The sequence below is a fragment of the Pelophylax lessonae genome, assembly GCF_965119305.1.
Source record: "Pelophylax lessonae genome assembly, chromosome: 6".
In the NCBI taxonomy this organism is placed as follows: Eukaryota; Metazoa; Chordata; class Amphibia; order Anura; family Ranidae; genus Pelophylax; species Pelophylax lessonae.
The window spans coordinates 224,509,310-225,616,634 of record NC_138773.1 but is presented as its reverse complement, the minus strand read 5'-3'; the positions used below and the strand labels follow the sequence as shown (position 1 = coordinate 225,616,634).

General features: G+C 43.6%; 3 protein-coding genes across 4 annotated transcripts in view; 2 read left to right on the top strand and 1 right to left on the bottom strand.

The window, feature by feature from the left end:
- The window catches only part of LRRFIP1 (LRR binding FLII interacting protein 1), a 203,215-nt gene extending 549 nt beyond the window's left edge, over nucleotides 1-202,666 (top strand). Inside the window, exons 2-25 of one of the 2 annotated variants that reach the window (XM_082261021.1) lie at nucleotides 105,783-105,869; nucleotides 120,312-120,329; nucleotides 120,917-120,964; nucleotides 122,736-122,780; nucleotides 131,283-131,333; nucleotides 132,686-132,742; nucleotides 132,951-133,013; nucleotides 134,838-134,918; nucleotides 136,487-136,531; nucleotides 136,642-136,701; nucleotides 139,526-139,603; nucleotides 144,076-144,111; nucleotides 144,418-144,543; nucleotides 153,599-153,670; nucleotides 153,865-154,035; nucleotides 161,963-162,055; nucleotides 162,300-162,392; nucleotides 163,157-163,249; nucleotides 163,945-164,056; nucleotides 184,025-184,074; nucleotides 185,893-185,992; nucleotides 192,553-192,632; nucleotides 194,596-194,700; nucleotides 201,305-202,666. In XM_082261021.1, coding sequence (XP_082117147.1) covers nucleotides 105,783-105,869; nucleotides 120,312-120,329; nucleotides 120,917-120,964; nucleotides 122,736-122,780; nucleotides 131,283-131,333; nucleotides 132,686-132,742; nucleotides 132,951-133,013; nucleotides 134,838-134,918; nucleotides 136,487-136,531; nucleotides 136,642-136,701; nucleotides 139,526-139,603; nucleotides 144,076-144,111; nucleotides 144,418-144,543; nucleotides 153,599-153,670; nucleotides 153,865-154,035; nucleotides 161,963-162,055; nucleotides 162,300-162,392; nucleotides 163,157-163,249; nucleotides 163,945-164,056; nucleotides 184,025-184,074; nucleotides 185,893-185,992; nucleotides 192,553-192,632; nucleotides 194,596-194,700; nucleotides 201,305-201,415 — 1,875 coding nt within the window. In that variant the 3' untranslated portion in view covers nucleotides 201,416-202,666. The remainder of the gene's footprint in view (nucleotides 1-105,782; nucleotides 105,870-120,311; nucleotides 120,330-120,916; nucleotides 120,965-122,735; nucleotides 122,781-131,282; nucleotides 131,334-132,685; nucleotides 132,743-132,950; nucleotides 133,014-134,837; nucleotides 134,919-136,486; nucleotides 136,532-136,641; nucleotides 136,702-139,525; nucleotides 139,604-144,075; nucleotides 144,112-144,417; nucleotides 144,544-153,598; nucleotides 153,671-153,864; nucleotides 154,036-161,962; nucleotides 162,056-162,299; nucleotides 162,393-163,156; nucleotides 163,250-163,944; nucleotides 164,057-184,024; nucleotides 184,075-185,892; nucleotides 185,993-192,552; nucleotides 192,633-194,595; nucleotides 194,701-201,304) is intronic. The other variant, XM_082261022.1, reaches the window with a different exon arrangement.
- A 10,346-nt stretch (nucleotides 202,667-213,012) lies between these two features.
- On the top strand, nucleotides 213,013-703,005 carry UBE2F (ubiquitin conjugating enzyme E2 F (putative)). The gene is made up of 10 exons (XM_082261905.1): nucleotides 213,013-213,172; nucleotides 236,896-237,029; nucleotides 277,326-277,355; nucleotides 279,355-279,420; nucleotides 418,443-418,510; nucleotides 483,022-483,092; nucleotides 505,544-505,601; nucleotides 604,977-605,009; nucleotides 633,291-633,353; nucleotides 701,998-703,005. The coding sequence occupies exons 2-10, from the start codon at nucleotides 236,912-236,914 to the stop codon at nucleotides 702,046-702,048; spliced, it is 558 nt and encodes a 185-aa protein (XP_082118031.1). The 5' UTR covers nucleotides 213,013-213,172; nucleotides 236,896-236,911; the 3' UTR covers nucleotides 702,049-703,005.
- A 172,422-nt stretch (nucleotides 703,006-875,427) lies between these two features.
- RAMP1 (receptor activity modifying protein 1) lies at nucleotides 875,428-1,041,148 on the bottom strand. Its single transcript, XM_082261906.1, has 3 exons — nucleotides 1,040,698-1,041,148; nucleotides 920,342-920,480; nucleotides 875,428-875,991 (listed from the first exon to the last, which is right to left on the bottom strand). The coding sequence occupies exons 1-3, from the start codon at nucleotides 1,040,747-1,040,749 to the stop codon at nucleotides 875,736-875,738; spliced, it is 447 nt and encodes a 148-aa protein (XP_082118032.1). The 5' UTR covers nucleotides 1,040,750-1,041,148; the 3' UTR covers nucleotides 875,428-875,735.
- Nucleotides 1,041,149-1,107,325: the final 66,177 nt, after the last annotated feature.

Below are 1,107,325 nucleotides of genomic sequence, written 5' to 3'. Positions count from 1 at the left end.
GCGGTTGTTTACATATACAGTCAGTCTTTCTTCTTTTGCAGTCTGTATGTTCAGCTTTAAAAAGAAAAAAAAAAAAGAAGTACGTCAGATGGAAAATGATGTTTTGCCAAACGATAAGTTACAGTTTAAAAAAAAAAAAATCAATGGACATATTAGGGATGATTTACTAAAGGAGTAGAGAGCGTTCACTATGCAAAGGGACTTTTCAATTAGCTTAGTAAATGCGGTAAACATTTGCTATGCAAAGAATATCCAATCACGTGCAAGGAAAAGTAAAAAAATGAATTTTTGCTTGCACACGATTGGATGCTAGAAGTTAGCACAACTTCACCTCATTCACTAAGCTAAGAGAAAATTTGCTTGCACAAAAAAAGTTGACTTTGTTAAGTGAACAGCCTATACTTCTTTAGTAAATTAGCCCCTTGGTTAACATGGAACTACACTTTAAAGCAGGGTTTCTCAACCAGGGTTCCTCCTGAGGTTGTTAGGGGTTCCTTGAGCAATGGGCAATTTCTACCTCTCTGATAAGTTCCCAATGACACCATTGTTCCTTTTAGCTATCTGTAAGGGGGTAATTCTTCCCAATGATGACAAGAGTAAGGAGCATTCTTCCCACTGACTGTAACACTAACGTATCATGAGTTGTAGATTTTTAATTTTTGGCAGAGGTTTCCCGAGACCAGAAATTTATTTCAAGGGTTCCTCTGTGTTGAAAAGGTTGAGAAAGGCTGCTTTAAAGCCTTGATCCACCCAGAACTGGTATTTCAGTTAAATGCAGATGCTGACAGTAGTGAGATCTTTCTCTATAGCTCCTAATTATGCTCCTTGGTATTAGGTCTCACTCCTCCTGCTGCACAAAGACATCTTGCTCTCTTTTAACTCCATTCTTTGAAACATAAAATAATTGAAACAGCGAAAAGGAAAGTAAAGCTGGCCATACACTGAGCAAATTCTGACAAGTTCCTGATGATCAGTCCAAATTCTCTCAGTAGATTGCCCTTCTGGCCACGCTCCATCCAACAAAAGTCAATGGATCAATCAACTTTTGTCAAAACTTTCATCTGGACAGCTGCTGCATCCAATCAGATGCAGTCGCTGTTGGGGAATTCCAACAGCCCTTGTCAGTGGCAATAAGAACACAATAGACCAACTGGGGGAATCACGCATCTGTGATGTTTAGAAGGGTGAGCCAAAGAAATCTGACAGTGTATGTCCAACTTAAAGTGCTTGTTACCCCCGCATTTCATATTCCTGATGTGTAGCTGTTGTACCATATACTTGTATTAAAAAGTATCCTGCTCTCTTTGTATTACTTCCTTTGTGTGAAATTCTTTGTGTTCCTGCCAGTCTCTCTGCTTTCTATTAAAAACTGACCACACCAAGCAGGAAATACACCGTGGCCAGTTCTCTTGCTGTGCTGGGAATTCAGCCTGCTCTCCTCTAATGACCAGACTGGTCCTGACCAGCCCCCCTGTGCAGCCATTTGACCTGGGCCAAGAATGCAGCAACCAAAGTAAATATTAAAATGACATTAAACTGAAATGTAAAAAAAAAATGTATTCAAGTATGTATTCCCATTTAACCACTTCAGCCCCGGAGGATTTGGCTGCTCAAAGACCAGACCCTATTTTGCGATTCGGCACTGCGTGACTTTAACGGACAATTGTGCGGTCGCCCGACGCTGTACCCAAATTGACATCCTTTTTTTCCCAAAAACAGAGCTTTCTTTTGGTGGTATTTGATCACCTGTGCGATTTTTATTTTTTGCGCTATAAACAAAAAAAGAGCGACAATTTTGAAAAAATAACAATATTTTTCTTATTTTTTTTATATGAAATTCTCAAAAAAAAAAACTAAAAATCAAAATTTTTTAACATTTAATGCCAATTTGTTTTCTGCTACATGTGTTTGGTAAAAAAAATTGCAATAAGCGTATTTTGATTGGTTTGCGCAAAAGTTATTGCGTTTACTAACTACGGGAAAGATTTCTGTCATTTTTATTGTTTTTTTTTAAAACTAGTAATGGCGGCGATCTGCAATTTTTTTTTTTTGTGGGACTGTGACATTGCGGCGGACAGATCGGACCCCTAACTGATATTTTTTACACTTTTTGGGGTACCAGTGACATTACTACAGTAATCAGTGCTATAAATATGCACGGTTACTGTAAAAATTACACTGGCAGGGAAGGGGTTAACTTTACTGGTGATCAAGGGATTAAGTGTTTCCCTAGTGGCGTGATTCTAACTTTCAGCGGGTGTGGCTAGTGACATAACCACAGAGACATGCAATCCTATATAGCAGGATCGCATAGCCTCTGTACTTACTTCAGGGAGAATGACAGACGGCTGTGTTTACACCAGCCGTCTGTCTTTCTCCCTCTCCTGCGGCAGATCGCGAGTGGCCAGCGGCCATCGGGACCGCCGGTCATACGCGCTGGCTCCCCAGGTAACGAGTGGGAGCGCGCCTCCGGCGGCGCACGATTGCCCCTAGCTCCTCCCAGGCTAGCGCCGTACATGTAAGACGCTTTGCCTGGGAGCGCCAGACTGCTGCCGTACAAGTGCGGCGGGCGGTCGGCAAGTAGTTAAAAAAGTACCTTCTATTGCTCTCAGCCTCCTCCAAATCTCCAAATTCCTTTTTTTTTTTTTTTTACTGCTGTGATCTGTTTTCGATCCGATCGAGGGAGAATATGTTCATTCTCCATGGTCCCACTGTATGTAGGAACGAAGCCACCTTCTATTGCCTACTCTTGAGATGAACTACTGTAGGCACTATGGGATTTGTAGTGTGCATAGAGCAATGCACATGACCCCAACTAACATGCAATGCTCCTTCCAAACAAATGGAAGTGAGGGGAAAAGGAGAGGTTTGGTGGCTCATAGAGGATGTTACTAAAAGACATAAAAACAGAGCATGAAACAGTTTAATGAAAAATAGATTACAGAGGCATGAAGTAGTGGAAGTGTAATGATTATTAGAAGAATAAGGCCCCTTTCACACAGGCGGACCGTTCAGATCCGCCTGTTCGTTTTTTTGGCGGATCTGAACGGTCCCCCCGTGCATTCCTATGGGGCATCGGATGTCAGCGGAGACATGTCCGCTGACATCCGACCCAATCCGTTCCGTCAAATCTGGACGGATGGAAACCCTATTTTCCATCCATCCAGCAGATCGGATTGGATGAGAACGGACCGACGGTCCGTTCCCATCCGATTTCCCCCATAGAGATGCATGGGGAACTGACAGCTGTGTCTCCGCACACAGTGCGGAGACACAGCTGTCCTCCTGCTGCTCAGCGGGGGATCGGAGGCTCGATCCCCCGCTGAGAAAAACGGAATCCGTCCGACGGACGGATAGTGTGAAAGGGACCTAAGGATATTGTTTAGTGTTACTTTAAGTCAGAATCCTGATCTGTATACTTCTTGCAGGGTCATGACTCTGAACACACTGACTCCCAGACAACTAGTTATGGCAGCCTCTATTTCCTCATTACAAATTTCCTTTAATGTCTGCAATGAACTTTATTTCGTTGGATTAGGAAAGATTTCATCAGAAGTCACAACACCCATTGCTGAACCATCGATGACTATGTTTCTGGCCTCTGTCCAATAAATTAATCATCTACAAGACTTATTTAAGTATGCCCTGTTATTTCTTATGGTACTAAGCTTCTCACCCCTGTCATACACTATATATAAATATGTATTTATAGTTATAGACTAGATCTAAGTGAAGTCCAGAGTAGAAAGCTGGGGTATTAGTGTGGGTAGCACAGAATGCTTCCTGCTGAGACATGGCCTAAAATAGCCAGCTCTGGGTCAAGGCAGATGGCAGGTCTGTTTTCCAGCAGTCAAGCCTGATCTGTGTCATGTCGATGGTTTAGTGGCAGGCTAATAGTTTAGATAACCCCCAGCTCCACTTTGGTGTCACTAAACAGATTGGCAAAACTCCGCTGTTAATGTGCCAAGTAACCCTATTCTTTAAGTGTTATAATTTATTTTTTTAGACAGTGACAGTTCCTCATCTAAACATATTGTCTACCAATTTCAACTTTACATGCTTTTTAGAATACTAATGTTGTGTTATTTATGTATGTATGTTGATGAATAGAAGAGATATTGAGGGTTTGACTACCAAATATTTACTGTGTCCTTATACATTGCTTATATGTAATAGAGTGGCCTCCGAAACATTAAAGGGAGAATCTATTTGGTTGGTATGTTCCACAGGACCTGCTCTTCCTTGAGGGTCAAAACACAATTTTGTGATGAGGTGTGTTACTGTAACACATGTTACGTGCCTTAGCGCAGCCTTTTTCAACCAGGAAGCCCAGGCTCCCTGGGGTGCCTTACGCATACTTGCCAACTGTCCCGTTTTTGCAGGGACAGTCCCAGGAAATAGGAGCCTGTCCCGGGTAAGTTACATTGTCCCGGGAAGCGCCCGTTGATCGGGCTGGCCGTAAATCCCCGTTACTCATAAATGCCTGGTGCTCTTAAAAATGGTTGCGGGCCAACATCGTAACGGCGCATGCGCCGTTCCGACGCCTGCCGTGCTCAGGATAACTCGTTCAAGCTCAGCCAGGCGGACGCATGCGCAATTATGTAATGGTGTCGCCTGGCGCCGTTTTTAAATCAAAGGCACTCGTTCTGAGTAGTGCCACCTTGCACTTTTTTATATTTACATATTACATTTTTTGTATGGTCACACCTGAGCACATTTGACACTTTAGAATTGCAGGGAATTGTGATGAGAATTTTAAACTTTTAAAGTTTAAAAAGCAGAAGTAGTGCAGCTGAATGGGAGAATTATTCTAACTCTGCTACTTTGGCCCTAAATTGGAAATTTCCTTTTCAATTTCCTGTAATTCTCTCTTTATTGAGTAGACTCTGATGATAAGTAGGCGGAGATTAATTATGCAGAGTGGTCGGGGCTTCAGGGAAGTGGGTGTGGTAAGTAATTGATAGCTGTGCTGCAAAGTGTCCCTGGAATTTTTTGTCAAATGTTGGCAATTATGCTTGAGGTTCCTTCAGGGGTACCTTGGCAAAATGCCTGAAAATTGCCCAAAAATGTATACAAGCCAGCAGATGGATGAAGCCTGCCTTTTAGTTACACAAAGCCATGGGTTTTTATTGTGCACCATTACAACTCTCCAGCCAATGGCATCCTAACAACCAGTGATGTCATCAGTTTCATCAGTAGCTAACTGATGGAGAAAAAATGAAAGAGAAGAGAAACATAGGAATACTAGTCAGTACCAGTGTGCAAACATTTTCCGCTTTATAAGAATAAACCACCTCTAATGTTGGGTGTCCTATGTGTGTTAATGCTGCTACATTATGTAAAACTATTAAAAACATTTTTTACATTTTAGAATGGGGTGCCTTGAGATTGTCCATAATTTTAAAGGGTGCCTCGACTGAAAAAAGGTTGAGAAACACTGCCTTAGCGCATTGTGGTGTTATTCATTTTGAATGCCACTTCAACTTACTAATGCAATGCAGCCATGACACAGCACATGACATTGCAACACAACACATAGTACACTACTGCATGTCTCTTTTTATGCCTATTCTTGTGTGTTGGCATATCCTATTACTCAGCACTCTGCACCCCCTGCATCCTTTCCTACAGGTCACTCTGCACCATAACTCAGCACAGTGCACTCCCTGCATCCCCCTCTATCCAGTACTTTGCACTCCCTGCATCCCCCTCTATCCAGTAATTTGCACTCCCTGCATCCCCCTCTATCCAGTAATTTGCACTCCCTGCATTCCCCATCACACCTCACTCTGCACTCTCTGTGTCCTCCATTATATTTCTGCCTGTACGATTCACATCCCCCAGTACCCAGCACTTTCCACCCTTGAACCTTTCATTACCCAGTACTCTGCACCTCCTGCACTCCCCATTACCCAGCTATCTGCATCACCTGTATCCAACATACACTCTCTACACCCCCACTACTCTCCCTTAACACTCTTTTGACTTCACTTTCTACCCACACCTCTCCCCCTCTGCACTCCCAACATTAACTGCACTCTGTAGCCCCCGCACTCCACCTCACTCACTATCTGCACTCTGTACCCCCTGCACCCCCCCTCACCCACTATCTGCACTCTGTACCCCCTGAACTCCCCCTCACCCACTATCTGCACTCTGTACCCCCTGCACTCCCCCTCACCCACTATCTGCACTCTGTAGCCCCTACACTCCACCTCACCCACTATCTGCACTCTGTACCCCCTGCACTCCCCCTCACCCACTATCTGCACTCTGTACCCCCTGAACTCCCCCTCACCCACTATCTTCACTCTGTACCCCCTGCACTCCCCCTCACCCACTATCTGCACTCTGTACCCCCTGCACTCCCCCTCACTCACTATCTGCACTCTGTAGCCCCTACACTCCACCTCACCCACTATCTGCACTCTGTACCCCATGCACTCCCCCTCGCCCACTATCTGCACTCTGTACCCCCTGCACTCCCCCTCGCCCACTATCTGCACTCTGTACCCCCTGCACTCCCCCTCACTAACTATCTGCACTCTGTACCCTCTGCACTTCCCCTCACCCACTATCTGCATTCTGTACCCCCTGCACTCCCCCCCACCCACTATCTGCACTCTGTACCCCCTGTGCTCCCCCTCACCCACTATCTGCACTCTGTAATCCCTGCACTCCCCCTCACCCTCTATCTGCACTCTGTACCCCCTGCACTCCCCCTCACCCACTATCTGCACTCTGTACCCCCTGCACTCCCCCTCACCCAATATCTGCACTCTGTAGTCCCTGCATCCCCCTCACCCACTATCTGCACTCTGTACCCCCTGCACTCCCCCTCACCCACTATCTGCACTCTGTACCCCCTGCACTCCCCCTCACCCAATATCTGCACTCTGTAGTCCCTGCATCCCCCTCACCCACTATCTGCACTCTGTACCCCCTGCACTCCCTCTCACCCACTATCTGCACTCTGTAATCATTGCACTCCCCCTCACCCACTATCTGCACTCTGTACCACATGCACTCCCCCTCACCCACTATCTGCACTCTGTACTCCATGCATCCTCCTCACCCACTATCTGCACTCTGTACTCCCTGCATCCTCCTCACCCACTATCTGCACTCTGTACCCCCTGCACTCCCCCTCATCCACTAACTGCACTCTGTACCCCCTGTGCTCCCCCTCATCCACTATCTGCACTCTGTAATCCCTGCACTCCCCCTCACCCTCTATCTTCACTCTGTACCCTCTGCACTCCCCCTCACCCACTATCTGCACTCTGTACTCCCTGCATCCCCCTCACCCACTATCTGCACTCTGTATCCCCTGTGCTCCCCCTCACCCACTATCTGCACTCTTTACTCCCTGCACTCCCCCTCACCCTCTATCTGCACTCTGTACCCCCTGTGGTCCCCCGCACCCTCTATCTACACTCTGTATCCCCTGCACTCTCCCTCACCCACTATCTGCACTCTGTACCCCCTGCACTCCCTCTCACCCACTATCTTCACTCTTTCCCTCCTGCACTCCCACTCACCCACTATCTGCACTCTGTACCCCTTGCACTCTCCCTCGACCACTATCTGCACTCTGTACCCCCTGCAATTCCCCTCACCCACTATTTGCACTCTGTACCCCCTACACTCCCACTCACCCACTATCTGCACTCTGTACCCCCTGCACTCCCCCTCACCCACTATCTGCACTCTGTACCCCCTACACTCCCCCTCACCCACTATCTGCACTCTGTATCCCCTGCACTCCCCCTCACCCACTATCTGCACTCTGTACCCCCTTCACTCCCCCTCACCCACTATCTGCACTCTGTACCCCCTGCACACCCCCCTAACTCACTATCTGCACTCTGTACCCCCTGCACTCCCCCTAACTCACTATCTGCACTCTGTACCCCCTGCACTCCCCCTCACCCACTATCTGCATTCTGTACCCCCTACACTCCCACTCACCCACTATCTGCACTCTGTACCCCCTGCACTCCCCCTCACCCACTATCTGCACTCTGTACCCCCTGCACCCCCCCCCCTCACCCACTATCTGCACTCTTTACTCCCTGAATCCCCCATTATACTTGACTGTTTTCTCTGACACACCACAATATCTGTGGTGTGTCAGGGAAAACCTGCCATGAGGAAGCTTCACCTGGAGGGAGGGGTCCTACTTTGTGGGTTGTTATGGCACGCCGTGTACAGCTCACAGCTGATCTGCCGAATTTCCCACACTACAAGCTTTGCTTAGTCACGCTCCCTCCTTACCAGGCCCGGGAATTCTAGAAATTGTAGTAAGAAAGGGAGGAGGAGCGGAGAGAGGGGGGACCAAGGGAGGGAGGACTATGTGACCCCAGATAGCAAGAAATTGTGCTGCAAGTTTGAAAATAACTCCATAAGTCCACATTGCATGACTACAGATCAACTTTCTTTGCAAACATTCTGCAAGTCTGCTGCAAGTTCTGGTTCAGTTATGTTGTGCAATAGTCATCCCACCACAGGGGTCACTGTGACTTGCAAAGCTCTTGCTGTAGACTCACCACTGAAACTTTGCTCTTGCTAGAGACTTGCCACGCAAATTTGCTACAAATTGGAAAAGTGTCAATTAGAACTTGTGCTTCAAGTGCTCTGCAAGTGTGCAACTTGCCAGTGAAAATGTGCAGCAAGTTAACCGACTTACAATTCAACACTGACACAAATTTGTGGCAAGTTATCCTTGATACCTGGTACATCCACATGCACTGGCCTCCCTTCCAGATAGCAAGCAATTGTGCTGCAAGTTTGAAAATGACCTGCTAAGCTATTGATAGACTTGCCACAAGTTTGTTGCACAATTGCAGCAAGTCCATATTACATGACTCCAGATCAACTTTCTTTGCAAACATTCTGCAAATCAGGTTCAGTTTTGTTGTGCAATAGTCATCCCACCACAGGGGTCACTGTGGCTGAAATTTCATGCTATAGACTTGCAGAGCTCTTGCTGTAGAGTCTAGACCCGGGGTCCTCAATAGGCGGACTCCGGGCCGCCTCCGGACCCACACTGATTAAAATCTGGACCGCCGAAGCGGTCTGCTTCCTTCTGTCTCAGCGGGGGACAGAATGGAGAGGATCGAGTACAAGTTCTTCTTACCCGGCGGAGAGGATGTCCTACAAAGTCCCGCCTCCTGGGCCGGCTCTTACCTATGATAGACAGAACACTGGTGACGTCTATCATAGGAGCCGGTGCCCAGGAGGCGGGACTTTGTAGGACATCCTCTCCGCCGGGTAAGAAGAACTTGTACTCGGCTTTTTGTAATCATGCAGCGCTAAACACAGCCACTCCGATCCTCTCCATTCTGTCCCCCGCTGAGACAGAAGGAAGCAGACCGCTTCGGCGGTCCAGATTAATGGGGGCACGCACACTGGTCACTGCATTATTGGGGGCACACACACTGGTCACTGCATTATTGGGGGCACAAACACTGCTCACTGCATTATTGGGGGCACAAACACTGGTCACTGCATTATTGGGGGCACAAACACTGGTCACTGCATTATTGGGGGCACAAACACTGGTCACTGCATTATTGGGGGCACAAACACTGGTCACTCTGCATTATTGGGGGCACACACACTGGTCACTCTGCATTAATGGGGGCACGCACACTGGTCACTCTGCATTATTGGGGGCACACACACTGGTCACTCTGCATTAATGGGGGCACACACACGGTCGCTCTGCATTAATGGGGCACGCACACTGGTCAATCTGCATTAATGGGGGCACGCACATGGTCGCTCTGCATTAATGGGGGCACACACATGGTCGCTCTGCATTAATGGGGGCACACACATGGTCGCTCTGCATTAATGGGGGCACGCACACTGGTTGCTCTGCATTAATGGGGGCACGCACATGGTCACTCTGCATTAATGGGGGCACGCACACTGGTCACTCTGCATTATTGGGGGCACACACACTGGTCACTCTGCATTATTGGGGGCACACACACTGCTCACTCTGCATTAATGGGGGCACGCACACGGTCGCTCTGCATTAATGGGGCACGCACACTGGTCAATCTGCATTAATGGGGGCACGCACATGGTCGCTCTGCATTAATGGGGGCACGCACATGGTCGCTCTGCATTAATGGGGGCACACACATGGTCGCTCTGCATTAATGGGGGCACGCACACTGGTTGCTCTGCATTAATGGGGGCACGCACACTGGTTGCTCTGCATTAATGGGGGCACGCACATGGTCACTCTGCATTAATGGGGGCACGCACACTGGTTGCTCTGCATTAATAGGGGCACACACATGGTTGCTCTGCATTAATGGGGGCACACACATGGTCACTCTGCATTAATGGGGGCACGCACAATGGTCGCTCTGCATTGGATGGGGGCAAGTTTTGGGGAATGCCTTTTTTTGTTGTTGGCGTTCTGTATTTGGAATTTGACGGTCACTTTTCCGGACCTCGGACTGAATGGAAAATTTGTAAGTGGACCTTTCAAGTTTACATTTGAGTACCCCTGGTCTAGACTGACCACTGCAACTTTGCTCTTGCTACAGACTTGCCACGCAAATTTGCTACAAATTGAAAAAGTGTCACCTAGAACTTGTGCTTCAAGTGCTCTGCAAGTGTGCAGACTTACAATTCAACATTGGCACAAATTTGTGGCAAGTTTTCCTTGCTAATTGGAGGGGGCCTAAGGCTCGGTTCACACTATGGCGACACGACTCCTTACTACTTCGGGGGCGACTTGTGCATTACCATGCACCACGACTTCGGAGCGACTTGCAGGGACTTCACATAATGGAAGTCTATGCAAGTCGCTCCGAGGTCGCCCCGAAGTAGTACAGGACCCTTTTTCTAAGTCGGAGCGACTTGTGTCGCTCCTATTAGAACGGGTCCTGTAGCGGTCAATGGACCACGAGGGAGCGTGACTTGTCAGGCTGACAAGTCGCCTGACAAGTCGCGCTAGTGCGGACCGGCTCTCAGTCAGTACGAAATGGCTGCCTACATTTCCCTAGATACATTCCAGATGCATTAAAATAAAAGATAAGCAAAGACTTAAAGTGGAGTTCCACCCATTTTTGGAACTTTAGATCCATGTAATCCCCTTTAAAACGGCTTTTACCAATGAAAACTTTTTTTCTTTTTTTTTTTTGCTAGTAAATACCTTAATTTCTGCTTTATTCCTCCTCACCTCACTTCCGGGTCCGATCGGCGATGACGTCATTCGGCGATTCGCAGTGTCTGCTGGGATGTATTCTATTCCAGAAATCTCGCAGTAGCTGAGCTGTAGTGAGCCGTGCCTGCCCCGCCTTCGCCCCGCCTCCTCTCATTAAGTTGTATTGTATGAATGTATTAAGGCCGTTCTCTGCCCCACCTCCGCCCCGCCCCGCCTCCTCTCATTGGTTGTATTGTATGAATTTATTAAGGCTGTTCTCTGCCTCGCCTCCGCCCCGCCTCCTCTCATTGGTTGTATTGTATGAATGTATTAAGGACGTTCTCTGCCCCGCCTACCGGTATATATATATATATATATATATATATATATATATATATATATATATGCATATATATATATGTATATATATATATATATATATATGCATATATATATATATATATGCATATATGCATATATATATATATATATATATATATATATATATATATATATATATATATAAAATGTGTTTTGTGCAACGTTTTTTTTTTTTTTAATTTCCCTCCCTAGTTCCGCTCCCATGCAGCATTGCTGCTGCAGGGAACGGAACTAGGAAGTGACCAACGGAGGAGCGGCGGGACTCTCGGCTGGCGATCTCAGCAATGAGAGATCATCGCTGGATCGCCAGGACAAGGTAAGAGAACACCGCTGCGCTCTCTGCACATCCACCCCGAGCGTGACTCGGGGTTACCGCTCCTGCAATGAAAAATCCACCCCGAGTCATGCTCGGGATTACCGCCTAGGTGGTTAACAGTTCAATCTCTGCATAGAAAAGCCTGTCCCCTGCCAGCATGCTCCAGAGAAGGACCCTTTTCACTCAGTATGAAAAGCAATGGTCTTTCTGCAGAGGTCCACGTGCCCCAGTGCTGAGTCAGAGCCACAGTTCTCATATTTGCAGGAAGTATGAACTATAGTTCAGCAACTGAGATGTCAGACCTCAACAGAGAGACAATTAAAAGATAAGTTGGGCATTGAGGTGGTGCACCTAGATGTTTTTAGCTGATTTAAACTCAGCGTTCAGTTGGGCTTTATCGCTATCGCTGCAAAACATTTGCACTAATATTGGCTTCCTTACAGCTGAATCATGAGTTGCTAAAAAGCAGGCAGGACTCATCAACTCTTTTGCCAAATTCAGGCCTAATTAATAATAAAGTACAACGAAAAAGTGTTGTTTAGTAACCCATGAAAACCCAGTGAAAATTTTGGGTTGGTCTGTCTTTCAGCCCAAAACCAAAATCAGGTTCCTATGAGTAGCTGCACACAACTGTTAAAAAGGAGCTCTAGGCTCCCCCCCCCCTCCCAAAAAAAAATAAAAAATTAAAGTCAGCAGTTACAAATACTATGGCTGTTGACTTTTAATACCTATATGGACATTTACCTGTCCAGGGATCCAGTGATGTCCTCACCCGAGCTGATTCATAAGTTGGCTTCGGGTGCAGGTGCTGGCATCGTAGGAGAAATCAGCAGTGAAATCTTGCAACTTCACAGCTGGTGTCCTACTGCACATGCAGTCCTGCACTTTGTAAATGGTCCCACAGTCTTCTGGGACCTATGATGTGCCCAAGAAGGCTGTAGGGGAAGGAGCCAGGGCCAAACTTCCAGCTCAGATCGCCGCATCTGAAATGAAGTGCCAGTGGATACCTGTCAAAACCAGGTACCCCCCCCCCCCCCCCCCAAAAAAAAAGTGCCAAATGTGGCAGTGGAAGGATCCAAACAAGTGGAACTTCCCCTTTTGGATGAAGTTCTGCTTTAATTACACTGCTAAAGCCTAAAATGTGTTTATTGCTTTGCATAGATTCCTTCATATATTTAAAGCTCAATTCCAGGTATGGATTTTTTCCATAGATATTTTGGTTCAGCTTGGACCAATGTAAGTATGCATGTTCCATAAACAGACCAATCCCTGTAAAAGCTGGAAATCACTGTTGTAGACATTGTACTACAGTGATCCTCGTTGTCTACTGGGTCCCATGTTACCACACAAAGCCTTCTCTGATTGGACTAGGTGTAGAGGCAAGGCAGTGACATCTTGATTACCACTTCATCCAATAAGAGAATTCCTTGTATTAGTTAAGAAAAATACAAGGCATTCTCTGAATGGTGCCCATGCTGAGCAAGCAACCTTTTTGTTCACGATGCAGAAAGGCAGCTACACAACATGGGACCCTGAAGACAGCAAGGATCACTGTGGTAGCGGTGGCTACTACAGTGATTCTCCTCTTTCACAGGCATTGGCCATTTCTAAAATCCTTATGCAGCTGAGAACAGGGGTTTGTGATCACTTATAAAACAGGGAAAAAGGTATCTATAAGTTTTTTATATGTATGCACAAATGTTGTGCCTTTCATTTCTATTGTAAACTGAAATGGGTTGTTTTACAAGGTATGGTTTTACATATACTTTAACCACTTGCCGACCACCGCAAGTACATATACTGCGGCGCTCAGCCCCGTGCAGGCAAAGTGACGTATGGGTACGTCACTCGCCTGCGAGCCAAGAGGGGGCGAGCGCGCGCCGCCGGAGGCGTGCTCCCGCCCCCGCTCGCTCACTGTGATCCTCGTGCGTGTGACTGGCAGACCCGATGTCCGCCGGTCACACGCATTCGTCCGGTACAGAGGGAGAAAGGCAGGCGGCTAATGTAAACAAAGCCGCCTGTCATTCTCCCCTGTGTAAGTGCAGAGATCATACGGTCCTGCTATGTAGGATCGTATATCTCTGTAGTTACACAAACAGCCACATCCCATAACAGTTAGAAGCACGCCCCTAGGGACACATTTAACCCCTGCATCTCCAATAAAGTTAACCCCTTCCCTGCCAGTGTCATTTTTACAGTAACAGTGCATATGTATAGCACTAATTACTGTAGTAATGTCACTGGTACCCCCAAAAGTGTCAAAAATGTCAGTCAAGGGTCCGATCTGTCCGCCGCAATGTCGCAGTCCCGCAAAACAAATCGCAGATCGCCGCCATTACTCGTTAAAAAAAAAACAATAAAAATGACAAAAATATTTCCCTTAGTAAATGCAATAACTTTTGCGCAAACCAATCAAAATACGCTTATTGCGATTTTTTTTACCAAACATATGTAGCAGAAAACAAATTGGCCTAAAATGTTAAAAAATTTTGATTTTTACATTTTTTTGGGGGAATTTCATATAAAAAATGTGAAAAATATTGTTGTTTTTGCAAAATTGTCGCTCTTTTTTTGTTTATAGCGCATGATCAAAAAAATCGCACAGGTGATCAAATACCACCAAAGGAAAGCTCTGTTTGTGGGAAAAAAAGGAAGTCAAATTTGTTTAGGTACAGCGTTGCACGACCGCGCAATTGTCCGTTAAAATCACGCAGTGCCGAATCGCAAAATAGGGCCTGGTCAGGAAGGGGGTAAAATCTTCTGGGGCTTAAGTGGTTAACGATGAGAGGACAGTTACAGAAAACTAGACTGCATTTGTATTGGGAACTTGGTGAAGGTCGGGGGGGGGGGTGTAGGGAGTAGTTGTAAACTTGATGTGGGTGCTTCAAGTTTTTCACATAATTCTGATTTGTATAGAATTAGTCATATATTATCATTTATTGGGGGAGGGGGAAGTGGTGTGGAGGACTTCACTGCTGATATTTTCATCAAGTAGCTATTTGTATTATCTCTTTTTCTCTTGCTCTCCTATATAAATGTATGTAAAAGAATGAGAAGCATTTAAACACAATACATTACGGACAATTAGCCATTCCCTGCATGCTTCCATTTACTGTATGCCCATGTGTATGCATACAATATTAGCTCTATCCATCCACTTAGCATCACTTACTCAGGCAGGACAGTTCAATGATTTATGACACTCAGCCCCATGACCACTGTAGTGTGTTAAAAATAAAGATTGCTCATTGTTACTTTGTTTTCAACTATGTGCATTAACCATTAAAGGACCGCCCCCACATACACGCACTGCGGGAGGGCTAGCCCTTAAGCACAAAATCACATACCTATACGTGATTTCTTCCATCGGGTCTTGGGCACACGTGCGGGCCGCTGAAGCCATGCTTTCGCTGTGATTGGACACAGCGGAAGCCAATCAGCCGCTGGCCACCGGCAATCATTCAGAGGAATGACTGAATGGCGGTCTGCCTTTATAAACAAGGAAGAGAGAGATCTTGTGTTCTTACTAATCAGAAACCAGAGGTGTAACTACAGGGTTGCAAGGGTCACAATTGCAACCGGGCCCCATGCTCCAGGGGGCCTCTGTGGCTCCCCTGTACACCTGGATAGGAGGGGTGGCGGGTGCAGCATGTAGAGGAACCATTGTCCTCCTTTTTCTTCCTGTAGCTGCAGGAGGAAAATGGAGGAGATTGGTTCCTCTGTATGCTGCCCTGCCACTCCTCCTATCCAGTTCACTTGTGTTCTGCTGTCTCTGGGCCCCTGTGTGCTCCCCTGGCCCCCCCCCCCTACTGTGCTGACCCCCCCACCACCACCACCACCACCACTGTGCTCCGTTCCCTCTCCTGCCGGCTGCTGCAGGGGATGTGTCACAATAGAGAACCAGGAAGGGGTCAGTAAATATGTAATTTACCAGCTCCTTTCATTTCTGAATGGACAGAGTCATAGTCAGTGACACTGTAAAAAAATAAAAATAAAATGATAAAAAATAATACAATTGAAATACCAAAAAATAAAAACGACTGACACCAGTGGGTGAACTTCCAGGATCGCAAAGGTCACACTTGCAACCGGGCCCTGGCATTCCACCACTGTGGGGTGGCTTCAAGATGGCAGGAAGGGGGCCCACTGCAGAACTTATGAAAGGGTCCCGCTGTGGGGCTGTAATAAAGGGCCGCGCAACAAGAGTAAAGGGCCCCAGGATTAGTGGGAAGAGCCCCAGGCTTAAAGGGAAGGGTCCCGGCTCTGGCGGGCCCTTCATGGTTTCTTGCACCGGGGCCCTGAAGGTTCTAGTTACGCCTCTGTCAGGAACACAGGTGTCTCTCTTCCTGCAGTCAGTCCATCCCCCACACAGTTAAAAAGCACTCCCTAGGAGCACACTTAACCACTTAACCCTTTGATCGCCCCTGATGTTAACCCCTTCCCTGCCAGTTTATGCAGTGACAGTGCATTTTTTAGTACTGATCACTGTATTAGTGTCATTGGCCCCCAAAAAGTGTGCCTTAGTGCCAGATTTTCCCGCTGCAATGTTGCAGTCCCGCTAAAAATTGCTCATCGCCGCCATTACTAATAAAAACAATAAAAAAAAAATAAAAAGTCCATAAATCTATTCCATAGTTTGTAAACACTAAAACTTTTGCGCAAACCAATCAAAATACGCTTACTGAGTTTTTTTATCATCAAAAATATGTAGCAGAATACAAATTGGCCTAAACTGATGAAGAAATTTGATTTTTAAAATTTTTTTTTTTGGATATGTTTTATAGCGGAAAGTAAAAAATATTGTTGTTTTTTTTTCTTTTCAAAATTGTCTGTCTTTTGTTTATAGTGCAAAAAAAACAAAAACACGCAGAGGTGATCAAATATCACCAAAAAAAGCTCTATTTGTGGGGAAAAAAAGGACATCAATTTTTTTTGGATACAACGTTACAGTTACAACAATTGTCAGTTAAAAGCAACGCAGTGCCGTATCGCAAAAAAATGGCCTGGTCAGAAACGGGCTGAAGTGGTTAAGATCACCACCGATTAAATATTTTATGAGTTAGGTGAAGGATTTACAGGTTGCAAAATATGGTATTGCATCCATCTAAAATCTAAAATCTAGCATCTCCTAGTTATATTTACCACAGTTTATTATGATTCAAAATAACTTTGAGTTTGCATAATGTATTTTGCATTTTGTAAAGATTCTGCCACCAGAATTACCCAAGTTAATGATTACAGTGGTGCTCAAGAACGGGTTAATGGGGCAGTAATAAGGGCAGATTTGAGTAATGATAACCCAGGGAAAGAGGAAATGACTTGAACTTTTTTTCTTATAGTTCTCACATTAAGCGCGGTTCAAAATGTTAATAATATGATTGTTAATAATTTTATCTTCAGTGCCAAACATGTGCTTGAAGCTTTTTTCATTGTTCTGTAGGAAGGACAGGCCAATTGTAGTTAATACGGTGGGCTTTTAGCCGCCTCTGGATAAAAGTCCTCTTGGACTAATAAGGTAAATGAGTAGAGGCTGGGCATCAAGCTATGCCTGGTATGTACTGATAGGGACAGCTGGGCCTCTCCGTCAGGGTGTCCCTGGTGACTGAGTTGCCTGTCCTTTAGCTCAAATTCTACAGACCTCATTTCTATATGCCAAAAATTATATTTTTATTATGTGGGTAAACTTGGATCACTGCTAGCTAGATATCACAGCAACGTTCCTTTCCAATCTAAGTGAGTTACAATTATTAGCGAAAGCTATTGACTGCAATCACTACTTGTCTAAATAGCTCCAAGTTAATATGTTTGTGTTTAATTAATTGAGACCAGGAGAAATTCATTAACATTGTTAAGTACATGAAGATGTGGGAGTACCACAAAACATGGCATAATTATGCAAAAATAGCAAATGTATCATAATCTTTTTTAGCTACATGCTACAGAGATATTTATACCCTTGACATCATCAATTATTTAAATTCCTATTTTTTTTTTAAGTTTATAAGTTACAGCTGTTGTCTTGATGTTAGTTGAGTATTTAAGCTTGTCATACATATGCAATCCAACTAGTGAACAATTCTTACATTGCCTGCTACACATATGTGCTACTTTTGACTTGCTGCAAGAGTTATGCCTCGTACACACGCATCGATAGTTGGCCGTGAATTTTCGGCCAACGTCCGATCGGCCGATTTTCGGCTTGTTAGTATGATGCTTTCGACAACCGACTCCGACTTTTCGGCCGAATAAAATCTGGTGTGCAGGCTATAAAATTTTTGTTGGCCGTCAACAGAACGGCCGATTTTCCGTCAGTCAGTACAGATTTCGGCAGACAAAAATCAGATGAGCAAGGGCATGGGCATGCTCAGAGAAGAAAAAACACACGGAAAGTAGACCAGAACATGACATCACTTCTGCAGTTCGTTGTTGTTGGCCGACAAAATTCGTGTGCAGTCTAGAGCACATTTCAACCAACAAAACAACACTGGACAAAAGACGGCCGATCGGTCTGCCAACAATCGGTGCGTGTGTACAGGGCTTTACTCAGTAAGCCCAGTGCTCCAATAATCAGACTTGTATAAAGTACTCAAAATTTCTACTTGAGTAAAAGTACAAGTGCTCGATCAAAAAATTACTTGAGTAGAAGTGGAAGTGCTCGCAGAAAAAGTTACTTAAGTAGAAGTACTAAAGTATTCAACATTTTTTTTACTTAAGTATTGCAAGTAGTTTTTTCAAAAAATTTGCTACTTAAGTACTTAAAGTAAAAAGTACCAGTAGTTTTGAAAAAAAAATTCTACTCAAGTACTGAAAGTAGAAGTACAAGTACTGTGTTATGTAGTTATTAAAGAAAGAAGTCAAAAGTATGAACATCTTATTGTTTTTATTATTTCAAATGATTTATTCAAATGATTAACCGGTGTTTGTTAGTAGTTTCTTGATGCACTTTAAGCGCTGTAGCACCATTTATTTGTTTGTTTCATATTTTCTTTTTATTGGAAAGATTTGGTATAGCAGCTTTTATTATACACAGCCTTTATTTTCGAATGCGCTGATTTACAAATGACATTATACACATTTTTTTGAGCTTTATGCAACCTGCCATCTACTGTTCTGGCAGTGGTAATTTTTTTAAAAGTAACGAGTAACTATGCAGCACAAAAAAAAAATACTTGAGTAGAAGTATCGAAATCATCGAAAAAATGTAGTGAAGTAAAAGTAGAAGTAGGAGAAAAAAATTCTACTCTAGGAAAGTACAGATACCGCATTTCGGTACTTAAGTACAGTACTTAAGTAGTTCTACTTCGTTACTATACATCTCTGCCAATAATCATTGTACTCACAGCAGTGGATAAAGTGAAAACATTTGACTCATGATAAATGCTTAAAGTGATTGTAAAGTCTCATTTTTTTCTTTAACCACTTAAGCCCCATAAGATTTTACCCCCTTCCTGACTAGGGCTTTTTTTGCGATTCGGCACTGCGTGACTTTAACGGACAATTGCGCGGTCGTGCAACGCTGTACCTAAACGAATTTGACGTCCTTTTTTTCCCACAAACAGAGCTTTCTTTTGGTGGTATTTGATCACCTGTGCAATTTTTACTTTTTGCGCTATAAACAAAAAAACAGCGTCAATTTTGCAAAAATAACAATATTTTTCACATTTTTTATATGAAATTCCCCCCAAAAAAATGTGTATGTGCTGGGCGTTCTCAGGCACACTGTGTATGTGCTGGGTTTTCTCAAGCACACTGTGTATGTGCTGGGCTTTCTCAGGCACACTGTGTATGCGCTGGGCGTTCTCAGGCACACTGTGTATGTGCTGGGCATTCTCAGGCACACTGTGTACGTGCTGGGCGTTCTCAGGCACACTGTGTACGTGCTGGGCGTTCTCAGGCACACTGTGTACGTGCTGGGCTTTCTCTGGCACACTGTGTATGTGCTGGGCTTTCTCAGGCACACTGTGTATGTGCTGGGCATTCTCAGGCACACTGTGTATGTGCTGGGCATTCTCAGGCACACTGTGTATGTGCTGGGCATTCTCAGGCACACTGTGCACATGCTGGGCTTTCTCAGGCACACTGTGTACGTGCTGGGCATTCTCAGGCACACTGTGTATGTGCTGGGCTTTCTCAGGCACACTGTGTACGTGCTGGGCTTTCTCAGGCACACTGTGTACGTGCTGGGCGTTCTTAGGCACACTGTGTATGTGCTGGGTGTTCTCAGGCACACTGTGCACGTGCTGGGTGTTCTCAGGCACACTGTGTATGTGCTGGGCTTTCTCAGGCACACTGTGTATGTGCTGGGCTTTCTCAGGCACACTGTGCACATGCTGGGCGTTCTCAGGCACACTGTGTATGTGCTGGGCATTCTCAGGCACACTGTGCACGTGCTGGGCGTTCTCAGGCACACTGTGTATGTGCTGGATGTTCTTAGGCACACTGTACATGCGAAGCAGAGTATTATGAAAGGGTTTGGTGCAATAACCTGGAGAAAACACCTGGCCCCCTGATAACATTAGTATAGTAGATGATGGCGTGGGATGGCGTGTGCAGCGGCATGGTGTTGGGTTTCACCAGACAACACACTGAATTCACTGGGTATGTTAGCGTGGTTATTGAGGACACAGTACAGGAAAAAACATAAGGAGGAGGCGTGAAGCTACTCTTAAAGAATGTATGTGATGTGTCTGCAGCCTATAGAGATCAGTTTTATCATTAAAAATGTATGAGCGTGGCTTGCTGGTCAAGACCTGTGTGCACGCTCACAATACACACTTACATAGAGTATGTACATATGTTCTAGCATGCCTTATTCATGCGTGTATTTACATACACTATATTACCAAAAGTATTGGGACACCTGCCTTTACACGCACATTTAATGACACCCCAGTCTTAGTCTGTAGGGTTCAATAATGAGTTGGCCCACCTACGCAGCTTCAACTCTTCTGGGAAGGCTGTCCACAAGGTTTAGAAGTGTGTCCATGGGAATGTTTGACAATTCTTCCAGGAGTGCATTTGTGAGGTCAAGCACGGATGTGGACGAGAAGGCCTGGCTCACAGTTTCCGCTCTAATATAGTGTATGTGCATGCCTACAAAGTTGCCTAGGTGCATCAAGACAGCTTTAGAGATATGTCCTTCTCAAAATCCATTGCTGAAAGATTTTTCCTGTGCCATTGAATGTTGAACTTTGACCTACAGGGCTTCCTGTTGTAGCCTGGTATAATTTAACCTTCAGTCTCCCTTTTCTCTTGGCTGCCTTGACTTGACATTTAGACTTTCCCTTGCTGACTTCAGCTTGTTTCTGACCTCTCTCTGTCTGCTGCTGTAATATCTATGATCACTTGGTACAAATCCAGGATTGTTTATTGATCTAATTGTAGCTCACAGTTCAGACTGTCCTATTGTATACTTTGTTACAAACCCTATAGCTACGACAGTGCTGTAGTTATATGAATGGGTGATACATTTGGACTCCTGTATCAATACAGGTATTACACAATCTGATGAAAGTGATGATGGAACACAGCTAATGATCATTTAAAAAAACAAAAAAAAAATGCTAATTTTTATATCACAAAATCTCCACAGATTGAATTATTATTTATTGATCTGATCTATTGATCAGATTGCTTTATTATCTATCTAAAAACCACCAAACGCTTCTCTAAAAGAATGGGTCTGACTGCCAGTTTATCAGCTGTTCCCTGAGACCACACTTTTACCAGAGAAAAGGTATACTCCACCGAATTACTTGCCCCATCCTTAATGACTTTAAGGCCCTTTTCACACTGACACTGATCGAAAAACTGACAGGCAGACCTGATTGGACCATCCATAGCACTCTTCCACAGTCAGATTGAAATGGACAGGCGATCCATTTTCATCTGCCTGCCCTATAGAGAAGAGTGGGCTGTGTCCGTGTCTGCTCTGCATAGGGGAGCGGACACAAACCTGTCATCCACCTGCTCAGCGGGGATCAGTGGACAGATTATCCCCTGAGCAGGCGGATCCGCTTGCCTGAGTCCGCTCCATCTGTAAGGGGCCTAAAGTGAATCTTCACTGCATCTGAGCATAACAAGCCAAAAACATTTAACTCATTATTAAAATTTAAAGCATGCTTCCCCATCCATTCATGTCTCTATGCTTTATTTTGTTGAGAAATCACATTTCTGGCTGTGGGCATCTTGAGTAAGGACAAATGATTCATGTAGCATTTACTTCCTGGAATCCATCTGCCCTTAGCTCAAGCATGAATGTAGGAGAATGCGCGTATCTGAGAAAACCCCTCCTGCTCTCCGCCCCTCCTGAAGACTCCTGGGATGTATGACATCATTTGTGTTGGCAAGAAATCAGGGAGTAACTGAAGAAATGTAAAAAAATAAATTAAAAAAGTTTAATCAAGTAAATATTATATACTTTCCTAATTAGTTACTAATGTTAGCAGCATGAGGATTAAAATTGATAAATGTTGATTGGGAGATTGAAGGTTTACTTTATTACACCTTATTCCAGTGATGGCGAACCTATGGCACACAGGGCTCTCTCTGTGGGCACGCCAGCTATACTAGGAAGCTGCCGCTGCTGATACCTGGGCTCTCTAATCCTCCCTCCCCCCGCATGTCAGCAACGCTGTGACAAAGGGGGGAAGCGAGCGTGAACTGTCAGTGTAGTTCCCCGCTTGCCCCCCTTCTGTCAAGCAGCGCTGGACAGGGACAGAACGGCGCTTGCAGAGATCGCCGCCCGCTCTGATTCCTCTTGCCTCCCCATTGGCTGCAGCCAAGCAACAACGAGGAGGTTGACAAGTGCACCATGGGACATTTAGTCCCGGAAGACTATGGGGGAGAGAGATTGAGATTGTGAGAGAGATTGTGAGAAAGACTGGAGCGGCACACTGTGAACCAGGGACAGAGAGGCTGCAAGAATACCCCCCCTGCAGTGCCAGTCGCGGGCCTTGCCACGGGCATCTGAGAGTGAGTGGACATCTGTTCGGAGGAAGTGTTGCAGTGTCGCTGAGATTGGCGAGAGGCCCTTGCGGCCATTACCTGTGACCAGGGCCGGATTAAGAGCATCATGGGCTTGGTGCTGAGGATTTTGAAGGGCCTTAAGGGCCGTGCCTTGCCATGCACCCAGAGGAGGAAGGGTGCAGCCATGCATGCCTAATTCAACATGGGATGCTGTCTCTGAAGCCCATAAACACATCCATGCATCGGCAACTGTCCCTCCTTGTCCGGCCTTCGCGCTGTGTGGGGAGGTTCTGAGGGAGCTGCCTGGGGAAGCGAGCATAGAAGCCAGACTTCTGTGTTTACAAGTGACAGAAGAGCGGTAACAGTGAATATGGCCAACCCAGGGCCTATATAAAAGGTAGGGGCCTGGAGCTGCAGCTCCAATAGCACCTACGTTAATCTGGCCCTGCCTGTGACTGTTATTAATTGCAATGTTGGCACTTTGAAAAAAATAAGTTGGTTTTGTGTCACAGTTTGGGCACCCGGGCTCAAAAAGGTTCGCCATCACTGCCTTATGCAGTCCCCAGAATTCCCCAACTGTCCTGTTAGTAAGGAATCCTTCTCCATTGGTCAAAGATGATATAGAAGATCATGTGTTCTTGGATGTAGAAGTGCAGCTTTTGTGAACTAGGAAAAAGTTACAAATGACCCCCTACTAGTTCACTGATGAGGCAGTGGATCAATGATCAGCCATACTAAATGCAGCCTCTTAATTGCCCCCTGGTATGCCCAAAGACATGATGGAGAACCACTGCACTAGCAAAAAGAACACATCCAAAGGAAGTTCATAATATATCACTCCTTATCGGCGATGTTTGTATCAACACATATTTTTTTTTCTATTAAATCAATATTTAAATAAACTTTCATATATCAAGAATGTTAGCTTGTATGTTTGCTAAGTAAAAAAAAAAAACATTGCTTTTAAGTTTAAAAAAGTGCTATTCATACTAGAGCTATTAAGTATCACAAATGGTATGAAATGCTGACAGCAATACATTTATATCTGACAGATTTTCAGTTCTACAATAGACATTGGTGACTATTATGGGAACAGCGGGTGGAAGAAAGTGCTGTGTAGCGGGTTTAGTATTTAGTATTTCATTCATAAGTGAACAACAGCTAGAGATTGTGTAATATGGTGTGGTTATGGGTAGTGCCATCATCCCTTTATGCAAAAGAAATTGGAACCCTTTTGGAATCAGGCTATATGGCACAGGCTTAAAAAAAAAACATAAAAAATGGAGTAAGAAAAGCACAATAATCGCTACACAATGCAATGCTCACTCACCCAGCGCTAAAAAATTTGTGAAATAAATACAATTGTTTTGAAACAACACCCTCAGTAGAGGTCGCAGCTGCTGTTATATGGCATAACAATGTAACATGAGGTGTAATAGAATCACTCTGACATATATGAATAAAACTACAACACTAGCAGTGCTAATAATGCACACAGGCAATGTACTGATATACCACTGTAGATGACATTCATAAAAAGAACCGTTTTGCCAACAGATAAGGAGTCTCTTGTAAAAATCTATTTGAATCCAGTCTGGCTCTAGCCGATCAAAAGGGAAGGGTGTGAAGGATTACTATATCTTCCAATAGACCTCCACCAACCACAGGTGCTCCCCGTCACTCTGGACACTCACCAGACACTTGATCACAGCTCGCCTATAAGACTCAAAAGGATCACCAGATCTTGCATCTCCTCACTACTGCATCCCGGTTCCAAGAGACACTTTGACCACCTTCATATACCGTTCCATTCACCATGTCTGTTGTTGTTATGGCGACCGCGCACTCACGCCCTGACGCGTTTCATCAGTGCGCTCTCAGTGGAAGTCCGCAATGACGAAACGCGTCAGAGCGTGAGTGCGCGGTCGCCATAACAACAACAGATGCCATGCTTGGCCACACTATGAGCCCCTGGAGGACACGGGATAGCAGCGGCGACTCTACAGTGCATGCATGTATTCGCAAATGCCTTCATTTCTTTGGCCCCTGTAAGTAGGATTTGGAGGGGAGTGGGGTTAGTGTTTTTTTCGATTGTCACAATAAAGTGTTACGGAATTACGCTATGTGCCCCCGCTCTTTTTATTCCATGACATGGTGAATGGAACAGTATATGAAGGTGGTCAAAGTGTCTCTTGGAACCGGGATGCAGTAGTGAGGAGATGCAAGATCTGGTGATCCTTTTGAGTCTTATAGGCGAGCTGTGATCAAGTGTCTGGTGAGTGTCCAGAGTGACAGAGGGAGCACCTGTGGTTGGTGGAGGTCTATTGGCAGATATAGTAATCCTTCACACCCTTCCCTTTTGATCAGCTAGAGTCAGACTGGATTCAAATTGATTTTTACTAGAGACTCCTTATCTGTTGGCAAAACGGTTCTTTTTTATGAATGTCATTTACAGTGGTATATCAGTACATTGCCTGTGTGCATTATTAGCACTGCTAGTGTTGTAGTTTTATTCATATATGTTAGAGTGATTCTATTACACCTCATGTTAAAAAAAACATACAGGAAATAAAAACAATATGAAAAAGCTTCATTAATACAAAGTTTCATAAAAACAGATGAAGTACATAAACTGCAGCTATTGCATTCACATGTGGAGGACCTCACAATGTTGACTACAATGGAAAACCCTGAAGGTGGACACCTGATGCGTTTTGCGTTATGGTTTTGGTTCTCTTCTTCCGAGGTGTCTAAAGGTATAGATAATACGTATCAGCCTTCATCCGAACATGAAAATCCCTCCTGTCATCTTCCCCTCCTCCATGTGGGTGGGTGTAGACTGGTGCAGCGGCAATGGTGCAGTGTAATTGAAAGAACTTGTATTGAAGCAAAGGCAAAACCGTTCACAACAAGACCAGTGAAAGGAAGCCCAGCCCATGGATAACACCAGCATGTGGTGGACCAGGTCTCAACTGAGCTGACAGCATCTGTCAGGAGGGGCAGAATGTGGCATGGCTAGTCCAAGCCCAAGTGGGGAGGTTTCATTTTAATTTCACATGTCCAGAAGAAGTTTCTCCTTTAGTGGTGTAGAAACCTATATAGTGTGAATTTTTAATTAGGTCATAACTACAGAGGGTAAAATTTCTGGTTTCATGAGGTTATCACTTCCAGGCCTAAAGCTGGGGGCAGTAAAAAAAAAAATGGCAGTTGAGCCACGGTTTTACTGACTCTCCCTTAACCCAACACAGCAGCCAGAGGGAGTTGTACACATGACGCTGCCGAGATCCTTTGCTTCATGGTTGCCGCAAAAAAAATTATACCCCCTGTTACATTCGGTGGGCAGTATTCTCCATTCGCAGTATTCAAGTGAATGCAGCTGTGTCACAACTGCCATGCAACCGCATGCAATACACATGGTTGCAACGTGGTGGTTTGGGTTAAAATAAGAGATAGGGATGCTGCATATCACCTACCAGCTGTGCTGTTGCAAGTGTAAATGGGCCCCAATACCCAAGCAAGAACTCCTGAAAAGCATTCTGCAGCACATTGGGTGGGAAGTCTAATGCATTGTTTCTCAACCTTTTTTTCAGTTAAGGGGCCTTCAAAATTATGCACAATCTTGAGGCACCCCATTCAAAAATGTAAAAAACTAAACTTATAGTTTTACATTACGCAGCAACATCCACACATGTAGGACCCCCAACATTAGAAGTGATTTATTCTTCCAAAGCAAATACACCTTTGCACACTGGTACTGAGTATTATTTTAACCCTTTTGTTTTCCCTCATTCATCTAATGTGATCCCAGTGCTGACAAAGTGGGGCAAACAAGGATGCTATGTAGGTGCCCAGGGTCCTCCTTATCAACAGATGATGTCATTGCTTGTTTGGATGCTGGTGGCTGGAAGGTTTTAATGGTGCAAAATTAAAACCTGTGGCTTTATACAACTAGGGGGCAGGTTTCATCCACCTGCTGGTACAATTTTTGGGCAATTTGTATTCATTTTGCCAAGGCACCCCTGAAGAAACCTAAAGGCACTCCAGGGTGCCTGGGTACCCTGGTTAAAAAAATGCCGGTCTAATGTGTAAATTAAACTTACCTCTGAGGCAACTTTTGTAGTAAGGATGTCCTTAACCACTTAAGCCCCGGAAGATTTTACTCCCTTCCTGACCAGGGGGTATTTTGCGATTCGGCACTGCGTGACTTTAACGGACAATTGCGTGGTCGTGCGACACTGTACCTAAACAAATTTGGCGTCCTTTTTTTCCCACAAACAGAGCTTTCTTTTGGTGGTATTTGATCACCTGTGCGATTTTTTGATCATGCGCTATAAACAAAAAAAGAGCGTAAAATTTGCAAAAATAGCAATATTTTTTTACATTTTTTTATATGAAATTCCCCCCAAAAAAAATGTAAAAATCAAAAATTTTTAACATTTTCGGCCAATTTGTTTGATGCTACCTATGTTTGGTAAAAAAAATCGCAAAAAGCGTATTTTGATTCGTTTGCGCAAAAGTTATCGCGTTTACTAACAAAGGGAAAGATTTTTGTCATTTTTGTTGTTTTTTTTAACGCGTAATGGCGGCGATCTGCGATTTTTTTTGCGGTCCTGCGACATTGCGGCGGACAGATCGGACCCTTGACTGACATTTTTGACACTTTTGGGGTTACCAGTGACATTTCTACAGTAATCAGTGCTATACATATGCACTGTTACTGTAAAAATGACACTGGCATTGAAGGGGTTAACTTTTTTGAGAGGGAGGGGCTATGTGTGTCCCTAGGGGCGTGCTTCTAACTGTGATTGGCTGTGGCTTGAGATGTATGAACAGTGATCAACGGTTCTTCATAGTAGAACCGTATGATCATCATTCATACACCGGGGAGAATGACAGGCGGCTTGTTTACACTAGCGGCCTGACTTTCTCCCTCTCCCCCGACGATCGCAGAGTGTCCGCCGGTCACACGCGCGGGGGGGTCCGTGACCACGCGGGAGCGGGAGCGCGCCTCCGGCGGCGCGCGCTCGCTCCCTAGACCCTCACAGGCTAGCGACGTAGACCTACGTCACTTTGCCTGTGAGGGGCTGACCGCCGACGTAGATAGTCTTGCGGCGGTCGGCAAGTGGTTAAAGTGATTGTAAAGTCTATAACAAATATGTTATACTTACCTGCTCTGTGCAGTTGGCTTTGCACAGAGTGGCCCGGATCCTCCTCTTCCCGGGTCCCTCTTTGGCTCTCCTGGCCCCTATGGGGGTACCCAAGCCAAGTCACAGCTCCCTGTGTCCATTCAGACACTGAGCCACAACCCGGCTGCCCCCCTCTCTCTCCTGATTGGCTGAATGATTTTGATTGACAGCAGCGGGAGCCAATCGCACCACGCTGCTGTCTTAGCCAATGAGGAGGGGAGTCCCAGGCAGTTTAGACACTCCTGCAACATTGCTGGATAAAGATGGGGCTCAGGTAAGTATTAGGGTGGCTGAGGGGGGCTGCTGCACACAGAAGTTTTTTTTTTATTTTTTTTTATTTGAATGCATAGAATGCATTAAGATAAAAAACAAAACCTTCTGCCTTTACAACCCCTTTCTATGAAGCAAAACTACTTTCATTTAAAAGATGCAGAGTACAAAGACTAGAATCATACGGACAATGGCTGAACAGCTTAAAGAGCCAATAACTCGTTGCAGTATATCCACAGTAACTTACCTTCTCAAAGATTTCTCAACATGTATTTTGGAACTTAATACTTAAAAAAAAAAAAAAACGTAGACATTCTAATCTGTCATCATGCTTGGCGAGATCTAATAAAAATACTGAGCTGCAGTCCAATTGGATGTTTATTTGGTTTTATGCTGAGGGAAATGCTCTGAAAGTTTACTGTAAAAGGAAATATTCTAAGAATATCTAATACTCTGCACATTTTTTCCAAGATATTTGTCATTGATTTACTGGCTGAAAGTATGCTTTCATATTTTCATATATCAGCATATTTCCTCAAAAAAAGACATTTAGAAACAATAAAATTGTACAAAAACAAAGTTTAAAAAATCATAACCACCTTCCAGATATTAAAAACCCACAAATGACTAGAGTGAAAAACAGTTGTGGTTATAAAGGTTAAAGGTTTTTTACCCTAAAGAGGTTGTAAACCCCTGTGAAGAAATAAAAAAAATAAAAAAAACCTGCAACACAAAGGCATAATGAGCTACTATGCATCGCATACTAGCTCATTATGAAATACTTACCTTAGAACGAAGCCCCACAGTGATGCCCGCTCCCCGCTGACACGGTTGACATCTTTCAAAGTGTTTCTTCCAAGTTTGCAGGCTCCGGCGCTATGATTGGGTGCAGAAGCCGCCAGTCACTGCACAGGCCCTGAAGAAACGGCACGGGCCGCCATTGCTTTAGATCATGGGTGAACAACCTTTTGGCTTCTCTGGGCCACATTGAGTGTAGAGAAATCTTCTCGGGCCGTATATAAAATATATACTATAGTTAAGGTATATAAGTAATAAAACGCTGCTGCGCCCTTCCCGCACTGCCCCCCCGCCCCAGCACTAATTTAACACAACTAGAGGGTGATCCCTTCCGAGGCAGCCTCTGCCTACAGTAAGCTGGAAGCCGCTGTGGCCATGCCCCCGACTCGCCTTCCTTCCTCCCCAGCAAAAAAAAAATTGTCAGGGGGCAGTGGGCCGCATTGCCTGTGGTCCCGGGCCGCAGGTTGGACATGCCTGCTTTAGATGATGTAATCAGTGCAGTGTAAAGTAAATATCTCCTATAGGTAAGCCTTATTATATGCTTACCTATAGGTACAAACAAGGGGAGTTTACTTCCTCTTCTCTGCATTAGGTTAAAAAACCTTTTAGGTGCAGCTCCCCCCCTGCCGTCCTAAATGCCCCATCTCAATTTGGCGCTGTACCAAAGAGCAGCAACGCTGCTCTCTCTCTCCCACTTCATTGGACTCAGTGGACTTGATTTACTAAAACTGGAGAGTGCAAAATTTGGTGAAGTTCTGTATAGAAACCAATCAGCTTCCAGGTTTTTTTGTTAACCGGTTGCCGACCGCCGCACGACTATATACTGCGGCGGTCAGCCCCGGCCAGGCAGAGTGACGTATCGGTACGTCACTCGCCTGTCACTGACTTGCGAGCCTATCGCGGGCGGGCGCGCGCCCGCCGAGGCGCGCGCCCGCCGCGGCTCGTTCACAGGCAAGTCAGTACGTGTGATCGGCGGACTCGATGTCCGCCGGCCACACTACGATCGCTCCTGTGAAGGGAGAAAGACAGAGCAGCTTGTGTAAACAAGCTGCCTGTCAGTTCTCCCTGTGTAAAAGTGAAGATCTGACCGTTCTACTATGTAGAACGGTTGATCTTTGCTTTTACACCAATAGCCATGTCCCTACACAGTAGAAAGCACGCCCCTAGGACACACTTAACCCCTCCCTGTCCAATAAAGTTAACCCCTTCCCTGCCAGTGTCATTTTTGCAGTAACAGTGCATATGTATAGCACTGATTACTGCAGTAATGTCACTGGTAACCCCAAAAGTGTCAAAAATGTCAGTCAAGGGTCCGATCTGTCCGCCGCAATGTCGCAGTACCGAAAAAAAAATCGCAGATCGCCGCCATTATGCGTTAAAAAAAAAAACACCAAAAATGACAAAAATCTTTCTCTTTGTTAGTAAACGCGATAACTTTTGCGCAAACCAATCAAAATACGCTTTTTGCGATTTTTTTTACCAAACATAGGTAGCATAAAACAAATTGGCCGAAAAATGTTAAAAAATTTTGATTTTTACTTTTTTTTTTGGGGAATTTCATATAAAAAAATGTGAAAAATATTGTTATTTTTGCAAAATTTACGCTCTTTTTTTGTTTATAGCGCGTGATCAAAAAATCGCACAGGTGATCAAATACCACCAAAAGAAAGCTCTGTTTGTGGGAAAAAAAGGACGTCAAATTCGTTTAGGTACAGCGTCGCACGACCGCGCAATTGTCCGTTAAAGTCACGCAGTAAAAAATCGCAAAAAAACCCCTGGTCCTTTAGCAGCCAAATCCTCCGGGGCTTAAGTGGTTAAAGCTTAAATAAACAAGCTCAAGTTGGAAGCTGATTGGCTACCATGCACGGCTGTACCAGATTTCGCACTCTCCAGTTTTGGTAAATAAACCCCAGTGACAGCAGCGGGAGCCACTTGCTTCTGCTGCTATCAATCAAAAGCAGTGACAAGGGAGTGTCGATCGATTCCCCTCTTAGCAAAGCGGAGTTCTCTGGGCGGAACGCCCGCGTGAAAGGACCCTAAAAGTTACAGAAATAGTTAGTGTGTAAGGTTAGATATAGCTGCACCAGGGGCGTAACTACAGGGGTTGCAGGGGTTGCAATCCAGGGGGCCTGTGCTGCTCCCCTGTACACCTGGATAGGAGGGGCAGCGGAGCAGCATGTAGAGAAATCACTGTCCTCCTTTTTCCTCCTGTAGCTGCAGGCCTCAAGATGGAAGGAAAGGGGCCCACTGCAGAACTTGTGAAAGGGTCCCGCTGCGGGACTGTAATAAAGGGCCCCGCAACGTGAGTAAAGGACCCCGGGATCAGTGGGAAGAGCCCCCATCTTGAAGGAAAGGGCCCCCCGGCCAGGGGTCCGAGGGGCCCTTCATGGTTTCTTGCACCGGGCCCTGAAGGTTCTAGTTACGCCTCTGAGCTGCACGATCAACAATTAAAATAGCAGTAAGGGAAATGCAGCATTTATCTGCATTTATAGAGTATTAAAACAAAGTGATTCATTGGAATGCTGCACAGAGTCTGTATTCTTAATACTAATTGTGTAGATATAGTTCACTGACCACTAGTTTTCCTAGGGTCTCAAAAAAGAGGAATGCTAATCAGCACTTGGCAGAAATAAATCTAATAGTTTTCCTGGTTTTTGTTACAGACACAGATCATTATTTTTTCCTAGTAGAGTCTCTAAAATCAGCATATACACATCTCTCTGTGTTGTTCACGCGGAACTTCACTCTCTCAATCAACATTAGGAATTATACTCCCTATGCTGCATTAGTAAATAGATAGGAAAATATATCATATTTACTTATTTTAAACTTTTCTTGTACATTTGTTCAGTTACTTCCTGGTTTCCAGGTCTAGGCAAATGGTGTCATACATCCCAGGAGTCTTCACGAGGGGAGGAGGGGTTTTATCAGCTAAGCACACCCTCCTGATTGTCTGAGCAAAGGGGAGATGGATTCCAGGAAATAATTACTACATGAATCATTTAACCTTCCTAAGAGGCGGTTCACACTACTCCGACTCAAAGTCGCCCCATGAAGGAGCGACTTTTTAGCGCCGACTTTTGCGCAACTTTGAAGAGACTTAAATGATAGGCGACTTTGTCTGTGGGGAATGCCTGGGTAATCTTTTTCTTCTTCCTGGAATGTCTGATCACAGTCGCTTGAAAATAGATAAGGATTCGACTTAGAGGCGACTCCCATTGAAGTCTATGTGCACAAGTCGGATAGAGGTTGCCTTGAAGTAGTACAGGAACGACTTCAGCAGTGCATATAAAGACGGCTCTCATTCATTTACATTGAATTTGTAATGACAAGAGACTTGCGGCGACTTGAGGGCACACAAGTCACGTCCCAAGTCGGAGTAGTGTGAACGGCTCTTAAAGTGATAGTAAAGTCTTGTTTTTTTTTTGTTTTAAATAAAAAACATGTCAAACTTACCTGCTCTGTGCAGTGGTTTTGCACAGATCAGCCCAGATCCTCCTCCTCTCGGGTCCCTTTTTGGCTCTCCTGGCCCTCCCTCCTACTGAGTGCCCCCACAGCAAGCAACTTGCTATGGTGGCACCCGGCCGAGCCACTGCTCTGTGTGTCCATTCAGACATGGAACCGTGACTCAACCCCGCCCCCTCTTTTTCCATATTGGCTCATTGACTTAGATTGACAGCAGCATGAGCCAATGGCACCCGTTGCTGTGTCTCACCCAATCAGGAGGTAGAGTTCTGGAGAGCCAAGGCTCTCATGCAACATTGCTGGATGGAGATTGGGCTTAGGTAACTATTAGGGGGACTGAGAGGGGCTGCTGCACACAGAAGGTTTTTTTTATCTTAATGCATAAAATGCATTAAGACAAAAACCTTCTGCCTTTAAAACCACTTTAAAATGGACACATCCAGAAAAGCTAGGGAGTGTTTTTCAAAATGATTTCTCAGCAAAATTAAGCATAGTGACATGAATGAATGGATGGATAGATGGGTTTGTGTTGAATTTTAAAAATGAATTAAATAGCATTTTTGGTTTGTGGTGCTCTGATACAGTTGCTTACTGTATTTCCTGTCTGCCGTGCCACTGATGGTGATATATGAAAAAAGGTTACATTGCTTAAAGTGGTTGTTAACCCACTTTAACAACTTTATATAATCCTCTGTGTACCCTGATTACAAAGTCTCCTGTCTCTGTGTTTTATAAAAAAAAATGCTGCCTTTACCGTATTTTAGAGCGATTCCCAGCAATCACGTGACTGGCCGGCTCTCTCCTCTCCCCATCTGACAGATGCAGGAGGCGGGGCATAGATTCTCTTGCTGATGTCAGGCAGGGCGAGAGGAGCAGAGGAAAGAGAGTCGGCCGGTCACGTGATCGCTGGGAGCCGCTCTGAAATACAGTAAAGGCGGCATTTTTTTTTTTTATAAAACACAGAGACAGGAGTATTTGTAATTATGGTACACAGAGGATTATAGAGAATAATAAATGTTTTATTAACAGCAGGAGGGGAGGGGGCGGGGACTGACACAGGAGCAGTCAGGCAGGGAGGAGGACATAGGAGCAAAGAGGAGAGCAGACAGCAGGGCTTTGGATGACGGAGGCTCGTAAACTGACCACAGTGTCAGAGCCCAGCAGCCATGATATATTGTGGTCAGTTTACAGAGGAGAGGGTAGAAACTGGCAGGATCAGCCAGGTTTTTTATGTGATACATGGGACCAAATGACACAGCACAAGCACTGGGCTGTATAGCATGCTTAAATGTAACAGAATCCTTTCACACAAGCAAGTCCGTCGGCGGACTCCATTTATCTCAGCAGGGGATCGATCCACCGATCCCCGCTGAGCAGGCGGATGGCAGCTCTGTCTCCACGCTGTGTGCAGAGACAGAGCTGTCAGGTCCCTGCTGTTCTCTATGGGGTAATCGGATGGGAACGGACCGTCCATCCAGATTTGACGGATCAGATCGGATGTCAGCGGACATTTCTCCGCTGACATCCGATGCCCCATAGAGATGCATGGGGCATCCGTTCAGATCCGCCAAAAAAAACGGACAGGCAGATCTGAATGGTCCGCCTGTGTGAAAGGGGCCTTAAGCCATGATCTGTCCCAACAATGATGTACACTGGGGGAGATCTTTGGTGAGATCCTGGGCTCTGTGTACAACATGTCAGTGCAGCCTTAAAGTGAACCAATAGTTAGCTTGTGCAGGTTTACTTAACTGCCCATCTGCACCAAATAACTTTCCTTTCAGTACTAATGTGTTTGACCACAGTGAGCTAAGAAAAGAAGCCCTGTGTAAGCTCTACTTGGATCTTACTCAGGACTGAAGACTCTTGCTCTATACACATGTGTTAAAACCAGTGGGGAGTAATCCACTTGCTCCACATTCCCAGATGTATTATGTATTTCTCCTTACTCTCAACAAGCAAACAAAATGACGGGGCAGTGAAGATAAGATGACTATGTGGTACTAGGGAGGGCAGACTAAAGTCCAATTATATACATACAATAATTCCCAAAGATAAATACTGTATTTTATGACCACATTGCGCAAATATATTTTACAGCAAAAGTCATCAAGAAATGATGGCTTAGGTAAAATATGGTATATGTGAAATGATGGAAATGATATACAGTGGGTACGGAAAGTATTCAGACCCCCTTAAATTTTTCACTCTTTGTTATATTGCAGCCATTTGCTAAAATCATTTAGGTTCATTCTTCTTCCTCGTGAATGTACACATAGCACCCCATACTGACAGAAAAACACAGAATTGTTGACATTGTTGCAGATTTATTAAAAAAGAAAAACTGAAATATCACATGGTCCTAAGTATTCAGACCCTTTGCTCAGTATTTAGTAGAAGCCCCCTTTTGATCTAATACAGCCAGGAGTCTTTTTGGGAAAGATGCAACAAGTCTTTCACACCAGGATTTGGGGATCCTCTGCCATTCCTCCTTGCAGATCCTCTCCAGTTCTCTCAGGTTGGATGGTAAACGTTGGTGGACAGCCATTTTTAGGTCTCTCCAGAGATGCTCAATTTGGTTTAAGTCAGGGCTCTGGCTGGGCCATTCAAGAACAGTCACGGAGTTGTTGTGAAGCCACTCCTTCGTTATTTTAGCTGTGTGCTTAGGGTCATTGTCTTGTTGGAAGGTAAACCTTCGGCCCAGTCTGAGGTCCAGAGCACTCTGGAGAAGGTTTTTGTCCAGGATATCCCTGTACTTGGCCGCATTCATCTTTCCCTCGATTGCAACCAGTCATCCTGTCCCTGCAGCTGAAAAACACCCCCACAGCATGATGCTGCCACCACCATGCTTCACTGTTGGGACTGTATTGGACAGGTGATGAGCAGTGCCTGGTTTTCTCCACACATACCGCTTAGAATTAAGGCCAAAAAGTTCTATTTTGGTCTCATCAGACCAGAGAATCTTATTTCTCACCATCTTGGAGTCCTTCAGGTGTTTTTTTTTTTTAGCAAACTCCATGCGGGCTTTCATGTGTCTTACACTGAGGAGAGGCTTCCGTCGGGCCACTCTGCCATAAAGCCCCGACTGGTGGAGGGCTGCAGTGATGGTTGACTTTCTACAACTTTCTCCCATCTCCTGACTGCATCTCTGGAGCTCAGCCACAGTGATCTTTGGGTTCTTCTTTACCTCTCTCACCAAGGCTCTTCTCTCCCGATAGCTCAGTTTGGCCGGACGGCCAGCTCTAGGAAGGGTTCTGGTCGTCCCAAACGTCTTCCATTTGAGGATTATGGAGGCCACTGTGCTCTTAGGAGTGCAGCAGAAATCTTTTTGTAACCTTGGCCAGATCTGTGCCTTGCCACAATTCTGTCTCTGAGCTCTTCAGGCAGTTCCTTTGACCTCATGATTCTCATTTGCTCTGACATGCATTGTGATCTGGAAGGTCTTATATAGACAGGTGTGTGGCTTTCCTAATCAAGTCCAATCAGTATAATCAAACACAGCTGGACTCAAATGAAGGTGTAGAACCATCTCAAGGATGATCAGAAGAAATGGAAAGCACCTGAGTTAAATATATGAGTGTCACAGCAAAGGGTCTGAATACTTAGGACCATGTGATATTTCAGTTTTTCTTTTTTAATAAATCTGCAACAATGTCAACAATTCTGTGTTTTTCTGTCAGTATGGGGTGCTATGTGTACATTCATGAGGAAGAAGAATGAACCTAAATGATTTTAGCAAATGGCTGCAATATAACAAAGAGTGAAAAATTTAAGGGGGGTCTGAATACTTTCCGTACCCACTGTATATTAATTGGCGACTTTACAGAATTTACGGTTAGATTTTATATAGTTTGACATTTTTTTTCTGCATGCAGTAGAGAAGGTTCTGATCATTGTTAGATTTTAACTATCTGTCAAATAGTGTAATCCTTGGTGGACAGGAAGCAAAGAGAAATCTCTCCATGAAGTCACAGACAGACAGTGCCCGGGCCTGCAATTAAAGAAATGTTTTTGATTGTTGTCTTTGTATATTTCCACCTCGGTCCCAAGTGGTAACAACCACTAGAACTGGAGGTCAAATGTAATCTGCAAAAAGAGACCCAGACAACAAGAAATATCTGACGGAGGTTCTAACCCTTCTTCACTCTGACGTCAACCCTAAACTTTTTCTGTATGTTCTCTGTACCATGAAAGAAATGCTCAAATATTTTACCAAAGTGAATGTATTTCAGTAAATGGTAACTACTTATATGTAGCTATATGCATGCAAATTGCAAAGGAAATTCCCATAATTTTGTTTGCAGAATGATGTACTTATGTTTTGATAGAAAATGCAAAGAGTTTTTTTTAACCATGAATATTTTATTCTATAGTTGTACAAATTCTGATATAGAGATGACGTTGTTACAGGACCTAGGTTAACCTAACTGACCACATTAAAAATACATTTTAAAATTATAGCCTTCCCATTGTACATGCGGTCCCCTGGTGGATTGTTATAATCTGCAGGTCAATTGCTTTCTGCTGTTCTGCTCCTGCAAAGTAATTAGAGTCATGCAGATAAAAAGTTGTAGTAGTAGATATATAAAATAAGGACTTTCTGAACAAATGTTCATTTTCAGGAGCTGCAAATAATTAAAGCAAGTTATTTTAGGGGCAATTGAATCTTTCTAAAGAACTAATTACACCGATAACCTGTTTAATTTGCATATTGCCCATTCCAATGAAGTGTCCTTCTAATGATCTTTGAATCCCCTGAGCTGAATCAACATCTAATAGCTTCACAGATTAGCAAACAGTCCCCCTCCCTTACAATGACCCTCTTCCTACAATTGTGAACAAAAGCAATATAGATTCCATTTAAATAGATACTAAAACTTTTCTAATCTTCACCAGTGTGTTTGTATCGTTTAGACACAACATTCAGAACAAATAACTAATAACTATGTATATGGGTAAAAGTGTGGAAAATTCAGTTAGCTTCTTTTTATTTTGTAGGAACTTTACACATTTTGGAGTGTATACTCGCAACTTATGGTATGTTAAGGGCATAAACTAATGCAAGTTTTTTTCCACTGCAAGTACCGGCTCGGCTCTACTCGGCCCTGCTTGGCCCGGTTTGCTTTTCCACTGCTGGTACCGCATGGTACGGTGTTGGAACGGTTCGGTACGGTATGGTTTGCTTTGCTTTTCCACTAAAGTAGTACTAAAGTTAAGTGGGTGGGATAACAACGGGGTGGGTGGGATTCTCTGACCAATCAGTGGCTAGCAGTGACTGCATGCAAAGGATTGTGGGATATGGTACCAGGTATGGTACCTCTTGGAACCACAATCGAGGTGGTACTGTTTTTGAGAGCCGTACCGTTCAGTTCCATGCAGTGGAAAAGCGCCGCCGTACCGTACCGTACCGAACCGTTCCTACACTATACCATGCGGTACCAGCAGTGGAAAAGCACAAAAGCGAGCCGAACCGTTCGGTTCCATGCAGTGGAAAAACGCCATACGTGAACAGTGTTCTTTTTTTCTCAGGCCAAGCACATATGTTGGCTATCAACTACATGGAGGGCTTCCATGTATGACTGCCTTGAATGAGGAGGCTTCCTTTATGTCAGTGGTCCTCAACTCGGGTCCTTGGGGCCCACTAACAGGCCAGGTTTGCAAGATAACTAAATTACATCACAGGTGATCTCATTTGCTGCTCAGTCATTGCAGTACTCTAGTCTGCATCTCCCCAAGGTAATACTTAAAATCAAGCCTGTTATGGCACTTTTCCACTGCAAGTACCGGCTCGTACCGGCTCGGCTCTACTCGGCCCTGCTTGGCCCGGTTTGCTTTTCCACTGCTGGTACCGCATGGTATAGTGTCGGAACGGTTCGGTACGGTACGGTATAGGTTTGCTTTTCCACTAAAGTAGTACTAAAGTTAAGTGGGTGGGATAACAACGGGGTGGGTGGGATTCTCTGACCAATCAGTGGCTAGTAGTGACTGCATGCAAAGGATTGTGGGATATGGTACCAGTTTGGTACCTGTTGGAACCACAATCGAGTAGGTACTGTTTTTTCAGAGCCGTACCGTACCGTACCGTTCGGTTCCATGCAGTGGAAAAGCAAACCTATACCGTACCGTACCGAACCGTTCCGACCCTATACCATGCGGTACCAGCAGTGGAAAAGCACAAAAGCGTGCCGAACCGGTACGGTTCCATGCAGTGGAAAAGCGCCATTTGTGGGCCCCCAGGACCGGAGTTGAGGACCACTGCTTTATGTCATAGTCCTCCATTTGGAACATGTATATGAGAAATGTATCTCTTTATATACTTAAACTATTTTCAGAGGCCTCTGCTACTTACTACCCAGCATGTCAGAGGAGTTAGCCTAATATACTCATCTATGTAGGCCAGAATGCAGTTTTTCCAACTGAAAATGCTACTGCTTATACTCGGTGGGTGTCTCGTACCTGGAGAGGTGGAACTGATGAGAGGGTTTGCCCTTACACCTCCTGGCCTGTTTGTCCCCCAAGATTGATGACAGGGAAAGACAGGACACAGAGTGGAACGAGTGACTATAATAAGTCCTGGCTAGCTGAACAATGAATCTTGCAATGAAGTAGGAGCTGAGGAACAGGAAATCATGCCAGATGTCCTTACAAAGCTTACAGAAGCAGGAGGTAGGAACGTGGTCAGACAGGCAGAAGTTGTCAATGGGCAGGGAGCAGAAGCACAGCTTCATAAGACAAGAACCTAAACAGGAGCCTGACCAAGGTCAGTATCACACAGGCAGCAGATGAGCCGAAGGGATAAGCAAGGTGCAGAGTCATGAAGCAAGCCATATGTAGCACACCCCCTAAGTTGCTGCAAGTAATTGAGATCCCCCCACCCTGCACAGCCAGGCACCAAATCTTCACAGGCACACTTGAGTCAGAGAACAGTCTGTGACTTTGTTTTTTTGTTATTTATTGAGGGATAATAACTTGGATAATAATGGGAGATTATGAGATGTCCACTTAACTTCAAAACAAACCTTAGGGACAACTCTTCCTATATACAGTCTCTATATACAACTCATCTTCTTCCTCCAGCACTCACTTGTTTACAGAACGCAGCTGGAACACTGGGAATTATGCAATAGTCAGTCAGATGAAGAAAAAGCCCATTACAGGCAGGAACCCAAGGCCCCTTAGTTGTGCAGCAGAATTTTAGTGTCCAGCTTGCATAACTCCTGTGGCCACTGATCCCAGCACCACTTCCTCAGGCACTGCCAATCCACCTGGCTGCAGCTACCCCCCAGACTGACACCCACCAGCCCATCCAGCTGACTCTCTGGGGATATCCCAGATGTGCTGACCTGTTCCTGCTGTCCTGTCCTTGCTCCTGTGCCTCTAGGAAGGGTTTCCTCTGTGTGTTTTAGGGGGAATCTTCTAGCATCCAAGCCCCAGGCCACCCCCCTCCCAGACTAGGGGGCACCCTCAAGGGCCACCGACAGCCTCCTCAGCACTCCTTCTCCATCTTCCACCCGATTGCCCCTGCTGGCATGGCTCATGTCTATTTATGAGGTGGCCTTCCCCCTTTCAGACCCTTTTTGCTGGGGATTGGTTAATGACCTCATACATATGCATGACAGCCACTCCTTACTGCCACCCCCACCCCTAAGGAGATTCAGCCTCTCTATTTGTCCTGTTTACTATTATCATTGAAAGTGAAAGTAACACAAAATTTGGGTTGTCCCCAGGAAATGAATAGAATAGTGGGTCTCCAAGGAAGCATCTTAATTTGCAGGGCTTTCCTCTCACTTGCTGTTTGGCTATGGGACAGGATTTGTAAGAGAAATCTCCGCAATGGGACACAGATGGTAAAAAAAAAAAAATCTGACAGGGAATATAACCCTGCCTTGTTCTATCCAAAATAAAAAAATAAGCTTTGCCTATAGTTCTACTTTAAACTTCAATGTCAGTGGATACAGGTCAATGCTATCTAGGATTTACAGCTAACATTATTTGTGGAGTGTTGTCTGAGAAGTGAATATGTGGGAAAGGGGGCATGTAGAATAAAAATGCAAAACCATAATGGGTCCTTCATTAAAATGAATTATAGTCATTGATAAAACCAGTGATTTCCCACCTAATATCACAAGACTTATTAGGGCCAGTAGGTGTGACACTTGGTGAATGGTAAATTTGATAAATGCTATGGAGACCTGGATTTGCCATTGATGAATGGTTTTCCAAGTATGCAGTGGAAGGGACTTAACAAAGTTCAGCTAGCACTTTCTATTAAAAAAGTTAGGTAATGACCCAGCATTCTACAGTATGTGTTTATCACTTGTTCATTAAAAAATCCACTTCTGCCTTGCAGCACTAGGGTCCTTGGTTTGAATCCCAACCAGGACACTACTTTCATAGAGTTTGCATGTTCTTCTTGTTCTTGCCTGAGTTGCCTCCAGGTACTCAGGGTTATCTCCCACACACCAAAGATATGCTGGTAGGTTAATTATCTTCTGTATTTTGGCCCTAGTATGTGTGTGAAAGTGAGATAGGGAGCTTAGATTATAAGCTTCTTCAAGACAGGTACTGTTGTGAATGTAAAATATTTGTCATCATTGCCATGATTTTCAATGCTATAATAATACCTGTAATAGGTAAATAAATAAATATGTTCCTTTGAGTTCCAAGTATGGCATGCCCACAGAATGCTAAATTCAGCACTTACAAGAAGATACTGCTTTTCAAGGCTAGAGCTGAAGGGTGATAATTGTTGTACAAAAATATTCCTGGACAACAGATGGGAAGCATAAATAATAGAACAGGTGGTAAATAAAGGTTTTTGAATGGTTCTGTAATATTACCCATATCTATGCTTTAAACCAACGGTCTTGGAATCATTGTGAGCCAGCTAGGCTTTCTGTCTACTATCCAAAAAAAAGGCCAAACCCCTTTTTTTTTCTAAATTCCAGTTCACACCTGAATAGCACAGGAATGTAGTCTGGTCCTGTGTGACTAAAGGCCCGTACACACGCTTCGAAAATTGGCAGGGAATTTTCGGCCAACGTCCAATCTGCCGATTTTCGGCTTGTTAGTATGATGCTTCCAACAACCAACTCCGACTTTTCGGCCGAAAAAAATCTGGTGTGCAGACTATAAAATTTTTGTTGGTCGATTTTCGTTCAGTCAGTACAGATTTTCGACAGGGAAAAATCTGATGAGCAAGTCTGGGCATGCTCAGTGAAGAAAAAACACAAAGAAAACAAACCAGCACATGACATCACTTCTGAAGTAGAATTTTGTTGGCCGAGAAAATTAGTGTGCAGTCTAGGCACATTCCAACCAACAAAACACAACTTGGACAAAAGTCGGACGATCGGTCGGCCGATAATCGTTGCGTGTGTACGGGGCTTTAGTGCGGTGCGATTTTTTAGCCCATTCATTTCAATGGGCTGAAATTGCACTGGATTGTACAAAAAGTAGTGCATCCACTAGTTTAAAAAGAAAAAAATGTTTGTGATCTACATTGGGAAGTTGTTAGGGATATATTGGCATCCACAGCAGATTGCACACCCAGTGCGTTTCAAACACAGTACTGGAAACATGTACAGAATGTGGATTTCCCACACTGCATTCTGGTGTGAACAAGCCCTTAGGATTTGTGATGAAGTTGATGACATGTTTTGTTTTTTATTTTGTACCAAGTGGAAAACCTCTGTTATTTTTTAAATGCGTTCTAGGTCCCAGTGGAGAATATTTCTCCCTACTTCGTGTTCACTCACACCTGTCACCTGCCAAGGAAGTGAGATGAACACCCCCAAGTGGGGGTACGGAGCACCAAAAAAAAATGCTTTTTTTGGCCCATTTAGAGAAAATATTCTTCCTGTTGTATCTGACACCCATTAAATAGAGAGGAAGACACAGACAGCAACAAAAACCCGACAAGTTCTAAACATTCCCTACTCTATCTGTAACGAAACCAGTAATGCTGTGCTTAAAAACTCATATACACAATCAGAAAATTGGAAAAATACCGCTTTCTAAGCGATCATACGATAATCTGATCATTACTACACAGCTTTCGAGAGCTGGTCACGACAGTTCATCCAATATTATCCAAATGGACAAACACAAAACATTTTCTCGTATGATACCAGATCGTACGATTATGATTTAACCATTTTAAGACCAGGCCTTTTCTCTAACTTTTTGTTTACAGGTTTAAATTAGTATTTTTTGCTAGAAAATTATTTAGAATCCCCAAACATTATAGATATTTTTTAGCAAAGACCCTAGAGAATAAAATGGCAATTGTTGCATTATTTTAGGTCACACCGTATTTGTGCAGGAGTCTTTCAAACGCAATTTTTTTGGAAAAAATATATTTTAATGAATAAAAAAAACAGTAAAGTTAGCCCAATTTTTTTGTATAATGCGAAAGACGATGTTACGCCGAGTAAATAGATACCTAGCATGTCATGCTTTAAAATTGCCCACGCTCGTGGAAACAAACTTCGGTACTGAAAAATCTCCATAGGTGACGCTTTAATCATTTTTACTGGTTACCTGTTTAGAGTTACAGAGGAGGTCCAGTGCTAAAACTATTGCTCTCGCTCTAACGATACCTCATACATGTGGTTTGAATGCCGTGATCATATTCTGCATGTGAGCACGGAGGGATGGGGCGCTTTAAATTTTTTTTTTTCTTGTTTATTTACTTTTTAGTTTTAGCCCCGGTTCACACTTGTGCGTGTGCGGGGTTCGCATGTAATGTCGGAGCGCACTGCTCCGACATTACATGCGATCGGCTGTGCGGTGCGAGTTTAGCCATACGGTTTGTATGGCTAAATTCGCACCGCAGCCGCAGCAAACACGCACAGGGACCCTTTTTGGCAGCCGCATCAGGATCGGATCGCACAGCGGTTCACACTTGTGTGATCCGATCCTGTGCGAACTGCACGATCGCACTGCGATATGCGTTCAAACTGGGGGTGTCGTTAACATTACATTGACGCCCCCAGCGTATCGCATATGGCATTGTGAACTGCCGGGGGTGCGTGTGCGATGCGGGAACAGGCTGCGGATTCGCAGCCTTCCCGCATCGCATAAATGTGAACCGGGGCTTACACACTGTCTCTTTATTTATTTATTTTTTTAATCATTTTTATTCCTATTCCAAGGAATGTAAACATCCCTTGTAATAGAAATAAGCATGACAGGTCCTCTTTATTGAGAGATTTGGGGTCAAAAAGACCCCAGATCTCTCATTTATATTTAAAAGCAAAAATAAAATGTAATTTTGCCTTTAAGGGAAAAAATCATCCCTTTAGGCTCGGTTCACATTGGTGCGATGCAGGAACCCTGCAAATCCAATGAGAACCCGCATCGCACCCAACGCGCAGGCAGTTCACACAGCCATATGCAAACCGCTGGGAGTGTCAATACAAAGTTAAAGACACCCCCAGATCAGTTCGCATATCGCAGTGTGAACTGTCAATTCAGAAAGGAATTGAATCGCATGGGTGTGAACACCCATGTGATCAGATTCTGGTGCGGACAAAAAAAAAGGGTCCTGCACGAGTTTGGGCCAAATGCAATGCAAATTCAGCCATACAATCTATATGGTTGAATTTGCATCGCACAAACCGCATGTGATTTGCACAGCAGTGTGGTGCGAATCACATGCAATGTCTGGCATCACTACAGTGTGAACGGGCCCTTAAGGCCGAGAGGCAGAAGTGACGTCACAGGTCGCTCCGGTCCTCCAAGGGCAGAGAGCTGAGTGGGGGCTATCTTGCCCTCACTTGGCTTCCTTCCCAGGCATCTGATGGATCAGATCGGCTCCAGGCTTGCCGACAGGTCCGGTAAGCTCGGAGACAACCGTGAAGCGGCGAGAGGGGAGGGCACCTGTCCTGCTGCCTCTAAAAATGATCCTGTGCTAAATCCGCCGCTGGGACCACTTTTATCAGATGCAGAATCTCCCACAGTACAAAACAATACCAGGGTTATGGCAGCTAGCTGCTGCCATAACAACGGTATTTAGGGCCAAAGTAATGACGTAAATGTATTTAGCACCAAAGTAATGACGTAAATGTACTGTGGGTCGTCAATACAGTTTTCGTCTAAAAAAAAAAAAAATACATTACATCACTTCCGTATATTTATGTCGTACAAGAATTTTTATAACCTCTTCTTTTTCGATATGAGATTAGCATGCAAAAAAAAATATATAAATTGATAGATGGCCTTTTGGTTCATTTTAGCCTCCTCAACATACGCCAACTGGTTATCCTTTTTTTAAAGTAGGACAATATAATTATTTACCCCAGTTTGTAAGAAGCAATTATCTGTTTAACACCTGACTTACACTTTATAGCCTGACAGCTGTTGACCTCGGACTGGATAAGTAACCTGATTCTATTAACTGTCATGAGTGTTGGTATCACCTGTGATGTCATGACAAGGTTAGGTTACACATGGAGAGACTAACCCAATAGTACAAGAGCATAAATGTCTCCTAGTAATATCCAGGAATAAAGGCAATACAAGGTCAAGCATTCAATGCTACATATAAATGTTACTATCATTGTGTTGTGACCCAAGGTAATGCATATCAATTGCGGACTGGAAACTCATCATCTTTACCATCTTTATTTTCAAAGGGTTGTAGCCACAGAGTGAGTCATCATTCAGAGTGATAAACTGTGAATGATGTGAGTTGAATCCTGTTTTCATAACAAACATTCTCTCACACCGGCCTTAAAATAACTGTCATTTGTGCACAAGCAAAAAAAAAAAAACAGAATAATACTGCACATTCGAGTATAATGTCTGATTCAGCAATTTACAGTACATTATTTTTATAATTTACCGATATATTTGGGTTGATAAAGTACAGAGCCCTTTTTAAACCCCTTAACCACTTAAGCCCTGGAAGATTTTACCCCCTTCCTGACCAGGCCCTATTTTGCGATTCGGCACTGCGTGACTTTAACAGACAATTGCGCGGTCGTGCGACGCTGTACCTAAACAAATTTGACGTCCTTTTTTTCCCACTATCAGAGCTTTCTTTTGGTGGTATTTGATCACCTGTGCAATTTTTTGCTCATGCACTATAAACAAAAAAAGAGCGACAATTTTGCAAAAATGACAATATTTTTTACATTTTTTTTATATGAAACTCCCAAAAAAATGTAAAAATCAAAATTTTTTTACATTTTTGGCCAATTTGTTTTCTGCTACATATGTTTGGTAAAAAAAAATCACAATAAGCGCATTTTGATTGGTTTGCGCAAAAGTTATTGCGTTTACTAACTAAGGGAAAGATTTTTGTAATTTTTGTTGTTTTTTTTTTAACAAGTAATGGCGGCGATCTGCGATTTTTTTTGCGGGACTGCGACATTGCGGCGGACAGATCGGACCCTTGACTGACATTTTTGACAGTTTTGGGGGTACCAGTGACATTACTACAGTAATCAGTGCTATACATATGCACTGTTACTGTAAAAATGACACTGGCAAGGAAGGGGTTAACTTTATTGGAGAAGGAGGGGTTAAGTGTGTCCCTAGGGGCGTGTTTCTAACTGTGCAGGGATGTGGCTTTACATGTAACAGCAGAGATCTACAGTCCTACATAGCAGGACCTTTAGATCTCTGCTGTTACACAGGGAAAAATGAGAGGCGGCTTTGTTTACATTAGCCGCCTGCCTTTCTCCCTTCACAGTGGAAGATCGCGAGTGACGGGCGGACATCGGGTCCGCCGGTCACTCGCACGGAGGTGTCCGTGAACAAGCGGGGGCGGGAGCGCGCCTCCGGCGGCACGCGCTTGCCCCCTATTGGCTCATAAGCTAGTGACGTACCCATACGTCACTTTGCCTGGCCAGGGCTGACCGCCACAGTATATGTACTTGCGGCGGTCGGCAAGCGGTTAAGTAGATATATTGAATTTATTTCTGCAAATTTTGTGTAGTCAGAATTGTGATCAAGGCACTCTTGCCCAGACAGCACAGCCAGATCCTTGACCTACACAGCAGCAGTGGAACAGCTTCATTAAAGTGAGAGTAAAGTCACTCCTTTTTTTGTTTTCTTAAATAACAAACATGTTATACTTACTTGCTCTGTGCAATGGTTTTGCACACAGCAGCCCCAATCCTCCACTTCTGGGGTCCCTTGCAACTGCTCCTGGCTCTTCCCTTTTGATGAATTGCCCCATAGCAAGTTGCCTGCTATGGGTGCACTTGTGCGGGCTTGATCCTGAGCTGCGTGAGTCTATTGATACTCACAGCATGGCTTGGCCCCTACCCCCACTCCTTCATCAGCTCCCTCGACTGACAGCAGAAGGAGACAATGACGGGGAGCTGCACCGAGAAGGAAAATACCATTAGCCTTTACAACCACTTTAACCACTGTACGACCAGCCACGTAGACCTACGTCGGCTGACTTTGCATGGTTGTACCGGGATGATGCCTCTAGCTAGAGTTTTTTAGAGCTGGTGGTCGGCTTTCCGGCGGTAAAAGTGCAGCTCGGGAGCCGCTCGATCGTTACCCCGGCGAGTGGGAGGGGACGTCCCCCCCCTCCCGCCGCCTTCCATGGCTCTGCCCGGGTCTCCGGTCCCACCGGCACGTCCGCTGGCTGGATGGAGTCCCGATGTAAGCCGGATGCGGCTTTGATCGGGTCTCCGATGACGTAACCCAGAGGCGGCTTCCATGACGTCACATCCGGATTACTCGGCTGCTAAAGTGAGTGTATTCAAAAATGCAGTTTTCGGCGTTTTGAATACATGGAAGTGTAGTGGAGGGGTCTAGGGTCTTTTAGACCCTCGATCCCTCCATAAAGAGTACCTGTCACTGCATATTGCTGTCACAAGGGATATTTACATTGCTTGTGACAGCAATAAAAGTGATCAGATTTTTTTTTTTAAACCTGTGTTAAAATGTAAAAAAAAAATAAAATAAATAGGAAAAAAAAATTTTAGCCGCCCCCGTCGCCGTTAGCTCGCGCACGAAAGAAAATGTATACTGAAGTCGCGCCGCAAATGAAATCACTGTTCAAACCACACACGTGAGGAATCGCCGCGATCGCCAGAGCGTGAGCAATAATTTAAAAAAAGAGCTACACTCTAACTCTAAACTGGTAACTGTTAAAAAAATTTAAAACGTCGCCTATGGAGATTTTTATTGACCGTTTGTCGCCACTCCGCGAGTGTGCGCAATTTTAAACCGGGTATCCGGGTAGATGTTGGGTATCTATTTACTCGACGTGACATCATCTTTCACAATATACAAAAAATGGGCTAACTTTACTGTTTAGTTTATTTTAAATGCAGTGAAATGTGATTTTTCGTAAATTTTTCCAAAAAAATGGCGTTTGAAAGACCGCTGCGCAAATACCGCGTGACAAAAAATATTGCAATGACCGCCATTTTATTCTCCAGACTCTTTGCTAAAAATATATATATATATATATATATATATATATATATATATATGAAACGTTTGGGGGTTTTAAGTATTTTTCTAGCAAAAAATACTGAATTTAACTTGTAAACAAAAAGTGTCAAAAATAGGCTCGGCCTTAAAGTGGTTAAGAACATACCACCAGTCTGCTGACTGGAGAATAAAGAAGCATCAGAACATGGATGTGGTCATCCATCTACTAAGCTCTTGACTGTTCACTGTCATGGGCTCTACAACGGGATCTAGTGCACTTTCCCCTCTTCCAATCAGCTGTGCAGACTTAACAGGAGGCTGATATCAAGTCAAAAACAGGTACTTTATCTGGATGCATTTAAACATACATTTGATTATTTATTTATTTATATATTTCTGAATTTAAAGCCCAACTCCTAACTTCACATTCCTCCCAGGCCACCCTTCTCTCTATCCATGTAGATCCCAACTAGTTTTATTGGCTATTTGTTTTTGAAATCTAGCTTTTGTGAAGTCTCCAGGAGTCACATGGCTCCACAGGGTCTTCTTCTTCCCTGCATCTTCTCTGGGCTGGGTGGCCCTCCTGAAACATAAAGCAGTGCTAATATTCACACAGCTCTCTGAACCAGTACATTATGAAGGAAGAACACCTTTGGGACAACCCCCCAGGGGCAGGGGCAGGGCCATGACACCCTGTGTTCATAATTGAGTTCTCAGCCTTCTACAAAAAATGATACTAAGCTTCATTAACCAGGAAGTCTGAGGACACTTTGTGGTTAAAAAGAGTTACTGTAGGAGAAAACTTCAACTTGAAGGTCAGTATTTCATCCTGAGCTGCCTTTTGTGAACACCTGGAGGACATTTATATTATGAACAAATTTAACCAAGATTTGGGTTTTTAAGGCTAGATTTAACCTCTTTTTTAAAATTCCAACTTCCCCATACACCAATAAACCATTAATGTACCTCTGCTGCAGAAAAGAAAGAGCTTTCTTTGGATTCTAGAACAGGCCTTACCTTGTCCTTCAGTCTCCTATAGAACACTACTCCATTATGTCCTGCTATTTCTCCTGGTATTTGGAATGTGGAAGTAGTTCAGAAGCTGACCTTATTAACCCTGCACCTGCCCTCCCCATCCAGGAGATTTCTCCCGCCCACCTCTGTACTCACATGCACTCATTATCAGTTAGTACCATTCTCACTGAATACACAGAACTCTACTGATCGATTGTTTTGTATCTTCTGCTTGCATAGATTGTTCATTTGGCAGGGTGTGCAGGAGCTGAGCTATCACATAACAGCCTATGTGAAGCAGAGCTGTTGCATTGAAAACAGTAGACGTGTGTCCCTGAAAATCTATAAACTTCACCATACACTATACAATCTGATTGTGCAATCTCTTTTAGATCCACCATCAACTATGTAGTGCAAGGAGCTGCCTGATTGGTACAGAGTAATTGGATAGATAGGTGTGTCCCCCCTATTATATAGTTTTGGTAAATCTAAAAGAGATTGTACTAGCAGATTTATAAAAGCCATTGCACAGAGCAGGTAAATATAACATCTTTATTGTTTTAAGAGAAAAATGTATCCTTTACAATTGCTTTAAGTTAGCCACTTAATGGTATCACGTAGTCTTCATGAACACAGGACGTTTGAAACGCTGGAACTTGACAGCTAGTAACCTACGGTTAAAAATGTCTATTTTACTACTTTTACATGCCACGTTTTGCAGCATTCATGATACATTGGCCTTTAGAAGTGTTTTTGACAGATAACAGATTTTACAGATCAGTAGATGCTCCCAAATGCCTAAAAAGCAAGAAAAAAATCTCTCTCTCTCTCCGAGTATTTATTGTGCAGCAGTGCCAGAACAAGGGCATCTAGAGCCCAGAGCGAACATGCCAAACTGCGCCCCCCCAAGGTGTATGAGCATTATGTGTCAGCAAAAATCCCTCCCACAAAAACACTGAGCACTAATCTGCAAGCTTACCCCTTAAGCATAAACTCCCCCTCCTCCCAGTACATATCCGTGCCTCTGTTGAAATCCCCCCTCTCGGTAACAACTCTTTGCTACCCCTATCCCCCAAATGCCTCTAAAATTTCCCCTCCTAATACACATCTTTCCCCCCACCTCAAATCCGCCCCTCCCAGCATAAAGTCCCCGCAAATGCCCCCTCCTAGCATGGATCACCACTCTTAGAACTCCCCCCCAACTAGAACAATACTTATCCCCTGCTGCCGTCCCCCAAAATCCATCTTCCAACACAAATCCCCTCCCCCCAATCTTCTTGTGGTGACCCCCAAGCTCACATGATACCACAGTGCCCAGGACAGGTGTCCCTCCTGCCCACCCCTTGTCCCGGCCCTGCTGTGCAGCACAACAGCCAATTAGCACGGGACACAGAAGCTAGTGGTCCCTACTACAGTGATTTCCAGTTTCCACGGATGTTGGACAGGTATGGCACATACAGTACATACATACGTTTGAATCTGGACCAATCTAACTATGCAAGAAAAACCATGCCTAAATTTTGTTTTTAGACTCCAAACTTCCTGCATTCATCTATGGCTAACAGAACAATATTCTACTACTAGATGCAAGGTATGAAACTGCCAGTAGAGGGACCCAGAGAGCTATGGAAAGCACTGTAAGTTCTTGTAAATACAGGTAACCAGAATGAATGAACACCCATGGAACTCTTTTGTTAGTTATCAGGAAAGATCTGAATGTTTGCATTTCCCATAAGTGAATGAAGTACACAGATATTTTGGCCTAACTAAAGTCTCCTTCAGCTGCCGTTGAATTCTATTGTTGATGGCTTGATAACAACTGATTACAGCTACACATGTGTATGCCTAGTACTTTTACAAGCAAACAGTATATATTTGCAGAGATTATGTACATTTTCTTTTTTGGAACCGTTTATGGGAAATTTTTGTATGTCTAATTTTTTCATAGCTGTATGTTATATTGAAAATGAATATTGTTGCAGATTATTGAAGATTCTCTAGCAGTGATGGTGAACCTTGGCACCCCAGATGATTTGGAACTACATTTCCCATGATGCTTATGCACTCTGCAGTGTAGATGAGCATCATGGGGAAAGTAGTTCCAAAACCTCTGGGGTGCCAAGGTTTGCCATCACTGCTCTAGGGCATGGGTGCTCAACCTGTGACTCTCCAGCTGCTGCGGAACTACAAGTCCCATGAGGCATTGCAAGCCACTGACTGTTACAAGCACAACTCCCAAAGGCAAAGGCAAAGGCATGATGGGACTTGTAGTTCTGCAAACAGCTGGAAGGCCACAGATTGAGCACCCATCTTTAAGGCCCCTTTCACACACGCTGTCCGTTTGTCCGTTTTTCATCCATCCGTTGACGGATGAAAAACGGACATCAATGCATCTCTATGTAAAAACGGATGACGACGGATGAAAGACGGATAACAACTGACGAAAAACGGATGACAACTGACGTAGTGTGAAAGGGGCCTTAAGGTTTTAGTTTTGGATTATACTCTGCTATTATTTGCAGTATGTATATATTATAAAGAATACAGCTGGTGTGCACCCCTGGGAACTCGAGTGCAGAGATCTCACCACCACCAGTGTCCCTGAGTGATGTACGGTAGTTGTACAAATAGGCAAGGTAGCAGAAAAGAATTTATGATTCATTATTACTGACAGTAGTTTTTATTTAAAAACAAATCTATAAAATTTTGTATGTAACATGCACAAGGTGTGGGTAAATGGAGCTTCATGATCTCCACCCTAAACCTTCCGGATACTTCTTATTCCACTGGCAAGAATAGAAGGTGCTGGCATACAAAGATATTGTATGAGTAATGGAGATCAGAAATATGTACAGCGAGAACAATGCAACAAGGGTGTCAAGAAGGCAATACATTTAGCAGTTGAAGATGCGTAGATCTTGCCATTGGATAGAAGAGGCCCAGCAGCATTCTCCAATATTTAAAATATTAGTGGAGTAGACAGATCCCTTAGAGTGATGATTTCTGTTTTACAGGTAGATCGCTGTGAGAAGGGTTAATTTTTTTTTGGTCAATGGCTGAATGTAGTTAATGCTTTATGGATTACTGCCAGTGTAATCTCTCCCATGCAGTACTGGCGGCTCATGGCTGTGATCTCTCTCTCGTGTTTATGAACAGCTCCTAAACTAGCCTTATACGGTCACACACATGACATCATGGGAAGGAACTATGGAAATGCAGAGTGACTTCACACACAACACTCGCTGCTTTATATAGCCTAAAGCTTAACCAAAAACGAAACTCGTGAGGGTGAAAATGTGTGAACTTCCCAAAAATGTAAAGATTTCTCATTGTCTGAAGCAACAAAAAGATCTGTCACATTACTTGTTTTAAGGCTGTGAACCCAGCCTGCGTTTTTGTTTATTTGAGTGTTACAATTATTTTGTTCATTATCATCATCTTTCTTTTTAGATGCTAAATTCTTTTAGGGTAAAACCAAAATAGACCAAATTGATCAAAACTTCTCTTAACCACTTTAAGACCGGAAGATTTGAACCCCTTCCTGACCAGGCCCTATTTTGCGATTCGGCACTGCGTTACTTTAACCACTTAAGCCCCGGAAGATTTTACCCCCTTCCTGACCAGGGGGTATTTTGCGATTCGGCACTGCGTGACTTTAACGGACAATTGCGCGGTCGTGCGACGCTGTACCTAAACGAATTTGACATCCTTTTTTTCCCACAAACAGAGCTTTCTTTTGGTGGTATTTGATCACCTGTGCGATTTTTTGATCATGCGCTATAAACAAAAAAAGAGCATCAATTTTGCAAAAATAACAATATTTTTCACATTTTTTTATATGAAATTCCCCCCCCCAAAAAAAAATGTAAAAATCAAAATTTTTTAACATTTTCGGCCAATTTGTTTTATGCTACATATGTTTGGTAAAAAAAAAAAAATCGCAAAAAGCGTATTTTGATTGGTTTGCGCAAAAGTTATCGCGTTTACTAACAAAGGGAAAGATTATTGTCATTTTTGTTGTTTTTTTTTTAACGCGTAATGGCGGCGATCTGCGATTTTTTTGCGGTACTGCGACATTGCGACAGACAGATCGGACCCTTGACTGACATGTTTGACACTTTTGGGGTTACCAGTGACATTTCTACAGTAATCAGTGCTATACATATGCACTGTTACTGTAAAATGACACTGGCAGTGAAGGGGTTTTACTTTATTTGAGAGGGAGGGGCTGTGTGTGTCCCTAGGGGCGTGATTCTAACTATGATTGGCTGTGGCTTGAGCTGTAGGAACAATGATCAACGGTCCTACATAGTAGAACCGTATGATCATTGTTTCTACACAGGGGAGAATGACAGGCGGCTTGTTTACACTAGCCGCCTGCCTTTCTCCCTCTTCCCCGACGATCGCCGAGATCACACACGCGGGGGGGTCCGTGACCGCGCGGGATCGGGAGCGCGCCGCCGGCGGCGCGGAATAGGGAGCGCGCCGCCGGCGGCGCACGCTCACTCCCCAGAGCCTCACAGGCTAGTGACGTATATATACGTCACTTTGCCTGTGAGGGGCTGACCGCCGCAGTATATCTACTTGCGGCGGTCGGCAAGTGGTTAACGGACAATTGCGCGATCTGTATCCAAACAAAATTTATGTCCTTTTTTCCCACAAATAGAGCTTTCTTTTGGTGGTATTTGATCACCTGTGCGATTTTAAATTTTTGCGCTATAAACAATAAAAGAGCGACAATTTTGAAAAAAAAAAAAACTATATTTTCTGCTATATAACATTCCCAAAAAAAAAAATCAAAATCAAAATTTTTTAACATTTTAGGCCAATTTGTTTTCTTCTACATATTTTTGGTAAAAAAAAATCATAATAAGCATATTTTCATTGGTTTGCGCAAAAGTTATCACATTTACTAACTACGGGAAAGATTTATGTCATTTTTATTGTTTTTTTTTTTTTTTTTTACTAGTAATGGCGGCGATCTGCGATTGTTTGTGGGACTGCAATCAGAGTGGCCCGTTACCATGTGATCAGCTGATCACATAATAAACAGACTTGTCGGTTCTTCCCACAATTTCTTCTCATGCTGTGCCTGTGTGAGGAAAGGAGAGCTATTAACCAGCAAGACTGTCAGTACATTGTTTACACTGATAATCAAGGCTCTGATCATCAGTGTCCTAATTATCAGTGCAGCCCCATTAGTGCTGCCTATCAGTGCTACCTATCATGAATGCCACCTATCAGTGCTTATCAATGCTGGCTATCAGTGCCCATTAGTGCTGTCTATCAGTGCTCATGAATGCCTCCTATCCGTGCCGCTTATCAGTGCTGCCTATTAGTGCCACCACTCAGTGCTCATCAATGCCCATCAGTGCTTATCAATGCTGCCTATCAGTGTTCATCAATGCCGCCTACCAGTGCCGCCTATCAGTGCTAATCAATACCCATCAGTGCTGCTTATCAGTGCTTATCAATGCTGCCTATCAGTGCCCATTAGTGCTGTCTATCAGTGCTTATGAATGCCTCCTATCCGTGCCGCTTATCAGTGCTGCCTATTAGTGCCACTAATCAGTGCTCATCAATGCCCATCAGTGCTCATCAATGCTGCCTATCAGTGTTCATCAATGCCGCCTACCAGTGCCGCCTATCAGTGCTAATCTATACCCATCAGTGCTGCTTATCAGTGCTCATCAATGCTGCCCATCAGTGCTGCCTATCAGTGCCACCTATCAGTTCTCATCAATGCTGCCTATCAGTGCCCATTAGTGCTGCCTATCAGTGCCACTTATCAGTGCTCATCAATGCTGCCTATCAGTGCTCATCAATGCCGCCGATCAGTTCTCATCAATGCTGCCTATTAGTGCCACCTTTCAGTGCCCATCAATGCCGCCTATCAGTGCTCATCAATACTACCTATCAGTGCCCATCAATGCCGCCTATTAGTGCCCATTAATGCCGCCTATCAATGATACCTATAAGTGCCCATCAGCAGTACTCTGAGCTGAAAGTGTCTCTCTCATACAGCTCAGACTCAGAGCCTGTACTGACAGTCCCTCCTACTTCGCACAGATAGAAGACAGCCGATCTGCTCCTTCTCTTCCCACCCCTCTCCTGTGTGCACTGAGGAAAGAGTGAAGCTCAGCAGCTGAATGTAATCATTCACACTTCCTGCAGTGCACACAGGAGAGGGGAGGAAGGAGAAGATCGTCTGTTTCCTATCTGTGCGAGGTAGGAGATACTGTCAGTACAGGCTCTGAGCCACTAACAGAACGGGCGGGCGTGGGGCCCCTCCTCTCGCAGTGACCACCCAATCCCCTCGCAGTGACAGAACGGCGGCCCCCACAGTGGCCCAGTTGCAAGTGTGACTGCTGCGACCCTGGTAGTTTAGCCACTGATTTAAAAAGAAAACTGGTACATACAATGAGATTATCAGACGAATGATCATCCGTTATTTTTTGCATACTATTCTCATATCGAAAATTAAGAGGTTACGCTAACTTTACAAAAATTCTCGTAGGACAGAACAAAAATTTGGATATAATGTCACGTGATTGTTCTTTCGGAGGAAAATTGTACTGATTAAACAAAGATTGTACGATCTGGTATCGTACGAGAAAAAATGTCATCCTTGTTTCATTGGATAATATCAGATGACCTGTCGTGATCGGCTCTCGAAAGCTGTGTACTAACGATCCGATTATCATATGATTGCTTCAAAAGTGGTATTTTTCCTACAATTTTCTTATCGTGTGTACGGGCCATAACAGTGGTAAGAATAATATGCTATCAAACTGCTTCATCTGTTATTTCTAGCCCCGGGGCAGATAGTAAGGAAGCTTTAAAAGTTGTGTCAAGCTCAGCTGAGGAATAACCATACACACAAAAATGCACACCTTGTAATAACTCTAAAGGCCCGTACACACGTACCGATCGTCGGCATACAAACGTCGGCGGACGAAAGATCTGCCGATTGTACGCGTGTTAGTATGGTGCCTCCGACAGATGTCTGCGCACAATCCGCGGACAAAAGTCTTTCGTGCAAACATGAAAATTTTTGTCTGCGGACACCAGAACGGACGATTGTTCGCCTGTCAGTACAGAATTCGGCCGACAGACCGCAGATTTGCAAGACTGGGCATGCTCAGAAAATTAAAAACACAGGGAAAGTTAACCATTACATGACATCACTTCTGCAGTCAGCTGAAGTCTGCAGACAAAATTCTTGTGCTGTCCTTGTGCTGTCTTTGCACTTTTCAACAGACACCGACATCCCGGGGAGAAAAGACGAACATTTGTATGCCGACGATCGGTACGTGTGTACGGGGCTTTACAGAAGCTGTAACTGTACAGGTCACAATTGTATTCACTGCAGCAAAGTACAAAGAACAAGAGTACTTGTAGGAGCTTCTTATCAGATCATACACATGCTCTAGATTCCATTATAGCATGCAATGCTGATAACATTAGGATTACAATGTGCTGCTACATACTAAAATATTTAGCCTGGCTGTCAGCTTGTAAGAATTACATTCTGTAATAAAGTGTAATTCCTGCTTAGATAATGATATGATCTATTTAAAAAAAAAAATGCATGTACATTTAAATGGGGCAAAAAAAAAAAAATGTTTTAAGGCTGTTACCTGTGCTGGTCAGCTGTTTTCCATTGATTTAAAATAGGAAAATATGGTATTTAACCACTAGTTGATGATAGGCATACAGTGGGTGTGCGCAGCCTATTGCACCCCAAACCTCAAACACACAAGCCTTCTCTCCAGCCTCTAATGCATTGGACAGTGAATAAATGGGAAGTGCTCCATGCCGAGCAGCTTCCTGTTCATTCACAAACTGAATCATAGTAAACTATGCTCCAGTTATGAATGAACACAGTGAGTGCCAGTTCACATTTCTGCGTGTTCCCGCATCGCATCCGCACACCTGGCAGTTCACACTGCCATATGTGATACGCCGGGGATGTCAATTTAAAGTTAACGACACCCCCAGATCAGATCGCATATCGCAGTGCGATCTGAAAGTTCACACAGAATCGGTGTGAACCACCATGCGATCCGATTCTGCTGCGGACCAAAAAAAGGGTCCTGTGTGAGTTAGGTGCGATTGAGGTGTGAATTCAGCCATACAAACTGTATGGCTGAATTTTCACCACACAGAGATCGCATGTAATTTTAGGAGCAGTGCGCTCCGAATTACATGCGATCTCTGTGATCACAGAAATGTGAACCGGCACTTAGTGAACATGTTCACTGCGTTCATTTAGAAAAGCAAGGGGCCAGGTAATGACAAATTGACTAGCCCGAAGGAAGAGGAGGAAAGCCAGCAGCACTGCAGGGGGGGGGGGGGCAACATGGGAGGAAACCTGGGCACACCTGGCACCCCCCACCCCTGTGCAGGCCTATGATGATGGGTATCAAAGGAAATAATACTGCAAATCCCAATACTGCTGGGTATGGTAAAACATTACCCGCCTCTCTTCACAATGCAGTGCTTGGTGTCTCAGCGGTCTATTGCCAGACCTCCAGTCAGCGATTTTGGGGCAGAGGTTATGCCACTCACTGCACAGTTATCATCAAAATTAGCTATTTCCAGTAAGGGTCCTTTTTGACACTGGCTTTCCGATCAGGTCCGCCTGTCAGTCTTTCAAGCGGACCTGATTGGATGCTCCATGCACCCCTATGGAGCAGCGGATGTCAGCGGTGACATCTCCACCGACACCCACTGCTATCCGATCCGGTCCATGAAATCAAGACAGATGGTAACCCTATTTTCCATCCGTCTGGAGGATCAGATTGGAAAGGTGGTCCATTTTCATCCAAACTCCCAAAGAGGAGTCTCTGCACAGTGAGTGGAGACTGAGCTGTCATCTGCCTGCTCATCGGGGATCGGCGGATTGATCCCCACTGAGCAAAACTGAGTCCACTGGGCAGAAAGCCCATGTGAAAGGACCCTAAGAAATTAAGTAATCAAGGTAAGTTTAGGCAGGTACTGTTTAACAAAACACAGCAATTTTAAAATGCTATAATGTGAATTCAGCCTAAATGCAACACATCGTTTGACATACTGTAAGCCTTAGGAAAAATCAACGCTAACATTTTTATGTAGACTGTAATAGCACTTGTAACACACATAGTTACATAGTTAGGTTGAAAAAAGGCACACGTCCATCTAGTTCAACCAATAAAAAAATATACTGTATATAAAAAAAAAACATTATATACACAATCCCATACTCACAGTTGATCCAGAGGAAGGAAAAAAAAAACAATAATGCATAATCCAATTTGCTCCAGCAGGGAAAAAATTTCTTCCTGATCCCCCAGGAGGCAATCTGATAGTCACTGTCGGCAGCGCTCCTGATGACGTCAATGATGACGAAACGCGTAGAGCGTAATTACGTCATTTCCGCTCCACTGGAACGCAGATCCGATCGCTGGAACGCATAGCAGCGCTCCTGATGACATCAATAGTGACGAAACGCGCAGAGCGTAATTACGTCATTTCCGCTCCACTGGAATGCAGATCTGGTCGCTGGAATGCATAGCGTCCCGGAAGTTACCGCCAGCGAGGGTTTTGCGGTCCCTATCACATAGAATGTTTGTTTACCTGCTTTTAAATGTGAGTACTATAATTTTTACTTAAATAAAGAAAGTGAGTTTATACAGTACTTCACCATATGAGGCTCTTCTTCTTATATATAACTTGGAATCTGCCTACATAATTGATGGATGTGAAACATATATGAGGCCATATCGCTTTTATTGAATATATTATACCAATGGGAGAGCTGATCCAGGAATAATCTTTGAGGAGATCGGCACACAGGATATACCTGGCTGAGGGAATAACTCATTTACTTCATGCTGGTTACCCCTGCAGGGGTGCTGAGCTCTGGTGAGTGCGGGAGATATTGAAAGGGGAGCACTGGTTTCCTTACCCGGCACGCAATACCTGGATCACCTCCGAAGTCACCCATCTATTTTTCCTTGAAGCATTATTCACCAATTAATCACCTTATGGACTTTTACCACATTTTTTATATTTTTTAGATATATTTTTTAATCTATTATCATAGTCTTCACTTATTGATTTTATTTATTTATTTTTTTATTTTTTATTTTTTTCAAAATTGTCAGTCTTTTTTTGTTTATAGCACGAAAAATAAAAACCGCAGAGGTGATCAAATACCACCAAAAGAAAGCTCTATTTTAGGGAAAAAAGGACATTAATTTTATTTGGGTACAGTGTCGCATAACCGCCCTATTGTCAGATAAAGTAAAGCAGTGCCGTATCCCAAAAAATGGCCTGGTCATAAAGGGGGGTAAACCTTCCGGGGCTGATGTGGTTAAGTAAATTAGCCCCAATGATTCTGTGTTTTTCCATATTTAGGTTTCTCTGCATTACTGTTGGGAAAACGGAAAATTCCTATCATACTTACCGTAATTTTCCTTTCCTGATAGTCTCCATGGCAGCCTACGTGTGGGTTAACCCCGCCTCCACTCCAAGGGTATAGGACCCCCCTCCCATAAATTTCAGCTCTCAGGTACAGCAGGTGTTCCATATCTTAGCCGAATCCAAGACGAGAGGGTGGGTACTCCGGCTGCCATGGAGACTATCAGGAAAGGAAAATTACGGTAAGTATGATAGGAATTTTCCGTTTTCCTGTCTGTCTCCATGGCAGCCTACGTGTGGGAAATAACTAGCTCACTCCACACGGGTGGGAATGCTTTAGCAAAGAAAATTTTAATTCATGCTATTTGCAGACAAAACAGTCAAACCAAAATTAACTGAGGACAGAGAAGCAGGCTCTACACAATAGTGGGTCATAAAAGTATTGACTGATGACCACGAAGCCGCTCTGCAAATCACATCTGGAGCCACGTGCCGCGAAGCCGCCCAGGAAGTAGAGATACTCCTTGTAGAGTGCGCCGTCACCGCCTCCGGAGGAGCCAGCCCCTCAGCTCTATAGGCCTGTTGGATAGCTGCCACTATCCATGAAGCGATAGTCCTAGATGAAGCAGGTTTACCTCTGTTCTTTCCCCAGAACAGGACAAAGAGGTTGTCAGACTGCCTGAATGGTGCAGTTGCTTGAAGATAGGCTTTAAGGATTCTCCTACATCCAACGGATGAGGATTGGACTCATTAGATGAACGGAAAGTAGGCAGGACAATCTCCTGATTCTGGTGAAACACTGAGGTGACTTTCGGATTTGAATTCAGCCTGGGTATCAGTACTAACCGATCCGGAAAAAAAGTCAAGAATGGTTCTTTACATCCGAGAGAACTTAATTCAGAGACCCTTTTAGCCGAAGTAATGGCTACCAGGAAGACAGTTCGGATGGTCAGGTCCTTGATAGAAGAAGAGGAATCTATGCCCGATTTGGAGAGGGCATTTAGGACAAGAGGTAGATCCCATTTCGGGAACCTAGGTCTTCTCTGAGGATTGAGCCTGATTGCTCCTTTGAAAAATTGTTGGATTAGTGGGTGTTGGGCCCACATGACCCCGGAGAAGGCCGATAAGGCCGAAACTTGAACTCTAAGAGTTGCCACTGAAAGGGGCATATCCAGACCAGCCTGAAGAAAACTTAGTATTTCTTGAATCCCAGGGACTGAGGAAGACATACCTTCAGGATATGCAGACTCCATGAATCTTGCCCAGATTCTACAGTATACTTTATTAGTACTTGGTCGTCTAGCATTCATCAAGGTGGAAATGGCTGTAGATGGGCAGCCGAGCGATTCCAACCTTTCCCTCTCAAGAACCAGACCGTCAACCGGAGAATTGCAGGACAGGGGTGCACTGATGTTCCCTGAAGAAGCAAGTCTGGTCTGAGGGGAAGAGGGACCGGGTCCCGGTAACTCAGTTGTAGGAGTAGCGGAAACCATGGCCTGTTCGGCCAGAAAGGCGCCACCATCACTATCTCCACATCTTCCGCTTGAAGTCTTTGCAGGAATTTGAGAATGATGGGTACTGGAGGAAAGGCGTAAGCCCTGCTGAACTCCCACCTGTCGGTTAGTGCATCTGTCCCGTAAGCTTGAGGACACTTGCCTCTCGTGACATACTTCTCCAACTTGTGGTTGCAAGGGGAGGCGAACAGATCGACTTCGGGAGATACTCCCAACGACAGAATCCATTTGAACGACTCCACATGGAGCGACCATTCGTTGTGGTTCAACTGGACCCTGGACAGAAAATCCACTTGAACATTCTGTGAACCTGGGATGTAAACTGCCGAGATGTTTACTAGGTGAGTCTGGGCCCAGGACATGATCGGGTCTAATTCTCGTAGCAGAGAGAGACTCCGTGTCCCACCTTGTCTCTTCACATAAGACACTGCCGTGGTGTTGTCCATCCGAATCATTACAGATTTCCCCTCTAGCAGGTGTTGGAAAGATCGAAGACCCTGGTAGGCTGCTCGGAGTTCCAGTATATTGGAGACTGGAGTGTGTCTCTGAAAAGACCATCTCCCCTGTGTCATCTCTGTCAGACAATGAGCCCCCCAACCTGAGTTGCTGGCGTCTGTTGTGATTATAGTCCATGAGACTGGAACCAGAGAATGACAGTTGAGCAGATTCCTGCGTTGCAGCCACCAAAGAAGACTGTATCTCATGCTGGAGGAGATATGGATGTACTGATCTTTCTCTTCTGTGTTCCATTGTTGTAGGAACCCTTTTTGGAAGGGCCTCATATGCCAGAGAGCCCATTTGACCATTGGAGCCGTGGACACCATGGTGCCAATGATTTTGAGGCACTGAGAGGCTTTCAGCCGAGGAGAGGAAAGAGCCGGAAGGATTCTCTCCCTCACTACCGGTATCTTCTCTAATGGGAGAGAGATTGAATTCTCGACGGTGTCGAATTGCGCCCCAAGATAGACTAGGCGCTGAGTAGGCTCCAGCTGACTCTTTTGTAGGTTTAGCAGCCAGCCAAACTCTTTGAGGGTCGATATGACCTGATCTCTGTGTGCCAATAACTGATCCTTTTCTTGAGACAGAAGCAGAAGATCGTCTAAGTAATGATGTAGACGTATACCTTTCAATCTTATGAAGGCTACCACTGCTAGAAGAACTTTGGTGAATACTCTGGGTGAGGTAGACAGGCCGAAGGGTAGGCAAATGAATTGCAGATGCTGATTCTGAACACAGAAGCGAAGATATTTGTGGAAGTCGGTTGCCACAGGTACATGAAAATACGCATCCTTTAAATCTATTGAGGCGAGCCAATCTCCCGGCAGTACTGCCCTTTGAATAGTTGAGAGTGTTTCCATCTTGAATTTTTCGTTCTTTATGAACTTGTTCAGGTATGTGAGATCTATAACAGGTCTCCAGGCCCCGTTCTTCTTCTGGACTAAGAAGAGGGGTGAGTAAACCCCTTGAAATTTTTCTTGTTCCGGAACCGGAGCTACCGCTCCTTGAGCCACCAAAGCGTCTACATAGGCGAGCAAGACTTCTCTTCTCTCTTCTAGACAGGGTAAATGAGTTGAGATGAATCTTGGAACTGGATCTGCCAGAAATGACCATCTGTGGCCTGTAGAGACCGTCCTGACGGTCCAAAAGTCCGTGATTGAGGCCGCCCAGACATGCTGAAAATGGAGAAGACGTGCCCCCACCTGACATGCCTGGACGGGCCCAATCTCAAAAAGATTTAGTGGAATCTTGTCCAGCAGGCGCTGGATTTTTTGATGACCTCCGAGTAGAGGATTGACCACCTCTCCAGTTTCTTCGGAAATCTCTATTAGGCTTGTAAGAGCGTGCATCTCTCGATCTCTCCGTGTATTGCCTCCTAGGTTGAGGCTTCTTCTGACCAAATAGTCGTCTGTCTTGCGGGAGGAAACCTGACTTTCCGCCAGTAGCCTTGGCAATGGCGCTGTCTAGTTTGTTTCCAAAAAGGGAAGTACCCTCAAAAGGGATCTTACACCATGCCTGTTTAGAAGCTGGATCTGCAATCCACGGGCGAAGCCACAAGGCCCTCTTTGCTGTTACTGAGGATAGCATCGATCTGGACAGAAGACGCAGAACATCAATAGATGCTTCTCCTAAAAACACTGAAGCCAGCTTGAGTTCGTGAATAGGGGAACTTTCTACGGCTTCTTCCGAGAGACTTCCAAGTTTGGATTCTATATCGGAAACCCAGACTTCCATGGCTTTAGACATTGTTGCTAATGCCATCACAGGTTTGCAGGCCGCGCCGGCCGTCACAAAGATCCTCTTTAGGTCCAGATCTATCTTCCTATCCAAAGGGTCTTTGAAAGAGACCGCGTCATCTAGTGGCAAAGTGACATGCTTTGCTAATCTTGTAACTGCCGCATCCACAAGAGGAGCAGATTCCAGACGGGCGACATCTTCAGGTTTAAAGGGATATAATTTCCCAAGTTTGGAGGATAAGGAAGACTTACTATCCCCTTTACTCCATTCTTCAGTAATCACCTCTTGTAATTCAGAGAGGGAAGGGAAGTTGATACGCTCCTTACCAAGGTGCTTGAAGAACTTCCGCTGCTTTTTCTGAGGAGACACAGGATCCTCCCATCTGAGAGCTTCTTTAATGGCTCTGATCAGGGGTGAAACTAGGGCGAACTCAAAGCCGCCTACAGCCCCTTCTTCTTCCGAATCACTGTCAGATGACTTTGCAGAAGTAATACTCGGTTGAGAGGGGCCTTGATCTTCCTGCACTTCCCCTGGAGAACTGGATGTGGTGGGACCAAGTGGTGGGACTGTACCCCATTCTTTCAGGGACTGTTGTACTATTCTCTTCACTAGAGATTCCAATCTTTGATCCTTTTGCCCCCTCTCACCGGCTGCATGAGCAAAACATGGCTCACATAGGGACTTGTCCTCCGGGACATGCGCCCCACAACCCCAACAGGCTCTCTGGTGTGTGCGGTGACTCTGGTATCGTGTATGGTGTCTGGGGGAGGAATTGGAGCGTCTCCCTTGCTGCCTACTCCCTGATGGAGATTCACGGCGTTTAGATCTGGAGGATGAACTCCCACGAGGTCTGACAGGGTCTCTTTCTTGTGGTAAATCAGGCCTGGGAGAGCTGATGGAAAAAAGAGAAAATCGGGGAGACACTGGATTTAGCCATGACCTAGGGACCAGCAAGCCCTCCCCGCCCCCCCCTCTGAAAAATGCCAGCACCCACCTGTTGTGAGAGGGCTGGCCACAGGAGGGCGGTGACGCAGGATCCATACTTCAGGCCAAACAACCAGACTGATAAAGAAAGGTAATACATATCAGACACCATGTCAGTGATACATTGTGAGGTGACAACCCTCCGCCCCCCCCCCCCCCCCTCTGCAGTCAAGTCTCCATTGCACATACCTGTAGCAAGGAATCCAGAGACACTGGGAAGCTGCCGCAACGCCCACAGTACATTCCCAAAGTACAGGGGAATCGTCAGCTGTTTAAATCTCCCGCCGGAATGACGTCAGCGGTGATGCGGCCGCGATCGCTAATGCGCATGTGCGAACCAAGCCTCGACTTCGCTCGCGGCGCACTGCGCATGCGCGGGACCACGAAGCGTCTACCGATTGGACGCTAGAAGCAGAGGAGGAAGAGGAAGGGTTTGTTGGAACGCAGGAAGGGTTTGCTGGAACGCAGGAAGCGTTCCAGCGCCATTGGGCCAAACAAACAAATTGTACAGTGATAGAAAAAGAGACAAACAAAGCGTACATAAATAACCAATACCGCTGCCATGAAGGGAAGCAATGCGAATCTTCAGACCCATGTCAGAGAATGCCAATCAAGCTTCAGTCAACCGCAGAGAGCAGGGGATTTTAAATGTCACTCACCCGCCCGTGGCTGGGCTCTGGACATGCAGACACCATCCAAAGTATCCTAAGGTAAGCTGGACGTAGTAAGACATCAGAAGTGTAGGTCCTTGGAGGAGGACAAAAAATGAACACCTGCTGTACCTGAGAGCTGAAATTTATGGGAGGGGGGTCCTATACCCTTGGAGTGGAGGCGGGGTTAACCCACACGTAGGCTGCCATGGAGACAGACAGGAAACTGATCCTAAATGGTAGAGACTCCTCCAAATTGACTATTATATTTTTACATTCCTTAGGGTCCTTTCACACGGGGCAGACCGTTTTTGATCCGATCCGGCACTTTTTTTTTTTACAGTCACGGATGACACTTGTGTCATCCGGTCCGTATGTCCGTTTATCATCCCATCCGTTTGCGGATGATAAACGGAGATAATGTATGTCAATGAGATTGTGGATGTCAGTGGATGACACCGCTGACATCCGTTTTTGCGTTCGTTTCGTTTTTTTAAACAGAAGAAAAATAGGGTTCTCTTCCGTTCCAAAAAACGGAACTGATAGGAAAGGACACAAATCCCATTGACATGCATTATGTCCGTTTTTCATCCGCAAGAAAATGGGATAAAAAACTCATTTCATCAGTTCAGTCACGTCAAAATGGATGAAGTATTCATCCGTTTTTCATCCAGTTTTTCATCAGTTTTATTTACATCCACTACCAATGCAAAAACAGATGAAAAACCGAGCATTTGTCAGTTTACATCCGTTTTTCGGCCCGAAAAATAGAGCTTTGATCAGTTTAAAAAAACTGATGATGACGGATGCAGTTGTAAACTGATGTAAATGGATGATCATCCATTTAAATCTGTTTTTTCATAGCGATACATTGATGTCCGTTTTTCATCCATCGACGGATAAACGGACAGCATGTGTGAAAAGGGCCTTATAGCGCAACTCCACTTTTGTTGAGAAAAAGACACCTATGATCTTTGTACATTGCAAGGAGTACAACAACCTTTGTTGCAGATTCCTACCTTTTGTTATTCTGAAGAAATCATTGTTTGTTCCTCTGTGCCTCTGTGCTGAGTTGCTCTAATGGGAGTGGTTTCATAATTATTAGTCAGCTGTGGCAGCTGTAGAGCACTAATAAGGAAAGCTGCAGGGTCTGCATTCCTTTAGACGTGTTCTTATTGGGAGTATCTCAACAAAGATGACATTTTTGCTGCAGGGGATGCCAGAAATCTGACTTTTATCTTAGGCCCCTTTCACACTTGTGCGACTTTTCCTGCGATTTGGGACTGCAAAGTCGTACTCCATGATTTCCAATGAGTGCCATTCATATCTGTACAACTTCTAGTCGCAACGACTTTAAAGTAGTCCCTGCACTACTTTGGGACAATTTTAATGCGTTTTGAGGTCCAAAGACATAGACATTGCTTCAAGTTCAGTCAAAATTGCGGTAAAATCACAGCAACAAAATTGCGGCAAAATCGTGGTAAAATCGCACTACTTTTAAGACGCATAAGTGTGAAAGGTGCCTTAGGCAGACTTCTGGGAAAATTGGTGAGCCAGTCACACAAGCAGGAAATGATGTTTCTGGGGTGTGTCCAGTGTACATTCTGTGTACAGAACACCTCCAGGTAGCCATATTGCATTGCATTTTCAGAAAATTACAGAGTTGCAGATTAAAAAGGAAAGGTAATTTTAATTTTTTTTTTTTTTTTAATACCATTCAATTACAATATGACTTGTGTAGCAATTGTATACGCTATATTATTTTTTCTTTATCTGCTAATTTTTTTTCCCCCCACAAAAGTGGAGTTACCCTTTACATACCGCGTGCCTGGACCACTACTTTTTTACCCCCAGGGCCGGCACTACCTATAGGCACGTTAGATGCCAGCCTAGAATGCACATCAGTCAGGGGTGCTACTAGTGGCGTAGCATGGCTGGGCAGGCAGGTTCCAAGAGTTCCCGGAGTTCCCGGAGTCCAGGTTCGGTGCCGGCAGCAAACAGCGGCGTCCTTCGGGTGTGGGTGACCAGGCATCAATTTCAACATGGAGGGTGTTTAGCGAGGGGCGGAGGGCAGTTAGGGTTGAGAGCCTGGGGACTGGGGATATGAGCTACACCGCTTTCTCCTTGACCCCGCCCCCCTGACCCTGCCCCTCCCGAAAGGCAAGAAGCAGCCAGCGCAGCATACCCCGTGCTTCCAGAGCACGGACTCCATCCAACATCCTCTCTAAGGTGAGGCCTGGAGGACAAGCTGACTGGGAGCCCAGAGAACACAGGCTGCAAGGGAGCCGCTGGAAGGATCAAAGCACACCTGGAACAAGGAGACAGACTGGCATGGAAGGCACCGTACACCATTCATCATACAGAGACCTATCTGCAGACAGAGACTGGGACAATGGGACAGAGGAAGCATACTACCCTAGCCTGTCCATAAACTGTAGCTGCACACCACAGTTGGCGTAAAAAAGCTGGTGCCGCCACTATTTAGGCCGGGTCCAGAGGCACAGGTGCGGGCCTGCAGACCACAGCAGAAGAAAAAGGTGGAGAGAAGCCGCAAAAATCTCCATCTCAGGGGCCGAGAATCGGGGGGGGGGGGGGGGCTAAATGAGGTTCGTCCTAAGTGTCAAAATCCTTGCACCAGCCCAGTTTACCTCGTGCAATTATTTATTTCTTTCCTTTAGTGAATTGACTTAAACGCCATTTTTTTGGGGTAACTTACCTCATGTTTTTGGTTTGTAAGGTAAATACCTCAGAAGGTGATCGTGAATTGACATTGTCATTATCTCATGAAATAATTGGAAAAAATGTGTCACATGATCAATTATCTCATGAGATATTCTTTAGTGCATTGAGCCTTGTATTCCCTGTTATTACCTATAATTGTTAGTATCCAGTTATATTTTGAGCATTTAGGAATAACATTCATATGCTAGAGCTTTAGTATTTGTCAGTGACCTGTTTTTCTTAACCACTTACAAACAGACCGTCCGCCGCAGTTTTACGTCAGTACTTTGACGTTAAATACTGGTGTTAGGGCAGCAGATAGCTGCCATAACCCAGGTATTTTTTTACAGGGCAGGCGGTCCTCTTTCACATAAAAGTGGTCCCAGTGGCGGATTCGCAGCGGGATCACTTTTATGGGCGGCAGGAGAGGTGCACCCACCCCCTCCCGCCGCTTCCCAGTCGTTTTCCCCACTTACCGGAGCCATTGGTAGCTGGGAAAACGATCTGGTCCTTTTGGGTCAAGTTGAATGAGGGTAAGATTGCCCTTACTCGACTCTATGGCCTTGGAGGACCCGAGCAACGTCATACGTCGCTTCTTCCCAATGGCCTCAAAGGGCCCATTTTTTTTTTTTTGCTTTTAAGTGTAGATGTGAGATCTGAGGTCTTTTTGACCCCATATCTCACATTAAAGAGGTCCTGTCCTGCTTATTTCTATTACAAGGGATGTTTACATTCCTTTGTAATAAGGAATACAAGTGTTAAAATTTTTTTTTTCAAAGGGACAGTGTAAAAATAAAAAATAAAAGGTAAAATAAATAGGAAAAAAAAAAATAATGAGAGCTCTGTCCCTCTGAGCTTGCGTTCAGAAGCGGACGCATACGCAAGTCGCACCCACATGTGTAAATGGTGTTCAAACCATGTGAGGTATCGCCGGGCTTGTTAGAGTGAGAGCAATAATTCTAGCCCTAGACCTCCTCTGTAACTCTAAACTGGTAACCTGTAGAAATGTTTTTAAATGTCGCCTATGGAGATTTGTAAGTACCAATGTTTGTCGCCATTCCACGAGCGTGTGCAATTTTGAAGCATGACATGTTGGGTATCTATTTATTCGGTGTAACATTATCTTTCACATTCTAGAAAAAAAATGTACTTACTTTACTGTTTTCTTATTTTTTATTTAAAAAAAAGTGTATTGTTTCCAAAAAAATTGAGTTTGTAAGACAGCTGTGCAAATACGGTGTGACATAAAGTATTGCAACAATCTCCAATTTATTCTCCAGGGTCTCTGCTAAAAAAATGTATATAAAATGTAAAAGTAATTTTCTAGCAAAAAATACTGATTTGAACTTGTAAACAACAAGTGTCAGAAATAGGCCCGGTCCTTAAGTGGTTAATCCTAGATTTGAAGTCTATAGATTATAATAATTTAACATCCAGCATTTTCATTCTTTCCTCTGTCACCTTCCCAAATCGCCTGGAAAAAAACAGTATACATACAAAAATAGCCCAGAGCAGGGTGTGTCTGTGGAAGTCATCAGCCACCCTCCCTGCTTGCCTCGGATGTTATTAATAGAACGTCTCACATTAGTTGCATACACTATACAGTGGTGAGTTCTGTGTATAGAAAAGAATATTGTACCATAATGAATTGTTTATCCTAGGCTATAGAATATCGGACACCTTTCCTGCCTTTACTGTTCTGTGTTACCATTTACTAGATGCTTTGGGGCGTGTTCAAATGGACGGCCGGAGGGTGGTAAAAGCAGGTGTTTGAGCTGCCGTTTTACCTCCCCCCCCACCACCCACCAAAACTAGGACATGCAACCACTCAGGGCTGTACAGCAAAGCATCACTGTCGTATTCAGTGGGCGGTACCATCACTGAAAGCAACCCATTTAACTGCCCTCCAACCATGTGCAATTCAAACAGTTACAGCACGTGGGTAAGAATTTGCGTGTTAAAGTGTCAATAAAGTTGTGTCTGCCGTTTTTACCTACAGGTAAGCTTATAATAAAGCTTAGCTGTAGGTACAATGAATATCTTCTAAACGTGTGCCATTTAGGAGATATTCTATGGAGCAGCAGCCAGTGATGTCACCGGTGCATGCGCTCTGAAGGAACAGCACACCCGCACCGCTCCTTCAATGGTCTGTGCCATAAACAGTGCGCATGCGCAGGAGTGATGTCATCGCTCTGCTTGGCCCGTCAAATGACCAGAGTCTGCGAAACCGGAAAGGAAGACAGGGTGAAGATGGAAACCCTGTCAGCAGTGACAGTGTGCCACAGGAGGGCTTAGTTTTAGGTAAGTTTCTCAAAACATACTAGCACATTATGACATTGCCTTGCAGGGTGAAATTTTAATTTTTTACAAAATTTACTACCGCTATAAAACAGGCAGTGAGGTGGTGTGACATATCGCCTACTCACCACCTGTCAAAGCTCTCTGAAAAGTGGATTGCTTTTCAGAGGGGCAACGATATTAGCTGAACATGTGAACAAGCCCTTAGACCACATGGTTTGGAGCCTGCTAAGAGAAATTATGTATGTGCATGTTGCTAATTACTGTTCCTATAAACTCTAAGGTAAAATGTAATTCAAACCACAGTTCGGTTGTCCTATTTGCTTTGGCCAATCAGAATCCAGGTGTTACAAACAGTAAAACAAGAAAGACAAATTATGGTGACAGAATACTCCTACTCCTGAAATGTATCGCATTTCTTTCTTTTGTATGACTCCAAAGACGAAAATAATTAAACATTTATTACGAGGACATGCATATGGGATCTTGGTCATCAAGGTGACACTGTAAAACTGGCTTATGGGTTCACATCAATGAAGTCATTGCTCCTTTAGTGCTGCTCTGCTCACTGCTCCTAAAATCACATGCGATGTCTGTGCGGTGCAAATTCAGCCATACAGTTTGTATGGTTGAATTTGCACCGCAATCGCACAGGACCCTTTTTTTGGTCTGCAGCAGAATCGGATTGCATGGTGGTTCACACTATTGCAATCAGATTCTGTGCGAACTTTCAGATCGCACTGCGATATGCGATCTGATCTGGGGGTGTCGTTAACTTCGAATTGACACCCCCAGCGTATCGCATATGGCAGTGTGAACTGCCTGTTGTGCAGATGCGATGCGGGAACACGCTGTATATTTGCCGCGTTTCCGCATCACACAAATGTGAACCGGCACTTAGGGTGTTATAGTCAATATTTTTCACAACATTTCCATAGCTGATGGCTCCAGGTGTCTTTATGTAATGTAATTTCTTTCTTGATACTCCTACATAAATATGAAAGTTGATGCAATGGCCTATTCCTTCCTTGAAAACTTTTTTGTGCTTTATGTTCTAGGGCCATGTTTAATATCGACTGGACCCTGGACAAATATTTTCTTGGGACCTCTCAAATCCACTTATCAACTATCTGCAGGCAGTGTGGGCTCAATGGGCAGCTGCTTTCAGTCCCCACAACAATGACTGGGCCCAGGGCATCTGCCCCTTTTGCCCTGTATTAAAGACGGCTATGTGTTTGTCCCATTATCTGTGGCAGAGTCTTAGAGCCTGTTCACACCATGCCCACACAGTGCATTTCAGCCATTAATTTTTCCTCCTCGGAGAAGCCTATTATGCCTCCATCTAACAACTGAACTTTTATTTTCTTCATCAGCTCATCTCCCACAGTTATTACCTTTTTTATCACTTGACCCTCCCTTTTAGATTGTAAGCCCTAACGAGCAGGGCCCTCTGATTCCTCCACTATTGAATTGTATTGTAACTGTGCTGTCTGCCTTCATGTTGTAAAGCACTGTGCAAACTGTTGGTGCTATATAAATCATGTATAATAATAATTCATTTTGCACAAGCTAAAATCGCACCATGCCAAAAGTAGTACATGCACTACTTTTAGGAACACACTTCACCTGAATCGCATGTTACTTTTGTATTATACAATGCATGCAAACACACTGCGTTTGCGATCTGATTTTGGGGTGTCGTTAACTTAATTTTGACACCCACCGCAGATTGCAAATAGACTGCTTTTTGAATACAGTGCAAATCCTGTGTGGGCATGGTGTGATCTCGCCCTTACTGAGCAAGAGTGAAGCACAAGAAGAAGGCCAAATTACCAACTTCATCCGAGTTATTAATTTCAGTATTTCTGTATTGGAGTGCTGAGGGTTTCTGAAAGTCTGGGGTTCTTTAGAAAAAAGGTGAGGCTATGTGTGGATACCTGGAGGTGCCTGCAGTTGGATTCAGGTGCCTGTCTACTAATGCCAGAATAACATCACTATTGGACCATGTACAATTTATATAGATCCAGAAAGATTTATTTTAGGCTTCATGCACACTGGACTCAGGGCCGGGACAAGGGGTGAGCAGAAGGGACGGCTGCCCAGAGGCGGCTCTAGGCTTTGTGAGGCCTAAGGCAAAACTTGAACATGAGGCCCCACTCACGCCCATAATGGAAAAAAATTATTCAAGTGTTAAAAATGAACTGTATAATTTGCATATATTCAGAGCCTTATATCCTTTGAACTATGAATTCACAGTTTCTAGAATTTTCTCTAACCAATTCTTCTTTAATCAAAGATCATTAAACATCGGGTGTGTATGTATGTGTATATATATATATATATACAGTATATATCAACAAAAGTTAAAAACCATGTTTCTCCATTTACATGAAAGTCAGGTTACAAAAACCCAGGCAGGACAGAGTTCCCCCTTAGATCAGAGTCTGCAGGATTCCTCCTTACAGTGCAAGGGGACCTTTGATGTAAAAGGGAATGCTGCAGACTTCCTTTAAAGGGGAACTTTGATGTATGGGGGGGGGCTCTGGTGACCAGAAATCACCTTATATCAGAGTGCACAGCATTCCCCTTTACATTAGAGTTCCCCTTTACAGGGGCCCTCTCCTTCTCCTCCAGCTATTCAAGGGTCCTCTTCTTCTCCTCAAGCCACCCAGGGGCCTTCTTCTCCTCCACCCACCCAAGGACCCTCTCCTTCTCCCGCAGCCACCCAGGAGCACTATCCTTCTCCTCCAGCCACCCAGAGGCCCTCTCCTTCTCCCCCAGCCACCAATGGGCCTTCTTCTCCTCCACCCACCCAAGGACCCTCTCCTTCTACCGCAGCCACCCAGGAGCACTATCTTTCTCCTCCAGCCACCCAGGGGCCCTCTCCTTCTCCTCCAGCCACCCAGAGGCCCTCTCCTTCTCCCCCAGCCACCCATGGGCCTTCGTCTCCTCCACCAACCCAAGGACCCTCTCCTCCCCCAGCCACCCAGGAGCACTCTCTCCAGACAGATTGTGCAGCCACTTCCTACTGATGCAGGTACATGCTTACTGACTCCTCCACATCCTAGGATCACATGATCAGATGGTCAATCTTCAAGCAGAGAAGACAGGGTATGTGTCAGAGGACAACAGAAACCTGGCGGCCGCAGTGAAGGGACTGCAGCACACTGCTCCAACTACTGTATCCGAGGATTTAAAGCAATCTTCTATTGGGGAGACGCCACTGGCTGCGAGGCCCCGGCAAGCGCGAGGCCTTAGGCGACCGCCTAATTTGCCTAATTAGAGAGCCGCCTATCCGGCTGCCCTAAGCATTGTGGTATCATGTGGGGTGGGGGGCACCACAAGGGGATGAGAGGGGGGTATTTGTGTTAGGAGGGGAAAGTTGGAGGGTGGCAGAGGATAAGAATAGGAGGGGAAATTAGGAGGTGTGCTAGTGTGAGGGATTAGCTCGGTGGCGGGTGTGGATGACCCCTTGGGGGGTGCGTTTTCCCAGAGAGGTAGCCGACAAGTGCTTGCAAACAAACAGTGTGGTTTATTAAATGGTGTTTTCTTCACCAGGCTGTATGCAGCAAAACATCCAAAATAAAATAAAACAGAAAATAAATCCTTGCCTCTGTGGGCGGCTACCTTCTCACAACTGGAACCTGCCTAAGTGTCTGTCTCCAACCTACCGTCGGGCAGACTTCCTTGTCCTACAGCGGACACTCAATAGTCCTTTTATAATAGCTTCACAGGGCAACACAGTCCTTTGTTTCTTTCACATCAACAGTTCGTCTTCTCACCTTTGAGACGATTTCACCCTTGGTTACCGTCCCGGGCACACATCACTCCGGGGGGTCTTCTCCCAGGCCCACACATCCTGTCGGGAGGCACACGCTGACTGTCCTCCTGCTCCCAGCCCACATGGCTTCAGGATGCAGCTTCTGGAGGCAGCAAACAATAGGACTTTCTCTGAACAAATTATAGAGCCTTAACTCCCTCATTCTGAACAGGTGAAGGCCTTTCAACTTCCTGCTGGCTAGCTCTGTAGCCAACACCCTAAATTAATTAATGGACTTTCTAAATCAGGTGGAAATGTATCTCCTTCCTGTGACTACATTCCCAGATTTAGCTGACTTCCTGTCACAGCTAGGAATGATGATTTGGGGCAATTTGTATTGGGAGGGGGAAAGGGGGAAGAGGATTTGTGCTTGGGAGGAGGGTGAATTTATGCTTAGAGGGTGAGAATGCAAATTAATGCTCAATTTCTTTTTTTTGTTGGGGAGGATTTTTGATGACACATAATGCTCATGGGGGGGGGGGCACACCTTGGTATGTTTGCCCTGAGCTCTAGATGACCTTGTCCCTGCACTGACCGGACTCTTCTGCCTTTTCTCCTGGCAGGAGAAAATCAGCAGCAAGAATGTGCCTAAAGCCGCATTTTTGCAGACGTGTTTAGGCGCATCAAGCACTTGGGTGTTTATTATTTCACTGGCCAGAATATTTATTTATACTGACCATTAAATTGAATGAATGCTCAATGCACTAAATGCTTCTGGAGTTACTGCATCTTTAGACATTTTCAGGTGTATTTGAGCATTTTTTATGCTCAAAAGCTCCTCTCCTGAACACGACTTTGGTAGTGGGGGGGGGGGGGGGGTTTCCGCCTCTAATCACTCCTGCGTCTAAACTCCTATAAACGCCTATGTGTGCATGCACACATAGGCTAACATAGAGAGGTGTTCAGTGGCAGAAGAAAAAAAAAGCTCACATACCTATAAATCCTAAATAAAAGGTGTTTTTTGATCTGCAGTGTGTATGAGCCCAGGTATAATTGCATAAACTCCCTGTATAATTCACTGGGGATCGCACAGTGCATGCATGGGTCCAATGCTGTTTTTTTTTTTTTTTCACAAGCGGCTGTGAACAGGTAAGTATTAAGGGTCGTACACACGATAAGAAAATCGGAAGGGAAATTTCGTCCGACGAACGATCTGCCAATTTTCGGATTGTTAGTACAGTGCTTTTGACAGCCGATTACGGATTTTCGGACGACAAAAACTGGATGTGCAGGCTATAAAATTGTTATCGTCCGTCAACACAACGTACGATTTTCATTTCATTAGTACAGTTTTTGACGGAAAAAAATCTTGAGAGCAAGACTAGGCATGCTCAGAGATGAAAAAACACATACAAAACAATCCAACACATGACATCACTTCTGAAGTAGAATTCTCTCGTACGGGAAAATTCATATGAAAATAACCTCTTCACTTTTGACATGAGACTAGCATGCCACAAAAAATGGACGACAGATCGTTTGATAATCTGATCGTGTGTACGGGGCTTTAGCCTGGTAGAGGGGAGGTAATAAAATACAAAAATATGTGTAGCTTCTCTTTGGCCCCTTACACACGAGAGATCCGATCTAGTCTGGCTGTCTGTTTTTCAGCTGGACCCGATCGGAGTCTCCATTCTCCTCAATGACCAGTTGGTGTTAAACTGACTTGTGTCTGTCTATACCCAGCTACCTCCAGTCCGAAATGGGCCTAAAAGTCTCTGGTGTATACCCTGCAGTGTCCCTGAGCACAGTCCCAGTGAGACTGGATGTCAAATTCCAAGTTAAAGCAGAATCAAAGTAACTTTCTCTGATCAGTCATTGTAACAGTGTAACACTTTGTTACCTTTACCATGCTCAAAACCAGGAACATACTTTGAGTGTATTTATAGAACAGAAAATGTGACATTACTGTGTAAATGTGAGTTACCACAGTGCAAAATTATGAACCCAACTTTCATGACGATTTCCTTCATTTTGAAGAAATGTTCTTGCGCATGTTATGTCTAAAAAACTGACAGGGGCCAACATTCCCTAGTCCAGTGTTTTTCAACCTATTTTCAGTCAAGGCACCCTTTAGAACTGTGCACAATCCCAGGGCACACCAGTCTGAGGGCTCGTTCACACCAGGAGGTGCGTCCGAGCACGCGTTCTTTTCGTGTGTTTGCGCACATCGCATTTTTTTTAATGGGCGCGAGTGTATTTGCTAGATGATTAAGAAATAATGGCACCCATGTGCGACTGCATAAGGCAGCACATATTTATGCAGTACAGAAAAATTTGTGATTTCGCACATGTTTCCTCACTGCCCCAGGTGTGAACAAGCCCGAAAATGTATTGATTCCCCCTCCTAGCACAACCCCCCCCCCCCCATTTCTCCTTTCCCCCTCCTAGCTCAAATCCCCCACCACATCCCCCCTCCTAGCACACACCCCTCTTAATTTCTTCCTCCTAGCGCAAACTCTCTCCTAGCACACCCCCACCCTCCTTCCCAGCACAAACCCCCCTGTTCGAAAATCCCCACACTTAGTACAAAACCCACTCCAAACCCCCCCCCCCCCCCACATCCCTTCTCCCAGCTCAATCATCTCAAATCCCCTTCCCCCAAATCCCCCCTCCTAGCACAAATGTGAGCTGTGTGTGTGTATTAAACACCGTGCAATGTGACTCTGAGAGGGGAGAGAGAGCACAGCCCGCACAGCTCTCTCCTCCTTCCTGCAGCTATGTGTGCTAATGCAGGCAACTGATGGTGCGGGTGGGCGGCCTTCACAGCTTTCTGCTTTACCGTTAATAGTAAACATAGCTGCAGGGAGGAGGAGAGAGCCGTGCGGGCTGTGCTCTCTCTACCCTCGCAGAGTCGCATTGCACGGGAGTTAACAAAGAGTAGCGTTTGGACCATGATGTTCTTGGCATCGCTGAGGACTCTTTGCAACACCCCAGGGTGCCGCGGCACCCCAGTTGAAAAACTTTGCTCTAGTCAATGCTATCCAAAATTGAGAAAAAAGTTATGGCTTTAAATATATTTTAATTTCCCTTTACCTTACTGTACAAGTAAAGTGAACCTGTCACCTCTGTAAATAAGATGAGACAAAGCCATCTTCTAAAAGACTGTGGGCCCATTTGTTTCACTGCCCTGCATTAGCATGTGCGCCAACGCACTTTATATGCATTGGTATGCAAGTGGTATAATTAATTGTAACTGCCACCCCAATGTACCTGCCTTGCTGACTTTGGAAAATGCTGCATGTCCAATTATTTAGTCAGTTGCATTAGCCCATTCAAATGAATGCCCCCTTAGCACCACACACGTTATTGTGCAATGTAACACGCATGAGTGAACACACTGCAACTGACCTTTTTTCAGCAGTTTGCGAGTGGAATTTAAAGAGTGTCAGACACCACTTCTACCCGAAACTTTGGGTGTTAAATAACCTGTCTGACACCGGCCAGCTATAATCCTCCTGTTGGCCCCTACATCACTACTATGTTCTGTAGTAACAGGGATCACCAGGAGAATCCAAAGCAGGCAGTGTGCATTCAGGGCCACTCACCGACATGCCCGTCACATTAGCAGCCGCTATGTCCTAATAGGCTTCAAATGGCTCCCAGCATACAGTACCTGGAAGTTAATGTTTGAGTAAGTGCTGTATTTAGCGCAAAACGCGTCACTTTTTAATGTTCCTGTCATACCTGTGATGTCATTTTAATGCTTCGATAAGGATACCAAGGAGTGCAACCATATTTGTGCATGTTACTGTACCTAGAAGTTGAGGTGCTGCAAAAAACAGTCCATTCATGCTATACAGACATCATTGCCTGTGTGAACGAGGCCTAAAGGTATTATTCCTAACTTTTTAGGACTCATTCATACTGTACTGAAATTTACCTAGGATCTTGCTGGTAGAAAGATCCTGCATAAAAAAATGTTCTGTAGTGCAAATGTTAACACTTAGCCATGAACGAATCATTCATTAGATAGCAGTGCATATGCAGAATGAATATGGCCTTCAGTCATTCTAAATTAATGACTTGAGAGCAATGTCCTTGGGCTGGTAGGTATCTGTTTTAAGGCCTCATTCACATGGATGTTTTGAGAAATAAAATCAGATCTAGTATAAAATCAGCTTTTTTTACCCTGCCCAGGGAGCCACAGCTGGTGTGTATAGCCAGTCACAGAAATGAGGCTAGGTTCACATATGTGAAGAAAGTTTGTGGACACGCCACGGGTACAGCAGCCCATTCATTTGAATGGGTTGCTGTACCTGCTAAAAAACATGAAGGAAAGAAGTCACCAACTCTTTTTTTAAAATCCTGCCGCACCGAGCCACATGGTGTTGCAGCACCTGACAATTTGTTGCGTGCAAAAAAACATGCTGGGTTTTCTGATACTGGGGGGGGGGGGGGGGGGGGTTGGGGGGTTCCATCAAGGTGTTAGTAAAGCACCATTGATGGAAAAAAATAAATCCCATGCAAGGCAATGTCATAATTAGCTAGTTTGCATCACATACTAGCATAATATGAGAGACTTACCTTAGAACGAAGCCCTTCAGTGCTGTACTGTCACCGCTGGGAGGGCTGACATCTTTCCTGGGTCTTCCTACAGGTTTGCGTCCTCTGGCTTCATGAGGAGGCGCAATGACGTCACTCCTGCGCATGTGTGTGGGAGCCGTTGTTTACGACACAGGCTCTGAAGGTCCGGCACTGTATGCCGGATCTTCAGAAGGCATGCACCGGTAACGTCCCTGGCTGCTTGCACTCTGAATACAGTATCTCTTAAACTGTGCAAGTTTAGGAGATATTCCCAGTACCTACTGCTAAACTTTTCTATAGGCTTGCCTGTAGGTACAAGTGGTAGAACAGAGTTTACTACAAGAATTATCAGCACCCTTGCGGTCTGCTAAAGAGCAGCGTATTTTGCCTGCGTGTCAGGAACGCGTGCAATTTTTTTGCGAGCATTCCTGACCTGCACAAGTTTGAACCTAGCCTGAATGACTGTATTTGCTCAGGTGTACGCTGATTCACTAAAGTATTGTCATATACTAAATGAAGGACAGTTGGGAGCTATCATATACTCGCTGTTGCAACCATTCACTTCTATGGTGTGCTGTGTGCGCTTCCTGTGGCTTTGGGAAAACACTGGGATTTTATGGTAGTGCAGATATTAGGCCATACACTGTCCATGTACATGAGGCCTAAGGCTTTGTTCACACTGGCATACTATAGTGTATGCCTGGGTAAGGGCTGTGTTTCCCCACATGGGTGTTCGGTGCATCCCCATGCAAGCAGTCCCATTCATTTTAATTGAGATGAAGCGGCTGCACAGCCGCTTGGTTGTGGTTGCAGGGCCAGAAAAGCACACTGTCTGTGTTTGGGGCCGTGCACCCACATTGATTTCACTTTGGGAGCAGTGGTTTTGTCCATGTAGCCGCTGCATCCCATTTGCAATGAAAAGGACTACTTGAATGGGGTTTACCTTAACAACAATTTGCACATACAGGAAAGGGGTTTTACGTAGATAAAAGCAAACTGTACAGTTTTGACCAAAGTTGATTAATGGCCTTTATATAGATGTAGGCCATTTATGTACCTCATGAGGCCTGGCTGAAAAACTCTTGTGTCGTTGCTAAGAGACTCCTTGCTCTTATTGTTCACCTTCACTATCACAGGAGTGAGCTCTCAAACTCTGAGCTACTGCATCAGGGGAACAAACGTGCAAGCGAGGGGGGTTTAAATCAGAGAAAGAGCTCACTCCTGTGATGGTGGATCTGAACAACAACAGCTGGGAGGCGTTTTCCAGTCAGGCTTCATGAGGTACATAAACGGCCTACACTTATAGCAAGGCCATTATTCAATTTTGGTCAAAACTGCGCAGTTTGTTTTATCTACATATACTGTAACCAGGTACCAGGTAGGTAGGGGGGCAAAACCAGGTACCTTCTCCTACTTCCGGGTAAGATTGCTGCATCATTGTGCGGCGATCTACAAAATTCCTGGCCCCTCCTCCTTCCCTCCGCTGCCTTCTGGGAGACACACAGGTCCCAGAAGACAGGTTCAAAAAGTTTTTTTTTTTTTACAGGCTGGAACTTTTCTTTAACCACTTGCCTACTGGGCACTTAACCCCCCTTCCTGCCCAGGCCAATTTCAGCTTTCAGCACTGTCACACTTTGAATGACAATTGCACAGTCATGCAACACTGTACCCAAATTACATTTTTTTCACACAAATAGAGCTTTCTTTTGGTGGTATTTATTCACTATTGGGGATTTTATTTGTTGCTAAAAAAACAAAGAAAAAAACCCCAAAAATCTTTTTTCATAGTTTGTTATAAAATTTTGCAAACGGGTAGATTTTCTCCTTCATTGATGTGCGCTGGTGAGGCTGCACTGATAGGCTGCACTCATAGGGCAGCACTGGTGGGCACTGATGGGTTTGCACTGATGGGCACTGATGGGTAGCACCGAAGGGCCCTGATAGGTGGTACTGATGGGCACTAATAGGTGGCACTGATGGGCTTTGATGGGTGTCACTGATGTGCACTGTTTGGTGACACTAATAAGCAGCACTAATTGGCAGCAACTGATCGGCACTAATAGGTGGCACTGGTGGGCATTGATAGATGTCACTGGTGGGCACTGGTAGGTGGCACTGGTGGGCACTGATAGGTGGCACAGATTTGCACTGGTAGGTGGCACTTGTGGGCACTGATAGGTGGCACTGGTGGGCACAGATGAAGTGGCAGTGGCTCTCTCTCTTTGGGACTGATTTGCGTGAGGAAAAAAAAAAAAGCCGATTACCAGCTCTGTTTAGATCACATGATCAGCTGTCATTGGCTGACAGCTGATCACATGGTAAGGGGCTGGGATTAGCCCCTTACTTCCATCTATGATCAGCCGAATCTCATGGATTTGCTGATCACAGAGCGAGCTGCGCGCCCTGCAGGGGGAGCGCAGGCAGCTCATGCAGGGGAGGGCGTACATTGACGCCCTCCTGGCAATTTAGGCCGAAAGATGACTAGAGCATTGGCAGAAGGAGTTTAAGGGGGCTGCACACCCTAAATGTGTCAAGTTGACTGCCTGAGTGCACCAGAGGTAGTGCACTGAAAAATGTGAGTTTTTATATTTCTTGCTTTTATTATAGAGGTATGTTAAACAATTTAGCACTATGGTAGTTTTTTGATCTTTTATGAGTACCACCTATATGTATTGTTACATGATGCAGCGGATGTACCAGGAATACGAATTCCATTAATCTACCAGTGGATTGATATTCCCCTTAAAGGGGATGGCTCATGGTGACCTGCGAAAGGTCAATATTGGAGGTGAACGCATAGTTTGGAAGGTGGAGGGGCACCAAAGGAGATTTGTGCTAATTTCATGAAAGAGTTTCTCTACAATTGGACTTTAGTCACTATTTTGTTTATATATAATTGCATGGAATATTGTCACTGTAATCACAATGTTGTGAAAACATACGTTTGCATATATTTCTACTGTGATTAATCTCTAAAAAGTCTTACTTTAGCTTACACTTGTCGCTTATATTCATCACAGAATATTTTTATTAATTTTTTTTATATCTGTGTTATACATTGTTTACTAAGATTATGCTTTTTGGTTATATTATAGTATAGGGGAGTGCTTTACCACTTTTATTTATATGAACAGTTCACAGGGTACCAATGTTTGAGCATCAAACTATTCCTGGCCACAATTACTTGCGTTTATTTTGCGCATATTCTTGTGTACATATGTACAATCAATTCTAGCTCTCAGAAGTAAATTTTAACCCCTTCAAATTAAAATGTTATGTGTATATGTAACATAAATTGTGCAGAGCTCAAAAATATATAAGGTGAGTGCAAATAAATACACACTTCAAATGCAAAAATAAAGTACAATAATCAGAAATTGAACAAAATTAAGGTGACCAGTCCCACACGGAAAAGTGGCTGCCTTGTGATAATATCAATCCTACACAAGGCAGCCAGTTTTCCGTGTGGGACTGGTCACCTTAATTTTGTTCAATTTCTGATTATTGGACTTTATTTTTGGATTTGAAGTGTGTATTCATTTGCACTCACCTTATATATTTTTGAGCGCTGCACAATTTATGTTATATTTGGATGCCATCACAGTCTGTTGGAGTGTCAGCGGCTATTTGTTCACTACTTTTTGTTAGCGCAGTATTTTTCACTATAACTCTATTATGTGTATATATGACCTATGCGTGTACTGACCGCCAACTCTGTGGGTTTTTTTTACTCATCTATATGCAGCGCATGGTTACGTGTCTGTGTGTACAGGAACAGTGAAAACAATGGGCTGCATTTAGATCAGTAAAAAACCCACAGGTTGAGGTTTTAGGCAGCAGGCCTCAGGCTTGGTTTACACTGCTGTGATCTGATTTTGATATCTGACTTTCAGTGCGATTAAGAAGTACAACATGGACGTGGTTTGCATATTCTATGGGGCCAAAATCCCACTGCAATCGCATCAAAGTAGTGCAGGAATCTTTTCCAAAATCACGCCGTGCTGAGTTGCATTGATGTGAATTAACGCCATTAAAAACAATGTGTTTCTTTTTGTCATGTGATTCTGTGCGACTCTGAAATTGCAGCAGTGTGAACTTTGCCTTAACCACTTGCTGCCAAATCACGTACTTGGTGTGTCATTTGATTTTAAGTGGCTGCACTAGGATGATGCCTGCAGCTGTTTGTTAGAGCTGACAGTTGGCTCTCTTGTAATAGCAATCAGAGTGGCTAACCAGCCACTTGATCGCTATAACAAGCAGTGGGAGGGGAGGTCCCCACCTCCCTCCCGCAGCTCTCCCCCTTCCCACCAGGAGACCTGAGCTACCAGCCAGGACGTCCGCCAGCTGGCTGGAGACCCAAACAAAGCCAGAACTGGTTTTGATTGGCTCTCCGCAATGGTAACCCGGAAGCGTTGACATGACATCACTTCTGGTTTACCTGGCTGTCAACTGCGCCATTTTTTGAAATTCAAAAGTATTAGAAAACGCCGATCTTTGCATTTTGAATGCTTTTAAGTGAGAATTAAGGGAATTGGGGTCTTATTGACCCCAGATCCCTCCATAAAAAGTACCTGTCAGGTGCCTATTGTTTTCACAAGGATGTGTACATTCCTTGTGACGGCAATCAAAGTGATAAAAAAAAAAAAAAAAAAAATTAAAGCAACAGTGTAAAAAAAATAAAATAAAATTAATTAATAATTAAAAAAAAATGAAAAGCAACAATCTGAAAAAAATAATAAATTAATAATTAAAAAAAAAAAATTGAAGTCCCCCATGTTTCCCTGTACTAGTGCACAAAAAAGGCCAACGTGTGCATCCCACGCAAACAGCGTGATCATCCGACACAGGGCTTTTTTTTTTCAGAGAATAGGTGCAGGAACTCCCCCCTTCTGAGTCACCCTTTGTCTCTGCCCCCTACCCACCTCTGAGTGCGGTCTCACCCGTTACCCACTTCCCACTATCGCCCCTCATAGAGAATACAGAACCAAGTATCAGTTTGTGCCAGTAATTTGTATGGAATTTTATAGACCCCACACTAGCAACAGTAGACCCCCAGCAACATTAGATCCCACCCAAGCAGCAATAGATCCCCCACACAACAACAGACTTGCCCCCCCAACAAGGATGGATCCCCCCCCAGCAGCGAAAATCCCCCTTTTTTTCCTCCTTTTTTATTTATTTACTCGTTTATTTATCCTAATTTATTTTTATTTTTTTGTGTTTTTTATTTTCTTCTCTCCTTTTTGTGTTCCAGTAAGTAAACATAATGTGAATAATGTGTCCCCCAACGCAATTGTGGAATATATGATTATCCAATTTTTGAATATATTACGTGATCTTATTAAACATTGAGGCAAAAACATTTTTTTTTTCCTTGGGAAAGTACGCTCTTGGTACTCAATAGACTTACATTGTATTATGAATTTATGTTTTTGCGTGTTGCAATGGAATGTCTTTGTTTATTGTAAATTTCAGCCCTGTTTTTTTATATTGGAAAACCTTAATAAAATAAGAAAATGAGACCACCCCAGCAACAATAGACCCCCCACCAGCAGCAACAGATCTCCTAGCAGCCAGCGTCAAAAGACCCTCCATTAGTCAGGATCAATAGACCTCTCCATCAACAGTAGATCCTTCCCAGCAACATAAGACCGATCCAGCAACAATAGACCCCCCACATAAAAATAGATCCCTACCAGTGACAATAGATCCCCCAGCAGACAGCATCAATAGACCCCCCAGCACTCTTTGCTATAAAATACATTCAGTGCTGGAGGTGCCAGGACTGTGTTCCCCTGTGTTCCTGTTGGAAAAAAAGCCCTGGTCCCACACATATGAGTATGAGGTATTTCCACGGACATCAGATCATGGGCAGTAAGGCTCCGTTTCCACTATTGCGACTTGTTGTGCGACTTGACACTTATCAAGTCACACAGCAAGTCAAAAGCCATTCATTTCAATGTGGCCTGTTCTAACTGCTGCGACTTCAGTCGCCGCGACTTGAAAAGTAGTTTGTGCACTACTTTTGGGCCGACTTCAGTGCGACTTCCTTCTATAATGAGGGACAAGTAGCACTGAAAGTAGCACGACTTCGTAGCCGTGATAGTGGAAACGGAGCCTAATTGTAGCACCAGACCTCCTCTGTAGATATGAAGTGGTAACCTGTAAAGGCTCTTAAAACTTTGCCTATGGATTGTAAAATTTACATCGATTGTTGCTGCTCTGTGAGCATGAGCAATTGTAAAGCGTGACATGTTTAAAATATATTTCCATGGCCTGACATCATCTTTTATTGTTTTATAAAAAAAATTGTGTTATGTATTGTGTTTTTTTGCATTTAAATTTGAAAAAAGTGAAAAAAAAAAAATGTATACAACAGCGCCAGAAAAATGTATTTTCACATAGCCAGGGGGTCCCTCAGATAACAGGGGGGTTCCTCAGATAACGGGGGGGGGGGGGGTTCCTCAGACAGCTGGGGATTCCTCAGATAACATGGGGGTTCCTCAGATAGCAAGGGGGCTCCTCAGATAACATGGGGGTTCCTCAGATAGCAAGGGGGTTCCTCAGATAATAGGGGGGTTCCTCAGATAACAGGGGGGTTCCTCAGATAGCGGGGGGTTCCTCAGATAACGGGGGTTCCTCAGATAGCAAGGGGGTTCCTCAGATAACATGGGGGTTCCTCAGATAGCAAGGGGGTTCCTCAGATAATAGGGGGGTTCCTCAGATAACAGGGGGGTTCCTCAGATAGCGGGGGGTTCCTCAGATAACGGGGGTTCCTCAGATAGCAAGGGGGTTCCTCAGATAATAGGGGGGTTCCTCAGATAACAGGGGGGTTCCTCAGATAGCGGGGGGTTCCTCAGATAACGGGGGGTTCCTCAGATAGCGGGGGTTCCCCAGATAACAGGGGGGTTCCTCAAATAGCAAGGGGGTTCCTCAGATAATGGGGGTTCCTCAGGAAACGGGGGGTTCCTCAGATAGCGGGGGGTTCCCCAGATAACAGGGGGGTTCCTCAGATCGCAAGGGGGTTCCTCAGATAACAGGGGGGTTCCTCAGATAGCTGGGGGGTTTCTCAGATAGCAAGGGAGTTCCTCAGATAGAGGGGGGCTCCCCAGATAACAAGGGGGTTCCTCAGATAACAGGGAGGTTCCTCAGATAACGGGGGGTTCCTCAGATAGCTGGGGGGTTCCTCAGATAGCAAGGGGGTTCCTCAGATAACAGGGGGGCTCCCCAGATAACAGGGGGTTTCTCAGATAACAGGGGCGTTCCTTAGATAGCTGGGGGGTTTCTCAGATAGCTGGGGGGTTCCTCAGATAGCAGGGGTCCTAAGATAGCTGGGGGTTCTTAACCACTTACCGACTGCCTAACGCCGATCTACGTCGGCAGTCAGCCCCTCACAGCCAAAGTGACGTAGGGCTACGTCACTAGCTTGTGAGGGTCTAGGGAGTGAGCGCGCGCCGCCGGAGGCGCACTCCCGCGTGGTCACGGACCCCCCCCCGCGCGTGTGACCAGTGGACCCGATGTCCGCCGGTCACTCGGCGATCGGCGGGGGAGAGGGAGAATGTCAGGCAGCTTGTGTAAACAAGCCACCTGTCATTCTCCTCGCTGTAAAGACACTGATCACATGGATCTACTATGTAGATCCGTTGATCAGTGTCCTTACAGCTGAAGCCACAGCCAATCACAGTAGCCCCTAGGGATACACACAGCCCCTCCCTCCCAAATAAAGTTAACCCCTTCACAACCAGTGTATTTTTACAGTAACAGTGCATATGTATAGCACTGATTACTGTAGAAATGTCACTGGTAACCCCAAAAGTGTCACAAATGTCAGTCAAGGGTCCGATCTGTCCGCCGCAATGTAGCAGTACCGCAAAAAAAATCGCAGATTGCCGCCATTACGCGTTAAAAAAAAACAACAAAAATGACAAAAATCTTTCCCTTTGTTAGTAAACGCGATAACTTTTGCGCAAACCAATCAAAATACGCTTTTTGCAATTTTTTTTACCAAACATATGTAGCATAAAACAAATTGGCCGAAAATTTTAAAAAATTTTGATTTTTACTTTTTTTTTGGGGGGAATTTCATATAAAAAAATGTGAAAAATATTGTTATTTTTGCAAAATTGTCGCTCTTTTTTTGTTTATAGCGCATGATCAAAAAATCGCACAGGTGATCAAATACCACCAAAAGAAAGCTCTGTTTGTGGGAAAAAAAGGACGTCAAATTCGTTTAGGTACAGCGTCGCACGACCGCGCAATTGTCCGTTAAAGTCACGCAGTGCCGAATCGCAAAATACCCCCTGGTGAGGAAGGAGGTAAAATCTTCCGGGGCTTAAGTGGTTAAGATAGCTAGGAGGTTTCTCAGATAGGTGGGGGGGGGGGGGTCCTCAGATAGCTGGAGGGTTCCTTAGGTAGAGTGGGGTACCTCAGATGGTGGGAGGTGGGGGCTCCTCAGATAGCTGAGGGGTTTCCTCAGGTAGCTTGGGAGGTTCTTTAGATAGGGGGGGTCCTTAGATAGAGTGGGTACCTCAGATGGCGGGGGGTTCCTCAGGTAGCTAGGGAGGTTCCTTAGATAGCTGGGGGGTTCCTGAGATGCATGGTGTGTGTCCTGAGGGGTTTATTTGTTAATCAGTTATTAATCATACTGAGGTTACTTCTCGTACTATTTGTATGAAGTGTAATGCAGACTGTGCTGTCTGTAGTGTTGAACATGGTGGCTGTGACTGGACGGAGCACACTGCTGAGGTAGAAGTTCTCCACACTGGTGGTGACCCGTACAGTAACCAGAGCCGGGGTCATGTGACTACAGCCACCTCCCACACATGTCGCCCAGTCAGTCAGGGGGTGGCGGGGAAGGAAGCTCGGACACAGGTTGTTGGTAGAAGGCAGAGCTCCTCATAGGGAGTTGTAATGAAGTGTGTGTCAGTGAGGGGGCGGTGCTGAGTTCAGTGAGTGTCTCCTGTGTTGCACACTTCCCGCACCTCCTCCACCTGTCCGGCCGGTTTGTGCTGTGCGTGCGCTCCTCACTGAGTCACCTGCCCAGCCTCCCTCACCCCTCCCGGGGCGGCACATGACTGGAAGCCCCGGACTAATCCTTCTCTAAACGGCTGAGCCCGAAACCGGAGTGTGACGGAGAGGAATACATGAGAAGAAGGCTGCCGGAGGAGCCGCCATGCAGGACATATCGGACTGCCTCAGCCTGGAGGCTCAGAATGTGGTAAGAGACCTGAGTGTGTGCTGGCCACCAGGGGGCGCCTCACTGAGGGGGAAGGACAGAGACATCACCCAGTGCTGACCACACACCCTGCGATCTGATTATACGATCACCATGGAGCCCACTGACCACATACAAACATCTGCTTGTGTTTAGTGGGCCTTCTACTGTCTTAAAATGAAAAACATACAACAAGCAGAGGTGAATGGGACCCAATGTGACTTGCAGTGTGGCTTGCGATTTGCTAGCGACTTGATACGACTTTGAAGCGAGTTTCAGGAAATGCCTGGGTGATCTTCCTGTAATGTAAGATAATGTAATCTCATTAATGTACACCAGGATCCCACTTGGAAGGCGTCTTCCATTAAAGTGTATGGGCAGAAGACGGATAGAAGCCTTGAAGTAGTACAGGAACCTTTTCTAAAGTCGAAGCGACTTCACTACTGCTAATTAAACCACTTCCCGCCCTCCATATAGCAAAATGATGGCCAGGAAGGGGTTTCTCTATCCTGACTGGGCGTCATATGATGTCCAGCAGGATAGACCGCCCTGGGCACCCCCGGGGGGGGGGCACGCAGATCGGTGGTGCGGTGTGTCACTTTGACTCACCGCACCTCTGATCCCGGTAAAGAGCCTAATGATGTAGGCTCTTTACCATGTGACCAGCTGTGTCCAATCACAGCTGGTCACACAGTAAACAGGAAGTGCCGTTGATCGGCTTTCCTCAGTTCATGCCTGACAGGCACGAGTAGAGGAGAGCCAAGCGGCGCCTCTCCTGACAGTAGGGGTGGGAGGGGTGGGGGGGGGGTGGTCTGTGCTAGTAATCAGAGCATTGATTACTAGTGCAGACCCTTGGAGGGATGCCACTAGAGCCACCAGGGATGCCCACCCATGGCCACCAGGGATGCCCACCCATGGCAAGCAGGGATGCCAATCAGGGCTCAGGGACCCTTTCAGTGCCCTCCTCATCAGAGCTGCCCATCATTGCCTTCTATCAGTGCCACCCGCCAGTGCCCATAATTGCCTTCTATCAGTGCCACCCACCAGTGTTCATCATTGCTATCTATCAGTGCCGCCCATTATTGCACATCAGTGCCGCCTATCAGTGCCCACCAATGCTGCATATTAGTGCTAACTATCAATGCCCATCAGTACTGCATATCAGTGCCTCCTCATCAGTGCAGGAAAAAAAAAAAACGTATCTATTTACAAAATTTTATAACCTTTTTTTTTTTTTTTTAAACTTTTCGGTCTTTTTTTATTTGTGTAGCAAAGAAGAAAAACCTTTGCGGTGATCAAATACCACCAAAAGAAAGCTATTTGTGGCAAAATAAATTATTTTGGTTTAGGTACAGTGTTGCATGACCACGCAATTGTCATTCAAAATGAAACAACGCTAAAAGCTGAAAATATGGCCTGGGCAGGAAGGTGGTGAAAGTGCCCTGTATTGAATTGGTTAAACCACTTGCCAACCACCCAATAGACGTTTTACTTCTACTGGGTGGCCACACTGCGCAGGATCACATATATATATATATATATATATATATATATATATATATATACATGATCCTGCACTTCTGGGTATTGAGCATGCGCTGCTGTTCCCACCATGATTCTACACAGCGGGAGCTAATTAGTGGGTCCCGCAGACCAATGTCCCCTGGCACTCGCTGAGCATCCAGCACAGAGGCAGAATGACGTTTGCCTATGTAAACAAGGCAGATTGCTGTTCTGTCAGTAGAGAAGGCATGGATCCTGTGTTTCTGCAAAGCAGGGACATGGATCAATGCCTCCCCCTAGTACAAGCACATCCCCCACTACTCTAAAACACAAGCTAGGCACCCAGTCAACCCTTTGATTGCCCCTGATGTTAACCCCTTCCCAGCCAGTGTCATTAGTACAGTGACAGTGCATATTGTTTAGCACTGGTCACTGTATTAGTGTCATTGGTTCCCAAAAAAGTGTCATTGTCCAATTTGTCCGCTGCAATATCGCAGTCCTGCTATAGATCGCTGCCATTACTAGGAGTATTAGTGTCATTGGTTCCCAAAAAAGTGTCATTGTCCAATTTGTCCGCTGCAATATCGCAGTCCTGCTATAGATCGCTGCCATTACTAGGAAAAATAAATAAAAGTTCCATAAATATTTCCCATAGTTTTTAGACAGTAAAACTTTTGCGCAAAAAAAATCAATATATGCTTAATGGGATTGACCAAAAATATGTAGCAGAATAGATATTGGCCTAAACTGATGAAGAAATTTTGATTTTTTTTTTTTTTATGTGATGTTTTTTATAGCAGAAAGTAAAAAAAGGGATGGGCTCAGGTGTGTTCAGATTGTAGTCCCAACCCACCTTCAGAGCACACCGCCAATCATAGGCAGTGCATGTATGTGCAGCTGCGGGCCAGGAAATCAGTGTTCATTTTGGCAGCAAATTTCAATTTAGATCTATTAAAAGCCATGCTGGGAAGGGCCTTTTTGATCCGGGTCGAGGTTTGTTCTCATGTTACATAGGTTTGTTAAATATAAAGGTGATTGTTCAGAGCAGCCGATCTGAAACAGAGCCAGCGGCATCACACCAATGATCTGTTTATCTGTCTGTGAAGGTTTGCTTACAGGCACAGTTGTGGTGGTGCTGTTCTACCGCTCGCTTTAGGCTCCAATAAGGCTTGTATGACACCAAAGTCGTGCTGACTTTGGAGTGCAACTTGGATACGACTTTGGCTGTGACCAGTGATAATGGACAACTGTTGTTGCATTGTATAACATTCAGGTACGACTTTCATGCATCTATTGAGGGTTAGCATAAAAGTCTATGGCCCTCCAAAGTAGGACCAAAATGGTGTGTGAACTAATTTGAAGTTGCTGCAACTTTAAGTCGCACACATATGAATGGTTATCATTGGAATACATGAGGAATTACTTTTCATGCGACTTTGATGTCCAAAGTTGAGTGTCAAATTGCACAATTTTGAATGGAGCCTTAGATAGAAAGGCAGTGCCTGGGGGTGTGCACACACTGCATTGCACGGTGCTTTGTCTCAGGGCTTCAGCAGGACCATCCATTAAATATGACCCTTTCAAGTAAATAGGGCGCAGCCTCCCCACAATACATTGTACATGGTTTTTCGGTGGGGAAGTGTGACATTTGAGGGGTTAAAACAGAAGATAAGGTGACACAATGTCTCCTTCCTGTCTGTCATATGCTGTTAGAAAAGCGATCTGAACGCAGTTCATTCTTCAGGAAGCATTGATAGTAAGGGGTCATTGTGACCTTCATTGTAAGGAGGCATTAGTTAAATGCTTCCTCTGGAGTAAAAAAAAAAAGTTGTGTGAGGCCAATATAGAGATTGTGCAATTAAATTGTATGGCCAGTGTAAGATTTTGTGGCTGTGATCTGTCTGATCAGAATTCATCAGTGAAGTGCGGGGTCTTCTGATTGCTTGTAATCTGAATGAATTGCCCAATTTTGACAGGTACCAGCTCCCACTTCTGTTCCAGTTGCCTTAAGCGATCGGAAGTGAAAGTTCTCACACATGACAGGTTCCAGAAGACTTCAGGACCAGACGCAGAGCGCAATGCCGCTCTCGCATGCACAGTGGGCACCAGGCTGTGAAGCTGCAAGCTGTCACAGCTGGGTGCCCATAGTGAGGATCGCGGTGCCCCTGAGGGAGAACACAGGGAGAAAAGGGCTGTGGTGTGTGCAATGCTGGATCGTGGGACAGGTGAGTGGCTGTTTATTGAATGTCAGCAGCTACACTTTTTGTATCTGCTGATTTTAATAAACTCAAAAATGAGTGTAACTCCACTTTAACCTCTTCCTGCTGACATGGCACATATATGGGGCCTCCCAGCAGGTGGGCTTTAACAAAGCGAGGCCACATATGAGGATTTATATAAACAGTCACTGGCAGGGACCGGAATGCTCCAAGTGCATATTTGCGATTGGGAGCTTTCCAGTCATGTGATCTCTGTGACAGCCAATTACAGCTGTCACATGACTGGAATACCTGCCTCTGTCTCCCGGAATTTAGAAGCTTTTAAAAGGCCAGGTAGTGGGAAAGGGTTAAAGTGACAATAAACCTGTGTTTTTTTTTTTTTTTTTATTACTATAATAAACATTTCATACTTAGCGGCTCTGTGCAATGCTTCTGCACAGAGCAGCTCCAATCCTCTTCTTCTGGGGTCCCTTGCTGGCTCTGTTCAACCTTAAGGCTTTAGAACCACTTTAAATGCTTTCTGTAATTTCCATCAGCCATTTATATGCACACAGCGTTGCTATTCTGTGCTGGTAGAGTGCTTGATTGGGCACCACAGCACTGTGACCAAGCTGTCACTGACCTCTCCTGCTCACTGTTTAGCTGGTAGGAGGGGGTCCCAGTCACAGTTAGAACATGATCAGGAAGCCAAGGAAATACCTGTGACGTTTTGAATGTCTTTTAGGTTCCATTCACACTGCGACTTGGAATTGCGGGCAGAATTGCTGTGCTTCGGCCCGAGATTTCAAATTGCATGGGGATCGCCTCACAATGCTCATTCTGCGTTTATGTGCCATTATCCTTTTAATGACACCCCAAATGAACTGATTCTGCTGTAATTGTTGCACGATAGGATGGTGTGGCAATTGTGTCAAACCATGAAGCTTGTCACCTGAAAAGGAGCAGGAGCTTCTTTTTGGGCAACAAAGGAGTGCAGAGCAGCCCATTCAAGTGATTGGAATAGCCCAATGCGATACACATGAGGCCTGTGCAGGCCTCATGTCACTTTCCTTTGACTGCAGATACGCTATAGAACTACAAGTTTCATGAGTCTTTGTGAGTGAAGGAGTTCACATAGGAGATTGGTCATGTAGTTGGGCTGTGCACACACACCTCCGATTATAATCCATTATGGGATCACACCGCTCCTGCATGCAGATCCTGGAAGGCAGAGTTGTCCTACTTTTACAGGAAGTGACTGGGCAGACTTTTGCAAACACATTTAACACTACACTGAAAGGCTGCACAGCAATTCCATTACTGATATAACCATGGTTGAAAGGTACATAATATGTTCTTTAAGTCTTTTTAGGGTTAAAGGATAGGTGCACTAAAAAAAGCCCACTTTAAATTCTCTAGATCTGATAGATGGCATCTCACACAGATTATGAACAGTCCAGGACCAGTTTCAGCCTTATTTTACCTAACCTGGATTGGCAGATACACTTTGAAATAATTCTGTTCCCATCAGGTGAAAAGGCATGACATCTGATATGTATAGGGTTGCTGCAAACCACTGATGTATTATTATCATGCAGATGACCTGATGGGGCTGGTGTACACAGGCCATGTGGCTCAAACAGCATAAAAACTGGGCATTTTTGGGGCATTCCCTTGTAGCAAATGCATGTCAAAATGAATGGCAGAAGGTCACAAACAGCAGCTTGGCACTGAGTGGTACTCCTCTTTAGGGCCCCTTTGTGTTCAGGGATTTATACCCTGATAGCAGAAATTCCACATTCGGCTAGTACGTCCCTGAACATATATAGCCCTAAGCCTGAATACTGCTCCGAAGAACGTACAGCCACTGTGTATTTCAGCCTGTCATAGATAGCAGGCTGTACACTGCACCCAAAAACACCAATTTGTTACATTGTACAAGCAAAGCTGCTCATGTGGAGGAGCCTTAATGTTTGTAAAAGGTGCTGTCTTAATGTTCAGGCTGTGGCTTTTGTCTACTACTGCTTTCTGATGGTGTCACTGCTTGAGTAACAGGAAACTGTCACTGCATCAGTTTCCTTGTACAGAGATAGTGGAAAGTCTCTGCAAAGTCATGTAGTCAAATTTCAAACTGCTTTTACTACATCCGCTTCATAGCAGTTCTGCAGTTAGTACATTTGATTACCTCAGTTTTCAGAATACTTCTTTTAATAATTCATTTGTTTTTTTAGCAGTACCTTAATTTAGGATGAAAAATAAAATTATTTTGCAATATCTGCTAAAGTTAAACCTTTCAGTATCATGGTTTACATGCACGGCAAATGCAGGTGTGACCCTTGGTATATATCACATCTCATAGATGATGGTATTCCCCCTGACAATGCCTTTATTCTTTCTCTCCCCAAAAGGTTCTGTCTTTGTTCATTTTGTAATGAGGGTTCTCATCTTTGTCCTGGGCTGAGGACTAGAGTTGGCCATGGGGTGACAGTCATGTAATATTTGTTGCTTGCACAGTAATGCCGGGTACACATGGGCCAATTGGCTTTTGTCAAACGGGCATGCTGGAAAACCAGCATCCGATCAGCGCTGGGAGCCAGTGGCTGTAAGTGCTGACGGTGTATTCTGGTGGGGGTGGTGTCTGGTCCCCCTGTCAGAACATAGCGATGTTAGTACAGCGATCTGTCAGTTTGTTTTTTGTTAAGTTCGTTGGGTTGAATGAAAAAAATGTTTATAGTGGGTACCAGGCTTTATTTTTTTTGGTTTTCCGCTGTGTATACAAATGTCTCAGTTCACCCCCCATGCTGCAGCCTTTCACATTGTTACAATGTGTAGTCTAAGTCAGTGTTTTTCAACCAAGGCACCCTTTAAAATCTGGCAGAATCTGGAGGCACACCAACCCAAAATTTTGAAAAAAATGTAATAGTTACTTACATCAATGGGATTCACGAATGCGTTGTGCGAGGTTCAGGAATGCGTTGTACGGGGTGCGAGGTTCAGGAATGCGTTGTACGTGGTGCGAGGTTCAGGAATGCGTTGTACGGGGTGCGAGGTTCAGGAATGCGTTGTGCGAGGTTCAGGAATGCATTGTACGGGGTGCGAGGTTCAGGAATGCGTTGTACGGGGTGCGAGGTTCAGGAATGTGTTGTACGGTGTGCGAGGTTCAGGAATGCGTTGTACGGGGTGCGAGGTTCAGGAATGCGTTGTACGGGGTGCGAGGTTCAGGAATGCGTTGTACGGGGTGCGAGGTTCAGGAATGCGTTGTACGGGGTGCGAGGTTCAGGAATGCGTTGTACGGGGTGCGAGGTTCAGGAATGCGTTGTACGGGGTGCGAGGTTCAGGAATGCGTTGTACGGGGTGCGAGGTTCAGGAATGCGTTGTGCGAGGTTCAGGAATGCGTTGTACGTGGTGCGAGGTTCAGGAATGCGTTGTACGGGGTGCGAGGTTCAGGAATGCGTTGTACGGGGTGCGAGGTTCAGGAATGCGTTGTACGGGGTGCGAGGTTCAGGAATGCGTTGTAAGGGGTGCGAGGTTCAGGAATGCGTTGTACGGGGTGCGAGGTTCAGGAATGCGTTGTACGGGGTGCGAGGTTCAGGAATGCGTTGTACGGGGTGCGAGGTTCAGGAATGCGTTGTACGGGGTGCGAGGTTCAGGAATGCGTTGTACGGGGTGCGAGGTTCAGGAATGCGTTGTACGGGGTGCGAGGTTCAGGAATGCGTTGTACGGGGTGCGAGGTTCAGGAATGCGTTGTACGGGGTGCGAGGTTCAGGAATGCGTTGTACGGGGTGCGAGGTTCAGGAATGCGTTGTACGGGGTGCGAGGTTCAGGAATGCGTTGTACGGGGTGCGAGGTTCAGGAATGCGTTGTACGGGGTGCGAGGTTCAGGAATGCGTTGTGCGAGGTTCAGGAATGCGTTGTACGGGGTGCGAGGTTCAGGAATGCGTTGTACGGGGTGCGAGGTTCAGGAATGCGTTGTACGGGGTGCGAGGTTCACAAATGCGTTGTATGGGGTGCGAGGTTCACAAATGCGTTGTATGGGGTGCGAGGTTCAGGAATGCGTTGTATGGGGTGCGAGGTTCAGGAATTAGTTAAACATTGCACGCTTATCTTAGAATCTTGATTAGCAGTATACAGGAGCCGAGGGAAGAATGCCGGCTTTAGATGGAACATAAATGAGCTGTCAAATTGAAGCAGTGATGTGGGGGGGGGGGGGGGCAGTATGTGGGGCTCCGCTCCTTTGTTCCAGCTGGCATCGCGGCGTGTATATATTGCTGGCCATGGAGGAAGGTGGCAGGGGACTGGACCGATTTTTAACTACTGTATATGCACCCACAGCGGTGTATAATTCAGGTTCATTACACACCGCTGTGGATGCGCATAGATTAGTTACAATTGGTCCCGCCTCCTGCCACCTTCCTCCCTGGCCAGTGGCTGTTTGTATAAAGTAAACAGGACAAAATTGGCTCCGCCCACCCCAACATCAATGCTTCATTTTGACAGCTCCACTCACTCACTCTCATTGCGGCTGCCCCCAGCTTGCCCACCAATCACTGGATGCTGGATGGATGTTACACTGCTGAGGCATGTAGCCCTGAGTTCCCGGCCAACCCCAGACCTTGGGACTTGGGGCTAATCATTTGAAATAAGCAATACTGCTAAGTGGGGTCATATTGCCGCGGCACACCTGGGGACACTTCACGGCACACTGGTTGAGAGACCCTGGTCTAAGTGAGTGAATGTCATGTGAATGCTGTAAGTTTTTATAATGTGTGCAAAGTGATCATTCGTAAACAGATCTGAATCAATCCTATGTACATTTGTACACTAGACATTCAGATACAATTATTTACCAAATCAAGAATAAATTGCATTCAGTGTTTATTGTTTTTGAGGTGTTGTTGAGTGTAGCTGAACAGATGTATAGGTGACTAAATATGTCTGAATGCATAAATCTGCTTTAAGGGCCAGTTCATGTATGAATCACTAAGGTACGTGGTTCATGTTCCTGTGTGATTCTTGTGCAATTCAGTGCTGTATGATAGATATATATATTTTTTTTTATTTACATTTTTTTAATTTTTCATTACTTTGGATGAGCTGAAATGGCACTGAATTGCACAAACAATAGTGCATGCACTACTTATGAAAACGTACTGCAACCGGCTCACATGGTACTGTGGTACCATACAATCTATTGCAGGCAAATGCACTGCGTTTGCTGTCTGTGTTTGGGGTGTCGTTAAGAATATGTTGACACTTGCAGCAGCTCCCACACCCAGTATATATTGAACGAGGTGCGGAATATGCACACGAAAAGCGAGTTTCCAGCACCATGTTGGTGTGAATGGGCCCTGGAGAAATTCAAGTTGTGTATATTTTCCATATAACTCCTCCTGCGTCCAGAAAGCTAAATTCAGTAGTGCCAATGTTCATGAGGCCTAAATCAAGACCTAAAAATAGAACTGAATAAAAACATAAAGTGAGGTCTGCTGTGATCTTATTACAAGAGCAGAATGGCAACTACAAATATCCATGCTGTGTCAGCACATTTCATTGGCTGTTCTGGGTGGGGTACCGTTGGCCCTTCTTTTTCGGATTTGCTCAAAAAATGAGTGAATCACCATCAGAAACCAGCTTTGTCAGAGATCATAACAAACTATTATAGTTTAGGAATTAACGCTCAATGCTGCCAATAGGAGATTTTGTAAAGGATAACACTACCTCTCTTTCTAATGAACAGATTAACCACTTGAGTGCTGACCTGTATGTACCACTTCATTACCAGGCCATTTTTCAGGTTTCAGTGCTGTTGTAGTTTGAAAATAACTCTGCTACCAAAATTATTTTTACTTTTTAAGACAGTTGAAGCTTTTATTTGTCATTCGTGGCATTTATTAATCACTTTATTTTTTACTATCTAGAGGTAAAAATCCCAACTATTTTGAAGCAGAATTGTTTAGTTTAGGAAATGGCATATACAGTGCAGCTGTCAGACTGCAGGAACCAGGGCTATTTAATGCACTGATCATCTTGCAGATATGGGTGGTCAGGCATTAGTGCCTCCTTGTGCTGGTGGTTGGGAGTTAATGGTGTGTGCCTCCTTAATGTTGATCAGTGGTTAGTGCCCCATAACACTGGTAGTCATTGTGCCCCCTGTGTGCCCATTGCTGCTCAGTACTGATCATTCTAAACCTTTCCAACTTATTAAAACAAAAAATATATATTTTTTTTTTTGGCTTGATACACGCACTTTAACTATATTTACTTATTTTTAACTCTTCAGCTTGAATGGAGGGTGAGATATTTGCAGATGTCTGACAGCTGCTGCCCTATCAACTCCCTTTCCTCCACATACAGTTTACTCAGTAGCTGGAAGACTGTGGGAGATTGTAAAGGCTCAGGCAACCCCCCCCCCCCCCCTAAAAAAAAAAAAAAAATAATTTTCAGATAGAATTTGAAAAAGGTTAGAATCCAAGGAGTTATTCCTTCACTTCCTTCCATGGAGGCATAACAGGAAGTAGAAATCTCTATAAAGTGTGGGGATATCCTCTTTTTAAGCAGTTGTCACCAAACAGGTGTTCCCATTGGAAGATTTTCCCTTACCTTCTGTTTTTGCCGACATTTGAAAAATGTTGGATTTTCCCTCACTTTGTATGTGGCAACAGCAGTCACCAGGACAAATCAAGAAGATGAATCACCCCGGGGACACAGAGGGAAATAAAAATCTGACATGGCGTCTAACCAGACCCCCTACCCTATCCAAAGATAGAAAAGAAGGTTTTGGATGGAGGTACACTTTAACTACTTGCTGACCACCCTATAACAGTTTAAGGTGTAGATACGCTCCGCTGGCGGTTTGCTTCTGGACTCTGTCTGCCGGCACCGCCGATTGTTTAGTACACAGACAGGACGGCGATTCTGTAAACGGACACGGGTTAATGCCTTGATAAAAGCACCTCTCCCTCTACACTGAATCACTAGCTAGGCACACTGTTAACCCTTTGATCGCCCCTGATAACTCTTTCCCACCCGGTGTCATTAGTACAGTTTTTAGCACTGGTCACTGGTCTCCAAAAAGTGTCAGTGTCCAAATTGTCTGCCGCAATATCATAGTCCCGCTGTAAGTGGCTAATCACAGCCATTACTAGTAAAAAATAAATGAATATAAATAAAAATATCCCATAGTTAGTAGATGCTATAAACTTTGCGCAAACCAATCAATATGCGCTTATTGGGATTTTTTTTTCACCAAAAATATGTAGCAGAATACATATTGGCCTAAATTTTTTATTTTTTTTGCACAAAAAACTAAAAGCTCAGAGGTGATTGAATACCAATAAAAGAAAGCTCTATTTGTAGGGAAAAAAAGGACATACTTTTTATTTGGGTACAGCGTCGCATGACCGAGCGATTGTCAGATGAAGTAACACAGTGCCAAATCACAAAAAAATGGCCTGGTCAGGGAGGGGGGTAAAACTTCCAGCGGTCAGCTAGTTAACAAATGGTCATCACCCCTCCGTCCGTCTCCCCCCCCAACGTACACACACCTGAACTATACCATAAACCATGTAGAGTATCAGGCTAGGTATTTGGTAACCTGCCAGAGGGATCGTCACTGACATTCTAAACTGGTGCATGCGTGTCTCTCTAGTTTATATTGTGCTGCTTCTGACTGGAAGTGAGGATATGATGTGTTTCCTGCAGAAGTGCAGTGGGCCCTGAGCATTTGAGACATTATAATTTATTTTGCCTATAAAATCATTCACACATGGCCTGACATTCACCACAGTTCCAAATTATCTGAGCCTGACGTGTAACAATCATCAGGGTTTGCAAGAGATAAGAACAGTCTGTATTGTTTCATAGCAACAAAACGGATTTAAACCAGCAATTGAAATTTACAGTTAGAAAAAGGAATGTGGAAGAATAGTTGCTGTGATTCTGGACAAATGTATCTTATCAGACACATTGTTACCGTATATAAGATCTATGCAACCAATTTGATCTCCCAAAGCAGCCCATGGATGAGTCTGTTTCTTTTCAGTCAACCAGCGTGTTAAACAAAAAAAAAAAAAAAAACTTGATAAAGTGTGTAGATGGGGGAATCCTCCCCAATAAGCTATTGTATTCTGACAGTGGGGAGACTTCCTCACTGTCAGAATACACTGGTTAATGTTGTAGGCTGCAGCAATGATCGAGTGCGGAAAATCTGACATGGTGGTTGTACAGAGGTCGATTGGTAGATCTACTTCTGTACAACCATAGTGCCCCTACATAGATTGAAATTCATCTAGCTCCTGCTGAACTGGCTGAATTTTGATCCATGAATGGCCGGCATAAGATTTCTAGTTGTCTTAACTAACTGCCACATTAGAAAGTTTAGTTTTGCCCGTTACATGGTTGCGTTTTTTTTGTTTAGAAAAAAACCGAACCAATTACCCCATCCACACATTCGAGATGGATGGGGGCATCCTTCCTGCTGTCGTATTCTGACAGTTGGTATTTCCCTGCCATCAGAATACATTGATCAGCTCTGCAGCAGTTTGGCTGCAGGCTCTGATCAAGCGAAAACTACCAATTTACCAACAAGTCAATAATAGATTGGATTCTCATGAATGGGAATGGCCATACACTTGTCCAGTTCCTGCTGACCTGGCTGAATTTCCATCTTTGTAGGCTGGCTTTAGAATGAATTCAGAACTACAGAAAATATTGAAGCCATTAAATCCACCTAAAAGACAAGCAACTTTTCCAGCATTAGCAGCCTACATACACTCTCGTTATACGTTTCCTTTTTGCTACAGAAAAAAAGGTTACAATCCTTTTGGAGTTGGACCTATTGTGAAGAAATACAGGGGGCTCCTGATTATGGTCACCTGTGACAGTCAATCACAGTGGACACATGATCAGAAACTCATTCCTGGACATTAAGATCTTCTTAAAGGCCACCAGGAGGTGTCGGTAAGAGGTTTAACATCTGCATTTTAACCTGCGTTACTTTAGCTCTGTATGCTTGCATTTTGGTGCATTGGCATTCATTCTGAGTGGCACTTTAGTTCACTTATGCAATAATGACAACCACACGTACACCACAATAACCAGATGTGAATGGGCTGTGCATTGCTTTGTGCTACCTTGCCAAGAATAGTTCATTTCATTATTCTGTGCATTTAGCTCCCATTGAGTGAATAGGCAGCCTTACATTTACCCAAAAGTAATTTTTGATGCAGCTTTTACATTTTTAAGCTCCATGCACAATCGCAATGGGCTTTAAAAACACCAGTTACCTTGGAACTCCTCTAGAAGCAGTGATTTGAAGCCCAGTATGCATGGACCCTCACAACCACACCTCATATTTTTGTTATAACTTAGGAGATTTACAGGATTTTCATATAGATAAAAGTTCTGCCGAATGACTGCTGAAGTACAATCCGTTCGCTATAGAGTCTACTGTTACGATCAGTTTGATGGACTTTCTTTTAGAGAGAGGATCAGTAAAGCAGAGTGACCTATATAGTACTGCTGAACTGGAAGCACATAAAGTATGTGTAGTGAACACAATGTGGCTTCCCCTGTATACATATGTATTTAGATACTAGGTTTGGAAATATAACTTTTTTTCTTTCTTTTCCAAACACTTGCGCACGTTTAAAAAGGGGTATTTACATTAGGCAGACTCGGTGGTGTGTGTATACATTTCAAAGACTGGATTATTTTTGTGTTCTCCAGTTATGGAAGAGATTTCTTGGTCTGTGCCGCTGTATTACTATTTCTAGTAGCGTGTATAGTTGGGGTTGCTGTCATTCTCAGAGGTTTCCTGTGTTAGTTAAATGTGTATGTTAATTTTTTTCCTTTCTTCCTTCCTGTGGGCGGATGAGTTGTTAAAAAGCTTTTTGCGTCGCTTGTCTCCTTTTAATCATGTGCTGTCCTTCTACCTTGCTGTACATAGACCCACCTGTAATGACATGAGATTATTAACCTTTTTAGTTTCTGGCTAAATGAAAGATTGCAGTTAAAGAGGAGCTCCGGGCTCCTTCAGAAAAACTTTAAAGTCAGCAGCTAATAATACTGCAGCTGCTGACCTTTTGATATAAGGACACTTACCTGTCCAGGGATCCCACGATGTCCTCACCCGAACCGATTCTTCAATCGACTTCGAGTGCAGGCACTGGCATCTCTAGTAAGGGAGACAGGAAGTGAAGCCTTTCGGCTTCACAGCCTGTTTCCTACTGCGCATGTGCCTTGTGAATGGTCCCGTAGTCTGCAGAAGACTGCAGGGGAATGAAGTGCGGGCCGAACTTCCAGCAATCTGAGCCTGAAGTGGGAGCGGGTACACCAGGTACCCCCCCCCCCCTAAAGTGCTAAATGTGGCAGAGGAGGGGGTGGGTGGGTGCAAACAAGTGGAGCTTATGCCTTTGGGTGCAGCTCTGCTTTAAGATACTGATTATACGCAGTTTTCTTTCTTTAATTTTGTTCTTCTTTTTTTTTTTATAAGATATTTTTATTGAGTTTTCAAACAAACATACAAATATAATGAACCAACAAAAACAAGACCTTCTTAGCAAAGAAGGGAAACAAAGACATTTCAACGCTACCAAGCATTACCTAGATTGCTGATGCGTCCCGGTCACCCCCCCTGCTGATGCGTCCCGGTCGACCACCCCCCCCCCCCCCCCGAACTAACAAGATAGGATAAGCTGTAAAATAACAAGACAATGAGTACAAGTCAATACTAAGAAAGGATATGTTTCACTCAACACTCGGAACGGCAGTTATAATTCCTTATGGGGTAGCAGAAAGGGAACCCGTCTCTACGGAGCTCGGAGGAGGCAGAGTAAGAGGACTGGATATCCAGCCATGCCAAGTTTTTTCAAACAGGTGTGGGCGACCTCGCAACTCAAAAGTACGTTTGTAGAGGGGAAGGCGGTTATTAATCTATTGAAGCCTGGCAGCAACCGTAGGGCCCCTCCAGCACAGAAGAATCACCTTTTTAGCAAAAAAAATACAGGATGCGAAGCAAGCGTTTGACGTGTCCTGAAACCAGCAGGTCTCCGAACACGCCCAACAGGCAATTCTTCGGATGAAGGACATTAGGGAGACCCAGAACCGAGGACAGGAATGTATTAACTTCAGCCCAGAATTTAGCTACCACCGGACAGGACCAAAAACAGTGAAGAAAGTCGGCTGGATGTCCACAACCCCAAAAACAATCAGGGGTGGGACGTATGCCGAATTTATGTAGGCAGTCAGGAGTAAAATAGCTCTGATGAAACGCCTTCAGTTGGATCAGACGGTCGTTGGAGGCTATAACCGATTTATGATAAGTCGTAGTAAATTCAGTCCAGTCATCCTCACTAAAGTCAATGCCTATACTAACCCAGCGTGTCTGTGCCTTGGCAAATCTAGGATTGGAATCCGTCATCAAAAAAGAGAAGTATTGAGAAATGAGTTTCGTAGTACCAGGGTCCCTAAGCAATTTCTCCAAAGCAGACATGCTCAAAGGAGCTGATAGCGAAGTAAACTGAGCCTTCAAAGCATGTCTGAGTTGGACGTAAAAAAACCAGGCTGAAGCAGGCAGTCCAAATTCTCCCCGAAGTTGTCGGAAAGACTTTAACCCCTGAGCAGTATACAAGTGGTTGAGATACTTAACACCCTTCGCCATCCAAAACTGACAACTGGGATGAGACATCAGTTCAGGGAGCTCAGGGTTACACCAGAGTGGGTTATTAGGGGATGAGGTCCAGGCGGCCACCGGAACCCGCTGTATTACATTTTTAAAAAGGGACAAAGTGGTTCTTGGCATATAAGCACCAGGAACCTGGGGGACCTGCCTCCGATACACTATATTATGGAGTGATTCAAGTGAGTCAACTATAGCAGCCTCAGTAATAGAGCAGGCGTTGTGCGAGGAGGGATGCAGCCAATCATGAATCACCACCAACTGAGACGCAAGGTAGTAGTAAAAAAAATTGGGGAAGGCCAAACCAGCCATGTGCGTGGCTAGTTTCAGAGTATCCAAGGCTATCCCAGGGGACTTTTTTTGCCACAGAAATGTTAGTAGAAGTGAGTCTATGCGCCTGAAAAGGGATTTGGGGACCTTACATGGAGCGTTGGCCAAAACATACAGAATTTTCGGGAGAAAAATCATTTTGATCATATTAACTCCTCCAATCAGATTCAAGGGAAGATCTATCCACTGAGAGATCTGTTGTTGTAGGAGATCAATGAGAGGGCATAAATTATTGGACACATAGGAGTGTAGCGGCAGTTGGACATTAACCCCAAGGTAGCGAAAGGAGTGGGACACCTGGAACCCGAATAGATCACCGACTCTGCTGCTGGGTCCAAAGGAAAGATAGTTGATTTGTGCGATTTATGCGAAAGCCCGAAAAGTCCCCGAAACTCTCCATCTCCCTGAGGAGGGCCTGCAAGGAGTCGGAGGGATCCGCCAAGTAGACAAGCGTATCGTCAGCATAAAGGGATATTCTCTCCTCAATAGAGCCAATAGCCAGACCCTGAATGTCCGAAGCCGAACGGATACGGACAGCCAAAGGTTCAATGGCTAAGGCAAACAAAAGTGGGGATGACGGGCATCCCTGCCTCGTACCCCTGGAGATAGAGAATTCTGGGGAGATCACAGTATTCACCCTAAGGGCTCTTTCACACGGGCTTTCCGTGTGAGAGCTCTGCTGCGGTCCTTTTTTTTTTTTTTTTTTTCACGGAGCGGATGACATCTCTGTCATCCGCTCCGTAGGTCCGCATATCATCCCATCCGTTTGCGGATGATATGTGGACCTAATGTAAGTCTATGGGGATTGCGGATGTCAGCGGATGACACCGCTGACATCCGATTTTCCTTCCTTTCCGTTTTTTGAACGGAGGAAAAATAGGGTTCTGTTCCGTTCGAAAAAACGGAACAGAACTGAAAGGAAGGAAATCGGATGTCAGCGGATGGTATTCCTCTGACATCCGCAATGCCATAGACTTACATTATGTCCGCAAATCATCCGCAAAAAAATAGGATGATTTGCGGACATACGGAAAGCCCGTGTGAAAGAGCCCTAACTCGAGCAACAGGATCAGTGTAGAGAAGTTTAATCCAGGCAATCATGCGGGGACCAAACCCATACTTCTGTAAAACTTTAAATAAATACGGCCATTCTACACTGTCAAAGGCCTTACAGGTATCTAAGGAAACAATGACACGAGTCGAGGAGTTAGGATGTGGGTACTGTAAGTTATGGAACAACCTGCGGATATTCATGCGGGTAGAGCGACCTGGGATAAACCCTCCCTGGTCATCCTGTACCAAGGAAGGAATAATCCTATTCAATCGGTTGGCCAGCACTTTGGCAAGAATTTTCACATCTACGTTAATTAACGATATGGGTCTATAAGAATCACAATGTAGAGGATCTTTACGGGGTTTAAGAAGTAGAATAATCAAGGCCTCTCGCATTGACGGAGGGAGCACCCCAGCCGCCAGGGCAGCATCAAAGGTGCGGAGGAGGTGAGGGCTAAGGAGGTGTTAAAACGAATGATACCATTCGGGGGGAAATCCGTCAGGTCCAGGGGTCTTGTGTTTGGGCATCTGTCCGATGGCAGCCTCTATCTGGAGCGGAGCTTCAAGGCCCTCAGCATCCTGAGCCGCCAGAGAGGGGAGGGTAATGTCAGCGAGGTAGAGAGACAAGGAGGCATCATCATAGTGGGCAGTGGAGGTATAAAGGTCAGTAAAAAAGGAGACAAACGTGTCTAGAATGGCCGATGGAGCATCCACCACCCCTGTCGGGGAAACATGAATCCTCGGGACAGAAGTGGGAGAATACTCGGGTCGAGCCAAATAGGCCAACAGCCGGCCTGCCTTATTACCATGTTCAAACAATTTTTGAGAAGTAAATGGCATACGTTTCTGAGTAAGATGTAGTAGGCGGAGCTCATAATTTCTTCGGGCCTGAAGCCACTGAGTATGTGTGGACAGAGAAGGCCGGTCCGCATAGGCTCCCTCCGCCTCAACCATAGCAGTCTCAAGCTCCTCAGTGCAAATTTTATTATTTTTACGTAGGATACCCGTAATAGACATAAAGGTATCCCGGGCAGAATGCTTAAACGCCTCCCACACCGTCAAGGAGTCCGCAGTAAGCAGGTTAGTTTCCCAATATTCCGAGACCCCCTTAGTGCAAGCACCCAGAACCGTAGGGTCAGACAGCCATCTGGCATTGAGACGCCACAGCGGAGGGCTGGAGGCCGGCAGAATAGTTTAATTTTGGTCTTTGTTTGCATGTTACACCTAGGAGTTATTTCCAGAAATAATAAATGCTAGAACCTTCTTAATTATCACAGGTACCTAAATAGGGCCATCAGTTTACACAGTGCTTTACATCTATATCGTACATTCACATCAGTCCATGCCCTCAAGGAGCTTACAATCTAAGGCCCTAACTCAAATTCATACAATACACATACTAGGACCAATTTAGACAGGAGCCAATTAACCTACCAGTATGTCTTTGGAGTGTGGGAGGAAACCGGAATACCCGGATGAAACCCACGCAGGCACAGGGAGAATATGCAAACTCTTTGTAGGTAGTGCCGTGGTTGGGATTCAAACCAACGACCCTAGTGCTGCTAGATGAAAGTGCTAACCATCTAACCATTGTACTGTTTTATAAATAGTAATGAATGTAGATGTTTTGAGGGGATCTTTATTTGAAGGCTCCTAGATAATTATTATGGCTTTGTTTTGACAGGCAGAGGCAAGGTTGGCAGCAAAGAGAGCAGCACGGGCTGAAGCAAGAGAAATTCGAATGAAAGAGTTGGAGCGACAACAGAAAGAGGTAAAAACAAACTATACACCGATCCATGTTTTGTATTTACAATGTTACTTATCTGCTTCCTTCTTTAATTTTTTAATTGGGTTGGCGGAAATGGGGGGGGGGGGGGCTGTGTTCTACCGTCATCTAAAGCTGAATACACAGATGAAAAACATACCGTATATATCAGTGAGCTATTTAAAATTGAATTTGAGGTATTGATTATTTTACATGCAATTATCCAGCTTGGACCAGTGTTTATACCATGCCTGGCTGATTCCCTCTGCAAGCTGGAAATCGCTGAAGTAGACACCTCTATTTCAGTGATCTCCATCTGCTTCCGGGGTCCCATACTGAGTGGCTGCTATGCTGCTTACTGAACAAAGAAGGTTACCTGCTTGCCGTTCAGAGAACGCTTTTGCATTTTCATAGTGAGTGCAAAGAGTTTTCTGGTTGGACAAGGTGAAATACAAAAAGGGCAAAAAAAGATGAATATGGACTTTTTAGACACAGACACAACAATAGTTAAACATTTTGCAAATCTTTATCCACATTGCTTATAAAGGATACGCTATAATAACCAAATTACATATGTACGGTAATTGTGACCACAAGGTGTATCCCCCTTGAAGTAACCATACGTAGGAGCTATATGATGAACAAGGCATTGCCTACAAACTCCTCCATATGTGAGGGTCCCACTTGCTTAGAATTGCTTGAGGTCTTTGCTCAATGTGTTGCTCGACCTTCTAGTCACTTCCTCAGGAGAAGGTGGAGATCATGACCCCACCGCCCTGCCTCCCCATCTCATCCAGTCAGAGAAAACTTTACATTTATTGAGAAAATGCAAAGCAATGTCTGAATGGTGCCCATGCCAAATGAGCGACCTCGTGTTCACAATGCAGCACCACTGCACTGGACCTATGCAACAATATCCATACCTGGAATTCATCTTTAACTTTTCAAAGGATTTGTATTATGATTTCCTGTTCTAAAAGATACACAGCTCTGACAAACAGTCCTGGCAGGACGGGGAGGAAACCTGATTTTTCTCAAATAACATAGGAAGGTGGGGTTCTATAGATAACCCATGTAGTTAATACATCCTTTGTGCCTTTTTTTTTTAAATAAAAGCAGAACTTTATTACTATTTGCCTGGAGTTTTAGCCTTAGGCCCCTTTCACACGGACTTTCCGATCAGGTCCACCTGTCAGTTTTTCAGGGGAACCTGATCGGACACTCCATTCACCCCTGTGGGGCAGTGGATGTAAGTGGTGACATGTCCGCTGACACCCGCTTCTATCCGATCGGATCATGTCCGTGAAATCCAGACAGATGGAAACCCTATCTTCCATCCTTCTGGTGGATCGGATCGGATGAAAGCGGACAGGCGGTCCATTTTAATCCAATCTCCCCATATAGGAGATCAGGGCTCTGACAGGTCTGTCTCAGCACAGTGAGTGGAGACGGACCTGTCCTCCACCTGCTTAGCGGATCGATCCCCTGCTGAGCAAAGTGGAGCTTGCCGGGCGGATGCCCGCGTGAAAAGACCCTTAAAGGCCATAAATGGATAGTATTTCAAACTGAAATTCGTAGAAAAAAATGGGGGTCGCTGGCAAGCTTTCATTTGATCTTGGAATAAATGGACGTCACCGAACGATAACTGCATCCACTGCTAGAAATTTTTTTTGTTCAGGAAAAGTTTTCCAACCTGTTCCTTCAAATTTTATTGTCATTACAGTTGAAAACAATTGTCGATTTGACCCACTAATGATTAGAAAAATGAACAAACTTTCTTAGAACCTTCTTTTCCCAAGAACTTTTCTTTACCATTCTACCCATTTATGGCCAGCTTAAAGCTGAACATTGGAAAACTAAAAAGTCATCCCTTGCAGTATGGCTGCAAGGTTTAACTGCTCGTTTATGCTTAGGGGACCGTGAATAGCAGTTTTACTTTCCTGATCCTATTCTCTTACAGGCTCCTTTGCACTGCTAAAACTGATCTCTGCTGCCTCTTTTCCCCTGCACTCAAGCAGTCTAAAGCTGGCATTTTTCATTCAGCCTTGAATGAAAAATGAACAGAGTCCTCCATCCACATGAGCAAGGTGAAAGGAGGAACCCCCTCACCCGCTGGAACGTTGTATTCATAAAACAGTACTCTACCCTGTCAGAATGCACTGATCAGTAGCTACTGATCCACAAGCTTTTCCAGCTGGTTTGTTGTACAGAAGTATGTCTTCTGCCAAACGTGGACAGCTACCCAGTGATAAAAATGTAGCTGATCCCTGCTGAACTAGCCACTTTCCCAAACCCGTCTATGGCCAGCTTAACCACTTCCATACCGGGCGATTTCTGGCACTCCGCTCCTACATATAAAAATCATAATTGTTTTGCTAGAAAATCACTTGGAACCCCCAAACATTATATATTTTTTTAGCAGAGACCATAGGGAATAAAATGGCGGTCATTGCAACTTTTTATGTCACACGGTATTTGCGCAATAATTTTTCGCAAAAAAAAGTTTTGTGAATTAAAAAAAAACAAAACACTAAATTTAGCCCAATTTTTTGTATAATGTGAAATATGATATTACGCCGAGTAAATAGATACCGAACATGTCACGCTTTAAAATTGCACACACTTGTGGAATGACGCCAAACTTCGGTATTTAAAAATCTCCATAAGCATCGTTTTAAATTTTTTTGCACGTTACCAGTTTAGTTACAGTGGAGGTGTTAGGCTAGAATTGTTGCTCTCTCTCTAACGTTCGCGATGATACCTCACATGTATGGATTGAATGTCGTTTACATATGTGGCCGTGACGTACGCATGCGTTCGCTTCTGCGTGCGGGGCGGTGGCACTTAAAAAAATTTTATTTTTATTTTTACACTTTCCCTTTTTATTTTGAATTTTTTTTTATATCACTTTTATTCCTATTACAAGGAATGTAAACATCCCTTGTAATAGGAATAGTGAATGACAGGTCCTCTTCATGGGGAGATATGGGGTCAATAAGACCTCAGATCTCTCCTACAGGCTAGAAAGCCTGAAATAAAAAAACAATCCCAGCTGAATGCCGAGAGCAGTGCAGTATTGAAAACTGCCAGGCCGGGTGTGACGTCATCACGTCGCGTCCAGGCCTCCGAGAGTCAGCGAGACTGCCGGGTAACATTTTCGTCCTCGCAGTCTCTATGGTGAACTTTTGCCGGTGGCCTATTCCTTCTTCGGCTCGCTGATCGCACGGGCGAGCTGGTAGAAACCCCCCCAGAGGGCGGCGGGATGGGGGGGATGTCTCCTCCCGCCGCCTGTAAAAACGATCAAGCTGCTGAACAGCCGCTATTATTGTTCTTATGGTAAAGGGAATCGCCGGCGGAAAAAAATTTGGATTCATTCAGATATCCCCACCAGGACGTCATTGACGTGCAGCAGTAAGAAAGTGGATAAATTCCCTTGCCTCATAGCCCTGCATTGGAAATGAGGACGTCAAGGGACTGTCTCCTGCTGGAGTGCAGGGAGTGCCGTTTCCCGGGGGGAGCAGAGGTAAAAGTAAAAAAAAAAAAAAAAAAAGTAAGGTACTCTTACCATCCCCTAGTCTAAACAAGCAGTTAACCTTTGCAGTGTGGGCACAATTTTCACCTGAACAGGCGCTGCATCTAATCAGAGATGCTTGCGTATTCTGACAACCGCTATATATATATATATAATATATATATATATATATATATATATATATATATATATATATATATATATATACATACATATATAGTGATATGCTTGGAATGTATTTATGCAAATAAATATGTATAGTCTTGAGTTTATTTAGCTTACCTTTCTTACAACAATATTAATTATGGAGTTATTTTTCCTTAGGACTACCTAGCTTTGTTCTGTCACATGTCTGCTTGAACAAAATGCTGTTTACATGTTAGTGTTTTTATTGTCTGCATCAGTGCCGAGTTGCTCGATCACCGTCATTTTCTACAGTTCATGCCCACAGACAGTTATAGGCATTTTCTATGCCTAGCGTAAATTTTTGTGCACATTTCTGCTCTCGGGGAACTGCACATGCCATGTACACCTTGCAGCTCTACATAGCCATACTCTTGCTGGTATAGTTCTTTGCAGCATGTGCACTTCCCCAGGCATGGGAAGCTGGAAATTCACACTACAACTGTCCTTGTGCATGAACACCTAATCTGGCCACACATGTATAGTTTGAACTCTAACGGATTCCACCATCCACACTATATAGTGTGGATGCACCAATCTTCCACTGCTGCTATTGTATTTTGACAGCAGTCCCTGCCTTTTTAGCCAATATTTTTTCACCTCTATTCAAATTTTTTATTTTAAATTGAGAGATGCTGGGGGAGATGGTGGACAGGGCCACCCTCTTAATGCATTTTATCTGGTTAAAATTGGGCAAAATTCACTGCATGTATGGCTAGCTTTACTGTCACGCGTACATTGTAGATGACCATATGATCCCATTACTGAGAGCTAAAAGCAGCACTCTCTGTATTCCTAAGCCATGCACAAAATAAATGCAATATTTTTAGCTACCTCAATGCTTACTATCTGTGGTTGGTAATTTCTGCACTATGGAGATTGTAGTGTTTTTAAGAATCATTAGAGATTATGGCATCTGTATATGAATGGAGTTTTCAGTCTGAATTTAAATGAACTGTGTCAGTTTCCAGCCTGGGCAGGCCATTTGGCTATTCTTATATTTGCTAGATGGGCTAAAATGTCTGAATGTATTAGCAGATCGTTGTGAATCCTTCTGTAGGATGTGTAACTTCAACATGGTAAATTGCCTCTAGAACTCTACCAATTCAGCAGCAGTGTTTTAACGAAAAAATAGAGCTGTATTAGGCGTAATTCAGATAGTTGTATTATAAAAAATATGGGTATCTCAGCCTAAAGCAGAGCTAAATCCCTTAACCCCTTGCACCCCATTCTAAAGTGCGAAAAATGAAACTAATAGATTTACATAACATGAAGTACACCCAACGTTGGAGGTGATTTATTCTTCCAAAGAAAAACGCCTTTACACACTGGTAATGACTAGTATTCCCGCATTTCTCTCCTCCCTCAGTTTCTCTCCCTCACTCAGCTAATGTGACCCCCAGTGCTGATGGAGAGGGGCAAACCAAGATACTGTGCAGGTGCCCAATGTGAACCAATTTGTCAACCAATGAGGGCATTGGTTGTTAGGATGCCAGCAGGTAGAAAGTTGTAATGGTGCACAATGAAAACCCGTGACTTTGTTTAACTAAAAGGCAGGCTTGATTCACCCGCTGGCTTGTATACAATTTTTGGGCAATTTTTAAGCATTTTGCCAAGGGAAAAGCTGAAGGTAACCTGGTTGAAAAAGGCTGCCTTTGCAGTTACTTTCAAGGCATGCAGTGAATGAAAACTCTCACTCTTGCTTGTGCTCTCAATCAAACTGTCAAGCAATCCAATGTCTTATTTCATAACTGACCACCTGTGCATCACCATGCAAATTGCAGCTTTAACAGCGGCTAAGGTGAGAGCTTCCCTTGTTGTAAAGGATAGGAGGGTTTTGTTCTACTTTAACCACTTAACGACCGCCCAACGACTATTTACGTTGGCAGTTTAAATCTAAATACCGGTGTTATGGCAGCAGATAGCTGCCATAACCCTGGTATTTTTTTAAACGGCGGGCGGTCGGTTTTCTGATAAGGGTGGTCCCAGCGTGGATTCGCCGCGGGATCACCCTTACGGGGCGGAGGAAGAGGTCCCCCCCCCCACCTGCCGTGTCCCGGTACTTTTCCCCGCTTACCAGACCCGCTGGCAGCGGGGAAAACGATCCTGTCCCGGATCCTCACAGACAGGATGTCGAGTGAGGGCTAGCTTGCCCTCACTCGACTCTATGGTCTTGGAGGACCGGAGCGACGGCAAACGTCGTTGCCTAGCAACCGGTTTAAAGGTCCCTTTTTTTTTTTTTTTCCTCTTTTAGTGTTCTTGTGAGATCTGAGGACTTTTTGACCCCAGATCTCACAAAAAAGATGTCCTGTCGTGCCTATTTCTATTACAAGGAATGTTTACATTCCTTGTAATAGGAATAAAAATGATCACATTTTTTTCTTTAAAAAAAACGGTGTAAAAATAATAAATTAAAAAAAAAAAAAATTAAAGTGCCCTGTCCCCGTTAGCTCGCGCGCAGAAGCGAAAGCATACGGAAACCCCACCCACATATGTAAACGGTGTTCAAACCACACATGTGAGGTATCACCGCGATTGTTAGAATGAGAGCAATAATTTGAGACCTAGACCTCTTCTGTAACTCTAAGATGGCAACCTGTAGAAATTTTTAAAGAGTCGCCTATGGGGATTTGTCATCTGTGACATGAGGGGGCGGGGTCTCCTGATGACGTCACCTGACGGCCACGCCCACAATGGCTATATAACAAGCTGCAGAGACCGGAGACCGGCATAATCACCGGAGACATCGTCTGAGGAGGACCGGAGGAAGAAGAAGAGCCGAGGGCAAAAGAGCAGAAGATTGGACAGCAGAAGAGCGGACAGCAAAAGACAAGAAAAGCGGAGAGGGAGTAGACCAGAGCGGAGAAGTCCGGATGAAGATTTTTAATTAACTTTCCAAAACGTCTCCGGTCGTTATTTACATACACTGCCTTTTATGGGGTGAATGGGTAGGGGTACAGTGTACCCCATACCCATTCACATAGGGAGGGGTCCGGGATCTGGGGGGCCACCCTTGTTAAAGGGGGCTTCCAGATACCGAGAAGCCCCCTGCCCGCAGACCCCCACAACCACCGGAAAGGGTTGTGGGGATGAGGCCCTTGTCCCCATCAACATGGGGGCAATGTGCTTTGAGGTGGGGGGTGCTCCCCCTGCCCCAAAGCACCAACACCCCCCCCCCCCATGTTGAGGGTATGTGGCCTGGTATGGTCCGGGGGGGTGGGGCCGCTCGCTCGTCCCCTCCCCCTTCCTGCTCTACCGGGCTGCATGCTCGGATAAGGGTCTTGTATGGATTTTGGGGGGGCCCCACGCCGTTTGTTCGGCGTGGGACTACCCTCAAATTCCATACCAGACCCGAAGGGCTTGGTTTGGAACCTGGGGGGGGGGGGCCCCAACGCAGTTTTTATTTTTCCATTTTTGGCGTGGAGTTCCCCCTCAAGATTCTCACAGCGCAAGTCGCACCGCAAGTCGGATCATCCTGATCCGACTTGCGGTGCGACTTCCATTGAAATCAATAGGCTCCCATAGGGAACCATTGATTTTGAATGGAGGCAGAAAAAACGCTGCTAAAAGCAACGTGGCCAAACGTGCAATAACGCCAATGGAAAAAGCTACTGAAAGCACGTTTGACAGCTGCTTTTTCCCGGCGTCCGAACTAGCTTTGCAGCACGTTTTTTTCTAACGTCCCGTGTACATGGAGCCTAAGTGTTTCAGTTGGTGTGCACTATAATGAATGCATGTGAATAATATAGGATAGGATACATTTTTTGTGCAGCACAGTGTGTTGCAATGCTCTACAGTATTATGGGTTGTAACCACGCACTGCGCCATTCCTACTCTGTGCACACCAGAAAGTGTGTGCTATGCAGAGCATAAAGTGTGCCTGATGTGGGGAATGGGCCCTTTTACCACAAGCTATACCAAGTCAATTCATTTACTTATTTCTTGTTTTGTTGAAATCGCTCTAAACCTCCTTGACACATCAAGGAAAAAGAGAATGGCTTCCCAGGAAGGTGTTTCATTTTAGCAGCATGGCACAAAGAGCGGAAAAGTATACATTTATTAGGTGAGCCTTCAACTGCCATAGAGGAGTCCCAATTTGCCTGGGACATTCATGAAATTCTGACCCATGTCCTGGGCAGAATCCCAGAAAATAGGCTTGGTCCCAGGCAGGGATGGACTGGGCCGGGGGGTCTAAAAAAGCTGCACTGCTCTGCGATTACCCAGTGCGGCATGAGTATTGTTGGAAGAAGGTGTCCTCTTGGGCTGCCCACATAGTAAGCTCAGTGGGCTGGGAGTTGTGACTGGGTGATGGAGGGAGAGGGAGGGATGTAAGAGAAAGCTCTACTGGCTGAACATTTAGCAGGAGATGGGCTGCACACAGAGTCCCAGCCAATGGGTGTGTTGTCCATTACTGCCCGTGTTGGGGCATGGAGCTGCTGTGTTATGGCTGAAAGAGTGTCACTCTGCAAAAAACAAAGTGTGTTACCTGTATTTAGTAGGCAGCAAAGGCAGTCCTCTCCCATCCTTCTCTCCCTCTCCTTCTTCTTACATGACACATTTTTCATGCCTACTAGACCACTCTATCAAATGAATGCCCCACCACTAATTAAATATTACTCTGCCTACAGACAAAGTGTGTCAAAATATTTTTTGAGAATGTTGGCAACTATGAAGGAGCTGTGCAGAGGCAGCCATGCATGAAGTGTCCACATGGCCCATTTTCTGCCAGTAAAGCACAATATAATGCGAATCAAACGTTGCGCCCTATAAATGATTTAAATTGATTTAAACGATGGAAAAGAATACTCTATCCGCTATCCCTTGCCTGTTTTTTTTTCTTTTTCTTCGATTTTTTTTTAGCAAAGTCTGAAATTAATTGCAGAATGTCTGCAACATTGAAATTCCTGAGAAAGGGTTAGTCATGCTAGTAAAGAATTTCTGCACCTTTTATACAGTTTGCTGAAATTCTTCCTTATCAGGCAGCCAGATAAGAAAGAGGAGGAGAAGCTACAAGCTGAGTTGAATTGAGAGAAGGTGCCAGAAGTCTTAGTACAGTTATTACTCAGCAAAGAAATGTTATAGCAAGAAGGATTTTGATATTCATCATTGTCTACTTGGGAGGTGATACCAGTAATAAAAATAGTAATAAAAATAGTATCGTATCATAGGATATTTAACATTAGTTACTACTGAAGATACACCTTCATAATCAGACAATTTTTATTTTTGGATGACTGACTATCTATTAATTATGAAAAACTGTTGTTCATGGACCAAAGCTAGAAGTATATTGCTGAATAATGGATAAGAATAATTTACTCCTTTCAATCTTCCTGCTAAGCAAGGAAATGGATTGATGCTGGGATCAGTATAGTTTGGATATCGGCTTTGATACGTTTCAGATGAGTAACTAAACTCATTGGGGCCATGGTACACCACATGCCCATTTTATGTTCTTAAATCGTAAAAGTAATTAATCCTGAAACTGATCATTGTAAATGATGAATCAAAGAAATTCATTTGAAGTTAAGCTGAGAGATTTATGGCACCACATTATGCCAAATTTTTTCGTGGATTAACTTGAAAATGTATTTCCGCAACTGTACCGTTAAACCCCGGGCATAATTCTGGGACATTGTATTTTTAATCTAGGTTATTTTTGAAGACTTTACTTCTTTTTATAGACATTAAAGCTGAGTTTTAGGCAAAGCGTAAAAACACAGATGACTTGCATATAGGGGACCATTTTACCTGCCAAAATATTTTCATTTTTCTCCTTCCATTTCTCAGATTTGCACAGTACAGCCCTGTGTGGAAATGCATGAGAGCTAACATATTTGTGCTGCAGTTCAGGAACACCTCCAGGTGAATGGACAGTAAAAGGAGAAGCAATACACTGATGGCACATTGTCTGTCATTCTGTGCTTTCCTCCTATTAGCTTTTTACACTACAGCACAACGGATTTGGTTGCTTGTGCTGATTCTCCCTCCCCAAATACGCTACACTGCTGACACCAAGTAAAATTGAAATACTTTTTCTTTAAAAATGTATTTAAGAGGTAAAAATCAATACAGATCTGCATTCATTTGTGTATTGTATTTGCCTGGAGTTCTGCTTTTTTTTTTTTTGTATCGGCCTGATCCCGCACTAGCAGAGCACAGGTTGTCTGTATACCATTATCATTAAAAAGGAAGAATAATGCCATCAAAACATTCTACTATCAACACATAAATTGGCTTTCTTACCTTGTTTAGGTAATTGTCATTCCATACATAAAAAGCCATGATTTACAGTATAGGTCACAGGCCTTCCTTTCCTTATAGAAGTGAGAAGGGCCAAATGCCTTGCTTCCCAAAAGGAAACATGAGGGCTACCATACAGCAGCATTCATCATTAGGACTTTAATTTCTCGTTTTACTATGTAAAAGTCATGAAATGTACATCCAGATTTGAGTTGCTATGCCCTGTATCACTTTATCATTTGTGAAAGGTTAGCTGGTCCTCCTAGTCTTAAGCCAGCCAAACATGAATTGAAGTTCAGTCAATTCAGCAGGGACAGGCCAAATTTCAGTCCATCTATGGGCAGTCTGGTTGTACAGAAGTCAATCTACTGATCGACTTCTCTACAACCAGCCTGTCTGGATTTTCCCTGCTAGATCAGTAGCGCAGGTTATAGCCAGCAGCACTGATCGGTGTACTCTGCCTGCTGTCAGAATACAATATCCCAGCGGAAAGGATTCCCCCATCCGAATCCAGTGTATGGATGGAGGTATCAGGTCACTTTTTTTTTTTTTTTCAACCTTCCATTGAGCAAAAAATAAAAAAATTAATTGGCTGCCTTAAGCTTGCTGGGTTTAGTCACTAAAGGGTATTATAATGTATTGCAGCCTACCAATCCTGGTGATCTGGCCAGTAACATTCTTCCTGTGTTAGGGTGGCTCCTCCTTCATGAGGAAGCAATGGAGACCTTCAAGCTATTCAATGATGGATCATAATTTAGCCGGTTTAGCAGGGACTGGCTGAATATTGATCAGTATTTGGCTTTTGTCCCTGTTTGACAGAATCTAATCGTTTAAATCAGGGGTGGGAACCTTTTTTCTGCCAAGGGCCATTTGGGTATTTATAAAATCATTCAGGGGGCCGTACAAAATTATCAACTTAAAAATGTGCCTGTTCTATTTGGTCAAACATTTAATTAACTCACCCCTAATGTGATGGCTGCAACTGCTTCTCTTTGAGGTGTGTGGTGCTAGCTGGTATTGATGATGTTGCTACTCGCAACTGGTTTTCCAGGTTTGCGTCGGTCAGTCTGGAGCCCAGTCGACTCTTTGTGGTGGTGAGTTTTGAAAAGAACTGCTGACTGGTACTGCTGGTGGGTACAGCTGGCTTGTACTGCTGGCTTGTACTGTGCTGCGGGTACTGCTGGCTCAGGCTGGTACTGCTGACTAAGGCTGGTACTGTGCTGTGGGTACTGCTGGCTCTGGCTGATACGGTGTTATGAGTACTGCTGGCTTGTACTGCTGGCCCAGGCTGGTACTACTGGCTAGTACTGCTGTCTGGTACTGCTGTGAGTACTGCTGTGGGTATTGCTGGCTGGTATTGCTGTGAGTACTGCTGGCTCAGGCTGGTACTGCTGGCTGGTACCGTGCTGTAGGTACTGCTGGCTGATACTGCTGTGGGTACTGCTGGCTGGTACTGTTGTGGGTATCTCTGGCTGGTTCTGCTGTGGGTACTGCTGGTTCTGCTGTGGGTACTGCTGGCTCTGGCTGATATTGCTGTGAGTACTGCTGGCTCTGGCTGGTACTGCTGGCTCTGGCTGGTACCGCTGTGGGTACTGCTGGCTCTGGCTGGTACTGTTGGTACTGTTGTGAGTACTGCTGGCTCTGGCTGGTACCGCCCTGGGTACTGCTGGCTCTGGCTGGTACTGCTGGTACTGTTGTGAGTACTGCTGGCTCTGGCTGGTACAGCTGTGGGTACTGCTGGCTCTGGCTGGTACTGCTTGCTCTGGCTGGTACCGCTGTGGGTACTGCTGGTTCTGGCTGGTACCGCTGCAGGTACTGCTGGTTCTGGCTGGTACCGCTGCAGGTACTGCTGGTTCTGGCTGTTACTCCTTTGTTCTGGCTGGTACTGCTTTGGGGTACTGCTGGTTCTGGCTGGTACTGCTTGCTCTGCTGGCTCTGGCTGGTACTGCTGTGAGTACTGCTGGCACTGCTGGTTATGGCTGGTACTGCTGTGTGTGCTGCTGGCGGGAAGTGCTAGGAGAAGTGTAGCAGCGCTGCGCTGGAGGAGGATGCGAGGTTTCCTGTATTGGTCACAGGCGTAGTGCATTTGATCAGCGGAGAGACACAGACTCAGCTGCACGGGGGCCGGACCAGATGACTTTGCGGGCCGTAGGTTCCCCACTCCTTGTTTAGATCAACTTCTGTTGAACAGACAAGCTAGAAAACCTTGTTGATTAATGCTAGTGACCTGCTGTATCACATGTCACTTTTCGTTTTGCCTTTAGTACAACTTCAAATTTCCTCTTTACAAAAATGTATTGTTCACAAAAAGAATCGGATATTCTAGGTCCCATGTCACAATATCTCTCCGCTTCTTGTAGCAAGAATTTACAAATGCATTCTAATGTTAATATGTATCCTGAATAATTCTAAGTGGTATTAAACCCAAAAGCAAACTTCTAATACATTGCAGCTTAGTTGTGATGGCTGCATTGGTTTTATTTTTTAGGGTTTCTTTAATGCATTTTTACCTGGTGATCCGACCAGTAAGTCTGTTTAACAGAACAAGCTGTCCTGCAGATGTATCAGAAGGTTGAGACAAACCATTTTCCACTGACACGAGTGCTTACAGTGATCGGCTTTTATTATTCATATAAAACCTTTATCCCAAAAGGACAAAACTGTTGCTGTAATTGCAGTGTAAGCTAGAGTTTGGCTTGGGTTTGTTAGTGTATCTAAATATGCTGATACATCTAACACTCCCCTCCCCCCAGACTGACAATGCTGCTGTACAAAAGTGCCCCCTATGTTCCTTCAGCCAAAGTGGAGGCACTCTAATACAGGTGGTGTGCTACTGGCCGGATCACAGAAGGGTAAGCTGCGGTATGTTACATTTTTGGGTTTTATACCACTCTAGCTTACCTGTACTGAAGTGCATCTGATGTCATTCAGGCTGCTGGATCCGGAAGAAATCTTCTGTGCGTTATTGACAGCACCTCATCCTGGCACTGAACTGGGTGAACCCAGTAGAAGAAGCTCCTGATGGGGATCCACGTCCTCTTCTCCTCTCATCTATTGAGAATAACCATTGCATAGTTTACCTGATCTGTAAATCAATGTCACTCAATCTGTAAATGGGTAAGAGAACCTTGTCGTTCGTCCAACTTTCCTCCATTCACAGATTATGCTAAATGCAGTGTGAACAATGCACGGGCTATTCTCAATGGATGAGGAGGGGGTGGAGCTTCTTCTATTGAACTTAGCATGGAGACCCTCAGTTTCAGAAGTTCAGCACCAGGAAAAGGAGAATTTCTTCAGGATCCAGCAATCTGCACTACATGGGACATACCTCATTACAGGTAAGTCACTAAAGCTGTAGGGAAAAACATTTTTTAGTTAATCCTCAGATTTTAATACCCCGTCCAATATTTTTCTGTTATTGGTTTGGAATGGTAGTATAGGGCTAATTCTTTCCTGAGCTGTGATCACTTCTTATATAGTTTTTGTTCTTTGGCGTTATTGGAAGAGTGGCAGATTCTTCTCTCACAACCCCTCCTGCTTCAATCCGATTAAATCATTAGCTTCCTCTCTGTATAAACACACAGGGGGAGGGAGGGAGGAGTGTTACCTGTCTTTGTTAGCTCTCAGAGACTGGACGGGAGTGCTCAGACCTGTCTGGGTGGTTATAAATGCCACCTTTGTTTATGTACCTAGTTGTGCAACTGTATCGAACCATGCAGGCTGGGCAACTCTATATACTTTATTCTCCAAGAGAAAGAACCATTAGGCTGGCATTGCACGTACCTCTGTGTAGAGGATCTGTCAGTGCTGGGTGGCTAATAGGTTTAAAAAAAAAAATGTTTAGAAAGTTTACAAAGAGCCTATTGTGTGGTTCCTAACTACAAACCTGAAAATGGGCAGCCTGGCACATCCACAACATTTACACCTTTTGGCTCTGGTTACTTGTAACAGGAGTCGGCAGCACAGCTCAAATCACAGACCCGATGGTATACTCTAGGTTTGTCACGTGCCAGCCTGACCTAAATTGTACCCTTGATCCTGCCAATCCCAAGTGTTGGAGGCTGAGGGGTTGTCCACACCCCCTCTCTTAGGATTGTATATATAAATGTCTCTGTGAAAGATTCCAGAGATAGCAGGTGCCCAGCGTGGAGATTGACTGTCTATAATCACGCCATATTTAAACACCTCCCAACACTAAGAGAACCGTCTCTTGGAGAGATTGTTTGCAGCTTCTTTTTGTAACTGAGGCAACCGTATGAAATCCGGCTCATTAGCTCTTTCTGCTTACTGACTCCTTCGATATTCTACTGCTAACCTTTACTGTACCAGCTGGAAACATGGTGACATTGTAGCCATTGCTGTAATAATCCCAATGCATCAGACACAAAAAGAAAAAGCTGTAGCTTTACATTCCTTTTAGCTGTACTCATCTGTCACTATAACTCTGCTTATTTCCCTCTGACTCTTTTCTCTTTTCTCTCTATATACAGATCTACCAGGTTCAGAAGGTAATGTCTGTGTGTATGTGGGATTCCCTGCATGACTGGGTAGTTGTCTTTTTTTTTTTTTTTTTTTTGTTTTAACGTCACTCATTTGTTCTGTATTCGTTGTGTGACTTATTTTTGTATTGACATTGTTTAACAGTTTCTAGAATTTGTTGTGCTTGTAAATGATGTAACCTGAAATTGTAAGGTGCATCTCCTAGCATGTTCTGTAACAGTCATACAAATGTCCGGTGCCTCACTCAGGATTTTACTGCATGTTTTGAGGCCATCAACATAAGCGTACATATTATTATATGTAGTTATTCTGTTTTATTTGGAAATGACATTACTTATTGTGACTTAGGGTTTATGTGTAGGTAATATATTTTACTGTGATGTGTCAATTCTAGTTCAAGCATATGCAAAAGAACAATAGATTTGTATTGTGCGGTTTTTTTTGTTTTGTTCTTGTAGCCCGTAATTAACATCCTAAGGTTGACCTGAGAGCTAGTGCATGGAGTGCTGTATACTACTGAACTGTTTGCTGTTCCTGATGTGCTTTTTTCATGTTTACCAGTCTTGCTGACCTGCCAATTCTCTTCTTCCTTCAGAAATATTATGGTTTGGATGCCAAGTGGGGTGACATTGAACAGTGGATGGTAGGCTTTTGAAAACAATCCCTGTGTGTTATGTTTAATAAACCTTGTTAGCTGCGTAGTGTCAGAAGCAGTCAGTGCCAAATATATAGGTCTATGAGCTGCATGCTCAAAAAGTGTAGCTATCCTTAGGCATCTGTGGAAGCTGGTTTTATGCGTGCCAAGAAGAAGCAACAATGTACAAACCCTAAAACCCAAAATACTGTATTCTGCTGGAATTATAAAAACTTTCTATATATAGTAAAAAGTTCTGTAGCTATTTATTCTTACTTGTTAGAGAGTGAAAATCAAAGTGTTCTACCTTGATTATCACATAGGTATCCATATTTATTTCTTGGCTTACTGCCAAGTATAAAAAGAGGTCTCAGGAAAAGCTGTACTGAGAGAACACCTGAATTTGTGATTTCTGTCCCCTGTCTGAACACAGCAGTTGGTGGATAATTCTGGCTATAATGATTTGAAAACTACACTTTTGTTCCCCTGCAAAATAAGTTACATACTTCTCTCTCTGGTGGCCCATATATTTTAACTTCCCTTCCCCTCGAGGACACGGCAGTGGTCTAGGGGTTGAGCAGTGGAACTGCAGTGTGCGGTGGGGGTCACATGTATCCAAATCTACTAGAAGTGTTTAATATTGAAGAGTCTAATAGAGACAGGAGCACTGAAACGGAGCAAAGGTAGAGACACGAGCCATCAGAGAGGCGAGTATAATAGGTCTCCCACAAGGACCTGCAATTATATTTTTGGGTGGTGATGTCGCTCTGAAACACTAACCTGGAGCAAGCGTGCATTTCACAGGAGTCCGCAAACTTGTTCCAGGTCAGTGATTGAGAAAGTGCTGAAGCAGTTGGATCAATCTGACTGCCAGGGAACTAGTATTTTCAGAGGGAGAAGTTGGCAGTGGCAGTCTCCATAGTTCCTCTGTACTGGTTTCCTTCTAACTGTTACATGTTAGGAGACCTTTTTGCAATTTTTATGGAATATAGTAAAGGTTGTGATGATGTTGCTTTCAAAGGTCAACTCCCTAAAAACTGCTATTACAGATTTGGTGGGTGCAGGTTGGTTTAAACTGTGCTGGGACAAGGTCATCCAGTGCCCAGGTCAAAGATGCCAGCTGTGAACCTGGGAAGATCAGGGAGTGTGGCTAATATGCCAAACCGTATGTGGCACACCACAGTGCATTCTAGAGTGTATTAACCTATCGTCCCTTAGTAAAATATGGGGCTAAAAGTGGCGAATAAAGAAATGCCCTGGCATCTGTGTTAAAAATGCCCCTGCATTGGTGCTTTCACTGGAAGGAAAACCATGTCCCTAAATCCATGTTTAAAAGAAAAAAAAAAAACCTCTGTCTCTGGGTGAAAAGTATCCAGCTTCGTTGGTGGTGTTAATCTCGGGAGGACTGCTTTGGCGTTGATGTCAGTGAGGTAAGGGAGGGAGATTGGAAGGTGGGGGGCTCTGTGGGATTCATTTAAGAGGCCCTGTGTGGCTCTAGGGGAAAGAGGGTAGCTGAAGGGTTCTGAGGTTGGTAGCAAGGCTATGGGGCACTTTGGAGATTTGAGGGAAGGTTTTCACTACTATTTGTGCGTTTCTAACATTCTTCCATTTTGGACCTGTGTTCTTGTGTTCTGCCATTACACTGCCAGCTTACCATGCCCCCATTCCCATGTTTTACTTTTTCTCTGATCTCCCATCCCTCCTTGTCTCTTGTCTGTTTTTATCCTCCTTGCTGTGAACTGCTTCATGTGTTTTTCTTGTCCCTGCAATGCTTTTCCAGGAAGATAGTGAACGATATTCACACAGGCCACGGAGGAATCTCCAGGTCAGTCTTTACCCATGTAACATTATGTAAACCATTCAAACCTACCTGCAAACCTACTGATCTTTGACCGCTTAAAATTGCATCAGTGCTGAGCTACACGATCACCCAGAACATTTCTCCCTTTACTTCAATTTTCCAAGTTTTAGCCTCAGGGCTTTTAAGTAAGGCTTTACTCTCACCATAAATAGCAAAAAAAGGACAGATACAGTCTTCTGCACTTTAGTGCTGTGTTGAAAGGATAGCTGTTTTATTGGCTTATAGGATCTTGCTGCCCTCTCAAGACAATGGGTATCCATACAGACTGCAAACATAGAAAACAAGAGAATGGGGCACCAACCTAGCTCAATATCATAAGACATTTATTGAAAGATTAAAAGACATGCCATACGTAACACTCATAAACCTATGCTAAAGATAAGCATGAGAGCGGTTTCTTTTTGCAATCCGGAGACCACCAGAAAAGAAGTGCTTTTCGGTATAGGAGGGAGATTGGAAGGCGTCCGTGGTGATGGGGCTGATGCGTTCCAAGGGAGAACCCTCTTCATCAGAGCCCTGATCTCAAATGACTAGCCAGATATATATAGTCCAGTAGGGTAGACAGGACCTCCCACATAGGTCAGCCCTGCCCCTCTCTAACATCATTCGCTAATAAATAGTGACTTATGCTATATAGAATAGATCGCATTAAAATACCTTAAAAAATTACTTCTAAAATATATAAACAAATATCACAGTAACCCATAACAGCAAAGGATCAATCAATTAATCATACCTGAGGCTTCATACATAAGCGGATTAGTAAAACCGCACATAAAAATATATATTAGTGAATCATAATCGCAGATAAAAACTATACTTGTATATATGGGTGTATTCAATAAATAAAGAAATAAATAGATAGATCCCCTGACCAACGGGTAGGCCTTGACCCTCTCAATTGATGTAAGCTGTTTCACTGAGGAGCCCTGCTGGTCAGGGGATCTATGTATTTATTTATCAAATACACACATATATACAAGTAAAATATATACAAGTATAATTTTTATCTTTAAAATTTTTATATATGATGTTAGAGGGACAGGGCCGACCTATGTGGGAGGTCCTGTCTACTCTACTGGATATATATCTGGCTAGTCATTTGAGATCAGGGCTCTGATTAAGAGGGTTCTCCCTTGAAACGCATCAGCCCCATCACCACGGATGCCTTCCAGTCCTCCTGCTTTACCGAAAAAGCACTACTTTTCTTGAGGTCTCTGGATTACAAAAAGAAACCTTTCTAATGCTTATCTTTAGCATATGTTTATGAGTATTATGTATGGCGTGTCTTTTTTAATCTCTCAATAAATGTCTTATGATATTATGCTAGGTTGGTGCACCCTTCTCTTGTTTTCTATGTTTACTCTCACCATCACCCAACTACACATCAAACCAATAACGACAGATGATGATGATGATAATAACTCGATTAATACTACACCAAATGTATGCTAACAGGTGTGTAGCTTCTTCTCTGGTCCTACCCTTTTTACATGCATGAAATTTCCATCTTTTATAGATTAATGTGGAACTCCAGGCAAACACCTTTTAAAAGTATTTGTATTCTTGAAACACCCTTTTAAAATGTAGGCCTCGCTCACATAGGCCTTTCTATGCCTACACCTGTGCGAAAGGCTGTCTTTGCCCAATCAGGTTGCACAGGAGTTCATGCATCCACTTCCAGGCAGTCCCGTTCATGTCTGTTGGGGCTAAGCAGCTGTATGGACACAGCCATTGGACCAATTTTTCAGCCATGCAGGTGTGTTCCCGAACACAAAGGTCTCATTCACATGGTCGTGTCTATGCATACACCCGTGCAAAGGGTCATCTTTGTGTTCATGGGATGCACAGGAGTTTGTGTAGCCACATACAAGCAGTTTGTTGGGATACAGCTGCTGCAGTGACTTTTCTTTCAATTTTTACACTGTTTATAACACAATCTCTGAATGGGGGAGAGAATCCTCTGATCAAGAATTTTTCCTATTCTAAAATCATGGCACAGGCAGTAAAATCTGTGAAAGAACCCTTCTCAATGGAGGTTGAGGAAGGAGGGGGCATATCCTCGTTGGGCCATCTGTATTCGTTTTCTGCCTTAACGGAAGCTAAATACGCTTTAATTCATTCTTGAAGATCACAAAAAAAGACTCTGAAGTGGTTTCAGTTGGTTTCTTAGGCAGACCATACATATTTTCATTTTTTTTTTTTTTTTTTTTTCGTTCATCCAGGGGCTTGAAAAAAGAAAATAAAGACCTGATTCCCCCATTTATACACTTAATGTGGGTAGGGGGATCCTTCCCACTGAGTTATTGTATTCTGACAGTGGGAATGCTTACCTGCCATCAGAATACAGTGATTTAGTGCTGCAGGCTTTAGTCAGCAGAGCTGATTGAGAAGGGAAAATTCAACAGGCTGATTGTACAGAAGTCGATCGGTAGATCTACAATTAGTCTGCCTATACATGGATCGAAACTTGGTCCGTCCGTGCTGAACTGCCTGAATTTCTTTCCATGTATGACCGGCTTTACAGTCAATGAAAACGATGACCTAGGATTAGGCTAAATTCACACAAGCAAATAGCACAGTGGGAATCCATTGCTGTCTTCTCAGCCTACCTTGTGTGCATCCAGCAGCGTTCACCATAGATAATCGCTGGCTGGACAGCCACGGATAGCTGCAGCCATCTCCAGCCTGTCATTGAAATGTACAGGGCTCGGCAGCAGCAGCTAGCTGCTCACAGGTGGCAGAAACGGTTGAGGGAATCAGCAGAATTCTGCTGCTGTCATTTGCATGAGGCCTAAAACAAATCTTCTTATGCATAAGAATTTCAACAGGGGTATTTAAAGAAGTAGTATCACCTACTTCTATGGATCACAAGAATACAGTATGTTCTGCACTACTGTGACCTGTTTTCAGCCAATAGTGGGCTTAATCCCGCTGTCGGCTGACATCACTCAGCTGGTCCAGATTCTCGACTTTACAGTTGGGATCCACCCAGATACCTGGACCAGCAGCTGGCTCAGCCTCTTGGTGAAAGGCTAAGAGTCTGAGCCAGCCAATCCTGCCCCCTCCACAGCCCAGCGCTCAAGTGAGCGCTGGAGGGGCAGAGCAGAGATCGGTGACTGACAGTCTCAGCTCTCTGCTCAGAGGGGAGGGGAGAGTGATCAGCTGTGTTTTCATGGTTCTAAGTGCAGAGTTGGCGGGGGACAGATGCAGAATCTGACCGATGCTGCATTCACCTAAGTAAATATAAATGTGTATTTCTCTTTTGTTCATTGACAGACACAGTCCCTTATATTCTTGACAGTTGGGTTATACTGCCCTCTAAAGGAGTTGGACGCTAGGCAGGAAAAAACTTGACTATGTCTATGGGGCAGTCCCAGGGGTTATACTCCCACTCTCAGCTATAGGTGTTCAGTTCCACCTGTAGTGGACTCACAGGTTTCCAAGTTAAATAAAGCCACACTAATTCCGGTTGAGGAGTCCCCAGGCCTTTAAAGATCCAGCTGATAGGCGGTCGGAGGCTCTGACCCGCCATATGTTCACTGTGACTGGTTCAGCACTTAGGCCAGTATTTACTATTGCCCTGGTGTCGCAAACTCTGACCGAATGTGGAGCTGGTGGATCAATTGGTCCAGGGGCTACAGTTTTGTCTGTGATGCCTCTTTGGAAGCGGCTTCCTTGATTTCCAGACTCTGTTTCGGCAGTGGTCCTTCGGTGTATTATCTGGCTGAAACGCTGGTCTGCGGATCAGACTTCTAAGAAGGTCTTAGCTGATCTCCCATTTGTGGAGGATCGGCTATTTGGAGCTTCCTTGGATGATATCATTGAGGGCCTCATGGGGAGGGGGAAGAGTACTCTTATTCTGCAGGCTTCCAAGGGCAAGGAGCCCCGTCATAGGCGGGGGCCATTCTTCTTGGCTCATAAGAGGCCTTTTTCGTCCCTCAGGGTCTCAAGAAAAAGGATCTAAGCCCTTCAGAGCCTCCACCCAAGGTTCCAGGAGTACATGGTCTGGCAAGTCACGAGCGGGCTCTTCCAGACCTGCGGGCAAGGCTTCCTCTGCATGAAGGGGCACCCTCACCCGTATCTGGGGTGGGGGGACGTCTTTGTTTCCGGATCCATGGACCTCCCTGGTAAAAGACAAGTGGGTCCACAAAGTCATTCATTCATTACAGCTACAAGATCGAGTTTTGAACTGATCATTCGGAAAGGTTCTTCCCTTCCAACCTGCGCTTGTCTCCAGATCACTTACAGGGTCTCTTTTGGGCGGTGCAAGACTTGTTACTTCAAGGGGGGATTGTCCCGGTTCCGACTTTGGTACGTTTTTAGGGGTTTTACTCAAACCTGTAAACAGTTCTAAGGAAGGAATGCAAGGTCCGTCCAATTCTGGACCTCAAGGCGCTAAACTGCTTTGTGCAGGTACAGAAGTTCCGAATGGAGTCTTTTCGCACGATAGTAGCGTCCCTACATCAGGGGGATTTTCTCGCTTCTAGCGACATCAAGGACGCCTACCTTCACATTCCAATATATGCTGGTCACCAGCGCTTCCTCCGCTTTGCCGTAGAGCATTATCAGTTTGTGGTGTTACCCTTTGGTCTCGCCTCTGCTCTTCGGGTCTTCACTAAAGTGTTGGCCCCGGTACTAGCATTGTAACGTCAGCAGGGGATCGCAGTACTGGGGTACCTGGACGATCTTCTGCGAGCGGAGTCTCTTACAATCTGATAGACAACGTGGAGATAACTCTGTGAACTCTGAGGAAGTTCGGTTGGATTCTGAACCTTCAGAAGTCTGCTCTGTTTCCATCCACGAGACTGGACTATCTGGGTCTGACTGGACTCGGCCTCAGCGAGAGTGTTTCTTCCTTTGGAAAAACTCCAGAAATTGCAGGAGGCAATCCAGGTTCTGTTGTCCAGCAGACGATCTTCCCTCTGGGCTTGCATGCGGGTTCTGGGCCTTATGGTGTCTACCTTTTTGTTTGCACAGTTCCACATGAGGTCTCTGCAAAGAGAGATCCTGGCGAAATGGAACAAGAATCCTCAGTCTCTAGACAATCTGATCCTGTTGAGCCAGGGTGTGAGAGGATCCCTGATCTAGTGGCTTCATTCTCCGGCACTTCAACAGGGAAAATATTTCCTCCCCTGGTACTGGACGGTTGTCACCACGGATGCCAGCTTGTCCGTGTGGGGCGATGTCCTCGGCACAGATTGTGCTCAAGGGGTCTGAGCTCTTCCAGTCCAAACTTCCGATCAATGTACTGGAACTCCCAGCGATCAGGCTTTGTCTGGATCATTGGACAGTTCGCCTTCAGGGGTGTCCGGTACACATTTAGTAGGACAATGCTATGGCCTATGTCCATTACCAAGGGGTCACACGAAGTGCCCTGGCTGCTCGGGAGGTAGCCGGTATTCTAAGGTGGGCAAAACAATTCGTTCCAGCCCTATCTGCTGCATACATTCCAGGGGTGAAAAAATTGGCAAGCAAATGATCTCAGTCTACAGGCATTGGACCGGGGGGAATGGTCGCCTCATCCAGAGGTGTTTTTTATCAGTTGTGCCTCCCATGGGGTACTCCGGAGGTGGACCCGTTTGCCTCTCGTCTCAACAGGAAGGTACAGAGGTTTGTGGCATGTTCTCTGGACCCTCTAGACGGTGACACAGACACACCCTAGTGGCTCATTGGAGTCAGTATCGTCTTAATTTACGCCTCCCCCCCCCCCCCCCCCTCAAACTTCTGCCAAGACTCCTGCGCAGGATCGAGGCAGTAGGGATTCCGGTCATTCTAGTGGCTCCAGGCTAGCCTAGCTGGTCTTGGTACGCCGATCTGGTATGGCTGGTCACCGATTATCCTCGGAGTCTTCCTCTTAGGGAAGATCTGCTTTCCCAAGGGCCAATCTTCCATCCTGCTTTATGGTCGCTGGCTTTAACGGCTTGGCTGTTGAATGCCAGGTGCTGAAGGATAGAGATTTGTCTGAATTAGGGATTCCTACGCTGTTAAAGGCTAGAAAATCTACATCTAGGAAGATCTACTATCATACTTGCAAGACGTACATTGCGTGGTGTGAGTCTCTCGGGGTTCACCCTCGCTCCTTTTCGGTAGCTCAGATATTGGCTTTTCTCCAATGGGGGGTTGAGCAGTGCCTGGCCTTGAGTACCATCAAAGGCCAGGTTTCGGCCTTTAGCAGTTTTTTTTTCTTTCAACATCGATTGGCCACACATTCCTTGGGGTGCACCTTTTATCCAGGGAGTTCGACACTTGGCTCCTCCAGTGTGGTCTCCATGGCTGCAGTGGGTCCTCAATTAGGTGCTGTCTGTTCTTCAGAAGCCTCCCATTGAAAGTCTTCTTCAGGAGGTTCCCCTGCTTAAGTTGTCTCAGAAAGTGACCTTTTTGGTGGCTATTACTTCTGCGCGCAGGGTGTTGGAGCTGGCGGCGTTATCTTGTTGTTAACCTTGCCTGGTGGTTCACAGAGAGAAGGTGGTTCTTCGTCCCTGTCCGTCCGTTCCTTTCAAAGGTCGTCTCTAAATTCCATTTGAATGAAGACATTGTGTTGCATTCCTTATGTTCCAGGCCTAAACATCCTAGTTAAATTGCCTTGCATTCCTTGGATGTGGTTCGGGCAATCGGGGTGTACCTGGCAGCTACAAAGTTTTTTCGGAAGTCTGGACCTCGAAAAGGGTTGGCTGCTTCTGCTGTGACCATTTCCAGATGGATCAGACAGGCAGTGATTCAGGCCTATTGAATTAAGGGACAGGCTCCTCCTTTTTCCTGTTGTTAAGGTGCACTCTACTCGGGCGATTTGTGCCTCCTGGCCTTCCAATATCAGTCGTCAGTGCTGCAGGCTTGCAAGGTGGCCACCTAGTTGTCTGTGCACACTTTTACAAAGTTTTATAAGGTGGATGTATTGGCATCTGCGGATGCTTCCTTCGGCCGCAAGGTTTTACAGGCTGCTGTTTAGAGGACCTGGTCCTCCTTTGAGGGTACATTTTTTTTTTTTTTTTTTTAATCAGGTGAGCTCGTGTTGTTTATGGTTGAGCTCCATGTTACCTGGTTTGGCTATGGTTTAGCCTTGTGAATTTTTCCTTGCTGTTCCCACCCCTCATGTTTGACACTTCTTCTTTGGGACATCCCAACTGTCAAGAAGATAAGGAGCCATGTCCGTCAATGAACGAAAGCGAAAACGGGATTTTTGACTTACCGTAAAATCTATTTCTCTGATGTTTATTGATGGACACAGTACCCACCCCTCTATGGAATTGGTTTCTTCTGGCGCTGTTTGTAACAAAACAAAATGCCTATAGCTGAGAATGGGAGTATATCCCCTGGGACTGCCCCATAAGTTTTTTTCCTGACTAATGTCCTACTCCTGTGGGTGGGCAGTATAACGGTCAAGAAGAGATAAGGCGCTTTGACCATCAATGAACATATAAAAAAAATGGGATTTTTTACTTACCATAAAATCAATTTTTTGGAACTTTTCTTTTAAGTTACCTGGAGTTCTTCTTACTGCTTATAGCATATAATAAAATGTGGGAATAAAATGATTCCTTAACATTGGTGTCAACATAGCGTGTGTATGAGATGTGCTGATAAATCTGATAGAGAAGTGAAGAAGATAAAGTAGATGATGGTGCACTCGGTGCATGGGACCGATCATAAGCCCAAACATAAACAGCAGCTTCCTGCAGATGATAGATGGACATTTTAATTGACCATCTATTAATCAAAGTTTATAGACCAGATTTCCTGTGTATCCAAGGTGTAAAAGAATTGTTTTCACCTTTAAGAGGTGCCACCAGTACTGTTTGAATATTGGGAATTAGCAATGTCTATTCTACTTATTCCAGTTTTATAGCTATCTTGAAGCAACTGAATGTATAACCTAACATATATTTTTTAAGAGAGGCATGTGTAGTAATATCTGCCATCTGTAGTGTTTATGTGAAATTCCATTCTGTTCATGACATAGCTGAATGCACTGTATGCACATTAGTTTATAAATTGCAAATTTTTCAACTGAAATAAGCATGCAAAGGTTATTCTGATATATTGTTAATAAACTGAGCTGCAAGAAAATATGTTGAGAGAATGATCTGTAGCTCCCATTGAGAATGAGAAGTTTTCTCCTTAAAAAGGCTAGTTGCTATTCTGTCCTTGTTTTCCATACTGAGTCCCTAACTCAAATTAAGTATGTGCCAAGTGAAGTCATAATTGCTGATCCAAATACTTGTTTTGGTTCAAAAACCTAAAATATTAAAGCTACTGGATCGGAATGTAGCCAGGCAACTAGAATTTTCAGTAAACAAACTAGCCCTGGCACCCTCTGGGTTTTTTTTTTTTCTTCAGCAGAGTTTCCTTTTAATCAAAGTATTGATTTTCTGTAAACTAGCAGCATCCCTCCAGAGTTACAGTAAGTGATCTGTTTAAACATTTTTGTTAATGATTATTTAACTTTTTGGCCTTTTCCACCTTTAGGTTTCAGATGATGATGATATCATGTCTGTGACTAGCAGAAGCAGTCTTAGGGTTAGTAGCCTGTGCTTTTCTATGTGCATAATGAGTGTTGTGCGTTGTTAATTGACAGGTATTGCATGTGATACTGCTATTGTGATCTTAGTGGTATTGCGTTGTACCAGTTACCCAAGCATAAAGTACATACTGCATGTCTTTCACTCTGTCGAACTAGCATGTGCAGAGGACTCCATGTAGCTGTAAACGGCACACCCTGCATTTATAAGTGTTCTCTTCCTATTTCATTAGCAAAATTTACAGCCATTTTCCAGAAACTCACAAGGTAGTCATGCTGTGTGCCATTGTTTTTTTTTTTCTCAGAATTTTTAGCCCTGAAAATGAAATTGTACTTGAGATCTTGCGTGTGTGTATAGATATACGTGTGTGTGTATGTGTTTGTATATATATATATGTGTGTGTGTGTGTGTATATGTATGTATGTATGTATGTATGTATGTGTGTATATATATATATATATATATATATATATATATATATATATATATATATATATATATATATATAATGGCACTCTCATCGCTATGCTTTTTCCTCCATTCAGCCAGTTCCCACCACTAAGGCTGGATACACACTATACAACTTTTGTTGATAGATTTGCTTTAGATTTACCTTAAACTATGTAGTGTAAGGGCCTGCCTGACTGCATACAAAGTGTTTAGGTTTGACCTCATATTATATGGTTTTGGTAAATATAAAGGAAAAAATCTAAAGAAAATTGTATAGTGTGTATCCAGCTTAAGCTGACCACACAGTCAGATTTTGTAACTGGATGTAAATTGAATGGTTTATTAGGTATTTAGATAAGCCCACACAAATAAAGGTCACATCAAAGGTCCCAGAAGGCTGTGGGTCCATTCACAAAGTGTAGCACAACGTGTGCATGCGGAGTTGGAAGCTGGCTGGAAAGTCGCATGGAGTCACAGCTGGCTTCCCACAGTAAACATGCCAGCGCTGGTAACCCAAAGACTGGCAAAGTAACAGTCCTGGTGAGAACAGCACTAAATTCCTGGACAGGCAGGTGTCCTTTCAATAAAGTTAGCAGCTACAGCATTCATAGGGTTTGGGTTGGGTTTTTTTTTTTTTTTTTTTTTTTTTTTTAAATTGGAGAATCCTGGGTTTAGCTATAGATGCAGATTCAACTTTTATTTAAGTTTCTTTTTTTTTTTTTTTTTTTTTCTTCAAGAAATAAACAGAACAATTTTTTTTTTTTCTTTTTGACACTATGAAAAATGAGGCTTAATATGTTCGCTTGGTTTCTTGTATTACTATGTACAGTTGTGTATTCTGTGTAACTGGCTGCAACATGATTTTCTTTACTTTAGTCCTTCTTTTTCTTTTTCTGACAGACCAATGGTTACGAGGATGAATTACTTGGACCATCACAGTATAGGAAGTCCAGCAGGGTCAGTTAACAGTCCAAGCTTAGCATGTGGCCTTGTATACACTTGGGTTGGCCATATACTTTATGTGGACACTAAAACAATTGTAAAGGCCAGCTTTACTTTTTGATGTTGGATGCTGCTTTATTGTTAGCAGGTTCCACAATGGTCGGCATATTTACAAGGCATAGCCAGTGCTCTGTTAAATCCTTTTTTTTTTTAACCCCCATAGAGCTCCACAGGCAGTGGAGAGACATTGCAGTCCTCCCGGGGGGCACCCAAAGATGAGGCAATGGTTGGTTGTATACATTCAGCGTTTGCCTTGTTTGTGTGGAGCTGGTGCATGTGATCAATCTATAACAAGGAATTAATGTGTGCTTTATTACAGCTGAATGTCAGAGCTGATTTGTTTAACCAAATAATTATACACTTACAATTAATATTTATGATGCACACTAGACATTTATGATGTCTGTTATCATGTGTTTGGAACCTGAAGATACTGACTAGTTGTATGCTGGAAGGAATAAAGGTAAAGGTGCTGATTGGATGTTCACCGAATTTCAGCAGCTCCCCATTTTTTTTTTTTTTAATTAAACTGTAGTTTTTAGAATGTGAATATTCTGCAGCAATTGACTGTTTATCTAGGGTAGTCTAAAACTGGCCATGGGTATATGATGAAGACAGTAAAATTTGCAGGCACAATTTGGTTCCCTGGAGACATGTCTACTAGAGGACTGTCACATAAACCTATATGCTTAGTTCATCCCATTTGTACAGGTTTTTGTGAACAGAGGAATTTACTTAGTTTTGGGGTGTTAATAACAGGTGAACAAAGTATCAAACCTCCCCCATTGATTCAACTTTTTCTCCATTGATGGTGTCATCTATCTACTATAAATAAATAATGCGGCGCTGGTATTGAATTGTAAGAGTCCATTCAGACTAGCGCGACTGGTCGCCTGACAAGTCGCGGTCGGTCGCTCGCCATTGAGTAGTACAGGACCCGTTCTAATAGGAGCGACACAAGTCGCTCCGACTTAGAAAAAGGGTCCTGTACTACTTTGGGGCGACCTGGAGGCAACTTGCATTGACTTCAATTATATGAAGTCCGTGCAAGTCGCGCCGAAGTCGCGGTGCACTTCACAGGTCGCCCCACCAAGTCGTGTCGTGCCAGTCTGAATGGGCTGAGTACAAAATAAATGACAATGCAAAAATACTGGAAGTGTGAAAATACAAATCAATAAGGTACAAACAACATATTCAATGGGTGCAAAGAAGGTTAAAAACGTAGAGTGACATAGACAAAGTGTCATTTTACACAGTTTATAGTGCTAGTTCACACTGTTGCGGTTTTTGGATGTGACCTGAGTCGCAGGGAATCACATGACAAGAGAAATCACATTATTTTCAATGGTGCCCATTTACATCAATGCAGCTCTGTGCGGTGTGATTTTGGAAAATGTTACTATGCTACTTTGGTGCTATTTCAGTGCAATTTTGGCTCCATAGAATACGCTAGCCACATCCAAAGTTGCACTACAGAATTGCACTGAAAAGCGTATTGAAAGCAAGTTGCAGTAGTGTGAACAAACAAGTCAAACAAGTTTACTTTTGATGATAAAGATTAGAACATATCTGTTCTTGTTGTTCTTCTCTACAGCATTTCTGCTCACAGTCTTCAGTGTAGATCTCAATGATTTTGATATATAATATATTGAATGCTATTATATCTGTATCTGTTCTACTGGTGCTTTTTACAACATAGAAGGGTTAAACAGGGTCTACATGCAAATAGTTTGAGATCACTTTTTGAGCAATTATGTTAATGAGTGCACAATTCAAGAAATACCGTATTTATTTCTGAAGGATCATTGTAGGATGAATAAAATGTGTTTCATATAACTTTACACATCCGTTCCTGCATGGAAATGTTATAATGGGAGTGCCTGTCATGGCTTTGCTTGCTAACCGGTATCCGCAAGTAATGGTAGATTTATATACATGCTAAGCTGTGAAATGAGTGTTGGCGTGTTATTTGAAAGGTTAAAGTTGTGTTTGGTATTGTGCATGAACAGCTTCCATCTTTCATGGCTTTTCCTGTCTCCTCCATACGCAGAGCGCTTATTACTCTGACCTCAACCTGGCCAGTGCTCCGCTCTCCTCCAAGCAGCAGCAATCCGTGCCCAATGGAAGTCGGGTCGGTTACTCCACACCTTTCCTCTTCTATCTCTCACACATGCGTGCATCTATCTTTCCTTTTCTCTGTTTGTGTAGCCTACTCCTTCTCTGTCTTGCTGTATCTGATATTTTCTATAATTCTTTATTTTTCATTTTATTTATAAATGTGGATAAATTCCGATATTAACATTGACATGCAGTGAATTACTGTTTACTAATACTTTAGTGTGGGTTGTAAAGTCACAATTTGGACAAAAGTGTTAAAGCCTAAAATGTTACTAAACCCAGGACCCTGCATTCACTATATCTGGTCTCCTACAGTACACAGAACATGGAAATGCAATCATTTTAATATATATAAACTGCTAAATACCTTTTCTCATCAGCAGTATACAGCAGTCTTGTGACTTCTATCAGTGTCTGGCCGAACACTGGTTAGAGCATGTAGGAGAAGTTTTCATTCTCCTTTGACCTTTATTTGAGGCTGCATGACTCTCTGACCTCCTGTCTGAACAGTGCGGATTGGCCCTGTGCTGATCACATGCACCCCCCCCCCCCAAAAAAAAAAAAATGGCAATACACAGCATATGAGCATGTGCGGAGTGCATGCTAGGGCTCTGTGCTATCAGCACAGCAGATGGATTGGGACCATAGAAGAAGGGGAGGATCAGAGAGGGCAGGGTCAAATAGCCTGTTTACACAATGCAGAAGATTTACCCCTTAGGTTCCATGGTGAATATAGCAGGCATGCTTTACTTCATATGCACACTGATTTTACTGTTGTGGTTTTAGTAACACTTTATCTCCAGCAAAGTAAAAGCCCCTTTTAGTCCAGAGTGGGAGGTATCTATATGGGGACTATTGTGGTCACTTTTGTAATAGAGTTGTGACCATCATGACCTCATTAGTGAATGGCTGTTTTTTTCTGCAGTACCCTTTTGCCCAGTTACGTATGTAATAATAAAAGATCATTCATGTTTGTTTACATTGCTGGCCTTCCTATAATCATCTGCAACAAAGATCATCCTAGGAACTGACTTGGGGTCTGTTACTGAGTTCTGCCAATCGAACTTGTTTCAAGGCCATGGGAGCTACAAAGGGGAGCTGTTGATGCAGCTTGTGTACAAAGAGAGAATGATTCTCATTCATAGCTCACTGAGCAGACAGCTGAAAAACTGCTATTGGAAATATTATGGTATCCCTACTACCTGTAATTTGCTGCAGAAGTATACGAATACAAAATGACAAATCTTTTGGCGGGTAGCAGAGTTCTGGTACATGGATTTCTGTTGTGTACTTGTATGTATGCATGTAGTTTTTGCTTTAATCATGTAATCAGCCCCATAAGGAGCACACAGTTGAGTATAATAAATTAGGAAAGGTGCAGTAGCACAAAGCAACTAATCAGAATTCCTATTTCACTGACCTGACCTTAGAAGGTAAAGGCTATTTGGTTGCTGTGGTTTTTTGCAGTTCACATTTACTGTATGTCCATGCTAATTGGGGATCATAGTTTGTATTTAGCCATTGTTTGAAGCTTGCCCTATCACAGTTTGCATCTGTTAAATGTATTCCTTCCTTTTCCAGCCTTCACTTCTGAACTGCAACTCTCTGCCTTCCAGATCTCAGCGGGTGGGTCATTTATTGCACTCTTTTCTGCTGTTAAACGAATCTTGTCCCTGTCCATACCTCTTTTATGTTTCTTTATATCTGACTGTCTGCTCTCTGTTCCTTGGTGCCAGGGGTCCCTGTATGATGAGGGTGTCAGCAATAGCAGCCGTCGTTCTTCCGGTTCTCGGCCTGTGAGAGTTTCTTGGTTTTATTTTCCCTTCTACAGTGACTATCTGTAATAAATCTCTACGGGTTGAATACAGATCCAGCATAAGTACTGTGTTCAGTAATGTAGTTGTAAGCTTGTCAGAATTGTACTTTTGTAAGCTAGCTTTCTTTTTAATTTAGAGAGATTCTGAAAAACGTACTACATAAATTGTATATGCTTATAAACAAGGGGGAACTGCCCCAGACATTTACACAGTCTTAGATTCAAACAGGTAAAATATTATAAAGGAAAGCTGTTGCTGAATGATTCATAGCATTAGGGCTCATTCACATGGATGTTAAAAACCTTCAGCACAGATGTGTACAGTGTTAACAAATCTATGGACTCATTTAGACAGCTGCGCAATGTTGATGCGTTCAGCAGTGTAAACGAGAATACAAGACAGCTGCACCTAGGACCATCAATTTTAACATTATTCGCTGTATCCATATAAAAATTTGTGCTAAGGTTTACACACACAAACCGTTAATGCCCCCCATTGGCCATAGCCAATGCCAGGTTTTTTTAGATGTAAAAAAATCAGACCATGATAAATCACTACAGAAATGTTTTCACCTTAAGCCCTCGTTAAGATTGAAGCAATCTGTCATGCGATTTGACAGGACAAATTGCAGCCTATTGCTGGCATTTGCATTGTTCCATTCCGTGCGATGATGTCTTTGCGGCACCTGCACCGATATGCAAAAGCAGTTCCTGCACTACTTTTGCTGATTTCATGTTTGACTTCAGTAGACATCTGTGCATGATGCCGCCCAGATGTCTTTTCAAGTCGCACCTGGAGTCGCGGCTTTGAAACCGTGCAATTTTAGATGAAGTTCAAAGCCTTTGTTCTTTGTGAACGAGGGCTTAATGTGATCTAAAATCTGTGCAAGTCAGTTAAAACAACTGAAATTGTTGTGTAGTGGAAAAAATATATGATTGCATAGGTGTACACGCCCTGTTATAATTAGGCTTGTGGCATTGTTCAGAGTTGACCAATCACAATAAATAGTTGGGGTTTTTGTCAAGATGGAGGGATTTATGAACAGTTCCAAATATCAGTCAATTTTGGCACAAAACCTTCAGGCCTCTGCTAAAAAGCTAGAGATAAAAAGGAATTTCAACTTTCAGCATGACAACAACCCAAAGCATACCTCCTAATCAATAAAAGAATGTCTTCATCGGAAGGAAATCAAAGTTTTAGAATCTCCCAGCCATTGTCCAGACCTGAATCTAATTGAAAATCTGTGGGGTGACTTGAAGAGGGCTGTGTGCACTTGAGATGCCCTCACAATTTTAATATTGTTGGAGCACTTTTGCAAGGTGGAAAGATTCCCTAGGCAAGTTGTGCCATGCTGTTGGACTCCTACCCCGAAAGACTGAATGCTGTCATAAACTCAGAAGGTGCTTCAACAAAAGTATTAGTTTAAGGGCTTACGTATTTGAGCAACCACATTATTTGTATGTTTTTTGTATTTTCCCCCTTTTAAAGACTTCAGTTTTTCTTTATTTGAATCGCACATATTTAAGGTCACATTACAGGTAGAAGAAATTCAGAAGTGATTTGTCCCCGTCTGATGTTTTTTATATCTGAAAAACCTACATTTTTGCAGGGGTGTGAAGACCTTTAAGACCCCTTTCACATGGGGCGGACTCCAGCAGCACAGCTGGGAATCCGCTGATCCCCGTGGATGGCTTGTCCATGTTCATTCTGCTTATGCAGAGCGGACACAAACACAGCCCGCTGTCCTCTGAGTGGTCAGATGTAAACAAACCGCCTGTCTGTGTACACCCTACGGCCATCTGATCCACCAGACAGATGGGGGAATGGATCCCCCCATCCACCTGTTTTTAACGGATTGGATGTCGGCGGTGTTGACATCCACTGCTCCATAAAGGACAATAGATGGTCCGATTGGGTCGGCCTAAAAAACTGACAGGTGGACTTGATTGGTCCGTCTGTGTGAAAGGGACCTTATATCGATTGTATATGAATATATTGTTCAGTAACTCTAATTAGATAAAATAGACAGGCAGCCAGCATTTTCCAAAGAAATCAGTAACGTTCCTTTAGCGTTACAAGAATATAGATGGGTGGGAATCTTTTTATTGTCATTTTTTTATCTGTCTGTGTACAACTGAATATATAGAGATAAGGTAAAGTATTACCAGATAAGCTGCAGTGAAGGAGTTCCCTATAAATACATCGAATAGTAGATATTTATGTCCCGATTTCCAAGTCCCCTTCACTTCCCCAAAAGACTTTCATAAGAAGCACATTAAGCATAATTCTGTTTGATGTGGCATCTTTTCCAGCATCTTTCAGCAGCTCATCTGAATGTTTGTTTTTTTAATAAATTGCATAGTTTGTTCCTAATAATTTAATGTACCATTTATAGTTCAGGTGTTTTGCATGATAAGCTGTGTATTAGTACACTGGTAGTGTTATGATCCCTGCATAGATCTTTGTAATCCATCCCCTGAGATGGCTTATCTAAGCTGTATTCCTAGTAACCTCTTGCACAGTCAGTTATTTTTAGTAGGTTGTGGTTTCATAGCCGGGGAGGTGGACAGTGGAGATTAGGCGAGATTTGCTGGTAGATGAATGTCACCGGTTCACAATATGCTGCAGGTTATGTTATATTCATCATTCTTCTGCATGTTCTGTCTGTGATGAGAAGACAGGGTATCTTTTCCTGCTTTGCTCCCTTTGCACTATCCTGTGTGATTATTTTCTCTCTACTCACTGATGTTTTTTTTTTTTCCACGCGGTCTCTCATGCTCTCTTCTCTGCTTTTCTATGGAAGCCCTCTGAGTACAGCTGTTACCTGGGCTCTGGATCTCGTGCCTCCTCTCGTGCCAGTTCTGCCCGTGCCAGCCCTGTGGTGAGGATTGCTTTTATTTTGTTCCCTTAGGACTTGTGTAAAGGTGAAATGGTTCTCTTTAAGGCCTCATTCACACTGAACGTGTTTTTTTTTTTTTTTTTTTTTACAGCTTAAAAATGCCTTTCCATGTTATTCGATATGTCCATGCACACATAGGCTTTTAGGTGCTAAGGGTGGCATAGGCGTTTTTAAGCTGCAAAAATAACCCAGGGCCAGTGCGTTCTGCCGCATACAGCTGTAAAAATGCCTTAAGCAGCTAAACGCGTCTAGCGTTGAGTCGCGTTAAATGTTTTTAAGCTGTAGTAATTGGATTTGGGAGTGTAAAATAGAAGAGGACCGAGAAACCCTGCTGAACACCGGCTAAACGTGCATTAACGCCAATGCAAAACACTTCTAAAAAGCGCATTTTACAGCTTCTTTTTGCTGGCATCGGTACTGGCTTTGCAACTTGTTTTTTAAAACGCCCTGTGTGCATGAGGCTTAAGACCTAGGTGGGTTGAACGCAAAGAGAAGGCAGTGGACAGCAGTGAGATAAACGCATATGGCGTTGCCTTTCCATGTCAGGTTTTTTAAATCTGTGAATCTCTCTGTGCACTATTATGTATTTCTAATCCTATGAAACCAGAACAAGTTTATTAAAAAAAAAACAGAAGAAAATGAATGCAGCCATCACATCTAATGATTTGGTAACCTGCAATATATTATATTTTTGATTGTTGGTTTGATACCACTTTAAATATAACCATGAACCACACAAAGTTTTAAAAATGTCAACTTTTATTAAAACCAATATGATGTTAGTTGACCTCTATGGGGTTTCATGCTTATTTGAATTCTTTAAAGCAACAGGTGTTAAGTCAGACCTGTATGAACCATCTGCTGAGAAGTAACACCAAAGATGACAGACCTTCAAGAGAATAACACGTTCTAACAAAAGGAACAAGTTTTGTTTTCAGTGAACAGTAATGGCCCTTTATTCTAATGCCATTTATCTGTTTTATATTATCTGCATTGTATGATGTACATTGTTGTTGAGAGAGGATTGTAGCAGGCAATAGGCTAACATTTTATTGGTGTGCGACAAGCATGAGCGTTCTTGCTTGGCTGCAATGAAAGCAGTTCCTAGTATGTTGTTTTTCAAGGACACAGTAGTTTAAAGGCTTAATCCATTCAAGACTACTTTGAGTTATTGGAGAAAATTAATTTAATTACCAACTGGCACTTTATATCACCTAGAGAGGCCAGGTATTGGATGTCACTGTAATTTCTGGTTTTGCTACTTTTGGCCTGGGAGTCTCCATCTTCTTGCTGCAAAATAAAACAAAATCTTAGTGCCTGTAAGTAGCTTAAGTGGAAAAGTGCGATTTTACCACACTCCAAAGATATGCTGGTAGGTTTCTGTCTAACTTGGCCCTAGTATGTGTATGTATGAATGTGAGTTTGGGACCTTAGATTGTAAGCTCCTTGAGGGCAGAGACTAAAGTGAATGTACAATATATACTGTATGGATAAAAGCTCTGCGTAAATTGACAGCGCTATATAAGTACCTGTAATGAATAAATCCAACACCCAAAAACTCTTTTAATACGCCTATTCAGTTACAAAAGATGGAAATATCCTCTGTATGCAGTCCTCGGAGCCCCCTGGTCCCACCTGTATTTCGACGTGGGTCCAACAGTGTCAGTATTCCTTCACTTAGACACTTCTATGACCTGACTGTGTCTGCTATGAGCAGAGTAAGTGCACCTGCAGGTATAGACTGATATGCCAGAGTGCGCTTTGTTGGCTTGCTCTGCTAGATTTATATTTGCTGAATTTGATGTATTTTCAATACAATGTTTTTTTTTTAGTTTGGTATAAATTTATATCATCTATGTACTGTGCATACTCTTGATAATGGTTTAAAATCCTTGTGTGGGTGTGTGTGGTTGCATGTGCATATTCCCTTGCTGTGTACCCAGGTTCTGCTTCCCATTTAAAGGACTGTACTGAGACAAATATGAAGGCTTAAAGGATAAGTTCACCTTTTGAAAAAAAATGTAAATGCACATTTCTCTATTGTTCATTGACAGACGCAATCCTCTGATGCATATCAGGAGAAGGACACTAGGAAGAACGAATTTCTGGCTACGCCTATGGGCAGTCCCTGGGGATATACCCTCTCTCTTCCTGCATAGGATGTCAGTTGTCAGTTGCCAAGTCAGGAGTAAGGACCCAGTTCCTTGCTGGGATCTTTGGTCCTGGCATAAAAAGTCCTTTTTTTATGTAGAATTTTTTTTAGCTAATTTTTTTTCTCCAGATTTTTTCCTGTGAGATCTTCGAGCAATTATTCCGGGCTGGGCAATGGGCTGGATCTCTTGTCCAGTCGTCACCCCAGTCTGGCCAGCAAGCGCGTGCAGACCTTAGCTCCGCGCTGGGTCGGCTGCGACATAGTCCCACTGGATGGGGACTGGCACCACGAGTTAAACCTCTCGCCAGGACAAACACGACAGGGTCTAGGCTTATGTCGCAGCGTTCCTATTTGGCCGACAGCTCCCCACTTCGGTGGTGTGGTGTCCTGTCAGGAGATGACGCCCGTCTGTGTTTCATGGGGCGAAGGTGATTTCCAGTTTTCACTTGAATGAGGACATTGTGTTACCTTCCTTGTGCTCGAAGCCAAAGCATCCTAAGGAATTTGCTCTGCATACCCTGGATGTTGTTCGAGCAATCAGGGTGTATTTGGCGTCTACTGAGTCTTTCCGCAAGTCTGACTCGCTATTTGTGCTCACAGATGGCCCTAAGAAAGGACTGCCTGCGTCTGCTGCGACTATTTCCAGATGGATCAGACAGACAGTGGTGCAGGCTTATTCCATTAAGGGTCAGGTTCCACTTTTTCCCTGTCAAGGCGTATTCTACTTTGGCGCTTAATGCTTCCTGGGCTTTTCGCCATCAGGTGTCTGTGCTTCAGGTGTGCAAGGCGGCGACCTGGTCGTCTGTTCACACCTTTACCAAATTTTATAAGGTGGATGTGCTGGCATCTGCGGATTCCTCCTTTTGGCCGTAAGGTTTTGCAGGCTGTGGTTTAGAGGGCCCCTTGGCCTTCCTTGAGGGTGTTTTTCTGTTTGTTTTCAGGTGGACCTCCTTCTGGTTGTTCTGATGAGTCCTTTGTTGCCTGGTTGGCGCCATGTTGGCCTTGGGGACTGTTTTTTCTCTGTTCTGCTGTTCCCACCCCTCATTTGGGTACCGCTTTGGGATGTCCCTACTGATATGAATCAGAGGACTGCGTTTGTCAATGAACGATAGAGCAAACTGGATTTTTGACTTACCGTAAAATCCATTTCTCTTAGGTTCATTGACGGATGCAGTACCCACCCCCTTTATTTTTTTTTGAGTGGGTTGGTGTGCTTTTCTCTGACACTGCTTTGATACAAAACTGGCATCCTATGTAGGAAAAGAGAGGGTATACCCCCAGGGACTGCCCATAAGCGTAGCCAGAAATTCTTTCTGCCTAGTGTACTACTCCTGTAGGGGGCGGTATTACCCTACTGATATGCATCAAAGGACTGCGTTCGTCAATGAACCGAAGAGAAAAGGATTTTACCGTAAGTCAAAAATCCAGTTTTTTTTTTGCTGGTAAAAAATGTGCATTTGTTATTTTTTTCCCTAAGGAGCCAGTGGAAAGCATTGTACCTGTATCAGAAGATCAGGAGTACAATGCCAGACTCCTTCAGACAAGCCCTGCAGCTTTTAGCCCGCACTTGCATATGGGCTGACTATTACACGGTGCAGCTCATTGGCGTCCTTGCAGTCCATTCAGAACTACAAGCCATCAGCTGCAACGGCTGACAGTAGTTGTAATTTGTGCATTCACCAGAAACTGTAAATGAATGATATGACTGTGGGGGTGGAACCCTGCACAGCCACATCATTTTGAATTGGTGACCAGTCCTTGTCACAGGGAGAGGGGGAGAGGGTGCAACTGCTGGAACATGTTACATACTCCACCCTTAATACAGGTGGAACATGTAACATGTTCTAAAAGGTGAATTTATGCGTTACATTGCTGATTGCCTCAAGAACATGCTAGTTTCCTTGTGGTCTCTGACTTCCATATCAACACATAATAGGCTCAGAATTCCCGCCCTGCTGCTTGCTTTAGGTCACATCTCTAATATGAAAGCCACAGGGTATGAAAGGCAGTAAACTAGAATTGTCGGAGGTCAGCCTGGTTTACTTTAAACAATCTGCACAGCGATTGTGCTTTGCTGTTGAATGCTCACTATGGGGAGGATTCATCCTTATTTTTACTTGGCAACAGTTTGTCATAACTATATGGTGAGTATGCAAGTTGTTTCTTCTGAAAGGGTGACTAACATGTAGTAATCTATTACTGATTCATTTCAGGACAGCCTATGAGTGTAATCTCTGAACCAGCATTCTTGTTAACTGTTTAAGCAGAGTTTAACGTGTTTTTTTTTTCTTAACTATTACAGGTGGAAGAAAGATCAGACAAAGACTTTGGAGAAAAGGTAAGGATACAGTCTCCCACCTCACTGTTGCAGCATTGTTACATATTTGTGTTGTGAGCTCTAAAGTAGAACTTAAGTATATTTTGCATTGTTAAAAAAAAAACTACTTAGTAAAACAATATGCAGTACAAGTTTATCTTGAGGAATGGCATGCTAAAATGTTATTTAGTTGCATAAAGTGGTTTTAGTTTATATTCAAGTTCTCTGGTAGATCAGTTTTCTTTAGTCTTGCTACAGGGGGAGTTTCACAAATCCTCTTCCTAATGTAATATTTCTCATAGACCCTGATTGTTTTACTTTTTTTAGGGTAGTCGTCCAGTGTCCAGCTTGTCGGCAGCTACACTTGCTTCATTGGGTGGGACGTCCTCACGAAGGGGCAGCGGAGACACTTCAGTTTCTGTAGATACAGAGGCATCTATCAGGGAAATAAAGGTAGCTGCAATCAGTTACAATTACCTTTTTAAAGGACACAAGTGTAACTGCACATCCATTACCGTTACACTTATTTTTCCAAGCCCCAGCCATCTTTGCCAGCCTTGTACTCACCTATCCCCAATGCACTAGGATCTTGGCTGTGCAGCTTCCTTGGTGACACAGATCATCTCGTTAGATTCTCCTCGGATGGTCTCATGCATGCATCCCTATGCGAAAATCCATTTGCATATTACCATGCTCGGTGTTCTCATACATGAATTATTTTGCTTACATGGGAGCTGTAAGAGGTTGGGCCCCTTCTATTTCTGAAGCAAGCAGAGGTTTGAGTATCTGTCCTGCCTCAATGCTCTTCATAGAGTGAGGAATGGTTAGAACCCTGACCCTTTTTTTCCAGAGCTTCCTGCTCACAAGTTTTTAAGTTCTAGCAAAGTTCTGCCTTAACAGATTTATTCCCTTTTCCACAAAAAAACATTTTTACATATATTCCAATACTGTTGTAAAGCCTGTGTCAATGGGCTTTGGACATGACCATGACAGATTAACATTAGATTGACTCTTTTGGGATCATTTAAAATTCATTGACCGGTGCATTTGACCTCTTTCTGACCCACTTTAAGCAGGTTTTGCATTTCTTCAGACTTTTATGGGAATACAAAACCCTATTCAAGGAAATATAAACCTTCCTCTCTGCACCTTGTGTTTTTCACCAGCGAAAGATGTGCTTTTATCATGTAGTTTCATGGTGTAATTTCTTGGCCTGTACGCACAGCCTGTAGTAGGGTAAATCTTCACATTACTGTGTCAGAACTTTGCATTCGAACATGAGGCATGCAGCTTGGTACTGCACAGGTTAATGCATGACCTTTGTCTGTAGCCGAAGAAACTATATATTCTTCCATCCCTGGGTCTCAGTCTAGCACTAGTGCAGGTGCAGTAATTTTATCTGACACAGCCACAAACAGGCAGGCCATTCAAAGAGAGATCATCATTGCTGGAAGAGATGTTTTCATCACATTAGTACTCCCACATTTATGACGTAACACAAAGGAAATGGCAAGCCATGCACTGATGCTGCTTGAACCAGAACAGGAAGTGGCCTTTCTCTAAATAGAATACAGACAAGCTAGGTGAGAAATGCATTAACATAGCGGATTTGATCTGCCATGACACTGCAAAATGCAACCATAACATGTGAGCCCATCGTATTACTAGGTAAGACAAACAGATGACACAGGGACTAATACCTAGATAAAGCAACAAAAACATTTGAAAGTGTATAATGCCTTTAATGGCTTCCCACCCTTAGGTCATTTATAAACGGCGTAAGGTTGAAGTGGTTATACTGGGATCATGACTCCAGCTTCAGCTTTACCGGTGGCTGAAAGGGGTTTTATCTAACCGACCACAGATTTCTCCATAAGGAAGACCTGTCATGGGCCATGTTATCACAAGGGATGTTGTTCATCCCATGTGATAGCAAAAAAATAAAATAAAGGTACAGTGTGAAAAAATAATTGAATAAATTAATTTAAAAAAATAAAGCTTCCCTGTGCTCACACGCAAAGGCAAATGCAGACGCCAGTCCCATACCCTTATGTATATTGCGATCAGCGCACATGTGAGGTATCACCGCAAACTTCAGAGCAATGCTTTTCTAGCAAATGCTCTACATGTAGTAGAGAAATGTCAGAATTGGCCTGGACTGGAAGTGGTAAAGCAAATAAGCGTTTAAGCTATCTTTGTGGAACTGTTTTTTAATGTGATAGTTGGGTTAGGCTGAGTCTATGCCTTCTACTCCTGCAATGTCACCCATTCTCACAGTGCACTTAGTCTTACGATCCTGTGACCTAGATTCAGTTGAGTCACAGTGCCAGTCAAGGCTCTGCAAGGATCCCAACTTTAATGAACTGATCCTCTCAGATGCCTGGGCAGCAGCTGGCTTAGCTTCTCAGTGCACTGCCAAGAGCCTGAGCAAGTTGCTCTTGCCTCCTCTTCAGCTTGGTGCTCCAGTAAGCACTGGAGGGGCAGAGAAGAGAACTGGTGACTGACAGCCACTGCTCTCTGTTCAGTGAAGACCGAGAAGTGAGCGATCAACGGTCATGTTATTGCTCAGTTCTCTGTCTTAGAGCTGGCAGGGGACAGCTGCAGCATTGGATCAATGCTGTGGCCACATAGGTGAGTATAGATGTGTTTTTTTTTCATATCCCACACTTTCCCTTTAATGCAATAGATGAGGGACTGCTAAAGTCAGCTGTTAGTGTTGTTTTGTGTGATTGTACTTTAATTGGACAGAAGGAAAAGTAAGATTGGTAGTCCCCCTTGTCTGTATGAGATACAGTATTCATCTCCTCAGCATAATCAGGAAAAAGAATTTGTTTATCTGAAGAAAAAAAACATGGAATTCCCCTTCCAAATAACTTGGGTCAAAGCCTTCTATTACATTTTCAGTCAAAAATCCTACAGAAAGAATAAGATGATCTAAATTTGCATTAAAAAAGTAAGTTGATTAATCTGATCAGTTAGAAGCAAACTTCATCTTGCACTAATGTTTCAGTTTTGGGAAGACGACAGCAGGCCAAATCTTCTGTATGCCTGTAAATCAGCCCTGTGACTGTACTGAAGACCTCCTCATAGCAGGTTTTGTCTGTTCCCCCTGTCAACCCTACCCAAACCTTCTTTTTTTTTGTTACATTGCGAGCAGTTCAACGAAAAGCACTAAGGCAATTTTGCATTTGAATCAAAACTATAGTACCAGATAAACAAGAACTTGCACTTGATTCTTCTTAGTCTTGCCAGGCCCCTATGGATACTAAAAAAACAGCAAAGTCTAAAAAGACTATACCTATTCAAAAAAAGGACAGGCAATTATGCCAATTGGGTTTCTCCTGAAAAGGTTTGTTTGCATCCCTCTGAGAATCATTGTCAAGCTTTTCTTAGTGGTAAAATAATTCTAAAAAGTGGACTGCTCCAGTAGTAGACTCTGCTGTCTCAGTCTTAAACTAACATCTTACTGTGCCTATACAAGATGTTTCTTCATTCATGATTCTGCAGACAGAACATATGAGATGCAGGGGAAAAGGTCCTTTTCCCACAACAAAAGGCTCAAATACCTCGTTCTTCAGGGGCTTCTACCTCCTCAAAATGCAGAGCGCCACACCATGTTCCTCAGGCTTCATATTCCAGGTTAAAATTCAGTCCTTCATTTTGGTGTAAGTCTTACCAAATCTGGCAAAAAGCCCTCTCCACAATGAAGGGGCACCCTTCATGGACCTAAAATCCCTAAACAACTACCTTTTGCGTACACAGGATTTGCATGGAATCTGCAAGGTCAGTTGTTAGCCTCTCTGAGACAAGTTTAAATACCTGGCATCAGTAGACATTCAGGATGCCTACCTCCATATACCCATCTACCTTCCTAATCAGCACTTTGTAGTGGGAGACAAGTACTTTCTTTTTGTCACACTGCCATTCAGCCTATCATCTGCACCCAGAGTATTCATAAAGTTCACAAAGGTGCTTGCACAACTTTTTGCTCTCCTAAAAGCATGTGGCATAGGGTACTTGGACAACCACCTTCTGAAGGATTTTTCTTCCTTGCAACTAACTGCAAACGTCCAAAGCGCTATACACATTCTCATCCTAGAATCGGCCAAGCCATGGGTCTTCCTTTCGATAAACAAGCTTCTTTGCTGTTTTTTCTAAGGCCTCGTGCTCTGGCCTTAAGATCAAAAAGACATCCCTCTGTGGGATTCTCCATATGGTCTAAGCCTCAAGTTTGCCTCTTTTGAAGGTTTTTTCACTCAGTTACACAAAAGTCCCTTTCAGCACTACATTCTATTGGTATGGAACAAACACTCCCCATCTCTCAATTTCCCTATGCCTATTTCCAGCAAAGCAAGGGACTCCCTAGCTTGGTGATTACCAGTTCAGCATTGGAAATGAAAAAAGTCCTATCGATGTCAGCCTCACAGGCTGGGTGACTGTTTCAATTTCTCACAGTTCAGGGAACCTAGTTTACCCAGGAAAGTAAAGCTACACATCAACATCTTGAAGCCCAGAGCAATACAATTTTCTCTACCCTGCTGCACCCTTCTTCTCCATGGACACCCAGTCAGGGGGCAATCATACAATGCCACAGAAGTGGCTGATAATCATCAGGCAGGAACCAGGAGCCAGGCAGCCTTGAAGGAAACAAGTCTGATTATGTCCTGAGTGGAAAAGCCCTGCCCAGCATGATCTTCTGTTTACAGCCCAGAAGTGGACCATTGGAAGGTGGAATTCCTCAGCTAGTATAATCTGGACAAATCGAAATGTTCCTTCCATCCAGACATCTTCAGCGTCAGAAATGGGGGATCCCAGATGTAGATAACCTGGCCTCCAGGTTCAGTAACAAGTTCCCCCTATTTGTAGACAGGACAAGGATCTTCCAGCAATGGCATAGGAAGCTCCAGTAATCCCAAGGTCTGCGTTCAGGTTAATATATGCCTTCCCTCCCCAGTGTGAATTCTTCCTTGACTGCTTCACAAAATAGAGGAAAAGAAGAACCTGGTACACTAGATCAAACAGGCTGGACCTGTTGTCCTGAGCCACTTGTACCATCTTGCTTCTCAGTCACTGGCTTTAACAGCCTGGCTTTTGAAGCCCCAGGTCTCGAAGGGGAATATTATACAGTCCTTCTCACATTACTCAAGGCCAGAAAAGCCACTATGAGAAAAATCTACTACCATGTCCAGAGAAGTTTTTTTTCACCTGTTACTACAGCTTCTATTTATTAAACTGGATCGATGAGTGGAGGATGGGCAGATGATTGACAGACATGGTCTGCCCCCACCATTCATAAATTCTGTTTTATTCATAGGATCTGTAGCACCAGTAAATTCCGTATCTGATTACAGTGCAGAACACAGACCAATCTCCCCTCTGTTTGTGTTACTTTGCATTGCTTGCTAAAAAAAAAAAGTAGTACTCGCATAATGGAGTAGAGTTAGGCCAGATGCACACTACAATGAACAGCTGCTAGAGTGCTTTACCACTTTAGCAGCTGTCCTATGGCGGCTGCAGTAGGGGCAGTGTGATGCGTGATTCAGCGTAATACGCACAGCTATACTTTTTTTTTTTTTTGATGCTTAATGTGAAGTGTACAAAACGTACACTTCATTCATGGCAATGTACACCAGTGTGCTGCGCTGATGTGCACTGTAATAAAATGCAGCATGTCTTCATTTTACCACAGCACGCTGCAGCATGTTGTATGATGCTTTGCAATGTGAATGGGACATATAGGAAACCACTGATTCCTGTGTATCCTTGCGGTGAAAGATGTTTTACATTTTACAGTAAAATTTCTCACCCCACATAGTATGAATTCAGCCTTTTAGTTGTATGCCCAAGGGAGGTGTGTCTAAAAGCTTTGCTAGTAATCACTTGAAGGTAGCATCCCATAATCCAGCCTGTGTCTTGTACTTTATGAAATTTACAGGTAAGTCAGTTTTTTTTTTTTTTTTGTCTTCCTCTGGATCAAGCACAGATGAAGGGTTGTTAGCATACAACATATTTTTTCTTTATGGGCCAAAGTGTTTGTTTTTTTTTTAGCTTAAGGAACTATGTCTAAGCTGGGTTGGCTGCTAAATTGAAATAATGAGCTAAAGAGTCTCAGTCATTTTTGAGTTTCCGGCAAAAGCCCTTTCTTTTCTGCTCTTGAAGATGAGAAAACGACTTTTATAATGATTCATAATGTGCGATGTTTGCCTCGACTTCAGTATACATGTATATAGTTATTAAATACTGCACAGACTTTGAAGTTAGTGTGAATATGTGGATAATTACTGCATGGAAGCCTAGATAAATGAAGACTCTAGAAGACACACTGCTACTTGGAGTTTCTGTATGACTGGTTTAGAGGGAGGTGTCAGGCTGTAAGCAGAGAATTAGTAAGAGTACCTTTCTGTGACTTCCCTGTTTTATGCTGCTCTTGATCTATAACCTGTTTAGTCATGTTCTTCCTTTTCCTGGCCTTTGCTTCTGCAATTATCTCTCTTTTCAGTATTCCAACTTACCACAAAATTATTTTTGCTAAAATAACCAGACACCTGTGCCCTTTGTTCAGACTCTGTTACATGGGCTGCAGCATTCTTTACCAGTCCCAACAGGCTTGTTTCTTTCTTGTATTGTTAAGGAAGATGCTGTTATTATGGCCATAGAGGCCTCACTTAGGATGTGGTTACGCGTGGGGTTGATTTACTAAAACTGGAGAGTGCAAAATCTGGTGCAACTGTACATGGTAGACAATCCTACTTCTAACTTCAGCTTGTTCAATTAAGCTTTAACAAAAAGAAAACCTGTAAGCTGATTGGTTTCTATGCAGACCTGCACCAGGTTTTGCACTCACCAGTTATAGTAAATCAACCCCATTTTGCGCACAAATTGAGCACTGTATTCCTTTTTCTCCATAGAAATGCCATAGAGCTGCCACCTTTCTCCAAGATTTTCCAACAGGGTAATAAAATCGTTGAGCGCAGTAATAACTATTGGACAAGCTGCTGTGCTGGTCATTACTATGCGGTTAACACCTACATGTCAAATTCTCGCAAATGATGCTGGACCTACTTTATCATTTGCAGGAATCGAGCTGTGTATGGAAACGCATCTGTAAGTGATCGCACATCTTACTGCACTGCAGGCTTTGCTACTTTACAAGAGGGTGAGGCTGCAGTATCCCAGTGCCTCTTTTATAAAATAGAAAAGCACAACTTGCTATTCCACAAAAATACAAATGTAAAAAAAAAATATAATGAGGAAGGTTTTCCATTTTAAATTCCTTTCCTGTCAGCTGGGAGGTGACATTTCCTTGTTTTTCATATTATGGAACTTAATTAGAGTCTCTGAAAGGAAACCGGTCATGAGGGAAATAGGCTGCCATTAGTGGTCTCTTTCATTCCAAGACTTTCATAGTGACTTTCTAGCTTCTTTGAGTCACAAAGCTGAACAATATAAGCAGCTTTTTTTGTTGTATGCTTGTTCTGGGACTTTAATGGTCAGATGAGAATATTGTATGGCCTTACATCCATGAAACACTCAAATTAAACTGCTTTATTGGTAGTATGCTAATTGTGGACATGTCCCAAGCAAGTTATTTTATTAGAGCTGCTGATCACAATCTTAATTTATAATAACTTATTAAAATGAAATATGGTGGCAGATTTACTACAGTGATGGAGCATGCGCACTTGTCTAAAGCCTGGTACACATTAACCTTTTTTTTTTTTTTTTTTTTTTTTTTTTTTTTCCGTTTTAACCCAGCGGGCTCAACGGAAAAAAAAAACTGAAGTGCACATGAGGTGATCCTGTACTAACAATCTGATGTTAGTAAAGCCATCTCCCCACTGCACTATTGCATTCTGACCCCCCCCCCCGCCACATCACAATGATAAGCGCTCCCATTGGATCAGCAGGCCTTTTTTGTTCATTCCCCTTTGACAGAAGCCAGCCTGGCTGCCGTATACACGGGCCGCATGTCAGACGGTTTTTATTGAACTGGCTATTGCCGACCGATATTTGGCCTGTAAGTATGGCCCTTTAGTCTTGATTTTGAGATTGCTCTTTGTAACACTCAACTTGTATATTTTTTACTTTTTCTCCCTGTAGTTTGTGGTGTTGGTTAGAAGGTTTATTCATGCTCATCATAACCAGATTTCTGCTCTGTCCCAGCCGTTGCAAGTGTTTTACTTATCCTTTAGGAATTTTCCTTTGTTTTTACGGTAAGAAGTAGGGATCGACGGAAATCGATTTTCCAGCCACCCTTCAGGCCAAAAGCTGATATTAGGTGCCAATATTCTGCACATTTTAATGTTTTTTTTTTTTTTTTTTTTTTTTTTGCTGTCACAAGAAATGTAACCATCCCTTGTGACAGTAATAGGCAGTGACAGGTACTCTTTATTGAAGGATCTGGGGTCTATAAGACCCCAAACCCCTCCTCTGCACTTAAAAGCATTAAAAAACGCCAAGTTTGGCTGTTTTCAATACTGTCCTTTTTTTAAAAACTGCCTTCAAGGCTCCAGTAAACGGAAGTGATGTCATGATATCGCTTCAAGGTTACTACATCAGAGACCTGATCAAACCCGATTCCGGCTTTGTTTGGGTCTTCGGCCAGCCGGCATACGTGCCGGCTGGTCGCACAGGCCTCCCGGTGGGACGGGAGACCCAGGCAGAGCAGTGGAAGGCGCTGGGACAGAAGACCCGGGCAGCGCAGTGGGAGGGGGGATCTCCCTCCTCCCGCTGCTTGTAATCACATAAAAAATAAAATAAATAGGCTTCTTAGCCGCATTGGTTGGTGTTACAGGAAAGCTGACCGTCGGCTCTTAAAAAATGGTACAGTGGAGATGCCTGTAACTGCAGGCATTATTCCAGTACAAACACTTGAAACAATATCAGCAAGTTTGTGGCCAATACAAATGCTTCCAAAAAAGTAAATATCGGCCTCTGATAATCGGCCCCACGATTAGTTGATTCCTAGTAAGAATACTACTAGCAGAGTGACCTGTATTTCCAGCATGAGGATGTCACCACTAGTGATATAATAATCAGCCCAACAGCATTGCACAATTAATATAATTTTTTTAAGGAATGTCCCTTTTTTAGAGGGTATTTTATATGTGACAGTAAAAATAATTTTGTATCAGTGTAGAAGACTAAAGCAGTGAAGTAAAACATGGTTATCTTTTATGGAATTTGTATTCTCCCTTGGAAATAACTTCTCCTTTTTCTTGCCTTTTATAATTGTATATTTTCTAATTTTCTCCTGATGTCATGCAGGGAGTGTCTGTACTATGTAGGTTCTGTGTTCTGGCGAAGTTATAATCCAGCTGCAAACAGCTGTCCTACCCAGGTCTACTGGGCTTCTGCCACTGGCTGAAGATATGGGTGACGTTCTGTTTCATCCCCAGTAGAAAAGCTACTCTCGACAAAAAGTTTAAATGTGTGTGTGTGTGTTCTGTTTTCTTTCATACCTTCCTTTGTCTGCTGCTTTATCCCTGTGCATTCTCTCCCCCGTCAGGAGATCAGTGAGTTGAAGGAGCAAATTGAGGATGTAGAAGGCAGATACATGCAAGGGCTAAAGGAGATGAAGGTACTAGTTTGCATTGCACTAATCCTGTGACAGGGTGCAAAAGAAGTGAAGCTTAACCGTTGTCTGTCTGCAGGGGTGTACTAATAACCTGTTTTAACCATGAGTTCACTTCATGTTAATTTCATTACAATTATCTTGCTTTATTTTTCTTTTACTTATCTGTTTCTAATATCACTGATTCTTGTATTTTCCAGGACTCACTGGCAGAAGTGGAGGAGAAGTATAAAAGGTCTATGGTAACAAATGCCCAGTTGGACAATGAGAAAACCTCTTTACAATATCAAGTGGACACACTACGGGAAGTTCTCTTGGAGTTAGAAGAAGAACTAGCAGAGTCTCGGCGTCAGTATGAAGATAAACATAAAGTGAGTGATGAAACCCCTCTTCAAAGTCTAACTACACTATTAAACTGTGTATGCATATAAATCTCAGATATGTACAATCTGATTGCACAATCGCTGTACAATCTCTTTTATTTACCAAAACTATACAAACTTAAACATTCTATATAAGTTGGTGAACTTAGCACATAATCACTACTCTTTTGTTTGAAAGATTCTTGGATGAGAATTAATTTGCTTATGTGTGCCAGGTCTTTTTTATATGCATACATATAGAGTAGCATCTTCTGCTTGATATAGTAAATTGCACGTGAATTCTAATTGCAGGATTTTAACTCCTACTTAAAGGGTATATCCATTTGTTTAATATGCCACATCTGTCTAGTAAGGAGATATCCAGTCACCACTACCACCATTGTAACCAATAGCAGACCCATAATCTCTTGTTTCTGGCATTCAATTCTAGAGGTTTAATGTAGGGAGCACATTTTTTTTTTTTTTAATTCCTAAAAGTTCCTTTAAACTGGCCAGATACAATTACAGGCGTTGTGTCTGTTATGTTGGGTTCCAGCCTTATGATATTTATTTTTATTGTATGTGCACTCAAAATATAGCAGTTTAATGAAACTGGATGGGCTGAGCGCCGGTTCACACTACCGCGACGCTACTTCCCAGGGCGACCTCCGAGATCGCGGTGCGAGCAGCGCGCCGCGATCTCGGAGCGGCCGCCACGGACTTCATAACATTGAAGTCTATGGCGGTCGCCTCCTGGTCGCCCCAAAGAAGCCCCGGACCCTTTTTCTAGGTCGGAGCGACTTGTGTCGCTCCTATTAGAACGGGTCCGCAGCTTCCCTATGGGAGGCGACCTGCGGCGACCTGTGAGGCGACCTGTGTGAACCGAGGCTAAATGTAAGAATTCAGCTTTTCTCTATCGTTCAATGTCGGAAGCAGTTTCTGTTCTTCATAACAGTAGGGTTATACTGCCCCCCCCTACAGGAGTAGGACACTAAGCAGAAAAAAAGGTCTGGCTACGCATATGGGCAGTCCCAGGAGGCATATTTCCCCTCTCTGCTATAGGATGTCGGTTTTGGTCTGCTTAGTCAGGAGTAAAGACCTAGTTCCGTGCTGGGATCTGTGGCCCTGGCAAAAAGTTTTTTTCTAGTTAGTTTTTTTTCTCCATATTTTTTTCCTGTGAGATCTACAAGCAACTAAGCCGGATCTGGGCGATGGGCTGGATATATAGATCCAGTGGTCACCCCAGCCGGCCAGCGCGCGCACACAGACCCCAGCTCCGCGCTAGGTTGGCCTCGACATAGTCCCACCGGACAGGGACTGGCCCTGCAAGTTAAAACGCTTCGCCAGGTGGCACACAACAGGGTCTAGGCCAGAGTCGCAGCGTTCCTATTGGCCGACAGCCCCCCACTTCAGTGGAGAGGGGTTCTGTCAGGAGATGGCGCCTGCCTCTTCCAGGTATGGTGAGTAATTGTTCCCCCCTCTCCCCCTGGTGGGTTTTGGGGTGGACGCCCCCTCCCCTTACCTGTCTCCCCCCCCTCCCCTACTGGGGATATGGGGCGCTTGCAGCTAACCCTGGGGGCTGGGACTGGGCGTCATGCCAATGATGTGATGGGGGGGGTGAGTGCAGGAGGGACTCGCCTGTCACTACCAGGGTTCCCCCATTCTGACTATCCCATCCAGGAGCATGGGAGGTAACCTCGGGGGCCCCCAGAAGCTCCGCAGGCCTCCATTTTCTTGTAGCCCATGTTTCTGTAGCCCAGCGGCCATTGTGTGGTGGATCCTCATTAAAAATTAATGGCGGCCATGTTTTTGGAGTCCCTAGAGGCGTTCTTATGGTGGTGGAGCCACTCCCTATTTCCTAGTGCTGACACTCAGGTTTTTTTTCTTCTGATCAAGATCAATGCAAACACTCACTGTACAGACATCCTGGGCCTTCCTGGTGCATCTCTGGTGCGGGTGGTGAGTCTGGGGGGGGTGTCTCTCTCTCTCTCTCTCTCTGCTGAAGGTCTTCAGTGCTTTGTGCCTGACCTCTTGGGGGCACTTTAGTGCGGTGGGACGCTCCTTAAAAAAAAGTTTCAAACTTTTTTTCTGTGGGTTCCCCTGGTGCGACATGGACCCTGTGGAACACGTTTTACGACCTGATCCCCTCTCGGAGGCCGCAGGGCCCTGCTGATCCCAGCTATCCATAGATGCACTGTCGGCGGTCCTGGAATCTTTTGTGTCCCGGGTGGAGGCAGCCTTTGAGGGGCGAAGTACCAAAAAACACCCCCCGCCTACCCCTGCCTCAACTGATGGGTTTGATTCTGAATCTGATTCAACCACCGAAGACGTGGGTCTCCCTGCTGGGTCTGCCTTGTGCCCTGTCTCCTCTGATAGTGAGGATGACCCCTCTCCCTCCGCCACCACGCAAGAAAAGGCTCTGGTGGATGCACTAGTTGTATTTGTGCGTGAGACCCTAAAAACGGAGGACTCAACTGCTACTGTGAATGAGGCGCAGGTTACGTTTGGCACTCGCAAGCCATCCAGAGCGGCAAAGGTTTTCCCCTTTCCCGAGTATTTTGACAACATGGTCAAAAAAGAGTGGGACAGCCCAAAGCGTCCCCCTGGGGTGCCTGAGTCGATTGCTAGACGCTACCTTTTTGAGGATTCCCTTATAAAGCAGTGGACTGTGCCACCTACGGTGGACCCGCTGGTCTCCAGACTGAATAAAGCTACCATGATTCCAGTGAAGGATTCCCCGTCCTTTAAGGATCTGGCGGATAATGCCCACAATATGTACTCCCTGGCGGGGTCTGCACTCATACCAGTGTTTACTATTGCCATTGTGTCACAAACCTTGACTGAATGGGCTAAGATACTACGCCGTGACCTGGAGGGAGAACATCTCCCCCCTGCCTTTGCGGAGCTGGCGGACCAGTTGATTCAGGGGCTGCAATTTCTTTGTGATGCCTCGCTGGATGTGGTTCTACTATTGGCACGATTGTCTGTTTCGGCAGTGGTCGTTCGGCGCATACTTTGGTTAAAATGCTGGTCTGCGGATCAGACCTCCAAGAATGCCTTGTCTGATCTACCTTTTCAAGGTGATCGCATGTTTGAGGCTACCCTTGATGACATTATCAAAGGTCTTACATGGGGTAAGAGTACCTTTCTCCCACAGGCTAACAAGGGTAAGGACCCTCGTTAAAGACGGTATCCCTCTTTTTCAGCACGCAAAACGTTTTTTGTTTTTTTTTGTCCCTCAGGGTCCAGTGATAAGGGATCAAAGGCCTTCAAGGCCCCCTCGGGTGCCTTCAAGTGACCCTGGTCTGGCAAACAGAAATCCATTTTCTCCAGACCTGCAGATAAGACCCCTTCGGCCTGAAGGTGCACCCTCACACGTATCTGGGGTGCCTGTTCCTGGACCTGTGGCTTTCCCGGATACAAGACAAGTGGGTACACGAGGTCATATGGTCGGGTTACAAGATCAAGTTTCGATCCGTCCCTCCGGTAAGGCTCTTCCCTGTTTACGGTCCCCAAGAAAGAAGGCAAGGTGCGTCCAATTCTGGACCTAAAAGCACTGAATTGCTTTGTGCGAGTACAAAAATTCAAAATGGAATCTGTTCGCACCGCGTTGGCTTCCCTACATCGAGGGGATTTCCTGGCCTTCATAGACATCAAAGATGCCTACCTTCACATCCCAATATGTGCAGGACATCAATGGTTTCTGTGTTTTTGCCGTGGTGGAGGATCATTATCAGTTTGTGGCGTTAACCTTTGGTCTCTCCTCTGCTCCTCGGGTTTTCACAAAGGTCTTGGCTCCGGTCCTGGCCTTTTTTACGCCAGCCGGGGATATCGGTGCTGGGTTATCTGGACGATCTGCTTCTCCATGCAGAGTCTCCCACAGTGCTGGGGCCAAACTTGGAGGTCACCATGAGAACTCTGAATGAGTTCGGGTGGATTCTGAACCTTCAGAAGTCGTTCCTGGTCCCTTCCATTAAACTGGATTATCTGGGCCTGACTTTGGACTCGTCCTCAGCCAGGGTGTTTCTTCCTCCGGACAAACTCCAAAAACTCCAGACTGCGATTCAGCTATTGCTATCCAGCTATTGCTGTCTCTTCAGACTTGTGTGAGAGTTCTAGGACTGATGGTGTCGTCCTTCGAGGTGGTCTCTTTCACTCAGTTCCACACGAGAATCCTCCAGAAGGAAATCCTTCTCAAATAGAACAAAGATCCAATTTCCCTGGACAACCAGATCCAGCTGAGCCAGGTGTCCAGGGGGTCCCTGATATGGTGGCTTCGGTCCCCGGCGCTCAAACAAGGAAAATCCATCCTTTCCCCTATATTGGACAGATGTCACCACAAATGCCAGTCTGTCCGGGTGTGGAGGTGTTCTCGGCAAGATTTCTGCTCAAGGAGTCTGGTCCCTGGAAGAATCCAGGTTACCTATCAATGTTCTGGAGCTGAGAGCGATCAGGGTTTGCCTAGTCCACTGGACAGAGTACCTTCAGGGCTGTCCAGTGCACATTCAATCGGACAAAGCCATGGCCGTGGCTTATATCAGTCAACAAGGGGGCACCAGAAGTGTCCTTGCGCCCTTGGAGGTGGCAAGCATCCTTCGATGGGTGAAACGCTTTGTTTCGGCTCACTCTGCTGTTAACATTCCAGGAGTGGCAAATTGGCAGGCGGATTGCCTCAGTCGACAGACTTTGGATCAAGGGGAATGGTCTCTCCATCAGGAGCTGTTCGAACAGTTGTGCCTTCATTAGGGCACTCCAGAAGTAGATCTGTTGGCGTCTCGGATCAACAGGAAAGTGCAGAGGTTTGTGGCCCGCTCTCGGTACCTTCTGGTATACGCCACAGGCACGCTGGTGGCTCAGTGGGGTCAGTATCAGCTGATGTATGCCTTTCCCCCTCTCAAGTTGCTGCCAAAACTTTTTCGCAGGATCGAGGCAGGAGGGATTCCGTCATCCCTGTGGCTCCGGACTGGCCTCACCGAGCTTTGTACGCCGACCTGGTCAGGGTAGTCGCAGATGTTCCTTGGAGACTTCCTCTCAGGGAGGATCTACTGTCTCAAGGGCCAATCTTCCATCCTGCTTTACAGTGGCTGGTTTTGACGGCTGGGCTGTTGAAAGCCAGGTGCTGAAGGACAGGGGATTGTCTGCTTCAGTGATCCCCACTCTGCATAAAGCGAGGAAAGCGACTTTTAGAAAGATCTATCATTGTACGTGGAAAGTTGTATATTGCGTGGTGCGAGTCTCTTGGGGTTCCCCCTCGCTTTTACTCAGTGCCTCGAATCTTGGCCTTCCTTCAATTGGGAGTTGGTCAAAAATTGGCCTTGTGTACTATCAAGGGTCAGGTCTCGGCCTTGGCATTTTTCTTCCAAAGGCCGTTGGCCACCCATTCCAAGTTTCAAAGAAATTTGCACTGCATACTTTGGATGTGGTTCGGGCAATCAGGATGTACTTGGCGACTACTGAGTCTTTTCGAAAGTTAGATTTGCTCTGAATACTCATGGATGGACCAAAGAAAAGGCTGCCTGCGTCTGCTGCGACTATTTCCAGATGGATTAGACAGACAGTTGTGCAGGCTTATCCAATTAAGGGTCAGGTTCCACCTTTCCCTGTTAGGGCGCATTCTACTCAGGCGCTTAGTGCTTCCTGGGCCTTTCGCCATCCGTCATCTGTGGTTCAGGTTTTCAAGGTGGCTACCTGGTTATCTGTTCATACCATCACAAAGTTTTACAAGGTGGATGTGCTGGCATCTGCAGATGCCTCCTTTGGCCGCACAGTTTTGCAGGCTGCCGTTTAAGGGTGTTTTTTAGTCTCCCTTGAGGGTGTTTGTTTCAGGTGGGTCTCCTCTTGTTGTTCTGATGAGACCTATGTTGCCTGGTTGGCTATGGTTAAGCCTTGGGGAATTATTTTCTGCTGTTCCCAACCCTCATTTTTATGGCACTGCTTGGGGACGTCCCTACTGTTATGAAGAACAGAGACTGCGTCCGTCAATGAACGATGGAGAAAATTGGATTTTTGTCTTACAGTAAAATCCTTTTCTCAAATTAATTGAAGGACGCAGTACCCGCCCCTCTATTTTGAGTTGGGTTGGTATTGTTTTCTCTGACATTGCTTTGATACAAAACTGACATCCTATAGCAGAGAGGGGGCGTATACCTCCTGGAACTGACCATAGGCATAGCTAGAACTTTTTTTCTGCCTTGTGTCCTACTCCTGTAGGGGGCAGTATAACCCTACTGTTATGAAGAACAAAATGCGTCCATCAATGAACAATAGAGAAAAGGATTTTACGGTAAGACAAAAATCCAATTATTGCATACTGTATCTGCTGTGTCATCTGAAAGTCTATCACTATTTCACCTATTGCATTTCTTGATCTGCCTAAAACTGTGTCTGAGTGACATAGGCATCTTAAGGTGTCTTAAGAAGGTTGGATCAATTGCTGCTCAATGGAATAAAGTAAGCCTTTCTGTTGCCATCTTTAAAATTATTCTAAAGCTAGAGACACACCTAACTATATAACCCTGATAAAATGGGTATCAATTAGAGCTAGTGAGAGCCTCTTATGAAGAGACTGCAGAGAGAGCATTTTATATACATTATACACTATACATTATGCATAATCTCGCAGGGTTTTGGCAAACTTGCAAGTGCAGAGCTTTAATTGCATAAATATAAGCTAGCCAAAAGAAGTGTTTATTTACTGAAGCTATGAAAAAAAATATTCTAATCTGACCCAGTCAGTTTTGTTGGCCTAATATGAACCCAAAGGACTGGCCAGCCTGTGCACACTAGAAACCTCCTCTCTGACACAAATATTCAACCGTTCTTTGTGCAGAGAGGGGTTAGATTGTATGGGTCACACATTAGTCTCTAGATACATAGGCAGATCTGCTCCACCAGCAGTTTTGTGGAGCTGACATTGACAGATAAAGTGACAACATTAGGGAGCAGAAATGCCACCACACAATCAGCTGTACACTCTGCAATTTGCTTAAGTTTATGTATATGCAGAATATAGTTTTGGATAGACCTGAGAAAAAATAGAACCCTTGTAGGGTTGTTATTGCCATTTATCTGTTCTCTTTGTCCTGGTGACCACTGTCATAGATACAGAAAGTGTTTGGAAACCAACAGTTTACAGTTTCTCCAGGAATCCAAGGTGAGGGTAAACCATCCAATGGGAACACTTTTTCAACTGATAACTTTCTAAAAGGGCAATTACCTTAACTTTGAGATGATTTCCTCTTACTTCCCATTGTGTCTCCAGGATAGGCAGTGAAAGAAATACTCTAAAAAGGGATACAGATGTGAAAAGAATAACTGGCATGATTAACCCTCCTCTAGTCTAGTCTAGTCTAGTTTAGTCTAAAATTAAAAAACAAAAACAGTTATTTTGATTACACATACACTTTAAAAGCATAGTCCCTTTCACTCATGCACTACAGGTTATTGAATGGGTACAGGATGCCCATCCTATGGGTGAAAGTGCAGACTTTGTATGTGCTTTTCTATGGGAGAACGTGCAGGAGAAAGCAATGGGGTTGATTTACTAAAACTGGAGAGTGCAAAATCTGGTGCAGTTTGCATGGTAGCCAATCGGCTTCAAACTTCAGCTTGTTTAATTCAGCTTTGGTAATAAAACATGGAAGCTGATTGGTTTCTATGCAGAGCTGCACTAGATTTGCAAACTCCAGTTTTAGTAAATCAACCCCTATGTGTCATTGACCCAGATAGAACTTGTGGCAAGTGAAATTTGAACCTCTGATTTGTATGGTTGTTACAGGTCAGTGACTCAGAAAATGTCATTTTTGGGGCAGCGTAACAGCCATGACATTTTTTTTGGGAAAGGGATTGGCAATGGCAGTCCCTGTGTGTCTCAGCACAGGTTAGGTCCACATGGTCACTCTCCTGACAGCAGATATCTTACTTGTTTTCTTTGCAGGAATCTGAACGACAAAAACACGACCAGAATGTCTTGCGTTTCCAGCTGGCTGAGATGAAGGAAGCATTGGAGCAAAGAGAGTCACTCTTAACAGTAAGGGAGGATACTTGCTGAGATTATCTAATTATCCATGAAGTTGCAAATGTAGATTTGCTGTTTTTCAGGCATCCTCAGATCTAAGCTATTTATAATGAGAATTTAATACAAGGGCCACAAGCATATTTGCTTTTTCCTATTTTGTATTGTTTCTCTCATCTTCTTTATCTAATCTTTACTGTTTACTTTCCTTAAATTCCTTCTTTGCTTCTGCACTTGCTGCCTGACTGCTGCCCATTAGGAGATCCGCCAGCTGCAACAAAAACAAGAAAACAGTGATCGAGAGATGTGTGACCTCAAGGAGACCATAGAATGGAAGGATAAAAAGATAGGGGTATGAATTCCTGTGGAGGATTGTTAGAAATTGTCACAATTTCCCTTGTCAAATCGTTCATACAATGTAAGGGAATAGACTGAGAATGTGTTTATTAAATGCACTGTGAAGACTATTAACTTTTTGAAGCCACTTGGGGAAAGAATCCCAGATTTGTAACAATCAGTTTAATATCACAGCTGCAGTGTAGTTACAGGAGTTTTTTTTTCTTATGGTATGTATTCCTCACAATTACCAATGCTCTTTTCCATTACTAGTCTCTCTTATACAATGTATAAAGTGCAGTATCCCTTTGCAAAAAAATTTGGTGATGGCTTACTGAAGTCAGTTGAAGTCTGATTCGTTACTCTGGCTCTCTTCTAAAATAAACCTGCGTTTCTCCATAAATTATCAAGCTGTTTCAATGAAATAGCTATTTGTTTTATTAGGCTAGACATCCCATTATTTTAACTAAAGAACCTTTAGAAATGATTACCGACCCAAGCTGTGAATTTTCCCCAGTCTTTACTGTTGGTATCCATAGCCATGTGTTTAGAAGTGTGACACATGCCTTGAACGGTGGCAGACCCCCTGCCCTATTAGAAGTGTGGGGAGGCATTATGATTATCAGTCCCTTAACCTGTCTGGGTTTCTATGCTGCATCTGTGTACCCTTACAGCTGTACTGTTGTCTCTTACTTTTACTTATGAATTCACCACCTTTATTTTTGCCTATCTTCTTCTGCGTCTCCTTGTGTCTTCTTCCTTACATCTGGGGAAGTGCAGGCTCTAGAGAGACAAAAAGAATTTTTTGAACCAATTCGCAGTGAACGTGATTCCCTCAGGGAAGAGGTGACCCGTCTGAGGGACGAGCTGAAGGTACAATAGATTTAACATTGACACTGTGTTTGATAAAAATATGTTCCTTTTAAATCATGTAAACGTGATTTATTAAAAAATAAATAAAAAATCTGTTTTCAGACAGATTTAGGTTTCTATGATTCTAAATACAGTCTGACCTTTAATAAGAGTTGCCCTTTAGCTGTCATGCTGCAGAGCCTCCCACAGTGTGTGGTCAGCTTCCAGATGACTAAAATAGTTTCTAGCTTTTAAGATTAAACAGCAAGAGACTATTTATAAAAAAAAAAAGCAAGACTTTATCAGTTAGGAGTTTGAAACAAGCGTATATTACTAAAGCATTGTTTGGTTACAGCAGTGTTTCTTAGTCCCCCTCTATGGCTACTGATAGGACTTGCATTCAACACTTCTAGTCTGTTGTATAAATGAGTCATTTTAAAAGGATCCACCCTAATTAATTATTTCATCCTTGATCACAAAAAGAGAAATAACAACTGCAAAAAAAAGTTCCTGGAGAGCAATCCCAAAACAATGATATGCAGAATGAATAATAATTTTAAAAATGCTTAATGCCTATGTTCTGCTATTCAACCCTTAAAAAATGGTTGGACAACTTAATATAATTTTCCTCTCTATTGGTATAGATTTTTTTTTTCTTACATTTAGAAAAATGTAGATTACCTTGTAAATGATGCATAGTTCTTCTCTCTCTTTAGAAACACGGCATAGCACTGGATTCTGTGGGCACCCCCAATGGAGACACTTCTTTAGAACCTCCTGTAAATGCAGATGGCCGTCCCGATCCACCAATAAGGGCAACGTCAATGGGTAAGTGGTTTTGTGGGTCATTCTCTCTGATTTCTTTCTAGCAAATCTGTTCTGAGCTTTAGTAACTTTCCACTAACCCTGCTTGCTGTGCATTGTGTAACTCTCCTAGCTCATTGCCTTGTAAGGGGAATTTCTGATACAAAACAGCTGCCCTCCTCCAAACTTAGAGCAGACAGACAGACATATAAAGACCTAATAGACTATAAAATAAGTGTCACGGGGGTAGTATTCAGTTCTCCCATGTAGTGAAGATTGTCTTCTCTGGACTGCCCTCCTTAAACCTGGTAATTATTTATTTGCTGTAATTTAGCAGCACATTCTGTTGAGGAATATAAGGGTTGGGGGTGCTCTGTGCATAAACATGTCTCTACTCCAAAGATTGTGTTTTTTTTTTTTGCTTTTTTTCCTGTTATGTCAGAGATAGCCTTTTTATTTCTTACCTAAAACAGACTGGTTTGGGGATCTGATTCCATCCTATATTCTCCTTAAGGAGGAGGACACAGTGATCTTAGAGGTTGGATTTGTATTATTGGGTAAAGGTTAGCACATCTTAGCTCTGGAAGATACATGTTTTACTATCTTAAATTAGGATTGAAAGGTGCCTATGCCTGGAATATTCTCTGTTTTCTGAATACCATGGGGCCATTAAAACAGACTGGAAGTGATGGCTGCTGTGGTATTTGGTAGCCCTTTTGGCCAGCACAGTGTCTTGTGTACATGTCAGATCTCTGAGGCTATGTGGCCGTGTCAAAAAAGGCAATTCTAGCAGAGATTCAAGGAGCAGGGAATGAGACAGAGGGTAAAGCTGAAGCATTTTGCCTACACGGTATAGGTTGGTCGAACATGAAGCCTATAAAGACTGCATCAAGACTGTGGATTGTGTAAATATGGGTTCCACTTTGCAAATGATGTGATGGTGGTTCTCAATCACGAAAAATTTGGGAGACCCTGGTTAAGTGCAGTAGCGTGCAGTTATTGGATTTTGTGGCCTTTGACCAAGGCCTCCTCGTCCACATCGAGAAAAACTGAAAAAGGTAATCGTAACCTAATATTCCAGGGCCACACTGGGAGGGCTAAAGGCAAAAAACCTTTTTGTGTATATTTACAGAATAGTGTTTAGGTTTGTTTTAACAAACCATATCCATATTAATATTTTAATGTAGCTCTTCCATCAGCTTTACAGAAATCTGCTAAGAAGCTTTTTAACCTTAAAGGAAGCCTGTCACAATATAATTATATAGTCTGTCCCCACTGACTTTTCCATTTGAAAAAGCTATTTGTCTGGCTTTCATGCCTAATGCTTTCACCTAAGTACTTTCTGAGACACTGATCCAAAACAAATACAAAGATAATCCCTTGTCTCTGTAAGAAATTTTGATCTATCACTGACTTTTATTTGTTGCATTCTTAGTCTGGGTCTGTGACTCAGAAGTAATGGAGCCAGAGCCATCATTATCAGAAATTAGCCAGCAGTGGCAGACCACATAGTTATCCTATAACAGATATATTTCAAAAACTGAAACTCTGCTTTGGTTAATGTTTCTTTTTTATGTAGCTGTCATCCAGGATTACCTTTCCCCTGCACTATCCAACCTGTTGCTACCTAACCTTCCTGGGCAGAAACTTTGATTCCTCCACTTCTGCTCTGTCTCTTTCTGAGCTCTTTTGGGCATGAGGGTTTAGATATTGTGCAGATCCTTCATTTTCTTGTCCATGGTTTTTTAGGCCCCTCAGAGGAAGCAGTGGAGAAAAAGGAAACTATGTCAGTGGTGGGTGAAATTCCCCCATCCGAGACTGAGCAGGCCAATCAGGAAGTACTACTGACTGCTCCGTTACAATCGCCACTGAATGCGGAAGTTGGAGATCAAATGCAAGAGCAAAATATTCAAGATCTTGCTCACAATTCAAATGATGATGTAAATATTGTTGGTACCCTCAGTGGCTGTCAAACAGGTCTAGAGCATCATGGAGGTATGCCACTTGATTCAGAATCAACAAGCAATGAATGTCAAATAGCAGTGGATAAACATGCTCCGGAAAATGTAAACAAAGAGGATTTAGAGCTAAGTTTTTCAGAAATGCCTAATGAGGCAACAGTGGACCAGAGGAACGCAAGCCCAGTAGAAAATGAAGACTTCCAGGATGCTCTGGATAATGTACTGTCTCCTTCAATGGCTGGTCAGTTCAGTGAAGCACACACAGTTTCTGTGGATGATTTTAGAAGCGATGACTATAACATCAGCCAACAAGACCTAAATAAGAAAGAAGACCAGTGTGATGCGCAGAGCACATCTATTGAAAGTAACCCTGTTCCTTACAATGAAGCTTTGGAGATTTCAGATTGTAGAGACAATGTTGTCATTACAGATGATGTAGGTGACCTCCATAGAGAGACAAAAGATGAACATGAAACAAGCAGCTCTGATGATTCTAGTCAGGATAATTTAGAAGGGAGTACTGCTGATGAGATGACAACTACAGCTGTAGAACATGAGGAAGTATGTGAGAGGGTGAAGCATGGGAAACAGTCTGTTCTTGTTGAGCCAGGGTTAGAGTGCAGAGAGAATGACTCTGAAAAAATAGATAATAAAAAAAACGACATATCTTTTGAGAAGGAATCCGTATCTGCAGAGACAGCCATTCACACTGATACTTATGATGTAGTTGAGAAGAAAAAGACTGATGTATCTCCGGAGCAGTCATCACAAGACATCCAGCTTATAAAAGAAGAGATACAACTGGCAGACAGTGCAAACAAGAACTATGGTGAGGTTTCAGAGCCTTGTATTTTAGGTAACATGCAAAGTGCAGATAAGAGTGAAGCACTAAGGAACAGTGAAAAGGATAGCATTAGTCATCTAGACCAACGCGAAGGTACAACAGATGCTGGAAGCACTGATGCTGATCTAAAAAGTCAGAAGAATGGAAAAATAAATAGTGCATTCCCAGATTTGCCAGGGGCTGAGTTATTGGATAAGAGGGAAGAAAACACATTTTCTGACACTCCAGTGTATGAGGAGAGTGAGAGAACCAATGAAACAATGAATATTGTCTTCTCAGATGCACCAGACAGGACAATATTAGATGAAGGAAAACAAGACAAAATTTCCGATCATCCAGTGTGTGACAAGACCGTGAACATTAATGAAAAAACAAATCCTGTCTGCCCAGATGCACCAGGAACTGAGTTATTGGAAGAAGAAAAAAAAGACGAAACTTCTGATCATCCAGGCAAGAGTGAGAACACAAATGACATCCCAGTTGTTGCAGAAACCCAAAAAGACTCTGTTCCCAGTGAGACTTTAAGTAGTGAGGGTGAGTCTACCCCAGAGGGGGAAGAATCTGATGATAATGACAATGAAGATGTGGCTGTACGAAGTGAAAAATACACTGGAGAAAGTCTACCATTGGGATCATCAGTGGACCAAGAATCTTCAGATGACATACGAATGGAGGACAGCTCAGATAGAGCTGGCAGAAAAGGAAAAGGCAAAAATAAAGAAGACTGTGTGGTTTCATGAATAAAAGAAAGATTGTTCATGCTATGTAAACCCCATGTGGCACCGCTGAATATTCTCAACAGTTTACCCAATTGCACTAGTTCCTTTTAATCTTTAGCTGTCATGTCTCTTGTGAACACATCCCTGAACTATGGGTATAATGTTCTGAAACTTATTTTTCAAACTTTAATAAAGTAGAAACAGGTCCCAAGGATGATTATTCCACTGTTTTACTGCAGCCCAAGTTTGAGAGAGAATTATTTATCTTTTTGAGCACATTCCTTTTGAAACATGTACTTATGATTTTTATTGGTTTGCACTTGTTTCTTCTTTGTGCAATATGGTATATATCATCGTAATGTTTTAATGTATTTTAGATTATTATGGCTCACTTCCTGGCTCTATTGCACGATTTTGTGAGAAAATGAATCTATTTATATTCTTATTTAAAGGGTTTGTTTGCCTTTACTGACTTCTGCCACAAACCTCCCTATGCATTACCAATACATTAAGATATGGTGTTTCTTTTTTTTAAAGAATGCTTACTTTTTCAGCTGCTCATTTCATTGCCTTCCACTCTTTATCCTTCCATCTGCAGGATAGATAGGGGAGAGCAGCGAAATGATTGCGTGTTTATGTGTTCAGGACAATAATGCATAGGGAGGTTTGTGACAAATATCAGAAAAAAAGATGAAATAACCCTTTAATAAAGTGTAGTAGTAACCCACAGCAATTAGCTAGAAATATTTCATACTAATGCCTCGTACACACGCAACGATTATCGGCCGACCGATCGGCCGTCTTTTGTCCAGAGTTGTGTTTTGTTGGTTGGAATGTGCCTAGACTGCACACAAATTTTTTCGGCCAACAAAAATCAACTTCAGAAGTGATGTCATGTTCTGGTTTACTTTCCGTGTGTTTTTTCTTCTCTGAGCATGCCCAGTCTTGCTCATCTGATTTTTGTCTGCCGAAATCTGTACTGACTCACGGAAAAACGGCCGTTGTGTTGACGGCCAACAAAAATTTTATAGCCTGCACACCAGATTTTTTTTTCGGCCGAAAAGTCGGAGTCTGTTGTCGAAAGCATCATACTAACAAGCCAAAAATCGGCCGATCGGACGTTGACTGAAAATTTGCGGCCAAATATCGACGCGTGTGTACGGGGCATAAGTGTTCTGAACTGGTGGAGTGAAGTTTGGTTGCTATGGTTTACTCCAATATGGACATAGCCATTGTTCTTTGTAGAACCTTATTATTAAGGTGAACTATAGATTCCATTCTTCAAGTGCCTTAATCGCTATGCCCTATAAATCCTAGTTTCCATTTTATGCAGGTTCCTCTGTTGAGCAGAGGTACCGAATTTCTTTAGTGTTATAAAATCTCTTACACCGTTACAAAGTTAGTCTTAGATTGCAAAGAGGAAGCAGAAATTAGTATAGTGTGGGAAGGGGTTATTTATTTCACATACTTTTCACTGGATCGTTGTATTGTCATAAGCTTGCATTCCATGTTAATTCTACCTTCAATGCACAAAAATAGTCTATGAAATCAATTTTAGTAGGTGTGTGTGGATAAGTGGAATTGGAAAATATAATATTCAGGGTTTACTAAGAATTGCAAATATTTTTCCAGATACTGGCAGCCTATTACAGGACATTTCCAACAGCAGAAATATTTGATAGTCCTCAAAACGTGCACCTGTTCTTCTTACCTACTATTGCAACCTTTACATTCTCGGTTAAATCCTTTATTGTGTTTTTTTTTTTTCAATAGGCCCCCATAATGTATGCTAGAATCACATTTAGTATAAGTGCAAAAGGTCACATTACTCCTTTGTTTTTCCAGCCTAGCAAAGTCTCTTTGGCTCTCAGTACGACTATTGGTTTTAGGATTGTGCCTAAATGTTAGCTACTTTTAGCCACAAAAATTCAATTCACTCATTATTGAAAAAATAAAACTGCTCTGTGAGTATAGTAATGCTCATTTTTGTTGTCTGATGTCAATCGAGCTTTACTGCCCTTCTGAAGACCATCACTATGCACTGCCTAAAACTATTTCTTGCTAGTGACTCAAACATTGGCAGTCTCCGTTTCATAAACGTATGAGATACATAGCAGAATATAGACATCTTTTCAATAAAAGATCTTATTAACAATGTTATACTCATTAATCTACATTGGTATGCAAACCTTGGATTTATAATAATTCGATTACATGCTTGCAGTTGCAGTGTAGCTTCTATTTGTTTTATTATTACATCTTTGTTAAATCCATCTCTAAAGTCCAGTCCCTACCGGATTGTAGCCTTTTAATGGCATATGCCTAGAATATGTTTAAAAATCGGTCTTGCTGCTGTTATGTGCTATTAATATTTATAACATGTACAGTCCCTCATTCTTATGAAAAAGAATTGTAGTCTAAACAAAAATCTTTATATAGTTTTTAATTGCAGTGCAGATTTCTAATAACAATTTGTGATTATCTAGCAATCTGTACTTTAAATATCATTCCATGTAGTATTGTGTCACCACCTTGTGGTAGAAAACAGATACTGTCTTTTATAAAGCTCAACATACGTCGTCAGCTGTAAAGTTAAAGCCTAAAAGGAAGTCCTGCTTTAACACCTCCTTCCTCTTCTCCCACTTTTGGAGTTTTTTTTTTTTTTTACTTTTTATTTTAGGGAGTGGATACCTTGTTTGTTTTAGCATGTACCAGCTCCCACTGTTCACCCTCCCTGCCCTGCCTTGCCCCACCCTCAGCCTTCGTCACAGGTCCTAAAAGGCTGCTGGTCTATTCACAAAGCGCAGCACAATGAGAAGCCAGCTGTAAAGCCGTAAGGAGTCGCAGCTGGCTTCTCTTAGTAAACATGCCGACACTGAGACAGGTGAAGAACTGTCCTGAGTGGGGATGATGCTGGATCCTTGGACAGGTAAGTTGTGTTTTTTTTTTCATTTTTATTAAAAGTTAGCAGCTACAGTATTTGTAGCTGCTGACCTTTTATTTTATTATTTTTTTGGAAGACTGAAGAATCGCTTTAACAATGGTTGAATTGTAAGTTTTATTCCTGCAGCTTAGCAGAGAAGTGGTATTCCGCTTTTAAATGGCTAATCGATCTTGGTCAGCTTTGCAAATTAAGATGATATACTATATGCAGTGACCATGCTGCCCTCTTTACGCTGCAGACATTCACATGATAAGTCCGCTTTGCTTATGTATACACTGTCTGTTACAAACAGAATCAGCTGCTGAAATGGGAGGAGTTTATCAATATAACATTTTGGACAAGAAAAAAACTGTATTGCTGTATCAGGCTGTATATAATGGAAATAAAGCATTTTTATTCTTTGAATGTTTTCCTTGTTCCATTTGTCAAGCACATTGCATTTAAGTGTATATCTATCTCATTGTTATGCACCTGGCATTCAGATGGACCACACGACACTCATAGATACTACATGATATTCAGACCACATAACACTAAGAACACATCACATTAAGATAGAGCAATCTGATAAACCATCCTACACTGACACTACCTGACGAGCACATAGATTGCCACAGTGCTAAGGGGAGAAATTCTGGGCTGCTCGATAAGGAAGAGTTTACCTAAGGGCTGTACACATGGGCCAAATATCAGATGGCATCAGTCAGTTCAATAGAAACCAGCCAACATTCAGCCCATGCGTATGGCAGCCAGTCCCACAGAAGTTTTGGCCGGCTTTTGTCGAAGGGGCATGACTGAAAAAGGTCTGCCGATAGGCATTTGATTAGGGCTCCCAGCCAATGGCTGAGAGCTCTGACCGCTGTGACCTAGCTGGGGGGCTGTCCCCCTGCTAGAACACAATAGCTCAGTGGGTAAGATCACTATACTAACATCGCACAGCAGCGCCTCATGAGCTCTTCTGTTTTTTTTTTTTTTCTTTTTTTACATTCAGCCTGCTGGGTTAAAAAAAAAAATGAGTGTGTACTAGGGTTTTGTTGACTATTGGCAGATTTAATATTTCTGTTTTCTTTGCTGTACCGTGAGGAAAAGGTGTGTACAGTGATACAGATTTGGATTCCTAAAAAGCTTGAAAATGTTATAAATTACAAAGCTTTTAGATCTGTGTCCTAAGCTGGATACACACTATACAACTTTTGTTAGATTTCCTTTAGATTTACCTTCAACTATGTAGTGGAAGGGCCTGCCTGATTGCATACAAATTGAAAGTGTTTAGTTTTGACCTCCATATTATATGGTTTTGGTAAATCTAAAGGAAAAAAAATCTAAAAACTATTGTACTGTGTGTATGGCCCATTAGGCTATATATACACCGACGATTAGGGCCAGTGCAAATAGTAGTGACAGGAAACAGGGATTCCAGCTGCAGCTCTCAGCGGCTTGGTGCGACTGCCGTCCCCGTTCACTATGACTGGTCACTGGGGGGGCACAGTGTGTGCAGCAGTGATCACTGCAGGAAATCGCTGGCTGTGCAGAGAGTTGCAAGCAACCTGACGTCATTCTAGTGAAAGGGGCCAGCGGCTACATGTAGCCGCTGAGAACCACAGAAGGAATCCAATTCCTGCTGTTAATATTCGCATTGACCCTAATCGCCGGTGTAAATGTAGCCCAACAATAAAGTTGTACAAAATAGGGCCTAAAGTATAAACTGTAGTGTCAGGCAGACTGACAAAGTTTCTAGATTGAAATCCATTAGGCAGAGTGAATGCTTTGTGTTCAGCCTCACCAGTGAAATTTATTGCAGCCGGGAATGTCGCCACAGTCTGTACTCAGCTAAATACTTGAGTCATTAAGTGACTTTAAGGCCTCATGCACACTGGAGGTTCTCAAAATGTCAGTAGAAAGCTGAAGCTGTAGAAGGCGTGTTTCAGTATTTTTTAGCTTTTTTCAGCTGTAGCATTTTTTAGCATTTATTTTTAGAAAAACTATACTCCCACAAAAGCTTATGGCTCAAAAACGTTGATAAAGTCGGATAGCCGCGTTTTTTTTTATCTTTTACCCGAGTTAGAGTTTTTACAGCTGAAAAATGCCTCCTAAAACCCATTAGTTCTGGGATTTTTTACAGCCATAAAACTGCTAATAACAGCCTGTGTGTGCATGGACATATAGGATAACATGCTGGGGAGTTTACTGGCTGCAGAAAAAAAATGTCTGACGCCAAAAACATCAGCTGTAAAAACATCCCGTGTGCATGAGGCCTTATAAGTTAAATGGTCTTGAAATCTGATGACTCTGATCACCTGCACAGCAGTGCTTATAATGGGAGAGCAAAAATCAGGCAGTTTACCATTTAATATAAAGACCAAGCATCTAAACACACAGTTCACCTGTAGAGCCAAACAGCCCAAGTGTGTCAATGTGCCAAGAGACAAACTTCAGAGACAATTTTTTGAAAATTGTTATGTATGCTGTGTCGGTACTTCAGTCTATTGTTTCTTCCTTGATTCCATCACCTGTTACTCCCATCAATTGTCAGTTTGTGAGTGGCTGGTAAAAACCTGTTGCACGGTGCTATTTATTAAACGGAACTAAACTCTCTATCTGAACAGCCCAACCTGAAAATCCGATTTACCGGTAATTCATTTTTAATGTTCACAGCAAACTCTCCCATCCATCCATGTCCACATGCTTTATTTTAAAGAAAAAAAATCACTTTGCAAAGCCCCCTAGCATTTCTAGTCGCGCCCATTATATGTAAGGGCAGATGATTAAAGCGGTTGTAAACCCTAAAACCTAAAAAAAAAAAAAAAAAAAAAAAAAACCCTGCAAGACAAAGGCATAATGAGCTAGTATGCATCGCATACTAGCCCATTATGTGTAACTTACCTTAGAACGAAGCCCCGACACGGACCCCCGGACATCGCTGCGGGCGCTGCCATGATCCCTCGCCGTCTCTTCCGGGTTCGGCGGCTCCGGCGCGGTGAGTGGCCAGAAGAGACGGCTCCGGCGCGATGATTGGCCGGAGCCGCGATGACGTCACTCCCGCGCATGCGCACGGGAGTGATTTTTCCGGCAAGCTCCCGGCAAGTTAATTGAAGGTCCCCCCGGACCTTCAGAGCGCATGCGCTGCTCGCACGAGCGGCTGCATGCACTGTAAATATCTCCTAAACCGTGCCGGTTTAGGAGATATTATTTGTACCTGCAGGTAAGCCTTATTATAGGCTTACCTGTAGGTTAAAGTGCCAAAAAGTGGGATACTACCGCTTTAATGTAGCATTTACTTTCCTAAGTCCATCTGTCCTTGGGTCGGGCATGCAGGCAGGAGGGCGTGTTTAGCTGAGAAAGCTGCTTTCTTCTTTAATCCTGATGAAAGAAATAAAAAAAAAAACTGCCAGTGATGACCCCTGGGATATGACATCCTTTTGGCCTAGGCCAGAAACCAGGAAGCCACCACAAAAAATGTAAAAAAAAAAAAGTAGATATACTTTCCTATCAATTTGCTAATGCTAGAATTAAAAATAGTTCATGATGATTGAGAGAGTTTAATCCCACTTTAACTTGCTGTACTAGATTTTCGAAATTTAATTACAAATTCTCAGGCTTCCATGAGCCAAACATCTGATTATCCAGGGAAATGAACTTTACAGCATACTTAAAGCGGATTTCCAGCCATTCACTCACCTGTCCAACGGTCCAGCGATGCGGCCGCCCGAAGCCTCGATCCTCTCCCTCGGCGCCGGCATCACTGCTGTGGGAACCCGGCTGTGACAGTTTGCGGCTTCACAGCCGGGTACCCACTGCGCATGCGCGAGTCGCGCTGCGCGTCTTGATTGGCCGGCAATCTTCTGGGACCTCTGACATGTCCCAGAAGATTGCAGGGAGGGAGGGGGAGAGGAGAACTTCCGTTCAGGGCGCCGGGGCGCTCCGAGCAGAAGTGGGAGCGGGTACCTGTCAAAACTAGGTACCCGCTCCCCCCCAAAAAAATGACATGCCAAATGTGGCATGTCAGCGGGTCAGGACTCCCTAAAGCGGAAGTTCCACTTTTCGGTGGAACTCCACTTTAAGCAAACTGTGACACCAGGAGGCTGCCACTATAATGGGCTAATCATTAGCAACCAAGGCATTCCCTACCCTGCAACTGTACATATACACTCCCCTTGTATACATGTAGATGTTGGGCAGGGATTGCCCCCGCCGCAGATGATTGCCTCGGTACAGGTGATTGCTTTCCTGAAGGGCTTGCTTGTGGGTTCCAACTAGTATCCAAAGTCGTCCCTAATAACCATATATTTAAGAATGACGTATGTAATTTGCTCATACATATATTTTTATTGTTTTTCTATGCGTGTGTACGCCTTCGGTTATCCTAAATCTATTTAATATAGCATTCACTATGGGACAGTTACCAAACTTGCTACATATTAGGCAGTAACACATTTTGTAGCAACTGATCTGATCTAGGATTGCAGGTTGATTAAAACATTCTTGCAATCTCTGCCGCACAAAAGTAGCATTGAACAAGTTTTGATTATTTGTATGAATGTTTAGGTGAGCAACTATTGTGAATACAATGACAAATCTGCTACAGATGTGTTTGGACAGCTGTCCAGATTGCACACACAGGGGTCAAAATGCACTCAAATTCTGTCACAATCCCTTGCTAAAAGAAAGACCTCTGGATCTGCAGCATATAGGTGCCTGATTCTATGAGTATCTAGGTTGAATTCCTATCCCACCCTACCTCATGTAGGCCTTCTTTTGAAAGTTGATCTCTAGGCAGATATTTAGATAAGAAAACAAATGCTGTTACGTATATATTAAAACCAATGCTTTGACGTTCAGGTGGTATATTATAAATGCCTGAATTTTACTTGATATCAGCATTTTGTAATGCGCTGTGCAGCAGTGGAAGAAGTAGGGGGCAGTGCATGCAGCCAATCAGGTCTCTCACATTCACATGCTGAAAAGGAACATGCTGGCAGGGGGGAAAGCAGAGACATGTCTTCCTCTGCTGTGTTATTCACATGACTGGCTTTGGCAGGTAAAATAGCAAAAAAAAAAAATATATATATATTTTACACATACACACACTGCTCAAAAAATTAAAGAAACACTTCTGGACCAGCAGGACCAGCCCCCTTAATGACCAGGCCATATTTTGTGATTCGGCACTGCTAACAGACAATTGCGCGGTCATGCGACACTGTACCTAAATAAAATTGATGTCCTTTTTTCCCACAAATAGAGCTTTCTTTTGGTGGTATTTAATCACCTGTGGGATTTTTTAGTTTTTGCGCTATAAACAAAGCAAGAGCGACAATTCTGAAAAAAATATATATTTCTCTTACGTCCTCCGACAGTCGCCGCCCACTTCATATTCATCACCAATGGGGTTATGTCCTCTATTCCGTAGGAGTAGCTAGGCAATAGAATATGTTAGTACAAAGACTTTTAACATATCCCACCCCCAGGGGGTGGTCCCCTCAGTACATAACCCTCCACTTCCTGTATCCAACTCAGTTTCATTTGTCTAGCTGTCAGGAGTAGCTGGAAGTTTCTGTGCTGGGGCACCTTGTCTCAGCTCTCTTTCCTTTCTTTGGATTTTATTTGAGTTTTTTCTCTCTTTCTTGTTAGCTGTTATTTTACCAGCGTTAGTTAGTTCTTCGGAAGAAGAGGATCATGCGGGCTGCGTCTCGGGCTGACCCCCCTGGTAGCAGGCTGTGGGTCAGTGGTTTCTCAGCCCGCCATCGAGCGTTCAGTCAGGTATCGCTCCTGAGTTATCTGAACGACCCATCCCTGTTCCGTGCAGGGATGCTAGGTGAGGTGGCTACCTCACCAGACGCTGTGCGGTTTCTCAACCCACCTTCTGATGCGTCCTGGATGCGACTCTCCCTGCCTCATGTGCAGCGGTTTGTTCGCCTGTGCGGGTCCCCCACGCCATGTAAGAGGTAAGTGCATTTATGTGGGGACCTGTCTGTCTGGGGGGTGTCAGTCTGGGACTGTGTACCTTGCCCTGTGTTCACACTATTACGTTTTCCCTATCTCTCACATTGCATGCTGTGGGCTGCAGGAGGGGGGGCTGGCTGCACTCTGTGTCAGTTTTCTGTCTGTGTGAACGGCTGTGTGCTGTGGGGCTTGAGTTTCTCATGCTTGGGGCACATTACAGCGCCGCTGCGGCGGTTTACCATGTTCCTTTTTTGGGCAGATGGTGTGTTTTACTTCACCCTCATGGGGTGTGGGAGCGGCGGTTTCGGCGCCGAAACGGCGCCATTTTGGCTGCGATCGCTCCGGCTGCATGTTTTACATGCATGGTGGCCATTTTCTTGTAGCCTCCATAGGCTTTAATAGAGCGCCCTGTATGCCAGCACTTCCTTTCCTTCAGGAGCACCGCAGGCAGCAGCAGCAGCACCGATCTCTCCAGGTTCATTTCTCTCTATTCCCTGTATCCTGCCTTGGTATACTTGTCCCTGTGGGGGTCCCTTGTGTGGGGTGCTTAGTGTGAGTGGGCTACGATCGCAGCGCTCTCTTAAAGGGGCGGTCACCCATTTATTTTTGCTACTACAGGGGCATGGATTCTCAGGAATGCTAGTTTCCTGCCAATTTAGTGGGAAGCCAGGGGACTGCGGTTTCCCCCCCCCGGGGGGGATTTGGCTGCGATTGTGGCTAGCCTTGCGACTCAGGTGCAAATGCTGGTGGCTGCTCAATCCTCTAAAAGGCCCAGAGTTTCAATTTCCTCTGATTCAGAGGGTGATGGTACTGGGGCTGCTGTGGCAGAGATCTCCTTATCGGGGTCTCGTTCCTCCCTGGACCTTATAGGGTCAGAAATGGAGGCTGAGGTAGAGGGGGTTGATAATTCTCCCCCTGGCTCGTCTGAAGAGCTTGCACTCATGGATGAATTGGTTGCTTCTATCAAGCAAACTCTGCGTTTGGAGGAGGAAACATGTCCTCCAGCTGCCTTGGCGGCTTATGGGACGCAGAAAAGGCGCAAATCATCGCAGATGTTTCCATGCACTGATGATTTTCAGCGCGCTGTGAAAGAACGATGGCGTAATATACGCAAACCTTTTGCTGTACCAAGTAGGTTTAAGCTGCGCTATCCTTTTACGCCCGCTACTGATGGGCGTTGGTGTGTCCCACCTCCGGTGGACCATGCGTTAGCAGTTTTGAACAAGTCCACTGCGATTCCTGCTGAAGACACCCCGGTGTTCCGGGATGCCACGGACAAGAGGATGGAGTCCCTTGCCCGTCGTACCTATTCTATTATGGGTTCTATGTTGAAAGCTTTATTTGCTTCACTTATGGCGGACCAGGCGGTCGCGAGCTGGACGCAGGTGCTTAGGCGTGTCCTGGTGGCTGATTCTGCCCCCCAGGCGACTTTGGATATGGTGGATCAAATCCACCAGGGTGTCATGTATTTGTGTGATGCGGACCTGGATATGGTTCCATTGGCTGCACGTGTACACAGTGTGGCGGTGTTATCTCGCCGCCTGGTTTGGTTGAAGTGTTGGTCTGTGGATCAATCTTCACGTAAGACCTTGGCCAATCTGCCTTTTGATGGTTCTCGCCTTTTTGGCGAATCCCTGGATGCCCTAATTAAAGGGGTCACGGGGGGTAAGAGCACGCTCTTACCTCAATCCCACAAGACTAAGACGGCTCCTGGAAAACAGAATGCTTTCTTTCGGCCCCCTCAGGGGTCCTTTCGTGCCTTTCGGTCACACTTTGGGGCAAGCCGTCCAAGGGTCAAGGCTCCCGCAAGAAGCCGTGGGCAGGTAAGCAAAAGTCCGGCCAATCCGGTTCTGCGGCCCACAACAGTGCGGCCTGAAGGGGCGCCCTCACCCACTTCACAGGAAATCGTTCGATCTGGCTACTAGATCGAGTTTCTCTCTCGGCCGGAGAGCAGATTTTTTCCCTCAAGTCTTCTGTTATCCCCGGAGCGTTTGCGGGACCTGCATCTAGCGGTGCAGGACCTGAGGGCTCAGGGAGTGGTGGTCCCGGTGCCTCATCGGGACAGATTTCGAGGGTTCTATTCCAATCTGCTCACCGTGCCCAGGAAGGAGGGCAAGGTGCGTCCGATTCTGGACTTGAAGGCGCTGAACCGCTTTGTGCGGGTGCGCAAGTTCCGCATGGAATCCCTGCGGTCGGTGGTGGCTGCCCTGGTTCCGGGGGAGTTCATGGCTTCCATCGACTTGAAGGATGCGTATCTTCACATCCCGATTTTCGAGGGTCACCAGAGGTACCTTCGATTCGCCATAGCGGAAGATCATTACCAATTTGTGGCGTTGCCTTTTGGTCTCGCCTCGGCTCCGAGGGTGTTCACCAAAGTGCTGGCACCGGTTCTGGCTTTGTTGAGGGCCCAGGGCATTTCGGTTCTGGGGTATCTGGACGATATTCTGGTTCGGTCTGCGACCAGCCAGAGTCTGGAGAAGGATCTGTCCGTCACGTTGCAGACTCTGCAGGAGTTTGGTTGGACGATCAATTTTCCAAAGTCGACATTGTGCCCATCGGTTCGGATTTCTTACCTGGGTATGATTCTGGACTCTGTCCAGGCGAAGGTCTTCCTGCCGGAAGAAGAACTCGCAGCTCTTCAGGAGGCAGTCAGGTCCCTCAGGGACGTTCCATCTTCGTCCATTCGGACGTGCATGCGGTGTCTGGGATTGATGGTCTCGGCTTTCGAGGCGATTCCCTTCGCCCAGTTTCACACTCGGGATCTCCAAGCGGAGATATTGTCCAAGTGGGATGGGCGTCCGCAGTCTCTGGATCTCCAGATGTCATTGAGTTCTCAGACCAGAAGGGATCTTCTGTGGTGGCTTCAATCCCCCTCAGTATCGGGGGGCAAGTCTTTTCGTCCCCTTTCGTGGACGGTGATCACCGCGGACGCCAGCCTGTCGGGCTGGGGTGGTGTTCTGGGCGTTCTGTCCGCCCAGGGTGTTTGGTCGACGGAGGAATCCTCCCTTCCGATCAACGTTCTGGAACTGCGAGCGATACTCCTCTGTCTTCGTCGTTGGACGGACAATCTTCACGGCTACCCGGTTCGGGTGCAGACGGACAATGCCACGGCGGTGGCTTACATCAATCACCAAGGGGGCACCAGGAGTGCCCGGGCGGCTCGAGAAGTGGCCGCGATTCTGTCTTGGGCCGAGACGCATGTCCCGGCAATATCGGCAGTTCACATTCCGGGGGTGGAAATTTGGCAGGCGGATTATCTGAGCCGCCAGACCCTGGACCAGGGGGAATGGTCCCTTCACCCGGCTGTCTTCCAGATGTTGTGCGCGAGGTGGGGTCTTCCGGAGGTAGACCTGTTCGCGTCTCGTCTGAACAACAAAGTACCACGGTTCGTGGCAAGGACGCGCGATCCTCGGGCAGACGCGTGGGACGCATTGGTTGCCCCGTGGCATCAGTACCAACTGATGTATGCGTTCCCACCGATTCAATTGCTGTCCAGGTTCCTTCGCGGAACCGACCACGGTGATTCTTGTGGCACCGGACTGGCCTCGCCGGTCCTGGTACGCAGACCTCGTAAATCTGGCAATCGACGCCCCGTGGCATCTGCCTCTTCGAGAAGATCTTCTGTCGCAAGGACCGATCTTCCATCCTGCTTTACAGTAGCTGGCTTTGACGGCCTGGCTGTTGAAACCGAGTTCCTGAAGAACAGGGGTCTTTCCCCTGAGGTCATTCACACCTTAATAAATGCGAGGAAGTCTTCCTCGGGGAAGGTTTATTACCGTACTTGGAAGGCGTATTTTGCCTGGTGCGAATCCAGGGGTTTCTCTCCTGACACTTATTCGGTGTCTAGGGTGTTGCCCTTCCTTCAGACGGGTGTTGACCAGCGTCTGGCGCTGGCCACGATCAAGGGTCAGGTGTCTGCTTTGGCCGTTCTTTTTTCAACGGCCTGTGGCATCTGATTCTTTGGTTAGCACTTTTGTGCAGGGGGTACGTCATCTGATCCCTCCTAGGAGGGACCCTCTTCCCCCTTGGGACTTGAATCTAGTTCTATCAGTATTGCAGCGTGCTCCTTTTGAAAGGATCAGGGAGATCTTGCTGTCTTTGTTATCCAAGAAGGTCGCCTTTTTGGTGGCTATCACCTCGGCTCGTCGAGTGTCGGGGCTGGCAGCCTTGTCCTGCAAGTCTCCGTATCTGGTTGTGCATTTGGACAAGGTGGTCTTGCGACCTAACCCTTCTTTTCTTCCAAAAAGGGTTTCGGACTTTCATCTCAATGAGGACTTTGTCCTACCTTCGCTTTGCGCGAAGCCGAAGCATCCGTCGGAGGCGTTGCTTCACTCCTTGGATGTTGTCCGGGCGATTAGAGTCTATCTCAAATCGACTGAGTCTTTTCGCAAGTCGGATGCCTTGTTTGTCCTTCCGGAAGGTCCTCGGAAGGGCATGGCGGCGTCGGCTTCTACAATCGCCAAATGGATCAGACAGACCATTGATCAGGCCTATGCTTTGATGGGGAAAGTTCCCCCTGTACCTGTGAAGGCGCACTCTACCAGATCTCTGAGTACGTCTTGGGCCTGTCGTCATGGGGCCTCTGTGGCCCAGGTGTGTAAGGCGGCGACTTGGTCGACCGTACACACTTTCACGATATTCTACAGAGTAGATGTTCAGGCATCGGCTGATGCTTCCTTTGGCCGCAAGGTTCTTAGTGCGGCAGTTCCCTAGAGCCCTTGTTACGGGTTCTTTGGCTTTTTGGGATATTTGTTTTTTCCCTGGGTTTTCTTGCTCCTGTTGAGCGAGTGTTTTGTTCTTATGCCCAACTGGTTTCCTTCCTTTGGTAAGGTTCCTTTCTCTAATGGGGAGACGGCGTTGCCTTGGGCGCGGCTGCGTTCTTCCCACACCTCATGTTTACACTGCTTTGGGACATCCCCATTGGTGATGAATATGAAGTGGGCGGCGACTGTCGGAGGACGTAAGAGAAAACAGAATTTTTGTAAAATCTTACCTGTAAAATTCCTTTCTCTGAGTCCTTCGACAGTCGCCGCCCCCGCCCCTCTTTTGGGGTTTTGATGTACTCTCTACTGCTATTCCACTGAAACTGAGTTGGATACAGGAAGTGGAGGGTTATGTACTGAGGGGACCACCCCCTGGGGGTGGGATATGTTAAAAGTCTTTGTACTAACATATTCTATTGCCTAGCTACTCCTACGGAATAGAGGACATAACCCCATTGGTGATGAATATGAAGTGGGCGGCGACTGTCGGAGGACTCAGAGAAAGGAATTTTACAGGTAAGATTTTACAAAAATTCCGTTATTTCACATTCGGCTATAAACATTCCCAAAAAAAAAAATGTAAAAATCTAAATTTTTTTAACATTTTAGGCCAATTTGTTTTCTGCTACATATTTTTGGTAAAAAAATCGCAATAAGCGTATTTTGATTGGTTTGCGCAAAAGTTATCGCGTCTACTAACTACGGGAAAGATTTGTCATTTTTATTTTTTTACTAGTAATGGCGGCAAGCTGCGATTTTTTGCGCGCCTATGACATTGCGGCGAACAGATCGGACCCCTGACTGACATTTTTGACACTTTTGGGGGGACCAGTGACATTACTACAGTAATCAGTGCTAACAATATGCACTGTTACTGTAATAATGACACTGCCAGGGAAGGGGTTAACACTGTGGGTGATCAAGGGGTTAAATGTGTACCTAGGGGCGTGTTTCTAACTGTGGGGGGCGTGGCTTGTGAAATGATCAGAGACCTGTGTTCCTATATAGGATCACAGGAGCTCTGTGATCATTCCATGGAAAAGAACGGTCAGCTATGTTTACAACAGCACACCGTTGTTCTCTCTCAGTGGTGAATGATTGAGGGTGTCAGGTGGCAATCGGAGCCCTCTGCCCTGTGCATCGGCTTCCCCGCTGACGAGCGGGGGCGCGCCACCACGGGTGCTCTCGCCACGTAGTTGTAGGCGTGCGAATGACTTATAACTACGTAGGTTTGCATAGGAGCGCCTGCCTGCCGCAGTATAACTACGGTGGGCGGTTGGCAACAGGTTAATCAGAGTATAGCATCAAGTCAATTAAACTCCTGGGATATTGATCTAGTCAGTTAAGTAGCAGAGGGGGTTGTTAATCAGTTTCAGCTGTTTTGGTGTTTATGAAATTAACAGGTGCACCAGATGGGCAACAATGAGACAACCTCCAAAACAGGAATGGTTAACAGGTGATGATCACTGACATTTTTTACCTACTCATCTTTTCTGACTGTTTTTTTCTAGTTTTGCATTTGGCTAGGGTCAGTGTACCTACTGGTAGCAGGAGGTGATACCTGGACCCTATAGAAATTACACAGGCAGCCCAACTCCTCCAGGATGGCACATAAATACGTACCATTGCCAGAAGGTTTGCTTTGTCTCCCAGCACAGTCTCGAGAGCATGGAGGAGATTCCAGAAGACAGGTAGTTACTCAAGGAGAGCTGGACAGAGCCATAGAAGGTCCTTAACCCATTAGCAGGACTACTATCTGCTCCTTTATGGAAGGAGGAACAGGATGAGCACTGCCAGAGCCCTACAAAATGACTCCAGCAGGCCACTGGGGTGAATGTCTCTGACCAAACAATCAGAAACAGACTTCATGAGAGTGGCCTGAGTGCCTGAGGTGCTCTAGTGTGCTCTGTCCTCACTGCCCAGCACCATGGAGCCTGATTGGCATTTGCCATTGAACACCAGAACTAGCAGTTCCTCCACTGGCACCCTGTACTTTTTAATAGATCAGAGCAGATTCGCCGTGAGCAGACGTGCAAGGATCTGGAGAACGTTATGCTGCCTGTAACATCATTCAGCATGACCGGTTTGATGGTGGGTCAGTTATGGTCTGGGGAGGCATATCCATGGAACAACTCACCAACCTCTACAGGCTAGACAATGGCACCCTGACTGCCATTAGGTATCGGGATTTGACTGACCCATTGTCGGACCCTACGCTGGTGCAGTGGGTCCTGGATTCCTCCTAGTGCACAACAATGCCCATCCGCCACTGCCAAGTTGCACTTTAGTCTGTTCAGAAGCTCAATGTTGCCCTGCCCCAGATGTGAGAGGAAATACCCCAGGACAACATCCGTTGTCTCATTAGGAGCATGCCCGAGTACCATTTTGAGTTGCTGCAATGAAATTTCAGCAAAATGTACTAGCCTGCTGCATCATTGTTTCACTTTGTTTTTTTGGGATGTCTTTGAATTGAGCCCTCTGCAGGTTGATAATTTTCATTTCCATCAAACGATTTGGCATCCTTTTGTTCCTAACACATTACCCAGTCCATATCAGTATAGATATCCAGCATGGTAATTTTCCCCATTGAGTTCTGCTTTATGTATTAATATCTCCTTCAGTCTAGCCTGATTTTCAACAAGATTTAGTAATCCTCTACTAAAAACATAAATGAGATTGGTGTGTCAGTATCTACTTGCATGTTAGGTTTTCACAGTTAAATATTTGCTAGACTAGTTTCTACTCAAACATCCATTCAATTTCCCTCCTAATTTCTCCATTCTTAACTTCCCTTTCTGACTTTATTTTCTATTTGAAGAAATCAGGATGAAGAAATTAATGGACGAGAGGGAATCCTTCCTAGAGCAGGTAACGCAAGACTTTAGATACAGTTCCTAAATAACTGTATCTGTGTGTGTGTGTGTGTCATTTCTCAGTATACTTCACACCATGACAGATATAACTCGGCATGTAGAAAGGATTTTGGACATGGAACTTGCAACCTCAATTCCCCAAAATATGTGTAAAATCTGCATAAAAAGAAAATGTAATGATTTGAAAATCTCACAAACCCATGTTTTATTCACAAAAAAATATATTGAATGTTTAAAATGTACCTTTTTTAGGAAAAAGGTAATTTTGAAATTGATGGCTGCTACACCTCTCAAAAGTTGGGACAATACATAATACCCTCAAAAGATTCCGAGACACTGGAGAAATCTGTGTGCAAGGGACAAGGCCAGAAAGCAATATTAGATGCCTGTGATCCTCAGGTCCTCAAACAGTACTGCATTAAAAACGGGCATGATTAGGTGATGGGCATCACTGCATGGGCTCAGAAATATTTCTAAAAATCACTTTCTGTGAGCAAGGTAAAGCTCTATCATACAAAGAAGAAGTCCTACTTAAACATGATCAAGAAACGCCGCCATCCTCTGGGCCAAACCTCATTTAAAATGGTCTGTTGCAAAGTGGGAAAACTGTTTTGTGGTCAGACAAATCAAAATGTTACTCCTTTTTGGCTACCATGGGTGCTGCCTTTTCTGGACTAAAGAGGAGTGGGACCTTCCGGTTTATCAGCACTCAGTTAACAAGCCTGCCGCTCTATTGGTATGGGGGTGCATTAGTGCATGTGGAATAGACAGCTTGCAGCTCGCATATGCTTTCATCCCGACAACATCTTTTTCAGGAAAGACCTTGTATATTTCAGCAGGGCAATGCTAAACTGCATGTATGACAACAACATGGCCTCGTAGTAAAAGAGTTTAGGTGCTTAACTGGCCTTCCTGCAGCCCGGAATTTCACATCTTGAAACAAAAATATGACAAAGGCGACCGAGGATTGTTGAGCAGTCCTAGATCAGGCAAGAATAAGACCACATAACCCAAAACTCCAGTAGTTCCCAGATATTGACAGTGTTGTTAAGATGAGGAGAATGTTGCACTGTGGAAAACATGGTCCTATCCCAACACTTTTGAGAAGTGTTTCTGCAATCGATTTCAAAATGTAACTTTTTTTTTTTTTTCTTAAAATGGTACATTATCTCAGTTTAAACATTTTACACAGCATCCCATCTTTTTGGAATTTCACAAAACAATTTACCAAAATTTGTTTTACGAACAGAATATTTAGCTGAATGCTATAAAACGTGTGCAACACACTGCAAAGCATCTTTGCAAATGGGCCCTTCATTTTAAAATGGATTGCGGAATCAGTTTAAAGCCAAAAGTGGATTGGACTGTGCTTTAAAACAAAATGAAGTTTCAAGTTACCATACAAGTAAAATTCTGAACAAATCTATACTATACATTGTATGTAATATTTTATGTACACTGAACCTCTGTAATTATTGGTCCACCAACTTGTTTCCCATCATATGTAGATAATATAGGCAAATATATCCGGGGCGTGTATGTTTTCTTTTGTAAGTAATTTTCCTATAGATTTCAGCAATATGCATTCTTTATAAAAAAAATTGTTAAATCCGTCAGTGAGGCTAAAATGCACTAATATCAATATTATTTGATCAACTATTACTCACCATTTGCAAATATTTGAAGGAAGTAAATAGCCTTAAATGCAACATAGGTCTTCGGTCTGATGTTTAGATACTGTGGTATGTTCCTTTTGACTTTATTATAGTAAATGCAGAGCTCAATGCCGACATTTTAAAATTCTTTTACCCAGATTAAAAGACTGAAAAGCCAACTAGAAGAGAGAAACTCCAGAAACAGAAGTCCTGAAAACCCAGATGGGGACGATATGGAGAATGGCACTGATGTGCAAAGTGAGCGAGTTATACCCACCTGTAATGTAATATTCTGAAGCCATTAAAGTGTTGCTTCTTGGTGTTTGCTTTTTATGGCCCACATTTTGACTACATTTAGGCACATTTTACAATATAACCATATAGTTATAGCAAAATAGTCTGTTTGCAGTTGCCCTAAGGTCTAAGCCACATGTGCTATATGTAAATGCAGATCTTTGTAGCATACATTTGCAAATACATGTGGAAGCTACAAGAGTATGTCAAGGTTCCTCTATATTATGCAGTCCTGCTCCAAACATTTAATGTATCCATACACATTACCTATATTATACTATACTATATTATATATATATATATATGCACTAATATGATGCAAGGTTGCTAATGCGAGGTTGCTTTTTTCATGATTATTGCACGTACACAAAGAATCTCATACTACAAAGGATGGCAGCCTCTTATAAACAGAACATTACCTAGCACATGTCTTACCGAATAGACAAACTGCCTTCATAAGAGTACTGGCCCATGTGCTCCACATATTGAATGGCATGTTGAAGATATAGAATGGAGACTGTTTACTTTACTCCAGTCCTCAGTCCAATCCCTGTACCTTTTACAGAATATCACTGTGTCCCTGATGTTTTTCCTGGAGAGAAGTGGCTTCTTTTCTGCCCTTCTTGACACCAGGCCATTCCTCCAAAAGTCTTCTCACAGCTGCCTGTTGCCATTTCTAGGCAAGCTCTGCACTGGTGGTGCCCCGTTCCTTCAGCTGAATCCACTGTAGGAGACAGTCCTTTCGCTTGCTGGACTTTCTTGTGCACCCTGAAGCCCCACTCACAAATGCAGTGGAAATGTTTTTCATGTGATTAAGTTCATTTTCATGGCAAAGAGGGAACTTTGCAAGTTTATCACTCTTCATAACATTCTGGCATATATGCAAATAACAGCATACTTTGTGAAAATTTAATATTTGTGTCATTCTCAAAACTTTTGGCCATGGCTGTAGCTCCTTTTCTAAACATGAGCTAAGTAACATGCTAATAACTCCCTAAATATTTGAATCAATGCATCTTTTTCAGCTCTCTTGGGTAACAGTGACAATCTTTCAAGATGCAAGCTAGCGAACTGCAAGCAAGTTATGAACATTAAAGTACAGCTCCAATCAATCTTCTGTCTAAAACTGGAAAAAAAAAAAAAAAAAAGAACAGGAAAGGCATAAAACATCTGTTAGTTTTAAATACACAAGTAGGAGGAGTTGTGGGGCACTGAACTGCTGTTTCCAACAACTAGGGTTGTACTGATACTGGTATCGGTACAGATACTAAGCATTTGCACGAATGCTTGTGTCAATGCTCACATACCTGAAACAGATACCTTTGCGGTGTGATTTGAGCCCATACAAAATGAATTGCACTGCAAAGAATCGCATGTAATTTGAACAGGAATGTAGTGCGATTCCTGTCTGACTTGCATGCGGTATTCCCCACCGTTCCTTTGTGAACCCAGGCTTATCATAGTGACTTCAGCCTGGGTTCAAACAGGAGTGGTGCTGGAAACTGCATTTCATTTGGACAGGAATTGCATCACTTTCCTAGTCAAATTTCATGTGATTCTTTGCAGTGTGATTTGAGCCCATTCATTTTGTATGGGCTCAAATCGTACTGCAAAGGTATCCGTACTCGGTATCGGGTGAGTACTGGAGCACGAATATCGGTACTCATATTTGCCTATAAAAAACGGTATTGGTGTTACCCTACCAACAACTCCTCTAGCAAAAGCTAGAGCCTAGGTCTAAAGACTGAAATGTACATTTTCATTCTAGGCAGCTATCTACAGTGATGGCTGTAGGATAGGGATTATTTTGTGTAAATTGGTGTATGGTGAAGAAATCTCCAGACACCTTTAGTTAAGTCCAGAAGTTGAAATATAGTGGAAGGTACATTTGTTAATTAACCACTTAAGCCCCGGAAGATTTTACCCCCATTCCGACCAGGGTTTTTTTTGCGATTCGGCACTGCGTGACTTTAACGGACAATTGTGCGGTCGTGCGATGCTGTACCTAAACTAATTTGACGTCCTTTTTTTCCCACAAACAGAACTTTCTTTTGGTGGTATTTGATCACCTGTGCGATTTTTTTTTGATCATGCGCTATAAACAAAAAAAGAGCATCAATTTTGCAAAAATAACTATTTTTCACATTTTTAAAAAAAAAGTAAAAATCTAAATTTTTTAACATTTTCGGCCAATTTGTTTTATGCTACATATGTTTGGTAAAAAAAAATCGCAAAAAGCGTATTTTGTTTGGTTTGCGCAAAAGTTATCGCGTTTACTAACAAAGGGAAAGATTTTTGTCATTTTTGTTGTTATTTTTTAAACGCGTAATGGCGGCGATCTGCAATTTTTTTTTTGCGGTACTGCGACATTGTGGGGGACAGATCGGACCCTTGACTGACATTTTTGACACTTTTGGGGTTACCAGTGACATTTCTACAATAATCAGTGCTATACATATGCACTGTTACTGTAAAATTACACTGGCAGTGAAGGGGTTAACTTTTTTTGAGAGGGAGGGGTTATGTGTGTCCCTAGGGGCGTGATTCTAACTGGGATTGGCTGTGGCTTGAGGTGTAGGAACAGTGATCAAAGGTCCTACATAGTAGAACCGTATAATCACTATTCCTACACAGGGGAGAATGACAGGCGGCTTGTTTACATCAGCCGCCTGCCTTTCTCCCTCTGCAACGACGATTGCCGATTGACCGGCGGACATCGGGTCTGGCGGTCACACGCGCGGGGAGGGGGGGGGGGGTCCGTGACCGCGCGGGAGCGCCTCCGGGGGCGCGCGCTCGCTCCCTAGACCCTCACAGGCTAGCGACGTAGCACTACGTCGCTATGCCTGTGAGGGGCTGACCGCCGCAGTAAATAGTCATGCGGCGGTCGGCAAGCGGTTAAAGGACATTTCAGCAGCTCAAATGGCCCCTCTTCCTCAACGCTTCCTCACAGATGCTAGATTTGTAAAGTGCAGAGTGATCCCAAAAGATGCCCATTAATAAACCTGCAAAAGAATCTGCTCCAGACACCTGTTTTAGAAGCCTAGGCTGCTAAATCCAACAACTGGAACACATCCTTCTACTTTATTTTTATATACCGCATTTATTTGTTTGTGCTCCAGACATCAATTCTAGCAACCTAAACTGAAACTGCAGTTTCTCCTGACATTTTTTTTTCTCTCAGATCTTGCACTATTTTTGTTGAATATCTCTGGACTTCTGTGTTCTTTAACCACTTTCCGACTGCCCGCCGTGTATATACTACGACAGGCTGGCTCGGCTGCACAAATTGATGTATGCGTACTTCGGTTCATGGGAGTGGCGCTTGGGGCCGAGCGGCATGCTCCCGCCCCCACTAGGCAGCGGGGATGCTGGTCTACGGGATCGGTGGCCGCGAATGCCGCCAGGCACTCGTGATCGCTCCCAGCTGTTGTACACACAGCTGACTATTGTTCTCTCTGAATTGATCAGATCGCCTGTGATCCTTCTATATAGGATCACAGGTCTCTAGGATCATTTCACAAATCCCTCTTCCCACGGTTAGAAAACACTGTCCTAGGCTCACATTTAACCCTTTGATCACCCCTAGGTTAACTCCTTCCCTGCTTTCTGCCAGGGAGTTACTCATATAATTCCCTCATTTCGACCTCCTGTGTCACTTTGGGATCTCAGCCTGCTGCTCTCTGCTCCTCAAAGAACCCCCCCTTAAACCAATCAGAGACATTCGATTGGAAGAAAGCATCTTTTAAGGTTGCCTTGTTGGTTACCACAACGTCTGTTTTGAAATTAGCAGCTCTGCTTTGTAAAGAGCCTTTTCTTATTTTGCACGAGAACACACTGGGAGTTATTTACTAATTTTTGATTGGAGAGTGCAACATCTGGTGTAATTCTGCATAGAAACCAATCTGCTTCCAGGTTTTATTGCCAAAGCTTAATTGAAAAAGCTGAAGTTAGAGACTGACTACCATGCACAGCTGCAACAGATTCTGAGTGCTCCAGTTTTAGCAAATCAAACACAGTGGTTTTGAGACCAAAATCTTTCTTCTTCCCTAAGGTGGTCTCTTACTTCCACCTCAATGAGGATATTGTCCTTCCTCCCCTCTGTCTTGCCCCAATACAAGAAATTGTTTTGATGTGGTTAGGGCTGTCAGTCTAGTGGCAGTCATGGCCATTTTTTGCAAGATGGAGTCCATTTTTGTTTCACCTGGAGCTCCTCGTAGAGCGCATCCTGCTTCCTGCTCCACCATTGGCAAGTGGATGGGACAACTCCTTTCCATGTCCTACGTGCTTAAGGAAAAGGTTCCTCCCTTTGCCATTTGCACCAGGGCTGTTGGTGTCTCCAGGGCTATTTGACTGCTTGAAGGTTCAGGTTGCTATACTCACCCCACCGTTTTATAACATGGGTATTTCCCATGGTCTTTTAATACCAGTCCTGTGTCCTGTATTGTTCAATTTAGGATAACTGGAATTTTGACTTGCCTGTAAATTTCTCATCTTGGAGTACAATAGAGGACACAGGTCCCTCCCCCTGTGCCTTCATCACTTCTTATTACTTGATAAAAAAAAACACACAAGCCTATATGTGCGCACTTAAGGAATGCCTCTAGCACACATTTTTGCCAGTGTCCACCAGAAAGTGTAACTTTAGTCAGAAAATTTAAGTTCAGCTAAATCACTTCAGGCTGGCCACTTTTGCAGATATAGCTATGTAAAAATTAAAAAAATAAGTGCCTATACTGTTTAAAATCCAGTAATACACGGTCTCACCCTGCCCTACATAGGTGCTTAGTTCTCAATCTTTAGGCACTGCTGATCTTGTAGAGGCCGATCTGTTGACAGCCTTAAAGCAGAATTAAACCCTCCTATCCTTTACAACCGAGGAAGCTGCTTCTGTTTGATCTGCTACTGCTATTGTGCTGCACACGTGATTACCAACCATTTGATGGTTTGACGGTTTGATTGAGGATGCAAGAAAATGTGACCGCATTCCAGGAATTTAGATCTTTTTTGAAACCATTAAATTGATAGGTTAAGTTCTACTTTATGATTTATTGCTGTTCATGGGCTCTAGGCTTCAGCAAAATGGCAGCCTCCAGCAATAAGAAACGGGAGCAATGCTGGAGGCAATTTACAGCACACACCAATTTTGGTAGCATAATTATGAGGAATGTATGTTCCTTGTTAAAGAACATTATTTTTTACCAAGTTGTTATGGGTAGAGTTCTGCTTGAGGTTAGCAGCAAATAACCTATGGTTTATGAATACCAGTCCTGTACTATACTCCAAAATAAGGAATTTACAGGTAAATCAAAATTCCTATTTTTTGACTTGGCCAGTAAATCTTTTTTCCTGGAGTACAGAATAGGACACGGGACCCTCCCCTCTGTTCTTATGATCTCTCTAATGCTTGCTAGAAAAATGAAGCTAGCTGGGAGTGGAAGGGGTTATTTAGGGTAAATCCCCTGCAGACCCTCTTTCCCTCCTTTTTTGCTTATGTGCAGTCACCGTAAGGCAGCTACATATAACATTCATAATTATTTTAAAAAGGCAGTCTTGTACTCTATTGCAGGAAATAGATTTTACTGTCAATTTTATGTTGGGTCTCCAGAACGAGGCACCGTGTTCTAAATAGTGTTGGAAAAAAAAAAAACTGTAAGCGCTTTAATATAGTTGCATTGGCTCAAGTGGCATGCTTGACCCAGTGTGTCAGCATAAAGAACTTCAGACAAGGGTTCCTTTTTTGGGAGGTTTTATTGGGGAAAGATTTGCACTTCTGTCAGGTTTTTATTGCTGACTTGTCACTTTTAAGAACATTTCTCCCTGCTTAGTTAAGAGAATCTGAGAACTTTGTAAAGTTCAATTTTAAAAGAATCCTAAAACATGCTGTAGAAGGTCTGGCACTTACTGATGAATTAATATTAAAGTGGGGTACACACTAGTAGAAATCTGCCGAAAATTCCCATCCGAGGTAAAATCGTACGATTGTCGGCTAGTGACTGTGTACACAACTTTCAGCAGCCGATGCCGACATTTTCAACAAAAAAAAACGGAGGGAAAAATACCAAAATTGATCTGAAGTTGCAGACGACCCAAAAGTCTAGGAACAAATGTCCCAAAAAAAAAAAAAAAAAAATCGGACGAGAAATTTCGTGAACATTATGCACTGTCAACTAAAAGCGGTTATGACCGCTGAGCATGAGCGAGAAAAATCGGAGGATATTTCGTCCGATTTTCGTCAAGTGTGTACGAGCCTTAAGCCTGCCTATATATAAAAATGTGTCTCTTGTTGAAAAACGCCCTTTTTGCTTTCGTCAAACACCACTCTGTATGCTAAAGGTCACAAATCATTCTAAAATGCTGGCTAGGTCATTTCAACCTATATTGACAGTGTATTAGTTTGTACAATATATTATCTTAGTTAAGTTGTTGGGCCCTGAGTGTTCCTTTCTTCATTCTAAAGATTTTCTGTATGATGTCATGACCTGAACTTGCTATTGTTTTTGATATTTTTATTTCTTACTTTTCAGGAGATGCCAACCGACAAATTAGTGACCTCAAATTTAAACTCACCAAATCCACACAAGAAATAACTGCCTTAGAACAGAATGTAAGTTTTTTAATTTTATTTAATATTAACATTCAGGGTATTTAAAAAAAAACATTCAGATAGATTCAGTTTTTGAACTCTCTATAGTATACATGTAATATCTTGGCATGTTCTGGCAGAAAAAGCTTTCTTATGACTCCAAAACGTCTTGAATATGCTGTTAAGAAAAAAAAAAAATCTTACAGTACTTATGAACACTTAAGAGAATATTGCACTTAGATTGCATTCTCTTGCAACCTACTCTTATATATAAAAAAAAAAAAAAAAAAAAAAAAAAAAATCTCCCTTGAATCCTGTGCCTATAATAGACTATTGTACATGAACAGGGACCATGATAGATTGTATTCCTAGAAGACTGTAAGGCCACATGTAAACTGCAGCTGCTAAACTCATGTTTAGGAGCAGTTGGGCATTTTTTTGAGCAGCCCTTGAACTCTCCTCAATGTAATCTTATGTGTACATGTACACTGTCGTTTATAGTAGTTTAGAGCCAGTTGAGTTTACTGACGTTTTTTTTTTTTTTTTTGAAAGCCAATAAATCACATTCAAACACAAAATGCTTGTAACTGCTCGTAATCATGTGTAAACCTTAAGTTAAGCCACGTCAAGTGTTTTTTTTTTTTTATCATGTCAAAATCAATGGTTCCTTATGAGCGCTGTCTTAACTAATCCTAGAAGGGGGGGGCGCTCGCCCAGCCTCATTTCCTAACCTGCCGGGCTGCATGCTTTGGTAAGGGTCTGGTATGATTTTTTTTTTTTTTGGCATGGGGCTTCCCCCTTTAAAAATCTATACCAGGCCGAAGGGGGGGGGGGGGGGGGAGATGGGCCCACGTGTGTTTTTTGTTTTTTTTTTAATTCTTGGCGTTCCCCTTTAAGATTCTCACTTGGTTGCTGCTATCCAAGCCATTCACCACCGGGAGCATGTGAGAAGAAAGATATTTGATATTTCCACTTCAATGCAATGGATCCTCTTTTCCCTGTTTCATTTGGAATTTGTATATTCAATGAGTTCCCGAGGGAACTGTTTGTGCTGATATGCACTTTCAAATGAGAATGTCAGTGAAGCTTGTCCCCCCCAGTGCCCTCAGTGGTTTAGGAGTGGACGTCTAAATGTCGCTTTTCCCCTCACGTTGGTGGACATTTATTGGCTGGCAACAATTACAGTGCTCTCTAAATATATACTTTACTAATCGCATATGTACCCCTGAAGAAGATTGCAGAACAAACTATTTTGAAACGCGTTGGGTGTTTCCTCTGTCATTTCAGATCTACTAAGTGACCGAAATATGTGGTTTTTGCATACAATGTGTTTGTAATAGGACTGCATTTTTTTTTTTGTATATGTTTTACTCTTTCTATATTGGTTTTCATTTGGAGACAATCAATTAATACAAAATGTTATCACTTATATTTCTATTGGTTTTGTCCCTTAAATCCCATTGAGAGGGTTTCTTCTTTTTTACTTTTGTTACCAGGGATGTAGGCACCCTTATAAATCCTTTATATACGGTACATTAGTTTTTCTACATTATCTTCAAGATCCTCATAGCACAAGTCGGATCATGATGATCCAACTTGGATGCGACTTCCATTCAAATCAATGGGCTGAAAGTCGGATCAGTGAAGACAGCTCTCATAAAGAACCATTGATTTTGAATAGAGGCAGAGAAACGCTGCTAAAAGCTAACGTGGCTAAGGGAATAATATTGCCAATGCAAAAAAGTACTAAAAGTGCATTTTGACAGCCACATTTTCCTAGTGTTGGTAGTGGCTTTGCAGCTCGTTTTCTCTACGCCCCGTGTGCATTAACCTTAACAAGTTCTGAACAGTACAAGGTATCTGTGCTCTCTTGTTTACCTTTTGTATTTATGGAGTTCATTTTGTTACTTTTAAAATGCTCTCGTTTATGAATCGGGGGTCAGGTAATGCCAGGTATCTAAGCTTCTACCAATCTATTTGTCAGATTATTCGGCTAGAGAGTCAGTTGTCCCGATTCAAAACTTCTGCAGAAAATGCTGAAAAAACAGAAGATGAATTAAAAGCTGAAAAACGAAGATTACAGAGGGAGGTGAATATTGATGTTTTTAAAGCGTTTGTTACCAAAAAAAAAAAACAGATTCTGTTTCCTTAAAGCATGGTATATAGCACAGTGCTTGTGCTGTCATTTGGCCCCCTGTAACATCTAAAAACCTGGCTGATCCTGCCAGTTTCTACCCTCCCCTCTGTACACTGATCGCGGTATATCATGGCTGTCGAGCCCTGACACCATGGTCAGTGTACGTGCCTCCATCATCCACAGCCCTGCTCTTTGTCTCCTGTGTCCTTCTTCCCCCTCCCCTCCCTGCCTTTCTGCTGTGTCAGCGCCCACCCCTCCACTCCTGCTGCTCTCATATTTATCATAAAATATTCTAATCCCCTCTGTATTACACTAAGTGCTCCTGTGCCTGTCTTATAGAGAAAGTATGCGATCTGTGCCTATATCACAGCGGCTCCCAGCAATCACGTGATTGCTTGGCTCTCTCTCGCCTCTCTTCCCCTCCTCCCCGGCTGACAGCTGCAGTGCTTGGGCCCGCCCACTGGATCAGTCAGCCGGGCAGAGAAGAGAGCCGAGGAATCAGCTGACCGCCAGTCTGCCTAGTCAAGAGTAAGGACCTAGTTTCTTGCTGGGATTTTTTCCTTTTTTTAAACTGAATTTTTCTGTTCCTGTGAGAACTACAATCAATTAAACACATTGCAATGGTTATGGTACTTTAAATGAGGAAGGTCACTTAATAAAGTACAATTTTATTAAAAGTAGTAATAGGAACACATTCCATGATTTAAATAAGTATATTCAATCAATTTTCAAATCTAATAACAGACATATACTAAAAGAGCTGACATAGGGAAAATGTCATATAGTAATAAACCAAATTCATATTATAATGTTGTTAAGACATATAAAGGTACATGATTGACCAAATGTGCCAAATAAAATATCTTGGCATCCCTGGGACTCCATGCATTTTGAATCCAAAAATCCCAAAGTCCCAGAGATGGCAATATATTTTATTTGCCACATCATAGGTCAATCATGTACCTTTATAGGTCTTAACATCATTTATAATATGAATTAGGTTTATTACTATATGACATTTTCCCTATGTCCGCTCTTTTTTTTAACATATGTCTGTATTATATTTGGAGATTGATTGAATATACTTATGTAAATCATGGAATGCATTACTATTACTATTTTTAATACATTTCTACTTTATTAAGTGACCTGCCTCATTTAAAGTCCCATAACCATTGCAATGTTATCGTATGTAGAATTAGGAATGGAGGCATGTCTCTTTCTATGCTTCAAATCATATCTTTCTATTTTTATATTACTACAATCAATTCTGTTCCTGTGAGAACTACAATCAACTGCCGGACTGGGCCATGGACTGGATATCCTAGATCCTTATGGTCATCCCAGTCTGGCCAGCAAGCTCGACCTGACCTTAGCTCCGCGCTATGTTGGCCACAACATAGCCCCAGGCCGGTGAGTTAAATGCCTCGCGAGGACGCATAGCCCTGGTCACGGCCCTGGTCATGACCTGAGTCGCAGCGTGCCTCTGGCCCGCAGCACGCCCATTCCAAGATAGTGCGATGGTCTGTCTGGAGAAGTGCCCGCCAGGTACCAAGGTGATCCCCCCCCCCCTCCCTTCTGGTGTTTTTTTCAGGATAGACGTAGGCCCCTCCCTGGGTTGGTTGGACCCCTGAGTGCCCTTCCTTCCATCATGTCTCTCCCCCTCACTATCAGGGTCCCTCTGCGGACCACCTCGCATTCACCCATGCCTAGCCCAACCCCCCCTTCCCCGGGCGGCTGTGCCTGTTTTTCTGTTTGGGGATGTCGAGTGGGTGCTGGGGTGGGAGCCGGCAGTGCAAAACGCAGTTGTTGAGGGGGGATGGTTCTGGTGGGGGTCCCTAGCGGGGTCCCCCTATCACTGTCCAAGTATACCTGGGGGTCCCGGGAGTGGCGTGTAGCTGTCATTTTGCCGCGTTGACTGCATTTATAATCGGCAGCCATGTTTGTGTAGCCTTTGGAGCGGTGAATCAGCGGTGGGCCTCTAGTGGCAGTTATTGAACTTCCTCTTTCTCTTTGATCACCGCACCGTGTGCAGCCTGGCTGTCTGGCTCTGCATCTGAGGAGGGGGTGGTGAGTCCCTGTGGGTGCTAATTGGCTCCCTCTTTTTGCTATTGCGGTATTTGGCGCGCTGGGACTTGTGGTGCCGCTGGTGCAGCGGTGGGGGGGAACCTTTACCTGCAGTTTTTACACTTCTTGCTGGCAGTCCCCAGGTTAACCATGGAGTCCCTGGAGTGCGTGTCACCACCTGACCCCCTCTCAGAGGCTGCAGGGTCCCAGTCTGCCTTGTCTGCTATGACGGCGGTCCTGCAATCACTGGTGTCCAAAATTGGATTGAGCAAAAAGCATCCTCCACCTTCACTTGCATCCTCTGTCTCCTCAGATTCTGAGGTTGATTTGGCCGTCGTGGACGTGAGTCACCCTACTGGGTCTGCGTCCACGCACCCTGAGGACTCTGATAGTGAGGATGGTTCCTCTTCCACTACAGCCATGCATGAAAAAGCGCTAGTGGATGCCCTGATTGTATCAGTGCAGGAAACTTTGAAATTGGAGGATGCAGCTACTGCTGCGTTGGCTGCACAGGTACAATTTGGTACCCACAGAGCCTCCAAATCGGCAAAGGTGTTTCCCTTTCCCGCCTATTTCAAAAACATTGTCGCGAGTCAGTGGGGTTCCCCCAAACGCACTGTCGGGGGCCCTAAGCGCTTCGCTAGAAGTTATCCTTTTGAAGAGTCCCTGTTAAAGAAACTGACAGTACCATCTGTGGTGGACTAGCAAGTTTCCAGGGTGAATAAAGCCACCCTTCTCCAGGTGGAGGACTTTCCATCCATCCTCTAAGGACCCTTTTGACAAGAGAGCTGAATCTTTGGTCTGATATCTTTTTTACCATGGCCGTTGTTTTTTTGCCATAAGCTGTTTTTTGCCATAACCTTGGTTTCCCAGACCTTATCAGAATGGGCTAGGCTCCTGCGCCAGGATTTGGAAGGAGGACAGTCTCCTCTGTGATGCCTCTCTGGATGTGGCCCTTAGCCTGTAGGGTGTCCGTGACAGTGGTGACTCTTTTCCGTATGATATGGCTGAAATACTGGTCTGCGCACCAGGCTTCCAAGAAAGTGGCCCTGGCCTGGTAAGTCGAGAGCGGGTTCCTTCGGGACCGCAGAAAAGCCCTCTTTTCTGCCTGAAGTGGTGCCCTCACCCGTATCTGGGGTGGGGGGGACGTCTTCGCTTTTTTCCGGATCCATGAACCTCCTTGACTCAAGACAAATGGGTAGAGTTCCGGTCCTTGCCTCTGGCAAGGTTCTTCCCTTCCAACCTTCGTTTAGCCCCAGATTGCTACGAGATCTTCTTGGGGCGGTACAGGATCTACTTTCACAGGGGGTCATTGTACCGGTTCCAGGATCGGAAAGCTTTCAGGGGTTTTATTCAAACCTATTTACTGTTCCCAGGAAGGAAGGCATGGTCCGTCCAATTCTGGACCTCAAGGCCTTGAACTGCTTTGTGCGGGTTCAGAAATTTCAAATGGAGTCCATTTGCATGGTAGTGATATACCTTCATCACTGGGATTTTCTGGAGTCTATCGATTTCAAGGATGCTTACCTTCATATATCCCAATATGTCATCAACGTTCCCTTCGCTTTGCCATGGGCGAGGAGCACTATCAATTCATGGCCTTACCCTTTAGTCTTGCTTCAGCTCCTCGGCTGTTCACAAAAGTTTTGGCCCCGATGTTAGCATTGCTGAGGCAGAAGGGGATTGGGGTACTTAGACAACCTCCTTCTGCGAGCAGAGTCTCCGAATGCCTTAAAAGACAGTCTGGACATTTTGGTGCGAACTGTGCAAGAGTTTGGATGGAAACTGAATTTCAAAAAATCTGTTCTGGGCCTAACCCCTGACTCGGCCTCAGCCTGGGTGTTTTTTGTGGAGTTGAAACTCCAGAAGTTGCAGGATGCGTTACGGCTTCTGTTATCCAGCCGGCGGTCATTTGTCAGAACTTGTATACAAGTGCTGGGCTTGATGGTCTCCACCTTCGAAGCGGTTCGGTTTGCTCAGTTCCATACCAGATCTCTGAAAAAGGAGATTCTTGCCAAATGGAACAAGAACCCCCAGTCTCTAGACAATCTGATTCTGTTGAACCGGGGTACGAGGGGATCCCTGATCTGGTGGCTCCGCTCCCCGACGCTTCGACAGGGAAAATCCTTTCTCCCCTCTACTGGACGGTGGTCACCACGGAGGCCAGCCTATCTGGGTGGGGAGGGGTCTTGGGCAGGGATTTTTCTCAGGGGGTTTGGACTCTGAATGAGTCCAGCCTGCCGATCAATGTCCTTGAAATTCAGGCGATCAGGCTTTGCCTGACCCAATGGATGGTTTGTCTGCAGGGGCGCCGGTAAGCATTCAATTGGACAATGCCACGGCCGTGGCATATGTCACTCATCAAGGGGGCACCAAAAGTGTCCTAGTGGCCCGGGAAGTAGGCATTCTAAGGTGAGCAGAACGGTTCATTCCAGCCATCTATGCTGTGCATATTCTAGGGGTAGAACATTTACAGGCGAACTACCTCAGTCGGCAGATGTTGGACCAGGGAGAATGGTCTTTCCACTAGTAGGTGTTTTATCGACTATGTCTCTGGTGGGGGACTCCCAATGTGGACTTGTTGGCCTCTCATCTCAACAGGAAGGTGCAGAAGTTCATAGCAAGGTTTCGGGATTGTCTGGCCGACGCCACAGACGCTCTGGTGACTCCTTGGGGTCAGTATTGGCTGATGTACGCATTTCCCCCGATAACTCTTCTGCCAAGACTTCTGCAAAGAATCGAGGCAGAAAGGATTTCGGTCATCCTAGTGGCTCCGGACTGGCCTCGCAGGTGCTTGTATGCAGACCTAGTACGGCTGCTCGCCAATGTCCCTTGGAGACTCCCTCTCAGAGAAGATCTGTTAGCCCAAGGACTGATCTTCCATCTTACTTTACAGTCGCTGGCTTTAATGGCTTGGCTGTTGACAGCCAGGTGCTGAAGGATAGAGGGGTATCTGACTCAGTGATTCCTACGCTGTTAAAAGCTAAAAAATCTACTTCTGGGAAGATTTATAATAGAGTCTGGAGGGTGTACATTGCTTGGTGTGAGTCTCGGGGGGGGGGGGGGTCTCCTCCATTCCTTTTCGGTGTCTCGTGTTTAGGAGTTTCTCCAAAGAGGTGTAGATCAGCGTTTGACCCTGGGTACCATCAAAGGCCAGATTTTGGCCCTGGCAATTTTCTTATAGCGCCCCTTGACCATAAATTCCTTGGTTCACACCTTTTGTTCAGGGGGTCTGCCACCTGGCTCCCCCGGTGAGGTCTCCATTATCTTTCTGAGACCTCAATTTGGTGTGGTCAGTTCTTCAGATATGGCCTTTTGAAAATATTTGTGAGGTTTCTCTGCTTACTCTGTCACAGAAGGTAGCCTTCTTGGTAGCTATTACTTCTGTGCGCAGGGTGTCAGAGTTGGCTGCGTTGTCTTGTCGTTCACCCTATCTGGTGGTTCACAGAGACAAAGTGGTGCTTCGTCGTCCCTGCCAGTTGATCCTTCCTAAAGTCGTCTCTGGTTTTCATTTAAATGTAGACATTGTGTTGCCTTCCTTGTGTCCTAAGCCTAAGAATCCTAAAGAGATTGCCTTACATTCTTTGGATGTGGCTAGGGCAATCAGGATGTACCTGGCGGCGACTGAGTCGTTCCAAAAATCGGATTCTCTATTTGTCCTAATGGATGGACCCCGTAAGCAAACGGTGGTGCAGGCCTATTCCATTAAGGGTCAGGATCCTCCCCGTTAAGGCGCATTCTACAAGGACGCTTGGTGCCTCTTGTGCCTTTCGTCATCGGGCATCGGTTGTGCAGGTTTGCAAGGTGGATGTTTAGGCATCTGCGGATGCTTCTTTTGGCCGCAAGGTTTTGCAGGCCGCTGTTGGAGAGGATTAGGCCTCTTTGAGGGTATATTTGTTTTTTTGTTAGATAAGGTCCAGTTGTTCCTGGTTGAGCTCCTGTTTCACCTGGTTGGCTATGTTTAGCCTTTGGGTAGTGTGATTTCTTGCTGTGTTCTTCCCACCCCTCATGTTGACACTGCTTTGGGACGTCCCAAGGATCAAGAAGATCTGGAGCTGTCTCTGTCTATGAACGAAAGAGAAAACTGGATTTATTTTCTTACCATAGAATCCTTTTCTCTGATGTTCATTGACGGACACAGTACCCGCCCCTCTATTGACTTGAGTTTTATGTTTTTCTGACACTGCTTGTTACAAAACTGAAGACTTGTAGTAGGAAGTGGGAGCATACCCCCTGGGACTGCCCCATAGGCGTAGTCAAATTTTTTTCTGCCTAGTGTCCTACTCCTGTAGGGGGCAGCATAAACCCAAGGGTCAAGACGATCTTGAGCTGTGTCTGTCAATGAACCTCAGAGAAAAAGATTTTGCGGTAAGACAAAAATCCATTTTTTTTTCTCAGCTGTTGTAGAGGAGATTTTATGATTAAACGTACAGTATATATGATTTCTTTAATGGATTATTGTTTCGCTATCTTTTTTTCTTGTACACAGCTCCGTACAGCCTTAGATAAGATTGAAGAGCTTGAAGTAGGCAATAGCCATTTGGTAAAGAGGTTGGAGAAGATGAAAGCCAACCGAAGCGCCATCTTGTCCCAGCAGTGACTTTTGCGGTGGTTGGAACATGTGAATATAGATAAAGAGCACTTGAAGTGCAATTTTCACAGGCTTCTGCTTCTGTCAAAATAATGAAAACCACCAGTAGGATGGAGCCACGAGACAGAACAGAGGGATCTATTGCCAATAAATTATTTATTAAATCCACTCACTGCCTGTGGCAATAGCAATGCAACATCCATTCTTGACAATGTTTCCCCTGTGGCACCAAATGTCAGGGGACTCACAAGTATGCCGAAGCAGGGGAATCCAGCATCACAGTGTGGCTTAACTTGAATAAGGCAGAAGAAGCAGAGCCTTGCCATTAACTCGGAACAAGGACAGTCCTGGTAAATAATTATGATGGAATTGGGATTAAAAAACTGATTTTTCCAAGTTTTTAAAAGCTTAAACATGCAATCTCCTTTATTCTCCAACACCCAGAATTTGACAGTCACAAATAAATCCATTGCCAAATCATCATAACCTTACAGGTTAAAAACACATTACTGCAGCAGAGAGGCAATATTTGAGGCACTGTAAATTTGAACAATATACTACATTTTTGTACCGTTGCTGTGAACAGAAGCACAATATGGAAAGGTATTGGGAAACAAATATACAGCAGCGTTATTCTACCTATTGGCATATTGGCTGTGTCATCCTGCATGGCTACCTGCTGCTACAATTCGTTATCATTCTAAAGAGTTCAGCTACAGAAGTTCTCTGCTGTACAGGAGCAACAAATGTGCCTCACTATAAGCAGGCCATTATGAGGACAGTGGTGAGCCTAGGGACACAGTGCTGGTTTTCCATTGTGGAGTGTGCAACTGACAAAAAACAAATGCTGTATGTGATTTACGAAAGTCCTTGTTGCTCTTGGACTTTTTTTTTTCAGACACTTGGAATGTTCCTATTTATTATTGGGGGGAGGGGGGGAGCAATGCTGTTCACTGGAGGAAATTTGCAGATGCAAAAATCACCCAAAGATTAATGAATGTGTGTGTGCGCGCGCATGTGTGTGAATACTTTTTGGAGACACAAGCCATGGAACACAGACTTAAGTCACAGAATGTGTGTGCGTTCCCATTGTCATTCTTTTTTGGGGGAAAGTGGCCTTATTTGACTTGTGCTGGACTCTTGATGAACAAGCATGAAGCTACAGCTCTATCACTTCTTCAGTCACTGGAGTTTTCTCTTTCAGGATTAATAAAAGATAAATGCTTCACTGAATAATAAAGAGATAACTCCAAATTTTGATATGCATCCATTCTTCTTTAAGAAAATTGTAATTGGTACTTGTCCAAGTGTTTTTCTAATAATTATGCTGCAGTAATAGACTAACAAGGTAAGTGGAGTTTAAAGGTTTATTTACCATCCTGCTGGCATGAAATGATAAGCAATCAGTCCTATATCTGATTGTGTCAATGATCTTTCGTTCTAAAATATCTTTACTACAGCTAAAAAAAAAAAGATACAATACTTTCATCCAAACCATCATTATATTGACCAGATGTATCATTACATGCATATTAGACCTTTATCTAAGGCGAAATAAGGGTTGATGTAACAGATGGCTCTGATGCGAGTTAGCTTCCCCCTATCCTGACTGTCATGTTTGAAAAAAATAAATAAACGAACGAATAAAACAAGACAAAGCAGAAGACATGACAAAGATGCATGAAAAGATTAGTGGTTTCTTCTGTATACAAAATAGTAGAATTCCTTAACAGACCGTGTTGAGTTTGTACTTGGTATAAAGACCTTTTGAAGACTCATGGCTTATCACAATTTTACTGTCTGCTCTCCTAGCTGAATCTTCCTCTCTATAAAATTTTCTTTTCTTTGGGTTAGTGTAATGCTTGCTCTTGTCCAAGGGGTCTAGGTATACATAGCTTGGCTGGTGTAGCTTTGCTTATAGCAACCACTGTCCCCTAAGGCAAGCAAGGCTACAGATACTTGGTTACCCCCATGACTTATTACACAATGCTGTGTACTGGTAGCCTAAGAGGCTGAGATAAAGGTTAAACAAAGGATACCCATGGTACACGGAGGATACAGATGTCTACAGAGGATGGCAGAAACGGGTGCCTAGTCAGAGGGATGTGGCAACTAGGCAAGAGGTTGGGTTTGGCAGAGACAAGTGGTCAATAAAGGCAGTTTGGGGTTGGCAGAGATGGGATTCATAAACAGGCAAGGTCTCTACACAGAAAAGGGAGATCTGATATAGGGCTAGAAGCAGTTATGGGGACATATGGGCAAACTAATCACAAGTATCTGGTGCAGGGCTTTATGAGGCCTAAATCTGGCGTAAATAAAAGCAGGACCAATAGGAGGCATGTAGGAATGAATAAGCAAAAGGCTATGCCTGGCAACAGCATGCTAAAAGTAAGAGCTGTGGCCATACTGCCAGGGAACATGACTCTGCAGCCAAAAAGAGCAAGCAGGAAGAGCCTAAGATGTGGCCATGTTGCGCGAGTAACAGGACTGAGAGCTGCAGCCGCTTGAGTCAACAAAAAAGCTTCAGGTGGTGAGCCAGTCAGAGTGGGGCACAGGATTGCGAAGAATGAAGAAAATGCAGGGAGCCTGCCAGAAAAGGTCTTTAGAGTTAGGACCACATTGCTTTGTCTTATTCCTTAAGGGACACTGCCAGATGGCAAAAGAATAAATGGGGAAGCAGTACAGAAACCCTCCTCTAATGTAACTTTTTAGACTTTTTTTTTTTTTTGTAAAAAAAAAAAAAAAAAATGTAAAACCTTTCACACATAAAACTCAAGTCAATACAACCTTGCTTGACATATTTTGTCTCCTAAAGACTTCCTCAGATCTACTGAATGAGAAAGAAGCTTATAGACACAGTGACCAAGAAGGGATAAATTGTCTTGGCGACGACTTTTAAATAAATTGATTATACATAGCAAGTTTCCTTGGTGTGTGTGTGTATATATATTACTGTTTCAGAGAACCGGATTTCAGTACATTCTTCTTCACATAGTTACTGCCTCAGATTATCAATTTTCTTGTAACCCAAGTTCAGGATACAGGTATAATTTTTAATTGGGTTATATGATGATACCTTTTAGCATGACATGACTGGGCAATGGCAAACAGAACTATTAGGACCCCCATATAACCCCTTCCACTGAACGTTCTCCACATTTTGTTGCCCTAGTCCGTAGATGATGGGTGTTTTTTTCCCCCCTAAGGGAGTTTTTCTTTTTGCCGTTTTGGAATTTATTGCAGTGTGTGCATGCTACTTCAGCTAATAGTACAGTTTATAGATTGGTACCTCAGGCATGTCAATGGGACTGTACCTGGAGCATTTTGTAGGATACAAAAAGAAATGCGGGTTTGGCTTGTATCCTGCTTTGCTTCAGGTACTGAATTCTGCGTTAGGCACTCCTCCTAGTACGTTGTGCAATGTCTGGAGTTATCTGCAGGGTGCTATACAGATGCAGGGCAGTTCTTATATGCACAGGTGTGACCTAGTCATTGAAGACTCCTTTGAGGGTATGCTAATCTGAAGTGAGTGAAGTGGAAGTGCTGTGTTTCACCTTAAATGTTGTGGCTGATCTGATTATTGAAGGTAAGTAAGGGCCTGGCCCTTTAATATGCAGAGGAGATTCTGCTGAAGGTATTTGGAGACTGTAATGTCCCATCCTTACCCGTTTTTAATATTTTGGACTTTGTCTTATTTGCCCATAGCTGCCCTTGCTATATGAGGGAGTTAGATTAGGGACGTGGTGTTTTCTGTGCACCTCTACTCATAGCAAATAATTCTGCTTGTGTCATAGATATTTATTCCGCTATCAGTCTCATCTAGGCAGTGCAAGCAGCTTCTCTTTGGTGCCATCTCCTGGTCTTTTCATGTATTTTGTCCGTATATGACATTTATGGGCAGCCTTAACAATCCTTTTTGAACTATACTGCAACTGAAGAGAAACCAGTGAGTGGCTATTTCTCTGCAGCTAACCAGATCTCTAAGGTCCTAGAGTGGCACTAGGGCCAGACTTTTTGGGACTCCTGTTATACCCCTTCTTTCACTTTTTTTTTTTTTTTTTTGTTAGTACCCACTGGGATTTCGTCACCTAGGTATTGCAAATAGCAAGTGGAGGGAGGCTAGGACGAAGGGACAATTCAGAGACAGCTCTCTATAAGGTCTCTATCCCTCCTGATAGGAGGAAGGGGTCTCCTCTTCTAAAAGACATAAACAACAGATGTGAACCCCTCTTCAAGGTCTTCCTTGTGGTACTGCACCCTATGATTGCTTCAGTAGATGCTTTAGACCCTTGCAGTTCGGACCAGACGTATGTTCTAGGGCTCTAGTTCTATTCTTACAGAGCCTTCTTTTTTCTATTAAATATTAACTCCATCCAAGTTGAAGTATATTCTAGTTCGCTGAATGGTAAAAGTGTCAAAATATCCAGAGGTGTACAGTATAACATACAAAAATCACACTGATCAACAAGAATCCATGTGCGGAGGTGGCAAAAGGCCATCTAAAATGTATTTTCTTATCCGGAATTCCTTCCTATTGCTCTGTACTATTGCATTGATGATTTTTGGAGACTTCCTACAGCAGTTGTCCAGGATAGGCCTTCTGTCCCTTCAGAGGTGTAGGATACTGTGACTCAAGTTGAAAAAAGGAATTTTGACCTGCCTGTAAAGTCTGTTTCTTGGTGTAGAGGAACCAATCCTTATCCTTAATGGAGGATGGCTATCTGTGGGAGGGGTTATATGGGGCCCTAACAGTTCTGTTTGCCAGTGTCCAATACTCTAAAGGTAGCAACATATAACCAATTCTTTAAAGACTTTTCCTGTGCTGTACTGCAAGAAACATTTTGCAGGCAAGTCAAAAATCCTTTTTTGTAGCTGGTACTGTCCACCACAGATCTTTTTTCTCAGAGCTGCTCCGATCATCTACTTTTGGGTTGAATATAACCAAGCACCGTTTGTTCCATTTTCGGTAAGTCCAGACTGTCATAAACATCCCAGGATGTTACTAAGCAAGGTCCAGCTGTTACTATTCACCATCACAGAAGCAAGCTCTCTATTGGAATCAAATCCCCTACATGCGCTTTCTCTTCACTGATGTAAGGTCTCAGCTTTGAGAGCTCACTTCTGTGATGGTGAATAGTAACAGCTGGTCTTCTCTTGGAAAGTCCTTCAACATTCTGGGAGTTTTCCAATCAGGCTTTTGTGAGGTAACAAGTGAACGCTGAATAGTTTGTGTTTATATATAGCCACCCCTTACCTGCATAGGCATTTTTCAGGAAGGGTGAGCTAACCCAGAGAATAGGTGAGTTTATTGCTCACAAGAAGAAAAAAAGTGGGAGAGAGGGCTAGGGCACAGGATACCCCGGAACTATAGGCAAGAACCCAAACTGACTAAGAAAATACCAGCACAGGTAGACAGCAATACAGAAGAAAGACCTCTCCCTGGCAGAGCCCCAGAACACATGACTAGGCTTCAGACCTACACCACAGCAGCTGCTCCTCACACTCCCTCCCAGACTGTCTGGGTGGAAAAGACCCAGATCACCTGACTTCCTCTAAATCAGTACTCTCTCCCAGCACCCTCAGCCGCCAAAGAAACTCCTACTGATTGGCTGAGAAAATTATGCATATTCATAACCTGAATTCACTGTAGCTCATCCTACTAATGCAAAAGGTGACAGTGCCACCTACTGACAAAAGGGAGGAACCACAGCTAAACCAGGCTTAGGAGAAAACCCAATGTTTACTAAGAGTATAAATCAGCCAGGCTAGTTACAACCCAGCAGCCGCTAAATTTACTTGCAGCCTTGTTTAGGACAAGGGTGCTACTGCTCTAAAACACTCAACAAGCCAAAACTATTTTATTTCAATGGCCCCTGTTCACCTCTGCATGTTCGGTCGCCTGAAGCAAAATGCCTTTCACTCAAAAAGTACATGAGTATCTTTTTGGCACCATAGACTTCAGTAGAAATGTCTGACTTGAGCGTTTTACAAGCATTTTGTCGCTTGTTTTCTGCTCAAACAGCAGGTCTCCATCCCTAATTTCCTCTCTCTTTCCTCCCCTTATGCTTTCTATTGGCTAAACAAAGACGTCTGAAGCTGTAAAACTCTTGTAATACACTTCTAAAAACTCTCAAAACCTCTCAAATAAAAATGCCAGTAAATCACTACGTTCGGGTGTGAATGCAGCCTAAGGCTGCATTCACACCTGAACGTACTGGATTTGTGGACATAATCCTGTGATTCTGCCCACGATTTCAGAATTGCGGCAAAACACAGGATGCGTTTGCAATGTCATTATTTCTTATTGGCACCCCAAACGCGATTTTACCAAAATTTTGTTTGAGCGACGAAACGCTCTAAAATCGTGGAAAAAAATGAAATGCCAAACACGCCTGGCTCTGTACCAAAACTTGGCACATGAGCTTCTTTGGCATGTTTTTGGAGTGGAGTGAGGCCCATTCAAATAAACAGTGCTGCTCCAAAAGCAGCTCACAAAAAACATGGTGTAGCAGGTGTCTGTGCAGTATGCTTAGGTGTGAATGAAGCTTTAGGCTGGCCATACATGTTCAAGTTTCATTTAGATTTACCAAAAATCATATAATATGAGATCAAAATGTAACCAGTTTTAATTGTATCCAATTAGACCGGCCCTTGCGCGGCGTAGTTTAAAGCGAAACACCACTTTTGCTGAGAAAAAAAACATTCCCCTCTGGTTGATCTATTTACGATGCAAGGATTATAACAACCTTTGTTGCAGAATAAGAACCTTTTGTTATTCTGAAGAAATCACTGTTTGTTCCTCTGTGCTGAGTGGGTCTAATGGGAGTGGTTTCATAATTATCAATCAGCTGTGCACCTGCAGGGCACTAATGAGGAAAGCTGCTGGGCCTGCATCCCTTTAGAGGTGTTCCTATCGGGAGTATCTCACCAGAAATGACATTTTTGTTGCAGGGAATGCCAGAAATCTGAAGTATCTTAGGCAGACATCTGGGAACCTTGGTAAACCAATCACACAAGCAGGAAAATATGTTTCTGGGGTGTGTTCTGTACACATTCTGTAACCATATTGCATTACATTTTCAGAAATTTACAGCGGCTGCGGATTGAAAAGGAAAGGTAATTTTTAATAACATTCAATTACACTATGACTTGTGTCGCACTTTGTATACGCTATATTATATTTTCTCTATTTGTTTTTTCCCCCCGTGAAAAATGGAGTTACACTTTAAGGTAAATCTAAAGGAAAATTGTACAAGAAAATTGAACATGTATGGCCAGCCCTAGTGCTCATAATGTTATGTTTAATTGGTGTATACCCCTGTATGAGCAGCAGGAAGCTGCCTTTGAAAAGGGAGTATACAGCCGTGGCAAAAGTTTTGAGAATGACACAAATATTGCTTTTCACAAAATCTGCTGCTTCAGGTTTTATGATGGCAATTTGCATATACTCCAGAATGTTACTGTATGAAGAGTGATCAGATGAACTGCAAATTAACTTAATCTCTTAAAAAAACATTTCCACTGCATTTGTGATGAAGGCTTTAGGGGACTCAAGAAAGTCCAGCAAGCACCAGCCCCGTCTCCTACAGTTGATTCAGCTGCGGGATCGGGGCACCACCACTGCAGACCTTGATTAGGAATTATTATATTTTTTATTATTATTATTATTATACAGGATTTATATAGCGCCAACAGTTTGTGCAGTGCTTAACAAAATGAAGGCAGACATTACAGTTACAATACACTTAGGAACAAGAGGAATCAGAGGGCCCTGCTCGTTCGAGCTTACAATCTAAAAGGGAGGGTCAATTGATACAAAAGGTAATCGCTGTGGGGGATGAGCTGATGGAGAAAGTGGAACAGTTTATTAGTTAGTAGCCGGATAGGCTTCTTTAAAGACAAGGGTTTTCAGGGATTGTCTAAAGATGGATAGATTAGGGGACATTCGGACAGATTGGGGTAAAGAGTTCCAAAGAATGGGAGAAGCTCTGGAGAAATCCTGGAGGTGAGCATGGGAAGAGGTGACAAGGGAGCTAGAAAGCAGGAGGTCTTGAGAGGATGAAAGAGAGCGGCTTGGTTGATATTTTGAGATCAGGTTAGTGATGTAGCTGGGGGTAAAGTTGTGGATGGCATTGTAAACTAATGTTAGCACTTTGAATTTTATTCATTGGGGGAGTGGAAGCCAGTGAAGGGATTGGCAGAGAGGGGTGGGGGACACTGAACGGTTGGTAAGGTGGATAAGTCTTGCAGCAGCATTCATTATGGATTGAAGGGGGGATAATCTATGTAAAGGTAGTCCAATGAGGAGGGAGTTGCAGTAGTTGAGGCGAGAGATAACCAGGGCGTGAATTAGAAGCTTGGTGATGTCGTTGGTTAAAAAGGGCCGTATTCTAGCGATGTTGCGGAGGTTAAGGTGGCATGATTTGGACAGGGATTGGATGTGACCCTGAAAGGCCTTCTCCAGCATGCTGGAGTACCTTGCCATAAGGCAAAAGTGATGACTAAGTGGCTTGGGGAACAAAAATTGAAATCTTTGGTCCATGGCCAGGAAACCCCCCAGACCTTAATCCCATTGAGAACTTGTGGTAAATCTTTAAAAGTGATGGGTGAGCAAACCCCCCCCCCACAAATTCAGACAAACACCAAGCATTGATGTTGCAATAATGGACTGACATCAGTCAGGATTTGGTCCAGAAGTTAATTGACAGCATGCCAGGGCAAATTACAGAGGTCTTTTATAAACGTAACCTTTTGTCGACTGCCTCACGTACACTTACTGCGGGGCAGAAGCCCCTCATCGCAGAATCATGTACCTGTACGTGATTCTGCACTTCCGAGTCGGGGGCTCGCATGCGTGCCACCGGCGACCCACTCCTGCTGTGATTGGACACAGTGGAAGCCAATCAGCGGGTCTGACAGACTTGATGTCTGACGGTATCAGGTGATAGGTCGGGAGAGAGGAAGGACAGTGTGTTTTGCCTGTGTAAACAAGGGAGATCTCTGTTCTGTCAGTAGGGAAAGTCTTGTGTTTCTGCTAAGCAGGAACACGGATCTCTGCCTTCCTACAGTACATTTAACCCTTTGATTGCCCTTGATGTTTACCCCTTCCCTGCCAGTGTCATTAGTACAATGACAGTGCATATTTTTAGCACTGATCACTGTTTTAGTGTCACTGGTTGCCAAAATATTGTCACTTAGTATCCAATTTATCCATTGCAATATCACAGTCCCGCTATAAGTCGCTAATCACTGCCATTACTAGTAAAAAAAATAAAAATTCCATAAATATATCCCATTATTTGTAGATGCTATAACTTTTGCGCAAACCAATCAATATACGCTTAATGGGATTTTATTTTACCAGAAATGTAACAAAATACATATTGGCCTAAATTGATTAAGTAGTTTGATTTTTTACATATTTTTACTGGATGTGTTTTATGGCAGAATATAAAAAATATTATTTTTTTTAAATTGTTGGAACGTTTTTTTTTATAGCACAAAAAACGCAAAGGTGAGCAGATACCACCAAAAAGAAAGCTCTATTTGTGGGGGAAAAAGGACATACATTTTATTTTGGTACAGCACAACATTTACCGCAAAAAATTACCTGGTCCTGAAGGGGGGTAAACATTCCAGAGCTGTAGTGGTTAATGTAATTGTCAATAAAAGCCTTTGACATGTATGAAATGCTTGTAATTATAGTTTAGTATGTCATAGAAAACATCTGACAAAAAATCTAAAAAAAAATCAGCTGGCGTTGTGAAATTGAATATTTGTGTAATTCTCAAAACCTTTGCCCACGGCTGTACACTTCTATACAACCAGCAGGGGTCAGGCTCTTAAAAAGCAGTCTATACCTCTGTATGACCAGCAGGGGGTCAGGCTCTTACTAAAGCAGTCTATATATCTGTATGACCAGCAGGGGTCAGGATCCTACTAGGGAGTCTCTACTCCTGTATGACCAGCAGGGGGCAGGCTCATACTAGGGCAGACTTTACCTCTGTATGACCAGCAGGAGGTGGGATCCTACTAGGGAGTCTCTACTCCTGTGTGGCCAGCAGGGGTCAGGCTCCTACTAAAACAGTCTATACCTTTGTATGACCAGCGGGAGGCGGGATCCTACTAGGAAGTCTCTACTCCTGTATGACCAGCAGGCGATGGGCTCCTAATAAAGCAGTCTATACCTTTGTATGACCAGCAGGTGGCGGAATCCTACTAGGGAGTCTCTACTCCTGTATGACCAGCAGGTGTCAGGCTCTTAATAAAGCAGTCTATACTTTTGTATGACCAGCTGGAGGTGGGAGCGTATGAGGGAGTCTCTACCCCTATATGACCAGCAGGGGTCAGGCTCTTACTAGGGCAGTCTTTCCCTCTGTATGACCAGCAGGAGGTGGGATCCTACTAGGAAGTCTCTACTACTGTATGACCAGCAGGGGTCATGCTCCTTATAAAGCAGTCCATACCTCTGTATGGCAAGCCGCAGGTGGGATCCTACGAGGGAGTCTCTACTCCTGTATGACCAGCAGGGGGCCAGGCTCTTACATAGGCAGTATTTATCTCTGTACGACCAGCAGGGGGCCAGGCTCTTACATAGGCAGTATTTACCTCTGTATGACCAGAAGGGGGCCAGGCTCTTACTAGGGCAGTATTTACCTCTGTATGCCCAGCAGGAGGTGGGATCCTACTAGAAAGTCTCTACTCCTGTATGGCCAGCAGGGATCAGGCTCCTAATAAAGCAGTCTATACCTCTGTATGACCAGCAGGGGTCAGGCTCCTAATAAAGCAGTCTATACCTCTGTATGAGAAGCAGGAGGCGGGATCCTACTAGAGACTATATCTACCCCTGTATGACCAGCAGGGGTCAGGCTCCTAAAAAAGCAGTCTACAGTAAACCCCCCTCCATTGCGGGGGTTACGTTCCTGACCCAGCTGCGAAAAGTGAAAATCCGCGAAATAGAAAAACCCTATTAAAATGCATTGTAGGCATGTTTTTTTTACTGTCACTGTACGTGTAAAAGCATTTTAAGGTCTTTAAACTCACTTTTAAAACAATAGAAACTCATTTAAACACATAATAGATACTGAGAGACATAGCAAGAGCTATGGAAAACACAAAAATATTTCATTTTTAATGATTTATATAGTAAAATAACATTACAAAAAAAACTGCAATATACCGGGACCGCAAAAACTGAACTGCGATGGAGCGGGGGTTTACTGTATACCTCTGTATGAGAAGCAGGAGGCAGGATCCTACTAGGGAATATATCTACCCCTGTATGACCAGCAGGGGTCAGGCTCTTACTAAGGCAGTCAATACCTCTGTATGACCAGTAGGAGGCGGGATTCTACGAGTGAATCTCTACCCCTGTATGACCAGCAGGGGTCAGGCTCTTACTAAGGCAGTCAATACCTCTGTATGACCAGCAGGAGGCGGGATCCTACGAGTGAATCTCTACCCCTGTTTGACCAGCAGGGGTCAGGCTCTTACCAAAGCAGTCTATACCTATATTTGACCAGCAGGGGTCGGGCTCCCATATGTTCACTTGCCACATCCAATATGGCCGTTTCTGTATGCCGTTGCCTCACGACCTTCCGAGCGCTGATACGCCGGGCCGCTGAGCACTGTGGGAAAGAAGATGGCGTCCATGCAGCAGGAGTGAGCAACGGGCCGGTTTCCCGGAGACTGTAGCTGGCTGTGTTGGGATAGGGAAGTGTGACATTGCCGGGAGGTGTGACCCGGAGCTGGGAGCCGCCGAGGCAGGTGACAGAGTGTGTGTAGAATGTGAAGACAGCGCACAGCTCACAGTGTTCAGCTGTTATGTATGAGAGAAGCTGGGGGGGTGTGTGTCCTGGGGGGGTACATGAAACATTCCACCTTCTCTGTGTCTGGGGTTCTCCTCCATATCTCTGACCTCTCTATGGGGGGTCTATACACCCCTCCATACCCCCTGTCCCTGCTCTGTGGGGACCCCATCTGTCTGTCCCTGATTTATAGAATGGTGATGATTGATAACAATGTACGACCCCAGTCACACCGCCATGTGTGTAAGGTGTGCGCTGTGCATAGGGCCGCCCCACAGGTGACATGGTAGCCGATGAAGCGTTTTGCTGCGTTGCACGGGTTTTGCTGTTGTGTGTGGCAAACGCACATTTCTTCCCTGCGTTTGGGGTGCTGATAATTGATGGCACTGAAGGCACGACGCACATTTCTTCCCTGCGTTTGGGATGCTGATAATTGAAGGCACTGAAGGCACAACGCACATTTCTTCCCTGCGTTTGGGGTGCTGATAATTGATGGCACTGAAGGCATGACGCACATTTCTTCCCTGCGTTTGGGGTGCTGATAATTGATGGCACGACGCACATTCCGGGAACACGCACAGAGCGCGAAGATGTGAATGGACCATTAGGGCTTCTTCATACTGGTCTCGCGCTGTAAAGCGGAACTAAACCCATCAATTTAAAGTAGAAGTAAGCCTTCCCATCCTTTTCAGCCATGGAAGCCGCCATCTTGGCCCCTGTTTAATCTGCAACTGCCATGGTGCTGCCCATGTGACCATGTATGACACCAGCTAATGGATGGTTTGACAGTTTGCCTGAGAGCACAACCAATATGACAGTTGGCATTCCCGGCATGCTGGGAACGTAACTGTTTTCTGAAACTGTCAAATTAATGGATTTACTTCTGCTTTTAAGCCCTCGGTCACATTGGATGCAGCTTTGAAATGGTGCGATTTCATCTGAAATTTAACAATTTCAAAGCTGCATTTCAGTGCAAGTTCGGGTTCAACTTGAAAGACAGACATGACGGCTTCATGCACAGATGTCTATTGAAGCTGCACATGAAATCACCAAAAGTAGTGTAGGAACTACTTTTGCAGATCAGTGCGGTGCTGCAAAGTCGGCGTCACACAGATTGGGACAGTGCCGTTGTAGGCAGTAGGCTGCGACTTTTCATGTGATTTGACCTGTCAGATTGCATGACAAATCACTCCAATGTGAAGGAAGGTGAAGGCCTCATTCACACTATACATGCATTAAAACTGATGGAAAAACCACACAGATTTCACTTGTAGAGTCACAATCTATACCAGTTTACATGCACGTTTCAGTGCGTTTTTATGAACGTTGACCTTAGTTGTCATGCGCTTCAGTTATGTGCCCTATTCACACCAGTGTTGTCACGTCAGTTTTTCTAAGAGAAGCTCCAGTCTGGGCAAAAAAAATTAAATTGGAGTTCCGCCTTCCCCTCCACCCCCTCCAAAAATTAAAAGTCAGCAGCTACACATACTGTGGCTGCTGACTTTTCATATTAGGGCACTTACCTGTCCTGGAGTCAGGCGATGTTTCCATCGGCTGCCGTCGCCATTGCCGGTAAGGGAACCCGGCAGTGAAGTCTTGCCGCTTCACGGGCGGGCCCCTACTGCTCATGCGTGAATCACGCTGCGCATTCCTTCTGGCTCGGCGGCAGGGGAAGGAGGAGGGGGCCAAACTTCCGAGGGGTGGGGTCGTATCCTGGAAGTGGGGAAGGGTACCTGTCAAAAACAGGTACCGGTTTCCCCCCTCCCCCCTGAAAGGTGCCAAATGTGGCACCGGAAGTGAGGAGGAACCGAAAGAGCGGAAGTTCCACTTGGGTGGAACTCTGCTTTAAGTCAGCAGCTACAAATACTGTAGCTGCTGACATTTAATAATTGTATACTTGTCCAGGGATCCAGTGATGCCAGCACACTGAGCCCATTCTTCAGTCGGCTTCAGCTGCAGTGGCCAGCGTCTTCTTCACAAAGGGAAACCGGCAGTGAAACCTTTAGGTCCCACTGTCTTCTGGGACCTGTGTGTGTCCCTGAAGGCAGCCAGGAGGAAGGGCCAGAAATACTCGAAGATCGTTGTAGCCATCTTACCAAGAAGTGGGAGCAGATACCTGTCAAAACCAGGTACATGCTCCCCCCAAAAAGTGCCAAATTTGGAAGTGGAGGGTGCAAACAAGTGGAGCATTCCCTTTTGGGTGGAGCTCTGCTTTAAGCACAGAAAACTGCATACACTTTGCATGTAGATTTCTGCGCAGAGTCAACAGGGCTCATAAAGAATTGTTCGTACCTATGTTGATGTCATGTCAGTTTTTTTTTCCCCGTGCAGAAAACTACATTCGTGTGCAGAAAAATTCTGCACAAGATACCAGTGTTGTGGTGTGAACAGAGTACATGGAGAACAATTTGTATTTTGGTGCCCTTGCAGAAGGTATGCAGAAAAACTGACATCTCTACACATGGTGTGAACAAGGCCTCAACCAAACTGTCAAACCATCAACTGACAGGTGTCATAACTGATCATATGTGCAGCACCATGGTAACTACAGATCAAACAGAAGCCAAGATGGCAGCATCCTTTGCTTAAAAGGACAGGAAGGTTTAGTTCCACTTTGAGGCCCAATTCGCACCCGTGCAATACACATACAGTTTAACCAATAATTTTTGCATATTAAAGTATACGTTTTTATTGCTGTTTGTGCCCCAGTTAGGGAGAGTCACCCTCTCTATTTATTCTGTTTAACCATTAATCCCTTCCCACTGGTGTAACGCAAATATGCGGCCTCTGTTTCAAGGGGTTGTACCTGGGTCAAGCCTGCAGCTGGAGGCATCACCCCGGTACCATTTCTAACAGCAGACGGTCGGCTTTCTTGTAATGCGCTCCTTAAAGTAGTAGTCGGAAGCAAACTTTTTCTGGGGGAAATAGAGCATCACACAAAGTTATAACACATTTAAATATACTCACGTTTTCCTTATGGTCTTCTTCCTGGTTTTCTCCTCGACTTTCTCTCCGGCAGGAAGCTGGGTCTTTTCATGACGCTCGACTTCTTTCTTTGCCCAGTGACTCATCGATTCCCAGGAGTCACTGCGGGCTGCGCCGGCCTCCTCACCCGGAGTCGAATACTCCCCCTTAGCTAATTTATTCATATATTCGCTGAGCTGAGCTGTCATTGGCTCAGCTCAGCAAATGACACACACAGAGGCGGCCGAAAGCTCATTGGAGCTCGGCAAGCCAATAGAATAGGACGTTTTTTAAGAGGCGGGGATAGGGAAATAGGTTCGAGAGAAGGGGGCGTGTAATATTATAATTTAGGGAGGGGGCCGAGCAGAGGAGTCACAGGGGGAGGGCAGGAGATTACAGGAAGAGATGAGTGGGCATGCTGGGAGAGGTAGTTTTATCATGGCTGCCATAGAAGAAAACCAGGAAGTGCTGAAAAATTCGGGAGGGAATAAAAGAATAACCGCTGGGCCGATTTTCTTAAAAGTGGCGACATTGAAAAGGTATTTCAATTGGCTAAATTCTGGCATTTTGTGGAATGGGGCTTCAGACTACTCCTTTAAGTCCCCGTCCGACCGGGAGGCCCGAGCGACTAGCCGCCGCATCCACCGGCGACTCGAACAAAGGCAGAATCGGCTTTGATTGGGTCTCCGATGTAGGAACACGGAAGCAATGTCATGTCATCACTTCCGGCTACTGAAGCCTTAAAGGCGCTAGATTTAAAAAAAATGAAAGTATTCAAAACATGACGTTTCAAATCTTTTAGGTGCAAAGGGTGGATTTGGGGTCCATAAAGAGTACCTGTCACTACCTATTACTGTCAGAAGGGATGTTTACATTCCTTGTGACAGCAATAAAAGTGTTTAAAAAAAAAAAAGAAAAAAAGTAAAGGGACAGTGTAAAAAGAAATAATAAAAAAAAAAAAACTAAAAGCGCCCCGTCTCTCCGTGCTTGCACACAGCAGCAAAAGCATACGTAAGTCGCACCCGCGTATGTAAACAGTGTTCAAACCACACGTGAGGTATCGCTGCAGTCTGTAGAGCAAAAGCACAATACCTCTGTCCTTTCACACAGGCTTTCCACCTGACGGACTCCGCTTTGCTCAGTGGGGGATCAATCTGCGGATCCCCACTAAGCAGACAGATGACAGCTCCGTCTCCGCTCACTGTGTTGAGAAGGACCTGTCAAATCCCTGCTCTCCTCTATGGGAGATCAGCTGAAAACAGACCGCTTGTCTGTTTTCATCTGATCCCATCAAATTCGAACCTCCAGACGGATGGAAAATAGGATCACTATCTGTCTGGATTTCACGGACAGGATCGGATTGGATAGCAGCGGGTGTCATGGAGTGTCTGATCAGGTCCACCTGTAAAAACTGACAGCTGAACCTGATCTGAAAGCCCGTGTGAAAGGGGCCTAACTCTAAATGGGTAACCGTTAAAATATTTTAAAGCGTTGCCTATGGAGATTTCTAAGTACCGTAGTTTGTCACCATTCAACGAGTATGCGCAATTTTAAAGCATGACATGTTGGGTATCTATTTACTCAGCGTAACATCATATTTCACATTATACAAAAAAAAGTGGGATAACTTTTTTGTTTTTTTTTTAATTCATGAAAGTGTATTTTTTCCAACAAAATTGCATTTGAAAGACCGCTGCGCAAACCCAGTGTGACATAAAAATTGCAATGATCGCCATTTTATTCTCTAGGGCAGGGATATGCAAACTGTGGCCCTCCAGCTGTTGCAAAACTACAAATCCCATCATGCCTCTGCCACCTCACCTGTCATTGCTAGGCCTCATGGGACTTGTAGTTCTCCAGCATCTGGAGGGCCACAGTTTGCATATCCCTGATCTAGGGTCTCTGCTATATATATATATATATATATGTATATGGGTTCTATGTAAATTTCTAGTAAATAAAAATTTTAACTTGTAAGCAACAAATGGCAGAAAAAGACATTGCATAGTTAGTACAGGGGCTTCTCCTGAGCTGTCATTTTCTTTTTTTGTTTTTTTTTGTCATTCGGCCCTGCTGGGTTGAATAAAAAAAACTAGTAGTATGTACCAGGCTTTAGCTGTACCATCAACTATGTAGTGCAGGGGTCTGCCCAAATGGAAATAAATTGAATGGGTTGTTTAGAAGTATACTTTTGCTATGTACTTTTGGTAATGCTAATGGTGGCCATAGACATGTTGATGAATCATTGATTTATTTTTAGATCATTTTCTCCTTAAAGAAATAATCTTTTGATAGTTAATACTACAATCAATTGAAATGCCACACACTGGGGAAGTAAAACCAGCCTGGAACTCATGAAGGAGAATGTTGCCGCGACGACATGTTTCGCGCGCATGCGCTTTGTCAAGTCCTGAGTTGACAGCGCATGCGCGCGAAACATGTCATCACGGCAACGCTCTCCTTCATGCGTTCCAGGCTGGTTTTACTTCCGGGTTTGAGACTTGCGCCCCTTTCTGCACCGCTGAACACGTCCGGCTCAGCTCTCATGCTCCACAGCTTGCATTTACATTCTGCATTGTGGTATCCTAGCTCACCCCATGGATCAGATCTCCTCACCCAGTGGTCCCGCTGGTCATCACCCACCACCACCTGCATGAACAGCCTGGAACTGCACTGGTTTGATTTCCTTTTATAGTCTTATACATTTTAAACTATGTTTTTTTTTTTTTTCCTCAATAAATGCGTTTCATATCCATGGGCTGCTTTCACAGTACTTTTATAATACCAACATCTGGATAGCGCTGCCTCTTTCGGCAATAATGATTTTTTATATCTAAACACAAATGTTTCTTTTACAGTGTATTTTTAACTGAATGCGTTGTTTTACAAGGTGATCATATACAATCACTTTAAAGTTTTGCCTCTGCTTATACTTAAAATACCTTGTGCTGAAAGGTGACCCTCCTGATCTCAGTCAGTTGGAGAGTTGTGTGTTCTGTGGTGCACAGGGCGTCAGCTGGGCTTTTATTGTGGAATACAATCGCTACATCAGAATGAGGCGGCTGTGGTCCTCACTGCTCAGTCTGGCCTTCCTGCTGTAACTCTGGTGATCTATCTTCCCATGTGTACCAGTTTTTCAAATGCAGTTTTTGGGAAAGATTTAATAAAATACACTTTTTAAATTTTAATGCAAAAAAACACATAACCCATTTTTTTTGTAAAATATAAAACCTGATGTCACAAAGAGTAAATAGATACCAAATATGTCACGCTTTAAAATTGTGCATGCCTGTACAACGGCGACAACAGGTTACAGGTTACCACTTTAGATGTACATAGAGAGTCTAGAATTACTGCCCATGATCTGACGTTCGCATTGATACCTCACATGTGTGAGAGGATCGCGGTTTGGCTTTAATTTTTTTTTTTTTTATTGCTTTAACAAAGAATGTAAACATTCTTGTGACAGGTACACTATAAGACCCAAAATCCCTCCTCTGCACTTGAAAGTATTTAAAAACGTCAACGTTGGCATTTTGAATACTATCGATCTTTTTAAAACTGGTGCCATTAGAATGCCAATAAACCGGAAGTGATGTCATGACCGCTTCCGGGTTACTACATCTGAGACCTGATAAAAGCCTATCCTGGCTTTCTTTGGGTCTCCGGCCAGCCGGCGTACATGCTGGCTGGTCGCTCAAGTCTCCTGGTGGGACGGGAGAGCCCGGGCGAGCGGTGGGGGGATGTCCCCTCCCGCTACTTGATATAACTGCCTAGCGGCTGCTTAGCCGCTCCGGTTGTTATTACTAGAGAGCGACCGTCGACTCCAAAAAGCTGCAGGCATCACCCCAGTACAACCACTTGAAGTCAAATGATGTACAGTTACTTGATTTGGCGGCAAGTGGTTATAGTGGATGTAAACCCTCACATATACCCAGTGAAGTGAACAGCCTCAGATAATACACAGATATGAAACAAATCTCCCTACATACCTTTCTTCTTGTTTATCTGCAGCCTTCTGTTTCTACACCTCTTCAAAAGTGTTTAGATTTTCATTATCACAGAGGAGGGGGTGGGGAGCTGCAGTTAGAGGTGTGAGACACTGTGTGAGAGCTGATTGGAGAAAAGGCACCCCCCCCCTCCTTTCCCACACAGCAGAACTGTGTTGTGAATAGAAAAGTTGTGCGCTGAGCTCTCCTCCCCGACATAAATTTATCTTGTGTCAGAACTTGTCAGAAGTGACTCATGCTGATAATAGAGGAACGAAGCACCAGCGAGAAACGACACTTAGAGCTTTGGAGATATATCTGTAGTGTTTTTTTGTCTTTGTGCTTTGTTCAGATTTCATGACTGAGATTTACAACCATCTTAAGGTATTTTATTTTTTTGAATAACGTGTCCTTGTCTGCTCTGTGCAATGCCTTTCCTAGGAAGTGTTAAAAGCGGCATTAAACCTCAAACCAAAAATGTAATATACTGCAGCTCACCAGTCATTAGATGTGCTGGCTGAATTAAAACACTTCCTGTACTAGTGCCATCACTGGATAAATGAGCACAGGGGGCTCGTTAGGACAGCAGCATTGTCAGTCTGAGGGGAGTAAAGTGTTAGAAGGACTAGCAGATCTAAAAACACTAACAAAGTGAATCCAAATTGCAGCTCACGTTTTATAATCCGTTACAGTTTTGTTCCTTTTGGGATAAAGGTTTTACATAAAAAAATAAAATAAACGTTGATCATTGTAAGCAGCCCTGCCAGTGTTAAATGGTTTTTCTCATTCCTGTAACTATTACATCTGTAAAAGAACTTTTTCTTTAGAAAAACAGACTTACTAATGGAATAACCAGATAAAAATCGAGGAAAGAGCCTAGAAAAGAAAACTAGTGCAGACATCTAAGAATTGGTAAGCTGCAATATGTTTGTTTTTGGGTTTAATACTGTTTTCTGCTTAATCTGTGTATATTTGGACTCTGGTTCTTCCTTTCCCCTCTTAGCAAAATGCTAATGCTAAAACCTTACAGTTTTCATTACATACTTTATTATAGATGCAATGATGTCATTGCTGGGGCTCTGTGGTTTTCTATGCAATGCAGGCAGATAAAGTTTATTGGAAGGGGCTGGCAGAATGCTGTACATGGCTTCCTGAAAATGTCACAGCACCTGGCTTCAATGGCTTCTCTCAAGAGCCCTCAGCCCTGATGCAAGGAGTTGGCTTCCTGATAGGAGGAGGTGTGCCAAATACAAAATGACTTAATGGGTGAATTCTAGAGGAGCAGGGGCTCCTACACAGGTGGAATGTGCATGCAGACCATCCTAGGTAATGCCTACAGTGCCTTGCGAAAGTATTCTGCCCCCTTGAACTTTGCGACCTTTTGCCACATTTCAGGCTTCAAAAATAAAGATAGAAAACTGTAAATTTTTGTGAAGAATCAACAACAAGTGGGACCCAATCATGAAGTGGAACGAAATTTATTGGATATTTCAAACTTTAACAAATAAACTGAAAAATTGGGCGAGCAAAATTATTCAGCCCCTTTACTTTCAGTGCAGCAAACTCTCTCCAGAAGTTCAGTGAGGATCTCTGAATGATCCAATGTTGACCTAAATGACTAATGATGATAAATAGAATCCACCTGTGTGTAATCAAGTCTCCGTATAAATGCACCTGCACTGTGATAGTCTCAGAGGTCAGTTTAAAGTGCAGAGAGCATCATGAAGAACAAGAAACACACCAGGCAGGTCGGAGATACTGTTGTGGAGAAGTTTAAAGCCGGATTTGGATCCAAAAAGATTTCCCAAGCTTTAAACATCCAAAGGAGCACTGTGCAAGTGATAATATTGAAATGGAAGGAGTATCAGACCACTGCAAATCTACGAAGACCTGGCCGTCCCTCTAAACTTTCAGCTCGTACAAGGAGAAGACTGATCAGAGATGCAGCCAAGAGGCCCATGATCACTCTGGATGAACTGCAGAGATCTACAGCTGAGGTGGGAGACTCTGTCCATAGGACAAGAATCAGTCGTATACTGCACAAATCTGGCCTTTATGGAAGAGTGGCAATAAAAAATCCATTCCTAAAGATATCCATAAAAAGTGTCGTTTAAAGTTTGCCACAAGCCACCTGGGAGACACACCAAACATGTGGAAGAAGGTGCTCTGGTCAGATGAAACCAAAATCAAACTTTTTGGCAACAATGCAAAACGTTATGTTTGGTGTAAAAGCAACACAGCTCATCACCCTGAACACACCATCCCCACTGTCAAACATGGTGGTGGCAGCATCATGGTTTGGGCCTGCTTTTCTTCAGCAGGGACAGGGAAGATGGTTAATTGATGGGAAGATGGATGGAGCCAAATACAGGACCATTCTGGAAGAAAACCTGATGGAGTCTGCAGAAGACCCGAGACTGGGACGGAGATTTGTCTTCCAACAAGACAATGATCCAAAACATAAAGCAAAATCTACAATGGAATGGTTCACAAACATATCCAGGTGTTAGAATGGCCAAGTCAAAGTCCAGACCTGAATCCAATCGAGAATCTGTGGAAAGAACTGAAAACTGCTGTTCACAAACGCTCTCCATCCAACCTCACTGAGCTCGAGCTGTTTTGCAAGGAGGAATGGGCAAAAATTTCAGTCTCTCGATGTGCAAAACTGATAGTGACATACCCCAAGCGACTTACAGCTGTAATCGCAGCAAAAGGTGACGCTACAAAGTATTAACTTAAGGGGGCTGAACGCCCAATTTTTCAGTTTTTTATTTGTTAAAGTTTGAAATATCCAATAAATTTCGTTCCACTTCATGATTGTGTCCCACTTGTTGGTTCTTCACAAAAATTAGTTTTATATCTTTGTTTGAAGCCTGAAATGTGGCAAAATTTTGCAAAGTTCAAGGGGGCCAAATACTTTCGCAAGGCACTGTAAATGCGGTGCTGAGCCTACATGATTAAAAGAACTGAAATCCAACGCTAGGGAGAAAAGGGCTAGATAATGCTAGTCACCATCTGGCCAGGAAGTGAGGCAGGTTCTATTTGACTTGCTGTAGCTTTTAATTTACACTGTGGAAAGCTTGCAGTGAAATCAGAGTAAGGCCTCTTTCCCATCCACACAGGCGGTGCCCCCGACAGACTCCGTTTTGCTCAGCAGGGATCGATCCGCCGATCCCCGCTGAGCAGGCGGATGACGGCTCCGTCTCCTCTTACTTTGCAGAGATGGAGCTGTCAGAGCCCCGCTCTCCTCTATGGGAGATGGGATGAAAACAGACCGCCTGTCTGTTTTCATCCGATCCTCCAGATGGATGGAAAATAGGGTTTCCATCCGTCCGGATTTCACAGACAGGATCCGATCGGAGAGCAGCGGGTGTCAGCGGACATATCACCGCTGACATCCGCTGCTCCATAGGGATGCATGGAGCATTCGATCAGGTCCGCCTGAAAAACTGACAGGCGGACCAGATAAATATATTCTTGAAATATCTAATCCACTCTGAGAATAGCAGACAGAAGAAATGTATATAATATTAAGGCCCCTTTCACACAGGCGGACCGTTCAGATCCGCCTGTCCGTTTTTTTGGCGGATCTGAACGGTCCCCCCATGCATTCCTATGGGGCATCAATCTGGACGGATGGAAACCCTATTTTCCACCCGTCCAGCGGATCGGATGGGATCGGGTGAGAACGGACTGACGGTCCGTTGACATCCGATTTCCCCCATAGAGATGCATGGGGAACTGTCAGCTGTGTCTCCGCACACAGCGCGGAGACACAGCTGTCCTCCTGCTGCTCAGCGGGGGATCCGCGGCTCGATCCCCCGCTGAGAAAAATGGACTCCGTCCAACGGACGGAGTGTGTGAAAGGAGCCTTAAGGTTTAATCTAATATATATGATTGGACTCAGATCAAAAGGATTGTAATGTAATATTATGCATGACAGATTCCTTGCCATAGGCAGGTAGCTTGATACAAGCTCTCTACGCATGCTGGCCATACATAAACACATTTTTCATTTTAAGAATGTTCTGTTTTCTAATCGTAAGTGGGGGTCATTTCAACGTTCTGTTTTCGACCACAGTGGTGAGAAAATTTGAAGACTCAGAATAGAAAACTTTTGGACAGTTTACGTGGTTTTTGTTCAGAAATCACATTTTAAAATGGAACGTTAAAAGCAAAAAAGCAAGTGAAATTTTTCTAATGACATTTGTCCATTCATTGAATGTACAAATAATTTTCGTACGAATATTCATACAAATATTCTTGTTCAAAAATCGATACGTTTTTGGCCATCATAAGCCTTTTAAATCTTTTATTTATTCAAAAAAGACAAGTTCCATGACATCAGAATGGCAATTGTAGAAAGATGTATATATATATAACTACAGGTAAAGTGCAAAATCAATAAACAAATCAAGGATATAGATTTCACAGTATACGTTTGGCCAATGTATGTTCAACATAGAGCACTCCACCTCTCATAGGGGGGAGAATGCCCAATACTCAATCAATCATGGCAATCTTCTGAAACTGTCTTAAACAATTTTCTACTTTTCCAAAATAGTATTTAGTGTGAGAGCGTCATATAGATAGATAAGGAAAGCGAGAGAAAAGAAGGAATGAAGGGGTGGGGGATGGGAAGATATTAAAGCAGGGGTCTTCAAACTATGGCCCTCCAGTTGTTCAGGAACTACATTTCCCATTATGCCTTGTAATGTCCGTGAATGTCAGAGTTTTAAAATGCCTCATGGGATGTGTAGTTCCGCAACAGCTGGAGGGCCATAGTTTGAGGATCCCTGTACTAAGGGATGTGGTATCCAGAAGTGTGGGAGGAAGGGAGCATTATGGGCAGTATTCAGGTAATTTTGCCTTAACTCTGCATATCCTACAAGGGTTATCTAAGAGGAGTTCAGTCGACGGAATCATACTCAAAAAGTGCCTGCCCTTCTTCAGAGAAGACAAACATATTTAAAAATGTCCATGATTTAGAGCAGGTATGTCCAACCTGCGGCCCAGAACCGCTGGCAATGCGGCCCACTGCCCCCTGACAAAATTGTTTTTTTTTTGGTGGAAGGAAGTCGAGTCGGGGGCACGGCCACATCGGTTTCCAAATAACTGTAGACAGAGGCCACCTTGGTGGGGAGGGGAGGAGGGGGGGCGAGCACCGTTGGATTACAAACAGAGGGTGTCCATCACAGGAGTCCTGCCTCCTTGACTGGCTCCTGTGATAGACGTCACATTGGTGACGTCTATCATAGGAGCTGGTCCAAGAGGCAGGACTGCGTATGACAGCGGTTGCCAGGTAAGTGGGACTTCCCCGCTCTGTGTAATCCAGCGGCTCTCCTCTCTCTTCATTGCAGACTGCATTGGATGTTCTTGCACTGGTGAGGCTACATTTGATGGGCACTGGTGAGGCTGCATTGGATGGGCATGCACTGGTGAAGCTGTATTGGATGGGCACGCACTGGGCTGAAGGTGCCATGTGATCTCCTGGCTGCTGCGAGAGACTTGGGATGTCTGCAGTCAGTGACAGAGCCGCTGCTTCCTGTATAGTTCTGGCTCTGTCACAGGTGGAGTGATCTGAAATGCACCCCTCCTCCGCCTGTGAAAGGAGCCATACGGAAGCAGCGGCTCTGCTCTCTACTGCAGCTGCTGCTTCCTCCAGCAGTACCCGCGTGACCAGCAGTACCCGCCAGCAGTCTACAAAATAAGTAAAAAAGGTATGTGCATTAGCGTGTGTAAATTGTTGCAATATGTTTTTTAATAACTTATTGTGTTTTGTCATAATATGTCATGTCCTTGTTCATACATGTATGAATAAGGACATGACATTTTCTGGCTGTCTAAGTCATATGTGCTAGGGGTGCAACTTTCCCCCAGCACATAACTGTAAATATCCCAGTATGTGCTGTGTCTGACTCCTCCCACCATGACCACTTCAAATCACTGCAGTGGTAATGGTGGTTAGTGGTCCTTTAATATCTCCCAGAAGTAGTAAAACTCTGTATACTGATTCCATTTCATTTGATCATCCTCTAGTTGTGTTAAATTAGTGCTGGGGGGGGGGGGGGGGGGTGGGCACGAGAAGGGCACGGCAGCGTTTTATTTCTTATCTACCTTAACTATAGTCTATATATTTTATATGCGGCCCGGGAAAATTTCTCTACACTCAATGTGGCCCAGAGAGGCCAAAAGGTTGGACACCCATGATTTAGAGTAACGTTCATGTTGGTGTTGTGTCGAGAGAATGCGGTTTTCCATTTTGTTTGTCTTCTACTTTTTTGAGCCAAAGACCAATGGTCTGTGGCTGTGGACTTTTCCATTTAAGAGGGATTCACGCTTTAGCAGCATCAAGAATATGGCGGATAACAGATTTCTTGTAAGTTTTCGCTGGGATACTGGAGACCTGGAGAAGAAAGAATGCTGGGTGTCGTCTGGAATTAGACGTTCCGCAAATTTTTGCACAATTCGACAGATGACAATTGTTTGAGTTTGGAACCAAAAGATGTGCAGAAGTGTCCCCCGTTCCTCCTGGCATCTCCAGTAACAATCTGTAGCTGTAGGGAAAATGTATGTAACTGTGACGGTGTACGATACCACTTTGTCAGGATTTTAAAGTTAGTTTCTTGTATCTTTGTGCATATAGAGAATTTATATGTAAACCGAATAATGTGTTTTTGTTGGCCCACAGTAAATGTATGGTTTAAATCTCGCTCCCATCTAATTAGACAATTTGGTTGGTGACTTTCTGGTGGTGTGATCAGCAGTTTATAGGTAATAGATAGCACATGTGGTAGTATGGCAGTATCAGAGCAATAGTCCTCTAGAGTGGTAAGGACTGCAAAAAATGACGGAGTTGGAGAGATCTCCAAAAATCCAAGTTAAAGGGACCTGAAGGATTCGAATCGTAAGGGCATTTTATAAATGGCCATTTCTCTGACTGTAGAAAGTGGGAGGCCTGGAATCGGCCTGAATCTAATCTGAATCTAGCATGTATTGAAAAGGTTTATCCTGACATCCCGGCTTAGATTGCGGGTTCCCCAGTATTGGGGGGGGGGGGGGGGGATAAAAATAGCAGATTTTGACTATTTAGGAGACAGACCTGAAGCTAAATAAAGGGTGGAGTGGAATAAGATTATAAATCTTCTATAATAAAGTAGTACTAAAGGCTGAGGCTTTTTTTGCATGGATATTTTAAATATAATGCACAATTATGGTAAACTTTTACTTTAAATGTAAACGTAATGCCTTATATCACCTCTAGTGTATCAACCTCCAGCCTTCTGGGTTCAGATGCTGATCTTCCTTGCACAGAGCTCTTAACCACTTGAGCTCCATAAGGTTTTACCCCCTTCCTGACCAGGCCATTTTTTGCGATTTGGCACTGCGTTGTTTTAACTGACAATTGCGCGGTCGTGCGACAGCATACGTACAAAAAAGTTTTTGTCCTATTTTTCCACAAATAGAGCTTTCTTTTGGTGGTATTTGATCATCTCTGCGTTTTTTATTTTTGCGCTAAAGACCGACAATTTTAAAAAAAATATATATATATTTTTTACTTTCTGCTATAAAACATACACAATAAAAAAAAAAAATTTAAAAAAACAAACAAATTTCTTAATTAAGGCCAATATGTATTCTGCTACGTATTTTTGGTAAAAAAAAATCACAATAAGTGTATAACAATTGGTTTGCGTAAAGTTAGTGTCTATAAACTATGGGTTATATTTTTTTTTTTTTTTAAGTAATGGCAGCATTCAGCCACTTATAGTGGGACTGCGATTTTTCTGTGGATGAATCGGACATCCTAGTGACACTTGACACTTTTTGGGGACCAGTGACACTAGTACAGTGATTAGTGCTAAAAATATGCACTGTCACTATACTAATGACACTGACTGAAAAGGGGTTAACATCAGGGGGCAATCAGAGGGTTAATGGTGTGCTTAATTTGTGCTTACTCACTGTGGGGGAGTTGCTTTGACTAGGGGAAGGCAAAGGTCCATGTTCCTGCTTAGTAGAAACACAGGATCAATACCATCCCTTCTGACAGAATGACAATCTGCCTTGTTTACATAGGCAGATTGTTGTTCTGCCTGTGTCCTGTTTAATCGTTGGTTGCTGGCAAACATAGAGTCCGCAGTACCTGCTGCTGGGCTCCTGCTGTAAATGTACGATCGGCAGTCTGCAAGTTTTGTGGAAATTTTATTAATATTGGTGGACATTTCTTTAGGATGTGTTTTTAGTTAAATTGCCATTATTCCCAATGTCAGTTTACCAGTAATCGCTATGCACAGGGAATATTATTTTAACTGGCATTGAGGGAAAGTCCTGTAATTGTGGAATCCTTCCATTAAATGGAGACTTCACACTACTTGTAGCCTGATCATCCCTATTGGTGGTGCCGGTCCGGATCTATGGCAGTGCAAGGAGAACTCCACTGCACAATGTATATCAGCCAGCAGGGGCCCCGGTATTCACTGACGGAGATATGTTTGTGATGTGGAATTCTTATAGTTTTCTGCCTTTTTGCCAGGATTAATGGCTGGCAGCTTTCGGTCATGCTTGATCCGCATGATTGAAATACTGCTGCTATTGTCCTTGGCAGATAAAGTCTCATTCACTGGTACAGTAGCGTGATCACTATCAAATATGTTTTTTATGAACTATATTATATAGGATTCACTCTTAACAGATTATGAGGGGAGTGAATGCTTGTGAAATAGCGTGGCCGGGTCTATGAGAATCCATGATGGTGTCTGGCAGCCATGTTGCTTTGGTTCACTTTCACTTGGCAGTTGGGAGTTTCGGGCACACGACCGTGTTTCTCCATAAACATCTACTCCCCTTTCCTATTGTACTTTTGTAAGTATACATGTCTGTGATTGGTTGTGTTGACGCTACCTCCCCTGTAACCTACTTTTGTTCTCGGACTATAAAATAAACAGGAGGGCTGCCTTAAGCTGGGCTGCTACTAGGGACATTGACCGTGAAACAGCTTGTGTCTGTCTCTGTTTGTCGCCGAGCGCTTGGATAACCTTATACAAAAGAGCTGTACATTGTACTTTTCAGTACAAGGGATTAATGGCGCTTGGCACGTAATAATATCCACAAGTGCGCTTTTCAGCTCAGCAAAGTCTTCTATGCCCCAATCTCTATCAATTTCCATAACAGCAAGTGGTTAATGTGATTTTAAATGTTGGAATTTTTTTTTTTTTTTTAGCAACAAACCTGTCGCACTAAGGCCCTGTTCACACCTGAGCGTTTTTCAGCTTGTAAAAACACGCCCAAAAACACCTGAAAACAATACGCTTAGGGGTGTGAAAGGAGCCTTATGCTTTATATGCTTATATTTAAATGGTTTTGCACAGAGAATCCACCATCCTCTTCTTCCGGGGTCCCCACCAGCACTTATGGCTCCTCCTGCCTTTACAATGCTCCTGTAGCAAACCACAAAGTATAGTATAGAGTGCCCCCTATAGCAAGGTAAAAAAAACTTCTGCCCAGGACTACATATCCCACAAGGCATTGCTTCTTTCACATTCACAAGATCTTGGACACTTACTGACCTGTATGAATGGTGTGCTGCACTGTATTTCCTAAAATGTAAACAAATAATGCATTCTGTATGCAGGCCAACTAATCGATTATGAAAATCGCTGACAACTCTTTTCATAATCGAATGTCAATTGTTTCAGCCCTAGCACAGTTTGATTATATCTGCTGGTAAACCATAATTGCATAAGCATTTTTTTTTTTTTTGCAAAGGTCATCTATCACTTTAGCTTAAAGGATAAGTTCACCTTTTCAAGAAAATTGCCCATGCTCTCTTCTACAATTATCAACTTGGGAATTTCTTAGTTACATTGGTCCGGCTTGGACTGATGTCACTATGCATATATCATACCTGTGGGATCCCTACAGTGATTTTCACTAGCTTCCCGATCCAGTGCCAAATGGCTACATTGTGAACACAGGAGATCGACCACTGAGCACGGCACCATTCCGAGAATGCTCTGGTGTTTCTCAATGAATGCAAAGCATTCTCTGATTGAATGAGATGGAGAGCGTGATGCGATACACCCAGCCTCTCTATGTTCAATCAGAGAATGCTTTGTGTTAATGCAAAGTGATCCCCGGTGCCCATGCCCAATGACCAACCTCCTCTTTTTAGAATGCATCAAGGCAAAATCCATGCTCGGTATGTGACCCAGAAGCTAGTGGAGATCAGTGCAGTAGCAGAGTGTACTTCAGTCATTTACAGTTTACTGTACATGCATTTTGCTTTAATCCTGCTTGGTTATTACTTACAATTGTTTGTCAGGCTTATTGCTACTAACGTAAAAGTCCTTTAGGAAGATGACAGTAGAAGACCACAATAAGGTGCCATAAAAATATTCATGTATGATGACACTCCTTTCACCAAGTGGTACTCCACTGAGCTCACCTCCAATGAATGACCCCTGTGTCACCAGCGGGTCAAATGGGCTCAAAACATCATAAGAGGTAAAGAACATCGGGCATCAGGACCTCCATAGTAATGGGATGAAATCCTCCTAGGTACAGTGTGATAAAGGAAATGCGGCATATAAAAGCGAGCCAGGAGCCGATGCTTCCTCCTCCAGCTCTCGAGACGCCAAAGACTCCAGGGGCTTTGAAATTACAGCGCTCAATTCTTTACGATTCTGGGGATTGAAAGGGTCAGTAGACTTTGGGGGGGGGTCACTACATTAGCCACCTTAGTCAGGGGGAGTCAACTGGATCTACGAAACTAGGGTACTTACTCCCGGTGGAGTTCGATTTGAACTGTTTTATATCCGACAGATAAGGACGTCTTTAGGAGTTTTCCCTGGCTGTGTCCGTTTTGATGTTTTTATTGCTGTGATTTTATATTTATTTTTATTTTTGCTAAATGTGCTTTTTATGTATGTAATTTTTATGAACAGATTGTACCATTCAATATTATAGTAAAGAGACAACAGTGTTTTTTATATATATTTTTTATATGGATATATCTTTTATTTATTGGTTTGGGGCATTGATTTGCTCCTAAAAATAGTTTATTTGGATTAGAACACTTTTTCGGTGCAGTACCCTTCTTTGGTCACAAGATGGCTGTGTTGCGCCGATATTAGTGTTTCTTTCCTGTGGACATTGCTGATTTAGCAGCTGCTCTATTTATGTGGACGGGTGAATGACTCCAACCCTGCTGACGTAGTCCCGTAGGACGTAACGCGTACGGGAGGTGGAGTCTTTGGCTTCACCTGCTGCTGTCGCGAGAGCTGGAGGAGGAAGCATCGGCTCCCTTTTTATATGCTTATATGCCGCATCTCCTTTATCACACCGTATCTATGAAGGTTTCATTCCATTACGGTGGAGGTCCTGATGCCTGCTGGTCTTTACCTCTTATGATGTTTTGAATCCATTTGACCCGCTGGTGAAACAGGGGTCATTCATTGAGGTGAGCGCAGTGGAGTACCTCTTTGTGAAGGGAGTGTCACCATACATGAATATTTTTGTGGCACCTTATTGTGGTCTTCTACGGTCATCTTCCTAAAAGACTTTTACATTTTACAAACTTTTTAGATCTACGATTTTATTGCGCTGCACTGCTTTTTTTCATACCTGTCTGGGATTTTTTGTGATGTACCTGGTTTAGTGTTCAGCATGCATTTAGGTGGTGTTAGGATTGAATGCACTGATTTTACTTTTTTCTATATTATTGCTACAAATACATGCAGTACATATCCCGGGGTTTATGTGCGCCATAGTGTAGTAGACTTGATTGGCAGGTTGGGATTATTCCAGCAACCAATTTTAACTGTTGATATTGGGGCTTCATGTGTCTTCACACCACTTTTGGCAACCGGCATATGAAAATGTTAATGGGTCCATAAGGACTAAGATGAAAAACTGAATAAAAAGGAAATGTAAAAGAAATGGAAAAAATTGTTGTGTTGTAGATAACCTAAAGCCAAACTCCAGCTTTGCTGTCTTAAATAGTTTGTTTGGGCTAAGCTACTAATTAATGGGGCAGCTGTCAGTGCTGTATGCAGTGTCTTCTACAAAAGGTTTACAGTGCTTTGTTCTGGCAGTGGTGTGGGGACTTCCCAGATCTGGTCCAAGAAGTAAATCAAGTCAGGCTTTGCATTGTTCAATCGTTGACAAGAAGCCTTGTATTTTATGACTAAATACAAGGCTTCCACTGATTGGCTGAAGAGGCGATAGTGACATTGTCCGCCTGCTTTTCTGCCTTAGCCAGAGGAATCCTTGTTTTCATTCATAAAACACAAAGCTTTCTGTGAATGGCTGAGCAGCTCTATTGCTCTAAGAAGTGTCCTGTTTGTAAGTTTGGCTCATTCTCCTTTTAAGAATTTGTATATAGTGCATGGTGGTGGTTGGATCTTCATGCTGCTGCTGATGTCCCATCTGACAAAACGTGTAGGGCAGAGCCAGGAAGTGCTGATCTTACAACATCCTGGTACATTTATTGTATATCAGGAATATACAGTATCTCACAAGTACACCCCTTACATTTTGTCAATATTTCATTATCTTTTCATGCGAGAACACTAAAGAAATTACACTTTGCTACAATGTAAAGTAGAGAGTGTACTGCTTGTATAACAGTGTAAATTTGCTGTCCCCTCAAAAGAACTCAACACACAGCCATTAATGTCCAAACCGCTGGCAACAAAAGTGAGTACATCCTGAAGTGAAAATGTCCAAATTGGGCCAATTAGCCATTTTCCCTCCCCAGTGTCCTGTGATTCACAGGTGTGAATGGGGAGCAGGTGTGTTAAATCTGGTGTTTATCGCTCTCACTCTCTCATACTGGTCACTGGAAGTTCAACTTGCCACCTCATGGCAAAGAAATCTGAGGATCTGAAAAAAATAATTTGTTCTTCATAAAGATGGCCTAGGCTATAAGAAGATTGCCAAGACCCTGAAATTGAGCTGCAGCATGGTGGCCAAGACCATACAGCGGTTTAGCAGTACAGGTTCCACTCAGAACAGGCCAGCCATGGTTGACCACAGAAGTTGAGTGCATGCTCTCTGCGTCATATCTAGAGGTTGTCTTTGTGAAATAGACAAATGAGTGCTGCCAGCATTGCTGCAGAGGTTGAAGGGGTGGGGGGTCAGCCTGCCAGTGCTCAGACCATACTCACTGCCGCTCACTGCATCAAATTGTGTTTGCATGGCTGTTGTCTCAGAAGGAAGCCTCTTCTAAAGATGATGCACAAGAAAGCACGCAAACAGTTTTCCGAAGACAAGCAAACTAAGGACATGGATTACTGGAACCATTTCCTGTGGGCTGATAAGACCAAGATAAACTTATTTGGCTCAGATCGTGTCAAGCGTGTGAGGCGGCAACCAGGTGAAGAGTACAAAGACAAGTGTGTCTTGCCTACAATCAAGCATGGTGGTGGGAGTGTAATGGTCTGGGGCTGCATGAGTGCTGCTGGCACTGGGAAGCTGCAGTTCATTGAGGGAACCATGAATGCCAACATGTACTGTGACATACTGAAGTAGAGCATGATCCCCCCTCCCTTCAGAGACTGGACCACAGGGCAGTATTCCAACATAACGACCACTGCCTTGCTAAAGAAGCTGAGAGTAAAAGTGATTGTCTGACCAAGCATGTCTCCAGACCTAAATCCTATTGAGCATCTGTGGGCATCCTCAAACGGAAGGTGGAGGAACGCAAGGTTTCTAACATCCACCAGCTCCGTAATGTTGTCATGGAGGAGTGGAAGAGGACTCCAGTGGTAACCTGTGAAGCTCTGGTGAACTCCATGCCCAAGAGGGTTAAGACAGTGCTGGAATATAATGGTTCCCCACAAAATATTAACCCTTTGGGCCCTATCTGGACATTTTCACTTAGGGGTGTACTCCCTTTTGTTGCCAGCGATTTTCTAGGGCCCAGGAAGCTTATGGATGCGAGGCTCGCACTATACATGGGATAGTGAACTTGCTTAAAGGATCACAGGAATTTTTACTACTTTTCACTTCATTAACACATCTGCACTGCAGCTACATTTTATGTTATTAGTAGAGCAACCTTTCTTAACCTATTTAACATGGAGAAACCCTTGAAATAACTTTCTATTTTATCCTCTATTTCTTGGCACGCTGGTTGTTATTGGTACCCCAGTGTGTAATGTACAGAGGGAGAGAAAACCTGGTGATATGTCTTCGGTGTCAGCTTTTGCCATGAGCTGGTTCTATCCTCAATCACAAGGACAAGCAAACCCTTGGTAATAATCACTAAATCATCAACTCGCAGTACATTAGCATGATAGTCAGTGGGAAGAATGCTCCTTCATTTGTGGTCAGTGGCAAGAATCCTGGTTCACACCAATGCTTTTTTTTTTTTTTTTGTAGAAATCCACTAGAGTCCATTTAACATAGTTTTATATGGGACACGTTCACATGTGTTTTTTTCAACCGCTGCATTGATGAAAAGGGTTGGGGACAGTGCGTTTTTGGTTCAATAGACTTCAATGAAGAAGTTGCAGAAAAGCATGTAGCGCGTTTTTTGCCATGTTTTGCTTTTTTTATTTTATCCATACATTAAAAAAATTGGGCAAAAGAAAAAGCATTAAAAATGTGACAAATGGATGTGCAAATATCACTGCAGAAATTGATCAAAAGCAAAGTGCATAGGTGTGAACAAAGTTTTTACTGATCTGGATAGTTGCATCTAGTTCAACCAATTAAAAAAAAAAAAAAAAAAAATTGGAATACTTTCAAATAAACTATCCTATACCCGTAGTTAATCGGGAGAGATGGAACCATACACACAAAGTTGCCTGAAGATCTATAATACAGCAATGAGTAGAGAGCCATAAAAGAAAAATATAAAATTTTACGTTTTTTGAGTGCAGTAATTTACTTGCATACATGTGTTTATGTGCTTATGCACATGTTTATACTGGTATATTGGAATACTGGCAATGAAGAAGGATTTTATGCTTGTATATGCTTATGCACCTGTATTGTAGCTGTATTGTCTTCCCTCAAATTGTAAAGCGCTGCGCAAACTGTTGGCGCTATTTAAATCCTGTATAATAATAATGCACCTTTACATGTATTGACATGAGTTCTTTACGGAACATTTTACTCTTTTTGCCAACAAGATCTTGAGTAAAAACATCAGTAAATTATTACATACATATGCAGCTAGCCTAAGTGGTTACGTATCTAGGACATGGAAGTTTCTCAAGGATCCTCAATAGCTTCTGTAGAAACCCTAGGGCTCCATGGAACCTTGATTGAGAGAGGCTGTAGTGTAAAGCCCCGTACACACGTACCGATCGTCGGCATACAAATGTTCGTCTTTTCTCCCCGGGATGTCGGTGTCTGTTGAAAAGTGCAAAGACAGCACAAGGACAGCACAAGAATTTTGTCTGCAGACTTCAGCTGACTGCAGAAGTGATGTCATGTAATGGTTAACTTTCCCTGTGTTTTTAATTTTCTGAGCATGCCCAGTCTTGCAAATCTGCGGTCTGTCGGCCGAATTCTGTACTGACAGGCGAACAATCGTCCGTTCTGGTGTCCGCAGACAAAAATTTTCATGTTTGCAAGAAAGACTTTTGTCCGCGGATTGTGCGCAGACAGCTGTCGGAGGCACCATACTAACACGCGTACAATCGGCAGATCTTTCGTCCGCCGACGTTTGTATGACGACGATCGGTACGTGTGTACGGGCCTTTAGAGTTAGAACTGAGCTTCCAAGCAGTGGTGGAATTTAGCCACTAGGTGGTGCTAGCCCCTTAGGTTGTGTTTTATGCACCTGGTATATTCCTGCTGATGACAATAATAAAGAAAATAATAAATCTGCTTCACATTTTTTTAACCACTTCAGCTTCGAAAAGGTCTTACCTCTTTCCTGACCAGGCCATTTTTTGCGATATGGCACTGCGTTGCTTAAACTTAACAATTGCATGGGCTTGCGACGTTGTATCCAAATAAACTTTGTTCCCACAAATTAGAGCTTTCTTTTGGTGCTATTTGATCACCTCTGCGGTTTTTATTTTTTTGCACTTTAAACAAAAAAAGACCGACAATTTTGGAAAAAAAAACAAAAACTATTTTACTTTTTGCTATAAAACATATCCAATAAAATTTTTTTTTTTCTTCATCAGTTTAGGCCAGTTTGTATTATGCTACATATTTGTGGTAAAAAAAAAAAATCCCAAAAAGTGTATATTGGATTGCGCAAATGCTATAGTGTCTACAAACTATGGGATAACTTTATGGATTTTTTTTATTGTTTTTATTAATGGCAGCGATCAGTGATTTTTTTTTTGCGGGACTGCGACATTGCGGAGGACAAATCTGACACTAAGTGACCCTTAGTGAGCACAAGATCACTAGGTAAACACAAGATCTCTCTCTTCCTGTCTGACAGAATGACGGTCTGCCTTGTTTACATAGGCATACCGTCTTTCTGACCTGTCATTCTTCCGTACGATTGCGGGGGCGCCAGCGACCGCAATTCCAGTGGGAACGCGGCTCTAGTGGTGCATGCGCACCCCCTAGAGCCTTTGTAAAAAAAAAAAAAAAAAAAGAATGTACAGGTATAAGATTTTGCGTATAAGGGCCACCCTGCCGCAGTAAATGTACGTAAGTGATTAAAATGCTCACCTTTTGTACAGTGTTGTTTTTTTTTTTAAATAGTTTTTTAAATTTCTTCTTTTTGAAAGCTTCTCTTTTTCTGTTACAGGTTCAAATTAAGCGGGATGTTGACACTGGCAAGCAAGCTGAAGCGGGATGATGGGGTGAAAGGAAGCAGAACTTCCACTACATCCTCGGACTCTACACGTAGAGTGTCCGTCCGTGATAGATTGCTTATAAAAGGTATCAGAAATTAAAATAGAAAAAGTGCGCTGCATATATAATAAAGTGAAGCTGCAACCTTAGAATCAATTGGGGAACAATGTTTTGAATAAGAAAGCAGGTGCACTAAACTCATATGTGTTAATCAATCTAGTTATGATGAGACCATTAATGTGGTATCAAAATTAAATAGTCACAAGACTAAAGGTAAACACATAAATAGGTGACTAATGAGTGATATAACTGGGTATAGCCTCAAAGGACAAAGTAAATCAACAATAAATAATTTACCATAATAGATGGTGAAGGTCATATACTGATGAAAATGACGACACAAAACTGTGAAAATGAACACAAATTACTAATAGGCGCAAATAAAATTAAGGTGCATAAAGTCCAGAAAAAAGTCAGTGATATATGTTAAAACATATTAGGTGACTTCCAGGTGATAAACTCCACACAGCAACTCAGGGTGTAGTTAATCCCACCACCATAACTGGACTGGCCCCTTACCAGAATATAAAAGTTTAAAGGCGTATGGGTGTTGAAATCCAGATAAAAAGGAACATGCCCAAGTGAGGATATTTAATGGAAAACACCACTCAAAGGGAGGATAAGCCTCTTACCAGATAATCAATGGCATAAGGCTGATAAATGAACTCTCCTGATGATGGATATCCTCCTCCCTGGACAGCCTAGGTCTGGATAAATCCACTTTGGTACCAATAATAGGGTCCTCACCGTGTCTGCTATTTCGTGCTACAGCTGCCGTATTTAGCCATATGTCTTGTCAATTACCTCTCATCAGATGGACACCTGTTGTCTAGCAGCCCAGTCCATTGTTCAGACTTTCACTTCTCTTAGGGCTGAAGTGGTAAAGTAAAGTTTTGGCTGAAGGAGCTACGGGTGGCAGCTCTCTTCCGTTATCAATGATCTGCATTAATTTAGATTGAAAGAGCAAGGGACAGCACTAAAAGACAAATGGGCTCCTCGGCATTCTGCAATTTTGCCAGTATAGCTCATGGAATAGAACACGGGCAACCTCATCAGTTAGCTGTTGCTCTTCCAATATTCAGTCACCTGCTGGGGAAGATCCTTGACCTACATTTATTGCTTGAACTGCAGCCCCCCCCCCCCCCCCCCACAGTAATGTGCTTTGCCTCCCTACAGTATTATCCCTTGCCCCCTCTTTCACATCACATTACCACCGACAGTAGTGTCCTGTGCCCCCCTCCCCCCCCCCTTGTGTTCCCTGCCCCTCTCCACATAACCTCCCTCTTTCACAGTAGTTTCCTTTGCCCCCCTTCACACCAGCCCTCCCACTGTAGTGTCCTCAGCCCTCCTTCACATCACTCCTGCCACTGTAGTGTCCTCTGCTCCCTTCACATCACCCCCTCCACAGTAGTGTCCTCTGCCCTCCCCCCCCCCCTTTTCCCGTTGCAGTGTCCTCTGTCTCCCTTCACATCACTCCTCCCACTGTAGTGTCCTCTGCCCTTCTGCACCCCCTTATAGCGGTGTGCTGTGTTTTCTAGGGCACACATTTTTTTTAATTTTATTAGAGCAGTATCACTGGGTACAATACTTGGAAAAATGACTTTAGGCTAATGGCCTTTAAGCAATGGTACAGTCTTAACCTGACAATACTTCTGCTTTTAAAACACACACAATTCTGTGCTTTACAAATGGCCATTGCACTCTGGTAGCTTTGGGACTCTAAAGTAAATGAAGCACCATCCACAACTGTGCATTCAAAGAACAAAAAAAGCTTGGAGGAGAGCCTGATCACTTGACCTGTCATTTCATGGGGCCAGCTGTGAATGCATAAGACCATGTCCTGCCTATCAATTCTTAAAGCAAGAACTAATATTACACTTTTTGATAAGATATTAAAGAATAGCTCAATTTTTGTTGAGAAAAAACTTTCCCCTCTGGGTGATCTCTGTACATTGCAAGGATTTTAACAAACTTTGTTGCAGATTCCTTTCTTTTGTTGTTCTGAAGAATTAGCCATTTTTTTTATCTCTGTCCATGTGCAAAGTGAATCTGATGGGAGTTATTTTATAATTGTCGATCAGCTCTAGCATTTGTAGGGCTCTGAGGAAAGTGGCAGGGTCTCTATCCCTTTAGACGTGATTTCCCTTTGGGAGTAGCTCACCAAAAATAAAATTTTAGTTGCAGAGGATGCCCAAAATCAAATTTTTGTTTTGGGGAAATGAGTAAACCTTTTCACACAAGCAGGAAATTGCATATCTGATGGGGTGTTCTGTTCTTGTATACAGAATGCCTCCAGATTGCCATATTGCGTTTTATTTTACAGAGAATTACTGCACTGCAGATTGAAAAGGAAAGGTAATATTTAATAGCATTCAATTACAATATGACTTGTGTTGCAATTTTATATGCTATATTTTTTAATTTGCTTTTTTTTTTTTTTCCACACAAAAATGTAGTTACCCTTTGAGTAGACCACTGGAGAGAGTTTTGTGTGTGCATTCTTTTCTTGACATGTCACATTCTTTAACCCCTTCCTGCTGGCACTATAGCCGATAGACTTTGCTGGGAGCACCGATTATCAGTGCAGTCCCACCAGTGCTGCTCATCAGTGTCACCTATCAGTGCCGCGGCATCGGTGCAGCCTCATCAGCGCACATCAATGAAGGAAAAAATATACCTTGTTTGCAAAATGTTATAACAAATTACAGTATGAAAAATTGATTTTCTCTTTCGTTCCTTGACGGACAATGCACTTCATTGTCTTGACCATAGGGTTGTACTGCCCCCTACAGGAGTAGGACACTAGGCAGAGAGAAAAGCTTGAGCATGCCTATGGAGCAGTCCCTGGGGGTATACTCCCACTTCCTGCTATAGGTCTTTAGTTTTTTTTATGCGTAGACAGGAGTAAAGAACCTAGTTCCTTGCTGGGATCTCTGGTCCTGGCAACTTTTTCTTTTTAAGAGAAAATAATTTCTTCCCCTGTACTGGGTGGTTGTCACCATGGATGCCAGCCTATCCAGGTGGGGAGGCGTCCTCGGTATTAAGTGTGCCCAGGGGGTTTGGTCTCTGGAAGAGTCCAGGCTACTGATTAATGTACTGGAGCTCCAAGTGCTCAGACTTTGTCTGGATTGTTGTCATCTCCAGGGGTGTCCTATATAGATTCAATTGGACAATGCCATGGCAGTAGCCTATGTCAATCACTAAGGGGGCACAAGAAGTGTCCTTGCGGCTTAGGAAGTAGCCGTCATTTTAAGGTGAGCAGAACGATTCATTCCAGCTCTCTCTGCTATACAGATTCCGGTCATCCTAGTGGCTCCACATTGGCCTCACCGGTCTTGGTACACTGATGTGGTATGGCTGGTCGCCGATGCTCCTTGGAGACTTCCTTATCCCCCAGCGCGGTCTTTACTGCTGCCACAGGACCTCAATTTGTTGTTGTCAGTTCTCCAGAAGCCCCCCTTTAAAAATATTACTGAGATTCCCCAGCTTGCGTTGTCTCAGAAGGTGGCTTTTTGGTGGCCATTACTTCTGCGCGCAAGGTGTCTGAACTGGCGGCGCGGTCTTGTTCGCCTTACCTGGGTTCACAGGGTTAAGGTGGTTCTTCGTCTATGTCCATCATTCCTTCCAGAGTTCATCTCTGATTTTCATCTGAATAAAGACATTGTGGTGGTCTGCCTGTGTCCCAAGCCTAGGCATCCTAAGGCAGTTGCTTTGCACTCCTTGGATGTGGTTTGGGCAATAAGGGTGTATCTGGCAGCTACGGAGTATTTTCGGAAGTCACATGACATGGTACCTTGGGCTTGCTGATCCCTGTTGTGGTTCCTGAGGCCTTCATGTGTCGGTCCGTAGCCGCATGGTGTGCCGTGGGCGCCGCCATCTTTGGTGTGGGCAATGGAATCTTTTCCCCATAGACTTGTATGGGGCAGCCATTTTCCCTGCAGCTTCCTATTGTTTTGTATGGGCATCCATCTTTGTGTAACCCTGGTGCTATACTTGGCAGTGTATCCCTATCAGGCGACATCACTTCCTGCGTGGTCATTTCCTGCTGCTGAGCCAAGGTCACTTCCTGCTTCTCTCTCCATGCTGTGGAAGATTCAGGAGGCTGTGTGTCTGAGGTGGTAAATATTGAGGGTCCCTGCGGGCATATCCTTGCACTTTCTGCTATCCGTTTGGTTTAAAGGGGCTCCCTGCAGACCGATGCGATCGGTGGTCGATACCGCGATCGGCGTTCTTAAACCTACAGTACTCCGTTTTTTGCAAATTGGAAACTGGAATTTCACCCTCAGACCCACTTTGTGCGACTCCCGGAAAGTCTGGATCAGTCGGTGGCTGCCATTTCTGCTGCCCTGGAAAGCCTGGCGACAAAAGTTGATTTAGTCATGAAAAAGGTTGATGGCTGTAAACTGCCGCTGCCTTCTCCATCTGTGGAGGTGTCCTCTGATTCAGAGGCTGATGTGATTGCCCCCGGATGCTCCCCTTCCTGAGGGGTCGCTGTCCTCGCAGTCAGATGGCTAAGAGGACCTGTCTTCTTCAGCTGCAGCACAGGAACACGCTTTGGTGGAAGTCCTGGTTATTTTAGTGCGGGATACTTTAAAATTGGCTGAGCCCACGCCGGCATGGACGCGGGTGGCTTTTGGCTCCCAAAAGTCTGCAGACGCTGACAGGGTTTTCCCTTGTCCTGACACTTTTCGTGATATTGTGAATGACCAATGGCGGCACCATTGCATGTGTTAGTGGTGCCAAAACGCAGATATCCTTTTGCTGAAAAGTTTTCCAACCATTGGAGGGTGCCACCTAAAGTGGACCATCCTGTTTCCTGATTAAACAAATCTACTCTTGTGCCTGTGGAGGATTCCCCAGTTTTTACGGATCCAGTGGACAGGCGGTTGGAATCCCTTTCCCGCCATCTTCACGTGCTGGCGGGTTCCATTTTAAAACCAGTTTTTGTGTCCATTTTAGTCTCACAGACGGTTAAGGAATGGATTGGGGTTTGTGGGGGTCTTTGGACCCCGAGACTGTTCCTCCAACAGCTGGAACTGTTGGCCCAGGTGCTCCAGGCTCTGGTGTTCCTGTGTGATGCGTCTATGGATGCGGCTCCCCTGGTGGCCAGGGTCTCAGCCATGGGCATTGTTTTAAGACGCATGGTCTGTTTGAAGAGCTGGTTGACTAAGCTTCTAAAAAAGCCTTCGCTGATCTCACCTTATTGGGAGACCGGTTTGAGGACTCATTGGATGAGTTGATCAAGGGCCTGACTGGCAGGAAGAGTACTCTTCTTCCTCAATCCTCCAAGGGTAAGACACCCCCTACTAAGCGGGGTCCCTCCTTTTTCTGCTCATAAACGTTTTTTTTCTGTGCCTCCGGGGCGTAAGAAAAAGGTAAGCCGTTCAGAACTTCTGGAGGTGCTAAGAAACTCTGTCCCTCACCAGTCTTAGGGGTGAGGGGACGTCTGCGCATCTTTCAAGGAACCCTGGACTTCCTTCATTCAGGACAAATGGGTTTGCAAACTGGTTTGTTTCGGGTACAAGATCGAATTCTGGTCCCGGCCAGGGGACAGGTTTTTTCAGTCAAATCTTCACCTGTCTCCGGAGCGTTTGAAGGATCTGCAGGAGGCTGTGCGACATCTCCTGGCTGAAGGTGTGATTGTGCCAGTTACCCAACAGGAACGCTCTCGAGGTTTCTGTTCAAACCTGTTCACCGTGCCCAGAAAGGAGGGCAAGGTGCGTCCAATCCTGGACCTCAAGGCTCTGAACCGCTTTGTGCCGGTGCAGAAATTCTGAATGAAGTTTTTTTCGGTTGGTGGTGTCATCTTTGAATCGGGGGGATTTTTTGGCTTCCATCGATCTCAAAGATGTGTATCTCCACGTCCCCATATTCGTGGGACATCAGCGATTCCTCCGCTTCGCGGTGGCAGAGGAGCACTTTCAATTTGTGCCGTTACCCCCCAATGGAGATACCAAAGGGTATCTGGACGATCTCCTGTTGCAGGACTCTTCAGGACTTCGGGTGGATGATCAATGTCACCAAATCTGCCCTGACTCCATCTGTGCGGGTCACCTATCTGGGGCTGATGCTCTACTCTGCTCTGGTGAGGGTCTTCCTCCCCTTGGACAAGCTTCAGAAGTTACAAAGGGCGGTCCAATTGCTGATGGAGGCCGATCAGTTCTCCTTGCGGGCTTGCATGAGGGCCCTGGGTCTGATGGTCTTGACTTTCGAAACAGTCCCGTTTGCTCAGTCTCACACAAGACAGCTGCAGAAAGAGATTCAGTCACAATGGAACAGAGATCCTGTCATTGGACCAGAAGATTCAGTTGAGCCATCTCACGAAGTTGGCTCTCTTGGTGGATCCAGTCACCTGTCCTGTACCATGGCAAGTCCTTCCTGCCGGTGTTTTGGACGGTGGTCACCGTGGACGCCAGCCTATCAGGCTGGGGTGGAGTGCTGGGGAAGTTCTGTGCTCAGGGGACTTGGGCATCGGAAGAGTCTTCCTTGCCGATCAATATTCTTGAGCTGAGAGCGATCAAGCTCTGCCTGCTTCTCTGGACGAGTCGGCTACACGGCTCTCCGGTTCGGGTCCAGTCGGACAATGCCACGTAATCTTGTTTGCCTTCCTAGTGGCTAGCACTTCTGCCCGCAGAGTCTCTGAGTTGGCGGCGTTGTCCTGTCCACCCTATTTGGTGGTCCACATGGTTAAAGTGGTCCTCCGACCTAATCCGTCTTTTCTTCCTAAGGTGGTGTTGGATTTTCACCTGAAGGAAGGCATCGTGTTGCCTTCTTTATGTCCTAAGCCTAAACATCACAAGGAAGTTGGCTTTGCACTCTCTGGATGTGGTTCGGGCCATAAGGGTTTATCTGACCGTAACTGGACTTCAGGAAGTCAGATTCTATCTTTGTCCTTACGGACGGTCCTCGCAAAGGTTTGGCTGCATCCACTGTGACCATTTAGAGATAGATCAGGCAGACGGTTGTTCAGGCTTATTCGCTCAAGGGTCAGGTTCCTCCTTTCCCTGTGAAGGCGCATTCTACTAGAGCGCTGAGTGCCTCTTGGGCTTTTCGCCATCAGGCCTCCGTTGTACAAGTTTGGTCGTCTGTGCACACTTTTACCAAATTTCACAAGGTGGATTTGTTGGCTTCTTCGGATGCCTCTTTTGGCCGCAAAGGTTTTGCAGGCTGCTGTTTCATAAAATAATGTTTGTTCTTCTCTTTGGGGTCTTTTATCTGGGTGAGCTCCTGTTAGGTTGAGCTCCATGTTGCCCGGTTGGCTACGTTTAGCCTTTTTGAAGTTGACGTTACTGTCTGGTTGTGTTTTCCCACCCCTCATGCCTATGCTGCTTTGGGACGTCCCACTCAGCTCATGGAGATGAGGCTGCGTCTGTCGACGGACGATAGAGAAAATAAGATTTTTGTAAGATCTTACTGTAAAATATTTTTCTCTGTCCCTCGACAGATGCAGCACCCGCCCCTCTGTTTGGGGTTGGTTCTGTTGTCTTCACTGTTTTTAAACTAAACTGATGTGCTGGGTTGGGCAATGGGGGTTTATGCCTGGAGGGACAGCCCCCTGGGCGTGTGTATTCAAATTTTCTTGCCTAGACTACTGATGGGAGGAGCATAAACCCACTCAGATCATGGAGATGAGGCTGCGTCTGTCGACGGACATCAGAGAAAAAGATTTTATGGTAAGATCTTACAAAAATCTTTTTTTTTCAACATTTTCAGTCTTTATTTTTTTTTGCTTAGCAAAAAATAAACTCGGTGATTAAAAATCACTAAAAAAAAGCTCTGTGTGGAAAAAAAAATGATAAAAATGTTATATGGGTACAGTGTTGCATGACCGCGCAATTGCCCAGTAAGCAAATGGTTTGTAAGTGTTTGAAAGCTAAAAGTGAAATGGAAATAATAACCGCGCTAATGGAAAATAAGAAATAAAAAGCTGCAACTTCAAGTGTGACCACACCCCAGTGAAACAAATTGTAAATCAAGTCGCGCTAGAACAGTGAGAATGGAACAACTAAAGTCCATATATAGTCCATAAAAATGGTGCAATCCGTGATTCTCAAACCAGGCTCCTCATGGATATTTGCTTACCAGAAAGGTAAAATTTGAATGCAGGTTCTATATAACTGAATCTTTATCCACTTGATGGAAGACGGGAACCAGTAGACTCGTGATGATTAAATGGTCGTTGAGTCATGAAAAATTGAAAAAAAACGCAATAGCGTAAAACCCAACAAAAGGTGATATAATGTGACTTTTAACACCAATGTGGTCATTCAATGGTTAACACAGAAAAAAGTGCTCAAAAAATAGTGAAATGGTGTAACCACTACCAATAATAATGCTTACAAATCAAAATTTAAAAAAATATTGAAAAAGTATGCGTGCACTAAAAATTGATATAGGAAAGTGAATCCCATGCAGAAAGACACCTTAGGGTACTCCTTACCAAAGTAATTTAGGGCAATCACATATAACACCCAAATATCAGTGCTATCCTTCACCAGATAAAATCGCCTCTTACCAAATAAAGGTAATAAAAACGCCTGTAGGTAGATCAAACTCCAAAAGTGGGAACACTTGTAACTGATACTTCTAGTTAAGGCAGGTTCCGACCCAGATGTCTCCAAGAAATGGCCCCAAGATGATCATTGCCATAAAAAATGGAGAGGTTCCATAGTGTAAAACCGCATAGACTTTATAAAAAAGGGGAATAAAACTCACAATTTTCAGGAAGTACAAAGCATTGGTAGTAAAAGCCGCCGGCCGGACGACTCCGCTCATCCGCACTTCCTTGTCGCAGTAAGATGACGTCAGTACGCCGTGTCCTTACAACGTTTCGTCACAGATGACGTTTTCACTACCAATGCTTTGTACTTCCTGAAAATTGTGAGTTTTATTCCCCTTTTTTATAAATAAAGTCTATGCGGTTTTACACTATGGAACCTCTCCTTTTTTTATGGCAATGATCATCTTGGGGCCATTTCTTGGAGACATCTGGGTCGGAACCTGCCTTAACTAGAAGTATCAGTTACAAGTGTTCCCACTTTTGGAGTTTGATCTACCTACAGGCGTTTTTATTACCTTTATTTGGTAAGAGGCGATTTTATCTGGTGAAGGATAGCACTGATATTTGGATGTTATATGTGATTGCCCTAAATTACTTTGGTAAGGAGTACCTTAAGGTGTCTTTCTGCATGGGATTCACTTTCCTATATCAATTTTTAGTGCACGCATAATTTTTCAAAATTTTTTTTTAAATTTTTTTAAATGTTTTCAATTTTGATTTGTAAGCATTATTATTGGTGGTGGTTACACCATTTCACTATTTTTTGAGCACTTTTTTCTGTGTTAACCATTGAATGACCACATTGGTGTTAAAAGTCACATTATATCACCTTTTGTTGGGTTTTACGCTATTGCGTTTTTTTTTTTTTCAATTTTTCATGACTCAACGACCATTTAATCATCACGAGTCTACTGGTTCCCGTCTTCCATCAAGTGGATAAAGATTCAGTTATATAGAACCTGCATTCAAATTTTACCTTTCTGGTAAGCATATATCCATGAGGAGCCTGGTTTGAGAATCACGGATTGCACCATTTTTATGGACTATATATGGACTTTAGTTGTTCCATTCTCACTGTTCTAGCGCGACTTGATTTACAAAGTGTTTGAAAGCTGTTGTTCTAAATTAGGGCTGAACGATATTCGATGTAACATCGAATATCGTGCTGTGGGCGATGTTCACATCGCCGGATCAGCCAATATTGGGGACTCACAGTGAAGGAAGGTAGAAGAATACAGCCCGACTGTCCCGCATGTTATGTCCGTCCTGCAGCTCTCCTGACTGAGCGGTGAGCAGCGGCACAGGGAACCAATCGCGCGTGCCTGCACACCTGATTGGTTCGTTGTGCCGCTATTAACGACGTGATTGGTTCGCTGTGCCACGCTCACCGCTCGGTCAGGAGAGCTGCAGGGGGAGACTTAACATGTGGGACGGATGTCAGGCTGTATTCCTACCTTCTACCACCACTGTGAGTCCCGATTTCTCTGCCTATGCCTAAGTTCAACAGCACAGTCACACACTGTCATCACATCTTATTAACCTGCAGTTCCCTGGAGTGTCCACCATTAACCCTGGCCTGCCCTGTATGGTGCAACTGCAATGACATTTAGAAGAAGGCTGCTGCTGCACTACTTCCCAAATCCTACTACAGTAAAATTAACCCTGGCTGGCCCTGTAGTACAATCAGAAGAAGGCTGCTGCACTACTTCCCATCCCTACAGTAACATTAACCCTGGCTGGCCCTGTATGGTTCCATACAGTAACATTAACCCTGGCTGGCCCATAAGAAGGCTGCTGCACTGAATCCCCACAGTAACATTAACCCTGTATTTAGCCTGGATTGATGGCTCTCTCAATATCGCAATATATATAGTTGGGGAAAAAATATCGCAATGTACTTTTTTTTCCAATATCGTGCAGCCCTATTCTAAATGATCATCTCAAGTTCACAAGGTGGACCCTCCCCATCAATGATCAATCTAAGCCCAAATAATATTTTCTTTAATGCTTTGTTTACCCATCGCCGCCCGCCCACCGTCAAATGACGGCGGGACGGTGCGGCCATTGTTCTTGGCGGATGTCATATGACGTCCGCCCATTCAAGCAGGGCAGGCGCGCGATCGTGTACGCGCCGCCCTTCACTGCCGGTGTCGACGTGCCCCCGGGACACAGCCCGTCACCGGCAGGGGGGAAACAGCCAATGGGCGTGGCTGTTTCCCACGTGATCGGCTGTGTTCCAATGACACAGCCGATCACAATAGAGGAAGAAGACCGCGCATGCGCGATCGAGACCGCGCAGCGCGGTCATTTCGGTGGCTCAGTGTTCCCTAGGAACACAGCTAGTCACCGGCAGTAGTAAACAGTCACTGACAGTGGCTGTTTACTATGTGATCGGCTGTGAATCCATTCACAGCCGATCACAAAATGTAAACACAGAGCAGTAACTCCCTGTTACTAGCTTTTCTCCCCTCACACAGTTTCCAGTGTGAGGAGAGCAGAGCCAGAAACAGTGAGTTACTGCTCTGTGTACCTGTCACAAAGTAAAAGCACACTAATAAAGGTCCCCACACAGTCCTCAGCCGCCCCCCAATTGCACCTGTCACCCAACAGTCACCTCATCAGTGCCCAGAAATTGACACCCATAACGTTCACATGTTCATTGCAAATCGCGGGACGCCTGTGCGTTGCCCGTGATTTGCAATAGCACCCCAAACGCTGTGCGATGTTGCCGCGATTTCCGCCTGCCGAATCGCAGTAACATCGCGCAAACAACGCATGACGCCCAAAAAAGGTACAAGAGCTCTTTGGGGCGTCATGCGTTGTTTGCGTTACCTCGATTCCTCAGGCGGAAATCGCAGCAACCTCGCACAGTGTTTGGGGTGCTATTGCAAATCACGGGCAACGCACAGGCGTCCCGCGATTTGCAATGATTTCCGAAATGCGGGCAGAATCACAGTGATTCTGCCCTGATCTGCTACGCCCACATGTGAACGTAGCCTAAAGTGCACCTGTCACCACAGACTGCCATCAGTACCGCCGTGCACCATCGCCCGTCACCTGTCACCCATCGGTGACCGTCACCTGTCACCCCAACAATCACCTGTCAACCCATCAGTCATCGTCACCTGCCGCCCAATCAATCGTCACTTGTCACCCCATCAGTGATTGTCACTTGTCACCCCATCAATCATTGTCACTTGTCACCCCATCAGTCATCGTCATCTGTCACCCCATCAGTGATCGTCACCTGTCACCCCATCAATCGTCGTCGCCTGTCATCCCATCAGTCGTCGTCGCCTGTCACCCCATCAGTCGTCGTCGCCTGTCACCCCATCAGTCGTCGTCGCCTGTCACCCCATCAGTCGTCGTCGCCTGTCACCCCATCAGTCGTCGTCGCCTGTCACCCCATCAGTCGTCGTCGCCTGTCACCCCATCAGTCGTCGTCGCCTGTCACCCCATCAGTCGTCGTCGCCTGTCACCCCATCAGTCGTCGTCGCCTGTCACCCCATCAGTCGTCGTCGCCTGTCACCCCATCAGTCGTCGTCGCCTGTCACCCCATCAGTCGTCGTCGCCTGTCACCCCATCAGTCGTCGTCGCCTGTCACCCCATCAGTCGTCGTCGCCTGTCACCCCATCAGTCGTCGTCGCCTGTCACCCCATCAGTCGTCGTCGCCTGTCACCCCATCAGTCGTCGTCGCCTGTCACCCCATCAGTCGTCGTCGCCTGTCACCCCATCAGTCGTCGTCGCCTGTCACCCCATCAGTCGTCGTCGCCTGTCACCCCATCAGTCGTCGTCGCCTGTCACCCCATCAGTCGTCGTCGCCTGTCACCCCATCAGTCGTCGTCGCCTGTCACCCCATCAGTCGTCGTCGCCTGTCACCCCATCAGTCGTCGTCGCCTGTCACCCCATCAGTCGTCGTCGCCTGTCACCCCATCAGTCGTCGTCGCCTGTCACCCCATCAGTCGTCGTCGCCTGTCACCCCATCAGTCGTCGTCGCCTGTCACCCCATCAGTCGTCGTCGCCTGTCACCCCATCAGTCGTCGTCGCCTGTCACCCCATCAGTCGTCGTCGCCTGTCACCCCATCAGTCGTCGTCGCCTGTCACCCCATCAGTCGTCGTCGCCTGTCACCCCATCAGTCGTCGTCGCCTGTCACCCCATCAGTCGTCGTCGCCTGTCACCCCATCAGTCGTCGTCGCCTGTCACCCCATCAGTCGTCGTCGCCTGTCACCCCATCAGTCGTCGTCGCCTGTCACCCCACCAGTCGTCGTCGCCTGTCACCCCACCAGTCGTCGTCGCCTGTCACCCCACCAGTCGTCGTCGCCTGTCACCCCACCAGTCGTCGTCGCCTGTCACCCCACCAGTCGTCGTCGCCTGTCACCCCACCAGTCGTCGTCGCCTGTCACCCCACCAGTCGTCGTCGCCTGTCACCCCACCAGTCGTCGTCGCCTGTCACCCCACCAGTCGTCGTCGCCTGTCACCCCACCAGTCGTCGTCGCCTGTCACCCCACCAGTCGTCGTCGCCTGTCACCCCACCAGTCGTCGTCGCCTGTCACCCCACCACTCGTCGTCGCCTGTCACCCCACCACTCGTCGTCGCCTGTCACCCCACCACTCGTCGTCGCCTGTCACCCCACCACTCGTCGTCGCCTGTCACCCCACCACTCGTCGTCGCCTGTCACCCCACCACTCGTCGTCGCCTGTCACCCCACCACTCGTCGTCGCCTGTCACCCCACCACTCGTCGTCGCCTGTCACCCCACCACTCGTCGTCGCCTGTCACCCCACCACTCGTCGTCGCCTGTCACCCCACCACTCGTCGTCGCCTGTCACCCCACCACTCGTCGTCGCCTGTCACCCCACCACTCGTCGTCGCCTGTCACCCCACCACTCGTCGTCGCCTGTCACCCCACCACTCGTCGTCGCCTGTCACCCCACCACTCGTCGTCGCCTGTCACCCCACCACTCGTCGTCGCCTGTCACCCCACCACTCGTCGTCGCCTGTCACCCCACCACTCGTCGTCGCCTGTCACCCCACCACTCGTCGTCGCCTGTCACCCCACCACTCGTCGTCGCCTGTCACCCCACCACTCGTCGTCGCCTGTCACCCCACCACTCGTCGTCGCCTGTCACCCCACCACTCGTCGTCGCCTGTCACCCCACCACTCGTCGTCGCCTGTCACCCCACCACTCGTCGTCGCCTGTCACCCCACCACTCGTCGTCGCCTGTCACCCCACCACTCGTCGTCGCCTGTCACCCCACCACTCGTCGTCGCCTGTCACCCCACCACTCGTCGTCGCCTGTCACCCCACCACTCGTCGTCGCCTGTCACCCCACCACTCGTCGTCGCCTGTCACCCCACCAGTGATCATCCGCAGTCACCCGTCGCACAGCCCATCACAGCCAGCACGTCAAAAAGGATGTACAGCAACGAGGAGGCCCTTCAGGTCCTCTCCATGACTGATGAGAGCACCGAGGAGCTCTCATCCGTATCCGAATCAAATCCCGAATCCGATTCGGAATTTGAAATCGCTAATCATAGCGGATTGGAGATGGACTCGGGCTATTCCTGTACACTTTCCTTTATACAATGTATTTTGGGGTGCAATTTTTGCTATATACATGCAAAAACTTACTGACCGCCTAACGACTATATACGTCGGCCATTAAAAGCTAAATACTGGGGTTATGGCAGCAGATAGCCCCCATAACCCCGGTATTTTTTTTAAACGGCGAGCGGTCGGCTTTCAAATAAGGGTGGTCCCAGTGGCGGATTCGCCGCGGAATTACCCTTACGGTGCAGGGGAAGAGGTGCCCCCCCCTCCCGCCGCGTCCCAGACGTTTTCCCAGCTTACCGGACCCGCCGGCAGCGGGGTAAACTATCCGGTCCCGGATCCTTAGAGACAGGAAGTCGAGTGAGGGCAAGATGGCCCTCACTCGACTCTATGGTCTTGGAGGACTGGAGCTACGTCAAGTCGTTGCCTAGCAACCGGTTTAAAGAGCCGCTTTTTTTTTTTTTTTTTCTTTTTTAGTGTAGTTGTGAGGTCTGCGGTCTTTTTGACCCCAGATCTCACAATAAAGAGGACCTGCCATGCCTATTTATATTACAAGGGATGTTTACATTCCTTGTAATAGTAATAAAAATGATCAAAACATTTTTTTTTTTTTAAACTGTGTAAAAATAAAAAAATAATAAATATTAAAATAAATAGGAAAAAAAAATTAAAGCGCCCTGTCCCCGTTAGCTCGCGCGCAGAAGCGAACGCATACGCAAGTCCTGCCCACATATGTAAACTGTGTTCAAACCACACATGTGAGGTATCCCTGCAATCGTTAGAGCGAGAGCAATAATTAGACCTCCTATGTAACTCTAAGCTGGTAACCTGTAGAAATTTTTAAAATGTTGCCTATGGGGATTTTTAAGTACCAATGTTTGGCGCCATTCTGTTAGCGTGCGCAATTTTGAAGCATGACATGTTGGGTATTTAATCACTCGGCGTAACATTATCTTTCACATTATGGAAAAAAATTGGGCTAAATTTTTTGTTTTCTTATTTTTTAATTAAAAAAAGTGAATTTTTTTCAAAAAAATTGTATTTGGAAGACTGCTGCGCAGATATGGTGTGATTAAAAAATATTGCAACGATCTCCATTTTATTCTCTATGGTCTCTGCTAAAAAAAATATATATAATGTTTGGGGGTTCTAAGTAGTTTTCTAGCAAAAAAAATGATTTTAGCTTGTAAACACCAAGTGTCAAAAATAGGCCCAGTCTTAAAATGGATAAATGGACAACTTTGTGTAAAGTGCTACTTGGATGTTAGGCCTCTGTATGTGGCTAGGCTGTGTAAAAGTGTTACTCATGTGGTATCGCCATACTCAGGAGGAATAGCAAAATGTATTTTGGGGTGCAATTTTTGCTATGTACATGCTATGTGTTGGAAATATTTCATAAATGGACAACTTTGTGTAAAAAAAAAAAAAATGCATTTTCATTTTCTTTCCAGTTTCCAAAAACTTGTGGAAAAAAATTACAAGTTCAAAAGACTCGTTATGCCTCAAAAATTATAAGTTGGGGCGTTTGCTTTCCAAAATGGGGTCATTTTATGGGGATTTCCATTGTCCTGGTGCTCCAGGGCCTTCAAAAGTGCGATGGGTTGTCAGGAAATTATATGTGTAATTTATGCTCCTAGAATGCCAGACGGTGCTACTTGGTTAGGCCTCTGTATGTGGCCAGGCTGTGAAAAAGTCTCAAACATGTGGTATCGCCATACTCAGGAGGAGTTGTAGAATGTGTTTTGGGGTGTAGTTGCAAGTATATATATATGCTGTGTGGGAGAAATAACCTGTTAATACGTCAATTTGTAAAAAAAAAAAAAAAAAAAAAAAAAAATCTTCCTTTTGCAAAGAATTGTGGGAAAAAATTACAACTTCAAAAAACTCTCCATGCCCCTTATTAAATACATTGGAATGTCTACTTTCCAAAAAGGGGTCATTTGGGGGGTATTTGTACTTTCCTGACTTTTTAGTGTCTCAAGAAATGAGATAGGCCTTCAGTACATCAGGTGTGATCAAGTGTGATCAATTTTCAATGATTAGCGCCATAACTTGTGGACTCTAGAACTTTCACAAAGACCAAATAATATACACTTATTTGGGTTATTTTTACCAAAGATAAGTAGCAGTATAAATTTTGTGAAGAAAAATGACTAATTTGCAAAATTTTATGACAGAAACAAAGAAAAATGCGTTTTTTCACAATATTTTTTTATTTATAGCACAAAAAATAAAAAACCCAGTAGTGATTACCATCAAAAGAAAGCTCTATTTGTGTGAAAAAAGGACACTAATTTTTTATGGGTACAGTGTTGCATGACTGATTAATTGTCATTCAAAGTGTGAGAGCGCTGAAAGCTGAAAATCGGTCTGGGCAGGAAGGGGGTGAAAGTGCACTGTAGGCAAGTGGTTAAAGATAATACAAGCTGATAAAGCTGAGTAGGTGTTGCATACTAACTGAAGAATACGCTGTAATACAATGCATTGTAACTATTTTCAAGTTTCCTTTTACTGTCTTGACAGTAGAAAATTGCTGTATTATGCACATCATCATTGCTCTTTGCAGTTTGTTAGTAAGTTAAGAACAGTGACCTAACTATTTACATCTATGTACATGGTTTTCTTTAAGTGATTTGTGATCCGATTGCCGTGCACAGCTGGGTTGTTAAGTATTTTTTTTTATCACTCATTGACAGCTCTGGTATTACATACATGTTTCCTTGGAACATAAATGTGTTGTTGGTGTCCTCTGTAAAGGTTTCAAGCTTCTCTTGTTTGCAGAAAGTTGAATTATTAACGTTTAAAGTGTATCTGGCTCCAGTTTCCTCATGTGAGTGGATGACCCCACTCAGAAGTATCCACTTAACATCTTTGCAAAAAAATATACAACACTCTTCAGAATAGCGTGTGACATTGTGTTGCTGTGTCCCTAGTGTAAGACTTCTTTAAAATTGCATGTTTAAATGTGTTCATCCTTGGTCTGTGTTTTTCTGTATTTACCTTAAATTTATAGAGCAGATTAAAAAGCTAATCTTTTTTCTAGAGCTGCTGTAAATTAAAAGCTACAGTTTTTTACTTTTGTAATCCTATTCTGGAAAAAAAAAAACCTCAATATGGCGTTGCTCATTTGTACAAGGGTAATTTTTATGCGCTACATAAATTGGTGAACAAAATATTTAAATATAACAGGTGAAATAAACAAGCTGCTGGCACTGATATCTATAGACCAGATCAAATAAACAGTTGGTATAATGTGAAGCGCTAACAAACAGTGATATGAACCAATACCTTAAATAATGAATACATAATAAGTGGGTGTAAAACAGTCTCTGATCATATAATAGGGACAAAAGTCCTCAATACATAACTACAATTTTTTTTCACTCACTTTATTTTAACAAAGTGGGCGAAAAACAATAAGGTTCAAATAATACAATGCAACACCCAAATTGCACCACAAGACCCAGCAGGTATAATATGTCCCGGATAGCTCTTCCCGAAGTGAGGTAGGAGGAGGTGACACCCGTGAGATAAGAGGCTAGATGGGCTGCTTACCAGCGACCGATGGCCATTCAAATCAATGAACTGGCCCCAAGCGCAATGTAGCATAACAAATATGCAGGATCCCAGGTGAGCATTCCTCACATCCGGCAGACACCATGAAAGATCAACCATGGATGGCATATAGATGAAAAATGGGGGGAAGGAGACACCTAGCTTAATCCAGATAAACTAAAGAATGCTTTATTAAAAGTTGCACTTACATTAATAGCATGTGTATTTGCATATAACAGTGTCCTGGTGGCTGGAGGAGAGCCGCGGTGTCCCGCTTCCTCGTAGACGCACTAGAAGTCGGCATGAATAGGGGGACGGTTGACATCACGCCTGGCACCGCCCGACACGTTTCGTCATAGGTTTACGTCGTCTGGGGCTGGTGTTGCTCATTGGTGCAGTGCACAAAATAGTTTTCTGAAGGACAATATAATATCCATATTAAAATATCTCCTGATCTCAAATCGTTTCTTGTTAAAAATAAAACAAACAAAAAAACAGCCACTGCACCACTACTATATAATTGTGAAAAGGCATTGTACTTTGTCGAATTCAGTGGTGGGATTTTTTTCTTTTTTTATTCTTTATTTGTATAAAAGCTTCTCATATGGATCCTTTCCAATGCATGGAACCGAACGGTTCGGCACGCTTTTGTGCTTTTCCACTGCTGGTACCGCATGGTATAGTGTCGGAACGGTTCGGTACGGTACGGCGGCGCTTTTCCACTGCATGGAACCGAACGGTACGGTACGGCTCTGAAAAAACAGTACCTACTCGATTGTGGTTCCAACAGGTACCATATGCCACAATCCTTTGCATTCGGTCACTTCTAGCCACTGATTGGTCAGAGAATCCCACCCACCCCGTTGTTATCCCACACACTTAACTTTAGTACTACTTTAGTGGAAAAGCAAACCTATACCGTACCGTACCGAACCGTTCCAACACCGTACCATGTGGTACCAGCAGTGGAAAAGCAAACCGGGCCAAGCAGGGCAGAGTAGAGCCGAGCCGGTACTTGCAGTGGAAAAGTGCCGAAAGTGAACAGCCAGTGTCATTTGCATAAGTACCCACTGAAAAAGATCAATATGGACCTCATACTATCAAAAGCTCGACGCATGAGAAAACAAGAAAGCTGGATTACAGTGAAACCAGAAGCTTACCGTATTTATCGGCTTATAACACGCACCGGCGTATAACACACACCTCACATTTAGGAGGGAAATTTTAGGAAAAAAGCTTAAAATTTTAAATAAACAGCATTGAACTCAGAACTATTTTTTTTTAAATCAAATGCAGTCTTACCTGTGCCCATGAATGCAGCCTCATCAGCGCAGTTTCCATCAATGCAGCCTCGCCAGCGCAATGTCCCCAATGCAGCCTCGCCAGCGCAGTGTCCCCAATACAGCCTCACCAGCGCAGTGTCCCCAATGCAGCCTAGCCAGCGCAGTGTCCCCAATGCAGCCTAGCCAGCGCAGTGTCCCCAATGCAGCCTAGCCAGCGCAGTGTCCCCAATGCAGCCTCGCCAGTGCAGTGTCCCCAAAGCAGCCTCGGCAGCGCCATTACATTGCATTACATTACTTTTTAAAAAAAGCCAGGCAGCGCTGAGGCAGAGGGGGGCGGGCCGTGCGAGGAGAAGCGAGTACGAGCTGCCGCTGTCATCTGACGTCCCGGCGCCTATGATAGACGTCACATGTCCCTGTCCCAGCATTGGGCCACTGTGCTGTCTATCATAGGAGGCGAGACTTCCTATGACAGCAGCCGCTCGTCCTTCCTTCTGCTCCGCCCGGCCCGCCCCCCCTCCTCTTCCTCTCAGCGCTGCCCGGCCTTTTTTTTTTTTTTTACTATATCGGCGTATAACACGCACTGGTGCTTTGCCCTCCATTTTTAGAAAAAAAAGTGCGTGTTATATGCCGATAAATACGGTAATTCCATAAATATGACAAATAAGGTATTACAAGGAAATATTCAGTTTCACATGAAGTATAACATAGGTGACATCATGCATTCAGCTGACTGGCCCAGTACTGGTGTCAAACTGCCGCCATCCAGCTGTTGCCAAACTACAAGTCCCATGAGGCCTTGCAAGACTGAGAGTTACAAGCATGACAATATGTTCCTACTTATGAGTAGTGAAGAAATGAGCACTCTGCAATAGAATCCTTGTTTCTAATTTGCTCAATGGTAATCTATGCTGCTTTCAAAATCCACCTTTAACTGCAATAGAATCCTTGTTTCTAATTTGCTCAATGGTAATCTATGCTGCTTTCAATATCCACCTTTAACTGCAATATAATCCTTGTATCTAATTTGCTCAATGGTAATCTATGCTGCTTTCAAAATCCACCTTTAACTGCAATAGAATCCTTGTTTCTAATTTGCTCAATGGTAATCTATGCTATATTCAAAATCCACCTTTAACTGCAATAGAATCCTTGTTTCTAATTTGCAAAATGGTAATCTATGCTGCTTTCAAAATCCACCTTTAACTGCAATAGAATCCTTGTTTCTAATTTGCTCAATGGTAATCTATGCTATATTCAAAATCCACCTTTAACTGCAATAGAATCCTTGTTTCTAATTTGCAAAATGGTAATCTATGCTGCTTTCAAAATCTTTACCTCTGTCCATAGAACACTGATGTTTATTTTGCTTTCTCTTGTCTATACCTAAATTATAAGCTGTCTTTATCTTTATTACTCTGACATTTTGCTCTTGCTATTTCTTGTAGTCTGTCTTTGGTGTGAGAAGTTTATTCTGTTAGCCATGTGTCCCTCCTATGCAATCCTAATTGATTAATTGGCAAAACCTCCACCCAACTCAGTATAAATCTAAGCCCTTTCTAGAGGATGCACAGGCAGGGATTGCATTGGCAACTATCATCTTGGATAAAGTATTAATATTGGATTAAGTATTACACTTCGGCTCAGCACTTCAGCGAATGCACAAAGCATCCAACTGCAAACCAACAAACAGACCACAGGTGACCTGAGTCTCTATACAACTTTTCCATCTCACATTTAGTCTACTTCTCAATCTCACCACCCTGTATTATACAATCCCTAATTCTCCTTCTCATGTATGCATCCTCTCTCCTAAAACTTTCTCTCCTTTACCCCTCTTCTCCACCCCACAACTTGTATATATCACCCTCACTCCTATCCTCACCTTTATACTGCACTCATCAACTCCTGCTGATTCTGAACCCACACACCAATAAAACCTCCAGGACACTGAGATGTGTCCCCCCCTCATAAATCATACTCCCATATCACCTCCCACACCCTCTGGAGATATTTCCCCAAATCCTGGACCCCTATCATTTACCTTTTGGCAAACCTACCCGTCACCCCCCTATCCTCTGACACCAGCCGAAATCCACACAATCTGGTTTCTATTCCTCTTCTGCCTAGAGCCAACCTCCCCTTCTCCTGCGCCCTCTGGAATCCCCGCTCTGTTTGCAACAAACTCACCTCTGTCCATGACCTATTTATCACAAACTCCTTCAACCTGCTTGCTATTACTGAGACCTGGCTTCAAGAATCTGACTCTTTCTCTTACGTCCTCCGACAGTCGCCGCCTCTTCATATTCGTCACATATGGGGTATTAGACTTTGCTCCGAAGGAGTAGCTAGGCAACAGAATATGTTAACATTAAAGCTTTTAACATATCCCACCCTCAAGGGGTGGTCCCCTCAGTCAATACCCTCCTACTTCCTGCAACCATATCTCAGTTTCAATGTCTAGCTTGTCAGGAGTGGCTGGCTCTCTCTGTGCTGGGGCTTTGTGCCCCAGACTCTTTCTTCTTTTTTGATTTTTTGTTTGAGTTTTCTCTCTACCTTTACTTAGCTGTTCTTTTTGTCAGCATTAGTTAGTTCTTCGGATGAAGAGGATCATGCGGGCTGGGTCTCGGGCTGATCCCCCCTGGTCGCAGGTCGTGGGTCAGTGGCTTCCCAGCCTGCCATCGAGCGTTCAGCCAGGTAACGCTCCTGGCACAGTGAACAACCCATCCCTGTTCGGTGCAGGGATGATTGGTGAGGTGGCTACCTCACTGGACGCTGTGCGGTTTCTTAACCCCCATTCTGTGCGTCTTGTATGCGACTCTCCCTGCCTCATGTGCAGCGGCTTGTTCGCCTGTGCGGGTCACCCACGCCATTGTGAGGTAAGTGTATCTATGTGGGGACCTGTCTGTCTGGGGGGGTGTCAGTCTGGGACTGTGTAACCTGCCTCTGTTCACACTGTTTGTCTCCCTATCACTCGGCTGCATGCTGTGAGCTGCAAGGGGGGGGGGAGCTGTGTGACACTGTATGTGTCAGCCTTGTCAGTGTGAGAAGCTGTGTGCTGTGGGGCATGTTTTGGGCATGTTTGGGCACTATACAGCGATCGCTGCGGCGATCTAACATGTTTTTTTATACATGGATGACATGTGTGCATTACTGTACTGTGGAGCGGCGGTTTCGGCGCCAAACGGCGCCATTTTGCCTACACTCGCTCCGGCCGCATGTTCTACATGCATGGCGGCCATTTTCTTGTAGCCTCCCATAGGCTTTCATAGAGCGCCCTGGCAGCATCACTTCCTCTTCTCCAGGAACACCGATCGAGGCAGCAGCGGCGAGGGTCTCCTCAGGTTATATCCTTCTTATCCATTGCCTGTGTCAGTTTTATTGTCCCTGTGGGGGTCTCATTGTGCTTGTGTGTGGTGCGGTGGGCTGCGCTCGCCGCGCTTGTTAAAGGGGCAGTTAACCCTTTATTATCTGGCATTTGTAATAGGGGCAATGGATTCTCAGGAGGGCAAATTTCCTACCGCCTTGGTGGAAAGCCAGGGGATCGCTGTTTCCCCCCCAGGGGGGGATTTAGCCACTATTGTGGCTGGCCTTGCTGCTCAGGTGCAGATGCTGGTGGCTGCTCAATCTACTAAAAGACCCAGAGTTTCTCTTTCCTCTGATTCTGAGGGTGAAGGTGATGGGGCTGTTATGGCGGGGGCCTCCTTATCGGGGTCCCGCTCCTCCCTGGATCTAGTGGGGTCCGAGGTGGAGGCTGAAGTTGAAGGGGTTGATAATTCTCCCCCTGGCTCGCCTGAAGAGCTTGCAATCATGGATGAATTGATTGCTTCCATAAAACAAACGCTGCGTTTGCAGGATGAAGTGTGTCCCCCCGCTGCCTTGGCGGCTTATGGGACGCAGAGAAAACGCAGGACGCCGCAGGTTTTTCCCTGCAATGATGATTTTCAGCGCGCTGTTAAGGAACAATAGCGCAATCTACGCAATCCTTTTGCTGTACCAAGTAGGTTCAAGCTGCGTTATCCTTTCTCGCCTTCCACTGATAAAAGGTGGTGTTTGCCACCCCCAGTGGATCACGCAATTGCAATTAAACAAATCCACTGCGATTCCTGCAGAGGATTCCCCTGTGTTCCGTGATGCCACGGATAGGAGATTGGAGTCTCTTGCCCGTCATACTTATTCTGTTACGGGTTCTATGCTTAAGGCTCTGTTTGCCTCTCTCATGGCGGCCCAGGCGGTCGCAAGTTGGACGCAGATGCTTAGGCGCGTCCTAGTGGCCGATTCGGCCTCGCCGGCGACCCTGGATATGGTGGATCAAATCCACCAGGGTGTCATGTATCTGTGTGATGCGGACTTGGACCTAGTCCCGTTGGCTGCACGTGTGCACAGCGTGGCGGTGTTGTCTCGCCGCCTGGTTTGGTTGAAATGTTGGTCGGTGGACCAATCTTCACGTAAGACCTTAGCCAATCTACCTTATGATGGGTCTCGCCTTTTTGGGGAGTCCTTGGATGTGTTGATTAAGGGGATCACCGGAGGTAAGAGCACTCTCTTGCCCCATTTCCCCAAGGCTAAGGGGGCTTCTGGGAAGAAGCATGCTAATTTTCGGCCCCCTCAGGGGTCCTTTCGTGCCTTTCGGTCGCACTACAAGGGCAAACCGTTCAAAGGTCAAGGCTCTCAGAAGAAGCCCTGGTCTAGAAAGCAGAAGTCCGGTCAATCCGGATCCGCAGCCCATAACAGTGCGGCCTGAAGGGGCGCCCTCACCCAGTTTTGGGGTGGGGGGACGCTTGCTCGGTTTTCTTCAGCCCTGGTTGGCCCGCGTGCGGGACAGATGGGTTCAGGAGATTGTTCGATCTGGTTACAAGATCGAGTTTCTCTCTCGGCCGGAGAGCAGATTTTTTCCCTCAAATCTTCAACTGTCTCCAGAGCGTTTACGGGACCTGCACCTGGCGGTGCGGGACATGAGGGCTCAGGGAGTGGTGGTTCCGGTGCCTCATCGGGACAGATTTCGGGGGTTTTATTCCAATCTGTTCACCGTGCCCAGAAAGGAGGGCAAGGTTCGTCCAATTCTGGACTTAAAGGCTCTGAACCGCTCTGTGCGGGTTCGCAAGTTCCGCATGGAATCCCTGCGGTCGGTGGTGGCTGCCCTGGTTCCGGGGGAATTCATGGCCTCCATCGATTTGAAGGATGCGTATCTTCACATCCCCATTTTCGAGGGTCACCAGAGGTACCTTCGATTTGCCATTGCGGAGGATCACTACCAGTTCGTGGCGTTGCCTTTTGGTCTCGCCTCGGCTCCGCGGGTCTTCACCAAGGTGCTTGCACCGGTTCTGGCATTATTGAGGGCCCAGGGCATTTCTGTCCTGGGGTATCTGGACGACATTCTGGTTCGGTCTGCGACCAGCCAGGGTCTGGAGAAGGACCTGTCTGTCACGATGCAAACTCTGCAGGAGTTTGGTTGGACGATAAATTTTCCAAAGTCGACACTGAGTCCGTCGGTTCGTCTTCCCTACCTGGGAATGATTCTGGACTCGGTGCAGGCGAAGGTCTTCCTGCCGGAAGACAAACTCAGAACTCTTCAGGAGGAAGTCAGGTCCCTCAGGGACGTTCCGCACTCGTCTCTGCGGACGTGCATGAGATGTCTGGGATTGATGGTCTCGGCCTTCGAGGCGATTCCCTTCGCCCAGTTTCACACGCGGGGTCTCCAAGCGGAGATCCTGTCCATGTGGGACGGGCGACCTCAATCTCTGGATCTTCAAATCTCATTGAGTCATCGCACCAGAAGAGACCTCCTGTGGTGGCTCCAGTCCCCGATGGTGTCCGGGGGCAAGTCGTTTCGTCCTATCTCGTGGACGGTGATCACCACGGATGCCAGCCTGTCGGGCTGGGGTGGTGTTCTGGGCGTTCTGTCCGCCCAGGGAACTTGGTCGGAGGGGGAGTCCTCCTCCCTTCTGATCAACATTCTGGAATTGCGTGCGATAAATCTCTGTCTTCATCGCTGGACGGACCGGCTGCAGGGCTGCTCGGTTCGGGTGCAGACGGACAATGCCACGGCGGTGGCCTACATCAACCACCAAGGGGGCACCAGGAGTGCCCGAGCGGCTCGAGAAGTGGCCGACATTCTGACTTGGACCGAGACTCATGTCCCGGCGATAACGGCGGTGCACATTCCGGGGGTGGAGAACTGGCAGGCGGACTATCTGAGTCGCCAGACCCTGGATCAGGGGAAATGGTATCTCCACCCGGCTGTCTTCCAGATGTTGTGCGCGAAGTGTACTCACGCTGTTGTACTCACTGTATTCGTCTATTTTCTCCAGTTTAGTTGAGAATTGCTGTGATCTATTGGCCTCCTGGACCGGTATCAGGCTTCCTTGAGGACTTCTCTGCCTGGCTACCCTACTTTCTCTCTTTTGAAATTCCCACAATCATTCTTGGAGACTTCAATATCACTGTTAACCTTAACACTCCTGCTACTTCTAAACTTTTGAGCTTAACCTCCTCTTTTGACCTAAAACAATGGACACATGCTTCTACTCACTCTAATGGCAACAGCCTTGACTTCCTGTTCTCCTACCTATGCACTCCTCGCAACCTCTCCAACATTCTATTCCCTCTCTCTGATCACCACCTCATTCGTTTCAGTCTCTCCTTGTTGTCCTCCTTACCTTCAAACTACCGACCATTACCCGTAGAAACCTTCACCATCTTAACCCTTCACTTCTTTTTTTTCTGCACAATCTTATCCCTTTCCTGCCCCAACATTACCACTTCTGTCTACAACAGTTCACTGTCATCTACCCTGGATGCCTTGGCCCCCCTCACTACACACCGAATCTGGCCCGACCGCTACAACCCTGGCAGATAATACCAGAAGCCTCAAAAAATGTAGTCGCGCTCTTGAGCGTCTGTGGCGCAAGACTAAAGGCCCGTACACACGTACCGATCGTCGGCATACAAACGTCGGTGGACGAAGGATCTGCCGATTGTACGCGTGTTAGTATGGTGCCTCCGACAGATGTCTGCGCACAATCCGCGGACAAAAGTCTTTCGTGCAAACATGAAAATATTTGTATGCCGACACCAGAACGGACGATTGTTCGCCTGTCAGTACACAATTCGGCCGACAGACCGCAGATTTGCAAGACTGGGCATGCTCAGAAAATAGAAAACACAGGGAAAGTTAACCATTACATGACATCACTTCTGCAGTCGGCGGACAAAATTCTTGTGCTGTCCTTGTGCTGTCTTTGCACTTTTCAGCAGACACCGACATCCCGGGGAGAAAAGAGGAACATTTGTATGCCGACCATCGGTACGTGTGTACGGGGCTTTAGTCACAGCAAGATTTCAGACAATATAAATCTGCCCTCCAAAAATACACTTCCTGCCTCCACACTTCCAAACAGACCTATTTTATCACTCTCATTAACAGCCTCTCACACAGTCCCCGTCAACTCTTTTCTACCTTCAACACTCTACTTTGTCCTCCATTACTTCCACCCACCAACTTACTCACTGCCCAAGAGATTGCCAATCATTTCAAAAATAAGATTGATACAATTCGTGAAGAGATCTTTACACTACAGATATCTCCCTCACCTTACACACCTTGTCCTCATGCACAATCAATACTTCCCTTGTTTAACCCAACTACTGTAGAGGAAGTCACTAAAAATTTTTTCTAATGCCTACCTAACTTCCTGCCCCCTGGACCCTGTTCCTTCTCAAATTCTACGGTCACCTTCTGGCTCTATCCTACACTCTTTAACTCATATCTTCAACCTCTCCCTCTCCACTGGCATCTTCCCCAACTCTCTAAAACATGCGCTAGTAACTCCCATACCAAAGAAAGCCTCACTAGACCCCACCAATCTTAACTCTTAAGACCCATCTCCTTACTCCCATTTGCTTCCAAACTCCTTGAACGTTTAGTCTACAACCGCCTGAGCAAGCACCTCATTGAGAATAACCTTCTTGATCCCCTTCAGTCTGGATTTCGCCGGCAGCACTCCACAGAAACTTCTCTCCTAAAACGTACAAATGACTTACTAACAGTTAAAACCAATGGTCACTACTCAGTACTCTCACTCTTGGGGCTCTCTGCTGCCTTTGATACTGTTGACCACCCCCTCCTTCTCAAAAAACTCAGTTTGCTCGGTCTCCGTGACTGTGCTCTCCATTGGTTCAAATCTTACCTATCTCACTGCACCTTCAGTGTCACTTACAATTCCACTTACACCCCTGTAACTCCTCTTACCGTTGGGGTCCCCCAAGGTTCTGTCCTTGGACTGCTACTATTCTCAATCTATTCCTCCTCCCTGGGTCAGCTAATAGCCTCCCATGGCTTCCACTACTATTTCTATGCTGATGACACCCAAATCTACCTCTCTACCCCTCAGCTCACCACATCAGTCTCCTCCCTCATCACTGATCTACTAACAGACATATCAGCCTGGATGTCACAACACTTCCTCAAACTGTATCTATCTAAAACCGAGCTCATAATATTTCCTCCTCCACGTGCCCCTTCCCCGTAACTCTCTGTCAAGAGGAATGGAACATCTATCAGTCCTTCCACACATGCCAGGGTGCTAGGGGGTAACCCTGGACTCTGCACTGTCCTTTCAGGCTCACATCCAATCGATGTCCAAATCATGCCACCTTAACCTCTGCAACATCGCTAGAATATGGCCCTTTTTAACCAACGACACCACCAAGCTTTTAATTCACGCCCTGGTTATCTCTCGCCTCGACTACTGCAACTTCCTCCTTATTGGATTACTTTTACATAGATTATCCCCCCTTCAATCTATAATGAATGCTGCTGCAAGACTTATTCACCTTACCAACTGTTCAGTGTCCTCCACCCCTCTCTGCCAATCCCTTCACTGGCTTCCACTCACCCAACAAATAAAATTCAAAGTGCTAACAATAGTTTACAATGCCATCCACAACTCTGCCCCCAGCTACATCACTAACCTGATCTCAAAATATCAACCAAGCCACTCTCTTTGGTCCTTCCAAGACCTCCTGCTCTCTAGCTCCCTTGTCACCTCTTCCCATGCTCTCCTCCAGGATTTCTCCAGAGTGTCTCCCATCCTTTCGAACTCTCTACCCCAATCTTTCCGACTGTCCCCTAATCTATCCATCTTTAGACGATCCCTGAATACCTTCTCTTTAAAGAAGCCTATCCGGCTACTAACTAATACACTGTTTCCCTTTCTCCATCAGCTCATCCCCCACAGCTATTACCCTTTGTATCAATTGACCCTCCCTTTTTAGATTGTAAGCTCTAACGAGCAGGGCCCTCTGATTCCTCTTGTTCCAAATTGTATTGTTACTGTAATGTCTGCCTTCATTTTGTTAAGCGCTGCGCAAACTTTTGGCGCTATATAAATCCTGTATAATACTGCTCCACTGACTCTACTCTGACTTGACTGACTCTACTCTGCTCCAGTTTTTATATTTTTCACACAGTAGATTCCTGCCTTTTATGAGTAGTGAAGAAATGAGTACTCTGCTGATCCTCTGATTCTACTTTGCTGATCTACTTACTCTACTCTGCTCCAGTTTCGATATATTTCCCACAGTAAGTTTCTGCCCTATGAGTAGTGAAGAAATGAGTACTCTCATTGCCTAGTGCATATTGGGCTCAGATCGGGACATCTAGTGGCTATCGGTGCAGGTAAAGTATCTCCATGGCACAGGTGTCAAACTGTGGCCCTGCAGCTGTTGCAAACTACCAGTCCCTTGAGGCATTGCAAGGCTGACAGTTACAAGCATTACTCCCAAAGGCAGAGGCATGATGCGACTTGTAGTTCTGCAACAGCTGAAGGGCCGCTGGGTCTCAACTTCTCTCTAAAGTTATCCCCTGTGTTTATGGAGGTTAGCCGTTAAATCTTCCATCTGGTGAATGTCGTTAATTTTGGAGTACCACAGTAATCTAGCAACAGTGGTGGGAAGTCATCAGAATTGGAGCAGCTATAAATGGCAACCAATTGGCCTCTATTTTCAGCTTGTTTAGTTAAGGTTTGAAAATGAAAGATCGAAGCTGGTTGGTTAACATACTCAGCTGCTCCAGATTCTGTCTGCTCCAGTTTCAAACTCCTCCAGGATGGCACATCAATACTTGCCATTTCCAGAAGGTTTGCTGTGTCTCCCACCAGTCACAAGAGCATGGAAGAGATTTCAGAAGACAAACAGTTACTCTAGGAGAGGTAGACAGGGCTAAAGGTCCCTAACCTATCAGCAAGACTGGTATCTGCTCCTTTGTGCAAGGAGAAACAGGGTGAGCACTGCCAGAGCCCTACAAAATGACCTACAGCAGATTACTGGTGTGAATGTCTCTGACCAAACTATCAGAAACAGACTTCATAGGGGGGCCTGAGGACCCAACGTCATCCTAGTGGGCCCTGTACTCAATGCCTGGCACCATGGAATTTGATTGGCCTTGGTCATTGAACACCAGAATTGGCAGGTCCACCACTGGCACTCTGTGCTTTTCACAGATGAGAGCAGGTTTACCTTGAGCACATGTGGCAGACGTGAAAGGGTCTGGAAAAGCCTTGGAGAACGTTATGCTGCCTGTAACATTGTTCAGCATGACTGGTTTGATGGTGGGTCAGTGATGGTCTGGAGAGGTATATCCATGGAGGGATGCACAGACCTCTACACGCTAGACAATGGCACCCTGACTGCCATTAGGTATTGGAATGAAATCTCTGGAGCCATTGTCAGACCCTACACTGGTGCAGTGGGTCCTGCGTTCCTCCTTGTGCCTGACAATGCCTGACCTTGTGGTGAGAGTATGCAGCCAGTTCCTGGAGGATGAAGGAATTGGGTACCACTGAATGGCCCCCACGCTCCCCTGACCTAAATCCAATAGAATACCTCTGTGACATTGTTTTGGTCCATCTGATGCCACCAAGTTGCCCCTTAGTCTGTTCAGGAGCTCTGTGATGCCCTGGTCCAGATGTTGGAGGAAATACCCCAGGACACCATCCATTGTCTTAAAAGGAGCATGCCCCAACGTTGTCAGGCATGCATACAAGCACATGGGGGCAATACAAACTACTGAGTACCATGTTGAGTTGCTGCAATGAAATTGCAGCAAAATGGACTAGCCTGCTGCATCAGTTTTTCACTTTGATTTTCGAGGTGTCTTTGAATTTAGCCCTCTGTAGATTGGTTATTAGAAATTATAAGTATCAATGGGGCATCCTTTAGTTCCTAACACATTACCCAGTCCATATCAGTATAGATATCCAGCATGATATTTTTCCCCATTTAAGATCTAATGTGTTTTCAAAGTGTTCCTTTAATTTTTTTGAGCAGTGTATTTCCCACAGTAAGTTCCTGCCCTATGAGTAATGAAGAAATTAGTACTCTTCTGATTGCCAAGTGCAGTTTGGGCTCAGATCAGGACATCTAGTAGCCATCGGTGCAGGTAAAATATCTCCAAGGCACAGGTGTCAAACTGCGGCCCTCCAGCTGTTGCCAAACTATAAGTACCATGAGGCATTGCAAGGCTGACCATTACAAGCATGACTCCCAAAGGCATAATGGGACTTGTAATTCTGCAACAGCTGGAGGGCCGCAGGGCCTCTACTTCTCTCTAAAGATTTCCTCCGTGTTATGGAGGGTAGCCGTTAGTTCTTCCATGTGGTGAATGTCATTATTTTGGAATACCACAGTGAGCTAGCTGGACAGCGGTGTGAATATACAGTTAGGTCCATATATTTGGACACAGGCACAAATTGTTTTTTTTCAGGTATAAACCACTTACGAACCGCCCACCGTGTATTTACATCGGTATTTTGACGTTCAATACTGGGGTTATGGCAGCAGATAGCTGCCATAACCCCGGTATTTTTTTTTTAAATGGCGGTTGGTTCGCTTTAACATAAAGGTGGTCCCAGTGGCGGACCCTCCGTGGGATCACCTTTATGGGCGAAGGGAGAGGAGCCCCTCTCCCGCTGCTTCTTGGTCATTTTCCTCGCTTACCGGACCCACCGGCAGCAGAAAAAACGATCCGGTCAGTTCTCCTCTCAGGCAGGAAGTTGAATGAGGGCAAGATGGCCCTCACACGACTCATTGGCCTTGGAGGACCGGAGCGACGTCATATGTCGCTCCCTAGCAACGGATTTAAAGAGCCCATTTTTTTCATGTAAAAAAATTACTTTTTTCCTTTTTTAGTGTAGATGTGAGATCTGAGGTCTTTTTGACCCCAGATCTCAAATTAAAGAGGTCCTGTCATGCTTATTTCTATTAAAAGGGATGTTTATTTGTAATAGGAATAAAAGTGATCAAAAATGTAAAAAAAACTGTAAAAGATAAAATAAATAGGAAAAAAAATGTAAGTGCCCCATTAGCTCGTGTGCAGAAGCGAACGCATATGCAAGTCGCCCCCACATATGTAAACTGTTCAAACCACACGTGAGGTATTGCCACAATCGTTGGAGCGAGAGCAATAATTTGAGCCCTAGACCTCCTCTGTAACTCTAAACTGGTAACCTGTAGAAATTTTTTGTGCCGCCTATGGGTATTTTTTAAGTACCAATGTTTATCGCCATTCCACGAGTGCATGCAATTTTGAAGCGTGACATGTTGGGTATCTATCTCCTCGGCGTAACATTATCTTTCAGGTTATAGAAAAAATTGGGCTAACTTTGTTTTCTGTAGCGATCTCTATTTTATTCTCTAGGGTTTCTGATAAAAAAAATATATAATGTTTGGGGGTTCTAAGTAATTTTCTATCAAAAAAAAAAAAATATTATTTTAACTTGTAAACAACAAGTGTCAGAAAAAGGCCCTGAACGTGCACACTCTCGGGTTTAATTTTGAGGGTATGTACATCCAAATATCGAAGGAAGGGTTTAGGAATTACAGCTCTTAAGAATAGCCACCCCCCTTTTTTTCAAGGCACCGAAAGTAATTGGACACTTGAATCCAAAGCTCTTTCACGGCCATGTATGGGCTGCTCCTTTGTTCATAATTATTCATCAATTAGGCCCGTAAAAGGTCTGGAGTTGGTTCTAAGTGTGGTATTTGCATTTGGAATCTATTGCTGTGAACATACAGCATGCTTTCAAAGGAGCGGTCCATTCTTCCCAATCTGATTCGGAACAGCAGGAGGGTCAGGAAGATGTCTCTTAAGTCCACCAGGTTCAGGCTTTCCTTTGAGGAAGTTGATGAACTTCTCTGAGCAATCTGATACCTTTGAGATTAAAGGGAATTATCTTCTCTGAAGACATGACATGATGTACCAAGGGCTGAATAAGAAGCCCAACGTATTCCCGGTGCACCAAATCATGTCAGACATGGTTCACAGAGTGGTTTGAGCCAGAAAAAAAGTATTTTCTTCAAAGTTATCTAAAGAGAAGGTTCCCCTTTTGATAAAGACCCAAAGTCATTCTGGAACCAGTGCCCAAAACTGGACGCCCCCCTTAGCAAAAGTATCAAGGCACTGGGATTTGGCCTTTAAGGACATGGGGCACTTGGTGACATAATCCTAAAAAGATCATGGGATACCTATATGGTCAATCTGAGGCCAGCAATGGCTACAATCTGTGTAGCTAGAAATTTTGAAGTTCTGGCTAAAACGGCTGCAAGGACATTTGACGGCAGGTACCCCCAGGGAGGAATTGCTCTTTTCCCATGCTGTTTAAAGCAGTAGCCTTTATTGAGGACGCCTTGGGCTCAGTCAGTGAAGCCATCAGCTAAAGTGGCTTCCCTGTCATTAGCAGCCAGAAGAGCACTCTGGCTTAAAACCTGGCCGAGGGATACAGCTTCCAAACTATGCCTATGTAGCATTCCTTTTTCAAGTAATCTTCTCTTTGGTCCGGAATTGGACGAAGCCCTGGAGCGTACAGCCAACAGGAATAAAACCTTCTCGGTTAGAAACAAGTCCTTTTTTCTAAAAAAAAAAAATCCATCCCTACGAGGGACAAACCAGAGAACAAGGAAGGAGAAAAACGAAAAAAACATTGGGGAGGCCAAGGGCAAATGTGGGACACGTCACAGGTCCCAGAAGATAGCCCGTCCATTCAGGACATGCAGTGAGACTCGCGTATGTGCAGTGCACATCCGGCTGTGAAGCCACAAGCTGTCACAGCCAGGTGCCCAGTCACAGTGATGCCAAGTGGGAGGAATATTGGGAAAGTTCTTTCCAAGTTCTGGCCAAGTTGCAGTGATGCCAGATGCCAAGTGGAAGGAATATTGGAAAATTTATTTCCCCGGTGGCAAAAACTAACCACCTACAATTTAGTCAGGGGGATAATTAAAAGGGGTTAGGCCTTTTAGAGTTCAGTGGAAAAAAATTCTAACTACCAAGCAAAAGCCTAGGCCTTGCTGCAACTCCTTGGGAAATTAGTAGACCAAAGTCCTTATACCAGTTCCAAAACAGGTATTTGCACTTGTGAAAAGAAAATAGGGGGGCCAGTGGGACTTTGAGTGAGGTGAGCATATTTAGCTGTTAATAAGACAATTGAAAGATTGGTGCCAAATAGGATTTATTTTATAAATGGCTCCATGACGAATAAAAAGTCAGGCAGCAATTAATCAAAAAACATATCAATCAATAAAATAGGATTTAAAACAGCACGAACATGGATACCATGGAGAAAATCGATTGACATGCACATATGTATGTAACATCAAAAAATGAATATATACCATATTGGAAACCATATACATACAAATAATACACATTACATGAATGCTTTAAATCAAAATAAGGAAAATGTCCACATCAACACGCATCTGAGATACGGTCTCATCAACATTCCATGAATTCATGTCGTGATCTGTCATTTTTAGCTCTACGCGTTTCGTGGAATTTACATCCACTCTTCAGGAGCTTTGTAAAAATACCTATAAGTAAACATTATTTGGCACAGATATATTAGTAATAAAAAACAAATATACCAGAAAGTCCAACTTGAAAGCAGCCAAAGTCTGAAAAGTTTGAATACTTACAGAGACATTGTATTAATTGATCGTCCAGAAAATCTCCAAGGATATTCTGGGATTTTAAAGGATATAAAGGAAAAAACATTTCTCATTGCTGGATGCACCAGAATGGATATACGTCTGATCCGGGGCTGAGGCGGGTTCTCGCCACAAAGGGTCCAAGATGGAAAAGGGGGGAGGAACCAGATGGACCCCACAAAGAAAATAGGTTTTGCCAATATTCTCACACATATGTGACCCAATAATCTGTTCAAAAACAACATTGGATTGTTTAGTGTAAATAACGTATATAAATATATACTAATAAAGGACAAGGTCCAAATTTGGGTAATTAGTGTGAGGAAGTTCAAAATAAAAGAAGAAATGAATACCATAGGATCCCAAAGAGAAACACCAGAGTGCCCAGCAAGCCATTTAGGCGGATAAATAGAAAAGGAAAAGAGAGCAAGAAGGACCATGCTTCCAGGATTGGAAGAAAATGTGTGCAAGGGAAAAAAGAAAAATATTTTTTGATTTTTGATTTTTTTCTTTCTTGCCTACATATTTTATTAGTTTCTTGTACTGGACATATTTAATTACATTGTGTTTGTTAATTTTAATATTGTATGTCTCTGATTCACTTCGTTATTGCTTTTGTGTTTGTTACATTATTTATTGTGTGATTTTGTTTTAACTGATTTACAATATTTTTGTTTTTTAAAGTTTGTGTGTGTTTTTTTTTTTTTCACGTTCCAGTGAAGACTACTCTCGGTTCTTATGCATGTTTGTATGCAGTGCCTTAATGTTTCAACAGCTACTAGCTATAAACTGTGACCTGAAATATTTGCTGTTCTGCTTTCCTGAAACTGGAATATTGTTCTTTTATGCTCTGGCAGGTTCAGAGGGCAAATCAGTGGAAATTGGAAAAACTGCACACACTGCTGCCTTTATAACGTTCCCCATATTAGAAATGTCTTGTGGATAGGTTTCATTTTGCAGCTGAGAATTTTCATCCTCTGCCTTGCTACTTTTATTTTCCATCTATATTTTGTTGTAGGTACGCTAGAACAGGGTGTATAACCCAAACAAATCACTCAAAGGTGTTCCAATGTGAAAAAATGTGACTCAAATGCACAAATAATAAATATTAATGAAAATTTATAAATGCAAAAATTCATAAATCCATTGAGTAAATGTTCATAAATGTCTGTAAGTGGTAACTCAAACTGGTGAAAAAGTGAAAACAATGCTTCTCAAATTCGGTGTGAAAGCCCACCACCAGGTGAAATTCCTCCTTACCAGATGGAAAATAAGGTGCAGATTTATTACAAATAAACTGAAAGCACCGTGGGATTGTTGTGTTTTTCAATCTCCAAGTGAAAATCACCCAAATTGGTCTCTTACCGAACTGCAGACAATAAGCGCTTGTAAGATCCAGCAACAAACACTATCTTCTCCTTAATCTTCTCCTGTCTCTTTAATCATGGGAACTGACGATCCCTCAGACGTGTGATATAAAGGATAAAGCAGCCGATAGTATAATCATGCGGGGAAATCCTAAGTACACTCGCGTCCGGCTGCAGCACGGATTGCGAGTGACGTTCGTGACGGGTACGCCTCCTTCTGACGCGTTTCTTCCTATTGGACTTCGACTGCGAAAGAGTCATATTATTTAATATTCACCAGGCACTGAATACCGGTAGCAGCTTTAACATCTATCAGCGCACCCTCCCAACACACATCTATATTTTGTTACTAGACCTTTTTTTTTTATCTTGTTGGTTGGGGTGAATATAAATGACACATTGGTTTTGCCCTTCCAAATCCAAATTTACAACATCTGAGTATAGCAGTTTTATAGTTTCTAAATAGACATCTTTGGCTTTACTATATTTTTCTACGATTTTTATGTTGATTTGCTGTTATATTAGGGCAGTTCTCCTGTATCCTTAGAGACTATAATTCTGAAATGCAAGTTGGGTGATTAAATTAAAGCTGGTCAGGGTAACAGATGCTTGTCTGCTCTACTTGGTGAGGACCTCCTAGCAGATGACTTTAGCACTAAAAGCGCTTTCTGTTGCGTTCATAGAAGAAGCAGGTATTGGTACCATGGGCCTGGAAGCAAAGTAGATGAGGTCCTTTAATGAACAACTGCTGTAGACAGGGCTGTCTTTAATATCGAAAAAAATGGTGTAAACCAAAATGAACTGCGCAAAGTGGGTGATATTTGACAATATTGCACTAATGTGCAAAATCTCTTAAATAAACAAATTGGTGAATATGTGATTGTGGGAATTTCTTCCACACTGCGAGCAGCAATAAAAAACGTGAAAATGTGATAAATGTGAGCAAAAAGGGGTGAATATTGCGCTCAACAATATAGCTCACAATAAAGTGCTAATGTGCATAATATAAAGCCGATATATGATCTAAAGTGCTAAAACCATAAATGGCAACAACTGCAATAATGGATAAGAGCAAAGACTAGCTTATATAAATAGTATAAAATTAACGTGAATGAATATTGTGAATAAATAAAGTCCTTAAGGTGCTCAATTCAGAGAGATATCTCAGCAATGTGAATCAGCATGGACTTGGTGGGAATGATGGAAAGCCTTCACCTCAAAACCTTCACCCAGTGCTCTGATTAGGTACTTCTTACCAGAGGGATATGACCCCTTAATTACAGGGGGTCTTAATAGCTTACCAGAGGGATATGACCCCTTAATTACAGGGGGTCATAATCAGCATTGATATCCATGAAAGCTCCAAGCCATCCTTATCATTGTCTCCTCATCAGCAAGAAAATATAACCAGATGCTCTTGCTGAAGGATTCCCTTGGTGTGACCAGTCACACTGGAGACAGGGGACCCGATCAGCGGAGGGTCCTTCCTCGTCCGGCCACACGGCTCCTCCTCTCTACCGGCTCGGGCCCGAGCTGGTGTACACACAGGCCCGAGCCGGTAGAGAGGAGGAGCCGTGTGGCCGGACGAGGAAGGACCCTCCGCTGATCGGGTCCCCTGTCTCCAGTGTGACTGGTCACACCAAGGGAATCCTTCAGCAAGAGCATCTGGTTATATTTTCTTGCTGATGAGGAGACAGTGATAAGGATGGCTTGGAGCTTTCATGGATCTCAATGCGGATTATGACCCCCTGTAATTAAGGGGTCATATCCCTCTGGTAAGAAGTACCTAATCAGAGCACTGGGTGAAGGTTTTGAGGTGAAGGCTTTCCATTATTCCCACCAAGTCCATGCTGATTCACATTGCTGAGATATCACTCTGAATTGAGCACCTTAAGGACTTTATTCACAATATTCATTCACGCTAATTTTATACTATTTATATAAGCTAGTCTTTGCTCTTATCCATTATTGCAGTTGTTGCCATTTATGGTTTTAGCATTTTAGATCATATATCGGCTTTATATTATGCACATTAGCACTTTATTGTGAGCTATATTGTTGAGCGCAATATTCACCATCTTTAATATCGATTGGACCCTGGGCAAACATACTTCGTCCCGACATACTTCGTCCCGTCCCTTGGTTGGGACAAAGTAGCGCGGAGACATCGCTGGGAGTGGCAGCAGAGGAGATCGGTCTGTGTGGGGTCTGAGAAAGAGGCATTGGAGGAAGAATCTACCAGTTTCCCTAGGTGGACAGATTACCATATGAGCTGGGGCGGCATTCCATCCTATTTGGGACCCTGTATACAGCATACCACTTACCAAGGCTAGACCCCAAGGGGTCATCTGGTAAGTGTGTAGGACATCTGGTGGTGGATTTTCTTTCCTCTTCCTATCTCGCCATAAGGAAGCACCTTTCCCACAGCACTGAGCACTTTAAAAGTCACTGGACTATTTTGTTGTTGATACTGCATTTGGAATTTTGCACATAAGGACTGTCTTCATTATATGCACAAGTTGTGAACAAAAGGAAGTATTCCTTTATGAATACAGAACACGTAAAGTCACTGTATTGCTTTTTGCTGCTGATATTGCATCTGCATTTTGCACATAAGTACTGTCACTATTTTATGTATTTAATTTTAATTTTTTATACATAGTTTTATGCACTGTCACTTTTATTATTGTGACACTTGCACTGTCACTTTATTTGATTATTTATGCCAGTAATATTATTTGTGTATACACCTATTTAGGTATTTCTTGACCACCATTTTTGAGCGCTGTCTCTTTTTTATTTTGCAATTTTCACCAACACATGTTGTTTTAAGACTAGCAGCTCAGAAACACTTCTGTTAAGTTAATATATAATTTTCACCTAGGCGCGGTCACGTGACCCTCCTTTTTGAATCACTTGGTTTATTTAAAAATTTTCTTGGGCCCCCCATGCAATTTTGCTCTCCATCTTCTCTGAGACATACAATAAACCGCAGCTAGACTCAAAATCAGTTTACTTAATCAGATCAGGCAGCAATTGTGATTGGTTGCCAGAGGTTACAGTGTATCATTACTGCTCACTGACTCACTGCTAGAGGTTACAGCACACACTATGGCTCACTGTTTATTTGCTTGAGGTTACAGCACATGACTACTGCTTGTTGATTGGTTTCTAGAGATTACTGTACAATAACACTGCTCACTGGTTGCTAGAGGTTACTGAACATCCTTACAACTCACGAATTGGTTACTAGAGGTTACTGCACATTATTACTGCTCACTGATTGGTTGCTAGAGATTACTGCACATCCTTACCGATCAATAATTGGTTGCAAGAGGCTAATGCACATCATTACTGCCCACTGATTGGTTGCTTGCCTGCACACCATGGACTGGGAAGGTGAGGAGACCCATCAATAGACAGAAAACTCCTAGGGATACTAGGACACCTGGGATCAGTGGCATTGCTGGGGAAGGGGGGTGATCAGTGGCAATGCTGAGGGGTAGATGGGATCAGTGGCAGTGGTGGGTGGATGGGATTAGTCAGGAGGCAGTGCACTGTGGCAATTTCTAAATCATGTAGAGCAAAGCAGGAAATCTTTGGCAAGTATATAGTGGGGGATTCTACACTGACCACCAATGTGAGGGGAGATTCTACATTGACCACCAATGTGAGGGGCAATTTGCACTGACCACAATGCAACGGGTGAGTTTACGCCCCCCCCCCCCCCCCCCCACCAATATAAAGAAGGATTTCTACACTGACACCAGTGTAATAGGAGCATTTTTATCAACCACCAGTGTAAGGGGGAATATATAATGACCTCCATGTAAGGAGGAGTTTACACTGACAACCATTGTTGAGGAGATTTGTACTGACCACCAATGTAAGGTGACACTTCTACACCGACCACCAATGTTAGGGGGGATTTACACTGACCACCAATGTAAGGGCATTTCTGCACTTAACACCACTGTAAAGGGAAATTTACACTGATCACCAATGTAATGAAGAAGTTACACTGACAACCAAAGTAAGTGGGACATATACACTGGCCACTAGTGTGAATGAAAGGATTTTTCACCAAGCCCCAATGTAATGAGAAGATTTACACTGACCACCAATGTAACTGAGACATTTAGCCCACATTCACATTTCTTGTGTCAGGAAAACATGCAAAATTGCTTTCCTGACACCACAGAAATGTGCTGCCCTTTGTCTGGTACACAGCAGTGACATTAATTGTTAATGACACCTTCTTGCATCTGCTGAGATGTGCGTATTCACATCCACCAAAATTCATGGTGATGTGCCACCATGGTATTTTGAAAAAAGGTTCCCCCTCCAATTTGCTTACCTTTGCAGAACAGGCTGATGGTAGGCTTAATGACCTCAGTTGTAAATAGGACTTTCAAGCATGCCCCTTTACCTTTCCAGTGGGCAGCATTCAACAGAAGTGAAGGTGGATATGGATATGACCTCAGGGTGTCATGATAGATATATATATATATATATATATATATATATATGAATGCTGCCTCTATTTGCATATCAATTCAGCTGGTCCGCGTCTATTTACATATTAATGCCACGCAGTTTACATATCATTGCAGGTTATTTACAGGTATACACAGGGTCTGCAGGTGAGTCATCTGTACATGGCAACAGGGCCAAGCTGGGCAGCTATGGGACTAAAACTTTAAGGGAATTTAAACAGGGATAGTTGGCATGTATAAGGCAGCTGCTTTGGGCCCCACAACAATGATGGGGCCCAGGGCAGCTGCCCCTTTTGCCCTGCCTTAAAGATGGCCCTGGCTGTAGATCGACCTGAATATGGAATAATTACCATTTATGTTTACATTAGTTTACCAGAATGCCATCACATATGTTTAATATGAGAATGAATAGATGGTTTATAATGCAGTACTATCAACATTCTTTCTTGTTTTTGTCTAGGTTTTTTGTTTTTGTGTGTGATCACGACTCATTCCTTTTTTTTTTTTTTTTCCTTTTTTTGTGTTTTTCAGAAGTAGCAGAACTTGAAGCAAACCTGCCATGTAAGAAAATATTTGATTTATTTTTTCTATTGCCTTGTGTATGCGGTCTCTATGTATCTTCACACTGAATAATAGAAAACCTTTCCTAAAAGAAACATGGAAATGTCATTGCCAACTTCTCATTCCGCATATACTAGTTGCCTGGTTGTCATGCTCACGCTCTTTCTTCAATAACTCTAGTCAAAGACCTAGAATAAGAGCACAGGTAAGGAGTTCTGAATATACGGTGTTTCCTTGCTCCAGGTCAGTCTCTCAGAAAATACTGAAGCTAGTGAATTGGCTTAGTAGCCAGGAGCTAGCAGTTAGAGGTCAGCAATGACAGCCACATGTTTGTCAGGAACAGTTTGAAAATTGATGTCAAGTCATGTGACCACTCTAATCAAAGAGCAGCAGTGCTTTTACTAGGGATAGTTCATAGTGCTGCATAGCTTTTCCTGTTCCCAGCAGTGAAGGAAACACAAGTATGTGCTTTTTCGGGTGAAATAAAGTGAACTTATGTTTTTGTCTTTACATAAACTTTGACTGCTGGTTCACACTATGCGGTGTGGGAACCGCTTGCAATTTTTAACAGGAATAGCGCCTCATTCCTGTTAAAATCGCGTACGATTCTTCAGCAGTGCAATTTGAGCCACGATTCTGTATGGCTCAAATTGCACTGAATCCGCACAAAATTCACACAGGATCCTTCTTATTGGCCGCCCTGGAATCCGATTGCATGGGTGTTTTTGCAAACCGGTTTTGTGGTGTCCTTGAACATAAAAACACACATCGGTTTGCATGAACGGGGTGCGATTTGAAGCTAGTGTGAATTTGCAGCGCACAAGTGTGAACTGACACTAAAGTGAACCTGTCCTGGCCTTAAAGAGGAAGTAAACCCTCCTCTGACACTTTTACCTATAGGTAAGCCTATAATAAGGCTTACCTATAGGTACTGTAAATATCTCCTAAACATGTACCGTTTAGGAGATATTTAACTTACATGCAGCCAGTGACGTCACTGGCGCATGCGCTCTGAAGGAGACCTTTCTTCAGAGACCTAAGCCGTGACTGTCGGCTCCCACGCGCGTGTGATGTCACCGCGGCTGCGGCCAATCAGATAGCCGGATGCCGCGATCCCGGAAGACGGGCGACTGGACATGTCGCCCGTCATACAGGTAAGCGGTCTGCACGGCGGGGGCTCGTTCTAAGGTAAGTATTGCATAATGAGCTAGTATGCGATGCATACTAGCTCATTATGTGTTTCTCTTACAGGTTGCCAAAAAAAAAGTTGGACGGGCTTACAACCTCTTTAAATGTGCCACACAACCGTACCAAAGAACAGGCTCCCAAGTATTCATGTTAGTTTTTGAATAAATCCCTGGAATACGTGTTTCTTGGCTCAATACGTATTACAGCCTCTAATTTCAGATTCACCACTACCCTTGTTCTTCAGCTGCCAAATTCCAACGTCTGTACTGCCAACTGAGCTGCTGGAGTTTAATGGAATGGCAGGGTGAAAGTTGAACTGCCAATAAAAGGAAGTTGGGGGTTGGTTAATTTCTACATAAGTGTGAAGCCCGTTGTGGAGTAAGCCTGGCCTTAGAATCTTATGGGCAGCACAGTGATTGGTTTGAAGACTAATGCAGGATCATACCTGTCCTTTTGTCAGTGATGTATACTTAAGTCAGGTTCACTTTAAAATATTCCCTTGTGATCTTATACAGAAAGAATTGCACATTATATTGGATGCTTTAAGTGAATGTTATCTGAGAATACATTTTTGCTAGTCGGGTATCACTTGTTGTAGTTACGTTTAGTTGAAACTTGTGACTTGTATAGAAAACCTACAGTATTTATACTGTATAGTTTGTTATTTCTTTATTAATTTTATCTTCCGATTCAATAAATATTGGAATACTCAACATAAAGCAGTTGTAGTATATCAGACTATTTTTTTAATTTAATGCAATGCATGCAGATACTTATGCTAAACTTTTTTTTTTTTTTTTACTCTCTCTAGGTACTTGTAAAGTGAATTTCCCTGATCCCAACAAGTTACATCATTTTCAGCTGATCGTGAGCCCAGGTAATCTGGATATTACTGTGTAGCCTTGTGTTCTGGATGAATGTAACAGTAAGAAGAATTGGCACAAAAAAGAAAAACATATATATATAGCTTTCTTGTTCGTGTATTTGTATTGTCATATTCAGCATTTTGCCTAAAACGGACATACCAAATTGTATTTTCTTTTATCAAAAGCAAATTTATATCTAAATGCTGAATCCTACAATGGACATCACTTCCCTTCTACTACTGGTTAGAGTGGCACTGGTATTCTTTGTTGTGTGGTCATTTGTTCTTCAATCTGTTTACCTTAAGGGCCATTTCACACTGAGCAGTTTTTCAAGCGCTTTTGGGTTAAAAAAAAAAAGCGCCTGAAAAGCTCAAGAAAAAAATGCTTCACTTTAACCACTTAAGCCCCGGAAGATTTTACCCCCATTCCGACCAGGGCCTATTTTGCGATTCGGCACTGCGTGACTTTAACGGACAATTGCGCGGTCGTGCGACGCTGTACCTAAACAAATTTGACGTCCTTTTTTTCCCACAAACAGAGCTTTCTTTTGGTGGTATTTGATCACCTGTGCGATTTTTTGATCATGCGCTATAAACAAAAAAAGAGCGACAATTTTGCGAAAATAACAATATTTTTCACATTTTTTTTATATGAAATTCCCCCCCAAAAAAATGTAAAAATCTAAATTTTTTAACACTTTCGGCCAATTTGTTTTATGCTACTTATGTTTGGTAAAAAAAATCGCAAAAAGCGTATTTTGATTGGTTTGCGCAAAAGTTATCGCGTTTACTAACAAAGGGAAAGATTTTTGTCATTTTTGTTGCTTTTTTCTTTAACGCGTAATGGCGGCGATCTGCGATTTTTTTTTTTTTTTTTGCGGTACTGCCACACTGCGGCGGACAGATCGGACCCTTGACTGACATTTTTGACACTTTTGGGGTTACCAGTGACATTTCTACAGTAATCCGTGCTATAAATATTCATTGTTACTGTAAAGTTACACTGGCAGTGAAGGGGTTAACTTTTTTTTTGAGAGGGAGGGGTTATGTGTATCCCTAGGGGCGTGATTTTAACTGTGATTGGCTGTGTCTTGAGGTGTAGGAACAGTGATCAACGGTCCTACATAGTAGAACCGTATAATCACTATTCCTACACCGGGGAGAATGACAGGCGGCTTGTTTACATCAGCCACCTGCCTTTCTCCCTCTCCACCGACGATCGCCGAGTGACCGGACATCGGGTCCGCCGGTCACACGCGCAGGGGGGGTCCGTGACCGCACGGGAGCGCGCGCTCGCTCCCCAGAGCCCTCACAGGCTAGCGACGTAGTACTACGTCGCTCTGCCTGTGAGGGGCTGACTGCCGCAGTAAATATACTGTGAGCAGTCGGCAAGTGGTTAAAATCAATCAATATATTTACACTGGGGCGGTGCGCTTCCATCGCGCTGAAAAAAATCCTGCTTGCAGCATCTTTGGAGCATGTTTGGGAAGCAAAAAAAAACTGCACGAAAAACGCACCTTCCTATTGAAAGCAATTTAATACACATTTTTGGTGCGGTTTTTGAGTCGCGTCCTTTTAAAACCGTTAACGCTGTAAAATTGCGTATATGCGTATTTGCAGAGGATCAGTGTAAATGTGTCCTTAGGGCGCTTCAAACCTGCCAGTAAAACGCCTATGCGTTAATGAAGCATTTTTGCAGCACGTTTGCAGTGCGGTTTTTAAAGGACATGTTTTTCAAAAAGGAAAAAATCGTGCTTCTAAATTGTAATACATAAATAAAAAACCGAAGAAAAATCCAACAGTGATACAATCTGCGACTCTACTGTGTGATACAAGCACAGTTAGACATATATAAACAGAGTCGCTCTAACATTTAGTAATTGCAAAACCAAGCAGAACTAAACCCCATGTTTAACCCATCTTTTCTTTATAAAAGTTTTTTTTTTTTTTCTGCTTACAAACTATTTTTATTGTAGCTCACGATATAGACAAGATCAAAAAGTACATCAAAAGTAAAAAGCATTTATCCATAGCTCTACTGTTCTTTAGATATAAAAATAAAAAGGCAGACAACAAGAAACCAATCCCAACAGGGATGTGTGGTTAAAAATTGACAAAGATCTAACTACATCAGTAGAGAGGGAGTAAAGGAAAACATTTTTCACAATAATAGTAAACATCTGTTTGCTTTAAGCCCCACTTTCATGTTCTGGTATTGTAATGAAAGAAATGCATAGGCTGTCATTGATGACTTACTTGTGAAAATGTCCCTTTTTTTTTTTTTTTTTTTTGCAAACCACCATTTTTTTTTATAAGTCACTGGTCTTGAATCCGTTATGCAGAATATGAAATGTGGAATAAGGTTGTCCTCTCTGCATACATATTCTGTTCAGCAATTGAAGGTATAAAAGCAGAAGGGTTAGCATTGCAGCCTAGGAAGTAGCATTTTCAGAAGGGGAGCAGGCTGATGATAGCCTGTTTTTGATATGGTTTCCCTTTAACCACTTAAGCCCCGGGAGATTTTACCCCCTTCCTGACCAGGGGGTATTTTGCGATTCGGCACTGCGTGACTTTAACGGACAATTGCGTGGTCGTGCGTCGCTGTACCTAAACAAATTTTACGTCCTTTTTTTTCCCCACAAACAGAGCTTTCTTTTGGTGGTATTTGATCACCTGTGCGATTTTTTTTTTTTTTTTTTTTTTTTGTTTTTTGATCATGCGCTATAAACAAAAAAAGTAAATTTTGCAAAAATAATATTTTTCACATTTTTTTTATATGAAATTCCCAAAAAAAAAAGTAAAAATCAAAATGTTTTAGGCCAATTTGTTTTACGCTACATATTTTTGGTAAAAAAAAATTTTTTTTAAGATTTTTGTCATTTTTGTTGTTTTTTTTTTTTTTTGCGGGACTGTGACATTGCGGTGGACAGATCGGACCCTTGACTGACATTTTTGACACTTTTGGGCTTACCAGTGACATTACTACAATAATCAGTGCTATACATATGCACTGTTACTGTAAAATGACACTGGCAGTGAAGGGGTTAACTGTATTTGAGAGGGAGGGGTTGTGTTGTGTCCCTAGGGGCTTGATTCTAACTGTGATTGGCTGTGGCTTGAGGTGTAGGAACAGTGATCAACGGTCCTACATAGTACGCGCGGGGGTTACGTGATCGAGCGGGAGCGTGCCTCTGGCGGCGCGCGCTTGCTCCCCAGAGCCTCACAGGCTAGTGACGTACCCATACGTCACTTTGCCTGTGAGGGGCTGACCGCCGCAGTATAGGTACTTGCGGCGGTCGGCAAGTGGTTAATACCAGCTAGTTATGCAACACTGGAAAACAAACCATTTGGTGCTGACAGCTCAACGAAAAATACATTTCAGTGGATTGTGCTCATAGTACATGTTTTTTTTTTTTTTTTTTATGTCATGTAATTTCATTGCTTTAATGGAAGAACTGATAATAATGATCATTCCGAGTCGGTCACTGTTCTTGAATGCATATTGGGATGTTACGTCTGTCCAAAAATGTCTTAGAGTACAGCAAGTGTGTTTTTTTTTTTTTGCCAGTATCATGCCAGGGTGCAAATATGATTATCTGTACCTGCACCATCAGAGGCTTGTAATTGGGGACCTGTCAATACAGGTTAGCATATTAAACCATACAGCTACATATACACTCGCTACAGCATACATTGTCCTATTTCTTCTGTGCAAATAATCCTTTAGTGAACTGAGGTTTGTAATTATAACCGCTGCTTTAAAATGTATTTATAGGACAATTCCTTGGCGCTTGACTATGTTATCTGTTCGATTTTCCTAAATTTTTTTTCCCCCAACTTTTCATTCCATTTCCCTTCTCATATCTGTTCACCCTCAAAGGACCAAATCAATTATTAAAGCGTTTGTTACCCTAGAAAACATTTTTGATCCCACTGTAGCTGTCAGATCGGGAGAAGGAGCAGCGGACGGTCACGTAAGCCTCGAGCGGTGCTTGGAAATGCAGTATAGAAACATCATATTTAAAATAAAAACGATACACTGGGCACATAGCATTAAGGAAGACAGGTGAGTGCCTGAATATAACCAAGTGGGGTTACAACCAGTTTAGGGCGGATCGATTTCATCTTTTAGCTGCGGATAAAGGAACTAATTTACTGCAGCTAAATGCAGACAATGCATCACTATGGCCCAGTTCACACACTGCATTTAGCAATGTTTTCATATCATGCCGTTTTGTGCATTTAGGAAAAAAAGTTGATAGCATCCAGGCGCGATGGACTGCAGCTATCTGTACATAAACGCAGTACAAAGAAGACATAGGTAAAAAGTTGCTGTACAAAAGGCAAGAATTTACTACCGCAGCTAAATGTAGCTGCATGTAAATGCAAGTAATCGCATATAAATGTTGAAAAAAATAGGTGCCCTAAACAAGAGTGCTAAAATGAATTGCCATATTAACACATATACAAAAATCACAATAAATTAACAGTGAAATCACATCAAAGTGTATGGGTGATCAATGAACCAAAAGTGAATGTGATCCAATCAAGATGGAAAAACTCAAAAAGGTGCAAAAACCAATAATAGTCCACAAGTCCAAATAATGTAATCTTCACCATACTGTGTAGTGTGAAAAAAATTGTGGGAAATCAACTTCAAGTGATGTTTCCAGTGATATAAATAGTGATTCCCACCACCGACAGGCTTTCCTCCTTACCAGAATAAATGAGGTAAGATGCAGAATAAAATTCAATGTAACCAGTTGGAGAGGAGGAAAACTTCCACTACAATACCACCCTGTGAGATGACACAAGTGGGCCTCTTACCAGATGGTATATGTCAAAAGCGCAGGAAAAATCCTCCTGAGTGGATGTCCCCTCTCCTGATCGGATATCCGTAGTCACCTCCGCTAACCACGTACGTCCGCTGTCTTAAAATACGCAAAGGGTTCTTCACTGTAAGAGCAGTAAGGATGTGGAATTCTCTTCTGCAAACAGTCATATCTCCTCTGCTGCCTATTCCAGGAACGTCTCCTCTCAAATCCTCTCTCAGGCCACCTATTCTACTCTATGGGGAGGCGGACATGTTGCTAAACCCCGGGACCCTGTATTCACTATATCTGGCCTCCCACAGCACGCAAAACATGGAAATGCAATTATTTTAATCTAAACTGCTGAATATATTTTCTCATCAGCAGTATATAGCAGTCGTGTGACTTCTATCAGTGTCTGGTTTAAGCTTGTACTAAGAGTTTTCATTCTACTGTCTTATGAGGCTGCAGGACCCCTGCCCCTCCGTCTGGACAGTGCTGATTGGCACCCTCTTAAAAAAAAAAAAAAACACTCTCTAGCAATACACACCAAACTGAGCTTGTGCTCCAAAGGCTCTGTACATATCTGGAGATGGATTAGGGACTGTGGAAGAAGGGGAGGATCAGAGAAGACAGGAGAAAAACACTTTTTTACACAATATAGAGAATTACCCCTTAGGTTCCACAGTGAGTATAACCAGCATGCTCTACTGCATATACAGACAGATTTTATTCTTGTGGGTTTATTAACACTTTAAAGGGGATTTTCTAACCGGAGAATCTGTTATTATTAAATCATTATCTTTTCTTTTGCTTCATAGAATCAGAAGCAGCAGAAAATAAACTTAGCCTGAGTTTTGTCAAGATCCTTGTATTGTTTTCTAATTACTACAATGTTTAGTTTTATGTCTAGATCATTACCTACTAGTGTATTATGTGGTGCTATAATGCCTTTGGCATGACCTATGCTCTGTATCTAGAAGCCTTGTGTCTTCTAAATGGATTTTATGATGGTTTCATAAAGCATGAAATACTGAGTAAAGATTAGGACAAATGCTGTCTCACAGATGTAAGATTAGGACATAAATGCTGTCTCACAGATGTGTCTGTCACCAGACATGTACACAGAAGGGCCTGAGGTATGTAAATTGTGTGTCTGCTGCAGAATTTGGATATCAGGCAAAGTGCACTGTAGCGTGTGATCAGCATCTGTGCTGAAAATTATAACCCACTTTCCTTTTGGATTAGCATGTAGCTGTTTTTGGATATCTCCTTGTTTTACTATATTTAGTATAACCTTTACATATGGTTAAAGAAGCCCCTTTTCCAAAGCTATGCAATTTGCACTCAATATGTGAGGGCAGCCTTTGTTTTAATTTATACTGACCATTGTTGCACTGACAGGCTGCTAAACAGTTCCCAACAGGCAGGTAAAAAGTCTAACTCCATTTTGCGTTATTTAAAGCATATTTAGATTTTTACTGTCAAGTAGTCTAGTCTGGCCTAATATGAACTCTCTCTAATCCCCATGCACAACAGCGCCCACCCTGGGCCCCCAGAACAAGCATCTTGCATTGGGGGCACCCAAGCAGGCTCATTCCTGAGCCCTAACTCTGTGTCTCCATTCACACACAGAGCTGCAGCTCGGCCTCACCTCCTCTCCTTCCTCAATGGCTCACAGCCGATGGCTGTGAGCGCTGATCACATTCAGTGCCTTGAAATAGTATTCATACCCCTTAAAATTTTCCACATTTTGTCATGTTACAACCCAAAACATAAATATATTTTATGTGATAGACAACACAAAGTGGCATATAATTGTATAGTGGAAGGAAAATGATAAATGTTTTTCAAAATTATTTACAAATATATATGTATAAAATTTGGCGTGCATTTTTATTTAGGCCCCTTTACTCTAACACCCCTAACTAAAATCTAGTGGAAGCAATTGCTTTCAGAAGTCACCTAATTATTAAATAAAGTCCACCTGTGTGTAATTTAATCTTAGTATAAATACAGCTGTTCTGTGAAGCCCTCAGAGGTTTTTTTTTTAGAGAACCTTAGTGAACAAACAGCATCATGAAGGCCAAGGAGCACATCAGACAGGTCAGGGATAAGGTTGTGGAGAAGTTTAAAGTAGGGTTAGGTTATAAAAAAAATCCCAAGGTTTGAACATCTCACAGAGCGCTGTTAAATCCATCATCCAAAAATGGAAAGAGAATGGCACAACTGCAAGCCTACCAAGACATGGCCGGACAAGAAGAGCATTAATCAGAGAAGCAGCCAAGAGGCCCATGGTACCTCTGGAAGAGCTGCAGAGATCCACAGCTCAGGTGGGAGAATCTGTCCACAGGACCATTATTAGTCATGCACTCCACAAATCTGGCCCTTATGGAAGAGTGGCAAGAAGAAAGCCATTGTTGAAAGAAAGTCAGAAGAAGTCCTATTTTGCAGTTTGGGAGAAACCATGTGGGGGATACAGCAAACGTGGAAGAAGGTGCTCTGAGCAAATGAAACCGAAATGGAACTTTTTGGCGCAAAATACAATGTGTGGCGGAAAACAGACCCTGCACATCACCCTGAACACACCATCCCCACTGTAAAACATGGTGGTGGCAGCATCATGTTGTGGGGATGCTTTTCTTTAGCAGGGACAGGGAAGCTGGTCAGAGCTGATTGGAAGATGGATGGAGCCAAATACAGGGCAATCATAGAAGAACACCGGTTAGTCTGCAAAAGACTTCCGACTGGGGCAGAGGTTCAGCTTCCAGCAGGACAGCAACCCTAAACATACAGCCAGACCTACAATGGAATAGCTTAGATCAAAACCTATTCATGTGTTAGAATGGCCCAGTCAAAGTCCAGACCTAAATCCAATTGAGAATCTGTGGCAGGACTTGAAAATTGCTCTTCACAGATGCTCTCCATCCAATCTGGCCGAGCTATTTTGAAAAACTTTTAACACACTTTATTTGTAAACAATTGTAACACTTACAGGGAGATAGACTGTATTAGGTTCACCGTGCAAAGAGATGTCAACATGGCAAATGTGATCAGTATGCCCTGGCAACTGAGTCGGAGGTGCGACAGGGGGTTTCGGGATGTGCTGTTCAAGCTCTTTTGAAGACGCACAAAGAAACAGGCAACATTGAGGCCCGTAGAACAGTGGTTTGCCAAGGAAACTTACTGCAGCAAATAATGACACATCATGCTTCGCTTCAATATTGCAAGAAGTCCAGCAGTGGCATCGGCAATGGGAAACCAGTGTGACTCAGGTACACCCATCTACTGTCTGGTGAAGTCTGGCCAGAAGTGGTCTTCATGGAAGAATTGTGGCCAAAAAGCCATACCTCCGGCTTGGAAAGAAGGCCAAGAAACTCAACTATGCATGAAAACCTAAGAACTGGGGGTGCAGAAAAATGGCAGCAGATGCTTAGGACTGATGAGTCCATTTGTATTTGTAATTTGTCATTTAAAATATTTGACTTTAGCAGGAGGCAGTTTGTTCATGAAGGACTGGAGAGTGGTACAATGAGTGTTTGCAGGTAACAGTGAAGCATGTTGGAGGTTCCTTGCAAGTTTGGGGCTGCATTTCTTCAATAGGAGTTGAAGATTTGTTCAGGATCAATGGTGTACTCAATGCTGAGAAATACAGGCAGATCTATCATGGCATACCATCAGGGAGGCATATGATTGGCCCCAAATTTATTCTGCAGCAGGACAATGACCCCCAAACATACTACCAATGTCGGTAAAGGAAATTGCTATTGCATTGGGCATGGACTTTCCTGGCACCACAACATGACCATAATGTCGTAAAAATTATATTTTATTTAGGAAAACGGTTAAAAGTTTTTTAACATCATAACAAGTAAGTATGAATACAAACAAAACATTATTTAAAAATTAGATCATAAGTATACCATATATTTTATACTGCCAATGTCCTCAAAGAGGAGCTGCAGTCATTTTTGTAAAAATGTAAAAGTCAGCAGCTACAAAAAGGGTGGATGCTGACTTTTATTAAATAGACAATCACCTGTCCCAGGATCCAGCGCTGTGCTCGCCCAAGCCTTTTTCTCGGCTCGTCTTCAATCACCAGCATCTTAACTGTGTTCATTCAGCTATGACAGCTTGTTGCTTTACAGCTGGGTGCCCACTGCACATGTGTGAGCCCCCCCCTTCCAAAAAAAAAAGTACCAGTTCTGAAAGGGGAATGGGGAGGAGGCCTTAAATCTGAACTTTCCCTTTTGGGTGAAGCTCTGCTTTAAGAGCTATCAGCAGTGTAAACAAGAACAGGGAGTCCTGCAGCGATTCCCGCAACTAAATGCAGTAGTGTGAACCAGGCCTTAGACAAAGTGCACAGTTAACTCTTGCAGTGCAGCGGTATCTAACACAGCTAGTTCCCCTTGGGGGTGTCCATTACTGGGGTATACCATTTAGATGTACCACCTTGCTGCCTCCCCACTGCCTCCTTCCACATCTCTACAGGTAGTTGGGACAGAGTTCGCCCCTTCCCCTCGCTTTGTTACGTTTTGTGTTTCTCTACACCCCACCTGAGAGTACTTCTTCCTTGTGTGGAAGCCCTCTTAGACCTACTGCATACTCAATGTAGCTATTATAGCTAGGGCTCGAGCCCGTGATACATCTGCACGCCCATGTACTGTACCTATGTGTCGATACAATATATTATGCCCCATTCTACTATGACGTCATGTTTTACTTTCTTATATTAATGATACTGGGATTTGGGTACAATGTATGATGCTCTCTGTTGCACTGTGTTGTATCTTACTTTGTATCAGTTGGCCTTGCCGCCTCGCTATTTGTTATTGTTCCTTTTCTATTTTTTCAATAAAATGTTTATTAAAAAAAAAAAACTCTTGCAGTGCAGGCACAGCCCCACTTCAAGGGATACTTTTATAGTTTATGGGAGTTGGGCTTTATTGTAATTGTACAGAATCTCAGAATTTTTGCTTTGTCAATTCTTAAGTTTGCCACTTTCTCCTTTCCTACTTCTTATACTTTTTTTTTTTTTTTCCCCCTCCCAACTGCCTAAAGTCCTCAGTAAGCTCCTAGTTGGGCCTATCTAATATTGCATTTGAAACCCGGATTAAAAACAATGTTGGGTGCTTAAGGAGAATTTACAGAAGTAAATGAATATGGTTGTTGGCCAGTGGATTCCGTGCGTTTAAGAATTCATGATCTGGACACCTGAAGTAAAATATGCACTGCCTGGGTGCCAAGGGTTCCATTTGCCAGAAGAATACTTGAGATTGCTGGGATTTTTTGAGAGGTGATGAGTTTCAATATTAATATTTCAGACACCTGATATTAAGTCAGTTATGTTTCACTTGTCATCTTATACTCCTGTCTTGGCTGCAGTGACCTCTTGTATCCACCATGTGGCACTGTAAACACACAATTTCTTCAGTGTTTTTTTTTTTTTTTGTGATCGTTTATGAAATACTTAGTTTTAAATAAATTTCTCAAACTGGCTTTTCTGTATTAACAGCTCTATTTAAGACAACACTTTTGGTTTACATCTTATTTTATTTCTTGTGTATTCTGCAGTTCTATAGCTAAACTAAATACTAAGACGATTATTGACTTATATGTTTTGTAATTTTAAATTAACCTGTCAGGAATGAAATCCTAGAAAACTAACCTGGACTAATCGCAAGCACCACATTCCTTTTGGATAAGAACAGCAAAAATTACTTGGGCTCTGACATGAACCCGCAGATTACTGAATTTAGTATACAATTTCCATAAAATGGAGAATCGGTTTGTCCGCTCTGCATCTCACACCTGTATTGTCCCCTTTCAATCACATCTGTGTTGCAGTATTGGTGCTTGACTTCTTAAAAAGTCAAGATTTGCATTAAAGTTTGAGGAGCTTCTAAGTTGACCTTGAACCTTACTGAATTTATCTGGAGTACCTACCAGAAAAAAATCAAGTCAAGTCTCAGTTTAATATATATACATATATATATATATATATATATATATATATATATATATATATATATATATATATATATATATATATATATATATATATATATATATATATGTGATATATAGATATAGTGTGTGTGTGTGTGTGTGTATAATTTATTTTATTTTATTTTTTTAAATATGCGGGTGTTGGTAAGGTGGGGGGGGGGGGGGGGGGTCGTAACAGGGAATGACATGTAACGTGTATGTTTGACATTTAAAGAGTGATTCCAGCTATGCCGTTTGCTATGGAGGCACCTAAGCCAAGCCGCTGCTCTGTGTCCGTTCAGACATAGCCCCACTCCCTCTTTCCTCATTGGCTCACTGACTTTGATTGACAGCAGCCGGAGCCAATGGCACCCGCTGTGTCTCTCAGCCAATCAGGAGGGAGAGTCCCGGACAGTCTCTCATGCAACATTGCTGGTTTGAGATGGGGCTCGGGTAAGTATTAGGGGGGCTGCTGCACACTAAGGCTCCATTCACACCTGGGCGTTTTTGAGCGTTTTTCAGCTCCAAAAACGCTCAAAAAAACGTTCCAAAACGCCCAACAAGTAAAACCTTATTCATTTAAATGGCCCCTGTTAACATCTGAGCGTTTTTAACGCCTGAAGCAAAGCGCCTGTAGCTGAAAAAAGTACGAGCTTCTTTTTTGGGCTGATTACCAGCGTTTTTGATGTCAATGCCTGCCTCCAAAAACGCCTGAAAAAATCGCGGTAAAATTGCTGTAAAAACGCGCGAAAAGTGTGAATGCAGCCTAAAGGTTTTTTTGTCTTAATGCATAAAATGCATTAGGATAAAAAACCTTCTGCTTTTAGAACCACTACTCCAGTGATCGTCACTTGCTTCTGAGTGGCTAGCTTGCTGTATTTTGAACACAAATGGCAGGGGTGGCTTCTCCTTTGCTGTCCAGTGGAGTGGTGGCCAAGCTCTATTGCTTAACTGCAGTAGAGAAAAAGCAGGTCACCATTTTGGCTATGAAGACTACCCGAGTAAATTGAACGCTGCTTTCACACCTGTGTGTTTCAGGAATGTGCGAAAGATGCGAGTCAAACTTGTGGTGCCGTTAATTGTCAATAGCACCCCAAACGCTCCTAGCAAGCGTGACGCAGCGGTCTAAATGGGGCCTTAGAGCTGGGTAGACAGAAATACTAATCCTTTGGCAGGTGTGCAGTTAGGCGTTTTCCTAAAGTTCCAATTTGTTGTCTGTTTCATTTAAAATGAATCTGTGATTTGAAACAAAACTTACAAGGAAATCATGTTTCTAGTTAGAATCTGACAGAGGGTGCATTAAATTCCTGTTTTATTTTCTTTTTCTCTTGTCATTTCATTGATGGCTCTACAGTAGCATAATTTACCTGAAGATTACAGTGTACAATATTCTAGAGCTTACAGTTGCACATAAGGCTAAGCCTCGGGCTGTAGGATTGTGGTACAGCTAATATAGAATACATTAGAATACATTTTAAGCAACTTCTTTACCACTTGAGCACCAGTCTGTAATACCCCTTCATTATCACGCTATATTTCAGTTTTCAGTGCTGTGATAGACTAAACTGGTCATGCAATGCTGTACCCAAATTCATTTTCTAACTTCTGTTTGTTTTTTTTTTTTTTTGTTTATGATGTAAAGGAAAAAAATTATCCCACAATCAATTACAATTCCTCACCACAAATCTGCTGCTGCTGATCCTTTTGTCCATGCATGTTCGAAGATAAATCCTCACTTTCTCCCATTCATTTGCTGTGATAGGAAGAGGAGGGCTCTCCAATGTAAATAGAGCGTCTACATATGTGATCATTTTGGTGATCATATGTGATCATTTTGTGATTCGCAACAATCACAAGGTACAGAGCCACTTCCATCAGTCTTGTACATTGTGTCTGGCTCCGATCATAGACAGCCACAGACATGGAAATGAAGTATGGATGAAAAGAATAGTGTGAATGTTTTATTTAGTGTAACACCAGCTAGAAAAACAGGACCTGATAGCGTCTAGATGCCAGTCTGCTTGTCACACTATCTGATACTTAGATTTTACAGGGCATGTATTTGTACATGATAGTGTAACCTTTTTATAGCAGATTAATATGTAACTGCCGGCAGTGATCAGGATCAAAAAAATGACAGGCTGGTTGTACTGAAGACTATCAATGAATCAACGTCAGTACAACCAGCCTGCCAATAGATGGATAGAAATGTGATCCTTATATGGCTGACTTTTGGTGGGAAGAGCAGCTGGTGAGGGTTCCAGCTGATTGATCAATCCCTTTTTATAAGCAGCTTTTCCAGTGGTCCCACTACAGATGTACAGTGTCACAAGAAGAAATCAAACTCCACCAGCTGTCCCAAGGGAGCCCTGCTAAACTATTGTACACCGGGTTGTAATTGTAATACCCCCAGAGCACCCACGGAGCTGCATAAAAAGATGAGAAGGAATGAAAAAGGTGTGCGGCAGTTACCTTCAGTTGTGTCTGAAACTGGAAACATGGGGAGAGACTGCACTGGGATGTGGCAGTTGCTTCTGCTGCTTGCACTGCTGAGCACGGCTCTGTTAATGAGGAATCGTCCACTGAAATCTCTTGAGGATACTGATATTTTCAGGGGTGTCTATCTCCTGTGTCCTCCACAGTGTTCTTTAGTTTTTGGCACTTACACTCCTGGAAGTGTCAGTTTTGCAGCAGATTTGAGTTGGGGATGAACGGGGCGGGGGGGGGGGGGGCAGCAGGGAAATACCATTTTTTTTTTTTTTTTTTTTTATATACAGGAAGCAATTTTCTATTCATTTTTATATCAGTAATAGGGTCACTTTAATGTTGAACCACATTTAGTTGAACCATGCATTTTTTTTTTTACGCTGCACGCTTGGGTGGGTGTGTTCTTTCTTGTTAATATGTACAAAATTGTAACAAATTATTAACAAACCGTGCAAAAAATTGTGATGCACTCAATCTAGTCATAATCTGCTACCTAATCAAACATACATAAATAATTTGTAATATACCGTATATACTCGAGTATAAGCCGAGTTTTTCAGCACATTTTTTTTTTGCTGAAAACGCCCCCCTCGGCTTATACTCGAGTCAAGGAAAAAAAAGTCCGCTCCGACGGGCTTAGGCTTTAAAAATGGCGCCGCCCGTCGCATACATGTCACCGTGCACGCGCCGCCGCCGCTCGGGAGAGGCCGGGAATAGCCGAAATTATACGAGCGGTGGCGGCGCGTGCGCAATGATGTGTCGGCGCCGGGCGGCGCCATTTTTAAAATGAAGGCGCCTCTGGAACAGGTAAGTGAAACAGCTTAGAGGGAAGACAGCGCAGCGCCTTCTAAGTGCAGCAAGACATTTATTGAAGTATGTGCAGCAGTATTACACTCACATTTAGTCGGTGAATAAGATGCAGTTAGTCAAGTAATGTTGATCATCAGGAGCATCACTGGAGCGGGTCCTGGTGGTGGAGGCAGTGGATCCCGGTGAGAGCGGCAGGGGGTTAGCCGTAGCATCCCGCATCACCGCCAGGAGTGACTTCAGGATCCCAGGACCCACGAGTGCCAGCGTTCTACCAGTTGACGAGGAGCCCACGGACACCACCGAGGCCATCCCTGTACACACGTAGGAACCCCCTTCCCTCTTGTCTCGTCTCCCCCCAGAGATCTCTTCTGTCTCTTCCGCCGGCAGCCGCTACAGTGGACAGCTACCCCCTGAACTGTTTGGGGGGTCCCCCCATCCCTGGTGTTTCCCTTCTCCCCCTCCCCCGGGTCCCAGGACCAGACTTTTTTTTTTTTGAGACCTCTTCTTGCGCCAATTCACCACCAAACCAAGTGAAACAGCTTCACTACCTGGCATTATGCAGGGCTGCGGGCACACTACAAGGGATGCAGTGCTGCGGGCATGGTCCACCTGTACCATGCCCACAGCACTGCATCTCCTGTAGTACGCCCACAACCCGGGATCCTCTTGTACCATGCCAGTACCCTGAATTCTCCTGCACCATGCCAGTACCCTGCATTCTCCTGCACCATGCCAGTACCCTGCATTCTCCTGTACCATGCCAGTACCCTGCATTCTCCTGTACCATGCCAGTACCCAGCATTCTCCTGCACCATGCCAGTACCCTGCATTCTCCTGCACCATGCCAGTACCCTGCATTCTCCTGCACCATGCCAGTACCCTGCATTCTCCTGCACCATGCCAGTCACCCTGCATTCTCCTGTACCATGCCCGCCGCCCTGCATTCTCACCCTAGGCTTATACTCGAGTCAATGATTTTTCCCATCTTTTTGTGCTAAAAGTAGGGGCCTCGGCTTATACTCGGGTCGGCTTATACTCGAGTATATACGGTAATTATAGTATACACATAATGTGAAAAACATATGTGCACCAACCACCTAGACAAAAGGGGGGTAAATATTGTAGTCCAAATAATTGGACACCTTTTGCTGGATTCTTCTCATTGAGACTTGAATGTCCGCAGTTAATTGCACTACAATATTTATCGCCCCATTGTCTGGGTGGTTAGTGCATATATATTTTACACAATATTTATTTGTATATTGTGAGAATATGACAATTCGTTTATGTATGTTGCAGATTATCACTTAATTGAGTGTTTCACAATTTTTTGCATTGTCTGCATCAGCACTACACTTTTGTATACATCTATTAGAACTTAGTTGGTATGAAAGTACAGTGTTAGCAGCTCTGGAGGTTAATTCTTCCAAGCACGGAATAATTTATACATATATGTTACTGCTTTGCAAATGTGGCTGTACATTTGCAGAGGATCAACATAATGCACTTGGTAGCAATGTCAGAAGGTCAAAGGAAAGTTTCTAGTTGTTTGATAATGGAAAACCCCTTAAAAATGTTGGAATAAATCACCCTTTCTGAGTTTGCTAGTGTTTCACTACCAGTCGCATTGCCTTGTAACTTCATACCCAGTGGATCCTTTTTCAGATTAATCACCAGATGCCGGATGTAGATACAAGTGTTAAGGCTTAAAGCACAGGCTGTGTCAGATAGGTTTGTCCCAATTGCTAAATTTATCCAGAGTATCAGATATCAGATTGTATTTAGTACATGCAGGTCAATTCTGTTTAAATATCTATCATGTGATCTGATTCAAATGGAGAAAGCCTGTTTCCACACTGTGTTTTCTTAAATATACTATTTAGTTGCTTTAAATACTTGACATAAAATATGACTTTAGTATGAAAATACGGATCAAATTACTTGTTTTGGTGATGTTTAAAAGCAAAACAAAATTACAACCTCTGCAGAAAGCAAGCCTAACTAAGGCAATTTAGAAATTTTTTTCTTTTGAAAATCTCATCTAAGAATTTTTCATTTGATTTTTTTCACCACTAATGGGTTGCAGCAATGGCCGATATTCGTGTGGCCATCGAATTTGAGTGATTGACATGTTGAAAATTGTTTGATAAACAAATGACTTTCTAATCAATGATGGGACAATCGTGTAAAAATATAATAAAAAAGAAAAGCAAAAATTCCCGGAAAGAAAAGAAGATTCCTGGCCACGAAAACTAATTTCTGTAGCAACATGAGGTGAAATTGAAGGCCTGGTTGATCAAATTTTGAAATCAATGGTGGCTTCATCGGATCACAAAGCGCAAGGTTTTCAAAGGAAAATTTGTTCAGGAATTTGCTTTCCTTACCTGTCTTTAGGCTAGGTTTACATTTGTGCGGTTCTGTGTGTTGTGTTTGCGCAAGCACAGCAGGCCATTCATTTGAATGTGGTGTTGTGCCTGTGTTTTCCTGCAGGAAAAAAGATCGCTTCACCTCATGACCACACTGCTCCGCTTGCAGGAAACCACACCATGTTTTTTAGTGTGTGGAGGGTGGTGTTAAGAGTTAATGGCATCCCCACACATTTTCTTTAAAACATCAAATTTTAGGTGCAGCTGCATGAAGGATTAGGAATGCATGCAATTTTACACAGATCAGCACAAATTTGAACCTAGTTTTTGAGGTAAAGTGATATTGAAGGCAGATTTATTTATTTTTTTCTTTAAAAACAACAAACATGTCATACTTGCCTACTCTGTGCAGTGGACTTGCACAGATCAGCCCCGATCCTCCTCTTCTCGGGTCCCCTGCCTGTGCTCCTGCGGCTCCTCCCTCCTGCTATGTTCCCCCCATAGCAATGATTGACAGTAGTGGGAGCCAACGGCTCCTGCTGCTGTCTCAGCCAATGAGGAAAAGACTCGGGAAAGCCATTGCTCTCATGCAGGAACGAGATGGGGCTGCTGCACACACAAGGCTTTTTTTTCTTCATGCATAGAATGCATGAAGGTAAAAAAACCTTGAGCCTTTAAAACCACTTTAAGTATATCAAAATGTCCCGCAAATTAAAAGCAGACACCTTCAGGTCCCAAATGGTAATAATAATGCGCTGTCTACTGCTCACCATTTTTTTCGGACGAACAACATACTGATAATACGATTATCGTACGATGTGTTATAATACGATCAAAATTTTTATGCTTGCACGACCGGATAATATCGGGTGAACTGTCGTGATCGCCTCTCGTAAGCTGTGTACTAACGATCCGATTATCGTCCGATCCTTTCACAAGCGTTAATTTTCGTCCGATTTTCGGATCGTGTGTACGGGCCATTAGGTTTAATAAAGCCCCGCAGTGCACTATGGGATGCCAGAAAGAGTTTATCAACTTTTGGTAAACTCAAAAACTGTAAAATGTGGGCACACAGATTTCAGTGGCTTCTGGTACAATGAATTAAAAAAAAAAAAACTGGTTCTGATTAGCTTCTTTTGGTTTTAGTAAAACCCTAATTCCAAAAAAGCTGGGACACTGTAAAATCTGCATAGGAACAGAATGCAATGATTTGCAAATCCCATAACTCCATATTTAATTCACAATAGAAAACCTATCAAATGTTTAAACTCTGTTATTTTAACAACACTCTGTAAATGTCTGGAAACTGAGGAGACCAGTTGATAGTTTTGGGAGAAGAGTGTTGTCCCATTCTTGCCTGAGCCCAGGGCCGGCCTTAGGGGTGTGCGAGCCGTGCGGCCGCACAGGGCACCATGGGCAACAAGGGCGTGGTGCGGCCATCACAGCTTGCAGAAGATCAGGCACAGCGGGAGGTAAGCGGCGACCGCGGCCTGGACAGGGTTAACACAGGCCGCGGCCGCCGCTTACCTCCCACTGTGCCTCGGTCACCTCACCTACTGCAGTGCTGACAGTCTGAGCCTGAGGCGAGCTGTGTATCACACACAGCTCAGCCTCCGATCCACCACCGTGAGAGATTCCCTCCTCCCTGCAGGGATCGTGAGCTCCTCCTCGCCCCGCCCTTCTCCTCCTCCTCCTACCCCGCCCACACTCCCCGGGGATGTGTGGGCGGGAAGTTTAAAGAAAAGAAAAAAAAAGCTGCAGAGTGCAGACAGCGTGAGGTAAGTGAGGTCTCTGATGTGGGGGGGCTGTCTGATGTGGGAGGCTGTCTCTGATGTGGGGGGCTCTGATGTAAGTGGGCTTTTTGTGGGGTGGGGGTCTGTGATGTGGGGGGGGGGCTCTGATGTAAGGGGGCTTTTTGTGGGGTGGGGGTCTATGATGTAAGGGGGGGCTCTGATGTAAGGGGGCTTTTTGTGGGGTGGGGGTCTGTGATGTAAGGGGGGGCTCTGATGTAAGGGGGCTTTTTGTGGGGTGGGGGTCTGTGATGTAAGGGGGGGGGGCTCTGATGTAAGGGGGCTTTTTGTGGGGTGGGGGTCTGTGATGTAAGGGGGGGGGCTCTGATGTAAGGGGGCTTTTTGTGGGGTGGGGGTCTGTGAGGTAAGGGGGGGGGCTCTGATGTAAGGGGGCTTTTTGTGGGGGGGGTCTGTGATGTAAGGGGGGCTCTCTGATGTAAGGGGGCTTTTTGTGGGGTGGGGGTCTGTGATGTAAGGGGGGCTCTCTGATGTGGGGGGGCTCTGATGTAAGGGGGCTTTTTGTGGGGGGGTCTGTGATGTAAGGGGGCTCTCTGATGTGGGGGGCTCTGATGTAAGGGGGCTTTGTGTGGGGGGTCTGTGATGTAAGGGGGGCTCTCTGATGTAAGGGGGCTTTGTGTGGGGCTCTCTGATATAAGGGGGCTCTCTGATGTAAGGGGGGCTTTGTGTGGGGGGTCTCTGATGTAAGGGGGGCTTTGTGTGTGTGTATGGGGTCTCTGATAGGGGGGCTTTGTGTGGGGGGTCTCTGTGTGGGGGGATCTCTGATGTTAGGGGGGCTGTGTGGGGGGTCTCTGATGTGTGTGGGGGGTCTCTGATGTAAGGGGGGCTTTGTGTGGGGGGTCTCTGATGTGTGGGGGGTCTCTGATGTAAGGGGGGCTTTGTGTGTGTGTGTGTGTGTGTAGGGGGGCTTTGTGTGGGGGGGGTCTCTGTGTGGGGGATCTCTGTTAGGGGGGCTCTCTGATGTAAGAAGGGCTTTGTGTGGGGGGTCTCTGATGAAAGGGGGCTCTGTGTGTGGGGTCTCTGATGTGAGGGGGGTTTTGTGTGGGGGTCTCTGATAGGGGGGCTTTGTGTGGGGGATTTGTGAGGGGGGTCTCTGATGTAAGGGGGCTCTATGTGGGGGGTCTCTGTGAGGGGGGCTCTGTGTGGGGGTCTCTGATGTGAGGGGGGCTTTGTGTGGGGGTCTCTGATGTGAGGTGGGTCTCTGATGTGAGGGGGGCTTTGTGTGGGGGGTCTCTGATGTGAGGGGGGCTCTCTGATGTAGGGGGGCTCTAAATTAAGGGGGACTTTGTGTGGGGGGTCTCTGATGTGTGGGGGGTCTTTGATGTAAGGGGGGCTAAGTTATTAGTGATCATAAAAAAGAAAAGTCAAATAAAGTGCAAAAAATGTGCAAGAAAATGCGCGCGGGGGGGGGGGGGGTGGCGCCACAGGATTAGCTCGCACAGGGCGCCTGAACACCTAAGGCCGGCCCTGCCTGAGCCTATGCTCTAAAATCTTAGCCTCCAATCATCTATACCTTGGGACTGAGTATCTTCCAATATCCCCAAATTATTATTGGCCCTATGCAATCTTCTTTCAGCTTCCATCAGCAATCCAGGAGGATGTATTCCCATGTGCTACTGTTCATTTGTTTTAATTGTTTTATTATTCCCAATGTGTCACATTTATCACATGTATACACTATATCTTTTTTGATTGGCATATGTGCCTTAATAAAGTTTCCACACGATTTCCCAAAATCTAGCAGTGGTGCCCTTTGTTGATCTCTTTTGTGGAGGATTTCTTATTCTCTGCACAACCCTTTTTTGATTACAGTTTTGTCTGATCAACGGCCACCCTGTTCGGGGGATTTTCTACTCTTTGAGTGAATTCCTCACTCACTAATAGTTAGGGCCACTGACGAGCATTCCTTTTAGGTGTTCGTCATATTCAGATCCAGCCAGCTATGCCCACCCCCCTCACCAGCCTGGCTCTCCAGTGGGGGCTGTAGGGGCAGATCAGTGACTGTTTCAGATCAGAGCTGACCTTTTGGGTAATCAATGTACATTGCAAGGATTTTATCAGAGCTAGCTGCAAATTTAGTCCTACCTGTTTATGCTCTGAAGAAAAAAACTTTGTGTCTTATGGATACTGATTCTGAATGGGAGTGACTTGTGTTATTGATTATCTGATGAATTTGCCAGGTTTTGAGGAGAGTGGCAGGGTCTGCATGCTTTCAAAGTGACTAACCCTTTAGGAGCATCTCACCAAAATGTAAACTTTTGTTGTAGAAAATGCCTTAAATCTGACTTTTATTTCAGTGCAGACTTCTGGAAAATCACGCAAGCAGGAAATTACATTTCTGGGGTCCAAGTTGCCATTATAATAAATTTTAAAGAAAATTACAGCGCTTAAGATTGAAAAGGAAAGATGATTTTTAACAACATTAAACTATATTATAGCTTATATCGCAATTATATATGCTAGATTATTATTTTTTATTTGCAATATTTTTTTCCAATGAAAGTGGAGTTACCCTTTAGAGCTTATTAAACTGCAATATAGTTTTGGGATTAATACCACTTTAAAAGATAACTTGGAACAACTCGCCAGAAAAGAACTCTAAAATGTTTTGTATGAAAACACCCAGCACATAGTTTCTTGTTTTTTTCACATGTCCAGTATGGAGATAATGACAATGAGAAATTTGCTTTGGCTGCTTGAATGAATTTGAATACTTTTATTCATATTTTATTGGTTTGTGTTTTATGAGAGCCGGAAATAACTGCATGTCCAAAATTGAGTTCACCCAGGGCCATTTCACACATACTGTGGTGACTGGCATTTTTCTGCACTGGAAGAATGCCAGTCACTACTAGGACATGCATAATTGTTTTCTATGTGTCCTATTCATACTGCAACACAGCCCAGAGCTGAGAAAAAATGCGGACATGCTTTTTTTTTGCAGTGTTCCAGGCAGGATCGCATGTCACTGTACATCAGTGCCCCGCACTGTGCTGCTGTACAGTGACATGAATACGGTGTTTCTTTGTACATTTCAAATGAAGTTGTCAAATTAAAAAAAAAAAAAGAAAAGGAAACTGTGTGATGCGCTGAAACGTGCCCCCTACAGCCTCCGCACTGCAGCCAGAACAGACAGCGGCCACACACTAAACCTCTGTGGTTTAGTGTACAGGAGCTGGCCATTGCTGTGAATGGGCCATTACAGATAACCATAATCAATTGTTTGGGATTATGGAGACTCTTAGATTAGTACTGTGTTTTTCGGCCCTAATGCCCTGTTCATACATACTGCAGTGACCTGCAGTTAATGCACTGGAAAAATGCCAGTCTCTGCAAAGACACATGAAAAACAATTTTTTATGTGTCCTGTTCACACCACAATGCTGGTGTCATGTATAAAATGCTACAAGTGTAGAAACTACCTATGTAAGTAAAAATAATCGCGTGTATTGGTATTGTAAGGCTGCTTATCCAGATGTAAAAAAAAAAAAGGTTGTTTGGTCTCATACTCAAAAAATAATTTTAAAGCAGTATTGGTGCCGGTTCACATTTGTGCGATGCGGGAACGCTGCGAATATACTGCGTGCTCCCGCATCGCATCCGCACCCCTGGCAGTTCACACTGCCATATGCGATACGCTGGGGGTGTCAATTAAAGGTTAATAACACCCCCAGATAAGATCGCATATCGCAGTGCTATCTGTAAGTTCGCACAGAATGGGATCGCACTAGTGTGAACCATCATGTGATACGATTCTGCTGCAGACCAAAAAAGGGTCTTGTGCGTCTTTTAGTGCGATTGTGGTGCAAATTCAGTCATACAAACTGTGTATTTTTAGGAGCAGTGCGCTCCGAATTGCATGCGATCTCTGTGATCGCACTAATGTGAACCGGCACTTAAGCAAATATTTATTATATTGCAGCTTACCAATTCTTAGATGTGATAGCTGTATTAGTTTTGTTTATTTTCTAGGCTTGCTTTCTTCTATTTTTACCAGGGGATCCTGCTGGTAAGTCTGTTTTTCAACAGAACAAGTTCTTTAGCAAATGTTGCAGTTAGAGGGTTGAGACAAACCATTTAACACCCACGTGGGGTGCTTACAATAATCAGTAATTTATCCCAAAAGGAAAAAAAAGCTGTTTGCTGTAACTGCTTAAAAAGTGTTAGCTGGAGTTTGGCTTCAATTTGGTAGTGTATTTAAATCTGCTTGTTCATCTAACACTCCTTTCCCCCCAGAATACCAATGCTACTGTCCAAAGGTTTCTCTGTTGCTTGTTTATCCAGAGTGGGGACACCCTAATACAGGAGGTGTTTCACTGACTGGATCACCAGATGATATCTGAGGGAAGAAAGCCTAAATTAAGAAAATAAAATACAGTCACCAAAATTGGTAAACTGCAATATATTATTTTTTTTGTTTTGGGTACCACTTTAAATTTTTAACAATTTTCCACTGTTATCCAGTACTGAAAAAGAAGTTCACATTGTATGTGTCAAGCTTTCATCAGAAGTAAATGTCTGGTGACCTTTAAGTGACTCTCTTGTTCCCCTGATGACCTCTCTAGAATTCCTCTGTGTTACCTGTAATGTGACCAGCTATTGTGCACATGATGGATCTTGTATCTAGTAGCTGCTTGCTGCAAAAGCCATTTCTAGGAAGTTGCCTTGCACAGAAATCTGGTAGGGTTTATCAAGGTTAAAAATAGAGATGGCAAGGTCCATGGCTGTAGAGTTATATTACAGTGCCAGGGTGGGAGATAAATTATCAGATGGGGAATGTCAGTAATTAATAATCCTGCTTTTTTTAAGTAATTTGAGCAGCCCGTGTGTTAAATATAATTTTGACTGTATGGTACAATTTAGCAGTGATGAGGGCATAGACTAGTCTCTATTTAGACGTTTTGGTAAAAAATAAAGGCCATTGGAGTTGGCTATCTTGCTCATTTGAATGACTCCGCAAGTACCGAAAAATACTTTGTTGATCTACCAGAAATGCATTAATCTCCTAAATTCTTCTGTGGGCTGACAACACACAGCATTTTGTAGACTGAGTCTTGTAGGCGCTGACCAGTTTTTTTTTTTACTAAGCTACTTAAACTGTTCCCGCTATCCTGTTTTACAACATACAGTCAGGTCCATAAATATTGGGACATCGACAAAATTCGAATCTTTTTGGCTCTATACACCACTACCATGGATTTGAAATGAAACAAACAAGATGTGCTTTAACTGCAGATTTTCAGCTTTTAATTTGAGGGTATCTACATCCAAACCAGGTAAACGGTGTAGGAATCACAACAATTTGTATATGCGCCTCCCACTTTTTAAGGGACCAAAAGTAATGGGACAGATTAACAATCATAAATCAAACTTTCACTTTTTAATACTTGGTTGCAAATCCTTTGCAGTCAATTACAGCCTGAAGTCTGGAATGCATAGACATCACCAGACGCTAGGTTTCATCCCTGGTGATGCTCTGCCAGGCCTCTACTGCAACTGTCTTCAGTTCCTGCTTTCTCTTGGGGCATTTTCCCTTCAGTTTTGTCGTCAGCAAATGAAATGCATGCTCAATTGGATTCAGGTCAGGCGATTGACTTGGCCATTGCATAACATTCCACTTCTTTCCCTTAAACTCTTTGGTTGCTTTTGCAGTAGGCTTCGGGTCATTGTCCATCTGCACTGTGAAGCGCCGTCCAGTGAGTTCTGAAGCATTTGGCTGAATATGAGCAGATAATATTGCCTGAAACACTTCCGAATTCATCCTGCTGCTTTTTTAAGCAATCACCTCATCAATAAATACAAGAGAACCCGTTCCATTGGCAGTCATGCATGCCCACGCCATGACACTACCACCACCATGCTTCACTGATGAGGTGGTTTGCTTTGGATCATGAGCAGGTCCTTTCCTTCTCGTCTGTCCATAGGATGTTGTTCCAGAACTGTGAAGGCTTTTTTAGATGTTGTTTGGCAAACTCTAATCTGGCCTTCCTGTTTTTGAGGCTCACCAATGGTTTACATCTTGTGGTGAACCCTCTGTATTCACTCTGGTGAAGTCTTCTCTTGATTGTTGACTTTGACACACATACACCTACCTCCTGGAGAGTGTTCTTGATCTGGCCAACTGTTGTGAAGAGTGTTTTCTTCAACAGGGAAAGAATTCTTCGGTCATCCACCACGGTTGTTTTCCGTGGTCTTCCGGGTCTTTTGGTGTGGCTGAGCTCACCGGTGCGTTCTTTCTTTTTAAGGATGTTCCAAACAGTTGCTTTGGCCACACCTAATATTTTTGCTATGTCTAAATGGCACACTTGAAATGAACTCTGGACCTTTTATCTGCTCCTTGTAAATGGGTTAATGAGGGAACAACACACACCTGGCCATGGAACAGCTGAGCAGCCAATTGTCCCATTACTTTTGGTCCCTTTAAAAAGTCCCTTAATTAAAGCTGAAAGTCTGCAGTTAAAGCACATCTTGTTAAATTTCAAATCCATTGTGGTGGTGTATAGAGCCAAAAAGATTAGAATTGTGTCGTCGTCCCAATATTTATGGACCTGACAGAAGACACTAATCAGTAGTCCATAACAAGAGCTTTGAATTTCTGACCTGATCAACAGGTATTTTTTTTTTTTTTTTTATATCCGATTGAACACAATAACAAAACTCAACCAATGGTATATTTAACAGACCAAAAGTAAGGACGATTTACATATACTTCTACACTATTATAACAGTGTGGTAACTGTCACGAGAGTTGCGTTTGTCAGGTGATTTTAAAAAGCCTTGCATAGTAACAATCCACATACAGAAGTACAAATTTTTTTGTGCAGAATAAAAGATTAATTTTGGACACTGGCAGCTCTTCCTTATTACCCAATTTAGTCCTCGGTTTTTTGCTAGTGTCTGTAGGTGATGGACCTCTTTTTCCGCCTAGAGAATACACTTCACTTGTTTTTTTTTTCTTATTTTGTCTTCAGATTCTTCAATCAACACTCGCTGTCTCCTACTGTGTACACAGAAGCAGTGTATCTGCTAAGTGCAATCTCGGTAAAACCTTGGGAGCCTAACTGGACCCCCACACTGTGGGGTTAGCCTCTAATGTTTATTCGGGCATAGGATTTTTCGTGGGTTGCTCAGTTTTGCAGTTGGTGAAAAGCGTTGATCTAGCTGCAGAGTGCTATACAGGTCCAGGGCTTTAAAACATTGCTATGAAACCCAGTCCTTCAGGGGTATGCCCTCTGTGACAGGCAAAGCCTTTACTTTGTAGCTGTGGACAGAGAAGACTGGGCCATCCTGTATCTTCAACCCTTACTGTGCAAAACATGACTACAGTTGGAATGTATTTACTTCATAGTGTAAACTTTTTAAACTTGATGCTAAAGTTCAACCACATGGCGCTCAGTCTCAGGTGGGTGACCAGGTGTTACATCACATCACTGGTTGCACACTTTAATGCCACTTTCACCTAAAGCTCTTTTAAGGTACTCAGATGCTTCCTTCTGCCCTTTCGCCATGTGAATTTGTTTCAGACTGATGCACACCTGGGTTACTGTGTACTTCTACCAAACCCACTTACCCAATCTCCCACACTCTACTCCCGGAGAACCCCACAAGAGAAACTCTTCACAAGTAGCTATGACATATTCCAGGCAAAACGGAATTTATTGTAAACTGAGTGAACAGTTGTTCTGCCAAAGGCCTGCACAACATTCAAACTCAAGAGTGACGATGCATCCCTTGCACTGGAGCAGGACCCAGTCTAAACACCTGTCTTCACACCTGGTTCTAGCTCTTTCAGGAATGCAGTAAGTGGCCTACCTACAGTAACAAAAACTGAATTTTCTGCATCCGTGACACAATTCATTGGACTACAAGCTTAATGCAGCTGCAGATTTGTTCAGAGACTATTTTTGTTTAGCAAAAAATAAACCCAGCGGTGATTAAATACAACCAATAGAAAAATAGAAAGTATCCAGTGGACAAGTGATTATCCTGGCAGGCTCAGCCCTGCAACCAGCTCTTGTTAGGTTTGTATGACGAAGTGGAGCTAACTGGCCTAGGACAATGAATAACCAACATGACTCTGTATTTTAGGATCGTGCTATTGCAGAGCAATTGCAACAACTGTTTTCTGCTCTTTTTTGTGCAAATGCCCTGGAACACTTCATGATGTCATTATCCAGAATTGCCATCATCTCCTATCATATGTGTAGAATCCTATGGATAAAGCCTTGGATGGCAGAAGCTGCATGTAAAAAAAAAAGTCTCCTCACATGTATGCATGTATGTCTTTTTAAGGAAAACCTCTTTTTGGTGAAGCACTTGACCAATTCATCAGGTGGGAGATTTTTACTTTCTCAGAGGAAGATGACATAGCCCCCAACCCTAGGAGTCCCTAGCTTCTTTAAATGCAGAGCACCTCAATGCTCAAACCTGGCTTCCACTTCAAAACCTGATTTCAGCTCTTTCCTTTGGCACAAGGCTTAGCCAACAAAGGCCAGCAAGCCCTCTTCAAATCCCTCTTCACAATGAAGTGTGTCTGCAAGGCAGTAATTGCCTTTTAAAAACAAGGGCATAGGCTTTGGGCCTTAAATGGATAACTATTAAAAGAAAAAAAAAAAATCTTATCTCCAGCCTTTCCCGGTATACTTGGGTCTGATCCTGTATACTTTCCATGCAAAGCTTGGTTGTTCCTTTTTTATTACAAAAAGCTCAAAAAAAAAAGAAAATACAAATGGTGCACCGACAAGGTGCTAAAAATATACAAATAAGATGCAAAGGTATCAAAAAGAAAACTGACTTCAAAAAAATCCCCCATCCCCCAACTGCTCCTCCTCACAGTGATGGTCTAGCATATGTGGGCAGCCATAAGTGAGTATACAGTTCCAGTTGGTACAAGGATAACTCTACCAGACAGAGGACCTACCTGAGGTTATCCCGTCCAACATGCAAGGGTCTTTCTTCCAGAAAAGGTTATTTCTCTATGAGCTCATATTTAACAACTGGGATCCAAAAAAAAAATCCCACTGTTAGATTTGTAATGAGAGTTATGGGTCTAATAGTGGCCTCCTTCAAGGCAGTGCCTTTTTTCGGCACACTTTACGAATTGGAATATTTTTTGTAGTTTGCACAAATTTCAGGAAATCTCACACTGTATTATCTTGTTAGGTATTGCTAAAAGGGGACAGCACAGTCACCATTTATAGGTTAGGTTTTGAGAGTTTTTGTTAGTGCCAGCAACTGTCCCTTTTCCAAATATTTGTTTATGCATAATTTTTTTTCTCTTGTGTCGCAGTCTATTGGTTGATATCTAGACAAATGTATTACCTTTTTATTTTTCATAGTTCCCCTTTAAAGTTTCTCAAAAGTCTACTAATGAAGTTCATCTAATGCAGCTTCCTGTGATATTTGGCAATGATGCTGCACTACCCCAGAGCAAAATATCCACTCCTATGTATGCTATGCCTGCTCCCACTACTGTGAGATGAGATGATGTTGCAGGGTGGCGTGGGAATCAGCATGGTCTTCTTTACAATACTGTAGCTAGTTAGAACCTGGCCACCTCCAGTCCTGCCCATTGCTTTCTGGTTAGGAAGAACTGACTGTGCTGCTAATACTGCAGCCTACAGGTGGGATGAGTATTTGGTTGATGGAGCATGTGAAACACAAATGAAGGAGACTTGGTTCAATTAAGAAAGGTACAGAATTTTTCTGTTTTTCTTTGAGGTTTCTGCTTGACATAGTAACTAGATGTGGGACCTGATTAGACTATAAAGTCGTGTAGGAGCCTATAGTTGTACTTTTATGTGCTTGTTTTCACCAGGTGCTGCAAAACCCACAAAATGCTTTGTCTCCTATCGGGCCAAGTCACACCACCCCATTTGTGGTACTGTGTGCTGAAAAAATACCATATGCAGTACTTTTTTCTGTGGCACAATCCATTGTGCCAACTGAGTTGTAGTTTATTGCCATTTATTTTGGAAAGCACCCCACTTGTGCACAAATACATTTTGGAAAAGGTGATTCAGCACTAAAGTACACCACATTGCACAGATGTGAATGCTCTTTGCTTTCTGGTGTGCCAGGCTGAAAAATTAGCGCAAGAGCATTTTTTTGTGTGTTGAGACACTATGACAGACATTCAAATGGATGGGCGACCCTAACAACCCAGCTCATGAAAACGGGTGCATGAATGCAATATATAACTTTGAATGGGCCCTAAAGCTTCTTTTTATGCTCAAATGAATTATAAACTACAACCGCTTTACAAGAAAGCTTGTTCTACCTTTCAGAGTTTAGTCTGTACTGAGGTTTGTTTGGTATTCCCACAGTATATGCTGTCATTTGTCTGCTATCTCATCAAGTCTGTTCTGGTCAGTGTGAACTGTTATTGGAATATTATGCTGTAGTAAATGGGAAAGCTTGCCCATCTGACACCTGCTGTCATTTTGAGTAACAATATTTCTGTGATGTTATTGATGGACTGTGAAATGATCAATAACTCATCAAGGTATCTTTCAGAGCCCATGTATTGTCCTGGGATGTACATTATTGTTCTGGGCCAGTGTTGAGAGGTCAGTTTATCATCTTGTGTGTTGCCTTACTCCTTTGACAGGTACCCTTATACAGAAATTTGATACAGTTTCTCAAATGAAATGTGCTCAGTAAGAAAAAAAAACTACAGTCCTGCTAGATTCAAAGGAAGCTTGCCATGAAAGAAATATATAGGCTTCCATTGCTGACATTGATGTCCACTTCTGAAAATGCTAGCTGTCTTCCTGACCACGGCTTTAATACTTTTGAGTCAGTGCCCTGAAACAAGTATAGAGATAAGGAATTCTAGATTTCTCTTTATTTCATTGATGGACACCGCTGCTGATATTCATAACCACTGGGTTATACTGTTCCCTACAGGAGAAGGACATTAGGCAGAAAAGAATTCTGGCTACACCCATGGGCAGTCCCAGGGGGTATTTTCTCTCTCGCTCTCTGCTATAGCTACTCATTTTTTTTTTCTACCTAGTAAGGAGTAAGGACCTATTTCCTTGCTGGGATCTTTGGTCCTGGCAAAATTTTTTTAGAAAGAAAATTTTTTCCTTCTGGATTTTTTCCTGTGTGATCTACATTCAAATGCCGGACTGTGTGATGGGCTGGATCATCTAGATCCAGTGGTCAACCCAGTCTGGTCAGCGAGTGCGCGCAGACCTCCGCTCCGCACTAGATCGGCTGCGACATAGCCCCACTAGATGGGGGCTGGCCTGCGAGTTAAACACCTCATGAGGACGCATATGACCGGGTCTTGGCCCGAATTGCAGCGTTCTTCGGGGCCGACAGCCCCTCATTTTGATGTAGAGGGGTCCTGTCTGGGCCAGTGCCCGGGGGGGTACGCGCTGCCGGCGACCAGAAGATCGACTGTGCGCACATGGGGGGGGTGGGGTTCCTGGTACTGGGTCCTGCCAAGGCCCCCCTGTCCTGCCTGGATCTGTCCTTGAGGCCTGGTCTCCCTCCTGGGTCCCTGTAGTGCCGCCTGAGGCCACCATTTTGTTGTAGCCTGTGTGGTTCTATACACGCCGGCCATGTTTGTGTAGTCCCGTGTCCATTTTGTTGTGGTTTGCCATTGGAAACAGCGGCGGTCGTGACAGTGGAGCCCTGTGGGCGGTGATTTCGGCAGTGGGAGTTCCTCCTCATCCCCTGGTGCTGACTCCTGGATCATTTTACTTCCTGATTATGGGCTAAGCTTCTACGCCTTGACCTTGAGGGGGAACAGCTCCCCCTGTTTTTGCCGAGCTGGTGGACCAGCTGTCCAGGGGCTGCGGATTACCTGTGATGCCTCATTGGATGCGGCTCCCATGATAGCTCGCCCCTCTGTTTTGCCAGTGGTCCTTCAGCGTGTCTTTTGGCTTAAGTGCTAGTCTGCGGATCAGAGTTCAAAAAAGGCCTTGACTAATCTTCCTTTTCAAGGAGATCACCTGTTTGGAGCTACCCTGAATGACGACATTAAAGGTCTCACAGGGGGAAGAGTACTTTTTTTTTCCACAGGCTACTAAGGTCAAGGAACATGTCGCGGCCTTCTAGACTCATAAGAAGTTTTTTCCTCCCTCCGAGTCAACTGGCAAGAGCTCAAAGCCTTTCAGGGCCTCTTCTGGAGGATCCAAACGAACCTGGTCTTGCAAGCCAAGATCGGACTTCTCCAGACCCATGGACAAGGCTCCTTCGATATGAAGGTGTTCCCCCACCCATATCTGGGGTGGGGGGACGTCTTTGCTGGTTTCCGGACCTGTGAACTTCCTGGGTGACAAGACAAATGGGTCCACAAAGTAATTCGGTCCGGCTACAAGATGGAGTTTCGCTCTTGCCCCCCCGCAAGGTTTTTTCCTTTCAACTTGCTCCTGTCCCCAGACCGCTTATAGGGTCTGTTTAAGGCAGTACAAGGCCTGTTCCTTCAAGGGGATGATTGTCCCGGTTCTGACCTCTGAACTTTTTTAGGGTTTTTACTCAAACCTGTTCACAGTTCCCAGGAAGGAAGGCAAACTGCGTCCAATCCTGGACCTCAAGGTGCTAAACTGCTTGTGTGGGTACAGAAGTTCAGAATTGAGTCCATTCGAACGATGGTGGCATCCCTGCATCAGGGGGGGGATTTCCTGGCCTCTATCGATATTAAAGTGGAGTTCCGCCTCCCCCTCCACCCCCTCCAAAAATTAAGTCAGCAGCTACACATACTGTAGCTGCTGACTTTTAATATTTGGACACTTACCTGTCCTGGAGTCCAGCGATGTCGGCACCGCAGCCGATGTTTCCATCGGCTGTCGGGTGCTGCCGCCGCCATTGCCGATAAGGGAACCTGGCAGTGAAGTCTTGCGGCTTCACGGGCGGGTCTCTACTGCACATGCGCAAAGCGCGCTGCGCATTCCTATTGGCTCGGCGGTGGAGGAGGGGGCCGAACTTCTGAGGGACGGCGCTGCATCCCAGGAGTGGGGAAAGGTGCCTGTCAAAAGCAGGTACCCTGTTCCCCCTTCCCCCCCTGAAAGGTGCCAAATGTGGCACCGGAGGGGGGGGGGGAGGAAATAAAAGAGCGAAGTTCCACTTTTGGCTGGAACTCCGCTTTAAGGATGCCTACCTTCACATTCCAATATGTGCTAGTCACCAACGTTTTCTCCAGTTTGTTGCGTTACTCTATGGTCTCGCCTTTGCTCCTCGGGTCTTCACAAGTGTTAGCCCCATTGCTAGCTTTGCTACACCAACGGGGGATCGCGGTACTGGGCTACTTTTACGATCTCCTTCTGTGAGCAGAGTCTCCTTCTGTTTTGGGGGAAACCCTAGAGATCACAATACGAACTCTGCGGGAGTTCAGCTGGATTCTGAATTTTCAGAAGTCTGCTCTGGTTCTGTCCACAAAGCTGGACTATCTGGGCCTGATTCTGGACTCGGCCTTAGCCAGAGTGCTCCTTCCTCTGGACAAACCCCTAGAAATTGCAGGCTGCAATTCGCCTCCTGCTGTCCAACAAATGGTCATCCCTCTGGACTTGCATGCGGGTGCTGGGCATGGTGGTGTCTACCTTTCGAGGCGGTTCTGTTTGCACAGTTCTATATGAGGTCCCCAGCCTCATGCACACAGAACGTTTTTACAACTGCTCTTTTTTTTTTTTTTTTTTTAGTTTTTTTACAGCTTTAAAACACCTCTCCATGTTGTGCTATGTGTCCATGCACACACAGGCTTTTAGGAGCTGTAAATGGCACAGACACAAGCTGAAAAAAAACCCCAGGGCCAGTGTGTTCTGGAGCAGCAGCGTTACAGCTGTAAAAACGCCTGACGCAGCTAAATGCATGTTAACGCTGTATACAGCGTTTAAACAGCATCAAACATTTTAAGCTGTAGTAATTGGATTTGGGAGTGAAAACAGGGCAGAGTAACGCTGCTAAACAATAACGTGGCTAAATGCACATTAACGCCAATGCAAAATGCTTCTGAAAGTGTTTTTCTTTTAGGTGGTTTTTCCTGGCGTCAGTACTGGCTTTGCAGCTCGTTTTTTAATTATTTGGAATCCCTGTTGGGTTTTACTGCTACCTTTTTATTGCTACCTAGGGCTTCTTTAGAGACCTTGCCCCCTCACTTGAATTACAGCGACCACAATTTCACCAGACAAGGGATGGAGAAGCTCCAAAAAATAAGCTTTTTATTGCTGTCTGTGTCCCTTTGGAAGGTTTTTACCTTTGACAGTAAGGGGAATATCTTAACCAGTAATAACGTTTTGGCTGTACATACTTGAATAGCAATATGCTTTGTCAACTCAGATTATTTTAGTAGATATAATGCATTGCTTCACAGCTCATGCATTTTCTGCCCAGTTCTATTGATCCCCAGTTCCCAACCATTTCTTTGCAAATTTACTACATATTAAAGCAATCCTGGATTTAAAATAAAACACACTTATGTTTGCCTGCATATACAAAGCAACCTCCTGTGCTTGGCTGCCTTTACTTCTCTGCTGCCCTAAATCTCACTGCAGTTTTGGAAACGATTCTAGGCAAGAACAAAACCACATTTGGTCACTGCTTACACACTGTTGGTCATGTCTTTCCCTCATGTGACAACACTTAATGTGCCTTACAAAAGTATTCATACCCTTTTTCCACATTTTGTCATGTTACAACTAAAAACGTGAATGTACTTTATGGGAAATTTTTTTTGTTTTTTTTTTTTTTTTACAAATATCTGAAAAGAGTGGCATGCATATTTAGCCCTCTTTACTCTGAAATCCCTAATTAAAATCTAGTGGAACCAATTGCCTTCAGAAGTCGCCTAATTAGTAAATAGAGTCCACTTGTGCGTAATTTAATCTCAGTATAAATACAGCTGTTCTGTGAAGCCCTCAGAGGTTTTTTTTTTTTTTTAGAGAACTTTAGTGAACAAACATCATGAAGGCCAAGGAACACACCAGACAGGTCAGGGATAAAGTTGTGGAGAAGTTTAACCGCTTGCCGACTGCGCACAGTATATTTACTGCGGCAGTCGGCCCCGGCCAGGCAGAGTGACGTAGGTCTACGTCGCTCGCCTGTCACTCCTTCCAGAGCCAATAGCGGGCGGGCGCGCGCCCGCCGAGGCGCGCGCCCGCCTCGGCTCGTTCACGGAGGAGTGCGGGAGTGTGACTGGCGGACCCGATGTCCGCCGGTCACACTACGATCGCCGCTACAGCGGGAGAAAGACAGAGCGGCTTGTGTAAACAAGCCACCTGTCAGTTCTCCCTGTGTAAAAGTGAAGATCAAACAGTTCTACTATGTAGAACTGTTGATCTTTGTTTTTACACTAGTAGACCTGTCCCTACACAGTTAGAATCACGCCCCTAGGACACACTTAACCCCTCCCTGTCCAATACTGTTAACCCCTTCCCTGCCAGTGTCATTTTTGCAGTAACAGTGCATATGTATAGCACTGATTACTGCAGTAATGTCACTGGTACCCCCAAAAGTGTCAAAAATGTCAGTCAAGGGTCCGATCTGTCCGCCGCAATGTCGCAGTACCGAAAAAAAAATCGCAGATCGCCGCCATTACTCGTTAAAAAAAAAAACACCAAAAATGACAAAAATCTTTCCCTTTGTTAGTAAACGCGATAACTTTTGCGCAAACCAATCAAAATACGCTTTTTGCGATTTTTTTTACCAAACATAGGTAGCGTAAAACAAATTGGCCGAAAATTTTAAAAAATTTTGATTTTTACATTTTTTTTTGGGGGAATTTCATATAAAAAAAAGTGAAAAATATTGTTGTTTTTGCAAAAATTACGCTCTTTTTTTGTTTATAGCGCGTGATCAAAAAATCGCACAGGTGATCAAATACCACCAAAAGAAAGCTCTGTTTGTGGGAAAAAAAGGACGTGAAATTCGTTTAGGTACAGCGTCGCACGACCGCGCGATTGTCCGTTAAAGTCACGCAGTAAAAAATCGCAAAATAACCCCTGGTCTTTTAGCAGGAAAATCCTCCGGTGGTAAAGTGGTTAAAGCAGGGTTAGGTTATAAAAAAAAAAATCCCAAGCTTTGAACATCTCAGGGAACGCTGTTTATTCCAGCATCCGAAAATGGAAAGAGTATGGCACAACTGCAAACCTACCAATACATTGCTGTCCAACTAAATGGACAGGCCGGTAAGGAGAGCATTAATCAAAGATCCACAAAACAACTATGAGTCGTGTGCTCCACAAAGTCGTGCACTGGCCTTTATGGAAGAGTGGCAAGAAGAAAGCCATGGTCGAAAGAAAGCCACAAGAAGTCCCATTTGCAGTGTGCGAGAAGCCAAGTGGGGGACACAGCAAACATGTGGAAGAAGGTGCTCTGGTCAGATGAAATCAAAATGGAACTTTTTGGCCTAAAAGCAAAATGCTATGTGTGGCCGAACCAACACTGCACATCACCCTTAAAACACCATCCCCATGGTGAAATGTGGTGGCAGCATCATGTGGGAATGCTTTTCCTCAGCAGGGTCAGGGAGGCTGGTCAGAGTTGATGGGAAGATGGATGGAGCCAAATACAGGGCAATCAAACCTGAGAGCAGTGTTAATTTCGTCGACTAAAACGTTTTCGTAGACTAAATTAACACAATTTTAGTCAACTAAAATACAACTAAAACTAAAACAATTCAGAAGACTAAAATACGACTAAAACTAAAATGGCATTTTAGTCATAAGACTATAACTAAAACTAAATTAAAAATTGACATCAAAATTAACACTCCTCTGCTGGCCATTTCTAAATCGGCAACACAATTCCATCCAGAGCCTGTAATAATAGCACATTAAAGTTTAAACATGTATTGCACCACCGCATAAACATAAGTAAGGGGCATCTACTAAGCTGTTGAAAAATAAAAACTTAAAAAGGCTTTTCTTATATTTTTCCCTAATATTTAATGTTGATAATATATTCAGGTAATATGTGCAATGACATTACAGCCAATGAAGTTTACAGTTTTTTGGGTTTTTTTGTATTTTAAAGTTGCACTTTTTTGTCAAAAAGCAATATTTCTGTTTTGTTTATGAAACTTGGTTGTATTTATGAAGATGTTATATATCACAATGGCTAAATCTGTGTCTGTAGTGCGTGTTCAAACCTTTATAATAATATATTATTCGATTTTTACTCCAGGAGTATACAATTTGTTTGGAAATGCTAGAGAAATGTTTAAATAATGCATTACAATTAACCACTTGCCGACCGCCGCACGACTATCTACGTCGGCGGTCAGCCCCTCACAGGCAAACTAACGTAGGGCTACGTTGTTTGCTTGTGAGGGTCTAGGGAGCGAGCGCGCGCCCCCCGGGGCGCGCTCCCGCTCCCGCGTGGTCACGGACCCCCCCGCGCGTGTGACCAGCGGACCCGATGTCCGCCGGTCACTCGGCGATCGGCGGGGGAGAGGGAGAATGTCAGGCAGCTTGTGTAAACAAACTGCCTGTCATTCTCCTCGCTGCAAAGACACTGATAAAACGGATCTGGTATGTAGATCCGTTGATCAGTGTCCTTACAGCTAGAGCCACAGCCAATCACAGTAGAAACCACACCCCTAGGGACACACACAGCCCCTCCCTTCCAAATAAAGTTAACCCCTTCACTACCAGTGTATTTTTACAGTAACAGTGCATATGTATAGCACTGATTACTGTAGAAATGTCACTGGTAACCCCAAAAGTGTCAAAAATGTCAGTCAAGGGTCCGATCTGTCCGCCGCAATGTCGCAGTACCGCAAAAAAAATCGCAGATCGCCGCCATTACGCGTTAAAAAAAAAAAACAACAAAAATGACAAAAATCTTTCCCTTTGTTAGTAAACGCGATAACTTTTGCGCAAACCAATCAAAATACGCTTTTTGCGATTTTTTTTTACCAAACATAGGTAGCATAAAATAAATTGGCCGAAAATTTTTAAAAATTTTGATTTTTACATTTTTTTTTGGGGGAATTTCATATAAAAAAATGTGAAAAATATTGCTATTTTTGCAAAATTGACGCTCTTTTTTTGTTTATAGCGCGTGATCAAAAAATCGCACAGGTGATCAAATACCACCAAAAGAAAGCTCTGTTTGTGGGAAAAAAAGGACGTCAAATTCGTTTAGGTACAGCGTCGCACGACCGCGCAATTGTGCGTTAAATTCACGCAGTGCCGAATCGCAAAATACCCCCTGGTCGGAATGGGGGTAAAATCTTCCGGGGCTTAAGTGGTTAACCTAAACCTATTCGATTTGTAGTTGACTAAAATGTATGAGATTTTATTTGACTAAAATGTACTGGAGATTTTAGTCGACTAAAATATGACTAAAACTAAAACAATTCAGATGACTAAAATATGACTAAAACTAAAATGGCATTTTAGTCAAGACTATAACTAAAACTAAATCGAAATTTGCTGCCAAAATTAACACTGCCTGAGAGTCTGAAAAATACTTGAGACTGTGGCAGAGGTTCACCTTTCAGCAGGACAACAACCCTTAACATACAGCCAGAGCTACAATCGAATGCTTTAGATCAAAGCATATTCATGTAAAGGAATAATCCATAGTCCAGATATAAATCCTGTTGAGAATCTGTGGCAAGACTTGAAAATTGCTGTTCAAACACTCTTCATCCAATCTAACAGAGCTTGAGCTACTTTGCAAAGAAGACTGGGCATAAATTTCACTCTCTAGATGTGCAAAGCAAATGGAGACATACCCAAAAACACTTGCAACTTTAATTGCAGCGAAAGGTGGTTCTACAAAGTTTAGACTGGGGGGGGGGGGGGGGGCTGAATGCAAATGCATGCCACACTTTTCACGTATTTACAGTATTTGTAAAAGTTTTGACACTTCCATTTTACAATTATGTTCCACTTTGTGTTTGTCTATCACATAAAATCCCAATAAAATAGATTTACATTTTTGGTTGTAACGTGACAAAATGTGGAAAATTTAAAGGGGTGTGATAACTTTTCCAAGGCACCGTAGGTCTGTCAATTGGCTACATGTTAAACGTTCTTGAGATGTTTGAAGTTGAGACCATGGACAGGAGTGGGGGAAAATAGGTTTGGGCAATGGAGGGTTCCTGCTGAACACTGGGATTGGAGGGGGGGTTGGGAAATGTCTCTTTTGAACGCAGGTTTGCTTTAAAATGACTACTGTAAAGCCCCCTCCCCTCCGAGGGCTGCTGACTGTCTAATAACATTTTACCCCCATAACAGCCATATTCTCTTTGTAACTATGTTCAGCACTGCACAGGCTTTCTGCATACATTGTTGCCAACTAGTCCTCTTTTTCCTGCTTATGTGCAATGGGCCCCCATCTATTCCTTTGGGAAGTAAGACCCTTTCTATAGGAATAAACAGGGTCCACAGTGTTGATGAACATGAAGAATGGCGCCCATTTAGAAGAAAGTCTTGGCATCTCCAGACATAGTAACACTTTGGGGATTACTGGAAAAGGGGCCAAGGTATGTGTTTGGTGTAGTCAGTAGCGGTTGGTGCAGGGGAGGAAGTATTTAAAGCGGAGTTCCACCCTAAAATTAAACTTACCTCCATCTTCTTGCTCCGGGTCACCTGAAAAACAAATGGATAATTGCAATTTTTTTTTTTTTTAACTTACCTGGTTTAGAAGAAAATATACTTGCCTTACTTCCTATTCCTCCCCTCGGCTGCCACGGCGATTCGTCACTTCCTGGCTTGCAATGATTCCTGGGAGCTGAACGTCATCGCTCCCAGGAATCAATGTGCCTGCACCGGCCCCGACGTCGATTCCAGTGCAGGCGCCGTCATACCTCGCCAAACAGCTTCTGGGCATGCCCAGAAGCTGTGCAGGGATGACGCTGCGGCACCGGAAGTGACTGCGGGGCCGGTGCAGTGCATCGTGGGACCGAAGAGGACGAAAGAGGACACAGAGGATTGCGCTGGCTTCAAGCTGCCCACACCTGAGATGCCAGCGCTGGCCAATACATTTTCAAGGTAAGTATTTCTTCTAAAAGGTAAGTGTAACCCGGGACAGATCAGAGGCTATCCATTGGGGAATGCACTAGCCCTGACTGTCCCGGGGGTATTTTTATTAAAAAAAAATTTCCCAGGGTGGAACTCCGCTTTAAGGACAATTGTTGCAGTGGTCCTTAACCGGTTGCCGACCGCCGCACGACTATATACTGCGGCGGTCAGCCCCGGCCAGGCAGAGTGACGTATCGGTACGTCACTCGCCTGTCACTGACTTGCGAGCCTATAGCGAGCGGGCGCGCGCCCGCCGAGGCGCGCGCCCGCCGCGGCTCGTTCACAGGCAAGTCAGTGCGTGTGACCGGCGGACTCGATGTCCGCCGGCCACACTACGATCGCTCCTGTGAAGGGAGAAAGACAGAGCAGCTTGTGTAAACAAGCTGCCTGTCAGTTCTCCCTGTGTAAAAGTAAAGATCTGACCGTTCTACTATGTAGAACGGTTGATCTTTGCTTTTACACCAATAGCAATGTCCCTACACAGTAGAAAGCACGCCCCTAGGACACACTTAACCCCTCCCTTCCCAATAAAGTTAACCCCTTCCCTGCCAGTGTCATTTTTGCAGTAACAGTGCATATGTATAGCACTGATTACTGCAGTAATGTCACTGGTAACCCCAAAAGTGTCAAAAATGTCAGTCAAGGGTCCGATCTGTCCGCCGCAATGTCGCAGTACCGAAAAAAAAATCGCAGATCGCCGCCATTACGCGTTAAAAAAAAAAACACCAAAAATGACAAAAATCTTTCTCTTTGTTAGTAAACGCGATAACTTTTGCGCAAACCAATCAAAATACGCTTTTTGCGATTTTTTTTTACCAAACATAGGTAGCATAAAACAAATTGGCCGAAAAATGTTAAAAAATTTTGATTTTTACTTTTTTTTTTGGGGAATTTCATATAAAAAAATGTGAAAAATATTGTTATTTTTGCAAAATTTACGCTCTTTTTTTGTTTATAGCGCGTGATCAAAAAATCGCACAGGTGATCAAATACCACCAAAAGAAAGCTCTGTTTGTGGGAAAAAAAGGACGCCAAATTCGTTTAGGTACAGCGTCGCACGACCGCGCAATTGTCCGTTAAAGTCACGCAGTAAAAAATCGCAAAAAAACCCCTGGTCCTTTAGCAGCCAAATCCTCCGGGGCTTAAGTGGTTAAACTGTTTTTATACACCCGTATAAAGATATGTCTTCTCCTTTGCATTCAAATTTTTACATAATTGTAAACCTCTGATAATTGTTAGTATTACTTTGCTGATGTGGTATTTATTTTATATTAGTCAGTGAACAGACACTTGGTTAATTATATGAAAAGATTTCTTGACAGCTCAAAGCAAAGGGGGGTTTTATTATATTTTTAAATGCTTAATTAGATGTATTCTTACAGTTTATTGTTGAAACAATGTAGCAGGTAATTCCTTGTTGTGACTCAAAGTGTCTAAAGGGTCACTATGCCTTCTTTAAAAGCACTCAACATGTAGCAATTTTGTTATTATATAATCAGGTTTTTATTATACGTGTAAGGTTTCTTATTGTGTTTAATTGCTATGGAATTTATCGCCGCAAATTTTTTTTTATATGAGCCATAACTTCTATTTAAATGAGGCTAAAGTAAGTTAGGTTTGGTTAACTGGGATTACAATACAGGAATTTAGCTTTGTTTAGAGAAATGTGCCCATAATGCTAAAAAATATTTTGAAGATACCTTTTTTTTTTTAATCCAGATTTGTAAGAAGAATTGAACTTTCCCCCCTATTATTTATTTTATTTTTTTTGCTCCCCCAGCTTACCTGATGATGGGCCGGCCACACTTAAGGTGCCCACAGAGAGGATCCAGCTATGTCCTGCTGAGAACCTCTTCTCTGCAGCCGTTGCAATGGCCCACGCCACCATGTTCATCTGTTACGTCGTCAGGAGGCTGTGCCGGCTGTTCCGGGTTCTACTGCAGCCAACTATTACACACCTCTAGGACCACCCCCTCCTCAGTTCGTGAATAGGGTGATGTGCGAGGCTCAAAGTGCCTCCTGGGGTATGCACATCATATATACCAGGAGGGGTGGGGGACACTGACATCATTTTGCCTAGGCAAATGACAGAAAATGGGGGAGTGGGCCAAAAATAAATAAAAAAAATGTGACAGACTGCCTGGGGGGCCTCTCAAGATCTAACTTTCTCCACTCAGAAATAAGGACGACCGGGGACAGGGCGCTTTAATTTTTTTTTTTTTTCCTATTTATTTTATTTATTATTTTTAATTTTTACACAGTTTAAAAAAAAATTGTATCATTTTTATTCCAATTACAAGGAATGTAACATTACTTGTAATAGAAATAGCCATGACAGGACTTCTTCATTGTGAGATCTGGGGTCAAAAAGTCCTCAGGTTTTACAAGCACACTAAAAAAGAAAAAAAAATGGTTAAAAAAAAAATCGGCTGTTTAAGCCAGTTGCTAGGCAAGGACATTTGACGTTACTCCGGTCCTCTAAGACCATAGATTCGAGTGAGAGCCATCTTGCCCTCACTCAACTTCCTGTCTAAGAGGATCCGGGACCGGATCGTTTTCCCCGCTGACGGCGGGTCCGGTAAGCAGGGAAAAGGACCAGGACGCGGCGGGAGGGGGGCACCTCTTCCGCCACACCTTTATGGTGATCCTGCGGTGAATCTGCCGCTAGATCACCCTTACCTGAAAGCCGATCGGCCGCCATTTTTTAAAAAATACCAGGTTTATGGCAGCTATCTGCTGCCATAACCACGGTATTTAACGTCAAAGTAGTGACATACATCTGCTGTGGGCGGTCGGTAAGTGGTTAATATTGCACCCAAGAACTAGACGACACTAGCTGTGCAAACTGGAACTGACTTTATTGTAAATTCACACAGAATATATACCACACAAAATCAGGTAAAAGCTTCATCACATTATCCTAAACAATGCAAACTATAAACGGTAATATCAGTACATCTAATGAACAGCTAACAGTGATCCAATTAAACAGTAAGCTAATTAACAACCAGACATGCCTAGGTGACACAGGTCAATGCCCACCCAGACAGTTTGGCACCAGTTCCTCAGAAAGAAGACTCAGGGCTGTCCAAATCTCATTATCCAACTTTCATTTGTGTAATCTGACCACTAGATTTGTCATCATAAGACAAAACTAATACAATGTTCCTAAAGTCTGAAAGAGTTAAATTTCTCTTCATAGATTTCTTGAGGAATATTGTTGATAAATATTTCTGTCCTATGTGGAGAAACCTCTTTAACCCAGTTTGCACCATATTTCCTCTGACTATAAGACCCTGTTCACACTGGGGCGACGCTACTTGCCGGGGCGACCTCATAGGTCGCGTTGCGCAGCTCGCACCGCGACCTCGGAGCGGCCGGCACGGACTTCATATCGTTGAAGTCAATGCAGGTCGCTCCGGGTTTCCCCAAAGAAGCTCCGGACCCTTTTTCTAAGTTGGAGCGACTTGTGTCGCTCCTATTACAACGGGTCCACAGCTTCTCTATGGCAGGCGACCAGGTCGCCTGAGGTCGCCCCAGTGTGAACGGGGTCTTAACCTGTACTAGATTACACCTTTCCATACACTCCAGAAGGAAAACGTTATTATCTTTATTCAGAGAGTTAATCCAAGTGCCTAACTCATGTTGTCCATCATTAGAGAATGATCTGCTCTCCCCATGGGATCAGAGGCTGAACTCAGCTCTTTGCCATGCTCTGATCAGAAGAAGCAGACAAAATCCCTTGTCTCCTCCATGGGCGATTAATCAGTGGGTAGAAGGCTAGCCCCTACTCCCCTCAAAATGCCCCAGTCCCTGTTGGGTTTGTCACAAAAGGTTAACAAAAAATAAGTAGAATCCAATAAATGTGCAGTGGAGGGTGGGCAGAATGCAGAGGAGCCAAGTCATTGGAATGGGTACAGATCCACTTTAAGCAATTATTAGAGTTGTTTTCTTCGTAAATTTCAGGCCACTTAATACAATTCCCGTAATCTTATTCATGTCATGGCTAATGTATAAAGCGTTTAAGCAAGAAAATATCTTGTTACTCACAGCGTGCGGACAGAATGTTTGTTTTGCACTTTTTATCAAACCCTCATGTGTCTTTATATTTGGTTCTATGCAAATATGAGGATGTTTGCAGGATCAAGATGTTTGGCACTTGTATAAAATGGTCTAATCTCTCAGATAATCAGCCTGTGCTATGTTTATATTATCTCTTTTTATATAATGAAACTTGTGTATATACATGACAAGCCTATGAGGATAGAAATATAAGAGCTACCATTGCTGATTTGTTTAGAGGGTGAAGGCTCCAGGACCATTATTCTTCTTCTATGTTCACTGCCCAGTGAGTTATAGAGCGATAACAAGGACAAGATCAGTGAAGTCTAAAGACTTAAAGAGGAACTTCTCAATCGACATTGACTTTAGTTTTTTTTTTTTTGATCTTTTAGTTTTTTTTTTTTTTTTTGATCCTTCTAACATTAGTAAATTAGATAGGAAAGTATTTCATGTTTACTTTTTTTTTTTTTTAACTTATTCCTGGTTTAAAGACCTAGGCAAATTATGTCCTAATCCCAGGATTCTTTAGGAGGGGAAGAGGGAGCAGTTTTCCAAGCTAAGCACATCCTCCTGCCTGCATGCCTGAGCTAAGATCAGATGGATTCAAGGATGGAAATGCTACATGAATCATTTGCCCTTACTCAAGATAGCCATGGCCAGAAATGCTAGGGGGTGTTTTTCGAAGTATCTGTATGTGAAATGGTCAGCGCGCTCTGTATGATAATATAAGGCAGCTGGCAATAAGTAACTATACAAACCCCAGAAACACAGTGACTGGAAGACATACGTTGGCACGAAAAGTGTTGGGGTGGGGCTAGGAGCTGATGTCATGTCGCCATTTCCGCTCACGGCCATTGGAGTAAGTGCACTACTGTTTTTGACATGTACTGAGCATCTGGATGCTTTTCTGGATGAGTGTTTTTCTGCTTGGAGCTCTTCAAGTGAGCCAAGAGTGGTAGTATGGGTCAGTAATTAATATAAATATATATATATATATATATATATATATATATATATATATATATAATGTGTGTGTGTATATATTTATTATATTTTACTTTTTTTTTTATTTTTTTTATCTTCAGGGTAGCTTTATGGCCTAGTCAGCAATAGCAGCTATTCTTAATGGATTTCTTTCAAATGATAACAATACATAAGGGCTCTTTCACACGGTCCGCATTCCGTTGCGGACCGTGCTCTGCTCAGTGGGGACCGATCCGCCGATCCCCACTGAGCCAGCGGATGACAGCTCCGTCACAGTGCGGAGAGGGAGGTGTCAGAGCCCCGCTGCTCTCTATGGGGAATCGGATGAGAGCGGACCGATCCCGATGACTGATGGAAAATAGGGTTTCCATCCGTCCGGATTTCAGGGACATGATCGGATGCGGATGGCAGCGGGTGTCAGCGGACATGTCACCGCTGACATCCGCTGCTCCATAGGGCTGAATGGGGCATCCAATCAGATCCGCCTAAAAACTGACAGGCGGATCTGATCGGAACGTCCGTGTGAAAGAGCCCTAAAACAGAAAAATTGCAAATGGGTCCAGTATAATGCAGGTTTAACAAAAAAAAAAAAAAATACTTGGGTTCTAAAATTAGACTGCACTTTCATCACATCAATGTTACTTTTTACTTTTCTCCTATTTTGTCTTATTTGCCTGCCTTATGTTGCTGAGTGCTTTGCGCAAGGTTTAATAAAACTGTAGATGTAAACTGTCTGGAGTATCATCATTTTAATGAGGTGCTGTTTTAATTTAGTACAAAGTACTTGGTAAGCGACTAGCCCTCCAGACTGAAGTGGCATATTTTTAATGCAAGCTAATTACATGGTTTGGAAATCATCTTCTGTACATGATAAACCTCCCCAAAGAATAGTAAATGCAGGTTTTGTTAATATAAATAATTTGCATGGTGCCAAGCACTTAACCACCTGACCTCCGGAAGATTTACCCCCCCCCCTTCCTGACCAGGTTATTTTTTACGATACGGCACTGCGTTACTTTGACAATTGCACAGTCATGTGATGCTGTACCCAAATTAAATTTATTTTTTCTCTTTTGTTCATTGATGGACACAGCTCCTTATCTTCATAACGATAACCACAGGAGTAAGACACTAGGTAGAAAAATAATCTGGCTATGCCTATGGGCAGTCCCAGGGGGGGTATACTCCCTCTCCCTGCTATAGGCACTGCGTTTTTTTTTTTCTGCCTAGTCAGGAGTTAGGACCTAGTTCCTTGCTGGTATCTCTGGTCCTGGCAATTTTTTCTTTTTAGATAGAATTTTTTTCTCCTGGATTTTTCCTGTAAGATCTACAGTCAACTGCCGGACTGGGCAACGGGCTAGATAATCTAGATCCAGGGGTCACCCCAGTCTGCCCAGCGAGCACGCGCAGACCTCTGGGCTAGGTCCGCTGCAACGGCCTCACAGGACGGGGGCTGGCCTGCAAGTCAGATGCCTCGCAAGGTCGCATATGACTGGGTCTTGGCCCAAGTCGCAGCGTTACTTTTGGCCGACAGCCCCCCCATTTCGATGGAGAGGGATTCTGTCTGGAGCGATGCCTACCGGGTTCCTGGTATAGTGAGTGGCTGTCGTCCTGGAGGGTTTTGGGTTGGACGTGGCCCCCTCCTTGGGGCGGTCGGACCCCCGGGTTCCCCTCCCATCAGGCACCCCGCTTTCATCTCTCTCCCATCCTACCCCCCTCCACTTATGCTGGGGCTATTTGGGTGGTCTGGTCTTGGGGTGGGGGCAGGGCGCTATACTGGTGATGGGGGCTGGGGGGGGAGGTGTGCCGCTAGCGACTGGACGATCCACTGTGTGTGTGGGTTGTACCTGGTGAGGTCTCCTGCCAGGGCCCCCCGTCCTGCCTGGGTCTGTCCTTGAGCCCTAGGGATCCCTCCTGGATCTCTGGAAGCCTTGTGGTGCAGCCATTTTGTTGTAGCCTGTGTGTTTCTGTGCACGGTATCCATGTCTGTGTAGTCTGGTGGCCAATTTGCGGTGGTTTGCCATTGAAAATAGCGACAGCCTTAGCCTGGTTTCGGAGGTGGAAGCCACTCATCATCCCCTGGTGCTGACTCTTGGATCCTTTCACTTTCTGATCGCCATACGTGGAGTGCAGATTATTCTGGTGGCTGCAGGTGCCTTTTTCTGCTAGGTGGTGAGTCTGGTGGGGTTCGCTCCCTCTCTGCTGAGGATCGCTTTGTGCCTGGTGACCGGGTGGTGCTGCCAGCGCAGTGGGGGTTGTCATAGGATGTTTTATCGTCCCTTAGGTTCGACTGTCAAGTGCTCAAAGCCTTTCAGGGCCTCCTACAGCCGATCCAAATGAACCTGGTCTGGCAAGCCAAGATTGGGCTTCTCCAGATCCGTGGACAAGGCACTTTCAGCATGAAGGTCTGCCCTCACTCGTATCAGGGGTGGGCGGACATCTTCGCTGGTTTCCGGCCCCATGGACTTCCCTGGTACAGGACAAGTGGGTCCGCAAAGTCAGTCAATTTGGCTACAAGATCGAGTTTCGCTCTTTTTCCCCGGCAAGGTTCTTTCCTTTCAACTGGCGCCTGTCCCCGGACCGCTTCCAGGGTCTGTTTGGGGCAGTACAAGACCTTTTATTTCAAGGGGTAATTGTCCTGGTTCTGAGTTTGGAACGCTTTTTAGGGTTTTTACTCAAACCGGTTTATATTTCCCAGGCTCATTCCAAGGAATTTTCTTTTGCATACCTTGGACGTGGTTCATGCGGTTTGGGTGTATCTGGCAGCTACTGAGTCTTTTTGGAGGTCAGACTCGTTTTTTGTGGTTACGGACGGACCAAGAGCTTCTTCACCTACCATCTCCAGATGGATCAAACAGACAGTGACTCAGGCCTATTCCATTAAAGGTTAGATTCCACCTTTTCCTGTTACGGCGCATTCTACTTGGGCGTTGAGTGCTTCTTGGGCCTTCCATCATCGGGCTTCAATATCGCAAGTTTACAATGTGGCCACTACCTTCACAAAATTCTATAAGGTACATGCTATGGCATCTACGGATGCTCCTTTTGGCCACAAAGTTTTGCAGGCTGCTGTTTAAGAGGGGTTGTTCCCTCTTAAGGGGTGTTTTTCTTTAAACCTTTATTTTCCAGACTGGCCTTCTGTGTCCCGGTTAAGGCTCCTGTGTCCTGGTTAAGGGCTCTTATGTTAAGCCTTAGGTTATTTTCCCCACCCCTCATTTTCCTTTTGCCACTGCTTTTGGACATCCCAATAGTTGTGATTTATGGAATGCTGTATCCGTCGATGAACAAAAGAGAAAATGGGATTTTTGTAAGTGCCGTAAAAACCCACCCCTCTATCGAGTTTTGATACTTCTAATACTGCTTGCTACTAAACTGATTACCTAGAGCAGTTGGGGTGGGGAAGGTATATACCAGCAGAGGATGGCCCATGGGCGTAGCCAGGTGTTTTTTGTTCTGCCAATTTCTAGTCCTGGAGGAGGCTACTATATAACCCAGTAGTCATGATTTATGGAGCGCTGTCCGTCAAACTCAGAGAAATAGATTTTACGGTGTGTACAAAATCCAAATTTTTTTTTTTTTTTAAGCATTAATCACTGTAATAATGTCACTGATGATGTCAGTGGCAAAAGGCCAGCCCCCCCAGCGTTAGTATCAGATTTCCACAATTACTAGTATAAAAAGGTAAATAAATCAAAATTCCAGTACATATCCCATATTTGGTAGACGCTATAACTTTTATACAAACCAATCAATATAAAGTTATTGTGATATTTTTTTTTTCTTTCTACCAGAGACATGTAGCAGAATACATTTAGGCCAAAATGTATTAAACGATTAGATTTTTTATTTTTATTTTTTTGAGAGTCGTTTTACTGCAGAAAGTAAGGAATATTTATTTCAGAATTGTCTATTTTTCATTTATAGATAAAAAATGTAAAAACCCAGAGGGGTTCAAATACCACCAAAAAAGCTCTCTTTGTGTGGAAAAAATAATTTATATTTTGTTTGCGTATAGCATTGCATGGCCCCTTGATCGTTGGTTATAGTGCAGTGCTGCATAGCAAAAAATGGGCCTCGTCATGAAGGTAAAACCTTCCGGTGCTGAACTGGTTATAAAGTGTGTATGTACACAAACATTTTGCCTTGCATTTCTATTTTAACCACTTGAAGGCCTATTCTTACACTTCTCTCCTACATGTCAGTATTTTTTTGCTAGAAAATTACTTAGAACTCCTCAAACATTATATATTTTTTAGCAGAGGCTCTGGAGAATAAAATGGTGGTCATTGCCACACAGTATTTGCGCATCAGTTTTTCAAAAGTAGATTTTTTTTGTGGTAAAAAAAGTATACTTTAATGAATTTTAATGCAATTTAACAATATATAACTACATTTTTTGTTACAATTTAATAGATGATAGGTCAAATAAATAGATGCCTAACATGTCCTGCTTTAAAATTGTACACGCTCATGAAATGGTGACAAACTACGATAAATAAAAATCTCCATAGTCGACACGCTAAAACTTTTTACAGGATACTGCTTTCGAGTTACAAAGGAGGTCTAGAGCTAGAATTATTGTTCTCGCTCTAACTTTCCTGGCAATACCTCACGTGTTCTGCAAACACCATTTACATATGGGTGCATGAGCTCTGTATGCATTTGCCTCTACGAGCATTTGGGGGGGGGGGGGGAGTTGCGAAATGCTTCTAGTCTCTTGAGCCATAGAGATGATTGGGGACATTCCGGTTCCCGATCAGCCCTATGATTAGCTGGCGGAATCGCTGGCTTCGGTGCCAGGCTCCCTGATCCCATGAGAGAGCCTGGACAGGCATCACCTGGAGGAGGGAGGGTTTGTAAAAGTGATCCAGTGGCTAATTAGCCACTAGGATCACTTTTACACTGTAGGGCATCGCCGGCTGAGAAAAACACTACCGGGTTTGACTGACGGATGCAGCCAAAGCCCTAGTATAATTGCTTAAACACAATGACTGACATACATGTACATGGTTGTGCGTCAAGTGGTTAAAGTGATTGTAAAGTCTCCTTTTAAAAAAAAAAAAAACTTACCTGCTCTGTGCAGTTGGTTTTGCACAGAGCAGCCTGGATCCTCCTCTTCTTGGGTCCCTTTTTGCTGCCCCTGGCCCCTCCCTCCTATCGAGTGCCCCATGGCAAGCAGCTGCAGCTCTGTGTCCTTGCCCCCTCTTTCTCTTGATTGGCTAACTGACTTTAATTGACGACCGCAGGAGCCAGTGGCCCCACGGCTGTGTCTCAGCCAATCAGGAGGGAGAGTCCCGGACAGCCGAGGGACTCGTGGACATCGCTGGACAGAGATGGGGCTCAGGTAAGTATTAGAGGTGCTGGGGGGTGGGCTTCTTCACGCAGAAGGCTTTTTATCTTAGTGTTACTAAATCCAGATCCTGCATTCACTATATCTGGTCTCCTGCGGTACACAGAACATTAAAATTCAATTACTTTAGTAAATATAAACTGATAAATACCTTTTTCAACAGCTGTATATAGCAATAAGAGCAATCTTGTGAATTTTATCAGTGAAAACTGTTGGCTTGTGGGAGGAGTTTTCATTTCTCCCATGATTGTCCTATCAGGCTTCAAGACCCTTGATTCTCTGTCTTAACATGTCTGGACAGTGCTGATTGAGCCTGTGCTGATCACAAATACCCTCCCAAGAAAAAAAAAAAACTCTCTAGCAGTACACACCAAACAGAGCAGCCTGACTCTATAGACTCTGTAAATATAAGGTTATTTTTGGAGCCTGTGGAAGGAGGAGATAATCATAGAAGACAGGATTGAACAGCTTTTAATGCAGAGGATTAACCCCTTAGGATCCACACTAAGGAGTATAACAAGCATGCTTTACTGCATAAACAGTCTGATTTTACACTTGTGGGTTTAGTAACACATAATCATTCACCTAGGGTGACATCTACTCTTAAAGTAGTAATCCATATTTCAATATGCCCCAATCCAGACCACGTTCTCCACCACCACACATGTCAGGAAGAGACCTTTGTCTTCTCAACATTGGCATAAGCTGCTTTCTCAATGCAGGTGTTTGGAAGCTGGCAGTGGGTTATAGGGGTGATGAGGCTGACGGGGTAGTTTATTAGGAAGGTTGAAGTTTGAGTGAGGTGCCAGGTGTGATGACCATGATGGGGTAGGTTATTAGCAAGGTTGCAGGGGGGTGCCAGCTGTGATGAGGATGACACTGGATGGGGTGTTGACAAGGCTGGAGTGGGGTTCCAGGTGTGAGGAACACCCTGCGTGGATGACAGGGGGTAGGTTGTTAGCAAGGTTGCAGTGGGGTTCCAGGTGTAAGGAACATGAGGATGATGGGGTAGGCTGTTTGCAAAGTTTCAGTAGGGTGCCAGCTGTGAGTTTTTAACCTCTTATTTTGCTTCACCATTGAAGATCCAGCGGGAGTCATTGTATAAGGTGTACTGCTGGTTTATACATACATGGTACATCAGTGTACATACTGATTTTGAATAAAACTTTTCAATGTTCTATTTACTACTTTGGCATCATTCATGACTATTATTTCTGCCATCATTAATTATCATTGGTGGGTTTATATATCGCTTATATGTGGTTAACCCTTGTATGACTGATTAGGGAGCACGCATGCTCTGAATTGAGTTGAGTACTTTGTAAAATCTCAGTTAATGTCTGTTAGTCTAAATCAGTTATAAATGTATTTGGACACAACGTGTATTCTTGGTGTTATGTTCCTGTTCAAATTGCTTCAACTTAAAAGTTGACAGACAACCTTTATTATCAATAATATGGAATGTACTTTACAATGTTCCTGACATACAGTATATATTTCAGCTTCTTGGATTTTTTTTTTTTTTTTTTTCATCTGGCCTTCAGATATGAAAGGCAGAGTGATTTCACACCTATTTAGATTTGTCATCCATGTGACTAAATGAAAAGTATGCCGTTTGCAATAAACTTTGCAGAAAATAGTTAATTTGCGTTTAATTTTAATGGCCCAAAGAAAGTCAGGCAAAATGGTCGGCCCTCACGCATGTTCACTTTATCAAATCTGGCCCCCTTTGAAAAAAGTTTGGACACCCCTGAAAATTTAATGGGTACTATATTATGGCTCTGATATGTTTTTGTTGTTTTAGTTTAGATGTCCTACATTATTAACCACTTGCCGACCGCCGCACGAATATTTACTGCGGCGGTCAGCCCCTCACAGGCAGAGTGACGTAGGTCTACGTTGCTAGCCTGTGAGAGTCTAGGGAGCGCGCGCCCCCGAGTGGTCACGGACCCCCCCCGCGTGTGACCGGCGGACCCGATCGTCGGTGGAGAGGGAAAAAGGCGGGCGGCTAATGTAAACAAGCCGCCTGTCATTCTCCCCGGTGTATGAATGATGATCATACGGTTCTACTATGTATTGAACACTGTTCATACATCTCAAGCCACAGCCAATCACTGCTAGAATCATGCCTCTAGGGACACACAGCCCCTCCCTCTCAAAGTTAACCCCTTCACTGCCAGTGTAATTTTACAGTAACAGTGCATATGTATAGCACTGATTACTGTAGAAATGTCACTGGTAACCCCAAAAGTGTCAAAAATGTCAGTCAAGGGTCCGATCTGTCCGCCGCAATGTCGCAGTACCGCAACAAAAATCGCAGATCGCCGCCATTACACGTTAAAAAAAAAACAACAAAAATGACAAAAATCTTTCCAATCTTACCAATCAAAATACGCTTTTTGCGATGAAATGTTAAAAAATTTTGATTTTTACATTTTTTTGGGGGGAATTTCATATAAAAAAAAATGTGAAAAATATTGTTATTTTTGCAAAATTGACGCTCTTTTTTTTTTTTGTTCATAACGCATGATCAAAAAATCGCACAGGTGATCAAATACCACCAAAAGAAAGCTCTGTTTGTGGGAAAAAAAGGACGTCAAATTCGTTTGGTTACAGCGTCGCACGACCGCGCAATTGTCTGTTTAAAGTCACGCAGTGCCGAATCGCAAAATAGGCCCTGGTCAGGAAGGGGGTAAAATCTTCCGAGGCTTAAGTGGTTAAACCATGTTAGAGTAAAACAGGTGTAGTGTTAGCACGGTATACAAATGCAGTAACATACACTGGCTACTTTATAATCAAGTTGTTATCTTTGGAAACACTTGTAGAAAATTTAGATTTGGCTGGAGTTCCATCACCATTATTATTACAGCTGTTGTAAGACTGTGAAAACTGATATTTAAAACAAGTTGGATTGTCTTATCAAGAAAATACGACCGGTTTTATGATTCCATGGCTACTTGCCTGATGTCTTTTCGGTCTGTAATGTGCGTACTTGTTAATTTACGAAGGTCATTTATAGTTTTAATTTCAAAAAGCTATCAATTTCTGTTCTGTAAAACTGCAAAATGTTTTGTAAAAGGAAGTGTGCATGCACATGTTTATAAATAGTCTTTACTGATAATCCACATTTTATCAAGGTCTGTATCAAATTTGGCATCACATATTGGCCCCTAAACAGAAATGTTACTGCCTGCAACAACACAAGTGTGTATGCTTACAGTATTTAAAAGTTGAAAAGGGCTCACTGTGACTTCTTTAAAGAAGCTGCAGGAAACTAGAAAAATAAAACACTGTAATGCTAATTCAGTTCTGAATGCTTTTACCTCTGAGCTGGAACCACACTAGTGCATTTTTGCAAGATGCGTTTTCCACTGGAAAAAATTGAATCGCATTTAAAAGAGAAGTATGGGAATCCATTTATTTTTTTTTTTTAATTATACCTAGGTAGATGCAGCAGCATTAGTCCAATGCTGCATCTGTCCCCCGCGGGCTCTAATACTGCGAACTGAGCTGTCAAACACCGCCGATAGCTCAGTTTTCACAGCTCCCTGAGCAGAGAGTTGGTAACTGTCAGTCACCAGCTCTCTGCTCTGCCCCAAGCTCCCCCAGCTGAGCCGGGTTCCAGTCCAGGCCTGTGGGCAGATTCCTGACCATATGGTCACGATCTTGCCCGAGCCTAGACTTGTTCTGTGACGTTCTTCAGCCCACTGTCGGCTGAAAACGGGTAACAGGAATGCAGAACTAACTACAGCCCTGTGATCCACAGGCGAAGTACAGCATAACACTTTGGTTGTACTTCTTCTGTAAACGTTCATGCGCTCTCAGGTTTTTGCATATTACGTGCGTTGACCTGCAATGAAAAGTACACAGTGTGCGCTCTCTCCCACATCACAGCCGCTGCTGATCTCAGTTGCTGTTCTGACAGGGAGAAAGCACACTGTGCATTGCATGGTCATGTCAGATGGAGAGCTTTTGTTCCTTAAGGGTGGCCATACATTATACAATTTTCTGTAGATTTACCTTCAACTATGTAGTACAAAGGTCTGTCTTATAGGATACAATTGAAAGTGTTGTTTGACCTCATATTATATGGTTTTTGGTAAATCTAACAGAAAATTTAACATGTATGGCCAGCCTTAGCCTCAAAAGAAACCAGCCGGCGTTTCGATCTATGTGTACACAAACCTGTCCGACAGAAGCCGTTCGATTGGGCATGCTGGTAAACCATCATCCAATTTGCATCCAATCAGCGCTGGCAGCAAATGGCAGCAAGCACTGACCATTGTGGTGGTGGGGGGCGGCGGAATGTGCCCCTGACGGAACACAAAGCTCAGCAGAGAGATTGCTGTAGTAACATTGTATAGATTGTACAGTGAGCTGCTCCTGAGCGCTTCAGTTTTTCAGCCCATACGGTTGGACGGGAAAGAAAAGATACCTGTACTTGGCATGAGTGAGCTTCTTGCTAACTTCTGCATATAATGTGGAAAGGGGCATTGATATCTACACACATGTATGATGAAAGTTGTGTTCTGTAGTGCTCTTTTTTCTTTTTCAAACTCAAGTTTTTTCTACAATACTTTTTTCTGCCTTGTGCAGCCACCGAACTCCCCAGTAATGGACCACCGCCGCGCCTGGATGTGACGTCAGCTGCGGGGCGGGCGGTGCGTCTGTACAGGCCAGGGCTGCGGCGCACTGTGATAGGTACAGTCTCCCCGGCCTGGATGTGACGTAAGCTGCAGGGCGGGCAGTGCGTCTGTACAGGCCGGGGCTGCGGCGCGCTGTGATAGGTACAGTCTCCCCGGCCTGGATGTGACGTCAGCTGCGGGGCGGGCGGTGTGTCTGTACAGGCCGGTGTTGTAAAATTTTGTCGGACCCGTGAAAAAAATCGGACCTCGTCACTTCCGGTGACAGAGCATCACAAAACAGCTGATAGGAGTCGTCCGTGCGCATGCGCAGAAGACATTTTTCGAGGTTTGGAAAAATTATAACCGAGAGCGGACAGCTGATTGAGAGGAGGCGGGGCTGAGGTGCGACGGAGGACACCGCCGCGTCATCGAGACATTAGGGACGGAGGCACATATGCAGAGCTGGCGGAGGAGGCGGGACGGAGGTGCGGCCGTGTAATAAATGCAGGGCTTAAGCGACTCCTTCTATTTTATTATCTTTAGTACTTATCGTATTATTTATCCTTAGGATTTCATTACATTTAGTATTTCTTATTTTGTATTATATAAATACTAAATGTTATGAAATCCTAAGGATAAATAATACGATAATTGCTAAAGATAATAAAACAAGGAGTCGCTAAAGTCCTGCATTTATTACACGGCCGCACCTCCGTCCCGCCTCCTCTATTCAGCTCTGCAGATGACGCGGCGGTGTCTTCCGTCCAACCTCAGCCCCGCCTCCTCTCATTCAACTGCCCGCTATGTGTTATAAGTTTACCAAACCAAGATAATGTCTTGTGCGCATGCGCACTTGAGACTCCCATCACCGGAAGCGCGCTGTGATAGGTAAAGTCTCCCCGGCCTGGATGTGACGTCAGCTGCCGGGAGAGGACGCGGGCGGTGCGTCTGTACAGGATCAGGGGCTGTGATAGGATAGGCACCTATCCTATCACAGCCCCTGGCCTGTACAGACGCACCGCCCGCTTCCTCTCCCGGCAGCTGACGTCACATCCAGGCCTATCACAGCCCCTGGCCTGTACAGACGCACCGCCCGCGTCCTCTCCCGGCAGCTGACGTCACATCCAGGCCGGGGAGACTTTATCTATTACAGCGCGCCGCAGCCACGGCCTGTACAGACGCACCTCCCGCCCCGCAGGTCCGTTACTGGGGAGTTCGGTGGCTGCACAAGGAAAAAAATATTGTAAAAAAAAACTCGAGTTTAAAAAAAAAAAATCGTTTCCAACTAAAAAATCGATTAAATCGATTTATCGCCCAGCCCTAATCTGTTGCCGGCTTAACTTAGCTTGATCCCAGCGAATTTGCTTGGGTCCCAGGTCAATACCGTACACAAGTTTTTTTTTTTTTTTTTTTACCTCTTCAAGACCAGGTTGAACCCCACTCCTGGACTAAGCCCCGTGTTCTTCAATTCAACATTCATATTCCAAAGCATCAAAGCACAGCATATTAGGTTCAATTCATATGGAACTCCAGAAAATTTCTAGGGGTCAAAAACTTTTTCTCACAACATCCAGTCCACATTTAGAATATGCAGGGACTGCTGGTTGTATAAATGTCTTTTGGAAGTACTTTGCTATTGTCATGTTGACACGTTTTCATTAAACGGAGTCTGAAGTATTGTGGCACACAAGGTCACATTCCCTTTCATCGATCTTTTTTTTATAGCTGCTTTGTGACAATTTAAGAAGTGTTGAGCTTTCCTTGTGGAATTCCTCTACCTTTATTCTATAAACGCATGATGAATGAGGAGTGTGAAAGGCTAAAGTCATTTTCAGAGTGGCCTTCATTTCCTCCTAGTCTCTCTCTTTGAATAGTGGCTTCCTGATTCTACATGTTAACCTCTCTAGCGTTGGAAGCCACATTATAAATTTGCTTGTCTAGAATGTGGCAGTCATTATACATTTTCCTTCAAGAATTCTCTGATTTTGCACAAATGTTCGTTTAGCAAATTGTAAAAAAGATTTTAATAAACCATTAAATCTCATATTGCATATTAAATTATGGTGTTAATATTTTATGTAGCTATTATGCTAAAACTTAAGAAAAACACATCCAACCGAAATTGAGAGCGGTTGTTGCTGACGTATTTTGAATATTCAGACTTCTTATCCAAATCCTGCTTCTTTATGTAACATTGCATTTTCCAGATTTGTAACTCCTTAACCACTTTACAACCGGAGGATTTTGCTGTCTTACGTCCAGACCACTTTTTGTGCTTCGGCACTGTGCGACTTTAACTGACAATTGTGCGGTCATGCAATGTGGTACCCAAACAAAATTTACGTCCTTTTTTTCCCACAAACAGAGCTTTCTTTTGGTGGTATTTGATCACCTCTGCGCTTTTTATTTTTTGCGATATTAATAAAAAAAGAGCGAAAATTTTGCAAAAAAATGAAATTTTCAACTTTGTCTTTTAAAAAATATCCAATATACTCAATTTATGTCATATTTTTTGGCCAAAATATATTTAGCTACATGTCTTTGACAAAAAAAAATTCAATGAGCGTATTTTTATTGGTTTGCACAAAAGTTATAGCGTCTACAAACTATGGTGTAAATACTGAAATTTTACGCAGCTTTAATTTCTGACTGCCTATCTCAATTCATGAAGTGCTAAAATGGCAGGGCAGTACAAGACCCCCCCAAATTACCACTTTTTGGAAAGTAGACATCCTAAGGAATGTTCTGAGACGCATGTTGAGCTCATTGAATATTTAATTTTTTTGTCACAGGTGTTTGAAAAATGAATAAAAAAAAAAAAACTTTTTTTTTTAACACAAAGTTGTCACTAAAAGATAAATTTCTCACACATGCCATGGGTATATGTGTAATTACACCCCAAAATATATTCTGCTGCTTCTCCTGAGTACAGGGATACCACATATGTGAGACTTTTTGGGAGCCTAGCTGTGTACGGGACCCCGAAAATCAATCTCCATCTTTAGGTTTTCTAATGGCGTAAATTGCTGATTTTACTCCTCACTACCCATCACAGTTTCGGAGGCCCTGAAATTTCAAGATAGCACAAAACCCCCCAAATGACCCCATTTTGCAAAGTAGACACCCCAAGCTATTTGCTGAGAGGCATGGTGAGTCCATGGAATATTTTATATTTTGCCACAAGTTTTGGGAAAATTACAATTTTTTTTTTTTTTTTTTTTTAACACAAAGTTGTCAATAAAAGATAAATTTCTCACACATGACATGGGTATATGTGGAATGACACCCCAAAATACATTCTGCCGCTTCTCCTCAGTATGGGGATACCCCATGTGTGAGACTTTTTGGGAGCCTAGCTGTGTACGGGACCCCGAAAATGAATCTCCATCTTTAGGTTTTCTAATGGCGTAAATTGTTGATTTCACTCCTGACTACCCATCACAGTTTCGGAGGCCCTGAAATTTCAACATAGCACAAAACCCCCCCAAATGACCCCATTTTGCAAAGTAGACACCCCAAGCTATTTGCTGAGAGGCATGGTGAGTCCATGGAATATTTTATATTTTGCCACAAGTTCCGGGAAATATATTATTATTATTTTTTTTTTTGTTTTTTTACACAAAGTTGTCACTAAATGATATATTGCTCACACATGCCATGGGTATATGTGAAATGACACCCCAAAATACATTCTGCTGCTTCTCCTGAGTACAGGGATACCACATGTGTGAGACTTTTTTGCAGTCTAGCCGAGTACAGGTCCTCGAAAGCCAACCCCCACTTTCAGGCTTTCCAAGGGCGTAAATTGTTGATTTCACTCCTGACTACCTATCACAGTTTCGGAGGCCATGAAATGCCAAGACAGCACAACCCCCCTCCAAATGACCCCTTTTCGGAAAGTAGACACCCTAAGCTATTTGCAGAGAGGCATGTTGGGTGTTTTGCAGATCTCACTTTTTGTCACAAAGTTTTGGAAATTGAAAAAAGAGGAAAAAAAATGCATTTTCCTGTTTTTTCTTCATTTTCCAAAAAAAATGAGAGATGCAAAATACTCACCATGCCTCTCAGCAAATAGATTAGAGTGTCTACTTTGCAAAATGAGGTCATTTTGGGGGGTTTTGTGCCATCTTGGCGTTTCATGGCCTTCAAAAGTGTGATAGGTAGTAAGGAGTGAGATCAACAATTTACGCCCTTAGAAAGCCTGAAGGTGGGGAGTGGTTTTCCGGGTCCTGTACGCGGCTAGACTGCAAAAAAGTCTCACACATGGGGTATCCTTGTACTCAGGAGAAGCAGCAGAATGTATTTTGGGGTGTCATTTCACATATACCCATGGCATGTGTGAGCATTATATCATTTACTGACAACTTTGTGTAAAAAAAAAAAAAAAAAAAATAATAATTTTCCTGAAACTTGTGGCAAAATATAAAATATTCCATGGACTCATCATGCCTCTCATCTAATAGCTTGGAGTGTCTACTTTGCAAAATGGGGTCATTTGGGGGGGTTTTGTGCCATTTTGGCATTTCATGGCCTTCAAAAGTGTGATAGGTAGTAAGGAGTGAGATCAACAATTTACGCCCTTAGAAAGCCAGAAGGTGCGGATTGGTTTTCCGGGTCCTGTATGCGGCTAGACTGACAAAAAGTCTCACACATGGGGTATCCCTGTACTCCGGAGAAGCAGCAGAATGTATTTTGGGGTGTCATTTCACATATACCCATGGCATGCGTGAGCAATATATTATTTAGTGACAACTTTGTGTAAAAAAACAAAAAAAAAAAACAAATTGTCATTTTCCTGAAACTTAGGGCAAAATATAAAATACTCCATGGACTCAATATGCCTCTCAGCAAATAGCTTTGGGTGTCTACTTTCCAAAAAGGGGTAATTTGGGGGGTGTTTGAACAGTCCTGGCATTTTATGCTCAATTTTAGCAACACATCACCCACTCTTCTAACCACTTGAAAACCAAGCCTTTTCTGTGAGTTTTTGTTTACATGAAAAAATATTTTTTTTTCACAAGAAAATTACTTTGAACCCCCAAACATTATATATTTTTTTAAAGCAGAGGCCCTACAGAACAAAATGGTGGATGTTGCAATTTTTTTTGTTACACGGTATTTGCGCACACATTTTCCAAACGCAATTTTTGCGTAAAAAAACACTTTTTTTATTTTTAATGCAGAAATACACTATATAATTCCAAATTGTTTGGTAAAATTTAAAAGATGATCTTATGCCGAGTTCATAGACACCTAACATGACATGCTTTAAAAATTGCGCACGCCCGTGCCGCGGCAACAAACTACGTACGGTTTTAAAGCCTTTAAAAGTCTTTACAGGTTACCACTTTGGACTTACAGAGGAGGTCTACCACAACAATTACTGCCCTCGACCTGGCGTTCACGGCGATACCTCACATGCATGCTGAAATTGCGGTTTACATATGACACTAGACCACCGCTTGTGCGCGCATTTGCGCGCAAGCACGGGGGGACAGGGGGGCTTGATTTTTTTTTTTGTTTTTTTTTTTTTTTTAATTTGCTTTCTTATGTTATTTTGACACCTTTTCTTTCATTTTTTTTTCTTTAATCATTTTTATTGTTATCACGGTGAATTTAAATTTCCTCTATGATAGCAATCTGTAGTGACAGGTACTCTTTTTAAAAAAAATTGGGGTCTTTTATACTCTAGATCTTTCCTCTGACCTTAACGCATCTGACCATACCAAAATTGGTGTGATAAAATACTTTCCCAATTTCCCAATGGCGCTGTTTATTTCTGGCGAAACAGAAGTTATGAAATGCTCGTAGCCTCCGGCATCTTAGGCCATAGAGATGATTGGAGCCATTCTCATCTCCAATCAGCTCTATGGTTAGATAATTGAACCACCGGCTGCACTCTCGGGTTAACCGGTGGGACAGGAGAGCCCGAGAAAAACCGTGGAAGGCAGCGGAAGGCGGCAGGAGGGGGGGGAGTCCCCTCCCACTGCATGTAAAAGCAGTCTAGCGGCCAATTATCCGCTAGGATTGCTTTTACATGTAAGTCGACCGCTTGCTGTAAAAAACGATACCAAGATGATGCCTAAATCTGCAGGCATCATCCTGGTATAACCACTCAAAGTCCAGCAACGTACCAGTACATTGCTGGTCTTTGTTTGGCATATAGGTTTTTTTTTTTTCATGCAGCCTGTGGGCTGAACGAAAAAAAAGAGAACCTATCAGAAATCAGCACAGGAATAATGCGTAGTATTACTCATCATTAACCGCCCAAACAACCACCCACTGAATTTAATGATGGGTATACACGACACTATCCACGTATACCAAAATAGGATTTTAACTGCAGTGCTGAAATCAGAAAATCACCACAGCTGCTATCAGCAAAGGTATCCATATATGCTGAGCGCAAACGCTGTTTGTGTCAGAATATATAAAATCAATGCATGGTAGCCGACGAGTACCTGCAAGAGAAACAGGTCACAAAAGAATGAAAAAACAAACAAAGTACATTAAAAAAAAGTACATTAGGAAGAGTAGGACATATAAAATGACTGACACAACAAAAAGTTTTTGGATTCTCATCATTAACCGCCCAAACAACCACCCACTGAATTTAATGATGGGTATACACGGCGCTATCCACGTATACCAAAATAGGATTTTAACTGCAGTGCTGAAATCAGAAAATCACCACAGCTGCTATCAGCAAAGGTATCCATGTATGCTGAGCGCAAACACTGTTTGTGTCAGAATATATGAAATCAATGCGTGGTAGCCGACGAGTACCTGCAAGAGAAACAGGTCACAAAAGAATGAAAAACAAACAAAGTACATTAAAAGTACATAGGAAGTGTAGAAGAACATAAAAAATGACTGAGACGACAACTATTTTTGGCTTTTATGTATTTTTTTTTTTTTCTTCAAACGTCGAGTTCCAGGTTCCAGGTTCGGGTCTCTCAAAATGACGATAGCCATCGAACATCTTTTGAGACCCTGTGTAAATGTGCCCTAAACTGTGCCGTGCTGTACCCTATGCTAATAATCCACTAGTGTGTGGTAGCGACGGAAACAGTCACCGTGGCAAAGACCAGGTCGGTCAGGACAGTCGGGACAATAATTCCGGGTGTCACGCCTAAATCCGCGCTTGCTGCAGACACGGCATCTTTTTTGGGGGTATCGTTTGGTATCGGTACTCGGGAGGTATTGCGGAAAATGCCTCTCATGCAGCCGCCTCACTGCATCTGGTTGGGGAAGTTGGGCAGGAGCACCAGCTGAATACAGAAGGGCTCTGATTATCTCTTCTTGGAATTGAAAGAAGGATAATGTTCCAGCAGAAGCTTTGTATAAGACAAAAGCGTTGTAAACAGCCAATTGAAATAGGTATACAGACACTTTTTTGTACCAGCGTCTGGCCTTACGGGCAATTAAGTACGGTCCCATCATCTGGTCGTTGAAGTCCACCCCTCCCATTTTACGGTTATAGTCGTGGACACAGAGGGGTTTCTCAACAACAACACCGGTGACCGTAGTAATTTGGACTGCCGTGTCTGGGTGAATGGAGGACAGCACGTAAACGTTTCGTTTGTCCCTCCACTTCACTGCAAGCAATTCCTCGCACCTCAAGCAGGCTCTCTCCCCCGAGCTCAGTGGGGCATTCACTAGCCGTTGGGGGAAGCCCCGGCGATTAGATCGCACGGTGCCACAAGCGCCAATTTGCAATTGATAGAGGTGTCTAAAAAGTGGCACGCTTGAATAGAAATTGTCCACGTACAAGTGGTACCCCTTTTCGAATAAGGGTGACACCAAGTCCCAAACTATCTTGCCGCTGCTCCCTATGTAGCCTGGGCAGTCGGGGGGCTCCACAGTGCTATCTTTTCCCTCATAGACACGGAAATTAACTGTATAGCCTGTGGCCCTGTCACAAAGCTTATACAACTTGACCCCGTATCTGGCACGCTTGCTGGGGAGGTACTGTTTGATAGCAAGGCGACCAGTAAACTTAATCAGGGACTCGTCAACGCAGACATCTTGTTGGGGGGTAAACAAGGCTGCGAACCGCTGATTGAAGTGGTCTATGAGGGGCCGAATTTTGTGGAGCCGATCATATTCAGGGTCTCCCTGAGGACGACAGAGTTCATTGTCGTTGAAATGCATGAACCGAAATATTTGTTGGTATCGAGCCCTGGACATAGCAGCAGAGAACACGTACATTTGATGAATTGGGTCAGTGGACCAATATAACCGCAATTCATTCTTTCTTGTAATGCCCGTGTTGAAGGAAAGGCCCAGAAAGGTTTTAAACTCCTGAATCGTAATAGGATTCCAGGCGAATGGTCTGGCAAGGGGTGAATTTGGGTTGGCGGCGATGAATTGTTGAGCGTACAAATTTGATTGGTCCACAATAGATCTGAAAAGATCTTCAGTGAAAAACAGCTCAAAAAAGTTTATGGGATTAAAACCAGCTGTTTCCACTTGGATTCCGGGTTGGGCGGTGAATGGGGGAAGTACTGGCGCTGTGGAATCTGTGGGCTGCCAATTAGGATATGCCAGCGCTTCAGGGAGGACACTATGGGCTCTACGGGCCTGTCTTCGGATACGCGGTGGCTGCGGGCCACTACTCGTGCTAGCAACCGCACCAGCTTCAACTGCACTCAGGTGACTCGCCACGTCACCAGGTGATACTGCAGTGCTGGTTGAAGGTCCAGGGTGTACTAGGCCGCTCGTGCTTGCCAGTTCACGAGAAGTGTGAGCGGCACTAGTACTGGCACTCTGCTGCATACCAGAAACCTCCAGTTCTTGCAAGTCAACAACTCCAGAATGGGGTCGGGTACGCCTGACCCTAGCAGGGACCCCTCTGTCGGAGCTATCTGTCAGGGAGCCGCTGCCGTCATCTGGTTCGTATATTGACCCTGATTCTGACAGTGAGGCTTCCCCATCGCTCTCACTTGACATGGCCATTATACTGTATATAGCATCATCACTGAACGAACGTTTTGTCATTTTGGTAGCTAAATTTACTCGTACAGTGATGCGACTACTAGGTAATAAAAGCACCTGGTTGTCGAGGACTATTTGGTCGCTACAAAGAAAAACTGCTAGTGCTAACAGAGATCAGGCCTGACTCTGCTAACGCAGCGGTTTTGTGTGATTTGTGTTTTTTGGAAGTGTCAGTAATCTATTGATTACTACACTTGCCTGGGTAAGGTGGGCTGGGCAGGGGGGCTAAACGCAGGTGCTAGCAGGAATCAGTGCTGATTGTGCAAACACTGCGTTTGGGGAACACTAAATTATGAGGACGCTAGTATAGTTCTGATCAGATCAGATATTGATCTGTTCAAACACTATACTAGTAACGGTGGTGTGTGTGTGTTAGTGTACTTGACTCTAACTGACGCTAAGTAACGGTGGTGTAGTGGGACCCTGACGCTAACTAGCTAGCCTAAGTTGTGTCACCCGTGACGCTAATACAGTGATCGGTAATCACTGTATATAGTGAACACTGTGACAGGGAAGTGAAGGGGTTAAACTGGGGGAGATCAAGGGGTTAAACCTTTATAGAGGATAGATGGCGGGTGGCCTAAACCTATTCGGGCCTAGCGCAAGCGCAAATTAGGGTCACCAGTGACACTAAATACAGTGATCAGTAGTTATCTGATATACTGTATATATTAGTGCACTGATTTATATGGAGTGAAGGGGTTAACTGGGGAAGATCAAGCGGTTAAAAGTTTATTAGGGAATAGGTGGCGGGTGCCCTAACCCTATATGGGCTTAGCGCAAGCGCAAATTAGGGTCACTAGTGACACTAAATACAGTGATCAGTATTTACCTATATACTGTATTTAGTGCACAGAGTAATAGGTAGTGAAGGGGTTAACTGGGGCTGATCAAGGGGTAAAAACTTTATTAGGGGATAGGTGGCGGGTACCCTAACCCTATTTGGGCCTAACGCAGGCGCAAACTACGCTCACAAGTGACACTTATACAGTGATCAGTAAAATATCTGTATACCACTGTATATAGTGTTCACTGTGAGGGGTTTTGGGGGTGATCAGGGGGTGATCAGAGGTGATGAAGGGGTTAAATGTACCTATGTGAGGTGTGTCAGTGTAGTGTTGGTGGAACTCACGTTTTTGGTGTGTCTCTGTCTCTCTCCTGGAACCGAAAGGACTCCAGGAAGGACAGTGACATCACTTCCCCTGTCTGTGTTTACATTACACAGACAGGGGACAGATTGCCATTGGTGGGGACCGATCTACAGACACTGACCAAAAATCATTGGTCAGTATCTGATGACTGATCGGTTCCCTACCGAATGACATCGGGATCGGGACCCGCGGCGCGCGGGAGCGCGCTCTGGAGCCGTGATCGCGCATCACGTTAATACTACGTGGCTGAGCGGTATCGTGCCGCTCTGCCGCAGTAGTATTACCGTGCGCGGTATTAAAGTGGTTAAAGTTGTTTTATAGGTAGAAGGTTTTTTTTATCTTAATGCATTCTATGCATTAAGATAAAAAACCTTCTATGTGCAGCAGCCCCACTAATACTTACCGGAGGTCCTTTTTTAGATCCAGCGAAGTTTCAGGAGCATCTTGGCTGCCCGGGACTCCCCTCATCATTGGCTGAGACAGCGCAGCGCCATTGGCTCCCGCTGCTGTTAGTCAACCAATAAGGAAAGTGGGGGTGGGGCTGGGCCACAGCTCCGTGTTTGAATGGACACAGCTGCTTGTTGTGGGGGGACTCAACAGGAGGAAGGGACCAGGAGCACCAAAGACGGACCCGAGAAGAGGAGGATCCAGGCTGCTGTGTGCAAAACTATTAAACAGGGCAGGTAAGTTTCACTTGTTTGTTTTTTTAAACTAAAAATAAAACAAGCCTTTACAATTACTTTAAGACTCTGTTCGCACTGGGGCGACCTGGTCGCCTGACAGGTCGCCGTAGGTCGTCTGCCATAGAGTAGCTGTGGACCCGTTCTAATAGGAGCGACAGAAGTCGCTCCGACGTAGAAAAAGGGTCCGGAGCTTCTTTGGAGCGACCTGCATTGACTTCAATGATATGAAGTCCGTGCCGGCCGCTCTGAGGTCGCGGTGCGAGCTGCGCACCGCGACCTGTGAGGTCGCCCCGGCAAGTAGCGTCTCCCCAGTGTGAACGGGGTCCAAGTTGGGTACACACGTTTTTTCTCTTTTGGTTCTACTAGATTCCTGTGCTATTTAATTCTGACTGTGGGACTTTCTGCTGTCAGAATATTTTGATCAGCGCTGCATCTGATGATCTGCTAGGTAGGAGGTTTTCAAGCAGGTCGGTTTCTGACGAACTGGGAATGCTACATACCGATAAGAATTTGGTCAGTCCCTACTGAAACAGCCAATTTTCGATCCTTGTTTACCCAGATTTAGTAGTGAAACAAAGATGGGGTGATGGCCCAGGAATTTGTAGTTTTAAAAATTATCCTTGCTTCCTCCATTTCCTTCCATCTCTCAGTATCCAAGGTCCATGGGACAGTTTATGTAAATGCAGCCACTACACTTAGAATTGTGCATAACTAAGTCAGACAAATTTGCAAAGTTTTGGGACAGAATTACCACTGGAGATCAAGTGGATTTTCGTTATGATGAGACATACTGTACTTTTCACTCAAACTAGACCCACAGTAAAGATATGGCACAGGGCATGTTTTATTTGGTCACAGTGCTACTTTAGAGCTGAAAATAAATGGATTCTCCTCCAGAATTGTGCCTGAGAAAAACTGACTAAAGGCATGATTAAGGGATTAACCCACATAATTACTCATGTTTTAGTTTCATAAAGGGCTCACTTTATATTTAAGGGCCTGTTCACAGCAGGTATGTTGGGCAGTGTGAGGCATCATTGCCTGGAGCAGTCCCAAAGCAAAGCCCAAAAATTTGCCTTGTTTACAAAAATGCTGTTTCATTATGCCACCTGCCTCTCGCCCACAGTACATTTACTGCGGGTGGGCGACAGGACCAAGCTAAGCAATGTACAGGTACATTGTGGCTTTCTTCTTGTTTTCAGGCACCCCCTTGCTGATCTGCGCTGTGATTGGCCACAGCAGGAGTCAGTCAGAAGGTTACAGCCAATAGCCAATCACAGCACAAACCTCTTTTGTGTTTGTAAACAGAACACACAGGTTCTGGCTGGTTCCTTCCTCCCTCAGCTCTTTCTGATCAGGGACAGAAGCCAGCCAGATTCTCTGATTACAAGCAACAAATATACAGCTGCATACACTTGTTAGGCAAATTTATCCCTTTCATTGCCCCCCCCCCCCCCCCACAGTTAACCCTTTGATTGCCCTGTCACACAGCCGGTGTCATTGGTACAGGGACAGTGTAGAGTATTATCACTGTATTAGTGTCACTAGTGACTTCATGCACATGGGATGTTTGAAAACCTCTCCTGAATGCTGGAAATTGAAATCTAGTAACTGACGGTTTTGCCGTGTTTACATGCTGCGCTTATGCGCGTTTAGCGGAGTTTAAATTTAGAGGCGTTTTTACATTGTAAAATGGTCAGAAATGTATCACCGTTGAAAACACCTATAGATGAACCTCTTATATTCTCAAGTTTAGATGCGTTTGCACTCTGTTACAAGCATTTGGCATTTCAAATGCTAATAAACTTCGGTCTAAACGCATTTTTTTGCTTTAAAAAAAAAAAAAATGCCACTAAACGCAACTGCCTCTAAAGGACTATAAATGGCTCAGTGTACATAGACAGATAAGATAACAGAGGAGACTTCAGAGGCTGCTGAAAAAAATGCCCAACTGCTCCTAAACGTCCATTGATCAGCAGCAGTGTACATGAGGCCTTAGTGTTAGATTACCCACCACACTATTACAGTCACGCTATAAGTCGCTGATCATCATGATCTTAACTATACTAGTGTATTAGTAAATTTATGAATAAATTTGATTTTGTTGGTAATGTTTTATAACAGAGTAGAAAATATTCTTTATATAATAAAAAAAAAAACAGCAGTGATTAAATACCACCAAAGGAAAGCTCTATTTGCGTAAAAAAAAATTGTATAAATTCTATTTGGGTACAGTGTTGCATGACCGAGCAAATAGCACAGTGCTGAATAGCAAAAAATGCTCTGGTCATGAAGGGGTTAAAACTTTCTGGCAGTCAAGTGGTTGTCCACTGAAAAAAAAAATTAAATACAGCACTTAATGTTACTAGTATGTGATTCATACTAGCACATTATAAAATTGACTTGCAGGGAGAAGATTTTTTTTCTTGAAGTGGTTTACTTTGCTACTGCTTTATTAGTCTGTTGAAAAGTTTTAATTCACTTTTTGACACATGTAAAAACTCTTATACAGCTGGTTTGACTTCAACAAATGGATATTGAAATTCAATTTTTTTTTCTTGAATCCCTCAGAATCTTAATGATATTCACAATTCTGTGTTTTTTTTTTTTTACTCTGAAAATTTCATAAAAGCTTTAACATGTTTATGTAATGTGCAAAGTAATTTGACGCAAATTGACCCAGAAAAAGCTTATGTATCTCAGGTGTCCGATATACATAAAATGAATTGTGTATTCTACACCTGCATTCCCGGCAGCGAACTGAGAAAGTTCTGCAAAGATCAGTGACAGATTTTCACTCAAAACACACGTCCGATTAGCCTGCATTTACACCTGAGCAGAGCCTGTTCCTGGGAATTTTGAAGAATTTTTCAGGTGTATTACAGGTAATTTGCCACCGGCGTTCTTGAAACGGACTGGTTGTTGGGGAGCATGCGGCTGCTGGCGTGCTTAACAACCAGTAACTGTCATAGTTGATAAGGAGTGGGTGGCTGCCAGGTCCTTAACTGATGAGTCATCAGTTGTCAGCGGGGTTTCCCCACTGACAGCTGGATGTATAAAAATAATGCCGGCAATGAAAAATTAGGGACAAAAAAATGGCTTGGGGGTCCCTTCGGGAGGCAGAGGAGCTGTCAGACTCCAAAGCACCCCCAAATGTTGTGGGCATGTGGCCTGGTATTGTTTAGGAGGGGGGGGTGTGCTTGTTCCCCCCTCCCTTCTTTCCTGAGCTGCCGGGCTGCATGCTTGGATAAGGGTCTCATATTGATTATGCGCGGAACCCCACACCATTTTTTCAAAATTTTTATTGCCATTTCCTTGAATATCTCATGCCGGGGCCACTACTTAGCGCATGCATGTTTTTTTTCTCCTTTTATAAATTAACTTTCACTCTTGTTTTATGCAGTATTTTTCAAGCATTTTGCTTTATGCAGTAAATACCGCATAAAGCAATAGTGAATCAACATTTTTAGGATTGTATGCGATATTTGGGAAACCGCCTAAATAGCGCATGCGATCTGGATCTGTGAATGAAGCCCAGTGTAATAATTGAGGACCGGCATCGCCAACCTAAGAGCCTGTTCACATGGCTGACTGGAGGGTGGTAATTTGGTGGCTGGCCACGTTGCCTCATTTTGCCGCTGGAATGATTCTGTGCGGTGTTGCCACATTTTGGGGGTTACAACAGGCAGTTAAGAAGCAACACATAGCTTTCTCACTGCCTGTTAAATGCCCTCTGAAAAGTGATCCACCTCAAATAATTTTTAGAGAAGTAAAAATGTTAGCTGCATGTGTGATCGAGAACCAAGAACGCATCTCCTCCCTCCCCTATCCTCCTCATCTCATTACGTAGGTGGGAGCTGTTCCACACTGACTTCAATGGAGGACATTTGCTGCACATCTACTGAAGAACAGTGCACTGGGAGGATGGTAATGCAAATGCTTGACATTGTAGTTTGATGATTGTAGCAAAAGGATATTAAGTTTTTGTTTTTTCTAATCTAAATTTGCCCAAATGCTTGGATTGAGTTCTCATGTAAATAGAATCAGATTCCTGGCCCAGCACCTGCTTTACCAGTATTATGCTGCTTAATAAAGTCGCATAGTAAAGTGCAGTTCAAATGACAGAGTAAGAAGGTTCAGAACTTCTAATTTGAACTGCATCTCTAATGGGTGACTTCCTGACTGGAGGAATGCTGGGAAAGATATTGGTTACACTGGAGACAAATTCCACGGTGTCGCCAGTCTTCAGCAACACTTGGTGGGGAATATAAACTCTTTGCTGTTGGTTGGTGGCCAGTTTATGTGTGATAATGTATGTTTGACTGAAAGTTACATAGAAAGTAAACACCACGTTGCTAAAAATATAACCTCAACTGACTTTGTTGCCGATTGTGATTCTCGTTGTCATATAATTTATGTATTACACTTAGGGCTCTTTCACACGGGCGTTCCTTTTTTTTTTGCCCGATCAGGTCCTTTTTTTTTTTTTTTTTTTTTTTTGTAACGGACACGGATGACACTTGTGTCATCCGGTCCGTATGTCCGTTTTTCATCCCATCCGTTTGCGGATGAAAAACTGACATAATGCATGTCTATGTAAATACGGATGTCTGCGGATGACACCACTGACATCCGTTTTTGCTTCAGTTCCGTTTTTTGAAAGGAAGAAAAAATAGGGTTCTCCTCCGTTCAAAAAAACTGAACTGAACTGACAAAAAACGGATGTCAGAGGATGATCATCCGATGACATCTGTATTTACATAGAGATACATTATGTCCGTTTTTCATCCGCAAACGGATGGGATGAAAAACGGACATACGGAACGCCCGTGTGAAAGAGCCCTTAGGGCTCTTTCACACGGGCGGTCCGATCAGATCCGCCTGTCAGTTTTTTAGGCGGATCTGATCGGATCCTCCATGCAGCTCTATGGGGCAGCGGGTGTCAGTGGAGGTGACCTCCGCTGACACCCGCTGCCCTCCGCATCCGATCCTGTGCTGAAATCTGGACGGATGGAAACCCTATTTTTCCATCCGTTCAGTAATCGGAGCGGAGCGGATCTGATGAGAGCGGACAAGCGGTCCGCTCTCCTCCGATCCCCCATAGAGGGCAGCGGGTGCTGAGACACCTTCCTCTCCGCTCTGCAAGCGGAGACGGAGCTGTCATCTGCCCGGCTCAGCGGGGATCGCGGATCGATCCCCGCTGAGCAACACGGATCCGCCTGCGGAGGCGGACCGTGTGAAAGAAGCCTTAGGGAGATTTTGTTTTCTAGCTTTTCCTAACCAATTCATTCATCATCTGCTGAAATAATTGCTATAATCTGAATATTTTATTCACTGAAGCATTATGTAATGTTGTCATTTGGCTTGGCTGTCTGCTTTACAATACACACAAAATATGCAAAGATTTGCTTTTGTAATGTTTCTGTAGTTTTCTCACTACTTGGGAAATCACTGACCCAGAAAAAGCTTATGTATATCGGGTGTCCAATATACATAAAATTAAATGCAAATTCTGCACCTCCATTGCTGGCAGCGAACTGAGAAAGTTCTGCAAAGATCTGTGACACATTTTCACTCAAAACACACGTCCGATTAGCCTGCGATTACACCTGAGCAGAGCGTGTTCCTGGGAATTCGGAAGCATTTTTTTCCAGGTGTGTTACAGGTAATTTTAGATCAAGCTTCAGGAGTCTACTTCCTTGGCTGGACAAGGGGAGGAGAGCAATTGTATAGGAGGGGAGGAGTACTTCAGGAGGAAAAACTTGCAATAATGCATGTTTCGCGTGTTTACAGACATTCCCTTTAAAGTCTGTGGGCTCAAAAACGCCTGAATATGCTAAAAAAAAAAGACATATAGGGCAACTGAGTGTACAAGTGTAGACAGGCACAATTGGAAAGAATGGGATTCTGCGTATTCAGGCATTGGGGGGGGGGGGGGGGGTAACGAGCAGAAAAAGTGTGAATGGGAAATTAGGCATGGAGGCAATTATTATGGAAGCATTTTGTAGTAAATCTGACTTCCTTTCTTTTTGACTGCTCCTGTTCCAAAATTGATTTGCCATGATTGATTGGGATTGAGCAGTCTAGGAGGTAGTAAAATATAAACAAATGGCAACCACCCCAACCTTTGCAGCAAGGAGTACATGGAAGAGGGACGCATGTCAAACCACAAATGCCTGCCTCATACCTGCCCTGTATTTTGTACCACAGCTGGAATAATCTATTCACTGCAGAAGATTGAGCTGCCGGCTTTCTTTTATCTACGTTTTTGCTCGGGTGCTAGGAGGACACTACAAGCCAGTGCAAAGACCGTTCACCACCTCGGGGATACACTACAGGTCTTTTCTACTATATTCATGTTTACAGGCAGGAGCATTTAGAGTCTAAAAAAAAAATCAAATAAAACCCACTTTTGCATTCAGTAGGTAAGCGTTCCAGCAGAAAAAAAACACGGCTTAGTGGTTGAGCGTTCATTCAATTCAATAGCCAGATTAAATTAATTATCTGGCCAATGAAATGAATGAACATCCTAACGCAGCTTTAGGCAAATTTTTTAGCGCTGCTTTTCCCCTACCATGATGAAAGCCATTCAGAAAAGCTGGGAAATGCCCAGTGTATGTAAGGCCCTAATTGCATAGCCAGTTCCTGTGGGTGGCTTCATTATAGATCTCATACTCTGTAGAGCACTTTGAACCCTCAGAAAATTGGACAGCTATGATGCCGAAATGGTAATAAGTTCCTGTGGTCACTTGCTCTAACCTGCTTTCTTTATAGAAGAGTCAATTGTATGTTTTTCTGATACAAATACTCTACAGCTAACATTTTTGATTCCAAAGAATTTTTTTAAGCTGGGGTGGTAATAAGAAGTATGCAAGATCAGTTGCCTTTCTTATTTTCAAATGCTCAAGAATCCCAGAATATTCTGTTTTGCTCCTGCCCCTTTGGAGTGTTATGTGTGAGTTCAATGACCAATGCCTAGCCTTTGGAAATTTTGAGGGCCTGGGACCAGCCACCAACTTTAAAAAATCAAGTTGATGTGTACATGTTAGTGACTTAAGGGTACTCAAAAATACAATGAAATTAGTAGGATCAAAGTTGGGAATTTCTCCTATATCTGAGACACCCCAGCCTTGTCAGTGTTTTGCACTTTAATGACAAAATCAAACCTTTATTTGCCTTGGTTTCTTAAATGTTCCTGTGTAGCAACAAGTATCAGCTCCTCCAAACGAACAGATTTATAGGGTGTGGGGGAATTATTTGCTATTTTTGTGGAATAACACAAACCATATTTCTTCAATGACTTCAAGCCTGGAACAGATCTTATGGTGAGAATGCCAGGATAAGTATGTAGAATGCAGTATTTTTAGATAACTGAGTGTTACTATCACTTTTGGGTCCCAGTGGACTTGAGTGTTATTTTTCAGAGCCATGAAACTGTAGTATGAGTGAACAGTAAAATAAAGCACCTGACTTTATAAGTCTTGGCAGCTTCCCTGCACGAAGGTTTACGCAATTCTGGAAACATTATAAAATGAGACAGAAGTAAGAAAATTGGCTGTCTGTTCTCTAGTTCCTCTGGCGTTTCTTGTACTTTTTATTCAGTGAAATGATTGCACTGTTCCTAAATTTCATATTAGATACCACAGTTTACCATGACTGGGTGTATTCCCACAATTTTACCTGAAATGCTTCGGGCATTTCATTCAGGAGGAGAGTGTGTGAGGAGGAAGAAAACATTCTTCTGTGCTATTGCAGGGAATACCTAACTAGAATCTCGTATTGTGTGCCAGACTTTGGATAACTTTTAGTTTACAACTTGTGCTGAACTGAATCTCAAATGCCCAGCCAGTAGCTGCTTACTGAATAGTTATTCCCATGATGCTTATGCTGCCATAAACGGATATGTTTTTTTACTTTGAGTCTGCAGGCTGAATGGCAAACATGTAACAGGTATATTTATTCATGCTATACAGCGCAGATCGCTGAATCTCCCACTGTGCCTGTTGTCTTTTGACACCCGATCCCACCATTAAAAATGTAAAACAGAGGTTAACCTATGTTCTTGCACTGATAAATTACAGGGGAACTCAACTGTGGCTGCCATCTTGAAGGTAGGACTTTGTTTCTCATTTTAGAGCATACAGCTAGGAAAACCAGTGAGCTACACAGTAGTGACAAAATGAAATCTGAGACTGCAGCAGCAGTGCCTTAGATTACGCACTGCATCTATAAAAGCTTAGGAGCTGTAGGTACAGGAGTGCAAATGCACACACTCATACCAGAAAGTGCTCTGCTATTTTATTTATTACAAGTACTTATATAGCGCCGTCAATTTACTCAACACTATATATATATTACTTTAACCACTTGCCACAAAATCACGTACCTGTATGTCATTTTGCCCAAGAGGCAGGCATCACCCCGGTACTGTTTTTTAGAGCCCACAGTTGGCTTTCTTACAAGCAGCGGGAGGGGACGTCGCTACCTTTTGCGGCTCGCCTGTCCCACCGGGAGACCCGAGCCATGAGCTGACACGTTCACCAGCCGACCAAAGCAGGAATCAGATCTCCAATCTAGTAACCCGGAAGTGATGTCACTTCTGGTTTACTTGCCAGCCAACAGCACCAGTTTAAAAAATCCACAGTATTTAAAATACTTTAAAGTGCAAAGGAGGGACCCCAGATCCCTCCATAAAGAGTAGCTGTCACTGCCTATTACTGTCACAAGGGATGTTTACATTTCTTGTGACAGTAATATAGGAGATCAGAATTTTTTTTTCTTTTTTTTAAAGGCACAGTGTAAAAATAAAAAAATGAGAGAAAAAAAAATGTAAAGCATCCCATTGAAGGAAACGCATATGTAAGTCGTGTCTGCAAATGTAAACCGTGTTCAAACCACACATGTAAGGTATAACTGTGATTGTTAGAGTGAGAGCAATAATTCTAGCATAAGACCTGCTCTGTAACTCTAAACAGGTAATCATTAAAATGTTTTCTTAAAAATGTCACCTATGGAGATTTTTAAGTACCATAGTTTGTCGCCATTCAACAAGTGTGCTCAATTTTAAAGCGTGACACGTTCGATATCTATTTACTCGGCGTAACATTATTTTTCACATTATACAAAAAAATTGGGCTAACTTTACTGTTTAGGTTTTTTTAAATTCCTTGAAGTGTATTTTTTCCAAAACAATTGCGTTTGTAAGACCACTGTGCAAATATAATGTAACATTAAATATTTCAACAACCACCGTTTTATTCTTGAAGGCCTCTGCTAAAAAAAAATATATATAATGTTTGGGAGTTTTAAGTAATTTTTTAAGTAATTTTCTAGCAAAAAATACGGATTTTAATTTGTAAGCAACAAATCTCAGAAATAGGTCTGGTCTTAAAGTGGTAGATGTCAGTCCCTGCCCTCAAAGCGCTTACAATATAAAGTCTTTAACTCACATTCATACATACCAATGAACCTACCCAGCATGTCATTGGAGTATGAGAGGAGGAAACCAGAGTACCCAGAGGAAACCCATGCAGGCACAGGGAGAACATGCAAACTCCAGGCAGGTAGTGCCGTTGTTGGGATTCGAACTGAGGACCCTAGTGCTGCTAGTTAGAAGTGCTGACCACCTAAGCCGAAGCCACGTTTTTCAGGAAGAATTTCAAACAAAGGGTCTGTTTTCAGGTTACTGCTTAGAAGCAATTAACATTTTAAATGTTCCTTATAGCACAGAAAATGTTCACTTTTTGAGTCCATGTCCTTTTTAACATATGTCCTTTTAAAAGCCAAGCTCTGAATGCTCCCTAAATATTCCCTGTGAATGCGCCTAGAAAATTACATTAAAAAAGTGTGTATTTATATGTAATGCCACAGTTCTAATGCATTACAATTAACATGTATAATTACAGCTCACAGCATTAGAATTAAAATGCTTACTTTTTTTTTTTTTTAACAGATAAAGCGGCATTCTGTGGCCATTTTGCAGTCCTTCACCAATATTAAATTGCTGCATTCTGTCTGTTAGCCAAGTAGCCTGACACTTGTGTTCCGTTATTTTACAATGTTGATCATTGCTAGGATTGCATTACTGCCATAACCATTTTGTTTTTTTTAGCCATGGAATTGTTGCTTTGATTGGCTATTAATACTGAAAAAACTGTTTGTGCATTGAGACTGTGTCCTTAAAGTGGTTGTAACCCAAAAAAAAAAAAAAAAGATCCTATTCCCTTACAGCAAGTTAAAACAACACAGTGCTTGTGCTGTCTAACCTTCCCCTCTGGAAGCTGTATAAAACCTGGCTGATCCTGCCTGGTTCTGCCCTCGTCTTTGTAAACTGACCACGGTTTATCATGGCTGCTGAGCATCTTGGTCTGTTTATGCGTCTCCGTCATTCACAGCTCCCCTCTCTCCGTCATTCACAGCTCCCCTCTCTCCCCCTCTGCCTGTCAGCTCCTGTGTGTGTGTGTGTGAGCTGTCTCTGCCCCCCCCCCCCCCCCTGATGCTGTTAGTAGTAAACTAAACTTCTAAAAAATTCACTGTCGACCCCACTCGACAGTGAATTTTGTTTTTTTTATACTTTATACTTTTTTTTTTATGCAGGGGTGCTTAAGATCAATGCAGGGTACCTCTCCTCCTCTCCTTCTCTCCCTGAGCAGCAACGAGAGCCCATAAAAGTAGGAATGCTACAGGTTTTAAAAATCTGCAGCGGGTGTCACAAATGTTCTCTCATCACTTTGTTCGTGTATCCTGGGGATTACAAAAATTTTTGTTAGCATCGGGTGTCATATATGTTCTCCCATCGTTTTGCTGGGATTTCCAAATACTGTTGCCTGAGACAGTGTGGTGGGGGGTTTTCCTTAAAGAATTTCCCTTTGCTGGTCCGCCGTATCCTGGAGGTGCTCACTCCTTCCCTCTGCGAGGGGAATGGCCATTACTCTATGTACTACTGATTCTATGACATTTTTAAATATATCTATTTTATATAAAATCGCATAACTTTTGCCTATAAAGTCCCAGTTTCTGTTTGGCTTGAGGAACCAAGAATCGTGATTCTATATTTAGGGATGTTGGCACATTTATCTAATTAAAAATAAGACCTTTAGAGCATGGGTGTCCAACCTTTTGGCTTCTCTGGGCCACATTGAGTGTAGAGAACTTTTCTCGGGCCGCATATAAAATATATACTATGGTTAAGGTATATAAGTAATAAAACCCTGCCGCGCCCTTCGCGCCCCCCCCCCCCCCAGCACTAATTTAACACCACTAGAGGATGATCCCTTCTGAGGCAGGCTCTGCCTACAGTTAGTTGGAAGCCGCTGTGGCCGTGCCCCCGACCCGCGTTCCTTCCTTCCCCAGCAAAAAAAAAAAAATTGTCAGGGGTTAGTGGACCGCATTGCCTGCGGTTTCGGGCCACAGGTTGGACATGCCTGCTTTAGAGCATCAAAACCCTCTAGACCCCACTCTTTTAAGCAGCCATAATGAACTGTGGAAGCGTTTGGTAAAAATTAAGCATGTAAATACCCTTTTTCATCTATCTTTAGGTCAGTCACGTGACTCCCGGCTGCTCTCCTCCCCTATCTAAGGGCTACAGCAGGAGGGGCTAAGGGACCTGCCTGATTGGATACAAATTAAAAGGATTGTTTAGGTGGACCCTCACATTGCATAGTTTTATTAAATTTGAAGGAATTTGTATAATAAGAATGACTGCACAGCCAGCTTTCTTCTAAAAGTCCTGCCGCACAAAGCATTGATATCAAAAGAGAAAGCAGTATTTTCCACCTGAATGTAAAAATACATTTGACATTTTTGAATGTATCAATTACTGCACTAAATAGTGTTTTTTACGTCTGTCTGGGATTCAGTTGTACATTTGAAAGGAATACTGAATGATGCACACAGTATCAGAATAATTGACATTCATTTTATTGAGCTATGCAAGAGGCGGTACATCTTTCCCTGCTATTATCTGGTACAAGTTGGAGGGAAGATGGCATAATTGACTTTACATTCCAGCCCACAGGTCACTAACCTAGAATGTAAGATACTTATGTAGATGTTAAATTAGATTTTCTAATTATAGACAAAACTGTGACCTGTAAACTCCGAAGTCTAAGCAGCTCTGAATACACATTCCTTTTCATTCAATTTCTCTTGAACTTCTTTTATTTCCACCTGTTTGGTATATTAAATATTCAATTAAAGTAATTTTGGTATATGTTCAAGAAATGCAAACATTTCATATGTATCTCATCAGAAATCTAGTGTATTATGAGTAGTCATTGTTCCCAGCTTTCTCTGTGGACTACAGAACACCTCCCCGAAAGTTATAGAAAGGACAGCTTCTAGATGCTGCAGAATGCAAGTGATGTGAATCAAAAGGATGGGTCTCCGCGCTAGGTCGGCCGCGACATAGTCCCACCGGACGGGGACTGGCCCCGCGAATTAAACGTCTCGCCAGGTCACGTACGACCGGGTCTAGGTCCAAGCCCCAGCGTTCCTATTGGCCGACAGCCCCCCACTTCAGCGGAGAGGGGATCTGTCAGGAGATGGTGCCCGCCTGTTCCTTATATGGTGAATAAATTTTCCCCCCCTCTTCCCTTGGTGTATTTTGGGGTGGACGGGGGCCCCTCCCTCGGACGGTCGGACCCTCACAACCCTGGGTTCTCCTCTGTCCTGTCACGCACCCACCCACCCCACCTACCTGTACTCCCCCCCCCCCCCCCCCTCACTGCTGGGACTATGGGACGTTTGTTTCTACTCCCGGGGGGCTGGGACCGAGTGTCAGGCCGGCAAGGGGGTGGGGGGGTTCACCTGTCACTCCCAGGGCTCCCTTTACTGTCGATCCCATCCAGGAGGCTGGGGGGTCCCCTCGAGAGCCCTCAGTAGCTCGGCAGGCAGCATAGGGCCGCCATTTTCTTGTAGTCCATGTGCTCTGCAATATTCAGCAGCCATATTGGTACACCTGGTGGCCATTTTGTGGAGGATTGCTATTGAGAATCACTGGCGGCCATGTTCTGGGAGTTTCTAGAGGCATTTTTTTCTGGTGGTGGAGCCCCTCCCTATACCCTAGTGCTGACACTCAGATCTTTCTCTGAGGATTGAGATTGCTGCAGACATTCTAGGCCTTCCTGGTGCATCTTTGGTGAAGGGTGGTGAGTCTGGGGGGTCCCTCTCTGCTGGGGGTCTTCAGTGCGCCTTACCTCTTGGGGGTGCTGTAGCTCCATGGCGTTTCTGCAAATAAAAAATTAGTAAATTTTCTCAACAGGGCCCTCCGAATCCCAGCTGTCCATAGATGCACTTTCGGCGGTCCTGAAATCCTTTGTGTCCCGAGTGGAAGTGGCCTTTTAAAGGGTGAGGTGGCAAAAAACGCCCTTCGCCTACCTCTGCCTCATCTGATGTGTTTGATTCTGATTCAGCCACTGCAGACGTGGGTCTCCCTGCCGGGTCTACTACCTCGCGCCCTGTTTCCTCTGATAGTGAGGATGACATTTCTACCTCCACCACCGCTCAAGAAAAGGCGCTGGTGGACGCACTGGTTGTATCTGTGTGTGAATGGAAAATGGAGGAGGCAGCTGCGAATGAGGCGCAGGTTACGTTTGGCACTCATAGGCCGTCCAGAGCAGCAAAGGTTTTTCCTGCGTATTTTGACAACATGCTCAAAAAAGAATGGGACTGCCCAAAGCGTTCCCCCTGGGGTACCTAATCGGACTGCTAGACGATACCCCTTTGCGGAGTCTGTGTTCCGCAATATGTACTCCCTGGCGGGGTCTGCACTAAGACCAGTGTTTACGGTTGCCCTTGTCTCACAAAACTTGACTGAATGGGCTAAGTTGCTACGCCGTGACCTGGAGGGGAAACAACTTCCCCCTGTCTTTGCGGAGCTGTTGGACCAGTTGGTGTAGGGGCTGCAATTTGTTTGCGACGCCGCGCTGGATGCTGTTCCCTTTTTGGGCCGACTGTCGGTTTCTGCAGTGGTCCTCCCAGCATATACTTTGGCTAAAGCGCTGGTCTGCGGATCAGACCTCAAAGAAGGCCTTGACTGATCTGCCATTTCAAGGAGATCGCCTGTTTGGGGCTACCCTAGATGACATTATCAAAGGTCTCACAGGTGGTAAGCGTACCTTTCTCTCACAGGCTAACAAGGGTAAGGACCCACTTCGCAGACGGGGCCCCTCCTTTTCAGAGCATAAGTTTTTTTTTTTTGTCCCTCAGGGTCTGTTGATAAGGCAAAGTCCTTCAAGGCCCCCTCGGGTGGTTCCAAGCGACCCTGATCTGGTAAACAAAAATCGAGTTTCTCCAGAACTGAGGACAAGGGCCCTTTGGCCTGAAGGTGCGCTCTCACCCGTATCTGGGGTGGGGGGACGTCTTTGCTGGTTGCTGGTTCCCATACCTGTGGTTATATTGGATACAAGACAAATGGGTTTGCAAGGTCATATGGTCCGGGTACAAGATCGAGTTTCGATCCGTTCCACCGGTAGGGTTCTTCCCTTCCAATGTGAGACTGTCCCTGGATCGCCTACAGGCTCTCTTTGGGGCAGTACAGGACCTGTTACAACAGGGAGTAATAGGGCTTTTATTTAAACCGGTTTACGGTCCCCAGGAAGGAAGGCAAGGTGCGTCCAATCTTGGACTGAATTGCTTCATGCGAGTTCAAAAATTCAAGATGGAATCCATTTGCACGGTGGTGGCTTCCCTACATCAGGGGGATTTTCTGGCCTCCATAGACATCAAAGGTGCCTACCTTCACATCCCAATATGTGCAGGACATCAACGGTTTCTGCTCTTTGCCGTGGGAGAGGATCAATATCAGTTTGTGGCGTTACCCTTTGGTCTCTCCTCTGCTCCTCGGGTCTTCCTAAAGGTGTTGGCTCCAGTCCTGGCGCTGTTGCAACAGTGATGGATATCATAGTAGGTGAGGTTGAATAAAGACAATAGTCCATCCAGTTCATATAGTTTCTCCATCCGGAGGTGTTCCAGCAGTTGTGCCTTCGTTGGGGCACTCCAGATGTAGATCTGTTGGCGTCTCGGTTCCACAGAAAATTGCAAAGGTTTGTGGGCCGCTCCTGGGACCCTTTGGCAGATGCCACGGACGTGCTGGTGGCCCTGTGGGGTCAGTATCAGCTGATGTATGCCTTTCCTCCTCTCAAGTTGCTGCCAAGACTTCTCCGTAGGATTGAGGTGGAAGGGGTTCCGGTCATTCTTGTGGCTCCGGACTGGCCTCGCCAAGCTTGTTACGCCGACCTGGTCAGGCTAGTCGCAGACACTCCTTGGAGACTTCCTCTCAGGGAGTAACTACTGTCTCAAGGGCCAATATTCCATCCTGCTTTACAGTAGCTGGCTTTGATGGCTTGGCTGTTGAAAGCCAGGTGCTGAAGGACAGGGGATTTTCTGCTTGTGATTCCTACTCTGCGAGGAAAGCGACTTCTAGGGAGATCTATAATCGTACATGTTATCGTAAAGAAAGGGGTGAATCATTCCTTCTATATTCGTTTTGAGTCTGTCATCTTTATCCATATTTTCCCTCTCATCTTTTACCCGCTTAGCAGCGCATAGGTATACTTCTCTTTATAATCGTACATGGAAGTCGTATATTGCGTGGTGTGAGTCTCTTGGGGTTCCCCCTCGCTCTTACTCAGTGGCTCAGGTCTTGGCTTTCCTTCAACGGGGAGTTGATCAAAAATTAGCCTTGAGAACTATCAAGGATCATGTTTTGGCCTTGCCAATTTTCTTCCAAATGCCACTAGCTGCCTATTCCCTAGTGCGTAGCTTTATCCAGGGGGTGTGACAGTTGGTGCCTCTGGTGCGACCTCCGTTGCCACCTTGGGACCTTAATTTGGTGCTGTCGGTTCTCCAGAAATCTCCTTTTGAAAGTATTTGGGAGATTCCTCTGCTTACCTTATCCCAGAAGGTGGCCTTCTTGGTGGCTATTACTTCTGCGCGCAGGGTGTTGGAACTGGCGGCGTTGTCGGGTCGATCTCCACAACTGGTGGCCAGTCCTTCCTTCTGAAGTTGGTTTCCAGTTTTCACTTAAATGAGGACATCGTGGTACCCTCTTTATGTCCTAAGCCTTAACGTCCTAAGGAAATTGCATTACATTCTTTGGATGTTGTTCGGGCACACAGGGTGTACTTGGCGACTACGGAGTCTTTTTGAAAGTCAGATTCGCTCTTTGTACTGATGGCACAAGGAAAGAGCTGCTGGGTTTGCTGTGACTATTTCCAGGCGGGTCAGACAGACAGTGGTGCAGGCTTATTCAATTAAGGGTCAGGTTCCACCTTTCCCTGTTAAGGTGCAGTCTACTCGGGCGCTTAGTGCTTCCTGGGCTTTTCGCCATCCGGCATCTGTGCTTCAGGTTTGCAAGCAGGCTACCTGGTCGTCTGCTCACTCTTTCACAAAGTTTTACAAGGTGGATGTGCTGGCACCTGCACATGCCTCTTTTGGCCGTAAAGTTTTGCAGGCTGCCGTTTTAATGGTCTCCATTGAGGGTGTCTGATGTATTTTCAGGTGGGTCTCATCTTGTTCTGATTTAGTCCTATGTTGCTCGTTTGACTATGGTTTAGCCTTGGGGAATTATTTTTCTGCTGTTCCCACCCGTCATTTTTATGGCACTGCTTTGGGACGTCCTTAATGCTATGAAGATCAGAGACTGCGTCCGTCAATGAACGATAGAGAAAATTGGATTTTTGTCTTGCCGTAAAATAATTTTCTCTGATGTTCATTGACGGACGCAGTACCCGCCCCTCTTAAGTTGGGTTGGTATTTTCCCTGACACAGCTTTGATACAAAACTGACATCCTATAGCAGTGAGAGGGTATACCCCTGGGACTGCCCATAGGCGTAGCCAGAACTTTTTTCCTGCCTAGTGTCCTACTGCTGTAGGGGGCAGTATAACCCTACTGATATGAAGATCAGAGACTGCGTCCATCAATAAACATCAGAGAAAATAATTTTACCTTAAGACAAAAATCCAATTTTTTTGCTGGTGAAAAAGTGTGCATTTTTTTTTTTTTTTTATTTCTGGAGCCTGTAAAGCATTGCACCAGCGATCAGCAGGTTGCTGATGCCATGCAGGTCTCCTGTAGATCTGTCAGTGTACCAGCTTTTTCGTACCTCATATGAGGAAGCCAATACAATCTGACAGGAAGACTGGGAGCCGGAACGGCGCTCACAGTACTGCGGTAGTTCATTGGAAACTACAAGCTGACAGCCACAAAGGCTGCCAGGTGTAGTTTTCTATTCAGAGCACTGTAGATGAGTGACCAGCGCAGATGGGTTACATCCTGAATATGGGTGTAAAATTTTATGAAAGGACTGATAAAGAACTGCCTAGAGAAAAGGTGAGTTAAGCCTATTGAGACTTAATATTTCCTTCATATACAGTAGCTAAATTAATTTAATTACTAGAGTGAAAAAATTCAAGCGAATTGATGTTTCATGCAGCCATATGTCATAATTAGACGGTTTGTTGATATACAGTAAATGCACAAACACATTGGGTCTCAGAAAAAGCCTGATTATTGCACACAGCTTTGTGGACCATCTGCTCCTTTGTGTTTTCGGCAGTCCAGGCAAGGTGGACAATACCTGGTTTCCCCAACTAGAACATTTCTTTTACGAATAGTGAAAATGTTTAATGCTCATCTAATAAAAATTTGAAGTATACTTCAATACTTTAGTCGGATATGGGCTGGCCGCCTTCTGAAAATGCTAGTTGCCACTTATATTCTAACCTACTGGCCTTATTTTTTGATACATTGACCTGGAGTACAGGTGGCAAATGCAAGGCCCGCTGGCTGAATCTGGCCCGCCAGGCCTTGTCATGTGGCCCACACAGTGGCCTTTGGCCGCCACCTCCTGTTCTCACCATCTGCTTTCAGTTGTCACGGAACAGGTTTCCTTGCCAACAGGAATACACACTTCCTGCTTTCTTCTCCTCAGTCTCCCCAATGGCGCTGGCTCTGTGTGTAGCTGAGCGCATGCGCGGTCAGTTCGGCATAGCCTGTCAGTGGTGGAGGTGACGGCCATGTGTTCTAATCTACATCCAGCGGTTCAATCCTGAGGGAAGGCTTTTGAGGACTTGCTGCACCCAATAGTGGCCATTAAGAGAGGCATTCTTGTAAATGCCATTTTACATCAGGCAGTAGAGAATACAGATGTGTGGTTGTCTTGGGGGGGGCGAGGGCTATGGAGGTGTTAAGGAAGATGGGGTAGAGTGGTTGGTACAGAGGTCAGAACCCAGGAGGGGTGGAAATGAGATTTTGTGCATAGTGCACCCCTGAACCCTGCACTTTGTACGTAGCGCATTCTTGAACCCTGCACTTTGTACGTAGCGCATTCTTGAACCCTGCACTTTGTACGTAGCGCATTCTTGAACCCTGCACTCTGTATGTAGCGCATTATTGAACCCTGCACCCTGTATGTAGCACATTCTTGAACCCTGCACTCTGTATGTTGTGCATTCTTGAACCCTGCACTCTGTATGTTGTGCATTCTTGAATCCTGCACTCTGTACGTAGCGCATTCTTGAACCCTGCACTTTGTACGTAGCGCATTCTTGAACCCTGCACTCTGTATGTAGCGCATTCTTGAACCCTGCACTCTGTATGTAGCGCATTCTTGAACCCTGCACTCTGTATGTTGTGCATTCTTGAACCCTGCACTCTGTATGTTGTGCATTCTTGAATCCTGCACTCTGTACGTAGCGCATTCTTGAACCCTGCACTTTGTACGTAGCGCATTCTTGAACCCTGCACTCTGTACGTAGCGCACTCTTGAACCCTGCACTCTGTATGTAGCGCATTCTTGAACCCTGCACCCTGTATGTAGCACATTCTTGAACCTGGCACTATGTATGTTGTGCATTCTTGAACCCTGCACTCTGTATGTTGTGCATTCTTGAACCCTGCACTCTGTATGTTGTGCATTCTTGAACCCGGCACTCTGTAGCGCATTTTTTAACCCGGCACTCTGTATGTAGCGCATTCTTGAACCCGGCACTCTGTATGTAGCGCATTCTTGAACCCGGCACTCTGTATGTAGCGCATTCTTGAACCCGGCACTCTGTATGTAGCGCATTCTTGAACCCGGCACTCTGTATGTAGTGCATTCTTGAACCCGGCACTCTGTATGTAGCGCATTCTTGAACCCTGCATTCTGTATGTAGCGCATTCTTGAACCCTGCATTCTGTATGTAGCGCATTCTTGAACCCTGCGCTCTGTATGTAGCGCACCCCTGAACCCTGCGCTCTGTAGGTAGCGCACCCCTGAACCCTGTATTCTGTATGTAGCGCACCCCTGAACCCTGCACTCTGTATGTAGCGCACCCCTGAACCCTGCACTCTGTATGTAGCGCACCCCTGAACCCTGCACTCTGTATGTAGGGCACCCTGAACCCTGCACTCTATATGTAGGGCACCCCTGAACCTCTGCACTCTGTAGCGCACCCCTGAACCTCTGCACTCTGTACCTAGCGCACCCCTGAACCTCTGCACTCTGTACCTAGCGCACCCCTGAACCTCTGCACTCTGTAGCGCACCCCTGAACCTCTGCACTCTGTAGCGCACCCCTGAACCTCTGCACTCTGTAGCGCACCCCTGAACCTCTGCACTCTGTACCTAGCGCACCCCTGAACCTCTGCACTCTGTACCTAGCGCACCCCTGAACTTCTGCACTCTGTACCTAGCGCACCCCTGAACCTCTGCACTCTGTACCTAGCGCACCCCTGAACCTCTGCACTCTGTACCTAGCGCACCCCTGAACCTCTGCACTCTGTACCTAGCGCACCCCTGAACCTCTGCACTCTGTACCTAGCGCACCCTGAACCTCTGCACTCTGTACCTAGCGCACCCCTGAACCTCTGCACTCTGTACCTAGCGCACCCCTGAACCTCTGCACTCTGTACCTAGCGCACCCCTGAACCTCTGCACTCTGTACCTAGCGCACCCCTGAACCTCTGCACTCTGTAGCTACGCACCCCTGAACCTCTGCACTCTGTAGCTAGCGCACCCCTGAACCTCTGCACTCTGTAGCTAGCGCACCCCTGAACCTCTGCACTCTGTAGCTAGCGCACCCCTGAACCTCTGCACTCTGTACCTAGCGCACCCCTGAACCTCTGCACTCTGTACCTAGCGCACCCCTGAACCTCTGCACTCTGTACCTAGCGCACCCCTGAACCTCTGCACTCTGTACCTAGCGCACCCCTGAACCTCTGCACTCTGTACCTAGCGCACCCCTGAATCTCTGCACTCTGTACCTAGCGCACCGCTGAACCTCTGCACTCTGTACGTAGAGCACCGCTGAACCACTGCACTCTGTACGTAGCGCACCGCTGAACCACTGCACTCTGTACGTAGCGCACCGCTGAACCCTGCACTCTGTACGTAGCGCACCCCTGAACCCTGCACTCTGTACGTAGCGCACCCCTGAACCCTGCACGTAGCGCACCCCTGAACCCTGCACGTAGCGCACCCCTGAACCCTGCACGTAGCGCACCCCTGAACCCTGCACGTAGCGCACCCCTGAACCCTGCACGTAGCGCACCCCTGAACCCTGCACGTAGCGCACCCCTGAACCCTGCACGTAGCGCACCCCTGAACCCTGCACGTAGCGCACCCCTGAACCCTGCACTCTGTACGTAGTGCACCCCTGAACCCTGCACCTAGCGCACCGCTGAACCTCTGCACTCTGTACCTAGCGCACCGCTGAACCTCTGCACTCTGTACCTAGCGCACCGCTGAACCTCTGCACTCTGTACGTAGCGCACCGCTGAACCACTGCACTCTGTACGTAGCGCACCGCTGAACCACTGCACTCTGTACGTAGCGCACCCCTGAACCCTGCACTCTGTACGTAGCGCACCCCTGAACCCTGCACTCTGCACGTAGCGCACCCCTGAACCCTGCACGTAGCGCACCCCTGAACCCTGCACGTAGCGCACCCCTGAACCCTGCACGTAGCGCACCCCTGAACCCTGCACGTAGCGCACCCCTGAACCCTGCACGTAGCGCACCCCTGAACCCTGCACGTAGCGCACCCCTGAACCCTGCACTCAGCGCACCCCTGAACCCTGCACTCAGCGCACCCCTGAACCCTGCACTCAGCGCACCCCTGAACCCTGCACTCAGCGCACCCCTGAACCCTGCACTCAGCGCACCCCTGAACCCTGCACTCAGCGCACCCCTGAACCCTGCACTCAGCGCACCCCTGAACCCTGCACTCAGCGCACCCCTGAACCCTGCACTCAGCGCACCCCTGGTCCTCTGTACCTAGCGCACCCCTGGTCCTCTGTACCTAGCGCACCCCTGAACCTCTGCACTCTGTAGCTAGCGCACCCCTGAACCCTGCATTCCTTGCGTATCGCGCATCTTCTCGCTCTCACCCCCTGCTTAGCGCGCCCCGCACTCCGTGCGTAGCGTTTCCCTTTTAGCACCACCGTACTGCTGATGGAGGCCAACGATGAAACTGAGTTTAACACCCCTGACCTAGAGCATGTATGCAGGGAAGAAAACATCAGTCTGCCTACCAGTGCCTTCTCAGTAAGGCAAACATATCAGAATAACATCCACTGGCAGCCTTCGTGTTTCTTTGACAGGTTTTCTTTAATAACATGCAGATTTCATTTTGTACTTTTATGTTAATTTATCTAGCACCCAGGACAGCTTATTAAGCGATGTCTCACCCTTGAAAAGTCCTTCATGGGTGAAAGGCATGTAATTTAGTTTTTTCCATGGCTGTAATCTATAATCTGTTTCTCCACAACATGTGGCCACATCTGTCAACTGTTGCATCCCAAATTCTTTGAGTTTAAGAACATTTCTGTTACCGAACATGTTCTCTTATCCCATATTCTTCTTTAAATAGCTACTGATTTATTGACATGTATTGTTTCATGTAAACATTTGTGACACATTTTGATTTACTTGGTTATAATCAATAAAATCATGGAATTCTGTTATAAAATGCTAATGAAATAGCTGCAGATTTATTAAATCTGTGAAAAAAAATGTTTGTGTAACGTAGAAATTTTCTGGGTTTCTGCTTTAATGGCTGTAAAATGTCATCTGATCTTAATCTAAGTTATAATAAAGACAGTGATCATACACACATTTCACATTTCCATGCCTTCATTGCTCATATGGTTTAAGCAATCATTGTTATCCCAGTGTGTATTATCCCTTGATTGACAGATTCTCTATTTTTTAACATATTTTTATTGACTTTTGCATATTACAAGTACAAACATCGCCTAAAAGGCAAAAAAGGTATAACCATGGATAAGTGTAGAAATTTGAAGAAAAGTAGATTCAGATACAACTAATTACAGCATAAAACGACCACAAATGTAAGATGTAGTTTTCAATCATGTTTTGCCCATTGGGTTTACTAAAACTGGAGAGTGCAAAATGTGATACAGCTCTGCATAAAAACCAATCCGCTTCCAGGATGCTTGGTTCTCATAATTTGAGTAATTTATTGTATCCGTTCCCAATGTTAATTGCAGCTGGTGGCTTTTTATACAGCGTTAAAGTGGTTGTAAAGTCAGATTTACAAATAACTGGCATCCCCTCTGTTGTATGAAGATATAAAGTACTGTGTCAGTTTTTCTAAAATTATAATCCTAAATACTTTTTCGCACAGCTCCGCTGTGCAGTGACGTGACTTCCATCTGCTCTCCTTCCCCCGATCTAAGGAGAACAGTGGGAGAGGCAGAGACTCTGAGCAGACAGTGGGATGACAGGGGCACGCTGACCACGGTATCATTGATTAGCAGCCTTGATTACCATGGTCTGTACACCTAGGGGGACATGGGAACAGGCAGGATCAACCAGGTATTTTACAACATGTATCGGACATGCAAACTTATTGAGCGCTAGACTGCCATCTTTTCATCTTTATGCATTATCCGCAGCTGGAACAGGATGTAATGCCAAAGGAGGACGCAAACCAGGGCAGCCTCCAAGTGTCCACTGGGGGGGTTGGAAAATAATGTAAAACCAAGTCACAGATAGGTGCTCCTGGAAAAAAGACACACCCACATGGATCCTATCTGTGAGTAGAAATGTTCCAATTTCCAGAGCCCAGTAACATCAGGACCAGGTGTCGAGATAAACAGTCAAATGTTTATTCAAACCAAGGTAAATAAGAAAATGTAAAACATAACTGGATGTAACGCAGCATTACCCACAGATAACCAGACCCAACCTGCGGCAGGTGGACTGTGACGGGGGACCCAGATGTTAAAGGAATTTTGAGATGTGCCAGGGACCCAGATGGAAGGATGATCCTGGTATAGTGGCAACTCACATCCTGGGCTCTGGCATGTCTGGCTCTGGCAGGAACACCTTTACATTGCAGATTACACTGCAGAAGCGCTTTTGGTATTTATCATCCTTTAAAAGAACAGAAGCTTTGTTTTTTTGTTTTTTCAGGGTTACAACAGCTTTAACTGCCAAAGTCATCTGTGTGTCAGAAAAGGAGGATCATAAGTCTAGCTTCCATTGATTAAAAGCAGCAACCTTGGTGAAGCAGGTCTTATTATGAAGGATATTGTAAAATGGAGAGGTGCCTGTTTGTGACCCGTTTTCAGCAGAGAAAACGGGTCACAGGAGGGCAAAACGAACTGACCCAGTGATCCATAGAAGTACAGCCAAACGAGCTTTGGCTGTACTTCTCCTTTAAAAATAGATTCTCTATCCAAACAGGCACCTCTCTCGGTTTTCAGCAGAGAGCGGCTGAAGTCCGCTCTCTGCTGAGGTCACAGAGGTTGGCCCAGGTTCCGCATCGTCAGATCCCTGGACTGACAACTGGCTCAGCCTCTCAGCAAGCCCCGAGAGCCTGAGCCGGCCCCAGCTCTCTGCTCACGGAGCTGTAAGAACTGAGTGATCAACGGTGTTTGAGCGCTTGGTTCTCAGTGTAGAGGCACCAGAGGACAAATGCAGCATCCGACCAATGCTGCATCCATCTAGGTAAGTATGAATTTGCAAAGAAAACTGAAATCCATACATCTTTTAAGGGGCTCCAGGTCCTCTTAATCAGGCAGTCCACTGATAGGCTTAATACCCTATGATTTGTATGAATGAGTACAAGGATGCATCTGGAGGAGGGACACTTTTTTGACGCACTGCCTGCAAAACCTCTGAAACGTGTAATTTTAGTGTTTTAGTTAAAGTATAACTAAAGACAAAACTTTTTAAAATTTTGCATAAAGTAGAGATGGGTTAGAACGCTTGTCGGTTTTTATTGCGGTCTGTGCCCCCACCTTAAAGCGGAACTCCACCCAAAAGGAAAAGCTCTGCTTGTTCGCACCCTCCACTGCCACATTAGGCACTTTTTGGGGGGGAGCGGGTACCTGGTTGTGACAGGTACCTGCTCCCACTCCCTAGTAAGATCACGGCATGGCAATCTATGTCATGTCCGGCCCCTCCTCCTTCCCCTGGCTGCATTCCGGGACCGGGGTGTGTGTGTCACAAAAGATGACGGGACCATTCAGAAAGTGCAGCACAACTTGTGCATGCACAGTAGGAAACCGGGTGCAAAGCCTGAAGTCTTCACTGCCGGTTTCCCTTACTTGCAATGTCGGCATCTGCACCCAAAGCTGATGAACGACATCGCAGGATGCTTGGACAGGTAAGTTTCCTTATATAAAAAGGTAGCAGCTACAGTATTTGTAGCTGCTGACATTTATTTATTTTTTTTAAAGACTGGAACTCTGCTTTAAGGAGATTTACCCCCTCTAGTTGTCCTGAAACTCATATATTATATAGATTCATTACACATAGGGTGATATATTTCAAGAATTTTCTTTTTCTTTTTTTTTTTTTTTTTGATGATGATTATGGCTTCCAGCTAGTGAAAACCCAAAATTCAGTGTTGCAGAAAATTAGAAAATCAGCTAATTAACTCAAAACACCTGTAATGGTTTCCTGAGCCTTTAAATGGCCTCAGTCTGGTTCAGTAGGGTTGACAATCATGGGGAAGACTGCTGACTTAACAGTTGTCCATAAGACAGTCATTAGCACCCTCCACAAGGAGGGTAATTCACAAAAGGTCATTGCTAAAGAAGCTGGCTGTTCAAAGTTCATATGTATCCAAGCAAATTAATGTAAAGTTAAGTGGAAGGAAAAAGTGTGGTAGAAAAATGTGCACAAGCGACAGGGATAACCGCAGCCTTGAGAGGATAGTGAAGCAAAAGTCATTCAAGAATTTGGGGGAGATTCACAAGGTGTGGACTACGGCTGGTGTCAGTGCTTCGAGCCACCACAAATAGACGTTTCCAGGACATGGGCTACAACTGTCGCATTCCTTGTGTCAAGCCACTCCTGAACCAGAGACAACGCCAGAAGTGCCTTACCTGGGCTAAGGAGAAAAGACTGGACTGTTGCTCGGGTGTCTAAAGTCCTGTTTTTGGATGAAACTAAAATTGGCATTTCATTTTGAAATCAAGGTCCCAGAGTCTGGATAAGAATCCAAGTTGCATGAGGTCCAGTGTGAAGTTTTCATAGTCAAGTGATGATTTGGGGAGCTATGTCATCTGCTTTTGTTGGTCCGCTGTGTTCTATCAAGTCCAAAGTCAGTGCAGCCCTCTACCAGGAAATTCTAGAGCACTTCATTCTTCCCTCTGCTGACCCAGCTTTATGGAGATGCTGATTTCATTTTCTAGCAGGACTTGGCACCTGCCCACAATGCCAAAAGTACCAATACATGGTTTAATGATCATGGTATCACTGTGATTGTCCAGCAAACTGGCCTGACCTAAACCCCATAGAGAGGGTATTGTCAAGTGGAAGACGAGAGACACCAGACCCAACAATGCAGACAAGCTGAAGGCCGCTAGCAAAGCAACTTGGGCTTCCATAACACCTCAGAAGTGCCATAGGCTTATCGCCTCCATGCCACGCTGCATTGATGCAGTAATTCATGCAAAAGGAGCGCCGAGTAGTGATTGCATACTATACTGTTCTTGGACATACTTTTAAGTAAGCCAACATTTCTGTATTAAAAAGCCTTTTTTTTTTTTTTTTTTATGGTCTTATGTAATCTAGTTTTCTGAGATACTGAATTTGGGGTTTTCACTAGCTGTACGCCATAATCCACATTAAAATTAAAAGAAAGAGGGCACGTGCGTTCAGCGATCCATGGACGCAGCTTGATCCTCCCACTCCACCGTGCGCAATGGCTGATACCCGCTGATTTTTAGTCGCGTCCGGAAACCCTGCCAGCTGAAAACAGTCTTGCCAGCTCCCTGATCCTTCTGGCCCGCTGTCTGTGGTTAAGAGGAAGTTGAAAATTGCTTCAATCTAGCCCGCCGGGGATCAGCACACAGGGCCCACAGAAGCCAAGATGGCTGCCGCATCTCCCTGCAGTAACACTGCTTCACATAGGGAGTCGGCTGCAGCTGCTGCATCTGCTGGCCATTCTCCCCTGGAGCATATCCCTTGCCTCTCTCAGCCGACCCCACATGCTGTAACTGACTCTCTGGGCAGGGAAAGCCCTTTCTCAACAGGATCCTCTATGGACTGGGCTATGGGAGAAATAATGTCCAACCAAGGGAGCCTGTTTGCCAGCCAGAAACTTTTAGATATGCCCTCCCAGCCCCCTCGTCCTGAATATTCAGGGGATCCAATTCTCCTTGCCTGTTTCTCTACCCTTTTGGAACAAGGCCTGGAGAAAGCCAAGTAGGCAGATCATATCTGACCTTAAACAGGAATTTAAAGAGCTAGGATTCGAATTGACACCATAGAGAACAAGCTCGATAACACAGTCGCTAGAACCAATCAGAACCCAGACCAGATAAGCCTGCTCTACCAACAACTAGAGGTTGCTCTATCCAAGATTGAGGATCTTGAAAACCCCTTTTAGGCGAGATAACTTTAGGATCCAAGGTTTACCAGAATCTTTTACTGATACTCCGGCGGTCTTGGATCTGATGCGCACTTTTCTACCTGATGAACCCGATCATAAATTGGAATTGGATGGGGCTTACAGGGCTCTTATAGCTCCCGGTCCTAATGGTCCTCCTAGAGACCTAATTTTGAAGCCTCATTACTATGGAACCATAGAAAAGACTAAACAGCAAAAGGCCCAAACAGCTCCTGACATCCAAATAGCAGGTCATAGTGTTCAAATCTTTGCAGATTTATCCCCTGCCACAGTTTGGAAGCGGAGAACCCTCAAATCTCTACTGCAACCCCTAGAGCTTAAGAGCATCAGATATCGTTGGCAGTTTCCTTTTCATTTGGAATTCACCTATCGAAATAAGACACATTCCTTCTCCACTTTGTCTGATAGTGAATCGCTTTTACGTCATCAGGGCCTGGCTCTCCCATGCTCCTGACTCGTCACTGCCTCGAAGATCTGTCCGGTCATCAGGGAAAGATCTGTTCCTTGAGGAGGCTTCTTTGTCCCTGCTCTGCCACTCTTGTCAACAGACCAAACCTCCGTGATGAACTCCGTTGTCTCCCTTTGTCTACTTAAATTGTTAGGCTATTGGGTTCCCGACCATTAGCATCCTGGGACTCTCCTTAGGCATAGATTGTTATGTGCCATTTGTGAATTCAGTTTATTCTGCAAGGTTATATTGTTTCAGATGTTTAATGCCTTGTTCTAGGTTCTTCTGGACTGTGTGCGTGTAGCCTGCGCCCCATTCTGACTCAACTCCAGAATGCTCCACTGCTGTGGTCTCAGAAATGTCTCTGCTTTTTAGAAGAGATCATTTTCTTTTTGAGACGCTGTTGTCTCAGCACTTAAGCATTTTTATCTTTTTTCTTACATTACGGTTGTTTTTTTCTTTTTTTTCTTAATGTAACAATTTAGTTTTGTAATAGCCTGCTAATTTATAACGTGTGTTTTCTCTTGCTTTAGACTGTTGCCCATCCAACCTGTCTATGGGTAGTATGTATGTCTTCTATCATCTTTTTTCTTCTCTTCTGTCTTGTCCAGACCCCCACTCCCACCAGCGACTCCCGTTTTTATATCCATTATATACCACCATTAACGGTTGGGGTAAGTCAGCTCCTTTCCTCTCCCAACATGGCTACATCCTCACATCTTAAGCCCACTGCCTTAGTGTCTCATAATGCTCGGGCCTAAACCCACCTGTTAAACTCCAGAAGGCCTTTAATTACTATTAATCGGTGGGGGCTGACGTGGTATTCCTACAGGAGACCCACTTCCCTTCCTCCTACGCCCCTCTTTTTTTGGCATAAACCGTATCCTCAGTTTTTTTTTTGGCTAACGCCCCCGATAAGACACGGGGCATAGCAATTTGTATATCTAGGAGGCTCTCCTTCTCCCCCTCTTCTGGTGATAATGACCTTAATTACAGATATCTCCTGGTCGCTGGGGGCTCTCCGGTCACATTTGTAATGAATTATGCCCCCAACTCGGAGCAATTGACCTTTTTCACTGCCCTGTTCCATACTTTGTCTCCCCATTTTATGGGGACGCTGTTCTTGGGAGGATACTCAAACATTGCCTTAGACTCCGCATTGGATAGGACTAGGCCCATGGGGTCCCAGGTTCTTAGACCGAACAGGTTGGGTACTAAGTTCAGAAAATTTCTTCGTGAATACTACCTGAATGACATATGGAGGGAGAATAATTCTACTAAGAGGGATTATACCTATTATTCTAGTGTCCATGCTACCTACTCCAGGATCAACCATCTGTTTGCCCATTCTCGCAATGTTCCCCGGTTCCATTCTTCAAAAATCTTGGAGAGATACCGTGGGCAGACAACTCCCCGGTATTAGCTAAGATTTCGAGCCTTCGCACATTTAATACGCCTCTATCATGGTGGCTTAATAAAGCCCTGCTTATTAACCCACAGTCTGCTTTGATAAAGATTTGCAGCTTAAGGAGTTCTTTGCTAATAATGACCCCAAAAGCCCCCCCAAATAAATTGGGCAGCTCGCAAGGCCTTTGTGAGAGGCATTCTTGTCCAATTGGCGTCTCGCTTCAAGAAACACTCAGAAGCCCTTATTAGCCAGAAGGAGTCTGAATTGACGGCTCACCTTAAGGACCACAAACAGAACCCCTCCCTAAATCACTGAGGTAAAATCGACACAGCGAGACTAGAACTTAGCCTAAATAACCTACCTCTACAGGGTTATCTTTCTGATCCAATCTCTATACGGTCAGGCACTAGGCAGGGGTGTTCCCTTTCCCCTATTCTTTTTGTAATTGCCATTGAGACCCTGGCTGTCGCAATTCGAGCCCTTCCAGATATACTAGGTGTTACCAGCGGGGGTAGACAACAAAAATGTGCACTGTTTCTGCTCCCCTTTTTGTCCTCCCCGCATACTTCCTTGCCGTCGCTGTTGGACCTCCTCCGGTGCTTTGGAAATATTTCCGGCTTAGTCATCAATTGGGATAAGTCAGAAGCCCTGAATGTGAACCTAGATGGGGATGTATTACAGAGTCTCAGGGGGAATTATAATTTTGCATGGCAATCAAATTCCATTCCCTATTTTGGCATCAATTTGACCCCTTCTTTGGCAAGACTCTATCAATCGAACTATCCACAAATTTTTACTCAATTGCTGCAGGAATTGCAACAGTGGTCTGCTGGTGGTCTCTCCTGGACGGGTAGAAAAGCCTTATTCAAAATGGTAGTGCTCCCCAGAATTCTTTATTATTTTCGTGTCCTGCCTATAGCAGTCCCATCCCGGGAGTTACAGAAATTTCTAACTCAGTTACTGAGGTTTATTTGGGGCCCTAGGGGATGTAGATTGGCCCGGCGCACGCTGTATACTTTACGTGAGCTTGGGGGTCCCAGACGTTAAACAATACTATAGAGTGGCACAGGAGGCTCTATTGGCTCAGATTCACTCATCCCCGTACAGACTGGAGTGGGTGGCCCTGAAGGAGCAGGCTTGTAGTCCTATTTCCATTGACCTTTGAATGCGGATCCCACTTAGGCAGCGACCGCCGATCTTGTATACCTCTCTCTCTTTCTATGCAGCTCTGGGATTTGTCCTGTAGGACTTCGCCTCTTCGGTCCAAACACACTCCGGTGGCCTCCCTATTCCACAACCCAGCATTTCCGCCTGGCTTATGTCAACAGGAATTTAAGTGGTGCACTGACAAAGGCCTGTATAGAATAGGTAATTTCCTTGATCATAAGTGAATTTGTCCGGTGTCCTATTTTGTTCAGCAGTTGAAGATGCTTCTATCTGAGCATTTACGTTTTGTAGATTCTACACTTTTTGCGCTCTTTGCAGAGATCTACTCCTGAGATTACTACACGCATTGTACAAACTGTTTGTCCACCCATCTGCGATATTACCTTATATGCTGGCGTCTGAGCGGGACCTAGGAGAAGAGATCGATTTAAACGATTGGTGGAAGTGGTCCCCTTGTAATTTATAAGGGTATCATGAATATAGCCCTGGCAGAGGGAGGATATAAGGTGCTTTCTAGATGGCACCTGATGCCAGACTGAATCTCAAAAATGTACCAAGGCGCTTCCTTTCTGTGTTTCCGGGGATGTGGTCAACCTGGTGCGATGCTCCACACTTGGTGGACTTGTCCCAAGGTCTGCCGGTTTTGGATTAGTCTTCACTCCTTGATCTGTTCTGTGACAACGGTGAATATGGTCAAAAAACCCTAGGGTGGCTCTTCTTAACGAACCTGTTATTGATGTTCCCAAACCTGTTCAAACCTTAATCCACTTTGTTTCTTGTGTCAAAAATTGGTATAGCGACCGCTTGGAAGAAACCAGTGGTAGATTTAACTATTATGAAGAATAACCTGATTAAGATTATGCTTAACGAAAAGATGGTCAGTATCTTGCAGAATACGGCTATTAAGTTTGACCGTGTCTGGCATCCTTTGGGTTAAGTATCTCCAACTTTCAGCTAAGGAGTGTGGGATATGGAGATGGGAGCCCGGAAAGTAATTATTTTTTCTCCTGCTTGGTTTCATTCTCCTTCCTTTTTCTCCCGCCCCCCCCCCTTTTTTTTTTTTTTTTTTTCTACCTTCGCTTTCCCCCTCCTCCTTTCTTTCTTTTTTTTTTTCTTTCTTGGATTTACACTTTACCTTTTTCATTTAGTTGCGTTGCTTTCGCTTGTTATTGCATACTATGTATACCCACACGCAAGCCAGCGTGCTGGTGGGGGGTGGTGAAAAGTGGATTCTGTTGTTTCCCCTGATGGGGGGGGGGGGGGGGTTTGAGTGAGTTTACTATTTTGCTCTATGAAAACCCCTTTTCTTCATGTTTTTCTACCTCACCACACAACACACCTTTGTGCCAGGAATCATTGGTGGTATAATAATTCCTTTTCTTGTACATGTTCTTATTGCTTTGCTATGTTCCACCTGCATTGTGGACCTTATTTTGGAAAAATAAAAATGTTGAAGCAGAAAATGAAAAGGAAGAAATGCATTCCGGAAGTGGAATCCAGGATCAGCCTCCCAGTTTATAGTCTGACATCTCCCCTGTTTGAGGGAAAAATGCTTGGATTGACCTGCATTACTCAGGTCTAGAAACAAGGTGAGAGGCCACTTTGTATGGTGAAGGAATACACATTCACTGAGGTGTCACCAGTTTGGATTCTGGGATTTATTTGATGGACATCTATTCACATATATTGCACTATATATGAATTTGTTTAGTCATTTACATTTTGAAAGTCTATTTACTTTAATCCTCTTCACAGTTATTTGTGATTTATGAATTTCACTTATATCACAGTTGTTTTTCTGGTGCAACACTGTTTGTGGTGTAAGCACTTTTAGTGTTTGCAGCCGGATGTGATTTACCTGTGCACTCTGTTGATTTATTGCACATATATTTAAGGTTTTAGCACATAGAGATTATTTATCACATTTTTGCGCTGATAGTTTTTTTGATAATTTTAATTGCACGCCTAGTAAAGTGCTTAGGGACCCCACGGGGAAGCCTTGGTCGTCCCCACTCTTTAGTGAGAGAATTGTCGCTAAAGAATGGGGATGACCAAAGCGCCCCCGTGGGGTCCCTAAGCACTTTACTAGGCATTACCCCCTATGAGGAGTCCCTTCTTAAGAAGTGGACTGTGCAACCGGTGGTGGCCCTCCAGTTTCCAGTTTAAACAAGGCAACCACGATTACGTTTGAAGAGTTCCCAGCCTTTAAGGGTCCGGCTGACCGGAAGGCGGAGGCTGTGGCCTGCACTTTATACATTCTGGCTGGTTCGACAATTAGGCCAGTATTCACGATTGCCCCAGTGTGGAAAACTCTGACCGAGTGGGCTAAGCTCCTACACAGTGACATGAAGAGGGAACAGCTCCCCCCTGCATTTGCAGAGCTGGCGGACCAGCTGGTCCAGGGGCGGCAGTTTATCTGTGATGCCCCTTTGGATGCGGCTCCCCTGATGGTTCGCCTCTCTGTTTTGGCAGTGGTCCTTCAGCGTGTTTTTTGGCTCATGTGCTGGTCTGCCGATCAGACTTCAAAAAAAGCCTTGACTGATCTTCCTTTTCAAGGAGATTGCCTGTTTGGAGCTACCCTGGATGACATCATTAAAGGTCTCAAAGGGGGGAAGAGTACTTTTCTTCTGTAGGCTACTAAAGGCAATGAACCTCGTCGTAGACGTGGGCCTTTCTTCTCAGCTCATATGTCCCTCGGTCGACTGACAAGGGCTTGAAACCTTTCAGGGCCTCTTCTGGTGAATCCAAACGAACCTGGTCTTGCAAGCCAAGATCAGGCTTCTCCAGACTGGAGACAAGTCTCCTTCTGCATGAACCCATATCGGCGGTGGGGAGACGTCTTGGCTGGTTTCCGGACCCATGGACTTCCCGTAAGACAAGTGGGTCCACAAAGTCATTCGGTCTGGCTACAAAATCGGGATTCGATTCCTTTGAAGACATTGTATTGCCTTTCCTGTGTTCTATGCCTAAACTTCCGAAGGAAATTGCCTTTCATGCCTTGGAATGTGGTCTGGCAATTAGGATGTACCTTGCAGCTATTGAGTCTTTAAGGAAGTCAGTCTTGCTCTCTCTCTTTGTGCTCACGGATGGGCCTTGTAAAAGGTTGTCCGCTTCCTCTGTGACCATTTCCAGATGGATCAGACACAGTGATTCAGGCCTACTCCATCAAGGTGGCCACTTGTTTGTCGTTGCACACTTTCACAAAGTTTTATAAAGTGGATGTGTTGGCATCTGCGGATGCTTCTTTTGGCCGCAAGGTTTTGCAGGCTGCTGTTGAGAGGACCTGATCCTCTTTGAGGGTGTATTGTTTTTTTTTCAGGTGGTCTCCGGTTGTTTTGGATGAGCTCCTGTTGCCTGGTTGGCTAGTGTTTAGCCTTGGGATTTTTTTTTTTTTGCTGTTCCCACCCTGTTTAACAATGCTTTGGGGCGTCTCAACGGTTATGAAGATCTGAAGCTGTGTTTGTCAAGGAATGAAAAAGAAAATGGGATTTTTGACTTACCATAAAATCAATTTTTCTGATGTTTGACGGACACAGCACCTGCCACTCTGTGGAATTGTAATTCTTCTGACACTGCTTGTAACTAAACTGAGTGCCTATAGCAGAGAAAGGGGGTATACCCCCTGGGGCAGCCCATGGGCGTAGCCAGACTTTTTTTCTGTCTAGTGTCTCACTCCTGTAGGGGGCAGTATAACCCAACAGATAGGAAGATCCTAAGCTGTGTCCATCATTGAACATCAGAGAAATGGATTTTATAGTAAGTCAAATATCCAATTTTTGATTAACAAGCGTTTTGCTGCACGTGACAAAATGCTGCGATGTGATAGGGCCCATTGAAATGAATAGAATTTTGCTTGATGAGAGTCAGAGCTTTAAGCGGTAAATTGCTCAGTTGTGAACAGGGCCTGAAGACTTTTTACAAATACTTTCTAGGATCTCTGACTTGTTTTAAACCGTCCTGGCATCCATAGAAAAAAAGTACAGTATGTAATATCTGCAGAAAGGAAGGTGATAGGAATCTGTAATAAAGTTACTGCTACTTATTTGACCACAAGAGAAGTGAGCAATAAATATTTAATGTGATGTGCTTATGAAGGATATGAATTATATGACGCTGACGTGATCTGAATTATAGGACGCTGATTTTACCTACAGTTCTCCAGAAGTTGGGTTTTTCTAGGATGAATAACTTGGGTTGCGTATACTCTCAGCATTTTTCTCTGGTACGTAGGCAAGTATAAGCATTTCAAGGTATTACCTGTTCCAACCCTTTGTTGGATGTGATGCAACTAACTGCAAACATTAGATTGTTCAGAAATGTTCCATTATCCTCCCTCCTAGATGGTCTAGTAGTGAACTAATGGTTTGTTGGCATTATACTTTTTGGCTTAGAGACATTACTGAGTTTAATTTGCCTGTTTTCCTCTTAGTGATTTTTCATACTGAGACAGATGGCTTTTCTAGATACTTTTCTTGTCATTGCAATCTATTTTTATTCATTTTTGAGCTAGTCCGTGCATACCACAGGGGAAAAGGAACATTTTCCACCTGGACACAGCCAAACGGACTCTCTAATATATACTGTACACTGCAATGACATCCTCTTAAATCTTTCCAACCCACAAAACTCAGTTTGTCTATGCATACATGAACTAAAAGGCAGTACATAAATATTTATAGAGAATGGCTGGAGAGAACATAGCATTCTGCAATTCGTTTCAGAATGCCCCAGTGTAGAATTAACATCAAATCGTTTAATACATCTTTGTCTTGGAATGTCATACGGAAGTAGCCTTTAATGTAATAAATCAGCTGTATTATCATCTATAATCTTGTCTGTCTTTCATTTCCTTAATTTTAAGAAAAGCTAATGATTTATCTGCATAGACATGCTTCTTTGCAGCAGCTAATTGGTACTCATTAGAGCTTATTAATCAACAAAAAAGAGCAATTGTTGGAAGGAAGTAGAAGGCAAGAGGAGGTAACTTGCTTTACATATATTATTTCATTTTAACATTAAATTGTCTAGAGGCATATTGCCATAATACTGCTCCAAATTGGTATAGTTGGATAAATCATTTTTTTTCCGGTGAAATATTTATTCTAAACCCCCTCAGGGAAAGGTTTATAAAGCCTCATATGAAACTGGAACTAACTGAATGTATGTTAAACAAGAGCCTAAAGGGCCATACACACTATAACATTTTCTGAAGACTTTTTCCTTCAGATTTACCTTTTCTATGTAGTGCAAGGGCCTGCCAGATTGCATAAAAATTGAAAGTGTTTAGGTTTGACCTCATATTGTATGGTTTTGGTAAGTCTAAAGGAAAAAGTCTTCAGAAAATCTTATAGTGTGTATGGCTCATAAGACTTCTATATGTTCTTGCGCATCTTTGATTCTAGTCAAAGAATAGACTTTAAAATGCTTCCTGCTTTTCAGGCTACTTGCTGCTCTACTCTTCTATGTAAATTGTTAGCAGAACTAAACTAATCTACACATCAAAAACGTAAAAAGTATTTTTGACAGAAGTTATCACTAACCGTACTTTGGGGTGTGTGTGTGATTATGTATATATATATGTATGTGTGTGTGTATGTATATAATACACATGCAATTTAATATTATAAATCTTTCTTATTGGGGGGGGTCATCTTGTGCTCTGCTGGAAACTAGTTTAACTAGTTATGGGCACAGCAAGCTGTTTGTGTATGTATATAGACATAATGCACAAATTTAAAGAAGAATTCCTGGCTAGCGCTAACTAGCCTTATGTAGGTCCTTTCCCCTCCTCCTGCTACCTATGCTGATCGACCTGTGTGTAAAAAAAAGTGCATACTTCCCTATTTTCTGTTGCAGTCCAGATCCCCTGTGTCAGTCATCACCAGCTGCAGGGGAGAGGAAAAAGTGCTCAACCACATCTGAAAATTCGAGGAGTGGTGATGTCACCCATAGATGCCCATGTCCCAGCCATTGTTGGTGCTCCCGCCTCTCCCTTTCAGCCAATGCTAGCTGACCCAGGGGAGTTAGATTATATGACTGGACTGAAAATGGGCAAGTAAATACTCTTTTACTTTTTTTTTTTTTTTTTTTACGGAAGTCCAGTACACACGTACCAAAAGTCGGGTGGTTCAGCAGAAGCTAGTGTAATGACAGGGAGTGTCCCCTGTCGGAATACAGAAACACAGCGAGGAGAGCTCCCTGCATCACAGATTGTTGTATTTATGCGGGGGTCTGTCAGTTTTTTGTTCAACCCGCTGGTTGAACAAAAAAAAACTGAACATGTATACCCAGCTTTAGTCAGCATAGCTAGCTGGAGGGGGGGGGGGGAATTCTTAAAATTAGTGTTAGGAATTCTACGTTAAGATCTATAAAGATATTGTTATTGAGAATAAACAATATTTTTGTAAATCCATATTCACTGACACCCCTTTATAATACAACGCCTAATTTATTGCTCTCAAGGATTTAGTTTATCCTTTAAAAAGGAATTGATTGTATCCACTTACCTAATAGCTAATGAAGAGATTACCTGAGATCGGATCCTTAGGCAACCCATACATGAATCCGTTTTTTTTTATTTTTTATTTAACCAGCGGGTTGAAAGAAAAAAAAAAATCTGACTCCATTTCTGGAGTGTGTGGATGGGGGAATCCTCCCTGCCAAGCTAATGTATTCTGACAATAGAGAGACCATCATAATACACTGATCAGCGTTGTTAACTAAAGCTAGCATTGCTGATAGAGCAGCAAAAATCCGACAGTTCAGTTGTACAGGAGTTGATCAGTTTCTGTACAATGGCCCTGCCCATACATGGATTGAAATTTGTCTGGTCCCTGCTGAACTGGCCAAATGTTAATCCACGTATGGCTGGCCTGCGCTAAACACTCTAAACCTATACCCAAACCCTAGTGTAAGTCAAACCTTTAAACCCAACTTTTAGCCTCACCAAAACCTTTGAACATTAAGCCATGCCTAGACCTAATCAATAAAGTGGTTCTAAAGGTAAAATGTTTTTATATTATTGCATTCCCTGCCTTAAGGTAAAAAAAAAAATTGCTACTTGCTGTGCCCGCTCTTCCCTCCTGTACTCGTCTGCCAGTTTTCTCTCTCCTTTTCCCGCTCTCACAAGCTGGCTGAGAGCAGCAAGAGACATTTGCTCATGCTGCTGTCTGTCAAATCCTGTGGACAGAGAGTGGGGCCTAGCTGCACTGTGGTGTTTATTTACTAAAACCTGGGGAGTGCAAAATCTGGTGCAGCGCTGCATAGAAATCGACTTCCAGGTTTTATTGTCAAAGCTTATTTGAACAAGCTGAAGTTTGAAGCTGATTGGTTGCCATGCACAGCTGAACCAGATTTTGCGCATTTCCAGTTTTAGTAAGTCCTCCACTGTGTTTGCCATTGGACATATGCAGCACGGCTCAGGATTAATCCTGCATGTCCCATAGCGAACACTTTCTATGGGGGCAGATGCAGAAGAGTATGAGCCAAGATCGCCAGCAAGGGACCCCAGAAGAGGTTCGGGGCTGTGTGCACATTTGGCGTTTTTTGAACGCGCACAAAATCGCACTGCATTTTTGCACCACATGCATAGGGCAATCCATTGATTTCAATAAACTGCCCTATGTGCAAAAAGTGTGACAAGACGTCCTGTTTGCTGCTTTTTGTGTGCATATAACATTCAATTGCAACACAAACATGACAGGCAGTTTTTGTGTTTCAATTAAATTTTGTGATTTTACACGGTCATGAATGCTAGAGCAGTCTTTTTCAACCAGGGTGCCTTCTGGGGTCCTCAGGGGTGCCTTGGCAAAATGCCTAAAAATTGCCCACAATTTGTCACCAAGCCAGCAAGTGGATCAAGCCTGCCTTTTTGTTACACAAACCACAGGTTTTTATTGTGTAGCATTACATCCTTGGGCACTGTGAGGACCAGCCCCTGGCATCCCAACACCTGATGATGTAATTTGTTTAAAAGGAGGACGTCAGGCAGATGCATCCTTGCTTGTCTCCATCAGCCTTGGGTAACTTTAGCTGAGTGAGGGGGAAAAGGATTGCTGGAATACTATGCAGTACCAGTGTACAACGGTGTATTAGCTTTGTCAGAATAAACCACCTCTAATGTTGGGTGTCCTACTTGTGTGGATGTTGCTAAATTATTTATTACTGTTTGTATAGTTCTTTACATTTTAGAATGCAATGCCTTGAAAATGTGTAGGATAATAAAGGGTGCCTTGCCAGGAAAAGGTTGAGAAGCACTGCGTAGAGTGTGAATGCAGTCTCAGCCTGCACTTAGTCATTGTCCGGATGAAAACTACTACTGATGCTACTTTTGCTCCAAAATAGAGTATTTAAAAACCCAAAAAGTATTGAAATCCATGTGGTAAGTAGATCAGGGAAAGTCAAAGCAAAAAGATTCATGGTGAAAAAAGAAGACTAACATTATAAAGAAAATTAAGAAATCATGGCTAAAATATGAAGTACATTAAAGGCCATGTTGCCAATGCTATTATGAAGTAAATTTGATAATGGTGTGGAATGATGAGAATAGTAGTGTGATTTAGCAATAAATAGACCAATTAAAGATATCCAGTCAATAATGCCAAAAGAAGAAAACACGTACACCTGTGAAACCAAAGAATCCTATAAAGTTGATATACCATCCTGTCTGTTCTGTTTAATAATCCTGTGTGCATGTGTGTATGTGTTTTAAAAAAAAAACAGTTTTCAGAAGGCCGAGCGCCGCTCACGTGACCCGCCGGTTCTCTCCTCTCCCCGTCTGACAGCTGCCTGCAGCGGGCGGGGTCAAGGATTCCTCACTGATATCAGGGGGGAGGGGGAGAGGCGGGCTGGACTCCTATTCATGTCCAGCTGAGCACTGGTTAAACCTTGTAGGAGGAGTTTTCATTCTTCTCTGTCCTATGAGTCCTACGTCCCCGATCCTGCCAGGAAGCCGACACTGCACTCCGCTAATCACAGGCAGTGAGACCTTTCCTGATCCACAGCTACACAGATCAGGAAATGTCTCGTGCCTGTGATTAGCATAGTGCAATGTCGGCTTCCTGGCAGGATCGGGGACGTGGGAACTTGAACAAGCCCCAGCCCATCTCTACTGTCCAGACAGAGGGTCAGGGATCATGTAGTCTCATAGGACAGTCGGAGGAGAATGAAAACTCATACAACTGAGCCCGTCTCTACTGGACAGTGCTGACTGGCCCTGTGCTGATCACATGCATTCTCCCAAAGAAAAAACTCTCTAGCAAAATACACCAAACTGAGCATGTGCAGAGTGGCTCAAGGCTCTGTACTATCAGGAGATGGATTGGAGACTGTAGAAGAGAGGATCAAAACAGCCTGTTTACACAGTGCGCAGGATTACCCCTTAGGTTCCACAGTGGGTATAACGAGCATGCTTTACTGCATATACAGACTGATTTTACTGTTGTGGATTTAGTAACACTTAAGCAAACTCTTCCAGATTTGTTGGTGATTCTTATGTTTTTTAGCACCAAGCTTTTGTTTCTCAGATTTGGGCTTTAGTTCACACATTTTTTGAGGTTCTACCAGGTGGGTGTTCAAGCCTTCGCTGGTGCCACTTTTTGTTGTAAGGTGGTACAAGCTACTGCTTGAGTCTCTAAATCCACTTCTGTGTGGAAAAAATATAAAATAAAAAATAATAAAGCATATACAATTGCAACACAAGTCCTATTGTAATTGAATGTTATTAAGTTACCTTTCCTTTTCAATCTGCTGCCTTTTTAATTTTCTGTAAAATGCAATGTGGCTACCAAGAGTTGTTCTGTACACAGAATGTGTACTGAACACACCCCACAAACATTTCCTGCTTGTAGGATTGGCTCACCAATTTTCCCAGAAGTCTCCCTAAGATACAAGTTCAGAGTTCACGCATCCCCTGCAACAAAGTGTCATTTTTGATGGGCTACATCCAATAGTAAAAGGATGCAGGCCCAGCAGATTTCCTCATTAGTGCTCTGCGGCTGCACAGGTGACTGATAATTATAAAGCCACTCCCATTAGACCCACTCAGCACAGAGGAACAAACAGGGATTTCTTCAGAATAATAAAAGGTAGAAATCTGCAACAAAGGTTGTTACAATCCTTGCACTGTACATAGATCACCCAGAGGGGAATATTTTTTCTCAACAAAAGTGGAGGTACTATTTAAAGAAGTCTGTGTACTGTATTATCAGGAAAATAGGATGTTTGACTTACTAGTAAAATTGTTTTACGAGACCCAGTACTCCACCCTGTCTGTGTTCCTTAAAATGATGGTGAGGTAGTTAAGGGTTTAGATGCTGCTCTGATCTGTTACCATTTTACAATGATGCAGATAAAAACACTCATTACCTTGGGGTTTTTGAAGATCACCATATTCCAGTGCTGTTTTTGTTAATTACGTAACTGGCTAAATCAGGGCTTGGCAAAATTGCTAGGAGCCAGTTTTTTTTAACTGGTAGGGCTTTGTTTTTGGTGACAGCCAACCGCTGATCTCTAAAGGGACTCACTGATAAAAGGGGACTCTGATATGAGGAGGGTCTCTCAGGGGGTGCTAATTTGAAGGGACTCTGATCTAATGGGGGGCCTCTAAGGGTGGTGTTAACATAAAGGGACTCTCATACAGTGTACACACTCCTCATATACTGCCCCCCCTCTTCTGTTCCTGTTGGTGGGGCCCCTGGGGTGTCTCCTCTCACCAGGGGAGTAGAGTTCCGCCAGCTCCCAGGCCCTACCTCCGGCTGCCCTCAACCAGGTCACTTTCAGGCATTGGGCAGAGCTGGGGCTCACTGTTAGTCCCTCTGTGCATCATCCTTGCCATCTTCCTGGCCAGCCAATTGTAGAAGTCACTGTCCCCAGCTCGCCTCCCGATTGGGGGAGGGTCAGAGGGGGGCAGAAGGCTCCGGCCAATGGAGAGGGGAGAGGCTAAAAGGCTGCCCAAACATCCCTACCCCATGCAAGGTAGGCATGTTATACACTGCAATTGGAGGAGAGAAAGTGAGGAGATCAATTGGCGGCTGCCCGAGGAGTTGACAACAGTGGATGAGCTAGCAGGAGCTCGGTGCCCGGACCCCAGTTTATGGTTGCCATGGCAACCCAGTGCCTGGGCTTTCTCAAACCCTGGTCTCAGTGAGAAAACCTCACTGAATAAGAAGCAAAAAACTTTCTGTGACTAGATTCTTTGTATTGATAACCACCGTTCCTTTGTTCATTCAACCAAGTTCTATGGTCTCAAAATACCCTTTTTTTATTTTTCACAATCCAATCACAGCTTGCTTGTAAAATCTCCATTCATTTTGGGAGTTTTGCCTGTTTGCTGGTCATCTTTTAACAATCTCCCTGCTTCCTTTGCAGCTTCTCCTCTGCCATTAACGTTCAATTTCCATGCACTACATATCCCATGGTACCCTCCTGCTTGCAAGCAGAGTTTCCTGATTCCGCCTCCTGAAACTTCTCCTCTTAGCACCTCTGTAGATCAGAAGGCAGGCTCTGTGAATTCTGCGGCTAAGTTGTGCCTACCCACGGGTTATAGTGAATAAGTGTCACAGAATTCAAGGAAGTAAATGTGTGGAGATATTCAAAAAGTAAGTCTAAATGAACCACAAGATCGTTTATATTGATAGGAGTAGACTAGAAATAATTGACACAATGTGAAAATTATGGTAATAATTTAAACTTTTGACTGTAGATATACAGTACTTTACGCAGTTTAAGGCTTACTAGGGCCATGTGCGAGCGGTTACCTGACTCCATAAGACCCACAGATGACCATTTTAAGCTTAGTTGGAAAATGTGGCGCTGAGGACCAGTTCACAACAGCTGCTGTGGTGGAAAGCCAGTGGCTGGTGTGTGGCCTGCGGGATCGCCACTGTAATAATGTTCTTGGCACATCTCATTGTTCATTTTTCTTTTGTTTTTTTTTTTCAACACACACTGCCTGAATACCACCACAATGCAGTGGTGTCAACCGGAGATGAGGCATTTTGTCTTGTCATGCGATGGGACTGTGCTGGAATAGTTATCCAATGCAGTCCCACAGCATCTAGTGTGAATGTACCTTAAGAGATGCAATTGCTCACATCCATTTTTATAGTAGTTCAGTACTGCTGACAATCATTGTGACCTAAGTTGGGCTTGGTAGTTTAATCTGCTTATGGCCACACAAGTAAATGAGTTCCATCTCTGGTGTATATTTGCTTTATGTATAGTATAATGAAAGCTATTCGGCTACACGAGGAGGTGATTTTTTCAGACATTCGTAGAAACTAGCTTTGTATAATCAATGACTAAATTGACATTACTGCAGTAGGTGTATCTGTGAATCACCCAGTGAGGAACAAAAACCCTTGTTTGTTATTTCAATATAAGATATTGCCTTCTCATACAACAATACCTTTTTTTGTCCACTGCATGCGTAACTTTAACATGTTCTTGAATGTAATACGTTAGCAGGAATTCATATGTAAATGTTTTGGAAAGTGTAATTGAAGTGGTCTCATCACACTGTTGTATGAAATTTCTTTAAGCTGCCGAGGCTTCATATACCTAGTTGTTTTCCTCCTAAGACATGTAATATCCCAATTTGTGGTACCGTTGAGGGGCAATTTTACATGTGGTTGGACTGCGTTTGGCAGCCATTGCAGCAAAGACCTTGTTACCTGTGTGCCCTTTTCAAACCACTGCATTGCGGTGCTGTTCCGTGAAAAAAACCCTACCCGTGAAAATTCCCTACCCTTGTCGCTTCCGGCACGGGTACGTCATTCATCAGCTGAGCCGCTTCCCAGTGCGCATTCTCACAGCTGCGGAGGGTAGGGAATTTTCACGGGGTAGTGTTTAACGTTACACCTCGTCATTCATCAGCTGTTGCTGCGCTTCCCACTGCGCATGCCCAGCCACTAAATGAAATGATCTCGGCTTCAACGCGTGAGACTTCACTGATCTCGTCTCCAGGAAAATGTTAAAGCGGCGGCAGCTCTATGAAAATAAAAATCACAGGTAACAGCTGATGAATGACGCGGTGTAATGTTAAAAAACACTACCCCGTGAAAATTCCCTACCCTCCGCAGCTGTCAGTATGCGCACTGGCAAGCGGCTCAGCTGATGAATGACCTACCCGCGCCGGAAGTGACGAGGGTAGGAAATTTTCACAGGGGTAGGGTTTTTTAACGTTACACCGGCAGTGTGTGCTGAGAAGTACTGCATGCAAGTACTTCTCAGCACACACTGTCGTTGTCTATGTTGTCCAAAAAGGTCGCCTTTTTGGTTGCGATCACTTCGGCTCGCAGAGTGTCGGAGCTGGCGGCTTTGTCCTGCAAGTCTCCGTATCTGGTTATTCATTTGGATAAGGTGGTCTTGCGACCTAATCCTTCTTTTCTTCCGAAGCGAGTTTCGGAATTCCATCTTAATGAGGATATTGTCTTGCCTTCGCTGTGCGCGAAGCCTAAACATCCAAAGGAGGTGAGACTACATTCCTTGGATGTTGTCCGGGCGATAAGGGTTTACCTTAAATCGACTGAGTCTTTTCGAAAGACGGACTCCTTGTTTGTTCTTCCTGAGGGTCCTCGGAAGGGCATGGCGGCGTCGGCCTCTACCATCGCCAAATGGATCAGGCAGACCATTGAACAGGCCTATGCTTTGCAGGGGAAGGTTCCCCCTGTGCCTGTGAAGGCGCACTCTACTAGATCTCTGAGTACGTCTTGGGCCTGTCGTCATGGGGCTTCTGTAGCCCAGGTGTGTAAGGCGGCGACCTGGTCGACCGTACACACTTTCACAAAATTCTACAAAGTAGATGTTCAGGCATCGGCGGATGCTTCTTTTGGCCGCAAGGTTCTTAGTGCGGCAATTACCTAGGGTCCCTTGTTGGGGACCTCTGGCTGTTGGGATAAGTTTTTATCCCCTGGTTCTTTGTCTTTTCCTGGGTTGTTGCTCCTGTTGAGCAATTATTTTTCTGTAGCCCAGCTGGTTTCCTTCCTTTGGTAAGGTTCCTTTCTTTGATGCGGAGACTGCGTTGCCTTTCGGCGCGGATGCGTTTCCCACCCCTCATGTTTGCACTGCTTTGGGACGTCCCCATATGTGACGAATATGAAGAGGCGGCGACTGTCGGAGGACGTAAGAGAAAACGGAATTTTTGTAAAATCTTACCTGTAAAATTCCTTTCTCTGAGTCCTCCGACAGTCGCCGCCCCCGCCCCTCTTTTGGGGTTTGGTTTGTATACTCTACTGCTATTCCACTGAAACTGAGATATGGTTGCAGGAAGTAGGAGGGTATTGACTGAGGGGACCACCCCTTGAGGGTGGGATATGTTAAAAGCTTTAATGTTAACATATTCTGTTGCCTAGCTACTCCTTCGGAGCAAAGTCTAATACCCCATATGTGACGAATATGAAGAGGCGGCGACTGTCGGAGGACTCAGAGAAAGGAATTTTACAGGTAAGATTTTACAAAAATTCCGTTTTTTTAAAAAAAATTTATTGAGAATGTTTTATAGAAGAAAGTAAAAAATATTGTGTTTTTTTTTTCAAAATTGTCACACTTTTCTTTATAGCGCATAATCTAAAAACCATAGAGGTGATCCAATACCACCAAAAGAAAGCTATATTTGTGGGGAAAAAAGGACATAAAATTTATTTGGATACAGCGTCGCACGACAGCAAAAAAGAAAAAACCTTGTGGTGATCAAATACCACCAAAAGAAAGCTCTATTTGTGGGGGAAAAATTACATAAATTTGGTTTAGGTACAGTGTTGCATGACACCGCAATTGTCATTCAAAATGCAACAGCGCTAAAAGTTGAAAATTGGCCTGGGCAGGAAGGGGGTGAAAGTGCCCTGTATTGAAGTGGTTAAAAAAAAAAATCCTTTACAACCACTTTAGGTTTAGATTACTGAAAGCGTTATGTTTCCGTTTTATAGTCTGGCTTTGAGAGGCCTTATTGGGAAGAAAGTAGGAACTAGGAAGATGGTAAAACCCTACAGGTGAGCCATGTTTTTACAGCCCCCTGCATAACTCCCCCTTTGGCTTAAGAGGAAGCAGCTGGGGGTGTACACATGGCACGGCATGAATTATTCCCCCTAGTGCAGCAGTCAAGGTGTTAACACAGGTAGTGAGGCAGTGAAACAAAGCCTCCTCACTGCCTGTCAAATGCTTTCTGAATAGCAAGTGTAAATGAGCTCCAGGTATATTGTGACCAAACAATGCTATGCTTTTAACTCCTGAGGGGAAATGAGCAGTGTATATAAAGCTACTAGCAGGCTTCAGCATACTTACAATACAGCAGGTCCTCTTTATGGAAAGATCTGGGGTCTAAGAGGATGGCTGCATTGTATGATTTCATGAAGTTATGTGTTGCAGGGGCTACCATTGAAATATATAAACCCTATCCTTTAACATATTAGTGTGATCACCGAATTCATTTTCAATTTTTTTAAAATCATCTGCTTTCAATAGAGTAATGCCTTGCTGTAAAGGTCCATGCCAGGTACTTCCCATTATACTGTCATAACTTTCTCCTTGTGGAGATGATGGCTGGTCACCTGAAGATGACAAGGAGAAGAGTCAGCGTGTCATATACAAATATTAGAGGAATTAGTGTTCTAATCAGGAGAGACCAATATGTATTCCGAACTGGAGATAATGGGATCTCCCTACCATATCCAGGAATTACTCCAGCATCATTAGTGGATTTATTATATGCGGTTACCTTACAGCAGTAAGATAAGGGTGTAGTGCACCCGAAAGAGTGATCCTATTCCTTGTTTAACTATCTGGTGTTGGAGCCTATTTTTATGCCACTGAGTGTTTACCACTATTTGTTTGGACTTTGTATGGACTTTACTACACCAATCACAAATGCTGGACTTTACTGCACCAATCACAAATGCTGGACTTTACTACACCAATCACAAATGCTGGACTTTACTACACCAATCACAAATGCTGGACTTTACTACACCAATCACAAATGCTGGACTTTACTGCACCAATCACAAATGCTGGACTTTACTACACCAATCACAAATGCTGGACTTTACTACACCAATCACAAATGCTGGACTTTACTACACCAATCACAAATGATGGACTTTACTGCACCAATCACAAATGATGGACTTTACTACACCAATCACAAATGATGGACTTTACTACACCAATCACAAATGCTGGACTTTACTACACCAATCACAAATGCTGGACTTTACTACACCAATCACAAATGATGGGCTTTACTACACCAATCACAAATGATGGGCTTTACTACACCAATCACAAATGATAGACTTTCTCTGAACAGATTTTAAATTATTTATTTTTTCAGCATTCACAGATTGTGTACTACTGTTTTATTACACATTCCTCATGCACATTACCGTGATTTATCCTTATTTATTACTGAAAAGTATTTGACCTATTGGATTTATTTATTTATATTAGGATTTTTCCACAATTCTAGTGCACATTCCATTTTGCACCTACTACTACGGTTGTGAGTCACGCACTGTCTATATAAATATATATATATGTTTGATTATTGAATTTTATTACTGAATGGTATTGACCGCGGAAAGGAATATTCTTAAGTCGTTGGGTTTATTTATTTTATTTATTCTCAACCCATCTTTACAGCACATTTTAACTTATCCTATACACCACTACGTTTTTGGAGTTATGCACCGTTTTGGAAATATTTACAGTATATTTGCGCTGTCTAGTTGACTTACAAATAATTTCTGATATTTTAGATTATTCACAAAACTGATGAAAAAACTTGACTGAACTGATGAAACGAATGGTCCGTATGTGTCAAAAGGCCCTTAGGTAGTTTGGCTGAGACACCCGATGTGTGTGTTCGAAGAATAGGCATGAGTAGTCCGCTTTAGAAAAATATCCAATTAATTTATCACTTTTATTTTACTTTTTATTTTTATTTGTTTAATTGCTTTATTTTTTAAAAAGTGTTTAATGGCTTAAAATGACCACTTCCTCAGTTCAAGGTGATAAAATTGCTGTCTAGTATCTGCTCTATCGTCTAATTTTTTGGCCCCTAGGTGCTATGTAGAGTTTGTGGCAGTGATGTCATCTAGGTGGAAAACCACTGGTCTTCCTCCAGACCAGCCTCTCCAAACTTGGAAAATCTCAAAATAGCAGCTAGCGTACTACAGCAGTTGTCAAAGTCTCAGGAATTGCGTCATAATCGTGGAACCCACTATAAAGGGAGGGGTCCAATTAGACGCAAGCTGCTGTTTTGAGAGTTTTCAAGTTTAGGGAGGCTGGCCTGGAGCAAGACCAGTGGTTTTGATACCCATAGGAGTGTACCCCTACCAGCATCTGAGTGATTTCACTGATGAATTTGATCATGGCCTATTAGACCTCTCCAGAGATAGGGGGTCAACAATATCTGGTAAGCGCCTATTACTAGAGTTGCAAATGTATATATTCAGTCGAATATATTCCTCGCGCCTAGGAGTGCCTGATCAGATAGGCAATGTGGCTACTATATAAAATAAAATAAATGTATTGGATGAGCAGCTGCTATAAAGTGCAAAGTGAATGTGTAGGAAATCCCAAACTAGATGAGATAATATAGCGCTTGCTGGTGTGTGCAAGGAGCTGTAGGAGTGGGTATGCAATATAATATATTCTAAAAAGGGCTGTACCCCTAAAACATGGATATCATAAAGGATAATAAGATTAAATAGTTAATGTGCCAAAATCAAGTCCAACAATTCACAGTAATAATAAAGTGCTGAGTGAAATTCAAAATAGTTCATAGGTGACTCCGTGATGGGTATTCCAAAAAAGTGGCAAAAAGAAAAAAAAGTGCAGGTGCTTGGTGCTGGATCCTCCAATGGACCAGGATATCCAATCATGCAGGTATTGAGGGTAAGATGTAAACTCACCAGATAAGGTGGGTCTCAACTACCTTATGGCAAAGAGACCAGTAATGCTTTGGTGACCCTCCAGGTCAGAATGATGGTAATTGCTGGGCTCCTATCCCTCTCGGCCGGGATCTGGAACGCACGCCGCCAAACCCGGAAGTCAGCCTGGAACGCAAGCCGCTCTCCACGCTACAGACATTCAATAGAGGGTTCTGTACAGCGTTTTTTATCTTTTGCCGTCTTTGTCAGATTTTTTATTTAATAAACTCAATTTAATGGTACTGCACCATTCGGAGCCTGTCCTTTTTGTTCCCTGAATTGCATCTGGAGAAACCGTGAGGAACCCGCTTACCCCCCTTGGGGGATCCCGGCCGAGAGGGATCGGAGCCCAGCGGTTACCATCATTCTGACCTGGAGGGTCACCAAAGAATTACTGGTCTCTTTGCCATAAGGTAGTTGAGAGCCACCTTATCTGGTGAGTTTACATCTTACCCTTAATACCTGCATGATTGGATATCCTGGTCCATTGGAGGATCCAGCACCAAGCACCTGCCCTTTTTGTCTTTTTGGCACTTTTTTGGAATACCCATCACGGAGTCACTTATGAACTATTTTGAATTTCACTCAGCACTTTATTATTACTGTGAATGGTTGGACTTGATTTTGGCACATTAACTATTTATTCTTATTATCCTTTATGATATCCATGTTTTAGGGGTACAGCCCTTTTTAGAGTTTGAGTTTTTTAGAATATATTATATTGCATACCCACTCCTACAGCTCCCTGCACACACCAGCAAGCGCTATATTATCTCATCTAGTTTGGGATTGCCTATTACTAGAGGTGAAGGTTTTGCACAAGGAGGGTTTCACATTGCTGCTGGTGATGGATTCCTATCAATGAACTTTGAAAAAATAATCGCTTATTTACTCTACCTATTCGCATGGACTTTATTATATGTGCCTACATTTATTTCACTGTGATTTGCCTAAGCGCAGCTCTGACGTTTGTATAATTGCTATGTTTCAGACTGATACTCTGTAGACTGCCAGGGCTTTTCCTCTTAGTCTAATTGGACATTTTTTCTGGGACCTCAGTTGAGGTTCCAGTAGAGTTAAGGCTGAATCAAATTTAATGACCTTAAAATTGAATTGCACCTTGAATTTAGCTAGCGCTGTGCCTTTTACTTGATCTGCCAGAATCTTAGATAGTTATATAATATCTGAAGAAACCATAAATGTCCAATGATTGTTTTCCTGCTTTTCCTTGTTTAAAGTTTGCTTACCAACTTGTGTTATGCTATTCAGACAATGCTTAATGTTCTCTCCGTGAATCTGTCAAATGCATTTTTCGAATTTTTCTTACATGTTTCTTTGAAAATCACACAAATTATAACTTAGGGCGCACAATGGGTTTGACTGTTTAATATGAAAGCAGCTAATGGTGGTTCTAAGTACAAGAACATTTTGTTTTTCATGAAGTGAAAACTGAAAGGTTTATTTGGAGACATCTATATATCAAGTGGATACTAATGACATGTACTGTAGTATGTACATTAACCACCTCCTTCCCAAGCCTATTCTGACACTTTGCTCCTACATGTAAAAATCTATTTTTTTTTTGCTGGAAAATTATTTAGAACCTTCAAACAAAAGGAATGACCGCACTTCCGATAAATTTCAAAGAAAGGAGTGTCTTTATTCCACATCAATCGAATTGGCAAATACAGATACACACTGTGAGTGCAGGACAATCGGTGGACGCGTTTCACGACTGGATATGTCGCTTATTCATCACGATCACGGTTGATGAATAAGCGACATATCCAGTCGTGAAACGCGTCCACCGATTGTCCTGCACTCACAGTGTGTATCTGTATTTGCCAATTCGATTGATGTGGAATAAAGACACTCCTTTCTTTGAAATTTATCGGAAGTGCGGTCATTCCTTTTGTTTGAAGCTATCCTGGATTGCGGATCCGACCAGCACCTGATTCCAGCCTCACCTAGAGCGGTCTTCCCTGTTTGGATTCTGCAAATTATTTAGAACCCCCAAACATTTTATTTATTATATATATATATATATATATATATATATATATATATAATATATATAGTATTATTATTTTATTTTTTTAGCAGAGACCTGCTAGAATAAAATGGTGTGTGCTGCAATTTATCTCACATGGTATTTGCACAGCGGTTTTTCAAACGCTATTTTTTTGGGGGGAAAAAACACATTCATAAATAAAAAAAAAACAGTAAAGTTAGCTCAGTTTTTTGGTATAATGTGAAAGATGATGTTGCATTGAGTAAATAGATACCTAACATGTCACGCTTTAAAATTGCGCCTGCCCGTGGAATGGCGGCAAACTACGGGGCTTAAAATTCTCCATAGGCGATGCTTTAAATGCCTTTGCAGGTTACCCGTTACCTCCTACCAAAGGAGGGCTGGTGCTAGAATTAGCTCTCTCGCTTTGCCTTTCGCAACAATACCTCACGTGTGGTGTGATCAGTTTACATATGCGTGCGGAAGTAATTTGCCCGAAAGCACGGTAGGAAGGTGGCGCTTTAAATTTTTTATTTATTTTATACAAATACTTTTTTTTTTACTTTTTTTTTTGTACAAACTTTATTGCTATCACAAGGGATGAACATCCCTTGTGATAGCATGGTCCATGACAGGTCCTCTTTATGGAGAGATGTGGGATCTATTAGACCCCAGATCTTTCCTCTGGCCCCCCATGCAGCTGATCGGACCAAATCTCTGTTTCTCTGGCCTCTGGTGGCCAGGTAAACCAAAAGGGGGAACCGGAAGTGACAAATACTTGTCGCTCCCGGGTTACAGAGAGAGGGGAATGATGTCCGTTTCTATCTCTCTGTCCCAGGCAGCCTTCGCCACGGCTGCATAGCTCCTGGTCTCAGCGATGGGACCAGAGAGCCCAGAATAGGCGGCGGGAGGGCGGTGGGACCCCCTTCCACCACCTCAGAAATGATAGAGTTGCTAATTAGCCACTCCAGATCACTTCTGTCTTCTACAGGATCGCTGGCTGAAAATAATGGTACTGGGATGATGCCTGTAGGCATCCTCCGGGTATAACCACTGAAACCCAAGGACGTACGGGTTATGTCCTTGGGTAGGAAGTGGTTAAAGGTATTTAAGATAAATTTGTCAAATTGAGTATTTCCCAGTTTTGAACAATAAATAGCTGTCTTGACTTCTAACACCCCAGTACACCTAAATAAGTGTCCTTCTCTTTGTCCCCGTTGGAAAGCTTCTGTTCTGATGAACCTATAGGAAATATTCTCAACAGGGACAGAAATGAGTAGGACAGATGTGCTATAACCCTCCCTCACTCTGTTGCTGAACCATGTATACACCTCAGAAGTAAATAATGACTTTGAGTGGTACCCTAGGCAACAGCTCAATGAGTGCAAAAAAAAAAAAAAACACACAGGAGGGAGCAACCACCTTGTGCATTACCATAGAATATTTTTATTTAACCCACACGGACAAATGGATACTCCCATCCAAATTTCAACATCATGCAACACAGATCTGCTCCAGCTATTTTGCACTGCAGTTCATCCTGGACGCAAATGGCTGGACAGCTGAGCAGTTGACATACATGTACAGAAACAAATACTATTTAGCTGCCAAAGGGTTTGTAATTTTTGTTTAGCCAGTCTTGTTTTCCAGGCAGTACTGTTAAGAACTGGACAGTAGACATTTTTCTACTACCATGCTGTATTCTAAACGTGTGTAGTCAGGTGCTTGGCTATGAATGGAGAGTGAGTGAAACGCTAGCTGCAGCTGCCCCCTGTAGTTGCTGTCGTGTAGTGCTGAACTGGTTAACAGCTATATCCGTTAGAAGAGAGAGCTGCTGAGCAGGAAGAGTTTGGTATATTGAGTCAGGCAGCACTGCATCGTGGGAACTGTAGTTCAGACAGGAGAGACTCTGCTGTAATCAAGACCTTATGAGCTGCATTTACCAGAGAGAGATGGCAAGGAGGATGGGAAACCGCTGCATTTTCTACCAGACACAGCTTTTTCTTGCCATGAAGGAACCAGTAGAGTGCACATCCCTGTCCAGCGTGCACCACCACTGCTGCATAACTGTGGCATATGCAGCATCCAGAGTGCTGAGTCCAGGTGTGCCGACAGTCAGAGCCACATGGCTACAGAGCAGAGAGTGGATTATTCGCTGTGTGTAACCGGATAGTGAGCTGCAATATCACTGGGACTGGTGAGCTGCTGCTGTGGGAACTTACTATCTGCCCTGAGCCCTTTAGGAACTGAACATGCAGCCATCTAGTAGCCCTATTGCTGCCTGCACGCTTGACTGGGACTATTCTCATGTGCACTGATACAGCTAGGCCCCAACATTAGCCAGCTCTCTCCTTACAGCTGCTACACAGAGACTTTCGCCTATTACTTATGCCAAGAAGTGCTTCTCAAGAGGACATTGCACCATTTCCTAGCCAATCTCCCAGAGTGCACTGTAGACTAGTTATAGTAGTGTTATTCACATTGCAGTTAATGCTTACATGCACTGTTTATTGCTGACTTTGCTGATTCCCAGTTTAATCCCAGTTTAGTGGTACAGAACTCTATTCTAAGCTACCTTGTCATAGAGCTTATACGGTCTAGTGGCCTGTGTCTGTTGGGAGCACCAACAACAGATGGAACATGAGAGCCTATAGGTGACATCACAACTCTGGGAATTCATAGCCTTTTTCACACACTTACTATGCATGGGAGCTGCTGGATCACATGACAAGATAAAAAAAAAAAAAAAAAAACATGTAAATATTTTTGGTAAAGGCTATGTTTTTAAGTTAGCTCCTACTACCACTTTCACCAACGACCAGTGGCAGCTGACAGAGCCCTATCAGCCAGATGATCAGACAGCAACAGCAGATGTCTGTTTGATTAGCATAGAGAGGTAAGTGTGAGCATACATTTTCAAGGTTTCTCAGCCCCCCAAACCTCATTCCTTGCAAAGAAGGAAAGTCATTTTTGGGAAACCTCAGGAACAGGGTAAACCAAAATGGGTCCAGTGTCCATATTAAAGGTGGGGGCTGTGCGTTCCACTTTAGTGTTACCCAGCTGGAGGATGCATCTGACAAGATTCAAGGGAGGTAATTCACCAGAGGCAGTACTATTAGGTCAGCATGGGAAGCTGAGAAAAACCTTCTCTGAGAAAAAATGTAAAGCAGAGAAAGACCTACCAATCAAAATATTTATACCACCAGGCATCTACCTAAGAATGTGTGAGGATGGGTCTTGGCAGCTACCATTTTCAAACCTAGATCAGCAGTATTGACTCCCATTATCTTCATGACAGGTTTGCAAAAGGGGACAATATATTTAGCAAATGCGATATCCATGAGTGACCGTTTAATATATAAGATTAGCCCATGTAGAAGTATATTAATGGGAACCTTCAAGATTACAAAGAACAATAGCAAATGGGTCCAGAGTGCAGTGATGTTTAGGCAGAATTGATATTATGCTTTTCTTTGATGTGATACTTGAGTGACCATTTTTTAATTCCTTTATTGTAATTAACTGTTGATTTTTTTTTTTTTTTTTTTGTGATGCAAACTCTAGCTTTATGCCCAGGTTCTGTTCGCTGAATGATATCCTAAGGTTAGAAGCAGTAATACTGTGCCACGTAAAATTAGATTTTAGTTTTGCTGAGGTCTGATCAGTGATATATTGGTTCTATGTGTTCATCTTGTATATGACTCTATTAGATGGAAGATGAACCAAAAACTTTGAGGGATCCCTCCCTAAATTATCTCCTGATCTTGGAGAAAAAAAATTCTGAACTCCCATTTTTGGTTAACAGTCTTTGTAGTGTCTTGTATTTGTTAAAACTCTGACCTGTGAGGCTTTAAACAAGGAATGATCGCAAATAGCTTGACTGGGGGGTAAAATGGATTATGTGATTTTTGATGAGCTGACTATAAGGCCTAAAACATCTGGTTCTTCCTACAGTCAAGCTGGGATTATCTGTGAGATTTGCAGTTTTTAAATAGGGTTTACCAGATATCAAAGTAAATATGCAATGCAACCAGAATAAATAATATAAAACAGATTTAAATTCAGTACTAAATTTTCTCAAATTGTTATTTAAATGCCATTAACTATGGGGAACAAACCAGGTGCTTCGACATGCCTTAACATGAAAAATAAGTTGTCATGAATCTGGTGTCTCAAACATTAAACAGTCATTTCGGCACGCATGTGTTCAATGTTTATGTTCTAATGTAATAACATATGTAGACCTGATCAGTGTATAGACCGCTAAAATCATTCAGATAGCTTAGCAAAAAGGGTACCCGGTATGAGTTCTGGGTTTCTGGGAGTTTGAATGTTTCTTCAGCAGTGTGTGTCTAATAGGTTGTGTTGCAAATGTAATATTTCAGTGTATAACTCTTTTGCTTCCACTAACAAAAAATGTGCACATAATTATTTGATAATTTGAATTTAATTGGTGGACTAAAAGATAATTTCTGCGCAAGGATAACTAAACTCAAGAACTAATTAGGAAGTACAAATAATACCCTTTAATCTTGTCATAAATACAGTGTCCTTGTCGCTTCCTGTGAGCTGAATTGAAAACAGAAACAATGTTATCTATCTTCTGTGAACTACTAATCTCCATACCCACCATGTCATGGAAATGGACAAAGGGAGCCATGTATGTGGTCCATGAAAAAGACAGCACAACTTTCTAGACCTCAAAAATGTATTGCGAACAAAATGCATAGCCGAAGTGTGGCATAAAACCAACATTTCAGGGCCTTGTCCTTACACAGCCACAGACCCAAAACCGTGAACAACTTCTCTTGTATATAGTATATACTGGTGTGTGTGTATGTGTATGTATGCGTAAAAACTTTAGGTGGGTGTAAAAACTGCCGTAAATTAAGAATTCTTTAAGATATGGAAGTGTTTAATAGTTTATTTTGATCAATTAAAAAATAAACGAACCGAAGAGAAATCCAAATCAAATTGATATTTGGTGTGATCACCCCTTGCCTTCAAAACAAAAGCAATTCTTCTAGGTACACTTGCAGTTTCTGAAGGAACTCAGTGGGTAGGTTGTTCCAAACATCTTGGAGAACTAACCACAGATCTTCTGTGAATGTGGGCTTCCTCAAAGCCTTCGGCCTCTTCATGTAATCCCAGACTGACTCAATGTTGAAATCAGAGCTCTGTGGAGGGCCACAGAGTTTTGCTGGCCATATACTATACGAAAAATCGTTCAAACTCCTTTTCGAAAAACGAACATTCGGCCGTGAGAGCAGACGATTGTGCCATTATGTAATGACCGAATTTTGACCGATAAATCATTCAATGAACATAAATTGATCAGTTTTTCTTTTATTTTGTCACATATGCCTATTGCAAACAGTTCCGGTGGGGAAACACATTCATCTTTAAATAGATTGTTCGTTGGCAGATATTTCCAAACTGTTCCTTAAATTTTTCAGCTGTCAAAAGTTAAAACCGATTTTCTATTTGTGCCCATTAACCTTCCTAGCGGTATTCCCGAGTGTGGCTCGGGGTTAATTTCAGAGCCAAAAGCGGTAACCCCGAGCCACACTCAAAGTACCGCTAGGAAGATCGCTGGATCCTGAAAGCAGGGTTACTTACCTTGTCATCGGGATCCAGCGATGTATCCCGGCTGTGTCTGGCGGCGGAGCTTCCTCCCGATCCTCTGTGACGTGACGTTCGCAGGGGGGTGGAACCGGCGGCAAATTCAAATGTAAAACACACTGATACAATGCAAAATAAAAAAAAAATCACATTAGTTTGCCCCCCAGTGCCCTTTCCTGCAGTTTTACTGTACTTTTTATGTATGTAATATATTTGTGTGTGTATATATATATATATATATATATATATATATATATATACTTTAACTTATTTATAGTTTTTTTATTATATAATTTATGATTTTGTGTTTCAAACTTTATCATACCCGAGATGTTATAAAGAAGAACGCACAGTAAAAAAAAATCATGTGTAAATAGTTGGTTTGGGCTGCTCATTCTTAAGAATTACTAGCAAAATAATGGTACCGCTTTCAGCACCTAAAATCCGAAAGAATCATACCGCCAGGGAGGTTAACTAGACGAAATACGAAGGAACGTACTAAATGAGCGATTTTCAAACGATTTTTCGGCTAGTGTATGGCCGGCTGTTCCTCATCTAGTTTAAAGCTTTCTACACCGCTGTTTGTCTTTCAACCTACATATGAAATTGCTGATCATTAGCACTTGTATGGTATAATTGGTTAATCATACACCTGACTCTAATCCTACAGAATACCTGACTTTGTGCAAAGTGAGCAAGTCCAATCAAAGGTGATTTGCAACCAAAAGGTAGTCACACCAAATATTTTTTTATTTCGATTTTTCTTCTGTTCACTCACTTTGCTTTTTGTAAATTGATAAAAATAAAGAATTAAAATCTATATTTTAGTACAGCATATATTCACACCTGTCTAAAACCTTTGCACTGTGTGTGTGTGTGATTATATATAGTGTATGTATGTATGTGTATATATATATATATACACACGCACACCCCTCCTACTTGAGCAAACTCACTTCATACATTCCCAATACTTCTGCCACTTTCCCTATTAGTTAAATGTCACTAGAACATGGGTTCCTTCTGGAAGATTTTCTTTCACCTCCTTCCCAGGTGACAACTATAAAAGTTTGGCTTTTCAGTCACTTCATTCTTGCGGTCAGCATTCACCTGCTGGGAGAATGTGACCAGCAAGGACATACTCATTACAAAATTAAAAATTGACTTTGGGTATTTTATGTTTCAATGTTTTTATTGAAGTTTTGGAAAGAAAGTTTTAACAGTGCACAAGGAGCCAACATGGCTCAATTACTTCTTATGTATACAGTAAATATCTCAGAAAACAGGAGATACAATGGTGCCAATGCAAAATAAAACACAAAATCAAAAATGAGTAGTCAATAAGACTGTAACCTAAAATGTAAACTGAAGTTAGGCATCCAACCATCAGTGTGGAAGCATAGCGACACATGGACAGACAGTGCCCCCGCCATTACACACCACAGGACCGACGGTCCGGGTCCGACCCCCCAATGGCGCCCCTTCGGGAACTTACTGCGCCCTTCTGGGGGGGACGACCCCCAACCCCGGCCCCAATACCAAGCCCTCCACTAGTGGGGGGCACAGCCTGTCGTCCGTGCACTGTCAGAAAATACCAGGAAAAAAGAGAAAAAGAAAAAGAAAGAAAGAGAAGAAGAAAAAAAAAAAAAAAAGAAGGGGGGGGATCAAACTGGGGGAAAAGGAGGAAACAGCGGGGGAGGGCAGCAGGAATGGAAGAGTGAGAGAAAGGGAAGAAACATCAGCGGCTATTGAAAAAGTAGAGGGTCGAGGGTCGACACCCAGGCCCCGTCCACCCCACCGGGGGAAATTGCCCCAACAACAACTCGTCCAAGGCTATGAGGGGCCCGCCAGGTACCTTATCCAGGGGTCCCAAGTTTTATCAAACATTCGCATCCTATCATTCAAAATTGCCACCATCCGTTCGTTTAACATGATCCAGGTCAGTTTGGCTTTCAAGAGCTCAAATGGCACCACGGGGGTTCGCCACGAGCGGGCTATGGCTATTTTAGCGGCTAAGAACACAAAGGCAATGAGGCGCTTAGCGGGTTTAGTTGCCCCTTCCACTGGTTTACCCAAAAGGGCATTTTGGGGGTCCTTCGTCAAGTTGACTTGAGTCAAGGAGTAAACAAAATTGTAGACTCGGATCCAGAAGCGGCGGACTTTCGGGCAAGTCCACCACGTGTGGAGCACCGTGCCCGCCTGGCCACATCCCCGAAAGCAATTGGGGGATGCAGTGCTCACCGCCGCTGCCAGCCTGACCGGAACCATGTACCAACGCAAAAACACCTTAAAGTTTGCTTCTATCAGGGAAGTATTAAGTATGGATCTAGAGTTAAACTGTGCTAAAGTATTCCATTCCGCCCTGTCCAGAGACTCTCCCAGATCCTCCTCCCAGCGTAACATGTATGGTAGTTTACTGTCATCACCGTGGAGTATATTATAAATCGTAGATATGTAGCTGTTTTGTTTATCTAGTGTGCGGCAAAGATACTCCATTGGTGTGGAGGTAGTGATATCGCTCTTACGCCTAAGGGAGGCTGCAAAATGGGAGATCTGGGCGTAGCGAAAGTACTCCCCCTCAGGGAGGGAATACTTCTCCTGCAGTTCGGACCTGGTAAATAGTCCCCGGTGGTCGCATAAATCTGCCAACCTGAGAAGCCCCTTGTTCGTCCACCAGTCAAACATTGCCGGGGTTAGACCCGGCGGAAACAAAGGGTTGCCCAATAGGGGTGCTAGCGGAGCATGGAGGGACTTAAAGGAGTGCCTGCCCGACAGCCTATCCCAAACCCCCAGGGAGAGGGAGAGGGCGGGACAGAGCACCCCGGGTCTGTCCCTAGCTCTTAACCACAGCGCGTGGTGGACCGGAACCCCCAAGTGGGCCGCTTCCATGTGCATCCAAATCGGGAGAGGGTCCCGGGAGTGGAAGCGTACCAGTTGGGCCAATTGAGCTGCATGGTAATATTTGCTCAGTTCCGGGACCCCTCGTCCCCCTCTGAGTTTAGGGGTAAAAAGAGTCCGCCTATTGACTCTGGGCCTTTTGTCCCCCCATATAAACCTGATGACTAACCCCTGAAAATCTTTAATATCAGTCATATTAAGCATTATGGGTAGAGTGCGAAACAGATACAACAATCTAGGCAATATGTTCATTTTCACCGAATTCAACCTACCGAACCATGACGGGGGGCTAGCAGACCAAGTTGCAAGATCTTCCCGTAGTTTTTTGTATAAAGGTGGGTAGTTACATGCATAAAGGGTAGTTATGGAGGCCGTGAGATGAATTCCAAGGTATGGCAGTGACCGTTCTTGCCAGGCAAATGGAAAGTTGTCCCTGAGGGCAGACAGGGTAGTATCATCTAGTGTTAGGTTTAAAGCCCGAGATTTGGAGGGGTTTATTTGGAGACCTGAGATGGACGCAAACTCCTCCATGTCCTTAAGTAAATTGGGGATAGAAATCAGTGGGGCCGAAATGTACATCAAGATGTCGTCCGCAAACAGGGCGCACTTATGCTCCACCCCCCCACATTGTATGCCCTTAATATCCGGGTTGGATCGCAATTTAATGGCTAATGGTTCCAGGGCTAAGATAAATAAGAGCGGGGATAAAGGACACCCCTGTCTAGTGCCCCTCCTAATGTTCAGGAAAGGGGATCCGTAACCCTTAATAGACAATTTCGCGACTGGGTCACTATATAACGTACGGACGAGAGATAAAAAGCGTTGTCCAAAGCCAAAGCGCTCCAGTGTCTGTAAAAGATATTCCCAGGACAGGGAATCAAAGGCCTTGTGAAGATCGAGGGATAGTAGCATGCCCTTTCTGGGGCCTACGTTATCCCAGTTAGATTGGAGGGCTGAAATCACATCTATCGCACGCCGGGTCTGGTCGGGCGCCTGTCGGCCCTGCACAAAGCCGGCCTGGTCTGGATGTATATATTCCGCCAAAAAAGTGTTGAGCCTAGTTGCCAGCACCTTCGCCATAATTTTAAGGTCGACATTGATGAGCGATATCGGCCTGTAATTGAGACAGTCCCCATGGTCTTTGCCCGGTTTCGGCAGCACATGGATATACGCGTTATTTTCATATGTCGGGATGGGGTTCCCGTTCTAATAGAATTAAAGTAGGAGCAAAGATGGGGGGTCAGGGTCTCGTGAAATTTTTTATAATAATGGCCTGAGAAACCGTCCGGTCCCGGCGCTTTATTAGGGTTGATGGATTTGATTGCTGCCAATATTTCTGTGGTAGAGAACTCCCTATCCATAATCTCCACGACTTTGGGTATTTTAAATGTAAATATCCATATTAGCATTTTAACTTAATTGTTACTTGTGTCATTTTTTATATATGTACAATTATATTTGCATGTTACAAATATTCACACATGGCTTCTTCCTTAGTAAAGCTGCGTATTGGCTGTGCTTTTCTGTACCTTTCAAGCTGGCCATGCACTTTTTTTGATTTTAGTACCATTATTCATACAAAAAAATCTCATCATTTCATTCGATAATGCCATTATTAGACCTGTCAAACGCTGCTCAGAAATACTTCAAAATTTAGTTTGCTTTTTACCATTTTGAAATGATTTAAATTTCCCAAGCAAACACCATTTTTTTTTGTGTCACTATAGTCAAAACTATCATCAATGTGACCCTATTACCTATTATAAAATTGAGCAAATGTTCCAAAATCAAATTTTAAATTTGAAAAAATGTAATTGGAAATAAATTCCACCTGTGTATGGCCAAATTTAGGCTTCAATATAATTAGTTTGCTCAGGCTGAATGAAATAAAATGCAGTAGACTTAGTTCACAAAGCTTAACACTAGCCTAAGGCACTCTTTTTCCCAGCGGTACGGCTGTATTTTCAAACATCTTTGAAAATGACTGTCAATTTAAAAAAAATATATAGATTAATATCTGATGATGATAGGGTTCTGAATAAATCTATTGAACATCTTACATCTAGAAGCACTATTTACAGATTCATAGGTGTAATACCTTGGATAATATAAAACAGGAAGCAAGTAGAATGTTAGTTGGGCCAAAAATACAAGAACTTTTAATGTTTAAGGCTAAGTTCACATGTAGGCGTTTTGGGGCGTTTTTGGGGAGTTTATCTGCTCTAGGATCAGCTCAAAAAATGCCCAACAAGACAAATCCTATTCATTTCAATGGCCCCTGTTCACATCTGAGCGTTTTGACGTTTTAAGCAAAACGCCCAACGCTCAAAAAAGTACATGAGCTTCTTTTTTGGGCAGATTACAGGCGTTTTTTTTTTTTTCCATTGGTTACTAGTCAACCTAAAAACGCCTGCACAAAAACGCCCATAAAAACGCCTAACAACGCCTGTAAATGGCAGCGCCAAGATGTGAACGTAGCCTAAAGCATTTATTGAAGTACAGTTAAAGTAAACCGGTTTATGTGTTTATTGGGGTGAGAAAAAGAAAGATGAGTGAGTGTAGCTTTTGCAGATGATCAGTCCCTGATAAATACATAATGCGTTTTGGATGCTGTATGTGCAGATGCCAAAAAACTCCATTTAACATGCCCTATAACAGACATTCCATAAGCTGGCCGTAGTTAAATTTTTTAAAACTGGGAAATGGTACCTTGCACAGCGGCACTAAACATCCATACTTTGTTTAAAGGTAACCCCCACTATCAACGTTATTGACCCACAAAACCGTGTGCACAAATGTGAAATTGGATAAACTTTGTTGCTTTTTGACTTCTCTGAGTTCTGGGATAAATCTAGCCTAGCTATTCTGTTTTAATGTGAGTAACTTTGTTAAAATGTATTCTTTAACCACTTTAAGACCGGAAGGATTTGCCCCTTTCCTGACCAGGCCCTATTTTGCGATTCGGCACTGCAATACTTTAACAAACAATTGCACAGTCCTGCGATGCTGTACCCAAATAAAATTGATGTCCTTTTTTCCCACAAATAGAGCTTTCTTTGGTGGTATTTGATCACCTGTGCGTTTTTGACATTGACATTCTCAAAAAAAAATGTAACAATCAAAATTTTTAACATTTTAGGCCAATGTGTTTTCTGCTACATATTTTCGGTAAAAAAAATCGCAGTAAGCGTATTTTAATTGGTTTGCACAAAAGGCATTGTGTCTACTAACTACTGGAAAGATTTGTCATTTTTATTGTTTTTTTTTTTTTTTTTACTCGTAATGGTGGCGATCTGCCATTTTTATGCAGGACTGTGACATTGTGGCGGACAGATTGGACCCCTAACTGACATTTTTGACACTTGTGGGGTACCAGTGACATTACTACAGTAATCAGTGCTAAAAATATGCACTGTTACTGTAATAGTGTTCTAACTGTGGGGGGGGGGGGGTGGCTGCTGAAATGACCATAGAGACATGTGATCCTATATAGAAGGATCACAGGGGCTCTATGATCATTCCAGGGAGAAGAACGGTCTGCTATGTTTACAACAGCAGACCGTTGTTCTTTCTCAGCGGGGAGCGATCGCGAGTATCAGACGGCAATCGGAGCCGCCTGACCCGTGCATCGGCTTCCCAGCTGCCAAGTGGGGCTTAGAGCGCGCCGGCAGCAAAAAGCAAGCAAGGGGGAGCAATGTAGGGTAGAACCTTTGCCATGTGCAACGGTAAGAGTTACCTTTTTTGGACACTGTTGTAATGCAGTTTTATTGAAAAGGAAATGACCAGTGGGTGGGGCTTATCCCCGAAGTCAAGAAAGTCAAGCAACAGAGTAACAACAAAGGAAAGTAAGCCTTTAGTATCAAACTAAACCTTAGTATCAGTGTAGCTCAGAAGAAGAGATTTTCTGCCCAAGGCAATGGAGGAGTTTAAGGTTAAAATGGCTGATAGGTTTAGTTTAGCCTAAATTCACACAACTTGCATTGCTTGCACATTGACGCGTGTTTATTTTTCATGTGCTGCATTGCTGTGATATTTTTTTAGTCGTTTTGTACTTAAATGTAGCAATGTTCCATTTTCAGCTGACACACCAACACAGCATGTTGGTGTAGACTAGGCCTATTCAAAACAATATTTTGGCTTGTCATTATATTAGTCTGCATTAAGCAATACAGCCCAATTTTTGAGGTGTGAATGGACACTTAGACCAGGTTCACGTTGGTCTGATTTGACATGTCAAATCGGAGCCAATTGCAAACAACAGCACTGTCTGAGTTCCCAAAAGTAAAGGAACCTGCACAGATGTCTGTGAAATCGCCCCCGAAGTTGGACTGAAAATGCCTGTTTGAAATCGTACGTGTTAAGCTGAGCTTGCATGATTTCAAACCGGCCTTAGTGTTAACCTAAACTTAAAGTGGAATTAAACCTTTCCCACAAAAAACATCTACTCAAGATTTGGCATTAAATGCTCCAAACTCTTCAGCTACGCGAGAAGAATCTTCTCACATGTTCCAGCTTGATAATCTGCATTATTTTCCCATTAGAGCTAACACCACCATGGTTAAATCGCTCTGCTTCCCTTCCTGAAATGTAGCGGCCGACCACTACCAACACCAGCAGTAAATCCCACACAAGCACAGGATGCATGGGAAAGCTGGGAACAGAGAGGCCAATTGCAAGAGAGATCCCCTGTGCCAGAGGGCTTGACGCCATCTAGATCACGGCACTGTAAGGATGCTTAAAAGGAAGGACTTCTTGCGCATGTGCAGGTAAACATAATGACCTCAAATTAGGAAAAAAAAAAATGGGCGAAACGTTTTTAATCACTTGGCTACTATACTTCGATTGTATGCAAGCTCAACGTTTACTGTATATGGGACAAAATGTAGAGCGGAACTCAAGTCACAAAAACTTTCATTTAAATATATCCTTCCATTGCCAATTGTGTATTCACAGTCTCCAGTGCCCGTTGATCAAGAGAGCTGCAAGGTGTTGCTATGGTGGTGCAGAGTACATTAGCCCCTTCTAGTATGGAATGCCTCTATGAACAATTTTGAATTTCAGTTCTTGGGTCACCCTAGGCATAAGCGCAAGTGCAGTTTGTGTTTACATGTAGTGGGTGGGGCCTGCTGGGTCCCTCCCACAGTTCTGGTCTCTGCACAGGCTATGTACAGAACAGTGATGCAGTCACTGCTACTTGGCTACAAGGCATTTGGGGCACACAAAGTAAATGAATATACTTGTGGCAATGGAAGGATATATTTAAATGAAAGTTTTTGTGACTTGAGTTCCGCTCTACATTTTGTCCCATATACAGTAAACGTTGAGCTCGCATACAATCAAAGTATAGTAGCCAAGTGATTAAAAACGTTTCCCCCATTTTTTTTTTCCTAATTTGAGGTCATTATGTTGTCAGCTGCACTCGGATCTGGAGATCTTATTTCCCTGTAGTATCAGCTGACAGGCTCCATCTTAGACATGTATGGCTGAGGAGGGATTTGAGCGGATTTCATGCCTGTATCTATTCATGTTTGTGAATGTACTGCTTTTATTCTGATGTATTCAATAAAAGATTTTCTGCACCAGGGCCTGTGTGCTATTCTTCCCCGCCCACTACAGGCTGCCTGCAGAAAATTACAGGAGGCGGCAGAGACAGACCAATCGCCCTGCAAGAGGAGAGGGAGCAGCAGTAACTGGTCTTTAGTGCAGGAAGCTCCTGCACAGAGGGAAATCTTCACATTGGATTACTGCACAGAGCACACCAAAAAATGCACATGTGTTTAGACAGTATTTTCTTATCTCGAAGTACAGTTTTAAATATGGTTTAGTTAAGTTTGGTTGTACTTTAATGGCACTCTTCTTCATTGACTTAAAGCCCAACCCCGGGCAGATATAAAAATTGTGCCTTTTAACTGTTTCTTCTTCTCTGCATGCGTACAATACAAACTTGCCTGAGAAAGTTAAAACATGGTAATTTATTGCTGTAGTTTTTTACAGATTTAGTCCAGATACAGTTTTAAGCTCTTTTTGACTTTTGCACATCATAATTAACAACCTCTTGTTTACCATACATGCCATGACATTGTCATAGTTCTGTGCCTAAAGTCACATTATCCATAGTGCCAACTATTTCTTCACAGCACAAGAGCCTGAGTCTACTTTTCATATTGGTGCTTTTTGTTTGATTTCCCACCCAGCTGCTGTTTCTTCACTCTATCGTGTCCTGGAGATGCTCAGTTGGGTGTAAATGATGTGCTCTGTGCCCCACACCCATCCCCCCTCCCCACCCCATGGCCAGCGAGCATGTTAATCAGATGATCACATTGAGGACACGCTGTTGCACATTTACATATCATTGTTTTATGAACTTCTTCTCCTGTTTCACATAAAGAAGGGACTTTGCTGACAAGAGCTGGATCTCGTTTCGTGCAGACTTCTCTTGCATTGAACCACTGCTTATTTTATATCTGTATGTGTTAAATATACATGAGTCTTACTGAGAGGTTAAGCCAGTGTCAGTCTGTGAGAGATGTGAAATATTGGGTCTGTTTCATCACTGAAGGTTCCACAAGTAAGACTGAATTAGCCAAAGGCTTTATTGTGTGTATATATAGTACTTGAGACCCCTTTCTTTGATGCACTTTTATAAAGCTCTCCGTAGACTGTATGACCATATAGTATACCAAACATTCCTTAAAAAATAAAGGATGGGGCAGTCAATAAAGGAAAGTACAAAGGGTAGATATTATTAGTGATACTATTTTTTTTTATGTTCTACTAACCTGCTCTATGCAGTGGTTTTGCATAGAGCAGCCCGGATCCTCTGCTTCTCAGGTCCCTTCTTTGATGCTCCTGGCCCCTCCCCATGTTGAGTTTCCCCACAGTAAGCCGCTATGGGGGGAACCTAAACCGAGCCACAGCTTCCTGTGTCCATTCAGAAATGGAGCCGCGATGCGGCCCTGCCCTGCGCTGCCCCCTTTTTCTCCTCTTTGGTTGACTGACTTTGACAGCAGTGGAAGCCAATGGCGCTGCACTGCTGTCTCATCCAATGAGGAGGGAAGTCCCAGGCAGCCGAGACACTTCTGCAACATCGCTGGCTCTAGATGGACATCAGGTAAGTATGAGGAGGGAGAAGGCTTTTTATCTTAATTCATAGAATGCATTAAGGTAAAAAAACCTTCTGACTTTACAACCACTTTAAGCTGCATGGCCTTGATTGGCATGCTACAGTTCTAGACTTAAGGCCAGTACACACGATTAGAAAATTGGAAGTAAAATTTTGTCTGACGAATGATCTGCCGATTTTTGGATCGTTAGTATAGTGCTTTCGACAGCCGATTACAGATTTTCGTACGACAATAACTGAATGTGCAGGCTATAAAATTTTTATCGTACATGAACACAACGTCCGATTTTCGTTCAATTACAGTAGTACAGTTTTCGTCCGAAAAAAATCAAAAGAGCAAGACTAGGCATGCTCGGAAACTAAAAAATACGTACAAAACAATTCAACACATGACATCACTTCTGAAGTTGAATTCTGTCGTACGAGAATTTTCATATGAAAGTAACCTCTTCACTTTCCATATGAAACTAGCATGCAACAAAAAACCAAAGAAAATTTGTCCGATAATCTGATCGTGTGTACGAGGCTTTACATTGATTGTGGGAACTGTGCCTTGATACTGCTTGCCTCAGTGAAGTTCTAAAAAGATAAATGAAGCCCTACGTAAGATAAGAGGTATGCTAAAAATCTGTGCTGATCCTGGCAATGGAGCATACAAGTACTTGAAGCCAGCAACCTGTAGTATAAAGACCCTGTGGGTCTTTACACGTTTACCTGTTTTAACTCGCAATACTGTATTGATTAGCAAGGAAACTTGAGATCTCTTTTTTATTTTGTTTTTTGAAGAATTTTTGCAACATATGGTAATGCCAAATCCACAATCTTTGAAATTAGGATATATATAACACTAAATATGCAAATTTACTGTTTATGGTGTGCTTATGTTTTTAAAGGATAAGTTCCTTTTTTGGAATGAAATAATAAATGCAGATCCTGGTGACGTGCAGGTTTCCTTCAGATCTGCCAGTGTATCTGCTTCTCCTTACATCCTGTACTGTTAGGCAGATACAATCTGACAGAAAGCATGAATGAACTACAATGATGCTCCACAGCTCTGTGGTATTTTATTAAAAAATACAAAGCCGACAGCTGCAAAGGATGCCAGACCTTGTAGTTTTCAATGTATGCTACCCTGTCAGTCAGTGCTCGGCCATGTTTTTTTTTTTTTACTATTATTACTTTTTATACAATTTATTACTATTGTGACAGCTAGCAGGGTTCTTCATGGATCGGGGGGGGGGGGGTGCAGGAGCCGGTCTGTTCGTAGCATGTTACACCCTAAATATAACAGGTTACCAAAGGTGAACTTTTCCTTGAAGTCAAATTTTCTGTTGCCGAAATAGCAGTTTTCAAGGAAAACTGTAATGGTTTTTAGTAAACTGATTTAAATGTAGTTATTTGTACAAAAGAAACTAATTGGAGGGTGCTTCCATGTCACTCAGTTTGCAAAGCCTGCTGGGATTTCTAATAGAACAGATTTATTAGGATGATCTTTCTGTCTGTTTGACAGAGGTAGCGATGTGTGTCAGCTATTCCGATATGCCTTGCAAAAGTATAACTTATGTAGTATGTTCAGAGTCATTGTCCTGCTGGCTGGTCAACCTCCATCCCAGTCTCAAATCTGAGAGACTGAAACAAGTTTTCTACGAGAATTCCCCGGTATTTAGTGGCATTCATCTTTTCTTCAATCTTGACCAGTTTTCCTGTCCCTGCTGATGGAAAGCATCCCCACAGCATTATGCTGCCACCATCATCCTTCACTGATGGAATGTTTTTCTCAGTAATGGGAAGTGCTGGGTTTGTGCCAAACATAGCGTTTACCATAATGACCAAAAAATTTAATTTTAGTCTCCTCTGACCAGGAGTCTGCCACATTCTTTTTGGCGTACTCCAAATGTGTATTCTTATTTTGTACTTTAATGCCTTTTCTTTTTTTTGGCCACTTTTCCATAAAGCCCAGCTCTGTGGAATGTACAGCTTAAAATGGAATTCCAGGCTGTAACTAATCAAGCCTAGAACTGCTCACACCCCCTTCTAACTCCTATTCTAACTCCTATTCTAATTATCCTGTAAAAGGACGAGGTACTGTATATACTTGCCTATTCTCTGGGCTCTCCAGTCTGGTCACGTGATCTCCCCAGTGTCCAGCTTCCAACTACTCTGCAGAAGGAAGATGTAGGAGAGAGTTCTGACAACGGATGGAATGCCTGAATTGCTCACTATGGGGCATCCATTGCTAAGCCGTCCCTCCTCTCTCCTGAAGTCGCCACTGGGACCCGATCATGTTGCCGTTCTGAAGCTTCCCTCCAACCACTTTGCATATTATTTTATACATACTGTTATTCTGTACTTGCCAAATATGCTGCAGAAATCTCCCTCCACGAAGTCTGGCTGCAGCCATTTTAACTGTGTGCAGCTTAAGCTGCTGTCCGCTTCCTGGATTTACACACACACACAGAGTCACACAGATACACATTTATACAGATACACACACACACATATATTTACTGGCAGACACTCTCACACCATTGCTTGCCTGCACATTTCTCCTCTCTTGATGAATACATATGGATCTCTGCAGTCTCTTGTTATCTCTACCCTCATCCAGCCCCATCCAGCTCGGCAGCTCTCCTTGGCTCTACTATAACTCATCCCTCCTCGACTCTCCTGCCCCCCACCCCTCCCTTGCTGGAAAACTCTCACCAGAGTTTGGGAGAGAGCTGTGCATGATGTGATTAACCTAGGCCAAGTACCAGTCAAGAAAGTGGAAGTGGGTTATATAAGGTGTTTACTGGCAGAAAAAAAAATATTTAACTATCCAAAGTTAAAACAAAAGGGCAGCTTCTGTTTCATGTCCCCTCTATCCCTTTCAGCCACTATTGTAAATCGGTCCTGCCCCATCTTTTGAATGCAGCTGGTCGACTGATTCCAGTACACTGGAACTGGATTTGTTTGGTGAACTACATAATGGCTGCAGAGGAATGGATGGTGACATGTAAGGGTAGACATAAGTTGTATAGTATATGGGCTGCTTGAATTCAATATACTAGTAAGACTCCACAGAGATCCCAATCTATAGTTACGTAATCCTTGGACATAGTTAAGTTACACTGTATCTGATACAGAGAGATTTTTCATACCTACATAAAATTATTTGTGCTAGAGTGCTGTTCTTATTTCCTCCTTCCTTCCCTTTCTCCATTTCCCTCTCTTCCCCTCTTCCCATGACTCTTTTCAGTTAATTGGTTATTCTTATTATTTTTACCATTTCTGACACTTTGGAAGTGGCATGGTGCATTCAGTGATGCGAAGACCTACTGATCGGTACGAGGCTACTTATTGTTGAGATGAGACTTCATCTGCTATAGTACTAGTTATGCAGCTCATTTGCCTTGATAACCCCCCATGTTGGATGGTCAATCGGACCTTTTGCAATTTATCAAGAATGTCACCTAGTTCAGCCAAATTGACCAATGAATGACTACAATTTGCTGGTGTCGGTTTTCCTTATTGTTTGTTTTTCTCCATATAATGTGTTTCTGATAAAGATTAAAAAAAAAACATGGACAGATTTAATAGATGAAAAGAATGACTGAGGCTCGGTTCAAACTGGGGCGGCTTCAAAGTCGCCTGATTCTGAAGCTGCCCCATGCAGTGCGATTTCTCTAATAGAAGGCAATGCAAGCTGCTTCAAAGTCGCCCCCCAAGTAGTGCAGAAACCTGTAGTGCAGGAGTTGCTCTGATTAGAATGGTTCCATTGCACTGAATGAAGCGTGACTTGTCAGGCACCCCAGTGTGAACCGGTCCGCTTTAACTTTGCTGTTTTTGTTGCATCTCTAATTAATACCCTACTTGCCCGGTCTATGAGTTTTGATTGGCACCCTTCTGTTGTTAGATTTGTAGTGGTGCAATATTTTTTTTTAATTTGTGCTGATAGTGGTGTTGCAGACTAGGGGGCTTTTCAGGACAGGTGTATTATATTTATATTAAAAGAATGTGACACTTTTTTACGTAGCCATCTAATTATGAGACTACTAAAGTATATTGTTTTTTTTCCCCCTGTTGCTAGACACATTGTTTTGACTTATCTTTTAGACCCCGTTCACACTGGGGCGACGCTACTTGCCGGGGCGACCTCACAGGTCGCGGTGCTCAGCTCGCACCGCGACCTCGGAGCGGCCGGCACGGACTTCATATCATTGAAGTCAATGCAGGTCGCTCCAGGTCGCCCCAAAGAAGCTCCAAACCCTTTTTCTAAGTCAGAGAGACTTGTGTCGCTCCTATTAGAACGGGTCCACAGCTACTCTATGGCAGGCGACCTGTCAGGCGACCAGGTCGCCTGACAGGTCGCCCCAGTGTGAACGGAGTCTAAACCACTTAACGACCGCCAGCCGCAGTTTTACTGCGGCAGGCAGCCGCTCCTGGGCAAAGCAACGTAGTACTACGTCGCTCGCTCAGGAGACTCTAGGGGGCGAGCGTGCGGCGCGCTCCCGCCCCGTTAGTCAGCCGGGGAGCCAGCGCGTGTGACCGATGGCCGCCAGCCACTAATAAAATATTTATAAAATAATAATGTTATTTTTTCAAAATTGTCGCTCTTTTTTTGTTTATAGCACAAAAAATAAAAATCGCACAGGTGATCAAATACAACCAAAAGAAAGCTCTATTTGTGGGGGAAAAAAGGACGTCAATTTCGTTTGTGTACAGCGTTGCACGACCGCCCAATTGTCCGTTAAAATTACGCAGTGCCGAATCGCAAAATAGTCTTTGAGCAACCAAATCCTCCGGTCTGAAAGTGGTTAAATATCAGGGGATTCATGGTTCTTCTAGATTATTGGATCGCTACTTTAAATATAGATCCATTATTTATAACATTTAGGAGGAATCCTATCCCTTGGTGTAAATTACCTATCTCTGTTGTGGGCAGGGTAAATCCCAAAAAAATATTATAATCTATATCTAAATGTGACAAAGACAATTGAGCTGGTTGTTGATTTGAGAAGGAGGAAGGCACCAGTGACCCCCGTCTCCATCCGAGAAGTAAATGTAGTAGAGTTACAAGTATCTGGGGATGGGCATAGATAAGCTGGACTGAAGCAAGAACACGGAGGTGCTCTATAGGAAGGGCCAGAGCCGTTTCAGCTTTTTAAGGAGATTGAGGTCTTTTAAAGAGGAAGTAAACGCGCTGAAAAAAAAAAAAAAAAACCTGCATCGCATACTAGCTCATTATGAAGTACTTACCTAAAAACGAAGCTCCCGCAGTGCCGACAGGACGGCCGACATGTTCGGCCGCACAGCTGCCTGGATGGCCTTTTCCGCCATCTGATTGGCCGGAGGCGCGATTACATCACTCACGCGCATGCGCGCAGTAGCCGCCGTTCATGGCACTGGGCTCTGAAGGAATGACATGGGCGGCCGTTCCTTCAGAGCGCATGTGCCGATGACGTAATCGGCAGCATGCACTGTAAATATCTCCTAAATGGTGCAAGTTTAGGAGATATTTATAGCATTTATAGGTAAGCCTTAATATAGGGTTAACTATAGGTAAAAGTCTTTAAAGTGGGTTTACAACTATTTTAACATCTACCGGACAATGCTGAAGATGTATTATAAATTAGTGGTAGCCAGTGCTCTCCTGTATGCAGAGGCGTTTTGGGGAAGCAGGCTTAGGGTGGCCGACACCAAACAGACTCCACAAACTGATTAGCAAGGCCAGTGATGTTGTTGGAGTCTTTAACAACAGTGTTGGGGAGGAGAATGTTGTTCAAGGTCCTCCCACCCACTCCACTCCTGGTCAGCCTGCGGAGTGCCATCAGTGACCGATTGTTACAACCACAATGCACCACAGAGCGACACAGGAAACCATTTTTGCCTGTGGCCATCAAATTATATAATTCTTCTCTGTGAGGGCTGGGTGTGAATATTTAATCTGGTTTATGATCAGGATGTAGTTTTTAGAATATGTTGATATTATGTTCATTATTATTTGGAGTAATGCTAGAGAAAGTGATGTCATATTTGCATTTTGGTAGTTTGATTTGCGTTTCTTTCTTTTTTTTTTTTTTTTTTTTTATTGACTTGTATGATTTGTTAATACTTTGATAAAAATTACTTAAGAAAAATATATATATCTATATTGACCACATCCTATTTACATGTTTCATAGCAAAGGGGGCTAAATACTTATGCACACTCAAGATTTTGTTTTTTTGTCTTATTTATTTGTTTCACTTTAAAAAACTATCTTGCACCTTTCAAAGTCATGGTACAAATCCCTGAAAAATCTAAATGTAGCAAGGTTTCCAGGCCTATGGCCTGATGTGGGTCTGCCATTAGTACCGGTAATCTTTCCAGCCCATGTGAGCTGTGACCCTGGGTGTGACAACTGAAGCAGCGACAACTCCGGCATCTTTGTTTGTGGTTTTTATTGGAATAAAGGGGATGGGAGAAGGGAATGAGTGGGATACTCCTTCAAGCTTAAACTAATTACAATTGGGACTTTACTTCTGAAATGCTCGTTGGCGCTTCCTTGACGCCAGCCAACGCTCACTAACACTGAGAATACTCTGTAGAACAGAAGAAGTGCTGAATCCTCGACTTATAGTCCAGAAGATCCCAGACTGAGAACTGTAGAACTCCTGACACTTTTACTGTGAAAATCGCTGAATACTTTCCCCTGCCTGGCACAGCTTGAGGTAGTATGTAGTAGAACGCTGTATAGCTGTCACTGTAACTGGCACGCTCTGTGCTATTCAGGGCCCAAACTGCAGGGGCCCCCTTTGACATTGAACTCTTCAGGGTCCACTGACTATGTACCCCCTCTGTAGCTTCAGGGTCCTCAACCTAGGTACCCCCTTAACAGCCAGCTGAAACTGGATCCCATAACCTCTTCCGGAGTGGTACTCTCTAACTTCAGGCAGACCCCCAGGGGCAATCCTCAGTACCCACGACCTGTGTAGGCTTTCCTGGGACTGGACCCCTCTCTCTCTCTCTCTCTCTCTCTCTCCCTCTCTCCCTCTCTCCGCAGGCTCTCGGCACACTGGATCCCCTCAGCTCACTCAGCACTCTCTGGACACTCAGGCGACACCCCGAGACATCCACCTTCCTCAGACAGGAGGAGAGACAGCTGCACTCTCCTTCCTGGGACTCTGCTCCCGCCAAAGACACCGTGCCACGCACTTCCCCCCCAAACTTATACCCACTCCCAGAATCCCTTGCAGCATAATCTGCCTTCTGGGGTAGTTACAACCTGGGATGTGTCCCCTGATTGGGCTTCCCTCACTGCCCTATGAGAAGCCTCTCACAGGAGCCAGTGGGGATACTGCTCTCCTCAGCAGGCACATCTAGAAGCCCTGACACCCTAGCCAAATAAATCACAGCCCACTATACTTTATATAGCACCTACCTGTAGGGTGCTACACCAATATTATCCATTATAATTCTATGTTGTAATGCAGCTAACCTGGAAAGCAAGGCACTGTATTTTTTAGCAGAAAAATTCTTGCAGGTGGGAAACCTATTTTAACACGCAATATTTGGTGGTAATCACAAAATCAAAAGAACTTTTTTTTTTTTTTTACTACTAATCATAATTAAAGTGGCTGTTAACATTTGATTTCAGCTTTAACCACTTGCCGACCGCCGCACGACTATCTACGTCGGCGGTCAGCCCCTCACAGGCAAACTAACGTAGGGCTACGTTGCTTGCTTGTGAGGGTCTAGGGAGCGAGCGCGCGCCCCCGGGGGCGCGCTCCCGCGTGGTCACGGACCCCCCCGCGCGTGTGACCAGCGGACCCGATGTCCGCCGGTCACTCGGCGATCGGCGGGGGAGAGGGAGAATGTCAGGCAGCTTGTGTAAACAAACTGCCTGTCATTCTCCTCGCTGCAAAGACACTGATAAAACGGATCTGGTATGTAGATCCGTTGATCAGTGTCCTTACAGCTAGAGCCACAGCCAATCACAGTAGAAACCACGCCCCTAGGGACACACACAGCCCCTCCCTTCCAAATAAAGTTAACCCCTTCACTACCAGTGTATTTTTACAGTAACAGTGCATATGTATAGCACTGATTACTGTAGAAATGTCACTGGTAACCCCAAAAGTGTCAAAAATGTCAGTCAAGGGTCCGATCTGTCCGCCGCAATGTCGCAGTACCGCAAAAAAAATCGCAGATCGCCGCCATTACGCGTTAAAAAAAAAAACAACAAAAATGACAAAAATCTTTCCCTTTGTTAGTAAACGCGATAACTTTTGCGCAAACCAATCAAAATACGCTTTTTGCGATTTTTTTTTACCAAACATAGGTAGCATAAAACAAATTGGCCGAAAATTTTTAAAAATTTTGATTTTTACATTTTTTTCTGGGGGAATTTCATATAAAAAGATGTGAAAAATATTGCTATTTTTGCAAAATTGACGCTCTTTTTTTGTTTATAGCGCGTGATCAAAAAATCGCACAGGTGATCAAATACCACCAAAAGAAAGCTCTGTTTGTGGGAAAAAAAGGACGTCAAATTCGTTTAGGTACAGCGTCGCACGACCGCGCAATTGTGCGTTAAATTCACGCAGTGCCGAATCGCAAAATACCCCCTGGTCGGAATGGGGGTAAAATCTTCCGGGGCTTAAGTGGTTAAAGTAAATCTACCACTACTTGTGATGAGAAGTGTATTACAAAGTGTGGTATTAGACATGTACATTAAAATCTATGTACTGTAGTCATAGCCCCATTTCTTAAGACACTGGGCTATATACAAGCAATATATGCAACTGTTCCCAGGCTGTGCATCATGGAACTGCGCAATGCGGGGTTCAAACCCCTTACATCATATTCTAAACTATGCTCTTACAATTGCAATATGTTTTGAGTGTTCCAGTGTAGGCAAGCGTATTATATAGTATGAACACTCGTGTATTAGTGGTGTCAATTTCACTTTAATAAAAACACAATGTGGCTATACTTATGTAGTGCAAGGGAGCAGAGCAAAGGCATCTGCCAGCTAAACACATGCAACTACATCTGACAGGCTTAGGGTAAGACCAGCTCATGAATGGCTGATATCATAAGCTGTGAAACATACTATACTATACTATACACTGTCCTGTCCCGATTCCAAGAATAGCAGTTTTGACTGTTCAAAATTAACTGCAGCTAATCCTGTGTTTCTAAATACGTATCCTGCATTTCATTTTGAAACTATCATGCCAATAAAGTGATTAATTGAAACAGTAGCGATGGTAGCAGCCCAGGAACCGCTGTCGCTCACCGCTTAATTAGCTATAAGTGGAACATAAAGCTGGATAAATTCTACTTGATGTAATACACTTATTGTGCACAGGCTTTAGAGAAATGTGCACATTAGGCAGTGTTACATGGATGAATGCTCTCTTTATGACAAGCGTACAGTGTGAAGTAAAGCATGACTGCATCCATTAAATTCCATTTTCACTGTTTTACAGATGAGAGTTATTACCAAGGCGGCAAGTTCCAATTTGAAATTGAGGTTCCAGAAGCCTATAACATGGTGGTAAGCATGTCAACCACATTGTTTTTATTTTTTGTCTTTTTAGCTGTGGAAATACAAGTTACAACATGGCCTGCCAGGTTTTGGCTATCTGGAAATGCTCTGTAGCATCTAAAGAACGACAGGTTTACTACATATACTCTAGAAAAAAAAAAAAAACCTCTTTCAGGGAACCTTTTTAGTCAGCCTTGCATTGCCACAGTGCTGTCTGAACCGACTATGCCTAAGTAGTGGGTGCCAAACCACCCATCCCCAACCTTGTGTGTTTAAAAGGTTAGAAAAACAGATCCAAAATAGAAAAGGCCATGTAAATCTGCATGACACTGATAATTTGGGAATTAGATCATCTGTGCTATTTAGGACACTGCAAAATACATTGTATGTTACTGGCGTGGATGAAACTTTTCCATTGCTCTAGAGGCTGTTCAGGCATACATTTACAAAATATCCCAGAGGGAATATAAGACGGGGAAAAAAAATCCACTGTATGCTGTTTGTATCCAAAGTTGCTACTTAGAATAAGAAAATTAATAGTTTAGAAACTCTGGAACCCTTATGTGAAGAAAACGTTTTGTGTGATCCAAATGTTTCTATTTTCCAAGCAAATTGCCAGAAAGTTTGCAATTAAAGAGTAAGTCACTTGCTCTAAACCTACCCCCACCCCCAATCTAAGCCTAGTCTATCTAACCCTGTAAAGAAAGATCACTATACTTACCTATTCTACAGCTGCTCCGGACCGGTCCCAGGCTTAGCTGTCAGCGGAGGCTTCAGTGTGTAGGAGTGGCAGCTGACAACAGAAGCCCCATAGCAAGTCTTTGTGTGATCTCACTTTTTAGGCATTTCCCAGCCGTTGTTGGCTTTCTCATGCACACAGAGAGCACCGTTGGAGACCAGACCCGAGCAACTTCATTATAGGTACAGTATCTCACAAAAGTGAGTACACCCCTCACATTTTTGTAAATATTTTACAATATCTTTTCATGTGACAACACTTAAGAAATGACACTTTGCTACAATGTCAAGTAGTCAGTGTACAGTTTGTATACCAGTGTAAATTTATTGTCCCCTCAAAATACCTCAACACACAGCCATTAATGTCTAAAGCGCTGGCAGCAAAAGTGAGTACACCCCTAAGTGAAAATGTCCAAATTAGGCCCAAAGTGTCAATGTTTTGTGTGGCCACCATTTTTTCCAGCACTGCCTTAACCCTCTTGGATAAAGAGTTCACCAGAGCTTCACAGGTTGCCACTGGAGTCCTCTTCCACTCCTCCATGACGACATCACGGAGCTGGTGGATGTTAGAGACCTTGCGCTCTTCCACCTTTCGTTTGAGGATGCCCCACAGATGCCCAATAGGGTTTAGGTCTGGAGACATGCTTAGCCAGTCGATCATCTTTACCCTCAGCTTCTTTAGCAAGGCAGTGGTCGTCTTGGAGGTGTGTTTGGGGTCATTATGTTGGAATACTGCACTGCGGCCCAGTCTCCGAAGGGAGGGGAACATGCTCTGCTTCAGTATGTCACACTTCATGTTGGCATTCATGGTTCCCTCAAAGAACTGTAGCTCCCCAGTGCCGGCAGCAGCCCCAGACAATGACACTCCCACCACCATGCTTGACTATAGGCAAGACACACTTGTCTTTGTACTCCTCACGTGGTTGGCGCCACACACACGCTTGACACCATCTGAACCAAATAAGTTTATATTTGTGTCATCAGATCACAGGGCATGGTTCCAGTAATCCATGTCCTTAGTCTGCTTGTCTTCAGCAAACTGTATGGTCTGAGCGCTGACAGGCTGACCCCCCCCACCCCTTCAACCTCTGCAGCAATGCTGGCAGAACTCGTATGTCTATTTCCCAAAGACAACCTCTGGATGTGACGCTGAGCACTTGCACTCAACTTCTTTGGTCGACCATGGCGATGCCTGTTCTGAGTGGAACCTGTCCTGTTAAACCGCTGTATGGTATTGACCACCGTGCTTCAGCTCAGTTTCAGGGGCTTGGCAATCTCCTTCTAGCCTAGGGCTAGGCCAGCTTTATGTAGAGCAACAATTCTTTTTTTTCAGATCCCTAGAGTTCTTTGCCATGAGGTGCCATGTTGAACTTCCACAGACCAGTATGAGACAGTGATAGGGATAACACAAATTTAACACACCTGCTCCCTATTCACACTTGAGACCTTGTAACACTAACGAGTCACATGACACCAGGAAACATGGCTAATTGGGCCCAATTTGGACATTTTCAATTAGGGGTGTTCAGTTCATAAATATGTGCACATAATAAAGGTAAAAAAGGTAAAAAAAGTCCTTTCAATGGTGAATAAATAAACACAAGTGTCCTTAAAGTGCTCCGTGCAAACTAGTTGTCTCAGCAGCAAACTTGGACTTGATATGAAGTGCCTTCACCAAACAATATCCACCCAGTGCTCAGATAAAATACTTCTTACCAGAAGAAGTTGACCCCTTAATTACAGGGGGTCACAAACAGCATGTGTCTCCACAAACGCTCCGAGTTGTCCTCAGTACTGTCTCCAGATCAAGTGTTTAGTAAGCCAGTTAACAGAAGGCAGCTCCGGGGCTCCAGACATAATGAAAAATAAAGGAAACTCCAATAGTGTAATAACGTTAAATGTTGATGTGGAGGGGGCGTGGCCTGGCGCAGCATGTGAGAGGACGTGTGTGAGAGGAGCTCCGCCGGACCGATATCCTTCACCGCTAATCCTGCAGCCCTTCGGGCACGATAATCCTTCCTTCACCTCCCGCACACCCGCGGCACCGACCTCCGCATGTCTCCGCCGAAGAAAGGCTCTGAAGCTGCGGCAAAACTGGCTGCATTCCGGAGGCTGGAGAAGGAGGCCCCGATCCAAGATGGCGCCGGCCCGTCGCTCGTGGTGGAGGAGCCTGAGAGCCCTGCTACATCCAAGGTTTTGGAAGCGATTGCTACTTGCCAGACCATGCTGACAACTAAAATCGAGGAGGTGAAGGTAGATATATCTTTGATGCGTCAGGATATGCAGAAGCTGAGGGACAGAGTTGGTGAGGCTGAACACAGAATTAGTGAGGTGGAAGACTCCCTCCCCCCATTGCAAAGCTCCTCAGACAGGCTGCAGCAACAAGTACACCTTATCCTCCAAAAACAAGATGACATGGAGAATAGGCTGCGCCGCTGTAACCTGCGGTTCATTGGCCTCCCGGAGGGCTCTGAAGGTGCTGACCCCTCATCATATTTGGAACAATTGCTCACTCAGACTTATGGCAGAGAATCCTTTTCACCCACTTTTGTTGTGGAACGTGCACATCGCCTCTCAGGGCGCCCCCCCCCTCAGGGTGCACCCCCCCGCACGTTCATCGCTAAATTCCTGAACTATCGGGACCGAGATGCCATATTGCGCCTGGCCAGGGTTAAGGGGAACATTCCATTTGGAAATCACAAAATAGCGATTTTCCCCGACTTCTCTGCTGAGGTCCAGAGGCGCCGCAAGAGCTTTTTGGAGGTCAAACGCAGACTGCGTATCAAGAATATCAAATACTCCATGTTGTATCCGGCCCGTCTTAGAGTGGAGGGCGAGGACCGAGCCCACTTCTTTGAGGATCCGGAAGCCGCCATCTCCTGGCTAGAAGGACTGGAAGCTAGAGCCTGACCACCTTGCCCTGGCGACTTCATGATACTTTCTCCCTGATGGCCTATACCTTAAGCTGCTGCAAGGGTGGAGGAGGGGTTTTGTAGATCCTGTGGAACTCAAGACTTTGCATCCCCCTTCCCCCCCCCCCTCCCCCCTCATTTTCCTGCACTATTGCTCCTGTGTTTGACCGGCGGAGCGCCCTAGCTCCACAGATGGAACTGATTTCTCTGTTCTCTTCCTATGGACTTCCACCTGCCCATAGGCTTTGCTACCCAGCGATACACCTGTTGGTTTTCGCCCCCTACACCCGCTAAGGCGGGTGTTTGTGCCCAACTCCCCTGTTGCCCCCTGCGACTTCTGCTGGACTTGGGCCCCCGGGCCCCCTTGTTTATTCTATTTGTATTTTGCTGTATTTTTGCTGCATACCTTGGGGGTCCCTGGCCTCCTGATCTTGCTCTTTCCCAGTCGCATGTGGGCCTGTTCTGGTTGAGGCACTTGTTTGGGAACATGCCCGCACAAGTTGGGGTTGGTGCAGGGCAGGGAGGGGGGATTGGGGTGTTACCATTGTTTATGGTTTATATTTGGTACAATCTCTATACTGTTTCTGTTTTATGCACATTGACCTCAAGTAATAATTATTTGCTCTTTTGCTGCCGTTTATCGCCGCTGGTGTGTGACCGTGGACTTGTTGGTTCCGTGGCCTTACTGCCTGAGATCCTGGGAGCCTCCGCTCCGCGCTCTGTACTACCCCTGCCATGGCCGCATTGAAATTGTTGACGTGGAATGTCAGGGGTATGCGTGATAAGATTAAACGAACGGCTGTCTTTAATGTCCTACGCCGTGTACGGGCTGATATTATAGTTCTGGTGGAGACACATTTGGAGGGCCGTGTACAACAGTCCCTCAAACGTCCCTGGGTTGGTTGGGTGCAGCACTCTGCTTATAGCTCACACTCCAGGGGTGTGGCGCTACTGGTGGCCAAATCGGTACATTTCCAGCTCCTAGGATCTCAGGTCGACCCAATGGGTAGATATGTTTTTCTCAAAACGTCAGTCTATGGGGAATTGATGCTACTGATGGCTTTCTATGTGCCCCCCCCTTACTCTGCTGTGATTATTATGGAGGGACTGACGTTTATGGCACAGAGCCCAGGGGCCCCGGTGATCTGGCTAGGTGACTTTAACAATGTGATGGACTCGGGTCTGGATAGGTCCGGTGGCGCCTCCCAGGTGCCGCCGGGGTCGTCCCCGACCAGGTTCTCCCGATTGTTGGAGAGCTTTGGTTTGGCCGACTCTTGGCGCAGCAAATACCCCGCGCAGCGCGCGTACTCCTGTTTTTCGGCTGCACACCACTCTATGTCACGCATTGATCTGATATTGCTGTCTCGAACCCTGCTCCCCAGGTTACTGACGGCTGGCTTCGCCCCACGGACTCTGTCTGATCACTGCCCTTATTGGATACTGTTGTCCTTGCCCTGCAATAGACCTCCCCCGGCCTGGCGCCTGAATCCCGCCTGGCTCCCCTTGGTGTCGGATGGGAACGACATTGAGGGGACCTGGACACAATTCTTTTCTGACAATGAGGGCACTGCCTCCCCGGCTGCGGTGTGGGAGGCGTTTAAACTGTTCGCCAGATCCACTATGATTTCCAAAATCAAGGCTGTTAGAGCGCGGGCTGCCGAGGAGATCTCCAGGGCAACGACAAATCTAATTGAAGCTGAACAGGCCTTTATGGGGGACCCGACTCCGGCACATGAATCTCAGTATAAATTGACCTCTAAAGTCCTTTCCCAACTTGACTACGAGAGGGCAAAATCTAAGATGTTTTTTCAGAAGCAGAATCTGTTTGCACATGGTGAGCGGGCGGGGAAACTCCTCGCATACTTAGTTCATTGTGAGGATAGGCCCCCGGTAGTTATTACTTTGAAGGATGACCTGGGTAAGGAGATCGCTGATCCTGCTGCGGTGACACAGTGCTTCCGCTCATTTTTTAGTACTCTTTACACCTCTAGGGCTCCCGCTGACTGCACTGACATGCATGACTTTTTGGACTCTATTGACTTTCCCACTTTGACACCCGACCAGTTGGCGACCCTCGAGGCACCCATCTCTGTGGAAGAGATTGCAGCAGCCGTGTCCAAGTTCCCTAGGTCTAAGGCCCCCGGCCTGGACGGCCTCCCGATTGAATTTTTCTCCCAATATTCGGAACTCCTTTCTCCTAAATTATTGGCTTTGTTTCAATCTCTATTCAAAGATGCAACCCTACCCCCTTCTATGCGGGAGGCGCTAATTGTGCTCATTCCCAAGCCGGGCAAGGATGTACACGCCCCAGAGTCTTACCGTCCCATCTCTTTGCTCCCAGTAGACACTAAAATCCTTGCGAAACTTTTATCCCTCCGCCTTAACAAGGTGATCCTTTCACTCGTACACTCGGACCAGGCCGGGTTCATGCCTGGGAGGAACACCTCATTTAACCTTCGCCGGTTATTTATGAATCTCCAGGCACGGCACGACGGAATGGGTGGCAGGGTGGTGGTCTCATTGGACACGGCTAAAGCATTTGACTCGGTAGAGTGGCCGTTTCTGTGGACCTGTCTGGACCGGTACGGCTTTGGACCTAATTTTATTAAGTGGGTCAAACTTCTATATAGCGCCCCGGTAGCTAGGGTCCTGGCAAATGGCTGGCAGTCGACCGCCTTCCCTTTATCCCCTGGCACTCGACAGGGGTGCCCCCTCTCCCCCCTGCTGTATGCCCTGGCCGCGGAACCTCTGGCGATGGCCATTAGAGCACATCCCGGGATTCGAGGCCTACGTAAGGGACCGTTGGAGGAGAAGATCAGCATGTATGCAGATGACACTTTGTTATATTTGGAAGACTCTCGGGAATCCCTACTCACGGCCCTTTCTTTAATTGAACGGTATGGACGATTCTCCGGTTTTCAGATAAACTGGGATAAGTCACAAATTCTCCCGCTTGACGAGAGCCCACAGGCAATCACCCCCGCAAGCCCAGCCCTACAATGTGTATCCCGCATTAAATACTTAGGGATTCAAGTGACAGCTAACTCAGCAGATTATGTCCCGGATAACGTTCAACCCCTGTTCCCTCTGCTTAAGGCTAAAATTCAAGTATGGTCCAAATTACCTCTGGGAGTGATGGGTAGAGTCAATCTAATTAAAATGATTCTCCTTCCCAAAATACTTTGTTGTATGGCACTCTCCTATTTACCTGCCACTCAAGCTGTTTAAGCAGATGGAATCACTCCTCAAGACCTTTGTTTGGGGTGCTAACCGGCACAAGATCTCCTGGCGCAAACTCAAGAATCCTACAAACCTAGGGGGATTGGCCCTGCCGGATTTTAATCTGTACTATCTGGCAGCTCAGTTGTCCCAGTTCTTTCACATAGATAAAACAGATAGAGAACGTTTTTTGACCCTGCTCTGCCCTGGGTGGGCTCATCCCCTCGGGGACCCCCTCCTAGTTATCCTTAGGGGTGTCAGGGGCTCGCCGGAGCCCTTGTGCCCCAGATCTCTTCTATACCACTATTGTCGGATCTGGGAGGTGGTAGCGTCCAGGCTTCGGTGCCCTCCATTTCACACATTCACCCCTCTGTGGCATAATAGTACATTGCGTGAGTTCCTCTCCATCCCTGACCTGTCGGTATGGAGCGGGAGGGGTATTCTTCTCCTTAGCCATATCTCCACGACCACTGGTCTGCGGTCTTACGAGGCCTTGCAGGATCAGTTTGCGATCCAGGGCCCCATGCACTACAGATACTTACAGCTCTCCCATGCCTATAGATCTCAATTCCCTGATGGCCCTCCTGAGCTAGAATCGGTTACCACCCTTGAGATTGTTAAAAGTACAGCACCCAGTCACCTTATTTCCATGTTCTACTCTGAACTTCACACACCTTCCTCGACCACCTTGGCTTTTGCACTTAAGACCCGCTGGGAGCGCAGTGTGGGGGCCATGGAGGATGAGGAATGGGAGGATGCCCTGGAGACGTGCCGCAGAGTGTCGCCAAAACTGTCGGATCGCCTAACTCAGACCTTTATAATACACCAGGCTTATCTCACCCCACTTAGACTGTCCAAATATCACCCTGACTTGGTCCCTTCTTGTCCTATGTGTGGAGACCCTGACGCCTCCTTCTTTCATCTCTTGTGGAGCTGTCCCCAATTACAGACTCTATGGCAACAAGTAGTCACATTCCTCCATGACAAGATGGGGTCTCCTCTGCAGCTCTCCCCTAAGGAGTGTCTCCTGGGGGTTTACCCAGATGGAGAGATGCCCAAATCCACTGTCATATTTCTTCAGGAAACTTTGTTTATAGTACGTAAACTGATAGCCAGGAGGTGGATGAGACCTACTCCTCCTACTCTAGGTTTGTGGATTAAGGAGGTTAATAGTGTCATCCCATTTCATAAACTTTTATATAAACATAGGGGGTGCCCTCAGAAGTTCAACAAGATTTGGGACAAATGGGTGCAGTGCCCTGATACGGCTCGGTAATGCAGTGGGTAACTATTTTATGTTGACCGCCCCTGGTAAATCAATATTTTCTGTTCGAGGGTTGGATCGACGGAGAGCCACTGACTACTGTTTTGTTTTTTACTATGTCTGTTCTGTCTCTCGGTGCTGATCATTTTGTATATTTGTATTTTTGTACCCCAATGTGTTATGAACCTGATTGCAGTTTCAATGCACGGTTTATTTTTGTATTGTACCAAAAATTTCAATAAACCTCACTGTTTTGAAAAAAAAAAATGTTGATGTGGAGACAGTACTGAGGACAACTCGGAGTGTTTGTGGAGACACATGCTGTTTGTGACCCCTGTAATTAAGGGGTCAACTTCTTCTGGTAAGAAGTATTTTATCTGAGCACTGGGTGGATATTTTGGTGAAGGCACTTCATATCAAGTCCAAGTTTGCTGCTGAGACAACTAGTTTGCGCCGAGCACTTTAAGGACACTTGTGTTTATTTATTCACCATTGAAAGGACTTTTTTTTACTTTTTTTACCTTTATTATGTGCACGTATTTATGAACTGAATATTGTGGATACCCGTGTTTAATGCACTATAGCACTTTCTTGTGAGTCTAATGGCTGAGCGCAATATTCACCCTTTATCACATTTAAACACGTTTTTACGTTTTATTGCTGCTCGCAATAGAAATTCCCTTATTAGTTAATATAATTAACTTTTTTGTATCTCACATTTTATTCATATATTTACTGTCAAATATCAATCTGTTTGCGCAGTTCTGTTTTTTGGTTTACACCAATTATTATTTCAATTAGGGGTGTACTCACTTTTGTTGCCAGTGGTTTAGACATTAATGGCTGTGTTATTTTGAGGGAACAGCAAATTAACACGGTTATACAATGATAGTCCATGACCAAGGCTAATCCTCTAGCACAACCATGCAAAGATGCCTTTAAAAAAACATACAAAATGTGTCCCAAAATTGTAAATGTGTTTAAATAAATGTCCAAAAGAAGCACACAGTGATATTACATATTTAAGGATATCAGGCTTGATGCACCACTGTGTTCACCACCACCAGGCATGCATGCTCCCCTCCAGATATTGACCTTGAAATGCTACAGTTCAATAAATGCTATGTCAATATCCGTACTTCCTTCCGTCTCTCTTGCGTGTCCCATATGCTGGAAACTCCTCTTAGGTGATCATTAGGGCAAGTGTGCGCTCAAAGCAAAGAGGCTCCAGATAGGTCTAGTGCGGCCGCTAATCATATACAACTAGTTTCAAAGCCCCCTGTATACAGTTTGCCTTCTATATAGGAAGGACATGATACCTGACATAATGCGTAGGACGGAAGGGCGGTGACAATATTTCCGCTGTGGCGTTGTCAGCCGCCATCCTGATACACCTTATCTTGTTTACATGCTGTTTGAGAGTTTAGCAAGGGAGCTGCAGCACTCAGTCCGTGACTCATATCCATAGCTTTCCTTGTTCTCTGTACTTTGTGAAGGAATGTGTGTCCCTTTACTCCTATCGGGATTCAGAGCTGTTGGCTGTGTAAAGACTTCAGATCCCTGCCCCCTTTTTTGTGCTGCTGAGCGAAGGCGAAATCCTTTCAATCTACAGAATAAATTGCTGCAGATAAGCAGGTACAACTTATGTAGGAGGATTTGTTTCATCTGTGTATCACCTGATGCTAGTCACTTCACTGGGTAAATCCGAGGGCTTACAACCACTTTAAAGATGCCTGAACATAGCTGCAGCAACTTCGGAAACCTAGCATATACAGCCAAACGCTAGGCTTTTCTGGAAGGCTAAGCTTCTGTACTTCTAGGTAATGTCAGCTCCAAAGTTCCACCCCTTCACATTCCTATTGAAGCTTTTCCTATCAGAATGGAAAATCATTTAGCGCCATCTGCAATGTTTCAGAAATGGTTCCCCGTTCCACACTTTTGAGAAGAATTTACGAAGACTGGAGCAGACAGAATCTGGTGCAACTATGCATGACAACCAATCAACATCTATTTATTATTTTCAAAGCTTAACTGAACAAGCTGAGGATGGAAGCGGATTACTACACACAGCTACTCGAGATTTTGTCTGCTCCAGGTTTAGTAAATTTTTCCCATTGTCACTTTGCCTATTCAAAGTGACTGCGCTTACTGATAACCCTTTCCTCAGTAATGTAAGCTTACAAGATAACATCCCTTGCAGCTGCAGGAGTCTGTCTAGGGTACATTTCTGTGTTGAAGCTTACCTTTATGGTACACAATAGTGTCTCTGAGAGGCCCGAGTGGGATCACAAGGAAGTCTAACAAAATTTAAACAATTTATACGCCGTTAGATTGAAGCAGATTGCCACATCCATATGCTAACAGGTGGGACTGTGTGTTAATGTTGCTTTTAGACCTTAATATTAACCTAATATATTTGCCATATATTTAAAAAATTCATGTTTCTCTTTCGTTCATTGACGTACACAGCTCCTGTCAATGAACGAAAGAGAAACATGAATTTTTAAATATATGGCAAATATATTAGGTTAATCTTAAGGTCTAAAAGCAACATTAACACAGTCACACCTGTTAGTATATAGATGTGGCAATCTGCTTCAATCTAACGGCGTATAAATTGTGTGTCGGACACTAGGCAGAAAAAACTTCTGGCTACACCCATGGGCAGTCCCAGGGGTTAGATGAAAGTCCATATGCAGCGCTAAAAATGGAAACATTAGTCCATGAAGAAAATGAAGAGGCGAGATCCCAACACCAGCTTCAGTGTGAAGAGGCAGCACACCATAGTGCCAACCAGCTCTCCTTACCAGAGCCAAAGAAGACAATGCGCATATGAGGAAAAAACCATATTCGGCATCAATGATCAGATGGGAGGACTCGCATCAACCACTTTCACTGGGCAGGAATCTGTTCAAATCAATCTTTCATGCAGACCCCACTGTTGCACTGGATATATCCGTATGTAAACTAACACTAAGGTGATGCCACCAGAAAGAAACAATAAAGCAGCACATAGTAATGGTCCGTAAACAATATTGTAAGGCTTATTAAGTTGGTACTTACAAAGTTACATTAAGGCTTATTAAGTTGGTACTTACAAAGTTACATTAAAAAAAAAACTTCAAAGTGTACATGGAAAACTGCCGCGGCTCGCTTGTAGCGTACTTGTCTCAGCGTCCTGCTGACGCGTTTCATCCAATCAGATTTCTTCTGATTGGATGAAATGCGTCCTTCCTGCCCAGTGAAAGTGGTTGATGTGAATTTGCCCATCTGATCATTGATGCCGATTATGGTTTATTCCTCATATGGTCATTGTCGTCTTTGGCTCTGGTAAGGAGATCTGTTTTAACGTGGATATTCTTATATTAGTCATAGGAGGGATGTTCCCTCTACCTGCTATAGTCTTTATAGTTTTTTTTTCTGTCAGGAGTAAGAACCTAGTTCCTTGCTTGGGATCTTTGGTCCTGGCAACATTTTTTAGATAGAATTTTTTTCCTCCTGGATTTTTCCTGTGAGATCTATTATCAACTCCTGGACTGGGCGATGGGCTGGATAATCTAGATCCAGTGGTCACCCCAGTCTGGCCAGCGAGCGCGCACAGGCCTCAGCTTCGTGCTAAGTTGGTTGCGACACAGCCCCACTGGACGGGGGCTTGCCCTGGTAAAAATCTTGCGAGGTCGCATACGACCTGGCCTTGGCCTGAGTTGCAGCCTTCCTCTTGGATGACAGCCCCCTATTTCAATGGAGAGGAGGATCTGTCTGGAGCAGTGCCCACCTGGTTACTGGTATGTTGAGTAGCTGTTCCACCTCTGCCCCCTTAGAGGGTTATTGGGTAGACGTGGGTCCCTCCTTGGGACGGTCGGACCCCCGGGTTCCCCTCCTTCCCGCAGGCATCCTCCCCCTGTTTTTGCAGAGTACCTCAGCCTGCCCTCCCCCCCTCCCCTCCACATACACTGGGGCTTTTTGTGTGGTCTGGTCAATGGCCTGGGATGGGGGAAGGGCGCTAACTGGCAATGAGGGCCGGGGGGGGGGGGCAGTGCGCGACTGGACGATCGACTGTGCGGGGGGGTTTGTACATGGTGGTGCCCAGTCCTGCCTGGATCGGTCTTTGAGGCCTGGTCTCTCAATTCTGGGTCCCAATATACCTCATGGCACCGCCATTTTGTTGTAGCCTGGGTATCCCTATGCACAGCGGCCATGTTTGTGTAGTGCGGCGGCCATTTTCTTGTGGTTTGCATTGAAAAATAGTGGGGGCCATGATTGTGGAGCCCTGTGGGTGGTGATTTCAGCGGTGGGAGCCCCTCCTTATTTCCTGGTGTTGACTCCTGGATCATTTAGCTTCCTGATTGCCACACGTGTAGTGCAGATTCTCCTGGTAGTTGCAGGTGCCTGTGTTGGCTGGTGGTGAATCTGGTAGGGTCCTCTCCCTCTCTGCTGAGAATCGCTCTGTGCCTTGTGCTTGTCGCCTGGGTGGTGCTGCCAGCGCAGTGGGGTTTGTCACTTAGTAGTGTTACACTTTTTTGTGGGGTCCCCCTAGTGACTCATGGAGTCTTTGGTGCACATCTCCCCACCTGATTCCCCTCTCTGAGGCTGCGGGGCCCACCAGATCACAACCAACCATCCATGCACTGACGGCGGTCCTGGAGTCCCTTGTGTCCCGGGTGGTGGTGGCTTGCGGGTGACGGGCTAGAAAAAAGTGTCCCGCCTTCTCCTGCCTCATCAGATCTTGAATCTGATTCAGCCGCTGCAGACGTGGGTCACCCTTCTGGGTCTGCGACCATGCGCATGGAATCCTCTGATAGCGAGGATAAATCCTCCATGTCTGCGACAGTGGATTAAAAGGCGCTGGTGGCGGCACTGATTGTATCTGTGCGAGACCATAAAGATGGAGGACAGAGCGGAAGCTGCGACGGAAGCGCAGGTTCCCTTTGGCACTCACAAACCATCCAGAGTGGCAAAGGTGTTTCCTTTCCCTGCTTATTTTGGCAGAAATAGTCACTAAAGAGTGAGGACAGCCAGAGCGTCCCCGTGGGGTTCCTAATCGCTTTACTAGGTGTTACTCCTATGAGGAGTCCCTTCTTAAGTAGTGGACTGTCCCACCGGTGATGGACCCTCCGGTTTCCAGAATAAACAAGGCAACCATGATTCTGGTTGAAGAGTCTCCGGCCTTTAAGGACCCAGGTGACCGGAAGGCGGAGGCTGTGGCCCGTACTATGTACACCTTAGCTGGTTTGGCGATGAGGCCGGTATTTACCATTGCCCTGATGTCACAAACTCTGGCCGAGTGGGCTAAGCTCCTACACCGTGACCTGATGGGGAGAACCGCTTCCTCATGCCTTTGCTGAGCTGGCTGACCAGCTAGGGACTGCAGTTTATCTGTTATGCTTCTTTGGATGCGGCTCTTCTAATGGCTTGCCGCTCTCTTTTGTCGGTGGTCCTTTGGTGTCTTTTGGCTCAAACTCTGGTCTGCAGATCAGACGTCTAAAAAGGCCTTGACTGATCTTCCCTTTCAAGGAGATCGCCTGTTTGGAGCTACCCTGGATGACATCATTTAAGGTCTCACAGGGGGGAAGAGTACCTTTCTTCCGCAGGCTACTAAGGGCAAGGACCCCTCATCGTAGACGTGGACCTTCCTTCTCGGCTCATAAGAAGTTTTTTTTGTCCCTCGGGGGCGATTGACAAGGGCTCAAAGCCTTTCAGGACCTTCTTTGGAGGATCCTAATGAACATGGTCTGGCAAGCCGAAAGCTGTCTTCTCCAGACCTGTGGGCAAGGCTCCTTCTGCATTAAGGTGTGCCCTCACCCATATTGGGGGTGGGGGGACGTCTTCGCTGGTTTCCAGACCCATGGATTTCCCTGGTATAAAACAAGGGGTCCACAAAGTCATTTGGTGCGGATACAAGATTGAGTTTCGCTCTTGTCCCCTGGCAAGGTTTTTTCCTTCCAACCTGGGCCTGTCTCCAGACCGGTTACAGGGTCTGTTTGAGGCGGTACAAGACCTGTTCCTTCAAGGGGTGATTGTCCCAATTCCATCTTCAGAACGTTTTCAGGGTTTTTACTCAAATTTGTTCACAGTCCCCAGGAAGGAAGGCAAAGTGTGTCCAATCTTGGACCTCAAGGTGCTTAACTGCTTGTGCGGGTACAGAAGTTGAGAATGGAGGCTATTCGAACTGTGGTGGCATCCCTGCGTCAAGCGGATTTCCTTGCCGCTATAGATATCAAGGATGCCTTTCTTCACATTCCAGTATGTGCCAGTCACCATGGTTTTCTCAGTTTTCCTGTGGGAGAGGAGCATTATAAGTTTGTGGCTTTACCTTTTGGTCTCGCCTCCGCTCCTCAGTCTTCACAAAAGTGTTGGCTTCCAGCGCTAGCCTTGCTACACCACTGGGGGATCGTGGTACTTGGCTACTTTGACAATCTCCTTCTGCCAGCTGATTCTCCATCTGCTCTGGTGGAGAACCGGGGATCACAATTCAAACTCTGCGGGGGTTCGGCTGGATTCTGAATTTTCAGAAGTCTACCCTGGTTTTCATCCACAACCTGGACTATTTGGGCCTGACTCAGCACTCAGCCATAGCCAGAGTGCTCCTTCAAACTCAGAAATTGCAGGCTTCCATTTGTCTCCTGCTGTCCAACAAATGGTGATCTTTCTGGACTTGCATGTGAGTGCTGGGCCTGATATCTACCTTTGAGGCAGTTCCATTTGCAGAGTTCCATACGAGGTCCCTGCAAAGGGAGATTCTGACCAAGTGGGACAGGACTCCGCAGTCTCTGGACAATCGGATCCGGCTAAGTTGGGGAACAAAGGAGTCCCTGATATAGTAACTTCGCTCTCCAGCGCTTCAGCTGGGAAAGTCCTTCCTCCCCTCCTATTGGGCAGTGTTCACTGCGGATGCCAGCCTGTCCGGCTGGGGAGGCGTCTTCAGCAAGCATTTTGCTCAGGGGATCTGGACACAGGAAGGGTCCAGACTACCGATCATTGTCCTTGATCTCCGAGCGATCAGACTTTGTCTGGATCATTGAACGGATTGCCTTCAGGGATGTCCAATGCGCATTCAATCTGACAATGCCACTGCTGTGGTTTATGTCAATCACCAAGGGGGCGTTCTGGAGGTAGCTGTTATTCTAAGGTGGGCAGAACAGTTCGTTAGTGCCCTTTCCGCCGTACACATTCCCGGGCTTGAAAATTGGCAGGCGGACTACCTTAGTCGGCAGGCGTTGGACCATGGGGATTTTCATTCAGAGGTGTTTCATCAGCTGTGTCTCCGGTGGGGCACTCCCGAGGTGGATCTGTTGGTGTCTGGGCTCAACAGAAAGTTGGAGGTTTGTGTCTTAGTAAAGTGATCCACTGGAAGACACCACAGACGCGCTGGTGGCCCTGTGGGGTCTGTATTGTCTGATATACGCCTTCCCTCCTCTCAAGCTTCTGCCCAGACTCCTACACAGGATCAAGTCAGAAGGGATTCCGGTCATCTTAGTTGCCCCGGACTGGCCTCGCCAGGCTTGGTACGCTGATCTGGTGCTGCTGGTCACCGACATTCCTTGGACCCATCTTCAATCCTGCTTTACAGTCGCTGACTTTAACGGCTTGGCTGTTGAACGCTAGGTGCTAAAGGATAGGGGTTTGTCTGAGTGATTCCTACGTTGTTAAATGCTAGGAAATCTACTTCAAGGAATATCTACCATCGTACGTGGAAGACGTAAATTGCATTGTGTGAGTCTCTTTTGAGATTGCATCTTTACTCCTTCTCGGAGGCTCCGATCTTAACCTTCCTTCAAATGGGGAGTTGAACGGAAATTGCCCTTGAGTACCATCAAGGGCCAGGTATCGGCCTTGGCGGTCTTTTTCCAACAACCTTTGGCCACACACTCCCTGGTGCGTACTTTTCTTCAGGGTGTCCGACATTTTGTTCCTCCAGTGCGAGCTCTGTTGCCACCTTGGGATCTTAAAGAGGAAGTAAACCCTCCTCTGCAACTTTTACCTATTGGTAAGCCTATGATAAGGCTTACCTATAGGTACTGTAAATATCTCCTAAACATGTACCATTTAGGAGATATTTACCTTACATTCAGCCAGTGACGTCACTGGCGCATGCACTCTGAAGGAACGGGCGCTGGTGCCGTTCCTTCAGAGCCCCGTGCCGTGACCATCGGCTCCCATGCGCGGGAATGACGTCACCGCGGCTCCGGCCAATCAGATGGCCGGATGCCGCGATCCCGGAAGACGGGCGACTGGACATGTCGCCCGTCCTACAGGTAAGCAAGCGGCACGGCGGGGGCTCGTTCTAAGGTAAGTATTTCATAATGAGCTAGTATGCGGTGCATTATGTGTTTCTCTTTCGGGTTGCATAAAAAAAAATGTATGGGTTTACAACCTCTAATTTTGGTGCTTTCACCTCTACAGAAGCCTCCCTGTGAAAATAATTGGGAGATTCCCCTGCTTACGCTGTCCCAGAAGGTTGCCTTTTTGGTGGCTATCACCTCTGGGCGTAGGGTGTCGGAAACTGGTGGCGTTATCCTGTCCACCTAATCTGGTGATTCACAAGGATAAGGTTGTGTCATTCCTTCCTTAAGGTGGTATCTGATTTTCATTTAAATGAAGACATTGTTTTGCCTTCCCTGTGTCCCAGGCTTAAACATTCGAAGGAAATTGCCTTGCATGCAGTCCGTGTAATAAGGGTGTACCTGACAGCAACCGAGTCTTTTAAGAAGTCAGACTCTATATTTGTGCTCACAGATGGACCTCCCCAAAGGGTTGTTAGCTTCATCTGGGACCATTTCTAAATAGATCAGACATACAGTGGTTCAGGCCTATTCCATCAGGGATCCGGTTCCTCCTTTCCTCTTTTCACCTTTTAAAGGTGTATTGTTTTTTTCAGGTGGGCTCTAGTTGTTTTGGTTGAGCCCCTGTTGCCTTGTTGGCTAATATTTAGCTTTGGGAATTTTTTTTGCTGTTTCCCACCCCTCCTATTTAACCACTTGCCGACCTCCCACCGCAGTTGTACGGCGGCAGTCTGGTGCTCCTAGGCAAAGTGCCGTACATGTACGGCGCTAGCCTGGGAGCAGCTAGGGGGCGATCGTGCGCCACCAGAGGTGCGCCCCTGCTCGTCGGCTGGGGAGTCAGTGCGTGTGCCCGGCAGCTCTGATAGCCGCCGGCCACACGCGATCTCCCTCTGCAGTGAGAGAAGGACAGACGGCTGATGAAAAGACAGCAGTCTGTCATTCTCACTAAAGTAATCACGAAGCTATGCGATCCTGCTATGTAGGACTGCATGTCTCTGTGATTACATAACAAGCCACGCCCCTCCACAGTTAGAATAACGCCCCTAGGGACACACTTAACCCCTTGATCACCAGTAAAGTTAACCCCTTCCCTGCCAGCGTCATTTTTACAGTAACAGTTTATATTTATAGCACTAATTACTGTAGTAATGTCACTGGTACTCCCAAAAGTGTCAAAAATGTCAGTCAGGGGTCCGATATGTCTGCCGCAATGTCGCTGTCCCGCAAAAAAAAATCGCAGATTGCCGCCATTACTAGTTTAAAAAAAAAACAATAAAAATTATATAAATCTTTCCTGTTGTTAGTAAATGCAATAACTTTTGCGCAAACCAATCAAAATACGCTTATTGCGATTTTTTTTTTTTTTTACCAAAAATATGTAGCCGAAAACAAATTGGCCTAAAAGGTTAAAAAAATTAGATTTTTACATTTTTTTTTTTTTTTTGAGAATTTCATATAAAAAAATGTGAAAAATAGTTATTTTTTCAAAATTGTCGCTCCTTTTTTTGTTTATAGCGCAAAAAATAAAAATCGCACAGGTGATCAAATACCACCAAAAGAAAGCTCTGTTTCTGGGAAAAAAAAGGACGTCAATTTAGTTTGGGTACAGAGTCGCATGTCCGCGCAATTGTCCCTTAAAATCACGCAGTGCCGAATCGCAAAATAGGGCCTGGTCTTTGAGCAACCAAATCTTCCGGGGCTAAAGTGGTTAACACTGCTTTGGGAAATCCCAGTGGTCAAGAATGACAGGAGCTGTGTCCATCATTGAACGAAAGAGAAAATGGGATTGTTGGCTTAATGTAAAATCTATTTCTCTGATGTTCATTGACGAACACAGCACCCACCCCTCTGTGGAGTTATAATTCTCCTGACACTGCTTGTAACAAAACTATAGTGACTATAGCAGGGAGAGGGAGTATACCCCCCTGGGACTGCCCATGGGTGTAGCCAGAAGTTTTTTCTGCCTAGTGTCCTACTCCTGTAGGGGGCAGTGTAACCCTATGGTCAAAAATGACAGGAGCTGTGTCCGTCAATGAACATTAGAGAAATGGATTATACTGTAAGTCAAAAATCCCATTTCTCTTTCGTTCATTGATGGACACGGCTCCTTATATTCTTGACAGGTTATGCTGCCCCCTACAGAAGTAAGACACTATGCAGGAAAAAACTTGACCACGCCTATGGGGCAATCCCAGGAGGTATACTCCCACTCTCAGCTGTAGGCATTTAGTTTTTTCTGCCTACTCAGGAGTACGGACCTAGTTCCTTGCTGTGATCTCTGGTCCTGGCAATTTTTTTCCTTTTTTTTATTTTTTTTTTTCCTTTCTTTGTTATTTTGTTCCTGTGAGAATCTACTATCAACTGCCGGACTTAATAATCTAGATCCAGAGGGTCCCCCCAGTTTGGCCAGCGCACGCCTCAGCACCGCGCTGGGTCGGCCTCGACATAGCCCCACTGGACGGGATTGGCCTGTGATTTAAACTTCTCACGAGGGCACATACGACCTGGCCTCGACCTAAGTTGCAGCTTTCCTCCAGCCACCCACATTTTAATGGAGCGGTGATCATTCAGGAGCAGTGGCCACCCAGTTGCTAGTATCCTAAGTAGCTGTCTCCCTCTAGGAGGGTTTTGGGCTGTATGTGGATGCCCCTGTCCTGGGACGGTGGGACCCCCGAGTTCCCCCCCCCCAGCAACCCTATAATCACAGTGGTCACTTTTGCCACATGCTCTTAAGGGGGCTTGTTAGAGTTGCTGCTGACCAGGTTTTTTCTGATGCGCAATGGGGGGTTGAGCAGGGTTCCCCGCTACCCTGGGGGTTGGTGACTAGGGCAGGGGTGTCCTCTGGGCTCCCTGCTGCAGTTGTTTGGCTGGGGAAGTGGATGGTTTTGCATCCGCGGGTCTGCGCCTCACGCGGCCGAATCCGGCCCAAAATGACCCAGTGAATGTGGCTGAAGCCACTACCCTCCGTTTGGGCAACCGCCCTCCCCTCCACTGTCCCTGGGTGGTTGAATCCGCTTTGGCTCGTGCCTAGGCGACTGGGCGTCAACAAAAATTTAGGCCATGGCTGCGGCCTTCTTGGCCATGCGGCCGAGTCGATTGCCTCCATTCTGGGGGCCGCCCCAGTGAGCCTGGCTGGGATCAGTGCACCTGCGGCTGGGCCTCCACATAAATTAAGGCTGCGGCTTGTGGCCTACTAGGCAATGCGGCCAGCTTGGTGCCTCCCTTGGAAGGGGTGGCGGGGTGGGAGTGGTTTATTTTTTGATGGCAGCCATACCGCCATTATTATGGAGAGCACCTGCCCCTTTTTAACACTGCAGGAACATCGGGGTACCTTGCCTGTGCGTCCGCGTCACGGCGGGGGCCCCCTTTAGAGGGGGATATTTCCTATTGTACAGACCTCTATGGAGGGGCTCGGAGGACGACGCCCTTGTTTTTTTGCGGGGTCCAGTTGGTGGCCCATTTGTTGGCGTCATCCTTGCGAGATTGCAGTTGGCGGCCCTCCCCTGTTTGCTGTGTTTTCTGAGTGACCATAGTATATAGCGTCCCCCACCCTCCCCTGCTTCATCTGTCCATCAGATCCTGAATCTATTTTAGCCACCACGGACGCAAGTCACTCTACTGGGGCTGCGTCCACGCACAGATGCTCCGAAAGTGAGGATGTTTCCTCTTCTCTAGCTGCGTATGAAATTGATGCTGGTGGATGCACTGAATGTGTCAGTGCGTGATATTTTAAAAATGGCGGAGATGCTGCAGCAGAGGCGTGTTCCCCTTTCTCGCTTCCTTTGATTACATTGTCACAAAACAGTGGGGTATTCTCTGCTTAAAAAGTGGATGGTCCCACCTGTAGTGGACTCGCAGGTTTCTAGGTTAAATAAGCTACCTTAATTCTAGTTGAGGAATCCCTGGCCTTTAAAGATCCAGTTGATAGGAGAGCGGAGGCTCTGGCCCGCCAAAGGTTCACTGTGGCTGGTTTGGCACTTACTATTGCCCTGGTGTTGCAAACTCTGACCGAGTGTGCTAAACTTTTACGCCGGGACCTGGAGGGGAAACGGCTTCCCCCTGCCTTAGCGGTGCTGGTGGATTAGTTGGTCCAGGGGCTACAGTTTATCTGTGATGCCTCTTTGAATGCGGCTCCTTTTTTATTACTAGGCTGTCTGTATCAGCAGTGGTCCTTCGGGGGAAATTATTTGGCTGAAATGCTGGTCTGCGGACTTCTAAGAACACCAAGAAATTATTTGGCTGAAATGCTGGTCTGCGGACTTCTAAGAACACCAAAAAAGAAAGAAAAATTCAGCGCTGAACCCTAACTAATTTTAAATAAGATCAGTAGCTAAGCACTAAAAGCAATCCCAAAAATCCTTTCAAAATAATCTAAAAATCAGAGTGCAGCGAAATCTCAACAATTTCTCATAAAATACAATAGAGTTCATAGAGCCATAAATATGATGATTTCAAACAAACTCATAAAGTGCAATGCAGTTCATATATCCATGTTAAAATAGAAGACGTCGCCTACCAGGACATAACGCGTACGGGGGAAGTCACATGACCCGTAACTATCCCGGAAGCGAGTGAGAGAGGGCAGAGAGACGCCGGCCTCATCGTTACTGCTGTGTTTTATGTATCATTACATGCATGGACTCTACTTTTATAATGTAAGTGCAATGATTTGTGTCTGAATAAATACCCATATATAACAGTGAGCACTTAGATCCTGTCCTTTGTTTTTAACATCCATCTTGGTGTGGATGAAGTCCTTTTGAAACCAGGGGGAAAGGAGGAGGAAAGGTGCTGCACTCTGATTTTTAGACTTCTAAGAAGGCCTTGTCTGATCTCCCTTTTTGTAGGGAATCGCCTGTTTGGAGCTTCCTTGGATGACATCATTAATGGTCTTACGGGAGGGGGAGAGTACTCTTCTTCCGCAGGCTACCAAGGGCATGGAGCGTCTACAACGGGGCGTTGTAGACGTGGGCCATTCTTCTTTTCGTCCCTCAGGTTCTCAAGACAAGGGATCTAAGCCCTTCGAGGGGTGATCGTCCCTGTTCCGACTTCAGAACATTCTCAGGTTTACACAAACCACTTTACAGTTCCCAGGAAGGAAGGAAAGGCACTTCCAATTCTAGACCTCAAGGCGCTAAACTGCTTTGTGCGGGCACAGAAGTCCTGAATGGTTTCCATGCGCACGATAGTGGCGTCCCTACATCAGGGAGATTTTCTGCGCGCAGAGTCTCCGACTGCCGTGATGGACAATTTGGAGATTACTCTGCAAACTCTGAGAGAGTTTAGTTAGATTCTGAACCTTCAGAAGTCTGCTCTGGTTCCGTCCAAAAAACTGGACTATCTGGGTCTAACTCTGGCCTAAGCCAGAGTGTTTCTTCCTCTGGAAAAAACCCCATCAGCTCTGTTGTCCATCAGACAGTCATCCCTCCTTGCTTGTATGAGGGAAAAATTCTGGTGAAATGGGAGAAGAATCCGCAATCTCTTGAGGTGGCTTCGTTCTCCGGCACTTGGACAGGAAAAATTATTTCTACCCCTGTACTGGTTGCCACCACAGATACCAGTCTGTCCGGGTGAGGTGGCGTCCTTGGCACAGATTGTGCTCAGGGGGTCTGGACTCTGGAAGAGTCCAGACTGCCAATCAATTTACTGGAACTTTGAGCGATCAGACTTTGTCTGGATCATTGGACAATTCGTCATCAGTGGTGTCTAGTACAAATTCAATCCAACAATGCCACGGCTGTGGCCTATGTCAATCACCAAGGGGGCACAAGAAGTGTCCTGGCGGCTCTGGAGGTAGCTGGCATTCTAAGGTGGGCAGAACTATTGTTCCAGTCCTCTCTGCTGTACACTTTCCATGGAAGGTACAGAGGTTTGTGGCTGGCCGATGCCACCGACGCATTCGTGGCTCCTTGGGGTCAGTATCGTCTGCTTTACGCCTTCCCTCCTCTCAAACTGCTGTAAGACTCATGTGCAGGATCGAGGCTGAAGGGATTCTGGTTATTCTAGTGGCTCCAGACTGGTCTTGGTACGCCGATCTGGTACGGATTGTCGCCGATGCTCTTTGGAGACTTCCTCTCAGGGAAGATCTGCTGTCCCAAGGGCCAATCTACCATCTTGCTTCACAGTCGCTGACTTTAACGGCTTTGCTGTTGAAAGCCAGGTGCTGAAGGATAGAGGTTTGTCTGAATCAGTGATCTACCATCGTTCTTGGAAGACGTACATTGCGTGGTGTTAGTCTCTTGGGGTTCTCCCTCGCTCCTTTTTCGGTGGCTCAGATCTTGGCTTCCCTCCAGTTGGGGGTTGAGCAGTGCCTGGCCTTGAGTACCATCAAGGGCAAGGTTTTCGGCCTTGGCAGTTTTCTTTCAACGTCCATTGGCTACACATTCCTTGGTGCGCACCTTTACCCAGGGAGTTCGACACTTGGCTCCTCCAGTGCAGTCTCCATTGCCGCAGTGGAACCTCAATTTTGTGTGCTTTGTTCTTCAGAAGCCTCCCGTTAAAAGTCTTCAGGAGGTTCCCCTGCTTATGTTGTCCCAGAAGGTGGCCTTTTTGGTGGCTATTACTTCTGCGCGCAGGGTGTCTGAGCTGGCGGCATTGTCTTGTCGGTCACCTTACCTGTTGGTTCACTGAAAATAAGGTGGTTCTAAGCCCCTGTCCGTCGTTCCTTCCGACGGTCGTCTCTATTCCATTTGCATAAAGACATTGTGATGCCTTCCCTATGTCCCAGGCCTAAACATCCTAAGGAAATTGCCTTGCATTCCCTGGATGGTCAGGCAATCGGGGTGTACCTGGCAGCTACGGAGTCTTTTCAAAAGTCAGACTCTCTATTTGTACTCACGGATTCCAGATGGATCAGACAGACAGTGATTCAGGCTTATTCCTTTAAAGGTCAGGTTCCTCCTTTCCCTGTTAAGGTGCACTCTAATAAGGCGATTAGTGCCTCCCGGGCCTTCCATCATCAGGCGTCAGTGCTGCAGGTTTGCAAGGCGGCTACCTGGTCGTCTGTGCACACTTTCATAAAGTTTTATAAGGTGGATTTGTTGGTATCTGCAGATGCTTCCTTTGGCTGCATGGTTTTGCAGGCTGCTGTTTAGAGGACCTGGTCCTTTTTGAGAGTGTATTGTTTTTTTTCAGGTGAGCTCCAGTTGTTTTGGTTGAGCTCCATGATATCTGGTTGGCTAAATTTCAGCCTTGGGAATTTTTTCTTGCTGTTCCCACCCCTCATGTTTGACATTGCTTTCGAAATGTCCCAACTGTCGAGGATGAGAAGCCATTTCCGTCAATGAACAAAAGAGAAAATGGGGTTTTTGACTTACTGTAAAATCCATTTCTCTGATGTTCATTGACGGACACAGCACCCACCCCTCTGGAGTTGGTTTTCTTCTGACACTGCTTGTAACAAAACTGAATGCCTATAGCTGAGAGTGGAAGTATATCCCCTGGGACTGCCCCATAGCTATAGTCAAGTTTTTCCCTGCCTAGTGTTCTACTCCTGTAGGGGGCAGCAAAACCCAACTGTCAAGAAGATAAGGAGCGGTCATCAGAGAAATGGATTTTTCGGTAAGTCAAAAATCCATTTTTTTCTTCTTTTGTAACGAGTCAATGAAACTAGGAAGAATGTGCCTTTGTTCCTGCTGTGCCATTTCATTGCAATTTGTAGACCTTTTAGATGGAGAGAATCGATAGACAGTATTCAAACACAAGAAGTCAGATGTAGAAGAGCAAAGCAGCTCTGTTCTTAGGTGTGGCAAACTCGAAAAAGGATAAATTAACATGCTGTTCTTTAATCTCATTTCTCATCCTACATTTTGGTTAAGAGGAGTGCTGCTACAGACTATAGTTAGGTGCCACATAGTGCACCTTTGATGTATTTGTGATAAGCGCTCAACTAGATTAAAGACTTTCTGCATGTTTTGTAAGTGAGCACTTTTATTGCTTTGTATGGAGGGGTTTCTTTTGCATTGTTTTCTGCCTTCCCTGAGGTACTTTCAGACATATTGCCCAGGCCCAGATGTCCACGAAAATGGGATATTTTAGCTAAAGTCATAAAGTCAGTAAAATTTCATACTTGGATACTAACATTTTAACACCCTGAAGTGTCTTCTACATACACTTGCAACAGTTCTGTGTATTCTGCCTTATGGAGTTTGTGTTAACGAAAGACCAGAGCTATACTTAACTTGACTTCCAGCACCTCTTAACCTCCTTTTCACATTTTGGACCTTTGATAAAATTGTATTACATCTTCTGCTTTGTTTTGCAGTCAACCTAGCCAATCTTGGTATTTTTTCTTTAGAGATCCGATAGTACTTTTGAAAAGAAAAGTAAAATTGAAATATAAAATTTTCAACAAAAGTTGAAATTCAGTGGTTGGTTTTGCAAACAAAGTGAGGGCATACTAAAAACGGCACCCAACAATATGTTCATCTACCTCATCTGTGTACAAGGATACCATATAAGTCTGCCTTATTCACTTGGTGGGGAACATGGCAGGGCTCATAAAGGAGGGAAATCTGACTGTGGCTGAAAACTGCCATGCTTGTTTTTAAACACCATATTGCATTTAGTGTGATTCAGAAGTAGTAGGACACTGTTTCTGTGGTGTTTCAGTACTGCACATTGTATCTTTTAGGCTTTTTAGTCAATATAATCTATTTGTGTCAAATAGGACTTTCATATAGGAGCACATTTGGATACATATGTTTTATGTTGGTTTTTATTGAGAATACATAGTAAACAAAATAAAAAAAGATGAAAAATTGCATTTCTCTATCGTTCATTGAGAGACGCAGCTCCATGTCTTCTTGACCATTGGGTTTTGCAGCCCTCTACAGCAGTAGGACACTAGGCAGGAAAAAACCTTGCCTATGGGGCAGTCCCTGTAGGCATACACCCACACACTCTGCTATAGCTCTCAGTTTTTCTGCCTAGTTTAGGCGTGGGACCTAGTTCCCTGCTGGGACTTCAGTCCTAGCTTTTTATTTTTGGGAACCTTTTTTTGTGATTCATTTCTTTTAGTTAGAATTCCTGGAGAACTACAAGCAACAGCTGGCTGGGTTTCAGACACGATATTCTAGATCCTTAAGGTCTCCCAGCCTGGCCAGCGCGTGTGCGCCCGTGAGTAGCCCTGAGCCGCAGCGTACCCCCTGGCTGTCAGCACCCCCGCCCCGGGTAGGAGGTAGTCTGTTCATAGTGGCGTCCATAGGATACCCTGGTATGGTGAGTAGTTGTCCCCCCAATTCTGTCGGTCTCGGGGTGTACGTGGGCCCCCTCCATGGATTAGTAGAACCCTTGGGTATCCCTCGTTTCCCCCGGCCTCTCGGGCTTGCCAGGCCCAATTTATCTGCCCCCCCTTGTAGCATGTTCCTACCTCATGGGGGGAGGTTATATTGCGGCAGTTCGGCGGGGGGGCGTCTGTCCTGGTGGGGTCTCCTTCGGGGGGGGGACCCTCCGATGCCTTTTTGTATGATGACACCCCTGGGGGTCCTGGAGACCAAATGGCACGCCGTGGGGGCCGCCATTTTGCTGTAGACTTTTTGCTTTGCATTAAAGTTTCTCATTACCATGCATGGGCGGCCATGTTTTAATAGTTCCCCATAGGAATGCATGGGGCGGCCATTTTCTTGAAGTCCACGATCGCTGGACAGCAAGGGGACACACTAAATGCTCTAGGCATGACTCAGGTGCTTTTTTATTTCCTGTGCCAGATTGTTTCTATCTTCTGCACAGAACGTTCCTGAAGCCTTCAGACCGGTTTGGTGGTAATGTTTTTAGGGTCCCTGTAGGTATTCCTCAATCACACTGCTGCTGGCTGTGTTAGGCTGGGACTTGCAGTACCGCTGGTGCTGCGGTGCGGATCGCGTTTATGCGACCTTTTTAAAGTGACACTGCATTTTTTTATATTCAGTGCTAATGGAGTCCTAGGACAACATTTCACCTACAGACCCCCTCTGGGTCGCAGCCCCTGTCTGCTTCCACATAAGTTTTGGAAAGCCTGGTGTCAAAAGTTATTTAGTTTTAAAAAGTGCCGCTAGCCGAAAGCACCCTTCACCTCCCTCTGTGGTATCCTCAGATTCTGAGGCAGGTATGGCTGCCCCGGACGCACCCCACCTTGGTGGATCTTTGTCGTCGCATTCTGATGGCTATGAGGACATGTCCTCGTCGGCCGCCGCTGGTGGAAGCACTTATAGTGTCAGTGCGGGGAAACATTAAAAATGGCGGATGAGTCTACAGCGTCTGGGACGCAAGTGTCTTTTGGCACCCGCAAATCCCAGAAGTTGGCAAGGTGTTTCCCTATCTGGAACTTTTTGACAATATTACCAATGAACAGTGGGGGCGCATCAAACAAATGTTAGTGGTGCCCAAACGCTTTAAACGGCGTTACCCATTTGCGGATGCGGTTTCCACTAGGTGGACCATACCACCTAAGGTGGACCATCCGTTTTCCATAAGACGGTGTTCTTATGCCTTGTTTCCACTGAGCTGTACGGTACAGTTCGGTTCAGTACAGAACGGTACACCTTGCGTTTCCTACCCTTTCATGATAGGTGTGGTGTAGCAGGAAAGCTGTGATAGACGATTCTCTGTCAACCAATCAAAGTTCTGCAGAGTGTAGCTCCACCCTGTTGGTACGGTACCAATGTGCTTGGTACCCCAATGAAAGGGTCCCAAAAAAGTGGTACGGTTCGGAATTAGGGTACCATTCACAATGGAAACGGCAAAAATAGCGTACCGTACTGTACCGCTCAGTGGAAATGAGCCATAAGGGTCATAGTAGAGTTATTGCAAAGAGCTCAATTTTGGTCTCCTCTGACCACAGCACTTTCTCCTAATCCTTTTCTGAATCATTTAGATGTTTTTTGGCATGACTGTACACATGCCTTCTAAAGGAAGGGGACTGTGTTTGGAGGAAGAAAAATGCTGACTATGACCCTAAGAACACCATTCCTACAGTCAAGCACGGAGGTGGAAACATTGTGCTTTGGGGCTGTTTCTCTGCAAAAGGTACAGACGACTTTGCCACATGAGGGGGCCAATGTATGGGGCCATGTATTTTGAAATCTTGGATGAGAACCTTCTTCCCTCAGCCAGAACACTGAAGATGAGTCCTGGATGGGTCTTCCAGCATGACAATGACCCAAAACATACCACCTAGGCAACAAAGGAGTGGCTCAAGAAGAAACACATTAAGGTCATGGAGTGGTCTAGCCAGTCTCTAGATCTTAATCCTATAGAAAATCTATGGAGGAGCTGAAACTTCGAGTTGCCAAATGACAGCCAAGAAACCTTAAGGATTTTGAGAAGATCTGTAAAGCAGAGTGAACCAAAATGCCTCCAGAGATGTGTGCAAACTACAAGAAATGTCTTGAATCTGTGCTTGCATACAAGGGTTACTCCACTAAGTACTAATTCATGTTTTTCTTGGGGATCAAATACTTATTTTACTCACTGAACTGCAACTCAATTTATAACATTTGTATCGTGTTTTTTTCTGAATTTTTAGTTAATATTCTGTCTCTATTTTTGAAAATACACCTATGATAAAAATTATAGACCCTTCATTTCTTTGTAAGTGGGCAAACTTGCAAAAATCTGCAGGGGATCAGATATTTATTTTCCCCACTGTATAAGGATTAGATGTTTTTTTCAGAATTTGCTTACATTGGATGCCGAAGCATATGGCATGTCATAGTCATTTATCAGAATTATACACATGGTGTTGCACATTATTTATCATCACACATATAAACCTGGGCTTGTTCCAATACTTTACCCAAACTAAAATGATTTCCACAGTATGCAAAATAAGTGTGCTGTGTAATTCACTGTTTTTCTGTGTGGGTTTCCAGTGACCCCTTACCAGATGGCTCTGCATCGAAAACATTTAATACTTTGAGTAATTAGAAAAAATTTATGCTTAAAAATGAACCGCTGTCCTCAAATTCCACAGCTGCTGCCAGTGGCTGAGTTATTATAAAGTGTATGCCCCATAAATGATATGTTTTGTCACAAATGTTCAAAATGCATCAGAAAACCATTTAGACTATTAGCATGAAGCTGCTAGATTTAAGTAGCTGTACTACCTGACATGTCCATCTTGGTTCTTTTAGGCAATTATTATTGTTCAAGTCTCTACTTGTAGATATTGTATGGTTTAATTAGTTGCAATTTTTTTATTCCCAAGAGGGTAAAGAGGCGTTTACAAAGAGCTACAGATGAGAGATGTACATCAGTTACCATTTCTTAGTGCTGTTTTTGAAATTGCGATTAGCCTTTGCTGTCTTGATCTTTGCTTTTTAGTACTTTTGAGTTGCTGACTTTGAAATATATAGCAGTAAAGTAGAAGAGAATCCAGACTATTATTATTCCTAAAAATGTTCCCCCCTCCTCCTACCTTTCCTGGCTAACCTGTATAAAAATTATCTGTGTACTCTGCCTATTTTTAATCTGCTCCAGTCAGTGGTCACATAATTAAGCGGCTCTTGTTCCCCTGCGATCAGCTGCTGTAGGGAAGAGGGAGCGCCAACAACTGCTGGGCCATGGGAGGGTGGGAAGTTGCTGGAAGTGGCAGCAGAGGATATTTGCACGAGTATGAATCAACATAATAACCTCTTCAGGATGTCTTTTTGACAGCAATTTTGGGGAAGCAAGATACAGTTTTGTTTGCTGTGAGGAAGAGGCAAGTCCTCGAAACGCATTAGTCTGTTGGATTTCTATTAAGCCTATCATGTGATATGATGTATCGTGAATAGGAAGTTGCTTTTTTATATATATAACCAGCTTTTATGGATCTGTCAGTTTGTAAGTGTAGCGCTACCCACCAGGAGTCGCTTAAGTATGATTGGTTCAGTGCTCTGCCTCTTAACCCCAAGAAAAAGCTCCGCCCCTCTGGCACACCTGGCAATAGTGTAAGTGCAAGACCAATGAAAACACACACACGTTATGATAAAACACAGAAATGTTTTTACTGTAAGGTTTCTGTGTAAAAATGACAGTAATAGTGTGTTCTTGAGTGAATTAACAATCAGAGATTAAGAGCGATAGAACTCAATGTATTATGTGAGACTGATTCTAGGGGATTCCACATCCGTGAACTACCCCAGAAGCAGAGACAAGCACTTAAACAACAATGAATCACAATAGAAGGGATTAACACAAGCTGGGTTACCTCTACTTAAATTGGTGCTATGAGTCCAGGCAGGAGGAGAGCAGAAGAATGACTTTCTCTTATGTCAGACCTCTCTTCTATCCCCTGACACCACAGGCCCAACTACAAACACTGTACCTAATTCACTGCTTAGTGACTTAACTCCAAGTCAGACTACACTGCGCACACACTACATATACAGAGCCCTAAGTATGTGTGCGCCTGCCTGTATGGCACCAATAACTTCAGTCCCTTGGAAGAAGGATGAGACCTTTTATCCTCGGCTAGCCACTTTAGTTGGTGCACTTAGAACTCCTGCTTGGCAAAGTGTAGCTGTGGTATTTTGACAATATCTGGATAGCAAGGCAAACCCTGTGACTGATTAACAGGGCTTTAACAAGACCCAGGCTCTGGCAAGTGAGGGCAAAGTGAAATAACCTTTGTGTGCAGTGTCCTTGTTTTCTGCAGATGGGCAAGTATCCCCTACCCAATCCTGCGGTCAGGGCCCAAACGAACATCCTGGAACAGGCAGGCTTTTCTGGTAACCCGACTGGTCACCTCACACTGGAGCGATGCACTCAGCCAATGTAGGTGCATCTGGACAGGAACCCGGGATTCCCCTTTAATCAGGCTGGACTTCTGGAACACCGCAATGGACTGACCTGGGAGGCAACACATCTCCCCTACGTCCAGTCTATTCCACTGCCTCGTGGTAACTGAATTCTCCCCAGCAGACAAGATGGTGTTCTTCATTCCTTCCTTGCCAGAGAATACTGGGGTTTGTAGTCCTGTCTCCAGTGATTAGAATGGATCCACCTTTTTTGGGAACTACACATCCCAGAGTTCTTTGCAGTTCAATCCTCCCTGGATTGGCTAGCTCCTTCTGCAAATGAGAAACAGGGGAGGGTTCTAAGTGTCTGTGAATTGATCTCACTCACTGCACAGAGAAGAGGAGGAGAGGGAGGGGAGAAATTTCCTCCGCAGCTGCTGGCATGGAAAACAAGAAGAATGCGAGGCACCCGCTACATACGTATAATACATACCACCTTTTTATGAATTAAAGGTATGTTTTGGGAATAATGCACTAGGCCAGTGCACCCTTTGTTTTGTTTTATGGGTGGGCCATGGGAGCCTGTGGGTGATGTCACAGCTCCAAGAATTCGCATCCTTTATCCAGTGCCACCGTATATAGATAAGGGGGGGGGGTACCGCGCTTCAAGGGTGATGGGTAGTATAAAGTGGCTCACTAATAAATAATACAAAAATAAATTGATAAATAATTCCACTGTTTTCTAATGTGTTAATTAAATATAGTAAAATAAATCATATAATCATAAAATAAAGTGCTGATATTGATGATTGTGTGAAATCATATATAAATCTGTATCATAAAAACCATATACATATTTTCTATAGATAATAAACAAATGCATAACCAAATATCAACAAAAGTGCTTATGGTGATTCCGCATATGAGTAAAATTCTATAAAGTTGATAATTATGTGCCAATAAAGTGCTCTGTGCAATTAGTGACTTCTTTAAATTATATTTCTCGATGTGTAACAAATGTGATTAGATGCCTGTATGCATCAAAAAGTGCTCAAAATTCCCAAACAATATTAATAACGTGAATCTGCCTCTTCTGTGTATAAAAATAACTTCTTCCACTTCTATATTTTGTGCATAAAGGTGCTCTTCGGTGCTCATCATCTCTAGGTGTGCTAAATGCTCACCTCCATGCCTCAGGTAATGTGCCTTTAAGATCTATTAAGGGATATTCTCCTCTCCTCCTCTGAATATATGGAATAGGTAAAGGGGATGGTGGTGTGCTCCTCCTTGCAGGGATCCAATTATGGGTTCACTGGTAGTACCACGGATCTTGAAATAAGGGGGCCAATATAGTGTAGTATTGGCAAACAATTGTATTCAAAAAAATGTAGCCACTCGCATATAAAACCGCTACTGTGCATCTATCTGCCGTGGGACTAATCCTTCCTGTCCTCCGCAATGTCCCTTCCGGTGCTCTGCCCTACGCGTTACGTCACGACCACACGTGACTTCTTCAGGGGGTGACTTAACATAGCTGGTGGATGTTAGAGACATGCACTCCTCCACCTTCCGTTTGAGGATGCCCCACAAATGCTCAATAGGGTTTAGGTCTGGAGACATGCTTGGCCAGTCCATCACCTTTACCCCTCACCTTTACCCTCAACTTCTTTAGCAAGGTAGTGGTCATCTTGGAGGTATGTTTGGGGTCATTATCATGTTGGAATACTGCCCTGTGGCCCAGTCTCTGAAGGTTGAGGATCATGCTCTGCTTCAGTAGGTCACAGTACATGTTGGCATTCATGGTTCCCTCAATGAACTGTAGCTCCCCAGTGCCAGCAGCACTCATACAGCCCCAGACCATGACACTTCCACCACCATGCTTGACTGTAGGCAAGATACACTTGTCTTTGTACTCCTCCCCTGGTTGCTGTCACACACTTGACACCATCTGAACCAATAAGTTTATCTTGGTCTCATCAGACCACAGGACATGGCTCCGGTAATCCATGTCCTTAGTCTGCTTGTCTTCAGCAAACTGTTTGCGAGCTTTCTTGTGCATCATTTTTCAAAGAGGCTTCCTTTTGGAATGACAGCCATGCAGACCAATTTGATGCAGTGTGCGGCGTATGGTCTGAGCACTGACAGGCTGAGCCCCCACCCCTTCAACCTCTCCAGTAATGCACTCATACGTCTATTTCCCAAAGACAACCTCTGTATATGATGCTGACCACATGCACTCAACTTCTTTGGCCGACCATGGCGACCTTGACGAGGCCTGTTCTGAGTGGAACCTGTCCTGTTGAACCGCTGTATGGTCTTGGTCACTGTGCTGCAGCTCAGTGTTAGGGTCTTGGCAATCTTCTTATAGCCTAGGCCATCTTTTTGTAGAGCAATATTTCTTTTTTCAGATCCTCAGAGAGTTCTTTGCCATAAGATGCCATGTTGAACTTCCAGTGAACAGTATAGGAGAGTGAGCAATAACATCAAATTTAACACACCTGCTCCCCATTCACACCTGAGACCTTGTAACACTAATAAGTCACATGACACCGGGGAGGGAAAATGGCTAATTGGGCCCAATTTGGACATTTTCACTTAGGGGTGTACTCACTTTTGTTACCAGCAGTTTAGATATTAATGGTTGTGTGTTGACTTATTTTGAAGGAACAACAAATTTACAGTTATTAAAGCCGTACACTCACCATTTTACATTGTAGCAAAGTGTAATTTCTTCACTGTTGTCATATGAAAAGTTATACTAAAAATATTTACAAAAATGTGAGGGGTGTACTCACTCACACTGAGCTGCAGTACGGTGGCCAAGACCATTCAGTGGTTTAATAGGACAGGTTCCTCTCAGAACAGACCTCGCCATGGTCAACAAAAGAAGTTGAGTGCACATGCTCAGCGCCATATCCAGAGGTTGTCTTTGGGAAATAGACCTATGAGTGCTGCCAGCATTGCTGCAGAGGTTGAAGGGGTGGGGCATCAGCTGTCAGTGCTCAGACCATACGCCGCACACTGCATCAAATTGGTCTGCTTGGCTATCATCCCAGAAGGAAGCCTCTTCTATAGATGATGCACAAGAAAGCCCAGTTTGCTGAAGACCAGCAGACTAAGGACATGGATTACTGGAACCATGTCCTGTGGTCTGATGAGACCAAGATAAACGTATTTGGTTCAGATGGTGTCAAGCGTGCGTGGTGGCAACCAGGTGAGAAGTACAAAGACAAGTGTGTCTTGCCTACAGTCAAGCATGGTGGTGGTAGTGTCATGGTCTGGGGCTCCATGAGTGCTGCCGGCACTGGGGAGCTTCAGTTCATTGAGGGAACCATGAATGACAAAATGTACTGTGACATACTGAAGCAGAGCATGATCCCCTCCCTTCAGAGATTGGGTGGCAGGGCAGTATTCCAACATAACGACCGCAAACACACCTCCAAAATGACTACTGCTTTGCTAAAGAAGCTGAGGGTAAAGGTTAAGGAGTGACTAAGCGTGTCTCCAGACCTAAACCCTATTGAGCATCTTTGGGGCAAACGGAAGGTGGGGGAGCGCAAGGTCTCCAACATCCACCAGCTCCATGATGTTGTAATGGAGGAGTGGAAGAGGACTCCAGTGGCAACTTGTGAAGCTCTGGTTAACTCCATGCCCAAAAGGGTTAAGACAGTGCTGGAAAATAATGGCGGCCACACACAATTTTTGGCACTTTGGGCCCAATTTGGACATTTTCAACTAGGAATGTACTCACTTATGTGAGATACTGTGTATATAAAATATAAAAGGCACGCCTGCAAGCTCCGTAATCTATAATACATCATTAAATTATTTTTTTTTTTATATGCTAGCACTGCAAGTACTTGAATTTGAATCTTGTGTCATACAGTCTGTTGTGCAGTCTCTACAGTAGCACTGAGGATGGTGGAGGGAGAAGCTGCATAAGGAGTCATTCGGGTGTTTAGCAATGCAGAAAGCCTCTTGCTGTTTTGAAGAGAGCAAAGTGATGGAGGAAAGGGCTCATTAATATGCTGCTTCTCCTTTCACTGTACAGTGAAAGGTTGGGAGTGGGGAGGGGATGACCTGTAGGTGAAAGTAAAGGTGAAGCAGAGAAAGACCAGGTCCTCTTCTAGACTGGGCTGTGCTGTATGACAGAGCTATGAAAATCTCAGGACAGGATAAACAAAAATTCAAATCCATTGACAGGTACAACAGTTTTCATATATGTATTTTAATCTGTGTATATATTTAGCTGCTTGTCTAGAGTTTAGCTTTAAAGCTAGAAGTTCAGCAAACCAAGGCAACTAATATATTAGATAGGCTTGGTACTTGGCATTTACAGCATCATTTAGGCTTAGAGCTCCATATTTGCTCCATCTGTACCTGTTCAGAAATGGTATGCAGTAGCTCTATGTGATGCGCCATTCAGAGCCAAGTGCTCTCCACCAGTAGCCAGCTTGTTTCTACTCTGGATGAAACAACTCTGATATTTTTAGTTCACTTATATTTCTTTGCAATAAATTGTGGCATATGCTATGCCAGCTTGTACTTTGTGCAGCCAACAAGTCTGCCAGCACAGAAAGGAGGTAGAATTTAAGTTTATTAAGCTATGTCAAAATCAATTTGTGCACATATTAAAATTATGTATTTGTGTGTCTCCAGAACTCAGTGTCACACTCTAAATAGGTTAAAATCTGCAATGAAGCACTGCTACTTTCTTTAAATTAGCCATGATTAGACCTCTTTGAAATTTGATTCACTTTGCTAGCTTTGCATAACTAACCCTTTGTTTTCCGTAGATTGAGTGTTGTATCGTGCTGTTATTCCTTTAACAGATAAAAACATTAAAGTATAATTCCAAGATATATCTAACTAATCTTTAAACCGCTCCCTCCCACCTCCTAACACCCATGATAACTAACTAGTGGAAAAAAGATGTATGCACTTACCTATTTTCAGGCCACTCCGGTCCACTCATTTGACCACCCCTGTGTCAGCCAATGCTGTGTCAACAATTGCTGACATGCCTGAGCAGTGACCTCACTCATAGGCTTACTATAATCCATCTGTTGTTGGCGCTCCCTCCTGTACTCTGCCAACACTGCTGGCTGATCATGTGACTGGACCAGAGCAGATCTCTCTACCACAGCAGGACACACTGGTCAGAAAAATCAACCATAGAGCGAAGTGGAGGACCAAATAAAGTACATTACACAGGATTTGTATTCTTAGGCCACGAGTTATATACCGCTACATTCAGGTGATTGGGCACTGGTAAGAAGCTTTGGGGCACCAGAAGTAGGCTGCCCTAAGCGATACTCTCCTGCAGGGAATCTCGCATTCCAGCTCTCTCAACCATTCACATCCTTGTAGTTAGGGATGCACCGAATAATCGGCGGCCGAACATTATTCGGCCGAAAATAGGGAAAATGGCACTTTCGGTGTTCGGCCGAATAAATCAAAAGGCCGAATAATTTAAGCCGAACAATGTCTCTCACCTCATTGCGGCTCGCGGTCCTCTATTATGTCCTCTGCAGTAACCCTCTGATATGTATGCATTCTCTGTAGCTTCCGCCCTGACCGCGGCTCGCGGCTCCCTTCCCGCTGGTGTCCTGTCCAGCCGCGTAGGGGGTGTGACGTCACGCGCGCGTCCCGCCCCCTGCTCCTGACTGGCGGCTCCTTCACACTTGGTCCACGCCCCGCCCCCCCTGTTCGCGGCATTTGGCTCTGGCTGCAGTTATAGAGGTATGTGATGTGCAGCTGAGCACATTTGGGAGAGAAGAATACAGTTGCTGGCAGCTGCACAAGCATTAGTGTGCAGACTGCCATATGTTGTTGCCACAGTGCCCTATAAAGTGCCCCTTGACATAAAATGTGGCCATCAGCGTGCCCCTTATTTTATGCTAAGGGACATGCTGATGGGCATATTTCATTTTAAGGGGCACGCTAATGGGCATATTTTATGTTAAGAGCAACGCTGATTTAAATGTTTTGTTTTGCCCATCAGAGTGCCCCCTAACATAAAATGTGCCCATCAGCGTGCCCCCTGACATAAAATGTGCCCATCAGCGTGCCCCCTGACATAAAATGTGCCCATCAAAGTGCCCCCTAACATAAAATGTGCCCATCAGAGTGCCCCCTAACATAAAATGAGCCCATCAGCGTGCCCCTTATTTTATGCTAAGGGACATGCTGATGAGCATATTTTATGTTAAGGGGCACTCTGATGAGCATATTTTATGTTAAGGGGCACTCTGATGGGCATATTTTATGTTAAGGGGCACGCTAATGGGCATATTTTATGTTAAAAAATGCGAAACACCGCGTTCGGTATTCGGCCTTCGGCCAAGCATTTTATTATTATTCGGCTTCGGCTTCGGCCAAGAATTTCATTTCGGTGCATCCCTACTTGTAGTGGAAAATTGGCAGGATGACTTCTAAGCTGTCAGTGCCTAGACCAAGGTAGTGGTCTTTGCACCAAGAGCTGTTTCAGAATCTCCTTCAAAGGACCAGATGTTGACATCCTGGCCTCCAGGTTTAACCAGCTGAACAAATTTATAGCAAAATCCAGGGATCATCTAGCACTCACAGTGGATGCTCTGGTCATTCATTGGGTTCATATTAAACTTGGTATGCTTTACCTCTGATGAAGATCCTCCTTCGACTGCTGCATATGATGGAAGAAGAGAATTCTATTTATAGTCAAATTGTTCATGAATGTTTTAGAACAGATTTTTTAACCCTTGTTTTCTTGTTGGCCTGTGATAGTTCTGTTTGCTATACTGTTGCTCACCTGCTCAGTTTATTTCTTGGGTATTCCCCATGGTCTAAGAATACAAGTCCTGTACTCTTATTAGAATGGGAGGAATTTTTACTTATGCATAGATTCATTATCTGTGTCCTGATCACTCCTTATTGATTGCTAAGAAAATGGTTTCACGTAATGGGAAAATTTCTATAGTGCACTTAGAATATAATAAGGGGGTGGCCCTAGAAACTTTATTTTGCCATTGTCCAGTCACCAGAAGGTAGCTGCTCACAACCCTTAGTCTAAGAATACAAGTGATGTACTGTATTCCAAGACAAGGGTTTTACAGATAAGTCTGAAGAGGATTCCCAGGTCTCTCATGTACCCCTGTCCTAACAATTTACAGTGAGTGTTCTCAGAGAGGTTGTCCATGAGAACTTGAAGCGATCCTTACCGGAACCCTCAGTGACTCAGGTATTGGTCTTAGAAAGTGGCAAAAGCAGCCAAGTTCTTTCTTTGCATCTTCTGAATGAAGAGAGCCTGTAAAAGGACTGGGCCCATCCAGGCAAGATATTTGTGCCCCCCCCCCCCCCCCCAAGCGATTCATGCAACAATACTCCATGGACATTTCTGAAAAATTGGGAGGTCCCTGTTGTGCACCCTTCAGTGTTTTACCAGATTAAGACCCTAACAGTACCAGAGGATGATTAACGACAAAAAAATTTGATCCCCTTTTTAAGGCATGCTTTTCCTTTACTAGTGCCGCCATGCAACCTGTTGTTGGATCCATGGGGGGGTTGTCAGCATTTGCTAGTATGAGCAAAATGTATGGCAAAAGAATTTGGAGGTTTTCGGTCTTGTTCATTGGCTAGACCACACTTAAAACGTTTCCCTGTAGCATTGTGCTTATGCCTGGATTGCTTGTTATAACTCTCCCTGTCAAGTCTCTCACCCTGGGACTTGTGTCCTGGGACATGAGGTGAGTGTTGTGGCTTAAATGCTGGTCAGTTGAGTTCTCCTGCAATAAGTAGTTAAAACTGATGCCTTCCTACGGTTAGGGCTTATGACAATACATGGAACAGGTTTATCCAGAATATCATGGGAGGAAAGGGCACTTTCTTATCTCTCCATTTTGAATCATGAAGTGTTACTTTTGTTCTTTTCAAAACTCAGGGAAGAAACAGAAAACTTCGGAAAAAGCCCTGGAGCACCAAGCCCACCATGAGGAGCAGCAAACCTTTTTACAATGAATAGACATTCCAACTTCTGCAAGTGGGAGGCTTGGCAGCCTTCCTGGCCGATAATGTGTGCAGAGACTACAAGGTGTAGTTTCACGCTTAACCTCCTCCATACTGTCAACATGCCCATGGCACCCAACAAATGGTCGGATTTGTTTGTTGCATTGGAAGAGGTGTGCTCCCAGATTGCCTCTGTTCAAGAGCTAGAAAGGTTTCACATTTACTCTTTTAGTCTATTCACTGTGTTTAAACCAAATCAAAATACTTCACCCATTCTGAACTTGAAGTGCTTGAACAAGGTCCTACATGTTGAAAAGTTCATATGCAATCTGTAAAGTCAGTGGTTGCTTCCTTCATCTGAGGGATTTCTTTGCACTACCTGTGTTTTTGCAGTAGGAGTGAAACATTTTCATTCTGTAGCTCTGCCCTTTGGCCTACCCACTGCATTTCAAGTGTTTACCAAGGTACTGACCCTGGTTTTGGCATTTCTACCAGGGGGAAGCCCACTCCTGTGGGAGCCTTCAAGAGAGCCTCTGGGCCAATGTGTGGCCGCCGCTGCAAGTTCTGCAGGAATTTGGTTTTGTCTTCCATCTCAAAAAGTTGAACCTGGAGCCACCATACCGGCTGGAATATCTAGGTCATTTTTTTTTTCTTTTCTCCAGGAAATGCTTTGGACCTTATGGTCCAAGGTGCAGAAGTTTAGTTCCCTGGAAATGCCGTCCATTTTGGTTCTGCAAGAGGGTGCTCGGTTTAATGGTAGCCTACTTCAAGGCAGACCCCTATGTGCCATTTTATTTTAAACTGCTGCTACTCAACATCCTGTAAGTGTGGGATGAGAGGACTCTTTACTTGGATCACCCGATATATCCCTAAACACCAAAATCAGGTTATCATCGGAATAGCAGCAGTCTAGTCCAACACTGAAGTTGAGGAAATCTTTTCTCACCATGGTGTTGGAAAGAGCTAATGACAAATAACAGCCTGTAGAGGAGTTCTGGACTCCCAGTTAATCTGGGGGATATGGTTGTCCGAGAAACCTCTGATCCTAATAAATTTCCTGGTGCTCGGAACAATTTTGCTTGCACTTCAGCACTGGGTCCCCCTGCTCAAAGGACTTTCTTTTAGGGTCAAATTCGACAAAACCATGGCGGTGGTGTTTGTAAATTGCTAGAAGTTAAACCACCCTTTGAGGAACTAGGATCGTTCTGACTTTGGCACAACTCAGTGTTCTGGTTCAATCCGAGGTACACATTCCCAGCATGGAGAGTGGTTCTCCCACCTGGAGGTATTTCACCCACTTTGTTTTCAGTGGGGATGCCAGTCACAGTTATATAGTGGTATCCAGACTAGACCACAAACTGGACAGGTTCGGGTCCAGGTAATTTTGGGTCTTTGGGGGTAAGTGCCCTAATCACTCTGTGGAATCAGTTCAATCTGATTTATGCATTTCTCCCTTTCAAGCTCCTGCCCTGTCTGCTTTGGAGGATAGTCAGACACTTAGTGGACACTACATGGGGCACACTGTATTATCCGGACCTTCTTTTTCAAGATCCTGTGTTCTGTCCTCCTTCATGGTCTCTGGCTTTGATGGCTTGGCTGTTAAAGCCCAAGTCATAAGGGACATTTGTCTTGCTGACTCCATGATTCCCATTTTGCTGAAGGTCAGCAAGCCCTCATCTCATAGGTTTACCACTCTATATGGAAAGCTTAATTTCATTAAATACTCCCATGGCAACGGTGTTCTCTTTAATCGAGTAAGGATTGGACTGGTCCTTAGCCCAGAGGATTATAAAAGATCCGGTTTCTGCCTTGGCAGTGCTCTTTCATAGACCATTTGCTTCCAACTCTTTGGTCAGAGCCTTTGTGTAAGAGGTGGCTATTACGCTTGCGCTAACTTTGCAGAACCTCCATCTGATATTGTTGTTCCTTTTAGAGGATACAGTTTAAACCCATAAGGGATATTTTTCTCTCTCTCCTATCATGTAAGATTGCCTTTATCATTGCTATCGCCACGATTAGGAGGGTATCTGACCTTGTAGCTTTGTCCAAAAAGGAAGCTTTCGCAAGAACAGGCTTGTGTTCAGACCACCTAAAGTCTTCCTGCCTGAGGTAGTCTGTTTTATTTGAACCAGGACATAGGGTTTCTTTTAGTTTGGCTCGAAAAACATCCTAGAGAGATCAGCTTCCACTTCTTGGATGTGGTTATGGCTCTGCGAGTCCAGCTTGCAGCTGTGTCTTCAATTTGTAAATCTGATGCTTTGTTCATGTTGCCTGAAGGTTCTCATAAGGAACAAGCTGCTCTAGATTCACAATTGCTACGTGCATTAGGCAAATAATTACTTGGGAATATAGCCTGAAATGTAGGGTTGCTTAGTTTCGTGTGAAGGCCCACCACCAGAAGTGTTGGGGCCTCATGGTCTTTTTACCATCAGGTGTTTGAGTTTTATAGTGATTTTTAATTCAGCTTGGTGTAAAAGCCTGTCCCTTGGGCAGTAGGTTGCAGATGGGAACGATTTTTAGTCTGGCATGTTTACCACTGTCCACCCCCTTATACGGTGTTTATGCATTGTTACATGGTGAACCTGTGATGTTACCAGACCAGTCAGAAAGTTCTTGGGGCTAAAAGGATGATGTATACAGTACATGTATTTTTTTTAACCGGTACAAAATTGTGCAAAGTTTTTTTAAACTAGATTTTACTTTCAGGTTTGAACTGCAGCCACATTCTATTCCCAGAGACTGAGTAGAAGATTCTGCAGATGATTCCTTGCTTGCTTCAAGTGTCAAGCATTAGAATAAATGTGTTCTGTTCTGACTAATGAGCAGAGTAAGATAATGAACACCAAAAAAGAGAAATATCGGTGGGATACACCCATTGTGTGACCATTCCACTGTAAGGTGGCACATTTGCTGGATTGCATTGTTGTTTTTCTTATAGTTTTATTATGTCACTAAAACTAATTTTTGTTGTTGGAAAACTGCAAGTGTTTGTATGTGTTCACTAAGGAAACTAGGTTGGGGGAAAGAAACTCGACCAGTCAGCCTTTTTTTTTTTTTTTTTCTTTTCCTTTTTAATGTTAGAATAAACATGAAATTTGATTCACAGCAGTCGCCTCATTTTACTTTCTTTGCACTTGTTTGCTGCTGTTGTCATAAATCATTTCCAGTGTCCAGTTTCTAGCTCTCCTTCCAAAGAACTTAGGCTAGATTGGTATGCAATAGCTGCCTCAAAATACATTATTATACAGGATTTATATAGCGCCAACAGTTTGCGCAGCGCTGAACAAAATTAGGGCAGACATTACGGGTACAATACAATTTGGTACAAAAGGAATCAGAGGGCCTTGTTTGTTAGAGCTTACAATCTAAGAGGGAGGGTCAATTGATACAAAAGGTAATAGCTGTGGGGGATGAACTGATGGAGGAAGTGAAAAAGGGGATTAGTTAGAAGCCGGATAGGCTTCTTTAAAGAGAAGGATTTTCAGGATCGTCTAAAGATGGATAGATTAGGAGACAGTCGAACAAATTGGAGTAGGGAGTTCCAGAGGATGGGTGAATCTCTGGCAAAATCCTGGAGGTGAGCATTGGAGACGTTGACAAGAGAGCAGGATGTCTTGGGAGGACGGAAGAGAGAGGCTTGGTTTATATTTTGAGATCAAGTTAGTGATGTAGTTGGGGGCAAAGTTGTGGATGGCGTTGTAAACTATTGTTAGTACTTTGAGTTTTATTCGTTGGGTGAGGGGAAGCCAGTGGAGGGATTGACAGAAAGGGGTGGAGGACACTGAACGGTTGGTAAGGTGGATGAGTCTTGCAGCAGCATTCATTATGGACTGAAGGGGGGATAGTCTATAAAATGTAAAGGTAATCCAATGAGGAGGGAGTTGCAGTAGTCGAGGCGAGAGATAACCAGGGAGTAAGTTAGAATCTTGATGGTGTCGTGGGTTAAAAAGTGGCGTATTCTAGAGGTGTTGCGGAAGTTAAGGCGGCATGAATTGGACAGAGATTGGATGTGGGCCTCGGAGGACCGTTCAGAGTCCAGGGTTACCTCTAGCACCCTGGCATGTGTGGAAGGGCTGATAGTTGTGCCATTGATCTTGACAGAGAATTCAGGGGAAGGGGCACGAGTGGGGAGGAAATATTATGAGCTCGGTTTTAGATAGATTCAGTTTGAGTTAGTGGTGTGACATCCAGGCTGATATATAGATTAGTAAATCAGTGATGTAGGAGCGGAGGAGACTGATGGGGTGAGCTGAGGGGTAGAGTGGATTTCTGTATCATCAGCATAAAAATGGTAGTGGAAGCCATGGGATGCAATCGGCTGACCCAGGGAGGAGGTGTAGATCAAGAATAGTAGAGGTCCAGAACCTCGGGGGATCCCAATGGTAAGAGGAGTTGGAGAGGAATAAGTAGAGTTGTAAGTGACACTGAAGGTGCGGTGAGAAAGATAAGATTCGAACCAACAGAGTGCTGCCATGGAGACCAGCAAATTTATTTTTTTTTTTTTGAGGAGGGAGTGGTCAACTGTATCAAAGGCAGCGGAGAGGTCCAAGAGTAAGAGTACGGAACAGTGACCGTTGGTTTTAGCTGTAAGTAAGTCATTTGTGAGTTTTAGGAGAGCGGTTTCTGTGGCATGCTGCCGGCGAAATCCAGACTGAAGGGGATCAAGAAGGTTATTCTCAATGATGTGATTGCTCAGTCGGTTATAGACTAGACGTTCAAGGAGTTTGAAGTCAAAAGGGAGTAAGGACATGGGTCTTAGGTTTTTAAGATTGGTGGGGTCTAGTGAGGCCTTCTTTGGCATGGGAGTGACTAGTGCATGTTTTAGAGCATTGGGGAAGATGCCAATGGAGAGGTTGAAGATATGAGTTTGAGTGTAGGATAGAGCCAGAGGGTGACCGTAATATTTCAGAAGGAACAGGGTCCAGGGGGCAGGAAGTTAGGTGGGTATTAGAAAAATGTTTAATGACTTCCTCTATAGTAGCTGAGTTAAACAAGGGAAGTATTGATTGTGCAGGAGGACAAGGAGTATAAAGTGAGGGAGATTATCTGTAGAGTAGAGATCTTGTCACAAAATGCATCAATCTTATTTTTGAAGCGATTGGCAATCTCCTGGGCAGTGAGTAAGTTAGTGGGTGGAGGTAATGGAGGACAAAGTAGAGGGTTAAAGGTAGAAAAGAGTTGACTGGGAGTGTGTGAAAGGGTGTTAATGAGAGTGATAAAAGTAGGTCTGTTTGGCAGCGTGGAGGCAGGAATTGTATTTTTGGAGGGCAGATTTATATTGGCTGAAATCTTGCTGTGACCTAGTCTTTGCCACAGACGTTCAAGAGCTCAGCTACATTTTTTTGAGTCTTCTGGTATTGTCTGTCTGCTAGGATTGTAGCGGTCGGGGCCTAATTCTGTGTGTAGTGAGGGGGGCCAAGGTATTCAGGGTGGATGACAGTGAACTGTTGTAGACAAAAGTGGCCTGGTTGGGGCAGGACAGGGATGAGATTTTGTCGTAGAGACAATCTGTAGCAGGAAAAAAAAGTGAAGGGTTAAGATTGCGAATGTTTTTGTACGGGTATTTAGTAGTTGGAAAAGAAGGAGAGAGTGAAACTAATAGGGTGGTTATCAGAGAGAGGCAAAGAAATGTTGGAGAGGTTGCGAGGAGTGCAAAGGTAGGAGAACATGAGGTCAAGGCAGTTGCCATCAGAGTAAGTAGAAGCGTGTGTCTATTTAGGTCAAAAGAGGAGGTTAGGCCCAGAAGTTTAGAAGTAGCAGGAGTGTTAAGATTAACAGGGATGTTGAGGTCTCCAAGAATGATTGTGGTAATTTCAGAAGACAATGTAGGGTAGCCAGGCAGAGAAGTCGTCAAGGAAGCCTGATAAGCCCTACATTTGGAATAAATGAATGTTAATTCACTTGGGTTTGGCCCTCTTCCTTTATGCCAGAACTGCCATATATCTGTACCAGCCTTCAACTAAATTGCAAAGGAGAAACGGCACAGTGATGTACTCAGTTTTACTGTCCATTCTCTCATTGCCATGCTCCTTGTCCACATATGCACTAATTATTTCCTTGTGCAGCTTCTTTCTCTACTTTTATAAGCTTTGCTTTACAAGGAATGCAAGATGATGATGCCATCTACAATTCAGGTTCTTAGACTGCTTGCATTTAAAATAAAAATACATTTCATGATGTAATACAGAACTGCAGGCATTTGTCTTTTATATCTACTTAACCACTTAAGCCCCGGAAGATTTTACCCCCTTCCTGACCAGGGGGTATTTTGCGATTCGGCACTGCGTGACTTTAACGGACAATTGCGCGTTCGTGCGACGCTGTATCTAAACAAATTTGGCGTCCTTTTTTTCCCCACAAAGAGAGCTTTCTTTTAGTGGTATTTGATCACCTGTACGATTTTTTGATCATGCGCTATAAACAAAAAAAGAGCGTAAATTTTGCAAAAATAGCAATATTTTTCACATTTTTTTATATGAAATTCCCCCCCAAAAAAAATGTAAAAATCAAAATTTTTTAACATTTTCGGCCAATTTGTTTTATGCTACCTATGTTTGGTAAAAAAAAATCGCAAAAAGCGTATTTTGATTGGTTTGCGCAAAAGTTATCGCGTTTACTAACAAAGGGAAAGATTTTTGTAATTTTTGACAGTAGTGTAGGGTGAAGCTCCCGTACCAACGGTCACTTTTTGAAAAGAGCACGGCTACGCAGGGCTCCACCCACACGGCTGCGTCGTCGTGACTGAATCAACTACAAGTACCAACATCCTTTTGCAGCTGTTGGCTTGTAGTTCTCAAAGGACTATCACATCAGTGTTTAGAGCTGTGGCAGTTTGATTCTTCACACTGACAGTCTGCAGGAGACCTGCGTGGCACCAGTGATCTGCTGGTCGCTCGTGCAATGCTTTATCCTGTAATGCACAATTAGGAAGGGGATTTCTCTTCTCTTAATTGGTATAGTTTTGAAGTAATTGTATCTTTAAATATCACCAGAAAAGTTCTGTGGTTATTGGTGCATCAACTAGCAAGTTGCCTTACATGTTTCTCGTTTATTTTTTATTTAATCTTAATCAAGGAGCCTCAAACCGTATCCAGCTCAGCCCTGTGGCTCTGTTTGTTTTGCTTTAATTGAATGAGCGTAGGAGATATTCAGTTAGCAGCTCCTCACTGATCATGGCAATTACGCCCTCCATCCCTGCCTGACTTCTTTGAGGGTTTCTCACCTCTGCTATTAATTAGCTGCTCTAAACCAGTAATCCAATGGAAAAACCTACACTGAATATAGAGAGACAAACTGTGGCTGACAGAATTAGTTTTCTTTTAGGCTATGTGTACACAAGCTTCATATCTGTTTAATAATGGAATGCAAAACTAAAATGATCATACATTTTTTTTTCCCGAAATATTTATACCTTGGTCTTTAAATTATCCTTTTCTGTTTCGTTCATTGATGGACACAGCTCCTGATCTTCTTAACCATTGGGACATACTGCCCTCTACAGGAGTAGGGACACTAGGCAGAAAAAGAACTTGACTACGCCTATGGGCAGGCCCAGGAGGTATACTTCCCCCCCCCCCCCCCCGGCTATAGTTAGTAAGGACCCAGTTCCTTGCTGGGATCTCAGGTCTTGGCTTTTTTTTTTTTGGATTTATTTTTTTTCTCCTGGTGTTTTCCTGCGAGATCTACAATCAGCTGCCAGATTGGGAGACGGGCTGGATATTCTAGATCCAGTGGTCACCCCAGTGTGGCCAGCGAGTGCGCGCAGACCTCAGCTCCACGCTAAGTCGGCCGTGACATAGCCCCAACAATGGGGGCTGGCCTGCAAGTTAAATGCCTTGTGAGGTCGCATACTACTGGGTCTCGGCCTGCGTTGCAGCGTTCATCCTGGCCAACAGCCTCCCATTTAGATGGCGAGGAGGTTCTGTCTGGAGTGGTGATCGCCTGGTTCCTGGTATGGTGTGTGGCTATATCCCACCTGGAGGGTTACCTTCCTTCCCAGTCCCATCTTGAGTCTGATGGTCCTGTGGGTCATCTATCCCCCCTCTTTGCCCCCCCATCCCTCCTTTACCTATACTAGGGTTGTATGGTGGTCTGGTTACCTCCTGGGGCTAGGGCAGGGTTCAGTACTGGCGATAGGGGAAGGAGGGGTGCGCCGACTGAGACCAGGCAATCAGCTGTGGGGGGCTCCTGCCACAAACCCCCCTTATTGCTTGGTGTCTTGCCTGGGCCCAGGGATCCCTTCTGGGTTCCTGGGAGCCTCTGGGAGCAGCCATTTTGTTGTAGCCTATTTTCTGTATAGGCTAGCTGTCATGTTTGTGTAGCCGCAACAGCCATTTTGCATTAGTCCGGAATTGAAATGAAGGGCAGCCATTTTAGCTGTGGGAGCTTCTCCTTATCCCCTGGTGCTGACTCCTGGACCTCTTTCCTTTCTGGACGCTGCACGTAGAGTGCTTTAATCCTTGTATTACCGGTGACTGCCTGGTGGTGTGGTGAGTTTGGTGGGGTCCTCTCCCTATCTCTGCTGCGGGATTGGGGGGTGCTCTGTGGCTGGCAACCAGGTGGTTTTACCAGCACAGAGGAGGTGTCCCTTGGCAGTGTCTTTTTTGCATTTTTGTGGGGTACCCTTCTTTCTCCTTGGAGCACATTTCCCTACCTGACCTCTTCTCAGAGCCTGCGGGGCTTTCCAGGTCCCAACCATACATTTATGCACTGACGTGGTCCTGGAGTCCTTTGTGTCACGGATGGAGGTGGCTTTTGGGCAGCAGGGTAGTAAAAAGCGCCCCCCGCCTTCCTCTTCTTCATCTGTCTCCTCAGATTCTGAATCTGATTTGGCCGCTGCCAACGGGGTCCGCCCTGAGTTCTCAGATAGTGGGGATGGTTCCTCCACTCCTGTAGCCATGCATGTAAAGGCGCTGGTGGACGCACTGATTGTTTCTGTGCGTGAGACTTTAAAAATGTAGGACGCAGCTGAAGCTTCGGCGGAGGTACAGGTTCCCTTTGGCACTCACAAGCCGTCTATAGCGGCGAAGGTGTTTCAGTTTCCTACTTTGACACATTTGTTGCAAAAGAGTGGGAATGTCCAAAACGTCCCTTTGTGGTCCCAAAGTGATTCGCACTGGGTTACCCCTTTGAAGAGTCCCTCCTCAAGAAGTGGACTGTTTGTGATCCCCCGGTTTCCAGGTTGAATAAGGCAACCATGATCCCGGGAGAAGAATTGCCGCATTTTAAGGATCCGGCTGACAGAAAGGCAAAGGCTATGACTTGCATATGTTTACTGTGGCTTGCTCGGCACTTAGAGCGGTCTTCACCATTGCCCTGGTGTCACTAACTCTGACTGAGTGAGCTAAGCTTTTACATTTTGACCTGGAGGGTGAGCAGCTCCTCCCTGCCTATGTGGAGCTGGCGGACCAGTTGGTCCAGGGGATGCAGTTTTTTCTCTTTGAATGTGGCTCCCCTGCTTTCTAGACTGTCTGTTTTGGCAGTGGTCCTTAGGCGTGTTTTGTGGCTCAAATGTAGGTCTGCGGACCAGACCTCAAAAAAACTAAAAAGCATTAACTGATCTTCCGTTTTAAGGAGATCGCCTGTTTTGGAGCTACCTTTGATGACATCATTAAGAGTCTCTCAGGCGGTAAGAGCACCTTTCTTCCACAGGCTAGTTAGGGTAAGTAACCTTGTCGCAGACGTGGTTCATCCTTTTCGGCTCGCAGGAAGTTTTTTTTCGTCCCTCAGGATCGGCTGACAAGGGTTCAAATCCTTATAAGGCCTCTTTGGGAGGATCTAAGCGACATTAGTCGGGCAAGTTCAAAGCGGGCTTCTCCAGACCGGCAGACAAAGCTCCTTCTGCATGAAGGTGCGCTCTCCCCTGTGCCTGGTATGGGGAGACATCTTCGCTGGTTTCCGGACCCGGCGACCTCCTTGATGCAAAACAAGTGGGTCCATAAAGTGATACGGTCCGGCTACAAGTTGGAATTTCATTCTTAACCCTCCGAGGAGGTTCTTTTCGTCCAATGTGCGCCTGTCGCTGGACCGCTTGCAAGCCCTCTGCAGGGCGGTTCAAGACCTGTTGCTTCAAGGGGTAATTGTTCTGGTCCCAGCTCCGGAATGTTTTCAGGGGTTTTATTCAAACCTGTTCACGGTCCCAAAGAAAGAAGGCAAGGTGCATCTAATTCTGGATCTAAAGGCCCTGAACTGTTTCGTGTGGGTACATAAGTTCAGAATGGAGTCTATTCACGCGGTGCTGGCATCCTTGCATCAGGGGCATTTCCTTACCTCTATCGACATCAAGGACACTTACTTACACATTCCAATATGTGTCTGTCACCAACGCTTCCTCCGCTTTGCCATGGGAGAGAAGCATTATCGGTTTGTGGCGTTAACTTTGGTCTCGCCTCTGCTCCTCGGGTCTTCACGAAGGTATTGACTCCGGGGCTGGTTTTGTTTACGTCAGCAAGTGATCGCAGTGCTGGGCTAACTGAACAAACTTTCTTTGTGAGGAGAGTCTCCTTCTCTGATGGACAACGTGGACATCGCTATGCGGACTCTGAGGAAGTTTGACTGGCTTCTGAATTATCAGAAGTCTGCTCTGGTTCCTTCCTAGCCAGAGTGTTCCTTCCTCTGGACAAACTCCAGAAGTTGCATGCTGCGATTCATATCTTGCTGTCCAGCAGGTGGTCGTCCCTCTCGACTTGCATGAGGGTGCTGGGCCTGATGGTTTCTACCTTGGAGGCGGTCCCGTTTGCACAGTTCCATAAAAAGTCCCTGCAAAGGGAGATCTTGGCAAGAGGAGATCTCGACAGGCATTGGACCAAGGGGAGTGGTCCCTTCATCCAGAGGTGTATGAGCTGTGGATCTGTTCACGTCTCCGCTTAATAGAAAGGTGCACAGGTTTGTGGCAGAGTCACGGGATCCGCTAGCGAATGCCACAAATGCGCTGGTGGCCCCCTGGGGCCAGTATCCTCTGAATTATGCCTTCTCCCCTCTCAAGCTTCTGTCGAGACTCTTGTGCAGGATCGAGGCAGAAGGAATTCTGGTCATTCTAGTGGCCCCGGATTGGCCTCGCCTGTCTTGGTACGCGGATCTGGTGCAACTGCTCGCTGACGCCCCATGGCGACTAGCTCTCAGGGAGGATTTGCTGTCTCAAGGGCCAATCTTCCACCCTGCTTTACAGTCGCTGGGTTTGATGGCTTGACTGTTGAAAGCAAGGTACTGAAGGATAGAGGTTTGTCTGGGTTGGTGATTCCTAAACTACTGAAAGCTAGGAAGATCTACCATCATACGTGGAAAGCGTACATTTCGTGGTGGGAGTCGCTTGGGGTTCACCGTCACTCTTTCTCGTGGGTTAAGCAGAAATTGGCCATGAGTGCCATTAAGGGCCAGGTGTCTCCCTTGGTGGTCTTTCAGTGACCCTTGGCCACGCACTCCCTCGCGCATACTTTTATTGAGGGGGTTCGACATTTGACTCCACTAGTGTGGTCCCCACTACCGGCCTTGGGATCTCAACTTGATGCTTTCAGCTCTACAGAAGCCTCTCTTTGAAAATATTCGTGAGATTCCCCTGTTTACACTGTCTCAGAAGGTGGCCTTTTGGCGGCTATCACCTCTGCGCGCAGGGTGTCGGAACTGGGCAGCGTTATCCTGTCGCTCACCTTACCTGGTAATCCACAAGGATAAGTTGGTGCTTTGCCCGTTGCCCGTCATTCCTTACTATGGTGGTCTTTGACTGTCATTTGAATGAAGACATTGTGTTGCCTTCCCTGTGTCCCAGGCTGAACATTCAAAGGAAATTACCTTGCATGCTTTGGATGTGGTCCGGGCAATTAGGGTGTACCTGGCAGCTACAGAGGCTTTTAGAAAGTCAGACTCTCTATTTGTGCTCAAAGGGTTGTCCGCTTCTTCTGCGACCATTTCTAGGTGAATCACACAGACGGTGGTTCTGGCCTATTGCATCAGGGGTCAGGTTCCTCCTTTCCCTATCAAGGAGCACTTTACTAGGGCGCTTAATGTTTCCTGGGCTTTCCATCATCAGTGACGTAGGTTTGCATGTCTGCCACCTGGTCGTTGGTGCACACTTTTACAAACATTTTATAAAGTGGATGTGTTGGCATCTGTGGATGCTTGTTTTTGCCGCAAGATTTTGCTGGCTGCTGTTTAGAGGACATGGTCCTCTTTGAGGGTGTATTGTTTTTTCAGGTGAGCTCCAGTTGTTTATGGTTAAGCTCCATTTTACCTGTTAGGCTATGGTTAGCCTTGGGAATATTTGTTCAGCTTTTTTTTTCCACCCCTCATGTTTGACACTGCTTTGGGATGTCTCAATGGTTAAGAAGAATCAGGAGCTGTGTCCATCAATGAACGAAAGAGAAAATTGGATTTTTGACTTACCATAAAATCTATTTCTCTGATCATTGACGGACACAGCCCCCCCCCCCCCCCCCCCTCTGTGGAGTTGGCTTTCTTCTGACACTGCTTGTAACCAAATTGAGTGCCTATAGCTGAGAGTGGGTATATAACCCCTGGGACTGCCCATAGATGTAATCAAGCTTTTTCCTGCCTAGTGTCCTACTCCTTTAGGGGGCAGTATAACCCTATGGTTAGGAAGAATCAGGAGCTGTGTCCATCAATGAGCATCAGAGAAATGGATTTTACGGTAAGTCAAAAATCCCATTTTTTTTTTCCATCAACATCCTGTAAGCCAGGGCAGTTCAGTTGTCCCTTCAATGCTGGACCCCACAGCTGCAAGGTCACCTTAGTAAAAACCAGTTGAACAATGCCAGAGCAGTGGTGTACATCAACCCACAAGGAGGCACTATAGGTCACACCGCTTACCGAGTAGCAGACTTGATTCTTGCTTGAGCAGAACTACACTTTCTGACCCTATCATCCCAGGCATGTAAAATTGATAGGCTGATATGCTCTGTTGTCCGTTTCTGGATTCAGGGAATTGACTCTCTTCATGGGGTTATTCCATGCTCTTTGCCACAAGTTTCTTTTTGTTGTTTTTTGCAGGTTGAATGATAAGGTATGCAATTGGGCTAATATCCCTGGGGATATCTGTAACATGGAACAGCAGGAAGAAGTAGGTCCTGATTCCCCTATATAGATCTTTAGTTAGACCTCATTTAGGGTACTGTTTCTTTTTTTTTAAATATATTTTTTATTGAACATAGGAAACAATTACAAGGTCTGTATTGCATCCAAATAACAAATTTCGTTAAACAGAAAAAAATTATGTATACAGTCAGTGTTCTTGCATTTTATAATAACAGTATCACAAATATTATACTCTCAAGGGTATTAGTGAACTTAATGTGAACGACACTGGGAGAGGGGGGGTTTGGAGGGAGTAGGGATGTGGAAAGAGATTGACACTCTCGCATGGAACGTGAGGAGAACGTCAGGGTACTGTTTCTAGCTTCCTCACTTACAAATGGATATTAGGTTAGGAGTCCAGAGGGGGCCAACAAAAATGGCGAGAGACACTTCAGGAACTCAATATGTACAGTCTGGAAGAAAGAATGGAAAGTGGAGACATTTCTAAAACTTTTAAATACATCAAGGGGGTGAATAAGGTTCATAAGAGCAGTATTTTCAATATAAACCTAAGATCAAAAACACGGGGACATGGCCTCAAACTAGGAGGTGGAAAGTTCAAAACCAATCTTAGAATGTATTACCGAAATAGTAGTTGATGTAATAGACTTCCAGGTATGGGTCAATCAATAGTAAGTGGATTCAAACATGCTTGGGACAAGCATTGTACTATTAGAAATTTGTAACAAAAAAAAAAAAAAATGGAGCAGATTCGATGAACTGCTTTGTTTTTTCTGCAGTCATTCTTCTATGTTTCTATGACAAACTGGAAAGATTCGTCTACAGGTCCAGGGACCCTTGGCCCTTTGCAGTGGATGGTGGACTCCGTGGAATCAGCCTCTTTTAGGCATACGGATTCCCTCTATGTCCTTCCGAAAGCTTCTCACTCCTCCATTGCTTGTTGGATTAGACAAGTCTTCATTTGAGCCTATTGTTAAGAACAGGGTTTCTCAAGCTTTTTAACTCGAAGGAACCACTGGCAAAAAAATCTTTAGGTCAGGGAACCCCTGGAGTAATGTTCACATCTACAAGTCACAGAACACTGGTGTGATCATTAAGCTGTTGTCATGACGACAATTATTTTCAGAAATTACATTAAATAATAGAATCTGTATTTAAACGTACCTATTTTACATGATACTTTTGCTGTTTTTTTTTTCTGCACAGACCCTGAATTTTAAAACCAACTTGAGATGAGCAGTGTACAGGTGGACAGTAAGGTGGGGTACTGGGAGTCGGCATGGCCTCCTACATGGGAGCAGGGCACATTACATGAAGCACACATCAGGGCGCTTTATTTGGGGCGCACAACAATAGCAGAGGTTTCCTTCATATGCAGAGCCAGGCAGGTAAGTGGCTGCAATCAGTCCTGTTTTGGTGCACTGTTTCCTGCCAGCCCAGTGGCTTATGGGGAACACTGTGGCATCGCTAACACTATCACAGCTGCTTCCCTGCTTAGCTCTGCATGTGTCGACAGAGGGTCTTGGATCTACCCGTCACCTGCTTGCAACTGAGAGGTAAATTGCGGCTGAACCCCAGGGTTCCACTGATCCCTGCTTCAGAAACCCTGGTTTAGATTGTATTTCTCAGCTTTTAGAAGGTAGGGGTCAAGGATATGCTGTCACACAATGCACAGCACAGAGCCCAGTGTAATTGAGACCCGAGTGGAGGAAAAGACCCCCCTGTACACAGTCTCACAAGCAAACATGCACATCTGAGGCTGTCAAGCACCTGCTTTGTGCTGTCTTCCTGTATTTCCTAATGTCAGGGAAAACTGTCAAAAATGACTGTGACTGTCAGAGTTGCAGAGGAGAGAGAGAGAGAGCAGAGAACAAACACACTAAGAGCTATAGACCAAGGCAAGTACACACTATATGTGGATATGCTTTGTAAATTTTTCATTGCAGAGCAGCTTCTGAATTAGGGCTTAGGAGGAAGATACCAAGAGAATGGTGCTTCTACTGCAAAGAAAATGAGGATAAGATTAATAGTACTTTTAGGCAGAACAATACTCCCCCCTGCACTAGTGATGCGACGTCCTCGAGTTCCCTGCCCGGCTGCTGACATTTTCAGGTGGCTGGCTTCTGGGTCTCGATTGCTGGGTGGGTGGAATGACATCACTCCCCCGCACATGCGTGAGAGTTCAGTTAAGCAGATTCCACTGTGCAAGAGCAGACATGCAGGTAAGTAGTTTTAATGCAGAAGAGACAAAACATGTCTCTTCTGCATTAAAAATCCTGCCTGTCCGACAATTTTAATTGGCTAGCATAAAGTTCCACTTTAGACAGCCTGAAAGAACAGGTTTCGGGTTTGTCCATTCTTTTTCTAAAGCCTCTAAACTTCACTATCCCTTGTCAAAGCTTTTATTCAAGGCATTTCTAGGATCAGACCCCTTTGGTTCCTTGGGACCTTATTCTCTCTGCCCTGTAGGAACCATCCTTTGAACCCATCAGGGAAATCCCCTTAGATGATCTTTCCTGCAAAGTGGCCTTCTTTAGTTGCTGTCACTTTTGTCAGACATTTAGAAGTTAGCAGCTTTCTTCATAAAGACAAACTAGCTTATGACCAAAACCATCTTTTCTTCCTAAAGTGATGTCAGTCTTCCACCTCAGTGAAGACATTGTCTTGCCTTTAAGGGCCATTAAGTAGTTGAAGTGTATGAATGGTTTTTGAAGAATAAGGGTATTGTTTAGTGTCATTCGAAGTTACTGACACTAAATAAACTTGCAGCAATAGAGGTTAAAGCACAGTCAGAACTTCAGGTTGCTAGGGTGATACATTAAAATGATTTTCCCCCAGAATTTATCTTTAACCACCTATGAGATTATGTTCAATACATTGGTTAAAATATAAACCTTTGTCTTAGTAACTTCTTAACTGATATTAAATACATTTTCATGTCTTGTAGGATCGATATATATATATATATATATATATATATATATATATATATATATATATATATATATATATATGTATGTTCATGAAAGGTCTATGGACTAAAGCTCAAGAGTTTAGCCGTATGAAATGCTTAGTTTCTTCATGGGTGTTTGAACCATTCTAATTATATCTTTACCATTATTTTTTTGTCGCTTGATGATGCTGCAGAAAATTATGATGCGCTTTCTTGAGCATTCTCTAAAAGGTATTGTTATAACCACAGTTGAGTTCTTTCTGCTGTAATTTGACATTCAGTCCTGGCCTCCTCAAGCTTAAGAGAAGCAGCTAAAGCTATTCCCTTGTTACCTCTAAAGATAAGTCTGGTGGCTGCTGGTTCAGGAAATAAATGAGCCGTCCGTTTTTCCTTTGTTGTTCTGTGAAATGCACAACTAAGGTCTTTTTCATTTCCTACTGCTATACAACTCGCAGATGCTGTCACTGCTTTTCCTGCCTCACTATCAAGGATAAGGGCATCTCATTTAAGCTGCAAGATGAGAGAGCCCAATGGCATGCAATAATAACTTAACCTTTAAGCTTCATTAAGCCTTCATTATAGGATGGGCAGGAGTTTATTTGGTGGTGCATCCCAGGCTGTCACTATGTGAAGGGCTTTTTTAATTCAATTGTTTCTACCTACCATATTATTGGAAATATATGTACAATTCTTATCACACTCAGAACATTTCAGTACTTTATATAGAAAGTGCCTCAAACAGGCAAAGATTTGTAAAGGAAAACATTTCTTCCTCTTGCTTTCATTTCCAACCTGTATTATAATGACATATTGTAGTTCTGTGTTTTAACATCATTTTTCTGATTTTCTGTATGCAAGACTTTTGTAGTAGATATTTTTGTGATTCAAATGTAACATTTTCGTTTTACGTTTCAGTTAAAGCGGTACAAAACCTATCGATTTAAGGGTTTCCCAAATTATTTACATTTAAGGCATGCTGTGAATGCTAACTGTCATAGTTGCTTGTGCTCACTACCAAACTGTCAAGCCATCATACCGGAGCATCTCCGGTATGAGGAACAATTGCAAGTCACACATGAGCACCTGCATGCCTTTGTTCAGGTGGGTATTCTGAAGGCTCAGCTGCCTGCTTTTGCCTCCCCTTGGCCTTATGTCTGAACAAGTTCTTAGGGAATATATGCTGTAAAATGTGAGCTGCCTCCTAAATACTATAGGATTTCATGTAGAGCTGCACTAAATACACATGTGAATAGTGTTAAACAAATTCAATAATTATACACTATTGCGAAAATAAAGTCCCAATAGTTGAATAGTCCCTCAAAATGATAATGAATCATAAATGATTATTATATCACCCGTGAAAAAAGTGACAATGTTAATTTCCCCAGTGCTATACGTATCCAAACACCACCAATAGAGTGCAGCCTCTACCTTTATAGATTGCACGCTTACCAGCTGATGAAGACCCCCTACCACAGAGGGTCGAACACGCTTGTGACTATTACCCAGCCAGGGACTTTGCTTGTGATGTTTAGGATTGCTGGTATCACACACCACTTGGGATTCGTAGCAAATGGACAAAGCAAGAATGGTAGTAGGCACCGTCCATGGAGCACTAGAGGCGAGGATCCTCTCTTAGATAGGTCTCACATGGGTTCCCAAAAAAAGATAATGCTCACCATAGTGTATTACCAAATTAATTTTATTAAGGTTAAAAAAAGGTTGCACTTACATAGAGAATGCATAGATTATGCATGGAATGAAAAAGCCGGCCAGCTCTGATATAACGCCTGTCCTTCTGGGGTTGTCAAACAGCGCGGTGACGTCAGCACGTCACTCTTCCGAATGGTGTATAATTATTAAATTTGTTTCACACTATTCACATGTGTATTTAGCGCAGCTCTACATGTAATCCTATATCTTTTCACTGTGCCTATCTCACAGCTGAGTTGCTGCTTTCAGGTTATGTTTACCATTTAGCGCATTTTGTTTCACTTCCCATTGCCTCCCAATGAACAGATAACAAAATCTTCAACCATGATGTCACTTAAGACACAGTTCCCTGAGATGATAGCTGCATTTTTGTATCTGTCTTTAGTACCTTGTACGCGGATCTGTTGGATAATCTATTACAAATTCTTCATAAAATGCAGCTGCTTTGTTTTCTGGCTTCAAATGTAGAATGCCTGTGTGTTACACACAGTCATGTTCTGCTTAATCTCGTATTCTGTTTTGACCCTTTGCCCTAGTAAATGTAATTCCATCAAATTTAACCAAACACTTTTAATGAAATTAATAACATTCTGTGAAACAGGATTCCTCTGAGGTTACAACCTTTTTGCTGTCATTTGAAGGATGCTGGGATAAGCTGCAGTGAGACAGCTGGAAGACTGCTGTTCATCATTCAGTAATTACAGATACGTTTCTCCACATGTCCATTGATTTTTGTTGGTGGCAGTTATTGTTTTCTGAATAACAGAGGTACATTCAAATCAACCACAGAGTATAATCTCACTGTACTTAGGCTGTTATAGGGCTTAATTTAATTTCCTTTCTAAAGTCATTCAGGTCTTACCATCTGCCCCATCAAAAAAGTTTTTCTGGCTGTCATACCAGTTCAGTTTCTTTAGTATTATGTCTCACTGCCTTGGAACAAGTGTAGGTCAGGTATTATGATGTAACTCCACTTCACTGGCTGCATACTTGTTCCAAGTTTGGGACTTGTTGTTTTGAAGCCTAGCAACTAGAGCTTTTAGGAGGAGGTAAGCAATAGAAGCATATGTATTTCTTCAAGTGCAGGTTTTTTTGGCATTCCTTTTGGTTTTGAGAAAGCCAAACAATGTCTAACTGCCTGTCTAAATTTTAGCCCTGCTCGAAGACTATACCTTCTTCTGGAAATCTTTTGGAAGGGAATGACTGCAGCAGTTTGAGGTCATAGAGCTTGCGGTGATCTGGCTAAGAGCAAATTATTGTCAGTAATGCACTCCAGTTATACTACCACCAGGTTGCTGTTAGCAGCTCATTGTAAAACTAATACTATTGTCTATGGCCTGCAGTGACCTCCACACTATCATCCCTAAACCATTAACCCTAATAATAGGACGGTGGTCTAACCATATGTAGCAGGTTTTCCAGGCATTGGGCCTAATGTGGGTCTGCCATTGTTACCGGTGACACCTTCAGCCCATTTAAGCTGAATACCCAAGTGTGAGAGTGGAGACAATGACCATTCCGGCATCTTTGGTTTGTTTTGTTTATTTGATAATGGGGATAGGAGAAGGGAATGAGTGGGATTCTCCTCTGGCTCAACTAGGTACAACTTGGACACTTTGCAGAAAAATGCCTGTTAGCGTTGTCTTGACGCCAGCTGAATGCCGACCAACGCTTGCTGGCACTTGAAAAATACTGACTTGCTGAACTTGTGTTTGAACTTGACTTTTAACACTCTGGTTAGCTCAAAAGTCCTGGACTAGACTAAGACTTGACTCTTGACACTCTGGTTAGCTCAAAAGTCCTGTAAACAGCTCCCTCCAGCCCTTCACTGACTGAGGTAGCTCTTTGTAACTGCTTGTGCTGCTGCCACTCTCAACACTGTAAACTTTAACTGTTCAGGGCCCAACCGCTGGCGCCCCCTTTACACTTCAGGTTTTTCTCACTAGGCACCCCCTCTACACTTCAAGGTCCTCTCACTAGGCACCCCCTCTGAACTTCAGGGTCCTCTCACTAGGCCCCCCTCTACACATCGGGGTCAACACTGGCACCCCCCTTTTCCACTAGCTGGCTCCTGGATCCCTTGGACTTTCACCCGAGTGGTCCCCTCTGCTAGGCAGACCCCCAGGGGCAGTTTACAGTACTCAAGAACTGGCAATGCTTTCGTGAAACTGGACCCCCTCTGCTCCACTGGTCCTCGGCACACCAGATCCTCTCTGCAGCTCAGCTCACTCCGTCCCCTCAGGCAAGCCGCCCGGGACACCCGATCCTGCTGACAGGAAGAGAGACAGCCGTAGTCTCCCTCCTGGGACTCTGCTTTCCGCCAAAGACGCTGCGTCACGCGCCCCCCTCAAACTTATATCCACTCCCAGAATCCTGTGTGGCAGAATCTGCCTTTCTTGGGTAGATACAGGCCTGAATGTGCCACTGATTGGGTTTCCTCCACTGCACAATGAGAGCCCTTCTCATGGAGCCAGTGGGGAGACACCCCAGTCTCAATAGCAACACCTGGGAGACATGACAGCCCAGCTGAAAAATCATGGCCCTGCAGCCAAGGCCCACTATACTTTGCCTAGCACCTACCTTGTAGGGTGCTACACATATTCTACCTTTCACCTATCAATTACCTAATAATGTATTGTAAGTCAGAGAAAAACTGGATACAATAAGCAGCATTGATCTATGAAGCTTTTTGGGGGCCCATGTTTATGCAACAACATCTTTATCAACTCAATAGCGGGGCAGTGCCCAAATGCATAATCTGTGTCCCTGTCACTACCTCTAAATTGGTATTCTAAATGAATACATTTTTAAAGCTGAAGCTGATACCACGTTAAAGTGAAATTAAAGTCTTGTTTTTTTTTTTTTTTTTTTTCTAATAACATGTTATACTAACCTGCTTTGTGCAGTGGTTTTGCAGAGAGCAGCTTGGATCCTCCTCTTCTCAGGGTCCTGCATCAGCAATTCTAGCCCCTCCCTCCTGCCAAGTGCCTTCACAGCAAGCAGCTTGCTATGGGGGTACCCAAGCCGAGCCACTGCTCTGTGTGTACATTCAGACATGGAGCTGCGGCTCGGCCCACCCCCCTCTCTCCTCATTGGCTCACTGACTTGGCTTGACCGCAGCAGGAGACAATGGCGCCCACTGCTGTCTCAGCCAATGATGAGGGAGAGTCCCAGGCAGCCAAGGCTTTCATGCAACATCGCTGAATCGAAATGGTAAATATTAGGGGGGCTGAGGAGGGGGTTATGGATAGAGGGGTTAGCAAAACAATTTAATAAAAAAAAACTGAGTTCTTTACATGTTGCCATCCTGAAAACCAGTTGAGTGTCTGCAGTTGTCCTTGGATAGGTGAAGAATCAGATTCATGGGTGGAGTCCATTGGGTGCCCAGTAGAAGTGCTTATCAGTCAGTCTCCTGAGGGGGCCTTCTCCACAGTGGCTATTCTATCTGTAAAGTGTTGCAAATATTAACGTTAATCAAAAATGCTCTTCTCGTGCTTCTCTCCCATGTTGTGAAACCGTGCCTCTGGGTCGGCTATTCTATCAGTAAAGTGTTGCAAATATTAACGTTAATCAAAAATGCTCTTCTCGTGCTTCTCTCCCATGTTGTGAAACCGTGCCTCTGGGTCGGCTATTCTATCAGTGCAGTGTTGCAAATATTAACATTAATCAAAAATGGTCTTCTCGTGCTGCTCTTCCATATTGTGAAACCGTGCCTCTGGGTCCTGTATTGTCACATGTATGATTTAAATTCACTTTTAAGCACGTGGGGATTGTCAAGGTCAGACACTGCTTGTGACGCAGGATAACTCTCCACTATAATGTGGAGTTGTAGATTTCACGTGGGTGGTCTGGCTGACCTCTTGGTGTGGGAGGCAACTGTGTTTTGGAGTGCCATTTTAGATGGTGTCAGGCCAGTCTCTGGTGCTGAAGGAGGAGACAATAACTTTGTTACATTAGACAGATCAATGGTGTTCACTCGTCCCTGTTAGCACATGTTAGGCATGAGAGCTAAGGGAAATATGTCCTTACCTGCCATGCGCTAGCTGAGGTTAAGAAGAGTTAGAACTTTAAGTTAGCTTTTTTTTTTTTTTTTTTTTTTTTTCTCCCAAAAAAATTGACATTTTTGGAAAAAAATCAAAAAAAAAAAAAAAATCCAGCGTGGAGTAGTTTTACAAATTGAAAGTCATTTTGTTACACTTGGAATGTGAAATGCAGTGTATAAGGCCCTTTTAACATTTGTGCAACTTGTCCTACAAAATCGCATGAGAAGTTGTACTCCATGATTTGCAAAGAGTACCGTTCATATCTGTGCGGCTTTAAGTCAAAGTAGTCCCTGCACTACTTTGGTCCGACTTTGATGCGTTTTGAGGTGCATAGACCTTAAGATTACACAGGTATTGTTTCAAGTCCAGTCAAAATTGGGGCAAAATTGCACAACTTTTAGGTCGCACTAGTGTGAAAGGGGCCTAAAAGTATTATGCTTTAATAAATGTACAGCTTATTCAGTAAATAAACTAAACTTGCTTTTTAAAATTGTATTTTTAATTATAAATGGAAGAACAAGGACTGTACATGTTAACATTTCAACTATACATGAGAACAGGTAACCACCCCCCTTTCCCTCCTAATTATGTAATAACTTCCTGCCAATATGCATTTTCATTTATTGACAATGCTGATCCAGAAGCTAATATTGCTCAATGAAGAGCTTGATCAATGTTCTCCTGCTTTTCAGGTGTCATTTTATTTATACATCAAGGGATTCTGTATTTTTGGGAGGCAGTGGTTGTTAACACTTCCTTACTTTAAGATGCTGCTGCTAAAGAAACCCTTTGTGATGATCCAGAAGCAGCATAAAGAGTGTTTCTGAAATCGGAAGTCTGGAGGGGAAAAGCTACTTGCTTTTATATACATTATAGTCCTTATAATTGAATTCCATAAAGTATTTTTTAATGTCTTTTGGACACCTCTGGCATGTAAGGATGTGTTTTTTCATCCTTGAAGCATTTGGAAAAGAATATTTCTTCTTACGATATTTGTAAATTATATGTGAGGGAAGCTGCGCTAAGTGACAAGAACCATATGTGATAATAAGTCCAAAAAGTCCCAAAAAATAAATATGTATATTAATAAATGAATGAAGAAGTCCAAAGCTTCAACCGAATCTCCACAGGTGCAAACAATGGGTGTATATACTGCTTACCAGATGCAGCAGTGTAGTATGCCTTGAACACAAATGACCAAGCCAGATGGAAAACCTTATGGGGGATTCCTCACCAAAACTGACGTTCTCAATGGTACCTTGAGAACGTCAGTTTTTGACGAAATGTACGTCGGTCGCGGCGTGCTGACGTCACCTCTACGAGACGCTCAGGTGGGTGTTTGAAGCTGTCCGGCCGGCGGCTTCGATTCAGCGCTAATATTCGTACTTATTTGTAAGTGCATTTCTTTTATATTTTGTTCTTATTAAATGGTTTTACACTATGGGATTCTCCATTACTATTATTTATATGTAACCATCGGAGTCCTATATGTGGGTCAGCCTCATTGAATAAGGGATCGGACCACTCACAGCGAACAGGGATATTAGGAACATTTGCCTAGTGCCATCCGGATTTGGGATATATGCAATATTATTGCCTATTTCTGGTAAGCGGGGATACATGGTGACGGTCCAAACGGTGTCACGAGTTGAATTGAGTGGTTACCTTACACCTGATTTACCTGCATGAACCTGGTTATTGGATTGTGAGTGTGGTGGTGGCTCCTTTCACGGCATAACATTCCATTCATTTGGGAATATATAGATTGATCTGCCTATCATATTTTTTACTTCTGGTAAGCTGCCTGTGATGGTGGTGGTCTCTATCAGCACTTTCCTCTTCTGATACACACGGGAGCGGTTATTTTACATTCTTTTTGTATACAGTATCACGCTATGTTTCTTTATATGTTTTTTACTCCAACATCCACCAATCTGTGCTCCTGGGTCGGATATCGTTGGTGAGGAATCCCCCATAAGGTTTTCCATCTGGCTTGGTCATTTGTGTTCAAGGCATACTACACTGCTGCATCTGGTAAGCAGTATATACACCCATTGTTTGCACCTGTGGAGATTCGGTTGAAGCTTTGGACTTCTTCATTCATTTATTAATATACATTTATTAATATACATATTTATTTTTTGGGACTTTTTTGGACTTATTATCACATATGGTTCTTGTCACTTAGCGCAGCTTCCCTCACATATAATTTTCTTGGATGCTTGTCACATATTAAGTTGCTGCTATTTTTTATATTTTTTCTTTTGATATCTAGTGCAGTTTTCTTTCCATTAATATTTGTAAATTGCAGCATTGTACTCAGCAGAAATTACTAAGCAGACTATCGGTAAACATGATGTGATAGTGGAGAACATTAATAGGAATCATTAAACCAGTTCCGGACCACCCACCGCATATATACTGCAGCAGGGCAACCCGGCTGCGCAAAATCACGTACATGTACATGATTTTGTGCATGTGATGTAGGGGGCATGTGGCACTCCCGCTGTGATTGGACACAGCGGTAGCCAATCAGTAGGTCCCGCCGATCATTAGGAGGAAAGGCAGAACGGCGGTCTGCCTATGTAAACAAGGCAGACCACCGTTCTGTCGGGGAATAAAAGAGAGATCTTGTACAGATCTCTATTTTCCTCTAGTGCATCCACTCACCCCACAGTTAGAAAGCACTCCCTAGGAGCACACTTAACTCTTTGGTCGCCCCTGGTGTTAACCCTTTCCCTTCAAGTGTCATTTATACAGTAACAGTGCATTTTTTTTTTAGCACTGATCATTGTATTGGTGTCACTTTTCCCCAAAAAAGTTTCACTTAGTGTCAGATTTGTCCGCCACAATGTCGCAGTCCCGCTAAAAATCTCTGATCGCCGCCATTACTAGTAAAAACAATAAAAAAAAATAAAAAGTCAATAAATCTATCACATAGTTTGTAGATGCTATAACTTTTGTGCAAACCAATCAATGTACACTTATTAGGATTTTTGTTTACCAAAAATATGTAGCAGAATAAGTATTGGCCTAAATTGAGGCAGAAATTAGATTTTTTTTATTGGGTATGTTTTATAGTAGAAAGTTATATATATATATATATATATATATATATATATATATATATATATATATATATATATATATATATATATATATATATATATATAATTTTTTTTTTTTTTTAAATTGTGGTTCATTTTTTTGTTTATAGCGCAAAAAATAAAAAACGCACAAGTGATCAAATACCACCAAAAGAAAGCTCTATTTGTGGGGGGGAAAAAATACATCAATTGTATTTGGGTACAGCGTCACAAGGTTTCGCAATTTTCAGTTAAAGCAACGCAGTGCTGTATTTCAAAAAATGGCCTGGTCAAGAAGGGGGTAAAACCTTCCGGAGCTGAAGTGGTTAGAGGTTAAAGATAAACTAATTTGTCTCTTTTCTGTCAATTAAGGTTTGAGAGGACAAGAACTATCATGTACTGTATCCCAACAATCGCCCAACTGTAAGCGATACAAGTTGGAGCCCACAAGCAAACTAAACTGGAGCCTTTTCCCCACAGTGCCCCCCTAGTGGCAGAAATACATATTTCTTTTCTTAGAGAAAGGCATTGAAAGTGTTGCTTGAATTGTATTCCAGTATTTGCTTGTCTTCAGCTGGGAAAACTTGCAATAATTTAGGACTTTACATAAAGTCTCAGACCTCTTTCATTAAGGTCTTCGTGTTATAAAGTTTGAATACCAAGTCAGAGATATTTATCCTTGTAAAATAACATATTTTACACTTTTTTTTTTTTTTTTTACATTTTTAGAAAGAAAAAAATAAACGCTTTGAAAAAACAGGGAAAACAATGTTCACCCAATTTTTTGGGTTTTTTTTTTTTTCCCTAGGCTTTCTCATCTCTAGTTAGAACCTATTGTAGAATCTCAGTGGCTGCAGATGCTTTGTATTCTGTCTCCAAAAGGAAGTGCATAACCCGACTCTGGCATCCAAATATCAGAGACACATGAGCTATGTGTGATTTCCTGTCCCACTGACCACATAGCAGATAGGCAAATCTCAAGGACAAGGCAGGGTAGCAGTGAAAACTTGACAGAGGTACTAACCCTTTTTAATTTTTCGCTTAAGTGGAGATCCTCTATGCATTTTTATTTATTTATTTTAGCACGTTTTAAATTATATTTTATGAGTAATTCGACTAGATGAGTGCTTGAAAATCTTAAATCTATCTTAAAGTAAAAAAACGGAGATGCACGTCTCTATATAACCCTTCCTGTACACTTATAGGTCTTCTGGGACATGGTCACATGACATTTTACATCTGTTTATATCATAATTTTCATAAATTCAAATCTTGTGTAAAATCACAAAGGGGCTGTTAAAGCTTTATTGGCAGTAAATCAGAATTTCACACACATCTTCTCACCTGTGACTATGTCATTTCTCTTACCAGAAATTCTCCAGTGCAGATTGCTTACCAAAAAGCTGTCAGGAGCAATCCTATGAAATACATCCAAACCAATACTTTCTGGTACATGTAATGGTCATGCAAGTGAAATATTGTAGCTTTCACTGCATACAGATAACCTTCTGGTGTGTGTTAATATGATTTTCTCCCTTCATTCATCCCATTGTGACATTAGTTTATTTGTGCTTTGTGTGCAGCCTCCAAAAGTGAAATGTTTAACGCGGATCTGGCATCCGAACATCACAGAGACAGGCGAGATCTGTTTAAGGTGAGATGTTGCCCTTTGTGCTTTAATATTAATTTCTTTTTTTTTTTTGCGAATGCTGTCCTTGTGTGTCTGAAGTGTTCATGTGCTTTTTTTTTTTGGAAATTTTTTGCTGACTCAGATTTTGATGCTGAAAACATCCAACTGAGCAAGAAAAGGTTGTAACCTATTGATTGCTCATAACACCCTTTTCCTGTCAGCCTGCAGTAATTAGAAAAGCTCTCCCGTAAAATCTATACAAATCAAATTTGCTTTATTTGGACTTAGTCTTGTAACTGATGTACTTGCTTTTTCCCATTTTACAATTAGCTCAGTTATTGGTAATAGCAAGCAATTTTTATACATGTTTATGGATCCTGGATAGATGGGTTGTTCTTGTTGTCTATATGTTATAGAGATGTAGTGGAGGTGTTCTGTAGTCACAGCACACTTCCTGTCCTAGGGTGACCACACTACTCCTCCATAGATACAGTACAATGACTGAGTGTTACCAAGTGCAAATAAAGAAAAATATGTGGGGGAAACAAGGCGGTAAATGCAGCCATCGCATCCAAGGACTGGTAAGCTAGAAAGGCTGCAACTAACGATTATTTTTATGATCAATTAGTTGGCCGATAAGTGTTTTGATTCAGATAAAAACCTCAGTATTCCATTTTTTCCTTTATTCACGGTTTTGCAAATTTTGCCAGTGACCTCCTTATTTGCAGCATTTAATGTAAAATGCTCCCATGCCTTGGAAGACTTGGGATGCACACTTTTTTTCGTAGTCACTTTGTCAGCAACCTCTGTCATTTGCATCCTGCATTTTTTTCGCAGCTAGAAGTAAGGCTGCATTCACATGTCAGCTTATAATCGCGGGCAGAACCGCCACGGTTCCGCCCGAGATTCAGAGATTTATTGCAAATCGCGGGACGCCTAGCGTTGCCCGTTGATTTGCAATAGCCCCCCAAACGCCGAGCGTTGTTGCCGCGATTTACGCCCGCCGAATCGCGGCAACATCGCGCAAACAAAATCGCGGGACGCAATACGCTCCAAAAAAGTACAAGAGCTTCTTTGGAGCGTATTGCGTCCCGCGATTTGCAATAAATCTCCGAATCGCGGGCGGAACCGCGGCGGTTCTGCCCGCGATTATAAGCTGACATGTGAATGCAGCCTAAAAGAAAATGTGATGTGCAATTTATTTATGTCAAGTTTAAACAAACAAAAAAAAAAAAAAAAACATATGCTGTGGTAAATATAAATATTAGGGAACAAAATATCCAATCTACTCTCAGATTAATAGGAGGTGTGTGTAGTTTTACAGTGGGGAAAATAATTATTTGATCCCCTGCAGATTTTGTAAGTTTGCCCACTTACAGAGAAATGAATGGTCTATAATTTTTTTATCATAGGTGTATTTTAAGTGATGGAGACAAAATATCAACCAAAAATCAAGAAAAACACATAAAACAAATGCTATAAATTAAGTTGCAGTTCAGTGAGTAAAATAAATATTTGATCCCCAAGAAAAAACATGATTTAGTACCTGGTGGAGAAACCCTTCAACACCATCTCTATGGTCCAGCACGTTTGGTCACATCAGAAGGGAGGAGCCGCTATTCAGGACGTTTTTTTCGTTGGCGTGTTAGCCTGGAGAGCTGATGACATGCTTTTTTATCACATAGTTAAATGAGTATTTTTAATCCGTGTGCGTAGTTTTTAAAATAAATATTAATAGCAGAGAGCACTATGGTTTCCTCTTATCTTTTGGCCATATAAGATTGATCGAGAGTCCTAGATGAGTACAGCATGGTCCAGGAACGTCGTTTAGGAGAATCCTCGCGGCATCCAGAGACATAAACACAGGCGATTGGGACTGTAGGGGGGCATTGCTTGGAGGTGAGCAGGCATTTCTGCTAGAGGGTGGTGGTCACTAAAGTCATTGGATAATATGAACTTTTTGTTACATTATTTTGAACATCACTTAGAGTTGCATGATGGTGGAATTCATTCACTAAATTGGGACTTAGTACATTGATTGTATTTTTTATTGCTTACGCTACACTGGTTATGTTATACAGGTAAGTATAACATGTTTGTTTTTTTAAAAGGAAAAAAAAAAAGAGACTTTACAATGACTTTTAAAGTTACATAAAGTAAAGAACTAATAAGAAAACCTAAAAATGGTGTGCATTAAAATGGACTGCTAAATGAGTACTGTCCCTTTAAGTGACGCAGAATTGTATATGCATAAATAAGTGAGATTTTATTAGTTAATAAATCATGATGCAAGTCTGTGCAAAAGTTTATGAATCAAAATAAAAGTGATTCCAGAAAAACATTTGAAGAATCGAGTGTCTCCTTTAAACAATATCCAGATGGCTCGGATTCACTTGTGCTTCTTTCCACAGTGTTAACCACCACCAGCACATTGCATTCACCAAAAAATGTGGCTGCTTAGATTATAGGCATGATGATATCTCCCAAGAAAAGAAAAGGCCACAACTTCTGGACATCAGGATTGGCCCCTTTATTGTGTCACTAAACCCACATCATAAAAAAACTATTAATGGTGCATTACATGCTGTTCATACTCAACCAGTCACTATGGGATTTGTTTTGTGTATTCTGCAAAAAACCTGGTTGATCCTTCTGTTCTCTATCTTCACCCTTTGTCCAAGTCCTTATTTTAGCTAGGCATTTTGCAGCTGTGGTGGCAGCTCTTCACATGTTTAGTTTTTCAGTTAGTTTATATGCCTAACATTTCCTCCCTATCACATCCAAGCAGCCCATTTGATTATAGAGACACACGTGGGCGTATACACAGTGGTAAATGACAACCCACTCCCTCGCTCCCTCCTCCTCCATACCAATTGACCTGGAACAAAATGTATACAAAGAATATTCATAAGATATATATATATATATATATATATATATATATATACACACAGTAGGTGCCACAAAAACAGTATATGACCTAACACTACAGGTCCTTCTCAAAAAATTAGCTTATTGTGATAAAGTTCATTATTTTCTGTAATGTACTGATAAACATTGGACTTTCATATATTTTAGATTCATTACACACAACTGAAGTAGTGCAAGCCTTTTATTGTTTTAATATTTATGATTTTGGCATACAGCTCATGAAAAACCCAAAATTCATATCTCAAAAAATTAGCATATCATGAAAAGGTTCTCTAAACGAGCTATTAACCTAATCTGAATCAACTAATTAACTCTAAACACCTGCAAAAGATTCCTGAGGCTTTTAACAACTCCCAGCTTGGTTCATTACTCAAAACCGCAATCATGGGTAAGACTGCCGACCTGACTGCTGTCCAGAAGGCCATCATTGACACCCTCAAGCAAGAGGGTAAGACACAGAAAGAAATTTCTGAACGAATAGGCTGTTCCCAGAGTGCTGTATCAAGGCACCTCAGTGGGAAGTCTGTGGGAAGGAAAAAGTGTGGCAGAAAACACTTAACAACGAGAAGAGGTGACCGGACCCTGAGGAAGATTGTGGAGAAGGACCGATTCCAGACCTTGGGGGACCTGCGGAAGCAGTGGACTGAGTCTGGAGTAGAAACTAGAGCCACCGTGTACAGGCGTGTGCAGGAAATGGGCTACAGGTGCCGCATTCCCCAGGTCAAGCCACTTTTGAACCAGAAACAGCGGCATAAGCGCCTGACCTGGGATACAGAGAAAAAGCACTGGACTGTTGCTCAGTGGTCCAAAGTACTTTTTTCGGATGAAAGCAAATTTTGCATGTCATTCGGAAATCAAGGTGCCAGAGTCTGGAGGAAGACTGGGGAGAGGGAAATGCTAAAATGCCTGAAGTCCAGTGTCAAGTACCCACAGTCAGTGATGGTCTGGGGTGCCATGTCAGCTGCTGGTGTTGGTCCACTATGTTTTATCAAGGGCAGGGTCAATGCAGCTAGCTATAAGGAGATTTTGGAGCACTTCAAGCTTCCTTCTGCTGAAAAGCTTTATGGAGATGAAGATTTCATTTTTCAGCACGACCTGGCACCTGCACACAGTGCCAAAACCACTGGTAAATGGTTTACTGACCATGGTATTACTGTGCTCAATTGGCCTGCCAACTCTCCTGACCTGAACCCCATAAAGAATCTGTGGGATGTTGTGAAGAGAAAGTTGAAAGACGCAAGACCCAACACTCTGGATGAGCTCAAGGCCGCTATCGAAGCATGCTGGGCCTCCATAACACCTCAGCCAGTGCCACAGACTGATTGCCTCCATGCCACGCCGCATTGAAGCAGTCATTTCTGCAAAAGGATTCCCGACCAAGTATTGAGTGCATAACTGAACATAATTATTTGAAGGTTGACTTTTTTTGTATTAAAAACACTTTTTTTTTTTTTATTGGTCGGATGAAATATGCTAATTTTTTTATAGGAATTTTGGGTTTTCATGAGCTTTATGCCAAAATCAATACTAAAAACAGTAAAAGGCTTGCACTACTTCAGTTGTGTGTAATGAATCTAAACTATATGAAAGTCTAATGTTTATCAGTACATTACAGAAAATAATGAACTTTATCACAATATGCTAATTTTTGGAGAAGGACCTGTATATGTGAGAAATATACTCCCAATAAAATAGGAAACAAAAGTGTAAAAAAAAAAAATAAAATATCGGGATGACAGAACTGAATTTTATATATCTACGTAATTAACCAAAAGTTGTGAATAAAAGTATACCAAGAAAGGAACACTTTGAAAACATAGCAGATCTCAATAGGGAAAAATATGCTGGATATCTATACTGATATGGACTGGGTAATAGGAACGAAAGGATGCCACATCGTTTGATGAAAATGATCAACCTACATAGGGCTCAATTCAAAGACACCCGGAAAATCAAAGTGAAAAAATGATGCGGCAGGCTAATCCATTTTGCTGAAATTTTATAATTGCAGCAACTCAGAATGGTACTCAGTAGTTTGTATGGCCCCCACGTGCTTATATGCATGCCTGACAACGTTGGGGTATGCTCCTAATGAGACAACGGATGGTGTCCTGGGGTATTTCCTCCCAAATCTGGACTAAGGCATCACTGAGCTCCTGAACAGACTGAGGTGCAACATGGTGCGTCGGATAGACCTAAACATAATGTCTCAGAGGTGTTCTATTGGATTTAGGTCAGGCGAGCATTGGGGCTATTCAGTGGTATCAATTTCTTCATCCTCCAGGAATTGTCTGCCTACTCTCGCCACATGAGGCCGGGCATTGTCGTGCACCAGGAGGAACACAGGACCCACTGCACCAGCGTAGGGTCTGACAATGGGTCCAAGGATTTCATCCCAATACCTAATGGCAGTCAGGGTGCCATTGTCTAGCCTGTAGAGGTCTGTACGTCCCTCCATGGATATGCCTCCCCAGATCATCACTGACCCACCACCAAACCGGTCATGCCGAACGATGTTACAGGCGGCAGCATAACATTCTCTACAGCTTCTCCAAACCCTTTCACGTCTGTCACATGTGCTCAGGGTGAAACTGCTGTCATCTGTGAAAAGTACAGGGCGCCAGTGGCGGACCTGACAATTCTGGTCTTCAGTGCCAAATGGCAATCAAGCTCCACAGTGCCTGGCAGTGAGCACAGGGCCCACTAGAGGACAACGGGCCCTCAGGCCGCCCTCATGAAGTCAGTTTCTGATTGTTTGGTCAGAGACATTTACACCAGTGGCCTGCTGGAGGTCATTTTGTAGGGCTCTGGCAGTGCTCATCCTGTTCCTCCTTGCACAAAAGAGCAGATACCGGTCCTGCTGATGGGTTAAGGACCTTCTAAGACCCTGCCCGTCTGTCCTAGAGTAACTGCCTGTCTCCTGAAATCTCCTCCATGCTCTTGAGACTGTGCTGGGAGAAACAGAAAACCTTCTGGCAATGGCTCGTATTGATGTGCCATCCTGGAAGAGTTGGACTGCCTGTGCTGCCTCAATGGGGTCCAGGTGTCCCTTCATGCTACTAGTAGTGACACAGACCCTAGCCAAATGCAAAACTAGTTAAAAAAAATAGTCAGAAAAGATGAGTAGGGGAAAAATGTCAGTGGCCTCCACCTGTTAAACGATTCCTGTTTTAGAGACTGTCTCATTGTTGCCCATCCAGCGCACCTGTTTCATTAACACCAAAGCAGCTGAAATTCATTGCCAACCCCCTCTGCTACTTAACTGACCAGATTAATGTACCAGGAGATTAATTGACTTGATGCTATACTCTGATTAAAAAGTGATCCTTTAGTTTTTTTGAGCAGTGTATATGATATATGAAAATGCATGACAACGCATAAAATATAAAAAAAGCCTAAAAAAGTGTAGGGTCGATTAAAACTCAACTGTTATCTATAAAGCAGTGGATGTCTATGTCCACATTGGGACCCAGTGCTGCAGCTGATTTTATCTATCGGGTCTCAAGTTTGGACATCTGCCTCAGTTTGTTGGAACCCATCCAATATGGGTCTGTGGTATCTATAGCCCTGTGAATTTTAATTCCATACCCTTGCATTAGAACTATAGATTCTCAGTTTTTTTTGTGGGGCCTTACAATGGGCACCCTGCTTCAAAGTCCACTATAGCACGGTAGATAAGAGATTTGATTACAAGAGCTACTGTTCAAAAAGGAATACCACCTCCCCTGCCCTCTTGACCAGATACTTCTGTTGAAGTATCCCTGGGCCTTTAGCCATTAAATCTCTAATGCCCAATTCTTTAATGTGTTTAGAAAGCGTAAAATGGTTTATACCTTAATGCATTCTTGCATTAAAAACTGTTTAGGTGTCAGCATCCCTCCTCACCTCCCCCCCCTTTAATTACCTGAGCCCCCATTTGATTCAGCGCCATGCACATCTGAAGCTCTTCAGTCCCCTTACTTCCCATTCGAAGTACTGGACATTGGCACTGGACAGAGGGGAGATGCCAAGAGCGCCCGCAGGGGACCCGAGAAGAGGAGGTTCGCGGCCTCTATGTGCAATTCTTTTGCACAGAGCAGGTAGGTATAGACATGTTTGTTATTAAAAAAGAAAAAAGAAAATGTACCTTTACAATCACTTTAAAGGCACCCCTGGGACTTTTTTTTATACTTTTTCAACGTTTACCCAACTGAATGTCCAGTCTTCTGTGGGTAAAGTTTTCGGCTGCAAAATTCTTGCATTGGCACTCTGAGGTTTTACCCCTGTTGTTTCTTGGGCCTGTCAAAACAGTTCCATGTGCCTAATTGTTGCTAACCCTCCTATGCATTGCCTGAGGATGTCCCTGTTGCTTATAACCTGTACTGTACGATTCAGGGCCAGTTAAACATAGAATGTGTCGGCAGATAAGAACCATTTGGCCCATCTAGTCTGCCCAATATATCTGAATCCTATGAATAGTCCCTGGCCCTATCTTATATGAAGGATAGCCTTATGCCTATCCCATGCATGCTTAAACTCCTTCACTGTATTTGCAGCTACCACTTCTGCAGGAAGGTTATTCCATGCATCCACTACTCTCTCAGTAAAGTAATACTTCCTCATATTACTTTTAAACCTTTGCCCCTCTAATTTAAAACTGTGTCCTCTTGTGGTAGTTTTTCTTCTTTTAAATATGCTCTCCTCCTTTACCGAGTTGATACCCTTTATGTATTTAAAAGTTTCTATCATATCCCCTCTGTCTCTTCTTTCTTCCAAGCTATACATGTTAAGGTCCTTTAACCTTTCCTGGTAAGTTTTTTCCTGCAATCCATGTACTAGTTTAGTAGCTCTTCTCTGAACTCTCTCTAGAGTATCTATATCCTTCTGGAGATATGGCCTCCAGTACTGCGCACAATACTCCAAGTGAGGTCTCACCAGTGTTCTGTACAGCGGCATAAGCACTTCTCTCTTTCTACTGCTTATACCTCTCCCTATACATCCAAGCATTCTGCTGGCATTTCGTGCTGCTCTATTACATTGTCTTCCCACCTTTAAGTCTTCTGAAATAATTACTCCTAAATCCCTTTCCTCAGATACTGAGGTCAGGACTGTGTCAAATATTCTATATTCTGCCCTTGGGTTTTTACGCCTCAGGTGCATTATCTTGCACTTATCCACATTCAATTTCAGTTGCCAGAGTTCTGACCATTCTTCTAGTTTTCCTAAATCCTTTTCCATTTGGCGTTTCCCTCCAGGAACATTAACCCTGTTACATATCTTTGTGTCATCAGCAAAAAGACAAACCTTACCATCGAGGCTTTTTGCAATATCACTTATGAAGATATTAAACAAAATTGGTCCCAGTACAGATCCCTGAGGTACCCCACTGGTAACATGACCTTGTTCTGAATGTTCTCCATTGACTACAACCCTCTGTTGTCTGTCACTCAGCCACTGCCTAATCCACTCAACAATATGGGAGTCCATGCTCAATGACTGCAGTTTATTGATAAGTCTTCTATGTGGGACAGTGTCAAAAGCCTTACTAAAATCTAGATATGCAATGTCTACTGCACCTCCACTGTCTATTATTTTAGTCACCCAGTCAAAAAAATCTATAAGATTTGTTTGACATGATCTCCCTGAAGTAAACCCATGTTGTTTTTCATCTTGCAATCCATGGGATTTAAGATGTTCCACAATCCTATCCTTTAATAGGGTTTCCATTAATTTGCCTACTATTGATGTCAGACTCACTGGTTTATAGTTGCTCGATTCCTCCCTACTACCTTTCTTGTGAATGGGCACGACATTTGCCAATTTCCAATCTTCCGGGACGACTCCTGTTACTAATGATTGGTTAAATAGATCTGTTAATGGTTTTGCCAGCTCACCACTAAGCTCTTTTAATAATCTTGGGTGTATCTCATCAGGACCCTGTGACTTATTTGTCTTCACTTTAGACAGCAATCTTAGAACGTCTTCCTCTGTAAAGACACATGCATCAAACGATTCATTAGTCATCCTTTCAAGTGGAGGTCCTTCTCCTTCTTTTTCTTCTGTAAAAACTGAACAGAAGTATTCATTAAGGCAGTCGGCTAGCCCTTTATTCTCTTCTACATACCTTCCGTCCTTTGTTTTTAATTTAGTTATTCCTTGTTTTAATTTCCTTTTTTCATTTATATATCTGAAGAATGTCTTATCCCCCTTTTTCATAGACTGAGCTAGTGTTTCTAGTGTGCCTGCGCTTTAGAAGTTCTTATAACTTGCTTGGCCTCTTTCTGCCTAATCTTGTAGATTTCCTTATCTTCATTGCTCTGGGTTTTTTTATAATTACAAAATGCTAGCTTTTTATTTTTAATGATTTGGGCCACTTCTGCTGAGTACCACAGTGGTCTCTTCCTTTTTTTTGCTTTTACTGACAAGTCTAATGCAATTTTCTGTTGCCTTCAATAATGCACCTTTTAAGTAGTCCCATTTCTCCTGGACTCCATGTAATCCATTCCAGTCTGATAAGGACTCATTTATGACTAATTTCATTTTTGAAAAGTCTGTTTTTCTAAAATCTAAAACTTTTGTTTTTGTGTGGTGTGACTCTTTCACAGTTCTTATATTAAACCACACTGACTGGTGATCACTAGATCCCAAGGTTTCGCCTACAATGACATCATATACCGAATCCCCATTTGTGAATACCAAATCCAAAATGGCCTCCCTCCAGGTTGGCTCCTCAACCACTTTTAGAATTTAGAATATCTGTACTCCTGGTAGAACTTTCTATTTTGGTTTTCCAGTTTATATCTGGAAGATTAAAATCTCCCATAATAACTTCTCCTTTCATTGTCATTTTAGCTATTTCTTCAACTAGTAGATCATCTAGTTCTTTAACTTGACCAGGTGGTCTATATATCACACCTACACGAGTTACTGCATGATTAGCAAACTGCAACGTAACCCAAACTTTCTCTATGTTGGCCTCACCAACTTGTATTAAGTTAGATTTAATGCTATCTTTCACATACAGGGCCACTCCTCCTCCTTTCTTGCCTTCTCTGTCTCTTCTGTATAAAGAGTACCCTGGTATGGTTATGTCCCAGTCATTTCTTTCATTAAACCATGTCTCCGTAACAGCCACTAAATCTACATTCTCAGATGCCATTATTGACCCAAGTTCATTGATTTTTTTACCTAAACTGCGAGCATTTGTAGACAGGACTCTGAGCTTATCATTTCTTAACCTCTGTGCTTCTGACCTGTTCTGGCATTGTTTCGGGGGGCAATTGGGCTCTTGTATTTTCACTCTTTTGCCCCCCCTTCCTAGTTTAAATACTCTTTCGCAAATTCTTGGAGTTGTTCACTAAGTACATTTGTTCCTTTGAGAGAAAGATGCAAACCATCTTTTTTGTACAGTTCCTTTCTATTCCAAGTAGAGCTATCATGAGAAACAAAGCCAAATCCTTGCTCTTGACACCATTTACTAAGCCATATGTTGAACTCCTTTATGCGCCTCTGCCTATCATTCTGAACATTATGCACAGGCAGAACTTCAGAAAATGAAATGGTGGATGCAAAATCCTGTATGTCATTTCCAAGTGTGATAAAAGATTTTTTTCACCTCTGACACTTCATTGCAAGCCAGGTCATTTGTCCCTAGATGGACAAGAACATCCACGTCCCCTTCCTGCTTTGCTTGCTTAACAATATTAATAATACGTCTTCTATCTCGCCTAGCAGTAGCACCAGGGAGACATCTCACAAAACCATTTTCTTTAAGCTCCACACTTCTTATGATTGAATCACCCAGCAACAGCTGCTTCCTTTGAGACTTCACTTTATCTTTTTTTGTCCTTGGCTGCAGTCTTGCATACATTAGACATAGGAGTCGATGGTTTCTCACCCTCTGTGCTTGAGTCCATATCCATGTTGTCCTTACATTCTGAGAGTGCTGCAAATGAATTTTGGAGAACCACAGACTGTGGGACTTGTCTTCTATCCACCACTCTAAGTCTTCCAGAACCTACAGTAACCCATCTGCCATTTCTGGGGGTCCTCTGTGGCAGTGGCATTGCAGCAGTCCCAGCTGGAGTTTAACAGATAATTTAAATATCTCTGATTTCAAAAATGCAATTTCCTGCTGCAGTAAGGAGAATTGCCTACAGATCTGACAGCATCCGAATCTCCAAAGAGTGGAACATGAAATAAATGCACAACAATTCCTGCACTGAACCAAGTCTGCCATTTTAAAGAGGAGAGAAAAAAAAAATTGTAAATTTAAGTCAAACAAATCTTACCTTTTTTTTTCTTTTTCCACCTTCCAGCCTACCTCCTGACTATCTCCTGCAATATCTCTTCACTGTACTTAAATGTTGTACTTGAATGGTGTACTTGCAGCTAATGAATTAGGCCAGCTAATTAGTATTTCTCTATATATACACACCCCTTCACAGCTCCTCCCCCAGCAACAATTGTAACACCTTAATGGGCTAGTCTCATTAGCAAATGCAAATAGCAAACACCTGACACAATTCCTTTCCCCTTCTCAAGCAATAGCCACAGCCAGTTAACACCAGAACGAGGTGCGGGAAACACGCAATCCATCTATGTTTCCCACACTGCATTTAAGACGCACTGCACTTGTGATCTGCAGCAGGTCAGTGTTAATGATACCACAAACGCAGTGCGTTTGCCTGTTGCGCATAATATGGTATAGTGATACCATGCAATCCGGTTGCTGTGCATTTTTTATAGTAGTACATTTACTTCTAGTGCAGGCTGGTGTGATTTTAACTCATTCAAATGAATGGGCTGAAATCGTACTGCATCCGGATTGCATGTGAATCATGCTGTGCGTTTCTGTGTGATTCATGGTGTGCACTAGAGCCCTGCGCGGGACTGTTTTATTAAACGCACCCGCTAAATATATGACCAGGACCGCCCACACCCGCAATGTTTGTGTTTCACTCCCGCCCGCACCCGCAATGTTTGTGTTTCACTCCCGCCCGCACCCGCAATGTTTGTGTTTCACTCCCACCCGCACCCGCAATGTTTGTGTTTCACTCCCGCTCACACCCGCAATGTTTGTGTTTCACTTCTACCCGCACCCACAATGTTTGTGTCCACTCCCGCCCGGACCCGCAATGTTTGTGTCCACTCCCGCTCGCACCCGCAATGTTTGTGTCCACTCCTGCAGTTTTGCCCTATACTCGCCGTATAAGACTACCCCCTCTTCTGAGGCAACACCATTTCATAACATCAGTGGAGCCATCCCGTCCCTATTAAATATTTTAGCCTGCTGGATGTGCCCTAATATGTACTGTAGCTTCTGCTACATACAGAACTTCTCTATCATTAATAGTTTAGCCCGCTGGATGTGTATACAGTAAGCTTTGGCTACTTACAGAACGTCCCTGTGCCGTAATACCACGCTGAGTCAATCACGGCAAGCTATGTATGCTATTATTGCATACAAAGCCTGCTCGGATTGGCAAAGGTTGTATAAGCCCGCCTCTCTGACTCAGCCAATCCGAGCAGACTTTGTATGCATTAATAGAATACACTGCTTGCCGTGATTGGCTCAGCACGGTACATAGAGTATTACAGCACAGGGACGTTCTGTAAGTTGCCAAAGGTACTGTATACACATCCAGTGGGCTAACATTTTTAATAGGGATGTTCTGTAACTAGCTGAAGGTACAGTACCTGGCGTATAAGACGACCCCCGATTTTGGGGTATCTTTTTTATTATAAAAAAGTCGTCTTATACGCCCGAAAATACGTTACACCAAAATGCACCGTTCCCCGCGGGTCTCCCCAAAATTTTTTGACCGCCCACTCCCACCCGCAGCAGAGGTAAAACCGCCAGCTCCCGCAAGATTTGCATTGGGTCCCGCGGGAGCCCAAACCTAATGCAGCCCTCTAGTGTGCATCAACCATCGAATCAAAGGAATTTTGACTTTTCTGTAAGTTTTACGACGCATAGTACAAGGCAAGGTCCACTTTTTTAAACGGTCCTTGTTTCCTCTGCATGGCTTGCTACAACACTGAAGACTCAGAGTGAGGTAGGATTATAGGGAAGACACCGGGGGAAAGGGGGAATGCCCTCAAATGTGTCCAATGGCCTGAACGTAGGACACTATAACCTATGATGTATAAATAAGTTGTCTGTGCCTTTTACTGTGCTCTAAGAAGTAGAATATACAGGCAAGTCAAAATGAAGACCATTTTTCCAACAAAGAATAAAAAATGAAATGTTTATTTCCACTTTTGCAGCCAAATTGGAATAATGCCTACTTTATAAATATGAAATTGCTGCTTAACTTTTTTAGATGTGCTTTTGTGGAATCTCTATTTCACAGCAAAATCCTACTAGTTCTTGTCACTTATTACTGCACTGGGAAGCGATGTTTGCCATAAATAACCCTGTCTGTACTCTGCAAGCAGATTTTAATTATCAGTTGTAAACTAGATTGGAACACTGTCTGCTTGAACAAAGAGTTAAAGGTCTTGTAATTGGTTGTCTTGCATTGTACGTTCATGAGAAGGGACTTCACTTATGACAGACTTAAGCCGGCCATAAAAGTTTAAATCTCAGGCAGGTTACAGGGACCTGCCAAGATTCAAACCATGTATGGGCAGGCTGAATGTACCCAAGTTGGGTGCAACAAGCTTGTCAGATTTTACATGCAATTATTGCTAGCAACTATTCTAGCCGGAGCTGTCCCCACCGGGAGAATACAATGGCTCTGCGGGAAGGATCTCCTCATCAACACGGACTGTGTTGATGGGGAACAAAGCAATCTTCTTTCCTGCAACTTTCCGCTCCATCTATGGCTGGCTTTACTCTGAGATTCTTCAGAATTGTTTGCAGTCAGCCATGAGGCTACTAACTTCTTAGAAACCTCTAAAACAGTAAGAAATAATTTTTTAAAATGTGTTTGCTTTGTGAATGGGAACACACAGCAAACATAGTATGGTTTTCTTAAGTTTGATTGATTTGCCAAAGTGAAAATACTTTAAAGCGATTTGTAAACTCAAAGTTTTTTTTAAAATACCAAATAGGCCTAAACTTACCTGCTCAGTGCAATGAAAATGCAGAGTGGCCCCATGGGGAACCTCCTCTTCTCAGGTCACCCGCCCGGTGCTTGTGGCTCTTCTTGATGTGCCAGCACAGGATGCTTCCTATCATGGCACACCTGTGAGCTTGATCCTGACCCCACAGGCTGTGTCCTTAAACACAGACCCCTCTCCGCCTGGTCACAGGATTTGACTTAGGGCAGCCTCAGCAAAGCCTGTGAGACTGGGAAATGAGGAGAGAGCTGCTACAAACAGGCACGTCGCTGAAATTCCTCCCACATAGCAGAGTCATTTTCTGGCCAGGTCCCTGATACACAGATACTGTTTGACAATATCAAGATAATGATGTGCCTTTACCAACAAGGAGTAAGATGAGAGAGGCCATTTCGGGCTTTGAAGGAAATGTGAGCTCCTGGAGGCCAATCTTTCTCAATTTGTTGTTTTGTCATGGGGGAGCATAATCCACTCATCAAGGTTTGTTCCAGATCCAGTGGGCCAATTCCCTGATGCCGAAATCCTGACAGTAGCAGGGAATGCTTAGATGACTTGTCAATTCTCCCCAGTCTAGTTCTTAACCCCTTTCTCTACCCCTAGACTTACTTTTTAACAATAACCCAGCCTCATTTTCTTTGTCCAATGAGCAAGGAAGTAGTTTAGTAAGCAATAAAACAAAACAAGAAGGTTGTAGATGTTTTTGGCTCTGCGGTGTGGTAGGGTATTTAGACACAGCCAAATTGCACACCCTTTGCAAAACATACCATCTACAGATAGTGCTACCGGCCTTTGATCTCTGCATACATTCTTCCTTTTTCTATTATTTATGAGAAGCAGCCATTCTGTGAGCAATTAATATTTTTAACCTAAATTTCCGCCTACTTCTCTGTAATAATAATTTTTTTCAACTGACATTTTTATGTGTAACATTTTAGTTGTTATCCTGCATAGTTTTATCCTGTGTTTACACACATTACATTTTTAATACAGTTTGTTTCTATAGATTATAGTTTTACCAAAGTACTAAAAGACTTGTAGAAAGACAAAATTGGTGTAATTTATAGCGTATTTTTAACCACTTGGAGCCTAAGCCTTTTTCTGACACTTGCTGCTTACAAGTTAAAATCATTTTTTTTTGGCTATATCATTGCTTAGAACCCCAAACATTATATATATATATATATATATATATATATATATATATATATATATATAGTGTGCATATATATATATATATTTATAGTATGTGTGTGTGTGTGTGTATATGTATGTATGTATGTATGTATGTGTATATATATATATATATATATATAAAACATTTTTTTGCAGAGACCCTAGAGAATAAAATGGTGGTCGTTGCAATATTTTATGTCGCACTGTATTTGCGCAGCAGTCTTTTAAACACTATTTTGTGGAAGAAAAACACTTTAAATTAAAAAAAAAAAACAGTAAAGTTAGCACAGTTTTTGTATAATCTAAAAGATAAGGTTACGCCGAGTACATTTTATTTTTTCTTATTTATTTTATTTTCATTTAAACACTATTTTGTGGAAGAAAAACACTTTAAATTAAAAAAAAAAAAAACAGTAAAGTTAGCACAGTTTTTGTATAATCTAAAAGATAAGGTTACGCGGAGTACATTTTATTTTTTCTTATTTATTTTATTTTCATTTATTTGTTTACACTGTCCCTTTTTAAAAAAAAAAAAATGTAATCACTTTTATTGCTGTCACAATAAATGTAAACATCCCTTGTGAACGTAATAGGGCAGTGACAGGTACTGTTTACGGAGGGATCCCAGATCCCTCCATAATGAGTACCTGTCACTGCCCCATTACTGTCACAAGGGATGTTTACATCGGAGCCGCCGGTGACTCGCGCGGGATGTTAGTGAACGAGCGGGGACGGAAGCGCGCCTCAGGCGGCGCGCGCTCGCCCCCTAGAGGCTCGTGGGCGAGCGACGTAGCCCTACGGCGCTTTGCCCAGTAGGGGCTGACCGCCGCAGTAAATAGTCGTGCGGCGGTCGGCAAGTGGTTAAACAACCTATTCTGTCTGAAATTGAAATGAAAGGCAAAACATTTGTGTATAGATATTAAAAACATTATAAATGCCTTTTCTCTTTCGTTCATTGATGGACACAGCTCCTGATATTCTTAACCATTGTGGTATACTGCCCCCTACAGGAGTAGGACACTAGGCAGAAAAAGTGTCTGGCTACGCTCACATCACCCCAGTCTGGCTAGCGAGCGCCCGCAGACCTCAGCTTCACGCTAGGTCGGCCACGACAGGCCTGCAAGTTGAACGTCTCGCAAGGTGGCGTATGACCGGTCTCGGCCGGAGTCTCAGCGTTCCTCCTGACCGACAGCCCCCCCATTTCTATGGAGAGGGGTTTTGTCTGGAGCAGTACCTGTCTGGTTCCTTGGAATGGTAAGTAGCTGTCCCCCCCCCTCTCCCTATGGAGGGTTTTAGGGTGGACTTGGGCCCCTCCTTGGGAAGGTCAGACCCCCAGGTTCACCTCCTTCCCATCAGGCACCCCCTCTTTCCAGTGTCCCCCCATCCTACCCCCCCTCAACACATATGCTGAGCCAGTTTGGGAGGTCTGGTCCACCTCCCAGGGCAGGGCGCTAGCTGGCGATGGGGGCCGGGGGGATTCGCTGCCAGCGACCGGACGATGGACTGTGCAGCGGGGGGGGGGGTGGGAGGTTGTACCAGGTGGGGGCCCCTGCTAGGGCCCCCTGTCCTGTCTATCTGTCCTTGATGCCTGGGTTCCCTCCTGGGTCCTTATAAGCCTCTTGGGACCACCATTTTGTTGTAACCTGTGTGTTTCTATACACGACGGCAATGTTTTTGTAGTCCGGAGGCCATTTTGCTGTGGTTTGCCATTGAAAGTAGCGGCTGCTATGACAGTGAAGCCCTGTAGGCGCCAAATTTGGTATTGGGAGCCCCTCCTCATCCCCTGGTGCTGACTGCTGGATCCTTTCACTTCTTGGTGGCTACAGGCACTTTGTCTCAGCGGGTGGTGAGTCTGGTGGGGTCCTCTCCCTCTCTGCTGACGGAACGTTTGTCGCTTGTGCCTTGTGACCGGGTGGTGCTGCCAGCGTTGTGGGGGTTGTCCCTTTGCAGTGTTTTTCACTTTTTTTGGGGTCCCCCTGATGACTCCTGGAGTCTTTGGAACACATCTCCCCACCTGATCCCCCCGGAGGCTGTGGAGCCCTCCGGGTCCCGATCATCCATCAATGCACTGACGGCCGTCCTGGAGTCCTTTGTGTCCCAGGTGGAGGTGGCTTTTGGGCGATGAGCTTACAAAAAGCATCCTCCGCCTTCCCTTGCCTTATCTGTCTCATCAGATCCTGAATCTGATGCGGCCGCCGCAGACGAGGATCACCCTGCGGGGTCAGCAACCTCCCGCCCGGAATCCTCTGATAGTGAGGATAATTCCACCACGTCTGCAACTGCACACGAAAAGGCACTGGTGGAGGCCCTGATTGTATCTGTGCGTGAGACCCTGAATATGGAGGACACAGCTGTAATGGAGGCGCAGGTTCCCTTTGACACTCGCAAGCCATCCTGAGCGGCAAAGGTGTTTCCTTTCCCCGTCTATTTTGACTAAAGAGTGGGAATGACCAAAGCGTCCCCATGGGGTCCCTAAGCGCTTTTTTAGGCGTTACCCCTATGAGGTGTTCCTTCTTAAGAAGTGAACTGTGCCACCGGTGGTGGACCCTCCCGTTTCCAGATTGAACAAGACATCCATGATTCTGGTTGAAGAGTCCCCAGGCCTTTAAGGATCCGGCTGACGGGAAGCCGGAGGCTGTGGCCCGCAATATGTACACTCTGGCTGGTTCTGCAATGAGGCCAGTATTCACCATTGCCCTGTTGTCGCAAATTCTGACTGAGTGGGCTAAGCTCTTATGCTGTGACCTAGAGGGAGAACAGCTCCTCCTGTCTTTACCGAGCTGGCTAGCCAGCTGGTGCAGGTGCTGCGGTTTATCTGTGATGCCTCTTTGGATGTGACTCCCCTAATGGCTCAGCTCTCTGTTTTGGCAGTGATCCTTCAGTGTGTCTTTTGGCTCAAGTGCTAGCCTGCAGACCAGACTTCTAAAAAGTATTTGACTGATCTTCCCTTTGAAGGAGATCACCTGTTTTGAGCTACCCTGGATGACATTTAAAGGTCTCACAGGTGGGGAGAGTACTTTTCTTCCGCAGGCTACTAAGGGCAAGATACCTCGTCGTAGACTTGGTCCTTCTTTCTCAGCTCATAAGAAGTTTTTTCATTCCTTAGGGTCGACTGACAAGGGCTCGAAGCCTTTCAGGGCCTCTTCTGGAAGATCCAAACGAACTTGGTCTGGCAAGCCGAGACTCCTGGTGCAAGACAAGTGGGTCCACAAAGTCATTCGGTCCGGCTACAAGATCGAGTTTCGCTCTTGTCCTCGGCAAGGTTCTTTTCTTCCCAACTGCGCCTGGTTCTGACTCTGTAATGTTTTCAGAGGTTTTAATAGGAAGGCAAAGTGCATCCGATCCTGGACCTGTCCATTTGAACAGTGGTGGCATCCCTGCGTCAGAGGAATTTCATTGGGCACAAGAAGTATCTGGGCGGTTCTGGAGGTAGCCGGCATTCTAAGGTGAGCAGAACAGTTCGTTCCAGTCCTCTCCACCGTACACTTTCCCGGGGTGAAAAATTGTCAGGCAGATTACCTCAGTTGGCAGTCCTTGGACCAAGGAGAGTGGTCCATTCATCCAGAGGTGTTTCATCAACTGTCTTTCCGGTGAGCCACCCTCAAGGTGGATCTGTTGGCTTTTCGGCTCAACAGAAAGATGCAGCGGTTTGTGGCTCGGTCAAGGGATCCTCTGGCAGGCACCACAGACACGCTGGTGGCCCCATGGGGTCAGTATCATCTGATATACGCCTTCCCTCCTTTCAAGCATCTGCCAAGACTTCTCCACAGGATAGAGGCAGAAGGGATTCCGTTTTTCTTAGTGGCTCCAGACTGGCCTCGCCGGGCCTGGTACGCCGATCTGGGACGGCTGGTTGCTGAGGTTCCTTGGAAGCTTCCTCTCAGGGAGGATCTGCTGTCCCAAGGACCGATCTTCCATCCTGCTTTACAGTCGCTGGCTTTGACGGCTTGCCTGTTGAATGCCAGGTGCTGATAGGGGTTTATCCAAGTCAGTAATACCTACCCTGTTGAAAGCTAGGAAATCTACTTCTGGGAAGATCTACCATCTTACGTGGAAGACTTACATTGCGTGTTGTGAGTCTCCTGTGGTTCATCCTTGGATCTTGATCTTCCTTCAACGGGGGGGGGGTTGAATATAAATTGGCCTCAAGTACCATCAAGGGCCAGATGTTATCATTGGCAGTCTTCTTCGTACGACCTTTGGCCACACACTCCCTGGTGCATGCCTTGTTGTGTCCGACATTGGTTCCTCCAGGCAGGCTCCATTGCCGCCTTGTCAGGACCACAGTTTTGTTCTCCTGCAAAGTGTGGTCAGTTTTATAGGGAAACTAAAACCACAGATTTCACACAAAGGAAGCAATACAAGAACAGGAGACTTTTTCATACATGGTACGGCAGGCACATATTAGAAATAGGAAATGTTGGGTTTACATATTCTTTAAACCCTGGGGAAGTCTGGTATTTAATTCAAATTGCAGGTTTTTCCTCCAAGCCAAGTTTTTCCATTTTGGTGTTCAGTGATGATTTAGATCACTGTTAAATTACTGTTTTTGTTTTCTGTTTTAATAAGAATTATTTGGAGACCATGGGGAACATAGTTTAGCTTTAGGGAAATTTTTTTTTTCCATTTTTGGATAGAGTAAGAGTGGGTTATAACAACTGTCCATTTTTTTTACCATCTGTGTCCCATTGGGGAGGTTTACCTTCACTCCCTGTCCCATAGCCAAAACTGAAAGTGAGCGGAAATCCTTGCAGATAAGGAGAATCCCTTGGTGACCCCCAGATTTCCCCTCTATTACTTTTCTTTGGATAACTTAGACTGCAATAAAACCTGACAGGTGATTTAATCCCTCTCCACTCTGCCCAAAAACTAAAAAAAAAGTTTTCCTTTTAGTTATAGTTTAATTACCTACTGTTACATGTTCAGCTGTGTGTTCATAGAGGCACAATACTTATTGCAATTCCAATTTGCCCTCTTATGTATTAGAGTAGACTTTTTAATTTAAAATATGCATTACACATTAAAGTATAACTAAAGGCCAAACTTTTTTTTTAGTTTTGGGTGGAGTGGGATAGGACTACCTGGCAGTTTTTTTTATTGCGGCCTGTGCCCCGCGTTCAGGAGATCCACACTCTCTATTTGTCCTATTTACCATTATCATTGAAAGTGAAAGTAAAAGAAACCACAGATGTTGGGTTGTCCCCAAAAAAGTAATAGAGGGGAAATATGCCAATGGGGACACTAGTTCTGGTAACCTGGGGGTCCCCGAGCAATTCCTTAATTTGCAGTGATTTCCTCTCACTTCCTGTTTGGCTGTGGAACAGAAAGTGAAGGAAGATCTCCACAATGGGACATAGATGATGAAAAAAAATGTGACCAGTTAAAACCCTCCCTTACTCTATCCAAAATGAATAAGAATAAAAGTTCTACTTTAATCATGTTCTTTGAATTTGTAGATTAGCTCACTTGTAACAGTTACACCACCACTTGTCATGAAGAGTCTTGAGGGAACAGAAGCATGGAATTGTCACCATCACCACTTATATAGTTACATAGTTAGTGAGGTTGAAAAAAGACCTCAGACTTCCATCATGCAAAATCTTCCTCATGTACAATTTGTATTTTCCAGAGTTATTCTGTTTTGTTTTTTAATTGTGTGTATGAGAAACACACATACAGTTCAAAGTTTGAATGAAAGCCAAGTTAAAGCTTGCTATATACATGGGTAGAAATTCCAATGGAAATTCCTGGGAAAAGAAGGTTATAAGAAAGTTGGTTCATTTTTTCAATCATTAGTGGGTCAAATGAATGTTCGTTTTTGTGCGCAGACACGTGAAAATTCAAAGGAACAGGTTGGAAAATGTGAACGATCCAATAAAGTCTATTTGTTCCAAAATCAATCATGTTAAAAGCAAATTAAATCTTCCAAACAAGGAATGTTTTCGTAGAGTTTTCGTACAAATTTTCCTAAGACCTTTCCTAAGATTTTTCGTTTGAAATTCTATCCATCTATGGCCAGCTTTAGTGTGTGACAGGGTCCCAATGCAGGAACACAGCTGCGTTTTTGCCATATAACAGGAAGCGCCTGGACAAGAATGTTCATGGCAGGATCACCAGGTATTTTTTAAATAAAACGTCATATCTAAAGTCTTAAAAATAACTTTTTTATCTCTATTAACTTGTTAAAGCTTATTAGGGATTATGTTTACATTACCCGAGATGCTTATAGGTCTCATCTACAGTTCTTTGGTAAATACTCTAAGTAAATGTAATAAATGATAAAACGATAATAAACCCAAAACCAAAAGTGTAATATATTGCAGCTTACCAGTCATTAGATATGGTGTCTGCACTAGTTTTCTTTTTTAAGCGTTTTTCTTCTCTGCCTCCACTCCAGATAACAGAGCACGGAGCACAGCAGCATTTTCAGTCTGGGAGGAGGGAAGTGTTAGATGTACTAGCAGGTTTAGATACACTAACAAATTGAGGACAAATTCCAGCCCACACTGCAGTTACGCAGGCAGTTACAGCAACCATTTTTTTTTCTTCTGGGGTAAAGGTTTTATATGAATAATTAAAAACTCGCTATTTTAAAGAGGTTGTACACCGAGAAAAAATTTTTTTCTCTTCTTTACATCCTGAAAGAGAAACCCATAATGAGCTAGTATGCATCGCATACTAGCTCATTATGAAATACTTACCTTAGAACGAGCCCCCGCCGTGCCGTCCGCTTACCTGTATGACGGGCGACATGTATAGTCGCCCGTCTTCCGGGATCGCGGCATCCGGCCATCTGATTGGCTGGAGCCGCGGTGACGTCACTCCCGCGCGCGGGAGCCGACGGTCACGGCACGGGGCTCTGAAGGAACGGCACGATCTGCCGTTCCTTCAGAGCGCATGCGCCAGTGACGTCACTGGCTGCATTAAAGGTAAATATCTCCTAAACGGTGCATGTTTAGGAGATATTTACAGTACCTATAGGTAAGCCTTAATATATGCTTACCTATAGGTACAACTTCCTGAGGAGGGTTTACTTCCTCTTTAAACACCCCTAGCAGTGGTAAATGGTTTGTCTGAATACATTTAACAGTTGTATATAACATGTATAAAATGGATACATTTATAGGAGAGCTTGTTCTGTTGGAAAACAACAGACTTACTGGCCAAATAAAAGAAAGAAATAATAAAAAAGAAAACTAATGCAGCATTACATCAAAGAATTGGTAATTGGCAATATAATGTTTGCTTTTGGGTTTAATACCACTTTAAGAGTAAGGAACTGAGTACTAAAATACAAATATCATCTTGTTTTATCTTAAATGCAGTCTGTTGAGAGAGCACTCCATAGATGGAACGGGCTGGGCCCCAACTAGAACTTTAAAGGTAGGCAAAATGTTTTTGATTTATCTATAGTCATGTGTATACTTGCGTAAAACAATATATGTAACCATGAAACTCCAGGTTTGTTTAAAGAGAAACTTTACCCATTAACAATTAATGTTCTTTAAATTTCCAGCTGCGGTTTTTTTTTTTTTTTTTTTTTTTTTACACCCAGTGCTTTTTGCACCTAATGCTATAACAAACGAAACAGCATTAGTAGTTATTGTAGGTTTTTTTTAAATGTTTTTATTTTTTCCCTTACTTTGCTGTCCCCTCCAGGCGCTTCCATCTTCATTGTGAGTATCTGAAGCCCACTGGTATCTCCTTTCAAGATACGGCGCTGCTGGCTATCCAGCATGCACCTCGCAGGGGGGCAGTTGATAAAATGCCCAAAACTCTGCTTCAACAAATGAACATGTTGCGCTTTTCCACTGCATGGAACCGAACGGTTTGGCTCGCTTTTGCGCTTTTCCACTGCATGGTACCGCATGCTACGGTGTTGGAACGGTTTGGTACGGTATGGTGGCGCTTTTCCACTACATGGAACCGAACGGTACGGCTCACTTAAACAGTACCACCTCAGTTGTGGTTCCAAGAGGGCCGTACTGGTACCATATCCCACAATCCTTTGCATGCAGCCTTGACTGTTTGTCACTACTAGCCACTGATGGGTCAGAGAATCGTCCCACCCACTTACTATTAGTGGAAAAGCAAACCGTACCCAACCGTTCCAACACCGTACCATGCAGTGGAAAATCAAACCGAGCCAAGCAGGGTCGAGTGGAGCCGAGCCGGTACTTGCAGTGGAAAAGTGCCAATGGATTCCACAATAATAATTCTGCTACCAAAATTTGTGTATGCTGTAAATTTCCTCCAGCATTGCTCTTGTTTCTTTTTTGCTGGTGGCCGCCATCCTGTTGAATTCCAGAGCAGCAGAGCAGTCACTTCCTTATTGGAAACTCTTCCCCTCTCCTTGGTTTCAAAAAATGTCATTTTCTTTAATTAAAATATGTACTTTTCCAGCCTTAATTGTATGTCATTGGCTCAGCTAGAAGGCAAACCTGACAGAAGCTTTACAATGCTGAAGTACACATGCTGCCAATGAGGGATAAGGGAGAGAATATCAGACACTATCCTTGTAAGTTTAACTCTTTTGTGTCTCCCTAGCAGCAGAGTTTGTCCTGGGACCTCTCCTGCTTATCTTTTCTCTTTCGCTATTATGTGTTCCCTCAGCACAGTCTGTCATTCCTGTTGCTTTCTTCTCCCTTCAGCAATCGTAAATCTTAAAGCAATCAGCTGATTGACCTCTAGTGGCTTTGATTTTAGCTACAGTGCTGAGAATAGAAGGCAACTGATGTACAGAGCAGGGTGAGACAGTGTTTTACTGGATTTTAAACAGTATTGGCACTTCTTTTTAATGTTTTGCATAGCTATTAATGCAAAAGTGGCCAGCCTAAAGTGGTCTAGTGGGACATAATTTTCTGACTAAAGTTCCACTTTAACCACCTCAATACTGGGCACATTTACCCCCTTCCTTCACAGGCCAATGTTCAGCTTTCAGCATTCTCACACTTTGAATTAGAATTACTCATGCAACACTGTACCCAAATGAAATTTGTATCATTTTTTTCACACAATTTATAGCTTTCTTTTGGTGGTATTTTATCACCACTAGCATTTTTATTTTTTGTGCTACAAAGAAAAAAGACCGAAAATTTTGAAAAAAGTTTTTCTTAGTTTCTGTTCTAAAATTTTGCAAATAAGTAATTTTTCTACTTAAATTTTGACCAAAATTTATACTGCTACATTTCTTTGGCGAAAATAACCCAAATCGTATATTAGTTTGTGTGAAAGTCTTTAAGCTATGGTACCAATCATTGAAAATTGATCACACCTTATATACGAACTGCCTATCTCATTTTTTGAGGCCCTAACATACCAGGACAGTACAAATATTCCCCAAATTACCCCTTTTTGGAAAGTAATCAGTCCAAGGCATTTAATTAAAAAGCATGAAAAGTTTTTTAAAGTTATTTTTTCCCCACAACTCTTTGGAAAATTTAGAAATTATTTATTTTCACAAAAATGTCATATTGAGTTTTCTCACACACGGCATAGGCATACTTGCAACTACACCCCAAAACACATTCTGCTACTCCTGTTGAGTATGGCGATACCACGTGTGAGACTTTTTCACAGCCTGGCCACATAGAGAAGCACAACATCCAAGTAGCACCTTCAGCCTTTATCCACTTTAACACCAGGCCTTTGTTTGACACTTTTTGTTTACAAGTAAAAATCTATTTTTTTTGCTAGAAAATGACTTAAAACCCCCAAACGTGATATATTTTTGTAGCAGAGGCCCTAGAGAATAAAATGGTGGGCTTTGCTGATTTTTATTTCACAGTATTTGCGCAGAAGTTTTTAGAACGCAATTTTACACACCAACACATAAAAACATTCTAATGAATTTCAGTGCACACAGGAACAATATATAATACCCAAATTTTTGGTAAAATATAAAGTATGGTGTTGCGCTTGGTAAATAGATACCAAACATGTCTCGCTTTAAAATTGTGCATGCTTGTGAAATGGCACCAAACTTTGGTGTTTGAAAATCTTTATTGGTTACCTGAACGGGTAACAGGAGGTCATGTGCTATAATTATTTCTCTCGCTGTGACATTTGTGGCGATACTTCACATGTGGCACTATTGCAGTTTAGGTATGCGTACAGGACCAACATTTGCTTTTGCACGGGGGCGCTTTAAATGTTTGATTTATTTATTGGGGGGGACACTTGTACGGTATGGCAGATGTTGATTGGCCACCGGCAGACACTGACAGATGTTGATGTCACAATGGTAAACTATTGCAGATGTTTTTTTGCACTAGTACAGATGTAATGAGACTGACAGGCGTTTTGTGCAGACGTGATGGGGGACTGACAGATGTTTTTTTGCACTGATACAGATGCTTTATGGGGACAGGGGTGACAGTAGTGTTTGGTGTACTGTTTGTGGGGGGATTTGTGACAGTTCTGTGTGCAAAATCATCCTTACACACAGAGCTGTCACAGAGCTTGCAGATTCCCCCACTCCCCCCACTGAGATCTTTCCTGAGCTCAGCAGGGAGAACTGTCACAGAGACACGCATCTCTGTTTACACTATGAAGGTTTTGATTGGACCCAGCTGTCACATGATCAGGAGTCCAATCAACAGCACCCATATCCCGATCCAGTCTTGGCTGTGTCCTTTGATCAGTACGTCCACTCAGAACGAGGAAAGGCCTACCCGACTGTTTGTGTACAGTGGCCAAGTGGGAGGAGGTTAGGGAGCAATTCTAGCCAACACTTTAATACAAGTCAGTGAGCCACTAATGCTGTTCAAAAATACAGCTGTGCTGAATAGGGTGATTCAGTTTACACAAACCTCCTCTGTAACCCCCTGCAGCCAGAAGCCCCTCAGATGGTAAATTAGAATGTATTTGATGAAGTGATTATAAAGTTAATTAGGAAATCTGCTGACTGCTGTTGCTGTCCCTTTCTCTTTTCCCCTTTCTTCATTAGTGTAAAAACTGGGCCTATGTTTGAAATGTATGAAGTTTGCAGTGTAAACATGCAAAATTTGTAATAAAACTTAACCATTTCGAGTTTAGTTGATGACTAGGTATTACATCGCACCAATGGTCACACACTTTACCACCACTTGCGAGCGCAGCCAGGTGCTTCCTTCCGCCCTTTCCCCATGAGGGTTGCTTACAGGACAGTCTACACTAGGGATCCTCAAACTACGGCCCTCCACTTGTTGAAGAACTACACATCCCATGAGGCATTGTAAAACTCTGACATGCACAGACATAACTAGGCATGATGGGAATTGTAGTTCCTGAACAACTGGAGGGCCATAGTTTGAGGACCTCTGATCTATTCCTTGGTTGCTACATACTGCTTCTGGACAGGCTTACCCTATAGTCCACCTCCTACTCAGTGAGAACCCACAAGCAAATACCCTCACTCATAACTATGTCGTAAACCAGGTGAAATGGAGCCACACCTAAACCTCGCTCTCCTGAAGGCCTACATACCATTCTGTTGATGCTTCTTTTGCACCAGAGAATGAACCGATTTTAGCACCAATCTCTGCATCCGTTTGTAGCTCTATCTTGGGTACAAAACAAGAGACCTACAGTATCTCACAAAAGTGAGTACACCCCTCACATTTTTGTAAATATTTTATTATATCTTTACGTGACAACACTGAAGAAATTACACTTGCTACAATGTAAAGTAGTGAGTGTACAGCTTGTATAACAGTGTAAATTTGCTGTCCCCTTAAAATAACTCAACACACAGCCATTCATGTCTAAACCGCTGGCAACAAAAGTGAGTACATCCATAAGTGAAAATGTCCAAATTGGGCCCAATTACCCATTTTCCCTCCCCAGTGTCATTTGATTTGTTAGTGTTACAAGGTCTCAGGTGTGAATGGGGAGCAGGTGTGTTAAATTTATCACTCTCTCATACTGGTCACTGGAAGTTCAACATGGCACCTCATGGCAAAGAACTCTCTGAGGATCTGAAAAAAAGAATTGTTGCTCTACATAAAGTTGACCTAGGCTATAAGAAGATTGCCAAGGCCCTGAAACTGAGCTGCAGCACGGTGGCCAAGACCATTCAGCGATTTAACAGGACAGGTTCCACTCAAAACAGGCCTCACCATGGTCGACCAAAGTTCAGTGCACATGCTAAATGTCACATCCAGAGGTAGTCTTTGGGAAATAGACGTATGAGTGCTGCCAACATTGCTGCAGAGGTTTAAGGGGTGGTGGGTCAGCCTGTCAGTGCTCAGACTATACGCCGCACACACTGCATCAAATTGGTCTTCGTCGCTGTCATCCCAGAAGGAAGCCTCTTCTAAAAATGATGCACAAGAAAGCCTACAAACAGTTTGCTGAAGACAAGCAGACTAAGGATGGACGTGGATTACCGGAACCATGTCATGTTGTCTGATGAGACCAAGATAAACATATTTGGTTCAGATGGCATCAAGCGTGTGTTGCGGCAACCAGGTGAGGAGTACAAAGACAAGTGTGTCTTGCTTACAGTCAAGCATAGTGGTGGGAGTGTCATGGCCTGGGGCTGCCGTCACTGGGGGGCTACAGTTTGAGGGTACCATGAATTCCAACATGTACTGTGACATACTGAAGCAGAGCATGATGCCCTCCCTTCAGAGACTGGGCTGCAGGGCAGTATTCCAACAGAACGACCCCAAACACGCCTCCAAGATTGCTAAAGAAGCTGAGGGTAAAGGTGATGGACTGGCCAATCATGTCTCCAGACCTAAACCATATTGAGCAACTGTGGGGCATCCTCAAACGGAAGGTGCAGGAGCGCAAGGTCTCTAACATCCACCAGCTCTGTGATGTCATCATGGAGGAGTGGAAGGGGACTCCAGTGGCAACCTGTGATGCTCTGGTGAACTCCATGCCCAAGAGGGTTAAGGCAGTGCTGGAAAATAATGGTGGCCACACAAAATGACACTTTGGGCCCAATTTGGACATTTTCACTTAGGGGTGTACTCATTTTTGTTGCCAGCGGTTTAGACATTAATGCCTGTGTGTTGAGTTATTTTGAGGGGACAGCAAATTTACACTGTTATACAAGCTGTACACTCAATACTTTACATTGTAGCAAAGTGTCATTTCTTCAGTGTTGCCACATGAAAAGATATAATAAAATATTTACAAAAATGTGAGGGGTCCACTCAGTTTGTAAGATACTATACATGGCTGAAGCATAATATTCTGCATCTCACAATTCCTCGCACAACGAATAGCCCAAATACAGCCATCTTTGTCCTGAACTACAAAACACCATGCCCCTTCTTTGTCTATATCTGATGTGGATTAGAATATGCCTGCCCTGGACGAGGCAGGCACAGAAAGGAATAAAGGGGGTAGAGAAGCAATGTTAAAGGAGGCTGTGGAAGATGTTTCTCTCCTGAACTGGGAGTTTCATGCATCATGCTTGCTAATATGGATTGCTGCCATGTGCAAATTCCTTTGGATACAAAGAGACCTGCAAAACCTATTTAGACATTACCTGTTCATGAACAAATAGAATATAACGATTGGTTCACTTTAGAAAATATTTTCACTTCTCCAAAAATCTTTACAAAACTCTATCCAGTCGGAAAATAATTCACAAAAAGTGCTCTGTTCCTGTGGTTGATCTTGCAGTCTCAGTCTTCAACATCTTTCTCACTGTACCATTTGAAGATTGCAGATAGTAAGTCTGAGAAATTTCTGAAGGCTCTGTTTATTCTGGGTGGAGTAAACTCTGTTTAAGCCACCTCAGAGGACACAGTCCTACTATTCTTATGCCCTGCTCTAAGCTTTTAAAATAAATTGCTCTTCATTGCCTGGACAGAGAGCAATTAGAGTAAATTTCCCATTTGTCCTGTCCTCAGGACATTACAAGGGGCACCCTGCTAACACATTTACCATCGCTCAATGGGTAAGAAATTTGATCCCTAGAGCTTGCAATCTTAACCACTTCCCATCCAGAGACGTACCTGTACATCTCTGGACTTTTGATGGTTGTACCGGGATTATGCCTGCAGCTGCAGGCATCACCACGGTATTGTTTTTCTCTTACTTTCTCCGACAATCGCAGCCCGTTCAGTAAGCCTTCACGAGTGGGTAATGGCCCCCTCTGCAGAAGTAAGCTAGGCAGTAAAAGGATTAGCAAAAACTTTTACACTGAGACACACCTCTAGGGGGCCGTCCCTCAGACATTACCCAGTCACACTTGGTACTGATCTCCAGTTTCTTGCTGCCTAGCGTCAGGAGTAGGTCTCGGTCTTACACGCTGGGACCTATGTCTCAGTTTTTTTGTCTTTTCCTTTGTAAAAAGTTTTTTTCTTATTTCTTTCATCACTCACTATCGCTAGTTAGGAGGAGGAATACAAGCGACAGCAGAGCTGGGCCTCGCACTGGATAATATAGATCCTTACGGTGTCCCAGCCTGCCAGCGAGCGTCGCAGGACATGGGCACGCCCAGGCCTCACCACGACAGTGCCCCTAAGGATGGGGAAGAGCCTGCGGAGAACCACATCTTCGCCAGGATGTCTCAACTTCGGAACGCCTGTGTGTTGCTAGCATCCCTTCCTGGCTGCGGGCACCCCCGCTCAGGGTGGGAGGTGTTCCACATCGGAGAGGAGCCTGCAGTCCTTGGTATGGTGAGTTACACAATCCCCCTGTCCCTGGGACTGTTGTCTGTGTGGGTGTTATGTTGGCCCACTCCTAGAGGAAGGCAGAAAATACGCGGTCTCTGTGTCGGTCTCTGTTGGGTGAGGGCAGGCTTTCTGGCCTCATGTGGGCAGCAGCCATTTTAAAACACTGCTCTTGGCGCCGGTTCGGGTGCCATCTTTGTTTTGGGCGGCCGCCTAGTAAGGCAGCAGCCATTTTGTGAGTGCTTTCTCCCATTCACTTTCAATAGGCATTCATTACACTCTGGCTCAGGGCATGGATCGGCCTCTAGGGGTCTTCACTGGCGGTACAGTTTTGCAGTGTGGACCGAGTGAACCGCCATTTTAAAGGGCCAGTGTCCCAAAAAATTTTTTTATTCTAAATGGAGTCCCAGGATAACAAGTTCCCGCAGACTTGATTGGTGCTTCAGGAACTCCTGAATCCTCTTCCATGGCCTCTTTATCCGCTGCACTTGCGACCTTGGCGTCCAAAGGTTGATCTGCATATGTCTGAACTCACTGCTCAAAAACGGCCGATGCCCTGCCAGTCTTCTGACTCAGAGCCTGAAATGGTTGCCACGGACAACGTCCCCCCTGAGGGGTCCCAGTCCTCTCATTCGAATGGGAAGCAGTGATGTCCTCCACTGTGGCACAGGATGCACTTTTTAGTTCTGTCAAGGAGACTTTAAATCTTGATGATGATCCCACCCAGTCAGCTAAGCGGGTGTCCTTCGGGTCCTGAAAAGCCCAAAAGTCGGGTCAGGTTTTTCCCTGCCCTGAGGAGTTTCACGGTGTGAAAGTTTAACCGTGAACAACCAATGGCATTGCATCAAGCATATGCTGACGGTGTCCAAGCGGTTTCAATACCGTTATCCTTTTGTGGATCCAGTCGACAATCGCTGGACGGTGCCGCCAAAGGTGGACCACACTGTTTCTCGGTTGAATAAATCCACGTTGACTCCCCGGTGTTTAGGGATCTGGCAGGTAGGTGCATGGAGACGCTTTCCCGCCACATTTATTTGGTGGCGGGCTCCCTGCTCAAATCTGTGTTCGCTTTGGTGATGGTTTCTCAAGCGGTCGCGGAATCATCCACGGTGCTTAGGCGCACCTTAGTGGCGGAAGTCGGCCTCTCCGACTGCCCTTGACCTGGTTGATCAGATGGCCCAGGCCGTGATGTACCTATGTGACGAGGCCTTGGACGAAGCTCCCTTGGTCGCAAGGGTATCTTCATTTGGGGTAGCAATCCGCCATATTATTTTGCTAAAAAGCTGGTCAGCCGACCACGCTTCCAAGAAGACTGTCTGATGTCCCTTATGTGGGTAATTGACTTTTTGGGGATACCTTAGATGAGTTGATCAAAGGTCTTACGGGGGATAAGAGTACCCTTTTTCCCCAAGCCTTTAAAGGAAAATCCCCCCGAACTAGGCGGGGTCCTTCTTTCAAAGCTCACCATCGGTCCTCTCTGTGCTTAGGGGCACAGGAAAAAGGAAAATCCTTCTAGGCCACAGGCGGTTACAAGAAGCCATGGTCCGGGAAGCCCAAGGCCGGTCAGTCCAGTGCAGCGGCCCAGTCTTCCTCCGCCTGAAGGGACGCCCTTTACCCGTTTCAGGGGTGGGGGGACGTCTGTGTTACTTTTAGGAACCCTGTTGTCCCGAATTCGGGACAGGTGGGTTCACAAACTGATTCGTTCAGGGTACAAGATCGAGTTTCGATCTCGCCCCGCAGACAGGTTCTTTCCATCAAATCTTTGTCTGACTCCTGATCATTTAGGCGATCTCAAAGGGGCGGTGCAAGATCTTCTCGCCCACGGAGTCATTGTGCCAGTCCCTCAGCGGGACAGGTTTCACGGGTTCTATTCCAACCTGTTCACGGTGCCCAGAAAAGAGGGCAAAGTGCGCCCAATTCTGGACCTAAAGTCGCTGAACCGCTTTGTGCAGGTGCAGAAGTTTCGGATGGAATCCATCCGGTCGGTGGTGGCATCGTTAAGTCCAGGGGATTTTCTGGCCTCCATCGACTTAAAGGATGCGTATCTGCACATCCCTATCTTCGAAGGCCATCAGCGGTATCTCCGCTTCGCAGTGGCAGAGGAGCATTTTCAGTTTGTGGCATTACCCTTCGGTCTCACTTAGGCTCCCAGGGTATTCCCCAAGGTTTTGGCTCCGGTGCTGGCTTTGCTGTGCATGAGGGGGATTGCGGTTCTCAGTTATCTGGACGATCTCCTGTTAAGGGCGAGCTTGTGCGCCACCCTGACGGGCGATCTGGCTGTCACGGTTCAGACGCTCCAGGAGTTCGGGTGGACCATTAACTTGCAGAAGTCGGTACTGACCCCGTCAGTTCGCCTCAGTTACCTGGGAATGGTCCTGGACTCCCCTCAAGCAAAGGTTTTTCTCCCGGAGGAGAAACTTTGGACCCTGTAGGGCAAGGTCAGGTTCCTCAGGTACAACGATCTCTCCTCTGTGCGGGCATCCATGCGGTCTCTGGGTCTGATGGTTTCAGCTTTCGAAGCCATCCCGTTCGCTCAGTTTAACCCAAGAACTCTGCAAGCAGAGATTCTTGCCAGGGGGGACAGAAAACCTCAGTCATTGGACAGGAAGATATCTTTGAGCCTCCTCACGAGGACGGACCTTTCGTGGTGGCTCCTGTCACCCACTTTGACACAAGACAAATCCTTTCTGCCTCTTCTGTGGATAGTGGTCACCATGGATGCCAGCCTATTGGGCTGGGGTGTAGTTCTGGGCACACCTTGTGCCCAGGGGACGTGGTCAACGGAGGAATCCTCCTTACCGATAATCGTCTTAGATCTCTGAGCGATTAAGCTCTGCTTATTTCATTGGACGACTCAACTTAGGGGTCGCCCGGTTTGTGTTGAGACAGACAACGCAACGGCGGTGGCTTACATCAATCGCCAAGGGTGCCCGGGTGGCCAAGGAAGTGGCTGAGATCCTGTCTTGGGCCAAGACGTACGTTCCTGCGATTTCGATGGTTCACATCCTAGGAGTGGAGAACTGGCAGGCGGACTATTTGAGTCGCCAGTCCTTGTACCAGGAGGAATAATCCCTTCATCCAGAGGGGTTTCGCCTCCTGTGAGCCCGGTGGGGGACTCCGGACGTGGATCTGTTCGCATCCCATCTCAACAAAAAGGTGGGAAGGTTCGTGGCCAGAACCCGCGATCCTCTGCCGGGCGCCAAGGACGCGTTGTTGGTGCCCTGGCACCAGTATCGGCTGATTTATGCCTTCCCTCCGATTCAACTGCTGTCCAGGCGTCGAAACGGGTGCAGGTAATTCTGGTGGCTCCGCACTGTCCTCATCGGTCTTGGTACACAGACCTTGTGCAGATGGCCGTCGAGCCTCCCTGGCGACTTCCGCTGAGAGAAGATCTACTGTCTCGAGGGCTGATCTTCCATCCTGCTTTACAGTCTCTGGCTTTAACGGCATGGCTGTTGAAAGCCAAGTTTTGAGAGACAAGGGTCTCTCGGATGCTGTCATTCCTACCTTACTGAAGGCTCGGAAAGCTACCTCCAGGAAGATTTACCATCGTACCTGGAAGGCATATATTGCCTGGTGTGAGTCTCAAGGGTTTCATCCTCACTCCTTTTCGGTGGCGAGGGTTTTGGCCTCCCTGCAGGAAGGTGTGGATCAGCACTTGCCGCTGGCCACGATCAAAGGTCAATTGTCGGCCTTAGCCATTTTCTTGCAGCGTCCCTTGGCGACTAATTCCTTGATTTGCACCTTCATTCAAGGGGACCTGAATTTGGTTTTGTCCGTTTTGCAACGGCCTCCCTTTGAAAACATCAGAGAGATTCCTCTGCCTGTGTTGTCCCAGAAAGTTGCCTTTCTGGTGGCTATCACCTCTGCTCGCAGAGTGTCTGAATTGGCGGCTCTGTCTTGCTGCTCGCCTTATCTGGTTGTTCATAGGGATAAAGTGGTCTTTTCTCCCCAAGGTGGTCTCTGCTTTCCACCTCAACGAAGATATTGTTTTACCTTCGCTTTGTGCGAAGCCCAAACATCCCAAGGAGTTTTCCTTGCATTCTTTAGATGTGGTCCGGGCCATCAGGGTTTACCTGGGTGCCACGGAGTCTTTTAGGAAGTTTGATTCCCTGTTTGTCCTTCCTTAGGAACCTTGGAAGGGCTTGGCTGTGTTCGCTGCAACCATTTCTAAATGGATCAGACAGACTATTGTTCAGGCCTATTCTCTCAAGGGTCAGGTGCCTCCTTTCCCTGTGAGGGCCCATTGTACCAGGCTTTTGTGGCTCAGGTGTGCAAGGCGGTGACCTGGTCGTCTGTGCACACTTTCACAATATTCTACAAACTCGATGTGATGGCATCCTCGGATGCTTCCTTTGGCCACAAGGTTTTGAGTGCGGTGGTTGTTTGAAGAGACGTGTTTTTTTATGTCTCTTTGGGGTGTGTTCTGGGTTAGCTCCTGTTGAGCTTCTGTTGCCCTGTTGACACAGTTTTCTTCTCTGGCCTGGTTGACACGTTGCCTTTTCTGTAGGTTGCTTCTTCCCACCCCTCACACCGGCACTGCTTTGGGATGTCCCACTCGTGAAGGCTTACTGAATGGGCTGCGACTGTCAGAGGACGTAAGAGAAAATAGAGTTTTTGTAAGAACTTACTGTAAAACTCTTTTCTCTGAGTCCTCCGACAGTCGCAGCCCCCGCCCCTCTGAAATTCTTGTTTGGGGTTGATGCCTTCCGTTACTGCTTGCTACCAAACTGGAGATCAGTACTAAGTGTGCCTGGGTAATGTCTGAAGGACGGCACCCTAGAGGTGTGTCTCAGTGTAAAAGTTTTTGCTAATCCTTTTACTGCCTAGCTTACTCATGCATGCAGAGGGCGCCATTACCCACTCGTGAAGGCTTACTGAACGGGCTGCGACTGTCTGAGGACTCAGAGAAAAGAGTTTTACGGTAAGTTCTTACAAAAACTCTATTTTTTTTTTTTTAGAGCCAGCGGTCCACTTTCTTGTAAATAGAAATATGCAAAAAAATTCTCCCTGCAAAGATGAAACCAAATATTATTCTGATTGCCTGTGCATCTTATTATCACTGTACCAAAGCGAAACCACTGCCTAAAGATCTTCAGGAAACGTCAGATTCTTGGTTCCCCTTTGTATGCTTCACTTATGCTGGGCTGCAGTTTCTTGTCTGCTGTCTACGAGCGTATGAGAAATGACAGCTCAAATAAAAGAAAGTCATAGTCCCTCAGTTCACTGTATTTGCAAAATGTGTAAACACAACCTGTAAGCAGACACTATGAAGCTGCAGCCATTTGGAAAAGATCTGACATTTCACATGACAGTCATAGATCTTTGTAAATGGTTGCAAGTCCAGGGTGTCTGGTTTTAAACTGTTTCATTCATTTAAACTGTCATAATAAAAGCCTGATCATAGTTCTATACACTCCTTACAAGCTTGCGACTTTCTTCTCAAACCCCAATTCATCTACACTTTGCCCGCCCTTCCTCAGCACTCCCCTTACTCTTCTCCACCTCCTGGTATCTGTTAGACAGCTGTGCACACTCCCTTGCCTGTGACCAACTATGGCCCCGAACTGCATTTCTTCCTGTCTCCCTGTTTTGCACCTGACAGAACTGTCGTCATAGCGGCTCATTTGGCTGTCATGTTTCCTAGACTGGGAAATGGGAGGGGGGGGTGCTTGTCGGGGTTCTAGGGATAAGGGGTAGTTGGGTCCATTATAGGTAAATCATTCCCCTTTCAGACCCTTATCTGCATCATCACCCATAGATGCAGTGACAATTCAGCCAATCAGATCCATATTTAACTAAGAACTAAGGCAATTGTTTTTTGTGATGTTCCTGAACGAATAGGTGATAAAGACTGTGCTGTTCCCTCTACACATTTTCCTTGCTTAAAAAGGATTTTAGAATTTCATTTGTTTATAAAGTAAAAACTTAGAACTCTTTGGGGAAGAGCTTGCTCACCATTCAGAAACAATGGCAAGGTTTTCATGACCCACACGTGCTGTGCATATTATGCCCTATTTTATTCTGCAAGTGCATTGCTGTTAATGGGAGAGCTATTGCTCATCTATTAAGACATTTACCAGAGCCTGAGATACATGTGTTTTACCAGTTGCCTTATAATGCTTAACTCTCAATGTACAACAATCTGTAGAGAATTGAGACATTGCTACTCTACTCATACTTCCCATACATAAAAACGCGCTAATTCTTACTATGCGTTGTTGAAAAAAAAATCGTTAACTGTGAAAATTTGTTACTTAACCTTGTCTACTTTTCCACAAACAATGTTATTCATCTTGCATTGGAATTTTAAGAAATTACTTTTATTGTCTTCTGGTTTTATTGTCCTATCTTGTGAATTTCCTGAATTTTATTTAAACCTTTAAATAGCTTTTAAAAGTATTTTCACATGGCTGTTCGGTTTACCCCCCTACTGCCTCCTGCCAGTAGAATATTATTTTTTCTTTTTTTTTTGCTGGAAAGGCCTCAGACTTTCTTTTTGAAAACAATTGCAGTGTTCGAAGTTGAACTTCAATGACTTTGCTTGAATCTATGCCATCATTTCCCCAGAAAGCTTTAGCTAAAAAATGTGGTTGTTTTAATATGTAACTTTTGCCCCCTTTTATTCTTATGTTTGTAATACTGCCAACAGATTTTCTTTATTCTCATCATACACTCTAGGAATATATTAAGCATTTCAATAAAAATACATCCAAAAATGATACATGCAATTACTATTCAAACCATTTTGTAACAGATTTATCATTAATATAATCTGAAATCAAACATTTTTCAGTAACTGTCCAAAAATACAAATTTTGTTTCCTTGCAACCATGGCAGTAGTGCTCTGTTTATAGTTTGTTTCTAAATCCTAAATCACCTGCTCTTGTCATTGGCTTAGTGCTTGTCCTAGAAGCTGGCACAGAGCTCGAGGTCAAATTACAGGCGTTCTGTTTCTGGAATTAGCATCCCCTGCAGGTCTTTTTCGGTTTACTGCTCTGGGTGTTTTGTAATTGAAGTGCTTCCACATCTCATGGGATGCTGGTGGTGCAAATTTTATTGTCGCAGTACTAAACACAAAATTATCATTATGGCAAAGCCACACAGTTTTTCAAAGGTTTTTAACACCAAATGACCCATTTCAGTATATAGAAGAGATATTGTATATGGCTGACTTGGAGTCTTTTTTTTGTTTGTTTTTTATAAACAACAGTGGAGTTTTAACAGTAGAAAAAGACAGCCACTCCCAGCGCTCAAATGTCCTCCACAGAGAGATAAGGCTTAACAGGCAACACATCCATAAACTTCCTGAATGCTTGGTGAATGCAGTCCCCTTCAGATAGGGGAATCCAATGTAAAACTACAAAAAGAAACAAACGGGGGAAGGCACAAACACCTAGTGCATTACCAAAAAATGAATAGTGAAGATAAAAAAACACCGCTCTGAGGAAGGGGGTGTGCCCCCGAAATACGTCAGCTTGCCATTATAGCGGGATATTGTTGGAGCATTTGTATCCTGCACCTTCCGGTCTACATGTTCTTTTATACTGTACTTTTTTGAGCATTCATTTTTATTGGTTTTATCTTTCCTATTACATTTTTGGTAATGCACTAGGGGTTTGTTCCCTCCCTCGTTTGTTCTTTTTGTAGTTTAAGGCTCCATGTACACGGGACGCTGGAAATGGCCGTTTAGGAGCAGTTGGGCGTTTTTTTCAGAAGCCCCTGAACCCATCTACATTTTATCTTATCTGTCCATGTACACCAGGTCGTTTACAGTCATTTGCAGGCAGTTGCGTTCAGGGACTGTTTTTAGAACGCAATTATTTGCGTTCGAACGTGTGTTTCCCAGCGTTTCAAACGCACAAACGCGTCCGAACGCGTCCGAACGCGATGACCCGCGTTTAGCGTTCGCGTTTTTCCATCTTAAAGGGGAATCATTTTTTTGACCTCTAGGAACGGTTCTAAACGCAAACGCCGCTAAACGCCCGCTAAACGCGGGTACAAACGCGACCGAACGGACGCTTCAAACGTCCTAAAAATTTCAGCATTCAAAGGGACTTTTAGCAACGTCCCGTGTACATGGAGCCTAACACTGGAGTTTAAATCATTCAACATTGTATGCACACAATATTGTTCATGTTAATCTTTCATACTCCTAATTATATCAATGTTGCCATATTTTTAAAGCCAAGAAAGGACTCATATTATTGCATTTAAGGAATACCTTCATCTTTATGGAGAAAATATTAAAAGCATATGTTTGTTTGTTTTTTTCACTGGAGCCTGCAGAGCCTTACACACATGATCAGTGGATCAAGAGTGCAGTTTCAGGTCCTACAGACACTGCCTACATACAGCTTTGTGTCAATACCTCTGTATTGGTTGTCAGTTTTCAGAGCTGTAGGAAGTGTGAATGGTCTAAAAGTGCACTGATCAGCATGCTCGCTGTCCGTCCAATCTTCCACGGTGGAGGACGTGTCTTGTAGTTCACTCATTCACACTTCGTTTTGAATAAATAATGCAGCTGTGGGGTTGGAGCCACACAATTTGAAATGTTACAGCGGTTGCAGGGGAGAGGAACCCCTGCCTGTTGTCCTAGGGAAAGGGGGCTTAAGGGAAGAGGGGGGTCTGCCTAAACATGTTACACCCTAAATTTGGGTGTCTTATGTTCAAAAGGTGAATCTATCCTTTAATTATGTACAGTATTGTCACAGTTTTTTGTGAATAACTGGCACATATGGTACTTTTGTCAAGTCTTTCTGTTGAGAAAGTTTCACAATAAGGTTCACACCTATGCAGTTTGCTTTTGATCTGTTTCTGCAGTGCTTTTTGTGGTGCCTTTTGCACTTTTGCACGCGTTCTTTTGACGCATTTTTCATGGCTTTTATATGCGTTTTGCATTTTAATGATGTTTTTGGCCAACTTGTTGGGCAGATTAAAAAACACAATATGAAAATTGTGGAAAATTTGCAGCAAATACACACTATATGCTTTACTGCAGCTTCTCCATTGAAGTCCGTTGAACCAAAAAGCACCATTTTGCAGTAAAATAAAAAAAAATCCCTGATCCTGTCCAAAAAGCAGCAGCTGAAAAAAGCATAGATGTGAACGTCTCTCATAGGAAACCATGTTAAATGGACTGTAGTGCGGTTGTGAAAAAGCACTAAAAACGCATAGGTGTGAACCAGAACAGAAAAGCCAGGAGCTCTTGTTAGTGCACACTTCTGCATCTGGTCTCTTGCAATCTCTGTAGATCTTATCTAGACTTTGTGCAAGCCTCCACTTCAGCAGCTGCAAATAGGTGGTTGGATGGTTGCTTTTTTTGAAGACCGCACAGTTCATACATTGTGTTTGATTTCAAATCTGTGTGTGAGAGGGATTCATTACAGCTTTAATAATAGAAATGGATAAGAGCTTTCCATTTTGACAGCCACAAAACTATTATTGCAGACTAGAATGACTTGGAAGAGAGGTTGGGTATTGCCCTCCGGTTGAACATCCCTGAGATAGTGTTTTCACCAGCCTTGATTTATAGATGTAGTGTTTGTCATGATCATTACATCTGTAATATTGGAAGGACTTGGGCATATTGGGTTTTTTCCCTACCCAGACTAAAAATTTGTACTTTTTAATGTACTGTATATACTTGTTTTCTAGGGCGGGGGGTCAGTTTTAATTTCAAGTTGATTGGTCCTACGTGTGTGCTGAGCTGCAGTCCTTTGCCTTGTTTCTTCTTTATGTAAAATCCCCAGAATGACAGCCCAATATCTCCTGGAGAAAATAAAATGCAAAAAAGAACAATTACTGTACTTGAGACATATCTTTTTAACACTAAAAAGAACTATAGTTACTGAGTCTGGTGTGTCATTTCACATACTGAAAAGTCACGTTGGATCTTAGTTTGCAGGGATAAAGTATTAAACAAGTTTTTCATTATTGGGAAAATATTTGTAATCCTAGTAGGTTATTTTGAATACTTTTTAGTGCTGCCATTTTTCATATCAAATTATTCTAATATGTGTTGCAATATGAGTGTTTTTTTTTTTTTTTTTTTTTTACTGAAAATATTTTGATTCAAAGGGAAATATTGGTAGTAAATGAATGCCCTATTTCACACCACCAGATGGTTATACAGGATTGCTTAATTCTTATCCTTTGGAGAGAGCCTTCGCTTTGATGGAGATGAGGGACATGGAGCTTGAAATCAGTTTGAAGAAGAGTTATCTTGACAGTACAATCAAAAGAATTTAGTGGAAATGCAAAACTCTATCCATGTGCCACATCATATGCTACAATTATTGCCTTTCCAGCAGTAAAATTAAAAGAAGGCTCCTGTCATGTTTTAAAATAGTCATCTAATGCTGACATAGGAAACACCTTACCAGGCTAAGGCTTCAGGTTTTAAAGGAGTTGCAAAGTCAGAATTTATTTTTATCTTAATGCATTCTGTGTGCAGCAGCCCCCTTACACTTATCTGAGGTCCCTTTCTGTCCAGCGATGTCCACGAGTGTCTCAGCCATCTGAGATTCTCCCTCCTGATTGGCTGAGACACAGATGCAGAACCATTGCCTGCCGCTTCTGTCAAGCAAAGTCGGCTAGCAAATCAGGAAAGAGGGACCGGGGTGGGCACCATGTTTGAATGGACACGGAGCTGTGACTCTGCTCGGGTGCCCCCATAGCAAGCTGCTTGCTGTGTTAGCATTGAACTGGAGGGAAGGGCCATGATCAAAGAAGTGCCTGGGGGCACGTTCAAATGACCAAACTGCTGTTTTATCACAGTCTCTCCCTTTCAGGCCTGTAATCTGCAGATGGTGAGGGTCTGCAATACCATCACGGGCAGCTGTGGTTCCTGGCTGCCGAAGATGTGTTGGCAAAATGTATCCAATTTTGGCTCTCAAAACTTTGATCGTTTGTCATCTAAAAGTTCAAAGTGAAGTTGATCCGGTCATTCGTGGCATCCCTGCTTCAAGGGTTGTTGCTGGCATCCATAGACATCAAGGATGCATACCTTCATGTACCTATACACCAGCAGTTCTTGAATTTTGCAGTAGGGGTGGAGCGCTATCATTTCACAACTTTGCCTTTTGGACTACCTACAGCTCCTTGCATGGTCACCAAAATGTTGGCACCAGTGTTGGTAACCTTTTGGTTGAGATGGATACCAGTCGTGGAATATCTGGACAACTTCCGATTACCAGCAGTGTCTGGTTCAGAACTGCAGTCCAGTCTATCCATCACCATTCAGACTCTAAAGGAATTTGAGTGGATCTTCAACCTTCAGTAATCCTAACTGATTCCGTCACTTTGCCTGAAATACTGGGGGCTGAGTTGGATACCAGCCAGGCCAAGGTGTTTCTTCCATCAGAAAAATTATGGAAGCTACAGGTTAGGGTATGCCTACTGTATGCTTGCAAGTGACTGCCCATTCACCAATGCATGCAAGTTTTGGGTCTTGTGGAAGCTGGACAGCTTCTTAGCAAGGGCAAAGAAAACGTGGGGAGAAGCAGCGGATACTCTGTTAGCTCTGTTGGACTACTACATCCACTTATGCTTATCCGCCGGTGAAGCTGTTGCCACGACTATAATGTTAGATAGAAATCTTAGTAATTCTGGTGATCCTATTGGTTCTGAATTGGCCCATAGGTCTTGGTACATGGATCCTATTTGTCGGGAAGTGGACTTGTTTACCACCCTCTGATTTGGCTGTTGAAAGCGAAATTCTGAGAGAGACGGGTTGATTGACTAAAACCGGAGAGTGCAAAATCTGGTGCAGTTATGCAGAGAAATTTCCATTTTTTTTTTTTTTTGTCAAAACTTAATTGAACAAGCTGTATTTAGAATCTGTTACCATGCACAGCCCCACCAGATTTTGAACTCTCCAGTTTTAGCATATTAACCCAAGAGTGTTGTCAGATGCAGTCATCCATACCTTGCCAAGGTGTACAAGGCCACATCCATATGTCTACCATCATATGTTGAAGGCATATTTTGCACAGTGTGAATCGCTAGAGGTATGCTTCTTTATTTTATTTTTTTATGCTTAAGGATAGATTTTTTTTTTCATTGGCCTGTCTCCCGGCCTTGCTCCTATGAGAGGGGGAGCAGTGGCTAGCTTTAGGCACAATTAGTCAGGTGTCAGCATTGGTTGCTTTGCTCCAGTTACCGCTGGCATTGCTTCCACTTGACCACATTTTAATTCAGGAAGTTATGCATGTTCACCCTCCTGTAAGACCACTGTTGTCATCATGGGAACTGAATCTAGTATTGCCAGTTTTGCAAAAACCTCCCTTCGAGAACATCACAAAGATCATGCTGCTGATATTTTTTCAGAAAATGACCTTTCTAGTGGCCATCACTTTGGCATGCATAGCATCTGAACTGGCAGCCTTGTCCTGCAAGCCTCCATATTTGGTGCTTAGGGAAGTGACCCAACACTGGATATTTTCAAGGTGGTTACATTTAACTTAAATGCCACAGCTGGGTTTTTTAGGACACACTCTTCTCTCATTGATTGTAAAGGGCCTTGCAGCATTGACTGCTGCAATCTCACATTGGATCTGGCAAACCATTGAACAAGCATGTGCTGTCAAGCACAGAGAACCATTGTTTCTGGTAATGGCACACTACCAGGGTGGGAAGTTGCATCTTGAGCTCTCTGCGATCAGTCCCTAATTTCATAGGTTTGTAAGGCAGGCACTTGTTTGTCCATTCACACATTGACCAAATGTTACAAGGTGGATGTGGCTGTATCAGCCTATGCCAGTTTTGGCTGTAAAGTTTCGCAAAAGGCAAAACTTGCCCAGAACCTAGCCCTCAATGATAGCAATGGTGGAAATCCGGTGCAAGGGAATTGTGCAAAATCTTAAGCAGACATTTCGCTTTGATGACTTGCAAAGTACTCAAACTGCCTTGAGTGATGACGTTTTCCTCGTGCCAGAGCAAGGCCCTATTTTATCATGAGCCTCTACATCTGTCTCTAACTCTATCTCAGGTATCCAACAAGTGGCCCATCTGACCAAAGCAGATTTTTCTGCAAATGTGTCAGAGCTTTTTTAATAAAGCCATTTCTGTCCAGAGCCCAAAAACATCAGGTTTCTTTACCTTTTTCTCTATCATAGTTGGAAATGGAACTACCGTCTTTGAAAGAGGTAGACATCGAAAACTTTGAAGAAGCTTCAGAGACAATGCTAAAGGATACCATGGAAGATTTCTCACTCCCAAGATCCTATACACCTGATGCTATGGCTTTAAGCAGTATTCGTGCCAACATTGTTTTTTGCTCACATTCCTGAGCTTAAAATCATTGGTTTAGTTGAACTGTATTGTCCTCCATATTTCCATAACCCTCTGGTTACTAAGAAAGCTGCAAGGTCTATAAAGACTTATCTTAATCTTACACTAGGCAACATATTCATGCACCATGGGTTATAGATTTGTACCTTCTGGTGATTGGACACTGTCAAGCTTTTGAGGAAAGACACACCTCACCTTCTCTATAACCCCAGCTTCACTACTTTATTTTTATTATTTTGCTAAAGAATTCTTTAATCAACCTCAGTGTTTGAAAACAGCCTGTAATGCTGGTTTACAGCCTGTAATGCTGGTTTAGGTATTGGATCCTGCATGGGTCCCTCACTTTGGCATTGCAGCATATTGTTAGCTGTAGAATGCTATACAGGTCCAGGAGCGTGGTCCATCACAATGGAACCCAATCACTGAAGTCCCCTTAGGCGTATGCCCATCGTCATGGGCGGTTATGTTTACCCTCTCCCACACTCCAAGAGTACCCCACATTGGAATACCCTCACGTGTGGTTAATGGCTGAGACGAGACAAAATAGAACCAACTCTAAACAGCAGGCAAACATTCATTCTACCAAAGCTCCATTCCACACAGCCTCTTAGTAACTATGCACCCCTTTCACCTCAGCAGGGGCCAGTCTTTTATCTCCAGCCTCAGCATACGTTTCTATTTCAGACGCCCAACAAGGAGCCTGTTTGACAAAAGCTTAATTGTATGCATCTATGTCACAATTTATCAAACAGATTATGACCTTAATTCAGAGTTCTCAAATGCCCCGCCTCTTCTACTCCCATCTCTCAACCCGAGTTGGACCCTGACATGCTGGTCCTGGAGGTTGCTGAATTAGAGGGAAATGAAGAGGAGGAAGAAGCAGTGTTTTGGTTGGAGAAATATTTTGCAGCTTCCTCAAACTGTTGCTTTTTACAGGAGGGAGCTTCCCGGAATATAACCAAAAACTGTCCCAAGTGCAGTCAGATTTGTAAAATATCGGGTACCATCTGCTCAATCCTGTGTTAGCTACCAAAGCCCAAGAGAGATATCCATCTTATTCTGAACTTAAATTCCCTTAACAAATTCATATTTAAAAAGGTAATTTGAAATCAGGCAAATTTAGAAGATGAGACTCTGAGCCTCAGATGCTTTCAATTTTTAAAAGCACTAAAAAGTCAACTTAATTGCAAGACAGTGGGAACGCATCAAAAGCACATCCGTGTGAAAAAGCCCTAAGCTGCACAAAAGCATATCAGTTGGAAAGGGCACTTAACCCCGTTATGACTGTAACTCATACAATATACGTGGGCTTTAATTTGGGTGCCTCATATGTGTGTTTGCTGGAAGCACAGGGACCGTTGGTGACTGTCCTAGATCTTTACTAATGATCAGGACCTGGGGAACCGGATCCCAATCACATGATCGCTGTGATAGCCTCTGATTTGGCTACCACAGTGATCATTCAATCTATAGCCACCCTGTACGTTTCCTCTGTGAAGAGGAAAAACAACATACTTTTCCTCTAGCCAGGAGCAGAAGATACATTAGGGAGAGAATTCAATAAAGCTGCTGAGCCACTTTTCTGGCATTAATCCTTATTGTTAATGTTATGCGCCAAATTTGTGAAGCATTTGCAACACATTTGGTTCTGACAGCGACTCAAACCAAATTTAGATAGTTTTAAAATTTCAATCCATTACCATTTCTTACCAAATTAAAGCCCAGTATCTCCTGGAAAAAGCAAGGTATAATCCAGTTGCGATGATAGTTTGTTTTTACCCTGGTTATGAAGGGGTTAAGGATTATTAAAAAAATGAAATTCCCGGTTGATCTTTCCTGCAAAGGGGCCTGTTTTCATGGAAATCACTTCTGTCAGATGTGTTTTAGAGATGGCGCTTCCTAATTTTTCTCGAGGATAAATGATAAAAATTATGCCTTCCTTCCTTGTGCCCCGCTCCTAAGCTTCCTAAAAAAATTGCTCTCCATTGTTTGGATGTATTCAGAGCTAGCAAAGTCTATCTGAAAGCCAATACATACAGAGTGTACACTTTAAGGTTTTAGCTATGCATAGTGTGCAGGGTTCACTTTCACAGGCTGTCCACATATCACTTTTACCCCTCCTCGCCTGACCCCTGCACCACTCTCCCCCACCCCTGCACACATCTCCGTCCACAGCCCTCATGAACCTCCCACCCTAACCCCAGAAGATCTTACTTGCCTGGCCTTAGTGCCTCCCGGCAGGGTAGGTGGCTCTGTCTCTCTCTTACTTTCAGAGAAATCATTGGTCGGCATCTGTGCACTTGAGCACTGATGGGGATCACAGTGCAACTTACTATGTGATGCCTTTTCCCACATTGCACATGTGGGCAGGCAGCGATCTGTGAGAGCCGCCGAGAGGAAAGCTATCCTTGTAAACACAGAAGGCTTTTGTGTTTACTAGTGACAATGGTGAACAGAGGGCTAGAGCTGAAGATGCCAGAACAGAGTTCCTCCATGTTACGGCTGAAAAAAAGCCTGGGTTTGAGGGCCACATGAAATGACCTGGTGGGCCTTGTGTTTCACACGTGCTCTAAAATATAAGGTATCTCCTGTATCTTTACGTGCTTACTCCATCAGATCTGTGGAGGTTTCCTGGACATTTCAACATCAAGCGGCTTTTGCTCAACTTTGTAAGGATGCCTTATTGTCCTAAGATAATACATTCTCAAAGTTTAACCAGTTGAATGTCCAGTCCTCTTCTAATGCAGCTTTTGGCCACAAGGGTTTGTGAGTTGGGTCTGTGATCCTTCTTTTTTACTGCACCAGTTGGCACAGTTCTGATTTGCCTTTTTGTTGCTCGCCCCTCTAAATCATTGCTTGAGGATGGCTCAGAGTCTATGAATATCCAGCCTGTGTCTTATTCTTTACAATTAAGATAAAAGGAATTTTAAATGACCTGTAAATTCGATATATTGGAGTACAGTGCAGAACACAGGCCACCCTATCTTCTTTCCTTGCATTGCTTGCTAAAAAAAACTTGCCCTGAAGGCTGAGATTATAGAGGTGCTTCCAATGGAGCTGACCAAAAGCTTTGCCAGTGTCCCAATTACCCGAGGGTAGGAGGTTACGTAACCCAGGGTCTTTGAATATCCAGCCTGTATCCTGTACTGTACTCCATGATATAGAATTTACAGGTAAGTCAAAATTCATTTTATTCAGCAATAATCCATTGATTTCATTAGAGAGATTCTGGAGACGCAGCTTTCCTCAAAATGTCATACAGGTTTTTATCCAATTTTAATTCTTTCACTGCTTATTAGTCTGATTTTAAAGTCTTTTGTTTCCATGTTCTAAACTCTTATAAAGTAGTCCCAAAGCCAAGCGATTAAAGCCCCATTTACTCGAGTGGCCGGAGGCAGATAGTTTTCTGCATTTAAGGGCAGCCAAAAGCCGCCTCTGGACACAGCTGCATTCTGGCATCGGCCACATACAAATTGGCCGATTAGCTGCGAACAGTTTGTGTGCGGCCAGAAATTCAACAGAAAACCAGGTCCAGGGTGACTCAGAGGTTCCATTTGCATGCAATTGCCCAAATGAGCGGATACATGCTAACAGCGACTGTGTCGGACATTGATATGTGCAGAGTACAAGTCTGACAGCCACTGCTGTTCACATACTCTGTGTGCATATGTAGTGTTATCTCTGCCGGCAAGAATCAACTGACTACTGATTATCGCCGGCGCACCCGTATGAATGTAGCCTTCGTTTTGCCAGAAGAATAAATTGGAAAATAAAATAACTTGACTACAAGGGCCTATTTTCTTGTCAGGCAATTTTAACAAGCCAGTGATTACATTTGCTCCCAATCAAATGATAGTTTTTCTGTGTACACTATTTTCTTTTCTGGATTTTAATTGTTACTTGCTCCTTACTCTACCTTCCCCTATGCCAAAGTTGGCTTTGCAGCAACATAGTTTGTCAGTGGTCATATCTTTTTCAATTCTATGGGAATGAATGAAAGAAAGTAATCTGGAATGTATCTAATTTGCTTTTTGTTGTGGTTGTATAGATTAACCATTTTTATTTTCTGCACAGTAGTATTCCCAATGGGTGGTTAAACGCTGATAATATAGCTTTGCAGAAAATTAGCATCCTTTGGAATGTAACTTGTCATTGACACGCCATAGCCTGGTAGCCCCCAGCTAGTGTAAGGACATTGTGTTCTTTGAGAAATTGACTGCATGGAACAATGTTATTACAGGATCAGAGAAGCCACTAAATTAACATACAATTATGAACATGAGAATATACAATACATCTGTCAATGCACACTTTAGTTTTATAGGACTTTAGTCTATATCTCTGCAGACATTGTTATGATCTACTCTACAAAGTAACAGCTTATTTATGAAGATTAAGCAAAAGTTGTTATGGCTTTCTGATTATTTATTATTCTTTGTTTTGTTTCCTGAAGAATCTTCAATTTGTCATAAATCTGAGACCAATTGTAAAGTATATGTGAAGGCAGACTCTAAAATTTAACATTAGTTTACTTATGAAGTAGCATTTTTACAGTGTACTATGCCCACCAACAAGTGTTTATAATAGGGACCAGCATTGTGAACAGATTGACTGGTAATGTATAAGCCTGCTTTATACTTGGAATGTATTCGCTTTACAGTGTAAACTTTTCCAACTTGGCCCTAAAAATCAACCACTCAGAGCTTAGTCTCATGTGGATGACCAGGACTCACACGTTCGCAACACTTCCACTTAGAGCCCTCATGAAGTACTCAGGTGCTTTCTCCCACCCTTTTCCACGAGGACTTTGCCTCAGGGCAGTCTGTACTTGGGTTACTCCATATTCCTTCACTTTCCCTATATTCCCCACCCTACTCCATGAGTAACCCACAGGGAATATTACCCGTAGCTATGGCAGTAAACCAAGTAAAAAGGGAGCGAAGGAAAAAACCCAGGCAAACGTCAACTTTGCCAAAGACCCACACAACACTCGACCCCAGAGAGATGATGTTTCCCTTGCACCGAAGCAGGACCTGGTTTGAACACTAGTCTCTGTACCTGACACTAGTTCTGCTTCAATCACAGAACAAGCGGCCTATGTGACAAAGGCAGATTTTTCTGCAACAGTGTCGCAATTACTCAGGCAAGGAAAATATTTAATACAGCCGTTTCTGTCCAGGTCTCCAAAATGCCAAACTTCTTCTCTAACTTGAAACAAGAAAAGGGGACAGGCACCTCTAAGTGTAGTATCTCCCATTACATTTATTGGTGGGCAAAACAATATCAACTCACATGGTGAATGATTAATATCAGGCACATCAAAGGGTACAGGGAGACTTCCACAATGCTGGTGAGATGTATGCAGGGCTCAGGCTCTCTGCAGACTATCCAATCTGACTTGAAAGTGGCCGGAATCCTCAGGACCAGAATGGAAGGAAGCCAGTGGCTGTGTACAGTGTTGGAGCGCAGCATGGTATGCAGTGCCAACCAGAAACAATCGCCAAGGGAAAATGATGCAACCAGTTTCAGAGCATGCGTTGTAGTCCAAAGAAATGCCGTATCGCTCCTATCTCAAGCTGATGTATAGATGGGAGGGCAGCTCATTTAAGCAATGGGCTTAGAAGGGATTGACTACTTGCCGACCGCCCGCTGCATATATACTGCGGCAGGCTGGCTCGGCTGCACGAATTGCCATACCTGAACAACGATCCGAGAGAGCACTCCTGGGGGCGCGCTCCTGTCCCCACTTTGCAGCGGGGATGCTGATCCATGGGACCGGGGGCACTGATTGCCATCGAGCACCGACGATCGCTCCCCGCTGAGAGAGAACACCGGTCAGCTGTTGTAAACACAGGTCTCTGTGATCATTTCACAAATCCCTCCACCCACAGTTAGAAAACCGTCCCCTAGGCTCACAATTAACCCTTTGATAAACCCTAGGTTAACCCTTTCCCTGCCAGTGTCATTATTGCAGCAACAGTGCATATTTTTAGCACTGATTAGTGTAATAATGTCACTGGTCCCCCCAAAAGTGTCAAAAATGTCAGGGGTCCGATCTGTCCGCCGCAATGTCGCAGTCCCGCTAGAACTCGCAGCTTGCTGCCATTACTAGGGGAAAAAAACGAAATAAGCAAAAATGAACTAAATCTTTCCCCTAGTTTGTAGACGTGATAACTTTTGCGCAATATATATTATATAGCAGAAAGGGAAAAATATTGTGTTTTTTTTTTTTTTCATTTTCAGAATTGTCGCTCTTTTTTTGTTTATAGAGCAAAAAATAAAAATTGCACAGGTGATCAAATACCATCAAAAGAAAGCTCTATTTGTGGGGGGGGAAGACATAAATTTTATCTAGGTACAGCGTCATAAGACTGCGCAATTGTTCGTTAAAGTAACACAGTGCCTGCTCGCAAAAATCGGACTGGTCATTAAGGGGAAAATTCCTTTAGGTCCAGAACTAGTTAACCCTTAATAGCCTGATATGAGTGCGATTGGCCAGATAATGTATCAACATGATTAAACACTTCCTTTCCGCTGGACTTTATATGACGTCCAGGGCTTAATGTAGGGATATCTGAATGATGCCTGCAATGGTTAAGAAGATCTGGAGCTGTGTCCGTCAATGAACATAGAAATGGATTGTACGGTAAGTCAAAAATCCCATTTTGTCCTATCTTGGCCCTTTTTATGATAGCTTGTAATATTTCAACATTTTTAATTTGGTAAGAAATGGTGATTTTTTTTTTTTTTTTTTTTATTCAATCCTTACTCTTTTTGTAATGTAGTATACAACAGAAACTTTACTTCACATAATATGCATAAGATGACCCCAGCGAGTGCCTATTATTGCAATTTTAACTTGCCTTTTAGAATGTATGGCGTCACGTGTGGAGAAAATAAAGACCGCAAGCACAGACATTTGAAAATGCCCTTTATTTGTTTGCACAGAGAACTGATCACAGCATTCACATGTTTGCAGCACCAGCATTTTTATATATTGGTCTTAGGGGGGGATATTTATTTATGGTTTATTGTACGATTTTTTGTTTACAGTGGGGATTGTTTACAGCACTGTTTACTGATATATTGGTTATAGCGCTAGCACATTATGCATTGGATTTAAAGGGAAAGAAGAAGGATTTATAAACAATCGTAATTTGTTGTGTTTTAGCACTACTTTTATTTGTTATTTGTACTATCTCCCTTGGGGAATACAGAAGGTGCATAACAGCTTTGCATATAGGTACCTTTAGACGTTTTACTCTAGCACATAGTTCCTTCTAGCACATAGTTCCTTATAAAATTAACTAGAACCTGGCTCTCAGCTGTCTGAAAAGACAGGTTTCAAACTTTTCCTTTCTTTGTATACCTTGTCAAAACCTTTATTCAAGGTATACCTAAGATCAGGCCCCTCTTACAGCACCCTGCACTTCCTCGGTTTTAAACTTGGTTCTCTGTGTCCTGCAGAAATTACCCTTTGAGCTCATTAGGAGTATCCCCCTTGATGATCTCTCCCCTGCAAATTGGCCTTCTTAATTGCTATTGTGTCTGTCAGACCTGTCTTTGAGCTGGTGGCTCTCTTTTATAAGGAGTCCTTTCTCATTCTTCCCAAAGACAAGATAGTCTTACACCCTATACCAGTGATGGCGAACCTTGGCACCCCAGATGTTTTGGGACTACATTTCCCATGATGCTCCTTTACTCTGCAGTGTAGATGAGCATCATGGGAAATGTAGTTCCAAAACATCTGGGGTGCCAAGGTTCGCCATCACTGCCCTATACCATCCTTTTTTTCTTAAGACAATGTCCATATTACCCTACAGTGAAAGATAAAGTCATAAAGTCCTTCCAAAGCACTCAAATAAAAACTGCTCTTCGTCATCTGAAGGCAGATGGAACCATTCATGTCAAACTCAAACTAAAAGCTTCTGTCAAGAAGACAGACTCCCTATTCGTCCTACCCTCAGATCCTCACATGGGACGTCCTGCTTCAAAGTCTACCATTGCTCAATGAATAAGACGACTCACTGGTAAAGTGTACACTCTAAAGGACAAAACTTCTGTCTTTTACACATCCAGTCCACCAGGTAGGTAGATGTTTCCAGGGCATTGTGACACCAAGCTTGTGTAAGGCCCCATTACCTGTTCTTTTTTTTTATACCTTTTTAAAGTTTTCCCAGGCAAACAACCAATCTTCTGCTGATGCAGTTTGCAGCATCAAGGTTCTTGCAGTGGCATTCTGAAGCTGGGTCTGTTGACCTCTATTATTGGACCTGTTGCACAGTTTGTTTGCCTAGTTGTTCATCCTTCTCATTCATTGCTTGGGGATGTCCCAGGGTCTCTGAACACTCACCCTGTGGAAAAAAATGTGAATAAATATGGGCACTGGGTATCCTAGATCATACTATACACCATATCACAACACAAAACCAAAAGTAAATAAATCTTGTGCAAAACAAATATCCACTAATAAGAAATTAGTGTCCATAAATAAGTCCACTGCTGGATAAAAAGTCCAATCCTGTGTTGAATATAAACCTCCAAATTGTGCTCTAGTCATGCAGTAAAAAGTGCTCTATGACGTGTGTCTTAGTTTTCCGGACCATTTCTTATTATACTGACAGTAGACACGTAGACCCAAATGTTTTGTGGGTCAACTTGCATTCTATAGGACAATGTTTAATGACAGACTCAAGGATTCCACTCCTTTGCTTGCTGAGCTTTGATGTTACACTCAAGGAAAGGATCAAACATACTCCTCATAGCGTAATCGTTTTAATTGTTAAAAGGATAAAATACAAATATGGGATAAAACTCACAAGGTCCTGTGTGTGATCCGCAGTGTTTGTTGTGGCTGCTGGCCACCCTCTCCCACATGGGGACTCTACGTGCGTATGAACTGGCGGAAGCTCCGTCACCTGGATGCAACGTCAAAGACCACAGAACCCCATCTTTATGCATTTCGCCGTAATAGCATCATCAGAAAGTTCAATTTCTTCTCTTACTGGCGGATATTTGTTTTGCACAAGATTTATTTACTTTTGGTTTTGTGTTGTGATATGAGGTATAGTATGATTTAGGATACCAAGCACCCATATTCACAGTTTAATCCACAGTTGTGGTATTACACAAGTTTTTGGGGTTTTTTTTTGGTTTAGCAGCAGGGGTATCAAATTGCACTAAGGCTCAGTAATAACTGTTTACAAGAATACTCACGCTTTGTCTTGTGCTGTGCAATTAAGATTAGAGGAATTTTAACGCACCTGTATAGCCTATATCTTGGAGTAAAGTAGAGGACACAGGCAACCCTCCCCTCTATTCCTGGGTTATTCTGCATTGCTTGCTTTAAAACTGAGGCCTCACAAAGTGAAGTAATAGTATAGAGTAGATTCCTGGGGGTGTGACCTAAAAAGCTTTAATAGTGTCCAGTCACCTGAAGGTACAAGCCTTTTTAACCCCAGGGTCTATGAATATATATTTACCTACTTCCAATACTGCAAGTGAAGATATGAAATATACAGGTAAGTCATAAGTCCTCTATTTACATACACAATTTGTAATCGAAGACAGCTTTGTGTATTGATATTTCCTTTATGTAGAAAATAAGGCAACCAGAAATATTTTCCTTCCCCTTCAGAACAAGGCTTTGTCTTGACACTGACACATGGCAGCTGCACAGAGAAACTCTACCCAGGAAGCTTGAATAGTATGGAAACTATTTGCCAGCTTCTGAGGCCCAGTGCAAGACTGTGAAGAGCACAAGGCTGGCTTCCCATTACATACACACTTGTTGGGAAAGAGGCAAACTCTCCTTGCAAACTCTTTTAACCTCTACAGCTCGAGAATTTTACGCTGCCTTTAGCTATCACTTCTGTGCATATCCATCCGCCAGTCAATTTATTTTCTGCTTGTCCTCTCATCAGCTGATTTATCATTGTGTTGACTTTGCAACACAGAGTAAATCTAGACTGCAAATTCCTGTAACTTGCATTAAGACCTACTGCTAGCCTAGTGTTATGCTTTATCGTTCGAAGGAAAACAAGTCATCTTTAGTTATACTTTATCTTTCGAAGGAAACCACGTCATCTTTATTCAGAGAATGGCTTTTGGCTGCTTATACAGGTAGCAAGCCCAGCTGTGTTTGATTTCTCACTTCAAGCTTTCTACATCCACGTATCATCATCTTTCTTGTTGCTGAGTCCTGAGTTTTATCGGAGTATTAACATTGACACTGCTTGTGTTATGCTTGGTCAGATCCTGCCAATGTCAGATCAAACAGGCACAATTTCTTTCCTTGGCATACAACCATTCCTTTTTATAGCCCTTTATACGTTGGTTCATGCCACCTACTCTGGAAACTGAACAAACTGATAACACTTTAAATAACTGGAAACCTGAGCAGGGCTTGTCATTTTTAGGTCCAGTAAATATTGCATCAGTTCCCTAAAGTGAAAAATGTAAAGGAGAATTGAAGCTAAAAGCACACTGCTTGCAAACAATTCAAAATTGTCAAAACAGTATTTTTTTGTAGTATGTGACATTAAGAAATATACTATGTAAAGAAATCATGTAGACACAGTGGGGAAAATAAATATTTGATCCCCGCAAATTTTACCCACTTACAAAAAAAATGAAGGATCTACAATTGTTATAATAGGTGTATTTTAAATGATAGAGACAGAATATTAACCAAAACTCTAGATAAAAAAAAAAACAATACAAATGTTCTAAATGGAGTTTTGCAGTTCAGTAAGTCAAATAAGTAGTGATCGATCAATATCATTTTTTCGTTGCCGATACCGATATTTTGCCGATCGCATATCGGTATCGGCTGATATTGGCCAATATTTTCACACATGTAAAAGTTTGCAAAAAAAAACACAAATTTCGACACAAATCTCTTAATTTTAATCTTTATTATAATTTTTTTTACATTCTTCACACCTTAACTGCATGAAAACTGATAGGAAAAGTGCACTTGCAGGGACATTTGCATTTCACATCATCTGATTGTGCATTAATGCATAATAAATTGCTGCAGTAGTGGACTCACTTCAATCATTTTAATTCACTACTGCAGTGCAGTCAGTGCAAAACTGCTAGAAAAAAAAGCTAGGCAACAGCTACACACACAGTGGATTGGACTGGAGTCAGTGGACTACCTCTGCAGTATGGCACTCACTGCAACTACAGCAGTCAGTGCAAAACTGCTAGGAAAAAAAGCTAGGCAACTGCTAGACAGTGGATTGGATTGGAGTCAATCAGTGGATTACCTCTGCAGTAGGGAACTCACTGCAACTACTGCAGTCAGTGCAAAATTGCTAAAAAAAAGAGCAAGGCAACAAGTACACATGTCACAGTGGATCATTGCACTGGAGTCAGTGGAGGACTACCTCTGCAGTAAGGCACTCACTGCAACTACAGCAGTCAGTGCAAAACTGCTAGAAAAACAGCTAGGCAACAGCTAGACATTGGATTGGAGTCACTCAGTGGACTACCTTTGCAGTAGGGCACTCACTGCTGTAATGATATCCATCGCTGGATATACTAAAAGTTGTCGCAAGCAACCATTTTGTTCAGGAGCAACCATTTTGTTCAGTAAGACAGTCTGGCAGGCCAAATGTATACTCAGTGATATTTCCCCCCCCCCCTCTCTACCTCAATTAACTCATGGAATGCTTAGGCTGTGCAATTCAAAGGAACCGTTATCTCAACAGAGACAGGAAACCCACTAATTTCTCTGGCAAGATGTTGGTTCTTCCAGAACAGGCCGGTCGTAAAACTTTGAGCAAATCCAGCAAGGGTAACAGACAGCCATAAATAGCACTCAACCAAGCTGTTCCTTAAAAAACTTAACAGATACACACACGATTCATAAATGCAGACAGGAACATGACACATTAACAATAAGTATATATTTGGATGAGAAATGTCATACTGATCGAATTAAGACCATGTATGACCACCCTATCACGTATAGAAGAGAAGATAGCGATAAGATATTCCCTGTGTGATAATGTTATCGGTATTTGGTATCCCTTGATGCCAAATTACATGCTGAATGATAAACTAGCAGTTTAAATAATGTAACCAATGCATATTTCGAGATATGAATCTGTCCAAAAGGGAGGTCCTGATATTGTCATAAACCCCCAGGACAGCCCATTGCCACTCTGTTTTAATTGGTCAGGGGCATCTGTCAACACCCCTTTGATCCCAGAGAAAAAGCTGACTCAAACAGAGTTATGAGAGTTCTCATCGTAACCCCAAGCAGAAACAGCTATCAAGTTGGAGAACCGATCACAACTGGCTCTTCTATTGAACTCTGATAACAACCAGGACATTGAATGCAAGTATTCTTCTCAATTCTACCTTATTTTTTTAATTGCTGAATTGTGTCTCTATTTCTTTGAAACACCTTTTTTCTGTAAATATTTTGACCTTTTTATTATTAAACTTTATTTTGAAAAGTGTTAACCTTGTCCCTAAGCTCTTAATGCAAGCTAACAAAGAATCTGTCTCTTGAAGAGTGCTACTGTATATAATAAATCCTCTGAACATTCCGGTCTGTGGTGACAGTGCGTGTTACAGACGATTATTCTAACATCATAATTGGTATTTCTAAAATTAAGAGTTTCCCTGAGTGCGTGGTGGCAGTGAAAGGGTTAATTGCTCAATTAGCCCAGTGACAATCGCTCTCAGCCTGCTGGCATTTAGATTGTGGTCCCGCAAGCTGGAAAATCTTTGGGCAGGGTGCAGCTGAGAGTGGCATTGTTACGTGATGGCAGGGTGTGAGATTGGCTGGTCCTTTGTCACGAGTTAGTGAGAAGGGCAGGGATCTGATACCCGCGATCGTCACAACTGCAACTACAGCGGTCAGTACAAAACTGCTAGAAAAAAGCTAGGCAACAGCTAGACATGGGATTGGAGTCACTCAGTGGACTACCTCTGCAGTAGGGCACTCACTGCAACTACTGCAGTCAGTGCAAAACTGCTAGAGAAAGAGCAAGGCAACAGCTACACGTCACAGTGGATCATTGGACTGGAGTCAGTGGAGGACTACCTCTGCAGTAAGGCACTCACTGCAACTACAGCAGGCAGAGCAAAACTGCTAAAAAAAAAAAAGCTAGGCAACAGCTACACAGTGCAATGGATTGGAGTCAGTGGACTACCTCTGCAGTAGGGCACTCAGTGCAACTACTGCAGTCAGTGCAAAACTGCTAGTAAAAAAGCTAGACAACAGCAAGACAGTGGGTTGGAGTTGGACTGGAGTCAGGGGACTACTGCTGCAGTGGTGAACTCACTGCAATGATTTACTGCAGTCAGTGCAAAACTGCTAAAAAAAATCTAGGCAACAGCTACACAGTAGATTTGAGTGGACCCTATTCTTTTCAATACTCCCAGTTAAGTAGAACAATATTATAATGCAGAAAGCGGAACATTTTAGCATGTCCATGGTCAACTGTTAAAGGTCTTCTGTTTTGTTCATATAATGCTGCCACTTCATAAACATGCTCAGGAGGACAAAGGACCAGAGAGAGAGGTATCTTCTTGCATGGGAAGCAAGTATTTTGTAGCGTGCTTCATTTTCTCTCCACCACTGAGGAGGATGACTACTTCTGTCAATTACTGCTTCTTTCAAATAGAGATGAAGTTCTTCATCCAGGCTCATAGTTGCAGATTCAGAAAAAATTGAATCCTCCGCATGAGGTCCCAATAAAACTGAAAATGTCCTGATAAATTTGACCACGGTGAAGAAGATTCTCTTCTGTTCGTTGATGTATTTTTGGACATTTTGTCTGTTTTGCAGCATGCTGCTCTTCATAAAAATAATGTTCTGGACTTCTCTTTTCGGCAGGAACCTCCTGCACCTCCTGTTAAATATCTTCTGTCAGATATTGTTTTGCCTTAGCCAATACATCATCAGAAGAGAAAGCATGGTTCTTGTATCGAAGATTCAAAAGACTTGCAAGCCTAACATTTTTAATCTCTTCATGCTTCTCCAAACATATATCAATCAAAGCTATTTCGCTTGACAGACCACCATTTGAAAGTTGGAGGGTGTTGTGTGCCATGACACAGAGGTCTGACATATCAGCAAGCCTCATTCCTTTCCCCATGTTTGCTCCACCGTCTCGAAGTTGCGCAAGCATCACTCGGTCTTTGTTGATTCCCCATTCTTCAAGCAAGTCTAGAAACATTTCTCTTCTGTACTCAGTGTGGGATCCTTGCATCACTTTTTTATTTAACTCCAATTGCCTCTTTGTCCATCCGCTGTCAATAAAGTGGCATGTAAGAATAATAAGTGACTCTGACTCTGTTTGTGACCAGCAGTCCGTCGTGAATGAGAGTGAGTTGCCAGCATTCTCTGGTTACAGCATAGCCTTTTCTTTGTTAACGACCTTTTGGTGAAGCTTTGCCAGCATTACGGTTCGATAATACTTCTCACTCTTCAGTGTGTACCTTGGCTCAAGTATGGACATCAACCACTGAAATCCTGAGTCAGACACCATTGTAAATGGCTGGTTATCAGTGACCATCATCTCTGTAATTACTCTGTCCAACAGTTGGGATCTTCCATCTGAATCTAGACAGTGACATCTGCTTTTTTTTCACAAACATATCTGTTATTGTTGCCTGGGATAGTGGAGGAGCTATTGAATCAAAATCACACTGATATTCATTTTGTTTTTTCTCTGGTGCATGATACAATTCAATATGATGAACTCTTAGATGGGCCCAAAGATTTGACGTATTTGTTTTTTTTGCAGTTACTGATCCCATGCTTATGTTGTTTGTACATGTGTTGCACACTGCTGCTTTTCCTGGAGAAGGTTGAGATGAGAAATAGTCCCAGACCACACTTTTACTTTTTCTCTCCTCATCCATTTCCATTTCAATTTGAAAGGCACAAAAAAGATTAAAACAAATGGCTTACTGAACTTGCTGCTACTGGCACCTTGTTGTGGGTTGGTGGCTGACGCTTGGCAGTGTGGGTCGTTTGCTGGCACCCTGTTGTGGGTTGGTGGCTGACGCCTGTCAGTGTGGGTTGCTTGCTGGCACCCTGCTGTGGGTTTGTGGCTGACGCCTGTCAGTGTGAGTTGCTTGCTGGCACCCTGTTGTGGGTTGGTGGCTGACGCCTGTCAGTGTGGGTTGCTTGCTGGCACCCTGTGGTGGGTTGGTGGCTGACGCTTGGCAGTGTGGGTTGCTTGCTGGCACCCTGTTGTGGGTTGGTGGCTGACGCCTCGCAGTGTGGGTTGCTTGCTGGCACCCTGTTGTCGGTTGTTGGCTGATGCCTGGCAGTGTGGGTTGTTTGCTGGCACCCTGTTGTGGGTTGGTGGCTGAAGCCTGGCAGTGTGGGTTGCTTGCTGGCACCCTGTTGTGGGTTGGTGGCTGATGCCTGGCAGTGTGGGTGGCTTGGTGTCACCCTGTTGTGGGTGGCTTGCTTGCAGGAACACTGTGGTGGGTGGCTGGCTTGCAGGAACACTGTGGTGGGTGGCTGGCTTGGTGTCGCCCTGTTATTGGTGGCTGGCTTGCAGGAACACTGGTGGGTGGGTGGGTGGCTGGCTTGGTGTCACCCTGTGGTGGGTGGCTGGCTTGCTGGAACACTGTGGTGGGTGGCTGGCTTAGTGTCGCCCTGTTATTGGTGGCTGGCTTGCAGGAACACTGTAGTGGGTGGTTGGCTTGCAGGAACAGTCTGTGCTGGCTAGCTGCCTTGGTGTCACCCTGTTCTGGGTGGCTGGCTTGCAGGAACACTGTGGTGAGTGGCTGGCTTGCAGGAACAGTCTGTGGTGGGTGGCTGGCTTGGTGTCACCCTGTTATGGGTGGCTGGCTTGCAGGAACACTGTGGTGGGTGGCTGGCTTGGTGTCGCCCTGTTATTGGTGGCTGGCTTGCAGGAACACTGTGGTGGGTGGGTGGCTGGCTTGCTGGAACACTGTGGTGGGTGGCTGGCTTGCTGGAACACTGTGGTGGGTGACTGGCTTGCTGGAACACTGTGGTGGGTGTCTGGCTTGGGGTCACTCACCCTGGCCTGTTGTGGGTAGATGGCTTGCTGGAACACGTTGTGGTCACTGGTCATGGTGGCGGGTGGCTGCTTTGCTCGCCGGAACCCTGTTTTGGAGTGAGTGGCTGGATGCTGGCCTGCTGGCACCCTGTTCTGTTGTGGATGGATGGCTAGCACCATGACCGGACTGCAGCTAACTGTAACATGAGGCTGTGTGAGGCGTGGGAGGCGGTCTTAAGGCAGAGAACATGTGCAGCGCGTGGTGAAATGGTGTCACGTATGGGCCGCTCAGGCATGGGAGGCAGTGTTAGAAGGCAGAACCTGTGCGCGCAACATACACAATGTCACAAAAATATCGGTAAATCCAAAGGCCGATACAGATATATCGGGGAAAGTGCATATCGCCCCCCGATATATCGGTGTTGCCGATAGTCTGTCGATCTCTACAAATAAGTATTTTATTCCCTACTAACCAACAATTATTCTGGTCCCCACAGGCTGGCTACATTATGTGCTCATGTAGTGCACAAATTATTGCTTGCTTTATGTGAAATCTCTAGTGTTCCTGTCAGCCCCTCTGCTTTCCTTTTAAAAACGGACCACACTAAACAGGAAAGCACACCATGGTTCGTTCTCTAGCTGTGCTGGGAACTCAGTGTGCTCTCCTCCAGTGATCAGACTTGCCCTGACACCCCCTCCCCCACACAGCCTTTCAGTGGGAAGATTACTGCTGTTTCTCCTCCCCCAGCTCTTAGGAGAATTTTTTGCATTTCATTTGTATTTTAAACTGAATGAGTTGTTGTACAAGGTGATCGTTTACAATCACTTTACCTCGACTCACGTTATTTTGAGGAAGAAAAATGTTGACCCTAAGAAAACCATCCCTACAGTCACGCATGGAGTTGGAAACATTATGCTTTGGGGGGTGTTTCTCTGCTAAAGGTACATGCCGACTTTGCGGAATTGAAGGGTCAATGGACGGGGCAATGTATTGTAATATCTTGGATGAAAACCTTCTTCCCTCAGCCAGAACACCTAAGATGGGTCATCCAGCATGACAATGACCCAAAACATACCCCCAAGGCAACAAAGGAGTGGCTTAAGAAGCACATTATGGCCATAGAGTGGCCTAGGCAGTCTCCAAACCTTAATTCTATAAAAAATATATGGAGGGAGCAGAAACTTAGTTGCCAAGTGACAGCCAAGAAACCCTAAGGATTTAGAGAAGATCTGTAAAGAGTGGACCAAAATCCCTCCTGAGATGTGTGCAAACCTGGTAGCCAACTATAAGAAACATCTTGCCTCTGTGCTTGCCAACAAGGGTTTCTCCAACAAGTACTAAGTTATGTTTTGCTTTGGTATCAAATACTTAGGCCTCTTTCACACGGAGTGGACCGTATTGCGATCCGCTCCGTCACTATTTTTTTTTTTTTACGGACACAGATGACACTTGTGTCATCCGGTCCGTATGTCCGCATATCATCCCATCCGTTTGCGGATGATATACAGACATAATGTATGTCTATGGGACCTCCTGGTGATCTGCAAGCAATGCTGAGGTTTCGCACTGGATAAACTAGATCCTTAAGGTCTCCCAGCTTGGCCTGTGAGCAGGTCATAGTCCCGCACTAGGCCTCGCCATGATGGAGCCCCTTTTTGGATGGGTACGATGCGAGTGAATGTCTCGCTGGGATGCGACGACCTGGAACGCCCTGAGTCGCAGCGTATCCCTCAGCTGACAGCACCCTCACTCCGGTGGCCTGGAGCGAAGCCCACTCGGTCCATGGTATGGTGAGTAAATGTAGCCCCCCCTCTTCCCTTGGGGATGTTAGGGGGAATATGAGCCCTCTCCTGGGGATAATGAGACCCAGACTTCCCAAAAGATCCCCCTGGCCTGTCAGGATACCCGGCCCTGTCCTCCCCTCCCATCCCCTTGGGGCCGCTATAGCTGGGACGCCTGGCGTCCTGCGAGGAGGGGGGGGAAATGTTACCTTTTTTCCTGCAGGGTCTGGCCTTCATATTGGGGGTCCCTGACCGCATGGCACGCCGTTGGCGCTGCCATCTTAAGTATGGGCAATGTAATTTATTTTTCCCGTTGACTTGTATGGGGCAGCCATTTTTCCTGTGCTTCCTATTGATTTGCATTGGCAGCCATTTTTGTGTAGCCCCTATGGAGCTGCACAGGCAGTGTGACCTTTCACATACCAGGCTGATGTCATATCCTGTGACTCCCACTTCCTGCTGCACAGTTCGATTCAGGAGGGTTTCTATAAAGGTGGCAAAGTACTGGGGTCTTTGTGGGCATATCCCTGCACACTCGGCTGTCGGTATATATATTTAAGGGGGACTCCGCATACCGCAGGGATCAGCGGTGGGGACCGCGATCGGTGTTTTTAAAGTGACAGTACTCCTTTTTTCTGTTGCAATGAAAATGGAGTCCCAGGCAGTGAATTCACCCTTAGCGCGACTACCGGACCGCGATTTCAGCAGCACTGGAAAGCCTGGCGACCAAGGTTGATTTTGTAATGAGAAAGGTTACTAGTCAAAAACAGCCGCTGCCTTCACCATCATTGGTGGGGTCCTCTAATTCAGAGACTGATATGGACGCCACGGGTTTTTAGGTCCTGAGTCTCCTTGTGCCGATTTGAATTCCTGCAAAGGTTCAGGTGATGTCTGAACTACCTAAGGTCCCCCCTATCCCTGTCCAGGGAATTCATTTACCTAGGTCTGATTCTAATTCTGACCAGGGTAGTCCTTCCTCCGAACAAACTTCAGGAACCACATGCTGTGATTCACCGGCTGCTGTCACACAGATAGTTCTCTTTCCCATTTTGCATACAGCTTCGGAGTCTGCCGGTATGCACTTTCAAGACAGTTCTGTTTGCACAGTCCTACATGCAGCTCCCTTAGCAGGTTTGGCTCCACAGGAGGATACCGGGGTTCGTGGCGAGTTCACGGGTTCCTCTGGCAGATGCCGCAGGCCTCCAGCGGCCACGGTAAGGCCAGTATCATCCTCGGCTCAGGCTTCTAACGCAATTCCTAGGAGGAATCAAGGGCGAGGATCTTTCAATCAGTCTGGTGGCCATAAACGTCCCTTGGGGGCTTTCTTTCAGAGAAGACCAGTTGTCCCATGGGCTGATCTACCATCCTGCTTTACAGTCGCTGGTTTTAATGACTTAGCTATTGAATGCCAGGTACTGAGGGATAGAGGTCTGTCTGGATCAGTGATCCCTACTATGGTGAAGGGGAGGAAGTCGTCTTCCAGTAAGATATACCATCGTATGTGGAAAGCGTACATTTCTTGGTGTGTGTCGATTGGGGCTCATCTTCGATCCTTTTCTGTGGCTCGGATCTTATCCTTTCTTCAACAGGGCGTTGATCAGAAGTTGGCCTTGAGTACCATCAAGGGCCAGGTGTTTGCCCTGGCAATCTTCTTTTAGCGACCCCTAGCCATGCATTCTTTAGTTTGTACCTTCATTCAGGGGGTTTGACATGTGGCTCCACCTGTACGGTCTCTTTTGCCGCCATGGGATTTAAATTTAGTACTTTTGGTTTTCCAGAAACCTTCATTTGAGATTACTCAGGAGATTCTCCTGCCTATGTTATCCCAGAAGGTGACATTCTTGGTGGCTATTATCTCGGGCCGCAGGGTATCGGAATTGGTGGCATTTTCCTGTCACAGTCCCTATTTAGTGGTCCATAGGGATAAAGTGGTTCTTCACGCCTGTCCATCATTCCTGCCCAAAGTTGTCTCTGACTTCCATTTGAATGAGGACATTGTGTTTCCTTCCTTGTGTCCCAAGCCGGCTCATCCCAACGAATTTGCTTTCCATACCTTGGATGTGCTTCGTGCGATTCGGGTGTAACTGGCAGCTTCTGAGTCCTTTCGCAGGTCAGACTCTTTTTGTGGTTATGGATGGACCAAGAAAAGGGCTGGCCACTTCTTTGGCTACCATCTCCAGATTGTTCAGACAGACGGTTACTCAGGCCTATTCCATTAAATGTCAGGTTCCACCAAGTGCTTCTTGGGCCTTCCGCCATCAGGCATCAATATCGCAAATCTTCAAGGCGGCCACCTGGTCGTTGGGACATACCTTTCCAAAAATTCTATAAGGTAGATACATTGGCTTCTTTTGGCCACAACGTTTTGCAGAGGGCTGTTCCCTCTTGAGGGGTGTTTTCTCTTTCGGCCTCTGACAGTCGCCGCCCACTCATACAGTTTTCACTTATGGGGTATTGGTCTTTTCCACAGGAGTAAGCTAGGCAGAAGATTTTGTTAGAAACATTCACAAAACTTTGCATAGACACACCTACAGGGTGCTGTCCCTCTGGTCCAATACCCCCGGCTAGCCTCATTCCCAATTCAGTTTGTCTTTTGCCTAGTCAGGAGTAGGCAGGCTTCCCTTAGCTGGGGCTACAGTCTCAGCCTTTTCTTCTGTTTTCTTGTATTTTATTTCTGCTAAGTGTTTTTTCTTTACACTGATAGCTTTTTATTTGTTCCTGCGCTTAGTCAGACTTCGGAAGACTACAGCGTTTGCGGAGCTGGGAATTGGACTGGTTGTACTAGAGCCTTACAGAATCCCAGCCCCCAATCGAGCGTTTAGCAGACTATGCGTATGCCCTGGCCTCGCAAACGACCTGTCCCTGTCCTCAGGGAAAAAGCCTGCGAAGTTGCTACTTCGCTAGGACGTCTCAACTGCGGTACGCCGCGTGTTGCTAGAGTCCTGTTTGGCTGACTGCACCTTCACCTGGGGTGGGAGGCTTCCCGTCGCAGATTGGCACCCATGCTGTCGCTGGATCGGTGAGTAACATGCTGCCCCTCTGTCTATGGCATTACATGTCCGGGGGTGTATGTGGGGCCTCTGTCATGGGGATGGCAGTCTGTTTGGAGTCTGTGTTATCCCCCTTATGTCTGTCTGTGTGGTCCCTGTGTGTCCCTCACGGTCCCTGTGGGGGCGCTGTTTGCGGTCTTTTCACGCTGCTGGGGGTTTGCGGGGGTCCCTGAGCCCCTCGGTAATGTTTGTGTAACGTTTGGGGGTGCAGACATGGTTGTGGGGGCAGCTGCGGTGTGAAAATAGTGGGGCCGCCATTTTGGGTGTGGGCAGGCTGTTTTGGCTTCATGTGTGGGCATCAGCAGCCATTTTCTCTGTAGTGTATTCGCGCCCTTTCGGGCGCCAACTTTAGTGTGGGCAATGCATTTGTTCATGTGCCCGGCGGCCATTTTCCCGGAGCCTCCCCATAGATTTACATTGTCTCAGTCCTCTCAGTGGGGGGAGGGGGGAGGACTCCCCCTCTGGGTCGGCCAGTGAAAGCGCTGCAAGGTATGCGCTCATTAGTTTTATTAAAGATACGCTACATTTAGAGGATGAGCCCCACCCGCCGGGTAAGCGGTCTTCCTTTGGGACCCGTAGAACCCAGAAGTGGCTCAGGTATTTCCCTGTCCCGCTGAAGTTTCACAAAACGGTGACCGTGCAATGGCGCTATTTAAAGGTCAACCTTGTGGTACCTAAGCGGTTTCAGTGCCGTTGTCCTTTTGCGTCTCCGGTGGATTCGCACTGGACTGTGGCCCCTAAGGTGGGACCACACAGTATCCAGATTAAACAAGGCCACTCTGATGCCCACGGAGGATTCTCAGGCTGTAGTGGGGTAGACTAAGTTGCTCAGACACACCCTTGTGGCTGATTCCGCCCCTCCTGCTACTTTGGAGATGGTGGACCAAATTATTCAGGCTGTTTTTATACCTGTGTGATGCGGCCTTGGATAAGGCACCTTTAGTCTCACGCTTATCTGCTGTCGTAGTGGTAATCCGTCGCATTGTGTGGCGGTAGAACTGGTCGGCCGACCAGACTTCCAGGAGTGTCTGATATCCCTTATGCAGGGCATCGCCTTTTTGGGGACTCCCTGGCCAGGTTGGTTAAGGGGTCACTGGGGGTAAAAGCACTCGCCCCATGTGTCCAAGGTTATGTTTTTTCGCGGTAGGCGGGGCCCTTCCTTTAAACCTAACCAGGTGTCCTTTCGTGCCTTTACGGCACGAGACAAGGGAAAATCCTTCAAGGTCTCTGGTTGCTAGAAGAAGCCTTGGGCGGGCAAGTCAAAAGCTGCCCACACTGGCACGGCGGCCCAGTCCGCCTCGCCCTGAAGGGGCGCCCTCACCCGTTTCAGGGGTGAGGGGACATCTGCGCTGTTTTCCCGAACCTTGGCTGAACTTGATTCAGGACAGGTGGGTTCAGGAACTCATTCGGTCGGGATACAAGATCGGACTCCAATTGCGCCCAGCAGACAGATTCTTTCCCTCAAATCTTCATTTGACCCCAGATTGTTTTCATGATCTTCAATGGGCGGTCCAGGATCTCCTCGCCCTGGGGGTGTTCGTCCCGGTGCCACATCGGGACAGATTTCGGGGGATTTACTCAAATCTGGTCATGGTGCCCCGGAAGGGGGGCAAGGTGCGTCCGATTCTGGACTTAAAGTTTCTAAACCGCTTCGTGGGGGTTCTAAATGGCTTCCATCGACCTCAAGGATGCGTATTTCCACATCCCTATATTCGAGGGTCATCAGAGGTACCTCCGATTCGCAGTCGGGGAGGAGCACTATCAGTTCGTGGCGTTACCTTTCGGTCTCGCTTCGGCTCCAAGGGTGTTTACCACAGTGTTGGCTCCTGTTCTGGCCCTGTTGCGGGCGCAGGGGATCGCAATCCTTGGATATCTGGACGATCTCCTGTTCAGGTCGAGTTTTCAGTCCAACTCTGTTGCGCTCTCTGTCAACCACGGTTCAGGCGCTCCAGGAGTTTGGGTAGACCATTAATTTTCAGAAGTCGACTTTGTCCCCTTCTGTTCGTCTCTCTTGCCTGGGGACGGTTCTGGACTCCGCCCATGCAAAAGTATTCCTGCCGGAGGACAAACTCCGGACTCTGCAGAACGAGGTCAGGTCCCTCAGTGACAACGAATCCTCATCCCTCAGGACCTGCATGCGGTCCCTGGGATTGATGGTGTCAGCCTTCGAGGCGATACTGTTTGCACGGTTCCACACACGATCTCTGCAAGCGGAGATCCTGGTCTAGTGGGACAGGCATCCTCAGTCCTTGGAAAGGAGGATATCTTTGAGTCACCGGGTCAGAGCGAATCTTCTGTGGTGGCTCCAGTCTCCGGCTCTGACGGAAGGGAAATCCTTCCGGCCGTTATGGACGGTGATCACCACGGACGCCAGCCTGTCGGGCTGGGGTGGCGTTCTGGGCAATTTGTCTGCCCAGGGCACTTGGTCGGAGGAGGTATCCTCCCTACCGATACATGTCTTGGGACTGCAAAGCGATCAAACTATGTTTGCTCCGTTGGTCAGATCGTCTTCAGGGCCACCCTGTGCAGGTGCAGACAGATAACACCACTGCGGTGGCGTACATCAATCACCAAGGGGGCACCAGGAGTGCCCGGGCGGCCAAGGAAGTGGCTGAAACGCGGGTCTCCGTGCTTTCGGCAGTTCACATTCCGGGTGTGGGAAACTGGCAGGCCGACTATCTGAGTCGCCAGACCCCGGGCCAGAGGGAATGGTCCCAACACCCGGAGGTGTTTCAGATGCTGTGTGCGCGATGGGGATCGTGGGTCTGTTCGCGTCTCGTCTAAACAACAAGGTGGGAAGTTTCGTGGCATCACACGCGCTCCTCTGGCAGCCGCCTCGGACGCCCTGGTGGTGCCTTGGAATCAGTGTCACCTGATTTATGCCTTCCCCCCCCCCAATCGAATTGTTGTCACGGTTCCTTCGCAGCTTGGTCTCGGAACCGAGGTTGGTGATCCTGGTGGCCCCCGGACTGGCCGCGCCGGTCTTGGTACGCGGCCATCATGCAAATAGTCGTTGAGCCTCCCTGGCGGCTCCCCTTGCGAGACAACTTGAGAGATCGGGGTCTCTCGTCGGCGGTCATTCCTACCTTGCTTAGAGCTAGGAAGGCCTCGTCCGGTTAGATTTATTATCGTACCTGGAAGGCTTACTTTGCCTGGTGGGAATTGCAGGGTTTCCATCCTCGCTCCTTTCGGTAGCGAGGGTGTTAGCCTTCCTGCAATCCGATGTGGACCAACGTCTTGCGCTGACCACTATTAAGGGTCAGCTATCTGCGCTGGCCATTCTTTTCCAGCGCCCCTTGGCATTAAATTCCTGGATCCGCACCTTTATTCAAGGGGTACGTCATCTGGCCCTCCCTCGGGGGCGCCCTTAACCCCTTGCGACTTGAATTTAGTTCTGTCCGTTTTGCAACGTCCTCCCTTTGAGAACATCCGGGAGATTCCTCTGCCGGCGCTATCACGAAAAGTCGCCTTTCTGGTGGCGATCACATCTGCTCGCAGAGTGTCGGAGTTGGCGGCCCTATCTGGCCGCTCCCCCTACCTGGTGGTTCATGGGGATAAGGTGGTCTTGCGACCTCATCAATCCTTCCCTCCGAAGGTGGTGTCTGAATTCCATCTCAATGAGGACATTGTCTTACGTTCGCTGTGTGCGATTCCTAGGCATCCTAAGGAGTTTGCCTTGCATTCCTTGGATGTTGTCAGGGCGATCAGGGTTTACCTGTCAACTACGGAATCCTTCAGAAAGTCTGATTCTCTTTTTGCCCTTCCTGAGGGACCTCGGAAGGGTATGGCTGCGTCTGCGGCAACCATTTCTGAATGGTTCAGACGGCCGGTTGTACAGGCTTATTCGCTTAGGGAACGGGTTCTGCCCTTCCCTGTCACGGCGTACTCTTCCGAGTGGTGGGATGCGTCTTGGGCCTTTCGCCGTCAGGCGTCGGTGTCCCGGGTGTGCAAAGCGGTGACCTGGTCGTCCGTGCACACCTTTACATAATTTTGCAAAAATTTACAAACTTGATGTTTAGGCATCGGCAGATGCCTCCTTTGGCCGCAAAGTTCCGAGTGCGGCAGTACTTTGGGGGAGACATGGCTTTTTTAGCCTGTCCCCTCCTCTTGGGGTTTTTTCCCCCTTGGTTATTTTGCCTTCCTGGGTTTGTTCGCTCCTTTTGAGCTTTCCTGTTACCCTTTACCCAGTGGGTTTACTTTCTGGTTCAGATACGGTTCTTTTATCTGACCTTGGGCGCTGCGTTGCCTTTGAGACGGTTGCGTTTCCCACCCCTCATGTCTACATTGCTTTGGGACATCCCATAAGTGAAGACTGTATGAGTGGGCGGCGACTGTCAGAGGATGCAAGAGAAAATAGAATTTTTGTAAGAACTTACCGTAAAATTCTTTTCTGAGTCCTCTGACAGTCGCCGCCCCCCACCCCTCTTTTGGGGTTCATGGACTATCTACTGCTTGCTACCAAACTGAATTGGGAATGAGGCTAGCCGGGGGTATTGGACCAGAGGGACAGCCCCCTGTAGGGGTGTGTATGCAAAGTTTTGTGAATGTTTCTAACAAAATCTTCTGCCTAGTTTACTCCTGTGGAAAAGACCAATACTCCATAAGTGAAGACTGTCAGAGGACTCAGAGAAAATAATTTTACGGTAAGTTCTTACAAAAATTCTATTTTTCTTTAAACTTTTATCTTTCAGATGGGGCTCCTGTGACCCTTTTAAAGGCTCTTATGTTTAGCCTTGTTTTTTTTTCCCCACCCCTCATTTTCCTTTTCGCACTGCTTTTGGCCATCCCAGTAGTTAGGATTTATGTGCCACTATGTCCTTCGAGAGAAAATGGGATTTTTGTACTTACCGTAAAATCCATTTTTGAGTTTGACGGACACAGCACCCACTCCTCTATGAAATTCTGATACTTCTAATACTGCTTGCTACTAAACTGATTACCTAGAGCAGAGAGGGGGGTTATATACCAAGCTGAGGACAGTCCATGGACGTAGCCAGGTGTTTTTTGTTCTGCCTAGTCCTACTCCTGGAGGAGGCAATATAACCCAGTAGTTAGGATTTTTGGAGCGCTGTGTCCATCGATGAACTCAGAGAAATGGATTTTACGGTAAGTACACAAATCCAGTTTTTCCTCACTGTGTATATATGTGTTTTTTTATATATATATATATATATATATATATATATATATATATATATACACACACACACACACACACAGTGCTCAGCATAAATGAGTACACCCCAACAGATTTTTCAGGAAACCTTTTTGTTTCAGAATTAACATTTTCTATGGGACAAAATACTCTCACAAATGCGGACCATTGATTGCAACAAAGATTTGGTAATTTGCACACACAAGTATTTTTCCTAACAAATTATTTGAAGACCATGTTGCAGAAATAAATACACCCCAATGAAAGTCTTAGGAGCAAAGCTACATTTTAGAAAAAATCCTAATTAACAAGAATTCAACTACAGATGAGTGTAATTATTCATTAAACAGGTGTCCAGCAGACAGTTGGATATACAAGGGTGATACTTAACAAAGAAAAGCCCCTCCCATTTCATGCTGTCAGAAATGACACCACATGGAAGAAAAATGTCACAAGGCCGGAGAAAGAAAATAATTTCTATACACAAGAAAGGCGAAGGCTACATGAGTATTAGCAAAGCTTTATCAGTCCGAATGCTGTAGCAAAAGTGATATAAAAATTTAGCAAAGATTAAACCGCAATCATCTCACAGAGATTTCCAGGCCGTCCACAGAGGCTAACACCTTGACAGGAGCGTCTTCTGATGAGAAGGGTTGAAGAAAATTGCCATGCAAGTTCACTGCGGTTAGCTAAAGAAGTAGAAAGCCAAACTGGGGGGATTGTTTCCCGTGACACAATACAGTGTACACTGCAGGGGAATGGCATGCATGAGTGTCGTCCACCAAGGAAGCCTCTCCTAAAGCTCGCACAAAAAAGCCCACTTAAAATATACCAGGTTGATGCTGAAAAAAGAGTCCTGGGACTCTGTACTCTGGAGTGATGGAACCAAGATTAATGTTTTTGGAACTGATGGCTTCAAAACTTTATGGCATCGCAAAGGTGAGGCGTACAAAGAAATATGCATGATGCCTACAGTGAAATATGGTGGTGACAATGTCCTTCTGTGGGACTGCTGGTGTCGGAGAACTGCATTTCATTGATAGTTTCATGTACTGCTCTATATTGAAAGAGAAGATGCTACCATAACTCCGTGCCCTTGATCGTCGTGCACTTTTCCAACATGACAATGATCCAAAACACATCTAAGGCCACTGTTGCTTTTCTGAAGAACAACAGGGTGAAAGTGATTCAGTGGCCAAGTATAGGTGCTTTTCCACTGCAGGGTATGGCTCTGTTTGTTTGTTTTTTTCACTGCATGGTACTGCATTGTACGTGTTAGAACGGTTTGGTACAGCGGCGCTTTTCCACTACATGGTACTGCTCGCTTAAACAGTGCCACCTCGGTTGGGGTTCCAAGCGGGCGGTACCTATACCATATCCCACAATCCTTTGCATGCAGCCTTGATTGATTGTCACTACTAGCCACTGATTGGTCAGAGAATCGTTGTAATCCCACCCACTTACTACTTTAGTGGAAAAGCAAACCAAGCCGAGTAGAGCCTATACAGTGCTGAAACGTGCCGACTCGTACCACGCAGTAGAAAATCAAACTGAGCTGAGCTGGGCCAAGCAGTGCCGAGTGGAGTCGAGCCGGTACTTGCAGTGGAAAAGTGCCAAATGTCTCCTGATCTTAAAGTAGTTGTTAAGCCACTTGCAGGACTTTGTATAATTCTGTTTGTCTCCTAAGCCTGTGTGCCTCTGTCCCCTGCTAACGACACTCAGGAGGAGAGAGAGAGCCAGCCGGTCACGTGATCACCAAGCAGCACACTGAAATCTGGTATATACAGCTTTTTTTTTTATAAAACACAGAGACAGAAGCACACAGGCTTAGGAGACAAACAGGATTATATAACATATTAACAGTTATTTGAGCAGCAGGAGGGACAAGCGGGCCGTGACATGGAGCTGACAAGCAGGGAGGGGAGGAGGACACAGGAGAGTAGAGAGCAGGGCTGCAGATGACGGAGGCACGTACACTGACCACGGTGTTAGGGCTCAGCTGCCATGTATCACAGTGGTCAGTGTACAGAGGGAAGGGTAGAAACTGGCAGAATCAGCCAGGTTTTATAGGTGATAGAAGGGTCCAAATGACACAGCACAAGCACTGTGCTGTATAACATGATTTAGGGGAAAAGGATCCATTTTTCTTTTCTTAGGGTAACAAACACTTTAACCCAATCAAACACCTATTGGTAAATCTGAAGACAAGTTGATCATCACTCTCCATCCAGCATCCAGGCTCAAAAAGAGGTAGTTCTTAAGAATGGAAAAAGATAGATGTTGCAATATGTCGCCAGCTTGTTCATGCCCAGAAGACTTGGTGCTGTCCTTACAAATCATGGAGGTCATACAAAATACTAGATGTAGTAGTTTTTGTTGTGGGGTGTATTCATTTTTGCATCAACTAATTTGAATAAAACTGAAGATTTTGTAATCTAAATTATAATATTAACCTTACTTTCATGTAATGAGCTAAACAAATGTTCTATAAAACTCAGTTTTGTCAACATTTTGGAAATGATTCTTGTGTCCATTGAGATATTGAATAAAATCTTACTTTTCAAAAGGGGTGTACCAATTTATGCTGAGCACTGTTTATAGTGTAAATCCCCCACGCTCTTTTCTAGCTGTGCTGTTATATATAGCGCAAACAGATCTGCCATGCCATCCTTTGACATGAGACCTTCTAAAGCTTCGAAGGGTGACTTCACTTTTGACAAATGTATATCATTTTACATTTAATATCCTTTTCATTTCAGGTTGCAGCCACTTAAAGGTTTTTTTTTTCTGACAAAAATCAAAATATAGCATGTATTCTATATATGCACTGAACTAACCTGAAAATGTAGTTTCCTAGTCATGTAGTTGGCCTAATTTTGTCCTAGTTGTTTTACTCATACCTGCTCCGTATACAGGAAGTTAGTGTATGAAAATCACATTCAGGTTACAGCTAAACGGGCATTAGCGGTCATTTGTACTCATCATTTTTTTTATTTTTTTTTAATGCTCCAAGTGCAGAAAAAATACTTGCTGACCCACCAGATATGCTGAAAACACTGCCTCTACTGCATTGGATTCCCAAACAATGTTAGCCTTCCCTGTGTTCTATTTTAGTCTCTTACAGAACGCTCCCCTCACCACTTTTCTGAATAACGTTGACAGGGTTATTCTATAGTTTAGTAGAGGAGAACTGAGCAAAGCTAGACAACACTGAGATATTACTGCAGCAGAGCCACTGTGTACTCAGGTCCCTCATGGTGCGCAGTGTTGTATGTATTGTAGAGATTTACTAGATTTGCCCCCCCAACATACACTTGAAGCTTTGCCTATTCATTATCCTTGACTATAAGAAGCGATGTTTTCTTCTTCAAGTGAGTAAAAGAGCAAGTAATACTCATCTGTTGCAAGCATTTGGGAAGCAAAATAAAAATTGGTGATGTGTCTTGTACTAAATACCTGAGTGAAGCCATGCTTTCCATGCACAATATACAGAAAAAATGTAAACCGTTATTTTACTGAGCTTAGTTACAAGGTTTAAAGGTTATGTTTAACATGGGCCTATTTCACAGCATTTTACTTTAGATGTTATTTATTGAATACATATGCAGGTACGATTGGACAACCCTTCCTCTCCTTTTTTTTTTTTTTTTTTGTAACTAAAAAACAGACGCCTTCCTTGGAAGATTTTTGACACCTATGTAGACATTTATGTCAGATAAGAACTGCTTGGAAATGTTTGCCTCCATCTTTCCATTGTGTACTAGATGATGGCTTTGATAACAAAATGACAGCACAATGGAATATACACAAATCATAATTAGCTGCTTCTGCATTTCATCCCAGCGTGATGGTACATTGTGTCAAAATGAAATTTTCATGTAAGATTTAATAATAGCGAGTCTGCTGTTTTCATAAAAGCAAAGCAGGTTCATGGCTTCTCTTAGTCTTTTAAAGGTGTGCTCCAGTCTACATACACATTTTGCATTTACACTCTGCTTACATACTAGGGATGTTAACATTCATTGTATGCAGCTGCCAGCTTTGTTTGCTAAAAGCTTTATGGTTGTGCCCTTTTATATGACCTGCTCTCAACATGATCCTCTGAAGACACAAGCCAATGTGTTTGCTGTTTCTTAGCCATTTCATCTGTAATCGGAAGAGGGAGGTTGAAGTCTTGTCTAAAATGTATGTAATAATCTTACTGAAATATATTGTAATGTATTTTTTAAAAAGGTATATTCTTAAAGCACCACACTAGATAACATTAGTGAACTTAAAATTGGCAGAACAGAACTTGAAGATGTGATATTAAAGCTGAACTCCAGACAGATATGGATTATTAATTAATTAAAAGTATTTTTTAGTGTATCTATTATACATAACTGAATTTGTCCTAATTTTAGCCTCTTGTCCTCTTGCAGTCAGACTGAGTGGGAGGGTCAATACCAGGTTAACCTTCCTAGCGGTTTTCCCGAGTGTGGCTCAGGGTTACATTTCAGTGCCAAAAGCGGTGACCCCGAGCCACACTCAGCGTACCGCCAGAAGCATCGCTGGATCCTGATAGAAGGGATACTTACCTTGTCACCAGGATCCAGCGATATATGCGGGTGGTGTGCTGCGGCGGATCTTCCTCCCGATGCTCTCTGTGCCCCGGCTTCCGTCTCCTGCGACGTGACGCTCGCAGGGGGGTGGAACCGGCGGCAAATTCAAAAGTAAAATACACCAAACATACTGATACATTGCAAAATAAAATAAATTCACATTAGATTGCCCCCCAGTGCCCTTTCCTGCAGTTTTGCTGTACTTTTTATGTATGTATGTGTGTATATATGTGTGTGTATATATATATATATATATATATATATATATATATATATATATATACTGTGTGTATATATACTTTAACTTATTTATAGTCATTTATTATATTATAATTTATGATTTTATGTTTAAAACTTTATCATACCCGAGATGCTCTAAAGAAGAACGCACAGTAAAAAAAAAAATCATATGTAAATAGTTGGTTTGGGCTGCTCATTCTTAAGAATTATATGCAAAATAGTTGTACCGCTTTCAGCACCTAAAATCGGAAAGAATCATACCGCCAGGGAGGTTAAGCAAAGTTAACATAAATGTAATATAATTCGGGGAACTTAACTTAATGGGCTCAAAAAATGAAATAATCATTCTCCTGCTTCTCTCTTGCAGCACTGCTGTGCAGGCTTCAGACTTGGAACTCTCGTATGATCCCTCAGACCTCTGCACAGCACCCCTGTGCTTTCGTACAACACATGTACCTTTCCCAGCTCTCTGCACTTTTGCAGACCCTTCTGCTCTGGCCTTTGGGCATAGGACCTCTGTCCATTCCCTCACACACTTCACCTGCATGGTGCAGACTGCTCCTCCCTTTCAGCCTCTCAGCAACTTCTCAGGACTTCTGAAGTCCTAAATTATAAAAGCTGTGCACATATGCGCACACACTGTGCTGGTCTCTGGCAAGACCTGGACTCGGGATCAAAGGCTTTGTCCCTCCCAAAGCTTTTTCTCTATCGCTCATTGAGAGACGTAGTCTTCTTGATTCTCAAGAGCTGGGTTATGTTGTCTCCGCAGGAGTAGGACTAGGCAGAATGACAAAACGTTCTGGCTCCACCCTAGGGGGCAGTCTCTGAGGGTATATCCTCCCTCTCTCTGCTACAGGGAATCAGTTTTTTTCTGTCTAGTCAGGAGTAAGGACCTAAGTTCCTTGCTGGGATCTTTTGGTCCTGGCAAGACTTTTTTTCTTTAAGAAAAAGACATTTTTTTTTAGGTAGTTTTCTCCAGTGTTTTTTTCCTGTGAGATCTTCAAGCAAAAATGCCGGACTGGGCGACACTTGTGGTCACCCCAGCTGGCCTACGAGCGCGTGCAGACCAGGCATTGCGCTTGGTCGGCCGCGACATATTCAAGTAAGTATGCGGGGCCGGGCGACGGGCTGGATGTGAGATCCAGTGGTCACCCCGGTTTCTGCCTAAAAGCGCGTGCAGACCAGTGCGCTGAGTCGGCCGCGACGGAGTCCCAGTAAAGGGACTGACTTTGCGAGTTAAAAGCTCGCTTGGACGCCAGGACCAGAGAGTCGAGGCGTCCACAAACCCCCACCTCGGTGGAGAGGGTATTATGAAGAGAGGGTGCCTGTCGGTTCGGTATGGTGAGTAAAACGTTCCCTTTTTTCCTCATTTATGAGGCAGTATATATTATGGGCCCCTCCATATATGGTCAGTATATATCTGACACTTACAAGTCCCCCTTGTAATACAGCATGTGTTTGTGGGAAGTGGACTTGGTTCAAGAGCTAACACTCTACCCAGCAGACTGTAACATTACAGCAAACATAGGAGGTATAATCCTACCTTATGTGCAGTGTATCTCTGTAGATCCATATGTCACCTCTCAGCAGAGTGCAGGTGGATGTGCTGGGAAGACGATATCGGCGGTCCGCCGCCATTTTGCCGTAGACCGAATGCATGTATGTCCTCAGGTCACGCTGGCCGCCATGTTTTTGGAGTCTTATGTCTCTTCTATGGGGGCGGCCATGTTTTGTGAGCCCAGCTTCCTCGTGGAGGGCTGGGAACGCCGGAAGGCGTACACAGGGGGCGGAGCCACGCCTTCTGCCCGGGAAAAAGCAAACAGCTCCTTCCAGTCTGTGTAAGACAGACGCTGGCTGCAGTTTGTTGGAAACTGCACTGCATCGGTTGGTGAGCCTTGGGGGTCCCTCTCTCTCTCTCTGGGATCGAGAAGCAGGTACTCTGAGGGGCGCTATTGCGCTAGGGGGAGACACACAAAAAAAAAAAAAAAAAAAGTTTTTTTGTTTATTGCTGGCAAAAGTGTCCTGTATTAACATGGACCCTGCCACTCATGTATCTCCTCCGGATCCCCTCGAGGGGTCTGCGGGATCCTCCAGCACCCCATTGACAATTGAATCTTTGTCAGCCATTATGGAAACTTTTGTGTCCCGGGTGGAAGTGGCTTGTCAGGGACAGGGCGCAAGAAAGCGACCCCCGCCTAACCCCTTATTATCTGAAACCTCGGATTCAGACTCTGAGCCTATTTCTGCAGTTGCAGGTACTTCATCTGGTATTGGTGTCTCGGGTCCTGTCTCTTCAGACAGTGAGGAGGATGTTTCGGCATCTGCCATAGCCCGAGAGGAAGCGTTGGTAAACGCACTCATTGTATCTGTTCAAGAGACTTTAAGGTTACAGGGTATTCCATCAGAAATAGCTGAAACTGAGATCCCTTTTGGGACTAAAAAGCGCATCAAAGTGGCAAAGGTTTTTCCATTGCCCAAATGTTTTGGCAATCCAATCGATGAAGAATGGCGTCTGCCAAAACGCACTTTTAATATTTCCAAACGCATTGACAGGCGTTATCCGTTTGAGGAAACCCTTATTAAGAAATGGACAGAACCACCTGCGGTGGATTCACCAATTGCTAGATTGAATAAAGCCACGGTTATTCCTTTAGAAGACGCTCCGTCTTTTAAAGATCCAGTGGATCGCAAGATAGAAGCTATGTCTCGCACCATGTTTTCCTTGATTGGATCAGCTTTCAGGCCAATAATTGCTATTGGTCTGGTTTCGCAGGCTGTAACTGAATGGACCAAGTGGTTACGCCGGGACTTAGAAGAAGTCCCTCAGGCGGTATCAGATTTGTTGGAACAAATGATACAGGGGTTACAGTTTGTATGTGATGCGGCGTTAGACGCCACTCCATTAATGGCGCGAGCATCAGTCTCAGCAGTGGTTCTCAGGCGTACACTGTGGCTAAAAGGTTGGATAGCCGACCAAGGTTCCAAAAAAGCATTGGCTAATATCCCCTTTTCAGGAGAACGTCTATTTGGAGCCAACTTAGATGAGATCATTAAGGATCTCACCGGTGGAAAAAGCACCTTTTTACCGCAAAATTTTAAAGGTAGAGGAACTCGTCAAAGACGAGGGCCTTCTTTTTCTGCTCACAAGAGGTTTTTTCGTCCAGCGGGTGAAAAAACTAAGTCCTCCAAGGTTCCTACAGGAGGCGTCAGGGGTCGTTGGTCGGGCAAGCAAAAGCCCGCCCCCTCCAGACCTGAAGATAAACCATCCAAAGCCTGAAGGTGCGCCCCCACCCATAACTGGGGTGGGGGGACGTCTTCGCCGGTTCCCGGATCCATGGCTTTCCAGAATCCCGGACAAATGGGTTTGCGAAGTCATAAAGTCAGGGTACAAGATCGAGTTTCGATCTCTCCCACCGGCGCGATTCTTCCCTTCCAATATCCGACTATCTCCGGATCGTCTAGAAGATCTGCGGAGAGCAGTCACAGATCTACTACAACAAGGAGTGGTAGTCCACGTTCCTTGGACAGAACGGTTTCAAGGGTTTTATTCAAACCTGTTTACAATACCCAGGAAAGAGGGCAAAGTGCGTCCAATTCTGGACTTAAGAGCACTCAATTCTTTCGTCAACATAAGAAGATTCAGAATGGAGTCCATTCGCACGGTAGCAGCCTTCCTGCATCCAGGGGATGTCCTAGCGTCCATAGACATCAAGGACGCCTATCTTCACATTCCCATTTTCGCAGGACATCAGCGTTTTCTACGCTTTTCCGTAGAGGAGTACCACTATCAGTTTGTGGCGTTACCTTTCGGTCTCGCCACGGCTCCGCGGGTCTTCACAAAGGTGTTGGCCCCAATGTTGGCACTTCTGCGCCAAAGAGGTATATCGATTCTAGGTTACCTAGACGATCTTCTGCTTCATGCAGAGTCTCCTCAGACCTTGCTACAAAACATAGAAATTACTATGATTTCTTTACAGGAATTCGGGTGGCTGGTGAACCAGCAAAAGTCTTTTCTGGTTCCCACCCAGAGGCTCGAATATCTGGGTCTAATTCTAGACACAGTCAGGACAAGAGTGTTTCTTCCGGTAGGGAAACTTCGAAAGATTCAATCAGCAGTCCAGTTGTTACTGTCCAACAGCTGGTCTTCCCTTCGGACTTGCATGAGGGTTCTGGGGTTGATGGTGGCTTCATTCGAAGCAGTCCCATTTGCCCAGTCCCATACCCGAATTCTTCAGCAAGAGATTCTCCTCAGATGGAATCGGAATCCGGAATCCCTGGACAATCAGATACGATTGAACAAACAGACCAGAGAGTCTCTGGTTTGGTGGCTTCGGTCTCCAATGCTCAGCCAGGGAAAGTCATTTCTGCCAATATATTGGACGATAGTGACCACGGATGCCAGTCTATCCGGATGGGGAGGAATTCTCGGTCAATTATCTGCCCAGGGACTTTGGTCCCCGGAAGAATCCAGATTACCGATAAATGTATTGGAACTGAGAGCGATCAGACTTTGTCTGATTCACTAGACCGAGCAGCTCCAGGGCAGCCCGGTTCGGATCCAGTCGGACAATGCCACGGCCGTGGCTTATGTCAATCACCAGGGGGGCACCAAGAGTGTCCGAGCGGCCAAAGAAGTGGCTTGCATTCTTCGCTGGGCGGAACGATTTGTTCCAGCAATCTCTGCGGTGTTCATTCCGGGGGTGGAGAATTGGCAGGCAGATTATCTCAGCCGTCAGACCCTGGATCAGGGGGAATGGTCCCTCCATCCAGACGTTTTCCACCAGTTGTGCCTACGGTGGGGCACCCCGGATGTGGATCTGTTGGCATCACGATTAAACAGGAAAGTTCAGAGATTCGTGGCTCGCTCCCGCGATCCTCTAGCAGAAACCGCAGACGCACTGATCGCCCCGTGGGGGCAATACCAGCTAATATATGCCTTCCCTCCTCTCGCGTTACTGCCAAGACTTCTTCGCAGGGTAGAGGAGGAAGGAATCCCAGTAATCCTGGTAGCTCTGGACTGGCCTCGTCGAGCTTGGTACGCCGACATGGTCAGACTGGTGGCGGACGTCCCGTGGAGACTTCCTCTCAGGGAGGATCTACTGTCTCAGGGACCGATCTTCCATCCTGCTTTACGATCGCTGGCTTTAACGGCCTGGCTATTGAGACCCAGGTGCTGAAGGACAAAGGTTTGTCAGCTTCAGTTATTCCTACTCTAGTTGAAGCAAGGAAAGCGACTTCCAGAAAGATTTATCATCGCACATGGAAGTCCTACATTGCATGGTGTGAACCTTTGGGGTTCCGTCCTCGGTCTTATTCGATTAGTCGAATATTGGTTTTTCTGCAACAAGGGGTTGAGCAGAAACTGGCCTTGAGTACTATCAAGGGTCAGGTCTCAGCATTAGCCATCTTCTTTCAGAAGCCTTTGGCTACTCATTCCTTGGTGCGGAATTTCATCCAGGGGGTGCGACATCTGGCTCCGCCAGTGCACGCGCCGTTACCCCCCTGGGATCTTAATTTAGTGTTGTCGGTTCTTCAGAAACCTCCCTTTGAAGATATTAGGGAGATTCCTCTACCCACGTTGTCCCAGAAGGTGGCCTTCTTGGTGGCTATTACTTCTGCACGCAGGGTGTCAGAACTGGCCGCATTATCTTGTCGTTCACCATATCTGGTGGTTCATAGAGATAAGGTGGTTCTTCGTCCGAATCCATCCTTCCTACCAAAAGTAGTTTCAGAATTTCATCTGAATGAAGAAATTGTATTACCTTCCCTGTGTCCTAAGCCCAGTCATCCTCGGGAATTTGCTTTGCACTCCTTGGATGTGGTCCGGGCGATCAGGGTATACTTGAAAACGACAGACTCGTTTCGCAAGACGGATTCACTTTTTGTGATCCCAGATGGACCCAAAAAGGGGTTGCCTGCATCTGCCGCGACCATTTCCAGATGGATCAGACAGACGGTAGTACAGGCTTATTCTATTAAGGGTCGGGAGCCCCCGTTCCCTGTTAAGGCGCACTCCACTCGGGCACTTAGTGCGTCATGGGCCTTTCGCCATCAGGCGTCAGTGGTCCAGGTGTGCAAGGCGGCTACCTGGTCGTCGGTGCATACCTTCTCTAAACATTATAAAGTTGATGTAATGGCATCGTCTGATGCCTCATTTGGCCGCAAGGTTTTGCAGGCCGCAATTTGAGGAGACCAGTGGTCTACCTCGAGGGTTTTTTCCGTTGGAAAATTTTTCTTTAGTCTCATTCTTTGTTTATAATGAGCCTTTAAAACTTCTAGTTTGGCACCGGTTGGGCCTACCAGATTGGATTTGATTTTGTCAATCCCACCCCTCATTTGTGGCACTGCTTCTGGATGTCCCAGCTCTTGAGAATCAAGAAGACTACGTCTGTCAATGAGCGATAGAGAAAAATGGATTTTTGTAAGAACTTACCGTAAAATCCTTTTCTCTTAAGCTCATTGACAGACGTAGTACCCGCCCCTCTATCATTGAGTTGGGTTGGGTTAATTTCTCTGTACTGCTTTAAACAGAACTGATTCCCTGTAGCAGAGAGAGGGAGGATATACCCTCAGGGACTGCCCCCTAGGGTGGAGCCAGAACGTTTTGTCATTCTGCCTAGTCCTACTCCTGCGGAGACAACATAACCCAGCTCTTGAGAATCAAGAAGACTACGTCTGTCAATGAGCTTAAGAGAAAAGGATTTTACGGTAAGTTCTTACAAAAATCCATTTTTAAAGTCTCTGAACTCCAGAGCCCAATCCTGGAAATACAAAACCCTTGAGAAAATTATAAAACCAACTTTCCCCACTCAACACAGACACTCTGGAGCGTCTCACTCTGCATTCATGAGAACCCTGTGTTTTTTTTATTTTGTTTTTTTTCCCTATTTTAAAACAGTGGCAGGGCCTCACACTGCCATTGTACATATAAGTTGCATGTGGTTATACGAACACCTAAAATACAAATTGATTTAAAGGAATTGTATTTTTTTAGTTCAACTTTTACATTCTTCTGAAAGTGTTTCCGATTTGGGTGGGAATGGGTTGTTTGAATCATTGTCTAGTTTTGTGCATTTGTTGTGGAGATTTCTCCATAGAATACTTTTGTTTCTCTGCCTCCTTACTACAAGGTCCTAATGTAGGTGTCACTGGCTTATAGTTAGTTTCCCAAATAGTTCTTCTAATAAATAGATCTTTGTGGAAAGCATTAATCTATCAGTTGCCTTTTTTATAGCCACGATAGTTGTGTGAATCTTGGAATCCTAGTAGAGTATTCTGTATCTTGGAATCCAAGTAGAGTATTCTGTAAAGTATAGGGCTACATTCATGCAGGCAATTAGTGCACCCTTCGATTTCCTGTGGCAAGTATCAGCATTTCTGCAGGTGCAATAACGGGTGTACGAATAGCTGCGACTGTTCAGCCCATACATTACAATAATAGGGTATTCGTGACTGTTCACACAGGCAGAAATTACCTGCAGTGATCATGGCTGGATGCACACAAAATGTGGCAAAGTTTTGCTAGTTTAAATCGCAGGGTGTGCTAATCGCCCGTGTGAATGTAACCAAAGAAAAAGACGTGATTCAACTTGCCAGGAAAAACTCAAATTATTTTGACCAAGCCTGTGAACCACTTTGACCAAAACTGGCCTTAAGAGTTCCATGGCCACAACATATTTTATATCATCATTGTAATAGCATTGCAAGCAGTAGTTGGTATTGATCCAATTTAGGCAATTTTCAGAATTCCCTACATGCTTTGCAACTTGTCTGCTGTTGCCATGCTGCCTACAAGCAGTGATTCATGTACTGACTTCATCTCTTTAAACTCCTCCTATACATTTGTGGTTCAGAAAGCAGGCTCTGTAAATTCTGTAACTCAAAAGAGCCTTGCGCACAGGGCATAGGGAATATGTGTCACAGAAGTCGAGGAAGACAGAAGGTGGAAATGTCATGCACTGGAACCCAGACACTATATAAAGAGCTAAAGATACAGCCTCAGCCTGAACTCCTGGTTATGCTTCGCTGACATGTTTCTCCCCGCCTATGGGGCTTAATCCGAGATTTATGGTTAAGCACTGATGAGAGTTTTTGTAGTAGTGTAGAAGTCACCATATATTAGTCATGCTTAAAATGGGTTAAAATATCCTTTAGATAAAAGGTAAGCTATCTTTTAATTGGTTGTGTGAAGAATTAGATCTTCTTTGTCAGTGGGCTACTGAAGCAGTGCTAAAAATTAGCACAGTGGAGGTAGTTGTAATTTTTAGTTATTTCCTCATCTTCTTGCAACACTTACCTTTTCATTTACTATTGTTTGGAAACTGCGTCATCTCAATGGAATTAAAACAAACCAGTTAAGTTTAGGATTGTAAGAATTTTATCTTAAAGTTGAAGAATAAAAAAAAAATTCCCCTGCAAGGCAATGTTCTGATGTGCTAGTATGCATCGCATATTAGCACAGTGTGGGAGACTTGCCTTAAAACAAAGCCCTCCAGCGGCGCACTGTCACCATTGAGAGGGCTTCCATCTTCAACCGGTCTTCATACTGGGTACGCAGCCCCCAGCTACATGAGTGGCCGGGAGTGCTATGACGTCACTCCTGCACAGAAGCCGCCGTCTATGGCATGCGCTCTGCCGTATGCCGGACCTTCAGAGCGCGTGTCGGTGACGTTCCCGGCTGCATGCACTCTGAATATTTCCTTAACAGTCTAAGTTTAGGAGATATTCACAATATCAACAGGTAAGCCTTATTTTAGGCTTACCTGTAGGTATAAGTGGCCACTTTAATTATACAGTACAAGCCAAAGGATATGTATTCTTAGACCATGGGTTATATGCTACTACCTTCAGGTGATTGGACACTGGCAAGAAACTTGCTAGGATCATCCCAGAGTGCTCCATATAACTCTGCCCACTCCATGAGGCTTCCATCTTTTGCTAGTTTCCTTAGGTGATAAACCTGTTCTCCTCTGCAGGACTATTTGTCTTTTTCTAATGATTACATTTTTTTCTCCTAAGCTTTTATCAAGTCCCTGACTGCTTAGTGCTATCAATTTCCAGGTCAGTTACCTTCAATGTGTACCTTGGGAACCATAACTTGACCCCACTGTAAGGCGCCAGCCTGTAGTGTTTGCTTTGGGCACTGAATCCTGCATTAGACGCTTACCTTGGCACAAAATGCCTCGTAGAGTTAGCTGCAGGGTACATTTTTATGGTTCCCAGGCCCTGAGAACCCATTCAGGGGTATTTCCACCATAACAAGTGAAGCATGGACCTCCTATAGGTCCAGTGTTGTGGATAAGGTACGACAGTTTCCCTGTGTATTTACACTGGTTCCTGGCTTTTACTAACACAATCTGCAACGTCTAGCACATTTGCAGTTCTGTACTTAGAGTTTTTGGGTGTTATTCACTTTGTGGCAACTCCTGCAGATTTGTCTTTACCATTTCTAAAAGTAAGATAATTAGAATTGGCCCCTTTTCTCCTCCTGTTCAGAATTAGTCTCAGGAAGATAAGGTAACTGCGTGGCATCACCTGGATGATGCTTTCCTGTACAGCTTTTCTGTCAAAAACATACTCAACCTGTTGCTGCAGTCCAGTTGCCATAGTTTACAGAGACACAGTCACAGGCATATTGTCTTTTTTTAAAAGCACCGGACTCTCCACAGCCTAAACAAGTCCTTATGGGCATTAAGAGGCTGGCTAAGCCAAAAAAGACTTTTCCCACACACACAGATTGACTGACTGTGCACTTTGAGGACTAACTCAGTCCTGAAGGGTATACCCACCCTAAGCATTCTGGAAAATGATTTTAAAGTCTTCTTAAAGGCCTTCTTTACCTTTTGTAGGCCCTCTCCTGCAGACAGCACGTGCTGCTATGTAAATTTGCCAGACTATTGATAAGTAGGTGAAACATATAAACAGAGAACATGAACCTGCCTTTGAGGACCTATTTGCATTGTTGTTTTGCATTTACGCTTTAGAGAATGGGAATCGCAAGTCCCTAGAATTTTCCTTATCTGTGTACATATGTGCAGGATTTTGTGGCTAAAGTTTGGTCTGCTGAACCTGCCTCTCTACATTCCTCTTGATGGTCAACACCTATTTCAGGAATTTGATAGCTCTTCAAGGAAGTCACTGGGGGGAAAGTGTTTTTACACTACAAGAAGAAGCATAAGTCTCTTACACCTATGGATTCTACTACTACTCAGCAAAACAGTTATTTTCAATCTCCCCAGGCATCGTCCTCCAAACCAAGGCATAGTACCTCCTTTTGTCGCAAGCCCTGGGCTCCCAATTATATCAAGCCTGCCTTGAACCCCTCCTTAAAAGGAAAGGGTGCCCCCACTCTTAGTGGGTGAATGTCTGTTGGCGTTTGCATCAGTCCAATCTGTCATTACAGAGTAGTACAAAATATTTTCTCTGCTCCCTCCTTGCTTTTTTCTTTCCAATCTGCGAACTTAAGACCAAACGAAGGCAGACTTAATGACTGCCTTATGCCAACTTTTGAACCGGTGTTCCGTGAGAATTACCTACCCGTGAGAAAAACCTACCCCTCGTCACTTCCGGTACTCGGCACTGTATGTAATGCAGCGGGTACATTAAAACAGCTGGGCTGCGATACGAATCATCTCCGCTCCTGTCCCGGTCACTTCCCTGATCTCGGATAGTAAATATAAAAGCGGCAGCGGCTGTATGAAAAGATAAATCACGGAGCCGAAAGCCGCTTTTATATTTACTTGCCGACAGCAGGGAAGTGACAGGCACAGGAGCGGAGATGATTCCTATTGCCGCACAGCTGTTTTATGTAAGCGCCGCGTCGGTAGGTTTTTCTCACGGTACACCGTGATCGTTTCATACTAGTGCGCATGCGCACTAGTAAGCTCCTCTGTTCTTCCATTACGTATCCGCGGCTCTGAGCATGCGCACTGCTGCGCTGCTCAGCTCTTTCTGGCCGGAAGTGACGAGGGGTAGGTAATTCTCACGGGGTAGGTAATTCTCACGTTACACCGGCACAATCATTCCTTGTGTCTGCTGTAAAGTTTTTATTCAAACTAATGCACAATATCCACCCAATAGTGCAAATCAATTTGCTAAAGAGATTTCACCCAAATTCTAAAAGGAATCTGCCATTGCTTTTTCAGGCCAAGTGGATTTTCTGACGTCAGTAGATATACAAGATGCATATCTACACGTCCACATTTTCCCCCACACTTCCATATTGCAGCACTTCCAGCTCTTCTCTGCAATCTGATTGTCCAAAAAGTGCTCGCCCTGCTTTTGACTCTTCTATGAACTCAGGGTCATCCTGTCGCCGGTTACCTGTACAACCTTTACTGAGGAACTTGGCTTCCAATGTCCAGGGGACCATTCAGTTCCTTTAAATCTTTTTCTGGATTGTCAACCTTCCAAAGTCTGCTATCCAGCTCTCACACAGTCTGTGAAGTGAAATACAAAAAAACTATCAGCGCAAACCTATTATATGTGATAAAATAACTCAACACCAATTCACTGTGCATAAATCAGGTGTGTGAACTTATAAATCAATAGTGGTGTCCGGCAGCATGCACCAATCGTGTTTCACAAATCACAATAAACTATAAATCATCCAAAAATGTGATGCGCCAGAAATATAAAATCAAAAAGTGATGACAATAAATCATATCCAGTTCATAAGGCACATAGCAATGTGTGTGCTTCCAATAAAATGATATAAAGAGTGTCCCGTGTTCAGATGAAGAAAATCCAGTGATGAAAACAACTTGTAATCACCAATATAGTGAATCCCTCCACCAGGTGAATCAGCCTCTCACCTTTCTGAAGGACCCAAACGGGCCAGCAATCACATGTATCATTGATCAGACTTCCAGGAAAGAGCCACACTATATTGCACCTCGAGGGATCCCGGGACATATAGAAAACAGATGAAGAAATCTAGTGCTCTCCGCTTACTAATGAGGGTATGCTTTATTAGAGAAAGGCAGATCAACTCACATTTGTCGGGCACTCAGCTGTGCCTGCTGTATAATCGCTGACATCGATTATACAGCAGGCACAGCTGAGTGCCCGACAAATGTGAGTTGATCTGCCTTTCTCTAATAAAGCATACCCTCATTAGTAAGCGGAGAGCACTAGATTTCTTCATCTGTTTTCTATATGTCCCGGGATCCCTCGAGGTGCAATATAGTGTGGCTTTTTCCTGGAAGTCTGATCAATGATACATGTGATTGCTGGCCCGTTTGGGTCCTTCAGAAAGGTGAGAGGCTGATTCACCTGGTGGAGGGATTCACTATATTGGTGATTACAAGTTGTTTTCATCACTGGATTTTCTTCATCTGAACACGGGACACTCTTTATATCATTTTATTGGAAGCACACACATTGCTATGTGCCTTATGAACTGGATATGATTTATTGTCATCACTTTTTGATTTTATATTTCTGGCGCATCACATTTTTGTATGATTTACAGTCTGTGAAGTACCTGGTTCATCCAAAGCAAGAATTTTCCTTCCCCAAGAGAAGGTTGCTTCCTTAAGGTCCCACAAGAGGATTGGCACCCCTTAGTTTTCTTCTGCGTGAGGGTTCTGGGCTTAATGGTAGCCTTCTTTGAGGCAGCTCCTTTTGCCAAGTTTCACACCAGATCTCCAAAATCCAACGTAGACCAAGTAAATCTAATCTTTGGGTCATCTGATACTTGAAGGGGCTATATGGTTCACTCTGGGGGTGGCCCAAGCTTTTTTTTCCCCAGTGTTAAATACCTGAAGGTAGGCATATAACCCATGGTCAAAAAATACAAGTCCTGTGTCCTTTACTGTACTCCAATATAAGAAATTAACAATTTAGTCAAGTCTCCTATTTTTTCTGTTCTGAAAGACTGTTGAGAGACGCAGCAGAGTTTTGCATAATATGGCAGCAGATGGAAATGTGAATCCCACACCTACCTGTGAATAATCAAGGATGCAGAACAATCTATTCATGCACAAGCCCCAAATGAGCAAGCAGAAAGGAAAATAAGCCACTCATGAGTCTTTAGCCTTGTAACAAAGACAGCATTTCACTGTAGTTGCTTGAGGCTCACCCATCCACAATGAGTCACTGTGTTTTATCTGAATAGCTAGTTGAAGTAGTTGCGCAAGCAAACTGTGCAATTTATTAAGCGCTGAGTTTATCCCATTGGACACTGTACATTCATATATATGCCAAAACATTTTTTATTAGTATTTATAGTTATTAGCTGCATACTGTACATCTATAGGAGCATTACTTTGTGCAGATTTCATTATAATGCTGTAGTTCTCCTGCAGAGGCTGAAAAAACAATTTATCACCAAGCTTTTAAAAGGCATTCCGCTCCACAGTGAAGATATTCAGCATTTTATGTATGCATTTTTGGAAGGCTTATGATTGCTGAAAGTGTTTTCCCCGTTCAAACTGCAGTTTAACGCAGAACGCCAGCTACAAATTATAAGATAAAAAGAAATAGCCTATTTAAAACGACATTAACAAGGCCATCTTTTACTGCAACATTCCGTTTTAATATAGAGCTTTTACTCACAGTACTTTTTCCTGCCACTAGAGGTCCTCAGTCTGATGGCCAGCATTGTTCAACCCCCTTCCTCTGAACCCAGGTTGTCCTGGACCTGATCTGGCCTGGCATGTTACTGGACAATAAAAGGAGAAGCAGTACAGTTATGAGCTACTCTGTCATGCTGCTATCTCTTCACGCATCTTATCAATTAACTTATTTTCTCCTTGTGTGGCTATGTCCCAAACTCCAGCTCTGCTATACAGGTACTGCAAGTCTGATGCCAGGTGCCTACATTGCCTGCGTTTAACAAATGCATTTAATGCTGTATTATTGATTACAGGGCTGTTTTTTTTATCTGCCTCGAGTTCAGCTTTAACCACTTTACATGCTTAGTCTGTTTTTAAAAAGCCCTGCAGCTGCAGCCATGAGCTTGCTGTCATTTATTTCAGTCGAGCAATCAGCTGTTCTGTAAAATCTCAATCCCTTTTACATTGCTGAGAAGGGCCGCACGTGTATGTAAACAACCACTTATCTGCGGTATTGACTCGAACATCAATGTTTAAGCAATATTATCTAGGACCATAATTCATGGTCAGCTCTGACTGATACTTTGTAAAGTTTTTTAAAGTGTCAACTATTAATATTTTTCGGTTTTTACATGTTTAGCATCTATTTCCTCAATGCAACCCCATTTTTTATATTTTACCAAACAAAAAATATTGTTTTGTGTGTACTAAAACTTTTTATTGTATTTTTTTTCCTAAACCGGTATGTGTGTTTGATTAAACAGCTGCGCAAATATCAAGCAACATAAAAAATTGCAACTTCCTTCATTGTTCTAAAGGGTCGCTGCTTTCAGAAAATATATAATATATGGGGTTCTAAGTAATTTTCTAGTAAAATGAGTTTAATGTGTGTGAAAATTTTAAAAATTGCCCTGGACATTACATGGTTAAAATGCATGTTGGAATTCACTCTGCTCCTAAAGCCAGACATAGATTCCCCCATCAGCACCTAGATTATTGCTAGGTTCTATAGCTGCTAGCAGTGATCGCAGGAAAAAAACGATCAATCAACTTGGGTACAGTAGCCTGCCCATACATGGTTCAAATCTCAGCTGGTCCCTGCTGAACCATCTGTGGCCAGCCTAATTCTTCTTGTGTGCTGACAACACAGTAATATTGTTTTTTTTCCTAAACTACTCACCCTATTCTGCAGAATACAAAGGCTAATGGTAACTGATCTGTTGTCCCAATATAAGAAATTGTAGGGCTAAATATCTGCTTGAGATAAAGTAACAAAAAAAGGTTTGCACAGGTCATAGGGCAGCTTTGAATTTCTGACAAGATCAGTTGATATTGTTTGTATTTATCAATCATATAAAACAAAAGTTTTTAATTGTTAAATTTAAAGTGATTCTGTACCCAGACTAAACAAACTAGAGTGCTTACATAATCTGAACTGTAAGACCGCATTCACACTGAAGCAGCGCGACTCCTGCACGACTTCGGCGGCGACCTGTCAGTCCCGTGCACCACGACTTCGGCGCGACTTGCACGGACTTCATATAATGAATGTCTATGCAAGTCGCTCCGAGGTCGCCCCAAAGTAGTACAGGACCCTTTTTCTAAGTCAGAGCGACTTGTTTCGCTCCTATTAGAACGGGTCCTGTAGCAGTGCATGGACCGCGAGGGACCGTGACTTGTCAGGCTGACAAGTCGCCTGACAAGTCTCGGTAGAGTGAATGAAGTGTTAAAGTGCTTTAAAACAAGCCTGTGTTTAGCTTTGCAGCTATGGGCATTGTGGAGAAATTCATCTTGCAAGGTTACAGAAATCCTAATTTTTTTTGCTATTAGCTGTTGCATCAGAATCTTGTCAGCATATGTTCCTTTGTGATTCAGATGTAATCCAGGTGCAGTGCAATTTCAGCCCATTGAATTGGCTGAAATGACGCCAGACTGCTCCAAAAGTAGAATATGCACTATTTTTAACCACCTCCCACCCGGGCCATTGTACATATACGGCCGGGTGGGAGTCTCGTCCTTCTGATCGGACGTTCCGGAACGTCCTTTAGAAGGAGAGAGATTGCGCCGCTGCGGGCACGCGCAGCGGCGCGATCTCGATGTGCCTGTGTCCCTAGGACACAGAGCAACAAGACTCGGCAGGAGGGCCCTGTGATTGGCCCTCCTGATCACATGACGGCTGTGTCCAATCACAGCCATCATGTAATGTCAATACAGCCGTTGTAACGGCTTCGATCTCTTCTCCTCCTGACAGATCCTGTCAGTGAGGAGAAGAGGAGAGGATCGATTCTGCAGCCGGGGTGATCAGTGAGTATTTCTAATTACTCACTGATCACAGGGGGGGTCTGTGCTGGTAATCAGATGATTGATTACCAGTGCAGCCCTGGGGGGAGGGGGTGCCACTAGAGCCACCAGGGATGCCCACCCGTGACCACCAGGGATGGCAAACAGGGCTCAGAGAGCCTGCCAGTGGTGCCCCCCTATCAGTGCTGCCCACCAATGCCATCTATCAGTGCTGCCCACCAGTGCCCGTTATTGCCATCTATCAGTGCCGCCCACCAGTGCCCATTATTGCCCACCAGTGCTGCCTATCAGTGCCCATCAGTGCTGCCTATCAGTGCCCATCAGTGCCGCCTATCAGTGCCCATCAGCGCTGCCTATCAGTGCCCACCAATGCTGCATATCAGTGCTGCATATCAGTGCTACCTATCAGTGCTGCATATCAGTGCCACCCCATCAGTGTCTCCTCATCAGTGCCTGTCAGTGCGGCATCATCAGTGCAGGAAAAAACGTATCTATTCACAAAATTTTATAACCTAAACAAAAAAAATTTTTTTTTTTTTTCAAACTTTTCGGTCTTTTTTTATTTGTGCACCAAAAAAGAAAAAAACTGGCAGTGATCAAATACCACCAAAAGAAAGCTCTATTTGTGGGGAAAAAATGACATCAATTTGGTTTAGGTGCAGTGTTGCATGACCGCGCAATTGTCATTCAAAATGCAACAGCGCTAAAAGCTGAAAATTATTTTCCGCAGAATGGTTGGACTGGCTCCGCTATAAGGAGACAGATGAATACAACTCTATCACTCGCTCTTCATGACTAGTCCTCTGTGACTGTACCACCCCACTTGGACTGGGCCCGCCATAGGGAAGAAGGAAGGCGAGTCCACGCGCAGCCTCATCACATCGCCGAGCTCAGTCCTTTCTGAATCCCCCCCCTTCCCCCCCCTCACCCCTTCCTCCCCCCCTCTTTTTTTTTTTTTTTCTCTCTTCCCTCTTTCTCTCCCATATCCCTTCTTCCTTCTCTCTCTTTGCTCTTCTACTTTCTCTATCCTTTATTGTCCCTTTCTTTTTTAAGCTTGCTACTTATAATCCCACTGATTGTATTTAGGATGTTAACATCCCTGTTTCAGACACATGATTGATGCTCGCCCCAGGAAACACTCCACTTTCTCCCTTCCTGATGGATTAATATTATCGCAAACCTCTCCCCCTTTTGGAGACTCATACGTTATACCCCTAGCCGTCTTTGCTCCAAATTGATGTCTCAACTTATCTCCTCACCCTCCCCCCTGCCCCGTGATTTACTTTCTACCCTGTAAAGGGCTTTCACACTGCGAATTATATTGTGCCTTACTGTGTCTGTAAACATATGACTTCATAAGTTTTCATACCTATGTATACTCTGCTTTACTGTGGGATCATTGGCTCTCAGTATACTTTACTGTGTACATTGTCTGTTTTATATTTTGTTAATAAAATTGTTTATGGAAAAAAAAAAAAAGCTGAAAATTGGTCTGGGAAGGAAGGGGGTTTAAGTGCCCAGTATTGAGGTGGTTAAAAATGCCCTGCAACCAGATTGCATGGTACCGATGCAGTCCAGTGTAGGCAAACGCACTTCATATGTGATATGTGTTTGAGGGGACATGCTATTTTCTGGCGTATACTGGCTTTTAGGTCAATTCACACAGGGTGCAGTGGGATGTGTTGTGTTTTTGAACATATTCCCACTGCAAATGCAGTCCACAACCTAGGTCGTCTAATGAACATAATTCACACCATTGCAGTGTAGTGCAATGCAGTACAAAAATTACAGGAAGCTGCATTTGTTTGCAACACCCGTGCATGTAAATGCAAGGCATCAATGCGCATGCAGAAAAACAGTTTCTTGTGTAAATGGGCTCCAAAATATTTTGTTGGGGTCAATGAGAATGAATTAGTTTACAGTACATGCAGCTGGAGAAGGATGGCTTGTTTTAGAGCTTTTACTGCTTGTTAAAAATATGTAAATAATTTAGTGGTCTTAAGCACAGGTTCACTTTAACTGAGCAAAATAAAGCAAAGGAGTTAATTGCTAGAATTTACATACATTTTAAATTCAACAAGCGATATCTGCTTTTGGATCTGAATACTGAATTGTATCACTTTACGGTAGGGTTGCCACCTCATCCCTTTAAACCAGGACACACATTAATTACACAGGTTCAGAGGCTAATTTAATGTAGATAAGACTCTAAGTGAGTTTAATTACCACCCTAATCAGCCACAGAACCTGTGAAAATAATGTGTGTCCTGGTGAGGTGGCAACCCTACTTCACGGTCAGAATGAAGAAAGTGTTTTGTGTCATAAATAGAGGTTGTGCCAGGAAAAAAACATTTGTAATGTTATGGAAGTACTAAAGAAAAAATAGAATTTCACAACCTAAAATCAGAAAATTATTTTAAAGTTCTACTGCAAGCTCAGAGAGAAAATCTAACTATGAATGTGTAAAACTTTACCTGTCAAAGGATTTGTAATCCTGTTCATCCTGTCTTGTAATCCAATCAAACTTGCCATACAGGCAGGTCTTTATTAGCCTTTATTTTTTGTCAGCACAGGTTGGTCAAGAACACCTCCCTTCCCCCAACCTGATCGAGCCCCCACCACATTGATGAGTCATCCCACTTTTTTGTCCTGGCAGCATGTTCACAGGCACACAGGTGCATAGCACAGAGCCTGATTGGTTCCATGTTGCCCCTCCTTCTCTCAGCCTGGGTGCTACGCTATTGAAAATAAGAGGCTTTTGCATTACTTTTGATTTCCTAATTGCTAAATTAACTGGTCTTTGTTATCTCTGTCCGGACTGTACAGGGGTCTGGTTACTATAGAAATGTCTGAACTGCCATTCTTGACTTGAATTTTTTAGATGCATGCTCTTGAACTCCTGATCTGGTTTGCTACCTAGTTGGTTACTGACCTGGAAGAAGCATACAGCCAAGCAAGTCTGAAATGTGTGAATTTCTTGCGTGCTTCTTCCAGGTCATCAATTTACTGAATAGTAAGGTCAAGGTAAAGATTACCATTTTTGGAGCATGAATCTTTTTTCTTTTTTTTTTTTTTTTGTAATACTTTATTTGATTTTTTTTTTTTTTTTAAACGTATAAATTACAATATTAACCTTACATTGCATACCTAATTTCTCCCTCTTTCCCATCCCCATCACCTCCTCCCCCCCCCCCCACCCCTGTGCCTCTCTCCCCCTCCTCCCACCCACCCCTGTGCCTCTCTCCCCCTCCCCCTCCCCCCCACCCAGGTTGAACGTAGCTACCATGATCCCAGTAGAGGAATCCCCATCCTTTTAAGGACCTGGCTGACAGGGAAGCGGAGGCTGTGGCATGCAGCATGATTTACTATGGCTGGTTCGACATTGTGGTCAGTCTTTGCCTCAGCCCTGGTGTCTCAGGCACTAACTGAATGGGCCAAGATTTTGCGCCAGGGACTGGGTGCTGAGCAGGTCCCCACTGTTTCTGTTGATTTAGCGGACCAGTTGGTCCATGGGCTTCAGGGGAATCCACTACATTTTTCTTTTGGGGTTACCCAGAAAGGGGGACAAAGCTTGTCCTTTTCAGGTTTTTTAGATCCTGAGTCTCCTTGTGCGAATTTCATTCCTGCAAAGGTTCAGGTGATGTCCGAACTACCTAAGGTCCCCCCTATCCCTGTCCAGAGATTTGATTTACCTTGGTCTGATTCTAATTCGGACCAGGGTGGCCCTTCCTCTTGACAAATTTCAGGAACCACAGGCCGTGATTCACTGGCCGCTGTCACACACATAGTTCTCTCTCCCATTTTGCATACAGGTCCTGAGTGGTATTTGTTTATCAATAAACGTTATGGGGGGAAAAAAAACACTAAGCAGCACTAAGCCTCCATTCACACTACCGTGACTTGTCAGCCTGACAAGTCGCGGTCCATGCAGTGTTACAGGACCCGTTCTAATAGGAGCGACACAAGTCGCTCCAGCTTAGAAAAAGGGTCCTGTACTACTTCGGGGCGACCTCGGAGCGACTTGCATAGACATTCATTATATGAAGTCCGTGCAAGTCGCGGTGCACGGGACTTCACAGGTCGCCCCCCGAAGTCGGAGCGACCTAGTGTGAACCGGCACTAATAGTAGTAATTCGTTTGTCTCAACACTGCTAACTGATACATTTGTAGGAGAGCTTATTCTGTTGACAAAAAAGACTTACTGGCCATATCACCAAGCGAAAATAAAAGAAAGCCTCAGGCCTGTTTCACACAGGCTTCAACATGTACAAAAGCACTGTAAACCACAAGCTTTTGCAAAGCATTTGCAGAGCTTTTGGCAAGCTTTGTTGAAGCTTTTAAAGTACCATATAGCTCTAGTTGGTAAATGTTAAACATTGATCCAAATAGGAGTACTGTTTGTCACTTTAAACAAGCTGCTAGCAGGCTTTAGCACTACCTAAAGCTTGTTAAAACCCTGCTAGCAGCTTAAATAAAGTGGCCATTAGCAGTCACATTAAAGGCTGATTACACCTTCTTTTTTTTTTTCTTTCCAAAATTCTTGCTTCCTTGTATACTGATATACCATTATTGTAGCCCTGCTGCAGACTTTCTTCAAGAACAGTCCTTTCCTCAGCCTCCGGTGTTTCCTATAGAACCACCATGCAATCCGATTCTGCTGCGGATTATAAAAGGGTCCTGTGCGTGTTTAGTGCGATTGTGGTGCGAATTCAGCCATACAAACTGTATGGCTGAAATTTGCACCGCACAGAGATCGCATGTAATTTAGGAGCAGTGCGCTCCGAATTACATGCGATCTCTGTGATCGGACTAATGTGAACCGGCACTGAAAGTGAAATTGGTTTGTTTACACCCTCCCACTCCTTGAGCTGGATTACAAAAACATTGACAGCTGAATGTCTCCCACCTATGTACTTGTATAAAGCTGGCCATCAATTTTGCAATCTGATTGTACAATTTCCTTTAGGTTTACCAAAACTAATAAGAGAACCCACATGAACAATCCATTCTATTTGCATCAAATGGAGGACCTTAATTATGAAGAGCGTCTGCAATCGCTTGATTTACAGTGGGTACGGAAAGTATTCAGACCCCCTTAAATTTTTCACTCTTTGTTATATTGCAGCCATTTGCTAAAATCATTTAAGTTCATTCTTCTTCCTCATGAATGTACACATAGCACCCCATACTGACAGAAAAACACAGAATTGTTGACATTGTTGCAGATTTATTAAAAAAGAAAAACTGAAATATCACATGGTCCTAAGTATTCAGACCCTTTGCTGTGACACTCATATATTTAACTCAGGTGCTTTCCATTTCTTCTGATCATCCTTGAGATGGTTCTACACCTTCATTTGAGTCCAGCTGTGTTTGATTATACCAATTGGACTTGATTAGGAAAGCCACACACCTGTCTATATAAAACCTTCCAGATCACAATGCATGTCAGAGCAAATGAGAATCATGAGGTCAAAGGAACTGCCTGAAGAGCTCAGAGACAGAATTGTGGCAAGGCACAGATCTGGCCAAGGTTACAAAAAGATTTCTGCTGCACTTAAGGTTCCTAAGAGCACAGTGGCCTCCATAATCCTCAAATGGAAGACGTTTGGGACGACCAGAACCCTTCCTAGAGCTGGCCGTCCGGCCAAACTGCGCTATCGGGGGAGAAGAGCCTTGGCGAGAGAGGTAAAGAAGAACCCAAAGATCACTGTGGCTGAGCTCCAGAGATGCAGTCAGGAGATGGGAGAAAGTTGTAGAAAGTCAACCATCACTGCAGCCCTCCACCAGTCGGGGCTTTATGGCAGAGTGGCCCGACGGAAGCCTCTCCTCAGTGTAAGACACATGAAAGCCCGCATGGAGTTTGCTAAAAAAAACACCTGAAGGACTCCAAGATGGTGAGAAATGAGATTCTCTGGTCTGATGAGACCAAAATAGAACTTTTTGGCCTTAATTCTAAGCGGTATGTGTGGAGAAAACCAGGCACTGCTCATCACCTGTCCAATACAGTCCCAACAGTGAAGCATGGTGGTGGCAGCATCATGCTGTGGGGGTGTTTTTCAGCTGCAGGGACAGGACGACTGGTTGCAATCGAGGGAAAGATGAATGCGGCCAAGTACAGGGATATCCTGGACAAAAACCTTCTCCAGAGTGCTCTGGACCTCAGACTGGGCCGAAGGTTTACCTTCCAACAAGACAATGACCCTAAGCACACAGCTAAAATAACGAAGGAGTGGCTTCACAACAACTCTGTGACTGTTCTTGAATGGCCCAGCCAGAGCCCTGACTTAAACCCAATTGAGCATCTCTGGAGAGACCTAAAAATGGCTGTCCACCAACGTTTACCATCCAACCTGACAGAACTGGAGAGGATCTGCAAGGAGGAATGGCAGAGGATCCCCAAATCCAGGTGTGAAAGACTTGTTGCATCTTTCCAAAAAAGACTCCTGGCTGTATTAGATCAAAAGGGGGCTTCTACTAAATACTGAGCAAAGGGTCTGAATACTTAGGACCATGTGATATTTCAGTTTTTCTTTTTTAATAAATCTGCAACAATGTCAACAATTCTGTGTTTTTCTGTCAGTATGGGGTGCTATGTGTACATTCATGAGGAAGAAGAATGAACTTAAATGATTTTAGCAAATGGCTGCAATATAACAAAGAGTGAAAAATTTAAGGGGGTCTGAATACTTTCCGTACCCACTGTATTCTCCCTGGAGAAGAGACGCCTGAGAGGGGACATGATAGCAATTTATAAATACCTCAATGGTGATCTCAGCATAGAAAAAAAAGCTATTCAGTCGAAAGGATTGCATGAGGACTCGAGGGCATACAATGCGATTAGAGGAGAAGAGTTTTAACCTCAGACAACGCAGGGGGTTCTTTACTGTTGGGGTTACAGGATTGTGGAATTCTCTACCACAAGAGGTGGTTTCTGCGAGAAGTATGGTTGCTTTCAAAAGACTCTTGGATGTACATCTCAATGATCAGGACATTCAGGGGTATGAGAGATGATTACGGCCACACACACCTACACAGGTTGAACTGGATGGACTATTGTTTTTATTCAACCTCAACTACAATGTAACTATGTAAGATAGACCCCTGCATTACATAGTTGATGGTAGATCTAAAGGAGCTTGTACAATCAGATTGTATAGTGTATGGCTACCTTAGAGTGAAGAAGAAAGGAAGAAGTAGGAAAATGAAATAAAAAAAAAAAAAGCATAGGTGGTATTTTAATTAGGGAGGAGTGGTCTACAGAAATAAGCCCTATTCTGCGATGCAGTAATGGGGGGGGGGGGGGTCTGGTTTTTTTAAATGAAAAGTGAAATTCTACCTGCAGAGGTGAACTTTGTCTTTTAGAACTGTGTAAAACATTCCAAAAATAAGCTAATGGGTGTTTTAAAGGCTTAGAGAAAGCTAGTTGTAGCTTTGCTGAAAGTTTCATAAAAGCTTGTTTTTCTCACCGGTCTTATTCAAGCTGAACCCCATGTGAAATATGCCCAAAAAAAATGAAAACATATGCATCCATCACATCTAAGAATTGGTAAGCTGCCTTTGAAATGAATACTGCTTTATATCAATGCATTAAAATGTACATTGCCATGCCCTTTATTAAACATTATCCTTGGATATTGTTATTGCTTTATTGGCAGGCATGAGGACATATGGTTTGTACCTTCGCTCTTATTTGCTCATTCGCTCAAGACAGCTTCCTTTTCAGATATATTGACATACACTCTAACAGCTTAACTTGAAATGCTTTAATAGTTAAAGTGATACTAAACACATTGTTTAATTTACATTGTCCCTACTATTTCTGTATGTGGATAATGGCACTGTAATCATTTTAAGACAACAAACATTTAAATACCTTTTTCCTAACTGATATACAGCTGTCACATGACCCAGATCTTTCTCAGCCTGCCTGCAGGGAAACGCAAGCAGAAGAAGGTTCTAGTCCTCTGCTACTGGTCACATGTTCAAAAAAAACTTTAAAATACAGAGTAATAAAAAATATCAATTAACTGGTTTAAATTGTCCTAAAATATATATTTGAAATCAAATCTTTATTATGTTTTGGAAATAACACGGTGTGGGTGGATTTCTGCCAGCCACAGGCTGTGTCACACCCTCCAGTTTGTGTCTTAGAATGAGAGGGAAGTTAAGCCACCATTAATCTACATGTAAAATCCTGCCTCCATTGTGTTTAGCTGGTTAGTGGGCATGAAGGAGGGAGGGAGGTAGTGGGCTGTGATTTACCACTGTGTATATACCCACATGTGTGACTCTATAGTTGCATAGGCTGACCAGATGCAATAGGGAGAAAATGCTCAGCATAGAAACTCAATGGAAACTGAGCAAATGTGCAGAGCTGCCACCACTGCTGCAAAATCTCTAGCTTTATTGAGGACATGAATAGAAGGTCGAGATAGAGAGCAGCAAGATGAACCAGGGTTTTTTTTTTTTTTTTGGCAGAATCTAGAAAATGAATCTCATAGTGAGTGAGTATGAACAGCATGTAATGTACACCATTTATTGATAGTTTTTTTATGCTGTGGGTTTAATGATACTTTAACACTGGTATACAGTTTAAAAATACTGCATTCACAGGACAGAATAATTCTAGTATGTCTAAAGCCAGTACTATGTGTTTTAATTTTGGAAAGAATAGAAATTAGCTAAAACTCATCAGGCCCAACCCATAGCCCCCACCCAACCCCCTCCCCCTCCCCATTGGGAAGATTTTGCTTCACTTCCTGTCTTAAAGAGGAAGTAAACCCTCTGAAAAAAAAAATTAGAAAAAGAAAAACCTGTAAAGACAAAGGCATAATGAGCTAGTATGCATCGCATACTAGCTCATTATGAAGTACTTACATAAAAACTAAGCCCCCGCAGTGCCATCCTGCTTCCTGGATCGCGTCCTCCGGCCATGCGCACGGGAGCCGCCGGTCACGGCACAGGGCTCTGAAGGAACGGCACGGGTAGCTGTTCCTTTAGAGCGCATGCGCCGATGACGTCACTGTAAATATCTCCTAAGCGGTGCAAGTTTAGGAGATATTTATAGCACCTATAGGTAAGCCTTAATATAAGCTTACCTATAGGCAAAAGTCTTTAAAGTGGGTTTACAACCACTTTAGGCTGCCCATAGTTGAAACAATATTTTAATCCGTATACAGGCACTGTGGTTGTATAGAAGTCAAGCTACCTATTCACTTCTGTACAGCTGCCCTGCTGGAAAAAAATTTCTTGATCAGCGCTGCAGGCTATAGCCGGGCTGCGCTGATCAGTGTATTCTGGCGGCAGGTTGAATGAAAAACACTGACTCCTCTATGGCCAACTTTAGAGACCCAACAGGAATAGATAGGACATCTCTGTAAAGATGTAAGTTCATGCATAAATTCTCAGTACAATTAATGATTTGACAAATGTCCTTTCAAAAGTACTTCAAATTTTATTTGCTTTCACATTTGATTTTGGAATGAATAGACTTTCCCAAATTAAAACCATGTACACTTTAGAAATGTTTTATTTTGAGAAAAATGTTCCATCCTGCAGTCAAAAATAAATGTCAAATGTTAAACTTTATTCTGGATCCCGTCGCCTTTTGATGTCATTGCGATCTGCACTCCATTGGCTTCATTGAAGGGCCGGAGAGACGACAGGGTTCTTTTAGACTTCCGATGTCTCTTTGAAGAGAACCTGTCACCAAAAAATTGTTTTTTTTTTTTTCTCAATGTAAAGCAGAAAAAAAGGTTTTTTTTTTTTTTTTTTAATGTGTTAAAAAATGAATTCCACCCAAGCCTTTTACATTTTTGAGCCACCGACGCACAGAAATGTTGTTTGCACTGCATGTTACATATTGCCATGCAGGCCAGAGTGAGGGCAGTAATTCAAGGTCCATTGTTCATGCTTAACTCTCGATTGATGGGGCTTTTAAAGCGTCACCAATCAAAAATATAAGGTACTGAAGTTTGTCACCGTTTCACGGGCACACACAATTTTAAGGCTTGACTTGTTGAGTATTGGTTTACTTTGCACAAACTCATTTTTTTTTTTACCAAAGATTTGGGTAATATACATGTCAATTCACTAAGAGTTATATAAAGACCCAAAAAATTAGATAAAACAACACTTACGGTAAATCAGTTTTGCAATTCTAAGAATTTTGTGTTAAATACCGAATGCAGTGTTTGATTTAGCAGTTATTTATCGCATTGTGCTGTTTGCTGGGAGCAGGCTGAGAAGCTGGCCACCTCGTCCTTTACAACAGATGACTTATTAGCTGTCAGCGGGTTCCCTGCTGACAGCTAAATGTTAAAAAAAATATGGTGGCAATTAAAAATTATGAAGAAAATAAAAATTGTGCCCCCCCAACCCCCCCCCCCCCCATGCATACCAGGCCCTTTGGGTCTGCTATGGTTTTTAAGGCAAAATGTCCCCCCCCCCCCAAATCCATATCAGACCCTTATCCGAACATGCAATACAGAAGGTCAGGAAAGTGGGGGGGGGGCAAGCGAGCAGCCCCCCCCCCCCCAAACTATACCAGGCCATATGTTGATGTTGATGTCCCCTCCCGCCGCCTGTAAAAACAATCAAGCGGCTGAACAGGGCTGAAAAAAAAGATATCTGAAGGCATCATTTATATTTAACCACTTGCCGACTGCCTACCGCAGTTTTACGGCAGGCTGGCTCGGCTGTGCTAAACGTCGGTCGCGGGAGTGGTGCTGGGGGGCGAGTGCATGCCGGCGGTGGCACGCACCAGCCCCAACAAGGCAGCAGGGATGCCGATCCACGGGACTGGTGGCGCGCTCCCACCCCAGCTAGGCAGCAGGGATGCCGTTCTATGGGACCGGCAGCCGTGATTGCCGCTGGGCACCCGCAATGTCTCCACACTAAGAGAGGACGGTCAGCTGTTATAAACACAGCTGACCGTTGTTCTCTCTGAAATGATCACAGATCGCCTGTGATCTTTCTATATAGGATCACAGGTCTCTATGATAATTTCGCAAGTCCCTCCCCCCGCAGTTAGTAAACATTCCCCTAGGCTCACAATAAACCCTTTGATCACCCCTAGGTTAACCCCTTCCCTCCCCATGTCATTATTACAGTAACAGTGCATATTTTTAGCACTGATTACTGTAGTAATGTCACTCCCCCCCCCCCCCCCCAAACCTGTCAAAAATCTCAGTTAGGGGTCCGATCTGTCTGCCGCAATGTCCCAATCCTGCTAAAAATCGCAGATCACCGCCATTACTAGTAATTAAAAAAAATAAATAAAAATGACATAAATCTTTCCCCTAGTTTGTAGAAGCAATAACTTTTGCACAAACCAACCAAAATACGCTTATTGCAAATTGATTGTATTTCAGAACAGTGTTGCACGACCGCACAATTTTCTCTTAAAATACTGCAGTGCCGAATCAGAAAGAATGGCCTGGTCATTAAGGGGGCAAATCCTTTCCGGTCCAGAATTGGTCAACCACTTAAACTCCAGGATGTCAAATGACGTCTACCTAAGGAGATGTAGTTAAATTGTGTTTTTGGTTTGTGGTGCTCATATGCAGTGAAGATCTGCTTTAAATTATACTATAAAAAATTATAATATACATAAAATAATGATACTTGTGCTGTAATGAAATGACTACGTTGAATAGCTTCCTTCCTAGTTTTAGTTAAAAGCGATGTTATGCGAGTAGTGGGCACGCATTCTGTAAGCTTTATCTACACTGACATCCTGGCTCCCTTCCATAGAGTTCCCTCTAGGCTTTTTTCATCTATTCAGTTAGGTCTATGTCTCACAAGCTTGCCTCAGCTGTCATTGCTGTCCGAACACTTGACTTTGTGCCTACTGAACACAATTGTTTTGCTAAATGTTTCCATTGGGGCAGAGAAGTGTCTCCTGCAGAGCTTTGTGTGGTCAAATGAATAGAGCTGTTCTAAGTGGAAAGCCAGGCACAGAAGTAAATTGAGAATAAAAATAAGCAGCACAGAGGGAACATGCTCACTCAGGTTTCACGTAAATACACTAAACTGACAGCACAATGCTACATAAATATTTATTGCATTTGTTGCAGCAGTGTACTTGCCAACATTTGAGTCAGACCTCCTGCAAGACTTGTTCACAGGTTCATCCAGAGGCGTAACTAGAACCTTCAGGGCCCCGGTGCAAGAAACCATTAAGGGCCCCCCCAGACCCCTGGCTGGGGCCCTTCCCTTCAAGCCTGGGGCTCTTCCCACTGATCCTGGGGCCCTTTACTCTTGTTTTAGGACCCTTTCACAAGTTCTGCAGTGGGCCCCCTTCCTGCCATCTTGGGGCCTCCCCACGGTAGTGGAATGCCAAAGCCCAGTCGCAACTGTGACCTTTGCGATCCTAGCAGTTCACCCACTGGTGTCAGTAGTTTTTTTTTCGGTATTTTAATTGTACTATTTTTTATAATTTTATTTTATTTTTTTACAATGTCACTGACTATGACTCTGTCCATTCAGAAAAAGAAGGAGCTGGTAAATTACATATTTACTGACCCCTTCCTGGTTCTCTATTGTGACACATCCCCTGCAGCAGCCAGCAGGAGAGGGAAGAGGGGGCAGCACAATAGCGGGGGGGGGGGTGCCAGGGGAGCACACAGGGGCCCAGAAACAGCAGGACACAAATGAACTGGATAGGAGGAGTGGCAGGGGGCAGCATACAGAGGAACCAATATCCTTCATTTTCCTCCTGCAGCTACAGGAGGAAAAAGGAGGGCAGTGATTTCTCTACATGCTGCCCCTGGCCCCCCTCCTATCCAGGTATACAGGGGAGCTGCACGGGCCCCCTGTAGCATGGGGCCCGGTTGAAATCGCAACCCCTGTAGTTACGCCCCTGGGTTCATCTTTCGGTGATGGACATTATATAAATCTGCAGAAGATCACAATAACATCCAGATTGTCTTTTCCTTTCATACATTAGAAATGGCAGTGGTGGTATTAGTCTACACAGTGCAAAAATTACTTTGCTCTCCCAAAGTGCAACTTCCAGGATCAGTCAGCCGCCTCTTGTGTCTTGCATCATTTTTTAAACACACTGCAGCCTAGCACAACATCAATGTATTCTGTACATCCTTCATTTTGTACATTTTAGTATATCTCCCAACTTTCTGCACTGAGAAAGAGGGACACCTTTAAGAACAAAGTACGTAGGTAAAAGACATGCTCCTGTTTTTGCGAAAGGTGTAGTGTAGTAGGAAACCTTTTGTAGTTAAATAATTCATTTTAATAGTGGCCTACACATGAGACTAAAAAGAGGGATAACAAAGGAAGCAATAGAATGGGAGATGTTCCATCCAACTGAGAAACAGTTGGGGGATGTTGTTTTTTAAAGTGGAACTTGATAAAAAAAATGTTCTTTAGCAAAGCACATATGTTCCCTATTCTTAAAGTGGAGTTCCAGCCTTTTCTGTGTTTATTAAAAGTCAGCAGTCCCACGGTCCAGTGATGCAGCCGCCCGAAGCCTCGATCTCTCCCTCTGGTCTCGGCGACACCGGCATCACTGGTGTGGGCAACCGGCTGTGACAGCTTGCGGCTTCAAAGCTGGGTACGCACTGCGCATGCGCAAGTTGCGCTGCGCGTCTTGATTGGCCGGCAATTTTCTGGGACCTCTGACATGTCCCAGAAGATTGCAGGGAGCGAGGGGGAGAGGAGAACTTCCGTTCAGGGCACTGCGGCGCTCCGAGCGGAAGTGGGAGCGGGTACCTGTCAAAACTAGGTACCCGCCCCCCCTCAAAAAAATGACATGCCAAATGTGGCATGTCAGGGGGTTAGGACTACCTAAAGCGGAAGTTCCACTTTTGGGTGGAACTCCGCTTTAATTATGCTACCAAAATTAGTGCCTGCTGTAAATTGCCTCCAGCATTGTTCTAGTTTCTGCTTGCTGGAGGCTGCCATGTTGCTAAAACTCAGAGCCCCTGACCAGCCGTAGATCTTTAGGGCGTCAGCAGATCGGCCTCTAGTGGCTCTTATTTTAAGCACAGTGCTGAAAAATAGAGAGCAACTGAGCATGTGCAGAACAGTTACATAGCTATACCTGCAAAAGGAGCCAGCATGAAGTGACCTAGCAGGACTTCATTTTCTGACTATAGTTCTACTTTAAATGCTTAAGAACTCCATTACCAGTAAAAAATAAAAAGTCCCTAAATCTATCCCAAGTTTGTCGACGCAACTTGTAACTTTTTGCGCAAACCAATCAATATACACTTATTGGGGTTTTTTTTACCAAAAATATGTAGCAGAATACATATTGGCCTAAACTTATGAAGAAATTTTATTTTTTTTACAAATTTTTTTTTAACTTTTTTTTATTGGATGTGTTTTAGCAGAAAGTAAAAAATATTGGGTTTTTCAAAATTTCGGTCTTTTTGGTTTATAGCGCAAAGAATAAAGAGGTGATCAAAATGCCACCTATTTGTGGGTACAAAAAGACATCGATTTTTTTTTTTTTTTTGGTACAGCGTCGCACGACCATGCAATTGTCAGTTAAAGTAACGCAGTGCCATATTGCAAAAATCGGCCTAGTCAGGAAGGGGGAAAAACCTTCCGGAGCTGAAGTGGTTAAACATTTGAAATTCATTTTTTCCAGATCCACTATTTAAACTTGCCTTGTAAGTTATAAGGATTGGTAATGTGTGAAGCAGCACAGTTTTTTATTAACAGGCAGGTGACAGGTAGAAGGGGAAGTTTGGCAGTGCAGGGAACCTGTTCGCAGTCTAAGTGCCAGTCCTTGTCTCTCCTCCCAGCCTCAAGCATATTCTGCGCCTTCTATGTGCTGGTCCTTCTCTTCAGTCATCAGTGGAGAGCAGGAGGCAGAACAGCTCAGGGCGGGAGGAGGAGCTGGCCAAATGAACTGTTAAACCGCAGGAAATTGGTTGCTAGGACACAAAGTGGTCCTAAGCAACTAATCACCAGCTTGCTAACTGCCTGCTCCCGCCCTCTGTCCAGAACTGTGCTGCCTCCCGATCTTCACTGTGGAAACAGGACACCACTATGGGAGGGAAGGGGGAGCATAGGTTACTGCTATAGGGGAAAGGGGGGGCAGAAATCACTGTTATGGGCAGGGCCACCCCCAGTCCTGAACCCTGCATTCTGAGGGCAACACACTCCTGAACCCTGCATTCTGAGGGCAACGCACTCCTGAACCCTGCATTCTGAAGGCAAACGCACTCCTGAACCCTTCACTCTCTTGTATTATTTGTAGATGTTGTTCAAGTAGATCTCCATCTAAGGTTGCCTACCCCAGATGTATACCATCTGGCACTGAGCACTAAATTGTTTGCTATTTCTTGGATTTTTCAACACACTGAATATACTGTATATCTGTCAGGTCAACCTGACTACTTCTTCCCTATTTATCCAACTATAAAAGTATTTGACCTAATCCCAAAGTACTTTCTTTGAAATGTCCTAAACATATTCAGAAGCCTACTTTGAGTGTATTTTTGTTGTTACAGGCTACATTCCAATCCTGTATGTGTTTTTGGGCCAATTTTTTAGGTTTTTTGGATGCCATTAGTCAATTGCATTACTAAGTGCAGTGATGGTAGTTACCATTGCTCTCATATACACTATATTGTCAAAAGTATTGTGACGCATGCCTTTACACGCACGTGAACTTTAATGGCTTCCCAGTCTTAGTCCATAGGGTTCATTGTTGAGTTGGCCCATCCTTTGCAGCTATAACAGGTTCAACTCCTTTGGGAAGGCTGTCCACAAGGTTTAGGAGTGTGTCTGTAGGATTTTTTGACCATTCCTCCAGAATGCCTAGCTCGCAGTCTCTGCACTAATTTATCCCAAAGGTGCTCTATTGGGTTGAGGTCAGGATTCTGCAGGCCAGTCAAGTTCCTCCACCCTAAACTCGCTCATTCATTTCTTTGTGGACCTTGCTTTATTCATTGGTCCAAATTATTTGGTGCAGGGGGGATTATGATGTGGCCCTTTAGTTCCAGTGAAGGGAACTCTTAAGGCATCAACAAGACATTTTGGAGGATTTCATGCTCCAAACTTTGTGATAACAGTTTGGGGATGGCCAAAAGTTCCAACAGTGCAAAAAGCAAGGTCCATAAAGACATGGATGAGCGAATTTGTGGTGGAGGAACTTGACTGGCCTGCACAGAGTTCTGACCGCAACCCAATAGAACACCTTTGGGATGAATTTGAGTGGAGATTGTAAGCCAGGCCTTCTCCTCCAAAATCAGTCCTTAACCTCATAAATGCGCTTCTGGAAAACATTCCTATAGACACTCTCTTAAACCTGGTGGACAGCCTTCCCAGAAGAGTTGAAGCCGTTTTAGCTGCAAAGGGTGGGTCAACCCAATATTGAACCCTACGGACTAAGACTGGGATGCCATTAAAGTTCATGTGCATGTAAAGGCAGGTGTCCCAATACTTTTGACAATATAGTATGTCATGTACTAGAACAATGAAGGTTCCATTATCTTATTCGGACACCTGTGTAAATTCAGTAAAATTATTCACAAATAGTGTAGAGAGCTTACAGACATTTAGTGCCTGTTATGAACATTTTCAGGTCACTAACCGGAAAAGCTCATTATAATTGTGTGCTTTGGGAGTATGTATGTGTTCTAGTTAGATCTACAAATACTCCCCACCTTTTTAGTGCATTTGCTATGTAGAGATGACTCATAAGGCAGTGCTGTTTGCTCTTCCAGTAGTATACTCAAGTGGACTGTCATGCTGTGTTCTCTCAACCATATTGTAATTTATATATGAACAGCATACACTGATAGTCCACTAAATGTATGCACCTGAAAATATTTTATATATTAGTGCTGTTGGAGGGTAAAGATAGATATTATCTGTGTCTGTGAAGGCTAATGTTTTGTTTTTTTTTTTTTACCTTCATGCATTCTCTGCATTAAGGTAAATAACCTTTTAGGTGCAGCTGCCGCCTCCCCCCCCCCTTTCCCTTAAATACTTATCTAAATCTGACCTTGGTCCAGCACTGTGCTGCTCTCTCACCGTCCTCACTGGATTCAGTGAGAATAGCCATTGGCTCTTGCTGCTGTCAAACAAATCTAATAATGAGTGTGCAGGGGACAGGGCCGAGCCGAACTCTGTACGTCAATAGAAACACACAGTGCAGATTGGCAGTGAGTCCGCATGATTATGCCCATAGCAAGCGGCTTGCTGGGGGGTACTCAAAAGCAGGAGGAGCCAGGAACACCAGCCAAGCATCCCAAAAAAGGGGGATCAGGGCTGTTCTGTGCAAAACCAGCGCACAGAGCATGTAAGTATAATGTTTAATATTTAAAAAAAAAATCTTTAATATCACTTTAGTGGTAAAACCTGCAAAAGTGTGTAAATATTGAAGAAGAAACACTGGAATATATTCCTGACACTTATTAGAACCAAAGAAAAGATTTGGATAAGCTTGAAAATATCTACAATGTTACAGAACAAGTCTTGCTGAATGTATTTAACAACCACTAGCTATGCTATCACCTGGATAAACAAGAACTTTAATTGACAATGTGAATGTGTTTACATCAGTAATTTGGGAACAAATAAGATTGGAGTTGTTTCCCCATAACATGATTTTATGTACCTTTGAATTGACATTGTGCACAGCAGGAGCAACCCCCCCCCCCCATCCTTCTTCTTATAAGGTTACTTGAAAAGTGTAGTGGTCTGATAGAATGCAGGTGGCTTGGCTGTTTTACAGAGCACAATACCAGGCATCTAATAGGGAGCACTGTTTGGCAAAGCAGAAAAACACAGCCTGAAGCACTTGAAAAGTAAGCCATGTTGCTGCTGTTCTGTATATACCATATGATTTTGGGGGGCAAATGCCAGCAGTATTATAGATTATTTTATAGAGTCCTTCAACGGAAGCTTGTAGTGAGGTAGGGTATAATTCAGAGTGATGTGGGGGTCTATGACATTATTCCAAAAACAGAACAGGCAGATATAAACTGCACAAAATAATGCAGCTGTACATTTATCAATACAAAGTTAAAGTGATACTAAACACAAACTGTTTAATTTACATTGTCCCTTCTCTTTCTGTATGTGAATGATGGTACTGTAATTATTTTAATAAAAAAAAGTACCTTTTTCCTAATCAATGTACAGCTGTCACATGACCCAAATCTTTCCTACAAGAAAACAACAAGAGAAGGGTGCAACGACCTTGTGCATTACCACTTAAAAGTTTATTAAAATCAAAGAAGGGTAGCGTACAATATACTCACAATTGTAGTATATGAACAAGCATATAGGATATGGGCACCGTTCGCTTCCAGGACACTTCTCTACTGCTGGATAGCATGATGGCGTCCTCAAAACCTGATGTGGCTTACGCGTTTCGAGGGAGGACCCTCTTCCTTTGGGCCTATACACAGTGGTAAATGACCGCCCACTCCCTCCCTCCTCTTCCATGGCCACTAACCAGCTAAACACAATGGGGGTGTGATATTAGGGCTGACCGATAGTGGATGTGCTATCGACTATCGTGCAGCAGGGGTGGGCGATATTCGCATCACCGCAGATGCGATATTAATTAGGCAGGGAGAAGTCGGTCGGGAGGACTCACAGTTCAGCCGCAGCGGTGAGCAGCGGGCCGTGAGTAGCTGCACAGCTAACCAATCACGCATGCCTGCACGCCTGATTGGTTCGCTCTGTGCCGCTACTCACGGCGTGATTGGTTCGCTGTGCCGCCGATCAAGAGAACTACCTGCAGGGCGGCAGACTCCACTGAACGTGTGGGCTGGACGGATGATTGTCGAGTCAGGCTGAGGCCTCTGTTTTTTTACCGGCTCCTCTCCTACCACCACTGTGAGTCCCGAGAGTGACTGTGCCTAATCCAGATTGTCCTCCAAAGTACACTGACTGTCACTGAGTGTCAATAGTGCTGCCTGATATAGTTATATACCATTATTAACCCTGGCCAGCCCTGGCTGTATCTGACTGCAATTATAATAAGGAGGCGGCTGTGCTGCTGCCTGCATTGCAATACTCCATGTCCATGATTTCCATCCCAGCATCCCTACAGTAACATTAACCCTGGCTGTCCCAGTGCAGTATAACACAATCAGAAGAAGGCTGCTGCAATACTCATCCCATCCCTACAGTAACATTAACCCTGGCTGTCCCAGCTGGTAATTGTTGACTTTAGCCTGGATTGACGGCTCTCTCAATATCGCAATATATATCGTTGAAAAAAAAATATCGCAATGTACTTTTTTTCCTAAATCGTGCAGCTCCATGTGATATTACATGTAAATTAATGGAGGATCCACCTCTCTTATTCCGTGACACAGCCTGTGACTGGCAGAAATCCACCCACACCATGTTATTGCTAAAAAAAAATAATAAAGATTTGATTTTGAACATAAATTTGTATGACAATTTAAAACCGTTTATTGATATTTTTACTCTGAAAAGGGCTGTTTTTTGGGGGGGTTTTGAACATGTGACCAGCAGCAGAGGACTAGAAGCTCCTCCTACTTATGTTCCCCTACAGACAGGCTGGGAAAGATCTGGGTCATGTGACAGCTGTATATTGATTAGGAAAAAGTTACTTAGATGTTTTTTTCAGTTTTTTTAATTAAAATAATTACAGTGCCATCATCCACTTACAGAAAGAGAAAGTACAATATAAACTAACAGCGTGTGTTTAGTATCACTTTAGAGCTCTTAAAATGCCAGGACAGTACGAATACCTCCCAAATAGCCTCTTTTTGGAAAGCAGTCTGAGGTATTAAGTAGGAGGCATGGTAGTTTTTTTTTTTTTTTGTTTGTTTAAAGCTGTAATTTTGTGTCAATTTTATGGAAAATAAAGAAATTAAATCACATTTGTTTTTTTGTTTTTCACGATTTCTTTTTTCAGTTCAGCACAGCATCGTCATATGACTAGTGATAGTGATCAGGGATATTGACTGGTGATAGTATTTAAAAAAAAAAAATGTTTTTACATACTTTAATCAGAGTTGTTCAGTGTCACCATAGTACTACTCTTTAAGAGTGATCTGGGATTTTTTTTTTTCTTTTACACTTTGCTGTTACAGTGATGATCACTGTAACAGCAGTGTTTTGAACTGTCATTAATGGGTTTCATTCATAACCACTGTGATTACTATTTTAAAGCTGTGATTGGCCCCCAGCTATTGCATGGTACGGGATGCTGCGATTGGCCCAGGTACCATTTGAATGCTGTGGACCAATTACAATAAGCACAGCTGTTATGAATGAAACCCATTAATAACCTCTGTCGTGTTTGCATTGTGATCGCATTGCAGCCGCTCAAAGGAGCCAGGAGCCGCAATCTGCTGTTTCCAGTGGGCATAGCAGTCGTGGACTCGTGGTAGCCTGTAGCTGCTGATCGCATGTACAATGCCTTAGAGGCTGCAATGTAAAAAAAAAAAATAATAAAATAATAAATGCACATTTATTTATATTACCTCCAAAAAAGATGTTCATTTAATTTTATTTTTTACAAAAGGTGAACATAAAAACTTTGTTATATCCATTGCTTTCGGTATCACTGGTTTATAGATACAGCCTAATATCATAGAGCCATTTTTTTCACACTACAAGCACCTCTCTCTGGCTATTTGTCCAGTAAAGTGCAGTGTACAAAGACCATTGCTTCCTTGAAATTTCTGGTCCCGGGAACCCCTGCTAGAAATTAAAAATCTACAACTCATGACACATTAGTGTGACAGGGGGAAGAATGCTCCTCACTCTGGTCATCATTGGGAAGAATTACCCCCTTACAAATAGCTAAAAGGAACAATGGTCCATTGCTCAAGGAACCCCTAGCCACCTCAGGAGGAACCCTAGGGTTCCACAGATCCCTGGTTGAGAAACCCTGGACTAGGTCCTGCTGGTTATAATTCCTCAAAGTCATGGATGCAAAGCTGACCTTTAATTGCTCAATAAACAAATGGCATTAATGTGTAGGTTATCACCACTTTACAAAAGACCTTTGAGACTTTTAAGTCTCTAATTATTGGGATGATGTTGACTGCATGGCATTCCTAGTCTTCCATCATAAAAGGCAGAGGCTTCAAGTTAACATTTTAGAGGCTGTTGCTATGAACTTTGCATTTTCTTTTATCTGAAAGAATAATGGAGCAGAAAAAAAGTACACATCCCTTATATTTTCTATAGTGTCTAAAAGAGCTGGCACGGTCATACAAAGACAGTAAGTAATGATGATAGTTGTGAAACAGATTGCCCAGAAGGGATTAGGTGATGAGTTTTTTCCCCCAATGTAACCATTTTAATTCTCCTTTCTGGCCTTTGTTTGCAAATTAATATGAATCTAAAAGCATTACATTAGATGGTTTCTATTCAGGTTTAAGGAGCAATTATTCAAAATTACTGGCTGTGTGGACATTCTTGGCAGACCAGGGATTTGTAAAGATACCATCATTTTAAAATAAACTTATGTTGACATTTATTATCGTTAACATCTACGCCTGTGTCCTGCTCTAATTCAAAGTGTTTCTAAACCCAAAAACGCGTAATGTATTGTGGCTTACCAGTCCTTAGATGTAGTGGCTTCGACGAAACCTTATGTATCAGGACTACAGAACCCCGCCCCTCTTCTGAATAATATGTAATAGTCGACTCAGGCAGAGAGCACTGGATTTCTGGCAAGATCAACAGGGTTTTTTTTTTTTTTTCTTGTTTTGTTATTTATTAAGATCAGCAGGGGTTTGTTTTCCCAACGTATCAAACCCAAATAACACTTTCAAAGGTATATTTGACAGACTGAAAGGAACCAAGTCAGAGAAGTTAATTTTTAGGGGTTTTACATACACTTTAATTTCACTTTTGATACTGAAGCCTGGCATTGAGGCTTACTCCTCAAATGCCACCCTCCTCCCTAATGACAAAGAAGTCTTTTTAAGCTACATCCCAGTTTACGGTCCCCAGGAAGGAAGGCAAGGTGCGTCCAATCCATTACCTGAAACCACCAAATTGCTTTGTGCGAGTTAAAAAATTCAAGATGGAATAGGTTCGCACGGTGGTGGCTTCCTTACATCAGAGGAATTTCCTGGCCTCCATAGACATCAAAGATGCCTATCTTCACATCCCAATCTGTGCAGGACACCAACAGTTTCTCAGTTTTGGGAGAGGATCACTATCAGTTTGTGGCGTTGCCCGTTGGTCTTGCCTCTGCTCCTCAGGTCTTCACAGAGGTGTTGGCGCCGATCCTGGCGCTGTTGCGGCAGCGGGGGGATATCGGTCTTGGGTTACCTGGACAATCTGCTTCTCTGTGCGGAGTCTCCTGCGGTGCTTGAAACAGATTTGGAAATCACCATGAGAACTCTGGAGGAGTTTGGTTGGATTCTGAACCTTCATAAGTCGTCCTTGGTCCTTTTCATGAGACTGGACTACCTGGGCCTGACTTTGGACTTGTCCTTAGCCAGGGTGTTTCTTTCTCCGGAAAAACTCCAGACTGCAGTTCAGCTGTTGCTGTCCAGCAAATTGTCATCCCTTTGGACCTGTATGAGAGTTCTGGGACTGATGGTGTCATTCTTCGAGGCGGTCCCCTTCGTTCACGAGGATCCTCCAGAAGGAAATCCTTCTCGAATGGCACAAGAATCCAAATTCCCTGGACATTCAGATCCAGCTGAGCTGGGGGACCAGGGAGTCCCTAATCTGGTGGCTTCAGTCCCCGATGCTCAAGCAAGGAAAATCCTTCCTCCCTATATATTGCACAATTGTAACCACGGATGCAAGTCTGTCCAGGTGGGGGGGGGGGGTAGTTCTCGGCAGTTTATCTGCTCAGGGAGTCTGGTCCCTGGAGGAATCCAGGTTACCGATCAATGTTCTAGAGCTGAGAGCGATCCGGCTTTGCCTATTTCACTGGACCGGGTGCCTGCAGGGTTGCCTAGTGCACATTAAATCGGACAATGCCACAACCGTGGCTTGTGTCAATCACCAAGGGGGCACCAAAAGTGTCCTTGCGGCCTTGGAAGTGGCAGGCATCCTTAGTTGGGCAGAATGCTTTTGTTCTTGCTTTCTCCGCTGTTCACATTGCAGGAGTGTCAAATTGGAAGGCGGATTAACTCAGTCGACAGGACTTGGATGCAGGGGAATGGTCCCTCCATCCGGAGGTGTTCCAGCAATTGTGCCTTCATTGAGGCACTTCAGATGTATATCTGTTGGCATCTCTGGTTGAGCAGAAAAATTTTGTGACCTGCTTCTGGGATCCTCTGGCAGACGCGCTGGTGGCCCCGTGGGGTCAGTATCAGCTGATGTATGCCTTTCCTCCTCTCAAGTTGCTGCAAAGACTTCTTCGCAGGATTGAGGCGGCAGGGATTCCAGTCATTCTTGTGGTTCCGGACTGGCCTTGCCGAGCTTGGTACGCTGACCTGGTCAAGCTAGTTGCAGACGCTCCTTGGTGACTTCCTCTCAGGGAGGATTTACTATCTCAAGGGCCAATCTTCCATCATGCTTTTACGGTCGCTGGCTTTGACGGCTTGGCTGTTGAAAGCCAGGTGCTGAAGGACGACAGGGCATTGTCTGCTTCAGTGATTCCCACTCTGCCTAAAGTGAGGAAAGCGACTTCTAGGAAGATTTATCATCGTACGTGGAAGTCGCCTATTGCGTGGTGTAAGCCTCTGGGGCTCCCCTTCATTCTTACTCGGTGGCTTGTATATTGGCTTTCCTTCAACGGGGAGTTGATCAAAGGTTGGCCTTGATTACTATCAAGGGTCAAGTTTCGGCCTTGGCAATTTTTTTCCAAAGGCCATTGGCCACCCATTCCCTGGTGCGTAACGTCATCCAGTGGGTGTGATACTTGGTACCTCCGGTGCGACCACCGTTGCCACCTTGGGACCTTCATTTGGTGCTGTCTTGCCTTCAGAAACCTCCTTTTGAAAGTATCGGGAGATTCCCCTGCTTACCTTATGCCAGAAGGTGGCCTTCTTGGGGGCTATTACTTCTGAGCGCAGGGTGTCGGAACTGGCGGTGTTGTCCTGTTGTTTTTCCTATCTGGGGGTTCACAGGGATAAAGTGATACTTCGTCTGGATCCGTCCTTCCTTCTGAAGGTGGTTTCTAGTTTTCACTTAAATGAGGACATAGTGTTACCTTCTTTGTACCCTAAGCCAAAACATCCTAAGGAATTCGCACTGCTTGCTTTGGATGTGGCTCGGGCAATAAAGGTGTACTTGGTGACTACTGAGTATTTTCGAAAGTCAAATTTGCTTTTTGTACTCACGGATGGTCCAAAGGAAGGGCTGCCTGCGTCTGCTGCGACTATTTCCAGATGGATCTGACAGTTGTGCATGCTTATTCAATTAAGGGTAAGGTTCCACCTTTCCCTGTTAAGGCGCATTCTACTCAGGCGCTTAGTGCTTCCTGGGCTTTTCGCCATCAGCCATCTGTGGTTCAGGTTTGCAAGGCGGCTACCTGGTCGTCTGTTCACACCTTTATCAAATTTTATAAGGTGGATTTGCTGGCATCTGCTGATGCCTCTTTTGGCTGCAAAGTTTTGCAGGCTGCTGTTTAGGGGGCTTTTTGGCTTTCCTTGAGGGTGTTTTCTGTTTGTTTCAGGTGGACCTCATCTTGTTTTTCTGATGAGTCCTATGTTGCCTGGTTGGCTATGTTTGCCCTTGGGTACCTGTTTTTTTTCTGCTGTTCCCACCCCTCATTTTTATGGCACTGCTTTGGGACGTCCCTACTGATATGCATCAGGAGCTGCGTCCGTCAATGAACGATCGAGAAAACTAGATTTTTGACTTACAGTAAAATCCTTTCCTCTTAAGTTAATTGACGGCGCAGTACCCGCCCCTCTATTTTGAGTTGGGTTGGTATTACTTCTCTGGCATTGCTTTGATAAAAAACTGACATCCTATGCAGAAATAGAGAGGGTGTACCCTATGGGACTGCCCATAGGCATAGCCAGAACTTTTTTTCTGTCTAGTGTCCTACTCCTGTAGGGGCAGTATAACCCTACTGATATGCATCAGGAACTGCGTCCGTCAGTGAACTTAAGAGAAAAGGATTTTCTCTGTCGCTCATTGACAGACGTAGTCCTCTTGATTAATAACAACTCGGGTTATACTGCCCTCTACAGGAGTAGGACTAGACAGGAAAGAAAACGTTCTGGCCACACCCTAGGGGCAGTCCCAGAGGGTATATCCTCTCACTTCCTGCTACAGCAAATCAGTTTTTTTCTGTCTAGTTAGGAGTAAGGCTGGCCATACACTATACAATTTTCTTATTCCTTATTCAATTTCCTTTAGATTTACCTTAAACTATGTAGTGCAAGGGCCTGCCTGACTGCATACAAATTGAAAGTGTTTAGGTTTGACCCTATATTACATGGTTTTGGTAAATCTAAAGGAAAGTTGAACAAGAAAATTGTATAGTGTATGGCCAGCCTAAGGACCTAGATGCCTTGCTAGGATCTTCGGTCCTGGCAGGATTTTTTTCTTAGATTTTTTTTAGACCGCTTTTTTCTCCAGTGTTCCTGTGAGATCTTCAAGCAAGAAAGCTGGAACTGGGCGACGGGCTGGATGTTGAGATCCAGTGGTCACCCCAGTTCAGCCTACGAGCGCATGCAGGCCATAGCTCCGCGCTGGGTCGGCCGCGACATAGTCCCACTGGACCCGCCCCTCTATTTTGAGTTGGGTTGGTATTACTTCTCTGGCATTGCTTTAAAAAAAAAACTGACATCCTATGCAGAAATAGAGAGGGTGTACCCTATGGGACTGCCCATAGGCATAGCCAGAACTTTTTTCTGTCTAGTGTCCTACTCCTGTAGGGGCAGTATAACCCTACTGATATGCATCAGGAACTGCGTCCGTCAGTGAACTTAAGAGAAAAGGATTTTACAGTAAGTCAAAAATCCATTTTCTCTTACGTCCTCCGACAGTCGCCGCCTCTTCATATCCGTCACATATGGGGTATTAGACTTTAATACCCCATATGTGACGAATATGAAGAGGCGGCGACTGTCGGAGGACTCAGAGAAAGGAATTTTACAGGTAAGATTTTACAAAAATTCCGTTTTTTTTAGCTTCTATAAAACATAAGTTTAGAGAGATTGTGTTTTTTTGCAGCCTTTAGATCTGGTCAGCAGGAAAAGTAAGTTGAGGCTTGCAGCTACTAAATCCCTGGATTGTATAGAAGGGGAGTTTTGTACCTTTTCTGCTCTCACTCTTTGTTTTTTCTCTCCTGTGATTTGAATTTTCAATACATATGTAGTAATCACTAGTACATTGCTGGCGCCAACCAATAAATACACCCTCCCTTTATGTACATATACAGTCCAGATTGTTTTATAGAAGCTAATAAAAGTTATATTTTAATACCCATGGCATAAGGTACATAAGGGAATGCACCCTTCGTCCAGTGTGGTCTGAGTCTATTGCCAGTTTGGTATACTTGTGTAAAATTTCAGGTATTAGTCAGGATTGATAGAACAGGGAGGGTTAAAGGTGCTATTGACATGAAATTTTCACCATGTGTCGGTAACAACCCATGCAATCCATACATACAAAGAAACCAAAACAAATCGACCTTTGGTACCCAGCTGACTCCATCCAATGAGGTCACGTGTGCAACTAGTTGGGAAGGAGTTGGAAACGTTTTCCCGGTTTTCGGCTGATCCCGAAAGTTCATGGTTTCTGATGCTGTTGTAATAGTTTAAATGTGTTCTTACGTTTTTATATACAGTAATACATTTTCATTTAAATACTTTATAATGGGGATTTGCTTGCTTGTATAACCATATTACCCACTGGAGGAGAGGAGAGTGGATAGTGGGAGAGAGTGAGGACAGACTTCTAAACCATCGCATTGCTGATTGGAAGAAAGGATAAGATATAGCCACCCATGGAGAGGAATTTTCATTATTTGCAGCACTGGTGGTGTTGGATGAAATACCCAATATGGGTACTATTTTTAAATGTATTGTGAGAATGCTAAAATACTTTTTTTTGTTTTATTTTTTTTTTTGCACACCTTGATGAGAAGTTTGTTGCAGCACTAGCACTTTGAGTACAAACTCAGTGGATACATGATTATTATTATTCACGTTTATTAAAAAAATCTACATTGCTAGATCAGACACATGTAATATTACTGCTTGCAATTCTTTATATAGTTTTGTTCTTTTAGTTTTGAAGCATAGCGCCACTTCAAATTCGTGAACAATTGAACATCCCACAAGAGCTGTCATTTTGAAGATGTCTGACTCCTAGCCATTACTAGTCATTACAACTTGGCCCCTGTTAACACCACTCAAATCCTTACGCTTGCCAGTTTATTTTCTGCTTTCAGCACATCAACTTCAGGGACAGTGTGTTCACTTGCTGCCCATTACTGTATATCCCACCCACTCTCAGATGCCATTGTAACAAGATAATCAATGTTATTCACTTTACCTCTCAGTGGTCATAATGTTAAGGGTGGTTGGTGTATCATGCTTCTTTCTGAAGAAGCCTGTCTCTATTCCACCAAATAACTTAAAATGACTTCTACCATTGAACCAAAAATAAATGGGATGAAAGTTTGCTTTAGAAATGTTCTTTTATTGTGCTCTGGATAGATCACATGGGTTGTAATACAATGAATGAGCGATCTGTTGAATAATGCATAGATTCCTATTGAATAAGGGAGCGATTTGGTTTTTGACGTACAGTTAGGAATACTCCCATGTCGCTATGCATTGTCATAAGGCATATACTCTTTAATCTGGAGTCCTGCAGTTTAGCTGTTTTATAGAGAAATAGCCAGCTAATGATGCCAGTGTACTGTGAGCAATGAGTATATACTGTACCAATGCTCCCAGTATACAATGTAATCCCAGTAAGTACCATATTGTGTGATCAAATATCCAGGACCTTCCAAAAAGGTTTTCTTTTTTAACTGTACAACAACACAGGGTGAAGTATTTAGGTACTTTGGATACTGTCAAGCAAAGCTGTGAGGGCAGCCCAGTATAACCCTCTTACTAGTGGACAACAGGCTTGGCAGTGGCATGCAATGCCAAGCGGCTGCAAGCAACGCCAATAAAATACTGGCATGTATAAAAAGGGGGATTCACTCCAGAAATAAAGAGATTATTCTCCCACTTTACAAGACTCTGGTCCGGCCACATCTGGAGTATTCCGTCCAGTTCTGGGCACCGGTCCTCAGAAACGATGGGTTTGAACTGGAGAGAATGCAGAGATGTGCAACAAAAATAATTAGGGGAATGGAGGACCTCACCTATGAGGAAAGACTACAAGCATTGAACTTATTCTCTCTGGAGAAGAGACGCTTGAGGGGGATATGATATCAATGTACAAATACTGTACTGGTGATGACCCTAGCATAAGGAACAAACTTTTCAGAGAAAGGGAATACAATAAGACAAATGGCCACTCACTAAAGCTAGAGGAAAAACGGTTTAACCTTAAAATACGTAAGGGGTTCTTTACTATCAGAGAAGTTAGGATGTGGAATTTTCTTCCACAAGCAGTAGTATCAGCAGGGAGCATCGATAGCTTAAAAAAAACTATTAGATGGGCACCTTAAAGACCACAACATAAAGGGGTATACAGAGTACGGTTAACTGCAAACACACTGCAAACACACACATCATAGGTTGAACTGGAGGGACTGATGTCTCATAAAATGTGTTTCGGCAGCAGGATGGGGACTTCCCATCCCACTCTCAAATGCGGAGAGGAGGGGGGGTTTGGTGGATGCATTAACATCCTGCTGAATGCAAAGAACACATCCCTTTAGGCTAGGTTTACACATGTCCGGTGTGAATTCCCCATCCGTTTTCACTGCAAATTTCCAAAGCAGCTGTTCAGTGTTTCCAGCTGCAATTTCCACATAAGTTTCTGATACGAATTATAAGAGCCGCCGGTGTCTTTAAAAATAGCTGGTTGCTAAGGAGCGGGATGGCACATCCTTTACAGCTGCTGACTCATCAGCTTTCAGCAGGTTCCCTACTGGCAGCTGAATGTAAACCAAAGAATTGCCGGCAATAGAATTTGAGAAATAAACAACATGGGGGTCCCCTTCCCCCCAGTCCATACCAGGCCCTTCAGGTCTGGTATGAATTTTAGGGGAACCCCACGCCAAAAAAAAAAAACGCCGTGGGGTCCCCCTCAAATCCATGCCAGACCCTTAGGTGTGTGGATTTTAAAGGGAGCCCCACGCCAAAATTAAAAAATAAAAGTGGTGTGGGGTTGCGGAAAGAATATCACACATTCAACAGCACAGAACACAGGGCTGGATGTAATCTGAAACCTGAGTGGAGGGAATAGACCCCTTCTCCTCCTCCTCTTGCTGCTGCTCCTCCTCCTCTTGCTGCTCCTCCTCCTCTACACAGCCTCATTGGGAAACATGCAGACTGTTCAGACTCGGACACCCATTCCTAACACAGATAACCGCTTGGTGTGCAGCTACATGTGAACAGCAACAGCTGCTGTCACCCGGTCATTACTTTGTACAGGCGGAGCAGTCTGCGCTATTTGTATGCACCTGCCATTCCAGCCGCAAGAACCTGCTGATTTTTAACACTGGAATCGAGTGTCGAGCTAAGCGGCCATGTGAAGGAAGTGTTAGGCTTCAATCACGTCAGGCATTGCGCACATGCACATTTTTATGCGTGTTCTGTATAGAGCAGCCCATTCTTGGAAATAGACTGCCTTACATGTGACAAATGGGGCAAAGAAGCTCATGCACCTTTCTGCATTTTTCACGTTTTTTTTTCCTGCACATATTGCAACTTTTATTTTTTTTAAAAAGTGTCTTGGCCATATTTGGGGTGCTTTTAACAATGAATGACTCAGGGTTTTGCACATTTCTTAACCACTTAAGCCCCGGAAGATTTTATCCCCTTCCTGACCAGGGGGTATTTTGCGATTCGGCACTGCATGACTTTAACGGACAATTGCGCGGTCGTGCGACGCTGTACCCAAACGAAATTGACGTCCTTTTTTCCCACAAACAGAGCTTTCTTTTGGTGGTATTTGATCACCTGTGTGATTTTTTGATCATGCGCTATAAACAAAAAAAAGAGCGACAATTTTGCAAAAATATTTTTCACATCTTTTTATATGAAATTCCCCCAAAAAAATGTAAAAATCAAAATTTTTTAAAATTTTTGGCCAATTTGTTTTCTGCTACATATGTTTGGTAAAAAAAATCACAATAAGCGTATTTTGATTGGTTTGCGCAAAAGTTTTTGCGTTTTTACTAACTAAGGGAAAGATTTTTGTCTTTTTTTTTTTTTTTTTTAACGCGTAATGGCGGCAATCTGCGTTTTTTTTTTTTTTTTTGCGGTACTGCGACATTGCGGCGGACAGATCGGACCCTTGACTGACATTTTTGACACTTTTGGGGGTACCAGTGACATTACTGCAGTAATCAGTGCTATACATATGCACTGTTACTGTAAAAATGACACTGGGAGGGAAGGGGTTAACTTTATTGAAAAGGGAGGGGTTAAGTGTGTCCCTAGGGGCGTGCTTCTAACTGTCATTGGATGTGGCTAGTGGTGTAATAGCACAGATCAATGGTCCTACATAGCAGGACCGAGTGATCTGTGTTTTTACACAGGGGAGAATGACAGGCGGCTTTGTTTACACTAGCCGCCTGCCTTTCTCCCTCTCTGCCCGACGATCGCGAGTGACCGGCGGACATCGTGTCCGCCGGTCACACGCGCAAGCTTCCTCTGGTACGAGCGGTGGCGGGAGCGCGCCTCCGGCGCCGCGTGCTCACCCCCTATTCGCTCCCAGGCTAGTGACGTACCGGTAGGTCACTTTGCCTGGGAGGGGCTGACCGCCGCCGTATATAGTCGGGCGGCGGGCGGAAAGTGGTTAAAAGCACACAAAATTTTGCAATTCTGCATGCATTCACGCACTTTTATAATGTAAATGTAACCTTGGGCCTCTCTCACATGGGGTGGAATCCATCCAAGCGGATCCCCCATGCTCAGCGGGGATCTGTCCACTGATCCCAGCTAAACAGGCAGATGACACGGACACAGCTTGCTGTTCTCTATAGCAGTGGTCCTCAACCCTGGCCCTCAGGGCCCACTAACAGGCCAGGTTTGCAAGATAACTGAAATACATCCCAGGTGATATCATTTGCTGCTTAGTGATTGCAGTACTCTAGTCTGCATCTCCCCAAGGTAATACTTAAAATCTGGCCTGTTAGTGGGCCCTGAGGACCGGAGTTGAGGACCACTACTCTATAGGGTAGTCAGATGGAAATGGACGAATGTCCGTTTCCATCCAATTGTTATCCTATCTCCTGGATGGATGGCGAACAAATCCCCATCTGTCTGTTTTTAGCGGATTGTATCGGATGCCGGCAGGTGACAACGGACGCACGTCCGCTGACATCAGCTGCCCCTTAGACAAACAGACCAGATCGGTCCACTGGTTTGAAAGGGGCCTTACAGAAAACTGTTTATCCATGAATATTTATACAAACAAGACAAATTCATCCAAATTAAAAAAAAAAAGTATATGGGCATAGAATACAGTATGTCCTATTCTTGGGATTGGTGTTCCTGTGATCCAGCATGTTTCCCAGCCGTTATAGTTGTCATGCTCTTGCCAGAACATGGAATGTAGGACCTCTTAGTAACACTCACTTACATGTACTTGTTTAATGTGGGGTTGTGTATTCATGGGAAGAGGGCTCTTAACAAACACCATATGTGACAGTTTAGTTGTTTTTTTTTTTTTTCTTTCTTTCGTTGCACTATAGTTTTTAAGGCTTCTCTTATTGAGTCAGTATCAACACTATCGGATGACAAACTTGTGTCTAATTCAGCCATCTGGTTCTGTCACGTCAGCAAAAAAGCACTGTCTGCAGCTACAGGCCCCTCAAGGTTATGTGCCCTTGTTGTACTGACCAATATCATGTCTGTGTTGTATCTATAATAGCCAATAATCTGTTTTTTCCCCACAATCTTCTTTAAAGGTTTTAATTTGTACTCTTTTAAAACCTAGCTTTTTCCTAATGCTCAAGAATTCTAGCACATTGTGTTCTCCACTGCCTCTGACCCATTTCTCTATCCTGGGGCTCTGCTCCAGATAAGCAAATCATGTTACTAGCAAATAAATGACTGAACGATCTATTGCTGACATCTTTCTGGCTCTTAATTCTTTGCTCTTTTATTTTATTTGCAGGATGTTGTATGGGGATTGAACTCCTTGTTTACAGTAAGTACAGATATAATAATGGTCTGGCTCTTCCGATTTCTGTTTTGATAATGGATGTCAGTAAATGCTTTATGGTTGTACTTGTCCTTTTGTTTCTGCTGATAAAGCATACTGGCTCGAAAGGATATCAGTTATATTAAAAGGAAAAATATCTGATTTAAGGAAACATTACCCCTAGAAATGATAGGTAGTTCTGTTTTGTAAATCTCCTGATTCCTGCACATCCTTTAACATTTAGGGTTGGGTAGCCTCCATTGTTTTAAGGTGGAACTTTAGTGCTGTTTTGTAATGTAAAATATTGCTAGTATTACTTCCTGAAAACACTTTGTGTTTTTAGCTTTGTACATTGCTGTCATCAGGCACTTAAAGGTGAAAAAGAAGGTCTTAAAGCAAAGCCAAACCAAAGAGCAAAAATGTAATAAATTGCAGTTTACCAGGAAAGGCCTCGTGCACATGGTACTGATGTTTGAGAATTTGCATTTCTGGACATCATTTCAGGCGTTTGTGTTACATGTATTTGCACCTAATTGCGCATACAATCAATTTCTTATGGCAAAGTCTATGGAAATTAAAAATATTTGTGGTCCTATGCACGTATTTGCACGTAGTACTTACTGGAATGCAGATTTTTTTTTATTTTTTTTTTACTCAAGAAAACCCAGAACTTTTTTCTGCACCTGGGTCTACAGGTACATTGTAAACATCTGTCCTCAGAAAAGTAATGGAGGGGAAATCTTTTTTTTTTTTGCAGGAATTTCCTCTCACTTCCTGTTTGGCTATGGGACAAGAAGTGAAGAGAAATCTCCACAACGGGACAAATGAGGAAAACAAATCTGATGGGTTATAACCCTCCCTTGCTTAATCCAAAATAAATTCTACTTTAACATAAGAGGAAATTTTTCCATATTTCAAAAAGATACAGTAGCTGTGTAAGGGTCAGCAGAGGCAGGGTTAATTTTGATGTCAAATTTCAATTTAGTTTTAGGCATAATCTTTTCACTAAATTGCCATTTTAGTTTTAGTCGTAAATGAATCTGAATTGTTTTAGTCATATTTTAAATTAACTAAATTAACACTGGAATACAGTTCCATTCCAAGTTTATTTTTTTGAACCTTTTCAACAGATGCAACAGATCACTTTTATTGGTACGTTTAAAGGATGTTCACTTCTTAAAAAAAAAATAAATAAATATATGCACTTAAAAAAAATTGTGCATTTATTATTTTTTGTTACAGGAGCTTCGAAAGCATTGCACCAGCGATCAGCAGATCGCTGATGGCATGCAGGTCTCCTGCACACTGTCAGTGTATCGGCTTACCCATACATACCGTACCGATAAGCAGATACTCGCTGACAGGAACACTCAATGAACTACCACAGCGCCATGGTAGTTCATTAAGAACTGGATGCCACCAGCCGCTAAGGATTTCAGGGCTTATAGTTCATTCAGACACACAGAGGTGTGTGTCTGAATGACGCGACCATGTGGGCAAAGCCCCGCACAACCACGCTGCTTGCAAAAAGTGGCAGATAGTATGTGGAACTTCTCCCCATACTTCTGCCACAGGGGGGGCTGCAGCATTGTGAATATGTTCCATACTAAATACAGATTGAACATGCTCCCAAAGGTAACAGACCAAAAAAAGTTTGTTTGTAGTTTACATATGTTTCATTGCACCATACAGGGGGATAAAGCCCAGGAAGGACTTCAGCAGAGGTATTATACTTATTCATTGCCCAGTAAGTTGGCAAGTGTCACAGTAAACTGCAGTAGAAATAGTTGGTTTTACTATGCAGCCTATGAAAAACACCATAGAAAGGTGGCTGAACAGAACTATGGGTATTTTGGCCTGTAAAATAATTTACATATACCGTATTATAATACCGTATTTGCATCAACTGTAGCTGCTTAAACGGGGGTCCTCCTTTCAAAGTAAACATAGCTTCATAAACATTTATGTAAGTGGCTAGTTTATTGTGTCATTGTTATAAGAAAAATTATTGCATTTATGTATGAGCAATTCATACTTTTTTACATCCATTCTAGTCCAAAGGAAGTGCTGCTACAAGTTCTGAAAGGTTACCAGTCCTTTGATGTTGTAAGAAATAGATTTATTTTTAACATATGAACAAAAAAATTATCTCTATTTTAAATAAACACTTACCTCTTCCGGTTTTATAGGGGATGGTCGGGAACACAGGAATCACAAACTATGGGTTAGAAAAAAAGTATATTTTGAAAGAAATTATTTGCACACAGCTTAATTACCAATTAGAAAATATGAAACGATTATTAATAAAAACATTGGTGGCAGATAATTACCATAACCAAGATTACCATAGGAATGCTGTATTATTCACTTGCCAAAGAATGACGCACACAATATTAATATCCGATAATATAGCCTCTGCCCCATAAAAGACAACTGAAAGTTGTCTTCTACATTCAAAAAATAGAATGTAAGAACCAGCATGTTATGATGTAAGAACCAGCCAACAAGATATCACAGATTACCAGTGCCTAAGGGGTAAAAACTTCCTGGTCTCACCCACTGGCTGATTAAAAAAATAAAGAGTAATTTATGGGCAGCTTTAAGCTGACCATTCAATAGTAGATATTTATAGGTACATTTGTACTAATTCCCTTCAGTATATTCAATGACTTGCCATATGCCTTTCAAAAGTACTTAAAAAAAAAAACTTTTACCAAACAGTCGATTTTGGAGCAAATGGACTTTCCCAAACAAGCTGCGAGCGTGGATCGGATGCCAATTAACTGCTGTTTTCCCAGCATGCCCATTCGACAGAAGCCGGACAGGCTGCTGTGCACATGGGTCAAATGTTGGTCTGTTTCTGTTAAAATGACCGATACTAGCCGATATTCAGCCTGTGTGTACCAGGCTTTATTGAGGAGGTGTATACTAGCCTAGCAGCACAGCTGAATTTCCTTGGCCTAAATAAACTCCTTTTGGGCTTAAAATGGCTGGTGAGGTCTGGAAAGATTGGCCAGGTCCTGAAAAGGTATTCTTTTCTCTAAAGCTCAGTTGTGGTTCTATGGAAAATAAATTTATGAATAAATAATCTGTCCCAGTAGTGGATCATGCCATTTCTATTCTTGACAAGCATCCACCTATTCCTGTTGAGGTTGTTTCCTTCTTTAGGCCCCTTTCACACAGGCGGACCGTTCAGATCCGCCTGTCCATTTTTTTAGGGGATCTGAATGGTCCCCCCATGCATTCCTATGGGGACATGTCCGCTGACATCCGATCCGTCAAATCTGGACGGATGGAAACCCTATTTTCCATCCATCCAGCGGATCGGATCGGATGGCATTGGATGGGAACGGACCGTTGGTCGTTTTCCCCCATAGAGATGCATGGGGAACGGACAGCTGTGTCTCCGTTCACAGCACGGAGACACAGCTGTCCTCCTGCTGCTCAGCGGGGGATTGGCGGCTCGATCCCCCGCTGAGAAAAACGGACTCCGTCCAACGGACGGAGTGTGTGAAAGGAGCCTTAAAGATTTTATTGATCGATGCTTTGTATCCCTATTAAAGGCAGCCTTTGCTCTAGCTGGTCCTGTCTTGCAATCGGTTATTGTGGTTACATCCATTTATCAGTCTGTTGTTAACTGGACTAGTCAAATGAATAGAGAACACAATCCTGTGTTTGTGGGCCCTGTTCTGGAGAAACAGTTGCAGCTCATGCCTTCAGTGCTGCTATTTTGTCTTAACACCCTATAAAATTTACTTTGTTCGATCTCTAGAAAGCATATGTGCAGAATTTTGTGGTTAAATGCTTTATCGGGCTGAACCTACTTGCAAAAGGTGTCTTACGCATGCCTTTCACTGGGAACGTCTGTTTCTTGAATGCCTTCTACTACTGTATCTACTTTTTGGCATCGTCCTCAAAATCAAAAGTAGATCCATCCTTGTGTCGCAAGCCTTGGACCCCAAAACCCTCCCAGGAGCTCTTTTCCAGTGGATGAAGATAAAATGATCCTTTATCAAGATTGTAAATCCAACAAGACAATCGAGCCACAGACAGTTGACTCGTTTCACGATTCAAGTTTGCTTAATCATAACTGGCAATCCATCCTTGCATCTGGTGTTAAAATAGTAACGGTAACCTATGTTCCCAATATGGGAGTAATTAATGATGTTAACTATTAACCAATTACTAACATCCCTGCAAAGACGATCAGATTGGTATATGCAGCCAATCTGTTAAAGAAACATGTAACAATATAACATGTAAAAACAATTGAACGAGAAAATGTATTTTGTTTCCTTGTAAAAACAAAAAGCTATGGCATTGGCGCAAGAAGTGTCTTTGAATACAATATATAAATATACAATTATATAAATCTTTGCAAATTTAAGCAACAACCTTCGGGGGTGGTGACTACCATTGCATATAATATGTCACCCCATACATCCCCTAACTTAACCTATAATCAAGTAGAAAAAACACACACAAATTGCACCAATGCAATGCTTCAATACACAAAATGTCTGGAGTGTACAAAGTGTACAAAAAATCGCACCTGTGACCAAAATGGAACAATGCAAAATGTATAAGTGCGTACTATATAAAACATAATAAATAACAGAATAAGAACATGAGAAAAAAAAAACCAAAGACAGGAAATGAAGAAAAACTTAATTTCCTGTCTTTGTTTTTTTTTCTGTCTTTTTTTCTTGTGTTCTTATTTTGTTATTTATTATGTTTTTTATATAGTACGCATTTATATTATACATTGTGCATAGTTCCATTTTGGTCACAGGTGTGATTGTACATTTTGTACACTCCGTACATTTTGTATATTGAAGCATTGCATTGGTGCAATTTGTGTGTGTTTTTTCTACTTGATTATAGGTTATGAAGTGTGGGGATGTATAGGGTGACATATATGTGATTGTAGTCACCATCCCCGAAGTTTGTTGCTTAAATTTGCATAGATTTATATATTTATATATTGTATTCAATGACTGTTCTTGCGCCAATGCCATAGCTTTTTGTTTTTACAAGAAAGGAAACAAAATACATTTTCTCTTTCAATTATTTTTACATGTTATATTGTTACATGTTTTTTTTAACAGATTGGCTGCATGTACCAATCTGATCGTCTTTGCTGGGATGTTAGTAATTGGTTAATAGTTAACATCATTAATTACTCCCAAATTGGGAACATATGTTACCATTACTATTTTACACCAGATGCAAGGATGGATTGCCAGTTACGATTAAGCGATCTTGAAACGCGTCAACTGTCGGTGGCTCGATTGTCTTGTTTTGTTCGATTTACAATCTTAAAGGATCATTTTATCTTCAACCACTGCAGTCAAACCTTTTTTTGTTTACATTCAGTATACATTACTGCTTACAGGCAGGGAGAAGCATTTTTGACAGACTGTTAGAAGAAGCCTGCCTGTCAGCGACAGTTCAACATTTCACATTTAATTCTGCTTCAAGATAATGGAATTTATTACTTACCTGTAAATTTCTTGTCTGAGTAAAGTACAGGACAAAGGTCGCTTCCCTCTATTCTCTGTGCTACAATCTGGAGTCCCATGGAGTGGGTGGGTGGGGTTATATGAGGGTGCACCGGCTGCATTTCTAGCAAAGTTTTTTCAAGTGTCTAATCTCTTGAAGGTAGAGGCATGCATTCATTGTCTATGAATCCAAGCCCTGTACTGTACTCCAGGATATTGAATTTGCAGGCGAGTCCTAATTTCCAATTTTCTACCAAAATCCTACTAGTCTATGGCCAGCTTAAAGCTAGAGATATATGGTTTCTTTGTTCTTTCATCCAGCTGGCTGAATGAAAAAAAATATATATTTATTGAGCCACCTAAACAAGGTAGATGGGCATATTCGAACAGTGGCACCTAAAAATAATTTGTTAAGCTTGTCCACTCAAAAAAAGGAGATCAAACAAGTGACTTCTGAGGAGAGTGGACTAACGTGAAATTTGCCCCGCTGAACCACACCAATTTTGATCAGTGTATGGCCAGCACTAATAATGGATTTGGCAACAAAGAATCTTTTGAACATGGTAATCTAAACAGACAGGAGATAGCCCTGCAAATAAACCAGTTCACCCCCCCCCCCCCCCGTGGTATATACAGACACTGTTGATGGAAATCTCTACAACTATTCCCACTTCTTCTATTACATCTTTCTTTCATATTAGGCATTATTTCTTATGGTGTAAAGTTTTAAAATTATTATATAATATTATATAAAACTATATATTATAGAAGTTTGTTAAAAAAATAGAACTGGGAAGCCATAGAGCAGTAAGCTTGACTTTGTGTGTTAATTATTTAACCACTTTAAGACCGGAAGGATTTGCCCCCTTAATAAACCAGGCCCTATTTTGCGATTCGGCACTGCGTTACTTTAACGGACTATTGCGCGTTCATTCAACGAGGTACCCAAATAAAATTATGTGTGAATAGCCTTAATAGGAAAGGTTACCTATAGCGCTTGCTTAATATTGAAGCTAACAAATAAGGTGCATATAGTAAAAGTATGTTTCAATATTAGATATTGGTCCTTCAAAGTAAAGTGCATAAATGTTTTGTGCAAAACAGTGCAATTATGGTTCAAAACAAATACTCTACCAAAATGAATGCAAAATAAATTATATATATCCAATGAAGTGTTGGGTTATAACAATTCAATATAAAGCGCACAATGTAAATAAAGTTATTCCATAAGTCCAACAGCTCAAGTTCATATAAGGTGCATAAGATGTATAAAAGTCTCATAAGTGCTTCACACAGTTCATATATATATATATATATATATATATATATATATATATATATATATATATATATATATATAAAAGTGACTTCTTGTGAGATTGTTCAAAAACCATATATCTCTGTGCAATACTAGAGATAAAGTGCAGGTGCTCTGTGTCAGGTTTCCCAATCCGATTTGGTGTCACTCCTTATTCCACCATGGCTAATAGTAAAATGGCTCACTTACCTGAACAAATGGGTCTTATTTGCCTTATGGCATTAAGACCAGAGACGCTTAGTTGGCCACCAGGGCCAGGATGGGTCCCCCTCAGGGTAGGTACCCCCGCTTGCTCCAATAGCAGCTATCGCTCCTCTCTTGCCCTCATCCAGCCGGGTATGTTAAAAGAAGAAAGAGCTCCAAATAGTGCAGTACCATTTTAAAAGTTTTATTTGCACATAAGTAAAGCCAAAATGTTGTACGGTCAAAGACATGTCCAATAGAAGTAAAAGCACGTCACATGTGGAGCTATGGAGTGGAGAGCGGTAACTACCGGTTTGCGTTCCACCCAGCCCCTGTGACGTCACGACTTGCGTTCCATCTTACGCGTTTTGTCACTGCGTTGACGTCTTCAGAGGTAATTTTGGTAGAGCATTTGTTTTGAACCATAATTGCATTGTTTTGCACAAAACATGTATGCACTTTACTTTGAAGCACTAATATTGAACCATACTTGTACTATATGCACCTTATTTGTTAGCTTCAATATTAAGCAAGCGCTATAGGTAACCTTTCCTATTAAGGTTATTCACACATAATTCACTTGCACTTCACTATAGCAGCTGCAACTTCCCCTTTAGCTTAATAAGGCCCATTGGTGTGGGGGGGATATACCAACAGTATATCATACCTAACACCCAAATAAAATTGACATCCTTTTTTTCCCACAGATAGAGCTTTCTTTTGGTTGTATTTTGATCACCAGTGCGATTTTTTATTTTTTGCGCTATAAACAAAAAAAGCGACAATTTTGGAAAAAAAGAAAAAAAAACAATATTTTTCACATTCTGCTATGACATTCTCAAAAAAAAAAATTTAAATCAAAATGTTTTAACATTTTAGGCCAGTTTTTTTTCTGCTACATATTTTTGTAAAAAAAAATCGAAGTAAGCGTGTTTTGATTGGTTTGCGCAAAAGTTATCGCGTCTACTAACTACAGGAAAGATTTATGTCCTTTTTAATAATTTTTTTGCTAGTAATGGCGGCGATCTGTGATTTTTTTTGCGGGACTGCGACATTGCAGCGGACAGATCGGAGCCCTGACTGACATTTTTGACACTTTTGGGGGTACCAGTGACATTACTACAGTAATCAGTGCTAAAAATATGCACTGTTACTGTAATAATGACACTAGCAGTGAAAGGGTTAACAGTATAGGTGATCAAGGGGTTAAATGTGACCCTAGGGGAGTGATTCTAACTGTGGGGGGGCGTGGCTTCTGAGATGACCACAGAGACATGTGATCCTATATAGCAGGATCACTTGAGCTCTGTGGTCATCCCAGGGAGAAGGACGGACGGCCGTGTTTACAACAGCCGACCGTTCTCTCTCTGCAGGGAGAGATTGCCATTGTCAGACAGCAATCGGAGCCACTTGACACACGTATCGGCTTCCCCGCTGACGATCGGCGGCGTTTGCTTGCCCCCAGCTCCTCCCAGGCAAGCGACGTAGATCTACATAGTTTTGCCTGTACGAGCCAGCCTGCCGCAGTAAATATACAGGAGCTGGTCGGCAACTGTTTAAAGGTGTTCTGATTCATAGAGTACAAAATACATGGTAAAGAATAACAAAGAATCGGCATAGATCTATGTCCTAATTGTCCTACTGACTTCAGTTTTCAAGAAGAGGAAAGTTCAAATATGAATCTTGCAAAACTTATTGATGTGATATATTTGGAATTTGCGAGACATTTGACTCTTATTTTCCATAATAGCCTATTATAGAAGTTAAAGCCGCATTAAACCCAAAAGCAAAAATGGAACCTATTGCAACCATTAGATGTGATGGCCACATAGTTTTCTTTTTTTAGGCCTCATGACACTGGCTTTAAAAAAGCTGTTTGGATTTTTTTCCAGCCTGTAAAAGTACCTCTATTAACTTTTGGCAGGCTACCTCTTCCGGTTTCCTGCTAACCTGCACAGTCACTGGCCACCAGGGGCGTAACTACAGGGGTTGCAGGGGTTGCAATCGCTACCGGGCCCCATGCTCCAGGGGGCCCGGTAGCAAACCAGTGGGTGAACTTCCAGGATCGCAAAGGTCACACTTGCGACCGGACCCTGGCATTGCACCACTGTGGGGAGGCCCCAAGATTGCAGGAAGTGGGCCCACAAGATTGCAGGAAGGGGGCCCACTGCAGAACTTGTGAAAGAATCCTGCTGCGGGACCATAATAAAAGGCCATGCAACGAGTGTAAAGAGTCCCAGGATTAGTGGGAAGAGCCCTGGGCTTGAAGGTAAGGGCCCCGGCCAGGGGTCTGGGGGGCCCTTCATGGTTTCTTGCATCAGGGCCCTGAAGGTTCTAGTTACGCCTCTGCTGGCCACAGCAAGATTTTGTCAGACGGTCTTGGCCAATCATTTATGGCTGAGACCTGATGATCGGCTGTAGCCAGTAAGAGCACAGAGTCCTGTGTTACAAACACAAAGGGCACTGTACACAGATCGGCGATCTGGCTGTTTCTTCGTCCTGCAAAGCAGGGAGAAAAAACAACCAGATCTGTAAGTAAAAGCAGCACATATTACACACATTACACTTGTTAGGCACACAGTTAACCCCTTGATTGCCCGTGATAACCCCTTCCCTGCCAGTTTTATTAATACAGTGTACAATGTACAGTATTATATCTGATCACTGTATTAGTGTCAATATTGATGTCAGGGTCAGTGTGCCTTCCAGCGAGTGTCTGTTGGTGCCAGATTTCCTGCCACATTATCAGTCCCACTAGAAGTCACTGATCACTGCCATTACCAGTAAAGTGTTATAGCTGTCTAAAATCCAATATATATACCATAGTTTGTAGATGCTATAACTTTCACACAAACCAATAAATATACATTTATTGGGATTTTTTTTATTTTACTAAAGACATGTATCGGAATACATTTTGGCCCTAATTTATGAAGAAATTTGATTTTTTTATTGGATATATTTTATAATAGAAAGTAGAAAATATAATTTTTGTTTTCAAAATTGTCTATCTTTTTTCGTATATATAATAAAAAAGAAAAAAACAGTGGTGAACAAATGAAAGCTCTAATGGTGTGAAAAAAATTATATACATTTAATTTGCGTACTGTGTTACATGACCAAGCAATTGCCTGATAAAGTAGCACAGTGCTGAATAGCAAAAAATGCTCTGGTCTTGAAGGGGGTAAAACCTTCTGTAGGTCAAGTGGTCAACTTATGTTTCCATGCACACAGAGGCGCTTACAGGCTGTTTGCTTAGGAGAGGAGCTTTTGAGCAGAAAAAATGCTTGACGCGCCTAAACCTATGTAAATGGGTCTAGACTTGCCTAACTAAACTCTAGACATGTTTAGGCGAATTTGAGAGTCAATGCATACCAAAGGCCAGAATAAATTAATATTCTGGCCAATGGAATCTTTTAACGCCCAAATGCTTTACACAACTGAACACAATGCATGGCTTTAGGTGCATTTTTCAAGCAGCTTTCCTCCTGCCAGGAGCTCTGGCATTCAGAGGAGAACACACCTCTTGTACTGGATTGCCTACACTTTGGATGAAGGAGCAACAGAGAAACCTTTTGAATAGCAGCATTATCATCCTGGGGGAGGCAACTGTTAGATGCACTAGGAGATTTTATTTTTTATATTTTTATTTATTTATTTTAAAGGAGTTTTAAAGGTAGAAGTTTTTTTTTATCTCAATGCATTCTTTGCATTAAGATAAAAAGCCTTCTGTGTGTAGCAGCGGCCCCAGCAACCCCATACTTACTTGAGCCCCATCTCTATCCAGCGATGTCCGGGACTCTCCCTCCTGATTGACGGAGACGCAGCAGCAACACCATTGGCTCCAGCTGCTGTCAATCAAAGTCAGGCAGTCAGGAGAGAGAGGTGGCGGGGCCGAACGGCAGCTCCATGTCTGAATGGACGGACACATGGAGCTGCAGCTTGGCTCTGGTGCCCCCATAGTGTAGCCCCCATAAAGTATTAAACAGTGAAGATGAGTGTCTAGGAGTCAACTACACCAAATTGGATAGATACAAATTTTAGGGTTTTTAGGGTGGCAATACAACAAACAAGTTTTGTATGAACATTTTTCAGTTTTATGAATACAAAATGTTTAAAAGCAATGTTTAAAGGAAAGCTTTTATATTTAGTTCAGGCAGAAAATCCAGTTTTACTCGACATGTTTTTCTATAAAAATAGCTTCTTCAGGATATATATTTCTAGATGCTGCACATGCAAATTTTTAGATTTGAAACTTAGGAAGAAAAAATGGACTTTAAAGACACATAAACTAAAATGATTTAAGTTTATTATTCTACATTAAAATTATTTTTACACACAGTAATACAAAAGAAAAAATATATAGACAAAGTTAAAACAAAGCTCTGGATTAGGTGGAGATCCCCAAGAGGATAGGATATAGTATAATGGATTAATTTTGACAACCACTACATAAGCATTACATATCCTCAAGATATTGGAATATCACTTGTCCTGGTGGGTTCCGCTCCGCACGACATTAGTCGCTTCTTCAGGAGCTTTAACTGTTTGTGCTATGGAGACTGAAGATTCAGCGCTCAGCCCCACGGCCTGGAGCAGACACTCCGGTTTTAGATGAACATTTTCCCCTGAAGATAAGGGTATCTTGGTTATAAATGTATACAGATTTAGAGATAGTGGAGTTGTTTATAAAGGGATACAAAGTCCAAAAGTACTTTTCAGATTTGGCTACAATCCAAATAGCAAAGACCTGTAATGATTGTGGGTTTTAACCGACACCGACAGCCTCCGCTGGAGTGGGGAGAGAGGGAGAGTGTGAGGGCCCCCCCCGCTTCTCCCGGTGCCCCGGGACCACAACATCTACAGCCCGGATGACAAGTTGGAGAAGACAAAAGGAACATCCGTTCCCTGATCTCCTCTGAAGTACTGTGAACCAGAAACGCTCCGCTCTAAACCTTTCTGATTCACTGCTGTCAAAATCCCAGCTAGAAAGCTGGTTGTACAGCTGATCCAGCCCACTCCTATGCTCAATCAGCTTTATTATGAGGTTACTTGTAGGTACATATGAAAATCTCTTGAGGCAATGCTAAAAATTAGAACCCAGTAATTTTGGCTGAATCTGACATGAGCCTTTTCGCTCACACCCCTTCCCCTCACTGGGGCAATATATACAGTTCTGTTAACCACCACATTCAAAGGTAAAGATAACAATCGTGCCTTTTACTTGGGCATAGCCATAATCGTTGTGTGCAATGCCAGGAAACAAAACACTGATCACTACACATTGTGAGTTATCAGAAATGTAACCACAGAGGAAGATAGTTACTGGAAATGCATACAGTTTAACAGGTCACTCACGTGACATATACTGTTGATCTGAATAAGGAATGTCCCAACTGCAGAAATGTTTTTTTGCAGTTATGGCAAACTAGGAACCAAGTGTTGTTAAATCCTTTTGTAGAGCTCTTCATGAATTCCCACACTTGAGGAGCAGAGATATTTTAAAGTGGTCAGCCTAAATAAAAAATGTGATTCAGGTGACTTCATTATCTTAATCGTACAGTACAGAGCACAGGCAATTTATTCATACATCGAGTTATAGGTTCATACCGTCAGATGATTTGACACTTGGAAAGCTTTTGAGGACACCCCCCCCCCAGGGTGCCTCCCCTCTAACCCTATCCCACTCTGTGAGTCCTCAGTTTTTTGCTAATGTGTGAAGGTAATGGTCCTTTTCTCCTTCTGAGAGAAAGCAGCTTTACTGGTTTGTTTTTCCTTATTTTATTCAGTCTGTTTTTCCTTATTTTATTCTAAAGTTTTTTTTTTTTTTATTATTATTACCCAATTCTTCAGTTAACCCTCACTGTCCTCTGTCTACACAGAAGCAGTGCTTCCAGATCACTGCAACCACTGTAAAACCCAGGGAGCCGTACCCAGACCCCCACAATGTGGGGACAGCCTGTAATGTGGCTTTGGGCACCGAATCTTGTGTGGTGGGCTCACTTTAGAACTTGGTGCAGTGCATTGGGTTCAGAGCAAGGTGCTATACAGGTCTAAGGTCAGGGTTCATGGCTATGGAAACCAGTCCCTGAAGACCCCTTCAGGTGGTATGCACACTGTGACCGATGAGGCTGGCACTTTATATGCAATCCAACATCGTGGACAGATAAGACAGGTTCATCCTGTATATCTGAGCATTGCTGTGCAAACCTGGGTTATGTTCAGAATGTATTCACTTCACAGTGTAAACTTTTCAAACTTGGGGCAAAATTCAACCATTCTGGACTCAGTTACTAGTGACTAGGTGTTAACCACCTCCCACCCGGCCAATGCATATAAATAGCTTGAGTGGCAGCTTCCTCCTGAGTGGACGTTCAGTAACGTTCTTCAGCAGGAGGGAGATTGCACGGTCGCCTGCCTGCACAGCTGCGCTAGCCTGGTGTGCCTGTGTCCCCTGGACACAGTGCAACACCACTCGGCAGGAGGTCTCTGTGATTGGCTCTTCTGATCACTTGAGCGCTGTGTCCAGCCACAGCCATCATGTAATGTCAACAAAGCCGTTGTAACAGCGATTGGCTCTTCTTCTTCTCACACAGCCTGTCAGTGGTCATCTGCTGCATCTGTCCGTAGTCATCTGATGCATCTGTCCGTAGTCATCTGATGCATCTGTCCGTGGTTACCTGCCTCGTCTGTCCGTGATCACCTGCCTCGTCTGTCCGTGATCACCTGCCTCATCTGTCCGTGATCACCTGCCTCGTCTGTCCGTGATCACCTGCCTCGTCTGTCCGTGATCACCTGCCTCGTCTGTCCGTGATCACCTGCCTCGTCTGTCCGTGATCACCTGCCTCGTCTGTCTGTGATCACCTGCCTCGTCTGTCTGTGATCACCTGCCTCGTCTGTCTGTGATCACCTGCCTCGTCTGTCTGTGATCACCTGCCTCGTCTGTCTGTGATCACCTGCGTCGTCTGTCTGTGATCACCTGCCTCGTCTGTCTGTGATCACCTGCCTCGTCTGTCTGTGATCACCTGCCTCGTCTGTCTGTGATCACCTGCCTCGTCTGTCCGTGATCACCTGCCTCGTCTGTCCGTGATCACCTGCCTCGTCTGTCCGTGATCACCTGCCTCGTCTGTCCGTGATCACCTGCCTCGTCTGTCCGTGATCACCTGCCTCGTCTGTCCGTGATCACCTGCCTCGTCTGTCCGTGATCACCTGCCTCGTCTGTCCGTGATCACCTGCCTCGTCTGTCCGTGATCACCTGCCTCGTCGCTTCGTGATCACCTGCCTCGTCGCTTCGTGATCACCTGCCTCGTCGCTTCGTGATCACCTGCCTCGTCGCTTCGTGATCACCTGCCTCGTCGCTTCGTGATCACCTGCCTCGTCGCTCCGTGATCACCTGCCACGTCGCTCCGTGATCACCTGCCACATCCCAGTGATCAACATCTGTCCCAGGAATCATCTGCGCACATCTATCCACATGGCTAAAAAATTATTTAGCAGCAAGGAGGCTTTCCATATACTCCAGAGTACGTTAGACGAGAGTAGCAAAGAAACTCTCTCCATCAGACTCGGATAGCAAAAATGAGCCAGTAGAAAACAGTGGCGCTAAAATGGAAACTGAGGAGAACAGAATCCTAACAAAGAGGCTCAGAAGATTTGAGCAGGTGCAGGCATCAAGCAGCAGTGCAACAAATCCTGAGGCATCCACCAGCAGCGCAATAACTCCTGTGGCATCCACCTGCAGCGCAGCACTCTGAGAATATAGGCAGGCATTCATTCACTAGCAGTTATGCAAGTCTTTGTGCAGTGGCAGGCACAAGCAGGGCAACATTCCCAGATGATAGGCAAGATGCTAGTAACTGGGCATCCCATCCACAATGAGGCAGAGCCCATACTAGCCTCCCAGATGTAGTATTATACCCTACGTGGCTGCCCGATACTTCGCCAGAACCTGTAATTCCCCCTTTCTCTATCGCTCATTGACAGACGTAGTCCTCAGTGATTCAACACCCTCGGGTTATGCTGCCCTCTACAGGAGTAGGACTAGACAGGAAAGAAAACGTTCTGGCCACACCCTAGGGGCAGTCCCAGAGGGTATATCCTCTCACTTCCTGCTCTAGCAAATCAGTTTTTTTCTGTCTAGTTAGGAGTAAGGACCTAGATACCTTGCTGGGATCTTCGGTCCTGGCAGGATTTTTTTCTTAGAAAAGATTTTTTAGACAGCTTTTTTTCTCCAGTGTTCCTGTGAGATCTTCAAGCAAGAAAGCTGAACTGGGCGACGGGCTGGATGTTGAGATCCAGTGGTCACCCCAGTTCAGCCTACGAGCGCGTGCAGGCCATAGCTCCGCGCTGGGTCGGCCGCGACATAGTCCCACTGGACGGGGACTGACCCTGCGAGTTAAACGTCTCGCTGAAACGCCAAAGACCATGAGTCACGGCGTCCGTATTGGTCGACAGCCCTCCTACCTCGGTGGAGAGGGGTACTGTCAGGAGTTGGCGCCCGCCTGGTTCCGGTAGGGTGAGTAGTATGTTCCCCCTTTCCCCCTGACGGGTCTTGTGGTGAACGCGGGCCCCTCTCTGTAATGGTAAGGATGGGTTCCCCTCTATCCTATAACATGTCACAGATCCCCCTAATTGAGTGTGATTTTTGTGTACAAGAAGCCAGGAGGCTTGGTTTGGGAGCTGACAATCTAATTGTAAAAATGTGAAAATGATTGTAGTCAGTGGCAGTACTCGAACTTTACTGTGATAGTATAAGGTATCCTACCTGTCTGAAGCCACAGGGCGATGTCTATACATGTATACTGCATTCCAGATCATTCCTCCAGCTAAGCAGATGCCTGCCGACGGCCAGGGTCCGGTACCGCCGACCACGCTGACCACCATGAGGGTGAAGGGTTGTGAGGCCGAGATCCTTCTGCAGACATGCCGCTATTCTGTGCAGGCCGCCGCCATTGTCTGGTAGATCGCACGAGGCCGCCATTTTGGTGTAGCCTCGTGTCTCCAGCATGGGGGCGGCCATGTTTGAGGTGACTCAAACACCTCATGGAGCCAGGGGGAGGCGCCGGCAGGCGTGTTAAGGGGCGGAGCCGCCTCCTTTACCCAGGAAATAGGGCCAAAGACTTCCTGTCTGTAACAAGACAAGCACTGAGCAAGCTGATGAAAACTTCTGTGCATCAGGGATGAGCCTTGGGGTCTCTCTCTCTCTCTCTCTCTCTCTCTCTCTCTCTCTCTCTGTGGGGTCCAAAAAGGCAGGTAACACTGAGGGGCGCTGTTGCGACTGGGGGACACAAAAAAAAAAAAGTTTTTTACTTTGTCATTTTTTGTCGCTGGCAAGTGTCTTGTATAATCATTGACCCTGCCGCATAGGTATCCCCACCTGATCCCCTCAAGGTGGCCGCAGGACCCTCCAGTACCCCACTTGTTTTTAATGCATTATCGGCAGTTTTGGAGTCTTTGGTATCCCGGGTGGAGGTGGCCTGTCAGGGACGGGGGTCAAGAAGCGACCCCCGCCTACCCCTATTGTTTATCAGATACTTCAGGGGCTGTTGTCTCAGGTAATATCTCCTCAGCAGTGAGGAGCACGTTTCTGCCTCCGCCATAGCACAAGAGTGGTGGATGCACTAGTTGTGTCCGTCCGGGAAACCTTTAGTCTTGAGGTTACACCGGCAGAGGTAGCTGAGACTGAGATTCCTTTTTGGTACTTTTTAGCCTACCAAAAGGGCGAAGGATTTTCCTTTACCCAAATGGGGTCGTTTTGAAACGAACCCCTGTTATTTCCAAACGCATGGCTAGGTGCTATCCGTTTGAGGAATTCCTCTTTATAGGATAGACGGTACCACCTGCTGTCTTGCCACAGACTGTTAGGATAAAAGGACCTCGTAACTAACGAGGACCTTCCTTTTCTGCTCATAAAGAGTTGTTCGTTTCGCGAGGGCGGGCGATAAGGCGAAACCCTCCAAAGCCCCTTTAGAGGGGTTTCAAAGGGCGCTGGTCGGCTAAACAAAAAGTCCGGCTCAGCCAAGCCTGAAGATACAGCCTGATGCGCCCCTACCCATCTCTGGGGTGGGGGGGATGTCTTCACCGGTTTCTGGAGGACACAGGATCGAGTTTCGATCACTTCCACCGGTGCGATTCTTCCCTTCTAACATTGAACGGTTTCAGGGGTTCTATTCGAACCTATTCACAATGCCCAGGAAAGAGGGCAAGGTGCGTCCAAATCTGGACTTGGGAAGAAATAGAGTCCATCCGTACAGTGGTGGCCTCCCTGCATCAGGGGGATTTCCTGGCATCCATAGACATTTAGGAGGCCTATCTTTATATCCCCATCATCGCAGGACATCAGCGTTTTTTCGCTTTCCCAAAGATCATCCCTGGTTCCCACCAGGAGACTGAACTATCTGGGCCTAAGGTTGGATACATCCTGGGCAAGAGTTTCTCCTTGCGGAGAAACTCCAGAAGGTTCAGTCAACGATTCGGATGTTGCTGTCCGTCAATTGGCTGGGACTGATGGTGGCCTTCTTAGAGGCAGTACCGTATACCCAGTCTCATACCCGAATTCTCCTGAAGGAGATTCTTTTTTAATGGAATCAGAATTCTGATTCCCTGGACAATCGGATCCGGTTGAGCGAGCGGACCAGGAAGTCTCCCATGCTCAACCAGGGGAAGTCATTTCTTCCGATAGTATCCAGATTACCAATAAGGGTATCGGAAATGAGAGCGATCAGATTTTGTCTGATTTACTGGATCGAGCAGCTCTAGAGCAGCCCGATTCGGATCCAATCGCATATGGCCTCTTCATCCAGAGGTTTTTCACTAGCTGTCCCTTCATTGGGACATCCTGGATGTGGATCTGTTGGCACCTTGGCTTAACAGGAAGGTGCGGAGGTTTGTAGCTCGCGCCGCAATCCTCTAGCGGACGCAGCAGAAACGCTAATCGCCCCGTGGGGGCAGTATCAGCTACGGCATGCCTTCCATCCTCTCAAGTTGCTGCGGGAACTTCTTCGCAGGATAGAGGTGGAGGGAATTCCAGTTATTCTGGAAATTCCGGACTGACCTCGTCGAGCCTGGTACGCCAACTTGGTGAGGCTAGTCGCGGACGCTCCTTGGAGACTTCCTCTCAGGGAGGATTTGCGGTCTCAGGGACCGATCTTCCATCTTGCTTTACAGTCGCTGGCTTAATGGCCTGGCCATTGAGACCCAGGTACTGAAGGACAAGGGAGTGTCAGCTTCAGTTATTCCTACCTCCAGTTAAAGCAAGGAAAGAAACTTCCAGCACATGGAAGTCTTATATTGCATGGTGTGAATCTATTGGATTTCCCCCACATACCTATTCGGTGACCCGAATTTTGGTCTGTCTGCAACAAGGGGTTGAGCAGAAACTATCCTTGAGCACGATCAAGGGTCAGGTTTTCGGCGTTAGCAATCTTCTTTCAAGAAACCTTTGGCTAATCATTCCTTGGTGCGGAATTTCATCCAGGGGTGCGACATCTGGCTCCGCCAGTGCGCGCACCCTTACCCCCTGGGATCTTAATTTAGTGTGGTCGGTTCTTCAGAAACTTCTCTTTGAAGATATTAGGGAGATTCCCTTGCTTACATTATCCCAGAAGGTGGCCTTCTTGGTGGCCATTACTTCTGCACGCAGGGTGTCGGAACTGGCCGCATTATCTTGTCGTTCCCCCATATCTGGTGGTTCATAGGGATAAGGTGGTTCTTCTTCGGAATCCATCCTTCCTTCCTAAAGTGGTTTTCAGAGTTTTTCATCTGAATAAAAGTATTGTGTTACCTTCCCCGTGTCCTAAGACTAGCCATCCTTGGGAGTTTGCATTACACTCCTTGGATGGGGTTCAGAAGGATACACTTGACTACTACGAACTTGTTTTCGTAAGACGGACTCACTTTTTGTGATCACGGATAGCCCTTGAAGGGGGTTGCCTGTGTCTGCCGTGACCATATCTACATGGATCAGTCAGACGGTAGTACAGGCTTCTTCTATTAAGGGTCGAAATCCTCCGTTCCCTGTTAGGGCGCACTTCACTTGAGCGCTCAGTACTTCCTGGGCCTATCGCCATCAGGCGTCAGTGGTCCAGGTATGTAAGGCGGCCACCTGGTCGTCGGTACATACCTTTACAAAATTTTATAAGATTGATGTGATGGCATCGGCGGATGCCTCATTTGGCCGCAAGGTTTTGCAGGCCGCAATTTGAGGAGACCGGTGGTCTACCTCGGGGGTTTTTTTCTGTTGAAAAATTTCTGTTGAGTCTCATCATTGAGGATGAGCATTGTAAACTTCTAGTTGGCACCGGTTGGGCCTTCTAGATTGGATTTGATTTCCATTTTCCCACCCCTCATTTGTGGTACTGCTTTGGGACGTCCCGAGGGTGTTGAATCACAGAGGACTACGTCTGTCAATGAGCGATAGAGAAAAATGGATTTTTGTAAAATCTTACCATAAAATCCTTTTCTCTTAGCTCATTGACAGACGTAGTACCCGCCCCTCTGTTTTTGAGTTGGGTTGGGTTAAATTCTCTAAACACTGCTTTGTGACATAACTGATTTGCTAGAGCAGGAAGTGAGAGGATATACCCTCTGGGACTGCCCCTAGGGTGTGGCCAGAACGTTTTCTTTCCTGTCTAGTCCTACTCCTGTAGAGGGCAGCATAACCCGAGGGTGTTGAATCACCGAGGACTACGTCTGTCAATGAGCTAAGAGAAAAGGATTTTACGGTAAGATTTTACAAAAATCCATTTTTTACAGCACAGCCAGGCCTTCAAATACAATCAGATAATGTAACCCCACTTTATTATTTTAATTTATTTTTCACGAATGATCTGCTGAACTACATCATGGAGCAGTGTAATCTGTACGCCAGCCAATATATTGCCAGCAATGCTGATTCTTCCTATGCCTGCCCTTTTTTTTTTTTAAACCCCTCACGGTGGAAGAATTTAGAATTTTCCTTAGACTAACCAGCAACATGGGGCTGATAGAAAAATGAACTCCATTCCTACTGGTCTACCCAACCTATCCCTCATATGCCAGTCTACTCCTCTTTGATGCCCAGAACCCGTTATGAAATTATAATAAATTTTTACATTTCAACAATAGTGCCCAGTGCCTCCCTCAAAATCATCCTGATTTTGATAAATTTTTCCAAATTCTGCCCCTAATCGATTTTTTTTTTTTTTGCTCCAGCTTCAAGCAAATGTTTACCACGGATATAAATATTTGTGTAGATCAATACCTCCCCAGTAAACGGGCCAAACTTGGGCAAAACCTTTTCAAGGCATGCAACAGGGCCACGGGTTACACATATGATTTCAAAATTTATGAGGGAAAGAATAGCCAGCTAACCCCCCCCCCCCCCCCCCCCGGATGCCCTACCTATATGGGGACAAGTGGCAAAATCATCTTGCAGCTGATAGAACCACTGTTTGGGAAGGGTTACCACCTATATCTGGACAATTTCTACACGAGTCTCCCACTTTTCGGCCATCTGTACCTAAAGAAGACTATGGCCTGTGGGACAGCACAGTCCAACCACAAGGACTTCCCACAGAGATTAGTCACCAAGAAATGTAATCAGGGGGAAAAAGCCAGTATATGGAGTGAAGAGGTACTAGCCCTAAAGTGGAGAGATAAGAGACGTCTACATCCTTTCCACAATAGTGGATGACACCTTGGTCCCATCAAGAAGCCCAAATGTATTCATGAATATAAGCTATCAATGGAGGGGGGGGGGGGGTGGATATGAACGACCAGCTGATCCAGCCATACTTGGCCACCAGGAGATCACTTTTTGGTATAAGAAAGTCGCCATTTATTTAATTCATCTAGTCCTGTTCAATTTGTGTTATTTTTTTCAAGTGCACCCAAAGATCCCTAACCTATCTAAAATTTCAAGAGGACGTTATTACAGCCCTTCTCTATCCCCTGGCCATGACCCTGAACAAATTTTCTCAGATTCATTAGTCAGACTTCATGAAAGGCACTGCCTCAATATCCTCCCTCCTACTCACACAGGCCGCAAACCCCCAAAAAAATGCTGTGTATGCTTGAGTAGAGGAATTCGCCGTGAAACCCGTTACTACTGTCCTCAATGTCCTTCCCAGTCAGGCCTCTGTATTGGAGAGTGCTATCGAATTTAAACCATGTTTCTGCCTTACACGTGAATTGACCTTGGCCTGTTAAATAACCATGCTTTTTGCCTGCCTCCTGAACTGATCGTTTGCCCTGCCCCTTTATTTGTGTGATTCAAGACAGCACAGGGGTCTCACATATGTGAGGGGCTCCAGAATAGAGGTTCCGAGTGGAGAAACCTTTTTTCCCGGTTTTCTCGGATTAGGGTCTGGAGACTCGGGGGCTTCAAAGAGATTTGGGTGGGAGAAGCCTCTACCCCTGTCCTTAGGTCTTACCTGACCAAGGCCTTAGCCTTATAGTGCTGCCTCTGCCTGCCGCTTGAACTGGCCATGCCTCTGCCTGCCGCTTGAACCGGCCATGCCTCTGCCTGCCGCTTTAACCGGCCATGCCTCTGCCTGCCGCTTTAACCGGCCATGCCTCTGCCTGCCCCTTGAACTGGCCATGCCTCTGCCTGCCGCTTGAACTGGCCATGCCTCTGCCTGCCGCTTGAACTGGCCATGCCTCTGCCTGCCGCTTGAACTGGCCATGCCTCTGCCTGCCGCTTGAACTGGCCATGCCTCTGCCTGCCGCTTGAACTGGCAAACCTGGCCTGTTAGTGTGCCCTGAGGACCAGAGTTGAGAAACACTGGTTTGGACCAATGCTTTTCCTGTGCTGGGACAGTATTCCTGCCTGCTAAAACTACTTGCAATCTTTTAATTTTTTTACCCTTTGCTCAACAGAATGTATTTTGGGGTGTAATTCTTGGTATGTATATGCTATGTGTTAGAAGTCTGAAGGTGCTACTTGCATGTTGGGCCTATTTATGTGGCCAGTCTGTGGAAGTCTCACACGTAGTATCGCCATACTCAGGAGGAGTAGTAGTAGAATGTATTGGTATATTCTTGTTTTGTACATGCTATGTGTTAGAAATATTTAAAAAAAAAATGACAACTTTGTGTTAAAGAATATGTTTTCATTCTTTTTTCCACATTTTCCAAAAAATTTTGGAAAAAAATGACATGTTCAAAAGACTCATTATGCCTCGTAGAATATACATTGGGGTGTTTTCTTTCCAAAATGGGGTTATTTTGTGGGAGATTCCATTGTCCTGGTGCTCCAGGGCCTTCAAAAATGTGATAGGTACTCAGGAAATGAAATGTGTAATTTTGCCTTTAGAATGCCTGACGGTGCTACTTGGATGTTGGGCTTCTCAATGTGGTCAGGCTGTGGAAAAGTCTCACACTTGTGGTATCGCCATACTTAGGAGCAGAAAGCTCTATTTGTGGGAACAAAATGAAAAAAAATGTAATTTGGGTACAGTGTAGCATGACTGAGTAATTGTCATTCAAAGTGCAAAAGCACTGAAAGCTGAAAATTGGTCTGGGAAGGAAGGGGGTGAAAGTGGCCAGTATTGAGGTGGTTAAATCACACCACTGGTTGCACATTTTAATGCCACTTCTGCCTATAGCCCTTATAAGGTACTCAGGTGCTTCTTCCCACCCTTTCGCTACGGAAATTTGTTGCAGGACAGTCTACACCTGGGTTATCGCATACACCTACCGGACTCGCTTACCCTATCTCCCACCCTACTCCATTAGTATCCCATTGGATTAACCTCACTTGTAAGTATGGAGAAGACCAAGTGAAAGGGAGCTAATTCCAAACAGCAGTCGAACATTTGTTCTGTCAAAGGCTCGCACAACACTCAAACTTAGAGTGACAATGCGTTTCTTGCATAGGAGCAGTACCTGGTTTAAACACAGGTCTCCGCATCCAATTTTAGCTGTATTTCAGACATGCAACAAGTGGCCTTGTTGACAAAAACAAAGAACTCTGCATCAATGTCAAAATGTTTGAAACAGATTACAGCCTTAATTCAGCCATTTTTGTCCATAGCGCAGAAACGACCCACCTCTTCTCCAACCCCCGTACTGGAATTGGACCCAGATATGCTGATCCTAGGAGGCAATTTTTGAGGAAGCTCATTTTAAATGTAAAGCACTTTCATGCTCAAACCAGGTTTCAACTTTTGGCACAGGGCTTGGCCCACAAAGGCCACCAAGTCACCTCCAAAGCTCTCTTCACAATGAAGGGGTGCTCCCACTCCTAAGAGTGGGGGAGAATTATGTTGCAGTTTGCATCTCCCTGGGTCACCGAGGTCCCAGATCTGTGGGTTCAAACAGTGGTTTTTAAAAAGGGTACAAGATAGAATTCATAACTTTACTGCATCAACAAAACTTTTTAAATCAATCAAAAATTCCTTTAAATTCCAAAATTTCATTTGGAATCGGCAAGGTCATTAATTGCCTCTGCAAGACCAGGGGAACACATGGCATCCGCAGACATCCAAAATGTCCATCTGCGGGGAGGGGTGTGGCCAAGATTGCAATGCGAGAGAGGACATGTCTCTCCCAGCTCCACAACTGCACAGTCCAGCGATCCTCTCCCAGCAGTTATCCAGCGTTGATTTTGGGCATCCCAGCTGGCTACCAACCCAGTCCACCTGCCGGCCTTCTGTACCCAAGGAATGACTAAAAAAAAAAGATTCAGCAGGTCCGGAATTGCAAGATGGTGCCGCCGCGGCCTTTGCACAGTGCACGCCACGGGCATCAGAAAAGACTAAAGATGGGGGCAGCAAAAAGACTCTAAAGACGCAGGGTAAGGATCACCCAAGGGACATGCTCTATTATGGCCAAAAACTAGTGGGGGCTGCAGAGACTTCTCACTTGTCAGCACATAAGACACACGGGCAGTCTGAAGGAGACACGACATAAGGTAATGAGCCTGGGAGGACTGCAGAGATGATGCCTTCCCTGCCTCCAGATCTTGAAACAGATAAACGAGAGCAGTCCACTTTGGCTGAAATACTGCAAGCTGTGCATACAATTAGGTCCAAAACAGGAATGGTTTTACAGGTGGGGGCCATTGACATTTTTTTCCCTACTCCTCTTTTCTGACTGTTTTTACTAGTTTTGCATTTGGCTAGGGTCCGTGTCACTACTGGAAGCATGAGGAGATATCTGGACCCTATAGAGGTTGCAAAGGCAGTCCAACTCCTCCAGGATTGCACATCAGTACGTGCCATTGCCAGAAGGTCTGCTGTGTCTCCCAGCACAGTCTCGAGAGCATGGAGGAGATTTCAAGAGACAGGCAGTTTCTTGAGAGGTTACTTTAGGAGAGCTGGACAGGGCCGTAAAAGGTCCTTAACCCATCAGCCAGGCCTAGTATCTGCTACTTTGTGCAAGGAGGAACAAGATGAGCACTGCCGGAGCCCTACAAAATGACCTCCAGCAGGTCACTGGTGTGAATGTCTCTGACCAAACAATCAGAAACAGACTTTATAACGGTGGTCTGAGGGCCTGACGTCCTCTAGTGGGCCCTGTACTCACTGCTCAGCACCATGGAGCTCGATTGCCATTTGCCATTGAACACCAGAATCAGCATTAAGCCCCCAAGACCATCCTTTCTTCCAAAGGTGTTTTCAGCTTTCTATCTCCATAGGGAGGTTCTCACATCCTTGTGCCTTGCGCCTAAGAATCCAACAGACTTATACCTACATTGCGTGGACACAAGCCCCGTACACACGTACTGATCGTCGGCCGAACGATCGGCCGTCTTTTGTCCAGGGCTGTCGTGTCTGTTGAAAACTGCAAAAGACTGCACACGAATTTTGTTGGCCAACAACAGCCGACTGCAGAAGTGATGTCATGTGATGGTTAACTTTCCTTGTCTTTTTTCTTTTCTGAGCATGCCCAGTCTTTCTAATCTGCTGTCTGTCGGCCGAAATCTGTACTGACTGGCGAACAATCGGCCGTTCTGGTGACGGCAACAAATATTTTAAAGTCTGCACGACATATTCTGTTCGGCCGAAAATGCGCTGTCGGAAGCATCATACTAACAAGCCTACAATCGGCCGATCGGTCGGCGGCCGAATATTTACGGCCGACAATCGGTACGTGTGTACGGGGCTTTAGTCAAGCCATTAAAAGAGTTTACCTATATGCTATTGCTTCCATTAGACAAATTAATTCCTGGTTTCTTCTTTCCTCAAGACCTCGCAAGGAGCACCCTGCTTCTAAATCCACCATTGCATGGTGAATCAGGAATTTGATTACTGGAACTTAAGCTCTGAAACAAAAATCTCCTGCACTCTTGCTCACCCACTCCACCAGATCTGTAGGAATATCCTGGGCCTGTAGGCACCAAGCCTCTGTTGCCCAAATGCGTCAGTGGCCACCTGGTTTTCTGTTCATACTTTCTCAAAGTTTTACCAAGTATATGTCTAAACTTCTGAGGATTAAGCTTTTGGCCATAATATTTATTCAGTGGCACTCTGAACCTGAATTTGGGCTTTTTGGCCCCTTTTTTTTTTTGGCACAGTTCCTTTTTGTCTAATTGTTGCCCACACTTATGTATTCTTTGATTGAGATCCTCCCATTGTGTATGAATAAGCTTGTGCCCTGTACTGTACAGTTAGTATCAGTGGAAGTTTTACTTACCTGTAAAATCCATATCTTGAAGGACAGGCACAGGTCACAGTAGGGCAGGGTTATAAAGGAGACTTTATAAAGGACATCTTGGGTGGGTGTGTCTTCAAAATCTTTGCCAGTATCCAATCACCTAAGGAAAGTTTTTCTCCATATGGCCTGCAGGCTGAAATTAGATCCCTCCATCCATGCTATAGAGCACAGATGAACAAGTCACAGCTGCAGCTGTTGTCATTTGACAGCTGCCTCATGTCTGCCTGTCATAATACCCGAACAGCTGCTGAACCTGATTGGATGCAGTTGTGGTTTGCCAAACAATGTTCTAGCAGGCTCCTTTGACAAAGGTTATTAAAATGATCAACATTTTTCAAAGGGAGGTGGGGCCAGCAAGACCACCCAATTTCACTCCATTCCAGAGGAACCAGACACCGTTCACACAGTATATGGCCTGCCTAATGATATGGTATCATATGCAGAGAAACATTCCCATTCTGTAACATCTTTTTATTGTATGACTTAGGCTCCATGTACACGGGACGCTGGAAATGGCCGTTTAGGAGCAGTTGGGCGTTTTTTTTAGAAGCCCCTGAACGCAGCTCCATGTTATCTTATCTGTCCATGTACACATGGTCGTTTACAGTCATTTGCAGGCAGTTGCGTTCAGGGACTTTTTTTAGAACGCAATTATTTGCGTTCGAACGTGTGTTTCCCGACGTTTCAAACGCAGAAACGCGGCCGAACGTGACTGAACGTGATGAACCTACGTTCAGCCACGTTATAATTTTTTTTTTTTCTTCCATTCAAAATCAGTGGTTCCCTATGGGAGCCTATTGATTTGAATGGAAGTCGCACCCCAAGTCTGATCCGACTTGCGGTGCGACCTGCACTGTGAGAATCTTGAGGGGGAACTCCATGCCAAAAATGGGAAAAAAACTGCGTGGGGTTCCCCCCCAGGTTCCAAACCAGACCCTTCGGGTCCGGTATGGAATTTGAGGGTAGCGTTTTTTCGGCGTGGGGTTCCCCCCCAAAATCCATACCAGACCCTTATCCAAGCATGCAGCCCGGCAGGCCAGGAAAGGGGAGGGGACGAGCGAGCGGCCCCACCCCCCCTGGACCACACCAGGCCACATGCCCTCAACATGGGGGGTGTTGGTGCTTTGGGGCAGGGGGAGCTCTGCACCCCCCACCTCAAAGCACCTTGCCCCCATGTTGATGAGGACAAGGGCCTCATCCCCACAACCCTGGCCGGTGGTTGTGGGGGTCTGCGGGCAGGGGGCTCATCGGAATCTGGAAGCCCCCTTTAACAAGGGGCCCCCCAGATCCCGGACCCCCGTGACATGAGGGGGCGGGGGCCTCCCGATGATGTCATCAGGGCCACGCCCCTAATGGCTATATAATAAGCTGCAGAGACCGGAGACTGGCATAATCACCGGAGACGTCGTCTGAAGAGGACCGGAGGAAGAAGAGCCGACAGCAAAAGAGCAGAAGACCGGAGAGGAGAAGAAAAGAAGAGAGGACAGCAGAAGAGGGGACAGCAAAAGAGCAGAAGACCCCGTAGAGAAGAACACAAGAAGAGCTGACAGCAAAAGAGCAGAAGACCCCGGAGAGGAGAAGACAAGAAGAGCGGACAGCAAAAGAGCAGAAGACCCCGGAGAGGAGAAGACAAGAAGAGCCGGATGAAGATTTTTAATAAACTTTCCAAAACGTCTCCTGTCGTTATTTCGATACACTGCCTTTTATGTGGTGAATGAGTAGGGATACAGTGTACCCCATACCCATTCACATAGGGAGGGGGTCTGGAATCTGGGGGGCCCCTTGTTAAAGGGGTCTTCCAGATTCCGATGAGCCCCCTGCCCGCAGACCCCCACAACCACCGGCCAGGGTTGTGGGGACGAGGCCCTTGTCCTCAACATGGGGGCAAGGTGCTTTGAGGTGGGGGGTGCAGAGCTCCCCCTGCCCCAAAGCGCCAACACCCCCCCATGTTGAGGGCATGTGGCCTGGTGTGGTCCAGGGGGGGTGGGGCCGCTCGCTCGTCCCCTCCCCTTTCCTGGCCTGCCGGCCTGCATGCTCGGATAAGGGTCTGGTATGGATTTTGTGGGGAACCCCACGCCGTTTTTTCAGCGTGGGGCTACCCTCAAATTCCATACTGGACCCGTAGGGCCTGGTTTGGAACCTGGGGGGAACCCCACGCAGTTTTTTCCCATTTTTGGCGTGTAGTTTCCCCTCAAGATTCTCACAGTGCAGGTCGCGCCGCAAGTCGGATCCGACTTGCGGTGCGACTTCCATTCAAATCAATAGGCTCCCATAGGGAACCATTGATTTTGAATGGAGGCAGAAAAACGCTGCTAAAAGCAACGTGGCCAAACGTGCAATAACGCAAATGGAAAAAGCTACTGAATGCATGTTTAACAGCTGCTTTTTCCCGGCGTCAGAAATATTATTTAGAAAATTTTTTCTAATGTCCCTTGTACATGGACCCTTAAAGTTACAAATTTAATGGATGACTCTTCATAACTTTCTTCTTTCGGGTTAAGAAAATACTTTAGTGCAAAATTCAACCTTTGCGATAAGAGGTTGGCTGATTCTTTGGCTTAAACTGGAAGCATTGTGTTCATGGTCTGGTAATGTACAATCTTTTTACTTGTGAAATATTTTTTGTGACCTCTGTCTTTGTTCCTGCAGGATCTGTTAAATTTTGACGATCCTTTGAACATTGAAGCAGCAGAACATCATTTGAGAGATAAGGTAATAGACCAAGCAGCAGTATATGTTTTCTCCTGGTCTGTCTAAATTATCCACCATTATCTTATTGTCTTTGGTTAGTGATAGGGAAGTTGATATTAATGTATGGTTATAAAGGCAGCACCTTTAATGAATTGACATTTTCCAGAAGCAGATGACATGGCTTAACTTTTACTTTACTTAACTTTAATGAAGAGAAAAAAAAAATACCTTTTCGATGGAATCTGTATCATATAAAGGTTTTTTTATTTCTTTCATATTTTATGCTACTGTACTTCGATCACGGTCCATTTCTGCGGTCCATTTCTGCAAAATCCAACCATAAATGTAATAAAATTATTAAAGGTTTTCAAATGTATGTTGACAAATTTACTTTTATTACAGCACTTGCTTTAATGCAGCTCCTATCTACAGTGCATCTGGAAAGTATTCACAGCGCTTGAATTTTTCCACATTTTGTTACGTTACAACCTTATTCCAAATTGGATTAAATTCATTATTTTCCTCAAAATTTTACAAACAATACCCCATAATGACGTGAAAGAAGTTTGTTTGAAATTTATTAAAGATAAAAAATTAAAAAAATCGCATATACATAAGTATTCACAGCCTTTACTCGATACTTTGTTGAAGCACCTTTGGCACCAATTACAGCCTCAAGTCCTTTTGAGTATGATGCTACAAGCGTAGGACACCTATTTTTGGGCAGTTTCTCCCATTTTTCCTTGCAGGTTCCATCAGGTTGGATGTGTAGCGATGGTGCACAGCCATTTTCAAATCTCTTCAGTGATGTTCAATCTGGTTCAAGTCTTGGCTCTGGCTGGACAATTCATGGACAGTCACAGAGTTGTCCCGTAGCCACTCCTTTGTTATCGTGGCTGTATGCTTAGGGTCGTTGTCCTGTTGGAAGATGAACCTTCACCCCAGTCTGAGGTCCAGAGCGCTCTGGAGCAGGTTTTCATTGAGGATGTCTCTGTACATTGCTGCATTCATCTTTCCCCCCTGATCCTGACTAGTCTTCCAGTTCCTGACACTGAAAAACATCCCCACAGCATGATGCTGCCACCACCATGCTTCACTGTAAGGATAGTGTTGGCCAGGTGATAAGCGGTGCCTGGTTTCCTTCAGACATGGCGCTTGCCATTCAGGCCAAAGAGTTCAATCTTTGTTTCATCAGACCAGAGAATTTTGTTTCTCATAGTCTAAAAGTCCTTAAGGTGCCTTTTGGCAAACTCCAGATGGGCTGTCATGTGCCTTTTACTGAGGAGTGGCTTCCGTCTGGGCACTCTACCATACAGTTTGGCCAGATGGGCCGCTCTAGGAAAAGTCCTGGTAGTTCCAAACGTTTTCAATTTACGGATGATGGATTCAACTGTGCTCATTGGGACCTTCGGTGCTACAGAAAATTTTCTGTACCCTTCCCCAGATCTGTGCTTCAATACAATCCTGTCTCGGAGGTCTACAGACAATTCCTTGGACTTCATGGCTTGGTTTGTGCTTTGACATGCACTGTTAACTGTAAGACCTTTATATAGACAGGTGTGTGCCTATCCAAATCATTTCCAAAATGTGGAAAAAGTCAAGCGCTTTGAATACTTTCCAGATGCACTGTAAATCAATAGTTTTATGTAAACAGTACACCATCTAAGTGACTGGTTCTTAAATTTTCTTACCAAACTCTTTCAGCAAGCATACCAATTGCATTGTGCTACAGACTACTGGGAGCACCTACAAATCAGCATATGAGATATAATTACACAAAAGCAAGTTAATTTGCAAAAAAAAAATTTTTATTGAAAGTATGCTCTAGTTTCTATTTATGACAGTTTTGGGTTAAGAGAGTAAACAATTCTTTTTTTAGGGGACATTTATTCACACCAAGAACCTTGGTCCCCTTTAAAATAAATGTTTGGGGATAGCGATATGGAAGTTTGCTACACATAAACTAGGTCTAGGTACAAGGACTTTTCAGCTTTTTTTTTTTTTTTAACTTCACAGTGGAAATACATAGATGGTAGCTGTAATGGAACCGCAACCCACACTGTACTTGTGGACTTCCGTCAGTATAGGGCTTCCTCCCAGTCGTGAACATAGATATCCGAATTTCCAGCTGCCCCCATACAAAGCTAGCCGACAATGTATACACACATGAGCACATCCCCCTCCTGATCAGATTACCACACACAGGTCAGGGGTTGCCTGATTACATTATCATATGCAGATGGAATTGTATACAGAAATATAATTAACATATCTAAAGAACAACCAACACAAACAGTATACTATTTCCACTCAGCAACTAACAGATGACAATGATTCAATCAACCTGAGCCAATTAACTAGCAGATGGCCGTCCTCGAGCGCCTGAAATACAATACTCAATACACAAACAATAGGGAGAGCCTGTCTCTGCCATTGAAGGACATGGAACAGAAGCCAATGTGATTAGCTCTTTCAATGAAGATGTTCAGAATCAAACAGGAATAGTCCTCACATATTTCTCGAGATACATGGCTGACAAATATTACTGTCCCACTTGAAGCAATCCAAACCATATTTCCCAGTGTCCATTAAGTATCTGTCTTTCACTCCCAGTGACAGTGAGTACCGTCACAGTAGCTCTAAGTCCTGTGCATTGACCCAGCAGTGCCCAGACGCTACTGCAGTGCTGGTGATCTGACCTTTCTCTCCTGTAATATACAATACAGCTAAAAATTTTAATAAAAACAGCTCTTGCTTATATGAGATTTAAACACATACAGAGAACATTTTATGTGCAAAACATCAATAAAGTGCTAATAAGTGAAATAATAATGGGCAGCTGCTGTTCACTAAGTAGGGCTCAGAAATAAATAACAATGAAACAGCGCTTGCCTAAAAATTAGGCTAAAAAGTGCACTAGTGCAACAATATATGAATAAAGTGCTAAAATATTCCACAACTATAAGTGCAGCAGTGCTTCAAATGTCCAGAAAAGTGCATAGATGTGCTTGAAAATATAAAGTGCTGGAGTGCTTGAAAACCATCAACCGGTGTGGGGTGCTTCACTCCTCTCCTGTGTCCCCACTCACCGGAAATATTGGACCCTCAGCTATTGCAGTCCGGGATCAATAAAGCTTAAGATGGTGAAGTGAGTGCCAATGGTCCTCCTTGTTGATGCCACACTCCGTTGCCCACAAGCTATCATCTACAATCTTTGAGGCTCAAACAAAATGTTGCTTCTTGTCCTCTGTGGAATGCAAGCTAGTATGGCGTTCCCCAAAGAGCTGTACTCTCCAAAAGCCGTTTCTGTCTGATTTTCTGTAAGCGTTACATTGTGCGCAAATAAAAAATTGTTTTATGGACTTCATTATGCCAGCCTTTTATTTTGTTTGAGCCTCAAAGATCGCATGGTAGCTGGTGGGCAATGGAGTGTGGCATCAACAAGGAGGACCATTGGCACTCACTTCACCCATCTTAACCTTTATTGACCCCAGACTGCAATAGCTGAGGGTCCACTATTTCCGATGAGTCGGACACAGGAGGGGAGTGAAGCACCCCGCACATGGTTTTCAAGCACTCCAGCACTTTATATTTTCAAGCACATCTATGCACTTTTATGGATATTTGAAGCACCGCTGCACTTATAGTTGTGGAGTATTTTAGCACTTCATATATCGTTGCACTTTTTTTGCTTAATTTTTAGGCAAACGCTGTTTTATTGTTATATATACAATAAAGCTAGGTCGCATTTCTGCTCCCAGTCAATGACACTTCCATGTTGTGTTTACATCAGAAGTGTAGTGATGTCACTGAATTTTGAGTATGGAGACTGGGAAAAACGCTGATGCATTTCTGTCCAGCATCTCTCTACAGCAGTAGATTACTGCTATAGAGATCTATTTCTGGCTGTAATCAGATCACTATTAGAAGTTGTCTGTTGCATAGGGTGGGATCTGAATGGGGTCTTTGCTCCCCAGATCCAGACTCCTCGTGAAGGAAAAAAAGTAAAATTTAGAAAGGAAAGTGTAAAAAAAAAAGAAAATTGGAAAATAAATATATAGTGTGTGTGTATGTGTGTGCGTATATGTATAGATATTTATATGAAAACGAAATCCCCCACCTCAGATTAACCCCTTTATACTTGGGTACCTCCTTTAAACTTTACATTGGCAGCCTCTTTACTGTGTACAAATTCTTTAAAGGCGCAAGCAGCCATTCCGCCCTCTAATATCTGCATATGGAGCCCTCATTAGACTCAGTACACACAAACCATATTGAGTGGTCACCACTGCGACCACATGCTATTGTTTACAGTATTGATCCCTCCCCTTCCTCTTAGAACAGAGGAAGGGAAGAGATTGTAGTATTGTAAATGGGGAAAATAGGGAATGGATTTGCAACTGCAGATCTTTTCATTCTGTTCCACTGATATTGGGGTCATGTTTTTTTTTTAAGAAAGAAAAAGTGCAGAGCTATGCCTTTAACACCTGATACCCCTCACATTTTTGTAAATATTTTATTATATCTTTTCATGTGACAACACTGAAGAAATTACACTTTTCTACAATGTAAAGTAGTGGGTGTACCGCTTGTATAACAGTGTAAATTTGTTGTCCCACTCAAAATAACTCAACACACAGCAATTAATGTCTAAACAGCTGGCAACAAAAGTGAGTACACCCCTAAGTGAAAATGTCCAAATTGAGCCCAATTAGCCATTTTCCCTTTGAGGTGTCATGTGACTCATTAGTGTTGCAAGGTCTCAGGTGTGTTAAATTTGGTGTTATCACTCTCACTCTCTCATACTGGTCAATGGAAGTTCAATATGGCACCTCATGGAAAAGAACTCTCTGAGGATCTGAAAAAAAGAATTGTTGCTCTACATAAAGATGGCCTAGGCTATAAGAAGATTGCCAATACCCTGTAAGTGAGCTGCAGTACAGTGGCCAAGAACATACAGTGGTTTAACAGAACAGGTTCCACTCAGAACAGGCCTCGTCATGGTCACCCAAAGGTGGTTGAGTGCACAACATGCTCAGCGTCCTATCCAGAGGTTGTCTTTGGGAAATGGACGTATGAGTGCTTCCAGCATTGCTGCAGAGGTTGATGTGGTGGGGGGGTCAGCCTGTCAGTGCTCAGACCATTCGCCGCACACTGCATCACATCGGTCTGCATGGCTGTCATCCCAAAAGGAAGCCTCTTCTAAAGATGATGCACAAGAAAGCCCTCTAACAGTTTGCTGAAGACAAGCAGGCTAAGGACATGGATTACTGGAACCATATCCTGTGGTCTGATGAGACCAAGCTAAGCTTATTTGGTTCAGATGGTGTCAAGCGTGTGGCGGCAACCAGGTGAGGAGTACAAAGACAAGTGTGTCTTGCCTACAGTCAGGCATGGTGGTGGGAGTGTCATGGTCTGGGGCTGCGGGCACTGGGGAGCTACAGTTCATTGAGGGAACCATGAATGCCAACAAGCATATGACCTACTGAAGCAGAGCATGATCCCCTCCCTTCTGAGACTGGGCCGCAGGGCAGTATTACAACATAACGACCCCAAACACACCTCCAAGATGACCACTGCCTTGCTAAAGAAGCTGAGGGTAAAGGTGATGAACTGTCTCAAGACCTAAACCCTATTGAGCATCTGTGGGGTATCCTCAAACAGAAGGTGGAGGAGTGCAAGGTCTCTAACATCCACCAGCTCCATGATGTCATCATGGAGCAGTGGAAGACGACTTCAGGGGCAACCTGTGAAGCACTGTTAAACTCCATGCCCAAGAGGGTTAAGACAATGCTGGAAAATAATGGTGACCGCACAAAATATTGACACTTTGTGCCCAATTTGGACATTTTGACCTTGCAACACTAACAAGTCACATGACACCTCGAAGGGAAAATGGCTAATTGGGCCCAATTTGGACATTTTCACTTAGGGTTGTACTCACTTTTGTTGCCAGCGGTTTGGACATTAATGGCTGTGTTGAGTTGTTTTGAGGAGACAGCAAATTTACACTGTTTTACAAGCTGTACCCCCACTACTTTACATTGTAGCAAAGTGTCATTTCTTCAGTGTTGTCACATGAAAAGATATAATAAAATATTTACAAAAATGTGAGGGTTACTCACTTTTGTGATATAATGTATGTATATGTGTGTGTGTGTGTATGTATATATATATATATATATATATATATATATATATATATATATATATAATTCTACACATAACAGCTGCCCTTTAGCAGTAAATCTGCTATGGGGTGGCCGGCAAGCGGGTGGTGTGGTGTTACAAGGGTTCACAGCTCTGCGACACTATATATATAATTAAAATTTGTGTGTCTCATCACATCCAGCTCCAGCCAGCAACCACCCTCTACACCAGAACACAATCACAGCAGGTACCCAAAATCAAGGCCTTACATTAACCACTTGACCTCCGGAAGATTTACCACCCTTCATGACCAGGTCATTTTTTTGCGATACGGCACTACGTTATTTTAACTGACAATTGCGTGGCCATTCAGCAATGTACCTAAATTAATTTAATGTCCTTTTTTCCCATAAGTAGAGCTTTCTTTTTGTGGCATTTGATCACCTCTGCAGCTTTTTATTTTTTTTGTTCTATAAGCAAAAAAAAGACAATTTTAAAAAAGAAACCAATATTTTTTACTTTCTGCTATAAAATATATCCAATAAAAAAAATTTAAAAATGAGATTTATGCAATAAATTTAGACCAATATGTATTCTGCTACATATTTTCGGTGAAAAAATTTACAATAAACATATATTGATTGGTTTGTGCAAAAGTTGTAGCGTTTACAAACTATGGGATATATACTACAAATGTTTTTTTTCTTATACTGGTAATGGCGGTCATCAGCGACTTATGGTCGGACTTCAGTATTGCGGGGGACAATCGGACACTAACTGACACTTTGGACACTGCTAAAAATATGCACTGTCACTATGGATTAAACATCTAGGGTGATCAAAGGGTTAAATGTGTAGCTAACCAATGTTTGTGTACTGTGTGTGTTGCTTTGCAGGGAAAGAAAAGAAAAGCCGTCATATCCCCACTGACAGGAGAGAGCTCTGCCTTACATAGGCAGAGTTCCATCCTGTGTCTCTCCTCGCTAATCAGTGGGTGCCATTGGACATCCATTGGCCGGCAGTCGCTCATTAGCATCTGCTGTGACTAATTACAGTAGAAGTGGTGCGCGTGCGCCTCCTAGGTTCTGGAGCAGTAAATCAGCTATGGGGCTGTCGACATGTGGTTAAAGTGGTATAAAGCCCAAAAACAAAAATGTATAAAACATATTGCAGCTTACTAATCCTTACATGAATTGGCTGCATTAGTTTACTTTTTTAAGCCTTTTTTTTTTTTTAACTTCTTTTTACCAGCACGTAATACACTTTGTGTCATAGGCTGTCGGAATGAAGTAGTAAAGCAGACACCTTTGGACAGCAGCATTGTCAAGGGAGAGTATTGTGTTAGACTACCAGATTTAGAAGCACAAATAACAATGTTGAACTCCAGATAACACTTTATAAGCATTTACAGCAAACAGTTTTTTCTTTTGGGATATACATTTTGAATACATGAATAAAAGCTGACATAAGCATCCCTCTCAGTGGTAAATGGTTTGTCTTTAACTCCAGCTTGGTCTGTTATAATTATAAGTTGAAAAAAAAAACAGACTTCATAGCTAGATCACCAAGTGAAAAAACTAAAAAGAAAACTAATGCAGCCACTATATCCAAGATGAGCTTCAATTTAATAGATTATATTTTGGGGTTTAATAACTCTTTAAGCTTTAAAGTACTACAGTATTGCTTAGTCAGAATCCCCAGACTTGTCAAAGGAATTCTGAATGCCATTATACCAGCAATTTGTAAATTTGGGGAAACACTTGTTGTACAGCTGTTATAAATGTTAGATGTATTTAAGATGATAAGATGTAATAGACACAGGAAAAAATCCTCAAAGTCCCACCCTGCAAAAACATATACAAAATGTGGATGAGTATATCAGAGCAACAAAAGACCGTAAAATCCTAAATTCGAGTCATCCCAGAGTGGCTCCTTTCACAGCAGCAGCCTATTGAATCACACTTGCATGCAGGGACCAGAGTTGTGTGGTAAAAATTGCTCAGTGTTTGATACATGTACCTAAAAACAAAACCTGTGAATAAAAAGATTAGAAATTATACTTGCAATGCCCCACCTTCTGCATTGGTGAGGGTGACCTCAGTATTTTCTGTTGAGATACGAGAAATGCTAAGTATGCCAAATCTAGCAAGAAAAAAGTGAAATGTGCAACAAGGGTTGAAAACGGCGCTACCTGAAAAGTGATTGATAATATAGTGCAATAATGTGCAAATGCCTTATTAAAGGGAAGTGACACCGGCAAATAATAAATAACGTGAAAAATAATAATATTTCAAAAAAGTAGAAAACCACACATATCCTTATCAATAACCACAACCGATATGGTCTGTTCGTGTGTGGTGAATTTTATCTGTAAAGTAATAATAATAGTGCCAACAAGTGAGCAATTCTTATAGTGGGTTTATTCAGATAGTGATACAGTGTAAATCAAACAATATATAATACATAAATCCCTGGTGGTGAAGTGATGGATAAAGGTGACCAAAGTGAATACTGAAGTGCTGTATTCCTTAGAAGTGTAGGTGTTGTAGTACCCCAGGTGACCACTAAGTGAGGTATATACGACCTGTTCACATGAAGTGGTCCCAAGAGGGGTGGCTAGTGGGGTCCTCTCCTTGTCCCGCAAGGCACCGGCTGGTAATCTCACGGAAAGAAAAGAAAGGGGAGCCCCATCAAGTAGTATGCAAGGTTAAACCGATGCAGAAAGCAGTAAAGACTCACGGTGAAGCTGCCTCGGATCAGTGTAGAGAGACCAGGTCTCTCTACACTGATCCGAGGCAGCTTCACCGTGAGTCTTTACTGCTTTCTGCATCGGTTTAACCTTGCATACTACTTGATGGGGCTCCCCTTTCTTTTCTTTCCGTGAGATTACCAGCCGGTGCCTTGCGGGACAAGGAGAGGACCCCACTAACCACCCCTCTTGGGACCACTTCATGTGAACAGGTCGTATATACCTCACTTAGTGGTCACCTGGGGTACTACAACACCTACACTTCTAAGGAATACAGCACTTCAGTATTCACTTTGGTCACCTTTATCCATCACTTCACCACCAGGGATTTATGTATTATATATTGTTTGATTTACACTGTATCACTATCTGAATAAACCCACTATAAGAATTGCTCACTTGTTGGCACTATTATTATTACTTTACAGATAAAATTCACCACACACGAACAGACCATATCGGTTGTGGTTATTGATAAGGATATGTGTGGTTTTCTACTTTTTTGAAATATTATTATTTTTCACGTTATTTATTATTTGCCGGTGTCACTTCCCTTTAATAAGGCATTTGCACATTATTGCACTATATTATCAATCACTTTTCAGGTAGCGCCGTTTTCAACCCTTGTTGCACATTTCACTTTATCCTTAACCCTTTGGGGTTTGGTTGTTGGCTGCTTACACCTTCACACTCGTTACACACTGTTCTACCTCAGACTCCATAGCGCTGGTCACCCTTGCCTTTCACTCAAATCTAGCAAGAATATGCTCCAGCAGAGTGCAGAAGAGTCTTTTTGCAATATTTGGGGAGCTCAGAACTGCCACAATCCCCCTGAAAGGGAGGTTGACATCATCTTCAACATAGGTGAATGCTATGGTCGGGTAGGTATGTTTTCTATTTCATTAATGTGGTATTTTTAGATGGCAAGACTTTGCTATCTGCTTTCCATATCACTCTTGTCAAACCAAAAAAAAATGGAAACTGCTTCTGTAATACTTGTCGTAATCTTTGGTCATCTTTGGCTACTGATGCTATATTTTCTGGAGCAGAACCATGCCAAGGGTCAGTTCTGGCCACAGGCAAAGGCCAAAGCTTCTGAAAGGGAAGTATTGCAGCTGTGATCCTAGGCTAGGCTGGTTCACTCTAGATTGGAATTTTCTGTTTCTTTGTGAGCCCAACATTTTGGAGATGGCTAAACTTTGCGTCCATAGCTGTTCATTCACAATAATGTCAGCTCTCATCACTTTTTGTAGGTATTCCTGCCCTCAGCTGTTCACAGAAACCCTGTTGAGTTTCCAGCAGGAAATCATAGTTGGCCCTGGAATGCACATGTGAATGAGGCCTTACAGCATGGTACCTGGGTTTGCAAAGATTTTTGGCGAATACGATTACATTTATATTATTTGTTACTACTTAGTAATTAAATGTTTTTGAGCCCAGAGTTCAACTTTTGTTTATAACCTTTATCTTTTTTGATTACGTAAATTACCACGGCGCCAAGAGTTGCACATTTGTCTCACTTAATATCTTTTGCTATCTCATTTTTTCCCCCCTTTACCACACTCTTGTCAAGCTCTTGTTGCTTCTGCCAGCTGATATGTCTTCAGTGGGTTTTTATTTAAAGTCACTTGTTTAGAAACCTGCTTTGATTTTAAGCCTATCCAGAGGCTACAATATTGAATACATTCAGTTTTAATCCTTGCATAAATATAAAGGTTCCAGTACCTATAACAGAGAATGCAAATCGGATGGCAAAGCAGGGATTTATGAGAGACGCTAGAATGGTGTCATCATACAAATGCCATTGTAGCCGTTCTGTTTATTTAATGTGTCTATGTATATTCTCCTGCCTGGCCTTGGTTTGACACACACTTCAACTTTAGGCATTTGAAAAAGGCATGTATAATTAAAGCAGAAAGACGTGGTGCCTATGCATATTCTCAGCTCTGCAGTGTAACAACATTAATCTCTTCATGTGTTAGTTCTCGGCTTTGAAAACTGGTCCAGCTTTCAAGTGCTTTTCTGTATATCAAGGTCACATGGGCCTTTGACTCTTGAGTTCAAACAGATTAGCCTTCCTTTCATGAGTGTTATAAACCGTAATAGAGGTAGGTGACTCTTGTTAGTACATTTTCAGTGCATCAGCATAACAAATTCAAACAATTACTGGTAGTATAAAGTGATTATCTTGGTTCCATGCATTGAATTCTACCATACAAGCACTTAGAGACAACGTATTAGTCCTTGATAAATATTAGAATTCATTTCTGTGTCCACTTTACACCTATCTTAAGCAGACATTGGGGGGATTTGACAAAATTCGAGCACACATAATCTGAAGCAGCTGTGCATGTCAACCAATCAGCTTCTATCTTCAGCATGTTCAGGTAAATTAAAAAATTAAAGATTAAGCTGATTGGTTGTCACGCACAGCTGCTCTAGATTCTGTCTGCTCCAGGTTTGATACATTTGGTTAATTGTCTCCAACTCTACAGATAACCCTGTCACCAGAAATTGCAGCTAATAAAACAAAACAAAAAACAGGATTAAATGACGCCCAATTGTATAATGGTATTTTCCAATCCTGTGAGCACTGCAGGAGCAAGTATGAATTACCCTGTACCACATACTTCCATTGTTTGCAGATCAGGCATGCAGCAGCAGCTCAACTAGGTTCGGTTAAAATATCTCTGTCCCCCTCCAAGTTGGAACTTTCGCTTAACCAGCCACGTCATAATAAATTGATCTCCGTGTATTATTCTATTGTTATACATACGAAGAGCAAAAGGCTTCTATGGCAAGGTAATAATCCAGATCTTCCAGAATATTCTTGGGAAGACATTATAGGCCCACATATTGATTGAATGAATGAGGAATGAAAGAAAATTCCCACTCCAATCTGTCACAGATGTGGCTCTGGTGACTGGACTTTTCTACATATGCTATGGCATTGGCCTATAATAAGATCCTTTTGGTCAGATGTAAAAGTGTTTATTGCCTGCAACCCAGCTAGATGTCTACTTGGATATCTTGAAGGATTTGAATATACTTGACTGCACCAAATAACTCCTACGCCTATTCTTTTTTAAATGCCAAAAAAGTTATAGCAGTCCAGTAGGAATCCTGTGATAACCATCTATAAACTGTTGGCAAAGTCTTTGTCAGTCAATCCCTACTGATGTATAAAACTACATATGAGGCTCATAGTTGTCTAAAAAAAAAGTTATAAGTTATAGACGACTTGGCTAGAGTCCCAATACTCTGGAATAATATACGTTAACAAGTTGTTTAACCTCTAACAGACATATGTACCTTTTTATTACCAGGAATTTTAAAGATTCACTTTACAGAGACCTTTATTATATATTTAATTATGTATAACAAGTTACCCTATCTACAATGTAGACATGAAATATATAATGTAAGGGCTAAACAGGTGCATCTCATAAAATTAGAATATCATCAAAAAGTGAATTTATTTCAGTAATTCAATTCAAAAACTGAAACTCATATATGTTATATAGATGTGTTTCACAGAGTAATGTATATCAAGCATTTCTTTCTTTTCATTTTGATGATTATGGTTTACAGCTAGTGAAAACCCAAAATTTAGCATTTCAGAAAATCAGAATATTACATAAGACCAATAAAAAAAATGATTAATACAGAAATGTTGGCTTACTGAAAAGTATGTCCATGTACAGTATAGTATGCACTCAATACCGGGTCATCGCTCCTTTTGCATAATTTACTGCATCACCATGATCATTAAACCAGGTATTGGTACTTTTGGCAGTGTGGACTGGTGCCAAGTCCTGCTGGAAAATTAAATCAGCATCTCCATAAAGCTGTTCAGCAGAGGGAAGCATGAAGTGCTCTAGAATTTCCTGGTAGAGGGTTGCGCTGACTTTGGACTTGATAAAACACAGTGGATCAACACCAGCTGATGACATGGCTCCCTAAATCATCACAGACTGTGGAAACTTCACATCGGACCTCGTGCAACTTGGATTCTGTGCCTTTTCACTCTTCCTTCAGACTCTGGGACCTTGATTTCCAAATAAAATGCAAAATTTTCCACAGTCCATGATGGCCAGCAAACTCGCCTGACCTAAACCCCATAGAGAATCTGTGGGGTATTGTCGAGAGGAAAATGAGACACCAGACCCAACAATGCAGGTGAGCTGAAGGCCGCTATCAAAGAAACCTGGGCTTCCATAACACCAAAGCAGTGCCACGCAAATTTGATGCAGCAATTAATGCAAAAGAAGCCCCAACTAAGTATTGGGTGCATACTATACTGTACATGGACATACTTTTCAGTAAGCCAACATTTCTGTAATAAAAATCCTTTTTTTATTGGTCTTATGTAATGTTCTAGTTTTGTGAGAGACTTAATCTTAGGTTTTCATAGGCTGTAAGCCAAAATCATCAAAATTAAAAGAAAGAAATGCTTGAAATCCATCACTCTGTGTATAGCATCTATATAAAATGAGTTTCACATTTTTAATTTAATTACTGAAATAAATTACCTTTTTGATGATTTTCTAATTCTGAGATGTACATATGTACAGTGCCTTGCAAAAGTATTCACCCTCCTTGGCATTTTTCGTGTTTTGTTGCCTTACAACCTGGAATTAACATGGATTGTTTGAGGATTTGCATCATTTAAGTTACAGAACATGCCCACAACTTTGAAGATGTTTTTTATTTTTTTATTGTGAAGCAAACAACAAATAGGACAAAATAACAGAAAAATCAATGTGCATAACTATTCACCCCCTAAAGTCAATACTTTGTAGAGCCACCTTTTGCGGCAATCACAGCGCCAAGTCGCTTTGGATAAGTCTCTATGAGCTTGCCACATCTTAACACTGGGATTTTTGCGCATACCCACTTGCAAAACTGCTCCCAGTTCCTTCTAGTTGGATGGTTTGAGCTTGTAAACAGCAATCTTTAAGTCTGACCACAGATTTTCTATTGGATTGAGGTCTGGGCTCTGGCTAGCCCATTCCAACACATTTTACATGTTTCCCCTAAAACCACTAAAGTGTTGCTTTAGCAGTGTGTTTGGAGTATAGAATATCCCTGTATTTAGCACCATCCATCTTTCCCTCAACTCTGACCAGTTTCCCAGTCCCGGCTGCTGAAAAACTTCCCCACAGCATGATGCTGCCACAACCACGTTTCACTGTGGGGATGGTGTTCTTTGGGTGATGTGATGTGTTGGGTTTGCGCCAGACATAGCGTTTTCTTTGATGGCCGAAAAGTTTAATTTAATCTCATCAGACCAGAGCATCTTCCTCCATACAATTTGGGAGTCTCCCACAGGCCTTTTCGGGAAACTCAAAAAACGTGCCATTTTTGTTTTTTGCTGAAAGTAATGGCTTGCTTCTGGCCACTCTGCCATAAAGCCCAACTCTTTGGAGCGTACGGCTTATTGTCGTCCTATGTACAGATACTCCAGTCTCTGCTGTGGAACTCTGCATCTCCTCCAGGGTTACCTTATCTCTCTATGCTGCCCCTCTGATTAATGCCCTCCTTGCCCGGTCCGTGAGTTTTGGTGGGAGGCCGTCTCTTGGCAGGTTTGCTGTTGTGCCATGTTCTTTCCATTTGGTTATGATAGATTTAATGGTGCTCCTGGTGATCGTCAAAGATTTGGAGATTTTTTTATAACCTAACCTGACTTGTACTTCTCAACAACATTGTCTCTTACTTGTTTGGAGAGTTCCTTGGTCTTCATGGCAGTGTTTGGTTAGTGTTGTAGCCTGGGGCCTTTCAAAAAAGGTGTGTATATGTAATGACAGATCATGTGACACTTAGATTGCACACAGGTGGACATCATTCACTAATTATGTGACTTCTGAAGGCAATTGGTTGCACCAGAGCTTTTTATGGGTTTCATAACAATGGGGGTGAATATATGCGCCCATGCCAATTTTTTGTTTTCCATTTCTAAAAAATAGTTTTATGTATGTATTTTTCTCATTTCACTTCACCAACTTAGACTATTGTGTTCTGATCCATCACATAAAATTCAGATTGACAAAACTTTGAACTTAAAGCTGTAATGTAACAAAATAGGTAAAAAGTCAAGGGGGTTGAATACTTTTGCAAGGCACTGTATATGTAAATATGCATACCTGAGAAAATGCTAAAACATACCTGAATTTTGAAATCTACACTTTGTTTACAAAAATGTATACTTAAGTGATATTTGGTAATGACTGGACATGTCCTCTTTCTAATGTTCTACTATTTACTACAAATACTAATACTAGAATTTTAAAGGAATGAGTATTTTAAATGCTTACTTGCAATGTTTTTCTTTTCATACACACATTTTCTGACTTGCAGTGTGCGCCCCAACTTGCTGGGGAATTGACGCTCTAGAAAACATCAATTTCCTAGCACGGCCTCCCTCTCTCCTTGCTTGTCATTTCCCTCTCCTCTTCTTGGAATGTCTTAAAGCGGAGTTCCACCCAAATGTGGAACTTCCACTCATTTTCCTCCCCCCCTCCGGTGCCACATTTGGCACCTTTCAGGGGGGAACAGGTACCTGTTTTTGACAGGTACCCTTCCCCACTTCCGGGAACGGCGCCACGGCGAAGTGAGGACCCCTCCTCCGCCGCCGAGCCAATCCAAATGCGCAGCGCGCTTCACAAATGCTCAGTAGGGACCCGCCCATTAAGCTTTAAGGCTTCACTGCCGGGTTTCCTGACCGACAATGGCAGTGGGAGCACCCGACAGCCAATGGAAACATCGGCTGAAGTGCCAACATCGCTCGACTCCAGGACAGGTAAGTGTCCTAATATTAAAAGTTAGCAGCTACAGTATGTGTAGCTGCTGACTTTTAATTTTTGGAGGGGGGAACACCGCTTTAATACATGTATGTGCTGGTCCAGCTTCTCCTCCCCTCACTTCCCTACATAGCCTTTTATGTAACGGCACAGGAGAAGTTAATGGGAAGGTTATATAGTGTGTTACTTGAATCATCCAAGATGGCAACACCCAGAAGCACTCTCAGGGCCTTTGAATGGCTACACAAAGGGAAAGCTTATACAGGTAAATAACTTGCCTAAAATATGTTAAATGTGCTCATAAACTTATGGCAAGATAGTTGTTAAATAATTGGTCTGGGGACAGGGGTTCCTTAAAGCGGAGTTCCGGCCTCGGGGGTGAAATTTAGATAAAAATACCCCCGGGACAGTCAGGGCTAGTACATTCCACAATGGATAGCCTCTGAACTGTCCCGGGTCGCACTTACCTGTAAGAAGAAATACTTACCTTGAAAATTTCTTCTCCACAGTGTCCTCCTGCGTCCTCTTCTGTGTCCTCTTCTCCCAGAATGCACCGGCCCCGCTCTTCACTTCCGGTGCGGGCGTGTCATCCCTCCACAGCTTCTAGGCATGCCCAGAAGCTGTTTAGCAAGGAATGACGTGCCAGCACCGGAACTGATGGGCGGGGCCAGTGTAGGCACATTGATTCCTGGGAACGATGACGTTCAGCTCCCAGGAATCAATGCAAGGAGGAAGTGACGGCGCGGGCCGCGGCCGCAGAGGGAGGAAGTGGAAGAAAGGTGAGTATATTTTCTTCAATAACAAGGTAAGTAAACAAAAAAAAAAATTGTAATTATCCATTTGTTTTTCAGGTGACCTAGAGCAAGCGGATGGCCCAAAATCGATTTTGTCGATTTTGAGGCCGGAACTCCGCTTTAAGCAGAATATCAAAATAATCATATAATTAGTGTTGCCTAACAACCTTGTTCTGAATGCTTTTAGAGACTCTTAAAGTGTGACCTTTGCCCTGTAGAAACTGGTTACATTATAAAGGAATTAACCTTTAAGTCTACACCAGTCCTAAGTCAGACATTGGCTTTACAATTACGTAATGTATACAGCCCACAGGGCCGAAGAATGGAATTCCTCCTTGATCTGGAGCAACATTAATATTTTAAAATTTACTTCTCTCCTTACCAATTAGACTGGGTGGAATTCTTCCTAGAGTCAGTTCACCCAAAACTGTTATTTCACTTTTGTTTAGAGGCTTACAGGTGGAATCACCTACAATCTCAGGCACTCAGCTAGTGATATCTTTCTACCAGGTTTCCTAGTCCCTTGTATCCTAAAGCTATAGGCAGTCAGGAGACTAACCCTGCTAGAATCTTCTCTTGGTTACAACACCAGTTTTGGTGGACAGACCCTTTACATTTACAGCCTCAATCTGTTTATTTGGAAACGCCTTTCATTGTCATTTTGAAACTTGTACAGGCTAGCTTACTAGAAGGTGCTAATACATAATTTTAGCAAGTAACCACTGCAATGTTTTAGTTGGCTTAACCTTTACAGTTTAATCACATCTCATAACTCAGAGCTTATGTTACCTTCTTTATGCAAGATGTTTTGTGAATTACTACATCTGGCCATAAAAACTCGATTAGTAGGTCACTGACTTGCTCTTTCTGCATCATTAAAAATTCCTAATGTATTATGACCTCTGCACAGGACATAAATCACCATTGCAATACTTTAATATTGAAGTTGTAGGTCAAAAGGATTCTGTGTATGTTTCAGTGTGTCCAGCACTTTCTAAAAAAAAAAAAAAATAAATAAAACTGGAAGATTACTCTGTTAAATTCCTACGGTAATGTGTAATTTTGGATTTGTAGTTTACAACTTTAGAACTAAAATTAATCATAGATCTCTGTATTTATATTCGTAAGGAAAACTCATGCTTTGTATTAAAAAAAGCATGCTTTATAACTGTTAGACAAGCTGTTCTGTAATTTGGTATTACAATTACCTTTTTGTTTGTTTGCAGGCAACCATACCATTAAAAGAATTAGTAGAAATTCACATTTCTTTATTGTACATTAGGGAAGAAGGGTAATTCTGAGACAAGTGGGTTATGCTGCTGCATACTGAACATTTGCAAAGCTGTTAGCTTCCAACTGCTATCATGGTTCAGTTTTTATGCTAGTGTCTTAGGAGAAACTGACATCTCTCTCTGAGAGAAGCCCTTTCCACTAAACGTCTTTTTTTTGTTTTTTTATGAAGAACCATTTTGTCCTTTAGTCAAGCTTTTTCATTACTGCTGAGTCAGAGAGCTCATTTCTTACAGCTGTTTATTAGCAACAATGCTGAAGATGCAGGGCCAGCCTGTAATTTTAATATGTATTACAGCTATTTATATTTTTCTGACAATATGCACAGCGCTTTACATTCACATCAGTCCCTGCCCTCAAAGAGCTTACAGCCTAAAGCCCCTATTGAACATGCATACATACACATACTGGGGCCAATTTTGACAAGAGCCAATCGACCTACCAATGAATCTTTGGAGTGTGAAAGGAGACCAAAGTACGCAGAGGAAACTCATGTAAGCAGAGAGAACATGGAAGCTCCATGCTTGTGGTGTCCTGGTTGGTATTTTAACCAGTGACCCTAGTGCTGCAAGACTGAAGTGCAAACCACTAAGCTGCTGTGTGGTCGGTAATGTGACCCTATGGCACTGGACTCTGCTTGGGATACTCTCCAGACACCCATTGTACTTTGTGAGTCAGCCACAGAGCACTTTATAGGTCCAAAGTTGAGGTGCACCTGCTGGTTTAACCCAGTTCCCAAAGACTGTTTAGCGGGTTTACCCACCAGAGGGGGTAAAGACTGGATGGTTCATGTTCCTTGGATCCTGCTTTGGCACTCTCAGGGCGCCTTTTAGACCATTGCTGCTGTAAGTCACAGGGCCTTGCCCTTTTTGGAGGTTATTGTGCTACAGTCTCCTGCTGCATCCGCACAGGGAGAATGTCCTGTGCTACAGCCACTTCGCGTCACAGTGCCTGAGTGAGAAACGTATGAGACCCCTTACTGTGCAGCTCCCTTTTTGAGTTGTTTTTACTCCTATTCACACTTTCTTAAGGATACATTTTTGGTCCTTAATGATGCCAGTGGAGCCCAGACTGCCTAGAACTGGAGAATCCTACATCCACATTTCTGAAGTTAACAGTCTGGGTTTCCTCAAAAGCCCCCAGCCTGTGAAAATTTTCCCATTACACTCGCAACTGAAACCTGTTTTTGTATGCTGACGGGCTTAATCCAGATAAGTTATTCACTCCTCCCAAATCTATTCCCAGCAATAACCCTTTGAGGAAGAGTTCCCGATGAAGTGGGCCATTCCTGTTGTGGATCCTGTCACTTTCCTGTCTTAAAGCAGAGCTAAACTCAGCAATGTTTTCCTCCCTTCAGCGTGCCAATGCCTGGCATCTTATACCTATAACTTATATTTTCTTCCAGGGGTTGGGCTGTGGCTGTTCTCATTGGCTGGTGCGGGATGACTTCAGTCCTACACATGTGCAGGATTGCAGTCAACCCGGTACACAGGCACTGTGCTGGGATGTAATCTTAGTTGCACTGCTCGGTGTACATTCCATAGAAGAATTTGAAGAGGCAGGTAGGCTTAATTTATTGCAGAAGATACGTTACTTGTCTCTTCTGCAATAAAAAGGTTGTCTGCTTGCCATTTTTAAAAGCTTGTTACTTTAGTTCCACCTCAACTAGACTTCTCTTTTCAAGGGCATTCCAGTGTTTAAAGATTCTGTGGCATAGGGGTGTGCACCCCAAAGCTCCAACACACGTGTGTGTGTGTGTCTATATATATATATATATATATATATATATATATATATATATATATATATATATATAGACACACACACACACATACATAGAGTGCCTTGAAAATGTATTCATACCCCTTAAAATGATCCACATTTTATCATGTTACAACCAAAAATGTAAATGTATTTTATTGGGATTTTATGTGGTAGACCAACACAAAGTGGCACATAATTGTGAAATGGAAGGAAAATGATAAATGGTTTTTCACATTTTTTAAAAATATCTGAAAAGTGTGGCGTGCATTTGTATCTAGCCCCCTTTACTCTGATAGCCCTAACTGAAATCTGGTGGAACCGATTTCCTTCAGAAGTCACCTAATTAGTAAATAGAGTCTAACTGTGTGTAATTTAATCTCAGTATAAATACAGCTGTTCTGTGAAGCCCTAAGAGGTTTGTTAGAGAACCTTAGTGAACAAATAGCATCATGAAGGCCAGGGAACACACCAGACAGGTCATGGATAAAGTTTTGGAGAAGGGTTAGGTTATAAAAAAAATATCCCAAGCTTTTAACATCTCAGGAAGCACTGTTCAAACCATCATCCAAAAATGGAAAGAGTATGGCACAACTGCAAACCTACCAAGATATGGCCATCCATCTAAACTGACAGGCCGGGCAAGGAGAGCATTAAGCAGAGAAGCAGCCAAAAGGCCCAAAACTCTACAGGAGCTGCAGAGATCCACAGATCAGGTAAGAGAAAGGACAACTATTAGTCATCTTGCCTTTATGGAAGAGTGGCAAGAAGAAAGCCATTGTTGAAAGAAAGCCATAAGAAGTCCCGTTTGCAGTTTGCGAGAAGCCAAGTGGGGAACACAGCAAACATGTGGAAAAAGGTGCTCTGGTCAGATGAGACCAAAATGTAATTTTTTGCCCTAAAAGCAAAACGCTATGTGTGGCAAGAAACTAACACTGCATATCACCCTGAACACACCATCCCCACTATGAAACATGATGGTGGCAGCATCATGTTGTGGGGATACTTTTCTTCAGCAGGGACAGAGAAGCAAGTCAGAGTTGATGGGAAGATGGATGGAGCCAAATACAGGGCAATTTTATAAGAAAACATGTTGGGAGTCTGCAAAAGACTTGAGACTGGGGCGGAGGTTCACCTTCCAGCAGGACAATGACCCTAAACATACAGCCAGAGCTGCAAAATAATTATTTAGATCAAAGCATATTCATGTGTTAGAATGGCCCAGTCAAATTCCAGACCTAAATCCAATTGAATCTGGGGCGAGACTTGAAAAGTGGTGTTCACAGGTGCTCCCTGTCCAATCTGACAGAGCTTGAGCTATTTTGCAAAGAAGAATGGGCAAAAATGTCACTCTCTAGATGTGCAAAGTTGGTAGAGACATACCCCCAAAAGACTTGCCGCTGTAATTTCAGTGAAAGGTGGTTCTACAATGTATAGACTCAGGGAGGCTGAATACAAATGCATGTCACACATTTCAGATATCTGTAAAACATTTTGAAAACCATTTTATTATTTTCCTTCCACTTCACAATTATGTGCCACTTTGTGTTGGTCTATCAAAAAAAATCCCAATAAAATACATTTACGCTTTTGGTTGTAACATGACAAAATGTGGAAAATTTCAAGAAGTATGAATACTTTTTCAAGGTACTGTACTCACGCACAGACTCCTATGGCAGAGCCCGCATACTGACAGAGACATATGGTAGCACTTCAAAAATGGCAGAGCTGGTCAGAGGGAGATAATTCCCATCTCCAGCAAACAGAGAGATAATGCTAACGCCCACAGGGGAAATTAACCCCTGCACACGCCTATGCCCTGTGGATTAAAAAACCCTTCTTAGAAGGCCATGTCTGCAAAGGGTCATTGCTGTCACTTCCCTCTGCCAGGCCCTGGATGTACAATCCAAGGATATGTCCAGAGATCCCAGTTCAGTCCTTACTGATCATTCGATTCTCCTACTGTTGGAACTTATTTCTGTTGCCTGCACTATTGTATTGATGAGCTTGCAGATATCATAGGCCTGATATCTAGATTGGGTCTTCTGTCTGTATATATGCAGAGGGACCACTTGGCTTTAATGCTGGTCTGTAGGACATAAGTGCAAAAAACACCTACTGTGCGTGCCCTTTGGCAAGCACCTCTTTGGTGCCTCCCCTAACAACTTTATGAAGGACATCATTGGAAAAAAAAAAGCACACTTTCGCTCCATCAAAAGAATACCAAGCCTCAGACTGGAAAATCTTCTACCTCAATAACACATTGTCTGGCCTGCCAACATCCCCGCAAAGAAGAACAGAGACCTGTGCACAAGACTTGTACTCAAACTCTGGATCTAAAGGCACTCAACATTGTGATTCTAATGTACAAATTCAGCATTTAATCAATCCGGTCACTGCTTCCTTCCATCCAGGGGACTTCTTTGCCTCTTTCAATATGAAGAATGCCTGCTTGCATATCACCATATTTCTAGTGCCTCAGTGCTACTTGCATTTTGCAGTGGGCACGTAACACTACCAATTGCCCTTCCCTAAGGTTTGTCCACTGCACCTCAGGTCTTCACCAAGGTGCTAGCTGCCCATATTTGCACTGCTTCGTTGTTTGGCATACCTATAGTGGGAAACCAGGATGACTTTCTCATGAGGGAACAGTTGGCACAGATTTTGTATGCCAATGTCCATCAAACTGTTTAGATTCTGCTGCAGTTTGGTTGGGTCTTGAACATTAACTGGATCTAATTCATTGCTTGGATTATCCAGCTCTCCACTAAATATCACTCCATCCAGGGTTTTTCTATAGCTGAGGATGCCCTGGTGACTATATATGGGATTACTTCAACCATGATCTATGCTTTTCACCTTCTGAAGGTCCTTACTCATCTGCCCCACAGAATCAAAATGAAGGGCTACCTGGTGATGCTCATAACACCAAAGTGGCCCAGGCAAATGTGTTACTTGAACCTCATCAGACTCTTGGCAGACTTCCTTTGGCCTTTTACAAATTGCTTAGATCTGTTCGAAGGACTTAGTTTATGGCCTTGGCTGTTGAAGCCCAAGTTCTATAAGGTAGGGGCCAGATTGATTTAGTTTGCACTTTAAAGCTAGGAAGCGCATCTCTTGCAATGTCTATCATCGTACATGGAGGGCACACTTCACATACTGCAGGGCAAGATTCCATCCTAGAATCTACTCCGTGGGACGCGTTCTATCCTCACCAGTCTGGTCTGGATTAGTATTTTGACTTTGAGTATGATCAAAGACCAAATCTCGACTATCACAATTGTTTTTCAAAGACTACTTGCCACTCATTCCCTGTTGAAAGCCTTTCTATAGGGTGTCACTTTCATAGTTCCATCTTGTTGTCCATAGTTCCTCGACCTGGTTCTGTCTGCCTTTGAAGAAGAAAAAAAAAACACATTTTGAACCTGTCATAGAGATTACTCTGTCTACTCTCGCCTACAAGGTAGACATTCTTGTTGTCTTCACCTCTGTGTGACGCTTTTCTGAATTAGTGGCCTTTACCTGTTTGAAACCTGTTCTTTTGGTACACACCAACAAAGTTGCCTTGAGGTCCAGGGCTTCCTATCCTCCCTTAAGGTGGTGTTTTCATTTCCCCTTATCCAGAACATTGTGCTTCAAACTCCCCGTAGGGGACAAGCTGTCTGTCCTTCCACTATTGTAGGTGGCTTTGGTAACTATCCATATTGATAACATTTAAATGTAAATTATCTGGTTTGCTGCAGCTAAAAGTGACTCCAAACACAGGAGTGTGGAAAATGAAAAAAAAGACTTGTGAATAGCTGCGCTAACCTGTAAAGGTGCAAACAAAAACACTTTTAAAATAAACAATGTATCCCCAATAATTAATCATATCAAATCATAGAAATTAGTGAATGTCAAAAAACAATAATTATCTCAAATATCCAACTGTCCATTATTCCATTCCGTGCCAAAAAGTAGCTTTTTCTCATGCAGTGATCCACCCGATTTTGTGCAAATCCACCACCTGCTAAAATGCGCACTCACCATCAGTTGGTATATTTTAAGCCTTAAAGCGGAGTTCCGGCCCCAAAATCGACATAGTCGATTTTGGGCTGTCCGCTTGCTTATGGTCACCTGAAACAGAAATGGATAATTACAATTTTTTTTTTTTACTTACCTTGTAATTGCAGAAAAATATACTCCCCTTTCTTACACTTCCTCCCTCGGCGACCGCGGCCCGCGCCGTCACTTCCGCTTTGCAATGATTCCTGGGAGCTGAACGTCATCGCTCCCAGGAATCAAAGCGCCTGCACCAGCCCCGACGTCAGTTCCAGTGCAGGCGCGTCATACCTTGCTAAACAGCTTCTGGGCATGCCCAGAAGCTGTGCTGGGATGACGCTGCAGCCCTGGAAGTGACGGCGGGGCCATCGCAGTGCATCGTGGGACCGAAGAGGACGCAGAAGAGGATCACGCTGGCTTCAGCTGCCCACACCTGAGATGGCAGCGCTGGAGAAGAAAATTTCAAAGTAAGTATTTCTTCTAAAAGGTGAGTGCGAACTGGGACAGAGCAGAGGCTATCCATTGTGGAATGTACTAGCCCTGACTGTCCCGGGGGTATTTTCATTGAAATTTTTTTTGGGTGGCCGGGACTCCACTTTAATGTTATGCCTCTGTGGGTCCTTATGATCTTGCCTATGGTCCCAGTTTCTATGACAACCTCTCATGCATTTGTAAAGAAAAGAATTGTCAACATTGTGCAACTTCCATAAACCAGTTTATTGTTGCAAATAAAAGTATAAATATACACTCACACAGGTTGGTGCCCTTGAACCGGCACTAAGTCTCTCCAGGAGTCTCTGTGGCCGTGCACTGAGCCTCAACGCATTTCGCAATTACACATGCGTCATCAGGAAGCCTCCTCCTAAGCAATATGTGAGTGTATATTTATACTTTTAATTGCATTAATAAACTGGTTTATTAAAGTTGCGCAATGATGGCTATTCTTTACAAATGCATGAGAGGGTTTGTCATAGAAACCGGGACCACAGGCAAGATCATAAGGACCCACAGAGTCATAACATTAGGGCTTAAAATATACCAACTGATGGTGAGTGCGCATTTTATTCCACGGAATGGAAAAATGGACACCTGGATATTTGAGATAATTGTTGTTTTTTGACATTCACTAGTTTGTATGATTTGATATGATTAACTGTTGGGGATACATTGTTTATTTTAAAAGTGTTTTTGTTCGCACTTTTACAGGTTAGCTCAGCTATTCACAAATTTTTTTTTCAATATCCTAGCACACACAGCTCCCCTTATGTGTGATAGGAGAAAAAGACGACCAACATTGGTTAATAACGCTAAAAGATAATATAGCACTGTGCTTTAAAGTTAAACATTTGGTGCTCACAACTTTCTAAACCACCAAAAGTGCCAGCTTCTTACCAGAAATGTATGATCTCTATATTTATGAAGAGATCAAATGCACTTGTGAAAAGGGTTAAACCCCACCAGATCCTGCTGTATGTTTCTACATGTTCCTCGCTTTGGAACACAGTATAAATGTGAGAACACACTACTCGCCTCAGGAATAATGGGAAGAAGAGCAAACCAACATAGGCTAATATTACTACAACACGATTAAGAAAAGGTACTCACAAATACCACATTGTTGTATGCTGGCGGGCAAACATATAAAGTCTTTGGCCACAAGTCCTGCTCCTCAGTGCGTTTTGTCTGCAGTAGGACATCCTCGGGGATCATCTAAGCAACTCAGGACTGACTGACCAATGTTTAACTGCTGTTCACCTGGAGCCCTTCTCCACTTCAGCCTTCAAAGTTCCCGTTTAAATATTTGCTACTACCACCATGTAGCATTTGTAGTGCACAGATATGTTCGGTCACAGGCTGGTTTCCATGTGGCTTTGCACACTGTTCTAGTTTATAGTTAACATTCTTGTATTTGGATATATGTATCACTGCAATTGCTCGGTACACCAAGTGCATTTGAATTTCTGTTTTAGAAGGTTTACACTGTTGTTTTGGTGGGCTTGTTAGCATTTGGTTTTGCTGTGTTGCCCACCCCTCAGTGGGACTGTTTTGGATGTTGCTCCTGTTTCCAAATTTAATCCTCTGTCCCTCAATGAAATAGAAGGAAAACAGGATTTTGTAGTCGCCATAAAATCCTTTTTTTGGAGTTCATTAGCAACAGGTTATGAACTATTCCTACTAGTGCTTTTCCACAAAACTGGAGCATGATGACAATGTGAGAGGTAATTCTAGACAGAGCTCAGTCACTATGTCACCCTGACCGATGTTACATTGCACTAATAGGAGTGTGCATATGTTTGCAACAGAGTGCTGGTGACATTTTTTCGTTCATCAACTTGGAATTCGCAATGCAGGCTTGTAGCAGTTACCTTGTTCATGCTGTCATAGCATTAATAGACTGAGTACTGAGAGCCAGTGGGAGCTGCAGTAGAGTGATTTATAGGTTTTTCTTTATTATGGCAGGGATAAAATAATGTCATTTTTCATAATTAGGATCACTGACAACCTTCAGCACCTGGATAGTTCTCATTTGTAATCTAAATGAGAAGCCAAATTGTAACATCTGTATCAACAATCATTTTGTTACTTTAATATGCTTACGTGTTGTTTTTTGCACAGGTTTGGGGGAAAAGTTTACAGTTGTCTAAAATTGTTTTTGTTAAATCAAATCGAATTGCTAAAATCTTACAATAAACCTATTTGCTGTAACTGATTATAACATGTGGACCGAATTTTGGCTCCAATTTGTTAGTGCATACATTTATCACCAACCCTTCACCCACCCCACTACTTGCCAAATCACCAGGGGAAAAAGCCAAAGAAAAGAAAACTGATGCAACCACCGCATCTAACTATTGGTAAGCTTTAATATAATGCATTATGTTTTGGGTTTAATTCCACTTTTTCCTAAGGATCCATGCTTTTTCCTTTTACACCATAATAACAATACTCTTAAAAAAAAAACACAAATTCATACTTCATTTGGTTAATGTAGCTCCATCATGTATCCCAGCTCTTTGGAAATCTTCTTCACCTCCCACTATAAGACAATGGTTTCACCCATTAAATTTCATGATATATGGTCCAAATGGAAAGCGTTCTGTTCAGAAGATTATTTTCAAATCCTGACCAACTCTTCCCTCTCCTATTCGGGGGGGAGCCCTTGACGAAAAAATGGGTTTACAACTTCAGACACTTATATGATGTCTTAATATTTCAGGTTCAATTGTTCTTCCTGGTTGGATCAGGAATTCCAATTTCTAACATCCAGCAATGTTTTATTTTTTTATTTTTTAAAGTTCTCATTTTGTGATTTTATATTCAAAGTGAGGGGAGGTCAGGCCAGAAGTTCAAATTTCAATATTTTATTCAGAATACTACATGGATGATATATCAAATGTTTAAACTGAGAAAATGTATAATTTTAAGGGAAAAAAAAAGTTGATTTTAAATTTCATGGCATCAACACATCTCAAAAAAATACTAAGAGAAAGATGGGGCTTTTTATGGGCAATTGGAGAGAGGATGATCACAATTATCACACCATATAATTAATTAAAATTGCTCTATTTATTGAACAGACACATATATATATATATATATATATAAAGACAAAAAACAAAATATACTATAACTACATAGAAAGACTGTGTGAAAACTAAATAGTTAAAACCCACGCTAAAAAGTGTATAAATGTAAAAAGGTGAATAAAACTGTGCTTCCTGGAGCTGCTGCTCACTAAGTAAAAGACCAGAATGTGATGAAATCAATCAGAAAGGCAGTGCTAACAGGTAAATATAATAAATATGTCCGTATGACTGTGTTCAGAAATCCAAAAATACATATAGAGTAAAGTGCATATCGTGATCAATGAGTATAAAATTCATAAATATGAAAGTGCAAAAGAATATTACAATAGTATGTCCATTGTGCAACCATGTGCAGAAATATACTGTGCAAAAATACAAAATATATTGATAAGAGTGCAGTTCAAAAAGGTTCCTTCAAAGAACTAAGGTGCTGGAAAGGTGCTCAAAAAATAGTCCATAAGGTGCCCAAGTGCTCTTCAAGAAGAGAAACCCCCCATGGGGATGCACTCACCAGATTGAGGATGTATATAGGTCTTAAAGCGGAGTTCCACCCAAAAGTGGAACTTCCGCTTTAGGGAGTCCTGACCCCACGACATGCCACATTTGGCATGTCATTTTTTGGGGGGGGGGAGCGGGTACCTAGTTTTGTCAGGTACCCGCTCCCACTTCCGCTCGGAGCGCCGCGGAAGTTCGCCTCTCCCCCTCCCTCCCTGCAATCTTCTGGGACACGTCAGAGGTCCCAGAAGATTGCCGGCCAATCACGGCGCGCAGCGCGACTCGCGCATGCGCAGTGGGTACCCGGCTGTGAAGCCGCAAACTGTAACAGCCGGGTGCCCACAGCAGTGATGCCGGCGCCGAGGGAGAGGATCGAGGCTTCCGGCGGCCGCATCGCTGGACCGTTGGACAGGTGAGTAAATGGCTGGAACTCCGCTTTAAGCAGATATATCCCCTGGACAAGTAGATGAATCCAATACAGCCTCTTTGAAATCCAATACAGCCTCTTTTGAATGGCTCCCTTATCTCCTCTCCACTCCTCTCTCTCACCAACAACGTGTGTTAAAAGAAGGGGAAGAAGCCAGACATAGTGAAGCCCGTAGGGTGTATTTATTAAAAATCAAATATAAAGAGTGGTACTCACAAACATAGTAAATAAATGAGCGTTGGTAAAGCAAAACACGATGAGTCACTCCACTTACGCGTACGCTGCCGGCGTGCGTTCCATGGTGGTTTCAGGAAATGACGTTGTGATGCTCTGCTGCCCGGAAGTACGTCGACGCGTTTCGCCCGCCTACTCTGGGCGTTATCAAAGACCTTTGTCTGGCTTCTTCCCCTTCTTTTAACACACGTTGGTGAGAGAGAGGAGTGGAGAGGAGATAATAAGGGAGCCATTCAAAAGAGGCTGTATTGGATTTCAAATAGGCTGTATTGGATTCATCTACTTGTCCAGGGGATATTATATCTGCTTAAGGCCTATATACATCCTCAATCTGGTGAGTGCATCCCCATGGGGGGTTTCTCTTCTTGAAGAGCACTCGGGCACCTTATGGACTATTTTTTGAGCACCTTTCCAGCACTTTAGTTCTTTGAAGGAACCTTTTTGGACTGCACTCTTATCAATATATTTTGTATTTTTGCACAGTATATTTCTGCACATGGTTGCACAATGGACATACTATTGTAATATTCTTTTGCACTTTAATATTTATGAATTTTATACTCATTGATCACGATATGCACTTTACTCTATATGTATTTTTGCATTTCTGAACAAAGTCATACGGACATATTTATTACATAGAAAGACTGGATAAAAGAAAAACGCATATGTAGAAATATATTCCCATGGGGAATGCTGATGCAGTGTATCTCATTAGATGTTACGGTCTCTAGATAGCACGATCCAGGGTTGGCTTGCTGGGGACTCAAGTTAAACATCTCGCCAGGTCGTATACGACCGGGTCTAGGCCCGAGGTGCAGCGTTCCAATTGGCCGACAGACCCCCCCCCCCCCCACTTCGGCGTAGAGGGGTTCTGTCAGGAGATCACACCTGCCTGTTCCTGGTATGGTGAGTAAATGTTCCCCCCCTCTTCCCCTGGTGGATTTTGGGGTGGACGCAGGCCCCTCCCTAGGACGGTCGGACCCTCTCAACCCCGGGTTCCCCTCTGTCCTGTCACGCACCCCCCACCTACCTGCCCCCCTCACTACTGGGGCTGTGGCACAGTTGTAACTACTCCCTCGGGCTGGGACAGAGCATCTGGCTGAAGGTGGGGGGGGGGGGGGTGCGCCGCTGGCGATGGACAAACTATCGTGCGGGGGTAGGACCCCCCTTCCTGTCGATCAATAGCTCTGCAGGCCATGTTTTGGGAGTTCCTGGAGGTGTTTTTTTCTTGGTGGAGCCCCTCCCTATACCCTAGTGCTGCTCCTCAGATCTTTCTTTCTGGATAGAGATCGCTGCAGACACGTGCAGTGCAGATGTTCAGAGCCTCCTGGTGCATCTTTGGTGTAGGGTGATGAGTCTGGGGGGTCTCTCTCTCTGCTGGGGGGCTTCAGTGCGCTCTGCCTGACCTCTTGGGGGTGCTGTAGCGTAGTGGGACATTTTTAGAAAAAAAACTGTTTTAATTAACTTTTTGCTGGTGCAACATGGACCCTGCAGAACATGTGTCCCCACCTGACCCCCTCAAGTAGGCCGCAGGGCCCTCCGGTTCCCAGCTGTCCATGGATGCACTTTCGGCGGTCCTGAAATTGTTTGTGTCCCAGGTGGAGGTGGCCTTTAAAGGGCGAGGTGCCAAAAAACGCCCTCTGTCTACCCCTGCCTCATCTGATGTGTCAGATTCTAAGTCTGATTCAGCCACCGCAGACGCAGGTCTCTCTGCCGGGTCTAATACCTCGTGCCCTGTCTCCTCTGACAGTGAGGAGGACATCTCTACCTCCGCCACCATGCAAGAAAAGGCACTGGTGGGCGCACTGGTTGTGTCTGTGCATGAGACCCTAAATATGGAGGACACAGCTGCGACTGTGAATAAGGCGCAGGTTACGTTTTGCACTCACAAGCCATCCAGAGCGGCAAAGGTTTTTCCCTTTCCCACGTATTTTGACAACATGCTCTAAAAAGAATGGAACCGCCCAAAGCGTTCCCCTGGGGTGCCTAAGCGAATTGCTAGACGCTACCCCTTTGAAGAGTCCCTTATAAAAAAAGTGGACTGTACCACCTACGGTGGACCCTCCAGTCTCAAGACTGAATAAAGCTACCATGATCCCTGTAGAGGATTCCTTGTCATTTAAGGATCCGGCAGATAGAAAGGCAGAGTCTGTGGCCCGCAATGTGTACTACCTGGTGGGGTCTGCACTAAGACCAGTGTTTACGGTTGCCCTTGCCTCGAAAACATTGACTGAATGAGCTAAGTTACTACGCCGTGACCTGTAGGGGAGATATCTTCCTCCTGCCTTTGAGAAGCTGTTGGACCAGCTGGTGCAGAAGCTGCAATTTGTTTGGGATGCTGTGTTGGATGCTGCTCCCGCTTTGGGTGACTGTCGGTTTCGGCAGTGGTCCTCCGGCGTATACTTTGGCTAAAGTGCTGGTCTGCGGATCAGACCTCAAAGAAGGCCTTGACTGATCTGCCTTTTCAAGGAGATCACCTGTTTGGGGCTATCCTGAATGATATATTATCTAAGGTCTCACAGGGGGTAAGAGCACTTTTCTCCCACAGGCTAAGACGGGGCGCCTCCTTTTCAGCACATAAGAAGTTTTTTGTCCCTCAGGGTCAGTGGATAAGGCAAAGTTCTTCAAGGCCCCCTTGGGTGGATCCAAACGTCCCTGGTCTGGCAAACAAAAATCAAGTTTTTCCAGACCTGAGGACAAGGCCTGAAGGTGCGCCCTCACCCGTATCTGGGGTGGGGGGGCGTCTTTGCCAATTCCCAGACCTGTGGTTATCCTGGATACAAGACAAATGAGTTAACAATGTCATACGGTCTAGGTACAAGATCGAGTTTCGACCTGTTCCACCGGTAAGGTTCTTCGCTTCCAATGTGAGACTGTCCCCGGATCGCTTACAGGCTCTCTTTGGGGCGGTACAGGACCTGGTACAACAGAGAGTAATAGTTCCGGTTCCGTGTGCGGTATGTTTTCAAGCCTTTCATTCAAACCTGTTACAGTCCACAGGAAGAAGGGTAAGGTGCGTCTAAACCAATGTTCCCTCTAATTTTTTACTGTGCTGAGCAAATAAAAAAATTTCTGAGCGCAAACCTTTAGATTGAGCAATGGGGGGGGGGGGGGGGACGTCAATGCAGAGTGACCAGCTTGCCCCAATCAACTGCAGAGTGCCACAGCAATGCCCCCAATAAACTGCAGAGTGCCACAGCAATGCCCCCAATAAATTGCAGAGTGTCACAGCAATGCCCCCAATAAATTGCAGAGTGTCACAGCAATGCCCCCAATAAATTGCAGAGTGTCACAGCAATGCCCCCAATAAATTGCAGAGTGTCACAGCAATGCCCCCAATAAACTGCAGAGTGCCACAGCAATGCCCCCAATACATTGCAGAGTGCCACAGCAATGCCCCCAATACATTGCAGAGTGCCACAGCAATGCCCCCAATAAACTGCAGAGTGCCACAGCAATGCCCCCAATAAATTGCAGAGTGTCACAGCAATGCCCCCAATAAACTGCAGAGTGCCACAGCAATGCCCCCAATAAACTGCAGAGTGCCACAGCAATGCCCCCAATAAATTGCAGAGTGTCACAGCAATGCCCCCAATAAAATGCAGAGTGCCACAGCAATGCCCCCAATAAACTGCAGAGTGCCACAGCAATGCCCCCAATAAATTGCAGAGTGCCACAGCAATGCCCCCAATAAAATGCAGAGTGCCACAGCAATGCCCCCAATAAATTGCAGAGTGCCACAGCAATGCCCCCAATAAATTGCAGAGTGCCACAGCATTGCCCCCAATAAATTGCAGAGTGCCACAGCAATGCCCCCAATAAAATGCAGAGTGCCACAGCATTGCCCCCAATAAAATGCAGAGTGCCACAGCATTGCCCCCAATAAACTGCAGAGTGCCACAGCAATGCCCCCAATAAATTGCAGAGTGCCACAGCAATGCCCCCAATAAACTGCAGAGTGCCACAGCATTGCCCCCAATAAACTGCAGAGTGCCACAGCAATGCCCCCAATAAATTGCAGAGTGCCACAGCATTGCCCCCAATACATTGCAGAGTGCCACAGCAATGCCCCCAATAAACTGCAGAGTGCCACAGCAATGCCCCCAATAAATTGCAGAGTGCCACAGCAATGCCCCCAATAAACTGCAGAGTGCCACAGCAATGCCCCCAATAAACTGCAGAGTGCCACAGCAATGCCCCCAATACATTGCAGAGTGCCACAGCAATGCCCCCAATAAAATGCAGAGTGCCACAGCATTGCCCCCAATACATTGCAGAGTGCCACAGCAATGCCCCCAATAAATTGCAGAGTGCCACAGCAATGCCCCCCCGCGACCCCGTGCACTTACCTCACGGACGGTCACGGCACTCTGTCTTCAGTCCCCGGCTTCCAGCTTCCCGCGTCTCCATCCTCCCGAGTCCCGGCGCCTCCTCCTCGGCCAATGGCATGAAGTTGGCCTTTCGGCCAATCAGGAAGCGGGAGGACCCGCTCCCTGATTGGCCAGGAGGAGGACCCGTATGACAATAGCGAATTTTCATTCGCTATTGTCACACGATGGGCGTGCTCTCGGGGTGCACGCTCTGCTCCCTGGCCGCTCCGTCTGCGGCTGCGCCGTCTAACTAGGTGCTTGCGCGGGACGTAATTTCCACTGCGCGTCCGCGCACGCGCGCACCTTAAAGGGAACACTGGTCTAAACCTGGACCTGAAGGCACTGAATTGCTTCGTGCGAGTTCAAAAATTCAAGATGGAATCCGTTCGCACGGTGGTGGCTTCCTTACATCAGGGGGATTTTCTGGTCTCCATAGACATTAAAGGTGCCTACCTTCACATCCCAATATGTGCAGGACATCAACGGTTTCTGTGTTTTGCTGTGAGAGGATCACTATCAGTTTGGGGCGTTACGCTTTGGTCTCGCCTCTGTTCCTTGGGTCTTCACAAAGGTGGTGGGTCCGGTCCTAGCGCTGTTACGACAGCGGGGTATATCGGTCCTGGGTTACCTGGATGATCTCCTTCTCCGTGCAGAGTCTCCCACGGTGCTGGTGACAAATTTGGAGATCACCATGAGAACTCTGAAGGAGTTTGGGTTGATTGTGAACCTTCAGAGGTCGTCCCTACCAGGGTCTGACTTTGGACTCATCCACAGCCAGGATGTTTCTTCCTCCAGAAAAACTACAGACTGCGATTCAGCTGTTGCTGTCCAGCAAATGGTAGTCTCTTCAGACCTGCATTAGATGTCTGGGACTGATAGTGTCCTTCTTCGAACCGGTCCCCTTCCCTTAATTCCACACGAGAATCCTCCAGAAGGAAATCCTTCTCAAATGGAACAAAAATCCAAATTTCCTGGACAATGAGATCCAGGTGACCAGGGAGTCCCTGATCTGGTGGCTTTGGTCCCCGATGCTCAAACAAGGGAAATCCTTCCTTCGTATATATTGGACAATTGTCACCATGGATGCCAATCTGTCCAGGTGGGGAGGGGTTCTCGGCAGGTTTTCTCCTCAAGGAGTCTAGTCCCTGGAAGAACCCAGGTTTCCGATAAATGTACTGGAGCTGAGAGCGATCAGGCTTTGCCTAGTCCACTGGACCAAGTACCTTAGGGGTTTTGCAGTGCGTATTAAATCGGACAATGCCACGGCCTTGGTTTATGTCAATCACCAAGGGGGCACCATAAGTGTCCTTGCGGCCATAGAAGTGGTCGGCATTCCTCCGATGGGTGGAACGCTTTGTTCCAGCTCTCCCCGCTGTTCACATTCCAGGAGTGGAAAATTGACAGGTGGATTTCCTCAGTCGACAGATCTTGGATCAAGGGGAATGGTCTCTCCTTTCCGGAGGTGTTCCAGCAGTTGTGCCTTTGTTGGGGCACTCCAGATGTAGATCTGTTGGTGTCTCAGATCAACAGAAAAGTGCAAAGTATTGTGGCCTGCTCCCGGGACCCTCTGGCAGACGCCACGGATGCGCTGGTGGCCCCGTGGGGTCAGTATCAGCTGATGTATGCCTTTCCTCCTCTTAAGTTGCTGCCAAGACTTTTTCGCTGGATTGAGGCGGAAGGGATTCCAGTCATTCTTGTGGCCTGCGGACTGGCCTCACCGAGCTTGGTACGCCGACCTAGTCAGGCTAGTTGAAGACACTCCTTGGAGACTTCCTCTCAGGGAGGATCTACTGTCTCATGGGCCAATCTTACATCCTGCTTTACAGTCGCTGGCTTTGACGGCTTGGCTGTTGAAAGCCAGGTACTGAAGGACAGGGGTTTGTCTGCTTCAGTGATTCCTACTCTGCTAAAAGCAAGGAAAGCAACTTCTCAGAAGATCTATCATCGTACATGGAAGTCCTATATTGCGTGGTGAGTCTCTTGGGGTTCCCCCTCGCTCTTACTCGGTGGCTCGGATCTTAGCTTTCCTTCAACGGGGAGTTTATCAAAAGTTATCCTTTTGAGAGTACCATCAAGGGTCAGGTTTCGACCTTGGCAATTTTCTTCTAAAGGCCACTAGCTTGCCCATTCCCTGAAAGAAAGTACCTGATGGGCTGGTGACAGGTACTCGGGTACTCTGATGGGCTGGTGACAGGTACTCGGGTACTTTGATGGGCTAGTGACAGGTATTTTGATGGGCTAGTGACAGGTACTCTGATGGGCTAGTGTCAGGTGCTCTTTATTGGGGGGGGGGGCAATCAGTATGTTTTGGGGTGCACTGTAATTGGTAACTAGCTGTTACCACAATCTCCTCCTCACACAGGATCAGTGTGTGAGGAGGAGAACACGGTGACAGCTAGGTACCGTGTTCTCTGTTGACACTCTGTGACCGGCTGTGATTGACAGCTGGTCACGTGGTAAAAAGCCAATTTAATTGGCTCTTTACCTAGATCAGGGATGGGCTCTGTCCGAGGGACGAGCCTCGTCCCCGATCGCTGCGCTGCACGCCCCCTGAAGAGAGAACGAGCGGCTCGCGCTGGAGCCGCTCATGTGATCGGCTGTGATTGACACAGCCGATCACGTGGTAAACAGCCAATTTCATTGAGGCTCAGTCCGAGGGACGTATGACGGCCGCCCAGATCTAGAAAGCCATCCTGCCGACGTCATTTGACTATACGCCGGTATGGAAGTGGTTAAGTAGTTAAAGATTAATTCCAGGCATGGTATATTTTTACATGGTTACATTATTCCAGTTTGGACCAATGTAACTGTATAATACCATACGTGGACAATGCTCCAGGATGCTGAAAGTCACTGAAGTAGACAATGCAATGATCTCCACTTGCTTTTGGCTAGAAGCAGCTCTGCTGTTCAGTGCAGGTGTTTACCACCGGACTTGGAAGCAAGTGGAAATTACTGAAGTAGCAGTGTCTGCTTTAGTGACTTCCAGCTTCCAGGAGCGTCATCCACATATGGTATATACATGTTACATTGATCCAAGCTGGAATAATGTAACCATGAAAAAATATACCATGCTCTCTGCCCCTCAGTATGGGCTTTGTTACTGAGCTGCAGGAAATGTCGATGGACTACAAGTGCGATGTTCAGCGTACTTATGGGGGGGTTCTAAGCAATATGTCACATGTTCTACCCTAAATACAGGTGTAATATGTTGCGAAAGGTGGGGATGGCCTTTAACCTTTTTGCTGCAGCTCTAAACTATACCAGCACCTGCAGTGCCAGCATGTAAATATACAGCCACTGTTTGCTTTCATGTAAAATTATTTGGGTGGCTTTCATTTCTACATGTACAAGAAGGTGATCTCCCCTGTGTAGTATGAATCTAGAAGTGCTCGGCTTCAAACCCCCCAACAGAGCAATTTTAAATTATAAAATCTACACTGTAGACCCACAAGCCTTATAGTAGTAAGTAAAATATACAATGCTGATAAAGTAGCAAAATAAGTCAATACTATTAGTTTTGCGAAGTGTATATGTATAAGTGTGTGTTGTAAATATGTGTGTGTATATATACCTACCTGTGTGTATATGTGTGTGCGTGTGTATAATATATATATATATATATATATACACAGCAGCAAGAAAAAGTATGTGAACCCTATGGAATGATATGGATTTCTGCACAAATTGGTCATAAAATGTGATCTGGTCATCATCGAAGTCACAACAATAGACAGTCTGCTTAAACTAATAACGCACCAAGAATGAAATGTTGCCATGTTTTTATTGAACACACCATGTAAACATTCACAGTGCAGGTGGAAAAAGTTTATGAACCCCTATACTAATGACCTCTCCAAGAGCTAATTGGAGTGAGATGTCAACCAACTGGAGTCCAATCAATGAGATGAGATTGGAGGTGTTGGTTACTACTGCCCTGCCCTATAAAAAACACACACCAGTTCTGTGTTTGCTTTTCACAAGAAGCATTGCCTGATGTGAATGATGCCTCGCACAAAAGTGCTCTCAGAAGACCTACGATTAAGAATTGTTGACTTGCATAAAGCTGGAAAGGGTTATAAAAGTATCTCCAAAAGGCTTGCTGTTCATCAGTCCACGGACAAATTGTCTATAAATGTAGAAAGTTCAGCACTGCTGCTACTCTCCCTAGGAGTGGCCGTCCTGTAAAGATGACTGCAAGAGCACAGCGCAGACTGCTCAATGAGGTGAACAAGAATCCTAGAGTGTCAGCTAAAGACTTACAAAAGTCACTGGCAAATGCTAACATCCCTGTTAGCGAATCTACAATACGTAAAACACTAAACAAGAATGGATTTCATGGGAGGATACCACAGAGGAAGCCACTGCTGTCCAAACAAAACATTGCTGCATGTTTACAGTTTGCACAAGAGCACCTGGATGTTCCACAGCAGTACTGGCAAAATATTCTCTGGACAGATGAAACCAAAGTTGAGTTGTTTGGAAGAAACACACAACACTATGTGTGGCGAAAAAGAGGCACAGCCACACCAACATCAAAACCTCATCCCAACTCTGAGGTATGGTGGTGGGGGCATCAGGGTTTGGGGCTGCTTTTCTGCATCAGGGCCTGGACGGATTGCTACCATCGAAGGAAAAATGATCAACCCGATTGAGATGCTGTGGCATGACCTCAAGAAAGCGATTCACACCAGACATCCCAAGAATATTGCTGAACTGAAACAGTTCTGTAAAGAGGAATGCTCAAGAATTACTCCTGACCGTTGTGCACGTCTGATCTGCAACTACAGGAAACGGTTGGTTGAAGTTATTGCTGCCAAAGGAGGTTCAACCAGTTATTAAATCCAAGGGTTCACATACTTTTTCCACCTGCACTGTGAATGTTTACATGGTGTGTTCAATAAAAACATGGCAACATTTCATTCTTTGTGTGTTATTAGTTTAAAGCGGAGTTCCAGCCATTTACTCACCTGTCCAACGGTCCAGCGATGCGGCCGCCGGAAGCCTCGATCCTCTCCCTCGGCGCCGGCATCACTGCTGTGGGCACCCGGCTGTTACAGTTTGCGGCTTCATAGCCGGGTACCCACTGCGCATGCGCGAGTCGCGCTGCGCGCCGTGATTGGCCGGCAATCTTCTGGGACCTCTGACGTGTCCCAGAAGATTGCAGGGAGGGAGGGGGAGAGGAGAACTTTCGCTCAGGGCGCCGCGGCGCTCCGAGCGGAAGTGGGAGCGGGTACCTGTCAAAACTAGGTACCCGCTCCCCCCCCCCCAAAAAAAATGACATGCCAAATGTGGCATGTCGGGGGGTCAGGACTCCCTAAAGCGGAAGTTCCACTTTTGGGTGGAACTCCGCTTTAAGCAGACTGTGATTGTCTATTGTTGTGACTTAGATGATGATCAGAACACAAAATGCATCAATATCACCAATAAAACAAATTATACATGTTACCTTTCTCCTTATAGAAATGTATATTTAGCAAGCGCTTCTGATAAAATATCCCTAATTGGCAATTTTTTTCACATCCATGTTGTGAGATTTGTCTGGGGACAGACACAGAGTGAAATTTCTCAAAATCAAGTGGCAATAATGAGCACAGATAATAACACTTAATATATATTACCATTTTTTAAAACCAGCTTTTTTTTCTTTTCATCAAAAAGGTCAATTTATTGACAGTCATTTCTGGTATTATAAATGTAAACTCATACTTCTTTTTCAATAGCAACTAGTTATCTTCTTTAACCACTCACCGACCGCACCACGGCGCCTATTCACGTTGATCTACATGATTATGTGCATGTGGATTCGGCGGCACGCGTCATAAGACACAGCGGGAGCCAGACCACGGGAGGAGGGGGCTCGATCGCCGCCGGCCTCCTGCGATCTTCGGCTAGAATGACAGACAAGCCGTCTGCTTATATAAACAAAGCAGGCAGGTTTTCTGTCAGAGACAGGGAAAGATTGTGTGATTCATCTAAGCTGAATCACAGATCTCTCCCTGCCTCTGTCCAACCCATCCCCCCACGCAGTCAGTAAGCACTATTAGGCATACACTTAACCCCTTGATCACCCCCAGTGTTAACGCCTTCTATGCCAGTGTCATTTATACAGTAACAGTGTATATTATTATTTAGCACTGATTACTGTATTAATGTCACTGGTCACCAAAAAGTGTCAATGTCAGTTAGGTGTCTAATCTGTCCGCCGCAGTGTCGCAGTCCCGCTAAAAATCGCTGATTGCCGCCATTACTAATAAAAAAAATAAAAAATAAGTCCAAAAATCTATCCTGTAGCTTGTAAACGCTATAACTTTTGCGCTAACCAATTAAAATATGCTTTTTGGCATTTTTATTTATTTTTTTTACCAAAAATATATAGCAGAATACAAATAGGCCTAAACTAATCAAAAAATTTGATTTTTTTTAAATGTTTTATTGGGAATATTTTATAGCAGAAAGTAAAAAATATTGCGTTTTTTTTTCAAAATTGTCGCTCTGTCCACAGAGGTGATCAAATACCACCAAAAGAAAGCTCTATTTTTGGGGGAAAAAAGGACATCAATTGTCTTTGGGTACAGCGTCACATGACCGTGTAATTGTCAGTTAAAACAACGTAGTGCCGAATCGCAAAAAATGGCCTGGTCATTAAGGGGGTAAATCCTTCTGGAACTGAAGTGGTTAAATTCCCTACAACTCAAGTCTAATTTTTTTGAGGTTTTTTTGCGCTCATAATTCAGTAGGCATCTGGCCTGAGCTCCCTGTAACAATTAAAATAAAGAGATTTCTTTCCGTTATTGACTCTCATTCCGCCTGTCCTTATAATCGCATGGTGAAGAAGGAATTTCTAATGTGAATGGGAATGGCTGTGTTTGATTTAACAACCCCAAAGAGATCTGTTTAGCTAAAAAGCCCAGTTGCCTCAGTGGGTCTATTTTTCAACTGTTGTTACTTGCGCCAAATGTAAACCTCCATATCATTCTTGCCCAAATTTTCTAAATGGCTGTTTCAGTCTTCTGCTTAGTATATTAAGCACTTTGTTTCAATATGTTAGAAGAAGTTTTCGGTAGGTTACAGCAATGCCTTAACGTAGGCAACAAAAATCCAAACAGAAAATGTAACAAGGCAAATAAGTGCATAAAACCAATTTCCATGCAGAGAGAAACTGTACAATGAAGGGTTAAGAACAATCAAAGCAAAACAGACATCAAAAAGGTCCATAAACCTCGGCTGAAAATCCGTTCATGACCCTTCACATCAGGAAATTCCAACATTATAGAGGTCCCATAAGTCTAAGGGATCCCAAAAACAGGGATAAGGCAGCCCAAGAGGATCACCCACCCAAAAGATATAAGTAGAGACAGAATAGTAAAGGGATAGAAAAGGGGAGGAGAAAGAGAAAAGAACCCCCCCCCTCATGTCTAGTGTACCGGACTAAGATAGCTAATGGTCGGTACCCATGAGGAGCAGACGCGTGCACAAACCCTTCACTCAAGACGGCTAGGACATCCCAGATAGCATTAACTCAGGTCAGCCCGTGGGTCTCCCTCCAAATATCGCAACCATGGGTTCCAGGTCTTATCAAACAATTGCACCTTGTCATGCAGTATTGCTGGCAGACGTTCATTAATCATCAGCCACAAGTCAATTTCGCTCTGAGCATTTCAATAGGTATAGTGGCTGAGCGCCAAGATCGTTCAATCACTATTCTGGCAGCCACGAAGATAAATCTAATAAGCATTTTAGCCCCCTTGGGGGCGTCCGTTACTAATTCCCCCAGAAACGCATATCTCGGGGACTTCCGCAGATTCACTTGGGTCAAAGAATAGATAAAATTATATACACGTATCCAGTATCGCCTCACCTTGGGGCACGCCCACCACACATAAGCCGTTCCCTGCTGGCCACAGCCCCTGAAACATAGCGGAGAAGCCCATGGGACATACGTAGCCTACCTAGTGGGGACCATATACCACCTCAAGAGAACCTTATAATTTGCCTCAATAATAGAGGTATTGGGACCTGTAAGCGGTGTTAGCTAATTTATGCCAATCTTCCAAGTCAAATGACTCCTGCAGATCCCCTTCCCAAGCCTCCATATAATTCCATATAAGTTTGCAAGAATCAGAGGATGTCAGAATAGCATATATTTGGGAAATATGTCCCCGTAGTTTATCAAATTTTTCACACAGGAATTCCATGCGGGTTCTACAAGCGAGGTCAGACTCGCGTTTCAAGGTATTGGCATAGTAAGCAATTTCAGTGTAGCGATAGCATTCAGAAGCAGGCATGTGCAATTTTTCCACCAAAGTCTGCTTAGTATAAAGACCCCTGTGATCACAGATATCAGCAATGCGTAACAGACCCTTATTCGTCCACCATGAGAACGCCCGGGGCTCAAGGCTCGGGGCGAAGTCAGGGTTTCGGAACAGAGGAGCCAATGGCTTATGCGGAGATCCAAATTGAAATGTCCTAGAAAGCCTGTCCCACAGACCCAGGGAGAGAGAAAGCGAGGGGCACCTTTTAGCCGGGCGGGACTTCGTGGCAGCCACAGTAAGTGAGAGACCGGCTGACCCCCACCTGAGGCAGATTCCATTCGTAGCCACAAATGAAGCGAGGCCCACAAATGGGATCTGATGAGCTGAGCAATCTGGGCTGCATAAAAATATTTGAAGAGGTCTGGGACTCCCAAGCCACCTCTCCCCAGGGGGGGCGTGAAGAGTGCATTTATTGACCCTCTGTTTCTAAGTTCCCCAAATAAATGAGAGCATCTTCTTCTGAAAGGAGATAAAATCAGGTCTATGAAGCTGTATAGGAAGAGTACGGAATAAATATAGAATTTCAGAAGTATCACCATCTTTAGGGAGTGAATTCTGCCAAACCAGGATGGGGGTCTGAGCTGCCATTTGGTTAGGTCCTCCGAAAGTTTTCTAAGCAATGGCGGGTAGTTTAAGGAATATAAAGTGCGCAAAGAGGGGGCAAGGTTGATCCCCAAGTAGGGAAGAGCCTAAGTTTGCCATTGAAAAGGAAAGGTTTGTCTCATGCTTCCACTGTGCCATGGTCTAGTGATATATTCAGTGCCTGGGATATTGCGTGGTTGACCGTGAGTCCCGAAATCCGTGAAAAGTGGCTTGGCGTTTTATATAAATTGGGTATTGAGACAATCGGAGAGGACAAAAACATCAAAATGTCATCCGCAAAAAGCAAGCCCTCTGACGTCGGCTGCAAATCGCTAAGGGTTCTAGTGCCAGAACAAAGAGTAACGGCGAGAGGGGGCATCCCTGCCAGGTACCCCTGTGAACTTGCAAAGGAGCCGACTGGTGACCCCTGACCATAACCGAGGCCGCTGGCCTATCATAAAGCACTCGAAGACTAGACCTAAAGCGAGGGCCAAAACTGTATCTGTCCATCACATAGAAAAGATAGTCCAATGAGATAGTCGAATGCTTTATGGACATCCAGGGAGAGCAACATCCCTCTCCTAGACCCACAAGCATCCCAGTCAGAATTGAACGCCGAGATCACATCTATCACCCTCCTGGTTTGATCAGAGGCTTGCCTGTTAGGAACAAACCCGGCTTGGTCAGGGTGCACATAACTAGCTAGAAAAGAATTCAATCTAGTAGCTAGGACCTTAGTTAGAACCTTTAGGTCTACATTAATTAAGGCTATGGGGCGATAGTTCGTACATTGTCCATGATCCTTCCCAGGTTTCAGTATAACATGTATAAATGCTCTATTCTCGTGGGGCGGGAGGGGCACCCCCTTCCGTATGTCATTAAAGTAAGAACACATATGGGGGGTTAGGAGTTCCTCATATTTTCTGTAATAGTGACCAGAAAATCCATCTGGACCCGGGGCCCTGGATAGATTTAAACTCTTAATGGCGGCTCTGACCTCTGACTCATCTATATCCTTGTCCATAAGTTCCATGTGAGCAGCACTGAGCTTGGGCAAGAGGATGTCTTAAAAATGTCTGTCAAAACATTTATCAGCCTGAGCTGTCCTCAACCTTTCTGGTGCGGCGTACAGTGCCGAGTAAAAATCATAAAATTCAGTGACCACCGATCGAGGGTTTTGAGAAATTTGGCCATTTCTAAGACGCAACTTAGGGAGCGCCGCAGTAAAATTCAGAGGGTTCAACTTTCTAGCCAACGTAGTATTGGACTTATCACCTAGCGCATAAAATTTATGTTTAGACCACCAAACTGATTTTTCTGCCCTTGTGGTTCAGGGCCGCCCTCACCATGTCAGTTTTATGCCTAATATCGACGTGAGGAAAATTGCGCTGTTCTTCTCGTAGAGAAGCCAATTGCTCCTCCTGCTGTTTAATAATGCTATCATGATTCCTCTTTGACCTAGCAGCTATCTGATGCAATTTGCCTCTAATGGTCGCCTTATGCGCCACCCAATTGTTGGAGGGAGACGTTGCAGAGGGCTGATTAGTAGCAAAAAAAGAGTGTATCTCCGTCTCCACTTCCACACAAATGGTTGGGTCACTCAACAATGAGGCATTCGATCTCCAAGGAGAAGGGGAAGGTCTGGACCAGAGATCAGATAGTCATACGCAGTGGAGCATGATCTGACCACGGTGTGTCTATTATTTTCACTGAGGTGATATAGTGTAACATGGGCATTTGTACTAAGATGTGATCAATTCTGGAGTATGTGTTGTGTACATGTGAGAAAAAAGTATAGTCCCTAGTAGAGGGATTATGTTCCCTCCAGGCATCGACCAGATCATGCTGATGTAGGACATGCGCCAAAGTATTACTTTGTTTAGGGAGCCGCTGAACAACTGGGTCAAGCGGGCGAGATTTATCCAAGGTGTGGTCCAGAGGAAGATTACTATCTCCCCCCAGCACCACCCCCCACTAATCTAGGGAAGCAAAGTTGCAAACATATCTCGAAAGAAGGCCACCTGGCCTACGTTAGGAGAATAATAGGAAATAAAAGAAATAGCTTGATCATTTATCCTCCCCGCCGCCATAACAAATCTACCCTCCTTGTCCCTAACTATGGTTTCCGGGACTAACGGGACCCTTTTAGAGGAACAGATCACCACTCCACACTTCTTTCCGGGACCCCCAGACAAGTAGCATTGTGTGTATCTGGCACTGAGAAATCGTGGGGCTGATGCTCTCGAAAAATGGGTCTCCTGTAACACAATGTCCACACCCATTTTTTGATAGCATTGAAAAGCCTTGGTTCTCTTTGTGGGAGCATTGAGACCTTGCACATTGTGGGAAACAACAGTGTAAGATGAGGAACGTGTGTTGGGCATGATGGCATGACACTCACCCATTGTAGCTACAGTCACTATCCTGAGACCTTTGGAGACCCCCGAGCCAAGACCAGCCTGCGTATCACAAAGGTACCTGTGATTTGTTGAACCTGAGAAAAGTAAAAAAATTATAAGGACAAAAAAGGAAAAACAAGAGAAAGCAAGAAAGAAGGGTGAAAAATAAAGGAAAAGAAAAAGGCCAGAGGCCAAAACGCGAGACAAGCATAAAAGTAAGTGGACCAAAAGGACCGTGGGCTAACGCCCCACTCAGGGCATAACCTGACTACCACGTGTAACATTATCGTCACCCAAGGGGATGCAGGCAAGGTCACACAAGAAAAGTGGCAAGCGTATACACATCTGCCCGCATATACAACAGCTAACAACCAGGACAGGACCTAGAACAATATCCGATGAAGTAATGAGCATATAGAAAAATGTAAACATCAAAAGAGGGGGGCCTTGGGCCCAAACATATGAACCACCACTCCAGTCCGGCGGCCATCAAATAGCCCCAGGACTAGGAGACACCCCAAACAGGAGACATCTTTCAAAGTAGCAAGGCACTACACATGCAGCAGGAAGCAGAGCCTTAAAGCATGGTATAGTTCGCCCTCAGGTAGGCTGGATGTCTCTTCGGGAAGGAGAACAATTTTGGTGGTGTTTGAGTGGACCAGATAGGCCAAAGCGAACCATGAGTTCCCTCTCTCTGTTTGGGGGATGACGATTCTCTGGATATAATGCCCAAATTAAGCAAAAGATCTTCTCCGTCGTGGAATGTAGTAAAGGAATGAGACTTGCCCTTGTAAGTAAAGGAAAGTTTAAAGGGGAAGGACCAACGATATTTGATCTGCTGATTGATGAGCTGTTGCAAAAGTGGCTTCATGGTTATCCGCTTCAGGTCAGCAAACAGTTGGATAGGAGCGCCCAAAAGGGATAAAGCAGGCTTAAGCCTAGCTGCTGATATCAGTTTCTCTTTCACGCCGTAGTAGTGAGGTTTAACCACCACATCTCGGGGGAGGCCATCCTGTCACGGGGCCGTGAGTGCCCTATGGACACGGTCTATTTCTAGCTGGTGAGGTCTGATATCAGGAATTGAATCTTTCATGAGCTCTTGTACCGTGCTCTCCTGGTCCACTACAGTTTCCGGGAGCCCCCGTATACGCACATTATAACGGTGGGACCTGTTCGCCAAGTCCTCAATTTTGGAATAGGCCTCATCCAACTGCTCATGTAACTCAGAATTCATTTGGGAGTTTTGGTTAACTCTTGCTATAGTGCCATCCATTTTAGCCTCTATAGTGTCCAATCTGCTCCCTATTGACTGGAAGTCATGTTTAAGGTCAGTTGTTATAATTGTGCAGGCCTAAGAGAGTTCTTGCTGCAGTAAATTAGAAAAGCGGGCTATAAGTACAGCATCGCCCGTGTACAGTGCCGGTGGATCAGCCGGGTTAGAGTCAGGCAGGGAATGTGTGGGGCTTTGCTGGCTTAAAGCTAGTTCGGCCATATCGGCCATTTGTTTGTCCAGGGATGAGGCTGGGGTTCCCTCACCAGGCCGCTGGCCTGAGAAAAGTGCCGGTGATGAGGGGCACGGGGAACCGCTCCCCTGTGCCATAACTGGAAAGTCTCCCCTCTCTTGGGCATAGTGTACCTCATTAGAAGCTGTGGAGATGGCGGGTGCCTGTCTGGAGGAAGAGGGGGTATCCCGGAGTCCGGAGCTCCCAGTGTGTCCGTCCCGCCCGGCGCCATCTTGGAAGCGGAAGGCTGAGGAGAAGGGGTAGGCGGCGACGAGCGGAGCGGGTAAGGCTGCTTCAGCTCTGATTTTTTTGGGCTGGCCGGGCCCCCTGCGCTGCATACTGCCGTCCAGGGTGTCTCGGATGTCCTGTCCTTGTGCGGATGGAGAGAATGCAAGGCTTCAGTGTGCGGAGCTCGGTCATATCACATCCGTCCCCGAGGCCGTGCGCATGCGCACTAAGCACTTTGAATCTCAAGAAATCATGTCAGCAGACACTAAAGCTTGGGTCCAAGGATTGAAATTATTTCCTTGTGGTAAATTAATTTTGCTTAATTGTTTGACAGCATTACAATGCTTATAACAAATCGGAGCTGACTTCTGACCCCCTTTATCTGAAAAATACTGAGCAAAATATTTATAAAGCAACAAATGTAACATTGGCAAAACTTTCACTGCAGGTGTATCTTCATACATGTGTTTTAAATTAAAGTGATTCACCTGCAATGAATGCTTGGTAAATAGAACATTCACTGGCATAAAAATGTTCCCCTTACAGACTCATTAGTCTAGATACTGATGGAATCTGAGACATTCTTAAAAAATGACCAGATAAAGTATTGTTATGATATTGTGGTGGGGTATGTTCCTCTTTTAATGCAATTAGTGACTATCTGTGACATCAGACAGCACATGCAGAGGTTGGAACCAAGGTTGCAAAAGCCCTGGGCATCTGTCTCAGTCGTAGGGGTGGACAACCAGGGACAGGACAGACACAGACTGCCACCGGACTACCACTTAGCCATTCTGCTGCAGCCAGGCAACCAGCTATCTGACACACAAACATCAACATATGAAGAATCTGAACAGAACAGGACTATCATTTCTGTGATGTTTGTGCAGTATAACTCTGACCTTTCCCCTTTTCTCCTGATGCATGATGGGGGAGGGGCTGTACCAGGAAGTCAGACAGTGTGTGTGGAGCCTGGAAGCAGCAGCATGGTACAGAGAAGAGATTACATCTGTTAGGAACAGAAGCTGTTATATTATGACTCCTCATGTCAGCATGTCTCTGAGTGAGTAATAAAGCTCTCCTAGTTAAGAAGTACATCCAGCCTGTGTGTAACTTGCTGAGTATATACTGGCAGCATTGCTAGCAACGCCCTCGTGTCTAAGGGACATAACAATTTCCATAATGAGTAAGGGCAAAACTGATCAACCTGGTAAGGTCTCTGCCTGGAAATAATAGACACTTGGCACTGTTCAGTACAAATGGAACTGCAGCCATGAACTGTATCAGGCCTAAGTCTGACTGACATCAACATATGGAGAACAGGACCATCATTTTTCCACAATGAGTAAGAGAAAAACTTAAAAACCTGGTAAAGTCCAGCATAGACACAGTGGGTAGAAATGAAAATGCCATTGTGAAATTTATCAGGTTGACTCATTTCTAATCCACAGTGCCAGGTGTCTGTGATTTCCAGAGACTTTACCAGGTTTATAAGTTTTGCCCTTATTTATTGTGGAAATGAATGATGGTCCTGTTCTCTATATGTTGATGCCAGTCAGACTCATAGCTGATATACTTCATGGCTGAAGTTTTGTATTTAACCCACAGTGCCAAGTGTCTATGATCTCCAGGCAGAGACTTTACCAAGTTTTTAAGTTTTGCCCTTACTCGTGCGGGAATGACGGTCCTGTTCTCCATGTGTCAAACCATCTGACGGTAAACCGGTTAGTCTTTCGAAATCATAGACACTTGGCCCCACACAGGTTAGAAATTAAAATGCATGAACTCCCATGGCTTCTAATACCATTTCTATTCTTGAGACATTCAAATCTTTCTTTCTACCCCTCAGCTCAGCCCATCAAGTCTTCTCATGCATCGCTAATTTAGTAACACACAAATCCATGTCACACCATTTCCTAAAACTCAATCTATCCAAAACTGAGCTCCTAATTTATTCTCCACCATGGGACCCCTTTCCCTGACTTCTCTATCTAGGTGAATAGCACAACTATCAGTCCCTACCTGCATGCCAGGAGTAACTTCAGTACCTGGCAGTTGGTTGAAGTCAAAAAGTATTGCTTACACTACTTTCTCGGTGGCCCAGTGCATTTTGTAGCTGATTCAAATGAATGGGCTTTCAAAATGCAATGCAGGGAATTGCATGGGAGCGTGCACTTTCCAGTGTGAACTGGCCCTTAGGGGGCTTACAATCAAGAAGTTCATCGGGGGCTTTACCAAACCTCTGCACGCCAATGCAACACAAGCTAGAATGTTAAGATAATATGGATTTATAGAAATATGTAGGTTCCATTGCTGACCTCTGCATCTGTAAATGACATAGGTACTTTGGGTGCCATGCTGATCTAATGGGTTCAGTGCTTTCAAAGTTATTTAATATAAGTATTCAGATCTGCAGCTATGACTTGGGACAGATAACTCTCTCAGATAACTAACATTTTCAGGAGGAGGTCATTGAGGTAACTAGATTTGTAGGTCAACAATGTGAGGCTCCATGTATCTCTCTCAGTACATAGTTTGTTAAAAGTAAGTTAGAAAACCTCATTCTTTTAAAAATTCACTAAAAGCAACATCAATCAGCCTTTGACTTTCACAGTATTGTTTAGAATATACAACCTTTACAAATACCAGCTAACTATATATGTATGCAATATGATAAAAAGAATACTATCAGCATCTGATTGCTTTATATACTGGGGAATGAAATGTCTGCTGATTGTTCTCTTTCATTCGTATATAGTTCTCAGTAGCAGTTTTTAGTGACAGTATGTTAAATAGGCTCTGCCATAATCTCTAGTTCAGGATTGAAAGCATCATTTAAGTGCATACATCAGCTCATGCTTACTGCCCTTTCACTGGTAATGAAAAGAAGCAGTAAATAATCTATCAGTAGGACTTCCGAGAGGGACTCTTTCACTTCTTTGTTCCTTTTGTTCAACAAGAACATCAAATTTCTCAAAGAGAAGTCTTAGTGCGAGAAAGGAGAATAGGTTCTATAGTGCCAAATTACTGCCTATTGAGTGCTTCTGGACAGTTCCCACTTGTTGGCTGGAATAAAAATGGTACAGGGTAACATCCCTCACTTTCTCCTTTCCACATAACTCTAAATATAATTGATTATAGCCGCATAGTCTATTATATATGTAGGATCTTCATTTTAATGTTTAGGACATGAAAAGAACATAAAATAATATAAATAGTTTTTAACTGTAACCTAACCCCTGCTAAATACAGTGTAATTTTTCTGAAATTTTGTAAACTAACTATGCAAATTCCTTGCTGGGGCAAAGTTTAAATATGAGAAACATAGCATGCAGTATGGGAAAGATAGTTAGATTTGCAGATTTCCCACGCTTGTCATTTAATATGCACCACATGCTTACCCAAAACATACAAAAAAAATATGCATTACTTTTTAATTTTGTAGACTTTACTAGTTGTATTGTAAGCCTTTAATTTGTGCCAGGCGATGGTGCAAATAAATATGGATTCAGTTTCTATGGCTGCTCATCAATGTGCTGCTACCATGGGTTACCCAAAAAAAAGTGTATTAAAGTGTATTAAAGCTTACATTTTTAAAACCATATTTTTTTCATTAAAATAATACATGTTATTCTTACCTGCTCTGTACACTGGTATTGAATAGAGCAGCCCTGATCCTCCTGTTTAGGGATCCCCTGCTGGCACTCCTGGCTCCTCCTCTTTGGTGAGTGTTCCCAAAGAAAGCTACTTTCAGGCAGAGGGCTTCTTCAAGGCCTTGGCTATTTTAGGTTGCCAAAAAAGAAAGGAACGTGGCCAGTTATTGCTGGGGAGCATGAAGGCCTGGGATTGGATAGTGGTGTAAGGCATATTTAGCCTCCTAGGGGATAATGAAATGAAATAAAGTGTGGAGAAGCCCAAAAGGAGAGTAGCTTTGGGCAGCACCACCATGTGTAAAATACGTCACCTCGTTGGCCACAACCTCAGAAACATCTATCGGAGTAGTTGAGAATTGCTATGGTTATCTGGGCTGGAAACCAGTACCATCTAAGGAAAACTTCGTAGGCTGATTCAAATGTGTTTGTGTTGGTAGAACATTTAGCTACATTTGACCAGACCTTATTCCAATTCTCTAAATCTTTGGGGACCATCAGACGTCAGGTCACATGTCCAGTTCATTACGTAGGGAGTCTTGATTGTTGAGAATGGCATAAAGGACAGAGTAACTTGGGCACGCCCAGGGGTGTGTAAGAAAGTTTACACAAATACTGTCTTGATGTATGGGAATGTGGATATTTGGCACAGAGGTAAAATCCAGTGGCGGAGTTGTAAGAATCTGTAGTGCTCAGCTGCAGGAGCCTGGTGTTCCTGCAGGGTAGAATTGCTTGTTGCAGGCTGTTTTACAACAGTGCGCATATGTTGTTGTAAAAGATGGGACACAACTGTTTTGTTGATTTTGTAAATGAAAAGAAGTTACCATCTGCTGAACAAACAAAAATGTATTCATGATTGTTTTTGCAAATTTAGCGGAGCATTAGAAAAGTGGTTATCAGTTCTACTTTATACTAAGTCCATTTTGCCTAGGTATAACTGATAACCATTGAGCATGCTATATACAAGCCTGACAAAGGAAACTAGGTGATGCTGGAAGCTCACATGTTTAATAACTAAAGGACTTAAACGCTAAACTTTTTGCAACTTTTTGCAATAATGTCCTGATTGAAAAATTTCTCCTCCATTCCTGTTCTAGTGGCAGCTTCACCCTAACTTTCATTCCCTGTTGGCTTTGGTATTGATGACAGTTAGAGAGGGTGGATCTCCCAAAGGGGACACATACAGCAATAGTAACCTGAAAGTTGTTCCCAACACTCTGTCCAAAGAAATACTTTTGGATAGGCCAGAATAGCGTGGAAGGAGTCGTTGATTTATGCGCTTGAAGCTGCATGCAGGGAGACTGTGTAACTGAATTAGGCTGCTGAGGTTATATAGACACAGCCGCACGTCCTAAAATGTGGTTAAACTGTTATTTGCTACTGGGTGTCAGAAGCTACTTAGTATTTAAAAGTTGACATGTTTTTATGGTTAATCTTTCACTTGGTGGGGGAAAATAACCTAGAAGTACCTGTACATAAGGCAACACGCTGACGCTGACAGCTAGTTTTGAAATTCGAATGCTCTTCCCTGCATTCTAACAATCAAATATATAATGTAGTATTGCGCTATAATGACGACACCTAGGCACTCCTTACAAATAGTCCACTATATGAACATGGCAGCAGTTAGGAGTGCACAGATCTTACAGCTTCAGGTGGTCCATGGGCGAAGAACAAAACAAAGAAATATGTAAGTGCAGACCCTAGTGCAGTTCATCTTTTTATGCTGAATCTATCTTTATTCATTTTCAAATGACACTGCATACAAGTAATAAGTATACATTAAGATTCAACCAGTAGGCAAAGTTATAAAAAAAAAACAGGTATGACATATTTCAAATCAGCGAAAATCCAAATTACAGTTTGAATGTGTAAAAATTCTCATATGCAGCACAGATAACATTTGTGAACATGGTTATATTTCGATTACTATAACCAATTATTAGGAAAGTGAACAGACCATGATGATAAAATCTGATTAAAAAAAATCATACCCATCTAAAACTGTAGATAGGAGGAGCGTCCAAAATGAACATGTAATACTCCGTCATCCAGGGAAAAAAAAAAGGCAGAAAAGATGGAAGTGGTAGAAATAAAGCAGAAAAAGAGAAGGAAGAAAAAAAAGGGGGGGGGGGGACAGGATAAGGCGGGATGGGAAAACCAAGTACCATCAATTGAGGTCCCAGGAACAACATTGTTCCGCTGCGAATGGCTCAAAACCATAAGAATATCGAAAATGTGACCAAACAGCCCACATGAGAGAATGTGATTCAGATTTATTTTCATCCCATGCGATCATTCAATCTATATGTTCAATCCTATCTAGTTCACAAGCCTAGTCAGCTCATGACGGGGTATCCGATTGATGCCAATGTCCTACAATGACAGAGCGAGCCACTGTGAGGAAATGTCTAATTAGACTTTTTTTTGTTTTGTTTTTAGGAGCCTGGCACCAACAAAGTAATGTAATTGTTCATTGGGGATTTTGTCTCTCACTAGATTTGGGTGATTATAGGGCAGGTAATTAAAATATAGATCATAGTACCAAGAACCTGCAAATATCTCCAACATATCTCTGACAGTTCATCTTTTGATTAGTAAAAAATAAAAAAAGTTCAAAATGATCAAACTCACATTCTGGGATGAACACACAGGCAGGAGGTGTGCAGCATGCTGAACAACTGTAAGTATGAGTGGAAACCGAAGCAGCATTCTGAAGGGTAGAAGAGAGAGCTGCATGATACCGCAGAGGGTTGTCTAGCGTTGTCCTGTTGCATTGACAACCCATTTTAGGGGTATGTTCCCCTTTTTCAAGTCAAGGGCAGAATATAGAGAAACTCTTTTATAAATAAATAAAAGGACACAGGATTGGCAAATTAACTCTGTAGGGTATAAATTAGAGCTGGACTGCTATTCTGTAACTGGTAATGTAAGTAGTAATCAATATAGTAACTAATGTGAACAAACTTTAGCATAAATTTAACATTAACTGGTACAATTAAAAGGCTTGTCTCATTTAGAACCAATGTATAAAAAAATGAATATATTATTATATATTATATTCTTAGGAGTATATATAATTTAAAAAATGAAAAATAGTAATTAAAATGAAAAGTATGTGTAGCGTGTTTTCATGGCAACAGGAAGGCAGTAGACATCCCTCTGCGGCAACCAGCATCTTTCGCTCTCTCTCCCCTGCAGAAAGCCGCTCCTGTTTCCAGCTACGTGTAGGGCCTGCTTTTCCCTGCAGCTGCCTCCTGTTGATTGTTACTCGGCTCACTGCGCACCTCCTGCCTAGGCGCAGTTGAGGCTGCATAGTGCAGTCTGCATTTCCCCATGTAGAGAAGAAACTGACTGGCATTGCAGCGCTGGTTTTTTTGACATCTTGAGCCAGCTCAGCTGCACGTGGTACACCAATCCCCAACCTGCTGGTGACTTCGTTCTAGTGGACCTAATCCTTTGCTGAAATGCCTGTGTTCTTTACAGAATGTAATTTTAATTTACATTTTTTATTTATTACTAATAAAAAAAGGTTAACTGTGCTAGCATCTGCGCTTTTCTGTTTTTGTTCTTCCCTGCATTCTGCACATTTCCTATCCACTAGTTTGGCTGCCCAACATAGCAATAGGCCAAAAGGAATGTGTGGGGCAAGGTTTAGTGGCAAAATCTGACACTACCTGCATATGCTTGAGGTTTTCCTGTCAAACAACCAGGCTTTAGGGGGGTTTGGAAGCTTACGAAAGTAAGGTTCCAGGTTTTATAAAGCTACCTTAACCAGTTCTGGACAGGAAGGTTTTACCCTCTTAATGACCAGGCCATTTTTTGGGATTTGAGACTGCGTTACTTTAATGGACAATTACGCGGTTGTACCTAAATAAAATTGATGTCCTTTTTTTCCCACAAATAGCTTTCTTTTGGTGGTATTTGATCACCTGTGCGATTTTTTTTTTTTTTTTTTTTTTTTTTTTTCTGCGCTATAAACAAAAACATTTTTTTCATCATTTTAGGCCAATTTGTATTCTGCTTGGTAAAAAAAAAAATCCCAGTAAGCATATTTTGATTGGTTTGCACAAAAGTTATCCCCTCTACAAACAAATGGATAGATTTGTCATTTTTATTTATTTTTTACTAGTAATGACGGCCATTAGCTATTTATAGCGGGATTGTGACATTGCAGCGGACAGGTCGGACACTTAACTGACACTTTTGGGTGGACCAGTGACATTACTACAGTAATCAGTGCTAAAAATATGCACTGTTACTGTACTGACACTGGCAGGGAAGGAGTGAACACCAGGGGCGATCAAAGGGTTAAATATGTGCCTAGGGAATGCTTTCTAACACTGTGGGAGTTGTAATCACTGGATGAACACAGAGACTTGTGTTCCAAAATAGGAGGAACACAGAAATCCTGTTTTCACCACTGAGAGAACAGCAGTCTGCCGTGTTTACATAGACCACCATTCTGTCTCCATCACGGCCGTCAGACCTGCTGATTGGCTCCCCCTTTAGCCAATTGGTGCGTCTGCGCACCCCCACTGTCTGCTACACAAAGCGACATACAGGTACATCGTTTTGCGTAACAGAGCCGACCTGCCCTCATATAACTAGGGCAGATGGTTGGCAAGTGGTTAACAGGAACCTGGAATTCAGATATATATATATATATAATCTCACAAAAGTAAATACACCACTCACATTTTTGTAAATATTTTATTATATCTTTTCATGTGACAACACTGAAGAAATGACACTTTGCTACGATGTAAAGTAGGTAATGTACAGCTTGTATAACAGTGTAAATTTGCTGTCCCCTCAAAATAACTCAACACACAGCCATTAATGTCTAAACCGCTGGCAACAAAAGTTATTGCACCCCTAAGTGGAAATGTCCAAATTGGGCTCAAAGTATCAATATTTTGTGTGACCACCATTATTTTCCAGCACTGCCTTAACCCTCTTGGGCATGGAGTTCACCAGAGCTTCACAGGTTGCCACTGGAGCCCTCTTCCACTCCTTTATGATGACATCACAGAGCTGGTGGATGTTAGAGACCTTGCGCTCCTCCACCTTCCCTTGGAGGATGCCCCACAGATGCTCAGTAGGGTTTAGGTCTGGAGACACATAAATTTTACCTTCAGCTTCTTTAGCAAAGCATTGGTCGTCTTGGAGGTGTGTTTGGGGTCATTATCATGTTGGAATACTGCCCTGGGCCCAGTCCCTGAAGGGAGGGGATCATGCTCTGCTTCAGTATGTCACAGTACATGTTTGCATTCATGGGGCCCTCAATGAACTTTAGCTCCCCAGTGCCGGCAGCACTCATGCAGCCCCAGACCATGACACTCTCACCACCTTGCTTGACTGTAGGAAAGACACACTTGTCTTTGTACTCCTCACCTGGCTGCCGCCACGCACGCTTGACACCATCTGAACCAAATAAGTTTATCTTGATCTCATCAGACCACAGGACATGGTTCCATCAATCCATGCCCTTAGTCTGTTTGTCTTCAGCAAACTGTTTGCGGGCTTTCTTGTGCATCATCTTTAGGAGAGGCTTCCTTCTGGGATGACAGCAATGCAGACCAATTTGATGCAGTGTGCGGCATATGGTCTGAGCACTGACAGGCTGACCCCACATCCCTTCAACCTCTGCAATGCTGGCAGCACTCATACATCTATTTCCCAAAGACAACCTCTGGATATGGCGCTGAGCATGTGTACTCAACTTCTTTGGTTGACCATGGCGAGGCCTATTCTGAGTGGAACCTGTCCTTTTAAGCCTCTGTATGGTCTTGGCCACCGTACTGCAGCTCAGTTTCAGGGTCTTGGCAATCTTCCTATAGCCTAGGTTATCTTTATGTAGAGCAACAATTCTTTTTTTCAGATCCTCAGAGAGTTCTTTGCCATGAGGTGCCATGTTGAACTTCCAATGACCAATATGAGAGATGAGTGATAACACCAAATTTAACACACCTGCTCCCCATTCACACCTGAGACCTTGTAACACTAATGAGTCACATGACATTGGGGAGGGAAAATGGCCAATTGGTCCCAACTTGGACATGTTCACTTAGGGGTGTACTCACTTTTATTTCCAGCGGTTTACACATTAATGGCTGTGTCAAGTTATTTGAGGGGACAGCAAATATACACTGTTATTCAAGCTGTACACTCCATACTTTACATTGTAGCAAAATGTAATTTCTTCAGTGTTGTCACATGAAAAGATATAATAAAATATTTACAAAAATGTGATGGGTGTACAAACTTTTGTGAGATACTGTGTGTGTATGTATGTACGTATATATATATATATATATATATAATTACATGTATGTTCGCTTTTCATTTGTTTAAATGTACAAAATAAAAAGTTTTGCTTTTATTATTTTTTATGCATGCCACAGGTTCATTCTAAAGTTGAGCTCCAGACAAACCACTAAAAACCCAATTAAAATACCTGCAAGTATTTTTATTTTGGTTTATACAGCCTTAGAACTGGCACACATCTGCCAATCTGACATACTGCCCAGCTTGGCACATGACATGCTTATTACCCAGTTCAGTGGTGCAGCTTCCTGTGTCACCTCTAACCTGCTTATTTAGACGATAAATCAACATAATCCTATTTTTTCCGAAAGTAAGATGGTTATCTAAGCAGTAACAAATGTGAAAGAGAAAGCAGCAAACATCTTCCTGGATATGCAGTGTGGTGATGGTATGTGCATCACAAGACTGGCTATACGGGATTAAAAATCCTTTGGCAGGTAAGCACTAAAGGTATTTATCTATTTATTGGCTTGCCTGGAGTTCAACTTTAGTGATTCTGAGGTTGGTTTTGGCTGCTGTAGTTCTGTTTTTTTCCTTATCTCTTGCATTGACTCAAGTAATCAGGTTTTAGGTTCACTTCAAACTTCTCTCAAGGGAGACAGATTGCTCTTGTGTTTTCTGTTTTACATGTTCAACAAAAATATTTTTATTAAAATAAAGCAAAGCTAAGCTGAAATGAAAGATTTTGCTTTTCGTATGCTAGGAAATTGGTATTGTGTAGAATTTCCTGTGGGTAACACTTTAGTACATTGACAAGTTGTTAAAGCTGGAAAACTGGGTCATTGTGTGCATCTGTCCTTGTACACTAAACACAGGGGTATAGGATTTGCCTAACAGAAAGATTCTGATTTGTTAATACTTCTTAAAGATTATTTCCCATTTTTAATGATTTTTTTTTCAGAAATTGTTTCGGAAGTATACAAATCCAGCATTTGCAGCTATATCAATTAAAATTTGTTGTCTGCAAACCCGGGTACAAATCTTTACAACACATAAGAGTACAGATTGCCAAAAAGCATAGTTTATCTTCAACCAAATTATTGGAATACAGAATGATGAAAACAATATAAGGAAAGAGAAAGTCATTAAGCGATGCTATTTCAAAGTTGCCCATCCTATCATATCCCACTCCTTTGAAGATTGTCAGGAAGTGGGAGAGTACGCTAAGATTAATGCTGGGGGAACTCGTCCCTCTCACAGTCATCCGTGAATGCAGGGTTTAAAAAAAATAATACACAACTATCCTAAACCCACTGCGCCCTCTTGAACCACAGGTCAAACCTAATTCTCATGCAATCGTGAATACACGAGTTGGTTCGAGGGCCTATTAATGGGCAGATGCAGAGAAAGATGAGAAAACGGAAAAGACACTAGAGAGGTGCACCCTATCTTGATAAGAAACACAATGGCAAACTCATCTCATAGGGCATTTGAAAGCTATTTATTCCAGAGGTCCCAAGTTTTGTCAAACAAGACAAGGTTGTCATTCAGGATTGCCAATAGGAATTTATTTACCATGATCCAGGATCATTTGGACTGTAGTAGGTTGAAGCGAACCGTAGGGAATTTTCAAGACCTAGCGATGGAAATTCTGGCTGTTACAAATATAAACGCTATGAGCATCTTTGTGTGCCTCGTCATCCCCCCTCCACTGGGCGCCCCAACAGTGCCTGTAGTGGCAATTTAATGAGGTTCACTTGAGCGAGTAATTAAATAAACTTGTAAGTCCGAATCCAGATTGAAGATTCTGTAATGTGGAGCTCTTTATCTGAAATGTGTTGAAGATGTTCGTTGGGACTATACTCCTATTAGTGGGTTAGTTTAGTGGTCTTGCTGTATACATAGTTACATAGTTTGTGAGGTTGAAAAAAGACATCAGTCCATCCAGTTCAACCTATGATTTGTGTGTATGTTTGCTGTTAACCGTACATTGTATACCCCTTTATGTTGTGGTCTTTAAGGTGCCCATCTAATAGTTTTTTGAAACTATCGATGCTCCCTGCTGATACGACTGCTGATGTCCTCCATTCCCCTAATTATTTTTGTTGTCCTTCTCTGGGCTCCAGTTCCAGCACATCCTTCCTGAGGACCGGTGCCCAGAACTGGACAGCATACTCCAGATGTGGCCGGACCAGAGTCTTGTAGAGTGGGATAATAATCTCTTTATTTTTGGAGTGAATCCCCTTTTTTATACATGCCAGTATTCTGTTGGCTTTGCTTGCAGCGACTTGGCATTGCATGCCACTGCCAAGCCTGTTGTCCACTGGTACCCCCAGGTCCTTTTCCATCTTAGATTCACACAGAGGTTTCCCCCCTAGTGAGTTGCTTGCTTTCGTGTTTCTGACACCCAAGTGCATTACTTTACATTTTTCAACATTAAACCTCATCTGCCATGTAGTTGCCCACCCCATTATTTTGTTCAGGTCTGGCTTGTAAGGTTTCCACATCCTGCATAGAAGATATTGGCATGCTTAGTTTAGTATCATCCGCAAATACCAAGATTGTGCTAGATATCCCCTCCTCTAGATCATTTATGAATAAATTAAACAGGATTGGTCCCAGGACAGAACCTTGGGGGACCCCACTTTCCACACCCGCCCAATCCGAGTACTCCCCATTAATCACCACCCTCTTGACTCTCCCCTGGAGACAGTTTTCTATCCAGGTACTCGCCCTATGGGCCATACCTGCGTTCCTTAGTTTGCGCAGTAAGCGTTTGTGGGGAACGGTGTCAAATGCCTATGCAAAGTTCTGGCCTCGCTTTCTTACTGTTGATATACTTAAAGAATTTCTTGGGGTTATTTTTACTCTCTTCCGCTATATGTGTCTCGTGTTCTATTCTAGCCGCCTTGATTTTGCTTTTACATTTCTTATTAAACTCTTTGTAATGCTTGAATGCTGCCAATGACCCCTCAGCTTTGTATTTTTTGAAGGCCTTTTCTTTAGTAGTAATATGCATTTTAATGTTGGAGTTTAGCCACCCTGGGTTAGTTTTGCTCTTTTAAATTGATTTCCCCTTTGGAATGCACTGGCCAATCCCTTTGTTTAGTATGCTCTTGAAGCACTCCCATTTTTCCTCTGTGTTCTTTGTTCCCAGGGCTCTATCCCATTTGATATTTTCTAGCAAAGAGCGCAGTTTTGGGAAATTGGCTCTTTTGAAATTCAGTGTCCTTATACAGTGCCTCGCGAAAGTATTCGGCCCCCTTGAACTTTGCGACCTTTTGCCACATTTCAGGCTTCAAACCTAAAGATATAAAACTGTAATTTTTTGTGAAGAATCAACAACAAGTGGGACACAATCATGAAGTGGAACGAAATGTATTGAATATTTCAATTTTTGTTAACAAAAAACTGAAAAATTGGGCGTGCAAAATTATTCAGCCCCTTTACTTTCAGTGCAGCAAACTCTCTCCAGAAGTTCAGTGAGGATCTCTGAATGATCCAATGTTGACCTAAATGACTAATAATGATAAATAGAATCCACCTGTGTGTAATCAAGTCTCTGTATAAATGCACCGGCACTGTGATAGTCTCAGAGGTCCGTTTAAAGCGCAGAGAGCATCATGAAGAACAAGGAACACACCAGGCAGGTCCGAGATACTGTTGTGGAGAAGTTTAAAGCCGGATTTGGATACAAAAAGATTTCCCAAGCTTTAAACATCCCAAGGAGCACTGTGCAAGCGATAATATTGAAATGGAAGGAGTATCAGACCACTGCAAATCTCCGAAGACCTGGCCATCGCTCTAAACTTTCAGCTCATACAAGGAGAAGACTGATCAGAGATGCAGCCAAGAGGCCCATGATCACTCTGGATGAACTGCAGAGGTCTACAGCTGAGGTGGGAGACTCTGTCCCATAGGACAACAATCAGTCGTATACTGCACAAATCTGACCTTTATGGAAGAGTGGCAAGAAGAAAGCCATTTCTTAAAGATATCCATAAAAAGTGTCGTTTAAAGTTTGCCACAAGCCACCTGGGAGACACACCAAACGTGGAAGATGATGCTCTGGTCAGATGAAACCAAAATCGAACTTTTTGGCAACAATGCAAAATGTTATGTTTGGCGTAAAAGCAACACAGCTCATCACCCTGAACACACCATCCCCACTGTCAAACATGGTGGTGGCAGCATCATGGTTTGGGCCTGCTTTTCTTCAGCAGGGACAGGGAAGATGGTTAAAATTGATGGGAAGATGGATGGAGCCAAATACAGGACCATTCTGGAAGAAAACCTGATGGAGTCTGCAAAAGACCTGAGACTGGGACAGAGATTTGTCTTCCAACAAGACAATGATCCAAAACATAAAGCAAAATCTACAATGGAATGGTTCACAAATAAACATATCCAGGTGTTAGAATGGCCAAGTTAAAGTCCAGACCTGAATCCAATCGAGAATCTGTGGAAAGAACTGAAAACTGCTGGTCACAAACGCTCTCCATCCAACCTCACTGAGCTCGAGCTGTTTTGCAAAGAGGAATGGGCAAAAATTTCAGTCTCTCGATGTGCAAAACTGATAGAGACATACCCCATGCGACTTACAGCTGTAATTGCAGCAAAAGGAGGCGCTACAAAGTATTTTCTTAAGGGGGCTGAATAATTTCGCACGCCCAATTTTTCAGTTTTTTATTTGTTAAAAAAGTTTGAAATATCCAATAAATTTCGTTCCACTTCATGATTGTGTCCCACTTGTTGATTCTTCACAAAAAATTACAGTTTTATATCTTTGTTTGAAGCCTGAAATGTGGCAAAAGGTCGTAAAGTTCAAGGGGGCCGAATACTTTCGCAATGCACTGTATACATATACAATACTACATATTGTGTGTATATATTCATATGCAAAACTATTTTGTATATATACATATACAAAACTATTCATTGTACTCCGCAAAGCTAAGGAATGTCCTGCTGTACAAGTTGGTTATAGTGAAAACAATAATGAGATTTAAAATGTGACTAAATAATCCATCTTAAAAATAAAAATGATTTAGCCTTCCCTCCCAGCAACATGCTGAAAATGTGAAAACGGGATCTACTATACATTTTTTACTACACTGTTAAGGGAACATGATCAATAGAGGAAACCAAATTCCCCAGCAACATCTTGAAACTAATTGCAGTCGGGTTGTCCCTCCAGCACTGGACCCCCTTTCTAAAGAAACACCCAATTCAGATGCATTCAGACAGTGCCACCACAGTGGCATATATCAGCCATCAAGGAGACACAAGGAACTTGGCAAACCAGATTCTCTCATGGACTGAAACTATCCAGCGATTTCTGCAGTCCACATTCCAAGAATGGACAACTTCCAGGTGGATTAGATCTGTGGCCAGTTTGATCAAAATGCCAAAAATGGGGGTCCCTGGATAAAGACATCCTAGCCTCTAGATAAAACAGGTTGCAACTAGAACTAGGGATCATCTAATTCTGTCCTCAGATGCTTTAATTATCCCCTTGTCTCAGTTTAGGCTAATTCAAGCCTTCCCTCCATTGAGAATTCTGCCTCTCCTGCTCCCTCTATTACACCCTGCTTTACAGTCCCTGGCTTTAACGACATGGATGTAGGAGCCCAGGTCTTAAAGGATAAACAGATTTCTACTTTTCTGAAACCAAAACATACCACTTTCAGGAAGATCTATTTTCATACCTAAAAAAATCTTACTCTGCCAGGTGTAAGTGCAGTCAATTCCATCCCAGTGATTACTCTGTGCTTCGCATTCTGGTTTTACTGTAAACCAGTCTTGACCAGTATCTAGCTGGTTGGAAGGTATCAGCCTTAACCATCCTTTTCCAAAGACATTAGTTTTCATGCTCCCTTGTGAAAAACTGTATTCAAGGTGTTTCTCGTGTTAGGACCCCCTTGCAGCACCCTGTGCTTCCCTGAGCCCTTTTTTTATTCTCTCGGCCTTTCAAAAACATACATTGGAACCCATCATTGAAATCCTTGCCAGCAAAGTAGTGTCTTTGGTAGCCATCCCTTCTGTTAAATCTGTCTCTGAACTGACGGCCCTTTTCTGTTATAAGCTTCTCTTCATAGAGTGGAAATAAAAAGCCTACACACCCCTGTTAAAATTCAGATTTCTGTAATATAAAAAAGATAAATCATTTCAGAACTTTTTCCACCTTTAATGTGACCTATAAACTGTACAACTCAAAAACTCGAAAAACAAACTAAACTCTTTTAGAGGGGTAAGTAAAAATAGACCAAAAAAAAAAAACGTGGTTGCATAAGTGTGCACACTCTCTTATAACTGGGGATGTAGCTGTGTTCAGAATTAAGCAATCACAATTCAAACTCATGTTAAATAGGAGTCAGTACACACCTGCCATCATTTAAAGTGCTCCTGATAAACTCCAAATAAAGTTCAGCTGTTCTAGTAGGTTTTCCTGACATTTTCTTAGTCGCATCCTACAGCAAAAACCATGGTCCGCAGAGAGCTTCCAAAGCATCAGAGGGATCTCACTGTTAAAGCGGTTATAAACCGCTGCACTTTTTTTTTTTTTTCTTTTCGTCCCTGCAAGTCAAAGGCATAATGTGCTAGTATGCATTTCATACTAGCACAGTATGTAAAACGTGCCTCAAAACAAAGCATTCCAGCGATGCAATCTCATCGCTGGATACTGCGTCCATCTTCTCCTGGTCTTCCTTCCTGGTCTGGGACATCACCCCTGCACATGTGCATGGGAGCCACCAGTCACGGCACAGGGCTCTGAAGAAACGGCACAGACGACTGTTCCTTCAGAGTGCATGCGCCAGTGATTTCACTGGCTGCATGTACAGTAAATCTCAGAAACGGTACATGTTTAGGAAATATTTACACTACCTTTGGGTGGGCGGGGCCTTATTATAGGCTTACCTATAGGTAAAATTTAAAGATGGAAGTTTACTTCCCCTTTAAAAGGTATCACTCAGGAGAAGAGTACAGAAGAATTTCCAAGACATTAGATATACCATGGAACACAGTGAAGACAGTCATCAAGTGGAGGAAATATGTCAGGGAGGCTGCCAAGAGGCCTACAGCAGCATTAAAGAAGCTGCAGGAATATCTGGCAAGTACTGGCTGTGTGATACATGTGACAACAATCTCCCGTATTCTTCATATGTCTGGGCTATGGGGTAGAGTGGAAAGACTAAAGCCTTTTCTTACAAAGAAAAACATCCAAGCCCTGCTATTGTCCAACTGTGTAAATACACAACCTAGTCTCCTGTCCAAACGTTGTCAAAGTTTACCAGGTGGATGTCCGATCTTCTGCGGATGCAGCTTTCATATAAATTAGTGTGCTCAGAGCCCCAGTGCTGCACAGCTAGAATACTAGCCCTTGTGCTGCTGTTCTCCATCTATGTCATGGTACAATAGTTATTCTTTTGTTTCAGAAGTGTAGGAATCAATCACTGAAAACAGCTATGAATTACAAGCATGTACTAATAATACACATCCATTAATTATAGTTATGCTGCTTCTTCTCTACGAAGTTAACAAATGAGAGTGAATGTCTACTCCTTTCTTATCACTGTCACACCATAAATGCAGTATTCACAGTCTGCTAAAGTCTTCTGGTGAAGAATTTATTCTATTAATAAAGAAATAATTTAGGCTATTGGACACCCGATGGTTACCATGACACCAAGACTGATGCACAATTTTTCCTCAGCGTCTGATCTTGAGGAGCATGAAGTAATAAAACCCTGCTTGCTCACCTATAAAAGTGAATCCTCTTCATCTAATTCCTTGTACACATAAGATTTATGTATTGCAGGCGATACATATAATGTAAGCTGGGAGATCTGTGTCTGAGCTATGGCTGTGGAGCCCACAGATGGTGACCCTGTAATGCTAACCATTTTCCCAGGCCCTTCAGCTTCTTTCTTAGCTGCAAGCTGTTTGCTAGAGGACAGTTTAGTAGGATATGTTGCAAAATGAACACGTTTAGAGAATTATTTTTCAATTATTTGTGGAATGTACATTTTTGTTATTAATGACAGATTGGAATATTAATTTTGAAATAAGTTATAATTTCATATAGATTTAAAAAAAAAAAAACGGTTTCTAAATGTCTCAGTAAAACTGTTGCCTATCTGCCAAAGAACGAGGAGTCTATAGTGTATTTTCAGTAAGTACATGTTTTAAATTAATTGTGCCTGGAAGTGATATTTGGCCTGCTTGCTCCTGTGTGTCACAGCATATGCAGACATGTGGATTCTTTTTCTAGAGATTTTTTTCCTTATCTGTAAGGCATACCATGAATTATGCAATTTTCTTTCCTTCAACCACAGGTTGAAGGAAAGAACATTCCTTGATTCCTCCATCAACACAGTCAGTGAGGGATGACAAGGTATTGTAAATCACTGCTAGCAGCTACAGCTATCGCCAGTGATTGAACAAAAAAAAAACCCAACAAGCTACTTGTACTGAAGTTGATTGATTGATCGACTTCAGTACAACCAGCTTTCCTATACGTGGATTTAAATTCAGCCAGTTCCTACTGAACCAGCCAAATTTCGATCTGTCTATGGGCTGGCTTAGGAGTGGGAGCAACCCTGTTTCACAGCTGCTTTAGATACTCTATAAAACTAGTTTAATCTGCTTCTATTTTGCCTTCCCTTGCTCCTCCCTCCCTCCCTCATCATCAAAATATTAATGAAATGTTCAAATAAAAACTTTCTTATTTTAATACATACTTTTATTTTAGACCCAGCTACAGTGAATCTAAAAAGTCTACACACCCCTGTTAAAATGTCAGGTTTCTGTGATGTAACAAAATAAGACCAAGATAAATCATTTAAGAACTTTTTCCACCTTTAATGTGACCTATAAACTGTACAACTCAGTTGAACAACAAACTGAAATCTTTTAGGTGGAGGGAAGTAATAATAAAAACTAACATAATATGGTTGCATAAGTGTGCAAACCCTTAACCGCTTGCCGACCGCCGCACGACTATATACTGCGGCGGTCAGCCCCTCACAGGCAGAGTGACGTATCGGTACGTCACTAGCCTGGGAGGGTCTGGGGAGCGAGCGCGCGCTCCCGCGCGGTCACGGACCCCCCCGCGCGTGTGACCGGCGGACCCGATGTCCGCCGGCCACTCTGCGATCGGCGGGGGAGAGGGAGAAAGTCAGGCAGCTTGTGTAAACAAGCTGCCTGTCATTCTCCTCGGTGTAAAGACACTGATCACACGGATCTACTATGTAGATCCATTGATCAGTGTCCTTACAGCTCAAGCCACAGCCAATCACAGTAGAAAGCACGCCCCTAGGGACACACACAGCCCCTCCCTCCCAAATAAAGTTAACCCCTTCACTACCAGTGTATTTTTACAGTAACAGTGCATATGTATAGCACTGATTACTGTAGAAATGTCACTGGTAACCCCAAAAGTGTCAAAAATGTCAGTCAAGGGTCCGATCTGTCCGCCCCAATGTCGCAGTCCTGCAAAAAAAATCGCAGATCGCCGCCATTATGCGTTAAAAAAAAACAACAAAAATGACAAAAATCTTTCCCTTTGTTAGTAAACGCGATAACTTTTGCGCAAACCAATCAAAATACGCTTTTTGCGATTTTTTTTTTTTTACCAAACATAGGTAGCATAAAACAAATTGGCCGAAAATGTTAAAAAATTTTGATTTTTACATTTTTTTGGGGGGGAATTTCATATAAAAAAATGTGAAAAATATTGCTATTTTTGCAAAATTGACGCTCTTTTTTTGTTTATAGCGCATGATCAAAAAATCGCACAGGTGATCAAATACCACCAAAAGAAAGCTCTGTTTGTGGGAAAAAAAGGACGCCAAATTCGTTTAGGTACAGCGTCGCACGACCGCGCAATTGTCCGTTAAAGTCACACAGTGCCGAATCGCAAAATACCCTCTGGTCGTTTAGCAGCCAAATCCTCCGGGGCTTAAGTGAATAAACTAATACTTTGTTGAAGCACCTTTTGTTTTTTTTACAGCACTCAGTCTTTTTGGTCGTGAGTCTATCAGCATGGCACATCTTGACTTGGCAATATTTGCTCACACTTTTTTGCAAAAACAGTCCAAATCTGTCAGATTGCGAGGGCATTTCCTGTGCACAGCCCCCTTCAGATCAACCCACAGATTTTCAATCAGATTCAGATCTGGGCCATTCCAAATCTTTAATCTTCTTCTTGTGAAGCTTTTCCATTGTTGATTTGGATGGATGCTTTGGGTCATTCTCATGCTGAAAGGTGAAGTTCCTCTTCGTGTTCAGCTTTCTAGCAGAAGACTGAATGTTTTGAGCCAATATTGACTGATATTTGGAACTGTTAATAATTCCCTCTACCTTGACTAAGATCCGTGTTCCAGCTGAAGAAAAACAGCCCCAAAGCATGATGCTTCCACCACTATGCTTCACTATGGGTATGGTGTTCTTTTGGTGACGTGCAGTGTTGTTTTTACGCCAAACATATCTTTTGGAATTTTGGCCAAAAAGTTTAACCTTGGTTTCATAAGACCATAACACATTTTCCAACATGCTTTTGGGAGACTTCAGATGTGTTTTTGCAAAATTTAGCCAGGCTTAGATGGGTATTTTTTTTCGTAAGAAAAGACTGAACTTTTTTTTACCAAAGACATGTAGCGGAATACATTTTGGCCTATATGTATAAAAAAAACTTGATTTTAATGGATATGTTTTATAACAAAGTAAAAAAAAACATTTTTTTTCTTAGATTTTTCAGTCTTTTTTCTAGCTAGCAGTCATTAAATACCAACCATTTGTGCAAAAATGTTTATTTTTGCGTACAGTTTTGCATGACAACACAATTGCTCATTAAAGGAACACAAATCTGAATAGCAAAAAAAGTAATAAAAGGGGGTAAAACCTTCCAGAGTTCAGGTGGTTAATGATTTAAGTCAAATTGCAAAAAAAAAATTTTGATAGGACAAGATTTGCAACCAAGATCAGGTTGTCCTTGTTTTCTTCCTTGCTGGGCAATATTTCCCTCACGACTAGTACTGTTGGCTCTCCAATGAGTATGCAAACAATTAAAAACACTTCTAAAGGTGTGGTGAGGAGTCCTAGCTCACATCAGGGTATTATCTCTGTCGGTTGGTAATTTCCCCTTATTTCAATCCCAGCGACAGTAGCTACAAGGTTAGAACATAGGAGAAAGTCTCTTCAGTGACCAAGGTATAAGTAAAACCCTGACAGCCATTTTTACCCTTTCTCTCAAGATAAAAAAAAAAAGTTTTAGCTGGACTTAGAGCCTAACTCATTTAACTAAAGTGAACATTATTCTGATTGATTGCCATGAGTAACTACAGTGAGGAGAAACAAGTATTTGATCCCCTGATGATTTTGTACCACTGACAAAGAATTGATCAGTCTATAATTTTAATGGTAGGTTAAATTTAACTGTGACAGACAGAATAAAAAGAAAAATATCCAGAAAAATGCATCTAAAAAGCATTGATTTTCATTTTAATGAGTGAAATAAGTATTGGACCCCTTTGCTAAACATGACTTAGTACTTGGTGGGAAAACCCTTGTGGTCAGACGTTTCTTGTAGTTTGCCACCAGATTTGCACACCTCTCAGGAGGGATTTTGTCCCACTCCTCCTTGCCCATCCTCTCCAAGTCATTAAGGTTTTGAGGCTGACGTTTGGTAACTCGAACCTACAGCTCCCTCTACATATTTTCTATGGGATTAGTGGCTAGGCCACTCCAGGACCTTAATGTGCTTCTTCTTGAGCCAATATCATGCTGGAATACCCATCCACAACCCTTTTTCAATGCCCTGGCTTAGGTAATGAAGTTCTCACCCATGATTTGACGGTACATGGCCCTGTCCATGATCCTTGTTAAGTTGCCCTGTCCCCTTTGCAGAAAAAAACCCCCAAAAGCATAATGTTTCCACCTCCATATTTGACAGTGGGGATGGTGTTCTTATGGAATATGGCAGTTGATGCCATAGAGCTTGATTTTGGTCTCATCTGACCACAACACTTTCACCCAGTTCTCCTTTGAATCATTCAAATGTTCATTAGCAAACTTCAGACGGGCCTGTACATGTGCTTTCTTGAGCAGAGGGACCTTGCGGGCGTTGCAGGATTTCAGTCTTTCACGGCCTAGTGTGTTACCAATTGTTTTCTTGGTTTCTATGGTACCAGCTGCCTTGAGATCATTGACAAGATTCTCCTTTGTAGCTCTGGGCTGATTCCTCACCGTTCTCATGATCATTGAAATTCCACGAGGTGAGATCTTGCATGGAGCCTCAAACCGAGGGAGATTGACAGGTAATTTGTGTTTCTTCCATTTGTGAATTATCACACCAATTGTTGTCAAACTCTCACCAAGCTGCTTGGGGATGGTCTTGTAGCCCATTCCAGCCTTGTGTAAGTCTACAATCTTGTCCCTGACATCCTTGGGCAGCTCTTCGGTCTTGGCTATGGTGGAATCATTGGAATCTGATTGATTGCTTCTGTGGACAGGTGTCTTTTTTACAGGTAAACTGAGATTAGGAGCACTCCCTTTAGGAGAGTGCTCCTTATCTCAGCTCTTCACCTGTATAAAAGACACCTGGGAGCCAGAAATCTTGCTGATTGATACCGGATCAAAGACTTATTTTCTCATTAAAATGCAAGTCAATTTATAACTTTTTTGAAATGCGATTTCTCTGGATATTTTTGTTGTTATTCTGTCTCTCACTGTTAAAATAAACCTACCATTAAAATAATAGACTGATCATTTCTTTGTCAGGGGGCAAACGAACAAAATCAGCAGGGGATCAAATTCTTTTTTTCCCTCACTGTAATATTCACATGTCATTATTACTGTTTTCAATACTTATTGTCAGATTTTCTGGATGTCATCAGTTTATTAACTGATTGAGTAAAACATTTAAATTGTATTTATTGATATGCATGAAACCCCTCCCCTTTTGTGGTTTGTCTGTTTCTGTCAGTTTAATATCCCCTTGCCTTTTTTTGTTTTGCAGGATGAATATCGAAGTAAAGTTGAGGACTACATCAAGCGCTATGCCAGATGATGCCAACCTTGAATCTGTGATCCCTCTCAAGAGCGGTGGCCAGCCTCTGTGGGGTCTCCAGAGCCATAAGGGGAGGAATGTGAAAATCATTGAATGGCTTTAAGCCCTCTCCCTGCCAGACTGATAACAAACATTTTACCTCCAGCCCCTGCACTCTAATGCCATTCTTGTGCCCAGCCAAAAGGAGCCTCAAAACTCTTCTTCCCCCTTCTTTGGCTATTGATGTGTGTGCTTTTTTTTTTCCTTTTCCTTCATTGAGTGGGGCGAATAATGCTTGCTTGTTTTATATCTCCTACAATATACTGAGTGTTGTATGAACTCTAACAAGTTGTAATGATCCTGAGAATATCCAATCATGTTCAAACACATCAGTTACCAGGTGGTCTTAGGTCAAATCTGTGTTTTTCAAACTTGAAGTATATAATATATAAGCCTCTTATAGGCCTGAACCACCATAACTGCTTGATGCCTTTTTCATTCAGACAGATGGTTTGCTTTGTAGTTGACTCATAAGGTCCAGTAACAGAGAAAATGGGGTTAATTTTTGCCTCTTCTGGATACTCCAGCATAGAATGTAACAGCTTAAAATGTTTACAGTAATAAATGGAGAGTAAGACCACCTAAGAGGCTGGAGCTAGACACCAAATTCATTTGTCAGGCCTCACTTGATCAGTAGGCTTGTTCAATATCTTCCTGCAATCCATTATTTTTTAATATTGATTTTATCTGTGTGCTGAGAGAAGTATGGGGTGAGGCAATATGCAGATTTTCTGCCAGTGAAAAAGTTGCTAGCGCACGGGGTGACTTTCACAGATAACGAGACATGGGTGAACAATTCTTCTTACTGTGATAATGCAACTTTAACTTATTAATCGTGTTTAAAGGAGCTTGATGGAAACTGTAACCACACCCTGCCAATGTATATGGGTTATATAAATACAAAGATATGCACTTTCACTGGTTTGGTCTGATGTCTCTGTTTACTTTTTTGTGGTTTGTATAGAAGCAGTCTAAGGAAACCATATACGTATAGATTTCTCTCATTTGAAAAGAACTTAGAAAGAAATCTAATATATTCCACCATCCACTCTAAACAGCGTGGGTGAAGGGATCTTCCCTGCTCGCTATTGTTTTCTGACAGCCAGCGCCTACAACTGTCAGATTACCTGAACAGTAACTGCATCTTATTGGATGCTCTCACTGTTCAGCCAAAAATGTTTCATATGGCTCATTCATCAAAAGTCAATCAAAAAACAACTGTTGCCAAGTCAGGTGGGGTCAGTGGGGCTACGCAAAGCTTTAATATCAGCTGATTTAGCAGAAATTGGCCATTTAATCTCTAGAAAGTATGGCAACAGGATAGGTGGGTAAAGAGGATTATTGCTTTAATGAAAGTCTATTCATGTCATCATTCTCTTCATTTTCTATTCTCTGAACCAGCACCAAAATAAAGACTTGTTCACATATGTTCATTTTCCTGCAATTCGCTCATTGCAGTTCAAATAGAAGCATGGATAAGCTCACAAGTGTCTTCAATGTGCAGCAGTACTGCATGTATGTGAAGGGTCCCCACATGTACATAAGTATTCACTGCCTTTGCTCAATACTTTGTTGAAGCACCCTTGGCACCAATTACAGCCTCCTCTTTTTGATTGATGCTACAAGCTTGGCAGACCTTTTTTTGGGCAGTTTCCCCCATTTTTCTTTGCAAGACCTCTCAAGCTCCATCAGGTTGGATGGGGAGTGTCGGTGCACAGCCATTTTCAGATATCTCCAGGGATGTTCAAGTCTGGGCTCTGGCTGGGCCACGCAAGGATATTCACAGAGTTGTCCTGTAGCCACTCCTTTGTTATCTTGGCTGTGTGCTTAGGGTTGTTGTCCTGTTGGAATATGAACCTTCACCCTAGTCTCAGGTCCAGAGTGCTCTTGAGCAGGTTTCCGTCAAGGATATGTCTGTACATTGCTGCATTCATCTTTCATTCAATCCTCAATAGTCTCCCTTTCCCTGCCACTGAAAAACATCCCCACAGCTGCCACCACCATGCTTCACTGTAGGAATGGTATTGTTCATGTGATGAGCAGTGCGTGGTTTCCTCCAGACATGATGCTTGCCATTCAAGCCAAAGAGTTAAATCTTTGTTTCATCCGAACAGAGAATTTTACTGGTTTCTTATTTTTTAATTCAAAAAAGTAAACGTTTGGAAGACCGCTGCGCAAATACGGTGTGATAAAAAATATTGCAATAATCTCCATTTTATTCTCTAGGGTCTCTGCTAAAATGTATATATATATAATGTTTGGGGGTTCTAAGTAGTTTTCTAGCAAAAAAAAATTATTTCTCTTGCGTCCTCCGACAGTCATCACTGTTGGGTATTGACTTCCGCTCCGCAGGAGTAGCTAGGCATAAAGACTTAGTCAAAAGAACAAAGGCATTTGCATATACACACCCATGGGGGCTGTCCCATCTGGTCAATACCCCCCTGCAGTGACCACTCCCAACTCAGTTTTAATCTGCCTAGCGTCAGGAGTAGTTAGGCTTCCCTGTGCTGGGGCTACAGTCTCAGCCTATCTAATCTTTTTTATTTGATTTTCTTTTGAAAATGTCAGTTTTCTCTTACTTTACTAGCTGTTTATTTTGTCAGCTTTAGTTTTAGTCGATTCTTCGGATGAAGATGGATCATGCTGTGCTGGTATTCGGACTGACCGCCCTGGTTCTCCAGGGCAGAGGGTCAGATGGACCCCCAACCCGCCATCGAGCGTTGAGCTATGGTTCGCCCTGGCACCATGAATGACCCATCCCTGTTCGCAGGGGGGATGCAGCCGTGAGGTGGCTACCTCACAGAACACATCTGTCATGCTGTGTCATGTCCCTGTCATATGAGGACAGCGGCTTTCCGTTCATAGAGGCACCCCACGCCATCTGGTACAGGTAAGTACTTCTGTGTGTGGCCTCTGTCTGGGGTGGCAGTCTGTGTTGCTGTGTGTTCCCCATGTCTGTGCCTGTGGGACTCCCTGATGCGGTCCCTGCGGGGATCACTTGTACATGTGCTGCGGTGCTATGTGTTTTTTGGGGGTCCCCTTCCCTGTGTCACTTCAGTGTTGGTGGGGGTGCTACTGAGTGTGTGGCGACCGCAGCGGGTGAATCCGCGCGGTCCGCCATTTTTAAGTATGGGCAGGCATGTTGGGCTTCTTTGTGGGCTATCTACATGCTGTTTTTGGCACCATTCGCCGCCATTTTGCGGTAACCAAACGATCGTTCCGACCGCATGTTTGGCGGCCATTTTGGCGGAGCCTTCCATGCAAATCCTATGGGGCAGCCATTTTTCATGCAGCCTATACATTCAGCCTACTCTAGCAGCAAGGAGCAACACTCTGCGGGGCTCTGCAGGTTATTGCTCTCAATATTTTTTTTTTTTTCTATATTGTCATTCTAGCTCAGTTTTGTCTTTTCCTGTTTGGGGGTCTTTGTCACTGTAGCTGTAGCGGTGGGCTGCGCACTCCGCAGCGCTCTTAAAGGGGCAGTACAAACTTTTTTTTTTGCACTGTTGTTTGTCATTTGAGTAATGGATCTCAGGACAGAAAATTTCTCCCCAACTCTGGTGGGGGTTCCCAGTTCTCCTGTGGCCCCTCTGAGACCTGATTTGGCCGCTGTAGTGGCGTCCTTGGTGTCATTCATGGAAATGCTGATGGCTGAACGTGCTGCTAAAATAAAGGCTCAGATTGTCTCTCTCCTCTGATTCAGATGGTGATTTGGCTGCTGCTGCGAGTGTGCCCTTTTCAGGGTCTCGCTCATCCTTGGACTTGAGGGGGAGGCAGAGGTGGAAGGGGTTGATACCTCTTCCCCGGGGTCGCCTGAAGAGCGGGCGACCATGGATGAAATAATTGTTTCTGTTAAGGAAACACTACATTTGGAGGATGAGCCCTATCCTCCGGGCGTTGTGTCCTCATTTGGGACGCACAGGACCCGCAAGTCGGCGCAGGTTTTTCCCTGCCAAGCTGAGTTTCATTACACTGTTAATAAAATGTGGCGCACGTTAAAACGTCCATTCCTGGTGCCTAGTCGGTTAAAATTGCTTTATCCTTTTGCACCGGCTACGGAATCACCATGGTGTGTGCCTCCACAGGTAGATCACACTGTGGCCGTGTTAAACAAGGCTACCTTCTGAGGATACCCCGGTTTTCCGGGATCCCGCGGACCAACGGTTGGAGTCTCTAGCCCGCCATTCCTATACGGTGGCGGGCTCGTTGCTCAGACCCGTTTTTGCGTCCGTTTTGGTGGCTCAGGCGGTGGCTGATTGGACTAAGGTGCTTAGGAGCAACCTCGTGTCTGGTGGTGATCCGCCTACCCGGCTGGAAATGGTGGATCAAATCCACCAGGGAATCATGTATCTGTGTGATGTGGACTTGAATGAGGCCCCTTTAGTAGCTCGCCTCTCTAGTGTCTCGGTACTTAACCGGCGACTGATATGGCTGAAGAGCTGGTCGGCTGACAGGTCCTCGCGGAAAACAGTTGCTGATTTTCCCTATGCTGGCTCTCGCCTTTTTGGCAAGGCGTTGGATACCCTGGTGAAAGGCGTCACAGGGGGCAAGAGCACCATGCTGCCCCAGAACCCAAAGAACAAGTCCTTTCGAGGCAAGCGGGGTTCTGCGCCTAGATCCACTCCGGGGTCCTTTCGTGCCTTTCGGAACTAATCCAAGGGCAAGCCCTTCAAGGCCCAGGGCAGTCAGAAGAAGCCCTGGGCGGGTAAGCAGAAGTCCGGCAATGCCGGCTCGGCGGGTCACTCCGCCTCTCCTGAAGGGGCGCCCTCACCCATTTCAGGGATGGGGCGATGTTTGCGCGGTTTCCTCCAACCTTGGCTGCTCCGGATATCGGACAGGTGGGCTCTGGAAATCGTTTTGATCGGGATACAAGATCGAATTCCTTTCCCGGCCGGCGGACAGATTCTTTCCCTCAAACCGGGGGTTTTATTCAAATCTGTTCACTGTGCCCAGAAAGGAGGGCAAAGTGCGTCCTATTCTGGACCTGAAAGCGCTGAACCGCTTTGTGTGTGTTCGGAAGTTCCGTATGGAGTCTCTCCGTTCGGTGGTGGCCTCCTTGAGTCCAGGAGAATTCCTGGCCTCGATAGCGCTGAAAGATGCGTACCTGCACATCCCCTTTTTCGAGGGTCATCAGCGGTACCTTCGTTTTGCTATCGCAGAGGACCACTACCAGTTTGTGACGTTACCTTTCGGTCTCGCTTCGGCACCAAGGGTTTTTACCAAAGTGTTGGCGCCGGTTCTGGGCCTGCTGAGGGCTCAGGGCATTGCGGTCTTGGGTTACCTGGACGATCTACTTCTGTGATCGCGTGCCAGCCAGGACCTAGTGCGCGATCTGTCCACCACGGTGCAGACGCTAAAGGAGTTTGGATGGACCATCAACGTTCAGAAATCGATGTTGTCTCAATCGGTTCGTCTTCCCTATCTGGGAATGATTCTGGACTCTGCTCAGGCAAAGGTGTTCTTGCCGGAGGACAAGCTCCGGACTTTGCGGGACGAGATCAGGTCCCTCAGGGACAGCCCGTCCTCATCACTCAGGGCCTGTATGCGGGGCCTGGGGTTGATGGTTTCGGCCTTCGAGGCGATACCCTTTGCTCAGTTTCACACGCGCGCTCTCCAAGCGGAGATCCTGGACAGGTGGGACAGACTGCCTCAATCCTTGGATCTGTGTGTCTCCTTGAGTCGTCAGACCAGATTGGCTCTTCTGTGGTGGCTCCAGTCCCCGTCGGTGGCGGAAGGCAAGTCCTTCCGTCCGTTGGTGTGGACAGTGATTACCACGGATGCCAGCCTGTCGTGCTGGGGTGGAGTCCTGGGCAACCTGTCTGCCCAGGACACTTGGTCGGAGGAGGAGTCCTCCCTCCCGATAAATGTGCTGGAATTGCGAGCGATAAAACTCTGTCTCTTCCAGTGGTCGGACCGTCTTCGGGGCCGTCCTGTCCGGGTACAGATGGACAATGCTACCTCGGTGGCTTACATCAACCACCAAGGGGGCACCAAGAGTGCTCGGGCGGCCCGGGAGGTGACCGACATTCTGTCTTGGGCCGAGACTCACGTCCCGGTGATCTCGGCAGTTCACATTCCGGGTGTGGAGAATTGGCAGGCCGACTATCTGAGCCGCCAGACCCTGGACCAGGGGGAATGGTCCCTACACCCGGAGGTCTTCCAAATGCTGTGTGCGAGGTGGGGATCCCCGGACTTGGATCTGTTCGCATCCCCGCTAAATCGAATGGTGGAAAGGTTCGTGGCAAGAACGCGCGATCCGCTGGCGGACGCCTCGGATGCGTTGGTAGCCCCTTGGCATCAGTATCGTCTGATGTATGCCTTTCCCCCGATTCAGTTGCTATCCAGGTTCCTCCGCAGCTTAGTCTCGGAACCGCACCTGGTGATTCTGGTGGCGCCGGACTGGCCATGCCGGTCCTGGTACGCCGACGTTGTTCACCTGGCAGTGGCGCCTCCGTGGCGGCTGCCTCTGCGGGAAGATCTCCTGTCTCAGGGTCCGATCTTCCATCCTGCTTTACGGTCGCTGGCTTTAACGGCCTGGCTGTTGAGACCCAGGTCCTGAAGGACAGGGGTCTCTCCTCAGAGGTCATTCCTACCCTTGTCAGGGCTAGTAAAACCTCCTCTGGTAAACTCTATTACCGTATCTGGAAGGCTTATTTCGCCTGGTGTGAGTCCAGGGGGTTCTCCCCTCACTCGTACCCCGGTGTCGAGAGTGTTGGCCTTCCTCCAGTCTGGTGTGGACCAGCGCCTGGCGCTGGCCACGATCAAGGGCCAGGTGTCCTCACTGGCTATTCTTTTCCAACGCCCTGTGGCGTCTCATTCCCTGGTTCGCACCTTCATTCAAGGTGTGCGACATTTGGCTCCTCCCAGGAAGGAGCCCCTACCTCCATGGGACTTGAACTTGGTTCTGTCCGTGTTACAGCGTGCTCCCTTTGAAAACATTCGGGAAATATCGTTGCCTCTGCTGTCTAAGAAGGTTGCCTTTTTGGTGGCGATCACTTCGGCTTGCAGGGTGTCAGAACTGGCAGCTTTATCTTGCCGTTCTCCGTACTTGGTGATTCACCGGGATAAGGTGGTTTTGCGTCCGCATCCCTCCTTTCTTCCTAAGATGGTCTCTGAGTTCCACATTAATGAGGACATTGTCCTACCTTCGCTTTGTACGAAGCCTAAGCATCCTAAGGAGGTTGCTCTGCATTCCTTGGATGTTGTCAGGGCGATCAGGGTTTACCTGTCGTCTACGGAATCTTTTCGGAAAACGTATTTCCTCTTTGTCCTTGCCGAGGGACCTCGGAAGGGCATGGCTGCATCCGCAGCGACTATTGCTAAATGGATCAGACAGACCATTGAACAGGCTTATGCTTTGAAGGAACGGGTTCCACCCTTCCCTGTTAAGGCGCACTCTACCAGATCGGTGAGTGCGTCCTGGGCCTATTGGCATCGGGCCTCGGTGGCCCAGGTGTGCAAGGCTGCGACTTGGTCGTCGGTGCTCACTTTTTCCAAATTCTACAAGGTAGATGTTCTGGCATCAGCTGATGCCTCCTTTGGCCGCAAGGTTCTTAGTGCGGCAGTGCCATGAAGGACCCTTGTTTTCTGGGTCCCTGGCTGTTGGTATTTGCTTTCCTGGGCTGTTGCTCCTGTTGAGCATTGTTTTTCTGTTGCCCAGAGGTTCTCTTACTGTACATGTAAGGTTCCTTTCTCTGATGTGGGTACTGCGTTGCCTTTTCTACGGTTGCGTCTCCCACCCCTCATGTCTATACTGCTTTGGGACATCCCAACAGTGATGACTTAGAGGAAGCGGCGACTGTCGGAGGACGTAAGAGAAAACTGAATTTTTGTAAAATCTTACCTGTAAAATTCCTTTCTCTGAGTCCTCCGACAGTCGCCGCCCCCGCCCCTCTTTTGGGGTTCTTATTACCTGCTGCTATGCTACCAAACTGAGTTGGGAGTGGTCACTGCAGGGGGTATTGACCAGATGGGACAGCCCCCATGGGTGTGTATATGCAAATGCCTTTGTTCTTTTGACTAAGTCTTTATGCCTAGCTACTCCTGCGGAGCGGAAGTCAATACCCAACAGTGATGACTTAGAGGAGGCGGCGACTGTCGGAGGACTCGGAGAAAGGAATTTTACAGGTAAGATTTTACAAAAATTCGGTTTTTGCTTATAAACACCAAGTGTCAAAAATAGGCCTGGTGGGTAAGTGGTTAAGCTTATTTTTCGGAATCATTAATTTTCTACCTCTGCCCTCCCATACTCTATTAATTTCCTGGCCCCTTTTCAGGCTGCATATGTCTTCACTGATGGAGACAAATATTCTTCTGATGCTATCTGAGCCAGAAGACCCTGGTACATAGATATCCTTAGCCTCGTTACAGAAGACCCCTGGTCTCTTCTAAAATGCTGCAGCTGTTTTCTGAAGGCAATTTATTCTGCCCTGGTTGATAGTCTCAACGGCATGACTTTTGAAACCCAGGTCTTAAAGCAGGGGTGAGGAACCTTTTTTCTGCTAAGGACCATTTGGGTATTTATAAAATCATTCGGGGGCCGTATAAAATTATCAACTTAAAAATGTGCCTGTTATATTTGGTCAAACATTTAATTAACTCACCCCTAATGTGATGGCTGCAACTGCTTCTCTTTGGTGAGGTGTGGGATGTTAGCTGGTATTGATGATGATGCTACTCGCAACTGGTTTTCCATGTTTGCGTCGGTCAGTCTGGAGCACACTCGACTCTTTGTGGTGGTAAGTTTTGAAAAGAACTGCTGGTGGGTACAGCTGGCTGGTACTGCTGGTGGGTACAGCTGGCTGGTACTGCTGGTGGGTACAGCTGGCTCAGGCTGGTACGGCTGGCTTGTACTGTGCTGTGGGTACTGCTGGCTGGTACTGCTGTGGGTACTGCTGGCTCAGGCTGGTACTGCTGTGGGTACTGCTGACACAGGCTGGTACTGTACTGTAGGTACTGCTGGCTGGTACTACTGGCTTAGGCTGGTACTGTGCTGTGGGTACTGCTGGCTCAGGCTGGTATTACTGGCTAGTACTGCAGGTTTAGGCTGGTACTGCTGGCTGGTATTGCTGTGGGTACTGCTGGCTCAGGCTGGTACTGTGCTGTAGGTACTGCTGGCTGGTACTGCTGTGGGTACTGCTGGCTGGTACTGTTGTGGGTACTGCTGACTCTGGCTAGTACTGCTGTGAGTACTGCTGGCTCTGGCTTGTACTGCTGTTTCTGGCTGGTACTCCCCATTGCTTGCTACAAAACTGAGGACTCAGACTGTAGTAGTGTTATAGGGAAGGTGCCCCAACGGGGCAAGTCTTCCGACTTGCCAGTGTCCTATCCCCAGAAGGTACCAGCCTATAATGCATGATTTATTAATAAGATGCCTGTGTTCTGTACTTTGTGTAATTTACAGGTAAGTCAAAATTCCTCTTTTTATCCATAACGTCAGCATTTGTTTGCAATGAAACTTGCTTGTGTATATATGCAGAAATATCTCTATCCCTTTTACCATAAGAGGAATATATCAAGCATGTTACTGAAAATAACCTAGTAAAAGTTAAGCTGCCTCGCTAGATACATGGTGTGTGCAGTTCAGCACAGGCAATTGTGACTGATTTTATAAGGGCTCGTTTACACTGCCCACACAGGGAAATTAGCTGTTTTTCTGTGCAGACTAGTGTTCATGCTGTATGGGCTTAAGAGGCGGTGTCTTGTATTTTTACAATGCAAGGCACGGATTTCCTTTTTTTAAACTTTATTGAAAGTGACATTTCATTAATTTCTTTGCACCGCAACTCAGCTTCTGTGTATAGAAATGCAAGGGCAGACAGGGGATGGTATGGAAAATGCAGACGTGCTTTCGATTTTTGCTCTGCATTTGCCACCTGTATGTCCTAGCAGAAACCTGAGTTTTTCTACTGCATAAAAACACGAGTCTCCAGACAAGTGTAAAAGAGAACTAAACATTATATAATGATTTATTATTGTACTTGAAGCTCTTTGTGATTTTAGTTGCACTCCAGGCAGATACAAATTAATTTAACTCCGTATTCATGATATCATCCTCAAGTGTATTTTATGTGCCAGCAATGTAAGTACCTGAATTTTACTTGGTATAAACCTGTACAGCAGGGCTCCAACTGTATTAGGGAGAAGCAGCATAAGAAACATCAGTTGTGCTGCAATGAAAGGAGCATGCTGATAAGAGAAAACAGTGGCAGAGAGAAGATCTCATCAGTGTGCTGCTGCTTCTTTAAAGTGGTTGTAAACCCTTCCATATACCTTGTGAAGGGACTAACCTCAGGTGATACACAGAGATTAAACAAATCTGACTACATAAGGTATGCCTGTTTAACAGCAGTCTTCTCCATCTGTTCAAAGTCCAGAATTTATAAAGCTTGTCTGAGCTGCCACAAAAAAAGGGAGCTGAATTAACACACTGCATCGCTCAGTGAAGAGAGCTGATTGGAGGGAAAGGGACACACCCACTTGCACACAGGAACAGATATGAGGCTGTCAGTCAGTAGGAAATCCCTCCCTGTCTCCTTTTTTTCTCTTGGTGTCAGAAAAACTTGTCAGAATTGACTCCTGCAGATAGCAAAGGAATTAAGCAGCAGACAGAAATGCCACTTAGTGCTTTTGAGACAAGTACACACTATAGAGGGATATGCTTTGTTTATATTTCATGTCTGAGGTTTACAAGCACTTTAACTGTCCATTCACATGGTTAGGGTTAGAAGTAGCCCTGTAAGTGTTACTGAACTGCAGCAGGGAAAAGTCAAGTTTACTGCCCAACCAGACAGGGCTATGTTGTGTGACAGATCTGTGGACATTTTAGATATGAATGGACAGAAACTTAAATCCTTCAGCAGGTAAAACCGCTCCTGGGTATGCATTTCATCTGTGTATGTAGCTGGTTGCTTGGAGTTCAGCTTTAGGGTATAACTGTTCTTTCGCTAAACGTTACGCACTAATCCAGGCAGCTGTTGAAAATGCACTTGACTGACACAAGTACAGTTAAAACCTCCTTCATCCTCAGTTTAGCTGTTTCTGACTGTCCAGGAACATACACCATTGTGTGTGTGTGTGTGTGTTTTTTGTTTTTTATGGGGTCAGTGATTGTGATCAGATAATCCCTCCCCCATTAGAATCAGGTGTCTGGTCTTTCTGTGGGTTTCTGCTTTCTAGCTGAGAGGCTTCCCTCTATTTTAGTGCCAGATCTTGCCTCTCCATGTAGGAAATTGGGGTGACTTTTGATGGACTTCATTATGCCCTGCACACTTCTCTAGAAGGTGGGCAGTAGTAGTCGACACAGCAGATCACAGTACCTTGGCTGCTTATAGCAGCCAATGACCGTATGTGTAAAAAAAAAAATATATATATATACACACACTGCATGTGTCTCACAAAAGTGAGTACAGCCGTCACATTTTTGTAAATATTTTATTATATCTTTTTATGTGACAACGCTGAAGAAATGACATTTTGCTACAATGTAAAGTAGTGAGTGTACAGCTTGTATAACAGTGTAAATTTGCTGTCCCCTCAAAATAACTCAACACACAGCCATTAATGTCTAAACCGCTGGCAACAAAAGTGAGTACACCTCTTAAGTGAAAATATCCAAATTGGGCCCAATTAACCATTTTCCCTCCCTGGTGTCATGTGACTCATTAGTGTTACAAGGTCACAGGTGTGAATGGGGAGCCGGTGTGTTAAATTTGGTGTTATCACTATCACTCTCTCATACTGGTCAATGGAAATTCAACATGGCACCTCATGGCAAAAAAAACTCTGAGGATCTGAAAAAAGAATTGTTGCTCTACATAAAGATGGCCTAGGCTATAAGAATATTGCCAAGATCCTGAAAGTGAGTTGAAGCATGGTGGCCAAGACCATACAGCGGTATAACAGAACAGGTTCCACTCCAAACAGGCCTCGCCATGGTCGACCAAAGAAGTTGAATGCACGTGCTCAGCATCCTATCCAGAGGTTTTTGGGAAATAGACGTATAAGTGTTGCCAGCATTGCTGCAGAGGTTGAAGGGGTAGGGGGGTCAGCCTGTCAATGCTCAGACCATACACCGCACATTGCATCAAATTGGTCTGCATGGCTGTCGTCCCAGACAGAAGCCTTTTCTAAAGATGATGCACAAGAAAGCCCGCAAACAGTTTGCTGAAGACAAACAAACTAATGCCCCGTACACACGTGCAGATTATCTGAAGACTTTTGTCTTCAGATTTACCTTTTCTATGTAGTGCAAGGGCCTGCCGGATTGCATACAAATTGAAAGTGTTTAGGTTTGACCTCATATTATATGGTTTTGGTAAATCTGCAGACAAAAGTCTTCAGATAATCTGCACGTGTGTACCGGGCATTAGGACATGGATTACTGGAGCCATGTCCTGTGGTCTGATGAGACTGATGCCCCATACACACGTGCAGATTATCTGAAGACTTTTGTCTGCAGACTTACCTTTTCTATGTAGTGCAAGGGCCTGCCGGATTGCATACAAATTGAAAGTGTTTAGGTTTGACCTCATATTATATGGTTTTGGTAAGTCTGCAGACAATCTGCACGTGTGTACGGGGCATAAGATACAAGACAAGTGTCTTTTGCCTGCAATCAAGCATGGGGGTGGGAGTGTCATGGTCTGGGGCTGCATGGGTACTGCTGTCACTTGGGAGCTACAGTTCATTGAGGGAACCATGAATGCCAACATCTACTGTGATATACTCAAGCACAGCATGATACCCTCCCTTCGGACACTGGGCCGCAGAGCAGTATTCCAACATGATTGACGACCCCAAACACACCTCCAAGATGACCACTGCTTTGCTAAAGAAGCTGAGAGTAAAGGTGATGGACTGGCCAAGCATGTCTCCAGACCTAAACCCTATTGAGTATCTGTAGGGCATCCTTAAATGGAAGGTCGAGGAGTGCAAGGTTTCGAACATCCACCAGCTCCATGATGTCGTCGTGGAAGAGGACTGCAGTGGCAACCTGTAAAGCTCTGGTGAACTTCATGCCCAAGATGGTTAAGGCAGTGCTGGAAAATAATGTTGGCCACACAAAATATTGACAATTTGGGCCCACTTTTGACATTTTTACTTAGGGGTGTACTCACTTTTGTTGCCAGTAGTTTAGACATTAATAGCTGTGTGTTGAGGGGACAGCAAATTTACACTGTTATACAAGCTGTACACTCACTACTTTACATTGTAGCAAAGTGTCATTTCTTCAGTGTTGTCACATGAAAAGATATAATAAAATATTTACAAAAATGGAATGTACTCACTTTTGTGAGATACTGTGGTTATATATATATAAACTGTAAAAAATTTTAATTTATTTTTTTACGTATTGTCACCAGTGTCCCTAATCACCACCACCCACTCACAAGGTCCCTAATCCCCACCGCACCAGTCATTTTATCCCTAATTACCACCACACCAGTTAGTGTCTCTGATCGCAGTCACCATAAGGACTTGTTCACATGTGCAATGCTCTCTAAACAGCCATCCATTTTGGATCGCTCTTCAGAGAGCATTTGACAGACAGTGAGGAGGCACCACCTGCTTTAGTCCCTTGCACTATAAACTCCATTCTCTTGAGTGGGTCACGATTAGTGAACGTACAGGGAGTACAATTCCTGCAACAGCTGTGAAGCTAAGCATCCCAACCATGACAGGTGAGGTGAACACCCCCAGCCTCTGCAGCTAAAGCAGGTAGTGGTTGAGGGGTGGTAAAACCGCCGCTCAACCGTGAGGTTTTAAATGAGCCCTAATTGTGCAGTGAGTCAGTTTACGATCACCAGTGTGCCAGCTATGTCGCCAAACAAGTGTAGCTAGAACCAGTGTACCTGATTTGCCTGTTTGACAACATTTCTGTTTCCTGGACCGATCCTTTGCCTGTGTGCTGACTATGTCTCTGCCTGCTTTTGAACTGAACAATCTGCACATCTGACTGATTATGTTCTGCTAGACCCCAGTCCCAGCTAAACCCTGTGGACAACTGCACTACTGGAACACAAAAAAACTTTTTATTCTTCCTTTCTTTAGCCTTCTTTATTTCCTGGCCAGTGAGCATGGCATTTCTGGGAGCAGCCACATACTAGTAGACTAGGCTTGCTTGGCCTATAGGAACTCACACTGCTATGGGCGACAATACAATAAGCTATATTCCCTGTCCACTCATAAAGAGGCAACCATTACAGTACAATGGTTTTGGTACTGTTGGTTGATTTGTGTGATTCACAAGCTACAATGTCTGGTACATAATCAGTCCAGACAGTGAAAAAGTCTCAAACGTGGTATCACCATATTCAGAAGGAGTAGCAGAATGTGCTTTGCGTTGTAATTCCATACTGGAAGGGTTGGGTTGTAAAATGTCCATACTGTATGTGAGAAATATCTTATTAAATTGACAACTTTGTGTGAAAAAACTAAATTTTATTTTCATTCCACATTTTCCAAAAACTTGTGGCAAAAAATTGAAGTCTTTAAAAGATTCCCCATGCCTCTTAAATACGTTGGGGTGTTTGCTTTCCAAAATGTGGACATTTTATGGGTGTTTACACTGTCCTGCTGCTCCAGGACCTCCAAAAATGTAATAACTCTCACGTGTTATCCCCATACTTGGGAGGAGTAGCTGAATGTGTTATGGGATGTAATTCTAAGACAATACCTTGGAGTGTTTGCTTTTCATATGGGGTAATTTTGTGGGTGTTTCCATCACAGAGGACAAGGGGGCACTCTTTATGTCTAGAGGAAAAGAGATTTTGTCTCCAAATACGGAAAGGTTTCTTCACAGTAAGAGCTGTGAAAATGTGGAATAGACTCCCTCCAGAGGTGGTTCTAGCCAGCTCAGTAGATTGCTTTAAAAAGGCCTGGATTCTTTCCTAGGTATACAGAATATAACTGGGTACTAATATTTATTGGTAAAGTTGATCCAGGGAATATCTGATTGCCTCTTGGTGGTTTGGGAAGGAATATATTCCCCTGCTGTAACAAATTGGATCATGCTTTGCTGAGGTTTTTCGCCTTCCTCTGGATCAACTGCGGATATAGGACTGTGTGTATGGGATTGTATGGTTATATTTTCTTTACTGTTTTTTTGTTTTTTAATGGTTGAGCCAGAAGGACTTCCCCACAGGAAACACAATCAATCAACAGTTGTTAAAAGGCCCCACCCTTCCCTCGGCCCCTCAGTTTAGATTGTGTTTCTTCCTACAGCGAATCGTTTGTTGTTTTCACTGACCTGCAGACTTTGGAAGTCAGATGGTCCCCCTGTGAGCCGGGTTCAGCAAATTGCAGTGAGAGCTGAGCTCTACCTGCCGCCTCCTCAGGCTTCTCACAGGTCGCCCCCATGCTTGCAAGCCATCGGTCACCTGGTGTGCCCCTCTAGGCTTGTCTCCGGCGCCAGCAGCTCTCCTCCACACGGGCGCCTCAAGCCTCATCTTTGAAACCGAAACTTCCAGGGATGCAGTACAGCGGAAGACAAAGGGTGGAGGAGACGCCGGACCCGCTTACTAGCGGGAAATTAGACTCCCAGGCTACAGGAGCCCCGGACAGCTGAAGGGGAAATGAAGCCCTCCACAACTTACCTTCCCGGAGAAGGAGGATGGAAGGCCGGTCCAGTCGGCAGCCAAACCCAGGTCGAACCTGGTAAAAGTGCTGGAACATATCTTTGCATGTTATTAACCTCCCTGGCGGTATGATTATGTCAGGAATTACATACCAAAAGCGGTACAATTGTTTTCATGGAAATTTGGCGTTATGTATTATAGGCCTACAATTCTTAGTAATTACTGACTTAAACCTGACCAAAACAAGACTCTAGTAGACATCCCAGATGTGATAAATTTGAAACACAAACGCATGAATTATAATCGAATCAATAATATTATTTTATTATTTAATATATAATATATATAATAAAATTATATTATTGATTAGATTATAATTCATGCATTATATATTATATATAGATATATATGTGTGTGTGTGTGTGTATATATATATATATATATATATATATATATATATATATATAATATATAACGCATTAATTATAATTGAATCAATAATATAATTTTATATATATGTATATGTGTGTGTGTGCATATATATATATATATATATATATATATATATATACATGCATATATATATATATATGCATATATATATATATATATATATGCGCATATATATATATATATATATATGCATATATATATATGTATATATATATATATGTATATATATATAAGATATAAAATGTGTTTTGTGCAAAGTTTTTTTTTTTTTTTTTTTTTTTTAATTTCCCTCCCTAGTTCCGCTCCCATGCAGCATTGCTGCTGCAGGGAACGGAACTAGGAAGTGATCAGACCGACGGAGGGACGGAGGAGCGGCGGGACTCTCGGCTGGCGATCTCGGCAATGAGAGATCATCGCTGGATCGCCAGGATAAGGTAAGAGAACACCGCTGCGCTCTCTGCAATCCACCCCGAGCGTGACTCTGGGTTACCGATCCTGCAATGAAAAATCCACCCCGAGTCACGCTCAGGATTACCGCCTAGGAGGTTAAAGAATGCTGGGGCTGAGTCCCGTTTCCCTGACCTTAGTCGGACTTACTTCGTGTCCTTTCTATGGTCCATGTATAAGAAAAGAAAAGGATGCATCCGGACAGCTGCAAAGCAAGGAGGCCTACCGCAACCCACCTCATGAAAGGAGGGGGAAGGTCGGTTTAGGTGGCTACAGGTAAGCCCAGTTGGAACCAGGTAAGTGCTGTGTTTCCTTGACTGTTTGGGACTAATACCGGCATTAAGCCTAATCCTTGGTAAGTTCCCATATGTTCCCTCTTCTCCTGTGAAATCCCCAGATGGGATATTAAGTTGGCTGATTAAGAGGTCTCAGGCTTAATATAAGAATCCTCCTCCCAGAGGATAGTAAAGCCATGCTTTCCCTCAGCGGAGCATGTAGCCGACTTACTATGAGCAGGAAGAGCGATCTGGTGGTGGTTTCCTCTTCCCTTGCAGGATCCCCAGATGGGATATTAAGCTGGCTGGTAAAGAGGCCTCAGGTTTAATGTAAGATTCCTCCTTCCATGTGTTCAGGAGGACAGTAAAGCAAACCTGGGGCCGTGGTAGCCTAGGGAGCATAGCAGCAGATCCCTAATTACAGCCAGGTGTTCTTTCTCGGCTTGTGTACTCCCTCCCTAATGAGGGTGATACTATGATACTATCTGTTTTCCTTAGCCCTGGATAACCCAGAAGCCGCACTTCTAGACCTGAGAAACCAGCACCATCCCCCCCCCCCCCCCCCCCCCAAAGACTGCAGCCGGACCTTTTTGCCACAGCTTCCTGATTAAATCAGAAAGTGCTGTGAGCTTTTTTAACTCTGATAAGGGTAATTCTAGTGAAGGAGTGGCACCTGTATGGACTCTTTCGGTTTTTGTGCAGTCAGGCAGAGCCTTGCACTGCATGGAGAAGATAAATCTGAGAGTAATCTAACAACGAGGGTTGTATTGTGTGTATCCAGCCTTAGAATCTCTTACAGGCTACTACTACCACTAAGCAAGCTACTCATTCCTAAGGGATTAAAAACAGACTTGGCTTTGGTGTGTAAGGCTACATTTACACTGGTACCAAGCCAAAGTCTCGTGACTGGCAGTGCAATTTTGCAGTGCGACTTAGATAAGCCTTTTTATGCAATTTTTTGATCTAATATTGCAGTTTCTGACTAGAGGGCGTGTCAGGCTGGTGCAGGCACCTTTTATTGTTAAGAGTCGCTGTAGCCTTAATTCGCACAAGACCAGGGAAGGTCGCATGACAAGTCGCACCAGTAGAACAAAACTTAAGGGGTGGGACCCCTAGTGTTTGAACTACTACCCATCCCGGGTCGAACTAGATGCATTACTATCTGCAACTCTATTCGATACATTTTTGTTAAGTACAAAAATCTCTGTACAACAGCTACATATATGTATTTAATGGTGGTTTGTCCAGTCCTTTAAGGGGCTGATTGCCTTCAAACAAAAGGTTATGTCCAGCCCTTCATGTGAAGAGACTGAAGTAATTGATCTCAAGACCTGTGCTCGTTAAGATCTCACATGCTGGGAAACTTGGATTCCCACCTGGGTGGAAAGGCCTCCGGGGGAAGAAGGTTTAATAGAGTCCTTGGCTGGTTGTTCTTGGAATGGAAATCACCAAGACTTGACTCTTTGCCTGGTTTGGTGGCTTCTTACAAATACACAATGCGGAAGCTTATTGGTGTCTTTGAAGTGTTTTGTGGTCGACTATCAAAAAAATGCAACTTTGGTTGTCTGTCTTTTTGTCTGTCTAGTTCGGCTATATGGTACCTTTTCTACTAAAAATGCTCCACATGGAAAATTGGGGGTGTCTGCGGTTAAACCTATTACACCTTTTTCTTCAGCATATCAGAAATGCACTACATTGTTGGTAGCAACATTTCTGTTGGTTACTTGGTGGTAACCTGACTACTAAGTCAGAAATGCACAAGGACCAGAGTCAGGTCTATTATAACTGCACTGGTGCTAACAAAAGGAGCAACTTTAAAGCGATTGTTAGTAACCTCGGCTACACAGCTGTACCAGGTTACTATTCAGAAATACGCAACCGTATGTTTGGTAGTGGCATTTCAAAGTATCATTTCGGAAAGTACACAAACTCTGGAGGTTTATGGTAACATTTCAGTTACACGGCTATACCATGTGACCATTTAGAAATGCACGGCATAAACGTACAATATTGCAAATTTTGTTGTAACTTTTGTTGCCTGCCTAGTACATGCCTATACCATGTTACCATGCAAAACGCATACCATCAAATATGGATAGTCAAGCTGTACCTTGTTGCTAATCAGATATATGCAACTTTGTTGTTAGCAGTGTTTTGGCACCATATGACTACATCTGGTGGCCAAGTATAAACGCACAACATGGACATGGCTAGTGTCCTTGGTAACCTGTTGACTATCAAAAAATCCACGACATGGATGTATAGTGGTTTTCGGACATATAACTATACCTTGTTCATCAGAAACGAGAAAACTTAAAAGTTTGTATCCCTTCTAGGATGTTGGTTATATGAAGGTACCTGGTCAGGTATCAGCAATACACAACATGGGAGTTGGCGTCCCTTCTGTCCTTATATGGACTTATTGCTGATCGTGCTACATAATACACAGCAGGCATGTGCTTGTGTGTTCCGTTTTTTTTTTTTTTTTTTCGGTATACTCAATAAGGCAGAAGCTCGGGTCTTCCTATTTTATAACCCGTGTTTTATTACACTTATAAAAAAAAAAAAATATTTACAAAACTAAATAGTTAATGTTGTGTCTTGCCAGGTCTAGTTTATCTAGCGGCGCCTCAGAAATACACATGTATCTCTACATTCTTTTTTCTCTGGAGTAGTGCGTTAGTAACGCACAATCGGTAGTCTTCTATACGGGTGATATTATTTGTACATATATCACCTTTGTCACAGACCTTATATCCCCAGGGAAATGGAAGGCCCAGAAGCTTTGACTGCAGAAGCATCGGATACCACAAGACACAGTCCCTTTTTTATTAGGTCATACCAGAGGTCTTCTCTGCTTAACCTCCCTGGCGGTATGATTCTGTCAGGAATTCTGTACCAAAAGCGGTACAGTTTTTTTCATAGAAATTTGGCGTTATGTATTATAGGCCTACAATTCTTAGTAATTACTGACTTAAACCTGACCAAAATAAGACTCTAGTAGACATCCCAGATGTGATAAATTTGAAACACAAACGCATGAATTATAATCGAATCAGTAATATAATTTTATTATATATATATTATATTATTGATTAGATTATAATTCATGCGTTATATATATATATATATATATATATATATATATATGTGTGTGTGTGTGTGTGTGTGTGTGTGTATATATATATATATATACACACACACACACACATACATATATATATATATATATATATATGTGTTTGTGTTTTGTGCAACGTTCAATGTTTGAATTTCCCTCCCTAGTTCCGCTCCCATGCAGCATTGCTGCTGCAGGGAACGGAACTAGGAAGTCATCACACTGACGGAGGACGGACGAGCGGCGGGGATCTCAGACGGCTGGCGATCTCAGCAATGGGAGATCATCGCTGGATCGCCAGGAGAAGGTAAGAGACCGCTGCGCGCTCTGCCCATCCACCCCGAGCGTGACTCGGGGATACCGATCCTAGCACAGAAAATCCACCCCGAGTCACGCTCGGGGTTACAGCTAGGAGGGTTAAAAACCTGGTAAGGTCATAAGACCCTAAAAGAGGGATAAAAAATCCTCCTCTGGCCTTTAGGAACTCTATGCATGGGAGTTTTTCACTTCAGCCAGAAGGGTAAGGGATGTGGTAGTCTAAGAGTCAGTATCAGAACCTGTCTGACCCGTATGCCTTACACTGTAGGTTGACATTTTGGGATGTATCCCTCCTGGGTACCCTACGGTATTAAAAGGGCTCAGCTCCTTTTCGCTTAATTGCAGACAGATCTATAAGGAGTTCGTTTATAGGGCCAGACCTCAGGGAGAATACCTGATCTCTACAATCGGGCCAAAATATTAATTTACCTAGCTCATGTCTGCTTATGGTGGACAGATCTATAAGGTTGAACCTATAGAAGAGGTTCCTTTTTTACGTTTTGGTCCTCAAAACTAGCTTCCCATAATTGTCACTTCAGCCAGAAGTGTAGGGGATTCACAAGATCTTTCTGGAAAAAGATCTTTTATGTTTATCTTCCCAGAGAGGATTATTCGCAGGCCAGATCCCTTAGACCTGCCCAAGGTAACCAATTCCTTTTACAGGAAGCAAGAAATAATTTTACCATCCTTGGGTGGTAACCCTAAGAATGCAAGATAAATGAAATTTCACTGATTAGATGTGAGGAGCCCCCTCCTCAATTATTATGGAGGACCAGGGAATTTGGGAGATCTAATCATCCGCTGATCCTCTACCCTGGACCAATAGGACTGCGGGCCTAAAAGCTTTCAGTCCCTAGGTGGTTTGGATAAGCCATTAACATGTCTTATGAAGTTTCAGGTGTTCCGGCATTAGCAAGCTAAAAGCACACTCGAGAAGAAGCCCTGAAAACATCCTGGAGCGAAAAAGCTAGAGCATCTGGAGAACAGATCCGCGGTACGGCCACCTAGTCCAGACATAGCACGGCTCTGAAGCATTACCGTGTAGAAGTACTGTCTCAACCAGACCTAGCCTTTGGCCGGAAGGTCTTACAGGCAGTGGTCCCACCCTAAAGTAGGCCTATGGGTAATCTATTATCCTCTCATGTTGGGCCGTCCTGGAAGGCGAGGAGAGAAAACTTACCGTTAGTTTACCGGTAACGACTTTTCTGACGAGCCTTCCAGGACGGCCAGCCTACCCGCCCTATTAAAAAGGTGTAAGTAAAAATAGAGTAAACTTAGGTGGTAAGTACCTATAGAATTTTTGGAACACTTCCCTCGGAAATGGTTGTGGAAGATACTTTTTTACAACGGAGGGGCAGAGGGAAGGGTGGGGCCTTTTAACAACTGTTGATTGATTGTGTTTCCTGTGGGGAGGAGCCTATCATCTCTCATGTTGGGCCGTCCTGGAAGGCTCGTCAGAAAAGCCGTTACCGGTAAACTAACGGTAAGTTTTTAACCATCTCCTTCCCAAACCTATTCAGACACTTCACTCCTACATGTAAAAACTTACTTTTTTTGCTAGAAAATTACTTAGAACCTCCAAACATTATATATTCTTTATTAGCAGAGACCCTTTCGAATAAAAGGGTGTGTTGCAATTTTTATCTCATGGTATTTGTGCAGCGGTTTTTCAAATAGTTTTTTTTTTAAAAAAAAAAAGCTTTCATTAATTAAAAAAAAAACAAAACCTGTAAAGTTAGCTCATTTGCTTTGTATAATGTGAAAGATGATGTTACACCCAGTAAATATAAACCTAACATGTCACACTTTAAAATTGCGTCTGCCCGTTAAATGGCGGAAACTACGGTGCTTTAAATTCTCCATAGGGGACACTTTATTTTTTTTTATAAATTCTTTATTTAGTAGAACAGAAAGGCATACAATAAATCAGTACAATTTTCAATAACAAAAAATTAGTCTAACAACAGAGTATCAAACGGAGGATCCAAAAAGGAAGCGTTTATCAAGAACATGACAACATATGAAAACATGAAGAGGAATTAGACCACTAGAAGACCTCCTCGATTGTAGGTAGAGTGAGCAGGGGGGACACTTTAAACGCCTTTACATGTTTACCAGTTTAGAGTTGCACAGGTCTGGTGCTACAAATTAATTTTCTCTTGCTCTGACATTTGCAACAAAACCTCACGTGTGGTGCGATCACCGTTTACATAAGCGTGTGGGAGTAACGTATGCATTCGCGCATAAGCACGGTGGGACAGGGGTGCTTTCGATTTTTTTTTTTTTTTATTTTATACAAAAATTTTTTTGTAATAACTTTATTGCTATCACATAGGATGAACAACATCCCTTGGGACAGCATGGTTCGTGACAGGTCCTCTTTTTGGAGAGATTTGTGGTCTACTAGACCCCAAATCTCTCCTCTGGCCCCCCATGCAGCCCATCAGATCGAGATCGGTCCGATCAGCTGCTTCTCTTGGCCACTGGTGGCCAGGTAAACAAAGGGGCGGAACCAGAAATGACAAATACTTGTTGTTTCCAGGGTTACAGAGAGAGGGGGAATGACATCCGTTCCTCTCTCTCTCTGTAGCAGGCAGCATCGCTCCCGGCCTCTGCAAAGGGACCGGAGAGGTGGTGGCGGGAGGAGGGGTACGGGTACCTCCATTTGGTGGGAGTGGTGAAAAAGAGCGATGAAAATAATTCTTAAACTAAACAACCCGTGTTTGAATTCTTCATGCATAGTACACATCCATCACCGGTGAAGGGCCTGCTCACCTCAATTCAATTACCAGCGCGCGCCGCAATCTTTAACCCAGGTTTATCTTTCCTATCCTCCTTGGTTAACACAGGGCATCTGTCCCCCCGCTTACCTAAGCTCCCCATGGACTCAGCTCACATATCAAACAAGGCAGAAAGGCACAAACATAGTGTAATTCTTTATTTAAAACCCCGCAATAAAATACTCTTACAAAATGACATATTCCGGATCAAAATCTCAGGCAGCTCACCGCCTTATACGGTGTGACTCCAGCATGACGTCACAGGCTCGTCTCCTCCCTCCCAAACATGATGGGCCCTGTGATTGGGAATCCTGAGAAAGCCCAATCACAGGGCACAATGCGTCTAGGAGGGAGGAGCTGAGCCTGTGATGTTATGCCAGAAAGCACCTCGGACAGTATAGTAAAACACTAGTTAGGCACACAGTTAACCCTTTGATCGCCCTTGATGTTAATCCATTCCCTGCCAGTGTCATTAGTACAGTGACAGTGCATATTTTTAGCACTGATCAATGTATTAGTGTCAGTATCAGAATGTCCTCCTCAATATCACAGTCCTGCTATAAGTCGCTGATCGCCGCCATTATTATAAAAAAAAAAAGAATAAAAATATCCCATAGTTTGTACACTTTTGCACAAACCAGTCAATTTATGCCTATTGGCATTTATTTATTTATTTATTTTTTACCGACAATTTGTAGCAGAATACACATTGGCCTAAAATTTAGGAAGAAATTTGGTTAAAAAAAAACATATATGGTTAAAAAGGAGTTGTCCCCCCCCCCCCCCCCAAAAAAAAAAAAAGTTGGCAGCTACAAATTCTGTACCTGCTAACTTTTACTATTCAGCCACTTACCTGTCAAGGCATCCAATTCTTGAATCGGCACTTAGGTGCTAGCGCCTGGCTGAGAGAAACTGGTAGTGAAGCCTTGCGGCTTTACAGCCAGTTTCCTACTGCGTATGCACGAATTGCGCTGCGCTCTGTGAATGGGGTGGCTGCAAGGGGAAGAAGGGGGGCCGAAATTCCATCTCACTGGCCTGTAAGTGGGAGACGGTACCTGTCAAACCCAGGTACCCACTCCCACCGACACCCCCCCCCCCCCCGAAAGGATCCAAATGTGGTAGCAGAAGGGGGGGAGGCAGACAAGCAGAGCTTCCCCCTTTGGGTGGAGCTCTGCTTAAATTGGGGGCAGGATGTAGATCACATGTGTCAAACAGAAGGCCCGCTGGCTGAATACGGCCACCAGGCCATTTCATGTGGCCCTTGCACCTCTCCTGCACCCTTTGAGGGCAACCCTAATGCTGATGTGGCCCCCAATGAAATTGAGTTCAACATCCCTGATGTAGATGAAGACTTATACCTCAGCAAATGGAAAAAAATGGTCCCTACAGACTGTAGGTCATATATGAACACCCCATTATCAAATCCAATTAAAAAAAGGCTTCTAAGATGGTACATAGTACTCACAAAAAAAAATGTCTTCCCCATTCTACAGCTCAGTTTGAACTTCAGCAAGTCATCTTCACCACATCTAGATACCTAAATGCATTGAGTTGCTGCCATGTGATTGGCTGATAAGCAATTTGTTACCAAGCGATACCAATATGTTACCAAGCAATACCAAGTTACCAAGGTGTACCTAATAAAATGGCCGGTGAGTGTATTTTGTTCATGAACTGTTTACAAAAACAATAAAAATTCTTGGAAAATGAAAACTAGAAACTTGGTTTTCATGCAAAATTGCTCCAGATTCTGTCTGCTCCAGGCGTAGTAAATTAGACTACATGTGACTTGTCGCTATTACTCACTTTTGGTGCAAAGATTTTCCACGCCTGCCATAACCTCACATATGTAAGTATGGTTGTCTCTTGTGCAATTTTAGTTCATCTTCACACGGTTTGTTTCAGTTTGGGCCCATTCATATGTGTGTTGATTATGAAGAAGGAATCAATGTTCATTTATGTGCCTATAGCATTTATGATGTGTTTATGACATGTTTTTGTTGTATTTTATGAAACTTTGAAAACACTTCAAGAATGCTTTATAAATGCCCATGAAAGTGTTGCTTTTCTAGTGGGAAGTGATGTAGGGAAAATGATCTACTTTGAGGGGTTGTGGTGTGATAACAGGCATTTCTGTAAATTCTCTGCAAGATGGATTTGTATACTTTGATCTCCTTGACACTTGACTATTTGTGTATTTGCTGACACAAATGGTGTTACCACACAGCCGCTCTGTACAACCAGGAAGTGACTAGAGCCGCTATGCTCTACTTCTGTTTTCTGCCTATCCTCCAATACCCAATTAACACTTTATAAATGCTTGAACAGCACACCATAAATGCTTTTGGCGCCATTAAAGTGGTTCTAAAGCTGTTTTTTTTTCTTAAAAAAAATAAACACATCATACTTACCTGCTCTGTGCTATAGTTTTGCACAGAGCAGCCCCAATCCTCCTCATCTTGGGTCCCCCGCCAGCACTTCTGGCCCTTCCCCCTTGCTGAGTGCCTCCAGAGCAAACTGAGGGCTTTTGTGCCTTCTCGCTCCCTAGCTGCCTCTGTGTGTCTATAAGACACATAGTGCGTGGCTCAGTTCCGCCCCCTGCTCTCTCCTCACTGGCTGTGATTGGCAGCAGCGGAGGCCAATGAGGAGGGATAGACCAGGGAGAGCTGCTGCTCTCACTCACATTGCTGTATCGAGATGGGGCTCAGGTAAGTATTAGGGGAGCCTGAGGGGGGAGCTGCACACTGAAGGTTTTTTTTTTTTACCCTTATGCATAGAATGCATGAAGGTAAAAGAAAAATCTTCACCCTACAACCACTGTAAGGTGCAGTTATTGAGCATTACTATTGAAATCAATGGAGACAGCTGACAAGCATTGATGCCTCATGAAAGCAACATGTTGCTTAATTTTTAACATGACACAACACTACTGCTCCTGTATAAAAGCACTGTGTGGTGCCATTTTAACCCCTTTGCACCGACTCCCGCCGGCCCTTTAAGGGGTTTGGCATTCTGGTAGGCAGGTGCTGGGCTTGTGACCAAGTGACTACCGTGATTGGCTGTCACGGCAGTCATCTGATTGGAAAACTCCCAATCGTAAGAAGCAATCAGGAGCTTTTTGTGAACTGCCAGTCACTGTGCTGGGAGAGAGCAGGGCACGCACTCTTGCCTCTCGGCACAGCTCTATCGGCGCTATTGCACACAAATATGCAGCTCCTCGGTGCCAAGGCCCGGTCACCAAGAGGCTGCATATTTGCGTGCTGTCTTCGCCTAGGGGTTAATATTCATGGGAGGCACCGAATGGCAGTTATAAGGCTCCAAAAAAAGCCGAATATGACCTGTTTTGCACAGGCTTCAGCTGCTTTTACAATAGCAGTCTGCACAGCAAGCTTTGACAAAGCATTGGAAAAGTTTTCAGCAAGTTTTTTTGAAGCTTTTAACCACTTCCCGCCCGCCCTATAGGCAAATGACGGCGGGGAGGTGGTTGCATTATCCTGACCGGGACGTCATATGACGGCGGCAGGATAATGCGCACTGTGTGCCCCCGGGGGCCGCGCAGAGCGGCGATCGGTGATGTGGTGCGTCACTCTGACACACCCCATCTCCGATCTCGGTAAAGAGCCTACTGACGTAGGCCCTTTACCATGTGACCAGCTGTGTCCAATCACAGCTGGTCACATAGTAAATAGGAAGTGCCATTGATTGGCTTTCCTCAGTTCGTGCCTGACAGGCATGAATAGAGGAGAGCCGATCTGCAGCTCTCCTGATGGGGGGTTTTGCACTGGTAATCAGAGCATTGATTACCAGTGCAAACCCTTGGGGGGGGGGGGTGCCACTAGAACCACCAGGGATGCCCACCCATGACCCCAGGGATGGCAATCAGGGCTCAGGGAGCCCGCCAGTGCCCTCCCCATCAGTGCTGCCCATCATTGCCATCAGTGCCGCCTGTCAGTGCCCATCAGTGCATTTGTTTAGCAAAAAAGAAAATACCACCAAAAGAAGCTCTATTTGTGGGGAAAAAAATTACATAAATTTGGCTTAGGTACAGTTTTGCATGACCGCGCAATTGTCATTCAAAATGCAACAGCGCTAAAAGCTGAAAATTGGCCTGGGCAGGAAGGGGGTGAAAGTGCCCTGTATTGAAGTGGTTAAAGTACCATTCAACTCCAGTTTGTACTGTAAATGTTTAACACAGATCCTAATGGGAGTGTTTGTCACTTTAACCACTTCTGGACTGGAAGGTTTTACCCCTTAATGACCAGGCCATTTTATGCAATACGATACTGCGTTACTTTAACTGACAATTGCACGGTCATGCAAGCTGTACCCAAATAAAACTGATGTCCTTTAGTTCCCACAAATAGAACATTCTTTTGGTGGTATTTGATCACCTCTGCAGTTTTTATTTTTTGCGCTATAAACAAAAAATAAGCAACGACTTTGAGAAAAAAAAAACAATATTTTTTACTTTCTGCTATAAAACACAGCCAATAAAAAAATGTTTTAAAAATGTAATTTTTTCATCAATTTAGGCCCATATGTATTCTGCTATATATTTTTGTTTAAAAAAAATCCCCAAAAGTTTATATTGATTGGTTTGCACAAAAGTTATAGCGTCTACAAACGATGCAATATTTTTAAAGAATATTTATTTTTTTTACTAGTAAAGGCAGTGATCAGCAATTTTTAGCTGGGCTGCTGCAACATTGCAGTGGAAAAAATCAGACATCTAACTAAAACTTTTGACACTTTTTGGGGACAAGTGACACTAATACAGTGATCAGTGCTAAAAAAAAATGCACCGTCACTGCACTAACGATACCGGCAGGGAAGGGGTTAACAGGGGAGATAAAAGGGTTAAGTGTGTCCCTAGGGGGTGCTTACTAACTCTGGGGGGGAAGGCACTTATTGGGGGAAGACATAGATCCAGGTTCCTGTTTAGCAGGAACGCAAGATCTCCATCTTGTCCCCTTGCAGAACAGCGATCTGCCTTGTTTACATAGGCAGACCACCGTTCTGACTCTCTCGGGGATGATTGCGGATGGCCGGCGGATATAGGGTCCGCCAGACCCGCTAAATAACATCCCCACTAGCCAATCACGGTGCGATCACACCTCCGGCAGTACATTGGTGCCATCTAGTGGCTTTTAAATGAAACGACGTACAGGTACGTCGTTTTGCTCAATAGTGCCACACTGCCGCAGTAAACACACTGTGGCCGGTCGGCAAGTGGTTAAAGGGTAAGTTCACATTTTGTTACATGTTACACCGATATTCAGGGTATAACATGCAACATGTTACAAACACACCAGTCCTCTGCTGATCATGGGTGCAATGCTTTACAGATTCCTAACAAAAAAATTATAAACGCATATTTTTTTTACCTCCAAAAAAATGTGAATTTATTATTTTATATTTTTTTTTGTAAAGGTGAACTTATCCTTTAGACAAGCTGCTAGCAGGCTATAACAGGCTTTCAACAAGCTTCAAGAAGTGCTGAAGCTCATTAGCAGCTTGCTTAATGTGTCAATAAACACTCGCATTAGGATCTATATTCAACATTTACAAACTGGAACTGAATGGTACTTCAAAAGCTTAAACAAAGTTTGCTGAAAGCTCTGCAAATGCTTTGTCAAAACTTGATGTCCATGCTGCTCTCGAACGAGCTGAAGCCCATGTGAAACCGATCTAAATTCTGCCTAAAACACATGGTACTGACACACATGTGAATGAGCCCTTAATCACCTTGGTTTAACCAACACCTTATCATTGATCATGAGCACTTGTTTGTTTTATTTGCTTAAAGGGTAAAACACGTTAGTGCAAAAAATAAATAAAGAATATAGCATATACAACTGCGTCACAAGCCATATTGTAAAATAATGTTAAAATTACCTTTCCTTTTTTCAATCTGCAGTGCTGTAATTTTCTGTATAAGTCAATGCAATGTGGCAACCTGGAGGCATTCTGTATACAGATGGTGTGTGGAACGCCCCCCAGAAAAGCTATTTCCTGCTTATATGATTGGCTCACTGATTTTCCCAGAAGTCTGGACATCGTCTGCACCAAACATTTCAGATTTGGTGAGATATTCCCAAATAGTTAATCACGCATAAAGGGATTCAGACTAGTGATCGACCAATATCTGTTTTTCATTGCCGATACCGATATTTTGGTCAATATGGGCCGATATTTTTATTTTTTTTTTTACTTTACACAGGTACATTTGTGGAGGGATATGGGGGTCTAAAAGACCCCAAACCCCTCCTCTGCACTTAAAAGCATTCAAAATGCCAAGTTTGGCTGTTTTGAATGCTGTCATTTTTTTTAAATCTGGCGCCAGACAGTACCCATAAGTGATGTCACTAATGGGTACCGGGTTTTCGCATGGAGACCCGATCAGAGCCAAATTCGGCTTTGATGAGGTCTTCCGCGGCCGTGCATGCTGGTTTCCTGTGTCTCCCGGTGGGATGGGAGACCCAGGTGAGCACCAGAAGGCGGCGAGAGGGGGGGACGTCCCCTCCCGCTCCTTGTAATGACAGCCAAACGGCTTCTCAGCCACATCGGTTGTCATTACAAGCCAGCCGACCATCGGCTATAGACGCAGGTACCGGGGTGATGCCTTTAGCTGCAGGCATCACTCCGGTACAAGCACTTTCCTGAAATATCGGCAATATCGGTCACCTTGGTGACCGATTCTGATATATTGGGGAAAGTGCATATCGGCCCTCGATATATCAGCTTTGCTGATAATCGGTCGATCTCTAGTTCAGACCTTGCCACTTTCCTCATTAAAACTGTGATCACTCATGAAAAAAATCACTCACATTCACTTTACACATGGACACAAACAACAGCTGTGTCCTCAGAATAACAAAAGGTAGGAATCTGCAACAAGGTTTATTAAAATCCTTGCAATGTACATAGATCACCCAGAGGGAATTTTTTTTTTTCAACAAAAGTGGAGTTACTCTTTAGCTTGCTTGGGGCTATATCACTACAATGAATTCACAAATTTTAATTGTAAACGTGTCTATCAGACAGTGTTGATGCAGGAATCCCTTCTGCCGAGACATTGTCTTCTCCAGGCGGGGGAAGCTGTCTCTTTCAGGAGAGGACGGTGATTAATAAGCAATAATCCCAGGTAAAACCCAGCATGCTGGTTGTACCCAAGTTGATCGATTGATCAGCTTGGTACATTCAGCCTGCCCATACAAGCTTCAAACTGTGTATAGCCTGCCTAATCCCCAAATCCAGATACTATGTGAAATGGAAGCCTTTTTAAGTAAACAAGCTTCCTTGACCTTCTCTGACTGAACCACATCTTTGTCTCTCACATGCTCCCCCTTGCAGACACTGCAGCTCACAGTGGGAGGCACTAGGTGTGGCCAGATTCTGGTTGACAAGTGGGGAATTTGAGAATCAGCGGTGACAGTGTTGGTAGATACGACCCCTGCTTCATTCTTTCTATGGGGGGGGGGGTATAGATGTTCTTTGACCGCTTTAAGTATATTTACTGCGGGTGGGTGGCGTGGGAAGGCTGTATCATATACATGAACGTGATCCAGCTTGTTCTGGGTTAGGGGAATGCAGCACAGGTGGACACAATGGATTATGAATCCCGGTACCCGGCCACATTTGGTGGCTGTGAGATCATGTGATCACTATGCAATCACATGATCACAATGTCATCAAAGCTGTTATGAATGAATTTCATTCATAACAGCTGTGATTCCTTTGGTGATGCTGTGATTGGTCCACAGTTATCACATGGTACCTAGCCCAATCACAGCAATCTGTACCATCTGATTAGCTGTGGCCAATCAGAGATCACTAATCAAATAGTTCTTCAGCCAATTAGTTGGCCTGCATACAGAATTCCTTAATTATTATATTATACATATCAAAAAATACAGGGCAGCACACATACAGCTCAATACACCATTCACACGTCAGTAAATGCCTGAGAACTTGTGAATGTGTGAGGAGAAATGCCTCATGGGACATATAGTTCTGGGCAGGAGAAGAAAGTTAAAAGTTTTTATACCTTGCTATGGGGGCACTCTATACTATACTTTACTTTGGGTTGCTATAGGGGCATTTTGGAGGCAGAAGGAGCCAGAATCACCAGTGGGGGGACCCCAGAAAAGGAGGATCGGGGCTGTTCTGTGTAAAACCATTACACAGAGCTCTGTGCAGGGAAGATCAACATCTGAACCTAGAGAAGGTGGAGGCTAATAGACTGGAGGGTAATATAAGGCATTAAATTAAAGTAAAAGTTTACCTGTATTGTTCATTATATTTAATTTGAGGATATCCATGCAAAAAAAGTCTCAGCCTTTAGCACTACTTTAACCTCCCTGGCGGTATGATTATTTCAGATTTTAGGTGCTGAAAGCGGTACATTGTTTTGCATAGACATCTGTTGTTTTACATTTTAAAACTCACCTTCCCCTGCGATCCCCCGTCGTCCTTCCGCTGTCCTCCTGCTGTGTGCTCGGCCGATGCCGGCACCTGTTTTCTGGTTCCCTACCCTGCGAGCATTGCACAAAAAAATGCTTTTTGGATGACGTGTTACGGAACAGGGCACCCCTGAGCAGGTACCTCCGTTGACAGATGCTCCTAGTGCTTCCCGAGGGCTCCAAGCACTCCACCAGACACCGTAAGCACTTCAGACTCCACGAACCGCCGCAGCTTGGTTAGGGTCTTGGCATCTCCTACCCACCCTGGACCAACGACAAGGCCCCAGGTTCCTGTGGGTGAACCTCTCTTTCCCCAGAGAGTGCAGCACGAACAAGCTCTTACACAAGCTCTTACAAGAGCTTAGTGATTCTCTAAGGGAGTATGGAAGACCATAGCAATCCCTGCAGCAGATTCCCCCAATAACGAGACAAAGCTCCGAGATGAGGGTAAAACAGGAACAACAACATTTATTGGAAGAACACAGCACAATTTTATACAGAAAAGCTCCAGCCCATGCAAATGAGGGCTTGAAAATGAGTCAACAGTGATTGGTCAGATAGCTTTGACCAATGCAAGGAGACAGAAGCCCCAGGGGGCAATCAATGTACACAATAGTCAGACACAGAACAATGGTTCCCTAACGAGCCCTCAATACACATTACTCTGAGTGTCAATAGACCGCCCGTCTCCTCAGAACTTCCTGTAATGCCCATATTAGGAGTTGGCTTCCTGTTCCTTACAGTTTACAGGAATACGTTTTAGCTTCCAGGAGAGAGGCAAGGCTCCATTAGCCACATGTTTAAAGAAACACAAAAAGACACAAAAATGCATAACTCCCAGTCTACTGAACAGAACCCCTACATTCAACCCATCCCCAGATAGCCTGGATCTGAGCGCTCAACATATCCAAACAGCACTCAGATGCCACAAACACAGTCAAATTGCCATGGGGTTTACGTTTAGCCTGGGCTGATGAGAGGGTCCATAGTCCCATTGCAGGAGGCGAGCAACCAGGCTTCTCCAACGCCCAGTGGCGAGATTGGTCTCGTCACAACATGGTAGTTCAAAATTTTCCAGGCATAAAGCACTGGAAAAGCACAGGCAGGGCACTGGAAAAGTCACCAGGTGTAATCCTGTGGTGAAATGGCATGATACAGTGTGATCCGTTAGGATCACAGCTTTGTATCATGTCATTTAGTGTTTATACACTTTTGAATTTTCCGCCGGTTCCACCCCCCTTCGTCACAACGCTCACAGGGAGGGAACCGGAAGGCAAGTGCCGGCAATCAGCCATACACAGAGTGGGGAGAGACTGTGAGGAGGGAGCGCAGGGAAGGTGAGTAAAGTTCTGGGTTTAACCCGAGTGTGGCTAGGGGGTTACCGCTTTTGGTACTGAAAATTAACCCTGAGCCACACTCGGGAATACCACCAGGGAGGTTAAAGTGTTTGTAAAGCCACTTTATGTTTATGCAATCCCCAGTGTTCGATAATGTTATGTGCCCAGTGTGTGTGTGCTTTATAAAAAAAAAAATGCAGTTTCATACCTTTTTTCAAAACGCTGCTCGGCACTGACGTGACTGCCCACCTCTCTCCTCTCCCGATCTGACAGCTACAGTGGGAGGGGCTGGGAATCCCCTGCTGATGTCAGCGAGGGGGAGAGTGGTGGGCGGTCATGTGAGCTCTGAAATAAGGCACAAAACTTTTTTTTTTTTTTCTATAAAGCACATACACTGGGTACATAACATTATCGAGCACTGTGGGTTGTATGAAAAGCACAAAGTAATTTTAGCAGCAGGAGGGAAGGGGCGAGCACTGACATAGGCTGACAGGCTGGGGGGGGGGGGGAAGAGAACAGAGGAGAGAAAGTGGATGATATGGGCATGTAAACTGACCATGGTATCAGGGCTCAGCAGCCATGATAAATGTGGTCAGTTTACAGAGAGGAGGGCAGAACCAGACCAGGTATTTTAGATGATAGAAAAGGCCAAATTCCACAGCACAGCACACAGTTCTTTTAAAGAACAGAATCAATTTTATTTTTTAGGGTAACAACTAGGGATGATCGAACGGTTCGGGTCCACCATCGGTTCGACCCGAACATTGGGTGTTCGAGGTTCGGCCGAATTTAGAACTTTTTGCCCAAAAAGTTCCGAATTTGGCAACCAGAACCGCCCAAAATGCAATGCTTCAGGAAATGGGCTTTAAAAGCCTGTGATTGGACCAGAACCATTAGCAAAAGCCAATTGAGGGGGCAGGAGAATGCTAGGAATGTGATTGGAGTGACTAGGGGGTCCCTAGACCAATCATTAGTGAATACGCCCCCCAGTATATAAGATCGCCCCCGCCATATTCCTAGCATTGTTATACTGGACATGTAAGAGAGTGGAAGCAGTTCTGTTAATTTTACTTTAAAAGTGTCATTTAGCTATTTTTAGTGTGAGGAAAGGGATATCTAGTGTAGTTAGAGTGCTCCTTTACACTTAAGTTAGCTTCAAAAATCGAGTTTCTGTAGGGAAAGTGTTAAGTGTAAGGGGACCGTAGTGTAGTGTAGGGTTAACTGGCAGTGACTGCTATGGCAGGGTGACAAAACCCTTCCATAGCAGGGTGACCGCTATAGAGAAAAGATCATTTTTCTGAATAGCTTCGGCACACCCATATGGCTTCTCACCAGCCAAGCATTTTTTATGCTGCAGGGGCTGCCACTGCCAGTGCTTTTTTGAGGACATGTTTGATGTCAGACATGACATCTGAACATGTGTATAGGGGGTATTTATAGACATATATGTCTGAATATATACCCCTAGACATATATAGGTGTGATAGTAGCAGAAATAAATGCTTGCGCTAATGAAATCATTTACAGTAATATATTTCTGCTACTATCACACCTATATATGTCTAGGGGTATATATTCAGACATATATGTGTATATATACTCCCTATACACATGTTCAGATGTTTTGCCTGCCTCAAAAGAACCCAAAAAAATGCTAGCGTCAAAAAAAAAATGCCCAGGTGTGTTTTTGCTGGCATTTTTTGGGGGGTTTTGGAGGCAGGCAAAACATCTGAACATGTGTATAGGGGGTATATATAGACATATATGTCTGAATATATACCCCTAGACATATATAGGTGTGATAGTAGCAGAAATAAATGCTTGCGCTAATGAAATCATTTACAGTAATATATTTCTGCTACTATCACACCTATATATGTCTAGGGGTATATATTCAGACATATATGTGTATATATACCCCCTATACACAAGTTCAGATGTTTTGCCTGCCTCAAAAGAACCCCAAAAAATGCCAAAAAAAACGCTAGCGTCAAAAAAAAAAAAATGCCCAGGTGTGTTTTTGCTGGCATTTTTTGGGGGTTTTTGGAGGCAGGCAAAACATCATAACTTGTGCACAGTACCACTATACACAAGTTCAGATGTTTTTCCTGACTGCAAAGAACCCAAAAAAATGCCTTCTATTAAACCGGCAAGGTGTTACAGGAGAGAAGCAAACCCCCTGTCAGAAAGTTTTCTAATACAAATTATCTTTTTTTTTTTTCTGGTTCTGGACATGCTACAGAGCTGAAACTTCACATGTACACATTTTAGACCCACCAGATACTAAATCCAAAGTAAAAATCAAAAAATCTTTTTTTTTTTTTTTTTTTTTTTTTTTTAATTTTTCAATAATTGGCTTTTTTATCAAAAATGACAATTTTTAAGAACTTGTTTTTCTGTGATTTTGTGTCTGGGGGGTCTAAAAGGTGTACCTGTGAAGTTTCAGCTCTGTAGCATGTCCAGAACCAGAAAAAAAGATCATAAGGTGTTAAAGTTAATCTATATATATATATATATATATATATATATATATATATATATATATATATATACACACAGTGCCTTGTGAAAGTATTCTGCCCCCTTGAACTTTGCGACCTTTTGCCAAGTTTCAGGCTTCAAACATAAAGATATAAAACTGTAATTTTTTGTGAAGAATCAACAACAAGTGGGACACAATCATGAAGTGGAACGAAATTTATTGGATATTTCAAACTTTGTTAACAAATAAAAAACTGAAAAATTGGGCGTGCAAAATTATTCAGCCCTTTTACTTTCAGTGCAGCAAACTCTCTCCAGAAGTTCAGTGAGGATCTCTGAATGATCCAATGTTGACCTATGATGATAAATAGAATCCACCTGTGTGTAATCAAGTCTCCGTATAAATGCACCTGAACTGTGATAGTCTCAGAGGTCCGTTTAAAGTGCAGAGAGCATCATGAAGAACAAGGAACACACCAGGCAGGTCCGAGATACTGTTGTGGTGAAGTTTAAAGCTGGATTTGGATACAAAAATATTTCCCAAGCTTTAAACATCCCAAGGAGCACTGTGCAAGCGATAATATTGAAATGGAAGGAGGATCAGACCACTGCAAATCTACGAAGACCTGGCCGTCCCTCTAAACTTTCAGCTCATACAAGGAGAAGACTGATCAGAGATGCAGCCAAGAGGCCTATGATCACTCTGGATGAACTGCAGAGATCTACAGCTGAGGTGGGAGACTCTGTCCATAGGACAACAATCAGTCGTATACTGCACAAATCTGGCCTTTTTGGAAGAGTGGCAAGAAGAAAGCCATTTCTTAAAGACATCCATAAAAAGTGTCGTTTAAAGTTTGCCACAAGCCACCTGGGAGACGCACCAAACATGTGGAAGAAGGTGCTCTGGTCAGATGAAACCAAAATCGAACTTTTTGGCAACAATGCAAAACGTTATGTCAAACATGGTGGTGGCAGCATCATGGTTTGGGCCTACTTTTCTTCAGCAGAGACAGGGAAGATGGTTAAAATTGATGGGAAGATGGATGGAGCCAAATACAGGACCATTCTGGAAGAAAACTTGATGGAGTCTGCAAAAGACCTGAGACTGGGACGGAGATTTGTCTGCCAACAAGACAATGATCCAAAACATAAAGCAAAATCTACAATGGAATGGTTCACAAATAAACATATCCAGGTGTTAGAATGGCCAAGTCAAAGTCCAGACCTGAATCCAATCGAGAATCTGTGAAAAGAATCTAACTCAAAACTGCTGTTCACAAACGCTCTCCATCCAACCTCACTGAGCTCGAGCTGTTTTGCAAGGAGGAATGGGCAAAATTTTCAGTCTCTCGATGTGCAAAACTGATAGAGACATTCCCCAAAGCGACTTACAGCTGTAATCGCAGCAAAAGGTGGCGCTACAAAGTATTAACTTAAGGGGGCTGAATAATTTTGCACGCCCAATTTTTCTGTTTATTTGTTAAAAAAGTTTGAAATTTCATTCCACTTCATGATTGTGTCCCACTTGTTGTTGATTCTTCACAAAAAATTATGTTTGAAGCCTGAAATGTGGCAAAAGGTCGCAAAGTTCAAGGGGGCCGAATACTTTCGCAAAGGCACTGTGTATGTATATATATATATATATATATATATATATATATATATATATAAATATTATTACTTTTACTGTTTCACAGTATACAATAACTCTTTTTAGTAGTGATTATCTGCTGGTTATGTACTCTAAAGGGCTATTTTTTTTTTTTTTACTCCATCATGACGGGTAAAAATAATAAAAAAAAAGATCATGCTGCTGCTACTAAATGTCTTACATTGGACATACACAGAAAATTATTTGTACATTCGATGAATGGATGAACGTCGTTCGAAAAAATTTCACTTGTTTTTAACATCCAAATTTAAAATGAATATAAATTTTGAAAAGAAAACCACATACACTGTCCGAAAATGTGTTTGAACAAGAAAAGTTTTCTATTCTGCTCCTTTTTGTTTTTTTATTTGACCCAACTAATGATTGGAAAATCAAACAAATGTTCTTTAACGAAAATTTTCAAAGGAAAAATGTGTTAGTGTATGGCCAGCATTAAATGACATCAGACACTGGTATCTTGTATCAAACTTCCTGCCTATGACAAGGGAGTATGTCATGCATACTATTATATTACCATACTGTCTGCCTGTGACAAAATCTGCAAAAGAGGATTTTAGGTTTTTTAAAAAAAAAAAAAATGGGCAGAGGACTCCAAACTGCCGGATGGTGCAGCTGGTGTAGTCGGGTGGTTTGCCGGATTATCAAATGATTTGGAAAAGGGCCATGCCCGAAATGCGTTGTCATGATTACAGCTTGCTGAAAGCCTTCGATCTGCTTTACTACCCCATCTGCGTTCCATCCCAAGCCTCGCTGACATCGCTCTGTGTTGGTGACATCACATCAGGTGTGCCGCCCCACTACACTAGCTGCACCATCCGGCGGGTTGGAGTCCTCTGCCTGGTCCATTGGGGCCTCTCTACATCACTGACACTTACAGGTTCAACCAGTGGTCTGTCATCCCTTCCATTGGGTGGATGCCCATGCGACATCTGGCGCCCACACACCTTTTGGCCATCCCCAGCATCGGCCATGATATGCCTGTGTCAGCCTGCCGAGGTTTGGGTGAGATAGAGATTCATAATAGGGCATGATGTTTAATATTGATTGTCTGTCAGCCATAATGTAACCCTTTCTATTCTTGGATTCCTTTAAATTTGAATTCACAATAAATCTTTTAATCACAAACCGTGGCATAGCCATTTAAATTTCTTTTCAAAGAAATGCCTCAAGTGACTTGTAGCCATCACCCCCTCCACACTTGATTAAGAGGACTCTTTTGTTGTTTACCCTTTTGCACAACCCCATCCCTAGTGTTTTGGTTCCCCCCTAGCTGCTGAGGGCTAGCATTCATTACACAGACTGCCATATGTTGGTTCTCCAAACAGTGCCTGAACATTTTAGGAGTACATTTGTTGATAAAACTTGGGAGTAAACTTAAACGTGGAAGAACTAAAAAGGTTGTTATGCTTCTCATCTAGAATTTGAAAGCAGTCCAAAAAAGGTCAGTGGCATGTTTGACCCCCTCTACTTTACTGCTTATACTCCCTTCTCAGGGACAAGGCCAAAGCCACGATCGCCAAGTGCAAGAATACTTTCTATGAACAAGGAAATAAATGTGGAAAGACCCTAGCTCGGGCACTACATTCTCAGCAAGCCGTTCCTTTTTTCCAGACCTTATGTACAAGGACCAGCATAAAGTGCATGCTATTGATAACATTGCAGCTATTTTCAAGTTTACTATAATTCCCTTTAAAATATCTTGTCCTCGACATTGGATATTGCAGAATATATGATGACTGCAGGTAAGCCCTAGCTTCTGGAGATCTGGTCATCAGAGATCTCAAATCCTCTCTCACTGAAGAGGAATTTGCATTGGCCTATCACAAACACAGTCCGGGAAAGCTCTAGAGCCAGATGGATATTCACTTCTATATTCTAAAACCTTTCCATGATACTTATCGCCACATTTTCTATCTGCCTATATAGATGTGTCTCTGGATCCTCATTTATGACATACAGGCAAGGCACACATAACATTCATCGCAAAGGAAGAGAATGATCCTCTCTTCTGTCAAAATTGCAGGCTTCTCTCCTTCCTTAATATCAGTCCCAAGTTGTTCACTGAGCTACATGCTAAGAGACTGATCGCATACATCCCTGACATCATACATACTGGTCAAGTCGGTTTTGTACTTTTACATGAAGTTAGGAACAATACTACCAAAGCCCTTTCCATCGTCCACGAAAAAATCCCCCTCTTTTATTCACTGATGAAAGGCTTTTGATAGGGTAATCCAGGCCTACAGAAACCCTTTGCTGCCTAAGATGATGCATTGGATAACTGCTATCTTTTCACATCCGTCTGCACAAGTAAATGTTAATGGTCATCTTTCTGCTTCCTTCCCGATCACAAATGGAACTCATCAAGGCTGCCCTCTCTCGCCATTGATTTTTGATACATTGACATTATAACCTTTTCTTTCCAAGCTTAGGGGAAGATTTACTAAAACAGGTGCACACAGAATCTGGTGCAGCTGTGCATAGTAACCAATCAGCTTCCAACTTCAGCTTGTTCAATTAGGGTTTGACAATAAAACCTGGAAGCTGATTGGTTGCTATGAGCAGCTGCACCAGTTTCCATGTACACCAGCTTTAGTAAATCCCCCCCTTAGTAACAACTCTGACATAAACAACGCCTGTAGGGATCGTTTCCCTACTGAAAGTTGTGGTATACGCAGACTACCTTTTATTTTTGCTCACAAATCCACTTATCTCTTTGCCAAATCTTATCTCTGATTGAGAAAATTACAGGGCTTTATCACACTTCCATTTAAATGGGCTGCATCCCATATTAGATATCTGGGTACATATCTCCCCAGGCACATAGAGGACTTATTTGAGCTGAACTTTCCACCTCTTCTCTCGGTGATAAAAAAGGATCTTCTGTCTTGGCACAAAGGCTCTTGGTTTGGCAGGTGCAATATAATCAAGGTGAATATTATGCGTCGACTACTGTACCTCCTTCAGGCCTTTCCGATCCATATCCCAAGCTCCTTTCTGAAATCTGTCAACAGGACGTTCTTAATTTTCTTATGGTCCCACAAGCCACCCTGTCTTCCACAATCCATTCTACAACTCCCAAAATTGTAGGAAGGGATGGCATTACCAGACGTAGCCCTCTATTATACTGCCTGCCAATTGAGCAGGGTAGTTGACTTGTGCTGCCATGCATCTGACAAACAGTGGGTATCTATAGAACAGGCTGCTGCAGGTCTTTCTCTGGACCTTTGGTGCCAAATCGAGGATCCTACTCTTCACATATAAATCATTTATATGCACTGAGTATAAGGAATCTTCTGACACGCTGGTATTATACCCCCAATCGGATTCACAGGACGTTCCCCCTAATACACAGAAACATTTTGGAGATATGGTGAGGAGACCAGAACACTGATTCATGTTTTCTGGTCGTGCTGCAAGCTCCGAGAGCCAAAGTTAGGCACATAACCCAGAAATGTTCAGATTATGAGATCCTCTGGGATCCAGCTTTCTTTTTGCTTCACCACCACAATATTTCTGGGAAGACCTACAGACACCCTATTGTACTGGTACTTGTGAGTGCATCCCGATTTTTTTAAAAGCACCCCATATCACTGTTTTGCTGGTGAAAGTGAAGGAAATGAAAGAGATGGAGGCATTGTTTGCAACAGAGAGGGGCACATAAGAGAAATTTCTGGGAAAATGGTTTTACTAGCATAATTTCATTTACTCTTCCCTACTAAACTCTGTCCCTACTACTACTGCCAGTTGAGGCTGCCTGGCCATAAGGAACCTGGAGGTTTGAGGGGTTGGAGTCTTCTCCCCCCATTTTGTTTCCTTTCCTTCTGCTCTTCCCCTCCTCTAGCCCCTAACCTCCTTTCTTCTCCTTTCTTCCTCCCTATGTTTTCCTTCTATACAAATGAAAAGGTGCAGAGGTTACTGGGCACCATTGTTTGTGAGACACTTAGGTTCTTCTTTGCAGTCAGTCGTATTGACCTTAATAACCTGGGCCGCTGGCTTGGTTCCATCCTTATTCATTGGATTACACCGATGTTTTACCTGTGACTCGTGCTAGGCCTAGATCATTGTATCTTGAATCATTAGCCAGCTCATAATTTTTGCTATTATTGAATGCCACCTCTTTACTGTGTTATTTTGTTAAAGAATTTAAAAAAGGCCTAGTCGAGTCAAGTTAATGCCAAATAGCTAAATTTTGGTCTCATCTGACCACAGCACTTTCTCAGAATCCTTCTTTGAATCATTTAGTTGTTCATTGGCATGATTGTACATGTGCCTTCTTGAGGAAGGGGATTTACCATGTTTGGAGGAAGAAAAATGCTGACTATGACCCTAAGAACACCACCTCTACAGTCAAGCACAGGGGTGGAAACATTATGCTTTGGGGCTGTTTCTCTGCTAAAGGTACAAGTCGACTTTGCCGCATTGAGGGGGCCAATGGACGGGGCCATGTATTGTAAAATCTTGGCTGAAAACCTTCTTCCCTCAGCCAGAACACTTATGGGTTAGAGATGGGTCTTTCAGCATGATAATGACTCGATACATACCGCCAAGGCATCAAAGGAGTGGCTCAAGAAGAAGAACATTAAGGTCATGGAGTGGCCTAGCCAGTCTCCAGACCTTAATCCTATAGAAAATTTATGGAAGGAGCTGAAACTTCCAGTTGCCAAATGACAGCCAAGAAACCTTAGGGATTTAGAGAAGATCTGTGAAAAAGAGTGGACCAAAATCCCTCCTGAGATGTGTGCAAACCTAGTAACCAACTTTAAGAATTGTCTTACCTCTGTGCTTGTCTACAAGGGTTTCTCCACCAAGTCATGTTATGCTTGGAGATCAAATACTTATTTTACTCACTGAACTGAAACTCAATTTATAACATTTGTTATACAACTATAACAACTATGATAAAACTTATAGACCCTTTGCATCTTTTTAAGTGGGCAAACTTACAAAATCTGCAGGGAATCAAATAATTATTTCCACCACTGTATTTCCTAGATAACACTAGTACCTCACCAAAATATGCTAGTAGTTACCTGGAGTTGCTATTTAATACACGAAGGATTTTATTTCTACTCATATAAGTTAGAAATTTCTGTTTCAAATTAGCAATGGCCTGCAAAGTTTCACACTGTTTCTCTTCTTTTAAATATTTCATTTTATAGCATCGTGCTGATACACAATGCAGAACAGAATACAGCATACAACCCAAGCCCTTTCCTATATTCCTATCAAATTTTTCTGTTGCCATTTAAAGGTGTTCTTGAATTCCAACTGGAATTTTGCATCTGTGTGCAGAGACGCATAAATAAGATATGGAAGCTGCAAATGCAAACATTGATCTTAGCAGTCTGAAATGTAGCACTAGCTTCAGCTTGCACATACCCCTGCAATCTGTGTAATCCATCATATTGGAAGATTGCAGAATAAGTATACCCAATTTATTGGTTAACCTGGACAGATGGCAGAGGGTTAAATAGGCACAGGTATTCTCAGAAAGACAACGGCATTGTTGATTGGCCTTGACATTTGTACTTTCATACTGATAAGTCAGTACACTTACTGTTCACAGTCTATTCAACTATTTTCTTCCTCATGATTGGTTATGAGTAGGCCTTTGGCATTAAAAGACAGAAAGCACTGACTTCCATCTCTTCTAAGAGCTGGGTTTTATTTTTATATTCCTTTATTTAACATTTCTAGCACAGGTTACAAAGCATTACAGTGAAATGAAATGACTAAAGATAATGTAGAAGTACATACAAAACGGAACAAATGAGCATACAATGAGGCTTGGGGGTTCCTGGAACTTCACATAGGAGAGAACCCAAGTGCCCATGTGTCCCATTAGGACAAGTTCTTTTAACTCTGCAGCTACACCAATGTAGTAGAACAAGGTAAGAGGAAATGTATATAGATGAACAATATTTCTTATGAGAGGACCTAATGAGGGGGGAATCCAATGGAAACATTAAAGCCGATCTCCATGTTTTCTGTCACTTTAAATAATTGGTTTGACCAAGTTGGTCTAAACAAACAATTTCCTCACTCAGTGCTGCACCGACTCTAGGCACTCTATGAACTGTATGTAGTGTCAACTACATACAGTACACAGTGCTAGGTTCCGGCTGTGAGACAGAGACTTCTCCTCTCACACCTGGAACAAAATAGGAGTTAGTCTGAGTGGCACTCAGCCATAAAATTAAAAAATACAGAGGGCGCACCAACCTAACGCATTACCTTTGCAACAATTTATTCAAATGAAAATATATACATCATATTCACAAAGGAGATGAAATAACAGGCGAAATGTAAAAATGTGAGTCCACCAGGCATCTCCACTTTGGCATAGTCCACTTAGTGAAAACAGTAGTGGGATAAAAACATCCAAAATTGGCTTACCCGTTTTGGGGGATGTCCCCCCTTCCTCAGCCATTCATGGGCAGCTTTGTATTCTGTAAATGAATACAAAGCTTCCTCTGATTGGCCAAGTCAGAGAGTGTGATGTCATCAGCCCACCTCTCTGCTTCGGCCAATTAAAGGAAGCTTTGCATTTATTCACAGAATGCAAAACTGCCTATGAATGGCTGAGTGCTGTTCAGACTGAATCTTTGTCTTTGTCTCACAGCCGGAACCCAGCACTGTTTACTGCATATAGCTGAAGCTCCATGCTGTTTATACAGTGTTTAGAGCCAGTGCAGCCCAACTATTTAAAGTGACAGGAAACACGGAGATCAGCTTTAAATATGCAGCTTTTTTTACCAGGTCATCCTGCTGACATCTGGGGATGCCAGCACTTAATGAATATCTCCAAATCAACAGTTACCTCTGGGTTGAGTGCAGTTATAATATTTTTTTATTGATCATCCAAAAATAACAAATAATAGAAAAAAGTCCACATTCCCATCACTCATTAAAATCATCCCACATGGCTTACACTTCACTCATACAAGACCAGCAGGTACTAAGGATCAAGTAATAACGTCACTGGTCCCTAAATAGGGTAAAATGCTCTACATTATTGCAAAGTACTGAGTAATTTTCTTAATACATCAGACTTCATAAAGGTCTACACTCTACAGCAACAGTTTGGATACTGGACATCCAGGCACTAAACAAGAAATCTTTCTGGTTCACAGTAAATACAGTATATGATCATATATTCCTCCTGATGAATGTTCGTTCCATTGATTATATTTTTAATTCAGTATTGATATAGTTATGCTATACAGTATATACACTATCACTGTGAGTGTCATTCTGAAGGGGCAGCTGCACTAGGGAACACAGAAGGTTGTTTGCTTAGCCATTGCACCAATCAGTGAACATGTTGCATCTTAATGAATGCAGAGCATTCTCTGATTAATAAGGTGGAGATCATGATGCCACTGCCCTACCTCTCTACTCTACCCTGCCAAGCTAGTAACCACCTGTGTTTACTAATATCAAAAACGAAGGGATTTCCAGTCGCTACTTACCAACCAGCCAGCAACCAGCCAAATTAACCTGTCTAACAGTATGCATTAAAAACAGGGGTTTAGTTGCACACATTTGCAAATACATGCGTAAGCTGCAGGCCGCGCCAAGGCACCCTGATATCTGCAGTCCCTAACTCTACCTTTAAAGAGTCTTCACAATGGAAGCACATGCATTCTGATGAGATAGATGGAGGACAGGTGACTGGAGGGAGCCCACCCCTCCTTAAAGGCGCAGGGTCACACTGAACACCCAGCACATAGCACAATGGCAGCCAAGGTGTCAGTGCGTTGCCTGAACAATATAAACGTTATACGGTATTGCAAAAAGTGGCCACCTCCTCCATCTATAACTGGTCTTGATAGTAAGGAGCACTGGAAGGGCTATACAGTATACAGTATATACACTATCACTGTGAGTGTCATTCTGAAGGGGAAGCTGCACTAGGGAACACAGAAGGTTGTTTGCTTAGCCATTGCACCAATCAGTGAACATGTTGCATCTTAATGAATGCAGAGCATTCTCTGATTGAATAAGGTGGAGATCATGATGCCACTGCCGTACCTCTCTACTCTACCCTGCCAAGCTGGTAACCACCTGTGTTTACTAAGCAGCAAAATAGCTGCTTGGCACTTCACGGTGGAGGCTGTGTCTACTATGATAATTTCCAGCCTGCAAAGAATCTTCCAGGTATGACACATACATGCTTACATTTGTCCAAGCTGGTCCAATAAAAAAAAAAAATAGAAAACAGCCTGACGTATGCTTGTACTATAAGATTGACCCTTTGTAGGAAACACTAATAGATAAACACCAGAAGGGATGTGCTGAACTCACGCACCAAGACACCCTGAACTAACACTTAGCTTTTATTAAACAACTATATAAAACCTATAATAAAAGGAATATATATTATGGGTTTTATATAGTTGTCTATTAAAAGCTAAGTTTTAGGTCATGGTGGGTTTGGTACGTGGGTTCAGCGCATATCTTCTGGTGTTTATCTACAAGCTGAACAAATGTAATGCATACCTAAATGCACAGTAAAAAATATATAGTCATTAGCAGTGAGCGATTCCTAAGAACAGCATGTCCAGCAATTAAATAAAGGCAGCTTCATTTGTCATAGTGGAACAGCCTGCCATACAGAGCCATTGTTTATTATATCAAGGATCTAAAATGTAGTAGTTTATGGAAGTAGTTTAAACAGCATGTAAAGTGCAAAGCTATTGTAGTTTTCTTGGCCTTCATGATGCTGTTCGTTCACTAAGGTTCTCTAAAAAAACCTCTGAGGGCTTTGCAGAACAGCTGTATTTATACTGAGTTGAAAAATTCCACACAGGTAGACTCTTTTTACTAACCAGGTGACTTCTGAAGGCAATTGGTTCCACTAGATTTCAGTTAGGGATATCAGAGTAAGGCCCCTTTCACACAGGCGGACCGTTCAGATCCGCCTGTCAGATTTTTGGCGGATCTGAACGGTCACCCCATGCATCTCTATGGGGCATCGGATGTCAGCGAATGAAACCCTATTTTCCATCCGTCCAGCGGATCGGATGGGATCGGATGAGAACAGACCGACGGTCCATTCCCATCCAATTCCCCCATAGAGATGCATGGGGACCTGATAGCTGTGTCTCCGCACACAGCACAGAGAACAGCTGTCATTCTCCTGCTCAGCGGGGGATCGGCAGATCGATCCTCCACTGAGAAAAATGGAGTCCGTCCGACGGACTCCATGTGTGAAAGAGCCCTGAAGGGGGCTGAATACAAATGCACGCCGCACTTTTCACATATTTATTTGTAAAAAAAATTAAAAACCATTTATCATTTTCCTTCCACTTCACAATTATGTGCCACTTTGTGTTGGTCTATCACATAAAATCCCAAGAAAATACATTTACGTTTTTGGTTGTAACATGACAAAATGTGGAAAATGTCAAGGGGTATGAATACTTTTTCAAGGCACTGTAGTTGACCTGAGACAGAAACTGCTGATTTTTGATGTGGGACAAAAGAAGGCAGGTACTTAGATATGAAACCTCTGTGTAGCCAGACTTGTCAGATGTTTAGAATCCACATAATCCCTCCTGGATTATATACAGACCAACATATACCTGTTACTTCTGAGCCCCTGTATGCAATTACTATTATTGAAATTATTATGCATTTTTTTTTTTTTTTTTTTTTAAACACTTAAAAATGAAACCCCATATTTAAGCCAGCTGGTCTTGGTGTGTCCATTTATAATTGCAGAACTGTGTCAAAATCTCCACTTCTAGGTAGAAGATTCAGTACATACATATCCCTTTCACCCCCTTTAGGTTGCCATCATATATTAATGGGCTAGGGCTTTTTTTTTCTTTATTTCTTTATCCTTGATATCTCTAAAATGCTCACCAATCCTACTCTAGAGTTGGCATTTTTGTTTTTCCAGTAGAAAATATTTTTTTCAGATAATCTATTTGGTAGATTACCCTCACAGTTGAATAATACATTGGTTAATCAATTTAAACTCTCAGTTACTCATTTACTTTGTTTTATGTATGAAGGAGAAGATTTGTCATGATCCACAAGAATACATCCCTTTCATTTTTGAAAGGTCTGTAAACAGGATGGAAATATACACTTGATGATACAAGGTGTTCATGCAGGTTTCATAATCCTCAATTGAGGGACACAAGTATGTAAAATATGTTTATGACATATGGGTTATGCTGCTGCCTTCAGGAGGTTTGGATACTGGCAAAACAAAAAAAAAACCTTAAAGTGGTTGTATCCTCCTAAACAAACAAACAAACCCTGCAGGAGAAAGGTATAATGAGCTAGTATGCATCGCACACTAGCTCATTATGAAATACTTAAACGAACCCACAACGCGGTCGTCCGGACGCTGCTGAGGAAGCTGTCATGTTAGTATCCTAGGATGTTAAACACCTTTTCTCTGGTTCTTCCATGAAAACCTCTGGGACATGTGCAAGGACCTACTGTACATCCTTATATGGAGAAATTCTTTAATTACACAAGGATGTCCTTGAAAAGGTCAGGTCTGCTCCTCATTCCAATGTTCTAGTTTTTGTTATTGTTGCTGTTCTCTTGTTAAACCCATGTCCACTAATTCCACATTTTCTTTTTGCATAGTTTTGACAAGTTGCCACTTGGAGAAAATATACATGTTCTTTAAAAACAGTATTCTGCCTGTGGAACGTTTAATAATTACATTATGGTAGGTGTGGATCTTATGAATGTGTTTTAAAAGTTCTGACATTTGTGCACCCATGTTCCCCTGCAAGCCCCAAATCAAATTAAACACACAAATACACATGCTGAAAATGCAAAAAGTACTTAATGTTTATTGGTCTCTTTTTTAAGGGACCAAAAATAATTAGACAATTGAATCAAAAGCAGTTTCATGGCCAGGAAGGGGCTACTCCTTTGTTATTTCTTCATTAATTATTAAAAAGTGCTGGTAGACGCACTTATCACTGCAGTGCATGAGACTTTAAAAAATGGAGGAGGCGGCTGATCTAGCCACAGACATGGCTGTGTCGCTTGGTATGCATAAGTCACCGCACACTCCAAAGGTGTTTCCTTATGTGCCCTATTTTGACATGTTTTCCTGTAAGGAATGGGAACAACCAAAACTACCCTTTGTGAGCCCCAAACGTTTTGCTGTACGTTACCCTTTTCAGGAGTCACTTTTACGTTACCCTTTTGAGGAGTCAACCTGTTTCCAGGTTGATCAAAGCTACCATGATCCCAGTAGGGGAATCCCTATCCTTTAAGAACACGAAACACAGGAAAGCGGAGGCTGTGGCATGCAGCATGTTTACTATGGCTGGTTTGACATTTCGGCCAGTCTTTGCCTCAGCCCTGGTGTCTCAGACTCTAACTAAATGGGCCAAGCTTTTGTGCCAGGGTCTGGGGGGTTAGCAGGTCCCTGCTGCTTATGTTGATTTAGCCGCCCAGTTGGTCCATGGGCTGCAGTTTATTTGTGATGCAGCTTTGACTACAGCTCCTGTGCTGTCCAAACTTTCTGTTTTAGCGGTCGTGATAAGGCGCATGCTGTGGCTTAAGCATTGGTCCGCAGACCAAGCCTCTAAGAAAGCTCTCATTGATCTGCCCTTTCAAGGTGATCGCCTGTTTGAGGCTACCCTGGAAGACACCCTTAAGGGTATCACGGTGGGGGGGGGGGGAGAGTACCTTCCTGCTATAGTCTAGGAAAGGGAAGGAGCCTCATTGCAGATGGGGGCCTTCCTTCTCAGCACATAGAAAATTATTTTGTGCTTCTGGGACGGAGAATAAGGGAAATAGTTCTTTCAAATCTTTCCTGGGAGGTTCCAAGCATCCTTTGTCTTCTAAGTCTAGACTTAGCTTCTCCAGACCTGCAGACAAGACCCCTTCAGCATGAAGGTCTGCCCTCACCCATTATTGGGGTGGGGGGACATCTTTGCTGGTTTCCGGCCTCGTGGACCTCCTTGAGGAGCGTCAAGGGGATCCACAAAATTATTCTTTTGGGGGGGAAAAGGGGAAAAAAGCTTGTCCTTTTCAGGTTTTTTAGATCCTGAGTCTCTTTGTGCGGGTTTAATTCCTGCAAAGGTCCAGATGATGTCAGAACTGCCTAAGGTCCCCCCTATACCTGTCCAGGGAATTGATTTACCTAGGTCTGTTTCTAATTCTGACCAGGGTAATCCTTCCTCTGGACAAACTTCAGGAACCACAGGCCGTGATTCACCCACTGCTGTCCCACAGATAGTTCTCTCTCCCAATTTGCATACAGGTTCTGAGTCTGGTGGTATCCACCTTCAAGACAGTTCTGTTTGCACAATCCTACATGCAGCTCCTTTAGCAGGTTTGACTCCACAGAAGGATACCAAGGTTCATGGCGAGATCACGGGTTGCTCTGGCCTGACGCCGCAGGTGTTCAAGGGCCACGGTAAGGCCAGTATCATCCTCGGTTCAAGTTTCTTCCGTAATTCCTGCGAGGAACCAAGAGCGAGGATCTTCCAATCAGTCCAGTGGCCATAAACGTTCCTTGGGGGCTTCCTCTCAGAGAAGACCAGTTGTCCCAAGGGCAGATTCCATCCTGCTTTACAGTCACTGGTTTTATTGAAAGCCAGGGATAGAGGTCTGTCTGGATCAGTAATCCCTACTATGGTAAAGGCGAGGAAGTCGTCTTCCAGCAAGATATACCATCATATGTGGAAAGATATACCATTGGATGTGGCATTTCTTGGTGCTAGTCGATTGGCGCTCATCCTTGATCCTTTTCTGTGGCTTGAATGTTAACCTTTCTTCAACAGGGCGTTAATCAGAAGTTGGACATGAGTACCATCAAGGGCCAGGTGTCCGCCCTGGCAACCTTCTTTCAGCCCTTCTTTCAACCCCTAGCCATGCACTCTTTAGTTCATACCTTAATTCAGGGGGTGCGACATGTGGCTCCACCTGTACGGTCTCTTTTGCCGTTTTAGGATTTAAATTTAGTACTTTTGGTACTTCCAGAAACCTTCATTTGAGAATATTCAGGAGATTCCCTTGCCTACGTTATCCCAGAAGGTGACTTTCTTGGTGGTTATTACCTCGGCCCGCAGGGAATCAGAATTGGTGGCATTATCCTGTCACAGTCCCTATTTAGTGGTCCATAGGTATAAAGTGGTTCTTTTTCCCTCTCCATCATTCCTGCCCAAAGTTGTCTCTGACTTCTATCTGAATGAGGACATTGTGTTGCCTTCCTTGTGTCCCAAGCTGGGTCATCCCAAGGAATTTGCTTTGCATACCTTGGATGTGGTTCGTGCGATTCAGGTGTATCTGGCAGCTACTCAGTCCTTTCAGATGTCAGACTCGCTTTTTGTGGTTACGGACAGACCAAGGGAAGGGCTGGCTGCTTCTTCAGCTACCATCTCCAAATGGATCAGGCAGACAGTGACTTAGGCCCATTCCATTAAAGGTCAGGTTCCACCTTTCCCTGTCACGCCACATTCTACTCGGGCAAATATCGCAAATTTTGCAAGGCGGCCACTTGGTCATCGGTGCATACCTTCACAAAATTCTATAAGGTAGATACTTTGGCATCTGCGGATGCTTCTTTTGGCTGCAAACTTTTGCAGGCTGCTTTTTAAGAGGGGCTGTTCCCTCTTGAGGGGTGTTTTTATTTTTCAGATGGGGCTCCTGTGACCCAGTTAAGGCTCCTGTGTCCTGGTTAAGGGCTCTAGTGTTTAACCTTGGGTTATTTTCCCCATCCCTCATTTTTCTTTTGGCACTGCTTTTGGACGTCCCAGTAGTTATGATTTATGGAGCGCTGTGTCCGTCAATGAACAAAAGAGAAAATTTGATTTTTCTACTTACCCTAAAATCCATTTTTCTAAGTTCATCGATGGACACAGCACCCACCCCTCTATAAGTTCTGATACTTCTAATGCTGCTTGCTACTAAACTGATTACCTAGAGCAGAGAGGTTTCGATGAACTGGTCTTTACTACAGGAATCTCCTGCACAGAGGCATAGTTTCATACTGAATTACTGTACATATTTAGAAGAAATAAACAAAACACATCAAACTTTATATAACTGCAAGAGGCATAGGTGTATTTTGGATTCTCAAGTAGTGATCATTTGTGTCTTTTAAGCTCTTTCACTTGGTCTTAATATGCTTTAGTTTAAAAACAAAAATGTAAATTTTATTTTTAGGTACCTAGATACTAGGCAAACATTGGTTAACCTGCCCTTCAAATTAAGGGCTGATTAACACCAGATGCTTTCCAGTGCATTTTTAAACTGTATCCAGATTGCACGCACCGTGTTTGCCAATGGCCTTAGTTCACACCAGTGTGGTCAGTTTCAGTACTTTCAACAAAAGTACAACCTGCTGTATTTTCTCATCTGGAATGCATTAATTTGTGTGTAAATTACTCAGAATGCACATTGTCCCAATGAAAATAAAGATTTTCTAAATTTATATTTTCAAAATAAAAGAGAGAATAAAAAATGCACTGGACAGCATTAAAAACACATCAAAAATGCGTGTAAATGCGTATGCAAAAACACATGAAATTGTGGTGTAAATAAGCCCTCGTGGTTGGAAATTCAATGACAAGCTACATTATTCATGACACCTGCTTAGGTATATGGGATGTGCTGATGTATATGGTTGTGGAAAACCCTACAAGGTAAAATATCCAATGTTTCCTGAGAATGCTGCAATTCCCCTTATTGTGTGGAGCTATTGATAGGAAACACATCTGGTTAATCAAGCCAGAAGGGAGTGGTGGCAACTACTTTAACAATAAACAAATATATATATTTTATTTTATTAGCAGTGGTTGATACAAATTATTGCTTTAGGTATATATGCATACTTTTAGGGTCAGATAGCAGCAGCTATTACTAAAATATTTTTGCCCACTCTTTATTTGGACAGATGCTGTATGCAGATGGGCCTGACCATCCTGGGAATTCTCCACAACTGCTGTCTATCAATTGTTTTTGTGGGGGATGAGGCCTTTAACCTGGGTGAGCATCTGCCAAAACCATATTCAAATAGCACTGAATTTACAGGTTGTTCAAATATTGCCTCACCAAACATACAGTGTTGTATACGCATTAAAGATACAGAATTCTACCAGTGCATTTAAAGCAGCATGTGCCCTGCACAACTTTGCTAGCGTTATGGCTTATTTTATAATGAATCAGTGATCCGCAACATAGAAAGGGCCCATTGGACTAGAAGGTCATGGCTCAACACAAGGGACAGATCAGGGATGCTTTTGCATCCTACTTTGTCTACCACATGACATGTCCTATGGCAGCTTGAGGCTGTAGATAAAATTTTATTAACCACTTGCCTACTGTGCACTTAAACACCCTTCCCATCCAGGCCAATTTTCAGCTTTCAGCGCTGTCACACTTTGACTGACAATTGCGCGGTCATGCTACACTGTACCCATATGAAATTTTTATCATTTTTTTAACACAATAGAGCTTTCTTTTGGTGGTATTTAATCATCTCTGGGTTTTTTATTTTTTACAAAAAAAAAAGAATAAAGACAGAAAATTTTGAAAAAAAAAAAAAAGTTTTTCTTATTTTCTGCGAGTAAATTTTGAAAATAAATTTTTCGCCTTCACTGATGTGCGCTGATGAGGCGCCACTGATGGGCACTGATAGGCTGCACTGATGGGCACTGATGAGGTGGCACTTATGGGCACTGATGAGGTGGCACTTATGGGCACTGATGAGGTGGCACTTATGGGCACTGATGAGGTGGCACTTCTGGGCACTGATGAGGAGGTACTAATATGCCGCACTGATGAGCACTGATGAGCACTGATAGGCGGCACTGATAGGCGGCACTGATGAACACTGATAGGCGGCACTGCTGGGCACTGAGAGGTGGCACTGAGAGGTGGCACTGCTGGGCACTGAGAGGCGGCACTGACGGGCACTGATAGGCAGCACTGATGGGCACTGGCAGATGGCACTGATGGACACTGATGGGTGGCACTGATGAGCACTGATGGGCGGCACTGATGAGCACTGATGGGCAGCACCATCAGTGCCCACACTCAGTGCCCATAGTGCTGCCAGTCAGTGCTCATCAGTGCCTAGATGAGCAGGCACTGATGGGCACTGACTAGCAGCACTATGGGCACTGATTGTGGGCATTGATGGGGGGCACTGATGGCGGGCACTGTGGGCACTGATGGCGGGCACTGTGTGTGTTTTTTTACCTTTAGTAATCAGGGCACTGGTGATCAGTGCCCTGATTACATCGCTGTGTGTCCCCGGCGGCTGATGGCTCCCCCTCCTTCCTCACACTGCAGGCTCTGTGTGAGGAAGGAGCGCCGGCGATGAGAGATGATCTCATATGTTTACATATGAGATCATCTCTCATTGGATGGCTTGATCACGTGGTGAATGGCCGCTGTGATTGGCCATTCACCACGATCTATGATCCTTGGACACGGCCGACACAGATTCTCCCCGATGCGCGCTCGCGGGAGCGCGCGGGGGGCGTGTCACTGGGAGGCCGTTTAAAAACGGCCTCCCGAAAATTCAAGTCCGCGCTGCAGCCGTATATAGGCTGTAGCGCGGATGGGAGCAGGTTAAGATGGAACATTTTGTTTGTCTTCCCTTGTTCTTTTTTGGGCAATATATTATCTTTATTATACTGTATTATTAATTTACCTTTTCAACTATCTTTGTTATTTTTTATTGGATTTCTTGTAAAAAAAACAAATGAGATAACTCCTCTAACAAATATTTTTCACATGCATGTCTATCCAGCTCTCTATCATCCCAACAACACAACCAAAACAAAGGGCTCACATATATTCTAGTGTACTGTCAATACAAAACTTAAACGTGCAGAATGGAAAAAAAAAAAATTTAGTTTCAGATTCATTATGTTACTAATTTTAAATGATAAATAGCTTAAATCCACAGTAGGAACAAAAATTAAATGAAACAACTTTTTTCGCAGCTACTGTTCACTAAGTAAAAACTTAGGAAGAAATAGTGAGCAAAAAAACAGCGCTTGCAAAAAAATTTAAAATTGGTGGTGTGACTATCAAAAATGAATATGTGTTACCAGTGTTATAATAATAATTAAAGTGCAATTGTGCCAAATACAACAATAATATGTGTAAATTAGTAAACAAATACAAAAATACTAAAAATATCATGTGCAAATACTGATAAAGTCCAATAGAGTTGTACAAATGTATAATATAAAGTGCCAGGGTGCAGTCCAATAAAATGTGCAAAAACGTGCTTGCTGACATAGGGCGCAATAGTGCTCCAAACAGTGCAAAGGTGCTCGAATCCCTTTGGGAATCCACTCACCAGAACCGATGGACCTTCATTGAAGGTCAAATGAGCCTTATAGTAAATCCACATGATAGGACTCCTCCAAAAAAAACCCCATAAAAAACACCTTCCTCTAGGCAGCAGGACCGATAGACCTTCATAGGAGGTCAAATGAGCCTTATGAAAAATCTACAGGATAGGACTCCTCCAAAAGAACCCCTGTAAAACCACCTTCCTCTGGACAGCTCAAAAGAAAGGATGGTCCGACATAGTGAAGCCCGTATAGATATATATTTTATAATCTGCTTCATAAAATACTTACAAAATTAGAAATAAAGGCACGCATGTATGAAAGACATGGTGATATCACAATTCTTCCGGGAATGCAGCGCCAAAAATTATTAAAAAAGACAATAACCTGGGGTCTCCCCCCCACAATCCATAACAGACCCTTATCCCAACATGCAGCCCGGCAGGTCAGGAAAGGTGGGGGGGCATGTGAGTGCCCCCCTCCTGAACCATACCAGGCCACATGCCCTCAACATGGCTGGTGCTCTGACCCCCCCACCCCAAACCACCTTCTCCTCATGTTGATGAGGACAAGGACCTCTTCCCCACAACCTTGGCGGGTGGTTGTGGGGGTCTTTGGGCAGGTCTAGTGCCCTAATTACCTGTCCTAGACTCCACTTTGAGAGGAGCCGCTGATCAGCTCTCCTCGTCACACACTCTGACAGTGGGAGGCAAGGAGAGCCGATAAACGGCACTTCCTCATTTACATGTGACCGGCTGTGATTGGACACAGCCGATCACATGGGTAAAAAGCCATGTCATTGGCTCTTTACCAAGATCTGTAGTTGATTAATCTAAAAAAGGTATATTAATCAGGGTCCATCTTTAGTATGCTGTTTATTCTAAACCACAAGAAACGTTTATCACATTTGTGAAACTGCAGATGATTGACAGGAAAAGGTGGAAGGTGGCATGGAATGTGTCCTCTAAGGCCACACCTAGGTAGAGAAGGTATTTTATTTGAAAATACATTTTGGCTGAACGTTCTTGAGTTTAGCTAGGGGAGAGAGTTATCTAATCCTTGAGATTTTTCCAAGTTCATCTTGAAGTGTGATAGGGCTCTATACAGTATTGCTCTTATTTGTCCAGAAGGTTCGGGAGGATAATTTCAGGTTTTGAGAGTTGGGTTATCTTTGTACCAAGCTAATAGTAAAACAGTCAGGTCTTTTCAGATAAGCTTTTATTTTTTTAATCTGGTTCAATGTAGTGATGTGTATTTGCAATGTAGTGATGTATACTAGCAAGGCGGCTTGTGCACAAAAATTTGTAAGGTGTCTAAATTAAGGGGTACTGATGATCTGAAAACTTTTAGATATAAATAATGGTTAATTAGGCTTCAAAAATGGTGTTCCTAACTTAGGTGTTTTACTTTTAAAAGATAAAATGTTGATTTAGTTATCCTTGGTTTTACAATGCCAAGAGCTTTTCTCCAGTTTTGCTGGCTCCACTTCTGGATTTAATTCTTAGTGCTTTTTTGTGCTGGCTCCAGGTAACTAGGTGCAGTGCCAAACAGCCATTATAAGAATCCAAATTAAACAGCTCAGCATTGTGAATGTGTTTCATGCTACGATTTCCTAAGCTTAGTATAAAGTCACTGTTGCAGTGAGCTAAGGGGAAGCATTATGCACATTTCTTGCTCTCTCGGCTTCTATGCTCCACAAGAGAAACAACAAAGCCCAAATCTGTAAATTATTATCTTATATCAAGCAATTTTTAATGATAAACATTTAAAAAACTTTTTTTTCTGCTGTGGTCGACATTGAATCTTTAAAGATTTCCAGCAGCATGATCCCTCTACTGATATTACCAACACAAACTTTATTCTCTGTAATACAAATCTGTCCATGCACATTAAAATCTGATTGTACAATCTCCTTTAGATCTACTGATATCTGGGTGGAGAAAGAACCTCCATGATTAGATTTATAGTAATGGAATTGTTAGGTTAACCCTTCGTATCTCCAACAAGGAGGATGAGAGCCTCTTGTGCTGACAATTAAAGACAGCCAGATATGGGGACTTGGGTGCAGAAGTTTTACTGCCAGTGTGACCCTGTGCAAGTGTGTATTGAAATTGGGCATCAGGTGCATATACAGGTGAAAGGAGAGCTGACATACAAAGCTGAATGGTTTTACAGTACAGTATAGTTCATCAATCATTCCAGAAATGTCATGCAGCCTTTGACATTGCTGCTGGTTTGAATGGGCCCCTTGAGAGAGAAAGCCAAACAGAAAGCTAGGGCAGAAATGGTCCTGCAAGAGTCCTCAAGAGATACGATAAGCTGGTGGATGATGGGAAGATGTGTGATGTTCATGAATTAAATTTTCATAGTAATGGTTCTTTGCATGTTTTCTACTTTCTATCTAAATGTTCTGACCACACAAAATGTGCATCAGGATTCACCAGATATGATCATATCAAGTAAAGTTGTATGAGGATAATTTAGGATGGCTGGCTGCACTGCTGATTTAAAAAAAAAAAAAAAAATAGAGATTCATTTTATTCACATCACTATGGTAATAGTAAGTTAATGAGCCATAGCAACATTATGCAACCTGTATGATTTTACGGTCAATGGTTATGGTTTATGATTTTGTGTTTAGAACAATAGATACGGTGTCTATTAAAGGTTTTCACTGATCAACAGCAACAAACTCTTTAATATCAAAATGAAAATCGATTACTGCAAAGTTATTTCCGTTAATTACAATGGAAAAAAAATAAAATAACTTACTGCATAAGTATATGCTTTAGTTATTTAATGTGACACATAAATAATCAGCGATACAGCCAATTGTTTTCTGAAGTCACATAATTAGTTAAATGGAGATAACCTGAATGTAGTGAAGGCATTTCAAGTGATTGCATTGTAAATATGCATATAGAACACAGCAGACAACTCCAAAAAGGGTGAGTGAAAAGCACAAGTCAGGGATGAATGAAAAAAAAAAAATACTGAGCCAAGGATAAATATGTTAGGTATGGCACCGCTGTATATCTGCCAGGAACTGGTCATCTATCAAAAGTAAGGCACTGTAAAAATAAGAAAATAGAGTGAGAGACCACCAAGAACATCTGACCACACTGAAAGTGATACAACCTCAATGGCTGAGACTGGGGAGACTATACCCTTTTGTCTCGTTGCCTTAGCAGCCAAAGAATTATGGAAAAATGGCAAAGGAAAGCCACTATTAAATACAACACATATGACATCTTGCTTATAGTTTGCCAAAAAACTTTTGGGAGATTCTGAAGGTAGCTTTAAAAAGGTTCTATGCTGCAGGGAGACCAACATTAGACTATCCGTCAGACCAAACATTTTGTTGTAAGCCAAACAATATACAGTCAGGTCCATAAATATTGGGACATCGACACGATTCTAATCTTTTTGGCTCTATACACCACCACAATGGATTTGAAATGAAACAAAGAAGATGTGCTTTAACTGCAGACTTTCAGCTTTAATTTGAGGGTATTTACATCCAAATCAGGTGAAAGGTGTAGGAATTACAACAGTTTGTATATGTGCCTCCCACTTTTAAGGGAACAAAAGTAATGGGACAGATTAACAATCATAAATCAAACTTTCACTTTTTAACACTTGGTTGCAAATTCTTTGCGTCAATTACAGCCTGAAGTCTGGAATGCATAGACATCACCAGACGCTGGGTTTCATCCCTGGTGATGCTCTGCCAGGCCTCTACTGCAACTGTCTTCAGTTCCTGCTTGTTCTTGGGGCATTTTCCCTTCAGTTTTGTCTTCAGCAAGTGAAATGCATGCTCAATTGGATTCAGGTCAGGTGATTGACTTGGCCATTACATAACATTCCACTTCTTTCCCTTAAAAAACTCTTTGGTTGCTTTCGTAGTATACTTCGGGTCATTGTCCATCTGCACTGTGAAGCGCCGTCCAATGAGTTCTGAAGCATTTGGCTGAATATGAGCAGATAATATTGCCCAAAACACTTCAGAATTCATCCCGCTGCTTTTGTCAGCAGTCACATAATCAATAAATAAATACAAGAGAACCGTTCCATTGGCAGCCATGCATGCCCACACCATGACACTACCACCACCATGCTTCACCGATGAGGTGGTATGCTTTGGATCATGAGCAGTTCCTTTCCTTCTCCATACTCTTCTTTTCCCATCACTCTGGTACAAGTTGATCTTGGTCTCATCTGTCCATAGGATGTTGTTCCAGAACTGTGAATGCTTTTTTAGATGTTGTTTGGCAAACTCTAATCTGGCCTTCCTGTTTTTGAGGCTCACCAATGGTTTACATCTTGTGGTGAACCCTCTGTATTCACTCTGGTGAAGTCTTCTCTTGATTGTTGATTTTGACACACATACACCTACCTCCTGGAGAGTGTTCTTGATCTGGCCAACTGTTGTGAAGGGTGTTTTCTTCACCAGGGAAAGAATTCTTCGGTCACCCACCACAGTTGTTTTCCGTGGTCTTCCGGGTATTTTGGTGTTGCTGAGCTCACCGGTGTGTTCTTTCTTTTTAAGGATGTTCCAAACAGTTGATTTGGCCACACCTAATATTTTTGCTATCTCTCTGATGGGTTGGTTTTGTATTTTCTGCCTAATGATGGCTTGCTTCACTGATAGTGACAGCTCTTTGGATCTCATATTGAGAGTTGACAGCAACAGATTCCAAATGCAAATAGCACACTTGAAATGAACTCTGGACCTTTTATCTGCTCCTTGTAAATGGGACAATGAGGGAATAACACATACCTGGCCATGGAACAGCTGAGCAGCCAATTGTCCCATTACTTGTGGTCCCTTAAAAAGTGGGAGGCACATATACAAACTGTTGTAATTCCAACACCTTTCACCTGATTTGCATGTAAATACCCTCAAAATAAAGCTGAAAGTCTCCAGTTAAAGCACATCTTGTTTGTTTCATTTCAAATCCATTGTGGTGGTGTATAGACCCAAAAAGATTAGAATTCTGTCGATGTACCAATATTTATTGACCTGACTGTATAGCTTCCTAAATACCCCATTTTCACCATGAAGCATGGTTGTGATAGCATCATGCTGTGGGGATGCAACTATGTAGCAGTCTCTAGTAATGATTGCATCAAACTACAGAAAATCACAGATGAAAAACATTTTTGGCTCAAGAAACCCAAGTCTAGAGAGAAGGTTATCTTCCAGCAAGACGAGGCATGCATAAAGCCAAAACTACACAGTAAATATTTAAAATCAATAGTGTTTATGACCTGGAAATGGCAAGTCAGAGTCTAGGGTCAGGTTCACACTAGCTGCAGCCGCAGCAGGGGGTCCGGTGGGTCCCTGTTTTCCATTTCAGGTGCGATTAAGGTCCAAATTTTCGCCTGAATTGGGACTTGAAATGGAGCCAAAGATGCACAGGACCCTTTTCCAGTGAAGACCGTGACCGCCCCGGAGCTGTGTGAACCAGCTCCTTTGAGAGTTGGTCACAGTCTCCTGTCATGCGAATTGGATGTGGGGAAACTGTGAACCCAGCCTTAAGGTAAATAGGTGGTTCACCTTGAAAGAAAAGTTTCCCCAAAGCTTAGTAAATGAAGTGATGCTCTCCTGACTTGCACCATCCAAACATAGGCAAGCAAAAATGCTGTTTTTATTTTCTTTGCACGTACCTAGACATTGTTTGCAAAGTGAAATTTCACTGCATTCACTAAGCTATGGGGACAATTCTCTTTCAAAATGAACAGCATAATGCCTTTACTAAATCAGCCCTGGACTTGAAAAGGACTATTCACTCACCATGCCAATGCAAATGAACAGAGCTGGAATAGTTTTTTTCAAGAGGAATAGGTTAAACTTGCAGTGCTGATAGAGAACTATCCAGACAAACTTAACGCCCACGTTCTGTCAAAAGGGCTTTTGCTAAATACTGACTTGAAGGGGGTGTATTTCGCAATCATTTATCTTGTGTGTTTTTATGATTAAATAAGGCCTCATTTACACGGGTGATGATGCACGTACTGTATATCGGTAATGGGCTTTTTTTTAGCAGCACCTGGTGCTGCATGCAGACAGCCAATTCAAGTCTATTAGGACATGAGGCTGTGTGGACACAGTTGTCCTGATGGGACAGGGGTACAGTTGAGCAGCCCCCAAATACACACTGTCTGTGTTGGGTTGCTCAGCTGCATGCCTGTCAACATTAAGACAAGTGGTTGTGTCCATGCAGCTGCACATCCTAATATTCTTTAGTAGGCTGCCAGCATACAGCACCTGGAAGAAAAAAAAGTCAGATTCATGCTATACAGGCATAATCACTCAACAGGATTGTGCTGATCTAAATGCTGTGGCCTACGCCAAGCAGTTGGTTTGTCACAAACCTTGCTGTAGAGCCTAACATTAGGAGGAAGGCCTCTCTTACAACTCTGGCTCAAGGACCACTGGTGGTGAGATGGTGGCCAAAAGAACGTGATGAGGTACGAGTGCTTGTAATGTAAGATATCTAGCAGACTTTGCAGATAGGTATCTGATGCTTCAACAGGAATGGACCCGATGGCCAGGACAGCAGATGCAGCAGACCCTGAAAAGGTAGTTGGTGGACTGGTAGTTGCTTGGCTGGCAGATGACTAGCCACAGCTGCAGGGCAGACTGGCATACACCTGGCTGGCGATTGACTTGCAGGGACCAGGTAAGTTGTGTGCAGGTCAGGAGACACTGGATGGACAGAGCAAGGCAGGATGTAAGGTCAGGCGAGCCAGGCTGGTAACCAGTGGTAAGATTGGGCAAAGACAGCAGGCAGGAGAATGGTCAGAGCACAGGCATGAGGTCAGCATCAGAGGAGAAGTTTTAAAAGCAGAAGGCATAGCAGGGTCCAGAGACAAGCCAAGGTTAGGGCAGACACAGAAGTCAAGCACAGGATACACAGGAATCACTGTAAATCAGACAGCAACTGACCAGTGCAAGCTGCTCAACTTAAATAGCCCATTTGGTGTCAGTATTTGTGGCGGGTGTGTGTGCCTGGACATGTGCACATGTATATGCCTATGCATAGCTAGCATCTTTATGTGCCTCGGAACTCCATTTGCATAACAGCATCATCTTCTGACCTACTGTCTGGCTGAGGAATAATTACTGTTTGCACCAGTGATATCATGATTGCTCCTTGTTTTTCAAATCTCTGATGTGCACACAAAATTTCCCTGTATAAGGCCATGAAAAAAAACTATCCCTGAGAAATTAACATCCTAAGCCCCCCCGTTAACACCGGTTTGACTTCTCATGTGATTTGACAGGTCCAAATCGCATGACATGTCACACCCTATTGTTGGCAATGGAACTGTTAAAATCGGTGCGACTCCAACTTTGTGGTGCCGCACTGATTTAAAAAAAGGTTCCGGCACTATTTTTTGCGATTTCAGGTGCAACTTGCATAGACATTTGTGCACGAAGTCACACAGATGTTAGCCAAGTCACACCTAAAGTCGTACTGACCTGTGGCTTTGAAATCGCGCAATTTTAAAGTCGGATTCAGTGTGAACGGGGGCTACAGTGGATATAAAAAGTCTACACAGCCCTGTTTAAATGTCAGTTTCTGTGATGTAAAAAAATGAGACAAAGATAAATCATTTCAGAACTTTTTCCACCTTAATATGACCTATAAACTGTACAACTCAGTTGAACAACAAACTGAAATCTTTTAGGTGGAAGGAAGTAAAAATAAAAAAATAAAACAATATGGTTACATAACTGTGTACGCCCTTAAACGAATAATTTGCTGAAGCACCTTTTGGTTTTATTAAAGCACTTCAGTCTTTTTGGGTATTAGTCTATCAGCATGGCACATCTTGACTTGGCAATATTTGCCCACTCTTCTTTGCAAAAACACTCCAAATTTGTCAGGTTGCAAGGGCACCTCCTGTGCACAGCCCTCTTCAGATCCCCCCACTGATTTTCAATGGGATTCAGGTCTGTCTATGACTGGGTCATTCCAAAACGTTAATCTTCTTCTGATGAAGCCATTCCTTTGTTGATTTGGATGTATGCTTTGTGTCATTGTCATGCTGAAAAGGTGAAGTTCCTCTTCATGTTCAGCTTTCTAGCAGAAACCTGAAGGTTTTCTGCCAATATTGACTGCCATTTGGAACTGTTAATACACTGAACAAAATTATAAATGCAACGCTTTTGTTTTTGCCCCATTTTACATGAACTGAACTCAAAGATCTTAGACGTTTTCTATGTACACAAAAGGCCTCTTTCTCTCAAATATTCACAAATCTGGCTAAATCTGTGTTAGTGAGCACTTCTCCTTTGGCAAAATAAACCATCCACCTCAAAGGTGTGGCATATCAAGATGCTGATTAGACAGCATGATTGTTGCACAGGTGTGCCTTAGGCTGGCCACAATAAAAAACACTTTTACAGTTTTACTGTATTTGGGGGGGGGGGGGGGTGTCTGAAACAACCAGTCAGTATCTGGTGTGACCACCATTTGCCTCACGCAGTGCAACACATCTCCTTTGCATAGAGTTGATTAGGCTGTTGATTGTGGCCTGTGGAATGTTTGTCCACTCCTCTTCATTGGCTGTACGAAGTTACTGGATATTGGCAGGACCTGAAACAAGCTATAGTATACGCTGATCCAGAGCATCCCAAACATGCTCAATGAGTGACATGTCCGGTGAGTATGCTGGCCGTGCAAGAACTGGGATGTTTTCAGCTTCCAGGAATTGTGTACAGATCCTTGCAACATGGGGCTGTGTATTATTATTCTGCAACATGAGGTGATGGTCATGGATAAATGGTACAACAATGGGCCTCAGAATTTTGTTACGGTATCTTTTTGCATTCAAAATGCCATCAATAAAATGCACCTGTGTTCGTTGTCCATAATATACACCTGCTCATACCATAACCCCACCGCCACCATGGGCCACTCGATCCACAACATTGACCTCAGCAAACCGCTCACCAACACGACGCCATACATGCTGTCTGCCATCTGCCATGTACAGTGAAAACCTGGGATTCATCCGTGAAGAGAACACCTCTCCAAAGTGCCAGATGCCATCGAATGTGAGCATTTGCCCATTTAAGTCTGTTACGATGATAAACTGTAGTCAGGTTGAGGCCCCGATGAGGACGACGAGCACGCAGATGAGCTTCCCTGAGATGGCTTCTGACAGTTTGTGCAGAAATTCTTTAGTTATGCAAACCGATTGTTGCAGCAGCTGTCCAGGTGGCTGGTCTCAGACGATCTTGAAGGTGAAGATGCTGGATGTGAAGATCCTGGGCTGGTGTGGTTACACGTGGTCTGCAGTTGTGAGGCCAGTTATATGTACTGCCAAATTCTCTGAAACCCCTTTGGAGACGGCTTATAATAGAGAAATGAACATTCTATTCACGTACAGCAGCTCTGGTGGACATTCCTGCAGTCAGCATGCCAATTGCACGCTCCCTCAAAACTTGCGACATCTGTGACATTGTGCTGTGTGATGAAACTGCACATTTTAGAGTGGCCTTTTTTTTTTTTTTCTTTTTTTTTTTAGTTCTAGAGTGGCCTTTTATTATGGCCAGCCTATGGCACACCTGTGCAATAATCATGCTGTCTAATCAGCATCTTGATATGCCACACCTGTGAGGTGGATGGATTATCTCAGCAAAGGAGAAGTGCTCACAAACACAGATTTAGACAGATTTGTGAACAATATTTGAGAGAAATATGCATGTTCTGTACATAGAAAAAGTCTTAGATCTTTGAGTTCAGCTAATGAGAAAAGGGGGCAAAAACAAAAGTGTTGCGTTTATAATTGTTTTCAGTGTAATTCCCTCTACCCTGACTAAGGCTCCTGTTCCAGCTGAAGAAAAACAGCCTCAAAGCATGATGCTGTCACCATAATCCTTCACTGTGTGTGTGGTGTTCTTTTGGTGATGTGAAGTGTTGTTTTTGCGCCAAACATATCTTCTGGAATTATGGCCAAAAAGTTCAACCTTGGTTTCATCAGACCATAACGCATTTTCCCACATGCTTTTGGGAGACTTCAGATGTGTTTTTGCAAAATTTAGCCGGGCTTGGATGGCTTCCGTCTTGCCACTTTACCCCATAGCCCAGACATATGAAGAATACGGGAGATTGTTGTCACACGTACTACACAGCCAGTACTTGCCAGATATTCCCGCACCTCCTTTAATGTTGCTGTAGGCCTCTTGGCAGCCTCCCTGACCACTTAAGCAACCACATTATTTTAGTTGTCTATTTTTACTTACCCCCCCCCCCCCCCCAAAGATTTTAGTTTAAAAAAAGTAATTTTTTACATCACAGAAACCTAACATTTTAACAGGGGTAGGTAGACTTTTTATATACACTGTAAATCTACTATCATTGCAGATATTCCATTTGTTAAGATCTATTTTTTAATGAGCACTTTGAGTTTCATGCTGGAACTGTGAAAACATTTTTTTTTTTGCCATAGGAACCAGGCTTTGGCTAATTTTCCTTTCTTTTTCCATTATATTGCTTTTATCAATTAGCCCTGCTGTATGTGTCTGATAAAAAGTCAGTATTAAATCCCATAATAGCCAAAACACTTTGGTAGTTTGTTGCTATGGTAGTTTGGATATAATATTTGATAAGCTGAAGAAGAAGACTTCTATGGGTAGCACAGTTTTTCAGACACTTTCATGATGCTCTGAAGTGGTGGCATTTCAATACTGGTCCCTTAGGCTTGCTGCGGTAACATCCAAGTGCCTCTATTATGCTGTTAAAAATGGGAAGTTGTCTTTCTTCTATTGTTTCATTATTTTGGTTTTGCAGAAAAATAGAGACCAGAAAATAGTTTTAGGATGTAAGTCAGTCACTTTGAATTTACATCCAGCTATCCAGGCCATGCATAAAATTCATTTTGTGTCGGAAGTGTAAGTGTATTTAGCAGAAAGAGGCACAAAAGAAGTGGCCTACTTCCAGGGCTGCTCTTTGGACCATTCCCGCAGGCACACTGCTTTTCTAGAAGTAAACACTGCAATAAGGACATGGCACAACATGTGGTAACGGAGCTAAGTGAAAGGTTTTCAACAAGGAATTAAACCGCGTGTTTACATGCTGGCTTGTTTTTCCCATCCTGCTGACACTTGGCCTCAAAGGAAAAGGTGAGCAGTTGTCTGCTTACCTCAGCTGTGTTTATTAGCTTTTAGAGTAAAAGCAAGCCATGGGCTTAATTCATCAGATGTTCAGTGTGAAAAACTGTTCTTCCTGCACACAGAAGTCAATCAGATATGCATTGTTACACCCCCTATGCAAGGGTACATCTCCATGAAGTGGGGTCCCATAACCAAATATTTATAGAGCCCTCTGGCATTTTCATTTTTATCCTAAAAAGAACCCCAACAGTGGCAATGATGCTATTATAAAATATTAGCAAGCAGACAGTTTGCGTTCCTAGGCAACATGAGGTGTGTAAATGATAAAGACCGTCATTTACTAAAAAATGTTTTCAAAAACGGTTGCTAGATTTTGAAGAGCACAACATGTCCAAGTATCTTAGCAGTTATTGGCCAGTGAGTTGACATGTTGCTCACTCCAACACCTGGATCAATCATTGCCTTGGGCCTTATGTCATATTGGGTCGCTTAGATGTAGCCTGGTCGCAAGGCTAGTGTTGTTCAGACTGTTGTTCTGTCATTAAAGTTTTACCAAGGATGGACATGTGAATTAGGGGAGATGTAGTTCTGGGAGGAGCAAGGATCATAGACTGTTTATGTGATTGGACTCTTCTCCCAGGGAGCAATGTGACTCGCGGAGCCTGCTGGGAGTGTCTATATACAGCGGGGCGGGACCAACTCTCGCTCTCTTGCCTCGAGGAGAGCCTGCTGTGAGGAGGGATAGAGCTGCTGCGGAGTGCAGAAGAGTAGGCCGAAGGCCTTGCGGAGGACACCGGAGTCTGAGTGATTGGTGTGAGGAAGGATGTTGGCAGCGTGACCAAGTGGGAGGATGCCCTGAGAGGCCGTGAGTATCGCTAAGGAGAGCAGGACATTGCTGGAGTGGACTGTGTAACAGAGTTCATCACATTGGGTGAGAGAAATCTAGTATAAAGCATTTTCCGGGGTTTCTAGACTGAGCCAGGGCGGGGACTAAAGAGCTGTGTTAGCAGAAGGCCATATTAATTCTAACGGTCACCACAGGACACTGTAGCTCCGCATAATGCGTGGTGGAACAGAAGGCCTTGCCCCTCCCTCCAGGTGCTAGATTGACTGCAAACTGTGAAGTACCAGAACCTATTTTATCCTTTTCCTGTTTGGATTACAATTACTGAATATTACCATGGAGATTACACTTAATTAATCACCTTTACTGTGGATTACAAATACTTTCTTTGGATTGGCTGAGGACACCCTTGCCGGCGAAGACTAGTGAGGCCTCACTCATCCAGGAGACTCTTGCAATATAGTGTAAAGGGGGCCCCCGATAGTATACAGAGTGCACTCTCATAGTTGCAGATTGGTGCAGACATATTAGAACTGCTAAGAAGTTATTAAGGGTAGAGTTATTCTTTAAAACACTGTCAAATTCTGTTCTGTTTCTAAGTGTTAATCACTGTGTATATTTGTATATTTTTTTGTACTTCTGTGTGTTATGAATCTGATCGAAGTTTCAATGCACGGTCTATTTTTGTATTGTACCAAAAGTTTCAATAAACCTCACTGTTTTAAAAAAAAAAAAAACACTGTCAAATACTGGTTTGTGGTCACTCTCGCATTACACTTGAGAAATAGTGTATTGACAGGATTACAAAGCATTCAATCTTTCAGTATATATATATATATATATATATATATATATATATATATCAATATATATGTTAGGATTGTTCTTTGATCCTGTGTGCTGAATCCTATTCAGTTACAGGTTGGGGGATTTAGGATCTACTTTGTCATTGATGTTCCTGCATTAATTGTTGTATTGGTACTGTTTGTGCAATTTTCTAAAACCCAAGCTAAAGATTAGTAAACCGAATTCTTTATTGCCAGTTTGTGTGGTTTTCAATAATTTACAATGACAGAACCTATAGTGTCAAGTGGGTTGGACAACGTTTCGGGCAACCGAAGTGAGGGGGAGGTATCTACACTTAGCCACTCCCCAGGGGGTAGGGCTACATATACATTTCATGATCAGCTATGGCTAGAGGTAAACCCTTTGGTGGAAGTTTATCCAATTGGTTAACAGAACTGTTTCTGTATGTCTGAGTCTTTAAAACATCAGAGTGATGCAAACTGTTCTCACAAAGTTGGGAGCATGAAATCGTCCAAAATGTCTTAGTATGCTAACGCCTTAAGAGTTCCCTTCACTGGAACTAAGGGGCCAAGCCCAACCCTTGAAAGACAACCCCACGCCATAATCCCCTCTTCACCAAATGATTTGGACGAGTGCACAAAGCAAGGTCCATAAAGACATGGATGAGCGAGTTGGGGGTGGAGGAACTTGACTGGCCTTCACAGAGTCCTGACCTCAACCTGATAGAACACCTTTGGGATGAATTAGGGCAGAGACTGCGAGCCAGGCCTTCTCGCCCAACATTAGTGCCTGACCTCACAAATGCGCTTCTGGAAGTACGGTCAAGTATTCCAATAGACACACTCCTAAACCTTTTGGACAGCCTTCCCAGAAGAGTTAAAGCTGTTATAGCTGAAAAGAGTGGGCCAACTCAATTTTGAACCCTACGAACTAAGACTGGGATGCCATTAACCACTTATGGACTGCCCACCGTACATATACTGCGGCAGGGCGGCCATTAAGTGCAAAATCAAGTATATGTACTTGATTTTGCTCTAGGGCTCTAGGCGGCGCTGTGCTATTGCTGTGAGTAGATACAACGGGAGCCAGTCCATGGGACCGGCAGCCGAAATCGAAATGACAGAACAGCCGTATGCCTATGTAAGCAAGGCTGTTCAGTCAGACAGGAGGGGAGAGATCTTGTGTTCCTACTAATCAGGAACACCAATCTCTCTCTTAAAACACTGTCAAATACTGGTTTGTGGTCACTCTCGCATTACACTTGAGAAATAGTGTATTGACGGGATTACAAAGCATTCAATCTTTCAGTATATATATATATATATATATATATATATATATATCAATATATATGTTAGGATTGTTCTTTGATCCTGTGTGCTGAATCCTATTCAGTTACAGGTTGGGGGATTTAGGATCTACTTTGTAATTGATGTTTGCAGTGCTGTATCGCAAAAAATGGTCTGGTCATTAAGGGGGGTAAAACCTTCCGGGGCTAAAGTGGTTAAAGTTCATATGCGTGTAAAGGCAGGCGTCCCAACACTTTTGGTAATAAAGTGTACATGCCAGGCACCCCATCAAGTCTTCACCGGTTCTACCCTGTGTGGCTGGCTCTGGTGTCAGCAGTAGAGCAGGTTGGCTTTGATTTTATTATCTACTTTATGGTGATCATTATAATGCCAAGTAACTCAAGTAGTTACACCTATCATGTACTTTGCACATTGAGTTTAAAGAAACAGGTTTGATTGATACGTAACAGTACCAGATTTTCTTCTGATTCTTGTGGATGAAAAGCATGTCGGGGAAAAAAGTAGAGGTAAAGAACACCCTTTCCTAAATGATCAAAGCACAGATTTTCTTAAGGCCTCTTTCACACATACGGACCATTCATTTCATCAGTTCATCAACTTTTTTTGTCATCAGTTTTTGTCAGTCAACATCAGTTTCACATCAGGTTTTGTCATCAGTTTTTCATCTGTTGTCATCCGTTGTCATCCATTCTCATCCGTTTTTCATCCATTTTTCGCCCGATCCTTTTATTTAACGGATGAAAAATAGTGCTTTCATCCGTTCAATAAAACAGATGTTGATGGAAACGGATGAAAACTGATGTAACCAATTTCAATCCTGAGATCTCATAACCTAACCCCCCTAATCCTTGTATTTTCCTTTTCCTTGACTACATGCAGATTGACTACAGGCAGAGGCCTACATGAAGAGACTATTATTGTTCATTGGTCACAATTTATAGGATTGTGTTTCACCCTTTTACTAGTCTCTAAATGGATATAAATTGTAGTCTATTTTATTTTGTCTTTACCCCATTTTTTTTTGCCCTCTTTTTGGCTCTGGATAGATTTCTCTGACTACCACAAATGCTATCGCAGGTCTATTTTGGATACCATTCTACACACACATCATGACTTCCGACATAATGTCTGTCTAGTACGTTCTCTGAGTCCGGACTATTACAACCTACATGTTTGGTTAATATGTTTTAGTCTGTTAAGAAACCGAGATAAATAAATCTAGCTACTTTTATCCCTGGTTAAAGCTGAAAGATGTAGCTTGTCCAGGGCCTAATTGTTTGTATTAGCTACACTAATTGTTACACTGTTGTTGACTCCTAGCCTCTGCATCTGTTTACTGCTTTATGAGTTTACCCTTTAAACAATTAAAGAGGTTGTAAACTCAGTTCAATTATTTTTTTTTTTTTTTTACAAGCTGAAAGAGAAAGACATAATGAGCTAGTATGCTCATTATGAAATACTTACCTTAGAACGAGCCCCTGCCGTGCCGTCCGCTCACCTCTACTGGACATGTCGCCCGTCTTCCGGGATTGCGGCATCCGGCCATCTGATTGGCCGGAGCCGCGGTGACGTCACTCCCGCGCACGCGCGCGGGAGCCGACAGTCAAGGCACGGGTCTCTGACGAAACTGCACCAGCGGCCGTTCCTTCAGAGCGCATGCGCCAGTGACGTCACTGGCTGCATGTAAGGTAAATATCTCCAAAACGGTACATGTTTAGGAGATATTTACAGTACCTATAGGTAAGCCTTAATATAGTCTTACCTATAGGGAAAAGTGTCAGAGGAGGGTTTACTTCCTCTTTAAGATATTGTGGCAGGAAATTATAACATCCAAATGAAAACCAACTTAATAATGATTAGCAGAGGTGGCTGGTCTTACCCTCATCCAGATACAGTTCCCAATGGGGGTGTCCAGATGGCCTGGGGCATCACCAACATCTCCAGTATCCTACAAAGCTCCTCATATTTATTGTGTTGATCGTTCTACTTAACTCTTTCTGTATTGTTTGCATGGACTATGTTAAGTTTGGCATCAATGTACTTAATTCTATGTTGGTAGAAAATGGATGATGTCCTATTCAGATGTTTGTATTTTGTTTACATAGTAGTTAAGGTTGAATAAAGACAATAGTCCATCCAGTTCAACCTGTGTAGGTGTGTGTGGCCATAATCATTTCACATACCCCTGAATCTTCTTATCCTTGCGAATGTACGTCCAAGAATCTTTTGAAATGCTTCAATAAAAACATGGTAAAAGAAAACAGATGTAAATGAATGATCATCCGTTGTCATCGGAATGCATTGATGTCCATTTTTCATCCATCAACGGGTGAATGAAAAACGGGTGAATGGTCCGTATGGGTGAAAGGGGCCTTACACCTTTAGCAAAATGTAAACCATCACAGCAAAAAAGCTATAGTGTTAACAGTTGAGAAAATGCTGAGTCAAGTTTTTTCAAGCTCCTCTGCCTGTTTTCAAAGTGCCAAATGTTCAGCATCATATAACCACCATCTAGTTGGATCAATCACTTCTACCACAAGCAATGACCTTCTGAGCTCTGCTGAACACTTGCATCATCACAAGGAAGAAAAAAGGATCTAATGTAAGCTTCCTGTAAGCAGCCTGTGAATCACCAAGGTCATGTCTCTAAAGATAGGAAATGCAAATTTGTTGACAAGCACCAGAGGGAATGATGATTTCCCACAACAGGACATGTGCAGTTCAGTGGTCACAACCACTAATAAGTTTGTGAGCAGACCTTTGTGGGGAAAAGTTTTCCCAGTATCTGTGTGAAAGACGGAAGCCTCATCCTCCTGTCTCCCAAAGCAAGCATCTGTAGGGCCAGGAATAGCACAAAGCCAGTGGGCAGAGAGGGGGGTTTTGTGACCACTGACTTATTAGGGAGTGTTGTAATGAGCTCCTATGGCAATGACACGGTGCTGCTGACGAAGATTCATCTCACAGGGACAATGCATGGAATATTTTCCACTTCCCTTTAAATGCTTCCTTATTTGAGCATCTGTTAAGTCACTACATAGGGCTCTGGCTGGTAATACTTATCTTCCTGGTTACAGATAAATGTTGATGAAATTAAGGCAGGAACGACCTTGCTCAGTGACCTTGCTGGACAGGTGTTAATAGAAACCGCAAATAAAGGCAGGAATCTTTATTTGTGACACGATTCAATTAATTTCTAACACTAATGAGGATCCGTGTGTGTGATGAACAGTTGCAGATTACTGACTCATATATATATATATATATATATATATATATATATATATATATATATATATATCTATATGGTGACGCGTACCACTGCTACATTTAGCAAATGCTAACAGAACATACTCCACATAAATGTGTACATATTCCAACTAAACAAACCGGGAATACACAGAAATATTATCTAAAGCATGGGTGTCCAACCTTTTGGCTTCTCTGGGCCACATTGAGTGTAGAGAAATTTTCTCGGGCCGCATATAAAATATATACTATAGTTAAGATATATAAGTAATAAAATGCCGCCGCGCCCTTCCTGCGCCGCCGCACCCCCCACACTAATTTAACACAGCTAGAGGATGATGAAATGAAATGGAATCAGCATACAGAGGTTTACTTCTTCTGAGAGATATTAAAGGGACACTCGAACCACCATGACCACTTCAGTGATTTGAAGTGGTCATGGTGGTAGGAGTCAGAAACACTGCACATGCTCGCCCACCCCCCCACCCCTTCCCTCAGAGGCAGCCTCTGCCTACTGTTAGTTGGAAGCCGCTGTGGCCATGCCCCCGACCCGACTTCCTTCCTCCCCAGCAAAAAAAAAAATTTGTAAGGGGGCAGTGGGCCGCATTGTCTGGGTTACTGGGCCGCATGTGGCCCTTGGGCCGCAGGTTGGACATGCCTGATCTAAAGTATTAAAATATTTGAATATACGCTAAATTACCAAAAGTATTGGGACACCTGCCTTTACACGCACATGAATTTTAATGGCAATATTGAGTTGGCCCACCCTTTGCAGCTATAACAGCTTCAGCTTCTCTGGGAAGGCTGTCCACAAGGTTTAGGAGTGTACCTATGGGAATGTTTGACCATTCTTCCAGAAGCGCATTTGTGAGCTCAGGAATTGATATTGGATGAGAAGACCTGGCTCGCAGTCTCCACTCTAATTCATCCTAAAGGTTTTCTATCGGGTTGAGGTGAGTCATGTTGGAACAGGAAGGGGCCATCCTCAAACTGTTCCCACAAAGTTGGGAGCATGAAATCGTCCAAAATGTATTGGTATGCTGACGCCTTATGATTTCTCTTCACTGAAACTTAGGGGCCAAGCCCAACCCATGAAAAACAACTCCACGCCATAATTCCCCCCTCTACCAAATGATTTAGACCAGTGCACAAAGCAAGATCCATAAAGACATGGATGAGCGAGTTGGGGGTGGAGGAACTTGACTAGCCTTCACAGAGTCCTGACCTCAACCTGATAGAACACCTTTGGGATGAATTAGGGCAGAGACTGTGAGCCAGGCCTTCTCGCCCAACATTAGTGCCTGACCTCACAAATGCGCTTCTGGAAGTACGGTCAAGCATTCCAATAGACACACTCCTAAACCTTTTGGACAGCCTTCCCAGAAGAGTTAAAGCTGTTATAGCTGAAAAGAGTGGGCCAACTCAATTTTGAACCCTACGGACTAAGACTGGGATGCCATTAACCACTTAAGGACTACCCACCGTACATATACTGCGGCAGGGCGGCCCTAAAGTGCAAAATCAAGTATATGTACTTGATTTTGCTTTAGGGCTCTAGGCGGCGCTGTGCTATTGCTGTGAGTAGATACAGCGGGAGCCAGTCCATGGGACCGGCAGCCGAAATCGGCGACGGCCTCCCGGAATTGTTAAGAAGACTGACAGAACAGCCGTATGCCTATGTAAACAAGGCTGTTGGTGGGGTGGAGGAACTTAAAAGGCCTGCACAGAGTCCTGACCTCAACCTAATAGAACACCTTTGGGATATAGTAGAGTGGAGCCTGTGAGCCAGGCCTTCTCATCCACATTAGTGCCTAACCTCACAAATGTGCTTCTGGAAGAATGGTTAAACATTTCCATTGATACACTCCTAAACCTTGTGGACAGCCTTCCCAAAAGAGTTGAAGCTGTTATAGCTGCAAAGGGTAGGCCAACTCAACATTGTGCGTGTAAAGGCAGGCATCCCAATACTTTTGGTAATATAGTGTATATCCCAATAGGTGCTGGTGAATTCAAGTCCTTGTTGTCTTGAACTGAAGTGACACTAAATATGCATGGTTCACAGTGATATAAAATCCCATATAAACTTCTTAATCCACTCCAATTGCTCTGTGACTCAAACGTGCTTCACATAGTGTTTAACCCCTTCACCGGATGTGCTCTCACCTGGGGCGATTGACCACATCTGATATGGTCTATTAGCACTTTTTTCCCTCCAGAGGAGACTAAAAATCCTCCCAGTTATCAGAAACAGATGAAGCGTCCTTCTCCTCTTATTTGCTTCTCCAACCAGCCATATACATACAAAGAAAAACTGCACTGGAAGTGGAGATGCTTTGTTTCTTTGCATGTATATGGCTGAGTGGAGGAGCAAATAAGAGGAGAAGAAAGCTTCATCTGTTTCTGACATCTGGGAGGATTTCCCTTAGTCCCCTCTGGAGGGACAAAAGCGCTAGTAGACCTTATCCTATGCGATCCATTGCCCCAGGTGAGAGCCCACCCGTTGAAGGGGTTAAACACTGTTTGAAGCACGTTTGAGTCACAGAGCAAGTGGAGTGGATTAGGAAGATTAAATAGGATCTTACATCACTGTGAACCGTGCATACCAGTATATATATAATAAAGTGTCACTTTAGTTCAAGTCATTAAGGACTTGATTTCACTTATAGTTCACCAGTACCTATTGGGATATACAGTATATTCAAATATTTTTCAATTCTTGTTTCAATACTTTATACAATATTTCTGTGTATTCACGGCTTGTTTAGGTGGGATATGTACACATTTATGTGGAGTATGTTCTATTAGCATATGCTATAATATGTACAGTAGCATACAGTGGAGCACAGCACCATATATAAATATACAGTCAGGTCCATAAATATTGGGACATCGACACAATTCTAAACTTGTTGGCTCTATACACCACCACAATGGATTTGAAATGAAACAAACAAGATGTGCTTTAACTGCAGACTTTCAGCTTTAATTTGAGGGTATTTACATCCAAATCAGGTGAAAGGTGTAGGAATTACAACAGTTTGTATATGTGCCTCCCACTTTTTAAGGGAACAAAAGTAATGGGACAGATAAACAATCATAAATAAAAACTTCACTTTTTAATACTTGGTTGCAAATCCTTTGCAGTCAATTACAGTCTTAAGTCTGGAATGCATAGACATCACCAGACGCTGGGTTTAATTCCTGGTGATGCTCTGCCAGGCTTCTACTGCAGTCTTCAGTTCCTGCTTGTTCTTGGGGCATTTTCCATTCAGTTTTCTCTTCAGCAAGGGAAACTCATGCTCAATCGGATTCAGGTCAGGTGATTGACTTGGCCATTGCATAAAATTCCACTTCTTTCCCTTAAAAAAACTCTTTGGTTGCTTTCGCAGTATGCTTTGGGTCATTGTCTATCTGCACTGTGAAGCGGCGTCTAAAGAGTTCTGAAGTATTTGGCTGAATATGAGCAGATAATATTGCCTGAAACACTTCAGAATTCATCCTGCTGCTTTTGTCAGCAGTCACATCATCAATAAATACAAGAGAACCAGTTCCATTGGCAGAAATACATGCTCACGCCATGACACTACCACCACCATGCTTCACTGATGAGGTGGTATGCTTTGGATCATGAGAAGTTTCTTTCCTTCTCAATACTCTTCTCTTCCCATCACTCTGGTACAAGCTGATCTTGGTCTCATCTGTCCATAGAATGTTGTTCCATAACTGTGAAGGCTTTTTTAGATGTTGTTTGGCAAACTCTAATCTGGCCTTCCTGTTTTTGAGGCTCACCAATGGTTTACATCTTGTGGTGAACCCTCTGTATTCACTCTGGTGAAGTCTTCTCTTGATTGTTGACTTTGACACACATACACCTACCTCCTGGAGAGTGTTCTTGATCTGGCCAACTGTTGTGAAGGGTGTTTTCTTCACCAGGGAAAGAATTCTTCGGTCATCCACCACAGTTGTTTTACGTGGTCTTCCGGGTCTTTTGGTGTTGCTGAGCTCACCGGTGCGTTCTTTCTTTTTAAGGATGCTCCAAACAGTTGATTTAGCCACACCTAATATTTTTGCTATCTCTCTGATGGGTTTGTTTTGTTTTTTTTGAGCCTAATGATGGCTTGCTTCACTGATAGTTCAGGAAAAGTGGTTGTTGGGCGCTTCTGACCAGGCAAGAGGGAAGGGAGTCCACCGCTGTAAGGGGGGCGCAGGGGATGCTCCAGATTCTTGTTAGGAGACTGTCCTGAATGACAGGGTACGAGGCAGCACTGGCGGGAAAACTCCGAGGAATCCGCTGGCACAGGTAGAAAGAAAAGAACAGGCGCCACTGTAAATAGCCAAACAATTTATTGCACAAAATACATAATGACTTACACATGGGTAAGCTGCAGTCCGTATCGCAGCGTCTCCAGCGCACGATCCGGGGTCCACCGGTCCGGAGGTGACGTCACAGGAAGCTGGTCAAAGACTTGGTTACACCGGAAGCCGCAAATGGAACGCAGGCTCCCGGAAATGACGCTAAGCGTCATTTCCGGGAGCCTGCGTTCCATTTGCGGCTTCCGGTGTAACCAAGTCTTTGACCAGCTTCCTGTGACGTCACCTCCGGACCGGTGGACGGCCGGATCGTGCGCTGGAGACGCTGCGATACGGACTGCAGCTTACCCATGTGTAAGTCACTGATAGTGACAGCTCTTTGGATCTCATATTGAGAGTTGACAGCAACAGATTCCAAATGCAAATAGCACACTTGAAATGAACTCTGGACCTTTTATCTGATCCTTGTAAATGGGATAATAAGGGAATAACACACACCTGGCCATGGAACACCTGAGCAGCCAATTGTCCCATTACTTTTGGTCCCTTAAAAAGTGGGAGGCACATATACAAACTGTTGTAATTCCTACACCTTTCACCCGATTTGGATGTAAATACCCTCAAATTAAAGCCGAAAGTCTGCAGTTAAAGCACATCTTGTTTGTTTCATTTCAAATCCATTGTGGTGGTGTATAGAGCCAAAAAGATTAGAATTGTGTCGATGTCCCAATATTTATGGACCTGACTGTATATATATATATATATATATATATATATATATATATATATATATATAGTTTCGTCTATTCACATCATAAATATGAGAGTGTGGGAGGTGTGATCAATTCAAGCATAGTCTGTTTTAATTGTTTATAGTTTTTTGTAGTTGTCATTCATATAGCAACGTGCAGGATTATTTACGCTATTTAGTACAGATTAATTACTACATCATGAAAGGATAGATGGGATTAGCAGCAATGTGGAATATTAGTACTATTCAGTTAGAAGCTCACATTTGGCAATGTCACTGTGGTGAGATTTTGTTTTGGTCAATCAGCCAAGTATTTATGATAAACTTGATGTATAAGCATAAGAAATTATGGTATAGTCAAAGGCGTATGAGGGATAAGAAGAACATTGAATAAAATTGCATCGTCCTGAGAAATTTAGCTGCAGCTGAATCCATAGGAGTATGGTCCATGTCATACTCGTGATACTGTCACTGGTGGCAACTAGCCGGCGATAGGTGTTACAGAACAGAAAAGTACTCACCTGCTTCCTTGGTGACACTCCCTTGCTGGCCTAGTGAGCAAACCACTGCTTGCTTATGGCAAAATACCACAACCATAGAAACAGGCGAGTATTTTCATTTTTAATATATAGTTATAAGTGCACGTCCGTATGTGAGTGTTTTCCCTACTAGTGTGACATGTGCCTAAAACTGGCCTTCACTCTAAAACTGTTTTTTTTTTTTCCTCCCTGCAACCCACCCCCCTCCATAAGTTTAAAAAATTGCAATTTTTTTGCTTGCTTACTTTTTTTTTTTAATATGCCCCTCACCATTCTCTCTTAGGTGAGAATTATATGTCCTTGCTCTCCTGCAGGAGCAGAGATACAGAGTGCCTAGAAGGCAGAGCTATGCATATTATCAGGAGGTGGATGCCTGAACTTGGAGGAGACGGATGGGCTCCCGATGATGTCAGAGAAGAAGATAGATCGACGTGTGGCAGCGGCGCAGCGAATCGTAACAGGACAACCCTGGATTCACTGGGTAGGTAAGTAGGTGAATCAAGAATAACACTGCTTAACACATAAGGAGCGTATAGAGGAAAAAAGAGGGCAGAGGGCGTGAAGTTCCTCTTTAAATGGGACTAAAAATATATTCATGTCTGTCTGCAGTGCTCCTTTCCTTGTACAGTCAATTAACAGTAACAATATTTCTACAGCCTAAAGCTCGTCTTTGTGAATCCCCTTATGGAATAAACAACCCCAGGGTCCACACTTGGTTATGTGATGATTAATACAGTTTTGGACAAACTTTCCTCCTGTGCCCACCTAGCTGTCAGCTAAAGGAAAAACTTTAATTCTGTTAAAAATGACTTTATAAATATATATATATATATATATATATATATATATATATATATATATATATATATATATGCAACAAGATTTGCTTATTATAGGGCAGTTTCAGTGCTGTACATTGTATTTCACGTTTATTGCAATTAAAATCTGTGGAATTCATGATTTGATGGAACTGCAGAATTTATGTTACTGCACTATACCTAAAGCCAGGGCTTTTTTGTTAGGCAATAGGTGCAGGGACTCACCCCCCCCCCCCCTTAACCAGTGGTAAAAGTAGCAAAACTGGTGCTTGGGTGAATGGGTGTTTTAAAAAGGGGTATTGTTAAATTAAACTAGGAGTATGTATCAAGTGCAGTGTTAAGGAGTGCACTATGCACAAAGTGTAGGGTCCATGAGTGCATTACATACACAGTGCAGGGTTCAAGTGTGTGCTGTGCAGAGTGTAGGGTTTGGGAGTGCATAACACACAGAGTACAGGGTTCAGGAATGCATTACACACAGAGTGCAGGATTCAGGAATGTCCTATGCACAGAGTACAGGGTTCAAGAGTCTAGCTTTTCAGAATCCACCTAATTGAAGGATTATGTGAGGATGGAAACCTTATAGGGGCCAAATATTTTACTAAAACAGATTTATGTACTAACATTGGGAAGTTTGGTTATTAGGGACAGCCTAAGAAAGTCAATGCGAATAACAACAGAAAATACAGGAGGCGTGACAACTTGTATTAACCTGTTAAGCCATATCTGCAGTGTAAAAGAAGGTGGGCTCCAATGCCCAAATGCCGCACAGGTGTGTCTATGGACAGCATTGGTTTCTGTGCTGAGGACATGCTCACTGCTAGCCAGTCACCTTCTCACCCTCCAGGTATAGGAGGCCAGTTAAAAGGTACCTGGAACTGGGCAAGAAGGGATTAACAACTCCAGTGATGTATAACAATAAAATGATGCTTAACCACTTGCCAACCGCCCAATGCAGATTTACTGCAGCAGGGTGGCTTGGCTGCACAAAATCACGTAGATCTACGTGATTATGTGCATGAGGTTTCAGCGGGACGCGCGCAGCCGGAGCCGTGCTACCGCTGTGATTAGACACAGTGGGAGGCAGACCACGGGAGGAGCGGGCTTGGCATTACTGACAAGAGAGCCATCTGGTATGTAAACAATGCAAGATGGCTCTCCTGTCAGAGAGGCAGGGAAAGATTGTGTGATTCAGCTAAGCTGAATCACAGATCTTTCTCTGCCTCTGTTAAAACCAACCCCCCCCCCCCCACAGTTAGTAAGCACAAATAGGGAACACATTTAACCCCTTGATCACCCCCAGTGTTAACCGCTTCCCTGCCAGTGTCATTTATACAGTAATAGTGCATATTATTTAGCACTGATTACTGTATTAATGTCACTGGTCCCCAAAAACTGTCACTTAGTGTCAGATTTGTCCCCTGCAATGTCGCAGACCCGATAAAAATGGTCGCCGCCAATACTAATAAAGAAAATAAAAAGTCCATAAATCTATCCCGTAGTTTGTAAACCCTAAAACTTTTGTGCAAACCAATTATTATATGCTTTTTGGGATTTTTTTTACCAAAAATATGTAGCAGAATACAAATTGGCCTAAACTGATAAAAACATTAGATTTTTTACATTTTTTTAATTGGGAATGTTTTAAAACAAAAAGTAGAAAATATTGGTGTTTTTTCAAAATTTCCGCATTTTTTGTTTATAGTGCAAAAACGAAAAAATCGCAGATGTGATCAAATACCACCGAAATAAAGCTCTATTTGTGGGAAAAAAGGACATCAATTGTACTTGGGTACGGCGTCGCACAATCGCGCAATTGTCAGTTAAAGCAACGCACTGCCGAATCACAAAAAATGGCCTGGTCATTAAGGGGGTAAAACCTTCCGGAGCTGAAGTGGTTAAAGAGTTTATAGCACATATGAAAGGCATGCAGATGTTCATATATTGCTGGGGTAACAGAAGAGGAATATGTTGGTAGCAAAACACAATATGTAGCAGCAGAGAAAACAGAGGCTACTACTTTAGACAATGCTTAATGCTCAGTTCACATTAGTGTGATGGCAGACATTGCATGTGATTCTGAGCGCACTGCTCTGAAAATCACATGCGAAGTCTGTGCGATGCGAATTCAGCCATACAGATAGTGTGTCTGAATTCGCATCTGATTCTGCACAAACACGCACAGGACCCTTTTTTGGGTCCGCACCAAAATCGGATTGCATGGTGGTTCACAGTTATGCAATCCGATTTATGTCCGAATATCAGTTCGCACTGCGATATTTGAACTGATTTGGGGTGTCATTAACCTTGAAATTGACACCCCCAGCGATTCGCAAATGGCAGTGTGAACTGCCTGTGCTGGGAATGCGATGCGAGAACCCGCAGTAGATTTGCAGGGTTCCCGCATCGTATAAGTGTGAACCGGGACTGAGACTGGAAGCAAAATGCATGAGAAGGGCGCACCGACCTTGTGCATTACCACTTAAAAGTTAATTAAAATCAAAGAAGGGAAGCATACAAGATACTCACAAACGTAGCATATGAACAAGCATATAGGAAATGGGCACCGCTCGCTTCCAGGACACTTCTCTACTGCTGGATAGCGTGATGGCATCCTCAAAACCTGATGTGGCTTACGCATTTCGAGGGAGGACCCTCTTACGAGTGGCGATTTTGGCTCTGAGGAAGAGGGTCCTCCCTTGAAACGCGTAAGCCACATCAGGTTTTGAGGACGCCATCACGCTATCCAGCAGTATAGAAGTGTCCTGGAAGCGAGCGGTGCCCATTTCCTATATGCTTGTTCATATGCTACGTTTGTGAGTATATTGTACGCTACCCTTCTTTGATTTTAATAAACTTTTAAGTCTTAATGCACAAGGTTGTTGCGCCCTTCTCTTGTTGTTTTCTTGTAGTGCCTTTTGGATACCCTTGGTCCTGAGGGGGGCAGCAAGACCACTTAATTTGTGTCATAAAACCGCCTAGAAGATTCACCTTCCACATACCACTTGAGCGCAGGAGAGATATTGTTGTTTTAAGCAAAATGCATGAACATGCACAATAGTACACACAAAACTTTTTCTACGTGCTCCTGTATCACAGTCTAAACAAAGTCCCAAATTCAGTGGTGCACAGGCTACATAAAGTAAAAAAAGATCTCTACCTTTTTTGACTGAGCCAAATCCTCCATTATTTGTGTCCCACACACTTCCCTTCCCAGACACTGCAGCTCAGAGTGGGAAGGATTCAGCAGCAGAGGTAGTACTGCCAATTTAGAGGGGCGCTTGGCTCGGCTGGCGCTGATTCAGTCTTGATGGTGAATGGCTGATGCAAAAAAGCAAAGGAGAAGGGGTCTGCAGATGATAGAGAGCATCACAAGGTTGCAATGAAGGGGGAAACAGTGGTGTTTGGCCAGAGTTTTCTAAAACTATCTGATGCTGTGCTTCCCAGAAGATTGTTGATGAGAGACTGCTGCTGCTCCCATCATACTCTCTACAATACTACATGTGAAAGGGATCTGGATCCTGAGAGCCCTCACTGGGGGTCATTGTTTCACTTGCTTGGCGTGGCGAGTAACTGTGACCATTAGCAGACCCCTGACTCTCAGGAGAGGACTGACCACTACTGGTGTGCACTAACTTGTGAAAGGAGGACTGTTTCACAAACCTACGTGGAAATACCTGGTGTTCAGAGTGCTGTGGTGAGTGATCGTTTGCCCACTGACTTTTCTTTCCTGGTTCCATTTAATAGTGGTGGGGTTGCCTTAACTCACATTTATTTGGAAAGAAATCGGTGTCCCTTCGGATAATAAAAGACTATACTAAAGAGAACTCTCACCACTTTTAAGGAAGGAAAATAGGGACTGTCTCAGCAGGCTTGAAGAGAGAGATCACGGCAACTTCTGTCCCTGTCTGATTAACTTGACTTTTACTGAATCAGAGTGCGTGTCGGGAGAAGAGGGTGCCCTAGGATTTGGTAAGAGACTAACATCATGAGGTAATCTGTGTTCTGCTGGGAACTGTTGTACTTTTTTCAAGGGCCACAACTTTGCCACCAACATTTTTTTTATTATTCACTGGCCAAGATGAAAATACGGGTTAAGTTAGGACTGTCTTTATATATTTTTGTTACATAAATGTAGTTCAGTTCTGTTAATTACTGCTATTCAAAACACTTCAGGTGCTTAACCATATTTTAGAGTAACGTTATTGTCTTAATGATTGTTTGTATGAGTACGCTTGCTAATTCTCTTTTCTCTTAGGATATGTTTGTATTTTTAAAATATCACAAGGTGTGTCAGGAGGTGCTGGGTAAGAAAGGTGTGTCATCCTTGGGTGTGTGTAGAAATCACAAAACAATTCATGATTCCTCTGGATGAGCGCTGCAAAAGCTACAGACTAGTGAATCAGCAATGCCAATGCTAATAACCACGCCTCCTGTAATGTGTGCTCATCCATCTATAATTCATGCAGGCACAGCCTAACTGAGGATGACAGTGCTGCTCAACAGTGTTGTCAACCCATCACAGGAAGCTGCATAAGGTGAACTTCATTGTCAGATTAATGGCTTTAAGGTACATGCACACAGTACATCATATGAACATCAGATTTGTGGTAGAAAATTCTTGAAAAAAAAAAAAACGAGGATGGGCTTGTATAAGAAAATGTGTGTATTCGGCCATGTTTGTGTGTGCATAAGCATGCATTTAGATCGGTAAAGAAAAAAAAAATACGCCTACATATCTAAAAATGTTTTTAGGCATCCATTTGCTGGAGGCCTTAGACTTTGCAAAGGTACAAAGGAAAAACTGTTAAAGCGCATTCACTTAGAATCAAGAATATTTTTTTATGCTATAGTGAGTGACAATGCTGCTGTCAAAAGGTGTCTCTGTTTCTCCTTCATCCAATGTGGGGACACTCTAATACAGGAGGTGTGTTATTGGCCAGATCACCAGGTGAAACTAGAGGAGAAAATCCTAAAAGATAAAACTAATGCAGCCACCACATATACATTTTTAGTTTAGGGTTTAATACCTCTTTAATTTAATCATGTAATAAAAAAGGAAAGATATTCACAAACACAGACAGTAGAGGGCAGCAGTTCCTTAACCACTTTAGTACTGCGCTATAGCAAAAAGACGGCTACAACGCGGTACTATAGTTCTGGGAGGGCATTTATGGATGCTCTCCTGGAACCCTGCGCATTGGACACTCTGTGACCGATGTGTCTTTTGGACCCACCCTTTTGTGATCTGCTGTGTACTATCACATGTAAACAGACTTGTCGGCAGTCTTCTCCTCCTCCGCTTTGTCAAAAGAAAGCTCTGTCTCAAAAAAAAATTCTAAAAATGTAATTTGGGTACAGTGTTAAATGACAACACAATTGTCATTTAAAGTGTGACAGCACTGAAAGCAGAAAATTGGCCTAGGCAGGAAGGATGTGAACGTGCCCGGTATTGAAGTGATTATGTATGCACTTCCTGCTTCTGGGAAACTGTGTTTAAAAACCCTAGAGGAAGGAGGTAGAAAGAGAACTGAGCCACTTGATCTTATACATACAGGTGCTGCATATTTTCACCCTGACCAGAAGCAGGAACTATTAGGCAGTAATTCCTAGTTCTAATAGACTAGCAGCTGCCCATGGCTTCTTTAGTTTGTATCTAATTCCTTGTGACAGACTGTCCTATTGTTATCATCTGACATGCACAGTGGCAGATAGCTAGGTCTGTGCTATTGTATGTACAATATCTCACAAAAGTGAGTACACCCCTCACATTTTTGTAAATGTTTTTACTTTACCTTGTAGACACTTTGCTACAATGTGAAGTAGTGAGTGTACAGCTTGGATAACAGTGTAAATTTGCTGTCCCCTCAAAATACCTCAACACAGAGCCATTAATGTCTAAAGAGCTGGCAACAAAAGCGAGTACACCCCTAAGTGAAAACGTCCAAATTGGGCCCAAAGTGTCAATATTTTGTGTGGCCACCATTATTTTCGAGCACTGCCTTAACCCTCTTGGGCATGGAGTTCACCAGAGCTTCACAGGTTGCCATTGGAGTCCTCTTCCACTCCTCCATGAGGACATCAAGGAGCTAGTGGATATTAGAGACCTTGCGCTCATCCACCTTCCGTTTGAGGATGTCCCACAGATGTTCAATAGGATTTAGGTCTGGAGACATGCTTGGCCAGTCCATCAGCTTTATCCTCAGCTTCTTTAGCAAGGCAGTGGTTGTCTTGGAGGTGTGTTTGTGGTCATTATCATATTGGAATACTGCCCTGCGGCCCCGTCTCCAAAGGGAGGGGATCATGCTCTGCTTCAGTAGGTAACAATACATGTTGGCATTCATGGTTCCCTCAATGAACTATAGCTCCCCAGAGATGGCAGCACTCATGCAGCCCCAGACCATGACACTCCCACTACAATGCTCGACAGTAGGCAAGACGCACTTGTTTTTGTACTCCTCACCTGGTTGCCGCCACACACGATTGACACCATCTGAACCAAATAAGTATATCTTTGTCTCATCAGACCACAGGACATGGTTCCAGTAATCCATGTCCTTAGTTTGTTTGTCTTCAGCAAACTTTTTTGCAGGCTTTCTTGTGCATCATCTTTAGAAGAGGCTTCCTTCTGGAACAACAGCCATGCAGACCAATTTGATGCAGTGTACGGTGTATGGTCTGAGCACTAACAGACTGACCCCCCCACCCCTTCAACCTCTGCAGCAATGCTGGCAGGACTCATATGTCTATTTCCCAAAGACAACCTCTGAATATGACGCTGAGCACGTGCACTCAACTCCTTTGGTCGACCATGGCGAGGCCTGTTCTGAGTGGAACCTGTCCTGTTAAACTGCTGTATGGTCTTGGCCACCATGCTGCAGCTCAGTTTCAGGGTCCTGGCAATCTTCTTATAGCCTTGGCCATCTTTATGTAGAGCAACAATTCTTTTTTTCATATCCTCAGAGAGTTCTTTGCCATGAGGTGCCATGTTGAACTTCCAGTGACCAGTATGAGAGAGTGAGAGCAATAACATCAAATTTAACACACCTGCTCCCCATTCACACCTGAGACCTTGTAACACTAATGAGTCACTTGATATCGGGGAGGGAAAATGGCTAATTGGGCCCAATTTGGACATTTTCACTTAGGGGTGTACTCACTTTTGTTGGCAGCGGTTTAGACATTAACCGCTTGCCGACCGCCGCACGACTATTTACTGCAGCGGTCAGCCCCGTACAGGCAAAGTGACGTAGGACTACGTCGCTAGCCTGTGAGCCTCTAGGGGGCGAGCGCGCGCTCTCGCCCCCGCTCGTTCCCTAACAAGTCCGCGCGTGTGACCGGCAGACCCGATGTCCGCCAGTCACTCGCGATCTCCCCGTGGAGAGGGAGAAAGGCAGGCGGCTAATGTAAACAAAGCCGCCTGTCATTCTCCCTGATCTAACTGCAGAGGTCATACGATCCTGCTATGTAGGATCGTATGTCTCTGTGGTTACATCACTAGCCACACCCCTTTACAGTTATAAGCACGCCCCTAGGGACACACTAAACCCCTGCATCACCAATAAAGTTAACCCCTTCCCTGCCAGTGTCATTTTTACAGTAACAGTGCATATGTATAACACTGATTACTGTAGAAATGTCACTGGTACCCCCAAAAGTGTCAAAAAATGTCAGTCAAGGGTCCAATCTGTCCGCCGCAATGTCGCAGTCCCGCAAAAAAAAACGCAGATCGCCGCCATTACTCGTTAAAAAAAAAAACACCAAAAATTACAGAAATCTTTCCCTTAGTTAGTAAACGCAATAACTTTTGCGCAAACCAATCAAAATACGCTTATTGCGATTTTTTTTACCAAACATATGTAGCAGAAAACAAATTGGCCAAAAATGTTAAAAAATTTTGATTTTTACATTTTTTTGGGGGGAATTTCATATAAAAAATGTGAAAAATATTGTTATTTTTTCAAAATTGTCGCTCTTTTTTTGTTTATAGCGCAAAAAGTAAAAATTGCACAGGTGATCAAATACCAGCAAAAGAAGGCTCTGTTTGTGGGAAAAAAAGGACGTCAATTTCATTTGGGTACAGCGCCGCACGACCGCGCAATTGTCCGTTAAATTCACGCAGTGCAGAATCGCAAAATAGGCCCTGGTCAGGAAGGGGGTAAAATCTTCCAGGGCTTAAGTGGTTAATGGCTGTATGTTGAGTTATTTTGAGGGGACAGCAAAATTACACTTATACAAGTTGTACCCTCACTACTTTCATTGTAGCAAAGTGTCATTTCTTCAGTGTTGTCACATGAAAAGATATAATAAAATATTTACATAAATGTGAGGGGTGCACTCACTTTTGTGAGATATTGTATGTAGTGGTCACCTTCCGGTATATAGTAGGGGAACCTGTTAATTGCAGTAGAGTTTATATACAGCTCCTGTTCTATTACTTAACCCTGTTCTTTCTGGTCTGGGATTCTATCGCTAGTTTTTCCTTAGGGCTCAATAACTAGCATAGGCTAGAGTCCGGTTAGGCATCTGATGGCCACTTCTGGTAGTTAGAGGTCCAGGTGTATGACAGTATAGAAACTACCAAATAGGCTGACTCTGAGTTCCGGTGCCACACCCCAGTTTTGGCGGGTGAGAACCTGCATTCCAGGCTGGTTGGACAAAGGTTGGAAGATTTTTCCCATAAATGCTCATCTTGTCCTCAGGTCTCTTACACAAAGACGGACGCCACATCAAAATTATCCTCAGAGGCCCTTGCAACTGAACTTTGCTGCAACATTCACCTGGAGATATCTTTGTTAATAACTGTATGCTATACCCAGGTATATGTGCAAAATACACCAGGACTCTTGGACCCCTTGCTGATAATACCTGTTTGTACATTGAATGTATGTACTATTTGTACTATATGTAATCTTTTCTTATATAAAGCTTATATTATTTCCATACTGTTTTTCCATCTATATACTTATAATTAATGTTATATGCTGGTTGCAGTATTTCTTATGCTCCCAACTACTTTGATTAAATAACTTGGTAATTTCTCAGGAAGGGAATCCCCCTAACTTTATTATCAAACCCACTCTTCTACTTAGCCAAGGTTCTGGTTCTCCTATTTAACTACGGGTTTAGCACAATATTCTGTTTGGGTAGGACCATTTGTCACCCCCCACCTACCCAAAAAAGGGCTACAATAATTAACACCAAGCTGTGTTGAATCTGCCTGTAGCTTTAAACAGTTGCTGCTAAATCCTGTGTTTTTAGTGGTGGCATTCATATTCACCAGACGGGAAGCTTTATCTACCTGCAGAAAACCTGAGAGCCATGGTAATGGGGACAGCTTGATCTGAATAAAAATACGGGAGGGGTTAATGGAAAATAACATAAAAATAAGAAGAAAGGATACGATGCCATGCAAAGATCAAGCAAATAATGAAATGACACGCAATCTCTAGCTATGGAAAGGTTATATGAATATTGATTATTTTTCTAGAGGACTGTTTCCCTGAAAAGCTACAAGCTGCTTACACAGCACTGGAAGAGATGGCCTAGAAGAGGTCTGGGCGAGCTGCAACCGGAGATTATACCAAGCCTACTGCAATTTTATCATCCCAGAGCGCTACAAGAGCTCAGTCTGTGTACTAATAAAAATGATTTGTGATTTTCTCTTTACATTTCCATTTACAGTTTGTGTTCTAGAATATTCTTGTTTTTTTTGTTGGTTTAAAATATCTTTTTTTGACAGTTCCAAACATAAGTTATATGCCAGCATTAAAGAAAAATATTTTAATGGTTAAAGATTGATTTATGATACTAACAGTTATCTCATAGAGTAAAGGTGACAATAAAACATTCATGCTGTCTCCATAAAGTCTAGGTTATTTCTGTTCTTATTCATCTGGGTAGAGAGTAGAACTGAAAACTATCTATGGGTGCGTGTATTCCAGCCTAGGGTTCTAAAGGGTACTATACTACACTATATACCCAGTGCCATCTTAAGAGCAGATGGGCCCTGGGCAATGCAGTGCACTGGGGCCCTGCCTACACAATTACCCACGAGAATAAAAATGCAAATTATCGATAAGGCGATATTTATTGGCACGGGAGTACCAGGCTAATGACAGCTTCCAAGTTCGGGGGCTGGGTCCGGTGAACACACACGGACAGGAGTCAGACTCGACTGTTCCCGTGGAGGCAGACAGGCATTCCTGCAGTTGTGGGCTACCCCTCCATGGCCCAAGTGGCCTGATAGCAGCGTAGAGTTGACAGGCGCTTGCCACCTGCTAAGTTTGGCGGTGGGATGCACACGGGAATCGGGACTAATGCTTGGCTGGGTTACCATTCGGTACCATTCGGTAAGATGACCCTGTATATACCATTGCCATCTTTTAGTTTTCATGGTGGAGTGGAGGAGACACCAGAGGACAGATCTGGTATATGTGGCCAAATAGGAGTAATGCCCTGAGGAAGGGATGTTTACCTACATCTAAAGATCCATTGTGGTGAAAGGAGAGCATGGAGATTTGAAGGAATAAAGTGCTAATTGACCTTCTTTTTGCTAAGGAGGTCATCGTTGCCTGGTGAGGGATCCATTCACATGAGCACATTGATTGTGAAGTAAACAACAAGGTGAAAGAAATATTTATTGGAACAAATTCTAGAAATTTTCATTCCTATGGACACTTTACAGTATGGACATTGTATTTACTACTTTTATCTATTAATCACACATGGTTTATTCACATATTTTTGGGCTTTTGGGTTGGTGGATATTTGCGTAATATTGTTTAAGATTAAGGCCTCTTTCACACATTCGTCTGTTTTTCATCTGTCCGTTGACGGATGAAAAATGGACATCAATGCTTTCTCATGGAAAAACGTTTTTCATCCGTTGTCATCCATTTTTCATCCCTTTTCATCCACTTCTGTCAACACCCATTTTTTCGAAAAGATAAAAGCGCTATTTTTCATCTGGTAAAAAAATAGATCGGACGTAAAACGGATGAAAACAAATGAAAAACGGATGAAAACAGACAGCAATGGATGAAAACAGACGACAATGGATAAAAACAAACGACAACGGATGAAAACAGACGACAACGGATCAAAACAGATAACAACGAATGAAAAATGGTTGATAACGAATGAAAACGGATATGAAACTGATGTTGACTTAAAAAAACTGATGACAAAAAAAAACGTGACTGAACTGATGAAATGAACTGTCTGTATGTATGAAAAGGGCCTAAGGGGGGAAGGATTTGGCGGGTCCTAATATCTTTTAATAGTGCCCCCTTTATTTATTTTTTTACTTTTTTCTATGGCGTAGTAGGAAGAGGAGTAGGAGAGGGGGATTGAGGGGAGGATAGAGAAGGAGTGTCTTGTGGAGAGAAAATAGTTAAGAAGAGCTAGAGAAGGCAAATAAAAACCTAAAAACCTAAAAAAAAAAAAAAGGGGAGATGAATAGAGTAGAAATCCTCCTCCTTCAAACCAGGTCAACACAACGCTGTATGGATACCATGGGATAGCAGGATGCATTTCTCAGTAGATTAAAATAAACATATTTACTACGACATAAATAAGACTCAGACAAATTATTAATTGGCATAGAAATGGCCGCGGCACTTTATTGGTTTAGAACATGGGTGTCCAACCTTTTGGCTTCTCTGGGCCACATTGAGTGTAGAGAAATTTTCTCGGGCCGCATATAAAATATATACTATAGTTAAGGTATATAAGTAATAAAATGACGCTGCGTCCTTCCCGCGCGGCCGTACTCCCCGCACTAATTAAACTAGAGGATAATCAAATGCAATGGAATCAGTATATGGAGGTTTACTTCTTCTGAGAGATATTAAAGGAACACTCTAACCACCATGACTACTTCATTGATTTGAAGTGGTTGTGGTGGTAGGAGTCAGAAACACTCCACATGCTCACATCCCCCCTCCCCTCCGAGGCAGCCTCTGCCTACCGTTAGTTTGAAGCCACTGTGGCCATGCCCCCGACCCGACTTCCTTCCTCCCCAGCAAAAAAAAAAAATTGTCAGGGGGCAGTGGGCCGCATTGCCTGGGGTTCCGGGCCGCATGTGGCCCCCGGGCCGCAGGTTGGACATGCCTGGTTTAGAATGAAAAGAAGTTTATTAAATCCATTAAACATCAAATAATTAAATAAATAAATCAATTAATACCAAAACACAGCTTAAGTCAAAGGACTCAGGCCAAATCTAATCAAAGCAATTATGAACAAAAGTCCCCCCTTGCATCAAGGGTGACAAACCACATAAGAGTGCCTGCGACGGGGTGGGGGGGGGGGGGGTGGGGGGGCGCTCGTCAATGTTCCAGTCAGGTGTGAGCAGACTCTGACTGGACAGCCCTTTATATAAGGTAGCCTGGAAGCTTCTGGACTTCTGGAAAGATGCGCGCGCATCTAATCTTCCCGCCATAAATGCGAGCTGCGCTCTTAAAGGGGCCACAGCCTTAAATTAACCAACAAATTAAATAAATAAATTTTATTCTAAATCTCATTTATAACACTTGGCATCCACTATCCCATGTGTGTGGGCCCTAAACTGGGCCCCCTTTTCATTCTCGATCTTCCCATATTCTAGTTATTGTGGCTAATCATGATTTTCTTGTCCCTTATTTTAGGTTACTATAAATATTTTGATTAATCTATATCACATAAGGAATGCTAGACAGTATTTTAAAATGACATATGATAATATTGTTTGGGAGTCTTTTTTAGCATGCCTTTAGTGTGCTTTTAGGGATCTTAAAGGCTAATTTAGCATGATGAATTAGGGTCAAAGTGTTTATATAATAAATGTCTCCTAAAGCTGGCCACACACAGTAAAAAAATTTTCAGAATTGATCAGACCAATCAACAAACCTTGTCAATGAGTACGTACTGTAGTGTGAAGGCTTACAGTACATATGCAATTTACTCAAGTTCTAAACAATCAGACAGAATCTCATGCTAAACAACTCAGGGACAAGTGCAGGGTTTTAAGTAATTTAACCACCTCAGTACCAGCATGCTACACCCTTTCCATGACATTTTTCTGTTTTGAATGCTGTGATAGTTTGATTATTACCATTCATGCGATTGTGTGCCCAAATTAATTTTATATCCTTGTTTTAAGACATAATATCAAAATATTTTGTAATGTTGCTTAACTTAGAAACATGACTACATTAACCTCTTCTCGATGGCACATATTTGGCAGCACAGCACTGGGCATTAACATCGGGTTGCCACATACAATGGATATAGAAAAGAATCACCCCCTTTAATATAATCAAATTTTGTTCCTTTGCAGCCTGTTAAGACAGACACAGTTTTTGTTTTATTCAGCTGTATTTACTCAGTGCAACTTAGAATATCCAAGTGAAAGATATAACACCAACATGTCAGGCAAACAATAAAAAATAGAATCGCTGAGTTGGAAAATGGATCGCTTATGTCAGTATTTTGTTGAATCACCTTTTGTTTTAATACAGCCTTTAGTCTGTTGGGATATGTCTCTACTAACTTTGCACATCTAGACTTATATTATTATATAATATTTGCCCACTCTTCTTTGCTCAAGTTCAGGTAAATTTATTGGTGACTTTGGACTTTAGTCTTCAAGTCACACAGATTTTCAATGGGGTGTAAGTCTGGGCTCTGACTAGGCCATGAAAGGACATTCACCCTTTTCTCCTTCAACCACTGTGTGGTCATTTTTGATATGTGCTTTGGGTCATTGTCATGTAGGAAGGTAAAACTTCTTCCCATCGACAACTTTCTGGCAGAGGGCAGTAGATTTTCATCAAGAATTTGATGGTATTTTGCCCCATCCATTTTTCCTTCTATCCTGACAAGTGCTCCAGTCCCTGCTGCAGAGTAACAACCCCATAACAGGTTATTACTACCTCCATGCTTTACTGTAGCAATGGTGTTATTTGGATGGTGAGCTGTATTGGATTTCCTCCAGACATGTAATTTGGTGTTGAGGCCAAATAATTAAATTTTGGTCCCATCTGACCATAACACCGGCTTTTACCATGTGGCCTAAGAATCTTAAAGGTCCGTTTTGGCAAAGCTCCGTCGTGACTGCATGTGGCCTTTCTTGAGGAGTGGCTTTTCTCTTGCAACCCTCCCATACAAGCCCCATTTGTGGAGAATTTGTCACATGCACACAATGACCGCTCTTTGTCATAAATTAATGCAACTGGCTCAGAGTTGCTGTAGGCCTCTTGGGAGCCTCTCTGACCAGTTTCCTCCTGGCTCTTTCATTTGGTTTGGAGCAATGTTCTGATCCAGGGAGGGTCTGAGTTGTACCAAATAGCTTCCATTTCCTAATAATAGATTTTGATGTGCTTCTAGGCATTGATAAAGCTTTTGAATTTTTTTTGTATCCATCTCCAGACTTGTGCCACAACTTTATCCCGGAGATCTTTTGACAGTGCTTTGCCACCCATAGTTGATTGTTTGCTTCAGTTGCACTACCAGGGACTGAAATGCCTTAGAAAGCTCATTTCATGCTGAGATAATCAAAATGATCAGTTGAACGTCAAATGGCTTTATGTGCCATTGAGAAGGTGGTAAGCTACACCTGACTGAGTTTACAAGTCCTTTTTAGGAGGGGGTGATCCTTTTTCAACTCAGTGGTCCTGTTTTTGAATTATTAAAAAAAAAAAATTCTGACATGTTGTTGTTATATCTTTCACTTAGATGTTGCACTGAGTAAAAACAGCTAGATAAAGCATTTCATTTCAGGCTGCAAAGCAACAAAATGGTATTATTTTAAAGGGGGTGGTTGATTTCTATACCCACTGTATATGTGTAAAGCAGGCGCCATTGTTTTGTGCTGGGAGCTCAATCACTCAGCACCCCCAGCACAGTGACTGTGTTGTCACCCACAGCTCCTAATCCTAGTTTATGTTCCGGAGTCAGGGACGGGCTTTTCATTATGTCATCACATTATCGGGAAGCCTATTTCAACTACCCAGCAATAGGAATCCCTTAAATGGCCAACTCCCACCAGCTGGAAGGGGTAAATAATAATAAAATAAAAAAAAGAATAATTAATTAATAGGAGTAAATAATAATAGTAATAATAATAATAGTAAATAATAATAGTAATAATAATAATAATAAAATAGTAGTAATAAAAATAATAATAGTAATATACAGTATTATATTTAGTTATGTAAGGGCTGCAGTGGGTGTTATGCAGATGTGCAATATATAATAACCTTACAAAAATTTATTTTTACCTTAGCATTTTAAATATTTTAAATATTTTTTCAAATGAGCCGGATTGACAATTAATGAATAAACTTGGTGAAAGTGCTTTGTGTATATTTAGGCACAGAGCCACTCTGATTGGCTCTTTTTACTTTGCCTCATTCAACCTCACCTCAGACCATGTATTTAACTACAATGGTTGGTCAGGAGGTTGTTAAAGTATACTGTACCAAAGTGGCAGTATAAACAAACTGTTTACTTCCCTTTCTCTTCTTTGTTATTCTCACCTACTTTTACTAATAGTAGAACCAATAGATTGAAGTAAAACCCCAGATGAATATAGAACCCTATCCAGCAATGTGTTTAGTATGCAGTTTAATTACATTATCTATGCAGACTCTGTTCCATCGCATAGTGAAATAATTCTAACATGTTTCAAGTACTAAGTGCTGGATAGAGAGTTGTATAGGCAGGCCTGTAGGAAGGTGAGAGTACAGGAAGGACTTTGTTAGTGTTGAAACTCTCGTTCCTGGTTCAGTAAGCAAGATGGAGGTGACAGAGATTGTTTGTGTGAATGATAAATATGGAAAAACGTAACATGTAACTGCGTCACATAAAACGGTCTTAAAGGGCCAGAGCCATAAACAGGTAAACCCCCCAAAAAAAATAATAACATCACTGACAGTATGGATTTATTGCAACGTCTATAACCTTAATGTAATGCACATTTAAACAAAAGAATGCTAGGCGAAATCCGACCAGATCCGGTAAGGACCTTAAACAAGGAGTAAACATCAGGCTATGTTTGCAATATAAATCCAATCACAATTTTCAAACATTGCTGAAGAAGTTCACAGATATAAATGATAATCTCTGTTTAATCCATTGGTGTGCAGACAGGCTAGTCTGTTCATCATACTCGCCTGCATTTGACAATAATGCTGCGATCATCCGTTTGTTTGTCTCTCTGAACCTCATCGTTATATAATCCACAAATCATTATCACTGTGATGCTTCTTAGTAAAATGTATGGAAACGGGAAGACCTGGTTGTTTCTGGCATGTCCAGAACCTGTGTTGAGCTGCCACTTGGTCTTTTGTGTGCTTTCTCCCACGTGAATTGAAGTGTTTTTCCACTTTGAGAAAACCCCACTATTTGTTTGCAAAGTTTTTTATATATAAATAGATAGATAGATAGATAGATAGATAGATAGATAGATAGATAGATAGATAGATAGATAGATAGATAGATAGATAGATAGATAGATAGATAGATAGATACAACTTTATTGTCATTGCATAGTACAGGTACACAGCAACGAGATGCAGTTTGGCATCTACCAGAAGTGCAAAATGTAGCAATCGTGCAAAAGTGCAGATAAATATCTAGCATATTTACAGTGCAGATAACCATCTAGCATAATTAAAAATATATATACACTATATATATATATATATATATATATAAATACATACACATGCATTATATACACAAATGAATGTGAAATATTGGGCAAAATATATATATATATATATATATATATATATATATATATATATATATATATACTGTATATATTTCTTACCTTTTAGATGTTTCTCAGGAAGAGGCATGATGGCTGACTGTAAGGTTTTTTCTTCAATGTCAGGGTGAGTCTGTTCCAAACCTTTACAATAAATACAATGCAAAAAGCCTAGCCTCTACTCCTTTAACCACTTGCTGACCGCACGCCGCAGTCTGGCTCTCCCAGGCAAAGTCCCGTACACGTACAGCGCTCACCTGGGAGGAGCTAGGGGGGCGATCGTGCCCCGCCGGAGGTGTGCTCCCGCCCCCACTTGTCAGGGGGGAAGCTAATGGGTGTGACAGGCGGCCACTCGCAATCTCCCGCTGCTGACAGAGAAGGACGCACAGCCGTTCGTACTTGGAGTTATCACAGATGTCATGTGATCCTGCTATATAGGATCGCATGTGTCTGTGATGACTTCACAAGCCACGCCTCCCCCCCACAGTTAGAATCACGCCCCTAGGGTCACATTTAACCCCTTGATCACCCATACTGTTAACCCCTTCCCTGCCAGTGTCATTTTTACAGTAACAGTGCATAATGTTAGCACTGATTACTGTAGTAATGTGTCACTGGTACCCCCAAAAGTGTCAAAAAGGTCAGTTAGGGGTCCGATCTGTCTGCCGCAATGTCGCAGTCCCGCAAAAAATCGCAGATCGCTGCCATTACTAGTAAAAAAAACCAATAAAAATGACATAAATCTTTCCCGTAGATAGTAAATGCAATAACTTTTGCGCAAACCAATCAAAATACGCTTATTGAGATTTTTTTTACCAAAAATATGTAGCCGAAAACAAATTGGCCTAAAATGTTAAAAAAGTTTGATTTTTACATTTTTTTTTGAGAATTTCATATAAAAGAATGTGAAAAATATTGTTATTTTTTCAAAATTGTCGCTATTTTTTTGTTTATAGCGCAAAAAATAAAAATCGCACAGGTAATCAAATACCTCCAAAAGAAAGCTCTGTTTGTGGGAAAAAAGAACGTCAATTTAGTATGGGTACAGCGTTGCACGACTGCGCAATTTTCCGTTAAAGTCACGCAGTGCCGAATCGCATAATAGGGCCTGGTCATTGAGCAGCCAAATCCTCCGTTCTGAAAGTGTATGCTACCCAAACATTTCATATTCCTGATGTGTATGTTGTTAAAAGTACCCTGTTCTCATTGTATTTCTTCCTTTGTGTGAATCCTTGCAAGTTCCACTGCTTTCCTATTGCAAACTGACCACGCCAGGCATAGAAGCACATCTATACCACTGTGGTCAGTTTTCTGTTCTGCAATGGTTAGATTTGTGCTGACAACCCCCCACAAAATTATTTTATGTGATGGCTGCATTTGTTTCTATTTTTATTTATTTTATGGTGATCCAGCCAGTTAGTCTATATGTTGCAAGCTGTCCTGCAAATGCAAGGATGAGACAAACCATTTAACTCTGGCAGGGGTGCTTACAATGATCTGCTTTTATTTATTTATGGAAAGACCTTTATCCCAAAAGGAAAAAACTGTTTGCTATAACTACTGGAGCTGGAGTTTGTCTTCAATTTGTTAGTGTGTTGAAATTTGCTTGTCCATTTAACACTCCTCACCCAGTGGCGTAGCGTGGGGGGTGCAGGGGGGGCCGGCGGCACCGGGCGCAATATTTAGGGGGGCGCAATCCCACGCCCGTGTGTCACTCCTGCCTGTTCTCTTAATTTTATTACAGTGTCCCCAGACAGCCATGTTCCGCTGCGCCCTGTTATTGGGCGAATAGGGTCACGTGCAGCAGGGGGGGGGGGGGGGGGGGGCTGGCCTGTCCGTGATCAGGTGGCACATGCGCACGGGAGTCCCGCCTCGGCGCCTCCAGCATCTTCTCCTTCTCCTCTCCTCTCCTCCGGGTGGCACATCATGTGGCGCGCATGGGAGTCCCGCCTCCGGACTGTGAACTTCCACCACACAATCTTCTCCTCCTCCTCTGCTGGATCTCAGGTACGTCCTTTTACAGTCTAGCAGTGTGTCAGAGCCAGAGGCAGCAGCCAGAGAGATAGACAGAGTGAGTTAGGGTCAGAGTTAAGGTGAGTTAGGACAGAGCAGTTAGGGTCACGCTGTGTAGTGATCAGTATAGGAATACTGTAGGTAGGACAGTGTAGTGTAGTTGTCAGTGTACTGGACAGTGTAGTGGATAGTGTAGTATAGTGTATTGGGTAGTGTAGTGGGTAGTATAATGTAGTGGTCAGTGTAGTGTCGTGTAGTGTAGTGGGTAGTGTAGTGTAGTGGACAGTATAGTGTAGTGTAGTGGACAGTATAGTGTAGTGTAGTGGGTAGTGTAGTGGACAGTATAGTGCAGTGGGTAGTGTAGTGGGTAGTGTAGTGGACAGTGTAGTGTAGTGGACAGTATAGTGCAGTGGGTAGTGTAGTGGACAGTGTAGTGTAGTGGGTAGTGTACTGTAGAGGACAGTATAGTGCAGTGGGTAGTGTAGTGGACAGGGTAGTGTAGTGAAGTGGGTAGTGTAGTGGACAGTGTAGTTTAGTGGGTAGTGTAGTGGACAGTGTAGTGTAGTGGACAGGGTAGTGTAGTGGACATTGTAGTTTAGTGGGTAGTGTAGTGTAGTGGACAGTGTAGTGTAGTGTAGTGGGTAGTGTAGTGGACAGGGTAGTGTAGTGGTCAGTGTAGTGTATTGGACAGTATAGTGCAGTGGGTAGTGTAGTGTAGTGCAGTGGACAGTGTAGTGTGTAGTGTAGTGGACAGTATAGTGCAGTGGGTAGTGTAGTGGACAGTGTAGTGTAGTGGGTAGTGTAGTGTAGTGGACAGTATAGTGCAGTGGGTAGTGTAGTGGACAGTGTAGTGGACAGTGTAGTGTAGTGGGTAGTGTAGTGAACAGTGTAGTGTAGTGGGCAGTGTAGTGGACAGTGTAGTGTAGTGGACAGTGTAGTGTAGTGGACAGGGTAGTGTAGTGTAGGGGGTAGTGTAGTGTAGTGGACAGTATAGTGCAGTGGACAGTGTAGTGTAGTGGGTAGTGTAGAGAAGTGGACAGTATAGTGCAGTGGGTAGTGTAGTGGACAGTGTAGTGTAGTGGTTAGTGTAGTGTAGTGGACAGTGTAGTGTAGTGTAGTGGTCAGTGTAGTGTAGTGGACAGTGTAGTGTAGTGGTCAGTGTAGTGTAGTGGACAGTATAGTGTAGTGGGCAGTGTAGTGTAGTGGACAGTGTAGTGCTCAGTGTAGTGTACTACTACACTGACCACTACACTACACTGTCCACTACACTACACTGACCACTGCACTACACTGACCACTACACTGACCAGCCTGGACAGTGTAGTGTAATGGACAGGTAGGTCAGTTTAGGAATCAGGTAGGTTCCTGTTGTGGTCAGTTTAGGAATCAGGTAGGTCAGTGCAGTGGTCAGTGTAGTGGACAGTGTAGAAATCAGGTAGGTCAGTCAGTGTAGAGGTCAGTCCAGTTGCCAGTATAGGAATCCGGTAGGTTAGTGAAGTGGACAGGTAGGTCAGTGTAGGAATCAGGTAGGTTAGTGTAGTGGTCAGTGTAGGAATCAGGTAGGTTAGTGTAGGAATCAGGTAGGTTAGTGTAGTGGTCAGTGTAGGAATCAGGCTGGTCAGTACTATTGTAGGAAGAGACTCAGGGAGTGCTAAAAGTCCGCAGGTTAGGGGGCGCAAATTGCTTGCCTTGCCCCGGGCGCTGACAACCCACGCTACGCCACTGTCCTCACCCTCAGACTGACCATGCTGCTGTTCAAAGATGTCCCCCTGTGCTCCTTCATCCAGAGTGGGGGTGGGACACTAATACAGGAGGTGTGTTATTGGCCAGATAACTAGGTGAAAACAGAGGGGAGAAGCCTAAAAAAGAAAGGTAATGCAGCCACCAAATCTGATGATTGGTAAGCTGCAATATGTTACATTGTTGGCTTTGGGTTATCACCACTTTATAGTGCAGAAAGCATAACATTTCAGCATATTCAGCAGTTAAACAGCTTCTTTTTTTTCATAAATTGCAGCCATTTCACTAAAAACACGTTCACTTGGTAGCGAGGAAAGAGGAGCAGAAAGGTATCTTCTAGCATGAGAAGCAAGTCTTTTGTAGCGTGCCTCATTTTCCTTCCACCACTAAAGAGGATCACCACTTTTTCTGTCAGTTACTGGTTCCTTCAAATAGAGATGAAGTTTATCATCTAGGCTCATTATTGCACATTCAGAAGAATCCTCCGCATGAGGCCCCAATAAAACACTGAACATGGCATCTATTCGAACACAATGAGGTTTCTCTTCTGTCCGTTGTCTTTTTGAACATTTTTCTATTTTTGAAGCATCCTGCTCTTCCACATTAGAAACCTGCTCTTCTTGACTTTTCTTTTCGGCAGGAACCTCCTGCACCTCATGTTGAATATCTTCTGTAAGCCATTGTTTTGCCTTGGCCAATACATTATTAGAAGAGAAAGGATGGTTCTTGTATCTAGGATCCAAAAGAAATGCAACCACAACATTTTTATTCTCTTCATGCTTCTCAAAACCTTTGGCAAGGCTGTGCCTCATGGCCTGCCTACATGTTTTAGTGCCACGTGTGTTGGGTCCTTCATTCTCTTGAAGAAGCATCTTCAGCACTCTCACACATGGGATGACAGATGACATAGATGAGTTGTAATGACTCACCTCTAGTGTCACTTCCTCTATGGGGAGGAAGGTCTCAATGACATTGGCTACAATGTCCCACTGATCAGCAGTAAGACAAGAATATCCTCCATATTCATCTGTATATATGGTAAGAGCCCGCATCTGCTCCAGAATTTAGTTACATAGTTACATAGTTAGTGAGGTTGAAAAAAGACATAAGTCCATCCAGTTCAACCTATGATGTGTGTGTGTGTTTGCTTTTAACCGTACATTGTATACCCCTGTATGTTGTGGTCTTTAAGGTGTCCATCCAATAGTTTTTTGAAACTATCAATGCTCCCTGCTGATACGACTGCTTGTGGAAGAGAATTCCACATCCTTACCGCTCTTACAGTGAAGAACCCCTTACGCACTTTAAGGTTAAACCGCCTTTCCTCAAGTTTTAGTGAGTGGCCACGTGTCTTATTGTATTCCCTTTCTCTGAATAGTTTGTTCCTTATGCTAGGGTCGCCAGTACAGTATTTGTACATTGATATCATATCCCCCCTCAATCGTCTCTTCTCCAGAGAGAATAGGTTCAGTGCTTGTAGTCTTTCCTCATAGCTGATGTCCTCCATTCCCCTAATTATTTTTGTTGCCCTTCTCTGGACTTTCTCCAGTTCCAGCACATCCTTCCTGAGGACCGGTGCCCAGAACTGGACAGCATACTCCAGATGTGGCCGGACCAGAGTCTTGTAGAGTGGAAGAATAATCTCTTTATTTCTGGAGTGAATCCCCTTTTTTATACAACCCAGTATTCTGTTGGCTTTGCTTGCGGCGGCTTGGCATTGCATGCCACTGCCAAGCCTGTTGTCTACCAGTACCCCCAGGTCCCTTTCCATCCTAGACTCACCCAGAGGTTCCCCCCCCCTAGTGAGTAGCTTGCTTTCTGGTTTCTGGCCCCCAAGTGCATTACTTTACATTTTTCTACATTAAATCTCATCTGCCATGTAGTTGCCCACCCCGTTATTTTGTTCAGGTCTGCTTGCAAGATTTCCACATCCTGCATAGAAGATATTGGCATGCCTAATTTAGTATCATCTGCAAATACTGAGATTGTACTAGATAACCCCTCCTCTAGATCATTTATGAATAAATTAAACAGCAGCATGTGAAGTGTTGAGTTCCATCGTGTTGGAACAGCATTAATCAAGCTGTTTTTGGGTAGGCCAAGGTCTTCCTGTATGCACCTCAGACGCTGCTTGGCAAGGATTGAATGGTGGAAATGGCCTGCGCACTTCTTCAGCATGCTAATTATGTCAAGCAAAGCTCTCTGGTTGGACAGACCAGGGGAGGACTGGGCCGGGGGGCAGGGGGGCAATTGCCCCCTGGGCTGCTCTGATACCCCATAAAAAGGCTGCACCACTTCTGCCACAAACATGCAGAAAGAATTCCTGGTGAAGAGAAGTAAAAAGTCCCTGCCGCTGACCTACTGAGTGCAGGTTGAAGACAAGGACAAGGCGCAGGCCTCACACTCTCCCCCCCCCCCCCTTCCTTAGCATGGTTGGGGTAAACTGTGTCTGAGCAGAGGCCAGTTCCATGCCCCACTGGGACATTTCTGCCCCGGCCAACCCCAACTGAGCTGTCCCAGTTCCCCCCTACCTCCCCCTGCTGGCCAGGTCGGGAACCCAAATTCAGCCGGTAAGTATAGAGTATCTGGAGTAAGGCTTCAGCTTGGAATGGGGGTCAGGAGGAGGATTAGGAGAGTGGGGGGTAAGGGAAAGTGGGAGGGGGGCCAAGTCACTGCACGATGGCCCTAGCCTTGTACTTGCCCCCTGGGCCAAAAGTTGCCAGTCTGCCCCTGGGACAGACCATCATTTACCACAAGTTGGAGTGTGTGTGCCATGCAACTGAGGTCTGACACTTCAGCAAGTCTCATTCCTTTCACCATGTTCACTCTGCTGTCTCGAAGCACAAGCATCACTCGGTCTTTGGTGATTCCCCATTCTTCTAGCATACCTAGAAACATTTCTCCAATGTACTCCCCAGTGTGGGATCCTTGCATCACTTTTGTATTCAACACCAAATGCCTTCTTGTCCATCTGCTGTCAATGAAGTGGCATGTAAGACTCATTAGTGATTCTGTTTGTCCTTACCAGCAGTCATTCGTGAATGAGAGTGAGTTGCCAGCATTCTCTGGTTTCAGCATAGCCTTTACTTTCTCAATGACCTTTTGGTGAATCTTTCCAGCATTTCGGTTCGATAATACTTCTCACTCTTCACTGTGTACCTTGGCTCAACTATGGACATCAATCGCTTAAATCCAGAGACAGACACCATTGTAAATGGCTGGTTATCAGTGACCATCATCTCTGTGATTACTCTGTCCAGCAGTTGGGATCTTCCATCTGAATCTGTTTTTCTAAAACATATCTGTTATTGTTGCCTGGGATAGTGATGTTTCACCTTGTGATTCATTTTGTTTTTTCTGTGCTGCATGTTACAATTCAACATGATGAACTCTTAGATGGGCCCAAAGATTTGACGTATTTTTGGTTTTTGCAGTTATTGATCCCATGCTTACATTGTTTGTGCATGTGTTGCACACTGCTGCTGCTTTTACTGGAGATGGAGATGAGAAATAGTCCCAGACCACATTTTTAATTTTTCTATCTGCATCTGCATCTATCTCCATTGAAGTTTGAAAGACACTACTGAAATTGAATATAGGCTTAAAAAAAACTGTCTGGCTGCCATGGCTGGCACCCTGTGGTGATGAGTGGCTGGCACTCCTTGGTGGCTGGCTGGCTAGCACCCTTTGGTGGGTGGATGGCTGGCACCCTTTGGTGGGTGGCTGCTGGCTGGCACCCTTTGGTGGATGGCTGGCTGGCACCCTTTGGTGGGTTGCTGTCTGGCACCCTGTGGTGGGTGGCTGACACCCTTTGGTGGGTGGCTGGCTGTCTGGCATGCTGTGGTGGGTGGCTGGCTGGCTGGCACGCTTTGGTGGGTGGATGGCTGTCTGGCATGTTGCGGTTGGTGACTGGCTTGCCCCCTTTGGTGGGTGGCTGGCTGGCACCCTGTGGTGGGTGGGTGGCTGGCACCCTGTTGTGGGTGGGTGGCTGGCTGGCTCCCTTTGGTGGGTGGCTGGCTGGCACCCTGTGTGGTGGGTGGCTGGCTGGTACAGGCCCAGGGCCCGTGGCTGGCTAGCTGGTGCAGGCAGGGCCTGTGGCTGGCTGGTACAGGCCTGTGGGTGCATGGGTAGCTGGCACCAGGCGGGCAGCTGTGGGTGGGTGTATGTGGCCGCGGCAGCTGTGTTAAACACACTGTGCACTGTGACTGTACTGCATGAGAATCACTCACTGTCCCACTCCTGACTTGAGTCCAGACTTCAGTATGTGCCCGCGGCAGCTGTGTTAAACACACTGTGCAGTGTGACTGTAGTGTACGTACACTCACTGTTCCGACTCCAGACAAGGCTGAGGGAGGCGGCCTAAGAAGGCAGAAGCTGTCCAAGTGCGTGGAGGAGCGTAGCGCAAAATATGTGATGATGTCACAGCAATATCATTAACCGCCGGGGGCGATTCAGATATATCGGGGAAGGTGCATATCGGCCCTGGATATATCAGCTTTGCCGATAATCGGTCAATCTCTAGTGCTCACATTATACAACATGTACGAAGCGATATAACAAACGGACGCTAGCAGATTCAGCAGTGTGATGACGTCAGTTTTAGTCCTGCTCCAACGCATTTCATCGTAGGAAGACGATCTAAGGGGATCTGTTTTTATTATCTGGGATGTGTTTAGAAATGTTTCACACAGATCAGTCCCCTACTGCTGCCTTTCATTTACAATCTGAGGGAGGGAAGTTACAATGTCCCCAAAATAGCACCTCTTAGTATTTATTTATTTTTTTTTTTATTAATATAAAAGGAAAGGATTTGGTGAACAATAATTCTTTAACCATATATTGTGATATAATATCAGAGATGTAATTCAACGGACTTGTAAAGTTACTGACAGGTCCACTGTAAGAGTCTGAAAAACAGATGTGGCATTGCCTGTAATTAACACCAAGCGTCACTTGCCATATTTCCTTTAAAGATTTGTAATGACTCAAGTGCTAATTAGAATAGGATGTTGAGTGGTAATTATTGCAGAAATACCACTCTCTTTGTCAGCACTTGATACATCAAATCAACGTACACTGTGCCATACAAGGGAAAGAAAAAGAGATAGAGAACTTCGTCCTACTGCTTGTATGGCTCACAAACCATAAAAAAAATATAGAAGACGTCAGCAATCTATTTAAATTAAAAAAAGAAAATTAGTATTTTTTCTTGCAGAACAGGGCACTTAAGGACATTATTATAAACTGAAAAAAGGATAGAAATACCATGAGCATGTGAAAACTGAAGTTTATTTATGCTTCATTTATCTCTGCTAACTTTCACAAAGGTTGAGTAACACTTTAGCTTCTTTTTATATACTCGTTTCATTCTTCCCAGTATGCTCCAGGATTCAGGAGCCTCGCACAGCCTGTTCTCTATAGCTCATATATAAAGCCTGCAGGGAGCCGAGTCAATCCTGATGAAAACATCATCATTTCCCTTTTAAGGATCAAATTCATGACAGTGGAACGAATCCACTTGGTCCTCATGTCAAGATGCCATAACGTATGTCTTCAAAGCTCCTCAAGGGACACAAAGACAACTAGCAAGCTTTTCTCTCCAGCCTGATTTTAATATCCTGCTTTATTAACAGTTTTAGGCTATGCCAATTTTGTTGCTGAGCGTGCGCAGATAGAATTTAATTAAGCATGCCTTATTCATAATTACCAAGGCAGCTGCAGAAAAGTTGGTAAAGTCAAAGCTCAGGACCAGAATACAATGTTCTCAGGAGAGACAATTTTGAATTCCACATTTCTACTAACAATGTCATTTTACATATGCCAGATTGCATTGCGACAGTGAACAATGTACATAAATAGGACTTATGTACAGAAACATAGTTGCCTAGCAATGAAAGAGCAACATGGCATCTCTTTTTATTATCCTGTACCTTGAAGCAAAATGATATCCTATTTATAAGTACCATTTGAGTTTCTTACTATGGGCATTATTATACACTTTGGCATACATGTATTTTGTATTGAGTAAATGTCTTTTTCCATCTAAATATATGCACAACAGCTATCCTACATGGTATTTCTCTTCCTCTCTCTTTTTTTTTTTTCTTAAATCAAAAAGAGTTTTATTGAAAAAAATAAAACATATAGCAAAGAAACAAAACAAATAAAATACTGCCAAGACAACCATACACTATATCAAGCATGTGCAGGTAACTTTGTATGTATCACTGAACAAACACAATAATAAGAATTTAATTATACCTTTTCTGTATATATACCAGAGCAATTACCACCTTGATATAACCATTCCAGGGTGTGTCCCCCACCTTTGGTTTCCACTGTAAAGCTTTACACTTACACTTTACACAATTACACTTTACCCAAGCTTTACACTTACACAATTCCCCTAGTTAGGGGAATCTGGCCTAGCCTATGCACAATCTGTCTATTACCAGTTCCAGCAGACTCAAGCCTGGGATGTCCAACCAGGGACCTCATAAGTTATCAAATTTACGAGGACGGTCCCTATGTTGATAGATATACTTCTCTAATCTAACTGTTTCCCCTATACATTGTATCCACTCTTTGTGAGAAGGAGGGTCAATATCTGAGTATCACTCCCTGAGCTTGAAAAAGAGCTCTGGCCATCGCCTCTCACGAGGGAGCCGGCAGTTACAAGTCATCCAAAATGCCTAAGAGGCATGATTTAGGTTCAAGTGGTATGGAAGTCTGAAACACATTGTTTATAGTGTTCAGCACATCCACCCAATAGGGATGCAATTTAATGCATCTCAAGGTTAGGTGAATCAGGTCTCCATGGTCCCTTGAACACTTTCCACAGATAGGGAAGTCTAGAATGCCCATTACGCGTAATCTGGCTGGGCTGAAATGCGCCCTTAAAAGTAAATACAGTTGCATAAGCCTCTGTTTTACATTCAGCAACATTGAGGTACCGCCTGCAGTGCTTCTTTCTATTTATTGTCTATAAAAGGGCCTGGGTCTCTCTCCCACCTCTCGCCCATCCTGAGGCGAAACGATGTTAAGAAATTGTTAAGTAACATTGCGTAACAGCTAGCGATAAATCCTTTTGTAGACACAGTTTCAGCTGTCATATTAAACATTGGTGTTGGAGATTGCTGCCATACCACCACTGAACCCTGCACCTCCCCAACATGCTTGAGCTGAATATAGTAAAAGAGCATTAGATCTAGGTAAACGGAAATTCATACTTAGTTCTATAAATGAGCGTAGGGCTCCATTCTTAAATATATAGTAGAGGTGAGTTATTCCCCACTTATGCCATCTAGGGGCTTGTTGTATTTTAGCCAGCTCAGGAGAGTGAATAATGTGCCAGATAGGAGCCTTGTTGGAGCTCCTTAGCCTTGTTCCACACATTACGAATAAGGGTAAAAGTGGGCAAAAGACGGTTAGATATAGTGAAGGTTGTAGCCTCCAATCCAGGAGGTATATCAACCACTTTAATGGTGTATAATAAAATATAGGTTGAAGATTCTGGGTTAGGTTAATGAACCCCCATAGTAATGGGGGCCAGGCCCTTACATATGTGTTGAAATTGAGCAGCCAAAAAATATATATAGATTGGGCATAACCAAACCTTCAGCATCCTTAGGTCTTTGCAGAAGCTTTCATTTCACTCTAGGTGCCCTATTGTGCCACAATAATTGTCTAAAAATAGAATTTGCCTCCTGAAATATACTTAGTGGAATCACCAGAGGCGTATTGTGCAAAAAATACATTATTTGGAGCATAAAAATAATTTTTACTAGATTCACTTTGCCAGACAGAGATAACCAAAGTCTGTTACAAACTTTCATTTTGAAGTTTTAATTTTAGTTTTATTTCTGATGCGGCTAAGTAAAGGGGATACATTCAGGCGACAAAAGTGTCCCAGTTGTGGAGTGATCTGTTTACCCAAGTACTTAAAGGAAGAGATTACAGGGACTGGGCAGGAGGGGTTGATGGGCTTTACAGTGTTATCATCTATCATTCAGGTGACAAAAGTGTCCCAGTTATGGAGTGATCCGTTTACCCAAGTACTTAAAGGAAGAGATTGCAGGGACTGGGCAGGAGGGGTTGATGGGCTTTACAGGGTTATCATCTAATAGCATTAATGCTGATTTTTCCCAGTTTATAAGGAGACGTTAGAATACACCAAATTGAGTGACAGTATTTATTGCTGCTTCAAGAGAATGGAAGGTATCCCCGAATAGTAGCATAGTGTTGTCAGCATAAAGCATGACTGTCTCCTGTAGCTCACCAAACTGAAATCCCACTATATCTGAGTTTTGTCTAATAGACACGGCCAGGGGTTCAATCGCTAGGGGGAAAAGTAATGGCAACTAGGGGCACCCCTGATGAGTGCCCATGCCAAGCGAGAACGTCGGTTGGGATCCAGCCAGCCTCCCTACTGACTGCCATCGGGTGGCTATATGGCTACCCTACCCAAGAAATAAAGATGGGGCCAAAGCCAAATCTAGCAAGGACAGCCCAGAGATAGGTCCACTCCACACTGTCAAAGGCCTTGGCCACATCAGTGGATAACAGTGCCCTACTGCCCATGGTATTGGTTCTAGCCTGCATATTCAAGAACACTCTATGCAGATTGACAGCCATGGACTTTTGGGGCATAAGTCCAGGTTGATCCGGGTGGATGATTGTGGAGATAGCTTTATTAAGACGTATTGCCAGTACCTTTGCCAATATTTTGATGTCACTTTGTAAGAGGGATATCAGTCTATACGAACCAGGGTATGTTGGATCTTTGCCCGAGTTTCAGCAAAAGTATTACATTAGCATTTGTCAAGGAGCATGGCAAAGTGCCACCCCTCCATAACAGCATTCAACACTTTTAGTAAATATGGATTTACAGGATTTTATCATTCATGCAGGTTTGTTTTGATTGGTATAAGGTAGAGTAAAAGGAGACCAGTTCCGCCAAGATAGAATCTGGTAAAGAGACCATCCTGCTGTCCCCTGCCAGCAAGGCACCAATAGAACCACCTGATTTTTTTACCCTAGCAATTCTGGCTAGTAGCCGCCCCGTTTGTTCACCCTCTTTATAAAAAGCCTGTTAAGAAAAAAATTGCTTTTTATCTGCAGGGGATACCACCACAGGAGACAATGCATCCTGTGCAGACACCCATGACCCCTGTAGGGTTTTCTATATACGTTTGTTCCAGCCAACGAACCTGTTGCTCAAGCTCGGCCTGTAGACTATTTGAGTTTTGTTTAACTTTATTTACTTGGCTGATAACTATCCCATGTAGGAATGCCCTAAAAGTGTCCCAGCTTAGTAGTAAATCTACCTGATCTTGGTGGGCTGCCAGAAAATCTGCTGTGGAGGAATGCACAGTGGCACATGAGGGGAAAAAGGTTAAGCTTCCATGGGGCGGGTAATAAGGTGGTCTTAGGATTAACAGCCAGGTAAAGCACCAGTGGGGAATGGTCTGATGTCCCTCTAGGGAGATAGCTAATACTTGAGAGGTGGGGCAATAAAGAAGGAGTACCAACACCTAGATCAATGCGAGAGAAAGAGAGAGAGAGAGAGAGACTTATGGAATTTAGAAAAGCATGAAAATTGCTTTTTGCAAGGGTGCTTAGTATGCCAAAAGTCAATCCATCCCACTTTTTGCAGAAATGTATGCAGGATGGTACCTCTATCTACATTGCCTGCGTTAGGAGATGAGTGTTTATCCAACAATAGGTAAAGGTAGCAGGTAAAGTCTCCCACCAATAGGAGAGACAGATCGAGTTTATCCAACAGGTACGCCAATAGAAGTTGGAGAACTTCTCTAGAAAAGGGAGGGGGAATATAAGCCATAGCAATTAGCTTTGACAGTGCAAAAATATATATCTCCCCTCAGGATCTACAAACACATCCAGTTCCTGGAATGTTAAGGAGCAGTGTACCAATATACGAAAAAAAATATATAACAACAGCACTAGCATCATATAGACATAAAATGTACAAACAGTCCAAATAAACCGATGTAATCAATAATAGAAAGTTCTCTTGCGCTCCAATCTTCTTAAAAGTGCTCCACATAAATTCACTCCGTGATGTGACACAAACACTTTTCGGGCCCCCTTAATTACATAGTAAAAACATACTTACAAGACAGCAAATAAAAATCAGCATGTGTATTGCAATACGCTTCTGTGAACGCTGTAACCACCATGCATACCAACAGGTATATCAATATACTTACTGCTCTCGAGTAAGAGGAGTGAATTGAGTAATAGGACCAGCCGGCCCAAGCATATTGTATACAAGATACATCATCCTTGGTAAGGTGAGTCTCTTGAAAGCTGTAAATACCCCGATAATATTTACGAATGGTTGAGGTGATCATGGATCTTTTCAATAAATCTCATAGACCCCGGACATCCCAGGAGACAATGGGTATTTCTGTCATGTGGGACCTGTTAACAAAATAAGTAGCCTGGATCTGTAGTTAACATTACGCAAATGTAGGTTGAAGGGTGGGGTAGACTGGGTCTGGTGGCAAGCACTGTATTTTAGGTAAGTCCAGATTAGAAACAGCAAAGCTTCCTGTAGCAGGCTATCTTGGTATTCTAAGATGCAGTAACAGTGTAAACTCGGTGGGCGCTCGGTGAAAAGCTCAGGAACCTGCTTACAGGCTCCAAGGAACAGTTAGAAACTAAAGCAACATAGATTGCAATGAGCAAATCTATTGCCAAACTTCTTGCTTACAAAGTAGTATGCATCTTTTGTGCAACAAGGCACCGAAACAGGTTTTCCATTCACATTACAAGCAACAGATAGCTATATTTCATTGATATCCCTCATGTGGACGAGAGGGAAAGAAAGCTCCTTCCCAGTTTACCGTTCAAGGGCAACTTGTTGCATCAGAATGAAGAAGATGGTGCTGTTCAACAGCAAATGCCCAAAAGAAGACAAAAGCTTGGGTGCAGAAGCATCTTTGGTCAGTCGGCGTCCCCTGCATTGGGTCAATGTGGGAAATCTGTTTCATATGCATCAATCGTGTCGGAGGCTGCGGCTGCAGAATCAAAAAAGGTGCCTGCCCACCAGATGTTATGCGGAGTCTGGCTGGGTACAGCATGGCATAGGTTGCTTGGATGCGTTGCAGGCGTTTGCAAACTGCCGTGAATATCACTCTGCTTCTCTGGACTACAGCCAAGAAGTCCGGGTAAAAGGAGACTCTGACTCTGTTATACTGGATGTTGCGTCGTTCACGCGCCAAACACAGGATATTCTTCCTGTCACGATAGTTAGTTAGTCGAGCCAGGACAGGTCTGGGAGGGTTGCCTGGTGGTAGGGGTCTAGTGGGCGTGCTGTGGGCCTGTTCCACTGAAAAATGAGGCATAAAGGCATCCTTATCAAAGATGTCAAGAAGCCAGCGGTCAAAAAATTCTATAGGGTCAGGACCCTCGGTTTTCTCTTGGAGGCCCACAATATGTACATTGTTCATCTCATGTGATTTTCTAGGTCTTCTGTCCATATAGAATTTTTTTTTTAAATTGTATTTTTATTAGATTTTTGAAGAAAAAAAACACGTAGAGAATGGGTCCCAAAGGGACGAAACAAACATTGATACAAATACAATGATTCTCAAAACAGATGGGACTCCAAGGAGCCAAAACCTTACACAAATTTGGAGGGAGAAAAAGTTAAAACCACTGGGAAAGTAAAGTATGGGAAAAGGAGAGGGAATCATGAGTCATTGAAAACCTAATCCATTTTAGCATGACCTTAGAATCATATGGTAACGGTAACATAAAGCACAAGTTATACAAGGGGAGCCAAGGCATGGGGTGCGAGGGACAGTCAATGAAATGGAGAGGTAGGAGCCCCTGCAGCCTCTGTCAAAGTCAGGCCCAAAGGGGAACCAAAAGGTGAGGTATCCCATGCATCCCATGTCTTGTTAAAGTGAGGTATGGTGTCACCCACCAAAGCTGTCAAATATTCCATCCTGCATATTTCAGCAATAATCTTCAGTAATTGGGTTAAGTCAGGTGAATTGGCCAATGTAAAGGGATCAACCACTTAGCTGCTAATAGAATAAATGAGGCGAGTTTGTTTGAAAATTTACCTATGGAGGGGAAGGGAAGGCCCAGAAGATAATGTAGCGGGTCCAACAGGAAAGAAAAATCCAGAACCTGTTGTAGCAGGGACCCTACCCAGGACCAAAAGGTATAATAAGCTTGCATTGCCAGATAATGTGAAAATGTGTACCTCTGGCTTTGCCACAATGCCAACACAAGGGAGAAAGTGTACGGTTTTGACAATGAAGAACCTCTGAGGTTCTGTACCAGAAGAGTAGTATTTTATAGGCTGTCTCTCTCTGCACCACGCATCTAGAAATCTTAGATGTTGATGACCATATTCTATCCCAAACAGGGACAGGGATTGGATCCTGAAGGATGGAGGACCATCGCTTGAGTGTCTTCAGTTGGGACATCGGGATCTGCACCGGGAGTGTTTTGAAGAAATAAAGCAGTTTAGGCACTATAGACATTTTCAGGACATTAATTCTTCCCAACCAGGAAATAGGGTAGGAGCTCCGGCATGTAAACATATTCCTAATATCTTTAAACAGGGGAATATATTTGAGGGCAGACAGGGACCAATGATGTTTGTTTTAACACCACGAGGTCTGCAGGGGGGAACGTGAAGGGGCAAGGCCTCAGTCTTGGAAGTGTTAACTTAATAGCCTGATATGAGGCTAAACTCATTCAACAGTACATGGAGGGATGGGAGGGAAAGGCGATGGTGTGTTAATGTTAGCAGGATGTCATCAGCAAAAATGGATAACTTGTAATCCCGTTGATGCATGGGGACCCCACAGATATCCGGGTGGGCCCGGATGGCCACTGCCAGGGGCTCTAAGGTAAATATAAAGAGGAGGGGAGATAACTGACATCCCTGTCTGGTGCTGTTGAACTTATGGAAGGACAGGGACAGGAAGGAGGAGAGCCTGACCTGGGAGGTGGGAGTCAAATAAAGAGCTTGCAATGCCGATATGAAAGGGCCTCTGAATCCAAATCTAGACAACGTAGAGAACATATAAGGCCAACTTAGGCGATCAAACGCCTTTTGGCTAGAGTAAGAATGATAGCGGGGCGTTTTACCCTAGTTAACATATCAATTAAATCTATGGTGCGTCTAGTGTTGTCTCCCGCGTGTCTGGTTGGAACAAAACCTACCTGGTCTCTGTCTATAAGTTTAGAGAGTAGATGAGAGAGGCGATTAGCAAGGACTTTCGGGAATATCTTCTTGTCAGAATTTAGTAGTGCTATGGGCCTACAGTCGTCAGGGAGGGATGGATCCTTACCCGGTTTTGGGATGACTGTAATAAAAGAGTGAGAGAGTGATGAGGGACCTTACCCTCTAATAGTGAGTTGTAAAATTACAACATATGGGGAGCCAGGATATGCAAATAAGTCTTATAATAGGTATAGGGTAAACCGTCAGGTCCTGGGGATTTGTGAGCGGGAAGATGTTTGATTGTAGCATAGAGTTCGTCGAGTGTAATAGGGGCATTCAAGAGTTGATGATCAGAAGAGGTTAAATATGGAAGGGAAACATCCTCTAGGAAAGAAGTCAGGCAGTCCTGAGGAAAGGGTGGATAAAGAGGTGGGGTGAGGCAGTTGTAGAGATTCTGGCAGAATTCCCTGAATACCCTAGCCATAGCCTCGGGGCAGTGGGTAGGTGTCCTATTTGGCTGCAGCAGGGTATCGGGAAAGGAGTGGAAGGAACGGGGGTTGAGCCTAGAGATGAGCATTCTATGGGGCTTATTAGAGAACTCATAGAGTTTCTGTTTCGCCCAGAGCAAAGATTTAGAAGTGGCAGATAAGGTCAGGGATTTAATTTGGTCACGCAGGCCTGAAACTAGGCGGAGACTGGCCACTTTGGGGAAAGCCAGAAGGCGGTGCTAAGCAATTTTCAGCTTGTCCAGAAGTGCCAATTTCTGAGAAGCCATATTCTTCTTCCGGCGAGAACCTAGAGATATACATTGACCTCTGAAAAAAGCCTTATGGGCCTCCCACAAGGTGGACTCCGCCTCTACGGAGCTAACATTGAACTCAAAAAATTCAGACAGGGCCTGTGAAAGGGCCTCCCTAGTAGGTGGTTGATTCCACAAGGATTCATTCAATTGCCAGTGGCACTTCCTAGGGAAAGTCCCTGAGAGAGATAAATCCAGAGAGAGTGGAGCGTGATGATTGGACCAGGTAATTGGACCCAGGTCAGATGACACTACATTAGTCAAAAGGGGTGTAGAAATAAAGAAATAATCTAGTCTGGAAAACACCTTATGCGGAGAGGAGTAAAAAGAAGATTTTTACCAGTTTGATCCTCCAAGCGTCAAGTAAGCTGTACGTCCGTAACAGTCACCAAAAGAAGGCAGATAGGGACTGTGTAAGGGGGGGGATCCAATGTGGAACAAGGATTTCCTGTCCTGTGAGGGGGAGAAAACCACATTGAAATCACCTCCTACAATAGTGAATGGGTGAGGGGATTTCTCCAAGAGCCTGAAGGCATCTGAGAGAAACCCCCGTCTGCCCAGTGTTAGGAACATAAACATTCATAAGAACAAAATGAACAGACAAGTATTCACATTCCAAAATAATATAGCGCCCTCGTGGATCAAGGCAAGATGACCTAATCCAGAGAGGGCAGGTGCGCCTAATGAGGACTGCCACCCTGGCCTTTCCGGATGAGTCTAAAGCCACAAAAGAATGAGGAAAGTAGCAGGAGGCAAATTTGAAGGAGCCGCCGGGGCGGAAGTGAGTCTCCTGGATCAGGATCACGTCAGCTCCGGATGCCCTAAACTCCTTGAGAGCTGTCCAGTGTTTCTTGATGGAGTTCAGTCCTTTGACATTATAGGATAAAAGCCATAGGTATGTAAACAACACAGGCACTCGGATCTAAGAAGGGACAGGGGGCGTCCCCCAGTCAAATAAAAATTGAGGGTGTAGATGAAGAAAAAATATACAGTCATGCAAGAAAAAACAAGGAAAAAGAAATGTCTCTTGTAGAGATCAAAAGCAGTGCAAACATAAGGCCTCAAGGGCCTAAACGGCAAGGAAAAAGAGAAGTCAAACAATGTAGAATCCGAGGGGTAAAAAAAAACCCTGGGAACCCGTGGACTGTGCTACGTGGTGAGTGTGGAAACATGGCCGTACCCCAAGACAGGGAGAGAGTGGTCATGGCATTACTCTCCTACCCAACAGTTAGTGCAAAAGAACATAACAATAATAAACAATACCACCTCCGGAGCAGGCCGGGGAGGCCACCACCAGTCCAGCTGCATTCAAAATGGGGTATAGATGGAAAAACGGCAGGAAAATAGGGCCTAAGGCCAAGGCTGTATGCCAAGGAGCAGAGAGGAAGAATGTCAGGTGGGGTATTTGCTCAGTCGGGAACGCTGTGTTGTAGAGGAGGACTTCTTCGAGGGTCCACGAACAGGGGTCCGGGTCATGGAAAGTGCTGCAGGAGCCCGAGGTGTGGAAGGCGGTGGGGGAGCCCCCTCAGTTGGAAGTGGAGGAAGGCCCAAGCTCTTAAGAAAGGTGTCACATTTATGAAGATCCCGTAGGGAGTGTTGCACTCCATCCTTCACAACACTCAGGTGGAAGGGGAGGCCCCAATAATACGGGACTTTATGAGATTGGAGATGGATAGTGATGGGATGTAAAGAGTACCTTTTTGTCATTGTGATAGGGTATAGGTCACTGAAAATGTTAATCTTGTCACCTTTGTGTTCAATGTGAGGTCGGTTGTGGGTAGCCAGTGAGAGGGCTTCCTTGCTATCGTAGTAGTGAAAGCGGACCACCACAGTGATCTGTGGGCGCGATCCAACCGCGAGGCCCAGAAGGTAGGGACTGAGCTTGTTATCAGGCACATTTTCTGATATCCCTCTGATGCGCAGATTTTGGCACCTCTCCCTATTCCCCAGGTCTTCCTGGTGGATTTGTAACTGAAAAACTGGCTGTTTCAGAGAGGTGTTTGCCTCTTCAAGAGCTTGTACATATTGGATCATATCATCAAATTTAGTTTCCAGGGTTGCTGTATGTTAGCTAGCTGCAACGATAGCTTCCCGACTTCCTGGGCTATATTGCGGGTCAGCTGAAGTAATAAAGTTTGCAATTTTCTCATCCAGGAATTCTGGGATTAAGAGGGATTGAGTGGAGAATCCCCTGGTATCGGTGGGGACTGCCTGTAAAAAATGAAGGGCCTCGGGGATGGCGTCCTGATCATGCAGATCCCCCTGAGAAATCGAGGCCAAGGATGCGGGCCTAGTCAGGAAGCGCTCCCTAGCTGCAGGAGGCCGCGGGATGGATGGAGGCCGTGGATAGGTTTTTGATAGCCAATTTTCACCATGGGCTGCTTAAGAGGATGCAGGGATGTAGGGTCACTCACCCCTGGATCTATCGGTGGCTCAAGAAGCTGTACAGGTGGCCAGGAGAGCGGCGCCAGACCGGAGCTCACCTAGAACGTGTCCGTCATCTTGGAAAGCCACGCATGCGCTCCCGTCCACATAGAGTTTGCGCCAGCCAGCCAATTGCTTATTGGTCTGAGAGTCATGCAGCAAAGCTGGCAATTTGTCCTCCAAGTCGCTAATACTGCTTCCTGTGGCAGTTGTGTGCTCTCTGATTTTCTGGAGGTCCTGCCTTATTATTGTAACATCTTCCAATAAGCTCCCAAGATGTGTTTTAAGCTTATCTACTCATGCTGTACATTTGTTACCTGCTTTCAGAATCTCCTAGCGTGTAGGTTTTTTCTGCTCAGTGGAATTCTCTTCCAGTGCATTATGCAACTGGTTGTCTTGCTCTGACAGCATGGCCTCTGCTCCTCTGAGCTGTTCCCCCTCCTCTAGCAGGTCAGCAGCCATATCCTCAGTATCATTTGAATGTGTACAGGGCAATGGTAACTTTTGAACATAATTTAACATGTCTCTAGTGCATTCTTTACCTTGTGCCTTGGTTCCCTTGGATTTTAAAGCCCCAATTTCCATGTCTTTAACTTGTCAGCATGAGGCGTTCTCATGTTCTGGATTTGATTTGGGGCCACATCTTACTCCTTCTTAGAGCAGGTCATACCGGTCACTCAGGGGGTCCGCAAGGTGACCCACAACACAAGGCCAAGGCAACAAAGGAGTGGCTCAAGAAGAAGCACATCAAGGTCCTGGAGTGGCCTAGCCAGTCTTAAGACCTTAATCCCATAGAAAATATATGGAGGAAGCTGAAGGTTCGAGTTACCAAATGTCAGCCTCGAAACCTTAATGACTTGGAGAGGATCTGCAAGAGTGGAAAAAAATTCCTCCTGAGATGTGTGCAAACCTGATGGCCAACTACAAGAAATGTCTGACCTGTGATTGCCAACAAGGGTTTTGCCATCAAGTGCTAAGTCATGTTTTGCGAAGGGGTCAAATACTTATTTCACTCATTAAAAAGGAAATCGATTTATAACTTTTTTTGCAATGCATTTTTCTGGATTTTTGTGTTGTTATTATGTCTCTCACTGTTAAGATAAACCTACCATTAAAATTATAGACTGATAAATTCTTTGTCAGTGAGCAAACGTTCAAAATCAGCAGGGGATCAAATACTTCTTTCACTCACTGTAAATCTCTTTTCCTCCAGACATAAAGAGTGCCCGAGAACAAGGGTTTGTTGTATGGGCGCTTCCGTGGAATACAGCAGGCTTTAGGTGAGACACTGCACTTCGGCAGCACTGGAGAGGAGAAGCTGCTCTGAAAGTGATAAAGATAAAAAGAGACAAGGTGCCTCAAAGTGCAGTAGGCTCTGAGTATTTATTAGGTTAAAAGTATAAAAGCACTCACATTTGGTAAATGTGACATGGGCATAGCAAAGATCTGTCTGGAGTCTTCCTATCCGCTGTGCTGAGTGGTTAAAATGAGGACATCCGGTGATTCGCTTCATGTAGATGCGTCCTTTCGTCTGTGTCTCAGCCTGGTCGGCATGAGATTTCCTGAAGGCAGGGTGTGGACGCAGCGGCTGGTGTCCAATAGAGCGGGTGGTGGGCGGTTACATGTTTCGGAGCTCAGCTCTTTCGTCAGACCTTCGGAGGATAACAAAAGCTCACAGATACTATGATGGGGTACACAAGCAAGTGTAATGATGCTTTAGGCCCCTCCCTGCACAATTCATCTATGCAAGGGACATCCTCAGGAGACCTAAAGAAGGGCCACTGATGTCTGGGCATCATTTAAATAACTTTAAATAAATTATGCCCAGACGTCAGTGGCCCTTCTTTATCATTGTTTGAATTATTTTGAATCAGCCTTTTCCACTTTATTAGTGATTATATTTATTGATGCTGATATTATTTGTATCACTTTATTGTTTGCTTTTATTGTGATTTTTAGGGTCAGAGGTTTTGCGCACTGTTTTTTATTAATAATCCAGTGGTATTACAGCAGTCTTTAACCACTTGCCGACTGCCTAACGACGATTTACGTCGGCAGTCAGCCTCTCACAGGCAAAGCGACGTAGGTCTACGTCGCTAGCCTTTGAGGCTCTAGGGAGCGAGCGCGCGCCGCTGGAGGCGCGCTCCCGCTCGCTTACGGACCCCACGCACGTGTGTCCGCCGGGCACTCACGATCGTCCGTTAGAGCGGGAGAAAGGTAGGTGGCTAATGTAAACACAGCTGCCCAAAAGTGTCAAAAATGTAATTCAAGGGTCCGATCTGTCTGCCGCAATTTCGCAGTCCCTCAAAAGAAAATCGCAGATTGCTGCCATTACTCGTTAAAAAAAAAAATGACAAGAATCTTTCCCTTAGTTAGTAAACGCAATAACTTTTGCGCAAACCAATCAAAATACGCTTTTTGCGATTTTTTTTAACAAACATAGGTAGCATAAGACAAATTGGCCTAAAATGTTAAAAAATTTTGATTTTTACATTTTTTGGGGGGGGGGGGGGGAATTTCATATAAAAAAATGTAAAAAATATTGTTATTTTTGCAAAATTTACGTCTTTTTTTGTTTATAGCGCATGATCAAAAAATCGCACAGGTGATCAAATACCACCAAAAGAAAGCTCTGTTTGTGGGGAAAAAAGGACGTCAAAATCGTTTAGGTACAGCGTCGCATGACTGCGCAATTGTCCGTTAAAATCATGCAGTGCCGAATCGCAAAATAGGCCCTGGTTAGGAAGGGGGTAAAATCTTCCAGGGTTTAAGTGGTTAAAGAGTCTCTAAAAATGAGAAACGATCGTTTTCAACTCGTTTGAGAATCCATGGGTTTAAGCTATCTAGTCCATGTGCTTTATTTACCTTTATTTTGTCAAACTGTTTCTAAACCATATCAATTTTGAGCTATTGTTCTAGCTGGGACTATGACAAAACTATCCTTATTATGGAGTTGAGCCCCCTCCTCCCCCATTTTCCTTTGTATACACAGCGCTGAAGAAGGTATTTATTACATTTGCCTTCTCTTTGTCCTCTGTCACCAACTCTAAATCATCCTTGCAAAGGGCCTACATTCTCAAATCTGACCTTTTTACTATTAATATATCTAAAGAATCCCCCAAAATTCTTAAGATATATTATTCGTAAATAGATCAGATTTGAAGATGATAATTTAGAGTTGGTGACAGGGAACAAAGAGAAGGCAAATGTATTAAATACCTTCTTAGTCCTACTCTCTTTTCTTATTCTGTTCTATTTTTGTAACTCTCAAACAATGGAAGTGTTCCTTCATTTTTATATTCTTTAAAGGCAATTTTCCTAATATTTATAGCTTTTTTTTTTAACTTTGAACACGAGCCATATAGGTTTTATTTTTGGCCTTTTAAACTCATTGCCAAGTTAATATATTTTGCAGTGTATTTGCATACAGTTGGCTTGAAACATTTCCATTTCTGTTCTCTGTTTTTCTATGACAATATTATTCTTCAGTCTAAAGTCTTGGAGAGCAGCCCTCACCCTTGGAAAAATTGTTGTTTACAGCTTGCAATAAATTAAATCACTTTATGATCACTGCTACTTCTTTTCAATGAACATTCTTAATAAGCTCTATATTGTTTGAGATGACCATGTCCAGCAGAACATCATTTTTATTTGTGTCTATAAATTGTACCATAAAATTGTCTTGTAATAGGCTTAAAAATGTAAACCCTTTTACTATTCCAGCAGTGCCCTTACACCAGTCAAGTAGAGGGTCATAAAATTCCCCGTTTTTATCTCCGTCCCAGTCCTTGAAAGCATTTATATCTGTGCAAGGAACCAAATCTACACCTCCTCATTAACACTGGGCGTCCTGTAACAAACTCCAATAATTAACTTTGAAGAATGTACACCCATAGGGCTCTTTCACACGGACGTTCCGTATGTCCGTATATCACCCCATCCGTTTGCGGGTGATATACGGACATAATGCTTGTCAATGGGATTGCGGATGTCAGCGGATGACCATCCGCTGACATTCGATTTGTGTCCTTTCAGTTCTGTCACGTTTTTTGGAACAGAACCCTATTTTTCCTCCGTTAAAAAAATGGAACGGATGCAAAATCGGATGTCAGCGGTGTCATCCGCTGACATCCGCAATCCCCATAGACTAACATTATGTCCGTATATCATCCGCAAACGGATGGGATGATATGTGGACATACGGACCGGATGACACAAGTGTCATCCGTGTCCGCAAAAAAAAAAAAAAAAAGTGCCGCAGCGGACAAAAAAAACGGAGCGGCCGTGTGAAAGAGGCCATACAGTATGCAGCTCCACACATAATGTCTAAGCACCATCACACTCTCCATCAACAATGTCTCTCTTTAGATAACAGTCATTATATGACTGTGACATATGACTAGAGTTAAAGTGAATCATTCCCTGCATTATATGACTGTGACATATGGGTAGAGTTAAAGTGGATCATTCCCGGCAAGTTTTTATATGAACACAATCAGGGAAATTCCATAAATCCCTCCCAACACTTTTCAGGCATGATGGCACTTTTAAATAGCTTGCGCTGGATTCAAAAATCCCTGCCACCTGTTTTGACTTTGCCTCCACGTGCAGCAGATTTGGGTAGTTTTCAATAGCACCACTTTTACAAAGAAGTGCCATTAATGCACCAAATTCAAAAAGAATTACCTCCATGTTTTTTATCTGTGAACTGAAGGTAATTATTATTTAATCTGGTGAGCAGTTGGCATTCAGAGACATACACTATATGGGGCATAGCAGAGGGGCATATTTGCTACAGCTATCCCCTTCCTATCTGTCACTTGTTGTTAATGGTGCTGTTGGCTTCACAGCCAACAGCCTTCTAGCAACCAGTGATAATGCAGCCTGATGGGGAAGCTGAGACATTAGTTACTCATCAGGTCTACTCTCTCCTTGTGGGTGGCAGGCAGTGGGCAGAATCTTTAGCTAGACTATCTATTGGCTAAGGATCCATCCACTGCATGTCAATCACAAGGGGAGAGTGGACCTGATGAGCAACTAGTGCCTATGTATCTCCATTAGGCTCTGCCCACCCAAATAAAAAACTTTTGTGCAACAGCTGCAGCAAAAGTAGGAAGCAGAGCTGCACAAAAGGCAAAGTATCTGTATGGGCACCCCAGCCTCAGTGCATAACCACACTGTTGTGTGCCCCAGACCTGTTTACATTACATTAATCTATTGCCCCACTGACCATCATCGTGTGGAGGCACATCAGGATTCTAAAAAGTGTTGTAGGCACTCTTTGTGGATTCCCCTAAATGGGTTTCCGGCTGCAGTGCCTGGGTGGTGAAGTCACCCATAGACTTTTGATGAGGCATCTGTTGTCGGCTGTCCCTCCTCCACCATGAAGTTGGTGCTGTAAGCCAATCAGGTGACCGGAGTGCCCTTAGAATAAGTAAGTAAAGAGATCTTTCCTCTACACTACAGGCTAGTTAATATAGAACTTAGAATGGGGACTGAAGCGTGTTTATTAGTAAACTTCCACTTTAATAAGGAACTGCAGTCTGCTCACATAATTTGTAATAAAAACATCTTTGCCATACTGAAGCTTCCCTCCAACCACTTTGCATATTATTTTATATATACTGTGATTCTGTACTTGCCAAATATGCTGCAGAGATCTCCATCCACTAAATCTGGCTGCAGCCATTTTAACTGTGGCAGCTGAAGCTGCTGCCTTTTCACTTCCTGGATTTACAAGGGGGTATAAACACAGACAGACACACACCACTGTTTGCTTGCACATTTCTCCTATCTTGATGAATATTCATGGATCTCTGCAGTCTCCTGTTATCTCAACCCTCATCTAGCCCCCTCCAGCTCTGCAGCTCTCCTTGGCTCTCCTATGACTCATTCCTCCTCCCTTACTTGCAAACTCTCAAGAGAGTGAGAGAGAGAGCGGTGCATGATGTCATTAGCCTAGGCTAATTACCAGACAAGAAAGAGGAAGTGGGCTGTAAAAGGTATTTGTCAGGGCACCAATAGCAGGAGGACTCTAACCACTTAAGCCCCGGAGGATTTGGCTGCTAAACGACCAGGGGCTATTTTGCGATTCGGCACTGCGTGACTTTAACGGACAATTGCGCGGTCGTGCGATGCTGTACCTAAACGAATTTGGCGTCCTTTTTTTCCCACAAACAGAGCTTTCTTTTGGCGGTATTTGATCACCTGTGCGATTTTTTGATCACGCGCTATAAACAAAAAAAGAGCGTCAATTTTGCAAAAATAGCAATATTTTTCCCTTTTTTTTATATGAAATTCCCCTCAAAAAAAATGTAAAAATCAAAATTTTTTAACATTTTCGGCCAATTTGTTTTATGCTACCTATGTTTGGTAAAAAAAATTGCAAAAAGCGTATTTTGATTGGTTTGCGCAAAAGTTATTGCGTTTACTGACTAAGGGAAAGATTTTTGTCATTTTTGTTGTTTTTTTTTTAACGCGTAATGGCGGCGATCTGCGATTTTTTTGCGGTACTGCGACATTGGGGCGGACAGATCGGACCCTTGACTGACATTTTTGACACTTTTGGGGTTACCAGTGACATTTCTACAGTAATCAGTGCTATATATATGCACTGTTACTGTAAAAATACACTGGTAGTGAAGGGGTTAACTTTATTTGAGAGGGAGGGGCTGTGTGTGTCCCTAGGGGCGTGATTCTTACTGTGATTGGCTGTGGCTTCAGCTGTATGCAGAGTGATCAACGGATCTACATAGTAGATCCATATGATCAGCTCTCATACAGAGGGGAGAATGACAGGCAGCTTGTTTACACAAGCTGCCTGACTTTCTCCCTCTCCCCCGCCGATCGCAGAGTGGCCGGCGGACATCGGGTCCGCTGGTCACACGCGCGGGGGGGTCCGTGACCACGCGGGAGCGGGAGCGTGCCTCCGGCGGCGCGCGCTCGCTCCCTAGACCCTCACAAGCTAGTGACGTAGCCCTACGTCACTTTGCCTGTGAGGGGCTGACCGCCGACGTAGATCGGCGTGCGGCGGTCGGCAAGTGGCTAGGACCCAGCACCCGTCAGAGCAGGAGAAGAGATCTAGGACCCAGGACCTATCCGCCAGCACCCCACCTGGGCCTTTATAAGGGAGCCAGTCCTTGTCTAAAGTGCTGTTTGATCTTCAGCTGCTATCAGCGTTCCTGTGTCTCCTGGTTACCGACTCGGCTTGTTCCAGATCTGTCTCCAGCTTGCTCCCTGACTTTGACCTCGGCTTGTTTAACAGATCTTCTCTGCCTGCTACCTGTCCTGACTTTGGCTTCCACTTGACCTGGTCTCCTCTGCTACCGAACCTTGGCTTGAATCGTCTACCCTCTGTCTCAGCGACCCTAGTTACCTGCTACATCTCACAGGTGCCACCTGCCTGCAGTAGCCCCGCAGCACAACAGCAGTGCTCTTGAGCCCTTTTCTGCAAGCAACTCTGCAGGCGACCTGTGCTACCTGAACCTGACTCCTCCTGTCTCACCTCCAGGGGAGTCTGGAACTTAGCTGCAAGGGAAGTCCCCTCTCCATTGGCCTCCAGCAATTGATACCTGATAGTATTTACTAGCAGAAAAAATATTTTTACCATCCAAAGCTAAAACAACAAGGACAAAGATTTAATAGATGAAAAGATGAAAAAATTACTGATGGTCCGCTTTAAATTTTGCATTTCTTTTTTTTGTTAAATTATTTCACTTCCTGCTTTTCTGGAGGCACGGATAATGTAGCCACAGTCTCACAGCTGCCCCCTGGGAAAGCTACGTCACCAGTGTCTTCCAGTCACCTCTCCTGTGTAAAGTGTCAGATCTTCCAAAAAATCTCACAAGATCTCAGGAAAAAGGCTTTCTTTTCTCTGCACTGTACAGCATCTGGCATGGTACAGAATACAAGATCTGGCATGGTACAGAATATAGGATCTGGCATGGTTTGTAAATAGATGAAGCCATGCCAAATTTAATGTGGCACATGTGCAAGACTATGTGCAGACATCATGAGTGGGTCAGCACAGAACAAGGAAGAAAAAGCCACCCACCAATCACATTATGTTTACAAAAAGGTTGTGTGGAATATATAGGCCAGGCTGGAAGGATATGTGGAAAAAGAAAGGAATGAAGCCTGTTTATTGGTTTCCCTAAATACATTTATTTAGTGTGAGGAGTTAAACAAAATCAAATAAAAACCATTACAAATGAAGAACTTATGTTCCTTAAGTGGGTTCTTTGAAAATGTGTTTACAAAGTGCAGTTTGGTATGGTATCACATTACCTCATAATCAGTAAGGCACATTATGACATCATTATTAACCACTTGCCGACCGCTCACATTGAGTGTACTGCGGCAAAGTGGTTAGTTATCGTCCATCGACGTAGGTCTACATCGCTGGACTCCTCCCCTTGTGGGCGGCGCGTGCGCCCCGCCGGAGGCTTGCTCCCGCTGTATTCAGTCACAGCGGGAGTCGGGCCAGGGGAGGAGAGGCGGTGATCACCGCCGCTCTTCCCCGATCGTCGGGGATCGAGTGTGGAGATCCGCCGGCTTGTGTAAACAAAGAGGGCGGATCTCCTAAGTGACAGGCAGGGACAGATTGCAGGATTCAGCATAGCTGAACCTGTGATCTGTGCCTGTGTCACACAGTCCCCTCCCCCCACACACGTCAGAAAGCACCAGGCATACATTAACCCCTTGATCACCAATAAAAAGTTAACCCCTTCCCTGCCAGTGTCATTTTTACAGTAACAGTGCATATGTATAGCACTGATTACTGTAGTAATGTCACTGGTACCCCCAAAAGTGTCAAAAATGTCAGTCAAGCGTCCAATCTGTCCGCCGCAATGTCGCAGTCCCGCAAAAAAAAATGCAGATCGCCGCCAGATCGACGCCATTACTAGTTAAAAAAAAAACAATAAAAATGACATAAATTTCCCGTAGTTAGTAGCTGCGATAACTTTTGCGCAAACCAATCAAAATACGCTTATTGCGATTTTTTTTTTACCAAAAATATGTAGCAGAAAACAAATTGGCGCAAAATGTTAAAAAATTTAGATTTTTACATTTTTTGGGGGGGAATTTCATATAAAAAATGTGAAAAATATTGTTATTTTTTTCAAAATTGTCACTCTTTTTTTGTTTATAGCGCAAAAAGTAAAAATCGCACAGGTGATCAAATACCACCAAAAGAAAGCTCTATTTGTGGGGAAAAAGGACATAAATTAAATTTGCGTACAGCATCGCACGACCGCGCAATTGTCCGTTAAATTAACGCAGTGCCGAATCGCAAAATATGGCCTGGTCAGGAATGGGGTAAAATCTTCCGGTCTTAAAGCGGTTAAAAATATGCTCATTGAGAATTTTTTTGTCAAAGACATGTAGCTAAATACATTTTGGCCTAAATATATGACAAAAATTGAATATATTGGATATTTTTTAACTGCCAAAGTAGAAAAATATTGTTCTTTTTTCAAAATTGTCGCTTTTTTTTATTAATATCGCAAAAAATGAAAAGCGCATATCAAATACCACCAAAAGAAAGCTCTGTTTGTGGGAAAAAAAGGACGTAAATTTCGTTTGGGTGCAGCGTTGCATGACCGCGCAATTGTCAGTTAAAGTCGCACAGTGCCGAATCACAAAAAGTGGCCTGGACGTAAAGCAGGAAAATGCTCCGGTCCTAAAGTGGTTACGTTTCATGGAAACAAAGTAACACCAACCTAGCGAACATGTAGTGTTCAATGCAGTGTGGAGAAAAGGATAATTTAAGGAGGATAGTGTAATTTATTATATAGCAATGAAAATGTCCTCTACAATAGAAAGAATAAAACGTTTTATATCAATAAATCCTTTATCTCAGCATACAGCACTGCAGCGATTTGGGTAAATTGATGGGAACTGCAATATAGGACAAAAAAGCTAAAACAGGAAAAACAGCTGAAATACATACGTGGAAGCTGTTTTATCTGCCAAAATATTTGTATTTCTGTCCATCCAGCCCTGAGATTTACACAGCTCTGCCCCAAAGCAAAGCCCTTTCTAGTTGGGGAGCGGGCCAGATTTGATTTTGCTACAAATTTTCTTTCACTTCTTTTTACCTCCAGCCTGTGACTGGACAGTGAAAAGAGAAGCAGCACATTTATTATTTCATCTCTCTGTCACTCTGCTCTTTCTTCATATCGGCATGCTCCTTGCAATGCAGCATACCTGACTGACTCCTTGTGCTGCTTCTCCCTCTCCCTCATCAAGCTCTGTTGTACAGACTGTACAGTAAAAGATGGCCCCTGCCCCCATCTATAACTGCTTTTCACAGCAAGGAGCACAAGTGTGCAGACTGTAAAGTAGCCTGCAAGATGCCAATACCTAGTCAATTTCAGAGACTTAAACTGTTTGCTTTAAATAAATGTATTAACAATTATAGAGCTGATTTAATATGTTACCCCAACATTTCATATTTCTGATATGTGTCTGTGTTACTACATATGAAAAAGTATCCTGTTCACTTTGCATTGCTTCCTTTTCGTCAGTCCTTCTTATTTGAAACTGATCACATCAGGGCACGGAAGCACACCCCTCACAGCGTTTTCTTCTTTGCATTCTACTTGGGAGCAGAGCTTGTCTGTACTCCAGTGGTCAGACTTCTTCTGACACACCCTCTGCACAGCCCTTCACTCGAAAGATCAGTGTCCTGCTGTTTCTCTGCCTCCTGCTGACACACCCTCTGCAGTCTCCGCCCCCAGCTCTCTAAGCCCCTTTTGCTCAGAAGAGAGGTTTTTTGATCCCTTGTAATTAAAATGAAAAAAGGGTATTTGTAAATTTTTTTTAATAAGCATATACACAAACAAACGCTTGCCTTGCCTTTTGATTTTAAATGGAATAGGTTGTTTTACAAGGTTCACATATATTTTAATGAATGCATTTTGTCTCTGTCTGGGGTTCAGATTTAATAAATTCATAGTACAGGCGGTCCCCGGGTTACAAACATCCGACTTACAAACGACTCCTACTAAATGGATGGAGACAACAGGAAGTGAGAGGAAATCTCCCCCTAGGAAGGGAAATTTACTCCTGTGAGAATTCTCATGGGACAATGAACTTTTATCACCAATCCTTGTTTCCACAACAACCCATCATTTTCACAATCTAATTGTCATAGGGACAGAAAGTGAGTTTATATCTTCTGAACAGGGGCACAGATAGCAAAACAAATGTTACAGGGGTGTTAACCCTTCCCTATGCTATCCAAAAAACTTAAAATTATTTTTTGGGGGGGGGCGTGGCCAGGAACGGCATGTGAGAGGACGCATCTCACTGAGCTCCCGCTCTGATCCGTACACCGATCCTTTCCCCGGTCTCCTAAGCTGCTCGCCGGGTACCGACAGCATCCTTGTACCGTCGGGCACACGCCTGTGATCCCTCCGGCTGGCCTTCGGGCGATGCACCGCCGCAAATTGCGGGAGAACTCCGGGATGTCTGGGCCCCAAGATGGCGCTGCGCACGGCCTGCCGCAGCGGACGAGAGGCTCCGAGAAGCCCGCCACCTCCAGTAAGTCCACCAAGCCCCCGAAAAACCCACCCAAAGAGCCGCAGCGCGATATGCGCTACTATGCACAGAAGTCCCCTGGCTCGGTGGGGAAAGGGAGACCCCCAGACGCCAGTACCAGTGCGGGTGCTTCTGGCCCTGTCAGCCCGGGTGTGGGTGGCCCTGGAGTGGAAGACTGTGCTGTTGAGGGTGAGGAGGAGATGGAGCAGGGTGACGGGGAAGTGGAGGAGCAGCCCACCCTTGCAGATATCCTGCGGGCAGTTAACAGATGCAACAACAATGTAGACCACCTCAAAAAGCAATTTGGGGGCCTGACAGAAGCGGTGTCCCTTCTTCGGCAAGACCTCCAGAAGGTCAGGGAGCGCACCACGGCTGTGGAGGGGAGAGTGAGTGACTTGGAGGACCAGCTACCCCCCCTGACCAGGGAGTCCCGCCATACTGCTGGCATGACCAGGGCCCTAGAACAGCGGGCTGAGGATGTTGAGAACCGCCTTCGGCGGAACAATGTTCGCATTGTGGGTCTGCCTGAGAAAGTGGAGGGGAGAGACCCCACGGACTTTGTGGACTCTTGGCTCAAAGAAACCTTTGGTGGGGATGCCTTCTCCCCTCTTTATGCCGTTGAGAGGGCCCACAGGGTTCCCCCTCGTCCCCTGCAACCGGGCCGCCCGCCAAGGACCATGCTTGCCCGCTTGCTTAATTATAGAGACAAAGAGACTATCCTGAGACTGGCGAGAGAGAGGCGGGATATACAGTACAATGGGGTGCGGGTCTCGTTTTACCCGGATTTCTCCGCTGAAGTGCAGAGGAGCAGGGCGAAATTCTTCGCGGTCAAACAGCGTCTGCAGAAACTACACGCCTCTTATGCCATGCTGTATCCTGCGAAGCTCCGTATTATTGCTGGGGGTCAACATCATTTCTTTGAGGATCCGTCGGAAGCTTCCTCGTGGATTGACCACAATGAGCATTCCCTTCGTCCTCGTCAGCTGCCTCCGGAAGATGGTGTGGCCTGAGGTGCCCTTTTGCGATGATGACCCGGTGGATGCTGTTTGGGGGGCCCTGCCCCCAGCCTGGAGATGGAAGTACCTGTGATTTTTTCCTTTCTCCTGCTACCCCCTGTTTTTGTTTTTTCCTTCCCCTGTTCTACCCCTGTTTTGCAGGTGCTAATATCCTGGAGACCGTTGGGACTCGAACTACTGTTTGCTAGCTTGGAGCTGTAAGCTTCTGTCCATTCCGCAGAAACTTGGGTTCCTGTAAGTACTTGTGACTTCTTTCCCCCTTTTTGGATGGTTTTTTTTTTTGTTTTTTTTTTCCTTCTCCCTCACCTCCCTTTTTTATTTTTCTGTGGGGGGTAAAAAATTTTTTTTTTCATCCCCTCTTGGACAGTATTTGACTTCCTCACCAGTGTGGATGAGACCTGTTGTCCTCTACACGGGAGGGGAGGCTGAGCTGGGGTGCTCCCCAGGGACTATGTCTGCGACACCGGTGTCCGAGGGCCTTGGCAGTTGGACTCTGTGTGGCTGGTTGGGGCGCCCTCGGCACGGTGCTCGGTTTTTTGCACTGTTTAGTTGGATGGTCCTGTTGACCTCCCTGAATTGGAGTCCGAATTGTACCTTTAATGTATGTTTACCTGGTGACAGCCAAGATCCCTATTTTGTACCCTATCTTGTGCGATGTCCGCTGATCGGTGTCCCAGCCCCGCCAGGGCTTGTGCTGCTCTGTCGCCCACCATGACGGCTGTCCCGGTTATTTCCTGGAATGTTAGGGGGCTGAGGGACCCACTTAAGCGTTCCATGGTTTCCTCGACCCTGCGCAGGCATTTTCCAGCCATCTGTTCGTTACAGGAGACTCACTTGGATGCTGAGTCGCGATCCTGGTTGCATTATGCCTGGGCGGGCTGGGAATACCACTCCACGCACACCTCCTACTCTCGTGGGGTGAGTGTGTTAGTCCATCGGTCCCTTGACTTTCAGGAACATCATAGTCTAGTTGACAGGGAGGGACGGTTTGTATTTATATACTGTAAATTGTATACCTTACACTGTATTCTGGCCTTTATTTATATTCCTCCCCCGTTCCATGGGGAGGTCCTTCGCCAGCTTGTATCCTATACTCTGAGCCACCCGGAGGTTCCGGTCTATGTACTGGGGGACTTTAATTGTGTATTGGACGCTCAGCTGGACCGACATTCTTCTGCACTGGGGAGTGGAGGCATGGGCCGATCGGCCTTGGCGAAATTCGCTGAGGAAGTGGGTTGGACGGACATCTGGCGACTCCGCAACCCGGGGACCAGGGTCTTCTCCTGCTTTTCCAAAACCCACACCTCTTTATCACGTATCGATTTGTGCCTCTGCTCCTCCTCTGCCATTAGATATGTTGACAAGGTTGAATATGCCCCCAGAGGTGTCTCAGATCATTCCCCTCTGGTGCTGTGTCTAGCTGTGCGCCCCTCCGCTACCCTGCAGAGGGCGCCGTGGAAACTTAATGCCTTCTGGTTGCACTTGTTCCCCTCACATGATAGGCTTAGAGAGGCTATGCGGGAGTTCTGGCAGGTACATGATGCTGCGGGGGGGCGGGGTGTACAGTGGGAAGCTTTTAAGGCCTATCTACGGGGTTTATTCATCAGGGAGGTACAAGCCATCAAGAGGAACACGGCGGCTCTGGGGGAGCAGGCTGAGGGTTTGGCGACTCAGCTGGAGGCCCGCTACATTGCGGACCCATCTGAGACTAACCGAGAGGGCTGGCTGGCTGCTCAGGAGGCTCTGGTTCGTATTAATTCCTCTGGGGCTGAACGTAGGAGATTCTTTCAACGGCAGGCGTACTATGAGGAGGGGGAAACCACGGGCAGGTTGTTGGCCAGGATTGCCCACTCTCATCAAACGTCGCCGTCCATTGGGGCACTCATGGGTGATGGGGGCCGGGTTGTGAACACCCCGGATCGGGTTATGGAGGTGTTGAGGACATTTTACGCTACCCTATACCAGTCTAGACAGGGACACACTGCTGCTGAACTCTCGGAGTATGTAGATGCCATCTCCCTGCCCTGCCTGTCAGATCTGGAGAGAGCTGAACTGGAGGCTCCCCTTACCCTGAAGGAGCTTCAGACTGCGTCGGCTTCCTTCCCTAACTGTAAAGCTCCGGGGGAGGATGGGTTGCCAATGGAGGTATACAAGGAGTATGCGGAGGAGACGTTGCCGCATCTTCTGGAGGCCTTTTTGGAGGCCAAGCGGAATATGAGGTTGCCACCTTCTATGTGTAAGGCTAATGTTATCCTCCTCTTGAAGCCGGGGAAGGACGGTCTGGACCCCGGGTCCTACCGTCCTATCTCGCTCCTGCAGAGTGACATTAAGATCCTGGCGAAGGCTCTTGCGCTGCGACTCAACCGGGTAGTTGCTTCCATTGTACATGCTGATCAATCGGGCTTTATGCCGCACAAGTCGACGTCCATTAACCTGCGCCGCTTATTCCTGAACATACAGTCCCCGGCGGACAATGGGGGCAGTAGGGCATTGCTATCACTCGATGCGCAAAAGGCATTTGACAGTGTAGAGTGGGACTACTTGTGGGTGGTCATGTCCAAGTTTGGCTTTGGTGAGAACTTTATTTCATGGGTAAAACTGTTGTACCAGGCCCCGGTGGCCGCTATCCGGGAGGGTGGTAGGGTGTCCCATCCCTTCTCCCTGTTTAGGGGAACTAGGCAGGGGTGCCCCCTGTCCCCCTTAATCTTTGCCCTGGCGATAGAGCCTCTAGCTGCCCTGATTAGGTCCAATCAGAACATAGTGGGATTCCGATACGGCCCCTTGGAGGAAAAGATCATGCTATACGCGGATGATACCATGCTTCTGTTAGGTGATACCTCTGGTTCTCTGAAGGAGGCTATGGAGGTTATTACTACGTTTGGCTCGTTTTCGGGCCTGCTTATTAATTGGTCCAAATCCTCCTTGATGCTGCTCGATGATCCCGAGGGTTCCCAGGAAGTGGGGGTAACGGGGATTCCTGTCTCCACTGAGTTTCGGTACTTGGGGGTGCAGGTGACCCCACAGCCCTTAGACTTTGCCCGTCTTAACCTATCTCCCCTCCTCGCCCGCTTTAGGGATAAGATAAAGGTCTGGTCGAGGTTGCGCATGTCTCTGGTGGGCAGGGCCAACCTCATTAAAATGATTCTCATGCCCCAGCTGCTCTACGCCCTTCACAACTCCCCGGTCGTAGTCCCCCTGAGGCTGTTCCAGATTGTCAACTCCATTTTTAGATCATTTCTGTGGCTGAGCAAGAGCCCTCGTATAAAGTTGGAGCACCTTCAGCGACCTAAGGAGCTTGGGGGTCTGGCAGTTCCAAATCCCTGGCTGTACTACTTAGCCTCCCAACTTCAGCATATTGCACGGGTCATGAGTGAGAAGGGAGAGGGGTCAATTGCTGGCCTTGTGGCCCACATTGTGGGCAGGGGTGATGTGGCGGCCCAATTGGAATCCTTGCGATTCGGGAAGTCTAGTAAGCGCTATCCGACCTATGTCCTTATGCAAAAGACCTGGAACAAGGCTCGTCAGCTGCAGCAGGTACTGGGATATACGGACTATAGCCCTATCTGGAAGAATGCCAGATACCCGGAGCTGGCTGGATTGCCGTACGGGGCTAAGTGGCTGGGACATGGCATCTCTCATATGACACATATATTCAGCGGTGGGGTGCTCAGATCTTTTGCTGCACTTCGGGAGGAATTTCGTCTCCCCAGGTCCATGCACTTTTATTATGTACAGTTGGCACATGCCGTTAAGGCCCAGGGGGGGGATGATCTTTGGACTCACTTTCCCGCCCCGATATTTCACTTTATGTCTACGGTTTCTGATTTTAGGGGGTTTATTTCCCATTGTTATTCCCTCCTAATGAGCTCCTTCATGGATCGGCACCCTCTTCGAGTGGTTCCCCGGTGGGAGGCGGATGTGGGGGCATTTGAGGATGAACAATGGGAGGAGGCTCTACAGGCTGTGCAGCTGAGCTCTCTGAATGTGGCTCAGAGATTGTCTCAACTATACATTTTGTACAGGACTCATTACACACCAGCCCGGCTGTTCAGGATGGGGAGGAGAGATTCTCCCACCTGTGGTCGATGTATGCGGGACCACGGAGACTTAATGCATCTTCTATGGCGCTGCCCCAAACTTCATGTCTATTGGAAGGGAGTACTCTCGACGCTCTCGGGGGCCTTCGGGGTTACGATACCGGAGGACCCTAAGGTTTGTCTGTTGGGTGTTCTTGGTGGGGTTCAGGCCCCGGAGCTGGCCCTGCAGGCCATCGGGCGAGCTCTGTTTCAGGCAAGGAAATTGATACTGAGGCGATGGATTTCACCAAGGGCCCCACTGGTTAAGGAATGGGTTGCGGCTATGGGTGACGCACTTAGATTAGAGAAGTATATATATCAACATAGGGGCAGCGTGGGTAAATTTGACCGCCTGTGGGCTCCGTGGCTGGCTGTGCCGGGGCTTGCCCCGGTGGAGTTGGTCCTGAACAATCTTCTGGCGGGGGTGAGGTGAGGCCCGGGGACCATTGTTACACGAGAGATCAATGTCTGCTCTGCTTGTGGTTGTTGTATCTGGTGGGGGTGCGGGGCAGATGGGTCAGACTATTGTATATTTTCCTGTCACATATGGGGATTTATGTTGGTAAATATGTATGCTATTACTGCAAGCTTTTTCATGCACTTGAGTACTGTACGTGTTCTGGACTCTGTATTTCTGTTCTTTTTTTTTTGTGTGTTTTAATAAAGTTTTTGCCTGATTTAAAAAAAAAATTATTTTTTGGCTTGAGTTACAATTTACTTGTTCCGACTTACAAACAAATTCAACTTAAGAACAAACCTACAGACCCTGTTTGTAACCCGGGGACCCCCTGTACTGGATAATCAGGCCTGTTCAAGGTCTAGCACCTTACAAGCCCACCTTAACCACTACCGATCCGCAATTGGGTGGCAGTTGATGTACCAATGCACGTCTTCACTTGCGTGCTCCCTGGGGCGCACAGTGCAGCAAACCCATTACGGCTGTATCTACTGGACACAGCAGATCACAGTGATTAGTACTGGGTATCATTTGATCGCTATGACTGGTCATAGAGATCACATGATTACTATGTAAACAAAACATAAATAGCATGACTGTTTTGCTTTCTATTGTGATACTTTGATTGGCCCACAGCTATCACATGGTAAAAGGAATAAATGCTCCTGCGCTTGAGAGTTGTAAAAGGCTTAATCTTATATAGGAGCGATTCCACTTGTTAGGCCGAAGTAATGGCTGTTCTGCCATTCCAAAACAGGTCGGGGAAACCAAAATGGAATCTAAAATGAAAAGATACAGAGGGCGCACCAGCCTAGCGCTTTACCTTTGCAATAATTATAGTAAAAGGATTGTTTGTACATCATACTCACAAACGAATAAAATTATACATACATATATATATGGATAGATAGATAGATAGATAGATAGATAGATAGATAGATAGATAGATAGATAGATAGATAGATAGATAGATAGATAGATAGATAGATAGATAGATAGATAGATAGATAGATAGATAGATAGATAGATAGATACACACAGATCCATTAAGCATAGTCCACTGATCTGAAAAGGTTGTGGGATGTAGATCTCCAAATGACGCTGACTCATTTCGAGGGTTACCCCCTCTTCCTCAGAGTTTTGAGGAAGAGGGGGTCACCCTTGAAACGAGTCAGTGTCATTTTGACATATATATATATATATATATATATACATAATTGTATTATGCCTGAAAAGTCATCTTGTTTGTGAGTATGATGTACAAATATTACTTTTAATAAAATTATTGCAAAGGTAATGCGCTAGGCTGGTGCACCCTCTGTATCTTTTAATTTTAAAGCTATCAGATGGTGCCTGGGACAATCACAGCACCCTGTACCTTGTGATTAGCTGTAGTCAATCATGGATCACAATAGTAAGCAATCTGCCATGAATGATAGCTATTCATGACAACTTAAACTATTGTTATTAACAGTGATCCTCACTGTTATAACCAAAATTAAGTTCCTGCTCACCCTCTTAAAGTAGTACAATGTCACTATGGTGACACTGAAATATTCCAATGACAGGTTGTAAAAAAGAAAAAAAAATTGGAATAAAAGAAAAAATGTTAACAAAAAAATAAAAAGTTTAAAAAATGAATAAAAATATATTTATTTATTTAGTTTACACTCCAGTCTGTATTCCTGATCAATGCCACTCCAGTGATATGATGACACTGTACTGCTCTGGTGATAGTATGTAAATAATGTATTTATTTCATTTATTCATTTTCAGAAAAAATTTGACAAAATATTACACCTTCAAAAAAACTTGCCATGCCTCTTACTAAATACCATGGGCTGTCTACTTTCCAAAAAAGGGTCATTTGTGAGGTATTTTCACTGTCCTGGCATTTTAGGGCCTCAAGAAATGAGTACATTAGGATTAAACAATTTTCAAACATATATAGCAATCCTTGTACACTCTATAACTTTCCCACAGACTAAATAACATACACTGATTTGGGTTATTTTTAGCAAAGAAATGCAGCAGAATACACTTTGGCCTAAACTTATGAAAAAAGATAATCTGTTTACAAGATGTTATTAGAGAAACTTTAAAATTTTTTATAACAGATACATTTTCGGTATTTTTTCATTTATATAACAAAAAATAAATCAAAAAAGCCCCATGGTGATTAAATACCACCACGGTAAAGCTCTATATGGCCTCTTGCACACTGCAGCTTAAAAAAGCATAGTACATTTTACAGAGCTACAAAACAGCCCATTCATTGTAATGTGCTTATGCACACAGGCATGCAAACATGTGCCGTGCATTCTTCAGTAAAAACAAAATAGAAAAATCTGCATTTTTGGGCAGTAATTTATGCCTCATGCGTGCAAATGCACACAAATATGCACAAATGTGCGCAAATGGCCATTACATAATGCTCAAAACAAGAACATAATACATTTCTGCGCATTTGCACGAAAATACGTGCAAATACATAAAAAAAAAAAAACAGATGAAAAAGTAGATGCTCAAACAGGAGTATCGTGTGCAAGAGGTGTGAAAAAAATTGACTTAATTAAACTTCCGTGCAGTGTTGCATGACCAAGGTATTGCTAAAAAAAATAGAACAGTGCTGAGTAGCAAAAACGCCTTGGTCTTTAAGGGGGTAAAACCTTCCATTGGTCAATTGGTTAAAGTGTTCCTAAACCCAGGACCCTGCATTCACTATATCTGGTCTCCCACAGCACACTGAACATGGAAAATCATATAAACACCCTTTTTAATACTAAATACCCTTTTTTTAAATCAGCAGTATTTAGCAGTCTTGTGACTTCTACCAGTGTCTGGTTAAAGCTTGTAGAAGGAGTTTTTATTCTCCCACGATTGTCCTATCAGGAACCCTGACCCTCTGTCTGGACAGTGCTGATTGTCCCTGTTCTGATCACATGCACCCTCCCAAGAAAAAAAACTCTCTTGCAATACACACAAAACTGAGTATGTGCAGCCTGTCCCCTTGCTCGGCAAATATCAGAATTTATATTGGAGTCTGTGGAAGAAGGAGATGATCAAAGGAGACAGGATCAAACAGCCTTTTTACACAATACAGATGATTAACCCCTTAGGTCCCACAGTGAGTAAAAGAAGCATGCTTTACTGCATATACAGACTTTTACTGTTGTAGGTTTAGTAACCAGGGACAGCCCTACCATGGGCCCTGCTGGGTCCATTGGACCCAGGCAGAACTTGGAGAGGGGCAGCAAATTGACTCCCAAGATTGTTTTTCCAGCAGTTTTGTGGGTCATCAGTTTGCGGCGCGTTATGGGCGGCATTTTCCCATCTCGTACTGCCGCCCGTAGTACAAACTAATGTGTATGAGGAGGCGGAGCGTCTCCTCCAGGGATAGTCCCTCACATGATTGTGGTGTGCGCAATGACCTCAGACATCAGTGCACTCCATGTCACGCAGGGCAGGCTGGATCTTCTAGAGTGGTGGGCGCGGCAAACACAGAAGTGACAGGAGGACTGAGGACAGACAGTGTGTGAGAGGTGGACCGGTCCCGTGGTGAGCTATGGAGGAAGATAACAGTATATATATATATAATTTCTAAAGGTTATATTTATATCAAACAATGGATGTGGGGGCCTTTTGTTGGGCATGATTTTTTTTTTTCTGGGGGGGCAGTGATTTATTCTTGGACCCAGGCAGCACAATGTCTTGGCCCAGCCCTGTTAGGAACATTTTAAAGTAGAACTAAAGGCAAAACTTTCTTCTTTTCAATAGAGTAAGGGACTTTTCTTTATCATTTTCAATAGAGTAAGGGAGGGTTGTAACTCATGTTAGTTCATTTTTTCTTTTACCATCTGTAACGAGACCCTTGCTCGCTCTCCCGACACTCCTCTGCTACTAGTGAGTCAGCTTGCAGATCACAACGTCTGATGGTTCGCTCAACCAAGGCCCCCCGGGATCTGAACTACAGAATCCATTAGAACAAACACCAGGCAGGCTGTATGTAAGTTCAAACAGGAAGACATTTATTGGAAGTACACAACACACTTTTATACAGAATTTGGAACATCCCGCCCCCAACAATGGCTTTCCTATTGGTCAATTGTAAAGTACATATAGTCCTCCTTCAGGTCCTCCTTAGCCATGCACATGAGGACTTGAAAATGAATCAGCGGGGATTTGTCCGATAGCTTGATTAGAAGGACTGTTATGTGTAATGAGACAGAACCCCCAGGGGGCAATCAATGTACACAATAGCCAGACACAGAACAATGGAGCCGTCTGGAGCCTTAAGACAGGGCAGAAGACCCCCCACTGTGTAACAGATTTCAAGGAGGAACACTTCCGTATTCCAAGGTTCATGACACCATCCCATTGATCATTTGTCACCAGAACTTGTGTCCTCTTTGGGAGATTGTTCCTCTTTTTCTGTTCAGTTGTCAACCCAAACGTCTGGGGTTTTTTTTCACTTTCAGTGATAATAGTAAACAGGACAAACAGAATGGATAACAGATAGAAATAAAAACCTGTAAGGCCAGAGTCAAGTCCCAATACAAACAGTCATTCCTCAGGTCCCCGGTCTGGTTATGCAGTGTGGCAGGGTGTATGCTAAGAAGAATTGCAGCAGTTCATATAGATGTATTTCAGCTGTGAACTGATTTGTAGTGCCACAATTCAGGTAAAGTCAACAGTCTCATCGCCCGCCCCTATACCCACATATATACTGCCGTACGCGTTTTTCCTATTTCATCATTTAGGAAGTGCTGTGTCCTTAAATTTGCTCTTTTCATTCAACTCCCTATCAGCAACTTACACTTTGCATAACTTACAATAATATAATACGCGTTTGCCACAATATGCATAGCAACTACTGTGTGTGTGTAAAGGACGTGTAGAGATAGCTGCAGAAATTCATTTATCCTGAAAGCATGAATACAAAGCCTGCACTAAATATAAGGAGTCAGAGCACTGTTCAGGAATTATAAGAGCTCAGGTCTTGGAACAAGCTGGTAAATACAATTAATTAAAGCAGACTCAGCAGTAAAGAAAAAAAAAATGTTCTCTCCCCCCCATCAGCCTTCCACAGCACATTTATTTTAAAAAATTCCCCTTATACTTTTTCAGCACTGCAGATAGCGCTTATGTTTGGACTTTAGTGACAGGGCAGTATTATACTAGGTGATGCATGGTATATCTATGATGGCAAAGGATAAGTTCAACTTTCGTATCATGTTACATGTTACACCCAAATTCAGGGTGTAACATGTTAGGAACACTGGCCCCCGCACCTCCCAATCCCCCACTCTGACAGCTAGCAGGGATCCCCCCCGCGTGCTGTCACGATTTACAAGAAACTTAGCCAGGTAGTCCTCTGTGTATGGAAACAGCCTTTGTGGCTGTTGGCTTGTAGTTTTCAATAAACTACCATGGTGCTGTGCAGTGCTGTGCTAATTCATTGAGTCTTCCTGTCTGCTTGCTCATACACACAGATACACTGACGGTAATAATCGCTAGTGCAATGCTTTCCAGGTTCCAAAAACAAAAATTAATAAATGCACATTTTTTTTTATCTGCAAAAAAATGTGCATTTATTTATTTTTTGTTAAAAGGTGAACTTATCCTTTAACGGGGCGGAGGATTTGGCTGCTCAAAGACCAGGGCCTATTTTGCGATTCGGCACTGCGTGATTTTAACCAACAATTGCACGGTCGTGTGACGCTGTACCCAAATTAAATTGATGTCCTTTTTCTCCCACAAACAGAGCTTTCTTTTGGTGGTATTTGATCACCTGTGCGATTTTTATTTTTTGCGCTATAAACAAAAAAGAGCGACAATTTTGAAAAAATAAGAAATTACCTCCCAAAAAAAATGTAAAAATCAACATTTTTTAACATTTTAGGCCAATTTGTTTTCTGCTACATGTTTTTGGTGAAAAAAAATTGCAATAAGCGTATTTTGATTGGTTTGCGCAAAAGTTATTGCGTTTACTAACTGCGGGAAAGATTTATGCCATTTTTATTGTTTTTTTTTAAACTAGTAATGTCGGCGATCTGCGATTTTTTATGCGGTACTGCGACATTGCGGCGTACGCATCAGACTGACATTTTTGACACTTTTGGGGGTACCGGTGACATTACTACAGTAATCAGTGCTATACATATGAACTGTTACTGTAAAAATGACACTGGCAGGGAAGGAGCTAACTTTATTAGTGATCAAGGGGTTAAGTGTGTCCCTAGGGGGGTGATTCTAACTGTCAAGGGGCGTGGCTGGTGATGTAACCACAGAGACATATGATCCTACATAGCAGGATCGTATAGTCTCTGCAGTTACATCAGGGAGAATGACAGACGGCTTTGTTTACATCAGCCGTCTGCTTTTCTCCCTCTCCAGCGGGAGATCGCGAATGGCCGGCCCACATAGGAGCCGCCGGTCACACGCGCGGGGATGTTAGTGAACGAGAGGCTCGTGGGCGAGTGACGTACCCCTACGTCACTTTGCCCAGGAGGGGCTGACCGCCGCAGTACATATACTGACGGCGGTCTGCAAGAGGTTAAAGTGTTACTAAACCCACAGCAGTAAAATCAGTCTGTATATGAAGTACAGCATGCTTCTCTGAAGTAAAATCAGTCTGTATATGAAGTACAGCATGCTTTTCTGCAGTAAAATCAGTCTGTATATGCAGTAAAGCATGCTCCTCTGCATTGTGTAAAAAGGCTGTTTGATCCTGTATGCAAAGATCCTCCTCTTCCTCCATTCTCCTCAAAATATGTCCAGATAAGACAGAGTTACTGGATTAAGGCTGCACATGCTCAGTTTGGTGTGTATTGCTAGAGAGTTTTTTTTTTTCCTTGGTTGAGTGCATGTGATCAGCACAGGGCCAATCAGCACTGTCCAGACAGAGGGTCAGGGAGTCCTGCACCCTAATAGGACAGCCAGTGCAGTATAAAACTCCTCCTACAAGCTTTAACCAGACACTGTTAGAAGTCACAGGAATGCTATATACTGCTGATGAGAAAAGGTATTTAGCAGTTTATATTTACTAAAATAATTGAATTTCCATGTTCTGTGTACTGTGGGAGACCAGATATAGTGAATGCATGGTCCTGGGTTTGGTAACACTTTAAGGCTGTTTTAAGCTGAAACGCGTTGAATTTCTGTGACATTTACACCGCTTTACAATAAAATTTCAGGCAATACTGTGATTTTGCTCCTTATACACTAACATTAACCTTTGAACAACGATTCGCTGTGGATCTCTTTTCAGAGGATGTTTGACAGGCAGTGAAGAGGTTTTATGCACTTACCACCTTATTAACACCTTAAAGACTGCTATGCCGTGCCGCAACCATGTACATTGCATGCAGTTGTGGCGCAAAATCATAAAGTTCATTGGATCATGCCTGGCAAGCAAACTTCTGACTAAATGTGACAAGGGGAACATTTTTTCTAAGCAGCAATGCAAAGTATACTGGTTGTGGCATCTGAACCCCCCCCCCTTATTTGTGGTCTTTGCAACTTAAGGGGGTGGAGTTAGGGGGGTTGTGAAAACACGGTTCAACCACGTGTGTAAACAAAGCCTCACTGATCTAGCCAGTGTTGCTGTGCTACTGCTTTCTTGCTGGTTAGCAGGATTCTGCAGTATTTAGGGCATTGAGCGAGCAATGCCATAGGGGCAGACAAGAGCTATTAATAGCGGTCCTTTTGGCACATCATCATATTCACATATTCACTAATGGGACATGGCCTTAACCCTTTCACCTACTTGCTTGGCAATGGGAAGTACATTAATATTCATTTCAGCATCTGACTCCCTGAAACTTTGTGCCTACCTGTAAAGCCTGCACGCATGGTACTGGTAGATGGCACAGCTTACAAGCAGAAGAATAGAAGAGACTTGTACTGCATTATGAGAGCTATTATTTTCCGACTTTCTGATTTATAACAAGCTGAAATGAAGAGTTTCCTGACAGCGGCAATTAGTGGCATGGAGACACCATAAAATTTGTTTTCACAGAATGTTTCTCTTAAATTGCTTTTTTTTTTGTTGAGCTCTTCTTTAATTCACCAGAAACTGATGATGTGGTTGCAGAACAAGCAACAGAAGAAGTCATTTACAGACTAGAGGAAAATGAAAGTGTGACTGTTTGTCATAGCAGATAATTAGACTCCAGCTGTCAAAGCGCAGGTTAGAAAGACAACAGTCAACAGCTGAATAGTTGTGATGTGCAGCTGTTCTCCTTTCTTTTAGCACCACAGAAAGTGTCACTTTAAGTGGAACTCCATACTAAAAGACCGAATACTCAACGAAATATGAATGCTTCCTGTTTTACTTGCCAAATGATTTGTAATTCTGTTCAGCCAGTCTCGTTGTTTACACACAACTGCCAGACTGAACATTGGTTTATTTTGTGGCCTATCAGTATCAACTCCCTGCATCCGCGCTCTTCACTGGACAATGATTCATCATTATCAGCAGGTAGAGGAGAAAAAAAGCTAAGCCAATAGAGTGACTCACCTGGTGCAGTTCTTACAGGCTCTTTTTTTGGGGATACTTCTGTTATCTTTGAGGTCATATTGTGGAACAAGATGCTAGGGCTAGTGGAAATAAATATATTTTAGGAAGTAGCATAATGAAAAATAAATGTAATAATTATTTGCTGAGTAAAGTTTTACTTTAACCCCTTCAGTTACAGAAGGTTTTTACCCCTATTATGACCAGGCCATTTTTTTGCGCTACTTTAACCACTTAAGGACCAGGCCTATTTCTGACACTTGTTGTTTACAAGTTAAAATCAGTAATTTTTGCAAGAAAATTTCTTAGAACCCCCAAACATTATATATATTTTTTAGCAGAGACCCTAGAGAATAAAATGGAGATTGTTGCAATACTTTGTCACACCATATTTGCAAAGCGGTCTTACAAACGCATCTTATTTGGAAAAAATACTCTTTTTGTCATGTCATGCTTCAAAATTGCACACGCTTGTGGAATGGCAACAAACATTGGTACTTAAAAATCTCCATAGGCGACGCTTTAGAAATGTCTACAGGCTACCAGTTTAGAGTTACAGAGGAGGTCTAGAGCTAGAATTATTGTTCTCACTCTAAGGATTGGGGTGATACCTCACATGTGTGGTTTGAATAGCATTTATATATGTGGGCGCGACTTGCGTATGTGTTCGCTTCTTCGTGCGAGCTCGGAAGTACTGGGCGCTTTAGATTTTCTTTTCTTTTTTTTTTTTTACATTTTCTTTTTTTATTTTTAAACTGTCTCTTTGATAAAAAAAATGTTTTGATCACTTTTATTCCTATTACAAAGAATGTAAACATCCCCTGTACTAGAAATAAGCAGGACAGGTCCTCTTTATGTGAGATCCGAGGCCAAAAAGACCTCAGACCTTACATCTACACTTCAAAGCAAAAAAAAAAAAAGTGTAATTTTTTTTAGCAAAAAATTTACCCTTTAAGGCCATTGGGAGGAAGCAACGTACGACGTCGCTCCGGTCCTCCAAGGCCATAGAGTTGAGTGGTGGCCAGCTTGCCCTCACTTGACTTCCTACCTGGGACATAGACAGGCCGGATCATTTTCCCCGCTACCGACGGCTCCAGTAAGCAGGGAAAATGACCAGGAAGCAGTGAGGGGGGGGGGGGGGGACTACTCTCCCGCCGCCCATGAAAGTGATCCCGCGCACTGGAATCACTTTTATGTAAAAGAGGACTGCCCGCCCTGTAAGAAAATAGCTGCCATAACACCAGTATTTAACATCAAAGCACTGACGCAAAATGCGGTCCGGAAGTGGTAAACTGACAATTGTTTGGTCATGCAATGCTGTACTCAAACGAAATTTATATCATTTTTTTTTACATAAATAGAGCTTTCTTTTGGTGGTATTTGATTACCTTTGGGTTTTTATTTTTTATTATATAAACAAAAACAATTAAAAAAAAAACCTCCCATTAAAAAAAATAAAAACATAACATCTGATGTAATTGCTCATCCTAGACTTCATGTACACAGGACATTTGAAAACCTCTCCTGAACACTGGAATTGACAGCTAGAAATCTATGTTTAAAAACATCTGTTTTGCCACGTTTACATGCCACGTTAATGCGCTTTTAGCGGCGTTTACGTTTAAAGCGTTTTACATTGCAAAATGGTCATAAATGTATTCCCATTAAAAACACCTATAAACAAAATGCTTATAAATGCGAGTTACCACATTTAGACACATTTGCAAGCTGTTAGGCTACGTTCACATGTAGGCGTTTTGGGGGCGTTTTTCTGCTCTAGGATCAGCTCTCAAAACGCCCAACAAGACAAATCCTATTCATTTCAATGGCCCCTGTTCACATCTGAGCGTTTTGACACCGTGAGCAAAACGCCCAACACTCAAAAAAGTACTTGAGCTTCTTTTTGGGCAGATTACAGGCGTTTTCCATTGGTCTCCAGTCAATCTAAAAACGCCTGCACAAAAAACGCCTGCAAAAACGCCCATAAAACGCCAGAAAACGCCCATAAAAATGCCTGTAATAGCAACGCCAAGATGTGAACGGAGCCTTAGACGCATTTGGCGTTTCAAAGGTCAATACACTTCCATCTGAATGCATTTTTTTTGCTTTAAAAAAATGCCACTAAACGCAACTGCCTATAAAGGACTCAGTGTACTTGGACAGATAGGATAACATAGAGGAGAGTTCAGTGGCTGCTGAAAAAATCGCACAACTGCTCCTAAACGTCCATTTATCAGCAGCAGTGTACATGACATGAGGCCTTACACTTCATATAGGTATTTGTATTGGTCTATGGTCTGTTACAATATTTTTTGATACAATAAATTAAGATTGAACTAAAAAATGAAATCTCTTAATAAATTTGTCCTTAGTAAAAAAAAAATCCCAATAAGTGTATATTGAATGGTTTGCATGAAAGTTATAGCATCTACAAAGTATGGGATGTATACTTTTTTTTTTTTTAATACTGGTAATGGTGGCGATCAGCAACTGCAAACAGGACTGCAATATTGCAGTGGGCAATCTGACACTAACTGATGCTGAGGGGAACTAAGTCTAACTGCCACTGACATCACCGGTGCCATTATTACTGTGATTAGTGCTAATAATATACACTGTCACTGTAATAATGACACTGGGCATGAAGGGGTTAACACATAGGGGTTAAATCTGTGCCTAACAATTTTGTGTGTACTGTGTGCTGCGTTTACTGGGGATCTAGTTGTTTTCATTCCCTGAAAGAAATGTATCGGAGCCAATCGACGGGTGCCAGAGGTCAATCATTGGCCGACACCCGGTGATCGGCATGTGGTCTGACGAGTCACAGCAGGGTGTAAGAGAAAATCTCCTAATTTTGTCTAGCATTAAAAGGTGAATATTATGTAAGTGTAGTGAATGAAAGAACCAAATGCAAGATGTGGAGTGTAATGCATAACTCTGCCTGTTAATGCATACCATTTAAAGGAGGAAATAATTAACTATATAATAGGAAATATGAGGAGATATGGTGTTTTTACCAAGTGATATTAGATGAATTAGTAAATGGAATACTTAAAGACATTAATATAGTATGTGTGCGGGAAATGCAAGGCTTGCTGGCAAGAAAGATCCAGAGTATTTAATAAGGCTAGACTGATATTCCAAGACACTATACATTAGTACAGTTATACAATACACTCAACATCTTCCATTTGGTTCTTTTATTCACTATGCTCACACGGTAATCACCTTTTAATTCAGAAATATGTATGCAATATGTACCTAGGATCACTCAACAATATCCACTGACGTTCTCTGTATTTCGTTCTTTACCTTTTTTTGTTTCTCTGCTTTATTCTCTTTTTCCATAATATTTACCCTTTTTATATTAAATACTTATGTTACACTTTATATAAAAAGTTTTGTAATGTTTTAGTAATACTTAAAGTGAAACATTAAAAATGCAAAATTCCCTTAAATAGTATGTCAGGGGGCTACCTAAAAGGGTTTCTTCGCAAATTCATAACAGGCCCTTCAGGTCTGGTATGAATTTTAAGGGGGATCTACACGCAAAACAAATTAAAAAAAAATGTCTCCCCAAAAATCCATATCAAATCCTTATCTGAGCATACAGACGGGTAGGCCAGGAAAAGAGGGTGGTTGAGCAGGCCTCCCCCCTCGCCCCAAACTATAACAGGTCACATGTCCTTAACATGGGAAGGAAACCTTGCCAGGGGAGAAAGCACCCTGTCCCCATCTTGATAATGACACGGGTCTCTTCCCCACAGCCCTAGCTCAGTAGTTGTGGGGGTCTCCAGGTGGGGTTTCTTTTTGGAATCTAGAAACCCCCCAACTATTTTAAGAGTTTTGTTGCAATGCCTATTGATTGCCAACACATGACTTGTTCTGCCCCTTTATTCCCACCAAATGACAGGTCCATCGACAGATGATATAAACAATGGACCACTGGACCTGTCATTTAGTGAGAGTGAAGCATCAGGACCAGATGTGTGTCTGTGGTCATCAAGTTTTTTCTGTTGGCAGCCGCTGGGCATCATGGTTGCTGTGGAACTACAGGATGATGTTACTTGATGGTGAATGTACATTGTGGAACATTTTTATTTTTCTGTCTTTATTCAAGTGTTTTTTCTGAACAAGTAGGGGTACTATGTACCCCTTACTCTTTCACATAGTGAAAAAGCAGATATCTGGGGGCCAACTTATTATTAAACAGGGCTTCCAGGATTTGATAAGCCCTTAACCTGTAGACCCCCACATCCACTAGGCCAGAATTGTGGGGAAGAGGCCCCTGTCCTTATCAATATGGGGGCAACGTTTTTTGGTTTTGTCTGTGAACAGGTGTGGTTCAGGAGGGGGAATGCACACTTGAAGCCCCCCCTTACCCCATGAGTGGCCAGGCTACATGCTCAGATCAGGGTCTGGTGTAGATTTTGGGGGGTCTCAAGTTTCTTTGCTTTTGCATGGGGTTCACATTAAAATCCAAAGGTTCTTTAACTATCAATTTTTTACATGTCTAGTGATTCTTCGCCATGTATGCAAATCGGAACGGTGACTTCACTGGTTGTTAGGGACTCAGTGGTGCCTGCACCAGCCAGCATCCTAAGCAACTGTTGACAGTGGGAAGCAGTAGTAGTAATACTGCTTCTATACATGATGTTTGGCTTCAAGAAAATGGGTAAATTATGTTTGAGCATTTGTCCGAATGCCCAAATAGCTAGGGTTCCATTGGAACTTGTAAATTAATTCATTGGATTGGATTGAAACTCATTTCTCCTTTTTTATTGGTTGACCACACTTTTTCTTTTTGCTAACAATTCTACTCATGTTTGGGAGTAGCTGGTATCCTATTCATCTTTGTTTACTTGTTACACACACATAATTAGGTAGTGTCAGGTACATTCATTTCATTAGACACACAAACAGCTTATTGTCATGTCACCTTCCAGTTTGTGTCCACATCCTCGTGTCCTCCAGCACCCCAGCCATACCTCTGTGTTACATACAGCCACACTCTGTGTTAAGGAATTCCCACCTTTTGTTTGTTCCGCCCCTATCAGTTTGTGAGCACCTGACATGTTTAAATCTTTGGTCCAGCATAGTTCAGTTGCTGATAAATTAGAGCAAGACATACTGTAAGGCCATGGGACTGTTAGCATCCATACCACATTGTACACATTGCACGTTCAAAGATCTTTTTTCTTTACTCAATACTGTCACGTTAATTACAATTTATAACCTTGATACCTCATTGCTTCCCACATGGAAATGACAGACCCCTCAGAATGGGGACTGTCATTGGCAAATGGGCATGAATGGTACCCACATTCTGACAAGGCTATAATCAATAAGACCTTGGAATCCTTGTCACTTCTAAGTCACATTTTTTTTTTTTTTTATTATTGTTTTTCCGAAAGTACTGTAAAATTAAGAGCCTCTGGGCATTCCCTGACTTTAACAGAACAAAAAAATATACAACAATTAAAACTGCAGGTTAGGATCTACGAAGAGATCAAAATCAAACCTTTACTGATCACTTGGATTTTGAAGAAGGGGACATACCCCGAAAGCTTGTCCTGAAAAATTGTATGTTAGTGCAAATAAAAAAAGTATCACGGACAGTACTCAATTGTCTCCCCTGCACTCACATATGGTTTGATATATCAATACAACGTAGCTCATGCAACACACATTATCAACGAGAGGAAGATGTACTGGGAAATGTGTGTGCAAGACCCAAGGCTTTGGAGTTTTAATAGAGGATTGACTGACTAAAATCATGGGATCATGTCATATACTTTCAACTTATCCTATCACTATCACGTGGCACTGGTGTTATGAGATTCTAGCCAGATAGTCCAAATTTTGTCAAATTTATTTGGGCAGCCAGGGGAAAGGTGCATGGCTTTGTATAAGGGGATAGCCGAGTTGACTAAGTCCTTCCAAAAGTTTAAGGAGGGTTCCTCAGGCTGCTTTCATTTTAAAATGGTCGCTCTTGTGCAAAGGATAGCAACAACCCGAGGGTTTTGGTTGCTCGGCGATGTGCTAAGGGGTTTACAGGGCCCAGTAGAGAAACCGAGGGGGGATTGTGATAGTTGTTAAAGAAGTTATAAATTGAGTAACCCTTTCCCCAAAAAAAAAAAACGCAACTTAGGTCAGGACCGTATATGACAGAAGTCAGCTTCATAACTGATATACTTCCAACACTGGGGATAGGCCCCAGGGTATATCGTGTTCAATATTTATGGTGTTAAATAGATTGGATGGATCAACTTCAAATAAATTAAATGGTCTCAAACTGCATTCAATTGTAGAAATGGGTACTCCCATATATCCTCCCAGTCCTCTGTGTCAAGGTTAAGGGAAATCCTCCTGCCATTTAGAATATATCGTAAATCCTTCAGGTCAAAGTGGGCTGAGGGAAGGAGTGCTTTGAATATATTGGACATGGTCTTGTCCAACTGGTCATGTCTCGTAGAGATTCCATATTAGGATGGAGGATAGTCATGGGTTGTGAACCAAATTGAGTGGAGAAAGCATGCCGAAACTGAAGAAACCTGAAAAAATATCTATTAGATAATCAAAATCTTTGTTAGGGTGTCAAAAGATAGCATATTTTCCCCCTCGCAGCTATTTTTAATAGTTTTAATGCCATTTGTTGTCCATACCACTGGATCTGGGATAGATACGAATTCGGGCAATAAGGAATTATGCCACAAAGGAGTGGCAGGAGACCACCTATTGGGATCCTCAGGACGCTTACAGACTTGCATCTGCCATACCCGTATCACAGCTTTCATGGGAAATGTCAGAGAAAATGGCCCTTGAGGACCTTGATATTAAGCATTCTTCAAACATTCATATGATCCGATGAAAGCAGCTTCCAGGACTACAGAGGCCTCTGAATCATCTGAGATAACCCAGTTGTGGGCGTGGGAGAGAAGGGCTGCATTGTAATATTTTTGCAGATCAGGACAGGCTAATCCCTCTTGTGTCCAGAGCCTCTGAAGAATCACTTTTCTGAACCTGGGGGGATGAGCTCTCCATAGGAAAGAAGAGATTGTGGCATCAAATTATTTAAAGAATGTTTTTGTTATCCAAATCGGGGCATGTCGTAATACATATAGAAAAACCGGGAGGATCTTCATTTTTAACAGATTGATTCTGCCAATGAGAGATAATGGGAGATTGTCCAGAGCTTTCAGTTTGGATTTGAACATGGTAAGGAGAGGATGAAGATTCAGTTTAGTGTAATCCAACACATTTGATGGGAAAGTGATCCCCAGGTAGCACATTGAGGAGGCTCAGGACAAGGGTAGTGTAGGATCAGTGACACTTCTAAGTCACTTGACTAATGGTGTTTGAATATCCCTTTACTCTCTCATTTTTGGTACAAGGCAAAACTCTGGAATACAGTATGACTGTCCCTAATTGGTCAAACCAACCTTATTAAAATGATATTTATGCCACAGCTATTATATTTTCTACATAATGCAATAATTGTAAGTCCTTGAAGATATTTGGTATAATCGATACTATTTTTTAGATCATTGCTTTGGAGGGGCCATTCACCTCGAATCAAGCTCAATTGCAGCACCAAAAGAATGGTAGAGATTTAGCTCTTCTCAGCCCTTGGTTAAAATATATATCAGCTCAACTGCAACACATGACAGGTGGGATGATGGGGCCTGACCCTGACTCTGCCCTGGTTATTAACTCCACTCTTGCAGTTATTAACTGTTCAACTAAAGCAAAAACCTTAGCTGAGGGTCTAGATTCCCATTTATTGTGTAAGCCATACAAATCCATGCCTACGTACAAAATGATGCACACAATTTGGGCCAAGACAAAGCAGTTACAAAGAGTGACAGGATTATTATACTGTAATTCTATATGGCTCAATAATTCCTACCTGGAATTGGCCAAGCTTCAAGATAGCAAAATGCCAAGCCCACATGATTACTCATCTATATCAAATATTTGACAAAGGCAGACTCTTTCCCTTTCCTACTTTGCAGTTCAGATATGGTCTAGCAGTTCAGATATGGTCTACCAAACACCATACACATTCATTACCTACAACTTGCTCACGTAATATTTGCTCAAGGCCCTGACATTCGGCATCTTTCTTCTACCCCTATATTTAACTACATGCAATCCATTACATCTAGTAAAGGGTTTACTTCTAAATGTTATTGGATGCTTTTAAACTTTTTTTTTGGAAGACCATCCCTGCAAGGTGCTGCAACACTGGGAAGGGGACATGGGCACAATGGAGGAGGACCAGTGGGAAGCAGCGCTTCAGTTGAGCTTGTTGAATGTAGCCCGCTGGCTCTTCCAGTTATATAAAATAGAGTACATTACTCCCCCGCCATATTACTTTGCATGGGCTTAAGTATATACCCAAAATGTAGTAAATCCAGATGGGACCACAGGGGCTTGATATATACACTCTGATGCTATCCAAAATAACACCACTATTATGCATCTGTATTTGTTACACTCAGTAATGTCTTTCAAACGACCATACAGTTAGACCCCAAACAATGCATATTGGGTATACTAGATGACATGGTTTAATGCCCACATCTCAAAGCGGTGCTCCCTAAGACATTTTTTGAAGCACGTAAGCAGGTCCTCCAACACTGGAATTCAAAACTCCTCCCTACCCCCCTGACCCTGGAGTAGTGGATACATAGTATAGGTGTAACCCTATGCTGTGAAAGTTTGGTTACCAACACTATGGGTACCCAGTTGAATATAACAAGCTTTGGGACAATTCATTAAATAACCAATTCATTAAATAACCCTGATCTTTCCCCATTTGACTTGGTACTACACAGATTGGTATGAAGCCCTCACCTTGCTCCTGCTGTTTCATGTCCCCTCTATGAACAGTCCAGGAAGACAATATCTTTTAACTGGTTACAATCCAGGGAATCTTAGATTATACTGTCACCTTGGAATGTATGAACAGTTGTATTGTGCATTTAGAGATTGAGCTGTCTGTACCATTGATCACTGCTTTGTATGCTGTACTCTTTTATACTTAACCAGACAGCATCTCTAAAATATCTTTTGCATTGCGTGTTCAAAAAAATGTTTCTTTTTTCCCTTGCTCAATACTGTCACTCATTTACAGATCATAAACTTGATACCCCATTCTACATTCGTATCTACATAGGCACTCCAACACCCTGATCTAATGTAACTCTGTTTTCATCTAGATTACTTGTCTTTCTGCCATTATTGCTTGTTCCAGATTTCATTCTGTTGATCTAATTCAGGTAACTTCCATGACTTTTAAGCAACGGTTAATACTGAATATTCTTGTCTATACTAAAATGGTCTATCGATACTGTATTTATTTATTCTGCTGTATGTGCTTTTAATATTTCATCAAATAGCTTCAATCTGTATAATCTAAAGTTGACCACACATGACTTGATATGCTATGGCTCAAGTAATTTTCATAGATGATATATTTATTTATTATGTTGTTTGATTATGTAAGACCTTTATGTACCACCATAAAAAAGTTAACTTGATCTGTTATTTTATATATATATATGATATTAGAAACAATGGTGGGAATCAAACTTGCACTACTCTTTAAAACATTAAAAATTTAGCAAATGCTGCTCCTAATTAAAAAAGGGGGCACATGCCCTTTTGCAAATTAGAAGCAATCAGTTCTGTGGCTGACAAGTACAACACAGAGAACTTAAGGAAGGTTGTTAACCCTGCAGGCTCTGCTTGTGTATTGTAATCAATGCACTAGAAGAGAGATGGATGTGAGCTGTCTGCTGACCGCTTACATCCCATTCGACAAGGTCACACTTGGGGAGGATCTGCAGCAGTTTTTTTCTGGAAAACTGCTGCATTCCTTCTGTTAATTAGGGGCAGACCTGTGCTAGTTTCCATTTCACTCTGAAATAGAAACTGATGCAGGTGGTGCTAATAGACCTGAAACAGAATGTGATGCACACCACTTCTGACATTTTTATGTGCCATATTAATTGCACAGGAATCTTAGGTAATTCCCCTTATTGTTTATTGAATAGACCAAATAAAACGTTATTTGATGTGGAGTTATAAGTTAGTATGATTTATTTTCTTCTCTTCCTTCCGTTTCATGTTTTGTCTGAGTAAACATGTATACATACTGTATATATTTATCCTTATCTGTAAATATTTTTATAACATTGTTTTATATAAGATAATATTTACAGTGCATCCGGAAAGTATTCACATCGCTTCACTTTTTCCAAATTTGGTTATGTTACAGCCTTATTTCAAAATTCTACAAACAATACCCCATAATGACAATGTGAAAGAAGTTTGAAATCTTTGCTAATTTATTAAAAATAAAAACGAAAAAAATCACATGTACATAAGTATTCACAGCCTTTGCTCAATTTTTTGTTGAAACATCTTTGGCACCAATTAAAGCCACAAGACTTTTTGAGTATGATGCTACAAGCTTGTCACACCTATTTTTTGGGCAGTTTCTTCCATTCTTCTTTGCGGGACCTCTCAAGCTTGGATGGGGAGCGTGGGTGCACAGCCATTTTCAGATCTCTCCAGAGATGTTCAACTGGGTTCAAGTCTGGGCTCTGGCTGGGCCACTCCAGGACATTCACAGAGTTGTCCCGTAGCCACTCCTTTGTTATCTTGGCTATGTGCTTAGGGTCATTGTCCTATTGATAGACGAACCTTCGCCCCAGTCTGAAGTCCAGAGTGCTCTGGAGTAGGTTTTCATCAAGTATGTCTCTGTACATTGTTGCATTCAACTTTCCTTTTATCCTAACTAGTCTCCTAGTTTCTGTCGCTGAAAAACACCCCCCTCAAAACATGATGCTGCCACCACTATGCCTACGTGTAGGGCCGGTATTGGCCAGGCGATGAGCGGTACCTGGTTTCCTCCAGACATGACGCTTGGCATTCAGCATTTGTTTCTCATGGTCAGAGTCCTTCAGGTGCCTTTTGGCAAACTCCAGGCGGGCTGTCATGTGTTCCGTCTTGCAACTCTACAAAACAGGCCTGATTGGTGAAGTGCTGCAGAGAAGGTTCTCCTCTCCCAACAGAGAAATGCTGGTGCTCTGTCAGAGTGACCATCGGGTTCTGGGTCACCTCCCTGACTAAGGCTCTACTCTCCTCTCTCACTCAGCTTGGCCGGGCAGCCCACTCTAGGAAGAGTCCCGGTGATTCCAAATTTCTTCCATTTACGGATGATGGAGGGCACTGTGCTCATTGGGATCTTTAAGGCTGCAGACATTTTTCTGTACCCTTCCCCAGATCTGTGCCTCAATACTATCCTGTCTTGGAGGTCTACAGATAATTCCTTGAACTTCATGGCTTGGTTTGTGCTCTGACATGCACTGTTAACTGTGGGACCTTATAAACACAGGTGTGTGCCTTTCCAAATAATGTCCAATCAACTGAATTTACTACAGGTGGACTTCAACCAAGTTGTAGAAACATCTCAAGGATGATCAGTGGAAACAGGATACACCTGAGCTAAATTTTTAATACATTTGCAAAGATTTCAAACAAATGTTTTCACATTGTCATTATGATGTATTTTTTGTAGAATTTTGAGCAAAATAATGAATTTAATCAATTTTGAAATAAGGCTGTAACATAACAAATTATGAAAAAAGTGAAACACTGTGAATACTTTCTGGATGCACTGTGTACGTGTGTATATATATATACAGTATCTCACAAAAGTGAGTACACCCCTCACATTTTTGTAAATATTTTATTATATCTTTGCTACTGTAAGAATATTTAATAATAAATATCTTGCGCTCGTACTTCAGTATGTCAGAATATTTATACTGCTCTGAATATAGCAGTGTATTTATTTATGGTTAATAAGCAAAGATCTGTGAAAAAGGAGAGTCTTCACCTATTGCCATAAATCAATGTCGTGAATTCTTTTTAATTGATTAATTTCTTTTTAAAAGCATATACCAATCTTAGTGAGTACAGTCTACAGTGTGGAATATATATAAAAATATTTATTCGCCAGACATGCAAACACGATATATGATCAAACAAGAAGTGACACAAAACGATAACTCTGCATAAAAATACTAACTTCAAATAATCAATGCAATGTGATGTTTAGCTCAATAATGAAAGTGAAACTAAAACAAAGTGAAATAAAACAAAGTGAAAGTAAAACTAAAGCAAGATTACCATTTCTTCCCAGGTATAGTATAAGCCATAAATTAATGTTCTATATAAACAGACTACAATGGTCTGCGAATCACACGGCCCAAAGTCATTCCACTGCAGAAGGAATGAGAATAAGCCATGCAAAACGTAAGACTTAAAATTGCAAATAATGCACTGAATCTGATATTAATAAAAATGTATAAAAACAAAAATCAGCTTTTTAGAGAAAAATCTACCATGGTTTATACGGCTGGGATTGTAATCTCATTACCCTTAAATATGCAATATAAAACATATAAGGAAGGAATAAACAATTGTTGAATAAAATCAAATAACATAGCTAGGCATAATTACCACACTTAAGATAGCCGCTAGCTTCAAATCGTTACCAGAGTCCTAAGATGGACGCCTTTCTTAAGATGGTGGCTTCCCTTCAAGTTTCAGATGAATGATGTGGATCAGGGAGTATGTCTGCATGAGTCTATTGAAAAATGTAATAGCGTGTGTGGTGTAAGTGTGAGGTGTGTTGTCAGTAGTGTAAAGTGTGTCCTCTCTCTCATCTGGGTTGGTCTTTTATATGGTAAGAACAAAGAGCTATAAAAATTACCATAAGTAAAACCCAGAGGGATGAAACATTATCCCAATTGGTCGGGATATTCTATACCTAAACTAGTGAGGTCAGAGACACACCCCTTTTGATAATTAACCCCATACTTGGATAATAAAGTTAAATGATTTCTCTATATGTGAGATTAATCATATAACACAACATAAAACTTTCTCCAGACTCCCAGTACATACATAAATGTCCACCTGTATCTCCATTATTCACCTGGGCAAGTAATGCCATTTCAATAATTATATTTTTAAGACAATATAATATTTTTATATGGAAATATCTAAAATTATCTCAAGACTGCACCTGGTATTTCGCCTCCAGAGGGCAGTATCGTACCGTTCATTAGATTTTGTATTTAACATAATTAAAACAATTTGTTATCTGATGACCTATTGACCTGTCGGCTAGTGAAAAGCAATTACTTATTTGACCATGCCAAAGGGCTGTCAGATATAGTCTAGGTTTGGGAATATTTACGACACCTTGAGCACTAAACCAGTCCAAAGCAATCCTTATATAAACACTCCTACCACATGCCTTAACATGAAGTAATTTGTTTTTAAGACGCACAAGTCCTTACACATCATAGAAAAGTATACTTATATATATATATATATATATTATATATCTAATATTATATAAGTATCAAGTTCACACTTCTATATTAATAAGAATACAATGTATTATTGTTAATATACATCTTACATATGATGATGTTTTCTATAAAAACTTATATGGTTCATCTTTAAATGTCTGCTAGAATATACTGAGCCATTGTCTATTGTTAAATACCTATAGACAGACTGAGATATCACCCCCTTTAACATAGAGTCAGACTGACTAAGTTTTATCTGATCGAGATGTCAAAAGGGATCTTATTTACGATTACATAGAAATACAAAGATCTCTGTTGAAACCATAGACCCTTTGTAAGCCTGTGAGAGACATTTTGTTTAACAAGTATATATGAACTTTGTTTCACCTTAAAAACAAGATGGAAGCCATTCAGAATCTCTTATGCATTATATGAATACATGGCTTTTAAAATCACTTTTCTTTTTACCTATTATTATTTTAATCAACCCCCAATAACCCCGACACTACAATGTAAATTAGTGCGTGTACAGCTTATATAATAGTGTAAAGTTGCTGTCCCCTCAAAATAACTCAACACACAGCCATTAATGTCTAAGCCAATGGCAACAAAAGTTAGTACACCCCTACGTGAAAATGTCTAAATGACCAAAAGGGCTCAATTAGCCATTTTCCCTCATCGTTGTCATGTGACTCATTAGTGTTATAAGGTCTCAGGTGTGAATGGGGAGCAGGTGTGTTAAATTTGGTGTTATTACTCTAACTCTCACATACTGGTCACTGGAAGTTCAACATGGCACCTCATGGCAAAGAACCAAAGATAAAAAAAAAAAAAAAGAATGGTTGCCCTACATAAAGGTGGCCTAGGCTACAAGAGGATTGCCAAGACGCACACCTATCTGCATAGAGGCTGTACAAAAAAGTATAACAGAGCCTGGGCTAAATGGTTAGCCGAACCCTCTACGGCGACCGAGGATTAGCTAGGTTGTCTTCTCAGTAGATCAGACCTAACAACCGGTTGTTGTCTGGCCCTGGTCAGCTGCTGCCTGATCACTTGCTTTCTTATGGAACATGGAACATGAACCATGCTCAGTTTTTTTACGCTTATTCCTATGGTTGATGACACCACATCTCTTAATAATATCTGAAATATCTTTCTTTTTCTCTCCTGGTGATTATTCATTGCAGCATTGTTTTGTTCTCCCCATTGTACCAATGTCAAGAAGTTTTTGTTTACATTTGTGTTATTTTTGTTTCTCTTTTGAAAACTCAATAAACAGAATTTGAAAAAAAAAAAAGATTGCCAAGACCCTGAAATTGAGCTGCAGCACGGTGGCCAAGACCATACAGCGGTTTAACAGGACAGGTTCCACTCAGAACAGGCCTCGCCATGGTCGACCAAAGGGGTTGAGTGCATGTGCTCAGTGTCATATCCAGAGGTTGTCTTTGGGAAATAGATGTATGAGTGCTGCCAGCAATGCTGCAGAGGCTGAAGGGGTGTCATCCATAGCAGGATCTGGGTGTTCTGGTAGATCCTAAGCTTAATAATAGTGTGCAATTCTAAGCTGCGGTTTTCAAAGCAAGCAAAGTCCTTTCTTGTATGAACAGAGGCATGGACCCCAGAGAGAGAGATATAATTTTGCCCCTGTACAAATCATTAGTAAGACCTCATCTGGAATATGCAGTTCAGTTTTGGGCACCAGTTCTTAAAAAGGATATGGGGGAACTGGAGAAAGTGCAGAGAAGGGCAACCAAACGGATAAGAGGCATGGAGGAGCTCAGCTATGAGAAAAGATTAGAGGAACTGAATTTATTCTCTCTTGAAAAGAGGAGATTAAGGGAGGATATGATCCACATGTATAAATACATAAAAGGTCCATATAGTGAACTTGGTGTTGAGTTATTCACTTTAACCACTTAAGCCCTGGAAGATTTTACCCCCTTTCTGACCAGGGCCTATTTTGCGATTCGGCACTGCGCGACTTTAATGGACAATTGCGCGGTTGTGCGACGCTGTACCCAAATGAAATTGACGTCATTTTTTTCCCACAAACAGAGCTTTCTTTTGGTGGTATTTGATCACCTGTGCGATTTTTTGATCATGCGCTATAAACAAAAAAAAAGCGACAATTTTGCAAAAATAACAATATTTTTCACATTTTTTTATATGAAATTTCCCCAAAAAAATGTAAAAATCAAAATGTTTTAACATTTTAGGCCAATTTGTTTTCTGCTACATATGTTTGGTAAAAAAAATAGCAAAAAGCGTATTTTGATTGGTTTGCGCAAAAGTTATTGCGTTTACTAACTAGGGGAAAGATTTTTGTCATTTTTATTGTTTTTTTTTTAACGAGTAATGGCGGCGATCTGCGATTTTTTTTGCGGGACTGCGACATTGCGGCGGACAGATCGGACCCTTCACTGACATTTTTGAAACTTTTGGGTGTACCAGTGACATTACTACAGTAATCAGTGCTATACATATGCACTGTTACTGTAAAAATGACACTGGCAGGGAAGGGGTTAACTTTATTTGAGAAGGAGGGGTTAAGTGTGTCCCTAGGGGCGTGCTTCTTACTGTGATTGGATGTGGCTAGTGATGTAACAGCAGAGATCTACAGTATGGTCCTACATAGCAGGACCGTATGATCTCTGCTGTTACACAGGGGAGAATGACAGGCGGCTGTGTTTACATTAGCCGCCTGCCTTTCTCCCGGGGTAACCGACGATCGCGAGTGAGCGGTGGACATCGGGTCCGCCACTCACTCGCGCGGGGGGGGTCCGTGAGCGAGCGGGTGCGCGCCTCCGGCGGCACGCGCTCGCTCTCTAGAGCCTCACAGGCTAGCGATGTAGACCTACAGCGCTTTGCCTGTGAGGGGCTGACTGCCAATGTAAATAGTCGTTAGGCAGTCAGCAAGTGATTAAGGTCAACGCAGAGGGCAAGGGGGCACTCTTTACTTCTGGAGGAAAACAGATTTTGTCTCCAAATACGGAAAGGTTTCTTAACTGTAAGAGCTGTGAAAATGTGGAATAGACTCCCTTTAGAGGTGGTTCTGGCTAGGTCACTAGATTGCTTTAAAAAAAAGGCCTGGATTCTTTCCTGGGTGTACATAATATAAATGAGCACTAATATTTATAGGTAAAGTTGATCCAGAGAATATCCGATTGCCTCTCGGAGAACGGGAAGGAATTTTTTTCCCCTGCTGTAGCAAATTGGATCATGCTTTGCTGGGGTTTTTTCACCTTCCTCTGGATCAACTGTGGGTATTGGATTGTGTATATGGGATTCTATGGTTGGGTTTTCTTTACAGTTTTTTTATTTTTTTTTATTGGTTGAGCCAGATGGACTTGTGTCTTTTTTCAACCTGACTAACTATGAATATGTCTGTTGCTATGCTACACTACGGAATTTACACTGTTATACAAGCTGTACACTCACTACTTTATATTATAGCAAAGTGTCATTTCTTCAGTGTTGTCACATGAAAAGATAGAATAAAATATTCACAAAAACGTGAGGGGTGTACTCACTTTTGTGAGATACTGTATATACATATATATGTGTGGTTTTCTTTTAACACAACCCTGAAGAATGGGGATTTTTACAACCCCTGAAATGTGTTGGCTTTTCTCTGGTGATCTTAAACAAAATATTTTTCTGGACTCTTTTATGTAGAGTGGCACTTCTATTTATTGGCAATAAAAACTTGACAGAGGGTCTAACCCCTCCCATACACTTTCCAAAACTAAAAAGAAAAAAGTTTTGACTAGAGATTCCCCTTTTCTATACATAGTAGCCAGGGCTTTTTTTCTCAAAAAATAGGTGCAGGAACTCCCCCCCTTCAAGTCACCCCTTGTCTTCCCCCCACCCCCCTTCAATCACTGTCATTTGGTTCCACCTTCTAACCACCTTCCAGGACCGTCCCTTTTAGAATACAGAGCCAAGTATCATTTTGTTGTGGTAAGTAATTCGTATGAAGTATGATAGCGATAACAAGAAAAGCATTAAAATAGATCCCTGCAGGCAGCAACAATAGTTGCCCCCTCAGCAACCACAGACCCCCCAGCAGCAATAGGCACCCTCCCCACAACAGACTCCCCAGCCACAATGCCCCCCCACAAAAAAAATACCACACAAGCAACAATAGATCCACCCAGCAACAATAGACCCCTAGCAGTGACAACAGATCTCCAAGTAGCCAGTATCAATGGACCTCTTTCATAACAGTAGATCCCTCCCAGCAACAACTGACTACTCAGCCATATAACCCCCCCCCCAGGCAACAATGGACTCCCCAGGGCAACAATAGACTTCCCTAGTAACAATATATCCCCTCCAACAACAGTAGATCCCCTAGTAGCCAGCATAGACTCTCCAACCCCTTGCCGTTACATACATTCAGTGCTGGAGGTGCCGGAACTGCGTTCCCCCACGTTCCTGCTGAAAAAAAGCCCTGATAGTAGCTAAACTCAGGGTATCTCAAGCCTGTGTTCTGAGTACGTGTTTTGCCATTGTCCTCACAGCATCATGGTTAAAATAGATATATTCTTAGGTGATTCTCTAGATTACTAGAATTGTTGTTGAGGCTATTAGAACACCTGCAGAGCTGTACCAACAGAGGTGGTAGACAAATTATTAATGGGCATGTGGACCTGGAGGCTCCCAACCCAATTGAAGAATACTTTTTTCTTTCCTCCTCATTCCAGAAATGCAACATTTTTATGCTTATGGGTTTAATGTGCGAAGGCAACATTTTTCCTTTTAAAGAAAAGTGTTCCAGTTTTTCCAGGAATGTTGTGAGGCTCTGGTTCCCATATTCCATTAGTGCCCAGAGGAGAATTGCCATGGCCAGAATTCATAACATTTGTTCAGTGGGCTTTGATGTAGAACCGATCCTGCAAATAGCAAGGAGATTATTAATAGCATCACTGAGAGAGGCACTGAGCATGTTTCACTTTTTAGTAAACAAAAAAAAAAAAAAAAAAAGGATGGAAACTTTACAAAAAAGTTTAATCTTCAAACTCATTTTTCTTTGCTTATCAAAGAATATGTCTTATAAAATGCCACAACTAATGTATTAATAGAGGTACTCACAAATCAAGCCATAAAAAGCAAATGTTTACAGTCTGTCATGAAGCTAATTATCCATTTGACCATCCAGTAATAAAAGTAGTCAAAGACCACTTTAATTTAAGGGGTTCTATACAAAACTATAGCTCACGGGTATATTTATTATAAAGGGCATACTGAATATGTCTAATATTTTTAAGAAAAAAAAAATAATTTAACCCTAGGTAACATAAATATAAGAAGCATCACTGTTACATGTCCTCCTTTCCCTAGTGCACCAGCATGGAACAGACAAGGGGGCTCCCTAATAGTTATGCTATGAGGACCCATCACACATTGACGCAAACCCTGTGTGACTTTTATACTGTATGATTTTTTAGGGAAGTATGCCCTGAGAGGAAGAAAAAGTGAGATGTTGGGCCTGTCCCAAAAAATTCAAATGACACGACAAACAAAAAAGAGAGCTGTGGGTACTACTCCAAAATTAAATATACAATACACAATATAACCTTACTTTGAATACAAAAAAAAAAACTTTATTAGCCAATTATCCCATACAACCCCCCAAATATCAATACAAACACACTAAGAACACTTAAACACTTAAAATAAAGAAACAACATAAACCATATGACTGCTCAATATTACATGAACTAAATACACATATACCCCTAAATCCCCATTATCAGTATCAAGGCAACATATAAATAAAATTTGTGGGGTAGTCGTGTTTCCAAAATCCCACTGCACAGTGCAAAGAATAAACAGACCACTAATTTCCTTACAGTAAGAATGAATTACAGTGAAACAGTAAAACAAAAGCCTATGACACTGGCGTTGTCATCTACCTTGACCATTGAACGTTCCCTTTTTCTTCACAGCTACCACTGAGTCTGGTGAAGTATAAGCTAAATGAACTCCTATATAGCACACTGCATTCAAATAATGTGATTTATTTTACATCACTCAATTTGCCTTGAAGCTTACGTGAAGTTAGAGGTTAATAAGTTATGTATAAAATAATAAGTTATGGGGTTAATAAAAAATGCATATCCATACCTTGATGCTGCAGCTGTCCCCTGCTGGCTCTAAAACCGAGAACTGAGCGATCATATGATTGCTGATCAGCTCTCTGGCCTCTCGGGAATGGAGAGCAGACACAGATGACTGGGGAGCTCTGCTACTCCAGCGATCCAGCGATCTCTGGAGTACCAGGCAGGAGAGAGGGCATGTGCAGCTGGCTATCAATCAGGCAGCTGGGTGGATCTCATCAATATAGTGGGGATCCATGCAGAGCTTGTAGTGGCTCTGTGATGCCAGCCAACAACGGGATTTAGCCCACTGCCAGCTGATTCTGGGTGGCAGGAGAGCACAAGTAAGTGCAGTTCTGTGACCCACAAGTATGACCAAAAAAGCTTTGGCAATACTTCTCTCATATTAATATTTTGGCTGTACTCTTAAGATTCTATTACTGAGTTGTTTGGACTTCACTTTTTGGGACACTCATTGACCTAAAGTGGCAAGAAAAAAGTATGTGAACCCTTTGGAATTAACTGGTTTTCTGCAGTAATTTGCCAAAAAATGGGATCTGAACCTCATCTAAGAAATAATAGACAAACACAGTGTGCTTAAAGCAAAGTTCCACCCACATTTAAGACTTTTCTCTATCTAGTTAATCCTTGCATCTTAATAACGTATTGGCTAACTTTTTTTTCTGTGTTTGATTTACCTCGTCTTCCATTGTTAATATTCTTCACTACCAAAGTACCCCGCCGCAGCAAGGTATGTTATTTCCCACTGTGCATTGTCTCCTGGGAGGTGAGTGTCATCAATCGCAGGTGTCAATGGGCATTGCTGGCCGGAAGCATTGTGTTATTTCCAAACAGGAAATGACGCGATGTAAGGCAACCCGTACAACAAAACGTGCGCTGTGTTTATGCGCATACGCAAGATCGGAAGGTGCATGCTGGGTAGCCATCAGCACCTTATCCAGGAAGAAGCTACTAATGGGCTTCACATGCCCACAATGAAGATGGGGGTGCGCAGGAGGGCAAAGAATGGTAATTATATACAAATACATGCATACAGACAAATTGATTTTTGTAATTAAACCATGGGAGGTATTTAAAAAAAAAATTAAAGATATGATTGGAGTTATGCTTTAAGCTGAAAACGCACAAACAGTTCTAAGTTCTCATGTCTTTATTGAACGCACCCATTAAACATGGAGGGAGTAAGTGTACCCATAGACTTAAGTATTTAATCAAAGCTAATTGAAGTCAGTAGTTTGCACACCTTGAGTCCAGTTATGGGAATTCGTTTTAAGGTGTGGTTTAGAGCTACTTTGATTGATAAAAGACACTCAAACATTTTAAAATTGCTGTTCATAAGAAAGCATCAGCTGAACCATACTAAAAAGGAGCTCTCTGAAGACATATGTTCAAGAGTTGATTTGATTTGCGGTTTAGTACCATGGCTACTCTTCCTAGAAGTGGGCACTCAGACAAGATGGTGGCCTAGGCATAATGCAGAATCCACAGTGAGGCAAAGAAGAGCCCATAAGTAGCAGCTAAAGCCTCAAAGACATCACTGAAACTGGTAAACATCCCTGCATCTACCATATATAAGTCTTTGAACAGGCAGAACACCATGGAGGAAGAAGCTGCCCTCAAAAAAACAAAAAGCACCTTGGCAAATCACAATGCTACTGGGAAAATGTTTTATGGACTAATAAAACAAAAGTTGAGTTGTTAAGGAAGATTAATCAGCACTATGTATGGCACAAAAAGGGCACAGCTTACAAACATTGAAACATCATCCCCAGTGATGAAGTATGGTGGAGAGAACATTAGTATTTGGGCTTGCTATGCTGTCTCAGGGCATGGACCACTTGCCATCATTGAGGGAGGGGGGGGGGGGAATTAATTACCAAGTTTACCAAGGTATCTTACAAGATAATGTCAGGGTGGCTTTCCACAGGCTGAAATGTAGTAGTTTGGTGATGCAGCAGGGCAGTGACCCTCAGCATTGAAGTAAATCCAGACCTTAACCCCACAGAGATGCTGTGGAATGACCTTGAGAGCCATTCACCAGACATCTTACAAATGTGTCTAAGCTGAGGCAGTTTTGTAAAGAGAAATGGTCAAAATATCCTCCTAAACTTTTAGCAGGTCTGATCCAGAGCTTTGGAACGTGTTTGATTAAAATCATTGCCTCCAAAGAAGGTTTGATAAAAAACAGCTTTTATCTCCAAGGGTTCACTTACTTTTTCCCCCATCACTGTTAAATGTTTAATGGGTCTGTTCAATAAAGACATGATAAATTAGAATTGTTTGTGTTTTATCAGCTTAAGTATGTTGTGTTTGTCTATTGTTGTGATTTAAGCTGGTCATAGACGGATCAAAAAACAGTTGATTCAGCAGGAACAGGACAAGATTCGATGTCTATGGGCAAACTGGTTGTACTGAAGCCGATCCATCGATTCACTTCAATGCATCCAATCAGCTTGTCTGGGTTTTTTGAAAAATCACTGACAGCAGCTATAGCCACCAGTAGTGATCCTTCTATTCTACCCCTGGGGAAGGCTCCCTGACCTCCCTGCCAGCAAAACACAATAGCACAATGGTAGGGATTCCCCCATCAACACAGACTGTGTTAATGGGGTAATCAAGAAATATTTTTTCTTTTAACTCGTGGTTGAAGGAAAGAAATTTGCATAATGTATGGCCTGCCTTAGATGAGGATCCGATCATATTTTATGTCAAATTACTGCAGAAAGCCAGTTAATTCCAAGAGGTTCACATACTTTTTCTTGTCAGGGTAAATTATCTTTTTTCTTATGGCATACAGTACATAACAATGTAATCATGTCATTGTCCGCATGGATTCTTCAATATTCCCATTTTTCTGCTGAGTTTTCATCAGGATGTGGTTATAACTCTCTCTTCTCAGGTGAGTGCTTACACACTGATTGCCAAGTGTTTCCTAGTAAATGGGCTGTGCCAGGTGTTACCTCCACATAAAGCTAGTGGAAATGATTGATATATTACCTTCAGACACCATTATAAACATATGTGGACTCTGGCAGGTGTTTACTGAGGTTAATAGTGAACTACAATATGTTTTGTTAAGATCATCGAATATATGAATTATCATCCAGTACCACTCTCTGTATTCTGCAGAGTTTACACCATGATGCAATCTGATATGATTGCATCTTCTCTTTTGTGTCACTTGTCTACACAAATGAAGGCCTGCGATTTTTAGCATGTAAACTGGATTGCAATATCCTCTGAACACCACAGCCAATAGTGATCTCCATACAATGTTTGTGCAATTGCTCTATAGAAGCTTATTACTTTGGCCTACATTGGACCAAATTTTCTATGTTTATGCCTCTTTTGGACAATCCAACACATGAATTAACTCAAAATTGCAAATATCTTAGCACAGACTTCAACTTTTTCAAAGCACTAAGGTGATTTTCCTTTCATTTAGGGATAGGGCCCTTGGCAAATTTTATCTTTGTGTAGCCAGGTGCTTGGCTAAGAATGGAGAGTGAGACAAACACTGGCTGCAGCTTCTCTCTGTAGCTGCTGCCCTGTGGTGTTGAACTGGTTAACAGCTAAATCAGTAAGAGGAGGGAGATGCTGAGCAGGAAGAGTATCATAGACTGAGTCAGGCAGCACTGCATTGTGGGAACTGTAGTCCAGGGCAGAGAGAATCTACTGTATTTAGGAGATTTTGAACTTCATCTCCCAAAGGGAGATTGCCAAGAAGAGGGGAAAGAGCTGCCTTTTCCGAAGCTGTTCAAGACACAGCTTCCTCTCACTGTGAAAGAGATAGGAGAATTCACATCGCAGTCCAGTGTACTTGATCACTACTGCATAACGGCAGCCTGAGCAGAATCTGGAGTGCTGCGCAGACACATTCACCTGGGTGCAGAGCAGAGAGTAGACTAATCGCTGTGTGTAACTGGATGGTGAGCTGCAATGTTTCTGAGACTGGGGAGCTGCTTCTGTGGGGATTTACTATCTGCTGCTAGAGATCGATACTGAGCCCTTTAAGAATTGACCATACAGCCCTCTAGCAGTCTTATTGCTGCCTGCAGGCTTGACTGGGACAATTCTCATGTACACCAACAGCACAATTGGGCCTCAAAGTTAGCCAGCTGAAAAGTTAGAACAAAAGGCTGCACCTTTACAGCTACTACACAGAGACCTTTACTTATTGCCTGTGTTAAGAGATATATAGCACCATATACCTGGAGAGAGTAGGGTGCTTTGTTCTCAGTCATTCACCTAGGGTGCACTCTAGACAATTTATTGTATTTTTATTCACATTGTGGTTAATGCTTAGATGCACTGCATATTGTTGACTTTGTTGATTTTTGAGGTAATCCCAGTCTAGTGGTACAGAATTATATCCTAAATTACCTTGGCATAGTGATTATACTGTCTTGCAAATTGTGTCTGAACAATCTGTATATTAATTTATGCTCAAGCCCCCATTTATTCTAATCTTATTCTAATCTGTATCAATATATTGATTTAATTTACCACTAAACAGTCTTGTGTCTATTTCCTGGTTCTAACTCACAACCAAGTTATCTATACTCTTGTTCTTATCAGTCCTTGCAGTGACTTTCAATCCAGGTATGTCAGAGGAGCCGATGTTGTTTATGGAATCGAGGAGCAGAACAGAGAATCCGAATTACCATGCTTTTGTTTCACTGCACATTCCGCACTTGCTGTAAGGAAATTAATGGTCTGTTTATTCTTTGCGGTGTGCAGTCGGTTTTTGAAACACCACTACCCCACAATGTTTAAATATATATTTGCTTGATACTGATAATGGTGATTCAGTGGTATATGTGTATATAGTTTATGTAATACTGAGCGGTCATATAGCTAATTTTGTTTCTTTTTTTAAATGTTTTTAGTGTGTTTGTACCATTATTATTTGGGATGGGGGGGTCATATGGGATAATTAGCTAATAAAGTTATGTTTTGCTTTATTTTTTTATTGAATTTAAGGTTATTTGGTATAAATTTATTTATTTATGGAAAAACTACACACAGCTCTCTCTTCTTTGTTTAATGTGTTATTTGACTGTTTTATATTTCTTATCTCATTTCATATATTGAGAGTGAGTAAGGTTTTATATAACTATTTACTTTTGAATGGAAAGTTTTTATGGCAGAGTAAATGCAAAAACCAATTAAAGAATTACAAGCACATAGGCTGTATTGTTCTAATGTTGACACATAAGTCTGTCATTTATTATATGAAAAAAAAAGAATAAAAAGGATAACAGAAAATAAGGAGTATATACTGTATACTGGAAATATTTTGTTATATTGGTCTCTCTAAATTGTAGACAATCTATTTGCAAATACAAATACAACAGACTCAATTCAAAAAGTGAAAACCCTAGGGAAAAGATCCCCAATTTAAGCCAATTAGATTGAAAAAAAATGACAGTCATTGGGTAAATTAAAATCCTTTTTCTTGTGTTAACACTTTGTGATTTGATCCTAACTTAAATATACTTTGGGTTTTAATACTAAAGAAATCATTTTAGTCTGAGAAAATGACTCTCAGACTGTAGGGTAAAGTAGAAAGAAAAAACCTTGGCAGTGACCATTTACAGCTTTTTCTTCACTGTAGGTTACATTTAATGGAAAAAAACGTCAGCCGTGTTCAAGTGTTTCTTACATTTTCCATTTAGGGCCTTGTATGTATTGCAGCTAGATGAGTTCAGACACTCATATCATGTCATTTTATTGGTCTCCCAGTGCAGAAGAAGTAACCTGCTAATATGATTCATATGTGACCCCTGGAAGAGAGTACGATGATGTATGTATCCCAAAATGGTTTTTATTCTGTGAAGCAGACAAGCAGGCTATTGTTGCTTTGGTGTGGTGTTTCCCTGTCACTAAACCCCATCTATATTGGGGCCTTCATGTGCATACCATTGTGGTCTTACAATTTATGAACTGCAATGTATTCAAGATATCATAGCTCTACTAGCTAGTAATCCCTGTCTGTCTGACAAATGCAAAACCCAATTCCAGCCGAGAAAAGTTTTTTTTTAGTTTCCAGTACAGCGGGTAAGTGTTACATTTCCTGTGAGATTTTTTTCTTTCTGTGGTCACATTGATGAGATTCTTCTTCATTTTTTTCTCTGTGATGCCCTCGAAAGAAATGGAAAAGAATACTTTCATTTTGTAGAGCACATTGTATATTATTTTAATTAAAATTGAAGTTTTCCCCTTAGTTTGTTCATGTCTCTCCCCCAGCTCTGTGTACATCCTGCATATCCCATAGACTATGTATAAACTTCACATGAATGTGAGGCTGAACACAAGAGGTTTTTCTGCAGTGACTATGGCCGAATGTGTCAGGAACAGTTGCTTCAAGTTCAATTTAGGAGTGCACAAGAATTTGCAACAATGCTATACCTAAACTAAATAAGCTTTGTCACTCTTGGGAAGGAATAACCTGTGGATATACTTAGATGGTTAGATCTAGCTGGAAAAAGAGCAAAAAAAAAAAGATTAAACTTTCTGACATAACAAAACAATGTGAATGTGTTTGATTTCAGATACACTTTAACCACTTGCCGACCGCCGCCCTACTATATACAGCGGCGGTCAGCCCCTCCCAGGCAAAGTGACGTACCGGTACGTCACTAGCCTGGGAGCCAATAGGGGGCGAGCGCGAGCCGCCGTAGGCGTGCTCCCGCCCCTGCTCGTTCCCTTAGAAGCCTGCGCGTGTGATCGTCGGGTGGAGAGGGAGAAAGGCAGGCGGCTAGTGTAAACAAAGCCGCCTGTCATTCCCCCCTGTGTAAAAGCACAGATCATACGGTCCTGCTATGTAGGACCATTGGTCTCTGCTGTTACACACACAGCCACGTCCAATCACAGTTAGAAGCATGCCCCCTAGGGACACACTTAACCCCTCCCTCTCCAATAGAGTTAACCATTTCCCTCCCAGTGTCATTTTTACAGTAACAGTGCATATGTATAGCACTGATTACTGTAGTAATGTCACTGGTACCCCCAAAAGTGTAAAAAATGTCAGTCAAGGGTCCGATCTGTCCGCCGCAATGTCGCAGACCCGAAAAAAAAATTGCAGATCTCCGCCATTACTCGTTAAAAAAAACCCAATAAAAATGACAAAAATCTTTCCCTTAGTTAGTAAACGCAATAACTTTTGCGCAAACCAAATTTTGATTTTTACATTTTTTTGGGGGGGAATTTCATATAAAAAAACGTGAAAAATATTGTTATTTTTGCAAAATTGTCGCTCTTTTTTTGTTTATAGCACATGATCAAAAAATTGCACAGGTGATCAAATACCACCAAAAGAAAGCTCTGGTTATGGGGAAAAAAAGGATGTCAATTTCATGTAGGTACAGCGTCGCATGGTCGCGCAATTATCTGTTAAAGTCACGCAGTGACGAATCGCAAAATAGGCCCTGGTCAGGAAGGGGGTAAAATCTTCCGGGGCTTAAGTGGTTAAGACAACCATCATCTTTCACTATGGCCACCAATCACTGCTGCACACTTTATGTAATATATATTCTTTATAAAGTGCCAACACATCCAATATATGCCACTACCAATATGTATGTACATAATAACCATAGCAACAATTTTGCCTACCGAGTAGGATAACGATTTCATGGGTAACCATCTTTCTTTCAAGTCTTCTCATTGTATGTGAATACAGATCATTTGACATTGTGTCTTGGTATCATGAAAAGACATACTAATTGCTATATTAAATATGGTATCTAGGCTATTGTGCGCTCTGTTTGGCTTTCTATAATCTTGGATTAAATGTGAATTTTTCAGTCAATCACGTGTAATTTGTTGCCTAAGACAATTACCCTCACTAACACATTTATCTCCTATTGCAAAACTGAGATTACCTATGTAATTCAGAAACTGTGAGCTCCTAATTTCCAGTTCTTCAAACAATAAAAAAAAAATAAGATGTCACTTATATTGGAGGGGGTAAATAAAAAAAATGTAAGATGTTATTATATCTATATATGATGCTTGTATTTTAGACGAAAGCTAGAACATTTTCATTGAAATAATTCACAATGGGTCATTTTACCTGTAAGATCTGACAAAGATACTGGGATTGATTTTACAGAATATTTTTTATATGTTATAAGATAAGTTCACCTTTAAAAAATAAATAAATAAATGCACAATTTGTGCAGGTAAAAAATAATGTGTTACATTGCTTTTGATCTACCCCCTTCCCTCTCACTCTGCTGCTGTAGCTAGTCCCATGGCTTCCCAAGGTCACAACACAGCCAGGCCTTTACTGAACACTATAGTCTCCCACAGTGCCTGTGGGCTGGTCTTATTGGTGGGGCTCCAGGTTAATGTTTTGCCCCAAGGTCCTGGATGAATAGGGGATCTCTCAAACCCTATGAGAACAATGTAGTTTAAGTTGGGAAAGGCTGAAAAATGTTGATGGTGCTTGGAATTTCACGGTAATGCTTCCTCCAAGTTTGAGCACAAAGCACCCTACTCTCCCCAAATCTCTTTTGATCAAGAGAGGGTAACCAAAACAAATTTATAAGGACAGGCCAAGTACACATCTTGTTATTTGTAACACCTGGCTCAATTAATTCAATACGTGACTCCAATGTCCATCTTTTCAAGACATCCTTAGCCTTAAGATCAATGTTCTATCGATGATAAACCCTTTGTTCACTAAAGAAGTAAAACTGTAAAAACCATTCAAGCACAAATAGAGAATTTGTATTAATATTTGACTTAAGCTTTGATAATAAATTTGATAATAATGATGACATTTATTATACAAAGTAATGGCAGTGGTTTTCACAACATTTGTACAAAGATTATACAATGATTCTACTAAACAAATTGGAGTAAACATAATAAATTACATTGACAAGAAAACCAAAGGAGCAAAGTGCGCATAATAGTTTATGCATATGATATATAGATGTGTTAAAATTGAGTAGAATCCTTGTACATTGTACCTGGTTATCTTCTCAAAACTGAAATGTTGACTATGGACTCTAAGGAAGTGCCCCAGTTGCTCATTTATTTCTACATTACTGACAAATTCTGCAATCATTTTCAGGAACCTGCTCCAAGATGCATACATTTTGTATCTCTACCACAGTCACGCCAACACACTTACATGCTCTAAGACTATTTTGGGTCAAAAAATTACCCTACCAGTATACTTTTGTGTTGAGGGATAAAGCAGAAGCAGTCTGCACAGGGAAAATATACAAATTTCATGCAGACACAATGTTTGTAAACTGGTGGTTACTGAACTGAGAACCCTACTGCTGCAAGAGAGATTACTAACCATTTAGCCATGACTGTCGGAGATGTAAAATCCCAGCAAGCTCTCACAAATGAGAATCACTTGATTTAACCATCTCTTCCAACAGGACACCATGAGTGCTTAGACCTGGGGGCAATGGAATAAAGCATCAAAATTAGCTTTAGTCCCTGTGTGTTTCTAAAGCTTACTGGATACGATGGGATAATATTTTCATAGCAATTGTTTTGTTTTATTGTGGTTATTTGCACTAATATTTCAACATCCAATATTAATATACATGACATTAAAAAAGTCCACCAAAATTGGTTGTTACCCAATCAAAATTATTTAGACAAGTTGGAAGAGTGCCATTGGTCTTTGTGTACTCTAATCTTTTAATGGGATAGTAAGACCACTAAAATAAGAAATCTTGCTGATCAATCTAAAAGTCAATCTAAAGGGCTGTACACACTTGACAGAAATCGGACGAAACATCCTCCGATTTTTCTCTGTCTTCTCAGCGTTCATTACCGTTTTTAGTCGACAATGCATAAATGTTCACAAAATTTCTCGTCCGTTTTTTCTTTTTTTTTGGCACATTTGTTCCTAGACTTCCGGGTTGTCAGCAACTTCAGATAATGCGCAGTCTTTCGTATTCGATTTTTCACGGACGTACTGCATACACATTAAACGAAAATCGGTGGTCTGGGGACGGACGAAAAAAATGTTGGTGTTTGTCCCTCCGTTTTTTTCCGTTAAAAATGTCGGCATCGGCTGCTGAAAGTTGTGTACACACTAGGCGAAAATCAGACGATTTCACATCGGGCGGGAATTTTCGGCAGATTTTCTACTAGTGTGTACCCCACTTAAGGGGTTCTACTCTTTCTAGCAACATGCACTAAATTGTAAAACTAGACATCATTTTATTCAGTGTATAAACCATTTAACAACCTTGACCCACAAGAGGCTGGTTTAATAAGAACCGGTCATGGCTAGGCTTTCGCAAGAATATTCATTCTTAAAGCCAAATTATGATCACCACCACCTTCCCCCTATTTTTATTTTATTTGTTTGCTTTTTAAATGAACTTACCTTTTTCCAGTTGTTTCTTTGCTGGTGACCTGAAGCATGGGTCCTGATAGTCTCCTGTTCTCTGGGACTGCCCTGTCCGTAATGTTGCAGGGAGTGGGCTGACATGATAATGTCAGAACTGTTCTCTGAATCACTGTATGTGAGTGCAGGGCATTGTTACACCAAAGCAAGGCCATGAAACTCTGCATTTGCAGGAAGAGGACTGAATGACCCTGAGTGACATCTAACTTGGAGGAGGACTGGACTGGACTGGACCACAGGCTGGACCACAGAGCAGGGGAGTCTGTAAAGGCAGCACTAGAAAGGAGGTGAGTATTGCAGAAAGAGGCTGCTTGCTGACAATTTATGGATAAAAAAGTGCCCAGAGTCAGGCCCCTATGAGCTCCTGAACCTCTCATTTTCCCTTTTGCTTCCATTTCTTTGCAATCAGCAGTGCATATTAGTTATGGTCATGTGCACTACTTTATGCACACTACACACCCCATAGTACATATTCCTAGTTCATCTTGGGAGTGAGCAAGAGGGGGAGGCTATGTTCCTACATACAGTGTAACAATGGAGGCTGAAAGCAATAAAAAGGTGCATTTTCGAATTAAGACAACATACCTAAATAGAGTTTCTTTTATTTTAAACCAGGGTTTAGTGTCACTTTACCCTCAATAAGGAAAACAGCATATTTGCTTGTCTATAACTGAGCTATAGTAGCAGATATGACTGATGTAGAAGTTTCCTCTGTATAACTGCACAAATATTTATTGCATATGGAGATTGTATAGGATAACATGAATCTATATATACAGTAGTTCAGGCACTTGTGACAGAATGCGTTGTAGTTAATTTGCATAGTGCAATGTTAATTTAAACTTTACAATTGGGCATATCTCTATGTAAAGATTGTCTTGTAGATAAAGTTTAATGGGAAAAGAGAACCTGTGAATATTTATTTATGAGGCTTTATTAGTTATCACTACTGCTCTGCAAATCTCTGCTCTGATTTGATAACCAGGAGTTGTACGAACCCAACGGTACCTTGGCACAGTTTAGATTACTTGTGGCACAGCCATTTTCTTCTACACATTCAGCTCACAAAGAAGGCAAGTTGGACAATGTAATTAGTCTATTTTTGTCCTGAATACATAGAACAATATTTTTCTGAGACACTTTGAGGAACACTGATTATGAGAACGATCCAAGACACCTTGAAGAACACTGATTATGCAGTTGCGGACATTAGTTTCCCTTTTATGTAACGCTACCTGTATCTTGGTTTCTACACATAATTTGGATAGTCTGAAAAACATCACCTCAATAAAAAGATAATAACAATGGAAACAATTTAATTACACACATATAGTTCTTCTTAGGAAACAAAAATAGACATTAGTACAAATTTTAGCTATAGAAAATACTTCTCTGCTTCACTTAAAGCTATCTTTACACATAAAAGAAAAGGATACACCATTTCAACAATAGTGCTTCTTTAAATAAAATGATTTTTTCCCTGTTTAAGAAAAGCCACGTTGTATGAACAAAGCATGATGGCCACAACCTCAAGTGTGGCCTTTGGGAATTGAAGAGGAGGAAAAGACATTTCAGATAAATGCTATAAATTAGGTGGTTACCCTAAGACACAAGTTGCCTTATTCAATAAGGCAGTAACCCTTAGCACTGTGCAGTAAACCACAGAAACCATTTAGACATAAATTTGTAAGCGAGCAGGCTACAAACACCTGATAGTTAAATGGTTACTATGGGTAAATTGCCCTTTGTGCATTGTCATTGATATCTGCACCTTTCGGCTGTATAGATCTGAAATAAAGTGGTTCTAAAGCCTCAAGTTTTTTTTTACCTTAATGCATGGGTGCTCAACCTCTGGCCCTCCAGCTATTGTGGAACTATAAGTCCCATCATGCCTCTGCCTTTGGGAGTCATTCTTGTAACTGTCAGCCTTGCAGTGCCTCATTATCACTGCACTTGTAGTTCCACAACAGCTTGAGGGCCACAGGTTGAGCACCAATGCCTTAATGCATTCTATGCATTAAGGTAAAAAATCTTCTGTGTCACAGACTTGCCCCCTCACCCCCCCCCCCCCTTATACTTACCTGAACCCCATCATGATCCAGTGCTGTGCGTGAGAGCTGCATTCTCCTGGCTTTGTCCCTCTTCTCTGGGCAGATCGATAGCAGCGGGAGCCAATGACTGCTGCTCCTGTCAATCAAATCCACTGACGAGGAAGCAGGGGGCAGGGCCAAGTCCCACTGTCTGTGTCAATGGATACAGCAGTGGGGATCATTAGCGAGCCTGTCAAGAGCCCAATGGGAATCGGTTTCCAGGAGAACTGGTGGGGGGACCCGAGAAGAGGATTGGGGCCCCTCTGTGCAATTATATTGCACAGAGCAGGTAAGTATAGAGCAGGTAAGTATAGAGGAGTAGAAGGGGATTTGGGCCCCTCTGTGCAATTATATTGCACAGAGAAGGTAAGTAAAGACAAGTTGTTTAAAAAAAATTCCTTTACAACCACTTTAAGCTTGTTTGAGAATCCAGGGCAATGTGCAGAATGTAAAAGCAGCCAGTCAGATTTTAGCTTTCATCAGATTTGTCAGACTAATCAATGATGATTTCTGATTGGTTGATGTGTGTTTTCTGCACAGCAATATTTTCCTTACTGATTTAGGGCTAATTAATGCCATATATAACAATACAGGTTATTTCTAAGCATCAGAGATGGCAGCTCTGATCAACAGATATTAATTGGGCTTTACTATGTTCCTTTTTGGGAACTATGCTACAAAGAAATCACCATGTAATGCAATACTGTCCGCATTAAGATTTACTACTACATATTGTGTTTTTCAGCAGCCTTAGTGACTGTACTTCAGCCATTTAAGTCTTTATTCATATCAGAGTTACTGTTTTAATGAAAAACTCTGTTTTTTTGTTTTCTACTATCCCACTTGGTACCGCTAAATTGAACTGGTGGCAAGTTCTTATGCTCGCAGCTTTAATCTATATGTCCTTTGCTCTATATTAAGAGACACTCAGTCAAGTATATCTCAAAAGGCTGTAATGGAAGCCATCTTGGAAACTTCACAACAACTTGTTATAGGCTTCATTTTAGAGGCTTGTGCTTCAAACAGAATGCAGAATTAAGGTAACAGAGTTCCATTCTTCCCAAAGCTTGGATGTAACGACAATCTCTAAAAAGGGTTTGTCACTGTCATTGCTGTCAAACAATTCCTTCGCTGCGCTTGCTTCTCCACACTACAAGTGCTGTCATCAGGAGGGTTATAAGGATGGGGATAAATATGAAAGAGCACAGGACAGGAAATGGCGGGTCAGCTGGTAGCCTGCCAGTCAAGGCACAGTTCTTGAAATAGTTTCTATGAATATTTGTGAAGAAATTATCCACTACGTGGTTCGGCCAGAAACATTGCTGATGGTTGGCCAGGAGATAGGTACAGTTCGTCACATCAATATAGATCCTGGAGGAGAAAAGGATAAAAGCATCAGTTTTGTATTGATAACCCAATATATATTTTAAAAAAACTACGTACAAAATATTAGAGATTACATGTATAATCTTCATTAACTAAAAAACAAACTAAAAAACAAAATGTTTATAAAAATATATATATTTTTTTTTCAGGTAAATATAACATTGTATTTAAATGTTTCACATGTGCTATTTTCAGCCAGCAGGTGGAGCTCTATGCTTCTTTTCACATGTTTACAACTTTGATGGGAATAAATCTTGGTTAGTGAGCTAAGTGATTCACTGCTTCTCCCCACCATGTTTGTTCTGCTCATAGGAAACTGTATAGAGACTTAAAGCGGAGTTCCGGGCACAGAAATTATTTTTTGCTGAACATACCCCCGGGACAGTCAGGGCTATCACATTCCACAATGGCTAGCCTCTGATCTGTCCCGGTTCGCACTTACCTTTTAGAAGAAATACTTACTTAGAAAATTTCTTCCACAGCGTTTCCATCTCTGTTGTGGGCAGCTGAAGCCGGCGCGGTCCTCTTCTCTGTCTTCTTCCGCGTCCTCGTGTCCCAGAATGCACTGCACCGGCCCCTCTCGTCACTTCCGGTGCGGCGTCGCCCGGAAATGACGAGCGGGGCCGGTGCCGTCGCATTGATTCCTGGGAGCTATGACGTTTAGCTCCCAGGAATCATCGCGAGGCAGGAAGTGACGGGGTGAGCCGCGGCTCCGAGGGAGGAAGCAGTCAGAGGTGAGTATTTACGATCTTCAATAAAAAGGTGAGTAAACAAAAAAAAATAAAATAACTATCCAATTCCTTTTCAGGTGAGCTCTACCTAGCGGAGTGGCACAAAAAAAAATTGTTTTTGTGCACGGAACTCCGCTTTAAGCTGGCCATACACTAGCCGAAAAAAACATTCAAATTCATTTTCGAAAGACGAAAAATTGGCCATAAGAGCAGACGATCGTTCCATCATGCAATGACCGAATTTCGAACGATAAATCGTTCAATGGACATAAATGAATCCATCTTTCGTTCAGTTTGTCGCATATGCCTAGTGCAAACAGTTCGGGCAAGAAACACATTAACCTTTCAATTTATCGTTCATTCGGCAGAATTTTCCAAACTGTTCCTTAAATTTTTTGGCTCTGAAAAGTTAAAACCGGTATTCTTTTTGTGCCCATTAACTGGACGAAAAATGAACGAACGGACCAAATGACAGATTTTCGAAACGATTTTTCGGCTAGTGTATGGCCAGCATCAGAAAGAAACAGTCACAAAAAGTATAACCTTCTGCTGGGTCTTCTCTTTAAAGAATGCTTTGAAAAACTAGTGTCATAAGTGTACTTTAAATGAAATGCCTATTTAAAGTAAAGATTTTAGAAAAATGTAATAAATATTATAAAACATCATGTAAATGTAGAAAAAATATAAAAAACTTTAACCCAAACCATTATAATATCCCATTATAATATTTAGTTTATTTTACAACATTTTTTAATAATTTAATTTGTTAGTCCACATAAGTATAATATTTAGGCTACAAGTGCTGTGAAAAAGTATCTTCAACAGCATGCATCTTTAACACGGGAAAATATTTTTAATAAAATCTTTACATTTTAACTATGTACCCTATTTTAGGCCCAGTAATGTTATTACCTGTCCTGTGTGCAATGCAGGCAGCTGGTGGTAGGCACCAGAAGGTTTAAAAGAACTAAAATCCAGTTATGAAATGGCTGGGCCAAGAACATTGAAGTGAAACTAAATTCACTTTATAACAAACAGTTTAAACTTGTTTTGTGCAGTGGTTATGCACAGAACAGCCCATACTGGGGTCCCTCTTTGGTGGCTCCTGGCCCTGCCCGACCCCCTCTCTCTCCTCATGGGGTCACTGACTTTGATTGACAGCAGCAGGAGCCAATGGTGTCATGTCACTGTCGCAGCCAATGAGGAGGGAGAGTCCTGGGCAGCCGAGACACTCCTCCAATATGGCTGGATCGAGATAGGCTCGGGTAGGTTTATTGGGGGGCTCCTGCACACAGAAGGCTTTTTATCTTAATGAATGCATTAAGATAAAAAAACCTTCTGACTTTACAACCACTTTAAGGCTGGAGAGGAAACGGCTAGATGTTGCTGCACATCCTCCAGCCAGGGAACAAGACTGTTTCTGTCTGACTTGCAGCAGGTTCTAACATACACTGTGTGCAACTCACAGTGTGCAGTGCAGTCAGACTAAGCCATTTCAGAGCAGGAGAGGAGCCTATACAATTGTGCAAAGCTGAAAGTAAGGCCAGAGTTCAGCAATTTTTGTTTCATACTTTTAAGATTAAATTTGAACTTGGCATATGATACTCGTGAATGCAATAGATAATAGGAAGGTAATCTATTTTTTTTTTTTATCAAATAGTGACTGGTCAAAGGTGATGTATAGATCAGTTACTGTAAAAAACAAAAAAACTAAGAAAAAACATAGAAGGAAGAAATGTTGTCCACAGGTAACAAACAGTGGCACATCAAGCCACAGAAGGTCACCTGTAGAGGCATTACAGCCAGACCTTTTTAGGGCTGCAAACAAGTAAATGGCACCACCAGCACTATGTCCCTATGAAGTTATTCGGTATTTACTTTGTCAGCAGTTCCTCACTTGGCATTGGATTTCTGATTCTCCACAGGCAACATGCAATGACCCCCTCCCCACATTTATATTGGTTAAATACATTCTTTCCAATTTTCAAATGGTAATTTTAGCAAATAATGTACCCGTCAGTAAATTAAGAAAGTGCCCATATGTAGTAAACTCACCATAAATTCTAAATGATGAATGCAATTCATAGTAATTTGCCATCATTACTAATATGCATTTCTCTAATAGTAATACCTAGTGGTAGATCCATTATTAGTAATTCGGCACTAAATTTACTCAGACGAATCTATACTAATGAATATGTCTGGTGCTGATAATTGCTCTTTAATATTTCCATTTTACCTGCTGCTATAAGTGCAGTTGTTTAATATTTAGCTAAAGCAGCAGCTAACTAATAAAAATGATTATTGAATGGACTCTGAACAGCAGGTTATCTAACTATTCAGTTTGTGACATTTCATGTACTTTACCGTCCCTAATGTATGTATTTTAAAGTGACTGAATGTAATGTAAAAAAATATGATTGTGCTTGAAAGAAATACATCAGAAACATGGTCTAAATATAAAACACATTTCTTCTCAATTTTGGCACCTTTGCAAAGCAACAGGTCCATACAAATGGGCTTCTAATTCTTTGTTTTAGACTGGGAGGGTGATCCTCTATAGGCACTGTTTGGCACATATGGCACTGTTACAAATTCCTGAAGGTAGCTCCAGATAAGAATATTGTCCTGATCCAGTCTATTACATTCAGACTGGAGAACATTATACAATGTTCCCTTGGCTGGGTGGTACCACAGGGAATACCAAGAAAGTGGCTTATTGCAACCCCCTCCCATGATAATATGATAGGATTTCAGGAACATCTGAGAGAAGCGGATGAAGAAGTACCATGAATGACTGCACACCTCTGGTCCAAATAGTTAAAAACAACGTTATTGATCAAGCAGGAATGAGGACACTTCACGCACACCTCCCTCTGAAACAGTTTGCCCATTAGCACACATAGTCATAGAGCAGCAGGGAGGAGAAATGCATCAGCGGGAGGTGTTGGTGGAGTGCCCTCATTTCTGTTGGATCAATAAAGCTGTTTTGAGTTATTTGGATTAGTAGTGTGTGGCTTCATTTTTGTACTAGTGGAAATTGTTAGGGAATGATGGATCCTGGAGGCAGCTGGCACCTGCCACACGGCACCTGCAATGGATACAGCACCTGCAATGGATATAGCACAGGACCTGTGAGCAGTGCTGTGGGCTTGGGAACTTTTGGACCGTTGCAAATTGAGCTCTTCAGCTCAGGAATTAAAGTCATCTTGCAATAGTAAACAGTTGGTATAGTTATTCCTAGTCAATCCACTAGATCTGTAGAGAACTGAGAGAGGACTTGAGACATGTTATCAGGAACGGGCACGCAAAATGCTCACCAATGAAATATCCATTAAAATGAAGAATCACAGTTAGTGGCAATTGTGAACAATATTTAACATACAGTATGAGTAACCAGCTGATATAATTTATATATTAAAAATCGCATACAACTTTGTCTTGTTCTTCTGAATCAGCCTGAGAACACTGTTAAGCCCCGTACACACGATAAGAAATTCGGCCGGGAAATTTCATCCGACAACCGATCTGCCGATTTTCGGCCTGTTATTATGGTGCTTTCGACAGCTGACTCCGACTTTTCGGCTGACAAAATCCTGGTGTGCAGGCATTAAAATTTTTGTCCTCCGTCAAAACACGTCCGATTTTCGTCTCTGAGGAAGGAGCCGAGTACGCATGCTCGGAAAACGCGTTACGTCACTTCCGGTTAGCCTGCGCTCCATCGCGGCTTCCAGCCTAACCAGCTCCGTGGTTGAGCTTCCTGGATCGTCACTTCCTGGCTGCAGGACGGCCAGAACACCGGACACAACATCCAAGGAACCACCACCTACGAAACATGGACTAGAGCAATCCCCCATGTAAGTTACTGTATTATGTTTGTCATGCAATAAAATTTTGTCTTACTTCAGCTGCGCCTGTCCTTTTCTATTTGCCGCCAGCGGGATTTCCTGTTTTTTGCCTGCCAGTGCTGCCCTGAACTTTGGCTATAATTGGAAAGTCTGGAAGCACCCATTGGTCATCTGTCTGTGCATTTGGTGGACATCTCCTTGGTAACTAGCGCCCAACACCTATCTCCCTGATTTTCGTCTCATTAGTACAGATTTCGATGGGGAAAAATCTTATGAGCAAGACTAGGCATGCTCAGAGATGAAAGAACACATAGAAAGCAATCCAACACATGACATCACTTCTGAAGTAGAATTCTGTCGTACGGAAAATTTGTGTGCAGTCTAGAGCACATTCCAACCAACAGACACACACTCTGGACAAAAGACGGACGACCGGTCGGCCGAAATTTGTTGCGTGTGTACGAAGCTTTAGACTACTGAAACCACAAACTGAGCAGGTAGTGCCTAAAACAATTTTTCTCTTTTGTTCATCGACGGACACAGCGCTCCATAAATCATAACTACTGGGTTATAGTGCCTCCTCCAGAAGTACAACTAGACAGAACAAAAAACACCTGGCTACGTCCATGAGCCGTCCTCAGCTTTGTATATAACCCCCTCTCTGCTCTAGGTAATCAGTTTTAATCTGTCTTATTAAGAGTAAGGACCTAGGCTCCCGGGTAGGATCTCTGGCTCTAGCAATTTTTTCTCCTTCCTTACATCTTTTTTCTTTTTTCTCTTGGGAGATCTACAATCAACTGCCAGGCTGGGGCGACGGACTGGATAATGTAGATCCAGTGATCCCCCCAGCCCAGCCAGCGAGTGCGTGCAGACCGAAGCTACACGCTAGGTCATCTGCAACATAGCCTCATAGACAGAGGCTGGCCCGCGAGTTAAACGTCTCACAGGGTCGCATACAACTGGGCTTGGGTCTGAGTCACAGCGGTTCCTTGCCGACAGCTCCCCTACTTCTGTGACGAGGATTCTGTCTAGAGTGTTACCCGCACCATGGAAGGGTGAGTACAGTCCCCCCTCTCCACTTTTTGTGGTTTATTTTGGGTGGACACGGCTAACATCCAGGGACGGTCGAATCTGCCTGCAGGTTATCTCCTCCTATCCTTAAAAAATCTCTCAGTGAGCTGAGCTTCCCCCACTCCCTTTCCCCCCTGTCTGGACCTGGAGTCTGATGGGGGTCCCATGGCAGAGGGGGGTCTCACTCGCTATCCCCACTCTAAGGGTCCTGGGATAGTGTGTCCTGCCCTGGTAGTCTGGAGGGGTCCCAGTGTAGGAGACCCCTAGGTGCATGCCCCACTGTTTGCAGTGTGCATATAGTGCAGGAGGAGAGACTAGTGCAGAGTGTCCAGCGGAGTCTATCCTAACGTGTGTCCTACCTTCAGGAGGGGGTCCCCTTGCAGAGGGTGCAGCATTGCAGAGGAAACAGGTAAGATCCTGGCAGCATGCTGTAGCTGATGGTGGCCATTTTCCCTTAGTCTGGATAGCCTCTGGATGGCGGCCATGTTTGTGTAGCCTGATGATGTCATGAGGGCCATTTCCCCTTAGTCTGGCTGGTCTCCGTGTTTGCAGCTATGTTTGTGTAGCCTGATGATGTCACTGGGCCATTTTCCCTTAGTCTGGCTGGTCTCCAACTGGCGACCATGTTTGTGTAGCCCGATGATGCCACGGGGGCCATTTTCTCTTAGTCCGGGAGACGCTGGAGAGGACCAAAGCATCATGGGGATGCCAAAGCTCCTGCTCCTCTTCTTCCTCTTCAGTTTCCTCTTCCTGTGCCAGGGACAGATGAACAGGGATGGTGTCCATTGTGATGCTGGGTCCAAATTCTCAGCGCTCCTCCGATCGGTTGGGTGAGTCCTTGGGGGTTCCTATTATCGTGGCTGTGTCGTTTGGTACGCATAAGTCACCTTGCACTCCAAAGGTGTTTCCTTATGTGCCTTGTTTTGACAGGTTTTCCTGTAAAGAATGGGAACAACCACAATTAACCTTTGTGGTCCCCAAACGTTTTGCTGTACATTACCCTTTTGAGGAGTCACTTTAAAAAAAGTGGACTAGTTCGACAGTGGTGGACCCTCTTGTTACAGGTTGAACAAAGCTACTATGATCCCAGTAGAGGAATCCCTGTTCTTTAAAGACCCAGCTGACAGGAAAGTGGAGGATGTGGTACGCAGCATGTTTACTATGGCTGGTTCGACATTGCGGCCAGTCTTTGCCTCAGCTCTGGTGTCTCAGACCCTAACTGAATGGGCCAAGCTTTGGCGTCAGGGCCTGGGGGGGGGGGGGGGGGGGGTGAGCAGGTCCCCACTGCTTATGTTGATTTAGCTGAGCAGATGGTCCATGTTCTGTCCAAATTTTCTGTTTCAGCGGTGGTGATTAGACGCGTGTTGTGGCTTAAGCATTGGTCCACAGACCAAGCCTCAAAGTAAGCTCTCATTGATCTGCCCTTTCAAGGCAGTTTGGGGCTACCCTGGATGTCATCATTAAGGGTATCATGGGGGGGGGTACCTTTCTGCCATAGTCCAGGAAAGGGAAGGAGCCTCATCGTATCGCAGACGGGGACCCTCCTTCTCAGCACATAGGAAATGATTTTGTGCTTCTGTGACAGAGAATAAGGGAAATAGATATTTCAAACCTTCCCATGGAGGTTCCAAGCATCCTAGGTCTGGTAAGCTTAGAGCTAGCTTCTCCAGACCCGCAGACAAGACCCCTGCAGCATGAGGCGGGGGGACATCTTCGACCTTGTGGACCTCCTTCATGAGCGTCAAGGGGATCCATGAAATTATTATTTTGGGAGTACCCAGAAAGGGGGACAAAGCTTATCCCTTTCAGGTTTTTTAGGTCCTGAATCTCTTTGTGCAGATTTAATTTCTGCAAAGGTTCAGGTGATGTCCGAACTACCTAAAGTCCCCCCTATCCCTGTCCAGGGAATTGATTTACCTAGGTCTGATTCTAATTCTGACCAGGGTGGTCCTTCCTCTGGACAAACTTCAGGAACCACCAGCTGCTGTCACACAGATAGTTCTTTCTCCCATTTTGCATACAGGTTCTGATTTTGGGCTCCACAGGAGGATACCAAGGTTCGTGGCGAAATCATGGGTTCCTCTGGCAGATGCCGCAGGCATCCAAGGGTTACGGTAAGGCCAGTATCATCCTCATGTTTTATGCAGGAGGTGACCAGCGCTATGGAGTTTATAATAAATACAATAAAAGACCTAAGGTGTAAGCTGCCAACAACCAACCCTGAAAGGGTTAAAAGTGATAAAAAGTAAAAAAGGTTGAAAACGGCGCTAGCGCCGTTTTCAACCTTTTTTACTTTTTATCAGTATCATCCTCAGCTCAGTCTTCTTCCACAATTCCTGCGAGGAATCAAGGGCGAGGATCTTCCAATCAGTCTGGTGGCCATAAACGTCCCTTGGGCTTCCTCTCAGAGAAGACCAGTTGTCCCAAGGGCTGATCTACCATCCTGCTTTACAGTCGCTGGTTTTAATTGCTTAGCTATTGAAAGCCAGGTACTGAGGGACAGAGGTCTGTCTGGATCAGTGATCCCTACTATGGTGAAGGTGAGGAAGCCGTCTTCTAGCAAGATATACCATCGTACGTGGAAAGTGTACATTTCTTGGTGTGAGTCGATTGGCACTCATCCTGGATCCTTTTCTGTGACTGGGATCTTAATCTTTCTTCAACAGGGCATTGATCAGAAGTTGGCCTTGAGTACCATCAAGAGCCAGTTGTCTGGCCTGGCAATCTTCTTTCAGTGACCCCTAGCCATGCACTCTTAGGTTCGTACCTTCATTCAGGGAGTTCGACATGTGGCTCCACCTGTACAGTCTCTTTTGCCGCCATGGGATTTAAATTTAGTACTTTTGGTTCTCCAGAAACCTCCATTTAAGAATATTCGGGAGATTCACTTGCCTACGTTATCCCAGAAGATGACATTGTTGGTGGCTATTACCTTAGCCCGCAGGGTATGGGAATCGGCGGCATTATCCTGTCGCAGTCCCTATTTAGTGGTCCATAGGGATAAAGTGGTTCTTCCTCCCTGTCCATAATTTCTGCCCAAAGTTGTCTCTGACTTACATTTGAATGAGGACATTGTGTTGCCTTCCTTGTGTCCCAAGCTGGCTCATCCCAAGGAATTTGCTTTGCAAAGCTTGGATGTGGTTCATGCAATTCAGGTGTATCTGGCAGCTACTGAGTCCTTTCGGAGGTCAGACTCGCTTTTTGTGGTTACGGAGAGACCAAGAAAAGAGCTGGCTGCTTCTTCGGCTACCATCTCCAGATGGTTTAGACAGACCAAAACTCAGGCCATTTCCTTTTAAAGGTCAGGTTCCCCCTTTCCCTGTCACGGCGCATTCTATTCGGGCTCTGAGTGCTTCTTGGGTCTTCCATCATCAGGCATAAATATTGCAAGTTTGTACCTACACACAATTCTATAAGGTAGATACTTTGGCATCTGTGGATGCTTCTTTTGGCCGCAAAATTTTGCAGACTATTGTTTAAGAGGGGCTGTTCCCTCTTGAGGGGTGTTTTTCTTTAAACTTTTATTTTTCAGATGGAGCTCTTGTGACCTGGTAAGGTACCTGTGTCCTGGTTAAGGGCTCTTATGTTTAGCCTTGGGTTTTTTCCCCCCACCCCTCATTTTCCTTTTAGCACTGCTTTTGAACGTCCCAGTAATTATGATTTATGAAGCGCTGTGTCCTTTGATGAACGAAAGAAAAAATAGGATTTTTGTACTTACCGTAAAATCCAATTCTGAGATCATCTACGGACACAGCACCTACTTCTCTTTGGAGTTCTGATACTTCCAATACTGCTTGCTACTAAACTGATTACTTAGAGCAGAGAGGGGGCTTATATACCAAGTTAAGGATGGCCCATGGGCGTAGCCAGGTGGTTTTTGTTCTGCCTAGTCCTACTCCTGGAGGAGGCAATATAACCCAGTAGTTATGATATTTGGAGCGCTGTGTCCGTTGATGAACTCAGAGAAATGGATTTTACAGTAAGTACAAAAATCCCAATATCTTCTTCTTCAATAAAAACATAATGAACTTCCATGAATTGGCTGACATATGCTAGCTAGTAGGACAGAGAGTGCTCTACCCTTATCTAGGTCAGCCTTGAACCCCCAGCATGTTTCCACGCATGCAGAAATGCTTTTACCACAGTCACTTCTGATACCACTACTTTGTGCACCTGTGACATTTCATGTGATTCAAATCTATCCTTCAATACTCTTCATGTAAGTGCATTATGTTTTCATTGAAGTGGATAATAAATGGTTTCAAACGATATGTCAATGTTCTCTGTTTGTAGCTTTGTTTCATAATACAAAATCTTGTCCTTGGGTGTCTGGCAGAGAATAGTCTTCAGAAATGTGTTTGGTTGTTTCAATAAGACCTGAGTTTCCCCTGTGATATGAATATGCGTCCATGTAAAGAATAGAGGGAGTGGAATAATGCTGATCTCAAGTGAAGCAGATTGTACATTGGTATAAAAACATTCTGTTCTGAAATTGCACATTTCCCAATGGAGGCATTGCCGAGGAGTTGGGTAGCCTACTTTGCTACACTTGGAGCAGGGCCGGATTAAGAGCATCATGGGCTTGGTGCTGAGGATTTTGAAGGTCCTTAAGGGCTGTGCCTTGGCATGCACCCAGAGGAGGAAGGGTGCAGCCATGCATGCCTAATTCAACATGGGATGCTGTCTCTGAATCCCATAAACACATCCATGCATCGGCAACTGTCCCTCCTTATCCGGCCTTCGTGCTGTGTGGGGAGGTTCTGAGGGAGCTGCCTGGGGAAGCGAGCATAGAAGCCAGACTTCTGTGTTTACAAGTGACAGAAGAGCGGTAACAGTGAATATGGCCAACCCGGGGCCTATATTAAGGTAGGGGCCTGGAGCTGCAGCTCCAATAGCCCCTATGTTAATCTGGCCCTGACTTGGAGGCTACTAGGGCACAGTAGAAACCCTATGGTTCTAAATTGTACCTTTATGTGGGCAGTCATTCTCCTCAAAATGCCAGCAAAGCTAATCAAAGTCCCTTCCTTCAAGGAAAGAACTGACACACCCCTCTCGCATCCCCTAATGCAGTTCCTCATTCCTCATCAACCTATCGCCAGACCAAAGTACTGCCATGTGAGGCAGGGAGAGCATGCCTATGCAATGTCAAATTTGTATGAGAACTGAGAAAGGGAGTTATGCTGTCGCCGTAAGTTTATTACCTGGCATTTATTGTGCTTACTATCCCTAGCAGCCTTAGCTAACATTGTTGAACGATGGTTGAGACTGTCATCTATAATCATCTTACCTCTTATCACTGTGTTGCCATGGTAACAATCAAAACTGAATTCACACAACAGGCGATACTTCCAAAATATCCTATCAGCCTTATTTAATAAATATTTTTGTAGCAAATCATTGTAACCCATTGGAATTCACTCTGCTGAAGGCCGCTTCTTTCACAGCATTGTTTCTGATTCCTGGCCATCTTCAACAGTGCCTGCCAGGTTCTTGATTTGGCTGAATGGCTTCTGAATTCTGCATTGACCCATCTCCCCCTGGCTAACTTACAAGAACGATCCAACAAACCTATTTTTAAACTGCTGTCTGCCAGGTAAAGGTACTTATACATAGAGAATTTCAGTTATTCATTTACAAGCAAGATGACCTTCAAAAGTTTTTCTTTCACCCACCATGTGCTTTGAAAGCAAATGAGAAAGTCTGTTGTCACGGAGACTGTAATATGCTCAGACGCTGCTGTGTGACAGGACCGGAGAACCAAACTGGCTAAGCACAAAGATACATGTCTGACATCTGTCTAGGATGCCACACATGGACAGAGACTGCTACTTGAAAAAACATTTTCCATTTCTAGGATGACCACATAGCAAAATGAATGGTTGAGAGGTAACAAGGACACCAAGGTCATATAAAAAGCGTAGTGCTAGCAATGATATTGCTCACAACAAAAACAATTTACACATACAGATGATGTTATCAAACAATCTGATTTCAATCGGGGGGCATTTAAGTGATTCTAGATCCAATATTGCTTGGCTGAAGGAGTTCACAGTTTGATTACCTGCTGATAAGGTCCATAAACATATCTTTAAACTTTGTGAGATGTCAAAGAGAGCCAACTTTTACACCCACCGCCACATGCCCAGTCACCAGGAACATAAAAAATAAATACCCAAAATGATTGGTTGTACCCACAAGGGATTTTATTTAACCACTACCTTATTCTTTTCAAAATAAATGCAAAAATGTAGAGGCTGGATGAAAAGTTAAGGAGAAGTATGGGCAAAGGTCTTTTGACCACACTTCTTCTTTGGGTCACAGGAGTGCACTTGTCAGGGATTTCGTGCAGCAGGTGCTCATTCCTATGCGCAGGCGCAGAGTCACGAGTATAGAAGCCCAAGACGAGCAAGGACTAGAATGCGCACACAAATGGAATATACATGCGGACGCGTACACGTAGGCATATGCACACATCCACAGATTCTGGCGCCCAGCAGCCTGTTTAAACTGAGAGTCTGCATGGCTTCAGTGCTGGCTTGTCTTCAGCCCTGGTTCCTGTGTTCCTGATTCTAATCAATGTCTGCTAACCTTGTTCCTAAAATGGCTATGTCTGACACCTCTCTTGGTTCACCCCTGCCTGTTATATCTGCTGCTCCATTATGCTACAGTCCTCAGCTTTGATTAATGATTATGTCTCTTCTTCCTGATTTGGTACCCCACCACCAGCAAATTACCGACTTCTGCCTGTTTCTGACCTTGAACCCGATTCTGCACCTGTCTGCCTGGCTCCTGCTGAACAAGGCTTGTAAACCAGACTTCACATCACCACTTGAAGGACTTCTGTATCTCCAAGTTACTGCTCACTCCTACAGTTTCCTTGCACCTGTGTCCTACCACTGGCCTAGCAGTCACTGTCTCCCCTACCAGGGGTGCTTGGACAGGAATTGTGCAAGAAACCACCTTCATCATCTTGGGCACCACGGTCAGGTACCTGGCAGCACTCCAATAATGTCAGGATCCACTCAGACGCCTTACTGCTTACTGGCAGCTGGCACAGCCAGGGCCGGTGCTAGACTATTTTCCACCCCCCCCCCCCCAAAAAAAGGGAAGTAGTTAAAAACTTCTCTATGTCATACCCGGTGACCCTGATCCGATGGTTCCTCCATGTTATGCTTTCATACCCAGTGACCCCCCATATTCCTCCATGTCACACTCGGGGACCCTAATGTCCCTCCGTTTCACACCCAGGGACTTTGATGTTTTTCCATGTCACACCCTTGGACCCCAATATTCCTCCATGTCATGCTGTCATACCCACTGACCCTGATGTTCCTCCATGTCACACTCAGTGACCCCAATGTTCCTCTATGTCAGACCCTGATGTTTTTCCATGTCACAGTTGGGGACCCCGATGTTCCTCCATGTCACACCTGGGGACGCTGATGTTCCTCCGTGTCACACTTGGGGATCCCAATCCCCCATGGCACACCCAGGGACCCCAATTCCTCATGGCACACCTGGTGACCCTGAACTCCTGTTACACCCGGTGACCCCTATCCTCCATGTCACACCTGGTGACCCCGATTCCCTTTCATACCAGGGATGCTCCATGTAACACCCAGGGACCCCGATCCCCTGTTCTGGGGACACTAACTGGGCGGTATGAAGAGAGTGGCCCCCACTCTGCCCTCCTTCACAGTGATCCTGCTGATTCCTTCTCCCAGGACGCTCCTCTCCTGGACCACAGTGCTCACCACAGCTCCAACCGGCTCCTGGTGGAGGGAAAAGCAGCAGTCAGAGAGCTCCGCATGTCCTTCATCACCAACCTCCTCAGACCATTCCGGTGCCTCGTCGCTTCTGCCCCAGTAAAGGTTCCGCCCTCCAGTGCCGAGCTCTTGCTCAGGTTCAGCTCTCCTCAGCTCCCTGCTTAATACCAACCCCGGGAAATGAACGGCTGCCTACCAGCTCAGTGCAGAGAGTCACTTCCTGCATGGGGTTAAGGCCGTTCAGCTCCAGCTGAAGAGGATCATCATGCAGGCAGCACCCTGGTGGGCTCCATTCCTGCCTCTTGGGGCCCCTCCAACAGTGGTGGAAAGCCAGGGCCTGATAGTTCCGCCACTGCCCAAGACACCTGGCATCTTTCTCTGTCCCTTCTTCTTCCCCTACCGCCACCTCTCCCCTCAGCTCACAATAATCATTCATGTTGAAGAGAGAGTGCCCACTCCTGGCTGTGCCCCTAGGTTGCAATGCGCCCTAGGCGGCTGCCTAGTTTGCCTAGTGGAAGCACCGGCCCTGGGCACAACCTCTCAAAGTGCTGCTGGGAGCATGAGCCAGCTGCTCCCTCCCCCTTCAAAGTCCAGTGAGAGCTGAAGGTATAGAGCACAGAGCCAGTGAGTGACAGTCACTGCTCTGCGCTCAGAGCAGACCCAGTAACTGAGAGATCAGTGGTCATTGATCACTCAGTTCTTGGTGTAAAGCAGACGGCTGCAGCATCAGATCAATGCTGCAGCCATATAGGTGAGTATAGATGTTTATTATTTTCTTTTTTGCACACTTTTTTTTTTAAGTGTAGTAAAGAAGTATGTTTGTTAAATAGTACATGTTTTTATTGAAAGCTCAACAGTACAACAAAACCAGAGACAACAAAGGTGGGACGGAGGACAGAATGATTTGATTCCAAAAGAGAGAGAGAGTCCCTTGAAATAAAGACAGTTTTGGTATACCCTTCCAGTCAGCCAGTTTATCATGACATATGTGCGAGTGTCAAATAAGCTGGGTGCACTAATTTTTTTTTCTTTTATTTATTATCATAGCTACAACAAGGGAAAGTACATACAGAAGAAAAATATGTGGTATAGGACACACATAGCAAACATTACCACTACGCTAGTAATATACATAGTATATGAAAAGACAAAGTTCACCTTAAAAAATATAATAATAAATGCACATTTCTTGCAGGTAAAAAAAATGTGCATTTACCATAGTTTTTCTAGGAGCCTGGAAAGTACTGTACCCACTCCTGCAGACTGTGAGTGTAAGCTGTCTGCTCGTACCTTGTACAGGCAGGCAGTTACACAATGACAATAGGACTCAATCAGCTACCTAGAGCACCCTGACAGTTCATTGAGAATTACAAGCCATTAGCATGGGCTGTCAATATTTGTAATGCATTCATTCACAGAACTGTGAATGACTGACACGCTCTGTGGGCAGAGCCCTGCACCGCTCGCTCTGTTCAAATAGTGACAATGGATGCGGGGAGAAAATCCCAGGCCTGAAGTCCGGGGGAAATGGGGGAATTGGGGAGCAACTGCAAAAGCAGGAACACATTACATGTTCCATCCTAAAAACGGGTGGAACATGTAACATGTTACCAAAGGGGAACTTATCCTTTGGAGGTCAACAAGATCTGAAAACAAGGAGCAGAAAAATACAAAACACATGTTTGGGGATTCCTCAAAACTCCAGAAACAGTTGCAGCCTAAGTGTTCAAGACTTGCTCCTTGGCTGAAATCCTACATAAACTTTCCAGACATGAAGAATTTCTATAGGAGTCAAGATCCTGTTGCCATACCTGTCTAGTAGTTCAAGATTTAGCTTGTTTTTAACAATCAATTTTGGAATAAATGGACTTTACCCAAAAAAACTATATAAACTGTTAGAAATGTTTGCGTTTGAGAAAAATTTTCCATCCTGCTCCTTTAAATTTTCTAGTTACTGTGGTAGAAAACTAATGTTTTTACATTCTTTCAATGAAAAATGTCAAACAAAATTCTACAAGTGTATACCCAGCTTAAGCACAAGAAGGGAAGAAAAAAAACAGAAAAGAAAAGCATTATAAAATATAATAATACAGTGGGTACGGAAAGTATTCAGACCCCCTTAAATTTTTCACTCTTTGTTATATTGCAGCCATTTGCTAAAATCATTTAAGTTCATTCTTCTTCCTCATGAATGTACACATAGCACCCCATACTGACAGAAAAACACAGAATCGTTGACATTGTTGCAGATTTATTAAAAAAGAAAAACTGAAATATCACATGGTCCTAAGTATTCAGACCCTTTGCTCAGTATTTAGTAGAAGCCCCCTTTTGATCTAATACAGCCAGGAGTCTTTTTGGGAAAGATGCAACAAGTCTTTCACACCTGGATTTGGGGATCCTCTGCCATTCCTCCTTGCAGATCCTCTCCAGTTCTGTCAGGTTGGATGGTAAACGTTGGTGGACAACCATTTTTAGGTCTCTCCAGAGATGCTCAATTGGGTTTAAGTCAGGGCTCTGGCTGGGCCATTCAAGAACAGTCACGGAGTTGTTGTGAAGCCACTCCTTCGTTATTTTAGCTGTGTGCTTAGGGTCATTGTCTTGTTGGAAGGTAAACCTTCGGCCCAGTCTGAGGTCCAGAGCACTCTGGAGAAGGTTTTTGTCCAGGATATCCCTGTACTTGGCCGCATTCATCTTTCCCTCGATTGCAACCAGTCGTCCTGTCCCTGCAGCTGAAAAACACCCCCACAGCATGATGCTGCCACCACCATGCTTCACTGTTGGGACTGTATTGGACAGGTGATGAGCAGTGCCTGGTTTTCTCCACACATACCGCTTAGAATTAAGGCCAAAAAGTTCTATTTTGGTCTCATCAGACCAGAGAATCTTATTTCTCACCATCTTGGAGTCCTTCAGGTGTTTTTTTTAGCAAACTCCATGCGGGCTTTCATGTGTCTTACACTGAGGAGAGGCTTCCGTCGGGCCACTCTGCCATAAAGCCCCGACTGGTGGAGGGCTGCAGTGATGGTTGACTTTCTACAACTTTCTCCCATCTCCTGACTGCATCTCTGGAGCTCAGCCACAGTGATCTTTGGGTTCTTCTTTACCTCTCTCACCAAGGCTCTTCTCCCCCGATAGCTCAGTTTGGCCGGACGGCCAGCTCTAGGAAGGGTTCTGGTCGTCCCAAACGTCTTCCATTTGAGGATTATGGAGGCCACTGTGCTCTTAGGAACCTTAAGTGCAGCAGAAATCTTTTTGTAACCTTGGCCAGATCTGTGCCTTGCCACAATTCTGTCTCTGAGCTCTTCAGGCAGTTCCTTTGACCTCATGATTCTCATTTGCTCTGACATGCATTGTGATCTGGAAGGTCTTATATAGACAGGTGTGTGGCTTTCCTAATCAAGTCCAATCAGTATAATCAAACACAGCTGGACTCAAATGAAGGTGTAGAACCATCTCAAGGATGATCAGAAGAAATGGAAAGCACCTGAGTTAAATATATGAGTGTCACAGCAAAGGGTCTAAATACTTAGGACCATGTGATATTTCAGTTTTTCTTTTTTAATAAATCTGCAACAATGTCAACAATTCTGTGTTTTTCTGTCAGTATGGGGTGCTATGTGTACATTCATGAGGAAGAAGAATGAACTTAAATGATTTTAGCAAATGGCTGCAATATAACAAAGAGTGAAAAATTTAAGGGGGTCTGAATACTTTCCGTACCCGCTGTATATTAATGTTGCAAAAGTTTTGGGCAGGTGAGAAAAAATGTTGCAAATTAAGAATGCTTTCAAAAATAGAAGTGTTAGAGCCAGTTCACACTGGGGCGACCCGTCAGGCGACCTGGTCGCCTGACAGGTCGCCGTAGGTCGCCTGCCATAGAGAAGCTGTGGACCCGTTCTAATAGGAGCAACACAAGTCGCTCCGACTTAGAAAAGGGGTCAGGAGCTTCTTTGGGGCGACCCGGAGCGACCTGCATTGACTTCAATGTTATGAAGTCCGTGCCGGCTGCTCCGAGGTCGCGGTGCGAGCTGCGCACTGCGACTTGTGTGGTCGCCCCGGCAAGACGGAACGCTCTAATGTGAACTGGCTCTTAATAGTTTTTGTTTTATCAAATAACAAAATGGAAAGTAAATGCACAGAAGAGACATCCAAATCAAATAAATATTTGGTGTGACCACCCTTTTCCAACAAAACAGCATTGATTCTTCTAGATACACTTGCACACAGTTTTTGAAAGAACTCGGCAGGTACGTTGTTCCAAACATCTTGCAGAACCACAGATCTTCTGATGATTGCAGAACCACAGATCTTCTGTGGATGTAGGCTGCCTCAAAGCCTTTTGCCTCTTTGTGTAATCCCAGACAGATTCCATGATGTGGAGATCAGGGCTCTGTAAGGACCAAAGTATCACTTCCAGGACCCCTTGTTTTTCTTTACACTAAGGATAATTGTTAATAACATTGGCTGTACCTTTGGGGTTGTTGTTCTGCTGCAGAATAAATTTGGGGCAAATCACACACCTTCCTAATGGTATGGCACGATACAGAAATATCCGCCTGTATTTCTCACCATTGAGTACACCATTGATCCTGACCAAATCTCCAACTCCATTTGCAGAAATGCAGCCCCAAACTTGTAAGGAACCTCCACCATTCTTCACTGCTTAGCCTTGTTTCCTTGTTCTTTGCATGAAAACATAGGAAGTGGGGTGTAGAAAAATGGCAGCATATTTTATATGTTTGGTGCATCAAAGAATTGGGGGACACAGTAGGACACCCAAGATTTGCAGGTTTTTAAGAATTTATTATGGAATTAATTAAAAAATGTTTTTAATCTGTTATTTAACCTGGTGCCGTAATAGTATTTTTAACTTCATGAAAGTTTGAAAATAGGTGTTTTCCAAGACCTCATTATGTGTAATTAGGGTTTGTTGATGTTTAAGTATGTTTTAAATAGGTTTGTGTAGTAAGGATTGTCATGAATTTACATTCACAGCCGACTCCCTACTGCACATGTGCAAAGAGCGCTATGCTTAATGTCCCAGCGGTGGGGGAAGGAGGAGGGGGGCCGAACTTAACGGCAAGATTACCTGGAAGTGGAAGCGGGTACCTGTCAAAACCAGGTACCCACTTCACCCCGAAAGGTGCCAAATGTGGCACCGGAGGGGGGGGGAGGTAGATAAGTTGAGCTTCCCCTTTTGGGTGGAACTCCACTTTAAGGTGTCCACTTGGATCCAAAGGATGGTCAGATCATGCAAATCACAAGAGTATTGAGAAAGGATGTTCTAAGGTAGCCTGTAGATGAGTTTGAGCCATTCCCCCATTCACACAGTTGATGTGGATGGGGGGAATACTCCCTAATGAGCTTTTGTATTCTTCTGACAGTGGGGAGACTTACCGCCATCAGAATACACTACAGCACTGATCGAGCAGGGAAAATCCAACAGGGCAGTTGTACAGATGTTCACTTCAAGATTCACTTCTGTACAACTGCCCTGCCCATACATGGATCGAAATTGGGCCAGTCTATGCTGAACCAGCCACATTTCAATCCAAGTATGGCCAGCTTCAATCACAGCCCAAGACAAGCAAGCAAATTAGAAAGTCAGAACTCTTCCTCCTTCTCTGCATACTTTCTCCAGGTCAGTATCCAAAAAAGTAAAAAAGCCATTGAATCAGCATGACAGCCAGGCAATTAGCATCTTCAGCAAGGGAGTTGGCAATGCCACTTTGTTTCCATTGCAGGTTTCCATTAATGTGACCGTAAATATAGTTTCCTATTTAGATAACTTTATTAATGACTGTGGATTAGCCTCTGGTTTCAGAAAGCATGAGAAAATAAATATCTCAGACAACACATGCATTTTTACTTTTGAAGGTTTAAAATCACTTGTTATTCATGGTTTAAAAAAGAAAGCACAAGTGATAAGCTTTACTTTGTCTGCTTTACCGATTATGATTTTTAATTGCTTAGCAAGCAAAGTAAGAGCATACAATGGCTTATCACCAGGCAGGTCAGACAGTAGCAGGAACAATTATTAAGTCAAAGATCTACATGCAGATTATGGGTTTGATGGCGAACTACCAATTCCACCATGCGGAGGGACTATGGAATCTGATGAAATGGTAAATAGGGGAGGTTTGTTAGAACTGCAGGTTCATTTTCCCAAAGTTAAATATTACATCTGATAAAACATGTCATTGCTTTGCGGTGAAACCTATGAAACAAGACGGTCTCAGAGAACAGAGTACGATGCTAACAATCACAACATGTTTACAAAATGTAATCACAATAACTCTTTCCATTTTAAATGCAGGATTTCAGTAAATATTTATTGCAAATCTCAGCGTATTCTTTCATAGAATGCCAGAATTTAGTCAAACATGCAGAAACGAGCCTTCTATGGTGCTTTTGATTTTAAAAAGTAAAAAAATAAAATAAAATCAACATTTTGAATCCAAAATGGAAAAAAAAAAAAAAGTCTTGCTCCTAATTTTACTTTAAAGACAGTTTGTAATTATGGGTTTGATCTGTGAAAAGAAAATAAAGAAAACAATCCAAGATTTCAAAAGTGACCAATCAGCACCATTCTCTTAAAGGGATTGTAAAGGCAGAAGTTTTTTTGATCTAAATGCATTCTATTGGTTAAGATAAAAAAAAACTGTGTGCAGCAGCCCCCCCTCAGCCCCGCTAAGGCCCCTTTCACACGATTGGACCGATTTTCAGTCCGTTTTTAAGGCGTACCTGATCGGGCCACCCATTCTTCTCTATGGAGAGGCGGATGTCAGCAGAGATGTGTCCGCTGACACCCGTCTGTCATTCGATCCAACAAGACCCGATTTTAACAGACGGATGGCGATACTTTAACCGTCCGTCCAGCGGGTCGGATCGGATGGGATCGGATAAAAACGGACATGCTGTCTGTTTTCATTCGATCTCTCCATAGAGGAGAGCGGGACTCTGACAGGTCCATTTCTGCACAGTGAGCAGAGACGGACCTGTCATCCACCTGCTCAGAGGGGATCAATGGATCGATCCCCACTGAGCTAGCGGAGTCTGCCGAGCGGATCCACTCCGTGTGAAAGGGGCCTAATATTTACCTGAGCCTGTCTTTATCCAGAGATGTTTCAGGAGTGTCTAAGCTGTCTGACTCCCCTCCTCATCAGCTGAGACAGCAGCATGGTGCGATTGGCTCCTGCTGCTGTCAATTAAAATGATTCTGCCAATCAGGAGAGAGTGGGGGCCTGGGTCGTGGCCCCATATCTGAATGGACACAGGGAGCTGTGATGTGGCTCAAATGCCCCCATAGCAACCTGCTTGCAGTGGGGGCACTCAACAGGAGGGGCCAGGAGAGCTGAAGAGGGACCAGAGAAGAGGAGGATCCAGGCAGGGTTTCCCACATCGCACCAGCGTGAACTAGGACTCAAACCCCCTCCCCCCAGAACAATTCATATCCCCTGCTACCGACTAAATTCCCCCCTCTCGACACCAAACCCCTCACCCCAATGACATGATATGACAGTGCACAGGGCAGCTGCCCCTCCTGCCCACTCCGTCCCAGCCCTGAGTAAATGGCAAATAAGTGGCAGATGATCAGCTACCTGCTTGAACACTGCTTCATATACAGTACATGCCCTGTTTAACATGAGATATAGAATGGGCCTTGAGTGATTTTTCAGTGTCTATTGCTAACACCTGGGTAATGGAAAAACAGAGAAGAATCAGGGAGTTCAAGGTATCATTACACCATAAAGCATTTTTCATCTTATTCTGAGTAAATAAAAAGACATCTGGGAGAGGTTGGTCCTAATGAATTAATGTCTAAGTAAATACAGAACCCATTAAGAAGATGTTGAGGTATGTTTAGACAGAGCCATTAATCCTTCCTACATAAACCACTATGGACTCTAGACATGCACATACACTCTGTCTCTCGGCTATTTTTATATCTTGACTAATAGTATCTAGAGATCAGGAGTGGAAATCAGCCGGCTGCTCTGCTGAAAGACACTCGCTGTCATTGTCAGCCTGGGGTAATCAGTGAGAAAAACAGCTGGAGGTGATTGGAGATGTCCCAAGCCATGTCATCATAGGGTAAAAGTAGACTTTTTCACAATATGTGTAGATGGCCTGGGTTAATGTGAGATGATAAAAGCCAGCATGTCCTCAGCTTCACTGACAGCATTTCCTAAAGCTCACCGAACGGGTAGTAATGATGCTGACGCTCTCCAAGAAAGAGGTCACTGAATTTTATTGTGGCAGTTTGGTATTGGAGCACCCGAGGGAGACATGGTTTATCAGCTATGGTCTGACGAGTCTGAGTCACTCATCCCAGGGGGCTTCAATAACTTCCTCTGACCCCCTAATCTTCCTAAGGGAAAGGTTAGAGTCACTACATAAACCAGACAGGACATCAGTGCATTGAACCCAACAAAGGGCACAGAACTCTTGTGCATACTGACAAGAGTGTCATGTATATGGCAGACAGTAATTATACAGACAGCTGGTACTGATTGCTGCTCATTATTTAAAGTGGTAATAAATCCAAAATCATAAATGTAATATATTGCAGCATACTAATCTTTAAATATGGTGGCTGCACTGGTTTTCTTTTTTTTTTTTACCTTTGTAGCCTGTTGTGTTGTGTAGTGTTGTTCAGACTGTTCTGTTGTTAAAGTTTCTATAAAGTACTGACTTGTTGAATTATGGGAGATGTAGTTCTGGGAGGAGCAAGGACCATGGATTGCCTGTGTGATTGGACTCGTTTCCCAGGGAGCAGTGGGAATCGCGGAGCTCGCTGGGAGTGTCTTTATAAAGGGGGCGGGACCAAGTCTCGTTCTCTTGCCTCGAGGACAGCGGGCTGTGAGGAGGGATAGAGCTGCTGCAGAGCGCAGAAGGATAGGCCCGAGCCTAGCGGACAGACGCCCGAGTCAGAGTGAGTGGTGTGCGGGAGGATCTCGGTGATCGGCCGAGACGAGAGACGCTCTGTGGGCCCCAGAGTGTCGCTGAGGAGAGCGGGACACTGTTGAAGTGGACTGCGGAACACAGAGTTTGTCACATTGGGTGAGAGAAATCCAATTTAAAGTATCTGCTATACTTCTAGATAGAATCAGGGCAGGCCTGCGGAGCAGTTATAGCGGAAGGCCATATTAGCCCTAACGGTTGCCACAGGACACTGTAGCTCGGATAGTGCATGGCGGATTAGAAAGCCTTGCCCCTCCTTTTCAGTGTTAGATTGACTACCAACTGGGGAATACAGAAATCCATCTTCTCCCTTTCCTGTTTGGATTACAATTACTGGTTATTTTCGTGTGGATTTATTTAACCACTTGCCGACTGCCGCACGACTATGTACTGCGGCAGTCAGCCTCTCCTGGGCAAAGTGACGTATGGGTACGTCACTCGCCCACGAGCCTGCAGGGCTCCCGCCCCCGCTCGTTCCCTGCCTTCCCCACGTGTGTGACCGGCGGCTCCGATGTACGCCGGCCACTTGAGATCTCACTCAGGAGAGGGAGAAAGACAGACGGCTGATGTAAATACAGCCGTCTGTCATTCTCCCTTAGATCATCACTGAGGCTATACGATCCTGCTATGTAGGATCGTATGTCTCTGTGATGATCTAACAAGCCACGCCCCCTGACAGGTAGAATCACGCCCCTAGGGACACACTTAACCCCTTGATCACCAATGAAGTTAACCCCTTCCCTGCCAGCGTCATTTTTACAGTAACAGTGCATATTTATAGCACTGATTACTGTAGTAATGTCACTGGTCCCCCCAAAAGTGTCAAAAATGTCAGTAAGGGTCCGCCGCAATATCGCAGTCCCGCAAACAAAATTGCAGATTGCCGCCATTACTAGTTAAAAAAAAAAACAAAAACAACCGCTTGTAATCTGCCAAAAAAGAAGCTTATGTACTTTTTTGAGCTTCAGGCGACAAAACGCTCATATGTGAACAGGTCTTTGAAATAAATGTGATTTTGCTTGTTGGGCGTTTTGAGACTTCAGAGATGAGCGTTTCATGAGCTGAAAAATGCTCAGGTGTGAACAGGGCCTTAAGCCTGGTACACAATATGATTTTTTTTTCGTATAGCCAGAAACCCTGTACTAACTATCAGAAGTTAGTACAGCAATCTCCCCAGCTGAGCTGCCCCCTCACCCCGCTAGAACACTTCAATCAGCGCTCTCTGCCATTGGCTGAAAGCACTGATTAGGAGCCGGTCGTCTGCTGGTTTTCCAGCATGCACGTCCAACAGAAGTCGGCCAAACGGCTGACTTACACACGCCGAATTTTGGCTGTTTTCTTTTGGCGCATGGTATTTGGCCCATGTGTACGGGGCTTTAGATGGACAAGTAGCAAAAGATGGACTTCTAGCTAACACCATTTAAGCATTAAGGGCTTGTTTACTTGTGTCCCTCTGTGACCAGTGATCCATTGTGGGTCACTTGTGTGCACAGCAATCATTCAGGAGGCGATACTGCTGTCTCCTGAATGCCTTTTTTTTTTAACAGCCTGTTTGAATAGGAACACCGAAGACCAATCACAAGCCTAGAATTTGGCACGCAGTTACAGAGTGGCTCCATTCACTTGAAAATTACGTTTTCAACGGCCTTACTGGAAGCGATGGGGGGGGGGGGGGGTACTAAAAAAAACCGAAGATTGCTTTGATAATTCTAGTGAGCTACGAGGCCCATTAAAGAGGAACTCCAGTCTATTGCAAAACCTTAGTATTTTTTTTAAATGGAAATCACTTATTATGACCGGTTATGAATGCTACCAAATTACTTTGTTTCTCAACTGATGCCAATTTGCAGTCCTGAAACTGATACTCTAAAATATGTTGTCTTTGATGACTGCCCTCCACTACAGAAAGCTTCTATAGAAGGGCTCCTATTGCATCATGAATGCTAAACATTCTTTGTTCCTGCTCAGTTATGACTATAAGGAGCGGACATACACAGATCACAGCTGCTTGAATTCTTCCGCATGTCTGGGCCCCACAAACAGTAATTTATTCTTCAGAGAAAAAGTTGAAGTTGCCTTTTAAAGTAGAACTTCAGGCAAACATCTAATTAGAGAATTGAAATGCACATTTACTATTTACTCAGAGGTTTGTTAGAGAACTTTAGTGAACAAACCGCATCATGAAGGCTAAAGAACACACCAGACAAGTCAAGAATAAAGTTGTGGAGAAGTTTAACCACTTAAGCCCCGGAAGATTTTACCCCCTTCCTGCGTGACTTTAACGGACAATTGCGCGGTCGTGCGACGCTGTACCTAAACGAGTTTGACATCCTTGTTTTCCCACAAACAGAGCTTTCTTTTGGTGGTATTTGATCACCATTGCGATTTTTTGATATGAAATTCCCCCCAAAAATATGTAAAAATCAAAATTTTTTAACATTTTAGGCCAATTTGTTCTCTGCTACATATGTTTGGTAAAAAAAAATCGCAAAAAGCGTATTTTGATTAGTTTGCGCAAAAGTTATTGCGTTTACTAACTAAGGGAAAGATTTTTGTCATTTTGTTGTTGTTGTTTTTTTTTTAAACGCGTAATGGCGGCGATCTGCGATTTTTTTTGCGGGACTGCGACATTGCGGCGGACAGATCGGACCCTTGACTGACATTTTTGACACTTTTGGGGTTACCAGTGACATTACTACAGTAATCAGAGCTATTACTGTAAAATGACACTGTTACTGTAAAATGACACTGGTAGTGAAGGGGTTAACTTTTTTGAGAGGGAGGGGTTAAGTGTGTCCCTAGGGGCGTGATTCTAACTGTGATTGGCTGTGGCTTGAGGTGTAAGAACAGTGATCAACGGTCCTACATAGTAGAACCGTATGATCACTATTCTTACACAGGGGAGAATGACAGGCGGCTGTGTTTACATTAGTCGCCTGCCTTTCTCCCGGTGTAACGGACAATCGCGAGTGCCCGGCGGACATCGGGTCCGTGACCGAGCGGGAGCGCGCATCCGGCGGCGCACGCTCGCTCCCCAGAGCCTCACAGGCTAGTGACGTACCGGTTGGCAAGTGGTTAAAGCAGGGTTAGGTTATAAAAAAAATATCCCAAGCTTTGAACATCTCACTGAGCACTGTTCAATCCATCATCTGAAACTGGAAAGAGTATGGCACAACTGCAAAACTACAAGACATGGCTGTCCAACCAAACTGACAGTCCAGGCAAGGAGAACATTTATCAGAGACGCAGACAAGAGGCCCATGGTAACTCTGGAAGAGCTGCAGAGATCCACAGCTCAGGTGGGACAACTATTAGTCGTGCACTCCACAAATCTGGCCTTCATGGGAGAGTGGCAAGAAGAAAGCCATTGTTAAAAGAAAGCCATATGAAGTTCCATTTGCAGTTCGCGAGAAACCATGTGGGGGACACAGCAAACATGTGGAAGAAGGTGCTCCGGGCAGATGAGACCAAAATTTAACTTTTTGGCCTAAAAGCAAAATGCTATGCGTGGCGGAAAACTAACACTGCACATCACCCTGAACACACCATTCCCACCATAAAACATGGTGGTGGCAGCTTCATGTTGTGCGGATGGTTTTCAGGAAAGCTGATCAGAGTTGATGGGAAATCTCAGAAGAAAACCTGTTGGAGTCTGCAAAAGACTTGAGACTGGGGTGGAGGTTTATCTTCCAGTAGGACAAGGACCCTAAACATACAGCCAGAGTTACATGGAATGGTTTAGATCAAAGCATATTTATGTATTAGAATGGCCCAGTCAAATTCCAGACCTAAATCCAATTGAGAATCTGTGGCAAGACTTGATAATTGCTGTTCACAGACGCTCTCCATCCAATCTGACTGAGCTTTTGATCTACTTTGCAAAGAAGAATGGGCAAAAATTTCACTCTCTAGATGTGCAAAGCTGATAGAGACATACCCAAAAAGACTTGCAGCTGTAATTGCAGCGAAAGGTGGTTCTACAAAGTATTGACTCAGGGGGGCTGAATTCAAATGCACACCACACGTTTCCTATATTTATTTGTAAAACATTTTGAAAACCATTTATCATTTTCCTTCCACTTATGTATGTACAGCTGGAGAGGGCATTAAAGTGACCCTGTCACATAATTAAATAATGTCAAACAAGCACAAACTTGTAAAAATGAGACTGATTTCCATTTATATCACAATAAATGGTCCCCCAAAACATGCTGGGAAACTGACATTTCTGGGAAGTGTCGATCTCTATGGTCCCCAGCAGCTCTCACTGGTTCCTCCAGCTGACCTCCACTTTCTCCAGCAGTGATGTGGAGGTCAGTAGGAAGAACCAAAGAGAGCTTTGGGGGACCATGGTGCTCTCACTTTACAGGTATGCGCTTGGCTGGGAGCATTTGATTATGTGTCAGGGTCTCCTTAGGGAAGGAATTGCATTACTCCTAAACATTTGCTGGTTTAACCACTTTAACACTGCTCACTGTGCCTCTACTGCGGCACAGTGGCTCGTTTTCGTTTGGCGACCTAGACCTACGTCACCAGACATTCCCCTCTCTCAGCAGCGCGCGCGCGCCGCTGGAGGCTCGCTCCCGCTGTATTCAGTCACAGCCGGAGTCGGGCCAGGGGAGGAGAGGCGGTGATCACCGCCGCTCTTCCCCGATCATCGGGGATCGAGTGTGGAGATCCGCCCGCTTTGTTTGCCTAAGTGACAGGCAGGGTCAGATTGCAGGGTTCAGCATAGCTGAACATGCGATCTGTGCCTGTGTCACACAGTCCCCTGCCCCCACACGTCAGTAAGCACCAGGCATACATTAACCCCTTGATCACCAATAAAAGTTAACCCCTTTCCTGCCAGTGTCATTTTTACAGTAACAGTGCATATTTATAGCACTGATTACTGTAGTAATGTCACTGGTACCCCCAAAAGTGTAAAAAATGTCAGTCAAGGGTCCGATCTGTCTGCCGCAATGTTGCAGTCAAGCAAAAAAAAAAACGCAGATCGCCGCCATTACTAGTTAAAAAAAAACAATAAAAATGACATAAATTTCCCGTAGTTAGTAAATAACTTTTGCGCAAGCCAAATCAAAATACGCTTATTGCGATTTTTTTTTACCAAAAATATGTAGCAGAAAACAAATTGGCCTAAAATGTTAAAACATTTTGATTTTTACATTTTTTTTGGGGGGGAATTTCATATAAAAAAATGTGAAAAATATTGTTATTTTTTCAAAATTGTCGCTTTTTTTTTGTTTACAGTGCAAAAAGTAGAAATCACACAGGTGATCAAATAGCACCAAAAGAAAGCTCTATTTGTGGGAAAAAAAAGTACATAAATTTACTTTTGGTACAGCGTCGCACGACCGAGCAATTGTCCATTAAAGTAACGCAGTGCCGAATCGCAAAATAGGGCCTGGTCAGGAATGGGGTAAAATCTTCTGGTCTTAAAGCGGTTAAAAATACGCTCATTGAGAATTTTTTCGTCAAAGACATGTAGCTAAATACATTTTGGTCGAAATATATGACAAAAATTTAATATATTGGATATTTTTTAACTGTCAAAGTAGAAAAAATGAAAAGCGCAGAGGTGATCAAATACCACCAAAAGAAAGCTCTGTTTGTGGGAAAAAAAAGGACGTGAATTTCCTTTGGGTACGGCGTTGCATGACCGCGCAATTGTCAGTTAAAGTCGCACAGTGCCAAATCGCAAAAAGTGGCCCAGACGTAAAGCAGGAAAATCCTCTGGTGGTAAAGTGGTTAAAGGAGATCCAACAAGGTGTATGCCACCTCCTGGAAAAAGTTTGTTTACTTACTATTTTCATTTGTATTGAGTGCCGGGAGTACAGCTATCGCTATACTTCTGGGGCTCTGAAAGGTGGACCTTCAGGTCTCCGACCGTGTAGCTGCTCTGTCCGCCCCTACTTTCGTCTTGCCCAATTACAGAATGCTTCATATTATATGAACCTATTCACAAAAGACAACGTATTCTATGAATAGGCACTGTGGAGGGGAAGGGTGGGCAGTGCAGCTGCTGTGTAGCAAAGCACATCTCTCTTTTCAGGGTACCAGGAGTATAGCGATAGCTGTACTCTCAGCGCTCAGTAAAAATGTAAATAGCAAATTAAACAGGTGACATTGTCCTTGTTGGGACTATAAACCAGCATATTTCTAAAAGTCCTGCTATTCCTTGGGTTCAGTGAGCCCATTGCATTGCCCTGCATGCAGTTCTCAGTTCACAGGCGAATTCCTGGATGATGAGTGTTGGCTCTGTGTTATTTAGGACAACCACTTAAGGCCCGTACACACGTACCGATCGTCGGCATACAAACGTCGGCGGACGAAAGATCTGCCGATTGTACGCTTGTTAGTATGGTGCCTCCGACAGCCGTCAGCGCACATTCTGCAGACAAGAGTCTGTCTTGCAAGCATTAAAATTTTGGTATGCCGACACCAGAACGGCCGATTGTTCGCCAGTCAGTACAGAAATCAGCCGACAGACCGCAGATTTGCAAGACTGGGCATGCTCAGAAAAGAAAAAACACAGGGAAAGTTAACCATTACATGACATCACTTCTGCAGTCGGCTGTAGTCGGCGGACAAAATTCTTGTGCTGTCTTTGCACTTTTCAACAGACATCGACATCCCGGGGACAAAAGACGGACGATCGTCGGCTGACGATCGGTACGTGTGTACGGGCCTTTAGGGTGATGGTCAGCCAGCAACACACATGGGAGGGAAGAGGCTGCTGGCTTATCTGGGGGAACACTAATGATTAGGACTGGTTTTCTGACCTTCCAATTGTTCATGCCTCACTAAAGCCACTGGCCTGGGATATTGCCAGGCACCCACAGACATGAAATTGTCACCTAGTCCAGATATAACACAGCCAGATTGAGTGACTCGTGTCACATCTGTGTGTTCTTTAAAAGCTGGTTATATAGATGAGCTCTTTAAAGTTTTAATGCAACATAGATTAGCTTTGAATAGAGAACAAACACGCCCTGCATTATGAACATCTGTCTGGATATTGGGTTAGTGACAAGGAAACGCGGGTCTCATGATCATCTTGCGTATATTCGGTCATCGTATAGCTTTCTCATGGTCTCCTGTGTGATTAGATGTTCAGTATGAGAACATGTCCAAACAAAGAACATAGCAGAATGCTCAAACAAGGCTGAGATTGATTGCTTGATATGATACATATGTGAAGACCGGACTTAGTTTGCATAAAAAGATCCAAATATAGGACAAGGGTTCAGGAGCTCATGCAGAAAACAAAATTAAATAGATGAAATCAATGCTGGTGCTGGAGAAAGATGTTTTCATTCAAGAACTCACTTCTATACTCCTCATTATTGACAGACACAGAAACCCTTGAAACAACAAAGTGCCTTCACCTTTACAGAAAATGCATATGGTCTAATGTCAGATTGTGTAAAGATATGATGGAATTTACATATATACAGTACATGTAAAAAGGATGAGATGATCTTTTCTTTTGGGCTATATTCAAATGGGCGATGGGGTGCAGATAAACACCACCGCAGGACGTGGCTGCAGGTAGAAAGTATTATTTTACTGAAAGGGTAGTTGACGCTTGGAATAAACTTCCAGCAGGGGTAGAGAGGCAGTCAATAGTAGGCTGCTACAAACATAAATCCATACCCGGACAACAAAATTGTTAGAAAAAAAAACAAAAATACAAAACACATAAATAGACACATAAATAGAAAGAAAAAAAAACGGGCAAACTCAATGGACCACTCTATTTTTTTTTCTGCCATCACTTTCCTATGATAAACAGGCGCAAATTGTATAGGAGGATTTGTTTAACCACTTAAGCCCCGGAGGATTTGGCTGCTAAACGACCAGGGGGTATTTTGCGATTCGGCACTGCGTGACTTTAACGGACAATTGCGCAGTCGTGCGACGCTGTACCTAAACGAATTTGGCGTCCTTTTTTTCCCACAAACAGAGCTTTCTTCTGGCGGTATTTGATCACCTGTGCGATTTTTTGATCACGCGCTATAAACAAAAAAAGAGCGTAAATTTTGCAAAAATAGCAATATTTTTCCCTTTTTTTTATATGAAATTCCCCCCCAAAAAAATTTAAAAATCAAAATTTTTTAACATTTTCGGCCAATTTGTTTTATGCTACCTATGTTTGGTAAAAAAAATCGCAAAAAGCGTATTTTGATTGGTTTGCGCAAAAGTTATTGCGTTTACTAACTAAGGGAAAGATTTTTGTCATTTTTGTTGTTTTTTTTTTTAACGAGTAATGGCGGCGACCTGCAATTTTTTTTGCGGTACTGCGACATTGCGGCGGACAGATCGGACCCTTGACTGACATTTTTGACACTTTTGGGGTTACCAGTGACATTTCTACAGTAATCAGTGCCATATATATGCACTGTTACTGTAAAAATACACTGGAAGTGAAGGGGTTAACTTTATTTGAGAGGGAGGGGCTGTGTGTGTCCCTAGGGGCGTGATTCTAACTGTGATTGGCTGTGGCTTCAGCTGTATGCAGAGTGATCAACGGATCTACATAGTAGATCCATATGATCATCTCTCATACAGAGGGGAGAATGACAGGCAGCTTGTTTACACAAGCTGCCTGACTTTCTCCCTCTCCCCCGCCGATCGCAGAGTGGCCGGCGGACATCGGGTCCGCCGGTCACACGCGCGGGGGGGGGGTCCGTGACCACGCGGGAGCGGAAGCGCGCCTCCGGCGGGCGCGCTCGCTCCCTAGACCCTCACAAGCTAGTGAAGTAGCCCTTCGTCACTTTGCCTGTGAGGGGCTGACCGCCGCCGTAGATAGTCGTGCGGCGGTCGGCAAGTGGTTAATCTCTTTGTATCACCTAAGGCCAGTATATTTAACCACTTGCCGACTGCCTAACGACGATTTACGTCGGCAGTCAGCCCCTCACAGGCTAGCGACGTAGGTCTACGTCGCTAGCCTGTGAGGCTCTAGGGAGCGAGCGCGCGCCGCCGGAGGCACGCCCCCTCATGGACCCCCCCCGCGCGTGTGCGGGCCCGATGTCCGCCAGGCACTCGCGATTGTCCATTACAGCGGGAGAAAGGCAGGCGGCTAGTGTAAACAAAGCCGCCTGTCATTCTCCCCTGTGTAAGAATGGTGATCATACGGTTCTGCTATGAGGACCGTTGATCATTGTTCTTACACCTCAAGCCACAACCAATCACAGTTAGAAGCACGCCCCTAGGGACACACTTAACCCCTCCCTCTCAAAAAAAAGTTAACCCCTTCACTGCCAGTGTCATTTTTACAGTAACAGTGCATATGTATAGCACTGATTACTGTAGTAATGTCACTGGTAACCCCCAAAAGTGTCAAAAATGTCAGTCAGGGGTCCGATCTGTCCGCCGCAATGTCGCAGTCCCGCAAAAAAATCGCAGATCGCTGCCATTACTCGTCGCTTTTTGCGATTTTTTTTACCAAACATATGTAGCATAATACAAATTGGCCTAAAATGTTAAAAAATGTTGATTTTTACATTTTTTGGGGGGGAATTTCATATAAAAATTTTTTAAAAATATTGTTATTTTTGCAAAATTGACGCTCTTTTTTTGTTTATAGCGTATGATCAAAAAATCGCACAGGTGATCAAATACCACCAAAATAAAGCTCTGTTTGTGGGAAAAAAAGGACGTCAAATTCGTTTAGGTACAGCGTCGCACGACTGCGCAATTGTCCGTTAAAGTCACGCAGTGCCGAATCGCAAAATAGGCCCTGGTCCGGAAGGGGATAAAATCTTCTGGGGCTTAAGTGGTTAAGACCCCTTTCACACTGGCTTTCCGATCCAGTCTGCCTGTCACTTTTTCAGGCGGACCTGATCAGATGTTCCATGCAGCCATATGGAGCAGCGGATGTCAGTGGAGACACCCGCTGCTATCCGATCCTATCCTGTCTGTGAAATCCAGAGGGATGGAAACTTTCCATCCGTCTAGAGGATCGGATTGGATAGGATCAGATGAAAACCGACAGTCGGTGCATTTTCATTCGATCTCCTATAGAGGAGAGCAGGGCTCTGACAGGTCTGTATCTGCAAAGTAAGTGGAGATGGATCTGTCATCTGCCTGCTCAGTGGGGATCGGCGGATCGATCCTTGCTGAGCAAAATGGAGCCTGACGGGCACACCGCCGTGTGAAAGGGGCCTAAGGGTTTACAACCACTTTAAGCCTGATTTCATTAGGATCATAACACCCCCCTCTTCCTATTGCCTTATAATGAAGAAGTGAGCCCACTCATTGTTTATTGTTCAATAGAACAGTTGTATGCTGATATTTGTGCACAGATGCTCCTAATACAGTCTCTGACATTAGCCCCTCCATTTAGTTTGTGGTTGACCCATCCAGCTGTTGTGCAGTCCCATACATAATAAAAAGGCCTGGGTGTACTGGATGTCAGTACATTCGTCAGGTGCAATTGATGAAACAGGATGTGAGTGGGGGGAAGATAAATTAAAATTAGTGATTACTAATTGATTACTTTCAGTTGTGCTTTTTGTTGTTTTTTTAAGAAAAAAAGTAGAATTCCTTCTGATGCTAAACACAGGGAATTGTAATGGTTGGATCTGCAAGTGATCTCAGAAGATTGATGCCACAATTAACAGGCAACGTGGACAACATCTGGGGATCCCCTCCTTATACTTCAATGGGTCCTCATTACATATTTAGGAAATATCTGCCCTTTCCCCTATTTTCCTATACTACTGCAAGATGGATGTCAAGAATGGAGTACAAATACTCCATCACTATGTAAGATTTTTTTTTTTTTTTTACCAAATCTCTAAAGCTGGATACACACTATAAAATTTTCTTTAGATTTTTTCCTTTAGATTTACCAAAACCATATAATAGGAGGTCAAAGCTAAACACTTTAATTTGTATGCAATCAAGCAGGCCCTTGCACTACATAGTTGAAGGTAAATCTAACAACAAAAGTTGTATAGTGTGTATCTAGCTTAAGGCCCTTTCACACGGCTCAGCGGGGGATCGATCCGCTGATCCTCCCCCCGCTGAGCAGGTGGATGACAGCTCCGTCTACGCTCTGTGTGCGTAGACGGAGGTGTCAGATCCCCCCTCTCCTCTATGGGGGAATCGGATGAGAAAGGACCGCCTGTCCGTTCTTATCCGATCCGCCAGACGGATGAAAAATAGGATTTCCATCCATCCGGATTTGACGGACAGGATCGGATCGGATGTCAGCGGATGTCTCCGCTAACATCCGATGCCCCGTAGAGATGCATGGGGCTTCCGTTCAGATCTGCCTGAAAAACTGACAGGCGAATCTGAAATGTCTGCAAGTGTGAAAGGGGCCTTGGGCTGTCTATATACACCTGAGGGCAGTCACACCCATCTACTTGCTTCCAAACATGTTGTTAGACACCAATTACCCCAACCTGGCAGCTTGGATTGGCTAAGTGGTGCTTTGGTGAGTAGATAAACAGTGCTGCTGGGGCCACATATGACAGGACAACTATAGATTTTACGTACATAACTTCTATCAGGAGGTGATTTGGGGGACTGTAGAAGAAAAGGAGGATCAGAGAAGACAGGAACAGCCTTTTTATACAATGCAGAGGATTAACCCTTTATGTTCCACAGTAAGTATAACAAGCATGCTTTCATGCATATACAGACTGACTTTACTGTTGTTGGTTTAGTAACACCTTAAAGCCGAGTTCCGGGCACAGAAACATTTTTTTAATAAACATACCCCCGGGACAGTCAGGGCTAGTACATTCCACAATGGCTAGCCTCTGATCTGTCCCGGTTCGCACTTAACTGCAAGAAGAAATACTCACTAATAAAATTTCTTCTCCAGCGTTGCCATCTCTATTGTGGGCAGCTGAAGCCGGCGCGATCCTCTTCGGCGTCCTCTTCCGTGTCTTCTTCTCCCAGAATGCGCCTGCACCGGCCCCTCTTGTCACTTCCGGTGCGGTGCCGCATTCCTCCACAGCTTCTGGGCATGCCCAGAAGCTGTTTAGCAGGGAATGCGGTGTCGCCCCAGAAGTGACGAGCAGGGCCGGTGCCGTTGCATTGATTCCTGGGAGCGATGACGTTCAGCTCCCAGGAATCATCGCAAGACAGGAAGTGACGGCGGAGCCGCGGCGCTGAGGGAGGAAGTGAAGAATAGGTGAGTATATTCTATCTAAAATTACAAGGTGAGTGTAAAAAAAAAAAAAAAAACCTAACTATCCAATTCCTTTTCAGGTTAAGAAGACCAAGCGGACGGGCACAAAAAAAAAGGAAGTTTTTGTGGCCGGAACTCCGCTTTAAGCATTTATCGTGGATCACAGTTAAAACAAAAATAAATACTTTCATGTTCTTCTCATAAAAAAAGGTGTGCTAAGATCACAAGCGGTTTTGGTCAACGGTGTCTATATCTTGTAGGTTTTTGTGCATATGTGTTTTTTTTTGTAAGTTACATTTATTTAGATTTTGGTGGCAATAAAATTTCAGTGGTCATATTATAATTTAGAAAGAAAAAATCGTTATTGTTTAAATTTATTTAGCTTTTATATTATGCTTACTTCACACTATCAGTTTTTCAGTTAAAAAAAGTGTAAGAAAAACGCATGTAAAATGCATCCCTCCAAATCCTATGGAACTCTTTACACTAGTTCTTTGCATTTCAGTTGCATTTCAAAAGTGCTGCTTGCTGCATTTTTGGTGCAGTAAAAATGACACCACAAACATATCTCTCCATTGAAATAAATGAAAACAGTGGTAAAAACAAATCAAAAATGCATCAAATGCATCTGGGGGAAGTGCCTTGTGCAGTCACGTGTCCAGGGGAAAAACACAACGCAAATGCAGTAAAAATGCATCAAAAACACAGCGCATCACAGCAAAAATGCATATGCATTTGTGCCATGTTTTTGCAATACAGCAGTGTTAAAGCAGCCTAACAAATTCACCTCAATTGTGACAATAAAGAGAACAAACAAAAGCAATATCTATGAAGTGTTGTAGCGAAGGGGGAGTCTTTTCATTATGTCACCGTAAATGATTGTCACAGCTGTCAGCCCTGTCACAACTGAGAGGGATCGTTTTTCCATTTTCCCTCCAGAATTATATAGACAACCCTTCTACACTAAACTGTGCAAGAAGGTTATTAACAACTGGTGAGCTTTCCATTAAATAACTGTATCATGAAAGCCCAGAGGACATCAATATATGGGTGATACAAGAACATTCAGAGATGGTCTGCTGGAATAAAATGACATCATAACAGTAGCTTCCATATCACAGAAATGACCACTCTAATTCTGGACAAGTGTGTAGATCATAAGGTATTCAATTTGAAGAGACATACCTCATGTAGATCCAATCATTTCTAGATGTATGAAAAGAACATTCTCACAGCCTTACTGTCAAATATTATTTCAGAGAGATGAACTCCTATTCAGCTTACACAGACTACACAATATAGTCCTAATTTAAAATGACACAATTTGCTCTATGCCTAGGGCCCAAGTGTGGAGATAAGAGCGGCTAAATGAGGGACACGCTTTATCCAAGCTTGTGGACTATTTGTCCTGCATGGTGGCACATAGGGTTACCTCCCAGCACCCTACACCTTACTGATTCCTGGTTAAACTTTACAAAAAACTCTGCTAATAAGTCAGGGGGGGTCAGGCTGATTTATTAGGCTGAAGGTGGAGAAAGGAGATAGGAGGCCGCATTGCTGAACCTGGAAATACACGTGTTACCTGCCTGGCTGTACAGTGTGACAGACGTATGTAAAGCACAAAATTGCCTGTACACAATTAAAAATGCTTTGGCAGGTGAAGCAGTTGATGTATGCATTTTAAATGTACATTTAGCTGTTTGTCTGGATTTCAGTTTTAATTTCTCTCTGTCTCACTCTCATGAGAGTTTGCCAGTAAGGGAGAAGAGGTGAATCATAGGAGAGCCAATGAGAGCTGCAGAACTGGAGGGGGCTGGATGAGGACAGAGATAACAGGAGACTGCAGAGATCCATAAGTATTCATCAAGAGAGGAGACATGTGCAGGCAAGCAGTGGTGTAAGTATGTGTCTGTCTGTCTGTCTGTATGTATGTACCGTATTTTCCGGCGTATAAGACGACTGGGCGTATAAGACGACCCCCCTATTACATGATCTACCAGTAATACTTATACTTAGGTTACCTTGGAGATATTATACTCGGCGTATAAGACGACCCCCCATTTTTGGGGGATTTTTTTGAGGTTCAAAAGTAGTCTTATACGCCAGAAAATACAGTATGTGTGTGTGTGTGTGTGTGTGTCTGTGTGACACACACACACACACACACATATATATGTGTATATATATATATGTTTATGTATATATATATGTGTGTGTGTGTGTCTCTGTGTAAATCCAGGAAGTGAACAGGCAGCAGCTTCAGCTGCCCACAGTTAAAATGGCAGCAGCCAAACTTAGTGCAGCATATTTTGCAAGTACAGAATCACAGTATACACAAAATAATATGCAAAGCGGTTGGAGGGAATCTTCAGAATAGCAAAGATGTTTTTATTACAAATTATGTGAGGAGACTGTAGTTCCTCTTTAAAGTGATTGTAAACAAGCAACTTGTAAAACAACCCATGCAGTTTAAAATAAAAATAAAAGGCAAATGTTTGTATAGATATAAAAATATGTTATAATTACTTTGTTTTCCCATTTTTATAAGTGATCACATTCTCTGTTCTCAGCTGCATATAAGCTGGGGGGGGGGGGGGAGAAGCATCAGCACACTGAGCTTCCCAGTGAATAGCTGTGCAGGGTGGGCATGTCAGGACAAGTCTTATCATTGGAGGAGAACACACTGAGTTCCCAGCATAGAAAACTGACCACAGTGTGTTCTCCAACTCTGTGTGGTCAGTTTTTTAAAGAAAAGCAGATGGACTGGCAGGAACAACAGCGATTTCACATAAAGGAAGCAATACAAAGAGAACAAGAGATTCCCATTAAAGTACATGGTACAGCAGGCACATATCAGAAATATAAATCCTTGGGGTAACAAATGCTTTGAGTGCCGATTCACACTACTGCGGGTGCGCTGATCGCATGTAATTCGGAGCGCACTGCTCCTTTATTACATGCGATCTCCTGTGCGGATGCAAATTCAGCCATACACTTTGTATGGCTGAAATTCGCACTGTACCCGCACAAAAGACGCACAGGACCCTTTTATTCCGTCCGATCCCACAGTTCGCACTGCATTCTGTAAACTGATTTGGGGGTGTCATTAACTTTATATTGACACCCCCAGCAGTTCGCAGAGCGCACTGTGAACTGACTGCGATTCTAATGCGGAAACCACACAGGAATCGTTGTGGTTCCCGCACCGCATCAGTGTGAACCCAGCCTCGAAGGGATGAAATAAACAGTAAATTATTGTGGGTGAAAGCTATAGCACCCCTATTAAAGCGGAGTTCCGGCCACAAAATGTTTTTTTCAATAAAAATACCCCCAGGACAGTCAGGGCTAGTACATTCCACAATGGATAGCCTCTGTACTGTCCCGGGTCGCACTTACCTTTTAGAAAAATATACTTACCTTGAAAATTTCTTCTCCAGCACTGCCATCTCGGATGTGGGCAGCTGAAGCCAGCGCGTCCTCTTCTGCGTCCTCTTCCGTGCCCTCTTCTCCCAGAATGCGCCTGCACCGGCCCTGTTCGTCACTTCCGGTGGGGGCGCGTCATCCCTCCACAGCTTCTGGGCATGCCCAGAAGCTGTTTAGCAGGGAATGAGGCGCCGCACCGGAAGTGACGAGCGGGGCCGGTGCAGGCGCATTGATTCCTGGGAGCGATGACGTTCAGCTCCCAGGAATCAGTGCAAAGAGGAAGTGACGGCGCGGGCCGCGGCCGCAGAGGGAGGAAGTGGAAGAAAGGTGAGTATATTTTTCTTCAATAGCAAGGTAAGTAAACAAAAAAAAATCGTAACTATCCATTTATTTTTCAGGTGACCAATAGCAAGCGGATGGCCCAAAAATCGATTATGTAGATTTTGTGGCCGGAACTCTGCTTTAAGGTACTCCTGTACTTTCACAGTTAGAGATGGTGGGGAGACAGGGAAATGTTAGACTCATTGGGGACATCAACTATCCTGTTACTGATTATGCAGACCGTACTGCTCACTCAACTAAGGGTCATCATTTCTTGAATGTAGTGCAGGACAATCTATTGTAGTGGAAACCCCAACTATAGATAATACTCAGCTCGGCTTACTAATTACAAACAACACAGAGCTGATTGCACTTGTAGAAATAGGGGAATTTAGTTTAATTTAGTTTTACCTCCTTAATGACCAGGCCATTTTTTGCGATTGGGCACTGCGTTACTGTAATGAAAAATTGTGCGATTGTGCGACGCTGTACCCAAATACAATTGATGTCCCTTTTTCCCCCACAAATAGAGCTTTCTTCTGGTGGTATTTGATCACATCTGCGGTTTTTAGATTTTGCGCTATAAACAAAAGAGCGACAATTTTGAAAAAAAACACAATACTTTTCACCTTCTGCTATAAAACATTCCCAATAAAAAAATGTAAAAAAATCTAATTTTTTTATCAGTTTAGGTCAATTTGTAAAAAAATTCCCAAAAAGCATATTTTAATTGGTTTGCGCAAACGTTATAGCGTTTACAAATGACGGGACAGATTTTTGGACTTTTTTTTGTTTTGTTTTTATTAGTAATGGCAGCGATCAGGGATTTTTAGTGGGACTGTGATATTGCGGTGGACAGATCGGACCCCTTTTTGGGGACCAGTGACATTAATACAGTAATCAGTGCTAAATATTATGCACTGTTACTGTATAAATGACACTGGCAGGGAAGGGGTTAACACTGGGGGTGATCAAAGGGGTTAATGTATGCCTAATAATGCTTACTGACTGTGACAGGCACAGAGAGATCAGGGTTTCAGCTTTGATGAAACTCATGATCTCTCTCTGCCTGTGTGAAAGAAGACCTGCCTGCTTTGTTTATATAAGCAGGAGGGTCTTCTGTCAGTTTCTCTGATGATCGCCGCCACTCCTCCTGCTGCCTGACATAGATTAGACACATTGTGTGCGCTGCCGAAACGGCGTGCACATAATCACGTAGATATGCGCAGCCGAGCCGCCCTGCTGCAGTAAATCTGTGTGGGGCAATCGGCAAGTGGTTAATAAATATAGGGCTAAAGGGTCATCATTGGCATGAAAAAAAAAAAAAAATTCAGATATATTATCAACTATATTAATAGTAAAAAGGAAAGGTCAGAATATATTGACCCACAAAAGATGATCTGGGGAAGTTGGTAACAAGTGACAGGGAGAAGGCAACTGTATTAAAAACATTATTTTCTTAGTTTTATCGGGAAAGGATGGATATAGCAAACTAGACAGTGACGTTAATAACAGTACATTGAATGTACCCTTGTGGCTTACAGAGACCAGCTGTGAGGACAGGATGGCTTACACTCGAGAGTTCTGAAAGAGCCTAGCCATGTCATAGCCAGACCATTGCTTCCAATTTTTAGACAGCTTACTGACTGGAATGGTACCAGATGATTGGTGAAAAGAAAATGGGGTACAAATATTCAAAAAAGGGCCAGGATATATACCTGGAAACTACAGTCCAACCAGACTAACATCAATAGTATGTAAATATTTGGAAGGATGATAAGGGCCATATCCAAGAATTTGCAGATGAAAAAGCATCATTGGTAGCAACCAACATAGTTTTAGGAAGAACATGTACCTGGATAGAAAACTGGGTGCAGGAGTGTGTCCAGAGATGAATAATAGTATATTTTATGAATGGTCTGGAGCTCTGAGAGGGGTACCCTAGAGCTCTGTCCTGGGACCAATTCTGTTTAACTTGCTCATAAACAATATAGAGGTTGAAATAAATAGTTCGATCTTAGTGTTTGCTGATGATACAAAACTAAGAAAGGCAAAACCTTTACAACAAGAAATAGAAACTTCACAAGAAGACCTAGTTAAAACAGAGGGATGGGTAACTAAATGGGAGATGAGGATCAATGTAGAAAAATGTAAACTAATGCACCTGGGAGCTTAATAATGTAAATGTAAGTTACATGCTAGGGGGAGAACCTCTGGGGAAATTGAGGATACAAAAGGATGGGGGTGACGGTCCTAGTAAAAACAAATTCAGCAATAGCATGCAATGCTAAGCTGCAGTAAGCAAGGCCAGCAGACTATTAGCATGCATTAAAACGGTTTATTTACTGAAGAGCTAAAGCTATAATTCTTCCACTTTATAAAACTATGGTTTGGCCACATCTTGAAAATGCTGTCCAGTTCTTGTCACCAATCCACAGGAAGTGTGTGCTTGAACTGGAGAAAATCCAAAGAATGGTAAAACAGCTAATAAGGGGGCTGGAGTTATGAGGAACCACTGCAAACATTAAACTTATTCTCCCTGGAGAAGAGGGTATTTGATCATGATATACAAATCTTTGAATGATGACTCTAGCATTGGGAAGAAACTATTTAACCTTAGGTCTCTAAAAAAGACACGGACCACACAATGAAGTTGGAGAAGAAACAGTTCAATCTCAAACCACGTAAGAGGTTCTTTTAGGGTGGTAAGGATGTGGAACTCCCTTCCACAGTTGGTAGTGTAAGTAGAGAGTGTAGATAAATTCCAAAAACACTTTAGATGTGTTTCTTAGTGTACACAATGTACTGGGATGTGGAAAACAGTAGTCACACACACAAACACTCAGTTTGAACTTGATGGACCTGTGTCTTTATTCAACGTTACCAACTATGTATCTAAATTAGATTATAATCTTATATCCCTTCCAGAACATTCAACCCTGTGAAGCCCTGCATACACAGGCATTCAAACTGGTGTGTAATGTTCCCTTCTAGTTCTGGCACTTGAAGAAGCTCCTCAGGTTTGGGGCAGAAAGAGTTACTGAGCCAATAGTGAAATGTCTGCTCAACTTCATACTGTTTTAAAGTAAATGAGGCCATTTGTATTTTCACCCAGTGGGTCGTAAAAATCTGAAAATGATCTAATTCAGAGTCAACAAAAGGATTTACCATATTCTGTAACCAGTGGCTCTGAATACTAATCCTAAATGAAATGTCAATTAATTTCAATAAATCCCAAACAATTGAAATTCAATAAATACCAAATTTACTTTGTGTAATGAGAACTGGTCAACATGGAAACATGGAGGCTGCCTACTCTAACTTATTTTAAAACCAGCAGATGGCTTGAATAACCTCTTCATCTATTAGCTCCTCTATAAGTAGTGTACAAATATTCATAAAAAGTAGTTTCCACTCAGACACTTACTAGGTAGTAAAGCCGGATGCTGCTGCTGTTGATGACAGTCTAAGAATTTTTCAGGATTAAAAGTGTTACTAACACCTGTTCTGTGTGGCTACCAAAAAAAGCTGTTGGAAAATATACTCACTATATGACTCCTACTCCCCAATTCAGAGATTTTCTTTTATTATGGTGTAGCACCCTCCTAGGTAGGTGCTAGTGAGAGAGTATAGTTTTGAGCCTTGTCTGGTTACCAGAGGGGCTGCAGGTAAATCTATATTGTTCTGTGCTTACCAGAGAGCAGGATCGGTTAGTGAGGTCTGCTCATTGTGCTTAATATGCGATTCATTGTGTCTAGAGTGAGTTTCACACTGGTCCAATAGGGAGGCATGTTGGAGAGTGGGAGGAAACCTGACCAATGGATGCATAGGCTTTGATACAGTCCTGGTGATTGGCAGAGGGCAGGTCCCCTTAGTGCATTCTGGGATACTGTATAAAAGCCAGGAGCACATGTGCTGCGAGGTCTTTGGCTGGAGAGCGGAGTCCCACAGGGAGGAGGGCTGCTGCCTCCTCCTCTGTAGCAGTGGCATGCGGTTGCAGGAGGGATGGATGAGAGGAGCTGAACCCAGGAGATCCAGGAGAGCTGACTGAGGGGGAGACACTGAAGACCCTGGGACCACAGTATCGTGAGTACAGGGACTCGTGTCAAGGGGCCTGACCTGAGGGAGCCATCCCAAGTGTAGGATAGTCAGTGGACGGGTGGACAGGCAATGGATGGAAAGAGGATGCTAGAGAGAATATCCTGAAGATAATTACAAGCACTCCAAGTCATCTTAGGAAAGAGAATTAATTCCCAAATTCACCTATAGTGGCAGGGTGAATTAATAACCTGGCTGTACCTGAAGATAGGAATCATCAACCAATTGTGCGTAGTTAATATGGAGTATCCCACTATTCCTTTCTCCCATCCCTGATTTAAATGAACACAAATCAATCAAATACCTCTGGACTGATTATTGAAACAAGCCAAAGAAGAAGAACTGAAGAACTGTATGCTGGTAACTCAGGGGGACCCGAAAAAGTGTGATTCTGGCAGTCCTTACAGGGGCAGTGCTACAATGGTAAGGATAAAAATTACCTTTAAAAAAAAAAAAAAAAAAAGTGGATATGAAGAATTTTGTATACTAATTTTATACATTCTCATTTTCTACCAGCAGCTGATGCTTTTTAAAGGTTTTCCTGTTTCTCCTCAACTCCTGCTGAAAAAAGCATGTACTCACGATACTCTTTTCCAGAAGAATCCTGCCCCACAGCTCCACTTGTTCAGCACACACTGGATCCTCTACAGCACAGCTCATTCCCTGGTCCCTAGGCCGACTGCCTGGGCCACCTTTCTCAGCAACAGGAGGTGAGACAGCCGTCACCCTCCTCCTGGGACCTGGCTTCCAGCCCAAAGACACCCTGTCACATGCTCCCTCCAGATTTATTCCCAATCCCAGGATGCATTGCAGCAATGCCCACCCACTGGAACAGTCATAAACCCTGTTGTGCTATTGGCAAGGTTTCCTCCACTGTCCAACAATGCCCCTCATTGGCTACAGTGAGGAGACTCCCCAGACTCAAAAGAACACACCTGGAAACATGTGACAGGCTAACTGACAGATCAGACCCTCCTGATAAGCAGAACAGGGTCACATATATGTTTTACCTAGCACCTACCTAGGAGGGTGCTACATAGGACATACAAAAGAGAACATTCAAACCCCTTGATTAAAATTATGTAGAATAAAAATATAAATATGTAAAAATACATAACTGGTCCATATAGTTAACTTGGTGTAGAGTTATTCACGTTAAGGTCAACACAGAGGACAAGGGGGCACTCTTTACATCTGGAGGAAAAGAGATTTAACCTCCAAACATTGAAAGGCTTCTTCATAGTAAGAGCTGTGAAAATGTTGAATAGACTCCCTGAAGTGCTGGTTCTGGCCAGCTCAGTAGATTGTTTTCAAAAAGGCCTGGATTATTTCCTAAATGTACAAAATATAACTGGATACTCATAATTAGTCCAGGTTCACACTAGGGCGACCTGTGAGGCGACCTGGTCGCCTCACAGGTCGCCGCAGGTCGCCTCCCATAGGGAAGCTGCGGGCCCATTCTAATAGGAGCGACACAAGTCGCTCCGACCTAGAAAAAGGGTCCGGAGCTTCTTTGGGGCGACCGCCATAGACCATATCAATGTTATGAAGTCCGTGGCGGCCGCTCCGAGGTCGCGGTGCGAAGTAGCGTCGCCCCTATGTGAACGGGGCCTTATAGTTAAAGTTGATCCAGGGAATATTCGATTGGCTTTCGAGGGATCAGGAAGGATTTTTACCCCCTGCTGGAGCAAATTGGATTATGCTTTGTTTGTTTGTTTTTTTTTTGCATTTCTCCGGATCAACTGTGGTTATAGGATTGTGTATGTGAGGGTTTTTGATTTGTGTGTTTTCTGTGGGTTGAACTTGATGGACTTGTGTATTTATTTTAACCAGATTAACTATGTACCATGATAAACAATATGAGCATGATTAATAATATATGTATATACACACACATATACAGTGTTTATGAATAAAAATAGATGGGCTTAACTATGCTGGATCCTTGACAGGCACACTCACCCTATTGTTGCCTTCCAGTCACACCACAGCTGAACCCCCAAATCTTGCATATCCAGTTGGAATTTATGTAGGCAGTACTCATTCAGAAGATAGGCATAGGAAGGTTCATCACAGCCTGCAAAAGCCATCAACGGAGGGGCTGCCACAAGAGAATATAATGGGTTATTCAGTTTCTATAGCAAGTAAATACCTTTCAACCAAAACTAATGGTGAGTGTCACAATAATTCAGTCATGTTTGCATATGTATATATTTACATGTCAGTTCTGAAGCTCATCATCATAGTTATCAGCATGACAACAGCACAATATGACAGATGACTGACAGGGAAACATATGGTAAGTATAGGTGTAAGAAAAACAGGAATGATGTGACCAGGCTACATTTAGTACCTGTGTATATAGCATACAACAAGAACAGAATACATTCTTTCAATAACCTATGAAACAGTGATCTCAAACAGACCATTGTTTAAGGGTGTACTTGATTTAAGCCAAAAAAAGTTGAAAATGTTAACAGCACCCTTTATATATTAAGAAAATAAGACATACACACTTAGTATGCAAACTACAAAATTTACATTTTTTTATTTTTCAGAGCCTTCAAGTTTGCTAAGCAGCTGGCTCACAAGCATCATATCAGATCCTTCTGTGAAAGATAGGAGAGACTAGGTCACTAGGCAATCAAGCACAGCACCTATAAGACTGACAACACAGAGTTATAATATTCAGTACAGGCTGGCCAACAGTTGGACTGGCAGGATCACCAGGTATTTACACAACATTGTGGAGGTTTTGTGGAATCAGAGAGGATAGTCTTTTTTTTAAGTTGGGACACTGCATAATATATTGCTTTTTAGTACAGTACTTTGTATGTTCCTGTGTAAGCCCCAGTTCACATTTGTGCGATCGCGAAAATCACATAAAATCTCATGTGCGGTGCAAATTTCACTCATACACTTTGTATGGCTGAATTCGCACCGCATCCGCACTAAACTCGCACATGAGGCTTTTTTTTTTATCCACAGCAGAATCGGATCGCATAGTGGTTCACACTAGTGCGATCCGATTCTGTGCTAACTTGCAGATCGCACTGCGATATGCGATCGCAACTGGGGGCGTCGTTAACTTTTAATTGACACCCCTTGCGTATCGCATATGGCAGTGTGAACTGCCAGAGGTGCAGATGCGATGCGGGATCGCAGCGTTCCCGCATCGCACAAATGTGAACCAGCACTAAAGGATAAATTAAGATAAAAGTGGTAAATAGCAACTTTTTGCTGTTAAAAAAATAATAATATTTTTTTCTTTACATTTTTAAACATTTTTTATTTTTCAAATTTTATTTTTCTTTTTTTACATATTTTCATCAGAGTACTTCAGTGTCACCATAATGATGCTGTATTCAGTGGCGTAGCGTGGGGGGTGCAGGGGGGGCCGGCCGCACCGGGCGCAACATCTGGGGGGGGCGCATCCGCTCCGCAGTGTCACGCAGATGTCACTGAGTCACTCACTCTGTCATAGGGTGGCCGGGGCCCGCTGAGTCTACTCTCGACTCACTGTCACTGCTTCGGCTCAGCCGCTCGACTCCCCAATCCGATCCAGCCGGCCTCGCCCACTGTGGAGTGGTGGTGGGGGGAGACAGGCCAGTCGTGCGCCATGCGGTGCGGAGATGGACTGTCTGGGGGAGGGACTAACAAGTGCAGCGGCCGCCCAGCGCAACGCAGGAGACGGGGAGAGAAGAACCACACCAGGCCAGTAGAGCAGCAGAAGAAGCCGACGCGGCGAGGAGGAGGACGACAGGACAGGAGTCACAACAGGACAGTCAGCAATTTCAGCAAAGAAGGCAGGTGAGACGAGGCCAGAGAGCCTGGTGACAGTGGTGCTGCAGCAGCCAGGAGGAAAACCTAGCCTGGGGTCGGTCGGGACAGGTGAAAAAAAGGTAGGAGTAGTGTACTGGCTCTGGCTGTACTAACCACTGTCTGACTGAGTGACTGTGAGAAGACTATGTAAAGGGGATCTATTTTAAGGTGAACCTGGCCTGCTGTAAGGGGGGAGATCTAAATGGGGGACAGGACCTCACCTCACCCTGGCCTGCTGTAAGGGGGGATCTATATGGGGGACCTGATCCCCCATATAGATCCCCCCTTAAAGTAGGCCAGGGTGAGGTGAGGTCCCCCATATAGATCCCCCCCCCCTTACAGCAGGCCAGGGTGAGGTGAAGTCCCCCATATAGATCCCCCCTTACAACAGGCCAGGGTGAGGTTAGGTCTGGGGTCCCCCATATAGATCCCCCCTTACAGCAGGCCAGGGTCCGGACCTCACCTCACCCTGGCCTGCTTTAAGGGGGGATCTATATGGGGTACGGGACCTCACCCTGGCCTGCTGTAAGGGGGGATCTATATGGGGACGGGACCTCACCCTGGCCTGCTGTAAGGGGGAATCTATATGGGGGACCTCACCCTGGCCTGCTGTAAGGGGGATCTATATGGGGGACCTGGGATCTATATGGGGGACCTCACCCTGGCCTGCTGTAAGGGGGATCTATATGGGGGACCTCACCCTGGCCTGCTGTAAGGGGGATCTATATGGGGGACCTGGGATCTATATGGGGGACCTCACCCTGGCCTGCTGTAAGGGGGATCTATATGGGGGACCAGGTCCCCCATATAGATCCCCCCTTACAGCAGGCCAGGGTGAGGTCCCCCATATATATCCCCCCTTACAGCAGGCCAGGGTGAGGTGAGGTCCCCCATATAGATCCCCCCTTACAACAGGCCAGGGTGAGGTGAGGTCCCCCATATAGATCTCCTCTTTACAACAGGCCAGGGTGAGGTGAGGTGCAGGGTCCCCCATATAGATCCCCCTCACCCTGGCCTACTGTAAGGGGTGTGATCTATATGGGGGACTGGACCTCACCTCACCCTGGCCTGCTGTAAGGGGGGTGATCTATATGGGGGACCTCACCTCACCCTGGCCTGCTGTAAGGGGTGATCTATATGGGGGACCTCACCTCACCCTGACCTGCTGTAAAGGAGGATCTATGGGGGACCTGCCCTGGTCCGCTCTAAAGGGGATCTATGGGGACCCTGCTCTAAAGGGGATCTATGCCATAGATCCCCCTTTAGAGCAGGATCCCCATAGATCCCCTTTAGAGCAGGCCAGGGTCCCCATAGATCCCCTTTAGAGCAGGCCAGGGTCCCCATATATCCCCCTTTAGAGCAGGGTCCCCATAGATTCTCCACTTTAGAGAAATGTCCCCATAGATTATATGGGGACCATTCTCTAAAGGGGGATCTATGGGGGTCTCTGCTCTAAAGGGGGATCTATGGGGACCCTGGCCTGCTCTATAGGGGGATCTATGGGGGACCCTGCTGCAAAGGGGGATCTTTGGGGACCCTGCTCTAAAGGGGGATCTATAAGGACCCTGCTCTAAAGGGGGATCTATAGGGACCCTGCTCTAGCTCAAGTGCTAAATTCCCGTGGGTTAGGGGGCGCAAATTACTTGCCTTGCCCCGGGTGCTGACAACCCACGCTACGCCACTGGCTGTATTACTCTGGGGGGTGATGAGGGATTTATTTATTTACACTTTGATTGCTATTACATAACCACTATGACTTAGTGTGTGAGGTGACTGACCCACAGCTATCACATGGTACAGGGTGCTGGGATTGGCCCAGGTACCATGTGGTAGATGTGGGCCGATCACAGCATCACTATAGGAATCACAGCTGTTATGAATGAAATTCATTCATAACAGCTTTGTTGACATTGTGATCCTGTGCTTGCATAGAGTAAACGCCTCGCCGTGCGCCCACCCATAGTAAATGTACTGTGGGTGGAAAGTAATTAAACAACATGGCAAAGTGCCTTTTTTTTCTTTTTTGCTTTACATTGTGATATTTTATTTTTTGCTTACATACTCTTTAACCACTTTTACCAAGCCAATTTTAGTATTAGTATTATTCAGGATTTATATATCAACTGTTTGCGCAGTTCTTTACAATATAATAGGAGACAGTATATAGTTCAATACAGGAGGAATAGGTGGGCCTTGCTCATGGAGCTACCAATCTAAAGGGAGAGGCAGGTGGTACAAAAGGTAATAGCTGGGGGGGGGGGGGGGGGTCTGATGAAGGTAGTCAAAGTACAGTTTTTCAGGTGGAGATGGGGTAGGCTTCCCTGAATACATGAGTTTCTAAATATTGCCCAAAGGAGCACAGGGTAAGAACTAAGCGGACATACTGGGGTAGGGATTTCCAGAGGAAGGGAGAGGTTCTGAAAAAGTCCTGGAGGTGAGCATGGGAGGAGGTAACAAGGGAGCTAGAGAGCAAGATGTTGTGGGAGGAGCGGAGAGGACTATTTGGGTGATATCTGCAGATAGGGTTGGTGATGTAGCTGGGGGAGATGTTGTGGTTGGCTTTGTATGTTGTGGTTAGTATTTTGAAATCTATATGTTGGGCTAGTGGAAGCCAGTAAAGAGATTGACAGAGAGGGGCAGCAGCCATGGATCAGTTAGTAAGGTGTATAGGTCTAGCAGCAGCATTCATGATAGAATGAAGAGAGATGTAGAGGTAGCCCAGTGAAAAGGGAGTTGCAGTAGTCAAGGCAGGAGATAACCAAGGAGGGATTAAGTTGTTTTGTGGTATAGTTAGTTAAGAAGGTGTGAATTCTGGAAATGGTGCGGAGGTTAAGGTGGCATGATTTAGCCAGTATTTGAATGTGGGGCTCAAAGGAGAGGTCAGAGTCTAAGGCACCTTAGCGTGTATAGAGGGACCAATAGTTTAGCTATTAATCTCAATAGTAAAATCATGAGGGGGGGGGGATCAGGGTGGGGGAAATATTACAAGGTTAGTTTTAGAGTGATTGAGTTTCAGGAAATGGTGTAACATCCATATTGATATGTTGCTCAGTAAGATTGTAATACGTGAACAGACTGAGTGAGCTGGGGAGTATTGAGATAGATCTGGGTGTCGTCGGCATAGAGGTGGTATTGGAAACTGTGGGAGGTTATCAACTGGCCCAGGGAATAGGTTACATAGTTACATAGCAGTTGAGGTTGAATAAAGACAATAGTCAGAGATGTATAGTAACGAAGTAGAACTACTTAAGTACTGTACTTAAGTACCGAAATGCGGTATCTGTACTTTCCTAGAGTAGAATTTTTTTACTTCACTACATTTTTTCGATGATTTCGATACTTCTACTCAAGTATTTTTTTTTTGTGCTGCATAGTTACTCGTTACTTTTAAAAAAATTACCACTGCCAGAACAGTAGATGGCAGGTTGCATAAAGCTCAAAAAAATGTGTATAATGTCATTTGTAAATCAGCGCATACGAAAATAAAGGCTGTGTATAATAAAAGCTGCTATACCAAATCTTTCCAATAAAAAGAAAATATGAAACAAACAAATAAATGATGCTACAGCGCTTAAAGTGCATCAAGAAACTACTAACAAACACCGGTTAATCATTTGAATAAATCATTTGAAATAATAAAAACAATATGATGTTCATACTTTTGACTTCTTTCTTTAATAACTACATAACACAGTACTTGTACTTCTACTTTCAGTACTTGAGTAGAAATTTTTTTTCAAAACTACTGGTACTTTTTACTTTTAGTACTTAAGTAGCAAATTTTTTGAAAAAACTACTTGCAATACTTAAGTAAAAAAAATGTTGAATACTTTAGTACTTCTACTTAAGTAACTTTTTCTGCGAGCACTTCCACTTCTACTCAAGTAATTTTTTGATCGAGCACTTGTACTTTTACTCAAGTAGAAATTTCGAGTACTTTATACAAGTCTGACAATAGTCCATCCAGTTCAATCTGTGTAGGTGTGAATCATTTCTCATACCCCTGAATGTTTTGATCCTTGAGGTGTACGTCCAAGAGTCTTTTAAAAGTAGCCACACTCCCAGCAGTTACTACCATTTGTGGCAGGGAATTCCACAGTCTTGTAGCCCTTACTGTAAAGAACCCCTTGCGTAGCCTGAGGTTAAAACGCTTCTCCTCTAAATGCATTGTATGGCATTGCAGGTGTAGTACCCCAACAGAAAGAGGAATAGGAGTAGAGAAGAATGGGGGATATATGACACTGATATGTTAAAAATTACCTGCTGTTTCTTTTTTGCTACCAAATTCCGTAGAACCCCCAAACATTATATATTTTTCTAATAGCAGAGGCCCTGGAGAATAAAATGGTGGCTGTTGCAATTTTTTATGTTGCACAGTATTCACTCATCTGTTTATCAAACTCAAATTGTTCATTAAAAAAAATATACTTAAATACTTTTAGTGCAAACAAACAATATAATATCTAATTTTTTGTTAAAATATAAACGATTATGTTGTGCTGAATAAATAGATGCTCAACTTGTCAAGATTTAAAATTTTGCACACCTTTGAAATGGCGACAAACGACAGTTTCTAAAAATCTCCATAGGTGACGCTTTATAAACCTTTGGAGATTTCCAGTTTGGAGTCAAACGTAAGCTCTGGTGCTAGAATTATTTCTCTCATACCTCACATATGGATTGCAATCACCATTTACATATGTCTGCGGGACCTATATGCATGTTTGCATTTGCGCATGAGCACAGGGGGGGGGGATGGGGGTGCTTTTAATTTTTTTTTACATTTTATTATTTTTTTTTTTATTATTTAGATTAGGCACTTGCCGCAGTCCCATGCTCCCTGATGAGACAGGAGAGCCTGGGAATGGATTCTGATGCACTATAAAACTGATCGGGTGTCTGTAGAGCCGCTTGAATCGCCTTTTCCTGAAAGCTGGTCGCCAGCTGTAAAAATTAACACCGCTGCAGCCATGATCCTGTTATACCACTTGCTCCCCGGGACATAGAGGAATCGTCCTCTGGGCTGGAAGTTGTTAAATTAGTAAAAAAAAAAAAAAAAGACCTGCTTATTGAAGGTAAATAGAAAAGAAAGTCTGCTTCTGTCTATAAAAAAGTGACTAAAGAATTATTTTTGTTTTTACTTTTTTTAATATATATTTTTTAACTAGCATTTTTAGGAGGACAGGTCGACATTGGCAACCGGTGTGTTTCTCTTATGACAGTTCCTTGCAAATTCCCAGGAAGTGTAGAAGAGTACAGTTCCTTAAAGTGGACGTAAACCTGATTCATGAAATTTGACCTGGGCACAAATATCTATAGTTTGTACCTATTTCTCTTTAAAGCCCTTAAGTCCTGTCGCTTTCTCCTGCTCCCTTCTTCTGTCATCAGCATGATAACTTCTGACAAGTTCTCTGTCAAGGAAGATAAAACCAGGCTGAATTTTGTGTTGGGGAAGGTGCTATTAATAAATTAGCAGAGGGCTAGTCTATTCACAGCACAGCTCTGCATGTTTCTGTCAATGGGGAGAGGGGGTGTGTGCCTTTCCTACAATCAGCTGTCTCACAGTGTATGGCCAAACTTCCCTCCCACAGGTGAATCAGTAAGAGAAAATTCTAACACAATGTGCACTTTCTAAACAGTTTAGAAAGCTAAAGACAGCACATATGCAAGTAAAACTTATGTAGGAAGATTTGTTTAATCCACTTTAAAGTAATTGTAAAGTCTCATTTAAAAAAAAAAAAAAAATAACAAACATGATATACTTACTTCCTCTGTGCAGCTGATTTTGCACAGAGCAGCCCAGGTCCTCCTCTTCTCTGGTCCCTCATTCCTGCTCCAGGCCCCTCCCTCCTGTTGAGTGCTCCCACAGCCCGCAGCTTGCTATGGGGGCACCCGAGCCGAGCTGCAGCTCTGTGTGTCTAATCAGACAGTTCGCCACCCCCCCTCTCCTGATTGGCTCACTGACTTTGACAGCCGCGGAAGCCAATGGCATCACGGCTGTATCTCAGCCAATCAGGAGGAAGAGTCCCAGGATGGCCAAGGGACTCATGAACATCGCTGGACAGAGAGGGGGCACAGGTAAGTATTAGGGGTGTTGGGGGGGCTGCATTAAGATAAAAAAACCTTCTGACTTTACAACTCCTTTAAGCACCGTGCTTGTGTTTTCAGAGTAGGGTCCTTTGCTGTTTTTCCAGGCCCCTTCTCAACTCCATTCAAATGCTAACAAATGGTTAGCAGGGAAACCAGAAGAAGTATCTGAATGCCACTGCTGACCCCTTATGAAAATGTCACTTGCTTGGCTGTCTCTGGTTTCATTATATTCTCAGTTATTGACCTGGGCCAAGATTCAGGCCGTGAAGTCATGATAAGCTCTATATTAGTTGTAGGTTAATGACGCCAAGGGGCATATTTATAAAGCAGTGAATAGGACAATCGCCAAACATTCACCGCAGGTGAACCAGTCACTGTATTTTAAAACCTATGCACCAGGAAGATTCACCTGCAATGAATATTTTTTCAATGTTACATTCACTACTTCATAAATATGTCACCAAGTGCTTAATCTATTTCATTAGCCTCAGGAATATATTACTTTTAGGATTAGGAAGGAGGTGTCGCTAGCGTGGGGCATCCAGAGCACATGCTCTACCTCTGTGCTTCGTAACTCCTTCTTGGCTCTGTTGTACGGGCCTGAAAGGCATTGGGCCGGCAGGTGGGGACAGGAGCCAGCAGCTGCCAAAGCACACAAAGAAAATAATGTGAGCGGTCATGGTGTTGGGACCCAGGGCACTCTGTGCATTAATCACTCTTGACCACTGCATTACTTCTTCCCAACCACTGCACATTATGTGTTATATAGTCTTGACACCTGTAGTCTGTTGATTATGCTCTCCTGGCCCCTGTGTTCTGTACATTACATTATCCTGACCTCTGCACTTTTTACATTATATTATACAGTATATACTCTTGGCTGAAGTAGTCTCAACCGTTGCTGGTTGCTAAGTAGTCCTCGACTATTTGGGCTCAAAAAAGTCTAGTGTGTATTCTCTGTTCCAAAAAGCATATGTAATGTAGGATTTTAATAAAAAAAAATAAAATATATATGCATTGTACATATGTGTCAGAGTCTCGCTTGTGGCATAGTAATTAAAGCATATTTTGAGGGACAAGGACTGTGACATATGATATGTGCTGTTTATAAGCTGAGTAAATAGGCTCAAGTATTATTTTAGCAGAGAAAGAGATGTACTTCTCTCAACAAAGAATCATATATATATATATATATATATATATATATATATATATATATATATATAAATATATATATATATATATATAAATATATATATATATATATATATATATATATATATATATATATATATATATACCATTCTTTAGTTGTTGGAGCATGTCAGGGGCCACTTGCCTGGTCCATCAACACCCACGGGAGACATTGTCCCTACTAATGAGACCCTTTAGGGACCTACTGACAGTCAGGCATATTATTCCTATTTTGATGATATATCAGTTTGTGGGCTCTTGTGAATGTTCTGTATTTTCAGTTATGCCTTTTACCATCATATATAATATGTGTATATGTATGCATGTATGTATATGTGTATGTATGTATGTGTGTATATATATATATATATATATATATATAGCAGGTTTTCCAGGTATTGGGCCTGATATGGGTCTGCCATTGTTACCGGCAACACATTTAAGTTGAACACCCCAGTGTGAGATTGGAGACAATGACCATTCCGGCATCTTTGATTTGTTTTGTTTATTTTGTAATGGGGATGGGAGAAGGTAATGAGTGGGATACTCCTCTGGCTCAACTTGGTTTAACTGGGACTCCTTACAGAAAAATGCCTGTTAGCGCTGTCTTGACGCCAGCTGAATGCCGACCAACCCTTCCTGGCACTTGAGGATACTGTTTTGCTGAACTGTGCTAGAACTTCGACTTTTAACACACTGGTTAACTCAGAAGATCTAGGACTGTAATATAATTGACTCTTGACACTCTGTTTAGCTCAAAAGTCCGGTGAACAGCTCCTTCCAGCCCTTCACTGACTGAGGTAGCTACTTGTAAGTGCTTGTGCTGCTAAAACTCTCTACACTGTACATTGCACACTGCACGCTGTATACTTACCTCTTCAGGGCCCAACTGCTGGCGCCCCCTTTACACTTCAGGGTCCTCTCACTAGGCACCCCCTTTACCTCTAGCTAGCTATTGGATCCCAGGGACCTTCACCGGAGTGGTCCCCTCTAAGCTGGGCAGACCCCTAGGGATAGTTCACAGTACTCATGAACTTGGAATGCTTTCCTGGAACTGAACCTCTCTTTCTCCGCTGGTCCTCGGCACACCGGATCCTCTCTGCAGCTCAGCTCAGCTCTCTCTCTGTACTCTCAGGCAAGCCCCCTGAGACACCATATCCTTCTGACAGGAGGAGAGGCACCCGTACCCTCCCTCATGGGACTCTGCTTCCCGCCAAAGACACTGCGTCATGCGTTCCCCTCAAACTTATACCCACTCCCAGAATCCTCTGTGGCAGGAGCTGCCTTCTGGGGTAGATACAGACCTGAATGTGCCTCTGATTGGGTTTCCTCCACTGCCCAATGGGAATCCTCTCATGGAGCCAGTGGGGAGACTCCCCTCTCAGCACACCTGGGAGACATGACAGCCCAGCTGAAAATCATAGCCGTGCTGTTAGGCAGCCAAGGCCCACTATACTTTACCTAGCACCTACCTTGTGTATATATATATATATACACACACGTCTTATGCTCTGATTACATTCTAAGCCAATCTATTGGATAATATACTTCCCTAGTCCACCTGTAGGGGGCTCTGCTCAATGGTGTACTTCTAAATTCCTTTTCTCTGCATCCACCATTTTTTTATTATTCCCACCAAATGTTTCTGATTTTGATAGGTAGGATTACTGGTATGGTTTTACTAATTTTTTTTATAGCATATTTTACTGTATCATTACTATTGTCATGTCTTCTTTATTATATTACACGTTTTATTATTTTACCTTAATTATTATCATTTGTATCATTTACATTTCTACCTTATCTTTGGATTATATTGACTACTCCTGTATAGTTTTTCACCATTATTTTTGTTATACACCTAGCATTGATTTTCAGAAGATCCTCTGTAGTATGGATAAATATTTCTGCACCATAAATAAAAATAAATGTATTTTATTATTAATATTAGGAGTAATATCACTTTTTTCATTGAGGTCATGATGTTTTACCAGTATCACAATGTATATCAATATCATTCATCATAACTCATTTAGACTTGTGTTAGGTCACCTATAGTTTGCTAATATACGCCTGTACATAAATGCTCTAAAATTTTTCTAATTACTTCCTATTTCAGCTATTGGTAATATCTCCCACCACTGTTTTTGTAAGTGCAATATCTATTGTGTGTTTATTATGCTTTTATTTATTCATTGTTTTTACTTACCACAATACAGTATGAGAGCCTTCCTGCGCCGCTATTTGTCCATCATCCTAAAATTGTATTTAGCCACACCCCTTTAAGCCTCTCGCACAGAGATGTATAGTAACTAAGTAGAACTACTTCACTACTGTACTTAAGTACCGAAAGGCGGTATCTGTACTTTCCTAGAGTAGAATTTTTTTCTCCTACTTCCACTTTTACTTCACTATATTTTTTCAATGATTTCAATACTTCTACTCTGATATATTTTTTTTTGTGCTGCATAGATACTCGTTACAATTATAAAAATTACCACTGCCAGAACAGTAGATGGCAGGTTTCATGAAGCTCAAAACATGTGTATTATCAGCGCATACGAAAATAAATGCTACTGTATGTATAAATAAAAGCTGCATTTGAAATAATAAAAAACAATATGATGTTCAAACTTCTTTCTTTAATAACTACATAACACAGTACTTGTACTTTTACTTTCAGTACTTAAGTAGCAATTTTTTTTTTCAAAACTACTGGTACTTTTACTTTCAGTACTTGAGTAGCAAAATTTTTAAAAGAACTACTTGCAATACTTAAGTACAAAAAATGTTGAATACTTTAGTACTTTTACTCAAGTCACTTTTTGATCGAGCACTTCCAATTCTACTCAAGTCACTTTTTGATCGAGCACTTGTACTTTTACTCAAGTATGAGTTTCGAGTACTTTATACAACTCTGCTCTCGCACCAATAGCGTGATCTTGCTACACCCACCATTACCTGTGGTGTGCTATGCATGTTGCATCTGTGCACCATTCAGGGTGCCCCAGGACTGTCCTAATCCTAGCAACACTCCTGGGTAGAGGGCAGCAGCTATGCCACTAAAACCTACTAACTATTACTACTACTACTGACTTATTTTAATATAATTTTTTTGGACATTTGTGGCTAAATTCAGCAACTTGCAGAGAAAAGCGTGTCATAAAGAAGATGAGAAGCATCAGAAGATGTAGTTCAAGAAACATAAAGCCATCTCCCTATTCTCTTCTTGGTATGTACAGTTGCTGTAAATATAAAGCAAACAGCAGACTGCCTCCAATAGTTTATTCTATCATTGGTTTTTACTAAATATAATTGCATGATAAAAGAGGTGGAGATTATACAAAAGAACATTATCATTATGATGTACTCCAGCAAACACTGGAACACAGAGATGAAGAGAAAACTCGAGATTTTCCAGTTAATTTACATCCCAATATTTGGCACTGATCTGCGGGGATCACTTTCTCTTCAAGCACAAATTGTTCCATGTATTGTAACTATTTTAGAATCTGATATCTGGACTGATTTATCCCAAAAGAAAAAAGAAAATCTGCTCAATTTGGCCATTTACATCATCCGGTACTGCTGCCCCACACTAGACTGCAGTGCAGCATGAAGCAGTAGAATCAAAGCCGACACTCTGCACGATGTCAGATTATTCGAAGCTTTGCATATCAGTTCTGAACGAATAGATTTTTGACAGTTAATCACTAAATACATTAGTAATAAAATATTTTAAAGGGATTGCAGATCAGATTATTAGCTCAAATAATAACACTGCCAATTTCTTGATCACATCAATTAAAAGAAAGTTCTATAATCAGACAGATTTAATGATTGTACCAGACAGTAGGATTAACACAGGACAAAAAGATGCACTGAAATCCTCTGAACTGGGAACATTGACATTTTTTTTACTGTCTGAGTTAGCAACTGGAAGGAAAGAAGAAGATAAAGGATGAAGGAAAGAAAAGAAAAAATGTAGGTACAGTATATACAGAAGGGAGGAAGAAAAGAGATATAAATAGATAACAGATACAGTAGAAATGAAGAAAGGAAAGAAGGAGAAGAGGAAGGAAGGGAAAAAGGGAAGAAAAGAAAGAAAGAAGGAGAAAAGGAAGGGAAGAAAGGAAAGAAGAGTAGGGAGGAAGGAAGGATTATAGGTACAGTAGATACAAAAGGAATGAAGAAACGAGATAAAAAAGATAAAATAAGCAAAAGAAACAGAAGAAAGGAAAGATGGAGGAACAAAAGGAAGGGAAGAAAGGAAAGAAGGGAAAAAAGGAGAAGAGGAAGGGAGGGAAGAAAGGAGAAAAGGAGAAGAGGAAGGAAGGGAAGAAGGAAAGGAAGGAGTAGAGCAGTGGTTCTCAACTTCTGTCCTTGGGAGTCAGGACTCACTAACAGGGCAGATTTTAAGTATTACCTTGGGGAGATGCAGACTAGAGTACTGCAATCACGAGCAAGAAGGGAAAGAAAATGAAGAGGAAGGAAGGGAAGAAAATAATGAAAGAAAGGAAAGAAAGAATTATAGGTAAAGTAGAGACAGAAGGAGGAAAGAGGTATGATAGATAGATAGATAGATAGATAGATAGATAGATAGATAGATAGATAGATAGATAGATAGATAGATAGATAGATAGATAGATAGATAGATAGATAGATAGATAGATAGATAGATAGATAGATAGATAGATAGACAGAATCACGTCTACATAATAATACATTTTGCTGTACTATTTTTTCTTACTGGCAGAGCCGCTGATAGGGGGGGACCACCAGTCCCCTTGTAGGGGGCCCAAGCACACAGGGGGGCCCACACGGGGGGGGGGGGGGAATCGTGATAAACAACATTTACAAAATTCTTCCTCCAGCAGCTAAAAGCTGATCTTTCCCCCTCTCCTTTTATTTGCTGAGAAAGAGACTGTTGTTGTCCCTCACTAATCCCCCTCCCTGTGTTGCCCCCCCCCCCCGCAACCCTGGCTCTAATGTTAGCTCTGCCACTGAATTTGTTATCTCTGTAACTTTGTTTCTCTCCCTGAAGTTCTTCCTATACTTCTTGTCCCAGCCTGTATATTTTTTTTATCTCTCTCCCCCATTGCTTTGTCTCTCTGACACAGTCACAGCTGATCAGCTGCATCCCCCATGGGGTGAAGAATTTACTGTTACACCGGTTCCATAGCTGCCTGTTATCTTGTCCCAGTGCAGTTTAGTGTGCTTTATGTAGCTGGGCTTCCCACTCCTCTCCCCCAGACTGCTTCATGATCTATAAAAATTTTCCTTCTCCCCTACAATGTCAGTTCCGTCTGCATCCATGTATCAACGCCTTCTATTTAACCATTTACTAACTGATCTGGCAGTAGTATCTTGTATGTGCACTGTGCTTTTAATGGATGACACACCATCCATTGAGAGAGCTGTGCTGTGACCATGATCTGTGCGCATGCATGGGAGTTACAGCATCGCAGTTTGGCCAAATGACTGGGGCCCAAGAAACCAGAAAGAAGACCAGATGAAGATGGAATCCCTCTTAGTAGTGACAGCACACCACTGGAGAGATCTGTTTTTTTGGAAAAATATAATTAGGGGTTCATTCACACAGGTACTCTGGCTGTGTGAAGGAGGGGTTTGGGCTGGAGCCACCTGTCATTCTATGGGGATGCAGGGCCTGTATGAACACAGCCACAGGCCCTACTTGGACAGGTGTGCAGGTGAGCGGTCACCAAATGCACACTGTCTGTGTTCGGGCCGTACACCTGTGCCCCACACCTGTCAAATTAGGACCTGCAGCTGTGTTCGTACAGCTCCATGTGGCTCAAGCCACATAAATAAACTACTGATTTACACTGTACAGACCCCAGCACCCATGTGCATGAGCCCCAACACCTCCGCCACACACAGAGATTTAAATATCAACTCAGTTTTATCTTTTAGATTTAGCAGGAATTCTGTGAGGTATGTAGGATTTGTGTCTGCTAATAATGATTTCATTGTATTTTTATCTAAATATAGCTTTAATATTTTTCTTGGGTGGGCCATGTCAGGTAGTCTGTACGGGGCTCTGTGATTTCTATCATCAGCCCTGCTTACTGGCAAGGTATTTATGGCACATACGTGTGATCAATATAAGACAAACAGACACCTAAACTTTGACAAGCACACAGTATTTATAATTGTAATTAATGTGCCTGTCATATTCTGGAATGCAGGATGAGCTTGGTATCATTAGTGTCAGGCATTTCGAATAGGTTATCTACTGGTGATCTGTGATTTATGTTGTTAGTTTGGTAGTTGCTACACAACAGGATTAGAGTGGTAGTCAAGGAAAGGTTTTCTGCTACATGCTGTGCAGTTCCATAGGTCCCCATCATGGTTGGCTCATCATGTAATCATTATATTCTAAGAGGGTCTAGTGTATATATGAATAAAGTAATATGTGTTGTTGCTTTCTGTCATCTCTGCAGAAGAGTTAGGCCTCTTTCATGGGAACGGCAGTCCCTGCTACCCCTCCGAAAAGTGATTCACAGTGGATCACTTTTCAGAGGTGGTTTACAGGTGTTTAGGAGGCAACACTATCACCTCCCAAATTATTTTTTTGGCTATTTTTGAAAGTCAAGCATTTAACTGACTCACTGGTCCCACTGACCTTAATGGGTGAGTTTGACAGGAGGTGGCGTCTATCAAACTCAATCTACCAAGGTAAATTTGCCACGACTGCAAAGCAGGAGCAGCATGGATACTATCCCCTCCAGTTGCTGTGAAAGGGTTTTAGGTGGGCAGGTGGGGATGGTATAGTAGATCAACCACCCACCTACGTCTATCGGCCCCCCTGCCACCCATGGGGAAGAGGCCTAAAGTGTTATTAAACCCTCCACATAAAACATGATATTCAAGAGTATAATACAGCACTTACACAGTTTTATGTTTGTCTTGTGTTTAGAGTCACTCATTTCTTTTTAAATCCCCCATAAAATGTGAATCCCCAAGGTTTCCATATTAAGAGTGGCTCTGCTGCCTTGTGGGGTCCCCTGGAGCCACGTAATAGCCACCCCTATGCTCTCACTTCCACCCAGAACTACATTCTGACACGCACAGGGAAAGCAGCATTGACAGGACAGACACGCATGCACGCTGAAGTACAGCCGGATGTGGGAGACTAGCATTGCCTCTTAGCTCTATGTTAAGACAGTGCACTCCCGAACCTGCAGTTCAAGGAAGGGGTGCTCAGTAAGAAGATGCAAGCATACTTTTTTATAAGCTCATTGTAAAGCCTTGTTTACACCTGTGGTTTTTGGGGGGTGGTAAAAACAAGCAGCTAAGCCACATTTCTACGTCCTCCTTAAGCTAGTGGAGCACTACCCCCTGCAGGGGCTGCTGATAATAAGGCCCCTTTCACACAGGCGGACCATTCAGATCCGCCTGTCCGTTTTTTTGGCGGATCTGAACGGTCCCCCCATGCATTCCTATGGGGCATCGGATGTCAGCGGAGACATGTCCGCTGACATCCGACCCGATCCGATCCGTCAAATCTGGACGGATGGAAACCCTATTTTCCATCCGTCCAGCGGATCGGATCGGATGGGATCGGGTGAGAACGGACTGACGGTCCGTTGACATCCGATCTCCCCCATAGAGATGCATGGGGAACTGTCAGCTGTGTCTCCGCACACAGCGCGGAGACACAGCTGTCCTCCTGCTGCTCAGCGGGGGATCGGCGGCTCGATCCCCCGCTGAGAAAAACGGACTCCGTCCAACGGACGGAGTGTGTGAAAGGGGCCTAACTGGTTCTCTCCCAAATAGTACAGAGACCGCCAGTCACCGAAGCAACAGTTCATTCACTTCAGCTCCAATGAACAGAAATTAAAAAAAAAAAAAAGTAAAATTATTTGAAATAAATTAAGATAAATCTAGGCTTGTGGTTTATTGCTGATAAACTTGAGAACAAGATGAGGATTAGGGCATGGAATATTCCAAAAACGGTCTGCAATGATTGGTGAACAGATTACAGTCTTTCTAGTAGTAGTATGTGACATTGAACAGTCTAAAGCCCTACAGCTGAAGACCATGGGACAAATCTTTGAGTCTTTGGTTACCCTGCACTGATGTGCAACCATCAGTACCCAAGGCTGTGTCCAGCACACAGTCTCAGGGATGAACTTAACCACTTTACCACCGGAGGATTTTGCTGTCTTACGTCTGGGCGACTTTTTGCGATTCGGCACTGTGCGACTTTAACTGACAATTGCGCGGTCATGCAATGCCGTACCCAAACAAAATTTATGTCCTTTTTTTTCATACAAACAGAGCTTTCTTTTGGTGGCATTTGATCACCTGTGCGATTTTTACTTTTTGCGCTATAAACAAAAAAAGAGCGACAATTTTGAAAAAATAACAATATTTTTCACATTTTTTTATATGAAATTCCCCCCCCAAAAAAATGTAAAAATCTAATTTTTTTTTATTATTTTAGGCCAATTTGTTTTCTGCTACATATTTTTGTTAAAAAAATTGCAATAAGCCTATTTTGATTTGGTTTGCGCAAAAGTTATTGCGTTTACTAACTAAGGGAAAGATTTCTGTCGTTTTTGGTGTTTTTTTTTTTAACGAGTAATGGCGGCGATCTGCGATTTTTTTTGCGGGACTGTGAAATTGCGGCGGACAGATCAGACCCTTGACTGACATTTTTGACACTTTTGGGGGTACCAGTGACATTACTACAGTAATCAGTGCTATAAATATGCACTGTTACTGTAAAAATGACACTGGCAGGGAAGGGGTTAATTTTTATTGGTGATCAAGGGGTTAATGTATGCCTGCTGCTTACTGAAGTGTGTGGTGGGAGAGGACTATGTGACACAAGGACAGATCGCATGTTCAGCTATGCTGAACCCTGCAATCTGACCCTGCCTGTCACTTAGGAGATCCGCCCGCTTGTGTTTACACAAGCAGGCGGATCTCCACACTCGATCCCCCGCCGCTCCTCCCCTGGCCCATCTCCCGCTGTGACTGAATCCCTCCATAGAGGGGAATGTCTGGCGACGTAGGTTTATGTCGCCAGACGTTATCGAGCCACTTTTCCGCAGTAGAGCTCTAGTGAGCAGCGGCAAAGTGGTTAAGGCCACTACTCAAACCTCCCCAGGACAGCTGCCTCCTTCCAGCTTCCTCTGGACTCAAACACATGAATGAGATTGTGTCTCTCAAGACTGGATCCCTTATTGTGTGGTTCTGCAGACAGTTTTGAGCATGCACATTTGAGCTTTTATTCATGGCCTTCTAGAGCAACTGTTCAGTCCATGGAATGCCTGGCTGCAGAAGACCCTGAACCTCTGGATCCCTCCTGGGGAGAAAGAAGCCTGCTCTACCACACTCCAGCCCCCTCCTGGACTCTAAGCTCTGAAAGCTTCTTCAAGATGCAGGGGGAAGCAATCAAACTCCCAACCTGTGAGACCCTGAACAGGCCAGAACAAACAATTATTGCTTCCTTGATTACAGAAGAAGCCAAAGCTAAATTTGCCTAGCAACCTATGCTACAAAGGTGCTACATCAGAAAGGCAACAAATGGAGGAGTACATATGCCATGGCTGATATGCTCCCCACTGTCACCAGCAAACCCATTCAACTGAATGGCAGTGGTGTGGGTGTTTAAGGGTTCAAACAGACATAACCCCTCCTCACTGCCTGTTAAATGCCATGTAAGTTTTAATGAGCCCTAAGTGTTTTTGTACATATTTTACATAGAAAGTTGTGCGATTCTGCAAAAAAATAAAAAAAAAAACATGTTTTTTTTGCTAGTTAAAGCGCGGTCCCGGGCAGTGCTGTATCCTGGCCTAGGCCAACAAGGCCCAGGCCTAGGGCGGCACTTTGCAGAGGGGCAGCAAAAAATATTTCATTATTTGTATAATGACCATGGACTTCCTATTTATTATACAAATAAGTGAAATAATCCTATAATTACAATTAGTGGCAGCAAACACAAGTCCAAATATCTTAAAAGCGTAATCTTACTTAACCCATGACATGAGGCTGTACTAATGGGCACTGATAAGGCTGCACTGGTGGCCACTAATGGGGCTGCACTGGTGACCACAGATGAGGCCAAAATGATATGCTGCACTGACGTGCAATAAAGAGGCGGCACTGATAACGCTGCACTGATGAGGCTGAACGTGTGGGAACTGATGAAGCTATGCTGATGGGCACTGATAGACTGTGATTATGGTCTGTGGTTTACAGATGAAGGGGTGGGTCAAAAACAGAAAGGGGTGTGGTCTTTACAGGAAAGGGTGGGTCATATTTAAACTAGGGGTGCACAAGTTTAGTCAGGCCTAGGGCAGCACAAAACCTAAATACACCACTGGTCCCGGGCACAAGGCGCAAAGGCATTTTGGCATCTGCATTAGCTTTCCTATATTTACCAAATAAACAGGAATAAAGCTGAGGTTAGATATGAGTGCTGTCAATATGATGCAGTCCTAATGATTTGCTTAAATTTGCTTCGCACAACATACTTTTCAAATGAAACAACATGAGGAATGTTCAGATATGCCTCATATCAGAAACAGGACAGAAATGTAATCTACCATCAAAGCAAATAATAAACTACTTTGGTTACTTTGTTTTGGGTAGAAAGTAAGAAATTAATCTCTTCCCGTATTTAAAAAAAAAAACACTTTGAACCCCTTCCCATATATCCCCTTTTTACTTTCCAATCCCTTTATTTACAGTTCTGGCAATTAACAAAGCTACTCTTATCTTTCATGTATGGTGTGTAAAGCTGGCCGTACACCAGTAGAATTTCGTTAGAACATCTTTGCAGAAATTCAGAAAAATTCAATCTTACCATCACTGAATCAACTAATTTAGTTCAAAAGTCCTTAAAATGTAATCCAGACCTGCAAGTTGAATGGAGTCCCAGACATATTACACAGGTCTGTTTTATACCTAGAACACGTGTATTACAATTATGTACATTTTTTTCCTGTACAGAAACCATATTCCCAATTAGAATTTCGTTTGAGAAGATTTTTCCATCCCACCCCTTAAAATTTTCACATCACTACGGTTGAAAACTGTTGTCAACCTCACTAGCCATTGGAATATCGATCAAAAGATAAAAATTAACAAAATTCTACTGATGTACAGTCACCTTTACAGCCACCATGTCCTGTGGTAAAATTACTGGTCAACCATCCCACTATCCAATGAGAGCAACTTAGTGGCAATATCTCATGGAATAATGGGGCAAATGGCGGGTAAGACTTACAGGCAGGATTTATCTCCCAAGACAACAAGAATGTCAAGACCCAAAGATAGACTGAGCGCTGAGTTCCTGCACAGTAGAGGGATATTATTAACCACTTAAGCCCCGGAAGATTTTACCCCCTTCCTGACCAGGGCCTATTTTGCGATTCGGCACTGCGTGACTTTAACGGACAATTGCGCGGTCGTGCGACGCTGTACCCAAATGAAATTGACTTCCTTTTTTTCCCACAAACAGAGCTTTCTTTTGGTGGTATTTGATCACCTGTGCGATTTTTTAATCATGCGCTATAAACAAAAAAAGAACGACAATTTTGCAAAAATAACAATATTTTTCACATTTTTTTTATATATATGAAATTCCCCCCAAAAAAATGTAATAATCAAATTTTTTTAACATTTTAGGCCAATTTGTTTTCTGCTACATATGTTTGGTAAAAAAAATCGCAAAAAGCGTATTTTGATTGGTTTGCGCAAAAGTTATTGCGTTTACTAACTGAGGGCAAGATTTTGTCATTTTTATTGTTTTTTTTTTAAACGAGTAATGGCGGCGATCTGCAATTTTTTTTTGCGGGACTGTGACATTGCGGCTGACAGATCGGACCCTTGACTGACATTTTTGACACTTTTAGGGTTACCAGTGACATTACTACAGTAATCAGTGCTATACATATACACTGTTACTGTAAAAATGACACTGGCAGGGAAGGGGTTAACTTTATTTGAGAAGGAGGGGTTAAGTGTGTCCCTAGGGGCATGATTCTAGCTGTGATTGGATGTGGCTTGTTATGTAACTGCAGAGATCAACGGTCCTACATAGCAGGACCGTATGATCTGTGTTGTTACACAGGGGAGAATGACAGACGGCTTTGTTTACATTAGCCGCCTGCCTTTCTCCCGGTGTAAACGACGATCGCGAGTGACCGGCGGACATTGGGTCCACCGGTCACTCGCACGGGGGGTCTGTGAGCGAGCGGGAGCGGGAGCGCGCCTCCAGCGGCACGCCCTCGCTCCCTAGAGCCTCACAGGCTAGCGACGTAGACCTACGTAACTTTGCCTGTGAGCGTTAAGGCAAACTTTTTTTCATTTTGGATTGAGTAATAACCTTAGTCAGGATTTTTTTTTGCCATCTGTTTCTCATTGGGGAGTTTTCTCTTCAATTTCTGTCCCATGACTAAAACAGGAAGTGAGAGGAAATCCCAACAAAGTGGGAAAATCCCTGAGGTCTAGTGTGCTCATTGAAAGATTTCCCCTTCCTGTTCTTCTTCAAAAAACGAGGGAGAGTGAATCTCCCTAACAAGGGCCACAGAGTGCAATAAAAGCCTGACAAATGTTCTAATTCCTTTCCATTTTTTTTTAAACCTAAAAAAAAAAAAAAAATTTGCCTCCTACTTTAAGAACAGCATCAATCCATAAGGCTGCAAGTATTAGCCCAATCAACACATTGACATTAGGAAAAATGTATTAAAGCCCAACTCTAGACAAAAATGAAATTTAAATGGTGCATTGTCCTTCAATTACTTTACTCCTCATTCTTAAATCTAAACACCTCTTCCTAAATTTTCCTACAGAGTAATGGATTAAAATCACAGTTTTCCCCATGAGCCAAGCTAATTTCCTGCCCAGAGGACCAAACATTTTTCCCTGCTCCTTATCTTCTTGGGCACATGTCCCCTTAATTACTCCCATGAGTTTCCCTGCCTATGGAGTCAATGAGAAGGGACCTAGCTGATAGAAATGTCACCTCCAATAGATGTCCACATTGGGCAGACAGTGATGTGGACACCCAAAGAACAACCCCAGGAAGTAAACAGAAGAAGTGCAAAGGATTGTGGTTTCAGGTTAAGTAAAATAGACATTTGGATAGGTTTATTTTTTTCGGTGGTTAGTTAGAGGGGTGGGAGTGGGGGGTTGATAATATCCTGGAGTTGGGTTTTACTTCTGTAGTTTTATGACAGCAGAGTGAAAATAAATCAAATCAAAGTAAGAGAATTATATGATCTTGGGAGATACTTACTCACCAATTCCCATGTTCTGATTTGGGCATTTTATAGGAAACATTGAGATACAGACGGCTACAGTTTTTCCCACGAACTAATAAAGTCATTCTTTTGGTTTATTTATTAAAGTAGATGTAATCCTTAACTAAATGGCATTTAATTTGCTAAAGCGCATTGGGAAATATTGACGCATTTAAACACAATTTAGGCTGTCTTTCATTTAGCAAAGTATTTGCAATAATTTCTCTATGTATTTTTGACTCGCAATCCTGGACAACAAACTGAGAAACACTTGCCAAGATCTATCAGAGAATAAACACTTAAGATGATTTTTTTCTCCAACTGGATGCACAGTTAATAAGTGGCCAGGACCAGGTTTTATTTTGTGCTACTTTAAAAGAGAAGGTAAGGATAAAAAGGATGCAAATTTTTATACTCACCTAGGTGGATGCAGCATCAATCCAATGCTGCATCTGTTCCCTGCTGCCCCTGAACTGAGAGATCAAAGACCGCTGATCACTCAGTTCTCGATCTGCAGTGAGCAGAGAGCCAGAGACAGTCAGTCACCAGCTCTCTGCTCTTCCCTTCCAGCGCTCACTGGAGTGTTGGGCTGTGGAGGGGTGGGAGCAGCTGGATCAGCCTCTAAATGGCCCACTGAGCCAGCTGCCTGTACAGGCATCTGGGTGGATCCTGACATTAAAGTCTGGACCAACTGAGTGACGTCAGGCAACAAAGGCCTTTAACACACTGTCGGCTGAATACAGGTCACAGGAATGCAGAATCAAGTACACTCCTGTGATCCTCAGGAGAAGTATGGACAAAAGAGTTTTGGCCCTACTTCTCCATTTAAAGGAAGAAAGGAATTTATGAATTAAACTGAAATATTATAATATATCTTTGTAATTGCTCTATTTTAGCATTGCTTTCATTTGCAACAGAATTGCTAAATGTCCTCCTGTGTATCCTAATCAATTTATATTTTTAAAATAAAATACTGGTTTCTTCTTTTCCTTATTTGTTACACGTCAATGCTGAAAATCTCCTGCAGCCAGTTTGTGTCTACATACTGTATACTCATGCAACCCTAGCAATGTTGGGGGTAACGAGTTACAAAGTAACGGATTACAGTAACTACATTACTTTTTTTGGTAACTAAGTAAAGTAACTAGTTACAATACTAATATTGGTAACTACACTACTTTACTAGGCTATAGGAGGTAACTACACTACTTTACTAGGCTATAGGAGGTAACTACACTACTTTACTAGGCTATAGGTACGCGCTTTCCTGCGTTACCCAAGCCGTGCGATACAATCGTTATTTCGAAGAATAGAGAGGGATGAAGTTTATGAGTTTTTGTTGCACTTTATGTTTTATTCTGTTTTTTCAGGTTTTGTTCTCATGTTTCCCAAAGCCTGTGTTTATACAATAAACTCTATGCAGAAAGAGTGTCATATATCTTCTTCTACACGGTCAATTAAGAAAGAGGAAAGTAAAGTAATAAGTAGGGAAGTTACTTTTCAAATGCAGTAACTAGTAAAGCAATCTCGTTACAATTTACAGAAGTAACTAGTAACTAGTTACATTTTTTGAGTAACTACCCCAACACTGAACCCTAGCTATGGCTGCACAATATATCTCAATGTGGGTTGTTGGTGGTAATAGTGAACCATGCCTGTGTAACGTGTGTTGAAACAGCCATCTATAGCCTCTATCAGAACCCAAGGGACAGGGTGACAATATGGGAGAAAAATTTGACCAGGGCCAAGTAATGCCACCCTATAAGAAGAATTACCTGAACAAGGACCTTTACAACAGCATTACAAGATATTAATTTAATAAAAGCTGCATACTTAATATTAGAAATCAATTATAACAATACAATAACATGTTAATGCTTATATAAGAATTTAGGAATTGTGTTTTCATACTAAATGGCCCCATTTGCCTATTTACCTATCTGCTCATAACCCCCCTCCCCAAAATACCTGTAGCTGATTGGCTCAGAGCCGATGTATATCTTTGCAATTGTGTCATGTGACATGTTAACATGCATTGTAGTAAGGCAGCCAATTGAAATTTAATGGACTGCCAATGCACCCTAATGTGCTTAAAAATTACTTTTCTGTAACTCAGTGCACTGCGATCACACTGCAATCCATTACCGTGCACTGCCCCGCACTGCCTTAGTGTGCTAATGTGCCGTTCAAAATAAATTATGCAAGCATTACCGCCATGTGGAAGTGTGAATTTCCCTCCATACTCTTTAAAAGTTTTACTTCAGGGCTCACGCACACTTTTGCACTGTGGCAACATGCACTAAAATTCACAAGTTAATGCATAAAACCTGGAACCTTTTGGGTGAGTTCTTTTTTTTCCAACATGTAAAAAAAAAAAAGAATTGTCAGCAGGAGGATATACACTATATTGAATATTTCTTAATATACAACTGTCCTCTAATGTATGTGGTTCTCTATAGAGATAACTTCTATTCATGGTTATAAACTGTTATAAACTGGTTGTAACCCTGAAAAAAAATAAAAAATAAAAAAACATCCAGTTTCTTAAGGCATGATCTATAGTAGGCCAGATTTTAAGTATTACCTTGGGGAGATGCAGACTAGAACACTGAAATCACTGAGCAGCAAATGATATCACCTGTGATGTATTTCAGTTTTCTTGCAAACCTGGCCTGTTAGTGTGCCCTGAGGATCGGAGTTGAGAAACACTGATCTATAGCACAGTGCTTGTGCTGTGTAGTTTGTCCATTTCTTTGTTGTAATATACCTGGTTGATCCTGCATGTTCCAGTGTCTTCCTGTGTGCGCTGCCCACGGTAATCATGGATGCTGAGCCATGATACCATGGTCAGTTTACGTGCCCCTGTCATCCCGCTCTCTGCTTTGAGTCTCTCCCCTCCCTGGCCTGACCACCCTCCCTGGCTGTCAGCGTGAGAAGCCGATCTCTTCCCTGCCCCTCCTGCCGCTGTCTGCTGCAACATGCAGCAAAAATACTTGTATCCCCTCTGAAGTATGCAGTTATTAACTACTGTGTATGCAATTTTTTTTTAAATGACAAGGCTAAATACCTTTTCTCACACCACCGCTGTGCGGTCACGTGACTTCCCTCTTCAAGCTGGCTAACGTCACAGGGCAATCACGGAAGGAGAGCAGAGGGGGATCATGTGACTGCACAACTGCGGTGTGAGAAAAGGTATTTAGCCTTCTCATTAAAAAAAACATATACGCTGTAGTTAATAACTGCATAATCCACAGGGGATGCCAGTAAAGTCACAATGTGACTTTACAAACACTTTAGGTAATCTAAACAGACAAAAACAGCAGCAAGGAAATAGCAGGAACCTAGAAGGACAATATAGATTTTAGTTTTCCATTATCTGGTTACTGCACTCAGTACCTATTGTTTGTGTGTCTTGATGAATAATCCTAAACATGACATTCTCCATAAGGGAGCTTCTTACAGTTTTGAAACCATTTTACTGTATAGTGATCGGTGGCCATGCACGCTTTAGTAATATTGTTCATTCAGCTTTTGTTTCCTGAAAGCTAATCAGGAATATTGAATTGTAAGCGCTAGCGAGGAGAAATTTCCTAGACAATACCCTAGAAATAAGCATATATTAACCAAGACTCCAGAGCTGTGCATGTATAGATTTACTGTAAAGATTTGATTGGTTTATTGATTTCTAGATAATAGAAATAGCTGAAGCTGAAGATCACCCATCAATACTTCTTGTTGGCACTAAAAATTAGGTCATTTCTTTCCAGTCTGAAATAAATACAACATGTGCCTTTAATAGACTTTCTAGGACAATTTATTCTAGTTGCTACAGAGCAGAGTGACATACTGGACTGTAGACAGGCCTAAGACATCTCTTTCATTTTAGTCAATTATCAAGAATAGGGATTCCCAAACGACGGCCCTGCAGATGTTTCAGAACTACACATCCCATGAGGCATTCTAAAACTCTGACATTCACAGACATGACTAGGCATGATGGGAATTGCAGTTCCTGAACAACTGGAGGGCCGTAGTTTGGGAATCCCTGATCTAGAATGTGGAACCTAGGGATGCTTAACAGCCCCAGGTTTTGACAACCTCATAAAATTATGAGCATCTATGGGGGTATGGGGTATGGGGCATGGGGCAATTCTGGACACATTCGTAATTTTAGATTATGTAAAAAAAATAAAAATAAATCTAAGATCATTTTTCTTGCTTTGGATAGAATGGATAATGGTTAGAACGATCATGTTTTTATTCATATTCTTGCCTTGGTTAGGAGATTTGCTTACTGAATTGCTTCTTATGACCATTGCCACTTTCCAAAAAAAATGTTTTGATTTTGATATAGTTAAAAACTGCTGTTGTGGTAAAGTTTAGTATTAAGCAATGACATCCTGTACCATTTTATAATCAAAGTCTTGACTCCATAAATGCTGTAACTTGGAGAAATACCTACTACGGAGAAGTTTGATAGGAAGAGAATGTACATGTTGTGATGTGTTTAGCTTCTAACTTCTGTTCCCAGTCCAACAACAGAAGGATGGAGGTAAAAATATTGTACACTGTATATTCTATATATGTGACATCCATCTTTGTCCATCCTTAAGCTTGGGAAGGTTAATTATCTCGACAGATGTCAATCAAAGAAGGTAAAGCTTTTTTTTTTTTTTCTTATGGGAACAGAATATTGTATATACTTGATACTCTTTTTGTCTTATCAGTTGTGGAACTTTTGGTGCATTAATACAAAATATGTTCAAAGTCGAAGTACCCGATCACACTTTATACAACAAGAGAAATCCCATATTGTCTATTTGCCTGTTCACACCAATGCAACATGCTTTTGTTTGAAGGTGCAGACGTGTTTTTGGTGTGACACTGTGTGTTTTTGACCCCATAGATTTCATTGGATGCACGTGAAAAAGCATGAAACAAATGCATGAATGCAGTCAGCAGAGCCCCTTCTCCCTGCTTTCTGGAAAACTTTAGTTCTAACTCTGCAGAGAACATGTTCACTGCTTCCACACAAATAGCTTTTCTAATCAGGCTCCTGCTAATTCTAGAGAAAATAAACTGTAATGCAGGCCATACATGGGCCAAATTGCAAACAAATTTTCTTTCAAAAATCAAAAATGTTGTGCATTTTGTGATCTGATGGTGCCACCATTGATTTGAAATTTGACCAACCAAGCCTTCAATCTCACCTCAGAAAATAATTTTTGTGGCTGGAAATCTATCCCAGAATTTTATTTTCTTGCACTCATGCACATATTTAAACCTATTTCTCGCATGATTCTACCATCGTTATTTAGAAAACTATTTGTTTTTAAAAAATTTCCAACATACCCAATTACGCAAATTCAAAGGCTGCACAAAAAATGGATGTTGCTGCTGCCCACTAATCATGCAAGATTCAAACGAAAATTCTTAGTTAGGAGTTTCTAAAGAAAATGATTTTGTAAATTTGACCCATGTATGTATGCAGTTGAAATATATTTAGCTGATTTCAGTTGAGATTTAAAAGCAGACCTGTCACATAAATGGCCACATTTGACACCCAGCTGAGCTGCTATAAACTAGATTGTCCCTAGTTTAAATGTAGTTTTTGCAGCTATGGCTGGCTACAGCCTAGCCGCAATTTGTTTACATTATCTGGGTTTGTTAGGTTTCATCTTAAGGCCAAGGACATTGCTTCTGGCTGCTACTTGGGAATGTTCAACTGTAAATAGAGTGGGAAGAATGCAATGGGGGAATTTACTAATCCAATCAGCTTCTAGCTCCAGCTTGTCCAGTTAGGCTTTGAAAATGGAAGCTAGAAGTTCATTGATTGCTAGGCAGAGCTGATCCACATTTTGGCTTCCCTAGTCTTAGTAAATTCCCCTCAATGTATTGAGTTATGAATACTTGCTCTGCCTTGTGCTAGTGATATGGCCTTGGAAGAGAATAGACTGGTAGCATGAGGTGATACCTATAGAGGTTGCACAGGCAGTCCAACTCCTCCAGGATGGCACAGCAATACGTGCCATTGTCAGAAGGTTTGCTGTGTTTCCCAGCACAGTCTCAAGAGCATGGAGGATATTCCAGGAGACAGGCAGTTACTCTAGAAGAGCTGGACAGGGCCTTAGAAGGTCCTTACCCATCAGCAGGACTGGTATCTGCTCCTATGTGCAAGGAAGAAAAGGATGAGCAATGCCAGAGCCCTACAAAATGACATCCAGCAGGCCACTGGTGTGAATGTCTCTGACCAAACAATTAGAAACAGACTTCATGAGGGTGGCCTGAGAGCCTGAAGTCCTCGAGTGGGCCCTGTGCTTACTGCCTGGCACCATGGAGCTTGATTGGCATTTGCCATTGAACACTAGAATTGGTAGGTCCCCCACTGATGCCCTGTGCTTTTCACAGATGAGAACAGGTTCACTCTGAGCACATGTGACAGAGGTGAAAGGGTCTGGAGAAGCCATGGAGAATGTTATGCTGCCTGTAACATCATTTAGCATGACCAGTTTGGTGGTGGGTCAGTGATGGTCTGGAAATGCATATCCATGGAGGGATGCAAAGAATCTCCAGGCTACCCTGACTGCTATTAGAGGTATTGGGATAAAATCCTTGGACCCATTGTCAGCCCCGACGCTGGTGCAGTGGGTCCTGGGTTCCTCCTGGTGCACGACAATGCCTGGCCTCATGTGGCGAGAGTTTGCAGCCAGTTTCTGGAGGATGAAAGAATTGTTACCATTTGATACCCCGCACTCACCTGACCTAAATCCAATAGAACACCTGTGGGACATTATGTTTCGGTCCATCTGATGCCACCAGGTTGATCCTCAGTCTGTTCAAGAGCTCAGGGATGCCTAGGTCCAGATCTGGGAGGAAATATCCCAGAACACCATCCATCGTCTCATTAGGAGCATGCCCCACATTGTCAGGCATGCATACAAGCACGTGGGGGCCATACAAACTACTGTAGAGTACCATTTTGATTTGCTACAATAAAATTTCAGCAGAATAGACTAGCCTGCTGCATCATTTCACTTTAATGTAAATGAAATTGATCAAGCTACAGAGAGCTGAACTCAAAAGAGACCCCGAAAATCAAACAATGTGGCATCCTTTCATTCCTAACACATTACCCAGTCCAAATCAGTATATATACCCAGCACGATATTTTTACCCATTGAGATCTGATGTGTTTTCAAAGTGTTCCTTTAATTTTTTTGACCAGTGTATAATAAATTGGGGAAATCCAAAACCACCCCATATATATATTTAAGTATGCATAAAATCTAAAATAAAGATTTTATTTAAAAAAAAATAAATAAAAGGTGGCAAAACTATAAAAAATGAGCTGTGAAAACAAAATGTAACATACAGAGGCCATCTAATTTTCCACCCCAGAAATGGTGATCTCTAAAGAGACCTCATGTTTAGAAATCTTTATGTCAAATGATTGCCTTAGGCACCTAAATGAAGATAAAAAGTGAGCAGGGGTAGCATTTCTTTTATCATATATATTATTAAATACTATTGCTTCCTAGATAATGCAGTCAGACAGAGGAGGCCCCTGGGATACATTCTTCTTGTACTGGGCCCCTCTAGCATTTACATGATGTGCTACTACAAAAGTAGGCCCCCGCTATGTGGGGAGGAAAACACACTTGTGTATTCACTTTCAAATATATGTTTGTAATTTTGACTACTCTTTATAACGTGTGAGCCCGTACTTTAGTCTTAGAAAACTTTAATTCATAAGTGGAAAGATTTTGTCTTTGAAGTAAATGGGGCCATTTTTAGAAAGCAGACAAGGGAGCAGGGGATTGCTAAGAGCAATAACAGTTAAACATTGTTAATGTGTCCCTGAGAGCTGAACCTGCACAAACAATCCAATGAAACCTCACATACTCTAACAGAGCTAGCGAGGATCTACTGCTGGCGTCACTACAGACATCACAACCAGAGGAGATTTCTGAGTCACAATTGTCAAGGGAGGAAATTAACTGAAGCTACGTCCAAAGCGGGCAAAGTGGGCTGATTAATGGATATAATAGAAAGAGACTGGGTAGTATGAGGAAATATGTTCCCAAACCCGTCAAGTAGTTAAACACTAGCTCTGTCTATACCATTATTAGGAGGTTTTACAAACAGATCCTGTGCCTTGTACCCCAGCCTGCTCCTAATTGCTATATTTGACAGGCAGCAAGGTCCAGGGTTTGTAAGCAATCTACAAAGCACAGAACCACAGTATGAAGCATCCACAGATGGCACATGCAAACACCAACTAAGCTTACTTGGCATGCCAAAAGATTGACTATAAAAACTTGTACTTTGTTCATTAGAATGAATTGTACCTGTCACCTGAACAAATATGCATTGTAAATGTTGAGGTCTAATTGTAATATTTATTTGGTAAAATACATATAAACAGACCTATAAAATAATCCCCAGTTAAAGCAGTATTAAACCCAAAAGCAAACATTTATTTTATTGCAGTCTTTTTGGGCTGGGTTCACATCTAAGGCCCAGTGCGTCCCTGTTCTCCGTTTCTGGGCCCAAATTTTTTACCTGAATTCGGACCTGAAACCGAACAAAGGATACACAGAACCCCTGTGCAATCCACTCCGTAGCAGCCACAGAGATGTGTGAACCAGCTCCATTAACCACTTGCCGACCGCCGCCCGACTATATACGGCGGCGGTCAGCCCCTCCCAGGCAAAGTGACGTACCGGTACGTCACTAGCCTGGGAGCCAATAGGGGCGAGCCGCCTGTCACTCTCCCCTGTGTAAAAACACAGATCATACGGTCCTGCTATGTAGGACCGTTGATCTGTGCTGTTACACACACAGCCATATCCAATCACAGTTAGAAGCATGCCCCTAGGGACACACTTAACCCCTCCCTCCCCAATAAAGTTAACCCCTTCCCTCCCAGTGTCATTTTTACAGTAACAGTGTATATGTATAGCACTGATTACTGTAGTAATGTCTCTGGTACCCCCAAAAGTGTCAAAAATGTCAGTCAACGGTCCGATCTGTCCGCCGCAATGTTGCAGTCCCGCAAAAAAAAAAATTGCAGATTGCCGCCATTACTCGTTAAAAAAAAAAAAACAATAAAAATGACAAAAATCTTTCCCTTAGTTAGTAAACGCAACAACTTTTGCGCAAACCAATCAAAATACGCTTTTTGCGATTTTTTTTTTTACCAAACAGATGTAGCATAAAACAAATTAGCCTAAAATGTTAAAAAATTTTGATTTTTAAATTTTTTTGGGGGGGAATTTCATATAAAAAATTGTGAAAAATATTATTTTTGCAAAATTGTCGCTCTTTTTTTGTTTATAGCACATGATTAAAAAATCGCAAAGGCGATCAAATACCACTAAAAGAAAGCTCTGCTTGTGGGAAAAAAGGACGTCAATTTCATTTGGGTGCAGCGTCGCACGACCGCGCAATTGTTCGTTAAAGTCACACAGTGCCGAATCGCAAAATACCCCCTGGTCAGGAAGGGGGTAAAATCTTCCGGGGCTTAAGTGGTTAAGAGCTGGTCACAATCTCCTGTGAATTGGATGCAAGGAAACTCGCATCCAATTTGCATCAGTGTGAACCCAGCCTAATGCCCAGTACACACGATCCGAAAATCGGGCGACGTTCCATCCGTTATTTTTCGTATTCTAGCAGCTCTCAATAATATTCGCTAACGGGAGAGGTTACTCACGATACGAATTTTCTCGGACGATAATTTTTAGCTTCCGGTATGCGTAACCACGCTGTAGCGTGTGAGGGGAAAATGATGTCTACTGCTCATGCGCTGTCTACTGCTCACCATTTTTTTCGGACGAACAACATACTGATAATACGATTATCGTACGATGTGTTATAATACGATCAAAATTTTTATGCTTGCACGACCGGATAATATCGGGTGAACTGTCGTGATCGCCTCTCGTAAGCTGTGTACTAACGATCCGATTATCGTCCGATCCTTTCACAAGCGTTAATTTTCGTCCGATTTTCGGATCGTGTGTACGGGCCATTAGTGTGTTATTTTTCAACAGAACAAGTTACCAATTAAAGGGATGGGACAACCCGTTGAACAGTAACAGAGGTGTTTACGATAAGCTTTATTCATTTATTTAAAACCTTTATTAACAACAGGAAAAATAGCTGTTGTAACCATTGATATAGTATTAGCTGGAGTTCGGCTTCAATTTGATAGAGCATCTAAATCTGCTAGTCCATCTACTGTAACACTCCCCTCCACCCATAATAACACTGTATCTTTCCAAAGGTGCCTCTGCTCTCATCCAGGGTGTAAGCACCCGAATACAGGAGGTGTGTAACTGGCCAGATCACCAGGTGAAAACAGAAGGGAAAAAGGCTAAAGAACAAAACTAATGCAGCTACAACATCTAAGGATCAGTAAACTGCATTATATTACAATTTTGGTTTTGGGTTTAATACCGCTTTCATTTTAAAAGTGTAAATATAGGTAGCAGGGGTAAGTAAAGAGAGAGAAATGCTTGTGACATCATTGAGCTCGTATGGCTATATTGTCATATAAGGCCAATGTAATTTACCTAATATGCCCATGTGTCTATATTAGGTCAATGATGACATGAGCATTCCTCCACCTTTGTGAAGAGGTACAGCTGCAAGGCAGGGTGTAAGCTGGTGCCTATAGAAGGGAGAAGGGTTAATTTTTTTTCTGTGCTTACTCGTATTATGCAATTATCAAGGTTAAGTCTGCTGTCTTTCCTGTGAAACTGTTAATTTGTGGTGGATCTGGAGATTGATTAGCTGAGTCAATCTCAGATCCACATTGTACCCCAAGAGAGAGCTGCTGGAAAACTGACAAGATGTAGCCTGTCATGCTGCCGGATGGCGCCCCCAACTGGGGAAGGTGGGGGGGGGCATTCTTGGCTCCCTGAGGGGATGGGAGCCTGAGGACTCCTACCACTCTTGGTCTTACTGCCTATAAGGAAATATTTGCCAAACATGGACTATATGGTGGATAATTTATCAGTCATGGACTCTGAATCTAAGGGGCACTAAGGACTGTTATTTAGGCATGATAACCCAAATGGGCACTAATGCACCTTGTACAGGGATTCATGTGAGAAGCTGCCTGATATGAACTGTTCCTGTATGTTGCCTTTTTTCAGTAAAGTTATTGTTAACAGTTTAATGCCCGGTCTGAAGTCTCTTCTTACTGTAAGTGATGTATTGGAGGGACAACGGTATATGTATCATAGCTTAAGCAACCAACCAGCCAGGGAGTGGGTGACTAGGCATAGGATGACGGTTACTTTGGTAGTGAAGGGATGTTGTGCTTGTCCCCTTCACTAGCAGCCAGCTCCCTGTAATTTGGGACCAGACCTGTGGCACAGAGTACTTAGGAACCTAGTCTGGTAGTCACAGGAGAGATGTAGAGGGGCCCCTCAGAGAGAGAGAGAACGTAGTGTAGTTCAATTCTTGTATCCACTGGTTAAACGGTGCTCAGGGTGGCATGCTTCTAAGTCTGCAGTTACGCGTTAATGCCGATTTTCCCATGAAAGCAAACTCCTGCCTAGAACTAAGGCAATTAGCGAGTGTAGTCCCCACAAAATCCCCCACCCACAAGGGAATACCTAATTCATTGGGCAGCAGTGGGGGGAATGGCAGCTTTGTCTTGGTTTGGTCCAAACCCAGGTGTGGATTAAACTCATTCTCATCCACCGAGGTGAGTAAAATTGGCATTCCTAAACTCCTTCTTTGTCGTTGCTCCTTTTATTCGTCATCTTGTTGTGCAGCAAAATTTACAAGTGTTCTTCAGTGAATGATTCATTGTTGCCACATCAGAGATACGCAACAATTTATACATCAGGCTGCAATCAGAGTAAACGTCAGCAATTTCCTACATTACCTAAAAACTGACGTGCAAATGATATATGACAAGTCCCCCTCTCCCCTGAATGGAGAAGAAAGCGCTCCTACCATACCGTATGACACTGAAGGGTATGTACACATTGATAATTACGAAATGTTTGTTCAGTATATGGACACACTTGCCATTAGCCATTTTAGAACGAGCGCGCTTCTGTTGTGAGCACAGGTGCAGTTCACATTGCCTCGTTGACCATTCAGACACACTTAGAACAAGTTTACAGCTATTGTCTTTCCGATTTTTTTCCACTCAGCAGCTTCTGGGTTTTTCAGGTAAAGAAAGAGATAGAAGAAACACAGAGGAAACCTTTGCATACTTTTATATGGCTTTGGTGCTCTCTAACTTTATGTCATGATGCTAGAAGAAGTTGTAGCCGTGATCATATAGAAAGGCTGTGGATGTGGAGGTTGGATGGGTGTATTTTAATTCCCAGCAGTCTATCCCTCAATGTTTTAGAACATTTTATTTATTAATTTTACGTGAGGGGAGGGATGCACGTTAACGTAAGAATACTGTTAGAATAGTCCACTATTATTTTTTTACTGACAGCAAATAAAAGCTGGTGAAGACATATAATGGCAGATGCCAGGGAGAAGACAATTTAGCTAACTATAATAACATACACGATATTGTCAAAAGTATTGGGACGCCTGCCTTTACCCGCACATTAAGTTTAATGGCATCCCAGTCTTAAGCCTCGTACACACGCAACGATTATCGGCCGACCGATCGGTCGACTTTTGTCCAGTGTTGTTGTGTTGGTTGAAATGTGCTCTAGACTGCACACAAATTTTCTCGCCCAACAAAAACCAACTTCAGAAGTGATGTCATGTGCTGGTTTACTTTCCGTGTGTTTTTTCTTGCCCAGACTTGCTCATCAGATTTTTGTCTGCCGAAATCTGTACTGACTGACGGAAAATCGGCCGTTGTGTTGACGGCCAACAAAAATTTTATAGCCTGCACACCAGATTTTATTTGGCCGAAAAGTCGTAGTCGGTTGTCGAAAGTATCATACTAACAAGCCGAAAATCGGCCGATCAGACGTTGGCCGAAAATTCACGGCCAACTATCGATGTGTGTGTACGGGGCATTCGTCCATAGGGTTCAATATTGTGTTGGCCCACCCTTTACAGCTATAATAACTTCAACTCATCTGGGAAGGCTGTCCACTAGGTTAAGGAGCGTGTCTATGGGGATGTTTGAACATTCTTCCAGCAACGCATTTATGAGGTCAGGCACTGATGTTGAAAGAGAAGGCCTGGCTCAGTCTCCGCTCTAATTCATTCCAATGGTGTTTTATAGGGTTGAGGTCAGGACTCTGTGCAGACCAGTCAAGTTCCTCCACTCCAAACTCGCTCATCCGTGTCTTTATGGACCTTGCTTTGTGAATTTGTGTGCATTCATGTTGGAAAAGGAAGGGGCCATCCCACACTGTTCCCACAATGTTGAGAGCATTACATTTTCCAAAATGTCTTGGTATGCTGACGCTTTAAGACATCCCTTCAGTGGAACTAAGGGGCCAAGCCCAACCCCTGAAAAACAACCCCACATCATAATCCCCCTCCAAAAAATGATTTGGACCAGTGCACAATGCAAGGTCCATAAAGACATGGCTAAGCAAGTTTGGGGCGAAGGAGGCTTGACTGTCAGTCTCCGGCTCTCTGCTCTGCCCCCCCCCCCCCCCCAGCACTCACTGGCGCGCTGGAGTGTGGAGGGAGCAGGAGGGTCTGACTCAGACTCTCTGTGGATCACTGAAAGGCTGAGCCAGGTCCTGGTCCATGCCTCTGGGTGGATCCCGACTATTAGTTGGGATATTTTCAGAGCCTGCACTGACTCTGTGACATCAGCTGACAGTGGGCTTTAGCTGAAAAATAGGCCACAGGAGTGCAGAACAAACTGTACTCCTGTGATCCATAAGGGAAGTACAGACAAGAAACTGTTGGTTGTACTTCTCCTTTAAGCTCTTTCTTAGTAAAACATGTCAGAGTAAGGCTTGGTTTCGGTGGACTTTTAGTGAATTTGTCTTGGTACAATAATGTTTGGTGGGGGGCTGATGACATTGAAGTGCAGTTGGTGTCTGTATCCAACCTAATATGTTTCCAAAATGGGAAATAACTGCAAGATAAAGGAGTTTACAAGACAAACTTGACAACCATTGACTTTAAAATATGACACTCTATTCTAATCTTTTTTTGGTGTACCCAGATGAATGTACTTCTGTTACTATCAATTATAGCATGCAGTCTGACACCAATTCCTTGACCCACCTGCATTAGGGACTGATCTGATTGAGGAGCTTTTGCGCAGGAATCTTTGACTAAACCCCTTTCTACGCTTTATATGGCTCCGCTTAGTGTGGAGTCCCCCAAGATAGATAGGTTGTGGGAACAATGGCATGCGGATGTGCCAGCCCTTGACAGGGAGTCCTGGGAGGAATGCTTTGAGGATAGTTCCAGATTGGTTATTGCTTCCAGGGATAAACCAATTCAAACAAAGTTTTTATATATAGTATATTTCACGCCGTAGAGGCTGCACAGAATCTATCCACAGCGGTCTTCTGTGTGCACTCGGTGCCACGCAGTGTTGGGTACATATTTTCATATGTTCCGCTGGAGCAGTTCTGGTCCTGGACGGAAATCTTTGATCTTATAAATACCAGTCTACAACCTCCTCTCCCCTATTCTCCTGAGTTAGTGTTGTTGGGCATACATGATGATGAGACATACTGTAGGTACAATAAATTATTTATCTTCTACTTACTGTACCATGCAAAAAAGGAATTATATTTCAATTGGGCATTCCCCTCCCCTCTCACATTATCCTCTTGGAAATCTACTATAAATGTGGTGTTGCCTATATATAAATGTACATATATCATGTATCATGTCATATATCATGTAACAAGCATTGAACTTATTACAAGCATTGAACTTATTCTTTCTGCGGAAGAGACGCTTGAGAGGGGATATGATATCAAACTTTTCAGAGAAAGGGAATACAATAAGACACGTGGCCACTCACTAAAACTAGAGGAAAAACGGTTTAACCTTAAAATACGTAGGGGGTTCTTTACTGTCAGAGCAGTAAGGATGTGGAATTCTCTTCCACAAGCAGTGGTATCAGCAGGGAGCATCGATAGCTTAAAAAAACTATTAGATGGGCACCTTAAAGACCACAACATAAAGGGGTATACAATGTAAACACACACACACACACACATCATAGGTTGAACTGGATGGACTGCTGTCTTTTTTAACCTCACAAACTATGTAACTATGTAATATATCAATAGGAACTTCCTTAGTAAATATGAGAAGATCTGGCAACCGTGGCTGGAGTGTTAAATATTTGCTTCCCTTTTGAGATAAGATTATACTCTGCATCTACTGCTGGTTATATATAGACAATGCCCTGTATGTATTTTATGTACCTTTTTCTGCCTTGCTCTTTGAGATGCCTTATTTGCTATATATTACTGTCTTGGTAGCTGTTGCCTTGTACCACTTATGCCTCGTTTCCACTGAGTGGTACGGTACGGTTCGGTTCAGTACGGTACGGTACACATTGCGTTTCCACTGCCAATAGTACCCTTTTCATGATAGGCGTGGTGTAGCTGGTCACAGCAGGAAAGCTGTGATAGACGATTCTCTGTCAACCAATCAAAGTTCTGCAGAGTGTAGCTCCACCCAGTTAGTACGGGTCTAATGTGCTTGGTACCCCAACGAAAGGGTACCAAAAAGTGGTACGGTAGGGTTCGGAATTAGGGTACCATTCATAATGGAAACGCCATAAATAGCGTACCGTACCGAACCGTACCGTACCAGAAAGCTCAGTGGAAACGCGCCATTATATGTGCAATAAGGAGCATTTCTGGTTCTTAAAAACTGCTTTGTTTTTAACTTTAAATATGTTTGGCTCTGAATTTTTGTGGTATGCTGCCAAGGTCATGCAGGCAGTAATTTGGGAATGTTTTCTAGTGTGCAGTGATTGGCATCCCCCTAAGGCAGGTAATATGGACTTAGAACATAAGATATGGGATCCGGCACATCTTTTAACCAAAGTTATATAATGCACAGAAGAACAGGGATGCATAATTCCATAGTGGGCGGATGGAATGAAGGCATCTTACAGTATCTTTGCCCTTAAACTGCACTTTAAATCCCACACGTCTTTTCAGTCTGGGGTTTTCTGTGCAAAGGCTTGAATAAGGCCAAAATGCATAGTCCAGCAAAAACTGTTATTTATAGCAATCTTTTCCTTAGCCAGTGTATATCAAATATACCTTATCTGGCTTATAAACAATTCGCTAGTGTATAATCAGTAAACAAAAGCTGTGCTCCATACTGTCCCCTGAGAGCTAGTTACTACCCATTGGCACTTCCATATTGCCCCTCACATAGCAAAGAGAAGGTCAAGCCACTGTGTCAATCACAGCCAACACATCAGACACATCTCTGCCCTTCACAGATGTGTCATTGCTCTCTACATATGCCAGCAGCCCAAGGGAGTAAGTAGTTGGAGATGGAGATGAGTGTTTAGCTGTTAGCTTTTCATGAGATGTTGAAATTTGTATATAAGTAAAAGTGCTGTCTAGCCTGAACCTTTTGAGGAAATTAGGATATCATTTGAAACTGCTAAATAGATAGTCTATAAAATGACCACTTTGGGATCGGAAAAGTTCACTTAAAGCCTGACTCCAGGCAAATGTTTAGGTTATGGGCAAGGCAGGAAGGGATAAAACATGTATATGAAATTAGGGTTAATATAAACTATCAGTTTGTGGTGCACAGCTAAATACACAGAAGAAATACACATATGAAAGCTCTCTCACCTTCCAAAAAGGTTTGTGTTTTTGTCTATCCAGTATTAAGATTTTCAAAGCCCTGTCTGCCAGGGCAGGAGATCTGATTTTTCTCCCCTGTAGATCAGTAACACTTAAGCCCCATACACACGAGTAGAAATTCGGCTGGGAAATTTCGACCGATCTGCCGATTTTCAGCTTGTTAGTATGGTGCTTCCGACAACCGACTCCGACTTTTCGGCTGAAAAAATCCTGGTGTGCAGGCTATAACATTTTTGTCGACCGTCAAAACACGTCCAATTTTTGTCTCATTAGTACAGATTTTGATGGGGAAAAAAATCTTATGAGCAAGACTAGGCATGCTCAGAGATGAAAGAACACATACAAAGCAATCCAACACATGACATCACTTCTGAAGTAGAATTCTGTCGTGCGGTAAAATTCGTGTGCAGTCTAGAGCACATTCCAACCAACAGACACCACTCTGGACAAAAGACGGACGACCGGTCGGCGGAAATTCGTTGCATGTGTACGAGGCTTTACAGGCTGTTTGCCTCCCCCCAGCTTGTTACTGGGCAATGAATGGAGAAGCAGCAGATTGATAAGCTCATCTCTATGTCATTCTGCTCTCTCCTCCTATTAGCATGCTCCTTGTACTATAGCAGAGCTGAATGGCTTGTTGTGATGCTTCTCCCTCCCCTGGTCTAGCCTCTGTTGTACAGGATTTGCAAGAGAATGATACCAAATCAGATTCAGGTACTTACACTACTTGCATTTAAAAAATAAGTTTAGGGGTGATTTATTTGATACAGAGAGGCAATCATCTGTATTCTTTATATCTGCCTGGAGTTCAGCTTTAGGCCTTTTTCACATGGGCGTACTGATCTGTTTTAATCTGGACCCTTATGCGCGTGGAGGTCTGTGCAAGTCCATGCGGTTGACTGCCTGTCATTGATTTAAAAAGGCTGCCAGCACTGGTCTACACAGTACTCTTATGCATCCCATGTGGGTGAAGACCATTCCTTAACATGGGCATACAGATCGATACCCTCAGGGCCATCTTTAACACAGGGCAAAAAGGGCAGCTGCCCTGGGCCCAGTCATCATTGTGGGGCCCAAACCAGCTGCCCCTTAAGCTCCATACACACGATAAGAAAATCGGAAGGGAAATTTCGTCCGACGACCGATCTGCCGATTTTCGGATTGTTAGTAGTATGGTGCTTTCGACAGCCAACTCCGACTTTTCGGCCGAAAAAAACCTGAGGTGCAGGCTATAAAATTTTTGTTGTCTGTAATAGAATGTCCGATTTTCATCTCATTAGTACAGATTTCGACGGAAAAAAATCTTAAGAGCAAGACTAGGCATGCTCAGAGACGAAAGAACACATACAAAGCAATCCAACACATGACATCACTTCTGAAGTAGAATTCTGTCGTACGGGAAAATTCGTATGAAAATAACCTCCTCACTTTCCACATCAGACTAGCATGCCACAAAAAACGGACGACAGATCGTTCGATAATCTTATCGTGTGTACGGGGCTTTAAGCCTGCACTGCCCGCAAATAGTTGACAAGTGAATTTGGGAGGGCCCAAAAAAATGTTCGCCTAGGGTCCAATCAATAATAAAGACGGCCATGGATACCCTCATGTAAATGAGACCTTAAACTGTGCATCAAGCTAGAAAATCACAAGAATCAGACATCAGCTTATGAGTCTGTTATAGGACCCAGATCTAGAGTAGTGACATAAAAAGAAGCTAGTCTAAATGGACCTTTGTTAGAATTATATTTTGGTCACCGTGTACAGAATGTGTAATGTTTGCACTGTTATTGCCCAATCACTACATGAGATATTAAAGTGTACACATTATTCAATTACTCTGGAATCACATATTACATCGAACAAAGCAGTCCAATGTTTCATGCCAGATAATCCTGATAAGGTTTAAACCCAAATATTGACAAAGCCTGTTATGTATGCAATCAAGTTGTCAGAATGTCTTGTTAAATCGTACAGACGGTGTATCTGTGCTGGACACCCAGTTTTCCATGTAATGAATGCTATGTATGGTTTACAGAGCCTAGGACAAAGAAAATCAAGCTCATGGATATTTGTATAGGTCAAATACAGTCATCTGAACAAAGAAAAGGGTGACTTTCTATTTTGAGGTATGTCAACACCTTTTGCCATGCCAGTTATTGTAATAGGGCAAGACTGTCAACAGAACAGACAAAATGTGACCTGACAGCAGGCAGAGATTGATGGTTTCTCAGCAAATGATATATTGTTGAAGCCTTCTTGCTGAACCTGTGCCTGTGTAAGCCCACTGAATATGAGATGTGCAGTATAAAGTATAAACATGGGCAGATATAACTTACCTATGTTAATCATATTTTAAATCATTAAAAAAACATAAATGTATTTATAAAATGTCCTTCCATTTGTCCTTGTACTAGCCTCCTGTAATCCCTCGACAGCAGTATTCAGACTGGGAGAGAAAATATATAAACCTATTAGGCTTCTGCCTTGTAGAGTGCTGTACATCTACCAAATGGAACTTGGTGATTGGAGGAGAGAATACAAACATAATCTCATCAGTGAGCTGCTTCCCATCCACTATCCAATCACAATCTTGACTAAGCTGTATTGCTTTGACTGCAATACAGAATATTAACTGGTCAGTGCCTTGTATGGTGTACGGCATGGGAGTCTGGATTAAAAAATTGTGTGAAAAATATGAAGTTTTTCACAGGTTAAAGCAGAAGTTTAGATATAATTTTTGTTGCTTGGGGCAATATAAGGATGCATATCTCATACCTGACTGATCCCTGGGTAAGATGCAAAACACTGTAGTAGTTGCCGCTACTGTAGTAATAGTGGCAGATTTCTGGATTCAGTGCCAAGTGGCAAGCTTTCTGCTTACTAGCTGCAGGGTGTCGCTCAATCCGCACTGTTGTCATTGAGAGAAAGCCTTGTATTTTTTTCAGTGAATACAAGGGGTACTCTGATTGGACAAGGTGGAGAGATGGAGTTGTGTCCAATCAGAGAACTCCTTGAAAAAAAATATAAGGCTTTCTCTGAATGGTAAAAAGAAGATAGAAAGGAGCTCTGATATCCAGTAAATGTGAGTTTGAAAAGACCATGGTCCGACCACATCTGGAGTACTCTGTCCAGTTCTGGTCGCCAATCCTCAGAAAGGATGTGTTGGAACTGGAGAGAGTCCAGAGAAGGGAAACTAAACTAATTAGGGGATTGGAAGACCTTAATTAAGAAGAGTGTTTATAAGCGCTTGATTTATTCTCCCTGGAGGAGACGCCTGATAGGGGACATGATAGCGATTTACAAATACCTCAATGGTGATCTCAGCATAGAAAAAAAAAACGATTCAGTCGCAAGGAATGTAAGAGGACATGAGGCCATACAATGCGATTAGAGGAGAAGCGATTTAACCTCAGGCTGTGCAAGGGGTTTTTACAGTATGGACAATAAGATTGTGGAGCTCTCTTCCACAAATGGTGGTAACTGGGGGGAGGATGGCTACTTTTAAAAGACTCTTAGACGTACATCTCAAAGAACAGAACATTCAGGGGTATGGGAAATGAATACGTCCACACACACCTACGCAAGTTGAACTGGATGGACGATTGTCTTTATTCAACCTCAACTACTATGTAACTATGTAACATTTTTATTGTAGGTAGCAACAAATACAATTTTCCTTGTTGCTACCTGCAATAAAACGCCTTTTCAAACTCACATTTACTGGATACCAGGCACTCCTTTCTATCTACTTTCCAAGGTAAGATACAGAATCGACCGTAAAGCCGTACCTTGAGGCCCTGATAGGGCTCACTACCACCTCTTTGCAAGTTAGGCACAAATTTTTGGAAGGGAATTCTTCCTACCCTCCCACATCATCACCTACTTACAAACAGTGACTGATCGAGTCAGTCCAGCTCGATTTCCATTCCTAAAGAGCCATTCTCTCAATGGTGACAGTGCAGAGCAAGCAACCCCCTGTGTTTACTATGCAGAAGGGTAGCTACATGGTACTGGACCCAGAAGACTGCTGCTATCACTGTAGTAGTGGTGACCACTACATTGTTTTGCATCTTACACAGGGATCACTCAGGTATGAGATATGCATACTAAGATAGCCCATACATGAGTCAGTTTTGTTTGTTCAACCAGTGGGTTGAATTAAAAAAACTGACTGGATTCCCCTATTCACACATTCGATGCTGATAGGGGAAGTCTTCTGCTAAGCTATTGAGTTTTTAATAGCAGGGAAGCTTCCCTTCCGTCAGAATACACTGATCAGGCCTTTCGGCTAAAGCCTGCAGTTTTGCCCGAATAGGGAAAACCCAACAGGCGATTGATAGCTCGACTTCTGTACAACCAAAGAGCACCATACATGAATTGAAATTTGTCTTGTCCTTACTGAACAAGACACGTTTTAAACCATATAAGACAGGGTGTAAGTTGGTCCAAGCTGGACCAATGTAAATAGACAAGAAAAATCATACCTAGACTTGAGCTTTAATAGAGTTTACACATATTTGTTTCATCTGTGTAATTCGTTTTGGGACTATACTTACAGAACTTTTTTTTTTGGTTAAAAAAGACAAGCAACAAACTTGAGTCACTTCTATTCCTATAACTGTCATTTTCGCTCCCTAACTCTATCAGTTAGCAGCAGACCTTCAAAACTGACCTTAATCATTTTCTTCTGCTTCCCTGTGTGACTGTGAAGTAATGTGACCAGAACACTATGTGTATTTACAGCAGGCTGAGGGAGAATATGTGACAAACAGCAGTATCCCACTTTAGGACATTCAGGAAATGGGGGCCGCTGAGTTGCATCATCTTCTATGGAAGTTGTGGTATGGCACGGCACGCAAGGCAATATGAGCACCAAAGGTCAGCAGGAACTGAAAATAACACAAGATTTTTGTCATAAAAGTAATAAATGTGCTTTGACATCCATATCAGACAAATCTGAAGTCTCACGTGACACTATGTGGACAACAAATAGACAATTGTGATAGTACATGGGCAACAATTAGTAGTGGAAATATATAGGAAAGAAACAGGCAATCAACCACGTCCAGTCTGGGCCAATGCTGACATTCCTCTCCTATATGTAAAAAAACATATTTTTTTGCTAGAAAACTAGTTACAACCCCGAATTATTATTTTATTTTTTTTTTGAAGAGGCCCTAGCCTAGAGAATAAAATGATGGGTGCTGAATATTTTTATGTCACGTGATATTTGCACAGCGGTTTTTCAAATGCAAATTGTTTAGAAAAAATTCAATTTAATTAATTTTAATGCAAAAAACACAATACCAAATTGTTTGGTAAAGTATAAAAGATGATGTTATACCAAGTAAATATATACCAAACATGTCACGCTTTAAAATTGCATCCACTCATGGAATGGCAACAAACTATGATACCCAAAAATCTCCATGCTTTAAAAGCCTTTACAGGTTACCAGTTTAGAGTTACACAGGCAGGGCCATCTTACCGAATGGGCACGCTGGGCAGTTGCCCGGGGGCCCCACTTGCCCGGGGGGCCCCACAGCGCCCCAGCGACTTAGCCCCAGCCAAGCATTAATCCCGATTCCCGTGTGTATCCCGCCACCGAACTTAGCACGTGGCAAGCGCCTGTTGGCTCTGCGCTGCTGTCAGGTCACTTGGGCCGTGAAGGGGGAGCCCACAACAGCAGGAATGCCTGTCCACCTCCACAGCAACAGGCACACGCAGGATAGTCGAGTCTAACTTCCATCCCTATGTGTGTTCTCTGGACCCAGCCGCCGAACTTGGAAGCTGTCGTTAGCCTGGCACTGCTGTACCAATAAATATCGCCTTATCAATAATTAGCATTTTTATTCTCGTGGGTGATTGTGTAGGCGGGGCCCCAGTGCACTGCATTGCCCGGGGGCCTATAATGCTCTTAAGAGGGCACTGTACACAGGAGGTCTGGTGCTAAATCATATGAGATAGCCCAGTAAAGATGACAGTGGTGGGAAGGGGCAGGACCCCCTTGAACCACCTGTTAAAGTAATCCAGCGACTCTTTAGCAGCTAGGATTACTTTGATTTTAATAAGGAATTGCCAGCAGAAGAAAATTATATCTCAATCTTTGCTGCAGCGATGACTGAAAGATCACCCTTCCCATCCGAGGACCTTTATATACATATGGCGGATAGGAAGTAGTTAAATGAATGATCATGGGATTATATGGGCAGCAAGCAAGCAGTTGTAACACAACAAGACAACAAACAGGCAGTAGTGACAATACTGAAACTGTATCTAAATCCAAGAGCAAAATGTAATATATTGCATCTTACCAGTCCTTTGATGTACTGTATCAATGGGAGGAGCAGGGTTGTCACCTTAGAAAAGGAAGTATGTTTAAAATAACAGAACAACCCCGCTCCATTCCTTATATTATCTCTATAACAATGGGGGGCAGTTTTTTTCCAAAGTGTGTTGATAACATGGAGATAAGACTGCAAAGTGCATGGGACAAAGGTATTTTTACAATTGCACCTATCAAACACATAACAGTACTCTTTTAATTGTATATTTAACAGGCCCCCCCCCACCCCCAAATTCCCACTCATGTTGGCCAGTAGAAGAAGACCAATGTAAATGCCAAACTGCATCTGAGGTCTCTCCGCCAGTGCTGCATCATTGGAAGTAAGAAAGTGAGTCTCAGGATTCCAGAAATTGGATATCCGGGAATTTCTCTTCATTTCCAACAGAGGCACAGGGGAAGCTAAGAGAAGTTTCACTTAAGATCACTTCAGTATACAGGTCTGCATGCTGATAAGAAATCATTCTAGATTCATTAGTTACCACTTCCATACCGGGCCAATTCTGGCATTTCGCTCCTACATGTAAAATCATCGTTTTTTTGCTAGAAAATTACTCAGAACCCCCAAACATTATATATGTTTTTTTTTAGCAGAGACCCTAGGGAATAAAATGGTGGTCATTGCAACTTTTATGTCACACTGTATTTGTGCAGCAATTTTTTCACCTATTTTTTTTTTGGGGGAAAAAAAAAACAGTTTCATGAATTAACAAAAAAAAAACACTAAAGTTAGCCCAATTTTTTTTATATAATGTGAAAGATGATGTTACGCAGAGTAAATAGATACCTAACATGTCACGCTTTAAAATTGTGCACACTCGCGGAAAGGCACCAAACTTCTTAGAGTTAAGTTTACAGAGGTGGTCCTGAGCTAGAATTGTTGCTCTCGCTCTAACGTTCGCGGCGATACATCACATGTGTGGCTTGAACACCATTTATATATGTGGGCGCGACATACGTATGCATTCACTTCTGTGTGCGGGGACAGGGGCTCTTTAATTTTTTTTTATTATTCTGTTTTTTTCTTGTTTTTACACTTTCCCTTTAATTTTGTTTTTTAATCACTTTTATTCCTATTACAAGGAATATAAAAATCCCTTGTAATAGGAATAATGCACAACGGGTCCTCTTTATGGAGAGATCTGGGGTCAATAAGACCTCAAATCTCTCCTACAGGCTGGAAAGCCTGAAAAAAAAAAAAAAAAGGATCTTGGCTATCCAGCCGGGATCGCGGCAGTATATACAACTACCAGACCGGGCGTGACGTCATAACGATTTTTGGTATTCTCTATAGTGTTCTTCCACCACCGGCAGATTCCTTCTCCGGCTTGCTGATCGCACGAGCGAGCCGGTAAAAGCATCAGAGAGCGGCGGGACGGGGGGGGGGGGCACCAGTGTCTTTCCCCTCAGATGATGCATACATGTTCCAGAGATGTTCCAGATCCAGAGTTCCAGGAAGTAGAGGGAGATGGATTCATCTGCCCTTAGGCCGTTTTAACACTTAGCGATTTGGAATCAGGGACAGAATTGCGCTGATTCCAAAATTGTTTCTTTTTTCAATGGCACCCCAAACACAGTATGATTTTTCCGTGATAGTTGTGCGACAAAATGTTTGAAAATTGCAGGAAAGTAAAAACGCACCTGGCTCAGAGCCAAACCTTGATCCCCAAGCTTCTTTACCATGACAAACGTGCATAGGGCAGCCCACTCAAATGATCTGTAGTGCCCGCCTCAGTGTTCTCAGTGAAGCAGTGATCTGTTTTTTTGGTCTGGTTGAGTGTCCCTAAGTTTGGTGGTTAATTACTCCTGCCTGCTTTTGGAAGAAGCATCCAGAAAATACAGTAAGAGAGTCAACTATTGAGGTATGAATAATTATTTGACTTCAGCCATTCCCTGGGAAGGGACACCCACAAGGTGGCTGGGGAGATGATAAATGTTTGGAAGGCCTGTTCAGAGTGTCCTTCTCCTCCTGGTGCTGCTGACGTGGGAGGCTGCCAGTGTGTGCTCTGAGATTTGCTGCTTGGCCTCAGTACGTGTGTGAGGGCCTGAAGGAGACCTGATTAAAGGACATCTGCTGGAGGGCATCACCTGTGGAGGCTAGTCTGGAGAAGAATCCTTCTCTCCCTCATTGAAGAGTGTCTCATGGAAACCAGAATGGGTGACAGCTGTTCGTGGACATTGTGAGTAAGACCTTGAACTAGGATCCCAAGTATGCATGTGCTTGGGGAAATAAGTGCCAGAGCATAGGCGTGCGCAGCCTAATGCATTAGGGTGTGCACACCAAAGCTCAAACACACACTACCGATCACTCACGATGTACATTCAGAAATGGGGGGGGGGGGGGGGGCGGCAATTTATATATTTACCGGCCCCTTTCCCCACTCATCCTTAAATATCCCCACAGCAACAACCGGCTGGAGAGGAGAGGAGGGAAGCCAGGAGAGCTGTGGGGGTAAGGGGAACCAGGGCAGTAGGGGGAATCTGTGCTGCACAGGGTGATTAGGGTGTGCCTGGGCACACCTGGCACACCCTGTGCGCACACCTATGTGCCAGAGGTTGCTATAAGGACTTAGACTGCTTGCGTAGAGTTCCAGATTAGCTGGCCATCCCTTTCTCCAACCCCCCCCCATCCAGCAAAAAGGCTGCTACTAAAGTATTCTTGGAACTGTGTCTAAGGCTGGTAGCCTCTGTAATATTATGGGAGAACCTGCCTGTTTCCTTAGTAGGAGAACACTTAATTTCTCTACGTATCTGCTTGTGGATTGCCATGACTAAACATTTCTAAAGGTGTCTTTGTTGTGATTTTTATGGTAAGAGCGGCATTCCACTTTAAAGTTAGGAAAATATAACTAAAGACAAACCCTTTTTTAAGGTTTAGCGTTATAGAGATAAACTTTCTCTACTTGTACTGAATATCAATGACACCGGGAATAAAAGTGATGATAAATACAAAATGTGTTGCCACCAGAACAGGAATAGAGGGGAATCTTCTAAATAGGAACTTGTTCCCCTGATATACCTGTACTTCAAGGACTGTTTTTATGTATTAGTAATTGAAACATGCTCCTTCGTGCTATGAAATAGGTCACTGCATTATTCACAGGGTGGCATGCTGAGACTTATAGTTTTACACTAATAGGGGCAGAAAGGACATATGAAAAATTATAAAATCAACTTCATCAAAGTTAAAAAAAGAAAAATATCAGTTTTTATGTATTTTGAATTGTAACCTGATGAGCAAGTACAGATACTGGGGCATCCTGCCTTTCACTGCTAGCCATACTTACCCCCACTGTAGGGGGACCTAGCCACTATATGGATGCCAACACAGTTTAAAGGGACCTTGTTAAGAACATAAAAAAAGTATTTATAATTCCTTTTTTCAGTGTTTTTCCTTTCCATTTTCTTTTTTTTTTTATTAACCTCCGATGTGCCCTTGAACTTTCTAGAAAATGTGACTACTCCAGGTAGAGTCTATTCCCTAGCACTGCCCCCTCACTCCTTGCATATCATAGCCCTCTCCTCTTCTGGAAGTGTCTAATTACTCTCTGTGCTGGCCCAGCTCCTTTGCCCTTCCCTTTACCTCTCTACATAACCTTTTATGCAGCTGCTTGGGGAGGAGCAAAGAGTCATACTATAGAGGGTGTCACTTGAGTGACAGCTCTATGATATCCTAAGGCTGGTGACATCACATCCAAGATAAAGATGCCTATAAAATGTAATGTTATGCAATGATTTTTGCTGAAATGAATGGTGTGGGGACAGGGTCTCTTTAAGGGCTGTGGCATGGGTCCATTGGAACTGAAACATTCCTGAGAGTGATGCCATTACTGCAGGCGGTGCCCCTGTAAGCTCAGCCGAGGCTGCTATATATGGTATAGTAATACGAGAACATAGACAAAATGGGCAGCTGTGCTCACAGACACAATATGCTGTAGATGGGATGTTAATTACAAATGTACATAAACTGCGGAAGGACAATGCCATGAAATAACTGCATGCACTTATGCAGAGTAACGATAAGTACAAAAGCAGCACGCTGGTGTAAAAAAAAAGGTTACAGTTATAATTAATCAGTTTCCTAAAATTAATCTAAAATCGAACCTTTCTCAAACACCTAAAAGTAGCCTCCAGACAAACTTTGTTTTTAATTTTGTAGAGTGTGAAGGAATAGTACCTCTATTGGGTTTTTATTGCGGTCTGCATTCCTATAGACACACACATTGCAAGACTCGGATTTCTCAGCAAGTGAGCTCATTTCCAAAGTATAAGACCTGGTTCACACGACCTCCAGCTTGCAATGGTTAGTCTGGGGAGGTGGGTCAGGCCCTTTTCACTTTGGAAATCACGGGGGACTGATACTATTTCATACATGCAAGCACAAATGCCCATTAAAGGAAGCATGTCGTAGGTAAAATATGTAGGGTGCCAATCCTGATGTTCTCTGGTTTTAGTATTTTCAGTCTCAGACATGTAATGAACATGCTTCAAGTATCAGAACTGATCTGCATCCTTGCTTCAGGTCAGTGACTGTGATTTACTGAAGTCAAGAGGTCAACATGAGCGTCTTACAACTAGCTAGTGTAATGTAAGCCATGTTGTAAATAAATGTTATTGAAAATTACCTTTTACATTTCGATTTGCAGATACAGCAATTTTCAAAAATTGTTAAAAATGTTGCTTCCTTGGAATATGGAAACTTGGAGGGTTTGTACAAGTTGGTCCCAGAAATGTAATTTACTGATTCTGTGATTGTCTCACGGCTTTTTCAAGAAGTCTGCAATGAGTTTCAATTTTTGATAGGATGCTGTCGAAAGTTTAAAGAATCATGCACAAAGGACATTTCTTTTCCTCCCCTGGACACCTCGAAGGAAAAAGCAGCAATAACAACTTGCCTAAATGTAAATGCAGTTAGGTGCGTCAAGCGCTTGGGCAAATTTCATTGGCTAGAGTTAGGTCTATGGAAGGAATGAACGCTTAAGCTTTAAGAGCCGGTTCACACTGAGGCGATCAGACTTGCCGGGGCGACCTGTGAAGTCGCGGTGCACAGCGCGCACCGCGACCTCGGAGCGACATGCACGGACTTCATATCATTGAAGTCAATGCAGGTCGCTCCAGGTCGCCCCAAAGAAGCTCAGGACCCTTTTTCTAAGTTGGAGCGACTTGTGTCGCTCCTATTAGAATGGGTCCTGTACTAATCTATGGCAGGCGACCCACGGCGACTTGTCAGGCGACCAAGTCACCTGACAAGTCGCCCCAGTGTGAACCGGCTCTAAAGGCGCCTGGTGCTTAAGCGCGTTTAAGCGCGTCAAGTGTTTTTTTACGCTGTAACGCTCCTCTCCTGAACACTATGCCCCTGGGTTTTTTTTCTGCCTCTAAACGCCTGTTAATGCCTACAGTATATGTGCATGGACACATAGGCTAACATAAAGGGGCATTTAAAGGCAGAAAAATAAAACTCAAACACCCTTAAGGGCCGGTTCACACTAGATGCGGTGTGAATTCAAAGTGAATTTGCTGCAAATCCGCACTTCATCAAAATCGCAACCCCTTCATGCGAACGGGTTGTGGAGTTTATGTTAAGTTAATGACACCCCGCAATCAGTTTGCAAAACGCTTGGGCGATTTGTAGAATCGGATCACATGGGTGTGAACACCCATGCGATCCGAATCCAGTGCAGATAAAAAAAGGGTTCTGCACCAGTTTGGTCTGAATGTGATTCGAATTCAGCCCTTAAAGTTTGGCTGAATTCGCATCGCACAGACATCGCATGTGATCTGCACAGCAATGCAGGGTTTTTGATGTCTAGTGGGCATGATGCCTTAATAATACCCTTTTTTTGCCAACTTGATTACTAAAAATGCAAGATAAGCCAGATTCCCATGTTTAAACACAGATTTACAAGGAGGGGCAATGAAGTATACACATTTAAAAAAAAACACTCTTTGTCTTGACAGAGTTTAGTAGTAAAGGGTATTTGTAAGAGATAAAAGATCAGAGTTTAACAATATGATGCTGTCACAAGAATGCAAGCCGTGCAGCTTTTCTCATTACAATATGGACTTTGCACCAGGTGGTTATAATAAACACGGTCCCTTCTATTTAGAAATCAGTTTCGGAGAGGGCATGAGGAATCAAACAACAATTTCTTCAGAATAGAGAAAGTTTTAACTAAAAATAAGATCAAATTCATTGCAATATACAGTATATAAATTACAGAGTTAGGGCTCGTTCACAAGGGCCACTTTACTGCGGGCCCCTTGCAGGTCTATGTTTTCCCGACACAGGGATGCACAGGTGGTGCATCCATCCCCGTTCTAGTGTCCCATTCACTTCTATTGGAACATACAGCTGCACAAACCATGAAAGTGAATGCAGGTGCGGGTCCCTGAAAGCATACAGGGTGTGTTCGGGGACCTTTAGGGATCATATTAGGACACAACGGCTGTGTCCGTGCAGTTGTGTCCATGCAGTTGTGTGTCCCAAAAGAAATAAATGGGACGCTGGCACAGGGATGCATGCAACACCTGTGCATCCCTGTGCCGGGAAAACATGGACTTGCAAGGGGCCTGCAGTAAAGCGCCCCAAAAGAACGAGCTCTTACACTTTAAGCATTGTTGGGACAGGTGCCATGCTTCTACAGACCCAAATGATCAGTAATGTCGGGGATCATTTTCTTTTTCTATCCCAGCAACCTTTTCCTGCCTTTTGTTTCTATCCCAGCAACCTTTTGTTTGTCTCCCAGATCTCATCTGATTGACTTCCTTGGGTTTTTCCTGCCTCTGAGCACCAGCAAAGGTTGGCCTGGTGATGTACCTGCCCCCTATCACCTTCACACCTCACTGTACCGCATCTGATATGAAAAGGTGTGCTATGTAACATAAATGGATGTTATCTGAATACTGTTCTTATTTAATCCTCCTGCATAAAGAAATTGCATTACATGATGTTCATTTCTTGTAACCTACCCTTATTGACAGTAAAAAAATAAAAAAGGTGCAGTTTGTTGACCAACCCCACAGTAAAAATGAGCCATGAAGACATGATTTAATGATGGACAATAACAGTTAAACAAGTTTTTCATTTGTTCTATCGCACACTAACTTTGAAGGACCTCCTTTTTAAGTCACTTTCAATTCCAATTTGATCACCTAAGAGAGATTAGTGGAAGCAATCTGTATATACCAGTTTAACAAGTTTTGTATGTTTTCTGCCTAAAGCCTTGGAACATAAAATATACAAGGTGTGCCATCACAATAATGGAAGTATCAGATCTATAAAAAAAAAAAAAAAAAACTTTTTTTTAATGTCCCCTTAACTAGAGATAATCAAAATTGAGACGCATTTCCCTGAAATTTGGGGCAAAAAAGGGAGAATAACTATATCATTAATTATAATACAAAATTTATATAGCACCAATAATTTGCACTGCCCTTTACGAAATAAAAGAGACGGTACAGTTACAATACAATGCAAACCAAGACAGTTAAGAGGGCCCTGCTTGTTAGCGCTTATAATCTAAAAGAGATGAAAGTGTTATTTAAAAAAAAAAAAAAAAAAAATTACAATTAAACATTTCATTCTTGCCTGCTCTGTGCAATAGTTTTGCACAGAGCAGCCCTGATCCTCCTCTTCTAGCATTCCTCACCGGCGCTCAGGGCTCCTCCTCTTCCTATGGTGGCACACGTGTGGGCCTGATCCTGGGCCGCACTCTGTGTGTCCATTAAGTGCGGCTCGGCCCCACCCCTGCTCTCTGGATTTGATTTACAGCAGTAGCCAATGGAGCCAATGGCTCAGGCTGCTCTCACTGAGTCCAGTGGTGAGGAGGGAGAGAAAGCGCAACTCCATTGCTCTTGGGCACAGCGCTGGATGAGGTTTAAGCCCCGTACACACGTACCGAATGTCGGCCGAACAATCGGCCGTCTTTTGTCCGGTGCTGTCCTGTCGGTTGAAAAGTGCTAAAGACTGTACACGAATTTTGTCGGCCAACAACAGCCGACTGCAGAAGTGATGTCATGTGATGGTTAACTTTCCGTGTGTTTTTTCTTCTCTGAGCATGCCCAGTCTTGCTCATCTGCTGTTAGTCGGCCAAATTCTGTACTGACTGGCGAACAATCGGCCGTTCTGGTGACGGCCATCAAAAATTTTATAGCCTGCACACCCGATTCTGTTCGGCCGAAAAGTCGCAGTCGGTTGTCGGAAGCATCATACTAACAAGCCGACAATCGTCCGATCGTTCGGCGGCCGAATATTTACGGCCAACAATCGCTACGTGTGTACGGCCTTAAGGCTCAGGAAAGTATTTAGGTTGGGCTGCATAGCGCTGGATCAGGTTTGGGCTCAGGAAAATATTTACGTGAGGGAGGGGGGAGGTTGAGCTGGTGGGGGGGGGGGGGGGGAGGAGGGGGTAACTGACATTACACAAATAATTTAAATACAGAAAAAGAACAAAAAGAATTATACAAAGATCACTTGATAAAATAAACTGAACTACCCTTAAAGGGTAACTCCCCTTTCATGGGGGGAAAAAAATAGCAAATAAAGAAAAAACAATATAGCGTATACAATTGCGACACAAATCATATTGTAATTGAATAGTATTAAATATTACCTTTCCTTTTCAATATGCAGCTGTTGTAATTTTCTGAAAATGCAATGCAATATGGCTACCTGGAGCTGTTCTGAACGCAGAATGTGTACTGACCACACCCCAGAAACATCATTTCCTGCTTGTGTGATTGGCTCACCAATTTTCCCAGAAGTCTGCTTAAAATACAAGTCAGATTTCTGGCATCCCCTGCAACAAAAATGTCATTTTTGGTGAGATACGCCCAATGGAAACACGTCTAAAGGGATGCAGGCCCAACAGATTTCCTCATTAGTGCTCTGCAGCTGCCACATCTGACAGATAATTAGGAAACCATTTCGATCTGACCCACTCAGCACAGAGGCACAGAGGAACAAACAATGATTTCTTCAGAATAACAAAAGGTAGGAATCTGCAACAAAGTTTGTAAAAATCCTTGTAATGTATATAGATCACCTAGAGCAGGGGTCTTCAAACTATGGCCCTCCAGTTGTTCAGGAACTACAATTCCCATCATGCCTAGTCATGAATGTCAGTTTTACAATGCCTCATGGAATGTGTAGTTCTGCAACAGCTGGAGGGCCGTTGTTTGAGGATCCCTGACCTAGAGGCTTTCATATTTTTTCTCTACAAAAGTGGAGTTACACTTTAAGAAAAAAAAAAGTGGATTGATTTTACTGTTTTTCAACTTCCTTAAGCAACTCAATGAGCGAGATTGAGAGTTTCCGCTTCAGCGAAATTAGTAATTATGCTGCAAAATCCATTTTGCCTAAATCACTTTTTCCATCCCTACCACTCATTGATCAATCTATAAACCTCCTTAGACCCTCAAGAACCAAGGTTATCTTGTTATCCCATATTATGCCGCCTTCTTCCAATTTAAACATTCTAAAATAAAACTCTGTTCATTTTTAATTTGATAACATTTCATGTAGCAGAAAATGTTGAAAATGATTTGCTGCCTGGCAGTGCAAAGGCCAGTGAGGATAGCAATAGTCAACACGTCCCGTACATTTCATTTGGTTGCTCTTAGTTACTACACCATGCACATCATTATCTTTTGATGAAAAGTTGTGCTGCAGCCAGCCCCTTGCCGTGCCCCGCTATCAGACCATTTAAAGTGGGGAGGGTTGAAGCTAGACTTTCTCAGCAGGATTGGAGATTTACATTATAGAATGCCCAAGGCTTCCTGGAAAGCTCCCACAATTATCTGACAATACTTGTGTATAAATTTAGCTGCCTATCGCCCTAGATCTAATATCACTTTGACAGGGAGTTTTCACTGAAGGTGACATCTCTTTATTCATTTCGTTTTTTTTACTATATACTCAGTATGAAAGCCTCAGTATGAATTCCGTCTTTTTCAAATAAATAAATGCACCCACTTTGGCTAAACAAAAAGTATGTGAATTTTATATTTTCTTTTTGCATTGCAACCAGGATCAGTGGATGGGGGGTGCGCGGTTTCAGCTCCTGAAGACTATTCCTCCAGCACAAGCCCCTACCAAGATATGGATATTCTTCAGTCACAGAGCTGGAGGATGTATTAAATGTATTAATGGACTGCAAGTGCAGTGACATTGGGATCTAACAGTCCATTCATTTACTGATGCTGTTAATGAGTGACGTGGTTGTGCAAGCGGAGGCACGCACAGCCATGCCAAAAATGGGCACTTTTCTCCTGCCAGTAGCTGCCAGTGACGGGAAAAGGTTGCCAGTTAATATATCTGTGACTCTTGGCTCAGAACTGCACGAGACTATCCGAGGGCCTGCTACAGTGTGTTTGTGCTGCGCCGGTGGGTGGGGGTGTCTTGCAGAGGCGGTGCCTGAGCATGTTGTGTGATGTCATAGTGCAAGGGAGCTAGGTAGAGCTGAGTGCAGCGGCCGGAGCTGAGTGTGCGGGTCTGCGGGACGGGAGCAAAGCAAGCTGGGAGCAGGACTATCCTTGCTGTTTGGAATGGAGAGAATTGAGGGGATCTCCTGGCATGGAGAGAGACCGTCACTGCGACTCAGAAGGTGAGGTGTCATCATAATCTGTGTTGCTGCACACTGCAGTCACTGTGAGAGTCAACTTTATTAGGGCCTGCAAAATCGAATTTGTTGCCCTCCTGAGTCCTGTCCCTGAGCTACTACAATAATGAAAATAAAATAAGAAATATGTTTTTTGTCTTAAAGCGGAGTTCGGGGCACAAAAAAGATTTTTTTTTTCTGTGCCCCTCCGCTAGGTATGCCTCACCTGAAAAGGAATTGGATAGTTATTTTTTTTTTTTTTGTTTACTCACCTTTTTATTGAAGATCGTAAATACTCACCTATGACAGCTTCCTCCTCCAGCGCCGAGGCTCACCCCGTCACTTCCTGCCTCGCGATGATTCCTGGGAGCTAAACGTCATAGCTCCCAGGAATCAATGCGCCGCACCGGCCCCGCTCGTCATTTCCGGGCGACGCCGCATTCCCCTGCTAAACAGCTTCTGGGCATGCCCAGAAGCTGTTTAGGAATGCGGCGCCGCACCGGAAGTGACGAGAGGGGCCGGTGCAGTGCATTCTGGGACACGAAGACGCGGAAGAAGACAGAGAAGAGGACCACGCCGGCTTCAGCTGCCCACAACCGAGATGGAAACGCTGTGGAAGAAAATTTCTAAGTAAGTATTTCTTCTTACAGGTAAGTGCGAACCGGGACAGATCAGAGGCTAGCCATTGTGGAATGTGCTAGCCCTGACTGTCCCGGGGGTATGTTCAGAAAAAAATTGTTTCTCTGCCCGGAACTCCGCTTTAATATCTACCTAAATCACATTGCTAATTGCATATTGTACGTGTGTTTGCCTAAATACTGAAATTTGCACAGAAAACTGTAATTTTGTAACTTTTGGAAATGCCAGTAAAAACTCAGCTGCGCCAGTAAATTTTGGGGGGCGTGTTAGTAAATTTCAATCTGGTAGGTTGGCAACACTGGAAAGGGGTGGTTTGGGTTTGGGGACTGTAGACTGTGACCGTGTTTCATATTATACCCTCAATATGGATAAAAAATGAAACATGGTCCGAACTGAAGACATGAACTTTAAATTTGTTTGTGAGATGTTTATAGGAAACCTAGGCTGACAAAATATGCAGGCTGGCATTACTGGACTCTCCCTTTAAAAATGCTAGTTGCCTGGCTGCCATGCTATTCCAAAGGCTTTTCTAGCTTGAGTGACTGCCCTGGAGCAAGCATATATATCAGGAGTTGTGGCTTTTCTCTGACTTCACTAGCTGCATGCTTATTAATAGGTCAGTGACTGGGGTGAAGGCCACACAGAAATGCTTCATTCTGACATTATAATGCCTTCCAGAGACTGTTCAAGTCAAGAAGATCCAAAATACCACGAGTGTTGTTAGTTTAGATGTAAAAAGTTTCTAAATCCTCTTTAACAGACTGGTGAAAACATAAAATGTGGAATAACAAACTATTTCAGTTAAAAAAAAAAAAAAATCACTTTTTGTACAAGTGTTATAAAAATACTGCTTAACACTTTGCAAACTGGTGGCGTCTGTGTGCCTGCGGTGGCAGGGGACTCTCTATTGCACAGAGCAGGTAAGTATGAAATGTTTAATTGAAAGTTTTTTTGTTTTTTTTAATTGCTAGGTGACCATCAGCTGCCAGTTATGAATTACATCAGACATCAATTTTACAAATTGTTGCCATTTAGAATGAACTTTGCTTACAAACTGCAGTCTTTAGCTATCTGTCAGTCAGTACTTAGTACCGTAACCTAAATTTAGCAGAATTCATTGCCTGTCAACATTTCCACTGTATAGCTAATACACTTTCTGCTGTTACTCTAGAAATGTTCCTAGTCTTCCTTGCAGAATGCTTATAGTTCAGATATTCATAGACTATGTTTTATTTACTGCATGTTTGACATCTACCAACCATTTTTATTTTTTTTAAATAAACAGCAAATAAACTGCATTCAAATTTCCAGAAATGTGACATTTTTTTCATGTAGGTACTGTAATACATTTTGACTCAAAAATTCAACAAACTATTTACTATAACTAGGGGTCTGGTTTGACATTTGGGAGAGAAGCAAAGTGGGTAATTGTCCAGGGCCTCAGATCTTTAAGCCCCCTCACACACAACAAGGGCCTACAGTAAGTAAAAGTTTCAGTAACACCATAGTTGCCAACTGTCCCGTTTTTGACGGGACAATCCCGCCAAATAGGACCTTGTCCCGGCAAATTTACACTGCCGGGACTTGTCCCAGCCAGTGGGGGAGCGTGGGGGAGGCAGGAGGGGCCGTCTGACCTTTATTCTTGTCTCCCTGCGCTGAGTGAGTCCAGCCGTCATTATTATCTTCCCTTCGTGCTCAGGATGGCAGGCGGGCGCCCTGCGATTGGGCGAACTGTGGCGGGGGCTGGCCTCTGACTGTGCCTGTCCAATGAATAGCGTACGCCCCGCCCGCATGCCCCGCCCCCTCCCTTTCTGCTCCTGCACTGTCAGTACATGGCCATGCCCACCCACAACTCCTGGCAAACTCAGGAAGACTGTAGTAAGTTGCTGTGGTGGGGGGATGTAATGTTTGTGAGGGGGGTGAGGGAGCTGCATAGCTTGTATGTGTGAGGGGGCAGGGGGACTGTATTGTTTGAATGGGGGGAGAAGGGGAAAGAATTGTTTGTACATTTGAAGGGAGAGGGCCTGCACTGCATGTATGAGTGAGGGGAGGAGGAGCAAGTGGGTGCATTGTATGCATGTGTGAGCGGAAGAGGGGCATGGTGCCTCATTGTATGTGAGTGCAAGTAGGTATGGGCAGCCAGCTGCATTGTATGTGGTAGGGAATGTGGTAGGGATCTGCATTGTATGTGGTAGGGGTCTGCATTGTATGTGGTATGGGTCTGCACTGGATGTGGTAGGAGTCTGCACTGGATGTGGTAGGGGTCTGCATTGAATGTGGTAGGGGATGTGGTAGGGGTCTGCATTGTATGTGGTAGGGGTCTGCATTGTATGTGGTAGGGGTCTGCTCTGCATGTGGTAGGGGTCTGCAATGCATGTGGTAGGGGATGTGGTAGGGGTCTGCATTGTATGTGGTAGGGGTCTGCATTGTATGTGGTAGGGGTCTGCACTGGATGTGGTAGGGGTCTGCATTGTATGTGGTAGGGGTCTGCATTGCATGTGGTAGGGGATGTGGTAGGGGTCTGCATTGTATGTGATAGGGGTCTGCACTGGATGTGGTAGGGGTCTACATTGTATGTGGTAGGGGTCTGCATTGCATGTGGTAGGGGATGTGGTAGGGGGCTGCATTGTATGTGGTAGGGGGCTGCATTGTATGTGGTATGGGGGGCTGCATTGTATGTGGTATGGGGGGCTGCATTGTATGTGGTAGGGGTCTGCATTGTATGTGGTAGGGGTCCGCATTGTATGTGGTAGGGGGCTGCATTGTATGTGGTATGGGGGGCTGCATTGTATGTGGTAGGGGGGCTGCATTGTATGTGGTAGGGGGGCTGCATTGTATGTGGTAGGGGGCTGCATAGTATGTGGTAGGGGTCTGCATAGTATGTGGTAGGGGTCTGCATTGTATGTGGTAGGGGGGGGCTTCATTGTATGTGGTAGGGGGCTGCATAGTATGTGGCAGGGGTCTGCATTGTATGTGGTAGGGGTCTGCATTGTATGAGGTAGGGGTCTGCATTGTATGTGGTAGGAGGCTGCATTGTATGTGGTAGGGGTCTGCATTGTATGAGGTAGGGGTCTGCATTGTATGTGGTAGGGGTCTGCATTGTGCATATTGTATATAGGTTAGTGATATTGAATAAAGGCAGTGTCTTTAGGTCCTGGTATCAGGGAATATAGCTGTTGGTATTAGTAGAGTGTCACCAGAATTGAGCCTGTTCTAGAGGAGGATGGCTTCTGCTGGAAGGGGGGTGGTTTGTGGCCCTCTGGTGCTGCTAAGAGGAGCCCCACTTTACTGATCCAGATACTGGAATGCTTCCTTTACACAGGATTTGTCCCTGAGTTGACTCCCCAGGAAATAATCACTGCAATATTTACTTTCCCTAAGCAGTGGGGTCTATGTCTTCCACCTACAGCTTACTGCAGGCACACCCAAATGACACACGTACCCTATTTTGCAAGATCCCACGCCAAGATGGCCAGCGAAGATCACCATAGGTTGCAACAGACAGCTGATTCCTCTGAAATACTGACTGAGTTCATGAGGGCACAAATCCCCTTCCAGAATCCACCCCACCTGTATAATGGCACAGTGCCGCCTACTGGATGGAGGAAAACCTGAACCTGCCTTCAAGCATATGTGTCTGTGAAAACCCTGTTTCTGCCACAGTATTTAAAAAGACCATATAATAAGACTAAGCTTTTTTTCTAAAGAAGAGGAAACACGCTCTATTATTTAAACTGGTTGCTTTTTCCTTTATTTTAAGCTCTGCAAGTAGGCGGAGAGTAATTGTGCTGAGTGGGCGGAGCTTCATGGAAGTGGGTGTGGTAAGTAATTGATAGCTGTGCTGCAAAGTGTCCCTGGAATTTTTTTTTCCAATGTTGGCAACTATGTAACATCATCAATGCAGTGACCAGCTGAAAACTCTTCTACTCCAGTACACAGGATCTAGCTATACCATAATTGGGCTGTGCTGTGCAATATATACCTGTCCTCAGGCCCTGGCTAAACAGCCAATCAGAAACAGGGTGCAGGTGCATAATACACAGTGTGGCTGATCCAGAAACAGAGTGTAGGTGCATAATACACAGTGTGGCTGATCCAGAAACAGGGTGCAGGTGCATAATACACAGTGTGGCTGCCATTTGATCTTGATGCTGTGCACTGGTAGATAGTTCTTCTTCAGATATGCTGTGTAGTCGACAGTGTCCTAGCGACCAGTGAGGCTGTGTATCTGACGGCATCCTAGAAACCAGTGATTCTGTGTATCTGACGGCATCCTAGAAACCAGTGAGGCTGTGTATCTGACGGCATCCTAGAAACCAGTGAGGCTGTGTATCTGACAGCATCCTAGAAACCAGTGAGGCTGTGTATCTAATGCTGTTCTAGCAACTAGCAACAGGTTGGGGGTTGTGGATGAGCACTGTGGCCTTTATTTGTATGCCAACATAGAGTTGGTCTTAAAGTAATATTAAAGGTTATTTATTTTTTTTTTTTTAAATAAAAAACATTTTATACTTACATGCTCTTTGCAATTGTTTTGCACAGAGCCCCCCTGATCCTTCTCTTCTGTATTCCAGGCCCCTCTCTCCTGCCTAGTGTCCATTCACACAGGAACCTTGGCTTGGCCCCACTCCCACGCTCTCATCAGTTTACTGGTTGAGATTGACAGTAGTGAGAGCCAATGGCTACCACTGCTGTTTCAGCCAATGAGGACAAAGAGACCTGGGATGGCCGAGACTCTCCTGCACTGGATTGAGATGGGGTTCAGGTAAGAATTAGGGGCACACAGAAGTTTTTTACCTTCATAGAATGCGCATGAAAGTAAAAAACCTTGAGCCTTTACAACCACTTTGATCTATGAACTGGAGGGAATTCTTTTCTTTCCCAATAGTTTTCATTAGTATTTTTATAGTAAGTGTACAGTACAAGTACAAAGACATACCGAGTAAATTCAATCTCAAATTGAAACAAAAATAGACTATTAGGCTTGTGACAAACAAGGTAGTTGATCATATAGAATTTTATAATCATATACCTGAGTTAAATAGAGGTGGTCATTGTCTAGCCCCTCCCACTTCCTTAGATCGAGAAATAGCTGGTTGACCAGGGGTGCCCCCCTTTAAGGTATATGACTCAGTGTGGTTTCCTCCCATTAGACCATCACAACACACTGATAAATAAAACTGATCTAGTATGCACATTTACTCCCATTCTTTTGACAAGGTGTCCATGTGGACTAGCCTGGAGGTGAACGCATAACTTGCTAAGGAAAAGAGAAAGGAAAGGAAAGAAGTAAAGAAAGTAGACTGTGCAACCATACTACTCCATAAATGTCACAAGGACCACATGAAGGCTCTAGGTGTTTCTTGAGAGATATTTGATCCATGGGTCCCATGTTTTTTCAAACCTGGATAAATAATTTAAATTGGCAGAAAGTTTCTCATTAACCATTATCAAGGTTAATTTAGTCTTAACCATGTCAAATGGGATAGTTGGAGACTTTCAAAATCTAGCTATAGCAATATGTGCAGCTATGAACACAAAGGAGATTAGCCTTCTTGCATGGCTTGGAGCCTTAAATACCGGTTGGCCCAAAAGAGCTTGTTGTTTTTTTTAAGGTTTCCTGTTAATAAGTATATAAAGTTGTTGTACCCATAGATCCAAAACCTGCAGACTTTTTGGCAAGTCCACCAAACATTAAGAAACTAGCCTTCCTGGCCACAACCACTAGAGCACAAAGATGAGGCTTCAGGGTATGGGAGCCGTGGCTCCGTTATCTTACCGGGAGCGGCTAATGGAGTCTGGGGCATCGGGGATTCGGGGACGGGGGGGGCTGGGCGGGGTCCTGCTAAATTCTCTTCCTACTACTTTCTTCCTTTCTTCTCTCTTGCTATTCCTTCCTATTCCTATCTCTTTGGCCTTATGGGCATGTACCGTTAGCCCACTTACGTCTTCACGCGTTCAAACCATACTGGCAGTTACATGGGCAGCACTGGGGTCCAGAATATGACAATGAGCTGAATGACCTTTATTGTTTCCTATGTTTTTTACTTGCTGCACTGAGATACTCGTAATCCCATGCCTGTCCTGCTTGGGTATTGTTATGTACCCTGTTGTACTACATATACATTTTTCACTATGTTTGGAATATGTTACGTAATGACTGCCTATGCTGCAAGAACTTTCTTTTTCTATGTTAACGCATTGTAATTGCGGTAGGACACTTGAAACTGTTATGCTCATGTTGACGGTATTCCTTTCTGTACCTTTGATGTTTTTGTCAATTTCTCATGAAAAATTTCAATAAAAACCATTGAAAGAAAAAGATGAGGCTTCAGAAAAGTTGGAGGCCAATCTCATTGGGACCATATACCATTGAAGTAAAACAGAGTTGGCCTCTGTTATAGATGTATTGATTGATGTATGGTCTGGAAGCATGTCCTATACTGTTGTTTGTAGATAATGTGATAAATACTTTTTTGAGCATTATACTATATCAATGTCCAAATCAAACACAGTGCTTCAAAGGAGGTGAAGCTACATAAGTCTCCCTGACATTGCAAAGAATTTACAAAATGAGTTAGTTGTGTATAGCGGTATAACACTGTGTCGGAACGAAAGAACACTCCTAGCAGTACATATATCAGCAATCTGCAGAAATCCCTTATTGGTCCACCTTTTAAATATTATAGGGGTGAGAACCGGGGTGAAAGACGGATTATTAAATAACGGAGCTAGGGGGCTGTGCATAGACTTAGAGCCCATTCACACTGCCGCGACTTGTCAGGTGACTTGTCAGCCTGACAAGTCGCGGTCAGTCGCGGTCCATTGATTAGCACAGGACCCATTCTAATAGGAGCCACACAAGTCACTCCGACTTAGAAAAAGGGTCCTGTACTACTTTGGGGCGACCTCGGAGCGACTTGCATAGACTTCCATTATGTGAAGTCCCTGCAAGTCGTGCCGAAGTTGCGGTGCACAGCGGTGCACGCGACTTCACAGGTCGCCCCCGAAGTCGTGTCGCCTCAGTGTGAACCGGCTCTTAAAGTGATTGTAAAGTCTTGTTTAAAAAATAAAAATAAATAAAAATAACAAACATGTTATAGTTACCTCCTCTGTGCAGTTGAGTTTGCACAGACCAGCCCAGAACCTCTTCTTCTCAGGTCCCTCGTTGCTGCTCCAAGCCCCTCCCTCATGTTGAGTGCCCCCACAGCAAGCACCTTGCTATGAGGGCACCCAAGTCAAGCTGTGGCTTTGTGTGTCCATTCAGACACAAATCTGCCCTGCCTCTCACTCTCTCCTGATTGGCTAACTGACTTTGATTGACAGCTGCAGGAGCCAATGGCACCGCAGCTGTGTCCCAGTCAATCAGGAGGGAAAGTCCCGGATGGCTGAGGGACTCATGGACATCGTTGGACAGAGAGGGACCTCGGGTAAGTATTAGGGGGTGCTGGGGAGGCTGCTACACCCAGAAGGCTTTTTATCCTAATGCAAAGAATGCATTCAGATAAAAAGCCTTCTGACTTTACAACTCCTTTAAGATGATGAGATGCAAAAACTCTGTCCCACAGGCTCAAGGAGAAGGAGAGGGCGGGGAACAGAATAGAGGGTCTTGCCTTGGTCGGCATCCACATCAAATGGCTAATGGGTTTCGGGTCAGTAGATATAGATTCTTTAAACATCCAAGGTAATAAAGTTTTTTGTGTATGGAAGCTAAGCAATTGCGCCAGTTGTGTCCCTTTGAAGTATTTTAGAAGGTCAGGGTCCGGGATCCCCAAACCCCCTCTATGCTTAATTTCAAATATTTTACTTTGACATTAGGTCATTCTTTTTCAATTTGTCACAGCAAAAAATGTCCACTGTGAAAGTGAAACAAATAAGCACAACCGAAATCTGTTACAAGTTTCGCAACTTACACCAAACCTGCCACAAGGTTTTCATGAATTAGACATGGGATTTTTTAAAGAAGCCATACTGCCGGAAAAGTGTTGCAAATGCTTTGTGTATTATAAACGGAAACGTTTTATTTATAGAAGTATCAGACAAAAAATTAAACATTGCCAACAAGGTACAGAAAACAAAATTAAAAAGGAATTGAAACCAGCAGTAAAAGAAGACATGTGCACAATAATCACAATCAGGGTGACAAAACATAAGAGAACAATCCACCATTAAGGAGCACAAAAACATCAAGCAGGGCCATAACCAGATGTCACCTCTCGGAGACATTGGGTCCCCATGGGGAGAGAGCAGTGGGGGGAGCCCCAGAGGGTGGAGTCTGGGAGGCCGAGAGGCAACTTTCCCCCCCTGCACCCCCCGACCAGCATCTATACAAGATCAACCTTACCACCAGGGCCGGCAGAACCTCTAGCCAATGGCGGGTGACTAAAGCTGCAAGGATCTAGTGGTAATCCAACCGTCCCAAATTTTCCCAAACTTTTGAGGGCATTGACGTCCCATATATGTCAGCTTATAAAGGGGCAGAGCCGACATGTGCAACGGTGGGGGGAGCAGTACCTGCAACTTCTTTAGAATACTAAAATCACAAAGCATATTTATTAAAGTGGGTTATTAACCTGCATTTTCTGCACTGTCTTCTATCAGGATTACAAATAGGATTATGATGCTCTTGAACATAGTACCATTGTCCCAATTATGGTGCTGCTTTTGGAACATACTGCCAGCGTAAATATGGTATATGAGCAGGGCCGGTGCTTCAACTAGGCAAACTAGGCAGCCGCCTAGGGTGCATTGCCACCTAGGGGCGCAGCCAGGAGTCGGCACTCTCTCTCCATCATGAATGATTATTGTGAGCTGAGGGGAGAGGTGGCGGTAGGGGAGGAAGAAGGGACAGAGAAAGATGCCAGGTGTCTTGGGCAGTGGCGGAACTATCAGGCCCTGGCTTTCCACCACACATGGAGGGGCCCCAAGAGGCTGGAATGGAACCCACCATTAAGTGCTGCCTGCATGATGATCCTCTTCAGCTGGAGCTGAACGGCCTTAACCCCAAGCAGGAAGTGACTCCCTGCACTGAGCTGGTAGGCAGCCATTCATTTCCCTGGGTTGATATTAAGCAGGGAGCGGAGGAGAGCTGAACCTGAGCCCGAGCTCGGCAATAGAGGGCGGAACCTTTACTGGGGCAGAAGCTACGAGGCACTGGAATGGTCTGAGGAGGTTGGTGATGAAGGACATGCGGAGCTCTCTGACTGCTGCTTCTCCCTCCACCAGGAGCCGGTTGGAGCTGTGATGAGCACTGTGGTCCAGGAGAGGAGCGTCCTGGGAGAAGGAATCAGCAGCATCACTGTGAAGGAGGACAGAGTGGGGGGCACTTTCTTCATACTGCCCAGTTAGTGTCCCCAGAACAGGGGATTGGGGTCCCTGGGTGTTACATGGAGCATCCCTGGTATGAAAGGGAATCGGGGTCACCAGGTGTGCCATGGGGAATCAGAGTCACCAGGTGTGACATGGAGGATAGGGGTCACCAGGTGTAACATGAGTTTGGTGTGCCATGAGGAATTGGGGTCCCTGGGTGTGCCATGGGGTATTGGGGTACCAAGTGTGACATGGAGGAACATCAGGGTCCCTAGGTGTGACATGGAGGAACATCAGGATCCCCAACTGTGACATGGAAAAAAATCAGGGTCTGACATAGAGGAACAATGGGGTCACTGAGTATGACACATGACATTTAGGAACACGGGGGTCCCTGGGTGTGATATGGAGGAACATCAAGGTCAGTGGGTATGACAGCAGGACATGGAGGAATATTGGGGTCCAAGGGTGTGACATGGAAAAATATCAAAGTCCCTGGGTATGACACGGAGGGACATTAGGGTCCCCGGGTGTGACATGGAGGAATATGGGGGGTCACTGGGTATGAAAGCATAACATGGAGGAACCATCGGATCAGGGTCACTTGGTATGACATAGAGGAGTTTTTAACCCCTTCACCTTTTTTGGGGGGGGGGGGGGGGGTGCAAGTAGCTGGTCTTGCCTAGGGCGTAAAATTGTCTAGCACCGGCCCTGTATATGAGATACTGCTTTTGATGCTCTGGTACAGAACAAACTAAATTTCTAGTAATATAGCACATGCAAGCCCTAATAACATTGAACAGTCTTTAATTATAAAAGAGTAATGTTTGACAAAAGAGTATTTTAATATCTTTTTCTACTTGAAAATATACACACACAGTTCACAAAACCAGACAATGAAACCAGATCACCTAGAGGTAAATGCACAAACGTCATTGGAATTATGCACCATTTCAGTCCAGCGTGTTGTGTATATAATTGCAGGAGCTGTGATTTAACTAGAAGATACATATGATAATTGTGTGTTGGTTCAAGACGGCATAATTATATGTAGCTCTATAAAGTTCATTTGCCTATGACCTACTTGTAGCAGCCCTGAGCAGTCATTTTGCAGCTCGGAGTAATTTTTTTTTTTTCTTTTTACTCAGAGAATTCTGCTGCCTTTCATGTCTATATGAATACAGTATAGGATATGAATAAATCTTACGATATAGAAAAAAAAAATGGACAAGCTTAAGGTGGACCTACATGGAAAGACTAAATATACATTATGGAAAAAACATATAGGTTCACTGTTTTACTTGCCAAAGGATTTGTTATTCTGCACAACTTTTCCACACCGCACTGCAGTCAAGGCAGGTGACACATTTAGTTTTTAGATCAGCAGTGCAGCTTCCCAAGCAAACCTTCCTGGCGTCCAGACAGTGGTTCAGCCTCATCACCTCTGTCCAAGGAGACAGAGGGCCATCCAGGCAGTCATAAAGTAGAACTGGGAAGTAGTAGAACTTCAAGGATGCACAGTTATGCGTACATCTCCAGACTGGATAGATGAACGTATTTTTTTGTAGATAAAAAGGTAATCCTTTTTCAGAAAATGATCAGACTCAAAAACATGCTGAAAATAATGTCAAAACACAAACTAAACAGTAATACTCTAAGGGCTCGTGTCAGATATATCATAGGTGCATTTATTACCATTAACCAACGCTTTTTTTTTTTCCAATGCCCCATTGTGACTCTGGCTTCCCGTATATATTGTAATTCCTTTGTAAATTTTTATAAATGATCTATCCAGCCAAGCCACTAGAACATTTAAAGGACAAATTTACCTTTGAAATAAATATTCTTTAATCAGTACCTACTGAAATGCTTACCTTCCTCCTTGAACCTACAATTTTTATTGTGCTGCCCCGCCAACTGCTGTACCGCCTTTTCAAGCATCCTCTGCTTTCTCTTCCTTTTAATGTGCTTGCATGCCATGGCTCTTTTCATTTCTTAAGAGTAAGCCTCAGCAGTCAAGCAAAGTACAGCTTACCATTTGGGAAAGAATGGAGGAAATTCCTTAATTAATCGCACAGTGTAAAACCTTAAAATTACCAAATTCCTTTAGCATTAATTGAAGATTCCATTACTTCATCATGTAGCGCTACCCCCAAAGGAGCTGCTGGTGGTTGGGCCTTATTCCATTATTCCACTGGCTCAATAATCAGTCTAGGGGTTTTAATTTAGTTTTTTTGTTTTTTTTGGGGGGGGGGGGGGGAATTGCAAACTGTGTTACACACAACTTAGGCTGCAAGGTACCTTCTCCTGGTAAGAGTAGTAGTAGTAATAGTACAACTACTGACTGTTTTGCACTGTTCCTGGCTGTACTACGCTTAGTCTCTAAAATATTGCACAGAAAATGGAGCGTCGTCACTCCAGATTTCCTAGCTTTTTGGTCCAGATGCTGACCTAGTCTACCTCTTTCTTTCTCTGGAAGGTTCCCCAGCTAGTCCTAGCTGGGACACTATTGGCTGCACCAAACTTCTGAGGTATATCTCCTTCCTCTGTCTACTCTAGGGGCAGAGCCCCCAGCACAGGGGTCTCCTCCAGATGGCTGGACCCTGGAACTCTGCCCTTGGCTGCCAGGCCTCAGAATATTTATGAACTCCACAACTCCCTACTGGACCACCCTTTTCCAGGGATTGGCTACGGATCCATGAATATTCAGCCTGCTTGTTCTGCCCTGCCTCCCACTATACTTCTGGAAAAATCCAGAAGACAGGGGGGGGGGGTGACAGAACAACTGCATATGAGACATTGAACAGCCCAGCACAATCAAACCCTCGGTTCCTCTGCCTACAGAGAAGCCGACTAAATTTACACAGCAGCCTATCAACTAGGAGGGTGCTACAATTCATTACAAAGATTAGGAAATATAAAACCTTAAAGGATATGTTCACCTTTTGTAACATGTTACACCTGTATTCAGTGTGTAACATTTAACACGTTACTGTTGCAGCAGCCCCCACACCCTCCTGATCTCTCGTTGTGACAGTGGGCCGGGGGTCCTCTCCCCTTACCCACTGTCACAATTTCAAAAACTGCGGCTGTGCTGGGCTCAGACAAGGTTATTCATTCACAGAGTTCTGGGAATGGAAGAGCAACAAGTACCAACAACCTTTGCTGCTAAAGGCTTTTATTTCCCAATTAACTAGAAGGGCGCTGATGAGCATTCTAGGTAGTTCATTGTGTAATCGCCTGCTTGTACAATGTACGAGCAGACATACGCTGACAGTCTGCAGGGAGCCAGAGATCTGCTGACCATGGGTGCAATGCTTTGCAGGCTTCTAGTAAAAAAAAAAAACATAGATGCACGCTTTTATACCTGCAAAGAGATGTGCATGTATCTCTTTTTTTTTTTTTTCAAAGGTAAACTTGTCCTTTAAAAGTAACAATTCCCCTTATCCATAATTAAAGAATCCATTAATTCATTAACTAGAAAAAATAAGAATTATCAGGATAAAATTTTAACCATTCCCATTATCTCTAATCCACATGCCCATTGCTTCCTTAATTTATTATTCTTTTGGTTTCATTGTAGCATTGGCTTATTTTACTTTGCCTCAAAAAACAATGCTACAATGAAACATGATACATAATAAATTAGGAAAATATTGGACACTTGGATTAAGGAAAAGAGGAATGGTCACTTTTATACAGATAATTCTTATAATTTGTTATAAATAAATACTGCGTTTTTTAAATGTTCCTGCGACTTGATTGCATTTGCTAGTTTATAATTTATATGAGAAGCAAAAGCTGTTACGGAGCAGTGGAAAAAAGTTTTTTTGTAAATGAAATTGAGCTCAAACAGTAACAAATAGGTGTGTTTTAATAGTTTAACATTTTCCCCAAATTTTCCACTTACCATCTCTAGCTATTGTTCATGTAACTGCAAACAAAGCTATAACAGAAATATCTGTAAAATTGTTTTTAATAAGGAATGCTATACTGGAAAAGGGCTTCAGTGGTTTAAGGAATACATGAAACCACAAAAGGTCAAGGCTACTGAAATTGCACTTAGAAGACAAAATCAAGCATGCTGCAGTCATAAGTAGAATAAACCCTATTGCCAATAAATTATTCACGATTTAGATATGTCACAGCAAGCGTTTTAGAAGCTGAATGTATTTGCAGCAGTGAAAACCATGAAATGGCAACAAAGACAGCTGAAGCTTTTTTTTTTTTTTAAGGGTCAGTCCTCTCAAAACTCATTGTGCCAGTTGCTAAAAAAAAGTATGAATTCTTAGGGTCCTTTCACACGGGCGCTCCGTATATCCGCAAATCATCCTATTTTTTTGCGGATGATTTGCGGACATAATGTAAGTCAATGGCATTGCGGATGTCAGCGGAAAACCATCCGCTGACATCTGATTTTCTTCCTTTCAGTTCTGTTCCGTTTTTAGGAACAGAACCCTATTTTTTCCTCCGTGTAAAAAACAGAAAGGAAAATCGGATGTCATTGGTGTCATCCGCTGACATCCGCAATGCCCATAGACTTACATTATGTCCGCATATCATCCGCAAATGGATGGGATGATATGCGGACATACGGAGTGGATGACACAAATGTCATCCGCTCCGTGAAAAAAAAAAAAAAAAAGTCCCGCAGCGGAGAAAAACACCGGAGCGCCCGTGTGAAAGAGGCCATAAGGACTTGTTCACACTTGATACAATAGGCCTCAATCCATGAGTGCATTTTAGCAAGGCAGGGTATTCACTTTGAATGGGCAGTCAATGTATCACAGCGCAATATAAATCCTATATATATATATATATATATATATATATATATATACAGTATCTCACAAAAGTAAGTACACCCCTCACATTTTTGAAAATATTTTATTCTATCGACAACACTGAAGAAATGACACCTTGCTACAATATAAAGTAGTGAGTGTACAGCTTGTATAACAGTGTAAATTTACTGTCCCCTCAAAATAACTCAACACACAGCCATTAATGTCTAAACCGCTGGCAACAAAAGTGAGTGCACCCCTAAGTGACAATGTCCAAATTGGGCCCAATATATCAATATTTTGTGTGGCCACCATTATTTTCCAGCACTGCCTTAACCCTCTTGGGCATGAAGTTCACCAGAGCTTCACAGGTTGCCACTGGAGTCCTCTTCTACTCCTCCATGATGACATCACGGAGCTGGTGAATGTTAGAGGGAAAGGGGGAGGGAAAATAACTAATTGGGCCCAATTTGGACATTTTCACTTGGGGGTGTACTCACTTTTGTTGCCAGCGGTTTAGACATTAATGGCTGTGTGTTGAGTTATTTTGAGGGGACAGCAAATTTACACTGTTATACAAGCTGTACACTTACTACTTTACATTGTAGCAAAGTGTCATTTCTTCACTGTTGTCACATGAAAAGATAAAATAAAATATTTCATAAATGTGAGGGGTGTACTCACTTTTGTGAGATACTGTGTGTATATATATATATACACACACATCTGTGCACTATTGTTGCACCTGGCTGGAATTGTATCAACCTGGCTGGGAAAAATGGGCCAGTGTTATGTATATAGAAGCGATCGTACGGCTGGGATTTTTTTTCCAGAAAAGTGATACAAATGTTTATAAGAGTGCTTGGTTATTGCAAAGCGCGGTACCCATAGCAACCAATTGGATTCTGTCTGGTACCGGTCTGACTTCAGTGAACTTCTGTATAAATTGAAGCAGTATTTTTTCTTTTGCCACATACCTTGATGTTTGATCGTCTAGTAGTCTAAAGCTAGCCATACATGTTAAGATTCCTCCTCTTGTTTAGCCTAGCATGGCCCTCTCAAAGTAGTATTAAACCCAGAACCAAAAATGTAATACATTGCAGCTTACCAATCATTAGATATGGTAACTGCATTTGTTTTTTTTTTATGCTTTTTTCCTTTGTTTTCACCTGATGATCTGACCAGTAACACACCTCCGGTATCAGAGCGCCCCCACTCTGGGTGATGGTAAACAGGGGGCACCTTTGGAGAGCAGCATTTACAGTCTGGATAGAGGGGAGTGCTACATTTACTAGCAGATTTATATACACTGACAAATTGAAGCTGAACTCCAGCTAACACTTTATAAACAGTTGCAGCAGCATTAATTTTTCTTTTGGGATAAAGGTTTTACATGAATAAATTAAAGCTGATCATTGTAAGCACCCCTGCCAGTGGTAAATTGTTTGTCTCACTACTCTAGTTTTTACATTTGCAGGAGAGCCTGTTCAATAAAATCAACAGACTTACTGTCTGGATCACCAGATGATAATAAATGAAAGAAAGCCTAAAAAAGAAAACAAATGCAACCATGACATCTAACAATTGGTATGTTGCAATATAATAAATGGTTGCTTTTGGGGTTAATACCACTTTAAGAAAGGAACTGTAAAAGCACAATTACAGTGCCACACTAATAAGCAGAGAACACAGCCTATATATATGATAAGTAGTCACGGCTGCCCCCAGGGATCTATAATTAAAACTATAAATAGAAAGACATTTACCAAAAAATGAATGCACATTCACATGGCTATTCATTCTAAACAGATTACACACACATACATGTCTAAAACTTTACAGGTTCATTTTATAGGATTTGTGTAATTTTGTTTAAATACGCAACCCTCAAATTGGTAGCTAACTGCTGTCTAGAAATTAAAGCAAAACTTTACCCATAACAACTTAAGCCCCCGTTCACATAGAGGCGACCTGTGAGGCGACCTGGTCGCCTCACAGGTCGCCGCAGGTCGCCTTCCATAGGGAAGCTGCGGACCCGTTCTAATAGGAGCGACACAAGTCGCTCCGACTTAGAAAAAGGGTCCGGAGCTTCTTTGGGGCGACCAGGAGGCGACCGCCATAGACTTCAAAGTTATGAAGTCCGTGGCGGCCGCTCCGAGGTCGCGGCGCGCTGCTCGCACCGCGACCTCGGAGGTCGCCACCCGAAGTCGGATCGCCCCTATGTGAACGGGGCCTTACACTGTCCAAAACGGACTGAATTTCCACTTGATTGAGTTTTTTATTTAGGTGATACACTATCCATTAAGCAATAGGACATCTGTCTTAGGTATACGCTATATTTTCAAAAGTATTGGGACACCTGCCTTTACACGCACATGAACTTTAATGGCATCCCAGTCTTAGTCTGTAGGGTTCAATATTGAGTTGGCCCACCCTTTGCAGCTTCGACTCTTCTGGGAAGGCTGTCCACAAGGTTTAGGAGTGTGTTTATGGGAATGTTTGACCATTCCTCCAGAAGCACATTTGTGAGGTCAGGGTCGTGTTGGATGAGAAGGCCTGGCTCGCAGTCTCCGCTCTAATTCATCCCAAAGGTGTTCTATCAGGTTGAGGTCAGGACTCTGTACAGGCCAGTCAAGTTCCTCCACTCCAGACTCGCTCACCCATGTCTTTATGAACCTTGCTTTATGCACTGGTTCAAATCATTTGGTGGAGGGGGGATTATGGTGTGGGGTTGCTTTTCAGTGGTTGGGCTTGGCCCCTTAGATCCAGTGATGGGAACTCTTAAGGCTTCAGCATACCAAGACATTTTGGAAAATTTCATGACCCCAACTTTGCGGGAACAGTTTGGGATGGCCCCTTCCTGTTCCAACATGACTGCACACCAGTGCACAAAGCAAGGTCCATATTGACATGGATGAGTGAGTTTGGGGTGGAAGAACTTGACTGGCCTGCACAGAGCCCTCACCTCAACCCGATAGAACACCTTTGGGATGAATTAGAGCGGAGACTGCGAGCCAGGCCTTCTCGTCCAACACCAGTGCCTGACCTCACAAATGTGCTTCTGGAAGAATGGTCAAACATTCCTATACACACTCCTAAACCTTGTGGACAGCCTTTCCGAGAAGAGCTGAAACCGTTATAGCTGCAAAGAGTGGGCCAAATCAATATTGAACCCTACAGACTATAGCTGGACACACACTATAAAACTTTTGTTGTTAGATTTCTTTTAGATTTACCTTCAATCATGTAGTGCAAGGGCCTGCCTGATTGCAAACAAATTGAAAGTGTTTAGGGTTGACCTCATATTATATGGTTTTGGTAAATTTAAAGAAAAAAATCTAAAGAAAATTGTATTGCGTGTATCCAGCTTTAGAAAGGGATGCCATTAACTTGTTTCCGCCCGCGCTATAGCCGAAAGACGGCTACAGCGCGGACTCTAATTTCCGGGAGGCCATCTCTATACGGCCTCACAGTGACAGGCTCCCTGCGCGCTCCCGCGAGCGCGCATCGGGGAAAATCTGTGTTGGCCGTGTCCCTTGGACACAGTCAATCATAGATCGTGGTAAATGGCCAATCACAGCGGCCATTTACCACGTGATCGGACCATGCAATGAGAGATGATCTCATATGTAAACATATGAGATCATCTCTCATCGCCAGCTCTCCTTCCTCACACAGAGACTGCGTGTGAGGAAGAGCAGAGCCGATCAGCGGTAAGCTGACACAGAAAAATGTAATCAGGGCACAAAAGAGGTAAATAAAATACAATAAGTGCCCACCATCAGTGCCCGCCATCAGTGCCCCCCATCAGTGCCCATAGTGCTGCCAGTCAGTGCCCATCAGTGCCTGCTCATCTAGGCACTGATGGGCACTGACTAGCAGCACTATGGGCACTGAGTGTGGGCACTGATGGTGCTGCCCATCAGTGCTCATCAGTGGCGCCCATCAGTGCTCATCAGTGCCACCCGTCAGTGTCCAGCAGTGCCGCCTCTCAGTGCCCATCAGTGCCGCCTCCCAGTGCCCATCAGTGCCGCCCGTCAGGGCCACCTCTCAGTGCCCAGCAGTGCCACCTCTCAGTGCCCAGCAGTGCCACCTCTCAGTGCTCATCAGTGCCGCCTATCAGTGCTCATCAGTGCCGCCTATCAGTGCCACCTATCAGTGCCCATCAGTGCAGCATATTAGTACCTCCTCATCAGTGCCACCTCATCAGTGCCCATAAGTGCCACCTCATCAGTGCCCATAAGTGCCACCTCATCAGTGCCCATCAGTGCAGCCTATCAGTGCCCATCAGTGCCGCCTCATGAGCGCACATCAGTGAAGGAAAAAAATGTATTTATTTTCAAAATTTACTCGCAGAAAATAAGAAAAACGTTTTTTTTTCCAAATTTTCGGTCTTTTTTCTTTTTTTTTTTGTTAGAAATAAAAAACCCAGAGGTGATTAAATACCACCAAAAATGATAAATTTGTGTGAAAAAAATGATAAAAATTTCATATGGGTACAGTGAAGCATGACCGCGCAATTGTCATTCAAAGCATGAGAGCGCTGAAAGCTGAAAATTGGCCTGGGCAGGAAGGGGGTGAAAGTGCCCGGTAGGCGAGGGGTTAATGTTCATGTGTGTGTGTAAAGGCAGGTGTCCCAATACTTTTGACAATAAAGTGTATTTAAAAACTGATGGAGTCTGCTCCTTAGGATGGAAGCCATAGCAGTTGCAAATACATGTAAACCACAACTTCTTTTCTAAATAGGACAGCCTGATTTGCACTCGGTATGCTCCTGACTTTGCAGGTGATTTGCTTGATAAATCCCCCTCAGGGAACAGTGCCATGAGTACACAAGAGGTTCTAGGAAAACGAGCAGCACACCTGTCTAGTTTTACATCCTATCCCACAGTTTGTCACTGGAAGGTGAAGCCTCTGCAGAAACCAAACTTCCCTCGCTAAAATCAAACAGCGCGGTGAGAAGAAATGGCTGAAAAACGTTGGCTTATTAGACAGGGCTTTAAAGACATTTTACAGCGTGCCAAACATTCCTGTGGCCAATGGTGCCAATTTTCATTGCCTCTGAATTCTTACTGCCCACCTATTGACTTCCCTGATAATCATTCCAAGTGGCACTCAAATCTCTCTTCACAAGTGAGAACAGAAATACATATGGGCTGTGTTGATGGAGGCAATCTTTTGGTGCAACACAATGACTAGGGATGAGGGAAACAGAGTTTTTGTTTCCCTGAAATTTTGTGAAAATGATGACATTTTTGTAAAATGTCAATATTTCAGCTAAATGCATTGGGGGTCAAGCATAGAGCGAAATTAAATTGATTGTAAACGATCACCTTGTAAAAAAAAAAATAAATAAAAAAGTTTAAAATAGAAATGAATGGCAAAAAATATTTTTGCATAGATATAAAAAAAAAAAAACAATTATAAATACATGTTTTCCTTTTTTTTCTTTTTAGGTGATCACATACCCTCTGTTCTCAGCTGCATAAGAGCTGTGAGGAGGAAAAGCAGCAGCAGCAGCACACTGGGCTTCCCAGTGAATGGCTGTGCAGGGGGTGTGTGTCAGGACAAGTCTGATCATTATTATTATTATTATACAGGATTTATATAGCGCCAACAGTTTGCCTAGCGCTTTACAATGTGAGGGAAGACAATACAGTTACAATACAATTCAAAGCAGGATGAACTAGAGGGCCCTGCTCGTTAGAACTTACAATCTAGAAGATTGGAAGAGAGCAGGCTGATTTCCCTGTATAGCTAGAGAATTGATCACGGTGTGCTCTCATGCCTAGTGTGGTCAGTTTTTACTAGGAAAGTAGAGAGACTGGCAGGAACACCAGGGATTTCACACAAAGAAAGAAATACAAAGAGAACAGGATATGTTCTCATACAAGTACATGGTACAGTAGGCACACATCAGGAATATGACATTTTGGGTTTACATATTATTTTAGGTGCAATAGGATTTAAATGATTGCGGTTTACAGAAGCTCCTTTAATTATCCTGGACCTGCTATTATGCCAAAATTGCCCCTCACAAGCATTTTTTTTTTTTTTGCATGTTTTCTTTTTTTTACAGAAAAGAGAACAATAGACAGCAGAAAATAAATGAAAGGGGCAGTACACAACAAATACAACAAAGAAAAACAAAGAGCACTGTAAACTAAACCTAAATAGTCCCCTAAAAACTAGAGTAGATCTTTTTTTTTTTCTAGAAAAGTTTGCCTAGGCATCTCAGTTACTGAAAATGAATTAATTTCACCTCAAAATCAATTTTGCTGGAATCATTCTGCACATTCCTAAAAATAACATTTCAGGTATAATAAAAAATAAAAATACTGTCTGAATTTTGCAAACTGACAACTGCAATTTTTATAACATAGGGGACTCACGGAGCCCCCACTTTCCTTTCAGAGTGACTAGGTGAGGGTCAGTCTACGTTCACATGTTAGCGCAGCGGACCGCGAGCAGAATCACAGCGATTCTGCCCGTGATCCGGAAATCATTGCAAATCGCGGGACGCCTGTGCGTTGCTGTTGATTTGCAATGGCACCCCAAACGCTGTGCGATGTTGCCGCGATTTCCGCCTGCCGAATCGCGGTAACATTGCGCAAACAAAATCGCGGGTCGCATGATGCCCCAAAGAAGCTCTTGTACCTTTTTTGGGCGTCATGTGACCCGCGATTTTGTTTGCGCGATGTTACCGCGATTCGGCAGGCGGGAATTGCGGCAACATCGCACAGCGTTTGGGGTGCCATTGCAAATCAACGGCAATGCACAGGCGTCCTGCGATTTGCAATGATTTCCGTATCGCGGGCAGAATCGCAGTGATTCTGCCTCCGGTCCGCTACGCTAACATGTGAACGTAGCCAAGTGTGACATACGCTGCACTGATTGATCTCTGTCCTTGCCTTGGTTCTGCATTGGACCAATACATTTTTCGGGAGGGGTAATATTGGGGCATAATTCTATCACTTTTCCCTCAACTCAGGAAGATTCTTCCTGACCTCAGAACAACCCTTTGAATAATAAAAAAATCTTTAAAACCAAAAGTGTGACAGTCTCAATATATAAAAAATATACAACTCAATCCCACTCAGCAGCGCTATAGCACCATTAAGTGCGTTTGAATGGTGATACTCCTCACAGAAGGGGTGATATAGAGCGGTATACACTAATTAAACCCCAAATCTACACACCATGATTAGATCACACAATACACTGTATAATCAATAAAGTCTTTAAGTACTATCGACAAAATGCAAATGTCCTTATTGATAATGGTAATGGATATTATTCTCCAAGGCTTTCAAGTGACAATCTGATATAAGATTTCCGCCACCTCACTACTTGTGCTCCCCCATCGATAGTGGGCACTCACCAGAAAACAATATGATACTGCACCAAAATATAACCTCAACACTCCTCTCCTCTGAGAGTCCTAAACGTTCCTCCTCCACTGAATCACGTGAAACAGATGCTAATCACTGGGGTATATACTCCATTCCGTTTCTCAAAAAATAACACGTGAATAAATGTCACCAACAGGGAGAAAGAAAAGCAGGGGGCCAATAGCGTGATACTGTTTAACACTTTATAGTAAAACCACACACATGTCCAGCACCCCCTTTAGGTAATCAGCTTACATTAATAAAGACATTAGCAGGCACTGTATACAAATATGGCTCCAAACGCAAAGTCCCTCTCACCAATTCCCGTATCGCTCCACACGGCCGTAGGTAGTGAGATCCGGATATGGTGGCTAAGCGTCTAGGCTGCCAGGGAGACCGCGTGCTCACGCCCTGACACGCGTTTCGTCATCACGGACTTCTACCGAGGGCCTCAAAAAATCTTTGATGTGAGATTCACATTTTGGCCCCTTTCACACGGGCTTTCCGATCAGTTTTTCAGGTAGACCTGATCGGATGCTCCATGCACCCCTATGGAGCAGCGGATGTCAGCGGTGACATGTCCGCTGACACCTGCTGCTCTCCGATCTGATCCTGTCCGTGAAATCCAGACCGATTGAAACCCTATTTTCCATCTGTCTGGAGGATAGGATTGGATGAAAAAGGACAGGAGAGCAGGGATCTGACAGCTCTATTTCTGCAAAGTAAGTGGAGACAGAGCTGTCATCTGCCTGCTCAGCGGGGATTGATGGATTGATCCCTGCTGAGCAAAATGGAGTCCGCCGGGTGAAAGCCTGTGTGAAGGACCCTTTGTTTTAAATGCAGAGAATTGCAGACTAACCACTAGAGGCAGAGGGGAGTGGCCACTATAATTACTCTGCCTACCTGCTGAGATAAGATGGCACCCAAAGAGCACAATGCTTTCATTATGCTGAATCATAATTTTGTATTTTCCTCACTCCGTAGCTAGGGGATGCTAGGGATGTCGTTTGTCCATCACATCTTATTCATGCTTAGTCTCCATTCTCCACATGTACTGCATTCTGCTGGAGCTAAACACACTATGATTTTTGATCTAACTTATGTTCATCTGTTATGATCATTCATTTTTGGATTAAAGTGATTGTAAAGGCAGAAGGTTTTTTTTTTTTTTTTAATCTTAATGCATTTTATCTATTAAGATAAAAAAAAAAACCTTCCTAGTGTAGCAGCCCCCCTAATACTTACCTGAGCCCATCTTGATCCAGCAATGTTGCATGAGAGACCCGGCTTTACAGGACTCTCCCTTCTGATTGGTTGCGATAGCAACCTGGCACCATTGCTGTCAATCAAACTCAGCGAGCCAATGAGGAGAGAGAGGGGGCGGGGAGGGGCTGCGGTTCCAGGTTTGAATGGACACACAAAGCTGCAGCTCAGTTAGGGTGCCCCCATAGTAAGCTGCATGCTGTGGGGGCATTCAACAGGAGGGAGGGGCCAGGAGTGCCAAAGAGGTACCCAAGAAGTGGAGGATCAGGGCTGCTCTGTGCAAAACCAACTGCACAGAGCAAGTAAGTATAACATGTTTGTTATTTTTAAAAAATAAGAAAAAGAGACTTTGGAATCACTTTAAAGCTTTCAATGATCTGAAAGATGTCATTTGGATAGCGTCACTGCCAAGCTATCAGACTGTAAGTTAAAGTAGAACTTTAGACAAAATGTTTTTTTTTTTTACATTTTAGCACAAGGTAGGGTTATAACCCCTGTCCAATTTTTTTTTTTTTTTTTTTGTGCGTGCCCCATTGCAGAGATTTCCCTTCACTTCCTATCCCATAGCCAAACAGTAAGTGAGAGGAAATCTCTGCAATTTAAAGGAGTTTCTCGGGGACCCTCAGGTCACCGGAACCAGTGTCCCCATTGGAAGATTTTCCCTCTTTTACTTTTCTGGGAACAACCCAAAATTTGGAATTTTCTCTTACTTTCACCTTCAATGGTAAACAAGACAAATGGAGAGGGAAAATCTCCTTAACGGGGGCGCACACAAAAAAAAAAAAAAAAACTGACAAGCGTTCTGATCCCTCTCCACTCTATCCAAAACCGAAAAAAAAGCTTTTGCCTTTAGTTATACCGCCACAACTGGATCAATTATAAAGATCACACTTTCAGTAATTAGATTGTAGAAGCAGAACAACAACCAATGTGTAGCAGTTCAAAGTAGGAAGCAGAACCTACAGTAAGTACACAAACAGCAACTATAGCTGCCCCGTGTACCTATATAATTACAATTTATACATAGAAACACATTGGTAAAAGTATTTACATTAACCAGATCACAAATGAATATCTATAAAATAATCTAGCGGACTAGACATGCCCTTAAAACATGACTGCCCATTTGGAACATATGGGTCGCTTCTCAGTTTATGCCATGCACACATATAGGTGCGAAAAATGAACAGTGGTCTGTTACCGTATGTCTGATGTATGTAGCTACCTTAAATAATTTAGATGGACAGTTTTGTTCTTTTGGAATAGCAGGGACTTAACACAAAGCGTGAGCTGGAAACTCGTTACAAGTCCAGTCAACACCTGACACTGATGAATTGTGAATGGTGACCTTGATTTTGTAGTGTGAGCTGACAGACTGCTTGTATTCCTTTTATCCAGAGCAAGACCCAAAAGGTCACACCAGTTAATTTCAAAACAGATCCATCTGTTTCTGCTTAGGAAGTGGAGCCATTTCCAGCTATAATTAGGAAACATACCACTAAAATATACCTAAAAATATCAAGAGTTTAATAGAACGGTAAATCATTAAGTTTGCTGTTATTCCATCGGTGATGTAGAGGAAACCTCTACAGCATGCTACAGTCTGGTTTTAAACTCACCCAATTTAAAATAATTCATTTATAAAGTGAAGTCCTTCTGGTTCGCTCCCTCCCATCAGCTTGTAACTAAGTTACAGGTTTTTTCATGGAAGGGGGGAGAAAGTACCAATTTTTATCGGTATCGGCTCCCATTTCCACACGTAACTGGACTTGACCTGCCCCCAGGTTCTAGACTTTGTGAAGCCTTAGGCAAAACTTAGACATGAGGCCCCACTCACACCCATAAATGGAAAAACTGCTAAAGAGATTGAAATGTACTGTATAATTTGCTTTTATTTAATCCTATGAACTATACCTACTATCTGTCTGTCCGTCAGTCAGCTACGCAGCAGGCCTTCCCAGCTTGAGATCCTTGTGCAGTGGATGGGAGGGGTGACGTGCGCAGATGCTTCGTCACTACTCATTGGCTTGCGAGCGAAGCTGCAGAAGTCTTAAGCTGGATACACACTATACAACTTTTGTTGTTAGATTTCCTTTAGATTTACCTTCAACTATGTAGTGCAAGGGCCTACCTCATTGCATACCAATTGAAAGTATTTAGGTCTGACCTCATATAATATGGTTTTTGGTAAATCTAAAGGAAAAAATCTACAGAAAATTGTATAGTGTGTATTCAGCTTTAGGCTAGGTTCACACATGTCCGGTGAGAATTCCCCATCCGTTTTCACTGCAAATTTCCAAAGCAGCTGTTTAGTGGTTCAGTTGCGATTTCCACATACGGTTCAGATGTGAATTTTCAGAGCTGACGGCCACTGGCATCTTTAACAATAGCTGGTTGTTAAACTGTCCGCCGTGTCCCTAACAACTGATGACTTATCAGCTGTCAGCGGGCTCCTAGCTAACAGCTGTATGTAAACAAAAGAATTGTCAGCAATGAAAAATAAAGAAGAAAAACAGCATCCCCCCCCCAATCTTTACCAGGCCTTTCAGGTCTGGTATGGATTTTAAATGGAAAAAGAAGTTTGGTTCCTCAGGCCAAAAAGGAAAAAGTGGGATTTTATAGGCAAGTTTAAATATTATTCATTTTATTAAGAAAAGATTACATATAAAGGTAAAAAACAACAAAAGAATAACATTGGTTGCATAGGTAATAGGTATTATACAGTAGGTCATTTATGAACCATTTTACTTATTAAATGGTGATTCCTGGTTGTAGAACTAGGGTTCCGACGCGTTTCGGCATATATTGCCTTTGTCAAGGAAAAAACATCACCATTTGCTATGAAGTGAAAAAGTGAAAAATACAGAAAATTAGTGACTTATTGTGAGAAATATATCAAAGCAAAACAAATAAACATAGTTTTTTCTTTTTGTGTACCTAGACTTCAGGAACATCTGTGCCCATGGGGAAGTGGGGGGAAAAGAGAAGTTCAGGTCCTATGCCCCCCAAGCTTGTTACTGGATCCTTGAGCCTATTGGTCTGAAAAAGGGGGGTGGGTTGGTATTGATGCAGGCATGAGTCATTTAGTGCCATGTTTAAGCTAATAAATTTGGATATCCAAAAATTACCTCAAGTACACGATTGATTCCTCTTGGGGATGAGTAGAGTCCTGGGGTATATGGGAAAAACCCAAGCTTCTATGTGTAACCACGGGTACTCCTGGTTTCCCTGGGAGAGTGGATAGAATTTCGGTATGTAAGGCGTGTACATAAAAGAGGCCTAGAGGTACAGTGGGTATGAAGCTACACTTACGTTTGGAAAAAGGAGATAAAAGACACTGGTGTCCTCCGATTGGTCCCAGAGGTGTAAGCATATGATCCTATGTGAAAAATAATATATAATATATAATAAGGGAAGGAGAGAGGGGATTGCCGAAATAATAATGTAATGAGGCTTACTGGAAGTTTTGAAGGAGAGGTCCTTGGGTTTGACAAATTCCGAGATCAGTAGAGTGATCTGACCCTCTTACCGAGGATGCAGGGTCACTGAATTTCTGTCTAGCAGAGAGAATACATCATTTTAGTGTAATATGGGTAATATTTGGGATTGGCCAGCAGGTGGCGCTGTGCCACAGTTTGGCAACTTACTTTGTAGATGCTTGTCCTCTGCCACAGAAATATGGAACTCTGTCTGACAGAAGGAAAAAAAGGGATAACTAGTTTTGGTAAGTAAAAAATATATTTAAAAGTGGCCAACAGATGGCGCTGTGATGTAGCTTACTTGGTATCCTGAGGGAGCATAGGGAGGCTGAAGAGTCTAGGCAGGTGCAGACCGCTGGCTTCTGACGTTCACTCCTCGCTGGCTGGAGCGGAGTGAAGTCCTGTGGATCCCCGGCCGTCTTTATATGCGAGTCGCGCATGCGCAATGAAGCGCCGGGCGACGCCAATGTTGAGTCATTGACTGCGGCCGCACGTACTGTGTGCGTGCCACAGGCTGCGCGCGCAGCCTGTCAGTGGAATGACGCGGTAGATGCATATTGAGAGGCCGCCGACGCGGGGGTTGGAGCCGAGCTGTCCCAGCATGTGCTGGGTGGATGCGAGAGCATCAGATCTTGTTTTGGCTCCCAAAGTGTGCCCCAAAACAAGATCTGATGCTCTCGCATCCACCCAGCACATGCTGGGACAGCGCCATCTGTTGGCCACTTTTAAATATATTTTTTACTTACCAAAACTAGTTATCCCTTTTTTTCCTTCTGTCAGACAGAGGTCCATATTTCTGTGGCAGAGGACAAGCATCTACAAAGTAAGTTGTCAAACTGTGGCACAGCGCCACCTGCTGGCCAATCCCAAATATTACCCATATTACACTAAAATGATGTATTCTCTCTGCTAGACAGAAATTCAGTGACCCTGCATCCTCGGTAAGAGGGTCAGATCACTCTACTGATCTCGGAATTTGTCAAACCCAAGGACCTCTCCTTCAAATCTTCCAGTAAGCCTCATTACATTATTATTTCGGCAATCCCCTCTCTCCTTCCCTTATTATATATTATATATTATTTTTCACATAGGATCATATGCTTACACCTCTGGGACCAATCGGAGGACACCAGTGTCTTTTATCTCCTTTTTCCAAACGTAAGTGTAGCTTCATACCCACTGTACCTCTAGGCCTCTTTTATGTACACGCCTTACATACCGAAATTCTATCCACTCTCCCAGGGAAACCAGGAGTACCCGTGGTTACACATAGAAGCTTGGGTTTTTCCCATATACCCCAGGACTCTACTCATCCCCAAGAGGAATCAATCGTGTACTTGAGGTAATTTTTGGATATCCAAATTTATTAGCTTAAACATGGCACTAAATGACTCATGCCTGCATCAATACCAACCCACCCCCCTTTTTCAGACCAATAGGCTCAAGGATCCAGTAACAAGCTTGGGGGGCATAGGACCTGAACTTCTCTTTTCCCCCCACTTCCCCATGGGCACAGATGTTCCTGAAGTCTAGGTACACAAAAAGAAAAAAACAATGTTTATTTGTTTTGCTTTGATATATTTCTCACAATAAGTCACTAATTTTCTGTATTTTTCACTTTTTCACTTTATAGCAAATGGTGATGTTTTTTCCTTGACAAAGGCAATATATGCCGAAACGCGTCGGAACCCTAGTTCTACAACCAGGAATCACCATTTAATAAGTAAAATGGTTCATAAATTACCTACTGTATAATACCTATTACCTATGCAACCAATGTTATTCTTTTGTTGTTTTTTACCTTTATATGTAATCTTTTCTTAATAAAATGAATAATATTTAAACTTGCCTATAAAATCCCACTTTTTCCTTTTTGGCCTGAGGAACCAAACTTCTTTTTCGAATTATCACAGGGATGATGGCAACAAATCCATTTCAGTTTTTATATCTCTAAAAAACCACCCCTGGATTTTAAATGGAACCCCATGCCAAAACAAGGGGGGCCCCAAGATCCCGGCTCCACCCTATGTGTATGATTATGGTCTATATTGTACCCCTACTCATTCACCAAAAAAAGTGTCAAAAAGAAATAAAAACACAGACACAGTTTTTGACCTTTATAAAGAAAAAAAACAAATAGCAAAAACAATGTCCGGAGTAGATCTAGAGTCAATTATGATGAATGCTGCCGCAAACCCGAAAAAAGAGGTCCGCATCCATCCCTGGCTCCCGCCATCTGCCTGCTCCATCGTCTGATAGTTCTTAAATAACTAAGGATTGGGGCCACCAAATGACATACCCGGGTGACCGCGCCCCCTTCTGATGTCATCGCATGCACTGGTCGATGACATCACAAGGGGGCGGGCCAGCGTTCATCGTTATGGACGCTGGATCTACACCGGGGACATCATTTTTGTTTTTTTTAAAAGGAATTGTCAAAAACTGTCAGATTTTTTTTTTGCCACTTTTTTGGTGAAATAGTAGGAGTACCCCATACTCATTCACAAAGGGGGACCTGGATCTGATTCTGATAAGCCCCCTGTTCGCAGACACTCACAACCACCAGCCAGGCTTGTGGGGAAAAGACTCTTATCCCTATACCATGGGGACAAGGTGGTTTGGAGGAGAACCCCCCTTTGCCCCAAAACAGACACCCCCATGTTAAAGACATGTGGTGGCCTGGTATGGTTCAGGAGGGGGGGCATGGATTTGGGGCGGAGCCATTTTTTTTTATTTTGCCATGGAGTTCCCCTTAAAATCAAGGACAGGGGGGCTACCCCATTCTGTTTTATTTTTTTTATTTTTCATTGCTGGCAATTCCTTGGTTTACATTCAGCTGACAGCAGGGAAACCCGCTGACAACTGATTAATCATCGGTTGTTAAGGACACATCGGCCAGCTTCTCGGCCCACTCCTTAACAACCAGCTATTGTTAAAGACGCTGGTGGCTGCCGCCCACCGGCTCTGAAAATTTGCATCTGAACTGTATGTGGAAATCGCAGCTGAACAGCTGCTTTGGAAATCTGCAGTGAAAATGGTCCCCTCTTCACTGCAAGGGGATTGGCTCTGGCACATGTGCCCCTTTCATCTGCTGTCCAGGAACCCCTGTGTGCCCCTTTCCCCTGCAGCGCTGCCGGCTTCCCTCTTCTCCTATGGACAGCTACTGTGAGCACACAGGGGGATGTCATTTACTGGCCTCTTCCCTTCCTGAATGAACACAGTGAGCGATCGCTATCAATAACTCCTGTATATATTTATCAGTGAAGCATAGTAAACTGTGTTTACTATGAAGCTTTCTGCTCATTCACAAACTGAAGCAGAGTGTTTCTTATTCATTCGTCTGTGCAGCTGAGGCTGTAGAGAAAGGGACTGATGAATATTTGTCCTCAGTCACTTTCGGCTGGGGAGGGGTCCTTGTCAGGTAGGCTGTATGGGGCCCCATGATTTCTAACAGCAGCCCTGACTTTATATCTGAAGGATATGCAAATTTAGAAATGGGATCTCTGCACTGGCTGAACCTGTCTGAACTCAATTCCTGTCTTATGTCTGCATACAGTAGTAGTCATGTCCATTTTTAAAGCAGTAGTATACTCCACTTTTTAACTTTTACCTACAGGTAAGCCTATAATAAGGTTTACCTGTAGGTAAAATTAATATCTCCTAAACCTGCACGGTTTAGGAGATATTCGTCCTGCATGCAGCCGCTGACACCAGTGGCGCATGCGCTTTGAAGGTCTGGCAGACCTTCAGAGCTCCTTGCCGGCAAGTAAACTCCCGCATGTGAGGTCATCGCGGCTCCGGCCACTCACAGCGCCAGAGCCGCCAAACCCAGAAGAGACGCAGAGGGAAGATGTCAGCTGCCTCAGCGGTGTCCGGGCGACCGTGTTGGGGCTTCATTCTAAGGTAAGTATTTCATAATGAGCTAGTATGTAATGCATACTAGCTCATTATGCCTTTGTCCTGCAGGGTTTGTTTTTTGTTTTTTTGAGGATACAACCGCTTTAAGGCACACAGGTGTACCGAGGAACCTTTACACTTGGTACTACTATCCTCCTATGCGCCGCAGAAAGTCTGATTATCAGGACACTTAAGTAGCACATTTTAGGTTTACTGGTTCTAAAGGTACGCTCTAACCAACATGAAATTGGTTCAAAAGGCTAAATCTCTCTGATTTTTATCTTGGCATCTATCTATAGCCAATGGCTATGTCCCTCTCCCTGAGCATGTACACTTGTGCACGAAGGTTGACACAGCAGAATCCGCAGTCCTGCACATTGCACAAGCCCTGTATGAGGCTGGCTAATAAGACTGCATGCAATAGCACAATATACAACTCAGATTTAAAACAATCTCTACCCTAACTGGTCATTCAGTTTTTTAGGGTTGCTGGCAATTTGAATAATGTTCTGTCTTTATATATCTCTGGGGATGAGCAAATCAATGCGCAATCCAACACATTACAATTTTTTGATTCATCTATGCTCATGAAGACTTTCCTAGTCTACAGAGATCCATGCAATGTATGATTCACAATTGTCTGCATTGCTGAACTGCATGGTTCTCTGCACATCAGATTTGTATAGAAATATTCAGGTGAAATGAAAAGTTGAAGTTCTTTCATTTCTAAAAGACTGGGAAAATCAAAATGTTTTTGTTTTACCCAAACCTTTCTATGTACAGTATTTGTGCAGAGATTTGAGATATTTAAACATAAAGATAGCAAGTGATGAATACACTCACCGGCCACTTTATTAGGTACACCTGTTCAATTGCTCGGTTGCACAAATTGCTAATCAGCCAACCACATGGCAGCAATTCAATGCATTTAGGCATCTAGACATGGTGAAGATGACTTGTTGAAGTTCAAAACGAGCATCAGAATGGGGAAGAAAGGGTATTTAAGTGACTTTAAACATGACATGGTTGTTGGTGCCAGATGGGCTGGTCTGAGCATTTCAAAAACTGCTGATCTACTGGGATTTCCATGCACATCCATCTGTAGGGATTACAGAGAATGGTGGGAAAAAGAGAAAATATCCAGTAAGTAGCAGTTGTGTGGAGGAAAATGCCTTGTTGATGTCAGACGTCAGAGGAGAATAGGCAGACTGGTTTGAGATGATAAAAAGGCAACAGTAACTCAAATAACCACTCGTTACAACCAAGGTATGCGGAATACTATCTCTGAATGCATAATACTCCCAACCTTGAAGCAGATGAGCTACAGTAGCAGAAGACCACACTGGATGCCAATCCTGTCAGCTAAGAACAGGATTCTAAGGCTACAATTTGCACAGGCTCACCAAAATTGGACAACAGAAGATTGGAAAAAACGTTGCCTGGTCTGATGACTCTTGATTTCAGCTGTGACATTCAGATGGTAGAGTCAGAATTTGGTGTAAGCAACATAAAAGCATGGATCCATCCTGACTTGTAACAATGGTTCAGGCTGGTGGTGGTGGTGTTATGGTGTGAGGGATATTTTCTTGGCACACTTTGGGCCCCTTAGTACCAATTGAGCATTGTTTAAACGTCACGGCCTACCTAAGTATTGTTGCTGACCATGTCCATTTTTTAATGACTACAGTGTACCCATCTTCTGATGGCTTCTTCCAACGGGATAATGCACCATGTCACAAAGCTCAGATCATCTCACCACTGGGTTCTTGAACATGACAATGAGGTCACTGTACTCCAATGGCCTCCACAGTCAGCAGATCTCTATCCAATAGAGCTTCTTTGGCATGTGCTGGAATGGAAAAAATTGTGTCATGGGACAAATCTGCAGCAACTGCGTGATGCTATCATGTCAATATGGACCAACATCTCTGAGGAATGTTTCCAATACATTGTTGAATCTATGCCATGAAGAATGAATGCAGTTCTGAAGGCAAAAGGGGGTCTAACCTGGTACTAGTAAGGTGTACCTAAAAAAGTGGCTGGTGCGTGTATATAAAGGCTGATCTGTGAAAAGATGTGCTCATCTTAAAAAGGTTGTAAACTTTAAAAAAAAAACCCTGTAAGACAAAGGCATAATGAGCTATGCATCGCACACTAGCTCATTATGTAATACTTAACTTAGAACTAAGCCCCCACAGCAGCGCCCGCACACCGTTTTAATCGCTGACATTTTCCCTGGAGTTTCTTTCGGGTTCGAAGGCTCCAGCACTGTGATTGGCCGGAGCTGCTAAGATGTCACTCCTGCGCATGCACGCGGGAGCCGCCGTTCACAGCATGGGGTTTGGAAGGAACAGCACCCATGGCCGTTCCTTTAGAGTGCATGCAGGGATATCACTGGCTGCGTGTCATGTAAATATCTCCTAAACGGTATACACATTTAGGAGATATTTACACTACCTATAGGTAAGCCTTATTTATAGGCCTACCTAATAGGTAAATGTTTGCAGAGGAAGTTTACTTCCTCGTCAATTGTGGAGGGGGAGATTTGTGGCCTCAAGTAATCAAAAGGATATAATGGCACCTTCCCCCATATAGTCTAAAAGTGCAAGAAAGGCGGGGAGGTACAGATCAACCAATTGGTGAAGCTGTACCAAGGGGGATTTTAGTGTGTCTCTAAAGATAGTTGTGTATGCGTTGTGACAGGAAGTCAGGTAAATCTGTGAATGTTGTCACAGACAGGAGATACACTTCTGCTTGGGTTAGACAATTCACCAATTACTATAGGGTGTCGGCTGAAAAGGTAGCCAGAACTGGCTTAAGGAAGTTGAAAGGCCTTCAGCTGTTCGGAATGAGGAAGTTAAGGCCTCTATAATTTGTCCAAAGGAAGTCTATTGATTGCAGCCTCCTGATGCTGTGTGAGCTGGGGAGAGGAGGACAGTCAGATGTGTGCCTCCCGACGCTGTGTGAAGCCTGGGAGAAGGATTGCTGCCTCCTGACGCTGTGTGGGCATGGGGAGAGGAGGACAGTCAGATGTGTGCCCCCTGAAAGCTGTGTGAGCATGGGGCAGACCTCCTGAAGCGATGTGCGCTGAGGAGGGTAACAAGTGTGAAGACTACTCAAGGTGAGGTCTTGGATCGTTTCTATGTGAAAAGAAACCAATGGACATTTCCTGTGTGAAGGGGAAATTAATTAAGACTGAAGACTACTCAAGGTGAGGTCTTGGACTATTTCTATGTGGAAAGAAATAAATGCACTGTTTGCTATGTGAAGAGACAAGCAAAGGAATGGTTGCTATGTGAAGAGTGTGAAGAGACAAACAAAGGGATGTTTTCTATGTGAAAGGAAAGTCCAATGAAGATGTGCTGTGAGAAGAGAAAAAACATGGACTATTGAGTGCCTGCTGTAGGATCAGCAAAGTTTGCCCAACAGTAGGTTGGAGACAGACTCCGTAGGTAGGTTTCTGTATATGAGAAGGTAGCCGCCCACGGTGGCAAGGATTTATTTTGTGTTTTATTTTTATTTTGACGTTTTTGACGCTTGCACTTGTGTGAAGAAAATTGCATGAATAAACCAAACTGTTGTTTGCAACCACTTCTCGGCTATCTCCCTGTGTAACAAATCCCCCCAAGGGGTCATCCACGCCCGCCACCGAGCTAATCAATCCCACACATGGTGGAGGTATGCATTGGGCAGAAGCAGAGATCCCTGCAAAGAAGTGCATATGTTCTATGAACTTTGTCTGGTGCATGAGATTGCACAATCTGTGTATGCAGGAGAGAAGATCCTGAAAGAGAGGAAAAACTACTTGTTTTAAAGAGACAGTGGTCTCAAATTTTTGATGGACTTTGTTGTGTCTGGTGCATGAGACTGCACAAACTGTGTCTGCAGGAAAGGAGATCCTGCAAGAGAGAGAAAACTACTAGTTTTAAAGAGACAGTGGTCTCAAAATTTTTTGCTGGACTGTGAAAAATTTATTGTGGAGTTATTGAAGATGGGGCGATAAAAACGCCTGAAAGATGCAAAGATAGCTGAAATGAGAGACCGGATTCTATGGATGGAGGGGATGCTACCGTCTGAACAAGCCTCATCCATGCCTGAACAGAATCTGCTAAAGAGAAAGGTTGTTGTCCCTAGCAACACTGGGGCAAATGTGGATTTTCAGCGGAGCTTTGCAGCTCAACAAAAGGCTCACCAAGAGAGCATGGCAGGCTGGAAACAGAGACGCCAGCAGCAAATGGAGATCATCGGTTTGGAGGAAACCGAGTATGTGTGCAGGGCTGAGATGGATGCCTTGCAACGGAAAATGGAAGAAAAGGAACAAGCCCTGGAGTTGCTTAGGATGGAGCATAGAAACTTGCAGGCTGAGGTGTTACAGTGGGAAGAATCCACTGCTCTTCTTTTTTCCGAGTTACAAAAATGTGGAGAGACTATAATGGAGAAAGATACCATCCTCATGAAAAAAGGAAAGTGAAATTCAGACTTTGAAGGAGCAAAGTATGGGTGAAATGTTGAAGTTGCGTAATCAGCTGGAAAAAAGTCTTCAGTGTTTGGAAGCTACAAAAATAGACCTGCAGGGGGCGCAGGAACAGATTGTCGCTCTGAAAATGACATTGTCTCTCAGCTACAAGGAGAAAAGTGAGAGAGAGGCTAAATTACTACAGTACTGTGTATGAGCTCACCACTTTGAGCAATGTGGTAGATGAATTACGTACGGACTGTGAACGTTGGAAAGATGAAGCCCAACGTGTCCAGCAGCAGTTAAAGGAGAAAGAAGCCTGTGTGGCAGAATTACAGTCTCATTCCCAGAAACTAGCCAATGAGCTGAAGGCTCTTATGCAGGGAAAAGAAGATTCTGAACACAAGAGAAAAAAGTAGAGGCACAGCTGCAGGAATCGCAAGTCAAGGTGTCAGAAGGTGACCGATTGTGTGCTAAGCTGTCAGAGAAGGCAAACCAACTGCAGGTTGAGTTGGACAATGTCACAAATCAGCTTTCTCAAGCAGACAGCAAATCTAGAGAAATTGCCAAAGATTTCTCTATCTTGGAATCGCAGCTGCAAGACACTCAGGAACTCGTACAGGAAGAGAGGTGTCAAAGGCTGAGTTTGAGCACAAAACTCAAACAAATGGAAGATGAGAAAAATGGTGTCCTGGAACAATTAAAAGAGGAGGAGGAAGCAAAGAAAAACCTATCAGAGCAAGTCGCAACACTGCAAGCTCAGATAGGAGATATGAAAAAACGCATGGAAAAAGCGTTGGTTCATTAGAGAATGTTGAAAATGTGAAAAAGAAGTTTGATCAGATGCTTGGTGAGGAGAAGACTGTGTCTGCAAAATATGCAGAAGAACGCGACTGTGCAGAAGCGGAAGTGCATGATAAAGAGAGCAAAGCCCTGTTCTTGGCTCGCTTCTTGGAGGAAGCTCTAGAGTGTAAGGTTGAACTAGAAAGAGTTAACAAACAGCTGTGTACAGAAATGGAAGATTTGGTCAGCTCCAAGGATGATGTTGTGAAAAGCGTTCAGGAGCTAGAAAAGTCTAAGCGAGCATTAGAACAGCAAGTAGAAGAGATGAAGATTCAGTTGGAAGAACTTGAAGAGGATCTGTCCCAAAGACGGGATAGTGTGCCTGATGCAGTTTTTAAAAGGATCAGTGTTTTGGGGTCTGTCCTGAGTGAGCATCAGAAATGTGATGACATGTTGCTTGAATCACCCCTTTGGAATAAACAGTTCCTTCAAAAACTTCAAGCATTGGAAAATGTATCATTAGAGCTTCAGCAAACAAAGGAGCTGTGTAAGAAATGTGATGATTTCTCAGTTCAGGCTGAAAACCTAGTGGAGAAAACTAAGGCAAGTGATATAAAGCTTGGAGAAAAAAGCAAACACCACCTAGTGGAGAAAACTAAGGCTGTTGGTGAAAACGTGAAGCAAATGAATAAGTGCCTTTCAGGGAATATTTCCAAAATGGAACTGGTGAAAGACAGGTGGCAGAAGTTTGATCATGATCTTGAGATACATTCCATGTGGAGTTCAGATAAAGAAAAGGAACCAGGTGACCTTGAGCGGTCAAATAGTTCAGCAGAAAGTGCATTGAAGAAACCTGTAATAGACTGTGTTGTTGCTTTTGACCCATGTGTTGGTGGAAGGAAAGTTGATGATGTCTCTGGAAAAAGGAACAGGGGTCCCTTTGAAGAAATGTGTGACCGCCTGTTGTCGCAAATGGAAGGCCCTCTGCACAGCATCTTAGAGCAAGCTAAGCTCAAGAAAGAAGATCATTCCCTTTTACAACAAAGAGTCAATGATTGTGTACAGCTGTATGGAGAGGCAACTCAAGTCACAGAGGGACGTCAAGAGTCCCTACTTGGATCAAAGCCAAGTGAAGCAGAGGTTCTCAAAGTTTTGTGGAAATCATTTATTGATTGCAGAGAGAGGCGGCTCAAGAATGTTGAAGAATTTAAGACTAGCACAATTGAGTTGCCTATGGATCACGGTCCTCCTTGGTGGATAGGACAGACGGTTATGCAGGACAAACTTGAGAAGGATCGAAATGATGCTAAAAATGCAGTTGAAGAATGTGTATATGAGATGAAGGACAAGTTGTCTGACATTTATGAGAAATCTGTCAATGAAGATGACAGAAACAGTTTCATCCTGAATCTTGAAGATACTAGGAGGCTTATCAGTGAGAGTCAAGAGAAGTGCCTGACACGTGCGTGCCTGGAAAACTGTGTCCCAACCCTAGGGTTGAAACAAGAGGGTGGGGGGGTATGTGACAGGAAGTCAGGTAAATCTGTGAATGTTGTCACAGACAGGAGATACACTTCTGCTTGGGTTAGACAATTCACCAATTACTATAGGGTGTCGGCTGAAAAGGTAGCCAGAACTGGCTTAAGGAAGTTGAAAGGCCTTCAGCTGTTCGGAATGAGGAAGTTAAGGCCTCTATAATTTGTCCAAAGGAAGTCTATTGATTGCTGCCTCCTGACGCTGTGTGAGCTGGGGAGAGGAGGACAGTCAGATGTGTGCCTCCCGACGCTGTGTGAAGCCTGGGAGAAGGATTTCTGCCTCCTGACGCTGTGTGGGCATGGGGAGAGGAGGACAGTCAGATGTGTGCCCCCTGAAAGCTGTGTGAGCATGGGGAAGACCTCCTGAAGCGATGTGCGCTGAGGAGGGTAACAAGTGTGAAGACTACTCAAGGTGAGGTCTTGGATCGTTTCTATGTGAAAAGAAACCAATGGACATTTCCTGTGTGAAGGGGAAATTAATTAAGACTGAAGACTACTCAAGGTGAGGTCTTGGACTATTTCTATGTGGAAAGAAATAAATGCACTGTTTTCTATGTGAAGAGACAAGCAAAGGAATGGTTGCTTTGTGAAGAGTGTGAAGAGACAAACAAATGGATGTTTTCTATGTGAAAGGAAAGTCCAATGAAGATGTGCTGTGAGAAGAGAAAAAACATGGACTATTGAGTGCCTGCTGTAGGATCAGCAAAGTTTGCCCAAGAGTAGGTTGGAGACAGACTCCGTAGGTAGGTACCTGTATGTGAGAAGGTAGCCGCCCACAGTGGCAAGGATTTATTTTGTGTTTTATTTTTATTTTGATGTTTTTGACGCTTGCACTTGTGTGAAGAAAATTGCATGAATAAACCAAACTGTTGTTTGCAACCACTTCTCAGCTATCTCCCGGTGTAACGAATCCCCCCAAGGGGTCATCCACGCCCGCCACCGAGCTAATCAATCCCACAGCGTATATAACAGACAAGAAAAATTATATAAAAATTATAACAAAGTTTTATTTATGTCACAATATACAAAATACATACAATCTACATTGACAAAATAGAACATTTCAATAATCCATATCCCATAAAGGGTCAACAGAAATGCATGAATGTTGCTGGAACTACGCGTTTCGCAGTGGATGCTTCCTCAGGGTCCAGCAAAGGTATGTTATACACTTGTATTGAGTAAATTACAGAAATCCTTTGTTTGGTGATCAAAATGAAAAATGTAGAAAATGCATGTTTATTTAAAAACCAACATGGAGGAATCTGCCATAGATCCCCATATATTTACATGTAACATCAGAGGTTGAGTATGAAAGGGAATAAGTAGTAATCGTGCTATTGCACTAATAAACAATTAATGGAGGGGGATATACGAGATTAATGCTCAAATAGCCAAATTAAATGGACCAGATAAGTCCAAAGATAAGTAGAATATGTCAGACCAAGACAGCTCCATATACAATATATTCCAGGTTCTGAGCTCCGGTCATTTTACCAGCCATTAAGATATCCGCTCATTTCCCTAGGACGTTTCCTTCAAACTCAGCCTTGGTACAGCTCCACCAATTGGTTGATCTGTACCTCCCCCCCTTTCTTGAAGTTTACTTCCTCTTCAACTTGTTGGACTTTAGATTGGATAAATTAGTATGAGTATAATATGGTAATGTGAAAAAATTCTCAGTTTTGCCTGCTTTTCTCATCCAATTTGAGAACTCCAGTAATTTATTAAAATGTAAAATAATATTTGTGTAAAAAAAAAAAAACATATGGATATAAATAAATGCTGTTCTTATGTTCATATGTTTAATAAAGTGTGGCACAAATTTTAAATTCGATTTTTTTTGTACACCTACAGTATATGGGATTGTGAACAGTACCAGCAGCGGCTTTTTAGCATATTGTGAGCACACATAGTAGCTCTCAAGATTTTTTTTATTTGTGTCCAGTAATTTATTTTTCCAATAAGAAATCCTAGGAACAGTTAACTGTTGCAGTAATGACTAATCTGAATGCTACAGATAATAGTGCGATGCTCTCCGTATTGATTTTCCATATTGTCAATAAACAAATAATTGGTCAATCCAGCTGAATCAGAATGACCTTTTGTTGTGTCCTTATAAGAGGAGACTTAAATCAAAACTACAGTGTAAAATATTGCCCTGGGGTCTCCAAGAGATAAAAGAAGTCAATATGTGATTTTTTTTTTCACTGTTTGCTTGCTAAAGCTAAACTTTAGGCAGGTACAAAAGATGCAGATAAATGCAGCATCATAAGCAGAAATACAAAGTGTTTACCTGAGTTTAATCAGCCTCTTGTAGTCCCTGCAGATTTATGGCTCGTACACACTATAAGAAAATCGGGCGAGAATTTTCGTCCAAAGAATTTTTGTACAATTTTCGCATAGTGTGTACACAACTTTCTACAGCCGATTCTGACCTTCTAAACAAAAATTCCCAAAGGGACAAGTTCCAAAATGTTTCTCGTACGGAAACCGAACAAACGATTTACTCTTAATGTTTATAGTTTTCGGACGATTTACATACGAGTAAAATCAGAAACGAAGACTGCCCATGATCAGAAACAAACAACAACAAAAGAAGCCCTTGTCGTACGAGAATTTCCGTACAAATTCTGTCATCTGTTCCGATTTGCTGTAAAACAATGAAGAAAATGGGACGATCGTTCGCCCCATTTTCTTATGGTGTGTACCCCACTTAAGGCTGTAGTGTGAGAAAAACAAACAGCACAAGGAGCCAATCAGTTTATGTTCTGATAAGAAGCAAGCGAGTAGAAAGAGAAACCAGAGGGACAGAGTGATGAGTTCTTCACAACACTGCTTCTCCTTTCACTGTCCATTCACTGGCTGGGAAAGATCTAGGACAACTTGGGCTCAGAGCAGGGGAGGACTGGGCCAGGGACAACAGGGAAATTGCCCCCCCCCCCAGGCTGCTCTGATGCCCTGTAAAAAGGCTGCACTGCTTCTGCCACAGACATACCTAAAGGATTTCTATTGAAGAGAAGTAAAAATTCCCCACCGCTGACCTACTGAGTGTGGAATGAAGACAAGGAAAGAGCGCAGGCCTCCCCCCCCCCCCCCCAGCATGGATGGTGTCTGAGCAGGTCGGTTCCATGCCCCACTGGAGACTCTCCTCCCCCGGCCAGCCCTGTGTTCGGCCAATGAGTAGAGAGTACATGGAGTGGAGCTACAGCCTGGAATGTGGGTCAGGAGGAGGCCAGGAAGTGCGAGAGTGGGAGGAGGGCACCATGGGCCTCTGGTTTGTAATTGCCCCCTGGGCCAAAAGTTGCCAGTCAGCCCCTGGCTCAGAGGAGATGGAATGAATGGGGCTGGCAAACAGACTGAGGACACCCACTGGCAGAAAAAAGTACTGTGGAGAAAATCTTTGGCCTGAGGCTGAATATTGCAGCAAAAGTTGTTGTTTGTTATTCTATCTTTTAATGGACTTTACATTTTTATTGCATTTTTGGCAGGAATTCTGCTTTCATTTTGGGTGGAAATGGCCTTTCACCGTAAATACCTGTAATACCTCTTGACTTGGAATGTATTAGCTGTTCATGGATTATCTTCTTGCTTGGAGTTGCTCTTTCAGTTTGTGTTAATTTTTCTATTCTTTTTTTCATAAATATAATTTTGAATATTTTGATGTTGTATAAAGCCTCATTCACAGGACCAATGCGACAGGGATCACCGGTGTGATTAGCCACAGTCAGGACACCCGTACAAAGCAATAACAGGCGCAGCGGCTATTTGCGTTTTCATGCGGGTAGGAACAGATGGCCCTGGATGCAAACTGTTTGCATCTAAAGCCGTTCATCTGTCCCTAAATGCATGTTCTGGCCATGTGAATAAGACCTTAAGGACAAGGAACTCTAATACACAGCTAGCAAGGGCAGGGTATTGCAAGCACAAAACACTAGCGATGCAACAGATCTGGAAAGGAATGTTGTGTGACATTAAAGCCAGGCACTCAGTTCTGTTACAGGGTATCAGTATCACATCCGGTGCTTACTGTGATTAAAATGAATGACTTTGACCCTGGAAAGAGCGTACTGATTTAGCAGCCCCTATCCACACCGCTGACCTATCCATGCTGCTGACAATTTTTCCTGCAAAGGGTTAAGCCAGGCAGCTTAGAAATGTCTGAGATCTGTACACTTTTGAAATGTAATTGTTTGTTCCAGATACGCCACTTATTGGACTCCAAAGTGAACATGAAAAAAAAAAAGGTTTTTCACCCAAGCACTGCAACAGAATGAATGCTACATTTACAGCCTAGAAATCTGTAGAGAGGTAATTAGCATTTAAATCAAATCAAACAGATTTCATTGTAGAACAGAGAATGATATCAAGACATGATTAATATGAAAGAGGAATCCGGTACACACTGGATTAGCTTCCATTTGCAATACTAATATTTGCGTCTTTTGTATTGTACAGCTTATATATTTACTGACTCGAGATTATTAATATAGAAAATGCAAATGAGCGTTTTCGCTGATTAATAAAGACCTCATTTGATTAAAGAACGGAAAGTAATTTCACACAGCGCAACCTATAAAATGTGATAGTCTCTTAAATTCTGCTTCATTTTCCTACGTGCAATGTTACTGTACACTACGCAGAGCTTTTAATCAGCCATAAAACTGATGATAGTAGATAGTTCAGGTTTACAGATCTGATTTCCATTATAAAAAAAATGGAAACTGCTCAGTTATGATTTTTATTTGATCTAATAAAAAAAAAAAAAATGTTGATTTATGAACGCAGATTTTCAACAAGTGGAAGTCTTGGAAAGTAAATTGTTTACTTTAGTCTTGCAGTGTTGATGTTAAATTAACTTTGACTCACATTTTTACAAACTTGCACCATAATATTTTTGTTATTGAATTAAAGAAAAGCTAAAAGGGTAGCAGACTTGCCGCCTGCCAATCGCTACATGTCAGGCAAACTTTGCCACGCGACCGCAGCATGTAATAACCCCCATCTGCTGCCTATTGTATCTTAAGGGGGGTGAGCGGCGGGCAGACAGGCCAGTGGGCGGGCGGGCAGGCAAGTGAGCAGGTGGACACACAGTTGAGAGGGCAGGCAGCCCAGTAGAGAGATGACATAATTTCTCACCGCCTGGCCTGCATTACTGCTGTTCAGCTTGTGACAGAACACCGCTCCCACTGCGCAGCAGAGAGAATACATTATCTCTCACTACCCGCCCTCACTCTGGGACACAGCCACTAGCAAGTTGCAATCCGCATCTTGTGGCAAGTGACAATCCGCTCTAGGTGGCAAGTGACAAGCTGCATCTGGTGACAGGTGACCTGGCAAGTGACAAGCTGCATCTGGTGTGGCAGGTGACCTGGCAAGTGACAATCCACATCTGGTGGCAGGCGACTTGGCAATTGACAATCTGCATCTGGTGGCAGGCGACGTGGAAAGTGACAAGCTGCATCTAGTGGCAGGCAACATGGCAAGTGACAAAGCTGCATCTGGTGGCAGGCAACATGGCAAGTGACGAAGCAGCATCTGGTGGCAGGCAAAATGGCAAGTGACAAAGCAGCATCTGGTGGCAGGCGACATGGCAAGTGACAAGCTGCATCTGGTGGCAGGCAACATGGCAAGTGACAAAGCTGCATCTGGTGGCAGGCAACATGGCAAGTGACAAAGCAGCATCTGGTGGCAGGCAAAATGGCAAGTGACAAAGCAGCATCTGGTGGCAGGCGACATGGCAAGTGACAAGCTGCATCTGGTGGCAGGCAACATGGCAAGTGACAAAGCTGCATCTGGTGGCAGGCGACGTGGCAAGTGACAAGCTGCATCTGGTGGCAGGCAACGTGGCAAGTGACAAAGCTGCATCTGGTGACAGGTGACGTGGCAAGTGACAAGCTGCATCTGGTGGCAGGCAACGTGGCAAGTGACAAAGCTGCATCTGGTGACAGGTGACGTGGCAAGTGACAAGCTGCATCTGGTGGCAGGCAACGTGGCAAGTGACAAAGCAGCAGCATCTGGTGGCAGGCAACGTGGCAAGTGACAAGAGAGATTTGTAGATTAGCCATTGAAAAGAGAGTTCCCAGTGGCTCTATGCAGTTAATCTCCCTTAATTATTCAGAAAACATTTCAGCCACAGAAGGAGTGCATAGTTTTCAGTGAGTTGGCTGACATGTGCCCATGTATGTACTTACATGGTGGCCCAATATACATACATAATTACAAATTACACTGGGAAACTTGTTTTTTTAAAACATTCACACACATTGAGAATAGAAGATGATCTCTTTTACATGTTTATGAAAATCACTTTGAACTCACAATACATTCCTTTTTAAGATAAATCCTCTGCTATGGCTGTGTCAGAAGCCTCTATGAAATTGACATCTCTGATTTCTGGGCAGCATAACGGTTCCTGGGCAGTTCTGTTTACTGCCCCAATTAAAGCCAAATTAGCCCAGCTTCTTTGTCACTGAACTAGAAGTAGTGGCTTCCATTTGTGGCTTCTCATCCAAACACTCAGGATGACCGTAATAAAGGGGGTTCAGGTTCCAGAGTGTCCTTTCACAAGCTGGAGCAGCCAGCAGGCTAGTGACCAATCTGTGTTTTCCAACTGCAGATAAGAAAAATGAGGTCACCAATTTAGCCATGCTGTCTGGCAGGGATGCTTTGATCACAAGAGTGGCTGAACAGAAGTAAAAATATATTGACATTTACAGTATATCTCTTTGTCATATATACTGAATACCTAGCAATGCCTGTCCAATTCATTATATACTGTAAGAGCTGATATTTCAGATGAGAATATTTGCTTCTGATAACTTTTTTCTTTCATGTGCAATACAATGCGCAGCATGCTCTTTCCCATAACGACCGAATTTCAGTTTAGTGTAATTATCAGCTTTGAGGTTCTTTCAGCTGGTTGATACAGGTCTTTGCATTTGGGAACCATTATTGCTTTATTTTCCAACAAAATTAATCAGATAGATTTCAGTAGATGATGGTGTGTGTGTACATGCAAGGAGCAGCTAAACATCGGTACTTCCACTGAAATTGATCAGAAAAAAAGAAATCACTTAAGCCTGGCTTTACACAAAAAAATAATACTGTAAATAGGATTATTTGTTCTAGGGTTTAACTGACAACTATTTTTTTTTTTAAAGAGGAAAGCCTCCAACACAGAAATAAAAAAGAACCCCATCCAAAATGTTATACTCCTTTTGTTTTCATTAGCCTATAAAAAATGCACCCTATTCAATAACTATTTTTGATTGCAAGAAATTTTCAAAAGAAAGCTAACAGGAAGTTAAATCATTATTTAATGGGATACCACAAGAGGATTAGGTGGTATTAATTGCATTTCATTATGAAGGCAGTGGCAAGATTTGGGGGGGAACCCTGTGAAAACTGTAGGTAAGTTACACTGACAGATCTCAAATATTCTGGATATTCATACAGTATGCTCGTAGGCATGCGCACAAGGTGTTCTGGGGCACACCCTAATCACCCCATGCAGAGCAGATTCCCCCTGCTGTTTGGGCCCCCCCCCCCCCCTGCAGAGCTGCCAGCTTCCTCCCTCTCCTGCTGGCTTCTGCTGTGGGCACGCAGTGTGATGTTTCAGGATGGAGAGCAGGGGAAAGGGAAGGGGAATATCTAATTTACCAGCCCCCTTTTTTTTCTGAATGAACACAGTGGATGATCTGTACTGATCGCTCTCTCTGTTTACTATGATTTAGTTTGTTAATGAACAGGAAGCTGCTCAACACAGAGCACTTCCCATTCATTCACTGCCCAGTGCACCGGGGCTGCAGAGAAAGGTATTGGGGAAATCTCTGTCCTCAGTCCTTTTCTCTGTCATAAATGTGAGATATCAGGGGTCTAAATGGACCCCCGATTGTTCACCAAAGCCCCCCAATGGGTCTGCTAAATATATATTTTTTTTAATTATATTGTAAAAAATAATAAAAGAATTGTAAAAAATATAAAAATAAAATAGCAACACCATTCACTGTCCTACTGACACTGTCCATGGTAAAAACATTTGAAAATGTTTACATTTTTTTATAAGAGTGTGTGTTTTCGTGTAGACATATATACACCGTATCTCAAAAAAGTGAGTACATCCCGCACATTTTTGAAAATATTTTATTATATCTTTTCATGTGACAACACTGAAGTTATGACACTTTTCTACAATGTAAAGTAGTGAGTGTACAGCTTGTATAACAGTGTAAAATTGCTGTCCCCTCAAAATAACTCAACACACATCCATTAATGTCTAAACCGCTGGCAACAAAAGTGAGTACACCCCTAAGTGAAAATGTCCAAATTGGGCCCAAAGTGTCAATATTTTGTGTGGCCACCATTATTTTCCAGCACTGCCTTAACCCTCTTGGCAAGGAATTCCTCAGAGCTTCACAGGTTGCCACTAGAGTCCTCTTCCACTCCTCCATGACAACATCACGGAGCCGGTGGATGTTAGAGACCTTGCGCTCCTCCACCTTCCGTTTGAGGATGCCCCACAGATGCTCAATAGGGTTTAGGTCTGGAGACATGCTTGGCCAGTCCATCACCTTTAACCCCAGCTTTTTTAGCAAGGCAGTGGTCAAGACGTGTTTGGGGTCGTTATGTTGGAATACTGCCCCGCCGCCCAGTATCTGAAGGGAGGAGATTATGCTCTGTTTCAGTATGTCACAGTACATGTTGGCATTCATGGTTCCCTCAATGAACTGTAGCCAGGGGTCAAGTCCTGGGAAAAAAAGTGTGGGAATTCACCCAAGATTCCCCCCACCTCAAAAATAAAAAAGCATGTGTGTATAAGTGAGTGTATATATATATATATATACCTTTTGAGGAGTGAGGGCCACTTTAGCGACTTGGTAACCGGTCACGGGCCACAATGAGCAGAGCGGACAGATGACAGGCCCGTTTCCATTCAGCATATGCAGAGTAGATACGGACACAGCCTGCTCTACTCTATGGGTCCTCTGATCAGATCCACCCAGACAAAAGGGGACGGATCCCCTTCTGTTTTTTTAAGTGGCTCGGATTGGAGATAGGCGAATGTAAACAGACACAAGTCCGTTTACATCTTCCACTCAATACAGGCGAATGGGGGGGGGTCTGATTGGATCCACCTGAAAAACAGACAGGCGGACCTGATCGTGTGAAAGGGGCCTAAGGCTGCTATAACGTGGATGCACTGTGGTTTGCCTGCACCTCAACTGACCACAATCTTTACTTCTTCCTCAGGATTCCTGCAGGTATCGTTGATTGCTGCTGTCCCCCAGGGGAACTGCTGGCTGGTACCTCTGGTGGGTACTGCTGGTGGGTACTGCTGGCTGGTACTGTTGGCAGGTACTGCTGGTGAAGGAACTGCTGACTGGTACTGCTGGTGGATACTGCCAGTGGGTACTGCTGGCTGGTACTGCTGGTGGCTACTGTTGGCTTGTACTGCTGGCTGGTACTGAGGTGGCTACTGTTGGTGGGTACTGCTTGCTGGTACTGCTGGCAAGTACTGTTGATGGGTACTGCTGACTAGCACTGCTAGCGGCTACTGCTGACTGGTACTGCTGGTGGGTACTGCTGGCTGGTACTGGGTACTGCTGGCAGGTACTGCTGGCTGGTACTGCTGGTGGCTACTGCTGACTGGTATTGCTGGTGGGTACTACTGGCTGGTATTGTTGGTGGGTAATGCTGTCTGGCACTACTGGCAGGTACTGCTGCCACATGCTTCTGGTGGATACTGCTGGGTGGTGCTGTTGGTGGGTACTGCTGGCTGGTTCCCGACCCACGATTCCCAGGCATCAGTGTGACAGAGCATGATCCCCTGCTGGTTGGTTCACACTGGATAAATGTTTACATATTGTTAACATATCCCCGGGGCAGCTGTCGGCTACATGGTGCATCCGGTTGGGGTGGCCGGGACCAGTGACCTATGCCTTGTTGTCCGTAGCGATGGACGCTCAGGAGGCCTGATGAAGGAGCATGCATGCTCCGAACACGCACCAGCTAGGACATGCCCACTGCTGCCTCTCCATTCCCCAGGTAACAATAGGTTCATTCTCCTCCGCCCAGTGCCTGGAGCCCTGGAATCCACTGGCACAGCCTGCAAAGCGGTATGCCATAGGACCATTGCCTGTCACCAGGTACAAAGGGAAACCGTTTTCTTTTCACTGCTGCACTTAGATTTGTGCCGCCGGTGTCTCTCATTCTCTCTATACCACAGAGCTGCTTCTAACTCTGCCAGCTGGCAGCTGATCTGCTTCAGTGCTCCACAGTGCAGTTCGCACTGGCGCCTATGGATTCTATACCATGAACCTCATATAGACCATGAGCGTTTTATGGACTGTAACCATTGAACTTTTGCCTATTTTATTTTTAGTTTTATTTGTACCTTGCATTTAGTGTCTCTCATCTGCAGTCTCCGCCCTTAGCGCTCACTTCCTCCTCCTATCAAATTTGTGAAAGCCTCACTGTATGTTTATTATGCGTACCTAAAAAAAATATATATATATATTTCTTACCTTTTTGATGTTTCAAAGGAGAAGGTGTCATGGATGAATCAAAGAATTTCTGGACCACACTGTCTTTGCCCCCACACAGACTAAAGCCTGGTACAGAGAGGTCACAAATCGGCAGGCTTCTGCCGAACGGGCATGCTGGAAAACCAGCATCTGATCGGCACCTGATCAGCGCTGCCAGTCAATGGCTGCGAGTGGTAACCGGTATGTTTTGTGTCTCAGTCGCCCTGTCAGAACACAATAGTTCAGTAGGTGGGTGCAATAGCAACATTCTCTAGGGGCTAGTGTGCATCCCTGTATACCTGGATAGGAGGGGCAGCATATAGAGGAACCAATCCCCTATTTCTTCTTGCAGCCTTTCAGTGGCTGCAGAAGGAAAATGGAGAGGATCAGTTCCTCCACTCTCCACCCCGTCCACTCCTCATATCCTCCTCCTGCTGCCTTTTGGCTCCTGTGTACTCCCCCCTTATCCACCACAGTGCGGCCAGGTTCCCCCTCCCCTCTTCCGCTGGCAGTTGCGAGGGATGTGTCAGTATGAAGAGTGGGGAAAGGGCCACTAAACATGTCATTTACCAGCCTCTTCCTTGTCTTAATGAATAGAGTGATCTGTTCTGATCACTGACTCTGTTCATTCATAACCAAGGCATAGTAAACTTTGTTTACAATTAGACATGTTCAGAATGGAAACATTTCTTTAATTTTGGATAGATGCGTTATGTTATTAATTTAGATTCAGAATTTGTTTAGTTTTGTTTAATTTATTCATTGTCTAATGAATTCCAAATGTTAGGAATGATTCAAATTCGGATCGGTCAAACTATGATCGACCGATTCGAGTTCTGTGTTAAGAATAACTAGTTGTTAAGACACGGGCCAGAATGGTGGCAATGAAAACTTCAGAAAGAAAATAGCATGCCCCCCCCCCAATCCATACCAGGCCCTTCAGCTCTAGCACTGATTTTAAGGGGTACCCCAGGGTACAATAAAAAAAACGGTTTGGGGTCCCCCCCAAAATCCATACCAGACCCTTATCCGAGCATGCAGCCTCGTAGGCCAAAAAAAGGGGGTGAGCAAGCCCCCCCCAAACTATACCAGGCCCCATGCCTTCAACATGGGGGGTGTTTTGGGGAGGGGGGCTCTGCCAAAGCACCTTCTCCCCATGTTGATGGGGTCAAGGAACTCTTAGGAATCTTGAAGCCGCTTTTAACAAGGGCCCCCCAGATCCCGCCCTCCCCAAAAATGTGTAAAAAGAGAAAAAAGACAGTGCACAAGTTTTTTGACAATTCCTTTATTAAATTTTTTTTTTAAAAAGTCCACCGGTGTAGATCCGTCGTCAATCACGCTCCCTGCTAGACCCACCATCTGCCTGCTCCTCTTTCTGATATTTCCTTAAAAGCTAAGGGGCGGATTCACCCAATGATGTCAGCAGGTGACCCCACTCCCTTTTGATGTCATCGTCCGGGGCATGCTGGGTCAATTACATCACAAGGGGACAGGGTAACCCACTCATGTCATCGGGTGACTCTGCCACTTAGCTTTTTAAAAAATGTCAGACAGAGGAGCAGGGAGTTGATGGAGAGCCTTCGATGAGGCTGGAGGGGGTTTTTTTTGGGTCGAGCGGTGCAGCGGGTGGCCTGAATTACGATCGATGTACATCAGGGGACAGTTTTTTTTTTTTTTTTTACTATAGGAGTTCCCAAAAATGTGTGTACTGTCTTTATTCACTTTTATGGTGAATGTATAGGGGTACTATGTTCCCCTATACTCATTCACATGGGGGGGGGGATCTGGGGGCCCCCTTGTTAAAGGGGGGCTTCCAGATTCTGATAAGCCCTCCACCTGCAGACCCCCACAACCACTACCCAGGGATGTGGGGAAGAGGCCCTTGTCCCCATCAACATGGCAGACAAGTTTTGTAAAAGTGCAACTTTACAATGAATAAGCCAAGTTTACAGTGTTGCGGAGTATAATGAGTCTTTTTAGAAGTCAGTGTTATTTTTCAGATTCATCTTTCCATAGCCCAGTGTTCAGTAGTAGAAATTCAGAGGTTTTGGCATTGACTTATTTACATCTCCAACACTGCAGCAGGAAGCTGTATGGAGAGCTGGCAGCTCTCAAAAGTTTTCTGTCTAAACAGTAGAGATAGTTATCCAATATAGCTATGCCCCAGCTTAATTATGTACGACATTGTAACATTAATTTGGACACTGACAGACTGAGTAAAAACATGTTACTTTATTTAATTAGTGAACTGCTGCATATACCAGGACTCTTTTTTTTCTTGGCAACAGTTTCACAGGCCAGCTTCAAAGTTAATAAGGAAATCTGAAGTGCACAATCCAATTTATTTTCCTTAATTTACCCCATACTTGGTGTTACTGGTACATAACATGAAATAAAAGACCGCTGGTGTACTTTCTTGTACAATGGTGTCAATGTAAGCAAGAGTTATTAAACAAAAGCACTATTTAGGAGAAAGGTTCCATATAATTTATACACTGACAATGCATTCTAAAGAGAACCTGCCTTCCATATTCACAAATCTTATACATTTTTGCTGTACAACACCGTCTCTTTCTTCAAACATGAAAGCTGCCATTCTGAAATGGTTAGGTGTGTCTGGTCGTCATTATGATGCTCTGGCTTCAAAAATTTGAAAAACGAAATCGCAAAAAGTGCACAGAGAAAGACTTTTCATGATTTGCATATTTGTTCTTGGTTAATGATTTACAATATATTAATGGTAGTTTGACAGCAAAACAGCCAGGCAACTGCCATTTTCAGGAGGACAGCAGAAGCAGTCACCATACTTCTCTCACAAAAGGTTTTGGGTTTGTTATATATTTGTAAACTATTTTTTAATTTTCTACATATATATATATATATATATATATATATATATATATATATACATACATACATACATACGTATACACATACACGCTATATTACCAAAAGTATTGGGATGCCTGCTTTTACATGGGCATGAACTTTAATGGCATCCCAGTCTTAGTCCAAAGGATTTAAAATTGAGTTGGCCCACCCTTTGCAGTTTCAACTCTTCTGGGACGGCTGTCCACAAGGTTTAGGAGTGTGTCTACGGGACTGTTTTACCATTCTTTCAGAGGCACATTTGTGAGGTCAGGCACTGATGTTGGACAAGAAGACCTGGCTCGCAGTCTCCACTCTAATTAATCCAAAAGGTGTTCTGTCGGGTTGAAGTCAGGACTCTGTTCAGGCCAGTCAAATCCCTCCACCCCAAACTCGCTCATCCATGTCTTAATGAACCTTGTTTGTTCACTGGTGCGCAGTTGTGTTGGAACAGGAAGGGGCCATCCCCAAACTGTTTCCATGAAATTGTTCAGAATATCTTGGTATGCTGAAGCCTTATGAGTTCCCTTCACTAGAACTAGGGGGTCAAGCCCAACCCCTGAAAAGTAACCTCACATCATAATCCCCCCTCCTCCAATTGATTTGGATCAGTTCACAAAGCAAAGTTCATAAAGACATGGATGAGCGAGTTTGGGATGGAGGAACTTGACTGGCCTGCACAGAGTCCTGACCTCAACCCAATAGAACACCTTTGGGATGAATTACAGTGGAGACTTGAGCCAGGCCTTCTCGTCTAACATCAGTGCCTGACCTCACAAATGCACTTCTGGGAGAATGGTCAAACATTTCCTTAGGCACACTCCTAAACCTTGTGGACAGCCTTCCCAGAAGAGTTGAAGCTGTTATAGCTGCAAAGGGTGGGCCAACTCAATACTGAACCCTTCTAAGACTGGGATGCCTTTAAAGTTAATGTGCGTGTAAAGGCGGACGTCCCAATACTGTTGGTTATATAGTGCAGTGTTTCTCAACCTTCTTTCAGCCAAGGCACCCTTTACAAATTATGGACAGTCTCGAGGCACCCTGTAAAAATGATGTACATTATCGAGGCACCCTTTAAAAAGGATGGACTGTTTTAAAGAACCCTTTGAAAATTTTAGACCATCTAGAGGCACCACATTCTAAAATCTAAAAGATGTTCCAATAGGTTTTACATAATGCAACAACATCAACATATCCAAGTAGGACCACCAACATTAGAACTGATTTATTCTTCCAAAGCAAATAGTTTTGCAAACTGGTTCTGACTAGTATTCCAATGTTTCTCTTCTCCCTCAGTTTTCTTCCATCACTCAGCTAATGAGACCCCCAACGCTGATAGAGAGGGGACAGGGGAGTGTCAAGCAAGGATGCTATGCAGGTGTCTGGCATCCTCCTTATCAATTGATGACACCATTGGTCGTTAGGACGCCGGCAGCTAGAAGGTTGTAATGTTGCACAATGAAAACCTGTGATTTTAGTGTACCTAAAAAGGAAGGCTTCATCCACATGCCAGCTTGTATACAATTTTTGGGCAATTTGTAGGCATTTTGCCAAGGCACCCCTGAAGAAACCTCAAGGCATCCTGGTTGAAAAAGGCTGATATAATGAATCTACTAATTACACCTAAATTATTGGTTTTTCAAATATAATAATGCCCCAGAACAGTATGGGCGAGCTTAACGGATATCAAATCAGTCAGTGCTGCTTGCTTTCAGTACTGAAAGCAAAAAGACAAGAAAAGGGCGCACCGACCTAGCGCATTATCCTCAATATAGGCTTTATTAGTTGAAATAAGAAATGGCTACTCACAAACGTAGGTCAAAGTCAATCACATCAAACTCATGCATTTGAGTATCAGAAGTAGTCCATACAGATGTCCATAGTCTCATTAGGATGACGGCTGACGCGTTTCAAGGCATAAGCCTCTTCCTCAGAGCCACTGAAAGCTGTGTAAATGGGCTTCTGGTTGCTTTCTCCACAGATGAATGTCAAGTGTGAACATCTAAGGATGCCTTACAGACTGTAGTGACATGATTATGGGTACCTTGATGGACAAAACGAGGACAAGGGAACAGCTAAAGGGGCCATTATATGTTCTAGAATGTACAGTATATAAAGTATCCCATTTATCGAAGGTTTGTAACATAACTGGACTTGTTCTGTGATATTTTGCCGATTGAACAAGTCCAGATAAATGTGACTAACTAGTAGCTGCTCCAAGAGAACCACGCAATTTAGATTTTTTCTGAGCGATCGAAGGGTATTTGTGGTAAATTATATTTCATTCAAAAGACACTACTGCAATAAGCCGAGTACAGCAATCAGAACTGGCTCTCAAGAGCCAAATCAGTAGAAAATGGATTTTGATTTGCTGCTCTTTGTACTGCCCTTTGCATTTAATGATTTGCTCTTTGCACTGTTTTACAGAACAAATATCTACATATTACAGTATAAAACACAAGTTAAAAAAATTAGAATATCACCAAAAAGTACATTTATTTCAGTAATTTAATTCCAAAAGTGAAACTCATATTTTATATAGATGCGTTAGACCCCTTTCACACGGGCGGTGCGCCCGGCGGATTCCGTTTTGCTCAGCGGGGATCGGCGGATGACAGCTCTATCTCCACTTACTTTGCGGAGACGGAGCTGTCAGAGCCTCGCTCTCCTCTATGGGAGATCGGATGAAAAGGAACGCCTTTCCATTTTCATCCGATCCTCCAGACGGATGGAAAATAGGGTTACCGTCCGTCTGGATTTCACCGACATAATCGGATCAGATAGCAGCGAGTGTCAGCAGGGATGTCACTGCTAACATCTGCTGTTCCATAGGGCTGCATGGAGCATCTGATTAGGTCTGCCTGAAAGACTGGCAGGCGGACCGAATCGGAAAGCCTGTGTGAAAGGGGCTTTAAGCAGGATACACACTATACGACTTTTGTGGTTAGATTTCCTTTAGATTTATCTTCAACTATGTAGTGCAAGGGCCTGCCTGATTGCATACAAATTGAAAGTGTTTAGATTTGACCTGATATTATATGATTTTGGTAAATCCAAAGGAAAAAATCTAAAGACAATTGTATAGTGTGTATGGCCCACCACACACACAGTGATATTTCAAATATTTCTTTCTTTTAATTTCGGCTTACAGCTAGCGAAAACTCCAAAAATCTCAGTATCTCAGAAAATTTGAATATTACATAAGACCAATAAAAAAATAATTTTTAATACAGAAATGTTGGCTTACTGAAAAGTATGTCCATGTACAATATAGTATGCACTCAATAATTGGTCGGGGCTCCTTTTGCATGAATATGGCATGGTATAGAAGCGATCAGCCTGTGGCACTGCTGAGGTGTTATGGAAGCCCAGGTTGCTTTGATAGCGGCCTTCAGCTCATCTGCATTGTTGGGTCTGGTGTTTCTCATCTTCCTCTTGACAATACTCCACATATTAGCAATGACCTTTGGTGACTTACCCGTATTGTGGAAGGTGTCAATGACTGTTTTCCGGGCAACTGTCAAGTCAGCAGTCTTCCCAATGATTGTGTAACCTACTGAACCACACTGAGAGATCATTTAAAGGCTCAGGAATCCTTTGCAGGTGTTTTGAGTTAATAAGCTGAATATAGTGTGACACCACGAGTCTACAATATTGAACTTTTTAACAAAATTCTAATTTACTGAGATAAAAAATTTTGGGTTTTCACTAGCTGTAAGCCATAATCAAAATTAAAAGGAAGAAATGCTTTAAATATATCACTTTTTGAAATGAATTACTGAAATAAAATAACTTTTTGATGGTGTTCTAATTTTATGAGATGCACCTGTATATATGTATTATAATTTTATGAGATGCACCTGTATATATGTATTATAATTTTATGAGATGCACCTGTATATATTATTATAATGTTTATTCAAAGTCACGCAGAAGCATTCACAAGAGGCTCTTCCACGGTTCAAGTGTGTTACAAAAAAGAAAGCTGCAAGAAAGTTTACGAGTTTCATGTAAATACGTCAAATTGCGGCATGTCTGATTTTTTTAAATTCCAGAAAGCTGCAGGGCCTAGATATGAACTAACCACATATGAATTAATGGGATTTCTACTCGAATTGTATTATCGGGGTGGAAAAGAGACAGATGTGAAACAGAATTTCAGAATGGCTTGGTCAGTGTTATATCCAAACACAGCTTTGCTCATGCACTAAATATTTTATACAGATCCCAAGAAAAGCAAATAGGGCAATGTAAACTATGTCTTGCAAGAATGAGACCAAGGGGGTGTTCAAATATATCATCTGTTTTCATTTCAAATACTTTACTTTCTGTGATCTCAAATTGTCACAATGATGTATTTTTATCTTCACCGTTTCCTCTTTCTGCTAAAACACAGGAACAAAGATACAGAAATGTGGCCAAGGTGTTGCTAAGTTGCATGCAGTTGTATTATCTTGCAATACATATGAACTGTTCATTTACTAGGCTGCAACAAAAGGATGTTACCCCATAACGATGATTTCTGTTATGTGTTGGCATATACCTATACAACATATATGCAGTACAGTCCCTTTACAAATGTAATTCCCAAGGTCTTGTAAATCAAATAACTATATAAATATAGTGAATAATATTAATATACATGCATTGTAATAGTCATATAGCCCTATCCATAAGTTCATAAGGCTAGGTTCACATCTGTGCAGGTGGTTCCAGCTGCGGGTCTGCACCTGTTCCCGCAGCCGTAACCACTGGCACAGAAAAACGCGTCGGATGCGTGTGGGTGTCGTTAATCCAAACAGCATGCCGCACAAACTGGGAATTGCACCCGCACTAGGAACTGAACTTGCTGTTCCCATGAAGGCTGCCATTTCTAACATGCTGCAGGAATCTTTTCCCTGCATTTTCAAATGAATGGGCTGCCGTGCCCATGCAAAATGTGGCTCACAGAGCCACATATGGGTGAACCTAGCCTAAGAGGTGAAGAATTGGTGCAAAAAAAAATGTTCCACAAACAATTCTCCCATACTGTTGCTCCACCAATGTGACAAAGGTAGACTCTTACCAAGGAGAATAGACCCCCTGATGAACAGAGGCCACTTGGTGGTTTATATGGTATGACCATCACATCCACAATGCCCTGTGTATTCACAGGCCATACAGTATGGTAACCCCCCAGCAGTTCTGGGCTCTGAGGAAGGGGGTCCACCCTCGAAACACATCAGCCTAACCACAGCAGCTCCATGCGGTTCGCTGCATGCCATCCAGCATTACGCAGTGCCGGGCTACCTTGGAGACTGTTTTATTGATTTGTCGATATGTGTGTGTTTTCACACCATTTGTGTGAGTATATTTTATGCATTTTACTATTTTAATAAATGTTTTTAGTGGTAATGCACTAGGTCGGTGCGCCCCTCTTTTTGTTTTCTAACTCCATCACATAATGTGTATTTCCATATACTGTACATGCAAGGAAAAAAATGCTCCAGATAATGCAGGTAAACACAACCACGTTTACTTAAAATAAGAGTAAAACTCACAAGAAATACATACAAGCTTCGATATCTAGTCCTCTCCTCACCATCCCATCCTGTATTGGTAGAAGTGACTGTGTACTATGCTTTCTCCACCCAACGCGTTTGTTCATAAGTAACATCATCAGGGGCTTTTAATTCTACTCTCTTTGGTAAGAGTTTACCTTTCTGGCGTTGGTAGAGGAACAGCATGGAATTTTTTTGTGGAAAATGATATTGTTCACTTCTTATAGACTTTTAAATAGGTCTTTTTAATGAATACACTGCATGCATATGATTATATTCAGTATGTTTGTGGTTATTTGATTTGATATACCAGAACTATGATATTGGATTTTAAATGAGAATCACATTGTTAAAGGAAAAGTTCTGCATAATATATATTATATGGTTTGTAAGTGTCTTATATCAAAGAAGTTTGATCTCATTCCCATTTGTTTTTTTGCACTAAGCATGGGATTTTTATGGTTTAAAGCAGGGGTGCCCAAACTGCAGCCCAAGGATCGCATGCAGCCCAAGACAGCTATGAATGTGGCCCAACACAAAATCGTAAACTTACTCAAAAATGTTGATTTTATGGGAGGAATTTTTTGTAAAAATGCATTTACACTTAGCGAACACATGCGGCCGAAGAAAAATTTTACAGTGTCTCTATACTGGACTGTTAGAAGTTTTATCTTCCCAAAGAAAAATATCCCACTTTTCACAATTACGCCTTATTCAAGTCATCAGTTTTTGGCAGCACCTATATTTGTGAGAAACTATTTTCAAGGATGAACCAAATGCATGTTTCCCCTTGGGACTTGAATGCGGCACAATAGTATCTCACAAACAATATTTTATGTAAAAAACATTGTTTTTTAATTGGGGGTCCTGTGCCAACAATATCACTGTTGGAGTTGGCATAGCAGAAGGGCTATTTAAAACGTAACCAAAAATTTTGCAACACTTTAGTGTGAATCCAGATGTTTTTGATCTAGATAGAAGACTTATATCAAGCTGCTGTGGATCTACAAGTGTTAGCATTCCCACCAGCTGAATTCTCAACAGAACTTTAATTTACTATTTTGTGTGATTAATATACCTTTAGGCTTAGTTTACACTTGCATGTGGGGGGGGGGGGGGGGGGTTGAAATTTACTGACCCCCCCCCCCCCTTATGCTACAAAGGCAGCCGGACAGGGGTAAACACAAGGTAAATACAAGCTTAAATCACTCCTAATCAACATTAGTTGACTGTTGGACAATTTAACATACGTACACTTCTCACATTCAGGTTTGGAGTCTCCACCTGATAATGTAGATGCCATTTGTCGCCCAGCCGCCCCTTTCTTGAGATCAGTTAAAAACTATAGGTAATTATGGGACGAACACTTACCTGTGATACTGTTTCTAGTTAAAGCACCCTTGCAAGCTGCCATACCCCTTACTATTATTATTCCACAATACAGGTGGGTTTTGCCTGCCCCCCACTGGCCGTGGTTCACTATGGATGACACAGCGTGTTGCACTAGAGGAGGTTGGTCTATGTATTAGCCTTTCAATTCTCATGGTCACATTATAAAGTATTGTATAAATGCAAGCATATGTACAGTTGACTAATTTTTATATATTTTGCTTATTCTGTCAAGAGAGTATTTAACCGTCTGTGGTCCTGAAGAAGCGTAATGCGAAACGCGTCAACCTTTCCAGACCGGTACAACACACGTATTTCTTGCAAATAAACTGTGTACAATGTTTGTATATCTACTCTGAACCCATACGGAGTTTTTCTCCACAAATAGGGCAGTTTTTAATATGTTGTAATTTGTATAATGAATTTTAAACGAATACCTTCAATAAAATGTAAAGGTTTTAATTAAATTGTTTTTGCCTACTCAGTCTGTGCCTTTAAAGTCCGCAACTCTTGACTGGGCAACTTTGGTTGAACCAATCTTCTTCTTCTTTGTTCACTTATAGCATTATGGCACACAAGGGATTAGCTCACTTTCCTTTTTATATGCTTTGTGGCATGGCAAATATGACCTACCCTGTTGCATTTAGAGGGCAAGTGCTATGACATATTCAAATGAATGAGGCCATGCAGCAACCTTGAGCTAAATGCCAGGCTCGCCGTTGCGGTGTGATATTCCTAAAATGTGTGTTTGGATGTAAACAGCAAAAAAAAACAGGCATTTACAAGGCAGCAGTATCACCTCCTGAATGCCTGTCAGCCATGCCTGCAATGCTCTCTGAAAATTGATCCACCACATATCACTCTTCAAACAAGCAGGCAGATTTACAGTAAAAAAAAGTCCTAAGATATGTTATTATGATAACAGATCAAATCTGTGTGTACATTGTGGTATTTCTCCGGGTCCACCACATTGATTCAGAGGTCATTTTTTCTAATTAAACCATTTTTCATCATCTTATCTTCCGTGTGACAATAGACAAGTCTGTCTTCCTTCCTCTATCTATACCATATGCAATGCTTATTCCAGTGGCTGCTGTTTATATGAACACTTCTAGATGCCTCAAGCTCTTGAATATCAGAAATTTCTGAATGTGCAACATGTTTTCGTGAGTTTTGTTTTTTGGTAAGTAATCAAACCATCGATCATTTGTTAACTACACAGGCAAAGATTAGAATGTGTCCCAGCTCCAGGTGTCAGGGGCCCATTTAATTTTCCACATTTTCGGGACTTGGTTCCGATCACGAAAAACATTGGGGCAATGTAATAAAGCATTTGCAATATTTTTCTGGCCTTGTGGCCATATTAGAAAGTCCTGCATTAAGAATGAATGCTGTGCTACACTTTTCTTACTATTTCTAGTTCAGGTAATTCTTATATGCAACACATTTACATTCAGGCACTATGGTTGTGACAAAGTGTTACTAAAGCCACAACAGTAAAATCAGCTTGTATATGCAGTAAAGCATGCTTGTTCTGTGGAACCTAAGGGTTTAATCCCCTGCATTGTGTAATAGGCAGGTTTGATCCTGCCTCCACTGATCCTCCCCTTCTTCCACTGTCCCCAATCCATCTCCTGATAGAACAGAGCCTTTGGAGTCACTCTGCACATGCTCAGTTTGGTGTGTATTACTAGAGAGTTTTTTTTTTTCTTGGGAGGGTGCATGTGATCAGCACAGGGCCAATCAGCACTGTCCAGACAGAGGGTCAGGGTCCTGCAGCCTCATAGGCGAGTCAGAGGAGAATGAAAAGTCCTCCTTCAAGCTTTAACCAGACACTAATAGAAGATATACGACTGCTCTAACTGCTGATGGGAAAAAGTATTTAGCAGTTTATATTTACTAAAATAATTGCATTTCCATGTTCTGTGTACCGTGGGAGACCAGGTATAGTGAATGCAGGGTCCTGGGTTTAATAACACTTTAAGAAGTAGTGTCATATTAGTAAAAAGAAAACTGAAGGAAAATACAACCTCTTTAATCTTGGAGAGAATTGTGTTGCACATGTAAATATTGTGTATCACACACAAGTCTGTCTGAGACATAATTCTGTCTGAGACAATTCAGCAACAGATTCATATACAGCTCACCGACAGTTACATGAATCTAACGCAAGTTGCTTCATTTGTTGCACGGACGGGGACAGTGTCACACTTTATGAATTCTAGGTATGGTATCCTGATAACTAAATGTGTTTAGTATATAGTTATGATATTGATAGTATTTACTATACTATTACCTTTATTTCACATGCCTTTAGGTATTTTTTTTCTCAACATTTACATTTAGACCAAACTGTTCATTGAAATGGTAGTTAATGGCATGAAGAAACGAAATCAATGCCGGGGTGCTTACCAACGGTAACTTTTTATTTTCATGGGTTACACCTTCTTCTGAAGAAATAATGCCCTGTTCACCTTTAAGAGTCCTGGAATCTCAGAAAGAATTGCATGGTTCTGCCCGTGATTCCAGAATCATGGAAAAATGCACAACGCTCTTGCGATGCCATTATTTCTTAACGGCACCCCAAACGCTGCGTCATTTTGCCAAAATCTGCCACATGAGCTTCTTTTGGCATTACAAACGCGTGTTCAAGTAATTGGGCTGCCCTATGTGCAACACAAGGAATTATGTGTAGATCATACAAAAAAATCTTGAGCAGGGACACGCGTTCCTGCAACGCAAAGTGTGAACCGAACCTATCAATTATTGTTGCGACTTCCCAATCTCAAGCACCCTTGGTACACTCTAGTTTTTCCCAGTCATTACAGGCTTTATTTATTTGTTGATTTTTGCTTATCCTGCATGAAAATGCACAAAAAATACATAAAGGGGTTTTAAAATAAAGGAACTCATTTTGCTGAATAAAAATGCATTGACAGAAATAAAGGAACTCATATCTTGGATACTATCCACATGCAGTTCTAAAAATACAACCTTTTTCATTATCCTGACCCTTTAAGACAGAGAAAAGGGAATGAACCCTTGGTCACTCTTCCCATTATTTGTAGAAAATGTTTTCAGACATCTGTCCTAGCTGTTTTCATACTTTCAGGGCCACTTCACACCACATGCAGTCCAGTGTGTTTTTTTTTTTCTGCATTAAAAACCCCCTTCTATAGGTTATATAGTTTCCAATGGCATAGTTCACACCAGTGCAGTCAGTTCCAGTGCATTCCAGAAAAAAAGAAGAACGTGCTGCATTTTTTTCTGCATTGAACTGTACTGTAACGTGGTAAAACCCATCAAAAACGCACCATAACGCATCTAAATGCATCAAAAACGTACCAGAACGCATCTGAGGCTACGTTCACATCTTGGCGTTGCTATTTACAGGCGTTTTTATTGGCGTTTTTATGGGCATTTTACATGCGTTTTTGTGCAGGTGTTTTTAGGTTGACTAGTGACCAATGGAAAAAAATAAAAACGCCTGTAATCTGCCCAAAAAAGAAGCTCATGTACTTTTTTGAGCGTTGGGCGTTTTGCTTAAAACGTCAAAAGGCTCAGATGTGAACAGGGGCCATTGAAATGAATAGGATTTGTCTTATTGGACGTTTTTTGAGCTGATTCTAGAGCAGAAAAATGCCCCAAAACGCCTACATGTGAACTTAGCCTAAATGCATCAAAAATGTACCAGGACGCATCATATAAAATCCCCAGGAATCCTTGAAAAAAAAAAAAAAAGGAAAAACAACAGGGGAAAAAACGCACTGGAACGCATTGCAAATGCATCAAAAATGCACATGCAGAAACGCATCTGGAGTGCGTTTTTGTGGTGTTAACTGTAAGCAAAAACGCATCTGGAATGCATATTTGTGGAGTGCAGGTGTTTTAAGACTCATACACATGATGAGAATATCGGACGAATGATTGTCCAATTTTTTATTTTATTTTTTATGCTAGTCTCATATCAAAAATGAAGAGCTTACAAAAGTTACGAAAATCCTTGAACAACAAAATACTACTTTGGAAGTTATGTAATTTGTTGTATTGTATTCTTTCGTTTCCGACCATGCGCGATCTTGGTCTTCTAGTTTTTCTCGGACTAATACTGTGCGGATTAAACGAAAATTGTATATTCTGGCATTGTATGAGAAAAATGTTTGTGTTTGTCCCTTCGAATAATTTTGCATGAACTGTCCTGATTGGCTCTCAAAAGCTGTGTATTAATCAGATTATCGTACGATCGCTTTGAAAGCGGTATTTTTCTGATCGTGTGCAATAGGCTTTAAAAGTCGCACACTTATTTCACCTGAGAGTGTATAAGGACTTCTGAAAAAATAGGTTATGCTGGCCATACACCTGGGCAAGAATTGAACAGTTTCAGTCACCTTTCAAACACAAATAATAGCTGAACAATCTATCACTAGCACTTTATATCCAAACTATAGGTAGGTTGCCTTGGTCAGCTCCATTCCATGTTTTCTGCCCAAAATTGATGACACTTATGCCTCGTACACACGTAACGATTGTTGGCCGTGAATTTTCGGCCAACGTCCGATCGACCGATTGTCAGCTTGTTAGTATGATGCTTCCGACAACCGACTGCGACTTTTTGGCCGAACAAAATTTGGTGTGCATGCTATAAAATTTTTGTTGGCCGTCTCCAGAACGGCCGATTGTTCGTCAGTCAGTACAGATTTCGGCAGACAAAAATCAGATGAGCAAGACTGGGCATGCTCAGAGAAGAAAAAACACAGGGAAAGTTAACAATCACATGACATCACTTCTGAAGTTGGTTTTTGTTGGCCGATAAAATTCGTGTGCAGTCTAGAGCACATTTCAACCAACACAACAACACTGGACAAAAGACGGCCGATCGGTCGGCCAACAATCGTTGCGTGTGTACGAGGCTTTACTAGAAACCATCCAGGCATGAGACCACCATTAGGACCTGTGTCATGTTCCTTGGAATTCTTTACCCTGCAGAGACTGGAAAGCTGCAGTACGGCTCACAGAAACTGAAGGTGATCACAAATTCTGTGTAGACAGAACTTGCTTTAGAGCTGAATACATATTTAAAGGACCCTAGGCATGACACAAGGGAGCCGTCTACAGTACATTTCATCTCTTACTACATAATTAATTGAACCCTATATATGGTGTCAAGCAATTTCCATTTACCTTGCAGAAAACAGATCTAAAAGGAAGAAAATGAGCACACATATACCTAGCTAAAGTCACCCTGGAGGGTCAATTCTGGAAACCCAGTACTAAGGGATTTTTATGTTTTTCTTGCAGATGGGCAGTTAGTAAAGATTTATAGCTTTTCTAGGCTACGTTCACATCTTGGCGTTGCTATTACAGGCGTTTTTATGGGCGTTTTACAGGCGTTTTTTTTTCCAAAATATTTTATTGAAAAACATAAGAAGAGTCATACAGCAAGGCATAATAAACAGTGAACAAATAACATAGGCGTTTTTACAGGCGTTTTTTGTGCAGGCGTTTTTAGATTGAATAGAGACCAATGGAAAACGCCTGTAATCTGCCTAAGGCTGCATTCACACTTGAGCGTAGCGTTTTTACCGCGATTTTACCGCGATTTTTTCAGGCGTTTTTCATTGACATCTATCAAAAACGCTGGTAATCAGCCCAAAAAGAAGCTCATGTACTTTTTTCAGCTATAGGTGTTTTGCAAAACGCTCAGATGTGAACAGGGGCCATTTAAATAAATGAGGTTTTACTTGTTGGGCGTTTTGGAAGTGTTTCTTTTGAGCGTTTTTGGAGCTGAAAACGCCCAGGTGTGAATGGAGCCAAAAAAGAAGCTCATGTACTTTTTTGAGCATTGGGCGTTTTGCTCACAGTGTCAAAACGCTCAGATGTGAACAGGGGCCATTGAAATGAATAGGATTTGTCTTGTTGGGCGTTTTGAGAGCTGATCCTAGAGCAGAAAAACGCCCCCAAAACGCCTACATGTGAACGGAGCCTGAGCAATTGCAAAACAAATACAATCATGCCACAGAAAAAATTTAATCTTTTACTTACCTGGAACCTATAACCCAGATAAATATGAAAATTCTTATTGGGTGTGTGAATCACTTTTGTAGTATTGCATGTTTAATTAAAGTCAAACATTTGGTCGACTTGTCATAGTATTGCATGTTTAATTCAAGTCAAACACTTGGTTGACTTGTCACGAATCTATTTTCAGTGTATCTCAAGGAAGTGAAGAACCAATCATAGTGCTAATTATAAGTAATTACATTAAACATGCTAAAACATATGTCTATACGCCTATGGGAAAAAGTCAGTGTGAACACCAACTGTACAATCACACAGTAAGCAGCAGAATGATTACAAAGCACTTACCTATGAGGATCCAGAGAAGATGCCTGGATGTCAGAAGAAATCCTAGGTTCATTGCTGTGTCCTGGGCTCAGAGCACTGGATACACATTTACTGCTGGAGCCATGAGAACACTAAAGTCATCTCTGAGTGGTGATCACAGCAAGAATTGGATATATCTCCAGAGGACCAGGCACAATGAGGTGCAGGAAAGTTCTATGAAGATGATGAAGGAGGTGCTTTTGGTACCCACCACCTGTGGGCGTTTTATAGCATTTCAAATCCACAAAGCTAGTTCTCTATGTAGCTGGAAGGAATGCCTGCTAGATTACCATTTCTATAACTCATGGAAAACATAGGTGAGTTTTAACCCATCTGGAGGAGGAAGGTCACCTACAGCATAATCCCTTCTGAGATGTTGAAGCCAACTGGGGGCTGAATTTGTTGCTATAAAGCTCCAGTAAAAGTTTAGGACCTGTATGAAGACAATTACCGGTATTTAAAAATGTCAATGAGAAGTGAAGTGTTTCTGAGATTTTGTAGATCTGCTTAAAGTTGAAGGTTGCAGCACCCAGAAGTTCTCCTTGTCTATAGAATCTTCTCCTTTTTTCTGTGGTTGAGCAGAATGGAAGACCCTGTTTCATGTGTGTGTGGGTGGAAGGACAATCCAGTGTGTGTAGGTGGAAGGTCTTCCCTTCACTCCTCCTCTGTATGTTGGATGAGGTTCTCCTATCTGTGTAGTCCTTCTATAGATCGGGAGGTCCCTGCCTCCCTGGAAGTGGGGGGTCTCCTCCAGCCTCCTGCATCTAAGTTTAGATCCCAATGCGATATAAATAGGATGTGTAGGAACACAGTGCAGCCAGGATCTGTCACTAGAATCCAAAGAATGTCCGTGCTGTTGCTATAGATCGGGCTGTCAGTGGTGAATGCAGGTCGGGTGTCAGGGAGGCTTGGGATGGATGAGAGATCGCGGTGACATGGAATTCTCTGACTTTCTGGAGTTAGTTGTCTCTCTAGTCCTGGTTCCAGCCGCAGATATTACATTACTATAGAGCAGCAGCAGCAGGAACTGTCACTTGCGGCTGCCCCTGCGATCTGATCGTGTGAGTGTCACAATGTACACACCTAGCATGGCTGTACATTGGCAGGAATGCAAGGCACACTCCCAGAGCAAAGATCGCTGCCTGCTCCTGTCTTCACTTGTATAGAGAATTGTCATCCCGATGTACAGAGCATAGAAGATTGTGCTTTGTATGTCTGCCCTCCACCACTCCAGAGCTCAGCTCCTTGGGGAAATCACATTGCTCACAGATAAACAGCCCTGCCAGGATGCTGCTTGTCTGGACTCCAGGCAGACTCAGCTAAATACATAGAATGGGGCTGTTTATTCTGCCAATGGATTGGTATTTCTGTCAATCCTTTCCTGAGTTTTACACAGCTCTGCCACACAGCACAGCAGTCTTGCCAACTGTCAGTATTTGTACTGGCAGCCAGTAAAAAATAGGCACTTTTGTATTGCTAGTAAATGCCAGTGACAACCTTTTTCTGTCACTGGCATTTATTGGCAATACAAAAGTGCCCATTTTTTACTGGCTGCCAGTACAAATACTGACAGTTGGCAAGACTGCTGTGCTGTGTGGCAGAGCTGTGTAAAACTCAGGAAAGGATTGACAGAAATACCAATCCATTGGCAGAATAAACAGCCCCATTCTATGTATTTAGCTGTATATGGCTGTGATGCTCGAAAGGAGCCACCAATGGTGGACTGTCCATTGGGGGCCCCCCCTATCCATGCATCCGACCCCCTAATCTACATGCAGGGTGCCAGACGCATGGATTCCAATGGAGTTTTTTTTTTTTAACCATTTTACCACCGGAGGATTTTGCTGTCTTACGTCCGGGCCACTTTTTGCAATTCAGCACTGTGCGACTTTAACTGACAATTGCGCGGTCGTGCGACGCCGTACCCAAACGGAATGTACGTCCTTTTTTTCCCCACAAACAGAGCTTTCTTTTGGTGGTATTTGATCACCTGTGCGATTTTTACTTTCTGCGCTATAAACAAAAAAATAGCGTAAATTTTGAAAAAATAACAATATTTTTCACATTTTTTTTATATGAAATCCCCCCCCCCCCCCAAAAAAAAAGTAAAAATCAAAATTTTTTAAAATTTTTGGCCAATTTGTTTTCTGCTACCTATGTTTGGTAAAAAAAAATCACAATAAGCGTATTTTGATTGGTTTGCGCAAAAGTTATCGCGTTTACTAACAAAGGGAAAGATTTTTGTCATTTTTGTTGTTTTTTTTTAAACGCGTAATGGCGGCGATCTGCGATTTTTTTGCGGTACTGCTACATTGCGGCGGACAGATCGGACCCTTGACTGACATTTTTGACACTTTTGGGGTTACCAGTGACATTTCTACAGTAATCAGTGCTATACATATGCACTGTTACTGTAAAATTACACTGGCAGTGAAGGGGTTAACTTTTTTGAGAGGGAGGGGTTATGTGTGTCCCTAGGGGCGTGATTCTAACTGTGATTGGCTGTGGCTTGAGGTGTAGGAACAGTGATCAAAGGTCCTACATAGTAGAACCGTATAATCACTATTCCTACACAGGGGAGAATGACAGGCGGCTTGTTTACATCAGCCGCCTGCCTTTCTCCCTCTGCACCGACGATCGCCAAGTGACCGGCAGACATCGGGTACGCCGGTAACACGCGTGGGGGGGTCCGTGACCATGCGGGGGGGGGGGGCGCGCGCTCGCTCGCTTCCTAGACCCTCACAGGCTAGCGACGTAGTACTACGTTGCTCTGCCTGTGAGGGGCTGACCGCCGCAGTAAATAGTCATGCGGCGGTCGGCAAGCGGGTTAAGCACCTGAATAGAGCCAGAGGCTGTAACCACTTTAGCACCAGCGCCGCCGATGTGCGGCGGCAGGCTGGCGCTCCCAGGCAAAATGCTGTACATATAATCAAGTGGAAAGTGAATGGTGCGCGAACCCAAAAAATATGAAATAGAGCAGCACTGTGAAATAAGGTAAATATGTGAAAAGAATATAACGAATATATAAATATCAGTTATAAAGTGCGCTTCCAAAATGATAAACAAACATATCAAATTATCATATATCATTTTTAAACACAAATGGTGAATAATTGTAGCAAAAACAAAAAGTCTCTTAAAATCGTAGCTGAGTGATAGCTTCTAATTCCGTGACGGGGTCACCAACGAAAAAAAATTAAACAAATGTGTTATCACTGTTGTGAAAAAGTGCTCAGGGTGGCCTCTTACCAAAAAGTAAATCCCAATAGCATCAAAATGAGTGAACCAACGGTGAATAGTGACAGTGACACCCTGAAGTGAAGGTGGGTTCTTACCACCAATAAGGGAGAAGTGAGCTGTGACTGAAATACCAAAAAGATCCACTTCCTGGTCAGCTGGGAATGAAAATATTCTCCACTGGGATGGATGGATCAAAGTGCTGTACATGTACGGCGCTCGCCTGAGTGGAGCTAGGGGGCGATCGTGCGCCGCCGGAGGCGCGCTCCCGCCCCCGCTCATCAGCTGGGGAGCCAGCGCGTGTGACCGGCGGCTCCGATGGCCGCCGGCCACACTCGATCTCCCGCATCAGAGGGAGAAAGACAGATGGCTGATGTAAACACAGCCGTCTGTCATTCTCCCTGAATTAATGACAGAGGCTATGCCATCCTGCTATAAAGGATCACATGTCTCTGTGATTACTTCACAAGCCACGCCCCCGGACAGTTAGAATCACGCCCCTAGGGACACATTTAACCCCTTGATCACCAGTACAGTTAACCCTTTCCCTGCCAGTGTCATTTTTACAGTAGCAGTGCATATTTTTAGCACCGATTACTGTAGTAATGTCACTGGTACCCCCAAAAGTGTCAAAAATGTCAGTTAGGGGTCCGATCTGTCCGCCGCAATGTCGAAGTCCCGCAAAAAAAAAAAATCGCAGATCGCCGCCATTACTAGTAAAAAAAAAACAAAAACAATAAAAATGACATAAATCTTTCCCGTAGTTAGTAAATGCAATAACTTTTGCGCAAACCAATCGAAATACGCTTATTGCAATTTTTTTTTTTACCAAAAATATGTAGCAGAAAACAAATTGGCCTAAAATGTTAAAAAATTTTGATTTTTACATTTTTTTTGAGAATTTCATATAAAAAAAATGTGAAAAATATTGTTATTTTTTCAAAATTGTCGCTCTTTTTTTGTTTATAGCGCAAAAAATAAAAATCGCAAAGGTGATCAAATACCACCAAAAGAAATCTCTGTTTGTGGGGAAAAAAGGACGTCAATTTAATTTGGGTACATCATCGCACGACCGCGCAATTGTCCGTTAAATTCACGCAGTGCCTAATCGCAAAATAGGCCCTGGTCTTTGAGCAGCCAAATCCTCTGGGGCTTAAGTGGTAAAGTGCTGCCTTTTACATTTTTGTTTACAGGCTGAAGAACCTCTTTAATTCATTCACTGCATCAAGGTAAAAAATTTTCTACTAGCAGTATAGTGCGCCCCCAACTAGCAGTATAGTGCGCCCCCAAATACTAAGTCCTCACTCGATCCAGGGCTGTGCCTGTCTGTAGCAGCTCTCTCCTCTCTCTTCCTGCATTCACAGGACACAGAGGCAGATTGTGAGAGGTGTCAGGTAAGTGTTTAGGCGGGGCTGGGGGTGAGCTAATGGAACATTTTTACCGTAATTCAGTGAATGCATTATAGGTAAACAATTGTTTGCCTTTAGAACTGCTTTAAAGGCTAAGTTTACATTTTGCAGCATATTACACAATAAACGCATATTTAAGGTGTAACATGCGTAACACAAGCATTTAGGGTGTAACGGGGGAATGAGGGTTGGTAAACATGCCATGTGTACCAGCTCCTTCTTGAATAGTTGGTGCCAATCACTTCTGCATTCATTCATCACTGAAGAAAAGTAAACTGTATTTACTATGTGTCAGTTTTCAAATGAATAATAAGACTTTGTACAGCGGGGGTTGGCAACCCACCGACTGCAATCTATCTGTCGACCGCAGGCAGGTGACAGGTAGATCGTCATCGAGTCCCTGCCCTGCCGACCCGCAAGTGCTCCCCCCCCACCACACCAGTTGAAAGAGCAGCACAAAGAAGGAATGAGCTCAGGCGTCTTGCCGCCTGATCTCCAAAGCCGGGAAGCATTCAAAGCCAGTTCTAGGCAGAGGCTTCCCCCCCTCCCCCGCAGCATACCCCTTTCAATACCTCTGCCACCTAGGATTCACTGGTTTGGGCTCTTGTAGCCCTGAGTGCAGTGAGCTGACCCCTGCTCGCCCTCCTATCCAGTTCATTCAAGTTGGTGGCATCATTTGACGAGAGAGGAGGACTGGCAGAAATCTGAGTACCAGAACCGGTTTCTGTGCCACAGCAGCCCTCCTGACCCTCTGTACCGTGTCCTCCAGACCCCCTGTACCGTGCCCTCCAGACCCCCTGTACCGTGTCCTCCAGACCCCCTGTACCATGTCCTCCAGACCCCCTGTACCGTGTCCTCCAGACCCCCTGTACCGTGTCCTCCAGACCCCCTGTACCATGCGCTCCAGACCCCCTGTACCGTGTCCTCCAGACCCCCTGTACCGTGTCCTCCAGACCCCCTGTACCATGTCCTCCAGACCCCCTGTACCGTGTCCTCCAGACCCCCTGTACCGTGTCCTCCAGACCCCCTGTACCATGCGCTCCAGACCCCCTGTACCGTGTCCTCCAGACCCCCTGTACCATGCGCACCAGACCCCCTGTACCGTGTCCTCCAGACCCCCTGTACCGTGTCCTCCAGACCCCCTGTACCATGTCCTCCAGACCCCCTGTACCATGCGCACCAGACCCCCTGTACCATGTCCTCCAGACCCCTGTACCATGCGCACCAGACCCCCTGTACCATGTCCTCCAGACCCCTGTACCATGCGCACCAGACCCCCTGTACCATGCACTCCAGCAAGGTACAGGGGGTCTGGAGACCAGCATCCGATCAGCACTTGCAGCCAATGACACAGCTTAGCAACCATTGCACAGATTTAGATGGGGACAAGTGCATTGTACACAGGATCACCTGGGGAATTTAACAATTTGTTTTTTGTTCTGGTGATAGACCTGCTGTGAATTAGACCCCCTGTTATTGCAGAGATTCAACGCTTTACTGGTGCTGGTGACCGTCGTGAAAAAAAAAAAAAAGATTGGAAACCCAGCAATTTAGAGCTATCCCCAGAACAAGTGTAAACGGGAAATCTTCCATTGGGGACACCTGTTCTGGGGACAGTTGCCGAAGAGAATTCCTCTCACTTTGTGAGATTTTCTCTAATTTCTTGTTGCGTTTCTGGAACAGAAGAAGGCAAATTTCCCCATTAGCACACAGGCAGAAAAAAAAAAAAGAAAGTAAACAATGATAACAATTCACATTTAGGTACTTACACTGCTTGCATTAAACACAACAGTATTACTAAATACAGGGCCATAGTAATCTGCGCCATTTATTTCTGCCTAGAGTTCTGCTTTAGTATAGCTGTAAAAATGGAGAGTTGTAGAATGGCTAAACATATAGCTTGCTTCTGGAGCATGAACAGATGACTTGCATTTATTTACATATAGGGCATACTTTCAGTGATTTATTACTATTTATCTTTTAACTATGCTTTAAACCGGTCAAATAAGGGTCTTTGTAATTGATATGCATGTTTATGCTCTATACCAGAGTTATTTTTGGCCACAACCTCTTTTTGAACTGTAAGATAAGATTATAGGGCTTTTTCAAATATTTGATCTATCCTGTCACTATTGTTCTTGATAGATATAGAAGAGGATTTGCCCAATTTAAGCGAAATCTATCAAAACCAATCCTGCAAGCTACAGTGATTTCTAATTTCATAACGTGCATGATTATTAATATTTTCCAAAAACGTATCTGGATTCCAGTAACAAACTGCAGCCACTGACATTTTCCTTATGTTATATTTCCTAGGTTACAATGTAATGGTTTTCTGTTAAATAAAGTGCACATTTGAAAACAAACAATTATTATACACAGTGCTTTCACAAATAAAATGCCATTTAGTTAGGGGTTTCACCTGCCAAAGCTTTTTGGGAAACAAGATAAAGGAGCAGCAGCAAAACATATCGTTTTTTTTTTTACTACTATTTCAGATCAGTTATTTGCTGTGCTAGATAGGACATTGAATGGAATTAGGTGAGCAAAGTTGCAACAGAAAGCATTACAAGATTCTCTACTGCTCACATTACATATAACCATCATATGTGTGCCGGGTGTGCCTGGGCACACCCTAATCACCCCCTGCAGTGCCGATTCCCCCTACTTCCTGTCTCCCCCCTGCAGTGCTGCCAGCTTCCCTCCTCTCCTCTCAGGAGCGGGGAAGGGGCTTGTAAATATTTCATTAACTGGCCCCTTCCTTTTTTTAATGAACACAGTGAGTGATCTGTGCTGATCACTCCTGTGTTCATTCCTAAATGAGGCATAGTCAACTATGTTTACTGCAGGATGCAGTGAAAGGGACTGGGCAATCTCTGTCCTCAGTTTCTTTCTCTGACTTATAAGTAAGAAATTGGTGGTCTGTTTGGATTCTTAATATTTCACCAAAGCCCCATAAGGGGCTCCTAAAATAAATTGTAAAATAATAATATTGTAAAAATATTTTTAAAAAATTGTAAAAAATAATAAAAATAAAAAAACTAATGACACGTCCACTGCCCTACTGACACAAATCTTTGCTTGACTGACACCTTTCACTGCTCTGCTGTTATACATTCATATGTGTTTGTGCTCTGGGTGCACACTCTAATGCAATAGGCTGCGCACACCAATGATAACCATCATTTTTTGTATTATTCTGCAAACTTGCAACCTTTGACCTACAAGGAACAACACTCTACATTTTACAAAGATCAGTGTGCTGAAACCAAATTCAACCCTGCTATATTTTATTTGTAGACAGGTTAGGTAAGACTGTCCAGCCATAAAGAATTTAGCGATCCTTGGATGCCAGTTAGCATCATAATTAAAAAGGTGACATGGCATATATGGACTTTTACTCTAACAAAATCTGACAGCCAAAGGTTGCAAAAACATTAGCTAATGTACTCAACCACATAAGGAAACCTAAACTGAGAAAAATATTTTGTCTGCATCCTTCTGAAAAATTCTACTTGCCTGGCTGTAAAGCTGATGCAGTGGCTAAAAGAGAAATTCTGGGCTTGCTGGCAGCATTTTATGTTTTTGTTATACTTATTTTTTCAGATGTCTCCTGGTCATTGATGTGACTCAGCAAGTCCTCCTTGGTCCTCTCCCAGCAGTGGGCATTCCTGCACATCATCACTACTCTCTATCATATCTGGAGAACAGACAAGTCCTGTCTGGGAGAGCTACAAGGGGGCTGAATTTCTAAAGGAGAAAGGAGAGGAGAGACACATAAAAGGCATGGATCTGGGTTCTGCCACACAGTGGCTGCTTATACTGAGAATGTGAAATACCCCCTAAAGGAGAAAGTTTTCTGGTGGGTGCAGTACCATAGGGGGAGCACAAAGTGAAGCACCAGCACAGCATGAATTTGTAAGGCTCCTTTCACACATGCTGTCCGTTTGTCCGTTTTTCATCCATCCGTTGACGGATGAAAAACAGACATCAATGCATCTCTATGTAAAATCGGATGACAACGGATGATCATCAGTTAACATCCGTTTTCATCCGCTTCCGTCAATGTCCGTTTTTTGAACGGATGAATGCCCTATTTTTCATCCGTCAAAAAAACGGATCGGATGAAAAACGGATGACAACGGATGAAAAACAGATAATAACTGACGAAAAACGGATGAAAAACGGATAACAACTGATGAAAAACGGATGACAACTGACGAAAAACGGATGAAAAATGAATGAATAATGGATGAAAAACTGATACATTTTGACGTGACTGAACTGAACGGACCGTATGTGTGAAAGGGGCCTAAAGAGCACCTGTCAGATGACTTATTGATTGATTATCCAAGGACTATTTGTGTATATCAAAGACTGATCATTTGTTAATTTATCTAATTTTAAGAGCACTGGTCACTTTCACTTGCAAGTATTGTTCACCCAAGGATTACTTGCACACATCAAAAGTCTATCAATGTTTGTCTTTTTATTTATTTATTTTTAAAGAAAAAGAGCACCTGTCACTTTACAATTTAGTTCAAAGAATATGGTCTAATGAGTAGGTTTTGGCAATACTAAGGTGTAGATACTAAATTGAAATATAACAGAGTCCAGGAATATTTAATTCACTTTTCATTTAAAGGGAACTACACGATTAATAGAACAGCGCCATACCTACTACTTCCAAACACTTCCACATCTCTGCAACAATACACTGAGTGCAGGGCACCATGGTCAGGGAGAGAGACCATGTCACCCTGCATTCACAGACTCTCCTCAGTCTTCCAGATTGAATGAAGTTGGGCACCACTGAGCCAGGAAGTCTAAAGACATCTTGTGGCAAGGAAGAGGTACTGTAAGGGACAGCTTTGGATTAAATGTTAGTACTGTAACCAGAGCTCGGATTTAAACATTCTAAGGCACTGATCAGGAACAAGTATGAAGAAAAAAACTAAAAACACAACATGCAGCTAAAATTGTGATATGAACAGTTATAACATTTAGACTGCTTACAAGTGGAAAGAACAAAAAAAGACCTCACCCATTCGATGCTTAATCAGAAAAGAATTCAGCTTTGCAGGAAAAATAAACATTCGGCAATAAATAAGTGATGTGAATAGCTATAGACAGTATATTTAGACTGGTTACAGCAGGAGAGAACAGGGAGGGTCTCACCCTTTGGTGCCTATTCATAGGAATTAAGGTTCATAGAAAACACACAACATTCGGCAAATATATATATATATATATATATATATATATATATACACAGTATATGCACACACACAGTATCTCACAAAAGTGAGTACACCCCTCATATTTGTGTAAATATTTTATTACATCTTTTCATTTAACAACACTAAAGAAATTACACTTTGCTACAATATACACTAGCGATGTCTAAACCGCTGGCAACAAAAGTGAGTACACCCCTAAGTTAAAATGTCCAAATTGGGCCCAAAGTATCAATATTTTGTTATTTTGTGTGGCCACCAATATTTTCCATGCCCACTAATATTTTTCCAGCCCTGCCTTAACCCTCTTGGGCATGGAGTTCGCCAGAGCTTCACAGGTTGCCACTGGAGTCCTCTTCCACTCCTCCATGATGCTATCACAGAGCTGGTGGATGTTAGAGACCTTGCGTTCCTCCACCTTCCGTCTGAGGATGCCCCACAGATGCCTAATAGGGTTTAGGTCTGGAGACATGCTTGGCCAGTCCATCACCTTTACCCTCAGATTCTTTAGCAAGGTAGTGGTTGTCTTGAAGGTGTGTTTGGGTGTCGTTATGTTGAAATACTGGCCTGCTACCCGGTCTCCGAAGGGAGGGGATCATGCTCTGCTTCAGTATATCAAAGTACATGTTGGCATTCATGGTTCCCTCAATAAACTGTAGCTCCCCAGTGCCGGCAACACTCATGCAGCCCCAGACCGTGACACTTCCACCATCATGCTTGACTGTAGGCAAGACACACTTGTCTTTGTACTCCTCACCTGGTTTCTGCCACACACGCATGACACCATCTGAGCCAAATACGTTTATCTTGGTCTCACCAGACCACAGGACATGGTTCCAGTAATCCATGTCCTTAGTCTGCTTGTCCTCAGAAAACTGTTTGCAGGCTTTCTTGTGCATCATCTTTAGAAAAGGTTTCCTTATGGGCCGACAGCCATGTAGACCAATTTGATGCAGTGTGCGGTGTATGGTCTGAGCACTGACAGGCTAACCTCCCACCCCTTCAACCTCTGCAGCAATGCTGGCAGCACTTTTTCCCAAAGAAAACCTCTAGATATGACACAGAGCACGTGCACCCAACTTCTTTGGTCGACTATGGCAAGGCCTGTTCTTAGTGGAACCTGTCCTGTTAAACCACTGTATGGTCTTGGCCACCATGCTGCAGCTCAGTTTCAGGGTCTTGGCAACCTTCTTATAGCCTAGGCCATCTTTATGTAGAGCAACAATTCTTTTTTCAGATCCTCAGAGAGTTCTTTGCCATGAGGTGCCATGTTGAATTTCCAGTGACCAGTATGAGCGGGTGAGAGCGATAACACCAATTTTAACACACCGTCTCCCCATTCACACCTGAGACCTTGTAACACTAACAAGTCACATAACACCGGGTAGGGAAAATGGCTAATCGGGCCCAATTTGGACATTGTCACTTAGGGATGTACTCACTTTTGTTGCCAGCGGTTTAGACATCAATGGCTGTGTGTTGAGTTATTTTGAAGGGACAGCAAATTTACACTGTTATACAAGCTGTACACTCACTACTTTACATTGTAGCAAAGTGTAATTTCTTCAGTGTTGTCACATGAAAAGATAGAATAAAATATTTACAAAAATGTGAGGGATGTACTCATTTTGTGAGATACTGTGTGTATATATATACACACACACACACACACATATATACACACACGCTGTATATTTGTTCAAAATAAGAAATAATAAAAAAAAAAAGCAAAAAAGCATTGATGATTGATGTTAGCACCTTTAGGATTTCAGTACAGGTTTGCTTTAATCCTTAGGACTAGTCAGGGTACAGCCGTAGATTTGTTTCTGATTATATTTGTTAGCTATTCATTTCCATATTAATGTGATATGAAGGGGTGGGGGAAGATGAAGAAAAAAGTTAGGGCTACACAGATTAATTCATCTCCATGTCTTGGCTAAATCGAACTACTTGTTGGCAGTCAAATTAAACTAATGTCAATGTACTGCTAATAAGGTGATTGTCAACAAATGGTTAAACCAGAGATTTCATCACTGTGCTGCCCTAGGCTTACAAAGAAATCTGAACCCTTTTCTATTTTCCCTTCTTCCATCCTGTTTTGTTGGTTTGTCAAGAGAAAGAAAACTATTTCTTCCCTGTTGCATAATCATCAAAAATCACGTTCCCACCAGGTGTTTAATCAGTCCTCCTCAGTTGATCACATGAAGTCCCCGATAACAGGATAGATTATGAAGAAGAAAAAGGGACGCGTGTAAAGTGGCAAATTATTGATTGGCTGAACATGCTGGGCTACATTTTTAATGCTCAATCACCAACAATTAAATGGATGCTTATTTTTTTTTATTAAAGTTTGAAAAAATATAAGTACAAGAATGTTGAAAATTATTCATATAATGCATAACAATTGTTAGCTTGTTCTTTGCATCACATCATCTAAGCAGGTGGGAAATGTATATATTTTAGAAGACATTGGTTGATAATTACAGTGTGTGATGCTTCCTTGTAGAAATATCGATGTGTAGCAGACGTGTCAATAGTAAGCTAGAGGGAAAGGGTCTCATTTTTTGCGAGGCATCAGTCTGTAATATATTGTCATATTGATTCCCACTTCGTCCATGAACAATCATGTAATTTGCAAAAATTATGAGATGTCTCATGAAGGAAAAGGAAGTAGTGAGAAAAGGAGAAGGGGAAATACATACATACAGACAATATGAAAGGCTCTCACCATTTCCTTCCCTATACCTGCCCAGATGCCACCCCTACCACTTAGGTTATTATATGTCCTGCCAGGGTAAGTTTGCTGGCAAATATTCAACTATTGGTGTCTCATTCTTCAATGGGAAATACAGTTTGAAATAATGTTTGTAGTATTTAAAATATGGGTATGATATGTTTACTGGCAATGATCTTTGATGACTTTGAAACAGTTACTGTAATTATGAATCATTGATCTCATTAATAATTCATCATTGATTCCCTATGGAAACCCTCTGCGCTTCATCTGGTTCACCTAAGACCATATTCATTGCTCATTTGACAAACAGCAAAAGAGAATTTTAGCCCAAAATACTACTATTTTTCATATGATGATATTTCACATACCGAAGCTATACATTATAACATTATAACAATACAAGCTGCGCTGAGAATTTTGAAGTGTAAAGTGAATTACCAATGAATAAATGTGAAATAACCACTAAAGTGACCAATTACATCTGAAATAAATACTAAGACAATCACATAAATAGTGGCTGAGAAGAGTCCCAAATTGTGAATGATAAATAAAAATGAATTAAAGTTTTCAATAATAATTCTTAGGCACATAACAAACACGTGATGTGTCGTCCTCCAATCCACCACCACATGCAAGTCTGCTTACCAGATGACACAGGTAATGGAGCCAAACAACCAATGAAGGAAGATCAAGGTACACCGATGATCATACGACCCTACAGGACATCCAACCAGATGGAGGAATAGGAGGACTCCCGGGATGAGCCCACTTGCAAGGGGAAAGGCGGGTAGGGTAACGCAGGTGACGTCAGCATGACATTCTTCCTGGGACGAAATGCATCAGGTCACGGCGTGCTGATGTCACCTGCGTTACCCGGAAGGATGGGCAGAGCGATAAGCCAGCTGGCTTACATCCATTTTTAGCACGAGTTAATTTATATTCTGTAAGTGCAATTTTTTTTTCTTTAATAAATGTCTGAAGCTGTTTTACACTATGGAGCCCCTATTATTCTGCCATATGGCGGCTGTGTGGTGATCCTTGGCCCTTTGAGTGTGGGACGAGCGATGGTTATACAGACAAATCTCACTGCCATTCCCCTTGCATATTATATTATATATATTATTGAATACTTTACTTCATTTTTATTTATCATTCACAATTTGGGACTCTTCTCAGCCACTATTTATGTGATTGCTTTAATAATTATCAGTTATCATTGGTCACTTGGACTTTTTTAGCCACCATTTATGTGATTGTCTTAGTATTTATTTCAGATATAAATTGGTCACGTTGGTGGTTATTTCACATTTATTCATTGGTCATTCACTTTGCACTTTATCATTTTCAGCACAGCTTTTATTGTTATAATCTTATTTGTGGTATCTCATTGGAAGTTGCAGCTTTTCTGTTTAGTCACTAGCGCGGTTATATACTTTTTACATTATAACATTAATCTAGAGGTCAAATGGGATTTAGGTCAGGGCAAAATGAAAGAAAAAAAATGCAGGACAATATATGTACATTTCCATGTGTTTTATTCTTTGTAGACCCTGCAAGTACAGACATCGTTTGCTAAACTACTCAAACCACCCCACTCTACAACATAGAAGAAAAAAAAAAAGGTTTTTGTAAGATCTTACCGTAAAATCTTTTTCTCTGATGTCTGTTGACAGATGCAGCCTCATCTCCATGAGCTGAGTGGGTTTATGCTCCTCCCATCAGGAGTAGTCTAGGCAGTAAAATTCGATACACGCCCAAGGGGCTGTCCCTCCAGGCATAAACCCCCACCGCACAATCCAGCACATCAGTTTAGTTTAAAAGCAGTGAAGACAAAAGAACCAACCCCAAACAGAGGGGCGGGTGTTGCGTCTGTCGACGGACATCAGAGAAAAAGATTTTACGGTAAGATCTTAAGATTTTTGTAAGATCTTACCGTAAAATCTTTTTCTAAAAAAAAAAAACAAGGATAATTGGAGCCTGGCCGATACTGGGTGGTCTAGATAATCCAATAGATGTAAATGGTTGTATAAAGGAAGTTGCCAGAGGGTGTGTCACTGAAATAGTGGACAACTGGAGTCCAATAGGATGGAAGGCTTGCTGAATATGGGCCAAGATAGACTCTTTACAGCGAAAACAATATTGTAACAGATTGTGGATATATCTAGCTCCCGGCATGACACTGCATACATCTATTGGATTGTCTAGACCACCCAGTATCAGCCAGGCTCCAATTATCCTTGTTTTTTAACTCTAGCAAGCAGTATAAACTTACATACCGGAAACCATAAAACCACCAAAGTAACCCCTGATGAAGAAGTTGCCTTGCCACTTCGAAACGCGTCGGATATCAACTTTCTTATGTGTGGTTGGTTTCCATATTTGTGATGCTCTCTGCTTGCCTGTGATTTTAATGATTATATATATTTAATAGTTTCATAATAAAATTGTTATCTTTTTCAATCATTCAAATCTTTTTTGCGTTTTGTGCCTGAAAAGTCCCACCCCTAGGGAAACTCCCACAATTTGTCTCATGACTTAGGGATGTGGCACACACTTTAGAAATCCGCTCAAGAGCACACACTTGCTTTATCTAGTAGTTTCCATATCTTCCAAAATTTCCAGTAACGCCATTCACAGATCAAGCTGCAGAGACCAGTCACAAAGATCATTCAGAGTCTCAACCGCTGACTCCCAGTAAGAGCGGATAACTGGGCATTGCCACACCGTATGAAAAAAGGTTCCAGTAGAGGAGTGGCAATGAGAACAAAGTGGACTAACCAAAGGGTAAATACTGTAGCTGCTGAACCTCCGTGGGGTATAATAGACCTTGTGTAAAAACTTCAGCTGGGTAAAATGATCCCTAGCTGGGTAAAATGATCCCTAGCTGTTGGTGACAGGAGCCCACACAGTCTTCCCAGTCATCAATAGTAAGGTCTGGGATATAATTTTTTCCATTTGTCAAAGGTTTTAATGAAGGTTTGGGCATAAGTCACTGACAAACGATGATAAAAGGAGGACAGCAATTTGACCATCTAACTTGACGCCAGCAAACGCTGCAGCGAGTCGGATTCTAGTACAAGAGGTTCCAGAAATTGGGCCTGAACAGCATGCATCAACTGAAAATAGCGAAAATTCATAGACGCAGGTAATGCAAACTTTTCTCGAAACACTGCAAAGGAAGAAAATCTCCCTTCCACGATAACATGATTCAGGGCCACAGTTCTCTAAGCCACCCATACTTGAGGTTCTGGAAGCTGGAAAAGATGTTGCAAATGAGGATTACCCCAAAGAGGCACATGAGGAGAGTTACAAAGTTAGTGAGGATGAAAAGAGACACAAGTCAATCCAGCTTAACCAATACAAAACAAAAAACAGTAAACACAACCGTACAATCCCATATACACAATCCTATACCCACAGTTGATTCAAAAGGAAGCCAAAAAACCCCAGCAAAGCATGATCCAATTTGCTACAGAAGGGGACAAAAATTACTTCCGGTTCCCCGAGAGGCAATTGTATATTCCCTGGATCAACTTTACCTATAAAAATTAGTACCCAGGTATATTATATGAGAGTAGGTGGCGTCTTTCCTATAGGCTTCTCTAGCATGTATCCAAACTCTAATCGTCATACGCATAGGTCCAGCAACCAATGGGTGGGTCAGCAGTAAACCAAGTTGCTCAATGCAGCGTAGGACCCCAGAAGAGCTGCTTCCAGTGTAACTGCCAGGTTGTGCGATCAAAAAGTATTTACTTCACTTACCAAATAGATATAACAAAACACTTTCATGGTATACTTGCCAGACCAAAAGGGAACAAGTGAGAGGAATTATTTTTTAGAGTTTACATACACTTTAAAGGAAACTTTTATTAATGAGCTCCACACAAAAGAGGAAGCTCCATTTCCACCCCCACTGGCACAATTGGCACTTTTTTTTGGGGTGAGGGCGGCGGGTTGCGGCAATCGACAAGGAAGTTCAGCCCCTCCTCCTTTCCCCCACAGCCTTCTTAGACACACACAGGTTTCATAAGACTGTGGGACCATTCAGGAAGCGCAGCACAACTCGCGCAGTAGGAAACCGGCTGTAAAACCAGGAAGGCTTCACTGCTGGTTTCCCTTACCTAGGATGCCCAGCACCTGCACCCGAAGCCGATTGAATAATTGGCTCGGTTGCCGAAAGCATTGGATCTCTGGACAGGTAAGTGTCCTTATATTAAAAGTCAGCAGCTACAGTATTTGTAACTGCTGACTTTTAATTTTTTTGGGGGGAGACTGGGTCTCCTCTTTCTAGAATTATTGCTATCAGTCTGGCAATCACTTTTGTAAGCGTGTGCACCCAACATGTGTTTTGGTGTTGTTATGCACGTCTACAAGGGGTGGGCATACATTTTTAATAAACCCCGCAGGGATGGGGGAAAGTAGTCAGATATGGAGGCTGCATTTTGTAAGGAGTGTAGAAGCTATCACAAAGCTTTAAAGCTGCCCAAATCAATTCTAAAAGAAAGCCGCAAGAAAAAAGTAAAGCTGAATTCCAGGTATGGCTTTTTTTGCATAGTAACATTGGTCCAGCATGGACCAATGAAACTATGCATTTGCCATACCAGACCAATCCAGTTGATTAATTTGATGTGGTTTTTAGCAGTACCAGAACAAGGTCATCCAATGCCCTAGGAGATGATGGGAAACTGCACCACCCTGCCCTTATATGACAGATCACTTTTCAGAGGGGCTTTGATATGTGGTGAGGAGGCAATTTGTCACCTGGCTGCCTGTATTAACTCTGAAGATGCTGACCCACTGCGCCCAAGTGCCCTGTATGCAGTTGCAGCATGGCCCCATTCCATTTAATTATTGCCATGGTTGCAAAGAAAAGTGTTGTGGCCATGGCATGTGTAAAACCTTGAGCAGCTGCATCTCCTTTCTATGGTGGTTGATTGCCGTAGTTAAAAACATGGCTCAGCTGCTTGCTTTTACCACTCTCCATCTACCCATATCAATGAACCCTAAGGCCTTGTTTACACTTGTGGTTGGGGGAGGAGGGGGAATTGGGTAAAACAGGTGCCTAAACTACATTTTTACTCTCTGCCAACTGCTCACTTCCTGTCTCCAAAGGCAGATGTATGGGGGTATACACATGAGCTGCAAAAATTATCCTCCGTCACGTTTGATGGGCAGAATTGCAAGTTAAATGCAACCCATGTTAGTGAATAGGGCAGAGCTGCAACTGAATACAATTTTGGCGGTTAAGAATTTTAGGGGGTTAAAATAGGCCCTCTGAAACTTTTTAGAGGGCTTCTGCAAGTCTAACCTAGCCCTAACGCTGACATCTATGCAGGTGTGACAGAGTGTGCGCTTTTTTTGCGAGTGTAACGCATAAAAGAAGTGCATGACCCTTTTTTAAAAATGATACTTTCCTGACAGACTCCATGGCAGCATACGTTTGGGTAGTCCCGCCTCCACTCCCACCCTATAGGACCCCACTCCCATAAATCCTTGCTCCCTTTCAGCATCCGTGTTCTTTTTTTGTCCTCCTCCATGCACCTGTTTGGTGCTGAATTCCTACAAGTATGGTCATTTTAAATAATGCAGGGTCGTTGAGAGTCGGCAGGATCTGATTTCCCAATAAGCCCTTGCTGCTGCGGGGGGTATGGGATGGGCAAGTTGAAGAGGAGCCGAGAAAGTGCCAGACAAAGCAGGCTAAAAAAGGCATGGCCGATGAGCCCAGCTGCGGTGGGTGGCCTCATTGTATTGCCCCAACGCTGGAATGGATATCCTGATGGCTGGCTCTAATGTATCCCTGGTGTCTAGTGCGAGTGGAGGGGTAAGTGTTTTTTCCTTTATTATCCCTTCTTATGTACCTGGTGGTCTAGTGCTGCCTGGTGGTCCGGTGTGCGGCTCCTCGTTTTGTCCATACTCTTCCTGGTGGTCCGGGAGGCTCTGTGGACACTGTGGAATGCTCTGCGTTCCATCCTCGGCGTCCTCGGTCGCTCTGCGCATGCGCTCCGATTGACCGAGAACGAGGCTTGGTTCGCGCATGCGCAGTATTGGCGAGTGCCGATACTCGCGCATGCGCAGTACGCCGTGACATCACGTCCGGCGCCAAATTTAAACAGCTGTCAGTTCCACAGTCGGTGGAACTGACTGTACAACACGGCGCCCAGTCCCTGGTCCTGTTCCCAAGAGCTAACACTCCACACTACGAGGTATGTGGGTCTCCTTTATGGGGGGTCTTTATTTTGATGCCATTTCTATATTTATATGCCAATTCTTAGCTTGGTTGCATTGTTTGTTCCAGTGATTACTGTTTCCCTATGGATCCGTCACCGCTCCCCTGTGACCAGCCCTCTCTTAGGTAAGTGCAGGGCTGCAATGGGGGGGGGGAGCAGGTCATACGGATGGACATATTACTTTATTGCTTTATATCTTTCCCTTTGCAGCTCCTCCTCTAGGTCGGAACAACCGCAGGGCACGCGGGAGGACCGCCATGCTAATCTACAGCATCACCGTTCCTCCTCCAAACATGGCTCATCCAAGTCCAGATACAGTAGTAAAGACCGGTCACCTCCCAGGTCTTCACGCCAATCCAGCGAGACTAATGCTGGGGCTGTGGTATCCGTTTACTGGACGGTAGATCACTATGCGACTCCTGTTATTCCCGAGCAGCGGGTGAAAGGGGAAGTTCTGACCAACAACTTGAGTCCATGGTCAAACGCATAGTCAAGGACTCCCTGGCTGATCCAAATAGACGGCAATCTCCAGCGCCAGAGCCATCTGTATCTCCAGTTAGAGAGGCCATTAGCGGAAGAGCCCTTGAATCGTCTGAGCCTAGCCATCCCTCGGTATTCGAGTCTGATAGCGATTCGGATCAGGATGAACCAAGTTTAGGATCCTCTTAAATTTGGTTCCACCTTTAGTAAAGGCTGTCAGAGAAACTTTAAACTGGGAAGATCCAGTAGTCTCCGCTCCGAAGCAGAGAAAATACTTTAAACAGCTGAGCAAGGAGCGGCTGAATTTCCCATTCATTCCTGAATTAGGAGAAATCATAACGGAAGAATGGAGCAAGGTGGAGAAAAAGAATTCCATGGTTTCAAAATTGGCTAAGCTTTATCCATTCAAGGAAGAGGAAGTCAGACACCTGGAAACTCCTCCTCTAGTAGATGCGGCTGTCATGAGGCTAGTGAAGCATGTAACTTTGCCTCTTGAGGATACTGTTTCCTTCAAGGACCCTCTTGACAGAAGAATAGACACGGACCTTAAGCGCGTCTATCTTTCAGTAGGTGCTGCCTGCAAACCGGCTTTAGCCCTGGCTTCTCTGTCCAAAGCCATGGAGGTATGGGTGGACAATGTGGATGATTCCCTCAGAAGCTTCTCTGAAGATGCTCTCCTATCCAAGAGTTGAAACTGGCCTCAGCCTTTCTGGGGGAGGCGTCTATTGATGTTATCCGCTTGTTAGCCCGGGGAATGCTATCATCTGTTACGACGAAGCGTGCACTTTGGTTACGCCCTTGGTTGGCTGATCCTGCTTCTAAGCAGGTGTGGTGCCGCATTCCCTCTTTGGGAATAAATTAGATAGCGCCATCTCTAAGGCTACTGGTGGTAAATCAGGCTTTCTCCCCCAGGATAGGCGTCTTCTTGGTCAAAAAAGGCTACCTCTTAGAAAACAAAATTCTGATCGTGCCAGGGAGGCACGTAGTTATAGGCCAGGAAGGGAGTTTGGAATAAACAGGAAATCAAGGCAGTCTTCCTTTCGGAAAGGCCCCAAGAGCAATCCGTCTGGGGATAGAGATACGACGAAGTCCTTTTGAGATTGGGCCCGCTCAGGCCAGTCAGGTGGGAGGTCGTCTCTTTCACTTTCGGCGGGTCTGGGTGGCCTCAATCCGGGATACTTGGGTCGTCAACACGGTCTCTGCAGGTCATTCTTGGACCTTCACCGGTATTCCCGGAGACAGATTTTTTCTACCTCCCTTCCTCGGTCAGGCGACAAAAGAGAGATTCTCTTGTCTTACGTAGACTCGCTAGTCACTCAAGGAGCAGTGGTTCCAGTGCCTGAATCCGAAAGAAGACTCGGAGTGTACTCTCCTCTGTTCATGGTGCGCAAGAAGAGCGGCACCTGGAGACCAGTGATAGATCTGACGCACTTGAATCGCTTCATCAAAGGAGAAAAATTCAAGATGGAGATTCTATTCTCCATTCAGCAAGCCGTTCAACCGGGAGATTGGATGGTCTCAGTAGACCTGAAGGATGCATACTTCCACGTGCCAGTGGCAACAGAGTTTCAGCAATATCTGAGATTCTCGGTCGGCCAGCGTCATCTACAATTTATATGTCTCCCCTTCGGGCTTTCCACGTCGCCTCGTACCTTTTCAAAGGTCTTATTAGCGGTGGTAGCCTTGATAAGACAGAGAGGTCCGTCTTTATTATTACCTGGACGACCTCCTTCTTCTTGCCCAGGACAAGTCTGTCATCCTGGAACATCTAGCTCTGGTCATCTCGTCTCTAGAGAGGTTCGGCTGGATCCTGAACAGAGAAAAGAGCCATCTGATTCCCACTCAGTCCCTGGTCTTTTTGGGTGCGCTGTTCAACACCAAAAACAGTACCATCTCTCTGCCAGAAGAAAAGATTCCGGTAATCAGGGACAGAGTGTCTCTGGCTTTGTCGGCATCCTGTCTCACAGCAAAGCAATGCCTAAGGGTAATTGGCACCATGGTGTCAGCAGCCCCTATGGTGAAGTGGGCCCTCTGGAAGATGAGGCCTTTTCAGAGGGGTTTTCTTCAGCAATGGAACGGAGTCAGCAATTCTCAGCGAATAGTGATAACCGCAACCATGAAGAGCTGGCTTCCTTGGTGGCTACAGCTGAAGAATTTGCACAATTGTCACTCCATAGCCCCCATATCTTGGGTGATAGTGACATCAGATGCCAGCAACACCGGCTGGGGCGGTCATTGCGGAACAGAGATTGCACAAGGGAAATGGGACTTTTGGTTTTGCCAGACTGTGTCCAACATCTTGGAACTACGAGCGGCCTTTCAAGTGTTACTAGCCTTCGGCCACCTCATTCGGGGCACCTCAGTCATGCTGAGGTTAGACAACACGACTGCAGTAGCCTATGTGAGGAGACAAGGCGGAACTCGCAGTGCATCCCTGCTTCGGGAAGTAGAGCCAATAATGACCTGGGCTCAGGGAAACCTGGTCAATCTGCCGGCAGTTTACATACCAGGGGCTCAGAACACACAAGCGGATTTCCTCTCGAGAACACAACTCAACAACCACGAGTGGTCGCTCCACGAGGGTGTGTTCAACTGGATCCTGTCCTTGGGGTTCATCCTGGAGGTGGATCTATTTGCCTCCTTCAACAACAGGAAGTTGCAGAAGTTTTACTCGAGGAACAGAGATCCCAGAGCATTCGGGGTGGATGCCCTGACAGATTGCTGGAAGTTTCACAAGGCTTATGCCTTTCCCCCAGTTCCAGTCATCTTTCAATTCCTGCGGAGAGTCAAGATGGAGTCAGTCAAAGTGGTTGCAGTAATTCCGTTCTGGCCCAACAGACCGTGGTTTCCCCTACTATTTCAGCTGAGCTACCGTGACTCAGTCCCTCTTCCTCTCAGGGCGGATCTGCTATCCCAGGGCTCCATCCTTCACCCATGCCCAGACCGTCTGCACCTTCGGGTCTGGTTTTTGAGAGGGGAAGGCTGGAAGCGTTAGGATGTCCGGAAGTAGCCATACCAACTCTTTTGAGTGCTAGAAGACAAAGCACGAATAAAACCTATGAAAGGATTTGGGCTAGGTTTACTTCTTTCCTGGAGTCCAAGGGAAAGTCCTGGTCATCTCCTGCCGTGCAGGATATTCTGTCTTTTCTTCAGTCGGGATTGGAGTTGCCTCTTTCAGTGAGCGCCTTGCGAGTCCAAGTCTCAGCCATATCCGCCTTCACAGGCATTTCCTGGGCTGCACATCCTTTGATCAGGCAATTCTTCAAGGGGGCAGTAAGGCTGAGGCCCCAGAAGAAGCTGAGATTCCCCAAGTGGGACATGCCTTTGGTCCTTGATTTCTTATCCTCAGTTGGTTCAAGTCTTGAAGATCCTATATCTGTGAAACATCTCACCCTCAAGACAGTCTTTCTGGTGGCTATCACATCTGCAAAAAGGGTGTCAGAGATCCAAAGTCTGGGAAGTAAGGAACCTTTTCTGACTTTTTTCCCGGATAGAGTTGTCCTTATTCCAATGCTGGGAGCGAGGCCTAAAGTCACGCCGGTCTTTCATGAGAACCAAGAAATTGTTCTCCCTACTTTCAATTCATCGGCCGAACCTCCGGAAGTCCATCCTCTGGATGTGGGCAACACGCTCAGACAATACTTGGAAGCTACAGCCTCTTTCCGGAAGACAGATTATCTCTTTGTCCTATTGTCTGGGAAAAACAAAGGTATGCATGCTTCTTCAAGATCAGTTGCCTCCTGGATAGTAGAGGCGATTCAGTGGGCTTATAGAGAGAAGGGCCTGGTTCCTCCTAAAGCGGTGACTGCACATTCTACGCGTGGTGTCGCTACTTCATGGGCAGCTTCAAGTCATGTCGCTCCGGATGTGGTCTGCAGAGCAGCGTCTTGGTCGTCCATTCATACATTTATGTCACATTATTGTGTTGAGCCGGCGGCTCTTTCTTCTGTTGGTTTTGGTGCTCAAGTGTTATCTGTTGCAGGTGTTAATTAAAATTTATCAGCATCTGCCCACCCAATTGTGTTTTGGCGAGTTATTTCCCAAACGTATGCTGCCATGGAGTCTGTCAGGAAAACTGAAAATTTATATCAAATACTTACCGTAATTTTCCTTTCCTGATGGACTCCATGGCAGCAGGAGTCCCCTCCCAGTTCCTGAGTAGGCTAGTTACAGAACACGGATGCTGAAAGGGAGCAAGGATTTATGGGAGTGGGGTCCTATAGGGTAGGAGTGGAGGCAGGACTACCCAAACGTATGCTGCCATGGAGTCCATCAGGAAAGGAAAATTACGGTAAGTATTTGATATAAATTTTCAGTTTTTTTTTACCATGCATTTTGCAGCGAACGAGCGTAAAAACACGCACATTAGCAAGGTGCTTGGGAGTGCCATTAAGAACTAAGAGCACCATTGCGCACCTGCAAAAGGGCTGTGTATTTTTGTGCATTGCAATATCGCATGCCATTCTGAACTGAATTTATTCTCACTTGAGGAGATTAAAGGGTAACTCCACAGGAAAAAAAGCAAATAAAGAAAAAAATAATATAGCGTATACAATTGTGACACAAGTCATATTGTAATTGAAAGTTTTTAAAAATTACCTCTCCTTTTCAATCTGCAGCCGCTGTAATTTTCTGTAAAATGCAATGCAATATGGCTACCTGGAGGTGTTCTGTACACAGAATGTGTACAGAACGTCTCCCAGAAACATCATTTCCTGCTTGTGTGATTGGCTCACTGATTTTTCCAGAAGTCTGCACTAAGATACAAGTGAGATTTCTGGCATCCCCCGCAACAAAAATTTATTTTTGGTGAGATACTCTCAATAGGAACACGTCTAAATGGATGCAGGCCCAACAGTTTCCTCATTAGTGCTCTGCAGGTGCTGCAGCTGATTGATAATTATGAAACCACTCCCATTAGACCCACTCTGCACAGAGGAACAAACCGTGATTTTTTCAGATAAACAAAAAGGTAGGAATCTGCAAGAAAGAGATTTATACTCCAAATACAGAAAGGTTTCTTCACAGTAAGAGCTGGATGTTTTTCCTACATGCACGGATACTAACATTTATAGATAAAATTGATTAGCCGATTGCCTGTTGGGGGATCAGGAAGGAATTTTTCCCCCTGCTGGAGCAAATTGGCTCATGCTTTTTTGGGGTTTTTTTTGGCCTTCCTCTGGATCAACTGTGGGTATAGGATTGTATATATGGAGGTTTTTCTATTTGTGTGTGTGTGTTTTTTTATGTTGGTTAAACTGGATGGTTCTTTTTTCAACCAGAATAATTTTATAACCCTGGGTATCAGCCTACTGCAGTCTGCACAGTGTGCGGTTTCTCCTTTCACTGCCAATTCAAAGGGTTGGGATGGGAAAGAAACCTGTAAGAAAAGTAAAACTGCAGCAGAGAAAGATCAGGAACCCTCCCCTGTCAGAAAGGGCTATGCTGTTTGGCAGCACTGTGTACATTTTAGTACTGGATGGACAGAAATGCAAATACTTTAGTGGATAAACAGCTCTTGAATATGTATTTTTTTCTGTGTTTTTTTGCTGTTTGGATTCAGTTTTAGGTGAGAAGTTGATCTAAATGCAACTGAAAGCAGTCACAGCATGAGTAGAACGAAGAAGGCTCAGATAGAGGGACATACTTCATCCCTTCCTGGCCATATTAATCCCTAAAACTGACTGAATGTTTTAGGACTCCAGGATGAAGCACACTGATTGATGTAACATACTGCATTTTGGTTGGCAGTACACCAGTTACTTCTCTAGTATCAGGAAGTGAAGAAATCCAGTAACTCCAAACCACAGTAGATCTAGTGTAATGCTGACACCTATGCTCCAGAAAGGCTCCATACAGTACATCATAATGGTTTTGCAACAGATAACCATGAAGCAGTTTAGAATGTAGAAATAATGCTCCAATATATATAAATTTTACTGTGTTACTAAAAGTACTTAGGGGTCAATTCACTAACGTTTACTGCATGCAAAAACATGGTCATGTGACTCATTTGCATAAATTATCGCAATTCACAAAAAAAAAAATTATAATGCGCTTTTTTTTTTTTTTAATCACAAAATGAAAAATGTGCTTGTAAATATCGTCAAAAACCATAGGGTGAGCTCTTAAATCCAATTCACAAATGGAACAGAGAGCAAAAAAAACATGCAATATTTATCACCAAGGTGAGTGTGAAAAGAGGACCTAGGTGATGGAGAGTGTGATGAGTCTTAAACATTATGGGTGGAAATGTACATGGGTGTGCATACTACAAAGGTTATCATTGGAGTTTGTTTTTAGACCTCCCGGTGTTAATGAGGAGGTGGAGAGTCAGCTCTATGCACAGATAAAAAGGGCTGCAAGGGCTAGGAAGGTGATAATAATTGGGGGATTACTACCTGGAAATTGACTTGAGTAATGGCACTGCTGGAACAGTTAAAGGGCAAACATTTATAAACCTATTACAAGACAATTTTATGGTCCAGTTTATTGAGGCCCCCGACTAGCAATGATGCTCTGCTGGACCAGGTAATCTCAAACCATGCATGGTTATTATCAATATTCATATAAAAGAACATCTGGGTGGCAGTGACCATAACATGATTTAATTTAATGTTAGCTGTAAGCAACAATCACATATAAAATATAAAAACACTTAACTTTAGGAGAACAAATTTGCCAAGGACTAGGGCTGCTCTCCGTGACTTAGACTGGGAGGGAATATTGGCATTGATGAACACATAACAGAAATGGGAATTCTTCAAAAAAAGACTGTATGTGAACACACTGCAAAGTATATTCTCATGGGCAATAAGTTTAAAAGGCCAAAAACAAAACCTATGTGGCTCACGGCCAAAGTTAAAAAAGCTATAAATAATAGGAAAAGAGCTTTAAAAAAAAAAGTATAAAAATGAAGGAACGCTATTATGGTTTAAATGTTATAAAGAATGTTTAAAAAGGAAATCAAGGATGCAAAAACGAACAGATTGACTAGGCAAGTTGACTTGTTAATGGTTAATAGTGGTTCTGTTTGGTAATAAAGGTATAGTGGTTCAAGCCAAAATAGTTTTTTTTACTTTAATGCATTTGTTTTTGCATTACCCACCTCACCACCGGAAGGTTTTTTGCTATTCAGCACTGTACTACTTTAACTGGTAATTGCTCGGTCATGGAACACTGCACCCAAATTAAGTTTATATAATTTTTTTTCACATATAGTTTTCTTTTGGTGGTGTTTGATGGCCACTGGGTTTTTTTTATAAAATAAATGAAAAAACTGAAAATTTAAAAAAAAAAAAAAAAACCCTATATTTTTTATTGTTATAAAACATATCCAATAAAATCAAATATCTTCATAGATTTAGGCCAAAATGTATTCTGCTACATGTCACTGTGTTGGGAGAGATCAGGGACTGATCCTACTAGTCCTTTTTTTTGGACAGTATTCTATTGGGATCACCAGTATAGTTCTGATCATGATCAAGATACTGATCCGTACTAAGATTATACTGGTAATAGCGGTGATTAGCCACTAATAGTGTGGCTGTGATAATGTGTAGCCAATCTGGTGCTAACTGACACTGACGTCGCTAGTGACACTAATACAGTGATAATACTGTATACTGACTAATGGCACTGGCTGAGTGACAGGAGGGCAATCAAGGGTTAAAGCATGTTTTTTTTTATCTTACTGCATTCATATAAAAAACATTTTGTGCCACCCCCCTCATACTTACCTGGGCCCATCTCGGTCCAGAGATTTTGCAACACAGACTCGGCTCTTCTTCCTTATTGGCTGAGTCACACAGCGGGCGCCATTGGCTCCAGCTGCTGTCAATAAAACTCAGTGAGCCAATTAGGAGAGGGAGGGGCGGGGTCTAGCTGTGGCTCTGTGTCTAAATGGACACATGGAGCTTCAGCTTGGCTCGGGTGCCCTCATAGCACGCTGCTTGCTGTGGGGGCATTCAGCAGGAGGGAGGAGTCAGGAGCACCGAAGAGGAGTATCCAGTCTGCTCTGTGCAAAACCACTACACAGAGGAGGTAAGTATATGTTAATTTAAAAAAAAAATAAAAAAAAACAAGACTTAAGTTTCATTATAACTGTGTGCCTAACCACTTAAGCCCCGGAGGATTTGGCTGCTCAATGACCAGGTCCTATTTTGCGGTGACTTTAACAGACAATTGCGCGGTCGTGCGACACTGTACCCAAATGCAATTGACGTCCTTTTTTTTCCCACAAACAGAGCTTTCTTTTGGTGGTATTTAATCACCTGTGCAATTTTTTTTTTTTTTTGCACTATAAACAAAAAAAAGCGACAATTTTGAAAAAATAACAATATTTTTCACATTTGATATATGAAATTCTCAAAAAAAATAAAATTAACAAATCAAAATTTTTTTAACATTTTAGGCCAATTTGTTTTCTGCTACATATTTTTGGTAAAAAAAAAAATCGCAATAAGCGTATTTTGATTGGTTTGCGCAAAAGTTATTGCGTTTACTAACTACAGGAAAGATTTCTGTCATTTTTATTGTTTTTTTTTTTAACTAGTAATGGCGGCGATCTGGGATTTTTTTTGCGGGACTACGATTTTGCAGCGGACAGATCAGACCCCTGACTGACATTTTTGGGGGTACCAGTGACACTACAGTAATCAGTGCTATAAATATGCACTGTTACTGTAAAAATGACACTGGCAGGGAAGGGGTAAACTTTACTGGTGATCAAGGGGTTAAGTGTGTCCCTAGGGGCGTGATTATAACTGTCAGGGGGCGTGGCTTGTGAGATCATCACAGAGACATGGGATCCTATATAGCAGGATCGCATAACCTCTGTGATAATTTAAGGGAGAATGACAGACGGCTGTGTTTACATCAGCCGTCTGTCTTTCTCCGTCTGCTGCGTGAGATCATGAGTGACCGGCGGCCATCGGAGCCGCCGGTCACACACGCTGGCTCCCCAGGGAATGAGCGGGGGCAGGAGCGCGCCCCCGGCGGCGCGCGCTTTCCCCCCACAGGCGACTGAGCGAGCGACGAAGGGCTACGTCGCTTTGCCCAGCAGCAGCAGAGTGCCGCAGTAAATGTACGGTGGGAGGGGCTGAAGTGGTTAAAGGATCATCTAGTCAAAAGCCACTATCAAAACAAAACTTGAATTTTGAATTCAGTAATTAAAAGGTACAAAGCCATGTGGTAGATGCAATTTTTGCCACTTGGTCATGAATGCCCAAGAAGTAACCCTACCAAATGGACAGACCTATAGGCCCAATTTAAAACAAATTGTCAAACAATTGGGGTAGTATATTATATGGTTTGTGAGTGTCAAGTGTTTTATATTGGGAAAACAAAAACACCGTTCTTTCATAGAATAGGAAACCATGTGTCTCTAATTTCTAAGAGAACAGAAACCCCAATTAGTAGGCATATTGGTCTTTATCATAATTTTGATTCTTCCAAAATGAAATCTTTTGCTCTAGATTATGTCCCTGTACATGAGAGGGGAGGTGATATAGATCAATTGATGTTGCAATGGGAATCTAGATTGATTTATACCCTTTCAGCCACCAAGTTTCCTGGACTAAATGAGTCCATGAGTTTTAAACCCTTCCTAAAATATTAATGTTCGCCATTATTAGTATGTTGTGTTTATATATATATAACTTTTTATTTTTCCCTTCCTTTTATCTCTATTCCAAATATTTGGATTTTTTATCCTAATTGGTTGAATTATGCACAAGGGATTAATAATGCTGTAACCATATACAAGATACAATGTACTTCAAGCTGAACTGTGTGGTTTTTCAACTGCAATGGGTCCTTTATTTAAAACAGTGCTGTTGTTTCAATTTTTGACCACTAGATGGTATGATAATTATAAATTACTGATGTATGCTACGAAATGGATGGGTGACCATACGGATGCCCAGGGGGCTCAATGTGTTCCATTTGTGGTGGTTAGGTGCCTGACCATCTGGATGGAGCATAGAGGGTCCCAAATATTGCCACTTGATGCAGTAATTCACCAGAGTCCCCATCTGTCATCTGCTGACGGCCTCAGAGTGACTCACGGCGCTTGCGTGACGTAATTTCTCTGTGCTAACTTGCACATGCGCAGTGGCTGAAATACGGCGTCTGCGCCTCCATGAGTGCCCTACAGACGCCGGAGGTGAGGGGCAGATAAAAGGAGCCCATTGCTTTTCAGCCCTGTAGCACTTTGAGGGGGACAAGTGAAGGGAGGAAGGACATCTTAGGTAACTGTTGAATTAAGAATTTTTTGAACCCTTAGTAAATTTTTGCCAATGTAGTATGAAAATTGTATTAGTTCTTATGGTCCTCTCCTCTCTTAGGTTTCCTGATATTTCAATAGCTCTGCTATCATGAGGGGTGACATTCAGTAATATCTCTACTCTTCATATGGTTCTCTTTTGGGTCCTAATGTTTTTAAGGAGTTGCGGTTCTGCAATATATGGGTGATCATAGGTAATTACCTTGATTTGTACTTAATAATTTGAGACAAAGGCAAAAAAATCAATGTTGACATGAAATAAGTTCTAAAATATCTCATTGACTTTGTCATGTCCCTTTGTCCCTTAGGTGCTTTAAAATCTTGAGCCCCATTTGCTCATTATGGTACACTGATATCCATTCCTAAAAGCATTTATTTGAAAAATCCTAAGTGTCCTTCAGCTTGTTTCACTGAAAGAATTTTTGAAGTCTCTGGGATGTATACTGATCAAAGGGGGTGTTATGTTCCCTCTATGGACCCAGCAATTGTAAGCACATATATTTTGTCCAATCTTTATATATTTTTCTTTATATATTGTAGTTGTTCTCTACACACAATTATTTTGTATATTTATGTAATGACTTATTTTTGTATTAGGTATTTCAATAGCCTATATGAGCATTATCCAGACTAAATCTCCAGAAGAAGCTTTGTATGCATAGCGAAACATGTCGAGAAAAGTTTGTGATCCTGTCATATTTAATTGACAATTGCTTTTTAAACAAAGATTTTACTATTTGTATAAATAAAATTTGAATAATTGTATGATTTGTTTAATGGTCTGTTTCTAATGGCACCTAAAAGCCCTAATCTTTGTTGATAATTTTTAAAGGGTGTGGTGCAATTGATTTTTAGTACACTTATCTATATGGTTATATACTTTATCAAGTTGTTATTGGTAAAGTTCCAATTTAGGCCTCTTTCACACATACGGTCCGTTTGTCCGTTTTTCATCCATCCGTTGACAGATGAAAAACAGACATCGGTGCAGCTCTATGTAAAAACCATCCGTTTTCACCCGCTTCCGTCAATGTCCGTTTTTGGAACGGATGAATGCCCTATTTTTCATCCGTCAAAAAAACGGATCGGACGAAAAATAGATGTAAACAGACAAACGGACCGTTTTTTTTTTTTACATCCACTACCAATGCAAAAACTTATGAAAAAGGATGAAAAACAGATGAAAAAGGACGAAAAATGGATGAAAAACTGATATATTTTGACATGACTGAACTGATGAACTGAACGGACCGTATGTGTGAAAGGGGCCCTAAGCAACCCAGGTTAATCACAAACCTGCCCACAGCCTGTGAATCAATAATAAAGAAACAGCACACCATCATCACTCTGCTCTCCCCTTTTGCAAGCATGTTTAAACTACGCCGACAGTTCTGTCTATAACAATAGAGCTTCAGTCGTCTGAGTTCAAGTTTTTAGGCCCTTTCATATGGGTGTCCAAGTCTGGATTCATCTTCCAGTTTTACAAATAGATCCAGACTGAACCACAATGATGTCTATAGGCAGGCAAACCGAAGTGAGTCCATTTACATTGCTCAAAAAAAATAAAGGAACACTTTTTAATCGGAGTACAGCATCAAGTCAAGAAAAATCCTGGGATATTGATCTGGTCAGTTAAGTAGCAGAGGTGATTGTTAATCAGTTTCAGCTGCTATGGTTTTAATTAAATAATAAAAAAAAAGGGGCACTAGATAGGCAACCTCCAAAACTAATTTGGTTTTACAGGTGGAGGCCACTGAAAATGTTTTCCCTACTCATTTTCTGACTGTTTTTCACTAGTTTTGCATTTGGCTAGGGTAAGTGTTATTACTGGTAGCATGAGGCGATACCTGGAGCCTAGAGGTTGCACAGGCAGTCCAACTCCTCCAGGAGGGCACATCAATACGTGCCATTGCCAGGAGGTTTGCTGTGTCTCCCAGCACACTCTCAAGAGCATGGAGGAGATTCCAGGAGACAGGCAGTTACTCTAGGAGAGCTGGACAGGGCTGTAGAAGGTCCTCAACCCATCAGCAGGACCGGTATCGGCTACTTTGTGCAAGTAGGAACAGAATGCGCACTGCCAGATCCCTACAAAATTACCTGCAGCAAGCCTCTGGTGCGAATGCCTCTGACCAATCAGAAACAGTTCATAAGGGTGGCCTGAGGGTCCGATGTCCTCTAGTGGGCTTTGTGCTCACTGCTCGACACCATGGAGCTGGATTGGCATTTTCCACTGAACACCAGAATTGGCAGGTCCGCCACTGGCGCCCAGTGCTTTTCACAGATGAAAGCGGGTTCACCCAGAGCACATGTGACAGACATGAAGGGGTCTGGAGAAGGCATGGAGAATATTATGCTGCCTGTAACATCGTTCAGCATGACCGGTTTGGTGGTGGGTCAGTGATAGTTTGGGAAGGCACATCCATGGAGGAACACACAGACCTCTATAGGCTAGACAATGGCACCCTGACTGCCATAAAGTATGGGATGAAATCCTTGGACCCATTGTCAGACCCTGTGCTGGTGCAGTGGCTCCTGGGTTCTTCCTGGTGCGCGATCATGCCCAACCTCATGTGGCGAGAGTATGCAACCATTTCCTAGGGGATGAAAGAATTGATATCCTTAAATGGACCTCACGCTGGCCTGACCTAAATCCAATAGAACGCCTCTGGGACATTATGTTTTGGTCCATCGGATGGCACCAGGTTGCACCTCAGTCTGTTCAGGAGCTCAGTGATGCCCTGGTCCAGATCTGAGAGGAAATACCACAGGACACCATCTGTCATCTCATTAGGTGCATGCCCTGACATCGTCAGAGGTGCATACAAGCACGTGGGGGGCCATACAAACTGCTGTACCATTTGAGTTGCTGCAATGAATTTCAGCAAAATGGACTAGCCTGGTGCATAATTTTTTCACTTTGATTTTTGCCCTCCGTAGGGTGATAATTTTATTTTCCATCAAATGATGTGACATCCTTTCATTCCTAACACATCACCCAGTCCATATCAGTAGATATATCCAGCATGATATTTTCCCCATTGAGATCTGATGTGTTTTCAAAGTGTTCCTTTAATTTTATCCACAGAAAAAAAAAAAAAACAGAAAAGGGCTGTGTCCTTTTTGCAGATATAAACAGATGTCATTTATTTCCAGATTAAGGCAAGAAACATACAGTGCTTTGTGAAAGTATTCGGCTTCCTTGCACTTTTTGACCTTTTGCCACATTTCAGGCTTCAAACATAAAGATATAAAACTGTAATTTTTGTGAAGAATCAACAAGTGGGACACAATCATGAAGTTGACCGAAAATTATTGGATATTTCAAACTTTTTTAACAAATAAAAACGGAAAAATTGGGCGTGCAAAATTTATTCAGCCCCCTTAACCACTTGCCCACCGCTCACATTGAGCGTACTGCGGCAAAGTGGCTCGTTCCCGTCCAGCGACGTAGACCTACGTCGCTGGACTCCTCCCCCTGTAGGCGGCGCTCGCGCACCGCCGGAGGCGCGCTCCCGCTGTTTTCATTCACAGCGGGAGTCAGGCCAGGGAGGAGCAGCGGCGATCACCGCTGCTCTGCCCCGATCGTTGCGGAATCGAGTGAGGAGATCCGCCCGCCTGTGTAAACAGAGCGGGCGGATCTCCATAGTGACAGGGACTGACAGATCGGAGTGTTCAGCATAGCTGGACATCCGATCTGTCCCTGTCTCACACAGTCACCTCCCCCCCCCACACGTCAGTAAGCACCAGGCATACATTAACCCCTCCCTCTCCAATAAAATTAACCCCTTCACTGCCAGTGTCATTTTTACAGTAACAGTGCATATGTATAGCACTGATTACTGCAGTAATGTCACTGGTACCCCCAAAAGTGTCAAAAATGTCAGTCAAGGGTCCGATCTGTCCGCCGCAATGTCGCAGTCCCGCAAAAAAAAATCGCAGATCACCGCCATTACGCGTTAAAAAAAAAAAACACCAAAAATGACAGAAATCTTTCCCTTAGTTAGTAAACGCAGTAACTTTTGCGCAAACCAATCAAAATACGCTTATTGCGATTTTTTTTTACCAAACATAGGTAGCAGAAAACAAATTGGCCAAAAATTGAAAAAAAATGTTTACATTTTTTTGGGGGGGAATTTCAAAAAATGTTAAAAATATTGTTATTTTTTCAAAATAAACGCTCTTTTTTTGTTTATAGCGCAAAAAGTAAAAATCGCACTGGTGATCAAATACCACCAAAAGAAAACTCTGTTTGTGGGGAAAAAAAGGACGTAAATTTCGTTTGGGTACGGCATCGCACGACCGCGCAATTGTCAGTTAAAGTCACACAGTGCCGAATCGCAAAAAGTGGCCTGGACGGAAGCCACCTTTTGCTGCGATTACAGCTGTAAGTCGCTTGGGGTATGTCTCTATCAGTTTTGCACGTCGAGAGACTGAAATTTGTGCCCATTCCTCCTTGCAAAACAGTTCGAGCTCAGTGGGGTTGGATGGAGAGCGTTTGTGAACAGCAGTTTTCAGTTCCTTCCACAGATTCTCGATTGGATTCAGGTCTGGACTTTGACTTGGCCATTCTAACACCTGGATATGTTTATTTGTGAACCATTCCATTGTAAATTTTGCTTTATGTTTTGGATCATTGTCTTGTTGGAAGACAAATCTCCGTCCCAGTCTCAGGTCTTTTGCAGACTCCATCAGGTTTTCTTCCAGAATGGTCCTGTATTTGGCTCCATCCATCTTCCCATCAATTTTGACCATCTTCCCTGTCCCTGCTGAAGAAAAGCAGGCCCAAACCACGATGCTGCCACCACCATGTTTGACAGATGGTGTGTTCAGGGTGATGAGCTGTGTTGCTTTTACACCAAACATAACGTTTTGCATTGTTGCCAAAAAGTTTGATTTTGGTTTCATCTGACCAGAGCACCTTCTTCCACATGTTTGGTGTGTCTCCCAGGTGGCTTGTGGCAAACTTTAAACAACACTTTTTATGGATATCTTTAAGAAATGGCTTTCTTCTTGCCACTCTTCCATAAAGGCCAGATTTGTGCAGTATACGACTGATTGTTGTCCTATGGACAGAGTCTCCCACCTCAGCTGTAGATCTCTGCAGTTCATCCAGAGTGATCATGGGCCTCTTGGCTGCATCTCTGATCAGTCTTTTCCTAGTATGAGCTGAAAGTTTAGAGGGATGGCCAGGTCTTCATAGATTTGCAGTGGTATGATACTCCTTCCATTTCAATATTATCGCTTGCACAGTGCTCCTTGGGATGTTTAAAGCTTGGGAAATTTTTTTGTATCCAAATCCGGCTTTAAACTTCTCCACAACAGTATCTTGGACCTGCCTGGTGTGTTCCTTGTTCTTCATAATGCTCTCTGTGCTTTAAACGGACCTCTGAGACTATCACAGTGCAGGTACATTTATACGGAGACTTGATTACACACAGGTGGATTCTATTTATCATCATTAGTCATTTAGGTCTACATTGGATCATTCAGAGATCCTCACTGAACTTCTGGAGAGAGTTTGCTGCACTGAAAGTAAAGGGGCTGAATAATTTTGCACGCCCAATTTTTAATTTTTTAATTTGTTAACAAAGTTTGAAATATCCAATAAATTTTGTTCCACTTTATGATTGTGTCCCACGTTTTGTTGATTCTTCACAAAAAATTACAGTTTTATATCTTTATGTTTGAATACAGCAAGGCACTGTATTTTTGTTTACACTTTAGTTACCTATAGTTTCTTCAGCACATTAAAAAAAAACTACATGTAAAAAAAAAAAAAAAAAAAAAATGGATGTGCAAACTGGTGTAACTGGAATCATAATTGATTCGTTTTTGTTTAAAAAACAGGACTGACCTGATAATACCCATGTGCAAGAACCCCGAGTTTGACTGCTGCTGCATATGAGATTACAAATTTCCTTAGCGCCCAAACCAAAAGGGCAAACACTGAACACCTTCAAAAGCAAAGTTTGCAGGTCCTCCTTTTTTTGCGCCCCCTACCAGTGAAGCAGTAAAGTGGCCACCTCCTACACCCTGGCCTGACCCTGATTACAGGCATCTGATATGAAGACAGATTTTGGTATTTATACTGGTTATATGTAATAATGTGTAGGGATCTGCTGTGCTCTACTATATGTATTTACAAATAACTGTTCTTTGTTATTTACCACATATTTGGTTATTGACATGTACTTCATGTCCCTGCTAGTTTGAAACCCCAATTAGAGAATTGTGATATATATATATATATATATATATATAAGGGAGAAAACTAAGCCACAAGACTTTAGACACAGGAGCTGTAGTATGTCATCCAGACCAAAAGCAGAGACTATTAGGCATTTATTTCTATGTGCTAATTGCTTAACTGCAATTGCCAAGAGCTTCTTAAATGTATATCAGAATCTTTGTGACAGATGTATCTCTGTCCTATTGTTATTATCTAACAAGTACAGTGCTATATTAGTACGTGAACCTGTTTATTGCAATATGGTTTATATGCAGCTCCCATTATTTTAGTTAACCTTGTCCTTGGATTCTATAGCTAGTTTTAGCTCAGGGCTGAATTACCAGCATAGGCTAGAGCCAGGTTAAGAGACAGCCACTTCATAGTTAGAGGTCCAGTTGCATGATATGTTAGAAGTTACTAGGAACTAAGACACAGTAGGTATCATCCCACCACTGTTGACCTTGTTTTCAGGTCTTCTATACCAGGACGGATGCCACATTGCAAGCATCTTCAGGGGCCCCTGTAATTGGAGTTTACTTCAAAATGAATCTGGAGGTATATTGACTATATATACACCTTGGTATATGTGCACAATTCCACAAGGACTTTTGTTGGGCCCTTCATTGATAATATTTGTTGGTACAGTGGATATATGATCCTTTCTTATCCACTTGAAGATCAGGCCTATTCTGAAACTTTGTTTACAAGAAAATTACTTAGAACCCCCATTTTTATTTATTTATTGTTAGAGGCCCAAGGGTATACAATTGTGGTCAGTGCAATATGTTATGTCAGATAGTATTTGCAAAGTGGTTTTTCAAATAAAATTTTTTTGGAATAAATACACTCTTTTTAACACAAACAAAATATAAAACTACATTAGCCTAAACGTTGATGTCATGAGTAAATAGATACCCAATATGTCATGCTTTAAAATGGAGCACGCTTGTGGAATAGCAACAAATTACGATACTTATACTTACGATATAATAAAAATATTTTAGAGTTTGGAATTAGAAAAGTCTAATGCTAGAATTATTGCTCTCGCTATAGCGTTTCATAGGGATAACTCACATATGTGGTGCGAACACCATTTACATGTGTGTGGGTGGCCTACATATTCATTCGCTTCTGCGTACAAGCACGATGGGATGGAAGCATATTTAAAAAAATTTTAAATGATCAATTTTATTAAATATTTTTATTTTTCACACGGACCATTTAATTTAAACATTTCTTATGATAGAAATAAAGCATGACAGGACCTTTTTATGGATTAATTCTGGGGTCTCTAAAACCCCAGATCTCATCTCTACCCTGGAAATCACGAGATCAAAAATTTCAAAAAAAAAAACTGTTCACATCTGCTCTAGCCAGAATTGACTTCACATTCAACCTCCTAGACCATAGAGATTTGCTCGAATTCTTGGTGGCTGTGGTTGCAAAATGCTACAAGCGGTAGCTACCTCACACCAGATTATACTGCACTGCTAGTGCATGCCACTTACTATGAAATACTGCAGCACTGGTGTCTATAAAAAAAACAAAAAAACAAAGAGGAGAAGAGCTCTAAGTGCAGACAGTTTATTCATACATATAAGACAATGTGTGTGGTAACTCACAAGACATGAATGAAGGTCAGGCTGTGTGACACCATTGGATCTTAGGACATCCTCTGGGGGGAGGGGGGTTGTAACATCCACTCCAAGGCGCCGTCCGTAGCTGAGTCAATGTTGATGGGAGGAAAGAAAGCCGGCTGCCTCCCGCCTCAGTGTACGGAGCACCTGAAGAAAGAGCGCGCCGGGTATACTGACCCCGCGCAACCCCCCTCCCCCCAGAGGATGTCCTAAGATCCAATGGTGTCACACAGCCTGACCTTCATTCATGTCTTGTGAGTTACCACACACATTGTCTTATATGTATGAATAAACTGTCTGCACTTAGAGCGCTTCTCCTCTTTGTTTTTTTGCTTGTACAGAATCTCCTCTTGGTCTGTGGAAGAGCGGCTCAGTGCATATGGACTATCCCCTTCGGTCTATACAGTAATTTTATCTTATTAGTTTTATCTACTGCTTAGTCCTTTGTTAGCCTTTTTGTCCCTTCCCCCCCCCCCCTTCCCCCTTCTCCCCCCTCCCTGCTTTGTATTTGATTTACCGTACACATCTTCTGTGTCGGAGGTTTTTTAGCACTCTGGTCATATATATATATACACTGGTGTCTATAAGGCCAGGATGTACTAGGCCGCTGGTGCTTGCCAGATCAGCAAAAAGGTAGTACAGCGCTAGTACTTGTGCCCTGTTGCATATGAATCAAAATGTATTCAACACGCTAAAGGGGTGAAAAGATACCCTAAGAGGGTGTGAGGACAGTTTTTAAACATCGGTCATTCCATTATTAACCACTTGACTTCTGTGCACTTAAACACCCTTCCCATCCAGGCCAATTTTCAGCTTTCAGCGCTGTCACACTTTGAATGACAATTGCGCGGTCATGCTACACTGTACCCATTTGAAATTTTTATCATTTTTTTCACACAAATAGAGCTTTCTTTTGGTGGTATTTAATCATCTCTGGGTTTTTTATTTTTTACAAAAAAAAAAGAATAAAAACAAAAAATTTTGAAAAAAAAAAAAAGTTTTTCTTATTTTCTGCGAGTAAATTTTGAAAATAAATTTTTCTCCTTCACTGATGTGCGCTGATGAGGCGGCACTGATAGGCTGCACTGATGGGCACTGATGAGGTGGCACTTATGGGCACTGATGAGGTGGCACTTATGGGCACTGATGAGGAGGTACTAATATGCCGCACTGATGAGCACTGATAGGCGGCACTGAGAGGCGGCACTGATGAGCACTGATAGGCGGCACTGCTGGGCACTGAGAGGCGGCACTGCTGGGCACTGAGAGGTGGCACTGCTGGGCACTGAGAGGCGGCACTGATGGGCACTGATAGGCGGCACTGATGGGCACTGGTGGATGGCACTGGACACTGACGGGTGGCACTGATGAGCGGCACTGATGGGCAGCACCATCAGTGCCCACACTCAGTGCCCATAGTGCTGCCAGTCAGTGCTCATCAGTGCCTAGATGAGCAGGCACTGATGGGCACTGACTAGCAGCACTATGGGCACTGATTGTGGGCATTGATGGGGGGCACTGATGGCGGGCACTGTGGGCACTGATGGGGGGGCACTGTGTGTGTGTTTTTTACCTTGTGTAATCAGGGCACTGGTGATCGGTGCCCTGATTACATTCTCCTGTGTCCCCGGCGCTGTGAGGCTCCCCCTCCTTCCTCACACTGCAGGCTCCGTGTGAGGAAGGAGCGCCGGCGATGAGAGATGATCTCATATGTTTACATATGAGATCATCGCTCATTGGACGGCCAGATCACGTGGTGATTGGCCGCTGTGATTGGCCATTCACCACGATCTGTGATCGGCCGTGTCCAAGGGACACGGCCGACACAGATTTTCCCCGCAGCGCGCTCGCGGGAGCGCGCTGGGGGCGTGTCACTGGGAGGCCGTTTAAAAACGGCCTCCCGAAAATTCGAGTCCGCGCTGCAGCCGTATATAGGCTGTAGCGCGGACGGGGGGTGGTTAATAGACGTGGGTCAACAAACCAAAAACGTGACAAAATAAAGAGGGAGAAAGAGGACCCATCAAGGAAAGTAGGTATTTAGTGATCCCAGACAATATGCTACTTTGTAAAAAAAATATCATCTTTATTGATCTTGTTTAAAAATATCAGCACATTTAATGTGTCAAAAACCCTCCACCTGACACCATAAAGTATTTTAAAATCACAACAGCCACACAGAGCCCAGTCTCAAGCAAAGCACCACTCTGCATCAAGGTGAAGTACCAATAACCATCCAATATAGTGTTACTCATGGCATAAGCTCAAAAGGAGCATATGGATTAAAACAACAAAAGCTGAAGATTTAAAAATAAAAAACGTGAACACTAATTAAAGGGTGTTATTCTCACTATCAACAGTTTAATAGGAGGTCTCTGCATTGACTCCACCCTAATATGAGGATGCCAAATAAACAGTATATGATCTTGTATTTTAGCATTCTCTGGGTTCTCCTAGGGTAACCACAGCATGAAGTTCACAATGCAGCAAAAGTTCAGTGCTAGCAAATGGTACCCCAATTGTGATATTTCAGAGGCAGGAATCATTAATAGACACATACTAAACACCTACTTTCCTTAAGGGTTCCTTGCTTTCTCCCTCTTTTTTTTGTCCTGTTGCATATGAGCATAAATTATGCGTTTCTAGCACTTCAGCAACCTGGTAGGTCTGATTTTAGAGGGACCTTCTCCATTGTCTGAGTTACCTTTCAGGTTGCCGCTGCTTTCTACAGGTTCATATTCTGAGCCCAATTCTGACAGTAATGCTTCTCTTTCGCTCTCATCTGACATGTGCATATTCCTGTAGACCTCCTCACTGGAGTACTTTTTTGGGACATTTTAGGCACTAAATTTACAGGAACCTGGAGGCGAAAATCTGAAAAAAAAAACTCCCGGCTAGTAATTAGGGACTGCTTAAAAAAACTGCTTAATATTTTACATCGCAAAAACTGCCTCTTAGGATTTTTCGGGGAACTGGCACTTTCTTCTTGTCCTGGAAAGGGTTGGTCCTACCTCCATAGCATACTAGCTAAAACATGTTAATGATTCCCTCCCCCTGTACAAACTTACTTTTGAACTTTGGATAAAACAAAAGTGTTACAATAAATAGGGTGGAGATGGATTTCCAATCCCCTTACTTTAACCTCTCTAGATCCACAGCAAGTGTTGACTTTATATGGTTATGGTTACTGTAAACCTTGTCATTGAGTATGTAACATTCACTTATTATGTGTTCCCTGTCTATGTTGGTAATAACATGGGACAAATGAAACATTGTGCTTAATTGTTTATTGTATTTTTTTTAAGTTTTGTACATTGGGTTTCTTTTTTTTTGTTTGGAAAACTCAGCAAATATATCTTTAAATAAAAAGAAAGAAAAACTGCTAGCAGAGATCAGGCCTGATCTGAAAAATCATACGGAGACTGCACACGTTGGGACTAGGCCGTTATACGCAAGTGCTAGCAGTGATCGAGGCTGATCCTGCCAGTGCGGTGTTTTTGGAGACACTAGCATAGTTCTGTTCAGTCAAAATACTGATCTGTATATATACTAAACTAGTGATGATCAGCGACATATAGTGTGACTCCAATAGTGTGGCAGGCAATCTAGCGCTAACTGACCCTGGCTGGGAGGGACACTAACGGACTCTGATGCTATCTGACATCACAACACTAATACAGTGATTAGTGAAACACTGTACTAATGGCACTGGCTGGGTGACAGGTTATCAAAGGTTAATTGAGGGCAGGGGTTAAATTTGCCTAAAAAGCGTGTGCACGTGTAAATGTGCTGCTTCAACTTACTATGATGGTGCTTTCTTCTCTTCCTAAACTGAAAATAATTCAGGAAAAGAATAACCAGCCTATCAGCAGGTTCACAGCCACAACTATTGGCCGAAACCTGCTGTCAAATTTGTGCTGTAGCCAATGACAGCATGAGTCAGCAGCTCCTGAAGTACCGGTACGTGATTACACCTGTACCTGCCGTATATTTACTGTGAGCGTTCAGCAGGTAGATAGAAGGCTATGATGGGAACACACGTAAACAGTTGTCTAAGCGATTACTTAGATGTCCTTTGCATTTCATCTTACAATGCTGTAGAAGCCTTTCTTGTGCAATAGTTAGAAATGTTTTTTTTTATCTCAATAAAGGCTGCAAGCCTGTACATAAAATATTCACAGAACAGACACTATGTATAATCTGTCAGTACCCATTCCAGATGATGGCATATTACATGACTTGGCTCTGCATACAAAATGTATTATTATATTATGTTTATATCTGATAAGCAGATCGAGGGAAGCTGGCTTCCTGCTTTGGACAGATGAATTGTACACAAGATAATCTGAACAATCCACTAATCAGTAGTTGCAGAAAGCAGTGGGACCCCGCCAGGGAACTCGATGTAGACGAGGTCCCTGCTAAGGTCAGGCATACTCAAACCCAGGTAGCTGAAGTGCTAGGAAAGCATGACTTGTCTCATATGCAGCAAGGTGCCAGTACTAGTGTTGCACTATCTTTTGGTGAGCTGGCAAGCACCAATGGCCTATTACATCCTGGAATTTTACAAACCTGCACTGCAGTATCACATGGTGATGTGGTGAGTCCCATAAGTGCAGGCCAAAGGCTGGTGAGGTGGATAGCACTAGGAGCGTCCCCCAGCCACCAAGAAGTCGTGCACAGGCCCGTAGAGCTCACAGTGTCCTTCCAGATGCGCCTGCAAATCCTGATTGGCAGCCCACAGATTCTGCAGCACCCGTTATTCCCTGATTCACTGCTACACTCGTAATTAAGGTGGAAAGAGCAAATGTATTTTGTTTGAGCAGTTTTTCTCAGATCTGTATAAATTGATTGTGGACCAAATCAATTTCAATGCCTATCAATGCTAACCAGTACATAGCCGCCATCCCAAATTCAACTATAGCCAATTTTCATGGAAACCTGTCACGATTTCTGAATTAAATTTTTTTTTGGGCTGAACCCTTAGGCTCCATGCACACAGGGCGTCATAAAAACGTGCTCCAAAGCTGTTTACATAACGCTGGGAAACAGCAGCTGTAAAAACGTGCTTTCAGTAGCTTTTTCTACTAGCGTTATTGCACGTTTGGCCACAGTAGCTGTTAGCAGCGTTTTTTTCTGCCTCCATTCAAAATCAATGGTTCCCTATGGGAGCCTATTGATTTGAATGGAAGTCACACCGCAGGTCGGATCAGGGTGATCCGACTTGCGGTGCGACCTGCACTGTGAGAATCTTGAGGGGGAACTCCACGCCAAAATGGGGAAAAAAACGGCGTGGGGTTCCCCCCCAGGCCCTTCGGATCTGGTATGGAATTTGAGGGTAGCCCCGCGCCGAAAAAACGGTGTGGGGTCCCCCCCAAAATCCATACCAGACCCTTATCCGAGCATGCAGTCCGGCATGCCAGGAAAGGGGAGGGGACAGGCGAGCGGCCCCACCCCCCCTGGATCATACCAGGCCACACGCCCTCAACATGGGGGGGTGTGGGTGCTTTGGGGCAGGGGGGGCTCTGCACCCCGCACCTCAAAGCACCTTGCCCCCATGTTGATGAGGACAAGGGCCTCATCCCCACAACCCTGGCCGGTGGTTGTGGGGGTCTGCGGGCAGGGGGCTCATCGGAATCTGGAAGCCCCCTTTAACAAGGGGGCCCCCGATCCCGGACCCCCTCCCTATGTGAATGGGTATGGGGTACACTGTACCCCTACTCATTCACCCCATAAAAGGCAGTGTATGGAAATAACGACAGGAGACGTTTTGGAAAATTTATTAAAAATCTTCATCAACATGGGGGCAAGGTGCTTTGAGGTGCGGGGTGCAGAGCCCCCCCTGCCCCAAAGCACCCACACCCCCCCATGTTGAGGGCGTGTGGCCTGGTATGATCCAGGGGGGGTGGGGCCGCTCGCTCGTCCCCTCCCCTTTCCTGGCATGCCGGACTGCATGCTCGGATAAGGGTCTGGTATGGATTTTGGGGGGGACCCCACGCCGTTTTTTCGGCGCGGGGCTACCCTCAAATTTCATACCAGATCCGAAGGGCCTGGTTTGGAACCTGGGGGGGGAACCCCACGCCGTTTTTTTCCCCATTTTGGCGTGGAGTTCCCCCTCAAGATTCTCACAGTGCAGGTCGCACCGCAAGTCGGATCACCCCGATCCGACCTGCGGTGTGACTTCCATTCAAATCAATAGGCTCCCATAGGGAACCATTGATTTTGAATGGAAGAAAAAAAACGTATAACGTGGCTTAACGCACGTTAAGCAACGTTATGGAGCCTTTAGCAGCGTCAGACGTTTTTTGCAGCTTGACGCTGGAGCTCCTGAACCCACAGTTCCTGGGTTTTTTTTGGAGCTGTAAAACGCCTATGCCACTTGGAGCTCCTAAAAGCTCTATGTGTGCATGAGGCCATAGAATAACATGGATGGGCGTTCTGCAGCTGCAAAAAAAAACGTCTGACGCTGCTAACAGCAGCTGTAAAAACGTCCAGTGTGCATGAGGCCTAAAGATGGGCATTACAAACAAAATAAGGCATGAATTGCAGTCATATTGGTCCACAGACCCGATTAATCATGTGCCCATATACTCTGCTGCAATGACCAGGAAACGATATGAGGCCATAATGCATTCAAGTAATATCTCCCCAGCAAGCGTGCCAGATTTGGGGTCAAAATGTATAAGCTCAGTGAGAGGGCAAAGACTATACATACAATTTAAGAGTTTATGCGGCAAAAGACAGTGAAGTAGAGCCCCCTGAATGCCAAGACTACATGGTTTCGCCAGATGTAAACGGCGCCTTTTTTTAAATTAGGAAAGCATAAACACACCAATCTTTGAGGATATCAGGATGAAGGGCCCATTCCAACTGGTCCAGGTGGGGGCAGCTCTGAGGTAATACGTTTTTCAAGTTTTCCACCCCTGGAATGTGGATAGCAGAGATTGCTGCACAGTGAGCTCTGTCTAAGGGGACCTGGCTTGCTGCTTTTAAGACTGTATGACTTCTGGTTATCCCTTGATGGTTTTAGACCACAACCTGAGAGGTCCATGACTGTGTCCTCATTGAAGGGGGGGGTTCAGTGTTGTCATCCTTATTGCCCTATAGGATGTTGATAGGGAGCTTGGCTTCCACCGATGACCATGTTCTCTGAACCATGAAGGACTCGAACACTCCTCCCCAACCTATCATAAAAATAATGCAGTGCTGGTATTAAAAATTTTAAATTGCAAATACAACAAATATGTGAAAAATCCATCAAGACAGTAGTCGCTGTGTGCAAAAATATTGAGAATTTTATATTGAAAACAAAGTGCATTGCAGCATAAACCATATCTGTGATTATTAAAATGCATAATATTAATAACAATTATTATAAATAAAGTCCATCCAGTTCAAAGAAAGTTGATAAGATGATCTCTGTGGCTTATGGAAAATCCTACAAAGTGCAGAATCTCCTTAGAAATAATATCTAGTGTTATTACTGGTGTGTGACCACCACCGATGTGTGAGGAAAGGAGGGGGCTTACCAGAAAAATAGGACCCAATAGAGCTTACACTCTTTGGGTCACTCACGCACAGAGAGATGAATAGTTGTCACAGTGTCACTGACGGTGGAATGCCTTCAGTGATCCTCAACAACCTCCAAACACCTCTCGTCAACCGTGCATATGTATCAATGGATGTCCTCTTGGGATTACAACAGGGATGTCCTCCATGAAAGCTCAATGAATCAAAAACCTCACATAGTGTGTACCAATATAAAAACGATCTATTCTAAAAGAAGGAACACTTACAGTATCCAATATAAAAAAGCACTTGTAAGTAGTATGCAGAATCCTGGACAAAGTAAAAGCAACACCTGTAGCTGACCCGATGCATTTCGTCTCATAAGACATCACCTGGGGTGTCATGCTACTGGTGCTGCTGTAATAAATACCTTTCAAGTGGGCCCCCACAATTAGACTTGCCTGTAACACCTAAATTTGGCTCTATCCTGTGCTTTCTGATACTTCCTGTGTGTATCAAGATGGTGGCGGTGCGTGCTCTCCAAACCTCGTTTTGGACATAAGAGATTAACACTAGCTGTAGGCGTGCGTTCCAAGCCTCTCAATTGTTCCGAATGAGGAGCAACCGAGAGGAGGTGCAAGCAAAGCCTTGTTATGAGAGTGATAGGAAGGGGGCATGACTGATCCATCCACACTATCGGCTCCAAAACAGCCTGACCTATCCTTTAGTAAAGGCATTAATGTCCCAATCTATATTTAACCCAAATGGGGAATAGGACTGTAATTCATAAATCCAAAAAGTTTCAAGATGTGAAACATCACTAATTCTGGCTCCTCCTCTCCACGGGGCTACATAACGATCAATAATGATGACTTCTGTACCTCGTGGGTCTTTGTTGTGGCATTCACGGTAATGTCTGGAAACATTATGGTAAGTCTCCCCTTTCTTTATGTTTGCAATATTATCGTTCATCCTAAGAATAAATGAACGGATGGTTCTACCAACATACTGTTTCTTGCATGGGCAGGCCAACAAATAAACGACGCCCTTGGTTAAACAGGTATGAAACTGCTTAATGGGGTATGAACGGTTAGTAACAGTTGATGTGAAACTTTGTGTTTTAACTCTGCCTCTCGTGTTGTGTGGACATGTATTGCATTTTTTGCATGGATAATAGCCCATCATTTGATGGAAATAAAGATGGTATAACCGGGGGGATTAAGGACATTGTGAGCATTTTTTTTTTTCAATTTTTCAACGTCCCAATGTCTATTAATTATTTGTTGTATGGGTCTGTGTTGGATAGAATAGGTAAGTAAAAAAGGCCCATTTATAACCCTCATCATACCTATTTTTTATTCTGGTCTTCAAAAGGGACTGCCTGTCAACATTGAGAGCATTAACAATTTCCTGATATATTTTAATTTGCTCATACCCTTTGGCTATAAATCTTTCTTTCAAAGTGTGGCACTGTTGTACAAAAGTTGGAGTGTCGGAGCAATTTCGTCTTAAATCGAAAGAATTGACTCCGGGGGACCGAATGTAGCCAAGTCTTATGGTAGCAACTTTTAACTGGAATGAAACTATTGCAGTCTGTTGGTTTAAAATAGGTTTTGAATGAAAGAGACTGCACTTTCATCTCTATCTCGAAATCTAGAAAGTGAATTTTATGATGTCTGGCCTTGTAAGTTAGAACTATGCCCCGATTATTGGCATTAAGTTCTTCAAAAAGGGTTTTCAAGGATTCCTCCGTAACATCCCATAGGAGGAGGATGTCGTCTGTATCTGGCTCACAAAACTAATTTAGGTCTGTGTACAGCATAGACGACATCCTCCTCTCAGCGTGCCATAAACAAATTCACTAAACTGGGGGGCAAATTTGGCCCCCATAGTGACACCCTTCGATTGGGAGCAAAATGTCTCATCGAACCAAAAGTAGTTATGGGTACTGGCAAATTTTAACAAATCTAAAACTAAATGGTTGGGAATGCAGGTGTATAATGAAGAAACATCCGCAGTCACCATTAAGTAATGCCCTCTGATTTCCAATGCTTCTAATAATTTAATGGTCTCTGTAGTATCTTTAACATAAGAGGGCCTTTTCTTAAACGTTTGGAGGTAAAAGTCTATGTAGCGACCAAACCAAGATGTAATCGAATTGATGCCACTAACGATGGGGTGCAAAGTGTCTTTATGTACCTTAGGCAGATAGTATATCGTTGGAATTCTAGGTGCTAAAAGGTACCAGGTACGCCTTCTCCTTTTGTTCAAAAAATGCTCATCAAAACCTCTTAACTAATTTTAATAAATCTTTTTTAAATGGAAATGTAGGGTCCCGAGATAAAACTTGATAAGTATTACTATCTGCCAAAATTCTGTTCATCTCTAACATGTTATCTTTCTTATCGAGAATGACGCTGCCCCCACCTTTGTCTGCAGGGCGGATGACAAGGTCATTCTTCTCACATAGGGACTTGAGTCCAACATTGACTGAAGAATGATTGTAAGTCCTTTTTACAGGTAGTTTTTCTAAGTCTTTAATCACAAAATCTCTGAACAAGGTAAATGCTGGAGACACAGGTCCGGGAGAATGAATCCGTGGACAAAATGTGAGGAAGTTGTACCCCTGTCACGTTGACATGGATTAGAGGTGAGATATCTTTGGATGTTTATTTTCCTAATACATTTATGTACGTCTATAAAGGTGCAAAATTTGTACAGCTTTTTAGGGAGTACAAATTTTAGACCCTTTCCCAATACCGTTTATTCTTCAACACTTAATGTACACGAGCGAAGATTAAATAGACCCTGGCCTACTATGTACTTCTTTTCCCTTTGTATTCATCTCCCCCCTCTGGAGCCTCTCTTGGGTCTGGCTCTCTTTTTATCCCTTGTGAGTCCCCTTAAAAATCCTGATTCCTAGAATGATTATAGATTTAACGGTGGATGATCGTAATTGTCAAAATCCCTTCCATAATGATGTTTATCTCTAAGAGGGGAGAACCTGTTGTATGTAACAGGTGCTTGATGCTGTTGGGGCTCAGACTGATAATGCTGCTGATGGTCACTGTATAAAAGAAATTGGGTCCTGAGGAATATCATAATGACTTCTACTGTATTGGTTGGGACCCTGAAAATTGCCCCTTCCACCTCCTCTGTAGGAGTGATGACCCCCCCTTCCTCTATTGTGTCCCTTGGGTGTATAGGGGCAAGATTGTGGAGTCCTAGGATTAGGTCCTTTCCCCTTGATGGTCCAAAATTTCTATAAGGCGGGTTAGAATCATTTATGAATTGTATGTTACTGTCTCTAACCTGTGACAGATTAGAGGGAGGATCTAGATTATCAGGCAATTTTACATTGTTCCAAGCAAAGAAAGAAAAATGGAGAACATATTTTTGCAAGCTGATCACTCAACCAAAAGTTTGAAGTATCTGTGTGGACTTTTCAGAAGAGAGGGGAGTCCCTCAGATGAAGGATGTCTAAATAACCTGTTACCTGATGCCCTGTAGCGGTACTAGCACAACTATTCCTTGGGACAAGGGATGGTTTAGGGCATTCTGTCCTTGGGCAGATTTTGTTTGATTGAGAGAAAAAAGTGGTGAGGGGTAGAGCTTGAACTCTATTTTGTACCACTTTGAAACCACTGAAAGCACCCACAGGTCTGGGAAGTTTGAACTTTAACAGACATTCCCCAGTTCTTAGGAAGGCACCTCTTTATTGTAATGTAGGATCCACATCATTGGCAAGGGGGCTTTGAGGAAGACTTGGTGGGTTTTTGTGGTCTAAGTCTCATGCAAAAAAAAAAAAGAAAAAAAAGAAAAGGGGCCTGTACTTAGCTGAAGCTGCGGTAGAGCATTGAGGTGCTCTGTGTTTTGGACTGTAGAGGCTCCTGAGGAGGGTTTTGTTTTCTACTGTGAAATAAAAACATTTCCCCTGTAACAACTTTGATGATTTTGTAAGGTGCCGATCCAAAGAGATGTCCTCCTTCAAAAGTCATATGTGTAAGATATTTTTTACAGGCAGCTTCAGTTGACCAGGCATTTAATCACAAGATTCTGCACATGTAAATGGAGATAAGAGCCATTCTGAAAATGTATGTCACTACTTGTTCTAGGGCAGTGGTCTCCAAACCCAGGAGCCAGATGCGGCCCTTTGCTTACCATTATGCGGCCTTGAGGCATTATTCCTGCTACTGACACCAGCAATGGATCACTATTCCTCCCACTGATACCAATGGTAGGGGACTTATCCCTCCCACTGAAACAAACATGGGGCACAATTCCTCCCACTGACACCAACCAAGAGGCATCATTCATCCCACTGAACCCAACAATGGGGCACAATTCTTCCCACTGACCTCAACGAAGAGGCATTATTCATCCCACTGACAACAATGAGGCACTATTTCTACTGATACCAATGATGGTCAAACACACACTAGTAATAGGGCACTATTCCTCCCACTGATGGGGCACTATTTTTTTTTTTTATTGACACCAATGATGAGGAACTATTCCTCTTATTGAACACCAATGACAGGGCACATTCCTTCTATTGACACAGATTATGGGACAAAATTCCTCCCATTAATACCAATGATGGGACATCTTTTACTCCAACTGGGAAAAGTCCGCCCCCCCTAAAGTCTGACAGACAGTAAACTGGCCCTTAATTTAGAAAATTTGGAGACCCCTGTTCTAGGACATCCACACAAAAGAAGAGGGGGGGGGGTAGGTAACTGGTGCAATTGCTCAGTTAAAATACAGTCCTGCAATACAGGATAGTGTTGGTTGTTCACTGCCCTAGTCCAGTTAGCTGCATCTTAACATATAGAAATTGCAGCAATAGCTGGTTGAAGAGCTGTCATTGCATGAGTAAAGAGAGCCCTTAAGAGTGTCACAAACGTATCAGCAGAATCTTTAAATGAAGGAAAATTTTCAATTAGCACGCAAAAGCCAGCGTACTCCTTCCTCTGGACAAACACCGGAAATTGCAGGCTGCAATTTGTCTCCTGCTGTCCAGCAGATGGTCACCCCTCTGGACTTGCATGCGGGTGTTGGGCCTGATGGTGTCTACCTTTGAGGTCCCTGCAGTGAGATTCTGGCCAAATGGGACACGAATCTGCAGTCTCTAGCCAAACAGTCTCAGCTTTGTTCTCCAGCACTTTGTCTGGGCAAATCCTTCCTCCCCTTGTATTGGACAGTGGTTACCACGGCTGCCAGCCTATCCGGCAAAAATTATGCTCAGGGGCTCTCGACACTGGAGTGGAGTCCAGACTACCGATCAATGTCTTGGAACTGTGAGCGATCAGACTGTGCCTGGACCATTGGACAGATCGTCTTCAGGAATGTCCAGTGTGCATTCAATCAGACAATGCCATGGCCGTGGCTTATATCAATCACTAGGGGGGCACAAGAAGTGTCCTGGCGGCTCTGGAGCTAGCCAGCATTCCAAGGTGGGCAGAACGGTTCGTTCCAGCCCTCTCTGCCATACACATTCCCGGGGTGGAAAACTGGAAGGCGGATTACCTCAGTAGTGGAACGGTAAACAGGTTCGAATAGAACCCTCAAAAGCGTTCCTGACGAGGAACTGGTACAATCACGCCTTGTGACAGCATATCCCAAATCTCTTCCTGCAGCTCCGCAAGGCGGTCTGGGGACAGCTGAAGATTGGAGGGAAAAAATCTGTCTGGGGATGGGAACGAAACTATCTTGTACTCGGAAAGAATTACCTCGTCGTGCAACAGTGAGGTCCAAGGATCCGGGAAGAAACGGAGACGTCCCCCCACCCCTGAAGTGGGTGGGGGCGCCCCTTCAGGCAGAAGGGGTCTGCTTGGAGGTGATGGGGGCAAAGGATTTCAGCTTACCAGCCCACCATTTCCCAGATCCTTTTCCGCCCGAAGTCTGTTTGGTTTTCTGCGACACGGTTGCACGAAAGACGCTTCTGGGCTGTAAAGGAAGGACCTAGCTTACGCGAGGGAGACTTACCCTTAGTTGAGTGAGGAAGGAGTGTGCTCTTTCCCCCAGTGACGGTCTTGATCAAGTCATCCAAGGAGGAACCAAAAAGGCAATCAACCTGAAAGGGAAGATCTGCCAAAAACTTCTTAGAAGCCTGATCGCCGACCAGGACTTCAGCCAGATCGCACATCTGATGAGCACACTTACCACTGACGCTCTGGCGGCGAGCGAAAGAATGTCCAGGTTAGCATTGCATACAAATTGCAGAGTCTGCGATAATTGGTCAGCGAGTTCCAGGGCAGATGACGGTAACGGGGTTACCGTCAGTGCCTCTCTCAGAGCCTTTACCCATTCAAACATAGTCAGTCTGAGAGACTAGAATGGTAGTCCGGGCAGGCCTGAGAATAGATCCCACTACCGTATACAGGTGTCGGGATAAGACCTCAATGCGTCTGTCAACCGGATCAGGGAGAGCGGGTTCTGCCACCGGTAAAACAGTGGCCTTGTAAATACCGCATATCTGGGGGTCCACCTGAGGTGGGACCATCCATTTGCGTAAGATCTTCCTCAAACGGGTAGCGTCTAGCCAAACGTTTGGGAATTGCAAGCGTGTGATTAGGTCGCTGCCATTGTTCCTCCACTAAGGCGGACAAGACTTCGGGACAAGAGAAAACCTGGGCTGATTTCTTTGCCCTGAGGGATCCAAAAGGATACCGAGGCTCCTTGCTATTTAGAAATTTCATCCGTGATTTTTAGGTTGTCCCTCACTGAGGATATCAAAGCATCTACCAGCCCCTTTTCCTGTGCCAAGGTCGGTGTGGGGACATCCTCTTCCACATCAGAAAAGTCTGAATGCGGGGACACATCCTGCGTCTCCGACGACCATATGGCCTCAGAATCTGAGGTCTGAGATGAGACAGGCGAGGGCCGAGGGTGTTTCTTAGTGAATGCAGCCGCAATAACTTTGTCCATTTTTCTGGACATTTCTTGCATCACAGACAATAAAGTCACATCAAGAGCATTAGAAGCAGGCCCAAACAATACATAGGGGGTCATTGACAAACTTGGGGAATCAATGATAGACATATGGCCAAAAAGTAGGATTGCACAGTAAAGGCCCGTACACACGTACCGATTGTCGGCCGTAAAGATTTGGCCAACGACTGATCGGCCGATTGTAGGCTTGTTAGTATGATGCTTCCGACAGCCGACATCGCATTTTCGGCCGAACAGAATCTGTCGTGCAAGCATTAAAATTTTTGTTGGCCAACACCAGAACGGCCGATTGTTCGCCAGTCAGTACAGATTTCGGCCGACAGACAGATTTGCAAGACTGGGCATGCTCAGAAAAGAAAAAAGACAAGGAAAGTTAACCATCACATGACATCACTTCTGCAGTCGGCTGTTGTTGGCAGACAAAATTCGTGTGCAGTCTTTTGCACTTTTCAGCGGACAGGACAGCTCTGGACAAAAGACGGCCGATCGTTCGGCCGACGATCGGTACGTGTGTACGGGGCTTAAGAATGTAAAGAGCAGACAGGGAAACTGGGAAACAACGGAACCTGCACCGCAAGGGGTTTAACAGAAGCTTCTCCTGAAAACAGGAGCAATGGCCTAAGAGGGAGCAATCCGTGCCCAATTGCCAAATATTAACGCCCCTGAGGCTAAGTGAGGTTACAAAGGCACCACAGGTCCCAGCAAGTCCACCGCTACCAGCGTGCACTGCGCCTTTAGAAGGAGATCGTGATGCACGCAGCGCTACTCCGGGAGATAATCCTAAGCCCCCTAAAGGCCTGAAACCCCTCTGAAGATGAAAAGGTGAAGGCCAGGGTAATTAAACTCCTCTAGAGTAGTTACCATATGGAGAACACATCAAGGTCCATCAGCAGCATGGAGAAGAGAAGTAGAAGGAAACACCCCTGCCCACAAGAGCCAGAAGCTCTTGTGCTGTTTGTCTCAGGCACCAGCAAAATGGCCACCGGCATTACAGTGATAGGGATACCAGGCAGACTGCAGCCAACGGCAAAATGGCGGTTTTGCGTCGATTAGCACCTGACCTCGGGCCTAGTGAGGCCTACCTTAGTAACAGGCCTGGGCGCCCTGGCGGATGAAACCTCCCCCAAAGGTAGCGGTATGAGATGCAACCATATACCCCTCTCCGAGGCCTCCCCCCCACTACCCGGTATAGCACCTGAGGCGACTTACATAGGGGACCCCCCCACTAAAAGTGTCCCGGGGGTCCGGAGCCCAGGGTAGGGAGAGGTCAGGGTCGGAGGGGAAGGTCCCATGTGACCACTCATAGTGGAAGGGGGTGGTAGGAGGTATGGGTACCCGAGGGTCCTACTAACCTATGGAGGAGCCCACGTCTGCCCCAGGCCCGCTAACCAGATAGGGGGACTGTTCTTACCGGACCACGCTGCTGAGGGTGGGTGTCCATCTTGACAGACTGCCTCTGCACCGCAGTGAGGGCGCGGTCGGCCAAGGGACACGCTGCGATGCTGGCATGCCAGGTGTGTGCGTCCCGGCGGGGTGTCGCTATGGAGACCCAGCACGGAGCTACGGTCTGCAAGTGCTCGCTGGCACAAACTGGTAGACTGTAAGGCTCTCATATATATTAAAAAAGAATAGCGCGCAAATGCAAAAGAAATAACTACCAAATCTGAAGACAATCCATAAATAAAAATGGGGGTTTGGTCCCACCATATGGCCATATCGTGCTCAAGCCCACTACTGCGTCAAAGTACCCCATTATCAGTGGGTCCTACACTATCCATGAAAAAGAGATGAATCCAGCCTAACCCTTGGAGATAATACTCCTTGCTGGGAAGGATGTGCAAATGCACTACAGGGGACTCCTCCTATATCCACTTGATGGTGGACACTGATTGAGTACAGGTGTGTGTGGGGGGGTGGGGAGGGTTGCTCAACCTCGATAGTCAGGTCAGACCGAATACATAATAAACAGGCAAAAAATTTTTTGGGGGAGCATACCCATGTATTTCTAAAGCTGCTGCAGCTATGAACCAAAAGACATGTATATTAAAAAAGAATAGCGCGCAAATGCAAAAGAAATAACTACCAAATCTGAAGACAATCCATAAATAAAAATGGGGGTTTGGTCCCACCATATGGCCATATCGTGCTCAAGCCCACTACTGCGTCAAAGTACCCCATTATCAGTGGGTCCTACACTATCCATGAAAAAGAGATGAATCCAGCCTAACCCTTGGAGAATGGGTATGCTCCCCCAAAAAATGTTTTGCCTGTTTATTATGTATTCGGTCTGACCTGACTATCGAGGTTGAGCAACCCTCCCCACCCCCCCCACACACACCTGTACTCAATCAGTGTCCACCATCAAGTGGATATAGGAGGAGTCCCCTGTAGTGCATTTGCACATCCTTCCCAGCAAGGAGTATTATCTCCAAGGGTTAGGCTGGATTCATCTCTTTTTCATGGATAGTGTAGGACCCACTGATAATGGGGTACTTTGACGCAGTAGTGGGCTTGAGCACGATATGGCCATATGGTGGGACCAAACCCCCATTTTTATTTATGGATTGTCTTCAGATTTGGTAGTTATTTCTTTTGCATTTGCGCGCTATTCTTTTTTAATATACATGTCTTTTGGTTCATAGCTGCAGCAGCTTTAGAAATACATGGGTATGCTCCCCCAAAAAATGTTTTGCCTGTTTATTATGTATTCGGTCTGACCTGACTATCGAGGTTGAGCAACCCTCCCCACCCCCCCACACACACCTGTACTCAATCAGTGTCCACCATCAAGTGGATATAGGAGGAGGAGTCCCCTGTAGTGCATTTGCACATCCTTCCCAGCAAGGAGTATTATCTCCAAGGGTTAGGCTGGATTCATCTCTTTTTCATGGATAGTGTAGGACCCACTGATAATGGGGTACTTTGACGCAGTAGTGGGCTTGAGCACGATATGGCCATATGGTGGGACCAAACCCCCATTTTTATTTATGGATTGTCTTCAGATTTGGTAGTTATTTCTTTTGCATTTGCGCGCTATTCTTTTTTAATATACATGCCTTTTGGTTCATAGCTGCAGCAGCTTTAGAAATACATGGGTATGCTCCCCCAAAAAATTTTTTGCCTGTTTATTAAGGCTCTCATATAGCCAGTCCGAAACCCAGCCGGCATTCCACAGGAACTGGAGTCAGCAGCAGCAAAAAATAAAAAGGTTCCCTTTAAGACAGAGCTAGGACAAAAAGGTCCCAGCAGGGAGCTGTTTGGCCACTTCTAAGACCAGGCAGCTAAAACTGAAGATGCAACGGTTAGGCCAGGAGTAATAACCTAGGGACCCCTCCCCCCTGGGTGTGTCAAAGCATTTGGCACTACTTGGTCACTCCTAGTGGGAAGGGCTTATTACCCATCCGTCTATGATTTAAAGCAGCAGCTACGTCCGTCGGTGGACAAAAGAGGAATGGGATTTTTGACTTACCGAAAATCCATTTCTCTGATGTTCACTGATGGTCAAAGCTCCGGATCTTCTTGACCATTGGGTTATACTGCCCCCTACGGGAGTAGGACACTAGGTAGAAAAAGAACTTGACTACGCCTATAGGCAGTCGCAAGAGATATACTCCTCCATTCTGCTATAGGTACTCAGTTTTATTACAAGCAGTGTCAGAAGTATTACAACTCCATAGAGGGTAAGTGCTGTGTCCGTCACATCAGAGAAATGGATTTTACGGTAAGTCGAAAATCCCATTTTCTCTTTCGTTCTTTGACGGACACAGCTCCTGATCTTCCTGACCATCGGGACATCCCAAAGCAGTGTCAAACATGAGGGGTGGGAACAGCAAGAAAAACAACTTACCAAGGATAAACAGTAGCCAACCAAGTAACAGGAGCTCAACAAAAAACAACTGGAGCCCACCTAAAAAGAACATTACAACCCCAAAGAGGGAGCAAGCCCTCTAAACAGCAGCCTGCAAAACCTTATGGCCAAAAGAGGCATCTGCAGATTCCAACACATCCACTTTATAAAAGGTTGTGAAAGTGAGCACCGACGACCAAGTAGCCGCCTTGCACACCTGCGTCACTGACGCCTGATGACGGAAGACCTAAGAAGTACTAAGCGCCCGTGTAGAGTGCACCTTCCCAGGGAAAGGAGGAACCTGACCTTTAATTGAATAGGCCTGAGTCACCATCTGTCTGATCCATCTAGAAATGGTCGCAGATGAAGCAGATAGTCCTTTATCGAGGCCTGTCCGTAAAAACAAATAGTGAGTCTAACTTCCTAAAAGACACTGTAGCTGTTAGGTACACCCGAATAACCCGAACCACACCCAGGGAATGCAATGCAATTTCCTTAGGATGTTTTGGCCTGGGACACAGGGAAGGCAACACAAAGTCCTCATTCAGAAGGAAATCGGAGACAACTTTTGGAAGGAAAGACGGACAAGGGCAAAGAACCATCTTATCCTTGTGGATCACAAAATAAGGGGGACAAAACAATGCCCCCAATTCTGACACCTTGTGCGCAGAGGTGATAACCACCAAAAAGGCCCCCTTCTGGGACAGCGTAAGCAGGGGAATCTCATTATTCTCAAAGGGAGGCTTCTGGAGAGCTGAAAGCACCAAATTAAGATCCCAAGGTGGTAGTGGGGACCGCACTGGTGGAGACAAATGTCGAACCCCCTGAATAAAAGTATGCATAAGGGAGTGCATCGCCAAGGGTCATTGAAAGAAGACCGCTAAGGCCTAAATCTGGTCCCTAATTGTACTCAAAGCCAATTTCTGCTCAACCCCCCGTTGAAGGAAGGCCAAGACCCGAGCCACGAGAAAGAGCGAAGGTGAACACCAAGCGACTCACACCACAAAATGTACACTTTCCACATACAATGGTAGACCTTCCTAGAGGTAGACTTCCTATCTTTTAGCAGTGTAGGAATCACCAACCCAGACAAATCTCTATCCTTCAGGACCTGCCTTTCAACAACCAAGCCGTTAAAGTCAGCGACCGTAAAGCAGGATGGAAAATTGGCCCTTGCGACATCAGATCCTCCCTGAGAGGTAGTCTCAAAAGGGCGTTGGCGACCAGCCGCACCAGTTTGGCAAACCAAGACCGGAGAGGCCAATCTGAAGCCACTAGAATTACCTGAATTCTTTCTGCCTCGAACCTGCGCTAGAGACTCGGCAAAAGCTTGAGAGGAGGGAAGGCAACAATTAGAAGATACTGGCCCCAGGGGCCACCAGTGCACTTGTGGTTTCCGGTTTTGACCGTGCCACAAACCTTTGCACCTTCCTGTTGAGCCAAGATGCCAACAGATCCACCTTGGGGGGGGGGGGGGGGGCACTAGAGACGCAGCTAAAGAATCATCTCTGGATGAAGGGACCACTCCCCTTGGTCCAACACCTGGCGACTGAGATAATTCGCCTGCCAATTTTCCACCCCTGGAATGTGTACGGCGAATAGGGCTGGAACGAAACGTTCTGCCCATTGAAAGATGCTGGTTACTTCCAGGCTGCAAATACATTTCTTGTTCCACCCTGGTGATTGACATTAGCCATGGCTGTGGCATTGTCCAATTGGATTCACACTGGACACCCCTGAAGGTGATCCGTCCAGTGATTCAGGCACAGCCTGGTCGCTCCAAGTTCCAGGACATTGATCATGAGTCCGAGTGGAGTTCCAAATCAGGGCACCTCCCCACCCAGACAGACTTGCATCCATGGTAACCACTGTCCAATACAGGGGGAGAAAACATTTGCCCTGGCAAAGAGCTGGAGGAGAGAGAAGCCACCAGATCAGAGACCATTTCGTTTTCCGTTCAGTCGAATTTGATTGCCCAGAGACATTGGACACTTGTCCCATTTGGCCAAGATCTCCCTTTGCAGGGACTTCCTATGGAACTGTGCAAATTGGACCACCTCAAAAAAGGTAGAACCCATCAGGCCCAGCACCCTCATGCAAGTCCAAAGGGACGACCATATGCTGGACAGCAAGAGATAATTCGCAGCATGCAATTTCTGGAGTTTGTCTAGAGTAAGGTACACTCTGGCGAGAGCCAAGTCCAGAGTCAGACCCAGATAGGCCAGCTTCGTGGAAGGAACCAGAGCAGATTTCTGGTAACTCAGAAGCCAGCCAAACTCCCCTCAGAGTCCGTATAGTGATTTCCACGTTGTCCATAATAGCAGTAGGAGACTCTGCTCACAAGAGGTCATCCAGGTAGCCCAGCACTGCAATCTCTCGCTGGCATAATGAAGCCAGCACCAGGACCAACACTTTGTGAAGACCCAAGGAGCAGAAGCAAGACCAAAGGGTAATATCACAAACTGATAATGCTCCTCTCCCACGGCAAATCGGAGGAAGCATTGGTGACAGACACATATTAGAATGTGCAAGTAAGCGTCCTTGATAGAGGCAAAAAAATCTCCCTAATGCAGGGATGTCACCACCGTGCAAATAGACTCTATTCTAAACTTCTGTACCCACACAAAGCAGTTCAGGGCCTTGAGATCCAGAATTGGACCCACTTTGAGTTCTTTCTTCGGGACCGTGAACAAGTTTGAATAAAACCCCTAAAAATATTTCGAAATTGGAACCGAAACAATCACCCCTTGAAGCAACAGGTCTTGCACCGCCCTAAAGAGTGCTTGCAATTGGTCCAGGGATAGACGCACATTGGAAGGAAAGAACCTTTCCGGAGGGTAAGACAAACTCAATCTTTTAGCTGGACCCTATCACTTCACTGACCCATTTGTCTTGCACCAAGGAGTTCCATGGGCCCGGGAAACCAGCGAAGACGTGCCCCCACCCCAAGCATGCGTGAGGGTGCACCTTCATGCAGAAGGAGCCTTGTCTGTGGGTCTGGAGAAACCCGCTTTAAGCACTTGCCAGACAAAGGTCGCTTGGATCCTCCCGAAGAGGTCTTGAAAGGCTTTGAACCCTTGTCAGTCGGCCCTCAGGGACGAAAAAACTTCATCCAGGGTAGCTCCAAACAGGCAATCTCCTTGAAGAGGAAGATCAGTTAAGGCTTTTTAGTGGTCTGGTAAGCACAAAACACGCCTAAGGACCACTGCCGAAAAAGCCTAGAAAGCAGGGGAGCCGCATCCAAAGAGGGTTCACAGATAAACCGCAGCCCCTGGACCAACTGGTCCGCAGCTCAGCATAGGCAGGGAGAGCTGCTCACTTTTCAGGCCACGGCGTAAAAGCTTAACCCACTCGGTCAGAGTTTGTGACACAAGGACAATGATAAAGTTCGGCCTGAGTGCCGAGACAGCCACAGTGAGCATACTGTGGGCCACAGCCTCCGCTTTTCTGTCAGCCGGGTCCTTAAAAGCCAATGATTTGTTTACTGGAATCATGGTTGCCCTTTTCAACGTGGAAACTGGAGGATCCACCACAGGTGGAAAAGTCCACTTCTTGAGGAGGGACTCTTCAAAGGGGTACCTCATTGTAAATCGCTTAGAGACCACAAAGGGACATTTTGGATGTTCCCACTCTTTTGCCACAAATCTGTCAAAGTAGGAAGGAAATGGAAACACCTCCACCGTTCTAGACGGCTTGTGAGTGCCAAGGGGAACCGGTGCGTCTGCCACAGCTTCAACTGTATCTTCCATTTTGAAGTCTCACGTACAGACACAAACAGAGCGTCCACCAGCGCCTTTTAATGCGCGGAAACAGGAGTAGAGGAAATGTGCTCCAAAGACTCCATGAGGAATAAGGGTACACAAAAAACACCGCCCAGGGACCCCCACCACGCTGGTACCACCTGGTCGCCAGTCACAGAGCACCTCTTGATCCTGCAGCAGAGAGAGGGAGAGGACCCCACCAGACTACCCACCTCACCAGGCAGGTACCGGCAGCAGCAGGATCAAAGCACTCCACGTGCGGCATCCAGTAAGAGAAGAGTCCCAGGAGTCAGCACCAGGGGATAAGGAGGGGCTTTCGCAGCAGAAATCGCCACTCAGAAGCTCCACAGTAATGGCCGCTGTCGATTTAAATGCCGGACTAACACAAAATGGCCACCGTGGCTTCACAAACATGGCCACCAGCCTATACTGAATATAGGCTACAACAAAATGGCGGCTCCACGAGGCTCCCTGGGCCCAGGCAAGACTCAAAACAAGAAGGGGGGGGGCATGGTAGCAGCCCTCCACCAGGTACAGCCCCCCCACAGCTGATTGCCTGGTCGCTGGCGGAGCACTCACCCCGCCCCCATCGCCAGTGCACAGGCTCGCTGACCAGACTGGGGTGACCGCTGGATCTAGATTTTACAGCCTGTCGCCCAGTCTGGCAGTTGATTGTAGATCTCACAGGAAAAATAAAAACAGGAGAAAAAAAAATATCTATAAAGAAAAAAATTTCAGGACCAGAGATCCCAGCAAGGAACTAGGTTCTTATTCCTGACTAGGCAAAAAAAAAAAAAAAAAAAAACTGAGTACATATAGCAGAGAGGAGGAGTATACCTCCTGGGACTGCCCATTGGCGTAGTCAAGTTCTTTTTCTGCCTAGTGTTCTACTCCTGTAGAGGGAAGTATAATCCAATGGTCAAGAAGATCAGAAGCTGTGTCCGTCAATGAACAAAAGAGAAAATCTACTTTTGTCAGGTAGGTCGCCTGTTGTATGCCTGAGATAGCATCAGATGCAGAGGCTAGTGTTAAAACCGATGCAACCGATGGTCCTGTCCTGATGCAAGAGAAGCATCATTAATCTGAGGCTGAATGTGTACCTTCAGCGAGCAAATGTTCACTTGAGCTTTTGCTGTGGCACCTTTTTTGGCTGGCTTCTCTCATAGCGAAGGATGAGGGTATTGCCCTGTGCGGTACTCACAATGTAGGGTGCAGAAAATCAGGTAGGCATGTCTGGATGGAAAAACCAGCCACCCGGGTGTAGACTATCCTGTAGTGAAGTTCCTGTGGCAAAATGAAGCACCTCAGTACTTTATAAAGGCTCTAGGCAGAAGTGCTGGCAACGTGTTGACACATGCTGTCATGCATCACTTGTTCATCCACCTGAAACTAAGTTCCAAGTGGTTGGGTTTCACTTTCAATTTAAAAATGTTTGCACTATAATGTGAATACATTCCAAACGAGCCCCAGGTTTTAACAATAGTGGTGAGAGATGCAGTGTAACCCTGTCTTACCTGTGCACGATGCTGGTCCCTATATAGGGTCTGGGCTTTGCTCATTATGGTGGGCATACCCCCAATGTGGTCTTCAGAGTCAGGGTTCCATAGGGATGAACCACAGTTCTGGATCTGTATAGCACCCTGTGGCATTGCAATAAGTGCTGAGGTGGGCACCTGTGCAGGATCCAGTGCCCAAAACAACATTACAGACATTCCCTCCAAAGCGGGGTCCTAGTACAGCTCCCAGGGTTTTACCAGAGTTGCACCAATCCAGATGCACTGCTTGTAATGTTGTATTCAAAGACAGTAAAGAGTTGATAAAATAATAAATGGATTTTTGTAAAATCTTACCGTAAAATCCTTTTCTCTTAGCTCATTGACAGACGTAGTCCTCGGTGATACACCACCTTCGGGTTATGTTGCCTCCACAGGAGCAGGACTAGACAGGAAATTAAAAAGCTCTGGCCACACCCTAGGGGCAGTCCCAGAGGGTATATCCTCTCTCTCTCTGCCTCAGCAAATCAGTTATGTGAAAAAGCAGTCTTTAGAGATTTTAACCCAACCCAACTCAAAAACAGAGGGGCGGGGACTACGTCTGTCAATGAGCTAAGAGAAAAGGATTTTACGGTAAGATTTTACAAAAATCCATTTTTCTCTAGCGCTCATTGACAGACGTAGTCCTCGGTGATACACCACCTTCGGGACGTCCCAGAGCAGTATCACAAATGAGGGGTGGGAAAATGGAAATCAAATCCCAATCTAGAAGGCCCAACCGGTGCCAACTAGAAGTTTACAATGCTCATCCTTAATGATGAGACTCAACAAAAAAGAGAAATTTTTTTTTTTTTTTTCAAACAGAAAAAAAAAAACCCCTCGAGGTAGACCACCGGTCTCCTCAAATTGCGGCCTGCAAAACCTTGCGGCCAAATGAGGCATCCGCCGATGCCGTCACATCAATTTTATAGAATTTTGTAAAGGTATGTACCGACGACCAGGTGGCCGCCTTACATACCTGGACCACTGACGCCTGATGGCGAAAGGCCCAGGAAGTACTGAGCGCTCGAGTGGAGTGCGCCCTAACAGGGAACGGAGGACTCTGACCCTTAATAGAATAAGCCTGTACCACCGTTTGTCTAATCCATTTGGCAATGGTCGCGGCAGATGCAGGCAAACCCTTTCTGGGGCCATCCGTGATCACAAAAAGTGAATCCGTCTTACGGAATGATTCCGTAGCTTTCAGGTATACCCTGATTGCCCGAACCACATCTAAGGAATGCAACGCATGTTCCCGATGATGCTTGGGCTGAGGACACAAGGAAGGTAGTACAATATCTTCATTCAGATGAAAATCTGAAACCACCTTAGGAAGAAAAGATGGCTTAGGATGAAGTACTACCTTATCCCTATGAATCACTAGGTATGGGGACTGGCATGATAATGCAGCCAGTTCTGACACCCTGCGAGCAGAAGTAATAGCCACCAAGAAGGCCACCTTCTGGGATAAAGTAAGCAAGGGAATCTCCCTGATGTTTTCAAAGGGAGGTTTCTGTAGAACCGACAAAACCAAATTAAGATCCCAGGGCGGTAAGGGCGCGCGGACTGGAGGAGCCAGGTGCCGCACCCCCTGGATGAAATTCCGCACCAAGGACTTGGTAGCTAAAGGTTTCTGAAAGAAGATTGCTAATGCTGAAACTTGACCCTTGATGGTGCTCAAGGCTAGCTTCTGCTCAACCCCTTGTTGCAAAAAGGCCAATATTCGAGTCACCGAATAGGTACGTGGAGGAAATCCTAAAGATTCGCACCACGCAATATAAGTCTTCCATGTGTGATAATAGACCTTGCTGGAAGTCGCTTTCCTTGCTTTAATACGGGTAGGAATGACTGAAGTAGACAAACCTCTGTCCTTCAGTACTTGGGTCTCAATGGCCAGGCCATTAAACCCAGCGACTGTAAAGCAGGATGGTAAATTGGTCCTTGAGACCACAGACACTCCCTGAGACGAAGTTCCCACGGAACGTCTGCGACTAGCATGTCCAAGTCGGCCAGGCCGGCTTGAGGAGGCCAGCCTAGAATTTCTAGGACCACTGGCGCTGATAGAATCTGAACCAGGCGTCCCTAGAGGTATCTGGCCCCGACCATCCGAGAAAGTCTGGTCGTTTTCTGTTCCCACACATTTATCAGATACCTGATTGTTATCAGGAAGGGTGATCTTTTCTGGTTGAACCTCAGGGACCGAAGTCACCCGACTAGAGGCTACTTGGCCTATCTGGTCAACCAGATCCGATTCCTGTGAGGTATAGGGACTAATCTTAGGAAAAGGTAAAGGAAAAGATATATTCAGGGAACGGTAACTACCGCTTCCTGTAGTACTTAAATGTTGGAAGGGAAGAATCGCACCGGTAGTAGTGGTTGAAGCTCGATCTAATGTCCTGAATACCGGTGAAAACGTCCCCCCCACCCTGAAACCGGGTGGGGGCGCACCTTCAGGCTGTGTACTCCTTTGCTTCGGGTTTGGCTGGGTTGGTCCTCTGCTTGTCCGACCAGCCCTTCTTGAACCCTCCTGGAGGAGTCTTGCCTTTCCCGCTAGTACCAGCCGGGCGCCCTTTATGGGCGGTAAAGAAAGGTCCTCGCTTGTTGCGAGGTCCCTTAGCTTTAGCAGCCTGTGGCAAAAAAGTGCTCTTGCCCCCAGTGGCATCCTTGATGATTTCATCTAGGTTGGCCCCAAATAGACGATTCCCCTGAAAAGGGAGATTTGTCAAGGTCTTTTTGGAACCTAGGTCAGCTGACCAGCATTTTAACCACAGCACACGTCTGAGGATCACAGCTGACATAGATGCATGCCCTAATAAGGGAGTAGTGTCCAAGGCTGCGTCACAGATAAACTGTAGCCCTTGTATAATCTGTTCCATCAAATCAGATGTCTCCTGGGGAATCTCTTTTCCCCTAAGGTCTTGGCGTACCATTTTCGCCCATTCCGTAAGTGTCTGGGAAACTAGACCAATAACAATTACTGGTCTAAATGCTGACCCTATCAGAGAGAAGATGGTGCGGGACTCTGCTTCCATCTTTCGATCCACCGGATCCTTAAAGGACGAAGTGTCCTCCACTGGGATAACCGTGGCTTTATTCAGCCTGGAAATAGGTGGATCCACCACTGGTGGTACCGTCCATTTCTTAATGATGGATTCCTCAAACGGATAGCGTCTAGCAATACGCTTGGAAATAGTAAAGGTACGTTTAGAATGCTCCCATTCTCCTTTAATCTGATTACCGAAACATTTGGGTACAGGAAAAACCTTCACCGTTTTGATGGGCTTATTAGTACCAAAAGGAATCTCTGTTTCAGTTGCCTCTGCCGGTAAAGCCTCAAGTTTTAAGGTTTCCTGCACTGCCACAACTAGTGCGTCCACCAATGCTTCTTCCTGAATTATAGCAGGAGAAGAAGCGTCCTCCTCACTGTCTGAGGGGGCTTTACCTGGGATAACAGCCTTTGCAGAGGAACCTGCAACTGCAGTGACCATCTCTGAATCAGAGTCAGAGGTGTCAGATAGTATAGGGGTAGGCGGGGGTCGCTTCCTTGACCCCCGTCCCTGACAGGCCGCCTCCACCCGAGCCACCATAGACTCCAAAATTGCTGTAAATGACTCTACACTCTGTGCACCGGCGGGTCCCGTGGCCCCCTCGAGGGAAACAGGTGGGGGAATATGTGTGGCAGGGTCCATGATAATTCCAGTCACTTCCTGGATAATATAATTCAAAAATAAAAAACTTTTTTTTTTTTTTTTTCAGACCCCCAGCGCCACAAAAAGCCCCTTAGTGTTACCTGCTAGGGATCCCTATCGATCGAGAGAGAGAGAGAGATAGACCCCCAGGCTCACCACTTGATGCTCAGAGTTTAACTGCAACAGGTTACAGCGCTGTCTTGACAAACAGGAAGTCTTTTGGCTGGCTGCCCATGAAGAAAGGAGGTGGCTCCGCCCCTCTGCACGCCTTCCGGCGCCTCCCCTAGCTCCACGAGGTGTTTGGATCACCTCAAACATGGCCGCCCCCATGCTGGAGACACGAGGCTACGTCAAAATGGCGGCTCGTGCGATCCAGCAAAAAAAATGGCGGCGGCCTGTACTGAATAGCGGTGTGCTGCAGGGCACACAACACTCTCTCTGCATGGGGATTTGGCGTGGTTGGCGGTACCGGCCCTGGCGGACCGCATGGCCATTTGGGAGGCCTGCTAATAGCTGGAGATCTGATTAGGAAGGCAGTCTACATGTCCGTGGCTTCTGACTGGTAGGTAGCTTATTCTTATCACCGTAAGATTCCCAGAATGCCACAGATTATAATCTTTTTAACATGTATACAATTAGATTGTTAGCTCCCAAACCAAGCCTCCTGGCTTTTTGCACATAAAATCACACTCAAAGTAGGAGGATCTGTGTCATTTATAGGATAGAGAGGGACTCTATCTTACCATACAGAGAGGGGCCCGCGTTCACCACAAGACCCGTCAGGGGAAAAGGGGGAAACATACTACTCACCATACCGGAACCAGGCGGGCACCAACTCCTGACAGTACCCCTCTCCACCGGGGCGGGAGGGCTGTCGACCGATATGGACGCCGTGACTCATGGTCTTTGGCGTTTCAGCGAGACGTTTAACTCGCGGGGTCAGTCCTTTAATGGGATTTTGTCGCGGCCGACCCAGCGCGGAGCTATGGCCTGCACGCGCTCGTAGGCTGAACTGGGGTGACCACCGGATCTCAACATCCAGCCCGTCGCCCAGTTCAGCTTTCTTGCTTGAAGATCTCACAGGAACACTGGAGAAAAAAAGCTGTCTAAAAAATCCTTTAAGAAAAAAATCTTGCCAGGACCTAAGATCCCAGCAAGGTATCTAGGTCTTTACTCCTAACTAGACAGAAAATAACTGATTTGCTGAGGCAGAGAGAGAGAGGATATACCCTCTGGGACTGCCCCTAGGGTGTGGCCAGAGCTTTTTAATTTCCTGTCTAGTCCTGCTCCTGTGGAGGCAACATAACCTGAAGGTGGTGTATCACCGAGGACTACGTCTGTCAATGAGCGCTAGAGAAAAACTAATTAAGCTATGAGTAATTTCTCAGGATGGGAGAAAAGGTCCATCATCTTAGGATACTAGCAAAAAAACTGATGACTCACTGATTGGGGTAAAGGGAAGGTGCCCAGGGGGCATATGCTCAAAAGCTTTGTCAGTAGTACAAGCCTGAAGGTACAAGCCTATAGCCCAGAGTCTATGAATACTCAAGTCTCCTGTAAGATTAAATTATGTGGTAATGTTTTCTCAGCAGAGCTGAAGAAAAGACTTCCACCTGCCTAGGATACTAGATGACAAAAAGAGGTATGGCGGGTAGCGGAGAGGTTATACTGGGACCGGCTTACAATTTTTCTGTTTGCCAGTATCCTATGCTCTTGGAGATGCCAGTATAACCGGCACAAATCACTTTCCAAATCACTCAGTGGACGAGAAAGAAAAATGTTTACAAGTATGTTCATATACAATGGGTTAATTCTCCAATGACAGCTCACATTAAAGAGTAAC

Bases quoted from the DNA above. Each gene is read 5' to 3' on its own strand.
- RAMP1 (XM_082261906.1), bottom strand. From the start codon at position 1,040,749: ATGAACCTAGGATTTCTTCTGACATCCAGGCATCTTCTCTGGATCCTC. The intron at 920,481-1,040,697 runs GTAAGTGCTTTG...CTCTTGTGGCAG, and splicing joins TCTTCTCTGGATCCTCATAG to CCCCTCCGTTGATGGCTTTT. The intron at 875,992-920,341 runs GTGAGTGTGCCT...TTTCTCCTCCAG, and splicing joins GACTGGAAGGCAACAATAGG to GATCTATATTGATGTGACGA.
- UBE2F (XM_082261905.1), top strand. From the start codon at position 236,912: ATGTTGACACTGGCAAGCAAGCTGAAGCGGGATGATGGGGTGAAAGGA. The intron at 237,030-277,325 runs GTATCAGAAATT...TGTGTTTTTCAG, and splicing joins TGATAGATTGCTTATAAAAG to AAGTAGCAGAACTTGAAGCA. The intron at 483,093-505,543 runs GTGAGATGTTGC...TCTTAAATGCAG, and splicing joins ACAGGCGAGATCTGTTTAAG to TCTGTTGAGAGAGCACTCCA.